We start from the raw sequence: 1,049,806 nt of genomic DNA on the forward strand, positions 1-1,049,806 counted from the left end.
ATTTTAAAAACATGAAATTAATCACATTTATGCATTATATTGAATAATTCAAAACAACAAATATGTATTTGTGTTCCTGAAATGGTTAACTCCTTAGTAATATCGGCTACAATTCTCCTGTTTAAAACATGACCTTTCAAAGATGCTCTATAAAATTAAATTTTAATGAGTGGTAATAAATGTTGATAATTCCATAGGAGGAAATGCAATACTAGCCTGAAGCTTTTGCCATATGCCATCAGCTTCAATACCCTGATGTGTATCCTCTTTCATTATTTTCGAGCATAGGAAGTATGATGATAATACAGTGCTTTAAAGAAATCAAAACACCTTTAATAGCATACTTAGCCCAAGTGATCTTGGCTGAGTAATGGTGTTCCTGTTGCTTCCATGCTGCTTTTTCTGAGAAGTACTTTTTTTTTTTAATAAGACAGTATGCCATTTTAACATTCTCACATGTTTCTTCTAGCTGATTGAATAAGAATTGGCTATTTGAAGAACTTTGGATGAGCAGTATCTAAGTATAGGTGTGTACTGCTGAGAAAGAACTGTGCTAGTGACCCTTCAAGGATTTGAAAATAAATAAATAAAAGAACATTCATTATGAGCATGAGGAGAGCAGAAGGCAAAGCAAGTGCCAACTTGCACTATTAAACTGGTAAACGGTACTAGAATACTAGAATCAGCAATGATTGGAATTAATCCAGGAATTCAGAATGGGTCTGTAAATGGTTCTTCAGTTGTAGCCATTGGCATAGATTTACATCCTCAGTCCCTTGGGCACTGAATTTCATTTCCCTATTTGCTAAGTGAGAACAATTTATCCGAAATCAACGATAATCGGAGTAAACACTATTACTAATTTATTGTTTCCAGGGTAGGACAAAACAGTAAATGAAGCTCTCTTCTTTTATCGGTGCTTTCCATACCCCTTTTGCCCTGAGGATCCTATTAGCAGAAATCTGAGCAACTCTGTTTCATCAGAAATAAATTATGCCTCACTTTTTTAATGTAAGTACTGAAGGGTTGTAAAGATTAGAAATACGTTTGAACCCGCTATCACTTGATGTTATTTTCCTTGATGTTCTGAGCTTCTTCAGGGGAATGAAGAAACACGTTCTTTTGAAAGCAAAGAGCAGAGTTGCTTTAAAAGAACACCAGCAAGGATTTTGGTTGATGTATAAAATAATTCAAAATCCGTACAGAAGTATTTAAAGTAATGTATAGGCAATCTGAAAGAGAGCTGTCAGAATTTCTGGCATGTGTAAGAGGCAGAGTGTTTGCAGGGCAAACAGGTGGCAGAACTAGTCACCCTCATATTTTAAATGGTTATAAAACTGTAATTCCCCAGAAACAGTAAGCTGATTCTCACTTTCTTCGCAAAGGAGCATGAAAAACCACCTTTAATTAATAAACACTGCTGGCGCTGCTTTGGTAACAAGCTGCTATAAATGCAACTCTGAATTGCCTCCAAATAGAGTACTGTATACATATTCATTTTCTCTTTAAGTGCTACTCTTGGTTGTTGTTGTTGTTTTACATTTCTTTAGGAAATAAAATTAGCTTTGCTGGCCTCATTGTCACTGTAAGAAATTCCTGTCAGATCTTAATTTCTTAGGGAGCACTGAGATAAAAACTCAACCCAAAACTTTCCCTTAAGCCCTCATGATAGCTTGAATGGATAGCTCTTAGTGCAATCAAAATCCATACTAAATTAACCTGTGTATAAAACTTCTCTTAATGAAATAATGTTTGAAATTCTGTAATAAAATTGTACGATGAAAGAAAATAGAAAATAAATACCGAGTTGTAAAAGAAATACATAAGGAGAGTGTATATTGTGTGTATATATTTGACTTTTTGGCACAAACTGTTAAAAAGTATTTTAGACTTTTCTATAAAGCTATGTAGTTTGTGGTTTGTTTGGGTTTTTTTCCTATGGGATCTGTTCTGAGCTGTTTTTATTTAATCTTCAAATGAACTTCTTTTGCTGTGACTCTGAGACTCTTTGAGTTAGGCAGGAGCTGCATCTTTTACATTTGTCAAGAAAGCACCAGAGAAACCTAACTGGCATAAGAGTATTTTGAATATGTGCGGTCATCATCCTTTTGTTTTTGAGTTCTCTGAGCTTTTATTTCCAATATTTGAATTTCTGGAAATGCAAAACTGTAGACAGTTGTAATTTGTGAGCCATAACTGCATTGAGAGCATAAGGAACAGATACGTAGATGAATTTCTACTTAAGCACTGGAGATATTAAAGAAGAGTGGATAAACATATGTTTTCTTACACAGACATATTCAAACCTATTGTGGTGATTCTGGTTAGGGTGAAACTTGTAGCAAGTTGTAGAACACTATTCGATATTTTTTTTACTATGTCATCTTTAAATGCGTGTGAAAAAAATGCTGAATTTAGGACATTTGTATCAACCTGAACTTGACTTTGATAACTGAAGTTAGCATTCCTGTTTTCTTCTTTTTTAGAAATACTGAATGAATAGTTGCCAGTCTTGTGGAGAGCAGAAGACTGGTAAGTAGTAAGACACATTTTTTTAATCCAGAGTGCAGAATATATCTTGTGAAGGAGGAAGTGTTTGGAATTGTTGTACTTGCTTTGATGCTCTAAATGGTTGAGAAAAAAATTTTCCTGTCTCGCATTGTGCCTTTGTGATGCATTCAGTGCATGTACAGGCATGAGGATTCTTGGTATGTTTTCTTGGGGGTTTCCTTTTTGTCTGGAGATTTGTTTTAGATGTAAAATTCATTATGAAGTTCAGTCTTTGCAGAAAAGGGGCACTTACACTTGGTAACAAGCCTTTTCTTCATTGGTTTGTAATGGGATCAAAAAATCCTATGAGCAGAGGCTGAGGCAATTGAGATTGTTTGTCTAGAGAAGAGGAGGCTGAGGGGAGACCTTATCACTCTCTACAGCTGCCTGAAAGGAGGCTGCAGTGAGGTGGATGTTGGCCTCTTCTCCTGAGTAATTAACGGCAGGACCAGAGGAAATGGCCTCAAGTTGTACCAAAGGAGGATCACATTGGATATTAGAAAGCATTTCTTTGCTGAAAGACTGGTCAGGCATTAGAACAGGCTGCCCAGGGAGTTGGTGGAGTCACCATTCCTGGAAGTGTTAGAAAAAATATGTGGGTATAACCCTTCAGAACATGGTTTAGTTGGCATGGTGCTGTTGGGTTGACCTTGGACTTGATAATCTTAGAGGTCTCTTCTGACCTTAGTGATTCTAATAAAATAAATGAATGTGGCACACCACATTCTTGTAATTAGAACAGAAGCTTCTGGAATATGAGAAAATAGATGATAAAACACTGAGGTCCAAGTATCATGATTCTTATTTCTCATGATTGCCTTTGAAACACTAAGAAAGTAGGAATGTTATTTCCTACATTTATTAATCCAAGCCTAAACTTTGAAGTTCTCACTTTTGTTCTTCTTGTTTTTTCTTGTTCTGATGATTCTAATGGTTCTAAAATGGTTGCTTAGCTTTTGAAAGCATGATCTATGATATCCAAAAACTAATTAAAAGGGAAAACAATACAAATGTTTTATGGAAATGAACCCATTAATATCTCAGCAGTGATATCTTAAGGTGCAATTTCAAGCTCATCACGGACCATTCTGAGCCTGTGTCACAGTCAGAATGGCAGCTCTAATTTCCTCCTTTCCAACCCTGTATTCCTTCTCCCTACTTGTATTTGACAATAGCAAGGGTGCTGTAACCCAGTTGGAGGAAAATATGTCCAAAAAAACCAAACCGCTGCCCCAAGACAGCTCTGGCATTCCAAAATGTAAGAAGAAATATTTTGTTTTAGGAATAGGTTTGAGTTTGATGTTACTGTTACTGGCAGTCAATAATGCCAGTTAAGGGGGAGTGAAAGAGGTACAGAGCAGCGGACAAACAGCAGCTTTGGGTAGTCCTGAATCAGATTCAGCATACTGTGGAGCTGCTTCTGAAAATGCTCTGCAGTCAACAAAATCCAGAGAACATCTCCATGAGTTAGAATAAACTTTGAATTATTATATCAGTGTTGATTCATAGCCTCTATGATTTGTCTTCCTACAGGATACAGTTTTAGCTTTATATTTAATCAGAGTCTAGCAGCAGAGGCAACTGGTATAAATGGTGATGTTTCTCTGAGTGGCACTGACGAGATACTGCAGCTATCATTAGGTGCAATTTCACCCAGTCAGTCACCTAATAGGGCAAGTTAGTGTCGTAAAGGTGGCTTGAGGTTTCTAGTAATCTTCATGCTTACTGTTTTGTAAGAAGAATATAAAAGATACAGTTCAGGGACTTTATTAACATTTTAACTTTGACTTGAGCTTTGGATGTGTGTTTGTCTGATGCTTACATTTAAATACATCTGTATATAAGGAAATTTAGTATTGTCAGTGTGATGTTAATATACATGCTTTTCCTGAAGAAGTCCAGGAGCAGCACAAAACTCCAGGAACTGCCAGTTGAAAAATAAATAAGCAAGGTGATGATTACAGACTACACAGTGTTTATATCTTGGTGCCTAGCAGGCAAAAGTTTGCAATCCAGAAAATGTTCATAACCTTTTATATTATTCAAGGTCATCACAGTAAAGGTAGCAAGTAAATTTCAGAGTTATCTTTAAGATTATTAGGCTGTTGCAAATTCAAGTCCTTACATTATCTCCAAGGATTAAAATAAGGTTAAATATGAGCCTAGACAGGTTTGTGATAGATATTCTTGTTTAAGATAGTTTTTCATTAAATAGCACTTCTTTAGATCCATGAATCAAAGATAAACTGAGAAATAAATATATACATATATACTATAGGGCATTTGCTATTACCTGATTTCACAAAACTTAGGAATCTTAAAAAGAAACATTCCGGGAATTATAAAAGAAACATTCTGGGAATATCCTGTCTTAAAAATTACTGTAGTCTAAAGGAGTAGTTAAAAACTTTATCCAAAAGTAAAGGAAGAAGAAAAAAATGCAATCATTTTAAAAGAAACAGTGGTCTTTTTTCCAGTGTAGTTGATGAAAAAAAAAAAAAATACTAATCTACAGTTTATACAACTTAATAATTAGTTGTTAGGATCCATCAAATTCATGAGGGGTTGTGTTATCGAGAATTTTTAAATACAAGATCTACGTTTTTTTACAGCTGAATCATTCACTGTGTATATCAATCAAGTTTCAATAAATACTGGTAATAAAATTTTGAAGTGAAAGAAAAGAAGAATGTTTCAACTTAAAGACTGTATTGGACTGATCTAAACAAAATGTAAAATTAAGTCTTCCCACAGCACAGGTAACACTTGTGGTTAATGTAGGTGGAACAGTTTAATTGTGTAATGTTATGCATGACAGTAACAAATGCATGGAAAATAGTCATTTTAAAGAGCTATGGCTTTGCTTATAACAGTGTAAATGAGAACTGATTAATAAAATAGCTTTCACTACATTTATAAATCATAATAAGAAATATGTTAGAAAGTTAACAGCACATGGTCTGGAAATCACATACTGTAAAGGAATGTCTTCCCCATTCAATTTCTGAGATGAGGATTTCCATTAGTTACAGCAGAGTTACAGAACATTAAATACCCAACAAAAATGTTTCACTGTCTGCCTGCTGAAGAAGTTTCCCTGAAGGGGAAACTGATTTACAGGTTTCCGGAGAAGGTAAGGTGAAGAGTTTATTTGCATGAGGTGCAGTAATTTAGGTCTCCATGAACTTCGTTTGGAGATGTCAGTCTTGTTTAGGCCAAGTTGGGCAGCAAGGCAAGTGGAAGTGCAGATGGAAGGGAAATCAGCATGTCCCAAGCAGAACAAATGAAATAATATACTGGTAAAGAGGGTGAAAGATGAGAATACTTCAAATTTGGTTTTCAGTCCTTGCTCTTAAAAATAATTTGGGGGAAATTCTAAGATAACTTTTAAAGAATTTTGACTGTTGTATTGGCACTATTTTCATGGCAGTGCAGGGACTGCTGCTTGCTTCCTGAAGTAATACAGCTGAATTTACATAATGATGCACCTGGTATTGGCTTTTTGAAAATGTTCTGAGACTTTCTTATATTGTGGTTCCTCCACACAAAGTGAAAAGACTCTTTGAATGCAGAGGTGTAACTGAGTGTCTATCAGAAGTCACAGTTCCGTGCATTATGTAGCTTATGCATTATATTTAGCACTATTGGAACCGTATAATAATTCAGAAGTGATAAGCAGCTGTAGTTTGGGCATGTTTTATAGTGCAAGTACTCCACTCTGATTTTGTAACTAGGAATGTTGGAAATAATATTTCAGGTGCTCTTGAATACAGGCAAATTTCAGTTGCAAAATCCCAACACTGAGTGCTGTGAATATACTGCTGGATGGAAGTCTTAATTTCCTGAATATCCCTAGATTTCTGTTCCATTTCTAAACATCAGTCTTCAAGCTGATAGCTACTTCTAAGTATTATGAACCTAGAATATTTTGTGTGTGTGTGAAATGTCCAGTGCTCAGTAAGAACTGAGAAACATAACCTAGCTTAATAGCTTGGTATGCTACTCCTTTTGTATTTCAGTATGGATAATATTTTTATTTCTGTAGCAGTAGAAATGACTGTTTGATATAAAAAAAAACTAATTGCAGTAGGTGCTGTATATATATACAGCATAAAAATATTTTATCCAGAAGAATTAATCTGTAGACAGACAAGATATTTTACTGTTACCAAGTGTAATACCATGGAAGTTTTTGGAGTTTCATGGTTTTTAAAGACATGTATTATGAGATGGCTTTACTCTTTTGGATTCCCAGTGTTTAAGTAATGAACAAGCTTACACACTTCAGATTCAGAGGCTTTAAATACATAGGACCATTTATATTGCTAACACAATTGAAACAACTTATTATTCTGTCTTGATTAAAAATAAAATAATGATTCTATGATATCAGAAATTGTTTTCCAGTAGCTACTTTCACAGAAATTGCTCATTGCTAGAAGCTGATTTTCTGTGTAAAAGCAGGAGTGCAGAATGGAGGATGGAAAGGAAAATTGGGTTTAAGGAAAAAAAGATGGTATCCTAGCTAACTGCATCATGCATGACAAGGGCAGGATAGCACATCATGACAAAGGGTTAGAGAAAAGTGGAGCAATTTTGCATAATCACACGTCTAGATAAACAATAATTAGAAGGACCAGTCGATTCAGGTAATACGGGTTTGTCTCCTGTGCTTGTCAGGGTCCTGTAACTGAGTGAGCATAATTTTACCATCTGATAATAATAATACATCTTCTCCTTTATGCTTTCTGTCTTAACTATTTTAAACTACACACTCATCAGGTCAAAAGCTAATGCACAGTGTGTGTGTGAACAGTAACCTATTACAATGAGTGTATTTATCTTAGTTGTTTAAATGGCTCTAGTGCCATATACTCCTAATCATTGCTGGTGACTTTTGGCATTTGTAGCATAACCACTACATAATAACAGCCATAAAATTTGGTGTATATATAACCTAAATACGTCTTCTCTGTGTCTGATCTCTGTCTGAGATGTGTAGTGTGGTTTCAGATGCTTTCTGAACTGTCATTCAATATATTATTCACAGAGGTTGTTGGCAGTACTAGGTGTTTGCTCTGAAAAGTTAAAACCAAATACTTAGTGGTTGGTGACTTAAAAGGTGTTTACGTGCAGTTGTGTACTGAAAGTTTGCAACAGAGAGAGAGCAGACTTCAAGCAAACACCTGCAAAGCAAATTTCAGACATCAGTTAGTCATTGCTGTTGGTGATTTCATAGTCTTTCTAGCAAGATTTACAGCAGACAGGACTAACGCACTGTGACGTTCTCTCAGTAACAAAGACAGCCATTCCTCTCCAATAGCACCTGATCCATCCATACCTGTGCCAGCATTGGAACCAAAGGGAGAAGACTTAAGTAATTTTAAATATACAAGGTGGCAGACTGGATCATGGGGTAACAGCAAGCCACCTTGCCTTGCCTCCTAAATATCTAATCACCTTTGGGTAGCCCTGTCTCTGTGGCCATTTCACAATCTCAGAAGTTCTATTTCATATTTATTTAATGCCAGCATATGACTATTTACATGTAGTCGTCCCCCCTCATTCACTCTCATCAGCTTGCTCCAATATATGCCTCGTGTATTATCTCCTTCAGGCTGTCTTACATTCTTTCTAATTGCGGTTCTTTCCATTTCGCACAGTATGTTTCTGTTCTGTACCATCTATAATACATTGTAACCATAGATACCACGCACAATTCAAACATGAATTTTCAAGGGTCCACATTTTCTCCTGTAAATATTTTGATGGAAAAAAAGTTATGTATTTCAGATCAAGGCTTCAACAAAATATTAGTTAAAAACGATTAAGAGCATTAAAACAACATGTTCAGTAGTTTGTAACCACAGTACAGGATGAAGTTCAATCTGAGACTCTCGACTGCTGCACGTCAGCATGAAGTGCTACTGAAAGTTTCTTTGTTTTTGTACTAGTGATCTCTCAAGGCCTGATACAAAGTCAATTGCAATGAAGGCAAGACTTTCCATTGATTTTAATTCACCCTAGAACACAGAACTACAGTTTTAATTAATAGCTTCAAAATTGTGGATTGTTTAATTTGTGAAGTATTCAGAATGAGTATAAATGTATTATTACTCTGCATTCCAGGCTTAGGCAGCATTACATCAACTTCTCTGAGGGTATTCAGCTGTGCAAGTAGTTGAACTGTGGGGTTTTTTTCTCTTTTTTTCTGTGAGGGGGAATTCCTGTGCTTCTTATGAGAATACTTTTGATTTAATATTGTCCTTAACCACATTAGGGAAATTTTAAGGATTCTTTCAAAGCAGAAGTTCTGGCTCTGTGTATGGCTATTAAAATCATTATACGTTTTTAGGAGTAAATAAATTTAGGAGAAAAGCAATGCATAATGCAGCACCCTTTTATCAAGGGCATATACCATGCACCAGATGGGAAGCAAACTGTGTTTACAGCATTACAACTATCGCCACTGACACTACTAGATCTACAATATGTTATAGCAGCAGCTCCATTAACCTTGCTAGTTCTGTTAGAGTTGCCTGGTAGGTTGCCCAATCTGTGTTTGTTGTCAGCAAATGGATCAAATTAGGAGATTTTCATTCTGTTCATTGACCTTTTCCTTCCTCCTCGATTAGGGCATAGTTCATCCAAAATTGTTCTGCTATTGGTCTGTAAAGTACTGCAAACAGATATCTCTGGATCTGTCTGCTACTACGTATGCAAATTGTACTGTCTTACCTCAGGGATGAAACTTCAGGAGAAGAGTTAATAGCAAATGTGCTGTAAAAGGCCTCTGGATGAGAAGAGCAGAATCACTCCTCTCCAAAGTGTTGCTTGCCAGACTAAGCTGATTGTGGACTAAGATGTAGTGTTAGCTAGAAAATGGGAATACCTTAGGAAGTATACCCACTGGAAGACACCTAAGCCATTTCCTGGCATTCTTTGTATCTTCTTTTTTTTTTTTTTTTTCCTTGGCAGTTCAGTTTATTAACATTCTAAGGGAAACAAACCAGTAGGGGTAAAAAAAAATATTTCAAAGACTGAGATAGAAGTAACTTGATACTGGCTTTGTGCAACCTCCCTTCCACTTCTCCTGTTGTGCGAGTAGCACTGATCTGGCAGTTGTGATTTATTTCAACGCTACTTGCCACAGCAAGCTGAATAACCTCCCGACCTTCAGTTCTGTTGTGATACACAGGTTTCATTTTCTCTGAGCTGAAAGCAACTTAGACTGAAGGGAAAATAAGGCCTGCTTCTCAGTTGAGGCAAGATTCAAAATGTTGCATCAGGAATAAGACAGACTGGAATGGTAGGGTTTTTTTCTACTGTATGAAATATTGCAGATGTAAAGGTTAGGTTTTTTGTTGGGACCCTTACATTCACCTACATCTTGCACAGAAAAAAAAAAAGTTTACATTTGAATATGTGAAATAATGAAAAAAAAAAAAATGTTCTGCATGCATAATTGCAGTATCCCCATGTTTCTTAAAACATATATCAATACACGGTCATCTATGTGAGGACAGTTAGAGGAACACCTATGGTTTTGAAAATTTACCCCCAATTTATTCTTTCCAATTTCAGTACCATAGAACAGTTTGAGAGTCCAACAGTGTAGTTTTCTCTTTCCATGAGTGCTATTTTTGCATCTTTTTACAAAGCTTCTCTTTCTTTGGGTCTGGAATTTTATTGCATAGGCTCATGCTGGTTGGTAGAATTCCTTTCAGCTTCAGACTAGTTTGTTCCTTTGAGTGTGCCTTGGAAGAGCAACTTGATGTTTTCAGCTGAGGTGTGATCTAATTACTCTAAAACAAAGTCCATAACAATTATCACTGCTAGTAGTAGGAGCAGGAAGGTAATAGACATAAATGAAGATGCATTGTAGACATAAATGAAGATACATTGATTTATTAAATCATCAGTTTATCATTGTAATTGCAGTTATTTAAGTTACCATGTTTGACACTACGGAAAGATAAGTTGTGACTATATGCTTCCCTGTGGATGTGACTATATGCTTTTTCACAAGGCATGACATTTGGGATATAGCTTGTTACAGTAGGAATTGATGCACAGCTTACAGGAATATATAAAGGTGATTTGAAAGCTCTCCTATGCCTCTTGTTTTGCAGATGGCACGATGTGGTACACAGACCACTAAGCTGAATCCTATGAATCTAAACTTTCCCTCTTAACTCCTGTAGGCTATTCATTCTTTCTGTCATGTCTCTGCATGCACAAGATCCCTTTAGACTTGGTGAGGTTTAGTCCATAATTGCCCTGCTAGCAGCATAATAGTGTACCAAGATAGAACAGCATATGCAGCTTGTATTTGAGGTAAAAATAATTCCTGTTTTGCTTTTCTGGCAGACTTCTAAAGAATGCACTATATGGAGAGAAGACCTGTCTCTCCATTGCTTTACTGTATTAATCCTTAAACTGTGTATTCCTAATGAAGGACAATGTATACTTTCCCAAAGAAAGGGGACTGCTTGAGTTTTATCTGCTTTAGAGAATTAGAGAATCTTGATTCCATTATTGAAACTCTGACTTTATAGACATGCCACTGAAATCTATTAACTTCTTAGTAGTCTTTGCACTAAAGAAAATTAAGACCCGTTCTTCAAAAGTTTCATTGCCTCCCAGAATGTTATGTATACACTATTGCTTTACAGTTCGATGTGGTTTGGGCCTCAAGGGGCACTAATTTCTGCCAGCTTTGTTACGACTTGTTATGGTTGTAACCAGATAACCTGTTATCTTTACCAATTATCTGAGTCCCTTAATTGCTAATCAAGGTTGCAGTTGGCAGGAGTAATGGCAAGAGGGGTGAATGAAGACATTGACACAAAACTGCAGTTAACCCAGCCAAATGTACAGTATTTCCTCCTAAGGAAAAGGAGTTGAGTTGGAATTACTGTATGTATCCTGGAACTGGTTGAGTGAAAATACATGGAGAGATCAGAAGATTTCAAAGAAAACAACATAATGTTGGACTAGAGTATGTATTGATGCTGTATGTGCATCTCTAGAATACAGATACACAAAAATAGGTATTTACTGAATGTCAACATATCATAGTAATGCATGTAGGAATGGGTCTGACCCATGGGTGAGGAGAGAACAAAAAATGTGCATAAGAATAGGTATGGAGAGGAGCAGGAGGAGGCATTTCATGTCCTTAAGATAGCGTTAAAACTGGACTTACTATGTATTATTTCCAACTCTTATGTTTTCGTCAACAAAAATTCTGACAATTTAAAAAAGTAAGAAAAGTGTTGAAAAATAACTTGATATCTGAATACATGCTTTTTGTGAGTAGAAAGTAAAGTGAAAATGCTGTGTTACAGTGAGGAAGTATGTGCTAATGTCTTGTGAAAAGCACAAAATCTTGAGGAAATGTAAATGAATTGATTTATCTTGTCATTCTATTGCTGCACAAAGGATGTTGAGAAAGGCTGTATTAGCAGCTTCTGTAGTTGATGGTGTTCAGGAACAGTGAGAGTTGAGTTTGAAGAGGGGGAAAAAACAATGTAAAACCCAAACACAGACAAGAATGAGAGAAGGAAAAGGGGACAACTCTCCAGTGGCTTAGCTGGAAAGAGAAATGGGAGCAACCCCAGACAGGGACCCTTGTCTGGGTCTTCCCTCCAATGGAGAAGGTGGCGATGATGTGTATGACAATGACTTTCACCATGCTTTATCCCTATTACTATGTACTTTTCATCAGGACCTGCTCAAACTCCATTTTTTGGTGCCTATTTGAGGTATCAGCATCCACTAGAGTTCACTTAATCAAATATGTTGTGTGCTGACTGGTTTTCAAGCTTCCAAGCATACATAGCATTGGATGCTACTTATCAGGTGGATTATAGTTAATAAAATGTTATCTACTTTGTCAGACACTTGAAGTTTCTTTAACATGAAGTAAAACCTACGAAGTTAGGGGTAAGGAAAGGAAAGAAGTGATTCACAAACCATGTTTGCTGCTTCCCACAAGAACAATAAACAAGCTAGAATAACATGCCCAACAATACTGGGATTTGCAAATGAAAGGGTATACAAATAGCAGCATGAAAGAAACCGCATGAGAACAAGAAGCATAAAACTGCCAGGCAGGCTTTGAGAAAACACAAGAATTCAGTGTACAAACCTTGAGTAGTAGTGGTGCATCAGAGAGATTTCAAATGTCTGACCTTTAGCATTACAAACTCTAAGCAACCTCAAGTACTCTGCAGTCATGACTGCTGTTCTTTAAGGACCGATGAGTTGTGATTAGCGTACAAAGGGAAGAATATTGCAGTCTGGTCTGCTTTCTAGGGCGGCCCTCCCATTCATCATTGTACCTCTGCCTAAAATAGGGGTGGGGGATCGGTTGAGTGTGGTAACAATTTTTTTCTCATTCCATGCTGATATTATGTGACAATGGAGCTACATGGGTATCAGGACTAAGACTACAGCAGATTTCAATCATACCACTGATGGGTGAAGAGGCTGATGATGACCATCCACTGAAAATGTCCTACCAATTGAAGGTTAAGGTTTCTTGTAGCTTTTTTTTTCTTTTTTTCCCCAAAGCGATATTCCTGTTACAGTTGATGTATGTCATCAGTTACAGATCTTGCAAATAAAGTGTTGTGCATTTAGGTCTTTCTCAACATCCTCTGTGCAACAAAATGTGTATTGTGATATAAAGAAAGGTGGTACAGCAGTACATGTTGAAGACTTTTTAATATATATACATCAGTGGAATTTTTCATGGGTCCCTTTCCTGGTTTAGCACTATGAGTTTGAAAGAGCAGCCTGATGGCTTTGCTTTTGATTAAGAAATGCTGCATGGGATAAATCCAAAGGTAATCCAAACCTTCAACTGAAACTATGGAATCAGCACATTTTCAGTGTGTCTTGGAGTAAGATTTCCTGTCTCAGATGAAGATTAAGGCAGGCAGGGGAAATCTGGACAGCTTGATATTAACACATTACAGGATGAAGGATTTTCCTTGCAAACTGGAAAATTGTTTTCTTAATAGGAAGCCATAACTAGATGTATGTGAGCTTTCCATGCAATTGAAAGCCAAACCTTAGATTTTATAGGCTATAATTCTTTGAAATTAGATTATTTTCACATTTGGAAAAATTAAAAGAAATTAGAAGAATCCATATCCTTTTATTTTCGGAAGTTCTCATCTGTCTCACTGAAGCCCCTAATAATATTGAATATGTCTCTAATAATGATGAATCTTCATAAACCATAGATCAGAGATATTCTAAAATATAAATTATATAGGGCTGTCTCATTTCTCTTGAATTGTGCAGTTTTGCAGCTGAAATACTACAGATTTTTCTTCAAGGCATTAACTAGTTGAAGTATAGAGCCTTGCACAGAGCAATCTAACTTGTCACTAGTGGCTTTAAGCACTTTCTTAAAATAAATAATATTAATTAAAATGGGTAAATCTGGGTTGTTTCTTCTGATTGCTTTGATTTTGAAAAGTTCAGTTTTACAATTTATATAGAAATAGGTGTTTAGTCTTACTAAAATATAACTAGAGGTACAGCTGTAACCGACATGGCTGATGATGGCCATGGCTTTTCACAACATCTCTTTGGTAGGCTTCAGAATGACCTTGTAGAAGTTAAAAGCTCATAACAGTCATATGGCATTATGATTCTGCATAACACTGCTAAAAACAAAACCACAGTATAATTATGCTGTCAATCAAGCTGGCAAAAAAGGCATTTTCCACCAGCTTTGCACCTACTAAACTGTAAATAATTTACAAAATTAGAAGTCATGACTAAGTGGAAGCATTTTGGGGCTAGTTAAGCACTTGTCATAGCTCTGTGATTAAAGTGACCCCACACACTGAGCTCTAGTTGCTTACTTCTGTCCTGTCAGTGTGAAAATAATAATTTGTTCTTGTATTGCTGTGCATGCACCTAATAAAAATATTAAGCTGTCAAGAACAGGTGTACAGTGTATGTTGTAAAGATGTTTTATTCATTTGAATTTCCAGCCCTTATAGTCTTATCCAGCAAACAACAAAAATATTTTCTTTGGTACCTCCAATTAATGTAAATGTCAGATATTTGAATATATTATCACACAGGTATTTAGTACATTGGTTGATTGGTGGGGTATTTGCATTAAAGTGAGAACTGAAACAACAAAAAATGTAATCCAGACCACATGTTCTTATCTGCTGTCATGCTGTTATAGAGATGTTGAACTTGTTTGTGTGCTTGACTCTGTCAAGTAAGTTGTTTAAAGCCTTTCAGTTTACAATAATTTATATCTACTCTTTTAAAGATTTTATCAGTTGTTTGGTATTTGTTTTTTAGACAAGGTTTATTAGCTGTCCATTGTCTGTAAAGCTTTAATGCTTTGTGATCACACAGAACATTTCATCCTATTCTGGTTAAAAAAAAACATACCATTTGTGAATTGGTAGAACTCCTTCCCCTTGCCTTCCCCCCCACCCCCCCTTTTTTTTTTTCTTTTTCCTAATTTAATAGACATTATAAATCCAGGACACTACATGACTAAATTTCAAGTTTCAGTAGTTTTTTTTTAATTTTTTTTTTTTCCCTCAAAACAAGTGAATTGACCTATCTTTAGTTGAAAGTTATTTTATTACCAAATTCTCTTTGGGTTCTAAATTTTCTCAGATTTCTTGCCAGTTAAGAATATATGTAAATAATTGGTAATAAAAGGAAAAGATTGCAGTGGGTAATGGGAATTACATATCTTCCCATTTCATTCACGGAGTATATAAAAAAATATATATTAAATTAGAGCTTTTAGGATACTATTATATGCACCAAACAAGTTTATCTAATTTCCCCACAGTCACTATAACAAACTTTTATCAATGGGTTCATTGAAAAGTCATTATTACATCATAGCTGACACATCTTTCTATGCAAAATAATGTAAATTTTGGGAATCATGGCTCAGAATTCACCCCGTATAAATAATTGTAGTTATGGACTCTTCAGTTATGTTTTTACATCTCATCAATGAGTAGGGTCAATTACTTCTGAACATTTAGGATGTAACTGAGAAATACAGATAAGGCAAAAATAAAGAACATTTGGAAACATCTAACAAATTGTTAGTATTTAGATCATACAGCTGAGCATCTGAAAAAACCCAAACACTGGAAAAGAATAGGAAAAAGCAAAGATAATTGAAAAATATCTTTCTTTCTGTAAAATCCCAAGAATAAATAGCAAGGAATTTCCAGCTCCAATATATTTGAAGTAATTGATGAAGAACATTTTTCTTGGTGGTGACTTTCAATGTCTATATGTCAGTGCATAATATTTGAGCCTTAGGCTAGATAATGCTTAGGTTAATGTGATTAATTCTGTAGTCCTTGGTCTCTTTCTGACGCTCTGTATCATGGCAAAAATATATATTGGAAGTGATTTATTTAGTATTTTTTCTGAAGTTATTTTAGAGTAGCTATACCCAAGTATATTTATGGAGATGAACTATGGTATCTATTGCTAAAGGGCAACAAAAGTGTCCACGAGTGGAGGCAGGTAAGTTTGTGCAGCTTTGAGAATTTTTAAAGCCATGTTTTGTGCTTTATTTTTTTTGTATATGCAAAGTTTATTCCTGGCTTGCCCCTGAAAATGCTGTGTTAATGAGATCACGTGCTGCAGGAAGCTCAAAACTAAATTGAAAATCATAATGAGATGGCATGATTTGCTCAAATTTGTTTTAATGTATTTTTTGTGCTAATGGTTGAATGACTTTTTAGAGAAAGGGACCTCCACAGCTCTTTTCTATAGCTCTGTACTCTGTAGCAAAGCCAGCTAGCTATCCATTCAGTAATCCATGCAAACTAGGTCTGTCTGAGGGATGTGACATTTCCCAGCAGCCACCCCAGCAGATGACAGAAGTCAGGAAGTAAGAAGCCTCCACCAATTACTTATGACCCTAGAAATAATATAAAGGAAAAGAGACATCTGCCTTTGTAGATATCATCATCAAATGGACACTTCTATTTGATGTCAGTAGGTGTGCTTCTGATGTCTGCAACACCTTCCAGGAGATGTAAGACTAGGTCTACTAGGTAGACTAGATGGACAATCATCAGCCTCTCAGGTTTTGAGTTAGTTTTTCTGAAGTGGAATTTCCTTTTTTGAATGTGTATAACTCAGCAGCATTCAGGCACACACAGTTATGCACATATATAATGTTGATAGGTGTGCATTACTTCTGTGCTTGTAAAAAATGTGTAACCAGTGTTCTGTTCATAAAGCTGCTAAAATATTGCAGAGTAAAAAGGTTTACGACATGTAAGAATGGTGATTTACAGGGGGTTCACCTATTGCACTCTGTGCGTACTTACATCTGAAATAAACTTCACAGGTTTGCAGAACCAGCAGTGTTTGGTTTGTCTGGGTTTTGGTGCTTTGGGAAGACTATAAATGAAGAGTTAATTGAACAACAACAAAATATTTATCAAGACAATCCCACAACCCATTTTTCAATAATTGTTTCTTCTCTTAAGAGAACATTACTTCTCTCACAGATGGTCAGAGTGGTTCATTTGGGGAAATCAGCCAAACTTGGCTTTCTTCCTGGTCTCTTTGCTTAGAAACTGCAGCACTTAACCCCAGAAGTATTATTTAACTTTACTCCAGATACCATTTTAATCAACAATACTAGTCATCACAGTTGGAAGACTCCTTTTAAGGTCTCTGAACATAGTTTTGTTGGGTTTTCTTTAGTGTTTTGGACTTAGAAAACTTTGCTGAAGTAACGTTTGCTAACTTTCAAATAACTTGAAAAGTGAATGAAATATGACTGATAGAAAGGTTTAATGAATCATGTAAATGTAGTACTACTAGGAAATTATATTCCAACAATGAAGTCAGTGGTGTGAGGGACCAAGGATTTGCTCCTACCTCATAAATAGGAAGGAAGATACGTTAAACAGTTGAAACACTCATGTAGAATCTGGCTGTTAGGTTGAGTTCCTTCTCGGAGGTTAAAATCCAGGACTCTTTCTCTTTGTTGTAGAACTTGTGCTCATTATTGATTTTCATGTTTGTGGCTCTGGTGTAAATTTGAACATCCAAAAATAGTGAGGTGCTCAAGCACTAACAGAGTGGGATTGTGTAAGAATAGCTTAATAGTTCACGTGGGTCTGTGTGGTTGCAGTACCTGCTGTAACTCATTGCAGGTACTTCCTCTCTGCTCGCAGGTCAAGGGAACCTCTGCAGTCAGAAGCAGCCCAGAGGCTGGGTGCAGACAGGCAGGTAGCGAGAAGGGAGACATCCCTCTTGTCCACACTGAGTCAGGCAGATTAAAGGAGCTTGAAATCTAACCTGTGCTTTTCACTTTCTCTTAACATTTGTCAACGCTCAGAGCTTCCACTCAAGTTGTACAGGTACCAATTTCAGAGTAGTATGAGACTGTAGCTAAATGAGAAAGTTTGGTGGAGTCTGCTTCTTCAGTAGAAGCTGAGCTTTTGCAGGATGCATGGAAAATCATCCTGTCTTTACTCTCGGGAAGGACTGCTGTGATATTTCATATCACCTGTAGTTTTGGGGTTTTTTACCCCAGTGCTGTTCTGTACCTTGAAGGCAGAGTTTCTTCAGAAAGATGCTTGCTCTTGTTCCACTCATTGCTTTTGTGGAGATTATTCTCTTTTTCACTGTTTCTACGTGACTTGGACTTCTGTGCTGCAAGATTCTTTGGTTTTGGCTCCAAGCCCAGCATCTCACCACATTTCTCTTAACGGAGTTGAGTTTTTCAGTCTCTGCCTATGTTTCTCTTTGCTATCTGTCTTTCAGTCCAAACAAAGTTTTGTTTGTATGGTAAGCATGAGCAGGCCAGTATTCCTCTTGCACAGCTAGAAATTTCATTTACTTCCAACTCTGCTTTGCTTCCCCTCTGTGGAGCTGAGATTAAGCTAGTTCAGACACTGTCACACTGCAGAATAGGCAGGGGCGGGGAGCCTAGAAAGACACATTTGGGCAATAATTGAGTCTGATTTTTAATTTTTTAAAAAAGAAATATTTTATTCAGATTAAACTGTATTTATGTATTGGAAAAGGCAAATATAGGTGATTTTTTAATCATTTTTTTTAGGTGCTAAAAAATCAGCTGTTTCAAAAGTCTCTTGCTGAAAGAACTATTTTTAAAAAACCCACAAAACACAACATATTAACTAGCTTCTAATAATCTGTCAAGTTCCAGGTGCAGTTAGGCCTACTTCTATTAACTCTTGAAGTGTTTTCTAATGCTCTCATCATTTTTGCATTAAATGAAAAATTCTCTTTCCTCCAGAACTGGGTTCCTTTCTGAACACTTCAAACTGTGGACAGGTCTTCCTTTACCAGAACAGAGGGAAGCAACCTTTCTCACATGCAACATGTTATCACTCTCTGACAGTTGACAGCAGAGCTGCTTATGTTTGTTCTCCTTCATCTGTTTGAGTACAAAGATCTGGTTTAGTGAAAGTGAGCTCTTTTTAAAAGTGCTGAAAATAACCTGTGTGTTACAGATTAAGAGGTTATGGAACACACAGACAAGCAGTTCTCTGGCAAATACAAGGGAGTGTTACTCTGATCTGGAGTGACAAGGCAAGTGTCTGTCCCACTGGAAGAGTTGCTTGCATGGCTGCTCATCTGTTAACACTTCTTCTGGCAATTATCCAATAGTTACTGGGGTACAGTTTATTTTGAAAGCAGAGTGTGTTATGAAAAAGGTTATTAGGTATCAGTGTTCAGCAGGTGAAGCAGTTAAATACAGTTAGATGTGCTATAAAGGAAGTTTGTGCAAATTGCAAATGTAAATATTGGTAAGACAACCAAATGTTAAAAAGAAAGAGCCTATTTTAATGGATTAAAAATAAATGTCTCACTATGGAGATAATCCTTAAATTGTACGTTTCATAGTTTAGTTTATTTCAGAATGCCTGTAATATATTAATGCAGTTAAGTGTATGATTGGATAATGATGAACAATTCTGTTTGTTTCTAATTTTCAGATCTCTTATTAAAAAAAAAAAAGAAAAAGAAAAAGGGAAAAAAAAATCTATCAAGTAATTACTTTTACTCATTTCTAATTATCGTAATAATAGTGTTTAATGCCAACTTCCTAAAAGCCATTATGGTTTTGTCATTACCTATCGAGAGGACTTGCTCAGTGGTCTGTTTAATGTTTTATGCTAAGCAAAAATGATGTGTGTTTGAACAGAAAAGTTTATTTCCAATCTTTTACATGTGGACATCGTTCCATACAGGGTTCTAAATCCCACTGAGATGTTAAAAGTTTACTCCAGAACAGTAACATGCTGGTTGGTTGTAACTGTTAGAAGTAAACAAATGAAGCCCTGGCTTCTTAAAATGAGAATGTTGTGTCCCTTGCCTTGCTGGGACTTACAGCCCCTCTAGCTGGGGAGAGCACTGTGATTGGTGGTGGGGAAGTTTTTTCTAAGCAAATTAGTGAGTTACTGGGAATTGGTCCTGTCAACTTCTTATGCCTCTACAGAAGAGGGGACTGTGGACGTGCTGACTAGAAGTTGGTAGTACCAAGAACATTCTTGAACTTGGAATCCAAACAGTGTGTCCAACTGGCATTGGTATCCCTCTGTGTTTTAGTGACAGTTTAGCAAATACTAGTTTCTTGGAGAGATGGCCAGGAAAGAGTAGAATTATTAGAGATCCAGCTCCATTCATCTGTGCATAGCAACATAGAGCTTCATTCTGTGGAGTTTCTTGTCTCACAGGAGTTTCTTGCATTGTCTGTATTACCTGTTCCCTAATTGGAGCTCTCTTATTTTGCCTTTGCATCACTCAGACACTTGGAGACCCTACCTCTACTGGGCCAAGGCAGCATTTTAGGCTCCTTCCATGAGCAATAGCTTTTTCTTGTTTCAGTCTCTAACACGTTTAAAAGACAAGTTATCACTCTCCTGTTTGTTTGTTTTGTTGTGTTTTTTTTTAATTGGTTGGTTTTTGTTGTTGTTTGTTGTGTTGTTTTGGGGTTTTTGTGTTAAACTAGGATAAGTTGAAAGAATTGGAAACAATGTTTGATGTTTGTTAAATGTTAAAAGTTTTAAAACAAAACATTATTTAGTTAAAGCTTTTCTTTGTTTGTTTTGTTTGGGGTTTTTTTGTGTTTTTTTTTCCTCTTAGTAAAATGACCGACTTAATCTGCTGTTTCACCACAGCAGATTGGCTTGTTACTTCAAGAAGATTTAAAAGTTCATTTGTGCTTTCTGATAGCTTTATTGTGGAAAGCACAGTTATGTTTACCAACGAAAAATAATTAATTAACCAGAATGTATATAGTTTCCTTTTAATTAGTTATCTTCTTAATTTTCAAAGTAGGGACAGTTGAACTGTCTTGTCTTACACTGAAACAATAATTTTTCGAAGAATAACTCCACAATAAGCAGGAGTTTACTATGACTGGATTTTTCTGATGCATACTCCAGATGCTGGAATTAGGGGCAGACTGCATATGGATGAACAGTTTCTGCAATACAGACACTCCCCATGTCTGGGGAACGAAAAGACCCTAGGGACAAAATGGACATAAGTTCACTGCATGGTGGTAGCAGACAGATCAGAGGCTGAAGTGCCATGTTCCTTATGTGACCTAGTTGTAAGAGGAAAAAACGTGTACAGAAGAAGCAAGGAACATAGCTGAGGACCTCTTTTAAACTGATTTTTTTCCAATGAACAGCAAAAAGTAATTTTAGGCTTAGTCTGAGTTGCTTCTGTGAGTCTTGAATCCTGCAGCGTATCTGTTCTTCTAGAAATTTGTCTACATCATCCAAGAAAGGGGCCAAAAGACAAGTTTCATAAAATAAGGAAGTTCCTGTGTTCTCACAGGGTTCAACATGGAGAGGAAAAAAAAAAAAAAAGTGAAACATGCAGTTCTTTTCCTTTTACTACAAAAATAACAGAAAATTTGTAAAGAAATTTAACTCCCTAGAAGCTGCATAGCAAAGCTATGGAAAATCCCTTTTCTTGTAAACACAGGTTTTAATTAGGAAGTAGTTCTTCTTCAGAGCCAGGCTATTATTTCCAGGTCTGCACCCAGACAAGAGTCTTATTTAATATAGAAAGAATAAAGAATTTTGGATAATTTATCAGAATTGAAGAAGAAAACAATAAAACAAAACAAAAGGCAGGAAATATAGATAAATAGAGAGCAGTTTGTTGTTTTTTTTTTTCTGCTAGGCAAATAAAATTAATCCATTTGACATCATACATGTGCTCCTCTTCTGGGAATTAAATAGTTGTTCCTATATTAAAAATATTTTCTCATACTAATTTTATATAAAAGGAACATTTTTTTTTCCCATTTGTTCTGATTTTAATTATTTTACTAACACAATGTATTCAGTTGTGTTTTTAGATGTGTGTTCTGGAGTGTGTTCACTTTTTAAATTTCTGCTCTGCATTCATTATTGTTTTCCACCCTATCATAGTTTTATATCTTTCTTTGTAGTCAATCTTTTTATGCTTGACCTCTTTTTACCTCTACATCTCTCCCCATTTGTCTTGCTCTGTTTTTCCTTTTCAATCATTTCACTTTTTTTTCATTTTGGTTGCTAGCATGTGTGTACAGATTGCTTTTGCCAATACAAATGCTTAGCCTTTTGTGTTGTTTTTTTTGGTTTTTTTTATCACCATCATGTTCACATCAATCTCATTGTACTCTTTTTATCTTTTAACTGTAATTGCAAGGCCTTGAATATTTTCCCAAAGTCATTGGACATTTCAAGAAGATTATTTGAGCAGTTTCTGAAGTTAGTATATTGAATAGACAATTAGAAAACTTATGTCACATCTTATTTAACAGCTACTTTGTGGGCTGTTTATGCCAGATTTTGGAAGATTTGCTGTTGCCACTACCATTAGTCTACTCTGTCGTCTGACATACTTTGTTTACTATTTTATATATTAGAAAATGTGCAGTACGTTTTTTTTCAGTAGCTGTCAGAAAATGGTAACTGAAATGAGTATGTAAGTAGTCCTTCATTGGGAGGGCTGTAACTTAATACTGGAGTGGTCAGTATGTCTTAGTGGTTTAAGATGCAGTTTTCTCAATTAATTGCTGTTAAGCTTTTAAAGCATAGCACAGTTATAAGACAGAAGAAGGATTTCTGTGCTATGAAGTGATTTTTACACTGTACTGCTTTATCTTCTGTTGGTTTTGTTTTAGGCTTTTATGAGTTTGTTTTTCAACGTTTTCATTTATTGTAGGCAGTTGATACCTTGCCACTGTAGTGTTTATTTAATTTGAAAAGTGAGAGTTGCATGCTTATTCTTTTAGAAAATAATAAAAACCTTTGTTTATAAACATAAGGCATGTTCTTCTGCATCTGTTAAATACTTCCCATCAGCCTAAGAAAATGTCCTGTGCAATCTGGCTAGGGTGATGGAGGTGTTTTCCAGACTTTTCCAGTGCAGTGTCAGTCAAGTTAGCTTAGGAAGTTGTCCCCATCGTTTGAAGATGAAGCCTGTTATTTGGCTGCTGAAGAAGGGATGCACTCGCATCTTCAGTTCTTGCTGCTAGATAGCAGCAGCACTGTTTGGCAGAAGTGAGGCAGAGAGCACAAGTCAGCTGCCAGAGGTGGTGGAAACTGTTGAGATGATTGATGGTGACTGCCTTCCTTACTGGTGGTGGACTTCAAATGTTCCTGATCCAGGTAGACTGAGGCTGTTGCAGACTTAAATCTATAGAGCTCTTCTTGATTTGTACAAATTTGGAAGGAGCAAGGTGTGCAAAGAGACAAGAAGTTCTGTCACGTAGCCTAAGCAAAATATGGACTACATATGTAGGGATTGACTGTAAATACAACTGTTACCAGGATTTTCAACCAAGCATGAGGTTTATTTGGGAGCTCACTGCTCTAGGGTTGTTCATTGTAAACATAAAATCCCAGCTACTTCAGCAGTAGCACAGCTCTGCATCACACTAGAGACAGAGTTTTATTTGAGAAATCTGTAATTTGAGACAACCTTTCATAAAGATGAAAACATCCTCTACTATGACTCTCATGTTATTTCCCAGTTATATTAAAAGCTTGTAAAAGTCTGCATTTCTACTTGGAAGTATCATAAGGTAAATAGTACTGTAGGTTATTTCATAACAAAAAATCTGTTCGCCAGGTCCTGCCACAGCTGATAACACTTTCACCTTTTTTTCTTTCTCCCTTCTCCCACTGGCCTTTAAGTGTTGTGCTTCCCTTTTGCACCATCAAAGGAAAGTCAGTAAGGTAAAGCACACTTAGAGTTTTAAGTGTTCTTCTGCTATGGTTGTCAGCTGGACCTGTTCTGATTAGAGAGCAAAAGCGATGATGCCAACTGTCTTGGCAGACTTTTCTCAGCCAGGTGTGATTACATGTGGATTTAGATTTTCGTTACTTTCTGGAAGAATGTATCTGGCCAATATTAAATTGAAGTAGAAGGTGCTAAATCATGTGGAAATTTTCAGCCACTTCTATTTTGATACATTTGTGTGCAAGAGGAAAATAGAATACCTTTTGAAAGAAAAAATGATTACTTGCTTTTAAGATTCAAAAGCTTTTCCAAATGTATGTGAAAGGGAATGGTAAACATTCCCTATGATAAACAAGTTTGAAGATGTTTTGCATTATTATGAGCCTTCCCCCCCCCCCTTTTTTTTTTATACCTGGCTCCCAAAGTGTAAAATTTTGATGTTTAAAGGAGCTTAGCAGATACATGCGCAAGACAGGCAATCTCTATGTGGATTCTCATACCAAATGAATACTTATCCCATCTGCTATCCATTTCCTTACAGCTGTCTTTTTGGCTTGCTATTCCTGTCAAGGAATCCTGGAACCCACCATTAAGCTACTCCTTACCCACCTGAGTAATCCACTTGGTGACATAAATATATATATATTTTTAGGGATTTAACTTTTAAATTTTGACTTCTTGAAAGAACAGCTTTTAGGGCTGGTTTGGTTTAGTTTAGCCTAATAAATACTCTTTTCCAAATATTAAAATATGTGCATAAACAGTTGCTGTGGTTAAGGCTTTTTTACTTCAGGCATGTTGCCTTTGTGGTGTCTCAGAAGTTACAGGGATTTCCTTCATCTCTGCTTTTTATAGGACTTAGTGTGATTAAGGACTCAGTACAAATGAAGAGGTTGTGGCATTACTTAGATTTTATTGCATTTATTAAAGTATTCCAAACTCAAACTTTTAAAACTTGTGATAAAAATTGCAGATATTTAAGGGGATAAGTGCCTAGTGAGGATTTAGGGTAAGGTTGATTCAGGAAGTGAATCTACTTTCTGAACGTCTACAAAGAAAAATCAAACGAGAAATTCTGTATCAAAAACATCAAAGACAATAATGCAGTTGCTTTCATCTCCAATGTGTGCTTGCACTTCAAAGAAAAGCAAAATGCTCACCCTTCCGCCAGTACCCCCGAAGGAAGATGAGCCTATACTTGAAGATAAGTCTCTATCACTTCTTTGAGAGAGAACAGGGAAAACATAAGTAAAATTTTGCACAGAAAAAAACAGTGCGGTTATATTGTAGGACATGTCCTGTGCTCAAAAATCCTACTGATTCAGTAAGATATGCAAGTAAGTATGAACCCTCAGACCCTTGTGTTCAGTCATAAAATGTATTTCCTTTGTTTATCTCTGAAATCTATGGATAAAGCAATATTCTCTGAGGGAAGGTGATACTCTTAATCCTAATTATCACCTTTGCAAAATATGCTGATTACACATATTTGAAGATTGCTCACTCATATTCTCCCATACTTTTTATCTTGGAATTGATAATGTTAGATTTCATTCAATAAATTAATTTTGTATTAACGATTGTCTGAGGGACATGTTCAGTTACTCTCTGAATGTGAGGAGACAGAGGGAGGTAAATCATCCTGTAACAGCTGTCTAAACAGTTTGCTGTGAAACCAGCAATTTTAGGGCTGACCATGCTATAGGAAAATCATGCATGTAATGATTTCCCAAACTTAGGTACCTGATTCAGCTCTCTTGATTGTCAGTGAAGATTTTGTCCAAAAACTATCCCCAGAAATTAACAAGGGAAAAAATCAGGATGTTTCCCTTCTGTACTTTCTCTGGGGAGTTTTATTTTTCAGGCAGAAGTTACTGGTAAAGATACGCAGTAAACTGAAGCCATGGAAATATCATAACTCTTATTTCTTTGAGTGAGAACAGGTTTAAAATGGTTGTTGAAATGATGCTAAATCCAGTTTTGGCTTTTTCTCCATGCTGCTTTAGCTCAGTTTCAAAGCTATCACTGATCAGGAAGTTTGACAGGCACAGTGTTTGCAAATCCTCAGTGATGCGCAGTAACAAGATTTAAAAGTGAAACCTCTGAACAGAGCCAGTTTGCTCAGTCAGCTTCATAGATTCACTTATTTAACCACCTGCAAGCTAGGCTTATTTCTGTCTCTCAGATCTAAATCCTACACAAATAGGAGGGTCAGAGCCTAGTAAATATCATCACATGAAATCACAGAATTGTCAGAGTTGGAAGGGACCTCTAGAGAGGTCATAATAAATAATGATAATAAACATGTTCAGGGTTTTTTGACAACATAGTAATCAGCTGAAAAGAGATTCAGAACAGAGTAAACTGAACAGGTTGCCTTTAGATCAAGGTCCATAGGAACAGAAATATTTGGGAGTCACTTTAATAGGAAAATGTGTCTTGTGGCCTTTCTCATCCTTATTGTGGCAATGAACAGAAAGGAAGTTTAATCATTAGGCATGAACATTCTCCTTGCAGAATGTGCATGGCCTGAAATTGTTGTCTGGTTGCCAGACCAGGGAGTCTAGCAGCAAATAAGGTGGCAATTTCAAGACTTGAGTTACAGTAAGGAACAGGCCTTTAAGCACAGTATGTCTTCTGTGTTATATGTAAGTCATTGGTAGAATTTAGTATTTTGGCAGTCAAGAATTATTTTTATTTTTATTTTTTTTTCCTCCCCCAGACATCATTCCTCAGTTAGGGATCCAGAAAACTTCTGACAGTTTCAAGTTTCAAATAATTTGCCTAGATGTAGTGACATTTCTGAAAAACAGTATTGATGCAAGCTCTTGTGCTGACTAGTTCTTTGTATGAATTATTTTGATAGGAACCTAGAATTTCTGGACTTTAAAAATGGCCTTTTAAATCAGGTCTTTGATCTCGTTATTATTCTGGTTATCAATAGGTGTATATGTGTGTCTGTGTATAAATGTGAATGCCTCTCATATATGTATATTAGCCATGCATATATCCAAGTATTTCATACACATGTAATGAATTATCCATATAGGTATATGCATATTTTGCATCATATAATAAGTGAGCCTGTGTTGATCAGATTTTAGGCTGCTGTGAGGGTAGGCAAAAGAGATTAATTTTTCCTTAGAGGTCTCTTCCTTCCTCTGCTTCACATACATACTTTTCTGGATAGGCTTTTGGAAGCATAACGGCATAGTTATGGCATGGTTCCTTCATGTCTGGAGCAAATTGATGACAGTCTGTCAAGTCTACCCTCAGTATTTTAAACTTTGCAAAATGAAAAACGTCTAATTTTTATCATAGAGGAATATAAATTCACTCATCCATCAGAGATATTTTTTTCAAGAACATTCAAAACCTGCTGATTTTCTCTTCAAAAGAAAGACGAGAAATTTTTATACTTGTAGTCACGGATGCTCAGTGAATACAAATGTGTATTGTATGTGTATTTGAAAAAAATGTTTGTGCCTTGCAAAACTCTGGTCTTTGCTAGAAAAATTAATGAGTTATGTATCTTATACAGAAACAAAGACTTGTCAAGAAGTCCACAATAGATCCTGAAGGCCTGGTAGGAAAAGGCACGAATGAATGGGTGGCTGGTCCCAGATTTTTCAGAGCTACCAGCTGTCCCTTGGCAGGCATGCTAATCCAAAGCTGTCTGGTTGTCTGCAAAGCAAAGGTCCAAGATGCTGTTCAGCTCTTTCAGCTAAGTCAAATATCTAGTTAGAGGAAGAAACAGGTAATCACACATCAGTCTTGGAACTCTTGCTTCCTTGGAGAAAGGGATGAAATGTAACTGCTCTTAATTCTCTTTTCTGAAAACTGAATTCCATTTAAAGTTTATATTTTTTAATGAAACTAAAGCTGTTTCTACTACCAGCCGTGAAGCATTGTTCTTTCCTTGGTATCTGAAGAGCTACATTTAGAAAATATGGTAGAAGAGGCAATATTAAAGGCAATAGATTTCCTATTTTTATTTTGTGTTAAAATACTTTAAAGAAATGGTACGTTTTGTTGCTTATCTGTATATCAGTGTGTGAAAAAAACTACTTTAAATACTATTTAAATTTATTGTTTTTCAATGACCAGTTTGTGCATGCAGTGAGTAGAAAACCACAAAAACCTAGCAGATATCTCCCCATAATGCACAAATCTTCATATTGTGGTTTGGAAAGTGAATGTAGAATTTCACTCATTTTCTCACTCAGTGTCACAACCATTATAGTGTTTAAACATTATATTTTCGTCTGTGAATATTGAGTTTCTCTGGTGATTTAGTAATGCAAAACAGATGAAAACCTTTAAGGATTTGCTAGCTGGCATAAAAGCTTTTATTGTTTAAAAAGAAAAAATTAATCTCTTGAAAATGTTATACTATTGACAAAGTTGCTTGCAATAATTAAGAAATTTAAATTAGTCACTCACAGAGCTATAACAATTGGGTATTATGGTTTCAGAGGAAATAAGAGTTTCAGATATTAAATGTTCATATTGTGGCATAAAAAAATGCTTTGCGTCTTAAGAGTAGCTTATTTTCTAGTTGAATTAGCTCAAGACAATGTGCATTGTATCTGATGTCTCGTTCCTTATTATTATTCAGAGATAGATGTCAGTGGGGCTTTCTCCCTGAGCTGAGAGACTCAACCTGTGCTAAATCTCGTAGACAATCAGGTCCCTTGGTCTTGAGGTTTTTCTTGTAGCTCTGTAGTGAATACAGTCTCCAAACTATATCAGAACCATTAGTGACTTTTATTTCAAATATTGTCTACTAAGGGCCGAGTCTTTGTCTAAAATAAAGATAGAAATTTCTGTTGATTACTTTTATGCTTGATAATTATGTTGATTCCATTTTAGGGATTTTTCCATTACTCCATTACCAATGCAAGTCCCTTAGCAATTTTCCTGTATGCTTAAGCAAAAAGGTTTAAACTATTATGACTTCATTATGTTCTTTTACATTGTGTTTCTGATTACTTGAAGTAGGAGGGTAAGATCAGAAAATAAGTATGATGGCTTACCTTCTTATTTTGTATTTTGTTTTTTTTCTGTAAAATCTCGTATTATTGATTAGTTGTTCTTTTTCCTCCTATATCCTACATTCAGAAATACCTGTAGCACCTGCAGTATGAAACATGTTGTCTGCTGTAACAAATGGCCCACCAGAGCATGGGAATAAATTAAATTATTCTTTTGAGTATGGTTTTCATGAGACTAATTACATAGGTCATGATCTTCCTTTGTCAGGGAACCCTAGTTAAGAATGTCTGTCTTCTGAGCCCTTTGAAATAAATGCCCCTTAGTCTTTATTAACATGACCATGAAGCAATGCATCTTCATACAGCAGGTGGTCAAACTTGGCCAAGCACTGAAAATAGCTTGTCATTTGGACAGAAAAGATTGTTTTAGTTACAAGGAATATTTGAGAGTGCTTTTCTTAATACTGGCTTAACAGGATCAGGGTTTAAGAAAATACATTGTCCCAACATAAGCAAGTGCAGCATTTTACCTTTAAGAATTTACCCACGTTTTATCTTGAAAGAGCAAGTATTTTCCAACACGTTCTACAAACGAAGAAGGCAAATTAAACAAATGTAATTCAGATTTAACTATATTAGGTCTTCCACAAAAGTGTGAAATGTGGCCTGCTGTGGGCAGATGAAATTTGTAAAATTAAAGTTGATGTTATTCACCTTTGCATATAAAAATTTGTATCTTTTCTATAGCTTTAAAGGCTGGCATGAGCATGTGTTAAATATGTAACCTTGACTAAGTCATATTGTTCTTTGCAGGGAAACAGTAAATGTTTTGATTGTCTCTAAAACTGCATTCCTTCCTGTTCAGATAATCCCCTGTCCCTGCATGAATGCCCGCACATCAGTGTTTAAATGTGTTTAAATGTCAGTTATCTGACATTAGAAAAAAACATCATTTATGCCAGATATTAAGCAATTATCATGGCAGGGGAATTAAGGTTTACAAACACGTTTCTGCATTCATTTATGATTTACTTGTGATCTAGATTTTGTGCATATTAAAGCATGAATTAAAGTAGTTGGCAAATACTCTGAGCATCAGTTTGTTAATGGACAGAGCAAATAGCCCCCATCACTACTATTTTTAAAATATTTAATAATAATTAATTACATTATGCTTATGAAGCTGAGAAATTAGTAGCTTGATTTTGATACAGAAGAAACTTATCCTCTAGGACCTGAATTTTCTTGACTGCAGTGCAGCTCTCCATTGGAAATTCTGTGTTCATCCTGCGATCAGCAAATGGAGCTAATAGGTAGGGCGTGTATAGGCTAAGAGGTATATATGCTGTGGCTAAGAGCACTGCTGCATGGATCTGTTCTCTGTGGGGCAGACAGATGTTGGGAATGATTTACCATGATGCCTTGAGAGTGCTTTTGTCCTCAGTGTCACTTTTGCTGCGTGTGTTAGCCTTTTGGAGGATACCAGCTTTAGGCACAGCAAAGTAAAGTGTGGTGTGATTAAATACAAGTTTAAGAAAATGTAAAGCTAATTTAAATTTTTGACACTAGCTAGAATTTGAAGCTGATTTGTTGTCGTATTGGAAAGCGGTAAAGCAAGAGTGAGATAAAAAGTAATGGTGCCGTATTTCCCTTTTGCTTTCAGTTACCCATGTGATGCAACAGTTTTTATCATGCTCGAGAATGATTTTCAGTTGATGAAAATCCAGCCCACGTGTGTGGCTGGATTTCCCACAGGAGTTCAGCTGCTGCTGAAGCCATTTGTTTTGGTGCATGAATGAGAACTCAGCACTTTTGGAAATTTGACCCTTAGCTGGTTTGTGTACATAGATAATTATATCCTGTGCTGCTTTTTATTACTTTTTTTAATTGCATTTGCACTGTGACTGAATCCTAATGCAGGGCTTAAACTGAAGCATAGCCATCAGTCACTGATTGCCATCTGAAGTCCTCAAAGATTTTAACAAAAGAGGTCAACGTCTTGATCCCAGGAGGCAAATGGAACCTGTTATTGTGCCAGGCAGCTGAGCCAGTCTAATTCATCCCTGCTGCCTAACATGGGAGCTCACGTTTCCACCCTTCTTCCAGCCCCTGCTCCCTTGTGCCAGGTCTAGCAGGAGGAATAGGATACTGCACTTTTGGTATCAGGTGAATTGACGTGTGGTAACAAGAAGGGACACACAGCTTTAGGGGCTGGCACAGGTGGGCAGGACATGCTGCAGTATGGGGCCCAGAGAGCTGAACTTAAGTAAAATGCCTAGAGCTCACTTAACATTCAATTATCTGAAATATCCAGTAACTATTTCAAGGTTAAAGTCTGCACACCCATACAATTGTGATATTTTGTAGCTATATCTTGTCTGGGATTGTTTTAATAAGAAATAACTTTATTTAGAAATAATGTATTTCTTTGTAATTTAAGGATGTCCTAGGATCTAAAATCATTGGTAATGTTTGATCATTCTTTATACAGAGACAGTAGAAAGAAGTAATACAAGAAAACTGCTACACACAAAAGGCCTCTATTTCTAGTATTCCTAGATACTTTTAGTAAGTTTGCCTTAGCTGAGGTTTTAATTTAGCATTAACAAAGGATTTTGTGATGTTTTATATGCTGTAATCTAATATTCTGCCTGTGATTAATTTCAGAACTACTATACATTTAAATCTCAGTTTGGAAGCTAGATACCACAGGAGAATAGTCCTGGAAAAATCTAAATTATCAGTTATGAGCTGATCTAAAACTTACAGTATTGAAACATCTTTTGAAATGTGCATTAGAGAATCTTTAAAGAGATCATACAAAATTCATCAAAACGCACTTTTCAGAAGCAGCTATTTTTTCATCAGGATTTTACATGTCACTGGTTTTAGTTCAGGCATTTACATACAAACAGTTCTGTACATGCACACAGAGGAAGAGGTGAGCGCTCATCTCTAACTAAGTTGTATGTTAGAGAAGACAAAGCAGCCTTAATACTCTTGAGTTATGGAGAACTTGATAACAAATGTAAGGGAGTAGTACCTGGAGTTTACGGATCGTGCAGGAAACAATTTCTTCAATACTTGTTCAGTGTTTCATTACAACAAGGAGCTTTACTTATGGTCACCCATACTCAAAAGGTACAAATATACTTTCCTACCTTGCATTCATTCATTCATTCATTTATGTATTTAAATGTTACCTTGTCTAGAAATCCTGTACAAGAGCAGGGTGCTCCTTCAGTCGAAAACCTTGAGTATGTAATAGCATCTGACCTTACCTATATTGATTATGATTTTTTAGTATTTGTGCAAGCATTTTGCTCTTTCTTGTGTTTACTTGTGTTATCTCTATACCTCTCTCACTAGTAATAGACATCGTGTAGAATTCCATATCCCAGCTGTTCCCCTGTCTTCAGTTTGCCTACCACAAAACTATAGATTTCCTTCTGTGTTTTCCATGCTGAGTGGTTGTTCCATCTGCTGTTAGTTTTGTAGACTGCATGGAACAGGCAAGTTATTAAGCACTTACCAGGGAGCTGTTAATCCTACAGGAAATATGCTAACCAGGAATAGAGGGAGAATCAAAAAGTAGTGAAATGTTGGTTTGCTGTCTCCATGTTTCCCTAGATTCCACCAGTCTCCACACTGCTTAGCAATTCTCATCTGGGACTCTACATCAGTTCTGTCCACTCCCAACCTGACTGTGGTCTTCCAGATGCACAGATGTAATAAATCCTACATCTGCTTTAAAAAGAAGGCCTGAGAGGGAAGTACGAATTCTCTTGTAAACCTCACTTTGCAAATCATGAGCTAGTTATACGTACTTAGCTTACATAAAATAACTTAGCTATTTTATAGCTTACATAAAATACTTAGCTTACATCAAAGTTCAGATGCATGAAACTTATCAGTTATGTACTTGTCCAAGAGCTAGAGTGACCAGATACATATTTAAATAAACATCTGTCAGAACATAAACATGCTTCACTACTTCATTGTCTCAAAACAACCTGTGCAGCAGCCACACCAAACAGGTCTTCCTTTCAGCATACCTTGAAGGTAAGCAGGTAAGGACAATTTTGAGCAGTTACTTTTTTCCAAATAATTGTAAAACTACCTTGACTCCTTTTCTTGCACCCTATAAGGCATTTAAATACCTATCCAGTTACTAATTACTCAATTTAATGTAATCAATTCCTTTCCGCATGCAACTTTGGCTTTCTTTGAACAGTATGAGATTTTTATGTATTTTAAGAGCACCGCATCTACCTTTGAATTAAAGGAAGAATTTTGTCTTGGGTCATTTCTGTACAACATCAAGCACAAACAACTGGCATTCATAACTAACAAACTAGGAAGATGCCAGAAGAGTCTTCAGTCTTGCTTTGATGAAATCTCTGTGGATTCGTTTGTATTGCCCTTTTTCCTGAGGCAATAGAGAGAGAGGGTGTTTTCAGAGTATTTTAGTTAACAGAAGCTTTCTGTGTGAGTGTGAATATGCTGGAGAGAGTTAATTGCCACCTTGCTGACTTTGCCTTAGGAATAGTGATTATTTTAGCATGGGCATCATTCTGAAAGATTGCAACATATTTTAATCTGTTAACCTTTCTTATTCCATTGGATTATTTGGTCGGAGTCAAGAGACTAAGCTGATGATTTTTGCTTCTGTGATTTGCCAGCCCTTATAACTGATGGAGTGCCAGGTTCTCTCTCAGCTGTCACTGGGTGAGTGTGTTCCAGCTACATCCACCTGTTTATGCCCTGGCTGCCAGGAGAGTGATTGGTTGTCAATTTGGCATCTTTGGCAGCACTAAATCCCCCCACCCCCCTTTGTGGGGGGAAAGTAATTGGTATTGGTAGCTTCACAATTGTGAATTACAGATTTTCACAGACATCAGGACAGGCACACTTAATACAATGGCTTGTTGAGTTATCATTTTTCACATGATTTAGTGAACACATGGATATTTTAGATGGTACTTTTAAGTGGAAAAGCAGCATATCATGGCTGAAAACAATTTGTTCTGTTACCCGGGTAAAACTGTCTATGGTAGTAAATTTCTGTCTTCATTTAACTTGCCACAAAAACCTTTGATCACATGCAGAAATTTTTTATTGTTTTGTTTTGCATAGACAGTAGAGTAGCAGAAAGAAATAAATCAGTAGCTGATCAAGACAAGTTTGTCTGTCACCCTTGTCATTAATGAATTGATATGAAGTGAGTGAAATGTTAGTTTGTTGTTGTTTTTTTTAACTTGATAGTGTAAACTCAAGAGAAACCCAGTGAAATAAAAAACCTCATTGAAGGCATATCAGCTTACTTTACCACTGTGTCTCCATTAGCATTGTGATTTGGTGTGAACTGTATTAGTTACCAGTATTGTTCAGATTTTCTACTTTAAAAGATTGATGTCCCTCTCAAGTTACCTTTCAGTTAGTTGTAGTTTATTTTTATGCCCCGTTCTTGAGAAATTCTGGTTGTCAAAAATATGCTTAGCACTAGAAAGGGAAAAAACTGCACTTTGTGCAAGCTGTAGGTCTTGGTAACAGTTAACACAATGAATTTCCTGGTACAGTACACTTGTATGCTCTTTCATCACAGGTGGAGTCAGGTAGCAGAGAGTACAGGGACCTTTTCTTCTGTCTTTATATTAGTGATGTGATAAGAAAAAAAAGAAGACACTGAACTGAGGGAATAATCTTGAAACAAAGTGAATTTTCAGTACATACAGATTCTTCAAATTGGCTGTAATTCTTTAACAGACAGTTCATTAGATGAGAGTTAAATGAACTAGACAGTTAATTTCTTCTTTTAATTAAAATTCTGGAGAGGTTTCCCTTCCTGCAGGCTGTCCCAAGCATCTTACTGTAATACCTTTTTAAAGAAGAAAGAGGGATCAGAAAAGAACACTGAGGCAAAAAAGTGTGTAACTCTTAATGTGTTCATGATCTCACTCTGCTGTCTTTATATAATCAATTTTACATTGTTCAGGTAACTGGCTGATCTATACCATTGGTATGCCCTACAGCCTTTTTTTAACCTTCTAAAGGTGGGATTTGACTGGAGCATATGACAACTCACTTCTAGCTCCACTACTCCAGTTTCAGTCCCATGGAAGCTAATGGACACACCAAATAGAAGCGCTCCTGCACACAAAATCACTAATGCATGTGCAGCCATTCAGACACTCTTATGTTAAACCTGCCCTCTATGTTGTCTCTATATGAATATGCAGAGGAAAATGTGTTACTGTGATGTGGTGCCAGAAGGATCAGCCAGCCTTCTAAGGCATGCTTGCTTGGTTTGTATTCTTTCAAGTGTAGGCAAGTATTAAATTTTCATTACAATGATACTGTTTTCAGCTAGACTGCTCTTCAAGCACATCAAGAAAAGGACAGGCTGCCATGATACAAGGCCAGAAGTGCTAGCTGAGAAAGAGAAGGGAGAGCTAACAATCTTGCATCTGCTCGGAGTGGCAGCATCCAACTTCTTATCTGAATAGAATAAGCATCATATTCCATTTGTACTATGTTATAGTTAATACTACCAATAAAATAACATATTGATCTAGGGGATATGTGCCAGAAAGAAGCAATGCTCAGCCAACATGACCTTAGAGCAGAAGCAGGGGATACCCAGCTAGCTGGTTCTAGAGTGATACAAAGCACTGTGAGATGACAGCTAGAGAACTGTAGTAAAGCAGTACATGTTACACACGTGCCAAAATGAATATTAAGATGCATTAACTTAGTGCACTATTAATTGACTATATTTTAAAATAATAGTATAAAAGAAATATTATTTCATTTGTGTATATGAACTATCAGTTGTGTAGGTTTTTCTAAGGGACCAGGACACTATCTTAGTCTAAAATACCACCAGTAAATATTGTAAATATTCCTAATGTCTGGTGTAGTTACTGCAGTACTGTTTCAGTTCTCTGCTGAAAGCAGATTTGTCCTTCAGGCTTAATAAAGTTACAGTGGAAAACTGCAAATAATTGTAGGAATCCAGGACAGTCCATATGGGGTCATTGTGTATATAGTAAACAATGCCGCATTGTCTTGCATCATAAGCACTATTGCAATTATTCTGCTTGTTCAAATATTTGGAATTCATGGTGACATCGCTTGATATTAGGAAGGTTAATGACTGATTAACAACATAGAAGGCATTTGCCAACAACTGAGCTATAGTCATTGTTACAGTAGAGCCTCTGAAAAACATTTCAGATATTCACAGACCTAGTTCCTGAAAAGGTGCCTTGACTGTATCTTGACAGGCAGCCCCGTCACAATGTTTCACCTTATGGAGCCTTTGAAAATTGATCCACGTGGATGGATGTGAAAGATGTTGAATTGGTCACAAGCTGTTATACAAGCATTTGAGCACCAATGATGTTGAGTGAACACTGCTAGTGTGATTCAGGTCATGTTTGGCTACTATCTGATAAAGCTGAATGACCTGCTTTATTTACTTACACTTGGACAGAAAATGTAGAGGCAAAGCTTGGGGCATTATCCTCATTCAAACTATGTCCTGAGAACTGCTGCTTACAAGCACGGCTTTTAAAATAGGGAAAAATGCTGGACTGAAAAGCTGGCATTTGCAAATGTGAAATACAGTCATGGAGTAAGTTTACCTCTGCCTGGAGGACACCTAAATCCTTGTTAGGGCTTGTAGCCTGTATTTATTGCTTTTTCAACTGGACACATTGACCTGCTACATTTTTACATTTATTCTCATGTACAAAGCCTTTGAATACCACCAACTGTAACTAATACCTGCAAAAGGATAAAAAAGAAGAATCTCCAGAATTGTCCGCCTTTCAGACTTAAAGGAGTGCAGTCTCATTCTTGCAATTAAATTTTCTAAATGCCTCTTGTGTGTATCCCTTCCTGAAGCAAGTTTTTGGTATCTTCTATGTTTAATGATAGTCCAAATTTATAGCAGGTTTTTTTTTCTTCAACTCCAGCATGTGAGCATTTGCTGTGAGTTTACTGTTTCTGTCAAGGAGATACTAGCTCCCTGTTCTGTGGTGTCACAACACTGCACCATGCTTTTCTGCAGGAAGCTAGACAGGGTAATGTCATGCACATGGAGGCATCCCACCTACAAGCTTTCATATTTGCATTGTTTCTCTTCACAACCGTCAATTTAGTTCTGATACTTCCTGTAAAATAATAACTAGTATCTTAAGTAGAAATTTTAGAGGATACTTCAAAGTCCACTTCTCTGCTTGCATACATGTCTTTATAATGCATGAAAATAGAGACAGAGGAGCACTGCTGTGCAGTCACATTTTATTATGGTGCCAGTTTGCAGAGTATCATGTCGATGAAGTTGGAATTGGCAGCTACTCTATCATGTTGTGGAGCAACTGCGGGAGGATTTGCTTTTGGAGGTTGCTTGATAAGAAATTAAATGTTTAGCTGGGCTAGTAGGTTTGTTATCTTGGTTGTGTTATATGGGATCACTGTTACAGGTCTTGAAACCTTTGTGTTGATTTATCACTAGACATACTAAGATTCCATTCATCCACATTATTTTGTTAGTTCAAAAAAAAAAAAAACAACCCAGTAAATTAAGACAGATTTGGCTGTAGATACAGGGTTAACATTTAAATAGGTTATAGACTATTAGAACTCAGTCCTTCATAATGGATGAAAAAAAGTATTAACTGAATTAGTGTTTGTTTTTCTAGTCCTCATCTTATAAGCATAAATACAAATACATGGAATTAGAGGCCACATTCTTTTTAAAGGATTTTAAGTAATTTTCATTGTGGGACTTCAACTTTAAATTTTAAAAAAAATCTTTGGAGCAACAGTGGTTTTGATTGATACTGCAGCAAATGTTTGTGGTGGTTTTGTTTGTTTGTTTTTCAAAATAACTATTTTACCTATTTAGAGAGAATTGATTGGAAACTTACTTTCAAAACATGTTTCCAAAATGTACTGGTAATTGTCTCTGTGTCTTCATTACTTTTAATTCAGAACACGAGCAGATTCTGGGTGCATGCCCTGATTGTGCTTGCTTGTGCCGTCATGTCCCCATTTACTGCTCTACATCCGTAAAGCGTTCAGAAGTATAAGGAAACACATTTTGAAACTTCCTTTTGAAATGCACAAGATGCATTTCAATCCTGAAAACAAATTTAAAAAAAAAAAAAAATTGGTGCCTTGCATAATTCTCACTAGTTTATTTTAGGGATGGTAACAGGGTACAAGGCTGAGTGTAATCCAGAGTACAACATGGAAGCACACACCGTGTGCTGCTTGCTGGTACAATACATTGATTGCAACAAGTTACTTGCTACTACAGATTAAAGCCTTGGTTCCTCACAACCATCAATATTTAAAAATCCATCATTCCAAATAATGTTGATTGCTGAGTACCATTTCCATTGCAGCTTGGGTTAAGGATGTGAGCTCTTAATTAAAGCAGTAGAGAAGGTAGAGCCTTACTGTTCTGTAATGGTTTTTCACTGTAATAGAATAAATCCTATCTTCTTTAGACGGAAGTTACTTTCTTCTGCTATTCTAGGTTAAATAATTACAGTAATTCTAAACTGGAGGCAGAAATGAAGAGATTATTTTTAATATTTATTTTATATTATAACTACTAATATGACTTTTCCTATCTTCAGTCAAAATCTGTTGCATATATATAAAATGACAGTTCTTCTCCCTCACAGATTAAAGACACTGTCCCCATTGTCTAATTCTCTAGTCCATCCTTGTATGCTTGTCACAACTGGACAGAGTAAGTGGTTTTGATTCTTCCTAGCATGAAGCTGGACAGCAATGAAGCTTTGACAGTGTCTACAGACAGCATTGATTCAAGAAAATAGTTCAGATCAAAGTATGAGAAATTTCATGTGCATGAATCCAAATACTATTTTCACAGAGAAATACAAAATCTGAATATGCATGAGAGAGAGGGAGAGAGAGAAAGACTGTACTCATTTCAGAAATCTGGCTAAAACATTATTCCCATCAGGACATATGATCATTGAAAGAAAATGGAGAAGCATGGAAGCACCAGCTGTTTGTGAATGAATCAGATTTGGCCTGGTTAACATCAGAGATGAATCAAATATGGTTTTGTTAGGATGATAAAGACTGATGAATTGAAGAAGGTTTAGAGGCCCTCTAAGGATTCCTCGGAAGACAGTGTCTGGCTAGTAAAAATACCGATGCTGTTAAATAAATGTGAAATCATTATTGGGTTATTTACTCACTCACCTTGAAGTTAAAGACTCTTTATCGGCCTCCTGCTGGCATCATCCTACAGTATCCTACCAAAATCAAATACCCTTAAGCTTCCCTATTTCAGAAAGGAAGGTTCAAGTTTGTGTGTGCACATGAGCCCATGTATAATGCCTATGTATAACATAGACTATGTTTACCTAAGTAACTTGTCTGCTGCTCTGTTCATCTTAGTTTTTATGAGAAATTTGTAAATATGAACTTTAAGATGTGTTACACAATCTCAAAAAATGTTTTTCATAGGAGAAGGATGCTTCACTGACATGAAGCATGTAGTCCTGTAATGAGTAGCTTCAAGTTTACAAACAGATGGGAGGAGGGGAAAAGGTGTTTTATAAAACTGAAACTTAGCAACTGTAAAATAAATGGTTTAAGGTATTCTTGGCCCAGATGCATTCTTAATTTACACTGTTGCATATTAGCAAATACAGATGTGTATATGCATATATTTAAGAAAATGGTGGGGATATTATATGCTTTGCAGTACCACTGAAACTTGGAATTTGTCATGGCTGCTGTTTTCAGCAAGAGTATTTCTCCTGTTCAAACATTTGGAAGAATTCTGGCAGTGGGCAAGTTCTGTTGCTCTCAGTTATTTTAATCAGTCATACGTTGAGAAGAGAATAACCCAAAACCTCAAAAGCAGAAACTTGCAGTTGACAATAAACAACCTAAGATGAAACTTTTAAAGAGGCTTTTTGAGGGCATCCACTCCATATTACATCTCTAGCTCAAAGTAAAATTGCACTTGGTTTGACTTTCTGCAAACCAAAGATACCTTCTATTTATTTTCATTCAGATGTTTAGCTATGCTTCATTTTTACCACATTAGATAGCAAACACAAATCCAATAAAATGTAAACCTTACTTTCATTTAGTTGAAAGCAACTAGCTTGTTCAAAGTCTATGAGATTGTCTCTTTTAGAAAATAGTTTATTCTCAAAGGTAAGCAACCTTGGTCAAATTGAAGCTCTACTTAATCCTGTGAGAGTGATTGATTTTTTTTTTTTTAATTATTTTTTTCTCAGTCCACTGTCATATAAATCATGAATGTACTTCATTCTGGGTTTATTTCTCTAGATAGAGTAAGAAGAAAAACAGGTTGCTACCAACAGTTCTCTGTTTTGAAGGGAAAAATACCCAAACAACTCTATAGCACCTGATATTGCAATGTTATTCTTCTCTAGGTTAATTGATGCTTTTAGATAACAGTGATTGATAGATGGTGTTCTTCCAAGTATATTCTCTGAAAACTGCCAATGTCATTTGAGTACTAAGAGTATAGATGATTTGGCTCACAATGTCCAACACTGGTATGTTTACGTAAATCTGGAGTAACAACTCTTTTAAAATATTAAGGTTGAGAGTGACTGTAACTCTAAGGCAGACCTGGAAGAGTTGATTGATTTTTATTATCAGAATTCTTTCAAGTCACAAAATACTGTTATTTTATTTAATGAGTCTGTTAGAATAATGCGGCTTTTGCAGGTGTCTTCAGTGATCTAAGTTGCAGTCCTCTAGTCCTAAGTTACTCTGCAAATCTCTTGGCTTTGATGCAAAAAAATAAAGAGCTACTTCTGATAATTGTGCAGGTCTGAAAATATTACTTCTACTATGTGGTAGTGGAAGGACTGGAGACCAAAGTTTGTCAGTTGTGTGTATGAATATGCTGAGAATAACCACTGTGGCTAAGTATTTCCAGGCCATCTTGGGTTTTGCCTGTAACCTGCTGCTTTTATCTTGTCATTTAGAGATTTGGGCTATCTAGAATTTTTAGGCTCTTCCTTTTTTAGTCTACAGAACTGTGCTTAGCATTTAGGTTTATTTTACCTTTGCATGGTCACAGTGTAGAGCATACAGTGAAGTCTCTCTTCAGTTCTGTGGAAACTCCATTTGAAGTGTGAGCAGAATGCTAGAGCAGATCATGTCATTACTTAGTGTGATGTATTTTGAAGTCTGTTTTACTGGTAACCACAATAGCAGTGTCCACAATCCTTCAAATATTTACATTGCAACTTCCTGTGTACAAAGAAACATCAATAGTTTTATTTGCATTTAATGGGAAAAATGAAGTAAGAACATAAAATGGCATGCTGTATTGGCCATGGGGAGCCTTGTGAATTACTCCTAAGGAACTGACAAAAGGTGATTGGAAAAGGCAAGCTATTTGCATCTGTAACCTCTCTTCCTGTGAGCCTGTACCTATGCTGGAAATTTCTAGTTTCCATGAAATAAAAGTATTGACTTATGCAAAAAATTGTATCTCTATTACAGATTGCACATGCATAAACCACACAGAATTAATCATGAGTAAAATCGTTGTGGAATTTCTAGTACATCTGTTTGGAGGAACAGGGAATGGGAAAAAGCTGAAGCCTGTGTGTGTGAATGTAGGAAAACAAAATGGGCAAAGTTTTAGTCAAGTGTGCTTTGTCTGATGTTTTTTGAAGGTGACCAAACTTTCTTTTGGACTCTGCAGAAGGAATGTTTTACCTTCAGCTTTTCAGCTTTTCCCACATAAGGGGCACTTCTGGCCTTCAGAAATAACCGAAAAATCAAGAACTAAAATCTTTATCAGGTTAAACATGCTTTATGTCTGTAGCATTAAGACCAAGCTTCCTTATCTACCAGTCATTTGTAATAAACTTTTATTAGATCCACTAGAATGGTTCTATAAATTTCTTCTGAAAAATGGGAATCTGCTCCAGTATAAGTAAAAATCTTTTTGGTTCTACTTTCCAAAGGCATTATTTCAAATGCTCTCTCATGATATAATCCAAAAGCATTTCAGAAAATATGAATCATGTTACTTAAAATGGTAAGCACAAGGAAATAAAAGGCTGATATCAACTGGTGGGACTTTTATTGCCAATTTTTGTTGTGGTTTTGAGTTATTAGTTGGAAGTATGGTTACTGATTAGTGATTTATAATAAATGCTTAATGGCTGATTAATTTTAATGAAAGAATGCATAGATCTGTGAAGCTATGGAACAGCAATATGGAAAATACACATAGTAATTTTTTATTTAAAACATTTTTTTTATTATTTTTTTGGGTGAAAGCCCTAGAGGGAGTACCATTTTTAGGTTGGCTGGAACGTTTTGTTAACTGGTATGAACTGGCCTGAGCCTTCGCAGAGTATAATAAGTGACATTGCTAGCAGGCAGCCATTGTAAATTGTTTGCTGCACTGCTGTGCTGGTTGCTGTTCTTTTTTTCCTCCTCATGATCTCAATACTAATGACAGTCAGGAAATAAATAAAACAATTTCTCCAGAGTATGTCTAATTATGTTGGATTTTGTGTCCAGGAAAATTAAGATATAGTAGTATGTCAGCAGAACTGAACTTGATACCACAAGGACAGTTTTGTTAGTATTGATCTTGGACTTGTTTGCAGTGGGTTGGGGTGATGGGAGAAATTGAAAAAGTCCAGATTAGCACTGCTTAGTACTTGTTATTTATTAGAGTGGTAAACCACTGGAGTTGTAATTACTGGCCTCTCTTACAAATTACATCATTTTTACTCCCTGGATCTTGCACATTTCAGTGAGAAGCCTGGGGATTTTTTTTTTTTTTTAATATGCCTTTTAGCATAGCTGTGTGGATCCTTAGTTCACAGTACCAGTGATACTAGTGAGCTCTACTGTTACACAGCAGTGGTATTTGGTGTTGTATTTACAAGAGGTAAACACCATTTTCTTGGTAACTCGATGCATTTATTCCTAACCAGCCTTGTACTTCCAGGTAACTAGAAGGCAGTGAGATTCAGTGTTTTTCATGCACTGATAACTTCTCTTTTAAAAGCATTTATGTAAGACTGATAGATTTGAGGATCCAGAGCCCAGGATACTGCATCAAAAACAAAGTGATCTCTGACAGCTTTAGAAATTGTCTAAATTTATACCTCTGAAAATTGTGACACAATATTTTTCCGCACATGGCAACCCAGTTTTAAAGTGCTTGAACTTGCCAGCCCCACCTACCAGTCAGTTCTTGCCTCCAGCAGGCTTCCTGCAAGCAGAGTCCTCTGGCATACATATTTTCAAATCACATTACTTTTCGTTTGTTTGTTTTGTTTTAAAGCAAATGAGTAATTGGCTCTTTTTAAAAGAAGCACTGGCTAGTTTCTTTGTGCATTTCTATATTTTCTTTTTCCTTATGCTACTGCTGTAGAATAAATTTTTCACACAGGATGTTTGTAGTAAAATACTACAATTGTTATAACACCATCATCTTTCAGTCTAGAAGTGAGATCATAAGTTTGTGTTTTCTGTCTCTGAAAAAAGAGAAGATGCTTTCTAAAAGAGCACTCTTGTGATGAAGTGGCAGCAACTGTGACTGCAGATATGCTCACTTCACCAGCATTCATGGTTTTGATTCCTTGCATTTAAGTTAGTGTGGGCTGGGATATCATAGGAGCCCTGCTCTCTTACCACTTTATAAAGTGGCATGCCTGTTAGTTCCTGCAGTCTAAGAGCAGTTGACTTCTTCCTTCTGTTTGGCTTGTAAGATCTTTGTGACCATATTTTATTATATGTGTGGGCATGACAATAAAGTGGCAAGTTTTTTTGTACAAATCAACTGAGTTCAAATAAGGAGAAAGAGGAATAGTGTGTTTCCATTTACTGTTCTCTTAATTGGGGCTTCAACCATAGGTTGAAGTCAACAGAGGTCATTCCATTAGTTTCACTTACCTAAGTTTTTTTCATACTATTAGGTGCAGAATTGCTTCTTAAGAAAAAAATAAATCTAAGATACTAAAAAACTAAGGGGGGTGGGTTCTGAAGACAGTCACGTGGAGCCTAGAGTCCAGTGTTTTGCTCAAAACAATGTCAGTGCTCCGTTCAGACCAGGTTGCTCTGGACTCTGTCACGTTTATAAAGCCTTCAGGGATGGTGATTCCACAGCCTTGCCATTAAACCTGTTCCAGTGCTTAATTGCCCTCACAGTGAACATTTTTATTATGTCCTGTTGGAACCTCTCCTGATTCAGGTTCTGGCTGTTGGTCCCTCATTCTCACACCATGCAGCTCAGTGAAGAACCTGGCCCAGTCTTCACTGTCACCTCCCCACAGGGGCTGGCAGATTGCTCTCTGGTCTTCCCAAAGCCTTCTTTTCCCCTGTTGAAACCTGCCTCCTTCCTTCAGCCTCTTCCTCTAGCTCATGTGGTCCCACTCTATCAAAAAAACTGAGATTTTTTATTTTTAATTCATGAAAGTTTCTACACTGAAAAAAATCAATCAGCTCTATTTTCAGAAGGCTTACAATCAGTCACTTCAGAAAGCAACTATACAAAATAAAGATAATCTTTTACTTGTAAGTCACTTTAAATCTCCCAGCTGGGTCACCCTGCTGGAGTGTGATGATAAGTTGTGGTATTAAAATAGCAGAAGTAGAGCAGAAAGCTTAGGCAGTTGTACATCTGGCTTCTCCCTGTCGTGCTCCTGTGGAAGTGCACTGCCAGCTATCTAGGGATGATTTTTAAAAAACGTTTTTCTTTTACCATTCAACAAAGGGAATTAAAAAAGAGAAACAGAGAGTTCTGGAAAAAGAGAAAACACATTTCCCATGTTAAAAAAAGAAAAGGGGGGGGGGGGGAAGTAAAATGCTCCAAGTAACAGTGACTTTGATTTTTTCAGTAGTCACTTAAGGAAGTAGAACCATGGTTGGAAAAGACATTAGAACTACTTAGAAATTTTTCTCAGGGGAAGATGGAAATTAATCAGAAAAGATGCTTTGCCGGAGCGTATTTTGCTTTTCATTTTATGCGTGAAATCTTTTCATAAATATGTCTGACTCAAAAAAGGAAAAAAAAAAGCTTTTTAACATAAGTTTCTGGGCAACAGGAGAAGTGTTTGCAGCAGCAGAGCCAGGTGGAAACTGCTCAGTCATTTACCTGGAAGATTTGGAAAAGGCCCTGGCTCTTGGACCCACCTCCCTACTCTGAGGCTCATGCTGCTGGTTCTGCTAGGTGTCTGTGTTTCTCATCCTTGCTGCATAGAAACCATGAATCAGGATTTCATTTTCGTTTAAATTTGAGCTAGGGAAGGGAGAAGCGTAGGTCAGGGAATGTGTTTCTTGTCTTGTGGAAGGTGTTGTACCCTGCTTCACAGCAACCATAGGCATCCTCTCAGAAGCACCAGCTGTGGCTCCCCTCTCTAGCTTCTCTTCATAACATGCCCTCTTTTAGCCCTTTTCATGGAGGCAAGTAAAATATACACAGCCTATAGCTCTAAATATTTATAATTAAAAAAATTATAGTTATTTCAGAAACAGTAATTGCGATAGTCATATCTAATAACAGTCTTGTGATTATACAGTCTTTTAATCTGTTTTTCCAAAAACTGTAGGTGCACCCTTCATTGGGGAATAGATACAGGAGCTGTACTGGGGTTAGAGAATGTTATGTTAGAAAAGTTTCTCTCTACTCAGTGCTGGTTGTGTGGAAAATTGTAAAATTAAGATCTTTACACAGGAAGACAACAAAATGTTCCAAGTATTCTGTATATATTGAGCATTCTTATAAAAAAAACCCTAAAATGTAGTATCAATAAAGAGTTAGACACATCTATTGCATGCAGTCATTTAGGTTTTGTGCTGAGGGAATCAATTATTCCTACAATTTGTTACAGGTCTAAAAATTTTCATCTGCTCTGGTTTTAATTCTCATAGAACAATTATAATGTTTATTAATTAACGATTGCTTACTCTAAAAAAATATATAAAAATAATAGGTAAACACAGGTGAAAATGTAAAATGGGACTGGGTAGCTGTAAAATGTGAGACTACAATCTTGTTGATAGATGGAAAATCTCCACATGAGACATCATAGCAGTAATATTGAAGTGAAGTGGATTCTGGATAGTATTTCCAAGTCTATTATGATTGAAATTATCTCACAACATGTCTTTTATTTTGATAGAATGACATTCTCCAGTTAAAATTTCTTGACTTTTTCTGCCAGGCTTTATTCAGAACAGTGTTATTCATGCAGAGTTTCTAATAGTTCAATAACACATTGCGAAATAATTCCTATGTAATCTCTGTAGGAATCCAGGAAGCAATATTCCTCCAGGTACAGCAGTTTATAGGCAGGTTGTCAACCACTGAAAAACAACAGGTTGACAGCAGTTTGAAAAAGGATACCAAGCTAATGGAGCAGTGGCAAAAAACTTGTGTTGTTAAAAGCATGATATATGAGAGAAGGAAAGAATGGGCAGAACAGTGTAACATGAAAAATGAATGGGCATTTCATTATAAAGGACTTCCCTCTTGTTTTCAAACACATTTCTTCTTGCAAAATCCTGGGTGAACTGAAAGTGGTTTGTTGGCAGCAGACAGCTATGTCAGATGCTTATACCTTTTCTTAGCAAAAAATTTGTATTGATGTGTCTTGTGTAAATTTTCGAATTGCAGAGCTACGATAAATTAAATGTCATTTTCTGAATAAATTAGGATTTTATCTAGTCATCTGGATTACTAATGTCATCCTGTGTAATACGATGTTTATGCTTCTCCCGAGGCAGCCTCTTCAATTTTGCTTACACCTGTGGCTTAATATAGAACAGAAGGTCTTCCAAAAACTGCTACTCCCGATGCAATGCTGCTGATTTTCAAGAAAGGGTTTGAAAATTATTTTCATGTTTTTAGGTAAACATAGAGGTCTTGTAGTTTTTAATTTGAACAGGCTTTTTGATGTGCATGTATCAGCTACCACTGGGAGCAGCTTTTCTTTTCTCTTCATATAAGATCATACTCTGCACCTTGTAACCTTTCACTAAATTAGTTTAATTTTGTTTAGTTTGTGTAACTGCTCCAGTTTTTGCAACTGTTTTGATCTTTTTTATATATATATATGTCTATTCCCTCTGATGCTAGAATGAGTTAAGTTCAATATCTCATATTGAACAACGGACTATAGAAACATTATAATGAATGATTTCGTAAAACAGTTCCAAGAGAGCTTTTTGAGTTCAAGACTTATTTTTCATCTGGTGTATTTTGTCTTCCCCAAGTGAATATGTTTATATGGAGCTTGTTCACCACTGTTCACAGCTGGTTTTTTTTAAATCATCTGTCACCACCTTTTCCCCCACATAATACTAAACAAACATATAACAAAAATATGATGTAATGTCATAGATTAATCAATAGTTGAAAAACAACTCAAGATACACAGATTCCAGCACTTTTGCCCTTCTTTCAGGGTAAACAGGAAGTGAGCAGTCCTTTTTCCATGGGGCTAATAACTGTAGGAAATGTACAAGGGACAGCAGATTCCTTCAGTGAGCATTTTCTAGCTTTCTGGCTGCATCTTGGTGGTGTACACGAGGTGCATGATACCTCATCAGCAAGAACTGTCAGCAGTCCACCCATCTTGAGGGCTATATAGTGTTTTCTGTTGACCACCGTTTCTTCAGTTTTCCCTATATATAACAAACATTTACCTTCAAATAGCAGCTGGCTATATTCTAATACTTTGGCTTCTAAAATAGATTCTTGCAGTGTTGAAAATAGCAGACTTATCTCTCACATGAACATCTTGAGTAAGGCTGACAGATAGAGCTTCTTCACAAGCATGTTGTGAGATGTGTGCGCGTTGCCTTAATGTTCATGCAGTTCATGAGCACAAATCTGAGCACGGATTTGAGAAGGCATCATCACACAAGACTCTCAAGTTAGAAATCTAGATGGAAACTTCATTACATCTTTAGTTCTGTATTTCAGATTAACATAATAATAATATAAAAGGATATTTTTTAAAATGGTTGCCCACCTGATATTAAGAATGGATATTCCCTGGGCTCCTAACTCTCTTGTTTATGCCTACAAACACGTAGAATACACCAGTCAACTGGTGTGCAAAACTATTAGTTTAAGCAAATGGCTGATAATTATTTGTTAGATTTCAAGGCTCAGAATTAAACTTCACTTAAACACTCTGGAGTTCTGTTTTAAACTGGAGAAAACTTGGGCAGGGACGTAGAAGGGAAAGCATTGACCTCACATTTCTTTTGAATGGGTGCTTAAAACCAGCAGCTTTTCACAGAGGCAAGATTTGTCTCTCTTATGAAATACACTAAATATTTACAAGAGTAGCTTAATCTGGAAGCCTACAGGAAAGTAGGGTGAGGGACTTTTTGCAAGGGTATGTAGTGACAGAACAAGGGGAATGGTTTCAAACTGAAAGAGGGTAGATTTAGATTAGATATTAGGAAAAAAATATTTCCTGTGAAAGTGATGAGACACTGGAACAGGTTGCCCATGGAAGCTGTGGATATCACCTCTCTTGAATTCTTCAAGGCCAGGTTGGATGGGGCTTGGAGCAACCTGGTCTAGTGCGGTTGAAACTCTTAAGATCTTTAAGGTCCCTTCCAACCCACACCATTCCATGATTCTGTCATCAAAGCTGCATGTTTCATGGAATTAATTTTAAACCAGGAATTTCTGAGAAAAATAGTGAAAATAACATGTTAAGTAATTATTTATTACAAAAAAAAATCCAATAAAACACAAAAAAACCCCACAAACCCAAGCTAAATTTTCCAAGGAGTTTGTTACTTATGCAAAAGGTGAAGTTATTTAAGTACCTGTGACTGTATAGCATAGCTTTTATGTACTTTATTGTATTGTTTTGTCTGTGGGAGAGCAAAATATTTCATTTGAACATTTTATAGGTTGAAACATTGATGTTTTCATTGTCGTCTTTTTGGGTTTTTTTGTGTTTTGTTTGGGTTTTTTGTGTGTTGGTTTTTTTTTTGTCTGAAGTTGTAATGTTTCCAACACAGGAAATCTTGGAAAGCATTTCATCTGAAATTGAACTAGTCACTTGTTTTCAAGGCAAAACACACTTCCATGTTAGTTTTGCTGAGCAGAAATGTGAGGAAAATAATTTCACTTTTATCATGGACTTGGTAAAAGATCAAAACCAACCCAAAAACCTTTTGCTTTTTATGGAACCCTGAAAAAAACCTGTTTGCACAGGTCTCAGGTCTTGGCATTTCAGAGGAACTTGGTGTAATACAGTGGAGCTGGGCAGGCAATCATTCTGAGAATAGGTTGGATTTTAAAGCTCACAGAGTTAATACTTACAGACCAGTGTAAATCCTGTTTATCCTCTCAGGTGACGAGCTAGATCAGGCAGATTGTATATAGAGATCTTTCCTGAGTCCTGAGTGTTTAACTGGTTGTCAAAAATTGCCTTCTTAGAAAGACTCATGGTATTTGTAGGAGTTAAAAAACAAAGCAAAATGAAGTGATTTAAAAAACACTTAAGAATCAGATGATGATTGAAATTCACTTTAGTCCCACAAATCTTTACCATAACCTAGTTCTTTTTTTTTCAATTGCTTTTTACTCAAATTTATTTAATATTTTATATTGCAGCTGACTTCTCTTGGTAAAGTTGTGTCAGTAGTTATCAACTGTTTTTCTGGTTTTTTTTGTAAAAATGGAAATACTGGCATGCCCACACACTGTTGTAGAAATGCTGCTGTTTGCAGTGGGCATGTAAAAGAACAAGCATTTACAAGCTCACTCAGTCCGAGAAAGCCACATATAGCTTTGAGTACATGGAGAACTCTGGTAGTTTAATTTGATGGGTCCACATTGCATGCAACATGAACTATACCATAATAGTCCGTGCATAGCACCCCTTTGCTGACAATGCTGTTGAGATAAATTAAATTGCAGTTCAAAGGTGTCTGTGGTTGGTATCATTAAGCAAGGGGGCTAAACTGAATAAAATTCCGTTCAGCATTTAGATTGGTTTGGTTCTTAGCTCTGTTATTTGGGCACTTCACCTGAGTTTCCATGTTCTAAGACAGGAATGTTGATGCTGGTACTGTTCAAAAATGGACAGATCTGATAAATATTTTTGGTCTCTACTGCATGGCTGGACACTGGTAGTGACATTGGAGAAATGAAGTCAGACCACAAATAACATTTGTACTGATATTCTGCTTAGTGTAGTGTTGCATTAACGTGTTCATCTGATTTCTAAATTTGCAGTTTATTTCTGAAAGATTTTGACAAGAAGAAATGTTTATTTACTTGCACCTTTTTTATCCATGTCTTGGGCCAACTCAATTATCAGACAAAGAAGGAGTTAAAATATTATATGCTGGAGTTTCTATTCACATAATTTTAAGATCTTAAAAAAAATAACTCCAATGATAAACTTAAATTAGAAAAGTGGCAACTGTGTGAGCAGTCCTTTCCCCACTTTTTTCAAAGTGAGCTCTGAAAATTTAGGTATGTGGATGAGTTAAGTCTTTTGAAAAAACAACTACTTTGAAGAAAGGATCACTGCTTATGGTTGTCATAAGTGACAGGGTGGCTATTTTGTCCATCAGAGTATAGATTGCATATGAAAGCAATAGAAAAATAGACCAACAGTTTCATCTTTTGGAGACTTTTCGATGAGCATCCTTCTCTAGACTTTTACTTCTCCAAATTAGACCTTGCAACTTGCTAGGGTTTTTGAGTCTTTTCATAGGATTGTTCCACTGGGCTGAAACTGTCACTGTTGTTGTCCAAACAAAGAACACTTTCTTGTGACCATCACAATGAATCCTTGTAAACTGCGCTTAGGAGGCAATAGCTTTGGTGCCTTTTTTGTTGTTTGCTTTTTACCAGAACTGGATTCTACTCGGACTGTTCCTGAATACTCTCTCAGAAGCAAATGTATTAAAAAATGGTATTCTCTTCAAAGCTATACAAGCTATTCACAATTGCAGTGTAATTTAAATCCGGTTTTTTCCTAAGAATTGCTAGAAGTCTTCATAAGGCTCTTAATTAGTCAATTAGGAATGTCCAATTCTGTACATTTTGTTTTCTTTCACAATTATTTTATTTCTAGCAGTATGACCCTGAGAACTTTTGATTATAAGATCTTCTGACTACAACTTATGGGCTTAAGAGCCATCATGCTGTATTTTATGATCCTATATCACACTTTAGGGAAAGCTGCTGTAGCTTGCTGGCTGCTTTGTTTGCCGTAGTCGAAGCCCTGGAGACCTCAGCATTTAACTGTGCTTTGAAATTGCTGAAGTGTGTTGTTCCACCAGATTGGGTGGCCTACTCAGCAACTCTAATAACAAATGACTATGGGTTTTTTTGTGGGGAAGTAAGCACACATTGTGTGTTGTGTTAAGGTTGCCTTCGGACTATCAGGCAGTAATTTCTGAAGAAAAGAGCCTGTTATTCTCTCACTTCTGAAATGAAACATGAGTATAACCTGGAATGAACCTGTGTCTTATGATTTTATTCATTGTTTGTTGACCCTGTGGTCAACCCTCTGTCACTGTGATTAATCATTCAGACTCCAGTTGTCCAAAAAGACAATTCAAGCCTTTTCTGCAAGAGAAAGTGGGGTTTGGGAGGACATAAAACAAAGTATTAATGGAACAAAATGGGTTAATCTTTGACATGATAATTTATACCTGGGCTAGCAAACCAACAAGAGTGCTCTTGTATGTGAATGATTAATAGCTGTTATGGTTGCATCTGTGACAAGTGGTTAATAAAGTTGGTGATTTAAAAAAAAAAAAATAAAAATACTTTCTTTTCCTTAAGTGTGTAAATATTGGAACTTGACTGCACAGTGGATCGATTACAGGACAGACTTATTTGTAATTCAGAAGTCACTCACCACTACTCACACATATGTCTTCAAAATGGAGTTCACTTGATTTGTTAAGACTGAAGAACTGGGAAATTTAGCATGTCCCCAAAAGACCTTCTGACCTATGGGGAAAAAATGTGTCTGAGATGCAGCCATTTCTTCAGAAGCATATAATATATCAAAGTGGAATTTGGTACATATAAAACCATTATTTTGTGACTGTATGAACTAGTTTCCAGGTGCACATTGAAGCTGTGAAATCCATTGGTGCTTCATAGTTAAAGCAATAGCTTGCACTGAATCTCAAACCTATCCAGATATAGCTGTGGTTTTATATATTATAGCAGAAGTTAGATCACACTGTGAAAAGGTACGTAATCTGAATGGAAATGATTCACAGAGCTGTAAAATGACAGCTTCAACTGAGTATTGCTTTTTAAATCCATACATTCCCTCTCCAGAGGTGTTAAAAGTATTTGATGAAAATTTGCAAAAATTTGTTCAAAACATCCTCTGCAAAATGAAGCCTTTCAGGGCTCAGTTGCAAATGCATCATATACCAATCCCTAGATTGTTCAAATTGTCACAGAATAATTAAATGGGTGGGTTGAGATACAATTATATAGTAAGGTAAAAATGGCAGCAGTGATTCAGACTAGAAGTTCAGTTAATTCTGTATCCACTCTCCCCATAGTGGGTGGATGGTAGCAGATGCCTAGGGAAACAAGTGAGATCGGAATGGTGCTTTCCTTGTTATACTGCACCAGTTGCTTGTCATCTGTAGCTTCCTGAACTGGAATTGGAATTCAGACCATCATGTTTAATAGCTATCAATGTATCTTGAATTCTGTAAGCACTTCTTAAAATCCATTTGTTTTTTGCCCCCCATGGCATTCTGTGGCAGTAACCCTCACATTTTCAGATATGAGTTGCATGTTTTACCTTTTTAAACTTGCTATGTGAGCATTTCTTTGCCTTTCCTTATAGTTCCTATTTCATAAGGAATAGTGAATAATATTTCTTTACTGTGTGTTATTCTGTAGACCTGTTTCATATTTCCTTTAGATCATCTCTTTCAAGATGAAAACTTCTATTCGCTTCATCTTTTCTCCCATACTATCTGTGGCATGCATTCTAATTCTCTTTTCTTTTTTAAGACAGAGGATCAGTATCTGAGATAGATCCATCATGGATTTATACAGCACTGTAATGATGGATTTAGGGTTTATTCTAAATGTGTTTTATTAATTCCAAACATTCATTTGGGCTGCCCCCAGCCCCAGAGTGGATATTTTTAAAGCAGTATCTATGACTACAAATCACTTTCTTTAGCAATAATGGATAGTATACATAACCTGGGAGGGTTGTTTTGTTTTGTATTTTATTTAATAATTATCAACATTAACTTTTATCTTCTGATATTTTAATCAGGATCAGTGAAATAGTGTTTAATAATTTTGTCTCCCCATTTATGGGTAGCATAGTTATTTTTATTTAGCATACTTGTTTTATCATGGTGCCCTTTGCCTTGAGTAATTTGCAATTTAGGGTGGTAGATTTACAGGCTTTACACTTTTCTAGAAGTCTGCTAGGGTTGGACTGATGGATTGGCACAGAAACCATATTAAATGGCCTTTTCTGGAAATACGACCTCGGCTGATCATAATTTGTTGCAATAGCATGAAGTGAGATTTGTCTTTCCTGCACTTAAAGTTTAAAATGTATAGAGAAAGCAACACTTACTCTAAAGTGACAAAGTAAGTGTCACTGAGGAATTTGTATGAAAGCTAACAAATTATTTCTTCCATTGTAGGCATTAATCTCTTGTAAGAAGAGAGCATTGTCTCCCTGATTTATGGTAATGTAGTTGCTACCTTCAGGTAGAGGTTTTTTGAACAATATTTGTTATATTTGTCTGTAAATGTGTTTGGTTGTCCTGAAACATTTTTTTCAAGTTGTTTTTGACAAACAAAAATTGCCTTTGGTAAGACAGGACCCTTCAGTTGACATGAAACTTAACATTTTGTTTTAATGTTGATGATTTCAGAAATAGGAGTTCAGAAATTATTACCTTGAGAAAGGGAAATCTAGGAAGAGAAAGTTAGCGTTGGTCTCAGTGTATCTGCTGGTCCGGTTCTGAAGGTACCAGTGTTGCCTTTGAGATCAGAGTTCTAATCCTCCTACTGAAACTATTACATTTACAAATAATGTTTTCATTATCTCTCTGGAGAAGTGACCAGCAGTCTGTAATTTGAAACACTAATCAGAAAAAAGGGAAGGACCCAAATTTGAGTAATTATTCCAATAGGTAGCTTTTTGACTAAATATAAGAGTTTCAGCTAAGGCATTTGAGTGAAGCACATGCTAAAACAGGTGACTAGTATGTGTTTATTTGGTATTTCATCAGTGAATTAACCTTCCATTGTTTGGCTGTTTTCCTTTTCTTCTCTAGACCAGTTTCTTTCCTAAAAAAATCATTATTTCCAAAGTGTAACAGCAATAGACATACATAAGCAGAAGTTATGTAACATGCATAGATGGAATTTACATAGCATTCCTAAGAAGAAGACAAAACATAGACCTTACATTTTTTATGCTTTGACCATTTAAATATTTTTAATCTTGTTTGTTCATAATCTTAATAAGCTGGGGGGAGCTGGGGGTCAGTGCTCAGCCAAGACAATGCAGACTCAAATGGGCCTTTTAGTTGAAAACTCCACAAAAAGAAAAGAAAAAAAAAATTAAAAAAAAAAATCTTACACCATCATGTGTCCTTCAGGCTTGACTTCTGCCAGAAGCAGCCTGCCTCATTATTTTTTCAGTAAGGTATCTTCAAACAAACTGTGAAGTAGTATTAAACCCGGTGTGGGTCTGTAAGCCTCTGGGCTCTTTAAGGTGTGTAACCAGTGGCAGTGATTATCGGTGAAACAGAGAAGGGTCCTCTCATTTCCCCCTGGCAGTAGCATTATTTGATTTACAGCATTTCTTTAAAGCAGAAAACTGCCAAGAGTATTTCTTTCTAAATAAACATGTGTCACTGTACTTGCAGAGACCATAGTATTTACATTTAGCTGTTGATATCTTAATTAACAATTTAAGCGCATTGTTTGCCCTGCGAGTTCAATGGGAAAAACTCCACAAATAAACAGCCGTTCCCTCGTGGACAATCTCTCTGTAAATTAGCTCACTTTGTCAATAAGGCGCATGCCTATCAGCCCCTTCAAGGCAGCAGGGGGCAAGTATGTTCATTTACTTAAGCAGTAGGTTATACTATTAGTGTGTGTGATTGCTGTTAATTAGGATATATGTAGATGTCTCTGCTGTGCTGTTTGTGATATAAAACCTTTAAGCATTTAGGCTATTAATGAAGTCAGTAAATGGTTCTATTAGGAGACTTTTTTGTTTGTTTTATTACTTCCTCTCTGTTTTGCTATTATTTAATATAATAATAGTACAGGAGTTAAAATATAACCAAGAGCTATACAGAAACATTAAAACAGAGAGTCTACAGGAGGAGGGGACTGTATGTACAAACATTAGTCCTGTAAGTCTGAAACAGGAATGCATGTGTAGTCCAGCTGTGAATTATAAGTGACTTCTATAATTTTCATCTGATATTCAGTATTTAAATATGCTTTTCATATCCCTGTGACTTGAAATAACACAAGCATTTGCCTAGTTTTCTAAATCCATCATAAATGTCTTACTTGCATTTTCTTGTAAACAAGTTTATGTGAGTGTGTATTTGAAATACCAGGCTGTATGAATATGCATTTCTAATTTAAATTTTAAAACCAGATGTCTGTAACAAAGCCTGAATTAATGAGGTGTGGGCTGGGCTGTGTCATTAGCTACATATAACCTCTGTCTAACATCAGTAGCAGGGTCAATTCAAACTCTTGTCACAGTAAGCGCGTCTTTCAAATGTATAGCCTGAAGGCACGTCTGTGTTTACGTGGAAAAGATCAGCTGAAGGGAAAGACTTTTCTACACAAATAAATGATAGAGTTTTGTATGAAAATTACTTAAAAACAAAGTCATTGCACTAGAAGTCTTGCATGCTAATGATGCATTTTGCCTGTCTGAGCATCAGGGAAGGGAAGCAGGACACTGCACTTAGTATTTGGACTAGCAGAAAGGGAGATGCTTCTCGGAGCTCGTAGGGGTCAGAATGTCTAAATGAGCTTGGAAATATATGCCCCCACACTCTGCCTTACTGCATCCCAAGTGAGATTCTGACATGCCTAGTTTAAACTGTATTAATGCCATCCTAGAAAAGAACATGGTTAAGTGTTTACTACTGTTACTGGTAAAATTCAGTTCTCCTCATTGGGGCTGAGATTAAAGCTTCAAGTTTTAATCCTGCTTTTACCAAATGTCCCCAGCAATGTCCTTGGAAATGGTGTGAAACACCAAAGGCCAGAGTGCATAGAAGTTAATAGAAGTGGATTTTCATCAGCTTTAGGTCATGTTTTTATAGGAATTTCGAGCTTGAACTTGAACTTTTATCAGGATCTCTTAACTGTCACGTATGCACTGTGAACAGTGAAACTCCAGTAAGGATGGAGACAATTTCTGAATGTAAGAAATAAGAAAATTCTGTCTTGTTCTGTGGAAAAATTATTTCTTTGATTAAGAAATCACATTTTCTTGTATTGCCAGTAGTAGAAACACAAGCAAAAAACCAAAATTTCTTGGAGAGATTTTGGATTTTAATTAGAATATTAGGAGAATCCAACACCCCTGGCAAACAAAGAACAAAAAAAAATCCCCCACAAATGCTATCTTTTGAGGTATAAATATAAATCAGGAAGTGCTGGGGTGACTCCATGTTTGAGACCTTGACTCAAAGCAATAATAAGGTTTCTGCATTTGCATGTGTAAGCTGGTGTATGGGAAAGGAAACAGTTGATATATTTTGATAATTGTAGTAATCATCTTCCAGTTGCAACATTGGGACACTGGTATCCTTTATAGCTCAGAGCATCCTCTGTCAGGATAGTTTTGAGATATGACAGTAGACCTGATTTCTCCTAGAAGTTGCTAGGCATCAGTCTTACCAGAGCTCTTTTGAAATTTTCAGCCAGTGCCAGGCATAGCAGCAGATGTGTTTGTAGAGGAAGTTTTCCAGCCATCAACAGCTTTACCGAGTTCCTCCTTCTGCTGAGCTGCTGAAAAAAATGCTGGGCAGAACTTCAAACCATATTGTGGAATTCAGGAGATAAACAGGGTCTTTTTGAGCTCAGGAAGGACAGCTGAATTTCAGAACAACCACATGTATTATAGCTTCCCAAAAATAGAGTTAAAACTCCTTCCCTCAGACCTTGTGTTGATACTCAGTGCTTAGAAATTGAGGAACATGACCAGCATGAGGCAAAGAAAATAGAAATACTCTAGGCCATCAGTACACTTGAAGGCCTTTGTGGTTTTTTTTTTTCCAACTATACTGATGGCCATTTCATTTCAATGAAAAGCAAGACAATGTTTTTGAGATCCATATTCTAAAACAATAGTCACCTTTTGATAGACACTTTTAAGTCGTAGAGAAAATTTACTTACAAACTTCTCACCAAATTGAACTCAACTGCTAGTGAAAGGCAGAGTGGCAAAATTTTGAGGTAGTTTCTGAAAGCACTTTTCTGTACACGTTTTCTTATACCTGATAATGTTGTCTTAGGTTACATAACCAAATGCAGTATTGAGTCAGAGTAATCTACAAAGAAGTCTTACATTGTGCATTGTAGGTAGTCCAGCTGTATATGTATGTTATAGCATTGCTTATCATCTCTCAAGAAGAGATGGGGTTTTACTTTCTAGGATCAGTGGAGAAATTATTTTTGCATCGATCAGTGAAAATCTCATTAACTGCTACAAAACTTTCTCTACTTTGTGCCCAAGATGCAGGAACTGTTCTGACAACATGGGAACTGATTGTTGGAAACTGTTGTAGCATACCTTCTAAGAACAAATTTCTTGGTACATTTTCTTTGTTAAGAATGCTGAACACATGAAGAATTACACAGGGACTATGGAAAATTTGCACAGAATCTATCATAGTCTTACCTGCTATAATAAATACAGATTGCTTGATTACAATAGTAAGCTAAATAGTATTTTGTGTTTTTCAGGATATTACTGACAGTTAAAATTAATAAACTACATATGAAATAGCAGCTTTATGCATTCACACAATAAAATAACTCTGCTTTAAATTTGAGATGAGAGTGATACTCTGCTTGAAAAGGAGTTTTTGTTGTGTGGTGTCTCAGTGAGCATCCATGCTCAACAAGTGTTCAGGCTATGAAATGTCATATCCAGCACTTGTACAGCCCTACTAAACAGTTGAGAAATTCTTTGTCTACCTACTACTTTCAGTACAGCAGTATAACTCCATTAGAAATGTTTGTAGTAAACATAAACTGTTTTAACTTTGACAGTGTATTAGCAGTGTATAATTTTATCTTTGAAAAACTGCCACCTCTATGCAAATAAAAGGAAAATGAGAACACTTGCTCCTATCCAGTATTGTAACTTAGTTCATGCATTTTCCATGCTATAGATGACACATCTTTCAAGACCAAATGCTGTGTAGCCAAGTTTTCAATCACTTCCCTGACAATATAGTTTCAGAACTAAAGAAGACACTTCATTTTTTTGATCCTGACCATGTAGGAATATTGAAGCAAATCCTCACAAAATGGATATGTGTATTCCTCAGCTGAAATGGTCATAATATATTTTCTTAATATAATAAGTGATCTTTTTGACAACTGCACTGTTGCATACTCAGTCTATTTTCACATTAAGCTTTTTCATTTTCCTCTTTATTTAGCCATTTCACCTGACTCTCCATCTTTTGAATAATGTGTACTGCTTTTGCTTCCTTTAAGTCAGAGGAAATGTAGAGAGAGATCTGACATAAAAAACTGGGAGAATAAGAGTGAACTGAAGTTTGTTGGAGTTGACTCAGCTGATATAGATGGGTAGGCAGATGAATATATAGGGAAATGGGTGCAGTTGAATATTCTTGTGGAATTTCAGGGCCAGAATTCCTCTTTCATGAAACACTGAGAAGTTGAGTAATGGGTAACTGTGGTGTAAAACTCAGGGTAAAAGGAATTTTTGAATAATGATGTAGATGAAAACCCAGAATGGCTCTGTTTTCTCAGGATTTAGAGACAGAAGCAACCTTAAAGTTTCCAGGAATCTGATTTATAAGTTTTGAGCTCCTGAAGGAGTCTAGTTTTTTATTTCATATCTGGTTTATTACAGGTACACCTGAGGTACAGAAGCAAACTGTGTTCTTGGAAACACCGATCAAACCCATACAAACTTCACTGACAAGAAAAACAGAAAAACTTAATCTAGAATTCTGCTGCATCGTTCATATCCTACTTCATATATAGACCCCCTTTGTGGTTCTTATTAACACTTGTAACATTTAAGTTCCTTCCAGATGCATCCATTACTTAATTTTTCATTCATTTTTCTTTTACTGTCCCTGGCTATCAAAGCAGAGGAAGTTAACATTACATTATCTGAAATGTTTTGCCAAGCCAGATCAAGCCATGAAGTCTCTTGTCATAGACTTCTTCTTTAAATGACTGGTCCCTGATGATTCAGAGGCATATGAAACATCTGTGACACTTGGTTAGTCCTTAGATCAGGAAGTTACCTGCAGTCAGCTTGGTACTTTATAAGTCTTTGAGAATTCTGGGCTTTATATGACCCTAGTAGCTGTTTATATTGATAATTACTTCTAAAACTGAGTCATGCTTTAGAGCAATTTTGATTTGCTGTTCCATAATTTGCACCAGATTGATGATTAATCAGAAAGCTAAGAAAAAGAAATGTAAAAGGTAGAGAAAGAAGTCAACTAATGCTCTGTTCATTGCTAAAAGTACTTTGCAGAACTGTTATTACTACACAGGGTTACCATTTACTAGCAGCAGTTGCTTGCAAATAGTAAGTGGGAATGCTTTGCAGTGAGCTTCTGCTAATTGTATATTACATCTTAAAAGGAAAGAATCACATTTTCCTTGTCTTCTCTAACATTTCTCGTATTGAATCAGTGACTTAATTTTCTGACCTTAAATGGGATGTCCTGACACATGGTCAGCTTGTAACAGTGATGAGTTGATATTAACGTACTTGTTCAGTGTTCTGTCGAGGATGAGTGGGTGTGGGCTGTTGAACTTGTGGTCTCCCACTTTTGCACAGACCAGCACTCAGAGGGCAAATAGGAGCACAGAGAGGAGGATTTGTAGGTTTGCTTTGCTGTATCTTAAATGAGTAACAGAGTACTGGGTGTCAGAAATTTTTTGTTCCATTGGAGTTTGGGGTCAGATCTTGTCAAGTTAAGACATCTGATTTCAGGGTTACTTTCTTCTTTTTGCAGGACTTTGCATCAATTATTTTAACTTACAGTAAAGAAATATTGATGGAAGAGGGCTTACAGTCCTAGATATTATTTACTTTTACATTACGTTTTGTCTAAATTAGTTTAGTAGCCTTATTCATGCTGTGAGTATGCTTTTCTGTCTGCAAGCACGAAATAGGTTGTTATCATCCTGAGGCATGTAAACATACAGTATGGATTTAGTTTCAGGATATTTTGTAAACAAATGTGCACAAAGTACCTCGAAGTCCTTGCAATATACTGTTGCACAAAACCAACAAAAGGGCATGTAATAGTTGTGATCAGTGTAGTACATGGCAATATTGATTTAACACAGTTTTGTATAGTATAAAAGCATGTTTATCTATTCCTTAACTTTGTCACCAAAAACCAGTTGTGATGGTTATCAGCTTTCTATATGTTTATTATTGTGCAATGTTAAGTGAACTGCAGATGGATAAAACTATTTTTGAAATACCAGTTTTCAGATTAAACCATTAAGTTATGCTCATGGTGCTAGCCACTCTTTTCTAATATAAAAGGTCTCTTTGGCCTTACAATGATAAAAGTGTTATCAATTCCCTTTTTCTTGTAAGAGGGCAGTGAGCAGGAGGGAGAACAAAGTCTTGCCATCATATTCTGTGATTCCCTGCATCAAAAGTATATTCAAACCTCTAGCACAGCTGAGTTGTAGACTGGGTAAATAAAGTGTATATCTCATGGACAAGAGAGTTAGAGACTTGGGGTTAGCAATTAAAATAATGCAATTAAGCCAATTTTCATAAAGTATATGAAAATCATGCTTGTTTGAGTTAGTTCAAGATTGGTACACAAGTCCTGAAATTTCTGTCCCCGACATATGAAAATAGCAGGGATATTGTTTAAACCCTTTTCAGAAGGACACAACCACCCTCAGGTAGGTTTGTAACTCTCACTGGTACTGAGTTCTAGTGAGTGGCTTGGTCACCAAATAAACTTGAATCTGTCTATGACCTCCAACTTTGAAGCTTAATGCTGATCATTTGTGATAGTCACAGGAAAATTCTAGATCAGATGTTCTTGTACCTTGTGAGTGACTGCCTTTGCAAAGAAGTGAGTTGTGATAATCATGACTGCTGCCATGTAATCCTGCTCTCTGCTCCTAATGCACCCAGCCAACCCAAACCCCTCTATTTCAGTTCTCTTAAAAGTACTCTTGGCATCGTCAAATCAGGAGAGGATTAAAACTTGTACAACCTATAATTCTTAGGGGTTTTTGATGGATTTTCATGTAGAAGAGGTAACAGATACTTCAGAATTGTCAGGACTGTCAGACTAGGAATTTATTTCCATTCTTAAAAGCATGGAGCAACTTATACATGGAGATTGTTTTGTAGAGCTTGCAGGCCTGGTTTACTTCAGCTCCATTGAACTATCTCCAGGTATGACATCTTACTGTTCTTGACAGAGAAATGAGTGCTGATGGAAATGTAAATACCTTGAAAAAAATAGAAGTTTCAACAGTTTGACAGAGTAGGCTTTAGTGGTGGGAGTGTGTTCTATGTTTAGACAGGAAGCCATGCTGCAGGGGGGAAGTGCACCAGAATTACTGTTTTCCTGGTGCCTTTCTCCTTTCACTAAAACATGTAAATGGAAACAAGTAGGTAAGACTTAAGTGTCAGCATCTTAAAGTTTCATCGTGAGCTACTACCTCATAATGAAATATGCCTCTTTGGATTTTAAAAATTGCCTTTATACTGGTTAACATCTTTTCACACTGCACTCTCTCTGTCATTCAGCTTTTTATTGTTCTTACTTCAGTCACGTGGAAGTGCTAAAGTTAAAAACAGAGTACCGCCACAAAGATTAGTTGCTTTGCTATCCCTTACTAAGAATTAGCATGTTGTCTTTCCAAATGTATGTGTACAAATAAATGCTGACATGTGTAACATTCTTAGGAGTAACTGGTTTATTCCTGTGGGCTGCTAATGAAAAATGATGTACAAATATGATTCATCATTGGAAAAGACAGTTGGAGAAACTGGGTCATTTGTTAAGCTAGATCTAGTAACCAGACCCAGACTTACTTTTCAGATGGTACACGGAAATTATTGTGTATCAAAATTAAAACCATGAAAAAGAGGCAGTGATGGCAGGGGTGACTGTTACAGAAGTTACCATCTTCTGACTTAAAAGATTGGTTTTATTTTTATCATATTGTGTAGTCTCCTCTATCTGGTCTATAATATCACTAGAGAAGTTTCTCTCTTCTTCATCATTGATCATCCCCTTACACATGGTTGAACACCTTATTCGTGTAAACCCTTCTGAGGTGTTCCACCTTGGCCATACCCCATTGTTAGAAAGCTGGTGCGGTGCCTTTGAGTTGGGATCTAAAACTTTCCAAGAATAAGCTCCCCTCAGATTCTTTAGTGTACGTAGTGAGGGGCCCTCTTTATAGTATCTAATGAGCTGTCCCACAAATGCACTGAATATTGTCATCAGTCAGTTCATGGTGCTCTGTCTTCACTTTTTCTTTTCCTCTAAGAAACAGTTAAGTGAGAATATTTGAGTTCAGAAAGAAAAGTGCTTCCTATATAAGCAGGCTTCTTGAAAGCTATGAGAAGGATGCATATAATTTTTCAAATATACCAGTTAGTAGGTCGTGCTTATACAGAGTGTAGTGCTTCATGGTCACTTTCCCCCTTATTGAGGAATTCCTATCTTTGAAATTTTCAGACTAGCACTCTAGCACCAAGAGCACAGAATTTCATTTCTTGTGTCCCCCTATGTTGTAACTATGCTATAACCAGTCAAGATGTTACAGGAGTTTCTTAGATGTCACAGGCTGTAGGAGTTGTGTAAAACATTTGACATGTGAAGTATTAGCTGCAAGTAAAACAAAAACTCAGATGTGGACTGCATCATTATTGGAACAACCCCATTTTCCTCCCAGAATTAAAGATAAAACAGCTGAGTATTTCCAGTTAGTGCACAGAGTTAAAAATATCACTCCTAGATCTGCCATCAAGATTTTGTTGTTTGGACCAAAGATGTAGTTAATCCAGTTTCAGTTTCTTTCTTTAGAAGGAAGATAATAATTGCCTTGCAGGGGATTAAAGGAATGTTTGCTTCTCTAAAAGTAGAAATTGTTGTAGCAAGAACAGGAAAGGGACTTACTGGCTTTGACTGCTCTTTGCATAGTTTTCTCTATGTCTTGATTAGGGCTATCCAAAAAATGATGTTTAATAGTCAGATTAGGGGAATGTTTCTAAATTTGTACATTTCTTTGTACAAATGAGACCTTAGTTTGCAGACTGAGTTGTGAATTACCATCTAACTATGAGGCACTGTTAGCTGACCTACAACTCCTTGGCAAGGTGTCTTGCAGGGTCAGTCACTGGCATTTTCCCCAGTTACTAGTGGGTTGTTGGTCAGTTGTCATATTGTATGAGCAGTTTCTATTTCACATATTTATCATACACTTTTGAAGTTGCTAATGGAAATTATTTGGATGGGTGATACTACATTCCCATTCCAGCGTGATTTAATGTTGTTATACTTAAATTGGTGAAAGTACCAAATTTCTTCTGATAGTAAAAATAATCTACAGATATTTCCCTGTTTCAAATTGCTGCAAAGGAGTATTTTATTTTGCCTTAAAAGTGGTAACAGCTGAATTGAAGGCAGTGAGATCAAATGTGAGAAGAATATACCAGCATTATAAATGCCATTTCTTTTTTCTTTTCAAATGTTAGATGCATTAATGGATTAGCCAACAAAGATGATTGAAGTGTGGTTTTGGATGCCAGCCTACATATTGTGATATGCAGCTTGGCCATCACAAAAAAAAAGCCCCTTAGGCAAAGCTAATGTTGATGCTAATTAATTCGGTGGACCTTGGATTAGGCCCACTTTCCTCAGGGAGGTATTTGTCCTCATTCTTCACTTCTGGAGTTTTATATTCAAACTAGTGTATCTTTCTCTCACTATGAACAAAGTTACCTTTAAGAAGTCATCTATGAATATAATCATGGAGACTGACTTTTATCTTAACCCTGTAGGTCAACAGTATAAAAAAATAAGAGCATTTGGATTGAGATCTCTTTGACCTTTTCAGACTACATGAATCTGCTTAATTTTTTTACAGCTGAAGATCCTTTTAGAGAAGGAAGAAATAATTACTGCAGAATAGATCTAAGTAATAGAATGTGATTATTGAAAATGGGAATATCACCCTTTAATTACCATTGTCAAAAGATTATTTAACATTGCTTTATCTACATGTGCTTTTTTCCCACACAATATTATTAACACTATTGTTATTTGTTAACAAAATGTTGCAGGGAAATCAACCTGCTAGGAGGTAGGTATTCTGGGGGTTTAGTGTGTTGCCTACTGCTCTTGGCTCTTATTGCCTAGACACTACTACGAGAAATGATCAGCTGTAACTACCTTTTTTCCTGCCTTCACTGTTGCACTTGGAATTGTGCTATAGCTTAAAGTCATTGCCTGTTCATTTCTGTTCCACCAGATTATACAATTAGCTGGTTGGTGCACCCTTGTTAGCCACATAATTATTGCCATTTGGATTCCATAGTTTTACTGAAAACTCGTGGAAGTGCAGATTGAGAAGTTTTGCAGGTAAAATATATAGAAGTAAGGATGTGTAGCTTATTCACCGTGCACCTCAGACTAGCCTTGCAGCTTCTTCAGAGAACACTGTCCTGGAATGAGGAAACTCTCCATCAGTTTTAGTTACGTCTTGTCACAGACACAATAATTCCTTGGGCAGTCTACTTCCACTTAGTGTTTCATAGGCAGGAAAAAAGCCTCAGTGTATGAAAGGGAACTTTGTGCATTGTTAGCAGTTGATATTGTGTCTCTCAGTGCTAAAGCATTTGCTGCACAACAATGTAATTACCTAGCCAGGTATATTTGACAGTATAATCAAACGCTTTCTTAAGGCTCTCGTGAAAGATTTTGTTCTGTTAGCTAATTTACTCTGCACACTCATACCCTGATTCTCACAGAGGTAGCTAATACACACCTCCCACATTGCCTTACCTTTCAATAAAGATTGTGGAAGGCTCATTTGCTTTCTTGAAAAGACCCCCAAAAAGATAAATGTCTCAGTTTTATTAAGTGACTTTGTATCTCTCAAGCACTGTGTCCATTCCCTGTGCTGTCTCTTGATTTCTCTGTAGCTCATTCAATGTAAAATACAGAGGATTAATGAAATAAAAAACTTAGAAGTAAGAAGCTATGAAAAATATTGTTTAGTAAATAGGAGTAAGGAAAACCTGCAGAATTCTGTTTGTTGTTTTCCCTAATTTCAGCATATGGAGGAAAGAGCAGAGTAGGGGATGTTGTACTAAAGCTTCTGTTTCTCACTGTAAATTTACTTGTACAGCTCTGGGTGATGCATGAGAGTGTCTCCACTGAAAGCTGCTTGGCTTGTCATCTTCACTAACTCTATTGGTGCATCCTCTAGTTCCAGACTCTTTGGTCTCTCCTGTGGGCAGTTAGCTCCTCACATGTACTGCTTACAAAGAGAAAGCAAAAGAAGAAAAGAGAAGTAACAGAACTGAGATTAAAAGTAGGCATTTCTAGGTTGTTATCTTATTTCTCTCTCAGTGTTTTCCAGGTTTGACTGCCCTGCAGCATGTATCTGCCCCACAGGCCATTGTGGCTCAGCAGTGACTGTGTTGCAGCACAGAGATGCCAACACTATCACAGTTGCTTCAGGAGCAAGGGGCCATGTAGATACACAAGCTATGAAAATCTGTATGCATGGGGATTTGCCTTGTGACTAATCTGGTTATTTATGATTGGTCTCTGGAGCTATTCTAGAAATTTAAACTTAAGTCATTAATGCATAGTGCTGAAAATATCATGACTACATTAATTTGTGAATTTATGTTCAGTAATTAAGTAAATAAATAAAATAACAGTCCTTGCCAAAGGAAGAAGACATAATAAAACCAGTGTCTACCGTTGTATGGGGACTCCTGGCTTAGCCACCCTTCTTAGTAATGTTTTTCTCAAGTGTAAAGGGGAGGATGTTTCAGCTGACTGCTTCCATAATAAATTTCCTTGGAAAAGAAGTGGGAGGTATATACTTTGAGCAGGCTGAGAAAAATGTTATACACTCGTTAATACCTCTAAGGAATAGTTCTAAGATGAGGTGCTAAATATTTGCTTTATACCTAAGAATATGATCACATTCATTTCTGTATTTCAGTAAAATTCTGAATACACGATAACATGTTTTCTTCGAACATACATTATTGATAATGGAGCAGGGAATGTCTTTGCATTATTTGAGTACATTGAGAAAGGCAAAGATTTTTATCTAAGGAAAGATGTTTATTTCATTCAAACACTTTTACCAGACTTGCAATAAAAATAGTATTACACTTGTAATCCTTGTAGGCATTATTTAACTTAAAAGAAAATAAAATTTAAAAATCTTTGGGGTCACTCACTTTCAGAGCCTTTTTACGTTTCAACAGCAGTCTTGTAGCCACATAATCTGACCTAATGGAACAGCAATAAAACCAGCAGTGTTTCATCTGCTGGCTGCTCATTCAAATTCAGTACAGCCTAGGACAGTCAAGGAGTGGTTACAAGGTGGCTCTGTGGCCCCATTGGCATCCATGGGTGCACTAACACCTTTGCAGAACCCCTGTTGCCATTGCCTCCTTTTCAGTCTTGCCTGTTTCAGACAGAATAGCCAAAAAGGATTTGATTCAGTGGCTTGAGTCATCATTGCAGTTTTAGAGAAGAGCTTGTCACAGAGAGGAATTGCAAATTGTGCACACATGTGCATGTGTGTGCACACACAGCTTTTTTTCTTTATTGAAGCTGTTTTCCACATGCTAAAAAGATGGTACAGCTGCTGCGTTGTCATTTTTTTATCACATCACTCTTTACTTTGATTGCATCTTTTTCAAGTGTCTCCTCCTAAGCACTGGAGAAAAGGCATTTTTAAATACATTCAGTTAAGGAATTATTTTTTAGTCAAATAGCTATTTATATCCATTCCCTAAAGATGCTGTTATATGTAAGCCAAAACATCAGAAGTGATGAAGGTAGACATTGGTTATCAGGATTATCATCCCCAAAACCAGCAGAAGCTTTCTGGCTGAAATTGTACCATATCAACTCCTGCGGGGTATTTTCCTTTTCACTACTGGTGCTCTTATTTCTTTTTTTTTTCTTCTTCTTTTTTTTTTATTTATTTTGATTTTTTTTTTTTTTAAATTTTGTGTCTTGCACAGGATAGAGTAATGATTTTTGTGAATTAATTTCTGATGTAATGAGCAAGCTGTTAACAGTAGCTTCTTCATAGTTGCGTCATAACTGTTGTCTCGAAATGGAGGTGGAGCTGGAAGAATGGGGTTTGAGATCTTAATCACTCTCATTTAGCTCTTGTATCGTAATGTTTAAAACCTTACTTTGTTTAATGTAGTCTGTTATACTGTCATAGCATTAAAAAAATAGGAGCAAGTTAACTTACTCATACTGAGGTGCAAGAAAAACACAGTAATGATGTTTGAATAGATAATTACTTTATGAGCCCCTTTTCATTGAAACTGTTCATTGGAACGAATACCTTACCTAGAATACTTGTTTTTTGTCCTTCCACACCCTCACTTTATCATGTTTAGAAAAAGCAGGGTGAATTGTCTCAATCCTAGCATTAGAAGAACCGCTGCCAAAAAGGCTGCAGGGGTTGCCACAGATTTCTTGCTGTGGTATGTACTGCAGTCCACTTCCTGTTGATTTTTGTCTTTTTCACACCCTTCTCTTGAGCAGACATACCCTCAGAGCCTGTGGAAGCTCAGTGTGGCCTTTTTAGTGAAATGTCCACACTTGTACAAGCAGTGCACAAGGATGGACAAACATAATATAAGTGGGTAAACCACTGTTAGTACATATGAAGATTGTTTTGATGTGAGGAGTAGTAAAAGGCATTAGGCAAATGTTTTCAGCTGCAGCAAAGGCAATGCAATGCTCTCCTGGAATGTGAATGCCAGGCATTTCCATGGGGTATTACACAGAATGTTTGTACGTGTTGATTAGTGGCTTGTAGCTGAAGTGGTAAAATGATAGATAAAGAAGGAAGCTGTAAGAGACTGAGCATCTCAGAGGAGCTCCTATGAGACCCAGAGCTATTGTTTTGTAGCTTTGTTTCTGCCAGTGTTCTCTTGCTAATGGGATTAGTCAAAAATCTGAGTTCTGTCTAGTTGCTACTCCTAACATGTAGCTGTAACATCGACACCAGCCGTTTCAGTTACAAAGTTTCCAATAGAAAGCCAGATAAAGCAACAGCAAGGGGAAAAGGGGCCGCCTGTACACTGTACTTCATCAGCTTTATAACCCTGTCTTATCATGAAACCTGGTCTTTTACACTGTTTGTCCCAATGAAGAGATGGGATCAGCAGCTGTTATCACCGAATTCCTAGGAAAGTCATTGCTTCTCATCTTTAGCATTGGTTTACAAATATCCAGTCCTGAGCAGCAGTGATGTGGAGCTCCAGGCAAGTTATATCCTCTCAGATATCAGCAGAGGATGCAGCTAAGCATGGCCACAGTTCTCCTAACAACACTTGCCTAAGTGCTCCCACTGCTATTGCCTCTTCAGATAAGTGGTTCAAGTAACCTGTTGTATTCCAGCAACTTGGACTGTGGAGTGGTAATTTAATTATGCTATGGTAGTTGTGGTTCCTTTTTTATTTCTTTGCTATAATTGTTATGATTTTGTATTATGTTATACCTGGCACAGTCTCTAAGAGCTGGTAATTCAACTTCCCTAGTTATAGCCCCATCAATTGAATGTGTTTAGATTGCTATCTTTGGAACAAAGGGATTAATTTCACAGTGCAATTGTTTCATTTCCACTTCATCTTGTTAGAGTTGCTGAACATAGAAGATGTAGAACAAATGAACAAACAAGAAAGGTTGAACTTGAACATTTACAGTTGTGTATTTAGAAAAAATTGAATACCAGGAAAAATTCTGGGGCCTGCTACAAGTGTAAACAGGCACTTGCCTCTTCACAGACAACCATGAAGTTACTGTCTGTTTACATTGTTGTAACAAAGATCCAAAACTGGCTGAGGCTCTTGGAGAAGCCTGGATTTCTCTTCCAGAGTCTGTTTCCTACTGTTTCCATTTGCAGGTGGTGCCAATAGCAAGACCGTGTATGTATTCTCCATTGATGCACTTGTGCACACACACACACCATTCACATACTTAGATGCTTAGATCAGCACACAGCATTGCCTGTATTGCCCCCCCAGCACTTACATGAACAACACAGCCTGCTCCTGCTCCTCCTCTCCAAATCATTAGGTAGAGTATTTAATGTGTGTCTGTGTGTACACACCTATACAAAAAAATACATATCTATAAACTCTCTCTCTCGATTCAGTGCCACTCATATTTGCAGAGCCCTCAAACCTTGACTATAAAACTCAGCAGAACCAAGGCCCTGATTCTTGGCCTCTCGTTTCCAGCCTTTTTTGGGTTTTTTTATATGTTGGGTTTCTTTTTCCTCGCAGTTTCTGTTCTCTTCATTCTTGTCATCTACTATAGCTTGATCAAAGTTTTCACTTTCTCAGGTGTCTTAAGCCCTTCACTGAATGTTAAATCCACACAATGAACCAAGCCAAGAACCTAAGCCCTGTTTATCCTCTCTCCAGCCCCACATCTTTCCAGGACTCACTGGTTTGTCAAGCCTGAAGTTTTCTGGCAGAGCCGACACACGAACACACTGGAGAATGAAGTTACACAGCAAATAGCTGGATGGAGTTTCGTAAGACTGCAGTTATCAAACACAAGACTTGGCCAAAGAAGTATACTGAAGAGCAGCTTGTTGGCATGCAACTAGCCATTTATTTTTTTGTCCTCTTTTATATTAACCTTCACCTACATCTTCTCATGTTTGTTTCTGCAGAATTTACCTTGATCTTAAGCATTCCTTTGCACGTTCCCATAAGCTGCTTAAAACATCCTGTACGTTTTGCACAGTTCCACAACCCCCCTGCAATAAAATAAGTGATTCCTGTAAGACTCAGCAGTCTTGTTTCCACCCTGTCTTGTCAGCCACCCCATCTTACTAGTTCAGGACTTGGAATTGTTCCTTCAATAGTCCATCATTCAGGGACCTTAAGAGTTCTCTCTTTGGTATTGTCTTCATTATCTTCTGTTTCTTAGGCTTTGTGTATGTAGATGTGATTTATTGCTTTTCTGTCTCTTGTCTTTGTTTTTATGCTGATTAGTCTTTAACTGGATACCCTATCAAGCCAGATGTCCTTACATGCCAGGTTTTTTGTTGTTGTAGCAGCAACTTAGTATCAATTCGGATTGCATTTTTTTCTTTCATAGCCAAAACAAAGCCAACAGGCAATCATACTATATTTATGGTGAATCCTGGCTATGTACTTCTGATCTAAGTTAGCCTTGCATAATGTTACAGACTCATTATCAATTTTATTATAGAACCATTTTTTCCCCATGTATGTCACTCTGAGCTGCATGTGTATATCTAGTAGAGAAAGAGTAGGGCAGGGCACAGAACATAAAATACTCAGATTTTGTGCTGGGTGTATACATATGATGGGACTAAGGTCAAGAGTAAAATCAGACGTGTGTAAGTGTGAGTCACTGTTCTATTAATTAATTACATGGTAAATTGACCCCTAGGCTGTGAATTGTCTGAGGAATTGGAGTACCCTTTTCTTTGGTTTCTACAGCAAAGAATATGATGTCAATAAAAACAGCTGACAGCAACTACAACAGTAGCCTTGTAATTTTTGCAGTCCTGGGGGCTTCCTTGTATTTGCAGGCAGCCACGAGGATCAAAATGTAATAGTACAGAGTGAACAAGAAGAGGAAAGGAAATGAGTTTGAATGTTTTGTGAGTGGTGAGACGGAAGGAACAGTGCAAGTGGCCAAAGTACAACAGGAAGCTTTTCAGTTCAAGGTCATAAATATGAATCTTTCCCAAGCTGGCAGTGACCAAAAGCCTTAACCATCTGAAAGCAACATCACCCAGTAATGACAGAGATTGGAAGTAGGACTGTAGAAAGACATGAAAAGCTTTTGAAAGTGCCCTTGCGGGCTAATACTCTTACTCCAGTGAATAAGTTTCTTGAAGGCTCTGAGTCTGTGTCCATTTATCTGGTAGGCTTGCTATTCATCTCCTTTGAGTGTAGTGTAAATGCACTGTATTAGGGTCATGATGAGAGCAAACCTAAAACGTTTAAATATTAGAAATGATTTAGCCAGCTATCCAGCGGGAAAGTACAGACTATTGCAAGTGCAAACACAAAGAAAGCAGGGAAACAAAAGATAACATTTGGAAAGAGGTGACTGCACTGAGACTTCTGATCTTGCAAACAAGTCAGTTAAGGAGGAAGGACTGTTTGATGGTATATGACAGCTTTTCCCTTGCAAAATAAGCAGAAAATGTTGAGTATTCTTTTGAAATAGACTTCTTCCTGCTTTCAAAATATTTTACAGACACAGAAAGCAAGAATGCACAGAAACAAAATCTTGTCTAGATTGTTTAAAAGTCTAAAATGTTGATAAATAGGAAATTGTGATGGAACAGACAGAGAAGTCATGCTGCTGCTCTTTCTGAGGCCTTAAGAAGGAAATACTGAGAAAATGGACAAAGGAGAAATTATTGCATTGTAACACATGGAGTATATTTTATTATTGAGACAGATAAAATTATCCAGATTATCTTGTCTTAAGAAGGAATGAGGTAAGGAGGAAGAGCATGCAAACAATACTGGTGAAAAACAGACATTTGTTTCTGTTTCACCATTGAAACACCACCTCTCATCTCTGCCTGAGATGAGGGTCTAAAACCTAAGTCCGAATCCAGATGTCAGTTTAACTGTGTCTTGTTTACAGAGGATGCGAGATACTCTTCTTTTGAAGCAGGAGTAAGAATGTTGCATATCATCTCTTAATGTGAGGGTTTGTGTTGCTGCAGCCACAGAGCATGTCTGGTTGTTACTTATCACTTACAAAGTTTTCTCCCAGAACATGAGCATTACTTGAAAGGAAAAATATTAGTTGTTTTTGTTGGGGTTTTTTTAGAAATAGTGAGACTTTTCTGATTTTTTTTTTCCCTTCACAAAGTATGTCAATACCCTTCATTAAAGTTTTTGCTGAAAAAAAATAAATAAAAATTCTTGTTCCAAGACTATTGCAATGTTTTACTTTTGACAAATAATCTGTAACTCCAGATTTTAGTAGCTTTTTTTCCTTCCTAATAATTTGAAGATGATTGTAAAGAACTTTTTATGCAAAATGAAAAGTTTACATATACTTATGGAGGAAGATTATTTCTTGAAATGTTTTATTTTCCCTCACATTCAACAAATCATATTAAAATGTTTTGGTGAGGTAATAGGACTTTTTTTTTTTTTTTAATAAAATGCTTATCTAGGTATCTTATGCCTTACTTTGTCAGTTATATACTGGAAGCAGATTTTTTACAACTTATTTTTTTCAGTGGTCCTTGTACCCATTTTTGGCAAAACAATAGGTGAAGCAGCACCCTCAGGTCCTAAGGTTGAAAGCCTCAAAATGAAAAATACTACTTGTCTGGGGTGTAGCCAAGCTAAAGATGTCCTGACATTCTCTGACACGTATAGTGATCACAAACATCTTGGCTCATCTGTGCTGGGCTTCTCATCACAGTGTCACTCCAATTTCTGTAACATTTTAAATGGTCATTGGGTCAGAAAGGGAACTCCTCCATAGCACAGTCTCAGCAGTTATGGATGCAAAGAATGGCAAGGAATGTTCTGGAAAGCTCATATCCCAACAGATGGTCCCATTCCTTCTTGTTTTCTTTCTGCTTCGGAGACAAAACCCACACTTAATAGAAAGTAAAAATCAAAAAAAGTCATTTATACCCAGTGTTGAACAGGAATATTCTTGAAAACTTGAGAAGGATGGGAGAATTTCTCACCTATAAATTTGTAATCATAAAGGACTGGTAAATCTTAGCTGCAATCTAACAGTATATAGCTTGGTTAAAACTTATTTAAATAAGCAGTGTATATCACCACTGACTGGAAAAAGTATGAGAGATTCTTCTCCCAGTTGTACATTTCAGTATCTTTCAAAAACTTCAAAGCAATCTTGAGATTTTTGGTATGTGGATTCCTTGCAGTATTCCTTAGGGTATATCTTTTGTGGAGATGTGCACAACCTGTATTTGCTATTCTATTTTCTGGACAGCAGCGTTGCTAAGCTTTGAAAAGAGGATGTTAGCATTTTTAAAGCATTTTTCCCCCTTTTTATTATATGAATCAGTGTTCTTGAAGGAGTCAAAGTTCAATTCTCCTGCTGCGTTACAATGCCTTTCAGTCTAAAATTGGAGAGCGAGTCCCATTTTACTTTGTAATACGAAGCTTCACTTCAGCATTAATTTCGTTGGGAAAGCAGCTGCACTTATAATAGGTTCCTTTTAAGCAAAATGAAAAATATACATTTATCAAATGACTTTCTTCCAGCAATGCTGCAGCCGTCTTTATTGCATCAAAGTTGTCAGCAATCAGCCCATCTTTCTGAATAAAGAGATACCAAAGCATAGAAGCAGCCTTTCTATCAAATAAGCAGTAAGTGAATTCTATGGCAGGTGGACAGATAGACACTATCTCAGCTTTTACAATATGATGTATTTATTTATGCCCACCTCACATAGCTTTACAAATGACTGTTGGGGACGACATAGCAAGTGACATTGTCAGCATTGCAGAGTGTTTTGCTGAGGAGACTAATAACACCTTATTACAAATGAAAGATTTTTAAAATCAGCCTTAACAGCTTTATCTTTCTCTGCCAAGACCTTCTCTCTTCTTTTTTCTTCAGTGTATTTATTTAATGACTTAGATTTTCAGCAGAGCACCAGAGTCAGAGTCTGGTTCAGCAGAGTTTTGTTGTGTTTGTAACTAAAGGAACATTTAGATTGTATTTTTATTTGGGGGTTTGCTTTTACTACTTCGGGAAATGCTAGGTCCAACAGAGTTTTTTATTAAATTATAATTTTTTTTAGTTAATTCTGAATATTCTGTGAATTAGAATATCCATTCTTATGAAGAAAAACTATTGATAATGCATTTCTTTTGTTTACGCAGAGAGACTGGCATTAGTCTCTTGATCCTCCTCTGCTGAGTCCAAATTTTGGCATGAAATAAACAATACTTCTGCATTTTTCATAGTTAGTTTTATGGATTTCAGAATTCTGGAGGTTATAATCTCTTCCATCCTGGTATTAAACATCTTCAGGGAAACCTACTCTTGCAGGACTTGTGATGCAAGATTAGGCAGTGGAGATGGAAAGAAAGGGAACATATTCTTACTTATTCCTGATGATCACATTTTAATGTTTTGAACCCTGCCTGTTCCACAAGCCCAGAAATCCCACTGATCAGACTTACACATTTATGACAAAGTCAATCAGAAAGTGAAAAAATCAATTTGAAAGTGATTAACTAGGACAGTGTATCGTATTTCTATTAGAATTTTTCCCAGATATTTAAAATGACAGTATCATTTTGCTTTCTAACATAAAATTATCTCAGGGAAACAGCACTTGATAAACAATAATGGATTTGAAAGGGAGTTAAAGGGGAGAAGTCTGCTCTTCCATTGTTTTCCTTCTTTCCTTGCCAACTAAGATCAAGCCTGGATTGTGAAATAATTCAAGCATATAAAAAAATCAGCAATAAAGGAATCAAAATAATCACAATTACATCATAATCCTCAGGTTGCAGATCCTGGTGGTCTGAATATTGTGTGAATGTGTTCACAGTAGGTATATAAGGTAGTGGGTAGAGATACCCCAGGAAGACAGCCACTAAAATCAATGGAATTAGACTGCTTAGAAATCTCTACAACTATATTGGCCTAGGTCTCTTTCATCTCTTTAGAGCTGAAAATCCTGCTATCTTTAATTTAATGTATGCTTGCTAAGCCTGGCAACAAAACACTCAGGAATTGCAGCAGCAATTGGATGTGGCCTGGGAAACCCCACAATTAGGGTAAAGCTCTAGTACCAGCTGTTTCCTAGGTTTTTGCATGCAACAAAACTCAGCAAATCTCATGCCCTGTTTTTTCAGGGTAGAAAATAAGGCAGGCCGGAATTCAGTGAAGTTGCAGTATTCTTCTGAAGATAGTCTAAGTTCCCAAGCTATATGCAAAACTTCAGCTATAGCTGAAGGAGCTCCAAGTCTTAGACATTAAACAGGGTGGCGGGGGTGGGAGGGGATCCCCCCACCAAAAAACCTCTGTCCCTTTTGGTTATACTTGTGTGAGACTGGCTTATCTACTTGGTCTTACCTCTTCAGGGAAGCTTCTCTTTACTTAAGAGCCCAGCCACAGTGCAATGTATTGCTGTCTGGTGATTCTCATGAGCAGTCCTGCAGGGCTGAAACACTGCTACTCTGAGGTGCTGAAGGTGATTTTTTTTTTCCAAAGCTGTGCTGCAGGTTGGACTGCAGCTGGCTGGGCTGCAGCTTCTGTAGTTGTGGTTGGCTTAGCAGCAAGTCTGACCCACGTGGCTTTGGCAGAATAAGACAAACTCCTTGGGAGACAGTATGGTTATATAATTAATAGAGCCTGGGATATTTGTTTGGTTACAGTTTTACAGCTGTGTAGGGTTTTTATTTGGTGTTTCCACACACAAAAGTATGGGTTTGAGACAATAAAATTTACTAACAGAATTTAAAATTGTCACTCTGCCAGTGATGAGTTTTGTAACCTTCAGCTAGTTCCCTAAGCCTTTCTTTTCAGTACAATTAGTTTGGAGGGAACTTTTGACCAGTTTATGACTCTCTGATATTTGTTTATTTTTTTACCATGCTGAGCTTCAACAGTTGCCATTGCTCCAACTTAGGTCTCTTAGCAGTCCTGAAATTTACCCCAAAAGAAACTAAAAATCTACTAGTCTCCAGATTTACTGTAAACACTTAAAATGTTTGTCATCTCTTTGCCTCAGTTTTTCCATTTTTGTAATAGGATGCATCTGTTTGGTAAAGAATGCTGAAGACAAAGGTGAACATGAAGAATGAATGATGGTTTTCTGTACAATGCAAGTATTTTTATAGTGTAAAGGATAAAAAATTAAGTTTTAAAAGTACTAAAAACATTGCTGTTTAATTGCTCTATAGTTAGAGATTTAACTGTTTTGCACAATAAGATTAAGTAATAGGAAATAAAATCTTTTTAAGAATTCTGTAATTGTGCATGGACAGGCAGATGAAAGTTACTTTTGTTACAGGTGTTTGAATTGCTGCTCTTCTTTCCTTAATTTGCTTGAGATGTATCCACTTAGATGGATTAATTTAGGTTTTCTTTTTATTGCAAAGAAACACAGAGGAATTAACAGATTGTGCATTTACTTGATGGGCCTGAACTCTTCATCCAGAATGTAATCTGCTTTTTAAAAACTGTTTCACTTTCTCCACAGTAGAATTACTTTGGCAAGGTTCCAAATTCTTAGAATCCAACTGTGAGGTGATTGTTTTCATTTTCTTAATTACTCAGTTCTGACAAGAAAGAAGGAGCTAGAAAACTTTCCTGGATTAATTTTGCCATGTGTCAGTTTTCAAGCAGAGGAATGCAACTGTATACAACTGCAGCTGAAGTTTCCAAGCAGACTGTTACAGCCTCTGGATCAAGTTACTGAGGTTAGGCTCCTTCCAGCAAATATTTGCATAAATTCTGTTGGAAATATTTGCATTCATGGAGTTGTGTGTGTGTCTGGCAGGGAGACCTAACTGAGCATTTGTTTTCCATATTGTTGAAGCTACTAGGTGTTTCATAAGACAAATGTGCTTCATTCTTACGTGATGTAGTTGTTACTGATTTTCATCTTCAGACTTCTAGAATTTATCTCTAAGGGAAAATGTGATCTGATTTTCCAGACTTGTTAAAAGACAAAGATCCTGCTGGGCACGCTGTATTTTTGTGCCCAAAACCTAACCTTTTCTGTAGATCCCTGTTAGCCTCAACTTGCACGTGTGTTTTCTTCCTTCCGCAGTGTGCTAAAGATTACATTGAGAGACTACAGAAGCATTTAATAATGGCTTCTGTGAGGTTACATAAGCACTTCTGTGAATCTTATTTCCAATCAAAGACTGAGTGTGAATTTCTCTGTTCAGCATTTTTAAGTACTCCTGGACATAGGTTACTCAAAGGTTTTTTTACAGTGTTTCTGAACAAGTAGCTCCATGAACTGATGATAGTCATCCTCCTGTTTTCAGCTTGGAAGTACTGATAAAAATTGGTTTACTACTACATGTTAGAAAACAAATTATTAAAAAATATTGTTTTATAGAATTATGTGCATGATTCTACTGTAAATTAGTAAAGAAAACCAGCTAGAAAAAATGAACTATAGAATACATTGTTGCAGAGACATAACATGTCTTTAAGGATGTTTGACATAATATATGTATTGACATTTTGTCTTTTTTTTTTAATGTTTCATGGCTTTTCAGGTTAATCTTATATATGTGTTGACACATATTGTAAACATCTTATTATGAAGACTATTTCCCTTTGCTATTTCCATGTTATCAATATTTGTTTACACAGATCTTTCAGAAGGTATGAATGGGACCTAGCAATAGTATTTACTATGAAGGGAGAGTTTCTAGACTACAGTATGTCTAGATGTGTGTGGAACCTGGGGCATTTGCTTTCGCTGTCAAATTAGTTGAAGGATTTTGTAGGGCTCAGGGATACAAGACTGCTCTCTCAGTTTATTTTATGAAGAATAACTGTATGGTATTGAAACCACTGGTGGTACACATAGCACAGTGGAGCAGGCTGCAGTCAGGTACAGTCAGACTGAAACACAAATTACCTTGGCATCAAAGAGTGTGTTTCCCATTGAGCCATGCTCTTGTTAAAGGAGTCAAATAATGTAGAAGTTGGCATCATGCTTCTCTGCATCATGCATGTAAATGAACAGGGAGATTCAGTCTCTGGGTGTTACCTAGAAGATTAGAGAGAATGAAAAGGAAATTAAATGCCTTCAAAATATAGGTGAATGAAGAACTAATTTGTATCCTGCTTGAAAAAATGTGGATCTTCCTTCCTTTAAGGCTCCCTAGGGCATGACTCTGTTAATGGCATCCCTAAAAAGAACTTCAAAGAACTTCTGTCAGTGATTGTGAGAACAGCTGAAACTTTCTTTATACAACCCCTGCTCCAACAATAAACCAATCCAAAAAAGTAGGATACTTCTAGCAAGGGAATAATGAGATTTAAGATCTCTTTCAGGCGTAGTCTGCCTGTCTTTTCTGTTTGCCCAGTCCTACTCTTGCTCACAGAGGTTTCACTTTGTGATGAAGATTGCAGTAGCACTTGGAGCTGGACCTCCCACCCTTTTGGATAGCATAGCTGGATTCTCTTCATCCTTTACTGGGGTAAAAACTCCACAGCAAAGTGTAACAGTTTCCTGAATTACATCTCTCCAGGGCATCACAGACTCCCTTGAATGCACACTGCCAGCGTCTTCCAGTACTTTGGGGAGAATAGGAATTAGCATTAGCCCAGGGAAAGGGATAATGTGACATTTTATTAGTCCTTCTGCATTTCTGGTGCTGTGATACTTTTGTTAACACTGAGAAGGTAGGGAGTGGAATCAATAGAGACAAAGAGTCTGATCTGAGGGTGGCTCTGGGCAGGGTCTAAGAAAAGTGGCTGAGCTTTTATGATAATATTGGCACTGCCCAGCACTGTATTAATTGAAAAATCCTTACTTTTTCCGCGTATAATAATACCTTTAGAATGTACCAACACTTTCTTCCCTACCATGGGGCTGAGGGAGCAGATGCCTATCAGTATTGAGCTGCTTGTTATGTTTTTGGGCCCTGTGTTTTGCTAGGGTCCAAGTTGACCTTCTGCTTTTTAGAGATTCAAAAAAATACCTACGTTTTCTCCTATTAGTATGTTCTGTGCCATTCTTTGCCATTTTGTGAAGGAACTTTGATAGCATGGGGGTTTTTTTATTCATTTCTTTCTTTACTGTAAGACTATGTGACAAACAAGCCATGTCACTATTCAGACATAAAAGAGTTGTACATCAGTAAAGAAACTTCACCTGTACAGTGTAAACTTAAAACACAAATGGTAAAGCCCAAGATCTGAGGGCCTCTATTCAAATCCAAATTACATTACTAGTTTTAAGTGATATGAACAGCTACTTCATGCTAACCCATTTTTCCCACATTGTTGAACCTCAGCAGCCACTGCTGTAATGGTGGCTTCATCAGAATGGCAGTACATATGTTAAAATGCTGTCTTTCCATCTGGCAGAGGGATAGAGCAGACCAGAGGTGAGCTGATCTAGCAGGCCTTTAGGAGAAGTTTTATAGCACCTCACTGAATTTCTGTGGATCATTAGTTCTGTAGTCTCCTTAATGCCTACAAACACTCTATGTTTTCATTGACTTAGTTTTGTAAATACCAACTCTGGCTTTGTACCTACCTCTAGATTACAGATGATTTAATAATGACTGTTTAACAACTGCACTGAGTAGTAGTACTGATGCTTTCTGTAGGATATACAACATGCTCACATGAAATGTGATATGATGGCATCCCAGTGACAGGCACTTTGCTTGCTTTTGTGGCATGTTGGCAGAGCTGCTGGTTGTAGTGTGGGAGACTCAGAGGCAGCTGTGTGCCTTTATACCCACAAAATCTTGTGATTAGCTTCATAGACTTAAAAGATTTTCATGGTATTTAGAGGGTTATGCTTAAACAGGTTGCTTAAATATGCTAAAGGTTAGGCTAGCTTAAAAACACCTACTTGCTTTGCCAGTGCTAATATGCCATATTTTCTGTTTGAAGGAAGAGGTCTGAGGCTTGTTTTATATTCCTGAGAAGTAAAAGTAGCTTTTATATGAAGAAATAAAAATAAGCAAATAAAGAAATTACATAAAGTTGAAATTCAGCCCTGCAGAGCCTGTATTCCTCTTAACTAATTTCAGGTGTATTTTTTTTTGCATGTCCCACTTGTCTTAGTGGGATAGTTTTATGTGGAATTGGTTGCACTTTTGCTGTCTTAAGTGCAGCTGAGAGCTATTAATTGTTCTAGAATTGGGCACAGCAAAATTGTGCTTACTAAGTTAGAATCGGACAGGAGAAAAATCAAGCATTGGTTGTGTGCTAGAAGAGCAATATATATTAAGTGATTCTTCCAAAACATTATGATAACTGGTAGAAAATATGGATAATCTTATTTATCTATTTAGTTTACTTTCTCTCTTTGAAGAAATTAAATTAATGTAGAGGTTGAAGATTCTGAACCAAATTTCTAATAGGCCATGACTGCTACTCACAGTGGCATTTTCCCCCCTACTCTCAATGATGCGTATGCATCTTTCCTTTTTTGAAAAAACAGTACCACTCCTTAAGAATTTCTGCAAGTTAATATTCAGTTATTATGATGGTGACATTGAAGTCCATACTCTTTTTTGACACAAGAAAGGAAAATGTAAAAAATGGAAATGAAAATGTTACTTTAAATAAAGTGTTAGAACCATAATTCTGACAGCATTGCAAGTTAGCTGTTACATTAAGCTTTTATGGTAGCTACAAATTCACAGTGTGGTTTTTGAGGCAGTAATAAAAGGGAGTGGGGGCGACTCCCAAACTAGAATGAGTCCAATTGACGTTTTCCAGTCAGAACAAAGGGCTATAGCTGTATGACTTGGATACAGATACTTTTAAGATTGCATAAACTAAAACTAAACTTAAACTAAAACTAAACTCAGTATCACCCCTTAAAGTAGCTTCATGCAGTTAATTATTACTAATTTTAGTTGAAGAACATAAAATTATATAGTGCTTACAAATGATGACTAAAATCTTACTTGATTTACACTCTGGAGTCAATGGTGATCCAGAGGTGGTGAATCAGGGCAGAGTGGCCCTCTTAATAGTTAAAGTAGAACAAAAATAAAGAGCACATTCAGCATGTCACTGTGAATCTGCACAGCCTTACGGTGTAGAACAGTGCACGTCCAGGAACACAGTGCTGTGTAGCAGTATGACAGAGAGGAGAACTCATTGCACTTCAGGGGCTTTCTTGAATAAAAATTATTTGTATGGATGTTCTGCAGTTTTGCTGTGAGCCTTGGGGAATGCCTTTGATGCACCTGATTAGGTAGGGAACAAGATCTCAACCTTGTAGACTCAGTAAGATCTTCACATGTTTAAATACAGATAATTAATCTCAGTTCTTTTTTTTTTTTTCTTTTTTTTTTTTAACTTACACTCTCACTTTTTTTTTTTTTTTTCCTTTCTCATTGATTATAAAAGTTTGTTTAATTGCTAGTGCAATACCCTGATCCTAATTTATGCAGTACAAATGACCATGTCTGCTTTTTATTTTGGAATATGCATTGATAAAAATTTTAAAACATATTTTAAAAGGGAGTAGGAAATTCTGTCACATCTATTTATGTAGGATAATGAAGTGAAGTGCAGCAGCTCCACGCATGCTGATATGTGTCACGATGACATACTGACTCAGGAGCAGCCTAGTTGGGAAGTAGGTGTGTCCTGTGTCTGTAAGCTGAATAAAGTATAAGGTGCTGCTGGGGTCCATGTTCACTGTATCTTCTCCAACATGAGATTTCAGTAGGACAATTCAGATGTGCAGAAACTGTTCTCAGGTTCAGTGGCATAGTTCGCAAATAGGTGCTCTATGCAGGGATGGGGAGAAGAGCAGTGAGAGTAGTTACCCTGGTAAAAGCCAACAACATAGTCGTCATTCTTCGGAATGTCTGAAAACTGCACGATGAGTCCTGACTGAGCACATGGTTATCCATCATGGGAGTGCTTTGGCCTACAGATTTATTTTGGTCCATGATTCTTTTATGTCCTAAAATATGGTGCTTTCTGCCAAATACTCACATGAATTTAGCTATGTAAGTGGGTAAATATGTGTGGCTGAGCCTTTTTTTTTTTTTTCCTATCATCATAGATGAAAGCTTGATTTTCAGCCTTGTTGAGCATAGTTTCACTCGGATAAGTCAACTCAAAAGAGGCATTGGTCCAAGGTAAATTTTGGGCAAAGCATATTCCACCATATCTGCAAAATGTTTTGATAGTTTTAATTCTCTCTCTTGAAAGACTTGTTACTGACTGGCTCAAATTGTTTAACTATGGAGCTACTCATTTGCCGTATCTGTAAATCAATTCCCTTTCTCAGAGAGGTGTTGAAAAGACAATTCACTTACTTGATTCGTGGGCTTCAGAACTAATGAGAAGTACACCAAGTATATCAGTCTCTGAATCCCCTTTTTCAGTATGTGCTCATCCTGCGTATGGAAGGATTAGAATCACAAAGGCACAGCAGTCTGGCATGCTGCTGTCTGAGGGACTTTTTTTATGGTGCTGCTTTAAAGTGGTTTTGTAGACAATGTACAATGTGTTAATTCTATGTCAGAGCATTATACAGGGAATGTAATGGGAGTTTACTGTGCATATTTGTTTATGTGCCAGGATGTATTCTAGTGTTGAGGTGTCAGATTCACAAATCAGTCTTACCTATAATCGCTCCACTCTGGCAGAGGTTAAAATAAGACAGCACACCCCTCCTACTAAAGAAACCCTACGAAAACTGCTGGTTGTGTTCCACTCTGGTGCGTCAGTTGAAAATGACTTTCTGTCTCACTCCACTGGTTTCTTGGAGGTGGGGATTGATTTGTGAATCTCTTGCATGATACGTTTGAAATATTTATCTGAGGTTGAACTGTCAGGTGGTGTCCAACTCACTCATTACTAGGCAGCTGAGGGAGGCCAGGCTGTCAGGAAGTTACCATTTTCATAAGATATGGCTCTGTGTTGATATTTATGGACAGCAAGTTCTATGGTTTGTTGAACTTTGCAACTGAAGAGCTAGTTGCAAGGCATTTGATTTAAATCTGAAAATGGTAAACTGAAGGTAACAGTAAATTACATCCAAACAAGCATTGTTGTTATTTGTAATAGTCATGGTCTTTTTTTCTTATTTCTTTTTGCACATTTATTCTTAGATCTTTCTTTTTTTTCATAAGCTTCTTTGGCCCTAAGTTTGTCTTTTCTAAATACATTCATGACTGACTTGCAACCCAGTGTAAGTGGTACCTGGTAAATGACCTGTGTTTTGTTTTTTGATCTGAATAACCCCTGATCTACCTGAGCTGAGTGAAACATGCCTTCAGGGTGCTAAGAAGTTTCCCATGATCAAAGAATCAAGGACTTTTTTATGGTGCAGCCAGGCACCAAACACTTGTCTTCCCTCCTACAAGTTATAAATTCAGTTTTGCTGCAGTTTATTGGTAAGAAATAAAGCATGGGATGCAGTCAAGCGTCATTTTTCCTGTTGTGTGCTCTCTCTTATGCCAACGTTACACCATAATACAAAACTTGTGTCTGTTCCCTGGGAACACCATGCTGCATACAGCCAAGACTGAAAGGTTTTGTTGTATTTTGGATTCCAGGAGCATGAGAGACATTTCTATATTATACAAACTACCTAAAATTGTAGTTCTTAAATGTTTTCATTTTCTGAATGGCACATCTTATAAACGTGGGATAGGATTGTTATCTTTAGGTCAAATTACTGTGTGCTGAAGCATGACCCAATTTTCAGTTTAATGTGAATCCTATTTTTGGTTGTGCAAAAAAATATAAGAAATACCCATTGACTTTGAGGTGCTTATTTCAGTTTTATTGAAAGCTGCTGATTGCAAGTTATGGAATGCTATAAAATTGAAACTACCTTCTTTAAAAGTATTGTCGATTATGTGATGGTATAAAGGTTGTATTTGTAGCTGCGTAGATATTGTGTGAGGTTATTTAGACAGTGGTTCTTCATCTGCAGGTATTTTCTGTTCCCTCTCTTAAAGAAAAAAAAAAAAGTCCTGATGCTTTTACATTTTGGCGCTTAGTCTTTAATTTTTCACCATACCAATTAACTGCGAACTGTTAGAGAAACAATAAGCCGTGAATCATCAGCTACAAGTAGGCAGAGAGTTTAATAGTAAAGAAAATGAGCATTTCTTAATCTTATATACACTCAACATCAAAGTGAATAAATCCAGGGTTAAAAAGAAAGGCTATCACATTCCCCACTGGTTTAGGAAACAACTTACTTCTTTGTCTCTTTGTTCATCTGCTAATACAACACAACAAAAGAAAGGACCTGATTCTGCAGTCCTTCATTCCTACTAGAAGCTCTTATTCCTGTTATCAGTCATACTAACAGAGCATATTATGAATTTCCATTATTCACAGTATACAAATAAAATTCATGAGAACAAACAGCCTACTTCTGTAAACTTTTAGTTCTGTGAAGAGTCCTCATGAAAAGAAATACTCTCATTTGAGGGATATTGTGTGTGGTAGTACAGCTATTCAATTAAGAGCCTTTGAAACCTGTAAAAGCTTGTACTCTGCCTAACTGTGAGCATATAAATAGTCTTTGGCTTTCGTAGAGTTACTTATCTATCAGAAATTAAGCTGGAGTCCATGTCCGTTTCTGGATCAGTGCCAGACAGTCCTGCATCTTGCAGAACAAAGTTACTAGATCAAAAGGCTGAAGACATTTCTGAGATCAGAACTGAACAAGAATTGTGCTGCTTCACCTTAAATTTTTTTAAAATGTTTGCTAAACAGAATTGGATGCTATGTGTTTATGGAAAGCTAATTGTCATTAGAGCAAGCAGCTACATTTCAGACAGGGCAAATGCAGCTGGAAGAGTTTCACAAATGCCGTGTCTGTAAGTCAGGATTTGATACAGAGATGTAGAGCATTTCGCTCTACTAGGTCTCCTGCAATGGAGCTGACTTTCAGATCACTGGTTGTGCTCTGCCTGGTTGGACATCTTAAAAAATTGTAAGTGAAGCAGGCTCTAATTTGGATTTCTGCAACTTCTCACAAGATCAGTAAGCAGAAGTAAGTGACAGTCTGAAGGAGAAAGAAGTAAATTAAAAGACTCTTTCAAACCTAAATTTGGAAATATTTTCAGTTACTAGAAGATATTGCACATATGGCTTGAAGAAACCTTGCATCTCTCAAAATGACCCATTTTGGTGGTCTTTGAACATTTGGTGGTAGGTGGCTTATTTCAGGGTAATTCCTTATTTTATAAACCATATTTATTTTACTAAATTGACATGTTTTACAGATCTCTGTGTAAACACTAACAAAATATTCAGTCCGACATTGAACTAGGAGGAAGAGTGAATTTAGGAGTTAGTATATCCAAGGAATATTATAAGCAGCATCCATCTAGATGCTTTACAAAGAAATTCTAGGACTTCTAATTGTATGGATTTTAGGCATTTTTAGTTTTGATAGCAAACATTTTAGACAACTCTAGGGCTAATGCACGGAAGGCCAGTGCTTCTTCCTTATCATTATCTTTCCTTTCTCAGCCATTTTTAGAATCATTATAGGAAATCCTAGTAGTGTTTCCTTGCTCATGTATTTCCAGGAGAAAAAATAAAAATCCAAAGCAGCACAGGAATCAATAACATTCTGCTTTCATTCTTTTTTCAAAGCAATCTGTTGCCAATAAAATTTACTCAATACCACAAGAGCCTCCAATGTGTTCAAATAAATTAAACAGGAGAATTAATCAAATTCTACTCTGTATCATTAGGAGTCATGAATAGCTAAAAGTCCTACTCTGTTGGAAATGTAGAATTGCTTAATTCAAATTTCAGTATCAACAATGCTGATATAGAGGAAACAAGTAAAAGGTGTTAAGAGGCCTGTTAAGAATAATTATGTGATCTAGTTCCACAAAGATAAAAGCAAATGTTGAAATAGAATTTTATCTGTGTTAAGTTCCTATTATACTATCACATTAGTTATGAACCAAGATGGAAATGTTTTCTTCTGATCAGTATGACAGTCATCAGAATGCAGACTTGGAGGACACCTGAGTAATTGTCCTGGAGCATGTAGAGTGGCAAGACAGAATGTTCTAGTCTGGTATTTCTTTGCAGTGAATCTTCCTTCCGATTGATGCATTTTTCAAGAAGTCAGTATGAAGACTGAAGACTTTTTTTTTTTCCTCAAAAATCCCTGGTGATCTATTTCTCCTGCAGTTTGTGTGAATTTTTGTAGTCACTCCTACTTAAACACTAACTGACTCTCCATCACTGTTAAATTTATACTAATCTTCCTTTAGCCTGCAGCCTATCAAGGTTTACTCTGAATTACCAATTTGCTGATAGTAATTGAGAAGGAGGTTCTGTGTATTTAAAGCAATGGTTGCTTTGGAAGGAGTTGAAGGAAGTGGTGTGAAGTGTTTGAAGTAAACAGTGAATTTACATTAATTCTTTTCTTAGGGATCCAAATCCAGTGGGGAGAAAGCAGGTGTTATTTTCATGGTTAGGGTGCACATGCATCCTAGTCAGTGGTTTACTGTAGTAAATTGGGATCTAATAAGCTTTTCTTGTTGCCCATCTCTACTACAACCTGTTTTGTTTTGGTTTTTTAGGCTCATTGTCCTGCAAACCTTCTCTGTGCATATTCTATGATTCTGTGACTGCTGTATTCAATGACAGAACAGAGTAGGGCACTATTTCTTTTCTTATCCTATCTAAATGGAAAATCATAGACTATGATTGCTATTAGGAGATCGTGAGGAAGAGCCAAGATAAAATCCTATAAAGAGATAGAGAAGTAGTCAGTGTGGCTATCAATGTCTTTTATATCCTAGAAGAATATTTGCTGACTATTCCTTCTTGTTTGCTATATATGAAGAAGTTTTTACAGTTGCATAGATTTTTTGGCTATTATTTTTTGCCTGGAAATTCCAGCAGTTTACAGCGAAAAATTAAGTTTATGTTCCATAGCTCCACTTGCAGTTTGGACCTTAAACTCCTCCCCTTTTTCTGTGGTGAGGACCTTTGTCTTAGTCTCCAGTTCATACCATAATTACATTCTTTTTTGAACTGCACTGTACTGGCAGAAAAAGTTTCTATGGTGTGACGTTAGTGGCTGTTTGAGGTGCTGCTTTAGTCACAGAAAGATTTTGTATTCTTTTATTGGGGGATTTACCATCTTGTAATGCTACAGTAAGAAACTGTATTTAAATAATCAGATACAATTACATTTTCCATCAACATTCATGTTACAGTTTTTAGTAGTTTCTGAAGAGTGCTGGTAGATAGTTGGCCTAAGGTATGAGCCCATTTATATCTGAAGTACAGTTTTCTATTTTAATAACAAGCTGATACATAATGATACCCTGTGAGTTCTAAAAAATCTGTCATCCTCTCTTCTCTTTTCTCCTGGGGTGGCGTTACACAAAGTATTTGAGTCGTTATATAATTTGTAATAGGATAGTGTGTGTCATTGTATAAGCATTGTACACTTTTCCTATCTTCCAGTCTACCAGAAGATTACAGTAATGTCACAGTAACTAGAGAAGGTTAATGCAAGAATTTTCAAGTAACTGAAAAGACCAGGAAATGGCCTCATGAGCTGTTACTCTGATGCAGTCTGACCAATCTAGACTTTCAACACCTGCAGTGTTACATGTGGATAAAACATCATGTTTAAAAAAGAAAACGCCACCAAAACCAGAAAAGCCTCAACAATCAAATGTAATGAACATGGTTCCTATAGTGATTGTTGCAGCTGCTACAGCCATGAGCTATTTAGTACAGCCTATAGAATTAGGATTTCACAGTCTGGTTTTGCAAAAACAATATAATGCTATTGAAAACTCTGCCGTGTCTCCACAGAATCATCATGTTACAAAGCAACACCACGTATGGCATTACCAGCACTTTCCATCATCAGCTCTCCAAGTCTGTATTACAGTATATTAAAACAGCAGAAAAGGAAAAATTGGTTGTCAAACTGTTTAAAAAAAGAAACAAACAGAACCAAAAACCAAACAGAAGAATCCATAAACATGCAGGCAGTAGGAATTCTGCTGTTGCTGTGGGTGGAACCAGCAGGCTTCCTCTGACTCCCAGCATATATAAAGCTCTCCTCTTGCTGCCTTTTAATTAAGTCAGATCCAGTACCTTTTTTATTTTCTTCTGTGTTTTATTTTTTGTTGTTGTTTGGTGGTTTTTTTGTGTTTACTACACTCTTTCCAGTGTTGCAGCTTCTAGAACAGCCCCTCAAATAGCTGAAGACCAGCACCTTGACCTAGTCTTGATAAAAAGTCACTGATAAGCAGGTCAGACTCTTTTCTTGTGGACTTTCGCAAAAGAAAACGTATCGTGTTACTACTCCCAGAGGGTATCATTGCACCTCTTCCTGTAAGTGGATAATTCACATCTCCAGACTTTTTCTGTGGGTTTTTTGCTACTACAAAGACCAGTTTGTAGACATCAGACATCAGTTACACAGGTAACTTTTGAGTATTTTATTTTCTGTGCAGCGATAATGTTTAGAAATTGCCTATGCATTTTTTAGAAGTAAAGTTGGAATTTAAAAGGAGTGCAATATACCAAACCCATCATTGCTCTTGCCATATTGAAAAAGGGAACTTTTCTTACTCTTTGGGAAATGCTGCTGAGAGATAAGAGACTAGCACCCATTCTAGTGAATGCTGTTAGTATTTCCTAATCATTCTTGCTGGCTAAACTTAGGATAGGAAAAGTAATAAGGAAAAAACTCACTTATTTGAATTTGTGTATCTACATAATTGTGACCTTGCAGGGGGGATTTAGACTTTAACCATATTCTTGAATATGAGGACTCAATGGCAAAGTCTACCCTTCAGCTTTTAGAGTTGCAAACTCCAAGATAATCAAACTGTGTTGTACTCCTTTGTCAAAACCTGAAAACACAATGAAGCACTTGAATTTTGGCCCTCAGATAGCACTGTCCTGTCATCTTGGGTTCTACAACACTTCCCAGTGATACCTTATTAACATGAAACTGTTTACAAGTACTGATTCACTGTGGAGAAGAGAGGGGAGCAGTGGGCTCTGAGCACCTGATATGAGAAGGTCTAAAATGCAGCAGCATAGGAGCCGACATACTGGCATTTTGTCCCATGGCTCAAGCTCAGTCCATCAGTGAACATGGCTGTGAAGACTTGACTTTTAGAGTTGCATTTAGTTTCCAGTTGCTGCTTCAGAGAAGGCTACTTTTAGAGCAAGAGAAGTACATTTGGAGGGTTCAAACTCAGGTGAAGATGTGACAAAGATCTTACCGTACCTTCTCCTTTTAAAGCAAATCTCCCCCAAAAAACATCTTGAATCTCAGAAGCAACATTCTACTAAAACATCTGCAAGAATCATAAAATTGCAATCAGCTTGGTAAGATAAAGAAGGATTGTACCTTGCAGGGGTGGTTATTTCCTCCATGCCTTCAGTTCAACAGGTTCATTACATCTGCTTATATTCTTTGGAAAAGTCCTTTTATCCTTACGACTTCTGAGACCTGTTCTTGTTCCTTGTTTTATTTAGTAATTTCCTCTTCTCTGCTTGAATTATAAATTTAACCAGTTTGATTATCTTATTTGCCCTTGTGCAAAAATGGTCCCGCATCCCCACCCCTGCAGGCAGAGGAAGAGCCATCCAACCTCCCACCTGTCCTGGCAGCAGCAGCCAGAAAAATGAAACATGGTGTTCCAAGCTACCACCCATTCATTCACACTTTAAGGGAGGATGATATATGATGCATGGCAGATTGTAAATAAGCAATAAACTCATGCCGTCTATCAAGGGGTGGGAACATTAAAAGTGGTGCTAATTGAGAATAAATCCTATCCTGTCCATCCAAGGGATTGAGCTACAAATAGGGTAATGGTGAATTTTTGTAACTGTTCACTTTTTTGATTGAAAATCAAAGCACACATTATGAATCTGAGCATTGATGGCCCTTTCTTTGGGACAAAAAATACAACCATATAAACTCAAGACTTTTTCACAGTTCTTGCAGGTAAAAACGGCTTCTTTTGAAAGTATATGCTCTTATCAGTAGGAAAACTAAGTAATTATTTCTAAAGCTGAAGCATACAGTCAAGCAGAAGTTAACTAGCCTCCACGTTACTTTGTTCACAACAAATAGCAGCTGTGAATCTCAGTCCAGACTGTGAGTGATGTAGATCAGTATAGATCTGTGAAGCTCAGCTGAGGGTCTAGATGCCCATCAGCTTAGTTGCATGTTGTAACTGGAGATGTTGTAGTAGTGGACTCTCAGACTTTTTGAGGCAATAGAGTTCGAAGTAGAAAAAGTGAACCAAAATATATGTTATATTAAGTTTTAATCCTGTGTTCTTTCTTCTTTTTAGAAGTGGTTCACTCAGTCTCCTAATCACAGTGTATTATGTTGCTGCTTCACAATCGCTCTCCAAATGCAAATCACTTCTTTGCTTTCTTAGTGACAGCAAGCATTTTCAGCAGTCGCTACTTTGAATATGCCAATAAGATTTAAACTGCTTTGTAACAGTTGCAAGAGACACTGTTTCAGAAGATTACAATCAGGGCATTCCTTCAGAGGGCTGCTAAAATAGCAGTGCTTTATTTCCACCAGCCCATACGCAATGAGCTAATAAGTGATTACTGTCTTTGTATCTTTATGTTTAAGAACTAGGTGGACAGTTTTGTTCAGTGAACAATGATTGTGTCTTCTCAAAGCATATGTGGCTTCATTAATATTAATGAAGCTTGCATGCATGCCTCAAAAAATGTCTTATACCCTATATAATCACTATTTATGTAGGCAAATTTAGCTTCATAATTGTCTGTTTCCTAAAAATAACCCTTGAGCAGCTGATTTATAACTTCTGCCTGGTTTATGTTGTGAACAGTTACCATTGTCTTGCTCTCTGAGACTGCAGCTTTCTTCTGCTCATTTCAGAGAAGGAAGGATGCCCATTTGGCAGTTGTCCATCTGTCATTTGGAGACTCTGTGGACAAATAAGGTGAAAGCTTAGAGATTAACACAAAGTTCAGGACATTTTATTATATTTTTCCTGTGATTCTAGTTTTGCATTTCAAGCTTAGTGTAAAATGCCACGCAGGAAGTCGTAGTGGAGATCAGAAGGGAGCACATGCTATTCAGAGCCCTGTACACACTGAAAGTGCTTCTGACAAGCCTGTTATTTTCATTCAGATTGAACTATTGGCTCAACAAGCAGAGTTTCTAATAATTTAGAAATTATATTCATGAAGAAGAGATAAGAAACTCCACATTTAAAGAACTAAAAAGTGTTCGCTGACATCACAAGATCTTAATATGTCTCCACATGTAATTCTGATGTGTATATTCACACACAAAATTTTTTTCTAAGTTAATTTCACCAGTTTAATTAAAAAACCCCACAAAACCAACAAACACTTAAAATATTATATTTTTTAAATGAAGTTGAATATCAGCCAGGGTTCAGAAATATCTGTGGTAGAAAATGAAATAACAGATATTTCTGAAGTTTGGTTAGATGGTCATATATGTAGCCCGTGGCCCATCTAGTGTAAGCTATCCCATCAAGGTAGATAATTACATTAGGTAGTAAACTGTGCAATATTTAGGAATGGCAGTGAATAATTATCTGAGTCTCAGCTGCCATTGCAATATGCTGGGAAAAGGGACCTATGTAGTTCTTGGATATGTAAACAGAGGAAGACTAAGTAGCACAGGGGTAATAAGTGGATTCTGTATCTTATTTTCTGACTGAATGAGTCTCTTCTTTATTCCATGCCTCAGCTGTCAATATTTAAAAGGGATATAATATATTGAAACTAATCTGTCCTGCTTCTTGACATTCTGAAGTTTCTGGGAGTATAGCTCAGGGAGATTCTACCCTTTCTTAATAAATCCTTTTTAAGCAGGTGGTAAAGCTAGTGTAGTCCCTAAGCATGAGAGACTGAAAACATAATTTATCCTTCAAATTTAAAGAAAGACCTCTGCTATTATTTTATTCTTCAAATAAACTTTCTTTATTCCTCACTTACATAATCCTTTGTTACACTGTGAACAGTCTGACAAAATTGTGTGGTCTTTTGGATGGGTTGCTTTGCCTCTGAGCCAGTCATAGAATCATAGAATGTTTTGGGTTGGAAGTGACCTCTAAAGGTGTTTTAGTCCAACCCCCCTACAATAAGCAGGGATATCTCACACTAGTCCAGATTGCTCAGAGCCCCATCAAGCCTGACTTTGAATGTCTCCAGGGAGGGGCCCCCACCACTCTCTAGGCAACCTGTTCCAGTGATCCAACACCCTCATATTAAATAACTTTTTTTCTGATGTCCAACCTCAATCTACCCTTCTCTATCTTGAAACCATCATCCCTTATCCTATCATTACACACCCAAGTGAACAGCTCTTCCCCAGCCTTCTTATAGGCCCCTTTCAGATATTGGAAGGTCACTATAAGGTCCCCCCAGAGTCTTCTCTTCTTCAGGCTGAACAACCCCAACTCCCTCAGCCTCTCCTCATAAGAGAGGTGCTCCAGCCCACAACACAAGAAGGATGTGCACCTGTTGGAGTGTATCCAGAGGAGGGCAATGACAATGATCAGAGGTTTGAACAATCTGTTCTAGTGTTAGATGTGCCTGCTTATTGTAGGGAGGCTTGGACTAGATGACCTTTTGAGGTCACTTCCAACCCAAGACATTCTATGATTTCTTCCTAGATTGTTCCCAGTGGTCACAGTCACTGTCTTAGCAATATGTTTATCCCATTATATTTATTGCAGTGGTGCAGACTAGATTGCTCAGCTCTTGGCTAAACCTTCCTGTAGGAATTTTTTTCTTGATTAAATGTTAAAAGAAATTGATCAAGGATGATTTTAAATTATAAAAGTGCTTTGAAAAGATTTTTATTCACCTCTGTAATTTGAAGACATTTTAAGAGAAAATTTTCCAGTCAATTAGTCCTTAATAGCACACAATTTGTTTTACAAATTAACCTTTTCTTAAAATAACAGGATGATTTAATGCAAGAGTTATTCTGCTTATTTTAGTCTGTACTACAAGTCCTCTCTTCCACAAATATACATCCCTTCTAAGTCAACGGGAGATAGGATTTAAGTTAATAGTTTTTTGTTCCCTAAAGCTTCAGTTTTTATGTTGATTGTGCAACACTGGAATACTAAGGCTGTTCCCAGAACTTCAGTTTGAGCTCTGGCTTCATTCTTGCTCCAAACTTGCTGGGATGTGTTTGACTCTCCATGAAATTAAGGGTTCTGTATGAAACATGGTTGCCAGTTTTTAAGGCTCTTCATGATTTTGCTCTCAGTTTGTTGGAGTCAGCCCTGCTGCCTTGCTTAGTTGTTGAGCCTACTCTCACCTGTGTTTACACAATTCTGCTTTTGACTGTGCCTGATTCTGTCCTTTCTCTGGTCTAAAAAAGCTAAAATTTCCTTGGATCTGGAAAAGTTTGCATTGTAGCAAGGTAGGACTGTACTGGGTTTTTGGTTATACAGATTTAAGTCCAGAGACCCAATAACCTTCTCTGTGTACACTGCAGTGTCAGCATGAGGCGTTCCGGAGGGGCTTGGGGTCTGTCCTGCCCATGTTTTCTGCCCCAGCTCAGATGCTTCTTTGTTCTTTGAGCTGACTTCTTAGTACAGTGGTCTCTTCTAATGAAGTGGGAAGGTGGAATGTTAATTGCTTTTGAGTGACATTTTTAATTGCATGGATTTTTTTTTTTTTTTTTGCAATAATCATAATTCACATTTTGGTGTACTACTTAAAAGTGTTTTGTTTATTATGACAGTATTTAGGCCACTGTATTAATCATTGAGTGAATAAAGCACTACCAGTAAAGTCTGCTGGTGTTTACAACTATACATTTTTACTGCATTTAGGTCAGTGTATATGACTTGTGACTAATAAGATAGAAAATCGTAAACAATAATAACAGCAATTGGAATTTTGCCCTTCTCAGCCAAGTTTAATTGCTGAGAAGGTGATTTTCAGAGGCAGTAAGGGCAGTTAAGCATCCAATTCCTGTTGAAGACACATAGAAGTTGAGTTCTTTACTTTCTCTTACTTGTGCCTAGGAGAAGATTCTGTTTAATGTTGTTGCTGACTACTGGTCATACATATTTGCAGCCATAACAGCTTTTGAGGCCAGATTGCTTTCTTGAAAGTGAAGGCCTGATTCTGTCTCCCACTGTGGTTGTGTGTTGACATGGGCTAAGGGTAGATGAGGAAGGACACTTGCTCCACCCCTTCTCTGCCAAGGTGACATTGGTGTTCACTTCAGTTGCTTTTAATGCTGGAATACTTCTGGGAACTGGAAGAAAATCCTGGGGAAAAAACTGATTTTGTTCTGTATTTGAAAAAAAATCTGCCATGCATAAAAAGGTCCTAGGACTCCAACTGGTTTCCACATCTGTCCTTAAGACAGTATTATTTGTCTGTAGTTGAACAAATAGGTCTTTTCTAAAGGGCTATTGCACTCTCTGCTATGAAGAGAGATGATAGTTGTAGTCAAGCTGAATTCCCATGGAGTTCAGCTACCTACAGGGAAAATGCTGACTGAGCTGCGTATTGAAGCACCTCAGGAAGCTCAGGTAAGAAAGCTGGTCTGTGTATTACTCCAAAGTATTTTGAAGAGAAAACCACAGCTGAAGTTTCTGCTTTAAATCATCTCTTTCTGCAGCCAATGATATTTTTTAAGTGGCTTAAACTAGGAGTTTTGTTCACTTACTTTTTTGATTGGTGAGACATTAGCACCATACCAAGTAAAAGATGGTAGCAACACATCGATGGAAATAGTTGCAAGTATGTGCAATACAGCTGTTCAATGATCTTATCTCTCTTATGGGATCTTTTCCAATATCTTTTAAAAAGCTAGATCATTCACACTCAAGGAGAAAAAGAGAGGAACAAATACCATGCATCTTCCTATTAGGGGCATAATCTTCTCCAGCTTCCAGTTTCTATTATAAACTCCAGGTCTTTCAGTACCATGTACCATTTATTTAGGAATAAGTGCACTTTTCAGATGTTCTGCTCAGGGCCAAATAAGCTCTTCTGTTAAAGCCCTGCAGTAAGAGTCGTACTCCCTTGTTTCCACCCTTTTGGACTGAAGTGACTTTATTTGCCGCATGCTGAGCTGTTACTGTTGGGTCAGAGCAAGGTTAGCTCACCATGATTGCCAGCAGTGATTTTTTAAAAACTGAATTTAGCATAGCAGTCAGAAATAAAACAGCATGAAATACTGTAACTTGTCTGACCAAAACATGCAGTTAAATGGAAGAGAATTATGTGTCATTCATTAATCATAGTTGATTTAGCTGACAGTGGTAGAAATTTGAGAATACTTTTATTATACTCTAATTCTTCTATGTTCATTCTTCAATGCAAGTACTGTATTTGGAACTAATTTTCGTCTATTACACATCTCATAATACTATTAGTCTGATTAATTAATGCATAATACATCCTGGAGACTAATTTGTTTACTCCTAATGGGCTCATTAGGACTTGCTATATGAATGTGAGATTAGATTTTAAAGTGAGCCACCTTCTGAAGATTGAATCATATGTCTGCTTTGCAGTAAAGTGGCAAATGAAAATGTGGTAATCTATATCCCTCATTGATATGCTGAAGCACTTTAAAAGTTTACTGAAGCTAGAAGCATAGCTAGACACTTCTTGCAACTAAAACATGTATTTCCTTGCTATAGGCATAGCTTTATATATTTCAAACCACTGATTTTTTAGGAGTTTGCCACTACTGTGAATCTGAATGGAGCAGCAGATGCATTTTTATTTTGCATTTGAATGCATTCTGTATTCTCATAGGGTTTCACCTTTGTAATTTTACTTTTTAATGATATTGTCAAAGCAGAATGAATGGATAACTATGGATAACTGCACCAAAGCTAAATATTCACCAAATGCAGTCAAATTTGGAAGAGAATGAGTTAACCATGTTTTTCTTTCAACCCCCTTCATAAAGAAATCAAGTTAAACCAGCAGTAACTTAGAGGGCTTTTAGTAGTGACTTAGCTCTCTTTATTCTTCTTTCAGGATGTTGTATCAATTGAACACGCTGTGTAAATATTTGTCACCAGTACTTTCTCATTCTACTTGAAATGGAGCAGGTATTGGGAAAAAATGAAGTGTTTCTTGAATTATGGAAGATTGAATTGTCCAATAATAGCTCTTAGTCTTACTAAGGTGGAGTCTTCTGTCTTTCAAGGATGATATCACAAATGCTTCTGCCCTTGCAGAATTTCTTTTTCTAAGTTTTGGAGTAGAGGAGGGTTGACTAACTGTCTCTCTACGTTGTCTCCAGCCTTTTAAATCACTTTGTGACCTAGATGTCCTTTTTGAGCTGATATTCTGAAATAGCCAATAAACAGGCAGTTCTGAATGAGATTGTCATGATTACATGCATAATCTGTAAATATATTCTTTCAACACTATTCTATTCCAGTCATTATATTTACAGTAAATTTTTAGATAATTTAACTACAATATTTGTGTCTTATATTTAAAAATATTTTTTTAAATGTGTTTTCAATATAGAAATAAATCACTGACAATCAGCAAGATAATAACTAATGTTTCTGGAATTTCACTGCACTCAAACTGATTGTCAGTTTAAAAAATATATATTTTTAAAACATTATTGCAGCTTGTCCTGTGTTTTTTTCTCTGAGATGTTCTCTGATCATTCTAGGGGCATTCCAAGAGCTACCTGCACTGGAAATAGTACTCTTGTGTCAAGGAAACATAAGAAATAAGCTGACTGCCTAATTACTCAATAGGGTTCAAAATCTTGTCTTCACAAAAATTCCCTTGTTTCTTACTGCTTCCAAACTCCAGCTTCACTGACAAAGAAATAAAAACCCACCTCTGCTCTGAAGTTTGAATTTCTACTTATAAGTGCTGCAGTGTACAAATGATCTCGTTTTCTGTTAAGAATGAAGTTTGGGACTAAGTTTATGGACCTCTGGTATGGACCCAGCAAATACATCAAGATGTATGTTGGCGCTTTTAGATGTCAGAATAGGCGTTGTGGAGTGAAACATATTTCTCAGATGCTTCTCTTTGACAACACTGTTGAAAATACTTAGAATTAAATCTTGATCCCTGGAATGCAATAGAGTTTTGGGTTTTATTTCAGTGGAAAGAGAATGTGCCCCTGAAAGCACTTAGTGGAGTGTCCAGGACAAGCTAATTTGATTTGCTAACACAGTTCAGCTATGTTAGAAAACACTTTTCAAAAACAATTAAACTTTTCTCTGGTATAGACAAGACTAATGAAACTTCCCTCAGAGCCTATCAGCACCATTCATTTATAATCAACCAGGGGACTGCTATCTAGTGACAGGAGTCACTGCCCAATCCTAATGGAAACCAGTACCATCTGCTCTGTGAGTGTGCAAGCAAAACCGGCAAGTTAAGATGTCTTGAGAACTGTTTTGCAGCAGCAGGTATTTAATGTGATCCAAAACAGGGTAGGCAAAGCTTCCCTTGATGAGTCTTCAGTGTCTGTCCTTACCTGTAACTCCATGGAGCTGCATAATGTCCTTGACCTCAGCAGTACTGCTGCCTGTAATTTCAGGTAATAAGACTCAGGGAATATCTCTTGCATGACAGTTTTAAAGAAATGAATTGTTTAATATTAAGCACTTGTTTCCAAACTGCCTGAAACTATGCAGAGGATAAGCAAAGCATATAACTGTCCTTCAGCACTGTTGATTAAAGCTTAGATTATTTCAGCTGGTTAAAACAATTTGTCTTGCCATTGATATGCCTGTGGCAGAGGACAGAGCTTGTGTGCAAAAGCAATTTTAGCATCATCCAGAACATTAAGTGTTCAGCACTTGCTGCTCTGTACTGGGCTCCATGCAAACATTCAGGAAAGAAAGGGAAATTCAGAACTCTTCCTTCTATGTTACCAGTTTTCAATCTTTTATTAAATTACACTGTATGTAATTAATGACATGTCACAGTGTGCTGGGGGTCTCCTCCCATCCAAGGGCAGGGCAGTGGCTTCCTCCCGAAGGCCGAGTGCCGCGGGTGCCCACAGGAGTGCTGCAGCACCTGGCCTGGAGCTTGGTCTGAGACCTCAGTATCTCCTGAGATTTTCTGTAAAATGAGTAACATAGAAGTCAGTTCTGTTCTCGCAACTGCCTTATAGTAATTTCACCCAGAAAACAAGGTAACATAATATGAATCCACTGCTGGGACAAGTTTGTAGTCAAAAGCAGTGATATAAAATGACTTATTCAGGCATCTTTTGTACAAACTTCCTGATAATGTCTTGCCTGGTATGGATCAGACCTGGTGCTGTTTGCTGCTCGCACTCTCCATTTGTGCAATCCTTTGAAAGCCACTGCATTTTTTTTTAAATTTTTTTTTTCTTGTAGAAAATAACGAGTGTCATGGTTCATCTAGTAAGTATTTCAGAAATGTTGAACACCATCACTGAGCTCTGGGGGAAGTAAGTGGACTTTTGAGTAGTTGCCTTCCCTGAAACTGCAGAACCTGTAACAGGTGAACTGCTGTGGCAATGAAGGAAACATTTTCAGTCTGATATTATGTAAATCACTGAAGTCAGATATAACCCTGATTAAAGCCACAGCAAACGTGGCCATTTACACCGATAAAGACAAGACATTTCCTCTAATCTTGCAGTCCATGTACTAAATTAAGGTGGACCCTAAATGATGTACCTAATAAGATACATGTCACGTGTTTCTTTTAATTTTAGAAGAACAGCCAGTTGATTCTGCTTTAGTGCTTTATTTCATCCTTTAATGTGTATTGTGATTTTATTTTATTTTATCTTTTGAAATCCTTTTTTACTTCTCATACTTAGTACTTTCACCTTCCTCTCAGGTTGCTTTCTCTTTGTCATTGTGTGTGATGCGCAAGGACAACTTCAGATGAGCAATATACCCAGCTTTAAACAAGAATCTGCTTAAAAATTCTCTTTGAGGAGACATCATACATAGAACATCATCCTTCATAATCACGTTAGTAAGAGACTAAACTAATTTCTTATTGCCTTTGCAAATTAGGATTTCCTTTGCATGCTTTTTATTTCTTCCAAAGCTTGTCTTAATGAATAGACCGATCTCCATTAGTAAGAGAAAATGGTAGAAACGCTGTCAGAAGATTTAATTACACTCAGCAGGAAGTGTGTAAGTTGACAATATTTTTTATTTTTATTTTCTTTAAGATAAACACTAGATGTTAAGGTCACAAGAAAAAAAAATTATTTAAATGTGATTCCGTTGAGAATTATGATGATAGGCTGTAATTTTACCTATCAACCTAATCAATAATCCATTCCTGAAATGATTTACAATTTCATTTACTGTGATTTTGGGAGGGGGGGAAGGTGGCAGGACTACAAGAAGGAGGGGACAGGGAAAAAAAATCATTTTTTCTGTCTGCTGATAGACTAGCAATCCCCGAATCTTCAATGAAACTGCAAAACTGGAAACATAACAGAGAATCTTCATGTTTAGGCATTTTTCTCGAGGATGTGATTTATATAAAATTGTATGGGGTTTTTTTTCATAGCAAAATACAAGACTTACTCTTGTTACACAAAAAAAAAGAAAAAAACAAAATCATTTCAGTGTGAGCACAAGTGAGTATATTTTTTAAAAAGAGATATGAATTTTAAAGAAAACTTCAACCCCTTAGGCTCTGCTTCCTCTGCGTGCCAGGGATGCCCTGGTGTAGGATATTTGAACTTAGCTAAGGTTTTCAGAAGCAACAAATAATTTTGTGTTCTTTGTTCTTTAGATGTTGAAAATTAGGTGAAAAAAAGTATCTTGATGCCCCCAATGTGTATTTTTAGGTATTTTAGCTCCAGTATGAAAGTTAGCTTGCAGAGCCAGATCTAGTTTCTTATACTTGATGAGAGGAGTTAGGAAGTGATAGATTTGCACATTGGTGTCATTCTCCAGAACAGTGTCTTTCTTGACATTTGTGTGGAGCACAGTTGGCACGATGAGACCATAACACAACGGAGCTGGTTTCAACTGCAATGCTTGCAGTGAGAGGAGTGGAAAGGGAATGTGTGCTGTGCTTCCCCGGGCTTCTCACAGACATGCTTTGGGTTAAGCACTTTTAGTCACTTCCTGGCTCTAGGGTACTTGCTGCTCTAATAGTGATTCTCAGAAAGTACTGCTTCCCAAATCCCCTGTTTTCTCACCAGCGTTGTAGCTTATGGAGCTCTACAGGGAGAGCATCCTTTTACTCTCTAATTCATTAATGCCAGGTTTCCCAAAATACTCTTCTGAAGCGTTGGGGTATCCAGTTCTTAAGGATTGCTGCTTATGTATGAATAGTATGTCTCATTTTCTGCTGTTTTTGTTTCTACTAATAAATAATTCTTATTAAAGACTGAGATAAATGTATTTCTGAATAAAATTTGAAACTCTAAATCTCTGAAAAAGATGCTGGCTAGGACTTGCAGGGCATGCAGTTAAATTATGTTTATCCAAAGTCTGAATGTAAGAGGTCTCTCCCTGTCTTTATTGAGTTTGGAATTTGCAGACAAGCACTTAACCCTGTGGTCAGACTCTGTCATGGTATATACATACCAAACATCCACTGCTTGTGTTCAGAGGAGATAATTACATGTTAGCCAAGCTATGCTAACCTTTACATCTTTTTCATTTCTGTGTGTTTTTGTTACGATTCTCTTTGCTGGTAAATCTTTTCTCCTTTCTCCCATTTTTTAATCCTTCAAAGATTTTCTGAATGTTTATCTCACTCAAAAGAATTAATTCCTTTTTCTTCTTTCTGCCCCGCCCCGGGAGTGCTAATTCCCTGTGAGCATGTCCAGTTGTAGTATTGCATATCTAGGCAGTTGTGAAACAGGATCAGTGATTAATTGCTGATGGGCTTTGCAGTGGCTTAGCCAGCTGTGCAGCAGGGTGCCCTCCACAAAGGGATGGGTAGTGCTGAGCTGAGTCAAGTCCTTTTGCATTTCATTCGTGCCAGTAATTTCTATAGCATATTTTATACATTAACATCTGGAATTAATAGTAAATTCAGGTCTGCTCATACACATGCCATGTAGATGTAGAGATACAGACATATAAACAGTGCAGTGCACCAAAAGGATTGCTGAGAGGAACATTAGTCTGCTAAGAACTTGTTTGGACACTACAGCTGGTAACAACATGCAGTGTTTTGCAAAGGGAAAATAAAAATCAGAAGTAAATGCTCTCTCACTATGAGTGTTTTATCTAGAGCTCACCTGAAAGAAATATGGGAAGTCAAAATACAGACATTGCAAAAATAATTTAAAAAAATATTATAGGTTAGGTACTACACTAGCATTCTGTTGAACAAAACCCTCCCTTTCCAAAATGGGAGCTTTGCTGAAAATCCCAAATAGAAGGTGAAGGACAGACTGAAGCATGCAGCCTGCTGATCCAATGCTTCAGTGAGAACAGATGGTATTCTGAAACAGTCCATTTGTGATCATTCCATAATAAAGATTAAAGTTGCATATTCCCCAACAGAGGTGCTTTCGGCAGCCTGCCAATTTATGAGCAAGTTCTTGGCCCTCCTCCTCCAGCATTTGACTCCTTTTTGTTTTTTTCAACTTTGCTGAATCATATCCATTTTCCAATGATAAATCTTTCTATAAAAAGTCAAGATGAAGAAAGCTTTTTATATTGTCACTGTTTTCCTGTTATAATAGTCTATTAACTACAGTAGGAAATTGTTTTTTTGTTCCAGACCATAGTCTTACAGTAATGTTGTTAGTCATACACATGTTGGAGCTCTACTCAGTTTCCAAGGTGTGTGATATTGCTAATTACACAATGAATGCAGGGCATTCTCTCATTGAATTTGTCCTTGTGAGCTAAGACGTGTGGGGCTGTTAAAACAAGGTAGCAGCTGTAACTGATGTTCAAATCACAGTGGAGAGTCTGATATAAATTAATGTTTGGTTTTATTTCCGTAAGTGGGCTGAAAACTTTTATTGTACTGGTTCTGGTGGAGCTCATACCCTGCCAGGTTGTACAGTAGCACGCAACCATCTGATGTCATGGATTAGCAACATTATAAAAAAATAATAAGCTCTTGATAAATGCTAGGTATACAAATATAACATCACACTTTTAAGCTTCATTTCATTTGAAATTTGATGCATTTCCTGTAAAATTTTCAGAGGTCTATTCTTTTATACTCTTTTTTTTTTTTTTTTAACATGGCATGTCAGTTTTAGAACATTGTCCATGTACCATTTATTGCTATTACATTTGAAAGATATGCATACAAAAAAACTCAGAAGTTTTTTTAGCAACTCTTGAATTATGAATGCACATACCAGTGTATTATAATAATGCATAAACAAATAAGTATTCAGGCATGATTCACTCAGGGTTGTTTGGAAGGCATTGAGTTCTTGCTGTGTTTTTATCAAATAGATGTTCATTAAAATTGAAACAAATGCTTGCTTTCACTCTTTCTCAATTACTTACTGTTCAGTAACCATTCAGATGAGGAAGCTTTGTTTGATTTCTGTAATTCTTATAGCACTTGCTGGAATTAGGCCCATTCGCTATCGATGAGACGGAGAACACTGATACATACATCAAGGATGAAGTTAAGATTACCCAGTGTCTGTATGGGATGTACATAATACTATGTGTTTCTTTCTCTCCATAAATACTGAGTTTCCTATTATGATAGATAATGAATGTAAATGCTTTCTTACTGTAAATAACCATATATTATCTCTGAAGAGGTCTTCTGCCTTCCACTGTTACTTTAGAAACCATTAGAGGAACCTTTTAAACATTTAATACTTAGTTGCATTGCTGTGTCAGTTACAGTGATTGCCTCATCCCAAGATGGTGGCTGTGATGCCACAAATAAGAAAAGTGAATGGTAGGAGTGTTGTAAATAATGCTAAATACTTTTTGAGAACGTTTGAAGCTCTGCAGCAATAAGTAATCAAGAATTCTGAGTACTGTCTTTACTGAAAGAGATAAAAGGAAAACATTCAAGTTCCTTCTAGTTATAACCCAGCAGAAGCTCTGAAAGTACTTGAGAGCTGTGTTGGGTTGTAATTCTGGAGCAGTTAGTGAAAGTGTCACATGAAGTGAGCACAAGAGCTGTAACAAAGAAGCAGTGTGTACAAACCTGTGTGCAATGTGTACCATGTGCACATACATTTTTATTGCTTGAGTTTTTCTATTCCAGTGGTAACTCTGGGCCTTTTCATGTTTCCTTTCTGCTTTTCTTTCTTGTATTTTTAAACCACTGTTAAATTATACAAGTACAGAACGCATTGCTGCAGGATCTTTAGTATTATGCTAGCAGATAGCAGCGTTCCCTGTTTCTGCATTTGGCACTCTCCTTTTTTTCCTCTATTTCTCTAGCAAAAACATTTGCTTTTGAAGACAAATGTAGTCACGTTGGTATCATATGAAATTTTAAGTATGGCAGTATTGTTAGTGTAATTCCCAGAGGTGTGTGCTATGTCTAAAGCCAGGAATGATCTAAATAATTGAAACCTGGCTAAGAATATATCATTGAAAAGTAATGTGTAAAGATAAATAGTTTGTCACAGGATCTTTGGTGAATGTAAAATCAGTTAAAGAGCAGCAGCAGATGTCTAGAAGAAACAGGTCTATTGAAATGGTTTATATAATCTGAGATTTTTAGTCCTGCATGTTTGGATTGGAGCAAGGGGGTGTGAGGGAGTCACTGAAGCAGCAAAATAAACTGACTCTCCCCATCTTTGCCTCCTGTTTCTCAGGAGGAATGTGATGCTGTGTGTGTCTTCCATACCTCTGTTTTGAAATTCATCTAAGGTCACTCAGAGGAGATGCTACTTGAGTATCTGCCTCTAAATCTGGAGAGTAATGATTGTCATGTTTTGAGGGTGAGGAAGTGTCACGAACCGACGAGGGGCCGTTCTCCACAGAAAGAAAAAGAGACTCACTGTTAGACATAATTTTTTCGTAGCCATGCAAAGTGATTACATCTGTTCTCACACTCAGGGAAAGTTATAGAAAGGATGTAAGACCATCAGAATAAACAAAGTGGCAAGATTAAGTGACAAAAAAAGCATTACATAAATACTTAACTGGAAGTTTGATTGATTTATTTCTTCCTCTCTTTAGTTCCTTATTTAGTACTTCAGTTCTCTTCTTTCTTGTTTGATTAATAATTGATGTAATTTATATCCCAGTTTACCTCACATTTTAAATTCTTCTTGATACATACCTTTCAGTCACTGAGTAGAAGTAGATGTAATACTGATACAAATAATGGAAGAGCCCCTTCTCACTGGATTTAGCAGTTAGGCACATGTTAACATAATGAGTACCTGCATTACTTCTGAGGTTTGGATATCTATGTAAAATCAAGACTCGAATTTCTCTGTAGTTGGAAGTAGACACTCTTTAGTTACATTAAAGTGTTTGCCAGGAACCTGATGTGAAGCTTTCCCCTGTGTGCTTCTGTTCTTCACACAACAAATACATAACTAACTTTAAAGCAAAGTGACCCCACTGGGAAAGGCAAACCCAAGCTGGCAGTGGGATACGTCCTTTGGGCAGTAGCTGAGAGCACTGAAGAGTAACTAAAAATCAATGGATTTTGTTGCCTTCATGTTTTACACTGTTTACGTGTTAGTTACTGCAAGATGAATGGCAGTAATGGCAAGACATTCCCCGTTGCCTCTTTCTTGTGAACGCTATTGAACAGCTTTTGAATGTGCCTGCATCATTCTTGGTTTGTTTTCTTTTAACTTGGGCTCGTTTCTCTGATCTCTGAGTTCATTGCTACTGTGAGATCACTCTGTGCAATGACTGATTTAGTACATGGAGGCAGATCTTCAGCTGTAAATCAGCCTTTAATGTTCATGAAGGTTGACTGATTTACATCATATTATGATTCAGTCTTTACCTCTAGGCTTGAAATTTACAAGCTGAACAATTTATTTTGTATACATTTCACACTGTTTCACAGAACAAATATTTTAAATCCACTCTCTCCTTGGATCCTAATTTTTGGGTAAATTTTTTAGTTACATCCAGGGAGATGTCCACAGTGTTATTGATCATATGCTTTTCCAGACAGATTTAATTCATAAAGTTCCTTTAAACTCTAGAAGCTTCATGTTTGCTGCCACATCCCTCGTCCACTACAACTAATTACCAAGATGTGTGCTTAAGAAGGAGCATTTCTGCTCTTATCATCCTTCCCTTGCTGTGATTTATTTCAGGTTGCCATAATGAAGTATTTGTAGCATCACAGTTCATTACTGCATAAGTGAGTTTGATGTCACAGAATCGTTGTTTTCTTCCCTGTGCCTCTAGTTGAGAAAAGGAACAGACTGTAATTTGGAGGGAAGCCACCTCCATGGTTTATGTGCACATGCATGGTCTTGGAAATCAGCAGTGAAAAGAAGACAATACACAAAACCAAATGATTTTAAATAGAACTATTAAAATATATGCTTTGAAGGTGATAACTGAAAAAACAATTTGAAGATGATGCTGCTATATGAAGGACAAAGGCAGTTCATGCATCTAAGGTTAATTTTGTACTGAAGAGATGAAGCAGGATTAAGAGTATTTATAGCCATCCTAAATTAGCTAACAGCTTCATTGAAGAATGTTTTGTTGACTGAGAGATAGACTGAAAGCGATGGAATTACAGTGGTGAGAAAAGGAACTCCGAAATCCAAGAATTAAAATGTAAGAAGTATTAGCATGAATATAAAAAATGTGGTATTTTCAGGTACAGTAATGTTTCAGGAGTCCCTGCTAATCCTTTCACCCTGGGTTGGTGCGGGTGTTTGTTGAGGTGCGTCATAACTAGAGTGAATGAAATTATTACAGTTGGAAGCAAAATAACTGTTTTTAATGGCAAATAAGGAACGTCTGGATACTTTAAATCCACGTTGTTTTCCAGTTGTTGCCTTATTATGACTGTGCTGGTACTGGGGAGCAGCCCTTCAACGAGCTGCTGCCTGCCCCTCACCTGACGGCTGTGACACCTCACACTGATTGCTGGGGAAAGGTGGTTGGGACTGGTTGGGTGTTGGGTTTATTTGCAGATTTTTCTTACCAGTCACACATGTGCAGAAGCATGGTCCTGTGATGGCAGCTGCCTAAAGAGGTTGATTGTGGCAGCCCTGCCTGGTACAGGGGGCTGGTGCCCAGCAGGCTACTTTCATCTTACCCCTCTTGACCTACCTTTCGCCCTAAGTTTTCAGGTTGTATTTAACAGTCATGCATACTCTGTGTTTTACTTGGACTACAATTTTCCTTATTAGACTCAGTAAAAGAACTAGAATCCTGAAAGCCAGTCAGCTTTTCCCAATGTCTAATCCAAGTATTAGATTACTAAAAAGACAGTATCAGCTTTTGAACATCTTTTGAACTCTTGTTTACTGCTGTTGTGATATGGTGGAGTTTCTAGTACTGGTAATGTAAGTAGATACTCTGTGAAATAGAGATATTTTAGATTTATTTTTTTAAAACACAAAATTAAGGAAATTAAAACGTAACATCTGCATTAGTGCAGCATTAAAACTATAATTTTAATAGCTCAAAGTCAGTGCAAAAAATGTTTCATAAACTAAGCATTTTCTTCATACTATTCCATGCTTAGTTACAACATGACTACTAATGCAAAGACTGTTTTTTCAAAACCCTGTAAGGATTACATTATTCTCATCAGTGTTAGATGTCAAAATACTGACTTTGAAAATGTCAGAAAATACACACAGTGAATATGATTTAATGATGCTGAGAAGCCTTAGCATATTTACTGCCTGATTTTGAAGGTTTAAATTTTGTCTTCATTAATGCCAGTTCTTATTTAATTGAAACTGGGTTTTTTAACAGCATTGCCAGCAATTTTGCCAGTCTTATTGGCAAATGACAGTGTCATTTAATTTTAGAATGTGTTTTGCATGCATTGTTTTACTTTTCTTTTCAAGAAAGTTTTTTCCTTGGGACAAAAAACATAAATTCCAAACAAAAAAATCTCAGAGAAATGACATAATGCTAGGCCTTTCTTGACAGCTTTTATGATAGCTGGTACCACTAATAAATGATATGAGGAAATTCTCCAATTATTTGCACACTAGCTGAAAGTTCATCAACCTGTTTTCTTTTGATACTACAACAGTAATGAAATATGTACTGATTTTTACAATGAGTTCATTGAGCTTGTGATACCACATTGAAGCCTTCCCAGCACATTGAGAACTGTCTCAGTGGAGTTTAGGCTAGATCCTAGACTTCGTAATTTTTGTTTGGGTAGTCAGACAATTTCCATAACGTGGACTGAGACTTACACATATGAACTAGAAAAGTTGTGGCTCAATTGGCCTTTCTGTACCTTGTGTTACTGCTGTGACTCTGCAAGTCTTCATTTCTTGTTTTGATTTAATGTGGCTCTTGTGGCAAAGGGATGATGAGCTCTACCATAGGTAGTTGTTTGCTCTGTTTAGGGTAACATCTGGTAGGGCTGAGGTTTTGTTGAAGCCCTACAAGCAAGAAAGGAGAAAAACTCAGAGTCCAGTTATGTGTCTGGTACTAATATATAATACAAAATAACCAAACCCTTCCCCCAAAATTATAATAATAATTAGTTTCTCCAGCTGTGCAGGAGAATTAGGCATTTGTTAAGGCATTAGAAAGCAGGAAGACATAGACTGGTCAGTCAAAATATGCTGTTGATCATTGTTGTTAGGATATGCATTTTTATTCCTGGATTCAGTCCCAGAATTATTTGGCTCTGTTTTGTATAACGTAGAGAATTTCTTCTCTCTTGTCCTTGATATAATAGAGCCTTACAGTGCCACAGTTTTAGCTGGTTAACCACTATAGAAAAGGACTGTGCACAGTTGTAGCAAATATGGTGCAAATCAGTAAAATACTGCCTGGAAATCAAGCCATCAGTACTTTTCCTTGTGTACTACTACTATTTTTTTTAAGGGTGCAGGAGGAGAATATGGAAATTAGTCCCATCTGTAGTTCCTAGCAGCTAAGTGGAATTTTTCCAGTAGGTTCTCAATTGTAGTGGGATGCAAGATGAGAGCCTGCAGAGGGGGGAGGTAGGAGAAAGGAGGGTGCAGCAGGTATTGAACAGCAGTACAGACTGATATGAATACAAATGAGCTCCAAGGTAGACCTTGGTAGGATCTTAAAAGTGATGTAGATGAACTCCATAAAAATTCACTATATGTTTCAGTGAGGTTCTTTGAAAATAATTCTGGCATAGAGTATATATTTTTAATGCTTCACAGGGAGATAAATAGCAGAAATATACAATACAGATGTTAAAATAATTATTTAAGGTCAGATTTTAAGATTTCTCAGGCTCCTTAACTAACACACTTACTTTAAAAAAGCTGTTTAAAGCATTCTGTTGTTCTCAATAAATATCCATGTTTATTTTAAGAAGTGCTTTACAGATTTGTTTTAATTCCACCTAAAGCCCTCCAGTGGCTGGAAAACTTCATATTCAAGTCCAGGTGTACAGGCAAATCTGGAATGTATTTCTAAGATGCTGTTGCATAGTTATTAGGAGTATTATTAATGACAGCTATTTTTGTTGTTGTTTTTGATTGCCACAAGAGAACACAGAAGCTTGCAGCTGGGATTCTTTGAAGCAACATTCTATTCTTTAGGGAGCTTTTATTTCAATAAAAACAATGAAATCAGTTAGCAGAGGTAATAAAATAATTATAGTAATTTGTTTTGGCTTGTAAGTGTTGAATCCCCTTAGCTAATCATCCACTTAAAGCTGTTACTCAGAGTGCCCTAGTTGCTTTTGCCTTAAACATCATGAGTTCCTATTAACTGATAAATCAATTTTTAATAAATTCCTGCTGTGCTTTTCTGTTAGTGTTAATCTGAACACTATCAATAATGTAATCTGTTGTTATCCAAAAGTAGTGAAGGGTATTTCCCATTGTCCAATCAATAAGAACAGTCACTCCTTGGCTTCTTTTTACCTGGTTACAACCATACTTGAAGCTCTCCTGTTTGCATTTAGGAAAAGCTCATGGTTCACCAACAGGAGAGTTTGTTCACAGGGTGTTCAGAAAACCCTCCATGTGAGCTGGCTGCACACCCTTCCAGCTCCTGCATTAACAGAAATGCCCATCTGCTGGTGCAGGGGAAGCACAGTAATGACTGCTCTGAAACCAATACACATTGTTCTCTGAGTAATTTAAACTTTGTTTCATTGTACTTCAATGTGGCTTCTAAAAAGCCCTTTAGATGATCAAACCCAGAACAGACAAAGGTTCATTTCTGTCTAAACTCAGAGAAAAAAGTGTTCATCTTGCTTAAGATAACCACGACAAAATCCAAGTATATGAGTGGTTCCAGTGAGTGTTGCCCTTGTGTAAAGCACTCCGGTTCCTTTTCTCTGAGCCAGAGCCTTACAAGCATATGACAAAAGGAAAAATCCTGCAGTGAAAAACTGAGTGTCACTAGCAGCAATCTATATTGAAGTTGGTACCACAATGGTAATTTTAGCTACTTTACTCTGTATTTTGTCTCTCAGGCCACAAAAAGAGAGAGATTCTAAAGTACTAAAACTACTTGAGGAAGAAAGTCGTATTTTTTAAGAAGTGGAAAAGAGACTTCAGGATTCAGACAGTCCAGAATGTGGTTTCTTAGATTTATGGGCTTCATGATGATCATAAGGGTGTGGAAGTGTTGGCAAATTGTAGAAGGGTGTTTGGGATGGTAGTGGTTGGGCTTTCCTGTTTGTACATATGTTTGCCTTTTGCCTCAGCATGCTAATAGTGGTGGCTATTTTCAGTCATTTTCCCTGTTCAGTGCTCGTGAGAAGTGCAGGGACAGACTTCACGAATCCCTGAAAAGTGATAAGAGAATGTTGGTTTACCCTGACTATTTTAGGAAAAAGAAAACAGTTCTCCTCTTGATAGGTCTGTTAACTTTTGCACCCCAATTAAATTTTCAATAATACTCAAAAGTTGAGCAAAACCTGTCTTAGGCTTTGATATGTCGTTGAAACCATTCTCTAGATCTCTGCTTTTAAATACTGACTTAAAACTAAGGATGCTTGGAAGTCTATTATTGAGAGATTTTGATATCCACATTTGTCTCTTTTTCTAAGGAGTGTTTTTTGTTTTCTTTTTGGAGGAATATAAATTAACATCTTTTGGGAGTTACAGTCAGGAAGTGAATAGGAGTGTAAACTCTGCATTGCATCATTTTATTCCTTTAGGAGTCACATTTTACTCACAGTGAAGGAACAAAAATTGCCATCTCTCCTGAAAAAGATTAAATTAAACTATGCTGCATAAGGTGTTTTGACAATTCTATAGAATATAATGATGAGAGTTTTGATAAAAGTTGCATTTTTAAGGAAATGCTTTAAAATATAATTGTTCTGTTTCTGTGAGGCTGTAATGGATGAAAAATACTTCTGGTTTTTTGTTTGTTTGTTTGCATATCTGACTGTTAATACCTAACATGGAGGTTTCTTTTTCTTTATTGTGCCTCTAAATCTATTATTCGCTTTCATGTCTTGGTAGAGGCAATGATGAGGTCTCCTTTAACATGAAACTGAGGGAGGGGTGTGATTGCACGTGTATTGCCCCTCATGAATGAGTTCTGCAATGCAGAGATTGAAATCACCTATAATATAAAGAACCAGGTCAATGCATTCCTCTGCTGAGCTTTGCTAACCCTTATAAAGAACCTTGGAATATGGTTCTTCCGGAAAAAGCTGCTGTAAACAGTCCATATAATTAATTTTTAGTTAACTACAGGAGAGTAAAGACTTCTTGGAAAAGTAAAAAACTATTCCAGTAATTAGTCTGCTTCAAAAATGGAAATGTAAAGTCTAATATGATAAATGCTGGTGTGATTAATTAATGTTAATAATTTACTTGACTTAATTGGGAATAATAAAAAGGTAAATACATATACAATTGTTCATGACTTAAAAATATAATCTGGTTATTTTAGTAGTTTACAGAATGCCTTTCATATTCTATTATTTAATTTGTAATTTTTTTGGTTTGACATCTGTGATTTTTGGTTTACTTTGTAGTAGCAATGCAACAAGTAAGAGAAAAGTTAATTATGTATCATGGCATGTTTTTCTTAAAGCCTCTGCTCCAGACATCATTTGATTACCAAACATCACAGCTTTCAAACGCATGAAGAAAAAAGCTTGAATTTATTTATTTCCCTTTCATAGAGGGAAAATAAATAAGATTACAAAAAGTGCAGTTTGAAAGGTTACACTTTGTAAAGACAGTATCATGTTGTCAAGCAGCTTGCTAATGGTTTTTGACTGCTTTTGTTCACCAATATTTAATTCAAGGTTTTCTTTACATCTTTGGCTTAATTTTTTTGCTTTGATAAATGCTGGAAATGGGAAAGGAGGTAGTACAATTCAATTTGCAGGCCAGAGAGTGTGTTACTGTGGTGGTCAATTTGTGTAAAATCTCAAATTTAAAAAAAATTAAATAATTAGAACAAAGGCACTCTAATCTCATGGCCAAACAGGACAGTACTCAAAAGACTTTTTCAGTCACCATGAAGCTTTTCCTCTCTTAAAATGCAGCAATATCTCCTCACTTAGAAGCAAAAAAAGATTTCTGTAAGTGATGGATTTAACACACTGGATAACCTTTTCATTAGACAATTATGTGTTGCAGTCCATGGGATATGAACTGTCTATTTTTTGTAGTACGTTTTCAGATGTCAATGACCCTATTTCATGGAATATAAGTCACACTGTGAATTTAAAGATCTGAAGAAAATCAATAGATGAGACATTGAAGCTTCTTTATATCAACTGAAAATAATGTTTTTAGGGGTTTTTTCTCTCTTTTTTAATCTTCTTTCTGAAAACTTAACCCAAACAACAAACCATCATTGAAAGACTTGGATAATAATTACTAGAGTCTTGGATTTTAGTGTAAAGAGCTTTTGTATCCTAGCAGTGTTTTAAGTCCTAATCCACTAGGTACAATACCTCTGGGTAAGACACCAGCAATGCAAGAGAGTTAATCCAGTGAGCAATAAAATGTATTGCTTTACATCAGTTTTTATAATCTTGTCTTAGCTTCACAATCAATAAAACCCAAATTGTACAGACACAATTCACATTAAACTAGTTTAAATAATACATATAATTACATTTTTAATTACATATGCATGCATTTGGTGTTAATAATAGGGGAGACATTTTCACAAATATACCTTTCACTAACACCTTAATCAAAGTTAAAGAAATGAGACTGTCCTTTAGTATGCTCCCTCCTAGAATTCCTATATATGTGTACAAAACCATCACTTTCTTCCTGTCTCTCACCTGTTACACAGATTTGAAAGTTCCATTTTGGACAGTTGAAAATTTTAGAGAAGCCCCATTCTCAGGAGTGTGTTTTAAACACAACGTTTCTCAGAAAAAAAGACTGGATCACCTTATGCACTGATTGTATGTAATCCAACAGGTTTAATCCTGAAAAAGATGCTGTAGTGATTGTAGATATTTTTTTTCTCTTATAAAAATTATTTAGGATTTGCAAACAGGCAGAACATTGGAGTTCATTGCTTTATTCTCTTGTATATATGGATATAAACTCTGAAAATCACTTCAATAGTGAAACATGAGAGGAAATGACTACAACAAAGTGGAACAACAGTCCCAGTTGTGACAAATTTCAAGGACACTTACCCTGCCACTTAGTCAGAGTTAATAATTTAACCTTTTTTAATGAGCAAAATACCAGCAAAACCATCAATTCTTAATGCAATACAAATCTAAACAAATTTTTTTTAAAAATAATTTAAAAAATCAGTGCAGGTATGCAGAGTAAATATCAAATATTATTCTTTCATCTGGTTTGTACTCAGGAAACAGGGATTATTGGAAGAACTCTGCAAGATAACAAAAATATGTCTCAGATAAAGAATCATATTTATGTATGATGAAGCAAAACCACAGGTGAGGTATTATTTTAAATAAATGGCATTTATTTAGTGGCAATGCTGAAGTTGTTGGTAATTTTCATCATTTTAATTTCTTAATTTATGTCTTTATATTCATTTCCAGTTAAAAGATAATAAATATAATAAACAGTTGAGGAGAACATTTTCAGTTTACAGAAAGTCTGTGTTTCTGGAGTTATGTTTGTGTTTCAGTTAGCATATTTTTATTTCAGTTGGTCGATACCATATTTCTCAAGTAGAATTGTAAACATAAATTGATAAGAGTTCATTTTAAGGATATGTTTAGCATTATGAAACATATGAGAATGATTATGCATCAGAAAAATTGGTGACAAGGTAATTTTAAAATTTAAAGCATTCTAAAAAATCATCCACAAGTCTCAGACTGAGTTGGCAGGCACTTTGGCTGAAGATATGGTCCATGCTTTACTTCTCATTATAGTTTTGAGGGACTACTCATGTATAACCTTCAGCTTTAATGCAGTATTGAAACATTTCATTCGTTTTATAATGTGTCCTCCTGCTTTTAGGTACTTCAGACAGTATCTTAGGGGCTGTGTTTTTCTAATGAAAGACCACTAGAGATACAGGCAAGTAACAGGCCATGGTGAGAATTATGTGGAGAACATGGATTGGTGTGAAACTGTTGCAAGATACAGATGGTTTAGGACTGCACATTCTTCCAGCTTAGAACTTCACTTGGAGAGACAAATTGTGTAACAACTAATGAAAAGTTGCTTTAGATTTGTGTCGTGAGGAGCAATGTGAGCATCAGAGAAAAGTTGGTGAAATGAAGGGAGAGCATCTCAAAGATCTACGTAGATGTGAAAACCGTCACCAAGGAAGGTGGAGTAACTTGCTTAAGGTCAGAGCAGGACTCAGATCTCTTTTGCATCATTTCACTATACTTCTTATGCATCAGTTCCTAAATCTCATACGCCCGATCTCATAAACCCACTTTTGCTAATTCGGTTGATCTAATAAGATCGGGATACTTTTCAGTATTGATTGGTGTAAGTGTGGCTTGACGGCAGAATCATTACATTTTTAATCCACCAGCCATTACTATTCTCAACTGAAATCCAGTTTATTCGATTAAGGACTGCCATTACTAATTGTTTTTAAGTGTTGCTTGGATGCTTCTAGTTCATTTTGGTTCTTCAGCAATATTTTACAGTTCTGCACTCAGTAATTCATTCAACTTTATGTTGTGCTGCCTGACCAAAGCCAGAAAAGGGAAGCTGCTAGAAAATCCTGGAACAAAAGCTAGGACTTAAATGATAACTTTCAGAAAACAGGGGCTTAATGGCTTTCTGCACTGCATATGAGCTGCATCTTTATGTCCATTCATTCTTTGCATTGAATTAAAGCATGCCTGGTGGCAACCATCACTGAGTTTGCCTGCTGATCTCACATCTATTCATGCAGTTCTGCGGGAAAGGTCAGATAAGGATAACATGTCAAAAGGGTATAATTAAGATTCAGAAAGATTAATACCTGTGGTATTTAGTGAAATTGCCTTCTAGTGGAATGCTCATCTATTACTGTGATATTTAACATTTCTGCTGTTAAAATGTTAGTGCTTGTAAAAATACAAAATTGGTGGCAGACATTTGGTTTATATACTCTTCTTATACCAAAAAAGAACCCCATAGGAAATCAAATCAGGTGTTGTCTTGGGGTTGTTTTTTTTTTTTTAATGTGGTTTTCTTATGTGTAAGTCTTTCAGTATTTCCACTATACATTTGTATTTGGTAAGGTTATTTAAGTGATGTCAATCAGTTTGACAAGTGGTGTCAATTTGAGAGGATGAGGGAGAACATACCAGTAACAATATCTGAGATGTGTGGAACGGTCTCTAGTGAAATGAAAATTATACATCTGTAGGATGAAGAGGAATAAATGTTATTTAATTCAACATCAAGAAAAAGATCTTTTTAACATGATTCAGCACATACTTAATACATAATCGAAAGCAGATGAGAAGCCTTACTGCAGTTTGTGGTACAAAGGAGCTGCAGTGCCTCCAACTATTCCAGCTACTATACAAATACATAAAAGATGGCACACTTCCCAAAAAGTTCAATTAAGATGAGAATACTAGAGCAAACTAACAACCCAAACTACGTAAAGTTAAAATAGTAACTAGACAGCTGTTAACATAATGAAGTAATAAGTTTTCTTTTGCTTACTCGTTATGAACATTGCAAGTAGTTTTTTATTTTGCACATTCACTTCAAATCTAAAAAAAAATAAATGTATGCACAGTACAATGCTGAAAATAATATAAAACCAAATTTGAATGAAAATCTGAAGTGTTTTCCTGAATTCCTGTTATTTTTTAATATTTTGTTTCTAAAGTAAATGGAAATTTTGCTTTAGTGATACATAGATCCTGCAAGACATTTACATGAATCATCCTTTTACAAATGGAGCTGATAATTGAGTCATAGGTAGGGGATGTCTAGATTTACACTGCAAAACTTCTATATAGCTTGGCTACAGGTATAACAAGTATCAAGATTTTGAGTAGTGGCTTAACTAAATATGCTATATTAAATGTTGTATGACACAACATGCACTGCCATTAAATTAGAAATTTTTGTTACTGTAACACTAGGCTCTGTAACTGAGTTCAAAGCAAGGAAGTTCAGAGCTATCACTGACATCACCACTAGAGTAGGTGATATGAGAGTTTACAAGATGACACCCAACATTTCTGTGGTTCTGAGAAAAGTATAATTACTGTGTGTGTCATATCACTACTCCATTGATTTAATTGTGGGTGCATTTTATTTACAAAATTACAAATCAATTTAGTTAATGTAATTAACAGTGTTTGTCTGTCCATCTTGGCCTGAGCCTGACTGTACTTCCAGCTGAGCACAGAAGGATATTTGGAAGGTTCAGGATGCTTCTGTTTTAAAACAGCTTTCACTAGATGTCTTCCAAAGCTTTGGGAATGTCTTTGTATCAATTATAATTTAGGAAAATAATTTCTTTATCTGTTGGTAGAGATTCAGTTCTTAGACTTCCCAGTCTAAGGAAAGACAAGACAAGGTTATCCCTTTGGCTGTTTCGGGAAGAATGTGCTGTTTGTTTGGGTTTGTGCTATAAATAATTATGGTGAAGTTTTTTTATGCATAGTCCTATTGAATCTATAAAAATTATTTGCGTAAGAGTTTGTGGGATCACACACAAATCTTTTTGTTGTTTTTTTCTAATTAGTATGTATGTTACATTCTAAATTCCTCTTCATTCTTCCATATCTTCAGATAGATCTTGCTGTAATCTTCAAGTCTCCTCTACATGCTAGGAATTGCAATTCAACCAAAAAACTGCACTCACTGTTACTGAGGATGTGACTGCACTTTAAAAAGTAGAATATACTTTGGGTTGCCTTCAGACCCACAGTTGCCACTTTTGCACAAGTCCACAATTTAATTGACATATCTCATGTAAAATTTTCCATTAGCAACAGCAAGTTGTTTTCTAACTACTGGACATTGTTTTGTATAGAATGCATGGTAATTACTTACTTCTCTTTTATGGCTTAGTGGAAGAAAGTAACAGGAAGGAAATGAGTAATAAGGACTAGAATAAGACTTAAAGGAAAGAGAGAAGGTAAGCTGAGATATGGGAGAGATGGAAATTTGTTTGGAATAAATGCAGGTGTGTTGTTCTGTGTTCTTTCAGCTGGATGGAATGGAGTGTTGTCACTGTAGAGGCTTACATGGAGATCAGAGCTGACGGGGAGAAAAAGTGGGAAAATACTGGGGGAGTGGGTTGGGTGAGGGATCAGGTGTAGCTGGAAAGGGCCAATGCAATCATGAGTGCTCAAAATACATTTTGTGTGATGGGTACTGAAGATAGAAGGATGGTTATAGAATGTTCAGCCCTTCTTGCTACCGTAGATCATACTGATCTAGGAACAGGAACGAGGTATGAGGATGGGGCTATAGCCTGGTAGCAGTTCTGGACTCTGTGTTACTCCCAAAGTACAAACAAGGCTAGGCATGGCTTTCCTGTCTGCTGCTGGCCAGAAAAAAAAAAATACTGGAGTTGAATGATTCTGTTTTAGACTTAGGTAACACCGTGCTCCTCTGAAACTGCCAAATTCATATAGTGAAGCAAGTGATTAAACACCTTATTGAATTTTACTTTATTTTGTCAGCTTCTAATAGGAAAACATAAATACTCAGTGTCATAAGTAGCTTGTTTTTAAACACAAAAATAGACTGCAAAAAACAATTGAAACAAAACAATTTTAAATGATTTTGTTCAGTCTTTACTCAGGCAGAATTTCCAATGAAAGGGATTGAAAGATAAGTAAAAATTAGCAAATTTTATCTACCTGAAAAGTAGCTAAAGTAAAAACATAAACTGAGTTTATAATTGCAGGTATTTGTAGAATGATAAGTTCTGTAAGCACACCTGCTCGGATAATGGATTTTTTTAAATCTTTTTTAAGCAGAAACAAGAAATAGAAATAGTCTCCCATGCATCTTACCTATTTAGAATCACACGTTTTACCTGCACATAGCAAGGTTTTCCAAGTATGCAGCAATTGCTCTTGAATTAATTGACTACTTGCTGGCTTCCTATTGCCTGTATTACTGACTTAATTAACTAGTTGTTTCTCTTAACTTGTTATAAATGTATTTGTGTATGTGTGTGGCAATAAAGGCAAAGGCATTGAAGACATAAGAAGCATGCAGAGGATTTTTGTCACTCATGAAGGCATGATTTGCCTTTGTAAACTGCAGGTATCAAAGCAGCTTTTCTATTCTGTTTGGACACACCATGTAGTAACAGGAGGATGAGAGGCAGCTGTGCTTCAGACCACATGAAGTAATTTGCAGACACATTTTAATTGCCTTTTAGAGAGTATGAAGGAGTTCCAAATAGTCTAATGAGTTCCAGCAAACACCTGTGAAATGCTTTTTAGACCCCCATGTAAAACTGAAATTAAGAAAGAAGGCAAGCACATATCTAGCATGTATATTCTAATAGAGGCCTGAGAAGAAAAATGTGTTTTCTAAAGGACTCACCACATTTTCTAAGACAAAAATCAGGAAAACCACAAACTGTTCTATATTTTCCTATCTGCAAAAAGAGATAGATTTCGGCAGAAAGTCTTTGTAGAACAGTTAGTATAAGAGCCTTAGGAGCAGAGGCTTGTTTGAGGTTGCATTGTTAATAGTTTCAATGTATAAATGTATTTTTAATCATTATGTTGTATCTCAGCAAATAATTACGGTCAATTGTAAAGCCAAGCATATGGGATTGTATGCACTTAATTTAGAGGTGTTCTTGAGTGCTTTTGCTTCCTTGGGGCTTAAAAATAACAGCACAATCTCACTGCAAAGGTTCTGCGAATCATAGAATTAATTATGTTTATACCTAGGTAGCACTCTCTATAAATGTATTTTTGCTGGAATTGTGGGTTGCAAACTTCTGATGGTAGCAAATTTTTTGTTTATATTTAATGTTCAACAGTTAATGGAAATAGATCTTTGAGGTGGAGCCTTGGGTAACACAAGTTATTTACCCCTATTATGCTTCAGTTCTGTAAATTACAACTCATCACCCCTGTGAAGAATGCAATTTGATTTTTAATGTGAAAGACGAGGTTTTTCAAAATAGATTGCTCAGAGGAAAAGTTTAGAAGGCCAGGTTGGATGAGGCTTTGTACAGTCTGGTCTAGTTGGAGATGTCCCTGCTCATAGCAGGGGGGCTGGAACCTCATCTTTAAAGTCCCTTCCAACCTTCTAGGATGCTATGATTCAATACCATTGTAAGCTCTGCAGAAGGTAGAGTTTGTGGAAATTGGTGTGTGGTGACTTGTTTTTCAAAATCTATACTATGAGGTTTTGTAGAAGGAAATATTTCTAAAATTTATTATTTTTTGGCCTTAAGTAATGCCTAACAGTAAGTGCTTTTTTGCCTTTATGAAATCCAGCAAGCTGGTGGAAGTTATATAAGTTGGCTATTAAATATACAGTAGAAGAATATCAATTTGACAAGAAAAAGTGTATGTTTGACATTTTGCATTTCATCATTTGAACTTGCAAGACTGATTTTTGGCCATAATGTTGCTTTGGGCCTCTTTGGAAACGTTGTAATTATCAAATGATGAGAACACTGCATGTTTAGCTTTATAGAGAAAGGAAGGAAAGTTTGCTTTTTGAATGACTTGAAAGAAACGACAGGTGGGCTCTAGAGTACGACGTTGTGCTGGGCGGCTTCTGTATCATTGCTTCCTTAGCAATTAAAAATTCCACTAAAAATAATCACACTCAATGTATATTATTACAATATACATTGTCATAATGTATATTATTCCTCACTGACAATGGCAGAACTTTTTAGGGTGTATGAGCTGAATGAAGGAAAGACTTTCCATGTAGGATGCATGCTGTTGCTTAGAAGAGAGACTAAACTGAGGGAGAAAATATAGATTATCCAGTCCTCTCTTCTGATTAGTCCTTCAGAATTAATATCCTTCTTCTTTTCGGATGAAGTTCAGACATGAGTAGGAGATAAATTAATCCATTTTTCATTTATGACACAATAGAGGCAGACATGAGGGGAAAAAAACATATTTCCTTATCATTTACGAATTATATAATGTCTTAGACCTGGAATTTTTTTTCTGGAACTATGTAAGTTTTCTCTTGTTGTGCAGGGATAAAGGGGTACAATTAGACCACATCAAGGAAGAGATGAGGTAGGATTTGAAGTGGCATGCTGACAGTCAGCAGGTCACAGAGCTGGCAGAACAGTGTAAATAGCTGCCAAATAAAGTGGTGGGGTAGTCCAAAAGTCTCAGGATGGTATTAAAGCTTGTGGTGACACAAGGGCTGAATTAAGGACATTGCATATTAACTTATGAGCAGTCACTGTTATTAAAATTACTCTTAAACAGCAAAAAACACTGCAATATAGGGAACAGTCCCTTAAGAAACCACAGAAACTGAAGGTGAGGCTCAGCTCATCAGGTATCAATACTTCCAATAAAACTCAGAAGAGCCTATCAAGAACATGTATTTCCTTCAGAAGTAAAATGCCACATCCCCTTTTGCTTATAAAAAGGGCTCTGAATTTAAGAATAAGCAATATTCTTTGTGGAAATAGAAGCTCTATATTGATAATTGGTGGTGATTAAAATTGTAGGAGCCCTGCATTCATACAAAGATATTAAAGAACACCAAGTTATTCAATTATAATCAGCTCAAAGAATCTTCATGGGAAAAAAATCTTTTAAAATGCTGTTTTATTGAAAACTCAGTGTTGTATATACTGAGTAATTGTTTGGTGAAATTTTGAAAGAGAAGAAAATCTGAATCATTTATATTCCATTTAATTCACTATGAAACCAACATTCTTTGCCTGTTTTAATATATTTTGTTTCATTTTTTGATGTATTTTTATGTACTATTATATATCCTACTTTATCTTTTAATACTTCAAAGTTATTTCTATGCAGCATTTGAAACCTGTGATAAAGTTGATTTAAACCTTTTTTTTTTATGTTTGCAAAAATACTGTCAATAAGTTAATCATTAAATCCACATGAGCAGTATGGAAGTTGCAAATAATATAGTAAAATAGCAATAAAGATCTGCCTGAGAACATTGTGAGTCCTTTACCTTGTGTCTTTGTAGGGTATGTTCCAGGTACTTTAAAAACAGTAAACATGGCTAGAAATAATAATAGCCAGGGTTAACATTTTTATACTCATTCTGTTCACATTCACCTCATTTTCATTTTCCTTTAATTTTTATCTACTTATTTTGTCCCTTTTTCCTCTCTTTCCTTCCCTCTCTGCACTTTGAAAAGATTATAGTGTATGATTCTAGTTCCTCTCTTCTTTAAGAACTGAGGAACTGTTATGAAAGATTTCTCTCTCTCATCCTTGCATTTCTTTTGTTTACCCCCTCCTTCTTCTCTGGCATGTCTGAATATCTTTTACTATCTTGCCTCTAGGTTTTGTAAAGCATCAGAGCACACTTTGCTCCAGCCATGTCTCTTTATATCCTCAAGAATTTTCACCCTCTTCTCTTTCATACTTAAAAAAAGGCTAAGCCCTGTGCAAACATTAAAGATCAACAGAACCTTTATTCAACATGTCATTATAACATTGTGGAACTTGTTGTCACAGACGCTGTAGGGAAGTTCCAGTGGATGCCAAAACCCAACTGAGACAGTGTCATTAACATGACTGGGAACCAGACAGGTGTATTCCCACATTGGAGAGTGCTTGGATTACACAGACCTCTGCTGAGTGCAGTACATGGAGCCAAGTGTCGGTCTTACACTAAAATGGAACCAGAGGGAGAGCTACAGTTTGGAGGGAAGCTGCTGTTACACAGTCAGTCTAAATTAGGAAAAGAAAGAAATATTAATTACCAGTTTTTCATCATCTTTAGTAAAGCATTTGATTATCTGGCTTTTAAAAAAAAGTAACACATTTTTCTATGAACAGCCACTTCTATCACAAACATACATAATGATTCTAACAATATTTTAGGATGTGAACCCTCTACATTTTTTTTTCTTTGAAAACATCCTGTCATTCAGAAGAACAAAGTGAATATTACTAAATGCTTTTAGTGAGAGCAGAGTAAATGTAGAGCAAATGCTTAGAGACATTTCCCATTTTTTATCACAAGGACTGTTTTTTACCTCTGCATGAAATATTAGAAGCTGTAGTACAAGTACAGCTGAACCACAAAGCAAGTTGAATTTTATTTTAATCAAGGTAGAAAAATTGAACTTTTCTAAATTACATGGGTAATTTTGTAAGAAGTTTGTGAAAATAGTTCACTGTTGAGTTTGAATTGGAGTCAGACCTCTGCTGCTGGCCTTTAACCCTCAGACTTTTGGAATGTATTTATCAAGAATTTACAAATAATTGAGCCAACCCAAAATATAGTCTTCTATTGTCCAGAACATGAGCCTTGAACTATTTTAGTCTTTATTTGTATGAAATAAGCTGTCCACATATAGTCCTCTACCCACCATTGATTACCTAATTACACAATCACTCCATCAGTAAATCAGCACAACATCTGTGACCCTACTTGTCACTGCAGTAGCCCCCTCTGATTCCCCAGGAGCTTTGCTGAGGCGGTTCTGCTGACATAATATATTCATTATCCATTAGATCTGGCACACGCTCTGCAGTGCTCAATTACAATACAATCGAGCGAGGGGCCCAGTGTCAGCCCATGTAATGACTTTCTGATTATCTGTCTTTAAATGATGAATGAAATGAAAATGTACTATTCAAACCAAGTGGAGGATTGCTAAAGATGCTAAATGAAAAAGTTACGTATATGCTTTAAAGAAAGAGGGATGAGGGCAAAGGGTGAGGGTTTACCTCACGTTCAAAACCAAAAAGGTAGAAATCTTTTCTTAAGCCACTGTAAAACCATCTGCTGGAACAATTCTGCCTTCAGAATTGTGGTCTTGTCCCCATGCATTTTCTGACCATATCTGATGCTTTCAGTCTCCAAATAAATAATTGAAAGAATTTAAATTTCAATGAGTTTTTTCATTTAATTTCATCTTAGTTACTTGTGTTAAATTTGGAATAACATTTCTTTAGACTTCAGTTGATTATAACAGAGAGCTCTAATAATTTATGTTATTATTTTTTTATTTATTTTATGAATTCTAGGGGGGAAAATACTTTGCATGGTTTCACTTTAAAAGACATTTCTACATGGAATTCTATTTCATAGCTTATTGTTAAGAGGTGCTTGGGAGCAACTGTCCTGGCCTCCATTTTATCTTCAGATAAGAAGATATAAGCTATTAATGTTGTGCAATACTAACCTGTAAAACCTTATATAATGATGCAGGTCACTGCCAGCTGAGGTTTTTTACATCTTTTTTTAAGTCACAACTTTAAAGAGCATGTAACCAAGTCTCAAAGTGTAGGCTATTTTTACATAGAGTAAACACAACGTATCAGTATGGGGAATAATACTTTAACTGAACCATGTCCTTTTAAGTAGACTAAAACAAAACGAGAGATGTCAGTATATGTGAGGATTATAAATAGGTGGGAGATTCATAAGCATTCTGCTGTTCAAATAATTATGAAGCAGATGTTTGATGGTACAGTCATTTCTGTCTCTGTTTACATCGTCAGTTATTTTAGTTATAATTGAAAATTCCAAAAAGCCACATGTTGGAGCACTCTTTGATTCTTACTTAAATTATAGCTTCCCATTTTACACCCTTAAGTTGAATATTTCAAGCTTTCAAGTGGTGTGCAGCTTTTCTGGGAAATGTAGCTCTGTCTTTTCAACCATACTGTGACCAGTTGCAGGGCTGGTTTTTTGCCAGAATACTGTAATGGTAGTCCTCCCAAGACTTCGACAGTGCATCCAAATATGTTTAATCAGCATCCTGATATCTACATTCTAGTACTATTATTTTATTTTATTTTATTTTTTTACCTGATACACACTGTGGACAAATTAGTTTGTTGCTTGTAAACCTTGTGTGCATATTCTGAGTATACATTCCATGAGTAATAAATGCAATTGCAATACAGAAGTCTATAATGAATAAAAATAAAGAAAGACAATGTCAACCCTCTGGAATTTATGAACTTGTCCAGTTCATTTATAAAACTTTATGCTGTACAGCAGATGAAATAAATTTGTTTTCATAAATATCCTCATATTTGGGAAGCTTGAGGGAAAGAGTAAAAAAAAATGTGGGTATGTCACTGATGCTTCATGCTTTAGGACAAATTTATGATTAAACTTTAAACAGAAATTAATCTGAGTTGCAAATGTCCTCTCTAAATGAAAAACTACCAAAAGAATTTTTTTGCACTCAGCCCTTTTTTAGAAGCAGGAGCATTTAAAATTTTGTAACCCCTTAAGAACTTTGGAAACTTCTATTTTCCCAGGCCCCCATATCTCATTTTTAGTTGATATTAAATAATAAATAATAAGCTTAAATATTAAATAATAAGCTTTCTGATCAAAACCGGAGAAATATGCCAACATAGCATGACACACAGAGAGATGTTGTCAACAGAAAGAGGGACATTCTGCCCTTAGAAATACATGAGTGTAATCTCAACTAAGGGGCAAATTTGATCTAGGCTGGTCTCAAGTGTCCATACAACCTCATGAAAGGAAATTTTGTAATTTATTGAATAAGAGAAGACCTGCTGGTGAAATAATTTTAACAAATACATTACTATTGTTCATACTGCTCATACTATTTTAATCATCATCATAGGACCTTTCTTTGCCTCTTTTAGCTTATAAAAAATCAAGGACTGATATTTTTTTTTTAACAAGTCAGTGAATTCTTTCAGTTTAATTATTCTTTCAGATGGCAAAAGAAGTGTCTGAATGCAAACATTTACTGGTTTTGAATGATAAAGATGTTCGCATCAAATTTAGTTTTAGTACAGCCCTATACCCAGCTGTAAAAAATAAAAAAGAAGAGTAATAATAATTTAAGAATTCCCATAATTTATTATTTTCACTTGGCTGTAGAGTCCTAAATATGTGAAAAGTTGAAACGGCTGAGAAGTAATTCTTGTTTTCTTTGTTTAATTTTCTCCACTCTTGGGCATAATCCTCAGCAGCTCTGAAGATTTGTAGTATCAGGTAACAAAGCTGGGATAATGCAGCAGAGCACAACCCCCAGGCTGTTGCTTAAATAAAGGAGAGAGATGACCTCTGGAACAGTAATGCAATTTAGTGCTGCTCCACTGGATTTACTCCAGTTTGTGCTTGTTAGCGTTAGCAAAAAGCCAGACATCAAGAAAAAAAAAAAGAAAAATGTGAGTAAAGTCAAAGAAAGGTAAATGATTGGAAAGATTGTAGTAATTTTATGACTTTCACATTAGATTAGAAAATTTGCAAATATACAAATTAATTTGCATAAATACACATGCGAAAATAATTATAAATTTACAGTGCAGGCTAAATATAGTAGCTTACTGCTTCTTTTGTAAAGCAGATGTTGATCTGTGAAATAACACTAGAGAATCTCATGAGCAACATGTAGTTAGCATTCTTTAGTATTTTTATTGTTAGCGAATTAAAGAGAACATATGAGAATCTTGTGATTCCAAGCAATTTCTTTCCTCTCTTCTTTCTTCATTTGCCTTTCACACTAGAGCTTTTTCACACTAGGACAAGGTGCTGGCTCTCCCAGGATGCCAGCCCCCTGATGCACAGCCTCTGTGCCAACATACAGCCAGGGACATGTTTGATGAATACATTTCATGGATTGATATTATGAAATTTAGTCTACATGCTAATTTCACTGTAAACACTGTGGGGTTTGGAAACTGGGGAACTAATGGAGTGCAGCCTGAAGCAGTACTTTCCTGCCCTCTGGGTGCTTACACTATCCCCACAAAAGAGTTCAAGATGCCACCTTTATTTTAAAGGAAGGTGTCTAATACCTGGATTTATCCTAGCCTGGGATACAACTTGCTTTGGGTGTTGAATTACCTCAAGTGATTTACAGCTCATGCTGAAAGGCTCCATTATATTCCCAGGCTTTGTTAGTGGCATAGGCTGACTGATTTAAGATGTTGGTTACCGGAGGTGATTGTGTTGTCTGGATAATATGAGGAGCTTCCTGCTTGTGCTTCCCACTCCTGTAGTTTTCTCAACCTTTTGCGTGCAGGGCATATACATGTAGCTTTCTGGGACGAAAACAAAAAAATAATCAAAACCAAACCCAAAGAACTAATTTAAGAAAACCATTGTGACAGCCAGGTAGAAATTAGACTAAACTTCAGAGGTCAGTTGTTATTTTCCTCCATTGTGTTAATCATACACATGTACAAATTTATTGAATGTGTATATTTTTTTATCCCCTCCTGACCACCTTCTAACATCTTCTGGTATGCAATGCTGTGCAGACAGGCTGAGAAGCACAGTTTTCTAGGATGGTCTGGAAAGCTTAAGATATCTGCTTTCCATGATACCAACTGCAGCTGCTCAAAGATGATGAGTTCTAAGAAGTGTTTTTAATCTCTTGCAAGTAGTTAGAATGCATACTTCCCATTTCAGTGATATTAGGCATTACCTGCTAGCCCTGTTACTGTGCTTGATAGTGATAAAAGTATATTTATGCAATTAAATGCTACAACTCTAAAGCCTTTCCCTGATCTTTGATATCATAGTGATGTTACTGATCCACCTGCATGAGCCTCTTTTAGATAGCCAGAAAAATGCATAGTTGCTTACCAAAGGAGTTGTAAGTTTCTACTAAAATATATACTAATAATGTTGGGGAACAAACAGATTTCTAATTAAAGAATGTATATTGCTACTAATTGGAAATACATTTTCAAGTCTTTTGATAAAAATAAGGTTTTAATCTCAAGCCTCTTATGATACTGATCAGTAATTTTAATACTCAACAACTAGAAGACCAATTTTTGCAAGCTCTGTGTGTTTGTTTGGGCTTTTTTTGTGCATGCTTTGTTAATGGCTGTTCTCAGCAATCAGCACATTTCAGACCCAGGTTTAAAACACTCTGCTAGTGAGTCTCACCTGTCTCTCATTGATCACCAGTTTGCCTGATAGAAATGAAAAAGACAAATGGGCCAAAATAAATCTTCTGGTTTCAGTTATAATCTTTTAATAACAATGACTTATAATTTGATAAACAGAGAAAGCACAACATGTCTCAGTAGCTTACAAAATAAAGTTGGCGCTCTGTTTTCAAAGTAGCAGATGCCAGCCTCTCTCGCTTGGCTGTCAGGTTTTGATTGACAGTGATTTTCCTACAGTTTTCCCCTGCTTCAAAATACCATGGGAAGGATATTATGCATTCCCAACCTGTCAGCTTTGGCTGCCTTACAGAGTGTTCAATTACGCTCTAATCGAATAGCTGCCCAGTGTAGGCCACATAATGACTTCCTGATTATCTGACTTTAAATGATAAATGAAATGAATATGTAACATTCTTTTCAGATACAGGATAGTCAGTGAGCCAAATGAAAACTGATTTTGTGCCCTTTTATCTGAACAAAAAGAAATAAAAATTCTATTCAACAGTTGTTCTGGTGCTAGTTTTGCCTCCATTATGATAAACACAATGAGTTATCTAGGACAACACTGGTCTTAATTTTTGTTTTCAAACAGATGCTGGAGGTGTTAAGGTGTTTAGATTGTTCTCCATCCTCTCTTTACATTGATTTTTTTAAAAAAACATGGTCAGATTTATATGATAATTTCCTATTGGGAATATTTCAATTTATGCTGGCATTGCAAAAAGTCTGTTTTGAGTAACGTATTACACAGTCAACACAAAGGTCTGAAAAAATTGTTCAGTGGTCATAGTGTTAGATGTTTTTAATTTGCCTTCTGTGGTGTTAGTACTAAGCAACCAATATGGCTTTTGAAATTAAAAACCCTCAACCATCTTATGGAGATAGCATACACTTGCTATGTCAAAGAGCAGTGTCTCATCACGATTTTTCAAAAGCTGGTTGAAGAATCTCCCAACCTCTTTACCCAATAGCCTGTGATGGGCATTTTTCTGAAGCACCTCTGCTTTGTTTTAGATGTGACTGTGCCAAGGAGATTTGAGAAAAGTTGTCTTGATATGAAGATTTTAAATAGGGCAGCTCCTGCAACAGAGCTGGCTTTCCAGTATGTTATTTTTTCCATTACTGTTCTTATTGGGCAGATCATGGCTGGGAGTAGGATCTCATGGCTGGGAGTAGGATCTCAAGGCCCACTTAATTCTTTCTTGAAAATGCTCTAGCAATTCAAATCTTTGAGAGAAATATCCACTCTTCATAGGGCAGCATTTTGGGAGTGACCCACTCCACTCAGATTGATAAGGAGCCAGTCATGAAGGTGTCTGGAGACACATCAAGTCCCTCTCTGTAAGATCAGGTGACAGAGGAATGCTGCACACACATGCCCACACATCCTGCCCCTGTTTTAATCTAGGTGCCCAGCATGAAAAATCTGATTGACCTGAGCAGCAGATCATTTTTGCTAACCAGCAGGTAAACTTTTGAAATCTCTCCTATATGTTTATCTTGTCACCCCAAGACTTATCCCCTGAAGTTTGTGTTTCAGCAGATAACAGATGTGTTTTGCCATACTTTCAAATATTACAATGCAATTTTTGCACTATTGCATCTTGATATCATGAAAGGAGTTCTGACTTGAGGAGGAATCCATTCTGGGAGGGAAGAGACTCGCACCCATTTCTGTAGTGGTTTTGATAGTAGGTAAGAGGAGAGTGAGTCAGAATAGTCCAGGTAGTAGACAAATCAGCACTAAGGAGACATCTCACAAAGCAGTCTATGGGTGTTGGCAACAAGTTCATCAAGTCAACAACCCCCCATTAAGAGATGATAGCCCAGCTCAGCTTAACTTGAAGTAGCTGAAGTGCCTTCCTGTGTTGTACAGTCCTGCCACAGTGTGATTAAAGTTAATGCAGCATTAGACTCAGCTGTAATTTTTACCCAGTTGTTCCACCTATTCCACTTCTAGTGGCTGGTAATATGTTTTACCAAATTGGAGAATTGCATTACCTAAAGAAAACTAAGGTTTGAAAACAAGGTCTTCTTGTGGTTTAGTAGACTGTGATTCAGGAGGTCGAAACTTGTTATTTTTTATCCTGTGTCACCCAGTGACTGGAAAGGAACTAAAGTGATTTTTTAGGTATTAAATAAAATCTATTTTTAAATTAAATAAAAAATTTCCAGAATCTGGAAAGACAGTGCCTTTCTTATTAACTTCTTGGGCCTACATTATAAGTCTTTCTAACTACTATCTCACAATTGGAACACAAAAGAAGTAAAACTAAGGGTACCTGAGCTTTTACACAGTTAAAGCACTTTTAGTTGCCTAAGTTCCCTTGATTTCATACTGCTGTGCTTGGGATTCTTTAAATTAGCTACAGCTGAGCTGGCTGCAGCTAATGGATAGCTGCTGTGAGTCTGGTTATTTCCTTAGTAGATCTGAAGCGAGATGGAGGATATTTCTGTGTTCTGATTAGGTAAGATAATATTTATACATAGCAAACTTAATTAATTAAAAGAGTGCCTTTTTTTTTTTTCTCTCCTTTCTATTTTTTCTGTATTCTGCACTAATTGTTATGCCAAACTGAGGTAATTATGGTGTGTATCTGTTCTGTTGCAATGACAGTTCTTAAAATTATTTTTCAGGCTTCCTTCTTCACTGTTCCTAACCCCCTGCACTTCAGTGTAATTGACTACCTTAGTGTATTTTTTCTGTTGTGTGTTTGGTTTTTGTGTGTATGTATTTTTGGTTTTGTTTATTTGGGGTTTTTTTAATAGATAAAGTGCATTTCTGTGTAGCTGCTGTGTTAATGTTATCAGTGCTTTAGCTGCCTAGTTAGATGTGATGTCTGTGTCACAGTAATGCAGACGCACTTTCTCTTACTCTCTGGAATTCAATAATGAAGAAGGATTTTTTTTCTCTGTGGTTTAAAAGGTATTTTGAAAAAACCAGATTTTGCAAAATAAGAAGAGAGAAAGCTAACTCAGGTGGTTCTTGGTTCATCTCATTTAAACTCTGAGAGCATTCTGAAAATGGGGAAGACTATGAATACAATAAAATAAATGCAATTCTGAGAAATATGTTTATTAAACAGATGAGGGAAAATAAATACAAAATGCATTCTGCTTTATTTCAGAGGTTGCTATGGGAATAATGTGCCAATATAATTTGCTGTGCTTTACTATGCATACCTTTCCTTCTCACTTTCTTTCCTCCCTGTTTCTCTTTGCTGTCTGTGAAGAGAGCACATGATCTTTGGTTTGAACTCTGAGGAGGGCTTCTTAGTGAAGACTGGTCACTGCATGTTGATGGTGAACTCTGCTAGAGAAGGAAACTAGACAAAAAGGCAGGAGTGAGAAAGGGTGTGGACTCTTCCTAGAGTTCAGAAAGAAAAACAGGTATTTTGCTTGCTTTTTCCTGGTAGCAGCTTTGCTAAGAGCAGCCAGGTAATCTAGTCATGGGACTTCACCATTCTCTAATCTAGATGACAAGGTAAATATCTGATTTAGGAAAACCGCTGTATTTTGCCAGGTAGCCATTTACACTGGTGTTGTTGGATGTATCTTAAAGAGGCAAATGCAGCTAAATTAAATATTCTGACCTGAACACAGGCAATATGGTATGAGTTGTGTTATAAAATCTCCAGTTTGGAAGCTAGAGGAGGCAAAGGAAAATAGTACTAAAACCTGATCTTTAAAGAAATATGGAAAAAAGGCAGCAGCAGAAACCTTTGTTAAGAAAAGTCTGTAGCAGTCTCTCTTCCTAGCCTTCTGTTACACTTCTGCAGTGTGAACAACATTAGATAGTCCAGGAGGGTATTTTTCTAGCATTTTATTGGGCCTTAAAAAGGCCAACTGACAATGCCATACAAACCATTCATCAAGTCAAGTATGAACACAAAAACACAGATAAATTTTTCTATACCCGTACTTACATTGTTATGTGCTGTAATGATGTTAATCAGCTAGGCAATTTGAAATACATTTTTCATTTTTGAAACTTGATTTTGTAAAAAGCCTCGTTGGTGTAAACAGAACAGGATGGAAACATCTGTGAAGGAAAAGACAACCTGTTGCTAATTTCCCAGAATGAGGGAGTATTTCTCCTTGATTATCAAGAGTGAGTGATCAAAGAGGATGATTATTTTAACAACATTTGCCCTCTGAATTTGGATGAGTTAGATAAAATTTGTACCTTACTCTTGACTCTATGTGTACGATTCATGAATGTTGCTAGAGGGTATGTAGCATAATGAGTGATAGGTCAATGTTGGCAAGTTGTGCGTTTCTAATTCTGTCAGGATTGTTTTCTCTCTGAGTCAATTACTCCATGGAAAATTCATGTATGAGCAGCAGTTCTGTGAGCTCACATCAGTGCTCCTGGAGGGCTAGGAACCGGTGTGCAGCAGTTTGTGATTGTTTAAATTTTCATATTTTTTCCAGCATTGGTTAACATGTCACTACATTAAATTAATATTTAGTGTTTGTGTGGTTGGTGCACCAAGTCCTGTGCATTTTGAGGGATGTAACTTGTCTTGGCAGGTTTCAGATACTCAGCAGGAATCATGCATTTGGAAGTAGGAGGCAGTGCAGCATGCAAAATAATGGTCTCAGATCCTCTTTGAGAAATTTTTGAGGAATTTACTCTTTAGAGATTAAAAAAAAAAAATCATGTGGGTCACTGAGTCAATGCGTGTGATAGTTCTAAGTTGTTCATTTGTGTTTTTTAAAACAAACATGAATAAAATAGAAAGAATAATAAAATTCTAACTTTGCAACTGAAGAGTTTATTGGGGCACAATACTGATTGTTTTGCTATCATTGTAAACAATACTGGTGTTAAGTAAAGTATTTATCATAGGAATAAACGTGAAATTGTGATGCTGAACTCGACTGAAAAGCTCTAGGCTTTTAAAGTACAGGAGGCCTCAAAATTTGCCTATATATTTATCAAGTTAGCAACAGCTACCAGAAAACAGGTGGTGTGGTATGAAAGACAAAAGGTGCAATCCACTGAGACAAGATCCAGCAATAACTGCCCCAGCCTGGGCCCTCCCAGGGGCTGCAGGGAAGCGTCCGCCCAGGGCATGGCGGGGGTCTCTGCTGCAGCTCCTCCTCTCTCTCCTCCCTCCTGCTGCTCTGGCCCTGCTATTCATGGGGCGGTTTCTCACACTTTTTTCCTCACTGTCAGGTAGCATTTTGTCCTTTCTTGAACGGGGTTTTTCAGAGGGTGCTCCAGCCTGGCTGCTGGAACCGGCTGGAACCGGCTTCTCCTCACAGAGGCGCCAGCAGGGCCTGGGTGCGGGCTCCCCCACCCCTGCCTCGTGTGAGGCTGCCGTGGGGTCTCCCTTGGGTGGTGCTGAAGAGGTAAAATATGGACATGAAAAGACGTATAAGCTGATACAGTAGTTGGGGTAGAGGACAGAAAATGGAAACTGTAGTAACAAGTTGTTTAAGAAAATGTTTTGCTCTGGCACTTTCGGAACTGGCGCAAAACAGGCCAGCGAAGGTCACGTTTGCTGGTTTAATAAATAAGAAGACTTTGTCATTCAGGAAAGATGGGTGACTTTGAAGGCAGCAGTAATAGACATAGTATTTAAATCAAGTTGTATGAAATATGGGGAAGTGTAATCAAGGAATTAGAAGATTTTTTGCTTTGAGTTAGGAGCTCATCAGCTGGACACATGACGTGAGCCTGGGAAGTACAGGCTGGTCTAAGGAAAACTGCTGGCCATCAGTGCCACTTGCCCATGGAGTGGTAACTGCTAAAATATTTACTGTAGAAACGTAAGTTTTAAAATGACCTTGTATTCAAGTACAGTGTTTAAAATATTTTTTTTTCATGTTCAGTAAATGGAGGGGAGAAAGGGGTGGGTCAGATACTGTTCAATGACAATTAGGGTAATGGGTAACCTGTCATGCAAATTAGTCTAAAAGGCCTTTAATCATTGGGCCTGCATGAGAAAGGGTCTGAATTTATAACTACCTCTTACAAATACATTAAGAATAAATATTGGGAAAGGGAAAAGAGCTATTTAACTTGAAGGAAAATGTCACTAAAAGAATGGAAAGGTGGTATCTGGTCACGATGAAACTGGGTTTTATCCTACCTACTGGAGGATCTAGGCCTGCCTCTATATATTATGGTTTATTTAGTTTGTAATAATGTTTGAATAGTTTAATGGGGTCAGCTGCCTTATTTTAAGACAGAGTGGTGTCACATTACAAAGTCTATAATAGTGGCAGTAACTGCAATTCCAAAGGATTGTCTCAGTTATCCCTAATTTCTTTTCCAGATGTGTAACTGTTTCTTCAAATCTTGAGGTGTCTTTTCCTCTATATATTCCACCTCGTTTTACAAAACAGAAGTATAGCCTTGCAGTATAAAAGGTGGCTGGAGACTGGTGGGGTCACATTTTTTGGAGCAGTGGCAGGCCATAAATAATCATTACTTCCACGTGAAACATGAAGAACTTAGAGTGAGCTGGAATATTTGCGCTTTTTTTCTTCAACCTTTCAATGTCAACATTTTACATAAGGTAGGAGTAGGTCTGTGACCAAAATGTAATGGTTGCAAGCAACAACAAAATGTATTTCATTGCAGAATAATGTTGAAGGTGGATTGTCTGATAATGTGTTAATGGCACTATGCCAAGAATCACTAAGGCTGCCTCTAGACAGCCTTATTTTTAAAGAGGAAAGTATGGCTTAATGAAGTTTTGAAGTTTGATTGTTGCAGACATTGTACATGGTGTTCTGTTCTGGCAATAGATAGTGCCTGTCTGTATTGCACTTTGCTTATAATAAAGCACTGGTATTCATCTTGCCTCCTTTGGGGTGTAATACATCAGTTACCTGGACTGAGGTCATGCTGTGCACTTTGTTGAGAGCCTCTTCCAGCATAAATCTTAGGGTTTTTTTCTTTTTCTGATGGTCATTTTAAAAATGTGTATCCAGGAATATGTTGTTCAGTAAAATGTTGTTCATAATCACAATGCTTGGAAGCAATTTGTCCAGAAAAACACACAAGCTATGAAGTAGTTGTATGTGTACAAGCTGACATTCCTTTAGTGTTCTATCTTTCCAATAGTTCATGAAAACTGTTCTTCTTAAAATAGAAAGACATGTTCTCTTGCTGTTCTTACATAGGATATGAAAATATCTGAGTAAGGTGGAGTTAGTATAGATATCTGTTTTCTGAAAATCCTTAAATTTTTCAGCCATTTATGCTTGTATATCCTGGCTGACTTTGCAAAGTATAAGAGGATTTTGACTGTTTATTTGAAAATTTCAATTCTTATTTTTGGGAATAAAAATCAATTAAAGGAGGAGATGCAGCTGGGATGTAAATATTGAAGACTTTCTGAGCAAACCAAAGTAAATCTGTCAAAGCTGAATAGCTCTATTCTTCCTTGAAGACATTTTTTCAGAGAATGGGATGTCATTTCCCAGTCCTTTTCTACTGTGTATACTGAGAAAAAGCCAGAGTATCCAGACATACAGAAAATAAAGAATTACAACAAAGCCATTTGGTGTTTGTTTCTGAAGACAGTGGTAGCAATGCACAGGTAGTTTGTACCAAGGAGGTTTGAGATCTGGGCCCTGGCTCTGCCCTGAGCTCTGCCTGAGCTCCATTCATTGCCTCACAGCGTCTGCCACTGAGTTTGGCCCTGGGTAAAGTCAGTGTTCAAAACAGCGTATCCTGTGTGGTTGTGGGGCTCAGAAATGGATTGTTAAAACATCTCTACAGATTTTAGAACAAGATACCTGATTTCACACTGAGACATTTGCATACCTGCTCCTTTTTTTTTTTCCCTCCTCCCCCATGCCCCCTGCCTTTCTTGGGTGTAGGTGATAAATGACAAATTATCTCAGATAATATTCGTGTGGTACTCTAAAATAATTCTGCAGACATGCTAAAAGCTTTTAGAGACTGTAAAACTGATTATCTCTTCTGTAGCTCTTTTCATCTTCAAAGCACTTAGCAACATTAACTAATTAATCCTCACAGCATCCCTCTGAGTTAGATATCATTGCCATTATAAAGATGAAGGAATTGAAGCAAACACTTTTTGACTAGCTCATGATCACCAAGGCAGTTGGTGACAGAGACAGAATTAGAATGCAGAGACCTGTACTGCCACGCCCATTCCTCTCTTGACAAATTTCCATTTAGGTATTAGAACCCTAACTGTGGCTGAGGGCTGAGTTTCTGTTAATGAAATCCTGTTAGGAATTGCTTTGATACAAAAATTCTAGTCAGACCATTATCTTTCTAAACCCCTCTTCTGCAACTTTTTCCTGAATGGTCCCGAGTGCAAGTATGAGTGGGTTGCCACAGAAACAATTTAATTTGGAGGCATCTATGCCTCATTTAAAATGCTTCAGATAGTTAATAAAAGTGGTAAACTCTCCAGAAAATGAAACTTGCATTTCTTGGTGGTGCACTGAGAAATTTAAGTCAGAAATAACACATGATCTGTACCCATTCCTCCCTCTGTGGGAGATATTCCTTAGTGAGCTTAACACGCTGGGTATCCTGTTCTTGCTCCTCACTGTCTTCAGGTGCATTATGTGAGCTCCTGGCTGCACAAGGTTACAAGGAAGCCTTTGAGGGCACAAGCAAAGACAAAAGTGGGGGCACCCAAAGAGGTAGCAAAATGCTATATAATTTTTTTTGCAGATTCTCACATGCGGAGGAGGTTTTTTTCATCAGTAAAATAGATACTTCCATTAAAACAAACAAAAAAAAAGGTAGTTTTGCTGAAAAATGTGTTCTCTAACCCCTGAATGTTCTATGAAAATTCTATTTTTGTGGAGTTTTGAGAAAAGGCCCACTAGATAAAACAGCTAGGCTGCACATCTAGGTAGCCGTATCTTTTATGACAAGTAGTACAGGCAGTAGCTGGCAGAAGGGGAGGTTTTAATCTGTGGATTTTCACAGGTTATAAGTGATGATATAAGTGAAACTTAAACTGAATGAAGATAACAACATGAACTTTAAGGCAGCTAGGGAGTGTGGTGCTGATCATCAGTCAGTTGACAATTAACACAAATATTATTCCTACAGAAAGCATCATTAAAGCATGCAGTAATCATGACTGCCCAGATCTGCCTGGAAAATTCACACAGAAAATCCTCCTGATTAGAAAAAAGAAGGCTTCCAATTTGCTCATTGTCAAACCCCTATAACTGGCTAATTCTGCTGCTGCCCAGAGTAAAAATACTTTGTCTTTTGCAGAAACCACCGTTTGATCTGAAACTTACTCTGTTGCTTAGAGGATGTACAAAGAGATTGGGAGCTTGTTTTCTTTGAAATATGAGTTTGCCTCTTGGCAAACCTTTACTCCAGTGTGAAAGAGCATTAAGGAGATTTGAACTAGTGCAACTGCAAAGGCTGTGTGGCCTACAGTATGTGGAAGGATTTAGAAAGCTATGTGACAGACTGTTAAGCGAGCCTTAGTATGACTGTTGTCTTTATTTTCCCCTGTAAATTATCAAATCAAAATACAAAATACCTTCAGATCTCCACATCTGTCTCTTAGAATATAAAATTATAAACTGGAATCCCTATATTTTGAGGTATATTAGGTGTCAGAAAGAGACTTGAAAATGTTTCTACTCCTTCCTTACATGTCTGTACATGGTTGGTTTCCTCTACTAAACTGATAGTCTCTTGTATATTGTGTAACAGTGGACAGAAGATAAAACACATAAATCTCACAGATTTTTAACTCTTATTAGAGCAGGAAAGCAATCAAGGCTAGAAAATATCTGTTTGTTTTTGATGAGTGGTATAAAGTAATTAAAGGCTATGATTTGGAAGTTAGGTTATAACTAAGTTTGTTGAAAGATAGATCTTTCTTGCAGGATGTCCTGGTTTCACTGGGGCAAAATTCTAAAATAATTTCTCTGATCAGGGAAAGTAGTCTTGAGAGTCCAATTCATTGAGCACAGACAAGAGAAGATGTGTTGTTTTCATTCACACCCAGCTCTGACATGCAAGTTTTCCAGGGTAGTTCTGAACCATGCAGGTGCCATGGGCTAGGAGGGGCAAAGCTGAGGGCAGCTGATCCAAGCTGTCCTGTCCAAGTGTCCCATACCATAAACATCACCCTCACTATATATTGGGGGTTTGCTGAGATGTTTTCTCCTTCTGCCATGGTTGCCTTCCCAAGAGGGTCCCATCTGTCTTGCCTGTTGTCCCATCCCTGAGGCCCACTCCTCAGTGGGCTGTGAACGCCGTGTCCTGGCTGGAGCTGCTGTGCTGGCATTCAGCATTCACTGCTGGAAGCACACAACTCACCCCTGCTGTCTGGAGCTGAGTGGAGCTTTGTATCTTACATTAGTATTTGGGTTAATATTAATTCATTATTATTATTCTATGAAATCGGTTTTCTTTTAAACCCACGGGTCTCTTCCTGGTTCCCCCTCTTGGGTGGGGTCAGATGATAGAACAACTGTCTAAAATGTGGCATGGGTCACCGTGCACTGTCTGCAGACCTCATAATTAAGGACCAAGCAATCATCAGGTTTAGCAAGAAGCAGAAATTGAAGAATAACCCTCATTGCTTTAGTCTAAGTGCAGTGGCCAGTTTAGCAAAATAATTAGTATCATACAATTGAACTTAAAAAAAACATTAATTTAACCTGTTGCTGTGATGAGACAATCTACACAGTAGAAGGCTTAAGTTTTAAAAGTCCAGAGGTGAGAATTTTCAGGTGTAGTTGCAGACTCTCATTCCTCCTTTTGGGATGTGTTCTTTTAACCGTCTCTTAGGCTAGTGATTGCTTGACTTGTATTTCTTTGATGTCCACTGGAGTATTTGGCAGTTCAGGAGCTGTTTGCTAGGAGAACAGCTATTTAGCTGTCTGTGAAGAGCAAGTACAAGGATTGGTGAGCAAATCCTGCAGTTGTTGGTGCTGTGACATCAGCTCTTTGTGGTCACTAGTTGTTAAGTGTGATGCCTGGGCACATAGGTGGTCCACACCATGGGAAGAGTGATCACTTTGCCCTTCTGTTTGTACAGAAAGCTGCTCTGAGAAGGAGGGCAGGGTGTTGGCTCTAGTGCTGTCAGTAAATGCTATGATCAAAGTTCAGCAGACATCCTCTTAAAAAAAATTAGGAAGTATAAAATTAATATTTAACCAGATTACTACATTTTGTCTGCTTCATTAATTTTTTACGAATTTACGAAAATGCCATTGATGGAAATAATATCGACAGGGTGTGTTCTTTTGTTTTAATATTTTCTGGTAAATGGAAACTTATCTTCCTTATGAACACAAACGATCTAATAAGCTATATTGGGCAAATGCACCAGTAAGACAATAATTATTAGGGCATGATGCATTAATCTTTAATGTAGTTCATAACTCGGCTTTAAGAGATAAATAATTGAGAGGTGAGGGTAATACTGTTTTAAGTGTTTATAATTATGTTAATATTAAGACATTGCTGTAGGAAAGAAAGGAAATGACTTACAGGTAGTCAGCCTTTTTGTTTGTAGAGGGAGAATACTGAAGAAATCACAGAATGTTAGGGATTGGAAGGGAACTCTGGAGATTATCTAGTACAACCCCCCTGCCAGAGAAGGATCCCCTAGTGTAGGTCACACAGGAACACATCCAAGTATGTTTTGAATGTCTCCAGAGAAGGAGACACTGCAGCCTTTCTGGGCAGCCTGTTTCAGTGCTCTGTCACCTCAAAGTAAACAAGTTTTTCCTCATGTTCAATTGGAACTTTTTTGTGTTCCTATTAGTGTCCATTGCCCCTTGCCCTGTTGTTGGGCACCACTGAAAAGAGTCTGGCCCTATCCCCTTGACTCCTGCCCTTTAGATATTTATAAGCATTGATAAGATCTCCTCTCAGGCTATGAGGTTGTTCAAGCATGATTTCCCCTTGGTAAATCCAAGCTGACTACTCCTGACAACCTTTTCCTCCACATGTTTAGACATGACATCCCAAATGAGCAGTTCCATCGCCTTTCCAGGGATGGAAGTGAGGCTGACTGTCTTGTAATTTCCTGCTTCCTTCTTGCCCCTTTTGAAGACTGGAGTGACATTAGCTTTTCCCCAGTCCTGAGGCATCTCTCCTGTTCTCCATGACTTATCAAGGAAATGTTTTTTCCATTTTTTTTCCAATGATTCTTAAGCAGTTCTCGTCAAGTGAAGTGATAGGAGCAACTTCCCATGATGACAAATCACAAGAACCTATTGTCAGTGTTCTTAAAAAAATATTACAATTCCAAAGTTGCAGCTGGAACTGCACCTCTTTGCCTCAAAATAGTTGGGGAGCAGAGATTCCAGAATTACAATTCATTTTCAAAATTCCAGTTGTTCCTTCTACATCTTAAATTAATCTTAATGCCCCAGAACTCTGATGTTATTTGACTTGTGAGTTTGGATTTGATCTGTACATTTAGATTGGCAGAGCTTCTTCTAAATCAGAAGCTGCACTTTCAAAAGACAGAGAAGAATGGTTGGAAAATTTGGAGGCAGTATTTAATCAGGACAGGCTGAATAAATGTTGTAAAGAGAAAGAAAAGCAGTAATGTGTTGTGGAAATGAGTAGAAGATACAGCATGGTGGAGTTTTGTAAACCTCTTTAGCTAGTTGCAGGCATAGCAATACCATTCTGATTGCAGATATTTTTTCCTGTCTCTTTTTTTTCAATCTTAAGCAATTGCTGAGTATCCTCCTCCCTTCAAGAAGACACTGATAAGAAAGTGCCTTTTGTAGGAGATGAGGATTCTTTGCTGTGTATTAGAAACCAAAACATCTCTTTAAAGCCATGTGTCATTCTGATGGTGCAGGAGGAATAAAAATGTGGCATTCCTATTTTTATGGAGTATTTCTCTCTTGCCCTCTTTTGTCACAGAGTATATCCATCTATGCTGTCTTCAATTGACTCCATTCTTCTGTGTTGAATTTTTGTTCCCTGTTCTTTCTCTCCATATGTTTATCATATTTCCTAATCAGAACCTGAACTGAGTAATAGTTTATGAGTAGAGCTTTTAAGATGATGAAGTGAGCTGGAAGTTAAGCAATACAAGGTGACCCATGCAGAATTGCTCTTATTTCCAGCATACCACAGGCTTGATCAAACTTAAAACTTATTTGCGTTTTCCTCCTGCTTTTGAGTGCCTGCACACATACTGTTAATACTCATACCTAATGTGTGAAACACACAAGTGTTTATCACAGCCCAGCAGACAGGATACAGATATTTTCCAACAGCACTACTGTATCCTTATCTCAATAGTGCTAATATTATCCCCTGCCAGAACAGACATGATGTATTGAAGTATCTGTAACCGTTTTAGGTTCTCTGCATATTCCTTGAATTTAGCCTGCAGCAAGCCTGTCATCCATGGTGATCTTGACGTTGCAGCTGATGTTGCACGAAGCAGCTTAAAAACATTGTCAAAGCGTTGGTGCTGACTTGAAGTGTAGCCTCTGCTGACTTGTGGATTGAGACATGTCCATTAAGCTAGGCCACCTGCTTTTCCATCTTTGCACTTCTTTACGTTCTGATAGTAGTTCCCTTTCATGTTTGTAACCTTCTGTCAGACAGAGATGGGGTTTGGGTCATAGCCACAAGCTAGCTGGAATCATAGGTAGGGGCACAACTTACCTACTTTTAAAGCTTAACGATAGCTAATAAAATAGGTTTTAATCCACCAAAGTCTGTTTGGGAAAACTTTATTGTCTTTATTTTTGCGGACTGAGTTAAGCCTGATGCTGTATCATAGGAAAAGGACAAGTTCGATACTGCAAATCATTGTCTGTTGTATTATCTACAATATTTGCATACTGCATTGCTCAATTACAGCACAATTTTGCGGAGATCCAATCTTTGCAATGTAATGACTTCCTGGTTATCTGTCTTTAAATGATGAATGAAAAGAATATGCCACCTTCCAGCTGCATATATTACAAAATCTAATGCCACCCAAACCTGCTTTTTTACTCCTTTGGTGGGTGGGGATGTGTAGAAAGAAGGTAAAAAACATCCATGTTACACACTTTTCTAACCTGTCCTCATACAGTTACATTATTTGGATATATTTCCAAAGTTGTTCACCCTCCCTGAAGTAAATCATCCTGAAATTCAAAGGGGAAAAGTGTCTGTATGGGGTTAATCTCAGGTTTTTATGATAGAGTATAGATCAAATCAAAACCCTTGGCTATTGGTGAACCACAGGTTCTTCTTGATCATGTAAGTCCCTCCATAACCCACTCCAGCATGGCACTTTTGAAATGCAGAAATCTGTCCCTTCTGAGATAAACCCACTAATCCACCTCTCTCTGGCACATTCTCTTTCAGTGGACAGATTTCTTATATGGATATTTTCTATCATTTTTGCCAGTGCTACCTCTGTGTCATAAGCTGATGGCTTTAACTAGTGATTTTCTGTTTTTCAGATTCCACAGAAAAATCCAAACACCTTTCTGTGAAGTGTTTTCAGAGTTTGTGCCCTGCTGAAAGTCTTCTCTAAGGTAATGGTTATGAATGACAGAAGGAGTATTGTAAACAAAATTTTTGAAATATGTTTCTTGCTCATCCGAACAGCTTGTGGATTGCATGGTCTCTGTTATTTCTCTCAGCACCAGCAGCAGTCCCTGTCAGTCTTGCTGGTTAAATATCCATACAGGTCTTTGTTCTGGTTATTTTTGGGTTTTATTTTAATCGTACTTCTGCTTTCCATGCTCTTGTCCAAATTTTACAGTTTCATATTTCTGATCGTGCTATATTTTCCTTTTTTGCAGTCATCTGTCCTCTCTGTCCTTCTTGAACTTCCCTGTCTTCTCTGAGAAGTCAACTTGATTAGTACCCTTAATTTGTCTTACTTTTTTTTTGCCACTTGTACTTACTCCTTACTCTACTATTTAGTTCACTTCTCTGTTAATATTTTTTGGTGTTCATTGTTTGTATGGTCATGCTAATGAGTTTGTGCATTATTTTTGTTTTCTGAAATAATTGAACATCTGTTTCTGGTGCTGTTTGTATATATGCTTATTGCCATGTGAGTTTCAAAAGGTTTTTGAGTGTAACGGTTAGTTTTGGGTTCTCTGGTGGAGTATTTGTCTGTTCTAATCTTCAGGATTGTGTCTGTGTATATACATATAAATGCATCTCAACACACATTTCTATATGTGTATATAAAAACATATGCATGTGGATGTGTATATACATTTGCAAATTTGTTGCTACACTTAAACTCTATATATTTGCCAAAATCACTGAGGAAGATTCTTTTTTGAGAGGATATTTTGGTGACTAGAAGGACCTTATAATCTATTGATCTGCTTGCTGAGCTGTGTTGATAGTTTTGTGCTTTGCAGAATGAACACCATAGCACAGGCTATAGTGATTGTTTTTTTAGATTCCCTCTGACACTCTTACAGCAATCACCTTCCCTCGTCTTGGGCTTCTTTTATGAGGAAGTCTAATTATTTGGGAAAATAAAAATGAGTATGTTATTCACAGTGCTTTGGGTCCTTGTTGAAAATTAAAGACATAGGACACGATCATGAGTCCTTTCAAGTACTTGTAGTGATTACTATTACTCTATTGATTAGATTAGGATGAAGTGAGATGGTAAATTGCTAACCGGGTTTCACTGTTCTGTAATTCACTGTTGTAAGGAATTATTGAGGGGCGTTTTTCTCTGTTTCTGTGTGCTACCCTAGCACTTTTTTTTCTTTTTCTTTTCTTCTCTAGGTGTTTAGTGATGTGTTTTTACAATGTGGTTCTTTTTTCACAGCAAAAAAAATCTTGTCAGCAGAAGGTTATGAAACATTTAAATCGGTGACGTGAAAGGTCATATCTATCTATAGCTTCACTTTCCACTTGCAAAACTACTAAAAGACCTATTTCTGAGTGTTGAGATTCAACATAGTTAACACCTAAGAATGCTACTTCTGTGATTTCACTGTTTGCATTTGGTGAGACAGGTTTGATAGTTACAGTTGATCACAGGGTTGCTCATACATGCAGGTTGTGTAGAACTGCCAGATGAAAAATCTGCAGCCTATATATGGTAGAGCCCGGCAAACTGGTGTGTTAGAGAGCTGAGGAGTTTAGAAAGTGGTTACTCTGGAAAATTTAGTAGTAGTAAACTTAGAGGAAATTAAAACACTTGTAAGAGGAAAGATATGGCCAGAAACCTGAAGAGTCATAGAGTTACGCTCACAGACAATGGAAAATCATAATCCTCCTCTGTCACCTGACTTTTAAAATTTTGTCATTGTATGTCCCCTTTTCGCCTTCCCCTCATGACTGTCAGCCTCTCTGGTCCCAAAGACTCTGGGATTTGTTATGCTAATACACCACGAGCAAGTTGTTGGATCTGATCTCTTGCTTTCTTACCAGGAACACCTGAAAGCTCAACAGTTTCTAAGAAAGTTTCAAATGTTTGAGTGCACTCTTCATCTATTAACTCAGGTTTTGTGCATGTGTTAATTTTTCAACACTGATAACCAGGAGAGAAAAACTGTTTCAACTAATTTTTTTTTTAATTACAAGTCATCCCTTAAATTATACTAATTATATTAATTTCTTCATAATCTTAGATTGGTTGGGCATATTGTTCAAAAAGAAAACAATTTGGAAGAAATAGTTCTATTATTAGTTTTTAAATAATAAATGTGTTAAAAGGAAGTTAATGTAATCCAGATTATGCCCCAAACAACTGCATTAGAATATGCAGTAGCAATCCACAGGGGATTTTTTTGCATACTGCATATTGACTAGGTGTGGCAATGTAGTTTCTCATGAGTTGGTCATTAGACTTATGGAAAATATAAATTTCAGCAGTTTGAAGCCACATTCTCTATGTTTCTTTCTTGAGATACAGGTAATTGAAGAGCTGATGATTTATGTAAAATGGTGACTTCATACCTTTCTTCTGCAAATAGTTTGTTTGAATCTTTAGTATGCCTAAATGTGATCTACTCAGTATGGAACAGATGCCTTAGTTACATAGGTTGCTAAGGTCCACAAGTGACCTTGAAGGGCAGTTAAGGAAGGGTTTGGGTAGACAGTTTATTCTGTCTCTAAAAGTTTCCATTACTTCAATTTTGCTTTGCTGCCTTTATTAATAAAAGAACACTTAATCAAGTCACATATTTATGGAACTTATTTAAAAATGTGAAAGTATGTTGTTTTGGAAACTGTTGTACAATATAAAAAAATAATTTAAATATGCATGGTAATATTGAAGTCAGTAAGTGGAGGATAAACCAGGATTTTGCCAGTAATGAACTAAAAGCAAAGCTGGTGTTCTCTGAATACACTGGATAGGAATAAAGAATTACTGGGAGTAATTCTGACTTTTCAATGACAATTGGTATTTACTCACTAGTGATATTTGGTTTCTTTTTTTTTTGGTGGGGTTTTTTTCTAGCTATGTGAAGTAGCCTGTTTTCATAGTCTTTAGCTAACAGCACTTAGAATCTGTGGTAAGCATTTGGTTGGGTTTTTTTCTCCTCAAAGCTTGTTGTTATTTGCGTTTTTTTCCTTCCATTTTTCACAATGTAAAAGTCTCTGAGAAAAGGCATTATTTCTGCTTGGCTCCCAGAAGAATACTAGCATTGAAGCAGGGCTCCACTTTGAAGAATTTCTGATGACAATATTTGACAGCCAGCTAGCAATATTTATAACCTTGAGGTTGTCTTTGATACTAAATCAGCTTTCAGTTATGGTTTTAGTTGCACGGGAAAAAGGTGTTTTTATCATTTCCAGAATATAGCAAACTCGGGAGAATGCAGCCATTTTAAGGCTTCTATTACTAATTATAGCTAAGTTATTACTATAAATTGTTGCTGGCCTTCCAAAATATTTGTTTATATAGAATTAATCATCTAATGGATTAATTTCATGAAGTTTTACATGGACCATTGCACAAATGTTGAGACAGTGTATTACTTGTGGGGAGACTTTAGATTACTTTGTAAATTCTTTGCTTATACAAGAGAGTGAGCAAAACACCATGAATCGTGAGCTATTTTTTTTTTATTATTATAATTAATATTAGATTTTTTTTTTTTGCTATTGGTCTTTCAGGACTGTGATATGACCTGATGAAATTCTCAAACATGCTGGATGTGATTTTTAGCAGGAATGTTTAGATTACGTAGAGACAGTGTCATATTTTATGATCTCTGTAACCTCATTTATACTGTCATATTAAATATATCAAACAACAATGGTTGAGTTAGAAAGTGAAATTATAAAAGGGTACTAGTGTGAAACTGTCATATAAAAGACCTCCATCCAACTCCCTTTCTAGACATACATTTTACTACTGTAATCTTCAAGGAAATGTTTGCATTAAAAATATTGTATATCTTTTACTTGACACAAATTTTTGTACATCAGTATGATTAAGTCTTCATAAAAATTTGTATATTTATTAAACACTTAAAAAAATAGAATTGAAATTGAGGAATCAAGTGATCAGTGCCATGTATTTATGTATTTGTTTTTTCTTTTCACCTAAGTGTCTTCTGTGCTCTATTGTTAACAATATGTCCAGATGAACATTTGAGATATGGAGAAATTCAAATGCAATTTATCCCCAGGATTTTCTTACTTACATTTCTGTTAAAAGCAAACAAACAAAAAAAACTCCAACAAAACAAAAAAAGAGAAAAGGGGTAAATCTCTCACCTGTATGTGAACAGTTTGCCTCATTCCTAGGACTGTGATGTGAAAAGTAGACAAGCTGTTGGTATTGTGCACATACTGGTAAAATAATAGCAGGTTTCTCACTGGGGATAGAAAGGCCTAGAAGAAAAGACCAATTCCTTGCGTAGCTGGCAAGACACTTGAAACGAGTATAAAACTCCACTGACTGTTGTTTACTTACTGCTCACTAGAAGGAAGCAAACTGTCTCTGCAGTAGTAACTTGCAGCCGGAATAGAATGTTCTCATTCTGGAGAACCTTATCAATCACTTTTTAATCTCTCTTTTTGGATTAGACAGCGTTTTACTTGTTTTGCAATGTAGTATGTTCTAGCATTGGTTCTGTCTTTAGTGATATATTACTTGATTATGTATTTGTGTCATGCTTTTTAATAATTCCTAAAGTTTGGCTATTGAATACTGACAGATTTTCCTTTTTGTTAATATTAATTGAAGGGGAGAGGAGGAGAAAGTTGTTTGGTTTGTTTTGTGTTTGGTTTTTTGTTTTTTTAATTTGTCTGCCTTATGTTCCTGTTGCTCTGTGAGTAAACAAAAAATCCAACTTGATATTTTAACTTACCCATATGATTAACCCTTTCACCAAATAAGTGTCCTGGTTTCAGCTGGAATAAAGTTAATTTTCTTTCTAGTGTTTGGTATAGTGCTTTGGACTAACCCCTAACATTCTGTGATATTCCATATCACAGGACATTGTGTATGTAAATAAACTGGGTTGAGTTGGCTGGAAGGCACCACGGCTTGGGAACTAGTTGGGCATTGCTCAGCAGGTGGTGGGCAGTTGTGCTATGCATCACTTGTTTTGTATATTCATTATTACTGTTAGTATTATCCTCTTCCTTTCTGGTACTGTTAAACTGTCTTCACCTCAACCCGTGAGTTTTACCTTTTTTTTTTCCGATTATTTTCCCCATCCCCACAGTGGGGGAAGCTGAGGGAATGGCATTGTGGTTGTTTTAGCTGTCTGCTGGGTTGAACTACAATATGTGCATTGAAAATCTAAATGAAATAGTGGTTCTTCTCTCCAGCATAATGTCTTGTATTTAATGCCAAATCCATCCTTGTGCCAACACCTTTATTGCAGTGGAAAGGGGAGCTGCCAGTGTAGCTGCACGTTGAGCACTGATAGTAGGGGGTTTTGCATTTTTGGCATTAATGTGGAGGCTCCAAACTGGTTACTTTTCTCCCTAGAATATTTTCTGGTGCAATGAGGTAACTTTTTGTGTCGGTAGTACAGAAAGTTTGCATTCACTTAATACCAGTCTCTGTTTTAAGGGTAAAAGAAGTGGCCTGAAGTAGAATATGAAAGTGCTGTGATGGTACTGTAATCTCTCAAGGTGTTAATCAGAAAATGCCGGCAGAAATCTTAGAAGAGCAAAAATGCAAATAAAGAAAATGGGGAGATAGAGGCTTGTGTGGAAGTGCCAGAGGGCTGTGGGATATTTTATTTTTATTTTCTAAGTCCAAGGTAAGTGCAGAGACTTATTTTGGAAGATAACCTACTAGTTTTTAATGAAATACCAAGTTAGGAGAACAGATGGACAGGGAAGATTTTGATGAGAGGTCTTGGAGCAACATTGTTTTACCTGTTACATTAGATTAGTAGCTGTGCAACATCTGCATCCTGACTGCAAATTACTGAAGATAATTCTTCGTTCTTCACCTACTGCTTGAGCAAATATCTGTGGTAGTGGGACAGTGCTAGGCAAAAACATGAACAAAAATGATGCTAAGTTGCACAGCAGCTTCAGTTGTGACTATCTGTGCATACAGTGTGCATGCTCACTCATGAAAATATATGTATATATGTACGGAAGGGCCTGGACATACACATTTCTGAATCCAGCCATCAGCTTTCAGGTACTAGGAAAGGACAAAGGACAAGTGTGTTAAAGAAGAAAAAAACTTTATATACTTAGGTAGTATTTAAGATTTCTCCAGTGACATTTAAGTATTTGGATATCATTCTCTTTATATGTAAAAATCTCCTAACTTGCTATGAAGTGAAGAATAAACTCTGTTGCAATTCCTTACTCCGGTGTCTCCTATGTATAGCTTAGCTGCAAGGTTGGTCGTACCTCTTGTTCTTTAGGGATTGTTTAGACAAATAGTTTACTCACCTATTTACAAATATGGTTTGTGCAATTGGTGAATTGTTTTTCCCATTATAGTACTATTATTCCGATTTGCATTAGTGAGATAATAATTAAATATTCACCAGATAATAGAGAATAAGCTTTATACCTGCAAATTTTGAGTTTCAACTTAATGCTCTACCGCCAGTACAGCGTGATGCTTACTTTAGTTGTCTAAAAGTATAGATTATTGCTGCTAGATAGTTATACCATAGCCAAAAATGAATGAAAATTGACATGACTGATGCTCCTTTGTGTAGATTATCTTATTGCCAGCAAAGGAAACTATTAGAAACAAGGAAATACACACCAGAGCTGTAGCAAAGTCATTTTATTGGCAAGAAACTTGTGATTTATCCAAGAGACACTGTGTTGCAGTGCACTGGGGCTTTGAGAGACAGCTCATCATAATCTCTGGGGCCATGACCCAAGAGATTAAATGGAACGATGAGTTTGTATTGTCAGAGCAATTCTGTTTAGAGGACAAAACATTTCATTTAGGGGGTAGATTGATAGGATTAAAGCTTTGAATTGATTTACTTTACAGAGACAAATTCACTGCAAGTTGTTTTTATATTAAACCAGCCACTGGATTGTTAAAGGAATTCTTTCAGGACACATGAGTTCATTAAATGAAGAGTGAGGGATCAAAAACTTCAGAATTTATTAGTAAACTCATTCCCTGCCATTCATTTGCTCAAAAGCAACATACTCCATTCTTATTTTATGTTTATTTTAACTTTCAGACTCTTTAGAGGAACTTCAAGTGTATGATGTCTCTTTATTCTTTTTTTGGCACTAAACTTGGAATACCATTAGGTGTCTAAACAATCAGAAATTCAAATAGTTCTTGAGGTGGAAAGAAATGCTGTCTGTTTTCTCTGAATGCTTTTGAAAAATGGCACAAATAATACTATCTATTACTTGTGGTCCCTTTATTTGTTGTAGCTACACAGCTCTTCGGAATAAACAGAGAAATATACTCTGAAAGCATACATGGTTTCCACAAATAAAGTTCTTCATTCTTAAGAATATTACCTTAATGTTTAAATAAACAGCTTACAGTCAGAACCTTTTCATTGTCTTTTCCTTTCCCTGTAATGCTCAGCAAATGTTTTATTTTTTTCCCTTTGAACTAGCAATGTGAAGGAACACCAACAAATTCATTAGTTTTAGATAATCCAAAATTCCCTTTGCTCAGTTTCTTGGTTTATCATTATCTCTGTGAGGTATAAATCTATTACCATGCGTTCATCTTCCACCTAAATCTATTCACAAGCATCAAAACTCATCAGTGAGATGGAATAATGCCATTTAATTAGTCTTTGATATACAGTTAAATTAGGTCTTAATAAGGGGTAGTGCATCCTAAAATCAATTATCTTGCTCTTCTTAATAAGAGCAACTAATTAGGAGGTAAATCGCCACAGTTCTCCTTTTATCCTACAGTTTTTGCAGTTTTGAGGAGGAGATTAGGCTGAGGAAATTACTTCCTAGTAGCTCAGAGGAATATTAGAGCATACCTCAGAAAAATGCTTTGCCAAGCAAACACTGGTGTGGAAGAGAAGCAAAAAAAGAAAGAAAGAAAAACCTCATGTCATGAAAAACACTTCATTTCTTGATAATTTTGCCCAAATTCCTCGTATCAGGTCACCTACCTGGTAAAAATAAACAGAAACTAGGTGTTTTCCTGCCTTCAGCAATCTGTCAGAATACAGTGAGTGTCTGTCCTGGGGTTCATTTTGATGCAATTATCAGACAAACAGAATACCTGGATTTTTTCATGGTACTTGGGCAGCTGCAAACAAAGGATACCATATGGAGTTAGGGATAGTCTTTACAAAACATGGCTTTATGTGGAGAACAGCTTTCTTTTAGAAGGAGACTCAGAAAGAGGAGCATAGTTGCCACGCCAGATAAAGAAGAAAACAGTGGTCATGGAAAAAGTCAGTATTTGTCCATAAACAAAATTATTACATACTTTAAGCAAACACGTGTTACATTTGAGATCTCAGTTTTTAGCAAAGACTTCCAGCTTCTTCAAAGTGCAGTTTCTTCAATTTTATTTAATCTATATTCCCAGTTACAACAAACTAACTGCTGGAAAATATCATGGGTACAAGGAGAGTACTGCAAAGAGTGTTCAGGATTTCTTCTCAAGTTCCATCTCTCTCAGAATGCTACTTTTCATCTACTGACTTTGACAGGCATTTCATCCAGTCGTGTAGGCTAGTGTATGGTATATTGCCTCTGATTAGTCTAATTTGATAGCACCTTGTTGAATTTTTGCTTTCAAAAAGTGTTGTCATTCTACTTCATTGGGTAATCAATTTTTTTTTTTTTTTTATCATGGTCAGACATTTGAAGGGAGCTCAAGGATATGGCTGTGATTAATCAACAAATGGAGAGGGTTTTTGTTATTCTTTTTCTGCTACTACTACATCCTGCATATACTAGTCCTTTCACACTAAACTTCTTTGCCAAGCATGTCAGAGAGATTTTATAACTGTGAAAGTGTGATGTTATTGCTTCAGTTTCCCTTATGCTTATTGTTGCAGTTTTTCTAGACACTTTCTGGTGTTAGTCATTAATGACAACACATTGCCCCCATTTAGTGAGTCTGAGGTTGCCGTCTGTTCTTTGTTTTTCCTCCCTGCTGTATTACTCATGCTTTTTGTGGAAGAAAATGTTCGGAAGGCAGCCATTCCTCCCTGTGAGACTTGATGAAATGATCTGTTCTTTGCTGTCTATTCCAGATTCAAATGCTTATCCTAGTAATTCAGTTCATGGTTGTAACAGTACCAGAAAGCTGTGAGAAACAGACCTTCTATTTGACTTTTAGCTGGTCTGGGGCAGGTGATTATAGCAGGGAATATCTGAATCCCCAGACAGTAACATCTACATTAGCCTCTCTGCTATTATGTCAGTGGTTGTCTTCTTGGTGGTCAGCTTAAGCATCAGAGAAGAAAACCAAATGTGTCATCCCTTACATGTGAAGACTGTATTTTTGGTTTGCCTTTGGTGCCTCAGATAATTCTCAGGCCTCTTTAGATTTAAACCATCTTCTCAACAGTGGCAAGTGAAGGTGGGTTGGAGATTTTAGTAGTCCACATTCAAATCTAGATGCAGTTTAAACATCTATGTTAAGCCTGATTCTGCTGATAGCCTCACATTTAACAGGAAATAAAATGAACTAAAGGTATGGCTTCGTGACTCTTTTCTTTAGGTGGAGGTATCAGGTTTCTGATTGGACCCTATTTGCAATTTGTAAGCTATTTTTAAAGCATATACTTCTTTGGTTTTTTTCCAAAGTTGGAATGGTGAATTAGACCAACTTTCAGTTTTAACTTTTAGTCATCAAACAGGCTGGGAGTTGGGAAAAAACCATTAAGTGTGTTCCTAGCCTTCTTGTTTGTATGTTCAATTTCACATGTAAGGAATTTCTTTTAAGAGGTTAGAAAAAGACAAACAGCTTTGGAACACAGCTGGAGAATGTAAAATGTCAGGAATCCTTCCATTGACTTCAGCAGATTTCAGATCTGGTTCATAATGGGGACTAAAAGGTCATCTTCTCCTCCTCGTCCTTTTCCCCAGCTGTACATATTTGTGTGAAGACCAAGTTGGAACCCACCGGGGTGACAACAGCTTCACTGGGTTTCAGAAACAGCTGTGCCCCCCTGTTCCCAAAGCCGCTTTTATTGTATTATTTTTTTACTTGTGACAATAGGTTTGGATCAAACTGTTGCCATGATAAGTACTAACAAGCTGTTTAAGGTGCAGCAGAAGGTCATTTTACTGTGTGAAAATGAATGTTTATTGTTATTTTTCTGATTTATTATGTACTCCTCACAAAATGGTCATGCCAGTTTTACATCCTTTTCTGCCTGTCCCTCTACTCTTCTCATTTTGCAGTGGACCTGGTCCAGGCAGGAGTCTTTATTCTTGCAAAATATTGAAGGGCTCATGGCATGTGAGTTTGAGAAGATGTCTAAGTTGATGTGTTTGCCATTAAATGAAATTAATTCTTCTTTCATGAAGAATAGCTGAAGAGAAATAAAAGACATCTTTGTCTTCTTGTCTAATTCCTATTACAGTAGTAATGCATCTTATCCCTGCCAAAGGGCATGGTGGATTCATATGTAATCACCAGGCAGGACAAAACTTCATCTCCAGATGTCCTCTTATTTTATCCCTCTTTTGACAACTTTTATTGGGTAACCCACAACTCTTCAAAGTGAGGTAGATTCTTCTCAGCAATATACATGTATAATTGATCCATAAATACTATCTACATTTTATTTAAAACTGAAAAAAAATATTGGCTAAAATTGGCAACCTATGTCTGGTGACAAGCATTTAACAACTGAGCAGGTCTGCTGCATTCCTTGTCACCTTGTCTCCTTGAAGGAGCTTGGATATTTTGTTGCTGTCACCTTGCTATGGTTATATCATAATATAGATGCACAGCTTGTAAACAGCAGTGCAAGCAGTTTGACAAGTGCCAGTTTTGCTAGGAAATAAATCAGTGAAGCATTTAGAGTGATTAGCAAGGATTGCAAGTGTTTGATGTGGTTTTGATGCCTGAAATGAAGTTCGTCCTAAGCAGATCTTCCTGTTAAGAATGTCCCTTAGGGGGAAAAGATTTATAAGATTACCTTCTGGCTTCAGGTGTAATACCTGTGTAAGATTCATGCTTTAATCAGTAGTCTGTATGAAACATTTGGTATTGCCTACGGGTATTATTCCGTAATAGATTCTGAAATCAAACATTGAGGATCTCTATCGAACAAGATCTCTCAGAGGCAGTTAGTTGTTCATGTGTGTAAGGCAGGGAAAGAAAATGTCAGCACAAGAATACAGCCTGGACTGCAGTTACAGCTATGACTTGGCGCAGAAGATGGAAAAACAGGCAACTTTCAAATTCTGTGACAGTCTCACCCAGATATGTCTATTTTTATTCTGTCCTTGATTATTTGTCAAATGGATGGTTTCATACATCCCAAAGGTAACACTTCAGGCTTCTGTATGTGTTGTCTGATGTTATCTTGTGGTAACCTTTCAGAGTCTCACCTCAGGTGTCAGAGGCATGTTTAATAGTGATGCTTTGACTTAAAGGAACATACAGATGCTAAAGCAAAATGAAATTGGAATCATTGAAACAAAATCTCCCTGACATTAAGTTCAGATTATCACAGCTGTAATGGTCTATGGAGTTGCTTATCATGAACTTTTCAGAATCCCTCTCTTAACCTAATTATGATTCAAATTAAAATGTTATTTAAAACCACCAGATCTCTTGGCAGGCGGAGACTGGTGACTTTCCTGTTCTTTTCACTATATCACTATTAAATCATGCGTCAGTGCAAAGTGAGTATAAAACACTACCGAAGAAGAAAGACTTTTCATGCATTTAAAATTAACTTTGTGTTGATACAGAGGACTACCCAGAGAAACTGGTGGAAGAAATCAACTCTAGGTTGACTACATCCCTGTTCTTTAACAAAGAGTTGTAGATCTAGAAATTATTTTGCTAGATTTGCTACATCTCCATACATATGTGTGTGATTTGTCTCCCCGTTCCAAATCTTCTCATTGTCAAAGTACTGTGCTGATTTCAAGACTATGATTGTGATCAGAGCCATGAGATACCACAGGTTTAATATTTTCTATGTATACACCTTTTCAGCAGGAATTTGATTCCTGTCTGCCCTCTCTTTCAGATAAAGCCTTTTAGCCTCTCCAGGTGCCTGGGGAAAAACAAAAATGTCAACAGCTGTACAGCAAATTATAAAATTCACCTGCGTTTAAAATCATCTAACCTTGTCTTCTTATAAATGACAGCAAGCTTGATATTTCTTTTTACATGAACTTGAATTTACTTCCTACAATGATAGATGGTTGTAAATATGCCTTATTCCATTGGTTGTTAATCATTTTATGTTTCATCTCTGTGGTTTAAGTAAACAGAATCCTATAAAACAGTAACTGAAGAGTAACTTTCTTATTCTGTTGCTTCCTTGCTACTGCAAGTATTTAATTTTCTGTTGTGTTTTTTTTTTTTTTCCTAATGCTTCACACTTATCTCTAATTTTTGTCTTTTTCTTTCCCCCTTTTCTTCATTTTCTGCTTTTACCTCTGTATTTCTCCTTCATTTTACAGCCCTCTCCTTAAAACACACACCAATAGTAGGGGGAAAATAAAGCAGCCTCCTCCCTTCTTCCCTTCCCCCTTTGCAGCCCCAAGCATGGGGGTTTGCCCCTCTGCAGAGGCAAAGCTCATTCCAACCCCAGCCAAGGGCAGCACCTAGCAGTTGCAATAAATTCAAAACTCTTGTCAGCCTTTGCGGCTCCAGCTCTGGGAAGGGTACACTCAGCAATACGTTGTTTTACTCAGTGCCACAATAACAGTCTGCCACCTTTGCTCAAACTCCTTTGAACTAGGGAAGAGGCTGGGGGACCAGGATGGGGAATGGTACAGAACAAAGCTAGGAATGGAGAGAACTGTGGTAAAATATTGGGTTAGATTTCCACTCTCAGCAGCCTTCTTCCCTTGTGTGTGCTTTACCTCTGACTGCAGCTGTCCTACAGCTGGATACATGCATAAATAGTAATTGACTTATCTTGACCCATTGTTCCATTTCAGAAACAGGTTATTTCACAAATGAATGTCAAATGCTTTCCCCTAATTTATGAATTGTACTGCTACTCCTTGGGAAGTGTAATGACTTTGAAGTTAGAGTTTAGTAACAAAGGCATTGTGTTTATGTTACCATCATTTATGGCCATGATTAATCCTGACTGAATGCTGTGCTGCCGCTCAGGAATCTTAGATTATGTGGCTGAATTTTTTTTCTTTTGGAAAGAATGTTAACAGTGTGTTGTTATATGCTGTGCAGTCCTGCTGGATGTCATAAGGATGGCAAGAATACTCCATACAATTGCTATTCCTGTTTGATTTTCAGTGGTTCCCCTAGTATAGTGGTGCCTTTAGATTTTCATTTGTGCAGACGCAGATCGGCAGAAGTGATTCATTCAGCATTTATCACTCCATGTTACAATTTCTATCTGAAGAGAGGATTACGTAGTGCACTGTTGGATATGAATATGGATTCTTTTGCTGCAAAGTGGTGGGTCGCATGTGTGTGAATGCTTTCTGCCATCAGATACAGGAAATGCAAAAACAATTGTAGAAGGGCAAAAGTATCAGATGGATAGCTTTTATCTTGCTAAGGAGTTCAGGAATTAAAAAAAAAATTACTGTGGTTAGTGTTCTTTGTTTGATATGTATCCATTTCAGTCAGTAGTAAATTTTATCATTCAAGTGCTGAGACCAGTATGTTTATATTTGTCTAAATAACCTATTTTTAAAACTTGGTGCTAATCTCTCCTTTCTTGAAGACCCCAACAGGGTTCCAAAAGGAACAAGGGGTACAGGTGTGTTTGCATAGGATGAAGTCTCACATCAAAAGGTGCTTCTTTCTTCTAGCTTGTGGTGTCCTCTTACTCATCTGGGCTTTTGCATCACTGGAAGCTCTAATAAATTTTCTGCTGCCATTGCTTTCACATTATCTGCATGACAGTACTGCTTTAGGCTCCCTAAGCTTCTAGTTTTTTAATCTTTTGAGCACAGACGCCAATGCACATTTCCCTTCTCTGTGAAAGCCACCACTGATGCTGGACAGCATGTCACAAAGAAGAGGAATACAAACCTCAACTAGTTGTGGACTGAAAGCTTCTGTCACAGCTTTTGTATATATCCAGTTTGCCTGTCTATATCCAAACTCAGAAAGTAATTCATTTAGTCTTCCAATTCTGATTATTTTCAATCCATTTTTACTGCAGCTCTTTCTGTCGGTTTTCCAGTGCCTAAGTTTTTCTGTGGGCATTGTGGTAATGAGGAATCTTTCCTAACTGTGAGTTGTCTGCAGTGCCACCTCTGTGTGACCAAGGGAAGCCATTCATTCCCGTTCCAGTAATCTCTAGGCTATCCTTGTTTTTAAAGGAGATTTTTATGCAAAAGGGAATTACAGTCTTGTAATATAACTCATTTGCTCCTGATCCAAGGGAAATTATTCAGAAGCTCTAAAGAAATTACAGATGTATCAGGATTGCCATCCTCACTCATTTTCATTTATTTGCCTCCTTGCCTTTGCCTTTACCATTGATTTTGGTTTTATCCTTGCCAGCTGCCCTGCCTCAAGTTCTGGGCTCTCTTTAAATTTTGCTAGACACTTAGTCCATTCCTTAACTGAGACTGAAAGGTCAGGGACTACTAACATGTTTAAGATTATATTCTCCCTGTATTATAGGTCAGAATCTTTCCTGCATATCAGACGTGGATAATCCTGTTTAGTCCAATAGGAAACAAACCTATGTAAACTGCAACACGCTGAAAATTAAGATTCAGATATTATGGGTTTATTTCCTTTTTGTTGTTTAAGACTTAGGTGTTTGCAAAAACTTCAAAATTTCAGTCTTGCATAGCTGATGGATAGAGATAAGTGTCTAAGAAATAAAAACATCTATTAGGTGAACTTGCAATATTGCTACAGAGTATAGGAAGCCAATTCTATCCTGCTCTTTGTGTTGTGTTTTGTTCTTTTGTTTTACAAAATTAGCAACAGTAATAGGCAGGTGTCTGTCTTCCTTGAGTAAATTTGTACATCCCTTCTGTACTTAACCTCTCCCTTAAGTTAACAGCTCATGATAGTTTTCCATTATTTTTTTTTACTCACAAATTAAGCAAAAAAATAATTATTTGGTTTTTTTACATTCAGTTTGGAAATACAAATATAATTGTGAATCAGAGTAAGAGAAATTGTTTGCAATTAAGTCTCAAAACAGCACCTTTCTTACAAGTTATTAAACACATTTATGCAAACCCTAAATATTTACAATAATTTGCCCATATTCCTCTATTTATTGAGCTAGAAAGATAAAATTCATAACTAAGTAGTGTACTTAAATATCTCACCTTTTAAAATAAGTTTAAAACCAGTTACTACTCCTTGGTTTTCTAGGTTTTGGGTTCTTTTTTAGTTGCTTTGTTGGGTTTTAGCACTCTTGATAACTATTCAGAATAACTACACAAGACATCTCCCAATTTTAAGCAGCTCAATTTTATCCATAGGATTACAAATAATACTAATTTCTCTGTATTTCTTTGTGGAATATAGCAACAAACCACTGAAAGAGGAGCTATTTTTGTCCAGTAATTTTAACTACATGGTAGGTTTCTTCCACTGTTATCCTGTGAACAGTCGTAATAAATAAGGTCTGCAAATGGTACTTCAGTAGATGGTGCCATCTTTGTAGAACTTTATTGCCATGAAATGGTCCCTTCATGTGCAAGTATTATAGTTTGAGATTATAGGTAATCAAATGGAGGATACAAGGGATTTAATATTCTCAGTGCTGTCATTGGCCATGGGGTGGGGAAAGATTTCTTCATTCATTACTCCGTACACAATTTGTAGGAAATAGGAATTACTGTTAATTAGCAAGTAACTTACTGTAAATAAATACAATATAAATATAATAATATAAATATGATACTTGCTGAAGTGATTGAGCATACATGTAGATGTGTCTCAAAAGCTTTTTGTGTGTTTATATACACATATGAAAGAATTAATTATGGTTGAAAACAAGATACTGTTTATCTGAACTCAGGAACCACATCCATAAGCATTGTCATTACCTGTATTTTCCAAAATAACTTTGAGTAACTTTGCTGTAGTGAGATGTCATTAACTTAATTTCTCTCGTGATTTTGCATCTTTAGTTATCCATGAGATATATCAAGCCTCTTCATTGGTGTTATAAAGAATCGGATACATGGTATCATACCCCGTGATTGACACACAGTGTTGTGTGTCAAGCCTAGTGTTGTGCTATTAATTATTTTAATTGTAATCCAGCAGTAGTAAACAGTATATTCACAGGGGATTCAGCTTCAGTTGGAGTACCATAAGCTGTTAAGTAAATGAAAACAACAGAAAAGTTCTGGAAACATTAAAAATGTAGCTGTCAGTTCAAGTTCCATTTGTTATGGGAAAATGCAGACTAATAAAACTAAGAGAAATTATGACAAATATGACCATATCCTTTTTACCAACTAAAAAAGCTCCTACTCAGAATTTCAGGACTGATTGAAAAAGTATGTATAGGTCAGCAGAAATAAAGGTAGTGTTAGCATTGTTTGGATAATTGGTTATGTCAGATATGAGGGAGCTACGTGTAAGGTATTGTAAACATGAATTAGACCTTAACATTTAAAAGAGCATTAAGATGAACAGTAGGTATTTCTTCCTTTGTGTTTGGCTCTGTCAAGAGAGAAAAAAAAGTTTATATAAACTTAAAAAATATCTACAGAAGCAAACAGACTTGCTGTGGTTTTCTGTTTGAAAATTGAAGATTGCAGCATTTTCTTAATTAGTGCTTCTGAAAAGTAAAAAGAAACAGAAGTCTGTATGAAGTCCCATTATACTATGTGAAAATATATTCTTGTATAAAAACTTGCCATTCAAGGAGCAAACAGGCACAGATTTCTTTCTCTGTATGCTAAAGTGATGTATAAAGCTGTTAGATTAACCAGTAAGCAGAACATTTTATAGAAAACTTTCCAGACATGTTAGTTACTTACTAAAACACTTTTTCAAAATAAGCTCATGTTATATAAAGCAGACCTGTAAAGAGCAGAGTCAGTGTTCCTCAGGCTTTATCACAAAGGGACCAGGATAGAAAATATGCTTTGGGTTCATACTGACCTTCCATGAACATGTGTTGTCTAGACTTTGAATTTACTTTTTTTTTAAAAACTGGGTTCTGACAATAGAGAAGGAAACCTGGTAATAAACAATGGAATTAAAAGTTCAAATAGTATCTTATAGTTTTATATCATATCTTTCAAATGTGTTGAATATGTTGCACAATTAGCAGTCTCATTCTGACCTTTCTTCTGTCACCTAGTGTTTTTCCATCTCTCTGGCATGTTACATTGACTGCTTTTGAACTATTAATCTTAGCCAAGATGAATGACACAGTCTCTCAGCAATCTTCTCCCTTCTTCTTCACCAGTTTCAAAGATGATAATTCTTCAGATCTGCACGCTAGCAGCTATTTTAGATTTTTCCTTTTTGCCAGTTATGTCAAAATCTCCCTCAACAAAAATGCCTGATGTCAGACTTAGTTGCTTTATCCTTATTGTCAACTTCTTTACTGATACAGCATTCTTTGCTTTGGCCTCTATTCATTCCCTAATAAATAGAAAAAATATTTGTCTGACCTGGCAATTTGTTAATATTGTCTCAGTTCTGCAGATTGTAAGCTGTATGATAGCAAACTTGGCCTTCTCAGCTTTATGTTGCTAATTTAATTGTCTTTGAACCTGCCCCATTTTCCCTTATGGCACTTCCTTCTTGTTCGACAAGTTTCAGAAATGTTTAAAAAATAAAATATATTATCCTTTCTTTTTGAGCCCTTCAGCATGAAGGACATTGTCTCCTTGAATATTAGGAAAATACTGGTCATACCACGCATTTACCATGTACAAACAGCCTAGTCTCAACATCTCTTACAGATGCATTTGCCTGTGTAAGATAGAAAAACAGAGAGATGTTGTCTGCTTATAGAAAGGTTCTATATTCTGTAACTGAAAGTGTTTTAGGATAGTGAATCATGTCCTGATTATGAACTTTCATATCTCATTTCTATGTCAATGCAGTTGTATTATATTTTTCTCAGTATATCCATTAATCCCATTTAAAAAAGAAAATGGACACAAATTGATTATTTGCACATTTATCAAAAGGAAAGACTTAAAATTGATGCAGATTGAAATTAGATAAATCAAATGGATGAGGAAAAGGCTGTGGATAAATAAATAAACAGTAATGATAAAAAAATATATATACAATTATATACAAACATGTTGAGATATGTGCAAGAGCCTCTCCCCTCACCTCCAGCAACTCCCACAGCAACTCCTGAGCTGGGAACAGCCCCAAAAAATCCCAGAGCTGCTGGAGAAAAGCGGAGAGTGATGAGGGTCAGGAGAGCTCCAGCCTGGGCATCAGTGGTAATGGATGGACAGAGTTCTCCTTGAACACCAGCCGTGGACGGAAGAGAAGGGAAGAAGCAGGAAGGAAGTTGTCTTCTGTGGTCTCTGACCTTCCTCTGAGCTTACGTAGATCTATGGAATGGAATATCTCTGGCCAATTTTGCTGTCTGTCTAGTTCAGCCTCCGGGGGGGGGGGGGGGTGTCATAGATCTCCCTGTATTGTCTGAGCCAGCAGAGTGAAGGTGTGACCTTGAAGACCCAGCAGTTAGAAAAACATTCCACCATTTGTTATCATTCCAAGCTGGAACACTTTGCTACTAGTTAAAAGAAAGCTTGCTGAAGGAAAAAACAATCAGTAAGAGGAAGAGTGGCTTCATTCTGGCTCAAACCAGGACAAATCTGTTTTGACTTCTTTTTGGGAGAGATAAATATAAGATGGGTTGAGCTGCAACAGGTAAGGTTTGGGTTATAAGTTGTGAAGCAAGCAAAGCCTGTGTGGTCAACAGTCCTAATTCTCTTTAGTTTGTGGATCACATACCTATTATACATAGTCACCTCCCTGTCATCTTCCACATCAAGCTCAAGGTGGCTTAAACAGTACTTGAGGTAACATAATAGGCATGTATTTTTCTTCTGAAGATCCCAGTTATGCTAGAAATTAATAATTGAAATTATAAATAGAATAAAGAAGAAAACATGAATATTATATCCTACGGCTACATTTTCCAGCATGGTGTGCAGGGAATTACGTGCAAAAAATTTCATTTATGTTAATGGATCTTGTGTGTCTAATTCCTCATGCACTACAGTGCAAATTTACCCCCTGGTGTCTTTGATGGTACAGAGGACCAGCACAGAGGGGGAGAAGAGTGAGTGATTTATTTGATGAGCTGTCAATCATAATGGCAACCAGAGAAAATTGCAAAACTGATTTTAACCCCTGTAGAAAGAGCTAGTTAGACCATATGCTTTTTTGTCTTGCCAGATGTCATCATTCATCAATTTCTCATTAAGAAAATGACACTCTAAAAAAAGAAAAAAGTGAAAAGTAAAGATTTGGGATGTTTTTTGTTTGTTTTTTTGTTGTTTTTTTTTTAAGAATCCATAAAATCAAACTGTAAAAAACAGGATGAGGTAGCCTTTTTCCTAGAGGCAAATAGTCTATACTGTTTAGATTTTGCAAGTACAGGTTCAGACTGGAGTACTTAAACCTTTCACTATTTGGTTTTTAAAGAATTTGACATATTTACAATATTTTTAAAATTGGAAACCATTAAAAAAAACCAAAAACATTTATTCTGGTCATCCTTGGTCCTGCAAGGTTCAGTGTATGTACCATCTGAAGCTTTTATTTTCTATTTGTCTTTCAGACCTGGAGGTCGCATAAATCTACTTAACCTTATTCAACCTGTATGGTTAATAGGGGTCTTCTGACTGATGTTGTGTGTTGGGTATTAAAAACAAACCAGCCAACACACAAAAATCACTGACAAGTAACAAAAACGTTAACATCAGAATAAGGCATTATTTATTCTTATTTTCTTGAAGGCTGTCAAGAGTCAGTGTACAAAGAAAGCTTTTTACCTACTAAGTTGTCATTTTTGTTACTACACTTGGTTAAATTCAACTATAGTTAAATAGCTCCTTTCCTCCCCTCCCCTGTTTTTTTGTTTTGTTTTCCTAGTATGTGCTTAAAGCATCCTGGAGAACCATAAGACATAATTTTCTAAATCTGACATAGTCTCTCTTCTGTATAAATAACATCAACATGTTGTAAGTGTTGGTAGGCTGCCGTTAAACAGCTGTTTTGTTATTAATATTTTATTGCCCTACGTTTTCCAAGATATTTTGACACTTGCTATAATTTCAAATGCAGCTTTTCTTGGAGTTTTTAATGGTTTGTGTATATCTCTAGACAGTTTCAAGATCTTGAAGCTGTCACAACATGTTAAGTAGGCAAATCAGCTAACTCAGTAGTTTCAAGAAAGATAATTTTCTTTGCACAACTTCAATCTGCATCATTTTGCATGACTTATTAACAGGAACTGACTCATTGACAAACAAGGCATATAGCTTATGGAACAGAGAATGTTTCAGAGTAAATGTCTTCAAAAAGCTAAGCACTGATCAAAATTCTGCATTTCCTCTTGCTGACGGACTGTTCCAAACTTGCAGAGGCTGCTTATGGTTAAGATTTCATTGGAAAGCTTTCCACATGTATATTACAGTTTTGATATGTATACAATATTTAACTTCACAGTTGTCAGACCTTTTATGCATTCAGCCTCACTCAGTTGTTCAGATCTGAATTTTTAGAGGTTGTATATGGGACTGTAATTGTTTTAACTTCTTAATTTCATTTTTTCATTTACTCCTTCCAGTCCTGGAGTGAATGGGACAGTTAAGGTCACAGTAATTGTGAAAATGGAGAGTTCTGACTTATTTATATAACCAGATAGTGTGCATCTGGTCCAAACTGTTTGCTGTCCTTACACTGCATTGCTCTTGACCTCTGCCCTTTCCTTTCCCTTACTGCCTTCCTAGGATAAGAGATGATTCACAGTGGGTGATAGTTTCACACTGAGTCTTCCTGCCAAAGACTGCTGATTGTTCTGAGTCATGTGTAGTGATCAGCTTTCTGATATGAACTGCTATCACAAAGCAGAATACCCAGTTCTGTTTGTTTAGGAACTTGTGTTAGACAAAACAGCTGTCCTAGAGGTGATAGGTTTAGTGTTTTATCTACAAAAGCCAGCCTCACTTCTACCTTTTTCTAAAATTCAGCTGGTAAAGATGGAATAAGGTTTTCACTTTTTGTGTTTTGTAAGAAACCCTAAGTTGGAAAGAGCTATTGCTGTTTTCTGTCAGGGTTGTTTCTCATGTGCTGTGATAGTTACTGCAGAAGAAGGCTCTTTTCACTACTTCTTAGCAGATGGTGACTGTTTTGAACACCCATTGAAAGCTTCAGTAGCAATTATCCTAAGTTGAGAGTTTTCATGAAAAGCAAAGAAAAAGCCTGCATGCTTTAAAAGCAATTAAGAAACCAAAGTCAGTGCTAAACCTTTGTCCTTTTTCAGGTAAAACTCCTTATTAACTTCAAAGACAGTGTGCTGGAGTAAAGTCTTTAGGATTGAACTTTTAGCAAATAAAGATTTTGATATTGAAATCTCTTCTGGTAACCATTATTTTGATTAGTAGGAATAAGGCAGATCTTCTCCCAAAATAAGATTTATCAGAAGGACTTCGAAGTTTAAGAAGTATGAATGAATACATTTTACTTTTTAAATATTTGAGCAGTTAACGTGACTTTATGTACGTGATGATACTTTGACTAAAGAGGGGCTATCTTTTTCATATGTATGCATTATAACAACCACATTGAGCCCACTTTTTCAGTGCTGTCTGAGTTTGCTGCCTTGCTGGCACAAAAAGAGTCCTTTGGATGTTGAGAAATTGAAGGTTCTTTTGCTTTATAAAACTTCTCTGCAAACCCCAAACCTGCAACGTTTAGTAATCCCTGATGCTTGAGTGGTCCCTTGAAGCTGTCAGTAGATGCATAGCACCTGTAGCTGGTGCACAGTGCACAGGACAGAGCTCCATCTGTCATCCCCGATTCCTGACCCAAAGCCCAGCAAAGCTTTGGACTCAGCTGTGTGCTCATGAAAGTGTGTGGAACAGAAGAGCACTAAGGGAGTTGTTTGGAAGTGACTTCTGGGTTACATCAGCTGAAAGCTGATCTTGTCGTTAGTGAAAATGGGAGTTACAAAGCTCAGAATTATTATGAAGAAGAGTAGCTCATGGAAGTTTGTGAGATGTTTCCTTCCATTAAGTACTTGCCTTGAGTACTTGCCTTGGGAAACAAAAAAAAAAAGTAACAGCACCAGTGTTCTCTTTTCCTGGAATTAGATTTATAGAGCAGATAAGCATCTCATAGATATATAGATACATATATAACAGTCTATGTAACAAAGAACAGTAGACTTTAAGTACTGTTATGTCATTTTGATGTCCTGTTCATTCCACTTACTTGCCATGTCCCACACCTAGAATTATCTAGTCTTTACACAGAGATTAAAGCAGAATCAATACAAAGCAAATAGAATAGCCATTTTAATCTTTTATCCTGACTCTTTTTTTATTCTCCACTATTTTCAGTGAATCACTTCTGAAATTATATTCTTGAAAGCAGGAGAGATTTTTCCTTTCATATTATTTTCTCAAGTTCATTGTTCTTGGAAAGTGGAACATTCAGAATGCTATAAAGGAAAATATCACACCACAAGTTGTAGATAGGGTAAACTTGCTTTATTATTTTTTTCTTTTAATGGTTTTTAGCTATAGATACTGGGACCTGGAGAATAAGGATTACTTGATTTTCTATCATCAGTGACTCTTGAGCAATTTCGAACAACTGTGTATGATTTTCTTATGTGTTAAGACTGTTTTGTGATATGAATTCTTTTTGACTAGTATTTTGAGTTTTAACAAGTCATTTGAGGTGAGAAACCCAAATGCCAAATATTCTATTCGAATAAATATTCCAATATTTTTGGTGGCTTTTTTACAGGGTAGTAGATGCTCATTCACTTTGGACGTTGTATCTCAAGCTGAGGGTCATGATCACCAGGAGTTCAAGGAGGTTATGAAGCGTTAGCTGCAGTCAAGAGCAATTTGCTTCTTCCTGTGTCAGCAGTTGTTTAATTTCTTTAAGGAGGAGATATAAAAGACATGGGAAATGTTTACTATTTTTAATTGCTCTCTGTAGTTGAGTTTCTTTTAGATGGAAAAGTAAGTATAAATAGTAGTTTACTGTCGTAGAGTTGTGTTGTTAGCTAGCTCTGGAGGAACTGGTTTCACATAAAGACAGATGAACCCAAATGGTAATGCTATGAAAAAGAAATGCTGGATACACAAGTTGTTTTTACCAGGATATATCACTATTGCATGATTTGGGACACTCTGAATACACGTCAGTATTATATGATTGTATTTTTAGAACCATTAGCAACTTCTCTTTTTCTGTGTTCAAGATAGATATACTATGACTTTGAATCTGTCGTTGGTGTTCTCTGCTAGTCCACTTCTGAATTGTCACATGCTGTGAGAGCCTTGAAGCATGGCTCCCTTAATGAGCAGGTGAAGACCATCTGGAATGTTGTCACAGCACACCAGTGCACACCAGCTTACATTAAGCTAAGTGACTGTTAGGGCGATCAGGCCTGCTAGGGGTCCCCCCTTACTTTTTTCTGCCTTACCTGTTTTTTTTACCTTTTCTGTACAGTGACAAACTAATGACTGACTGACTGACTGGATGTGGAGAGAATTTAGAGTATGGGTTTAACTAAAAAATTACTGGGGAGGGAGGCTGGGTGGTGGGGAGGATGAACTACATCATGTTTGTAAAAGCAAAGTACTAGCCCAAGGGAAGGACACACAAAGTCAGGGCAGGGTTGTCTGATGGAATCCTTGCTTAAATTGACCAAAACCGCTGTGCAATCTCATGCTCAGCATGTCAGACCTCATATGCATCAGCTGTTTTTCTCATGGAAACTCAAGGGTGATGCAAGGACAGAACTGAGGTTTGTCCCTCAAGGAGATGGATGTCGTTTCCCACTGTATGATGTTTAATTGCCACCTACAGAGTAACATTTTTCAATAAAGAACCCAGAAATGAGCTCCTGCAGTCCCAGTCTTGTACAGAGTCAGCGCATTGCTTAAAGAAACAAAGCTGTTACAGGCAGAGAACGTGAATCCCCTGAGAAAATGAATCTCAAGCTAAACTGCAAGCTACAAGAATAAACCAGCAAAGCTGATTTGGATGAATGTTATATATAAATAAGTAAATCTTCATTTCTAATTTGAATGAGGGATTAATAATAAAAAACAAACAAAAAAAACCAAACCCCACCAAACAACTTTACAATGATGAGGCATAGATGCAATGTTACATCTTGGAATTATAGAACAGAATACAGAATGGAAATTAATCTAAAAATTTGCTTACATAAAGTGATTCAGCACTGTGTCATCTTTTCCAACACATATTTTAATGTGGGAAATACAATACTCACAAGGCTGATATTCAAGTTAGTATTCAGATATCTATGTTCACTAATGTGTTTGACTGAGAATAGTTGAGCCCTCTATTTATTTATTTACTTATTTATTTATTTAAGCAAAGCAACCAGCCCTTGTAGGACTCCAGGGTTGTGTGATACAAATGAGAAGTTAAGATGTAAAAGGACCTACACTGGAACAGAGATCTTGTTCTTTTCAAGTCTGTGTTTGGATTGGTCTTTGAAGGACAGTATGAAAAAAAAATATTTAAAAATGCTTTATTTTCATCCTAAATTAACTTATTTTTCTATAACTCATCTTGACTATTGAACGAACCTAAGGGTGAAATACCCATTCTGGTTTAAAGTTATTTTGTATAATACATGTGCACATTGTGAGTAATGGTACCCAGAGAGAAAAAAGCAGTGCTTAATTATCTAATTCTACAAATCTTTGTTACCTTTCATATTTTGATTCTATTCATTTGTAACATCTTAACAACAAAGCCATGTTTTTAAATGTATTTCTCACATTCCTATCTTTCAAGAATACTATTGTGAAGTATTTGTAGTCTTTCAAGTGTGCTATGTATTTTTTTATTTTCATTGCAGTCAGACAATGTGAATTGCTACCAATCTATATATATATATATATGTATGTGTATCTTAAGTGTATGCAATGCATGCATATACATATTTGTTATGCATGAGATTTTTGTGGCTGGTAAGATTTCTTGATGCAGCTTGAGTAGGTAGATCTTGCCATTGCTTAACCAGATTTTGAACAAGCACAGGGAAGTGTGAAGCTATATAAATGCTTCTCCTTAAAGAATATCTTTCTGAATAGCCACTGCTGGCTGTGCATTTACGGGAATATTTGACTGCATGTTGTCTCAGACAGTGCTGGAAGATGAGGGTGTCTGGCACCTCATGTGCTGCTTCTTTGGTAGCGTAAATTCAAAGACTGATGTGACTGATGTGATGCTAGACTGTTGAGACTGAAGGGACCTTAGTACAATATGCACTGCATCTTAAAAAGCTGACTCACTAAAAAGGTAAGAATGTGCCTAGTGTGATTAGGGCTATTCATCCCATGTACGTGCCTGAATTTAAATGTGTTACTTAAAAGCAATGAGACCAAAAATACCTAAATTTTGTTCTGTTTCTGTGTGCCTTTGGTGAGTGCTCTATGTATGATTTAAGGTTACATTTAATTTTGAACAATTTTACCTAATGCAAGCTCTGAAACAGTTTGCTGAATGGAAGCCATTATGTCAAGGGTTCTCAGACACACATGTGTGCATATGAAATGAAAGTTTTTTAGCATAGTATGCTATATTTCACTTTAGAAAGGATCTGAAGAATTACTGTACCCTGACTTATTGTAGACATGGTGAAAAGCAAGGGTTTTTTATTGTCTTTTACTGTACCACTATCTCAGTGGTGTTGCTAGCAGGACTCTATAATCCAAAGGACTGTATATCAGTTCAGTAAAGCTAGGATGTACAGGAATGTAAACAAGCTTTAGAAACAATGTCAAACATTTTGTTAAATAGACCACAACAAAACAAGTCCCTTATAATTTCAAAAATAGCTCTGAACCTAGTATGTCTAATTATCTGAAAAGCTTGGAAAAACATAATCCATCAGCAATATTTGGTATTCTAATACTAACACTGAATGATGAGTTTTATGTTTATCCATATCTCTGTTAATATATTAGCATCTCCTAAAGATGAATAAACATAGGATTTTTATTTTTTTTTTTCTCCTTATATGAATCTTAGTCTGGCTGAGTTTGGAAACGTAGTCTAATTCCCAGTATCTTATTTAAAAACTATATATAAGAAAAAAATTATATATCTATATGTAATGTTCTTTTTATCTGATACTGAGGAAAGAGATTTTTGCATTAAGCTCTAATATTGCTACCCTTGCCAGGAGCCTCCTAAGCTAATGTTTTTCTTCCTCTCTAAACATGGTAACATACCATTGTATGTTGAATGTTTCCAAATAATATACTTATTCAATTTCAAACATGCTAATGTAATGTGAGCCCATAGATACTGAGTGACTGGTGCAGGGCTATGCAGTGCACTGTTGATTTCTGTGAAATCTGGGTAGCCTCATCAGGAGTTGACTCAGCAAGTGACCAAGATCAGGGCTTGCATAATCAGAGTGCTCCTTTTCCAAACCAGGTGTGAACATGAAATGGCATTGAAACTAATAAATCTGGATAGCCAGTTGTGTTCTCATCCAGAACACAGGACAGGATGAAGAAATGGGAAGGTATGGTATCTCTTCCAAGAATATATATAGTTTTCAGGAGCATAATTTTTTCACTAGCTTTATATATCCCTGTTGAGCCTCTTTGTAAGCCCTTTTAAATCTAGCCTGTATTCTAAGGGTTACATTTTTTACCATTTGCTCATTTTGTTTGTTCTCTTTTCATACCAATAATATTGAAATACACTGATCCCTTAAAGACAAAAAGTGTCTATGGAGTTTGCAGATCAAATAATATTTGGGAAGAAATCAATATTTACGTTTCTCCAAGATACAAAAAATGCCAGTCAAACCAATGCTCCTCAAACATACAGAAAAGTAGTTTGGGGTGCTTTCTTCTATTTTCATTTTATAATATGCCTCTTACTTTGCCTCTACCATACACGTTATTGAATGTCATTGTTATAATGACAGAAAAGAAGCACAAGTGAAAGTATTATGAAATAGAAGTTTATTCTGTAAATAGCTTATAATTAACTTTACATTTGATATTGATTACTGAAGTTTGGCTTACCATCTAGGGATACTTCCATCTTCACAGAATCACGGAATTTTTTTAGTTGGAAGGGACCTTCAAGATCATCCAGTTCCAACTCCCCTGCATGAACAGGGACACCTTCCACTAGAACAGGCTGCTCAGAGCCCAATCCAACCTGCCCTTGAACACCTCCAGGGATGGAGCCCCTACATCATCTCTGGGCAGCCTGTTCCAGTGTCTCTCCCTTACACTGAAGAATTTACACCTGATCTCTAACCTAAATCTCTCTTCTTTCAGCTTAAAACCATTACCCCTTGTCCTCTCACTGCAAGCCCCTGTAAAAAGACCCTCCCCATCTTTCCTGTAGGCCCCCTTCAGGTACTGGAAGGCCACTATGAGGTCCCCCAGGGCCTTCTCTTTTTCAGACTGAACAACCCCAACTCCCTCAGCCTGTCCTCATAAGAGAGGTGCTCCAGCCCTCAGATCATTTTCGTGGCCCTTCTTTGGACACGTTCCAACAGCTCCACATCTTTCTTGTGCTGGGGCACCAGAGCTGGAGTCAGTGCTGTAGGTGAGGTCTCACCAGGGCAGAGCAGAGGGGCAGAATTACCTCTCTCAGTCTGGTGGCCACACTTCTTTTGGTACAGCCCAGGATGGAGTTGGCCGTCTGGGCTGCAACTGCACCTTGGTGTCTCATGTCCAGCTTTTGATCCACTAGTATCCCCAGGTATATTATATCTTCTGTTATAATTGGCTCTGTTCTGTTTTCCCTGAGGTGTGCAGATTTCGTAGCCCTCAGCACTGAATGGTATATAATGGATAGACAGTTCAGAAGAGTAGCAGCTCAACAAGATTCAGCCTCTCCAAAATCAGCCAGCCATGGAGCTGTGTGTGGTGATGACACTTTATCCTAGCAAAGTGTTTTCCTGGTGGTTTACAGCTCTCATATCTGTAGGAGCCTGATCTAATTGCTGTGCACAGAGTATCTGTGTATCCTCCTTTTTTTTCACCCCAAAGATCATTGCTAATGGCTGGTCCCTCTGTTTCTCAGAAGTAGGGACAACTGCACGTTTTCACCCTTTGCTGCTGGAACAATGAGTTGTTTTCCTGTGAGCTTTCTGGCAGTTGCATGGATTATTTCTTTATAGGACAAATTTCTGAGAGAACAGTGAATTTGTTGAGGGCATCCAACATTAAAACTATCTTTTGTGATTTTATGATACCAGTCTCCTTTTCTCTTATTTTCATTTTTCTTTTTTTCCATTTCCCTTTTCTCTTTTTCTTTGTTTTGTGTTGTTGTTTAAAAATCTTTTTCTTTATGCTATTCTGTTGTTGCCATTCCAGAAACCTTATATTTCTTTGAATTTCTGTCACATCTGTCCTTTTTGGCATTATGCTAAGTGTGATCATAGAAGAGGAATCAATACTGTGAACTGATTGGAAAAAAATAAGCAACCTACTTTATAAAGAGAAGAACCTTGCTGTTTTTTAAACCTGCAGTTCTCTGTTAATAACTGATTTGAAGTTAGCCTTATTTTGGAGTAGAAGGCTATGAATGTCACTGAATTTATTCTTGAGGGGTTTGAGTCTGTTCACCCTTGTTAATGTTCTCAATGCATTATCTGACTTTTGTTTCAACCTGTGGGTGTAGTCCTGGCCCCAAAACAATTAAATCAGGCACACAGCATTTGGATTGTTGTGTTGTGAAGTACTTATTTTCTGTTCATAACCAGCTCTATAAATCTCCTTCCAAATGCTAAAAATCAGTATTTCATCCCGCATGGACATCTCAGTAACAGTTAAGATTTCTCTTGCAGCATTTCTAGTATTGGTTTCCTGTAAGCCTAAGGAACTTGTAAAGGCTTTTGATGTTTCTTTTTATGCTTTGGATTTGCCAGCTGTAGCTGCATAGATTTGAAAGTGCACACTGTAGGGTGTTTGTTTTTTCATTTCTTAGCTGTTGTTGAGACAGGGGCATCCCATCTGAAAAGTGGCATGAATACAACTACATGTACCAAATTGTTACAGTGTAACGACAAACAGGACATTTCTATGGCAAAAATCACATGGCTCCCTAACTTCTTTAATGGCAGAGTGGTTTTTGGCTCCTGCCTTAAATAAAAGCAACTTTAAGTCACTAGGTATGCTTGTAACTTTTTAGTTTGTTACATGTCAGCTCCCCTGGCTTTGCCAGCCCCTTAATTTACAGTCTGCCTCTTGTCCACAGAAGTAGTGTGTGTAGGATGAACCCACCCATTCATTCAGAGAAGGTCTACTCCTTTTGTAAGCTAAATCAGGCTCCCATTAACACTGAGTTTTGAAAAAAAAGTTGGGATATTATTAATAATTTAATTAAATTTCCACTACAACAATATTTTTAAGGTAACATGTACAGGAAAGGAGCTTTTTATTGACTTTAAATCTAAGATAACAATGAATAAGCAATATAATAATGGTTATTTGTAAATTTTAACAGAGGAATGAAACAATCTTTTATAGTGTATATGCCGATATGTGAATATTATTACAGATTCTGTTTTAATACTGTTTTATGTTGGCACTACATGCAAGGTAAAGCTATATTATCCTTGAGGATAATAATAGTTTCCTTCTATTTCAGTGTTTATGCAAGCTTCCAAGGGAGCAGTGTTTAGATATTTCTTTTGCTGATATCAAACAACATTAAACTCAAGCAATGGCATAGAAAAGAATAACACATCTGAAGTGAGGACTGTAGAGCTCACTGTTTTATGTACATTTGAAGCTAATTGTTCAAATCTTTTGTCTCCAGGACTGGAAAGGGATACTCACAAATAGGATTTATATCTCTGGAGAATATTGATAGGAGGACTTAAGTCCTTTTGTCTCAATTTAAATAAAACGTATTAAAAAAAAAAAAAGGCAAAACTAATTGTGGTGAAGGAAGAGAAATAGAATGGAAAGAGTTAACATGGAGTCCTTATACAATGAATGGTCTGGGGCATCTTTTCCAACTAACTGTGACTGCCTGTCAGTTTTAAACAGTAACAGAAGGAACCAGTTCTCTACATTCTTTTCCTAGGTTGTCTTATTAGGTGCTCATGTAAACAGTTGCACAGATGTACTCAAGGGTTGGAATTCTCTAAGTTCTTTTACTGCATAATAGAGCTTTACAGTACAACTATCAATAGGAGAGGGTAAATCACTTATTTCACATATCGTGTATTGTTTTTTGCTTATCTTCGAATACAAGCGTTTTAGAATGATACCCATTTAGTAAGAATGCAGTGATATCATTAGCAGTGTGATACTTGATTGTACATTTAATAGGGCGGCTCATAAGACACGTTGCTGTACTACTGTGCAAAGAGAAATGACATGAGAATGGTGTTGGGATCTTTTTTTCACAAAAGCATATTTTGCTACTCGGTATATTTGTTTATACCCAATAATTATTTACAAACCATTCAGTTCATTGTTATCCTGATTTTTGGAGCAACTGGACATATTCATTTTTCAGTGGAACCGTAGAGAATGTTATCTTCATTATCTTCAAAAGTATGGCTATGCATGCACAGTGGAATGATCTTCCTGCACTTTTTGCTCAGTTTTTGGCTTTGCCAGTTCACAAGTGGCTCTCGATGGCTTATGTCAGTTGTCCTGCAGTCATCATAATTTTCATTGTTTCCAAAAGTATTTGGATCTAGGATGAAGGAATCATCCTTTCTAAGTATTCTGCAGGACATGTGGTTTAAAATCAGATATTATCATGTTCAAGTGTGAATACTCACAAGGGAATAAGAGCATCAATTCTCCACTTTATGTTCAATCACATAGCCTTTAGTTATGGGGAAAGCAAAAGAAAACAAATTAAAAAATTTAGAAAAAAGATAAATTGTATCCACCAGAAACCAAGGGAGCTGTCCTAATTATATGCAAAAATGTAACACTATAATTATAAAGAAGGAAGTCCTCGTTATCTCTCTTATGGAATTAAAGAAATAGCAGTTTCCACAAAACTGTACAAATATAAGTAGAATTTTCAGCAGATCGAAAAGGGAAAAGCCAAAAAAATATTTTATACTGTGATATTAAGAAAATTAAGAAAATTGAAAAAAATACTTATTTTGTTTTGTAAACCTATGTTTGATTTTCAAAAGTTACTAGTATAAAAAGAAATTCATGGTGTGTAAAGGATTGGTTAGTGGGTTCTCAAAAGTGCTTATATGCTGACTTCTTTTGAAACAAATGTAGTCTGGAACTTCTGAATAGCAGTCTTTGCTTCCCCAGAACTATCCTTAAAAAGTTATTTTTTCATTCAAGTCAATGCTTTTGATTTTTTCCTCTATGTCAATAAATACGGTCCTCAGATGTTTGTCTGCTAATACAGTTTTCTTCTGTTTTGGTTTGGTTTGGGGGTTTTTTGTGGTTTGTTGTTGTTTGTTTGTTTGTTTTTCCCTTCTGTTTTTTTGAGACTTGCTCTTAAAAATTATCAGCCTGAAATCTGTTTGCCCTGAAACTGTGTTCAGGTGGCACAGCAAATTTCACAGTGTAAGCCTAGATGAGAGTTAGGGAAGTTTGATAGCTAAGTGTTGAGCTGCTAATTTTTATGTTCACAGTTATTAAAGAATTCATAGCCACCCGGTGTGCAAGTTCTCTAGTTGGAGCCTGGAGAGTCAGGCACCCTGGGAAGGAGGTTAGTGGGGATTTCAGGATTAGCCAGAAGATGAGGATGACAACAAGGTAGTATCTTGAACTTTTTTCCATGTGAAATTTTGTTAATCTTTTAGTTGAGAAATGTGTGTTGGCTTTGTCACATGAGAATGGACAAGGGCATGTGTCTGAGGATCATCTCTTGTGTCCTCTCAGAGGGGTGATGTGTAGCAAGTGCTGTAGCCACCTGGTCTGGTGTAGAGCCTGGGCTGATGAACCTGACTCTTTGGAGCAGCCCAAGTGTCTCCTTCCTCTTTTCCTGCTTCTGTTTTACACTTAGAGACTTGATGTTTGTCTGCTGTGGGACTCGCGTGTAGCCAGGAGAATTAATGAATAAAATACTAGAAAAAACTAAAAGACTGAAAAACTAATAATTTACATTATAATTAATGCTTGATTAGGAAATTTAATTTTATTATTATTTTTTTGAATTTGTCATTCTGATGCCTAAAGAGTACTTGAGAATAATCTCCATTTAATCAACAAATATCACAATGAAACTTTCCCCCATTACTGTTTCAAGTGTTTATTTTCTTTACCATGACCCAGTTCTCAAAAAAGGAATAGTTGTAAACTCTACTATATTTTTCTGCACACAAATTATGCTTGTGTTTGTTTGTTCAAAGATGTAGGTGCTGAATGTTGGCTCTTTATATTAAATGCCAAGAGGCACTGAATTTTTAAAATAAGACCAAAATTTGAGCAAATGCTTCTCCAGTGTAATAAAGGAAGTGCAAATAATGCAAGGGTAATTCAATATATGTTTGTCTGTGACAGTGATGCTGAGGATTTATGCAGTCAGCATGGCTTCCAGCATGTGCATCTGTGATTTTAAAGTTTTCATTTTACTTTTTCCTTTCAATTTTTATCTACTTCTTTCCTCCCTCTTCTTTCTTTACATTAACAAAAGAATAGAATAGAAAAGTCACCTTTCCTGTGGGTTGTCCAGCATTTTTTGGTTATAACAAATAAAATTGTAATATCTGTTGAGGCTTTTTAGAACTAATGAAAAATATCAACATGTCACACAGCTGCGTTTCAGTTTTGTTTGTCAGAGCCCAGAACAGAATTGATTTTATAAATAGATCCTAAATGTGAGCACATAATATGCATACTGATGAGTTCATGAGAAGACTTCGTTTAGAAATACTTTTACAATTTACCCATGAAAGGGAAAAATAATTAAATGTCAAACAGAACAATGTAAAGCAATTTTTTCCTGAAGTCATTTATGCAATTCCATATCCTTCACAAAATATCCTACATAAGTGATTTTTGCTTTATGCTCATTGATGAGATAGAAGAAGGTTATATGTGTATTAGAAAGAAACCACATGCTCTGGAAAATGGAATATCTTGTTTTACTGGAACACAGATTGAGTGAATCTGACAGGGGTTTTTAGATAAAGTTAATTAAAATCAACTTGATCTGGACTCCTTTTCCCTACATAAAGTTTTTTTACAATCATATTAGTGGTGGTGAAGGAGAAGTGATAGAAAGAGGAATAGCACTAGTGGAAGGTCAGAGGTTTCCTACGTCCATTCTAAGAACACCTCATTTTCTGCCAGTGTCTTTCCTCTGCAAGGAGCTGTTGTAGTGTCTAGTTTCCGTGTCGGAGGAGCAATTGCTTCTTGGTGAGTTGGGTGGCTGCTCAACTAGTCAGGTAGCTTATAAAAGTGTTACAGTCACACCCTTTTCTCCAGTTGTAAACTGGTTTAAGTGCTGAGTCTTTTTCCTGTTAAACTGAACTCTGCAGGTTCATAACTGACAAGTGCTTTATCTTGCCAACCACCAGCAGAGCTTGGGAATGCAATACACAGTTCTGTAGAGTACAAATATGGGGTGGCAATACAACTCTTAAGGTCATGCGAAGACCCTGCTCTTTGTATCAAGATATTCCTCTCTGGAAATCATCACTATAAGTGGGAGTTTAATGATTCTATGATTCCATGAGTTAATCTGCAACTGTAAGAAATGTTCTGTTTATGTAGCTAGCCTGAAGAGGAGACTAAGAAGAAACTAAGGGGGCTTCAGCAAACATTTTTTTTTCTTAGATGTGCATAGGAATTTAAAGAGGTTTGTGTCTTACTGTGCCTGATGCAACCCAAGCAGGGTCCCAAGTTTGTTCTGACATACCTCCTCAGAAAATGTGCCTTTCACTGCAGGTGGACCACAGCACTCCCAAGCATAGGACAGGCATCCTAGTTCACAAGGTTGTCCTAGTATTTAACTTAAATATACCTCATGGTTCCAGTCTTCACATACCCTCAATTTATTTATTTATTGACATTTGAGTCATTCTTCTCCTCTTAGGATGTTCATTGCTCGGATTTGCAGTCCACCTCTTTTTTTTTCTGGTGTTGTGGAGTCTGAAACAGGTTGCCTGTGGAGCCATGTTGTAGTCCACAGAGAAGTGTTCAGAACTTTCAGGTTAAGGGATTGTTTTGCTTTCAACAGCTGTGTGGATATTTGTAGACTAGTTTGTCAGCTGGAATTGCCCTTCCATTCTGAAGGAAATTTGCAAGACAAAACCCACATGCATCTGGGTTTTAACACAGACAAGACATTTGTTTGTAACATACACTGAAAAAATGTACTGCAACCATAGAAGCTGGTGTATACTTGATGTGTTTTGATTAAGTTGTTAGTAGACTTCAATATGATGGTTTTGCTGGTGCTGTATTATACTGATGGATGTGGCTGCAGTATTTGCATTCATTTCTGGCGTTATGTAGGTCTTTTTGTGACATCTATTAGGTGGAAGTGCTTCTAGGTTTTGTCACTTGGTTTCATAAAATCAATGCCCTCTGCAATATTTCATATTAGAGTTTGGCTGGTTGGTCCACCTCATTTAAGAAGCAGATTGATATAGCCAGCTCACCTTGGATTGAACTTCGTAAATGTTTGATTGGATGACCTTCTTTGGTCTGTTGCAACCTAAATTGTTCCATGACCAGAGAATTCCTACTGCTTGTAGAATAATTTAATTGCTACCAAGGAAAAGAGGAGGGTGAATACTGTTCTCCCAAATCCTGTATGATGCTAGTTTCCAGGACAGTCTTCACAGTTATCCAAGTGCCAGGATATGGTCTCACTGAATGCATGAAATCTATGACTTTAGGGAAACTGGTCATGATCAACCTCTGCAATGGCATGGTAGCACAGCTGAAATCATTGGTATCATTCTGAAGAGTGTGTACAATCCACCTAATGCTGAGTGGCCTTTAAAGCTTGGCTGACATCAGTATTATTTGTCAGTGATCAGAATAGGCTTTTTGGTTTGTGATGTCCAGAAAATAATATTTGTGTCATAGAACAGTTGAGGATATCTCTGAAAAATCAGCATCTAATCACTGATGGGCAAGTAAAATTACCTGTTTAGATTAGTAGGATTTTGATACTTGTATTGAAGATAACCTGTATGGCTGACATCAATACTGATAACATAAAGAGCAAAAAATTGAGATGCATAAAACATTGCATCAGAGCCAAAATAATATTTTTTAGTATGCATAAGTGTTGTAACAGGGCTAAAATACTTTTGTTTGGGTTTTTTGTTTTAAAAAAAATTCCTGCTCGTTCTGTTTTCCCATTATTTCCATATTATTCTAGCAAGAACAGTCACTCATTTTTCTTTGTTATAATTTGTCAACTGTAATTCTCTACCAGATTATTTTGTCACTGTGGTTCTACATACCTCTCTTAAAGTGATTTACCTATCTAGTAAGCACTCAAAAATAAAATGCATGGCAGAAAAATTCAGCCACTCTGCAGAAGTGAGCATTGTCTTGTGGCTTTGATTTTGACAGATTAATACTTCTGCCTTCATCTCTCTAAACAGTGTTGACAACATAGCTGATAGATTAGCCCTTTTCTTAATTCTGTTCCTAAAACCTTATTGCTAGCTATGAATTTCTGTTGTACAAAAGTACTATATAGAACAAAGGCTGTCAGAGCATGAGTATTGGTTAAAGACTTATGCAGATCCCTTTAATTTTTTGGGGGGAGATAAAATGCATCTTTTGTAGGAAAATTATTTGTAAGTGTTGGTCTGCATTCTCTTATTTTAAATATCTCATTCTCAATAGTTTAGGCCTGGGTGAGTAAGGGTAAATAGATGTACTGATGCAAACCCATGGTTTGATTTCAAGTTGGATTGGTCCTTGTAATTCTCTGCCACAAATTTAACAGAAGGTGTCTTATACAAATTACAGCTTGTTCAAAATGTAGCTGCCAGAATATTAATTTGAACAAAATATTCACAACCCATGTTTCTTGTGGTGTTTTTTTTTGTTGTTTTGTGTTTTTTGTTTTTTTTTTCCCCCAGCTTCTGGATCTTTCCCTGAGTTTTCCAATCTGTTGATTTTGTGCTTCTGTGTATTTCCTGATTAACTGGCAAGTTCTTGAAAAAAAGCCATCGTAGGGATTCCTTGTATTCCTCTGAACCCAGACTGATTTCTAGCCTTTTTGTCATGCTCTTTTGGTTGTCTGCTTGTTAGTCCAGCACGTACAAATGGGTGGCTGGTATGACTGTGTTTATTTGTGAGTTATTTCGATACAGACTGCATTTATTCATTCTGACTGATACAGAAGAGATCTTTCCAGTCTCACATAATAGACTTAATAGATATTCCATGGGATTGAAGGGCTTCTTTTAAGTGGCAGATCGTGGAAGCAGATGTGACTTTCATGTCTGAGCTGGACACGGGTCTCTCTTCCACATTCTCAGAAATATGTTCTGCTGCAGAATGGCTGTGAGTATGGAGCAGGAGCCTCATCCTGCTTTCATGTCTGTCCAGGCTTTCAGGTGAATCTCCTAACTTGTGGAGGGCTCACGCAAAGGCTGTTTGAGAGCAAACTGAAAGAATAAAGCTAAAAAAGAATGTCTAAAAATCTGTCATAGGCTGGCAGACAGATTTCTCTGCCTTCCATGACGAAGTTACACAAGGTTTTAGCAGAGCTGTCCTAGTGTCGCATGGGCTGTGCAACGAGATGTGATGTCTGGCTGCTGCCTCATGTCTGTGTCCAGTCTCTTACAGTCTCTCAGAAAATGGAGTTCTAAAATAGTTATGATGTTGAAGATTACCTTAACAGATATTAATATTCTGGTTTGATTGTATTTGGATTGCTTCCTAAGGAGAGAACGTTATTTGTATTATAACTGTCAGAGAATGGAAGAAGAATTGCATTAACAAATGCATTACATCCGTGTGTTTATAGATCCAGACTCCCTTAGGGGAATGCTGCCAAACATGATATTCCTCACATTTGCTTTGTAAGTTGCATCTTACAGTAGAAAAAGATATACTGTAAATGCATCATTATCCTTATAACTGAGGCCTTGATTAAATAGAAAGTTTAAACACACCCAAAAATTTCACCAAGGTCAGGGAGGCATAAAAATAAGGTGAACACTAAGTGTGTGTGCAACGTTTTTAATGACTTGGCTATATTCTGTTGCTAGGCCCAGAATTTTAGGAAATACTTTTTAAAATTTATTCCGATGTGGTGCAGTGTACTTATAAAGTGAACATCCTCTTTCTTGTTCTTTTTTTTTTTCTTTGTTTTCTATTTTCCTCAAATATACTTATATCTGAGGTTTTATTTATTCTTTCATACTGCCAAGTCTTTTGAGTGTGGTTTAATGGTGTCCTGCTTTTCGGTAAGATCAGGAAATACATGTATAGGAATGCTATCTTTAGTCATCTGACATCTTCACACATCAAAAGATGACCTACTCTTGATAGTACAATATTAAATTTATCTTATTCTCAGGACAAGATATTTCTCAGTGTGATCAAGGACAGCAAATATGGTGTTGGCACGTGGAAGATATGTGTTGGCACAGTTTCATTTATTGTACCTTAGAAACATTAGCTCATCCCAGTGGCCACCTCAAGACAGGGCTTGTAGCTCTCAGTGCTGTGGAGGCCAGTATCAAGGTTTTAGTTTTACTTCTCTTAGAGCTGCCCTTTTAAAATGGATTTCTTTAAAAAAATAAAAGACATTTAGGGAATGGCAGTGGTTACTAAAGTTAAAACTTCGTGTTAATTACATGAAACTTCGTCTCATGAAATGTTGGTGGAAAATTCCAGTACACTTTAAAATCCAATATACAACTGAAGTAATTTTCCACTGTGAGGTGAATACCAAGTTATGGAAATACACATTAAAAAGTCTTTTTATAACATATAATTCAGAAACCTTCCTTACATAATTGATCTTACCACATTGTTTAAATATTATTTCCATCTGTTTAATTAAAATAAGTCAAATTTTGGAAAAAGAAACATAATTCAACACTAGGTTGGATGAGAGAAAATCATATTTAAACTGAAAATATAAACCCCCTCTAATGTAAACTTATATTTTACCAGAAATAAAAATCCATGCTTTACTGGAACAGTGGAAGCCTCTCTGTGGATTTTGGGTCTGGATTTACCCCTGCAGTAATTTAAAATAATTGAGTGTTAATCTGTGTTCTGTGTATTTGTTATTTATGTAACTGTTTTAATCACTGTCAGGTGCTGCATCTCTGGAGGGTAAAATGTTTCTTAGAAGGAGTCCTGATCACTTGCAAATAGCTTATCCCCAGAGCAATGAACCAGTGAAACAGGATTTTTTCTGTTTCTGCTCTGGGTCCCTTCTCCCTCCATCATGAGCTCCTGTCACCTCATTTGTCCCAACGCGTGTCACACTGCTCCCCACTAGCCACATGGCATAGCCTTCTGATGGGTGTCCTGCTGGGCCACGGCTAGTGGCCGTGCCTACTGCAGTGCAAGTGTCTGCTCCCTCAGCCACTGATTGAAATTTTTCTCTGCTACTAGATGAAATTTTATTCAGGTTACAGAAACATCATTATATTTGAATCCTTGAGTCTAGAACTTCAGCCTAGAAACGTATTACAGATTTTTGAGGAGGAGCAAAGGTGGCTAGCAGCTTTCTGCTGCCCAGTGCCTGTGCATTATTGCTTCAGCAACTGGAACCAAAGAAACACTTTCCCGTCTGCTAATTATGAAGTTGTTAAAACTGCTTAAAAAGGAAGCAGGTCTAAAACTTGAAGGGCATCTTCTCCATCTTCCCAAGTGTTCTTTTTCTTATTTCATCAAAGGTATAATCATAAATGTCAATACAAGTTACTAGAAAATTCTTTTAGGTCAGGAGTGATGTATTAATGGAGTCAATTGGTGAATTTTAAATTTTTCTTGCAGCGCTAGTTTAAGGTGGAAGGAAACCTATCATAGAGCCCTGCAAGGAAAAAATGAAGACGCTTAAGGTAACTCTTCAGTTGAGGAGTGTAAGTGTTGTTGGGAGCTCTAGTCTTTAGCAATAAGGCAGATGTCTTTTTTTTGGTTTATGGTATGAAGTCTGTTTCAAATCATTTGGAAAGTGTTAACTGATGAATGAGCAGCTTTTACCAGAAGCTTTTAATGTGAATTTTTGAATTGTGTATTACAAGCAATGAAAATCTCCTAATACTGAAATGCAAAAAGCAATGTACGTTATCAGCTTTTGTGAAAAATAAACCATATTACATGTATTTACACTAATTGTATAATTAGACATTCAAATTACAGTATGTAAATACTTAGTAATCAGCTAAAATTTGCTTTGAAAAACAAAATAATTCCCTCAACACAGGCAACCTTAAAAGAATGTTAAGTTAGGAGAAACCCCACGGAAATACAACAAGAAAATTAGCCTGCGCCTGCAGTAGTGAAAATGTCAATAACTGGGGAGCAATGTGTGATTCCATAATTTCCTTTTGTGTGCAGCTACATTTAACAATTCAAAGACTAATCAGGTGATGTGCTGAGCACAGTGAAATAAATAGGAGTTCTCAAAAGTCTGTAATGCTAGAGCCTAGCTCACTTTAAAGATTTACTATATTCCCCTAGAAAAGGGAGAAGCTCTTTTTCTCTTCAGATCTGTTGGACAATACACAGAGTGAGGAGTTGGACGTGTCAATGAGCCACATAGCAACACTGCTCCCGAACATAAAGACAGTAAGCAGTAAGCTGGGGGAGTTTTGCTGAGTTAACAAAGCCCTTAATATTTGTTTTGGTTATTCTGTCTCAGTCTAAACCTGTTCTGGATACAAGGTGTAAATAAAAACATTTCTCCCAGTGGAACCTTACTCTTTTGCAGTTAAATAATCAAACATCATTTTTGTAAATTGCTGGTTGGTGTTCCTGACTGGCATGTTTACTCAGTTAATGTATCAGTTTTTCTCAAAGAAATCTACTGAGTGTCTAGATGACTTAAACATGTGGATTTTTTTTTTGTGAAAGAAATAATTTCCAAGTGTGCTTTACAGTTCTGCCTAAGTCTCTTTCTGGCTTACAGCCTCTTTTAATATTTCTCCTTCCTATGAGCTAGTTCACTTACAGTCTATATTTGCCTCTATCTGTAAGAAGTGCATTTGTGAGTCTAGGAATGGTGTCTGCTTGGGAAACACCTTCCTTCTGTGTAGACTGAACCTCATTAATCAATTATAGACTGTGCTGCTGGTTTTGCTGGCTGGCATGAGTGGATATTACAAGCCACACACTTTGCTTGACACTGATCTTCCCTAATGCTGACTCGCTTTGCTTTTGTAACTGTGGCTCTTGCGGTGGTGAAATGAGAAGGGAGGGACTGCAGTCCCGTGATACAAATCAGCAGGCCTGAGAAAGGGTTCCTTGGGGCTAGTGACTCAGAAAATGATGGTTGTGTCCTGGCCTAGGTGCTGATGCTTCCTCCCTTCTGTGGTATGATGGTAAATACAAGGAGTGAAGGGTTGGGAGTTAATTTATACTAGGAAAAAAAAAAAAAAAAAAAAAAAAAAAGAAGTAACTATTTAATTATAATTGTTAATACTTAAAACCTTTATCTTGTTGGACTCTGCGACCTAAGTGGGGAAGTTTTGCTTTTTGAGACAAAACCAGTTTATCTCAGACTGCTTAACAGACAGGGAACAACTATGTGTTCCTTTCTGGCTATCCAGGTAGGAGAGCCAGTAAATGGGGTCTTCAGGTGTATCATCTCATTGCCTGAATAGCTGAGGAATCCCTGGTTTTCAGCCACCGAAGGGCATTGTGCCAAATCATGGGTTTCTTTCCCAAACACAAAATGTGCTGGTAAAGATATTTAGCAGGAGACAGGAAATGGTGCTTTACACAGAATTAGAATGGTAAGTGCATCAGCATCATGATCCAGCTCGGCTGGCTCTGGACTGCAGAAGGAGCCAGGAGCTGAGAGCAGCTGCTCAACCCCAGCTCCAGCCCCACTACAAGCCTTGGCTGTGCCTTTGCCCCAGCACCTGCGTTTCAGGTTGCTGAGCATCTGGTTGTAATAGAGCATAAGATTATGTGAAGTAACTACTTGGAAATGCTGAATACTAGTCATCTTGACCAGCTAAAAGCAGCCTGCTTCTGCAGCTTGTGGTTGTCTACTTGCAGGTTTTATATTCAAAAGCTTGAATTAGGTAAATTCATTGGTAAGTTGAAGGAATCGAAGCATGGCAAGGATGCATCTTTTGTAATCCAAACACATGATCAGGATAACCATGAATATGCTTTGCATTGAATACATAATGCAGCAATTTAGAACGTAGAGTAGCTGTTAAAGGCAGCCATGATGAGCAAATTACTGATTTGCAAGGCTGACAAGACTTAAGTAATTCCACTTCAAAACAGTGGAGTCCCTACTACTGATAAAGATACTAATAAGATTCTTTTGAGATGTCCAGATTTTGAAATTTCCTATCTGTCAGCTCTTTAAAAGGTCTTTAACTTTATAAAACCAATAGGCTTTTGTATGCAATGGATTCACAGCAATTTATTTAAAGAGTTGGTCAGTTTCCCAGTTTGTCTAGGAAAAATCTCAATTGTTTCTTCCTAAAACAAACAAACGGACAAAAGAGATCTGCCGTAAAGAATTATAATACCCAAAGGAATACATAGGTATTTCCAGGAAATAAGAATTCAACCCAACAGTCAAGATGGCAGTAACTTAAAAAAAAAAACATCCTTCTTTCAAAGGTGGGAAACATTCTCAAGATGACAGTGACAGTAACTCATTTGAAGGCAATTTAGATCATTTGATCTGAGACAAAAGAGCATATTTGAACATGCCATAGTCACAGATACAGATACAAAGCAAAAGATGTGTCAGCTCTAAAATTCAGTGTAGTACTTCAAGGCTATGCTCTTAGAGGGTCTCTTTCACACAGTATTTTCCTTTCTATACCACCAGCCATTAAGCATCTAAACTGCAGGCTCCTTAGTTTGTCACATACTGGAAATACACACAGCAAATTCTCCGACAGTTTTTGAAGATTTGTTTTAAATTTATAGCAATTCAACACTACAACAGCCAAAACTTGCCCTAACATTTTCTTTCTGTGTATGAAACAGGACTTCCCAGAAGTGGTCATTTTTAACCAATACGTATTTTCTCATTCTTATGTTAACAACCTCTAAAGTAAAACTGATATATTAGTTTTCCATGACAGCTTTTAATAATCCAAATATATGGACATTTATTAATGGATTTCCCTTGAGCTTTGCTTATTTTTAACATCAAACAGTGCTTCACAACTATAGCAATTTGAAAAATCTGATTCTCCTTCCTGTAAATTAAGGTGTCATCTTGTCATACATACATTTTGACAAGTATTGTTCAGACTTTGGATTCAGATCAGTTCTATGAAAACAATGTCTTTAATACTTCTCCCAACACTGTTGCTGTTGCCTTTTGCTGTTTCTTTATGTACATAGCTGTCAATGTTGCTGCTGGCATGCTTCTTTAGGGAGACTTGATTGAAATCAATAAGTTACTGGGAAGCACTGAATTAGCAGCCTTTCACTTCTGGTGGTGATGCCTGCTAAGCCCCCTCTGCTTTAAGCACAATATTTCCATACAATTTTTCAGTCCAGATGTACACATTAATCAAATGAAGAGTAAAACAAGAAGCCCTGAGTATACTGCTGTGCCTTTGATTAGGACACCCAACTGGCAGACACAAGCATAGGTGTATGAAGCAGTGGCAAGCTGAATGTTATTAATATAAGATACCAGTCACTGCAGTGGAGCAGTGAGACGAAAACTAGATCCCCACAGTAAAATAAAAGAGAAAAAAAGGGAGTCAGGCACTTTATCCTTTTCTTTCAGTTCAGTCTTTTGGATCCCTCTGTCCCTTTTGTTTTCTGTGCTTGCCCTCATGATACCACAAAAGGTTTGGGTGTGGGTTTAAATCTTTTTCCACTAGGTTCAAGCCCACTGTGAATTCTAGGTTCTTTTTTTGTCAGATTACATTTTTGGTTTTCAATTTCACGGGCACAACTATAAGATGCTGCCACCAAAAATGCATGTCAGTTATTTGTACTAATCCCCTTCTGTGTCACTGTGCACTCGTGTACCAATGCAAACTATTTGTTCCCAATTTCTCTTTATTAACCACACCCTAAACCTCTTTCTAATGAAACAGGACAAAGTACTCAGAAATGCAGTCAAACTGTCAAGTGGCTACAGGAAGATAGCCATTAGGAAAAGGTAGAAGCAAATTGAAGGCAGAGTTTCAGATTGATAGGCAAAGGAGCAATCAGCTTTCACAGACCTTTGGCTGGCCATGAGACCTTAACAGTCTGTTAAAGGCAAGCACCTGCTTAATGTTTTTGAGCACGCACTTTCTTTCTGTGCTTCTTGGAGATGTTCATCACCTGGTATCATGTCCTCCATCTCATGAGTTGCTTGGTGGACACATTATTTTTTTTCAAAATTCTAGTTTATGTAGTACATGTGTACAGCTTGCCATACTTGGATGGGAAAACCAGAGTATTCAGAATGAGTTATTCACAGTTCCAGCTGTGTGTCACAGCACTGACTACATTTCTTTTGTGAGTATGTCTTATTATCCCAGACCTAGAGAGAGCCACTGACTGCTCATTTGTGGGTGTAGTGCAGACTCACGTTAGTAGAGTTTCTTATTAGAAAGTGCACGGAGCTTGAAGAAAGTAACTTTTTTGGGCACTATTAAAAATTCAATTAATAAAAATAAAGGTTTTCAAGCATCTACATGTACTGGTTTAGCTTGTCAAAATATTAGCATTGCCCTGGTTTTGGCAATTTCCAAATGCATGACTGTGAAATATGCACCATCTGCTTGCTGTTTTGTAAAGTACTGCAGTGAAAAGTTGAGATGGGTATGAAAGGTCTCAGCTTGGCTTCTTCATCAATGCCATTGCACCCTACCACAGCTGTCCTCTGAAGACTTCCTTAGGCCTCCTGCTTGCCTCAAGGCTTCTGAGTTCAACAGCCTACCTGCCCTTCTACTTCTTGAGTGCCCTCATGGAGCCTTATGACTACACTTGTAGGCTTGGCTGAATTGAGGAATGGGTGAAAGGAGAAGTCGTGATACCAAACTGAGGAAGAGCATGTGTCCATTTTACCTTCTCTGACCCAATATAGTTTATCCTGAAGGGCAGCAGAGAAAGGGACTTGTTTCTGCGATACCACCTCAAGGGTCTGAAAAGCAGCTCTTCCAGGAGTCATTGTTGACTCCACAGTCTTGACACAACCCAGCTCTCAAAGCCAAAGAACAGATCAGACATTTCAGAATTGTTGTTGCAGGATAACAATCATGTCGATTTGTCTTGAAAGCCTCAGGGATATCGCACAGTTTTTCTCATAGTTGGGCTGAAGCGAGGGAAAGTCATAGTGTTTTCTGTTATGCATTACATTTGCACTTGTCCCCTAATTGGAAAACGTGAGATGATTAATAGAAAGAAATCTTCTAAGAATTTATGCTCAGTGGAAATAAAAAAAGTGTTTTTAATTCAGATTAGGTGTCGCTGTCATTCCTCTTGGCCACGACGTACTATATTACACTCTGTCTCACTCATATGTTAAGCTTCCATGTTTCAAATTTTAGGATTCATTTTCTGTTCTACAATAACCTTTCCTCCATTAATATGTCATTTTCTGAACTGATTTTTCTTTTTTCTTCTTTCATTATAGTGTAAAACTTTTTTGTTGCTGACCTTATTTTTGATTTCTGACAATCGTTGTCTTTTACTTACCATGTCTAGGCCAAATGTTCTGTAACTTACTCATGCTCACAAACACACTTTCTCTCTCCCCTTGTTTAATTGCTATCCCTTCTGAACTCTTCCAATTCTCACCTCTCTATTCCGAGTCCCATATTTCATCTGTGCCATTTTTTATTACTGCCACTTTTATCTGTGTCTCCTTCAAGCTTCCATCACCCTTTGTGTTACTGCAAACTAATGATCAAGTGGGAAGTGAATCTGTTCTTTCATTCTTTCCTCTTTCAACACCAGTGTGATTAATCCTAGTCTTGCTGATTGGCCCATGGATTGGTGATTGAGCTGTCGTTCAGACTCTCACCCTTTCTTACTACTGCTATGAAACTGAACTTCAAGCCATGAGAGCATTCAGCACTGTCATAAAAATGGGAGTCAGTAATTTACAAAGTGGCTCTGCATTTCATACACTATCCCAACTTATGCAGAAAATACTCTGTAGGACTTATTAATGAATCAGGATACAGCGATGCCACTACATTACGTAATCTTGCATCCTTTGGCATGAATGAATTATAGATACACAGCCATTATCACTGCCTTGGCAGCATTTTCACTTTCTCTCATAGTGTATACCTGTGATTTGTTGGCAATGCTTTATTTTCTCCCTCCCTCAGTATACTGCAAAACTCCTGGAAGCTTTATATTTTTACCATTTTTGTAGAAGTGGTTTTATTGTTTTTAACACTGAATTCCCTTTCCATTTGCTATTATATCATTAACCTCTTAAAGCTTACGTTTATTGTCTTAGTCATTTTAATAATTTCAGTTTGGTGAATGAGGAATATCACATAATGCAAAGTGTTTTCAGAATCACTGGCAAATAAAATTGTTGACATTAAGGTTCTTCTGTATTTATATGAGAGTCTGTAATATGGACAATTCAGAGGTTAGAGACAGCACAAGGAAAACTGCCTTTGTGAAAAGTGTGAGTACCCAATCTGAGATATGAACATGTGGTCAAGGCTCCCTTTAAAATTCCGCTCATTGAAGGGAAGAAGAATCTTAGGAAAATGAAACTTCTCATATTGATAAGTGAACTATATTTTTTGACATCTTGAAGATTTGATAATCTTTTTTTATTTTAATGCAGATGTCCTCTTTTTCTGATCAACAGTCTATACACCCTCCCCATGCATGAAGTTCCTTTAATGGCATCTTTTCAAATGCATCATAGTGCCTATTCAGTGGAATCTATAAACTATGTGGTGTGTTAGGTCAAATCATCTTAGAATGTTACATCAAGAAATGGGGATGTGGGAACCTTCAAGGCAGAGCTCCTGGAGAGGCAAGGCACTGTGTTAATCTCATTTCCTTTTTGATTTCCACTCCTCCCACTCTGACTTTCTAATCCCCTTTCACAAGTGGAGTAACTAAAATGAGCAGAGAATGAGAATATACCTTTAAAAAATACAGTGAATCAGTTTCTATTAAACCTCACTGTGTAAGACTGGGCCGGTGAAACTGGCACAAAGTCGGATGAGAAAGAGAGATTAATTCATCTTCTGTCACTTCTGAGAGCAGAGTTCAAACCTATCCAAGGAGACAAAAAAGACTTTTTCCATGTGTGCTTACTGTGTATAGTTGTCAGCAGTGAAGTCCTTCAAACTGGTCTGCCCTAGTTTCCAGTTTATACAAGTATGGCAACCCCAACTACAAGGTCTGGGTTTTGGAAGTAGCCCAGGAGCTGAACTCAACCAGCTGGTACTTGGTTAACAGCACATAGGTGAGTCGAGGCATGGCTGGAAGGGCCTGATTAAGGAGTGCTACACCAGCAGCTGAGCTTATTCTTTCAAGGACTCTGAAATTAGGAGGTGGGCTTGGGTGCTATGTGTTGGGAGAATGTCTGTTTTAAAGAGAGAAAGCTCAGAATAATAAATAAAAATAGCATTAGACATGTAATAATTGTCTTCTTGTTGACCATCCTAATGCAACCAATACATGTAATTTATATTTGGCCATGGGCCATTTATAATTTTGGAACAATGTATTCTCAGTTGTAACTCTGACCTGTGGCCATGGGAGAGATGAAGCGGAGGGTTACTGAGCCCAAAGGAGTCTCCTGAGGCACAGGGTGCCTGATGCAGCTTCAGTGGCCCTCAAAATGGATCAGTAGGGAGCATGGCTCTTGGCCACACCTTTTATAAGTGTGCAGGTTATGTTTCTTCACAGGTGAGACCAGACTGGAGAGGCTGGTGGGAATGTTAGTGCTGGGCTAATGCACGTTTATGTGCATAGATTATTTCCAGTCTCTGAAAAAAGTACTTATATGTGGGTATATACCAAAAGAGTTACACGTCTTCCAGTTTAGATGCTGCCAGTACATGCAGGAAGTGCCTCAGCATTGCTGACATTCGGTTTATTGCAAATTTGTGATACGATCCTATCAAATTTAATACTTCTTAATCAAATAGCATTTTATAGGGTTGTCTAGAAATATTTCTAACACCTATAGATAGCAATAAGAAGATTATTTTTAGCTTTTTAAACCACAAGACACATTTATGTGATATTACTAAAGCAATTTATTAGTTTTAGAAATAATTTCTATAGGTTTAATATTTTACCTTTCTTTAGTGTCTTCCATTAAGTGTTTGAATAAAGGCAGAGGGCAAGTTGTCCACTATTTAACAGCAGTAATATGACAAGTTAGAAGGAAAAAGTGGAGGATATGTCAGTATGATTTAACTGAGTGCTATGACTAGCAGGCAGGCTTTTCAGCAGCAAAACAAAGGCTGATTTTTTTTAATTATGGCAATGTTAACATAGCCAGTTCTTACAAATCCTACAAAAGATGTAATCTCTAATGACAAGCATCTCTAACACTCTGTTAGGACATGAGTTCAATATTATTTCCAAGAGAAATATGCTATTGAGCGAATTTCTGTAGCAACTTCTGCTAGCAGTTATTTTGGTTTAAGGAAAAACCGAGGCAAAAAACCCCAGAATTTCTTAGCAATACCAGTAACACACTGTGTACAGCAAAGGAACTGGGTGACACACAGCACTGATAAAGCTGTCAGTAATGGCACGTGCGAAGATTGAATGATTGGTCTCCATATTTTAAGCCCAAAGATTCCAGTTAATTAACAGGTCTTTAAGCACATCCAGTATCTTTTATTCCTGTTTTACCTGTTGCAGACATGAAAATACAAAAAAGATAGATCCTGCATATTTATATGGTAAAACAATGTGCACTTTTCATTCTGATACCTGGTTTATGTTCAATGCATCTTGTATATCTAGTTGTACATTATTGAGGCTTGGCTAAGGAGGTTGTGACTAGGCTAAGGACCCAGCAAAGCTCCAAGAATAGGGAAAAAGCAGATGATTTAGTCATAAGGCATCTCTTGGACACATTGTCACTTTATTCTGAGAACATCTACTTTTTTTTTTTCCCCTCATCTTGTTACATTCTAGAATGATTACTTTGCCTGCATTCATAGAATTTGCCTCACCAGGTCTTTCTGGAATTACTCTTTTCTTTTACTAAGAAATGTTGGATTATGTCAAACAAGTTCAGCAGTGACTCTGCATATGTATTTCTGCTCAGTGTTTTGCCTGTAATTTTTCTTCTCTTCATCTGCTAATTATATGTAGTGGCTTATGAAGGATTACATTAGAACATTTTAAATAATTGGTATGATATAGGGGATACAATTAGTCACCATTAGCACCTATCTGTTTGGGGAGAAGGGAGGGCAAGTCTGCTAACGGGAAAAAATGCTGAGTAGATTAAAGAAATGTTGCACTCGATTAATTTCTTACATGTACTGTAACTCTACTGATGTAAAATAATTACTCCTGATTTATAACACTGTAATGTATAGGAAAATCAGTCTCTTAAACTATACTACTGTATGTGATTAATTTTGTGGTTTGTTACCATATTAACATAGATTTGGTATTCTTAATGTTAAGCTACACATCTTCACTATTGAGTTATGTGTAAGCTCCTAGCTACGTTATTCTCTATCATAACACAGTGATGTTTTAAACTTTTGTGATATATTTTAAGAATATGGTGGTCTTAATCTTTTCTGTTTTCTCTAAGACTTAATTTTTTTTTTAATATATATATATCATTTCTATTATTCCTTAAGCAAAGTATTAAATTCTCAGTAGGCATTGGGCATTCAGGCTGCCGACAGTAGAGTTTGGGACTTTAAAAGGTGTGGTCTGAAATACTTGCAAATATAGGTTGTAATATAAGTATTGGTAAGTAAAAGTAGAATTGCACTTTTCAGTAGCAAAGATACTGCTAAACAAAAGCAAATTATAAAGAGAGCTCTATGGAATTTTCTCAATATTCTGTAATTCTTGGAAAACGTAAAAATTGCATTTGTGGCAGAATAAGCGAACAGCTGTTGCACACTTTTCTTTAAAAAAACCCCAACAGATTCCCCCCGCCCCCCCCTTAGGTTTTGCTCTAAAAATGTTCATTGTCAGAGGCAGAAATGACAGAAAGCCTTAGAAACAGTAGGCACATGGCAATTGTGTTGGAAAGTTCTCCTTCTGAAGCCATAGTATATTGGTCTGGAAAGAAACCCAGTGTGCATTAATAGCTATACAACATATCAAAGAGCTTGAAGAGTGGGAATAGGTCATTGAAGTATTAGACATCACAAATGATGTCTTTATTCTGCTGGCATTTTTCAATAGCATAGCAGGGTTTGCATGGATGTTTCACTCACACACGACCTTGAAGTCCGGAAGGACCTGGTTACCTTACATTGAACTTGAATTTAACCTTGAGACTAGCCCTGCTTCCAGCGAGGGGCTGTCCCAGATGACTTGCAGAGGTTCTTTCAAGTCTGAATTATTCTATATGATAATATGATGCAGAGACTTGTTAATCAGCTTCTGTTGCCCGATTCTACAGGCAACATAATTATTAAGCTGCAGTGTCCCACTGAAAAGCTGAGTACATAATGAGAAACTAATGATTAATCCACAAATTCTGTCTGAAATACAAATTGTAAAGTATCAGTATGTGGATGTTAATGTACAGATGTTCCCAAACACTTTTCACACTTAATGCAAAAATTCTCCTGATTCTAAAAGGGTCTTAAATTTTAACATATTCACCAAACTGAGAGCTTACAGCAGTTTACCTTGATCTTAGATTATTTACTATTTGATGATGTGGTTTAAAATAATATAAACAATATAGCGGAAGTACTGGCTATTGAATCAGCAAGCATCCTGTAGTTTGGAAAAATCGTAAGCATTTTATGAGAGAGTGGCAAAAGAGGGATATATTTGTAATCACTGGTGTTCAGCACCAAGACCCTCGACAGCTCCAGTCAAAAAAAAAAAATAAATAAGCAGCTATATTTAGTATAAGGGTTACACAGTGCCACTCTACTGTGCTTAAGTACTCCTCATCTCCCTTCTCTGCTCTTCTCCCCACCAAAAACCAAACAAATCAGCAAACCGACAAAAATGACAAGTCCCAACAAAATTCTGCAGCATCTTTGGAAAAATAAAACAGTAACTTCATAGGAAGAGAGTAAAATTACAGGAGGGGAGATTGGGTGGAGAGGATGAATCTGAAGAAGAACCAGAAAAGTAAAGGCTCCAAATGAGGTACCATTAGCAAACTAGCAGAAAGGCAGAAAGAGCATGCTTTTAAAATGCATAAGAAGCCGTGGAATAACAAAAGGAATTGTCGGGTCCTCTGCTTAAGAGAATGGAAGAAAAAAAAAGGTATGTAGAAAGCTGAAAAGCTTAATAGGTACTTTGTGTTAGCCCTTCACTAAAAAGATAATAGCTGCAGGCTTAATGCACTAATAGTAGTAGTAAAAGTGAGATGGAATCAGGAAGGAACAGGTTAAAAAGTGCCTACCAATTTAAGATGGAACACATTACAATCATCTCTGGAGAGGGAGAGGCAAAATTCTCCCTGGAGTGAGGTAGCATCACTATCAAAGCCACTGGCAATTTAATTAGTGAATTCATAGAGGGGACGGAATTTCACTGGGGCTGGAAATGAATGCCATAGAATGAAATAAAGCAGTTGTAAGATCCTCATACTCAAATTCCACTTTTTCAGTTCAGATATTTAGGCCCAAGGGAATATTCTGCTGGTCTGAAAATCCATTGTTCGATATGATGTATGGTCCTGACTGAATAGCCAGTGAAACTGGCTTGCTAATTAATACTTATTTTGGCACTGGTCATTATGTGGCCAGCAGTCAGTGTTACAGGCTGCAGGGGCACATTCTGAAAATCCTTGAACTTGGAGTAGCAAATGTTACATGATACCACTGTGGTGTGATTGGTAATAACATGTACAAAATTATAGAATCTTTTATATTGGAAAATATGAAAAAAATCATGGCTGGGAATACATAATGCTTTTTTTGAAAAAAGAGGGCAGAGAAGACAAAGTTCAATGGATTCTTACAAACCCACATTCTTTTTTCTTTTTAATCTCTGCAAACAGGATATTTTTTGATCTAGACTGTTTCTACGTTTTGTTTGTTAAACAATCAACCTCAGTTCAGTTGTGGTTCCAGTTTTAGAATGGGAAAGTAAACTGCAGCTGAGTGCAGGTAGGATTTTGCTTGCAGAATATTACATGTGTCATTTGCTCTGTGAAGATTTCTCCAGATAGTTATACCTATTTGCACCTTTTTCAGTTTTCCTGATGTGGAGAAGCTATTACAGTCTGTCCCCACTTTGGGGGCAGCTTATGCAACCAAAACCATGATTCTTAAGACTCCTTAGGCTGTCTCTGTTAAAAATGGCCCACCAATGTCTAAAGCAGCTGTGTGTTAAGCAATGGTAGAAGCATAGCAGGAGCTCAGAAATGTTGCTGGCCCTTCTTAGAATCGGAGAGCACATTCAGTAACAGGAGAATGACTGATTTTTCCAGGCACTCCTCATCCCAGTGGGAAGTCTGCTGGGCGGGAGAGGCTCGTATTTTGTGGGCAAATCCCTGCATTGATCAGCAGAGCAAGAGAGGAATGAAGTGTAATTTGCTTCACCCTGGCCCTTGTTTGAGCCAGGTTAAACCTTGACGACCCTATTGTGAGCATCCTGACTTTACAGTCTTTTTACCATATATTATACCATATTACCATATATATATGATATATATGGGTATTTATTTACACATTTGTTTGTGCACTAACAATGACTGCAACCTATACTGTGCACATGACCTTTCCTCCTTTTTCCCATGCTCAAAATCTCTAAGGCTATCTGTCTTTCTCTGGTCCAACTGTAGAGGCCACATATTGTTGTGTTCCATAGTTGTGGTTCTATTTGCAGATGGGAGAGTTTATGCTCCCTGTCCAAATAAGAGGCAAAAAAACCCCCACAAAACAACAAAAAAATAACCTTCCAGGCTGCCTCTAGTAACATCTCAGTCTTGTGTGCCCTTCTCAGCAATCATTTCCATCTACTTTTCATTCTGTTTGTGAACCCATCTGGGATTATGTGTTATGTTAATGTAACACACAGTTCAATGTGTGCCAAATCCTTTCCAATATTTCTGTAAGTGATACAGTACATCTTCAGCTGTGCAGCAGCAGCTTGGGACTGGATGGGATGCAGCCAAAGGTGTAAGGGAGCTGGCCCATGTCCTTGTGAGCCTGCCATTTACTGTCCTTGAAAGGTTGTAGCAAATGGAGGAGGTCATTGCAGGAAAAAGCAAATGTGCACCCAGGTTGGTAAAATATAAGGAGGAGGGTCCTCCAACGAGAATCTGGAGGTCCCAGTGGAAAGGATATTGACTATGAGACAACTCTTATTTTAAAAGGAAATTTTAGTAGATAAAACGTCAAGGGGACTTAACCTTAATTTTTCAATTACTTTTTTGCCTTTCTGTGGCTTTGGTATGTATAGGATTCCCAGCTCTGGCTTTGTGTAACCTCGTAAATTCACCTGTCCTTAGGGCCGTATCCATTAGCACCCCCGTGGACCATTAGCAATCCCAAAGTGGTGTGTGCTCCACAGTGAGCACCAGGGAGCCCCATGGAGCATTGCTTATTTGTTTTTTCTTACTGCCTAGTGGGGCTGCAGGGTCTCTGGAGATTACCTCAGGAAGCTGCCTGTAGTTTTGCTTCTTTGTGTGGTTCTGCTAAAGGCGCTGCAGAAGTCTGTGGCATTTTTTCTGTAAGCTGTGCATGGAGAAGCTGTCTTCCCCTGCAAATGGTTTCTGAAATATGGGGGCAGGGGAATGTTCAGTTATTTGTTGCTCTGATTGCATTCATCTGTTATTCATGTTTGCTGATACCATAAATTGTAGCTGTAGACATTCAGCTCTTTTACTGCTGCTTGGATGGGCACTTGTGTCATGTAAGGGGAGCTGGATTGCAGAACAGGAAGTATTTGAATTTAGTCTGGAATGTTTGTCAATCTTTCTCCCAGCAGTATACTATTTTTTGACTCATGTTATTGAATATTTTGGGGAGTGACTGTAGCAATGCTTCTTGTTTTTCATAGAGGCAAAAGCAAGAGGTCTTGTAGTTGAAATACATATGTGATATTAGATATGTGAGTTTCATGTTGTGGTGTAGATAGCCATTTCCCCTGGAGAGAGCATGGATGACTGTGAGGGCAGGGTGGCCAGAAGATAAGGACTATCTGCTATCTTGGCATGAAATATTAGTAGCGAGCATTTAGTGTGTTTGCTTTCCCACTTGATTTCAAAAGCAGAAATAAAAGGCTGTTGTTGCATTAAAACAAAACCTTTTACAAATTAATATCCCTGGCCATGCTTGCACTTCATGTATCTTTTCCAGTCTGACAGTGAACAGCAACAGTGAGGGCAGATAATTTTTAGGGAGTTAGAAAAAGGCAGAAAAAGAAACCTTTGTAATTATAAACCCTGATTATGTAAAGTAGTCAGATATGGCCTTTTTTCTTGGATTGTGTGTTTCTCTTTTAAGATGTCTTGTTTAGAAGTCAAAGTGCTGAAATGGAGGATTTTCATTTAACATTTAAAATGAAATAAAATATCTGCTTCCTTATTGTGCAGCGCTCTGCTTATCTTTAGAATTAGTTTATTTAGCTTTATAGCAGCATTCCTGAATGCTGCTTGGGCCTTTGAACCTCATTGCTCCCCCTCCTCATTTTATTATCATAAAATACTTGACAAGGAGAAGAACTTCAGAGACTACAGCACAATCATACTTCCCTGACATCAAAGTGAGAAGAGACTGTGAGATGAGGCATCTTGACCAACATGAGACAGGACTTTGACATTGGAATGCATTGACATCACACACATTTAAGTTTTTTTTCTCTTTTTCCTCCCTTATTTTCTATTTAGGTCAGTAAAAAGAGGATATCCTAAGGACACTTACGACTTACAAAGTTAGCAGAGGTGTAAAAAGCATATGTAGCCCCACTTTACTTTGAAAAGAGAACAGATTATACCAAACAATATAGGGATTGCCTGGCTCAGTGTGACGTAGTGCTCTGATGTTTCCTTGCTGGCCACTAAAATACAAAATAAGAAATTGATTTATTATGCCAGTTTAGCAACCAATAAGTAGCACTTGATGCCTAAAACCACACAAGCTGTAAGATATGCCAAATAAATGTGGCTTGTAAAAAATATTTTTCATAATGACAAAAAATTATAATCCCATTCTTTGGTATCCTAAATTCAACTTCAGTAAGCTTATGCCATTATTACTTACAAATGGTTCCTTAAATAAAAATAGTTACTAGAATGATATTGGCATTGTAGGAAAATGTAGTTATTTAGAAGCTGGGAAATCAATGTTTGTGAAATACAGTTCGTGGAAGTCATGCATTTGCACACTCAGGAAAACTGCTTATTGAAGAGATTCAGTACATTGTATAATTTCTCACCTACTGGAAGATGATCACGAGTTTTGTGTTAGCCTGCCTGAGAGCAAGAGCTCTTTGATAAATTCTAAATTATTTGACTTAATGTTCTTAAATACATTTTGTTGTGATTATTCAGCAGACAAATATGCAAAATTGTTTTTTATCCTCAGTGTGACACCAATGAGCAAACAGTCTGTGTGCTATATTTTGAGACTGTGAAACTATTAAGAGTAAAATCTTGAAGACAAAAGAAAGAATAAACTTCTTAAAAAAAGAAAAACAAAAGCATGTTGGAGTGTTTTCCAGTACTGTCTGAAGCACTGCTTGATGTTGTGCTTTTACTCTAGGTAGGAAGAGCTGTAAGCAAAATTGAAGTAAGTGCATCTGAGGAAAAAAATAGAATTTTAGAATTACTATAATTTTAGTGTTATGACTTTTTTAACGTTTAAGAAATATGTTTAATGAAAATACATCCTGCTGACAGTATGTTTTTCAGCTAACATATGTATTTATGGTGTATTTACTAAACATTGGACAGAATGTGTTAATGGACATGGTCTGACTGATGTTATAATTAGATTATGTTTCATTTATATTAGGTTCCTGGTGTTCTTACTTGAATAAATATCTCATGATGAATTAAACAGAAGTATCTTTTAAACAGAATGTAGTTTCTTGTATATTGAATATGAAGTCACAAGATCCATGGTAAAATATGAAATCTTTAAATAAGAATGTCAATAGCCAGGATAAGTCAGCTTTGAATGTATAACCCTTATATCAACAACGGAGGTGTTTTTTTTCCTTGTCTGCTTTATTTCTGAATGCACGAGAACATTTTTCTAACAGTGTTATGATCATAAGTAATTATCTATTGCATCATTTAGAGCTAGTGCAGCGAAAGTGGCACATACTGTCCTTACCTGGCTAAACTGGTAAGGAATACTTTGGAAAAGCATTGCAGAAAAGAAATAATGTTTATGTTTGGTTTGTTGGGGTTTTTTTTGTGACAAGCAGCTGTCACAATCTCCTCATCACAATGTTTATTTTATATTACCCTATGCTGTAAATTAGACACAATGTTGTGCATTATGACAGCCGAAAAACAGATATTACAAGGCTATGAAATTAAGACAACAAAATATTTGAATTGTTAGTGATTCTGAAGAGGATGTTACACCTCCTGTTCTCCCTGATGTGTCAGGAATAAGCAAGCTCTGCTGTATTTCTGCAGTGGGCTGACAGTGTGCATAGAGAGAAGACAAGCACACTGATGTATAGACACATGGTCACCGATTTTGCTTTAAAAAAGACTTAGAGCAAGCAAAGAAGGAAAGTAATTTCCTGCAGTAATGGGGTGTTGTTGCTGTGGTCTCAATTGGGTGCCTGGAAGCACTGATGTATGTGTGAAGTGTTTTCATATCACAAACATATTAGCAACTTCTTGATACCAAGCACAGAAAGAGAGACCCATACTGTTCATGCATATCTTTGCTTTCCTCTTTCGTGTACTATAGTAAAGGGAGGATGTTGTTGGCAGCCAATTTGATGTCAGGCCTTTCTGTGATTCTTTCTTAGTGCTCATCAGGGTGCCAATAGACTAAAGCCATCCAGCATGAAGAGATTTCTCACATCACAGTTGCAGAAGCAAACTGCTTCTTGCCAAGCACTGAAAATACCAACAAACATTACATACTCACCTTTCCCTTTTGTTGTTTATTAAGGGAAAGGTGTCCTGGTGATTGCTCAGCTATCAAGCAGGAAAAATTACAACTTCTTTTCTTCTCTTTTTGCTCTTTTGTCAACAGAGAGTCTCCTTTCCTCAGCCTTCTGCTGTAAACTATAGAGAGCATGTAGAGAGTCTCAATAGGAAGCATAATGGGAAAAGATGAAATTGCACAGCTCGGTTGCCAGTTGCGAACGAGGGCCTCTCTCCTCTTGGCTGTGTGTGGGTTTCTTTGTTAGTCAGAATTATTTCCCTGACTTGAAGAGGCCTGTTTATTCTTTTGGGATATCTCTGCTTTCTCCAAACGTACTACTGTAGGGTTTATTAATAACAGCTGTATGTGTGCAACCTAGATTTCTCACTTTGCTTTTTTCTGTCAGGTGGGGTGCATCAGTGCTCCGCAGAGCACTCCCACAGCCAGAGTAGTCTTGAGGGGCTGCTCTGGAAATTAATGAACAGAATTAATGTTCATTAACAATATTCCAGTATTTTACTTAAAGTCTGCCTCTATGTCTCCTTAAACGTACAATTCATGAACCACCTCCACTGCTGGCAGATCCTTTAGAAAGTATTGTACCTTAGTGCTTATAAAAGTAGTGATGTACATCTGTAGCAAATGTGATGTATATAGTATATATAAATTTTAGCATTTTTATTGTAACACCTGTAACAAAAGTATCTTGGACCTACATAAGAAACATATAGATCAACTCTCAGGGAGTAATCTAGAGGGCTGTATTTTTCTCAAACTCCTAGTATTTCCAAATAAATTCTGATAGGAATTTTGATTTAGTGTGCTAATTTAGATATTAATCAAAGATAATATACACTAGTTTATATTTGGGATACTGGGAAGGATTATTACGCAGCTCCATATTAGACTACAGTGTGATTTCTCTTTTAAATCTGAGATACCAATTTATATGATTGGCTGCTCTGGAAAGTTCTGCTGAGAGTTTTCTAATATATTGCTTGGCAAAATAATAACACTATATTGAATGGATTGATATGTTAGGATTACTTAAATACAAGGTTGAGCACTTGCACAATTAAGCCCCAGCCACTTCCAGTAAACCAAATTTGAAATCTCGTGTTAATTTAAATTCTATTGACTGTTGCATATGCATTTTTTCATTTTTTTTCCAGTAAAAGATGATTGTTCCTTCCACCCCACTCTAACTAGCAGATAGGAGTGACATCTCAGATGGCTAAAAAAACCAAACCCTTTTACATGTAATATTTTTCTGAAACTGTGTATCTTTTAGAAAACAGGTCCTGTATGTAAATCAGTATGGAAAGACAGTGATGACAACCTGCCTGGTAGAACACAGTTAAAGCTCTTTGACCAGGAGATCTTGTAAAAATGCAATTGTTCTGTTATGAGTTTGTACATTAAAAAAATAAATACTTAAAAAGGTAACTTAAAAAAGGGAAAATATTGAGAGAGAAATTGAGCAAATAATATCAACACATTTAGGGCATCTGGAACTCTTTAGGAATGTCATTCTGGTTGAAATAATTGCTTTTCGCTTCACTGCGTACAAAGAGGATTTGAATTTCAGATACTGAATTTAAATCCAAATCTTTTACAATATACAGAGTTACACTGAATCTCTTCAAACTCATTTGTAGTATTTTAAAATTTCAGATTTAGAAAATTAATTTATAATTTGGCTTCAGCTTTTTACTTTGGATATTTATCTTTCCATTGAATCTGGCACAGAGGGTTCTCATCCCTCTTCAAATATCCAGGTTTTTTCAGTCCATTATCTTGTACAAGATGGGATATTTATCTTGTAATCTTTCACTCTTGCCATCTGCCCTGCTTGAAGGAGGGTTATGGGCTGGTATCTGGCAGCTCACCAAACACAGACTTGGCTTATACAGTCATATTCTGCATAGGTAAGTGTAGCTAATGTGAGGGTGAATTAGGGTGAGCTCTAAGTCACCAAACAAACAGCACAACAGGTTTACCTCTCTGGGTTTACAGCCGTGCAAATTGAGGTTTAGGTTTTTGTTTTCAATAGTTAAAGCAGAGAGCAGTGAGGAGGTGACTTTTTCCCTTCTGTGAAATCTTTCATTTTACTCTGGTGGGATTCCTGAATATTATTCTTGTAATGGGCTTCTGCTGTGCTGAAAAGCAAGCTTGTTAAATAAGATCATACAGAAATACAAGACAAGTGGAAATCATTCTGTAACTTTTTTTAATTGATGGGTAGGGAGAATCTTCCACTGCAATGCACTTTAGAATAACATTCTGGAGTTTATTACGCTATTCCTCACTGATGGGGAGGTACAAAATGGCACTGGAGTGGATGGAAATAGTTTGTTGGTAAAAGTGTATCATTGCTGGGAAGTAGAAATTTGCATTTTTGTCTCCAGTTGGAGCACTGTTTTCAGTTCAGCTACAGGTAAAGAAAATTTGGGACAATAAGTGCCATCAAAACCATGGATTTCTTAAACTTGCTTCTTGTTCACTTACCTTTTGCCATCCTATCTGGCATCTTGCAGGAGTTACTCAGATCACCTCTGTAGTGAAGTTACAGCCTGAACAACTAGTCCTGGATGACCTAAAAAGCCTGGGACAGAAAGGAAAACACATTATCTGGTTAAGAGTCAGAAACAAGCACCTTAACCAGTAAATTGGTGTGCTCCTTCATCGTACAAACTCTAATGGGGTTTTTTGGTGGGTTTTGGCTGTCTGACAATTTTCAAGGCTTCTCTTAGGAGCAACATTAGGAACAAATCAGCAGTCCCTAAAGGAATTTGTAATAAGATCTGATACCTGCTATTACCATTAGAACAATAGGGATAAGAGAAAGAAGAGTAACAAGTAGTCTGAGAACTGGGCAAACAAACTGTATACATGAGAAGTAGTTTCCATGCTTAATATGTTAAAAATGCTTAGAAGGTGCTTATACCTCATTTGTACAATTTATTTTTTTATCATCTGACTATTTTTTCATGCCAGAAACTCAAAATAGATGGGCTGTTTTCTTATAGCACCATGCACAGGTCCCAAAATTCACCCAAGGTGATTTATGAGCAGCCAGTTGATGCAAAACCTTCCTTGAGTGCATCGGGGCTGTGACACCGGTGCAGGGGATTATCTGCCCAGGTTGTTGTCCACACTTCACCTGTCAGTAGCCGATGCTTCTCTATTTCTCTTTCATTTTCAGACATGTTAAAAATTTATCACAAACATTTAAAGAAGAAAAATCAATGACTTTTCTGAAAGCAATTTGTTAATTAACATCAAAGGGATGAAATTTGCCTTGCATTGCCTGGTGAGTGGCATTCTTCCATCGTCCTGGTTTCCATGGCGATGAAGGAAACTCGTTTGTTCCGGGTCACTCCTAAATTTGCACATGAAAGCATTAGAGATTACTGCTGTCTAATCAAGTTATATGGAAAAATTTAAAGGGAGGTACAATGTTTTACAGCCAGTAACCCTCAACAGAATAAAACACAATAGCTGAGAAAAAGGATTATCTCAGGCTTTTAAAAACATACTAGGAAAGTTCAAAATGGTATTAAAGCTTTTTTAGCCAAACATCTTGATTTTTTTAATTCTGTTTTCTAAATGAGCAATGTAATCTCACATTTCTGGTAGAGAATTAGTGTATGCGTTTCCCAAGTCCAGGGCTGGATCCAGCATGGTGAATAAGGCATGTGCTATGTGTTCATTAAATGATGTTACTTTTGAGCTCCGGATTCTTCTGCGTCACAGTCTTTGGTATCATCACACAACTACTGAAGTGCAAAAAAATAAAAAGAACTGTTACTTTGAGTATTAATTAAATCCTCAGAAGCAAAGAAGTCAGGACTGCCACTGAACTTCCAATAGGAAGTCTCAGGAGAAGCCCACATCTCATTGCAGGTACTTGGTGCAGCTGAGTCTGCCTACAGCACAGGTGGGCTGGTTGTGTCTGCGTGTTTGAAGGAGTTCTGCAGGGCTTTAGGAAGTACCAGGTGCATACCTTGGCAGATCTGCTATTTCATGGATGGATTAGGGTTTCTCTTTTTTCCTTTTCTCTTTTTCTTTCTTTTTTTTTTTGCCATTATTTTATTTTTATTTGTTAGTTATTAGATATTCATTAAGTGCAGTCTCCAAATAGTGTGTTAGTTGGATTAAGTGCTGTTTAAATGGAAATGTCTAGACCTTTAACAGCAGTTACGGAAACAGGTTCATTACAGAACAGAATGTTCTTACCTTAATTCTTATTATTTATGATTTAACAGAACTGTTCAGAGACCAGAATTGAAGAAAAATAATGAATTCAAGTTATTTTTTATATTCAACATAAACAGGTGTATAGCATCCTGTATCTTAATTATATATGACGATATTCTTGCTATAATAGCATTGTTGTCATGGAAGCAATCAAGACCCAGCAACAATGAAACTGTTGGATTGACCAAGGCTGTTTTTAACAATACAAAGTAAAAAAATTCAATTTTAAAGTAACTGCTGAAGAAACTTATCTGCTTAATTATTTTTTTTTTTTTTCAGAACTAAACTAATACTTTTCACTAGTAAAACAAAGTGTAAGATACCACAGAATCATATGTTTGGTGATGGTTCAAATTAGTACCACAAAAATGTAGAAGGAGACTGTGTATACACATATGTCCTTGCTAAAAAGGGATTAGCTGTAGTAGCTGTACACTGAGGTATGCAACCATGTTTGCATTTATATGAGGAAGGATCAATTAAGAATGATGTATCAGTTGCATTTATTAGTCTGAATTTTTTTAATCATCTTCTAGGAGACTTTCACATCTATACCTCTTGGTTCTACTTTGGATATTTTGTTCTCAATTTGAGTTTTTCATGTGTGATTTTCCCCCAGGCATTTTTGCTATAGAGGAGAAATAGGCTTGTGCTTTACTTTAGTCCCTCTGATCTGTTTGTATGACAACCTAGGTCCAGATACAGGACAGTGTTTGAGAACCAAACTCTGTAAACGTGCTGGAAAGTGTTAGTGTGTGCTAGAGTCTGAGGTTGATGAGTTTTTTCATGTCTCAGGTGAAATACAAGATTACAAAGACTTAATCACATTCTTGGTGAGCATGTATGCTGTCTTATGCCTGAGGTATATAAGTTCACCTGTGGTTGCATGTGTCTTCAAGACTATTAGGTCCCAGTATATGGCAGAAAGAGCATTTTACTCATTTTACTGCAGTCAATAGTAATCTTTTCAGCAAAGTGACTAAGCGTGTGTTTAAGTGCCGTGCTGGATCAGTATCTTCAATATCACTGCTATCTCTAGCAGGGCCATGGTTAATCCTTATGTGCTAATATTTATGTGGAAGGGAACTTCTGGATCAAAATTCTCAAAAATCAAACAATAAAAAGGAACAAAATTAATGTAAAAAGAAATGTTAGCTATGCAAACTTTTCTCTCGAAGCTTGGAGACAAAAACCCCAAAATGACACACGTTACCCCTTTTTAGGACCCATTATTTGTAATTACATACAAAATCACAGACAAGGCTTGTCAAACAGTGGAAAAAAAAATAAATCACAAACATCATTTGAATTCAAGAAGGCTTTTCTTTTCTTCACCTTACTGGATATTTTTAAGCTGAGGTTGTTAGTGGAATGGCCATTCTGTGTATAAAAATGGCCTTAACCACTTGCATGCAGATATATTCACACATGAGTAGGCATATTTTCTATTCCTCTGTCTAAAAGTGTTTTGTCTACACCAGGAACAAAAGTGTTACCCTGATTTTAAGCTGACCAATTGCACATCATGAATAATGCAGAGTAAAATGAATAACTCAGCAGCAACTCTGATGCTGAGATATGTTCTCACCCAGGGTCCACTAATTGTGATCTGATCCATATAAAGTTAGTCTCCTTACAAATGTGTTTTGAACAGAAAAAGAAGTACATTCTCAACGAACAGTATTTTCAATAATTTTTCCAGCTTCGGTCTCAACTTTTCATTTCCATTCAAAATCCAGCTCCTTAGGCTGTGCCCTATTTTGATCTGAAATGATATAATTTATTAATTTATTTATTTAAAATTTTTGGAAGCATCAATTTCCTAATTCAGCATTACAGCAAATCTCTCTGTTGGTTACTTTTAAGCATACAAGGAAAACAGTATTTTATGAAACTGAATTAATTATCAGAAGGACTGGATATTGACAGCGATTGTGCTCCCTTTCTCTGGCTTACTGAAGAGAGGAAAAGAGAGAAATGTGCTGTGTTTGCTTTAGTCTTTTTCATACATACATACATATATATGTATATATATACAATTTTATATAATAAGCATTTGGCAATTTTAAGAAATTACTGTAGTTATGTATGATGAATAACCATTGCATTTTGGGTTTTTATTTTAATTGTGATTCTATACTCCAAACTGAGTATTGAATGGACATATTGCTAATTTAATAAGACATGAAAATAGTATTTTTTCTTCCAAATAATTGTAATTAAAAGTTGTTACTTAATGAATAACTTTCAGAAAATGCATTGTAAAGGACTGGAACCTGAGCAGCTTCCTAAAGAAATAAAGAGTAAAAGAGTTGAAAAAGTTATTGGAAGAGAGGTGGGGTTGGAAACATAAGGAACAGGAAGCTGACAGCTGAGAGCCTGGATTTTCCTTCAAGGGGCCTTCCACACATGGCTTTCTGAATGCGTATGGGAGAATGTGTGGCCTGAATGCTGCATCCTTTCTCTCTCCCTGTCCTTATTTTCCATAGTCGCAGGACGTGGGGAGATTTTTGAGAGGCAAGGGTGGTCTTTCAGTGGTCATTCCCAGCACCAAACTGTAAGAGACCACCTTAGCTGGTGAGTTTTCAGAGGCTGCTCATGAATCCATGGAATGAAGTAGATTACTCCAGAGGTCACCTGAAGTAGCAACACTTGGCTCCTCTTGGACTGAAATTTCAAATTACATCTCTTTCCACAGAAATTACTTAAAAACTTAAGCTCCTTTCATCCCCCCTTATCCATATTCAGAGCAGTTTTCACAACGTTACTCTGGACATACGATCAGAAAAAAGAATGAGAGAATGTGGAGAGCTGGTTTCTGTGCTGAACAACATCAGCCTCTGCTGTCCTGTATCCACACCTCCTGTTGGATACTTCCACTGGAGCAGCTTGGAGTGTTTCATTTTTCCCACAGAGATGTTAATGCTCCCCACACTATTCTGAAAATAAAATGAAGTAAGCCTGGTAATATTTAGAGACCTTGGTGACAAGTGACAGGTAGAAATGTAAAGCTTTCTACTTCTTCATTATTTTTGTAAAGCTGGTGCAGGTTTGCAGCAATGTGAAAGTTCATTCCTAATAGGCAAGTGCTCACATCAAAAGCCTCAGGCTACAGTCAGATATAATTAACACCCTTTGACAGACTCAGAAGGGAGTACAAAGACCATCTGAGCTGGGGAGGTTGAAAAACTCTTTCTGTTGTAGCTGAGATCTTCAAGTCTGATGCACTTTGCTGAGTGAAGTGTGGAGAAGTCAGCATTGTTTCTGTCTGAGCTTTAGCTGATAATCTGGATGTTGGGGACTGTGACTGTGGAAACTTTCAGTAGCCTCAAAAAACCGCTTTCCCTCATGTTAAGTGAAGTATTAGAAGAATTAAAATGTGGCATATAACTATCAAATGTGTGAGAACATTCACAGTTCTTATTTTAATTAGTTTTGATTCTCTTAAAAGAAAACAAAAGGCAGAAAAAAATAGAAATAACACTGTTTTACAGCATGAAATCTTTCTGGCATTGGTGGAGCAGACTGTTTTCCATGTCTCCCAGTACTCATTGTTAGTTCCAGATTCGTTACAGTAATATTGCTTTTTCTAGTGCTATAGTGTTGTGATAAATGCATGTGTATTTTCTTCAGCCCTAAATTTTGGCTTCAAGGAATCAATTTGGACTGGTATTTTTCACAAATAAGCTATTATAAGAACATCAGAGAAAGAAAATGATTTTAGCTTTCACAGTAAATTGGATGCTGAGATCAGGAGCTGGAAATACCAGGTATGGCACCTGTAGTTACCCTAGGCTTTCAGGGTCATGTGTAGGCATGAAAGCAAGAAGGGGCCTGACTTGCAAAGATACTGAAGTTCCTGAGAGTTGTTAGCATTTCTGATAATTACACCAGTTTTATTTCTGGTGATTATTCTAGGACTGAATTTTTAGCTCTTGAAAATATTTAATATTCAATTTAATTATTGAAAATAAATATAGCTTAGTTGTTTGATTTCCTCTAAATGTTAATGAATTTTGTGAGACGCATATTTCTGAAATGCTCAGAAGAATGAAATAGTCTATGGTAGCTGCTTACCTTCTGAAACAGTTATTTATGTGAAAAAAATCAGTTCACATATGCATACTGTCTGTGAATGTCCAGCTTTATGTTACATATTTGAGTTATTTTAGTTTCCTTAGTTCATTGGTCTGAAAAAGTAGAAGTAAAGTACCCAGTTTTACACAGTGGGAGCAAGAATAATAAATTGCAAAATACTGTACTAAGTTTTGAGTGACTTCTAACTATCACTTCAGCATCATTTTAGAGGCATCCTCCAGGTTTTTATCTCTGCACTCTTCTTAACTAATTCCTAATGAAAATTACTACAGGCATACTTGTGAATGTTACTAAAATACAATAGTGTTAAGAGCTAATCCAGTTAAATCCCCTTTAGACTCTGTTTGTCATTCATACCAAAGCAGATTTTACTGGTGTATATTTTTAAGTGCCTCAGGTTCCTTCTGCACTCTCCTTAGCTCATAGCCTCAGAATAAAGAACGAAAAGTGCTGCTAATGTAGACTGAAATGAAATGTGTTTGTTTCTCTCTGCTGCTTTTTTTTTTTTTTTCTATACTGCGTGGCTCATGAACTGCTGTGTACTTGGCACTAAATCCACATGAGAAAGTAGAGTTATATTGTGAAATGGCAGCAGTTACTGCAGCATGGTTTCAGGACAAACTCACAGCTGTCAGCTTTTGGATCAGTCAAGTGTGGAGTTTAGTGCAGGGAAAATGTTTAGCCTCAAGGGGGAGAAAGCCAGCTGCCATGTCCATTAGCACCCTTTGTTGACCATCCAAGAACACCGGCAGCATCCAAGGCAGCCTTGTCCCAGCTCTCTTTGCTGGAGGAAATTATTGGAAGATGCCCAGTGTGTGAGCAGAGCATGGCATGGGTAAAAAAAAGGCAGAGGTAGAAATGCATTTAGATTTTGAGTTACAGATTGTTTGGTTCTTTGGGCATCCTCGAGCAGAGACTTAATTTGTACTCATCCTTTCAAAAGGAAAGGGATTGATGAAACTTGACAAATAAAAGCCAGCTAGCCCTTTTGCTTTGCACGGTGGGTAAAGAAAACACAGGCCTCTCAAAAGCATAATCAATGGAACGTGCTAATATTTGAGCCAGCACTTTCAAAATCCTCAATTAATTTTAGGGCTGAGGATATTGGGTGCTTAATCTAAGCACTCCAGCTGCATTTGAGAGTGTAGATGCTTGGGATCTCCTAAAATGAGATCCCAGCTGTTTCTGGATGATAAGTCTAAGATTAGTAATAACATTTGACAATTGTATTTTAAATGAAAAATCAAGTGCTTTCATTCATTATTTGTATTACATCATGTGCTTGGGAGCCCAGTCACAAATCAAACAAAGAACAAAAGATTGTCCTTTTCCCAGGGGTCTTACACATTCAGTATAAAACCAAGTATATGGAAGTAAAGGGTACAAGAATACTATGAATTACCATCCATCAGAGTTGTCTCAACATTATCAGAAGCCTAAGTGGTGGCAACTTCTTAATTTGTTTGGTAGAAGAAAAAAACATAAAAAAGAAGAAGAAGAAAAAAAAAAAGGCAGAACAGAGGTTTAAGGGAAGAGTGAAAATAAAACAAAGGAGGAGCTCTTTTGGATCATCCATCAAGCTCTGTATTTCACATCCTCTGAGTTTATCGTGCTGAGATTGGTATGAAAAGTTATTCTTAAACCTGCAATGGATGGATGTTTCTGACTTAGTATTTCTTGTTCTAAAATTATTGTTTCTTATTTTTTGTTGCAATTCTTCCTGGGACTGTAATCAACAGATGAAGTATTATTTTCTGTGTAGATTATAGTTGTTGAATTGGATTATGGTAAAGGTATTTTCCAACCAAAACTTGGATGAGACTAAGAAACAGATGTCATGTTTAGGATTCAGATATATCCTAGCTATCTGACTGTCTGTCTGCTGGTTATTTTTTAGTTGTAATCACTTCCTCAAGTACATGACATATTCTTGATCTGGGCCACCAATGTTTTTCTTTCTTGGCATTAGGCAACAAGGAATTATTATTCTGTGTAGGTGAAGGTGCAATCAAGAATTAACCTGACTGCTTATGGCTTTCTAATTCAAATGAGGTAATAATAGAAGGCTGTATAAAGGTTGTATACAACCCCCCCAAAATAGCCATGTAAATATATGACAAGAACTGTTCTCATATGGACCCTGAAAGTTTTTTTGGTTTTTTTTTTTTTTTTAAATCTATAAGTTTCTTGTAAAAGTCCATTACATTTACTTCAGCCTGTCTTGTCTTCTGTGGGACCACCTAGCCCTGAAAACATTTCTTACCCTTTCGCACTCCATATTCACCTTGTTCATGATTACAGTTATTTTACCACTGTAAGAATTCTACTTCCAAAAATGCATATGAAAACTTTCATTTCTGGGCTATTCAGCAGAAAATAGCCACAGCATGGAGGCCACAGAGCACAGTCGATCTTGTTTCTAGCCTACTTGCACTACACAGTGAGGAACTGAGGCCACCAAACCATTTCCATCCACCCATGTGTGTATCTCCTTTGGGGACCTCATATTGAGCTTTCTGTCTCTAAAACGACCTTCCACCTTATTTACAAAGGCTTGTTATCTCCACACTCTGAAACAATGTTTTTTCTCATTACCCAGGAAAAGCAGGCTGAATGTATTTTCACAGTTGCTTCCAGGGAGGGGGCTTGTCCTGTTAGAAGAAAGGAAAAAAAAAAAAAAAAAAAAGAATAAAAAAGCAGTTCTGGCTTTGAAGTCCTTGATTTCACAGTATTGTTTAAATAATTCTTGTCTAGATTATCAAGGATTTACAAGCCATCTTGGATAGTGAACCTCAAGCCAGTCTTAAAACATATCTAGGAACATTCACCAGTACCATTTGATTTGGTCAGTTCCCAGGAATTTCCGGAGGAGATAATTAATCCTCATTGTTCTCCATTCATGGACAAGGGGACAATGATTAGATACAATATTAAAATGCCAAAAGGGCAGGTTTTATTGATTGGATATTTTCTTTCTTTTTCCTTCAGGAATTAATCTTTCTAGAATTATCTTTAGCGGGTGAATCAAGGGGTTTCTGTTACAGAGCCTCTCGGTAGGACTGAAAGGATATGTTCTGTCTCCTTGATTTCCAGGGAGTAGTCACTGCTAGCTCAAAAAAAAAAAAAAAAAAAAAAAAAAGTGATAACAGCATGACCATGTGTCAATAGGTTACATATAACTTTAGTGATTTTTTTCTTTTTTTTTTTTTTTTCATTTACATGATTGTACTGTTTAAATTTGGGTACACTTTAATGGAAGTAGGGTTAACTATTTACTGTGAAGGTGCTGTTAATATAAGAAATGCCAAGATAATAAAACTGAGGGAAATTGTTGCCATGCTTGCAATAATTAATGTTTTTATAAAGTAGAGATGTACTAAGTGAGGTTTTGGGGGTTTTTTTGGCCATTGCACCAGTCCTAACAACAAACATGTGTCTTTTTTAAAATACCAACATTTTGCAGCAGTAAAGTGAAAGTGGTATTTTTCTCTATGGAGTTCAATTTTCAGCAATTTCATAATAGTGGATGAAAGTTTTTTCCTCAGCATGGGTCTTAAGTACCCCTGAAGCCCCAGTTTTAAGAGTGCAAGCTTGATTTGTGAGATTTATGTCTCTTAATATATAAAGCCATTTTGTGAAAGATCATTTGTTTTTTCTGCTTTCATCATTTTGAAGTGTTCACTATTAGTCACCTTTGGAGCATCTTAAAGACTTCCCTTTGTTTCACAGCTGTTTACCAGCATTTCCAGGCAGTTCATTTACTCACCAGCCTTACTCTAGTTCAGCACCACTTCCCCAGCCATTGCAATCCTTTCACAACACGCTAACTGCTCTGTGTCTCACAAATTAATGTAGGTGGCACGACAGTGCAGAGGGTATGAAGAATGAGACTTTCTCTGGACTTCACTTTCCTGCATGCCTTGTTCATAATTTTCATGGAGTTAGAGATGTAAAATTTTGTCGAAAAGGTCATGAAGTCTAGTTTCTAGATTTGTGCACAGAGATAGGTCTTTATCTAAGTACTTCTGTATAAGAGGAATGACTTATTTAAATGAATAGTACATTTTGGAAATCCTTTCAGTCTGGGCTTAAAGATTTTAGGAAATGAGAATGTACAAATTCACTTGGTAGTTCTTTCCAGTGATTAATTGATGTTAATGTAACATGTCATTGGATTAGAAAAAGAAAACAATTTTCTGACCTGTCTATAATAGGAAAATTCTCAGCTTCAGAAATGACAGATATTTCATTGTATTTAATTTTCCTTTCATTTATGAGATGCTGGAAATTCTTTGATAAACTGAACTGGAATTGGTATAGGTTTTAGTAGCTCAAGTATTTAAATAATCATAAAATCCATTAATTCTTCTGTTTGCTATCAAAATGACATTAGAACAAGACGGCTGTGGATTTGTTTTTATTTTGGGGTTTAGGATTTGGGTTTTTTTTCATTTTTTCCTCTGTAATAGGAGTGATAGCACTAAGTGATATCTGTGGGATTTTTGCATGGGTTTTGCATGGGATCCTGTAGAAATTATTTCAACACAAGGATGCTCATTTGGCCAACATGATGTTTAGGAAACAGAGTCCTCTGAGGTTTTGAAATCTAAGTGGGGTGTTTCAAGTAGTACTTTGGTTTTGAACTAAGTCTTTGCATGGGATAAATTTAACTGCCAGAGATGTTTTCCAGGTGGACATCCAGCATACATCTAGGAGTGTTTAATAAATAAAATTTAAAAATGTATTGTGCCATTCATCATTAATTTGAAAAAAAAAAAAACAACCCACCACAATGTCAGAAGTATTGATTCCCTTAAATTTGAGGATGCCTTCCTTGCTGCCAATTAATTTTTCCATTTGAATGAAAAAATATCATGTATTCCCTGAATTCAAAACTTGTGAAACCAAGCAATTTTGTGGATTTTCTTCATCTTCTCATCTTTTAATAATTTTCCTGCTGCTGTACAGAAGATGGTAGTATAATGGGCAAAACATTATGGGGAAAGCATATAAAATTTCAAATGGTGGTAGAAAACCCCTGAGGAAAAATATTTCCATCACAAAGTGTTCTCTTTTCAAGGGGCCTTTGAAGTCTGTCATAGGATTCTACATTCAAACATCTTCCTGCTTTGTTTCTTTTTTTAAATTAATCATTTGAACATTTTTGGGGGCTTCAAATGTTTACTGAGTGATTATTAAGACACTGAAGTACTGAAGAAGACTCATGAGGCTACATATTCACCCTCGTAGCCTTTTTATATGTTATTTTGACAAACTATCAATTGGAATTTTTAATTCAAACTATTCTCAAATGTTACAGCATTTTTACACAGTATATTATCAAAGTATCAAGTCCTTTGATAAGGGTAATTAAACATGCCAAGTTTGTTTCCATAGCCCTAAGTCTGCCATTGCTTAGTCTTTCATTACGTGTTGCACGACTTACTTCAGTGTGCTTTATTTATTTACAGCAAAGCCAGTGGCAGTGCTCCATCCAGTTCTAAATGGTGGTGTATTTATCATCAGAGTTAAGGATGAAGAGTTATTTTGGAATAGATAATAGTGCAATCACAGAGAAATAAATATCAGGTTTATGTTGATTATTGATGAAAGTTGTCTGGGTAGAACAGGAGTTTTATATGTGCCCTTTATTTTGGAATTCAGAAGAAGAAATAGAAAGGGCATCTATTTCTCAAAAAAATTAATTAATGGGTTATATGAAAGGGTAATTAAAAAAAAAAAAAAGTTTTATGAACTTTGTGGATTTTAATGTAGTTTAAATGTAGGTTTTGTGAGGTTTTACAAAGCCATACCTGCTGCATAGTTAGTGTCATGACCTTCATCTCCTAACAGAACCTGAAAATGCCAACCTAAGGAAATACTTGCTCTTTAGCATGGTCTCCACTGTTGAAGCTGAAAACCTGCCGCAGGTTATGGCCATCCTCCAGACAGCTTCTGTACCTAGTAGAAACATTTGACTTTGGGAGAAAAATCACATTTCAAATATTCTTCACCACTGGTAATAAGAGTGTATCTCTGTTTTGATTAAAAAAAAAAACAAAAAAAAAAAACAAACCCAAAAACAACAACAAAAAACACACACACAAAAAAAACCCAAAAAAACAAACTACTTTACATTAGAACTCAAATGGGATTATTTTTCCTGTCCTCAAGTTGGCACTGAGTAAGGTGGTTTTTTATTGTTGTTGTTGTTGTTTTCCTTTCTAGCCAGGGAATTAAGAAGAAATCTCTAATATTTTATAACTGTCTTGGTTTCACAACATAATGTCTGCTTTGTGACACATATGCTGGCTGATCCTTTTTATTTTCTTTCCCTTCATCTGAGAGTGTGGAATTTCCCACTGTTGTGCCCTTGATTTTGTCATTGGAATACATCCTGGCAGAAATTTCAATTCAAAAGCAAGGACCTCTTTATTTTACATTTGTGTAAAAGTTAACGAATTGCAAGTATTTTAATAAAGGCAGTAGTGATAGCTCAGGAACAAGGTTTAGAGTTAACGTCTGTGCCAGGGAGTACATTAACTCTTCAAAAATAAAAGCATGTGAAGTACCATACTACTGACATAGCTGATTATGATAATACCTTAGTACAAATTTTTGAAAATCAGATACTATAAAAATATACCATTAACTTTATGTTAATAAAATATTTTGCTTGATGCCTTTTAAATTATTCATTTGAAGTAGTCTAAAAATATAAAAGAACTCTTATTATCATTCAATTTACATGATTACTTTAAGTTCACTTTTTTGGTTTAACATAAACAGAGTATAAAATTCCCATCAAGCTTTTTGGATATTTGAAATGTTTCTTTTTTATGCAAAAATTGGAGCCTGTTAGGATGTTAAGGTTGTCATTAGTATAAATATAACTTCAATTTCTGATTTGAAATTATTTTACACATAGAAATTACTGTGTTTGCTGATTTGACTCATTTCTGCTTTGATTATTCATGTGCTCTTTTGAAAAACACAGTTTAAAAAACAAAAGCCAAAAAGCTCTATAAGTTGACTTAAAATATTGTTGTATTTCTTGAAAGTAATGCAGAATCAAGGTAGCCATGGAAGGAGACATTTGGCTCATTGAATATGTGAGTTGCTATTTTTTAAGTAAGCTGAGCTTTGTATGAGCAGTGGCGTTAGTCCAACTATGAGTAAGGCACTTTAAGATTTCTCAAAGCAATTAAAGTGCAGCAGATTTCTTTTCTGAGATGGAAGCCTCCATCAGCCCCTGCAGGGATGCTGAGCAACTCTCTGTGTAATTTGCTGGTGGCTGAAATTCGGAGGAGGTGTTACCTGATCCTCCACTGTCTCTGGTTGTGCGAGATGACGGATTCATACCACTTTCTGACCTTTATGATCACTGCTGGTTCTCACAAGTAGTGGTCCCTTCAAGAGCCTCAGATTATTTTTTTTTCTTTGTTTTCCCTCCTCTATTTCTATTTGACTGTAAAGCCTCTTTCCTTTTATGATAAAGGTAACTTTAACAGTGCAGACTTGTCATCAGAATTTTGCATTTTGTTCAGCAGTCTTCATGAACGCTCGCTTTAATACCATGGTCTACCTGGAATCTCCACCTCAGTGACACATTTAATCATATGCCTGAAGCATGCCACCCTGACTCAGGAAGCTGCTGCCAAGTGACCCCAAAACTGGGTGATAAAGATGGCAGTTGCAAATGTCAGCTCTCAGCCCTCAGTTATATGGTTATGAAGGGAATTTTATTTGGGACTACCTGTGGATGACTGTGTGCTCAAAGGATTGCAAGACTGGGGAGATAAACCTTGGCAACTGGAATAAGGCCACAAGAGAAATAAGCCAGCTTTTCAGTCATTTGCAAGGGATACAGCCCGAAATCCAGTCAGCCCTGGGTTGCCATCAGCCAGCATACGCAGGGGATTCTCACAGCTGCTGCCTTCAAGCCTTTTTGGTTGTAGGAGGTCACAGAAAATAGATGGTTTCATCTCTTATTTCTAAGAGTCATCTCAGTTTTCTGTGCTATAAACTTAAAGCACAGCAAAGCCACTCTGGCTAAGAAACACTAGACAATGTTATTTCCCTCTGATTAGCACTTTTCCCCAAATGGTTGTTTAATCTGCATATCTAGGTTAATTTGAAATAGCAACTATGAACACAGACATGTCCTAGAAGGAAGGAAATATATTGTACTGCTTAGCTAAAAAATGAGCTTGACAAAGTAAAGGCATTTGGATGTGGTGTTTGCTATTAAAAGGCCCTTTCCATGGCTGATAATATTTGCAAGAATATCATGCTGTATTAAGCTCTCTTTCTAGATTTACTGTGAAAACAGAAAGGTTAGAATGAGGAGACTTTTGCAGATAGTCATAAAGTCTAATTTTAAGAATGTAACTGATGACTCTAAGATAGGCATCTTATGTCATTGGCTAGCTGTATACTTCGGGGCAGGAGAGGAAGATGATTTTTTAAGCAATTCAGGGAAATCTAAGTAAAGTAATCTCAAAGTTCATGCTCTTTCATCCTTTTATTGTTGTTCAGGGGACCCAATGGTTAATTTAGGTGTTTCTCTTGAATATAAGATTACATAGTGTAAATATTCCTTTCTCCCCTGGTGCAGTTTAGCCATGAAGCAGAATTAAACCAGCTGATTTTTTTGAGCATCGTTGACCGATGCCCTTAGAGGTTTATTAGTGAAAGATAAACTCCTTTGTTGGACAGAAATTCATTGCATGAACAGACTTAAACCTCTGAGATTTCATGAACATTTCATGACTGTGGGTGCTATATGGGTATAATAACCCATGTCTTTAAAGATTTTCTTGCTTCCAGGAGGTTGCAAGGTACAAAACAGAGCAATAGGCATTGAAGATTATCCTATATATTTTCTGTGTAATTATATTATGTTTTTCTGTTTTAAGTTGGTAGATGGCTGCTGGGTTTGATGGCAGCCCATACCTCAGAAGAGTCAGCTACTACAATACAACTTAATTTAGAACTACAAGGTTTAGAGAAAGTTTTTCTCCTTACTTGCAAATACCGAAACCTTAGTAAAGGTATTTTTTTTTTTCTAGGTACAGTTATGTAGACATCTAGGTAAGTAACTCTTGATAGAAGTAATTTTTTATTTCCTCAGATTATGTATCCCAAACTACAGCATATGAAGGCAATCTTCAGTGGCATCTTAACAAACAAATGTATTGTACAGAAGTATCACTAAAACTTGTTATTTGGTTGCATTTTTTAAGACTTAACCATTGGGAATTTGAAAAGATTTGGTAGAGGTATAACAGTTAATTTTTTGCTAGCTGGCACTTTGACAGGACTATGCTTTTGGCATTCTTGAGATCCATAGCTTCATACACAGTGTTGACATCAGTGTGTCACTGGAGTGAGAAGGCAAAATATGTTTGGTACCTGAAGCAGTCATTGCTCACAAGAAGTTAAAGACAGAAAAAATGTGGCCTAAAACTGCTTCCAAGTAGTAATTCCTAACAGAAGGGTTAGGAGCAAGTTTGTGTAATATATGAGGCTCTGAAACTGATGAAGCCTGTTGAGGATGTTTTCTTTCTTTAAACTGGGAAGTCATCTTGTGGTGCACAGTAGCAGGTCATGTTGAACAAACAGGTGATGTGACAAAATGACCATCAGTTCAGCAGTGTAAAACAAAGTGGTTTTCTTAAATCGCCTTTCGTTTAACCTTGTAAAAATTAGTGTTAAATAGAAAAAGAGTCTCCATTATTCAGTCTTTTACATAGATTTAGACTAATTTTTTGTGTAATGAAATTCAGGATGGAGCTATTAACTGCTTACATAATTGCAGTAATTGCTTGAAATGTGACTGTACTGCTTGCAACCATAAAAATCAACTTAGGGATGATTGATTAATGGTTGTGTAACAAATGTCTGTTGAATCAGCTGAAGAGAAGTGCAGTGACCTGCCAAGGATGCATGAATATAGCTCTTCTTTCTCACAAGATAGCACACCAACTTTCAAAATGTACACTTCAGGAAGAGATAAGGAGTACAACTTCTGGTCTCCTGAATACATCTATACACTTCATGTACAAATACCCAGTTTTTGGTCTCTCTGAGTACATCAGTGTCTGTTGAGCTGGTGTGTACCCCTGGGACCTCCTGAGTAGCTTGTGTTACTAAATTGACTGAGGTGAGAATTTGCCCAAATAACTTTTCTGAAGAACTAATTATGATGGATCTTCGGGGGTTTCTGAGCAGGTGTAGTCTTTGGAGTCAGAAATGTGATGTACAGGTAAATGGCAAACCCGTCCTCTCCAGCAGCTGGAGTGCAGCACTTTCTGGGCAGCAGTTACTCCCTCTTCACCAAAAAACAGGGAAACCTGGGTGTCTTTCACAGTTCGGACTCTTACACATTCATTAGTCCCTGAGATACCAGTTTGGACCCATCAGCAATTCTAAAAAAATTTTACAAAATAAATAAATAAAATCTTCAGCAAAAGAATTTTATACCTAATTCCAAATTCCATGTTCATTATGTACAAATGTCTTAGCTGGAAGTACAAAATGCACTTGAACACTGAGTGCGCTGTCACATGCAGTACGTAACCCTACTAGTCAGAGGCAAAGCAGGATGTTATGCAACAGAGTGTTTTTCCTTTGTGCACTACTTTCTAGCTTTAAGGGGTTTTTAAAGTATAGTTTAGTTTCCTTTTTAGCTCTAGTTTCTTTTTTACTTTATTCTCCTTTTCTTTTGGTCAGCTCTGACAATACTCCTACGCCAAGCTGTGAAATGTTTTGCATTGTTTTGCAGCAGCATTTGTCCCTCTGGGAGGAATCAGTTTGTTTCACTGGCAACTATGAAATCACCATTGGGTCTGTCATGTGGTTAAGCTGCAGATGGTTTGCATGAGTTGCTTGTTTCAACTGCATGAAATGTCCCCTCTGGACTCTGCTGTGATTCTGAGGAATATATGCACTATCAGTCACATGAAAACAAAATCATGTTTTACTTTTCTGTGACATTAATCCTCACTAGCCATAGGTTTAGTTGTACAGCTCAGCTCCTTCTTCAGGTGAGGGAAGGAAGACCAGTGGGATGCAACAGTAAGTGATAACGAACCTTTCACAGGCATTATACAGCCTGGTTTAACCTCAGGAGATACCATTGCTGAGAGTCAGGGATGGATGGGAAAGAAAATCCTCACATAGAAGTTTATGTCAAGTATCATATCAGAAAGGAAACTTTTTTCCCCTCAATGGGTTAACAATATAAAAAAGTTTCAAATAAATATAGTAAGCAGTTTTCTCCTTTACCATAATTTTTCTTTTTCAGAAGACTATATATAAAACCCAGGCTGTTAGGGTCAAGCTGCTTTTCCTGAACAATGTAATGTTTTTATATGCAGCCATCCTTGATGTGAAAGCCACAGGCAATGCTGCAGCATGTTGTTGATAGTTTGTCACTCATCTCATTTCTCTAGCACAATTTATGTATATGCAAATACAAATTCTTGTCATGCCACTATGTATTTTAAATGTCAAAATACTGGTTACTCTGAGCAAGACTAGAGGCTTACAATGTTTGCATGTGCATCATGGTTCAGGAGGAGATTACAGATCGGCTGAAATCACAGAATCTTGGGGGTTGGAAGGGACCTCAAAAGATCATCTAGTCCAACCCCCCTGCCAGAGCAGGATCACCCAAAGCACATCACACAGGAACATGTCCAGGCAGGTTTTGAATGTCTCCAGCCAAGGAGACTCCACAACCTCTCTGGGCAGCCTGTTCCAGGGCTCTGTCACTTTCACAGTAAAGTTTTTTCTGATGCTTACATGGAACATCTTATGTTCCAGTTTGCATCCATTGCCCCTTGTCCTATCACTAGACATCACTGAAAAAAGCCTGGCTCCATCCTCCTGACACTCACCCTTAACATATTTATAAACATTGATTAGGTCAGCCCTCAGTCTCCTCTTCTCCTTCTTATTTTGTTACTTGCGTTCATTATTTAGCTGGCTCATAGACTTTGAAACAAATATTTGATACTGTTTTTAAAATGCTGAATAATATTTTAGGTTTCAGAGATTGACACTCTAATTGAATATTGGAATGTCATTAAAATAGAAGGTTTAATTTGACATAACATATATGGATTATCTGAACAGTAGAACAGAAGGCCAGACTGATCACCCTCTAGGTAAATAAGACAAAAAAGAAACTACAAACGTATCTGAGGTGACTTTGATATGTCCATCTCAAGTTGTAGATGAGATGCAGAAGCCTCTTACTCAAGAGGAGTTGTCATGAAAAAAGCAGCAGCTTTGAGGTGAAAAACTGGAAGCCAGCATTGTTATAATATACCTAACCTTAAAAATAAGTTTACTTTCATCTTGTAGCACAGCACTCAAATTGTAAGACTGAGAGTCACATTTGCTCTTCAGATTGTCATGCAAGCATCAAGTATCACTTGTTTATATCAGAAGGCAACCCGTGGTCAGTTGTCTGACCTCCGTGTTGTTCTGGTGAGATGATACGAAACCTGAGGCTGTAGCAAATTTCAAGGTACGAATGTTCCATCTTCCCTATTTCCTCCTTCTCACCTTGAAAGATGAAGTTACAAACTAAATAGGAAACAAAGAGAAATCCAGCATTTTCTTGTTAAGTGAAAGTTCCTGGCTTGAACTCTTCCGTTTGTGAAGGGGTGTTAGGTTGTGGAAGTCACTTTGAAGTGTTAAGCTTTGTCTTCCTGGGGAGTAACTATATGTAAAGGCAGAGCTGTGATACTGGCTTGCCGAGTGTCGCGGCACCTGCTCTCCATCTCAGTGACCTTGGGATTGTAGCACAGTCACACAGCAGTAGTCTGATGCTTCAAGGCTGAAAGTGTTTTCCAATGCAGCTTTATTTGTGTGGAAATTGCTCAGCTCTGACATTTATAGTGTGATTGTTGGTCTGCTCAGATCCTGCTCTGATCTATTGATCTGTGCTTTCTTTTCTGCTGACGAATTATTCCGTACCTGTTTATAAATCCTTGAAATTAGCAAAAGTCATCATGATAGTACTTTAATATAAACTGCACATTCGCAAATTGCTGAAAGGTCATGATGCCAGTAGGAAAAAATGTGACCCAACACTCAGTCTTAGCAGCATTCGCATGAAAGCAGAAGTTTCTATTATGCAAGCTTCCAGTATGGGCTCATATTCTCAATTTTTGTTATTTCCTTTCATTAGTGGGATTGGAAAAGTAGCCAGATTTGAGAAGAGCTGTCTTGCACAGTGCTGCACAATTTGGCTTTTGGTTTCATCCCACACTCTTTTGGGCATGAAATATGAGAGGCTGAAGCTATCCCACGTTAGCTGTATTCAGCTGGCAAGAGTCTCCTGTGTTGTGCTACCGCTAAGCCCAGCATAGATAAGTCTGTCCTAAGGAAGAGTCCCTGTACTTCCCTCTGTTGTGCCAGACAGAAAAGTAGAAAAGCAGATCATGTAGAAATTAAACCAGCAGTTTGTAAATCTAAAATGCTTCTACTGTTAAATGTAACAGTAAATATTTTTAAAATTTATAAAAGAATTGGTAAATAATTGCTTGCGGAAGTTGTGTCAAATGTCGACCAAGTTGGCAGTGGCTACAATTTTCTCATGTGAGCACTTGAAACGTTTTGTGGCAACTTGAAATTGTCTGGGGAGCTGCAGTCTGTGTCTCAGTTGATACATGTCTACTGTACTAATCATCATGACGTGTATTTCTCATATTTGCTAAAAATAGAACCAGAAGAGCGCTCAACAGTAAGAGAATGATTTCCATGCTAACTCACATACATCATCCTTTCACTCCAGTTGGAGAAGTGAAATTTCTCACTCATAAGAAACGAGGCTGTTGGGACTTATAAAATCTGTGCAATCATGATGATAACATACTGTGCAATTTCCTTCATTTATAAAGTTTCAGACCTAAGACACTACTCATGTTCTCTTAAGAGAAGAGATCTCTTTTGAAATACAACATGGATTTCTTCAAACAACAGGAGAGTTAAGAGGGTAGAAGAAAAGATAAGTTTTACAGGAACTGTTTACTTATTAACCAAGGCACATAGCCTGAGTCCTGCACTCTGAAAATAGATCAGACACCCTGGCAAAAGAACAAGGATCATATAGAAGCTGAGTATGATTTGCCATTTTTAGATAAGATTCTGTCCCATAACTATAGAGAAGTAGTCAGTGATTGCTGCCTTAAAGGAAAAGAACAGCCACTCGCTAAAGTTCTAATTAACACTATGCAGAAAATACTGAAATTTGTGTTGGGTGGCAACAAGTAGGAATAACCAAAAAAAAGCATGAGTGCATTAATAAGAATTTTTATTCCTCTTTTAATAATAATTTTAGAGCAGTTTTGAACTAAAGTAATGTACTGATAAATGCTTACTGGAAATAGTAAAAACTGTAAGGGTTTTTGGGTTATTGTTTCAAAAGGTCTTAATTTTAAAAATAGAATGTATACTTAAAAATTCATGTACAGGAAAAAAATAGGAAACTAGTGCTAAAGAGAGAAAAACTCATGAGAATTAGATGGAAAATTATCTTTAGAATTTACCATTTCTTCTAGGATTTTACCACTTTTTCCTGCTTGTGTTTTTTTAAAAGCTTTGTGCAATGCAAAAAAAATGGGAAAACTATTTTTTCCTCCTAATTTAGTTGTTCGGTTATAAGCAGAAAAGGATGCTTATCATTTCCTCATACTTTAGATATACTAAAAAATTGGGTATTGGAATAATTCTTATAGAATTAACTGTCCTCCATCCTCATTTCCAGAGGATCAGTAGAACTAAGGGAACAAAAATAACACAGTAGCTACTATAATTGGTAATAAAAAGACTTTTGTGACTCTCAGAGACTTATTCATTGCATCAGTGACTGTCACATCTCAGACACATAACAACTTTTATCTTTCCTGGACTAATATATCTACAATCAACACTTGGTGCTTGTGGAAGAATTGTATAGTTTTCAGATCAGGCAAAAAATGAGCATACACATTCCTAACCTAGCTTGAGAAATGCCAGTAGACCCTAAAACATAATGATGAGCTTCAGTTGGTGCACCTTGGTCTGGGGCACACTCAGGGGCCCCAGGGTATCTGTGTTCACCAATATCACAAAGTTTTCCTTTGTCAGATTTTCATATCATGGTTTTGTCCATAACTTGTCATGAACGAGATGGATGGATTTCATGTGAGTGATGCATGTCATCCATCCCTTTGCATAATCCAAATTATTCTATGAACTTTGTTATCTTAGATCCTTGTGCAATAGTTGTAATACTGTTGTGCCTCCAGCCCATTCTGTTGTCATTGGAATAAATGTTTTGTTTGGATGTAAAATACTCTAAAAGGTATTTTCGTTACCTTGGAGTGAGTGTGGTGGGTCCATCCCATGTTGGAGAAGGAAGGCCTTTTTTAAATAACGCTAGAAGGCTTACCTGTTGCTTGAATAAATTCTGAAATAAAAACATTTGAAATTACACTTGGTGTTAGCTATGAATTACTTGTTCAGCTCTGGATGTTGAAGTTCAGCTGCACAGGGCATTGTCCTTTTTTTCAGAGAAGATTCTCATTCTTCCAGAAACAATATGCATTAATTTTTAAAGTCATATTTACAAGTAACCTACATAAGACCTGCTGATGTTTTGAATTTTCATAAGACATTCTTTTATCAATTAGAGATTCATAAAATGTCTCAGTAATGGTGGCTTGGGTATTTGAATGTATCATGGCTACTTCTGGTGCAATGCTTTTTCCATTATAAATAAGATTCTACTTATATGGCCTGTCCCCAGAAAACTGCAGTAAACAAGATATTGTCTTCATTTGGAAGACATTCAGCTCCAAAACAAAATGGATGATAGAGGCCTGGTTGCTTTTCCTTTTTTTTTTTTTCCCCCCTCTCTTTTTTTTTTCTTTTTTACCTGTGACAAAGTCTCATGGTTTATTCTTCATCCACTCCTATTGCACATTAATATTTTAACTTACTTAAAGCTCCTAAAAATACTGAATTGCAGAGTATTCAGAATGTTTAGCTCAATACATTGAGAAGTCCCTATTTTAATATGTAATTGAATATATACTACAGGTGAGTGTAATAGCCAAAAATTACTTGTGCTATTACAGTTCATAAAGTCTTGGTCATGTGATGAGGAAACCTTTCTCATGAACTTAATACATGTAGAATCTAAGCTATTTAACATTCCCAACCCCTTAAATGAACTTGAAAGAAGCATCTGCTTCTTTAACTGTCTTATAACCTGTATCAGAATTGAATAGCCACATGTATGTTCAGTATGTCTATTCAGTTTCTGCTTAGTATTTTCACTCAGTGCATTTGGTTGTATTTTATAAACATAATAAATAAACTGTTTAGAATGTAAGTTCCCTTTGAAGTTTTTGTTTTGTTTGGTGTTCTTTTTTACAATTTGGAACTTATGCTGAAGTGTGCTAAGGCAGAAAACTTACATAACATGAGCATGGTTGCTTCAATAGCATATGCTATTGTCATCTACTTGCATGCAAGTTAATTTCTGAGAGTAGTTTAACCGATAATTGGATTTTTTTAAACAGATGTACATATGCTGTCTGTATGTCATAAAAAAAAATGAAAGTCCTCATTCCAGTTCTTGGAGAACTGAATGTGTAAAATCTTCTGTCTGATTCAGATGGCCCAATTTTTCACACGCATCAGATCATCAGAAACCTCATGAAATGCTTAAGCTTCTCTTTAAAATGTCACAAATAAAATTTTCTTTTTTAAAACAATAATGATCCAAATAAGAATCTCAGGCTTTTAATAAAAAGAATGTGGAAAATTATTTCTTAGGGTGAAGAAAAATAAAGATAATTTCTCTAAAAAATGTAGGAAAGAAAGACAACAGACAAAACCCCCAGCTGTTATTATAAGGGTAGCTGGAGAGAAGTGATAAAATTCCTATGAGTTCTAGAATTTTTATTAGATCTGCTAATGTGTTCTTATTTAGATACATATAAAGTCAACAACACATCAAATTATATATATATGTCTATATATCTAATCAGTGATCTGATAAAACCTGCGGCCCTTTTGCCTAATTTATAGGCATTATTCCCCCTTTTTTAATCTGATATCCTCCATTGTGAGAGAAATACAATAGGAAGTTTCATATTATTAAAAAAAAAAAAACAACTATAAAATTTGCAGAACAATTATTCACTGTATTTGCCTGTAATCTTCCAGAATATTTTTTCTTTGTATGTATATACTTTCTTAGAAGTACATTAATAAGGAATAAATCTAAACAAGATAAAAGGAGAAAATTGGAAGCATTCTCAACGCATCTTCTTCCCCACAGCAGGAATTACAAAATAATTTTGTTTCTTTTTTTTTCCAGTTCTTTGCTGTTGCCCAGCCAACACCTGAGGGATCACGAACCAACCTGGGAGAAAGTAATTTAAATTCAAAGCTTCAACATTCAGATACTTTTTACACTTTATTTTGCTTCCAACTAGCAACACATTTTCCAGACAAGCTTTTAATTAACAGGTGAGTTAAATTTATATGTAAGTTTTCTGTAAATGGCACAGTTACCGGTCAGAATTATGGGAGGAGTCTTTCATACAATTTAAAACCTCCAAATGTTTTATTTGCGCATTGATGCTTTTGTTGGATCACATTTCATTAGTGCATAAAACAAGATATAAATATTGGAAAGCAGTGAGAAAGAGTTAACCAGAATGACGGCTAACTTTGGCAGCACCTGCTAACATGAAGCTCTACCTTAGCTGTACCTGACAGAGATCAGCGTGCTCTCTCTATTAAAGTATTGGAAATTCATAGGTACCCAAAGAAGTCTGTTGTGCTTAAATTAACTTAGGTGATTTCATCAAAATTTCCATCTAACTTTGCCATCTAAAATACAGGTGCATTCAGAATGTCTGATTTAGCCGACAGAAATTAATTCCCTAATGAATCTTCATCACTGCTAAAAGACAGCTGGGTTGAGTTTGTTCGTTTACCAAGTGTATGGAATTGCAAGGGTGGGTCCGGTACTTTTAGGGCTTTTTAAACAGTTGATTTCTGAGGGCAAGCCAACATATTGTGAGATCTGATAATGTACTTTTTGTTATGAAATCAGCTGTTTTAAGAGACTAAGCCAGGCTGTGCACTGGAGATATTCTATGAGTTCGAGAAGCAACCAGCCAAGGAGTTTCTTGTGATTAAGATAGTGGTAGGACAGCGCACACATTTGTTCATGGAAAGATTTCTTTCCTCCTCCACCATTACTGCTCTAGCTCCAGGTGAGTCTGGTGAGATAGCTGGGGAGGAAACAATAGTATAGTGTAGGTAACAAGCTCTTCACACCAAGTTCCATATTTTCATCTTATTGTCATTCTTTTTGAGTATTTCTTGCCCTATTTATTTGACTCAGTATACTTATGTGTGTAAGCAAGTGATTTCTACCTTGAGCAAGAGTGACCTACTTGGGCATTTAGTATAAAATGGATTGTGCAGGCTCCTACAGGAATGTTTATAAGTACTTGCATTCGTATGAAGACAGCCTACCTTTTGACTGAGACTATTTGATAAGTCTTTGTGAAATACAGTCTTTCACAACAGAAAAATATTAATGTTTTTTTAATAGTGTTTTTTAATGAGGTAAATTTTTCATAATAAACATTAAAATTACTCCAGATTTTCAAATAATTTTTTAGAATTTCCCACCTTATGAGCATTGTATAATTGCTTGCAGGCAGAACAAAGGATGGGGTTGTATATGACATTTATTGCATTTGTATGGAAAGACCAAGCAGTTTTCATTAGAGAAAATAGCAGCTATACATTTTAGGAAAATTCCAAACTGTCTTTCCAAACTTCCTCCCCGTTTCCACAGGGGTGCCTTTCCCGGGAATTTTCCAGTGTGATGGAAACAGGAGACAACTGTTCTCTGTGTGTGTAAATCAGTAGAGGGCAATGTCTCCTACAGCCCACTTAGGCTCTCCTCATACCATATTATTCTGGCTGCAGGGTAGACTTTGTGTTGGTTGCACTTAGCATACTGTAGCTTCACTGGTTATGCTTGGCAGTGAGGCAGAGGGTGTTAGTTCTTGTAGTTGGTGGGGGGTTGTTTTTTGTTTGTTTAGGGGTTTTTTTTTGGTGTGTGTATTGGGTTTTGGATTTGGGTTTTTTTTTTTGTTTGTTTGTTTTTTATTGTACTGTTATATCTATGGAATACTCAAAATAAGCAAAGGTGTGAATTATGCTAATTTCCATTTTAAACCTCTGAAACATAGGTTTAGGTCTTGATGGCTTTCATGGAATCACAGAATTGTCAGAGTTGGAAGGGACCTCTAGAGATCATCTAGTCCATCTTCCCTGCTAAAGCAGGATCCCCTAGAGCACATTACCCAGGACTGCATCCAGGAAGGTTTTCAGGATCTCCAGAGAAGGAGACTCCACACCCTCCCTGGGCAGCCTGTCCCAGTGCTCTGTCATGCCCATAGTAAAGAAGTTTTTTCTCATATTTAAATGGAACTTCCTGTGTTCCAGCTTGTGCCCATTGCCTCTCATCCTGTCACTGGGAACTCCTGAAAAGAGTCTGGTTCCATCCTCCTTGCACCTACCCTTTAGATACTTGTGGGCATTAATAAGGTCTCTCCTTAGCCTTCTCTTCTCCAGGCTGAACAGTCCCAGCTCTCTCAGCCTTTCTTCATAAGAGAGATGCTCCAATCCCACAGTCATCTTTGGCACCCTACGGTGGACTCTTTTCAGCAGTTCCCTGTCTCTCTTGAACTAGGGAGCCTAGAACTGGACACAATATTCCGGATGTGGCCTCACCAGGGCAGAGTAGAAGGGCAGAATGACCTCTCTCGACCTACCGGCCACGCTCTTTTTTATGCATCCCAGGATTCCATTTGCCTTCTTGGTGGCAAGGGCACATTGCTGGCTCATGGATAATTTACTGTCTACCAGGACTCCCACATTCTTCTCCTTAGAACCACTTTCCAGCAGGTCCACCTCTAACCTGTATTGGTGCATGGCGTTCTTCCTCCCCAGGTGCAGGACCCTACACTTTCTCATGTTGAACCTCATTAGGTTCCTCACTACCCAGCTCTCCAGCCTGCCCGGGTTATGCTGGATGGCAGCACAGAAATCCATTTCTCAAAGTATGAAAATCTGCCTGCTTGGTGAAAGAACCAACTAATGTAATTAGGCCTTCATTTCCAGGAACTGTGTAGTCCAAATGTGGACTCCTGCGGAATGGGCCTGCCTTTATGGCCTTGCAATCTACCATGGCCATGTTAGAGGAAGGGAAATTCTAGTTAGAGAAGCATTTTTTTCTCCAATTCCTGGTGCCTACTGAAGCGTCTTCCATTTTTTTCTTTTGCTACATGTATTTCTTTAGAATTAAACAGGAGCAATGATCCCTAGAACAAAGCTGTACATGTATAATTAGTGTTGTATTTGAGAACATAAACTTAAAAATTTGAAGTTCAGATAGGAGCTTGACAACTCAACTACCCAGCTAATTATCGAAATGCTTGTCTCCCTGCACTGACCAGCTAGGGAATGTGCCTTTTTTCTTCTAAAACAGATGGTGCTTTCAATGTACTGTAAGGTCACCAAATTCAAGCTGTTACAAACCAAAAACCAGTTCCAAAGTTTTGCAGCTCTCACAGAGACGACTTTGCCAAGCAACTCACTCTGTTATAATGTGGAGGAACTGGTGTGATAGGCACAGTAGTGGCAGAATGTCACCGAGCATCCGCGAGCCTGATCTGAGCCACTCTTTGGGATTGATCCAAGGATCAGAGAGTAAAGGCTTAAAGCCACCTCTAGCTTCCCAGGAGCTGAATTGGGCATCATAATATTAACCCAAAGAGTTGGCTCAAAGCGTTATGAAATTGTAGAGTATGTGAAAGCAAGCTGTGAAGACTTAATCCAGATAATATCACAGTGGTATAACGATGGGCTGGGGCAGCAACCGGGAGATTTGGCAGGGCTATGTTGCAAAATGGCAAGCATTTCCTTCTTCAGGGTTATTATTTCTTTGTTAAAGAAAAAAGATAGGTTGTTAAAACAAATATTTTCGAAGTATTTCACCGTATACTGAACAGTGAGCACTGCTGTACACTGAGAAACAAATTAATGAATCAAACATTGTAGCACTATCCACAGGGGCTCATTTAAAAGCAAATGCATGACAGAGCTGGAAACCAGCTTAAATGCAAATGAGCCAATGTGATGAAATCTGTAATGTTTGATTCATTAAATTGTCTCTCATTGTACAGCAGTGATCATTGTTTAGTGTGTGCTACTAATGGAAGACCTTTAAAGACAAGTATTTCCAGCTTTCTAGATGAGCTTTACTTCAGCATAGTTGTGTCATAAAATCTTTTATGACCATGTGAAATTCTTGCAGCATCTGTACTAATTAGTTTCATACAGAAGTAATATTTAATATATATTTTAGCTTTCTTATGATACAGGCTAGCAGATGGAAAGAAGTAGAGCCAGCATCATATGATCCGCTAGTTTTCCAAAGGCCACCAGCAGTGATATATTATAGTTAAGGGGAGAAAAATACTAGAAAAATAAAAATCTTGGCTATGCAATGAAATAGAAAACCTCACCTGCCCCCATCTTTAGATGCAGTTACTTTCCAGAAGATTTCAATCCACTGTAAAAATGTGATTGAATGCCCAAAAGAGATGGGGGGTGGTCAGTTTTCTTGTTTACCTTTTATAGAAGTTAAACTATTAAATGTCAGCTTTGATAGATAATCTGGTAATGTATATTCAACCTTGTATAGCAGTGACATCAGCCTCTTCACTCTCAGCCTGTAGCTGCCTTTCTGTTCTCAGTTGTTCACGTGACTATAAGATCAGGGAAGACAGGAGAGAAAAGGATTATCAAATTAAATGTCCACTGTAAAGCATATCATAAAATGGAGCAATCTGGTCTCCAATGATGAAGAAAATTCTGCCTGAGTCAGTCTCAGCATTTACAGCCACAAATAAAGAAATGTGTGTGGGTTTGGTGTTGGGATTCATCAATATGATGATGACTTTAATAAGTAAGGCTCTACCACATGTCATTTTTGAGATGGGTGCCACTGGCCTCCCAGCATACGGAGAAAAAAAGAAGTATTTTGTAGCTTTTCAGCAGCATTTAATAGCAAATTGGCTTTGTTAGGATTTGCAATTTTGAGATTCTTGTTCCAAATCCAAATAACATGCACTAGGCTCATCTGTTTATCAATTCTCTGTTTACAGTGGGGTGACATTTAGGCACGTACAGTGCTAATTGCCTTGCAGGTACCTCTAGGTATTGACAGCTACAGTTAATTACAAAGCAGGCAGAGTCTTGATTCAAACATAGCAATCTTTATCACATCACCATAGAAATGTGATTTATTTACCAGATTCTGAAAACATTTGTCTGATAGGACAGTTTTTGTTCTCTTGGCTTTTTATGAGGTTGCAAACTAAGATGTCAAATATAGTCTGCTACAAAACAGCTGGGTCTTGAGGGCAACTAGAGAAGGTTGTATTGTCATTAGTAGTGATATATAAAGGATCTTTTTTGTGTCACTGCCTGTCTAAAATCAAATCAAAGAAAATCTGACCCTGCTGTAAACAGAATTTGGTTTTCATGGCATACTGTATGTTGAACAACACATACTTTTTCAGTAAAAAGAAATAATTTGAAAAGGGGGATTGAAGTATTTGCTTAAAGGTAACATGATCAGTGTGTCCGATGTTGAGTAAACTGTTAAGATGAAATTTTGGGAAACCAACCCAAATTAAAAACCTACATGCAAAGACATAAGAAACTAAATTCCATGAAAATTTCATTTCTGTTTTCATCTAACATTTAACATGTGTTTGATTTTTTGCTCAAATCTCTTTCTGTGGGTGATTTTCTGCGTGATAGCCACTTAGTTTTCAGCTTCCTGAACACCATTAAAGCTCAATTTCTGCTTACCATCCTATTTTGCCGTATATTGATGGTGTTATACATCTTCTCTGGATTCAAAATTATTTTGTGAATTTCAAATTTCCTATGAAGAAAATAGATATTTAAATTTTTTAGTCCATTAAAAGCTAGTTCTGTTCGGCTAAAGCCAGTGACAAAAATCCTCCTGGTGTTGGTGATTCAGAACTAAGACCAAAGAATGTTACATTGTATTTTGCATAAAGCCATAGTTTTACCTGTCTCTCTTCCTGTAATCCAGGTAAAAATAATTTGTTGTGGGTGGTTTTTTGAGTTTAGCAAATGAGTATTTCTTGTAATCTTTTACCCTAGAAGAGATACGACATTTAATTACCTGTTCTACATCGCTCTTTTGAATGTTTTGTCTCTGTCCTGTTTGATTAGAAATACAATATGGAGTGAGCTTTCCACCCAGGGCACAATGATTTGTGTGGCTTCTTTCTGAAAAGGCAATTGTGCATTCTGTGGGTAGGCACGGGAGCCGTGTGAGAAAGAGCTGGGCAAGATGTAGCTGTTGTGCCTCCCAGCTGAGAAGTAAATTGCAGATGTGTTGCTAGAGAGAGATGCTGGGGTGCAACACAGGGTGGAGGGTTGAAAAGGCAGGCACAGGAGAGGAACTGTGGAGCTGGCTGAAGACAGCCAACTGTGGGGTTGAAATATTAATTCTCTTAGTCACTAAACTGGTTCCACAGTGTTGCCACCAAAGGTTTAACAGGGGACACAGAGCTACCAGGGACACAGAGCAAGGTGATTGTATGCTTAGTATGGTTTTTATTTTTTTGTTGTTCTCTCTTCTTTTGTATATTTATACTATTAATTTCTGTCCATTAGATCTTTTCTAGTCTTTGAAGTCCTACCTCGCATGCTTTTTTTTTCTTCAGAAACAATTTTTGCTTATCTCAAGTTTCACAGCTTTGTTGTGGCTCTTCTGTTGATGAAGCGTTTTCTCATGGTTATGTTTATTTGCATTCACAAACCATTGTGAGTCTGTTGCTGCACTTCTGAATGTTGTTCCATTTCTTAGCAGCCTCTTTTTCCCATCTCTTTTAGCATGTCCAATCCTTTACATCAGTCTTTTGGATGGTTTAATTCCTCAATTCTTCAACTGATGGTATCAGACCTGTTTATGTTTCTAGGCACAGCCAGAGAATTATAACTCGTATGCGCTGTTCCGCTTCATGCCCACGTTTATGAGGAAGCTAGGCATGGTGTAAGAAGGTGCACTAGCCATTGCCTTGTGGGGTACAAAAATTACAGTATAGTAATTCAAAATGTGTTATCTCAAAAGGAGGTTGTGCTCATGAACTTTTACTCTATTCAAGCTACAGCAGGTGGTTTTAGTTAGTTAAAACTTGAAAAATTTTCTTGTTTAGGTTATTTTAAGTTATCATAGAAGCTTCACAAAGAAAACAGTGCTGTTGGTAAACAACTGAACTAAATACTTCATAAGCCAGTAGAGATTTTATTTCAGATTTTTCCCGAGTGTTTTCATTGGACAAAATTTTATGCTTTTCTCTTTACTCACATTTTATTTTAATGTATGACAGTCACTGCTCCTAGTCCACAGCCTGTACCCAAGAACATTTTTAGCTTTTCCCATAATGTGTTTAGGAAATAACTTTGTAGCTTAAGTATAGGCATGAGAAAACAAAGAAACCTGATATAAAAGAAGATATTTAAAATTAATTAAAAAGTTGTAGTTGCTTAAAACTATTTCCAAGATCACTGAGCTGTATATTTAAGGTCTTGGAAGAGCTGATGTCATCAGCCTGGGGTATCATGGATCCTCTGCACCATGCTCAGTTGTACATCCTGGACTTGCCTGCTGCTTTTCCATGAGAGGGGCAATGCAGTTTTCTGTTCATATCATCTGCACAGAATTTTTTAAATTATATTTTACACAACATTTTCTGAGAAAACATGGAAAACTGGTCAGTACTAAAAAGGAAATCTTCTGTTTGTCAGAGAAAGGACAGGAGACAGCACTGGCTTCTGAACCAGGCAGCTGAGAAGCTTAAACTGCCTAGAGAACATGCAAAGTGAAGTTCTTCATGCAGTTGATAAAACTAGAGGAGCTGTAGCACTCTATGGTATTAGTCTTAGTGCCTTGTCAATAGTTCAGGAGTGCACAGGAGCTACCCTGTCACTGTTAGAAAACCAAGCAAGCGCTCACAGCATGCGAGGCTGATAGGATGAGTTACGTTGGGTGCCTGGTGCTTCTTAGAGACGGGTTCGACCCTTTGTGTAAGTTATGTGCATTATTAGCATCAGAAATTGATCCCATGCAAGTAGCATAACATAAATAGATGAGTTCCAAAGACTCATTACCAGGATAAGCAGATATCATGTGTCTAGGGTTGCAGTGTATTCTTTCTTTCTTCTTTTTTCATTTTTTAAGTATCACATAGCTGATTAATCAAAAAGCAGTAGTACTGTCCATTTTCCTCTTGTGTAAAATTTAATTTAATTCTTGTGAAGAATCTTTAAGAAATAACATCAGGAATTGCAGTAAATGTTAAAAGACATTGTACAGAAAAACCTCCCAGACTTCCCACTTATTTAGCTGGTCTTTCTTTAGATCTGAGTTTCCTCTCTTTGTGTTGTAAGACATATGACTAAACCAATTTGGTCTTTAATCCATAGAACATGCTGTCAACCTCGCCTGTCTGTTTTTGTGTCAGTGCTTACTTGGCTATGACTACAGATGTGAAAAATTGAATAGCAATAAGTCTCTTGCTTATTTGAGATGAGATTTTTAGATGTTTTATGCTATTTCCATATATACATTTGCTGAGAACTAGTCTTCAAAATTACTTTTTACTTATCTTCATGACTCTAGACTTTGAAGTAATACTTCAGTGACAGCTGAGCTGAGGCATTTTAAAGATTTCTGTACAGGGTTTGAACAGACCTCTCGGTATTCTGTGCCATGCTAAGAACTCCTTCCCTCTTGCAAGATTTATCATGTAGGAGGCGATTAAAGTTATGAGTTTAGGCTGAGGCATGAATAAATCCTGAGTCTTACTGATGATGCAATAATAGTGGTCAATAAAATACATAGAAGCAAATGTTTTCATGCTACTACAATCAGCTAGCCAAATCAGGATACACGAGCAATTAACTCTTTAATTAAGATGAATGGATGACATAAGCCCTTCTTAAACCCTGCTCATCAGCATTTAGAAATAGAAAAAGACCGATGTCTCCTTCCCAAGAAATCTAGCTTTTATTTTTCATTCTTTGACAGCATCTCATTCTTTCCACTTTGTAAACAAATTCACTGATGAACACTGCCAACTGCAGAGATTTAAACAGCCCTGTTCAATCAGTGCTATTTCTCATTGCTCAGAGGTAATGTATATGAATTTAATTTATTTTCTAGGCAAGTTGCATTGAATCTATGTTTCTAACTGAGAAAAAGAAAAGGCTTTTGATGGCCAAATATATAAGATCGTATGAATTCAATCAGCATAACATGTTAGAGGACACATAGTGAAGTATTATGAAACTTCCTGCCTCTGAACTGGGTTATTAATTCTGACAAAGGTGTGTATAAATTGAAAGAATAAAGTCTTTCAGTTCTCTGTCCTCGCAAATCAGAGTAATCTCTTCCTATATTTAATGAACATATTGCAGTATATTTTCAAAAACATTAAGATTTCCCAGTGATTGATCCGTTATTGTCCTTTTGTAATCCTACAAAATTGCAGGTTTCCCACTAATAAAGTCCATTTAATTCTGCTTTCTGTCTGTAATAATATATGGTGCATATACAAATTCAGGAAAGGAGCAGTCTTTTTTCCTGCTACATGTATTCAAATAGCATACCCAACATGTAGGACACACTGGAATCAACATAACTGTTGAAAACTGCAATTTAGTTTTGTTTTCACTAGTAGCTCTACATGTGTGTAATGTTTCAGGTATAGCTTTTATCTGTATTAATGTTACCGTTGACAATTGTAGTAAAGCAGAATTTTGCAAGGCAATATTAGGATATTGCTTTCTACTTCTGTAACGAGTCCTTTGTTTAGAGTCAGAAATGCTGAACATTTATATAAAAACAGCCTCTCTGAAGAATGGAGTCTGTATGATCTTTCCTCCTGTAGTTGCAACATTGACTGGAAGAGAAAAGTTCACTGCATCTAGTATGTTTCTGGCAGAGCAGTATAGGGTAACAGCAAAGAAACTGAGTTCATTGAACATAGATTTTAGCATAGACATTGGTTTAATGGTTTTGGAGATTAATGATGTTCTCAGCTTTCATGCACGCTTACCCACATAGTAAAAGTAGTAGTTCAAACATTTTCCTGAAATATGTTAGTTCTGTCCTGACCTAACACACCTCTATATTCTGCTGCTGGGGTCAGTTACATAAACTTACTCAGGTAATTTTTCATCCCTGTTGTGTCCTGTTGTGTAAGTTGCAAGCCCCACCCACAAGATGATTCTTATGAGATGCTTTGCAAGGATTGTTTTGATTTCTTTTTATTTAATAAAAAAACAAAACAAAACAAAACAGTTGGAGAAAGTGGAGATGTATATTGGAATGAAGTGGAAAGTTGAACAATAGAGACCATAGCTAAGATAAAATATATACTTATACATCATATGTCCATACCAGGATGTGGAGGAGTTTGCAGGAGTCAATGTCCTGGTGTCTTTATATCAGAGGTGTAACAGAGATTCTTTCTATTCAGGAAGCCTTTAAGGGTTCAGATGCTTTCATAGAACTGGCTTGAACTTTGCTTATCTAGGTCCTGTGAAGAAAAATTGAAATTTTGCCCCAATTTAAATAGCAGAAACAGAATGGCGTGGTAGCAGAAGAGTATTCTTGACTCCATTTTCTATGTTCAAAACCTATGGAGCCTTTTATCAAGTCATGTGGCATTTCCATCTCTCTGACATTGTTACTTGCAGTGAGGCTAGGTGGGACGTGGGGGGAGGAAAAGGCAAGGTGAGCAGTGGTGGCATATGCTGTGTGTAAACAGAAGTTCCTGCCTCTCTCAGGGTGGAGATTTCCACAGCCATCTCCCCTGCAGCACAGGCTCTATCCTGCAAGGGAGAGATCTGTCTTTTCCTGCATAGACAAGTTCTGGCACCAGTGTTTTTCCTGCTGTGTGGCTGCAGCCATGCAAGACTGGGACATGGGGACATAATCCCTACAAGCTATTTTTGTCACGCTGTACTCATGGCAGAAAGCCTGGTGGTTTGGTACCTGTGATGTATCCACATTGTTACTTGCTCTTCCTGAGGCCTGGAGCAGTCACCCAACATGTTATCCAGCAGTGTGGTCTTCAGTAAGACATTCTAATATGCCATTAAAACATCCTCACTTAGCAGTTAGTAGCTCTGTTCTCGTAAGGAAGAAGATGCAAAAGCTTCCTACTCAGGGAAGACTGGTACGGAGAATGAAGTTGAAATGGTAAGATCAACTGAGAGGCTAGATGATGACAGGGAACTAGCCATCTGTGCTTCAAGCAGATTTTTTGGCTTTCTGACAGAAAACTGAAAAACAGATATTTGAATGGCCCCACAATTCCCTTACCCACAAGTCCAGTCAAGTAAGATATTCTTTCTGAAGCTTCAGATGATACAAATCTGCATATACAGAGAAAGATGCAGGCATGTAATTATAAAGGGCACAAGCCCAACAACACAGATTTTGTAAGTGAACTCTTGCAGTTATTAAAATGTTTTGGCTTTTTAACAGAATACAAATCTGCAATTTTGCCAAAACCTAAATGCAAGACCTCTGTGGAGGTGACAGTGTCACTTGTTACAGCTTAGGGAGCAGTTTGACATATGGGGTGCTGTGCCTGCTGCCCAGCTGTCGTGGCCAGAGCCGCCCGTGTGCAGCCCGGTGTGCGGTGGCAATGGCAGGGTGTGGTGGGGAAGGGCACCTGGGGGCTCTGCTCACCCTACCTGCTGCTCTGTGTGTCCCTTCTTTGTGCCATTGCAATGCAGACTACTGAAATTTCTAGCAAACTTTTCAAAACAAAGAATGAAAACAATGTTTTATCAGTATTAGTCACACAGGTGTTGAAGAAATAACACAACAAAGGAGCCAGACAAGAGGGTGTGAAGGCATTGGGCTGTGCTACAATCAGCAAGGCTGCTGTGTGCAATAAATCAGCATGTGTTGCTTTTCATGTTGCTCTGGCCGGTGCTGCTGTCCATGACCAAGCAAGCTACTTTAAGGTTTTGCTTCACCTCTCAGTGTTATATTGCTGCCTGCTCCTTGCTGCATCCTGAGAGCTTGAGCCAAGGCCCACAGACTGCAGTGCAAGGTACATCTCTAGTGGAGAGGTGATGGACAAGGGCACAGGCCCCACCCAGGTCCTATCACCATGGGCTTACACGGGACCAGATGCCAGGTGGGCACCAGCCTGCACGACTGTGCTGCTGGCAGCTGAGCTGCGCCTCCTGCCATCCACGATGGGACCGGCCGGGAGCCTCACGCCTGCTCCTCAGCCCAGCCGTGCAAGGTGAATTCCTGCTCTCACCTCCGCTCACATGGAGAAGGGTCCTTTCCTTTTCCATGCTAATGGGCCTGTTGCTTGACCATTGACTCCCAGGAAAGCTTCTTGACTACTGCACAGGGTTGTTAATGGCAAGTCATCGTTTTTGGTGTAGATGAACTTTACAATGGCACTGCGGCAGCTTTTGATACTTCTAATGCTTATTTATAATTAAACTTTCCATCAAGTTCTCATCTTTTTATTAGAATTTTAGTCGCTTTGGGTTTAGAAGGCTTGAGAGGATTGCAGTGAGGTGAGAGGATGCTTTTAACCTCCAAGTCATCCTTTCAGGGTGTCTCTTACCATTCAAATTGCTTGTACGTTCACAGAGGTTATCCTTGTAGGTTTCAGCTCTACTGAAATGATAGGCTGACCACTTCCCATGGACCAGTGGTTGTCATTGGTAGATTATCTTTATTACTGATAGCTCAGATGTCCATAGCAGTAAAGACCCAGCATCAGAGGCTGGTGCAGAGCACAGACTGGCTCCCCAGCCTGCAGCAAGGAGCCCGGCTGTACTGGCACTGCCACCAGCCCTGGGGGCCCCTGGGTGCTCTGCTTGTGCCGCCCGCTTACAGCATGAACACAGACAAAGGACTGATTTGGTGAAATAACTCTCTGTATTTGCAACTTTGCTTTGCATATTAAGTGCAAGCCACTGCTCCGCATGACTATATCTTCAAGATTACTTTGAAACATGTTAGGCCTCTGTATCCATATGGGCGTGTACATAAAGTGATCAGATTGCTTTCTTCTAGGAGTCAGGCCTAGAATTAGGTTTGTAAATAAGAGTGTAATCCATTGCTATCTCAGTTTGAAGTAATTCTGTTCCTTAAAGTTTTAATAAGAAAACTGTTGCAAATTTTATACGTAAAACTTCTTTAACAGAATATAATTGTTGACAATTAAAGACAGAGATGGGACAGTAAAGCCCAAGAAACTTAGGTGGTAAAGCCTGTTCAGAAATGAATGTGGCTTATGCATCTGTACCTTAAGCAACTTTTGACAATTCCATTGCATTTTAAAGGAGGAAATTAAATTATTTTCATATATATCTTAGCATATGTTGATATAGAGAGATGTAGATACAAAATGATTTTCAAATATGTATATATCTGTAGTAATAGTGGAAAGAAACTGAACTCTTCAGATTTTGTGTCCAGCTGGTTGGGAAATCAGTATTTATGAAAAGACAGCACTTGCTGCTTATGTATTTGTAAAAAAGTAAAGTAGTGCTATTTAAAAGATAAGAGGATATTAAGATGGAAGACATGACATAAATAAAAAGTCCATAGTGGAAACAGAGGGTAATCAGAAAGAAAGTTGATTACTTCATTTTACAACTGACAGTTCAGTGAAGTTTCTGTTTTAATATTATGTGCAAGCCAAACTGCCAGGTTTTATTTATCATCTGATATAACTCTAGCTCTAGTCTAAGATACTGGAAAACCTCTCTTGTAAAGTTTTACCTCTTTAACCTCAAATGAAAACTGGCATTCCATCTGGATAGTGTCCAATATGTCACATTTTGGTAGTCATCAACCAACTCGCCTTATAAATCAAGAGCACTGATTAAATAATCAAGATTTTTGAAATGCCTTGAGGGAGCTGTACGTTTTTTGCATCAGTGATTAGTATTCAGCAGTAATACTGAAATCTATTTGAGCTGCAGATATAAAACTGCATTTTGCGTACTAGGCATAATTAGAGAGATTATATTCAGAAAGTGTGCTTCCCCTAAGACAGCAGAAGGTTATGACTTCTGCCATGGCTCTATTGTTAGTTTAAGTGAGCTTTGTCCTTGCTCTTGTACAGCCCTTCGTTCACCAGAATAAAATCTTTTCTGCAGCTGTGTACTGGGAAAATGAAAACTCTAGGTAATAACTTCCATAGGGCAGCTGGTTAAATAAAACACTAGCCCCTGAATGGAAAGCAGTTTTAATTAAAGATCTTTCCAGTTATTAAAGCTTAGCTTATATTGAATAATTTCTTTTGTTGTTACAAGTAAGCATTTTGTCATTTAAATCATTCCCCCAAAACATTTATTACTGGCAACAAGGGAGACTGCAGTTTACAAAAGTGGCAATAGTTACAGGTTGCAAGAGGGACTGGTTAAGAATTAAGTTATTCATAACAAAATATAGAACCTAAGCTGTAAATCCAGTAATGAACTTAAATGAAATATAGGAATATAAATTGAAGAATGCTTTCCTGAAAACCCATGCCCAGACTGTCCAAAGCTTTGCAGGTTGTGTCAGTTGTTTTTACCCTCCTCCTCCTTTCTGGTATCAGGTGTGTGTCTGGATACCCACACAGATCTGAGTGATGAGAGCAAACTGCACAAAAGGTAGCAGTGGCTGAGTGCTAAGCTGCTTGGAGTCTGGGAGTTCAGGTGTATTCCCTACAGTCCTGCTGCCAGCTACAGAGTTTTCCTGGGCAACCCTGAGCAGTGGGAGACACTCCCTCCTTGCAGTCTTCCCAGCTGCCAGACTAACCAGTTACAGCTAAATGCAAGTGTACCGTGTTACCTTTTACACAGGCTGAAGGGAATGTCTTAGAGAACAGTACAGTTCCCCAGGGCTGAGGCCACTGCTTCTGTTAGGTTAGCATGCCCTGATGTTAAGCAACTATATTTTAATTACCCTTACCTCAAAAATTTTAAAAGTAAAAAAAGTCCTTGCAACTGTCAAAATAATGTTTGAGCCTTGATGTGGAGCCTGCCATGCATCGATCCCTGTATTTCATATAACCTTGCAGTGTAACGTGTAATCATACTTAATACAGGCTGCATAAGTGGGCTTAATGCATGCTTATCACTGGCCTGGACGTGATTAGAGATGATGATGTATAATCACTTGGAAGAGGGAAAGGAATGATGATTTGGGGTTGGTTTGTCTGGCTTCCTAGCCCTGTCCTTGATGGATATTCTGACAGTTTTCCATATTCATTCATAGCCCACTGGAAGGCCACAGTGGTACCAATGCTCGTCCTGCCTAACAACAAATCCCCAGACCTGAAAAAAGCTGTTTTGTTGTTTTGTTTTGTCTCACTGAACCTGTTAGCCTTAGAAAGACAATACCTCTTCCTTCAAACTTTGCTTGTACCCTGAGATCGTCATGACTACAAGACCATTGCTTTATCTGCTGTAAAAGAGGGCTCTGTCCCAGGTAGTAGAGGGCCTGAGTTCACAGTCTTTTTGGATGCGGGATTTATCTCTCATGTTTTTCTCTTGCTGCAGTTGAAGTTCTGCTGTGGTGCAGAAAGGAATTTGAGCCTTACTAAGCTAGTGAGAAAGGGCACAAGAAGGAGCACAGATTCTAGTGCAGGTAGCCCTTCCTTTCAGTTTTCATATCTCTGCATTGTTTTTGTATTTTGTGTTCAAATACTGTATTTTATGTTATATGATAAAAGACATTTTGTGAGGATAAGGTTCGGTATAGTACAGAAGATGGGGCAGAATCTGGTTTGCCATCATTCTCATGGGTACAGCTATATATTCTTGTATCCAACACAGGCTGGGTGGGGGTGGTCATTGGCCACTGCTGTCACCTCAGCTGCATGCAGGAGTTGCCTGGAAGAGGGCTGGCTGATTTAGGCCAAAAGCACGTTGAGGGTCATTTAAACATGCTCACACCTGTGCCTGGCCCCATCATAACCTCTGCAGCCCTGCCTAGTGAGATCCTTACAAATTAGGCATGAAAATACTTCACTGAATCTGGCCATAAGGCAGAAAGCACTATTGCACACACTTCTGTAGATCTGAGGCTAAATTAAAGCATGCAAAAGATTTTCAGATTCCTGGGTGGAATAAGCTGCGTAACGGAGAGGTTTTGTTGTGGCATTGTTTTGATAAGTATAAACACGTAAAAACATTGATATAGACACACACAAAATACCGCCTAAAATCAGCAAAAGGCTTAAGAGCAAAGTGTAGCTCTTAATAGCCTTTCCTTCTCCTCGTCCCATGCTAGGGGTGGCATTGCCTGGTAATCCCAGTTATCCAGTACCTGCCCTACTTAAGCAGAACTTGACATTAGGCAGAAAAAAAAATAATAACAAAATTAGGATGCAAATGCCAATGTTTTGTAATTTTAAGCACTTACTGTTTTTTTCTAGGTCAGATTCATAGCTAATTCTGCTGACATTTAATGTGCTAGAGCATGTGGAATATGATCTCTGTGTGTTCCAACTGACTGCTTCTTCATTTCATACAGTAAATTTGAGATAGATGTTTGACCCTATCATAGAGTACTTGTTTTGGTGTTTGATGAATATACTGTCCTTTGATTGCTATGTTAGTCACTTATCTGTGATTGATGCAGGCTTTGCTTGTCTTACTTTTAAAGACAGCTACATTTTCAGCCCCCATTTCTGCGTGATTTTTAAGAATTAACCTTGTGAGAAGTTGAGCAGCTTACTTATTAAGTTCACTGTTATTCAGTTCTGGTAGCTGCTTAGCTACTGCAATTAACAATTTCCTGTTAATCAGTACAGTCTCTTCCAGTATGGCTAAATCCTCCTTATCTTTATTTTCATGAAAATAATTAGTCGTTGACCCTGGTTTTGTAGTATGACAGGTCCCTTTCCTTTGGTTGATTTCATCCTGATTCATACTGTTGGTGTCCAGCAAAAGATTGGAACCATTAACTTTCAAGGCAGGTAATTTTTTCAAATAGTTTTGAGGCAGACCTCTACAGACTTGTCACTTACAGTACATGGACAGAGAGGGTTCTTAACAGAAGAAGGAGAGAAAGACAATTTTGTGGTTTCATAGACCAAAAAAAAAAAAAACTTTAGAGATTTAAGGGCTCATTTACAGGATATAATACATTATTAGCTGATCTTCTGAGAAAAGTTCCCTGCTGAGGTTTGTGAATGTTTTGGTGGAAGTGAGTAGGGAATAATGAACAGAGCCCATTGATGTGGGTATTTTAATCCATGTGCCTCTTAGCTTAATACAGAACATTAAATTACTCTGCTGAATAATTAGACATTTGTCAAAGAAAATAGATACTTATTAATGGATGATTTGGCATGTTTCATCCTCTCCACAGCAGACATGCTTCCTTTTCTATCATTTAGAGAGTGCAAAAAGTTCTCTGTATTAATCTACTCAGTTATGAACCTGGAATCTTATTCCCTTAATTTAGTGATATTTGGATGTAGAAATTTCTGACTCTGCTTTTCTTAATTTTTTTAAGCTATCAGTTTTTATAATTTTTATTTTGTGCTTTAGTTTATGACTTATTATGAATAAATGTTTCTCAGGCTTGATTATTGCAATATCTGGAGCACTGTGTCCAGTTGTGGGCTCCCCAGTAGGAAAGAGATCTGGAGCTACTGGGGAAAGTCCAGCAAAGGGTGAACCACTTAGAGGTTGAAGGGACTGGAGCATCTCACATGTGAGGAAAGACTGAGACAGCTGGCACTGTTCAGCCTATTCAGCCTAGAAAAGAGAGTGCTCAGGGGGGAGGATCTCATCAGTGTGTTCAAAAATACCTGAAGGGAGGGTGTAAAGAACGTGGAGCTGGGATCCTTTCAGAGGTCCAGAGACAGGACCAGAGGCAATGGGCACAAAGTGAAATGTTTATTTACTATGAGGGTAACAGGGCACTGGAGTAGTTTGCCCATAGAGACTGTGGAGTCTCCATCCTTGGAGGTATTCAAAAGCCATCTGGAGACCATCCAGGCCAACCAGATCTATGTGGCCTTGCTTAAGCAGGGGGTTTGGACAAGATGAGCTCCAGAGGTCCCTGCCAGCCTCTACCATTCTGTGATTTATAGAATCATAGAATGATTTGGGTTGGAAGGGACATAAAAGGTCATCCAGTTGCAACACCCTTCAAGGGCAGGAACACTTCCCACTAGAACAGATTGCTCAAAACCCCATCCAGCCTGGCCTTGAATTCTGTGGCAATTTGTATGATGATGGTCAAATTCACCAAATGTGGACAAAATACTTCTTTAAAGTCTTGGAGATTTTCAAGACCTGTCTGGACACGTTCCAGAGTGATGTGCCCTAGGTGTTCCTGTTGCAGCAGGGGGGTTGGAACTCAATGATCTTCAGAGGTCCCTTCCGACCACTATGATTCTATGGTTCTATGAAAAGTAATGAAAAAAAAAACTGATGCCACCTTTAGGTGGACATGCATGACTATACTGAGTACCTGCAATTCACAGTAAAATAACACCACACCACAGCTGTTCATTAAATAAAATACCAGTTGCTAAAATATCGTTTTCTAAATTGAACATAAGAGGTCTGGTTTACTGTAACTAAAAGAACATGGAAGCCTTTCAAAACAGTATAGTAAATATTTCTTGTTATAGGAAAAATACTATTTTTTCTGATGCTAGTGATAGCAGAAGCAGGAGGCAGCAATTAATAGGATTTGAAAGAGCTGAAAAGAAGAAAAAAACAAAAACAAAACCAAAAGTGTCTGTTGTGGTTACCTGTAAAGAACTATCTCCAAAATAATATATTCAGCAAGTGACATAAGTAATTGAATTATACAAGGATAAAGTGCTCAGTTTAATCTAGGGTTGAACTTCATGCCTGCTGAATGCAATAGCCAGACTCTCATGGGCTTTAGATCAATCCTCAAATAAAACAGTTTGATTAGAGCAGTTGGACCAGTATAACAGCAATTCTGTGTGAACTTAGCTTCATGCTGTGTTTTTTAGCATATTCAAACTGATTATAACATAATGACCAACATGCTGTATGCCTTCAGTCTAACAAACTCAGTGTATGCCAGTTTTAATTAATGAAAAAGCCCTCTTGCACCTATTTTAAATATTAATGGATGTTTGGCTTTCCTTTTTTTAATTCATGCAACACAGATTTTTATCACCTTGCAAACTAATGTTCTCCATGCAAACCGAACAAGGTAAATTCTAAATGTGATGTAACAGGAAGTTTCTTGTTATAAATGGAGCAACTCTGGGCACGTGCAATTCCCAGCCACTCAATCTCCTGGCAGAACTAGGAGAAAATTCTGCAGGTTAGACACAGATAGCATCCTGACCACACATCTGTAACTGGCACTCATCACTGGGATAAAAACCCCAAGAACTGATAATGTTTATAGAAAGATTGAAGTGATAAAAGACTAAACTTTATCAGTGTGCTCCATGCTGGCATCACTGCCATAAAGTGGTCTAACATGTTTCTGTCTCTGAGAATCTTTTCAGTAGTAAAATACCATAGCATTTTGTGTGTTTATGCTCACTTAGCTGCATTGTTTCTTCACACAGAGAGGAGGAATATCTCACCTCCCTCTCAGAACAACTGCACTCCAGCTGGCAAACACTGCTCTAGCTGAACAATTCTGGTAAGTATTTATAATAAGCTGTTGCAGCTGCTCCAACTCATTATTTGCTTTTGTATATCACATTTTGCATTTAGTACTTTCTTTGATTCTTTCATCTGTTATACTAGCTAGATTCTTTACAGATTCACTCCAAATAGTAACAACAAATTATACTACCATTAACAAAATTGTATTATCTTTCTACTAATAATGGAATATTTCTCCACAATTTGGACTACATGAAGTGGAATAAACAGGTATTCTGTTATTCTTTGGTGGCCTTGTTTCTTCTCTATAGGAGGCAGCAAGTTTTTCATTTCAGCAGGCTGTCCTTAAAGCTCAGGCTCTTTGGAGGCTAAGCTGTGGATGACAAAGTGCAAAGCTGACAGGAAAACATGCAAGGTTCTATATAAACCAAGCTGCTCATGACTGTCATCACTGCTTTCAGGAAAACAAATAATACTACTTTGGTATGTGCAACACTTCTTAAGAGCTTCTTCATCCTACGTGGAGAATACTGCAAATTTCTTTTATATGAATTTGGAATCTAAGAACTGCAGTTTTCTAAAACAAATTTAGAAAAAGACAAACAAATTCATAAAAGAAAAAATGCTTGTATAAATTGTTCCCAGATTGAACAAAGCTAACAGAAAAGTGATGGTCCCTTTCATGAACTGTGAAAAAAGCTGTAGATATTTCTCTGGCTTAGCAACCAAATGAAAACATTCTCTATTCACAACTTGCTCTGCAGATTTTGCTGCAAGCAGTGACAGCTTTACACCAAGAAGACCCAGAGGAATTTTCCATGAAAGCAGAAGTGTGCACCACATGAGCAGGTGAAAATGTGATGGAGAAAGGTGTGATGTCTCCATGTTTGCTATAAGCTTAACCCATACCAGCCTTCATCTAATATACAATTTTTTTAATGTCCAAATTCTTGTGAATTTAGTAGTCGAACATTATTCTTGTGAAAAGTTTGTTTAGGCATCTATGTACATAATTATACACTAATATATCCTTTAAAAAAATCAAATTCATCCTGTCTCTTAACATGTTGCAAAACATACATGTAAGGGGATATTTAAAACATCTTTATTTCATCATCTCATTTGTTATGTTGTAAGTTGGCTACCAATTAATGTAGATGTTTGAAGTTACAAATTGAGATAAACTAAATTACTGCACTATAATATAATAAATCATAGAAAAGTTTTGTTCAGCAGCTAATCTTCTATTACCAACTACTTCGCTTCTTGTTGGTGCTCAAGTTTGACAAATATTTTTGGTGCTTTATTTAACATCATAGCTTATTAATATGAAATTCAGTGAAGTATCTGCAATGAAAATACTCCAGGCACTAGCCTTGAACAAGAAATAGCATATATAAACCACCAAGGGTCAGTGCATGCTAGCAGTCTATTGGAGAATGCCTCAGGGTATCAGACATTCTTTTCATATATGCCCTTCCCTCTAGTTATTCTGTGCTTTCAGATGTTCAAAGTACTAAATACACAGTCACAGCTAGAAGTGATGGAAGAAAGCAGTGGTCCAAACCAAGACCAAGATTCTATCTAGCCCCTTTAGAAATCTCTAGCAGAGATACTGCAAGGGCTGAACTCAGTGGCATTTTGTGAGTATCCTGGAACTGCTCACACGTGCAGGAGAGGGTCTGCATACTGTATCTGGTTCAACATGATTTAAATACTCTATTGTACTTTACTTCTAGCCTTGGTCTTCTGTTCAGCAATATTTCCAATCCTTTTTGTTTACCTAGACAGATTATCCCTGATTTCAGAAGTGAAAATAATTATCCCATAATAAAGTTAATGAGCATTGTCCTGTTATGATTTTCTTTTCAGGTGAAAAAGTGGCAGGATGTACAGGTCTGTGTTATTTCACAGACATAGCCTATCCTTGAATACAACATAAAGCCACTTTCGAGAAGCTCTTGTGCATACTTTAGTGCCTGTGTTCTGGCTCAGACAATGTCAGTAGCCTTGATAGCAGGAATGCAGGAAGCTCTAAGAAACTTTGGGCTGACAGTTCCTGCTTCCTGACTGAGCCCCTCAGCCCCAAAGGGATCAAGAAGGAGTTTCCTCTCATGACTGTTACAGGTTGGGTTGATCAGCCCACCCATGACTGCGGCTTTATCACACATCTGCACTCATGTCTATATTTTAAAAATGTTTTTTAAGGACAATTTGCTCATAAATTCCTTTGGAAATGTGTGGCAAGTATGCTTAAGTGAGCTATAGACTGTAGTGGTGTGAAAGAAGGGATAATATCTTTTGTTAGGCCAAGGAGCATTCTTAGCCTTTGCGTGGTTGGGGAGCTGACAAAAGACTTGTATGTCCACAAGCTTGTCAGCATTTTCAAATAATTGAAATCACTATTTCAGAAGCAGGCCTTATCTGGCCTGTTTTTATTGACAATATAATTATAAAGATTTATTAAATTATGAAACAACATAAATGCCTCATCTGTGCAGTTTTTAATCTTTCTAGTCAAATGGTTACCCTCAACATATGAAAAAAATACCCGAGCAATCCTTTAGAAATGCCAGGTAAACAGGATGACAAGCTATTGACCAGTCATTTGGGAAGCAGCTTAGTCCATTTACTAGAAGTTAGAATATTTTAATATTAATATTACTGTAACATGGCATCACTCGGTATACTCCAACAGAAAATAACTACTTTTAAAATAGCAACTTTTGTTGGGGTAACATACTGGTAAACATTTTAAAATTCCTAGGTTTTATTTCATTGTGTTTGTGAGTTTTTGGGTGTAATTTGACACAAATGTAACCTATATTCATACACTATGTAGTTATGTTAGTTATTTGCAGTTCATGCTTTAGTAGCCATTTATATAATATTACTTATCATGTCAGCCAGCTCTGACAGTATCATATGATTCCAATTTGTTATATGCTTTAAATAATGAATAGGAAGTAAGCAAGGACTAAGCAAAGCAAACACTGTTTTAAGAATAACAAGCCATAAAGTCAGACAGGAGTACTAACATATGTATAGAAAATATTTTCTTTTAATCAAAAATCCACTATGTTTGCAAATAGGATGAAAGAAAAGTTCTTGGATAGATTGTCTGCTAAAATAATATTTATGGCTAAAATAATTGCATTAATTCCATTGAACGTGGAAATTTATTATAGGAGATAAAAAAATTTAGAAAGTAAAAACAGTTTTCCTGATGTTATTTTATTAAGTGGATTATATGGTTTTTGGTATATACCTCAAGGGTTTGTTTTTTTTTTCCCCAAATATCCCAGGATTAATTGTAGTAAAAAGTAGTAAATGTCATATGAATAACAATTGTGTGCTGGAGAGCAGCTTCCGGTCTTTATGGGATTCTCTTTTGAAATTACAACTCAACACCCAAAATATTTGTAAGTGCAGGCTATAATACTTTATGGTTAGTGCTCTGCAGTATTTATATAGTCATTTACTACTTCTCTTATTTTTTTAATGTTGCTTGAAAACAAAAAGCCAGCTGCATCATTTTCTGAAGTACAAAATAAATGTCCGTTTTACAGATTCAGGCTTCAGAACCAGAAATGTGGGAGCTCTCTGCATTGTGGCACACTGTATTACACTGCTGGCTGTCTTTGTAAAAACTCATTTGATTTGCATGGAGATTATCTGTAAATCATGATGAGTCAACACATTAACAAACCTTTTCTTACCAAAATTCCCAAATATATCACCAGTGCCCCTCTGGTGAGAGATATGATGTGAGCATTAACACATAGAGAAGTGCCAGTATTTGGTGCAAGTCTCTGGAAAAAACATGTTTGGATGCTACAGTAACAGTACCTGGGACTTCTCTGTCCAAGCTTTCTGTTGCTACAGAGAAGCTGCACTGGTAATAGCAATGGTGGGAAATAGTGAACAAAAATTCCACTTTACACTTCAGCTTTAGAAAATTAATATGCTTGTTCTCCTTAGGCCTTGGTTTCACCATGAAATTAAAAACATCCAAGCTATAATTCTACTTAAATACATCTTTTCTGACATAATTCATGGACAAATACTGTGAAAAATCATGCACAGGTTTTATTACTTTGTATGGTCTCTTAGAAATAAATCAATAAATAGTACATGGATTACGGACTTGCAGCAAGAGTAGGGTTTCACAGAACCACAGGCTTTAAGGCCAAAGGGAATAATTTGATTGTGTAACCTGACCTTCTCTATAGCATATCATATAATTTCATCCATTTACTCTGTACTGAGTCCAATAACTTATGTTTGACTAACATATCTCTTCTATATTTGCCTTTATATTGAGTTTCTTGGCCAAAAATCCATTACCATTTTCGTCAAGTCTACCATCACCTGAAAGAACTTTTGAGGATTTCTTTTACTAATTTGAAACCTGTCATTGGGAAGGTGATGCTAAGTTGCTTTAAATGACAGTGATTATCCTAGAATCAACAGTTTTGCATGATCAGTAGTGTTTGTGTAGGACTTTGGGATTTTTTTCAGTGAAATACTTATCAAAAGCATACTACTGCCTGCTCCATTTTCTTCTTTATAGTTTTTTATTAGGAAGCTTTAAACATTTTTAAGAAACTGGTTACATTCATAGAAACTCAATGTTTCTGCCATTTTCAAAAGACAGACTCTATTCTCAGTCTTTTTTAATCCTGTATAAATCATAATGACTTATATGTTCCTGCTAGCATTGTAGCACAGATGATCAGAGAAGGTTTTTTAAACAGGAGAAGGACATTTGGGAAAAAAAACATCTGAACTCTTGTGGGTTTTGCTCCTAAGGTGGACATTGCCAGCATTTTTTAGCCTCCCAGATGTAAATTTGCATGCTGAAATAACATTTTTTGTATTTAAGTCATCCATATCTCCTCTAGGCTGTTAAGATTTGCATTCCCAGAATTTATTGTCTGTTTGTAGTAAACTGGTTTACTTAGTAGGTATTTAAAGATATGGGCTGTACTTTACATCACAGATTATTTTTTTATTTTTTTTTTCCTTGCAAGGGAATTTTTAGGCTAAAAGAAAAAATATTTTGCATCATGAATATATAAACCTACTTTATTATAGTCCTCTAATATGTTCTTTAAATTACTCCTTTTCCCTGTAAAAAACAAATAAACAACCACACCCCAAATAAACAAAAAACCTCCCTAAAACAAAAAGATAAAGGGAAGAGCAGATACTCCTCTGGTAGATCTTGTCACTAAACAGAGGAGGCTCTGATCTTGGTGGCTTTCTTAGAGCTCTGAGAGGACTCCCTGTAAAGGCGATGACGACTCAAAAATACAGTTTGATTTAAGTTAGGAGCCTTAAATCTGTTCCTCCCCGTGTGGCTTATGTTCCTAAGGCCCGTGGTGTGAACGCCCCAGTGCTGCTTGTGTCCACACACGCCCTGGGGGTGCCCAGCCCCAGTTCTCTGAACTACCCTGCCGGCACGACGCGAAGCCCATGAGCTGGCACTCTTGCTAAATGCTTTCTGCTGTGGTTCAACATCATAGGGTATTTTCAACAGCAATAAGTAAAACAACTGGAACTTCCTGTGCAGACTGTGGAAGTTTTTATCTTCATAGGTTAGCATGGAAAGTTTGAGCATTTTGTAAAATGGTTTGGGGGGAGCCGACGGGTCCTGAACACCGCTCTTGACTGCCATTCCTTCTAAGGTTTTCATTTCTTACTTTTTCAAAGGTGATAAAAACTTTTTGGGCAACTTAGTGCTTTCAGAGATTTTTAATAAATTCACATTACAAAGTATATGAAGTACAGATCTTTTATAATGAGCAGCAAAAATGAGAGCTACTTTATTAGGCTGTGTAATTACCACTTGTCGATTACTTTTAATTGGTGAAATAACAAATTGCTGGTTTATCTCTTTAAGCTTTTGACCTAATAACTGTGCTGTTTTTCATTAAACGTCTCTTTTGGATGTAGCTAGAGGCTTTCTTAGTGATTTTGTTCACAAACTTATAAATTATTCTCTGGTATTAGTTCAGAATCATTGCATAGTTTGGGTTGGAAGGGACTTTTAAAGGTCATCTTGTCCAGCCGCCCCTGCAGTGATCAGGGACATCTTCAACTACATCAGACTAGTTATTAGTTAGTACACTTTTCTAACAGTGTACTTATAATTCTCTAGTAACATGCTGCTGATTTTTTACAGCTTTTTGTGTGACTTTTCAAATTAAATAATCTTTTTCAACCAGCTCCTAAGACCTACTTCACACAGCAACATTTGGATTATTATGAATTGCAGAGCAGCACTGGTCCTGTCTGTCCCCTCTCCTTCCTTTCCCTCCCCTCCTTGGAACCCAGTCTTTGCCACATAACAACAAACAATTCAGTTAAGGAAAATAATAAAAAAATCTCTGGACCATATCTCAACATTTTACTACTGCTTATTAGGCTTTATCATCTTACCACACAGTGATGTCATTTGCATACAGATTTATTTCTTGATGTTATAAAACCATCCAGGAGGCAGGCTTAAACATTCATCCTCCTTTGCTCTATAATTGAAGAACCTAAACACATGTACCTCTTCAAATTATTTCCCCCTCCTCAGACTGTTCCTGTATTTTTTTAAAAATACACTTTTTTTTCTTGCTTTTAAATGAGACACTTGCTATTCATAAACTGTATAATATGCAAAACTGTCCTTTTAAAATGATTCTAATGCACAAAGGTATATATACGTAATTATATCTTTTCTTTGACCAAAACAAAACTTAACTTATGAATCATATTTAATTGTTATAGTTCTCCACTTTGAAAAAAGCCAGCCCATATAGAAAATGAGGCTTTCTAGAAGTGCCTTTATACACATTTTCCTAGCAGGGAAAATCCATAGCTGACACAGTCAGTAAAAAATTTTGTATACCCAAGAAGAGTGGATTTTTATCTGTAGGAAAGGACCAGAAAAATAATTTAAAAAATAAAATCTTAAAGACTTTCTTTTAATCAAGTAAAAGATTTTTCTGTCTTTATCCAGTCAATCTGTACAAGTGCTGTAGAAGTTCTGTGGACAGAGGGAGTATAAACAAAGTTCAGGTGTCTTATTGTTAAGCACTGACATCTGGTTTGTATTCAAATGTTGCAGAACAATTTTAAGCAAACTATTAATTAATTAATTTATTTGCCAGTCCTTTGAGAGTGTCCTAGGATTTCCTCATAGAAGTGCTCATTCTGAGGGAAGTGAGGCATTCATCTGTAATCCATGTAAATACCAGTCTACTGATACACTCTTGTTAGAAGAGAAATACTAGTACAAAACTAAAGAAATAGCCAAAAAAAAAGATGAAACCATGTAATTAACTCGTTCACTTGTAAAGAATAAAATGAAGAGAAAACAACAGATATGTAGATGTTTTGATGGTACTTGTTAAGGACTCAAACTGCTTTTCAAGCTTTTCCAGAAGTAATGACTGAGCACACATTTCTGATTTAATGAATGTAATAGTGATTTTCTTAAAATGTTTTTTGGCTATGCCTTTTTATGTGGATTTAAAAAAAAAAAAAAAAGGTTTGTTGTTTTGTCAGTGTTTGTCAGTTCTGCTTGGTTATCCCTTGTGTGCCCAAATTCAGCCCTTGGGTCAGCAATATGGATTTTTCCAAACGAGGTGGTTGCTCACTGATTTGTAGCTGCTGTGAGCTACACTGACCTGTTTCTCAGCTGCATGTGATCTTTACGCTGGAAACTTAAAACATCTTATTGGACAGTAATACAGACAGAAAGAATCATAACCAAAAAAATCTATTATCAGATAAATAGTTTTAGTAATGAGAGAGCAGGATTTAGTCATGCTAGATGCTTAATCTGAATGGCAACAACTATTCAGATCTCAATACGTTTGTAACACACTTCATTTCCAAACAATGAGCAATCAAACATTAGCTATTTCAAATGCCTTCAGTGGTGAAATAAAATATAAAAATACATGAAATTATCAAATTAAAAAACCAACTGACTAATTTGTCAGCTTCACCATCACTTTACAAGTAGCAGCAGCCAAGTTATCCCTACGCAGCTTATCAATCAATTTTGCTTTTTACAGCTGATAATATATTCTCTAATTCTGTTTTAATTGCCTTTGACTTTTAATGCAAGAGAAATGGCAATATGCTTTCCATTAAAATACTCCCTCCTCATGTCTGCATACTGTGATTGTCATTATGCAGTTAACAGTTGTTCTACAGTGTTATCAAAACTCCGTGTTTTCTCTTTAAACAAGGATCATGAAATATATGCAAGGTTATTTTCTCTGCCATAATATAATTATTAGTTGGCAGTATTGAGTAGTGTCCATTTGTACTCTGTTGTCCTTCTCAGAGTTACTCAAACAGCATCTTTAGAAACATTTGTTTCTGTGTGTGACTGGAAAACACCTATCTTCCAATTTTTCACACTGAGTTAGTTACTTACCTTTTAAAATTTATTTTATTTTTAAAGGCTATTGTGAAGCACATAGAAGTCATATTTCTGCTTTGCAATACAAGAATTAAAGTTAATTATAGTACCAAAATCTGTGTCAATAAGAATGTGCCAGCACTAGGACTGTAGATCCAGCTCAGACAGCACTGACATGGTTGTCCTGCATATGATAAATTGTCCTGTGCTGATAAATAGTCCAGATCCAAGAAGTCAAATTAGAAGGGGACTTTTCTCCAAGTATCTTTTTTGTACCTGCAAAGCAAAGGGTGAGAAAGAAGTAGGTGATTTGTTGACAGCTCCTATTCTTCAATTCAGAAGATCCAGGAATGTATGGTGGGCTAGTATTTTGGACAATTCAACCATACTTATCTTAATTCAGCTCAGAAGTAAAGAAAGGTAAGCAAGCTATAAACAGACACTGCTAGAAGACAGGAAAGCAAAACCACAAAAACAGCAAAAAAGACACTACTTCTTTCTCTGGGCTTTGAGATAACCAGACTGGAGGAAAAAACAAAGTGCATTTCGTTTTACTGTCTGACTCAAAAATTAATTTCTACACCAGCTGCAAGACAGCATCACCTCAAGATTGTACTTGGAAGCTTCTCTCATGCTGTAATGCAATTATTCAACATTCAAAATTCACTTTTAGCCATATGGACCTAATACTATGCCCCTTGCACCTGGTTTACAGATAAAGTCGGAAGTGCTGCAGCTGTATTTTCCAGCCATTCCTTCAATGAAGAAATAATGAAATAGCCAATGCTGAGATATTTGATGTGAGTAGTGGACATTTTAGTCCCTGCTTGAGTCCTTAATCTCCCTAGGATCCACAGGAAGAAAATTATTTGATATGAGAACCTTTGATATTTGATATTACAAGTTGTATTTAACATTTCAAGGCTCATTTGAATCAGCTCAGCTCACTGAACTGCTAAAGCATACAGGACAACACATCCTGTGGAGAGGAAAACCTATAGATGTGCTTTGTAGCCTAAAGGTGTATTACAAAAAATTAGTTTCTGGACATAAGGGCAAAAATTTTATTGGTGCCATTCATTTCAGAAGTCATCTGACAGCACAGACCTGGTGCATTACACAACAGAATAGAGTAGATGGATCAGGAGAAAAAATAGCACTGAGATTTCTGTCATGTACTGGGGAACTTCTTCAGACAGAAATTCTGTGATGACCCACAAATGCCTGTAGCACATGAGTCAACCAAATTTCATATTGATCCAAAACTACTATATCATCAAACTATATCATGATTCCTTTTCCCCTGTTAATCCATTAAGATGCTAGAAAAATTGAGTTTTGCAGTAGAGATGTGCAGGCAATAACATCTGCCTACTGTGGCTTGGCAATGTACTAATGGCTATTGCCAAACACTCACTGTAAGCATTCAGCCAGGTTTCTGCCCACAGCAGAAATAAATGAATAAATATCCTTTTACCCTGCTGTGCTGCCCATGTTAACATATTGTTTTGTGACCTCAGTATAAAATAGGAAAAAACAAATCATTTCATGGGCTATGTATTTTGTGGTACATTGAAGATGGAATCCTAAACAGAAGGTTTTATGCCTTTAGAAAAGTGTATCTTTGTGCTACTCAAAAGAGCTTGGCTTCTAAGTATAGCACTGTAAAAAGAGTTTTCTGCAGAACTGTCTTTTTAACAAAGTATATAACGATGAACCCATCCTGAGGCTTCACTTAGGTGACATTCTCAGTGACCTAGTGGGACAGATTTGGCTGGGGGGCATTTCTTTTAACAGGCCTGAAGGATTAAACTTGCATTTAATTTCTAAGACCAGCACAGTTTTTGACAAGACACTTTTATTTCTATTGGTGGCATGAAATTATTGCTAAGAAAAGACCTGATATAATGTGCACATTTTCTTCCTGCCATGTTTCTTGGAGAGACAACATGAGTCAGTGGTCAAAGAATCAAAAAGTCAGATAATTCAGTGAAAACAAAGATACATTTTTAGAGGAAATCAAACTGCCTGATATATAATCTTGTATTTGTAGAGAGAAGAATTGTATACAACTAGAGTGGTACCTCCTGCAAATCACAAAAGGAAAGAGTGAAAGTTGCCCGGTTACTGTAGGGGGAGGTCTGGTGAAGGCTCTCAAAAGTCAGTAAAATTCTGTGTTAATTCACATTGACTGTGGGTCATGTCCTAGTTTTCTAATAATTACATTGAAAGTATTGTGATTAAAAATAAACCCTGGCTTTTTCAATATATATAAATAAAGTGGGAATTAACACGTACCTTATGAGATCATTCACATATGCAGTCAATGTGCATCTTTTTAATTTGTTTTTCTTTTTTTTTTTTTTTTTTTTAGTACTAAGTAATACTCAAAATCCAGAGGAAGAGTTTGAAATCTACAGGAAGCTGGTAGGTCAAATTTTAAAATTATATAAACGAGTATAATTAGGCTGACAAAAAAGATACAAGCAGTAAGGTAATGAAACTTGCATTTACTGCGTATTCAGAGAATATGCAAAATTGTCTAAATTTACATACTGAGAGGGAGAAAATGTGGTTTAGCAGAGGCAATTAACATGAGAAAGTAAGACAGATGCTGTGCAAATAATTCATAATGAATAATTTCTTTGCTTCATTTTGTGTTTGCAAGTTTTCCAAACAAACTAGTTTTTCTGATGTATATGTTCAAGCTGTTTGCTGAATAACATCTATGCATAATTTTTGTCTGTAATTCATTCATAAGCAGAGCTTTTTGAATATTCAAGCTTTTTTTGAATGGGTACGTAGGTCGTACAAGACATTTCTCTTTTGCAACTGGAGAAACATAACTTATAGGTTCTGCTATGAATAATCATAATATTTAACAATATTTGCTTCATTATTTTACCAAACATTCCTGCTAGTAAACTCATTTGTTAAAATAATCATGGAAAGGGAGATGCAAACAAAAGCAAATAAATTAGTCTGGCATCCCCTGTTTTGTTTCTCATTTGAGAATTTGTACCATCCATAATTCTGTTTGTCTTTAATTACAATGTATGAGGAAGCTGAAAACCCAAACCCATAGTCTTCAAGATCTCCAGGTGTCACAGGGCTGTAGTGTAGAGTTATGCTTAAATAACACACAGCTCCTAATGGGTGTGCTCTGATTTGCTTCATTTCCTTCTCCCTGGCTGGTTTCCTGCCAGCCGTGCAGAGCAGGACGTGGCACAGGCTGTTCTGGGCTTGGCTCTGCCCCTGCAGCTCACCCTGGGTAACTGAGGGCAGGGGCAGCCTGAGCCCCCCCTTTGGTACAGCTGGATTTCCAGCCTTTCTGTAGCCAAACATGGTCCTGGCTTCTGCTGTCTAGCATAAAGGGAAGACTTCCCTGTAGGATGATAATGAAGATAAATACACTATTTGGTGGCAGTCAAGGTGATTAATTGCGAGAGGCAAGCTTAATTATGCCAGTAGCAATAATTGGTGTCATGGACAGACACCAACTTTTTATGCCCCATTGTTAGAGATTTGTTGAAGTTTGAATACAAACACAGTAAGGAATTAGTACAAATGGTGTCTTCTTACATAGCAGGCATATATTCTTAATTAGATTCATATTCATTTGGAATGGTGGAGAACTCAGTTGTTACTCTCTTGAAGTGAAGCAGGTCATCAGGCCTGAGAGGCTGAAGCATTCTTATGATAAATTGTGTATGAGGAAGTCAATGATGAGTGAATTCCATTTGCAGAATCTTATTAGCAATGTAAAAAAAAAAAAAAAAATCTTATTTTCTACATGTTTTTATATTTAATACATTTATATTCCAGAGTTTATTTTCCAGTTTGCTATCTCAACAGCAGTAATTAAAAAAACCCAAATAATCTTGGTATTAGTGGGTTAAGTTTCACATTCCTAGGGAAACAGTGGGAGAATTGTAAGTTCTCTCTTTGAGGTTCCTTCCTATCCCATTTATACACTGGCACTGAGGATGTGACAGTCTCAGCTTTCACCTTTTTTCCTGAGATCAGAAATTGGCCTGGGAATAGCTTATGACATGAGAACTAAAAAGGATTCCTCAAACCTTTCTCACACTAATAGGACAGGAGAATGCAGAGAACACATAAGTACAGTTTGACAAGTGTCAATTCTACAAACGTGTATCGGTGCGGAAGTCCTACCGTTCTTGTATTTTACACTGAATCACATGACAACATCAAGACAAATATTTTAAATAACTCAAGTATAGCTGTATGGCTTTGGAACAGAAGAACTTGCTTATCAAGTCCTGGCGTAGTAGCATGTTAACCAGCAATTATGAGTTTAGGTACAAAAAGATGAGAAATGGCAAACCAAACAATTGTTTGAAAATACAGAAACATAACAATGCAGTGACATTAAAACTAGAAGAAAACTGTACTTCATTAATTTGGCAGATTTTTTATTGCAAACATTACTTTGTTAATTAAAGAAAGAAAACATCCATTAAACTCATCTAGTTGAGTATCTCTTCTCTTTGTTCATTGGATTGCTTGCCTTCTTTTACCTTTTTCAGCACTTTAAATTTCAACTTCATAAAAGTCTAGACATAGTAAACCTTACAATTGCTGTGTTTTGTCATCTTCTTTCCTGTTTATCTTCAGTTTAAAATGACATGTTTTGGAATCTAGGTATTTCATTAGCGCTTGCTAAACATTATTTCTGTAATCTTAAAACAGACATTCTAAATCGTATATCCCTGCAAATAAAACTTTTGTTCTAGCTTCTCATTGTTCTATGGCTGCCTCCATTTATTTTTGCACGGCAGGAGTTCTTATTGGTAGGAGTGAGAAATTTACGTGTTTATTTGCATTATACATATTTACAGCAAATAAACTGTGTATACCATACAATTTTATAAATCTCTTGCCTGGTGCAGTTATAATCACTGCATTAAATATTGAGCTTCTCGTGAACTGCTCAGTGTGGTTTAACACAACAGATAACAAAAGGAGATTGGGCATGAAAACTTCCCTCTTTATCTTGCACCTTTCATCACGCAAAGGAACTGATCACAGCTAAGTTCATCATCCTTAAGTTCATAATATTCAGGAAATTGGGCATTTAACCCATGACCTTCACAGAGAAAAGACTGAGTCATCTTGTTTAGTCAGTAGTAAAAGTGGGGCCCTGACCCTGAATGGAGTTGTTGGGTTTTGTCAGAAGACAAATAAAACAAGCGAATACTTCTGTGCGCTTGTGTGGAACTTCTTTTCAAGGAAAATATTTTGCAATAAGAGAAAGTGGGTAGAAGAAGGCACAGAGCATAAAAATTATTCATGAAGGATGGGGCTGAATTAAGGTTAAGGAAATAAAAAATAAAATTGTTTAAGTAATAGCTTATTTAAACATCAGTTACATAGCCTCCATTACTTCATTATTTTATTAGAAATGCTGTGCAATAACACAGAATTTATGCTATCTGGTGGAAAAAAGTTATTCCAGTTCTGAGAATTTTACGTTGCTTTATCAGTATTCAGAATTTCTCATTGTCTTGGTAATTCTGGCATACGAAGAAGATGAAAACATATTATTTTATCATATTTTCTAGTGCCAAGTGTCAGAGTTTTTCTAGGTAGCAAATTCATCTTTTCCCCCCTCTATTCCTCCCCCACTCTCCAAAGTGGTCTTATTTGAAAGGAACAAATGCTGTTAGAGAAGTCTGTGTTGGCATTTTATGTGGGGATAGAAGTGTATGCTTAGGGGTAAACTGTCACAAATTGCATGCCCTATTTTTTATCATTCTTTGCATTTGTAAAGGCACCTTCCAGCAACTGACTTGTCGGCACCTTTTTACATGCTTACTGCTGAGGCAGAGTAACCTAATAGTGCTTTTGAGTCAGACTTCAGATCTTGTACTGACTGAATTAATTTCAATGTTATGCAAAATAGCTACTGTATCCTCTCTACCTTGCCATCTTCTTCTTCTATTGTCTTTTTTCAATGTATTGTTCTAGATATGTTATTCTACCCCTTCTCGTGGCTAAAGCAATTTAACTGACCTTTCACCCAGACTAGGTACTAGAACTATCTGTGTGTGTTGCCGTTTACTGAAACTTTCATTTACTCTTGTGCACGGTATGTATCTGTAATGTACCTCATCCACACCATTAGCACCCTATGCAGAGCTGAGAAAAAATACTTCTGGTGCCAGAAATGAGTGCTGATTTCGTCCTTAATTCACTTTGTCAGTGAACTCATTGCTAATAACCAGAATTCTCCCATGACCTCCCAGACCAAAGATGCAGAGGCATTTCTATATGCAGACAACTACATAAAACATATGTATTATTTAATGTAATAATTACAACCCCTCAGTAATTACTGCAGAAAGACAAGTGAAACTGTTCATCCTCTGTGGTGTCAATCATTAAAATGGCTGAGAGAATTAACGTTATTATAGCTTCCAGTTACACTCAATACCAGTTCAGTACCTCGCAAAACCTAACTAAGGACTAGTTAAGCCCTGTATCTTCTACTTCTTTTATAACAGTAATGAGAATACAGATTTCAGTATTCAGGAACTGGAATCTAAATTGTGCATTAGAAACCAGTATGAGTCCAGCAGCTGAACAGGTCAGAAGAAGGTAGGAGACCTGGGTTCTGATTCACACAAGTAAGAATTGCTCTGATATTTATGTACTTAGTTTAACATTTGTATTAGGAGTTTAGGATATTTACATAAGCCCTCCTAGGACACTGAGTGCAGTGGAAACGGTGCATCCCACCAGCTCTTCAACAGTGATACCTAATTTCAGTACCCACAAGGTGGTGTTTCCTCAGAGCTGGACAGTTTAAACACATTAATTCTTCTCAGAGCCCAGTGAATTATCCTCAACAGCTGCTAGATGTGTGAAGGCTCATCCTTTCCTTGGAGATGACACTTAGTCTACTTTAATACTAAGTTGGCAGGCATAGTGTTAAGAATTCTTTTGAAATATTTGTGTTAAGTGAAGAGTTACATGTATGTAGAACATATGCTGTTGAGATGCACCAGGACAAATGGTATTCTGCTGGATTTTCCATGGGAATGTTGCTTCATTAGGGATGGCTGTGCATACTGAATGTGACCATTTGCAGACAGCAATTTCTCTGAAGAAAAGTAATCCCATTTTCAGTACAACAGTGTTCTGTTCCTATATAAATCCACACATTTTCTTTACTTTCCATTGAGCAGGTATTACCTACACAGACTTTCCATCTTTTTTTTCTGTTCTTCTTCCAGAACTGCAAATTTGCTGATGGCTCTGAATTGTTTGGAGCCATTCAAGCACATAGCAGGTAGCTTTCTACCTGCTTGGTACTTCCATTGGAGCCATCTCACAGACACGCTATAAATTCTTACAAGGTAGATGGGCTGCCTGGAGAACAGGAAGGGGAAAAAAAAAAAAAAGCTGAAAGAACTTGAAACTACCTGAAAATACTAGTACAATTTCAACACCTTTCTCTCCTTTTTGTTTGACAAATTATGGACAGCTTCTGGCAATATTTAAGAGGTGACACAAATGCCCTTATTTTTATGTCAAACGTGCGCCACATTTACTGAATTACCAAACATGGTAATTTCAGTGTGTTAAAATTCTGTCTTTTGCCACTCCTCCTCTGTTGTTAACTTGCTGCATAATACTCAGATACTTCTCCCGTACCATTGCCTGTTTTTTTCCTTGGAACAGATATTCCCACATGTATTAATTTTTAATTATTTTTAATTTTTTTTATAATTCAGACTGCTGTTGAAAGGATTTATTTCTTAGTTTGCAACTGCATGCATATGAAAATAGGACATGTAAAGTCAAGTGCAACTAAGGATATTCCAGTATATATAATAAATGTGGGAAATTGTACCAATTAATTAAAATAATCCTCTTTACAATGTGTTAAAGCATTTCAGAGGCATTGTTCAGTAAGATAAGGTTTCTCTTTTTTACCTGAGGGGTTAAGGCCTTTATTGTTACGGTGGAACATTGGGTATCATAATTCATAGCTTACATGGTTGGAAAAAACCTATGCTTATGAGCTGGTGTGACCTCTTGTGTAATGCCAGCCAGTGAACTTCACCTGAATGTCACCGAAGTAACCACTCCATCAATCCCATAACTGACATTTGAGATGCAACATATCTTTCTGAAAGATTTTCACTTCTACTTAAAGACTCCAAGCATCACCAAATTCACATTCTGTAGGTAAAATGTTCCAGTCATTAATTAGCTGCAGTATTAAAATTTCACCTCCATTGTACAATGCATTTACATAGCATTAGCTTCCAGAAACTGTATTTAATTATGCCTGTTTTGAACAAGCTACAGCAATGTGTCTGGTGGAGCAGCTACATACTAATAGAGGAATAGTGATACATAGGGACACATTGAAAAATCAGCAGTTTCAGGTTAGAAAATCCAAACCCGGGCTTGAAAGGCAAGGGGACAGGAACCCAGCATTTATCTCCAGTAAACTGCTAATCTTTTTTGTTGTCTCCTTTCCTTTCAAATCACAACGAAGGTCAGTTTTTAAAAGAAAAACAGAACCATGGCCCTTCTGAAAGTGGGCAGGGTGTTCTGGTGTCAGCAGGTTCTGTAAGATGATAGCAAAGATATTAGGGACTGAAGCTCTTAAAGCAGGTCCTGGGCTTGGCACCACAGGCCTACCTTTTAAACTTCTCAGGCACAGAGCAGTGACTAATATAGCCCACAGCTGCATCTGCAGGCCCATTCCTCAACTCTTTATACTAAAGTCTGAAGAAATATGCTTATATTCACTTGGGGTTTACTGCTTGGAACTTGATCTTGAAGGCACATAGATTCTTTTCTCTAAAGAACTAAACAGCTAAAGGATTTAAAATGTGATAGAGGAGTAGTAGCCTGTGGTCACCATTTACTTACTAATACCCTAGAGTTCTAACCCAAGAAATGAGATATTTGGTTTATTCCCTGCAGCCTCATGCATATTCAGTCTCACATCTCCCATTCCCAGGAGAATACCCTTAACCACCGGATTAAAGGGATGGGAACAAACCTCTCATCCATTGAAGCTGTTCACCCCATTTGAAAGAATCCAAGACCAATTTAAATAGAGAACAGGAGGAAGTGAGAGCATGGCTCTGTCTTCTGCTTAGGACTTCAGGGAGAAGACATGGATATCCTTCTAAAGCATACAGTAACTGTCCCTCAGATATTCTGATTTGTATATAGTTATCATTAATCCTAAGTGTGGACACAAAGCCAGTATTCCCACATTGATCTTATTAATAATGCCTAGACATGTAACTGCTATTTATTTTTGGTTTGATACTCTCTCCACTGCCCATCCACTCGCAGTTGTCATCTTTACTAACCCACAACAGAAGGAGCAGATGTTTACTTATTCACCAGGACGAACTACTGCTGTTTCCTGTAAACTGCCCTCCAGAAAACAATCCCCCAACCTGAAATGTAACCTGTGTTCTTTCTCACTCGAGACCTGACCTTGAATTCAACAGTTCTGTTGAACAAATGAGGCCACCTCACCAAGGCGTCTGGATCGGTCTGTGCCATTAACCCGTGTCCATCATAATTGACCATCAACAAATCCTTGCTGCATGGCATTTAATCATCCACTTGGTCTCTCACAAATCACTGGTACATTCAGTAGCTTTGTAATATTCTGTGTATCATGACTAGAAATACTCCAATGAGATGACAATCCACAAATCTCTTCAGACTGTGTGGACCAAACATGTTTTGGCTTCTCCTAATTTCTGTTTAATCCTTGTAAGGATCAAGTCGTGTGCTTTATGGACTGCTATTGCAGACATCCCATTGCCTTTTTCACCAAAGCTTGTGTTGCATCAAAATGTAGTTTGTCAAGATTTGTTACCCATCTGGGTGCAATTCTCAGTCTTTCTCCCTGATAGGGACAAGTTATTACCTAACTGCAACAATCTTCGTAACACATCTCTGACATTCTGTTTTGGAATATAGTTTATTATCAAGCAGAGGTGATTTCCAGTAAAATTACTATCACAGTATCCCTGTACGGAAGTCTCTCTGTAGAATCAAGACATCACCATGTGGATTAGCTTAAAATGTAGACCACAGCATTTGAGACAAGGACACATCTTGAAATGTTTGAAATGCCATAGAAAAAGATGAGGTCAGGGAGAAGTTGTGGCTGCACGGATCTTCTTCACCCCTGTGAATAGATGCAAGTCCTCAAGCTACAGCAGTGCATGTAATTTACCAAGCTCTACTAGTACACTCAGCTCTCCCTTTTTCTCAATTAACCTTGAAAAGCTGAGAGATCCTTCCCTGCTGATTTCTGGATTGCCCCTTAAAACTCCTGCTCTTTGTTGACAGTTACAAAACTACAGTTGCAGTCAGAAAATTAACTCTGCTGTAGTTTCTCTCTAATCAGATATTTACAGTATTCTTTTCCTAGCTACACATAATCCAATGTGCTCTAGTTTACTTAATTTCTCCACCCAAGTTGCCTAGTTTATGGAGTACAGACAGGAAGCTTGTTATGTTTTAGCAGCACCTTTATCCATGCTGCTGCGGATTACCCATGTCTAGGGCTCCTTTTCACTGCTTTTTCTGTATATCTTGGTTAATTTCAGTTGCTGCTTTCCTTCTGGCCTTGCCAAACAATCTGTACAAAGTTTTGTAGGTTGACATCAGGCTTGTGTCTAGCAGTTCCCCACTCTCTCGTTTCCTGATCTACTTTGCCTTAATGCTCCCTTTTTTTTTTAATTTTTTTTTTTTTTTTTTAGTGCCATTGGTGCTTTCATAGATGTGTAGCAAAGGGGGAGGGGGAAAATTAAAGGTTGAATAATAGTCAAAATTTCACTGACAGATCAGTGTTGTGCGCAGTGTTCGGAAGTGCCAGCACACGGACACGCCGTGCGGTGCACGCCGATGCCCGCTGGCTGAGGGGGAAGATCACGGCTCTATCCCTTCCTTCCTGGGGAAGCGCACTTTGTTGAAAGGTTTCTAACTCGTGTCAGAAAGATGGAAGCAATCCTTTAACTGTTTTTGTTTGTTTGTTTGTTTTTCCCCCGCGACGAGGTGCTTGTCGTGCCCGCTGCCGGCTGCTCCCTCTCTCTCCCGGGCTGCCCGCAGCGGCCCCGCACGGCGCGGCTGGAGGGGCGGGTGGCGGCGGGAAAGGGGCGGCAGAGCCCGCGGCCCTTCCCATCCTCGCCCCATCGCCGGGGGTGTCCCCGCCGCTCCCGCAGCTCTGCGGCAGTGCGGGGCCGGGGCAGCCGGGGCGCCGCGCCGAGGGCCGCCCCGCGCAGGGGCGCTCGGGGCAGCAGGGGCGCTCGGGGCAGCAGGGGCACGCGCTGCCGCTGCCGGGCCCCCCCGCGCAGCCCCCGGGACGCTCCTCGCGCCGCCGCCCGCGCCCGGCAGCGCGCGGGGCCCCGGCGCGGGGCGGGGGGAGGCGCGCGCGCGGGCGGGTGCCGAGCGCGGGGATTGGCTGGCGGCGGCGGCGGCGCGTGCGGCCGGGGCCGGCGGGGCTGCAGCCGGAGCGCGGCGGGCGCGCGGGCGGCTCCGGGGCGCGCGCTCCCTCCCTCCCTCCCTCCCTCCCTCCGCCTCAGCCCGCCCTGCGCGGCGGCGGCTCCTCCGCGCCGCTCCGCGGGCTGTGCGAGGCTGCTGCTGCTGCTCCCGCTGCTCCGCTCCTCGGGGGAGGGACGGGACGGGAAGGGAGAGGAAAGGAGAGCAGAGCAGAGGGGAGGAAGGGGCAGGGGTGTCCCTCGCCAGTGAAGGAATCCGCACCGGCGCTAAGTTACCTCCCAGAGACGGTGTGAGGCTCTCGGGCTGCTCAACCTGCCGCTGCTGCTGCTGGTAAATGCTCTTCACTTCTTACTTGCCTACATGCCCAGGGCTCTCCGGGCGGCTTCTCCTTCGGCAGCAGCGCCCAAAGCTGCAGCGTTTCTGTCTCCGTCGCTTCGCTTTCCGCCTTCCCCCCATCCCCGCTTTTCTGTCATTGCATCACTAGAGTTGTCAACTTACGATACGTGTCTTCAAACCAGGCAGTAAGTGTTTTGTTTCCCGCAGCCGTTTAATTCAGCAGTTGGAGAGGTCATTAGTTGCGCGAGTTCCAGGGAAGGAGGAATCTCTGCGCCTCTGCAATAAGTGCTGCCGCCGCGGCTTTTCTGCCCCTTAATTCTCATCCTTGATCGCTGGTATTTCTTGTATTTTCACGGTGTTTTAATGTTGCCTTTGCTCTTTAAGGTGCGCTTTTCTTTGCCTTCCCCCCCCACCCCCCCCCTTCTCTTTTTGCTCTTTCCTTCGGGATTGAGGTCCCTTTTTTTTTCTTTTCTTTTTCCCGTTTTTGCCAAAAGTGTTGAAGGGTATCGCTGACTGAGAAACTGTTTTCCACAGTGCGTCTTGATGAGGAACCAGCAGAAATAAAAGAAGGGAGGCATTTGTATTCTGAAAGGGAATTAAATCAAAACAAAACAATAAAAATGCTGCTTTGCATCATTGCTGCAGATTTGCAGGAAGCAGCAAAGGACGATTATATTATGTTGTTTGCAAAGATGATAAATATAGAAGCACTTCAGTGTTTCACCTATAGCCCTGCGATTGAGCTGTTTCGAAATTGCACTTATTAATACATTCATAGCGGTGGAGGCAGAGGCTGCTGGCATGTATCGCATGTTACTGAGACAATGTACCTAGGGCTGCTAACACCAGACCAGGTCCCCGTTAGACCTTACTTGGAGTGGCAGTTTGACCAGATAGTATTTTGTTCCTTACATCCCCCCAAACTGAAATTTACATAAGATGGCTTAATGGATGCAAATTGGGCTCTTTACTCTTCATCTCTGACCCAGACTCCTATTTTAACACTTCTTGTTAGGATGCTTATAAATGCTAGTGTCAACATTTATCTGTAGCAATTTCAGATTATTCATACTACTGTTGACTTACTATGTGCTTTGTATGCTTTTTCTTTTTTTCTTACTTCCATACTTAAGTCTTCTGTCCTTTGTAAAGGCTCAAAATGTAATGGCATGTATTGTCTGTGTGTGTATGTGTGTACATAAATATTTATATATTTACATCTGTAATGTTTGTCATGTACTTGTTTAAATTTACCAAACCTTGTATTATCTGGTGAAAACATCTTTGAAATGCAGGAACACAGAATTAAAAGAGGACCTTGTTTGTAACATTTAGTTGTATTGCTGAAAGATTACATAAGATCCAAGGAATTAAAAATGCAGGCATCCTAAAGAAGTAGCCTAAGTAAAGTCTAGAAGTAGTAGTATTGTAGCAATGTACTAAGGCTTGACTGAGGCTGTACAGAATGCAAGCTGTCAGTAAGTGTGTCTAGTTTTCTCATATTCTCATGGAACACTTTATGGAATGCTATTTAAAATCTCGTGTTATGCAGAGTTAATGAAAAAGTAATGTCACCTGTTAATCCAGTTACCTTATGCAAGCTTAGTGTAGTTACCTGTGGTTGTACAGCCTCAAAGTTTTTCTTCAAACTTCAGTAGAATTCAGAGAGGTATGATTTTCTTTTCAAGACATTTGTATTATCATCCAAATTATACTGAATTGAGGAAGTGGTGAATCTCCACCATCTAGAACAATGACAGGTATTTTTCTAAGGGGCTTATGTAGGTGCTAGGTAAAGTGGATTTTTACAGGGGTCTGACAAAGACAGGTGGCATCTCTTCCATTGTCGAGATTTAAAATACATGCAATGTATTTGGGCATCTTTTTCCTATGTATTGGCAAGCCAGTAACCAGGTTGGCAATTAATTTAGCTTGGCCCATATGCTGAGGTTTTTAGTCACTGGGTAATAAATAAATAAATAAATATAAAATACACTGATATAGGTTGTGTGGCATTCAAAAAGCCAACTGTGAGGTCTGAGCTTTAATTCATTTCAAGAGGAGAACTTTAACTGTGGTTTCTTATTGTGCGTGCACAGTCTAAGAACTCACAGAAAGTATTTTTTTTTTCTCCAAGTGTTAACACACCCTCAGCATATTTTTTTTAAGGCTTTGACCCTGATAATGTGTTTGAATTTTTATTCTGCTCATTTTGAGACATTTCCTACTAAGATAGATAGTCCTTATAAAGAAAACAATAATCTTCAAAATCTGTATGTTCTTATTTTTTATGTGGATAATGAAAACAAAATGATTGTGTTTTTGTGCTGTTAGATTTCAACTGTTTATGTAGCTTGAGGAAAATTAACACATGGACATCACTAGTGATGTTTTTCTCTAGTTAAATGGAACTGGTTTAATTTTTAATATTTCATACTAAAAGTTGAAGAGCTGCATGAAGAAATAGAAGAGGCACTTTTTCTTGTTAGGTCACAGAGATTAACAGTGATAGGAGCTTTGATTTGAAGGGCTAGTAGTTGAATTTCTTTGCCTTCTTAAATAATACTTTTCTTTCTGGGAAAACCAACAATATGTATATAAATTTGTTATATGCTGTGTTCATGGCTTTGGCTTTTTCCTGTCAAGTACTGTCCTTTTTGTTTCTGCAGTCAAGAAAATTTCTTGTGAACAGTATGACTGTTACAGTAAGTAATGGTGTAGGCTGTATTAGTGATCTTGGGCTTAAAATTATTTAGAACAACACAGAAAAGGGAAAATATTTGTTCAGTTCAGTCAAGGTCAATGTCTAGACTTTCTTGTCTGAGAGGTCAAACTAAACTGAAGGTCATTTTAGATGGAGACAAAGCTCAAGCCACTCTTAGACCACTCAAGTAAATATATGATGTTTTAAAAGCTGTTCTGTGTTTGTTTGCAGTTTGTTGTGAATTTAACCCCTCATTTCTTAATGCTTTTGGCAAAAGATGCACATAGGGTCAGCATCATTGAAGTCCGTGCTTAAATACAAGACCAGAAAATTATTGGACTGATCCTTTAAATAATACTCCTTTGTTTAAACAGTTCTTAAAAGTTTGCCCTCCCCCACCCTGGATCTGTAACAGGAAATACAACTCTAGAATATAAATTAAATTAATTTCTACCAAACTGATTGATCGGAGATGTTTTAGTCCTGACTCGTTTTTTTTTTAGAAGGTTAATGTTTAGTGGAAATGGCAATTTTTTTCCAGTCTTTTTTATTCTTTGTGCTTTTCTTATAATTTCACAAGGTCTTTGTGAAGAAGAATAGTTTTATATAATGCTTACGGCACTACAATAGAAATTATAGTTTTGCTGATACTAAACATACGCAGAACTGGTCTGTACTTTCTGACCTGCAGTGTCACAATGTCTTCATGCCAACTGGTAGCCACTCATCTCTCTAATTTTTTGCTGCACAAAACAGCTCCTGTACAGTATACTTCTAGTTTATGTAGGAGCTAAAGTATGAAATGACTCTGGCTGCATCATACTGTTCCAACCACCAAATTTATGTAATGGTCATCTCTGTAGCCTCACAGAGTCCCTTGTTCTGATCTTTACTCAGAGTTGCTTAGTTGGGTGGCCACAGCAATGTGTAAAAAATTGTCTCACAATATTTGGTCTGTACTGGGATCTCATAATGCTGTTGAGATTCATATACACTGTTTTTAATCCACCTTGCTGACTAACTCATGATCAGATAGGCTTTTTGGGTAAGCAAGAAGCATGCTGAGCTTAGTTACTCTGCATTTCTTATTATATTTTTAAACAGTTTTTAATTATTTTTTTTTATTGATTAACATCCAGTGCCAAATAGTAATAAATTGTCTACTCTCATGTCTGTTGCTGAACATTAATAACCTAGTACTCATCCAAGTAGAGACACAAGATTTTTAGCAGCAAGCTGCATGACATTGAGTTATGAACTTCTGGTTAGCTGAGTAGATTGCAAGTGACTGTGTGTTGCATTCAACTGCTGTGCAGCAGTGTTAGGGTCCAGACACATTCCAGGGTAATAGCTAAGGAAATGAGTGAGCCTAAGTCACACTTCTTTCTTTATCTGAGGAGCAGGTTTTTTAGAATATGCATTTTATTGTCTGGTTAATGGAAAACAAAGTCCTCTGAGGTAGGGGGGTTTGGCTTGGCATTTTGTTATTTATTTTTTTGTTTTGTTTGTGTTTGCTTGGGTTTGTTGTTTTTTTTAAAGTATACTTCCAGCCAAGTAATAGGGGGGAAATTAAGGGCAGGATACCATCCTTTTCCACCCTTTTTGTTTTTGGATAGTTGAGTGTTCTTAAGGGACTTCTTTGGTATATAAATGCGTACATTTAGCCAAATCATTAACCGTAACCCTTCAGAAGTACAAATGTATCTTTAAAATTTTATAAAATATGAATAGCTGCTGTTGAAGAATTTTCATGCTAGTTTGGGTCGTGCCATAGCTACCTTTGTGTCTTTAGTAAAAGACTTCAGATGGTCTCAGTTCTTCAGCTGTACCTGTTGTTTCTCAGGCCAGGGGGACAAGGCGAGCAGGGTGTGCAGTATGTCCCCCAGGCTGTCCCTGTGCTGAAGCTGTGCTGCAGCCTAGGTGTGCAGGAACAGCAGGCACCTCTGTGCTGATGGGCTCTTTGGGGGAAGCAGTATAAGTGATGGGAACAAAACTGTCCTCTCTTGCTTTTCCTTGTTCATGCAAGGCTTTTTTGGGCATAGTGATATCGGGTAGTGTGAACTTTCTGAAGCACAGCCTGAGAGACCCAGAGAAGCTTCCAGTGCAGATATGAGTCTGCCTGATTTTAGCTTAGCAACTTAAGATAGAGAATAATCTTTTTTACATCAGTGTGCATGTGTACAAGAGCAAACAGAGCCTGTCTCCCTGTAATTCTGTGGTTAGCTATGTAAGAATCTAGATAGCTCTTGGCAAGTTTTATGTGTGCTCCCTTAACTCGGAACACAAAAATCTATTCTTTTGAATTATTCCTTTTTAGAGGAAAAAAATGAGAAAGTTCAGTCAAGTGACTTCTCTTAAACCAATGAAGTTAGGAATGTTGGTTCTGTTGTGCTTTTGAATGGCTCTGTACAGTGCCACATGTAAACTATATTGTGGAAAATTTAAGTTTAAAGAAGTGTGGATGAATGTATGTAAGTGGAAACTATACACATTCTGTTCAGAAGCTGATGTGTAAACACACTCAAAGCAGCAAAATATAAAAAGTCCTATTAAATGTAATCAATAGATTTTTCCAGAGCCCTTTGCAAGTATAGGTTGCCTAGTGGTTTTTCTAATCCCCCTTTAAAACACAGCTGTCTACAGGGAAATAAGTTGAGGGAAATAGTGAGCTCCAACATTATATCACATACTAGAAAACATGGTAAGCACCTTTTTCAACAGCATCATCTAGAGGTTGAGTATTTAGAAAGGCAGAATATTTAGTGTTGAAATGTAACAGTGACACTAGAGACAAGATTTTTTTTTTTTTTTTTTTTCCTTGAAAATAAAGTTTGGTTTGCTTGCTACACTTTGCCAATGCTACAGGAAATACTGTGTTGGAATCAGATACTGGGGGAAAAATGAGGCATTGGGTTTGCACCAATTGAAATAAAGTAGCAAAAGTGCATAGTCTAAAAGCCACATTCTCTAGGGAGCAATGTTACATATTTCCTACTTGCAGCATTAAATGAGATTTCCGAAACAAATTAAAATAAGTTATATGCAGTGTAATAGAGTTAATGAATATTTTAAAAATAAGATTTCATTAAATATGTCCATCAGTGCGTGCTGTTCGGCTAGTTCTGCTGCCATGGTGCAGATACCAACGTTCACCATTAAAGAAGAATTAGGCATTTAAAGAAAATAACTTGTCATCTTAGTTCATATTTACATAGATTACAGGTTTGGATGTGCATGCATGCAGGTTCTTGGTGCATTTGGTTTTGAGAAGTCATGGGCCTTCAGAGGTTGGCAGGAGTATATTCTGCAACACTGAACTTTCTCTTAAGGCATGTTTTTGTGTCGAGGCATTTCTTCTAAGTTTTTGCTACTTAGTTTTGACACAGAGAAAATGTTTATATCCTGGTCTGTGGTTTCGGAGAGAGTGAGGTGGTATAATAGTTTTGCATGGGAGCATACAAATGTGAACATCCAAAAAAAAAACCAACCTAATCCCAAAGAAGGGTAGGGAAGTAGTTTTCTCTTCCACTTCGACATAGCTTACTGGGTTGGAAAATCAAAAAGATTATTAATTAATCACACAGAAAAATAATTGTTTTGGCAGACTCCTTTCAATCATGGGGAAGTTTTAGACAAATCTTAGTTTACAGAAGAATATTTGAATTAATTGAAACTTGATAGTTGTAACTATAGCTGCTAGTAAACGCTGTACTGACAGTGGATTGTAATTTATTAATCTCATAACAGTTTGATGTACCAGAGTGTTAATATTTCATGTGTACAATTACCTAAAACACAACCGGGTTTATGTAAATATCGGTGTGACACACAAAGGTTTGGTAACAATGAAGACACAGAAAATTTCCGTGGTGAATAGCTCTGTCTCTGTTCTGGAGACATGTGGCCTAAATATCAGCTAAAGAACACTGGCAAACGGTGTTGAGGGAAACTGTAAATGTGCGGATCACTATTGGAAGTGAAGCAACAGGGAACAGATTTTTAAGGAAACTTGACTGTTTAGAGATGAGTGAGTGCCTATAGGATGATCAGAACTTCCCATAAGCTTTATTCACTTTAAGATCAAATCTTCATGTCCCTCTGGACTTTATCCTGCATCTCTAGCTGCATGAAACCCTTGAGAAGAAAATCTGCATCTAGATATTTCAGTTAAGGCACCTGAAATAAATGTGTGTGTTTGGGGGTTAAGTGTTTTCAGGAAAGATTTATGAGGAGTAGACTGTCAGGTAGATTATTAATAATGTAAAAAGCAAGATATAGTAATAAAGATTTGTATATAGCCTTCAAAAAAAAAAAAAACAAACAAAAAAACCAACCAAAACAACTAAGCAGTTTTTTGTTTTGTTTTCCTTGAGAAGTGAGCTAGCTTTAGTTGTCTCCCTGCAACTACCAAAATAATCTCCTTTTCCCTTTCTCTCCAGCTGCTTGCTCTAGGCACAGAGCAGTCTAAGTCTCTTAGTGCAGTGCTAAATTAGGAGGTCACAGCTTCATTAGCCAGTACTGAAGTACATGATACTCCAGTGCAAATCTTAGCTGACACCAATGGCCCTGGCTACAGAATAGAGAGCAAGTTGTGTGACTCTGATTTCCATCTTTCCTACCTGTTAAGGGATGCTGATGGAAATCTTGAACGTTGTCAACTTCTTTCTTCTTTGGAATCTACTTGAGGTTTAGAGATGACATGAGAGTGCAGCTGCAAAGAGCATATATCTGCAGAAAATCATGTCAGTGGTCAGAAGTGCCTAAGTGGCTCACTGTGCAGCAGAACTTGCTCTAGAATTTTTCTGGAGTCACAATTATCAGTACCAACCAAAGACACACCTATTTCAGTAAGCCTTCTAAAACAGGCATTCTGGAAGGTGGAAGTGTCTTCAAGGTACTTTGTGACTGTTTCATCATTGCAGAGCAATGGAGAGAAATAGCCTTTTTGATACCAGGACGTTGATAACCAAAATGCCTTCCAGTGGTAACTGAGTTTATTGTCACAGAAACAGTGGATCACTGTCATGTCTCTCTTCTTCCTGCTGCTTTAGCATCATTCCATAGCAATCTGTTTCCTCCTGCAGCAGGTACTTGGCTACAAACAGCAGTCTTTTTCCCTCCGGGGCATGAAGAGGGGGGAGAATAATGCAGAAAAAAAAAAACAAAACAACTTGAATTGACTTGAATATTGCTTCACCTGCCTTGAGGCATGTCTCTTCTCTTTCAAAAGTGTATTCATGGCCTTTGGCTCCCCGACTGCATCAGTGTTACTAGAGTGAGCACCTATGACACCTCAAGCCCTGTGTTCTGCCTCAGCAGTGGAGGGAAGGCCTGGCTGCTTCGCCTGGAATTGTGCTCCTTGTATTACCAGTGAGCATTACTAACTAATGAGTTGAATGAGAGACCTTTCCCTTTGCTTTCATAAGCAGCTGTCACTGCTGGAGAGAAGTGGCGAGAGGTGAGAAGAACCTGTGGTTTGTCTGAGAGGTATTTGTTCTTTTATTGAAGCTCTAATTACCTTACTGAAACTCTTCTTCTATCTCTGCAGCAATCCCAAGGGCCTGCAAAAGTTCCTCTAGTTCAGCTGGCATCCTGTACCAGCTCCCTCCAGGCTTAAACTGCCTTTCTATTTCTTCCTTTAAAGGAGCAGTAATGACTTCCTTGTGTTTCTCAAACAATCCAAAATATAAGGCTTTAATAGATTGCTCTTTTACAGAGCAGCTTACGCATTTCCTCAGTGCCTGTCCCTGTTTGCCTGTAATCTTCATTGACTGCAAGTACTGGAGTTTATACATCTTCTGTAGATCTTGAACTTGCATGTGTTGCAAGATTAAGATTTATAGTTGCACCCCGATTAGTTTCAGGTCAGCTGCTGGCTGTCCTTTCCTCTTTGCACAAGGGTACTGGGATAGGGAGGGCTGTGTCATCCTGTTTGCCTCAGCAGTCTTCTTGAGGAAAGTCAGCATTTGGACCCTGTTGGTGCTCCCAGTGGTCATTCCCTTCTTCCCTGGTGATTCCATGCAAAGGGGCAACCACAATACTTTTTTATTGCCTTGCTCTTATGGAAAACAAACAGTATGAGATGTGGGGTTTGGATCTTTTGAGAAGCTCCTATGGTTGCTGCTTTGTACTACCTTTGTTTGCCGAAGCTTTTCCATGCAGCCAGTATATCAAAGTGTCTCTGATAGTGAAAAATTCCTTGGCCCCTAGAACCAAGTGTTAGGAGTCAGATTGGGTTAGTCCTTGTAAGGCTGAAATGTGGCAGGTATTCCAAAGAAACTGTCCTTGTGAATTGTTGAGAGGGAGTATCTTTAAATTTGCAGCATAGCAAAAATTAGATACAGTGACAATTAAGCCTGATTTACCTATGTTTGAATACTAGGGTACTGTGAATAGTCATTATTGTCCTGCTGTTGTTCATCAGGCTGTGTGTGAGAAGGGATCACCTGCTTAAGGCAAGCTCTGCTGGAACACATTTTTCCCACTGTTGTCCATTTGCAGATTGATTTAATTGATGCATTTGAAAGGACACTGAAAAGAAGGTTAGATGTCACTTTGATTTTGCTAATTAAATGCTGTTTAGTACTTAGTAGGCCATAATATTTGTATAGCAGAACCTGTCATTTATGGCTAGCAAGTTTTATTTTCAAAATAAGCAGCAACAAGCATATATATGAGCTTGAATTTGTGGCAGTTGAAGTCAATGTACACTTCACAATGGTTACAGTGACTTTTGATCAAACCTTGGTTATACATGCAACTTTTTTAACTGAGTGGGAAGGCTAGCTTTCTTTTTTGTAAGTGTTCTTCTTTAAAGAAAAAAAAGATTGGTCCTTGAACCACACATCATACGAAAAATTGCCAACGTTAAAGAAAAAATATTCAATGCTTGGTTTAAGATTGCTCTCCATTCATGCAGTGCAAACAGAAGTAAAACAGGGATTCTCTTGATAGTTCAAGAGCAGCTGTGTGTTACTCTGTGTCTTACCTTGTTTGCAAAGAAAAATATTGGCAGGTATGGTGAGCTGGAAGGACTGTGGCTGGTGTACTCTTTCCTGGGTCCAGATGATGAGCTCGCAAAAATGTGGATTAAAATCTTCCTTGCTGTCTTCCTTCACACTTCACTTATCTACTCTAAACTTAACTCTGGCACAGCTGGATTTTAAGCTCCGTGACCAAAGGTTATTTGACTTGGTTCAGTCAGTTCATGAACATTTTGGGAGTATAATTCCCTAGATTTATTCCAAACAGGTTTGTCTGTGTCAGAAGTCATGGTAGTCATCACTGTATATTTAAAAATCTTTATGTGTCAGGTGGCTGGGGGGTGAATTTATCACATTGATGCCATGACCCTAAAATGAATCTCTCTGGTTAGATAGAGTTAATTTTTCTCCTTTTCACCTTCTTACCAACCTCTTCCCTTGCCTGCACCCCTCAGCCATGACATCGATGGGGAAGATGTTATAGGTGTATTTTAATGTTTGTGCTTGACTAATTATCTTATTGCCAGAAGTTGCATAAATAATTTGTGCCACTTTTCCTATTGTGTATGAAATCTTATTTGTGTCTATTACCAGTAGATTATATCTAAAAGCTGAGTGTTATAAATGAATGTTCATTTCCACTTTGATTACTTTGGACGTTCATAGAGCTGCTATTCATCTTCCCTACTTAGTTATTCAACCTATCTGTTTGTTCACATAGTAAATCTGTAACAGCTTTTTGTATTATGGAAAACAATATTTCCTTTAGTAGGGAAGCAATGGTGCAGGATAAACTAATGCACTGAAAAATAGGTTTATTCTCCACTTAGAAAAAGGGCTGTTGCAGTCCTGCAGATAAGGGTCTGGGTCTGCTGCTTCTGAACAGCAGACAAAAATCTGCCCATGCAGCTTACAAACTATTCTTTCCTTCCACACCTACCATAGTGGATTTATTTGGGAACTAGATTTACTGCCTGAAATATACCCTTTTTGTGGAAAGATCCATGTCTTTAGGCTTACTAATTGTGCACCTTTTGCTGTTGTGGTTTATTTCTTTATTTTTTAATTGCAAATTTTCCAATTAGGAAGTGCTTTGGAAGATGGTAACAGTTGGATGAGGTTCCAGTAGTGTGGGATGGAAAGAAAAATTAATCCAATTTTTAATTTCCAATAAACAACTTTGGTTTAGAGGCTGTCTTCTCCTGTTGTGATTCATCTGAACATGGACAAGAGCCTTTGAAATCACAAAAACAACTATATTATATCTGAAAAATAAGGTAGCTAGGTGGTCTGTTCACTGATTAATTTTAGTACATTGTGGAACAATTTCCTCTTTCAATTACTGAGGCTACAGCACAGTAATTGCCCAGTTTAGCGCTTCTCTTTAAAATTCTAAAAGATTGAAATCCTTTGGTGAGCAGGGCAGATGTACCTCACAGGTGGCCATGACTGTCAGTGTAGAAGCACGTGTGCTTCACCTAAATGAAAACTGGGTGGCAGCACTCAAATCCTCCTGTTAGCTTCTTTCTCATTTCCTTTCCATGTTTGAAAATTATAAAATAGTTTGTATCTGTGTTGACTAAAAGCCAGAATTCGGGAGTACTAGAGCTGAGCTCCCCTTACTCCTGGGATACACTTGGCAAAGACTATTTCAGTCTAGTCATATGACTTAATCCATTATTCCTGTGGATAGTGGAATACAGTGGCTTATAGTGGAATACAGTGTCTCAGTGGGAAACGTTTTTTTTGGGAAAGCTGAGTAAGTTAGTTATACTTTGAAGCTACCTGTTTTGTTTTTTAATTATTTAGATGTCTCTAAGTCTATTGTATATGAGTTACTCAAGATTTTGCAAGATGATTTTGCAGTTTCACTGTTAGACAGACTTCTTCCCCCCACCCCCATTTTGGTGTGTGTTGCAGTTCAAGCTCCCTTCCTCTTCTCTCTCGAGTGCTGTGACTTGTAACGGCAGAGACATTACATCTGCATACAAAACACAGCCACAAAGGAACTCTTAACCTGGCTCCACAATTCCTAACTACCAGATCAACAACCTCTGAGTTCTGCTTATCTTAGTTGTGATGTCCACGAGACTTCTCCTTCTCAGACCATCTATACTTTCTGCTTTCCCACCTGCTAGCAGGAATTCCAGCCCAGAAAGATTATTTGTTCTTCTCCACAGTTGCCACTGTGTGTCACTTTTTGTACCCTTTGCACAACCCTGCTTTCACTTATGACTTCCTTAAAGCTTGTATCATTTTCACCAAGAGAGACTGAGGTTAGAAATTAAAGAAAACAAATAAAACCGAAACCCCAAATCCCCCGCTAAGTGATAACATTAGTAAAGCAGTGGAAGGGTTTTATCTGCAGAGGCTGTGAAATCCTGACAGTTACTGATATTACAGTACAGACTGGACAAACATCCATTTAGGATGATAGCATTACCATTGATACTGTCTTGCAGTTAGGGATCAGATTAGGTGACTTTGCAGTGGGCATCCCTCCCAACTGTATTTTTCTACAATGTACTGAACTAGATTTTTTTAATAGAAATATGAACATATATCCACCAGTAACCCTCCAACTTGTCTTCCAAGTATGTTTCTTGGCAATTTAATGTATTTTTCAAGTTACTGAACTGGAATTCTGAATTTTGACAACTGAAAACTTGGATAATTAGAGAATAGTAAAAATGGAAGAAAATGTAAAGAAAGTGAAAGTGTACTTATTTGGTAAGCAGACTTGACATGAAAGAACTTAAAGCACAGGAAAGTAGATCATGCTTTAGATCATACAGAAATATTGTGAGGAGAAGACAATAGGAGCAAAGTATTCATGGTAGTCCCTGGAATGCAGATCAAATAGAGTAAGATGAAGGATTTAAGCTATAATAGCTTTGTGCAGGAATGCCTTGCCTTTCTCCTTGTTTCCCTGTATTTCATCAGTACAGATCTTTTTAAAAGTGGAAGTAGGTGCCTTCTGTGACTTCCACTGTATCATTACTACAGAATGGCTAATTGAACTCTGAATACCACAGACGTATCCCCAGATGCCCTAGATACTATTGAGGCTTTCCTAGAAAACAAGATGGTTCAGGAAAAAAGGTCCATTCATCCGATGTGGCATAACCTTCCTGCCTCCTTTTGTAATATAAATTACAGTGGAATTAGTGAGTAAAATATTGAATATTGTCTCTTTTAATGGTATTCTTTGAAATTAATGGTAATGATTCCCCAGTTTGGGGACCACAGTAGTGGCTTTCTAGTGACTAATAACTTCAGTCAGTAATGTAATAGATTTTTGCAACATGATAATGAAAAAAATTCTAATGAAGGTCAAATATCAAATGGCTACTGGATCGTTAGTTTTAAAAATCTGACAAACTTAGCAGTAATTTTTTCAGGTTTTGTTAAGTAGCCTCTTCCCCGCTAATGACAGAGCTGTGATCATAACAGATATTCCAGTGAAATTTCTGGTAGAACAGACCTAGTCTATTAGGCTGTCAAGGAAGAGAACTGATGCTGCTTAGCTTCATGCATGATGTCAAAGCCCAGCTTAGTTTTCAGACAATTTTAGGTGAGATGACATCGTTGAGCCTGACAGTTAAAGCATGACTGGGTGAAAGCTGGTTTTGCTGTTATTCTTTCCTGATTGAATAACCATCACAGATAGCCCAATGGTGAACATGTTGTTGTGGAGCTGCTGAAGGCTTTCCACTCTGTGCCTTTACTGTAGGTGACAAAATCAGTGCTGAGTGATGCAAGAATGACAAAAGTTTGGTTTTCTAAGTTTGTGGGGTTTGTTTGTAGTGATAGTTTTGTTGATTTGGGTTAGTTGAGGTTTTCTGTGTTAAGCAGGTAGAGGAATTTTTTTTTGCGCGGGCATTGGAAGGAATCTGTCTTGTCTTCGAGTATCTTGTAAACATGCTTCTAAATTGTGGCTAAAATCAAATGTGTTTGCTTCTTGTAGAATGTTTTCTTCTCATTTTCATTTGCAAATCATTCATTCATTTGTCATCAGCCAGTGATATTTCTATAGTAGCTGCCTACAAGGTAGGTTTTTTTGTACAGCATGCTGATTCGTATTATGACCTACTTATGTCATTCATCTGTGAAGCATTAGACAAATGTGATTATTGCGCTGAGTGATAGAAAGTAAACACAGAATAAAAGTTTAAAAAATGGTCTCAAATCTTTGAGTATTGAAAAAAAATTATGCAACTAGCTTTTCTGTGAATCCATAGTTTAACGTGAGGGTAATACTGCAAAAGTATATTTCAAGTTTAGACTTGGCAGACAATCTCACATAAAATCCTTGCTGATCAGAATCTATTTTGGAGAAAAAACAACACCATGTAGGCTTTTATTTTGTTCCTGTGTTGACATAAATTTGTTAAACTTTTGGAAGGATATGGATGTATTTATATGGTTTCCTTCAGAAAACTAAGTGTGAGCAGTTAAATTTCTGATTACTAGTGCCATGAAGACGGAAGAGAAAGTTTGAAACAAATTACTGTTTAGAGGGGGTATTTAATTACAGAATTATTATTAATTTAAATATTTCCTGTAATGTCTTTTGAGATTTTTCAAACCAAAATGTTGTTTCCCAGTTTAAAAACTGTATGTGAAAACTGGAAAGGAATCCAGATACCGATATTTTAAAAACCCCTTAATCTTCATCATATTCTAAAAGGCTTCTAATGGAAAATTCCTTTTCCATTCAGTATATTGGAGAAGGGGGGTTACATATTATTTCAAAATTTAAAAACAAAGCACATTGTAGCACACATTACAATATTTGATTGTACTACACATGCATAATATTGTTTTAATATTATTTTTTGGATTATAAATAAAGCAAATTGTATCTGTGGAAAAACACATATCTGTGTGTACCTCCTTAAGGTGCATTTAACTGTGGTAACAAAAATAGGCGAATAAATACATTCAGTATGCAAGTCTTAAATTTACTATGTCAGAGAATTTAAAAAATACTTGTAAAGTTTATGTATTTATTTTCTCATTTTCTAATATGTTTGTCTCTTGATTTGCTTCTCAGTTACTCTTTCACAATATGTATTTTTGGGGCAAAACCTACCCTAACAGGTTTCTTGTGTCTTCAGTGTAGTGATTATTTTTGTTCAATGACTGTTAAATCCTTGGTTATGTTGTGGGAAAAATGTAATGAAGTTACATAGCACCTAGTTTGAGAAGGAATAGCAGTTGTGTTAATATGTTCAATGTGGTGCCTATGGAGATCTCAGAGGTATGTTAAGAAAATGTGTATATTGTTCAGCTTCTGCACTGAAGGTTACAAATTCATAGCTGATGCTCAGTGCATTTGGTTCTTGTGGCCCTGCAGAGTGGCAGGAATGCAGGTCAGGGGGTAGAGTCAATGGTCTTGCTGGCTCTGAATTTGTTAAGGTCCTATTCTCTGTTATTCTACTTGTTTGTAATGCAGAAAACTAAAGAACTTGTTTTACCTGTTGACCAGCTCACACTGCTTCCTAATGATCCAGGCATGTCAAAACCAGTGGCATAGCGTAGTGTCAGCATCGAGTACTTCCCTTCTGGTGGAGCAGCCTGGGCCAGGCATGGGTGTTGGCAGAACTGGCCAGCTCTGTGCAAGTGTGGGGTTTGCTTTACTTTGGTATCTGCTGCCTTTGTAACACATGCCCATTGTAAGAGAAACAGCTGCTGTGCTGCAGTTGGGGCTCTAGCCCTCTAATGGATCTATGATATGAAGTACAAAGTGAATGAATTATGCTGGTTTAGAAGGGCAGGAATTCTTACATTTGTTACCAGGGGAGTTGTTTTCTCCTCTCACTTGATGCAGTACTGCTGCCCATCATCATTTCATTGGTATAGTACCCTATGTAAGAAATTAAAGAGTGCATGCCTAATACTTGAGAACAGATTTTTCATTTTGTAGTATGTGACAAGCTGACAGAGGATGAGAAAATATGATGGCCTTTCTGCTTCAGGCATATCTGTCTGTCTAGGTGTGAGTGCCTTCTCTATAGCAGTAGCCAGTGCAGAAAATGTACATGTGATATTTAGATACACATGGATCTGCCTGTGCATCTCCAAATTAGATGTATAAAGTTGCATGGACAAACTTCTTAAACCAAAGTGTGTTGTCACAGGTCTTTCCTGAACAGTTTATGAACTTTCATACTTGATCTCAGTCTGCTGGCACTTTGAATTCTCAGCTTTTTCAAGCTGTATGAACTGGCAATCAAGGTTTATTCCATTATTCTCAGTGCCATATTATTTGGGAGCGGGCTTTTCATTTATTGTGTGTTTTTAGAAGTGAAATATCAAAGCCCAAATAGTTGTACCCTGACACCCTTCCACAGTGAAAAATGCAAGTTTCCTCTTAGCCATGATTTCTCTCAAAAAGGATGTGGTAAGTGTAGCAAGTACCAGGAATGGACTTAAAATCTAGTATCACCTGCAGCCAACTCTTAGGGCAGATGTGAAGAAAATGAGTTATTTCTTTATCCTGGCTGCTTGCAAGTGTCGTCTAAAATTTGCATAGTAAGCACATCAGAGGAGCTAGGTCATAAAAGGTGGATGGTTTATCACCTTGGGTAAAGGTGAAGGAGCTCAGAAACAAGAAGTTACAAGAAATACGAATTCTGTGTGTGATTCAGCCTGCGAGTTCTAAGGATTTCTTACATTCTTTCACAGTTCACAGGAAATATATTCTCAGAGAGACTGCATTTCATAATACTAACAAAAAAACCCAAAACCAAACCAAACCAAAAGCTATGATAGCTATATTGGATTTTTAAGTCAGCTTTGATTCCTGACCTGCTGAATAGAAATGACCAGCTTAATTTGGAGTCTTCGTGATGCTTAGCAAGTGATACTCAAGCACCTCGTGTCTAAATACATGGAAAACAGCTCTGCCTCAAACTTAAGGAAAATTTATTAAATCCAGTATTAACTAAGCCACTGCAAGATGGAGCATCCCTGTTCTTTGTGTATGTGTAGTGAAGGCCAGGTCTGCGTCCTTTTTTTAAGTTTTCTGTTGCTTTCTTCTAAGTTATTACTCTTCCATTTTTCTTGCAGTGCTACCAGTTTAACAGTTTTAACCAGTCTATTGGTTAAAAAGAATCAAGGCTGCATCTGGACTAGTTCTTGTCACCGTGCATCACTTTGGTAGCTAGGAATTGGGAATATTGTGTTAGAGTGTTGTTGTTTTGTTGTTTTTTTTTTCTCTGTGGAGATCCGTTAGTAACCCTCCATTTGGGATGTGCTGCTTTGGACTTTATCCACCAAGTTCACCATTACTTGGAGAGTATCTTTGCTTATGTGACTGGAATTCATACAGTATGAATGTCTTAGTGCTTTTTAAGTCACTTTATTACATAAGATAACATTTTATTTCTCTCTTCAATGGAAACACTTCATTCTCTTCAGTTCCTTAATAGCACATAGACACAAAGCAGATGAAAGCAGCACTCGCAATTCTGTTCCAGGCTGCATAGTCTATGCTCACACCATATACAATAAACAATTTTAGTGAAGTAGATATTAAGTCACAAATATAAAAATTATTTTATTCACAAAATGGAAAACAAACAAGTACTCATTTTTTGACCAAAGAGGATACATTTTGGTGCAGTCTCATGCATATTTTTAGAGAAACATGAGGAAAAAAAAACCCTCTATTTTGGAGTTCCTTCCCACTATTTATGAGACAAATGATTGAGACGCTAACATTTCATGGTCTCACTACACTCATTGCTGCAGAAGATTTGAAGGATTGCATCCCCATCTGGTCATTTAATGGGATCTTTTTTATGCTTTAACGGTTGGTTTAGATTCTACAACACATCACATCTCTGAGAGATCTTACCCAGCATTTTTGTGCTGACTGAGTCTGCCTTTACTAGAGATTTACAGCTGTGATTATATAACCAAGAGATAAAGGCAGATAGATGGAGATGAAAATGCTTTGCATTCTTTGGCTTTGATTTTGTTTGGTTGTTGGTGTTTTGTTTTTTCCTCCCAGATTTGAGTTGAATATAGAAACAAGAGAAAGACGTAGAACACAGACTTGAGAGAATAAAACAGTAAATTGCAGTTAGGAGCCATATATTAATCAGGGCTCTTGATAAAATGTATCACCTTTACTATATATATTCTTGTATGTGTCTATACATGCCTATGTGGGTAAGGCTTTCAATGCAGATGCCTTTGCTACAAACTCAATAATGACAGCTAAGAGTATTTTTCCTATGAAATGTAGCTTCTTCTGGGTGAAGATGGTAATGGTAAGTAGTTGTTTTCAGTGTAATTCAAACTTCATTAGCAAAATGCAAAGCTATCTTTTTTTGCCATCTTACTGGTTATTAAAGTAGGCTTTTATATGCAGCAGCATTAATTACAATTAACTGTAGCATTCTAATTTAGTTATTTAGAACTCTATTAAACAATTAATGGTAAGTTGAACTTTCAAGTGGATAAGAATGTCAATCTAAGCTGTAAGAGCTTAGTGGATGAGCATATTGTCTTAAATTGGCTTAGCTACATTGTTAAACGGTTGCTGTATACAGAGCACATAATGCTGTGATGATTGGATGCTGTTAGATGTATCACTTTTTTAGGTACCTGTCACGATATTGTAGCAAAAGTTTCTGAAGGTTTCAGTTACAAAAATTGTTTCAAGCAATATCTTTAACTGTTCACTGGAAGAATTCTAGATCAATTTGCAAAAACACGTCAGAGGATTTTACTTGTTACTTAAACTAGTTTTGCAGCTATGTTCATTTTTTGGCAACATCACTTTTCATTTGTGCTGGAAGAAAAATTATTTTAGACTTTGCTCGATAGCCTGATTCTCTTTCCATACACTTCTACTTACAGAGGATTTGCATGCATAACACAGTTTTCCATTTAACGTGCTTCAGATTATAGTACAAAATGGAAAAAGAAATCAGCAGGGCTGTTTAGAAATTCAAGTAAATACTTGTTTGTCCTGTGAGTTACTTTGAATTAATTTATTTTTTTTCATGCTGCTAAGTGCAATAAGGACACAATCCAATGATGAAGCCATCCGTTTTCTAAAATAAGAATGTTAGTACACACACTTCAAAATAAATGTATGTAGGGAGGATATTTTCTCTTTACTTTTGCATTAATGTGTGTGGGAAGGATATTTTGTCCTTACTTTTACATTACAACCAGATACACACATGCACAGAGACACATCTATTTATCTCCCTATATTTATAAATATAGGCTATTCCTTTCAAGGCATAGAAAGGAAGTGTATGTAGTGGGAGCAGTGTCAGGCAGAAATAGCATGACTGAAAAACAGCTGTTGCATCCTGGTTCCCGCACTTGCACCATGGAGGAATAATATGTTGCTTATCTCCAGACAGTAGTTGATTATTTTCTCCTACGCATTCCTTGGCTGTTAGTGGGCTCTTGGGCAAGATGAGGCAGGATCACAGCACCACATCTCTACTTAGCTCCGAGAGATGAAATAGTGCCCTTTGTAGTCTGGTGCTTCCCTGTCAGAGAGTCAGCAGTGGCCTACACAAGAGAGTAACTAATTCATGCTCTCTGACCTTCTGCATGTAAAACAAGCAATATTATAATCCTCATTTGCACTTTATTATTTACTGTAGTGATAAAATCGGAGGTCCACAGACAGGTTTGAAGTGCTGTTGTCGTGAGTCTTGCATAGGCAGGAACTGGTAGCAGTTACCAGGAGGATGAGGTTTCAGTGCTGATCGGACACACTCCTGAGGGGCTCCAGGGCTCAGGTGTGCTCCCTGCTGCCTTGCTGGCTGCCCCAGTGCCCTGCTGCATCCCCGTCCTCTCCGGCTGCACGGATTACCCTCCTGTTCCCTCGGATGCCCACAGGGCTCCTGCACAGCCACCTTCAGCCTCACATTTCCTGGATTACCCTGTGGAATATCGTGTACTAAGAAGTTAAGAGGTGTCTTACCTCCTGCCTCATTTCACAGACTGCCAGAACCTTGAGAGGGGATTATTTTGTGTTTAACCTGCTATCTTGAAATCACCCTTAACTCAGGTCAGGCAGAGGACAAAATGCTGTCTGAAAGTAGTCACAGCATCCAAACAGAACAGCACAAATGTTACTGAAAAGGGTGTGAGGCAAAATATAAGATTCTTAATAATTTTTTAATGAAATACATACAGAAAGTTCTCCCTCACCTTCCTACTATTAGCTGGCTTGGAGGTTTTCCTGGCAGTCTCTTATTTTGCATCCAGTATGTCTTAAGATACCTGTTGCAGAGAACATCTTGGTGAAGCATAACACTTAACTGCCTAGCTTCTTGTAAAGGTCTTGGCCTTAACAGACAAAACCATTTTCTTTCTCTCCAAAACTAACATTTCTTATACCAGAAAACAGTGCAGCTGTTCGTATGAATTAGTGGGTTTTGTTCACTTTCCAGATGATCCCTGTCTGTTACTCCGTGTTTGTTCCCTTTACTTACCTGGCTGTTGGTGACTCCTCCCTTCCCCTTTGGATGATTTGGGGTTTGTTTCCCAGCATGAACTAGTTTGGTTTGTTTTGGTTTTTTTTGTTGTTGTTGTTGTTGTGTTTTTGTTTGTTTGTTTTTGTGTGTGTGGGTTTTTTGTTGTTTTTTGTTTGTTTGTTTTGGTTTTTTTGTTTGTTTTGTTTTGGTTTTTTTCCTGAACTTAATATTTCTGTGTCTGTTCATCCTTAAACAAGCATAGTTGATAGAAATGTCAAAAGTGGGTGAGCACAGGTGAGTCATTATTGGCTCCAGATTGAGATAGCACCATGGTAATCACCATTTTGAGGGCACCAGGGGCTTGGAGCTATTGACCTCCTTCATCTTTCTTTCAGCAGTACAGAAACAAAGGATTTCAGAGGGGAGTCAGAAGCCTGAACCAATGAGTCTGAGTTAATTGCCATTTTAAATTATATCTTTTCAAATTTTCTTTTGAATCTGACCCTCCCTGGACTTCTTAAGCCACTATCCAGTGTGATTAGTGATGTTGAAGATCATCTTTATCATTGTATTTGAATTAATATTAGAAGCCTGTTTGAACAGATCACCCTGAGTGCTATTAAACACTGTTTCCAGTGGTCTGTCAAGACCACCTTCCATAAGCAAATGTTTTTTGTCAGGATTTCAGCATGGTTTTTTGCTTGTCTCTTTACAAGTGGTATGACAGCTCTGCTTTTTGCTTTAGGCACATATAGCATATTTTATAAAAAGTTACCATTGAGGCTCAAGACTGAGCTGGTTTTGCCACATCACAAGTGTTTTATGGTCTCAGTCTGTGGGTCCTCTGTGTGGATTCAGTTTTGGAGGAAAAGGCAGGCTAGATGTGGCATCATGACCCTGCACTCCTTTATTGTATAACAGGGAGAACTAAGCATGTGCGCTCAGAGGGAACAGATGTGGACAGTTAATTCTGTTGCCCTGACCGAGTGATTAAGGGAATTAAACCTGGCCTATTCCATTATGCTGAGTGTCCTTACACCCACTCCTGTTTAGAAGCAAAATGCTGCTTAAAATGAAGAGTTATTGAAAAGCAGAGCACAAAACAAACATTATCAATCACAGATGTGACATCTAACCTCTGTGCCTAAACACATGCCTTCATGAATACGAGATTCCGTTGGTGTGAGCAATTGAATTAGACTATTCAAAAAGAGAATAGTGTGAGACACCCATTTGAGTTGTGTGTTCTGATTAGATTTCATGAAAATTGCATCAGTTGAAAAGGGCTAGGGTAGTAAATAAACACAGAAAAATTACAGTGTGTTTTCTCTATAGCGTTAGGATATATTTTGTTACTGCGTTTAAAGAATATTGCACTACACTTTTCTGTCAAGCTTTGACCCTGGGGTGACAGTTTAGAATTTTTAATTTTACTTCATCTGTCATGACAAATGTAGAGAACTAGATACATGGGAAAGTGTAGAAGTTGGTTTAAAAGAGAATTATCAAGTCCCTCCACTCCAGTGGATTTAGCAAACCAAATTTTAGAAGAATACGATAGATTATACTTGTAAGAGCAGAGTTCTTATTTGTAAAATATGGCCATGCTAATCATTACTAATTTTTCATAATTAAAGGACCATGATTTTCCATAAAAGCTCTCTTGTAATATTAATAGAAGGTTAAAGATGGGCTGCAACCCTGAACTTGAAGCTTCAGCTTCAATGTTTTGAACTTTGTATGATTTGGTAAATAACAAAGGTTACCAAGAGCTTGGTTAGGTTTTCAAGACCTGAAATTATATTAGTTAAACCTTGAATTCTAGTAACTCGGTAATGTGTGAAGTATTTATTGGGATAGAAAATTGACATACTCTGCCAAAGACAGATGAAAGGGAGGAAAAGGGTGAAAGTGAATAGCAGGTGTAAGTTCAGAAGCAGTACATTATGAATAATTTTACTTCTCCTATCAGAAGAGAGAGCTCTGTGGTGTTTCTGCTGTACCACATCCTGGACATAGCTTATGCTGTCTGTAAAGACGAGTTCAATTTCTGTAGCCATTTCAGGCAGGTAGGCCTCAGAGAAATGTGATGGTTCAAGAAAAGCACTATGGCCTCTCCTACTTCAGCTCAAAAATCTGTGAGGATGCAAAACTACTGTTATGTCTTTACCCTCTCCTTCAAAGCCTCCTGCCTATAGGTGAGGGCAAGACAAGATAGGTAGGCTATTCTCTCTGTTCTTCATACTCTTTGCTTCTCTCAAGGAAAACTTTGTGTCCAACCCTGTGACTTCCTGAAGCAGTAGCTGCAGCATAAAATGAAATTGCAAAACCTCCCACGTGTTTCTGAACAAGAACTATGAAACTAGTCTTTGCCAGTTGTTTCATTCTAATACTCACTGATATCCTGAGCTACAAGAAAAGTGCTGGATTGAGGAAAGCCATGCTGTGACTGTTAACTCCTTGAACTGTTAGCTAAGTGCTGTCACTGGAACTCTGTGGATAGAAATGCTGGTGTTTGAATTTTACAAGAGCTGATACCTTAGACCACTGCTCACTAGGGAAATATGTTCAAGTGTATTTTTCAAGTGTTGATACATTAGACTGCTTAATTTTATGGTCCTGTGACTGAATGTAATTAATATTTTAAATTAATGTCAGGCAACCTGCTTAGCATTCTGTATTAGTAGGAATTGATGCTAGTACCTATTTTGTTTTCTTATACAAAATTATTTTGCAAATATTTGCTCTTGTCACTACTGTTGGTAAACAAAATGAAATATTTTTATTTTAATTGAAAACAAAATATGTTTTAAAGCTAAAATAAGTCTTAGGACAATTTTTGAATAGGAACTGTATTTCATCATTAAGAAATTTAATAAAATAAAATTTAATTTATTTTACTTGCTTATGATATGCTACGTACCATTTAACATCAACTGTATTTTTTCAAGACCTCGAACCATTTTGGTTCTCTTACTATGGTAGTGTCTACATCCTCAGTCTTTTGAGTGTATCTTAGACCTCTTGTTATCATTGTGGTAGAGGTGGGGTTTTTGCCTTTGGAGCTCTTGAAGTTGCAATGTTTTTTGTGAATCATTGAGTCAGAACATTTCTAAGCAAAATTTTTAGATAGCAAGTGGAAATATACTCAAACATAGTCAGGTTTTTGCTATTGGGGCTCATCTGTTTTGATTCTGGCTATTCCTTATTTCTTCAAATTTAGCAGCAGTGAATATATTCCTACGTGACCTTTCAGACTACTGCTTGCAGAAAAACTGATAGAGGGAAGATTGAATTAAATAGTGATGAATGGAAATGCAATGAGCTGCTCCTCTCAGTTCTTAAATTGAGCATATGTGATACTGAGTCAGCTCCTTTATTCTCTTCCTTCTTCTTTCCTCCACTGTACCCATGGCTGGAGCAAACTAGAGAACCCCTCGACTTTGCTCCCCTAGACCATAAAATGCGGACCATGACTATCCCTGGTTTCTGACACTGAAGAGGTCTAAAAGGTCTCCCTGGCCTTGTATTTGTTACTCCTTCCAAGTCAGCAGAGTTTGCTTCAGGCAGTGCTGTGTGGCTGGGGTGTTAAGGAAGAGCTGGGGTGGCACACAAATGCTATTTGCTCTGCCATTTATGTGAGGACTGAAGAACAGCAGCAGAACTGAACAGATTGATTGATCAGATTGGGATTGATCAGAATAGGAACATTTTGAAGTGAGATTAAGAAGTATGATGTCTGTTTCTTTAACCTCTGAAACAGTATGGAGATAGACTTTTAGATAACTTCCCTGATTGTTGTTTTTTCTAACAGAGTCAAGTGACCCAGTAAGCCTGACAGTGCCACAACAGGCACGTGTCTTTCAGTTTCCCCATTCTCTTGCAAGGTAGGGATTTCAGGGAAGCTGTCTGTAATGGTTAGTGTAGAAAGATGGAAATAATTAGGAGGGAGCATTTGTGTGTGTGTGTGAATGTGTTTTTTTTTAATAACATGCATTCTCATGGAAAATGTCTGAATGATTTAGTATAAATTCTAGGGGGTTTTTGTTCAATTACTAGAATTTTTTTTCCTTGTAATTTAACTTCTAATTAAGTGTCCAAATGATTTTACACAAGGATGATCTTTCCTAACTCTAGTTGCTGTCTTTTGCCATACAATTGTTGGTGTGTTCTATTAATCTTGCAGTTGTTGCCCTCCTGGTGGTGTGCTGTTTGATTTGCATCCTGCAGTATGTTGGAAAGAATGATAGAAGGAAAAACAAAATGAAATGTTTTAAGAACAAGATCAAAGAAGATTTTTGGATCAGATGCTGCAATAGCAAGCAGCATTTTCTTTTAATGTCATCCTGAGTCAAACACAAGATAGAAATACCTGGGATACTTCTTGTCTAATAAACTAAACCATGAAACCAGTATGGATCTATTAATCTGCTGCAGAGAATCCTCTCTGCTGGTTATTGTTACTATACTGGGAAAAAGAAGGAAAAAGAAATAGAAAATGCTTCGGTTTTTTCACTCCTGTCATCACTCATCCTAATGAGGACAAAAAAGGTTACCTCTACTAGGAGCATGATGCTTTCATGTACTCTGAAACCCACCTGCTCACTTCTTAATGAGAATGTAAGTTTGCAGATACCACAATTGTGTTAGGTTATTTCTGAAGTACATTACACAAAAAATAACCGTCATCTGCCTATTGGGTAACCACGACTTTTTCAATTCAGACATCTTCTGAAATGCTCTTGAAATAAATGTTGGAATTCTTTATTCTGACTGGTTTAGACCTTGTCAAGTACCAGACATCAGCAGTGTATGTGTCTTGGGGGTTTATAAGTGGCGTTTTACACAAACATCTTTCAGCATCTGCACATATGCATACATATGTATTGCATATTATATGTACATGAATATCCAGATCAGTACTGTGGCTTGAATTTAGAAAAGATCTGATGGTGCCTATGAGCTTTCAGAGACTATTAGTGAGGATGTGAGAAATTATTTTTCGTAAGGTGTTTCTGAAATATCTGACCCATACATTTCACTTAGTGTTCTGTTTCATACACAGTTTGTGTATGTACTGTGGAGCTCACATGTCATCACTATCCTGTGCTTTAGAGCTGGAGTTGAAAGAACGGTCAAAAATAATTAAGATGAGAAGGAGATAATTTTATTTTGAGATCAAAAGCTGTGGGTGAATTTAAAAAGGCACTTTTTTCTTGTTTTTTTCCTTTGGAAGTTAGGACATCATCTATACCATATTTGATATATCACAAGACATACTGCTTGGTTTTCTTGCTGTACCTATTTGTTACTCCCTTTGTTTTTAAATATATAAAACATAAGAAATAGATGTGTAAATTTAAATGGTTAAAACATACTTGAAGCTTACAGAAACAAGGTGTTACCACTGCCTTTGTGGCCATCTGAACAAAATAACTGAGAGAAAACATCCACTTTGGAGCTTTCTCAGTGATCATAAAGTTAACCAGCTTTCTCAAGTTCTGAGTGCATACATTTCAGCAGAGCATGTTTGCTCCAGTCTCTCCCTTTTGTTCATGCGAGTATTGCTACTGCTAAAAGCTGCACACAGAGGGAGAAATAGATCCTCTACAACCAGCTGTCAAATCATCCCAGCATTTCTGGGGAAAAAGCAACACTTGGATGCCATATGCATTTTTGCTTACAGTACATTTGAATTGGGACCAGTTAGTATCTTTGTAGGTCATTTAGATTAGGTAGTTCAGGATTGCTTTTAGTATTTGTATTTTTGTGTAATTTAATCTCCTTTATAACCTACCCTTGTGACTGTCAGTGAAACACACTTCCTTCCCCCCCCCTCCCCACCCCCCCCCCCCCCGCATTCTTGATAACAGGTAGATCAGGCTATCCATAACCAGCATGTGGGATTTTTGTTTATTTGGGTTTTTGGTTACTTAAATGTTGCATGAGAAGAAATTAGCTTGTCTGGAAGGCACAGGCTTACAGTAGCAATCAGTTGTTTCCTCTAACATAATACATTTAAACTTGATGGAAGAATTGTTTGATTTGTGCTGAATAGCTGTGTGGTGTCAAAAATTCATTGGGGTCATTGGCCTGCTAATAAAAGTAGCTCATAGAGCAGAGTAATGTTGAGTTAGAGGAACAGATGTAGGCTCGTTAGTGTCAGGGAGGTCACAATCAGGAGTACAAGCTAAGTAATGCTTAGCCAATGGAAAGTAGGACTTTAAATTCTTTTAACCCTTTGCCAACAGATATCTTTTGATCACCAAATTGACTTGCTAATTTGCAGTGCAGTTGGGGCATATCAAACTAACAGTTTATACGAGAGGTGACAGGGGGTGACCTTGGGAGAAACCAGGTTCATGCTCGGTTAGGGGGAGAACAAGGGTGGCACATATTTTTCTCCCCTACCAACTACATTTTATCAAGAATTGGGAGGGGGATTCATACTTTTAATCCCCTTAATTCTCCGAAGGTCCTTAAGGAGCAGCCCACAGGCTTTACTCTAACTCTGGAAGTGGAGAACTCCGTCTTTGTGCTTTTGGATTATTTTTATGTTTCATTTGAAGGGAGTAGAAGAAAGAGAGCTTACATGGCAAGAATTGACTTTTACAGGGTTGAAAATCTGTCTGTGCTATTGTTGCTGTTATTTAACAGATTTTTAGCCTGATTCCAGACTCTTGACCTAATGTTTCTAGTACAAGAGCTCTTCTGTTGCCTCTTGAGTCTTCTACTAGCTGTCCAGCATTTAGAAAGAATCATGCCCTCAGTGCTGGGGCTCCCACTGACTCAGTGCTCTGTGATGCAACACCTGTGCTGTGACCTTAGGAAAACAGGTCAGTGATTACAACGCTGTAATAGTTTGTTTCAGAGGGTATTAGTTTCCTCCAATAAGTGAGTTATGCTTTTGGTCCATGTAGAAGGGAAGTTAAAAGGGCATGACATAATGCCTGTAAGTATAATTTATTTTTAGTCATTTAATTCTGTTTAAACCAGGACATCATCTTTGAATCACTGAACGAAGAAACAAATGAAGATTTCTAATATTATTACAGTATATTCCCTCAGGTCATAATAGAAAGATTAGTGTTATATAAAGACTTTCATCATAAAAATTCATATTCTGATGAAAAAGAGATTGTGTTAATGACATGAAACTACTGGAAGATAGTGCTACACAATCATATGTTACAGAAATATACCATCTTATCCTTCAAATTGTATGCCTTCCTGTTGCATATTGTTAGTTCACTTTCACATAAATATTGCCTCTATCTGATGGATAAACTCAATAAGATGTTTGATAGCTATTCATTGGACAAAAGTGCTAGCATTTCTGGAACACAAGCAGAACCGTATCTTCTCATCTGCCTTTTCAATGTGCTTTAGCTGAGAGCTGAGGCATAGTCAGTTCCATTAATCGATGTTGCATCAAGTCTGTAAGCTTTATACTAAGATTTAAGTATAAAAACCTTTATTCTAAAGCCTGCCAAACTCCACCCCTGAATTTTCTTTCTCTTGTAGCAGCTGATAACATCACTAACACCTAAGCAGAATTTGAACAGTTTCTTGTGGTGATCTAAGTGATAATTCCTTCTTGCTAGGGAGACTAAATGCTCTAAGCTGAGGTCTGCACATAAAAATTAAGAGACTGTTTCAAATAGATTGCTTGGAAACATATGGGTTTTGTTTTAAATTTTTCTTCTGTAAGTTTTTACTACAGTTTTTCTACAAATAAAAAACTATTTTGGGTAATATAGGCTATAAAGCTAAGATGGAGAGTGGCACAGCAATTGGTACTTGCTGAAAATTGAAATAGTTATAATTCTCATTATTAGAAAACTGCTAAATGAAACAATAACTACATAGCAAAATACAGGTGCTAAAGAATTGCTGTGGACTGCAAAGTAGATAAATATTCAGAATAGTTGTAGGTAGAGCTTAAGTTTTTTGAGAAAAATACTATCTTTTAGCCCAAAGATGTCACAAATGACATTATCTCCTCCTCTCCACTGGTAGTCAGTATTTCTCCAACATGCATGTGCTCAAATTTTGATTTCTCTGTTTTGATGTCTGAATTAGTTAAAAAAATACAAAGCAAAACAAAAAAGCCTCCGTATATTGATATTTTAAAGACATATTTATAAAATAAACTTTCACCCTGAAGTCACACTAAAATTCTGTGTTCACTCTTCCATTTTAATTAAAGCAGAGAGAAAGGTGTAAACACAGCTAGATGTGCAGTTTACCCCTCTAAGGTCCTGCTGCATCACACTGAAGTGCACCTGAAATCCATATGCTCTTTGCTTACCTGCTGACCTGTATCGCTCTTCGTGGTGTCTCTTGTGCCTGTGACATTTTATTTAGTTCTTATCTGTGCTATGCTCACCTTGGGGCTGTTGGGCAGGTGGAACAGATTCGGTTTGCAAAGGCACACAGATACAAGAGAGCAGTGCTCGCACTTGTGTTTCTGTGAGGTTGCCCATCTTTTAGGGATCCTGCACTTGGTAGAACAACCCAACTGCTTAGTGACTAAAAGGGCAGGCTGCAGGGTGGGTTAGCTTTGGAAAGTGGAAGCTTTGTTCTATGAAAAATGCTTTGTATTTGATGATTGATTGGCAGATCTGGTGTATAAGATGGTTATGCTTCTGGTCATCTAAAATCCGTCTCTGTTTGGTGGAGTATTAATAAGCATTTTTAAAAATTGTGCAGTGGAAGTACAGGCTTGGAATGTAAAATTGTCAAGTGACTTGAGAATCAATTCCACCTGACTTTCTTCATCTTGATGGGACTGTGTATGTGCCCCCTTCCTTGGTCTTGAGGTTATGGCTACTGTCTGAGGTAGCTGCTTCCAACTGCTCTAAGCTGGTACATCAGGGCTAAAATAGACTGACTTGTGCTACTCTAGAGGTCAGACTTACGTGGCTGCTTGCTGTGGTCGAGGAAGCAGTGGTCTGGCAGCACAAAGCTCCTTGAGGATTAATTTCCATTATTTCCTCAAGAATGCTGTGTTGCTGTGCTCCAAAGCAACAAGCAGTGGATTTGGATAATTTAAAGTTAGTACAAATGTCCATTACAAATATCTAGCCATCAACTATGGAAAAAGGACAGATTGTGAGATAAGTGGGGGCTGTAAGTAATTTACAGACTGTATCATACTACTTGGTGGACTTGTTTAGAACACATAAAGCTTTATTATTCTCTGTTTCTTCCATCTTTTCTCAGTCTCAGTACATTATTCGGCATAATTTTATGCTTGCCAATTGTACAGTGCTGCTGTTTCATTAATAAAGAAATGAAGATCATTCACGGTAGAAAGACAGCTGAAGTCTAATACAGGTCATAAATCGTGCTGCAGTTTCTAGAATTCACACCTCGTTGTCTGATGATAGTATTTAAATTCCACTAAGGTACTCCTCACCTCCTTAACTTTATGACTTCTTTGTTTTTGCAAAGGCTGCATATGTAGGGTATAGTATCATGCTAGCCAATTTTTTATATTATTTTACTAAATGTGGCAGTGATCCATGCTAGCTGATATTTACAGATTTGTAGTTAAACTTTGGTGATAATATATCTTATTATCTGTTAATATTTCTACTAATTAAACTGACAAGTCTGTATTTTAATATTACTTTATTTTACGCCTGATTCAGCATTTAATGTTTATTTTAAACAAATCCTTTCTTTGCTCAAGCAGCACTGTAACAGTGTATAAAACATTCTATAAATATAAAGCTAATTAGGGTAGCCCAGTGCAGTAAGCCATGAAAATAAAAATTCCCATTTTCTATTTCAGCACACTTCTTCAACCTGTTAATAAAGATAAATAGTATCATATTTACTAGTATCACAGATTCACTATTCAAGTTCCTTTGCGAGGCCAGTAGGGATAAACACACTAGAAATACAAACTACTGGAACTCAATTCAAGTCAGCTAGCAGGAAACATTTAATATAAGATTGTATGTGGACATTTGTGTAACCTTATTGATACCTATCGTATGAAAAAATATAGCTGTAATAGAAGCTTTTAGACAGTTTCTTAACTACTGTTTTTCTGAAACTTCGTTTTTGTTAACTTTAGGAGAAGAAGAGACCTTTACCATAGCAGCTTGATGCTGTTAAGTGCTGGTGTGTGCTTTTTAAAATGTTAGCTTAATGCTGTAAGTGGTGGCTTTCCCATCTGATGTGAGCTGCCAGGGCTGGTTCCTAGGATAGCTCATGATAGAAGGGTTTGGAATTGGTTTGTGGGTGGCTTTAAAGTTCAGTACTTCTGCTTTACTCCGTGCTCTGTGTATAACTGAAACTGTAATTTGACAGTCCAACAACATTAAAAAAAATCCTTACTAATTGATTATTGACATTAGATGTCAAAGACCCATGGAACTTAATTCTCTCTCTATTAAAACAAATGGTGCCTCTAGGACAGTTTTTAAGACAAAAATATATTTGCACTCTTTTATCTTGCATTCATATATCTTCCTGAATTAGTCTGGATCATGTTTTCTGATGAAAGAATGAGATTTTAAATATTATTTCTGTGGAAAATAATTGTTTCCAATTATTTTTTTACTACCCGATTTCATATGCCATTTTTTTCTGGTCATATTCAAAGGGATGAGGTGATCACCAAAGGAAGCAAAAAATGTAATTTGAAATTTGTATTTTATTCACTTCACACGATTATAAATTTTTATTTTTTTCTTTAGCACAAAACAATTAGCTTAGTTACAGTTAGAATCAATGTAAACCTCTCCACTCATGATTCAGACATTGAGCCTCATCATCCCTCCCTACCCCCCATAAAAGTGTTTTTCTTTCAGACATACCCCAGAGGCTTTAGCCCCTTTACGGTGCTCAGACAGCAGAGCAATGGTAGCAGTTTCTGAGCCCTTGCTGGATGTTTGGGGAGTTGTCAAGAATGCTACTTATTGTTTGCAGTTGCCAAGAAAGTTTTATTTGTATGTAAAAAAAAAATAAATTAAAAATAAATCAATTACTTGCTTGGTTATTCTTCACTTCCATTACAGGCAGCAACAAATGGAGGGTGTTTTTTTCCAAAACTTTACATTTTATTATGTATAGAAGAGTAAGGTGTTTGAATAGTTCTGGCTTTAATGTAAACAGTTAGGATCTCAGCTACCTCCTATCTTGATCTGGGTGTGTTTGTCCAGCTGTGGAGCTATTATTCTTAATAAAGCTGGTGGCAACTGAATGCCTGAGTCTCTCCTATTTTTCCTCTTGTTTTACTTATTTGAAAGTCCTTTAATCAAGAAAACATGAGGTTCAGAGTCCACTTGTCTTTCTTTCCCCTTACTGTGGGAGCTGGTGGTCGTTTGGGAGGCAGATGGAACTCCATCAAATTTTGGAGACCTGGTATAAAATGTTTTCTGGTTCTTAGCTGACTTTGAGGTACTTGCCTTTTATGCTCAATGTAACACTGTATTTGCACAAATATATTGAAATTAGCAAAAAAATAAGTATGTTTAAAAAGTAAATAGAGATTATTTTGTATTAGTAATTCTGCACTTTGTGTTCATAGTAGAATAATTTTAGCATCTATAACAAAGTAGCAAAGTGGGAAATTATATAAATTATAATATTTATTGCTATAGAAATTTATCTGAAAGCTGTGGTAACGTGTACTTTTTTTCAGTATTTTTAATTTTTTTTTTATTTTTTACTCTTAATTTCTTTTTTTCTTCACAGTGGGTTGAGATAAATGACCAGATTTCTTTGGGACTGTAAATTAAGTATATTACAATTTCTGTTAACACCATGTGCCAAATTCTGCTCTGGTAGTTTATGATACACTTCAGTGGTGCTTGGTATTTTTCACTGAGCTTCAGTAGAATTTTCATTACAAATTATTATGTAGAGATTTCAGGTATTCAGTAGTAAAAAAATCAAGTTCAATCTCCTCAAAAGTAGGTTTAAATCCCAGATGGTTTTCATATATTCCTGTTAAATAATTGCATATGCATTAATGTGCTCATTAATGAAAATAAGAAGAAATTATGTATTTGTGTATTTTATATAGAGTTTTACTTTTTATTGTTCTCTCCATTAGCCTTGCTAAAAGCCATGAAGTTTGCCTAACAGTTCTGTTACTGTAATGCATGATGTCAAGTAATATCTATCTGTGTTAGAGGAGTTGAACTATTAACTGTAGGTAGCTTCTCAGGCTGAAACTGCTTGAGTACCTCTCTATATTGCAGTGTACCACTGCACAGTCCTCAGCCCTGTGATTTTAGAATTTGGTATCCTAATAAGATCAAATGAGTAATTACATACAGCTCAGTTTACTGTCCTGTCCAGGCTGAGTTGCAGTCTGCCCTAAGGTTGATTATAGGAGAGGAAGGTGCAAGGCAGCATTAAAAGAGAGGGCATGCTTTGGGGTCTTTATTTAAAAATTCAACATCATTGCTTAATTAAAATTTGTTTCAAACTGTTAGAATTAACCAAATTAATCAAATATGCAGCTGCATGGTATTTTTTTTCTTTTTATACTTACAAATGTTTTCACAGAAAACTCTTTGTGCTGTTCTGTTATTAAGCTGGAGGTGTGTGTGGTTCTCTGAGAGGGGTAGAAAGACACCAGCCTTAGCTCTGTCACAAAGCAGTTAGATTTGTAGATTGAGGCATGGGTAGCCAAGTACTATAATCAGGGTCCACTAACCTTGGCTGTTACCTAGCATTAGAGGTAGGGAGCAGGGCTATATGGGCTGGTATGTCTGGGATTTTTTTTAGGAGGACTATTACTTGAGCCATGTTGCTGGAGTTGGGTGTATCCATGACCCTTTGGGTGGTCTGTACCCATTGGCAGTGTGTGTGATCTATGACCTTTCCCTGAACATCCTGTTCCTGTCTTATATCAGTTCTTGAGTTTAGCACAATTTAAGGTGTTTACCTTGTCTGTTCTCTTCACTGGGATTGTCACAACAGTATGGAACAAAATCCAGTGGCGAGAAATGAGTGAATGGAGAATGATACTGAAGGGCATTATTTGGATGTTATTTGACAGCTGAAGTTTAGAAAAGTGAGGAGCATTCAGGTTCTTACACAATTTATTGCTGAGTTACCACAGCCTCCTTTCTGAAGATGAACTAAAGATGCTAAAATTCTTTAGTTGCCTCTATATAGGGCTCAGAAAGTTTGGTCAGAAGAAGAACATCTTTTGTCTACAGTGGACATAAATTTGAAAGGCATTTTTCTATGTCCTAATATCCTAAGACATTACAAAAAATAATGTCATTATCTGTGTTAATGCATCAGCACCTGTGCTGTGAACTGTCCTTACCAGATCTGTTTCTGTTCGGGAGGTGACATGTAAGAGAAGAACATGGTAAAATCAGATATTCCGAGTCTCTCTAGGTCTTTTTCTCTGCAGAAATCTTCACTTCTGGAGACAGGCATGGAGAGATTTGTAATAACTACAGATTGAACATCCATATGTCAGTCCAGGGAATTGGGAATCTTTCAAAAGACTGATTTACAAAGAAATCGGCAATAGGAATGTAATTCTCAATATGCAAAGCTTTACAGGAAATAAATCTTGAGCAAGCTCTGTTTCAGTATTTAAAGAAGTTCAAAGGCATGGTTGATAAAGGTGAAGGTGTAGCTATAGCTGTAGCAGCCCTTTTAGACAGACAGTTCTTCACATTGCATGACGTTCCAGTTTGAAAAATAGCAGTGCCCTGTATCATTGAAGCACAAGTTAAAGGGATTAAGAACTGGCCAACTGACAAACCTAAAAAATTAGTCATAATAATAGAGTGCAGCTCCATAGGGATCAGCACTGTGCTTGACACCATTTAGCAGTCTCATCATTGATCTGAAGTGTGTGGAACTGTGATAAAATTTGCAAGTGACACAAAGATTACCAAAGCAGTAAATAATAAGGGCAGGGAGTAACATACAGTTATCTATAGTGATCCTGCTGTATTCAAACATAATGGCTTCTGATTTGGTCAGATGCTGAGCTTTAGAGCTAGGAAATAAAGACATACTAAGTGAGGTAAATAAAAAATGGAAGAACTGAGAAACTTCAGGATTTGGAGACTGTAAAATTAACACTACTTTTACAAATACAAGAAAGGATCCAAAGAATCCTTTCCTATATGGACAAAGAAATAGCGAGTAACGGACTGATCTGTAGGCATTAGGATCAAGTACCAAAGGAAATGGTGAATTATCCATCTCTGAATCTTCACATCAAGGTGACTTCTGCCGTGGTTTAACGTGGATTACTGGGCTTAAACCAGGAGTAATGAAATGAAATGTCAGAGCATTTTGTTGTAGAGGAGGTCAGGCATTATGAGCTAGAATGGCCCCTTGACCTTGAACTGCATCTGTAAAAAGTACTAAGCCAACTTGTGAAACTCTTCAAAAAATGTTTCCGTAGAAGCTGTTGTACTTCTTATGGGAAATTACTTGTCCCTTTAATGTTACTTTTAGGCTCCACTAAAACATGCTTTTCCCACATGTGGAATTCAGACAAATTAAGTTGTTGATTTTTCTGGCACAGTAGCATGCTAGTCTAGAATGTTGGGGGTTTTTTGTTTGTTTTTCCTTGTAAGTTTGAGGCAAAAATGTGTATGCAGACTAAAGGCTTCCCAGAATTAGACACACTTTTCCTGCTGCTTTTGTGATTTGTGATAAGAAGACATTCTAGCTTAAAAATGAAGTTTATTTTTTGCATAGGGAGGGAGCTTATTTCTAGACATGGAAAGTAGGAATATTTATTTTGAAATATTTTAAGAGCAGATTTAGAGTTGAAACCTGAACACCTGTTGTCAGGCTTATCCTAATCACCAGTGAACCTCTAAGTAAGGTGACACAGGGCTGTGTTGTGATGTTCATGTTTCTTAAAGATCTGGACTGAAGTTCTGATGTAGCAGCACTGGTAATGTGGAGGCTCTTTCCACTCTTTTCTGGCATTTTTTGCAGTGGCAGATGTGCTCCACAGTCCCTGCTTGTTTCAGTCTTTTATCTTTCCCTTGCACTTTCTGTGCATCAGTCCCTATGTGGAGCCTTGATAGTACCCAGGACTCAGTAGCATCACTGAAGGACTAAGAAGTTCCAGGCAAGCAAGTCTCAACCTCAGTAGCACTCACTATCTTTGCAGACATAGAATGCCTTCTGGAGAGCACAGAGAAAGGAGCTGTGTGCTTTTCCTTTTTTCCCAGTGGCCGTTAGGCTTATGATCCCTCATGTTGCTCAGTAATTCCTACTATTGACAGGTATTCATGTCCCCTAACAAGAAGCTGCCAACTTAAGTGCCCTTGCTAAGAAGTTAGGTTTTCTGCTGTAGTCAGTGAAATATTTTAAGAATTATGCACACTTGGCTGTAGCTGAAGGAAATATTATTTATAAATTTTAGAGTGAGTTTAAGTGCCTGTATCTTGTCTTTCTTTGAACTCCATGGGGTAATGGATTCAAATTCGAGCACAGGAAGTTTCACCTTAACATGACTAAGAACATCTTTACTGTGAGGGTTACAGAGCACTGGAACAGGCTGCCCAGAGAAGCTGTGGATTCTTTTTTTCTGGAGACTTTAAAGACTTGTCTGGATGCCTTTCTGAGTTATCTGCCCTAGTTTTGGTCCTGCACTGGCAGGGGGGTTGGACTTGATGATCTTCCGAGGTCCCTTCCAACCCCTAACATTCTGTGATTCTGCGATTCCTAACACTTGTGTTACCATTACATCCAGTATAAAAATTTTTCTATTAAAGTAGGGATTATGTTCTTAGATACAAACATAAAATTAATTCATCTTAGACTTGATTTTTTCTCAATCAATGAACAAAGCAAAAATAAATGCTGTTGCATTCATCTTTCTGTAGGTTTTGTTGTGGGTTTCTTGAGAAGTGGCCTGGATTTTTCTTTTCCAGGCCTGCCAAAATTTTAATTTCCTTTTAAATTTAAATTACAATGTTCTTTAAAATCACTAAAAAAAGGTTTACTTAGGTAGCAGTTCTTTGGAGAGTATCTGTGTGTGGCAGTAGTGCTTGTGGAAGGAGGGACTGGCGGGATGGGGAGAGATATGTTCTGTTTTTCTTGTGAGTTACTGTTACTTATGCCAAAGGCTAAATTTCCGTTAAATGTGATGAATTGAGCTGCCATACAAAACAAAATTGTGTCTGTGTATTGCAAGACTATTAGCAGAACAAGCATGTCCTGCAGCTGAAAACCACAGGTGGAATATTGTGAACATCTTTACCTTAGTGGTCTGTAAGTCAAGTGTACAGTAGTAAGATGTGCTTTGTTTTCTATAGAAAACAGAGATGCACAAAAGAGTGTTGGAAGCCTTAAGAGGGAGATGACCAATACATTATGAGATTAGTATTATGTTCAGAAGAACAGAAAGAAAATACATTCCCTCAGGAAAAATGGAGTTGCATAGTGTGATACTGAAATGCAGCCATAAAATAGCAGAGCCAAGCAGGAAATTTCTGCTGTCATTGGTAAGTCTGTACACATCTTTTATCTGAATTCAGGCTCAGGGATATGAAGATTATGCTGACTCACTTGGTAGTTATATGATTTGAGGCCTGTTAATATTGACCCAGATATGTAAAAACATCTGGGTTTTTCTTTAAGATAGGGGGAAGTGGAGACACAGAAGTTGGTTAAAGAAAGCACCAACTTTTGACATGAAGGTGTAAAATGGGGTGGGAGAGGCCAGATGACTGTGCTTGGTTCTTTTGTACAAATAAGGGGAAAAAGAGAGAAAATCTTGGAAACAGGACACTGGGAGTTTTGTCATTCAGAAGAGGTTCATGGTGGTCCAGTAAAGAGCATAAAGTAAATCCTGCTTGGAGTGCTTGTGTCTAACATAGCAGCTTGGAGGTGTTTGAGGTGAGAGTAGCATGAGGAATTTGTGAAATTCACATGAAAACTAGGTATTCAAAGGTCAAGTGCACCTGAACATTTGAAATAAAACAGTGTGTGTAGTAAAAAAGAGGAAGTTCTTTATATTCCATGTGGACACCTCAGGTGAAGAAAGCTAATGAGCTTGCACAGAAGACCTGCCGCATGTGTTTCAAGTTGCAGTCTGAACCAGTGAACTGTCTCTTATTTCAGAGTTTACATAATGCTTGAAAGGCTGAGCACAGTATTTTACTCATGGCTACTTGAAAATCAGAAATAAAGCAGAAGCAAACAAAACAGTCCTTCACACCCAGGGCTGTTGTATTCACTGTTGCAAAAATACAGTTGGATGTTGAAGAGACGATAGGTGTCTGCTGGCACACAGCTGCCTTCCTGGTCCTCATTTCCACATCAAAGATGTGGGGAAGTTAGCTCAAATCTTTGAATTACTTCCACTGGGTTAAAGTTATAATGGTTTTGAAAAGAATAAAAAATCATACTGTTTTTTTCCCCCACTGATTAAAGCTACATCATTGTCAGGGGGAAACTATATGTAGATTTTGTTGATACAGTAACTTCTTTTTAACCTAAGGACTTCTTAATAGAAGAATATTATTTCTTTGCAATACCAGACCTCACATGAAGTGATATAATGCTTTGGAGCAGACCAGGTGTGCTGAGAACTGCACCAGTTCAGTCGGAGATTATTCTTGTCAAAACCAAAAAAAACACCATTTCAACACAAATCACTGCAAGAAAGATTTTGAAATATTTTTATAATGCTAAGAAGTTTTAATTTCTGTGTGATGTTGAGAGAAGATGGTGATAAACCAAGTCCCTGTGACATGCACACCCATCCAACACTTTGAGATTGTATAAAATCCTCATTTGGCTATTCTGCTGATGAGGGCTGGTCAAAAAATGCACAATAGTGTATTTTACCAGTCAGCATCATTCTCTTTAAGTTTTGGGATGTAGTTTCAGTGGGTTTTACCTTGGACTTACTAACCTTTCTCTGCTTGAGGACTGCCACTGGTTTATTGGGGTTCAGGCATGCTTGAATGACATTGAAGACATGGAACCCTCTATTGGAAGTAAGGATTTTGAGGGCAGTGACTTGCAAGCAAAACCAAATCATGTTTGCATTTATGACAGTCATACAATGTTAGATAACATAGCAACCTCCAGCCAAGCAGAAATGATAGGATCATATAAAAATAGGACTTGAGATGCCTTTAAGAGGGACTCTGGTTTGTTTCTTGCCTGAGGACAGGATACAGTCTCTTTAATGTCATTCTTATCAGGTATTTGGCTAAGCCATTTTTAAAGGCCTCCAAGGATGGTAAATCTATGAAACCTCCAACCTACCTATCCAAGCAATTCTCTGTCTTTATCTTTAGAAAATAATTCATAATCTCAACCTTTACTTTGGGTTGTGCGGTTAGATTTGCTAACTTAATACTACATGAATATAAAGAAAACACTTTCTTTCTTTTTTACTTATACATTATATGCAGTTGAAAGTGTGTTACTTTGTCCCATCCCCTTCCTCTCCTGCGTCAACTCCTCTTGAGACTAAACAATCTAGTTTTTTTTCAGTCTCATTTTATGTAGGTCATGTTTTCTCTGATTATCCTTGTGGCACCCTTCTGGACCTTCTCTGGCTTTCCTCATTCATCAAGTGCAATGCCTCAAACTGCAGAACTGCGACTGAGCGGAGATGGAAGGATTATTTTAGAGTCTGTTTTCTTGTTTATACAGCCCTATATAAATATAAACATAATATATATTTAGACAGTGAGGAACAGCATGATATTGTTGATTCATGTGCAGTTTGTGATCTGCCACAGCCAACAGCTTTTTTTATTACAGAATTACATGTTTCTCATCTGTTTCTGAGCAGTTGAGTATTTTTGCATAAAGGAAAAATCTTGCCCTTTTTCTCACTGTCATGAATTCTTCTTTTCAGAAACATCTTGCCCATATGTCAAGCTGAATTTTAATTGGAAGCCTGTCCAGTAGCTTGTTGCTATGCCATCTTTGTTGTTTCTAGATTTAAATACTCCATATTTTAGTCTGTAAGATGACAGAACAGTTTAGTTTGGAAGGGACCTTGGGAGGTTCTTTAATCCAAGCCTTTGCTGTAGCTTCTCAATCCAGGTGTTCGGTTGCACTACAAAGAGCACACGTGCCGGCAGATCTCGACACAAAACACTTTTGTATTTTGACTGCGATCCCTTAGAGTAGTCTGAAAAGAGGTTTCTCCCTTTACCCCTTACTTGTCTCTCTGGATTGTCCTTTCTAATGTCCGAAGGTCAAAATGTGAGATTTTCAGAAGAAAACCCTCAATTTTCTCACTGCTACTTTATAGTTAAACTGAAGTTGTAGGTAGTCTATATAAGTGTTAATTGGTTTATGAATGGAAGCTTCTACTTTGGCTTTTCTATTTTCCTACCTGGGTGATAGTTGCATATTCTCACTGAATGTAGGTATTATTCTGGGATGTACAGCAATTTGAGCTGCATCCCTCACTAAGTTGAGAGAAGCCCGCTCCTTTCAGAATGCCAGGTTTCAACATTATAAGCCTGTTTGGAAAAAATGTATTATTGGTAGGGGGTTTTACTATAAATTCCAATCTGTGGTGAGCTAATTTTGGGAAAAGTGCAAATCCTTGTTTTGATCAAATGCCTGTTAGTTAGAAGTAAATCAAGAGCTGCCTGATGACTTCAGCTGAGTTTTAGGAGGGTGGTACCATGTTCTGCAGGAGATGTATCAAAGATGGTAGAAAGAAGCCGAGCTGTAATGAGGTGTGTTTTCAGTTGGGCTTACACGGCAACGAGAGGTTATGCAGCCTTACAGCTGCAGGAATAGTAATTAAGTAATTAAGACTTGAGAAAAGATTTGGCCATGTGCTGAAATGGACTGAGTCAGGACCTGTGTCAGAATTCGGTCCTGCAGTTGGTAGGAGACTGCGAGCCAGTTTTTGGTGGTCGTATTCAACTAGATAAGCAAACTCATTTAAAATCAGGGTTTCAGATTTCTTTAGTGTAGACCAAGAGCTCCTTAATGGATTAAACCAATGTCTACTGCTGTAGGGTTTGGGGTTTTTTTGTACAAAATGTTCTGTGTGCTAAACATGCCAAAGGAGCTTAATGGCAAGGTTCAATTTATTTTTTTTTTTATAAGGTGTAATTCATCTTTTCTATTCTCTGTTCTTACTACAGACTCAAAATGTGCTACAGTACCAAAAAACCAAACCAAAAAAACAACCAAACAAAAACAAAAAAACTACCACAAAACACCCCACATGGTTCTAAAATTGCATAATTTTGTAGTAGCTTAAAAAGCACTGTTACCAGTTCTTACCTTTTAAGTAAACGATTTGGAAGAGTGTGATTATGCTGTACTGCTCGATGGTATGCCCTGGAGTGCTCATGCTTTTCTCAGACCAAATTCCCTGGTATCTTTGCTGCCTTACTCCCATGTGTAAGTCCAGTGAACTTGTCAAAAAAGCTTTTAAATACCTTCACAAATTTTGGGTGAAGTCAGAAAACCCTTAATCTTATATGTTCCTGTGTGTTCAGAGCAAATAGATATTTTGCTTTTCTGGAAACCTGGTAAATTCTTGCCAATGCAGAGTGATGAATGCTGCCTCTGAAGAACTGTGACCTTAGCAGGTGATTTCACTGGGAGACACAGAGATGAGGTATCAAGGCCTTGGACAGGAACACCTGTGGGTTTGGCAAAGCTCACTACTGATGTGTTTGGGGTTGGGGAGAAATGCTGAGAAGAGAGGAGCGTTCCAGTGAAATCATTAGTCCTTTCAGCCTGTGTCTTTGTTTGAAACTTAGAAACTGAGAAGCTTAGTTTTGTTGTGTATGCAGTGCTCTGTTCTAGCATTGTCCTTTCTTGCTAATACTGAAATACTTAATTTTGCAGAGGAGGTCCTCAGTCCTTTTCAATGAAAAGGTTTTATTAAAGGCTGAGTGGTCAAAAGAGGGGCACTTTTTTTTTCTTTTTATTTTTTTTTTTTTAATGTTACGGATAGCAGTGTTTATCATTCAGCCAACCAGAGCGCCTTTCCACTGGCAGCATAACAAAAAGCCCTAATAATATTTTTAAAGCAGATTAGAAATAATCTTTGTGCATGACCTTGCCCAGGCGACCTCCTGGTTTGTTGCTTTTTAGTTGGGCACTGCATCATCAAGGCAACATTTTGCTGTTTAATATGGTGTACGTGAAGTGACATTGTATCTTTATCTGTACTTCATCACCAGAGAGAGAAGTAAGGCAGCAGAGTGAGTACCCTGCCTGCTTTGTGTGAAACACATTTGGAAACCAATGTCACTAGGATAATGATATGCTCAATGACACTGCAGCAGACAGGAGCAAAAGAGAAAAATACAGTGTGGAAGATTATAAAAACTTCTTTTTAGTTTAATTTAATATGAACCCAATGTATAATTATTTAGTATGATTCCCGTGTTTACCAAATAATTATAGCTTTAAAATCTGTTTAGGTTTGCATTTTGCTTCTCTCCATCCAAGGGGATCATAATATTGATGAAATATGTATTAGCTTGTTCTTGTGAGCAAAAGTAATTAAAAATATATCTTTATTATTCTTGGTGTGATAGTAACCTATAATAAATTCTGAAATGAGCTGTTCAAACAAAATATCCAAGTAATGTGCTTCTCTTCCTTTGCGTATAGAAAATTAAGTCAAACCTGCTTAGTTTTACAAGATTTTAATTAAATTAAGGGCTTCTAAAATGACATAAATTATGAAAGTGAAGCATGAGTGCTTTAGTAGTGGGAAAAAAGTATTGACACAAATTTACACAGTAAAACACAAACATTAAAGTAGCCTTCAACAATTACTTGAGGATTAGAACTGTGGATATCAAAAATTAAAGGATTTTAAAGGAATAATCTTTCTATTTTGATTATTACAAGCTAGTAGGATATATTTGACCTAAAGGAAAGGCTTTTCCCGTTAGCTGTGTACCATGTAATAGCTTATATTGTTGCTCTCAGTATAAAGAGCATGTCTGTTAATGAATCCTTGAATGTTTGCTTTATTTCTTATTTGGCTGTAGTAACATTGGGAGATAAATACAGAAAAGTAATTATTATTCCAACTTAATAGTACTAACTTGGTTTTAATGTAGATGCTTCCTGGATTTCAGTAGATGAAGAATTCTGAAATAATGATTGCTGTAGGTCATCTTTTGAAGCATCAAACACGATATGATACATAGATAAAACAGAAAACTACCTAGCTGTGTTCTAACTTACAGTGTATGTAGCTGAAGTGATAAAGTAGATTCATAGATATTCTTATCTTTCTAAACACCCATAGTATATGGAATCTTTAAGTTCTTAAACTGACAGTAGTTGTTTTACAATAACATTTATGTTGGGCTTTCTGAAGTGAAGGATTTTATTACCCCACATCTGCATATTCAGAAATATAGGCATGCTGTAAGAGAACATTTTAATTTATTTTTTAATAGACTGGAAAAATACATTAGGTCAGTGGAATATTGACAAGTTGTTTTAGTATCTCGTATTTATCCTGGTAAGTTAATTTGTAAAGTGCTCGAAAGAGGAAAAAAAAAAAAGGAAGTGGCATTGTACAAGGCTTTTTCTGTCTCTCTCTCTTCCTCTCCCTACCCCCAAGTTGCTTAAAATGTAATTGTTGATACCCCCTTTCTCTGCTTGGCCTGCCAAAAAACCACAAACTTGAATGTCAGGCATTTTCTGTGTTTTGCCCAATAGTCAGGAGGTGTGTGTGAAGTGAAAGGGTTTTTAGATGTAACCTAAGAGTAAGGACAGTTTTAGTATAAACCTGGCCCTGTGTCATCTTCATTAATTTATTTTAAGTATAGATCAAGGTAAAACCAGCTTGACCTTTCTTAAGGTTAGTTCTGACTGATCATTGCCAAAAATCAGTTCTTTTTTTTTGGCCATTCACCAGGTACTATGTTTCAAATTTCCTGTAGCTTTGTGTGTTGTCAAACTCATGCATTTAGAAACCTTTCAGCAGGTCCCAGCTGTGACCACAAGATATTTGGGTGAGGAAGTTTGCATTATAAATAGAAAGCTCGACGTTTTGGTTGAGCACACTACATCTTGCTCGAGGGATGACTGCAGCCTGATGCAAAAGCAGCTGTGGTGATGCCTGCAGACATGGGCACATAATACTGGCTGGGATGATCATGCAGTGGTTGGATCTCTGCTAGAGGATGCTGAGGGCTGCAGAGATGAGGCTCTCTGAAGGCACCATGAACTGATTAGGTTAGATGCAGCTAATGTCCACCATGGGAGCTGGATTGAGGAGATGATAGAAATTGTTCCTGTTGGTGAAGTACAGCCAGTATTGCACTTCTCTCTCTTAGTAGCCGCTTCACAGTCTTGCGGGCAGTGACTGAAGTGCTATAGACATGTTATTTTTGAGTGAATTAGTGTAATCAAGCCCTTGTGTTGCTTGCTTATTTTGGAAAGAGCTGTTTATGTTTGGTTTTGTTTCCCCCAAAAAGAACAAACTTCCACGTGAAAGTTACAACAAGTAATGAAGTTATCATTGTTTCCACTGAGGCAGCAGTTAAAAAGTATCCTTAGCTTCTTTTTTCTTTCTTTTTTTTTTTTCTTTTTCTTTTCTCCCTTTGGAGGAGATGGCAGAGACAGGGGCATTTAATTGTTATCTTTACTCATTATGCAGTTCCCGGAGAAGAGGAGTGCTTAGTAATGCTGTTTGGCTTATTTTGTGGCTTTCTTGCCCCCCTCCTCGCTCCACCCCTCATAATGATATTCAGGCTGTGAAGAGCTTGAAATATCAACCTCATATCTAGAGACAAATTTACATTTCACTCCAAACACCATAATTTAATGAAGGTTTTATGCTGTTGTGGGTACTTAATTATGCTAGAGGCAGAGCTAAAACTTAATATTGTTCTACCATGCAGGGAAGATTTACTGGTAGCTTATTTTCAAAAGCCCTCTAAAAGACCATTGCTTTTGCAGTCTACTCTTGTTGGTTTTTAAAGCAGATTGGAATAACACAAACTTTAATAAATAACATTTTATTTTAATTTCTCAATGAAGATAATGTATGTCTTTTTAATGTATGAGTTTTTGAGAAGGAGATCTATGGATTAACTGGCTTTGCAGCAATGATCAATGCAACATTTACTACCCTTAGCTGCTAAACCTTGATGATCTACATGTAAACAAATATAATCATTCAGGACATGTAATGTTGTACACAGTCATTTATAAATCAAGATGACAATTTGAAGATTGTCCTGGTGGTATCTCCTATCACAATTCTTCTCAGAAGAAACCCGCCTTTTTGATCTGTGTTCCTCATAATAAGTGGGATCACACTGCTTTGAGACATTGCTTTCGCAGTTTTGAGTCAGGGCCTCATCTACGTTTGTACGGCTAGGAGGTGTGGAAGCTGCTGTTAGAAGGGGACTGGGGGTCACTGTGCTGGGAGCTTTCAGAGACAGTGAGACACCAGGGAAATTTCCAGACTTGGAACAAGTGTGCATTTATGTACAACTGCTAGGCGATCTATCTGATAACAATTAAAAACAATTGGTAATTACAAATATTCATCAAGCAAGCCTGAACTATATTATACCATGTTGGCTGTGATGGTTGCTGAATTTGAAATGTCTAGGCTTAAGAGCTTTTGGAGGGAGCTGGAGCCAAAATGGATGTCCTTCCTCTACCGCAGGCTTCACTGGCTGGTGTACACATCTTCTGCAGATCAAGACCAGCCTTTCTCTTTTTGTGGGTGACAATGAGTTTGTGGTGGCATTGAGATGGCTGTTCCCTCCTGACAGTTGGTCAGTTCCACCTGCTGGGAGCAGACCTGACTGACTTGCAGGCTGTGCTGGTCATCTGAGCCCTTGTAAGTAGTTGCAGACTGGATACTGTTGTCATAGGTTTCCTGTGTTCATACACTGATGCCAAGGTTATTTTATTTCTGGCACTAAATGAAGCTGTCTAGAGGTATGTCTAGGGCCAGGACAACCAGAAGGTGTTAGAATAAGCTACAAAGACACAGATTAAACATGTACGAGACAGTAATGAGAAAATATAAAGTGAAACTGTAGTGGTAAATATATTTATTAGTAGGATTTATTGCTAACGTACGGGCAGGATCACTGAGAACTCAGTGAAACAAAAAATGTTGTGATTAATGTCAGAAGTTAGTAATTTTATCTTAATTAAAAATTACAATTTCTTCCCAGTGCATCAAAATACTACATGGGATTGTAGTATTTTTTTCTGAACACACTGGCTTCTGCTACTCTGTTTAGCCAGATAGTGAGATGTCTTGACTGTTTTCCTGTGTTCAACTGGAGTTGAAAGAACTGAGTATTTCTGCAGTTTAGACTTTTTCTAGTGAAGCCTTTAAAGCAATATCTGCTGCCCTTTTTTGGAAAGCATTTTTTATTCAGATCTGTCACCTCATTTAAATATGTGACAGCTTCATGCCTAATAACTTTTCTAGTATTAATTCCTTATCACTGAGAACCTAAATATGACAGTTCCTGAGTCTTAGATGTCCGGTGTCTTGTCACTGGGTAAGAGAATTAGACTGAGTGACTTCAGCTGGGGAAACATCTGCTGTAGTTATGAGTTGATTGCTGGCTTTTGGCTAAGCTCAGCTCTAAATCATTCTGTAGTTTAAAGAATCCATTCTGGTTATTTAGAATCAAATCATTACAGGGACACCAAGTCATAAAGAAGGGTTGCTTTTAAAGTTGAGAAAACTTTATAGAGATTTCATATGTTTCATGATTAGTGAAACTGTTTGTGGTTGGGGGATTTCTTGGCAGAAGGCATCTTTCAGCACAGCCGAATTTGAAGTCAGTGTTTCTTAGCTCACAATGAGAACCACAGGATTGGTACAGCAAGGGAGGCGCTGTTTTATTTGGGCTGCATACCCCCTGCTTAAAAACATATTTACTTCTTGCCTTTGCCAGTTGGGGAAGCAGTAAGTTCTCTACTAAATGTTTGGCTGTTGCTCCAAAACAGAAAGTATGTGCTATGTGTTTCAATTAAAAGAAGCCCTGTAGCAAAATGTGTTAGTCACAGTCAGAGGCCAAGTGTATCATTATCCTGTAGGAACAGCAGTCAAGATAATGAACAGCTAAGGACAGTGGACAATGGAAAGTGAAGCATGTCCTGTCAGCACACTGTCAATGGAGTCTGGGCATGCTTTGCATTATACAGCACTGTGAAATTGCAGAGATGTGGCTGATGTTTGGAAAAGAGTAGAAGGTTTTGTCTAATGGCATGTAGTAATTTTAAGACTGATTTAATGCTTTTGCCATAATAATCACAAGACTTAAGAAAAAAGCTTCAGTGTTGATTACTTTCTTTGCTTTGCCACAAACAGAGGATTTTTTTCTGGGCTTCCAGTGCAGTTTACTCTGAAACAAAACAAATCAAAATCCAGAAGCCCCTTAGTCTGGTACATTTTTAGTTCCTATGAAGTATATCCTTATGTGAAAAGCTTAGGTGAGAAGCATGTTATATTGGAGTAGGAAATTAAAAAATTACACTGGAAAAGTCACACATCTAAAAAATAAAAATAAAATAGGTATATGATCAGCCTCGCAAATACTGAGCCCAGGATTCTGATTATGTTCCAGCTGTTAAGCATCTTTCTGAAATCAGGACTGTAGAGCCAACACACCACTAGTGGCAGAGGAAAAGATAGCAGCGTAGAGAGTGAATGTTGCACAGAGGGTGAAAGTGGTGAGTTTGGAAGAAAGAAAGAAAAAATTGGCCAACAAGCTGAAGGGGAAGAGTTGCTAAGTGCTTATTTTGGAATTTAAGAGGATGTGTTATTTGCCAACCATGCATATTATCTACATATCCAGGAAAATATGGAAATTGAAGGAAAAATAGTAATATTATGTTTTTTAACAGGTCACAGAAAGGTAGTTTGAAGTGCTAAAAAAAACACCTATTTTTAAATGGTGATTTCTTTTTTTTTTTTTTTTGCATATTAATATTATCATACAGATTGCTGGAGCATGTATCATGTTTATTTACTTGCCACTTGTCTAAAGTAGCATACTCTTCAAAACAGTCACTACATATTTATCTTGAGTTTCTAACTGTCGTAAAAATGTGTTTGAACATTATTACAGTTTAAAAAAGAGAACAACTGCAAGATGTATTTTCTGTTCTGCTTAGGGGAAGCAGAAAGAGTAGTAACTTTAGCTGTGTTTCCCTGCAGATGTTCCACTTGAATATAGAATGATATGGTGCACAAGAGATGCTTATGAAAGTGGTATTTGATAGTGCCACCTATTGCTAGAAAAGCAGAAGTAGAAATAATATTCTTGCTATGTGCATGTTTAAATTGAGCAGAAAAGTGAAGGGTACTTATTAACCTTTTAATTATTTCAAGGTCGTTTGACCTATGTGGATGTAAGTTTGGCATTGTTTTTGTAGCTATGAAATGAACATTATATATATATATATTTATAGTACAGTATCATCAGAGATAGTTTGGTAAATTTGTATTCCAGAAAGCTTGCTGCTTTTTACATACGGTTGAATGCCAGTGGCTGTGTTTTGGCTGCACCTATTAAGCCTGATTATTTCCACCCCCAACATTGTTTAATTGACAACATTTAAATTTGTGTAATGCATGAGAACACTGATCCTAATAACCCTAAAACTGTTTTAGATTTAGCAAAACACTGAAAAAATATTTTTTTTTAGTGCCTGAATTTTACTTTTTTGTTATATGTGAAAAGAACAAAATGTTTTTTAACATGCATCCCAAATTATATTAAAAGTAACTGACTAATGATGAAAATTCTTTGAAGACAAAGACTTAATGATCTGGATACATCTTAATACTTAGTATCCTTTATCAGCTCTTTCTGCTAGCAAGCATGAAAGTTGATTCTCTACCTGCCCTTTGAAGGATATTTCTTTTATTTCAGAAGTGCTAATGGAAAGAGTAATGTAAGATTTATAGGGGCAGCCTGAGATAAATTTTAAGTTTTAATTGTGATTCTTAACATTATTGATCCTTCTTATTGCCTCAGTCTTGTTGTTCATCTCAACTAGAGAAACACCCTACCATAAAATATTGCACATTTTTGGCTTGTATCCTTTAAGGAAAAGAAAATGTCTTTTCTGTGTTGTTTTCCTCATGAAGGGTCTAGATGGCAAGGTAAGACCAGGAAAAGATTGTGCAGCTAGGGAGCAATTTGTCATTTCTCAGGTCCAGGCAGGTATGTCTCAGGGGTTTATTGCTGCTTCATATAACTAATATTCTTTGGCTGATGCTGTCCTCCTTCCTCAAAGATAGAAAAAATCTCCTGTTACCCTGGCTGAGCTTCTGAAGAGCTAGATTGCTGCAAAACTTAAGAGAATCCACAAAAGCAGCTGTTGACTATATAGGCATTTGTAGATTTAGAGGAGGTTCAGAAGGAGAAATAAAAGATGACCTACTGATCTCCTGACTAAAGGATGTGGAGAAATCTGACTTCATCATCCTAGTTAAGTCCAGGGCTGAAATCTAATTTAGCCAAATGGAAAGTCTTTCTTTATTGATTTTATAATTTTTTTTTCCACTTCAAATGATATCTGACTTCCTTTTCTCCTAGTTGCATCTTGGAGCTTAATTGGAGATCACTAGTATTCTTTGTCCCTTTCTACACTGATCCACGATATGCTTTCTCATCCAAAACCTATTTTGAAACCTTTTTGCCTGTATATTTGTGTTTAGCCCCTCTGTCTTTCTCATTCTGAATCCTGTGACAGCCAAAAACTGCATCAAGTCTTTAGCAACTACACTCTCTGCAGTATGAGAAGGATGTAGTTGCCTAATGGGTTACTTCACATAAGGATTTTGTATGCTCTCACTTCTTGAATCTCCATGCTGAATCTGGTCTGCAGACTCTGCTCCTGTACATTTAATCTTCTGTTTCATGTTTGTAGCTACCTGTTCCCTGGATGTTACTGAGCACTGGTCCACTTATTTTGTTGTGTTCTTGTTCATCCATCTGCCTGGCATCCATCTACAGAATTAGAGCATCTGAGCAAAGCAAACGAAGTTTCGGTAATTGATGCAAAGCTTAAACCCTGTTGTAATTTTCCCTAATGCAGATCCTGTTGATGTAAAAAGGAAAATAATTTAAACAGTTAAATAATAAGTCTTTGTATGAGTCTCTATATCCTCTTGTCGTGAAGTGCCATGTTTAAAAAAGGTTAGACCCAAGCTGCATGAGCAAAGGCATCTGGAATGGTGTCTGGCTGGGGAAGCAGCAGGGCCAGCAGAGGGCCACGGGAGCAGTGCTGAACATTGTGGCCTGAATCCCTTTAGATTGGCTATCTTTGTTTAAAACTGGAGTATGTTCAAAAAATATTAATGAGAATCAAGGGGTATTTTCATTTTTATTGGTGATTTGTTGTTGTTGCCTTCTACAAACTGTGTGTCTGCAGCAAAATACCACTGTACCATGGAAGGATTTGGGAACTGAACCATAAAAAATGCTCTCTGTGGAGTTTAAGTTGTGACTTTACTGAAAGAAGATATACCTTTGCTGTGACCTTGTATCATCTAAAATTGAACATAATAGCTTCTGTTAAAGCCATTCTTTAAAAAACTTTCCCCCAAAGTGAGTACTTCTGATTTATTTTGAATTGTGATTTGATTTATTCTTTTAATTAAAAAGCAACTGAAATTGGAGAACACTGCAACCTATTAATTGATTTTTGTGAATGATGATGTAAATGACTTAACACCCAATAGTAATCAGTTTCCCCTTTCAATCCAGTGCTGATATTGTTATCTTGTAAGACAGTACTACCATATGATGATATCTGCCATTAGTGCATTTAACAGTAGATGAGAAATTGTATTAAGATAGGAAGGGCCTCATGCTGTTCCACCAGCCCTGGTGTAAATCAGAAATTACTGCCTTGAATTGAAAAGATTTCTTCTTGTGTAAGAATTTACGGGTGTAGATTAGGAAAGTCAAGCCTGACATGTGGTGATGTACCAAATTATATTACAGGATATTTAAATTCCGTCTCCCACTGTGAACAGCAGGATACCGTTTTTATCCTTCCTGTTGAATGCAGAAACACTTTTCCATTTTTAAACAGAGCTCTCAGTATTGGCTGTTCCTCTGTTACTCCACATACAGAATATATTAAGACACCTGTTCATCCTTGTAAGGCAAACAACAAACAAACCAAAATACTTCCCTGTAAACAAATTGGTCTGTGATTAGTGGAACTAATGAAGCTTCCCTGCCTGCAGATTTCTTTCCTTCTTACTTGATCCCTCCAGCAACCCTCCCACCAGAAGGATTACCAGTTTCTCTCTGCTCATATTCCCTATGATCTTCCCCTGTTCTTCTCCCCCTGCATTTATGCCAGTTCCTGTATTCCTCCATCCTTTAAATCTTCCCACAATACCTTCCACAGGTTCCTCCTGCCCCCTGTGGCCCTCAGCAGCGCTCTGTCTGGCCCAGGGTGCTGGGCAGCAGCTTGTCAGCCAGCAAACAGTTATTAGCCTCAGAGTTCTCTTCTCGGAGGTGATGCTAATTTGAGTCTCATGTTTTACTATCTCACAGATTTTTCTTAGAGCTCAGGGGAATTTAATATCTTCAAGGTGACTGCCCTTTGTAAAATTTCATAGAAATGGATCAACAGATATTAAAAGTGGGTCTTTATTCCCTCCTAGTTCCAGTGATTGGTCTCTGTCAGACTAACTTCAATTTGTTTTTGCTAAGCTGCTGCTCTTCTTTTTCCTATCTTGCTCTCTTATTTCACAAATCAAGTGCAATGGTTACCACCTTTGTAATGGTATTATTGTCTGGACAGAAAGCGAGCACAGATCAGGAAAGGAGTGCTTAGCCCCTTATTTTTTTTAAGGCCATGTATGCAACTTGCATGGATAAAACTCTAGATCTTGCACTTGAGGACAGTGTGAAAAGATTGCCTTCAACATGCCAAAATAGAAAAGAGGAGTATGAATATTGGAAATGTTTAGTTTCAAAATATATATATAAAAAAAGCAGATCACACAATTACAGCATATAAGTTATACTGAAATATAAATAATAATGGAGTGTATGAGGCTTAAAGTGTCTTCTGGAGTCCTACCAGTTCTTCCTACTTCCAGAATCCCTCTGAAGTTCTAGTGCAGCTCCCTGCTCAACCAGGATCAACTACAGCAGGTTTCTCAGAACTACTGTGTCCAGTTGAGTTTGAAGATCTCCACAGATGGAGACAGCACAGCCTTTCTGAGCAACCTGTTCCAGTATTTGACCACCTTCTCTGGAACGCAGTGTTTAACCAGAATGTCCTTTGTCTCAGTTGGGATCCATTGTTACTAGTCCTGTCAGTGGGGTCTTTTCAGTCACGCCCTCCTTTAAGCTACATTTGCATATGGGTGAGGTCTTCCTGAGCCTTCTCCCATCCCAGCTCTCTCAGCCCCTACGTTGTCATACACAGAAGTGTATGTGTGATGCACAAATGTGTCCTGAATATAATTTGACCACAATAGTATTAAGGAGTAACTATCACAGAATAAAGTTTCTTGCTTGAGAAATAACAGTTCTGAATATTGGCCTACATGTGAACATTTGCTTTTCTGGTAAAAGCAGGAAAAGGTGTAAAAATCTGAGAGCTGAGCATCACTATGTGAGAATAAAAGTTGGATGACAGTCTGTACTCAAGCTGGTGTCTTGAGGATTCTTTGCAAGTAGCATTATAATGTAGAAAATATTTAAAAATCTCAAACACAGCAGACACCCAGACAGAATTTGTTACCCGTAGCTACATAAGGTACCATGTTGGTGGGCCTTTCTAGTCATGTTATGAATGGTTAGCGATTATGTTTATAAGGTCTTGTACTTTGTATATTGTATTTTTTTACATCAGCAATATTTGTGTTGGGTTACTGAATGCCTAGGTGCAACTTGTGCCAAGTATTTTTCAAATTCTGTACTCTGAAATTTAGATTCTAAGTACATTTGCCAGAGGTTTACTACCTAAAAGCTGACCTGCTGATGTAAGTACAGATATTTAGGGTTACCATTTTCATTGTAAAGGGGAAATTGTTCAAACTTCTTGCCTAATATTGTTTTAAGTTAGCAAAGCTAGAAGCAATCTGTGTCCTTTTAAGCTCTACTTTTATCAGTGGCTATGTATAGATCCACTGTCTTAGCTTTTAATACTTGAAAATCCCATCTAAGTGTATTTATGCTCACTTAGGTGCTACCCAGTATTTGGTATCCAAATGCCAATACTCTCAATTAAGTCCTTTAAGCTTGCTTGTTGCATTGAATCTTTTCTGTGTTTTGTAAAAATGAAAGCATGCATGGTATTTTTTTATCAATATGTATTTAATGAAAAACACCTGCAAGCTTTAAAATTGCCCTGTTTGCACTGGCAATAGAAATACCTGGGAGCAAAAGAACTAAAATGGGCTTGGCAAGCACAGTTTTTACTTAGCTGCACAACACCAAATCTTCTGATGAATATGAAATTGTTTGCTTGATGCATTGCTTTCCAAAAGGTGTTCTAAAAAAAAAAAGAAAAACAACAACCAAAAAAAACCACAGAAAAGTAATTTTTATCTCAGTAAATGCATTTTTTGGAAGAAAAAAAAAAATCTGAGATTTTTAGACTGTAGTGGATGCCATATTAATATACAGAGCAGAGATTTCTATGCAGGCAAACAATGTACACATGACTCTTTAGGGACTAATGAACAAATGAAATTATTTCCACTGATGAGTGACTACTGATAAGCCATAAGCATTCACAGATACGTGTGTTTTGTTGCTGTCTTATATTAAGGTTCTGGCTGAAGCCCTAAGCTAAGGCATTGTCAGGTATTGTAAGAGGAAAAGACTAGAAATAATAAACAGACAACAACAGACAACAGCAAACTTGTCTTTAAACTACAATTTGTAAAACACAGTTGGCTTCTGTCTTGTGATAAATATAACTTACCTAAAAAGCAAATGGCAACTCTTTAATTATCTGGGTATCTGATACTGCTTACTTTGAAATTGTTTTGGAAGCAACATCCAATACATATGCCAGAATTTTTGTAATTGTTTTGTTTTTTGGGGGGTTTTAAATGAACTGTGAAGGCTCTTGCCTTTTCCACTTTCATAGCTGAGAGATGATAGGGCTTGAGAAAAAAAAGTATTAAAATATATTATAATTTGGAGATACTGTGTTTTATTTATGTACATAATTCTCTAAAGGTAATTAGGTTAAAAAAAAAAGACCCAATAAAAAGATGTATGAATTTCTCTAAACTGCTTAATGAGGCCTAATATAAATCTGAATTTCAAATCACATTAGAGTTGTCGTATGCTCTAATTTGAAATGACAGTTCTGGCTTGCCACTCAGTTGGCCTTTTATTTTGTGTCACAAATTAACCAACCATGTGGGTTTATGTCACTGTTTTATTAGTGCAGTGTTATACTTAGAGATTGGGAAATTTCATTATGGTAGTTTTGTTAGAACACAACTTAAATTTTGGGGGGTTGTGAAATAAAGACAGTTTCAGGCCATATTTAGATATTTTAAATATGTATAAATATAGAGGAGTGAAAAATTCCTTCTCATTTTCCACACTTCCTAACAATACATTTGAGCGCAAAGTGCAGTTTATGCTCATATTAGCAGGGAGGTATCAGCATCAAGGTGCTACCTTGCTCTACAGCAGCTGTTGCTGTTAATGGATGACTAATACTGTGCACAGTAGAATATACAGGTGGAACAGTGCTTGAAAATGTGTGGTGTTTGTGACACTTAGTAAAATGGTGTCTGCTATCTGTAATTCAAGAGAGAGGGTCTACTAAAATTGTGACAGGACAAAAAGCAGCTGTAAACTATGCAGGTTTTTTAAAATTTTCTGAAGGGGGGATCAGCATCTCATAATGCCTGTATTTTAGTTCTGTGTCTTGATTCTGTGTCTCTAAGTTATACCATCTTGTGGGTCTAAATAAGTAAGGTAAAACATAGAATTTAATGCACTGACTTAATATTCTGGGATTTCATTAATTGTCTGATGAAAGGTGAAAATACAACTTTTTTGTCTTCATTTGCCAGTTCAAAAGGCATTATCAAGATGAGCTGGTAGGTATCAAGCCAAATACTTTGTTTCTGTCTCTGTCTACACGTAGATAAATGCTACAAGGAACAAGAAACAGAATAAAGGCCATACTGGTTCATATCGATGGCCCTAAGTGGATACCTGAGGACAGTAAAAAAGGCAGTCATCATTGAAATGCCACTTACTATTTCCCGACTTTCCAGTCCTTTTGGTCCTGGGACTTCCTGGATGTGGTCTCTGCTGCTTGGGAAAACCTCAGTGGAGTTCTCTGTGGATTTTTTTTAGCTTTGCTTAAATCCTTGTAAACCCGTGGCCTCCTCAGCATCCTCCAGCAAGTGTGCATTTGCTGTGTAATGAACCACCTGTTTTAAGGAGGGGGGAAGAAAGAAAGAAAAAAAGTTTTTAAAGAGACTACTGTTAGTTCTACTTGGTATCCCCTGGTTCTTGTATGGAAAGAGTCAGAAAGGTTGGGATAACATACCTTGCAGCATTCTCTGTGATGTCCCTTCCTTTGAGTGCTATGATTTTGTCAAAGGGAAATACATTAAGTGCATGACACTGTTACTGTATTGCTGTTTTCCAGCTGTTCCCTGGGAGGGACAAGGAGACTCTGCCCTGTGGTATTGGGGGAAGGTTTCTCCTAACTGCCTGGGTGGGGGAAGGAAAGGTGATTGCTGCTGTAGTGCTCATTCTCTTCAGATCTTATTAAAGCACACCAGGATTTTTACCATGTAATATGAAGAGCTGTGAATCATGGTAATCTTGTGGTTGTGATCTGGACAGTTCACAGGAATGCATACCTGTGCAAGATTAGGTGAGGACAGAGGTGTTCTTATTCAGACTTTCTGAAGTACATACCTTCAGCAACTCAGTTTAGTTGCTCTTCATATATGGGGGGGAGGGTGTGGGGTGGGGTGGGGTGTGTATTCCTCCAAAAGAAAATTCTAGATATATTTATACACTCACACACTTATGTTCCTGAATGAGAGAGAGACTCTCCTCCAGTTACTCTATTTATCCCTTTTAAAGAGACAATATACTGGTTATCTCCATATGCATGTAAATAACTCTTATCTAAAGACAGTGTTTGAAATTGCAATTAACATTGATTTTTTATAAAATACTGTTGGAACAGTTTCTCATCTATTGGAATGCTACATTTTGCTTATATCCAGACAATATCACACTTTTACTTCTAGTGGTGCCTGGTGATGGTGCCGTGAATGGTTGCAGAATTTCCTTTATTACACCAAAAGAATGTTTCTCAGGTGCCACTACAGTAGTGGCTGGTGCAATGTAGAGAAGGAATGACCAGGAATTTATTTGCAGGGTGTGTTACTGGTCAAGGCTGTAGATCCATTTCAGGTGTTGCCCAGCCATAAACATGTGCCAGCTGCTGCTCCTAGCAGGACTAAATCGCTGATAGAGACAGGTGTTCTTCTTTCCCTGCTGATGTTCCCTTCGCTTTCAGATAGCCCTAGCTCCATCCTTAGGTGAGCTGTGTATGACTTAGTAGGATTATTTACCTTTTTCTGTTCTCTATTCCCATTCCCTGATATTTGCAGCTTCACCTAAGGAATTGCCTATTGCTGGTGGAATCTGGTTGCCATGATGCCCATCTTTGAAGCTTTGCAGTAGTTCTGAAAGTTAATGATATTTGGGCATTTTCTCTCTAAGTTTTATTCTTTTCTCCATTTTTCTCCATTTTATTTTATTCTTTGTAGTTGGAAACTCTCAGTGTAAAGTTATGGTAAATACAGTCTTAGATTTATTTTCATGCATTCTCCTTGGCTGTTTGTTTATATCCTTTCAATGAATTCTTTGAACTTGGCTGAGTCAGACTGCTAGTTGTGGTGTTTGTAGATACACTAACACTTTGCAGCTATTAGTAATTGCTCAGGTTTATGCTGTGGTCTGTACTCTAAAGTGACACTGATTAATGTGTTGCTCAGTTGAGCTACTTAAAAAGAAAAAACAAAACTAATTATTGAGAGAGAGTGTTTTTTTCATTGGCCATAGAGGTGATGGGCATAGCCCAGAATGTGTTTCTTGCTGACCTCTTGCACACCACCAAAATGCCTTTCAGGAATCTTACTCATTTTGCTTTCCCCTTCCAACTCCTTTTTTTCTTGCTCTTGAGAAGCTAATCAACTCCTCTTAAGTGGTCTGTTCTTCACTCTCCAAATTATTCACACATGTTTTCTGTTTACCTGAGACTTTTTCAGCTCTTTGTTTTGTTTGGATACAAGAAGTATTGCGTGTAGGTGCTAAATGCACACGGTACTTGTTATTGAGAAATTTAGTAAAATTTTCTTTCAGATTTCTCATTTTAAATTCACAGGAAAGTATTTTGTTTAGTACTTTCTTCTCTAGAGTTTTTTGGGTCTTTTCCTTTCAAGTTCTTCCCCTTGCAGTTTTAGAAACAACAGATCTTTGAAGCTCATTATCCAGTGGTTTTCAATCTGTCTAAAGCACTGTTTTGTAACTAGAAATAGACCCTAGATAAACTACTCAGCAGTGCTGGTGAATTACTTGTGTTTTTTTTCCTCACCGAGCATAATATAGCTTTATGAGTGTCAGCTCTCCTGATTCGTATGCTAGAAGAGGCTTCTTCCTGCTGGGATAGCACTACAGCTGTTGCTTGTTAAGCACCAACTTCTAGTGTTACTCCATTGTAGCATTTGTAATTTACTGGTGGAATCATGGTCTCCTTCATGTTATAGATGACCACCATATTGCTTCAGCTTTTGCGTTCTGTGGCTCTGCTCTTCGGGATCCATCCTTCAGCAGATAAGGCTGGTATATTTTTTTATTTCTACTGCTTTTCTTTTTATTTGGGTTAAAGATGCTGTATCTCTGAAGGTGGGAGCAAAGATATTTCCCCAGTGTGTTGTGGTTTCTGTTCTGCTGTGATTCAGCTGCTCTTTTCATTCTCGGACTCTTGCAAGCAGTGCTGTTAGATTTTTGCCATGATCTTTTCTGTTCCTGTCAAGGGCTGCATTCCCATTCTTCTTGAATTTTGTCAATATTTCTCTTGAAAATTTAAACAGTTGTCTTTAACTGTTAATAATACTTATTAGAAAAAAAGCTAGAAGTTTGGAAATTGTCAATGATTAACTGGTACAGAATTTACATACTTGAGAAGTTAATATTTTTTTTTCTGTAATTTGTTGTGTGGTGTTTTTTTTTGTTCTGTAGCTGTAATATATTGAAAAACTTTTGTTTATGAATTAATGGCTTTTGAACATTTTATTATTATTATAAATTACTCAAAATTAAGTTAATTTCCATAGCTCCTACACTCATTCATATCTGTTGCTAGCTAATAGGAAGAAGGAATCATATTTTTTCCTTTCAGGTTTTGGTCTAAAGCTCATAAACCTGATTTCCATTATATGTATCAAAGCCAGGATGAGGAAAAGAATATCTTGAAAGTTTTCCTCTCATTTGTCAAGGGTGTTAGGTTTTGATCAACATCACTTTCTATAATTGTCATCTATGTTAAATATCAAATGTATACAAATTCTAGATAGTCCATGTTTTGTTGGAATGTTTGTTATTTTATCAAGCATTAGTTTATACAGTTTTCTTGAGGGGGATAATGCTATACATTGAATAAAAAGTTTGCATTCAAAGTGAGCTGACATCAAAGTACTAGGTTTCTTCGTTTTTTAAAATGTTGTTTACCAGTTTTACTTGAAAGTAGACTCTGCAAGCATCTGTCTGTCTTTATGGAAATATGGGCTAATTCTCATGTGAATGCAATTATTCAAGTTGCCAAAAAAAAAAAAAGGGAAGGATGTGGAGGAAAATTAATAAACTCAATAGCCAAAACTAAAATCTTTGACTTGAATTTCTCCTAGCATTTGGGTGAAGTTGCACAATAGTATCTTTTCCTCAGAACACTTGCTTCATGCAGTATTTTGATCAGCTGCTGTCTAAGAACAAACTACTCTTGGAAAGCCAATTATGATGTCATTTGAAAGATCATGGGTTTGGGTTTTGGTTTGTTTTTTTAGCTGCTGAGTCAAGGAAACAAAGAGTGCAGGAGGGAGAACATCCTGTAGTGTAAATGGTTGTGTGTTACTTTGCCTGCAGTTCTGGTATCAGTCCTCAGCACCTGATCAGGACATTCCTACCTGCTCAGTACTGCCCCGTGCACGCCCCCCTTACATACTTACATGGAAATACACAGAGCCAGGTTAAAGAATAGATGGAGACTAAAACTGTGGCAAGAGGAGACTAAAGAAACAAGAATATTTTGGTAAAGTGCCCAGTCAGGTTCTTGGCCCAGAGGAAGGAAGATTTTGCAAAACTAGGAAGCCAGCAGCTGAGCTCAAGGCAGACTTGCCTCTGGTGACCATCACAAAGATGGTGACTGCTACTGATGGATTCACATGACTGCAGGGTTGAGGAGAGAAGTGAACTGGAATCTCTGTCTTCCATCGCCTTCTGTGTAGTGAGAGACAACTGTATGACACAGACTGTGGCATAGACAGTAAATGCTGAAGTGTTCCTTGGTAACTGGATACCTTCATTTATAAAAATGTTTGTCATTCTCAGCTTACAGCTCACAGCACTCAGAGCTGTCCTGTAGCACACAAAGTGCTATATAATGCTAAGGCCTATGAAAATGGGGCACATGGTGTTAGAGGACATGTCTGCTTCATCTTCCTGTGCCAAGATCCCAGACACTTCAATGGGAATCTTGGGTAAGGTAAACATTAAGTGGTTAGTGCTGCACAGCACTGGGCACTGTGGCAAGGGCTCAGAGGAGGCTACCTGGCCTGGGACAGCAGTCATAGAAATGAGCAGGGAGACGTTTTACTGATGTTTTACTCCATGGGCAAGTACCTTGCATTAAGGGATCTAGTGACAAAACAAAACAAAACAAAACAAACAAACTAGACTACAACATAAAGAATGTGTTGACCAGGACCAAATACAAATTGTCTGTGTTACGTAGATTTTGCAGTTCCCTGGTTTTTGTATGCTTTCAGCTGTGATACTCCATTTTTGTCATTACTGTGTGTGTAATCTATAACTTTCATCCAAGAAACATGACTCATTAATTAATCATTAACAAGGGCAAGACATGCGACAGCATGAAGTGTGCCAAATCCTCTCTCAAAGTTTTTAAATGTCTGCCTGCTTATTGATACCTTCCCAATAGTACTGGCAGATTACTCTATAAGTATTAGATCTTACACCATATAGTGAATTTATGGATTTTTCTATCAGTTTACTCCAGTGGAACTCAAAGTAATTTACAGCCTTTCTTTACATTTAATTACCCCTCTTTGTACTCCAATGAGGTGCACTTGGCAACATAGACTGTGGCAGCAGTATAGGGAATGTACAGGTAGGCACCCGCTGGAATTTTTAAAACTTGGCATAGTTTTCACTGATGTTGATGTTACGGAAATGTGTGAGCTGCGCTGTAGCCGCGTCCTGTGGGGGCGGCGCTGGAACCGGCCAGAACCGGCTGGAACCAGCCCAGGGCAGCCCTGCCCTCTCCTCACAGAGCCCTGCAGCCTCACTGCCAGCGCCTCAGCGACCCCCCTGCAGCTGACAAGAATGTAACGGGCAAAATTACCCCTTTTTATTTATTTTCAGTACAATCTTAATTCTAATCTATCTTCTTGACTGTTTAATTGACCATTTGATGACAGTTTTGTCAGAAGCTTGCAAGCATGGCTGTGAAGCAAATAGATGCTTTTCCAGGCACTAGGAAGGTATTCCCCTGATCTTCCCGCTGCTTAAAAAATCATCATCTCTCATCATTACATGATGAAACATGAGAAGAGAGACAGTCTCTCAGACTCCAAAAATGTCAGTGGCAGGCTGGTACAAGGGACGCGCCTTCTCTTTTGAGAAGCAGTGTGCTCTATTTTTATACTGGTTATGTATTATCTGCTGAAATTATTGTTAAAGACTCTGGAATTATTGTAAGAGAAGTCTGAAAGGAACGACTAAATCCTGTCTATTTTTCCTTCTTTTTTTTCTCCTTGGTTTCACCTATTTGTAAATGCTGGTAGATGTATACAAATATTTTTCATCTGTCCTCTTACGGAAAGGCATCTTAAGATAAAAAAAAAAAATTGTTGGTACTTGGAGACACACTTTAACTTGTCGGATGGCATTTTAAGCCAGTCTTGGTAACAAGTAGCTTACAAAAAAACCCCACAACACAACAACTTACAATGAAATGTAAAACTTGTTTTTATTTTTGTTACTAAAATAATTTATTACATGGATTTAGGATTAATTTTGGGGTTTTTAAATTTAGTTATAGCTCAACTGTTTGATATTTCTTCAAATGTCTCACATGTAAAGCAGTAATTGTAGCACTATCTTGTTTTTTTTACTCTGTCAGAGGAGAAAGAAAATCAAAATTCCTTTAAATCTCTGAGTTTGAAAAACTCTGCACTTACTGTAGTCATCTTCTAAGGTCATTTTTGCATCGTCTTTTGTCTCTTCCCTACAAATTGCTAGATGAGAAGGCATGATCCCAGCAGCACGGTTGGGGCTCAAGCAGCTACTTGTTGTAGGGCTCAAGGGATGAGAGGACCAGGGAGCTGACAGGAGCCTCCCGGGGAAGGGCTGGGCTCGGCAGGACCCCTTCCCTCCGGGACAGCAGGGCAGGTAGCTGTCCCTCCCAGCACTCTGCACGCCGATTAGTTTGTCTTTCAAAGTCGGAATACTTCTCAGCTTCAGCTGGGAGTGGCCACGCGTATCTTTGTTAGTCAACAGCTCCCTGTAAGCAGTTTTTAAAGCCTATGTAAGACGGTCTTTCTTGAAGATTAAAAGATGATCATGCACATCTGTTTGCTGGTTTTTGCACTCGTCTGATTTCAGGCAGATTTTAGCTCTTGCAAATAGCTTTTTGTTTGGTTTTTTTTTCATGGTAAATTATCTGTGTTTGTATCTCTGTGTAACCTGATGCTGCTCTTCCGAATGTTTCTGTTCCAAATTTGGCAGTTCCTGAAACGCCGATACACAAAGAGGGAAGGTATAAAAGAATTAGCAATTATAAGCAAATACTGTAAATGGCACAGAAATTCCTAAGCGAGAGATATGTAATAGAAGTATAATTTGCATTGAGGCATAGGTTGATAGGATTGCACAAAAGAAAGTAAGCATGATAATGAAAATAAGGAGATTATGAAAGTGAAGACTGCATTCCAACCCCTAATTAGTCAGGTTATCTGTATTTCAGCTTTCACATTTGCAAATTAAAAGCACTGGGTTTTTTTCTCATTGATTCATATTCTTAGAATATCTTATGCCATGATTCCGACCTTAAAGATTTTACATGATACTAATGTACAATGTGTATTGAATTCTTTGTCTTATTTAAATAATTGATGCTTTATGGAAAGCTGTTGGCCTGAAATATAATTATGCCTATTCATTTCCAGGGAGATAGACCTCAGCAGTTAAGTAGTGCAAGTACATCAAGCTTCTTTCTTAACCAAAAATAAGTACCAGTAATTTAAATTCAGTGAAAGCAACAGATAAAGCTGGCAGTGTTAAATACTTCCAGTCTTGAAAGAAAATTGCTTAAAAGTTGCGTGTGGAAAAGGATTAGCTTGTCTTTGTAGGTTTTTCCATGTATTTATGAAATATTTCAGTCAAGTGTTGATGGTCTGCTTGTCTATTCCAACTTCCAGCCTGTGGTAATTTGGTATTTTTGGAATGGATGGATATCCAATTTCTTTGGCACCATGGCCATTTCTTCACCATTATTTGTTATTGCTTATAGTGCAAGGTGAAACCTATTTTTATTTTTTTTTTTTTCCAAGTCTTCTTACAAGTAGATGTGTTTCTATCTGGATCATTGCATTGGCCAGGTGAAAAATAAATCAATTGCTGAGGCTGTGGACAAGTGAGGTAATTTTTCTTTTCCAAAAATACCTTTGAGGAAAAGGAAAATTCTGAAGAAAATTAGGGGATCAGAGGGTAGTATAAAGTATCGCATACTGAGAAAGAAAACAATAATAACAAGCTAAGTACCAAAATACCTTTAAAGTATTTGCTTATTACTGGTCTTTTACTGTTCATTTTTTCTGAGAGTTACACTTTTTTTTTTTTTTTCTTCCTGGTAGATTCTCCTTGCTTTTCATTGCCCAGCATATTAAGGATTCCCTCTCAACTGGTGAACTCAAGACACCACCCATAGCAACTGCCAAATAGAACATTGCTGACCTCCCTTTCAGTGAGTACTCACAACTTCAGTTTTGTGTCTTGTTTGCTCTGTGATATGTTTATGTTGTCCTCCAAAGTACTTCCATCTGTCCTTGAAGAATGCCTAGGAATATCTCTGCAGGAAAGTGTTTTTTGTAGAGGAAAGCAATTTGTCTCAGCACTTTCCTTTACAGAATCTGCTTCCGTCTTTTCCAGCCCAACTGAATTGCTTCTGAATGCTTCACTAAGAGAAATAAGCCTTCTTCCTACCTACCTGGATATTTGTTTGCTAGAGTTGCCCATCCTGACAAATTCAGGATGAAATGAGAATGTTAGGAATTTATTATTCTTGGCTTCAGAACCATTCCTTCACTCAGGTGGGCCATTTGTTTAGATTCTTAACACAACAAAAGCTATTTAGTCTGTATCAGTGACTACATATCTGGAAGCTGTAAATCTGCATATGCTGTAGTATATACTGTGCAAAGAAGATAAACAAGAAGAACCTTTGAAATTATCTGTTCTTTTGTGGTGTCTCTAACTGCTGGACAGAATGCTCACAAGACACCCTATAATTTAATTAATGTTGTACATATGCTCTGGGAATTAATGTAATTACATACAGTAACACACTAATCCCAGTATGTCCAGCAGAGGAAGCAGGCTGTCTTCCTTAGGAGTAGCTCAAGAGTAAAGGAAATAGAACATTCAGTTGATCAATTCCCATACATTATAATTATTTATTGTTTTAAAAAATGTTTACCTTTTTATTCTCTGTGGATTTTAATTTTGCTGGATACAATCCTTACTCAAGCCATTTAATTCAGTGGCAATATTTTTAATAAGCTACTTCTAGATTGTGCCTCTTGTAAAATAAATTTTCTGATTAGGGTTGGTTCAATATAACATTTTAAATTTATCACATCTTTCAAAGCATGGCAAAAATTGTGGGGTTTAGATAATGCCAAGCACCTCATTCCAAGTGAATTCTTTCACTCACACTGAAAAAATCAACACATTGTTCTGTGTTGTTTGCAATGGGTCAGTTGTTTGTCATTATATATTTTCTACTGAAAGCTTATTTTCTGACTCCATGACTTTGTATGTCTGCAGTTTTTACAACTGTTAACATCTGTGCCTACTACTTATAAAGTAAATTATTCTAAGGGCCTGGATAATTGAATTTTAAAATTTTATGTATAGTATATTAGTATATAGTAACATAGTATATTAGTATAAGAAAATTAAAATGAGGAAACCAGAAATGATTCAGTGTAAGTAATTCTTTACATTGGAAGTCCTCCTGGACTTACCCTCAAGGGGGAATTCACTTTCTTAGGTTTACACATCTTGACTGTAAATTCTTTCTTTTGTGAGAGTGGGAAGAAAGCAGCCTCTCAGTCACTGCGTCTTCTGGGCTGCTCTTTGTCTTGGCTCTGGAGGATGCAAGACTTACTGCACTTTTAGGGCTGCCACTCTCTATAAAAGAACCTATTCTGTATGGTGTGAAAACCTTTTGTAAACTCACATAGGTATGAATAATCAAAACAACTTGAGAAAGTAGCCCTCTTTTAACTCTCAGGCTTACATGCCTCTTTACCCTGTTGGATTTGTTAGTTTTTGATGATTTTTAAAGGGAACAAAAGTATACAAAATAATGGGAAATATTCGTGGATCTTCTGGGTGACAGCATCCATCATCAACATTAATTCTCTTTGTGTTGGAGCCTATGGATCAAAGACTTTTTTGCATGGTTTCTGCCAAATTCCAGAGCTACTTCTGCCAGCAGCATATACCTGTCTTGTACTGTGTTCTGGCCAGCTCCTGAAAGGTATCTTCAGTGAGAGGCAGCAGTCATTTCTAGTGTGTTTGTGCTTATTGCTTTTCATAATAGTTTGATTTTCTGGCTCTTTTCCTTCTTCTAGTGTAGTTCTATCCTCACAGCCTCAGCTCCCCCACCCTATCCCCAGAAAAACCTACCAAATCAAAACATAACTGTCAAAAAACAGCTCTCCTGCAAAAGTCCAAGCTAGTTAGGTCTTTTGTTTCCTAAGCAGAAAACTCGCAGTCACAACCTGAGAAGTAAAATTTTTGCTTTTGAACTGTAGCTTCAAAAGCAGCATAACTTATGTTATTGATTTTTCTCCTACCTAATTATTTTGGCAGCAAAGGTAGGATACCATCCTGTGTGGGTATAAAACTTAGAGTAAATTACATTATATACTAACCAGTAAGTCAGTATTGCTACAGTGCTGTTCTCCTCACCCCTCACCTAAATCTGTATCCCAAGTACAAAAGAAGACATTGGAAAATTGTTTTGTTTTTTAAATCAGTTCAGCAAAATGGACTCTTCCTGGAATTATCAGCAATAGTTCAGTGTGACAAAACAGCAAGGATATATATAATCAGTTAAAATGGATCATTGTAAGATGAGCAGTGATTACAGAATTAACACGTTACCATGCTTTTGTAAACTATGCCATATCTCAAATTACTTGTTTAACTAAAACATATTTTAAGGAAGAAAACAGGCTATTTATTTACATTTCTGTGTTTCTTATAGAGGTTAGTAGAATATCAATGGGGTTTAACCTATTTAGTTTTAGGAGCAACTTTAAATCCATCAGGACATACGTCCATGCCATTGGTCTTAGTAGTGCAGAAATACTTGCTGGCAGAGAAATTCATTTAGCAGCTTTTCCTAAGACCCGATATTTTATTTGAAGAAATAACTGAAACACTGTCATTTTTCAAGTCCTGCATGAATAGATGAAGAATTGAATCTTGTTTTGGATACATTCAGGCCTCTGTCAGATGTATCAAAGATGGAAATAATTGAAGCAGAACAGTAACTCTAGGATGATTTATATTACCAAAAAAATATATATATATACTCTATCTTAAAATATTTTTAGTGGACTCTAGATTTGCGTACTCAGACTGAGAGACTGTAATGAGAAAATCTATATAAGAATAGAAAATTATAACTAGATGTTTGAAATCCTGTTTTTTTGACTGATTGTGATGTAGCATGCAAAGCTGTGTGTTGATAAATAGATGCTGATAGTATATGGCATTTTATAAGGTTTCTCTTGGAGTTAGGTACAGATTACGCTAACAATAATCTGCGTTCTGTGCCATGAAGTTGAACAATTGATATCGTTTTCATATACTTCAGTAACAAACGAACTTCTATATAAAAAAGGTTCTGTGGGGCGAAAAAACCCAAACAACCAACAAACAGCATTTGAGGTTTTTCCTTTGATTTTTCTAACTAAGGGCAGGTTTTAATATATGTTATAATTTATAAAGAAAACTAATATTTTTACTTCTTTGGCGTATATGGGATTGTTGGTGAAAGGGTGGGGGGAAAATGCTGTAGATATTCAGGCTGACTGAGAATGAAAGCTTGAGGGAAGTAGTAGGATAACTGTCTGAGTACCTCAAGTGAGGCTAAAATGGACAGATCTTGAGTAGAAACTCTGAACTGGCATTCTCTGGTGGTCCTTGGAGAGCCCAAAGAAAAAAGCAGCAGCTCATTGCAGATGATGCTCTAACAAATACTTGTGTGTAACCTGGTAGAAGCACTGAATAAGGGTATCTGTCTGACATGAAGGAAAATGTAAAATCCTAGCTGTGGCGCTCTTAGTAATCTGTCCTTTATTTATGGTTTTATCTGTTATTTCCTGTAGTAAAAACTCAGTACTGACAGTTCTAGATGTTTGTGGAACTGATACTGAAATCTTAAGGGTGTGATTTCAGAAGAAATCCTGTATGCTTGAGAATGATGTCACCCTTCATGTTTGATGAATCCTGAACTGAAGTATTTCAGAGCTACCTCATGAAAAAGAAAACAGAGTCAGCATCCTTCTTGGAAGGAACCCTCTGTTTGTAATTACTTTGTGACTGGAGTTTGAGGTAGTGTGACTGTGTAGGTGTCTGATAAATGTTTTTGGTGGAATAGAGCACACGTGAGGAATGAGTGCATAAAGCTGCATTTCAGTTCCATTCATTCTAGTCCAGGCAGGTGCCTTTGCCCTTCTGAACAGCTTATTTTTATATATTTAAAGAAAAGAAAAAAAAGATAATTTTCTGTAAATAGACTTCTTTTTTTTCCAGGTTTTTCCTTTATTTTTCATTGTGCTGTTTGTGTTGACAGAAGTAGCAGCTATAAACTGGTTCATTAGGCTTTGAATGCCTGTTACAAAATACACTCCAGTTCTGAATCTGTCTGAAATCAAGTAAGTTAACTTTTAGTCAGCAAGCTATATCTGCTTGGAAAGGATTTTCAAAAATCAGGCTTTCTAGAAAGAAAACAGAAGTAGTAGATAGAGCTAAACTGCCACCACAGTGAGAAATCTAAATGCTCAGTCCTTACAGACATTATGGGATCAGGAAGAGGTACCGCCATCAGCACTCCGTCTGACAGTTATATATTTGCCACTGAAGCTGGGACGTGAATCAGTTACAATAAGCCTGAAAACAGGCTCAGATGTCATCCTGGAGATGGCTGCTATTGACTGCAAGAAAGGAGATATTAGAGTGAGCAAGATACCTTGCAAGAATAAATCAGTTTTGAGTAATAGGGAGTCCTCCAAGGGTGCTAATAATGCAGTAGAAAAACATGTCAGTAGGGCACTGGAGAGTGACACGATTATGCTGCTCTGTAGCAGTGTTGCAATTCCAGTAGGTATATGAGGCAAGATGATTCATAGCACAAATAATTTTTGTTCTACACTTTTATTCTTTTTTTAAATTTGTAGTTGTATGCAGGAAAGGTTGTGATTTGCTAGTTGTCTTTGAGTTGTTATTTATTATCAGTTTCACTATGCCTTATACAAGTTTGTCATTTACATAAATGTTTCCTGTAATCTTAGTGCGGTTGCAGCCACCTGAAGTGGAAAAACAATGTGACTACCATTGTCTTGTGTGATCTGCTGTAGAAAATCAAAATACACCTAACTTTCCAAGTATGGCAGAATAATGTTTTGTTTTTGTTTTTAATTAATAATAAACTCAGTATAACTGGATTTTTATTTTTTTTAACTTAGCACCTGCTCACCTGTTTTACAGGCCGATGGGTATAATCTTGCCTTCTTGAGCAGGTACAGGAGAAGCAAATTTACTTCAAACAGGTCTTCACTGACCTAGCTTTTTATACCCCTGGCAATCTGGTCTGTACTTGTACACCATGAGGTTAATTACAGTAGTGTGAACATGTACATTAAAAAAATCAGCCTACTGTTAGGGAATTCTTCTGTTGTACTCGATTGCATCTTTTTTTTTTTTTTAATATTCACTTTGTCGTAATTATGTTGTGCATATCATGGACAGTTAAAGTTTCCTTCACTTAAGCAAAAATCTAGTTTCTTATGCAGATATCCACTTTTGACAATGAGCATCTGCAGCTACTCAAGACATAGAGATGCTGGTGCATGTGTCTGGGCATCTTCATTTGTCCCAGAATAAGTATACAGAATATATTATAGTAGAATAATCACAAAGTAAGAAAAAGAAACACACTTCTTTTGTTACATGATATCTGCATGTGCTGCTGGTTACAAAGCAAGTAGTTAAATCCAAGTGGATGGAATTTTCGTTTTTTAAAAAAACTAAATATTTGTTTTATCTCCTTTTTTTTTTTTTTAATTCGATCTCCTTAGCAACACAAACATCTGTTTCTTTTCTCTTAGTCATTATGTTCAAAGAAAGAAGCTGCTTCAAAAACAATGAAAGCAGTTTCTATGCATTGGGTAGCTATTAATTGTTGCCAAGATATTTTAGTATGATAATAAGACATGCAACAATTGGCTTTTTTCTTTAATTGAAATATAGCTATCTAGTTAACCTGTGCTGGTTAGCTGAGCTATATTCTGTCAGATTTTATAGTGCGGTTTTCTGTGTGACAGTGTCAAGAACGAGCTTGACTATTTCTGGTTTATATAGGAGATACTTAGTACCACTTTGTGGATTGTTGTTGCAGCCTATGTTTTATTAATTTGCAACTTCAAAGCAGGTCAATGAAGATTTGCCTTGAACACAGAGGACTGAGTATTTATGGCCTTACAGATATATATATATTTGTCTACAATATGAACTGTATAATTAAAAATACGAAATTTGTTTTATACTGATGCTCTTTCTCAAATTATTGAATACTTTTCTGTAGATTTTGATAATCCAATTTAAAACTTGTACTTGCTTTCAAAAGGGCTTACTGATCTGTAATCTTTGTATGGTCAAGAGTGCATTCCTAAATCAAGAGAAACTGGCACATGTAAGTGAGATTTAGGAAGCAGGGAGCTAGGACTGCAGGATCAGAATGTGAACTGGTGTCTCTAAACCAAGAGAAACAGACAGACCTTTGCGGTGTTGAGAGAGAAGGGAAGGACCTTTGCTGCTGCCATAGTCTTGAGTGACTGTTATTTAGAGCTAACTGCACCTGGATGGACCTGCATCTGTGCTTGAAAACTAGTGAAAACCATGAAACTGGTGTTGTGATAGTGTGAACCTAGTGAGCTCATCACAAGGAGATTAGTAACAGGGGTGTAGCATGTTCCAATGGGCAGTTAGGAAGGCTTAAGCTCAACAGCAATGTGGAAGAAGATTAAGTAGCTGATGCCAGTTTTGCTTTGATAAACCATGTCTAATTCCAGACTTGTGTGTGTACCGTTTTTGAGGAGAGGGTAGTACAGCCAGACTGATTAATTATATGCTTTTTTTACTAGATGGCCTTCCTAACCTCAGTCCCTGGGAAGATCATGGTTGTAGATTTGAAATCCACTCACAAACATGTCAAACGTGAGAAGGTAATTAGCCACAGTGTGGATTTACTAGAGGACTACTGGAGTTTTACCAGTTTTATTACCTACTATGATTAAATGAATAGCAATGTCAGTAATTGTACACATTTTAGTGACTAATCTGACCATAGCAGGTGTACAGCATGAAAAAGAAAATAAAGCCTTTGACTTGAATTTTATGCCAAAGACGAGCAAAACTTTGAATTAGTGAAGGAAAAAGTAAAAATTACTGTTTTGCTGCAACATGTAATCACGTTTGTACTTGCCCTGATGCTTTCTTTTTCTCTCCCCAACCCTAAAAATAATGCTTCATGAGAGTACTTCTGGCACATGTAGGTGGCAAAAATGGTTTTGAGAAGCTTTACCAAAGAACCATCTGGAGCCAGTATGACAGCCAAGAACACTGAGAACTTCCTTCATGGAAGAACTGATTAGCTGGGTGGAGCAGCGAGCAGTAAACTATGGCTGTAATCCTCTTAACTGGCCAGCACATCAGACAGATGGGCAGGTTGCCCAAATGCCATTTCACTGGGAGCTGTCAATAGCAGCCATGCTCCCCCCTAGGTTCTGCTAAAGCAATAGTGGAAGCCATCTGCATGCAAGTTGGATGTGCAGAGTAGTCACAAATACCAACATGAAACCATTTCTGATTCCTCAGTAAGTGTGTGTTCTTTATATCTATTGTATGCTGAAAGTAGAGCTGGTGATCAGAGCTCCTCAGGGATGAGGTTGCTGTAGGTGGGTAAAAAAAAGAGGATTTTGGGAAGGCTGGAAGGGGAGGCTGAGATTTAATGAAGATAGGCACAGTTGTTCATCTTACAGTAACTTTAGTGGATGGGGGATGAGGAAACTTTTCTGTGGGAGGACCTCAGAAAGGACGGCTTTCATCAGTCGTGGTCAGGGATCAGCATTACAAAGTGACAGGCAGGGAAGAGCATTACAGTGGTACTAATCCATGGTGTCCTGCTGTGTGAGTAGAGAGGCATTGGGGGCTGCCACAGTGGATGTCTCTTCTCTGTAGGCAGAATCTTCTTCCTGATGCTGGCTGCTGAAGTAAGTAGATGGTTATTCCTACTTGGTGTTGAGTTTACTCAGTTAATTCCAGGTGAAACAAATACTGAACCTATAAAATGAGAGTAGCTAAATACTTGAAATCTCATTGCCAGTGTCATCTTCTATATTTAGAACACTTGAAATTTATGGTTGTGCATTTCATGTCATCTTGCACATGCAGTTCCTTAGGTTTAGCTTCTGACTCTCTTCTAGTTGAATTGTTGGAATATGAGGCCTTTTCTTGGAAGCAGGAGATGGTGTAAATTCTGTCATGATAGCTACAAATTGGGCAGTATGGAAACACTTTGTCACTTGAAGAAATAAAACAGTCATCAGTATGGTTCTTTGCAAGTTGACCTAGTTCTGTAGGAATACCAGAAAGATTATGACTTCAAGGTGGGAAAAAAAGAAATTGATTTGAGATGAGAAGAGCAGGAACTTCAGTTACTTGCTGTGTCCTCTGCTGACCATCCAAACATTTCAAATATACAAGGGATTTTTTTATTATTATTATTATTTTAATTCCTACTTTACTCTTTATTGAAAGGTGAAATTTCCCCCAGCACCAGCTGTCTCAGTGTTTCCTGGATGTTGGAAGTTCATTGCTTACGTATTGGTGTTCTTTCTAAATATCTAAATAAATGTAGATGATTCCGATGGAGTATTTCCCAGTAAACTGCACATTTTGTTTCATGCTTTCTGTCTGTTTAGGTTTCATCTGCAAGCTGTCTGTTACTGTCCATGGGTTTGTTTACTTCCTTAGGGTGGAATTTATTTAGAAGAAAGATATTAATTCTTTCCATCATTAAAGTGGAGTGAAAAAGTGGCACTGGGTGAAAAAGAAATAGGAAATAGGGTGCTTGACGAAGACAGCACTCTCACTAGCAGTGTTTCCGTATATGTTTAATGGATCTAACTCTTCAAAACCCTCCCCTAGCAAATGGGTGCCTTTATAACCTCCTTGGTAAATTACTTCCAAAGACAACAGCTGGTAATTCTGCAGCTCATCATGGTGTCTGTCCACAAGTTAGTTCTGAAGAAAAACTTCTCATGAAGAATATTTCATTGATATTCAAAGAATGAATCCCAGTCAGTTTAGTGTTAATGTAAGTAAGACATTTTTCATGTTTCAAGTGTGATTCTGATTTAACTTGAAATTACTGCAGTTGGTAACAGAGAGGAGAAAAGAAACATGCAAAGTTAATATTTTTGAAGTAGGTTTTAGAATATAGGTATTAAAATGTGTACTTTAACTGACCTGAATATTCATAATCTCCCTGGTTGTTTTTGTTTTTTTTTTCTGTTGTCACAATTGCATGAAGAATATGTGAATATAATTAATTAATATTCTTGCAAGGATATTTTCTTTTGTGATTTGTGTGTGGTTTTTGAGGGGCAGGGAGTGTTTCTTTCTTTTTTTGTGGGATTTATTTGTTTAAACTAGCCTAAGAACAATCCAAAGTAATTTCCTTAAGTTGGATCTATGTTTTGTCACAGTGTTAGTACAGGTTTTTGGTTTGATAAAGTGATACTATAATAATAAAAAAAAAAATCAGAAAGTAGTGAAAAGTGATTGTCTTCAAAAAAAGTAGGGATGTCTGTGTTTGGCAGTTACTGCTCTGAGACCTCATACTTACTTGGGGTTGTGGTTAAATTTTCCTTAAAACCACTGCTTGAATTGGAATAACAGAACCCAAAATTGCTTAGATATTGAATTTTTTTGTTTTTTCTTTACTGTAATGATTTTTCATTACTGTGAAAGATCACAATCACACACACATCAGTGCTAAAATCCATTTTATATAATATATTCCAGGTATAAGCTTAAAAAAAATCAAACTATTTTAACAAATGTATAATACAAACACATTCTTTGTAGAACCTACTGTTGTGTGGAATCCATTGTGCTCTCCAGAGAAGCTGAGAATTTGTGGAAAAATACTTTTCAACCACTGAAGGAAGTAGGGCATTTGACAACATGCATTTGTCTACAAAATGCGAAGCAATATCTGATGAAATATGCTTTGTCAATAAAATAAATTGCCAAACAAAATATAATCCTTCCTCAAAATACGTTTAGCCTACACAGTGAAATAAGCTACTTCCACAAAGCGCATTTTGTTGCTTGTATTATTTTGATTTGCTGTCTATCAGAATCTATAGATAAAGTGTTTTTTTGTCAGATACTGTATATCAACCTTATTTTATTATATATAGATAAAATACATTTAATTTGAAGGTAGACATTTGATAGGGCACCTTGAGCTGGTATTGGTTTAGCTGAAATGATAAACTGCAGACTTGTGCTGTTTGTGGTGTGAGATGCTCACTTCTCTTCCTAACTCTGCATCTGAAATAATGTCTCTGCAGTTTGTAATTCAGCTACTGCTGCTGTGACTCAGGGGTAGTTAGTTTTCCTGTGGCAAATAGTTTCCATGAGTTACTCACTGTACTAAAACAAAGTATGTATCTGTTTGGCCCATGGTTGCAAAAGTCAGTCCTTGTTCAAATTGTCATGCTTTGCCTGTGTCCACATGTGAACCACAGGGTTTCAGCTAAGGCTTTCCCTGACTTCTGTGGGGCCATACCAGATTCTTATCCGAGTAAGAATTTGTAAGATGGGAAGGGGGATAAAGTAGATGTGGTTTTCAGTGACAATTTTTTACTCATCTCAAAAATCTAAACTTTTTTTTTTTTCTATGAGCAAGCCTATTTTAGCCCTTATGCAGCTGTTAAGAAAGGTGTAATTCTTCTTTGGAAGAAAAATTTCTCTGTGGAAAGTACAAGGCTCCTGTTGAGTTTTTTGAACATTGGTGTGTGTTTAAATTAGTACTGCAGGATCTAGAGTTCAGTTTTGTAACAGTCATGTTCAGAAAAAGGATTACAGTTACCTACTTCTTGCTTTTTGTTAAAGTTAAAATCACCTATGAGATTTTATTGTATTTATTTTCATGTAAAGCAGTAGAAGTTACTTTGAGACTATCTCTGTATCAATCTAAGAAGCACTAGTTGTGAGAATATGTAAATGTACAAATTGTTCAGTTGTAATTTGAAAGTACAGAACCAAAGGCAAAAGAAATCCAAAAGTCCCCAGCCCAGTTGAAATATCTCCTGAATTACAGTGATTGAAGATTTATTCAGAAGTTAACAAGATGATTCTTGTCATACCTTGCTTTCCTGATTGCAAGAGGATTAAAAGAGAAAGTCTGAAGAATGTAAAGGCTGTAGGTCAGCAAGAGAACTTGACTCATTCAAAACTTAAACATGTTTTGAATGAGAATGGAATTATATATTTGACAAAATGGAAATTAATGCTTAGCTTTTGCATCTCATGGAAACAAAAGCAGTGAGGAGCACTTGGTGGTGTTTAGTCCTGCCCTCCGGCATCACATCGTGTGCTCTCAAAGTCCATTGCCAGCCAGGCCAGACCTTTTTCTTGCTGCCTCCACCTAACAAGAGGATAAATTGCCAAGTGAACCAAGATCTTGCATTTGTTTATGAAGGATAGGGACCACTTTTGTTATTCATTTTCTGTTCAAATTCACTGTTGCCATTTGCTTTGCAATTCGGGTTTTTCATGTCCCTTTGCATTTGTTTTTGACTTCTCATCTTAAAAGGCTCTTTAGCATGCAGTAGGCCAGTAATGCAGCTGATCTGCAGATGAGCACTAGCCCAACAGAGTTTGACTTGCATTTCTCTTGTGCACAAACACTGGCTTAAATTTGCGCAAGTAAGTTTTACAGGTAATGATATTCCTGTGATTCCCTCACTCCACCTTTATATGTGGGAGTTGGTGGAATTAATATTATTCATATTCATAGATGTGTAATGTAAAATGTTTGCTGAAGTATCTGTCTCTTGCCATTTCTTCATTACATCGATTAAAGAACGCAATACGAACATTCCAGTTACTAGCAAAGAAAACATGTAACAGTGGTTTGTGGATAAAACATAACATAAATTTTTTTTCTTCCCTTTGACTGTGACACTTTGTCACAAAAGTTGTCAGGGACCAGTGGTCCTGGAAGTGTTGAGGCTTAGTGCTTTGGTTTGCTTCTCTGTCTGAACAGGCTTCCAGTATCCATTCTGGACAGGGGAATAATACGTCATCAAACTGTGACAGTGTGATAACATATGCCTTTTGAAAATATCTCTCTCTGTATTGTACATGTCATGCTGCAGGTGCTGCAGTTTAAAAGAAAAAAATACACTTATATGGCTGGTTCTTCACATGAATGCTTCTTTTATTTTTTTATTTTCTGTGTGTATATGTTGGAAGGAGGCCTGTTACGATCTGTGCCTCATAAAGTGTGTGAATTACCCTGACCTCCTTGATTGCTCAGTATTTATTGTCAGAGGTTATTTCAGAAAGAGCTACCAAAATGGGTATTAGAGACAACACAACTGAGTGAGTTTGAAAATGAAACTTTTTATGTCAGTCATGGGCCTCTGATTTTAGTGGAGAGTTTTCTCAAATCTTAGCATGTGTGCTGATAGACAGTTTGTAAGTGCTGAAATTCTCAGGCACAGGAGTTATTTCTTTTCTATAAATACTCTTAATGTGAAATGACTAAAAGTTGAGAAAATGTAAAATATTTGTGGAATTCAAATGATAGTTGATAGAATTGGGAGAATTCAGTTCTTGGGAAGGGTAACTGCAATCTTAACCTCAAACATAAGAAGGATTATTGGCAAACGACTGTCATAAGAAATGTTGATTTAATTGGTTTTGCAGAGGAAAAAAAATACAGGAAAAGCCACTGACATAAAAAAACCACAAGTATTATTTTAAATTAAGCTCTAAATGAGAATTTAAGTTTTGATAAATTGAACAAAGGCAACTATCTAAGGAGAATTCAAAAAGCAACATGTCCAATTTATCAGAGTAAAATTGCTTTATGAAAACGTGTTTTGACAATTATTTTGAAGCAAGCATTATGAATGCTTTTTTGAATTGAGTAGTATGCAAGCCTTCAGCCAGGAGTTAATATATCACCTGGAGAAAGGACCAAATAATCTCTATGCTATTTTCAACAGTATGAATGTAATTGCAGAAAGACTACATGACCTTAAAATTAAGTCAAGGAACTTACAAGAAAAGTTAAGCAACCAGAAAATAAATGGATTAGCAGAAGGGAATAACTTAAACATATAGGAAATGAAGTAATTAATTGGGCTAACATGAGGTTGCTCATTATATTAGTTGTATATTACTATGGTATTACTGATTATTAGTTATTTTTTTAAAGACATCTGATCTGAAGGAATTTTATTGACCTTATGTGCTGATTTATTGCCTGTTCTATTCCTTTAAATGTGAGAATGTACAAGCAGTATGATGCAAGCCTGCAGTTAACTATTGAGAAAATGATTCATTAAACTAAGCAAGACATTTTTGTGGTCCATTTGTAAATACAGGGACACGTTAGCACGTGCTACCAGCTTACTCTTAGCGCATTGAAACTTTGCCATCAGTTTCCTAGCCTGAATGTTTCAGTGCAGAATATACAGCAAAATTTTGTTATGTGTGCAAGTTATTAAAAGTATGCTCAGGATTTTACAATTCATATAGAGCAAAGTCATGCCTAAATCATACATGTCATCAAGGTAAGATGTTGTCCATCATATAAAAATCTAGATTCTTTTCACCATGAGAGAAAAGATTTCTTAATTTGTGTGATGGACTTCAAAGTTCTTAAGAGATTGTTTTGCTTCAGAAGAGGGAAGCAGGAATGTAAAAGCTATCAAGTGATGCAATAATTCAATGTGTTTATCCAGGAAGGAGTTTATTTTGTCAAGGGAGATGCATTTATTTATTTTTTTGTATGCTTTTCCACAGAATTCTATGGAAAACTGATACAGTTGGTATTTCCCAAATGTTATATTATAGTCAGCCTATGAAAACATAACAGAGAACTTAAATATGTACCTACTCTTGAAGTTCTGATCCTTGCAGTTTTGGTCCATTGCTTTGAGATATAAACCCTGTCAGTGTTTGTTATGAGTAGAAAGAGTCCACATGTGCCTTCTGCAAAGTCCAAGGGGTGACCTTTTTGCATCCCTAATTTTAAATGAAATTTTGCCAACTCAAAATTCATTATAATATGGGTTATTAAGTCCATGGCTGCAGGTAACAAATGCTCACCTAAAACAAGACACTTCTGAATGTAATGTTTTTGAAACACTGCTGTAGTAAAAGGAAGCAAGGAAATAGAAGCTGCCCTGTGTTTATAGAAAAAGAGGTAGCTTGAACTCTTGAAAGGAGGAGATATGTGAAACAGTTATTGATGTGAATGATTAATTGATTGATCAGGTAATAACTATCCTAATTTAAACCTGACAAGGAAATTGATAGTTGATACTGTTAAACATCCTTTAATGAGGCAGAAAGGGGACAAAAGAAATCCCAGAATTGTGAGAGTATGGTATGAGAGTTGCTTTGATAAAGAAATGCAATATGGAATGACTGGGAAACAATAAGAGATGATAAAAGGTACAATTTTCTAGTCATTTTTCACACTATAAGCATTATGTCTAGCATGCACAATGGAGGAAAATGAGGGAAATTATCGAAGCCAGGAAAACATGGCATTAGCCTTTGTTTGCAGTGGGTGTGGATTTTGCAGTGGGTGCCCTATGTTGTTGTTACATCCTAATTATTTTAAATGAGCTCTATGCAAGCATTATGTCATTCCTAAGTTCCTTGGGAATTTTAAGCATCTGGGTTCTGCAAATTTTCTGCTGTGCTTTTTGTTTGCTTTTCTCACATCAGGTATGTGGGATTTGCAAATAATTAATGGATTTAACCCATTTACTAATGTCAGGATGTAATTTCCACTTTCAGGTAATTTCTTGCATAGTTCCCTCTGTGCATCTGGAAGATGTAATAAAAAACCCAGGAAACTGAATTCACAGGTCATTTTATTTCATTTGTGTTGGTGGTGGTGTGCTTTTAAAATACCTAATTGAAGGCACAAAAAAAGAAGATGCACATTAATGCTTTTTGCGGTTGTCTAATATATGCTTGTAAATTGGTAATCTGCTCTCCTAGGCAATTAAAAATATACTTTATTCACAGAATTCTATGAGAAAACAAGAAAAATTTCAGTGAAGCAACAGACTATGTGGATTAGCCCCTAAGTACAGGGAAATAAATTTATGGCTTGTAATAATTGTATTGAAGTTACTAAGGAACCCTTTATTAATCATGTTAAGTATTAATAGCTATTGAAGGTTCAATCCAGAAATGTTGGCAAAATTAGTCTATCATAACAAGTTTCTGTTTTTTGGATTTTTTTATTAAAATCTTTATAAGGAATGGTCAAGTTAAAAGCAAATATAATTTGAATTACTATGGAAAAGTACTCTGCATAAGTTTAGAACTCAAGAGTCTTCCTGCATCAGAGTTGGTGCATAGATGGCAAAATTAATGAAGAACAGCGGTCCTAATTAAGATGATCCTTTCTCCCATATCATTAGATGTTTGTTGTTTTGGGTTTTTTTTCCCAAAGTGTAATTTCTACTTGCTTGAAATGGAAGTTTTAGGTGTTTTCAAAATGAACTAAAACTAAACTCTCTTTTTCTAAGATAGAATAGCTAGAATGTTATCACGCTATAATTTGTTGTAAATATTCTTTGGAAAAATGAGAATTTTGAGTGTTTTTTTTAGGGGTACTCCACCAAGACTAAACGTGCTGAAGAAACATCACTGTAATACAGATAATTCTCTGTTATAATAGTGACCATTATGGAAGTGGAGTATGCTAAAAATAAAGTAGTTAAGCTCCAAACTTATGTTCATAGTAGAAATACAAAATAGCCCAGAGGTAGCGTGTGTACCGAGTGGTTTTAAAAATTATTTTATAATATGCCCTGATGGCAAAGGTACTGAAGATTATTATTTTTTTTAATGTCACAGCTTTATAATTTGGGTTAATAAAGTCTTAATGTTTTTAGGGGTCTTGTATAGAAATTTGTTTGCAATGAGGGTTTACTGATACATTTAGGAGGACTCTTATTTCAGAGATTCTAACTCTGATCCACAAAGCAGCAAGTTTCTGCTGTACTGAGTTAGGTGTGTTCTGAGTATTCAGAAGTAAATGGGCAGTAATCACAGTGCATATGTACAAGTCTTTGTAGGACATGAATCTGGAGTATTTTCTTAGCTCAGTAAAAACACCTAGCACTAGAAGTACCACTAAAGTACTGATGAAGACTTACAGATTGGGCTCTTTATACTTCAGCTTAGCTTCTGAGGGTTTTAGTGCAGATAAAGTGATTCTGAGTACCTCTATGGGCTGTCAGTGCTGAGCATAAAGCCAGCTGATGCCTCTTCTGCCAACTGCCATTTTCAGAACTGTTGGAAAGATGAATATCCTGTGACTTTTTATCCCACTGCAGAATGTACATGGCTGAGTAAAAGCTTTAAGATGACTGCCAACTTGAAAACAAGAAAGTAATCCTCGTAAGTTCATGTATTACTGTGCAGAAGATCAGCATTGCTGTCACTATTATTTTCTCCTTTCCTCTTTCTGACTTTTAAAGGGGAATTAACAACAGGTGCCTGATTGGTGCAGGCTTTATTGCTGCACAGAGGCACTGCCCATGTTCTGGATGCAGGCAGCAGTGCTGTGCCATGTTGCTCAGTTGCTGTGAACCTCAGGCATAAAGGAAGTGCTGCCATGTCTATAGTCATCTTTTGGGCAGAACGGCAGAACAGCAAAGAGCCAGTGCCTTTTATTTAGTCCTACAGTTAGACCACTCTGCCTTGTGGGCAAAGGCTGTTATTGTAAAATGAGTTGTGTTTACTGGAGTAGTATACCATATATGTGAATGTTAATAGAAATATTCATGCAAGAGAAAAAGGCTTTTTTAGAAAAGTGAAGCAACTCAAGTGGTGAAACACATGCTTAAATGTGTGCATCATTGGGAATTACATGAATTAGAAAAATGTATGGTGATACATCAGTTACTTCTGTTAGCTCTTGGTCTGAAATGATTCTCTTACCAGTTCATTTATTCAGAGATAATGACATCTCTTGAACCAATCAGTTCTTATTGCCAGTAGCACTTAGCTCCTGTTAATACTCTGTGGAACAGTCAGATCAGATCAAGTGAATTAATCTGTGACATGCACAGCAGAGAACACCAGCATTTATCATCTCTAAGGTCATCCCTCACAGTAGCATTCTCAAAGCAGCAGTGGCTTCTCATAGCAGGGCTTCTTACTAAATAAGTGACCTTGATGGCCCATATGTTCCTCCTTTATTTGTTTCAGATGTATAGCTTTGAAGAGCACATAATAATGAGGATTGTATGGAAGTAGCATGGAAAAATATTACAGTAATGATAGCATGACAGAACAGACTGATTAGAATAGCTAGATTGTTTTTAGATTGTGAATGGAATGTTGTGTTGGAAGATGAAATTTTGTAACTGAAGGTCAGAAAATTCAGGCCATAGATAAAAGGACGTGTCTTCCAGAACTGCAATGGCAGGAAAGAAAACAAACAAATAAACCAACCACAAACATTTCTGCATATGGTAGAAAACACCATAGGTAGGTTAAGTGACTTTGGAGGAAGCTAATATACTAGGATTCCTGAAGTTATTAACTAGTTAAATATACAGAATTGCCTTGGACTTGAAAAGACAGTGATTTTACCATCTACTCACTAGCAAAATGTTTTATTCCATTTGCTAAACCTTGTGTCTGGGGAGCTTTTCACAGCAGAGGGTGAGTGATGTTTATTTAATTAAGCATATTTATCCTTGGATCTTAATGTGATAATGCTGTCAGTCTATCCATGTTTTCCCTGTGTCTGCCTCTCCCTTCCTGTCCTCACACACTTTTAATCTTCAGGCTGACTTCTTCCAAATTTGACAAGAGTGAATGTCCTAAAGGTAGATAAATTCTGCCTTTAGTACTATAGGACAGACAATCCTGTAGGCTTGAAGGAGAACTTGGCATTATCCTGCATGTTGCTGGAAAACTTAAAATTTCTCAGGATTTTCCTACACATTCTTTTTCTTCATGTGGTTCTGTTTGGGTTGATCTTTAAGGCATCATTTCTATGGCAGAGGTGTCAGACATGTGGCAGGACTGTCTATGAGGTCATTATCCTGTAGCTATGCACAGCCAGTTTGGAACCTGCACAAAGAAACTTGAAGACAAAGAGGACGTCTCAGGTGTTGGAAGTGTGCTACCAACAGTTATTCAAAAGAAGTAGGTGAGACCATGCTACATGCTACACCTGCAGTGTCTGTTTCTTTTAGATGATGCTGTGTTTTCTTCTTCCTTTTTCTTTTTTTCCTTGTGGTGGGAGCATTTATAGTTTCCCTCTCTAAGGAAATGCCTGACTTATCTTAACTAGAGAAGTAGTCTAGTGTGATTATCATCATGGGAAAATCTGTGATTATAAAAGTGGTCTGTACCATTTGTGCTTAATGATCTGCTTCTGTTAATGATTTCCTTTAAGAAAAAAAATATTAAAAGAACAAAACATGCACTTGCATGAGTGTGCAGAAGTTTCAAAGGCAGAAATCACACTACACTGTTTATATATCCTGTATTGCAGAAAATACTATCTCTTAAAGCTATCTCTTAAAACTATGCTTTTTTATAGAAATTTTAACATTTGAAATAAAATGTTGAAAGATAAAATATGAGAAAATCTGGAGGTAAAGTTATTGTTATTCTTGCCATTCTTCTTAAGTTTTTGCCTTGTTACAGCAGGGCTTTGGTACTGTGAGAGAGAAATTAACTTCAGCTTCATTTATGCCTGTGCTTTTTCTTTAACAGATCTCATGTACAGTGTCAGTATCTGTCTTTGATTGCATAGATTCCTTAACTCATATGCTTTATTTCAGTCTTGAGTCTAAAACAGGTGTTTAGTCTTTCTATTTATGTAGTCCTTCTTGCTTATGCAATGAAAGTTTCATTGTTTGTATAGTTGTTCTTTTGATATGAAAGGTAACAACCTGCAGCTGTTACAGAGCACTCTTCTATCTCATTGAATAACGCACATCTGTGAATACAGGTGAGACTCTCAGAGCTGATAGCTCTCTTGACTGGTAATGATATATTTTATGGATTGTTTTTATAGGTATACCTATCTATATAATTATTTAATTATATTTCTGGTCAAGGTCTGTCAGTCAAGTGATTTGCCATTCTAGTGTCAAACATTTGAATACTAGTTCAGTACCTTCTAAGTGGTTAATGTCAAAGTAGCAGGCTTGTGTAATTAAGCTGAATTGAACAAATTATAAAAATCAAAATGTCATTAAGTCACTCTGTCAAGGGATACTTAAAATTCACTTAAAAACCAACAAAATTTCACTGTGCCCATTTTTATGGTGTAGTCTTTAAAGAACACATTGCATTTGTATGTGCTTTGTTTGTTCCTGTGTTTGGGTGTGTTTTTTTCTTTTGAAAGTCTCTGTGACATTTATAAGCTTTTTAGCAGTGCTCATAGCAATTTGATCATTGTTTGACTGTTGCTTTTTGCAGGCAAGTGTTTTCACCCTCAGTTGCCAAGTGCACAGAGATGAGAAGTAATATAAAATAAATGGTTCTTTCATTTGTAATTGTATTTGGCTTTCATATTTCAATGACATATGAAAGACACTGTGGCCTTTGGAATAGCTGTAACCTGAACTTAAAAAAAAGTATTCAAATAGGTACTTTACATGTGGTGAAGGTGCCAGTGTGTGATTTGTATCAGTTGTGAAATTAAATATTTTAGATTATTTTTTCTTTTGAGTCAAGACATTTAGTACGTATTTTTTCCTAATCCTTCTTGCTGGGGCTAAGCAGGCAGAGACCAAAGTCAGTAAATATCAATTCTGTATTCAAAGCAGGATTTGCTTGGCCTGATGTAGGGTTCTAGGCCAAATGGCCAAATGGCCAACAGCAGCTTAAAGGTAGTTGTATACATCAAAGAATTTGCTTGTATAAAGGCAAGTCACTTTTTTTTTTTCTTAGGAAAAAAAAAAAAGGTATTTTGGGGTCTAAATTATGTTCCAGTCACGAGTTTGACATTTCAAACATATGATCCATGGCAATGCAAAAAAATCATTCAGTGCAAGTTGAATAGAAAGAAGGAAGGAGGAATTGTGCCTGAAGAAGTCTGTGCTCTTCTGTCCACCATGCCCTGTGTCAAGGGGCAGTTGCTCCCCTGAGTTGTTGTTTTTCCGTGTATCAAGCTTGCCCAGTCTGCTTAGCATGACTTCTCACTGGGCCCTGGACATAGATGTAATTGACTGTGCTCAGCCTTTTGCAATTAGATGTTAGATGTCACTAAGTATGACATGTCCAAGAGGCAGTATTCAGTCAGTACCCGCTGTTGGATCCAGCCACATAATTAATCTTTCACTTCATTAGTGCATACTCAAACAGCTGTGAATGAGGGTATTGTTCAGCTCTGTTGTTTAAAAACCGTATTGTTGGCATACAGAACAATTCATGTGACTTCATAATTGTGCTTGGGATGTTGCTTTGACATGACTGTGTTCTTTGTATACTGCCATTTCATCAAGCAAACAAGGCATGTGTTTGGCCACATGAATCAGTCTTTCACACGTAAGTTTCTAGCACTAGGTAAGAGTTCGCCTTTAAGTAATCCTTATGTTGTCTTCTCCCAGTTAACAAGTAACGATATCAAGTGATTCCTGGCTCCCTGTATCTTTATAGTGATAAAATCAGCAGTATGCAGTTCCCAAACATTTCCCAAACATGTCTGCCTTTCCCTGAACTGCTACACTATAGCTTAACGCTGTTGATAAACCTAGGTATAATTGACTTCTGTCTTCTTTCTGCTATTTTGTGAGTTTCCCGTATCCTCACTGTTGATTTCACATAGATGAAGTTCTGCGACAAGTAAGGCCCTAAATGTGCAGTCAAATGGAAAAACTGGTTAACTAAAGGAAAAAGCCTTCACACAGCAGCCTGAATCAAGTAGTAGCTGCTGATTTTTTTTAAAGGTCTGATCAACAGAATCTGATTTTTGACCCATCTCTGCTGAGGAATGCAAAGAGAAATCCTCATGATGCAAGAGTCAGGTTGTGATGCTATTGAAACAAAAATCTATCTGAAAAACCAATTCTCTAGTTACCAACTAGAAACTGGATAGTGAGTTAAGTGAGGAAAATCTGCATGATTTCTGTTAAGTTTTACAAACTGGCCAGCCTATGTATCTTGTTGGACATATTTATACACACTTGAATTTGAAAGGTTCAAGAAGAAAATCAAGAAGACTACATGGAATAAAATAGCTTCTGCTGGATCTGCACATAAAGGAATTCACCCTCACCCTTCCTATCAGGCGTTGCACCATTTACACATGAAAAATGAGTAAGTGAAATTACATTAAGTCCTCCATTTGGAGTAATGTTTCTTTTTTTGATGAAAGCATTCTTCTACCTTATAGAAAGACGTTTCCTAGTGCTGGACGTGCGTGCTTATGGACTCCCAGGAACCCACGAGTGCCAGATTTCTAACTTCACTCTCTGAAAGCAGAACAGATAATCTGCTCTGCTGTTTTTAGGAGAAGCATATGCACAGCATGAAAAACAGAATGTTATATCATAGCCAGGGAAGCATGAAGTCTTCACTGACCATATGGCCCTCTGGGGACTTGACTGTTTCCTTTTTGATTATGTATACTACTACACTTACTGTCACACCATAAATTAACCTACCTTTTCTGAAACTCTTCCAACTGTATTTGTTCCTAGATTGGAGAAGAATTCTGATAAGGGTATGTATTTTGTAATGCCTGCTTCCTTCCATGATTCTGAGCTTGTTGGCACTTCTTTAAAAGAAGGATCAAGTAGAAGCCCTCAGGCGCATCCTGCCAAGGCTTTAATGCTACTGTCTGACACAATCTGAAGAGCATACTGACATGCCTTTAAAGTGGGCCATGAAGAGGATCCTACACCTCCTCTCTCCTAGTGCTAGTTATTCTCATACAGTGACATGCTCCCTCTCTGGCAATAGTGGCTCCTGCGATCATTAAAAATTTACAGTTTCTTTGAATATTTGTAGTTGTTTGAACATAAGTTTTGTAGCTTCTTTAGCCTCATGACTCAAGAACCAAAGAGCATCTCTGTTATCCTGACAGAAAGCAAAAGGCTCTTAGTCTGGTGTTTAGCTCGAGTCCAAAGTCAGGCAGCACATACGTTTCTTCTGCTGGGTATTTTTATTAATGAAACTTTTGTTTCAACTCTTCCAATCTTGAAGACTGTTGAGACACCATCAGGTAGACAGTTTGCTTGCCTGCAAACAGAATATTGTTGGGTAATGAGCCAGATGCTGCAATCCTACTCTGTGAGTGCTTCAACTGTTCTTTCATGTAATAAAATACAGTGTAGGACTCTGAACCAAAGCTACAGCCTGGGAATGTCTGGGTGGCAAGAGGGGCCACAGTCATTGAAGTTTACTCGACTGTTTATTGGTGGCATCCTGTAGCCTGGGTCAAGTGTTACTCTGTCCCTCAGTTTCTATATCGAGCAGATCTCTCACTTAGGTGGAAAAATGTCTTTAGCATAGGACAGTAGACTTCAGAATGGCCTGAATCAATCTGTACTTTTAAAGTATGAAGCTCCGCCAAAAAATGAACATGTTATTGGAGATTTAGTCTATGGATTGGCAGTCTTTCTTTATGGCTCTTACTTGCTTTCCCCTGAGGCAATACCTGAAACCAACTTGCCATTTCCACTTGTCTCTGGGCTATTGGTGTCCCAAGCTCAGATGACATGAATGCTGCACCACTTCATCTGGTTCCTGAGGCGTGGTGACGCAGAATGAGACTTTTTTTGGCTCAGCCAACTGTTCCTGCTCTCACTATCATTCACCCACTTGCCAAACTTGCACTAGACAACTGTCTTTGGAAATCTACAGCCATGCACTGCAAAGGCTGCTTTGTTTATTGGAGCTTGTAGAGCAGTGCTGCACACCCAAGGAAAAATGGACATTAATTTTAAAGCACCAATAACTGGGAGATACCCATTCTCTGAAACACCACTCACTCAGGGGTATCCTTATCCCTTTTGTTGACTCCAGAAGTTTCTGTATTTAAGGTACATTTTCACTTTCCAACCTTCTATCCTTTCCTCTGTGAGTTCAGACTCTTGAATGCTCATGCTCTGGGAAAACATGTTATATTTTAAAACTGAGGATAGTATTCTTCCCTAAACTGTCATTTGGGTAGACCAACTTACTCTCCAACTACTTGAAGTACTTTAAGAAGATATGCATGGTTTGTTTGGGATTTTGGTTTGTATTTTTTAATGCAAGACACAGTAAAGGCATAAACTCTGTGGCATAATTAGAAATACAGCTACACTTGCTTTTGTGACATTGAAAGGTTGTGTCAGTGTTGCTTACCTAATAAAAATTGGCAGCCTTTCTGCTTCTGTATTTTCAGTCTGTTTTACTGTAAATCAAACTGAAATAAAAATCTGGGTATTTTCCAGCAAGTGTTCTTATTTCCTACAAATAGGAAATTTAAATTTCAGCTGAATTTCAATGCCCTCACTTTTGAGTGTATATTTTTGTCTTGGAAAGGGAGGGTTTGGTCCGTTTTTTCTAATTACTTAAGAAACAAAAAAAGTCAAAATAAAAAGTCTTTAAAGGATTAGGTTTCTGGAAAACACAGACTAACATCTTGAATTCAAATCTATTTTTGTAAGGGCTATGAGCTTTTATTTCATCAGTCACAACTGTGTTGTTTGTAAGATTCTCTAACTTTAATAAAGAATTATCTGTGTGTAGGTTTGCAGGCATAGCTACTTCGCTTCTCTAGTCACCTAATTCTGTTAGTAATAACTTTGCCTAGAAATGTTCAAGATCATTTTCTTTATTTTTTTTCCTGAAACGTTACAGTCAAATGCGATCAAGTTAATATTTGTGGATCGTGCATTTTCTCATACCTACAAAGATAGGTTTTTTGGGGGAAAAAATTATAAATTAATTTTTGGTAACTTGGGTTTTCTTGGAAGACAGACTGACCTTATTTTAGAGCCTTCAAAATTTATTTATTTATTTATGAAAAAGGAAACAGCAGGTATTATTGTAGACACAACAAACTAATTTTCAATTATAATAACTGTTTCTGGATATGCTCAATGAAGATTAATTAGCATGGTAGTTTCTCTTTAAGGTTATTGTTGAGAGTGAGAATGTATGAAAAAGATTCACCAGGGCTGCCGCTTGTCTCCAAGTTCCTATAACAGGGAGATGATCTCAATCTGCCTTCATGCTGTTAAAATGATGCATAAGCCTACCAGCATTCTCAAATGATGGAGTATTATTGCAGCCTCTTAGAAGTTGGGCACTGAGATAATTTGGCTGGTGTTGGAGAAAGAATGTACCATAACCCCTGTGGCTCAACTTTCATTGAATAAATATGGCATGCTGCTGCTTTTGTTCTCCTTGTATATGGAAGAACAATTAACGTGTCAAAAAAGAAGAATCACAGAATGTTCTGGCTCCTTCCTGTAAAAGTGCAATTCCACACTGAGCTGTGTTTTTGAAGTTACTGCACAGTGCCAGGTTCTATATCCAAAATATCAGAAGTAGTAGTCTTTATTTCTAGATGTAAACAGGATCTGCAATATGACTACAGCTTTAGAGTTGTAAAAAACGTGAATTTTGTGTAGAGGTAGAAGATGGCTATGATCATAGTTGCCCTTTGTTTTAATTAAAAGAGATAAAAATAAGCCTCATGAGTTGTTCACAATAACTTGTGGGGATTTGATGATGAGCTGATTTATTTCTGTTCTTTTTGACTGTAGGAAAGATACTATGAGATACCATAAAACCTTTTTAAGATGTGATTAAAGATGTACGTGTTTTTGAGGGTCTTGATAGTTAGGACCTTAATTATTTGTTTTTAAGTGAGAAATTATACTGCCTTGTTGTGTTTTTTTCTTTTTCATTTTCCTTTTTTGTTTGCTTTGGTAGCCCCTCACCCCTTATAGAGTGGACTTTACTTGTGTGTCCTGGAGGGAACTTTGCTTATGTGTCCAGCAGTATAAAAAAGTATAAAAAAAGCTTTGGTGAAATATAACTCTTTAGAATTTCTAGATAAATTTTATCTTTCTAGCTCATAATCTGAACACTGAAGGAGAGGTGCTGTGAAGAACAGAGTCATTAGGTGTCTATTGAAAAACTGTTGCCCGTTTCTGGGTAGATTTTTCTGACTGTGGAAAAGTTCTGCATTTCTGACAAAGATACAGAAATTTAAATTCAGTATAACACAGATCAACAGAAAGTCACTTCTGTAATTCTTAATTCTGTAAGTGAGAGGGAACAGTAATTAATTCTTCTTAGGGTTGTTTTGGTTTTATTCTGTCTAAATCAGATAAACTTCCTAAAATGAAAAGACTGTTTGAAAGCTAAGCGGTATCGGATGAGAAGCAATCATAGTTTCATGTTAGTGTGTTTTGCAGAAGTCAAGTGAATTAGCCTGGTTTTAATGATTACAGCTTCCTTCAAGTAATTTGCAAATAAAATGGTTCTATAATGTCCTTTTTTTCTAAAAAATAGGAAATTAATAATCTCAGAATTTGAAAAAAGACAATAGAAGCTCACAAGCTGCAGTTACTAAATATTTATTGCGTCTTTAAATAATCAGTGCAAAATGCTAACAGTGTTAAATTTAGCATAAGGGCAGCCTTGTCGGACAGCGTGACTTTGTAGCACACTCTTTTCTTTGATAACATCTTTCTGTCTTTGAATCATACTTTCTGAATCACACTTTCTAAATAATTTAAGAGTTCAAAGAGTTTTCTTCTGAAGGTTTATTATATTTTTATTATAAGTTTTTTATTATAAATATATTAATCATAAGCTGTTTTTTACATGTATTTCTACTTGTGTTTAACAAAAGAACACTGAGAATCATAAATTCAATAAATCAGAACCTAAAGTTTAATGATAGATTGCATCTATCTTCAGAAAGGTTTGTTACTTCTTAAGGCTTTTCTTAGTGCAAGTGTAGCATATTGGCAGCTGCAAATTGCCTTTGTTTGGAGGCTGTAGGTTGTATCTTGCTACTGGTGAAGCTCAAGTGCTTAGTGCCGTGAAGAGATAGGAATGCCCTTATTATATATTGTTCTGTCACCCCAAGATAAGTATATGTCTTTGTACTGATAAGAAAGTGTCCATAACATATAGTCAAGCTTGACTGCTATGAGATACCTTGCTTATTAGGTCTTACCCTTTCTCTGGCTTGAGTACAATTCTGAAGTCTGATAGTTTTGCCTAAGCTCAATTGGGTAATTCCCAGTTCCTGTGGCAATACCATAATTCCGTTCTGTGAGGAAATACTTCCTGTTGTACCATCTATCAGTGTGAGAAAGAACATGAGATGATGTAATCATGCTGGATAAAAAAGAATTACTTTATCTTTTAGTGATATCCCATTCAGCATCATGTGCGTGGTAAAACTTGGGTTCTGGAGTTTTCAAAACACAAGTGTTTGGGGATGCTGTGATCAAACACTACAGATGCACTTTTGCATCCTGATGGGCAGACTGTGACACAGGGCTCCAGAACAGCTTCATCTTTCCCTTCTGTCCTGCTGTACCAATTGTTTCTGCAGTTCATAGTGATCACATACTTTATCTGTTCAGCAATTTTGGACAGTCCTGGTAGATTCATGCCACTCATCCAAGCTGTTGTTCTGAAATTTGGCCTGAAAACTCCCAGCCTCAGAACTATGCTTCTAAGTGTTGTTTTGAAAGAATCAAGGTGTTGCCTCTGAGTTTCTAGATGTATAAAGATTCCTAAGAGCTTCCTCTAGTCTTATCACTAATTTTTGCCTCACTGGATTTCTTGTCTTAGGAGTTTGCCACCCTTGGTTGCCTGGAGGGCAAATCTTGCAGCTGCTGGCACACAGATTGCTTTCTAAGTATAGGGAAATCTTGCTGCAGGAACTTTTGAGACAGATCTGATAACGTAAAGGTGAGAAACTCCTCTCTGTTATCAGGAAGTGGTAGTTGAAGGTCAATTTTATGTGGACTTATGTAATTTATCTAGCTGCTACAACTTTGATGAAAGACTAAATTTACCCTTTTCTGCATAGATATCACGTAATCAGTCTGTGGATGAGGAATTAGAACAGATTTCTAGAGTTGGTATTTATCTTTTCACCTTTGATTAAGGTGGACTGCTAAGTAGCATTGTAATTCCTCTGCAATTCAAAGACTGAAAAGACTAGTGATGACACTTTTCCATTTTCCCTGTAAGGTCTTGTATGGTTGCATGTCACCTAGCACTTGCTTTTAGGACAGACCCCTGTGTCATCTGCTCTCATTCTACACAATGTTTTAACTCTGCTTCAGTCAGTAATTTACAACTTCTTCCTCAGTGTGCTTTTTTTCCCCTCAGTTGAAGTCCCTGCCCTTGCAGTAAATGTCTTTGGGGCTAACGTTACAGAGATGTTCAGTTAAGTGTGAAATCATTACCCCAGTGTGATAATTTGACAATCTGTTGTGGCAGGAGTAACTCTTCTGTGCTAGCCCCAGTGACTATTCTACGTTGTGTGAAAGATCCTTCCTACTGCAGCTGCTTCTTCATGTTTCGGAGGTCTTGTTTGCAAGAGAGAGACAAACCAATTATTCACAAAGAATAGATCAGAATTAAATTCAGATAGTTTATATATAGAAAACCACAACAATCAAGAGTTATTTTAGCCGTGTCACAGCTTGAAAGCTTGATTACAATTATTCTGTACTTAGCCATGAAACTTCATCCCATTATTTTTCTTGCATGATGGAAACATAAAAATACAATACATAAGTAAATAGATATATGAGGACAGACAAATATTAAAGGTAAGCCTATCACATGAGGACTAGAACCTTCTCATTCCTGGGCACAGGAACTGTGAAAGAAATACTGTCTTTTGTTCCCTACTTTAAGGGCTACTTGGAACAGTTCAAGTTCAGATTTTTAAAAAACAGAGACTTCTGAATTAGGAGCTTTGAAAGCAGCTCACTATAATGGATCAGTGCAAATTAACCACTTTATGGAAAATAAAACATTAACCCTTCTTGATGCGTTTACAATATAATGTAGTCAGAGCTGATGCTCAGGACAATTTCAGTATGTGTGACCTTATGAAAAGTAACCTTACTCAGAAAGAGGTGTCAACTCTCTGGAAGATGGCTAGGATGAGAACTAAGAGATGAGGGTTGTGGTAAGCACCAGGGAATTTGCTGCTATTATAAAAGCAGAAAACTCAGGCAAAGCATTAGGTTTTGGCTGGAATGTTAGAGCTTTAAATTGCTATCATTTGATTAGAAAAGAGCTTTAAAAACTCTGAGGTGAACATAACAGATACCTGAGATCTGTGTGTTGCTATGAGACTGTTGGAGAATATTTCAATATAGACCTTCACCAAATTGTTTGTTTCCTGTCTTTTTAATGGGAGTTTCTTTTTGACAGATAAAGCAGACTATTTCAAATAGTAGCCTTAATGTTAATTCTTGGGTTTAATTTTTGTTTTCCTTTATCGTTCAGTTACATGCCTTTTAAAAGTATATTATGCTTTCAGTCCCTAATGCAGTGCCATTTGTTGGAGAGTAACATACATTCTGTCTAAAAAGAAGAGCAGTACCTTCATAATTAAAATAATAGCACAGATTAGAGGAGCAAGACTCATGGAAATGGTGTTATCTAGGGTGCTTTCTGCCACAAATTTCTTTATTTGGCAATTTATATTTTCATTTAGAGAAGTAAAAGCCTTCTCATATTTGTGGGGAAAAGGATGAAAAACATGTCTATGTGTCTATATGAAAGACTCAGATAAACTAATGAAAAGCATTGTAAATAAACTTCTAAGTAAAGCTTAAAATAAGTCATGAGCGCTACTGTTGTTTCCTCCCTTTTTCCTTTTATCTTCCTTTTTTTGTCTTCTGCCAGAAATGTTTGGTACATAATACCAGCTCTTATTGATTTATTAGCTAAAACTCTTTAATGTCAATAATGTTTGACAGCTTGTCATGACTGCAGAAGGAATGCAACCATCTTGGATTTAGTCACAGTTTGGATCTGGTTCCATTTTTGTAAATTTTTCCTAAAATAACATGCAGTCCTTTCTGTGTATTTTCTTCACCCCCAGGAGCAAATGTTTCAGTGTTCCTTTTTCTGTTGGAAAGATCAGTGCCAGAAGCCTGTGCTGTTGTGCAATCCTATTATAGAAAACTAGTATTCACATAAACTGCAAGAAAGCAGTTTTGTAAAGAAACAGATTTAAATTTAAGGCTTGCAGAGGATTACTACGAACAGCACAGAGAAATCATTTTTTGGAGAATAATTACAAGTATCATAAAATTATCCCTTTAATGTGATTTAAACATGCCTTTGTGTCCGTAATAAGTATACATTTAATTTTTATGAGCTACTTGCAAATGAATTTACAAATGCTAGAAATGAGGATGCTTTTTTCAGTTACTTGTGTCAATTGCAGGGTAATTGGCTGGTTCTTCACAGGACTTGTGGGAAAAGCGTTGGAGTACTGTCAGCATTTTACTATACTTTATTTCCTTACTGTGAAGTACTCATAATTCAGCATAAGTTGCAGGCTCTAACCACAAAGATTATTTTATGCTAAAAAGCCTCTAAAAAAGCAAGGTCAAAAATGCTGCTGTCTGGGCAAGGTGCAAATGTCAGCTACAGACTGTGTAAAACCTGAAGAAGAGAATGAAATGAAATAGGTCCTCTTATTGCATGTAGTGTGTCCCTGTTGATAAAATGAATGCACTAATCAATGAGAATATATATATATAAAGAAAAATGTGTCTTAATTTTTATTAGCTGCTGTGCTGTTATGTGAAATTGATGATTAATACAGCTAAAAAAAAATTATAAAATTATGCATCTTATCTTTAAATTCAGATCTGCTCCTTGAAGACAGGCACTTACAGAAGAGATTAAGGTGTTAGGTGCTTGTGTGCATGCACTAGAGCAAGAGCATTCTCGGTAGATGTTACAAGCCTGGACAGATACTCATGTTTTAATCTAAGCTATTGTGTCTGGTGCAGGTGGGGTGCGTGTGTGTGTTGCACAGCAGTAGAAGACCATAATAAACTGTCAGCATGAATTTTTGTCTCTACTTTTATCAGTTTAAGAGTTTAAGACAGACCATTAATGTTATTTTAATATAATGTTCTGTGGTTGAATATTCTGTGGTTACAAATGGAAGTTGAAATATGCTATGATATAGTGTACTCAGGAAGAATTTGAAATGTCTGGATAAGCTTGGGTACTCAGAAAAAATCTTTCTTCCATTCTCACTTGCAGAAGAATACTGTGAAATAAGGTCTTCATTAGCTCTTAGTTAATTTAGGACAAAATACTGCACTTAATATTTAGTAAATGGAAATGAAGGTGTCTCATACTGATTGATTTTATTTCCCTCATACATTTTGCCCACTGCTCAAGCTGTGGCATTTTTGATACCAGCTAATTAGGTTCATTCTGTGTAGATGGACAGCCAAAGTCACTCAGCAGGGCAGAGGTAAATTACTTCCGTCCATCCTGCTATGCTTGTTAGCAAGTCATGAATATCCTGATATTGTTGGTTTTTCATTAGTTAGTACATTTCAGTATTTTCTTCAGAGAAATTATTAATCGTGGGCTAAGAATTTCTCTACAAGAAAGTGTTTTGAAGGTCATTATCTTTCCCTTGGGAATATCCTGCAATGTAGTGTTTTGCCTATAGTGTATTGCTGCTCTAATACCGATACTGATTCTTTGAAGTATGGCAGCTTTGTACGAAAACTCTTTGCAAATGTTTGCCATGTGAAGAGCAGTAATATAATTCATGTGCCTTAGAAACAATTCTGTATTTCCTAACTGTTTGAAAAGATGAACTGTTACAGAGATGTTAACACTGGAAAATCTTAGAGAACGAGGATCCTTTGGAAGGAGAAAAAGGTTCCAAGGCAGAGGATTATATGTGGTCCTCCTTGTTTGTGTTGGAGACTCCAGGAAAGGAGCAGGTTTTATTAGAAGTATAGCTGAATAGATGCATCTTGGGGACAAAATGGTACAATGTTGTAATAGTAAACATAAACACAGTTAACATAGACAAGCTGATCTTACAAACCAAGCGGAGGAGGCCATGCTGCTGATTTCTTTCTCATGAAAAGCTTATATAATTTTGCACTGTATTTGTCTTTAGCATTCATCTAAGATCCTTCCAGCATCTTGGATGCTCAGTGTTTAATAAGCAGCAGTTGTTCCAAATGAATACCTTTAAAAAAAATCTTAGATTTACCATTTCTTCCTGGATCTTTATAGTGAACTAGTTATGCTGTTTGCTAAGCAGTCATCTTGATTCTCCTGTGTATTCCCTCAAATATCGTTTGGAAAGGAAAGCTATAATGGTGCCTCAGATACTTTGCTGTAATGAGGTACGAGATTGTTTGTGAGCCCACGATAGCAATGGTAGACTTCTGTCTGACTCTGAATTCCTTGTTCACTTTAATTGGGCAGAGATACAGGGTTAGCTGGTGCTAAATGAGTAAGCACTGGTTCTCAGCATACAGTTGCCTGTGCAAAAATGGCATTCAGTTGGTGGGATCTTAGTATACCAGCGAATTTTTCTTTTGAGCAGGAGCTGTTCTGGGTTTTCAGTGTGATTCAGTACATTTCCAAAGCAGATGTGTGTTGTACTTGCCCTTATACACATACAGGCCTATCTGTTAACCAGCATTTTCATGTCTGGATGTTCAAGGCCTAAATGATGATCTTTTAAGATGATGAGGGGTTTTATTTTACACCAAATATCAAGCCACCTTAAACTATGAGCATAAAAACATTTAATCAAACTGAAATACCTGGTATGATTCCACAAGCATAAAATACATTTGTGTGGATGCTAGTTTATGTTCATGGGTACAAATTCCTTCTAACACTTAACAACATTTGCTTGAAAATGTGGTTGTTTTTTTTTCTGGTGAAGTGTTTTAAAGATGTAATTTTTGAGAATATCTTTCAGTGAAATGTTAACTATTTGCAGAGTCCTAACTTAAAATAAATGCTAGTTTAAATAATCCCCAGTGAAAGTTCTTTTTTAAACAGCTTTGGCACACTGGTGGGTGCTGTTGGTGCATATCTGCTTTGGAAACCTCTGGTTGCATGAAACAGACTTATTTCCTGCAAATTGCTCAACTGTTGGATCTTATTTAATCCTAGATGTTAAACAATTTGCTTACTCAGGGGTGGATCTTTCTCCTGTTTTTAAGAAGAGTGTGGGAAGAGCAAGAGATATGTGCACAGAGTTGCAATGTGTGTAAAGGTTTGGAAACAATTGACCTGCAGAGACAGGAATTGAAATAGCCACACTGCTATGTGTATTTCTGTGGTTTGAAAAGGTCTTTAGTATATACTGAACAGTGTATTTAGGAAATACTAACAGAAAGGTAACTGCAATAATTGCATATTTTTTTTTCAGTTTATCTTTGTTTATCTCAGCTCCATAACCAAGACAGTAATTTTTTTCCCTACAGTTTGCTTTCTTCCAGCAGGATTGTTGAAATCTGGTAAAATACCACTCAGCCCAATTTCATCAGTCAGCCTCTGATAATTGCTTTGGTGACTAAATACCTGAAATGAACTTTTAGTTTCCTAAATGGATTAGATTATCTAAGTATGGAGTTCCCTCTGGGCATTGAATTTTTCAGCTGATTTCCATCTTGATTTTAATACTTTTGTAACAAAGAATAAAGTTGGTTGAGCTGAAAATGATTGATATGACCAGAAGAATATTTGAACCTTGGAGGATTTTTTGTTTTGTTTTGTTTTTTTATTATTATTTTCTTTTTTATTATTTTCTTTAAACTTTTTTCATGGGTATATCAGAAATGTCTACTACAGTTAATGAAGGAAAAGTGAATCTCTACTGCTTATCATATTAATACAGTTTTGGGTTTCCCAAGAGAGAATTTCTCATTTGTCTCAAGGTGATTTTTTTTGTGTGGTACTTAAGTTGTCTGAATGATAAATACTGCCCTAGGTAAGTTGCAGACTGTCTATGTAACAAAAAGTAATATTGCATTTCAGTCAGTCTGGGCTTACTAGGAAATGAAAAATTATTCATTTAAATCTTCAGTGATTAAAGGCTAATGAGATTATTTTATTAGCATCACTTGTTCCACACAAAGGTAGAAATTATCCTAATTGATTTACCTTGTTTTATAACATCTATATGTATATAACTGTATGTAATCATCTATATTTTATGTAGATAAAATATATAGATAAGCGAATAGCAATAGATAAAGTTTTATATATCTTTTTGCATTGTTCAGCATAAGGAAAACTTCAGATTAATTCTCAAGTCTAATTCTCAAGTCAAGTAAGTGTAAATTCTGAGCATGTCTAGAGCTGCTAACGTATTCACAAAAAGCTTTGCTTATGGGATAACCAAGTGGTTGGCAGGAGCGCTGGTTACAGTGGGGAGAACTGAGGTTGGGGAAAGTCTTCAGTTCACTGAGAACCATTCAGTACTGTAGCCTGGCTGACTACCCCTGGGACTGGATTAATTTCTTCTCTTACACCTGGAGCCTGGGGGCTGATTCATAGCCCATAGTTGCCAACGGAAAGACTCCTGCAGGATTTTGGATCAGGTCTTGAGGTCCTGCAGGGTAGTCAGTCAATGGGACTGGGATTTTCTCTGACATCACCCGCTCTCAGGAGCCATGGGGGCCTCTTGGCCTCCTGAGTCTTTAAACATCTTGCCATTTGTCTCATTTTCTGCAGATAATAGTTTGTCTATTTAAGTTACTGCGGAGTGAGCAAGCTAGTTTTTGGTTCCATGTGGTACCTGCATGGAGCTGTGAAAAATGACAGTGCCCATCTCACTAACAGTGCAAACAATTGAAATGTTTAAAATATGTAAATCTTTAAATATTTTTAAATCATTAAGTCTTTAATATTTAAAGATTTAAATATTTAAAAATATTTTTAAATATTTGCACATATTTGAAATAGTAAAATAAAATCAAAACATACAAACAAGTATTTCAGAAAATTTCAGAAGTTGGATACATTATCTGCACCATAAACAAACAAATAGGACATGCTTACATCATATAGGGTTCTTTCAGAAGAGCTACTATCTGCTTAGTCTTTAACAAGGCTTTTCTCTGACAAGAAAGAACATGCTAATCTTGTCTTCCATGCTACTTGGACTCATTGCCATTTGGTGTTAAAAAGGAAAAACAAACAAAAAGCAAAACAAAAGTCTACTCCCAAATAAAATAAACAGCACACCAAAAGGTTACAATGCTGAAGGCCAGGCAGGCAATGTACTTACATCATGTGACTTTTCACAATCTCTAGTTTGATTTGAAGTTTTACCTATGAAATGATTAATGTCTACATAGCTTAAAAGTGTGAAGCTACGGAAACATTTTTCTAATACAATTAGTTGTTCTTGAAACTGTATTTGGAAAATATTTTTAATGCCTTTTCTGGATTTCATTGTAATTACCACTTAAACCCTTTTGGAGGTGTGAGGCAGTTTATATTCTTTAGGTTGTTCCTGTTGCCCCATTTGCACACTGTCAATTTCACATTTAATAACTTGTCGTTAGGAGGCAGACTATTGTCCTTCTGCTGTTAGAAACTTTTTATAGAAGGTATCATAACAGACCTCTGGAAAAAAAAAAAATCAGCATTGTGTAGTAATTCCGCACACATTTCCCTTTCTCTTGCTCATGACTCTAGCTGTCATAATTGTCCACAGATCACGACTTTGAGTTATATACTCATTGTATCCAGGCACAGCTTCAAGTCTAACTTCCTGGGATTTGGTTGGTTGCAGGTAAAGGTGGAATGGGGAAGGGTAGATACAGGTTTTTTGATTTGCCAGTGTAGGAGGAAAAAAGGGAAATGACAGCTGCTAGATTTGGTGAAAGCAGAGATGCATGCTTACATGATTGCTTGTCCACCAATTTCAGTAGGCTTAGGGCCTTAGAGCCCGAAGCTCATCAATGTTATTTCCATGCCTCCTTACACTCAAACACCTTTGGCGTTTGTCTCCAAATGGGTCTTTTACCTTTTCCACCTGCTGCTATCACCTATTTTTTTTAGCTCTTCTGCTTGCAATTTCATGTGTACCTCACTCTTCTATTTCATTCTATGTTATTTTGCACCATTTTAGAGAACCTCAAATGAATTTGCTTATCTCAAACTCCAAAATAGTCTGAGGAAGAATATAAGACGTGTTACTTTTCAAGGACACAATGTATGAGTGTCTCACTGTAATCTGTTCTAGAATGCTTAAATTTTGAAGGGCACAGAGATTTTGGTAGTTTATTTTGTTCCTACATGTGCATGTTTATATTCTAGCACATTTGATAAAGTGCCATTACACAACTGCCTCTTGGCTCTGATGTTGCTCTTTGTACCAATGTAGCAGTCTGTATGCGGATTAAAATAAGATTCTCTTTCTTCTGTATTAAATATGTCATCACCACCTTTGTATCCTCTACCTGTCAGACCCTTCATGTCTGACTCAAGTTTTAAACACTTGTCCTAGTTTCTGAAACTTTTCTTCTAAAGTGTGTATAAAACTTTATATGGTTTTAGCATCCTCCTCTGCTGACTTTGTTCCAGTCTTCATTTTATGTCTGACCCACTTAAGTGTCTGTGACTTTTTCTATGCTACTACTTATAATTGAAGTTGTTTGCTTTGCTTTGTGCCCAAAATACCCGTCTCATATATTGTTATATGCTTCACTAATAGCAACAAGAGTTGCCATTTGGTAAAATTCACAGTGATAATATATAGCTTTCTGGGACCATGCTCTTTCATTATTTTTTTTAATTATTATTTATTTATTTTTAATCATGCTGCTGAAACTAAAATCATAACCTATTGCATCTCCACTGTGATGAAGCTAGGACCAGTGTTCAGCAGGGCTCATGAGTATATTTTTATCTTAATAAAAAAACCCTGTAATTTAACAGAATAATTTTTATTTTATGGCTCTTACAGAGAGGTAACAACTTTAGGGCAGGAACAAGAAGAGAAATTTTGCACACCTCTTCTTGTTTTGTTAATCCATGACTATGTTTTAGACCATTCTCCCGGAGGGAAAGTGTGAAATGTAAGTGCAGGCAACAGAGTTAAGCTAGAATGTCCTGCAGAGATTCACTATCACAAAGGGTAATACTGCTTTATCGATCCTTTCCATACCGTCTCCCACAGCTGTGTTAAGCCTGTAGCAAGTGCAACCTTTACAAAACAAGATCAAGAGATATGCCTTACCATTTAAGTTGAATACTGGCTTTAAAATAGGATAAAAGGATATTTCTTAGGTATGACATATTGTTGGCATTTTAGTATATATGTGATAAAAAAAAATCCACAGAGTGGAAGTTTACATTTATGAGAATGACTGTTTATTTTTGAGCCCTACATCTGTGGGTGCAAGTGATGGGACCGACTTCACTTTATATGAAGTGTAACTTTAAAAAGAAAAGTATTTTCAACTTCGACCAGATGGCTTTCCTAGAGAATTCAAGTTCTCATTCCTCCCTATATTCTGTGATATATAACTTAGTCATTATTTTGTTATTTGAGCTATAGGGATGAACAAAGATTGTCTGAGATTGAACAAAAGACCGTCAGAAATCTTTTTGTAAATAGTTTTTGTGTTAATCCTTCTTCTCTGTTATGCACGATTCCATTACTGCAGTGTTTGCTAAAGATGCTTATAAAATGTTTCACTAATGCTTGCTTAGAGCATTGGTACCCCAGGCTTTCAAGAGAATGCTGAAGGGCTTTAGTTTTGCCATGTAGATTCCTGCTTCTAGTGTTGGCCTGTAGTTATGGAGAAATACATTAATATGAGAGGCCTTAATTTCTTTTTTGAACATCACCAGTAAATTGTGAAGTGCTGTAGATCTGATGGGATGCTAATACCTGTTATTCTGTGCCTTACTGAGCTGTGCATTATCTTTAGATGATTGAGGCAAAGCTGGGGTCAGAAAAAAACCCACTAATTAAATTAGAAAACTGTTGTGTTCAGGTGATAGTAGTGGTGTTCTGTTGTGTCCCCCACAGCCTGAGTGCTTTGTCGCTAGAACCAGAGGCATTTGTCCTTGAATGCAAAGCTTTGCTTTGCAGCTTTAGCTTGTATGCTGCTTTTCAGGCCTTTACACCTATGGAACAAGCTCTTCTGCAGCTTTGCCTTGACTGTGCAGCCAAGCTAAGCACCCTGTGCCAAACTTCAGTTTATCTTAAATGTAATTCAGCAAGTGACTTAAAAAAAACAACCAAGCAACAAAACCAACACGACCAACATAAAAAAGACCAAGAAACCCTGAAATGTCCGAACAAAAATCTCCTTCAAATTAACAAAAAAAGTCACCAACGTGCATATCCTAGATACTAATGTGTCTTTTTTTCTTCACTTTCTTTACTAGAATAATATTACCACTTGTACTCTCAAACAATGTGAAAAAAGTGTTATATGACTTGTATCTGGGCCCCTCAGCTCAAGAAAGACAGGGAGCTGCTTGAAAGAGTCCAGAGCAGAACCACAAAGATAATGAAGGGAGTGGAACATCTCCCTGATGAGGAAATGCTGAGGGAGCTGGGTCTCTTTAGCTTGGAGAAGAGGAGACTGAGGGCAACCTCATCCAACTTTATAAATATGTTAAGGGCAAGTGTCTGGAGGATGGAGCCAGGCCTTTTTCAGTTATGTCCAGTGATAGGACAAGGGGCACTGGATGCAAACTGGAACATAGGAGGTTCCACGTAAAAACCAGAAAAAATTTCTTTACTGTGGGAGTGGCAGAGCACTGGAACAGGCTGCCCAGAGAGGTTGTGGAGTCTCTTTCGCTGGGGACATTCAAAACCCACTTGGACATGTTCCTGTGTGACCTACTCTAGGGGTTCCTGCTCTGGCACAGGGGTTGGACTAGATAATCTTTGAAGATCTTTTCCAACCCTGATCATTTTGTGATTCTGTGAAAGTATGGATTTTCCATATTGATGATGTAGAAGCAAGAAAATAGACTGCCAGGAAATAGCAAAGTCGCAAATGAAGTTCTTACTCAGTCCTGTGTCTTGTGATTAAGGCTGCATGCCCTGTAGTTTATTTGTTCAGATGAGAAGTTCAGCAACTAATTGGGAAGAAACCAGTATTTACCTTTAGGCAGGACTGAAGGGAAATACCTCTCAGGAAATAGTATCTCAAATAACCCCCTTCTATTCTGCTTTTCAGAATGGTTCAGTCTTAGACTCTGTTGCCTGTATGCTGTTATAATTAATAACATGAATAAACTTCAGAATCCTTTGTACTCAATTTTACATATAATGAAAATAGTGAAATACATCAATTGTAGTGCAGTGAGCCACTGAATACATTGTTTACATAGATTACTATTCACTAGCAAAGCAATAGGACTGCAAATGGGTAATTGACTGTTACTGAAGTTGGATTTAACACCACATTCTCTTTTTTTTTTTCATATTGTATAGGTATATTTCTAGAAAAAAATATTCAAGGTGAAATGAGTTGCTATAAAAATGAATTTTGAGGGCAAAATCCAGGTAATCATAATTTTTTTCCAGTATTTTGGCAGTGATTAGGTTAAAAAAGATCTTTGCTATGCACACAACACATGAATGTAATTCACAGAGCTTAGAAAACACGTTGTATCCATGAAGTATCTGATAAATAAGGCAGAATTCTTTATTTCCTTAAGTAATTTTAACACAATCTTGAAGCAACCTGCTTTGTTGTTTTGAAGTTTGATTCTTCAGTGCTAATGACATAATATCAGTACTGAAGTATCTAGTTTATTATTATATTATGAAAACAATAACATTCAAAAGATTTTGTTTCTATGTTTCAGTAAAGAAAATATACAGCTTTATGAAGCTCTTCTTTTTTTATGAACTAGATTGCAGGTCTGATAAATTCTAGTCTAATTAATTAAAGCCTGAAGATGAAACCAGGCCTCGAAAGGTGAACTGGAAAGATATTAGCTTAAAGTGCAATATGTAGTTGGCAGATAAGTTCCTTGATAATTTAAATAGTAGAAACTTTTTAGAGTGTGGTTAGTAGCAAAACCTGTTTATCCACAGACTGTTAGCAAGTATGGGCACTTACATGAAAAATATTTCTGAGAACGTACTCCTTTTTACCAATGTTCATAAATTATGAATTTCTGTCTTCCTAAATTTATCTACCTGTTTTAATGTCATCAAGAATTTTTACAGAGGGAAAAAACAGTGATAGGATGTTTGGATTTGGATTGCAAGTTGCAACTGAAGTAGTTGTTACCTTTGCTACTGATATATCAAAAAATTATAGGTAAGCCAGTTAATGGGATTGTGCCTGAAAAGTAAAAAAGCTTTTCCAAATTACTAAACTATGAGACTGGATAAAAAACCATTATGTGGTAATTTTAATTATATAAATGAATGCCACTGCATTAAAAGCCTTTATACAATGCAGCATATGCCCAATACAACAGTGCAGTTACTCAAATACAGCAATTCATGTTTTTAGGAGAAAAAAAAAATACCGTGTTATGATGTGTGCATTGGTAATGCACATTAATGTGCAGTAGTTTCTCTCACACAGGCCTTGCACCAAGCCATTCATTTTTTTACAGTGCTAGAGCCACACGAGTCATTTTGCTAATCCATAACCTTAAAGTACATGTGTATGTAGAACATACTGCACATCCTGTGTCCTTCAGTCGCTTTGTGAAAGGCAGTAGCTGGGAGAAAGAAGTTGACACCAAAAATGTTATCCATCCTATTCTGAGGTATATTGTTTCCCAGAAGCTTATTGCCATCCCTTCTCACATTTACAAGGGAGGTGCCATGGTTGGGCAGAGACTGATGCCTGTCTTGCCTTCTCTGTCCTTAGAACAAGCTTTCCAAGTGAAGATCATGGAACAAGATGACTGAAGGTAGCTTGCGTAGTGCAAGTTAAGCACTTCTCCATGGCAATTGTCCTATAGCCCCCTGATGGTGCTTCAACTGTGTATTCAAGTGGTGTGGTGTATGTGGAGCTGTGTTTAGGATGCTCTTTTAAAATTAATACTCATAATACTAAAAAGTATTAACGAACTGATAAGCTGAGAGATGTTAATCGCTGGGTAAATGGTATACTTGTGTTTCAGTGAAGCATTCTGAATAATTACTCAGTTCTGATATCCAGTTAATTCTAGTGTTTTTTTTTTCCATCTGGATTATGTATATGTAGCATTCTTTTTTGAGTCATTCCAGTCTATTGTGTATTATGCTTAGATGTATGAAAGGTATACATATAGTAATAATCCTTTAAGTTTGTGTAAAGAATATTCTATAGTCGTGATATATTGAAAGAATATTTTGTGTTTTCTGATGTGGTGGCTTTCAAGGAGGAGTGTGTGTTTGTATGTCAAGGATTGCAAAATATACATTAGGTAAAAGAACAGATGCATGAATACACTTAAAATTCATCCTGGGCCTGACTTGAACTGCTTTTGAGATTTGGAGAGGAAAAAAAGTTCTGTATTATAATTTTTGCACAGCTTTGCTTTTTGGTTCCATTAGGGATTGGAAATGTGGAAATGTTACGGAATAGTGGCTGTCAATCTGAGCAAGACCTAGTAGTAGTGGAAATCTCATTAGCCTGTCTTTCAGGTGAGATCTGAAACAGAGGTCTTGACCACTTTTGGTCATTAAAGAATTTGCTCACTGTTCACAGGAGTAAAGGTGTCATATGCCGTGTCTTGGATAAATGCCAAGCATGGAATTAGATTTGGTCTAAATTCCCTGCTAGTTTAATTCTTTGCTTCTTGTTCTTAACTACAGTGTAATAATGCTTTGAGTTATTAAACAATTGCTCACTTGTATCCCAAGCATGTCTGCTTTCCATTGACAGGAAAAGTTTTGTAACAGTGTATGTTATGACTTCATGAAGTAGTATATTAAAAAGTTATAAGCAATCTTAACTGGAAACTACCGTGTTTAAGCTTTAACGCACAACAATTTGCTCTTATATTTGTAAAAATGTGTGTGCTGTGCTCATTACTGGCTCTTAATTTTGAAGCCAAACCCCACAGGTTAGTAGCAAGATATCTTAACTTTGTGGTAGGGTCGATGCAGAACGTGTCTGTGGCACATAATACAGTCTTACTCTAAAACACTCTTCCAGCTTATAGCATGGGAAAACATGTAACGGAAAGACCCATGTAACTCTAGAGTGCATCCATTTTCTGATCAAGTTCACTTCCATATCCTGCATTGCTCTCTGGGTCTGTCCACAGAGCTGAACTGTTGCCCACTGAACCATGTGGAGCTTACATCTGTAATCTCTGCTTAGGAGTGCCTGTATAAATTCTATATATAAAAGGATTAAATATGTATTTGTTAATATGCATATTTGTCCTTACATACTAACAGCAATTTGTTCTCTCTTCAGTTTTTCTTCTGTGTATTGGTTCTCATTTAGCATATCATGGGGCTCAGAGACCCAGCAATAGCTAACCAGGACATGGAGGGCATGTAGCCATTCTCCCTCTGAAGGAGAATGAGGACATGTCAGCACACCTTCATATCTTCCAGTAACCTCACAGGTTACAGAAGCACTGAAGAATCTTCCCAGTCCTCAGAATAAGGCAGTGATAAATTACCTAAGGACTTCACTGGCTTTCATTTTGTAAGTGTTCTCCGCACATATTGATAGCACTGTCTTTATTTACGACATGGAGACTTATCCTTTCATCTGCTAGGGACTAGGGGAATGAGAGTACCTTGATTTCAGCTTCTCCTTTGTTTCTGTAACTCAGATAAGTTAGATCTATAAGAAGTACCAGAAGAAACGTATAGTGAAATGATGGTTGACATGTGCAAGAGCTAGATTTATTGAGTTTAGGATAAAGGGAGTGGCATAACCATATCCCCTTCTGTATACAATCAAAAGACAGAGTTATTTCAATAATTTAGAAATGTACCAACCCATTTGTTTAAGCATCTCCTTGCTTTTCATGTCTACAGTTAGCATTTCAGACATGGTCACATTATCAGATTAGTACAGTCAGGCTGTTTTCACAAGTTGTGTTTTGTGAATAATCCTGTTCTTACACTACATCAAATGCTTTTGTCACTTTGGGGCAAACAACCTTCTATCTTTACGGAGTACAAGTAGACACACAGTTGTATCAGAAATGTGATACAGTGTGTTTGCACCAGGATTTCCTTGGTTTGAATGTCCCTTTCCATTAGTTATATGAGATGTTTATTTTGATTTTTTCCTTCTATCTTGTTAAAAAGAAAAAAAAAAAAAAGCTGTATCTTTATTTTTCCTATGCTGGCTATTTCCTGCACCCATCCAAATACTCTTTGGCTTAGAAGTAGTTCTAGCCTCTGAATTATGCATACTCAGCTTGTCATTCAGTGCAGCACTTACAACATTTCAGTAGAAATTACATTTCTAAGTCCTTTCCTCAAAGACATATTTCTGGAACATTATGGCATACTTTAAAATCCAGTGAGAATACACTATGGAACCAGGAAGGAAACACAGAGATAAGTAAAAAATTATGTATGAGTATTTGTTGTTAATAGTAACCATTTTGCAATACTCAGAGGAATCCAAACTGTTGTTTTTCACATGTTAGCAAAATTTCATGTGTTTCCTTATTCATCTTTCTTCTTTAGTCTTAAAAGGTGTGCTTACAAAAGTGTATTATATAGAATATCTAGTTTCTTCAATATGTTATTGTTCTATCTCTTTGTACTTTAATGACATAGTCAAGCATGTTAAAAATAAATCAGTATTATTAGGAGAGCTATAAAATATGGGTTTTTTTTCATTTTATGAAGTTTTTAAGTTTGTAATTGCTCAAACAGCACCATTATCAAATGGAACAAATCTTTACATTGTGATGTATACTTTATGACACTACACATTTTATGTCTTCCACTGGTTGTGGTAGTACAAGGGCTTTGTTTTGTGAATGATGAGGAGTGCCATTTATGGTGAGAAATATGAGTAGAGTTTTGGCTGTGTTGAAGTGTTTGCAGGATCAGCACTTAAATATGCTTCTGTCTTAGTCTCATTGGGGCAGATAACAGTATGAAAACAACTTATTCAACTTATACCAGATTTTTATGTCCTACAAGGGAATGCAAAAAAAAGACAATTTTATTTCTGTACTCTTTTCTTTGATAACTCAAATATTTGCTCAATTTGCATATGCATTTTGGCATGCAATTTATTTAATCAATACTTTGTCTCATTAATGCATTCTCCACTAACATCTGTATTGCATGTTGATTTATATCAGTAGAATTGAAAAGAAAGCTAAATGAGAGCCTTATTTCCTTTTTTTTTCTTTTATTTTTTTGAGTTTGTGCATGTCTAACCAGTTCAGTTCAAGTATTGTACAGGTGATGGGAATCCAACAGAAAGGAATCCAGCTTGTCTTTTTATTAATATTATTACAAATTGAATGAGTTTTATAAACAATTTGCATGCTGTCTTACGGATGTCAGCTTTCTTCCTTCTGCCAGCATTGCATTTTGAGTTATCTTTTATGTTACTCTTAATTTAATGTTTCAAGCAAATGAAGAATGAAGTGGTTGAGGGGTTTGGGAACAGGAGGAAAAAATTCAGTGGCTCTTTTTTTCCTTGGCATGGGTAGATATTGCATGTCATGACGGGTCCTGAGCTGGTTCACTCACAAAGTGAGAAGTTAATAATATACTTTTATTATACAGCCTCCTGGCTACTTGGTATGCATCTCAAAGATACAGAGGAAAACTAGGGAAACATCAGTCAGGTCTCCATAAATGCAGTGAGTTTTATTTTTCGGGGGGGTGAAAAATATGCCCCAGATCCTTGGCCCAGTGAGGGATTAATCATGATGGATCTCCCAAGGAGAGCTGCAGCCTCCCCTTGTAAGAACAACTCAGACATTATGCCCATATTTAGTCAGATTTAAAACTGGTCTGTTATTAGAAAAAATATTCTTAGCCATTCCCCTTCCTCTACAGTAAGCAAAACAGCAAGTATAGTGTAAGAGTTAGGAAGCTGTAAGATACTTAAATCTGTGAAAATTTGCCTTGCTCAGGCACCTGTTCATCCACATGACAGCTATGACTGTGGTGGTGCTGGGTGTCAGCCCACAACCTAAAATGCTTAAAATTAACCAAAGGCGATTCGGTTTTGCGCCTCCAGGAGCTGTTATGTTACTGCTGGTGAAGTAAATCATATAGTCTACAGCCAGGCAAATTAAAATGCTCTCATGTAATTTTTCAGGTACTTAGTTGGAAACTAGACTTTTTAAAATGTATTACTGATTGATGGACGTTTAATAACTGTCTCCTGGTATATTTTTGTCCAATTATCTGTTGCAAAATCTACCTAATCTATCAGCTGCAAGTTGAAATCATGTTGCTTTCCCTAAATTTATTAATAAAATACTGCTGTAAACAGATTTTCATGTATGAATTGCCAACACCTGTAAAAGCAGAGATTTCTCTTGAATGCTTAAGGTGAGCTGGGTTTAAAGTGAAAATACCCTCCTAAACATAAAGTCTTTACTATTTTTTCATCATGTAGATTTATGAAGATGATACATGGCAGTGTTGCAATGGAGGAAAAATATTCCCAGTATTTCCAATTGAAAATTATGGAAATACATTTTTTAAACTTAATAAATCTAATTCCATGTCCAGTTCAGGAAATAATTGACCTCGTGTTTATGAAGATGAACAGACCTGGTACCTTCCTTGGGACTATTAATTAATTTAAATTGCAAGAAATATGCAAATGTTTATGTGATAGTATCTATAGACAGAAGTAAAATAATCTGGCCATAAATTGTTAACTTTAAAATGATGCAGGTTTTGAATAGCTGAACAAATTTGTGAAAATCTAGGAAGCAACGCATTCACAGAAAAAAGTGAGACTAGAGGCAAGTTTTCCTAAGGTTATTTCCATGAGTGCATAGCTGGCAGAATTTGTGGGCTAGGAAACAAAATATAAAATACATTTTCTAGGCACCAGGAAAAGCAAGTCCTGTGAAACACAGCTGTGAAATTAAATTCTCCTGCTTTAATCCTGGTTTCAGTCACCAGATACCATGTGTTGGTGCTTCTGCATTTGTTCCTCATTTCAATTTAAAGCACAACTTTTGTGAGATGTTATGACACCTTCTATTTCAGTACATCAAATATTAGGATGTATTTTTTGAGACTTTGTTCTTTAATCTTCTTTTGAGTGAGGAATATATTGGTTAGAAAGAGCTTGGAAGAACTCTTACCTAAGTCTTCAAGGTGGGAATTGATTACTCAGTAAGGCTGAATCTCTGGGAAATTGACTTCTATTTTCTCTTCATCACACCTGTTCTCTTGTCTTAATGTGCGTGTTCCTGTTGCATGTGTCTAATGCAGTTGGGGTTCTGTGTTGTGTCCCTACTTGTCCTCTAAATCTGCTGATGTTTCTGCTGTATAACAAATTCAACATAATTGATATTTAGTGCTAAGTCAGACCTGTGCTTAAGTGTGTAAGAAAATGGAAGTGTCTGTTGTCTATAAACTGGTAATATCATTAGATTAATGATATTCTGCGTCTGTGATGTTGGTATAATTGCAGTGCCTGCCTCACTTTGAGCTGCATGCTTTGCTGTGAATGGGTATTCCATGCTAGCAATTTCTGTTCTTGATATTCCCTTTGGAAAAAGTACCAGGTAGTGCACAGAGAAAACTCTAAATTCAGACCTTTGTTTCTACTAGTAAATGAAGTTTGTTAAATCCCTAAATGCTTGGTCTTATTTGCCCTGTATAGCAAATCATACTGACTATTCTGTTAAAGGTTTTATTTGACTGTAGAGCTGTGCAGTTTCAAACCTACTGAAATGGAGGCATCTCCTGTTTTTTCTGTGCAGAGATCCCACAGTTCAAGTAACTAAAGTAAAGAGGTTTGGCTAGATCTCCTCCCCTCTCAGCCCCTCTCCCCCCCAAACAAATGCACACACAGAAACCCACCACCACAAACAAAAAGAAACAAGCAAACTTTTAACACATGCGTATAGTGACATAAAATGTTACTATATTTAACTTCCAGTGAAAATAGTGAGAACTGAAGGATCACGATTATATCTTGGTTTTTCTATGACATCTGCCTTTGTTTTCAAATTGTATCGACTGATAGCAAAAAGTAATTTGGCTGCTCTCCATAGCAAACTGACTACAACATTTTCCCCCAAGTCTGTTATGCTTTTTGACCATGTCCTAAAATGGTGGCATTGTTCCATTTGATGAGTAATTACTATAAGTTGTGTTGGATTAGAAAAGTGTATGTGGACAGCAGAAGGGATAGCTGTATCTTAACCTTTATTTGGGTGCTGGACACTGAGGAAGACAAGATTTGGCTCTGGATCACCCTCCAGAGGAGTAGGTACCTTTTTCCTTTAGTGAAACTGAGCGTGCTTGTGTAAGTGGAGCTTACAGATCAGGGAGTGCGGCTGGCGTGTATCTATTTTCTGTATTGAAAAAAAAACTTCCCCTCTTTTTTGTCATAATATGCAGGTTTTGTAGTGTGCTCACAGAAGCTGCACGAAGGTGTGTTTGGGAGTGCAAACCAACTTCTACTGTGATCGTGGGAAATAAGTCGAGGGTCTTCTACCTGAAAATAATCAGTCAGCAGATACACTTTCTGCTCATTTGTTTGCCTTAGAGAGGTCTGATTGGTTTTTTAATTTATTTTTTTCTTATTGCTTACCTGCTGAAAGGGTAGTTCATAAGCTCCTGGGCAAACTCAAGATACACACAAAATCCACCATGGTAAGATAGCTCTTGTGGTTGAGGTAAGTTGCAATTCCTGAAGGTCTCCATTGCACCCTACTGATCGGTTATGTTTTCATTCAAGGTTGATCCAGGGGCCCAATTTACCTTCAGTCTTACATAGTCACACTTGGAATTATTAAGACCTTAGACTTCATAATGACTGATATCCACCTAGAAAGGAGTGTCATTACTTACACAGTTGGCAAGGTGGTAGCTGAGCATTGCCTTTTTGCCAGGTTGGGTTGAATGTGTTGCTGTCAGGGGTCTTTCTCAAGTCACCTTTACATTTCTTTTCTGTCTATAAAATACTTAATACTCCACAAAGCTTGTGGAGACATGCAGACAGAAGGATTCACAGGGTTATTTTCTTGTTCACTACAGTTTCTTTGTACTGTTCTGTCTTGCTATGATTTGAATCAAACGGTGAGGTTTACACAGCCTTAGTCTATGTCAGATGATATTTTAGTGCCCTTCCAGAAAAATATACAGAATGATAAATGCTGATGGAGCATTTTCATCTTTTTTAAACAAACAAAAAATCTCTGAGATAAACAAGGTGGATATACGATATAATTTGTAAAGATAAGAAATTTGCTTTCCCTTCTTTTGTAGAGTGTGTGCTAGCAGATCCTGAATACTTGACATTTATTGTGATGTTGAATAAGGCCCCAGAACTTGTCAGAAAGTATTTAATAGATGATTGCTGATGAACAGCTGCCAGTCAAATGTACAAAAGCAAACCAAGCAAGCAGAAAAACAAGAGACTCCATAGTTGTATCTACGGCTTAGATTACATTAGGCCAAGTACTGAACAGAAGGAGAAAAAAAGATGGGGTGGAAGGGAACTTAGAAACTAACAGTTATTTGTTTGAGGGAGTTCCTATTGTTTCCTATGTGTGTCTGGATTGTGCAGCATATATGAAATCCTAGTTAAGAATGGGTAGTTACAATAGAAATTTGCTTTTATTTTAACTGGAGGTTTGAGACCTATGGAATGCAGATAGATCTGTAGGGTTTCTGTGATTTGGGGGCATGGGTAGGAGGGGGATTTTTCAGGGGGATTATTTCTCAATAATTATGTAAGGACTGCAATAAGTTATGGAAAAATAATTTTCTGATTTGAAAAATAATAGAATCTGCTGTTAAAATTGCTGGTTTACGATGGTTTACTTTTTAAAATAAGGCAGCTTACCACATTTAAAAACTGTAAGTGAACCATCTTGAAAGCAAATATGTAAGCTTTTAGTTAAATAGCTTTGGATTGTCCAAAAAGTAATTATTGTTTTGATTTATCCTTCCACTCTCCAAAAAGTAGCATCCTTTCTGGTGGATTTGTAGGGACTGTTTGTGTCTTGAGAAATGTAATCTTGTAAGATAAAAAACAGAGTCAATAAGCATAAATGGACAGTGGTCTGGGGATCACCTTGACCTAATAAGTTTCAGTAAGTCTTAGATGTTAAATAATTCTACTATTTACAACATGTGTGGCATCTCTTAAAAGGTTTCACAACAAATAACTTATTTTAACTACAGTGGCAGTTCAGAAGGAAATAGGATGATGATATGGCAGTCCTGAAAGGTTTGCAAGGGGTATTGTAGCTTTTCAGTTCGTATCAGATGCAGTATTATCTTCACCTTATTTTTATGAGACATTAGATTGGTTTATTCTGCTTGTGTGTCTTTTTTGGTGTGTCTATTTGTGTGCTTGTGGAAATACTGGCACATCATTTATATATGTCTGTAAAACCTGAGTAGTCCCTGTTTTATCCTCCTCCTAATTTCTACTGACCCCTATGTTTAAATATTGAGTAAATTTGAAGTATTGCCAGATCAGAGTTTTTGAGACACATTAATTATTTTGTGATTAGAAGGTCAGTTATAGCTTATGCTTTGCTGCCAGGCCTGTCAGGCATTGTGTCTTTTCATTGTTAACTTGCTTATGAAATTAAAGTAAATATTTGAAAACTTGTAATTAGACGTGGTCCTCTGTGTTAAGCAAGTTGCCTTTTAAGGGGTGGGTGGGGGGGTGGGGTGGCAGATTGCTCCCTTGGAGGTACAGTGGAACAATGGACGGAATCAGTTGTCAGAAAAAGGATGATTATCAATTCATATCAGATATCACTGAGAAGATACCTTTGAAAGATTGAGACTTTTGAACTACTGTATTAAGGCGTAAAAGTGGCAGGTACTGGACACTCTCTATATTCTTACAATGAAGTGCATAAAACATAAAGCAATATTACATTTATATGGTCATTGCTTTACAAAACTACTTTGTCATACCCATCCTGAAGCTCCAAGAGAAAGGTTGTGGTCCCAGCTGTCTCATTGATCATATGCCACTAGTCATTGCAGCACACACAATTGAATTGCTTTTCCCTCAGGGAAACAGTGTCTCCAGGTGTGCTAATAATAAAATTAATAGCTTAGAGAAACTGCTTGCCACAGCAGCTGTGGCTCTACAATGAGAGATCGATTCCAGTGTTTAACTGTCCTAATTCCATAGTGGGTACCCAACTCAGCCACCACTGAGATGCGTTCAGGCTCACAGTTAATCAATACATCCCTAATTTAAAACAAAGAACCAAGATTTGAGATTAGAAGTCTTTCTGAATAAATGGATGTAGGTTAAAACTGTCGACACCCTTCAACTATTATCTTAACAGAAAAGTTAGGAGTGCTTTAGCTAGTGCTTACACAGGAAGCAAACTACTGAATATATCCTACTTATTTTGTGAAGCATTCACTTGCAAATACTAGAACATAAAATGGCACTTGTATCATCTTGAGCTGGCATTTTACAGATCTTCATGAAATTTGATTGTAATCGAGAATATTACTTTAGTGTGAGTAATGTATGGAGTCATACACGGTAGTTATTACTCTGTCACATAGTGCTGCTGTCAGTAGCCAAGGACTGGACTGCCAGCAATGTGTCTTGAGGAGCACACATGCTTTTGGTGTCGAATTTTGAGGAGACCAAAACTTGAAATGCTTAGGAATGTCAAGGTTTGGACTGTGTATGAAGGAAAAAAAAAAAAGTGTTGCTAGTGGGAAGTGAAAGAGCATTACACATTTCTGTGAGGGACAGGGGACTGAAATTTCAGTGACAGCTGCTTAGTTGCAAGAGGAATAAGAAACTTGTACAAAATCACAGCTTGTTTGTCAAAGCTTTTTTTTAGCTTATAATTTGGCCTAACAACAGCCATTGTTGTTACTTTTCCTGCTTATATCCTGAGGTTATTACAACTCCACCACAGCTACCTACCAGAAATCAGTACAGTTAGTGAGAGCAGCAGCTGGAAGAGGTCTGAGACATTTCTCCCAGGCGTTAAGCATGGCAGTTCCCTGCAGAGGGAAAATAAATTCTCCTTATCTTTCCCTTAGATGAAAAGGAATCAAAATCGGTTTCCCCTATTGCATTCAATACCACCAGAGGAGTGTGGCTTCATTTGATTCTTCAGAGTTTTAGAAATGTAAGGCTAAGTAATAAAAGATGTCTGAGTGTGCTGCTCTAATCAGATGGAGGCTTTGTACATTATGGGCAATTGGGAATGATACCAGACCTGAAAAAAATAAAGGAGTTGATGAAGGGAAGGTTTCTAAACAGATGTAAGTATTAAAATGCTGTTCACAACCTAGAAGAGAATCATGTGATGTGAAATGTGTAGAGGTATTGTTGTTTCTTTGTATCACTTGGCAGAGAGGGCAGTGAAGAAACTCTTCTGTAACAGAAGGAAAGTGAGTCCTGAGTTCTCTCATGACATCATCTCCCACAAGATCTCCCCACCACTCTCATCCTTCAGCCACTGTATTTGGCAGTGATGTAGCTTGGCAGGGAAAGATGCAGAGAGTGAGAAAATCCCTTAGAAAAGCATGTTTAAAAGCAGACTTCAGCCATTCCTATTGAAACCAGTAGGTAAAAGATGACTTGTATGGATGGGAAGTGTCAGCAATGAACAAGTGCTGGCAGGATTTGCAGGCCTGTGAGGTACATGCTGCACTTTGTCTCAGACCTGTTGCTTTTTGTCTGAAAACTCTGGCCTTTTTTTGCATTAGTTATTATGACAGATGTAGGAGAGACCTGTTCTTCTATTTTTATCAAATGACTTTTGTTTTTTAGTCTCTTAATGAATGAAACAAAAACCTAGAGATAGAATGTCATGGGGTAAATAGTTTCAAGAGAGTATCTAGGGCCATGGCTGGGTCACTAATTAGTTGTTTCTTCTTTTCTCCTCTGTGTCCCAGTGTCACTCACTTAATACACCAAGGCTGAGGGTAAGAGATAAAGATAAATTTGTTAATCATCAAGAAACTTTCTCCAAAATGTGGGGCATGGCCTAGTTATGAGGGCAGGCAAAGTCTGCCTATATGGCAGGCAACATGGCATATTTCTGAGGCAGTTAACTTGAAGGATTACTAAGAGCTGTTAGTAGGAATGAAAGTAATCCTTTGTGGGTTTGATTGTTTGAATAAATAAAAATGTGCTTTGAGTTATTCAGATAGGTGCTGGACACAGGCTTCCAGTGGGGAACCTCTTATAGGTGCAAATTAGAGTTTGGTCTGTTGCTTCGATGCATTTGCAAGTAGTAGGGCTGAGAGTTTGGGTAACATTAGGAGATCTGTAGGATTTTGTTCTGGAAGAAGTCCAATAAATTGGTTTTTTCTGAAGAACAGAGTTCAGATGGGAGATTAAAGAAATCATTCTTTTACCATATGAGGGTGTTGTTCTGAATGAGAAGTCTGTATTAGGGCAGAAACTTAGAGATCCCACTCACAGACAAATTTTTTTTCAGTGTGTTTTATTGCAGGTAAAGCTTTTCATTGATCTGTGAAAAATCAGGGGTTTATTTTCAGTCTTTTCTTAGCAGCTGCAAGCATTCAGCTCTTTATTTAGAAAATACTGTCAGTTTTGAGAATTGAGTGTATGCTGCAGTTGCATGCCTAAATGGTCCGTTGTTTGTGTCCCAAACTTGGGAACTTGAGGCAGGAGATTGCATATTTAGAAGTGTAATGTAAGAAAAGAAATATTCCTCATGCAGTATCACAACAGCTATTTAGTTCTTGCTTATTTCCATTTTCATTAATTCTTTTCAACAAATACATATTAAATGAAATGTTCTCCAAATCTGTCACGTAAAATGTGTCCTTCTAGCATATGATGACTACAAGTTGCTTGCACACTCCCAAGATAAACTGACTTTTAGTAAACAACAAAATGCCAGTAAAGCATCCTAGTAGTGTGAGTGTAGTTTTTGTATCTGATTTTTTTACATAAGAAAGGTGATGTCTCAGAAGTGCTGTGCAAATCACATTGCAGAAGAGCCTATTGACGTTACTGGCTGAACCATTTTTTTGTTGCATTAGAAAATGGCACTAAGTTTTTTGATTGTGTTTTAAAGTACATTGATCTTTAAGAGAACTAGTTTCCATAAGCTGTAGAGAAGCATCAGTAACTGAAATATAGAGACACAATATTCAGTTTGCATGGATATTTCACTTATTAGAGTAAACCAATTATTTTTTATTAAATAGACTTGTATAAGAAGTAATTTCATTTAAGATGCTGTCTTTTAAGATAATAGATGTTGGTTCCATACAGGGTAACAGATGAAAATTTGCTTTAGAAAAAAAAAAAAAAAAAATGCATAAAGAGAGAGAGGGAAGCAAAGGCTTTTCTTCATGGCTTGCCAGTACTCTCAAACATGATCTGACAATTCTTTTGTCTGCTTTTAATTTTACAGGATTATTGGCTTAGGGTCATGAGGTGTGTATATATATATATATATTTAAGCACTTTAGATGTTCTGCTTTATACCTACTCATAATTCTTCTGTTTAAAAAAAAAATAAAAATCAACTAACTAAGGAGTTTTAATATTATGGTGTAATCTTGAAGTATGCTAACAATGTTTAACATCACAAAAAAAGAACTAAAGAGTTGCATTAGGATTGAGTGTCTACCTGTAAACAAGAATCAGTGTGCGGATGCACTTATAATTTGGTTTCAAATATTCCAAAAACATAGCACATTGTATCATGCACATCTGTAATAATCCCTATCAAGATTCTCACCGTCAATTGAAACCTAAAATTGCTTTGCAGTCGAGCTGTACTTTGGCTAGGTGGTGTGGAAGGAAGGTGGGTGAGCTGCACAGCAAGCAGAGAGCAGATGCCCAGGTCAGGGGATATCCAGAGGGGTCCCTCTAGGTCTCAGGTCCCTCCAGCAAGTGTGCTGCTTTGTGTGTTGGATGAAGTAGGAAGAAGAGCTGATGCAGCTTCTGGTGCAAAGCTGTGAGTTCAGTTCTTAGATTTTAAATTTGAAGAAGGTGGTAGCTCTGCGGGAAGCTTTCTCTGCTACTTGCATCTATCACTTTGTACCCCCTCTGCATTTACAGGTCCTCAGTTAGGGCAGCAGGGAGGGGACCCATCTCGAGGAAGTTCATCCTAAATTGTCATTATTCCTATTGTACTGATGACTTCTGTGTGCTGCTAAGAGAAAGAGGTGGAGAGGGGAAAGCAAAATTCTGTGCTAAAGCACTGCTGAAACTAATAAACTCTCATAAGGGGAAAAGGGATGTTTTCTTTAACCCTTAGGCTATCTCCTTGATAAATTTCAAAGGTTTGCTGTGAGCAACAGAGGTGTTAGTACTTCCTAAGTAGCTTGTAAAATGTGAAGCTAAGCCTTGAATTAAGATGTTAAGCTTTGTACAAATCTTCTTATCAATCCCTCATGTAACATCCTAGTAATACTTCCTAAAATGTAAAGTTTGATTTGTGGTGGCATTGAGAGGATAATGCTACACAAGTGCACATCTGTCTTTGACTTTTTTAAATAAATAATTTATTTCACAAAAATGGAAGCACCTTGTATGGAAGAACAGGCGTGTTGTATAAAAAAGAAAGAATGTTTCCTTTCATTTATAGGCTCAGGGTCTACCAAGAAGGTGTTGGCAGGGTTTACATATAACCATATTCATACTCTCATTACTTAAAAATTAGTTTGACAAATGAAACCAAGGCAGGTGGTATTTTCAGTCATTCCTATAAAATGTGGCTTTGTGTTACTATTCAAAGTATTAATATCTATAAGCTACAGTTCTAAAACACAGGCATGGAGAAGAAATATAAATGCATAATAATTAAAAGGCTGTGGTCTTTATTGTCCTTTTAATGAATAGCTGAATTACACTGCAATTTTATAAGCCTTCTGTGAATATTTCTCTTTTCCTGCACAATGACACTTTAGTCTCACTTGACCTCAGTGAAATTAGATGAGAGGTGAATGCTTATTAGTTACAAACTGAAACACTCTTTGATCAGTTTTGTCAGCTTTACTTTTTCCTGTGGGATAGATGTGTGTTCCTGATAATGGCTATAATACTTTTGTAGGTTTTTCCTTTCCTCCCCGCTCTCTTCCCCTTTTTTCTTTTTCTCTATATTTGCCAGTACTGGAGAGTCAGAACTTAGAAGGAGGATCTTCTCCATCTGTAATTTCTTTGCCAGTTATTTTACTTTTATTCTGGGGTATCCAAATGCTATTTCTTGATAGCACATCAGAGTGTTGGTCCATCCAATTAAAGGAAGTGTAGTACCTGCTGTGCCGGAATACTTACGTGAATAGGAGCATTACAAACATAGATATTCAAAAGGCAGAGATCCAAGCTGCTAAGTTACCGGAAGGTGTCTTTTTTAGACAGTTACAGAAAGAGAAAACTGCAAAATAAATTTTGAAATAATAGAAATACTTATTAGACGCTTCAAGTACAAAAGATAAGGCTGTCGTTTCAGTTCATAGATACATTCCTAGGATTGCAGAACATGAGCATCTTAAAAAGAGAAGATCATTTTTGTAAGAGCTTTTAGGTCTTAGATGTGAAATAAACCCTCTCTCTCTCATTAATTCCAGGTGATGTCAATCACTTCTCTCATGCAAATGATCACTATAAATAGAGTAATTACTGCATAAGCAGTCAATTATAAACTGTTGCATTGTGGAAAAAAACCCAAAACAGCACACCAGAGTGCAGTGGCTTGCTGTCATTTCCGGAAAGGGTTTAACCTTTTACAGAAAAATATATAAGTGATTATGATTCAGAACGGGAAAGATCTCGAAAAGCTGCTGAAAGGGAAGAAGGCGATTTGCTTTCACTTGTCTGGGAGCGGAAGGAAGTTCAGCATTCCTTAGCTGAGTTCAGTTTCTTACTAAGATTATTTAGATTGAGATGCTAGTTTGAAATGAAGATCCTTTGTCTTTGCAGGGCCTCAGGGGCCACAATTAGTATTTGACTAGTGAAAGGAAAAGAGTTTTTTGAGAAAAATATTCACAGCTGCAATTTAGCTCCTCACGCATTCGTTCAGCAGGGTGGCACAACATCAGGCATTACAGGACTGACTCAGCTCTTCAGCAGATGTGAATTGTTTACAAACCCCTTTTTCTTGTTCCTGAGTAACTTTCCTTGTGTGCCTTAAATAATTCAGGCAGACACTGAAGTTACTGAGCAATGAACCACAGCTGCAGATGATAGCGTTCTTATATGTAAATGTAAATATGATACACCAAAATAGAAACACCTTCTCTATTATTTAACATTTCTGCAGATTATTTGGTTGTTACAGATAGGTGGTGTCATGGTAAGTAATTCTTACTGTGTTCCAGTGACATAATTAGTTTCTTCACTCTGTGTTGTAGAATTAGAAACAACTGTGTATCTGAAACACTCAGACTCTGATTGTAGAGGATACGTTAGATATTTTTTGGACACCAGAGTGTCCACATTCTGCAGTAAAAATCTTGAAAATACACAGATTTTTCAAATAATAAAATGTCAACTGATGGTGCAAACTGGAAGCAAAGAGAAATGTGATATGAGTACTAGAACATTGTATTAACCTCCCAGAAATAAATTGTAAGGTCAGTTAGACAAGCAAACAGCTAATGTAGGCAGGCATGCATTGTGGCAGCAATGACATCAAATTTATTTGTAACTAGAGTCAAGAACTTTGGGACAAGTTTACTTCTGATAGTGAGGGAGCAGCCACGTGTCCTCTGCTTCCATCTATGTCTCAGTGCTGTGATTTTGAGGCCTGTTAATTGACTTCTTTGCTTTTTTATTGAGTTGGGACTCTGTACATCTTGGTTAATGCTCTATAATGAGTACAGTAAATGTACATGCATATTACTAAAATCTGGGAAGAGAAATTTGATGCCTATTAATACATAATCAGTGGCTCGTAAGTCCTTGACAGTCTGTTTCACAGTAAAAGCAAATACGTTGTTCTTGTTCTATATTAAGCTCTATATTAAGAGCTCCTTTGTATCCCCATTTGGATGTGTGTTTAAGTGAAGATGAAATCCTCACTGTATTATTTACATACACTGCATAATATTTAAGCAATACTCGCTGTTGAATAAACTGAATTTAACTGACATTGTGTGTTGTTGTAATTACTGTAGTCATAGCAATACTGAAGCTTTCTGTCATCGATGCTTTTTGAATAGGCTGACTTACCTTCCTTGGGAAAGCTTTTTCAAATTGTGATTGAAATGACTGGGTGAACTGAAAAAGTTTTTCTTCTGGAAATACACGTACAAAGAGAGACACGTTCCTGAAATTCTGTATAGCAAAAATGTATGTAACTCATGATAATTTGTGATAGCTTTAAGTGTTCATAATGACTCTGTGGTGACCATGTAACTTTCTAAAAGCAGTAGCATTTAAAGGGATCAAATGTTTAGAAGTGACCTCTTCAATCAAATACATAATTAGACTAAAGCAGACATTAATAGTATCTCAAACACTAGATATTTCTCTTTCTGAAATGCTGATAAAAGCAAGGCCAGAACCTACATAGAAGTTAGAAAATGTGTAATACAAAAGTCTAGAGGTGTAATACTGCAGGATGGAAACAGCCTGGCTTCTGATTTGTGAGCTGCTTCATATAATGCTGCTGTGCTAGAACTCAGGTGTATAGGCAATTTGAGACCTTTTATGTATAAGCTCTCTAGTTTTCAGAAGGTGAAACTAAAAGGGAAAGAAGAGATGTGTTTGTTGTTTAAATTATTATCCAGAATGTCTGGGGTTTTTTTTGTTTGGTTTGTTTTTTTATATGTGCCTGAGGTGAATTAGAGACAATGAAGAAATCTTTGGGGTTTAATTACACAGTACTGCCACCTAGCATCAACTCACAGATTTGTAAGTGTTTGGAGATTTACAACTATATCACTCTCAGGCTTTTACCTAAATATATTTTATCTGTTGGACATTGTTATGAGCTTTAAAAATATAAATGTTGAAAAATCTATGCTGAAAAAAAAGACATCTCTTACATGGTAAACCTCAAATGTTAGTCTTAAAAGCTTTATAATTCAGACAAATAGAAACAGGAATAGTCAAAAGCTTTTTCTGTTAAAAAGATATAATAATAATATAGCTAATATTAATCGTTTTCAAGTTTGCCTTGGTAGATGCCATATTAACGAATGTTACTATATTAGCAGCTCTCAAAATAAAGTGTTGCATTTTCCATTAGTGATGTCCCTCCAAAATCAAGCAGAAAATGGAAAATGCAGAAATCTCATCTTGGTTTTAGTGCCCCAGTTTTATATGTTCCTAAAAAGAAAAATGTCTGTGGGGTGGTAATAAACAGGGTCACAGTAATCAAGACTTGACTGATTGTGTATGTGGCAGCAACTAGAGGTTTTATATTTGGAAATACGTGAGATTTCTTGGCATATTTCATACTGACATGCAAGAGAAGTACCAGCTTTCTTAGTCATATATCCTATTAGTATAGCATACTGTGAAGTCCTTCTCCTGTTACTCTCAAGTGTAGTGTGAACCTAATACATCCAATCAAAAAGCTCCTTTACCTTACTGTGTTTTTTTAGCGTTTGTTTGGTTTTTTTCTGTTTTATTTTATAATAGATCAGGGAAGTATAATTGATGCTGTATTTAATGAGTCCTTTATAGGATGTAATACCAAGTGTTAATCGATAGGCATACCAGAATAATGTCCACTACAACCTTGTAGAGTTTTTAAAATTAATTCTTATTAAAATTATTGACTTGTTTTGACTTACTGGGGTTGCAACTGGAGCAGTTTTTCATCCTAATTAGGAGGTTAGGTTCCACTGCTCAGACTGCAGATAATGCTGTAATGATTGTCATCTTAAAACATAAAAATCAATGTGAGATTCTAGCAAAATCTACCAACTGTCACAAATTATGGAAATTATTCAGGATTTCAAAAACACTGCTAAATAGTGTTTGCTTTTATTGTTTAGAACATACTCAAGCACCGCTACTCAAGAGAATCTCTGCTAACAGAAAGCAAATATCAAGTGCTGCTCAGATAGTTAGGGCCACCTCTTAGTCTGTGATATAATTTACAAATATTTTAGGAAAAAGATGGGGTAATATTTTTTTATAGCATTAAAAATCTAATATCCTCTTACAAATTATGCAGCAGGATTATATTGTAGTTAACACTGTTCTCTGTTTTCCCAGTTTTATTTGAAAGAAACTGGAACATGAAGGTAATGACCACATACACACATGTACATTTCCTTTGCTGGCAACATTATGAAAATTTGGGACATTTTAGGTTATTCTGTAGATACATATTTCATCTTTGCGTTTACTATTGTCATGCTGCTAAGTCAAAGGGCAAAAATGAGAGAAAAAGAAAAAAATAGTTGTCACTGGGACTGTGCTTCAGTTAGAGGTTATTTATAGTGAGTTTGTTTTTAATATTTGATGTACACAGACCTTTCCACTGCAGTCCAGTGTAAATCTGAAAACCTCCTCTGCTGTAATTGCCTTTGGAGGTTTTTAAAGCCTCCCATAGATTCTGAAAATAATCTGAAGTATTTTCCATGATTAAAAATTTATCTAGTAATAACAAACTTGAAGGCTTTTTAATAAAACTACTGAAAATAATTGCTTGTAGAAATAAATATCCAAATACATAAAATGCAAGTTAAGAGAAGTGAGATGCATGTTGTTTGATTAGTACACGATCAGTTACTGTGTGGTTTTCCATTCCATCTCCCCTGTCCACAGATGTTATTCTCCCATCTTAAACTCCACAGTGAAAAAAATTGTGCTCTGCGTATGTAACTTCATGTGCATTGTAAGGGGAAAAGAGAAGCAAAAGCTTTGACTTTGAAAAAAACCACAAAACTAAGCTAAAGCTTTCACGTGAATATTTGCCGAGTGGCTTCATGTTAGTCCTTGTCTCCTTAGATGTACTGTATGAAGTACACTTCTGTGTGAAGTGGTTCTTCATACAGCAGGTAGCCTGGGCCCATGAGCCTCCATGCCAGCACACGCTGTGGCTGCAAACAATGGACATGGGCTCCAGAGGAGACTGAAAAGCACTTTCAGCTTGAGTTACCTCATGTGAGCTTGAGTAAATCCCGAGCTAAGAGTATTAACTGGGAACCAGTAAATGGGGGGGTGGAGAAAGGGAGGAGGCCCTGTGCACAAGAACTGTAGGTTTCAGATCTTGATAGAAAGATCTTTATTTTATATGTCAATTGTCTGTGCTCCATCAGTGTCCTTTAGAGAGAGAATTTGGCAAACTGTCTGTTGTGGATAGTAGGATATCAGCATTGTTTTTATGTTTTTAAATAGATTTTAATTTTAAGAAATGGAGGGGCCTTTTACAGAGTTGCAGACCTGGTTGTGATACAGATCTCTTTCCTGAGAACCATGTTTTCTTAGATTATTGTCTAAGGCAACACAGCAGTTCAAAACTCGTCACTTTTTGGATTTTAAAATGTGCATACACCTGAGTTTGCAGACAGTGTGAACACCATATACATCTCTTGTGACTTAGAGATTTTATGTTGCTCAGATATTTAGAGTCAGCTGATACATAACTGTGCTGTGCTGAGTTGACTGAAGTTCCAAATGTTGTATTTAAATTTTACTGCAAATGTATTTTTGAGAAAACCAAAACCTTTACTGGTATGCAACTTCATGTTTTCACTGGAAAAGAGCCTTCAAAATGATAATGCTAACCCTGCTTGGGGGTAGAAACTGGCAGAATTCTCATCTGATGCAAATCACCATATCTCCATCAACTCAGTGGAGGTGAAGTGATTTATAGGAGCTTCAGAGCTGATAATCATCATTATCTTTGTGTGAAGAAAATAAAACTGGCTCTGAACATCTACGCAGTAGATTATGACATTATTTGAAAAGTGTTTATTAAGCTTGCACTGTTAAACAGAAAGTAGCTTCTGGTATCTGTTATAAGAAAATGTAAGATTTAAAGCACTTGAAAAGGAAACAATAATTTTAGCTTTCTCATTAACATTTCTTAGAGCCTAAACCAGCTATGCCCATGGTTTTGTAAGCTTTTGAAAACATTCTCTTGTGCCCATAGTTGGATCGAAACCTGCACACTGCAAGTGTTAACTCACATGTCAGTAATTCTTTGAGTTGTTTGGATGCTGAAACAGGATTTGTTGGAATTAAGGCTCTTCTATCAGCATTAATGCCATATTCCAAAATTTATGTCTTATTAAATTCTTTCTAATACAAAAGAAGAAGAATTATGACTACAATAATTAAAATCACATTAAATAGTACAGACCGCTTTTCTCTGTTGTATTGTCAAATTCAATCCTCATTGTGAAAACAAAGCAAAACATAATTGTAGTTAAATGTTTGTTGAATAAGGAAAAAAAAAATATTTTCCTTTGTAGACTTTTTAGAAACAATTAAGCATTAGCTCTGTCAAATACTGAATTATAAGTGAATTCAGTTTAAACTATGTGAACCATGCATTCTTTGAAATTTTCCTGAAAAGACTCATTATAAAACTAATGCCTTGAAAAAGCACTCATTTTCAACCTGGGTAAAGCACCTGAATACTTTTTGTAAGTGGCTGCACATGTTTTGAAAGCATTTTACTAATGCTTAAAAACCTTCCAAAGTACCTTTCAACCAGTCAATTTCATATTCAGAACATCTGTGTTTCCTACAAGACTTACAGGAATATTCAGATTGGTTAACTATACATTTTTGTTAGTTTTATTTAAGATTTATTTTAATGCTTTTATCAATTTGAGGCAGATAAACTCAATTGAAATCTTATTTATTTGGGGACAAAAGGGAAATGAGTCTTGGCAGAAAAGACTTGCCTTCCAGAGAGGAAGCTTCTTTAGACTTAACTTTTTTATGGCATGTTCAATAGAGTTAAAATATCATAATTTTGGTCAGCATTACTTTTCAGATGTAAAGTTTGGTCTGTTAGTGCATTTTAGATTAAGGGCAAATCTTAAAAGCGTGATTGAATGGTGCTACAGATACAGGGATAGTGTATTAGCTGTTTTTGTTTTGTCAACTCATTTCTCCAAGTGACTTACTGACTGTTAACGATTACTTCAAAGGGTTGCATATAAATACACACATTAGAAACTCATTAATTTTCAGTAATTTTGTAAATGCACATGAGGAATTGCTATGTTTTGTGAATCTGTGGTGTTGCCCCATGCTGGATTAATTTATAAAGAGAATTGTAGATTGCTTCAAATGCTATTCTACGTATAATTTGTGAAACAGAGAGAAATAATGGAGTAGGATTTCCAGAAATGCAGATGGGTTTGCGGAGCATTCAAAATGAAGAAACTGGTAAATGCTGAGAGGCAAAAATAGGTCAAAATCAAGTAGCTGAAATCCAAGGATTGTTAATGAGGTTCTGGTTACAAACAGAGAAAAGAAAATCTTACAGTATTTTCAATAAGCTGTTGTGAGTCACACTCTGACATTTATTGGATTAATTTTATTTCTGTTTTTAAAATTATCTTAATTTTACCTACTGCACTAAAAATTCTGTACCTGGTCTTCCATTAAATTGGCTTTGGGCACTTTCAGTGTGACTTGTTTGGGTTTTTGTCACACATTGACATAGAGCAAAGATCTCTTCTGCCCCAAATACTTTCCTGTTGTTGTTACTCTGTGTTTTATTACTGTTCAGGGTGTAACATAAGGCAGAGAGGTTTGGTTTAACTGTGGAGCTTGAACACAGAATTGGTAAACTAATGTGTGTGTTTTAGTAGAAATTATGGGTAGTTTTAATACAATGACACCTTGCTTTTCCATAGTTAAGTTTTTACTGGGAATGATAAGGAAACATGTTTTTGGTCTTTCTGATAAATTACGTTACTTAGCAAAGTGAGGATTAGCCTGCTTCTACATAGGTATGTAGGCTTATCCTTACACTTAACAGATTTCTGCAATTCTGAGGAAATATATGTGAGTCTCTGTATAAAATAAATACATTTCTAAAGCATTTTCATTATTCATTTAAAAAATGTAATTGTGTGAATTCTCACAATTTCACATGGAATTACAATTTTTAAATCATACTTCTGTGAAACACTGCTCTGACCATCTGGTGATGCACTGTGTCAAAACTGATATTGGTGCAGTCTAGATGGAGTAATGGAACTATGGACCAATTTTTATCACATTCCTATTGCTCAGAACTCAATTTTTAAGTGGAAAATTTCCTAATTCTTTAGTCTTGATTATTGGAAAGTATTCCAGTAGCCTCATGTAAGTTTTTGGTACTGAATTAAAACATTTTAGATGGGTTGAGGTGTCTAGAGGCCTTTGATAATGTGTCTTGAGTGAAATCTTTGCAGTAGTGCTGTGAGAAATGTCACTTAAAGTGGTTTTGCTTTGCCATTTATGAAATAAACAAACCCGTCAGTTCTCTTTTTGGGGAGGAGTAGGAGAGGTCTGAGGTTTGTAAATGCCTTAAATTGGAGGTACCTGGAGTTCTCTTGTCAGCACCCGAAGTCCATCACCTTACCTGGCCATGGATTGAGCTTGCAAACTGGGCACCTTTGGGAGTCTCAACCAGTGTTTCTGCAGAATTTCCTTTTGGAGAGTGGCATATGCCTTACCACTGAAAATCGCATGAAGAAAGAGCTTTCTCCTTTACTTTGTTGCTTTTTTATTTTAATAATTTACCTAATTGACCTAAATTTGCAATCTGATGGATCTTAATGAGTATGAAAAGCTTTGTCAGATATCTTTTCAATTCTGCTTCCTAGTAAATTAGGTTAAAACTGTTCATAGGCTATTGATTTCATTTCAGGATAATGGAACATTTATAGTGTTTGCTTCCAGTTTCCTTCCTGCTCTGAGAGGTACACAGATAGAAGACTGTTTTTCCCATTGCCTGTATGGTGGAACAATCTACTGAAGCTAAGGGAGGCTTTAAATAGCAGGGTTGTTTCATGACTTCACTCTTGCCTTTGCCTCAGTAGCTTTATGCATTAAAACATGGGATTGCGTTGTTTTTCTTTGGGAAGAGGTGAAATGCTTTAAAGGGTGGACCTTTATTAAAATAATTGGTGAAAGATGTAGGCTGATAGTTACAGGAGGCTTTGTTCAGGGGATTGAGGTGCATGTGTGACTACCATGAAGCCAGAAGCATGGGTCTGGGTGATCAAGTGTCCTAAACATAGAAATATATAACTTGAAATCAGTGGCAACTCGTCTCAGACATAGCTGTCAAAAAGGCAAATTACAAAGGAGATTATTAATTTGGACTCTTTCCTGAGTCTGAACAGTTTTGATATTTTTTCTGTTTTATGATGATATATAAATTTTTCAGACAGAATAATGTACTGTTTATCTGAATATCATGCCCTCAAAACTAAGGTTGGTTATTGGCCACAAATCTATAGCATAGTTACAGATTAATGCCATGGTGGCTGGACTGCCAGACGGAAGAGACATCCTCAGTGGACAAAGAATATGTCTGCATTGATATACATGCATTGATACACAGGACATGGCAACGTGGCTGTGACTGGTGGAAAGGTGGACTTACCTGAGAATATGACCATGTGAGATCCCATGCTCTGTGCAGGTACAGCTGAAAACTTTGCTGTCTCCAAGTGCCTTCAGTTACCTCCTGCAAGGTATTGGATAAATATAGGCTGAGAACTGTGGCAGCTGGGGAGCCAGGATGGGCTTGTTTCTGACAACTCAGCTAAATGAGCAATGGCTGCTGACAAAGTGATGCAGGGAAACCTTTTATTCACCAGCAAATGCCAGGCATCCTTTGGAGGTACTCACAGATAGAGGATAGTAAGGAAGATGGTGGTCCTATTTAAGAAGTCTGCAGAAGGCAGTTGTGGTGTATGCGTTGGATTTACTTAAGAGTGTCCTAAATGACCAGGTAGCTGGCATGTGGCCTTTTCTGCATTTTCTCCTCCACAGTGATACAGCCTTTTTCTTTGTGATTTGGAGACGGAACAGAGGATGTAGTAATGTCTGCAGAGTAACTGTACAACTGTAACAGTTATTTGCTGCTTCTTGTGGTTTTGGACCATTTTTTTTTCTAGAAGTGTATTATTCTTGGCCTAAGTTATTAAAAATATTTCCCATTAATCTAGAAAACCCTTTCTGTCATCTTCTGCAATGATAATATGAAGCAAACCTTGCAGTGTAGGGTTAGGTAGAGCAGCTTTCAGAGTGACAGGATCTCAGTGTTGTCCTTACCAACCACTTGCTATGTGGACACTGGAAATTCATTTCAGAGATTTTGAATTACAGTTGGTCATTTTATATAATAGTTGATTTCATTTTATCTGTTGCTGCAAGGTTTAATTAATTTTTATAAAGTAATTAATTTTCCTGATGGAACAACACCTGAGGTGTAGTTGTTAGCTGAGGAACTTACAGTGCAGCCTTTTTACTTTGTTATGCAAAGTTTCATTGCTGTCTGAGGCAATCTGGAATTCAAAGTTTTTCAGAAAACACTTTTATGGAAGCTGTTGAGGTATAATGTCATCTATTCCTTGTGCCTTTACAGGAAATTTCATTGTCTTTCATTCCTATTTCTTTTTCCCTTTAACTCTTTCTTAGCTTACTCTGAACCTTTAAAACAAAGGATCACTTTAGGAAGTTACTTTTGATAAAATGTGTGTTTACACAGGCTGAGAACTCCCTAAGATTAAGACTCATAGTTTACAAAAATAAAAGGACTCTCGTTTTTCCATTTCCCTCCCTACCCTCCAATAGAGAGGAATATTGGAACTTAGCTGAGTGCATTATTTACTTTGGGAATAGCTGTCATTATTGAAATTCTACTAAATACTATTAGGCGTTTTAAAATATTGTTGGATTTTATTGTCATGAAAAGTTTATACAGCCTTAAAAATTATCTCTAATAAAGCATTCTTCCAAGAATGTCTTCATATGTTGACACTGTTAGCAGGGAGAAAGCACGCTAAAGTATCTTGTTAATGAGCATATAAAAATGGTTAGTATCAAAATGAGGTAGGAGAGGTTCTGTGGCAGCTTTAGAAAGAAGTGGCATTTTTCTTGGACAGATGAGAGAGAATTATGTAAATTTAGAATCAAAAGCAGGTGGTGTTCTCAACTGAAACGGTAAGTAAAGTACCTAAACTCATAAATGTGTGCATTTGATGAGTTCTGAGAGTTGTCTTGTAGAGGTTTGAAAATCGCTGAGAAATCTCTTCAGCAATATGATCTTACAGTAACATCCTCTGTTGAGATGCACACAGGAGCTTTGCTTGATCTCATACTCTGCGTAAGTCCCCCCTTAACAGTATATTCATCTCTTAAGATTAAACAAAAAATTGAAGGTGCATTCATAATGGTTTTATTTTGGCTGATCTTTTTACTCAGCGGTACAGCTTCTGCTGCTGCCAGGAGGAATGAAGGTCCCAACAGGTGTAGAATTATAAAATGTTTTACATAAGGAAATGGAGAGGAATTACAAAGGAGCTGTCTTAAAATTCCTGGCATAGGAACTGCTTGCATGCAAGAAAAGTACAAGTCCTTTCATGTCAGTTACATTTCTCAACCTGTATAGCACAGTTATATGGTTAAAATCAAAACCTTGACTCTGCTGTGGAAGCACAGTGCTCAGAAGTTCTCAGAGACTGCTGATGGATTAGCCCGGGTGTGAAGGAAAAGGCTTGTGGAAATGAACAGCATTCAAATTCTTAAGCAAAACTATATGGATAGATAAGATTTTTGAGAAAATTATAAGACAGAGGAGACTGACAAGAAAGATATTGGAAAATGCTGGTAAGAAATAAATTAACTAATGACTAAGTGTTGGTGAAAGCAAAAGAGAGGGGAAGTGGTTGGAGCACAACTTGTGCTCCATCTTGATGTCTTGGCTCCATTTCGTGTAAGGTTAAAAATCCCATTAGCTTAATTGAAGACATTGTTCTGCTCTAGGCTTAGAACAAAAAAAAAAAACATCACCAGTGGACAATTAAATAAAGCAAGTTGTCACTCATTGCATGGGCATTTAGATCTATCTTATTCTATAAATGTTGATCTTTTTGATCAAAGGCTTAATCACAAATTATTTGGACAGTTATTTCCTGGTTCAGAAGTATTCTCTAGTGATAGAAAACTATTATACAGAATCATTAAAACATGCTTAACTGCATTGTGTTAATTATGCAATGATAAATTATTCCACCTCTCTTCATTAACAGCATTTTAGGAATAGATAATGGTATTGTTAGTTCTTTCTAAGCAGTAGAAGAGTAAAAATGTTCTTTAGACAATTATTTTTAGCAAACCTAGTCTTTTAAAGTGGCCAATTCCTGTTTTAAGTCCATTTTGTGAACTTGTTCATCTAGATTTATTTTAAGTAGTTCCATTAATTGAAAAGTTGGTTTATATTTTTCTACAGTGACTTGATTCTTTTTTTTTTTTTTAATCTGACTGCATAGAATGTTTTAAGTACATAGATAACATCTTCAAGTGGGAAACCAAGAACTGGAACTCAGGGTTCCCAGTGTGCAGCAAACTCGTATGACCTTAACTGGGACTCCTAACCTTTTGGTATTTTACTTTTTCTATAACATTTGGGTAACACAGGTTTAGCTCTTATAGCTGTCCTAAAACCTAATTAATGTTTGCAAGTAACTTTGAATTAGGAGTGGAAATACTTTTTCACAAGGTAAAACCTCTACTTCATTTTTATTTTTGTTTTATTTGTGTGTTGTTTGGAATGGAGGGGATGTTAATGCCTCATTCAGAAAAGAAGGAAAAATGCTGTCTAAGAGGAAAAACTTGAAAATTTCACATGGCTGAGAGACTCCAGGCCACACACAAAAAAGTTATCCCGTCACTTCCTTTTCTTTACTTCTTCAGACTCTTTCTACTATTTTACCTCTGTGTATTTAGGAAGAAAAGCAGGTATCGTTTCCACCTCATTTATATAACTAGTAATCTTTTACTTGGTGATAATTTGATGGGTTTATCAGTGCTTCTGTCTGCCTGAGAAAACTGGCAGATGCTTAGCTAATAGTGAAATTTTACTGGTATGGTTTCCAAATCTATGCTGGTCTCCATCTCGCAAAGCTCAGAAACCAAAAGCCACATTTAATAACATGTAAGAATTTGTATCTGAGTTTATGTAACTGCTTTTTCAGCTGACATAAGGTACCTTTTAGAAAGAAGCTTCCCAATTTTCCTCAGCATGACCTGGTCAGCTGAGATTCTGAAGCCTCTCAGCACAGAGAAGAGGACCTGCTCACATATATCAGCCCTCACTGCCCAACACTCAGTGGAAAATGAGGGATTAATTCTTAGCAGTCAGGGAATGGTGCAAGATTCAGTTCTCTCCTAGCTCCTGGGCTTTTCATCAGTGCTTGATGGCATGCTATTTTCTTAATGGGATGTTATTTTTCATAATAGATTTAAACAGTTCTGGAATTTGTAAGAAGTTCCTGAGCTCAGACATCTCAGAAAATAGTCTGAAAATAAAAATACACATACTTAAGTAGAGAAGAATACATGTATCATATAAATATTTGCACAGTGTTTGATTCTGTTGTGTTTACAATTTTAACTGTCTAGTCTGAAAAGACTTCCTATAGCTTCTATTTACTAAAAGCAAAAAAGCAAGTTTTCTCTGCAGTAAAGCATAACACTGTACACCTATAAGCACAGTGTGTCTCTTTTGTGTTTTAGACAGTTGATCTGTCATCTGACTCCACCCGAGAGGGGGAATCAAGAAAAGGAAAAGGTCCGTGCGTGAAAATAGAAGAAAGACTTATCAGTTGAAAATGAGGTTACATTATTATACCAAGCAGTCTGTCTGAATATACATTGATTTTTGGCCCAAATCAAAATCAGGTTACTTGGAATCAGCATTATTTCATGAAACAAAATGCACACAGTATACTAGTATTTAAGGTGTTTGGTTTTTTTTTAATTGTATTATATTTGTTGCTTTTTTAAAAGGCAAAGGTGATCTAGAAGTAGTGATGTACTTTTTCTCTAATACTAGAGTAGGCAAAAAATGCAACAGTTAAATAACCCTTTTATTTATTCCCTGAAAACTTGTAATGTGCTAAAGCTGAATTACTGAATTTTCTCATTTCAAAAATAGTCTTTGCATGAAATAATGAACAGTATTTGAATCTAAATCACAAGCTTATTTCCAGTTGTTGATGATGAAAAGAAGTATAGGCTTTTAAGAGACCTGTTTTTAATGAACAGATTAGTACATAGTGTGCTACTTTTTTTGTTTTCCTTTTTTTAATAAAGGACTTTCTAATATCATATGCACTATTGTAATGTTTTGATCTAGTTGTGCTAGGTTATTTAGGGGCACGAAGTAAATGTGAAGTGCTTTGTTTTCTCTTGAACTTCCATGTGATTACTGCATTCTGTGTGTTGTGAGTGGTAGTTCTAATGGCCATGTGTGCTGTAATAGCATAAGGGATCATTAGAAACTGCAAGAAACAAGCACATAACTTAAGTAAGATCAGGGTACGAATCAACGTCAAATTTAAAAAGAGTTTTTGCAAAGGCTTTGCTAAGCCATTAAAATTCATTTTGAGTCCTCCCTCTGTGCCTCCTATTGATTTAACTTTGCTAACACAAAAAGAAGTGGTCAATTTTGAAAAGAAAAATAACAAATCTTGAATAAAGAATTGGCTTGCATTTTTCAGCTCTCCTTTTCCCTCCCCTCCCAACATAGTGTTTTAACGCTCTTGAACTACCCCTCCGCTGCCATTGACACTCTTGCTACCCTCTGCACCCTTGCTACACTCTGCAGTCATCTCCATGTAAGTAGCTCCTGCACGTGAACACAAAGTTTATTAGACATGTGTAACTTTGGACACTTGCAATGCATGTCTGTGAGTCAGCAGCAAATACAGGATGTCTCATTTATTGCTGTAGATTTACTGTCCATGGAAGGTCTAGATTGAGTGAGACTGTGTATCTTTGAAACTTGGCTAACCCTTTTGCAAGCTATAAATACCCTATTCAGAAAGTTAGATGGGGGTCCTATTAGTGCTTCATAGATATTTAAAAGAATGATAGGAACAACAGCTGAAGTCAGTTAGCAGTTGTTCTTCTCTGTAGTATAAGTGGGTCAACACGAGAAGTCTCAGTGAAATCCTCTGAAACAAAAGAAATTATTAAATCAGTTACTATTTAGGTCAGTTACTCAAAATAAGCCATTCATAGAGTGCCCTTGAGACAGGCAAGTCAAAGACTAACAGGAATTTTAAACTCTAATTGAATCTCACCAGCATTCCTGCTTAGCCAAAGCTATCATATTTTACCTTTCCAGGAATACGTTACATAAAGATTTGACTGTCTAGGAGGGAAGGTGTTTAACATTGAATTTAAACAGCATTTTGCCCATTTGAGATAAGAAAAATGCAAAAGAAGACACTAGGAGTGTGTTACAGCTTCATTTCTTTGTATTTTAAGCCATATATGGTGGTATTCTTGTATGAATTTGAAGAGTAGTTTGTTGACAATGCTATGGATCTGCTTTTTACCTGGCTAGTTTGTTCATAGAAACCCCTAACACAGAGATGAGGATGAGAGAAAGAAGAATCTATGCAAATATTTTGTTGCATTTAGGGAGATGCATTTAGTCTCAGATGCTTGGGATTTGTCCACAGGTAGTACAAGAATCAGAAAGAAAATTAGAAATACTGCATCAAAAACCCAATAACAATGTTTTTAAATTTTTAACCATTATTTTTAACCAATATTTTTAACTATTTCCTAAAATTTAGTACAGTTCAATATTGCAAAGATCAAGTTATTCGCCTAATTATGATGTTGTCTGATTCTTGTAACTAGACTTTCCTTAAGAAAGATCCAGGTAAAGCCTTTTGGGACATATTTATCATATATTTACATTTATTTTCCTGTCTTAATCTGTTAGACTTGAGATGGTAACAGCAGTATAGGTGTTGTTCTTTACATTCTGTATGTGAGGGTGACTGAGGAATATTTCTTGGTGTTATCAACAGTAGAGCATCATTTCACCACTTCCTTTCATTTTGGTATTTGTAGGGTAACTGCACAAAACTGCAAAAGAATGTTTATTCAGGGAACAATTTAAAAAGTCTCGTGTGTCTGAGAAGATGCTTTAATAAGCTAATATCATGGAAATACTCGCAAGTTCTATCTCAGTTGTAGTAAATCCTTCCTTTAACTATAGAAACAAGGAATTAAATGTTTTTTTTTAAAAAAAAAACAATAGCAATCAGGCCGTACAGCTTAAAGTTTAGCCATTGTAAAAAAAAAAGCTGTTTGTTTTTTTGAACTGATAGACAATACCTTCAAATGGAACCATAGGCTTTTGTACTGAACAGTAGCTTGAAGACATCCAGAGGGCAACTGGCATGTTTTGCTCAATACTGTACTGTGTATTCATCTGTTTCTGTGTTTTGTAATTGTGATACATTGATATCTGAATTTGATGAGATAATAGTGAACTGGGATCAAAGAGCTAGGTATTGTTCATCTAAATGATCACTTACCTTCTCAAACTTCAAGCAAATGTTTGTGCCACCAGTGTTACCATGCTCTGCAGATCCATAAATATTACCAAATTAAATAATTGAACTGAATAATTAAAATATAGAGAAGTCAGCTTAGCTATTAGATGTTGAGAGAGGCAAGAAATGGGAGTGTATTTTGAGTCTTCCTTTCTCTTTGATCTAAAATTCTAAAACTAACCCTCCTAGTTTTAAGTGCTGAAGGTTTAATTTTGTTTTGGATTTCCTGTGGGTATTGTTTTGTCATCATTTCCCTCTTGCTCCCCCTCTGAAATGTACCATCATAGTTAAAAATAAGAGAAAAAGAAGGAAAAAGTAAGCATGTTTACACTTTTTATCACTCACAGATTGCAGAGTACCTGTGGGTGGCCTAAAGCAGCTGTTTCTCCTAGTTACCTTTTGTCTTTACAATATAAAAAGAAAGGGAGGGGGGGAAAAACAATATAACAAGTCTAAATGTCAGAATCTAAATGAAGCCAAGAAACCTTTTCTGAAGTTCCCTAGCTCCTCTGGCCAAATACATTTATACTCTCTTAGGCACATAATCATTCCAGCCAAAACCCAATGGTTTGGCCAGTACTTATGCCAATGGTATGACCTCCTCTCCTACTGGTGCAAATAACTACACCAGTGAGAGATATGACTGCCTTCCAGGTGTTTCATCACCTTTGCTTGAGTTTCTTACCTTGGTGTCAGAGGTGGCAGAAGGAATTGTACTGTTGAATGCTTTGGTAGTTTAAGATTGTGGCCTGAGGCTGGGTGTAGCTGGCATGCAGCTGCTGCTCCCTTCTGCTGGGTAGGCTTTTGAGTAGGCATCTGAACTGAGAGGGGACAATGGGAAAGAAAATGTCCTCCACTATCCCAGCTAAATTTGCCTAAACCATTTCTTCACCTTCTTATCCATGTATAGAAAACCTGAGGTTTTGTTCACGTTTTTGCTTGTTAGCCAATCTGGGTATTTTTCATGTGGGAAGATTTCATTTCCAGCTACATCTTTTGTCATGAGGATTCCTCAGGACTAGTACAGACCTGGGCATAGGATGCCAGGAGAGAAAGACATACATACAAATACCAACTCAAAATAATTAGTACCCCAGTGGTTACGATGCTTATGCTTTTTACAGTATCTTTCATTTTGCAATTTATGCATGCTCACTGTGCATATATTAAATTTTATATACCACAGTAAGGCTGTCCTAATTAAGTACACTGTAAGAATCTATTTCTTTCTGCTCCAGTGATCAAGAAGATATTTACACGATTTTGAAGAACCCCAACTGCTGAGATGGATAAACCAGTCATCTTGAGGGATGGTGAAGAGTGTCTAGTAATGTGCTGTGGTGCGTAAGAGCACCCAGTTCCCAAAGCATGTTCAGAGAATCATAAAAATGCAGAAATGTCAAGTCTGTAAAGGACCTCTGGAGATACTTGTTCCAACCTTTTGTTGAGAATAGGACCTTGGATTATGCTGCCCAGGGGCAATAAAAGCAGTTGTTGCTGTGAATGTGCCATTAAAGGATCCTGTTCACCTTTGTAATGCATTCATGCTGAACAGGTATAATCTGTTCTATGCAACTCTCCTGCATACTTAATTCTTACTTGCAAGCTCTCCTGCAGGAGCAACAGAAATACTTGAAGCTGGTTTGACTCTGCTTTTCTTTGTACTCTTGCATAACAGGAAGAAATACTGTTCTCTCAGTTCTGTGGTGTTATCAGTGCTCATTTGAAAATCAAAAGATAAGTGTTTTTGGTTTATAATTCTTTTTTTAAACTCTTCAATGAGATGATAATTTAGATAGAATGCAATTCTCTTCCAGCATTTGGTTTTCTAGCCCCCACCCATTCAGGTCAAATATTTTAATTTCTAAGGATGCATCATGTGAGTCTTCTCCCCCATCTGCGACACATTGTTCTTCAAAGATAAGTCAGGGAAAGTAGAGTAAAACAAAATGTAGTAGCAACATGGCTCACTCTTTTGTTATCCTCTCCTTTTCCTTTTTCAGGTCACAGTGACTGACCCCAAGTGTGGCTTTCCTGGAAACAACTTACCTGACTCAGAATAATGGATATAAAAGATAGAAGGCACCGTTCTCTGACGAGGGGCCGGTGTGGAAAGGAATGTCGCTACACAAGTTCTTCACTGGACAGTGAAGACTGCAGAGTACCCACTCAGAAGTCTTACAGCTCAAGTGAGACACTGAAGGCATATGATCATGATACCAGGATGCACTATGGAAATCGAGTTTCTGACCTGGTTCACAGGGAGTCAGATGAGTTTCCAAGACAAGGTATGTTTTAAGTCAGAAGTGGCTTCTTTTACAGTAATTTTGTTAAACAATCTCTGTTGGTTGTTGAAGTGTGCCAGTGTTATGAGGATTGAAAATGAAATAACCGTAGGGAATGGATGCCTGAATTGTCACTCAGTCAACAACTAGTTACTTTATTAAAGAAATAACTTTGTTTAGTTTCAGTTGAATAATCTGGTATGCTTTCCATCAGTCAATTTTGAGGCATAAATATATAGCCATTTGTGCCCCTCTCAATGGAAGGCAAACTATCTTTACATCTTTAGTTGCTGGAACTCTACACTTTTAAAGATGTGCTTGTTAATGTCATATGATAACTCTCTACTATGCAGTTTAATATTGTGACTCAGAGTTGCCCCACTTCTCTTGGGAGCTCATTCAATGAAAGGTCATTTTTTATACTTGATACCATGTCATGCAACTTGTTGAAAGTGTTCTGCTAGCAGTCAGTGTCTGTTTTCCCCTTTAAATGATAATATCTAATACTAATCATCACTAATGAAACCCTTGTCTAATCCCTTGTTTCTCTTACATTTGTGTACAGACATTTGGAAGTGTTTGCATTTTGCCTGGTCTGTCAAACACCCGGTTCTAGTTTCTGGGGTAATCTCTGTTCTTGTAGGCTCTTTCTTTGCTTATAGGTATTTACCTAGAGATAACACACCAAAATGCAGCTAGATCATACGAGCTATTGGAGCCATTTTCACTGTGGTTTGTTCAGCCTTTGTGTACAGGAGTCATACAAATATTACTTTTCCCTATCTGGATGACTGATGCTTCAGCTGAAGTGCTTCATTTATTTTCCGGGTCGTTATTGGGCATTTCATGAGCATGTTCTTTTTCTCTTGATCACTGATTTGACAACTGTTCTTCCTCTCCTTACTCTTAACGTATTCTTATATGCCCTCTTTATGAAGGGGAGTTCCAATTATTGATAACTAAATTGAAATGCTCCACAGATTGCCTTAAGTATTTTTTTTCCCTCTGCTAGTTTGTTATGTCTAAGTAATAAGTGTTATTTTAGAGAGCCAAAGGAAGGTTTTTTTGTTATACAATATGAGCAGTACCTCTGTTTTCCTGCATGTGTTAAGTTTAGAGAGCAAATTTCTTCAGAAAATAAGTCTGTATGATGATTCTTCATATTTGAAAGCTTGATATATTTCTGATTGTAAAGTTCCTCTACTAACATGAAATTTGAGATAATATGGCAAGCAGATCTAGATTAAAATTTGGTACATGTTCTTACTTTCTCCATTAATACTATATGGATAAAAATGTGGTCCATATAGTTGGAAATACTGTTTATTATGTCTTATGCGTGCGATTTCCAGCTGCTGACATCTAGGAATTTACATTTGTTCTAAATTTGAGTGGTTGTTTTGATGGGATTAAATTCCTTAAGAAGTAAACATGCTTAAAATAAATACTCTATAGAGATTATTTATGTCTTTCATCATAAAATAGATTGACATCTGTTTCTAAGCAATTGCAGGTATTTCCTTCAATATTTTCTCTCTTCTGTTAGTAAAGATGAATGACATACTGAAAAGTATCTGGTGCATCTTTGGCCCTGAAACTGCTCAGAGCAGTTGTTTTAGCTGCTGCCTGATTGTACATTACTGGATTCTGAAAATCTGTGAAGTTTAAGACCCAGTTGTACTACTTCCATTTTTGTTTATGAGGGTTCGACAGTGAAATGCTAATAACAAAAACTATATTCAGAGCTCAGAAGTCTGAAACAGATCATCTTGGTTTGCTGAAGTCTCACTGTCCTTCTGTTCTGACTGGTTTCATTCTTCATGAGAAGTAGATCTCTGTAGTATAAATACCTCTCTAAGCTAGTGTGTATTAAGCATTTGATAGGAAAATTGCATGTTGCTGGAAATTTAGCTCTGAAAATACTACTTGAAAACCTTGTTAGCATTTGCAAGTTTTGTAATAAGCTTTTTGTGCTAGTTGTTAACAGATGCACCTACCAAACAAAGATCCTTTCTGCTGTAGGTGCTATTTTCTGGTGTGTTATTTGGAAGTTTTGGTATAAAGACATGAAGGATGACATGACTGCATTACTTGAAGCACCTTAGCATTACTTCTATTGTGCGTTTCTTAAGACGCTTACATGTAATCTTGCTAAGTAGCAAAATTTGCCTTTTAAAGTCCATATTTAACGTATCAGTAATAATATTTATACAAAGTAATTCAAAATAGGTTTTGTATTTTTGTGACAAGCTGATTCTCTGATCATCTTCAAAACGGGTTTTCAAATTCTTGGCTAAAATGGCAGGTTGAGTGCATGCCTGAGATATTAATTTGTCTTAGATTTTCCCTAGTATGGATAGACATATTTATAATTCAACATCTGAACTGAATATTGATCAACACACTGAAAAGTGTTGTCCTTCAGTGGCTCTGAGGGAGCATTCAAACATTACAAGTTTTATTTGAAGCTGAGGAATCCTTTTTGAATGCTGTATTTTAAGATTAATAGAATACTTTCTGCTAGGTAATGTCAAAAGCTTGACAATAGTTTTGACACCTCTGAATATTTGGAATATGTTACAGTAATATTGGTAATATGTGAATTTCTCTATATGCCACATTTTTTCATGAAAGAGAATCAATTATCAATCTTTAAAATGTTTCTTTTTTTTAAGAAAATACCTTATTTCTGACTTAATCTACTGACTTAGCATGGTGAAGGTAGATTTCCTTTAAGGCAAAAAAATTAGGATCGCTTTGAAAGGCAACTTTGGTTCAAGTATACTTGGTAACCAAATTGTGCTTATAAGAGCACTCTACTGAGTTGAAAAAGATTAAATGGGGTTTCAAAGGGGTGATTGCAGACCTTACTATTCTAGAGTTCCTTAGTTGGCATTCACAGCTCGTGGGTTTTGTATTTCTGTCTGAGCCAAACACCAGGCTTCAGTTGATGCAAAATTTATAGTAACACTGAATTGACTTCGTTCTCATTTTCATGTCAGATCTACTTTAGCAGTAAATCTCTGCTCTGAAATGTTAGAACAATTGGAGTTTAATGATTGAAGTTAATAAAAGTGACTCTAGACTCCCACAGTTTTACTAAACTGGACCAAACATTTTGATTTTTATTACTGCAATTAAATTGCTTTGTACATGTCACATCATCTCTTTTTGCATGGTGGGAGAATTTCAGTAAAGAACAACAGCCAATACCTTTCAGTACGTCAGCTCAAATTCAGGTTTTTTTCTTTTATGCTTAAAAAGTTGTGCTATGGTGTTTAACACCATAGGTATGTTTACAACATTAAGGAAAAAATAGTGACAGTTATTATAGTAAATCCCTTATAATGTCCCTTAAGATTGTCCAGTATTTTTATTAACATCACACAGAAAATTAACTTACCACAGTCAAATCCTCAGAGGGGGGCACTTGTTAAGTCTAATGCAGTCAGTTTTATTTCACATAAAGTTGTGTTACTATGCTACACTACTCATAATCTCTTGGGTGTTCCATACTGCATCTTTTCTCCATAGATATTGAACAGGTTTCTAGAAGGAAAGAATCAATTAAAAAGAACCCAAAACAACCTAAACCAGTTTGATGAATCTGCATTTTATTTTTTACAGCCTACTCTAAGGCAGCTCTGAGTGCTGAGAAGAATGAGTGTTGGTTTCTCTTCTTCTTCACATCATAAATTTGTCACCAAATAATTTACTGGGACACATTCTAAGAACCACACTGCAGTGGGAACATTCCATGAGAGTGATTAAACTTGTTCACATTTAAAGTTACTGTGGTCAGGTCTTCTGTGTTCAGCAGTGACTAATGTGCTGCTCTCTGAAAAGTGTATTTGCCGTTACAGGTTCTCAAGCTAAATAGGCTTTGTCTTGTTGCTTGTTTTCCTGGTATTGCCAAGATGAGATTATGGTCATCTTGTAATCAAACAGTACTTGTACTCCACTTTTAGGCTCAAATTAAGGTCTCTCTTCCAAATCCAATTGAGTTTTACTGATTTTAGTTTTCATATTTCTTTCCAGAATCTGTGACCTTTTGAAAATTAAATATTCTATATATAGTTTGGGATAAAAGACATTAAAGAAAACTTATTCTTGTATTCTGGCTAACGTGGGTGCTCTCTCTTTAACTTTGTCATGTTAGGTTTTTCCTTTGCCATGTTAGCTTTGAGTGGCATTCTGCAATGTGCTCCTCTTCTGTATATCCATACACTTCCATACTCAAACAAAATCCGAGGTAGTGGCAGGTGGTAGAAGCTTAAGGAGGAAATCCTTAACATGGAATCGGGTGTAGGGTAGTTTGTGTGGGGAAAAAGGCCTGAAGGCAAATTCCCTATTACAACTAGTAGACACGTGTAACTTGCACCAATGTTGAATCAAGATTTACTTTTATTTTAATGGCTACCTAAGAGATAGACCATCTCAAGTGAAACGTTTAGTAAGGTGAAACAACTGCATTTCTCTTCTGTAGAAAGCTCATCATTAGTGAGATATAAAGAAGTATATTTTAATATGTATACCTTATTTAATAAAGCAAAGATTTTGAATCAAACCTTGCCAAATCATAAAAGGTTCTATGGTTCTTATTGTTATGTGTTTTGAAAACATGAAAGCAGTTTTCATCTCTGTTTTCCTCTCTGTGGTTATTGTTAGTAATGGAGCTATGTAGCAACATTACTAGACAAGCAAATCAATAAAAGTACAAGATTTTATATCACCCCTCCCCAAATATGCCTTTAGGAAAGAAAAATCTGAGAAAGTCCAACCCAATATCTAACATGTCTCCTCTCATTTATACTCTACCTTCTGAGCTTTAATATTCAGATCTGATAAATAGGAATTAACTAAAACTTTTTGGATATTAGATCTGACTCACAGTAACATTAAATCTGAATGAAATCTCTTTAGTAGTGGCTTTTCAGGGAAACATCATGGAATAGACGCAGTCTTTCAAGTACATGTGGATAAATAGTTTTCCCTTGCTGTTTTGTGTTTTGGATATTTATTTATTTCCTTTTGAGCAGAAACCTCCCTGATTTGTAACTTGTAGTTTAAATCAGTTGTTCTGATAATCTCTTAATTTCCATCTCCCTTTCATTCCCCTTTCATCCTCCTTTCTTGGCATTTCATAGAATCATGAAATGATTTGGGTTGGAAGGGACCTTAAAGATTGTCTAGATCTGCCCCCTCTGCCATGGGCAGGGACATCTCCCAGTAGATCAAGTTGCTCAGTGCCCTATCCAACCTGGCCTTGAACACTCACAGGGATGGGGCTTCCAAAACTTCCCTGGGCAGCCTATTGCAGTGTCTCACCACCCTCATGATGAAGACTTTCCTCCTAATGTCTAATCTAAATCTCCTGTTTCACCGTTTTATATCTTCATACATTGTGCTTTAATTTACTGGGAGTGGTTTGTTGCTCAGACCTCCTGGAGCTAACCGTTGAGAAGTCAAGACTGTCTAACACGGCCTTGTTGAATGCAGGTGTAACTCCTGCTCTCTTACTCGCTTGAGTGGTCAAGCCAGCTTCTACATCAGCCTCTTGGCTGTTAGGAGCCCTCCTCTGAGAGGCAGGAGAGGGACTGCAGCCCTGCAGCTCAGAGGTGCCCATTGTAATACCACATCTTTTAGTACTTAAAATGTCATTGCTGTGGAAAGACTATAATCAACTAGCAAGCTAAATACATGATGGAATCAATTAAAATACTACCTGGAATTTTGTTCTAGGAGAACATCATAAAAATGAAATTGCAGTTTAATAAATACTGTCTTGTGAAACTTAATGTAGAGCAGCTATGATGTGCTAAGAGAGGACTCTAGGAATAATGAATATGACCAATGCTGGAAAACAGTACTATTCTAATATTAATATGTGTTTGTAGAATAAATAACAAACAACTAGACATAATACGTGAACTCTATGTACACACACACAGTTTCAGTGAGTAATATTTTTATTCTTGGCAGTTTCTCTCTGTTGGTCATTAATATAAATCAGCTTTTGTTTGCAGTTTAAATTGAAGAATCACAATGCAGGGGTTTCTGATGCCAGTGTATAGTTATTGTATAGATTTATGCTCCCTTTTTTCTGGAGTTATTTAGCTTTCAAAAAGGACTTCTTTTTTTTACTAATGCTGTACTGGACTCCTCATTAGTTGATGATTAAGTTGAACTAGGTTCTAATTTTTTTTTTAACCATTTACAAAGTTACATGTACATTAATGTAAATTAGATATAAAGGATAACATCAAAAATAGTAGATATTATCAACTCATGTAGTCAGAGCACACTGTGAATAAAAGGAATTTTAAAAAACCATGTGGGTCTAATCTAGAATAGACTTAGTAACCATTTTCATGCAAATAAGCAGTTAAGAATTAATAGGAATTATACCTCCTATACTTTAAAGTTAGAAATTTGTATTAAGTCAAAAGATTTTGTGCTTCAAAATAGAGGAGTAGCCTTTGTTTGCTTTATAAGTCTAGGGCCTAACAGAATGTTGAAGAACGCTTATTCCTTGTATACTTTTTCCTCCTCATCCCTTTGCTCAGCTGTGTAATAGAAGTGTAACACTTTGGATACTGAAAATAATAATTTTTGATCCTATAAATCCATTTTCATTTTCTCATACACACACTCTTCTAAGAAGTTTATAATATTTATGCACATCCACGTGGATGCTCTTTCTCATATTAAAATCCATCATAAAGGGAAAGTGCTTCAAGGACATGAAATAATACTCTTTAAAAATAAGCTTTGTCTAAATGAAAATACCTTTTTCTTGATTAATGCTACTAAAAAATGGAATGCAAATAATTGACCTTTTTGGGGTTCTCATGTTCAGAAGGATCTGCAGTTTAACCTAGATCTTTTTTTGGGTGTATTTTTCAGCAAGAAGAGTTGGCAAGGGAGGCAAATTACTTGTGAATGTTCTCAAACTGATCAAAATAATTGACTCAGATGCTTTTCTAATACACCTATTACCATGAATATTTCAGATTTTAAAAAGCTTTTGCACTTGATCTGGGTTTGAATTGGGCATCTTTGTCTCTGCATCCTAGCCATGTGCCAGAAAATTAGTCTTCAGGAGTCATGTAGTCCAGAATTTGCATTAATGTGTACTGTTCTCTTTCTGCTGTGAACTTGGGAACCCCTCTAAAGCTAGTTTTCTGCTGAAGAGAAGTTAGGCCATTTGCTTTTTCTTCTTTGTTGTACTATAGGAAGAAAGAAAATGGAAATTTTAAACTGACACAATAAATTTATTTTAGATTATACATTGTTGAACTCTCCAATATCATGTTTTTAAGGAAATAATTAGACATTTTAATGGTTTTGGAGTGTGTGGAAGATGAGTTAACCACCAGAGTGTATGTACTGCTGCAATGCCCAAGTCATTTTTTGGCTCAGATGTGTTTTAGGTGTGTATTACCTTTATTCTGTAATTGTCTTTTACACCTTTATTTCCCCCATGCGTGTTATTTTGAAATATCTTTACAATTGCTGAGGACTGAATCTCAGATTCAGTGAAAAATTTTTTGGTGTGATGATATTGACTGATTTTGTATTTGTTTTGTTGTCCCTATTTGTTCTAATACCTCAAAAGGATTATGTGATTTTTAGAAGCTTTTCAAATATTGTGACTGCACCCAAGTACACAGAGTTTACTTAGTCAGAAAAACAAGGAAACTTTCAACCAGACAAATGAACAAAAGAAAACCACTGCTCAAAAATAATTTTATTCATTAGAGAGCCATGGATGTTTCAGAGTTAGGTCAACATGCTCCTGACTTTAAGCCTATAAATGGCAATCAAAAGTTGTAGAAAAGAAAACAAGAAGCAAGTACAATTGGGTAAGAAGGGTGCAGAATTTATTTGTTCTTGTTGGCTTTTTTGTTTGTCTATCTGTTTTTAAATTATTTGTCTCAGGATTCAGAGTTTAAGGTCAGAAGGCCTGCCAGTTAATCTTCTTAGCCCTTCTATCCAGTTGCTCATTAACATTCATCAGATTATTTCTGTATTGATCCTAGTAATCTGTCCTTGAATGAAGCACATTCTAGAGTCTTGAAAACATCAATAGGCAGAAAATCTATTCTTTTCCACTGGTAGGCAGCACCTGTGGGATGTCAACCTCCATGTTAAAAGCAGATGCCAACTTCTCTTTGAGTTTTGGACTCTAACAACATTCAGTTGATGGCCACTAGGTCTGGTGATGCCCATTTCTGTTTCATTTGCACACCCATGCTACATGCTGTTTTTTCTTAACAGTTTAAATTGGATGCTACTGTTAAGCCAGTTGTCTTTTCTAAGAGTTCACTCTATCTAGGTAGAGCTCTTCAAGCATCTACTTGTATAGTCTTCTGTCATCAATTCAGATTTGTTGCCTGTTTCAAAGCCCTTTCCTGTCTTAGTTTTTCTCCAGAGGAAGCAAACTGTACCGTAGCAATGCCATCTATGCCTCAGTGACATGGATAAAAGCATGGTGAAGAGACAGTGACATGTATGAAGATAGATCTTTCATGCTACTTTTGTGTTTGTAAATCCAAACTTCAATTCAGCTTTTTCAGGTAGCAATCAGTTCCTGTTGAGCTGCTGGTCCTTCAGGGTTAGATAACTGACTAGACAAAACAGCATGCAGATATTTTTATATAGTGCTGGGTTTTTTTATGAGTGCTTAGCTGGAAGTGCCTTACAGTGAATGCAAAAGTATGTGTCTCTGAATGCAGACCATATTGGAAGCAGAGACTTACTGTCCCAAAGTGTAATGCTTACTCAGTCATCTGATGAGATTTGAGCACTAAACAGTTTGAGAGGGATGCATAAAGCTGTTTTATTGCAAGATGCTGTTATGAATTGTAGCAGCTTTCCTTATGGTATACTGCTGTTGCCAAACAAGTTGCATGAATGTAAGCAGTTTTATTTGTAATTGCTTGCTTACATTTCCTTAGAATATTTGGGTTATAGCTGTTTGTGATTCCTACTCCTTCGCTGGTGGCAATCCCTACACCCTGCTTAATTCAGAATCAAAAGATATCTTCTAAAACTGTCTGGAGAGAAGCCTCTCTGAGGAGTTCTGTTTCTTATCCATGATACAGAATGGGTCTCAAATGTTTGTGTGTATGCTAAGATGGATGCAGAAAGCTCATAGAGAAAAACTTGAAAAAACAGTTATCTGTTTCTTTTTATTGCAGTGAGAAGTAAAATAAGATATTTCATTTTAGCTGAATTTGAGCAAGTCCAGAAAATGGAGAGAAGAAAACACAGTAGTTAAGAACTAGGCTATTTTCTATACTCTGGTCAAAAACTGGATGTTAAAAACTGAATTGACACTTGAAATTGTTTTTGACATAACACTGAAAGCAGTGCTTGTTGTCTTGCTGTTCTGTTAGCTTTATGTAACTACCATCACATTTGATAATGCTAGTTAGCTCTTGTTTCCTTACAGCAATCAAATATTTTCACAGTCTTTTCTTTTACAAAGTAAGGTGCTTGCTTGAAGTAATTACAAGAGAAGAACAGTTTGGTCATCAGTACTGAAATGTCTCTTCATTGTAGTTTGTCTCGTATAATTTTGCAAGACAAACCTTGGTCTTCTGTATATCACCATGCAAGATGCTTTTTCAGCTTAATAAAAATTTTACGTAGGAGATTTTACCAATATCCATCTTGTTCTATTCCTTGGATCGCTTCGTTTAGCTAAGTTACCTGCCCGAGTATGCCTTGCCACTCCTGTTGTAAACATTTTCTAGCTGCATGCACATCACTGTCATATCCCTTCTTTCCTTATCAACTCATTTATCCACTCTTAAGTTCTGAATCTTGGTAGTTGCTGTCACTGTGTCTTCTCTTGGTGTATCTTTTCAGTGTATTCAGATGTGAGCTGACCTTCCTGGAAAGTTTTGTCTCTTGTCGGATCACACAGAGAACTATAGCTGAGGTTTTTTAGTTTAGCAGTTCCACCAGGTGTTGTAGAATGCAAAGAAATGTGTAATGTTAAGAAAATTTAAACAAATATCTAACATCAGTAGTAATTTTTTTTGCAGTATTTCATGTGAAAAAGGTAGAATAGTTTTTTGGTCAGTTTTTAACTAGATATTAGTAAGCTGTGTGCCCACTATTGACCAGAAACAAGTTTAAATTTTGATAATAGAAAGTACTAAGTTCTCCGTTGCAGGATGATTCAGTTCAGTTATAACTTTATCTTCTCAAATACCTTAATCAATTCAGTTTGCATAAGTATCCAAGTAAAAATTATCAGTATTTTAGGTTTTCTACTTAAGCCACAGGCAATAAGAAGTTTGATAATTTAGAAAAAGAAAAGAAACATTTTCTCTTGGGGTTTTTCTATCCCTAAGACATTTGAACAGTATTGAATAAAAGCCAAAGTGATTATTAACTTCTGTGGGAAATTTTCATTTTTATTTCATTTTCACTGAAAATTATTCACAATATGCTAGAAGTTTGCTGTACAAAAAGTGATAATTTGGTCATCATTCTTTCTTAAGTAGTCTTATCAAAGAGTTGGAGAGGTGGGAGGAGTAGATCTTTCCTTTTTGTGAGGGTTTGGGTTGTAGTTTCTTAACGAGTCTGCTAAATTTGGTCGAATTATATTTTGGCTCTAACTTTGAGATGATGATAGTGAATAAAGTTGCGTGTATGGACAGGCAAGTAAGGGTGTGTGCTGCTATTAAGTTGGGTTTTTTCTAAATCCTTGAAAACAGAAATAAAACTCCTCAGATATTACCAATATCCACTTCAAGCACTGAATTTATGAAATACATTGTTAATAATACAAGGAATGATATATCATAGCTGTAATGCTGTGTGTCTTCTAAAGGTAGTGGACGGTTATAAGTTTCATAATGAAAAATTAAAATAATGTTTAAATGGTTTATAAGACTGCCTACAGGTCTAGCAGCAGTCTGATTAGAAAAATGAATGTTAAATTCGCAAGATTTTGAAATATATATTTTCTAGTACTGATAGAGGACTAACAACCTGTACTTGTATGTAGGATTGTTCAAATGTGGATAACTCAGCCATAAGACAGCACAGGAAAATGAAATGTTATTTGCTCTCTGAAATCACTGTGTACACAACAGATTGCGGTTTTAGATGTCTTCAGTACTTCAGTCAAGTGATTCTCTCTTGTTGACTCAGTGCAACAATCTCTTATCAGTGTTTGCCCATTTCTCAAGTAAAAGGAACCTTTGTGCTTGTTTTTACTATTAACAAACTAATGAAGCTCTTGTTCCTTTGCATTGACTATTCTGGGGTCATTACAACAAAGCAACACAGATGAGCTGCTGGCTTAATATATTATGGTCTTTTCTGAAAATTTCACTTCTCCCACTGTTTGCCTTTGAGAGATGGTATTGCACAGGTAAGGCTTAGATAAATTTTTAAAACTGACCATTAAAGACAACATCTAACTTCCATGATAACATTCGGCTTCACACCACAAGAAGCTGCCATGACACGTTTTCCTGCCTCGCCCGAAGTATCAGTGCAGGGGTGGGGTGTATGTTGCATGGTTGGAAGCTGGGAAACTGCCTCCTTCTCTTTCCACAAGTGTCTGCCCAGGTGAGACTCTGGGGAGACTCCATTACATGTAGGGAAGCTTTAAGAAGTTAACAGCATAGAAACTTAGATGAGCATTGTGATACTGCACTTCCCTGAACTTGGTTTTCTTCATTTTATGTAGTCCAGAATGACTGTAATCGAGAGTATATTTGGAATAAGCACGCTTGGTGGTTATCAAACGTGTCAGCTTTGCTCTCTGTGTTTCAATGTCACCTTTGTAACTCTTCTTATATGCTGGTATTACCTGACAGATTCTTCCGTCTTAAATTCAGTCTCTTAAATTAATCTTCTTCCTTCATTTTTTTGACAGCATAAGTGTCATACCTTAATTCAAGTGTATCTCTTCCACACAAGGGGCTTTCCAGTGATGTTTGGTTTTTGTGGGCATTAATATGCTAGGCAGAACAGTTCTTGCTAATAAAATGCCCAAAGTACTGCTTTAGGGTGAATTTTCTGTTGATCTGTGTGTTTCTTCATAATTTTTCCAGCTTGCAAAAACATAATGGGATAGGGCTTATCCAGTTTTTCTTCAGTATCTCTTTTACTGCTGAGGATCTTAGTGTTCCATTTAAGAAAATATATAAATAAAAATATCTCAGATGTGTGGCAAGTTTACCTCTTACCACACAGGTGTGATATTTATAAACCAAAAAATTTGGCATTCCAAAATGCGGTGACAACATGTTGAACAAGATGGGGTGTTTGTGCATAGGAACAACTTAGAATCCATAGAATGACTTGGCAGATTAAAGAAACCCAAAATTAAGAGATGATTTTCACAGTCGTAATACTATGTTGTAAAATAGACAAATATCATTGAATAGTACTGATTTAGTCATTGAATATAAAGTATCAACTTGCTCAGCTGTTCAACTATGGACAAGTGGATTGGGGGAACAGGAATTTTATTTAGATGAAAATTTGTTTTATTGAAAAGTTAGATTTTCCTAAAATATAGTGGTTTTGAATGCTATTCGAGAATATTTTCATTATCTCAGCACCAGTATTTTCTGTTCTCACTGTTTAAGCTATAGCTGGTGAGTGTGAAGCTGACATTCTTTTTCTCCCACTTCAAATCCTCTAGATAACAGAGAAATTACAGGATTTAGTATATTTGTCAGTTATGGGACCGACTTCCATACTCGTGTTCACACCACGAGTGTGCAAACAAACCAAATGGCTCAAGTTGATATTTACCCTAGATCCTCTTCATATGTCTTAAATAATATTCTGCAAGGGAGAGGATATGGTAGGCAGAATTACTAAAAGAATGAAACCAAACCACAACAAAAAACAACAATTACAAAAATGCACAGTAAATTTCCACAAAACTGTGGAATAAATTAAGCCCCTGGGCATGTTTGTGGCATTGTTTTTTCAAAATAGGAATTAAAATCTGTATCTGAAGGTCATGTGACTATTTGGCAAGGAAACTGACTCTCAGTTATTGGTAACATCAGTAAATATCAAGTATGCTTTTTTAAAATAAGGAGTATTGTACCTAATGTTTAAACCTACATTAAGTCCAGTATTATCATTTACTTACAGCTGTTCTTATACAATATGCCTGTAAAAATGCCAAGTTGTTTGGTTTAAATTAATCTGTTCATATGTAATGAGATTTGTAATGTAAGTACTTCATTTATTGTTTGCTACTGTAAGTTCTTCCCTTCAGAGGTGACATATCTGAAAGGCCTTTATCACTTCAGATATCAAGACAGGATGAAGTTGAGCTGAGTCTGCACAAGCTATACCTTTCTACAGCCTTTTTATTAAGATATTTTTCTGTTGTCAGCACCTCTGAGAAGAGAGTATTATGGTTTAATTCTGCGTATGAGCCACAAAACTCCCCCCCAAACAAACAAACAAACAAAAACACCAACAACAAAAAAACCAAAGGAAATCTGTTGGCAGTTTGAGCAGCTAAAGTAATGAGGAGACACTTGCACAGGGGGGCAACGGTATATCCTTATCATTTAACTTCCTCCTGTTCCACTTTGTGCGGACTATCTTAAATTTCTGATGACTTGAGGTTGAAAATTAACATACAGCTTAATCTGAAATGCAGATGAGGGGAGAGAGGGCACTTGTGGAAAGTGGCCTCTTGTCTTACTGTCAAGGAGACTGTTATGCTTGAAGTTTTGTATTTCTGCTGGAATCTGTAGATATTTTTGGATATGCAGGTGGTAAAGTGTGTCTCAAATTTTCTAGTTCTTCTTTCAAGGAATTCTCTACAAGAATCTACAGATTCTTGGCAAAATATTTTGAATGCATTTATGGTTTTTATTTTTTTCATCTACATTCACCAAGCAATTACATGATTTTTCATGTTGGTTTTTCATTGTTAAGGACTCCTAACCTGTGCAGAATGACACTGGTAAATAAAGGCTTTCAAAATCACAAACTTTAGTGAAGCTAAATGAAGTGACAGTATCTTCAGTGTTGAAAAGGCAAGGTAAATTTTGAGATACGAGTTGATACAGAAGAGTTACCAAAATAAAGATTAATAAGGAGCAATGCTCCAAGAGGGATAAAGAAAGGAGGGTACCAGTGTGGGCTTTAGGGTGCTGACTCTGGACAGAAGCAGTAAGAAGAGAGAACATTAGCAGAATTTTTGGAAGTGGCTCTTATTTGGAAAGCCTTATCAGTAAAGTGGCTATCCCAACCATGGAGAGAACTGGAAATCTGGCTTTGCAAAATACCCTGGGAGGAGGTAAAAGGAAAAGCATGTGTGAGATGATATCAGTTGGCGCTACTCTATACAGCTTGGGAGCATCAGCGGGTAGTGATGACACAGGATTAGGTTTAGCTTCTTGCCTGCACAGTAGGATTGCTATGGACAACATGAAAACAGATGTATGGGCAGGCAGTGACATGGCTGTGGATGGAGATGGTACCCTGAAGCTCATCAGTGACAGATGTACTTTAAGCAAATAGGAGAATACTGCTGTAATCCTGCTTCCTGTCACACTCCTGTTCTATCCTCCTCTTCTGTTATTTGCAGTTTGTTGTCATATTGGAAATTGGAAGCCAGGAAAACAGATTATATATTTTACAACCTGGGAAGCATTATCAAGCAGTATCAGGAGGACAGAAGGGGGAGGATGTGTTCCCAGAGGTTTCCATGACCAAATCCAAAAAAGGTTATAAGTGATAGTGGCAGCAAATACAGTGGATGTTCATACTTCTAATTCTTTCTCTGCTCTTGTTGCTTGTGTATATGGCACAACTTAAGGATGGCTAACATGTATGTGATTGGCTTTATTTACCTGAAGGTGATTTGTCTGAACTGCATTTAAAATTATTCCTTTCTTCTTTCTAATTTAACAAGAGGTAATGAGCTTTTTCAAATAATCTTGCTGCTAGCTCTATTAAATTGTCATTTGGCTTTCTGTGTTAATTTGGAAAAAAAATAGTGCAAAATGCCTTTCCTAAGACCATAGAAAATTTTCCTCTGGTAAAGCCCTTTTAGTAAGTCCTGGCTTCACTGGTGTCCTTTAAGAAGTATTTAGGCTACAAATAAAAATACTATCTCAGCTCTTGAGGTAAAAAGCCTCTTAAATTAATTTTGCAGATAGTTATTGTTTCATGTTTCAAAGCCACAGATTGAAGAAAAAAACTCAATCATGTAACAGGGACTCACTTTGAAATGCAGCAGTAGCTGAGTCTGTATCTATATGGGACACCTAATGTGCAAGATTCCAAATAACCCTGAGTTAAACATACAGTTGTCTCAACAAAACAGTTTTTAAAGTAGCGGGCTTTGCCTAGGAGTGCACAAGTGCTCTAACAGATGGTAACTAGAGAAAGCATTCTCTGAGGGAGGAGGAGTTAAGGCACCAGCAAATGACTTGCCCAGGTTCTGCATCCTGGGCAGTGCCGTTCTGAGACCAGTTTGCAGGTGTGACTGGCAGGGAACCTTGGCGTGGGCAGGGGGGCAGCTGTGTGCTTGCTGGCATCTTGGAAAGCAGTTCTACCTCAGCAAGGAGAGTTCAGAAAAGCAGCTTTCCTTATTAGCTGTGAATGAAACAGATAATAAAATAAGAATTTACGAGGAATGCTTGACTGTTGAACAGAGTCAAATGTTTCACTACCAACTCTGTTTTTCCAGTTTTTTGCCAACCAGCAATACCTTAATATTACAGAAAATTGAGGAATTAAAATATCAAAATATTATGAAGTAGCTATGATGATTCCACCTTCCATTTCATTGTAAGTTTATTTTGTAGGATAGATGTAGCTAGGAGTGCTAGGCTAGTAAGTGGCATGCTAAAAAGCCAATACATTAAAATGTTCTGTGAAAAAACTGTGATGTTTAAATTATTTTGATATATATATATATATATATATATAATCTATTTTCCTGAACAAATCATAGTGAGACTTCCAAAAACAATTTGGATTAAAAAGTAAATTGGAGATCGGAAAGGAAAAATGGCATAAATAAAGCAAAAGATCACAAAAAATCAGAGTAATTGAAATCTGGTTTATAATTTTAAATCAATATTTTGCCAACATGTTTTATCAACCTCAAAGGTTCAGTCTCTTTCAAAAATACTATGATCTGGGAGTACATTGTTCATTCCTTTAGCAGGGTAAGGATTTCTGTGATCACCTGACTCACTTTGCAGAGTTTAGGGTTTTTTATTTGTTGTTGAAATTTCCAAGTGTGTTTAAAATACAGTAAGAATTCACATATAGTGATAAGCAACATAAAATTACTTTCATGAGCACACTGTTGGGAGTGGGAGATTGAGCTGGTTGGTGCACAATTTTTTTTTAATTTTTTTTTCCCCAGAAAAACCTAGTTTCTGAAGAATATGCTTAAAGATGTGGGGTTTTTTTCATAACTTTTCAGGAAGTCTAAATAAAGCACTGAGACAAAATACCAATACTGAGGTACCCGAATTTGAGGCAGTTACTGTGTGTGTTATTGGGTGCTCTTCTCAAGGCCAAGCAGTGCTGGACTCAACAGGCAGTGTTTGCATGGACTTCTGTGGATTTTTAAATTCTCTTGTTGTGTCATCTTTCCCCACAGAAGCTTTTTCTCCCCACAATCCGTATTTGTCATGTCTGTGAGACAACTTCAGAGCTTGAAGAACCTCACAGCTGCAGGACCTATGGATAGAATGATTACTTTCCCTCCCCCTTTTTTTTTTACCCTTGATAATTAATAGACATTGTTTGTCTTAGTTCACTGTAAATTGCAGCTATTTCAATGTTTGCAGTTTTCATTATAACATTTTTAAATGATTTTGTGACTCTTTTTGCCCCTACTATTTTTCATATATTTGAATGCTCTGTTCACTTTACAGTTTTGGTGCTGCATGTAAAGGAATTCTCACTTTGCTAATGTGAAGTGAAATTTTATGTCAGCAAGACAATCATATGCGAAGTTTGGTTTTATTTTTTCCATGAGGAACGTAATGTATTATTCTCCTAGGTAGTGTACAAACATTTGAAATGTTCCAGTAATGGAACTTTTATATAAATCTGTAAAATGCAGATGACGTTTTCCTCTGATTTATGATTGTTACACTCTAAGAGTAATTTTTCAACTACAATTCCCTAGAGTGCTGTATGTAGAAGCACTAAAATGCATTTATATCTTAGTTTTTATATAATTCTGTTCATTTTTTTATAGAGACGTAATTCTTACCTTCAGTAAACAAATATTATGGTGTTTTCTAACAATGAGCATTTATTTACTTAGAATGTAAATTTTAATTTCAGAGCTGGTGATTAGAAAGGAAGAAAAATAAACATTATTATGAACTATAAAATTATTCAGCACCGATTTTATTAACCCGTAGGTAATTCAGGGCACTTTAAGGTGCAATTCTTTTTTCATCTGTTTCACAGGCCTCTGAATGATAATGAACTTGTCTTCATGTGCATGTTAATTTGTGGTGAAGGCTGGTAAATTAGAAGAGTTACTCAAGACTGAAAGTCTAAGAAAAACAACTTGAAATGCATCTATTTAAATTTTGTGTAGCTGAAAATTATACAAAATGGAGAAAGACAAAGACTGAGTTGAATGCTTAAGAGTGAAAAATGTGGACATTTTAAGCAATTCATAGTTGTTTTTCCTGAAGAGAAAAAAACCTAAGATTATGTATGTCATACTGATGTACCAAATCCTATTTAAATAATTATGACACTTTTGAGTTTTGTTATTTTTTGTCTTACTCTACCTCATGTAATATACCATTGGGATAAATGACATTGGTTCATTCCCGTTTTACAAAGCGTGTGAGAAAAGAGATTGAGTTGCTTAAGGGCATGAATAACATTGTGAGGAGAAAAAGGGAAAAAAAATCTTTGCCCTTACATTAGTGAGCCATTTTTATTTATATTTGCTAAGATTTCCACTGGCTTTTTTCTTCTTTATCTATTGTTAATGTCGCATATATTGTTAATTAATAAAAAATGATTTTGATTCTAAGCAAACTTCTCTGATTAATGAAACTTCAAATCATCCATCACAAGGGAGAATTTCTCTTCAGTTAATTTCATGTGTCTCGCCTTCATCTAATTTTCTGGTGTTTCTGGCAAATACATATTGCATTTATCCGTCACAGAAATGTAAGAATAATTTAGAAAAATAAAGCTTAGAGGGCTTTATTTGTTGTTACCAAACAGAATTTAGAAATACGAAGGTGAAGTCAAAGACAGGCTTTTACTGTTAGTTTCTTTTTAGCATAGGAATTACTCATGTTCAATCAGTTTGACAGCTTTATTAATATAGCTTATTTAATAAAGAAGTCTGACACTGCTGGATTGGGAAGAAAAAAAGATAGTCAAAGAAGAGGGAAAGGTAGGATTCAAGAGACATAACAGTGGAGGCTGAGTGAGGAGTCTTGCACAGAGAGATGATCAGTAAAATTAAAGGAAAAGAAAATTAAAGGAAGATTCGGGAAAAAAAGAGCTGAATTTTCCAGAATTTTTAGGGGTTGTCTAGCTCTGACTTACTAATAGGGATAAGATCTCAGAAGTCAGCATATCCCCATCTTTTATTGTGAGTCAAAGTTCATTTTCTCGCTGCGAGGACTCCTCAGAGAATGTAAATACTAGTTAACTGAGCATGTTTTAAGATTACTTTCCCCTGGCTGGCTAAACCCAGTATGTACTATGCAGGATCCATTCCAGAGAGAGATTTATTAATTTTTTTAATGCTCTGAGTGGTACTCTAAATGAAAATTTACCACAGTCTCTATTACAGCAATAGTCACTTATTAGTGTCCTGTAGTGTCAGGAGATCTAATAATAAATCAGCTTTCCATTCGAAAAAGGTAGCAGGCAAAATGCAGCCCCTGAGCTGAGCGAGGATGTCCTTGCATCATTAGGGAAGCAAAAAAGACACTGTTTAATGTGGCATGGATATGGCCCCTGTCACATTTGGATGCCCTAGCACAAATATTTCAGCCACCCTCTTGGTCCAAATTGGAGGGATTTTTGGTTATTCTAGCAGATCAGTGCTCTTGTGGTTGAAGTGCAGAAGGAAAATTGTGTTTCAAGTATGTTGTTATGTTCACTTGATTCTTTGCAGTACTGGTGTTGATAACAACTTCTGTTTCTTGTGCCAGTGTAATTTGCAGTCCCATGTGCAATATTTACAGTGTTTAGTAAAAAATGAAGTAGCTAAGCCTTCCAGACTGGCTTATAAGCAATGGAAATTTTGCATTGCATTCATTAAAAACCTGAAACAAGATGGTTTTCTGGTTTTCTGAAATTCAGGGTACCTCTCACTGTCAAAAATAAATGCTCCTTTTAGAGAATTATCTAGCCAACTTTGATTTAAAACATGAAGTTAAATGCAGGATTTGAGTAGTTGTACTTTGGCCAATAATCCCTCTAAGACTTTAGGCAAGCACTCTTTTCCTGTCATGTGGAGGTTAATGATATGAGTGAGTCTCTTCTTTGTGACATATTTCAGTATATTTGCAAAGCATGAGTAGCTTGAGTATGGGCACTGCTAAATATACATGCATAAATCATGCATGTTGTGGCCAGCCCCATCTGTGCATGGAGAACAGGAGTTCCTTTATCCACCAATTTATATCGAGAAGGCAAGAAAATATTCATTACCCTCAGGTAACTGTAAAGTGCAGAATAAAGTCATTAGAATTCATGGAACTTGAAAAAGTGCATGCAAGAAGTATTTTAAATTCCATGTAATTTTAAATGTACATGGTTAAACAATCCCATCCATACATAATCTGAGTAATTTGAAACTCTGTTCATAAAAGTCAAAACATTTTCTATGGAGACAATACTTATAATTATCAATGCCTCCAAGAAAATTAAACTATAGGCGTATCTAAATGAAGACACTAAGTAGAAAATAATCATAGGAGTTTAAAATAGTAGTTTAACTCCATTAATTCACTTCCTAAGCACTCATTCAGAATTTCAGTGACCTTACTTGGATTTCATTAGTTGAGTTTTAGATGCCCTTACATCAAAGTTAACTTATTACATTTCTAAAAATTGGAGATTTTATAGTTTATTAGTTTAATCTTCACACTTTCATCCTAATATTTCTGGGGTTGTGCAGTTAAATACTTGCCCAGGCATATTTGCATAGATAATTTAGGTTGTTGGGGGGATTGTTTGTTTTGTTTTGTTTGTTTTTGTAAAAAGTTGGAAAATACCTTCAAGAGCATCTAGTCCAACCATCAGCCTTACAGCCCCGTGGCCTGAAGCACCATGTCCACCCATGTTTTGAACACCTCCAGGAACAGTGCCTCCACCACCTCCCTGGCAGCCTGTTCCAGTGCCTCACCACTCTTTCTGTGGAGAAATTTTTTCTTATATCCAATCTGAACCTCCCCTGGAGCAACTTGACCCCATTTCCTCTTGTGCTATCAATGATCACTAGGGAGAAGGTGTAGCAAAAACAAGAAACGTAAACCGGAGTCTTCCCTCATGCTCTTGTCCTTGCAGTTTACCATTAGTTTTTCTTTTAAAATAAAAAGCTTGTTACTGTTCCAGTTTGGATGTGTTAACAAATTTAGGTCCAAGGGTCACTGTGTTTTTTCCGTTCAGGTACATGAAGCAGAAGGAATCGAGGCACATCTGATACTGTCTATATCCAGTAGTTTTGACTTGGTATGAGACTTTCAATTCACAGCAGCCATTAGCCTGTTCCTTCCTGGCTGTGAAACTGTCACGATGCAGACCAGGCTGCAGTAGCTGGGTACAGAAGTTAGGTTTCTGCTTTAATCCTGAGATCCCTTCCTTTTCTCTCTTGAGCCATACCCTTAATGCTATATTTAAGTGCTGTGGATCATTATCATTATTATGGATCATTATTTGTATTTTCTGGTTAACTAGACCAATAGACTGCAATTATGCAGCTGCTTCTTCCAGGCTTTCTTATGCTGAAATTAAGTTTTCTTTGTGCTTACAGTTTTCCAAAGGACAGGATTAAGACTGTTTTAGTCCTAATGATCAATGTAACAGAGCTTGTAAAAAGACAAGTATTTCTACACCATGTTGTTTTTAAAACATATACATAACGTGTTGTCAGGAAATTAGCCAAAAATGTGGCCTTTGAGTAAATGGTTAATCTGAGTAAAAACTAATCTAATGTGGTCCTTATTTTTTTATCCTGGCATTTATTTTACTTCTGAAGCAGGAGTAGATATTTACACAGTGCTTGGAAATGTTTCTCCCCCACTTGAAAGGATCGCAGGTAAGTGGAAGGTGAGCCAGCTGCCAGCTCCACTTGCTTGCAGTTTCAGCTGGACTGCTCCTGTCAGGGTCTCTTACCATAGCAGATACTGTCATACACAAATGGGTTTCAAATCAAATAGAAATGGCCTTAGAATGTATGTATTTATTTATTTTTATATGAGTGTAATTCACACAGCTGAGTCCCTATAAACTCCAATTAAATTTTGAAATATTTCATACATACATACTGATCCATAGAGCATTGATTTTTTTGTGGTTTGTTGTTTGTTTTGTTGTTGTTGTTGTTTTTAATGGGAAAATGTTTAGGATGATAAAACTATAAGCTGTAACTGATCAAGCTATGGCAGACGAGGATTTTGTTTCCTAGTTGATTCACCTCCCTTTACCTCTTACACACTGAGAAATCAGTTACAGGTGGCTTCAGAGTACAATATGGCTCATTGATAGGGAGGATTTTGTGGAATTTGTGGAGGGAAATGGAAAATGTACTTCAACAAGTGAGGAAAAATAAGGGGGGTGAGGAGAGTGGACTGAGGTAGGAATAGAAGTTTCTTTACTTGGGTCTTTCCATCCATTCATAAGTGCAGATTTCAGTCCTACTGAATGGAATAAAAGTTACCATGCGCTTGAATTTCATAGTGTTACCAGGGCTTGCCTATAACTATATGAGAAAAGACAATTAGAATCCTTAATGATTTCATCTTGATCAAATCTCTGTCACTAAAGCTTGTCTAGTAAACACATAAAACTATTTTTTGTAACTGAAGATGAGATGAGAGAAATATACCCCCATATGCTTGTCCTGTTACAATGCCCTTAAAATTATTTTAAGAGGAATAAAGATTGAATTCATTCTATTAAGTAATTGCATGTTGTATTTTCTCTTTGTGCTTTCTTTCACAGAATATTTTCCCTGTGCTTTTTCATATTTAAAACATGGTTGAGTTTGAAATGGCAGCCTAAAGGTTTTTCTGATGAATTGCTGGGGTCTATTAATTTGTATGGTTCGTTTGTGCTCTCCATAGGAAAGCTGAATTTGCTGGTGCATATTTTGGTTTTGTTGGAAATGCAGTTATATTTTAAAGTGGTATCCAGTCCCTATAATATTTTTTCTATCAGTGTCAGTGTATTTGGAAGACTGAGTCTCTATAAGGTTGAAAAGAGTCACTTTAGGAAATAAAAATATATTGCATATGAGAAGTTTGCAGAGGGAAGCTTCAGTGGCTGGTGAAGGCTGCTACAGGAGTGCTGAGGGCATGAGAGGAGCTGTTTAATACTGACTCTTTCTGTAGCCCGTCAATTTATTCATGCAGTGGACCTTGCAAGCCCAATCCACAGATGCTATTTTCTTCTCCTTACCGAATAAAACTCAGCACTGAGTCCTGAGTGTAAAGATTAATTAGTCATTGAGTGTTAAAGGTCTGTTAAAGCCGTTATGGCATATGTCCACAGAGACAAATAGAGGCTATAAAACATTGTGTTCGAAACCTAATTTTACATGTGTATTTTTCATTAATAATAATGATGGTAATAGTAACTATAGCCTTTTCATCCTGAAAGCTCTCAAAGGACTAAATGCAAAGTGCAGTGCATCCTGTGGAGGAAGGATCATGCTTTCACCAACTGAACTGCCATCTTTCCCAAGGCATCCTTCAAGTTAAGTTGAGCTCAGGTTATTACTGGCCATTGCACAATCAACTGTGCAGTGCAGGTCATCTAAGTAAGCATTTTTTATTAAAAAATTACGGTTTCCTGAGCTGAGGGTACTAAAATGCATACATGTCACTTTGTTGAAAAGGGTAAATGAAGAAGTGCACATAATATATATTTTACTTCTTATAGCTTGGCTTCATAAACATATTCTTCCAAATGGTTGCCAGCTTTCAAATAAGCTCTGAGGTGCAACATTATTGAATGTTTGACTATTTATCAGAAATTTAAATCTAATTTAATGATTTTTAGCTACTGCTATAAATGGGAAGATTTGTTTGTAAATATAAACATATGCATGACTTGAAAATATTCTTGCTCATTTATCTGGACTAAATTCCAATTGTTCTGTGCATACTGGAAATGAATGCCTTCATTGCCAGAACTTTTTGAAGTGAAGTGCAGACTTCTGTGGGGTTTTGTGGCATTTTTGTGTGTGTTTTTTGTTTTGTTTTTTGAAAACTGGTGGCGTTTATGGTAGTTCAGATGAGTGACATAGCAGCTATCACTCTCTCGCAATGATAGCTGTTCCTATATATAAAAGTAGAATTTCCTATAAAACCCATGAAAACATTCCTTTTCTCAATAGGTGCTTCCAAACTATGTTGTGCATTTGTTTACCCTATTAAGTCCAGCTGTGTGGAACTTGTTTGATTAACATAAGCCTCATTTACAAAACTTAAGATGGACTCCAAACTGACGATATGTATTCTCTTATCTGGGTAAAAATGGGGGGTTGTGGGGGAATTGTCAACGTGATTGGAAAGGAATGTCCTTTTCAGTGTTCGACATTTCTATTGGTTAGTATTTTCATCACAGTGCCATGCTGTGATCAGAAGATGCCAAAATATGTTGTATTTTAAATATGGAAAAAAAAATAATTTTCATGTCAAAGCAAAGGACTGTTAGGTCAGATTCCCAGATTTTCCTGTCAGAGTTCTCTCCAGACTCCTTGATATACACTGGTATCTTAAATTTTAAATATTTGTTGGTTCTCTGCAGTAATGGAGGGAAAGGTTTGAATTCAACAGTACGTGCATAAGTGTTCTAGGGTTTCTTCCTCTCTCTCCAGTTGTTTAATTCCTGCAGTTTTTACTGGAAGTCTTGTTCCCTTCGGAGCAACAGTAAGCTATTTTTTTAAGCTGTTGTGTTGATGTCAAACCTGGAAAACATGGACAAGAAATGGAAAGCTGATGATCTGTTACACAGGCTTCCAGCACAAAGATAACAACATAAACATAGATAAAGATGATAGTTGTTTTAGTGTCTATGGTAAATGAAGCTATGGTGCAGTAAGGAAAGGATCTGCTGGAGGAAAGGTGAGAACAAAAAAATGTAGTGGCTCTCACCAGATTTTTAACTGCAATTCCATAAATAATAGCTAATTATGTGAATGTTTTGGAGCCTCCATGGATAGTCATACTAGAGGCTTCAAGAATTTAGCACTCTCTCTAGAGAAATGGAATTAATCACTCACTTTAGCAATGTATTCATATTAGCTAGTGAGTGAATGAAGTCACAGGGCTAATAGATCTAGTGAGCGAAGCACTTGCTTTTCAGCTGTAGGTCAAGCAGCAACTGCAGATCTCCAAGGAGCACTTATCCTGGAGACAGCTTGGTTTCAGTGTGCTGAAGTGACTGACAGAGCCAAGGGTATGACTGACAGCTGTGCTTTTTGGACCTCATCAGAATGCCTAATGCTGCTTGAAGCCCTATCAAAATATTTCACATCTTGTATAATGAAAGCTCAGTAACAGTGGTATAATCTTGTAAAATAATATTAGTTTATAGAAGCACACTTTATTTCTAACACAGTTATCATTAAAAAGGCCTTTTTTAGCTTCTAGTTCTTTTTTGAAGTATCTAATTTTACTTGTATGTCTAGTATTAATTAAATTCCATATGAATTGGGGTGCTGCAGAAGGTGTTGTAAAGACTTTCGGTGATGCAGAATATTTTGGATGCTTCAGTTGCATTCAGTGTGGGAATCTATCAACAGTACCCCAGAATAGTACGTGTCAAAATGAATACTTCTGCATGACAGTTTTTTCAGGTTTCTACCAAGATGCATGCTCATAATTCCTTAGTTGTATGTATAAGAATGATTCCTCACAAATATTCAAAACACGAACAGTTGCAATTTGAGCCAATGGTTTAATGTACGTAGAAAGGGCAGTCCATAATAAAAAAAATTGCAAAATTGGAGAATGGCTGGTCATAGTCATTTTCAGCACTTCCCCATTTTGCTCAGTATTTGTTGCAATCCATGTCTTGGTAGTTTGATATAAATATATTGCTTACTGGTGATTAGAAAAGCCAGTGCAGACTATTGACTTAAAGATGTGAATGTTCATATACAGCAGAGAAGGAAGAGTGCTCACAATATATAGGGCAGGGCCAAAATGTGGTTGCAGTTTGCAAGCAGTAAGTAACAGCAGTAGAAGTTTTCAACAACAAAGGTTTCAGAGGGAAAAGGAGTGTCTTAATCTCAATCACTGAGGACTGAGAAGTGGCAGAAACGTTCTTTATAGATGGATGGTGAAACCACGTGGTGGCCATTTCATCTTAAGGTTCCAAATCTCCCTTTCAGCCTTTTGCTGCAAAAATGGGCTTCAATGTTTCATTATTTACCTGTAAAATGAATTAAGTTCTTTTAATATTTTATCTTCTTGCCATTTTATTGTTTCTCTGTATGCTTTTATATAGATACCAGTCTTTTCATTTTTATTGGCAAAATAAAAATGTTTTTAGTGCATTTTGAACAGCTCAAATTAATTTTTACTGGTGCTTTAAAAAACTTAGTGGTGCATGCATTATTCTATAAATTATTTGAATGGCTCATGTCTAATGTTATAATAATAGCACAACCATTAACAAAGGAAAGCAAAATTGTGAGTGATGGATCTTGTTTACTTCAAGTATGGTTTTTTCATAGGGAGTAGCAACTAACAAAAAACAGTAACAATGTAGTATTTAATGCATACAGTGTGGCTAGCAAATAAAGTGCCAAAAGTTGCATCTCACTTTAGGCAGATATTTGCCAGTTGCATTCTAAAAACCTCCACAAATACCGCAAATGCAGGTTGTGAATATAACATTGTAGGACAGCAATTTATTGCACTGTAATTTTCTTTATGGTGCTACTGATTAGCAGTTTCACTGAGGTGGCTTAAAGCTTGACTTTTTGTGAAACAGTCGTTTTGTGGAATAGCAGTGGCCAGCAATTACACGTGCCATAGTTTTTGTTGTTTTCATACGGGTGTGTTTAACAGCATTGTCTAAATTAGCATTTCAGAGGTTTTTCAGGCTAGATGCTTTTAACTGCCCTTCTCACCTCAAAGTCTTAATCTCCTTCACAGCACAGACCTGTGAAGTATAGAAATGACTGTAGGGCTCCTGGACCTGATAAATATTCCTTCTAATGTGGGTCGTAATAATGGGGACTTTCTCAGGTGCCAGCATCCCCTGGCTACTCCATCTCTCCTCTCCCCCCAGAGTGAGCCATGTCTAGCAGGCAGAGCCAGGCACTAGAGGGGTCTGTGCCACAACTGTGTGATGCAGTTTTGTCGCCAGGAGCTGCTTATACAAACATCCAAGGGAATGTATGAGGCTCAGTATGGGACTAGCCCGAGCCAAAAGGGATCACCTGTTTCTTCATGAAGTTCTGTTAGCAAGAGCTGTTCCTGAATGGGTGGGAATGGAGCTGCTACTCCCCAAGCTCTTAGTACCCAGCTCAGCAAGAGCCTCTTCCAGGCTCTAAGAGTCTTCCTTTGTTTGCAGCACCAAGGCCTGTGTTGCTGTATCAGTGATAAAATATATATCATGGCTTTGGCCTCCTTTAAAAGGTTTTGATGCTGAGGCCTGTATGTGGCTTTGTAATCGATCTTTGCATGTGTCATAGTTATTAAAGTAGATGTTAATACAAAATAAGAAATTTGTGTAGTGTTCAACTTTTCTGTAGCTGTCTGCCAGAAAGTTCTGAAGTGGATTTCTTTAAAGACTCCCTGTCTCCCCGAGGAAAAGGGGATCAGGCACTCTGTCCCCGGACAGGATCTGTGACTCATTATGTCAATCAAACTCCACTTCAGAGGGGGAAAAAAGAGATTTGTATCTCAAAGCTGTGCATAACGACTTCTCAGCTTTTCATTTCATATTTATGAGCGGTTTACTTTGAAGTGTTTATCAGGCAATACACAGAAACATGAGAGAGCATTGCCTGAAACCATGTTCAAGTGTCTAATCTGTTAAATGCTTGCTGAGCAGGCTAGTTCATCAGTGCCTGCAATGCAAAAAAGAGAGAAAAAATAAACTTACTGGGTTTTTGAGGTTTTGAAGCAGAATCTTTATATTAACAATATTAAAAGGATTAATAATGCCAGGCATTTTGAAATAAATGTAATATATAAAACTCACAAATGTTGGCTATGTTCTGTGTTAAGAAGATAAATAGTTCTTTGCTTGAAAGGAATCTTGACAGTATCTAATACCAAAACTATACAGTGCCACATCTGCTCTTAAGACAGGGAGTATGCAGTGATCACAAGATTCTCACTGTTAATTTTGAAGGCTTGAGGCATTCATAAAAGCAGACTTCTTTAAGGTTCTTTCCCCCTCCCTCCAAAAAGGGCAATTTGCTGATGGCAGAAGTGTTAAAAGCTGATAAAAAAAAGTAGCAGTTGCATTAGTCTTAAACAGAAGCTAATTTTTGGCAGTCTTACCCATTTGCTGTGTGCTGTGCCTGCAGAGGAACTCTCAAGAGGCAAGTGTTGTTAAGTAGGTCAAAGATAAAAAACCAAAATTTTAGGTAAAGTGAAAACAAAATGACGGTTGGTTTTCTCACTTGAATGTAGCTCCAGTGGGTTAGCAAAGAGACAGTGTAAGCCTGATGAACATTGTTTCAGTTTCCTGTTCACAGATCTGCTACCAGTCCTCTAAAGTCAGGTTTTATTAATTCTGGCTAGATGTGACTGGTGAAGCCAGTCCTGTGAGATGGAAAACATATGGACTGCAGTGCTAACAAGGGTGCTCCAGCCCACAAAACCACATTGGGAGATTTTGCTGGGTATGGGGTGAGTAGTTCCTCAGGATGTGTGTGCATGATGCCCCTACATCCTGCATTTAATTCTAAAAGTGACTTCACTTTATGGCTCATTCTCAAACATAGTCTTAAATATTAGTAATTTTAAAAAGAATCAACAGGAGTATTATTAGTTCAGTGCTTGATTTTTAGCAGGCCATCTTTCGTACCATTTTATGATTTTGTGCAGATAATTTTTGCTTGGGGAAAAAAAACAAGTCAGCCTTAAAATATAGGGACTAGACTAAAATGCTTCTTTGCAAAAGGTTGGTAGGTTAAAAAGTGTGAACTAATGTGAGGACTAATGAATAATCCAATCTAATCCTGGTCTTTTTAAATTACACAGAATTCTGTAATTGGAGTCTGCAGAGTAAATAATAATAATAACAAAGTAGAAAAAAAAGTGTTATATGATACCTAGGTATACTTGACCTTTATCAGTGAGATGTGAATTTATCATTTCACCTGATCTGCGAGGCACTTATGAGGCAAGTAAAGGCACTTGCAAAGTGAGATGACGTGTGCGTTAAAAATAGGCAGATAAAACAGCCTGCACAGTAACTTTCAAATGAACCAAAGTTTGGTCTAGCTCTCTTTGTACTATTTACTGTGTTATCTCTTAATAATAATGCTTGACTAAGATTTTCATTTTGGACTGAAGGTTTTTAATGCCGAACTAAGCAATAAAGAAGGGCTAGGCAGTAAAATGTTTCTTATTACAACTGATTCATGTGTAGAATACTTCTGCTCATGGGGTAAATCAGCTTTTTTAAATAAATTTTAAAAATTGGGGTCTACATTTTCACACACATAAAAAAGATTTGACGAAATCGTAGTTTTAATTGAGGTATCTGATAATGCCTCTTCAGAGGATCAGTGCTCAAGAGGTAACTGGAGCTTAAGTTACTGCTGGACACATTTACATCTGTACTCTGTTATTAACCAAATTCAAGTCAGTGCCAGCAGTCCTTCGAATCTTAGACAAAAATGGAGGGGAAAGGACAACAGAAGGGCAACACTTGATGCATTGGTAAAATGGAGCTTTATAAAAACAAATACATAGTTTCAAATAGCAGACAGAGTAAACAACCTAAAAACTGTTTCTTGGCACTTACCACAAATCTTCAATTTTGTTCATTGGAGAAGAAGGAAAAAAGTTATCTAAATTAAAACTGGAACAGAAATTCTAAACAACTTGAACAGATGGAAACTTAGGTAATTTATAGAAAAAAGTCTTCAAGAACCAAGCAGAGCTTTTTTCCTGAGGTGGGAAGAGAGTGTCGGGAACAACATGCACCTGTGGCCCACGTACAACAGGCTAAAATGAAAGTGTTGAAGTTAACTATACAGTGACCAGCAACAAGGGAATTGGAATGGCAGCTTGTTTTATATGTGGAAAATGCCACTATAGGGAAGGAAGAGAGGTGCATGGAAGGAGCTCATATTTCTCTCTTCCATAATTCTGCAGGAGCACCTGGTAAGACCAGTCTGCTCCAGCAGTGGAGCTGATGGATCTGTTGTGCCATTGCCTATAGCACTGTAGCTATTGTACAGGCCAGAAAGGTCAGGATGCACTGTTGTCTGTGTTTGCCATTGTACACACAGTCTACAAATGATAGTCGCGGATAGATACAAGAAATCCTGTATTAAGGGTGTCTATTTCATTTGTAGCAAAGTTCAGGACCAATAGAAATCTGATTTGGTGCCAGCTCTTCCATTTATAATATCACAACTCACTGGCTGTGAAAATAACTGAATATTTTACTAGGATTAAAAATTAAAAGCTGAAAGCAGTTTATAACTCAATCAAATAAATAAAGATGTTTCCTGATCTCTTAGTAAAATGAACACAAATGATGAATCAAAGAAAATGTGGTTATCTGCTCCTTAGTATGTTTACTGTCTTAAGGAGTGGAATCTGTGTTCCATGATACTGGTTATAATGTATCTTAATGTATGTCTTTTTCTTCAAAATTATAGTGCCCAAATTACTTTCATTTCATTATTCTTCATTTGGCATAAAGTTTATAGGGATTTGTTCAATATGTATTTTTTATTCATATGGTGCTGCATTTATTTGAATTTTTTAGGAATTTCTGATTTCCATTTTAGGTAGATCCTTTTTCAGTCCTCAAAGTCATTAACATTGCTCTACTGATTGTCCTCCAAGCAGGATTAGAAATGCAGAATTAAAGACTGGCATCTCTGGCATTTCTAAAACCTATTATGAACAACAACATTCAGAATGTAAACACAGAAGTTCTGAGTCAAATAATAGTTTAAAATTCATTTATTCTACTATAAAGGATACAATTTAAATTACCAGTATTTCTAGGTGACGTGATATTTACAGTGAAGCAGCACCTTGTGACTAAACTGCTGACAGCTGCTAGAGATAAGAAATCTTTGTATGTGCATGGACACCTTAGCAAAATACAGAGTATCCAAGTTCCTACCTTGTGAAGCAGGGTATAAAAGAAAATAATTAAGGCTCTGCCCATGATGACAGCTGATTCAGGTTTTTTTTTAGAGTTCCCAATTAAACAGTTAAGAAAGGATGAAAGCTTCTTACCCATGACTTCTACTGTTTATTGAGAGCACAGTTTATTTATCAAATCATGAACAGTGGTTTATTTTTTACTGGTTTTTAAATCTTGATTTAACTGTGTGAAAAATAAGAAAAGACTTTTCATTAATTCAGTACATTATCATAAGCTGATTTATCCTCTGGAAGTTTCCATTAGATTCTCATATAAATCTTTCTTAATAAGTGAAATCAGATTAATGTATCAATGAAGATGAGTAGGTGTACAGCAATTTTATTCAGAAGTACTCATATCTGTATTTTTATGGTCAACTGAGAGGCTTTTTCCTGGACACCAAGCAGAACTCACTATTCTTTTCTGACATGACTAAAATGCTTTATTTCAGAAGACCAGCATCTTCATGAGCTAGACACACAAATGGGATTAGGATAGAGCTTCATTCTTATTCTATCTTTAAAACCTCTTTAAAGTTTGATTTTTTCGGTGGAGCAGTAGGTGTTATTCCTACAGAACACAATACTATTCCAGTGTTGACAGGAGATATTATCAGGCCTTAAGCAGGTTTTTAAACATGAACAATCAATTTGAAGATATTTTTTTCTGTGTTCTTTTATGGTAGCTATCACTTTATGTGCACAAATGCAGTATATTCTAATCTTTTTACTGCTACAGTGGTGATTTTTGTTTAGAAATTCACAATCTCTATAAAAGAAACAGCCACATAACATCATTTGATCGTTACAATAGTTTTGGCTTGGGAATAGGAAATATGCACTCTTAACTCCCTTTCATAAAATTCCATCCAAAAAAACCCTAACCCACCCTGCAAAAACCACTGTTACTTTGATGGTGTTTGGGCTGGAACTGGCAAGTTTACAGCAAGAACGTTATTATTTGCCATGAAGCTTCTTGTTCTGTTCTTGCTTGTAAAAGAAAAAGTAGTAAGAACTGAATTGGAGTCATAGATAGCCCCATTCTTGTTGAGATAGATCAAAATACGTAGCTATGAATTGGTACAGATTTTATCCCAAAAATGCACAATTTGTCACTGCAGAGGTACTTTAGATTGTGTGGACAGTTGTGTTAGAGCAATGCTGTTGTCTGCGCTTTAAAGAATAAAATAATAGAATTTTTGTTGTTTTTCCCCTAGTCATAGTTCTTGTGGGTTGCTTTCATTCTTTCTTTCTCATATGTAGAAGTTAGTTTCTGCTAGTCCCCAATACTGCACAACAGCCCAGTTGTTAACTTTGTACTGTAGTTAATGTGTTTTGGCAGGAGCAATGTGGCACAGCTCATTTCAGAATGCCAACATGTCTATCATGGCATCTGCAGAACCATTTCCAGTCTTCTTCACATAGGAAAAAAAGTGTATTGTTGTATTGATAAATATAAACCATTACTCATGTTTTCTTGTCACTTCAATAAAAAAGGGAGAAAATCAGGTGAGAGTTGGTTTAGATTACTGATCATACTCATGGTCTTCTGAGACACCAAGAAGCCCTAAAAAGAGCAGATTTTTTTCCCTTCTGCTGGAGGTTGCCCAGGAAGCCATCATTGGAACATACTTATCAAATATAGGTATGCATTGTGCATGTTTATCACACAGAATGCTGTGAGTTTTCTACTCTGTGTTTGTCTCAAAACAGTCATTGCCTTCTAGATGATAGATGATACCTTTCATTAGAGACAAGTAGATACATGGAGAGGCTGAAAGTTGCTTTGAGAAAGAAAGTTCTTATTTGCATGTTAATGTGTTGTGAGTCTACGTACATTTCTTATAATAACACCTCAAAATTTTGATAGGTCGAACTATTTAGGTTAAATTTGCCATGAATTCTCTCTGTTTCGGGTTGCTTTCCTTGGAGACGGACAGGGAGCATCTGACTGGTTCTGAGAATAACACTAGAGAAACGTGCCGTTTTGACTGCAGTGAAAATACCACCCAACCATTGTGTGATTGAACTGAAACGTTGCTGTCCTTTGAATCAGAGATTCCAAGTTTGGAAAAATCTTTTCCTGCTTTCTATCTATGTGTCTTAGCTGAAATGTGATGGAGTTACTGGAGTCTGACTGCAGAAGGGACGAAAGCTTGCACGTGTGCCCAGGAGCTGCTGCCAGCCTGCGGGGTCAGCTCTGAGCAGGACCTTCCCAAAGCTGTTCTTCCTGCACTGGCTCTGGCAATAATAGGGGAGGCTCAGCCCCGAATATGCCTTCTCCTGGCACTTAAGCAGCAAGGAGGAGGAGTGCCCCTAGGCAGAACACAGAAGGGCAAAGCAGCAGAGAAGAGCAGAGCAATTGCTTACAGAATCGCATACTTTTTTTTTCTGTTTCCTTCAGGTTTCAGAATATACTGATCTGTAGGAACAGCACATCCCTTGGTAATAAGTGAAGCTGTTCTTTTATCATTCCTCAGAGCTTGGAAAAGTTCAAAAGCTTACAATAAATGAAAGACTGCCTATGAAAGTAAAGTGTTAGAAGAATTGCATTTTAACCTGGGCTGTGGTGGACAGCTAAAAATTATACTCATGCTTGCCACCAGGCTCCATCCTCTTGTCCTCCCAAATCTGATATTGTCTTTAATCAACATTGGAATTTGAGGAATAAATGGATAAATGCACGTTGCCTTAAACCAGGGTATCATTGAAAGGAGTTCATCACCTTAAGATGATGTCAGAAATCCAAGTTTTAGATGGTGCTTTTTCTGTCCAAATTAGTACATGCTCTGGAAAAGGGCTGTTCTGTTCTCCATTTCCTTAGATTAAAAGCTATAAAATGGGGATAATAGCAGCTCACCTCACAAGGAGGTGAAGATAAATAGTGTTTGAGATGTTCTCAGAGACTACATTCAGAGCAGCTGTAGAAAATCTGTATGAAGTAATTAAAAATTGAAGGCCAGTTTGCATGGGGCTTTGAGGAAGCTGGTCTAGTGGGAGGTGTCCCTGCCCATGCAGGGAGTTGGAAGCAGATGATCTTTAAGGTCCCTTCCAACACAAACTGTTCTAGGATTCTATGAAAGGTACTGTATTCTGTATTTGCTGTATGAAGATTGGATGAGGAAGATGAAAAAACAAATGGGAGTGGCTCCACAGTCACTGAAGGAGGAAATTTTACTGAAAAAATAGAATGAGATCACATAACTGAAAATTATATAATATTGTGAGCAAGAGTGAAATCTCATTAAATGCCTGGGTTTGAACTTTTTATTTTTTAAAGTGGCTATGAACCTACTGTATTAACACTGTCAGCAGACTTATTGTCAAGAAAAGAAACATCTGTATTCCTGGTATTAGGCTTGGGGATCTCTGAGTCAGAAATAAGCAAGCACAAGGAGGATTTTAAAAAAAGACAAAGGATTTTGCTATCATTGATGAGAGAAGCTGGAAAGTGTATTTCAAATTAAAAACACGTGTATGATTGGATTGTGTGAATGGATTTTTGTGTGCTGCAGTAGGGACTGAGGCTGCCAGTTTCATTTTTCAGAAAAAACATTGAGTTTCTGTTGAATTGTAAGACTTGTCTGCATACTACTGTGTTAGTATTTGTAACAAAATTTCACAATGTACGTGTATTTCTAAATTGTAGTAAGTAGTACTGGAGTGTAGGTATGCTTGTGTGGGCTGGGTGACAGCACGTCAGAGATGGGCATCAGGACCTCTGTGATACTCTTACACTTCTCAGTAACATCTATAGAGCATTTCCTGATGCCTTTGTCACCAAAGTGCTTTATGAAAGTAAGGTTTATCATCATTAAATGGCTAAAGTTCACATTTGCTTAGCTGTAGAATGTTTAGCTTTCCTGACTAGCAGTACCTGGAATTTAATAATCATAAATGAAAATCTCATCTGTGAATCTTTTTAGTAGGCAGTAACAGAAATGTGTGGGAGGCCCTGCTGTTGTTAACCCCAAGCTATAGATTTTAAAACCTAAAACAACAAATAGCTTGTTCATTATTGATATTTTCTAATTTCTAAAGAATCCGTTCTCCTGTATTTCTAGTGATTGATAAGGGGAGGGTTGGTTCCACAGAGTTACACTGCCCCTTCCCCGTGCTACCAAAGGACAATTATTAGGGAAAAAATGGATGGAGTGTTAGGAGAGTTAAGGTAAAAAGTTCAGTTTAGGTAATAATGTTTGTGAATGTTACAAATGAGAGGAAAAGCTAACCCATAAACCTGTTGGGAGTTGATGAGTCCATGGCTGGTGTCCATGAGTGGCTAGTGTCTCCTTTCTTACCTGGCCTCCTGAACCCCATGGGATGCTTCCTCTACTTGAAGGAATTGCATTGAAAAAGAACATACATTTTCCTTATACTTGTTCTTTTTGAATTTGTGCTTTCTTCAGAAATGGAATATTTCAGTCATTGTAATATCAATGATGTTTAGAGACAATTTTCCAGGCATGTTTCATGCTAATATTCCACTTGCCACAGAGACGATTTGTTGTGATTACGTGGCTAAAATTCCTAAATGTTGCACAGAAAAAGATACTGCTGATTTAATTATATTTAAATCACCAGAAAGATACAGTATTTTTTATAATGATGTATCAAGGAGGAAAGGGGGACAAATATAAAAGAATGGGCTTACATTAATATAATTTGTATCAAAAAAAAGTATATTAAGTCATAGAAAAGCTTAAAAATCACAGGAAAATGGTACTGTATCCCTCAGCTTACGTTTGAAATTTCAGTTTGGGGTATCTGCTAGTGTAGAATTAGAAACAAAAGTAAGTAAAGCGTTTTGTAGAACAGGATCTTTAACAATGGGAAAAGAATAGTGTTAAAACAGGTGAAATACAAAGAAGGATTAAATAGATGGGAGTTGTTTATTGGATAAGGAAGATGATTAAAAAGGGTAAATTTTAAAAATGTGTATGATAAGTGGTTAAAAATGAGATCTCATCTCTGTCATTAGAATTAATGAATGCATTAAGAATTGAAAAAAAGTGAATTGTGCGTCAGAGTTTGTTAAAAGGAACAACCTCTTCATATACTAGAGATTGGAACGAAATTCTACTGTTTGTGGCAGCGAAAATCATTATACCTATGAATAGCAAGACTCTGAGAAAGGAGTGGAATGTGTTAAATGTATTCTTCTTATCCTTCTTGTGATTGGTTATAGTAGCTAAGAATGTAAGTGATATTTATCCTTTCGATTTTAGACTTAGCCCAGTTTTGAACTGCTGATCTAGTGTTGAAGGCAAATTTATCATATCTGTGCATTACTGGTTTCATATATCTTCCTCTGAGGCATCTTGTAGCGATCACAACTGGATTAGATTAATCTTCAGAAGGGCAATTCATGCAATTAGTAATTACCCAAATGAGACCTCTGCCTAGAGGTTAGGTAAAAATAACCTTTGCTTATATGGTAATGCTTTCTAGTCCTAGTAGAAATTTACACTGTTGAATTAAAAACACTTTTAGTGAGTATTAAATAAGTAGTAAATTTCTGTTAAAGGAAATGTGCTCAAAAGGTAATAGAAATAATGTACTAATTAAAAGCAAAACATCCTTTCTACTCTATTGAGAGACTATTCACAGCATGTAGATTATGGGCAAGGATAATCAAGTATATAACATTATAGTACAGTTCTGAACTAGTATCCTACTGATCTATTTTTTTGTATGAGAGGTTAGATACACCTTAAGGGAGCAGCTAATATTAACTGCTTATCTTTAATGAATATGGTCTAGTGGTTTCTGTAGAGGGGGTGAAGAGACAGGGATGGAGGCTAGTAAGCTCTTGCATATGAAAAAGCAAAAAAAAAATAGTGATTTGGTTGTGGTTTGAGGTTTTTTTGGGTTGGGGTTCTTTTGTGTGTGTATTCAAGAGAAAGAGTTTTCTTTGTTCTCTCTCAATAAGGATCTGATATTATTTATCTCTTTTCACTTAGTGTCACCAGCAACGTAGTAGATGCTACAAGAATCTGAAAGAAAACACCCTTAGGTTTTCAATGTGCACGAATGGATTCTGCCTGCCCATTCCAGTCCTACTTTGCAAGTGAAGTGTCAGTAAAATGCAGTTACTCTCCATTTCATTTAAGCCCTAGGGACAGAGTAAGCTGTGTAACACTGTCAGAAGCCATCCATCTGCCTTGACTGCTAGGGCTAGTTGTGCATTTTACCTCATGGGCCAAACACTCCCCATGAATACACAGCAGTACAATTTGAGTGGCTGGAGGAGGGCAAGCAGCAAGTACTATTGCTCTCCTTCCTTTGCTTTTCTACTAGGAGGTCTTGGTTTGCTTCATCTCCTAATCACTTTAAGAGCTGTAAGGAAGGTAATTCCTTAATTCTAAAAGTAGTTCCTAAATGTCAGGAAGTATAATCTATATAGATACATTTTTATATATTTAGATATAAAGTATATATCTGAAAAAAAGCTTTTTGTATGTATGTATATATAAAATCTATGTATGTATAAGGATGTGAAACATACCTCCAAAATCTGTTCTTATGCAATTATCCATGGGTATCTAAGGACAAGATAGCCTGCCAATGTATGCAATCTTAGAGAACTCTCTCAAGTACTATTTTGCAGAACCAAACTCCGAAAATTAATCAATAAAACTAATTTAGAGTCTACCAGAGAAGAGTATGGTTTTGTGGGAGAGGGAAATCTCTAGAATATTTCATGTCTATTATCAGGGTGCTTGAGATTTTCTGTTCTAAAACTCTAAGAAGATTTCAGTGAAGCAGCATAGAAAATCCTTTCCCAGGGGCTCAGAGGCCAATTATGTTTGTGTTCTTGACTTGGTCTGATGCACTCCTCAATTTTTTTTAATTTTGGTCAGTTTTCAAATCCTTTTTCCACATTTTTGGAAAATGTCAAGTTCCCACATAAAACTCAAATGGATTAATGATTCCTGTGAGCAATATTTGTTCTTGCATTTTTAGTGCCCTTACCATTTTCCTCAGACAAATAAAGTAAGAATTTCTCTGACGATTCCTCTTTGCATCAGATATTATAGCTAGATTTTGATGTCAGTATAGGATGTTAATTAGAGTGAAATCATCTGGGCTTGTAAAGGCTGATAGAATCCACAGAATATCATTAACATGTTTTACCATGTATGGAAAACAGCTTAATTAAGCTAATATATTCATAATTGGTGTGTATTTGTAGACATTTATGCCACCAGCAAACAAGAAAACTTGAAAAACTTCACTTTCATGAACATCACTTTCCTGACCTGTGCAGGTCAGAAAGTATGGGACTAGTAGGCTTCACTTCAATCCATTTTTAACATATATTTTGGGTTGATTTTTGTAATGAGTCTAAAATTAGCTTGCTAATATGGTTGGAACCAAAGTAATCAATTGAGCTTTTTTTGTTAAATGTCTTCTACTGAAATTGCACGATTAAAATTTAAATTTTCTTTAAAAGTAGCTGTTTCATTTAAAGGTCATGCTAGAGCTCTTATTTTTTAAAAGGCAAATAATCTCTAGACTGAAGTGAACTTGAGAAGCTCATTGATAGAACTGTGTAATTCTTTGCTTTTGACTAAATCACAGAATTTCTGATTACTAGAATGAATATTAGAAGACAGATGAAGATGCAGTCCTAACTAGGAGGGTTTGCATGAATTTGGTGTTAATGGAAGAGAGATGACCTTTTTAATGTCAGCCTTTTATATTCTTTTTAAACTTTGCCACTTTCATTTCTTTAGAAGTATCCAGTCAGTAGCACTTCTTGGTGGTGTTGGCCACTCGTGCTGCTGGCCTGTTTGCTGTGAACCCAGGGGTGAAAGAGAGCATGTGTCCTCCCTCTTGTCATGTTCAACATTGCTGTGTAGCCATTGCTGGGTAAAGTCATAGCTTCAAGAAGAAATCCATCACCTTCCTTTAACTGATGAGAAGTAAAAGTGAAGTAGGGCCCGGCTTTACTTCTTGTAGATGTGTGCGTACACCCGATATCCAAAAAATACTTTAAAAATAGCTGAATGTGAGACTGGAGAGGGCTGATACAGATAGATGAACCAGTAGATACAATGCTGTATATTCTTTCCTAGCTAATCTGTGGAAGAAGTTAAAAACCTCTTTTTTTTATTTTTTAAATCCCAGTTAACATCTTTATTAATAGAAGACACAAGTATGTTTTTTATTTATTTAGTGTATTAACTTCTACTGTGTATCTTCACTCTGATAAAAATACAGAGAAAGAGGAGAAAATATAAACAAAATAAAGCTGCCATCTGGAAAGACAGACCACAGATCTAGTTACCCTGTGAATTAAGAAAATAATTAAATAATTGGCAATTGTGCTGCCAGCAACTTCAGTCTGTCTTTGTTCTTCATTTTTAGCCCAATGTAATGAAGTTAAAATCACTTTGCTTTTCCAAATCTTTGAAAGCCTTAGACACCAGTGACTGTTACCCTATATATCATGTTTTGACATTGTTCCTGGAAGTTTTGCCTTTAAAACGAGTGATCTCCTAATTTTGATGTTGATGCACACTTGCTTCTTGCATATGGTGAGAAAGGTAAAGAAACAATTACAAAAACTGAGGTCTGCCTTAATTTCTGTGGCAGGTATTAAATTGTCATTCTTAGCAAATGTAACAGAGCAAAGGGTGACAAGTTTTCATGTTACCTTGCTGATAGGTTTGCATTCTTTCAAATGATCCTAATCTGTAAATTCTGTTTCCCAAAATAAGTGGGGTTTTTTCCTATGAAATAGGAAATTATCTTCATTAGATAAAAAGTCCTTTTCAAATAATCAAATGCTCAACCTTTCCTACCTTTGATTTGTCTATTTCGTCCATTTGAACTGTGCTCAGTGCGGTTTAGTTAAGTCTTGCTATATCTGTACACCAGAATTGTTAAGAGAAATTTAAAAAGTCTGTTATTTTCAAACTTAAAATAAAGCCACTCATTTTTTTGGTTTGTTTGTTTTCATTGCCCTTTTAGGGACAAACTTCACCCTTGCAGAACTAGGAATCTGTGAGCCCTCTCCCCATCGAAGTGGCTACTGCTCAGACATAGGAATACTCCATCAAGGCTATTCCTTGAGCACTGGCTCTGATGCTGACTCGGACACGGAGGCGGGGATGTCTCCAGAACGTGCCATCAGGCTGTGGGGCAGAGGGATCAAATCCAGGCGAAGTTCCGGCCTGTCCAGTCGAGAGAACTCGGCGCTCACACTCACCGACTCCGACAACGAGAATAAGTCTGACGAGGAGAACGGTAGGTCTTTTGCTTCAGTATATCCCTGATGCACGTGTATGAGAACATGAGCGTGCTTTAAAATGCATTCATGTCCTTCTGAAGGTGAATTTTGCGCTTCCTCACTTTGACTAAAGCGGCTTTTTGATGTTGGGGTGTTTTAGCATCAGGCTAAAGTATCAGGCAACTCTACTACACGTGTAGCATATAATATGATATATATTGTGTTTTATTTTATAATTTACTTTCCACACAATAATCTTTCGCAGAAGTTTGTGCTCAGAGTACATTAAATTAAACTTAATGATGACAAGCAGAAAAATTTCCTCAGTGAAATAGTTTATCATCTGTGATTTTTATACACAGCTTGAAGTAATATTGATAACCTACAATATAGTAGCAGCTGTAACAATGGTGCTAATTTCTAAAGGTCAGATTTAATTTTCTGGGGTTTTTTTCATATTTTTGACATTATTAAAAAAAATTAGTATGCTATTTGCTTATGAGTAAGTGTTGGAGGGCTTTTAGAAAGCAAACCTAGGGACCAGACTGAGGCAGAGCACTTCTGTAGGTATAGCTTGTTAAGCTCACAGGGAGGAGACTTCAGACAGTGCAACAATAATTTGGGACAAAATACCTAGGCATTGGTTGATTCTGAAGGGAAACCCCATTAAGCCAGCTGTCCTTTCAAATGCATATAAGCCAGATTCTTGTTCTTCATACATATTGGCTACATACCTGGGGAATTTTTTGTGCTCACCTATTTTTTTATTAAACTGAAGAGGAAAAATAATGGAAAATGGATTTGCAGGAATTTGTCCTCCATCCTATAGCGTGACAAAGGTGCAAACTCAGCTTAGTTAAAAGTCTGAACTAAGGGTTTTGATACTTGCCATTCAAAGAAGATAAAGAGGAATCTCCCTGAAGTTCTACCCTCAGAGCAGCTGATACCAGCAAATGAAATTCGCTCTCTGCTAAACATATTATTTGTGATAAAATTTGTTGTTACATCTTGGGTGCCTGTCAGAAGAGGATTTTTTGTTTTGTTTTCCACTCCTCCCCACACTTAACTGACTGAACAAAGTCAGTGTGCCTAGAAACACGAGCAACTGCTTGTCAAATCAAACAAGGCAAAACTGAATTAAATCTTATATTGATGTTTCAGAAAAGTGCAATTGATTTTGTTTGTATAAACAGTCTTTTTCTGTTGATTTAAATTGCACCTTCAAGTAAAATATCTCTTCTTCATAGACATAGCAGGATGCATCTTCATCAAGCCAGTATTTTGTAAAGAAAACAATCAGTAGCTGATACATTGATTTTTCCTTTCCTCCTCCCCAGCCCTTTATTTTTTTTGCATAATACCATTCGCAGAAAAGATGACAACTGCCATTGGCTTTATTATAGTTTTGATAAGGCTACTGTGTGTACTATGAAATAACAAACCTAACTAATGAAATTCTGGCTTTCTGAAATGACTGGGAATAATTTCTGTAGCATGAATTCACTTCCCTGAATGTCAGTCTCCATTTCAGCCCTGTGCCACACCTTTTGGCTGAGAAAATGTAATCTGAGGATACTTTCATACGTACTCTCTAAGGCAGTGAAAATAGAATGAGTGTGTTTGCCTGCATTTTGTTTTCCTCCTTCTTATAAGTGAACTATTACGTAATTGGAAATACAGTGCAGTGAGTCCTTTTTCAATAGGTAATTTTTTTAGCAATTATGTTAGTAAGAAGAATATGATCAAACAGCATACAAGGAACAAACCAGTATGGGGAATTAATTTTTACTTGGAAAGGTTTTTGTGATTAGAGTTTCTGTATGTTGGGTTGTTTGAAAAAACTCAGGCAAGTTTGAAGCAACTACTATATGCACAGAGGTGTTAACTTCAGTAAACTTTTTAGTCTTACTCTATCACAAATCCTGGCTAGCTCAAAAATCAATGCTTCTTCACATCACTGATTTTATGAAGTTTTGGGATGCATTATCATATAGATTGACAGTTGCCCCGGTGGTTCAGCACCACCACAGTGTGGACACTGTCAAAACCATCATTAATTTCTCACGCTTGTGTCCAGCAGTGGTTGCCTACATAATAAACACTATGTCCTTCAGATTCAGGTCGATAACCTGCTAGGTAATTGTCTTGAAGAGCAAGTAACAAGAATCTGTACTTCAAGAGAAATTCACTATCTGATACGGTTTGAGATTTGCAAAATGCTAGCATAAACCAAGGTATTTCTTGGGATGATTTTTTTACCTATTCATGCCTAGCAATATTAGAGGGAACTCATGAGGCCTAGACCACTGAATTAATTTATAGTACTGCTGAAGCTTTTTCACCTGATACGGTTCAACTGTTGTGTTACAAAACAGTAGTTAAACAAAACGTGGTGATTTATTTTAATATTGAGATGCTATCACAATTTATAGAATTATATGTTTAAAAACCCCACATCAACAAACTGTACCTTTCACTTTTCTTGTAATAGTAAATTTATTTTTTCAGTTTTGGTACAGCTCTAAGCACAGAGGAGGCTTATTTTTTTTTAATTCCTTTAATAATATGATTTGGTTTCCATTTAAATCAATTCACAAAGCTTATGATGATTTTCTGCACTTGTGGATTTAGTATAATTTAATTTTATCATAAGTTAGAACTCTGGAAACATTAAAATATTAGAAGGTTTGAAGTGCCTGTATATAAACTGAAATAATGGAAACTCATTTAACGTAAATATTTTAATTGGTGTACTAAAATTCCTCCTAATACAACACCTTATTGATACTCCAGTTTGAAAAGCAACACTTTAATTTTCACAAGTCTGATTAGGCTCAAAGTTCTTACCAAATCTCACTACTGTCTCGATCTGGCCATCTTTGCTTCAGACATGGCAACGCGAATATGTAACAGCACATCGCTCACCAGATTTTTATTCAACATGATATATTGATTTAAGTAAATTATTTTTTGGGATACATATACATGTAAAAAGTCAATTAGAAATATTCTCACCTCTGATGTCGTGTGCCAGTTTTGTAGAGAGAATTACTTGATTTATTTGCCCATAGGTACCAAGTATAGGGGATATACCAGAGGGTTCTTGAATGTTGTTTTTTTTTTCTATCCTTTTTTTTTATGTCCTGTAGTTGTTTATTCCAAAAAAAAGCATGAAAAACTTCTCAAAAGTAGCATTTGTCATCAGTTTTCATGGGTTCTTTCCTCAGCCTACAGTATTCCTATTTCCAGAATAAAGCTTAGGTGCTGATCAAGTTTAGGTACTGACATTAAGGCAAGTACTCTTCCAGGGGTGTCTTTCCCTTTCCCTTTCCCTTTCCCTTTCCCTTTCCCTTTCCCTTTCCCTTTCCCTTTCCCTTTCCCTTTCCCTTTCCCTTTCCCTTTCCCTTTCCCTACGTAGAGCAGGGATTTTATGTGTTTGTTTGTTTTAACTTGAGTTGAAAATTATGTTCTTAAAAATAACTTTCAATTTAAAACCCCATGAAAACATAATTGTCATAATTAAAGAGGACTGATGTACCAAATTCTTTTGCAATAGATCTGAAATCTCTTTTCCTGGCTTCAGTGTTACTGAATGACCAGTTACAGGCTGCTAGGGAGGTGATTAAACTCAACCAGCATTAGACAGATGAGAGTGAAACCAGTAATACAAAGGAGAAAACATAGTCCTAGGTAGAGAACAGAAGAGTGTAAATTCAGAGCAGATCTCAGAGCACTTCTCAGAGTGCTGAAATCAATTAATAGACCTGAAGAGAATCCGCAAGGAGAGCTTTCAGTTGGATATGAATTTAGATCATGATAATTCTCCTGTTGTAAAAGAGAAAACATCTGGGATGGTGGTAGTGACTTTTTTTTTTTTTTTGGTAGAAGGTTGTTACCTTGACATTTTTTGTATTAGTACATATTATTAAAATAATGTCAGACCAGAAAAGATGATCAAGGAATGCTTATATCTCAGCAGTAGTGATGCTGAATTGAGCACCAAGGGAAGAAATAAAGCAATTTCAAACTTTAGCAAATCAAGGGAAATAGTTTAAGGTTATACTGTGACAATCTGTTTGTACGTTTTAAATAAATCAGCAGTAAAACACAGTGATTTTGGTAGCTCTTTTAGATAATGCCTGTGAAAAGTGAGTAATTTTGAATGTATGGAACCATTCCTGTGTTGATAGCCCTGCTGTACTGGCTGAGATGTGGAAAAGTGGTTCATTATTGGAATGAACCTGGAGAGTCCTGATGTTCAGTCTGGTAGTGCCATGTACTTTCCCTTTCCTCACTTCATCTCATTTTGTCCCTGGAGAGGATCTTCCCTGCTTCACTCAGCCAGGCTGTCTCCAGCATCAGGTGTGAGGATTCAAGTCATTCTGGTGACAGAATTATGTTTAGGTTAAAAAGTAGGAGATTAAGTTTACTTCCTTTAAGGAATATTAATTTTTGCCTGTGGGAAATACTTTCCTTATCAAAATGCAGTGTTTGCACGGTAATGATACAATTGGAGCAGATCTGTGTGGTCTTTAATTGGTGGCAAAAAGGCTGTAGAATCATAGAGTGGCTTGGGTTGGAAGGGACCTTCAAGATCATCTAGTTTCACACCCCTGCCATGGGCAGGGACACCTCTCCCACTAGACCAGGTTGCTCCAAGCCCCATCCAACCTGCCCTTGAATACTTTCAGGGATGGAGCATCCACAGCTTCTCTGGACAACCTGGGCCAGGATCTCGCCACCCTCACAGGAAAGAATTTCTTTCTAATATCTAATCTAAATCCCTCCTCTTTCAGTTTGAAACCGTCTCCCCTTGTCCTATCACCCCATGCCCTTGTCAAAAGCCCTTCCCCAGATTTCCTGTAGCCCCTTCGGTACTGGAAGGTGCTCTAAGATCTCCCTGGAGCCTTCTCTTCTCCAGGCTGAACAGCCCCAACTCTAAACCTGTCTTCATAGGAGAGGTCCTCCAGCCCCCTGATCATCTTCATGGCCCTCCTCTGGGCTTGCTCCAAAAGCTCCATATCCTTCTTGTGTTGGGGGTTCCAGAACTGGACACAGTACTGCAGGTGGGGTCTCAAGACAGTATACCCTTATCATTTTTAGATAGTATCTATATTTTGTTTACAAGCAGCAGCAGGAAAACTGTAGAGTTACTGTAAATCACATAGCAGAGTGCTATTTTAATCTCTTAGTACTGTTTTGGAATGTTGTGCTCATTTCTCTCCCTGATTGACCCAGGTAGCTTGGAAACAGCAGGAGGGACAGATAGGAAAGAGAAGAGAGGAAATGCTACCACAGTTGTTTGATGTGTTCATAACTGAGGAAGTGTCCAGGTGGTTCTAAGGAAAGGATGAGATTGAAATGAAATGTCAGGTACTCATAAAATGGAACTGCATACGTCATACATCAGGTAGACTTGTTAAGCAGCAGTGCTAGGGAGTGCTGGCGCATGAGCTGGTGCATCTCTTCTTTAGGAAGGCTTATAAAGTGCTTTGTAAATGACAAATTTAGAAAGTCATTACGCACAGTATCAAAGCTTGGTTGCTTAAGTGGATCCAATTTTGATGTGCTCTCAAAACCTGAGGGCACTTCTGATAGGAAGTGGTTTCCTAATGAGGGTTGACTAGCAGGAATGACTTTTAAAGACTTAACTACACATCAACTACAATTTGGTCTATGTAAATGGCTTGTGCATTCAGTGCAGCATGAGGCTAGATGATGAGCTTAAGGACAAAAAATAGTAGTACTGGTAAACTTTAAAGCCTCTGAAATGACAGTATATAAAATCTTAAATGTTTGATACAATTTTAATATAATCCAATAAAACTGTACTGTAAATCAGCAGGAGGATGCAATGGGAGTAGTGCTAAACTTTACAGCTATACTGGAAGAGCTCGATAGATACTATCTAGAACACAGTATTTGATGATATTCTAGAGACTAAGGATGCACATGTGGCAATAGTGACAGCTGTGCTTAGGTGTCCTAAAAGGGTTTGACAAATGCCATTTTGGCATTCAGTTGCTTGCAGCTGGCATTCAGTAATTTGGCAGACGTTAGATTTTCTCTTCAGTTTAGTGTTGACCAGAAGGATGTACCCCAGCACCTCAGATTTTATTCTGTATATGTATTTCTAGTCCTGATTATAGCAGACTCTTGATGGTAGCAGAAGCTCAAGCTGTGTACTGTTTTGCAGTCTCTCTGTTCAAGGTAGCTTTTTTGGATTATGTCCATATCCCCTACATAATTGCATGAACCAAAGCAACCAGAAATTGAGACTTGGGAGATGAAAGCCAGTATTTAGCCAGGAAACTGAGGAAGAAAGAAATACAGGCTGTGTGGGCAATACTGTACCAGCTGGGTTCATAAAACTGCTGTGACTCTCTTCCTTTTTCTTGAATTTGTAAGGGAAGAGTTTTTGTGTGTGGCTGTATCTGCACCTTGCTGTGAAGGTCACGACATGTTGAGTTTTATTAAAAAAATTTCAAAATAAGCATGAGATTTTTCAATTAATATGTCCATTATGAGCCTTCCCATCTACTTGAGATAAATTATGAAACTGTATTTAACAAGAACTCTACTACAGCATGTCATTCACTTCGTCAATTATTAATTTTAATAAAGCAAACCTAGATGATATAGGTCATCTGGGTAAGCAAGCAGCAGCACCTTTGCTCAAAGTATAACTGAGTTAGAATAATGCCTGTTTATACTTTTCTATAACAGAGAAGTGTATTTGATAAAATTAATCCAACTTGGTAATAAATGCATTGTGAGTGGCTGATGAGTGATAAAACCTTTGCAGGAAGGTTTGCCTTTATGCGACGCTTAACAAAAATTTATTATGGTGAAGCAAAAAAATGTTTTTCACATTTCCCTTGTAAACTGAAGTACACATCACAGGAACTCATGCACTGAAGTTTTCTGCCTTCCCTTTCAAAAGACTGTGAAGTTTTACCAAAAGCCTCCTCTAAATCTGTCAAGCCAGACACTGGCACCTTTGCCCTGTAGCATATCCCACTATTAATAATCTTCGTCATTACAAAGACTTGCATATTTCACTGATTAGTGCATAATTAGGCCAAAGTACATACTGTTTTTTTCTGTTCAACCCTTTGCTTATGAAGGCCTGAGTCTGACCAATGAACTCTGACAGCAATGTGAATGCCTGTTTGCCATACAAGTCCAACTACACTGGGGTATGGCTGTTTAGGTATTATTACTGCCTCTAAATACTACTGCCTCTAAATACTTCCTTTCATATACTTTGTGTTTACACTCTGCACACTGTTCCTTTCAATTAATCTGGCATCTTTTTGAAGACAATGTATTTTAATTGATTTTTGATGTGGTGCGGAAATGTAACATCCTATTTGGGTAGAACAACATTCACCTTAACTTAGAAAATTGATAGGAAACTATTTTAGATCTTTTAGTGCCAAGGTTTATTATGTAAATACAAGAATGAACAGAATTTGTTGAAAACTAAAGGACCCCATAATCACTGACTTTCAAGAGGGATTATTATTATTACTTTCCTTTATTAAAAATAAAAAAAAAAAATAAATCCTTAAGTAGTAAATTATAAACATGTAACATAAGTTCCATTCTGTAGACCAGAAGAGCAGACATCTAATTCATGAACCCAAATTGTTTTTACCTATGAAGTTTTTTTGTGAGTCAAATTTTTGCAGAAGCTCTTGTCAGAACTGGAACTGTGACAAATGCTATAGCAGAAATCTGGAATTCAACTGTTTGGGGTTTTTTACTTTTAATTTCACTGTATGTCACATGGATTAAAGACAACTTCCTCCTTAATTTAAGCTTTTATGCATTCTATGGCAGTTTCCTTCCTTGACATTGGTATGGAGAACATTTTTATGTATTCATTCAGTCTTTTAGTAGCATTTGAAATTGCTGACTTTCTGCCATTGTTGCTGTAAGAAGCCATGGGGATGATTGGCAATGCTTCAGCAAGGCTGAAGTTCTGCCCCTCAAATCAAGTGAAAGATTTCTCATGTCCACTTCCAAAACACTCTCCTCTTGAGTCCTTGGTTCATGGACCTCTCATCAGGGTTCTTCAGCATCTCAAAAGCTGTTCGTAGCATGACAGAGACCATGCTGAAATGTTAACTGTATGTGAACATGAAATACTATCTATGATGACAATAGAGGATCATTTTTCCTATTTCAGCTTTGTCTGTCTGATGGTTAAAGAACATCAAATTGGATTAGAACCCATAAAAGGAAGGTACTGTGATGCCAGAGAGACAGAAGTATTTTGAAGAACTTGCCTTTTCAGTAAAGTTGCTAGCTATTCAAGGCAAGTTGTCAGTGTTCTTAAATCCCCTCCTGTATTTTGCAACTTACCCCTGGAATGATTTTCATGTAATAAGCTGTTTCTTGGCTGAATAATTTATCTCATTATAATGTGTTACTGTTTGACACCAGAGGGGGCCATTGCTGTGATCTTCCACATTCTTGTGCTAAAAACCGCTGAATTTTGGAAGAGGTCCTGCTTATAAATGGTTCCTCTTTCTTTGGTTGTGTAAAGCAATGGCAAGAAGAAGTGAGCTTATGGTGAGTAATTTGCACAACTGGTAGCAGAGCTGTGTGTGGGTTCAATTCTTCAGGTGATGTTGTTTTCAGGAAATTAAGCAGTAGTTGGAACAACGAGGCCCTAAGAAGGTACTGCTTACAGTGGAGTTGCCTGCAAACTCTACATCACTCATTTCTAAGAGAAGCCTCAAGTTTCTAGATACTTAGTACTGTGCAGCAAAACAACGCTGGTGTCAGAAGAAGAGGCAGTTTTAGACCTTTCATCCTTCATTATTTTTCTGTGCTCTCAAATACACAAAGCAGCTATCCAGGTAAATGAAATAAATATATGAACTTATCAAGCTTCTTTTCCTATAGGCTAAGATGGGAGAGGAAATTTTGGTAGGTTTTTTTACTTTTTAATTATTAAGAGCCATGCTGGTATTATTGAGGACCTTCCGATAATACCTCTGGGGCAGATTTTCCAGCTGAGCAACAGTTCAGTGGAAAGGATGGCTTTTGTGATTTCTGAAGTTGTTCTAAATATCTCTGAACTTGCCGAGTGTTCAAGTCGTTCTAAGGCTTTCCAGCAGCACGTTGCTGGTATGGAGAGTAAAACCATTCAGTTGATGAGATTGTATTTGCCAGAAAGCTCGAGACACCTGTGGAATCTGGTACTTCCCTGCCATGTTAGCCCTATTGAAACTGAGATACCATCTTGTAAGAAGAGAGAATATCATTCAATGATAACAACATGCCTGTAGGCAAGGCACAATATGTGAGCATCATTTGTTTGCTTAGAGCCGTGACTGGCACTATTCAGAAATAGTGAAAGGTAGCGGTTGGATTTTTTTCACAGAAATGGTTAAGGGACTTTTGTCAACATCAAATTAGTGTTCAAGAATAAAAATACAGCTTCTGGTTCCTCAGAAGCTGAGCTGTGAGAATGAGTAATCATGATTCCTGGGGGAAAAAAAGATTTTTTTAAAAAAAGAAACAACTTGAGTGGTACTAGGTAAGAAATGGGTTTATCCGTTTTCCATAAAACCCTTCTGTTTAGTAAACTTGAAATAAAATTAATTGCTGTGAAGTCACTCCTTTTTCCAGTTTTCTTTCAAAGGAGGGGAGTTATTTTTGAGGACTTGTATGCTATTTTTCTATCTCCCTCATATAGCTTTAAGCTATATTACGCAGTGTGAGTAAGGACGGAACAAGGGAACGGATATAACTGATCAACAGAGTGGAGTTTGTCTTTTGTAGGTCTTTTTTTTCTTTCTTTTTTTTCTTTCTCTCTTTTTATACTTCATTTTGCCATGTAAAGCATAATATCACTTTACTTTTGCTGTGAAGTTGTTTCTGAACATTTTTGTACAATGAATAGAGAAAACGTGTGGGGCAGAGCTGAGACTGCGACATCCTGCAGTGTGAAAGAGGAGAGGATAAGAACAAATAGTGGGATGTGAAGTGCAAAGGAAGGAGGAGTCCAGGGAGGCTGCAGAGAACTCATCAAACGCTTGGGTTTTGGACAGCCAGTGAAACGACACACTTGTGCAACCTGGAGCACTAATTTGCCATCAAAAATTATTTTCCTAACCCTATGTGTATGCTGTTTTTAAAAGCATGCAGTAGCAATACTGAGTTTTGGTGGTTTTCATCTGTATATAAATGCTGATGTTCATTTCAGGAACCTCTTTTACTATAGTAAACCTTCTAAGCTGTTGGTCTTGAAGGGTTTATGTGCCAGTGAATGCCCCAAGATTCGTAGGAACTGAATACTTGTGTTCGTGTTACATGTTTGTCAGTGAGATACAAATATTTGGATTTGCATTTTCTTTCTCCTTTTTATTTATACATTTTATAGTTATTTCTATGAAACAATGTATTTAACACTTAATATTAATTAATATAACTATTTAATATAGTTAAAACTATATTTAAATAATTAAGTTTGTTTTCAACTTTGTTTTCAGTTGTGGGGGGAGGATTTGCACAGGGAGCATCATTAAGAAAAATCATTGTAAATAGTGAAGTATAAGGGAAGTAGACCAGGTAGCTGTATGATTTCTATGGCTTTGGTTAATCCCCTGGTGATTTATATTAAATATTTAATTTTTTTTAGATATTTCATTTTTTTTATTGGTACTTTTCACAATGTTTTTCTCCCATCATTTCCAGTCTTGGTAAAAATATTAAGGCATTTGCTCCTCTTTACCTGAAACACCAATTATTCTCACTTTCTGTTTTTTTTTAAAAGTACAACACAGTGCCTTGAGCTTTAGACTTTATATGGTCCCAGATAATTTCCTCATTTTGCTTGACACGTGATGGCTTAAAAGCACTCCTTATGGAGCAGAGTATTAGAGCATGACTGCAAAGCAAGGGTTGTTCTTTTTTCCTCTGTACAATGAATTCATCGCATGGCTTAAAAAATGGAGGAATAGATCATCTTACAGAAATAATTATACTCTTAGAAAAATATTCTGAATAAATCAATATTTTACTTTACTTTTGTCCCTCCTTATTTGAGTCTGGTTGTTAGAAATGCTTCACATGACTTCTGTGGTGATAGATTTTGACACTCTTTCAAATACTGGTTTTATGTATTTCCTTTTTGTTAGTCTTCCTGTGCCATATGCACTGCAATCATACTCTGATTTTTCTTAGCATGAAAGAAATGTGGGGTTTGTTTTTTTTTTAACAAACAAAAACTTTTCAAACTATTTTGAATGTGATTTGAAGCTCCTCAAGTCTTACTTGAGCTCTGCTGTTATGTCTCAGAGGAGTAGAGCATACGTGGCAACTTCTCCAGAAAGATCCTCTCAAAAGAACATATTAAAGATGAAATATAAGGATTTTTAGATCAAAAGGATAATGATTTTTTAAGATCTTTACTATGTGATAAATTAATCAGAAGGTGTTATAAAGATGTACAAACTTGCACAAGGAGAGAGAAGAGAAAATAGACAGTGACTTTGAAATTAGTATAGACCCAAAGACACACTTTCAGAAGTTTTTTCTATAAACCAACAGACAAGCTCTGTAGCATATGTGCTTGTTAGAAACCCAAATTGTGTTTGATGAGAAAAAGTATCAATGTGATTGCAAATACTTTATTTTGTAATATTTATTTTATTTTGTATTTTCAGAGACATTAGAACGCTCTGACACGGAATAATCAGCAGTAATGCAGTGACTGTTCAGAAGCCCAGCCCCATATACTACTTATGTATTTAATATAGCAGTGCTACAGAAATGCTTCTGCACTGTTGCTTGTTGTGCAGGTTTTATCCAGAGCCCTTCTGTCTAGGTGGAAGGCAGGCAGGCTGCCTTAGGGTTGCAGTGACTCTGCTCTGGCTGAGTTGTCTCAGGACAGAAAAAAAAAAAAAAAAAAGAGCAAGCTTAAAATGCAACTTTTTCACCTTTTTATTTTTTATTCTAAGGTCATTACAACCTTCATATAACTCATTTCTGTCTGCAGTGTACAGAAAAGGGAGCTGTTAGAGCTGCCTGCGGCTGCCTTGTGCTGTCCTGCCAGGCAGCAGTGGCTGGGGGCACGGAGGGCAGTGCCACATGGACCTGTCACTGTTGGAGGGAGAGTGAGTTTGGAGTCAAGCTCTCATTCAAAAGCTGCTTTGATTTATACAGCTATTAAAACAGCAGAAAAATTTTGCAGCACTAAATCAGTTCCGTAGCATACATGGGGTTGCGGTGATTAAACTTGTTTTTAACTTATTTTTTATTTTTTTGCCACTTGTGGTTTTCCACCACGCCTTTGACTATATTTAGGGTTTATATTGGTTAGCTCTGTTGTAATGTGCTGTATGTAGTATGCCCCAAAGTCCCAAGTGAAGCTTCATGTGATTTAAATGAACAGTGATATTCACCTTCTGAGTCAGGACCAGACTGTACAGTGTTTCTGCTGTAGTGATTGCTGTGTTATCTTATCAGCCCCCATGACTGATGAGGAGCCAATAGCCCATCTATCACTGCTCCTGGGCTTCTCTCCCACTTTATGCTGGATTTAAAAGAGATACTTGATGACTTAAAAAGTAGATGCATAATCTATACCTTTATCAGTGGGAATGAAATAATCGTTTTGGTTCAGACACAGGTGAGTTACTGCTTGTGTTGGCTTAAAGGCTACTACTGAAAAAGATTTCCCTAGAAAATAACTAGACAGGAAAAAATGAGTTTGAAGTACAGAATATGTAAATTACAATAATTTGGCATATTGTCAGACTTGCATTTTTTCCCAGTCTGTACAGAATTCATGTGACCTGCTCAGTCCAGCATCTTATTTGTGATACTTACCTTTACAATGACGGTTGTGAGTGGCTTCCTTTTTTATTTTCTTTTTTTAATGTGAGCATTTTATGACAGAAATTCTAAGTCTGGTTTGGAGTGTTATACTTTAGACATCTGTCTCCTTAAAACTTCAGTGAAAATACAAGATGCCTATTTGAATAACACCGTGTCGCCAACAGTGCTTGAAAGGGATGCAAGAGGTCCTGGTGCTTCCTTATGGTTCTCTCCTCATATAGCATGTAGTACATTTGTGTGTGTGTGGGTTGTTCTTTGAAAAAGAGTAATAAACAGGTACGAGATGTGATGTCAGATCTAGTTAATCAGTGTACTAGAAATACACTACCCTAAATCTTGTTTAGGAAAATAGTAATCAAAGTCTTGAGTTTCTTTTCGTTTGGGGAGACAGATGGCATATCTGCTTAACGGCAAATATCCAAAAGATTTTTTTTTTTAATCCTGTCTTTCAAAACATGGCAATCAGAATCATCTTGGAAAGGAACTATTAAATTTAATAAGCCATATGTTCAGTGAATTTACTTATTTTGTTCTGAGATGTAGACGTAAAATTCACCTCTGCGTCCTTTTTTGTAAATTAACTACCATATTCTCTGCTACACAATTAAGCTATTTAACAAAGTTCCAAATGTGCAACTTACTATTAGTCAAATCCAGCAAATAGTTTTCATGTTACTAAAATAAATGCATTTAGGTGAACAGTCTGCAGTTTACGAGAGTTCCCTCGGTGGAGTTCAGCGTGTTTGAAGATCAGATTGACTGGCAGCTTCCTGGGTATACATAAAACAGATCTAAAATTATTTCAAATAGAAATTCTCTGCAGATTGTATCATCTTTGCCGTTCTGTTGTACTGAAGATGCAGATGTGCCAGACTGTTCTGCAGGTTTATAAATGCATTAGTGAAACCCTAATGTTCTCTCTAACAAGTATATGCAGTGCAAAAGGTTTCCTTAGCCATCTTGTACCCACACATTTTATTTATTTCATGTAATTGGCATGTTGTTCTGCTTTTATAGCTTGTTAAAATGAGATGTGAAAATGGCTGTAGCTAATGGCTGCTGGAAAATCTTTTCCCATGGTAGGCAGAAAAAAAAAATACACTGCAGATTTTAAAGCACAGTTCTCTCCCGATGAGAAGCAGAGATTCAAAAGATGGATGCAGTGTATTGGGATGTATAGCAGAAGCAAATCTTAATGACCTTGGATGTATAAATGAACATCATATACAAATGTCCAAGTGTTGGAAGGGAACATATTGTAGGGGCAAGGATACTGATGTAAGCCAGGGCTTCTTTGCTCTGTGGGGCTAGTGCAGAGGCACAGGTGTGGTGCGAAGAGTCTGATAGTAGCAGAGAGTAGTTGGCTTTCCTTCTTTAGAGAAAATCACACAAGAAAAACTGGAATTTGGTTTTCTGAGCATCTTCCTGTTCTCCCATTCTAGCAGAGTGCATTCCATAATTTTCTCCCCACCTCTCCTCGAGTGCAAAGTCTATGTCACCTGATGATTCCTTAAAAGCTGGTCTTTGCTGCCAGCTACTAGGCAGGTGTGATCCAGAGTGGGATTGTGGAGGAGTGATTTCCCTTAATTTGTCTATGTAATCTGACCTGTGTTTCCTATATTTTGTATGATGGACAGCATCCTAACATGTTCTAGCCATACCCTTTCCTAGAGAGTTGGGTTTCTTGGTTTGCCAAGAGCTAGGTCCTTCAGCAACTTGTGGGATTTGGAAAGGAGTTTTGTTTGTTGCTGCTGTTCATTTTGGTGGGGTTTTTGGGGATGTTGGTTGTTTAATTGGCAGTATAGCAAAATTAGAAACATGCCACATGCATCTTCCTTCCTTCCTTCCTTCCTTCCTTCCTTCCTTCCTTCCTTCCTTCCTTCCTTCCTTCCTTCCTTCCTTCCTTCCTTCCTTCCTTCCTTCCTTCCTTCCTTCCTTCCTTCCTTCCTTCCTTCCTTCCTTCCTTCCTTCCTTCCTTCCTTCCTTCCTTCCTTCCTTCCTTCCTTCCTTCCTCCCTTCCTTCCTCCCTTCCTCCCTTCCTCCCTTCCTCCCTTCCTCCCTTCCTCCCTTCCTCCCTTCCTCCCTTCCTCCCTTCCTCCCTTCCTCCCTTCCTTCCTCCCTTCCTTCCTTCCTCCCTCCCTCCCTCCCTCCCTCCCTCCCTCCCTTCTCTTCCTCCCTTCCTTCCTCTGCTGACTTTATAGCTCCCCTTGGTTCGTTAAATGTGGGGTGTCAGTGCACTGGTGAAACCTGCCTGGGAGCTTGTTTGCTGAAGGAATCCAGGAGAAAGGGACCTTGTAGGTTAATGTTTTTCAAAAAGTCATGTTTCTGTATTATGGTCTCTCTCTTCCCCCTCCTTGCCCTCTCTTATTTCTGTGTCTATATTAAGTGACTTTTAGCTGGACGTTGACCTTAGCTGTTGACATAAAATGAAGCTTTTATTCAAAGGAAAGTTGTCAGAGTCCTCATGATATTGTGTTGTGGGCTTTAGTGAACCGACAAGTTGTTTCAATTCTAGGGAATGTTTTCCATAAATTCCTGTGGCAGTGAACTCCTTCAATGTACCAGGTATGATGAATAAAAACATTATTCAGATAGAGAGAGATAATTATTATGTAACATATTTTGTAGTGCTCCCTCCTTTTTCATTCTCTTTAACTATAAATATTTCCCACTTCCCGCTGTCAAAATACAAATCTATATGTAGTTTGTACAGAGAAAATCGAGACTCACAATTATAGTAAAAATTGGAAGATAAGAGCATCTAATTTTGCTTGCCAGCATGTCATCATGTTTTAGAAAAAAATGCTGTAAAAGAATACAAGTACCACTGTATATATAGTAAACTCTACAACAGCTAATTTTAGTATGATTATATTTCTTATCAGACATTGGGAAATTCTTAACAATTGTTTCTCTGTGAGCATGGTGCACTTGATAGCCTTTGATGATTGCTCTGGAAGCAAAGAAGGACCTATGGACCTCCAGAACTACAGAGCTCTCTGCACTGATGTCTCTTCTAGAATACATAGATGCTACCTCCAGGAGAATTTGCTTTTCATTCCTACACCAGATGATGATAGTTCTCTAGCAGAAGCCTGAAAAATAAAATGCCATGACATATTTTAATAATGTATAACATAAACTGTATTTTAGCTTCACAATACATTCAGAATAGCCTTAAAAATAAATCTCATACCTTAGGTTATTTGCAGTTTGAGTTGATAGAAGTTGTTCTCAAAGAATTCATTGCATCAGGACTCAGATGGAGCACATATTCCAGTTCATAGTCAGAGGCTGCACAGACAGAAACAGAATCCGTTTTCATTGCCTCCCTCTAACAAGGCCGTGTTAAGAGTGGCCTTATTTGTGATTCTCAACTGACCCCCATTAGACCTGTACAGTCACTCTGTATTTATTAGCAAAAATAAGTAATCAAAATAAGCTCAGAAGTGAAACCAAGTCAATAAAAAGTGTGAGGCCAGTAAACTGAGCTCAGTTGCCTATTCTAAGTCATGCAAAACCACATGCAGTTGTTTGGCAGTGCCTCGTTTAATACATTTCATGGTTCATTTACGTTTTGGTTATATGACATAAAATGGCAGGGCTAATTCTGACTGGTGAAGCGCAGCACATACTGCAATATAGATCTTACATGTAATTAAGAAAATGCAGGCCTTAGCTCCAAGAAACCTTGGGTAAACTGTGAGCGGATGAGTACAGTGCCTCCTCCTCCAGAGTCAGGGCACTCTACCCCGTTACATGGCATAAATTAGCACCCTTTTATTCTTCTATAGCAATGAACTGTTGAGGTATGATTAGATAAGAATCCATGCAAATTACTAGTTGTAAAGGAAAGCTTTCTTGTTTTTATCATGGATAACACTGTAGATACTCTCAGATTATTTTCTGTGTTTTGAATTGCTGTCAGGAGAAACACACAGTCTTTCCTATGACTCTTACCCTAACTGGTCAGTTCAGTGGCATGTTCTTGATGTTCCCCAGGGCCCTCAGTATTTGGGCCAGTTCCTCTGGATATCTTTGTGAAAGATCTGGGCGAGGGTGTCAAGTGCTCCCTCTTTAAGAAATACTGAACTGGCTGAGGGTAGGAAGGCTCTGCAGAGTTATCTGGACAGGCTGACTGGCTGGGCAAAGGCCAGTTGTACGAGGTTCACCAAGGCCGTGTCCGGTCCTGCACTTGGACCACAACAACTTCACACAATGCTACAGGCTTGACCAGGTTTTTGGCTTCTTGTACAAGAGAAAGTTTATTTGGATAATTTAAAAAAATAACCAAGTAAGCAAAGTTTTTTTGTTGGTGGTTTGTTGTTTTTTTTTTTTTTCTGTTATTGTAACATCTAGAAGTTGCTGGGAAAAGGCTTGTTTTGTTTTTTTTTACCAATATAATTTATTGAGAAAAAATATTTATAGTGTAGCATTTGATTTCTAGACAATAGCATAGCACCTGCTAGATGTGTTACAGAGAATGATCAAGTGTTGTTTGCCTGTTCCAGTGTAAAATATTGGTAAAATGAAGTATATCAAACACATTTATCTGCTGCAAATCAGTTTGTCTCAGAAAAGACTCAGTTAAATTTTATGGAGCCTAATTTTGTTAGTGATACACCTTCTGAAATTTATCTGATATACTGTATTTTTCTTCCCCGCTAGGTCAAATGAATCATCCTTTTCTTTCTCTTCTAGAATGGACAGTAAAAATAAAGCCACTCTGCCATTTGTGCATAACTGCCATGATTTACTGCATGTCTGAATATAAAATCATAAAACTTACAGGACATGGTTAATACATAACCATCAAAATAACGGAGTGCAATTCTAAATTTATGAGGCTGAACTTAACACTGAATATCAAATAAGAACCACATTGATTTCTGTAGCGCATGGCTTAAAAACACATTAGGTGGCATAACTGCAAGACAGTACATTGATTTAAGCATAAAATGCATAGCACTCAATACATCACTACCTAACGTTTCCTAGTAATGAACAAAGCTGTTGTATATTGATGAAAGGAAAATTATTTGTTTTGTTAGATGATGGTGCTCAAGCAGATGCCTTCCTTGTAGACTAGGTAGGCATAATTTGAACCGTGCTTAGTAGCAAGTGACGTTGGACACCGTAAAGAGCACACAGTGGTCTCTGCATGGTGTCTGGTAAGAAATATGTATTTAGTCTGGCCTTAATGTAAGTCTGCATTCAGGCACCCTTGTTTCAGGGAGAGTGCTTTGGCAGGTACAGAAGATTCATTGCGTTTTGAAGGCCTCTAATCGCTTTTAAAATGTTAAACATTTGCCTTCCTGAATCCTGGCCAGAGAGTAAGTCTATAAATCTCTATCACCCTTGCTCACTGAGTTTTGCCAAAATTAGCTCTGTTTACATCAAGAAACACACTTTTGCCTTGTGTTAAGCCCCAAGGCACAAAATGTCTCAGCAAGTGAGGAGATTCATTGACTTCATTCTAAGATCCCAAAAAGATTAATTGGATTAACAGTGGCAATTCATCTAGATTTAATCTGAAGTAGAAAATTCTACATGGGGATTGAAATTGGGTGTGATGAACATGATTTCCTCATAGTGCACCATATCCAGAGCAGCATCCTGGCCCATTTTGAGGCTTTGGTAGTGCAAGCAGGACTTAAAGCAGCTCAGTAAGTGGCTTCAGGTGAGGAGGGGGCCCTTGGTTGCTGCTGGGATCATCGGTGTTTGAGAAGCAAAACTTGGATGCAGTCTGCATTTCAGTTTTGCCTACATTCGGAGCACTTTTTTTTTTTTTTTTAATCATACAAAGTTTAAGCATCAGTCTTCATGACATGCAAAATGGACCGAGATGTTAGAGAATAATGTTTTTAATCATCATTGACATTTTCAGAGAAGATTAAAATTTAATAAAATTAATTGTCCATGTTTGGATGGCTCACTTTGCAATTAATCATACACCTTTAGCTTCCACTGCAGATATATATTTCTTTCCTGCAATGTTGTTTTTACCTAGAAACTTACCTACGGTAATTACCATAATTGATTAAATAGTTGCTTGTAATTTTTTTCTTTAAATTGATACAATGTACTTCTAAGTTATGCTTAGCCTGAAATAAACTTCTTTTTTAATCTTGTTGAAAAAGACCTTTTCTGAACCTTCTACAAATATTTTTTTTCCTTTCCTTTTAAAGGAAAATCCCCAGCTTGCTAGAAGGATATAACTTACTGGGGTTATATTTAATGCCAAGTACAGAATGCATTGCTTTCACTGCTGTGCATCTCTAGTAATATAATTTGAAGTGCTAGGGCCCTTTGCATCCATTTCTGAATCTATTATTAGTTGATTAAATTAACTGGCTGGATCAGTACAGTGAGAAGAGACACAGTAATGATATTACAGAATTAGTATGCTATGATGAATTGTCAAGAAAAGTAACTGTGACAGCCCTGTGGCCATATGCACTTAGCCATGCAATTTATAGTCATTTGAAAAGCCAAGGACTTTTCAGTTTTGGTTAGGAAATTTGTTCTTGCTTTTGACAGAAGTTGAGGGATATGTGTGTATCGAACCAGAGGGGGTTTACGTGCCAACGTGAAAAGAAATCAAAGGCTCTCTTCAACTGTGAGCATTTGGGTGATTTGTAAAGAACAAGCTACAGCAAAGGATGACTTTTATTGTAGCTGTGCCAGTTCTTTTAAACAGATTATGATATGATAATGCCTAGTATATGGTAGTGCAGCTCCTTTAGAGTAAGAGAAAACAGTATTACTTAGGGCAAGAGAAAAGTGAATGCAATCTTGTATCACATTTTCAATAGTTACAGAGCTCCACAAATTCTGGTACAGCAGCAGGGCCTTTTTAGGAGGACAGTAAATACAGCTGGTTTATATTTTTACAGCTGATGTGAGGCTATTTGAAATGTCTTATTTTGTCTTTATGCAAATATTGGTAAGTAAAATAAAGACTGCCAAACACCATCAAAATTGCTGGTAGTTACAGTAGGTAATCAGCATGTAAAAATTGACTCAGGGCCAATGTTGTAGCAATTCCCAGTCTTTTCAGCTTGTCTTGCTTAGTTACTGGACACTTGGAATTTAAATTTAAAATCTTTCCACTTTGACATTTACCATATTGAGAGTTGGCTCTCTCTGTAATGTTCTTAAATCATTAAAGCCAATTCTACAAATAAATCTTCCAAGTAGTAACAAGCAGAGCCTGAATAAAAAAGCAAGTAGAATACACCAAAGGACAACAGACTGTGTAGTTAACTCATTCTTTTTGTGAGCCTAATAAATGGTGTATCAGTAGTACTATGGATATATAATCTTTGCTGAACATCAGATGAAAATTCTTGTTGAGCTTTATAAAGTGGAATGTTAAGTAATTTTTGTCAATATTGGTTATGTCAGTTAAAACCCTTGTGAAGAAAAGCAAAAGCATGAAATGCTCTATTTTTAGTTGTTATATGATGAGCTGTAAAAGGAATTCTTAATTTTATAGATAACCTACACATAATTTTTGATCCCTCCTGGAACTGCTTCCTGATACATTGGTGCTGGAGGTTATTCTTCAGACTTGTTTGCTGCCTAGCATCCACAGAGCAGAACTGCTTTTGTCTTTGTGTCACCTGCAGCAAGTTTTTCTTTATGCATGTTCTAAGACAGCTTTAAGAAAAAAATACAATTTTTCATTAAACAATTTAACATGCTAATTTAACATTACAGACACATTTTAATCTCTGAAGTCTGCAGTATACCTCTTAAGATTACTTAGTGCTAGGCAGGGCATATCATACTTTATGGTGAGGGCCTAACCACTTCTAGTCATCTTTTCCACTCTGGTTTGCTGTCTTTGCCATTAGAAAGTTTTTCTTAATGTTTAATTTGAGTCTTTTTTACCACTGTTGAAGCCCATTCTTGTTTGTTTATTTTTAATGAAGAATGGATTGTTCCTTCTACTGAAGATTTTCTGTCTTCATTTAATTATTAGGTTCATTTCAGATCTCATGTTTGAGTCCTATGGATTCATTTCTTCATGTTAAAACAATAAGCAAAACATTTAGTGCAGTTATAAAAAAATGTCCCCACCAAAGCTTTCAGTAAAATGAACTGGCAACAGTTTTGCTATTTTACTTGTCTTACCAGTAAGTGCAGTGCTAAATGCTACTGCTAATGCTGGTGTTAAATGAGAAAACTGTTCAGTTCTTGAGTTTAAGGAAATATTCCCTTGAGTTCAATGAAAAATAGCTCAAATACTCATGCATTTTAAAATTAGTAGCATATAGATGTATTTTTGTAGATAAAGGTATTGATCACCTAAAAAAAATATGTTGTTAGGGCTATTTATTTTTTTTACTGAACTGGGCAGAATCTTCCCTGAAGTTGTGACTTAAAAGTAATAATAATGGCGATTGCTGGTGTTGTGGTTTTGTTTTGTATTTTGCCTATACCTTTGTCATAGATTAATCAAAATATATAGTCTGGTAAGCTAGTGTTTCCATAAATATTGCATATTTTTAACTTTCCAGATATTAATTACTCCATGTTTTAGTCTCATACTTTATTCCTGCAGCACTGTGAACTCTATATTGTTGCCTGCATGCGGTCTAGGTAATGAACACTAAAGTCACCCAGGAATTTTCTCATCTTCCTGAGCAGTGTGCTGATAAAAAATAGTAGTAAGTTATTCTCATGCTAATTTGCAACAGTAAACTTTGAATACATTTTATAAAGACTAATCAAACAACAACAACAAAAAAAGCTGCACATAAATTATAGCAGGCAGCATAATGTTTAATTTTAGTTGGGTTGGTTTTTGTTTTCTTTTGGGCTTTTTTTGCAATATTTACAGCATCATTATTCAAAAGGACTTTATTGGTTTTATAATAAAAAAACTTATTCAGAGAATAGATGATCAAAAGCTGCCCTTGTGAATAAAGCAAAGCCGATTTTACTATCGGTGAATGTAGGACTAGGCGAAACATTTAATCTAAGTAAAATTGAAAAGATACATGAGATGAAAATAATTTTGTCTTTTATTTGCTTTGCTGTATGTGGCTGGGAGGTTTGGGTGTTTGATTTGGGGACGTTACACTTGGGTGACCTGCAGTGATTGAACTTAGACTCTGATCTCTGAGTTACCCAATATATAAGATACGCATTTAAGATCTTGCTTGTGTGTATGCACACTTGGTCCTTTCTGCAGTGTAGTCAGGCTTTTGAATACTGGTGTTGGACAGTAACTTTTCATGGAGAGAGATCACCAGCTTGAATAAGCAGAAGATTATTTTGTTAAAAAAGAAAACAAAAAAAGTGGCCTACAAGAAAGCTGGAGAGGGACTTATTACAAAGGCCATGTAGTGATAGAATGAGGGGTAAAAATTTTAAACTGGAAGGGGGTAGATTTAGATTAGATATTAGAAAGAAATTAGAAAGAAATTATTTCCTGTGAGGGTGGTGAGACACTGACTCAGGTGGTTTCCCAGAGAAGCTGTGCATGCCCCATCCCTGAAAGTGTTCAGGGTCAGCTTGCATGGGTCTTGGAGCAACCTGATCCCGTGAGAGGTGTCCCACTATTGGAATGAGATGATCCAACCCAAACCATTTTATGACTCTATGAAAAAAAGTTTTGTTAGTAGAAGCTGTTAGGAGCATGGACAGTGAAAAATAGGACACTATGGGTCTGTAACATGCATCTTTTCCATCTTGATGGGTATAGTGTGCCTTGACCCAGAGAACGGCCTCTCAAATCTCCAGTGCCTGGACCGCTATGGTAAATACTCCTCAGAAATAACAGTGAGTCAGAATGATCTGAACAATATTGCCCAGAATATTTTGTCACTCTATTCTGTATCTGGAATCTAAAGAGCACTTAAACCTGAGCAGGATAACGACAGTTGCACTGAAGAGTCCACTCTGCTGCCTGTGGAAATGAATGCCTTTGATGTCCGTTCACTGCAGAGAAACACAGTAAGCAGCTAAATGCCTTAATGCATTCTGCCACTGAGCCATCTAAAAGCTTCCATGTGCATCCTGGTGCTCGTGCAGTAAGGTTTTCACTGTCAGCAAAGGAAAATGAATGCCTTTAGCTTTAAAGTTTAAATGCCTTGCTCAGCAGGGAGCCCAGAGAGATTTGTTCAACTGAAATGAGCTTATAATAAGGCTTTCATCCTAAGATAAGTAAGGACAACATCCAGTAGCTCTGTACTCCCTCACCAGAAAATACAAATAGCTTTCTCTATGTGTTACAATTCTCTTATTGTCTTTCATGTGATGTGTTACAATTCATGCTAAAAGACACCTCCTGTCATAGGCTGTGGTAAGGCCATATTGTAAGTACATTTTATTTTAAAATGCAGAAAAAGAAAAGTTGCAGCATACATATTAATTTATTTTTTACCCCCAAAAAATAAGCATTAGTAGATTAGCAATAGCAAGATATCTTAAACTATTTAATTTTTCTCAAACTTTACAGAGGTTCAACATACATTTAGAGCGATTCGTAGCAGAATAAAATCCATCAGCGGCTATTATACATGAATTCTTGGCTTAGGCAGTCCCAGAGTTGCAGATTGCTTGAGGCTGAGAGTGTGCAGAAGCTATCACTGTGCTTCCTGCTTTTGGGGACAAGAAACTAGGCTGGTTGGACCATTTGTCTCACCTGGTGTGGCAGTTCTTATATTCTTGTATCTGCTGATTTTCTAGACCCATCCCAATAATAATTATTTCTTATGGAATCAAGATGCAGTTTTTGATCTGGGGGTTTCAGCTGGGACTTTCAAAATATAATTTTTTACTAGAGTCTCTGTCCACTCTGATGTTTTGTGTGTGGTGTTTGTTGCAGGGTTTCAGAGCCCCTCAAAAACTGTTAACAAGCTGTCAATTGTAGTGCTCATGCAAATTAGTGGAACAGACAGCGAGGGACTGATGTGTGCAGTATGTTATGTCAGAGGATATAAATGAAACCCTTCCAATTTCATCGCTGTCCTTGCCGATGCCATTGTCTTAATGTCTATAAAGCATTCAACTTGTCTTTTCCTTCGTACCATGTTTACAAATTGAATACAGTAGTTAAATATCAATTAGAACACATCATATTTTGTGTTAAATACCAGGCACCTAAAAATAGCGCAATGACATTTAGATACCAAGGACTTCAATGAATCTATCTTCATGATGGTTTAAATGTGTTATTTACAATTTACTGGTTTTCTGTAGTTCACTGGAATCATCTTGTTTTCAATTCCACCAACCTGCTTTGTATTTTCTATTCACTTGTGTTCAATATATCTTTTTTTTTTTTGCTTGGAAATCCATTATTTCTTGTACTCTCTTTTTAACTCTTCCCCAGGGGTTGCAAGCCAGGTATAAGTCTCCGTACATCAGTCATCAAAACTTCAGTGGCTGCTTATTTATTTATTTTCTAAGTAATTCTCAGAAATGAAGTCTCATAGCTCATATTTCTTATCTTGGTCATGGTTCCCTCAGGAGCATGCCACGAACCTAATCTCTTTCAAATTCTCCATCAAAATATCAACATAAGTTTGTGTCCCCCTTGGTATTCATTAACTCTTGGAATACTCACCCAATGTCATTTCATACCTCATGTTACTAGACTTGGCTGCATAAGCACAGATCATTTTGACCTTACTAGTTCCACTTAAAATACAAATGCTTCTCCTTTTTTTGTGTTTTCCAGTGCAATTTTTTTTTTCATCTATTTTGAGGAAATGGAACAAAGTAGCAACTGGTCGACTTTGCTGTTTGTCTGTTGAAAGTGAAACTACTGATGGAGTAAAAGTATCTAAGATCTGACTGAGATGTTGAGCAAGATTTCTATTTAGTGAAAATGACTGTAAGATTTTAAAGGGAGTCATATGGAATAAAAGCTACTTTCTTTGTGAATTTTAAAAGCTAAAACGATCATCAAAAGCCTCTTAACTTGTGAGTTTCTCTTAAATATGTATGCATGCACACAGTTTTAACTGAGGGAGGAAGAAGGTAGGCAACCTGTGATTCAGTTAGCATGTGGAGATTTTCTGCAGCTAAGACTTCACAGAAAATTATGGTTTTGGGGACTGCAGGAATAAATCATGTTTCAGAATGCATGGTTCTGTTCTAGCTTTGCAAAATTTTCTTGAATAACTAGTTCTCTTTTGTGGACTCACACTAGGAGCTAACTAGGTATTTTTGTTTATTTATATTTTTAAAAGGCAATTGATGTTCTGGTCTGAAGTCTGCCTTAGGGAACCATAGAACATTTTCAGTTGGAAGGAGTGGCTGCACATCATCTAGAGGTCACTACCTCTCTCACAAAGTGCTTTATTCATCTTGCCTTGTGTCCCGTAGCACAGTACAAACTGCCTACTGTCTTCAGCAGGGTTGTTGCACAGGAAGGTCCTAGGCAACTCAGTAAGTAGAATGATCTGATTTCTGGGCTCAAGGTTGTCAACAGTTGTTTGACAGCTGGATCAGAAGGAATTGATCTTTCACCATATTTAAACCAAATTTTTTGAGTGCATAGGCATCTATTTAACCAGAGTTAAACACTCTTAACTGAATATTCTGCAGAAACTCAGTGAGTTACTTATTTGCCTGCTGACTTGATTCTGCTGCATTAATATCAAGGACTGTTTTTCTTCTGTGAGCTGAATGGAATCAGGATCAAGTGCTAAGTGAAGTTAAACAGACATTGATATTCATTCAGGAGCAGTACAAAGTCTGTATTCAACTTGGTGCCATAATTTTTGTGTGGTATCTGGTAAGCTTATTACTTAGCAGGAGCTATTAGATGAAGTTATGCTCACAATTACAAGGAGACCAAACCATGCTTTTGCTTCTCAGAGCATGTATGACTCTAGGAAGCTGATTAGGATATTTGTAGGATATTAGTGGGATGCTGAGGGCCTGTCATTCCTTTTTCTGAGAAGATGGATTTATTTTAAAAGCTATCTAATTGGATAGATAATTGATAAATAATTTTTCAACCAAAAGTCCTCGCCAGTCTGATAAAAAGCTTGTCCTTTGTGGAGTTGTGGAATGCAAGGTCTAAGTACAGATGTCTTATAATTACCCAGCTGGAAGTCTGTAAGAAACTAAAGAGTTGTAAGAGAGCATCATACTGCCAGGATGTGTTCAAATTTACATTTTTTTAAAACAGTCAACAGCAACTGGCTGCAGCATCTGGCATTACTGTACATTTTCAGAATTGTTAATTCTACCAACTTTGGGAATGTTCAGTCACATCTATAGGCAAAGATTTAGAGGATTATGTTTTACTTAAAAAAAAAACAAACAAACAAAAAAAACCCCCTGTATTCCAAGCATTGCCATTAAGACAGTTCTTTTGGATTTCTTTTATTGTTAAAAAAGCCAAAAAGGTTATTTTATTACCATGTATGTTAACCAGGTAAAATTATAGGAATAGGATTACAGATAAAAAATGGCTTCTCATTGCTTTTGTTTTGTCTTGAAAACATTTTTTTTTTTTGTTAGTTCAAATGTGCATTTTGTAGTAAAAACAGGAACCTTAGAGTTACTGATCATATGTTTTAAGGCAACCAAAGAGAACCAGGCATGGAGATAGTACTGCTTATGTGTAGAAAAAAGCAGCAGGAATGATGTATCTCCTCTCATCCCTCATGGATGTAACCCACAGAGAACTGGTGCAGGAAATCCGTGGCAGCCCTCTACCTTAATCTTGTAGTACTGCAAAACTCTTGCTCACAATAGGAATGCCTTTAATTTTAACTGGTTTAGTGTTCACTCAGCATGTTGAAAGGCTTGCTTTAATTATTATTATCATGGGTAATAATGGTAATTGGGGGAAGGGGTGTTTGTTTTGTTTTTAGGGTGCTGATTGCAAAGATTTCTCACCCTGCTAATGATTTAGAATTATACTTAATACACAGCATACTGGAATTAAATCTGTGAATGCATAAGTCTTGTAGTTCTCTTTAAAGAAAAGATCGAATACTTTTTGGGACATTGCATTTCTTTTTGGAGTGACCAGTGTCCTAGTCCTGTTGATGATGAGTCTGTAGGGTGTAATGCTGCATATTCTTAGGCTCTATATTGTGTGGTACCTGGCTGCTTTTCATACATATGTTAATACCTGTTATCAGATCCAACCATCAAATATGTATATAGTTGAAGGCACAAAAATAAGAACTAGATTTGAAAGTTTGAGTTATTTATCTTTTTTTTTTTTTTTTTTTTTTCTCCTACTAAGCCAGAAGAGAAGATTTAAAATTTCACGTGTGGAGTCTGATTACCTTGCTGTGGATCAAAAGTAGCTGCATTCAAACTAATGAACTTGTGAATGAAGGTTAAAATAAGTAACAGCAAGCATTAAGAATGTTCTCAGAAAATGAATGTTATAATTTTGTGCAGAAGAGTACTTATTTCTTAACCCATTTACAAAAAAAATATGTAAAGTTAACTTGACTACATTGCCGTTTCTGTATGTTTTACACTTCATGGGCATGGACTAAATCAGCTGTGCTAAAACACACTTAGTATTCAATTTATTTCTCAGTCTCTTTGAAGAAACCATGCAAATGTTTGGGCTTCTTATTTTGTTTTGGTTCTTAGTGGAAAATTGTAACCACATCAGTAAGCATGCACTGAACAGCAATAAATCATTATTTCTCAGATGACCAATATCAGCAGGAATCTCATATACTTCACTGCTGGAGTTGATTTCTAAATTCATTGAATAATCATTGGTGCTGCTTTTCATATGTGACAAACATTCTTTCTCGGATTCTGTTTAAGCCTTTGAATGGTGGTCACACAGACACACACCCCGATACACAAGAGTTGTCATTTTTAGGACATGAGAAAAGGATAAGGAACCCATGTCCTTTAAGAAAAAACAACTTGTATTTGGAACGTCCTACTATGTAGGTAAAGCAAATAATATGATTCAGGTTATTTTAATAACTTTTAAAATGTTGTATTTTGTCAGAAGACAGATATTTTATTGCAGTGTTGAATAAAAGTGTTGGTAATTTTAAATTGTCATAACTAACACTCAGTGGGACAGAATGAAATGCCTCCACTGCATACGACACGGGCAGGCTCACAAGCTGTCGGTAGCAATGATGCAGATGGAACTATCAGTGGTTGCATGGAATGTTATCTTTTGCTGTAAGTCTAACACCAGTTGTATCAGTGTGTTTTGGAAAACAGCAATTGTTTTATGATTGTTTTGTGATCAGGAAAGCAATCTGAATTCCTGCAGATGTGCTCTGCCCACATGGTTGTGCTGTGTGTCCAAGGGATTATTTACATAGAGCACGCAGATCGAGAAGTCAGGGTCTCTGGAGCTGGTGCTGAAACGACTGATCTTACTAGTGTTGGGGATATTAATTCACTTTAGTTGAAGTTCATGTCACTTCATCAGCACCACTGATGTCATGTTGGACAAAATGGAGGGGAAAAGTGATTGATTCTCAAAATTAAATTAAAAAGCAAGTTCTTTTATAATTTTAAAATAGATCTATTCTATATGTTAGATAGGTCTATAAAACCTTTGTCTGTCTAAAGAGTGCAACAAATTACTGTTTCATTCATCAAAGGGTTAATTGATTTTTTAGATAAAACACTTCAGAAATTCTCTGCAGCAGTGAGACATCAATTTGTTAGAAGAGAAAAATCTTTTAATAGCCTGTAACTTAAATAGTTCGCCACCAAAATGAATTTATTGGGCATTGATTGGCTCCCAACTCAGTTTCAATGCTGATTAAATATTACAGCTTCACTTGGACTCCCTTGCTAGCTTTTTATTCTTTTTTTTTCTCCCCCTGGTATAGAAACATGGGTAATTGTGTTCAATTAATTTTAAAAATTAAGTTTAGGTTAAGACAGCAGTAAGAAAAACCAGTCTGTTTCAAATTACTTCCTTTCTTGCTTGTGAAATACTGTTTCCTCCTTTGCCTCTGGCTGATGCCTTCCAACCAGAGATAGCAATTCTGCTAACATTTCCCCTTTTAGAAGCTGCCATGCTTAAAATAGCTCGATAATTTTCCATTTATTTACCATATTACCTTTTGCTGGTATCAAAGCCCAATCTTCTGAAACCAAAGCAAAGTTTAATTCTTCTATTGGCTCAGAAATGTTGTACATTTCAGGAGTTTAAATGGACTTCCATAAGTTGAAGTGTTCTGGAGTTGGTTTATCATCACTTAACGTGTCATCCTCCTGAGTGAGGAGTATATACACAGACATGTGCAGTACATCCACACAAATGCATACCTGCCAACTGCAGGCAAGTTGTATCAATTAACAAAGCTGAAACTAAGTTTGCCACTGTACAACCTGAAGCAGCAAAGTCTCCAGTGCCTAAAAGGTGAATTAGTCTCCAAACTGTATAGCCAGACAACAAGCTAATCCAGAAGCTGTAGACTTCGTCTTGAGCTGTTAAGTAATGAAAGCATACTGCATCTCCTGACTGATGGGGATTGATCTTAAGTAGAAGTAGCTTATACCAAGTTGAGCTGCAACTCTGCCAGGTTTGGTAAGGCGGGTTAACCATCCTGGGTACACAGAGAATGTGTCCTTGCTTCTCCATGCTTTCTTTGTGTAAATGCATCTTCCTTTGAAACACTGTTTTGGATATATTACACTGCATTAAAAAACAGTTTGTTAAGATGGAACTGAGCTTCTTTTCATTCTTGCTTTTTGTTGTTGTTTTTATAATTTTTAGGTTTTTCCTTGGTTGTTTTTGGGTTTTTTGTTTCTGTGGGTTTTTTAATAATGTGTGGAAAGCATGGATGTGTCCATTAAGAAAATCTGTAATTGTTAAAACCTTAATTGAATCATACTTTTGAGTATTTGCATTTGATGGTCTGTTAGGTTAATAATTACTCAAAATGAATGTTGTTTGTCCCTTGAGAATTCAGGATAATGTGAATATATATATAATTTTTTTTAGCTGCTCAGACGCCAAGATGCTTTTTTAGTATTAAAGAATGGTTAATGCTTCTGGTACAGGTAAAATAACTGGTGATCTTCCTAACTGTTCTTTTTCAGTAGGGGGAAAGGACAGCAAGGTGACTTAAAATTTGTCCTTTTTGCCCACAACTGATTCAACCTTATACCCTGTCTCCATGCTGCAGTCCCCCAATAGCTGATGATGGATAGATAGATAGGTTAGTGCAGGGCGTTTTTAGAAGTCTTCAGATGCATCTTCTTCTGCGTGACCCCATGCTGTGAGAAACTTGTCTCTGTGTAATTTTTGTTAGATATAATTAAGATATCAAATAGCATTAGCTCACACAGTGTATGCATATGCAGGTTTTGTTGCTTATTGCCTGTGTTTATATGAATCTGCATTTCCATTCTACGTTTTAGTCCATTACACCTAAATAATGCATTGGAAAGAGCTCTGAAATAACAGGTTAGCACAACTTCCAGCATCCTAAAAGATTCCCTAAAGAGAGCCAGGCTTCCCAGGCAAGGTCTTTTTCTGCTTCTTCCTTTGGTGTCACAGTAGTTGCTAAAAAATTGTGGGGTTTTTGGTTGGTTGGTATTTAGGGAAGAGAGGAAGAATATTTACACTTCCCTTTATTTCATGCCGGCAGATAAACGTACGCAGCAGCGTTTCTTGTCTCCTTGACATGCAGACCTACTGCAAACACCCAGCCTTCCTGGGAGCTTCAGGTTTGTGATACTTTTGGAAATAAATTTGGCAATGTCTCTTTGTACATCTTTTCCAGTAACAGCTGCAGCTTCTTTGCCTGTTGGTTCTGGCTGCTGCTTCTTGGAAGTGTCTAAGCCAAGCAAGTTAGGCCAAGTTTTTGCTCTTCTTTCTCTTTCTTCTCATTCTCTCCTGCCTTGTCTTCTTGGCAGTTGGCTGTGGGAGCAGTAGCTGTAGCGAAGCTACAGTAGGGGAAGAGAGAGAAGCTGCCTTTACTGAGTAGTATATATTTAATACTGATTCTTTTTTTTCTGACAGCAAGTGAGCATTTCATGTTATTTCTAGAACTGCAGGACAGATCTATTTGTGGGTTTGAACAGATGCCCAAGTGTTTCTCATATTCTCGATTTTCTGTGGGTAGAACTAGATGCCCACAGTGAACACAAAACAACGGACCTCTCAGATTAGTGTTGTTTTGCAGACTCCTTTCTTCCCAGGGTTCCCCATTCTGAGGAAAGAGAGGAAATTGGGAGTGAGTGTGGCTGTGCTGAAGGGCTGCAGATGTAGCCCAGCTTACTGCAGGATGCTGGTGGGGACTGGGTTTGCTCACACCAGAAAGCTGTGCTGGGTAACTGAGCTTGGACTGGATGACGTAGAAGCAGTGGCCTTCAGAAGAGTGCACGACTTTGGTGGCTGGGCGGTGTGGTGTCTGGCATCTAGGGCAGTGTCAAGGCTGAAGGAAGGCATTGCTGCAGATGGTGATTTGCAAGGATACTTGACTCAGAATTTAATATCTGATGCTTTTAGCTCTGGAGATGTGCAATTCAACCATGTGCGTAAACCGAGACAGTGACCTTCACAAAACCCTAAACCATTAGTTAATTCAATCAAACATAAACGTTTGACCAGTCATAAATACCATGATGGTTGAATGATGAAAAGAAAGCACAGGAGATTAGAAGCCTTGTGTGTATATAGAAATCACCAAGTTTAGAATTCCAGTGGTGTTTGATTGATTCATTTACACAGAAATGGAAAGATTTATTTATTTATTTATTTTAATGCATTTTTATAAAGTTATTGCAACATACTAATTTATACTTGCAGGCACAGGTCTGAAGGGCAGCACCAGGTTCATGGTGGTTTTCATTGCTAGAGGTCTGTTTGTTTTGGTTTTGTCTTTATATTAAAATATAAATAATACCTGTAGAAGTCTGTATCAGTGACTAGGGTGTCTTAACAGTCCTACAGTTTTTAATCCAAGAATTAAGAAATCCATTTGTGTTTTTTTTTACTTGCATAGTAAGCTTTATATATACATACTTATTTTTTTAAATATACTGTACCAGAAGATAGGAAATCAAGCTCATGTTCTCAGATTTAAGGGTTTACATCAACGTAAAATGTTCACAGGACCTCAGGTTTTAACAGGAATTTCAGAATGGATTTCTAAAATGGATCTGTTTCCAAAATGAAGGTTGCCAAGCCATACAGGTGCTTCAGAGTAGTTTACCCCATTCCCTCCCACACTTTAGTTGTTTATACACAGTGAGTTTCCTGAATAAATGTATTTGTGTGAATTGTCCTTTTTTCCCAGAAAGATCTGTCACAGAGGTCTGTCTCTTGCAGAGTACAATTATTCCAGAGTAGCTTTTCTCTTCCCTGCATAGCATTAACAGGGAATACCTCCCCAATACCATGGCTGCTAAGCAGTTTGGATCTATACAAGCAGACCTTCTTCCCCATGTAAGCTCCTTTTTACCCAGCTTTCCAACAGGGCAAAGACAGTGGTCTCCCTTTTTTTTCTCCTCTACACATGCCCACTCAGCTCTCTCTTCCAACAGTGGAGCTGGAACTGGACTGGTGGTTCTGCAGCTGACCTGGTGGCTACATGAGTAGGTGATTGCTCGTAGACAATTTTTTTTTTTTCTAGTGTTCAGCTTAGTGTTAAAAATTTGTCCCATCTGTTTTTACTCTGGTAACCCAATTAAATAAATAAGTTGCACTTCTTAAAGTAAGATTTTACATATTAACATTTTTCTGCAACTAAGTCTCAGTAAATGTTAGATATTTTCTGACTTCATAAAACTAGCAGCCTAATGATAAAGAAATATCTTGAAAAGCCTCACAGTATTTTGGAGGCTGTTTTAGCAAGCTATTTTCACTGTAATTGGTAAGCTCCATTCTGCCTTTGATTTACTTTCTCTAACTACATTGATTTCTGTAGCCTAATATATATTTAATTAGTAGGGATGTGATTGCAACTAGTATTATAGAGCTTTTAAAGGACAATAAATTCCAGGGTGTATTTTATAGATTTTCATTATTTTTCCTGCTTCAAATATTTTAACCAGTGAGGAAGGTATAGTTTATCTTTTTGTTATACTTCTGTGCCTTTTGTTTTTTATTGTAACTGAGGTTGCATTGAGATTGTGTGGTGTGTTCACATCTTCCCGAATGCATCCAAACACAGTTCTCTATTTGTAAACTGTTCTCTAATTTATAAACTAATTTGTAAGGGAAATGTTGTCTTCCCATGAAATTCAAGCTGATACACAGTTGCTAAAGCTTCACATAGCTCAGTTGACTTTCGAAAGTTTGAGATGTACAGCTAGCATGACTTTTTCTTGTGGGGAATGAGAGGAAAATACAAAGATACTCAAAAAATGTGTTGTTTAGGTTGATGTTTGGGATGACACCTACAAGGAAGAATTTATTCCCAAATCTAAAGAATTGTCAGAAAAAAAGTGGAGGGAAGTGTTGGGAGCACACTATCCAGGACAACTGTAACCTGTCTGGATGTCCACTGTCATACCATAAGGGCAGTAGGGAAAGTTACTGCTTTATAACTGTAATGGAATAGTGAGACCATTTTAATGTAGACTGTATTATTTCCTCAGGGATGTTGGTGGATAAGTTCCTCACCTTTTTCTATCCACTCCTGCTCTCAGATGACAGAACTTCAGGCATGTACACACAGCACTGTCATGGACACCCTTCCAGTGCTCCTGTGACTTATGTTGCTGTCCACAGAGCTGTTAAGTGGAAAGGTGTAGAGAAGATGAGCTATGGGACAAGGTGTGACAGACACAGGTTGAAACACAAGACATTTCAATGGATCTAGGACAAATTTTGTTCAACATGGTCAGGCTCAGTCATAACGGCCCAGAAAGGATATGAAGTCTTCATCCTCGGAGATACTGAAGAACTTGCCTGGGCAGGGCCCTGAGCAGCCAGGTCACATTGGATCTGCTCTGAGTGGGGTTTTTGAACTGGATGACTTCCAGTCAGGAGGTCTCATCCAATAAACTATTCTATAAACCTAGGGTAGCTTTTGCACCAACCTACCTGTTTTGCTTAGTTTCAGTATGAGGTGTCTATTTTCTTAGTTTTGGCTTGTAATGCTAGTCTTTAGTTTTGACTGTTCATGCTGTGATGGATTTAAGAAATCCTGTGAGTAAGGCAGGGTATCATTACAATTTTATAGCATTGTACTGAAATTTGTGTTTGTAATTGAGGTGTTTTATGAATAAGCTAATGTATGCTTTATGTTGTAGATTCCTATTGTACTTGACTTTTTAAAGCTATATAGATGTGGTGCTTAGGAATGTGATTTAAGCACTGGACTTGGTAGAGTTAGGTTAGTGGTTGGTAAAGCTGGGCTCAATGACCTTGCAGGTCTTTTCCAACCAGAATGATTCTGTTTTGATAAATAGTGTTGACATAGGCTGAGTCTTTCCCTCTTCCCTCTTAAATCCCTAAGGAAGGAGAGCTGAAAGTTATCTGATAGCAAGAGAGAGCTCCTAACTGAAGGAGTGAGAAGCAGGAAGAGGTTTGTGATTTAGCATCACTAATGCTAATTTGGATTCATGGGAAGAGATGAGGAAGTGTACATGAAGGAGAGTGGCTGCAAATGTACTGCATCAGTTATTGTCAAGTACGGTACAGAAAATGAAGAAAAAAAATAAAAACAGCTTAGAAATTTCTTTTCCAGTCCTTGCTTATCAACATCAAACATCTGCTTCAGCTGCTGTGACTTCCCCCAACAGTCAACATTACGGGTATGGTGAAACTCCTACTTAAATGTAACACAACATCACACTTCCCTGAGCTGCACTGTAATAATTTATTATGGTATGCATGTGATGTAGGGTATGTTGCAGGGTTAAATGTAAATGGTTCCAGTGCACTTGGATGAGCATCACATACAGAAATTAGCATTGGCACAATTAATTTTTGTTTGTTATACTCTTAATGTTGCTAAGCTACAGAAGGAAATGGACTGCTCTGAGGAAATCTCCAAGTTGCTCACTGTTTGCACAGAATATTTTCAAATGTTACACCAATCATGTGGTATAGTTTAGCTTTTATTTAGTGTAAATAAAATGGGTACCTCTTTTCAAAGCCACCATCTTAGTTTTAAAGTATTCCTGTCTCTGCTTGTTTTGAGAGTACTTGTACCTATAAATAGCAAAACATCTATGCTTGGATCACCTTTTTCATCAAACAAGCTTCTTAGTCAGACATGTACAGACATGAATATGATCAACTCTTGTATAGTGAGAAAGAACAATACATTTTTTATTTAAGAATTGCAGTTACTTCCATTTATATCTAAATAAAGTAGTTTCACAGACAACACAGCTCAGGTTCATACCCATGAATAAATACAAGCTGAAATACCTCATGTTAATAATACTGCTTACTAAGTTTAAGTGCTTAACTTATTTCCCCCATAAATTCCCAGGGCAGCCATGGATTGTAAGAGCTTGGAATATAAAAGTGAAGTGCTTATGGTTTCATAGGCTGATGAACTGCCTAACACCATTCAAAAGAAGGTCAAATCTTGACCTCTGGATGGAATAGAAGCAATCTATGAATTCTTCTTTCCCTATAGATCTTCCCCTCTCCGAATATGTTGTGATACTTTTGCAAAACTTAATAGGGGAGATTGATTTTCTTTGCTTTTTTCTTCTTTCATTCATCATGGATTTAGTTCATTTGCATGATGGCACAAACCCCATTTGATGTTAAAAATTAAAAAGGTTTTAGGGAGGCAATAAGAAGACATTTGATATGTGTTTACTTAGCCCTCTTTAATAAGCAGTTTTTAACTGCTTATTAAAACATTGCAAAATCTTACTATAGGTAACAGAATTTGTAGTTTGATAGTAAAATAAGTTTAAATGTCTAATCTCTAAGAGTGAGTTGTAGTAATTATTTAATAAAAATATTTTTATTGTTTATACTTCTGAAAAAAAACAAGGTTTCAACCTGAAAGTATAGTACTTGTTCTGAAAGCTTTCCACTGTTCTCAGGTCAAAATTTACAGCTGTATTGCAGTGCAGAGCCCTGTATCTTTGTATTTTTCTCTTGCTTTTGCTTACTTGGCAGTGCCTTACTTTAGAGGAAAAGCTGTATTTTGAGTAGCAACAGACTTTTCACCTGTATTTCCCAAATGAAATTTTAATTCTATAACAGTTCTAAGCTAATAAGCAAAGTCTAATGAAATAGATACAATTGTGTTAAATTCTACAAGAGTATCATTATCAGACTCTGATTATATATGTTGTTTAAAATATATGGGTTTCATTGCAGTGCATATTAGAGGAGATATTTAGATCTCATCTCTTCCAGATGCAATTAAAATTATACTTACTATTAAAATCAGATCTTAATTATCTCTAGGTGAGGTACTTCAGTCTAAAATAGATGCATTCATTTTAGCAGTGGCAAGCTATTGCTCAGCAAATAAGGACTTGCAGTAAACTGAGTATTTATCATCTGAATCAATTATTTAAACCGTTGTTATATTTTAAGTCTATGAATATAAGATCTTCACAGATGATTTATTTTACCAATGCCTAGATATGCCATTCTGTGTCACATGGGAGCTGGACTCAGAAATCAATTTCTGTCTCTTAAATATTAGATAGTTTTAGTTTCCTTGAAGGAATAAAAACCCATATGTGCTAACAAATATGTAGGTGAAGAGTTCTTGACCCTAAGGATGCAAAAAATCAGTACATGGTTAGCACATGAGATGACTCAGTCAGAGGCAGTAATGAACCCACTACACACACCGCATGGTTTCAATTACAGCTTTATATGACTAGACGGCGTGGTGCCAGAAACAAAAGATTGAAACAATTTAAATTATTCTCTTCTTCATGGTTCAGATACTTGAGCCTCTGGTTTCTGTTCTCTTATTAATATTCACTTCTATCTGTGCAGAGCTCAGACTTGGAAAATAGGAATTCATTGCTTGAATATGTAGAATGTCATCTTGTTAAAGGACGCCGTAGTATGACGCTGGTAATATATCAGTTAATTATTTGCTGTGTGGTAGTTGCCTTCAAGGTTTATGTGCTCAAGGTCAAGGACTATTTCTGGTAGTTGTCTAATTTGTACCAGTCAAAAAAAGAGAAATACTTTTAATAGACAGTTAGCAAAATAAAGGTCGTGGTCCCCTCTCCATATAATTACTTAGCAGTTAAATCCTTTACACCTCCAGCAGTGACATCTCTTCACCACCTCCACAACTGCAGGGAGGTGAACACTTTTGTCACTTTGTAGTAGTCTTTCTTCCTGTAGGTGAAGATGTCTCACTGACCAGTGCCCCTCTGAGAAATGACAATAATAATTGTTTTAGCATGTGGAGATCCACTGACCAGGTGCTTGTGGCAGGATTCCTCGCTGCTGGCTTGTCACACTGCCAGCTGACACACTGGCTTCGTGTTTGCCTCAGCTCAGCAGGCAGTGGTGGCAAGTTGCTGTAGTGCTCCATTTCAGCTACTCCAGGTTATTTTGATGATGCCTTATGAGAAAGCCTGGAATTGTAACATCTTTGCAGGCTCTTTGCACTAAACGACTCCCTTTTTCAAGCTTGTACATCACCTACTTCTCTTGGTGTAAAGGGATACTGAGGTTGCATAGCAACTGATTTTTGGCATTGCCATACACTGTATGAAAGACACTGTGTGCACAGCCATCTGTCCCAGGATGCCCCACAAAGAGGGACATGGTGGCATTCAGGGGATGCAGACTCATCCTACGACCTTCTTCTGTTGGGATTCATCTCTATTACAGAGCCAAAGGCTGAGGAATAGAAAGAGAATGAATCACTTCATCAAGCACTATTAAATGTTTTCTAAAGCCTTTGAGTGCAATTTGAAGAAAGCAATGCTTTCTAATATCCTCAGGGTTTTTATTCTTTTTTTCATTATTTCTCCCACCCCCCCCCCCCCCCCCGTACAGGCTGTTTAGGCATAATAGATTTTCATTTGTAAAGCTTATTAAAATGGAAGAATAATACAGTCAGGTTTCCAATTGCAACTCAAGTAATTGTGGTTGTAATGATTAAGAAAAGTAGGAATTGTAGGGTATTTAGTACTTTTCTTAAAATGAGACAGTCTAATGTAATTGAAAGTATGTAGATGTGAGCCTTGATGTAGGTTGCTAGATCTGGCTTTAGATAAAGCTGCTTTATGCATCTGGAGCAAACAAATAAAAATATACTGAAAAGGTAAATCCTTACTTGTCTACCTGTATTAGCATTTTACAACATTTTCCTTTATAAAATAAGCTATGCTGATGCTTATTAAATCCAGTGATACATATTTGCTTTTAAGAAGTTAGATTGTATGTCATCAAACTAATTTTATCTTAATTTGATATTTTGTCAGTCACCTGGAGTTGTTCCTGTTTAATGGCCACCATTGTATAGGACTGCATCTTAAGGACCTCATAGGAATCAGTCATGGATTGGCAGTATTTCCCGATCCATTGTCAACATATATTCTGTTACCACTGTTGCACTTGTTTGTCTTCTCATTGTGGAAGCTTTGTCTGCCATAAATAACCTACCTAGCATAAGCATTTGCCATAGTTGAGCTAGCCTTTTTTGGCCAGTATGCATCATAACCTCATGTAAAATAGTTCTTCTCTTGCTCTTGTCTTTGTTCCGTAAAATACTTCTGCCTCGCCACTCAAAGGGGGGTGATACATCATAAATGCCTGGATAAATAGGGACTTGGGGATACAGTCTCTTTTACATGTTAATGCTGCCAAAAATAATATAATCTTTGAGATCTGATGTCCACATTTTTAACCTTGCAACACTATTGCATTCTCTTTAATATGGCTCTTCTTTTTCTTTTCTTTTCTTTTTTTTTTTGCAAGGTCAGACCATAACCTGACATCTACATTTTTTCAGTCTTAATTTTTCGTGTTCTTCAGTACTCACAATTGGTTTTTAGTTGCTTGAATTAAAATAATGACAATCAGTTCCTTGAGCTTATTCAGGCTGTTTTTCAAATTGACATCTATCATTTTTAAGTACTGTAACTTCAATTTTACATGAATTTTTCATATGTTGAAATGTGGGGTCAGGATGAGAACACTTTTGTGTGATGTTTCATCTTTGCTAATTTTAACTAGGTCCAGTTGATTTTTTTGTTGTTGTTGTTCTGCAATGTTAAACATAAAATAAGTCATTTTAACATGTGGTTCCTTCCCTTCTGTAAAATAGGTTTGACTTCTGGAAAAGGTCGAGAGTGAAAGTGTGTAAGGTGAACTGACTGGCAGGTCCTTGTAGAATCTGAAGTGCTTTTGGACTTAGGACTTTTTAACCTTCATATCAAACTTATGTCTATACTTTCTACAGGAACTTTTCTTTCACAGCATTTATCACAGGCAAAAAAGTTCTACATGAAATACATATTTTTCAGCTTATCTACAACTTTGGAAAAAAATGACACTTGAAGAAACTTTATAAAGTAAATAATCAGTTTAATTTTTATTAGAAATATCAAATGAAGATAAAATGTATTCATCTGTACTTTCTAAAACAAAAGAGAAGAAAATAACAGAAACAAGTCTCTTTGTTCTGTGTGAAAGAGAATACTTAATCACACATCAGCAGAGAATTAAAAAACTTAGCAATACATGAAAGTATTCTTTTTTTCTTCACTGAACAAATTAATTGCCAGCAATGGAAAAAACTACAAAGTGCTGCTTAGAAATAAAAAATACATATCTTAAATTTAATAAACAGGAGTTAACACAACTAAGATGAAGCTGCAAATATCAGCTAGCAACTGGCAATTGGTTGTGGCTCTAGTCAGTTTGAAATACAGATCAAACAACTTTCTTGCAAAAGCAAGTGTGTAAGGCTGATTCTGAGACTCATCACAAAAGCTTCTCTATGTCACTCTCTAGTTTATTTGATTTCATAGCTGAAATCTGGTCAGACATGGAGGTCTTAAACCACCTAATAATGTTCCTCATAATGTTGTTGTTATGCTTTTGCAAAACAGGTAGGAATAATATTCACTATTCACTAGGAAGCAGCATTTCTTTATCAGTAGATGTGCTGACAAGCATAGAAAGGGGATAAAAGGAAGAAATTGCCACCAAGTGGGTCCGAAGGATGCAGGGCAATGACCTCCTTATCCCCTTAAACTGACCCACAGGAGTGCAATATGTTACAGAAGTACAAGGGATACAAGCTTACCGTCCTACTGAAGGTCTCTGAAGAATTGCAACCTTTATTCTGTGGAGTCATACACTTCTCCCTTTTCAGGGTTTGGATGACCTTGAACATGATATTCAAGGAATAATTACTGACATTCATTCTATGCTACAGATCTGTTTATTCAAGTCCCCTTTGAAAAATACAGTGCTGGCTTGGTTGTCCAAGATTGTCAAAATAGCCAAGCCAAAATAAAACAAAAGGTGTTTGCAAAAAAATGCAACAGTGTCAACAGGGCTGAAATGTCCTCCAAGGAAAAAAGAAATTAAAACAATTGAAAATTTCTGATCAGCGTGTTGCTGATACCTACTGAGTACCTCCCACTTCCCAAATGGGGGCAGTAATGAGAGAGGAGGTATAGCTGGGGCATGTCTGGCCTCAGAAGCATTGGGTGAATAATAACCCGAAGGAGAACCATTTCCAGCCCACACAAGCAGGGAATTGGTCTGCAGTTTCTGAAGATGAAAATTAGAGTTGAATATTGAAAATTTCTGCTTTTTCTCCTCATTTCTTTATCTTACTGATTATATTGAGAGTCGGTTCTCAGTCTATTGGTTTTATTCAAATATATAGAGAACACCTTTCAATAGTGAGTTGCCCTGCAATGTCTGAGACATTCAGGCTGCTGGAAATTATACCCAAAACACAAGAAATAAAGAAGTGCACATTTTATTAACTTTCTTTTCTTTATTTACCTTCTTTTTGTGTGGCTTCAAGTCTTATCTCTAACATGGTACTGATATTTTTAGCAGCATAGGAAGGAGATTTTTTTTGTCACTGTCATACTACACAGTTCATAGGACTGTAAGAGAAGGGGATAGATCAGATCTAGCCTGAAATTCCGTGCCCAGTTAGTGTATCTGAGATGGCAGTTTAATTGACCTGAACCACCTTAATGCTTGAAGACAGTAGTTTATTAAAAGAAAAAAAAAATATATGGCAAAAGGGAGCTTTATGTGTTGTTCACAGGCTGGATGACTAATGGAGATTCACCTTTCTGACAATTTTAATCTGTTTCTCTTTGCTGAGCAACACCCATCAGCTTTACAGGGTGGGTTTTTGTGGTCTTCTGTCAATGCTGTTTATAGCAAAACAAAAATTTATTGTATGGTTTAGTTTCAAGTATTTATTTTAAGCCAGCAAGTGAGATGGTTTTGACTTCTACTAGTCAGGGCTGGTAGCAATTGATGAAAAAAAAGGATTAGATTACTGTTTAATGATGATGTCTTCAAAAGCCCTGGAGTGTCTGAGGAAGATAAGTCTCATGGCAAATCAATGGAACTTAGGCTCCAAAGACAGTTAGGTGAGTAGAAAATGTTGCTCTAATGACCTAAATGGTAGTTTTCTCTCATGCTCTCTCTATTGAAATGTGGAAGAGGGAACATGTCTGTGTAAAAATATCCGGCATCTCTGAACGTTTTTAAGCTGTTACAAATCTGAGTGCTTGGTCTTTATCTCTTGCTCTTGCCTTTAGTCCAGCAGTGGACTAAAGAGGCTTTGATGTAGGAATTGGGAGGAGGGGGCAGGCGGGAGTGTGGAAAACAAAACCAAAACAGAACAAAAAAATCACAGACCAAAAAACCGAAACCAAAAAATACTCCTTTAAAGGAACAAGTGACTATTCAGATAGAAAAAAAATAATAAATAAATAAATAGAAGTAAACCATACACATTATTAGCTAGCTGTGTTCTTTAGGTTCTTGGTTTTATTGTTGCTAAAAGGTTGCTCTTTAGTACTGAAGCTCATTTCATACTGGCTTTTCATGTTTGTTCACATCACTCAAAGAGGGAACAATTTCATCTTACAACTTGCCAGGCATCACAGAGTTCCAATTTCTAGGTGGCAGTTTTCACTTCAGTCCCCTTAATCATGTGTGGTTAGGTTGCTCTTCTGTGAGCCCCTTTGGGAATCTCTTGTTCTCCTTTCTGGACTCCTGTGCATCAAGAATAGGTGTTTGCTGACACTGTCTGATGGCATGGCTTTCAGATAATGAGGAGGAGGAAGAAGGGGAAGGAACTGTATTTCAGTCCTGGCAATGTTTTTCAAGAGAGGAATGATCAGTCATGCATACAGTGCTAGACAGCAGTGCAACACTTATGTTACCTTGATATTTATCTGTGTCTCATGAGGTGGTCCTTGAGCCATACTCCTGTGTTACAGGAGTTGAACAAATAATGACTTAAGAGTCTTTTTTTCTCCCCTGTTACTAGGTGGTATGGCACAGGTGGTATGTTCCTAGTCTTTCATGTTCTGCCAATTTCTGCCTTTTCTTGTTTTATAAAGATCATATATATTTGTACCATATGGAGGTCCTATCTTAGCTAGTGGATATTTGGGAGTACATCAGCCAATGACTTCGCTGACGAGTGGCTGTGACAAATCTGACACATGAAGGAGAAAATTAGTATCAGAGGTGTGGGAACAAGAGCCATCCCTTTTAAAGATGCGTAATCCTTTTTGTTAGCAGGGCTTGTAGCAATTAATGTGACTCAAGGATAGACTGACGTACCATTCAACTGAAACTCCAACTTCAGTCAGACCCTTTTTATGACAAAAGACAAAGGACAGATTGGAGAAGTTTCAGATCTGATCACTATTCATGTAACAGAGGTGCTGTCTATAACCAAGGCAGATGTGCCCACACTGGTTCCGTTTAGTGCAGGAGCACCTGACGTTAGAAGAGAAACCCTGAGAATGGATTTGTTCTCCCCTAATAGAAGACCTTATTGCTGTTCATAACTATGTAATGGAAAAGTAAGAAGGACAAGCCTCTTCACAGAGGTGTACAGCCATAGGACAAGAGAACAGACACAGACTGCAAGATGGGAAATTCCAGATCAATTGAAAGAAAAACATTTTACTCTTAGGGTGGTAAATTACTGAAACAGGTTGCCCAGAGACGTGCCTTAGTATCCATCCTTGAAGAAACTCAGGGCTTCACTGGATGGTGTTCTGAGCATCCTGCTGTATTTGGACCAGCTTTGAGCAGCAGATTGGACTAGACGACCTCTGTAGTTCTTTTTCAGTCTACAGGATTCTATGAATCTTTGGTGTCTCTGTGTATTTGAGGAAGGTTGAAGTCCAGCTTTACTTCCACTAGGCAGTGTGATGTTTTGGAGCTTTGGGTTAGGTTTTTAAGCCTCTATTTGAACTCATGCTGTATGATTTTAATCCATGACAATGACACAGGAAGCTCAGTGGGCAGATATAACACAAAGTAATTGGTTTCTCAGAGAGTTGGAGTCAAGGAGACACTTGCTGCGTAACTAGCCCTACTGGAATACCAGGCTCTGCATAAATAATAAATGCCTGTACATTGAGTGGCAGTAGTTCCCATTCTGAGGTAGTTAAATACCATCAAAATTAATTAATAGGTTTTCTTCCTTATATTATCACTTGGATGCTGTTAGGATGAACGCTTGTCTTGGAGACTGGAGAGGGCGACAGAGATGTGGGAAGAGATTTGTCCGAGGCTGTGTGAGGCTGTCACTGAGTTGGGAAAAAAGCTGGGAGTATTGAATTCTAGCTGAGCATACTGCTGCTCACACCATCCTCTCTGTGCTGGGTTCAGACATTCTGTGACAGAATGAAATAGCCGTATTTTTTGTTAGTGTTTTGTCTCTTTTTTGTGATGAACATTCTGAAATGCTGTTTCAAAGAATAAGGGAAAGTGTGTGCAGCAACACAGATCAAACTAAAGAACTTGATGCATAAAAGTAAATCTTACCATAATTGCTGCTTGCTTGTCAGGGCTGGATGCTTGAAATAGAATATCCAATGTCTGTTCAGGTTTCTTTTTTTTTTGTCTGTCTTGGTACATTGACCTTTTTATCCTTTTTTTTTTATTTTATTAATTCAAATTCAACTGTGATATGAATTGAACTGAAGATCACGATTGAATTACATGATCTTGACTGTAGAAATCATTCTGTCATTGCCAAGGGATGAAAGCATCATAATTTGTCATTTTAATCTATGTATTATCATCTTGCTGAATATTAGCTACAATAAACTTGCTGTTGTTGCATTGTTGCCCTTCTATAAAATTCTATATGTAGTTTTGATAAAGATATATGTGGTTTCAAAAATGGGAACAAAGTGGAAAATAATCTGAAGGGTATTTTTTTTTTTTTAGAAGAAATGCTTGAGACTTGTGGTTAACAATTAGCTTTGCTATGTAAGTTTGTGGGAACAAACTTGTTTAGGGGTAACTGCACTCTATTGATTTAGAAAAAGGTGTCTCTATACAAATAGTTCTGGTAAAAGTAGGGGTTCCTCTTAAGTGAAGAATACAAAAGCTAACATTTGTTGACATGTAATGATTCATTTGAAAGACCAATTTTCTTAATAGTTTGTGGGTTTTTTCACTAAATGATTAATAGGTTGATCCAGCCTGCATTTATATTACATTCTAATTCTGGATTATATATTCTCCAATGTCAAAGAGCTAAGAGTTCAAGTTAGACTAATTTTCATTATCAAGTTAGGGGTGGGGAACTGTAAATTACTCACCTCCACTGAGGAGACCAGATTTATAAATCTTTTCTAAGGAAAGGGAAGAAGGGTTTCTAATGTGTCTTGAAGTTACTAATTCTGATCATAATTTCAGTATGTGGAGTTTATGGCCAATAACAGTTTCCAGACTAAGGAAAGATAACTTTTCAGCATTCATACTGCTTTCATTGTGTTAGCAAGAGACTACTTTATTTCAGAGCAAATAAGCAAATTCTCCTAAAATGTCTATAATTGTACTTTTGCTGGAAATACAAGAAATAAGAACCAAACAAAAAGACCAACCACAGCCCACAACCCAGTTAAATTTAATAAGAAAATCAGTATGGATCCTCTGTGTGTGTGAGCAGCTCCTGTGATCCATAACATCCTCTTTAATGGCATTCCCTATGGTTCTCATATATACTGGTGATCATGCACATTCCTGGGGTTTTATTTAGATATAAAAATATGTGCTGTGGAAATTATAAGAGGATGAGCCTTATTTTGATAGTTCATAAGTCCTTCTAAGAATACCTGATATGTCTGTGGAAGAGGATAAATTAGTTAAAGCCGGAGTTTGTATGTGTTGCTCTTCATTTCCCTTTAAATCCTATCCTATTTTGTCATAATTAAAACATGAGTTAAATGCTCTGCATTCACGAAAATCAAGCAAGCAAAGCGTGCAGATGTTTTTTACCACGTACATTTGCTGACCAGCTGTCATCAACATGTTTAAACTGCACTTCATATTGGATTGAATTGGAGATTATATTCTTACATAACGGGGAGAGTGATTAGGCTGAATTCTGAGCTCAGATTTTCCAAAGACTTGGAATAACTCAGTTGATTTAATTCAGAAAATTCAGAGTAAAATTGGTCAGCTTATCTTAGAAGACATATGAATATTGTAGAATCATCCAAAGCCATACAGTGAAGATATCTAACAGAATGAAAGAAAAACAAAACAAATCTCATTTTTTCTAAGATAAGGTGAGCTATGACTTTATTCTTACAAGCATGATATTTTAAATACCTGCCTATTCAGCTGTATGTGACTCACTTAACTGTTCTGTTCCAGCTTTGAATAGCAATAATGACATTTTTCCTGACATCTGGGTTAAGGTGAAACAACCGTATCTGTCAGCTAACCTGTTTTTTGTCAGCCTACTGATAATTTTGTGTATATGGCAGAGTCATTAAGGGCTGCTCTGTCCTCTGGCAGGATGAAAATTTACGTTTCCCATTCAGTATGAAGACATTTTTTATTTTCTACACAAATATGTATGCTAGAATGCTCCTAATGTATAAACTATATACCAAGACATCTGATGCATGTATAAAAAGCACACACACTTTCTCACAAGTGATTTAATTTTTGTGATCTTTATTAGTAAATACAGCAATAACTACTTATTTAGCAGAATATTATCCCGCAAAATTAATTACAACAATATTAATGAGAAAAGAATGCAACAATTACATTGTGAGGTATTTCATAAATATATAAAATACTTGTCACTTTATCCTTGTTTTCAGCATAGTTCACTTCATCACAGATTTATGTTCCAGTCAGAGATCCAAACACTGTTGAGCTCTATGGTGTATGAACGATATTCAAAAGAAGAGAGTTTTTGAAGGTGTCTGTGTGTTAAGGTAAATTTTTGAATTAATAGGAATATCAAAGATACAGCATCTGGGTCAGAGAAGGGCCTCAGTAGAACTGCTGTTTGAAGCCTTTCATTCTTGACCTCCAGGACTGTAATAAACTTCTGAATAATTTTCAAGGGCACTTCAGTTACTCTGTCAAAGTGCCATGCAAGCCCTTTCCTGTTGGCCTGTAGCCATTATTTAATACAGTCATTAAATTTAGTTTTAGGAGATATTGCATGATACATGAAGGTTTTTCATAACACAGCTTTCCCTACAAAAAAAAAAAAAAAAAAAAAAAAAAAGACAACCTAGAATGAAGGGAGGTAGTGAAGGGAGGTAGAATATCTATTTATTTATTTATATGCTGTGTTCAGAGGACCATTTTTAGAGAATATGCTTCTCGGTTACACTGTGCTTTTGTATTCAGGTGCTTCATTAGCATAGGCCAGATGAAGGGAAAGCTTGCAGTGAGCTTAGGAGGAGATGTGACACTTAAAAAACCCCAAAATTAAAAAACTAATCGTGATTTTTTTTTTTTTTTCTGCCATTTTGGAAATCCTCATGCAGACCATGTAATTCTGTGGACACAGTCTAAGATAGGCCTGCTGGAGACTTAGTTGCTTTGAGATATATTTCCAATCTTAGAACACTGTGGTGAAACCAGAATTCTCTATTCTGAAAGTAAATATTTTGAAGTGATGTCTGCAGTAGCGAAGGGCAGAGGGAGGCATTGTCTCACGGGGTGCTGTTACAAGAGGAGGACTTAATGCTGTTCCTTGTTTTGTGACTGTTGTGACATTGGGGCATATTTTTTAGTCTCTTTATTTCTTTTTTTTCTCTTGTCTGGATTGTAGCATGGCAGTGATAGCAGTGATACCTGCTAACGGCAAGAATGCTTTGAGCTGTAAGCCTTTTGTGTGTACATTTGTTCAGTGGCCTTCAGTGTAGTGGGCTATGTACCTACACAGTATCATTGTTATTGGACATAGCTAAAAGGTTTCAAATGCCAGTTGCCAATGGGGGCTGATGTGCTTAAAAGCTTGTAGTAGTTCTCTATGATATTGTTAGTAAATCTTCAGTTCACCTCTGTCAGTAGTTAAGATTACTTCGTCTTTAGTTCAAACATTGATGACACTATCCAGATAAAGATGTGAGGACATTTGATAATGAACCAGTAGTGTTTCCTGTGCTCCACTTTCAGCAGAAATTGAGTTTTAATGAGGTTCCATGTGTCTTGGCCAGATAGCTCAATCTAAACTAAGACAGAGGTGATATGGTCATGAAAAGAGTGAGTAGTATCATGTGAAACATATTTCAACAACTGTTACTCTTTCTCTTTGTGGGGAAGAAATCCCCAGCCAGACAAAACCAAAAACCCAACATACAACCACCACAACACTGGCATTGTCTTGCTTTCAGAATTTAGCCTTAATTTCTGGCCACAAGTCACAGCATGTATGAGGGTGAATCTTATGAGCTTGTACTTTGCCTTTGGATCTTCATATAGTTCTTCACATTAACTTAATGCTTACATGTTTATGAAGGCCACAGTTTCTAACCTTTAAAATCAATAAGCCTTTTTCCGTGGTTCTGAAATAGCAACAGCAGATATCCTGTTCCTTTGAGACTAGGAATTTTACTTCTTTTCTGGTTTTAGGGCAGCTCTAGGGAATTCTCGAACCCTGAACCCCGCTGCACTGATCTCCTTGGTTAGGTTGCCAAATCTAGACCCCATGTTCTGTCCCCTGTTCCTCACACTTGAATTAGTTGTGCAGGATAGCAGAGAATATGCAGTCAGATTCCAAGATTTGTGTCCTATTGTTGTGCATTGCTTCCTTTACTCTCCTATACACAGAGACTCAGATACTTGGTTTCTACCTTCTGGAAGAAATTTAACCTTCCAACATCTGCTACACAGCAGAAAATCTGCTTAATGCTGGATACTCCAGAATGATTTTTTCTGTTGTTTGTTGCTCAGTCAGTCAATTGGTTGATATTCAAAGAAGTGAGAGTATGAAGAAGTGTCACTTTGCCCATATTTATGTATTTATTACTGCAGGCATTAATATATTGCTTTGTTTAGTATAGTTCTCAATAGCCTGTCTCTCCGTGAAGCAATCCTTCCTTAAGCAATTAGGTTCTGCAATCTGCTGCTTATTGCATCTTGAAAAGCGTGATATAAATTCAAGTCAGGGACGTTGTACTCTAGTCAAGGGACTGAGAGGATCGTAAAGAAGAATGAGAGGTATAGCAAATGTGTTTCCAATCTCTGTAGTACATATAATAGAAGGTTTTATTCTACAATTGTCAGAGAGGATCTCATTAGAGTTCATACTTTCCTGTTTCTGAAAAAGTTCTCATGTTGGGTACTTTAAAAGAAGGAGTTCACAGAGTTAAGATTTAAGGGCATAGTCTCCCTTCTAATACAGGGAACTGTGATCACAATGGACTGAAAAGTTCATAAGCTATTTTGAAGACAGTAGTAATATGTACAATTTGCTTTATTCAGAAGCTCCTTCATGATGCAAGTACACCTGCAGAGCTTCAGAAGGAAAGGAATTTTCCGTTCTGTTGTCATCTGCTGGCTTCCAAAGGTAGCTGCCTAAAAATAATGGACAGGATCAGCTTTTAACTGATTTCTTTTTTTTAATAAGAAACTTATCCAGGACAGGCTGAGCAACCTAGAAGCACAAAACTTCGAGTAACCCAGTTATGGGGAGTTTTAGCCACTGGTGAATGAGGTGCCCAGGGCCATCTGTTAACAGCTGCCAAAACTCACGTGCTCTGTGCTGGTGCCCATCTCCAGCTGCTGCTGGGAAACTACACTCGTCTCTGTACCTGGAGCCTTGGAGAAGGCTTCCACAGCCTTCCTGTGGTCTTGGTAACTTGCACCCATTGTATGTGCCAAAAGTATTAACGCAGACATTGCTACGTATTTGAGAAAATTGGGGATAACTAATAGAGAAATCTGAAAAATCTGTGATTGGAATAATAAATTAATTTTCCCTTAGAATCTGTCTCCCAACAGTCTTTCAAAGAGAAGCAGGTGTCCCCAAATAGTACAGATTTGAGTCCTTAAAATAACATCTTCAAATGAAAGTAAGTTAATAAATGATACATAAACTAAGAAAGGGAAATTATGGTGGGACTTTCTGGTTCAAGTCGGTTTCTAACTATGGAAATTGTGTTATTCCATTTTTGTTGTCATGGTCCACCATTTCTTTGCTTTACTTTTCTTTTCCCTGTATCTTCTATTGACCTTCTGAAATTGTTTATTCATACTATTCCTTTTTTTTTTTTTTAAAGCCCAACGTTTCATTTTTAAAAGCCTTATATTAATAATCAGAATTACTGAAGCTCTCTGTCCCAAAACAGACTCCTTTTCCAGGTGGGTGCATGTATGTTTCAGAGGGAAGATGCTTTTTGCTGCCCACACATTGCCCATCCCAAGGGCATTTTGTCAGGGCTTCTTGTCCTCCTGCTGCCCCCACTAGGGGTAGAAATGGGAAGGTGGAGCCTGCTTGCATTCCAGCAAAGGAAGTATGTGCTTAGTCTCTGTCTCTCTCCTCTAGATAGATTTGATTTATATATATATATATATTATTGTTGTTATTGTTATTATTGGATATTTTCCACTAGGTTTTTGGGTTTTTTTCTTTCCTCCACATGGAGAGCAGAGGTGCTGGGCTCAGGGTCTAGGAAGGATTTCTCAATCTCAAAAGGAGTGAGACCCCTCTTTTCTATTTCCTTCTAACTGTGTTCTAAATTTATCGTTTGGAATTGGTTCAGATCATAACATAGCAAAATATTACTGTGCAAGCTGACTAGCTGTGCCTTTTCCTGTAGTTTGGCTGTTCTTAAAAAAACCCTTAACATGTCCTCCTTTTTCTTCTAATCATAAGCAATCTTTTATCACTATGGTGTTTCTAAACTGAAAAGAAAACTAAAACCTGTTTCTGATCTGCATTAAAACCAAAATATTCTTAAATTTATTTTTCAGTTCTTACACACATTCCTATTGAAATCATTCAACCTTTTCAACAAAAAGTTTAAATTGATCAGATGTGGGGAGGCCCAGCTACTGGAGAAATTAGCTGAAGCCTGACATAGGGAACACTTACCATATGTTTGATCTTAAGGAACATTCTGATAGTTTCCTTTCTTTTAATTCACAGATGGGTATCATGTATAGCCAGTGTGAGCTGATTGAAAAATCAGTTGCTTTTTAAAATCAAATTTCTGAATTTGCAATATACTGACAACACATTCGACAGAATCCTGGAAGCTGTTCCTGGGAGATTAGGTCATCTTGTTTTAATATGAAGAATATCTTAAAGATTCCTAGTCCCGTGTAATTCAGTGTAATTATTAAATGCTTTTTAGTCTTACAGTGTTTTATCTAATGATTGACTTAGAGATCTTTTAAAGAGTCCTTCCAGCTGCAGAATGGTTATTTAGGAAGCAAATATTTCATTAATTTCTGAAATTCTAGGAGACAATCTTCACTCTTTTTTTGCCATTACAATTTCATGGCATGATACCTTTAAAACAATAATAAAATACTGCTTATTGGAGGAGTGAGCTCATCTTAGTTGTTTTATGGTCGTAGCTACTGGCATGTTTTTTTCATGAATATACAAAACAATATGAAATATGACAAGCTTAACTTGTGCTAGAAAGCAAATAATTGCTTCTGCCTTCTAGATGGCATGAAAGCTGGAGATGTGAGCTGGAGCAGATTTTGCTGTCCATTTCTAATAAACATGTGTCAGTCTACTAGGATATGTGCCTTGTTTTCATCCTGGGTGAGACAGATGGTTGTAGAAACTGGGTAGCTCTGCTGAGAGATCTCCACATGTAAAATATATGCATTTATATCATTTGCATATAAGGACAGATGATATAAAGATCTTCCTTGCTCCACATTTCTCAATACTGCAAATTAGTCTTGAGTTAATATGTCCTTTTAGCCAAATAAATGAAGTCTCAGAATGTTACTGCAAGCATCGCATTGGTCAGCAAGTGTCAAACTCATTGCTCTTGGAAATTACTTCTGTTGGTAGTTACTAAGGACAGAGAAAAGAGCCTGGACTGGAACCAAGATTGACGTTTGGATTAATAATACAATAAGGCTTTATTAAGCCAATAATAGGCAGCCTCACAAAATGAATTGAGCAGAGATTACCAACACATAGATCAGTTCCTTGGATCTTAAATACATAAATTGTATTAATCTGTATTGATAAAAATTAATTGCTTATTTTATATGGTCCAGATGTAATTATAGATCAAGATAACATTTCTTAGTAAGGCAACATAGCCTTTCGGATTTCAAACCTTATGAACTATGCAACCATGACTTCAGGAGACTAGGGCATGAGTTCTGTTTGTTTTTTTCTTAAGGTTTCTGTCCTGCCTCTCTCCCTGGTGTAGTTCCTCTGTCCTTTCTGCTTTGACTCCCATTTGTTCTGAACTCTTGTACTGTCTCTGGTGTCATTATATTTGGGCCCAAGTTCACTCCTGTGACCAGTGACAGGACTCTGGGGAAATGGCAGGAAGCTGATTCAGGGGAGGTTTAAGTTGGGTATCAGGAAAAGGTTTTTCACCCAGAGGGTGGTTGAGCACTGGAACAAGCTCTCCAGGGAAGTGGTCACAGCACCAAGCTAAGTTCAAAAAGTGTTTGGATGACTCTCTCAGCCACATGGTGTGATTCTTGGGGTGCCCTACACAGGGACAGGAGTTGGACTCAATGATCCTGATGGGTCCCTTCCAACTCAGCATATACCATGGTTCTGTGTGTATAAATATGTGCAGGTTTATGGTTGGAAATTTGTTCTGCAGACTCAGGGTTACTACAGTCCCATCAAAGACAGTGATATTGGAATCCTCCCACACAAGTCCATGTGATAGGGTCTTAAATAAGCAGAAATAAGGAAAATAAGAAAATAAGAGTCAAACTTCTGTTACAATATACTGATTCTTGTCTATTAATTTCTGAAGGTAACCTGCCAGGGTTTTTTACTCCTATGTTATCATACCTTTTTTAGTGTGAGATATATAGGAGAACTACTATCTGAGCTCTTAATTATTATTTTTTAATAATTTATTGTTGTTTTTCTGGCCAAAAATCAAGACTTCCAGCTCGTCTGCTCTGTAGATTTGGGTTTATCTGGATCACCACTGATGGCATTGCAGATGGGCTTATCAGTTAGGCCTAGCTCTTGAAAAACTGAAGAAGTCTTTTTTTTTAAAAAAAAAAAAAAAGTCCACATTTTAGTTAATAACTTATCTCAAACAGGTCTAAGGAAAACAACAAAGAGATGCCCTAAATGGATTACTGAAGATCCTTTTTCTTCTCTGCTGCTCAGCTTCAATTTTTGGTGATGTCACTGTTACACTTCTTTTCTGATTGCTATTATTATTTTAAGCTTTCTGCCAAAATAGGTGCCAAAGATCTTTTGTAGAACAGAATGTGAAAGGAAAACAACACTCAGACTTACACTAAAGAAGAAAAAAAGATCATAGCCAATACTTTTCCCTTCGTGCTATTGAAAAAAAACCCTTTTTGTGCACATTAACTTCAGTACACAAAGTGTGCCCAGTGTATGTGAGCTGTTATGGTGAGGTGGTATTTTTTCATAAGGCTCTGTCTGGGTTTCTTGGCAATAAGTTTTTTACATGTAACACTCTTGAGTTAGTTTGTTTTGAATGTGTATAAAAGCTATATCTGACAAACAGGAAGGATCTGTTCTGTTCTAAAAAAATAATAATAATAAAAAATTAAAAATCCCAGTTAATTTGGTTTGGATGACATGTTATTCTATAATTAATGTAAAATATACATCTTCATAGTCACATGTTTATTTGACAGGCCTATTAAGACGTCTTCACTCTGAGACAGTAAAGGTCTGTAAAGGGGGAAAAACAGGGATTTTGAGCATGACCATTTTTTTGGTAAATTTGTAGAATTGATGTGTTGTTGTTTTTTTTTTTCCTAAAATCTTGTCAGACCTCTCACTTCATCAAATAAATTGAGAGACATGTCCTGGGGGAAAGAAAAGCTTATGAAGAAAGAAGTGATGCGACACACGATTTCACTAGTGAGGGAAGAGCAATTATAAATTGTTTTCACAGAGGCTTTTTCCTGTTTTTTACTTCTCTATGTATATAGCTATTTTTTGTCAATGTAACTAGCAACATCTAGCATGCTAAAGCTGGATTGGTGGATTGGAGGTAAAAGCAATGATCAATTAATGCTAAGATGGACACAATTTAATGATGTTGGGAATATATAAAACTGGATATATTGTTGGCTCTGTTCACAAATGCAGCTCATGTCGCTGTTTCCCTTGCTTTTTGTTTTTCATGAAAACTGCTTTGTTTCTTCTCATTAACATAAGATAAACGGAGTAAGTTTCATATCACCATTCACCATTCCCACTTGACTTGACATTTTCGTAGTTCAGATGAGACTAATAACCTTTCTGAGCTCTGCTCTCTCTAATGATGTCCATTCAATAGATGGGATTTGAGCACTACTGCCATGGTAAATAGTATACTTGTACCCAATTACAAAAAAAAAAACACCACAAAAATACACACACAAAAAAAAAGCTGCCATGAGAATGAATATTTAACATTTTGATCAAAAAAGCAATGAAAAAAACCAACAAAAAATACAATTTATTTATTTTTTAGCAAATTTTTCTTTGGAACTTGATTGTTTTGCTATACATACTTATTTTCCCTTTATCTTAAAATGATCATGATCCAGAAAATATGCCAGTGTGGTAACTCAGTTTCCTGTTGAAATTCTTTTCCTCTTCCATAGCATAAGACAATGATGTCAGGAGTTCTTTTGAAGTTAACTTTGGTGTAGCATCTGAATATGACTGTAGAACATTGCAGAAAAGATGGTGAGACAGGCTTATGTGCTTCAAGATTTTTTGGTGTGGTCCTTAGCTATGGGCATGTGTCAGCTCTAAGGGCTTAAGTAGTAGAAAAGGGTAGAGACACAGAAAAAAAGGGAAACCTCCCAGTGGTCAGCTGGGCAGAGGGAAGGCAGGGTCCCCCAGATGAGAGTGGTCTCCAGTGCTGCAGGTGGTCCTCCTCCATGTGCCTGTCCCACAGGAACTGAATCATTCTTGTTCTGCTCAGGCTCCCTCTGCTCATTCCAGCTGAAGGTGCCCCTACTAGCTGCAGCTGCTGGTGTGCCCAGTGTCACACAGCCTCTGCCTCTTCAGCTTTCTGCAGATATATTCCTGGGTCATGCTTTGCACCTACTTAAATGACTCACTCCTTAGTCATGAAGTCTTGCTTTCCTCTAAAGAAGGGAGAAGCTATAAAACAGGGGACAGGGAAAGGGGAGGAAAAAAGTAGTGATTTTCATGCCATGAGGAACCCAACATAATAATATCAGGATTTGCAGCTGCAAAGCCCTGAGAAAACAGGACAGGAACATCAGCATGGGAGCAGGGGGAAACCTCTGGCCCCAGCTGAGTGGTGAGGTCACAGGCCAGCTGCAAAATTCCAGCTACATAAACTCCAGAAGGAAGGCTCTTAGCATCCCAAAGGATAAGGCCCATCAGGCTTTGTGGAAAAAGAGACTAAAAGTTACAACAGCCACAGCAAGCAAACTATTGTAAAGGAAAATATAGTAGTCCTGCACAATTATTATTTTTTTGTAAGTTTTATACTTCTGTTTCTATCCTTTTCCACCTTTTACTAAATGATGGCTTGAGGAAAGACAGCAAAAGATATTTTTACGGAACAGGTAAATGTAGGAAGAATCTAAATGGCAAACAATACTCCTGGAGAGAAAATGAGAGAGTAGGTGCTCCGTCTGTGAGGATTTTCTTGTTTGCCACAGCACTCCCTTGGGCCTTTTTATTTCTGATGTTCTGTCTCTGTAAGGTGGTAACTTTTTTTGCAAGCCGTTCAGTTGAAGCAAAGATCCCTTTAGCCAATTTTTGTTGCCAGACACTGAGAGCTGATGGTGAGCAGGCTGGTAACCTTTCTTGGATCCTGGAAAAGCTTAAGCTGAGTGTACATTGAATGGAAAAGACACTGTGTAATATATGTAGGGTGTGGAGTGACAGTGTGAAAGCATGTGCTCCTAGTGTCTGAGCTGCAGGACACCTGCAGTGATGGCATTTTCTAGTCCCTATGTGATTGTTGTAACAAGAGTTAAATGTTAATGAGAAAAACCTGTTTGTTGGAGTGAGCAGTGGAAACTCAGCTTTCATATAAGAAATGCCCTCTTACCCTCATTGCTCTCTTTGCCAGACTGAGGAAAGAGACTTCAAGGTTGCATGAGCATGGCAGTAGCATTCCCTGGACACATACTCAATCCAGCAGACTGTTCTCTTGCTTCAGTTTTTCTTTGGTGTAAGACAGTAAATATATTCTGGGAGCCACACCAGTCATGGGAAGATGTTCTTACTGTGCTCTCCAAACAAGCAATGTGTGCATCTACATGGCGATTATTATATAGCTCTGTTTTCATCCTCTGAGACCACTGAACTGATCACATGTTGAGGAGACGAAAGGCATCCTATCCCTGCAGTCATAGAAGGTTTCTGCAAACACTGATTTTCTTCAGATCACAAGAGAAAGCAGAGTTCTACTCAAAATTGGTTAAAAACCCAACCCCCTAAAGACCCCATTCCCCATCTGACATCTGGCCATATTAGTGACCAACAATTTGATAGTGAATCAACTCACTAGTTGGATGTAGGTCTTCTCCATCCATTTGGCTGCGTGTGAAGATTTTGCCTCACAATGACTCAGTTTACACCCTAGAGGAAGAGTTTGGTCATATGGATCGTGATATGAGTACACGAACTAGGGCTTATCAGAGGCAGAATCAATGCCAAAATACACCATTTTAAATGGGAACTCCCAACTGAGCAGGAGCACCAGCATGTGGAGAACCTGGCTTGGAAGCATGCTGGAAATTGTCTCTCCTGCTTGACATGGCAACTTTGTTAGTTCTGTGGGTTGAGGGGTGGGATTTTCAAATCACGAAGTGTGTCTGTGGAAGTAACCAGTGTAGGCATTATGTGGGGTGAGCCCGCGTGTTACCCTTTCTATCTGCAATAGCCTCTGTGAATTTTAGTGAAATTAATTAATCTTGAATGGCATCTAACTATTTGAATTTCTGTAAAGGTATAGCAATAGTAAGATAGACCTGGGCTTGAAATGGTAAGAAGTGTTTGTTTGCAAAGAGAAAGACAGAGGTAATCTATGTGTTTGTTTAATAGAAAGAACAAAGCATTTTTAACAGTCAGTGAATTAGTATCTTGTTTAGAACACAATTGTTTTTTACATCCTCTGGCTGGGCATGGCAGCAGCTTCTCCCACCAATATTTATATGCTAATAAAATAGTGAAATAATAAAACACAGCCAAGAGTGCATTTTTAACTTACATTGCTCATATTAGATCCTGCTTACAGACAGTTAATGGGTTTTTCCCTCTCCAGCTTTATACATTGAAAAATAGTTATAACAATAATAAGAAAGCTTCCTTAAATTTGTTTTCAGTAAGTTATAGTCACCTTTTAAAAATACTATATAATTTGTTAATCTATTTTCACTGCCAAACTGGTTGTCTTTTTCAATAATAAATGGAATACAAAGCTTCCCCCAGGCAGAGAGACAGAATACCAGCCCCTGAAAGTCTGGCAGCTTAATTGACATGTGGTGGTAGCCTTAGGCAGAAGTTAATTTCTACCCTGTTTGTATATATGCATATACTTTTCATAAAGCATGCAGGCAGTACTGCAGATAAATTAAGACTAATTCATATTGTAGTTCCCAGGTATACACTTGTTGAAATGACACAAAGCCATTTCGTTTTACGAGTGAAGGAGTTCCTCACAATTAACCAAATCTGTCAGCCTTGTAGGAGCAGTATGTTTCCAGGCAGTTGAAGGAGGTTTTCAGAACGATATTTTTATTCAATTGCTATCCAGTGAATACAGCAATCTCAACAAGTAAAACTAAGGGTTTCAGACCTTATTCCCAGAAGATGTCCCACCTGCCTGAATGCTGCTATTTGTGACTAATGGTTACCAGACAGGCTGTTAGGAAAATTGTAAACTTTATTCAGGAAAGCAGTGCCATGCATGCCTTGCTCTTGCCTTCAGAGAAGTGCCAGGCAGGCCTTCTTTAATAATATATAATCCACAATCAGGTAAGGATAGAAATATCAGGCCATTAAAAGGTAAACAGAAATTACTTGAATTATTTTAAATTACATTTTTAGGTGTTAGCTATTTCCTTTCTCCCTGAAATTTGAAATCAGTGAATGAAGTCAAAGCTCCAGTGATGAAACTTCTGACTTTGAGAAGGGATGGTTTAGCTCAGTGCCTGCTGTGCAGTGGGTCCATTTCCCTTTCTGTGCCAGTCCTTCATACGTATTGTGATGAAATTTTGGATTTGTAAGACTAATCCATTTGATTATACCTATCAGTGCTACAGGCAGAGAAAATATATATGCAGCTAATGATCTAAGGTGAAATATTTGGAGAAGACACATAGGATTATTAAAACCGTATGAATCACCCTGGTAGGGAGAAGTCTGTAAGTAAAAGCTTAGAGGTTTATTTCTGTAGCCAGTGAGACTCTGTGTGCTTCTGAATAAGGGAACAATGTCAGGGAAAAACCCCAAATATATTTTTTCCAAGTACTTTAATGTACATACCACTGAATGTTGCATTCCTAAGTGACAAGCAAGCAACTTCTTTGAATTGCCCTACTTCATAAACTGAACTTTGTTTTTCTTTGATTTCACAATACATATTGTCTTGTTTTGGAAATGTTCTATGTCAGAAAACTCTTTTGATGATACAAATCATCACCTACAATAAAAATCTTTAATATAGTCATCCTGGGGTTTCAGTTTTTGGAACGACTGAGGAATTGCAAAGGGTGGGTGTCATAGGAACTCAACAGAAGCATTACTTTCACCCAGATGCATCTGGTTGATGATCAGAGACTTAATAGTAGCAGCTAATTTCTAGCAACTTGCTCCTAGGTGGAGACACAGGAACTCAGGATGTGCTTAAAGCATGTTTAGCAAGAGCTGGGGTTTGAGACTCTCCCACTGAAGACTGTGACCAGGATCTCGGGTACAAAGTGTTAACTGCATCATTGCAATAAATGACTATACCTTCTTCTTTAGTACTTGCTTTATGTTACACACATACTCTGCTCATCACAGTATTTACCACCATACCTTTGACCAGTCTTGCTCAAAGACTCAAGAAAAAAACTGTTCTTTAATGGTGGGATATAATAAAAAGAGAAACTGGACAGCTACCTACTTAGTGATGAGGTGTTAGCTGTGTTACTATATTTAGTCCTTCTCTACATAGGAATACATAGAACAGGGTGGCACAAAGAGGTTACTCTTCTGAGTTCATGTTGTCCCTGGATCTTAGCTGCTTGTCAGTGATGCTGTTCATCAAGGAGAGGTGCCAGCAGTGTATGTGAGAACATGTTAGATACACGGAGAAATATCCATAGTGAATCACCTGCAGGTAATCTGCAAAACCCTGCTATGCTCATTTGCTAAAATTAAGTTTATGGATAATTTATCACCTACTTGTCTCTTGAATAAATTACACATGCATATGAAGACAGAAAACTGTAACAAGTGTTGCTTTTGGCTCTGGCAAGTAGGCATGTGAGACTCTCTTATCAAATATCTCACAGACTGTTCTGTTTAGCAGGTAATGATTGTGAACAAATGATTCATTCTTGTAGCTATTGTTTTTGCAGTACAAACATTAAATATTCTTTCACTTACATGACAACTTAGAAAACATCTATTACATTTGACATGTCAAAACAAACTCTGATTTATTAAAAGAAAAAATCAGAATTGAGTTTTAAAACTGACTGAGGTTAGAAGCTACAGTTAATTTCCTTTCATATACTGTCATTTCAACTTCCCAGTATATCTTTACTATGAAGATATTACATTGAGTTGTAAATATAATACTTGTTTCCTAAGGTGGTGTTTTCCAGTTTTACCAGTTTTTTTCTCAAAGAGGTATTTGCATGTTATTTCTGTGCATTTTTTTCTTGTTTACAATTACTGTTGTAGGTTTCTGAAACACAAATAATGGCAAAGGAGCCAAATAAAATGAACTTTGGAAATTGCCATGATAATAAATGCCCCATTGATTTTGTATTAAACTACATATGTACACTTTGTAGTACTCCATTAATCACAGGATTTCTTTTTTTTTTTTATTTCACTTCTGTCAAATCTTACGTCTCATAGATATTCCTGTACTTCTCATGAGAGTCTGCTTTAGCTTCTTGGTCCCACTTTAGGTCTGTCATTTCTTTTAAAAGGCTGTTCAGAGGCCCTGAGGCACGTTGAAATCTGCATGTATTTTATTCTTCTTCAGTGTAGGGGTGAGAGAGACAAAAGGAATGCCTGAGATTCTAGAGACAGATAAAAGACCGGATCCCTGTCTTTGCTGAAAATTGGAGAGGTTATCCTTAAATTTGAGGATTTGAAAAATTCTCTAAATATAAAGATGTATTTCTTTTTTCAATCTTGGTTGCCTCTGGGCAGTTCAGGTGCTGAAGCTCATTGTTCAAGTCTGCTTGACTGGTGCTGTTGCTCCCTGCAGTGCAGCTCCTCAGTCTTGCTCCTTGCAAGCACCTGTGCAGTGCTCGGGACTGTGGTTGTAAAGCTCTTGGCAAGGTTAGTACAGCTCTTCACCTGCACGTTACCCTCCCACTCATTCATTTAATTCCAAAATGTCAGAAATCATGGGGAGCTTTCAAAAAAACCTTAAAAATAATGGACTCAGATTCTTGCTGTGACAAATACACAAAGTTAATGATTAGTTTCCACAAATAATTGTACTGTTAATGGAGCAGAGGAAAAAAAACCCAACAAACAACAGCTTATACAACTGGAGCAAATTACCTTATTTTTGAGAATGTTGATGTTCTTCAAGTACCTAATGCTGTCATTTATTTTTTTTTTGGGGGGGAGGAAACACAACAGAAAAAAAACAGACCAGCTATTACACAAGTTCAGTTATTGGTGGTTAATACTTATATTTTTAGGTTATTTTATTTTTCCAGTACATGATTTTTACTTGCATTTTTCTTTTCACTCTTGTTGAGTTTTAAGAGAAAAGCAGTTTGTTTTTTATTTCTTATTTTTTATTTCCTTGAGCTACCAGAATGTTACTATGTTTAGGTTGGCAATATAGCAAAGGAATCTCACCTGAGATGATTCTGTGTATCAAGGCAAGTCAGTATCTTTTGGGAGCCCTGAAGTATTCAGAGATACTACCAATTCTCTTCATTTCATTAAAACAAGTTGCCTTAAAGACAGATTATGTCTTTCCTTTTCCAAAATATTTATTTTACACAAGTTTTCTGCTTGGATGATTCTGTCTATCTAATGCTACAATGTAAGAATGTTCTGCTGATGGTTGTGACCAGCCATAGGAGACAACTTCCCATGAGTGTATTTAGAAGATCATTCCTGCTTTTTACAACTAATCTTTTTATAGCCCTTTGAGTAGACTGTAAAGCTAGGTAAAATTAGAACTGTTTACATCAGGTTTGATGACTCAGTTTTCTGTTAAATAGACAGAAATGGAAATGTCAGGTTATGAATATTTTTGACAAGCTATTTCATGGATTTCATTCAAAACTAAGAAGTGCATTTTATTTTGAGATTCTCTTTTTGATATAGATTGTATAATCAGCTTAATTCACAAGTGGATGAATAGATTATTTAAAGTAAATGCTCTTACTAAAAGGCACTGTGGTATCTTTGAGGCAATATCTGTTATAATTTAATGTATGCAGAAAATCTGGAATTTAAACTTTTTATCGTAAATCATACTTAAAATGAATCTTCAGATTACGTTTTCCCATTACTTTATTTCTTGCATTGATTATCTATAGTAAAATACTTTTCTTAGTACCATCTCTGTGTTCAGAGTGAAAGAATGTAATTACATGTTCAGTGCATTGTTCTCTTATAACACGTTCTCAGTTATAGTCAATGTTGTAAGATGGGCTGAACCTAAGTGTATACTCTTTCTTTTCAGTACTACCAGAAGTTTTGTTAAGATTCACTAATTTGCCATATGGAGTATCCGGAGTCATTTGAAATCTGAGAAGAGGAATTAAAAAAAAATAATAATTAAAAAAAAAAATTGAAGTTTTTAATAATGGAGAGGTTTCTATGCACTCTGCTGGGGGGGATAGCAATTTAAAAAGAAATCCAATTATGTGTCATTTGTATTGCTGCCAATATAACTGTTACGTGTAGGATTTGAAGCTGAGCTCATGAAGTATGCTACAGTAAAATAGAGTTAATATATTTATGTGAGAAAAGTATTCAGACAGCTTAAACTGTGCTGAGGTTGGTTATAATAAAGTTTCTAATAAAAGAGGGTTCAGTGTGATAAGATTTCCTGAGCAGGAGTTAGTATATTTAGAAGTAGGGATTTGTCTGCTGAGGAGTTGGGGAAGCTGCTTCTACAACGTAGCTGTTCTTCTCTAAATCACAGTAATCCACAAGTGTAGAACCATCTTGGATTTTAATAACAAACATAATACCAGGATTAAATTTTGCTTGACTCCTCAAGCAGTGCATTTTCAAAACCAAATCAAAGGTAACTACCCAGTAAACATACTAGTCAACATAACAGACCATGTCTGTGATCTTTAAACTGAATCTTGATGTGTTGTTTCCTTTCTCTTTTTTTCATGGAGTTTTGAAGATTGTGTAAAGACTTGTGCAGCCATTGTTCTGTAATGACTGAGCTGGGGAATCTTATCACTAGAGATCTTGAAGTGTCTTCTGTCTCTTTATGCCCTACAAGTTTTCAGAGGCAAAGGAAATGGATGTGCATGGGACTTAGCCCTGGATGCTCTCTCCCCATTTTAAGAGACAGCGTAATTTATTTTACCAAGAGAAATTAAAGAAACAAATTTCAAAATGAAATTAATTAAGAAATACTTTTACAAACATCTGTTTTGGGTTGTTGGGCTGTTGTTTTTTGGTGTGATTTTATTTGTTTGTTTTTGTTGTTGGGTTTGGGTTTCTTTTGGGTTTTTTTTTTTGTTTGAGTACAGTGCAGCCACTGCAACCATGCCACAAGCTTTCCCTGTCCAAAGCCATACTCCTGAAGATAGATTCTTCCCAGGAGGAATCAGGATAATTTAACCATCTCCCAGCTATGCCTTTGTAACTGAATGTCCTTGCGTTTTTCCTGCTCTGGGCCCTTAGGAGCACTGGGAGTGCTCAGGCGGTTTTCCTGGATATGGTACCTGCATTTTGTACGGTTATTGTTCCCATTTAATCACAAGCTCTGTGATACTGACTTGGCATGCTGGCTGGTGTTACTTATCACATCTTGGTGTGAAATGAATCTATTACGAATCACTTAAGTGTATAGACCATATAATTTGTTTTCTATACTTATTATCAGTTCAGGGGAAAGGGACTCAGGCAAAAATGTCACAGAAAATGCTCTATTGTTAATGACATTGCTCTCAAGTTATGAGAAGTGTGGAACCTGGAAAATCACTGATGTTGGTGAATTCACTTTAATGTCTTGTGCCCAAGGTCTGAAGTGATGTGTGTGGGACAGGTGTGTTAGACTGGAGCATCAGGTTCAGAGTACTGATTTCCAGTATTCATAACAGAAACGCTTTTCTTATGTGTTGTAATACACTTGCCTATCTAAGAAATAAAGCTTAAATATGGACCAGAAAGAGTGGGAGTGAAGTGGAAGGGAAGAACAGGAGCTGAGAAAGGCAAAGGATTTACAAGACTGGCAGAGAAAATAGTGGTCTGCATTGGCACAGAATGGAGCTAGGAGATAAGGCAGAGAAGGAGTGTGGCTATAAGGCTGTTCAGAGAAGGATTTATCTCACCAAAAGCAATGCTGTTTGTCAGTCCCTGTATTTTCTAAAGCTCATTCAGTATTCATGGTGATACATGGAAATAATAGTAAAGGGAAGAGGAACGTTTAGAGTGATACTTTTACTTTCAGCTGTTTTTATTTAAATGAATGGAAAGCCCTGCCGTGTGGTAGACTTCTCAGCTGAGTTTCTCACAAATTACTTAGTACTCCTTAACTTAGTACTGCTGAAGTATGATTTTCTTTAAATGCAATTATTTGTATGTATGAACGTGTCAAGAGTTTGTGATGCACTGGAGGCAAAATTAGTGTACTGCTAATAGAAGTTAACAGACTCAATTAGGTTGGCAGAGTGGTGTGTGAGCTGGTGTGACCTATCTCTGCATTTCTTACGGGAATTAAAACAAAGGAATAGTTGTAAGAAAACTTTGACCCCAGCATTGCTTTCATAATCAACTCCCAAGTAGTAGGATATATAAAATACCAGCACACATGGAAAGAGAACAATAGCTAAGATTTGTATGTGTCACTTGTGACTATAGCTGTCAGGCACATTTTTTCTGATTTCATTTCTGCTTCTCATTTTCAAGAGATTGAGTTGTTGTTAATATGTTGACATCTACTGCTTTCTTTATTTTACTCCGGTACTTAAGCTACAAATTTCATCTCTCCTTCATTGTCTATTTTGTCTAGAGTAAATACACTATTTTGTAAGAGATTTTTTTGTTGTGTAATGCATTTCTGAATAGATTTTAGGACAGATGATTGAAAACAGATCAGCTTACCTACTGCAATATAATCTTCCATAGGTGAAAAGCAAGATAATAATGAGTTGCAAGTAAAACTAAAAATATTGGTGCTGGTTTAGCTTCTAGAAAGTGTTTATTTCAATTGCAAAATCCTAAAAAGTACACTGTTAGAGGTTTGCAAATTTCTGTAACAAAACCAAAAAACAAACAATAAGATGAAGTGGAATTTTGCAGCAGGATTGTAACTTGTTTGGGTTTTGGTGGGTTTTTTTCCTGTAGTTTATTAAGTACGTGTTTTTTGCCTTTTCCTGTTGCAGCCTTCAGAGTAGTGAACAGTAGAGGTGGAGGGGTGTTGGCACAACTCTCACAGTGTTGCATGTTTCCTGTGCTTGATGGTAGTAGAAAAATGGACTGGGATGAAGCAAATTCTTTGCGTTTATTACAGGGAGAAAACACATTTGAAAAATATTTTAAGCATCTCTTAAATTAATCAAGAACTCAAAAATAGCTAATGAAAATGCCTTCCAATCTCCACATGTGATTAAATAATCCTTAATGAGCAGTAGGTCCTTTGTTAGACACTATGCCTAGCTAATTGACAAAATCATTTTTTAATACACTCCAGAGCACATGAATGAGCGAGCATGGCCTATAGACAAAGATGCTTATTACTTATTGATATTTAAAAGTTGCTAAATTAATCGTATTTAAATGACTGTGCACAGCCAAAACAGTGTTAATGGTAATTGTACTTTAGGGGTTTATTTTGCTTCAGTGTCAAATTTGAAAGTTCAGTGTATTTCTTGATTATTTTTCCTTCAGTTCATTGTTGCTGTGATTAATTAATCACAGCTATTTAGATATGCAGAATGTAAATTCTACGCAACATTGATTTTTCTTATGTTTTTCTCATTCCTCAATATGAAGCTTGTCTTAAAACCATAGTATGAAGAACAATGTGCATCCTGCAGAAGAAAATATTTCTTTAACCTGCTAGTGAGAAGCTAGTGAGTAAGGGCTCCAAATGAACACAGGTTTGTAGAAGCAGTAAATTAGATAAGTATGGGATTTGTCTGACTTCAGTAACCCAATCTCTGGTTAAAATCAAGATTTTATTTTTCTTACATGCCCAAGCCTTTAATCAGAAAGAATTTTCTTTGGGTTTTCTTCCCCCCTTGGTTGTTTTATTTAAATGAATTCCACTTCCTGATTCCTTCCCACAACTGTGTAGTCTGGAAAACCCAGTATGTACTGAAGTATGGGCTTGGATGTGGTATGATCATTTCTGTTCACATGGGAGTGATCCCACCAGTAAACAAAACCCTATAGCTGTGAGGGAGGTGATGGCTGGGCCAGCAAATCCTAACCAAGTCACTACATAGGGAGGTTTCTCTCACAAGTGTGTGCTTTCTTTGCTGGTTGGTTTTACTTGTCGTTTGACCAGTAGTTTCTAAGAGCCCTTGAAGTCTGATATGAAAATGTCATGTTGAAGAGCCAAGAGTAAAAGCAGTTGTCGCAGGCTGGTATTGGGGGAGAGAAGATGGACTGTTCCCCACATCAGTCAAGTTTTTCTTATCTTCTGCTTACCCAGCAAATGGGGGAAAGGTGTATAGGTAGGCATAGGTTACTATCTACCTCTTAGTTTGGTGGCTGCCTTGATTACACCGCTGCACTGTCTGAGGAGGCATCAGCTATTCGTCAGAAAAAACTCTGCCTGGCCAGGTCTGCCAAGAGTAGCTAAAATTATGATTTAGATACATCTGTAAACTTCTCTACTTGCAATTGATTTATGTTTGCTTTTGCATTTATGTTGAGCATGATACTTTGTTTTTGCAAAGTCAAAGAGGGAAACTTGTGGACCAAGAAGCATATCTGATCTTCTGGGCTGAATGGTGCCGCCTCTATCTCCCTGACACTCTCATCCCCAAAGGGGAACCTCTCTGAGGTGGGTGAGGAGGGAGTTGCAGAGATTGTCACTGATGATTTGTGCAAAGATCCGCAATGTGGCAGAAGTGCATCAGTGCTGTAACCTCAGCTTGGGCACCTTTATCACACATATTCAGCAACATGAGGCAGGAGCAGAGCTCGTTGACTTGTCCACAGGCTCTTTCCTAAGAAATTATGGAATCAAACATACCTCACTCTTGTCTCCTGGTTCCTTCAGCGTGCTTTGTACAGAGCCAGTGGTTTCTGACCAGCAGTCTGTGCAAGGGAGATTCCTAACACCAACCTGTTGAGGGCTGGGATCATCACTTAAGACCATTGCAGATACTGCATGCAGAACACTTGCACTAATAGCTCATAATAAATTAAGATGTATTGGAAGAATTATCACAAAGATTAAGTAAAATCCATGACTACCACAGACAGTCTAGAATTTCCCTGATGAAAAAAAAAAATAAAAAAATGGAGGTGAGGTTGAGACTTTAATCTCATACAAGCAGAGGTTAAACCAAGATGCTTATTAAAATAGAATATAATTAACTTGCTGCAACAATGCTAGTATCTAGCCTGACTGAAAAGCAAAACACTGTAACACAGAATGCAAGAGTGAGAAAAACAGACCCTTGCTTGTCCAGAGAAATGCAGTGACCATATGCACTCACGTGGGAAAATTGGGCAGTGTAAGTATTTTACATCATGAGTGGTTGGTACCAGAGGTCATATTCAACAGATGTATCTGCATGGGAGAGAGAAGAGCAATGAGCAGTCTCATCAGCAAGGTGCTCCTTACCCATACCTGGAGGGGAAGAAGAAGATGGTGTTACCTATTCATATGCAAAGATTCTTCCTAGAAGGAAGAATTGCCAGGCCAATGTGACACCTTCTTGTTTCCATTTCTCATGAAGCATAAGGAAAACCTGTTGTTTGGAGCAGCTGAAAAGGGAGCCAAAACTGGGAGTTTTTGCCGCTGAAGGAGAATTTCTGATATTTTGATGGGGCTCTCTCTGCCCTGATGGACTTTCAGCTGGACTTGCAGCTGTCTCCTTTCCTGCCCTTATTACCTTGGCCTTGCCCTCTTAATGCTGCTGCTTTGCAGGGTTTCTGTCATTTGACTTTTCATGGGTAATTCCCTCTTACTTAAACCTCTGCCCTTTCTCAGAAAAGAGGGTCAGAAAGGAGCATGGAGACCAGCACTGTCTCCTCCTCTCATGCTGTGCCTTTTCCCCCAGTAGCAACATAACTCCAGAAGTGCTGTGATGGACATTTAGGTGTCCTGGTACAGGGAGGTACCAGTGGATGCTTGTTATGCTGCTTCTAAATGTCATTTTCTGTACATACAAACGTTGGGGGTTCTTTTGAAGTGAGTATCACTTAGTAAAGAGGATGCAACAGATGCTTTCTCTCAAAGACGTCTCTCTTTGTACAGTGAGCAGGTTCTAATGTTACTTGGAACTGAGAAAATACCCTGATCAACTTGAATAGTGATTGAAGCAACTGATAATGTACTGGATTATTTGTTGTTTTTATTGATATGTAAAGCAGAATAGTGCCTGTAACCCCTCTCATCCTCACACACTACCTACAGATTCGTTACCATTTTTCCAGCCCAGCTCTCATGATGATACGAAGAATATGCAGAGCTTTGGGAGAGTGTGGGAAATGCTTTCCCTTCCAGGACCCCAGAATAATGTAGGCAGTCAGTGATTCCTGGTCCTTATTTGAATGCAGTTTTTGCCAGTGTTTTATTTTGGAAAGTTCTTACTAATGCCATAGAAATAATCTGGTTGCTCAGCTTTCTTGTAACTCTGTAAAACTGACATTTTACACGAATGGGGACAGCAAGAAGTCTGAAAGAAGTAGCTCTAATTTCAGAACAAAGCTGTTTTCTAATCTGAAATGTTTTCGCAAATACTGTTTTAGTTTGAAAAATAAATAAATAAAAATAATCAAGCAACTTATTTCCTGATATCAAAATTGCTTTGTATAACAAGAGTCAAGTATTCTCTTGAATACAAGGGATTTTAACAGTGCCTAGCTTGGTATTAAGATAAGTGTTTGTATTCAAATGCAAAAAGAAGAGTTGCATTTAAAGCTGTCAGTTTAATGGTTTTGTCTAATTTAATTCTTGTTTAATTCTTAGGAGGAAGAAGTGATTTGCTTAGGTTAATTCAGAAATCATGCAAAATGTTACTCTTTGAAACCATTTTAAGGTTTTATTTTCACATTTCCAATTAGCATTTTGAAAGTTATACAAGCTCTTGATTCTAAATGAAGTAGAATAATGAGTGCCAAGCTAAATTTGTGTAAGTTTGGGCCTGCGCCTGTTTAATCATTCAGTCAGAAGATGTATATGTTTTTTGGTATCACCACTTAATTATTAATACTACTAAACCACTATTAAAACATGGGAAGTTGCTAGAAGCCCTTTCAAAAGGTATGATTGGATCGTTAAAAAATAGGATAAGTAAAAGAAGTTTGGATTGTGCTCTGCTCATTTCCTTGCAGTCTAGTGAAGCCTGATACTGCTTTCAAGTAGGAAAATTGCTGCTCATCTCTGAAGAAGTTTCTAACACTATGAGATCATCACCGATGGTAATGTTGCAAGATCTACTATTTCTAGTACAGTACCACGAAGAAGGAAAGGACAGTAAGATTGTGATTTGAATTTTCTATACAAGTTACACTCTTTGCTAGAGTCCTGTGATTGAAACTCTTTGATCTATCTTTATTGTTTGGTTATGAGTGTAAATTCCAACCCAATTAAATTAGAAACAGTGGCTTGATAGATGTTCACAGACTGAGGCTTTCAGAAGGGAAACATACCTTTTAAACAGTTCAAGATGATCTTGTTGACTGTGCTTTTTTGTCAATGCTATTGGATTGAATATTTGCAGCGGAAGGAAAAAGAATCCTGTGTTGCATAGGATGTGATGTACTGGAACCTTGCAGGAAGTAAACAGACTCATTTTATCTGTCTGCATGGAACTGTGCTTTGTGTTTTCTTAAGACTCTGGGTATGACCTTCTTGAATTGACAAGAAATAATGAGTCATTTGGGATGTCTCTGAACTTCACACTGGTCAGCATCACATCTTTCTGTAGCATAGGGACATGAAGCTCTGACACGTACCCTAGTATTTTATACCCACTAGGACTAGCCAGACCATTCTTAGATTTATTTTTTTTTCTTTTTTTTTTTCTTTTTTTTAAATGTAAGTGCTTCACTGGTGCTGGCTTTGCCATCAGTGTATTCCATAAACCACTGCTGAGCAGGTTCCCCTGGGTGGCTCCAGAGGCATAGTACGCATCCATAAAGATGTACAAGTTTTTAAGTACTCAGGGCACATGACTATTAGAAAACCTACAGAGCTCTTCCTGCAAAACAAAGCAATAAAATAGCCCATTAGCCCTAACAGTCAGTGGAAGTGTAGTCTCTTGTTCACTTGGAACGTCTTGCAGTAATTCCAGTTGACTAAGGAAATAATCCAGCTGTCCCTACTGCCCAGGCTCCTCAGTGGCAGGTTATTTTGACTATAAGGATGCTGAGGTCAGGTTCTGTGCAGTGCATAGTGTGAGAACTATTGTGAGGTCCTTGTTTGTGTGCCATTATACTGTGGGTAGGTGTTGCCCCCTGTGCATGGTCAGGATACTGGCTTTGCAGGTACAAGATGGGATTTCACACGTCAGTCATTTCTTTGAAAAGAAACGCAAGATGTTGGCTAAGCCTCGTCCCACTGCTGTCAAGGATGACTGGCACAGGCAGTGAGCTCCAAGCTCCTCCTCTCTCTCTTTCTCAGACTTAAGTCTTTACTGACACCAAACTTTCAACTTGTCAGCTCTCTACAACTACCTGAAAGGAGGTTGTAGCGAGGTGGGGGTTGGTCTCTTCTCCCACGTCGCAAGCTATAGAACAAAAGGGAATGGTTTAAAGTTGCACCAGGGGAGGTTTAAATTAGGTATTAGAAAATAAATTCTTCACTGAAAGGGTAATTACCACTGGAATAGTTTGCCCAGGGAGATGGCTGAGCTTCCATCCCTGGAGGTGTTTAAGAAACATAGGGATGTGGTGCTTAGGAAAACAGTTTAAGCAGTGGAGTTGGTAGAGTTAGGTTATGGTTGGACTCGATGATCTTAAAAGTCTTTTCCAACCAGAATGATTCTGTGATTCAGTGTTTGCCATTAAGACTGTTGGTGAATCACTTTAAAAAACCTGTGTGATCTCTGGGTTTATGAATATTTGAATATAGTGACCTTGGCTACCATTTCATCTCCTCTTTTACCCTGGCATAAAAGGTTGATTTTTATTTGAAAATGGCAACTTGTTTTTAAAGCCAGTATGTTTTTGTTTATTAACCATGCAGGATTATTTGAGCAGCAGGTTTAGTTTTGTCCTGCATATTTTGGTGAAAATAAGAAGTAGGAAACAGCTGACATTTAGGAGAAAAAAAAGACAATATGAACAACTTAAATACTAGCATCCCTTTAGAGAAGGCAGAGCTGATCTTCCTACAAATAATTTGAAAACATTTTAATATTTATTTAATATGTATCTCTCTGAGTTTTCTCTTGTGTGCTGCTTTTCTGAGTTTTATAGGGCTGAAAAATTTACATTCAATGGCAATAGATTAGAGCACATGTTAGTATATGCTTTACAGACCTTGTCGATTTTTTGTAACCCAAGTGAGATCTTGAAATTGTTGCTAAATACTCAACACGCACTAATTAATGTACTGTAAAGTCAGTTGCTTTCTCAATTGACAGTTTTCCAGGAGAGATGACAAAAGTTAGAGAGGCCTATTTGTACTAGATGTTAGTTGCACACCACAGTCTGTGCTACTGTACACCTGCATTCCCAGCCAAGTCCTGCCTTTACCTATTGCAGTCTCTTTCTTTTACATTCTTGCTGTGTAATTTTTATTAGTCTTTTGTGCATACTTCTTTATAGAGTGCTGGAAAATAATTAAGTTGTTCCTAATTTCATTGCTGTGTGAGTGCTCTGTCTAATCATGAAGCTGATCCATCTTAATCTCAATTCTAAAGGGGCTTTTCTTTTTAACAGTTATCCAAGGAAGACCTATATAGAATCTCTGTTGGAAGCTTTCACATCATTCCATTGCTTCATGAAGAATTTATTAATTTTATAAAGTATGTCTAAGCAATGCATCAGCAATTTATGAAGCTTCCATCATCGTTTTTGTAGACTGAGGGCATGTGGGAAATACAATTTGTGCTACTGCAATGATGTTCAGAAAACAAAAATGAATACATTTTTGCTTTTAAATAAAAACTCTGGAGGGGAAAAAAAAAAAAGGTTTTTTGTGTTTGTTGTTGTTTTCCATTTGTTTGTTTTGTTTTTTTGTTTCTTTGTTTTTTGGTGGGTTTTTTTTTTTACATTTTACTGTGTGTTTTCCTTCACTTAGGAGCAAAGGTTGTTGGCCCATTTGGTGCATTAGTGACTAGAATAGGGAACTTAGTAGGGTTGCTCGTGAGTAGTGATTATTGCAGCAATGTCAGTGACTGTTGCCTCTGCCTCTTCCTATGTCACTGGAATCCAGACAGAATGTCCTGCATTGCCTGGTGATGCTTTGCTGTGCTGCTCTGTGGTCCAAGGGGAGATTGGTGGTGTTCCCCTTTCCCAGCTGAGCTCCACAGCTCCCAGCTGGAGCAAGAATTGGTTTTATGTGGGTGAGGGAAAGACAATACCGTTCTGATGTCAACTGTGAATTGATCTCTCTGGCTTGGGTTTACTGTTTTTTACAAGACCAGCAACTGATAAATTTGATATGGAAAATTTGATGTGTATTTGTACAATTTTCAGTTGTGTCATAGTGAGGAAAGGAATAAAAGCTAAGGATTACTTTCTCTTCAGTTAGTTGCCTGGAATAAGTCTTTTGATTTCTCTGCAAACTCACGCACTGATTATTGCCAAGGAATCAACTTTAAAGAAAAAAAAAAAATCAAATTTATAATGTTCTTTTGCTTTGATTATTCTTTTACATGCTGTGGCAGACATTATGGAATCAAATAGAAATGCTGTAACGAGATTATTTCCTTGAAGATATGAGCATACTGAAGTGAATTAGAGAACTGGCAGAGAGTATAGTATTAAACCTCATGCATTCAGATTTTAAAGGGCATTGAGCTGTTGTCATTTGAATATTTTATATGTTGTGTTCTCAAACCTCAAGAGTTAACTTTCAGTTATTCACTGGTTATTGGGTGTTCATCACACAAAAGCTGTAACTTATGTGTAATAATTAGAAGGGTTATTGTTCTCACACCAAAAATTTAAGCATTTAGCTTTCATTTCCTGACATTTCTTTGGCAACACCGTCAAACTCCTACCCACTCTCTGTAGGCACGTGATTAATATGCAACGTTCACAATAGGTTATTTTTAAATGTAACTTCGCGCACTACAGCTAAAACTTTAGAACGTTTGCTTGCTCTGAGGCTGAGCTTTCCTACTGGTAACATTTGTTGCTAAAATTGGAAATAATGAAATCAAGTACAGATTTTCCCTGGAGCTGGTGTTAGGGCTGCGTTTTCTTTGAGTCACCCTGACTCTAAACAGCAGAAACAAGGAGTTGTTGTTAGAGCAGGCTTGCATTTGAATGTGAGCCTGAAGAAAAGTATGTATATAAGCCACCTGTGGAATTGAAACAATATCTGTTCTCAGTGGCAAAAGCCACACACTTTAGCTGGGTTATACAAAATAGAAATTTTGGAGAGAACAGGGATTTAGGTTATTTAGGTGAAACAGGTTTGGAAGCAGAGAGATTCTTCTAAAGAAAGCTTGTGAAATCTCAACTTGTATAATCCATTTAACAAATTGAAATAAAAAAAAAAAAATCATGGTGAAAATAAAGCCCATGATGCAAAAATATTTATGAAGCATTTTTTATTTTAATCAAAATAAGATGCAGTTCTAATGCTTATGTTTTCTGGCTGGGTGTATTTAAATAGATGCCTTGAAAATGTCCAGTATCCTCAGGAATATCTGGATAGGAACTGTTGAGGTGGCCAAAATACCCATTCAAGCTATTCTTTCATATCTTTTTAGAAGACATGTTTTGCACTAGCTTGTGAAGTGCTAACAAGTATCCACTTGGTGCAGAAATCCCTAACTATACATTAGAAAGCTTCTTAAGAGAAAAATTCTGTAAAGTGCTGAGAGATGATCTTGTGTTCAGAGCTGAATTAATATCCTTGGCACCACTGATCTTCAGATGAGTGAAGGGGAAATCAGGAGCGCTAAAGAATTAGCTAAAGGTGCTTGACAGTTTATGATTGAATACTTGTGATACAGATGTACCCACTGTATTGTTCATGAGCATTGCAAATAAGTCGTATAAATCGTATTTTTAGTGTAGAAAGTGTATTCAGGTCACAGGTTTTCTGCATCAGGAATTGTTTTGAATGTGATTGGCAGAGGTGGGTGTGCAGAATAATTCTGAGGTATTCATCTGATGTACTCTTGTTCTTTCCAGTTTCTTTTGTTTTGTTTTGGGCGGGGTTGTTTTTTTGTTTGTTGGTTTTTGGTGGTTTGGTTTTGGTTTGTTTTGTTTTTTCTCCTTTTAAAGAAAGACCAGAGTATACGGCCAAAGAGAATGACACTCTGGGTCACCTCTTTCGCCACCTACATGTATGCTTTAAGCTATAATAATAGGCATTTTATGTGTGAGCTGGCACTCCAGTATGATTCAGTGTGATTTCGTTATACGTGTACTTACTAAGGTGGTGGTGCAAACATTTTAGTTGAAGGACTTTCCTCCACTTCCTAGGATACAAATGGGAATTTCAACACACTTTCTCTTTCAATTTCTTGTTTTCCTTCTTTAATGCACTTTTTTTTTTTTTTTTTTTTTTTACTTCAGGATTTCCTTTATTAGGTTTTAGCAAGTTTCTTTTCAATTAGTATTTAAAAAAAACCCAACTATAATAGCAGGGAGAAGAATGAAAGTGAACAGGAAACGCCCTTAAAGTTTTTATAAGATTATCTAAATGTGGAGACATTTAATTTTACTTAGTTCTGAGAATATGTAAATCTTTCCAGAAAAACAGAACTAAAACAACTGACAGAAAATAACTCAGTCTACAATATGAAGGTTAAAGGCTTAATGAAAGGATTAAACCATTCCTAGGAGTAATCTGTATGCACCTGCCCTATGTTTTATGAGTTCTGCTGTTGAGAGATGCATTCCAGGTTTACATCTGCTAGAGGATATTTTGTGTGGAAGCTGAAGCAGTCATTTATAGGCCCTTAGGATACATATTCTCACATGCGTACAAATAGACATGCACACACTGTATTTTATACATCCATATGTCCACAAGGACACCTGAAGAGCACAGGCTTCCCTCTCAAATAACGTGTGCTCACATTTTCCAAGCAACTGTTGACATTTTGGGTTTCAAATTCTGGATTTTTGCACTTTTTCAGTTTCTTGGAGGTGACAGCCAGCCAAGCCAGTAAAGCTGGCAGCAGGCTGGCAGCCTGGTTTTCCCAAGGCAGCCTCTTATTCAGGCTTCCTGAAAAGTCTCACCTGGACTTTCCCTGCCTTTTCTGGAGTACTCCTATTGCTTGGCCATTTTACCTTCTCTGCTCCTGGAAAACAGTCAAAACCTTGCCCCTCTATTGAAAATTAGTATAGCCCTGTTGGTCTGACTGTTTTGTATTTGTATTCGAGACACTGGGTCCTCATTCTGTTGTACAAACCGTGTATCCAGTGTCATCAAAGGAGATTGTCCATTGGTGTTAAAATGAAGTTTATGAAGGGTGACTGCTGCTCTTTTTTGTGTTCTGACTCCTATATCTTGAGGCTTTATTAACATAGATCTTGCAGTAATTAATACCTCTCTCCCTTTATTGTTAGTGCTATGGCATTTCTCACGAGCTTTCAACATCAGAAACTCAAGTGGATGTTGCTTCTAAAGCTGAGCTAAAGAAATCCTCTCTGTGTAGAAGTAATTTTCTATGCTCACTTTTTGGAGTTTAAAAAGTAAACAACATATGTCCAAGAATGTGTGGGAGGCAAAAAATGCATACACTTAACAACTTGTGTGCTTTACAAAGCATGGACTAGATATCTGCAGAAACACAGTACTGATACTGTTAGTATGTGTGTGACAGAAATTTGTAGGAAGAGAATAACCTTAATAAAGTGTGTGGTTAATTAACAGTCTAATGAATTTATACTAAAATGGTTAATTCATATAAAGCAAATGTCATATATTTGCTCAAAGTATTTTTCTCTATATTTTCACATAGATTTCTGTTACTGAAAGGTCCACTTCTGTATTTAACTTCGTGCTTGATTTTGAGCTCCTACATATAGAAAACACACTTTCACAAAACGAAGTATATGTGCAAGTGCTTATCTAAACTGTGCACAGAGATGAAATATCTTTTTCCTTCCTTTCCTTTGGTTTAATCACCTGAGTAAAACTATCTAAAGAGCAATTGGTGTGGTGTCAGTTAGGAAGATCATTCTCTGTCCTTTCCATTCACACATGGCCAGATGTGCTTCTTTTAGTAATGCCTGTGTTTGATTTTCAGCCAGCAATTTTTTAAAAAGAAAAAACTGTCCTGAGATAGCAGGAATTATTTATTTTTTTCAAAATTAGTTTATACCAAATTGTCAACCAGAGAATATTTATAATATTTTAAGACTGTTGAGGAGGCTCTGTGATTATGTAATGGTAGGAGTGATTTAAATGGTTATCTGATGTGCTAAGGATGCCTTTAACTCCTGTTTTGGGAAGGTCTGGGAGCTGGTCTCAGCAAGGGCAGGCAGAGGCTCTGTGCCATCTGCTGCTAGTGCAGGAGAGAGCGGAGACTGGAGGTTGGATTAGGTGCTCAGGGAAGATTTTTCTCCAATTGTTACTATAACATTAGTAGAAATGTCAGACTGGACCTTCACATCGCTGAGGAAATAATTAACAAATGTGCATGTTTTAGCAGCAGGAGTCAGAGCAAAGGTGAAAATGATCAATCCCCCTTTGAACCAGCCATCCCCACCTCTGAGGGGCTTGTCCAGAGCATCTGCCTCCTCAGGCGCAGGGCTCGCGGTAATCAGCTCCACCGCCGCCTTGCCAAGCCTCACTTAATGACTTTCTATATCACATTCACTTGGTCTACATTAATGAGGATTTTTTTAGTTGTGTTCCTGCTATTTGTCTCTTTTAAGACTACTTTCAGTGTTTTAGCATCATGTTCAAAAGGCTAGTCAGACTTCTGTGCTCGCAGCCTCATTAAAATTCTGTTCTGCACATCCTCTGACTCACACTTTATAATCTATCAGAACACCTGTTTTCTTTACAATGGCCACAAGGCAGCTCAAAACACTGTGGTATTTAGCATTTAATAATGAGCACAAGATATGTATTTTTTGACACCTAAAATTTCCTTTAGAAAAGTGTATGGAAAAAAATACAGGTTTGAACAAATTATCTGAATTCTCTCTTCTTCCCTGCTGTCCTCCCTGTGTTTCATTATTTGAATTTTAACAAAATTCAGTAATTCTGTAGCAAATGGAGAATTCCTGCATGACATTAGGCAATTGTAATGACTTGAACTGTGGTGTTTACCAGTAGTATTAGCAATTTTTAAATTTGTTAGGGCAGGAAGTGATTTGGATTTGGATCTACATTTAAATAAGAGCCCTTCACAAGCAGTTCATTGTAACTCTATCCCTATAAGGATGCTTAGAAGCTCAAGTATATTGTTAACATCTGTCCCTTTATCATTCCATTACTTAAATCAATAGTGAGCATTGAAAACAAATTTTTTCTTTTAGTTGCAGGCTTTTAGAATTGCAGTATTTAGCTTAATATTAGCCATTCGATACAGAAGCAGTTTGAGGGCTCAGCATGGGGTGAAAAATGTGATCTCAAAGGGTGAAAGCCTGTCACTGTTATGTAAGGGAAGAGTCATTTCCCAGTGGATATGAAATGCTGTATCTTTCCTGCCCTAATAGAGGACATACTGCAAGTTGATTATTGTAATCCTACAGTGTTATCTCATCAGTGAGTGGATTAAGGGAGTTCTTTCTGCTTAGGGGTCAGAATAAACATCTTCATTTACTCCCTGCTGTGTCACAGACAAATAGAGGTGTTATCCAAGAAGTCTTACCGCACATGGTAAACAAAACTGTAGTAATGTACCAGTGATTCTTCTTCCAGCTTTCCACTGTCATACCAAATAGAACACATGCTGAGACTGAAGTCTAGAAATTGCCACTGAAAAAGAAAAAGGAATTCTTATACTTAATGAAGAAGCTTCCACTCCTCTCTAATTACATTAGCTGACCTTGTTTCACGTTGGTGAAGTTTCCAGTGTGGGATACTGCATGTCATTTTTAACAGGGAAATAAGTGCACCCTCTGAGTTGGTCCAATAGTCAGGGATGTTGCAAAGTATTTTAAAGGAGTAAGTAGACAAGGTGAGGTAAGGAAATAAACATGCAAGTGGAGGAGATATGTAATGTAGGCAGATTTAATATCCAGTTGGTTGCAGAACAAAATTTCCAGGGAATCCTGTGCTTAAAAAGGCCTTCTGCTTTAGTTGCTTACCACATTTATTTTTCAAGGGAATTTTAATAAAATAACATAAAGGGATAGTGATTTTTCTTTCCCTGCTAAGTGTTGTTCTTTTTGAAAACTGCTATTCCCAGGATGAAACCTCCTTCTCTGAATGAAATGATTGCAGGGCACATTTTATTACAAGAACTGCTCTTGATAAGCCAGCAGCCAAATTGTGTGTGGCATCAGAGCACTGGGAAGATCAAGGGTGGCAGCAAATGCGAAGGAAGAACCAGTATCACATTAAATAAAAGACCTGGAGGTGCCTAATGCAGAAGGTTTCCGAGTCTCGTAAAGCAGGTGTCAGCTTAGCTCTGTGGTCTGAATCACTCAGTACCTACTGCAGGGATTTTATGATTGAATGGCTGTGGAGTTGTTTGCTTCCAGTAGTTCTTAGAATTGATTTCTTCTGAATAATGCATATATTTTAAAAAATTCCTAAAAAAATAGATGAGTAATATTCATGGACAATACATGGTGGGGGGGGGGGAAGTGATAAAAATACAGAGTTGCCGTGGAATATTTAAAAGATTCTATAATCTGCAGTATGCTTGTATTTCTTCAAACACAATGTAAAAACAATGCATGGACACCATGTGAGACACTGAACAAAGTATACAAAGGAAACTGAGCTCCAAGTCAAAATTGCCTTTCTGTAGAGGAAAAAATCTTTAGCATAATTATTTCCTTTGGGGAATGTACAGGATCACAATTCTTCACTTCTAAGATGCATATTGTCCCCCATCACTGTCTTGCCCTCCAGGCAGAGATCTACACTACTGGTCTCTTCCAGCAAGGATGATTTAAGACCTCCCTGCCCAGTTTCCCCTCAGCTTCTCACTCCTGCCCCTGGTTACAGTTCCTGTAGGTTGTGCAGCTGAAATTGCACAGGTTAAATTTCCTAATCAGATAAGAATGACACTCATTTTGCGATTTTTTGTTGTGAGTTTTGTTTGTTTGAGTTTGTTTGAGGGTTGGGTTTTTTGAGGATAGAGCAGTTACTTTGTGTAAGTCAGATCCTCAGCTAAGGTGATGTCTGTTGTCTCCCCTTCTCCAACCACTTTGATCAACATAAATAGTTGAGTGTGCTGAGCAGGGAAGAGGTGACAGGATGGGCAGGGTGAGTGGGTGCAGAGGAGGAGGGCAGGATCTCTTTACACTGGGTTCCCCACCAGCACAAATTAGAGTGTGGAACTGCACTCTCAGCAAACGATTTGATGCTGAGGCAGTGCTCCAAGCACATGATTTACCCATGTAGCTCTAAACAGATACAAATTCAGCCAGTGTGCTAATGCAAAGTAAGAGTTTCAAATAGAGGGTAATCAAGTGTGACAAAATAGAATAAAATATAGACAGAATTAAAAGAAACATGAGTGTTGTATAAATGAGTGTGACCTTAAAACACTAAATGGAGTAAAACATAAAATGCTAGTTATATGACATACTAAAATCTGTTTGATCATGGTTTGCTACATGACAGGTTTCATTATATCATTCATTTGACAAAAACAAAGAAGTTTTCTCCAGAGCCTGAAAGCAGAAGAATTACCAAGGTCAACGTGTATTAGATTTGCTAGTGCAGCAGAGCGTGGCCGTGACCGCCGGGCTCGTGGAAGCTCTCAGGACACCACACACATCTTACTTGGTAGGTCCTGAGGCTCCAGCAACAACTGGCACAGTGGTTTGCTGGTAACTTCTTTATCTGATGTAGGAATCAACACTGCACCTAAGCTGATCTGGCTGCCAGCTCTTGGTCTTCCCAGTTAAGCAATGCTTATGAAGCACTTGTGTTGGCATAAAACAAACCTTGTCAAGATATGTCTGTGTGAGATTTATGCAGAGTGAAATACAAGTGTGACATGGACACCTGATGCGTGAGTCTGCTGTATGAAGCATGACACTTGGCAACAGAAAGAGTGCTGAGCTCTGCAGACCTGCCAAGTCTCACTCTCTTGGAGTGACTCAGTCATTTTTCCCTGTTGGTTGTGCACAAATATCTAGCTAAATAGCTCCTGAAGTTTGAAGGATTTTTTTATGCAATGAAACATTTTTCTGAAGTATTTTTTTGTCAGAGCCTCTTCAGACATATGTTTTCCTTCTGTTCCTTAATCACACTGTTAGCCTTTCAAAACAAAATCTATATGGATTTTGAACATGAATAATTAAAAGGATACATTCTGCTGTTGTCTCCCTCTCTTATAGAAGCATAAGATGATTTGAATCTTCCATTTTGTTAAAGCTCACAGTTCTACTGGGGAACCTAGCCTCATCTTCAGATTAGCTCCTTATTTCTATCACCCAAGTCTTTTTTATGGACAAAAAAACCAAACAACAGACCACAGTCATAAGTAAAGTCAAGAATGTACTGCAAAAGTAATTGAAATAACAGGCTAATAAAAAACAAAAAACCAACAAACTGTTAAGCCAGATGCAGTTATTACAGAAAAAGAAGGAAAGGTAGAGGGACGGAAGCTATTAAAGAAAAAAATCTCAGTAAAAAAGCATTAAATAATAGAAGTCTCAATAACAATGCAATTAAAATTGTTACACACCACCTCTATCGCTTCCTTTCCACATTATGCTGTAGTTCCACTGCCCCTGGGTCCCAAGGCAGTGGGCTCCAGTCTGGGAGGGAGGTTTCAGGGAATCATTTGTGTGGCAGGAGGGGTACAGCACTGCTGCTGAGGAAGGAGCTCATCTTCCTCTTTTCCTGGGAAGAGCACAATGTTGCTGTCAGTGTTTTTTCATCCTCTTCACTCCAGGGAAGGCTTCGGGGTCTTGTTCATTTTCTGACATTCTTTTGCACCTGGCTGCTTCTTCAGTGATCTGCAGCTCTGTGCAAGTTCAGGTTGTGCTGTGTGTGCAGTGTCTCAGATGTGGTGTGGATTGTTCATCATTTTCTTTTCAGCCTTTATAGTGCTGGGGTTTTCCATGTCACCCAGTGCCCCTCTCTTTGCAGTCATGCCTGCACTGCAGCGTGCTGTGTCACTACATTCAGAAGCACTGAACGCTGCCCAGAATAACCACTTGCCACTATCATTTCTTTAAAAATTAGTATTTCACACAAGTATACAAAGCTAAGGAAAAGTAAATCCAATTACGCAATAGCCACTTGGTTATTAAAAACATCATGGTTAGAGCTAAAAGCAAAGCTCCAGCAAAGCCAGGACAAAGGCTGGCACAGCCAGAGACCCTTGGGTAGCTTGAGGCCTGGTGCCTTCACAGGCACTGACAGCTCCTCTTTTACTGGTATCCACTGCTGCACTATTAAACAAGTCAGTGAGCGCCCTGCTGTCTGATTTTGATAGGATTGTCCATTGCTTCTGTCTTCCCTGCATGCATTTATTTATACTGATGATAGCACTGATGATAGTCAGAATAATAAAGAGTATGTTAAGTATATTTTTCACAGGTTTTTGCAGAGATGGAAAGTGAATGTATATGTTTTCTTAAATAATTTGTGAATGGAGGCTGAGGTTAATCCTCTGGGTGTAGTGAATGCAAAACCAGTAAAGGAAAAATAAGTTTGAAATAGCCAAAATGCCATGAAAAATTGCTATTGATCATCTGAGTGGCTCTTTCAAAATCTATCACATTGAAGTTACAAAAGGAGAATCAGTCATGTTACCAGAAACATTAGGTCAGTCTGGTTGTATTTTACAATCCTAGTCCTGCCGTAGCTCCTTTGTGCTCTTTGTTGCTCCTCTCTGGAGCCACGTGTACACAGGTGGCTTAGGGGCCAGTCTTTGTCTGGCAATTTATTACCAATTTACTACTGGGAGGTTTGGAGTTTGATGCAACCAGTCAAACTTACCTTTCTCCTAGATCTAACAGCAGTAATGTCGTATTTTTAACAAATTACAATAATATATATTAGAAAAAAACCTATGAATATGTAAATTATTAAGTAGAAAAAGCTAAGCCTTAAGAGTTATTGTGGTAGCATGAGCATTTACACAATTTACCATTTTTATTCTTTGCAGTATTAATGTGATTGTTTCTGTTCGGTGTTTCCAAGTGGATTTCAGGTGTTTTATCCCAGTAAGAGCATTACAACAAGTTCCACAAGGTAACAGTACACTAACATTAGTTGTTCAGCAGCTCCCTTGCAGTCAAGTGTCCCAGTTACTTGGGATGGCTAGATGTGTAAGCAGGAGCATGCAACTGAATTCCCATCTCCTTTATTGTCATATTCCCTGTAATTCACTAAGTGCTGAACTGTACTATTGCCTGGGTACTCTTGACAGCACATTTAGGCAATGGGCTATGTGGGACTTTTTCATACTTCTGCTCCCCTCCTCCTCCCCTGGGGTTCAGTCTCCCACAGTAGATAAGTATTATCAAGCAAATATTACTGTATATAAAAGGATAACTAAAGAGCAAAACTTTGAATATAAATATGAAAAGCAAGCATCTTACGGGTACTTAAAGAGTCTATTTAATCAAATTTCTGAACTCCTTACAGCAATGCCTGTTATCTGATGAATGACATTGAAAGATTTTCTTATTTTTATGCTCTATACACTCATTTATATAGATATGATCTGAATGTACTCCAGAACAGTTCCTACCATTGACCCTTCATTAAACATCCACATGAGTAGGACAGAACAGTATCACACATCCATGGAGTTGAAATTATGCGAGATCACTCCTAGAAACGGTTGTAGCCACAATGGGGACATAGAAATTTGTTTAGTTTCCTGAGCACAGAACCTTTTTGCAACAAAATTTCAGAGGACTGGTGGAGGAGATCATGTGGCTAACGGCTCTGGGAGCTTTGGTGATGATACTGCTGTTCAGCTTGGCACCCAGCTCTTACCTGCCATTTGCTGAGTATTTTGGGGTTTAGGTTTGGCTGGGTTTTGTTGGGGACTGGGGTTGGATTTTTGTGTGTGTTTTTTGTTTGTTTGTTTTTTACCACATGCTCCATTTGATCCATTAGGAAGAACATTAGAGCAGAATGTTCGGCTCATTAAGTTTCAGTCATGCAAGACTTTCTTTCTTGAAATAAAAGCTCATGCACTTAGAAATGTTTGAAAAAATGAGAATGTAGGCACTTGAATAGTTCCAAAGTACAGTGGACTTGTGTGAAATACCAAAATCCATTTGATAAAAAATAGCAGGTTCCTTGTGCCAGAAAACATTACGAGATCATGCAAATGCAAGTGGGTTTTCAGGTTTCCCACCAAGGTGTAGAAACATCTGCAGCTACAAGAATCCAGGGCTATAAAGTACCTTTGAAACCCACTAAGAATGTGTTACTGTTATTATTTGAGAGCTATATAAAATCAGTCTTCTGACAAATTCTTCTCCATTTTTTGTTTAGATAAAAAGTTCAGTAATTAAACTTTGTCAATGAAAGTCAAATTTCAGTTAGTGAGTGAAGATGCAGAAACAGTCACTTATGGCACAATATAATGCCATTTCATTTTCACAGAAAGTGAGTTTCATTATGTTAAAACTTAGGTTATTACTCTTTCTCCAGGCATTTAAATGAATAAATTTTTGGTCATAACAGGAACACTTTTTAAAAATTGCTTTTATTTTTAAGTAAAGGCTGCAATTTTTTTTCTGCTGCATTCTTCTCTGTGTTCTTCAGGAAAAACTTGCCTGCTGGATAAGTGAAACATAAGAAATTTCCTTTTTGAAGATGCAGTTCATTCAATATTTTGTAAGGAAATGGCAGAAATAGCACAGAGAGTGGTGAGCTGTTAGGAGTTACTAGGCAAACCTTTTCCTAATAATCTAGATAATGGTTTATTCAAGTCTTATCATTAGCTTATCAAAGATTAATTTTAATTAGTGGAATTTTTTAAAGCCATACAGTGAGGTTTATTAGCCCTACCTTCCATTCCCATACATTTGTGCTGTGTCAAGAAAGCAGTTGAAATGAAAAGAATTAGTTACTGAATATTAAATATTGTTTAAGATATAAGTGAAATATCTTTAAGAGATTGCATGGCTGATTAAAAATAAAATAAAACAGAAGTGCAGATTATTAGTATTCTACACATCAGTGATGTAGGTTTTCTTTGAAGATACCTATTAGAAAATAAAATTTTGCTGCTTGAACGACATGTTCTCTGAAAATAGATACATTCCTGCCCTTCCAAGGCTTCTCCTGTTTTTACCCAAGTAAAAGCTGCTTGAAGGAAAATCTGATTTGTCCTTGATCTTCCTGGGTAAAAAAGTTTCTTATGGGCTGCTTCAGGAGAGCAGTTGCTACTGCTCTGTTGATGACACAGTAGGTAAATTTTAGCCATGAGCACATGCTCAGTCTTCTTAGGACCATAATGTTTTCTACAGGGAATAGCAACTTGTCCTTCCCTGAGCTAGCACACTTCTTTGACTTCATTTCTCACTGAGGCACTTGCATAACCTAACCGAACTCTAAATGTATAGGCAAAACTTAAATCAAAGATAGGCTAGAACAAACTCTCTGTATTATTTAATAATGCTACAACATGCCCCGTAATTAGTTTCGGTTTTGCAAGTGGTGTGTTTGAACCAGAATCAGTTTCTGTATTTTGTTGGAAAGATACCCTCATTGTATCCAGAGCAGTGAAAAACTGGATTATAGGTGTGCTTGGTATCAGTTTGTGCTTCCCTGCGCACAGCAGTTTGAGGTGACTCTTACACTCTTCTTTTCCTAACAATTCAACTGTTTGTCTACCTACCTAAATTACCTTGCCTTTTTTATTCCTAAACAGATGCACTCTAAATACTCTATTTGTGAGATGTTTGACTCTAACCAGTCACTTGTTTCACAGATGAAAGACAAACAAGTCCTGGATTTTTCACTCCTTCAGAATATCGGGAGAGCACAACTAGATTAATGTGTTCTGAACTCACAAATTTGAAGTTTAATTTTTTGCAAGAATTTTAGGTCATGTTAACTGACAACTGCAAACCCTGTCTTCCCCAGCCAAACAAGTCTTGAATCTAGAAGCAAAGTAACTAATGTTCATTGCTTTTATCAGCAAAGGAGAGAACTTAATGCTTTTTACAGTGAAATTGCCTTTGGTGACTTCTGTCACTTCTGTGACAGGCTTGGAAGGAGAATGATTCCTAAGGCAAAGCAGAGGCAGGTTTGTCATGTGGATGGGAGCCTGAAACTCTGTAGGAAGCCTGAAACTCTGGACTTGGTTCTTGCTTATCTGTGTAATCACAGAGAAAATAGTCATCTTCAGTCTTGGGCTTCTGTCCACCTCAGCGGACCACTTGTATGTAGGTTTAATCAGAAAGGTGTTGATTTCCATTGTTTTCTCCATCACACTTTTACAGAAGTGATCTTCAGGGTTGTATATGGCAAAATATTTCAGTATGTTCTAGATGATAGCCCATAATGTTTGTTAAGGAAGGACCAGTAATTAAAGGTAGAGGGTGTAGCTATTGTAGCTGGCAATATGTTTACATCAGTAAGGAAACAAAGTTCAGTTTTTTCTGAGTTTGCCCCTGACTATCAGTTTGAGTGATATTGTGTTGTTTTAATTATGTTGCTTTAATTATTAGATAAAGGTATCAAGCTCATGTGAAGTATAAATTACTGTCTCAGGATAAATAGATGCTGAAGAAATTCTTCTGTTGGATCTGTGAAAAATTATAAACCTATTGCATTGGTAGAGAAGGTGGTGTCTACTTCAGAAACACCTTTGGGACTAATGAACTGCCTAACATCAAGCTGAAAAGTAGTAATTTCGTTGAAAACAAGTACTGCCAAATTGTAGCTTCATTTTCCTGTATCTGTTTTATTCTGGTTTTGAAAACTTGCCTTATAATATCGTTCTAATCATCTGGATTGGATATTATTATGTTCACAAAATGTCAGCCTAAGGAAAGTGATAATCTAGTCATTATTATGTTTCAGTGTCACCTTTCTCAGTTACTTAGCTACTATTTACCATTTCAGTATCAATCCTGTGGTTAGATACCATTTGTGCTACAGCCAGTGTTTACAGTTACACTAAACCAGCACTTGAGTAACCCTGTTAGGAATTAACTTCATCATCTGAAGTTATTCACCTGTGACACCTTAATGGATTTTTTTTTTTCCTTTGAAACTCCTTCTTGGATCAAAATATTAATATTCTGATAAATAGCTTATTAACATTGAATGACACTGGTAACTCTCCCTGGTAGTTTGGAACAATTTGCTATGCATGATCAAAGATAGATGTTGTTCCAACATATGTAGTATAAATATTTAAGTTACTGTTCAAGACGCTATTACATTTCAACTATTCTAACATTCCAAAATGTTTCCTGGAAATGACCATCAGAGACACTAACTTGATGTTCTCAGTGTCTGCTTAAGAGAAAAAACTATTCAATTGTTTATATTTTATTCCAGATACATTGAAATTAGATAAATTTAGCAAGATTATTCAGAGGTGTAAATGATTGTCTAGTACTGTTTGGCATTCTTCAGTTCAGTGCCATAAAGATGAACTATTAAAAAGAGGAACCAGCCCATTCAGCGTAAAAATGATGCATGAAATGGGACATCTCTAAGACTGAGAGAAACACTTCTCTCCATTGAGTGCTTTACACTAAATGCAAAATATTGACAGAGCCCTATTAAGCCAAACAATGGCCTTCTTTCAGAAAGATAATTTAATAGAAGGGGTAGTATCATGTGATTTTATTAATATTTATGAAATAGGATCACAGAAAAAAAAGGAATTGGGATAGTGCTATCTTTACAGACCCTATCCATTTCAGCTTCAAAATGTTTTTCATTTCACACATCACACACTAATTAGCAAATATCTAATTAGTGTTAGAAGAGTAATCGCTCATGGGAGTTGTTGAGGCTTTGAGCTTTCATGCATGCAAAAATAGTGCCACTTTAGGTATATTTGTTAAGGTACAGTAACTTTCTTTTTCCAGAACTATGTGAATTAAAATAAAAAGCAAAATTAAACTCCAATAATTGGGAAAAACTGAGCAGATGACTATGTTGATAAAGAATTAGGCAAGATCCAAAAAACACAGGTATTTTGAAACTTTTGCAAAAGCTGGTAAATTCACTAGACAGAACAGAATGTTATATTATTTTGATTTGGTTTTACTATCCAGGTGACAAACTATCTGTAATATTTCTGTTTACAAAAGAGATAACTAAATATACCCCAAATCAGTTGAACACAGTTCAGCTAAGGATGGAATAATCAAAATGTTATAGGAATTCAAGTATGTTGAAGTTTTATAGTTCAAGTATGCCATGCTGCTAAGTTTCTTGTTGTGATAGTTAATAATTATGTTATCTGGGGTTTATTTTGCATTTTTCTTTTATGAGAGACATGAATTTTCTGAACAAAATCTGCCTTACTAGTATTTTCATCTCAGAGCAGATAAATGCATTTTAGCTAGAAACATAGTGCTCATTATATAGCATTATGCTTCTGTTAGCATCAAAACTACAAATATGAAGGAGGAAATAAAACCAGCTCTTTTTCATTCCTGATTTTTATTCTTGGTTTTGGCAAACTTCAAATTCACTCTAAATAATATAAGCAGGAGCCAAATTTTAAAAGTAAGCATACTGTAGGAAATTTATGGAAATAATAATAAAATACTTGTATACTGCTTAAATATGAAATAACATATTAAAAAGTGCTGCAGGATTAAGGATGAAACTTTTTTGATTCTGTTGAATTAGATAATGCAGCCCTTTTTGCTCAAATTTCTGAAATATCTGTTGAATCTGGACACCTTCTACTTCAAGTGAATAAACATTTCTCTGTAACTTTACTATCACTGTAGTTTTAAAGTTAACGTGTGTTCAAAATGTAGCTTTTAGATGGATAAAGAAAAAGGCAATTCATCTGTGATCTCCACTAAATTAGTTTCAATTTCAGTGGAAGTGGCTTGTACTGAAGTTTCAAAGTGTCCTCAGCAGAATGTTTCCTCCAAATGGTGCAATATTTGCACTATACCAGCTTGGCACACTATCGAGTATCTGGTTCCTACATATTAGAGAAATTGAGTTACCTGTTTTGTTGAAGGAGCTGAATAAAAACAGAAATAAATAGCATAAAGGCTGGATGTCCTTAATTTTTGGGTTCTTTTTCTGTTCAGGCAGCCAGAATTGCCTGGGATTTACACCTATATCCCAAGCTTAATCATAAAGCCATCAATAGATCAACAACAGCTGCCATACAACAGTAGGAGTGACCATGAACTTTTAGATCAGGTGTCAGCTTTTAAAAAATCTTATCTAATATACTTCTGAGCCAAGTATTTATTCCTTGTATTCGATACAAGTGACCTCTCAATTTCAGGTTTTTTTACTGGTGCTTTCTGTCTTATGCTCTTTTTAAAAAACACGCTATATTCCTAATTTTACAGCTGAAATTTTGGAACATGTGAATGAATATGTAAGTGTGAAAAGCAGTGCTTAGATTCATAAAGACTGTGTGAGGACTTCATAAAAATGTTGGGAAAAAATCAGAAGTTTAGAAAAAGAACTCTGTAGAATGAGGGGTATTTAGGAGATAGTATTTCTCTACACTGAATCTGTGAAAATGGAAAAATGAGTGTGTTTTAGGGAGGGTTCCATGCATGGCATAACAGCATTATTGGAAATGGACTGGTATGGTCTCCTGTGTTCCTTAGAGGGAATATGAGCACATCTTTTTTATCATCAACATTCTGCACAAACAGTTGGCATAATGGCAGTTTTCCATACATTGTGGCTTTTCTAATTTCACCTCCTGTTTGCAATACCAATACTTAGCTACAGCTAGCTGGGATCAGTTGGTTGCACAGTGTTTCTGTAGAAAAGGTTAGTGCCATTATCTCCATTTACAGATGAGAACATTGAGGAAGAGGGAGGCAAATGACTTGAGGCAAATTTGAGAATACAACCTCATTTCCAGACTCCAGTTTGTTTCTTTAGTCACTTGTCCTCACTACCATATTGTCTGTTCTAGAAATAAGAGTTTCTGAATCTTACTGAAATATTAACACATATACTGCTGGGTTTAGGTAAACAATCTTGCTTTACAGGTTTCCCCTTGGTTTTAAGGCTGTAGTTGGTCAGTAATTGTTACAGAATAGAGAGAATACATAATACATTGTAGCATCTTGAACTTTTTAATGTGTGTTTGGTTTAAATTTAGTGGAGGGACGGAAATATTCAAACAAAAGGGTTTTCTTGTGTTGTGTCATTTATGCATTTATTTATTTTTGTTGTGGGTTGTATCTTTTGTTTGTTTAAACATGGGGGGAGTGTTTTATTTACCTTTCATTCCTCATATCTGTCAGAGCAGGGCACGTTTGTCAGGACAAGAATGTTGTTGTTCTTTTGGAGAATGTCTGCCTTAAAACACCACTCAGAGGTGAAAGAAGAGTCAGTTGATAGGGGGTATTCTGTAGCATCCTGTCTGCTTTCCTCAAAGACTGAGCTAATCTCTTTGTTAACTAGAGTGTCCTAATTTATAACTGAACATCCTTAGGCTTTATTCCTGCTCCCCTTCCAAGTAATTGACATGTCAATGAAAATGCAGGAGCAACCCCCCCACGGGCAACAGGGATACTGAACACTGCTGTTGTTTTCTTTTCAAAGGATCTCTAGAAATGCCTTCAATTGATCCCTTCCTGGATGTCCTCTTTTAGTTTGTGTCAATCCAGGAGCAACAGGGAGTTGTTTTAACTTAAGCCAAAATATTTATTTATTTTTGTGATCCACGTGAAATGTGCTACATATACAAAGATTCATTGCTCTGTATTGATATTTTGCAGCAAAATAAACAAAATGGAAGTAGTCAGTATTGTTCATCCATTATACTAGTCAAACCAATAATAATAATAAATGCCTTAATTATTAATATCTTTCAGTATTTGTAAGAAGATTTCTGTTAAATTAAGCAGATGGAATTGAGCTTGTGAACATCAGCTTACGTTAGGTTCTGCAGGTGTTTGACATCTGTCTCAAACATTTGATGCTATTTCCATGCAGCCTAATTAGCAAAGATGTGTACACAAAGCAACCATGACTAGATCGTAAGAACCGTAAGCAGATTCTTGGTATCTCATGATGATTTACTGCTTGCAAGAAAACTTCATCTCCACTTTTTATTTCATTTTTTTCCTTCCTGTTGTAAAGTTATAGTACAAAAAAATAAATTAAAAAAAGTTCACAATATAGTGACATAACCTATTTAAGACATGTAGGCAAAACCATTCTTTTCAGTTCTTTATTTACTCTATTTGCTACTTTTTAGCTTATAGTTTCCTTGTGTTTTAAACCTTTCTCTGTTGTCAAAACGCACTCTTTGGAAATTTGGAACACCTTTATAAAGAAGTCATGTCAAACCTTTTCAAAGTCACTTTGGGGTGGGGCTTCACCAGGGAAATTTCATTCCTTTAACTCAAGTTTTCAGTCTTGATTCTTGAGAAAGTTGGTTTTCAATAATCTGAATTTAGTTAGAATTTTTCTACTCTCTTTAAATTAAAAAAATAATCTTAGAAACAAACTGTTTAATTTTGTCTTCCAGAATTCTTTGAGTTATCATTATAACTTGTAGAAATTCTGTGTTGCCATATTACTTCTTAATTAAAAAATGGGATGTATTCCCAAATGACAGAAAACCGAAAAGATCCAACCCAAATGCTTCTTTAAGAAGAGAGTTAAAACTGAGGCCAGGTCATGAAAAAACAGGTGTTTACTTAGAAAAAGGTGACAAACACTCTAAAGAATCTGGAACAGCTGAGTGTTGTTCCTGGAGAATGAAGTTTTCCATTTTCAAAACTGTGGGGTTTAAGTCTGGCTTTAATTTCACAGATACATTGGCTTGCCACAATATGTAGATCATAACTTGAACAGGTAAATGCAATTTATATGAGCATATAAATCAGAGGGGGTAATTTTAAGTACCCTTTTATTAATTAGATTATTCCTATTAAGAAAGTAAATATTGTTGATCCTCATTATTTGGAGATCAGGTAGCATTAGCAAACACATTATATTTCAGCAACAGATTTTCAAGCTTGTCAGTTGAATGTTAGGATCTTCTCTAAATCAGTAGTAAGTAGTTACTGATCTCCCACATAATTTAATCTCTTTATTTTCTGTTTCCTCTTCTGTAAAATGGGAACAGTACTATATGCCAATCAGAGAATCACAGAAGGGACCTCGAAAGATCATCCAGTCCAGGCCCCCTGCCAGAGCAGGATCACCCAGAGCACATCACACAGGAACGTGTCCAGGCAGGTTTTGAATGTCTCCAGAGAAGGAGACTCCACAACCTCTGTGGCCAGAGGCTCCCCAGAAGCTCTCACTCCCCGCCCAGGGACAGGGGCTGGGACTGACTCCTTCCCACTCTCTCCGTTTCTCTCTCTCTGGCCTTCTCTTCCTCGGTTTGCCGAGGGTTTCCTTGCGGTGGAGCTGCTGCAGAAGGGCTTTGCCAGCACAATCCCTTGCTCTGGTGTCCCTCGCCTCAGCGGCTTCACCGAAATGGTGGTCTCCCAGGCTTCTAAGCTGCTTTTAAATCCAGTATAAAAATGTGCCAAACAGTATTTGCCACTTGTGGGATCCAAAATAGATATGGTCAACCGTGTTTTAGGCAAGTCTGTCACTGTGTTGAGCTAATTTTATGCTGTATAACCCACTGAAGTCATGAAACCATCAAAATGGTTTTGATGATGATTGAATCCCAAAGTTTCCTAAGATTGTAAATGAACCATCTTAGCAACAACAGCTTTACTTAAGCTATAGATATTTTATTTTCCTCTACATCCAATACATAACCAGAACTAAACACTTTTGCAAATCAACATATGGAGTATGACAATATACTCAACATACAAAAACTTGTGTCTATGATATGCAAAGTACAACTTAAAGAAAATCCTAGTTTTTTATTTAGTCATATGACACTTAGATTTGCAAAAATCTGTAGGGTGGTTAGAAGAACATCTTATTTATTTCTCTTATGTAAATTAATGCTTTTAACATAGTCTCAAATAATGTTCTTTTATTCCAGCCTGTAACATAAATGATAGTGTATGAGTTTTATTATCCCTAGATGTGTTTACTTGCTTGATCAGAATTACAACCAGGTGGTACCATCTTCTCACAACAATTTTTCTTCTCTTTGAATGAGAAAGGCTCATTTGAAGTTTGTGAAAGGCATATCTGTATGGAATTCATAGGATTCCATGTTGTGATACAGCAAGGAGACTTGCTAGAAATTGCCTGTTTCAGGCTCATGATGCAAAAGTAGACATCTGTTAAATTAACATCTATCCAACATTTTTGCCTTTCAGTCAAATGCATTCAACAAATTTAAATCTTTTTTAGCTGTCAAAACAATCTGTCACAGGATATTTATTTTTTTGTATAATGGATTACTTAAGGAAAGCAGCATATGGTTGAGTGAGCTGCACCTATGCTGCAGCTTTTCCAGATCTGTGCTACCTAAGAACTACTAGGAAACGTACATACTTAAATGGTTATTTGTGGAAATTGAAATAAATGAAGTAGAACTGTATACTTTCTAGCCTGTTGGGTCTCTTTCTAGTTTGTGTTGCAAACAAGTCCCAAAACTTCTAATGTTATTTTTGGTAAAAAACTTAGAAAATGTCGCCCTGCCTTTTTGTCTTAGAACAGGCCATAGGATGAGAAATACTTCCCTGCAATAGATCACAGTGTGAACAACCCTGCATTCACCTGCAAGCTTGTTTTTTCGCTTAATTTGGCACATTCATTGCTTCTCATATAGAGGAGGATGTAATAACACATTATCAATTGCAATTATGTATAAAAAAAACCCAGTAATAATAGATCCTAATAATGACCCAAGCAGAAAAGCCTTCAGTGCAAGTTATAGCACTGCGTTCTGCTAGATTCTAGGTCCATCAAAATATGGCTTGTGTATCTTGGTGACATACTTGGTATGCCTTTATGTACCCCTTGAAATCACAGACCAGTCAGCCCTGCTCTGTCCTGCAAGAATGCTACAGCCATTTTTCCTGATTAAATTCATAGTGAAATCCTGGCTGCCCTAAAGTCAGTGGGCCTGCTACCTCAAAGTCAGTGAAACCTGCTCTGTCTGCTTGCTTTACAGTATTTTCTAACAGACAGACACACTAGAAGTTCATCTGGCAGATGAAATTATTTGTATACATTCTTTCTACTTTTAGGTTTTGATTTATGTATGCTAGGAAAGCAGGGTTTTGCTTTGCTTTGCTTTGCTTTTGTTAGTCCCAGAGCACATAAAAAGCGTGTGACTGAGATATTTTTTCTTTGGGACTAGTCAATAGCTTTGTAGATGGGTGAGATTGGAAGTACTGAGGATGTGACATATTTCACCTCTGGGGAGACAAGAAATGTGTTTACCCACACCACTATAGCCCTTTGGGGAGCATCATTATGTTGCTCATTCATGGTGTAGTTTTGCATTTAATTTCAAAGCAGGAAGATCACTGCATAAAAACATTGCAATAAGTGACCATATTTCATTAGTTATTAACAGAAAACTTTTAAGTGCCCCAAAAGGAATCTCTGTGGGCCTACATGTCAGTATGATATTTTCAGAGAGACAGCATTTGAACATTGAGCACATATGGGGACATAGACTATGGAAATAATTATCTGAAATGTATGTTGCTTTTATCTTAGATTTGTCATCTAATTTTAATATGTGGAACGCTATGAATATATTTAATTGTAGTTTGCCTTACAGTAAGTTGTTTTTCTTACTACTGACTGCTGACAAAATACATAGATGTTAATTATAATTTTGGGCTTTTTTAAAGCTAGTTATTTTATTTTTGCTTTGAGAAATACGCCAAGTGTACAACAGGCTGCAGAAACTGTTTTAGGGTTTTGGGGAGAGTTTAGAAACAATTTTACTCTAGTAAAGCCTTAATTACAGTGATATAAATGGTACTAGTATCAAAGGAAGAAAAACGAGAACTTTTAAGATCACACTGCAAACTAGTGTACAGTGCTAGGGCCCTGCTGACTTCAGTGGAGAGAATAGCATTTAGGATTTGGACACGTAGGATTAAAAAACCCAAACAACTCACACCTGAGCATCATGGGCCAGCAGCATGCTCTGATGCCCCCTACCCATTCACAGGAGTCCTCTTGCCACCCCCCTCTTGTGACCCCAGGCTGCTGCAGGGCACAGCCTGTCGGGGATGGAGCAGCTCATACACGGTTGGGTACATGCACCAACAGGCCAGGTCTAACAGGACAGGCAGTCCTTGGATTGTGTCAAACCCTTCTGTCAGAAGGACAACAACTTTGGTACCTGTTCTGTGCACATCTCATGGGTTTCTGTGAAACCTTTAGGAATTTCAGACCTGTGAGATTCACACAAATTTGTGTGTGCTTAGCTGACTAAATATTTCAAGGAAGGTCTGACAGAGAAGCAGATTTTCTCAGAGAGACAGACTGAAAATGTACCAATGTTAACGTTTTGATTTCTAAAGCCATTGGTCTTTATTATAGAAAATAGAATTTCCTTTCTCATCTTTATTCTAGCTATTCTGTCTATTTTTTAAGAGTCATAAAGTATTTTGAATGTATGATTTTAGTGTTGATAGTTAGGTGCAACAGACACTGACAAGCTGAAGCATAAACCTGGCCTTTTCTGGGCAGAGGTAGATCAGCTATAATCCTTAGAAATGGTGATAATAATTGTTATAGCCTGGGGGCTATACTGGAAGTGTGTGTGTGTGTGTGAAACTTCATTCTGTTCTGATGTGGCTGTAAGCTAATCCATGGAAAGCTGACCTTAGTATCCCATGGTGCAAGCAGTGCCAGTGAGTCCCCATAAGAGCGAAGGGTCACTGAATGTCTCTGGCCAAGCCATACATGCTGTATCTTGGGTGGCTGCTGTTGCCCTGTCTTGTTTCTTAACCTAAGCCTGAAGCTCTGTAGCTTCCTCTTCACACTCCTCCCACCTCTGCAGAAGGTACTGCTGGCCCAAGGCAGAGAGCTGCTTTTCTGAAACCTCCTTTGAGGAATTAATGGTTGGGTTTTGCCCAACTTGAAACAGAATGTATCGTGTTACCTACAGCTGCAATTACATGTGTTCTGAGCAGTGAGCTGCACTTAAAAGGTACATATATTTTCACTGGTGGCTGCACTAGGACAGACCATGTAGGTTGTGTTGTCCTTTAGCCACTGACAGGCCAAACAATGTGGTGGGGTTGGTTTTTTTTGTTGTTTATTTTGGTGACTAGAGAATAGTGCTGGCCCTGTTGAAAATGCTGTTTCAGCGAGGGTAAAACCATGCAAACAGAGAAGCCCAAGAACCTCCTCCAGAATTTAGGAGTGTGGGCAATGTACCTCCAGGCATAGGTACAGAAAAGCTGAAGAGTAAGAAAAGTATTTTGAAGTGGTTTTTTTCCCTGAAATGGGTTCTTAGTTTTCACTTTCTCCTTCTATTTTTTCCTTAACTGAATACTGTTCTGAAGAAGCAGATTTTAGGAACATTGTACTGGGAACAAAAGGATTCTTTCACAGACCTGTTGCTCAGTCTTGTTTACACGTTTTTTTCTTTTCCCAGGGCCTTTTAAAGGCTTCTCCATTATTCGTTTCCCTAATGTATTCATATTTGCTTGAATAAAACCTTGCTCTTTTGAGGGGGTCTGTACCAAGTGTGGTGGTTCCCAGTCTTCTCTGGGTGAAACATTACCTGAGAAAACTGGCAATAACTTTTCTTTCCCCAGATCTCTTAGCATCCTCCCATTCTCAACAGGACTCCTGCTACTTCCTTGCTCCTCCCCCTGTCTCAGAATTGCTGCAGCTCCTTTCTTGGTTGTCTGTGCTGGGACTGCTGCTTTCTCCTTGACCTCACTGCTGCCTCACAGCAGAGCTAACAAGTCACAGAGCTGACTCCACATTATTCAGGGTGACTTCAAATGAGGTTTCTTAAGGCATTTCAGACCTGTTCTTGCTAGCGTAGTTTCCTTCCAGCATTTCCTTTCCTAGTATTGCTTCCATGCATTATGACTTTTAAGCTGGCCAAAGCAATGTGTGTCAGTGCCATGTCAGGTGCCCATCATGTCCTACCAGTGTCATGCCTTGGCAGGTGAGAAGTGATTGCACTTGTGCATGTCGCATTAATAATAATTATGCTCATAATCATCTTTGGGAATACATTAATATTGTTTTCTTACATATGTATTAGGTTAACACTTAGCTAAATAATCATAATTAGCAACTTGAAAAATCTGTGTAAACATTAGGTATTAAACCCTTTAATGGGTCCTATGAGGTATCATTACCATCATTATGTAAACTGAAAAAATTGACCACATCAAAGATAATTGTCTTTGCCAAGTTCCAGCACTAAATCACAAACTGAGATCCAATTTGATCTCCAAAGCTCTATTTCAGTCATGGGTTTTGCATATTTTTTTTTTAAAGCTCTCAGGAGTGCAATGTAACTTGTCAGAGCAATAAAAATATTATTGTTTACATTGTATTTTCTAGTCAACACATCAGAAATGAGTTGTCAAAACCTAGCCCTGTGGTTTTTGGTAGTACTTATTGCAATTTATTTTTTTTGATGGGGAATGACTTCTGTGACTGTAGTAGTAGTAATGACTTCACATGTTTTCTACTTTGTAAGAGAATTACTGAAGCAAGATACTACCTGAAAAATGAGAAGCTATGTTAGAATGCTGTTGAAAGTTAACCCACATGGCACAGAAATGTCATACATAGTTGATTATAATAATGCTTTTGTGTAGAATGTTATTTTTGTATGCTACTCTGGTGTGTTTATAACCATTAAGAAGGCAAATTTGCATAGCAATGTGTCTGGATACCAAAGAAGTTGTTTGGCCAGTGTATTGGAATTTTTCTTTGTTGTTTGGCTGCAGGACAGCATACAGAGTCATTATCCACTTAATAAATAAAATAGATGCAACCTCCCTTTCCACCCGGTGGCTGTTGGTGTAAGAGTAGGTAGCATCTGTCACCTGTGCAGACAGACTGAGAGGTGGCAGTTCAGTCGGAGCTCCCATGGCTGCCTTTTCCAAGCACAGTTGTTCTGGGCTTTTTGTATTACTACCCATAATAATGATCCTTCCCTAGGAACGTGTAGGTGATGCAATGGCAACATCCATTTGCTTTGGTGAAGAGGGCACACTCCTGTCCCTTATGGCCCAGGTACATAAGGCTCAGCAGTGTACATGTTTGGAATCTGGGATATGCATATGGCAAAGTATGGATTATATAACTGAGGAAATAACTCCAGTGTACTTTGAGGCCATAGGGAGACTGGCTGAGGTCAGATTCCAAGTGCTTTGCTTAAAGACTGAAACACTCAAATCTTGAGTGAGCTCTTGGTAGCCAGAGCAAGAACATTTTTCTTCAGAATAGGAACCGATTCTGCTGTCCCTGTCTCCCTCTGTTGTTCAATTTCCTACTCTTTTTTTTTGGTGCTTTTTAATATGTTTGGTTTTGATCTTACTGAATTGTAATCAAGTGGCTAAGAGAGCAACTACATTTAAATTAGGTTTTATTTGATTATAACTTAAAGCTTTCAGTTTTGATTGGGCTCATGTAAAAAGTCATATTTTTTTTTCGTTCAGCAGCAGTGTAGTTAAAAATTCACTGGAATCCTGCATTTACAATTGTTAATCTAAAGTGAAAACTATACACGTTAATTGTTCACATTACTAGCAGCTATCACCTGTGCTAATTTTGGTTTTTATGCATGAGCAAAGCCTACAGCCTATACCTGGCTCTCTGAGAAAATAAAAGATCTGTTTCTTCAGGCACCAGCAGCCTTGTCATGCTGATGACTGTGGCTAGACAGAGCTGCCATTAGCGTTAGCCTTTTGGCATCTCTTTTTGATCAGTGAGCCCAGCTGAGCTGTTCAGGTATTCCTCGCACATCACAGCCACAACTGGTATCCAAAGGATCTCTCTGCTCACTTCGTTCTGGAGCTTTCTCTGTCCAGACATTGTCAGTTCTGGTTAGCATCAAATCCTGCTCTTCCCTCTCCTAACCTTTCCTCAGAAGGTGCACACGGTTCCACTGCCTGTGTCATCAGTTTGCGGGTGCTCACAGGTTACTCGAGGACTGGTGTGCCAGGCGGTCGCTGGGGAAGCTCTTGGACTTCCTCGTGCCACCTTCCCGTGGCAGAGGACCTTCAGTTTTTAATTCTTGTTTTTCCAAAGAAAGCCTCGCTGCTGGAAGCTCCCTTCAGGCGGGGTTAAGCGCGGGTCAGTGCTTGGTGACACCTGGGCGCCATTAAGCGGCCCTTCCCTCAGCTGGGCCGCCCTCCCCTGATGGGGCACCTGGCCCGGGGGTCGCGGCCCCCGCCCCGCAGCTGCTGCTGATGATGAGGAGCAGCCCCCGCCCTCCTCCCCCCCCCTCCTCGTGCGGGGCTGCGCGCGGGCAGGACGCGGGGGAGCGGCGTTCCTGGCCCGGCGGAGGAGAAGGCAGCGCCCCGGGAGCTCCGCCCGCAGGTGGGTGCTGCGCTGGGCGGGCGGGTTCGGGAGGGAGAGCCGAGCTTCTCCTCGGTGCTCCAGGGGTAGGGCCTGCCCTGCGGGAGGAGGCTGCGGCGGGCAGGGCTCACCCCCCGGAGGGATGGGGGGGATTTTCGCAGGGGCGAGGCTGCTCCTGCAGCTTTTGTGTCCGAGTTCAAGAGCAAAGCGGCCGCAAGCCCTGCCCGCCCGAAAAAAAAACAACAACGCATCAAATCCCACCCACCCCCCCAAAAAAACCCAAACCAAACAAAAAAGCAAAACCAACCCAATAACAACAGCAACGACGAAATAACGAAAAAAAACCAACCCTATAAGCAAAGCAAAACTTCAGTTTTGTTTCTTTTTTCGTGTTTTTTTGTTTTTCTTTTGTTTTGTTTGTTTTTGTTTTGTTTTTTGTTTTTTTATCCTACGTTTTCTCCCTGAAATGCGCTCACGGGGCTGGGGGGAGAGGCTGCCGGGGGCTCCGCGGGTCGGGCCGAGGTGGGAGGTGGGCGAGTTCTGGTTTCCTTGGGCCTGAGCACCTTTTATGGGGAGAGGCTCCGTCTTAAAAGAGTTTCAGTGTTCCAGTGAGCGCTGCATTAAGAGCTTCAAGTATCTAGAGTGAACCTTCCAGCCTCTCAGTCCTCTGTGTGGATTTCACCTTTACAGCTGTGTTAAGTTCAGTTTTAATGGTTTGGGGAGCTGTGTTTGTAGTTTGAGCCCTAGCATCCTCCTTCTTTGCTGTTTTAGTAACTATCGGGTGTCATAACAAAACTTGTAAATGCAACATGGATTTAGTGATTCACCTCTAGTTGGGCAGGCTCAGTTGTTCTCTTGACCTTACATGCAGCGGCAGGTTATTCCTGCACATCTCTGTGAGAAGAGGTTGCTCAGAGCGTGCCACAGCCGAGTGCTTCAGTGCTCGCCCAGTTTCATGGGCTGCTTTGAGACCTGTGGGCAAGGCGTGCCGGGGGTGGGCAGGCGGTGCTTCCCTGCCCAGGTGTCTCATCAGTGCAGGGCGTGTTTCGTGTGGCTCGGGGCCATCCTGGCCCAGCTGGGAAGGGCGGCTCATGGAGGGCAGGTGTTGCCTGCTTGCTCCTGCATCCCAGACTTCACCTGAGGGGCTCTGTGCTGCCTGAACTTGGGTGAGTCCTTTCGTTGCATTTAGAACTACCCGAGGGTGACACTTGGCTCTGGAAAGGCAGGGCTGTGAGTTGATTTTGTGTGGATGTTTTCTCAATAGTGAGAGAAGTGTATGTGTCTTTAGTGCCAGGTGGCTTCTCCTGCACTAGCATTTTTCTTCCTGCTACCTTTATGCTAAATGTTTATTTTGTGAGCCTTAAACATCAGCAGATGTTGAAAGTATTTCAATGGTACCCTTTCCTTGCTGTGAAAGGACCTCTTGACAAGCATTAATAAATTTTTCAGTTTTGATGAATACCAAAAAATGCCTTCAAACTACGTAGGCCTTGAATCAGATGTTACCTCTGATGTAGAATGGGTTTGGCTAATTCTTATCCAACTGAGAAGCATTTTAAAAATGAAAATCCCAGTGCTATATGTTTCTTCACACTTCTTTTTTGTGAACATGTTTTGGTTGATGTCAATTAATGCTCTGTGAGTTTGGTTAACAGAAAATCTGTTAGAATTGAGACAAAAACTAGGTGATACGATAACGTTGCCTAGCAGGGCAACCCCATGTTTAAGACACCCCTTATGCATTGTATGGTTGTAGTCATATGCTTTATACTAAAAAAAACCAACTCAGCAGCACAGTATTGCTTTACGTTATTATAGTTTGAAACATTCATCAGCAGACTATGTATAATGGATAAGGAGTAAGCATATATAAAATTCCATCAGGGATTGAAATGTTTTCCTATTGAGGTCAATAAGCACAGTTTTAATGGAGAAAAAATGGGGTATTTGGGGTGGGGGGAGAAGCTTAAAAAGTTCTGGTTGTTTTGTGTGTTGGTTTTGTTTGTTTGTTTGTTTTGTGTTGATACCCCTCCCAGATCTTTTCAACAGTAGTTTTCCAAGTACACTTACAAACCAGCTGTTACTTCAGTGTTCTTTTCATAGACAGGGAGGTACTTCCCTATGTCTAGCTCTTCCACAGCTAAAGAGGCAGTGTATTTTTAAAAGCCCTTAAAAAAATATATTAAAAATTCAGGTTTGGGAAAAGAGGAAATGGAGTTTATTGAACAGTTTGAGCATTTATAAGGTAGATTCTCTAATTATTTTTTTCAGAGATTGGACACCTCAAGTGTAATGCTTTTGTTGTTTTTCATCATAATGAGCACTTTCCAGGTACTGTGTGTGGTGACTCTGTCATATTGAATAGCACAGTTCATACCTATTCCTGGTGGCTACCAGAGGTTTCCTGAGGTATTCAGCATCTGAAATTGTACCATTTTATTCCTGATGTCACAAGTAAGAAACAGGTTATTGTAAAAAAATAGCTGGCTGATAAGTAAAGTTTTGAATTGCTTCTGTGATTGTCACTGGAGAGAGAATGTCAAAAATTATAATGACTGTAATAAGCTGGTTGGGTGAAAAATATTAGAAGTAAAAATAGTTAGCACTTTATTTTGTTAACTACTTTTTTCTCTATGCCATCAAGTGATTACTGGAAAGCTTTTACTCTAATGTCGCAGTCTTCATAAATTTGAAGAACATTTCAGGTAACAGCCTGGTAGTTCCCTAGTGCTTTTGGGTCAGCTGAGTGGAAGAAATAAGAGAGTCTCAGTTGAGCTTCTGTGGAATCACAACCTGTATATTGTAAAGAAAAAGCATAGGGGAAAATATTAATCTTGTTAATAATTTTGTTTATTTTTCAACACAGCATTACTTATTAGGGATAGTTTAAAGAAAATTAACATACAAAAGAAGCTACATCTTGCTATTTATAATGTGATGTTGTTGTGTTTCAGAACTGTGAAACAAGTTATTTTAAAACCAAAATTAAGATGTGCATTGAAATATATACATTTTTTTGTTTTAGTCGTGCATAACATCATGTCATCTTTGCTTTTTTATAGAAGTTTTTATATACATATGTTTTTTTCAAATTTTTGTCACTTTTTTACAATTTACTAAAAATACTATGTCTTAAAGTTCTCAAGAGTCAATCATGTCAAGTTCTTGCTGTTCTCAACGTTCCAAGCAGTACTTTACATTTACCAATTTTTTTTTTTAGTCTTTTGCTTTGCTGTGCATTCTCTGTTAGTGGTGTGACAGGGATAAAGACAGGAACAGCTGTTCTGGTTCATACCAAAGGTTCGTCAAAACCAATATCCTACAGCTGATGAGAGCTGATGGCATGCCAAGAAAAATGTTTTAAGGGTGCTTTTATACGCCATGTCAAGCCTACTTGGTGGAATTTTACTCTGTATTCTGAACCACAACAGATGGATAGTAAACCAGGATTTCTTGAAACTACCCACCCTTTTCCTCATTTTACTCATTAGCTTGAGTCACTCTTTAGATACAGCATGAAGCTGTTTAATAAAAAAGACTCTTGACTCATGTTATAAGTCCACACGTAAGACTCCACACATATGCAAGCAGCAAGTAGGAATTGTGCAGTTGTTTTTATACACTGTAGTTATGGCAGTATATAACATATGGGTGTTTCTTAGATCATCACTACTGTGGTAACTGTTGGTGTGAAGTTAGCTGTTCATCACGGGTCTGTTATAAATATGCAGAAGTTAAGTCTTCAGAATTTTTTTTGAGTCTTTCAGCTAACCTAGTAGATTTAGAGGGCTTTAGAGTTTTGTTTCAAGAGCTAAGTGGAATTTTAGGTATCCTATTACAGTATATGACTATTCCACTCCATCATTACTTGAAACAGATTGAAGCATTTAATGAATTGTCAGGTGTTACTAGGAGGGTGAGAGCTAATCCTGTAAGACCTTTGCACTGTTAATGTGAAAACTGGAGTTTTGGTGCAAAAACTGTGGGTCAGCACGTGAGTAATCAGAAGCAAGTGTTTAAAAAGTAATATCCTTTGCCCTCCTCCTCCCTTCTCCCATAATCTGTTTCAGGTTTATTTTCCCTTCTTAGAGAAGCCTTCCCCATTTGAAAGGGTTGTAGGCCTCCTTGGCACGTGGCACGGATCAAGCTCAGCTCCAGGCAAGCAGGTCTTTGAACTCTGGTGTAACAACAAATAATATAAGTAAGTTTCTAGATTTGGTTCTGTGCTTCCATATTATCAAGGAGATATGCTTGTGCCAACAACAGCTCTCAAAACAGCATGTATTTTTACCAACACCAGTTAATAGGGAGCAACAGCAGGGGCCTTTTAATTTGGTGACATCCTTCTGCTTTGTGGCATCTGTGTCATAAGTGTAGCGAAACAAGGTATGTAGCATCTGGAATAGAATTCACAGCAGAAATAAACTCAGAATAGAAGTCAGCCTGAATATAGGTCAAGTTAGTGCATAGGAAACCAACACATCTTCAAAGCTGTGGCTCAGAAGTGCTGAAGGCTCAAGGGTGTACTTAAGACATAAATGTCGCATATTAATTCAGAGGACTGGGCAGTCAGACTACGCTTTGTTCCGTTTTTAAGTGTGTTGCCCAGTGCTCTAAAATAAATTGTACATTCTGTGGTTACATACTCTATTGACTCAGTGTAGATTTGTACTTCATGCAGAGAACTTAAATTATCTAGTAGTGAAGAAAATCCTTTACAACCACAGAGCTCCCTCCTGGAAGCTGGCCCTTGTCTTTGCAAGCAGAACGTATCTATACAGTGTGAAACAGCTCTCAGCCCTTTTTATAGGAAGAAATCATGGCAGGCAAATCTGTACCTTCTAGGTAAGTTATTCTTTCCATTCCTGATGTGAAATGAGGCACAGGTGGTTCATATGACCTAGCTGCCATTCACAGAATCACAGAATCTTAGGGGTTGGAAGGGACCTCGAAAGATCATCTAGTCCAGCCCCCCTGCCAGAGCAGGATCACCCAGAGCACATCACACAGTAACATGTCCAGGTGGGTTTTGAATGTCTCCAGCGATGGAGACTCCACAGCCTCTCTGGGCAGCCTGTTCTAGTACTCTCACTCTCACAGTAAAGAAGTTTTTTCTGATATTTACATGGAACCTCCTATGCTCCTGTTTGTACCCGTTGCCCCTTGTCCTATCACTGGACATCACTGAAGGTGGTGCATCTTCATTTAGGTGCAGGTGAAGGTAATTGGTTCACTGCTGGTTTAAAAAAACAATTCTGCTGTTTGAAGTATTTCAGGAATTGTTTGATATACTGACGGCAATTTGAAAAGGCCTTAGCTTGTGTGACTGTATTCACAGCTATAGTTGGAGCAAAATTCTGAACAGAAATGTACCAAGGAAACAGTAGGACAAGTTGGTGCCGCAGAAATCTGGATTTTGAAATGTCATTTTAATGCATATTTTTGTATGGTTTTACAAGTAAATACAATCAGGGAAGGAGGGGAATTACGTTTCCTTCGGAATTAGTGTTTCCAAATAACCAGAAATATATGATTATCACCTATTTTAGTTCTTCTGTCAAGCACAATTTACAAAAGTACTGTTTTCCATTCATTCATTAAATTACTGATTTCATAATATAGTAACACTAATTTCATGAAGTAGATAAAACTAAGCATTAACTATATAAACAAGTAACAACTTAGATATTGCTTATTATCACTTACTGAGTTGACAATGATAAGAATCAAAGATTGTTTTCAGTAACTGTTCAGGAAGGTGTATGACTCAGAGCCAAATTACTAGCTGCTTTTACTGAAGAAGTTTCTACTGGCATCTTCTTTGTTTCCTTTACATGACACTTGGCTATTTCTTGTTGTATAACACCAGGAGCCATAGATAAACTTGTTCATCCATGCACATAGTGAGTAGAGTTGTAGTGTTTGGGTCAAATGAAAGTCATAACCCATTTTAATTTGTAATGATGCTATCACATGTATTCAATTATGCTCGAAAAGCAGTATTTGGGTGGTTTTATAATTGATACCAGCAATAGCATCATGTTTTACTTCACTGTATCAGGATGTTAGAGGTCACTTATGCTTGTGCATGGTCTTTAACTTGTGCCTCTCACCAGTTAAATTATCTCTGATTGTGACACTTCTTGTACCAAAACAATTTTATTTTTGTAGTAAGTTTGGTGCTGAGAAGTTAAGCATAGACAGTATAAGGCACGAGATTTTCTTGTATGCTCTGCCTGTAGTCTAGCCCTTGTGCTACTCTATTGTGTTTTGTCTGAGCAGTGAACAGGTAGCAGTCTAGGGAATGGTGGCTGGGGAGGGATGAAGGGCCTCACAATGCTTTTCTAGTTTTATAGTGCTTGTGGAGTAAGAGCAAGATCCAAAGGTGTTATTGGAACAAGGTTTGTGGGTAAAAAAGGTGATACGTTTTATTAATCCAACTGATACTTTAGGACCAGTCTGTCTTTAGGTCTGAAACAGAAGAAACAAAACCAAAAGGTTTGAAAATTAGTTCTGTGTTCACACCATCCAACTACATAACTGGCAAAGAAAGTATCTTTGCTAAACATAAAATACAGACAATATTGGTATAAGAAAGTGGTCATTAACTCCTTTGCTTTCATTCAGCTCCAAAGGATATGTAGTCAATTACTGTCTCTGGCCAGTAGTCCCATTAATAGTACTTTTGTAGTATTTTGCCAATTTATTTCCGTATAATTGGTTGTTGTGATGCTTTGTGTTGCAGATAACACTTTCAATACATTTTTTCAGGTGGGGGATTATGGGGAGGGGGAATTCAGCTTCACTGGAACAGTCCAGTGTGTTTAATGTTCTTCGTTGGTCTATTACTAAGCAAGTTTTAAGTCACACATGTAGAGTTTGCACGCAGGCTAATGAAGTCCTAGACCTAAGACAGGGGAATGACCCAAGTTTCTAGCAGCGTAGAGAATTAAGAGATTAAGAGGTTTTCTGTCACTAAATTTGGCTTGGCTTCCTCAGGTAAGATTGAGGGAAAGCTCTAGGTACTTGTTTTCTCTGTAGTGGTGGAAGTATAAAAATGGCCTGGACATCAGTTCTTTATATCTCGGCACAAAATGGCCTTACTTGTACGTTTCATTGTGTAGTTACTTTGTAATGTTTGGTGGTGTGGTGCCTGTATGCTGCTGGAGTACTGCTTGAGGAAGCTTAGGTGGAAGCACATTTAACAGTAGTAAAATCCAGTTTTTGCATTCATGTTAGGCAAAGACCTAGCCTGTCATGGAACTGTGGCCAATTTATAGAATAACTTAACTTCCATAGGAGAGTAACTTGCTTTGTTCACTGGAGCTGTCAGGACTCAAGCCATTCAGTGTCCAAACACAAGGTCAGTTCTTGTAGAAAAGAATTTATTATAGCAGGTAAGCTTATTCTTAGTTTTAGCTATACAATCTTACATCTTTCATGAATACAAACAGCTTGCATGTTCTCAAGTGTTTTGTTGACCTTGGATGTAAATACAGGGTTTTGACCGCATTCTGCCCTCCTAGATAAGCCTGTGAGAATGAATCAGTGATTCTAGAAGTATGTATATGAGTTCACTTTTTATTAAAATTGTTGTCCTGAATATAATTTCATATTTTGTAAGATAGGTGGAAACTGCATATCAGGACTCCCATGAGAAAAGTAATTTACCAATAAGGGTGAGAAAATCAGATTCCTTAAACCAACAAGAAATACTTGGTGTAAACCATCACACAAAATACTCCTTTGCTAGTTCAGGCTCCTCTGTATTGGTACCTAGAGGGTTTAAAAGCCCAGTGTTCTTATGAATATTTTTCTCTTTATAGTATATGTTACTCTAAGCTCATGCGGTGAAGGTTGCTCAAGAAGATTAGTGAGAATCTGATTTTAATATATCTGTATTTATAGAAGTGCATTGCTAATCCCCAGGGCACAAAATATAAGAAGTAAAACACTGAAGCAATCATAAATTTAGCAATAAGTGTGGGGATTGGGACAGTTTGCAAGCTTACTTGTTCTTCAAGTTTTAATTTACAAATATGAAAACTGGATTCCACTCCTAACACTTAATAAGAAGGTTTGTGGTGTGATTTTGGAGCTTAGCATTAGTAGAAAAAAACATCAGTTCTTGTAAAATTTGTGGTACAGTAGTATTATATCAGTACTCTTTGTTGAACTTGACAATGGATTATTTCATAATAATTTGTAGACCCATCTTCATAACCTCCTCTCTGGAATGGGAAATCCTTACAAAAGTGGATACTAGGTTATGTAGAGCTGTTAAAACTCTTTTTTAGAAAAACAACAGCAACAACAACAAAAAAAAAGACAACAAACACAGAACAAAACAAAAATCAACAGCTGGCTAGGTACTTGAAGAAACAGTTGCCCAAATGTAGCTCTATGTGACTTGCATGAGCTAACACAGAAGTGTGCTATGCAGTTGAGATCTAGATCCAGATTTCCAGAACGTTTTGTCACTGCCATAGTCTGTCCTTTTCCTTAATGGAGTTCGGATGCCAGCATCCAGGGGGACACCCAAATAAGATACTGCAGCTAGGAGAAAATGTTGGTGCTATTTCAGGTTTGTTTATATTTCTGCTGCCCCCTTATCCTTACATCTCTGTGCAATGGCTGGGTCTGACTGTGGACTTGTGTTGGTTCTGCAGATCAGTACTAGGCCTTTTGGTCAGCTGACCAATTGCCAGTTGGCTAAAAACCAGTTTGTCTTTATGATGAAAAAATAAAAGGTATAAACAAAGTGAAGTATAGAGGCTGTGCAATGTTATACATACATATAGTTAAAACCAAAACAACCACAAAAAAAAACCCAAACACCACAACTCAAAAAAAAACCCCTCTCATCTGTCTTGCATGAAAATGAACTGTACATGTATGAGAACTTAGTCTGTGCATCTTTTTGAAATTAATAGGAATTAATAACTAAATTGCAAGCTTAGTTTTTAGCTTGTAATTGCTTTTTAAAAAAAATTGAAATCTAATCATATCTCATAGATTCCTTTAAAAATGTTAGTTCTGGGTCACATTTTTTCTTCTACTACTTAGTGCAACTTCATATAGAAATAACAAGATAAATAGATTAAAGTGTCTGTAATGCCCTTTAAAAAAAAAAACAAAAAAACCCCCACACATTTATCAATGCTATTGTATTTTGTTGCTGTGAAAACTCAGTTAACAACATTAAACATTTGTTCAGTCATTTGTTTATCAGTGGCAGTTTGTTAGTAGTTATAAGTAGAATTCCATCTGCTAGTTAAACTATGTTGTAAATTGATGTAGAAATTAGCAGCTCCTGGTTTTTGGGGGTGGGGGGTGGTGTCTTTCCTCATGAATATATGAACTTAATTGTACATAAATGCATCTCTAGAAGATGGTTGAGTGGAATCTCAGGTACACTGCACACAAGTATGCCAGTCGGGCGAAAACAGGCACACATTGTGATTATCTCAGTTTTCAAACCTGGAAGAGACAAGATTGTGTTGCTAAATGAGAGAGGCAGTATGTCATGCTCACTGAGATAAAAACAGAAGCTGCCAGACACTTTGGCTTTATTCTGCAAATTCTTCGCTTCAGAACTCTCCTATCTTTTCTTCCTGCTTATTCTCCCTCACATTCTCATTCTTTCTCTTTCTCTCGTTCCTGTCTCAGTCTCTCTCTTATTGTTCTCTCCCTCTTTTCCTGTCTTTGATGCACATACGTTGTCACATTTCATTGACTCTCCCCTCTTCTCTGTTCTTACACTTACGCCTAGTGGTGCTTTAGCCAGAGCTTGCAGCCTCTCAGGCGAGTTTTAGTCATGTGTGAAGCTCAGTTGGATCGAGCGCTCCTTTTCTGCCTTTTCACTCTTGCAAAAGATTAAAAGGTGGCGTCACATCGCTCCCCTGCTCTTTCCCGCAGGAGGGACTTAAAAGGGACAACAAAAACTAATCACTTTCAATAAGCGTTTTGTTACAAAAAAAAAAGGGACTTAGCCGTACAATTTGAGGCCGGTGGTGAGGATTGGGAAGGCTAGAGGATGCTTCATACTGCTAACAAGGGAAGGAAGCCTTCAACTGAGGCAGGTAAGAAGTGCCTGGATCCGAATGTTTTATGGAGTGGCTTGGTCAGAACGGTAGATTTTCAGCGTTCTGTAACTCAGGCAAGCAACTGCAGCAAGAGGCAGCATCGGTGTTGTATCAGATTCCTTTTGTTTAAGATGTAAAGTACGTGTTATAAATTGAATTAGAAATGGGTCGATGAAGATGCTGTATTCACACTGAATGATTGTTTCCCCCCCTTTTCTCTGTGTATCAACATAAATCAGAGAAGCAGCTTTTGAGAAAGCTGGACTTTGCCTCAGATTAAATTCAGTGCTTGAATCTCAATATAAGAAAAGCTTTTGAGTCTTAAAATCCTTGAAGCTTGGCATTCTGCAGTTTGGTTGCAAGATGAACAAAATAATTAAATGTACTTATTTACTATTTATTTAGTAAGGTGAAATCTAGCATTGAGTTTAGGTCTCGGGGAATATGGTTTGTTTGCCTGGCATTTCATCAGATGAATAGCTATACCTTTTTAGACATACTGTAAAACCTATTTTGTGTTTATGTTTTGTAAATTGAGATTAAGTAGCATCCTGAGTGAAATACGTGACTGAAACTCATAAAGTGCATCTGTGTTTAGTAAAGCAATCACCAAATTAGAATAATGGATTTATGTCAGTTGTCAAATGGAGTTAACTCTGAACGTGCTGTCCACAAGTGCACTTGGATTACAATAAAGGGCTTTCTCTTTAACAGTTATTGAGAGGAGCTAATTTATCAGGCAAAGCCTATGAACTTAAGTGTTGTGATAGTATAAAATTATACAGCTTGAAGTGTTTGTGGTTATGGGAAATATGCTCTTTTATTCTCTATAAAAATGCATTGAGGCTCTATAGGGATTCCAAAGGAAAAATAATATTAATTGTAAAATGTTACATGCCAATAAGTGCTTTTTATTCACAACTGCAATATTCAGCTGTTGGGACTTCTGTTGCTGGTCTGTGCTGGCTTTGGTGCCTTTTTTCCTCTCCCTACATTTCTGCACTTATATTTTATAGTTGCTCTTTGTATGAGCAAACAACTAAGACTGTAAATAGAAAGAAGGGATTCTGACCAGCAGTGATGTTATGAATTCCATTGTTGTACTGAAAGTGGACAAGCCATCAAGGATAGTTAGACCATTATTAGGGATTTTAAGGACAGCAAATGATGTAGTGATCAGTTATTTGTAAAAGTAGAGTACTAATTACCTGGCTCTGAAGGCACAGCTAGGAAAAGCCAACTTTGTAAGTTGCTATAGAGTAAGCATTGCTTGATAGGTAGATTTTAGTGCTGCAGACCTACAAATAAGCATACTGCAGATAGAAATTAATATGTTTACCTGAGAACTTTTGTCTTTATGCAGGTTTCCCCCGATGGCTTAATCCTGCATGCGCAGTGCTGTGCACCTTGCAACATCCAGTGGTAGTGCTTGCTGTGTACGGGTGCAGGAGCTGGTTTTATGAGAGAGGCAGTGACAAGCCACCCCAGAGCTGAATGGGATCAAGCCTCCAGGGAAGCTTAGTCTTCCCTCAGTCTAGAGGGTCTTTTCAAGCATTACTACTTTTACCCTTAGTGGCAGTTAATCGTACATATTCATTCTCATAGAAAGGGACAGTTGTTTTTTCTGAGGGCTTCAATAAAAGAACTTGTAAATGTTGACTTTTTAACTACGATTTTGCTGAACTTGTTTATTCTTTGTCACTAGAAATGCCACTACACCCCTGTTTAATCTTTCAAGATGTTTCTATACATTTTCCCAAGCTCTTTTTATGCTTCAGATCTGTATAAGGGCATGTTGGATCAAAAAGACATTAATAGTGACTTGTCTGACAGGAATGCAGGTCCTGGATGTAATGTGGTATTTAAAATGTTGTTTTGTGACTTAAGTACATCTAAGTGTAGATAACTTTCAGTGGATTATTCATCAAGAATTTGTTCCTCAGGAAATGGCAGAAAAATGGAAGGTTGAAGCTGAGCTAACTAGATCTGTTTGAGCCCAGGAGTGTAGGATCTAAACTGCAGATTGTTATCTCTCCTTTTGCCATTTGCTAACTCTGACCTACTAGATGTTAAATGGTGATTAATATAAATAGCAGCATTTTACTGATATTCCAGTAGATGTTGCTGGAGAGCAAAGCAAAGATTACTTCATAGAGGAAAAGAAATGCAGTGAAATTACAAAAGCCAAAGAAAAATCTCAAGGCAAATGGTCATGCAGACTGTTGATAGTTAAATAATATGAGATCAGTAATTTTTTGCGTCATCATCCTAGCTTGTTTTCAGCCTGAAAATGTGAGGAGGAACGTGGTGAAATGAGGCCTGTGTAGAGACAACTGCCTTTTGAAAAGGTTTTCAGTTTTTACTTGCCACTTGTAACATTTTATCACCATCATTAACGTTTTATCACTAGAATTAGCGTTGTTTGACATGTATGTTTTCTCAGAGAAAGGGCTGAAAAAGTATCCCTGAAAATCGGGGATTTTTTAATATATTCAAAAAATGCAAATGTTAAATTATAAATGAAGAAATTAAATGCATGTAACCTCAAAATTAGAATTCTAATGCAGTGAAGTTGCCCTCCTTTGAGAACGGTAAGAGCTTACAAGATCAACACATAATTAAAAGTGAAACCCCACACTCTTAACTTGTATGTTACTTTTTTATTTGGGCATTAATTTTTTTAGCGATTAACAATTCTGAGTTACCATCTTATGTGCTTAAATTCTGAGAGAAATCCTATGATGAGTCTCACATTAATAAATTGTAGAGTAACTGATGGCAAATGCATGGACAGAAAACTGATGTCCTGTGCTGAAACTCCTGTTTTATTAATTAATCTGATAAAATGATAAAACAGTCCCAAAGGAGTGGAGGATTGTAGTATACAGGCACTAACTGATGCAATTTCAGGCAACCACTGACCTCTATCTGTGGGAATATTTATTTTTAGACATGATCATCAACTGTAACTGATTTCAAATTCAAAGAGTAGTGTCTGTTGTGTTGCTTTTTTAATCCTAGCTTTTCACGTTAAGTAGGATAAACATGCGAAACTTAAACTAGTCAAAATAAAAATGTGATTTCTCTGCAGTCCATTTTGAGAGAAGATATTTCAGGTTTTAGAATTAAAAATACTGCTTCCTGTATTTTATAACGTATAGAAGCGTGGCTTTATGTAGTTTGCTACCTACTATGTAAGAGAACTTCAGCTTCTGCTCGTAATTGGAAAAAAATGCAGATAGGCAAAGGTGTGACAGATCTCTGCAGTCATGTCCCATGTAATTTTCAATGTAAGTTATTTATTGTAGTTTGGTTTCAGTATACTCATGGATTTTTGCAGTTGTGTGAGCCAAAATTTCTCTAATAAGCTTTAGGTTGCTGGGTTACCCCCTCTGCAGATTTGCTGTTGCCATAAAGGGTTTTCCTTAATATTCTGCTTCTTTAATCTAGTATTGAGTTTGTGTGTGCATACACCTTGTGTACAGACTGGGCAATTCCTTAAGCTTCAGAAAACCATTTCCATACATTGTGTGTGGAAGAAGTTAGATCTTCCTGTGTTTCATGAGTATGGTACAGTCAGTGTCAATGCTATATGTATTGAATAGTCATGTGGAGTTTTTTGTGGTTTGGGGTTGTTTTGTTGTGTTTTCCTGAAAACAAAACAAACCCCCAAGTTCCTAGCAGTTTAGAGAAAATTAGCAATTGATATTGAACACTGTGCATCTCACCAGAGCATGGCCAAAAGTTCATGAGCACTTTCACATTTTTAGAGCTCTGTGTCATTCAGAAAAGTAAGCCTGGTTGTTATTGGTGAGAGAATATTACCAGAATTATGGTCTTGAGCTTTCCTTACATTAGTTTACTCTCAGAGTTGTCAGTTCAATAGAATGGTGTGTAATTTAGTATAAAAGATCATAATATGTCATCAGTTTTTAAGGAGAATTCCCTGTTGAAAACATGGGCTGATTCTGTTTAAAGGCTTGTGACACTATGTAGCTCTAAGGAATAAACTTTTATCTTTGTATTTCTCAGTTCTCAAAGTCATGAAGATAAAAGCAAGCATACTTGGGTAGTGGAATTCTATTTATGAGAACACTATGAAAAGTTTAGAATAGCTGATTAGGGTTACTAATTCTGCCCACAACTGAGTCTACTGTCACATTTCTCAGCAGCAGTAATACTGCATTTATAGGTTTGTCTATGCATGCTTATGTATGTATAAACAAACACAAATCTGAATCTATGTATGTGTTTTAAGCCCATTTAAAGTTAAAAAATGCATACCCAGTCTCACAGTATTGGAACACAGGAGGAATGGATGTATAATAGTTTGGAGTAAGTTATTGAAATATAAAGCCATGATGTGTACATAGGAAAATGTACTGCAGATAATAGGAATTTAATTACTTATTTGGGAAGCTCATTTCAAATGTGTCTATATAATAGTTTAATTAAAATTTGATAAAAGCTGTATAAAAATAATTAAGAAAATAGAAATAGGATTTGGCAATGAAGTTAACTTAAGGATGTTACTTCTAAAGGAAACAACATGGATGTATGTGTTTCCTTATTAATGTTGAAGTAGCTCCTTGGTAACTTGAAGTAGTGGATGTAGGTTCACTTTATGCTGTGTTATGTAAAATATATTTAGCTAATGCAGTTTTTATTGAATGCATGTGATACAGAGTTCAGTTGCTATCTATAGCTTATAGTAATAAAATTCAATGTGTCACTCGGCTGATTTCAAATAAAATAAAATTTGTGTTCTGTTATTATGTGCAATGATTGTAAGTGAAAAATCTTGCATTTAAAACCTCTATCCACCCCAGAAAAAAAGAAAAGGGGGAAAAAAAAATAGCCGAAAAGCTTTTTAGCTAAAGCATTGTTTTCAGATCATTCTAAACTTACCTTTTTGAGTCCTGTGCTATTGTTTTGTGAATGGTCCTTTTCTGCAAAACATTAGCAGTATTAACCCCTTGCATATTATCTGGGCATTATCAAAACTTAATAGGAGGAATTTTCAGTTGGAAAATGTGCCTTTACACTTTCACATGTTAATTTTGTATGTATTTGTTTTAATATTTTTTTTTATATACCTGACCATGCAGTATTGCTGAGTTAGGCTAACATTGTTATGGAGGAACATAGCCTTTTCTGTTCCCCTTGTTTCTGTTTATTATTGGATTAATGTCTATTTTGAATCGGTTTTAGTTGACAAATGCAAGTCCTTAAGCCCTTTCTGTTTGGTCTAAATGTCAAACCCAACACAGTCTTTTGTACAGTTTTTACCCTGGCAACAAAATGGAAACAAGGAAGCTGCTGCAAGATGTTATCATTTGGTGGGGGAACAAGTGTGGGTACTGAGTTGTGAGAGTCTTTCTTCTCTCCCTTCATACAATAGTGACCATTTTCCACTAACGAGGACCTTTGGTTTTGTGGTGCTCCCTCCCCAGCAGGTGTTCGTGCTTAAATGAAACCTGATTTCTCTCAATATTTTTATTTATACTTGTAGTTAATTCTGTGCAGAACAGATAAAGAAGGCTATGGTGTGTTTGACTTGGAAGAGCACAGAGAGGAAAGGGAAAAAAAAATAGCTAGAGATTCTTCATGACTAGAAAACAAAAAAGAAAATGTTTCTACGAAGAGTTAGTGATTAGGGTATAACCATCAGATAGTGCACGCAGATCTCTCTCAAGTCAGTCCCTTGTGACATTGCTCTGGTATGTGTACATGCACATAAATGATGTATATATGCTATACATACATACATACAGTCTCTAGAGGTCAGTAGAATGTAAGGAATGGGCAGATGTTCAGTTTTCTAGTATGAGACTTAAAGATGAAGCATATTAGGTTTTGCTACCTAAAAAAGATGAATATATTTTTACTGAAATTTGGAAGTGAAGTAATTAGCACTGAATGACAGAGAATCATGTCTGTCTAGTTGCAGAAATGAGTGTCAATTATTTGTGTGGGGAAATTCTTGGTAAATGCACATTTAGGTTCAAAGAAACTTGACAGAAATCTGAACCGTGATTAGTGTGTTATAGTTCATTATATTGTGTCTCCTTCCTACTTTTTTTTGAGAGGATTTTTAGAATGACTGCGATAAAAATGAGTGGTCTTTGGAGATAGAAAATGTCAGATGCTAAGCCAGTCAGGACTAACAGTGCAGGCAGCACCTTTTTCATTTTTACCCAGTTACCCTTAGCCAGCCTTAATAAATCATTTTATCCTTGTTAACCATCTTCCAAAAGGAAATCTTCTGAATGAACCGATAATTTCTAGTTGGAGTTTCTGATTTGTTTTTTTTAAAAATGTTTTGATATTTTCTCATTACGATCTGCAAGTTTGAGGCTCTTTTGATATTCCATTATTTGATTTTGTTTTTTGTTTTCTGGGAAACTAAGCAGATGAAGAGCTTTTATCTCTGAAGGATTTGATTCAAATCCAAATTTATGCTGCAAGTGGGAAGGGGATTTGTGCTTCCAATGGCATTTTATAAATCTAATATCAGCTTTTAAAACTGCTATAATTCTTTTCTAAGTGATAGAAGAGAAAGCTAGAAAGGGGTATTATAGACGTGTGAGTTAACACGGTAGGGTTCTTTCAAGCAGATCTCCATTACAACTGGATGTGTGGGGATTTTAATTTGCTCTTTATTTGTTTTACATTTATTGTGGTTTGGGTGCAAGATTTTGAATTGAATTATACATTAAAAAACAATCTTAGACTGTTCTGAGCAATAAAGATTTGAGAGCTAGCTGCATGAAAAAGTAAATGTTATAATGTATTTACTGATTCTGGAGTAGAGTCCAGTGATTTATGTTTACATTCTTTCTGGAGGAGAAAGATAAACTGGTTCATTACATAGTGCAACTGATGGGGTTTGGTCAGTATGAGACCAAAAAGATACTAAAATCTAAGTCTACTGTAGTGAACACAGAAATAATAAGCTTTATTAGGCTGATGGCATTTTGCTTGCAACAAATGAGTTACATGTGAATTCAGAGAGGTGTTTTCATCACGGTACTTGCTGGGTATGTTTAGTTTCAGTACTGTCTAGATGATGTGTTACAGTGACACAAAGAAGCCATTTGTGTGGCATTTGATACCTTCTGTTCATGTTTTCTGTTCTTAAGTGTCGATAGAGACAATTTCTGTCCTAGAATTAGTTCATAAATTCCTTTTTAACTTGGCTTCTAGTTATTTCTGTTAGTTTGCCTGGAAGATGTGCTTTGAAAATCTTTATGATGTCCCTAGATGCCTCTTGGAGTTGTATTTCAAAATAGTGTATGGAACTTTTTTTAATAGTGAGCATAAATTGTTAATTGTTGCAGGAATCATTCTGATTTTCTTTCCTCAGTGTTATTTGAGTGTACTGAAAGCTGTCTTTCAGCATTAGACATGACAAAGCATGGAAAGTGTGGGAAAGGAGCTCAGAATTCAGTGTATCTACTTTTGGAGGGGCAGGAACACTTCTGAATGTGTGCTTTTTAACATCAACTGTGGAGGTAATGTAGGACATACTGCCATTCATTATTAATATGTTCTGATAAATAGTGAATATGTGTGATCTTTATTGGAGTCTGGTGACTCTCCACGTAAGCATTACAGAAGGATGTCAAGATCAGCCTGGTCCTGGTATGTGAAGTTGCAGTACCTGAACATATGAAAACAAAACAAGATTGGTTAACGTGTCTGCATGAAGAAGCTCAGGCTGCAATGTTTTGCACAGGTAAACACAAGTGTTCCTCATTCCCCGTGGATTTGGGTCCTTGTGACAGACATGCCAAGAGGGGATGTTGATGAGAAGGCAGAAGACCTGTGGAAAAGCCTGTTTTTTCAATCCGTTACAGAGAAATGTACAGTTAATTTGGTGTTAACCCCTGGCATTCCTGGTCATGCCTCATTATTATTTTTCAGGGAACTGGCAAGGTGGTTTTTTTTGTGGGGGTTTTGTTTTGTTTTAAATAAACTGGTGAGTTGTTCTTGAAAGAAAGAACCTCTCTGGGGTGTGGGACAAGGTGATGTTTTTGGAAAGCAAACTAGGCTGAACTCAGCTTCTCTGGGACAATCTGATGAATTCTGAGAAAGAGACTTAATAGGCAACTGGTATCTGGAGAGCTCCCATCTTGGGGAATACCTACTTGTGTTCCATTTTAAGCAGAAAGAAGCTACTATGGCCCCTCAGAATTTTATACTGTTGCCTTTAATACAGAGTTACTTCGTGTGTCTGATCTCAGAGTTTATGACACTGAAGACCAACTGAAGTTTATATAAGCAGAAGAGAAATATTACCTCTGTAAATGTGTATTTAATAAAGTAAAAAAAAATGTTAACTTTGTCAGAGCTATTGAAAACAAGTGGTGAAGAATCAGTTTCCTCATTTTCAGATGACTACAGGCTTCTGGTTTTAGTTGTTTTATGTCCAAATATTTTATTTTGCTTACCTGTTGTTGTGTTGATGTGATAATTACACTAAAAAAGCAGTGGTCCATATTTTTAGATTTTCTCATTTGCCTTACTGAGGATAGTGTAAATGTTTGTGGGAGGCAAAACTGAGTCTCAGAATTATCTCTTTGAAAAAGTACATCCATTTTTATTGAGATATTTTTTCCCAAGAGTAGTGGAAAAGGGGCTTTGAGATCCAGCAGTATGTATTGTGGGTATCTAAGTGAGACATATTTTTGGTTTCAGGAATGTAAGGATCTGGGTCTTCTGTGGTCTGTTCTTTTTGTCCCCGGTCAGTTAGAAGAGAGGATGGGGAATAACGACATAAGGTTTTATCTTTTAAAAAAAACTTAGAAAATATTGAGCACATTGACCTTTCAAAAATATATAAAGGGGTGTTTTTAAAGAATTGTTAAGGTAACAGTGGGCAGAGTGTAGTTTATGCCTTACACTTCAAGCCATGCTATTGGACACGGAAGTGTTCTTTTAAATCTACAGCCTAGTAGACAACTCCTTAATAGGTAGTCATAATATTAATAAATTGTTTGAATATCTGCGATTGTGGAGAATTTGATTTTATGACTCAGCTTCTAGTTTTATGTTCACTGTTTTATTTCGTTGTGACAAGAAGTATATGCTCAGAAAAACAGGAAACAAGGCCTTGCCTTCTAAAACACTGCAGAACTGTGAGAGAACTTGAGTAACCAAGACATATGGATATAAAGAAATCTAAAATGACAGTAATAACCTGTATCACTGTAAAATTACAAATTATTTCAATTTAAGTGGTTTCATTTTTCTACACACGTTTTCAAGTCGGTCACCAGAAGCTGCTGACTTCATCTCAAATGCATTCTGCGGTCTTGACAGTTGTTGTGGATTTGTTAATACTAAATCAGTAATTGTTGGCTTTGAAGAGGGGATTCAGCATCTTCAGCAAGAGCTTATTAAACTGTAAAATATGGATTGCCTTTACCCTAATGGCCTCTGAATCCTATTACCATCCCATTAGAGAGTGAGGGATTTTAGTAATTCTGTTGTTGTTTCCAGTGGGCGGCAAGTACAATGGGGAAGGGCAGGGGTTAATGCAATTCATCTCCTGCATTAGTGCAACAGTGAGTCCTTTATCATTCCATGGGGGTCTTTTCCTTAATGCAGGGAGAACATCTGCAATAACACCCACCCCCCAAAAAAAACCCCAACAAAACCCCCTTGAGATTTTCTTCATTACCTCCTCTTTGTAAACAAAATAGAAGTAAGTCGATAAACAAGCAAGTGGCAAAAGTAGGCTGCAGTCTAGAAGGGATTTCAATTGCTATCATTATGCCAAGAGGTGTATTGAAATACCTCTTCAGTCAAGATCATTGTATTTTTAATTGTTTAATTACATTGATACTGTAATATTCTGAATAGTTTCCAAAAACATTAAAGCACCTTGTTCTTTTCCTAATAAATGACAAGTGTGAACCAAAACGTAAAGAAAACAAGTGATGTAAGTGATAAAAGTTAAGCTTCTGTACATGGAAAAGTAGGTGTTTATTTTGATCTCTATAAACTAGCTACAGTGATAATGTCTTACTAGAGGAATAAATTCACAGTAGAAAGGAATGTGAAGCTCTAATATTTATTTGGGTGGACGTAGAAGAAGTCACGTATAGGAGTTCTGTTGGCCTTCAGTAGGGAATGAGGCCAGTATGTAACTTTTTCAGCACCTGCTATGATTTTTTTTTTAAGTGTTTCATGGAGATTTATTTGACAGCTACATTCAAAAAGCTAGAGTCAATAACTTGACTCTGGTATCAGAACAGGATCAAAAAGGGAAGTTTTCGAACAGATATTGCAAGATAAGTTGACAGGGACTTGTGAGATGAATTTTTCAGATAAACAGTATGTGATATACTGATGAGCATACCACATTGAGTACGGATTAGCTTGATGCATGAGAAGTTTCTAGCTACTACTTCTCAAACGAAGACTGAAGCAATTGTTATTCAAGGCAGTTCCTTTACCAATATATAGTTATTTACTTAGGAAATCAGAGGAGACTAACAATGATTGGAGTCTTAGTAAATGTGTTTTTTTTTTTCTTCATTGTGTTTGGTTCTATCATAGTGTTGCCTATAAACACAACAATTCGCTTTATTATGAATGTGAGTGATTAATAGGAAGAGCGAGATGCTGTGCAGTTAGCTATGTGAGTAGCTTTCTATGTCCTACCTGTATTTGTCTCCTGCCTGTCTGATAACCAAAGTCAAGAAAGCAGAAGGGAGAGATCTTTACAGAAAAACTCTTGAGATTGAGCACTCTATAAATATTGTCTTTGCAGTATTTCCTCAGTTAAGTTTGTGGGGCCTTCCAGTTGTTGCAGACACATGCTTGCTTACATGTGAACAGGCATTTAGACCTATTTTCTGTCACTGCTAAGCCTGGGTCTCAGAAAAAGTGACGGTGTAGCTCTTTGTCTTTCTGCATTCGTTCCTTCCCAGAATGGAGTATCCTAATTGCTCATCCTTCCTATGCATGTTGGAAAGAGAAAGCCTGAGTTCATATGCTGTAAGAATTGCACCTGGATAATCTGCTCCCTTCAAATCTAAAATCAGGAATCAGTAACCCAGTTTCTTTATTGACGAGTAGATAGGTTGTGTCATTTTTTTCAAGAGGTAGTGAAATGTAAATGCCTTACAGTATGTTATACAGGTAGTTCAGTGTTGTAGCTGGAACCAAATGAACTGATCTGTTGGCAAACTGTTTTCCATGCTCAAACCACCCTCTTCCTGAGTTGCATTGGGTCGGGTCCGTGTGTCTCAGTTGGTTAAAGTCTAGTTGATCAGGTCCACCCTGGACTGTTCCAGACAGATTTTCCCAAGTGTTTATTTGAAATGCATAAGTTTTGAGGGCAGAAAATCACCCACCCATCTCTATTTCTTAAATAAAAAGCAGTGATTAGTTTTTGAATGGTTTTTTTGTGTGTTTACGACCTGTTAAACATCCTTCCACAGGGATGTGCAAATCATAAGTCCTGCTGATCTCAGTTTAGTTAAACAGTGCAGTTGGACCCTTTAGATAGCTAAGGCTGGTGTGGCAAAGGACAACAGCCTCTGTTCATGTTTTTCTATGTCCAACTCCAATAGTTTTCAACATGATACCACGTTTTGTTAGGGGAACTTCAGGATTGTTGCCTTTGCCAACTGTGCTTACCCTGAGTGCAACTTGTTACGTTGCTTGCTGAAAGGGTCTCATGTACTTGCATAAGCACTAGTGGAACTGGTATTATTCATGACGATTGAAATTCATTTAATGTTGTGGAATGCAAAATCCTTTTTGCCAAGTAGGAATGCTTCCATGCAATCTTGGCATTCTATTTCAAACCCATAGTAAATTGCAGTTTTTGTTCAATGTGTTTGCATTACCTGGATATGAAACTAGAGCTGTCCAAGTGTAAATAAGTTTGTGTGGTGACACATGGAGAGTTTTCTTAATATTTATTCCTTCTCTGCCTTCTGCTATTAAAGAACCTTTCATCTATATGGACAAAAAGCCTATCTGCATCAGAATGTCTGCTTTTTGGATTATAACATTTAGTTTAATTTGTGAATGAATTTGTACCGTGGTAGCTCTGGCATTTGTGAGACACACAAATGAAACTGAAGCAAATATCTGATTCATATTTAAGATTTGAATATCCTAGACACTTCTGACTCTGTAAAAGCCAGACATTGCATGTGGCTTTTCTGCTGTTCAGGCCAGTGTTCTGTCCATCAGAATGCAGGAAGTGGAAGAGTCACTGTTGGTTCCTCTGCCCTCCTGCTATAGTATTTCTCCATGTTCCCCCAAAGTATATCTTAAGTTGAATGCTGTTGCACTGAATGCATTACTGTAAAACAATATTACAGTATGTTTTATTTACTTTTGAAACAAAAATGTCAGCACAAGTCTATATGAACCACTTATAAAATTATTCTGTGTGTATGTGAAGAGAGTGGTACATAGAAATTCAAAACCAGATTTATAAAATGATAGTTGAAGTAATGGACATTTTCACAGTAAAGTCTGCTAAGTCAGAGTCACTCAGCACTATATGGAGTTAAATCCCTCTTTTGGTATTTGCAGTATAGCATTTTATTTCTTCATTGAAATTTCGAATGCATCTTTCAGCTAGTACAGAACTAGCTTGTCTTTTTGTGTGCATAGGCATTGGGATGATAAATAGCCTATTTTCCCCTCTGTCCTGTTTGCTGACTACAAAAGAACATAATGTATCCGTGGCTGGTTTGATACCATAAAAAAAGAAATCTGCAGTTGTCCTGGCACTACAGTAAATTTGAAGGGAAGGTGCTCTTTGTTTGTATCTTGACCTGCATGGCTTAGTAGTTTCTTCTGGTATGTGCTGTCACTGTTGTACAGCACTTGGTCTTCAGGAGATACTCCTGTGCTGCATTGGCTTTTGATAGAGAGGCTGGTTTAAAAGTGCCGAGCAGCACTGCAGTACATTGCTTTTTCATTTGTATTGCTACCCATTTCTGTGTGATTGTGTTGCATGTTACTGATACAATCCTGGTAAAAGTTATCCCTCATCCCCCTATAATAGTTTGGAGAAGGGGGAGTCGGGGAAAGGAAAAAGCAAACAAACTGGAAACATAAGCATTGTTTTGCTGGCTGGAAGAACTACAGGCTTCCACATGTTGTGGCTGTAGAGAAAAGCTTCATCACATGCCTGAGTCTAAGTTCTAAAGGGACCTGAAGAACTGAAGATTGTTTGTTTTTTTTTTTCCTCAGACTTTGTTGTCATGTGGGTTTGTATTTCTTTTCTCCAATGCTTTGGCAACAGTTTCACACCTATCCAGCTACTAAATGTAGGACCTTGCTTTTTTAGTGCAAGTAAAGTGGATTTCACCTTGAAATAGTAAACGCATTAGCTGTTTTGTCTGTTGAGGAAACCCTGTGCTTCTAAGATTTTATTTTTTATAATTCAACCTCTTTAACATCAAATTAACAAAAATAAAAGGTATATTAAAAATCATTAGAGTGCCTGCTTTTACGTGAGCTTAGTTTTCTCCTGTGCTAAGTCTCCAGAGATCTGTAGACAGTGCCAGGATAACATTGGCACCATTTTCTTATTGCCATGGTGATCTTCAGCTCTGCTAAATACTCAAGGGAGACTATGGTATTTTAAAGCACGTAGAATTTTGGTAATTAAAAAGGCTGGAAGGAATCATCTTTCTAAATTTTGCCAGCTTGGGTAAATAAGGATAATGAATTATGTCTGAATAGGAAAGTTATTTGTCTGCTTTAGTTGATTAAGTACAGAATAATAGCTAAAAAGACACTGGAATTTGGAGGGGGAGGGGAGCAGGTAGTATCTCCAGTATACCACCAGTGCTCAGTCTCCCAACTGACATCTTCAGAAACGTTCCCCCAAGAGCCCCGGGAAGCAGCTGTGGCTGCCGGCACAGGAACAAGGCTCCTTTGTTGGAGGGTGACTGGCGAGTGCGCTGCTGCCCCCTCCTCTCTCTGTCCTCTGCATGAAGAATTAAGGGCAGGAGTACGTTATGGAAGGTTTTCCAATTCATACTGTTGCTTGGAAGTTGGGCTCCTCCTCTGTATGCTGTTTCATCCAATACAGATTTTGCACGTTCCTGAAGATAGTGAATTTTTCAGCCTTTCCATTGTTTTCTCTGCAGTGGCCTGGTTTTCAGCTTTGTGCGGTTACAGCGTGAGTCAGCACTTCAGGTTGTTTTATGATGTTCTTGGATATTCCTTCCACTTTTTTTCGTGTCCTTTCTCTTTTAGGACCTTTTCAAGCATACCAGTCACTACACGAAGGCAGTGTAAAGCAGGCTGAAAGGAAGGACAGTGAGACACCTGCTATGCTAATAGCAGAATTTGAGTTTTTAACCAAACAAACAGAAAAAACACCTTATGAAATCTTCCTACTCACATGATTTCAGCCTGTTATTTCAGGTCAAATTTAGCCCTTAAGCCATAATAGCTATTTTTGCAAAGCTGTGTATTCTCTTTAAAGTTTGTGTAAAATATGCTTTTGGCACGTAAATAAGTATGTAAAATTAACCTAAGCTGTTTTGTGTTAAACTTCTTGTATATTTTGCCAAAAAAATATAAGTAATCATGTCAGCTCTTTATAACTGCCTCTGTCAATATGGGTTTGCTCATTGTCATCTGTCTTAAGTTATCTGTCAACACTGCTTGTGAAATGGGGGCAGGGAGGCAGTTTTAAATACTTTGTTCTTAATATATGAAAATTAGATTTGTTAAGTTGCAAAATAGAAAAAGAAAGTGGGGTTCTTCTTCAGTGTACATTTCCATCATGTCACATATGAGACACCACCCTTGTGCTTATGAAGTGTTGTAAGATATTCAGTCTATTTTGTACATTAAAAACCGATTTCTATATCAGGCCAGATGTTAAGGCTTGCTGAAGCAGAACTTCCACTGCCCTGTTGACTTCAGAACATCTAAATGCAGTTATGTCAAAAATGGGACCTGTGTGCATACCACTTCTCATAGGAGTATAAAAACTGTAGGTGATCCTGACATGGGTGGTGCACACTGACTCTCCGGAAGGAAATTCCTTTTTGAGCGTGTGTCGCAGTGAATGTAGAGCCATGTTTGAGGAAGTCATTGCTGAGACCACTCTTCAGGATAACTCTTGTGTCTGTCCTCCCTGCAGTTTGTGTTGATACTGTGAGGTGAATTGTGAAGAAAACGTGAAAGTTTTGGGATTAAACAGGAAATTTGTGCTTCATGTCAAATGGGTACATGAACATTCACTGGTTTCCTTTTCTGTGTGTCAATAAAAATAGCTGTATTCAGGGGGTAGACTGTAGTTCCTTCAGTGATTTTACTATGGAATTATGGAACAGCATTGCTATTGTGGAAGCAAAGATCTGGCAGCTTTGCACGCTCTCCTGCACAGTCAGCTAATGAAGAAAAAGATGGCCTTTCTGGGGGGAATACAAAGCAGGTGTTGTGCATGTGTACATACACCCACCCTGTATCCCCCAGTTCATCTGAAATCCTCCTGATTCATATTGGACGCTGTTGCCTGATCCTATTCTGTGCCAATATGTGTAACAACATAATTTCACTTTTGGAGAGGTAGGTGGATTTGGACAGCTCTGTATGAATTCCTGAGGACACGCAGTAACTTTCCCCAAATGGTTCAGTCCCTAATTAGTGGGCACAGAGCCTTGCCAAGAAATGTTTTTCTGGCAGAGCTCCACTTTCACTGGGTGGGTCAGGATTTTCCTCATTATTATTACTGTACTTCATATGTGATTGATTTTGTTGAACTGGATGTAATCCTCTGGTTTGTTTTTAGTGTAAGTGAAATTAATCACTGGGTGGGATTGGGATAATGGTGGGATAATATTTTCAGATTTTTTGTTTATTTTGTGGGTTGGTTTTGTTGCTGTTGTTTTTTAAATGTATTTTAAAATGTTTTAAAGAAAGCAGCTGTTTAGGTAGATTAGAGGTGTGTTGGATTCTCTAGTTATTTACATTACCTTTTTTATTATTTGCAGACCACAGTCTAACTATAGTCTAAATTTACTTTCCTTTAAAAAAGGATAAAACTGTTACTTACCCAGCTGTGAGCAAGGATTGTGGTAAATAAATAAAGTCTCTGTCTAGTTATTTTTAGCTTAACTATACTTCTTAGTTCAAAATGAGATGAGAACTGCAAATAGCCTAAATTATTCTGTAGCGTTCATATCTTGTTAAGTTTCCTGCTTTGGAAAATATGCAGGAAAATGATTATACGTGGTATTCATCTAGAGGCTGATGAGTTTGTTATAATTATGAAGGTAGATGTAACGAGATGAAAACATCTCTTTATTCAGTTCTCTGAGGAATTCCTTCTCTCCATATTGCTGTTGGGTTAACTATTTTCTAACCAACGAGCTCTTCAGTATTCCTTTCTGAGATTTTGGGGCATTTCCTCAATTACTGTGTAGGAGATTGGCAGCTCTGGTATTAGCATTTATGAGTGATAATTAATTAAATTCTACCTGCACATGGGTGGATAGTAAAGACCCTTTCACATCTAATTTATTAAGACAAATCTCCAGTGTAATTATAATTTTGCTGTTATTTAGTGTGCTTAATAACTCTTATTTGTTGAGTAATATCCTAGTTCTTTCTAAAATGTAGACTGAAGTGAGATACAGGTTTATCTCAACTCTTCATCTGATGGACAGTTAAAATTTGATATTTTTAGTCTTGGTTTATGTTTTTATCTTTCCAAAGGTAATCTTTCTGCTTGAAGTTTTTCACATAGTTTAGTAATTTCTAGACTGTCTTCAAATATTTAGCATAAGAGACTGTATGAAGCATTTAGCTGAGGAAACTGGAAGACATACATGAGTTCAATTTATCACTTCCTTATAAAGGGAATAGTGTTAGGCAGATACCTGTGAGAATGAGACTATGAATATTTACTAATTTTTAAGGAATGCGAAGAGTTTCCTTGATATCATGGTAAAACCTGATTAGAAAATGCTCCTTTTTTGTTGGTTTTTTTTGATGATAATTTTTGACTGCGTGGTGACATTTTTTTAAAGCTTTCACATTCTTTATTATTTCTCAGTTTGATTATGTATCCATTTTATTGATTGTTATTGTATGAAATCACAAATATTAAATTCCTTCAGGATTGTTCTCAAGTACAATATCAAACAGTTTAAGTTGTAGACCTTGAATTACTTCTGTTCTGTCTCCAAATCAGTATGGTCTCAAAATAATTCCATTTGTATGTTTTCTACATGTGCATTTATTTGTGTTAGTCAAGTTTATCTGTAATTTGTTTTAAAATCTCCAGATGTAGTCTGTGCAAGTGCTTTTATTTGAGAACTGGTTATGATATCCTTTTATTTCTCATGTGAGGAGATACCTGGAGAGATGAAAGTGAGACTGGCAAAAGCTTTCCATCATTGTGGTTGATCAACTTGAAACTTTTTAATGATAGGTTTTGTGTATATATATTTCTATAAATTGAGGACATTGTGTATACGTAGTCACTACATCATCAATGCACACTTTTAGTAATCTTTTCTGCAGTTAGATTTTTGCAGTTTAGACCTCTCCATGTTTTTATTTCCCACTTCATTTTTTTTTCCCCCATGCTGCTTCTCAAGTATTTTCATTCAAGCTTAGCTGCTTTCTTTTTTTTTTTTTTTTTATGTTCTGGACATCCACAACTTACAGTACAGTACAGTAGAGCAAATATTCTTCTTTTCTGTTTCATGCCTGTTGTTACTGTGGTTTCACATAGATTTGGTTTACTTTTATGTGGTGATAGTGATTTCCAAACAACAGAGGTTTTGGGGAAAACTTTCTGTTACTCTTTTATACATCTGTACTGTGTCTGTAGAAGTCTCACACATTGACTATTTTGGTATAAGCTTTGATAACAGCAGAAATTTCACCCACAATTTCAGGGTGGCCTTCTCTTTGATGAAAAGGTATTCAAGATTTCAATGGAAGAAACAGCATGAGTTTCTTCTTTCACAAGACATTGTATTTTCTCTTACTGGTATATCTAAATGCTGCTGTTGCATTTTTCTGAAGCTTTCCAGAAATTTGGTCTAGACGTGAATGTTTTTGACAATGTTAACTATGTAGAGACTTAGTCATTATTTACCTTCTATGCTTAGAGCAATGCCAAGCCACAATTTGCAGCCAAACAAAGGCCTTCTGGCACAGAAGGCATGTTTACATTTTTCACAGCAAATTGAGATCACTACCTGATCCAACTTGTTATTAAAGAAAGGGTCGGAAGAAAAGGAGGAGACCTTTAGAGAGAGACTCGTTAAACATCCCGATAAGTTTTCAACACGCTTTCTATGAGACAGCCATTCTTGGGCAAGACCAATTTCTAAATAAAATAGAAACAATGTCTACCTTTTCTGGGTTCTTGTCTTTCCCACATCCCTTTTCTTTAATCTTAGAGTCTCTCTTGATGTCAAGTGATGATATGCCGTAGAGGAAGAGAGAGAATAGATTTCTGTGGTCACTAAAGCAGTAAATGTGTATTTACATTACAGACATAGAATGACTGTCTGCTCGAGTTAGAGATAATGCATTTACAGTATGTGAAGGTTTTATCAAACAGCTCTGTGGTGCTCATGGTTTAGGAAGTGAGCAGAAGCGTTGAGAGTGACATTGCAGTAGTAGAGGTTTTCTAAGCTATTGCCAGTCATCTGGGGGTCTGGAGGAATGCATAGCAAAAAAAGGATATAGCATCAGTGGTTTTGAACTAGATTCTTGATTTCATCTTTGAAAACAAAAATAATTGCCAGTTGGGTTGGGGTGGATGTAGCTGTGAGAGCATCTTTGTGCAGGGAGGTCCCCACCTTGTTTTCTGCTACTACAGCTACTTTCTATCTGTGTATCTTATGACTTCTTACCTTGAGTAATAATTTCTTACAGGCTTTGGATTTTGTCAGTAAATACTACAGACTTAGGATGGAGTTGTAGGCAAATGTATGTGTGTGCTGATTTATATTCTACCTCATGAACAAACTCTTATGTTTCTTAAGTGATAGGAATGACTTATCTGTTGCATTCTGGGTTGATCTGTAAAAGACTTTTTTTTCCCCAGTAAGCTGTTACTTCAAAAATGCCTTTGGTATAACTTTCTTCTCATGTTTTGCATTAAGGTCACCAACTAAGTTCTGTGAATTCCCTAGTTGCTTTAAGACCATGTTTTTATCCGTGTGGCTGAAGCTTTAGATAACTTGTCTTGTAAAATGCCTAAGCATCTATTTTCCGTTGGTTTTGAATGTTGGCACAAAAAAAGGACAAAATTATTAAAAAAATAAGACTTAAGAACTGGAGGATGTTACACAGAAAAGCTTGTAATATGTCCCTAGTTGATAACTAGTACAGATACAGTTACTCATTCTCTACATCTGTGTACTCCAGAAGAGTCTATTTTGGTTTTGGAGACTCCAGTTTAATTGAAATGTCGTGATGATACACACACATATTTGCCACTTTGATCTTTTCATTGTTGTTCCATATGTATTTTCTTTGTGTTTTAAGATATTCTGGTGGCAAAAGCCCTTGTATGATTAAGTAACTATTAAATTAAGTCTATCTTGTAAGAACCTGACAAGCAGGGGTTTACAATAAGTCTGCAATTCTGAACCTACAAAACTGTGTTTCTTGAAATGGAGAGGTGTGGAAATGGCCACTGCTTGGAACAGATTTATTTGTAAGTCATCATCTTTCATTAAGAGTATATCCTAAACATTTATAATGGCACTGTATTTTTTTTTTAAATCAGTTAAAACACACAGAGCAGCACAAAATAATAACAAGTACCATAGCTGAAGATCATTAGGAGTACTTTGTGTTGTTTTTTTCTGGGGGACAGTTGGTGGTGAGAATGTAGATGGTATGACTTCAATAGAAGTGTCTGAAATCTGGTACTTTAGAGCATGAAGCTTTTAGCTACTGCTTAGATGTATCAGCATTTTCTTTTTCTTTTGAGAGGAGTTAAAAATGGACGTTAGCTAGCTGTGCAACTTTTGCTTCAATGTGCTTTCATTTGTATATTTGAACGTGGCATTTGGTAACAAGGACATTTTGCAAAAACGTTTAATGACTGCTTAAAATAAACTCAATTCTGTGAAGACCAGGCCGTGCATATAGCCAATAAAGATGAAAATTTCATTGGAGAGTTCTCCTGTCCCTGCCAAAGTGACCTTGGTTGGTGGAGAGATGATAGAGTGCTTTCCTGGCCGTGCCTGACAGCAGTGTGATAGCAGCACATTTGACAAATCGCTCACATTAAAATGGGGGGCACTTTCGGCAGCACTGGCGTCCCTATCCATCAGTCCTGATTACTACACAAACGTCAGCCATGGCACAGAGCACATTTGTCAGAGGGAGTAAAAAGCAGTTGTTAGTAAGAGCACTACCTGTCATACTAATGGACTAAAGCTTGCTACGTTCTGACTTGCAGGAGCCAGCACATTTGCAAAATGGCTTGACCAGTGCTTGGAGAAAACACTTTTCTGTTTGTGGAGTGCAATGGGATAATTAAGCATTCAGAATTGCAAACTTTGCATATGGATGATTGAAATACCTGAAGCATATGGGGAGACTTTCGAATGCCTGATGCAGTATGAAATCAAAATGCATGCTGTAGGAATTTCTGTGGTTCTGTGAGTTCTGTGATATGATTCCATGAAACTTCTGTAACGTTTCTGTGCCCAAAACACACTAGTTTGGGTAAGAAATGAAATTCCAAAATAAGTTTCATGACTAGTCAGCATGAACCTTGAGCAGTCTGTCAGGGTCTCAAATCAGCTGGTGCCTTAGGAAGATAGGGTAGAGTTTGAAACCTGTAGACATTTTCTGGAGTATTTCTCTCCTAAGACAGCATGGAACAATCTATGAGGCAAACTCTGTCAGGCTGTCATGCAATTTGCTGAAAATAATGAATTCAGACAGCTGGGTTTTCCAGTAACTCTAATCTTCACCAATGAACTTATCTAGCAATATTTTTACAGCTTTCCACTACATGTTGGCATGCAATTACAGAGGTATATGAGGAACAGGTGACTTAATGATTGTTCTTGTGAACTGCTAAGAATCCCTGAGGTTTATAGATTATAGCTTCATTACCTCTCAGAAGTTAATGGAGGGGTGTGGTCAATAGACCATTTCAAAGGCTTTAGAAGTAAGTTCACCTGCGCAGCAAGGAAACACAATGCTAGACTGCACTTAAAGTTTTGTTGATGGCAGGTATTCATATGGCAGAATAGAAGCAGTTTGCATAAAGGGAAGATTCTTTTTTAGGAGGTCTCATTATGGCGTTTGGAAAATTCACTGGTTCTTTACCTTCCTAGTGTACTTCTCCACTTTTAGTAGGCTGCCTAAAAATAGTGAAACAATAGTCTGTGTAACTATGAGTTCAACTCCTCTTTGTCTTTTGATGCTTATGTACAGAAGTTCATGCTGTGTTCAAAATATTCTAAAGCTGATAGAGAAAGTTCAAGAGACATTCCAACCAACTAGTATGTTCTCTAAACTATTAATGGACTTGATTTTAAGCACACTATATTAGTGTGCTATTTCTTACAATGGTATAAGTTGATACTTCATGGTCAGTTAAGGAAGTTGAGAATGCTTTCTTATACAGGTTGATCTACCAAATTAGATAATAGTAGGATACTACTTCAGTGGGGTAAAAAATATAAATGCCTTATTTGTCTGTATTTTAAAGTGTATGTAGATGAAGGAATTTTGTCACTAAGTTTAAGATTCAGGGACAGTTTTGATCTGTTTTATACTATTGCAGTTCAAGCTTTATAGTGCACTTTGTTAAAAGCAGGGTAGGAGAGAGGCAAAGAGATCTTCAGATGTGACAATTGCTAAAAGTGGTGTTTGCAGTGATGGAAAAGGCAGCAGTTCCCCAAGGAAGGAAAAACAGCCTTACAGTTATTTTATTCTCTGTACATACACATCTGAACAGCTGGAGAGGAACTTGAGTTGGGAATCATCATTTTTGGTGGTGGTTTGTGTGTCTTTTATTTATGTATTTTGAAACTGCCATTAACTTGTCAGTATATTTGTTACATTTTCTCTAGTGAGATAGTGTGGATAATTTTTAATATTTTTTTCTTTTTACAGTGAAAGGGAATATTCTGGATAAAACAAAATTAAATTCATTTGAATACTGACTTCCTATGTATTCAGAATTATTATTTTATTTATTTTATGTAAATTTGATGGGCTTTTGGGAATTCAACAAGATGTACATTGCTGTCATGACATACTGCCAGCTATTGAATTCTTAATATTTGTCCTTACTAAATTTCTACTGAAAAAATCAGAAACTCTATGCAAAATATTCTGAAACAAGGTTCAAGTAATAGTTCCAAAAAAGAGACTTGTATTCTTGTGAGTTATATAGGAATATTCATTTCATGGACTGTTATTATGATTATCGAGAATTCTGGTGCAAAGAATATGTATCTGTAACGAAAAATAACAACTAATCCCCCTTTCTAGTAAGACAGGTTTTTTGCTGTTGTAGTGGAATTTTTTCTATACAATTAGTTCTGTTCTTGTGAAGTTACATGTGTTTGCCCGTCGCGTGTTTGGCTTTATTCTACCCAGGTTATACTTACACTGCAATAGGGTTTAAGATTGCTAAATTTCAATTTCTTTTTATGAAAACAATAAGGAAATAAAATGTCATTACTAGCTCAAAGGAGTAATATTCAGTTAAAGATGCAGAATAACCTGGATGCTGGTTTTCTTTTCCCATCTCCTCCTTACACTATTAGTGTTTTTCTTGTGGTGTTTTAAGTGTATGTGGAAGAAAAAGGACACCTATGTAACATTTCTCTGCTTCAGATAGGCAGCAGTACTAGACCTTAGTTACAGGGTTTCTGATGACAGCAGGAATTCAGTGGTGATGTCATTTTTCCACTGAATTAAATAACAAACTTTTAAAGCAGTAGATAAGGTTTTTGCATCCAGTAAATTTAGATATCATTGTGGAAGTGTATGCTCTTTGCTAGTGTTTTAAAACAACTCCTAGTGGGCTGTCTTAGCTCTTGGCTGTTGCTTGGGGTTGGCAGAGTGTGGTTGCAGTGGAAAGGTGCTGGTGTGCAATGGGGGGTAATGGAAGAGCCTGGAAATGTTGCATGCAGGTTGAGGTTCCTCTCCATGAGCAGTGCCAAACAGAAGCTGTTTGAGAAAGCTTTTCGGTAGAACCATAATGCAAATGTAAAGGGACAGGTACCATAAGAGTTACTTAATTTTTAAAAGCAGTTGATGCAACTACAAAGAGGCTTTGCTGTTAATGTCATGGTTGGGAGTTGTTCCACTCTCCATATGGTGTTGCCTTTGAAATCTCACTAAATGAAACATTTTCTTTACTAAAGGAAGATATTCTGGTTTTGCAAAGCTCGTTGTAGCCCCTTCTGCTGTATATGCTTCTCTGGAAATTCCTGTGTGGATGGAACTGACCAAAAAAAGATGTTGTTTCTTCTTTACCTGTAGTAGCAAATGTCTTTCTAACTGAGGTGTCCCAGTGGAGTTGAAGGAGTCATTTGTATCTGGATGAGCAGATTTTTATTATTTCACAAATTTGCATCTCAATAAATGAAAGATATTTCAAATGTGAAAGTGAGGGGATTTTTTGGGTTTGGTTATTTCAATGATTGATAATCTAATAAGGCATCATGAATTATATAGTTGGCACAAGTGTGTCTGTGAGTGTTAACAAAAAAGGGTGACAGTGTTTTCTACAGATGTAGATGTACCTTATTTCATTGGTTTAAAACCCCTGTGTCTGTAACCATATCACAAGTCAGTTTTTCTGAATTACCTATCATTGAAATATTAATGAGATAACACCTTGGTTATTAATGAAGAGATTTGGTACTAAAATACTTTAGTGCCCAATTCAAACACAAGCATTTGTTGTTTAACTTTGGCAACAGTGGAGTGTGAGTTATCTGCCAGCAGGGCTGACTTGACTGAGGTATCGGTGTGAGGCAAGAGGAATTCAGATTGATTCATCTGAGACTACAGATTCTGAAATGACACACTTAATCCCTGTGGAGAGGGTACTTGGCAGTGCAGTTTGCATATTCCTTTTAGTAATCTGAAAAGTAGCCATGACATTGGCTCTGGAGGGAGTTGCTTGGCAGCTTTCCCTCTGTGTGTGAGAGAGAATGTGCTGTAATTAGCAACAATAGAATGTGGAGAGGGAGTACAGAGGAAAAGGCTGAATTTTATTAAATTAAATGTTTTCATCAATAGCTAAGCAACAAACCACATGTAACACTGAATTAATTATGGAAAAATATTTGTTCTTCTGCAATACGCTTGCTGTGTAAATACTGCTAACAACCATTAAGACAGTTCTGTGTTATAGATAACATAGCTGTGGTATAAAGGTATATGAAAATTGGATAGTATATCTCCTGTTCATTTCCTTTCCTCTGTACTTTTTCAGTCTCTGAAAAAGAGAAAATAAGCTGGAGGCTATTTGCCTTTCAAAGATGTGCCCTACAGATAGTTGCTATATGTATTACATGTGTAAGAGTTAGAGGGATTTTTTTTTTTTTTTTTTTTTTTTTGAGGAGGGTTGTTTTGGATTTTGGGGTTTTTTTCTTGTTTTATTTGAGGCCTGCTGAAGAGTACTTAGGTGTTTGTAAATAACATTTCCCCTGAAAGAAGTCTAAAAATACCCAGTAGTTCATGGAAAAAACTGGCAATTATTTTCAGGGCTAGAAAATTGAAAAGGCTTAAGCTAATTTAGCTTTAAAATGTTTTAGATCTGAGGGCTGTTAAAGCTGTTGCATTGATGTCATTGCATGTATACTCAAATCTTGATAATAATTTTTTGCTGATTTTTAACTACACAGTTCACTTTGTTAAAGTAACATCTGCACGGCATGTGTTTTTATGATGGTTATTTCACTTCCCAGGCTAATGCTACCCAAAGGCATGCTGTGCTAACCTAGAAAATCACTTTTTATGCCTCGTTTCTGAATAACTGGATGAACTAATAATAGCTTGTCAGTATATCAAAAGGGTGCTTAGGTTGAGCAAAGTAATGTTGTCTTTATTTCACTTGAAAATTTTAATTTGTGAATTAAGCAAATCAATAGCAGCTGGGATGTTTTACAGCAGTTCTGTGAGCTTTGATGTGCAGACTGGGTGCACAGCACAGTAGGAGAAAGGTGGCTCACATCTGCAGTGGTCTTGCAGTAAAGAAATGGAGTTCTCAGCCTTCACAGAAACTGTCAAGTCTTCATCTTTGAAAATAGCTCTCCAAATCAGGCTTCTACGGGTGAAAAATAAGTGTAAACAAGTACCTGATTTTTGCAGTGTGTTCTGCAATCAGACAGCATTATTTGCACAGTCTTAAACTGTGAACTGAGACTGTCAGAATTTGGTATGTCCAGAGGTGTTAATAAGGAGCCAACTAAGTTACAATGTACGGTAGACACCACTGAGCGTTTAAAGCCTAGTCTAGGCTTTGGAATATTGTGACTTAGGATAAGTGGACAGTGCTGCTTTTTTGAGGGGACTTGCTTACCTTTCAGGCCATCCCTTCATCGCTTCCTGAGGAAGCAGAGAAGGTCATGCCAATGTCAGTGTCTCACTTCTCCCTGCACCTGACCAGTCAGTTTCTGGCATTTCCCATCCAGGCCAGAGTTGTTATTTTGCCATTGCAACAAGGACTTTGAGATTTGCGACAAATAGTATAATACAAAATAAAAAAATCCCTAATACTGTTCTCTGAGTGCACTTACAGATGGGGAAAGAAGCTTTTTTAGCATATTTATGAAATGGCTGCTGTCAGTGGCTTTGAGTGATGCATTCCTCTTCTCTTGGTCTGTTTGGTAACAATTTAAAAAATGTGGCACGTCATCTGTTTCTCTGTCACTTCAAAATAAGTTTGAGAGATGCAGGGGAGTGGGGATTGCTTTCCTTTCTCTAGCAAGTCTTATTTTTCTTCATGTTTTTCTGAAACACTTTTTTCATTTTTTCAATTGAAAATCTCTGCTATAGGAACTGTCATAAATAATTTTTATATCATAATATAATATTCAGAGAGTATTTTAAAATGTAGTATATGTTTGTGATATGCAGGATTGAAATGTACACCTGGATTTCCTTCCTTTTCTTTGACTTGGGTCAAATGTTTACTTTTTGATTTACTGGGTGATTTCTGAAAGACTTATTGTCAATTCAAATAAATAAAGACTCTACATACCACAGTCTGTTAGTATAAACTAGCTCTGAAGTTTCTAGTCCTTAAGGATAGAAACACTCTACAGTATCTTTCAGGAATTACTTGTTAGTCCTGCCTTGGGCCAGGCATCTTTTCGTTATTTTTTCATGATGATGATTTAAGTTGGTATAAAATAGATCCTCTGGTAAACTGTGCTGAAATGCTTTCCAAGAGTACCACATCCCTTTTGGCTAAAGAAACAGATTTGAATTAGTTCTTAATTCACTCGTAACAAATCTATTTTGACTGTTCCTTACCTTCATTTCTTATCTTCAGATAATTCATGTTTAGCTGTTGGTTCCATGTGTTTTGATATCAGTTAATCTGACAGGTCTATTAATGTACATTTCCTCCCCACTCCTCACTTTTTAAAAACAGATATTGCTTTCTGTTCCTCTGGGACACTTTATGTTCTCTGTGTGTTCTCGGTATATCACTAATTGGTTGGAGAGTTATTTTATTTTCTCGAGTATTTCGTTGACAGGTGTGGGCTCAGCTTCTGTTATTTTTGAGGTAAATGTTTGTGATACCAAAATATTCTTTAATTCATTGATAATAAATATTATTGTACTCAAATTTTATTTCACATGTTAATCCTTTTGTGAAAATAAAAGCAGAATAAGTGGTTAATAATTAATCCGATTTAAGCATAACTTTGCTCTTTCCCCCCTTCCTTCTCACCCCCTTATATTTCAAGAGCTTTTTCCTTCCTTTACAGTTTCTGGCTCATGTTGTGCTTTATGTTTCTAATGATCAGGAATAATAGTACAATCTATAACCTTACTCTCTTGTAACAGAAATAGTATTTGAAAAATCTCTGAAGAAATCCAGAACAAATGAATACATGAGTTGTCAAGATTGAAAGGGGGTTCAAATAATTAGCATTCATAACACACAGCATGAGTGTATCAATTATTGTGTTCTGGCAGCTGACTTGATTTGATACATATACAATCAAGACTGTGAAAATGTAATTTTTAAACGTTCTTTGCATACATGAAATACTGTGCTATCCATAGTGCTTTTGCTTGTGCTTGCTACATACTAGCATGTATGGTAAGAATTACTTTAATAGAAAGAAATAAAATCCAGGAAAATGTATTTGTAGTTTTTTTAGCCAAGTGCACAATATGAGCATTTAATCCTCCTGTGACTAAAACACTTAAGAGTGCAATTGTCTTCATGTGTAACAATTCTGTCACTGAAATGCAGCTTCATATGCTTAAAATCTTCAGTAAGGCTGTATGAAAGAAGAGGTTTTGTTCATTTGTAAATAAATTGTACTGATGGCTGTCAAAATGAGCATGGATACAGTATCCTTGAACTGATGTCCTCTTGCTCCCATTTTTCAAATTTAAAATACTAAACCAAAGGCAAAGATATCTGCAGCCTTTAGATTAAAGCAACAGAAAGAAGCCTCTCATCATAAATCTGATTACTTCAGTTGTCTTTCTGTCCAACCATGTCATTCTGAAGACACACAATATAAGTCATGCAAAGGAGCAGAAGTAGTAAAAAAAAGAAAAATTGTAAAAAAATCGTAGTTGGCTGGTTGCCATATGATAGCAGTTCTAAGGTAATTTTACAGATGTCTGTTTACTTTTTTTAAAAGCTTATATTTTTGTAGTAAGCTTTGCATGCAGCTTCAGTCAGGTGTTGCATGGCTCAGTTATCTGCCATACTATACCTACTACAAGTTGGAAGTTTTCATCTTTATAATTTTTTAAGGGTATTGGCACTGTAGTCTTTAAAAATACTCTCATCAGTGTTCAAGTGCTTGTTGAGTGCCAGCTAGACTTTGGGACAGTATGTTAAGTACTGAATAAATTGACCTCAGGTCTTATCAAAAGAATATGTAGTATTCACTCTGTAGATAATATTTCAGAATATTTACAAGGGATATGTAAATCACTTATACTTGTCTTTGACAACATTGTTAGGCTTTTCTTAAAAACCAGTTCACTGTTTTTTCATAGCAAAAGCTATGAAGGCTTTTGCATTAAGTGTTTAAAGCCTATCAATTGTTAGTAATTATGATGTAAGTATATTGATCTATGTGCAAGCTTATAAATCCTGTCCCTGCACTAGCACTCTTCTGCAGTGGCTTATTACTGGCTGAATATGTTAGTAATTTCCAGGTGATTTTGCTCTTAATTATTTTTTGGAGTTAGTCATATTCATAATAATGGGTAAGGAACTTTAAGTATTGGCGGCAAGAGCAGGCTCTGAGCAGGTTAAAACAATGTTTTGTCATATGCATTCATGCAGCTCCTTAAGCCATACTGTGGAACTTTCTGTTCTCAGCCTACTGTTCATTTCTACACACTTTGAAGTTTTGCCTCAGCTGTGCCAACAACACTGCTTGAGGCCACATGTTAAGCTGAAGGACTGAACTGTAGAGGTCTTTAGCCATTTACTAAAATTGGATCATGTTCTCTAGTGAATTATGGCTTCATGTTAACCATTTAATTATATAATGATAAGAATCCTTAACATGAGTTTGAGAAGGTTAATCTCATGTTGAAAAATTAAGTGTCGTGACTTGTCTTTTTAAGGAATTGTGTCATGTTTAAATATAAAACAAAGCTGCCTAGAGTAAGATTTTTGTTATAATGGTGATTACTTTCCTTGTGCTGCTGTGTGTGCCTGTAGGCACCAGCGACTCAGTATCATGATGAATTTTTTAGTGTAGTAAGAAGTGTAAGCAGCAGAAGAGGCAGTAGACTCCTTTTGTACCATCCCAGTTCCTATAAAATAGAATGGAATTCAGCCTGGAGAAGAGAAGGCTCAGGGGAGACCTCGTAGCAGCTTTCAAGTACCTGAAGGGGGCCTGCAGGAAAGCTGAGGAGGGGCTTTTCACCTGGGAGGGCCATGATAGGACAAGGGGTAATGTTTTTTAGCTGGAAGAGGGGAGATTTATGTTAGACATTAGGAAGAAATTCTATAGTGTGAGAGTGGTGAGATACTGGAATGGAGAGGCTGTGGTTGCCCTATCCCTGGAAGTGTTCAAGTGCAGGCTGGATGGGGCTTGGAGCAACCTGGTCTAGAGGACAGTGTTCCCGCCCATGGCAAGGAGATTGGAATGAAATGGTCTTTAAAGTTTCTTCTAACCCAAACTATTCTGTGATTCTCTGATTTCTGCATAATACTCAGGAACACTGCCAGTGCAGGCAGGAGATCACAACACAGTCTATATACCCCTAGTGCACCAGATTGCTCTTAGAAAAATGCTCCAAGAGATCACGACATATCAACAACAGTGTGACTGTAGAGGCCTTTTGGGTCATTGATGTTCCCCTGTTTAGCAGTCTGGATTGTAGAAGCATGGTCTTACTGCTTAGGCATTCTGATTTCCTGCAGCTCATGGTCAGTAGTTTTAACTCACTTTCCTATGCAAATTCTTAAATATTTTCCATAGTGGTTTTGATAAGGGATAGACAATCCTTAAAGGTCCCTTGCAACCCCAACCGTTCTATGGCTAATTGTCTGAAAAGAGATTTTTTTTTTATTTTTTGGCGGTCAATCCTCATCTCATGCTGTTTCTGTTAGCAAAACAGGAAGGATGTTGTCAGGAAACTGCAGGGCAGGGAAAAGGGCTTTGCTTTCTTAAGCCAGGCTTGCTCCTTTGTGTTTTGGTGTCAACAGTCAGAAATTCTAACACTCCTGGCAATCACCTGGGTGCAAGAAGAGCACCACTTTTGCCATAAGATTTTAATCCCAGGTGATAACACCCTAAATGGGACACAATTCACAGGGGAACAGAAATGACCACAACATTATATAGACTTCTGTAAATCTCTCTACTTTTTCACGACTACGATGTTCAGTGGGGAAGGGATTTGTGCCTACTGAATTCCAGAATCACGGTGCCATTTGGAAGAGCTCAAATGTCATTGTAAGGAAATAAGCAGGAAGATGTGCTGCAGAGAAGCAATATTGAATGAAAATTGGCAAAGAGGTTATAAATGCAATTAGTGAAACACATTTTCATGACTAGTAAAATTAGCACCCATTTATACATGTTATACACTTGAACCCTTGTTGACACCTGAGGCTGGGAAAATATATCTGCTAATCAAAACATGTAATTATATCCTATGAAGCTGAAGTAACACACTGAATCCTTGCTGTTCATAGTGTTAATGATTTGGGAAACTCATTTTCCCAATCATCTCGATTTGTCCTTTCTTGCTATATTTCTCTTGCCCAAAATAGTAAGGTCAGGAACATGCTGAAGTGATTAATCATTAGATCTGTGGAAGACTGAACATCACATAGATTGTTAGATAGTACTGATATCATTAAAAAAGAAAGTGTTCTCAACAGTGGAAAGTGTTCTCAACAGTGACAGTAAAGCTTTGGGTTGTAAAATAAACAAAGCAAGATAAATTAAGTATTAACTTGCTGGATAATTAAAATTCCTGTAGACCTTTACTATAGTTGAGAAGTTGGTAACTTGTAATTTCCCATTGGCAAGACTTTTAAGTAGATGTCTTCAGAGTCCATAGCTACATTTAATTGAAGAAAATGATGGCCTGACACAAATAGATGACAGGAAAAAAGTACTACTTTTTATGTAGGGGTTTGGGCCTATACAGGAGAAATATGGAAGGAAAATAGGGTATAAAGATGCTTACTAAATTTAATGATACAACGATGGATTAATTTATATTGCTTTACAGCCCAGTTCTAAAGTAGTATTGTGGAGATGTGAGAGACTAATAATCCCTGTGTAGGAAACCAATTACTCTGCAAATAGTAAAGTGTTTCACTGTCAGTGAGAGATATTCTGCCATAGCTACAGATGCGGTTTTCTCATCTGTTGTTTTGTGTATGCTGCTAGAACAAATTAGAATTTGGGGTGTAGTTGGAGCAAGGAGAGTTGTAAATATAATTGTTTGAGAAGTAGAACCAGAAATTAATGGACTCATGGTAACATTAAAATCGTGTTTATCTTTAGGTCTTGGAGTTCAACAGAATCTTCAGGCTAGCGAAATTAAAGTTGATTGTAAAAAAAGAGGAATGCTTTTGCTGTAGGACAGATGTTATCCATCTCAATTATGCAGCTCTGGCAAGTATATCTGAAACCAGTGCTAAATATTCTTTTGAATCACCCTGGTTTTTTATATATCTAGCTGTCTTAAATGAGCTGAACAAAAACAAGGAGAGTTTATAACAATGCTGCCTTACCATGCCTAACTTGTACCATTTTTAGACTAAGTGACATTCAATGGAAACTTTTTTTTCCCTGAAAGCCAATATAATTAAAATTTAAAACTGAATAAACATAGTATACATAATGTTTATTAACCACAGGGTCCTGTGAAGAACTTTGTATTATAAAATGCATTAATGAGTACAGCTGCATTTACATATTTAGTATTAAGATGATTCTTAGAAAGCTGGAAATGAGCAGAAAATTTACTACTTCTAATATTTAAAGGTAAATTAACTCAGTATCTTATAGCTCTGTTGATAGAATCTTCATTTGTACTCTGATTTCATGTAAGGGAGACTGCAACAGTATTTACATAAAGTATTTGCTATTTGCAATGCAGTTACTGTCCTGAATTTCCCAGTTAGATCCATTAATCTCATATTTTTACGTGAAGACTCCTGGAGTACCATAGATGTTCTGGGAAAATCCACAATGTAATAATAACTTTTGCAATGAAATAAACTTCTTTTGCGTACATTCAAGTAAAATTTGGCAGTCTAAATTGAGTAAAGAGAACTGATACGCTACTGTGTACTACTGCATTGGATCTGTATGGATACAAAAGTAGTCTAGCATGTGAATGTTCTGTTAGTTACTGCTATGAACTACTGCTGGAATTTTAGCAACTGTTCTCTCAGTATATTATCTCAGTGATGAGATATATGGCAAATGCCATGTATAAGTTGTCACAATTACTGAAGAAGTCAGTGTGTTACTTAGATGTCAAGGTTCCACTTCTCTGTTTAAAGAGTCATTAGGTATGCTTTCTTGGTGTGAATTAAAAATGTTGTGGCCTTGCTTGTGCTTCTTACCTCACACTGGTGCCATGTTGTGGAGTCTGAATACTCATGTGTTGAGTGGACTTCCTTGGACATTCAGAATCTAGAAAGAAAGCAACAGGAGTTTGGTGAAAAGAAGTGGAAGTGCACCTCCGTAGGATTTTCTGGCATAGTGGAGATGTAGAACTCAATCTCAGACCTTGAGTTCTCTTTGTAGTGTATCATTGCCTGGGCTGAACAACTCATACCTTGATGCAACTAAGGATTGTTCATGCTTAGTGACATTTAAATTTAACATTTTTTTTCCTTGGCTACTGTATCAATTTATATTACCCAGTCACGCGTGAAGATTTTTTTTAGCAAGGTTGTTTTATGCTCAGTTCTGAGGATTAAAAGAACAAAGTGTCCAAAGCACAAGTTTAGTCCACATAATTCTGTACTTAGCTTCTGTTTATTGAAGCAATTTTGTGACTAAAGCACCTGACTTTCTTATAGAGTCAGTAGAGAGTGGTAGGTGCTTTTGGATCCTTGCCAGAGGAAGATGATTCTGTCTTGAGTTCACTCATGTAAGTTGGGCAAACAAGGTCTCCCTTTGAACATGTCTCTGGAGTTTCTCTCCACTGACTGCAGAGATTATAAAAATTTGGCGTCACAAGGATTTGGGGATGGTCTAAATTAGGTAAACAAGATCCTACTAGATTTTTTTTAAATGCATGCTGGAGATGTTGACCAGTAAAAACTGGCTTAAAAGGATTTTGTCAGTGTAGAATTCTTATGTCCAGAGGTGAGTTAGTTCATTTGCAGCTTCCTCTATAAAGCAGAGGTTCAGCTTTTTCATAATCGGTGAGCTCTCTTCACTCTCTAGACAAGAAGATTGTTGAGAGGGGGAAGGGTGGGCTATAGCTAGAAGGAATCACAAAAGTTTCTGCAAAAACTAATGGTTGAGAACCATTTAGAGCAGACAGTACCACAGTGATAGAGGAAGAGATAGTTCTATGAAATAACTAGTGCATGAATGTATGTAATTCTGCCTTTAACAGACATTTGGCTGCTTATTCTAGTGGGAAAAGGCTGTTGTATACACACAGCTACACAAAGGAATGATGCTGCTAAGCTAATAAAAATAAATTTAAAAAAAGCCTCCGTAGAAACATCTGGTTCTTCTCTGTAAAGCTGAAAAACATAAACCTTGTTATTTACGTGTTCCTGATTTTTTTGTTGTTGTTGGTTGGTGATGGTGCTTTTATTTCAACATCTGTAATATTTTACACATCCTGCTAGTTGTGAAATATTAACAGTTTCTGTTGATCAGACATTCTTAAAAGTTTTGCTCCTGTTTGGCTGTACTGATAGTCTTTAAGTCTTGCAGTCAGGTCAGCCACCATCATTTTGCCCTCAGACTGCAATTCTGGGAATAACCTGTTATATTATGAACTCTGAGCATGGTCTGCATTAAGCTCACGGGCAAATTCTGAGAGCAGCTACGTGACACAATGTAGCACACCACTTCAGAAGCAGAAGAGATTGTTTTAAAATAGCAAAAACCCCTGCTCGCCTGTTCCAGTATTTTCACCCAAGCTAGTTGAGTATATAGGGTATAAATGAACTTAAAATCTCAAATTTATGTTATGTTTTCCTTATCTGAAACCTTAAAAATCTTAAGACAAAAATAGCTGCCCTAAGAGGGAGTTGAGGAGTGTTGCTAAGATGCAGCAATCCTTTGTGTACTTTTGATTTTGTTTTGGTCTGTCAAAAAAATGCTCTACAGTGCTGTAAAACAACATCAGGCCAGCTATTCCCAGGCTGCTTATTGATGTGTTTGCATGCCGTGATCCTCTCTGACTTCACCCTGCACCCCCACTCTTGCCTCTAGCTCTGTTTCTAACCTTCACTCATGCTTGAGTTGGCAATGAGATGTGGTTTTAAGGTGGTTTTGTGTTTCCTGTTCATATCCTAATGTGTTTTTTCTTACTTTTGAGACAACTATGGCCTGTTTATTGCTTTGTTCCATTGTGTATGGCATAAATGGACAACGAAGAACACTGAAACAATGGACAACAATCAAAAATGTTGTAGCTTCATATAAGGTCTGTTTTCAAATGCCAGCCTGTTGGCAATACTATTTCCTGTTCACAGATGCAGGCAATATTCAGCAGCTCTGAAATTCAAATAACTTTTGCTTTTTTCTTGCTTCCTCTTAAACGAAGAATAAAAGTCTTCATTCCCTTCCCTTTAAAGTAGATGGCCTTGATATTGATTCACACTGGATCTGCTTTTTGAGCTCCCTCCTTCATCCCACAACAGACCATGTATAGGATCAAATGGCACTCGTTTTGATCAGCTAAAATATTTAGACCTAACCTGTCTCTGTACTGTCTTAAGCTTGTGGCATTTCCATGGTAATAACTGCGGAGGAGGGGAGGAAATCAGATTTATACTTTTTCCCAGTCATGGTTTGTCATTATAAGTGAACATTCTTTTAGGTAATATAGTTGATAATTCAACTAATGCTAAAAGGCACATTTGGCATAATCCCAGTTTTAGCCTTTGTTAAGTATCATTTAGAACATTTATATGGAGTAAGCTGCCATGAAATTATTAATTGCCAGGATTTATATTAAAAAAAAAAAAAAAGCTTCAGTATGGACTGATCTTTCACTGTGTACCCAAGTAGTGATCTATGCTGTCATCATCTTGCATGTGTGTGTTACAGGCCAGAATTTCATCTGGAGTGTTTTGTGGGGAATTTGGTGATTCTGTGTAATAGCACTGTCTTCTGCTTCTGTTTGGATGACTTTTATCTATCCACTGTTTCAGGATAAACTGACAACCTGCACTGTGTCTTCTTACTCAATCGCTTCCATGTGCAGAGTGCCAATATATTTTAAGAACAGCACTTATGATAAGGAAAAAAGTAGGCATAAATGGGCTGCTGAAAATGGATTGGTGCTCCTAGTTCTGTTGATCAGGAGCCTTGCCAACACAGTGACTCAACTGCCTGTTTAGTGGACAGGTAGAGCCTTTTCTAGCCAGAGTATTTCTCCTTCTCAGAGATAAAAATAAGTTAGTGACTTAAGGATAGAATGAACAGGAGCTAAGACAGCTTGTCATTGCTGAATCTTGTCCTGACAGCTGCCTTAGCAGAATGCATTTCATAAACTGATTGACAAAATACTTGAGAACTACAGCTTAAAACTAATTTGTGAAGCATGCGAAAGTAGACAGGGTAAAGTAAGAATAGTATTATGAGCACACAGAGTTGTCATCATGCCCATAACTCTCTTCAAATAAATTTAAAAAGAGAGGTCACGATAGGGAAACCTAGACTGTCCTAATGGTCACGGCAGTCTGGTGAGGTTCCCACTGATTGGAAAAAAGGGAACATAGCCTCTGTTTTTAAAAAGGAGGAAAAGGAAGACCCAGGGAACTACAGGCTGGTCAGTCTCACCTCTGTGCCTGGCAAGGTTATGGAGCATATCCTCCTGGAAAGTCTGCTAAGGCATATGGAAATTAAAGCGGTGATTGGTGACAGCCAACATGGTTTCACTAAGGGCAAGTCATGCCTGACCAATTTGGTGGCCTTCTACAACAAGGCCATAGAGGTGGTTGATGGTGGCAGAGGAACTGATGTCATCTGCCTGGATTTGTGCAAGGCGTTTGACACTGTCCCACATGACATCCTGGTCTTCAAACTGACAAGGCATGGATTTGACAGATGGACCACTTGGTGGATAAGTAATTGGTTGGATGGCTGCACCCAGAGAGCTGTGGTCAATGGCTCCATGTCCAAGTGGATTCAGGTGACAAGTGGAGTTCCTCAGGGGTCAGTATTGGGACCAGTGCTGTCTAACATCTTTGTTGGAGACATGGACAGTGAGATTGAGTGTATCCTCAGCAGGTTTGCTGATGATACCAAGCTGTGTGGTGTGGTTGACACCCAAGAGGGAAGAGACACCATCCAGAGGGACCCTGACAGGCTGGAGAGAAGGGCCAGTGCCAACCTCATGAAGTTCAACAAGGCCAAGTGCAGGGTCCTGCACCTGAGTCAGCACAAATACAGGCTGGGGGAAGAATGGCTGGAGAGCAGCCCTGAGGAGAAGGACTTGGGGTGGTAGTTGATGAGAAGCTCAACATGAGCCACCAGTGAGTGCTGGAGCCCAGAGAGCAACTGCATCCTGGGCTGCATCAAAAGAAGTGTGGCCAGCAGGGCCAGGGAGGGGGTTCTGCCCCTCTGCTCTGCTCTGGTCAGACCCCACCTGGAGTGCTGTGTGCAGCTCTGGTGCCCTCAGCACAAGAAAGATACAGACCTGTTGGAGAGGGTCCAGAGAAGGGCCGTGAAGATGATCAAAGGCCTGGAGCAGCTCTGCTATGAAGACAGGCTGAGGGAGTTGGGGTGTTCAGCCTGGAGAAGACAAGGCTCCGGGGAGACCTTAGAGCACCTTCCAGTACCTGAAGGGCCTACAGGAAAGCTGGGGAGAGGCTTTTCATCAGACAAGATAGTGATGGGACAAGGGGTAATGGTTTTAAACTGAGAGAGGGGAGATTTAGGTTAGATATTAGGAATAAATTCTTCCCTATAAGGGTGGTGAGGAACTGGAATGGTTTGCCCAGGGAGGTTGTTGATGCCCCATCCCTGGAGGTTTTTAAGGCCAGATTGGATGAGGTTTTGTGCAACCTGGTCTAGTGGTAGGGTTCCCTGCTTATGGCAGGGGGGTTGGAACTTGATGATCTTTAAGGTCCCTTCCAACCTTCATGATCCTGTGATTCAAATTATCAAGATCATGATTGTAATTGAGCCTTCATTTGAAGCTAGGTTGTCATGCAATAATTTGTGGTTGTTTACAAAAATCTAACTGAATTCAGTGGTAGAGGAGAGACAAACAAAACTACTAATTGTTCTGAACTTTTGGAATCTCTACAGAAATTTTGACCTTTTGTTGTCCATTTTGATGTTAAAAAAACCAACTACAAGAGTGAACCTCACTTCATTAAATTTGCATTTTTGGTTTGAGAACAATGATAGCAAATTAAGCTCAGAATTCTGCAGAAAGGAAACCCTTTTAATGCATCTTCTGCCTGATAAGAGGCACTCAGAAGGGTTTTTGTTTTGTTGTTTTTTTCTTAAGTGGTTTGTCTTTCCTACTTAATATCTGCATTATCTCCTTAATTGTCTACATAAAATGTTATATGCCATTCTACAAAGTTATGGAAATGAGTTGCACCGTTTCTGTGTAAGTACTGGGATGATTTTCTAAGTACTTCCATATAAAATCAATGGCAAAAAATAAGATACACAGAACACTGCTAGTATTGCCAACTGCAGAATGCTTTGGCAATAAGCAGAGAGCACAGTAGTCTCCTTTCCTTTGTTGCTTGCAGTCATTAGACTGTACTACCAGTTGATGCATTTGTTGGTGCTCATTCTGTCTCACATTTGCATTTAAATTCCAGTGAAGGAAAGATAAGATAGAAGTAAACAAATGATGCTTATTTGCTCTTCAATTGAGCTCCTATTAGATATATGACTTTAAGAGAGATGGTTGAGGAAAAATGTCTGAGTATTCTTTACAAAATATTATTTGACCATTCAGTTCCCAGCAGACTTCAAAAGGACTTACCCCTGAGGTTTTAATGAAAACATAAATCAACAGGGAATAGCTAAAAATAGACTTAAAATGAAAAGGAAACTAGGTCATTCACTATGTGACTCAGTGTTAGTAGCTTAGAATGTATTGCAGTGTTTTTCACATCTTAAATATCCTTCTGGTACATGTAGAAACTATTGCCTGTGCTTATTTACTCTAAAATACAGAGGCTGTCTTGAGTTGTTGTGTCTAATGCTTTCTAAGGTGCACAAGATGAACTTATAGTAGGTTTATGTACATCTAGCTTGTCCAGTTAACTCTATCTGGCTCTAACATAAACTGCTATGGCTTGATCCTGTCTGTCAGGAAACAAATAGGTATGTTTATTGCTACTGTGTTGTATGCAGAGGGAAGCAGCTTCCATGACATGGAAGTTAAATGACATTCTTAGAAAAAAAGAGCTGAATTTGGTTTTCTGAGTGTGTCGCAGCCTGCTCCTGCACTTCATTGCTCCATTCGTTGGAAAAACTTAATTTTGAGGGTTTTTTAAAATGAGCTGGAAAAACAGATACATACTGAGACGTTCATTTGGTGTATATGCCAGGTGTTGCTCGAGTTAGAGAAGACAAAGACTGAAAAAATTGCTGAAGAATCTCATGATGCTTAATAGGTAGGAGAGAAAACAGCAGGTGAAATGGATAATTGAAGAGGAAATACAATGGGCTCTCAGTTGTCCATTATTATTCAGGGGATTTATGTTAGTGTGACAGTGGACGATCCTATGGAAGGATATCCGTACAGTGTTACAATAATGCAAACAACCCTCTTCTTACAACAAACAAGAGGAACCAGTGGAAGGTTTATATAAATAATAGAACAGAAAATAGCACTGCTGTTGTGTTAAGGTGTGGGGTGTCCATGTCTTGAACAACATGCAGAATTCTCATCCTTCTGTTCAAAGAATGATAGAACTGCAAAAGGTAAGAGCCAGTGAGATGGGTTACCCAAAGTATGGAATAGTTCCTTTTTGAAGAATGACTTAGTTTAATATTGCTTAGTGTGAAAACAATAAAAACACCCCACAAAACAAACCAGGGACCAGTGACATGATTGGAGTCTGCTCAGTGATGAGTGACACAGAGAATGTGAACGAGACTGTTCACTGCTTTCCCTGTGTGGAAACTCTACAACATCAAATGAACAAATGGCAGATGCAAAATGAACAGCCATCTTATTTCATATAACAATCAGGCAAGTTGTTGGACGACTTCTCCCTGGACTTTGTAAATAGTAACAATTTACACTGGTTCAAAGCCAGACTTGAGAAACTGTTGGAAGAAAAATCCAGCCAGAGCTGTAGAATAAAAATGTTCTGAAATCTGAGCTCCAAACTCCTGGTGTTTCAGAGGCTATTAGGAAGGATTAATTTCATATGTTTACTGTAGTTTTATACTTCTGTTTAGGCTAGAGGTGTGGTAGAAGATCTTTGACCTGACTGGATACATTTTGTACTTACATTCCATGTCAGAGAGTACTGAGACTCATTTTATTTCACAGCGCTAGGTGATCTCATTATAGAGGCTGAAGAGAGAGTTAGTGAAATTTGAGATTTAAGTCTTGGCCTTAGTGATAATATTCCCCAACAAATAACACAGCAAGACAGTAAGTTTGTCTAGTTGTCTTCTTGTGAATTTTGTGTCAGTTCTTAGTTCTTCAAAATAATTTACAGTCACAGGTGACAAATTAGATTTTACCAACTAAATTACTTTAAAACTCTAATTTGATTTTTTAAATTTTTTTCTTTTTTTAATAATAAGACTTGCTATAGAAGAAGAGAAATCGGTAAGTAAAAGTAGGGCTAAAGGTGGTTGAGACTCTTCAATTATTTAAGTTGCTGTACCAATGTAAAAACAAACCATAATTAACAGTAAAGAACGTAACTGTATGAGGAAGTCAAATGCTGAAGTTATTATTGTAAGGCTATATTGCTAGAACATTGATCTCTATCACCAGCTCCCCAGGAACACACCTGTATGTGTTTGTTTAGTGCTTCTCTGTTTTTAGGGGCTTCCTAGATTTTAGGTGAGTAATGAGCTACACTGTCAGAAGCATGCAGGGTGTTTTAGGGCCTATGGAATATTCAAGTGAGAGAGAGAAGAGATAGGAGTGATGTTTGTTCATGCACAGGTAACAGTTATGAGTCCTCATCAGGCCAGCTCAAAAGAGGAAGCTTAAATGAAAAACCACACCATGTTTGGTGATGAGCCTCTGCTGTGAGAAGGACATGTCCCAGGAGACCTTAGAGTGCTGTGAGTTGGGACCCTGCTGAGCAGGACCTCTGCCTGTCTGGTGGCACAGTCAGAGAGGGGAACCACACTGGGAGGGTAGTTCCAACCTGGCCTTGCCAGCCTTTCTGTTCAGCAGCAAGACCATGTGTGCACCTCATCGGTGCCAGGCCTTGTCTGTTGGGGTGTGAAGGGAAATAGATATTTTTTAAAGAGTAGCAAAATGGCAGAAGCAGAATATCTGTTTCTGAAAAGGCTGCTGTGGGGAAAGAAGGAAAAAAAGAGTTTTCTGCATACTGTGCAGAAGACAAGCAGCTACTCCTGAACATCATCTATCTCCCAGGAGATCAGCTTAGGAATTGTTCTTTCAGTTTTCAGAAAGTGCTACCAGTGTCTGTATTATTATTTCAAATCAGCTGCATCAGCACTGATTGCTAACTTAAGCTGGGACTGGAGACAGCAGGTTGAAAACTGCTATTCATTCATCTTTGAAAGTAACGTACAGAAAGCAGAGCTCTTTGTCGGGCTCTGTAGGAGCACACAGACCTCTGGGAACTAGGGCACTGTGTTTCAGAGGAATGTATAAGAGGAAAGCACAATAAATTTTCAGAGGTTTTACCTTTTCCAGATGTGAAGTTTGGTTTCTGATAAGGACTAAAATTAACGATCTAGAGATTAACTTACAGAAGATTTTTTTTTTTCCTAATTTTTGTCAAGGCCAAAGATTGTAGGTCATAGTCCTTTCTTTCCTGTGTGATAATTGCAAAATTCATTACTCTGAATAAACCTGAATATAAGCCTAATAAGTAGATTAGTTAGAACAATAATCCTCATGAGGTTATTGGATTCTGAGTCTAGCGGCTAGAGATAACCCTAAATGCAATTAGGTTTAACTCCCTATGAGTGTCAAAGGAAAGCAATACCCATGGAGACTTCCCTTCAGATGACAGTTTTTAAGTGTCTCAACATTTAAATTATTCATTCCTTTTTTTAATTGTTGGAGAAGCAGAGCTTGAAATTTGTTTTAGCCATTAGTTTTAGATGTTTCACATCAAAAAGAGGGACAGCTTAACTTCCTTGAGGGAGCAGTTAGTTGTCCTCATCTCTATCAATTGCAAGGACCAACCATCCCAAGGTGGCCACAGACAAGTAAAAAGAGTAAACAGCAGATTCAGTAACATGCACAAGCATAAAGGGTAATGTGATAAAACGTCAGCAGATAAACTGTTGATTGATTAATTTTGTTCTTTCCTCTTGAAAGAGAAATTAAACAAAACTTTTATTAAAAGTAGAGGCAGTAAGGATTTCAAAAATTAGGGTGTGATATAGCAGAAACTGTCAAATTGCAAACGAGTAAAATTGCTTAATTTAGTTGTTAGTACCACAGAAGACCTGCACCGTATTGAATAATTTGGTTACATTTTCACAAAACAAAGGAAAAGAAAGCCAAACAAAACTTGGTGAAACAATTTTATTACTTCGTTCTTAACATATTTCTGTGTATGCATATGATTACTTATATTTAATTTCTCCGAGTTTTAAAATACCAAAATAAGTAATCAACTTCTAGTATTATATTTTTGGGAAAGTTGTTGTTAATGCCAAAATGAAGACATTTGCAATGATTTTTTTAAAATTTAGTTTTATATTGATAGTCGTGCTTCACACTTCACGTGTCTTTGCTTCACTTGCATGTTGGTCTTAACATTAACTTTCCATTTAGCATTGCTGAAAATCTCTTGGTGTACTTCGTTACATTTAAATCAAAAGTCTGTATCATCAAAGTAAAATTGAACTAAGATGACGTGAGTCAAAATGCCTGAAAGTTACGTCTAGTCACTTGGCTTTCATGTGTGGCAAGGGAATGTTTAGCCACTCTAATACACTCTGTCTGGTTTGTGTTGTCCCTTAAAACTATTTTTTACCCCCAAAGCTAACAATGTAAAACTCAGAAGCTGTCACTATTTCTCATTATTTCTGTTGCAGGAATTCTAGTTCCAAAATATTTGGCATCTTAACAAATAGCTAATGTGTTGTCTTCCATCTTTAGAAAGCAAAGTGGTTTATTTTCTTTTGTTTTGGTCAGCTTATTGTTTTTGTGTCTTTAATTGTTAATGCGTTGCCTTTTTTTCTTTGCATGTAATGAATTACTGTGGCACACACACATTTTCTTTGTTGATTCTGGTGAGTCTTGAGTGCAGGACTAAAGTATTATCTTATTAAAAGTATTAAGGATATAAACCTGAGATGTACCAAGTACAATGATTTCCCAGTGAAGCCTTTAAAGGCCATGAAGAACAAGAATTGAAGTAACCATGCATTAAGTATTAGGCTTCTTGTCTTACTGGTTTGTGCTAGGAAATTATTTTAATTACATAAAAATAGTATTTAGGTTTCCTATTTACTACATCTGAAAATTGTGTTGTTACTGTGAAATTCAATAACAATTTTCAATTGATTGTGTTTTTCAAATGTAAGACTCTCTAATTACTTAATGTTTTCAAAATCCATGTATGTTTGAATTAGTTGTACAACTAAAAAACCCCACCTGTTTTCTGCTTAAGTCAAAGGACTTTTAAAGACAAAGAAATGTATAGGTGTATATTAAAATCTGTCTAAAGCTGGAATGTCTAAAACTGCAATGTTGCAGTTTTTCTTCTTCATGTCTGGTTCAGAAGCAGCAGAATCAGCCTGGTTATGTTGACAGTCCATGTGGAAGTTGTCATGCTGCTGCAATAACCATGTGCAAAATGATTTATTACAGCTGAAAGTGTCCATTTTCCACATGTATCTTAAGACTCTGGTTTTAGGTAATAAAAATTTTATTTTAGAAGGATGTAATGATAGTTGGCTATAGGAGTAACAGTCAATACACTGAAAATAAGGTAGTATGATCTTAAATACCTACTGTGCAGCCTGTATGGAAAGTCTCATGGACTGACACATGCCACATTTTCATGTACTCTGTCCTTTTTGTGGTTAATGATACTGATAATGGATATATGTACCTCCTGCAAAGCAAGATTTCACCATTATTACTGTTACTCAATATACCTTCTTTATATGCCTTTGATAACAAGATAAAATAATTCTTAATCTCTAGATAATAATGAGTAATGTTTTTTTTATTGTTATTCAGGAATGCTTTGGGTGGGAGGAGGTGAAACAGTCTATTGGCTGTATTACACCAAAGGTGAATGGAATGGAAGAAAAAGAGGAAAAGAGCCTTCTCTAAAATGTATTTGTTTTATTTCATTTAGATTTTCACACACACCTTTCTGAGAAATTGAAAGACAGACAGACAAGCTGGCAGCAGCTGGCTGAGACAAAGAACTCTCTAATACGTAAGGTTTTTATCTTGCTTAAACTGTATTCCTTGTGAATTTAGAACCTAGCTTAGAATTTGTGGGCTTAGCAATGATTAAACTAGTCCTGTTTCTGTTCTGCTTGTTATGTATTGTGGATTTGTGTGTGTATGTGTTTGTCTTTTTCTGCCTGGGTGTTTGTATTCTGTTGAATAAACCTGATCTCTTGTGACTACTTATTTCTATTTCACTGTTGAGTATTGCCTTGCTGATGTGATTGAACTGAGGGTGGGGTTTTATTCTAAGTCTTCACTGGGTGGTTTTCCCTGAGCTGATGTTACTTCACAGGACAGGGCTCATTGCATGGAGAGAAAGGCAGCTAAGACATGGAAGAGGTGTCGGATCTGGGTACACCTAGACACAGTTTAAAAACAATATGATACCTGTATCTAGCAGTATTTTCACAAAGGCAATTAGTTTACTTTATCCCGTGGGTTAAAGCTTGCATGTGAAACATGTTTCTGCAGTGATTCTTAGATCTGATGTTCCAATGAAAGATGTAGTAATAGCTTTGTAAGTCTTTAGTCTGGATTTCAGGTTTTTTATCTAAGAGTTTCAGATTCAGCCAGTCACACTTGGTATGACGCTGCAATTTTCTGTCTTGGGAGCTGTGCAAAGCAGTTGGGATTTTGTTGGGGTTTTTTGCTTTTGTGGGGAATCATCTCATTTGCTAGACAATTACCACTACTCCCCACGTACACACCAACCTTTTGTTTCCCTGAGAGCAAGACTCCTTTAGGAAGAAGATGTTTGGAAAAAAGATTGCAATGTACTTTTTAGCCAATGAAAAAATTTACAAGCTGTAGTAATATAAATCCAAAGACACCTTTGGGAATTTTAACACAGAGCTTATGATTCAGTGACATCTTCCTCTTGATGTTTCTTGAATTAAAAAAGTAGTTTTCATTCACTGGATATGTACATTTATACTAACTGTAGTATCAGTATGTGCCCTTGTTAATTTAGTGGGGATCTTTTTTGTAAGATCTTTTCTCCTCAGCACTGCAGTTTTTGCCTTGTATTTGGCAGCCTTATGAGATGAAAGACACATTTTGCTATTTCATTCTTTTCTTCCATTACAACCATGACCTAGTACATCCATGAAAGGTATTTTTCCATTTGGGCTTTTCATTTAAGCACTTCAGTAAATGCTTTGCTGCATTAGGGCCCTAATCAGTAATAGTACTCTGCTTGCTTAACAGAGAGCCATTGTCATAAAACAAGGTTTTCTCATCACCCCCTATTCGATTTTCAGGTATAATTCTTTCTGTAATTGCCTGATTGTTGGTAAAAACTGGTGAATGGCATTATTCTTTGGATTTCAGTGTTTGAGCATATACTGGGACTGTTTCTTACATCCAGTTCTGGAAAGTACTGAGCATCTGTGACCATGTTGTACTTAATGCAGCCCAAGAATGCTCAGTGTGTTTTCCAACTGGAGATAAGGAAGGACAATTTTATTTACATGGGTTTTAGAAGAGTGGGAACCAGAGCATTTGGTAGAGCAATTAAATTTCCGTAGTGCTGGAAGAAAATGAATTGGATTTTGTCCTGTGCTTTTGATGGTTATATACAAACTGTAACTAGTTGTGTGGGGATTTGATTTAAGAGGATGATTTCTCCAAGGCATGACATTTAAAATCAACAGTGACAATGGCAGACTAATTTCCAGTAGCCTTCAGGTAAAAGTAAGTTATTTTACTTTGTTGAAAACTGTATTAAACACTGTGTATGTATACTGTGGTCATTTTGTAAAAATTCAGTTTAAATTGTAGTAGTGAGGAATTTAGTTCATGTTGCTGCTTGCAGTGTTGGTTTGTCTTGCTGGGGATTATATGAGTTTGCATTTGTGGAAGGTTTTTTACATGGTTTGTGATGGGATTTTAGCAATCATTTCTTTAGGTAGCTAGGTCCAGGTCTTATAATTGTTCTTTATGCAACATACTTCTTTTATTTAGAAGCAATCAACCAGAGGATATAAACCGCATTGCCAAAAGTGTGTGATAAAAAAATAAGACTTTAGGAAATGCTGATGGGGGGAAATAAAGCTTTCTTGCATATTGGGTCCTAGAAGAAAACAATCTGACAGTTCTACCAGGTGTCTCTTTTGGGAGCAGACTTAACGCTTCTTACAGAATTTGTCTTGAACACACTGGTTTTTGAACCGAAGAATTTGCAAGTTTGTTTGAGAAACAAAACAGATTGTGTGTTGAAAGACTGAACTGCTAGCAAAATACTTGATCATGTTGGAGTTACACAAAGCAATCTCTTGTGTATTGCACGATGTCCTAGAAAACTGGAACCCATGAAAGCAAGAGCTTATCTTCTAGGGAGTTCTATGACAGCTTTTACAAAATAGCTTTTCCACTTTATACGTGGAGCTTCTGTCCGAAAGAAACTGACGAAATAAGTGGTAATTTTTAATACAAGCAGTGACAAAATAAAGGTCATCTGCGAGTGTTGACTTAATCCATAATATTCTCATGCTTGGTGATATGCTTTTCCATTTTTCAGAAATAGTTAATGTCACATCTGTGTGCTGGAGGTGCATTTTTTGGTAATTAAACGTGACCCTAAGTTTGGGGAAAAAAAACAATAAAATTGAAGGAAATATTAAACTACTAAAAGTAACTTAGAAAACATAGTTATGTTGATGCCATGGTTTTTTGGGTTTTTTATATTGAGCCAAATCATTATTACATCACAAATGTTAAATGGATATTTATTCTTTCAAAATACCTGGTTGTCATGGAAAACTTTTAATTTTGTCTTTCTTTTACCAAAGCAAAAATTTTTCCACGATGACATTCTTAGTTGTCTAAGCAAGCCTACTTTTCCATCATGTCCACGTCTTCCTGCCTGTGAACAGAGCAGGTTCAGGTGTCATGTGGCATTGGTTTCAGATTTGTTTACATAGGAGAAAGAATTTAAGGGAGCATAATGTGACGTGCCATCATTGCAACTGCAGAACAAAATAGTGAGGTTTATCTCAAGATCCAGTTGAATACTGTGCAATAAGAAGTTCTACATATATGCAGAGTTGTTTACTTTTCTAGAGTGTGTCTTTGAAGCTCTGTGAAGCTGTCTTTCCTTCCAGGCAGGGCTGTAAGAGAAGATGTAATTGCTCGGTGTCCCTGGTCACTCAAAGATGGTGTTTTGTGTTGAGGCATGTTTTCTTCCCTGTGCTAGAGCTTCCTCTCCTGTGTCCCTGAAGAGCAAGCTCTTCCCAAATTACCCCAGTGAGTCCTACACTTTCTCTTCTCAGTCAGCAATGAGAAGTCTTTGTTGTGGCAATTCCTATTTAGCATTTTGCTGCAGAGGCACTAACATAATGATTCACTCTGCACAACCCAGGCAATTAGGCTGTTAAATCTGTGTTTACCCTGCTAAATCCTATGTCTCTGTGCCGTTACCAGTATAAGTAGATTTTAATAAGTCAAAAAAAGCAAATGTCTGGATCTCCAGAGGAATGGATGGATATATAATCTTACAATTTTGAGGCTGAAATTAAGGCCATGGATTGGAAACTAGGAAAAACCTTTGGCTACTTCATTCTCCAGTAGGTGAAAAAACAAGGACTTCACAGTGACATGACTTCAGACTCTGTCCAGAACTTTAAAAATCTCCAGCAAAATCAAGTTCAATCCCTTCCTGTCACCAAGGCCTGTTTAATGGTAGGAAATCCTTATTCTCCTTTTATGGTTTCACAAAGAGTTTTGACAAGTTATGCAAGTAAAACGGCATACAGAATAAAACAGAAAATTATGTCTGGAAAAAAAATGTAGTACAAACAATTTAAAAAGGAATTGCTGTTTCTTTTTCCATTGAGAGTCCTGAAACATATAGTGAGTATAAATGAAGCGTTGTGCTACCTCCTCCTGAATGCTTGCTGAGGAAACATTGACAGAAAGATATTTAAGGGTGAATTCTGTACTTGTAGTTATTTTAATACTTAATTCCAACTGCATTCAATTTGTTATTTTAGTAATGAATGTGTAGAAAAGCAGTGCCTAAGAAATATGTGATTAATGTTAATTATTCTGATAAAAGAAAAAAAAAAGAGCAATCTGGTTTATTGCAGTTTTGTCTTTGCAGACTGTATAGGAATTAAAAATTGGATTGAGAATTGAAATGCGAGGTGCACTAAATGGGAACTATGTTAGATAGTGAGCATTGGAAGTCATCTTATGTTCCTTAGCAGTGAAAAACAGATTTGCATAAGTTACTTATACTACAGACCTTTTTACTTGACCTGATCTGTGTAGACATTGCATTTAGGAATTATGAAACTTCTCTGAAAGGCAGCCTTATGTATGGGAATTATCATTTATGTTAATCTGAAACATTTCTCAAGCTGCTGTGCATGAAGTTAGGGTGAAGGATCCCTTACTTATTCATACCCATATGTATACTGTGAAACTTGAGTAAGGAGGGAGACAAGAAAAACTGATTTGAAAATAATAAGTTTTATACATATTTTTTTATAGTAGTGCTGTAGTTCTTAAGTTACATTTTCAAATATCCACTGCTAGTGGAAAAGTGGAGGGAGCCTGACCAGTCTCCCAGTGAGGATTTCCATAGCTTGCTTTTATAAACACTTTGTTTGGCTTACGAGCTGGAAATGTAATGTGCTTTACTCCAAACTGGATCTGCATCTGGGGCAAAGTCTCTAATGCTGTAATAGTAAGTAAAACAAAATTGATTACTTAATGTTTTTAGAATTGAGAAGCAATGAGGAAATGATGACAGCTAATTATCTGAGCTATGTTACTTGCAAACTTTTCCCCATATTAAAGTTTTTTTACACAGATGATGCATAACCACGTTCAGAGGTTCTCAGTGGAAGGCACTTTTTTGGTAGAAATGTAGATAATAGGTGAGAATGAAATGGAGGATGAAATCTGCTGGGGATAATAAGCAGAGGTGAAAAGCTGAGACTTCGACAGCACACTTCTGGGTGCCCATTTACTTACTGGGAAAAGTGAATTCAGTATTTCCAACCCGCTCCACAGTATTTTTTCTGTCAGTAAGACTTACAGACAGGGTAAAAGGTTTTAATTCTTCTTCAAAACTTACTTCCTTAAACAGGATCGTTAGGAGTTAGTGTTTGATCCTGATACGGCTGTTTAGATTTTGAGTGACAGCTGAGTAGAGTGAACATGCTTCAGAGGCAGGTTTTGCTGTACTGTGTGTGCTCAGAACTTTGCCATATGTGATTGTGCTCATTTCATTTTTTTAATTTAGAATGAAAGGTTTGTTTCTTAAAGTCTGGGGTAGGAAAATGCTGTGCCTCAGATCCCACGTGGCTTGAACTACCTGGTCCTTATTAATGAAAATATTGAAGGTTATGTTAATGCCAGGAGACCCCACAAGGGCCTACTGAAACTTATTGACAAAATATTTTAAGTAAACCTTTTTTTATTTTATTAATTAGCATGTAAAAGTGGGAAACTGAATGTACTTTGGAAAACTTTAAATGATCTGCAACTAAGAGAAAAAGAAATGAGGTGGTCTCTTCAGATACTTGAAATCTTAATCTGTTACCTATCAAGCTTGCAAGATTGTCAGCCTTCTTTGAGCTCTGTAGATTATTCTTTGTTAGGGCAAAACCACACTGCTGCTCTCCCTCCTCTGTCCACTCAAAGGATACCTGGCAATGCTCACTGTTAGCTGTAGATGCTGCCCCTGAGTTTTGATTTTGAAAACTGAGTTCACAAGGTATCATCATTTCGGGAAGCGTCTGTTGGTGCTTCTTTTCAGGAGCAAAACCAGGTTGTGCCGCCTCCCTGACAGCTTATTACACAGTACAAACTGAACAGCCACATGTTCTGATGTACCAGGTGTCTGTTTCAGTCACTAGATTGACATATTCAGAGTAACAAAAGGCATCTCTTCTTTTAGCCACTGTCAGGCCTCATTCTCTTTATAGAAAACCTTGTCAAAAGCAACAGAACGGCACTTGCAGTCAAACTTATTGTTTCCTACTCTTGGCAGTGAGGTTTGGCTCCTTCATTTCATAGATCCAAGTCAGAACTAGCTTTGTTGTAGGTTGGCTTCTGAACACTGATTAAATGTTACTTTTGTCAAAAATACTGAAAAAAATTACTCTATATCTTTAAGGCAGTATTCAGTACCACCTGCATTTTTGTAGCTTAAATTGAGTGTTTGTATCAACAATGTTGAGTTCATGAATAAATTAAGACCAGAACTGCTGTGACCGTGTAGTGCTGCTACATGTAATAAAGGCTGAAGGATTCAGATGCTGCAAACAGAGGCAGAATTATAATAAGGGACAGACTTAGGTGACTCTCTAAGGAAGATAGATAAGATTGACATGTATTGATTTCTTCATTTTCTAAGTCACTTCTGTGGTATGTGTTACCAACATTCCTTTCAAATCACAGAATGGTTGGGGTTGGAAGGGACCTCAAAAGATCATCTAGTCCAGACCCCCTGCTGGAGCAGGATCCCCTAGTGTAGGTCACACAGGAACATGTTCAGGCAGGTTTTGAATGTGTCTGGAGAAGGAGACTCCACAGCCTCTCTGGGCAGCCTGTTCCAGTGCTCTGTCACCCTCACAGTGGAAAAGGTTCTCCTGACCTTTATGTAGGACCTCCTATGCTCCATCTTGCATTAAGGTGGCTCAGAGTCTGCTGTGTCAGGAAATAATGTCATTTCAGGCATGTATAGTAGTCAGAGTGCTAGTTAATACTGCTGGTTAAGTAATATAGTAGTAGTAATACGAAAAGTACTGTGAGTGTTAATTGTTAGGAAGAAAATGGTAATGGTATTTGCTTTCCTTTACTGTGCTTTTTCAGTTAAGTTCTTCTAAGTCTGTGGTGGCAGTAGGAATCGAATTGTTTCAAAGTTAAATGTGAACTAATGGGAAAGGACAGACATATCCCTTGTGTGTGTGTACATGGGGAAGCTAAATATATATAGAGATTCCTGCAGACAGAATTGGAAATCAATAAAAATAAATGTTATGTAAAAACAGCTGCTGCTGTTTGCTTTCAGGGATTTTTAGTGAAACCATTCATGAGCAGGAAGACTCAGCTTGTAGCTGGTTTGGTGGGGACTTAACTTTGCGTTTGAGTTATGAAGTTCAACAGTTGACTGGGACTTCAGAGTGGGTTAGCTCTTTAGAGTAAGAAGTGGAGGACGGAAGAAGTAAAACATGAAACAGTTCTGTGATCAGTTTGTTGGTACAGATTGTTGTGGTACAGATGTTCCTATAGCCTCAAATCTTCCTGATGTGATTGTGCCTTCATGATTTAGCTTTATTAAAACAATATGAAAGGACTGAATTTGAGGCTTTTAGCTTTCTAAGTAAATTTTAAACTGTTTTCTTAGAAAATGTAGATTTTAATAAGATAATAATCATAATCATTAAATTATAAAATCATAATTACAAAAGGCTTCTACCTCTCTTTTCCTTGTCAAATTAATATAGATTTTATTTTTTAAAATTTCAACATTAAATACGTGTACTTAGCTGAATTCCTTGGTCTGATTTTAATTAATATAAATGGAGTTCTAAGTTTGGCTCCTTGACCAGGTCATGCTTCTGACCATTATTTTACGTGACAATCAGATTAGCATTCAGAAATCCCCTCTTTTTGCCCTTCATTGTTCTCACTACAGAAATATATCTATCAGTAGTCATACTTTAAAAAAAAAAAAAATCTCAACCAGAGATGGGAATTCTAAGTGAGAGTTCCTGGAATTCATGTTAAATACAAGTTTTTCCAAAAGAATTGGATGGTTATTAGGTACTTGGACTTTTTCAACATCCCTAGAAAGTTTCATCTCTTAACATTCCTTTTCTGTTACATTGTTGACCTTGACAAATTGTAATTTCTGAAATGTGCCTTTTTGTCTTTCGCCCTAGAGTGTGTTGCAGAGACTTCTCATTTGCAATGAGTTAGCCAGCTAAGATTAGTTTTAGTCAGAATTTAGTGAAAACATTATTACCTAACTTTAGAATTATAAACTGGGTAGACAGACCACTGGAATGTAGAATGTGTTCAACCTCCGGGAAACTGTGCAGTGTTTTTAATAACATGTTTTTAATGTGTTTCCACAAACCTGTCAAAAATAAACTAAATAAGGATTGGGATTGTTTATTCCAAGCCCTGTTGACACAAGGAGTTATTAAAATTCCTTGCTGAGGAGGCATTAATCTCGTGTTGAGGAGGTATGTAAGCACAAGATTATATAGCAAGCTTTTATTTTTACATATTATATATGTTTAAAAGATACATGATGGGCTATTTTTCCCCCGACATACATGTCCTTTGCTGTTAGCTGTTTTCTGTGAGGACTGCTATGAAACTCATCATTAAGGTGCTGTTACTTTCAGAAGTACCCTGCTCAATGCACCAGGGATTCCCCAAGACAGTAGTAAAGGGCAGACCACTGCACTGCTTCTCTTGACATAGTGACCTACTCTCCTTTTATTTTTCCCATGTGTGCCATAAATTTATACTGCTCAAGTTTAAGTCTCTTGGTGTTAACATAAGCAGGCTAGAAATATGTTTAAACCTGATTCCCAAAGTGTGATGGATAGTGCAGCATGTGCCTGCATCAACAGGACTGTAGATGTGTGTTCAAAATCTGTTTGTTTCTACAAGCACCCTTTCTGCTCTTACTGGCAACTGGTAATTGCACTTTTATCAGTTGCAGATATTGGTTTATCTTTGGTTACATCAATACATTTTTTGAAAATGAAGGTAGAGAAGAACTGGTATTTTCATAAACTCTTACATTTCAGTTAGGGTTTTTTTGTTTGGGCCAAGCAGAGAGGCCTTTCATATCCAGAGAGGAAGAAGTCCTTTTAATTTTGCTCTTTTATCCCTTGGAGCTCAACAGATGCAAACGTAGAATATGATCCATTTCAGAAAATTGAAAAGATTTACCGTATCTTTTTAAAGGTATTTGTTTTCTAAATTTCATCTGGAAGATATAGTTTGCTTTCTTCAACCTTTTACTGGTGTTTCCTGAAATACTTTCATTAGCTGTGGAGGTTGTCTTGAAAAAAACAAACAAACAACGAACCACAAACCAAACAAAACCCAAAGAACAACAACAACAGGAAAAAAATAAAACCAAACAGAACCACTAAAAAAAACAAACCCAGAAGCAAACAAACGCAAAACCAAGTTTTCTACAAGATTCCTACTGCATAAAAATAGAAAAAGAACTCTTCAAGTAATAATGTTCTTCAAAAGAACACTTTGAGTAACCATATATGTGTCTCTTAAACTTTGAACAGCAAAATATGAGAGAAGTTGAGTCTGGATATCTTTTCCTAGCCATCTTTACATACTTCTTCTGTAGTTTCCCATTTCCACAGTTAGACCTCCTATTTAAATTTCCTTAATTTATAGATGAAAAAAATTCTGCATTACAGGAGTGTGTGTGTATTTATAGTGCATCAGGTCAGTGATGTGCAGAGCTGTGCACATCTCTGCTGGGATTACCAGTGTAGCACTGAGATATTCATAACTCAGTTATGTTGGTGAGTTTGTGTGCCATACTTGGAGCTTTCCTGAACCCTAGACAGTGTTTTGAATGCAACTTTAAGCATATTTCTTCTTAATGTGTCTATACTCAAACTTCTTCAACAGTGGAGTTCCATAGCTTGGTAAGGTTGTTCAATCCCACTTTTCATTTTCATCTTGATATATATTAAATTCTACCTGATGAGTAGTACAATAGCAGGAGGGAGTACTTAATGCAGCAGGTACCTGCTGATTCATGTTGCTGTAAGTGGCACATATTTCAGTCAGGTGATGTAGCAACTTACATCATTATTGTTTCATCATCTACTTCTAAAGAAAAAAACTTCTGACCTCAGGGTAGTCTTGGTGCTACTCTATTACTCTATTACATGAAAAAATGCAAGATTTGTTTTAGTTACCAAGGAAAAAATGAAGACAAAACATTATTTAACATAGAGTTGCTAAAAATGTAAGAAGAAAGGGAGAGGCAGGTCCTTATTTTTAAATGACAGGTTTTGAAATTATTTTCTTATAGGAAAGCAATAACTAATTCTTTAGTATGTGCTTGTGTTCATGTATGTTCACATTTATTTTCTTCAGTATTTCCCCCCCCCCAGCTATATCACACATAGATTGGGAGACTCAGGATTACTAGCAGATTTATTGTTAATGAAAAGTGGTGACACTTTGCTTTATTGTTTGTTGAAGGCTTTGTTCTGACAGGGATAAATGACATGCTTGGGGTTACCGGGAAAATATGATTTCATCATTGCATGGGGGAGCTTTGAAACAGTCTTCCAGATTTACAAATAAGTTATGAATGTGCCAGATCTGACAAAGAGAAACATTTATTCTAATGCGTGAAGCTCTGACACTGAAGTCACTTGAACATTGTGTCTTACTGTCATCTATTTCACATAGGTTTCAGTAAATAACAGTTTTTTAAGTTCTAGAAACAATCTCTGTCAAAGCACATTGCATAATTTGTCTAAACAAAGAAACATAGTATACACAAAAGGAGCAGAAGACTGCTTATTATTTACATCTGCCTGTATGGGAGGATCTGCTATGCTTGTGCTGACAGACTTTAGACCCCTCAGATATTCATAACAAAGGTAAGGGCTCCAAGCCCAGCTCTTCCTCTTTCGACTCCTATTTCAGGCACCAAAAACAGGGATCTGAAATTACAACATGTGGATATTCTTGCGAAGAATTAAAAGGAATGAGAAGTTAACCTTACTTAACTTTGAGACTGGCTTTTGAAGTTGGCCCATTGGACTGGATGGTCTCCTTTTAACCTTAACTGTTCTATGAGTCTATATTAATATCTCTATCTCTGTGGCATAGAAAGAAGATAATTAATTTGTGTGACCCCTGTAATCTTGTTTTTCTGAAATCATAATAGTCTTGACTGAAGTGTAGGCACTTATTTTGCTGGAACTTCTGATATCATTTTTTGAATACTCATCCGTTCAGAATCCAGGTAATTGCTTGGTCCGCTGTTTTGCTGTGGGTTATTCCAGCAGCATGAACAGCAAAGGGAAAAGAGACCCATCATTCTGGAATAAAGGACACTTGTATCCCAATTTCTTATATTTCCAGTAGATGATCTTAAAAAAATATCATCAAAAATCTGGTCTCAAAGTTCTCTCTTGCACCTGAGACACCAGTACTTCAACTTCTGCATTAATTAAATACTGCACTGTCTGAGGAGCCAAATGGTAAACAATTGCTTTTTCCTAGTCTCTCAGACTGTAAGGCAGGCCTGTTATAGAGCCCTGATGCTATTTGTACAAATGGCTCATTGCCTCATAACATGATGTCAGTTCCATACATAAATAAGAAGTAAAATGCTAGACTTTACCCTCTAAATCAGTAATTGTCAAGAATTCTAAACCCTCCTGTGCCTCCCAGGTTGTAGTAGTTGTAGTCGAGAGAACTGGTTGATCTTTTATCTGCGTGGCATGTATTTAGTAAATCTACAAGGTGGGAGGCAAGGTCAGCAGTAACAGTTGCTTTACAAGCCTGGCTGCCTGCCAGCTCAGCCACAAACTTTTAGCCTCAGAATGTTTTGTGTACATTTGCACTGGAGAGTCTGTGCTGGGTTTCACAAAACCATCATGAACGGTTTTGCTCCTTCTCTTTGCGTCAAGTTCTCTACTAGAGATGTTACTTTACAGACATGAATGTAACAGGGTTATGACAAAAGTTGCACATTTCTTGTTATGTATCAGACAACAATACACAGCTGGTGAATTCTCCTTTTTGCTTCCTGTCCAAAAGTATTGAGACGGGTGCCTGCGTATAGTTTTTGAAATATGTTACTGAAGAGCTAAATGTGTGCATGGGAAATGCAAACCAAAAAGCTGGCAGTTTAGCATGTTCACGTTAAGGTTTTCTTAGCTCTCAGGATTTGGTGTGGCTCTTCACAGTGTACTTTATGGTTTCATTGTTACTGCTTTTCCTTTTCATTTAAAGGAGTAACTGTGGTTACTGTATGGCTACTGCAGTTCCTTGTCTGTTCAGTACGTTCCTGTGCAGTCTGGTTGTGTTCTTTAAAATACATACAATAGTATAATGAGGAAGAAATTGAGGAGAGGAGATATACATATGCTAAATGTATATTTGTATTTATTCATACACTTATATACATATATAAATAAGCTTGAGTTAATGGGAGGGATGACTATTCACAAGTAGAACATGTTGGATTTGGGACATTTTATCAAAGGTAACGGTTATAACAGCTATTGAAAAGAATACCAAGCTGACTGGAACAAATAATAGAATGGTTTTTGTAATGTTAGAACATCTTCCCCTTAACTGAACACAATAAGCAGGAGCAAACATATGGATCAGTCTCATTAAGAACAAAGACAGTTGTTTGAGATGAACCTCAAAGGGAAGAACAGAAGTGGCTTTTCACTTTGGCAAAGACAAAAGAACAATGGGGTTAAATTAGAGTAACATCACATTATCACACTGGTAAAGTTTAAACAAAGACAGGAAGTACAACAGTCAGTCTTGCTTTTTGTGGAAAAACAGGGAAAAGGATCTAGTCTGTTAGAGGGATAATGAAGTTTTGCTCGTTTGTTTTTCAGTTTAAGAAAGCTCTGTCCAGTTTGTTTGCTGCTATGATTCTGTCAGTTCGGGCAGTGTTGGTCCCATAGGCACTGGCTGTCACACAGAATATCCAGAAGAATCCCTCAGCATTGAGTGTGAAGTTCCTTTTGCTCCTCTCATGAATTTGCTTTTCTTTTTCTTTTTTAAATACATTGGTTTCTAAAAGATTTATGTAATCTTTGGTCCTGATTCCTCCAGCTGAATACCTAGACTTGAATGGATGAACTGCAGGCATTCAGCTGTCTTACTGGCCCTGCTTTTTAGTTCCCATCGCTTGGAGATGTTGGTAACCTCAATGTCAAAATGGATCAGCTGTTCTTTTTGTTGAAATTCATTTTTCTGTGCCTGACTGGTGGCACTTCATTATACAGTGTATATATATATTTATACTGTGTAGGGAATATGAATGCCTAGAGCATTCTTTAAGTGGCACATACAACACCAAGTACAAGAAAGCTATTTTCAGGTTAGCATCTGAATTACTACTGTTGATAATTCTGCACTAATTGGTTATCTGGATGTTAGTAAATAAAATAGGGAAAAAAAGTGATAAAATGAAAGTATAGAAGTTTCTGTGTCTTTTGTCTCCTTTAACAGCTCTGTGAATGCTGTTAGATATTTGCAGGGGCACAGCAAGACAGGTTTGCTGTCGGATGTAAGATAGAATTTCTCACACAGGCTTGTGTTTTTCACATTGATCCCTAAATCAAGCAGACAGGTACTCTATATCATCCTCTGGTTCAAAGAAATAAATGAGTTACAGCTTTTTCTTCACTGTGCTTTTGAGCTCCCTTGTCAACGAGTCTGGTTATCTTATGCACTCTGTTCCTTGCCTTTGTTGAATCCACTGGTTCCTTTTCTTAGTTCTCTCCTGCTCCCCCACAATTGTATTCCCCTGTATCTTCAATACTTCATTTAAGAAGTAGCAGACTTATAGGGGAATTTTGATGTCATCTCCCATTATGGAGATTTCAATCTGTTACAAAATCACGACTCAATCTGTTAGCTAGATAAGAGTTTAAGAATTCTTTTAGTCTTTAAGAACTTTGTGACAAAGTGAAGCAATTTAATATGCACTTAACAATACAGTATAGTATTTACAGTCATGTTTTAATAAAACATGATTGTATGCCAAGGAAAGATGTTTCTAAAACAGAGGTGATAATTTAAAGGCTCCAAAAATAAAACTTAGAAATAGCAAACAAATCATATTTACATCTAAGTCTTATAAGAAATATGTGCCTTAGTATTAAAAAGAGGAGAATGGTGGATGACAAATCTGTTATTTCAGCTCCTAAGAATCTCGATGTGCAGAATCACTCTTCTGTAGCTGTGATTACCTGTTGTAACATGATACTACCAGATGTTGTGACATCATGCTGCATTCAGTAGAACTGGGCTGTGCCAAATAAGGGAAAAATGGCACATGTACACAAATATTTATAGGGCTGGCGCTGGATTTACTACCTGGCTGGAGATTACATTGTGACTGTGAGGAATTAAATTGGGGGTTCATTTATTTTGTATCATGCCTAAATATATATATATATATATATTTTTTTTTTTTTTTTTTTTTAATTAGAGTATTAAGGACAGTAGGAGATAGGAGATTAATGGTGTCAAACTGTATGAGAAAAAGTCTCTGAAATAACTGCACTTTTCATCTTCAGTGAGTATAGAATACAGAGCACATAATGATAGTATGTGAATGTCTTAGGTATGTGTTGAAATGTTAACATTTGATCATTTTGCTATCTTAAGAATTGCATTTTAGATGGTTACGTTGTCCCTAGCACAGAACATGAACTGATTTACAAGATAGGAATGAGTATTTATTTAGATAAGTAAACTTTATTAACCTTGTCAGGGGCATCAGAATTCCCTGTTATGCCTAGAATTAGCCAGTTATTGAAATTATGTTTAAAATCAAAACTTCCGAAATCTAAAACAAGTTAATTCAGAATTTCTTTCTGATAAAAGAAAGCAGAAAAAGAAAATATCCATGATGAAAACCAAGTCCTCCTATCTGTAACCAAGAGTAATTGATGAAGTTTAGCTTGAGCATAGGAGCAGTAGTCTGGAAGGTGTGCAGTCCTGAGCAGGCTACCAAATGTTTGAACATGATAGGGAAATAAAGGAGTTCAACTCTTGAAGCTCATGTCTTCAGTGTAATGCTATCTTTGCCACCACCATGAGGGCAGTTGCTCTGTCCTGTCTCATGTTGTTATCTCCCCATGCAACACCCAGTATAACTGGCATAATAAAATGAGCTGTTCTAGGATTCCTTTGCAGTGGATTGCTAGAGAATTTTGTCTTTCCAAAGAAGATACAGAGAACTGCAGGATGATGCAGGGAGGCACAGGATGACAGATTTAGGGAACAAATGCTCATACTTTTTGCCTGTTTGGTTGGAGTAGTAAGAAAGTATGACTTCAGTGACACCTCATCCCTTCTCAGGAGGCCACTGCCACGTCATGTGTGGGGCACCAAGAAGGTGTGTCAGTACTCCCGTTTTATTTCTATAAATATTTAATGAGGTTAACTCAGATGAAACCAGATTAAAAAAATATATATAATCTCTAGTGCATATGTTCTAATACTCTAGTGTTTACAATATATTTCAGCAAATGATGTGACATGGCAATTTCACATCTAAAAGTGTCACAGTTCTTGTTCTCAGGTTTGCTCTGCAGCTATTCACATGCGCCAGAGGTAGAGCTTTTCTGAATAAGGGCGTTGAGCTTGATTATCTTCTAAGAAATGGAATGATAAGCTTTGTCCCCTTTGTTGATACATGAAAAATATTTTTAAATACTATGATTTCAGCTCAAGTGAAAAATATTTTTATGATGTTGCTCTTCTCCTTACAACGCTGTCAGTAGATGTGGTGAGGTAGAAGAAAAAATGTGTAGCTGTGGTTGAGTCAGACAGCAGGAATTTGTGGAGAACTGTGTTCTGTGTCGCATCCAACAAGGTCTGTCTTCCTTTGAAGCAGAAATGACCTCTCTGACAAAATACCAAGGAAGTTAAAAAACCTTCTCATTTTCCTTGCAATCTATTTTTATTGGGGTGGGCAAAGTTAAAAGAGTACAAGACTGACAGCCCAGAAAGGAAAAAATGCTGTTACTGAATGGTGCAGATATTCTGGGGCAGAGCCTAAAATCCCTCTGGTTTTTTTGGCTTTTCATTTTTACGGTGTGCAGCATGTTACTGAGGAATGCTTAATTATTCAATTCAATTTCCAACAGAAATTACAGTAATTTATGAATCCCATTGCAAAATCATAAATTTTAATTAGCATCAGTGAATGCTACTGTCATTGGCAGTACCACTAGTATTGAGGAAAAAACTTAAACTTAATGAGGAGAAAACATTTCCAATATTAATTGGAAAGCATATATAAAATGTATATGTAAAGTATGTAGATATAAATATTTGTGTGTTCTAGAATTATTTTATGTTAAGCCAGATGTACAACAAAGGGTCTCTTTGGGTGAGTTAGATAAAATCACTTGCCAAGATTCACATTTTAAATTTGAGGACTGACCTACTATTCAGAAGCATTTTAGAAGTTCTGAGGGCGGGGGGGGGGGGGGGAAGTCCATTGTGTGTGTAATGTCATAACACTTTTTGGAAGGTTTGCACAAAACCTGTTAGGTACAGGTTTAGTAGTAGCACTTCTGTAAATACTGGCCTGTAAAAGGTCCCAGCTGAGGATTTGAATTTGCATGGCAGAAAGTAGAAGAAGGAAAGAAATGGCATTAACACTTGAAAGTTGTCCAAGTTTTCCCAAGGTCTCCTGTGTAGAAAAGCAGCACTGAAGAAGGTAGGGTGCTAAACATTTTCAGTGTGACCCTGTTAAATCTGCCAACCATGTTGATTCTTTTCAGTTTTCACCAGTTCTGTTGTATATAAAGAAGATAATATTTGCACATTTTCTAACATCCATCAACTGAAATGTACCCATTGATTCCAAAAAGGTGTCTGACCCTCAGCAAGCAATTACTTCTACTTAAATCAAAAGACAAATGTGGGGGTGGTTTCACGAGTAAAATCACATTTTGAAACATTGGAAAGTGGGGATAGGAAGGCAGCAATAAACACACATTTTAAAAGGTATATATTTTTAAGCACTTGTCAGAAACGTTAACCTGGTGAGATGTGGAAATGTCAGACACATTACATGTGCAGGACGTGCATTTGGCATTTTGCTGTCAGCAGGGAAGTTCTTCTACAACTAATTCCTCAGGAATCACATGCTGAGTCTGTCTGCAGGGAGGAGGAAGGGCTAGGAGTAGAAGCATACATTGTTTGTTTTCTGGAGGTGCATTACAGGTTTTTTTTTTTCCCACTTTAAGGGAAGTCCATGAGTTGTCAGTCATGCTGTATGATAATTTTCTGGAGTTGGAATAAAATCCATGTTTTATGCAAAACAAGAATCGAACTGTACAGCTCATTAGCCTTCCAGGTACAAATGGGCAAATACTAGTGTGCTATGTATAAAATTGGTTAAAAATCTCTTCTCTTGAAAATCAGATATGTTTAATAAATATTATATGCTGCTGAATTTTTACTGTTTACCTGTGTAGCATTGTTTTATTTGTGTCTCTTTTCAGATATAAGGGAGGGAGGGAATTGATTCCTGGTTTAGCCATTTTAGTTACTTTCTCTGCTTCCCTAAGTTCTGTCAGATAATAAAAAACCTGTTTGCTGTACTATAGAATTAAAGTGGAAATGTTGGCCCCCCTCACTCCTCTATCCCAGCAGTACTATTGATGATGCTACAGTTGTTTATTTCAGCTGTAGATGTTTAATTTGACACTGCTGGCGTGGGATGTAGGCTTAAGAGCATGGTAGGAATATTGAAATTAAGTACCATTGTAAACTCAAAACTAAATCTCCTGCAAGAAAGTGTTTACCATAAGCAGCTTTCTGGGTACACCATAATAGACTATAACCTCTAAACATGCAAATCAATATTAGCCTAATTTAACAGTAGTACAAAATAGAGGTGAATGGAAAGTCAGATTCTTAGCAAATAGTTTTGTCTCCGTATTGCATTTTACTCAAGTTTTGTATGGTTAGTTGATAGAGTCTTGGCAATCACTTCATTAATGTACTTTTTTGTTATATGGTTAGAATGCACTTAAGAAGTAAAACATTTTTTTTAGGTTAAAAAAAAATTATATTTTGGTTCAGGTAGATGTGGACCAAAGTTTTATAGACTTTAGTGTTGGGAAAAAAAAAAAAAGGAATTTTCAAGATACTGAGATGTGTTCTGTCAGTAATTTTGCAAGACATTGTGACAATGTTTTCTTACTTGAATATACTGCTGGAATTGCGTGCATCTTGTTATGAATCCAGAGAAAACAGAAACAGAGACTTTTTAGTTCCATCTACATTAAAGAATTCTGACTCATTCCTTCTGAGAAGTCACAACATTTCACAAACCTTTGTGGAATCATAGGGTTTTTCATAAATAGGAAAAATTATTTCTGGAACCTTCGTGGACAATTGTTTATTTTTATTCTTTTTTTAGCATTAGGCCGAAATTCTCATTACCATGCATTGCAGCTTCACTGACAGCAAATAGATGCAAATGCTGAACCACATTTGGCATTAATCATTATTTGACTTGAAATATTATGCAGCAGGACTATATTTCTTTTTCTGTTTCCTTAGCTGTAGTTCTCTACATAGGGAGAACAGAAGTAAGATAGTACAGCTCTTTTTTAATCTTGAGAAATACTTCATTAGTAGATGAAGGATAAAAGCCTTTTCTCTGAGTCTTTCAAAGCATCTGTTCAAAGATATTTCATGTAATGGGCTACCTCTTGTTTTAAAAAAGGATAGAAAATCTAAATTAGCTGTCTTTCAATTGGCACAGCACACTTGGTCCATAATAGTAAAGATGTTTATTGCTCTGTACGAAGTCACCAGTGTGCTGTCAAGCTCTGAAGCTTAATCTGTTTTGTTCAGCTCCAATCTCTTTCAAGCACTCCTGGTCCCCACCCACCCGTGCTCCTGATCCCATCTCTGCTGCACCAGCCTTTGTGCAAAACATCAGGGACTGTGATGCTTTGTTGAGCTGCTGTTATCAACCTCTCTCTGAAACCTACTCTGTCATTCCACTGTTTGTCTCTTAAGATTGGTGAATGTCTTTGTTCCCCCATCAAAATACCTCCTTCCTGGCATGTTCCTGTGTTTTGTACAGTCTGTGCTGCGCTTCCAGTTCTGTACCTCCAGCTTCTTGCTACGATCTTACGTACAAAAGCAGCTGCATGGTGAGAGTCCCTTCTTAGGCAAAGGTGACTTGACTGCCTTCTTACTGGAGAACAGAATTAAAGGAATTAGAAAAATGCTTTAAAAATATCACAAATATCCTTGGGCTTATTCTTAAGTAATCTTAAATGGAAAACAGTAATAATTATTAATACCTGTCATTTTGTCACATGAAGATGTTGCATGATTTAGGCTCAGTATTGTAAGCACTTGGTTAAACGTAAAGAAAAGCATTTAAACATGTAAAGATGTTCTGACCGAAGGTTTTCACTGCATCTGAGCAGAGAGGGTTGTATGGTGACATCTAAGATGTGGGGAAGAGATGTAGTAATTGCACTTTATGAAATTGGAGTTTCATGGAAACACATCTTTATTTAAAAAAAAAAGACTGCAACTGCACGATTTTACTTTGGTTTGTCAAATGAAATATAAGCACAACTGTAACTAGTGCACTTATCAAGGAAAAAAACTCAACATCTGTAGTTCCTCAATGTGCTTGGGGCTAGCCTGAGGACCTACCTGCTCTTCTGAAACGTACTTTGATTCCCACTTTGTGTGTGGGTTGGGAAATGAAAGTAATTTTGACCATGTAAACTTCTGGGTTGAGAGAAGTCATAAAAGAAAGAAGAGAATTTGATAACTTTGAGATGCTCACAGAGAATTACAGTGACAAATCTAAATCCTTTCAATTTTTTTTCCTTGGCATTAAAATCTCTCATTGGAATCGTAATATTTGTTACAATGTGTAAATATGCTTAGAGTTATATTAAGAAACAAGTGATAATGTACAGTATTAGGCTTTAGCTTTTCAGAAATAGGTTCTAGTTGGTATGGTTTCTGGCTTTTGAGAAAAATGGAGTTCCATTTGAAGGCAAAAGGCTGTACCAGCTTGTAGGCAGGGTGTTCTGGAGGTACATTTCACCTCTAGTATGTAGTAGTAGATTATTATCTTAATATTTTCTTCATTGGCAATATCTCAATATTCCTGATTAATCTTTGTGCCTCTGTGGCAGTACAGTAGTACAGTAATAATAGTTAATAAAGCATCAGAGATTCTACAGGGTTGTCCATGTTTTTCATGTTAATTACCAAGTGTTTTATTAAACCACTGTAAAACCTTAACATTCTCTTTAAAGAACTATTACTATACATTGGAAAAGTCACATAATGTCACAGCTTCTTATCAAAACTCAGTATGATAAAAATTCAAGTTGTTACGTGGTTCTATTTGTTTTCCTTATACTAGAAATTATTAAAATAACTTGACTTTAGAAGAAATCTATTTCATTTTTCCCCTCTTTTGTAGTTTGATAATAAGGTTGTAGTCTCAAAGCTGGGATACTTGAACATGGAACCCAGCACAGCCTACAAAGCTATGCAAGACTGCTCAAGTTCCACAATGACTCCCATACTGGTGGATCAGCACTGACATGCACCTGTGGCTACATGCTAGTAATAGAAACTGAGTTGCAAGGAAGTTAAGGAACAAATGGAAAAAGTATTTTGAATCTTCTAATGTGTTAAAATAGTGTCACTTTCACAAAGCTTTCTGTAACTGTTTCTGAATGATGGTCTAAGTTGGTGTTAATGGGATTTGAAGATGTGATTCCATGGTGCTCTCATTATTTTAATCCTGATTTTCAGATAATGTTTTATTAATGGTATTGAGCTAAAAGCCTGATAAGTTACTCCTAAGTGTCACAGGAAGGGGTGTCTAATTAAAAAAAGAGAGAGAAATTATTGTTTACACTGAAGACTTCAGGAAGGTTTTTTCAGTGGGAAACATTACTATTTAAGACATGCAGTGTTGGATTAAGCCTTTCAGTGCTTGATCCTTCACTTCCTCACGCTTATGTGTAGAGTTGTCTCAAGTTATTTAATAGAATTCCCACCCAGCTTCTCTGTTCCTCCAGCCTCATGGTGCTGGTATGTTTGTTCTTTCCTTAGCTTTGTCTTTCTGCGATTTAGAATTTGCAGTGTTCAGTTTACCAGATGATCAGTAAATGTCAAACAAATCAAAGTGTTGCTGCCAGCAGGGCTATTGAAGTTCTGCATTCTGAATTTGACTTTTTTTTAATTGATTCCTGAGAGGTTGAAATAGAAAGTACAAATGCATGAGCATCTGGGATTCATAGAAACAGGGCCTCAGCATTCCAGCTTCTGTTCTCCATGTACTTACCTGGGCCCTCCTGACCTTGGGCAGGTGTGAGCACCTGCTTGTTCTTATGTATATAATCACACTAGGACTTGGTGACACATAATACAATTTTAGTTTTGCTGGGAATTAGCTTATCTTATGCCTGGGAAGATGTTTTGGGAAAACGTATCCTGAAACTGAGAAGGGAAGACATGGAGCTGAGTAGTGTGCATGGTTCAGGAACAGCAGGGGCATGTTGCAGGCTTTGGGCTGCCAGCAGAGGTGCCACTTCGTGGTCCCCTGCTTTTCCCTCTTCTCTTGCATCTCTTTACCCCTTCATCTAGTGACGGCTGCTTCCTCTTCTTTTCTCAGTTGGGCTGAGAAGTATTGCATGTGCTACATTTTCTTCCTCTCGCCAATCTGTTTGTGGGTTTTTTGATAGGCCAACTGTCAGGCAGCACACTGTTGAGTGCTGTGATACTCGTGTTTTCCAGCGAGTAGATGGCAAGCACAGTTCCATCAGCGCTGAGATCAGCCAAGAGATGAGTCCTGTGGGTCAACTCACTTTCCAGTGCTGTGAAATGTGACATAATTATGAATCAGCAGAGAAATAGGGACGAGAAAAGGATGACATTTAGTGCTCTTTACATACAATGTCCTTTGAAATAATGGCAAATGGCTTCTGGGTTTTTTTCTAGACTCACTTCAAGATTTAACTCATTTGCTATTCCCCTGGTGCTTTTGATTCTGCTTTCTGTTTTAAATTGGGTATAGATAGAATTTTGCCTTTCCCCATGGTCACAAACACATTAGTCCTAGGAAGTTGTAGTATAAAGAGAAGGGATTTTGACCCACACTGTTAAACATGATTTGCATATTTTACATCCCCACTTCACATTCTGTCTGCAGAGCAACAGATAAACATAGTTAATCACAGATTCCTTACTCAAAAGTTGGTCAGATCAATTTAAGCTAAAATACAACTTTTTATATTTCTCTCTGCTACTTCCTACTCTGATTTATCAGAATAGTTACATTTACATGTCAGATGCAGAAAGAAGATGATCCCAAAAATCATGCTTGCTCATCTGTATAATCATTTTTGAGCATTTCTAATCAGAGATGCCTTCTGCATTAGCATTGATGATTTTCAGTTGCACTGATATGTTTGTTCTGTATTTGTGATTAACAAGCTGCTTGGAATATTTTTTTCCACTTGACTGTGTGAATATGTTTTTACCTGGGCAAAAAAAAGCATTGTTAGAGAGGTTCCAGAGAATGTCCTGCATTTGTCTGTTCTTAGTGATTTCATATTCCTGGAAAATACTTGGAAACTGGGTTTCTGAGGGTGTGTTTCACTGTTCTTTGCTACTCTGATCTCCACTTACATATTGGATTGGAAGAACATTGTCAGTGTTTGTGATTGCTGGATAAATATTTATGCTGATGTATCAATGGAGAGCTCTACCAATCCTATTCTCTTCTGGTTTTCACGCAACTGACCGATGCGCACATGCAAATAGATACGTAGGTGAACTTTCTGACTCACACACTAAACATCCACAATGAGGTTTATCTAGTACAGACAGAATAACAAAGCTTTGGGAGATAAATTTTACTGGCAGCCTGAGATTACCATCTTGGCATTTGTGCAGTGTCATCTTTACACCCAAACTCTAAAGGTGATGATGAAAGGAGACAGCTTTGTATTTGCTGTGTTAGCAGATCAGCCTTTACATACAACCAATATTCCTTCAGCACTGCAGGGAAGTTAGGCAAGTGGACTGAACTGTGCCTGTTAGGACCTTCCCTACTCAGAAAAGCAACTGAATGAAAAGCATGACCTAAAAATATACAGAGAAGTCACTGATATGATGTCATACTAGCAGGGAAGTTACTGGGGAAAAGAAGCCCTCATCTTCTGAAGTATATACTAACAAACGTGCAGATTAGATGTTGGTGTTTTGTCTGGATGATTCTGTTGGTGTCATCTTTCTTTCCATCAACAAGGTTAAAATATATGTATAATTAAATAACAGTCTAAAAATAAAGAGCATTTTGAAGAGCACGTTATGGGCTAAGTCTGAAAATATTATGATCTTATATTCTGTAAATGGATTATTTTTAGAGGCCTTTTATTTTAAATCCTTAGACTACACTCATATCTTGTTTTAGAAGTCTTTTTCTGAAGCTAGGAGGATTGTAGTGTTGAGGCTTTCAAATAATCAGCTCCTCACAGGAGTGGGAGCTTGAAACAAAATAACAAATAAGGAAGTTAGTCAGATTAACAGAATTTACATGACTCAGTGTTATAAATAGGGCCAAATCCAACAGGGTAATGAAGAGGAGCATATGCTAACATAGTAGACGTGAAATGGAGGTGGCACAGGTTTCATGCTAAGGCAAGTTACGTTGTTCTGCTATTCTGTAGGCTCCAAATAATCTCTGGCCTGAAGGCTTAAGATTCTTATTACTTGAAAAAAAGGAAATAAAGGTAGAATTAATCTTGTCTAATTTGGGCTAATATAAATGATATGCTGTTGATCAAAGTTGATCAGCAGTAAAATAAGACAGTCTCTTACAGAGTGATCCCTAATGCATGCTGTACCTTAGGGTGCCACACCTCCTGGGTATGTCCTGCATGGCTGTGCCCCAGCAGGTTCTGTCTAGTGATTTCTTGGCTGCACCAAAGCCCACCCTCTGAAAGTTCAGAGTCCATACTTTTGCTTGTTGCCTTCCCAGGGTTTCTCAGGATCCCAAACTCAGTAATTTCATCATCTCTTCAAATGGGTAGACTTTGCAGTCAACTGCTAATCCCCTTCTCATCCTTGCTTGTTCTCTGTAAAACAATGGTCTTTTTTCCAGTCATGTGTGCTCTTCTACTGTGTCTGCATCATCATGATCGTGTCACAGATTTCTGACTGATCATTAGTTTCTTTCTGATTGTTGCCCAAACGCTACCCAGCAGTGAACACACACCTGAAGAAAGTGTCTTAAGTGTCCTCAGTTCTGAGCAGGAATGTGGAATGTGTCTCCTGTGCTTTTCCCTCTTGCATCCCTCCTCCACTTACCGTTCCTCCTCCTTTACTTTGGAGTTTCACTCTGTTGTGTGCTTGTACTTCTACAGCTCTGGTCATGCAGTTACTGACAGCTTTGGTAGAAATGTCATTGTACAGATGTGCATGAGCATATATATATGTATACCATTGCACTTTATTTTCATGTTCTGGCTTGCTTGATCTATAAACAAACATTTAGCTCATACTTGGTTGTCTGACAAATTGTAGCTGAAATTAAAAAGCATAAATGTAATTGTTGTATAATCTTGGCTACGCATCTTTAAGGCAGGTGTCAACCCCTGCTAGTCAGTGTGCTTTCCTTCTGCCCCAACCAGCCAGAGCTCTGGGGTTTGAGATGAGTATCTGAGGCACAGCCTTTCCAACTGCTGCTCTGCAGCCTTTTAGAATTTACAGAAGTTATATCACTGGGATTTAAGCTTTGAAAGTCCAAAAGATAAATTGTATTTTACTTGAAAGTCGTTCAGTGCATTTAAGAGTCTAAAATAATTCTTTGCAGTTCAATAAAAAAGCAATATCCCTGCTTTATAAACCTACTTCAGGGGATTTTGTTTGGTTTTTTTCCCCCAACCGTTCCCTTTGAAACCTACCACTTGATAGATTAGCCCAGTGCCAAATGAAATGTCCTTTTTTATGTGGGGAAGCTTGGTAATTGCTGCAGAAAGATTCTTGGTGGCTCATAATATACATATAATCAGATTAGTTTTGAATTCTGTCTCAGTTGAGAATGTAGGAGTAATCCAATTCCTGGTTGTTTACCTCTCTGCTTTTCCTGATGCCTCAAAGGGTGCAAGCAAGCAAGGCCACATCAGCTTCTCAGTAAGGAGGGCAGCAAGTTCTGTGGTGCAGAGCAGCAGTAGATTTAAGCCTTTAAGGAACACATGTTTGAAACTATTTAGACTAATCACAGCAGTGTTGGTATATATTACTTAAAACTTGAAAACCTGGTTGTGCAGGTAAACTCTCAAGTCTAGTACAATTGCATAGTGAGAAATCTTTTCCAAGCTGTAGGTGTGTGGCTACCTCTCATACTTCATTCCATCATGTAGGACTTCTAAGTCCTGCTTTTAAGAGAACAAGTGTCCTGCAGCTGGAGAGCATGGATTTCAGACATGCTTACACAGACGTAAAGCCATAGGAGCTTCTGGACACTATAACATGGAAGCTTGAGTAAAGAACAACCCATGGGTTCTCTAGGTCTTTCAATGGCACTTTTTTCCTTACTATTTTAATCGTTCATGGGATTTATTCCTCTACGATAATAGCCAGTTGTGAGATTGGAGAAAACTCAAACATCAGTTACAACTTTAAAAGTATTCTCCAACTCTTTCAAATGAGTCCCAGACTTCATTGTAGTTGAAACAATTTAACAATCTTTCTTTAGTCATTCTCTGATGTCTTGCCCAAGCTGTCTTGAATTGTGTTTGTTATAGTCTCAGCTTCATCTCTTGTAGCAAAGGGGGAGAGCTAATTCATTCAGGTGCTGATCTTGTAATTAAATTATGTTAAGAGCAGGGGAGACAAAGACAGCAACTAGCCATTGTAATGTGATAGTGTGTATATGTAATTGATCTAAATAAATGTCAAATTCTAAGTATCTGGTAAGTATTAAAGATTCATTCTGCCTTCAGCAAGAATCAAATATACATATATTTATTAAATGTAGTATGTATGAATTAGTATGTGTCAGTACATGTGTGTAATGATGTTTAATGCCTTTTGAAACTTACATAATGAGAATCTCCTCCCCCTGTACCAGGGTTACCTGGCAAGGAATATTTTTATGTACTTGGTATATTTGTATAAACTTCAGTTCTTTGTAACTTTTTATAAAGCCTTTACTAAAAGAACAGCTTAATACAGGTTACACCTGTACTGGCTGCAGGGCCCATATAGGTGTACACAGTAACAGAGCTTGAGGTATGTGGTCTGTTAAGATTTTCGAAAAGCAAATGTTTTCATATTCATTGTATTATACCTATTTGCTAGAGTGGTAACAGGACTTTTATTCATAAGCTTTATTTAACTGTAAACTCTGAAGTTTTGGCAGTGTAGAAGCTAAAATCTCAAAATACAAAATTAAATTGTCGTAGTAAAGATCTGCTTCATTGTATTTATTGTTTATTAAGAGATAAGAGGTGTTATTCCTGAGGATAAAGAGATTAACTGTTTCAGTTTACTTGTCAACAGAAAGTCAGCTGATACGTTCTTTATAATGCCTTGTGGAAGGTGTGGGTTATCTGTAGCATAATTCTGGTTTTGGAACTTGGCTAGACTGCTTGGATAATTCAAAGTTATTTAATTGCATTTTTAAAAATACAGAAATTGGTATTCTGCCTTCTTGGACTACGTTTTCAAGACACCAGAACTTCAAAGGAAAGTACTGAAAGGAAATCAGATGCAACTGGTTTGGCATCCAGCCTGGCAAAATTACTTCAAGGTGTGCTGGGGTAATGCTAAATTAAAAATGGTGTTTGTGTTGTCAGAGCACACAAAAAAATTCTATTAATGTGTCTTTTTTTTGTCAGGATGGAAGGAAAGATGTAAAGCTGTTTTCTAATATGTAGGAAGATAACGTGTAAACAGTGTAACTTGACAGATACTTGGTTAGGATGCTTGATGTAAAATCCCTTCTCCTTATTGACTGAAGAGATGTGCTGATTTTCAGTCTGCTGGAATTGCCACATCTGACAGAGAGGGAGGGAGTCTTTTGATAGTCCAATATCTCTTACTGCAGGATAAATTAGGTCTTTGAACCAGTGAGGTGTGCATAAGTTCTAGATGTCGGAGGTGTTTTGGGGGTGGAGTGAGGAGTAAGCTTTTGTTGGGGTTTTTTAATGAAACCAGAGAGATGGAATAATCTGCTTGATAATAAAGCCTAATTTCAATGCCAACTCCATGCTGTTAGAGCATATTACTAAACAGCAAGAAATGTGGCACAGATGTTGTGGCAGCCATATTTTACACCCTCCAAAAGGTCATGTCGCTTGTTATTACATTCAGAATCAATATTAAGTGAGTGTTCCAAATTTCAGCTGTCAGCTGAATTTATTGCTGCAGACCAGGGCTGAAAGGTTTTCAACTGTGATTCGAGCAAGCTAACAAATTAATAATATAGAAGTATGCATGGTGGAGCAGGTGATCCTTGTTCCAATAGAAAAGAAAGTTTAATTGAAAATCGTAGAAATCAGAGCTGGGATGTTTAGTCCATTCTCTCTAGCATAGTGGACTCGTGGTGTCTGTGAGTGCCATGTAGTGGTTATTGCTAGGGGGATCTGCAGGCAGATGGAATCAATGAAGTACAGTGAGATATTGTGTGTGTGTGTGGTACCTTGCAGTGTTCCTCTTGTAGAATATTTGGATCTTGGACCTGCAAATTCTTATATTCTGTGCACGTGTGACAATTCTGCTGCTTTGTCATTGTCTCTGGTAACAACAAAACTGAGTAGATCTGAGTGGGAAAAGGGGCTGGCAGTGATCCAGATAGCTGCAGCAGAGGCTTTGAGTGCTGAGTTTGCACTGGTGTTTCCACTTTGCCAGGTAAAATAAATTCCAGTATCAAAAGAGTTTTGGAACAGAGAAGTTCATATTGTTCAATGGGGTTCATCTTGTTCAACGGGCATGATGCTGTGGGAAGGGGTCTTGTGCTTTTCAGTAGCCACAGTGCTCACAATTCAGATCTTTTTGGTTTTGGAAGATGTTGGAATTTCTTGAAGTTTCTAGACGTTTGGTGGTGTTGATGCTGCTTACAGATCTACTCAAAGAATGAAATGGAGCAAAAACTGCAGGGTAGAATTTCTCTTTTGTTTTTGGTAGGTATTAAAGTGCCTTTAGTTAGATGAAAAGCACAGTTTCAGATCTGATTTGTGTATCTCATGTTTTTTCTCTTTCTTCCATGTATTCCATTCTGCCAGATTTGTATTTCTTAAAGGCTTTTGCACAATTACTTCAGTATCTCTGAAGCTTTGTTGCTTTTCCTCCTGTTCCAGAAATCGTGGGTTTTGCTTCCGAGATCTCTGTGCAGCAATTTCCTCCATTTCAGGGTACAACTGATCAAAATTTCAGCTAATCTGTAGACTTTCTCTTTTTTGCTGAAATTTGAACCTTCGTCCTACTTAATGTAAATTCTTCAGATAGAAGCTTATGATTTTGGAGCTAAACAACAAAACAAGGAAGGGGTATGAAAGAGCAGTCAAAATGAGAGCAATAAGAAAAACAACATGCTTCCACATCTGCCCTTTGGGTACTTTTTCAAATTGTGGGGGATTTTTTTTAACTTTGAGTTTTAAAATACCTTCCTCTCATTTGTGCTGGAGCCAAGAGAAAAGCAACAATGCTGAATTTTAAATACTGTTGTACCCTTCTGGCCTCAGTAGATAGCTGGTTGACACACACAAAATGCAGTTTTCCATAAAAAACATTAACAGATATAGGAAAATATGTCTATTCGGTACAGATTTTGGAGAAATATGAGTGAGATTAAAGACTGAAGGAGAGAGCAGTGGGGCAAATGTATTTATATACCAAAGGTGTTTTGCTGCACCACTGTTTACTATTTTTAGGGAAAGCATAAATCATGGACATTTAAAATAGACTATGAGGTTGATGGAGCTGATTGAAGTTCTCCTCAGTCTGCCACATGACTTCTTATTGCAAAATAGAATCAGATTCCAGCTTTACTGCTGCAAGGAAGATGTTTTCTGTCCTGTGTCTTGCTTCTTGGCCTCACCACCACTGCTATTATTATTTTCATTGTCTGTTTCCTCAGTAACAGCTATAGCTATTTGCATTTGCAAATAGTCTTTAGAGACTACAAGCCCTGAAAGGATGAGACAGTTGTATGTAACTCAGTTTGTGAAATGGCATTTTCAAGGCCACTGTAAAAATCCACATGATTGTTTTCTTCTAAAATGCAGAAGGGAATCCGTAGAGACATCAAGAGACAATCCATGTTCTTTTTCATCAGAACATCTCTACATCTCTATCTGGGTGAGAAATTTACTTCAGTGCTTCAGTCTAAATGGTTAAACGATATCATAAACCAATTTTATGTAGTGCTGTCAGCTTAAATTTACATTGAATCTTCTTGTGTCCTTTCTTCTTTCTGTGTACCCCAGTGAAGTAAATACTCTAGGTTGCATGGCAGCCAAAATCTGGCACATTACAATTTACAGATGGTGAAAGGCGTGTCTTTTCATCTGCCAATGTGTGTTTCAGATAGCACAAGCAGACTTCAATCCACTTGACCTCAATAGAGCTGGCACAGCCTTCTTTCCCACTCTTTTCACAGGCTTGTTTGAGAAAGCAAAGTCAGTGATGTTTTTGTGTGAAGAACTGTAGCTTCTAGATCTAAGGTAACTAAAAAATACAGAAGTATTTCTAGGAAAGTTGAGTTTTTGTGTATATGCTGTTGGATTCTGTGGATGCCAGAGTGCATGTTGGCTAGTTTGAAGCACTGTCTTTCTTAGAAGATAATACTAACCTCCAAATAGTTTATATGTCAGAATCTGAGGGCAGGTACACTTTAAATGGACAGAACATATTAATTCCTCCAAATTAAGTCAAAATTGTAGAGATAAAACCATAACAAAATCAAATTATTTCATTTGTGCTGGCAGGTTATAGCATGTGTGTTTAACACACTTAAGAGTAAGGAGACTGATGCAATATCCTGTTGCAAAGACAGATTTGTGGTGATTCTTTTGTTTTAAGAAAATGTTTTGAAAGAAGCTTTGTGGGAACCCTTTGCTGGGTGTGGGGTTTTCTCGTTTGTGTGTTTAGAAAAAAAAAAAGTTGTTAAGCACTGAAGGGTAAGCACATAGAATATTGTACTTCCAAAGAACTCTGCATGCCATAACTGTTCTTAAAGCCCTTAAGTTCTTTTCCCAAAGGTAAAATATTTCATTCAGCAGTACACATCAGTTTCTATACTCTGACATGCAGATATGTGTTAAAGAATGGAGATTTCTAAGATGCTGACTTTTATTTGATGGAGCCCAGTAAGGTGCTTGTGTCAGGTAGAGTAGTAGTTCTGAAAATGTAGGAGTCAGTTTGCCACATCAAAAATTTAGAAGCACTTATTATACCACCTGTAAGATTTTAATTAGTTTAATTATCAGTCTTTCTTGTTCTGATTTTTACTAACTTGTACATAGCCTGATTTCAGCTCCCCAGTGTATGTAGTACACTAATAACATTGTACTCTTAATTTTGATAACCACTGCAAAAAAATCTGCCTGCCTGCTTTGGACAATTACATACGTTCTCCTCTTTCTGTTTTTCTTAGTTAAGTATCTCTAATAAAAATGCTATTTAATTAGACCAGAGGTTATACCTAAGTGGCAGTAGAGTCATGTGTTGGAAATCTTAAGAAAATGAGACAAAACTGAACTTTAAAAGACAAGAAGCAAGAGGGCTGTCATGTGTGCACTTCTGGTCACGTTGACTGTAGGAGCAGGACCCCGGTTTCAGACTCTGCTTCCTGCATTTGTAGGGTCTTTGGGGACTCAAGTTTTCTCCTTTCTCATGCCAACCAGCATCTGCCTTCCTTTATCTCCTCTTATGTTGATTAATCACTCCCTCCTACACTCTCCAAGCAAAGCACTTGTTTCCATCTGTTTTTACAGAGTCCTGTGGCTAGTAATTCCACTCTGTCATGACGGAGTTTGGTAGAGGTTAGTCTGTGCCTTTGGTCAAACTGTTTTTGGCACAAGGTGGAATCAACACTAAGACTGGAATTTTGTTATTCCAGTAATAGACTGGAACATACTGTGTTGGAGACTCGGACTCCAACATCCCAGAAGTCTGTTGTTCACAGTAGCACAAATTGTTTCATGGTAATTCTTCTTCCCTTCAAGAATTCTGTGACTAAAGGTAGTTCTTTAGGAAGACTTGCTAAGCATGGCACTTAATGTGCTCAGATGTGCACAGGGCTTTCAAAGAGGGGATTCTGGGATTCTACACTTGAATAAATGGAGAATACCCAGGTTTCAGAAAAATTGTGGAATTTACTGCATGCTTCCATGTAACATCCCCAAAAGTATAATAAAACCGGGGAAAAAAGCCCAACCCTTTTACAGCTAATGTCAGCTTGTAATTTCTTTATATTAATGACTATTTTTCTTCTGTCTTGTGCTGATCTGCTTTGAAGCTTCAGTCTCTTCTACTGCTCTCCTGCCCTTGAGTAGCATGATTATTACAGTAGGTGGTTAAAGGAGATAATAAATTTCTGGGAACTTCTGAAGTTTTTGGATTATCCTGTAGTTGATACATGTGCATGATTGAGTTGAAAAATTTGAACAGAATTTTTTTTTTCTGTTCATTTAGGGAGTCAGCATGCAGAGCATTGCAAAAAGGTGACATTCTTGTAGCAGCATGCATAGGAATTTCCATTATTTACTCTTCACTAAAGCATGTGATTTATTTCCTTGTTAAAATACTTTCTCTTGTGTTTTGCTTTTTTCCCCCTTCAGACTAAAAAATTCTGTCTTACTCCTTCAAGAGGCTTAATGTTGGTGGAGAAAGCCTGGTTATATACTTGTCCTGTTAGTTTCTAAGCATACTTTCTGCTGCTGGGGGCAAGATGCAGTGTTGTTAGAGTATTGTGGAAGTTCCTCTGTTTGTATATTCCCATACCAATTTTGAATATTCTATGTTCTTTTAATTATTTTTTTCTGTTGTCTCAAATTCACTGTTTTTTTCAACTAAATCACACAAATATTCTGCATTTGACAATCCACCATAAGACATTGACCTTATTTCTTGAGATGCTTACAGGCAACATGCTAAGCTCAAGCCTCTAGCAGTCTGTGGCAGTAGTAGCCTTGTTGCCAAAAGATTTCCCACTGCCAGCCTATCCAGACCAAGAGGAGGTTGCTCATGTTTCCCTGTTTATAGGAAAGTGAGAGATTAAAGGTCACTGGGAGGATTTGGAAGGAGAAGGAAAAGTAATTTCCCCTTTTTTATTATATCATTACCAAAAGAAAAGTATACTCAAGAAGAAAGAAGGGAGAAAGATTCTTACTAGAAGTGAATGGCTAATTGAAAATAGTTGGCCCTCCATGGGAGGCTGGAAATCCAGTGGTAGCCAGGACACTAGAGTCAAAAATTGTCAATGACCATTGGTTGCAATTAAATAGAAAATGGAACAGTGTGGTGGAAAAACCCCCACATATCTAATGTACAGGGAGCAAGGAAGGAAATGTGTCAAAACCTCTAAGAAATATCAGGGGGGAAATAAGGGAAAGAAATTAAGCTTGCTACCAGTAATGTTATTACTCAGAGACAGTCCAAAATCTTTCTGTCCCCAGATTACATTAAAGGACTCATAAAAGCAATTAACATGTAGACTATTTTTCTAGGTCTCTAGAAGATTCAGCATCTAATTACCCATTATGTAATAGCTGGAAGCCAGCAGATAAACTGCAAATTGTTGATGCCCTAGGATAATTTAAAATACTGCAGTAGTAGTTGTGTTTAAAAAAAAAAATAAAATTTAAATATATGGACAGCCCTTTAGCAGTGTGTTCATTTGAAATTATTCAGTCTCAGATTGAGCATCAAATGATACTGATTACCTTGGTGTTACTGGTTTTAGATTTTTATTGTGGTGAATTAGAACTGGTGCCATGTCAAAATGGACTTGCTCCTATTAATGAATAAGGGAAAAAAATAGTTTGATAAAATGATAGCAGAATTTGATAAAATGCAGTTATTGATCAGTTGGGCAAGAAATTATTCTGTCCAGTGCAATCCATTTATTACCTGAAACAAGGTAAGTGATTTTAGTGCTGGTATTCTTGCCTTAAGTCTTATATTAGTGTTGTCACCATTATATGTTAGACCTTTGCTCTCTACAGACTGAAATGAGAGACAAAGAAATGATCTAGTGGAAAACATTGTCATTCAGAAAGGTAACTGACATGATATAATGAATTTTGTGATTCTTTGCAATATTCATAGTCTGATTTTATAGCTTTCCTTAGCATATTTTTATCATGAAACTGCTGGTCTCCACAATAGGTGAAATACCATTTTGTTGGTGTAATTTTAAAGAACAATTTGTCATCTCAGTACTTGTAAACATTATTTTTGAAATTGCTTATAGTTTGTTATATTTTCATTAGTGTCACTGGTGCCCATGTTCACTGAAACATTTAAACATTATTTAAATATATTCCATACGTTTAAGAAATGCTTATGTGCTTGCTGAATATGACTGAAAGCTGCACTTCATGAATTTAATATTTAAAAAAGAAAAAGCTCATCCAGAACTCCCAAGAGTTGAACTGTGTCTTGTTGGGATGGGTTTTTACCTTTAACTTTTGTTGTGCTCTATCACCCTTTTTTTTTTTTTTTAGCTAGCTAAGATGTTAAACCTGACTAGGATGAGGGTTGACTGCTAAATGTCAAGGTAGATCAGAGATAACTTGCTTGCAACATGTTCTGTAGACTGTGTCAAATGATACAAAGGCTGCATTTTTAGAAGCTGCAGATGGCTGCTGCTTGGAATTCACTAAAGCTTTTGCTTTACCTTTGAGTTGGGTTAGAACATTCCTTCAAGATGTAGGTGTGTAGGTGTTCTGGTTTCCTGGGCCAGCAGTGCAGGCCCTTGGCAGCCTCAGTCAGGCGGGAGCTCCAGGCAGGGCAGCTGCCCCGGCTGCCCCCAGGGCTGTCCCACCCCTCACCTCAGGCTCAGGAGAAAGGGGAGCTGTGCTGAGGGGGCAGCTCCAGCTCCTGGGGCTCCTCCCTCTCGGCCTGCTGCTCCTCCTGCTACTTCCCACCACTAGGCTGAGGTACTTGATGTTGGTGTTTCTATTAGTTGTGCTGTTTCATTAAATCCATGTATATTTCAACCCACGGGGCTTCTCTCCACTTCCTGATTCCCCTTCTTGGCTGGGGAGGGGTCACCAGGTGAGAGAGCAGCTGCTTCAGTTGGGCCCTGGATGTGGGCTAAGCGAAGACAGGATTTCTGGCAGATATATGTACTGGTCTTGTGACATTTTGACCATAAAATCCAGATAATTGATAAATGATGAGGAAAGTGCAACCTATATGAAAAAAATACCAAAAAAGCAGCTACTGTAGTGTAGGTTTTTTTAGTGCTCTTGTATTGCTCTGTCCTTGAAACACAGGAAACAGATCTTCTGTATTTGACTTTGAATTGCCATCTAGCTTTCATTATCCATCAAATACTTGCCTTTCAAATATTCACGTTTTAGTTTTGCAGTTCTGTGTGCTTTCTAACTCATGGAAAAGAAGGTGGTATGTCTAGGTGTGATATGGAAATGTGGCTGCTCTTTCTTGACAGTTAAGGTTGGGGGTGGGTGGAAAAAAAAAGAAGAAATAAATCACTAGAGCTGTGTTATCCTGTTCCAGTCCCAGCGGAAGATCTACAAAACTAGCTCTGTTCTTCTTACAACTTCTTGTTTATAGGATGGTAGAACTACTCTGGGTTGTGCTTGTGGTGAGGAGGGAACCCCCAGTGCCCCATGTTGTGTAAGGAGCTCACTGCTGTTTTGAGTAGGAGCCATAATGAAGGCTGTGCCTTGTATGTATATACTTGTCACTGAAAGATACAATTTCATATACATATTTCATCAACGTGTATATCAAACTCTGCTGCTTTCAGGAAGAAAAAAACAGTTTTTGAATCTGGCATACCTTACTTTTTAAATCATGGCAATCTGTATACTGGTGAGAGACTTTTTTATGTTATAATTGTGGTTGGAAAAATGCCCCTGACATGCAGAATTCTGAAAATTGATATTGCCGATACTTGGAGCAGGTGGCTCCTGCATCTCCTGCTGAACCTAGAATGTGTAGACATTTGGGGTGTATTTTCTCTCTGATGTACTCCTTATCACATACCTCACTCTCCATAGTGGTCTGGCATTCTCTATATGTGAAATCAAATGGAGGTATTTTTGTCATAGATCATGAAGGCAGTGCCACCAAACTGAAGCTAGAATTTACGACATAAATGTATGGCTTATAGATGAGCAGTGCTTCATTGCAGTCCACCTTGGAAAAATCATGCTACATCTACACTTCTTAGAAGTTCCTGCCTATTGGTAGAGGCAAAATACGCTTTATTGTGCAGTCATGCTGCACATTATATCCTCTAAAGGAAGCTTATTGTGAAGAAAAATCATAAGTTATTGAGATGTGTGAAACAGGAGGCACCAAAGTAAGGTAGCAAGTGGATCCATTATAAACAGACTGTACTTCTCCCTCATGCCAGTGACTGGCATTAGCAAGGCTCTAGATTATGCAAACAGTGTAGCAATCAATTTAAAGAAATATTATTAACCTTCTTGAAAACCAGGCTTGATGCATTCTGTGTAAGACTAGTGGCTATGTTTAGTTGTGGTGGTTTGCAGAGGCATCTGGAGGAGCAATGTGTTCCTCTTCTCAGATTTCAGGAGGAATTTTACGTGGGCAAAATGTGATCATCGTGGTGTAACTTTAATTTACTTCAGTCAGTCTTACAGCTATATAATGTGATATCTAAATCTCAGGAGTTGTAAATAGCTGCACAAATGTTGCAAAGATAATTTATTGTTGTATCTTAATTAAAACTATAATTAAGAAATAAACATATCGCTGATAACATGCTAACAAATTTTCTGGAAGGTAATGTAATCAGAGGCTCGGTTATTATTTTTCATACCCTTTACAGTGGTGTGTTTCCATTGACGTACATAAAAAGACTTGTAGGTTTGGTGTTGTGGGTTGTTTGTTTTTTTTTAATATTATCATAGTTAGAATCAGGATCAAAATTTTGCATTAGATATTTGAAAGGTAGTTTCTTGGACCTGGAGCAACTATTGGCTTTTTTCTCTTAAGTGCATTTTTTCCATTAGTAGTAAAATTTCTGTCAGCAGTGGCTCTGCAGACTGAAGTTAGCGTACAGCCTGGCAATGTAACAGAAATAGAAAGACTGAGTATCTGTCCTGCACCACAAAAATAGTAAAGTATTTCCAGCTGGCTTAATCAGCTGACAGCTAGAAAATAGCAGGTTTTGTCAATCTAGAGATGTAGCTTTCCAAAATATTTTTTACGTTTATTATATTTTAAAACAGGATAGGACTCTGATAACATGCATTTGTACAGGTACTGCAAACACAAATTGGTGAAAAATATTTTTTCCATAATAACATATTATCTGATTTTCACAGATGATTTCGTTTTAAAATACGATTGTTCAGTGAAGCCACTTGTAACTGTTTAGTATTTACATCTTTCACATTACTAAATTGTTTTTTTATTCTAAATAAACTGGAGCTCTGGGGTAATATTTATTAAATTGTTTTGGCCTGTAGAAAATGTTTTTCAAAAGCTTTGCTGACCCTCAACGTTCTGAAAGTACACAGCAATAAAAGAGCATCATCCTCTGAATGCATGGAGCTAAGTTCTCTAACAAAAGGAATGACCTGGAGGAATCAGAAGAGGTGACAGGTGGACATATTTTGGCTGGCAACGTCAGGGTTTCATGTTTAATTAAAAAAACAAACAAACATAAAACTTTTCATGTTTAATGTAAGGAAACAGTAGAACGTTGGGATTTATGCTCCTGCTGCTGCTGTGTCAGTGCTGCATGGTGTTAGTGACATGCCTGCCCTACAGGCTGCTGAGCTATAGAAACATTTTACTAAAAATGCCTTTTTTACGGAGAAAAAAAAAAGAAAGAAAACAGCTAAGGCAGCAACAACAAAAACAACACATTATGCATGCACTACTAGTCTGGCTAATTCTAGAGGTGCTATTAGCAGGCATTTAGGCAAATCTATTAACATTTAGCATCAGCACAAATGCAATTGCTTCCTACTTCTCATGTTTCTGACAAAATATGCATAGCCGTTCAGGGCAGGGAAGGGACAGAGAAGCCATTTGTTGGGTAGTACAGCCTAAATGGGGAAAGAAGTTTTTCGGGAAACTTGTTAGATGGAAAAAGAAAGTTGAATCAAAAATGTTGCTTAAAAAGAGAGCCAGATATCTTGAAGAATAATGCTGATCAAGTGTTTGGGTGGCATTCCCTGTGCATCACCACTGATTTTAATTTTTAAACACATCTTAAGCTTTTAGCACACTTTCATGTTTAACTCTTCAATTTTTATTATTCTTGGAATCTGGGAAAACCTTTTGGAAAAGGTATACAAAGAAGTCTTTTTGAGGTGCATCCATTGTGCAGTTGGAATTAAAATATTTTAAAAATATTTTCCATCTTCTAAGATATACCAGACAACTCTACAACAGAACAGGCTGAAGGGTTAGCTCCAGTAATTGTCTTATTTCTGACAGTGACAAAGGGCAAATGCTTTATTCTAAGTCATAAAATATCAATAGTGTACACATAGCAACATGATGCTGTAAATGGGAAAATTCTTCCAGACCCTAGCTTGGTTTTTCTGTCAGGTGACTGACATCCTAAATTACATGGTAGAAAATTCCTCTTCGAATTTACAATTCAAGTAAAATATATTGAAAAAAAGCTGTCATGGATTCTAACTGTTATGGTTATTTTTTTAAGCTCTGAAGTCTAGTGTATACCTTTTACTCAAGGGCTCAATATTTTTAAAATGTCTGGCTGTATAGGCTTTATAAATGTACCACCACTGATATTACAGGCATTCCTTCTTTAAAAAAGAAAACCAATCATCTTTGTTCAACTGCTTCTCTTTTAAAAAATTTCTGTTTCTGTTTTATTGGTTGTCTTGTTCTTTGAACTACCCACTTTGCAACTTGGTATCAGGAAGGAGAATTTGTGAACAAAAATAGAAGAGTGCCTGTACATACTTATTATTGCAGGTACTTATGTTACCTGCTCTGCCTCATCCTCTCCTCAGTTTCTCTGTTAGTTTACTGTGGCCTCTTGCTCCTTTGGAGACAACAGGATTCCCAGAAGCTTCCATAACACATGAAGGAGGCCTACAAGAAAGCTGGGGAAGGCCTGTTTGCAAGGGCTCGTAGCCATAGAACAAGAGGTAATGGCTTTAAACTGGAAGAGGGGAGATTTAGTTTAGACATTAGGAATAAATTCTTTACTATGAGGGTGCTGAGACCCTGGCCCAGGTTGCCCGGGAAGTTGTGGCTGCCCCATCCCTGGAAGTGTTCAAGGGCAGGTTGAATAGGGCTTGGAGCAACCTGGTCTCGTCGGAGTTGTCCCTGCCCATGTGGGAGGTTGGAACTAGATGATCCTTAAGGTCCTTTCCAGCCCAAGCCAGTCTATGATATGATTCTGTGATAATGTTTGTTGCCTGTTCAGGCCCTTTTGTCTTTTCCCCACTAAGTAAGGCATTAATGTGTGGAGAAAAGTTTTCTGACAAAGTCAAGCATTAATCCCTTTTTGGTAATTAAAGTTGCCTAAAATAACTTCTAGTGTTTTTCTCTGTCTCCTGCTCCAGTACTTGGGTAGACCTGATTTTCATCTTCATTTCAGTACTGTATGTTGAGTTTAATCATATTGAATCAGTGGAGTTAGAGCAAAAAAATCTTGTCCAGAGACTATTTTGTTGGTTTAGAAACACTTTTTGTTTTAGGGTTGTGCTGTTAGAATGTCTAAGATTTATTTACAGCTCTGTGCTTTTGCTCTGTCCTTTTCAACTTTGCCATGGTGTTTTGCAAGTCTTTCCCCCATGCCCCAGCCAGTGCCCCTTGCATCCTTCTCTACCCAAGGACATTTTAATAATTCAGGATAAACCAGGTCTCAAGGGTTGAGACCTGGAATAGCTGGTTGCCAGGAAAGGTGAAATCTGGCTTTCTGCCACTTTCTCCACCCCAGCCTTGGTTGTTGGTCCTTTCTCTCAGCTCCAGGGTGTCTTCTTGGAGATGTGGCTGTGGGGAGGGGTTCCTAATGCAGGGGAAAGGCGACAGAAACTCAAAGGGGTGCTTGTGAGCCCTTGTTGGTCTCAGGTTTCGTGGAAGCTCTGAGGAGCACCATGCTGTTGACAGCTAGAGGAAGAGATGGGTAACTGGGGAATTTCTGAGCTGACAAGAAGGGCCATGCACACCCTTCATCTTCATTCATCTGAAGCTTCTCCAGATGAGCCCCTGGCTTAGGTGTTTATTCACAGTTTTTAAGCTTTCTTCTTTGTTACTAAAATTCTGTAAGGCTCTTCTATGTATAAAATTATTTTGCAGTAAATAAACTGCACTGGTCTGTTTAGTCATTTAGTTCCTCAAGCAGTTGCTTTGGTTTATACTACTACTTTTTCATGTTATTTTTTGTAATTTCTTCACTTTCCTTGAGGAAGGCAAGAATCACATTTGTGTGAACCAGTTATTTTGTTATACTAACACATATTTTGCACTTAACAGTACAGATTTAAGTGATTATATAAAATGTGTGAGAGTAAATTCTTCCTCTGCTTGTCTGTTGAGACTTAAAGTCGAATTCTGAATTTTTGTACATGCAGCAGCTAATGATTTAATTTGTATTGATGACAGCTTAAATCCTGTCACTGCTCAAATAGCATGGACTGCTGCTACAAAAATACACAACCATGAAATAAATCCTAGATTGTATTAAAAAAAAAAAAAAAACAAAAAACAAACAACAAAAACAGCTTTAAATACTGAAAGCTTTCCTCATGACAGCCGTGTCATGGGTCACTTAGCAACATCTCTGAAACGGAGGGACTGTTCCTTCTTTTTGAGTCACCTTTCCAATAGTGACAAAGCAATATACTACCTTTAGTACCTCCTGTTTTAAGTAACTGTCCAGAAGCAATAAGAATGAACAGGCTAATGCAGAAAAGGCATCCCCACTAGTTACTTCTAGTTTGCAGAAAAGCTGTAAATGGGCTACTTCCAGAGAAATGTTGCCAATTTTCACTTCTTTGTACAGCTATTTAAATTTGCATGTTGCTATTAGCGAGGTTGTTCAAGTTGATGAAGGAAACTGAGCTTTGACTTAAATTTTAGAGGTAAATTCTTGCCTTATTTTATCTACCTAAATATTCTAATATCAAAATAGTTATATAATCGCTGATGTCAGTGATGTGCCTGTGACAGTGAACATAGAACCATTTTAGTAATGAGGACCCTTTTCTGTGTGCTGCTTTGAGCCAGTTGCTCTACTGATAGTGGTAGTAGCTCTACTGCTACTGGTAGTAGCAGAAGAGAAATATGCAGGGATAACTTCTATTAATTCTGGGCAAAGAATGGCGTGGAAAAAATAAACATTTTGAGTCCTGGTGATCTCTATAGGAAGGACACAGCAAAACATGTAGTTATGGATTAGTTTGGGTTTTTTTAAAAACTGTTCTCAGGGGCATCGTTATTCTAACAAACTTTTAATCAAACTTGTCAGTGGCAATATTGAATTTTAAAAGTTAGTAGTTACTGGTTACAGCCTGACTTCCTTAGTATACAGGAAAATCATTCTGTGGTGATTAACATCTATTCGCATCTTGGAATGCATTATGGGCTCTAAATTATCATAGAAATTAATGCAATCTTCTTAAAAGGGCTTAAAATATGGTAATAGATACAGCATACTAGCACCTGCAGCTCAAGGTACCAGAGTTATTAAAGTTGGATATAATTATATTTATTTTGCAAGCATCTAAATGAGGGGGAGAATGAGAACCAAAAGTTTAATAAAAATTAAACAGGTCAGTTGAAGTAAATTTTGGTTTTCAACAATTTCTTTCATTTACATAGTACATTGCTGTTTCTGATCCACATAAAATACTTGGAAAGTCCATTTTACAGTTCAAAACCTGTGGCAGGATTATGACATTCCTTGTACTGACTTGATGAGTGAGTTCAGTCAGCTGGGTTGCTAGTGATTTACATCAGTAAATCAAGGAGAGAAATTCTGCACAAGTTGAACTTTTCAAGGCTGCTGGGCGACTTTAACCTCCGCTTTTCTTTTTTCTTTTTTTTTTATTATTATTATTATGACTGCTTCTCACAGTGCCAAACAGTATGAATTAACATAGGAATTGTAGCTATTTATATGAGGTTTTTAGTTTGGCTTTTGGTTGGGGGTGGTGTCAGGATATGTGTTTTGCTTGACATAATAGAGGCAAGCAAAACCTTTGCTACTGCATTAGATTATCATTCCTCAGTACTTTTGTTTAGATTTTCTCACCAGTTTATTCAGCATTAGATGCTTTTCAGAATCTGTCAGTTCTGTATGATGATCTTAATGAGATATAGAAAATCAAGTTTTTACTGCATAGGAGTGAATTCAGAATGTTTTTGTCCCTTTTGGAGTGAAGTTAGAATTACATTTTAGTCGTTATGTAGCTTTCATTTGAGACTTCAAGTTGTGAAAGAGAAAATGGAATAAAAATTAAGGGATTAAAAAAAATACCAACATGCCAAACCCACCAACAAAAAAAACCACAAAACACAAACCCAAGAAAAGTCAGTAAAGAGTGTAATTACAAATTCATTCCAAAATGGGAGTAATAGTTTTCTAAAGTGAAATTACTGAATCCAATAACTAACAGTTTGTCAGGGCAATAATAATGGTATTTGTATTTCTTTTAATTGGCTTTAACCTTTCTCTTTGTGTGTAACTGTTAAAAAACGAAAGGGGGAAGGAAGTATTTAAAAAGACAGATTTATGTTAGCTCATGGTTTGCTCCATTTTAATGAGGTCAAAGCAATAAAGACTCTCAGCAGATCCTGAGGTCTGGAAGACGAATGGCTGTCTCATACTGCTGATTCACAGTGTTGAGCTCCAGTCTTTTCAACACGAACATAGAAATTTCTACAGTTAGGAACTATTCTTGAATTATTTATTTTTTTTCTCAGGAATATGTATGCAAATGTATTTGTATAAAAATGAAAGAAGCTTTGCTTCTCGGCAGAAGGAATGTTGAAGTGGTTGGAGTAGATGAAAAGTTTTTAAGGTGTGGTTGATTTAAAAAAAAAAAAAACTATGTGCACACATTAATTTAGGGTATTTGTGCATGTCTCCAATAAACTGATCATAAATCATATGTAGTAATGTTATGGTGAGATTTCAGCAGTTGCTAAGTGTGTCATTTTCCTAATGCAAAGTGTTCACGTGCTGGATGAGTAAGTGGTAGTTCTAGGGGAAGTCTGGAAAAGTAATTGTTACCTTTTGATCTTTACTTAGTGGCTTCATTTATTAAAGGTGTTTGCATTATTTGCTTTGGTGGAAATCTATGCTGTAACAAGTTTATAACTGAAAGCTGATCCTTGGCATTTCTTGGGTTTATTTTAGTTCTTTTTCATTTTTTCCTTTGGCCTATTTTATTTCCTTCAAAGGTATCTTAAGTAAAAATCTGAAAGTGGACAAGCAGCGAGTCCCCTGGCTCACATCCACATGTGCATTCAGGTTTATACAGTGAGGTGTAGTATCTAAAAATAGAATTAGTGCAGACTTGCATGATGGCTGACTGGATTCGTAAGGGAAAATGAAGTTGCTTGGGAAAGGAATATAGGTCCTCTTGCACTTAGGAGCACTATGAGAGTAAATCCCATGTATTACCTTCCTTTCACTAACAATATCTTCACAGATCATTCACAAACTAAAAAACACTTAAAATAGGTATAACTTTCTGTGACAAACTGCACTGATGTTCTGAAAGTTTTATTAACAGCCCACATTTATATATTTTTATGGTACTTTTAAAACAGTGAATTATGAATGATTGAAAATACCCTCCAGCTTAACTGAAGACCATTATGTCTAGTAATTGCCAGTGATTTCTGCAAATAGCCGTTGTTCTCTGGCCTATTAACATAAATTAAATTTTTTATTGCATTTCATAATTATCTGTTGGAGTTAACAAACAGGCCCATTTACTGAAGTGTTTTAGAACAAAAGCCCTAAGTAGACTGGATTGTGATGTATTATTTCTATTAAGTGACCTTACTGGAACAGACTTGTAGATCAGTTTTTGATGAGGTCATGACTTCTGAAAGGAGTGTGGGTTTTCTAGTTTTCATTTCATTTACATATTGTAAAATTGTCTTTGACTCTTTCTTACATACCTGTTCCATTTAGTCTTTGGTAGCACTTTAAAATGTCTCCAAGATAGCTGGAGAGAAGCACTATTTCAGCCTTATATAATAAAATAAAATACATCTGTTCACAGAGAATCATTGATCATCTTGGTGGCCCTTCTCTGGACCCTCTCCAACAAGTCTATATCTTTCCTGTGCTGAGGGCCCCAGAGCTGCACACAGTATTCCAGGTGGGATCTGACCAGAGCAGAGGGGCAGAATCCCCTCCCTGGCCCTGCTGGCCACACTTCTTTTGATGCAGCCCAGGATGCAGTTGCTCTCTGGGCTCCAGTGCTCACTGGTGGCTCATATCCAGCTTCTCATCAACTACCACCCCCAAGTCCTTTTCCTCAGGACTGATGCAAAGAAGTCATTGAGAACCTCAGCCTTCTCCATATCCTTCATAGTTAGGTCTCCCATTTCCTTCAGGAGAGCACCTGCATTTTCTTTAGTTGTCTTTTTATCCCCAACATACCTATAGAAGCTTTTCTTATTGCTCTTTACATCCCTGGTGAGATGACCATGGCAAGTTAGCAAAGAGAGAAGAAACTTGACCCTTGCTTAGATTCTAATATTTTTAGACCAAGACTCATTTTTAGTTCTGTGATAGTGCAGTTGTCTTAGCAGCTAAAATTACAAGTTCAGGTACAAATTAAGGTACAGACTTTAAACAGCCTACTACTGGGGGCAAAGCAAGAGGGTAGGAAAAGACAGAAACCCTGGACTTAAGGACAGCAGGAGGGTTAGTGAAATGTGTGCTAGACTTTTCAGAGAGAACTGAGTCAGAGAGTTCCTTTGTAACCCTCTGACAGGTGATATGTCAGGCTGTACACTGCTTCTCGCTCTGCCTTCCCTGTCCTACAAACTTCAGCTACATTCCCTAAATCCATCAAATGTTGTGTTCACTCTTTGGGGGACACTAATTGAAAGTCTGAGATTTGTGGGATGTGCCAAAAAGGGAACAATCTTCTAACTCTTCTGACCTCAGCCAAATGCTTATTTAGGGCTCTCATCTATTTAATAGTATCACCCATCACGTGGTGCTTCTTGCTATGGCAGAAGCATTTTACACCCCCTTTTGCGTTCATAGTCCGAAGCGTATAACAAGAAATTGGTGTAACTATTAGGAAAAATGTGTTGATGATGAAAAGACAGTCTTTGGTATGTGCCAAGAGAAACAGTTTATAAGCAGGTGCAGGGTTTTTCATTTGCTGTGCTTGTTTTTATTTTGGAGGAAACGCAATTCCATAAATTGTCAGAGTCCAGTTGTAAATTTACATTCTAGAGACAAGTTTTCTATAAACTCAGTAACTTGCATAGAGCTGAGACACTAGAAGTACCTTGCTTGCCTTGGCCAGCAACGAAGTTTAGGTTTCAATAAATCTAGAGCTTTCTGAGGATTAAAATCACTTGGTTTTTTTCACTATTGTTTTAGATATGTGAGATGAAATTAATGCAGATTTTATTAATACGCAAGAGTTTTGTCCATGAAAATGACACAATAAATGTGTGATTCTTCCTGTGTTGGTGTGGGAGGCATCTTTTTGAACACTAGGCAAGCAAATCACCCATTATCTTTTGTGATTAGTTAAGCCAAAACTAGTAATCTGAAATAGTTTTGCCGTCTTTGTGATATATTTTTATTGTGGGCTACCAGCTACACTTAACTGAAGGGTATACTTCCATTCTGTTTGCACAAATCAGGCTAACTTATTTGCCCTGCAGGAAATCATTTTTCTTATCTCTAATTTGTTATGTTCTTTGTTGTTGTTTTTTTTTCTTAGTTACATCAATATAAAGTAAAACAAACATCTTCTGTCTCCTGAATAGTGAATTTTTTTTTTTCCTGAAAATAACTCCAAGATGAACTCTGGGTGGGGTCAAGACACCATGTATCCTGGTGTGCTGACACACGTACCTGTTTGTGCATGTATATTTGCATATATTTGCATGTGCTTGTGTAACACATCTCTGGTACAGACCTAATGCTCATATATTATGGGGGATTTTTTTTCCTATTACTTGAAGCAGCATAAGGCAAGACTTAAATTAAGGACTGCAGCCCAAGGTTTACCTGCAGTAGCCCTCCTAGTGAAGGCAAACAGCAAGAGGTATTTGCTTCTTATGAGACAAATGTTTGAAAACTTCTAACAAGCCTCTTATAATTAAGCCAGTATCTTTATCCAATGATAGTGAGTCATAATCCATTTGAGCTGTATCATATGTTATGTTGGCATAATAAAAGGTTTTTTAAATACTACACAGGGTAGGACTGGTGATAATTACACCTTATAACCTGCTTGCTTTATTTTTCAGTCAGTCTTTGAGGCCGTTATAGGTGGTTTATGGATTTTATCATATGTATTATGGATTGAGGTGGTTTTATATTTCATATTAAAATACTAGCAAATGAGATGATTACTTGCAGGATCTTAGGGGTTGACCTGACTTGCATTTTCTTTCATTGCTGTTGTATGTCACGCTTTAGCACATGTGCTTATCTAGTAAATAATGAGATGAAACTGAATAAATTGTTGTTGTCACTCTGTATAGTTCTAGTAGATAACTGTGTGCTTCAGGTACTTAATTGCCATTCTGACTGAGAAGATAGTAGTTTAATGCTCCACTGCTGTGAACGATCACATGGTTAATTTTGCAATCCATGTGAACCTGAGAACTGAAATAGCATTGTGCAAAGTAGGAAATTTACATAGGTATTGTTTGTAAACCCAAGTCTTACTGGGCAGAAAGAAGCCAAAGATTAAAAAACTTTTTTTAAGCGTCATGTACTATATGAGTATCTCGTTTCAATTGTAAAAAAGGTAATACTATGTATTGGTGTTGCCAAAGTTAGACACGATGTGATCTGGAGTTGCTGTGGGATTGTTTCTTCTGGTTGTGAGAGGGAAGCTCTTAGTGTATTCAAGATAATGATGTTTACACTGGATAATTTATTTTCTTCATACTTTTATTTGTGACATGCAGTTATAAATGTAGAAGCTAATCTCATTTTTGCCTTTAAATTGCAGTTTAAATGAATATTTCAAATAATAATCCTGAGTTAAGAAGTTCAGGCAAGTTAGGAGCTGTTTGTATGGTGTGGAGACCAGACTTCAAGCAAGGGTGAAAAAGACTTAATCCTAGATTGCTTAAGTACTTTTTAATGTTCTCTGTCTCCATCGATAGACTGAATTTTTCACAGTGAAAGCATATACAGTTATATCCAGCTCATCTTCCCTGACTGTTTTCTCCATAAGCCTTCATCTGAGTTTAGTTATGACTTATAGCTTGAGCATGGTATTTGGGAAAAACAGAAAAAGTAGTATAAATGTAAATGTGAAAAGCTACAGCTCATTCTGTTTTTGAAATTGTTGGTGTGAAAAGAACTCAACAGTGTTTTATTTAAACAAGGTCTGCTTCAACCTTGATTGACTTGCAGTAAATTGCCTGGTACGAGAGGCAAAAGGAAGTGGATAGAAAAATGGCAATCAGCACCAAATGTTTCACGTATTGATTGACAAGCACCAGAGATGTGCTAGAGTAAGATAAATTGGCTAACAGAGCCCATCTTGACAGCTCCTGAGATGGGAAAATTGTTCCTGTTAATTTGGTTCTGGGACCTTGTCATTTATGAGGATATATATTTGAGTGCCTTCTAATGGTGTAAACAAACTTTGGATTCCTAAGTAGCATATTTCAGCTTCAGTTGTTTTAATTCTGCTCTGTCCATGTGTTTCTGAGCTGTAGTTTATAAAGTGCTTTAAGATTGAAAAGATGAGGGAAACTGTCATTATGTTAAAGATCCAGTTCATGCTGAAATATAAAACAGCACTGTCAAACTATTCTGTATTGTGTTTGATTTTCTGTGGGACTTTTGCTTCACTAAAAGGCATGGATCAGAGCCTGTTTGTTTGTCAGGGAAGAATGTGTATCTTTAGGCCTTCTTTCTGGCAAATTTAACAGTAACTATAATTAAAAGATTTCTTACATTTTTACATATCTAATTTGGTGCTTGCAAATGCCTTTTAATCAGGTTACAGGTTTTCTTAGTACTGCAGAGAGAAGCTCCCTTTTCCATATAGTAGGATATCATATGTCTGCCATTTCATTTCATTACAAGGAAATGTTATCTTTTTAATTTCCTGTACTGTTCTCCCATAGTGTCGTTTAGCAATGCTAAAGCAGTTAATGGTGTGATAGCTGTTGTGTTGCAATCTGCCACCCAGAAAAGCCTTACTTTGGCTAAATCTTTGCACAGGAAGTGAAATTTGGCATAAACCTCCTTTAAGAAGTCAATATTTTTCAGCTGTCATGTAGGGAAAGTGAGCAGGATCCAGTGTTCATTTAAGGTGTTGCTCACAAACAGTAAATGATATTGTCCTTCCACAGTCGATGGTCTGTTTCTTCATTTGTGTCTACTTCCCAAACTCTGAATGGTAAATCAACTTTTAAAAGATAAATATTTCAAACCTTTTTCAGTACAGGGAGGGAACAAAGTTCTGCACTTAAGTTGCTTATTTGCCAGTGGTTTGGTAGTTTTGTCTGTAATCTTGTACTTCACTACTCTCGGTATTCCATGTCATCTACAGGGAATAGTCAGCTTTACCAGAAGACATACAGATTTTTTTTAAAGGGCTAAATAGGCCTGGCTCCATGTTAGTGATGGTATTTAATTTCCCTCTTTGATAACTGCAATTCAGCTCCAAGCTGTGTTTCTAGATCTGTGCTCAGGAGACCACCCTGAATTGAATGAACGCAGCAGCCTGGTATTCTAGTCAGGAAAAGACTGTGACTAGGGGAGCTTCTCTCTGTGCAAAAGCTTTTAGGGCTCTAGGGTGAAATCCTGGCTGTGCTGAAGACAAAGATAAAATCATAGAATCACACAATCTTATTGGTTGGAAGGGACCTGAAAAGATCATCCAGTCCAACTCCCCTGCCAGAGCAGGAACCCCTAGTGTAGGTCCCACAGGAATGTGTGCAGGCAGGTTTTGAATGTCTCCAGTGAAGGAGACTCCACAACCTCTCTGGGCAGCCTGTCCCAGTGCTCTGTCACTCTCACAGTAAGGAAGTTTTTTCTGATGTTTACGTGGAAACTTTGTATTGACTTTTAATGGAGCTGAGATTACACAGTGGTTTGCTGTTAAATGGTGTTACTGGACCCGAGAAATTGTCAGGGCACACAATTGTTGAGTGTAAAATATCACAACAGTCTTAAACATTCATAGCACCCAGTAAATGTTTAAGGAAGAATGATGTTTAGCTGCCTAAGGATGCAGTAAGACACAGAGAAGTTAAACAAAGTTTTTTGTCCTTTGGAAAACTCTGCCAGTGACACACATGACTGAAGAGTTAGCCCTTTATTTTCCTTGTACGTCCTAAACTTCTACTAACATGAGTATGAGTTGTGTAAGAAACACAAGGTTACATCTTGAGAGATGAAGAAAGAAAAATGGAAATAGCAAGATAATATGTAAACAGAAGTATCAGTATCAAGAGTAATGGAAGCTTAATTCCCTTCATACTTTTCATACTTTTCTTACTGCACCTTAGTATCTCCCAGCACTAAGATCCAATCATCTCCAGAGTGTATCACAGCAGTTGTTTCACACAAATCTGGATGTGCATTCCACACACATTTAGGAAGCAGAGGAGCACTGTATTCAAACTGTAGTTGTAACTCAGAGAAGTAGACTTTGATAACATGAAGAATTATCCAGAAGACGGCAGCGGCACTGCACTATGTGGTAGAGCAGATTTTAACCATACTATTTAAATTATTTAGCCATTTACATAATGCTGATCACGAGAAACCTTGTGTCATTTCATGTTTGTTGATCACAATTTAGAGCTATTTTTCAGGAGGTGTCAGAGGTAACACAGACTCCCTAATCATTATCCAACTCCCACTGTTTAGTACTATCCTTGTATGACTTTCATGGAGTTTGTTAAATAATTACAGGTTGGAGTTGTCTCATGTTAGTTCAAGATAGTGTTATTTTTACCACCTATTAGTGACTCCAAGCACCTGAATCACTGGTTGTTGCGACATTCCTGGAACTACATCTCTCTACTAGAAATAAAGCCAGCATCATTCAGTAGGATGTGTAGTAGAGATGGCACTAGTAGTTGTTTAACAGTATTTAGCATTTCAGTGAAAGAAGGTGAAGAGGAGGTGTTTGGATAGCAGGTACAGGTTCTTAGCACAGCATAGTCTGATTTCTCTGTGTCACTAGAATAAAGATCAAATCAAGCACTTGTAGATTTATGTTAGGAGGTAGACTTCATAGTGTGCCTGCTAGTTACCTACCTAGGCCTAATTACAACCCTTTCAGTAATGGAATTCCCTAACACAAATGCTTAGCTCTGTATAAGCTGGTACAATTGATAAATAGGAAATGTTCTTCCTTCTCAATTTTTAAAAGCTGCACATGTTATTAAGTTACTATAAAGGTGGAAATTCAAACACATATGGTGGATGTGAATCTTCAATATGTTTCTTCTAAATACATTTCTAATCTTAGAATGTTAGTTTTGTCCCACAAGGAACAGGCAGTTGAGTAGTTGTTAAAATTTAATGTTAGTTATGGTTAGTTCAGTAAAACCATTTTTAGGGAAGTTTAAATTAATGCAAGTTCATGTAAATTATGTTCACGTGGGTTTGTCTCCTTTGTCTTGGTCTGATTTTACTGGCGAAATCAGAGGTACCATAAGATTAGAGAAGACATTTTGACTTTATGAGTGATGGGAAAAAAATCACTGAAACAAATTACTGTTTTCCGGCACTGAAGGTATCAAATGTATGCCAAGTAATCAGCTTGCTAGTGTAATAGGTTCATGAAGGAAAAGAGTTTTCTAATCTTGTTCACTGATGTTTTTTTTCCCAAGACAGCAACAGCTTTTATAAAATGAAGTTTATAACTTCTCATTACAGAATCTAATCAGCCCAAAAGACATTGAACAGCTGCAAAACCCTAACATCTTCTAGTTTCAATGATTTTTATTATTTATCATTGTTTAACTAAAAAAGAAAGGGGCATCGAATGATTTAACAAGACAAGAATTAAGTGACATTAGCTTTTGACAGCAACAAATTATTCCTTTACATGCTGAATTGCTTTAGATAATTTTTAAGTCATGACTGTCTACTTATTTTTAATATCCAAATTCCATAAAACTGATATATTTTGTAGATGGATTGCTTAGGGAAATTAATTTAACTTGAACGCTGAAAGGAGAGAAGTGATTTATTTCCAAGTTAGTCTTACTCTTCTGCATATATTTTAGTAATGATAGTGTCTTGCAGTGTTACAGTGATTTCCATATTCAAGAATTATACATGCGCAGTACTTCAGGAAATATTAACCACACAGGGAGGTCAAATGGTTTAAGGAAGATAAAACAACTTGAACAAGCTTGTAGAATGTATCTGAAATCAAAAATAGAGGGTAGGACTTTCTGGTTATTCTTCACTCATCCCTTTTCTATTATCTGCAGTTCTCAAACTGTATTCCTGGATGTGCAATAAATGGTTCTACTTCAGAGGACAGGGGAGAGGAGTATTATTAAATATGAATACATTTTTACACTGGATAGATTTCTTGTTTGGTAACAGAAAGTGATTGCAATTTAAAGTTGTTTTTTCGCTTTTTCTGTCTATTATTATACCTTATAAACAATTTCTTGTTCAAAAACGTAGTTAGAACTACAACAATGCTAAACCAAGGAGACTATGCATTACTGTCACAAAGAATCTCAGTTTATTTTGTTTTGTTTGGGTTTTTCTTGGTTTATCCTTATCCCCATCCCATCCCCTTTAGGTTTGCTTGGAAATTTGAATATAAGTTATAATGTGTACCTAAGAAGAAATAGTCTTGAGTTTTAGGATAATTTTATTTAAACAACATTTTAATGTCTTGACAATTAAAATGCTTTACCTGCACCGGTAGGTTTAGGAGTTCTAGGATTATGCTTTCTAAAGAAATGCACTATTTTGCTTTACAATGTGAATTTAAGATCTTTCAAAGCTCTATTTTATGTTGCGTCAGATTAGCTTATGTTACTGTGTTTCATATTTTCATGAAGGAGGTAGAGATTTTGGCAGGTGTGTGTTAATTTCTTCAGTGTCCTTTTCCTGAGGGATTTGGTCCCCTTAGAGTTGTTTTTGCTTTTTGTTGTTTCACAGAAGGGCTCTAGGAAACTTGGCTGTGGTTGAGGAAAGAGTTGGTTTCATCACCTGCTTGAGAGAGGAGGGAATGGGTGTTGCTTGCTCTAACTTTGGCTTTAGAATTATCCTTGGAGGTCTTGCTCACATAAATGCTTTCACTCATCCTGAACACAAGAGGGTTTCATGTGGTGGAGCTCTGGTGGAGCTGTGCCACGGCAACACTGGCGCTCAGCTCCCACTGCTCTGGGCAGCTGCAATGGGAGCCTGCCAGTGTTGCAGCTGCCTTGAAATGAAAAACCCACCAAAAAAAAATAAAGGGGAAGGAGGGAGGTGAAGAAAGGTCTCAGGACTTCATGAGCCCAAGTGAAGCCCTCCTGAAGGAACAAAGCTCCAGGCAGCCCCAGGGAGAAGAGTGGCCAGTAACCAACCTGGAGCATGTGCAGGCTGCAAAGATGCAGCCGCAGGCAGGGCTGTCGTCCTCCAGAGGTGACTCTACTGGTTGGTACTTGGCACAGCAGAAGCTATAGCCTGTGGGTGAAAAGAGCATAACTGGGCTCTCTGTGTGCCCTGCAAGGCTCTGCAGCTCTGCTCTCTCAGGAGTTACTGACAAAAAAAAATATAAATCTCTCTTTATACGTTGTTAGAAATTGCCTTTGGGGCATATTCTTGCCTATACCGTAGTTGCTTAATTATTATTTTATTATTTTCTCTCTGTTCATTTTCTCTGGTATGATACAGTGGTAGCAATTATCCTTAGTTGTCCTGACTTTGTGTTTTGATGCTGAGAAATACCTAAAACCATCAGTAAACTGTTCTGTGCAGGATTATCAGCCCCATATTTTTAGGAAGACCTTGTTTCCTCCTTTGACTCTTGTGAAATAGACTCTGTGAAAACCTTTTTCTTACGTTGGCTGGTTTTGTTCATTTCTTGCTTTTGGAGAGATAGGAGCTTAGAAGCACTGAAAGTACCTTTCTTCAGTGATAACTGGCATCCAAATCCTGATTTATATCTTTCTTTTTTGCTATTTTTAAGCTTGTTTGCCTCAGAGAGAAAAATGCAACAGGAGCTTTGGTGACAAAAAGCAACTCAATACTGAAGAAAGTGATCACGATTTGTTAGATTTCTTTCCCTCTTTGTTTTTTGTTTTTTGTTGTGGGTTTTTTTTTTTGCGTACTGAAGTCTTGGCTTTTGTTCTGTCACCTTGAAATGCAGTCTAATGAATTAAGGGTTAACTGGGTCCTTTTACTGATAGATGAGCACTGCTACTTGCTGGATGAGGTAACAGTTAGGTGGTGTGTCTAATCTTTCTCCTGGGAGCTGGTAGTACAGGCAGCTTAGCTCTGGGGGAAAAGGACTTTCACCCCTGAGAAAAGCTTTGCCTGCTGGGGCTGCACAGTGACCTTTGCTGCTCTGAAATACAAATGCCATTTTAGCTACAAAAATCATAGATGCTGTTACTATATGGAAAATGGGTGATTTTTCCTCTTGTCAGTTAACTGTAGTAATTTAATCACATACAAAAATATTTGTATTCCTTATGCCAGTTATGACAATATGTATTTAATTTATTAAATATTACTCTACTTGAGGGTGGCCAGCCCATTGGCAAGATGTGCTTTGCACACATGAAGAACAGTTTTTTTTTTCTTGCAGAAAGCAATTATTCTGGGGAGGAATAGGAGAGTCTGCTGAATGTGCTGTACCTCAGGAAAGTTTCTCCTTCATCAGCTGCCTGCTTAATTTATAGTGCTTTGCACTGCAAAAACATGCATCTTATGTTATCAAGTTGTTTCCTGACATATTTAGCAGTGCTTCTCACTCTTTCAAGTGAACTTAACATTGCTGACAATGTAGGTGCTTCAGTTAGGCTGAGTTGGAAATGCAGTGAGAATGTTTTGTGTGCTGGAGGAGGAGGGTGGTGTGTGTTCCCCTGACAGCAGGGCCCTGGCTCTGTTCCTTGTAGTGATTCCGTTTGGCTTTCTAGCTGTTGGCTGAAAGGAGGGAGATCTGTTTTATCATGTCTAGTTCATGTCCAGCCACTGCTAGATACTAGATAGCCTTCCTACTGTCATTTTGGGAACTATGAGCAACACAGCAACTGCTCTTAATGATACTGGCCATCACTTAAGTCACTAATGTAATTTTATGGGATTATTTATATAGGGGATGATCCTTTGCATTAATGTAACATGAATATCTGCTTCAATGTTAATCTTAATTGCCAGTGAAGTGTTTCATAGGTTCTGTTCTGATGGCATCAGTTATGTAGAAGCAACTTGTCTCCTCTCACTTCCCCAGCTTCCTGCATTAATGCTGCAGGGCTACTACACCCTCCAAACATTTGTTTTAAAAAAAAAACAGTTTCACACTGGTAACCTCTGGCTGTGAGGCTGTTCTTAACAAGGAGAATAAAGGAATTCCTCACACCAGTGTCTGTCTGCATACTGAGCTTTGGTTGATGTCTTGAAATCGTGAGACTGTGGCATTGTTTTTGAATGTTGATTTTACTGCAGATTTTAAGCCTTAGAGACTTATAGGAGTAATTGAGGAATGGTTTCATAAAAGTTCCTGGGCTGATGAAGAAAGATGTGACTATGTTAAAAAGAAAAAATGGAAATAATAAGTCTTTTCTGTCTGCTATGTAATCCTGGAAAAAAATGTAAGTACGAGGAGGGTAAAGAAGACCCTTGCAGAATGAGGTGCTGTGTGGCATGGAAGACCAAAGCTGTTCCAAATCAGAATGAACTTCAGAAGGAGAGTTACCTCCCCCCCCGCCCCCCCCCCTCTAAGTAGTGAGGTAAGATAAATGACGGGAGAAAATAATGGGGAGAAGTGGAGAGTATGGAAGGAAAGATGTTTTCTTCTTGTCTGCTGGGTTTTTTTTGAAAAATGTCTTAGAAAAACCCTGTGTACGAGTCTTTGCCATGCACAAATATAGGCAGTCTGAATGTGCATATGAACAGATATTGGAAGAACTAATACTAATATTTACTATTGACATTTTAATGTATCAGCTTTTAGACTCTAGTTTCCCATTCTAGCATTTGTATCTGGTTTGTGTTTCTTTGGGTATTTTACACAATTCATTATTGCTGTCAGTAGATGTAAGTATCCATTACATAGGGTTTCTGTCAGTGCACAACTAGAGTAAAATCTTGTTCATGGAAGCTTTATCATATTAATATACGAAGAGTAGGCACAAATTGTACAAAATCCTATTTACATTATGGATTTAAGTTTTTAAAATAGCACTGTAATAGCATACTGATGTTACCATACATCACAGCATGTTTTATAATACTGTAGGGTATTGCAAGTCCCATTGTGAAGTGGCGGAAATTTGGAATAATGGCAAGAGATGAGGCATTTCAAAATATGACTACTAAGGTATCTGCAGACACACAAGTGGGTCTGGCAAGAGGGTCAGGTTTAGAAAAGCTATAAAGCTAAGTCTTTTATTTTAAATGGAACAACACATTGAACTTATTTGACCAAGATACTAATATTCAACAGTATGAATTGAACCCATTATTTCTAACTTGAATGTATAGTAACAAATAAATTGTATTTATCATGCTCTTTATAGCCTAACTACATACATTGAATTCTTTTCAGTAGTTTCACAACCATTCTCTCAACTGTTGTACAACAGATAGGTGCCCTTTAGCTGAGGCACTACTGTAGAGGGAAAGGCTCTAGTGGGAGTTGCATGTTTAGTAGATGCCAAAGGAATCAGCTTCACAGAAAGATGAAGAATGTCCCAACCACAAGAAAAGTTTTAATCAAATTTAGCAGCTTATTACAAAACGTAACCACAGGACAGATTGGCAATAGGTTCTGTGGCTCATAAACATCTATGTTTTTCAATTAACGTGCTTATGGATCAACCTTCTTCAGGAGCCAACTTCCCACCAAAATCATGAAACATTTTAACAACTTAATACCTTCTGTTTTCTCTAAGCGAGGAACAGAACTGTAGTAATTAGACATTTTACCTCGTCGTCAGGGATTTGGGCTATGTTATTTCATGAAAGTGACAATGTGATTAGCTTTTCTGGCAAAAGAGTACTTTTTATTTCTCTCAATGTATTCTGCAAAAATGTACCTACATTTCTCTGAAATAACGTACGTAGTTTACGCAGATGGAAAAATATTTTTCCCTTCATCTCATAACCTCACACATCCCATGTTTTCCTAATACAGTAATATACTTCCATATGATACAGTAAATGCAGTTTTTGATTTTATAAACCTTCATTTAACTTCACAATGTTGAAGCAGAGCCAGAGCATGTGAAACTAAAATGCACAGAGTGGGCACAGTGTCACATTCCTATCTGAGGTGTATCAAACCACAGCCTCTCTGCTTGTTTCCAACACATTGCAAAGAAATAATTAGAAACTGGTTTTATCAGTCACTTCTGTTGACTGTTTAGTATATTCTTTGTAGTATTTAGTAAGAATAGCATAATCATGAATAATAACTGTAATTATTCCTGTCATCAATATTAGAATTATTTCCTTGTGAAGACAAGTCCACAATGAAAGTATTCAGTGCATATTGAGTTTTCTCTAGCATGAGAGATGGCAGATGGGGCTTACTACGGAGTAGCTTAAACCCATTTCTGTCATATGATAACTTGGTCATTTAGTTTTATCATCCATTTATCCAGTGTTAAAATGTAATAAAATTAAGCATAAGAGTCACTTGCCTTATTTTCAGGTATTTATTTTATTTCAAAATTTTGAAGGTAAAAGAGTAGTTCATGCTATTTGCTGGTACTATGCAGTGGAAGTTTTTCTATGTGTACATTCAGTTGATTAAAACTCCCCAAATATAGTCTGTATATGATGGCTGGAATTTTATTTATTTATTTCCTTCTTTGGGAAGTTGATGTGTGACTCTGTAAGATTATCTTCTGGTCTAAACATTTGTGTAATTCATATAAAGCGAGTGGTCCTTGATTCCAAAAGTGAAGAGGTAGTTAAAGAGAAAGGCAGTACATGCTGCCTCGATGGATTGGTGTCAGTCATGAGAAGGAAGTTCATAAAAGCAAAAAAAAAAAGTATGAAGAATTTTTTTGTTGGCTTTATGCCAGTAGTTTATTTAGTTGGCCAAAAGATATGGTTTTGTAGTGGGCTGAGATATACGGTATCCATTAAGGCTTGGGTTTCAGTGTCAAAATTACTCTGTCTGGGGAGATAGGCAAGAGATTCTGCCCGAACAGAACCAATGCAAAAAGAAATGAGAGTGAAAAGACAGGAAAGGTTAGAATTTACAACCCATATTCCAGCTTAGCCCATCTCTATGAATGGTGTAATTCCCTTGCAGTCCTGCTGTCTCCTCTGCTTCCTGTCTCATCTATCCATGGGTTTTGGAAAGATGTTCAACAAAGCAGGAAGAACCTTAGCTTGGAGGTAGCCTTCATGTGGTTTCTGTTACATGCCTCAAATAGATTCCTGTTTTGGAGGAATTTCCCTGGTAAAAAAAGAAAAAATGTAACCAGACCACCACCGTTATTTGACAAGATGACTACTGACATGTTGTAATTCCAGAAATCAACTCATTGTAGTTGCCTTCCTCACTGGTCTTACTTAGCCAAAACAGACCTATTTCTGTGAAAATTTTTCTGGTCAAGTATGTAGCTGATGCAGCTGAGAGTGCAGACAAGGGCGCTGCTGCCTTGCTCTCCTTCACCCAGCTCTCCTGGCCAATTACAGGCTGGTGCTGTGGAGAGATTTCTGGAATAAGCTCACAACAAAGCTGTTCACAGTGCCTTAAGTATGACCCAAAGGGACAAGTTTGTACCCATGGAGAGGTTCTGTGGTTCTGCTAACTGTGTAACAGTGGACAGTCACAGTGTAATTACTTGGCTCTTTGGGGTTTTTTCGTTACAGTCGTTGCTGATCTCTGCTCCCTGTCTCCTCTTTCCCAGGTCGTCCCATTCCACCTACATCCTCGTCTAGCCTTCTCCCATCTGCTCAGCTGCCCAGTTCTCATAATCCTCCACCCGTTAGCTGCCAGATGCCATTGCTAGACAGCAACACGTCCCATCAAATCATGGACACCAACCCTGATGAGGAGTTCTCTCCTAATTCATATCTACTAAGAGCGTGTTCAGGGCCACAGCAGGCTTCCAGCAGTGGTAAGAAAATTGCAAACAAATGGAGTTGTTTGTGACATGTTTGTGCCAATTTTATGCCTATTTTTTTTGCAAGTTTGTTCTTACATCACCACAGTATTAGAGCGTATTTGGGAATGAGGCAAATAAAAATCTCATTGCTTCATTTCAAGGAAACATTTATGGAAATGCCATATATTTCATATGTTTCTTCTTTAATTATAGAGAGCTTTTTAGTTTTTGGAGTGTTATAAGTAGTTTAAAAATATTACTGAGTTCTTGTCATCAGAGGAATTTGCTTCTCAAAGTAGTTTTGCTGCTCCTTCATGCATCTTCTAAGTGTGGTGTGTGCAAAATGGTTCCATGCTCTGCATAGGCTTGTCTTGCAGCTCAAGTAGGTGCTGAGGTTCTGTATCTGAAAGTGTTTTGCTTCTGCCAGTCTGTGTCTGTTCTTGTTTCAGAATCTGTCTTATTCTACACTCCCAATGTCACATTTCACTAAGATACTGCTATTTTCCAGCAAATTAATTCTTGTCTTTCAGGCCACATTTTTAAGACATTTGCAGTTCTGCTATCAGTCATATCATCTGTAGTGCTTGGGGTTTTCTTTCTTTGCCTTTTTTTTGCCTTTTTTTTTTCTTTTTTATTAACAGCTTCTGATTTTTTTTGTTTTGACAGCCAAAGACTGAGTAATGAAGACACAATTTCTTTTTAGAAATACAGGCAAAACAAAAGAAGGCTGCCCTAGTCATTCTATGAGTCTTTGATGATAGTTCCTGACTTTTGCCTTTGTTTTCTTTTGGAAGCATATATATCTTTTATTGCAGTTTCTGTCTATTCAACTAAACATTACAAGTTTATATCTTATATGCAGTTTCTGATCTGCTCGAGGTCACTCTTTCCTGTCACAATACAGATCTGACCAGTTTGGGAGATTCAGTGTGGTGTGGAACTGCTGGCCTTTGTGGGTACATACAGTGCAGTGGAATGGTGCCCTCTGGGTGGTGGCTGGTGGTGCATGGTGGGAGGATGAGACAATGGGCAGAAGTTGAAATACAAGATTCAGATTCAGTATTGAGGTGAAACTTCCCTAAGCATTGGTTGGAACAAGTTGCTCGGAGAGCCTGTGCAGTCTCTGTCCTTCGAGGTTTTCAAGAAGAGCTTGGTTCAAATCTTTAGCTACTTGGTCTAACCTCAGTGCTGTCTTTGTGTGGCAGAGGCTGGGGTTCCTTACATCCTGAATTATCATAGAATCTTAGAATGTTTAAGGGTGGAAGAGACCTTAAAACTCACCAGGTTCCAACCTCCCTGCTCTGAGCAGGGACACTTCACACTAGACCAGGCTGCACAAAGCCTCATATACTTTAACCCTATGATCCAATTCCTATCTCAGATATGTTAATATGGAATTACAGAAAGAAATAATAATTCATTGATGGTGAATGGTCCCTTTGTACTTGAGGTTAGAAGGTGGAAAATACAATAGAAGTTTTGAGAGGTTTTTTAGGAGGTTCAGGAGGGTCCGGGTAGCTGGAGACCTCAAAATCTGTAATGGGCCGTTAAGTAGAAACTGGGGGTGAATAAATTGATCTGCTCTATCCCAGATGAGTCAGTATAACTTCTTTAAAGTTCTGCCTTAGAAACCTTTACGAGTTGTTTGTAGGAGTCAGCTATTTCCAAATAAGGGAGAACTAGTTGAGAGAGAGTCCTTGTATTTTCAAAAGGGTCTCAGCAAAATCTGTCACGAAGTGCTTTTAAGGAAATTAAACTAACATAAAGGGTAAGAGGGAAGGTCTCTGAATGCTGAGTAGGTATTTGGAAGATGGTAAGCACAACCTGGAGCTCCCCAACAAATTTTCATGACACATGAAGATCCCTGGAGAAGATGGTGAGCTGTGGGGTGAGACAGGCAGCTAATGGCAGCATGCTAAGGACGAGATCAGCCTGTGAAGGATCCCAAAAGGGCCTTGTGAGACCAAGTAACAGGGCAACAAAATGGCAGGGGAAATTGAAGGCAGGGCAATGTTAAGTGGTATTTATGGAAAAAGTAGCTTTGGCTCACTGATGGACCATGACCAATCAGGAGTGCATTGTTGAGCACATGCTTCATCTCTGAGCTCTGGAACAGGTGGACGGTGACAGCTGAAGAAAGCAATAAAGAACAAAAGAGACAACATTGTCTAAAGGATGTGCTGGATCCAACAGTTTCAGAGTTTAAAGGGGAATGGGAAAAATAAATGCAAGGGAGATGCAGTGAGGGTCGTTAAGTAGAAGAAAATCGAGGTCAGGGAATGTGACCCAATAAAAAGACACTTAGAAGTTACCTGAATACTTGGTATTCATGGCTGCTGTTGGAGACTGAGTGAACTTGCATGGCTTGTCTTATGCAGCCAAATGAAGGAAGCTGCAGTAAAACAACATAATAAAATTTGATGGAAGAGCTTTCTGTTTCATTTGAAATAATAATAATAGTAAAGTAATATTTTCTTTAGAACCTTAAAAGCTTTGTGTTGTCACACTTGTTACTGTGGACTGACCCAAGGAACCTTTTTGGCATGCTCGGATATGCTTTGATTTGTTTATTCAGCCAACAATGGCTCAATTGTTCTCTACATTCTAACATTTTTTATCCCAAAATATTCCATTTCTTTCTTTAATAAATAGTAATTTTCATTTTCAGAGCATAAGATTTTTTTTATTTTATTTTTTCTTTTTAACCATAGCCAGATGCATAATTATATGATCATCACCGAGTGTGTTGTATAGAATGAGCTCCCCTGGATTTTGTGCATTCTCTGGAAATTAATAAGCATTTTCTAGCAATCTCATTTATTTTTCTCTAGTTCTCACCATCTTTCCTTTAAAGAGTTTATAAGAAAATACCATAGATATTGATATACACCTGACATTGAAAAAAACCTTTTTTGTGGCTCATTCTTTTTCTTGAAGGATTTTCAGAGTACCTTCTACCATCTACATGATAAGGAAAGGTGTAGACCATGCTTTGATTATTTTATTTTTATTTTAAATATATATATTTTTTTAAATCTCTTTTAGTTCCTATGGCAACTAGCTAATCTAGATCCAGACATTTGGGAGAAAGTAAATAAATTTAAATATTTCGTTTAGATTTGGATTTGGGTGTAAAAGGAATCCTTGAAGATACTTAGATTTAAGGCTTAGACTCCTGATAATCTTTCATGATTCTTAAATATTTCCTGGCACTTTCTGAGTTCTTCTTTAAACATTTCTATCACAGTCTTCAAAGTACATGCTGAAGATGATGTATTTGCAGAAGTCTTGTAGTGATTACACCACCTAAGTGTCCTCTTGTTTGTCTGACTGTGCACTTATGCTCGCTTCAACCTCTACAATTTCAGGATAGCTCCTCCAGAAGTTTAAGATGAGTCTTCTTGGATATGAGGTGATAGTCATCCACATGTACTGCCCTGTGCCCTTCACAATAGCCATTCTTGATATAGCTGGAAAACTCATTTGCCTAAAAAAATTACCTAATCAAATCTTCCATCAAACGAGCAATCTATTGTTGATATTATGAAGGCCTTTAATCTACAATAAATCTTTGTTAGAACTCATCAGAGCTTCCAGTTTGAGAGAAATGTGATTATAGCACTCTTAAAATGACATTACATCATCGGGGTGATTGGTTTATCATTTGGAGAAGCTACATCAATCATAACTAGCATAACCACAGTAAATGAATTCAACCTTTCTGCTGCAGAACAATGACACAATAATTGCTCAAAATCAGACTTAAAATGAAATCAGAAAATGCACTTTCTTTAAATATGATGTTAACCTGATGGAATATATTATTAAAAATCATGTTTGAGGAAATTCTGTGTAATTAAAAATATGTGAAGATTTATTCCATTTTTCTCTCATTAGACCCTGATTTCAGTTACAGAATCATTTTCTATGCAACAGACATTATGCTGGTTTTTAATTGAACTATCATCACTTACATTCTTCTGCTTGTATTTCTTAATGTAATATGCAGTACAATTATATGTGATGAAGGACAAGAGGCTTTTGAAATCTGATGCACCTGCTGATAGTATTTTGAAAACCACAAATATTATAGAAGCAAATTAGACCTTTTATTCATGAAAAAATAATGGACTTTTTTTCTCCCTCTTAAAAGAGGGTCAGTTCTTGTCACACCATTTTCTAGGGTACTTTCTTACAGCTAACAGTAGCAATAGTTTAATTTCTTTTTCCTGTATGTATTGTATGTATTTTCTCTCTGCTAATGTAAGGTGACTCATCCTGTTGGAATGCATTTTAATGGCTTCAATCATAATACAATATAACAGGCTGTTTTTCAGTCTTACTTAAAAAAAAAGATAAGGGTTTTTGTTGCCAGCAACTTTGCCTTTTCTTTTTTATATAAGATTTATTCCTGTTAAACCAAATTTTGGAATCCCAAAAGAAAACCTGCTTTTCAACCTGAGTAAAACAACTAGCATCTACCTACTTGAACAATAGGTTTTGATATAATGGCCCATAATTGGGTGCAGTCATCATCTTCAACCATTCTAACAATGAGAAAGTAGATGCAGGATGATTTTCAGAGTATTTTGATTTGGGGACGATTCTAAACTGCACATTTTGTGTTGCCACGATTCCCAATAAGTTACTGATGTTTAACTGGAAGGGGGATCATTCCCAGCTTTTCAGTGTTAACATTTCTTTTAGACTCAGACACAATCATACAAAGCAGTTGGCTCAATGTGAGGGGATTTGCCCACAGAGCTGGAGTTGAAATAAATCAAACACTTTATGCTGTTTACCCTAGTTATGTAAAGGATCAATATTCATTATATGCAGTATAAATATCTAGAAGGATCTCTTGCATTCAACAGATATTACCTGTATGTAGGATTTAATAATTATTAATGCATAATTTCCACCACCTCTTTGCAGTCTAATCCAGTTTGTAGAAACTTTTTGTTTTCTCTCTGACGTCCAACTTCCATTAATGCAGCTGGAGATCTTATTTGAGATCCTCTGCTGGGAGAGCTTGGAAGGTTGTGCTTTATAATCCTCTACAATCTGGCATCAAATAAACAGGTATTTCCAGTTTCTGGTGTATAATGCAAACCCATACAGAAGACAGGAATCTTTAAGAAATAAATGAATCCTAAAGAAAAGCAATTACATCTCCTTCAGATGATTAAGTACCACCCCTTACTGAATGGAGAATGTAGTTTCTGTATCTGCCTACTAACATGATAGGATATAAAGTAGCAACAACACCAATCTGGAAGCTGTAGTTCATTGCTTTTTTGTTGGGTTTGTTTGTTTGTTTTTCCCCTTAAGGATTGGCTTTGGCTTACTTGAGAGGCTAAATAAGAGAGTTTGGCTCTCTCAGTAGGCAGCACATTCATCTTATTGCCAGAAAGACAAGGGTTTCAACTGTAGATAAGAAACCTAGGCATGCATAGTTGCTGGGTTCCTAGAGGAACTGTTCCACTACTAATGTGGCTCAATATGGAGCGTTAAACATTCTGACAGGAGCTTGTGGAGATCAACAAAGGAAATGCCAAGTCCTGCACTGTGACCCGATGCACCAGTATGTGCTGGGGCTGACCAGTTGGGAAGCAGCTCTGCAGAAATGCGCCTGGGGTCTCAGGGGACAGGAGATTGGCCAGGAGCTGGCCATGTACCCTGGGCTGCATTAGGCCAGCACTGCCGCCTGGGTCAAGCTGATGCTTCTCTTCTGCTTGATACTGGTGGGACAGTTTGGAATTCTGGGTCCAGTGCTGGGCTCCCCAGTACAAGAGAACCTGGACTTACTGGAGCATGTCCAGTGAAGGGCCTCTAAGGTAATCAAGGAACTGAAGCATCTAATACAGCAGGAGAGGCTGGGAAACTTGAGACTCTTCAGCTTGGAGAAGAAAAGATTCTTATCCCAAGTAACAACAAGGGAGACAGGGTTCTCTGTGGTGTCCACTGTCAGAACAAGAGGTGATTGGCTTAGATTGAAATGAAGAAATTCAGTTTAAACATAAGCAGAAACTTTTATTACTGTGAAGGAGATCAGACATTGGAATGGTTTGCCTAGAGAGGCTCTCATGTCCACATCCTTGGAATTACACAAAACCACCTCCTGCAACAACCTTGGCATGTAGTCCCTTTTAGCAGTGTGGAAGACCTGCAGGTTCTTGATATTGTACAAGGCTGGCCAGGACTTAGTGAGTAGGTTTATGGTAGCTCCTTGTGCAGCCCCAACAGAAGGTACAGATGACTCCATTTTGTACTCTACACTTTCACAGGTTTTATGGTTTCCCTGTGTTGACTATCAAAATGGTGAGATTTAATTCTGCTCAGATTCAAAGCAATTTTCTTGTGGTGACTTGGAAGTACATGATGATTCTTTCTCAACTCTCTCAGTATGGTGCCATCAAACTTGTATTGCTCAAACATTGTCATTGCAGGTAGCAGAGGTCTTGCTCACCCACTTGCACAGAAAAGAAGCATTTCATTTGGAAGTTCTCATTCTGAACCATTTCGTTACAATTGGAGTTGTCATCTCCTGATCAATCTTACACTTAGGGGTAGGAAAGACAGCTGTTTTACTTCAAGGTTTGTTGTTTGTTCTTCTGTTTCTTTTGGTTTTGTTTATTTTGGACTCTGTGCAGGACTTGTGAGATCAGGTATGGAGGAACAATAATCAGAAAAATGTTGGCCTCTCTGCTTTCACTTTTCTGTCCTAAGTGCTGTATGCATTTGTTAATATTTCAGCAGCATCTCTTTCTGAAAACTCCTTCAGAGTATTTCAGTTTAAACTTTGCTATTTTATGCTTAGATAAGCAACAGTTAAAATCAGTTAAGGTTCCGGGATTGTTGTGGGTTTTTTGTTTGTTTATTTGTTTAATTATTTTATATGCTTTCTAATACCTGCCTTCAAAAGGCAACCCTGTTTTACATCTGGTACACAATTATGTTGAGGAATGGTGCTTCGTATTTATTGTGTTCCCAGGGAAATACTAGAAGTGATTTTTTTCAGATGACATTTTGCAATAATGTACAAGAAGTATTGCAGATTGATAATTTTATTTTCTCTTTCCAAATTAAGAAATTATGTATGTTTCTGGGTCCACGGTTGTTACTCAGAATTTCTGTGCTATCGGCTGCTGTGCACTGCTGCAGAAGAAAGCAATGCTAATTTGAAGAATTCTTGCCTTAATGCTGCTGAAGAGCATAGAGACCCTTTGTTTCTCCAAGACTTCTCTTCAGCAGGTGACAGTGTGCAATAAAGATTCTGCTATTAAAGTAGATAAGATTGATTAGAAGCCACTTTCTGTTGGTTTCTAGTGTTTACGCTATGAAGACTGGCTCCTAGCTTGACGTTTTAAGCAATAGTCCTTTTCAGTGCATGTTGTTTTAAACAATGTATTTATTTTGTAACAAGAGCTTTGAAGAGATGCTCCCTCACTCACACACTCCCAAGCCCATCTTTGGTTTTAATATTTAAATTCTCTAAATCCTTAATGGTCAATCACATTCTAATTCTGTCGCTTTTCTGAACGCTAGGTCTGATTTTAGAGCTGTGACCTGGAATTAGAAATGGAGGGAACAGAATAAACTGTTTTCCCGTTTAAACTAAAGGCTGTACTTTTTGTGAAGTATTATCTCCATGGTGCTACAAGTATTGTTGATGAGAGTGCTGCTGCTAATGTCTAGCATATGTTGATGATGCCAGCAGATGTCTGAATTTCAGCAAGAAGATGCCATTCTAGATATTAAGATATTGCAGTAATGTTGTATTTCTTAATTTATGAATTCATAATCATAACAGACAAACAAATCTCAAACAGAAGGTCCTATGGTAATAAAAATGATAATGCTTTAGAACAAGCTATAGAATTGAGAACAGATTCTAATTCTGACATTTCTGTATTTTTTTTCTTAAGCTCACTGTGATTTTGAGAGCTGCAAAGATTTTTCTTAGCTGCAGTTACATCACTTTAGATTAAGGCTTGTAAATGTGTTTATCTGGCAGGCTCTGTAGCAGTAAAAGCAGCACAGCAAAGCAGCTGTGGGACCATTTCCCAAGGTTCAATTTCTTCAGCATGTTGCTCAGCTCTTTCCCACTCCCTGCCATGATGGCAGGGAAACTGCTCAGTTACTCTGGACTGTCAGGCCTTGTTTTTTCTCATTTTGGGTCCTTGTTTAGTCTCCTAGCAGCTGGTTTGAGATCACCTATAAATGTCATGCATTTGAGACGTAAAGACTAGCTCTCATTGCTCTGTGCCATTGTGCCAAGAAAATGGGTGCCTAGAATTGGTGGCTTGGGGGAAGGCTGAAAGGTATTATTACAGTTATAGGCAGAGTAACTCTTTTTCATTTTTTGGTTTTCTTTTATATGCTGAGTCCTGATGCTGTTTGTGCATTTTTCCTTTCTGTGTAGAAAAGCCTAAAACTGTTCTTGCTCTTTGCAGTAAGTTGTGCTGGATGGAAAGAATTCCTCAGGCTTTGTAATAATTTTGTCTTTCGATACAGAGTTTTGAATCTTCTGAACTGCAACTTGTCTTTCATTGGCAACGACTTAGTCCTAACAACTTCTGTAGTGGATTCTGCAGCTGCTTATATGGAAATGCAACATTTAGAAAACATTTCCTGTTTTAAACTGTCACCAACACAATTTGGTAGCTGATGCAAAGTGAAGAGTCAAGCACATGTAAGCCACATGCATTTCACAGTTTATAAAATCAAGAACCTAAAATTTGGGATTTTTTTTTTCATTTAAAAAAATTGTCATATTTGTATGAAAGCACATTTGTGGCTTGGTTTCTGCTTGGTTGGTTGGCTTTATAATAACAAGTTTTAAAACTTCTTTCTCCATATAAATCCAAAGGGCTGTTACAACTATTTGAGGGCAAGGAGACATTTTTCATCTGATTCATTATGGGTTTTTATGGATTTTGTGATTTTAATATGACTAAGCCACACACTTCTGCTTTATTTAAATGATACATTAGGAATTTATCTAATGCTTATTCATTATTCCTAGTTACAGAATTACTTCCCTAGATTTGCAGTTATACAGCACCTATTTCTAATATGCTTATAAATATTAGCATCTAACAGGCAAATCTGTAAATATGTCATCTATTGAGCACCTCAGCATCTCTAGAACCTTGTTTAACTTCATATAAAGCATTTTAATCAGTAGAAATTAGGACTTTTTCCTTTAGATGATGTTCATTCTTACGCTAAAAAGTACAGGAGATTAAAAACTCACCTCATCACTGGGAAAACTGCTCAGAGGTTATTAATTATTCTCACTGTTGTTTTTTGGGGTTTTTTTCCCCCATTCATACCTGGGTCTTTGCCTGACTCTTCTCTCGTGCATGTCTTTTATATCGCTCCAGCATGAACAGAGAGAAATCTGAACTCTGTCGTTTAACGCTGAATATTTTTCCCTCTAGTTGACCTGCAGCAGTCCTGCCTGCCCCCTGGGGGTCGTACACAGGCCAAAAGGTTTTGCACCTATAGCATTATTGACTAAACCCTCTGAAGATACAGCTCATCCACACAAAATACCTCCTCCTGTTCCTTCTTAATACAGTTCCTCAAATGGATTCAGCCATATTGTAGAGAGGACAGTGTTGCTTCTGTCATTCCTTTTTCTTCTGGGTTGCTGACACATACTTTTGTAGACCAGGATTTTGTCTTTCTTACAGTTTCAGCTTTAGCAGCAGCCTTGTGCAGCCACTGCTACAGTGGAAATGTGAGAAACAAATTGGTTCCTCCATTAACCAACTGCTTTATTTTGCTGCAGATCTACAAATGTTTCCTGTGGAGAGAGCAGGATGGAGTTGCACTCCATGGGGTTTGTGTTGGGAGGCCCAGTGAGTGTTCAGAGGCTTTGACATTGTGGGATGTGTTCAGAGCACAGCTCTCCAGCTTGGTTCTGGCTTTGGTGATGCTCTTCCCTTCCATCGTGTCTGTCCCAGCATTGTCTCTGGATAGCTGACTTACACCATTCTTAAGGCTCAGAAGCAGAAAGAGTTCAAGTGGAAGCCTTGAAATGATCAGTTTCTTTGTTGGTTTTAAGTCCTACGTTGTTTGTAATAATTATATGCTAAAACTGCAGATGGGGCATTATTTTTCTCACCTAAGCTAATCAAGCAAACATTATTGTCTTTGTTATTACATTACAAATATAGGTGATTTATTTTTCTGCCAGATTCTTGCACAGAAAAGCTGAGGAATTTGAATGTTTGTAAAAGTTAATTACTAGCCTGAGTAAATGCTTACTTTTTCAGATTTCTTGACATCAAAGCAAAGAGGGAATCCTGTTCCATTTTATCAGCTCCCCAAATGTTTCTACAGCTCAATCTGTGGCATTCACATGTGAATGAAATCACATCTCTTGCTCTCTTCTGTTTGTTTGGATTCTGTTTTTTCTTCCAGTTTGTGGCCATGCTGCACTTACTCCCAGTTTCCTAGGTTGGTTTTATTGCAGTGACCTTTTCCATCTACATAGGGTTCTATTTCTTATTCAGCTCTCCTTTGGTCCCTGTCTCACCCCACCAAGGTGTTGTTGCCTTACATACTGCTCCTTTACAATAGCTCCTTTCTATTTAATGCATTTGTGTTGGATATCATAGGGTGTAACAGTGTGATTTTCAGTAATTAAGCTTTTTCTCCTCTCCTTTATTCAGGTCAGGTCTAATGTGTTGGTTTCTTTAATAATTAGTTATATATATATATACACACACATACAAGCAGAAACATAATGGTTTCTTTATTATTGTAGTGATAGCTAGTATGTATCTTGTATATCTGAGATCTGAAGAAAACTAGTAAACCAAAAGGAAGAAGAATTGGCATCTTAGCACTGAAGGTCTGTTATTTTGAGAAGATTCTTTGTCCTTGATGCTCTCTTAATTTAGGAGCAATTACTGGAACACTGTAGAAAATGAGATAATTTATATGATAAAAAAGACGTGGGTATAGAAGCCTAAATATACTAAACCCCTAAAAGCATTCTCCAGAGTCTTACTCTGCTGCTAGATAAATCTGCCAAAGGGGGACTGGCTTACTGTGAACTGCCATGCCCCAAAACTTCCTAACAGCAACAGAAACATTCAGTGTTGTACCAGTACTCCCTGGGAAAAAGATCCCTGACCTTGAGGTTCTGAAAGATCCTTTCTTGCTCTTGAGTCGCCAAACGTGGGGGACCGTTGTTACTATATTATAAAATAGGAAGTCCCAACTGCTGATTCACATGTTTTGAGGAGAACTCAGAAATCTGGCTTCTAATACTGCACACTGGATTAACTAACTCTGTAATGTATAGGCCATGGTATTTACTTAGGGTTTTACAATTTTTTTTTTCTACTGGGATCGGTGGGAATTTTGGACACCAAAGACCAGGCTTACTCCTCAGTTAATATACAGTGTGATGAAGTGTGACATGTTCTGCCTAACCAAACGCAGTGTTTGAGTATGTTTGCTAATATTTGTTCCCACAAACAGGTGCAGAATTGTTTCACTGGACACAAATCTGTCAGTTATAAGGACTAGCATGAAAGGGTGTAACATCATTGCAAGTTTGTGAGCTCCAGGTTTCTGAAAACATAATTTATGAAGTCAGGAGAAGGGAGGTTTTTGAGTTAGAGCTCAAGTGGTAAATGATGGCTTTGAATTATTCTATCAAGTGGTGAGGATGAGGCTTGGGACTGGAATGGTTCAGGAGTGCATATGAATCCTTAGTGACCCTGTGATAAGAGGTTCATCAACTCCTGGCACCTTCATTTCCAATGTAGCTGAAAACTTGCTATAAAAAGCAATTGGTAAGGCTTCTGTGGCATGAAAGAAGACATTTGGACTTCTTCAATTTACGACTTTGGCTAGCAAGAGCATAATTAATTAATCCCATCTAAAGCAAAATGAGGGGTTTTAGTTTTGTTCCATTTTAAATATTAACTTTGTTGTTGACATTTCAGTTTGGGTAAAAAACAGAACAAAACAGGTGCACATTCTCAAAATGAAAGGTGAAAATATTTGATTCCAAATCTTCCAAACAAAATGGTTAAACATTTCAAAAATAAAATAATTATTGTCATAATTAGGCTTTTACACATTTTTCAAAGCTCTTGTCCCTTCCTCCTTTGTCTTTTCCAGCCAAAAATGTAGCTACAATTAATTAGATATTAATAAATAGGTAGTCTCCTTGTGCTCTGAAGCAGGCCCTAGGCAGAAGCGGTTAAAGAATAGCTATTTATTCTAAAATCCATTAACTTAGTAGACCAGTTAAGGTCAGTCAGTTATACTTGTGAGTGAGGGCTCTGCAGCTGGAGAATAAGGTGCAGAGGAAACCAGACTTCTTGAAGGACAGGAGCAGTTTCCAAGATGCTGAGTTTCTGGTTTGAGACTGACTTAGAGCAGTATATGTACTATTTAAATTTTTTGAGGTAATTAATACTGCTGGATCCTGCTGGTTCAGCAGCCTTTGTGTTCAGTGGCTTCTTCACAAGGTAGTACACTTTTGTTTATAGAGCAGTACTTCATAGGATAGGCAGATTCTATTCAAATTTCCTAATTCCTAAGTAGTCTTCAGGCCCAAGTTCAGTTTTTGGATAGCTCGTGTGAGGTTTGTTCTCTCTAGGTGGCTGAGTTTTCTTTGGTTGAGGGAGGAGGGTAGGATGCATGTGGGTTTGGTTTGTTTTTTGGTGATTTCTTTAGCTAGATGTTTAAATATCTACACTAAATACATAGTCATCTTTCTGGGAATCTTAATTTCGAACTATTTTTTAAAATAAAGAATATGTTGCATTCTTTTGATTAAAAAAAAAAAACCAACAAATATTGCAGTTGTTTTTTTTCAGGAGTTGATGCTATAGCATGCTGACTCATATTAAAAGGATCTGCAGAAATATCACCATTAGGTTTCAGTCCGTTCGACAGTTCTGCAGTTTAATTATTTCTACTTCCCAGAAAATCCTCTGTGGTCATTTTATGAGAAAGCATCTCAAAAGTTTTAGAAAACTATATGGGAATTATAGAATTTCAGATATTGGTTTAAGCACATGTTGTCAAAGAATATAAAAATAAAGTAAGTAAACAAATGAAAAAGTAAAGCTCTCCTCTCTTAGAGTTTTTCTAATCCTCCATGTGTTTCCCCACACTGAAACTCTCTCTCCCCCCATTAGACTGAGCAACATTTAGACTTCTGTTCCCTCACTGCCAAGCAAACCCAGACCAGATGTCCTAGATGGGAAACAGTCAGTACCTCCTCAGGACTTCCCCAAGCCACCCAAGCATGAGGGCAGGACTACCAGCTCGCTGAGCCACCATGCTCCTAGAGAAGCTGCCAAGTTCTGTGTGAAAGTACATACACATTTTCATCAGATTTGCTGCTTTCTCCACCTTCAGTTTGTGTTTTGAAGTCTGTTGAAGACAGGAGACAATAATGTAGCTGTGTAATAACAGTCTGTGAACATTGCTACATATTCCCATGATTGCAATTCACTGCATTGGAGAATGTTTGAAGCAATTGCTCCAGCACAGACCAACCTGTGGCACAAATCTTTTCTAATAGGCTTCATGAAATTAAAGATAACGCATTTCCTTAATGCTCTCCCAGCTGCTTTTTATTAATCGGTGATATTAGATGATGGTGAAAGACACTGTAATTACTTCTTATTTGTATCCTGTTAATCAAAATTTAGGTAATGAAACAGTTTTCCTGCTTTTATTTGGCCTTAAATCTTGGTTGAGCTACTATAACTCTTTCCCTTGATACTTTTAGCACTTTTTCATGTGACAATCTGTTTTACAATGTGATTTTTGCAGAAATTTTTATGCCACAGCTTCTTAGCTACAAATGATAAAAGCTTGCTTACAGAATTTAAAGAAGAATAGATCATCAAGCTTAAAATAGTAGTGATTTATTGGCTGGACCACTACAAACAATATATATGAGTCAAGACATAGAGGCTGTACGGTGAAGAGGTCTGTTAATTTAAATTCAAACAATAAGTTCCTGCACTTCCATTTATCTTAGTTGAATCCTTTTCATGAGACATTTGAGATTTGATATTGATAAAAATTAAGTAACCAGGCAAAAAAAAAAAAGTTGAATCTTCACAAATAGGAGGCAAGTAAAAGAAATACAGTGCTGTTGCTTTTAATGATATTAAACTTAGGTTGGTTTTTTGGGTGCTGGAGGAGCTCCAGAAAAGCCTTTGGTGCTCTCTTTGGGAGCACTTAAATATCAGTGGATCAAAATTATTGTTATGTCTCACATAGGCTTTTTTGGTCTAGTCAGTTCATCACGAATTTGCATATAATTAAAACTGCATGGTAAAGGTTTCAGGAAATAAAATTACATATCCACTTATAAACACATCTGATTTAAAAAAATAGTGTAATAAAGCACAAAAAAAAAATAGCAGTGGATCTCCTAATGAACTTAGTATATCCACGTTTCTTCTGCAAAAGTAATGGGATACACAAGACATTTTAGAGGGTCATCACTATGCTCAAATATTATATTACCCAGCTCATCCCATGATGAAGTGTTCATTTTGTAACCTCTGGAGGTCTTAATGGAATAAACTGACAGCTGTCAGCAAAGCTAATGCTATTATCCAATACAAAAAATGATTGTTATGAAGAACAGGGTAATTAACACCTATGCTTACATGCTTCAGTGCTCCACAAAATTGATCCAGTATGCATTATACACAGGCAGGGGATGAGCTAGCAATTAAATAGGTACACATAAGTATTGTCATTATTTCATAAAGCTTAAAAATCTTATAGCCCTTACTTGGTAAGGTGATAATTAACTTAAAATTTGTATGTGTAATGTAATAGAAAGGTTTGAAATAATTGGACAGAATTACTCCATAGACAACAAAACATTTTCAGAGTGTAGTCGTAGAATTATTATTGTGTTAAAATGTTCTCACTGTTGAATTTGCCAGTTGAGGGATGTTTGAAGATTAAGAATATGTTTGAGGAATCTTGGAAGATTAGATTATTCTCAAATATCTGCTTCATAGAACAGCTCTTGTATGTGGCCATTAGCTTAGAACAAAAAGCTACTCGTTTTGAATACTTTTTTTTTTTTGTGAGGGACATAATTAAATCTATGTTTTAAACACCTAACAGCTACTTATTCAATAGGTATTTATATTGCCAGATGTTTGTGGTTATTTTCCATATCCAACCTGGAGACCTGTGTAGCTTTGGGGTGATTTTCATACTGATACTGCATCTATCCAGGCAGTCACCCCTGTGAGACACACTCTCCTTCCCACGCGTCCATGCACTAAGTGGTGCTACCCCAGGTGGGTGTAACATACTCATTTTCCTTGTCCTGTATTTTTTCAGTGCTCAGCAGATGGTGGAGCCTGTATGTCTTAGTTAATGGAAACAAAAAGGTGAAAAATACCATGTTCAGAACAATAAAGTCACAAACTTTTTATAAAATCCATTAATACAAGCCAAGAAATGATAGAAAGGTGGGTGATGACTGAGACGTTAGCGATGGCAGGACTTGGAGGCATTCTTAAAAATTACATTCTGCCAGATTTCTCAGGACTTCTACCTGTCATTTAATCACTCAAATCAGCTTTTCAAGCTTCTGAAGGTCAGAAGAGGTAGAGTTATAGTTCATTTTGACAGTGTCCTCACCTGTTGCATCACCAAAAGAGGCTTTTCTCTTAAAAACATTACTTCACAATATTGAATAAGCTGAGATTCGCAAGTTTCAGATTTCTGCCTGAAATAATCTTTGAAGGAATTCTGCTTTAATCTTCGTGTGTTCTTTATTGAGGGGAATAAGGAGCCATGTAAGTTTGTTTCCAGACTTTTTTCGTGCCAGAAATGGTATGACAACTTAGACATGTTTTATTTCCATTTTCTGCTGTTGGCTAGAAATTCTGTCTTACACTTGGTAATATAACCTTGAAATTCATTAGGCTGGTAGCTGGGAAGTGTACAGATGGTGGGGTTTGGCAAGCCAGTGTTTTTGGTAAAGGTCTTCTCTGTTTGAAGTCAGTGATTTGATCGTTGATTTATTTATCAGTAGTTTATTGTAATTTAAATGAAAATTAAATTAAGCAAGCTTTGATTAACATTCCATATGAAGAGGATAAGTGTTGGTAAAGGGTAATTACTCTTGGAATTGCTAAGCATTGAAAATGCTTAAAATGTCTCTTATTACCTGCCTGCTTTGTTTTTGCTGTTCCCTTCTGACTCCTCCACTGTGTTCTTCAGAGTGTGCTTTTGTGTATTAGTGTTCTGTCTTACCTGATTATAGAATGGCTTAATTAAAAACATCCTCTTCAAAACCTGGGGATGAACACCAAATTTTAACAATGATATCTATATAGTCCCTAGAAATTTCTGCTGTTGTCATTTATCAAATGTTTGAGCTTATTCCGCATCAGCACACATAGAATCAGGGCTGTAAATGTGGGGGCTTTGCTGTTGAGGTTCGATGATGGAAAGGAAAGGCAGAGGCTTGAGGGAAGAGAGCCAAAGCCCTTGAGTCCAATAAATGGGAATGTTGAGCAGAAATAAGCATGTGGCTTGGGGCAACACGGGGCTGGGCTAGAAAAGCTGTAGCATGGTTTTGTGCCCCTGAGGTTCATTCAGGGAGTAAAGCCTTACACGGAGTGAGTCCTCCTTAGTGGTGTTTACATTTATAGTGAGCATTGACCAAAGCTGGATCAGCTCTGAATTAGCTCTGTAGATATTGCTGTACCCATACACATGTCCATGCTGACCTGTGTTATAAAGATATAATGCACAGCATACAGATACATACTATACATATACATTCATACGTCTATGAAAGAAATGGTGGAGAAATCAATTGCTTGGGTGTTGTTTTATTTTTAATTAGGAGGAATATGGGTATTTGAGAAATTCTTCTGGACAAAAACAAGGAAAAGGGCATTATCTGTAATTAGAAATAATAATGTATAATTGGTTCATTTGCCATATTTTTGCAGTTCTGATTTAGTTGAACAATGTGATCATTATGCCACCAGTTTTCAATAGAGGTGTCACAATGAAAAATAATTGCAATATTCCACAATATTAACTGTACCCTAATTGCAAAAGTTTTGAAATATAATTACCATGAAAGCTAATGCGACAGGGAACATTAAGCATAATTAGTGTATTTTTAAAAAGGGAAAAACTGTTAGAAGCTTGTTATTGTCTCGTAAGGTAGCTACAAATTAGCTGGATGCAGAACACTTTCATCTAGGTTTTCTATAATTTTCGTTATTAGCACAGACTGCAATAAATTTATTTGACATAGCCTGCACCTGCCAACCCTGCAGGAAAGAATTTCTAATGTGCACAGGTCCCAGGTTTCTTGCAGAAGCTGTCACAATTTCCTGGGAGACAGCAATGACAAAGATTTAGGGGTTTGGTTGCTTGGAGGGGGAGGGAGCTTGTTGGGGTTTTTGAGTTGATTCCAAATGGTCAGTCATGCTGCATGGCTCAAATTGCACTTTTAAGAAATTTTAAGAAAGTTCTTCAAAGTTATGCACAAAAATGCTATTATGCAACTCTTCAAACAAAGCTTTCATTGCACTTTAAAGCCATGTTCTGAAGGACTATAGTGTATTTATTATCTATTTTCTTTAAAGAACAACCACAGGCTTTCACATAAAGCGTGGAAGTTCAACCATATGATTAGAATTTATTTTTTGAAGTACAGAAAAACAATATATCACACCACTTACATAGTAGAGATGTTTCTGTGCCCATTCAGCATCAAAGCCATAAAAAGCAGTGCTGATTTTCTGTAAGCTCGAATTTTCAGTAAGAAACATCTGAAAGATTTTCCTCTTCTTTTGTGTTAAAATTTTGCGGGTACAAACTAGAGTTTTGCTGTGTTTCAAAATTATTGAAGCATGTTTTGAGTAAATTAGATAAAACCAGAAATCTCCAGAGGCACATCAGGAGTTGAAGTATCTCTGCTGCTGAGGTCAGAGGACACACTCACCTGTGTGCTTTGCATTCCTGTCACCATCACCAGTACTCCCAAGAACAGGCTGACCCATGGAGTTGGTACGAAAATTAATGTTTCCTCTAGGGAAAAAATTAGTGCTTAGTTCACGAGCCAATAGCTCCTGGCACCAGGTTTTCTCACAGTTACACAAGCAGTAGGCATGGTGCAGGAGAGGGTGGAGTTTGGTAGCAATCCAAAGTTCCTCAGCTGTTGGCCAGGGAATCCCCTTGCTGATCCACACCTTGGGGTATGTTTCATCGGTTGCCAGCAGCCACAGACTGTGCTGCTTGCAGAAGCCTCAGCCCTTTATTTCCCCTGCCTCTGGCTTCCTGCTGCTCTCCATTTCTTTGAGCCAGCTCTAGAAACTGTCTAGTTGGTTGGATCATCAAAGTGGTCTGACTGACAGGTGGGCCCGTCTGGACAGCAAGATCTGTTTGCAGTTGGATTATCAGGCTGGTAGACTCGCAGCACGCTGGTGCTATCACTGCCAACAGAAGGGAAGAGGCTGGAGTGGGAGGGCTGGGACTTAACTGCCTCTTTTGGCAGCAGTCTGGACCTTGTCAAAACCAGCTGGAATGTTGCACTCTTACAGATATTTGTCAAAGATGAGCTTGTAATTGCCTCTGCTTTGGGCACACTGTCAGTGTCGCCTTTGCAGTATGTCCTACCATGCTGAGAGGTGCTGCTCCTTATTCAACTTTTCCTGTGTTAAGTCTGATTCTTATTGCTGAGCTCTCTGGACCATGTGTTAGAAACATACCTTGCCTCTTGCTGGTCCTTTTGCTGATAAAAGACTTGGTAGTTTACTGCATCACTTCTGGTTTTGCCTTTCTGCACTGTTGTTGGTTTTTCTTTCTTCCTGCCTCCTCTTACTCTCCCTTCTTCTAATTATCAATTATCAGTGAACAGTTGATTTCTTATTGCAGCCATGGCAGCATCCCAGGGACTTTTGCCAACATGTGCAAAATAGAAGTGACCACCTTTCCCTAACAACTTAGGATTATGCTTCCTTTTAAAGATCCAATCTAATACATTTGGGTTTTTTGCAAGCAACTTTAAGTGATGGGTTTTGCAAGAATTGCATTGATTCATTATTTAATGCTTTTTGTTAACTCCTTGGCTTAATTCCCTTGTTATTTATTACATAAGACACTATTTTTTTAAACTAGACTGAAACAGTTTAAAGTGGAGCACACTCAAATGTGTACTCTCACACAAATTTGAGTATGTATTCAATGCCTAAGATCAAGCCTTAGATTTGCAGAAATTCATCTAAATTTAGGCTCCTATATGAAAAAAAAAAAAAAATTATTTTTTCTTTTTTCCTTCACTCTCAGATGTATATGCAACTATTCGGGCATACAGAGAAGTATGTAAATACTGGAAAAGTAGGTAATTTTTTTAAAAGAGACTATATATAAAAATTGGGCCTCTCATTAACACTATTGCCACCTTCTTGCGTTCTCTGTTAGTAGCGTTTTTGGAAAACAAAACAAAAGCTCAGATGTATAATTTTGTTCTTGATACTTTGCAAGCTGTGTGTGGAATTTTAACTCACACTATTTTGGCTTGCTTAATGGTTTGGAAAAAAAGAACAGGCTGAGGTGGGGAAAAAAAACCTTACTAGATTTGTGAGTCGGTCACCTACACCTGCTGTTCCCCACAAAGCTATTGCCAGGGCTTCACTTCTGTTATCAGTCCTTGGGAGCACGTACTGGGCTGTTCTTGGCTTCAGTTCCAGGATAAACTAATGGTGTGTTCCTACTACTTGCAGCAAACCAGGAATTAGACATCTCAATCTTCTTTCATCTCCCCTTCTTTTGTCCCTCTACTGCATAGTTTACAAGAAGAGGGTGTGATATGAAGATGCCAAGGCCAGGTTACTTTTCTCTCTGCTGATCAGGGAGGGCACCCTCCCTAACTAACATGAGCATTCGTTTAGCCATAGTAACATTTGTGGTTCTGAGGTGATTCTTAGCCCCTAAAACATACAGATACAAGGGAAATATCAGTAACAGCCTTGTGTTCTGTGTTTCACAACGTGTAGGAATGCGGTTCCTCTTCTCATCCAGACTTTCTCCTTATTTTTCATGTATGTTTAAAGTCAAGACTTTTCCTGTGGGGATTTAGTGCCATAAATAGCTGTGCATTTTTTATTCTCACCAGCTGTGCCTTAGAGTAGCACACAGCAAAGTTTATAAATCACTTCTCCTTGACAGATCGTAACAATCACAATACTCTGCCACATAGCCAACAGCAGCAAGTGAATGATATTAGCACTTAACTCTCCAGAAAACTCTGTTCAGTAATTAAACATTAAGCCTCTGATGCCTATCATCATTCAGTGCCAAAACCTTTTACAATACAGGTTTGCTATATTCAGGTAATGATATTAGAGGTGATAATTTATTCTGGAAATGTAGCTATCTGAGAAGAATGAATTTACTGAAATCAGAATTTCATTTATAAGCTGGCTTTTCAGGACTTTTTCTCCTAATTCTGACATTAACCGTGCAGGAGTATTTATTTAGTTTAAAAAATCCTCTGAATGTAGGATAATTGACAAAGAGTGATGAAAAGAACAGTATTTAAAACTGTGGCAGCAGTAGCGGTGTGTAGTGTAATGCAGAAATCTGCCTTCATTCAATAAGGAAAAATGATCCAGCAGCACTTCAAGCTTTGGGCATCGTTTCCAAGTTAATCTGCTCTGCTTTGGTGTCAATGAAGAATTGAGATTAACTAACTAGCTTGGGAAACTTCAAATAAAAATTCAAACTTATAACAAATACAGCACTACTGACAGAAACTGTGAAGTTCGTTTTCCATCAGTGTGTGTACATAGCTCTTTTAATATTATTGTGATGAAATAGTGAGGAATATTGTGAGAAATAGTGAGGATAGCCCTCAAATAAATCAATAGCTGTGTGTTGATTGGTAGTGGCCACAGCACCTCACCAGCTGAAGCTGTAGTTCTCTGTTCACTGTTAGGAATGTTGTGTATTACAAAAAAAACCAAACCAAAACAAACAGAAAAATAAAGGTAAAATACAGAACTTAAAAAGATCTTTAGCTTAAATTTGCAAAATCAAGCATGTAGAAGCTGAATCGTGATAAGAAATCAGGCTGTCTATGCAATCTGAATGTGCCCAGGTCATAGTGCAGTGTTCAGAAAGCTGGAGTGCTCAGCCCCAGCAGCTTGTGGCCAGCCCAGGAATGTGCCCCAGGCTAGCAGTGCTTTCTTCCCACCCTTTTCCAGCTTTCCTATTTATGCCGTACTCAGTCTGCTTGTCTATCTGGTCCTAATTCTCATTATCTTTGCTTACTTTCAAGTGTTTTTTATGAACTGACTTCTACTCTTTGCTTGGCATAATGATGAACAGACTTGGTACTTGAAGCAGCTTTATTGCATGGTGAGATTCCCTTTTAATTTCTCTCTAGGATACAAGCACAACTTAAAATACTGAAAATACAGTTAGTGCTGTTTGGTTGTAGACTTCATAATATGAGATTAACAGAGCTAATTCTTAATAAATAAAAATGAGTTTGAGTTGCAAGATGTTAGATATTAAGCAATATAATTCTCTTACCAGAGTTTTGAAACAGTAACTTCCTGTAGTTTTAGAGAGCTTTCTCAAGCACTCGGACGCAACAGCAGTAATGCCATCTTAAATTATGCTGACATTTTTCACCTGGTATTTAGAGACTATAAACAGGAGTTGCATTTCTGGGAGAACTAAAATGTCTGCTGTAGGTTTTCATTCTCTCCCATATCCTCTCATTTCCTGTGCTTGAAGGTAAGAATTTGAAATGTTAAACTAAGGAGAGAGTTGAGTCATCAGGGAACTGTAAAGATGACCGGTGTTACCTTTTGGTGTTGAGGTCTGTAGCACGGTGCTGCCTCCAGACACCTGCAATGCACAGTTATTTAAATGCACAACTCCATGTAACAGCAATTCTGTTCCAGCTATCATGTAATTACACCCCTGAACGTGGCTGTGTGTAGCTGCCTCTGTATATGTGCATTTTGAGGGGGGTAATTTGGTTTGGGGTTGATTCTAGTTTGCGTCAAGAAATTGATTTGACAGGCTGCCGTGTGTCTGCAGACAACCTCAAATATTGGTCAGAACTGCAAATGAGATACCTACCAGTTGGGTGGTTTTGCAGAAATTGTTGTTGCACTACTTTAGAAACTGATTACTGATGTGTGGCTTTTGATAATTTTATTGGTATTTGTGAACCTTTTTGTATTGAGTTAGATTTAACTCTCTTGGATGTCTTGTGTTCTACTAACAAAACAAAGTTTTGGATCATCCAATAGTATCAGGTAGAATGCAGCAATATTAGTACCAAGGAGGACTGTGATAAATGAATTTTAGGTCTTTTAACAGATCTCTTTGACTAGTTCCTAGGTTGTAGTTTGGATGAAATTATTCAATTTTTTCATCAAGGCTGGAATAGGCATTAGGTAATTTAAATAGAGCTTTGAAACCTTAATTCATCTGGCAAACTGCTGTAGGATACTGAAATATGTTGAGGGGAAAAGGAGCAGAAATTCTGAAAGCAATTAGAGAAACCTTTTGACAGCTCTTTTCAGCAGGTAAAAAGCCAGCTTCTTGCAAGAATGAATCTCCTGGCATTGGTTTCAGTGTCTTATGGACAGTCGTGCTATCAATATGCAAATGCAGGGTGTAGAGGAAGACACGTTGAGATACTTGGAGATTATTCAAAATTCTGAAGAGTATGCAACGGATATTTTTTATTTTTTTACTTCAAATCTAACACTCAAACTTTTTTTTAAACTGTTTGGTATTTTTTAATTTGAAATCTAGTTTCTAGAGCAACCAACCCTGTGATCTGAATTTTTCCATATGCATATTTGTGTGTGTTTACATATTTGTTTGTTTATTGCATCTGGTACTTCAGTAATGTGCAATTTCTATTTCTTCCTTTTGTCTGGAGGCCTCTCATATTACATTTAGATTGTATCCTTTATCATCCCAAATTGACATTTATGCTTTTACTGCTATTGTTTGCCTAGCTCCTCTCTGGTATGGACCAACAATTTGTTTTAATCTGTGTCACTTCTCTTATCTCCCTCTACACAGAGATGCAGTCATTTTGCACCAGCATACGCCTGCGGAGATTGTGTTAGCAACAGTGTGGTGCCTGTCCCCTCCCCTCTCTGAAATGCCAGGGAATCTTAATTGCTTTTCCAGTTCGTTTATAAGAACGCAGAGACAACAGTATGTGCGAGACCAGTTTTGACAAAAGGAATGGTGTGCCAGTGCCTGTGAATAAATAAATATGATTTACATAGAGGAATACTGTGGCAAGAGAAAGCAAGTCACAGAATGGAAGCAAATGATGGTTTAAAGATGTTATTCCTTGTTCTTAGCAGGGAGCTGAGTAAAGTCCGGATTGCTGTAAGGCTTTCTGTGGCACTGTGCTTTACAGGTAGGATTGTCTTTGTAAACAGTATGTTTTGTTTTGATTTTCTAAAGTTACTAGCTTAAAAACTTTGAGGTCTAAATGAGAATCAAACAAGAAATACTTGCATTTCCAGAGGCTTCAAGAAGCTGTTATGCGTCCTGTGGACTTCTTGCTTTCTAATAATCATTTAAACATTTTGTACTCAGTTTCTTCCCTAAATCTGTTCAGTTAGAAGCTGTGATGTGGAACAGTTTAGTAAGAAAGAAGCACTGGCATAATCTGAGGTTATGCCTCAGATCTGGAGCTCTAAGCAAAAGGTTCAAATAAGTCAGGTTTATGTATGGAGTCATGACTCTCTGTTGAAAAGAAGAAATAATTAGCACAATCAGAATCACCTACCAGAGAGCAGGTGTGGAAAAGGGGTTCTGCAGTATTTGATAGATCCATTTAGGCATGGGAGCCTAAAAAATAATCAGAGGTGAGCAGGGATATAGAAGGGAGGTAGCCAGAGCACCCGTCTGCTCCTTTTTTCCTGTCTGTAGACCAACGCCCATGACCCACTACACAGCTTCCAAGGGCCTTGGTGAGCCTTCTGTTTTGCTTGGGGTGAATTTCATGCACCATGAGCTCACCATTTGTTACAAACGATGGTGGCAGTGCCCAATGCCTGCTCAGGAGGAAAACGTGCAGCAGCTTATGGGAAGAACATTATGTGGAAGGAAAAGGTTGTTTGCATTCACGTACATCCCAGGATAAATACCAACTGATTTGTAGATGACAGTCACCGGTTTGGTAGGAAACAGTACTGATGGATATGTTCAGGAGAGAAAACCTCTGTGTCAGAATTTGATAGAGAAATAGGAGAAATGTCATAAGGAAGTGCAATGTGCATTTAAGCTGTTTATTGAGTTTCTTGGTAATAGCAGTAATATGGATGTATCTCTTGTATCTGAAGACAAAGATAATATTCACCTGCCTCCTTCAAATATGGAATCTCTAACTTTGTGGAATATCAAAGCAAGTGAATACATTTATGTTTCCTCCAGCAGTGTCCTTGTCAGTGACAACATTTCCCACTTATAATTCCCTTCTCTTTTTTTTTTTTCTTCTCTCACATAACAGTTATTGTTGTTTTTACTTCAGTAAAATAAATACAGTTTGGGGGAGTATGTCGTGTTTTGAAAAAGCATGAAAAGGAAATAGATATTCCTTTTTCAGAACTCTCCTGTTCTGCAGGATGGGAGTGAAAGCAGCCCAGCAGTGTGCCTGCGCAAGCCTGACAGATAGATAATTCAGATTCCACAAATAAGCATTGATTTTTTTTCTAGTTTTTATGAATAGTGAGTGTTTCTTGCCACATCCCCCTTAAAAGCTGAGGCAGACAGCATGCCCGTCTCTTACAGTCATATCCAATGTGAATAAACAATGCCCATAGCAGGGTAGCTCCTTAATTTATGATCTAGAGCAGCCTTATTCGGTTTTTAGACTGTAACATCTACTTGACCAGCAGCTTTGTTTGCAGTTGCACTGGGCTTCTAATTGCTTGGAGCTAGAAAATCAGATGTGTAAACTAATAATATCTGAAGAACCAATGTGTTATACTTGCATCTGGACTGGCTAATATGAATCTTGTGAATTACCAAAAATAAGTATTGCCTCTTTCACTGAGGAGTTATGAAGTGTTAGAATATTGAAGACAGCATATTATTGTGTATCATTTATAACAGTAATATCAGTACTTAGGCTATGCATAAGCAATGCTTTGGGTTTTATTTTGCTCCATTGAGGCTGCAGTTCATTTGAGCAACATATACCAATAACTGACTCGACTTACAAGTTGAAAGAATAATATCTTATGCAAACTAGCTGAATGGATCAGAAAGCTCTAACTCACTTGTAAGAGCAGCTTATTTCCAGCCAAAAACTATGCTTATAATATGGACACGGGACCCCTCCACTTTGGAGTTGGGGATACCTCAGTCCCTTTGACAAGTGAGAGGTCTTTTGAGGTGAACAAGAGGGAAAGTGGACTAGCATGTGGCTGGCACTCATAGAGCTCGGAGTGCCCCAGCCTGGCCTCACACCTCCCTGCTGAACACTTGTTGCCCCCACTGGAAGAGCTGCAGGAGAGAGAGAGGTGCTGCACAGCCCCAACCTCCCAAGAGACATTCCTGCTGAACTATCTGTGAAGACATTCCATTAGGTATCAACCAGCCAGAAGTCTGACCTCTGAGCAGTAGATGTGGATGCAACCTTTTTTAAATAGCTCTACATGCTTACAAAATATATTGGCCTTGATGAATAGGTCTGTTATTGTTACCTGGTGTTTGGGTTTCCTGGATAATCAGTTAATATATGCCACTAGAGAAATATGTTGCTGCATCTGTTTTGGCAGTGTTGGTGATCCTTAAAAAAGGGCTAAAAGAATGCCTGTCCTAAGCAGTAGCAGTGTACCTGATTGTCAGGTCTGACACCAAATGGTTGTATCCATGGTTTCCTGCTGTACCCAGGGAGTCAGTCACAAGCCACCTTTTGGCTACCCGAGCCTTTGGGTAAGTTTCTTCCTTGCTTTAGTCCAGGGCATAGTGCTTTATCAAGGTAAATCCTGTGCTTGTCACCTAATGGTGACATGCAGTAAGCACCTGTTCTCACTGCCATAGTCAGGCATGCAGACAGGTCTTGCTGAAACACTAGCTTCACGGTTCACTGGACGAGATTACTGACTGTCTTTTACATGTTCACTTTACTCAGCTCAGTGTGTATCTCCACACCTTGTAGTTTTTCCAGTTCTTAGTTCTCTAACAGAACAGGTAGGATTCCTTACCCAAGTCCACATAGGTAGGCGGACCAAACTCTGAGGGGCCACAGTCAATACAGAAGCTGTGGGGGTGTTCACTGTCAGACAGATGAAAATGCAGAGAGCTCTAGGACACGTTGGGAACACATTTGGCACCATGACCCTAGACACCAGCAGCATGGGGGCCCTGAGCAGTTCTGAGTTTACTCTGCTCCCAGTGAGTGTGGATCAGCGCGCTCTGCAGCGGAGAATCCTGGAAGGTTCCCATTCTGAACACTGATCTGAGTTTACAGAGAAGAGCTGGGTAAAACAGACATAAAATCTTTTTGCTTTTGCTCTTCCATTTCCTTTTGAAGGACCAAATAATGTGTTGTATTTTAATTATTTTCAACAAAATATGATAAGGAAGACTTGGTAGACTTTAGACTTGGTAAGATTCGCTCCCTATATATCTTCTCAATTTTCAAGACATTCTATGTTAAATACTCTAATTTTTTGCATGCCATAAACAAGTTCCAAGTAATGAAACTATTTAATTCACTGTCCAGTTATTACCTTTTTCTTAACCACCGTCTATTTAAATCATAAATTCTCAGCTTACACGTTTTAATCTAATTTTAGTTGGCATTACAACTTCTTTATTGATGCAGAAAGTTGCTCCAAAATTCCTTCTTCTCCATATTTAATATACTAGTGCATGTAATATGGCTCTGCCCTGTGATATTATAGCTGATTTTAAGTATGCAATCCTTAATTCTTATTCTTTGAGCAGCTTAGCCATCTTGTTTTCAAACTTGCTCAATATTCTCAGTTTTAAGAATGCATAGGTCCTTTGACATACGTCTCAGACTGTCAGTGGTTGCCAGCTCTGTGGTGTGCTCTAGCTTGGTCTGTAACGTATCTTGACTTTGTCTTACTTTGGCTATTTAAAAATAATAATTTAAAAAAAAAAGATTGCTGAATTCTGAATCTGAGTGTTTAGGAATTTAATTAATGTAAACCCTCATGCTTTTTTTTAAAGCATTAGCACTTATAGCGTAAATAACTGCATCTAGTGACTTTCCTGTTTCCTTATCTGTAATTTAAGGAAGAAGTAATATTTGAGTATGTCATTGAAGCTAGTGAACGCAGCTGTGGCATCACTTGATCACTTGATTCCTCATGATTATACTTATCAGCTTGCTCATGTCAGTCAAGTATATGAATTTGCAAACCCTGTATTTCTTGGACCTCTAATACAAAACCTGATTTGGAACCTGGAATTCCTGCTAAATGTATTTTTCATAATATTTAACCTGATTTATTTGTGATGTGGAACAATCTCATGGTGTTCCTTGTATGTTTGACCTGTTATTTAGAACTGCTGTATCACCCGCACAGACAAAATGTACTATTAACTCTTAGACCATGAAGTATTTTCGTTTTTCCAGTCTGCAATTCCTTCTCATAATGAAACAATGGCAGAGACAAATAAGAGAAAAGATTGCATTCTCAGTTTGACACCAGCAGTTGTGTTAGATACTTTCCTTAAGTTTGCATTTTGTTTAATGGAAGAAGCTGTACCTTGAAATGCAGTTTGGTAAACTTATTTATTTTTGCTTGCTTCCTGTAGTATTTCAAGATATGTGAAGATGAATCACAATTGGGGTTATCATATGCTTTCCTAAAACCTATAAAGTTTATAATGGGTAGATACTGCTTTGTTGTCTTACACCATTTATTATCCCCTGTTTGTGCGATAATAAAGTAATTTTATTTCTTTTGGTTTGAGTTTAGAAGCTCTGTTTAGCTTGAATTGTTTTGTTTAAACCTTACTACTTCCTTCATCAGAAATATAATTGATCTTCTTTCTGCTTGTTGAGAAGCTGGGATTGTAAGCAGCTCAATAGAACACATTTTGGGTGGCAGAGGAAGACAGGGCATGTAGGAATCGGGGTGCTGGTTGACAGACAGCTTAACATGAGCCAGCACTATGCCCAGGTGGCCAAGAAGACCAACAGCATCCTGGCTTGTGTCAGGAGTAGTGGGGCCAGCAGGAAAAGGAAGGTGATTGTCCCCCCTACTTAGCACTGGTGAGGCTGCACCTCGAGCACTGTGCTCAGTTCTGGGTCCCTCACTGTAAGGACATGAGTTGTTGGAGCATGTCCAGAGAAGAGCCACCAAGCTGGTGAACAAATCCTATGAGGAGAGGCTGAGAGAATTGGGATTGTTTGGAGGAGAGGAGGCTGAAGGGAAACCTCATTGACCTCAGCTACCTGAAAAGAGGTTGTAGGGAGGTGGATGTTGGCCTCTTCTCCCAGCTGGGTAATGATAGGACCAGAGGAAATGGCCTGAAGTTGTGGCAGAGGAGGTTTAGATTGGATATTAAGAAGAATTCCTTTACCGAAAGAGTGGTCAGGCACTGGAACAGCCTGCCCTGGGTGGTGGTGGAGTCACCATCCCTGGAAGTATTCAAGAAACATGTACATGTGGCACTTCAGGGCATGTTCTGGTGGGCATGGTGGTTTTTTTGTGGGTTGTCTGCTGGTGGTGTTTTTGTGGGGTGTGTGGTTGCGGGGCTTTTTTTGTTACTTTTGTTTGCTCAGGGGGGTTATGTTGTTCCCTTTGCCTGTCCTCCATCCCCGCCAGGTGGATGGTTGGACTAGGTGATTTTTTAGGTCTTTTCCAACCATGACAATTCTGTGATTTTGTGAAATTAATTCCCATTTAGGGGATCCCGTTTATGATTGAAACAGCTCAGAAAACTCTGATGGCAGTAGAGCTCTCTGCTAAAGGCCGTGCTTCCAACAATGCCAGATTTCCCAGTCAGTGTTTTTTCCAACCAGTGCTGCTTCTTCCCTGACCTGCCAGCCCCTCACCCCAGGCCCCCTTCCTGTAGTGGCTGCCTCAGATCCCCCAGCAAAGCCTGGGGGACTCCATTCTGCTGGGAGATGGGGCAGTTCCTGGTTGCTGCCCTGGTTTCCCTGCAGGAAAGCCTGACCTGGTCCCCACTCAGCAGTGATGAGGCCACAGAGGGGTTGAAGGCTCCAAGCAGAGGAGCAAACATAGGCCATGAAATGCTGGGTTTGCAGGATACAGTGGAGGGCAGTGAGGAGGGCAGAAATCCTAAACAGTCCTTCTAGCTACCATGAATGTTATGTGAAATGATGTTCAAATGTCTTTAAGGAAACATAGAAGAATCCTCTTTTCAATCTACGGAGGTATGTAATGTCTGGAGAGAAGGGGGAGAGGGAAGGAGAAATTCAGTTTGACGACAGGAAATGTTTTCTGTATAACGTCATATTAACAATAACCTGAAAGGAATCCTGCAGCCTACAGAGTGGTGTTCTCCCTGGTGGGAACCTATACCTGTGAATGAGAACACAGATTGTCCACCAGAAAAGGAGGAAACCAAGTACACGCTGTTAATCCTCATCAGAAACACAAGGCCGTGATGAAGTAAAATACTAAAGGCGTCTCTAGTATTCATAGTTTGCCTCATCGATGCACTTCTTGTGTTCAACCCTCAAGAAAATTTCTTATACTATCCAATTAGTTTTTATTTCTAGTGATTTGTAATATTAATTACCAACATAAACCCAAAGATGCAGTGCACTGAAACAAATGGATGCATTTTTATGCTTAGATTAAAACATTACTTGTAATTGTTTACAGTGAAATCTCCTTGCTGTCACAGTGGTGTTAACAGGGTTATAAACTTTTAAGTTCTTAAAAGGAAACAGCAAAGTACATTATATTCTAGCTGTGGTGTAATCTACCATTAGTTACCCAAATATTGCTACATTTATACTGTATCATGTACTTATCAAACATCTACATGACTCCTTAACTATTTCCAAAACAAAAGAGTCATTATTTACCCACTGTGAAAACAGCCTTGTGTTAGTGGTATTAGAAATCATTAGCTCTATTAAGTCCGTTATCAGCTATGCTAGCAGCTGGAAATATCCTGCAGCTCAGGAGGGCTCCAAAATATTCCCCCAGTCATTATATTGTAGATCACTTTGTTTTCTTGTACGGTGAAAACAGATTATAATCACATTCAGCCACAGGCACACATGGAAGCTGACAAGTGGTAGAACAAGATTTATGAAACTTTTCATTTCTTGGGGCAGTATTGTGTAACAAGATAACAGTGCTGTCCCTTAGAAAGGAGCATGAGTGAACAGTTCAGCTGTATCTTTCTGTCATCTTGGTGCACTGTGTCTCAAAATGACACAGTTATCACACCATAAATACAGCCCAAAACATGACAGATGTCTATAAGCAGGATACATATTAATTGTTAATGCATTAAGAAGAGACAGATCTGCTTATAGTAGCTTTAAAAGAAGCAGTCTACTTTTTTGAAGAGTTTAGAATGCATAGAAATATCTATTTTGTATTCACATTGCTTTCTTTGAATAGGATTGACTCTGAAGATGGTATCTTAACGTGCTGGGGTTAAAATAATTCCTTTATCAGTCTTTGCTCTGAGTGAGGTTAACATTTCAAACAGTATGTCTAAGTGGCAGGATTCAAATAATTTCTTTAGCATTGCTTGAGATCATGGTTTTGTTGTTTATTCTCAGCAGAAGCATTTTTTTGCAAAAACTGCTTCTTGAGAAAGAAAAAAATAATTGAGTTTTGCAAAGGGTGCAGTGTTGAAAGAGTAAGGATGTGTCCATGAAAAATTTCTTTTTAATTTACTGTTCTACAGGTGTGTAGCCATTGGCTTTTTATTTTTAAGACCCTCTAAGGTAATACTGAGGTTTAAGCAGTATGTGTCCTAGGGCTTCCCAGTGTTGTCTCTGAATTTGGAAAAGAGATAGTATTACTAGGACTAAGGGAAAAGGTGTATGTTACACAAACTGCTGCACGCTAGTAGCACTAACCAAAACCATGGGGAGTTGTATTTATTAGTAACTGAGTATAGCTTTGTCTGCAGTGTGGGATGCAGCTGCACAGATATGCCTGAAGGGTCTAGCAGTGTGTCCTGTTCAGTGCTGCCTTCCTCCTGTCTCTGCAGTTCCCTCGTGCTGTCCTTGAGTGCTCTCCTGCTCGTTTCCCTCTCTTTTAATTTACCCTACATCTTGCCTGAAGAGCAGTGCAAACTGTTTTGGAGGCACTCTGCACCTTTTTATATTCCTCCTTTTCACCTTGCCTGCCCAGCTCTTGCCGTTCCCCCTCATTGCTCCCTCCCACCTGAGGAGGGTGCAGCCATCCCACCTCCGGCAGGTGGCATCTCCACTGCCTTTGCCATCCCTCTCCTCTCCTTCTCCCAGCAGTGCTCCTCTTCCCTTGCTGTGGCTCCAGGCTCTGTCCCCTGCCCTGCAGCCCAGTTCCTGCAGCTGGGCACAGTGGTTCTGCTAGAAGCCAGCTCAGGGCCAGCAGGATTGATTTGCTTTACCTGCTCAGCATTTGTTTCTGAGCAGGTGGGGACCTTTGTTGTGTATCAGGGGCCGTTGTTGTCTCCTGTTAGCCACTGCTGTCTCACAGGGTGTTATTCCATGTGTTTCTGAGTGCCTGAGACCTGTGTATATCCAGATGACTCTGTGTATCTAGTAAATTTTTAACTTGATATGTATAAATTCCATAATTTTAGAAATTCTAGTTTGTCTGTGCTTCCTTTGATCATCCAGAGTAACTGAGGGTAGGACCAATTTGAACTGAATCTGTAACTTTCCCTGCTGTTCGTGTGAGGAGCTGAAATCTGCATCACTTGAATGATTTATAACTAAGGCCCTAAAGGTGTTAAAAATGCCATTTCTTTTTATGCAAAACACACTCTGGTATAACATATCTGGAGCAATAGGAAAGGCTAAAATGCTTTTTTTGCCAGCTGACCCAAGTGAACAAATAGGTGCAGAAAGATTGGAATGGAAATTGTTACATTTTATATGATGAATCAGATTTTGAAACAGGCCGAGACTAATTTGGTGCTGTGCAGGAATGTCAGAAGTCCTGCAAGTTATGCAAGATGTTTGAGTTTTATGCAAGAATTGGAATAACAATTTAAAAGAAAATGATTTTATTAGGAAAAAACTTGTCTCTTTCTGCTTTCAGCTCTAAAGATACTTCACAGACATGGGGAAACATGGGGAAGAAGAGAATGGAATTTAGGAAGGAAAAGTCTTAGGAGTGTGTTATCTAACTAGGAAGTAAGATTGTACAAGATTAAGATGAAGTATCTGATTTTGTGTTTCTATACACACAAAAAAATATGGACATTATTTTAAAAAGTTTCTCAAACATATAGCACAAGGGTGTGCCAATGGGTGGGAATTTCACGTTTCAGTGGATGCTACAGAAAGTGTTTTTTTGCTGTAGACATGTTCAAGGATATTGTCTTTAAAAATACAAACTGTACTTGTCACTAATTATATGTTTCAGCAGTGGAATTATACCAATGAATAAGTCCTTTGTGATGCTGTGAGTGAGAGATGGTTTATTGTTTGGGGTTTTTTTTGCTAGGTTAAGATGTTTGTCCTGGAGGATAGATTGTGAGAGATGATGAGCTAAGGGGTAGATTTCCTGAACTGCTGCAAAGTGGCAGGATAGGAAGAGAAAGAAAAATGACAAAAAGAAAGTATGGAAAAAAACCCACCATAATCTGAAGATAGTAGGTAGCAGAAAGAGAGGGATGAGCAGAAATGGATCAATAGTATTTAATGATGAGTTTTTCAGACAGCCTTAGGGCTCAGGCACTGTGAACCAGTTTGTTAGAGCAGGATGGTGCTTTATTTGGGTTTACTATTCCACTCCACAAAAGGCATTGCCACCAAAGTGCTATCTTTCTCTTCCTTTTCTTCTTTCTTTTTCTTTTCCACCTCTGAAAGACTCCCCACATCACTAATATTGTACAGTTCCTTTCCAATGTCACCTGCACCATCACAACCACAAAGGTGGAATATCCCTTCCTGACCAGGAGTGGTTGTCCTCTGTGCAGATGGACAGTGCAGGTGTTCAGCACACCCATGGGACTTGCTCTGAGGAGATCACAAGCTGCTCATCAAACTTTGCTGTGTGTACCAACTCAGTGCCCCTTTGGGGGTCTGCAATCTGCTTTTCCATGGATAAATGAGGAATCTGAAGTGGGGGCAAAGGGTGCCTCTGGGACTCATCCACCAACACCACTAGATTCTGTGCTCAGCTGAGGGTTTATTCAGTGCAAACAACACCTTACCTTGGGTTTTGAAGCTCACTTCAGTGTAGTTTGGCACAGCAGCACAAAGTTGCCCAGTAGCTGAGGAAGCAAGTCTGATGTTGTGGCTCCAAAGCACAATAAAGTCATGGCACCATTTTGCCATAAGCAGAGGGTTACAGAGTGCACCAACCACGTGGTGATACCCAGAGTTACCCACCTTACTCTTCACATGAGTCTGTCTTTGCCTGTATTTTACTATGTATTTGACTCTAAGGCTGCTTTAGCAGCAGGCTCCCTCTTTTCAGAGAGTGTTTTGCTGCCAAAACGCAGTCTTAATGAGAAGACCAGCTGTTCTCCCTCAGGACCGAGATTCCACTTGCTCCTTAGTTTGCTTTTTAATTGTCTTATCGTTGTTGAATAATTTAATATTTTTTTCTTGAGTATTTAATAAATTTACAGTTTTGTGGAGTCTCAGTTAATAAAAAGACAACATTACAGCGACAGAGTTCTCTTCCCCTCTGTTCATGGCACAGATTGTTGGATTTCCCTGAGTGTGTATCAATAAACAATAGGCAAGTAAATTGAAATAGTGAAACCATATCAAGATGTCTGTCAGCATTCTACACAGATGTGTAGTTTGAGTTTTATTCCAGGATACTTGTGTGTGATGAAAAAATACGCATGGAACAGTCTTCTTGCTTTAATGATATTGACTTGCATGCCCTGTAGAGGGTGGATTTTGCTCTTACATTTCTGTTTAAATGTACTAATTGGACATTAGCTTAAAAATGTAATCCTCTCCAATGGGTAGCAGGGCTTGCTGTGTTCTGTATCGTTTGGAAAATCTATGATCAGCTGTGGGATTTTTGTTTGGGATTTTTTTGTTGCTGTTTTCTAACAGCTGTCTAAAAGGTCAGGCAGAATTATTGTATTTCTAGATTTTTATCTAATGTTTCCACTTACTGAGATACTCTGCATGGAAAACAAAATAAAAAACAAACCCCAACAACAACAAACAAACCAAACCTGTTTGAAATAATAGTTGAAGGGGGTTTACTTTCTGTTAGCTCCCACAGGGCCTAGTTTTCATATGTTTTAATGTGCTATGGCAGAAGAAAAGTATATGCCAGATAAGGAAGGCCTGTTGTTAGAAGAAAAGGATCAGGATGAAACCAGGGGGCTGGGGCTCAGTCATACAGTCCAGTATTAATTCTTTGCTCTCTGTGTTTCAGTTTATGTGCCTGTAAAATTCTGATAACATCCTTACCTTACGAGGCTTCATTTATCAAGTACCTTAAAAAGAACACATGGCAGGTATTTTAGAGAACATTATCATTATTATTATTACTTTGTGGTTGTTGATATTGATCAGTGTCTGTAACATTGACCACAGATGGTTTTGACTTTTGACAGATAAAACAAGGTTTACTGGGTTTTATGATCCCTAGCTCGTTAACTATTCAGTTTAACATCCCTTCTGCCTTCCCATGTTTGCAAAATTTTTCTTTCAGAAACACTAATTTAAAATAAAATCTTTGCTATCTGGGCACCCATCTGCCTTTGTGATTACGTCAAAAATAACCATGATTTCTGATAGCTGTGGTGGATAAAAGGTCATACTTTTTCCTGATCCAGGTGCCATATGCATATACCTGCCTGTGATACCCTTCTCAAGGTGCAGTTTGATTCTTTGTTATCAAAATAAATTTCCCCATTAGTGAAGTTGTCTGAGCTGATAAATGAGTGTAAAAGAAAATCGTTCACACCTACCAAGAGCAAGAAAATGACTAAAAATGAACGGCTATCCCAATTTATTTAATTCTTTAGGTAACTGTTATTGACATGGAGAGTTACAGCTACCTAACAGCAACAATTTAGGTAGCTAATATTTATTTTTTAAAGTAATTTGATTTTGGTTTATTCCATGTTAAGTAGGGACACCTAGTAAGTATCCCACTACCTAAAACTTATAGGTAGCTGTAATTTCCTGGCAAGAACAAGAGGAAAAATAACATAAGAGTTCAAATAGAGATGTTTGGGGAAATTATTAAATTGACTTCTTTGTTTCTGAATGTTCCTTGGAAAGTATGATTGACAAAAGGTCTTTGCAGAAAAGCCTTGACATATTGAGCACATCTTTATGAATAGCTCTGAAGATATAGCACAATTTTTTCTTGCATGTTAATTTAGAAATAAGAAGATTTCACATGTGTCAAAAAGTTTTGCCTCTTGGTCTGTGGATTTTCTGAAATTCATCAATTGCATCATGGCTTTAACTGCCAGGAACCTTTTTTGTCCAAGGGATTTCAGCAATCCACGTGCATTTTAACAAAGAGATTTCAAACCTAGGTTTTCCTTACTTCTCATCATTAGAAGGAACTGTCAGTGATTTTTGTAAGGTGGCAGATATTTATTCAGAGGTTTTAGCCAAACTGCAATCTTGGTACTTATCTATTCTCTAGTCTCCTGTGACTATAGTTAGATTAAAATCTTGGCGTCATCCCCTTTTTGCAGTTGTAAATTCTTTAGTATTGCTACTATCATTAATGTGAATACAGAATTGCACCTGAGAGCTGTTTTCTCTTTCTTTTCACAGTATTAAGCTTCTTTTATGTCTCAGACATTATGAAAGAAGAAACACTATATAATTCAATTATCATAGCTGTTTCTGTACCTTAAATAGAAAATTCAGTTTGTTCCCTTATTGCTAAATTAATACCCTGTTTCTCTGGCTCTTTACCCGAGTCTCTTTGCGTTTCTGGTCTTCTCAGAAAAATGAAATCAGGACCTCAAGACAAAGAAAGACACGAAAAGATGATGTTGATGTGACTACCTGTGGTGCAGCTGTGTTTTCAAAAATGTGTGCCATGTAGATAACGGGCAGGACTCTGCTCTTGGCTCTCCCCTGGACAGTAGGAACAAGCAGCGTTGCTGAAAGGCATTACACTGTCCCCCACTTGGTTTGTGCTGGTAATGTGGGACCACTGCAGTGTTTGGTGTCTGCCAGTATGATAACACTGTCTCTTCGGGTTGCAAGTGCAATTGCCTTCTTCATGCTGGAGAAGAGGGACCAGTGTGTATTTAAAGAGGCAGCCCTGAGCCTGTAGTTGCACTGTAATGATGGTGTCGGAGACAGGCTGGGTAGATGGGGCAGAGGATGCTGGATAAGTAAGCAGCACACTTGTGAGTAGACAAGCATGTTTAAAAAAACAACAACAACAAACAACAAACAAACCCAAAAAAAACCAAGACCCAAGTGAAACAATCAAACCCAAAACCCAGCTTTATTCTGAGTGCATCTTCAGGCTCTCAGAGAGTTTCACTGAGGTTTAACATCTTGATGAGGATTAAGTTCCTGCAAGATGTTAGTAATTCTATTTAGATAAGACAACACTTGGTCATTTCCAGCTACCCAAAGTTTTCAGTGGGCTGCTTTATTTCTTCTTTGCTAGAGAGTGTTCTTCTAGCTTGCAGTACTTTCATCCGTGGTACATGCAGCCGTAGTGAAGTGCTTGGGGTGCTATTGAGAGGATTGCTGGCCAGTGTGAACTTAGTGGGTGCCTCATCACCTTGGTGTTAGGCACCTCCTGATTTCCAGCCTGACTGAAAGGCAACTGCAGCCTGAAAGCTGTTGAGGGCTGGCAAGGGAGCTGTGCCTGAGGCAGGAATGCAGCATGGGCTCAGTGCAAGGAGGGGGTTCCCAGACCCACACTGAGGGTCTCCCCACGCTGGCCTGGTTCTGCTCTGCTCCACAGTCAAGTCGTGTGAGCCCTGAGCAGTGCCTGTGGGAACCTGCAGGGCTGGCCTTTGTCCTTGCTCTGCCAGGCTGGGGAGCAAGACCCTGACAGCACCCAGGCTGTGGGGACAGGCCCTGGGACCAGCCACAGCAGACGTCCTGTGTGGAGAAGCTCTGACCCAGCTGCAGTGCCCGGTGACAATGGCCAATCATTGTCACAGCTGATATTCTCCTGCACTGATTCTCTGTTTATCCATGTGTGACTTGTCGGGCTTAGGTGGTTGTTTTTTTTTTCCTTCACACACTAAAAACTCTAATTAAAGGCTTTTATAAGAACTGCTGGCTTAATGTTGGCTCATTGCTGCTGAGAGATAAGCTGTGTGAGGGCTTTCATGTACCATCTTCTATACCCTGTATTTTTCCTTGGTAACCCATGGTTTTGTCTTCTGAGTAGAATCATAGAATCATAGAATCCTAGGGGTTGGAAGGGACCTCGAAAGATCATCCAGTCCAACCCCCCTGCCAGAGCAGGGTCACCTAGAGTACATCACACAGGAAGGCGTCCAGGCGGGTTTTGAATGTCTCCAGCGAAGGAGACTCCACAACCTCTCTGGGCAGCCCGTAACAGAACCTGTTTATGGTAGGTGAAGTTAATCTCTCTGGTAGCTCGAAAAGTCACACAATTTCTACAAGTCTTCTTACTTGAATGGCTTGTAACTTTCTTTTTCCTCCAATATCAGCCAATAAAGAATTCAAACCAGATTTCACTGTCTATGGAGGAAATGCCAGTCATGCAGTATTGCAGCTTGTGATACCCTGGAGGCAGACAAATGAAAACTCCACTTACCTTTTCAGTACAGTCTGCGGATTTATTTTTGTTTCTCCTGTTCTACGTGTTGGGAAGCAGATGGTCCAGGTAGTAAAATACTGGCTTCCCTGAAGCTGTGAAATTGAATTGTCCCAGGAAGATTCTCCAGGATCCTTATATTTACTGTTATATGTCAGCAAGTCTTCATGTTTAGTGTTCTTATGGATCAGTGTTTATTTCCAACATTGGATTATCAGGTGGTTCTCCTAAAGGAAAAACTGTATTTAATTATTATTTTCATGCTTTCTTTGGGCTAAAGGGGTGATATTGTAAATGTTTCTAACGAAAAAGAAATCTAACCCTGAAAACTCATTGAAGAGCACTGTAGTAAGATAGAACATTTTTTTTCCTTTTAAACAAGAAAACTAGTGTATTTTTTGTTGATGCTGCTGTTGAACTGGAAAAAAAATCTAGATTGGTGTGCAGTAGGCGTTACGTGGAAACATCCTAAGGCAGTAGTATAAGGTGGAATAAGAAAAAAATAAGCAGTTGACAGAAGTTAGTGATGGTGGGAAGTGATGATAATATTGCCTGAAAAACAGAGAAATTACTTGATGCTGAAAGTGTGTTCAATGTGTTTGGTTTCACTAATAGTTCAGCTGCCAAGCTTCTCAGTGGTAAGACTTAACATTAGAGATCATACAACAGCAGAAAAATTCAAAATTGTTACTTTGCTGATAGACATTTCCTTATTAAAGGATCTGTAGTACCTGGAAGGCTGATCTACTAACAAGCTCACCTAGGCCTTGCTAAGATCTCAGTTGTTTGTTAGATCAGTAATTTATTTGGAGAGACTCTTTAATGTATAATTTTTTTAGCAGGTTAGATTTAACAAGAAAAATAAATTATTTTTGACAATGCCTAATACATTCTGGGATATTTCTGAAATAAGACAATGTATAGCACTAAGCCACCTATGACTGGCATTTCTTTTGCCCCTTGGAAAACAGCTCTGCGTGCTAGCTGGCTGGGTTGTGTAAAATCCTAAGGAATGCTGTCATAGCTTCAGGGTGACTTTATTGCACCTGACTCCAGACTCTCAATGAATTGGAAATTACAGTACAATTATTCTTATGTCACTGAAAATTTTCAGGCTCCTTCAGGCTCACACTGCTGGCCTGCATGTTTCTGTTCAGAAGTTTCTGCATATTTTTCACATCCATCTTCTCTTTCTCTTTGGTGTGATTCTCAGTGGATCAAACTCTTAAGCTTTGGAGTGAGTTTGTTTAAGTCTCTAGAAAGGGCCCAGTTCTTACCCAGTCTGCAGAAACAGGTATGTAGAGCAACATTTAGCATTGCACACTGAAATATTCCATGGTAACTGTGACAGTAATTATGACCTTTATTGCTTAGAAATACTTATGTACACTTTTCCTTTTACATTTCCTTACATCAGTGGCTTCTTCAGGCAGAAGTTGTATATCTAAGCTAAAGAAGATAAATGCACCCTTACTTTCTCTGAAATGTTTTATAACTACATTGTTATTGGAAAACATGATGAGAAGGTTGATTGGGAAAGATGTGAAATGCTTGGATTGTTTTTTAGTTGGAAAGAAGACACTTTAACCTCTCTGTATCTCATTTTTATGATATGCGAAAATGGAAGTAGTATGCCTACCTTTATATATGTATCTGGGCACACATACATACATTTGGAAAAGTACCAGAGGACACTGAGTCCACATGAAGCATTGTTATGGCATCAATGTGTTTTGCTTTTGACTGGCCATTATTTTCTGCAGCTAGTGCACCTCATGTGGTGTGATAATGAATATTTAAGTGATGTATTTCAGCAAATGTAATTAGTACATGATATTTGTTGTAGGGCCATGGTTTCTAACCTTTTTGTTGGTGACTCTCACTTGAAAAATTGGTTCTCTGACTGTTAATTCCTCAGGTTAGACTCCTGGTGAATGATACTACTTTTCTGCTTTCCCTTGCCCAAGTATGCACACTAGTTTTTCACAACCAACCTACCCATCTGGTACAAACACCAAAACTGCCATTTCTTTGGCTCCAGCAATGGTGAGAACAAGCTAATATTCCTGCTGCAAGCAGGCTGATCCTGTCATGATGCACTTGGACGTCTGCACAGAGTATCCCAGCCCCTCTGGTTTCAGGAGCATGATGGAGTAGCAGTCGTGCTCTGTGTACACAGCAACAGCTCAGGTCTGGCAGAGTTAATTTGGTCCCTGCTGCTGCTGCCTCCTGAGTGCTGAACTTGTGCCCGCGGGCTGGGAGCTGCAGACACAGCCTTGGACCGGCTGGTACTGCAGCCAGATCTGATTGCCTTGGAAGTGGGAAGGGAATTTACTTTCAGCACTCCTGCGAAGGATATGGATGAAGGCGCTTCTAGATAACAAGCGATTCATCCATAATGGCTTGCCTCAGTCAGAGCAGGATATAGAAACTATGACAAACTCCTAGATTTTATCCATTAAACCACCTTTCCCCTTTTTAGTGGTTATCTGGATATTGTTGGTGAGCAACGGGGTATTTTTTGTTTGCTTTTTTTGTTGTTTCTTTTTTTTGCCACAGCAACATTTCATTTTTTATTGTAATACAGTGCAGAGGAGGTGGCTGCAGTGCACTGGCAGAGACTGATAAGTGGCTTACAATTTTATACCACACGTTTACTGAATTTTCAGTTTGAAATGTACAGTCTGGGATGACAGCCACTCGTTCAACCTATTCTTGCCTCAAACACTGTAAAAACATGCCGACAAAAGAAGCAACACCTGGCAAATGTTTTGGATTTACAACAACAGGAGAAAGTTATTGATATCTGTGGTTATGAGTGAGAGAACGTGTTTCTTTACAGCCTGTTTTGAAAACATTGTCAGAACACTTAGATTCCATTTAACTAGGGTCTTGCATAAAATAATTTAGAGAATTAAAGCAAATGAACAGAATATCTGAAGCAAGCATGATATAAAACAGTCTATATTGCTGGGAAGGAACCCTGGTCCCACTCCCCCTTCCTCCCCCCCAGACTCAATCTAAGGTTGAAATCCCAGGGTGAAAGCTGCTCACAGAGATGGCAGCTCCTCCTGGTACTGTTTTGTGTTCCTGGGTGTTCCAGTGCTTTCTTTTCTTCCTGACTCTGAGCCATGTGATCTGCCTTTGAAGATGCATCTAGCTTGGAAGGTAGCCCTGGGGTTCTGTGAAAAACCTGTTACTATTTGTGATAGCAGATGAGGTGGTTTCCTTGTAACTCCACCACACTGGTTTCTCTACAGTAAAGAACTAGAAGTACTGGTGGCTGGGTTTCTAATGCTGGCTAACAAGGATTTTATGTGGGTTTAGTTTATTAATGTTTTCTTTCAGTGCATCAGCTTCATTTTCTTTTTATGTTCAGTGTTGATACTGTTTAGATGTACAAGGAAATAGCTGCATTGTTCATTGCAGAAAAATATGTTTGGGTCTTTTCTTCTAGTTCTTTTGTGAAAAGGATTGATGAGATGTTTATTTGTCTCTAGCATTTCATCATGGCACAGAGGCTAATTCAGAACAAGTAGGATACACTCAATAGTACTACTTTGAGGCAGTATTGACAGAGGACTGGTATGCAGGGAGGTGATTGCTTGTTTTGTTTGTTTAGATTAGGGATGCTTCTGCTTTGAATTTAATCTCTGAGGTGGGAGATGAACTTGTTCTCAGATTGTTGTGCTGCATGCACTTAATGCATGTGTTAGGTGAGTGCTAAAACCTTGGAAGAACTTGAAAAATAATTTGAGCATGTTAAAGCAGTCCTCAAGTTTCAATTCATAGAGCAGGAAACATGAACTGCAAAAATAGCTGAGGAGTGGCCTTGGGAAGTGTGTGCTCAGGAGCACGAAGCCATTGCTGTCAGGCCTGTGACATCCATTGGCTTTCCCTGGTCTCCAAGGTTGCCAGGCTCCTGCCAGAAGATAACTGCTAGGATGCAGTGGCCCCAGCTCCTGAAGGTTCTGCAGCAGCTGCCCACCCCACAGTGCTTCCTGTGGCACCCCTGCTTCCACCCTGCTTCCTGGCCAGCCAGGCAAGAGCTCTGGGGAGCTCCTTTGGGCTGCAGATCCTTTTCTCTTTTTTGTGGATGCAAAAGGAGGGAAGATCATAGTGACAGAATTATGCTCAGGGTTGGTTTTTTTAGTGGGTTGTTGGTTGGGGTTTTGGTTGGTTGGTTGTTTTGTGGGTTTGTTTTGGGGTTTATTTAGGAGACAATTTTTTATGGTGGTGTCTTTTTTTTTAAGTAAACAAGTGCTATTTAGTATCTTTTTTGTATCTGAATTTTACCTCTGTGCTAGCATGATTCGTTTTCTTTGATAAAGGAATGGATGGAACAAAACATTTTAATTTTCTTTCTTTTTTAGCATTTGAGTTCTGATTAAACCCTAATAAGTCAATTAGATAGTGTATGATTACTTCAAAGATATGTAGATCAGACTGCGTATTCTCAGATTACTTAATTAGAGCACAGTTTATCCTCACTCAGCTTCTGATTTGCACATGTGAAATGAGCATTGCTGGTATTCTTGACCACATCAAGATCTCTTGAAGAATCACATGTTGATCTGGTCATCAGGTCCTGATTTGTCAGAAGCACTTAGCACAATCAATTGTACTAAAATTCATTAGAATGAGGTATGTTTGTCTGTTGTGAATTTAAATCAGAAATTAAGACAAAAAAACCCAACACATGGAGAGTACCAGTATTTCAGATTTTTATTTCCCTGGTTTTCGTTGCTGTTTGCAGAGACTTCTTACATCCTACGTGTTTGCGATTGTATAGTGTGTTCTGTTCAAAACCCTCATTCATGTGGTAGAGAAAAGGCACAATTTCCTCAGTATTTTTCTCCAAGTCAGTATTGGCAACTGCTATATAAAAAATCTCTTTCCTGATGTAAAATGCCAGATGTACACCATCAAGACTCGTACTGTGTTTAAGCTTCCAAGTACTAACACAATCGGCAAGAGGCTGCAGAGCGTTTCAAGTCATGAGGTGCACCGTGCCAGTCCCTGGGGCTGCTGATCTTTCATCACGGGACAAGGGATTTACTTCCCTGAACTTCTGAGCTCAGCAGATTTGCAGGTACTGCTGTGGAAGTTTTAATTTAAGCGAAGATGCTCAGATGTTCAGATATGAATCCAATTTTATATCCCTGGCAAGTTCAGTGGTGTTCGGTTTCTGCTTTTCATTAGTGTAAACAGATTTGTGAAGCAGCAGCATATTAAGCTTTTATCTCTCTCTTAGATACATATGAGTGTGTGTGCATGCTACCTAGTTAGTACTACTTATATATATGTGCTTTTATATGTTTTAATATAATGTATATAATCTCTACATAACATATCAGTATTTTTTTATTCTATATTAAATAAACATCTTACACCAGATTTCTGAGGTTTTGCAGCTGTAGTGTATGCTCAGTTACTTCTGCACAATTGATTCTGTGCAGTACATTTTATTTACTATGTGGGAACTGAGTTTTGAGGCAAATTAATTTAATTCATGGTAACTTGAATTCAGTTTTTGCTTCCTTAATCTTACAGTAACTCTGTTCATTCTTACTGATGCGCAGTTGGCTCACTTTTAAGAACAGCCTCTTTCATTTTGTGGTTGCAAGATTGAGAATCTTTACATAGCTGGCACTATTGTATCTCTTGGAGCAAAACTTTTTTGTTTATGTGGGTGTGACTTTTCCATATTTATCCTCCAGAAGGAAAAGCTGCATCCAAAGTAAGTTGAGAAAGTATGAGGCACATGAAACTTCTGAAGTAATTTTCAACACGGGGGCACACATTTGTGTTTTATCACTCATAAATATCCACTTATTGAAGTCCAAACATGCTTTGTTTAAAGCCAGCACACAGACTGGGAGAGTAATTCCATTTAAGCTTCTAAGCATGTGGATAGTGTCCAAACACATTTTATTCCTGCTGTGTCCTGCTCCACATGCTTCTGGGGAATGGCACAGAACCTAGTGTAGATTAGACAGTTGTGTTTTAAGAGGTCCAAATGGGAGTTTTAAACCCGAAGTTTGCTGGGATGAACAGTCTCTTTCAAGCATGTCAGACATACCTGAGGCAGGGCTGGTGAGGTGAGCAGCATGTGTGATGGCCCCCAAATTTAGGATCTCTTCATGAAGAGTCTAAAGCAGCTGACACAACCAGAGGGTAAGCATTCAGGCAACAGACAGTGAAGCAGCATGTGAAGGACTCAGAATTTATGATGATTCCCTACTTGAAGTTTCTTGTCACAGGAGGACTTCTGCTTGCCTTGTGCAAGTCCCAGTGAACCTGTTTGTCTCTTCATCAGCCTGTGCTGCCCAGGCCCACAGGAATGCTTCAGACAATGATCTCTCTCTGACAAACTCTGTTGTCCTTCTCTTCCCCAGCTGTTTTGCCGTGAGGAGCAGGTGTTTTCCCTGCTTTCCCTGGGGTGGGTGGCAGAGCAGTGCTGGGGAAGCAGTCCCAGGGCTCAGGGTTGTGGGTCGGGTGCCAGGTCAGCTTCACCCCTTGGATCCCCAGTCTCAGAGCTGCACTTTGTGTGGTTTTTCTGGTACAAAAGAGAAGAGAGATGGTTTCTTCTCCTCTCTTGGATGGCTGAAGTGTAAAATATCTCCCTGATTATGAAAGGTGTTCTGATAAGAACTTTAGGGTTCAGAAACCTGAAACACACCCATTTCAGTTCCTGGCTGTGTGGCCTGATGCTCGATTGGGATTTGCCCCACACTGAGCAGTTTTCTGGGGTTTTTGTGAGGCTTTGTTTAGAGGTGTTTTGTTTTATTTAATACTGGCCTTAATCAACTTACAATTCATTGATAGTTTCTGTTTTTCTATACTTCATTGTTTCATATAGTAGATCAGTCTAGCTGTAAACAGTCTTCCCTTGTGATATTTTCTTTTATTGTTTGATTCATTAAGTACAGAATGCGCTTCAGTTTCTCAAAACAAACATAAATCATTATTTCTAATTTTGCTAATATTATTTTTTCTGATTATTGTTCACTAGAAAACTACAGCTTGATATAATGGCTAAAGCATGTGGCTCATAACACAGTGTTTGTTTTCTTTAATCTCTTTATTTTTATTAGAAGTAAATTACTGCAGCATATGGAATTGCAGTTAAACTTATTTACCATTCTGCACTTAAGTGACTATGCTAGAATGACACCTGCTTTTTCTGTTTTCTTCTCATGTACTTTTTATTTTAATCTACTTACCTTATTGATTAGAGAAATTTATTTTCGTTATCAATGCAAACATGTCAGTACTCAAAGAATGAGAGAAGTGTATGTCTTTTATCTCTAAAAAACATCTGTTTATTTTCAGTGCAAGAGACTGAAAGAGTAGCATCATTTTCAGATCTTGGTGTGTGTTTGTGGCATTGTTAAAGAGAAAAATACAGGACAAATCCTGATCATGTGGAAGAACGTGAAACATATAATTATTTCATTGCTACTCTCGTTTCATATTTGAAGTTTAATCTTCTTTCACTGGCACAAACACTGCTCGTTTGACACTGATTGGTACCCTAACAGTGACTGAAAGCAGAGTGAGATCCCTGATTAGTTTTACAGCAGTCTAAAGACCACATTCTCAAAAGATGGCTTTAATGCATTAAGGTTCATCTCTTTGAAGTCCCTGATAGAAACAGGGAGAAAAAAAATCCTCTAAGTTGAAATATAGAATGGTCAAGCCAGGCTGCTGTCCTGGAAGGCATCTAGGGAGAGTCCATATTTATTTTTAAATCTAAATATAGTCTTAACATTCCAACTGTGCAACTTTGAAATACTGTTTTATATCTCTGATCTCTGATAATCACTGCTCTCATTTAGCCACGTCTGAATACCTCCAGGTGCAGAAGACCTGCAGGCTTAGTTTCCTCTTTGTGAGGTTTGGCTTTTTTTCCAGGCAGTGGTCCCTTGAAAATGCCAAGGAGAATAGTGTCATCAACATGCATTTGTGATTTATTTTTCTTCTCTATTTTAGGCCCTTCAAATCATCACAGCCAGTCAACGCTGAGGCCACCTCTCCCTCCTCCTCACAACCATTCTCTGTCCCATCACCATTCCTCTGCCAACTCCCTCAACAGGAACTCGCTCACAAATCGCCGGAACCAGATCCACGCGCCCGCTCCGGCACCCAACGACTTGGCCACCACCCCCGAGTCTGTGCAGCTCCAGGACAGCTGGGTGCTCAACAGCAACGTCCCACTGGAGACCAGGTGGGTGGTGTGGACAGACAGTGCTGGGGATGCACTGCATGACATTCTGAAGCACACAGATAAAAGCATTTGGCTCATTAGAAGATGGGGTTTAGGTCATTTTGTGTCAGTGAAGGTTTTGGCTGACCCAGCTCTGGGAGTTACTGGCAACAGAATAGCTCCAAGCCCCTGATGTGCCTTACATTGGAAGGTAAAACAGGTGCACATCTCTCTGTTCACATGTGCCATTTGAAAGGCTTTTATTCCTTTGGTCCATCCCTGCGTATGCAACTCGTGGTATTAGTACAGCATCTTTTACTCACAGGCTCAGAGACAACTTATAATTCATATTGACCGGGTTACTGAAAAATTATACAGCTTGCCTTTCCTGAAGTAACACACAGAGGCTCATCTGAAATCATGCATTTTGGGAGTCCTTGAGAAACAATCCCAGCTTCAAGACTGACAGTACTATAATTTTAATTTATATTTCATCCAGCATGCAGGCTCATTTTAATCTCTTCTGTACGTGTTAACAGCTTGATGCCTGTGGGGCAAACAATTGCATATAAATGAAAAAGTGCAGCACTTAAGCATGCCAGATAAATAAATAAATAAATGTCTGACATTCTGCAGTTCTATATATTCTGGTTTGTTGTCATTTGGAATATGGAATGTCAGACATATTTAACTGGCGCTTTTAAAGAGTGGAGCTGGCAGAGCTGTTCTTCCAGTATTCAACATTAGCCATTGTGGGGCTGAGAAAAGTGATTGGAGTTGTAGGACGTGCTTCCTTGCCAGCTTGCTGTAAACACAGAGGAGTTTATGTCCTCCAGTAGAGGAGCTGGACTGCTTGTACCACTGGCTCACACTGTGGTTTCAGCTGCATGGGTGCCACAGCTTTTGAGGTGTTTGAATTGCAGCCTTCTGGAAATTTAAAGCTGCACTGCTGGAGTCTACCCAGAGTTGCTAGTTACTCCACCATGCAGTCTCAGCCCAGTCCCTCCCAGAGTCTGATTAAAGCCTGCCTTCTGGTTTGGAGCTCTTGAGGGTGTTGGTATAGCTGGGTTGAAGCTTACAACACCCGGGCTGTTGTTACCCAGCAGTTAATCAGTGGTTGTAGCACCACAGGTAGCAAGTGAGAGTGAAAGGAGCAGCCAGTCTGTGCTCAGCTTGTGCTCCTGTGCCCAGCTGTGGAATGCTCACAGGGGGCTTCATTTACATTGCCCTACTTTGCTGCAGTGGCAACGTGGGTGCCATGAAGAAGTGAAGGTCTGAAAAGCAAAAGCAGGTTATTCAAAGCCTGAGATGTCCAAATAAAGAAGGGATTAACAGGTACTGAAGGTTTGGAGCAAACTTCAGCCCCCCCAAGAAAAAAGTGAAGGTCTGCTCTTATCTGCTGCTTCTGTGAGAGCATCTGCTAATATTTAAAACTTAATTTTGACATCCCAGATTTTGTACTTATTAGTAAGAGCTACGAGATAAAAATGTTGCTCCTATTCAGTCCAGGTCCGTTGTTGCTGTGTGGTTCATTGCCCACAGGATCACAACCTGCTTTTAATTCTAGTGTGGAGTAACCCACTACTGCTCTTCATCTATCTGTTTTCATATGAAGCTGTTCTTTGGTACAACAGCACCTGAAATATGTGATTTCTAGTGGGTTAAGATTGTCCCAGTTTACCAAACACAGAATTCCTTGGCATATTCACAAAATTATTCTTTGTCATAATACTGGCATCCCTGAGCAACAGGACATTTTCCTGGGTGTTTTTCTTTCACTCTCTGATTTTGTGCCTATTCCTTGTATGTGGAGACTAGAAATTCCATTACTGACTTTGGTTCTTCTCCTTTTCTATTTTTTATCATAAAGCCTCTGGGAATGTGTATGTGTTCATGCTGATGACAAAAGATTACCTTGTGAATACTGTTATTTTTTTGGAGGTTGCAAGATACCAGTAATTAATTGGAGCTTTTCCATTGATAGGTTTGTCCTGGGCAAACAAGAAGATAGTAGGAAACATACTGACAGGACTGTTGTGTTCTATGACTATTCTAGAGTTGCTTTGGGATCAATTTTTTTCTCCTTTTCTGAAATCACACACCTGACAGGACTTTATGACAATTTTAATCACAAGAATATTAACTCAAAATATGATTTACTTTTTTTCCTGGGTTAGGGCAGGTATTGCTAAAATTGATACCTGCAGAATCATGGCAAATTTTCAGAATTAGCCTGTAATTCTGTCACTTCAAAACTGGTATTTCATCTAAATTCACACCAGTAGCCACAAAAACAAATTACACCTTTTTGTGAACTTTTTAGTCCAGCTTTTACTTTGTAGCTGTAGCTTGTTGTGGAATACCGATCCCTCCTAGACTGCCTCTTCACAGTGCACTACACTTGAATTTTTTTTCTTGTTTTTTTCTTGTTACTTTAGTAATCTCAGTAGCTGAGCTCTCAGGAGGCACTGACAGCACCTGCTTTGTCAGGAAGGAGTTTCACAACTTGCAATTTTCACCTTTCAGTTACCTCCAGTAGATTCTGCTCTCATCTGGCGATGATATGCAAGTGGTCACGTTGCTGGTTATGAAACAAGAAGCAGCACTGGAGCTGTCTGGAGGGAATCCTGTATGTCAGCACTGCAAAACTCAGATCACAGTTTAGATTCCAGACCACTCTTTATCTAACAGTACCAATTGCTGAAAGAATTGAGTAGTATAACATGGGCCTGTCTGCATTTTGGTTTGGGTTTTTTCTTCTGGTAAGACTGTTTCTCGCTTCCTTTCTTTCCTTTGCTGTCCTAGGCAGTTTGGGCTAAATTCAGAGTGTGTGGAGACAGCAGATTTTCCACATATATTTGTTCTGCACGTCTTGTTTCAGTGTTGATCAGAGGGGTCAATCACATTTGTGTTTTTTCCTTTGTGATGTAAGATAAGCTTTTACTGCTTGCACGTTTTCTTGTGCCCTCCTCAGGCAACTGTACCCCAAATCTCTGTATCCCCTTTGTAGCTCTGTATTTTTTACATAATTGTTTAGCTGTATTGCAGTAGCTTGCTGCTTTTAGTGGAATTATACGATTGCAAAATGCTTACATGGAGTTTAGCATAGAATGGTTTGGGTTGGAAGGGACCTTTAAGGATACCTAGTCCAACCCCTTGCCACAGACAGGGAGCTCTTTCACTAGGTCATGTTTTTCACAGCCCCATCTGTCCTGGCCTTGAACACTCCAGTGATGCCTGCTCGATTTTAGTGTGTTTGTTTCTGGTTCAAGGCAGGCAAATGTGGACTTTTATTTCCCTATTCTGCTGCTTCTTTATGACTGCAACAGGCCCCCAGGTTGGCTACATAATTGTTCTGCTTTCTTTGAAATAAGAGTCCGTAACAGAAGGGTTGAAACACCTTTAACTAAGGACACAGTAATGGATGGCCGTAGTGGTTTTATGGTGCTGTTTTTATGGTTCATTTCTGCAGTACTTAGCTGCCTTACCTTTAGGCTCAGAGCTGCTGTTAATGCTCTTTAACTTTTATTGTCCTCTTGCAGTCTGTTTCAAACCATCTCCTCCTCCTCCTTTCCAAAGTGCTGGTTTCTATGTTTTCCAGTTAGGAGGTGTTCTTTTATTGCTTCTTTAATCATTGCTTTCGAAGAGGGTGAATGATGAAAGCGCTACCTTTGAACATGCTGGTGTGAGTCTCATTACTTCCAGACAGCTGGAGAGGCAGCACTCTGCTTCCAAACTTGAAATGTTCTGAGGGCATGGGAGAAAAGTATGGCTTTGTGAGGAAGGTTTGCATCCCTCTGCACTGCCAGAGTCCTCTCTGGGAGGGGAGCCTCCCACAGGGCCATCTGCAGGCAACAGTCAAAAACAAAATGACTCCTAAGTGAGGATGACAGGAGAGCTTTCATGGGTGTATGTTTGAGATTGCCTAATGCACTAATGCCTCTTCTGTACTTTTTATTGATATTAATTTAGGTTGGTACCATTATAATTAATAATACTTAACCCAAGAGAAAAAAAAAATACAAAATTAAGTAGAAATTAGGCTTAATCTTTAGTCTTCTACTCTGAAATTTTTTCAGTCCAAATCTTTTAGTTGTAAAGATATTTTTATGTGCATGTCTATAATTTCTTTGAGTTTGCTCAAAAGGATCTGCTGCTTGGCTTTCAGACTGACTGTTCCATACTAACGTTTCTCCTGTATTTCAGGAGAAAGGATGATGGTTGCTCTTCTGGTGATTACAAAATTGGCTTCTTTACATTTTGTGGGCTGCAGTATAAGAGCAGTGATCCAAATCTGGGGTCTGTTAAACAAAGTTAAGTTTAAAGATTGAGCAATCTGGAAATTAGCCCTAAAAAAACCCACCCATCTTGCACCTGCGGATCAAGTTATATTTCTTACATGGCCAGTCTGATTCCAACACAGACACGCTGGGTGAGCCTGAGGAGAAGAGCTTGGACAGAAATGGGAGACGAATGGCTGAAGTAGCAACGTGAGCTGTATCCCAGCCTGGACCAGTGTAGGGCATGAACCCCACGTGGGGCATCACAGCAGGGACATCTGTGCTACGGCTTTCCCAGCCGGGGAGCGGGCACTGCACCCCGGGTGTGCAGGGGCTGGAGGCCTGCTGGCAGAAAAGCTAAGTACAGGCTGCATAAAGAGCAGGATTTAGTGCTGAGGCTTTTTTTGTTTCTTTCCAAAGAGATAAATTGTCTGAAGTCTTGTTAATACTGAATTCAGATGCTGTACCGTGTTAAGGTGTCAAAATGAGCTGCAGAACTTCTGAACTGTAGATGTAAACTTGAAGTATCTGAATGTGTAGAAGTTCCAGGTTACAGCTGCTCTCCACAATTGTCTGCCTTTTTTGAATAATGTCTCAATATTTTGATATCTTTATACATGATGCAAAGTGTTCTGGAAAAGAATAGTGAAACAAAATTTCTTTTCCTTTTGTTGATGCAAATTTCGAGGATATATTCAGCGTAACAAACAAGTACTCGGAACAGTGAAATAACTCCTCACTCTAATTTTGCTTTGTCTTATGTGACGTTCTCTTACCGTTTACTTACCCTATACAGCTACAGGCACACGTGCTGCAGCAGTTTCATCCTCTGAATTGGGAGGCTGGGGCAAGAGCTGACTCCTTCAGTCTCTTGTTCCTGACTGTGCAGATTGCAGGAAGTTTGTGTGAACTTTCCAAATAAAAGGGATCTGCTTAGATAGATTCTGGACCTGTTTAAAAATCAAAAGCATTTTAAAGAGTTGAGTAAAGCACACTCAAAAGCATCCCCAGGGACTTCATAAGCATTTGAGAGGTGTACATGGAGGAATTCCAAGAACGTTGTAGAAAGGTTGTTCTTAGCAGGCTACTGTAGTGTTGTTTTCATAACAACAGGAGACTGTTAGAGATAAAAGGGTGAAGTAAAACACTACAAAAGCAGAATATGTAATGATGGTTCAGAAAATCAGTCTAGATGATCTCCTGCTTACATATGTGTAAGCTCAAAGGAGCTTTTACGTATTGCAGATAATTGCACGTTTTCATGATCTTGTTGGTTTGCCTTTTAAAGTTTTGGGTTGTGCAGACCAGGCAGTGTGAGAGAGGGTAGGAGAAGAGGCAGGTACATTTAGGGTGCTCCTTTTTATTAAAAAACAAAACAAAACAAAACAAAAAACCCCCACAAAAACAAAAACCCAACAAACTCTCAAGTGATGTGGTTTAGGTTTCTATTTTTTACATTTACATGCAGACTGATAAAAATTATTTTAGAGATATGAGTTTATTATTCTATTCTATTATTATTTATATTATTTTAGAGATGTGAAATAGGACTGTTGCTAGTGCTTTTTTCTTGTTAAGCAAGTGGTCAAATTAAGAGATAGTGAAGAGCTTACGTGTCTGTGTTTTAAAATAGAAGTGTTTTGAAATTATGTTCATTAAGTGATGCAGAAAGATAAAATGAATGGACCTATTGAAATGCAAAATGCTGTTGTCATTATCATCATTGCTGGAATAACAAATACAGACAGTCCTGGATTTCATCACTTTGCACTGTGCAACATACCACTCAGAACTTTACAGAAGAAAAGACAAGTTTTGTCATGTAGGAAAGGTCCTATGGTTTCAGCTGATTCAGAGCTACCTAAATCTTCCTATATCTCTCTTATTGTAAGTACATATGCAGAGTAACTGGGTTTTCTTTGTGTTTGTCTGTAGCTATTCTTGTTACTCTTTACTAGCTGCTAACTAGCAGCTTAGCTTCATTGCTACATTCCTGGAGAGTAAATGATTGTGAAAAAAGGGTATGCCAGAATTTAAAGAGTAAAGCCATTATTTACTGGCCAACTCACATAAAAGCTAACTAAGATTTAAGCTGACAGGCTGAGTGAGTGTGCTCGCCACCTTTTTATAGGGCATCCAGAGTCTTTTTTGGCCACAGAGGCAGCAGTCAGGAAGGTAAGGGGTGGCCCCTGTAGGTCCCTGGGGACACTGAGCTGCTGCATGCCACCAGCTCCGTTACCACCACCAGTCGACCCTATGCAGCCCTGTTAGCCTTCCTGGGATTTCCCATTTCAGGTTGTATGCCTTTCCATGTTGTTCTCCCTCTCAAATTCTGGAGCTACTAGGGATCCCCATCACAGCAATCCATATTCTCCATATTTTTCACCTTACCATTCCACAGTCTCTGGAAGCTCTTTGCCAGGGCTCTGGGGCTCTCTGAGCAGCCTGAGCCAGGGCTGTGCCATTGGGAGGCAGGCCTGGAGCACAGGCAGTGGGAGCCCCAGCATGGTGCTGGAGGGGGCAGCTTAGAGAGAGAGAGAGAAGGTTGGAAAACCTTATCTAACAATATCTCAATTAACATCTTCCAGATCAAATGCAGCTTGTCCTGTAAAAAGGCACCTGGTGCAGAGCTAATGCTGCAGCTGGAGTACAGTGCAGATGTTTTGCCTTTTTATACATACTCTGTTTTCAGTCACAGCTTTGTGAACTTTGCCTGTTGTTTAATAATATGAGAGATCAGGGTGCTCAAAGGCTGGCACCTGCCTTTTTGTACAACATCCTACCTTCCTGTCAGGCAGCTTTCAATTACTGTGCTTTCATGTGTCCAACTGTGTCTTTGTTAAGAGAGTGGAGATTGCAGTGACAAGCTAGTCTGGGACTTAAGGCAACATTGGTGACACTCTGCTTAACAATCTGCATTTTTTAGAAGACACTGCCTGGGGATGTGAAGAACCCAACCTTTAAGGAATTATGAACCTTTCAAGAGCTGGGAAGCTGGTATTAGAGCTGTGCTGGAGGCTGGGTGGCAGCTGCCAGAGTTATGTCTCCCTGGTATTGATGTGTTCATTCTGAATTACTGATTCTGTGCCCAATAGTGCCCTTAGTTCCTTCACACTGCACAGTAAGTTACAAATTTCTTACGTGCAGCAGGCTGAAGAACACTGAAGTAGTGTGTTCTTGCTTGCTACAGGCATTTAGGGTGAGGGTGCACGTAGGCACACTTGTGTAAAATTGCCAGTTCGTTTGTGTAGGTGTGTATTTTAAATAGGTCATCCTGGAAAAATGCATTTTGCTGAGTTTATTCTGATTGCAGCAGTTCCATGTAACGGTTCAATTTAAACATAGATAACATTTTAAACCCTTACTGCCAGCTTCAGTGCATGTCCTAGACACTAAAAAGGGCAGAGACTTCTCTGCAATGCTACCACATCAGAGAGCCCTCAGATGTGTACTGATAATACAGTGTTTCTCTACAAAAACCCGAGAGCAAGAACATGCAATTAAATCTCCTCTGGGGAAAGACTGAGGTACCGTGTCCTGGTTTCCTGGGCCAGCAGTGCAGGCCCTTGGCAGCCTCAGTCAGGCGGGAGCTCCAGGCAGGGCAGCTGCCCCGGCTGCCCCCCAGGGCTGTCCCACCTCTCACCTCAGGCTCAGGAGAAAGGGGAGCTGTGCTGAGGGGGCAGCTCCAGCTCCTGGGGCTCCTCCCTGTCAGCCTGCTGCTCCCTCCCTCACCACTAGGCTGAGGTACTTGATGTTGGTGTTTCTATTAGTTGTGCTGTTTCATTAAATCCATGTATATTTCAACCCACGGGGCTTCTCTCCACTTCCTGATTCCCCTTCTTGGCTGGGGAGGGGTCACCAGGTGAGAGAGCAGCTGCTTCAGTTTAGGCCTGGATGTGGGCTAAGCGAAGACAGACCCTTACACAGGTAACCAAAGTTTGCACCAGTCTGACACTCAGAGTTCATTCTGAGCTTAAAAAAGTGGTAGGAACAGCTTGTAGTGTTCTTCAATCTTGGTTTATTTTTGTATGGAAGATAGAAAACTGCCATAACACTTCACTGTGAATTTGGCAGCCACCTTGAGGCCTCCACTGACATAAAAGCACTCATGGCTACTTGTTTGGAGGACTTACAGAAGATAATTATTTTTTTTTCCCCAGTGAAAGCCAGTATGTTACATTCTATATTGCATTGTTTATTTCTGCTAAGTAATACACACTCAATAAAATTACAGACAAATGTGATTTTACCACAGCTTTAAGATATTTTTTATGTCATAAAACCACTAAACTGACCTGTTATTATTCTGTTCATATGTACCTTCTCTCTTAAAAACTTATAAAAAAAAAAAAACATAAAGAAAGGACAACTTAAGCATTACAGCTCTCTATTTCTTTTTTCATAAAGAGGAAGCTTAGGGTAATTAAGGAGAGAAAGAAGCAATTTATGTGAGAAAACATCTTTTTCTTCCTTTGTATTGCAGTTTTTCATCTCAAAAACAATCTATTTTTTTTTCTCAACTGCTTCTTGCAGTGTGCTGCCATGACAATCTGGCCTGAAAGCAGGAAGAAAATAAAAAGATTGCTCTTTCAAAGACTATGGAAGTTAATACAGTCTCTGTCATACCACTATTCCCAGAGCACCAAAGGTCCTTTTGACCTGTGGGAAAATAAATGCTGTAGAGAGCTCTGAATTAACGAAGAAAGCAAAAATATAGCTTTTTCCATTTACCATTAGTCCACAGGAGTGTGGAGAAATGTCCCCTTGTAAGCTCGACTTTCAGAGATGTCACCTTTCTCCTGGCAGTAGTGATGAGGTCCCGCTCTGAGCTCCAGCACATCAGCAGCAGGCGCTGCCTAAAACAAAGGGGGGTGACAGCCCAGAGCCCCCACGGGGGGAGAGCACTGGGTGGGTGGCAGGGGAACTGATTTTGTGTCAGCAGCATGCAGGCACCTGCCATCGCTCCCACAGATGCTTAGATTACTGAATCATTGTATAATGACAATCACATTGCATAGTGTTCCAGTATAGGAGTGTCTTCAAGACGTGCAGAAATTAGGGAAACTGGGCTAAGACTTGGCAAACTTAATCCAGTGTTTTCACCATAGAAGTCCCAATGTAAATCACTTTATCAATGCTAATTGTGAAATGTGCTTTTCATAAGTGTCTGATACATGAATAGGTAAGACAGAGCATATACAGCTGTTACAATTCTAATATAGAGTGTATTTGAAATTAAGTGAATGGGTACAAATAAGTTAATTTCTTTCCTTAAGCAGTCACTGTGCAATGACTCCCAGTCTTACTGACGCGAGACTGTAATTAATGTTGATAAATGCTCACGTTCTCTCTGTGCAGCTTGGGCCCACAGACAACTGGTTGTACCAGAGCATGTCAAATCCCACATAACAATATAGCTATAGATCATTTGGTTTAGAGATAGAGTTGAGACAAGTCAATTTATTTCCATTAGTAGCTGAATCTAGACATAAAACTCTGGGGGTCCAGCGGTTTTTACCCATCGTGTTCTCACTCTGGTGTGCTTTACTGTCACTAAAGGTATTTCTGCTCATCTGATCTCCAACTTACAAATGCAGTGCCAGTTTTCTAAAAGGGCTTGGTGGATATTAAACATCTTTAGTTAAATATATTTTTAAAAAATGTTAAGGCATAATTATTTTCCTTTAACTTCATGTGCTGTCTTCTAATGATTGCCACTTGGAGGTATGACAGAATTCCGAGTTTATCCAGTTATTGTTATTTTATTTTTTTTGCTTTGAGAATGACACTGCCATGTATCCATTGCAATCAGCCTCGTTTACATCTATCACGTTCTGATCTGTTTTAACAATATAATAGCAAGCATGTTTGCATGGATAAGTATTTTGATTTTCAGTATAATCTTTATGTATCTCAAAGGGGATCACAGTGGAACTATTTTTTATTCTTCTTTCTTCTCACATGAAGCAGTCTATGATTGGCATGTTCTATTAAAACTTATCTAGATATTCATTAATTCAATTTTAATGGAAGCTGAGTTTCATTATATACCTGAGTTTACTTTAACAATGCTTTATATTAAATTTTCTGTTGGTTCTGCAGCTGCCTTAGCTCAAGAGAACGTAAAATTCTTGTTTTTAAAAACCTTGACATTTCAGATAAAGACAGTGCTAGGAACTGCAATTTCCAGTTTGATTCTATGAGATCTGCTTTTGTGCAGGGGAAAAAAGAACAAACTGTAAGATTTGTTGTAGACCCTTAGGTCCAAACCTGAAAGCTCTGCTAATACCATGAAGATTTATGAGGAGAAGGAGGTCCTGAGCTGAGACAGATGCAGTTAGCCTGACTGAGAGAGATGAGCCTTCCTACCTGCCTTGGTCTCGCCAGGTCTCTCTGTCCCTCTCCTTCCTTCCTCATGCTCCATGTCCCTTCAATCCCCAGTTCCTATGATTGAAGTGGTATCTTGTTCCCAGCACTGGACAGCAAGCAGAAAGAGCTAAAACTGCCTTGCCTAACAAGTGTTAATCAGGTTTTAGCCAGACAAAAGGAATAGAAGTGTCAGTAGAGCTAGTGTAGCACAACCAGCTTGATAACATCATTTTCCCAACGGTTACTTTAATTGAACTGTTGCAAAGTAAAGAAACATTTAAAATGCAGTGTTCATTAAATCAGCCTCTCGTTATTTCTTGCTTTCTTGTAACTGGAAGGTGTGTTTATTAGCTCAAAAGTCTAGGTTATTTAGAGGGGGAAACCCTTTTAACAATTGCCTTTACTGTGTTTTCTCATAGATCATGAACAATATGCAGAAAATAAATTATTCTAATATCTAATGAGCCTCCTTGTTTAGGAAAGAAGAGTAGCAATGTTATTTGAAAAACTGACAGAAGGTTTTTGTTCAGTAACTGGTTAGAATATTCACGTTGTATTCTAATTCTTTCTTTGTTTTACAAATACTACATTTCAAAAACAAACCAAAACCAAAACAACACAGAAAAAAACCCTCCGAAACACAGAACTACTTGAGATAGTTAGGCTTTGAAAACCCGTTCCAATCCACTGTTCTTGGATGGCAGAAATATTTTCTGAAACAGGTTAAAGCTTAATCATTGTTGTAAAGGATGTACAAGGCTATTTGGGTTTTAGAAAAAAAACAACCAGATACCCAGAATACCAAAGGCAGTGTCAAATTAAGTCATCTTTGTCATGTTCACTAATAGATTTTATAAATTACTGCATTAAAAAAGAGCGTATTTTCAGAAGTTGTCTTCAAATGTGCATGTTTAATCACAGAACTGGGAAACCTAGCCAGCCTTCCTTTTATTTTCTGCTACCTGTATGCAAATGCTCTGCATTTTATTATGCTCTGGGTTTCATTTCAAAACAAACACTTCAATTCTCTTTAAAATCACTTTAGTTTGTATAATAAGTATACAGTAAATGCTGTGCTTGAAAGTATGTGCATGCATGAGGATGGGTTGGAAAATGTACTTGGAAACACATTTCAACTTCAGTCTTCCAAATCATTGTTGTAATAAACAGTGACTGAGATTGATTTTGAAGTTCTAACAGGTGGTTTGAGAGTGACATATTGGCTTCTGAGCTGAATAAAAATGCTAAATGTTTTTACATTACCAAAGTAAGACTTTGGTAATTTCAGGCTATGGTTTTGTTGATTTTTGAGATAACCAGGTATCTTCAGTCTCACTGATTCCAAGGAGCACTTGCTTTACAGGGCTGTGAAGGGACAGGACATGAAATGGATCTTCAGACTGTTTTGTCTCAAAACAAGTGGCCCTCTTGAAGACCACTGCCTTTATTCTGTGCTTCTCTTTTGATCATGTACTGGGAACATGCTTGCAGTCAGTTCTTCCTCACTGTGAGAAGTTAATCTGGAGTTGCCAGCCTTCTAGTTTGCTTTCTCCAGTGTTGGCAGCATTTTCTGAGAACTTGTTAGGTAGTTTGTGCTGTCCCATGTATTCTTCTTAATAAACTTATGGGGTGTTGAAGTCCTTTTTTCTTCTCCTGAGCCTTGTGCTTATGGTGATTGCTTTAGTTGTTTGAACTGAACATGTGCACCATTTAAAAAAAACAAACAAACAAAACAAAACAAAAAACCCCACCAAGGTTTATTCTAATTCTGGCAAGATTTTTTTCTTACAGTACTTAATGCATTCTTAATGGACCTTTTTCTGGCAGCTTTTGCCAAGAGTGTTAATGAGACTCATAATTTTTTTTTTGTCTTGGAATCCACTATCCAACAAATATTCTATGGGGGAATCATGTGAACCTGTGAACTCAGAAAGGATGTTTTTTGGTAAAGTGTTCTTTGGTACTAATAAATGTATTTTGTAGTGGAATTGGTTGCTTTGTCCTAATTAAACACAGGCAAAAAAAGGATTGATGGTGAGGTCATGTTTTGATACAAGCTTTGTTCCTAAACTGCTCACTTACAGGTGCAATCTCAGTTGGTACTCAAAGACACTTCATTGGTTATGCTGGTGTTTTAGCTAGAATCTGGTCAAGTTGCATCTAATTACAAGCAGGTATCCTCACAGAGGATATCCTGACACTGTTTGAGTGACAGTTGTTAAGGTGGCATTGAGGCTATAAGAATTTTCTTTTCCTTATTTCTTCATACAAAATTCTTTTTCTTTTTAGTTGAATTTAACACATGATGACAGCTGGAACGGAATAGAAATAGGAGATGTTCCTTCTTAACTACAGATCTTGCCATTTTCAGCTCTGTTCCCTTTTCTGTTTTTCAGGCATTTCTTGTTTAAGACCTCCTCTGGAACTACTCCGCTCTTCAGTAGTTCTTCCCCTGGTTACCCATTGACCTCAGGAACAGTTTATACTCCACCTCCCAGACTGTTACCTAGAAATACATTCTCCAGGAATGCATTCAAGCTGAAAAAACCCTCCAAATATTGTAGCTGGAAATGTGCTGCTTTATCTGCAATTGCTGCTGCAGTCCTGCTTGCCATCCTGCTAGCATATTTCATAGGTAAGGCTGTGCTTTCTCTGTCAAATCACATGGCTGTGTCAGCAAATGAAACTTTAGTAGATAAGGTGGTCCACCAGTTTCACAGATGTGTGTTCTTACTCAGCAAAGAGCATTGTGATTCCTTATATTTATTAATGAGGAAAAATAAAATGCTCAAATCAGCAGTGGAAGCAAGAAATCTATTCAGGATTCTCAATGTGCAGTTAATTTTATGTGTCCAAATAGAGGGTGGTATAATGATTTTTTAATGTACTACCATATGTTTAAAAACTATTTAGAAAAAAATGTGATAGATGGTGGATCCGTATAAATAATGGAAGCTACTGGTGTTTGAATTCAAATATTGCCATCACATACTGCCTTTAGACAAAATGCACACAATCATTTTGATTAGTAAGTCTCAGTCTATATCTTTCTATGGGCCTGAATTACTGGTGGTGTTGTAACTATCTAAATAGTTCCATTTTGTGTGCTATTATTTTCTGTCAGCAAAAATATAGGAAGGAAGCTCTAGATGTGGTGCTTATTTCCTATGATTAAAGTATTAATAATGACCACAACATGTTCTAATTCTGTCTATGGTCTTTCAGAGCTTTTTAAACATGCTCCTCTTATCTTCTCTTTCTGTAATTAATTTCTGGCTTCCTAACCCTCAGGTATCCCCGTTATTCTTGTTCTGGAGGTTTTTTCTGTCTACACAAACTAGCTGTGTATTTTTCTACTTTTTCCAGTGCAGCCAACAATACATTGATGACAATGACATGCTGCACAAACTCTCTAGCTTCTCTCAGTAAATGACAAAATTCATCTATGAAACTATTCCCATACATAGTGCAGAAGCCCTATAAAGATGTACTGAATTTTCTCCCTATTCTCTCCATTTGAAGAGAATTAATTATTCATTTGTTTATTTGTTTAGTCCTATATAATCTGACTCACCAGGATAGACACTGTTTTCTAAGGAAATCCTATTTTTGTACTAATGAGCCTCCATATGTGATTAATAGATACTGTAGTGAAAGAGAGCTGGCTGGCTACTCTGTTGCTACTGTCTCTTCAGGCCAGGCCTGCACCCCAGCACCCTCCATTCTACAGAGCTAACCATCTTTCTATATTTCTTCTGCAGAAAACCTCAGAAAAATAACAGTATAGTCTGTTATATAAATAAAAAGATTGGAAAGCACATGATTTATTGAACTTGACAGTTATCATACAACAGCTCCCTGTTTGAATGATTATGCACATGGGAAATATACTGCAAGCTGAATATTTTAATCATGTGCATAACTTTGAAGTGATAGATTATGAGATGTATTTTTCCTTGGTATTTAGGTTACTGTAATCTAAAGCAAAGCTTTGCAACACTGTTATTGCTTTATACACTTTCATATGCTATCTAAGATGAGAGAATGTAAAGCAATGCATTGGCTTTTAATAACTGATGAATGATCTATCATTTCAAATAATGACATAAATAATTCGTTTTGACAGTTCCTGAGGTCTCTTTTCCTGACTACAGAATGATGAGTGCAATAGAGGTGGGTAGTGAATGCAAGAAAGCAGGTTTTAGGAAGATAGCATTGGTTGAAGGATTAAATAGTAAGCTACCTGACTAGCATCTTGCCATACACAGTAAAGAATAAGTTCATTGGAGACTCACAGTCAAAACCAGTCAGTTCTGTGAATAAATTTTATGTATCTATTAGGTTTATAATTTAAAATGTTGGAAAAGAGAGAAAAGAAGACAAGAGAAGCTGCATTGCCTTAGGTGTATGAGAGCAACAGGAAGGTAAAAGGGGTGTGCTTTAATTAGTCATTTATTAATTGCCTCACTCTCAGCAAAAACTCATACAGTTCATTCCACATGACAAAGAACAGGCCTAAATCTGTGAGCTATAAACCAATCCACCCTTCAAATTGCTGGGACTTGCTGTCCTACAGTAGTATGACTTCAGGTGCTTAATCTCCTTATTCTAAAAAACAACCTTAAGAACCTTTCCTTCTGCAGCTTTCTGGAGGGTTACCTTCTCCTGGGTATGTGCAGAGCTTGCATACTGGGAAAAATAAATATTCTCTCTTCTGGGAAAAAGCAGTAGTGCTTCTGCAGCTCTTTTGGAGCTCCTGACCTTCTAATCCCTGAACTTCTGTCAAGACAAAATACTTCTGTTTTGCTCTGTCAGGAGGAAGAATGTTACCTGTTTTCAAAACAGTCGACCAGAATACTGTTCTGATCAGATAAAAATCCCAACTCCATCCTGATCATTGAGGCAGTGGGTGAGAGCTGTTGATCATGGGATGAAGAAAGATGTTAAGTTTCCCCAAGACATGCAGGAGGAAGGGCAATGCTCCATATTGCAGTAGCTCCTCCTGATGTATTTTTCTGTCAACACTTCAAGCCCAGGGGAAGCTTAAAAAAAGTGCTGATAATGTTTTTCTGCCATACACATCCACAAAGAAAATCTCTTGCTCTCCACTGTGGCAGAGGTTGTATCACTGGGGTTGCACTGTGGTCAGTGGGGCAGAGTCTAGTTGGAGACCTGTGCCTAGTGGGGTCCCCCAGAGGTCGGTACTGGGTCCAGCCTGTACAATATACTAATTTATGACCTGGACAAAAGGAACAGAGTGTACCCTAAGCAAGTTGACTGATGATACCAAACTGGGTGGGGTGGCTGACACACCGGAGGGCTGTGCTGCTGTTCAGTGGGACACGGACAGGCTGGAGAGTTGGGCAGGGAGAAACATTGAAATTGAACAGGGCAAGTGTAAGGTACTGCATCTGGGGAGGAACAGCCCCATTTATCAGTACAGGTAGGGGGCTGACCTTCTAGAAAGCAGCTCTGGGGAGGAGGACCTCAGGGTTCTGGTGGACAACAGGCTGACCATGAGCCAACAATGTGCCCTTGTGGCCAGGAAGGCCAATGGCATCCTGGGGTGCATTAAGAAGAGTGTAGCCAGTAGGTGAAAGGTTAATCCTCCCCCTCTGCCCTGCCCTGATGAAGTCACATCTGGAATACTGCATCCAGTTCTGGGCTTCCCAGTTCATTAAGGACTAGGAACTAATGGAAAGAGTCCAGTGCAGGGCCACAAAGATTATTAGAGGAATGGAGCATCTGCCCTACGAGGAAAGGCTGAGAGAGCTGGGTCTGTTCAGCCTGGAGAAGAGGAGGCTGAGGGGGGATCTCATAAACACAAATATCTCAAGGGAGGTGTCATGAGGATGAGTCCCATCTCTTTTCCATTGTGTTCAATGACAGGATAAAGGGCACTGGGCACAAGCTGGAGCATAGGAGATTCAGGTTGGGCTTGAGGAGGAGCAACTTTACTGTGAGAGTAACAGCTGCCCTGAGTGGTTGTGGAGTCTCCTCTGGAGACATTCAAAACCCATCTGGACATGTTCCTGTGTGATCAACTGTAGATGATGGTGCTCTAGCAGGGGGTTGGACTAGATGATCTTCAGAGGTCCCTTCCAGCCCTGACGACTCTGTGATTAGCTAAAAGTAATAGTTATGGAAAAAGTCATCAAAATTTGCAGGAAATTATTCTGTTGCTTAGGTTTGTCAATATATCTAGGCTGTGTGAAGATGATCATATCAATGCTAATCAAGACTATTGCAGGACTAAATGAAAAAGGCAATACTGGGAAATATGAGGTCAATTATATTGAAAGAAAACTTCGAAGTTCTCATAGTCCTTAGGATTTCTAATGAATTGTCCTATAATAAAAGAGATGGGAGAATTGATACAGAGAGATCTCTGAAGCCATGCTGTCTACACATTTTTAAACATGGGACTTTCAGAGGACTGCTGAAGTTTGAATAGTAAGAAAAAAATTCTAATGAGGATTGATTTAAGGACACAAGCAAAAAAAGTATCATAAGAGATAGGAAAAAATAAATATTTTAAAAATTATGTAGGCATTCCTATTGCCTATCCAATGTCACAAATAAAACTGCAATCAATGAAATGAAAAAGCAGTAAGTTTAAAGCTTTAAAAAAAATTCATAGTGCATAATAACCTTTGAAACTTTTTGACACACTACACAATTGATCTTAAATTAAGGTACTACTGAGATTTTAAGAACCTCAGCATTTTTTGAAATAATGACACTTTGTCTTGTTAGAAGGATATTTTTGTTTTAATTTTATTTTTGTTAATATACATGTAGATTGATGATTTAGATCACAAAATGCCATTTAAGTTTGCTTATTTAGATAGACTCTATAGGCCAGTCAGTACTATTGTAATCTGAGTTTTCCTAGATCTTTCTCTGAAACTTATCCTGACTGATATTTAGGAAAAATTCCTGCAGGTCTGAGTGGCACTGGACTAGTGTGATATGGCATGTGGATGTGCAAAATATGTTTGGTTTTGCATGTGTACAGTTTGCTATCTTAGACATTTCTCTCTGCTTCTTCAGTAGCCAGGTGTAAATGAAATGCAGAGTATAAACTGGTAGCATTGCACTAGGTTTTAGTAAATTCCAGCATGCAATATGTAAATAAAATTGTCTTCCAGTCCTGAGACATATGTCATTTCACAAAGCCCAGGAGTTATTCCTGGTATCCTGGGGGTGACACATGAAGACTGTAGAACCAGCCATTCAGATTAGGACATCCTGAAGATTTTGGACTGATGGTAAAACCCAGTTAAAAGCAAGTAATTTATAAAGTGTCAAAAGAAAAGCATATACCACACGTATTGTCTTTGTCATTGTTCACTTCAGAGGTTAAAGGAGTGATGAAAGCATTTGTCATGTTAAATTAGTTTTAGCTTTTTAGATTTGTGTCAGACTTGGAGGGGGAAAAAAATATAAAAAAGAAGAGAGAAGGAGAGGAAAAAATAGTCACATTGTGTTTTTCACCAAGTAATTGCTGCCAAACATAAATACCACATTTTTGTGAGCCCCTATCCTGCTCTGATTTCTGCCAGTCTAACTTTGAGCATCAAAGAACATCTGACCACAAACACATCAGTATGTTTAAAATGTGGTAATTTAAAGCCTTTAGACTTTACTTCAGAAAAAAAAATAATTAAAATGAACTTTTACTTCCTGTGGAAATTAAAAAGCTGCAATAAGTTTAAAGATACTACTTGCAAGTGTAGCATCTTGAGACTCATACTGATAACTTTTAGCGTATTGATGCTATTTTATCTACATCTATCATATTCAAGAAGATAAAGAAAAAAATGAGAGAAATTATGAGAATAGTATGCTTGCAGTACATCTGTAGTGGATACGTTGCACATGGAAATGTTATTATTCACTTATTCCTCAGTGTTATTTGGCCTTAAAGACACATGAGGTTTAAGATAAATTTCAGTTTTCTGCATAAACTTAAAATGCTAAATTCAATTCTGTGTTATAAAGAGGGCTGAATTGCTAAAGGGTCTGGCAGTTAACAATGCAAATGGACATGTCTATTTTTTATTATTTTATTCCCTATACAATTTAAAATTAGAGCCTGAAAAACAGCTGTGCACAGAGCAAATATTTTATTAAACTTCTTGCTTTTGGAAAGCGTCATAGGTGCTTTTAGGATAAAAGACAGATAGGCAAATAAATGGTTAATATTTTTTTGTTACCTGACTTTAATCCTCAAAAGTGTGCATTTGTTTTGGTGACAGACAAAGCTTTATGGGGTTTCTGAAAAAACTAGACTTGTACATCCCACTGTTGGCAAAAAATTGTATTCTGCAGGTGCTGATAGCAACTTGAATTATTTTCTCCCCACAAATGAGTCCAATATCTGCCAGTGTAAGTGCCTGTGTGAAGTTTTTTTTCATTCATACTTGTAATTTATTTTACCCTTAAGTCTGATTGTCTTTTTGACCCTGAATCCACAGATGAGGATTCATCAAACCAGATAGCTCAAGTGGCTGTCTTGGGTATCAGTTGCTTTGTTTCCTCTCGCTGAGTTGTTTTTGACAAATGGCAACCTAGGTTGCATTTGATTTCTTATGTTGCATTTGGGTTTTTTTGCTTGTAGAGTCAGAAAGCCACTGACTTTGTCTTGTCCAGACTTCACTGAAATGAAATGTGCTAGGCATTTTGGAAACCACGACTGAAAAAAACAGAAAATCATGCAAAGATGGCACCTCTGAGAGGCAGGGGTCATCTGGCTGCCAATCACTGCTATCAGATTCACTTGAAATCAATGTAAACCGAGGGAGCTGTGCATCGTGCAAGATTAGCTGATGACAGAAAGTTCTGTTCTTAAATTTGCATTGAAAATAGATGTCAGTTAAGGGGCAATAATTAAATTGTAGAATATGCCTGTCATCTTCTAAATGTCACATGTTCAGTGATTCTTACTGACTGATATCAGTCAATCTGAGAGGGAAAAGAGTAGTAGTAGCTTGGTAGGCTTGTCTGATGCTACCTCTGAGGAGAGAAGCTTTGAGCCTTTCAGCCTCAGTCCATAAAAAAATCTGTGCACTGGTCCTGGGAATCATGGAGCTTGGCTTCAGGAACTTTAGATGTAACTTTCTAGCCTAGCAAGTGTCCTATTTCACAGTCCAAAGGTGTAAGAGATTCGTTAGGTGAAGCAGATGGTTTTCCTAGAGACAAAATGCTCCAGCCTACTGTGTATGTGTAATGCCTCAAAGAACAGGGGGATTTTTAGGTGACCGTACTTGGGTGTAGTTTGGCTGTGCCTTTCCTGAGTCAGCAATGAAAGCTTGATTTACAGATTAGTTCCAAGAAAAGCCAGTGTACCTATTGTTTCAATTTGCAGAGATCTCAGAGATAATGGAATTAGCTGCCATTCAGTATGAAGGTTGTCTTGTCTTTGTTGGGCATTTTCATACAGTAAACTCAGCACTTGAAATCAGAGTGAGACTCATGTTTCTGTAATTCACAAAGTTCTGTCTCCTGATTAGCATTTGAAATTGAAGTCCCTTTCTGCTTACCTCCCAAGTCAAACCAACATACTCTGAAACCTTGGCAAAAAAAAACAGGAAACCAAGAAGGTGGGGTTTTTTTGTGTGTTATTTGGGTAGTGATGGGGGGAGCACAGTATTGTTTGTTTTTTAATGCATATTGCACAACACAAGCTAGGATGCCTCCCGGAATTTTTTTTCACAGATGCTGGTAGTGCTTCCCAGAAATATATTGCTATTGCTTGGGTAAAGTGATGTAACTGCCTAGCTGGTGTTAGCTGTACCAGCTGATGCTGCACTACTCCACATGTGGTGTGGTAGGGGTTGGTATCACGAAATGAGCGAAGTGATGTAATAGGATAGCAGTGGCTAACCTGGACATTTCAGAGAGATAGTGCTTAAACTTTGGTAGTGCAGTTTTCATTTGTACAGTGCAGGTTTTGGCTTTTTCTTCTCAAAGCTGCAAGAATTCCTTCCTCAGAGATGTTTTGTGTTTTGTTTTTTTTTTTACCTCAACTGTGCTTTACATGCACTGTCATTGTCTTAACATGCACAAACTAGGAAATATCTGGGGTTTCACAATGATTGTGCAACAGAGCCTATTCTCACTTTCATCAGTGCAAGTATTGATTATTATTATTTTTTTAAGTAGTCTAGGATTTAATCCCAGAATCACAGGTATGAAGTCTTGTCAGAGCAAAGAGATAGAAGAGATAAGTAGATGCAGAATGTCTTGCAGGAAGCCAGGGGTAAAGCAGGTGAAAAGGCTTTGAGATGCTTTAGTGAGACATGCTTTATAACTTAGCCCAACATACTGAGATGAGATCATTTTTCAGGTGAAGGGTGAGCATAAGGGATACTGAAGATCAAATTTTGCTAATATAATGCCAAGTCAGAAATGCCCATCAAATAAACCTGTGGTCACTCTCTCTGAGAAGTTATTGCTCAATATCAGTGTAAAGTGTTTCATCTCTCCCTAGGGAAACATTGCTCTGTTATCATCTATTTGTATTGAGATCACCAGTTGATCATTTCTGGATTCATATGCATTACTTGTTGCTATGCTGCTTTGCTAACTCATTGTGTTGCTTTGCACTTAGCACAGTCAAAGATTGTATTAATTTTAGTGTAGATGTACATGTTTTTGGTTAGGACTGTGACTATGGCTCAGTGGGGTAATAGATTCAAATATGTGACATGGATTTCCAAAGTGTGGAAAATGTAGTTTTTACAGCACTATTATGAAAGCCATGAAAAAAACCACCAAAAAAATGCTGGCAGGTACTCAAGAGACAGGAGAATATCCAAGGAACTTGCAGGAAAACAAGATATAAAAACAGGAATTACACTGAAGTTGTGAAAATAAGACAGGTTAAACTATGGAAACTATGGAGTAAAGGAAGTTGAACAGTGGAAAGAGAAATGAGAGAATGTCCGGTAATACAGTCACTGACTTGCCCAAGGTCAGTGGGTGTGAATACCAAGCACACCATAGTCATGTTGTTGCACCTTGCTATTGATTCTTTATATGATAGCCCTGTCTTTATAATCAGGAAAAACTGCATTTTCTGTGACAACCTATCTGATCCCCAGGACAAGTTTTACGCTCCAGATTTAGGTTTACAAGGTTACAGGATAATTCAGGTTGGAGAGGACCTCTGGAGGTCTCTAGTCCAATCTTCTGCTCAAGCCTGGGTTCTCTCTGAAATCTAGTCTGGTCTTGAAGATCTCTAAGGACAGAGATTTGGCAACATGTTCCACTGCTTGGCTGTCCTCGTGGGGAAATAGTATTTCCTTATACCCAGGTTGAGCCTGGTTTAAATGTATATAGCCTTTGTGTCTCATGCTTTTACCATGTACCAGTGTGAAGAACCTGGCTCAATCTTCTAGATGACCTGTAGGTATTGGCAGGTGACTTTTAAGCCCATCTCTTCCCTAAGGCAGACAAACACAGCCCCTTCAGTCCCTCCTCCCAGAGCAAGTGCTCCAGCTCCCAGCCATCCTGGGGGCCTCCCCTGGACTTGCTTTGGTTTATTGATGCCTTTGTTGTATTGGGAAGCCCAAAACTAGATGCAGTTATCCTAGAAGCAGATTAATGAATGTAGAGCAGCTGGGCATAATCATCTCCCCAGTCTCCTGGCTGTGCTTCTGTTCCTACAGCCCAGGACACTGCTGGCCTCCTTTGCTGCCAGGGCATGTTGCTGGATGTTTGGCTCTCCATCCACTGGGGCTCCAGGGTCTTTCCCACTGAGTTGCTCCCCACCCAGTCAGTTCCCAGATTGTACTACCATGAGGGGTTATTGCCTTTTCTAATAATTTTTGCCTGAATAGTGATGAGTGCTAAATTCTAAGACATGCAGGCCTTTCACTGAGTGTGAGTGGATGTTTGTTTCCCACAACAGGATTTGACCATGGCAGGTATTGGTGAGACAAAGGCTGTTTTATTTAATAGAGTAAGGGATGCAGGAAGGAGAGGTTCCTTTTTTGCCTGATGCATGTATACTTTCTTAGTATTCGAGGAATTGTGTCCTACTTAATTTCTCTTGTCTCTGACAGCAGAAGCTTGAATTACAATGCCAAAATGAAGAATGTGGTTGGTTAAAAAAATCATGTTTTGACTTGTATGTTGAGCAGATTTGATAATGAAAGAATCACTACTGAGCTCCACTGTGATTATTACACATTATTAATGTCTTTATCTTGGCTATTACTAAATAATTGCTGGCAAAGACAAGGATTTTTATTATTATAGTTCCTGAATGGAAAAGGAATTTCCTTCTCTTATGTTTATCTTACAAGACCTTACCTAAAACTTTAAATATTCTGTGGGTTTAGTTTGTTTTCTTCTCTGGCATGTCTAGATTTATGTCATGTTTAGTTTTTAAAAGGAAAATAATATGTAACAGTGCTGCAGTTAATTTTAAGCTTTTTTAAATTTGCTGGTTGGTTGATCAGCTGATTTCTTCCAACATTCTTCTTACTAAATGCTTTCTGAGGGAAGCCCCAGAACAGATGTTATCACACGCTAGTGCCAGCGTGGTGGAATAGGTGGATGAGAAGGGGAACCCTATTTGTGTAGCACTTTATTTGCCCTGCAGGAATTGACCTGGATTAGACAAGACTCCTTAAAAATTCAGTCTGTTGCGTATGTGCTTCCTGCACCTGTATGTTAACAATTGTTCATATCTCAATGTTTTGCAGTGTTTTTGCAGTTAAGTTGTTTTGTTTTTTTTTTTGTATTTGCATCTCCTGCTTTCAATTTATTCATTCATTCTGCAAGAGACTTCCCACTCTCTGTGAGGTGCAGATGACTGTATATAACTAATGTAGTAATCAGAGGCTGAGTGAGGAAGGGAGGAGATGATCAGAAGGCCCCATCCATGTCTACTTCAGCAGGAGCCGTGGCATGAACTGCTGGTCCTCAGTATCCCAGTTTGACCCCATAAACCAGCTTGAGCAGAGTTGTACCAACAGCAAGTGCAAAGCCAACCTGCTACTATCAAAAAGTTAGGCAGTGTAGCTGAAATAATTCTGTGTAGTCAGAAGAACATAATTACAAATTTTCAATTTTAAATCAGGACCTTTGTGCTTCAGTTAGGCCTCCTAAATATGGAAACCCCTAAACTCCTGTGTGATTCTAGGGAAGCTAGTTTGTTCCAAGGTGTGTGGCTTATCAGCAGACTCAGGTTTGCCCCTGGCAGCTGGATACGTGCTCAACTGAACTGGAGTTGTGAGGCTAATGTTTTCTTTTGCAGAAGGGAGATTCTTCTTCTGTAACAATTCACTATTGCTAGAGGATTTCTGTGTTCAGTTATTAAAAGTCTTTGAAAGAGAGGAACACAGCACTTGATATGCTGAGAAAATTAATAGATACTAGAAACATTGTCAGGAGCACAGAGCAAGTACTCCAAGGTACTGTAATTGCAGGTGTGAACTTGCAACATCTCTGCTGGTCTGTGGTAAATGTAAAATACTTTAGAGTGAAAGAGAAGTTAAACAATTTCACAGCAGGCATGCTAACAGTTGCCAGAGAAAGGCAGTGTCACATTTCTCTCACAGTAGTGGGTTATTATACCTATATCATATAAGGTCTTTTCTGAGGAGAGAACTGTGCATATGAGAAAGTGATGCAGAGCTGGGACCTAAAAATAGAGAATTGTGTAAAAATTGGCCACAAGACAGCAAAGAGCACAAAGAGAATAGAGATGCAATTTAGGCCTATAAGATTTATTGAGCCAAAGGTTTATTACATCTGTTGTTTCTTTTCATGTGTATTCCCCTCTTCATCTTGAGACTCCATTAATCATTGAAATGCAAAATCCCTACCACATGAGAGAAGAGAAGGGAAGAGTCCATAATGGAGCCTGGTCATTAAGAAAAAAGTTCAGGGCTCTGATTAGTCTTACTCTTGCATGGGGAGTTTTAATTTTATTTATTATTTTACAATTTACGTAATTTTAACTCTTGAAGTAATGTTACTGTCTTTATAACCAGAATTTATTTGGCACCTCAAAAACATCAAAGTGCTTTAACATGGGTCAGGGAATTGGGGCCTGGTTCATTAAGAGCATTAGGGTCTTTTTCACAAGAAGAATTTTTCTTCACCTCTGGAGGCTTCCTGAAAATCCTAAAATAAATAATAGAAAAATTGTGATTTAAAACCTAATTTCTAATACAAACCAGACCTGGCTGTCTGGATGAAGAATAAACTTCAATAAATGGAAGACAGACGCAGGCCTCTTCAGTATGAAGAGTAGCGAGGATGCAGAAATAAAAATAGGTTTTTCATTACATGAGGGATTATGCTTGGGCCAGAAATACCAAATATTCTGTGGACCGCAGCTGCACTTTCTGTCTGCTGTTGTATTAGCTGGTAATAGTAAAACTATGATGTGATGGTAGAGACAGCTATTTGTTCTCAGAAATACAGAAAAGTTATTTTCCTTTCCTTTGCTTGGATTGCCATATTGTACTCCATGGCATATCTTAAACTTCTCTCCTTTTGCAGCAAATGGGCTACAAATTAAAGTGTTCGTTCTTCTTGAGCACCACCTCCACCTGAGGATGCACCTAGAGCTGCTGATGTGCTCCCTTAGCCAATTTTTGCTTCCGTTGTTCTGACACTTCTTAGTCAATTCAGCGGCTCGTTACTTGCACAACCTGGGTCATTGCAATTGTCTAAGCAGCCATGGGCAAGTGCCACCAATTAGGCCTGTGGCTAAGGAAGTGTGTTACTGTTACTGAAAACAGTGAATTTATAGACATTAAACTGCAAGATGCATCTTGCTACTTGGTTGTTTTTTTTGTCATTTGATCACCACTACTTACTCTCATATTAACCCAGAGACTGGAAATAGTATTGGTTTTCAAGATGTAGTTGAGTGAAGGGTTTCACTCATCTTAGAATATTCGTAAATGGAAACTACTGAGGTTGAAAAGCTCTGATTTTAGTATCTTCTTTTAGATTGTATTTATATCTATGGCGGAATGACTGTTCTCTTTTGCTTTAGGAGATGTAAAGATTTAGCAGCATTTAATACACACAGTTCTCTTCATCTTTATTTTTTCCTGTCAGAAATCTCTGCATGTTCTTTCTATAAAAATCACTGTGAAAATGGCCTGCCTAACTCTATTTCACTGTGCTATGAAGTATTGTTTTAATATGTTGTTTGACTTTTTAAAGTGAGCATTCATAAGTCACTCATCTTTTCTGCCATATTTATGAGTAGAAAAGTGTAAACAGCTGGAACAGAAAAAGGCTTTTAGACACTGCACTTAGCTTAGCATTGATTTGGAACTCCTGGAATGCTGCATACATGACAGGTAAATTGAAAGAGTGGGAGTTTGCTTTGCTTTGACTGTGTGTGCATTTGAAAATGTGCAGTTTTGACTGTATTTGAGGGAACAAATATTTAACATGGGATTCACCACTTTGGGATTCCTGGATACCAGTCTAAATGCTGTCCACATCCCAGCCTACATTTTTGACCTGAGTCTGAAGTAGTAGCTACTTTCAGTAGAGGAGTGCTTTGCTGATGAGCACTCACTCCTCAGTGCAGCCCAGCTGAGTGAGCCCTGGGCAGGTGCATCCTGCTGGACCAGTCCCTCCAGCCCTTGGGCTCTTTTGGGAACTGTCTTTTCAAGACCCTCAGAGACACGGGAGAAGAGTGAACTGCAGGTTGTGGGTTGTGCTACCAGTCCTCCCCTGCCAGGCACTGGCAGCTCTCTGGCCTGCACCTTGGGCTGTCAGTTCACAGGGGGGTGGCTCTGCCCTGTACCTGTGACCAGGGTGCACTGAGTCACTTCCCAGGGAAGGGGCAGGACGTGGCCTTGGACTGACTTCATAAAATCCATCCTATTTACCTTCTGACTGTGGAGCATTATCCTGGACACAGGTCTTAGCTTTTCCTTCTAGAAGTGTCCCAACCACAGCTCAGGAGCCAAAACTTAGGAATTCTAGTTCTCTTAACAAGTAGGTGAATGTTTTTTCAGCTGTCAGCTATCTTTCACATGCTTTCAGCAGATTATGTTTTAAATGCTCTCCATTAACAGCTTCTGCTGCATGCTACCACTTGTGTACTCTGACAATCCCAGAGCATTTTTCCAAAGAGGTAACGGTGGCATATTTTGCATACCTTGGTTTGTTGGATTTTTTTAGTACAGTCATGATGCTGGAATCATGTTTGGTTTTTTTACAGTTGTACAAAGCAGGTTCCTAAGTTCAGTACTCAGGGATTTGACGTATGGGTAAATTACTGACCACAGCAGATCACCAGTATATTTCTTTGTGGATGCTTTTCTTACTCATTTTTACTGTGTAATCCTAAATCTTTATTTTTTCAGAGGAAAAAGTCTTGTATTTTTTGCAAGGCAAAACAGGCCTCAAATACCAAGGGTACAAGATGGGGTTTTGGAGGTGGCAGTAATTTGGGTTTTGCTCAGTAATGTTTCCCCTGAAAATCTTGAGATGAAAGCTTTGCTGATTCAGCCTGAGTGAAGGAGGCTCCCTTTGAAAGTGAGTATTTTAAGCAGCTGCTGTTCAGCTGGTCTCAATCATAATGGTTGGGCACATGGGTACTTGTAGATTAAGGTCAAGGCATACAATTGTATTAAGATAACACTGGATCTTTGTTTCCCTTGGCTGGAAATTTAAACACAATCATGTCCTTTCTTGGCAGAAAGAAAACAGAGAATCCTAGATGCTTTCTTCTCACCTGAAGTGTCTGTGGGGCTTCTTCCCACTCTCTTTTGATGGGCTGTCTTCTATTAGATATTATGTACATCAACATGCATGTGCACCATACAAGGTGTGTTCAGTCTTTAATAAGTCATGCTACTTGTGCCAGCTGTGGGCTGAGAGAGGCCTTTGAAACCCATGTGTGTGTTACCATCATGAAAATATTCCCTTTGTCAACTCAGGCACTGCAAATCCTGCAGTCATTATCCCTGCTAGTCAGTAAGATAGATGCCCTGCATGCCATTTACAAATAGAGACATTATTGCTTACTATAACATGCCATTTCAGTTTGAAGTCTCTGACTAGTCTGGTAAGACAAAGATAATATTATTCTATGATAGTTTTACCTTTTAAAGCTTTTTCCAAATAGAAACAGGTTTTCCCTAAAGCCTTTTCTTGGAAGCCCAAGCTCTGTATTGAAATGGCAAACTTATAATAGAGTTTGGGCTGTGGATTATGAAAAGGCCAAATTTGTGGCAGACAAAATTATATTATACGTGTCTCTAGTTTGCTTATTGTTTGTGTGTATAGATATCTACAAACTGAACTGATTTCTCTATATATATTTTGCTGATTTCTTTCACCTGCATTTTGTTGTGTTACTAGATGCAATTAAGTCTTACGTAGATAATATTTTGTGCAGTACTGAAAGTAATATTGCTATAAATTGTCAGAAATTATGAAAATGTTCCCCTTGTGTTTTAGCTTGCTTATTTTATGTTTTTGTCAGAATTTTACCCTAGACCCATTCCTGAAAATATTCCATGTGTGCCTTTCTGAAGTTTGCTGGAAATGCACATGTAAGCGAAGTCAAGAATGAGAAAATTAATCACTTTGTGTAGGCTCTTCTGCAGCAGGGGTGAAATTCATAGTATCTCAATGTGTGTAGTATTTTGGAATAATCTAGTATATACTGACCACCAGTACTTGTTGGTAATGAATACTGTTCTCTTTTATAATGAGAAATGTGACTCGTGCAATGTTTTACAGAAGCTTTAGGATACCATACGTGAGGTTCACTGAATGCTAAATCTAGACCATCCCACCAGATTTACAGGTCAGCTGGGTCTGCAGAAAACTGCTGTTCCCTCCATACAGTTTTGTGAAAGGCAGCACTAGTAAAGTCTTTAGGCAAAAGCCATTTAGGATAAAGAACTCTGTCCCAGTTATGAAGTTAAGGAAAATCCCTGTAACTCTCATCTTGACAGTGTGGATTTAAAACCAAGGTCATTGTCGGGCAGAACTCAGGCTGGAGGTATTCTTAGATCTAAAGCTTTACAACAGAGCTTTTTCTGTATTTCACTGGCTGAAGGTTAGATGCAATCCTCTGTGAGCATAAGGTGGGGGGGCAGTGCAGATTTTGCACTTCCTCCTGTCTTAATGTAAGATCATCCGAATATGACCATCCATTTCTTCCCTGCAGAAGAGGAAGCAGCAGGCAGAGGAGCAGCTGCCACTTCACAGCGTCTCTGGCACCATCGATCAGCTGTATGAGTTTGCAAGGCAGAAATAGGCTGGGATGCCATGCTAGGGAAACAAACAGCACTGCTGTCCTAGCAAGGACTAAAAGGTGGGGCTAAATTCTGCAATCCCTTTAGAGAATCTAGCTAGAATATTGATAACCAGCTTCTTCGACTTAAACTGAAATAGAAGTCCCAGGGCTACAAAAGGAATTCCAGGTACCACCTGCAAGGACTTGCCTCTGTGGGTGAAGTTAGGATTGATAGATTTATTTTAATCATAAGTTATTTTTTTCTTCCTCCTTACCCAAGTTGTATTTGCTTATGGATGTTTTAATTCTGGATGGTTTGGACATCATCTGCATGATCCAGATATTGCTAATGTCTTTCCAGAAAATGCAGTTTTAATTATGCACTTGGATTTTATTAAGGGAAAACACATGCTCTGTGGTACACTCATAATTAAGTGAAAGTTCACACAGAAGCCATTATTCTAAATTTTATTTTCCATAAGAAAAAGTGAGCATCTTATCTAGGAGCAATAAAAATTTTGTAAGTTTTATTTACTTGTAAAGCAGTAGCTGCTGTGATTGAAATTAAACACGGAATCATGCTGCTTCTGATTAATTCTAGCACACAAGAGCCAAAAAAAGGGTCTTGATTTTTGTGTAAATAGGCTAAATTAGCTTCTGGTAAATAATGATAGCTGGAGGAATTGAAAAGAAAGACCAAACTTCTGTTTCCTACTCAATGAAATTACTTACTCATTTTTTTTAAATAATGCTTGAAGTTAAGGCTAGGATTTACTGTTTCCTAGAATTGAGATGAAAAATAATTAATGCTAATTTAGCTTATAAGCACTTTACTTGGGGGAAAGTTAATGCTGTTATTCCTACATTCTAGATGACTAAATTGAGTTTCACTAATGTATATATTTTACATACTGTAAAAAATTGGTCTGGGCTCTGCTGGTTTTGAGTGGCTATTTTGAGAAGTGTCAGGCTCTATATTCTGGTATTTAAAAGTAATGTATTAACTAGAGCTAGTGAAGAGCACTGGATTTCAGAAAGAAATAGCACAAGGTGGTCACGTATGAGAGACAATGCCTATTTTCAGGTAGTTCAGGAGGAGAGATCTCTGTGTGCATGAGTGTTTGTGTCTGTCGATGATGAAGTGACTTCTGCACCAAGTGCTGGAATGGGTAACACAGGATTCACTACACTCTTTTTCCAAAGAATCCTGAATGTCCATATGACATATGAATTGAATTGAAACACAGTTGGGTACCTCTTATTGTACTGCTTTGAAGATTGGCTCTTTAAGTGCTTGTATTCTGGTGCAACAGCCATGTTGTGCAGTGCATCGTACTACTAAAAAATTCACTAGCTTCAATCTACAGCTTTTGCATGTGACTGAGCATTTCTGCCAATAGGTTGCATGTGTAAAGACAGTCAGAGTCCTCCTGTCTTTTCCTCATCCTCTCCCCAGGTTCCACACATTTTGTCAGTTGTCACCACAGCAGGTGCCTTCTGTCGGATGGAGGCCCAAACAAATGTGAATTAAGTAGTACATACTTTAGCGATTGATTTAAAAAGCAGACACTGTAGGGAAAAATGAATCTTTCTCTGGTATCAGCGGGCAACCCCTAAAAAATCATCAGTGTTAGACTTTATCTTCTAACTTTTTGCCAACTCAGTCTCCGTGACGCCAGAGCCTTAGGTACACCAGAGTTATGTTGCTGTAGCTGCTTGAGAGCTGCTTGGATTTTTAGATACAGTGTTTGCCAGTATTTCTGACAATCCCAGTGTGAGAATGTTTAGCAGGGGGATGTTGCTGAAGTATATTCTTACATGCCTACTGCCTCAATATTTACATGTACTGAATCACTTCCACTCCTTCCCACATTTATCGTGTGTGGGCTTGGTTACAGCGTTTCTGAAGTGGCAGGAGCCAGGTTTCTCTCGAGGAACATGGAGCCTTTGGCACTGCCAGATGATCACTACCACAGGCTGGGCCGAGCTGTGTTGGGCAGCAGCAGGACCCAGCAGGCCTCCAGCACCAGTGAGATGCCATGAGCTGGGTGAGGAACTAGGGGCAGACTGGGAACATCTGCGATGTCAACCTGATGATAATAAAGAAATTTGTTTCCCAGCTCACAAAACATTTATTTTGCTCACAACAGATAAGGCACCCCAGAGGCTCTAGCAGAGAGGATCTGGCCCTGCTTTGTAGCTAAGTGAAGATGCAGGCTTTCTTGAACCTTTTTTTTTGTTTTCACACTACTAAGCTCAGGGTAAGAAACTTAAATTTAAACTCTAAATCATGCAGAAGCTGATGAAAAGGTACTGAGGGAACAATTGTGAGTTAAGTCCTCAGGGCTTAACTGCAGATTCCCTTCTTTGGTCTAGTTATCAATTAGACATGGTCCTATAGACTCTGCAGTCTCCCTCATTTCACAGAGCTGAAGGTGGCTGTACCCTTCATGTGCAAAGCATAAAGTTGCTTCTTGAATCTTACAAGGGAAAACTGCAGGTTGCTTTAGAGTAAAGCAGTTTTCCTTGCAAATACCAAGGATTTATTGCCATCTGTCTAAAGACGTTATTAAAATTGGTGTGCACCAGCCCCTGCAGTTTTCATATAGTCCCCTTGCATTTCTCCATGAGGAATTAGGCTTCATTTCCCTGTTCTGCATGCAGCTGTTGAACCTCCATTGGTTGGCACTATTTTTGGCTTTCTAGCAATGAGATTATTTTAAGGTATAATGTATATGTAGTACTTTGTTGGCCATAGTTGGTTGCAGAGTATAAAACTGGTGCTGTGAAGGATGCCTGGGCCCAAGATGCAGTTCCGTAGGGCATGTTCTTTCCTCCAGCTCAGTTTGAGGACTGCAACTTGAAATCAATGGAAACAATAAATCATGAGACAAATGGCTGTGGAACACTTTAGTGATACTTTTATTTTGATATCTCCTATAATGAAACCTTAAAATCCTTACTGTTGAATTTACATGACAGATGTAGTGAATAGTCTAGAAAATTACACAACTAATTAAGAGATACCTTACAGACTGGGTGCAAATACAGGTAAAATGTATGCATTATGGCCCCATTCTGCAAAATTTATTCCTGCAATTATAGCCATTGGTGCTGGCACAGCTGTTATCAAAATTGGAGTCTGCATTTGTAGGTAAGCTTTTGTAGGTTTGTTCCCAATGTTCTGATATTTTAAGGGTTGCTAAGTTGCTAAGATACAGGCAAAAAGATAAGTTTGTTTAATACTTTTTGTTGAACAAATGTTATGAAATATTACTGTGATCTCTGGTTCACTAGGTTATATCTGAGGCTTTGCTGAAGTGGAATTGTCATGAAAAATAGTACGGACTTGATTCATGATCGCATTATGCCTTTTTCACACTGATATAGCTACATAGAAAAAAATTGGCTTACACCAATGGGGCATGAAAAAGATGCAGGGATGAATTTGGCTCTGTATCTTGAAATATGTGCCATTTTCTGTTCAAGATTTACTATACCTTAAGAAAAATCATAAGACAAATGACATCAAATAACACTACTGAAAGAAACATTTTCTTGTTCTCAACAGCAAATATTTTTTTGTTCTCTTTTTTCTTGTCCTGTATTTAAAAATTGATAACCAAGGGGAAAAGACTGCAGAGTTATAATAACAGGGGGTTTTTCTTATAATTGTGTCATGCACTGGTAAAACATTATTGAACTCAAGGTTTCTATTTGCAAATGACCTTGACTCAAGTTTTACAATTCAGTAATTCGTTTAATGACTTAGACTATCTAGAATGCCAGAATCACTTTATGGGGCAAAACCTGTGTTGCTCCTGCTGAGGACCCTGTACTTGGCAGAATCAGAAAGTGACTCTTTCTGCCTCTTCTGGGATGATTTCAGGCTCTGTTTACAAAGAAAATCAGTATGAGGCAGCAGTTCAGAGTGAGGCTGAATGATCTTGGGAGTCATCTTCTTGCCTATGGCTTGAAGAGCCAGTTGGTAAACTCTCTGGGCATGCCGGACTTGCCACTTTCCTGGAACTGTCGCCCTTTCTTTGCCCCAACTTTGGGAATACTCTTGGCTCCATTGCTTTCTGCATGTGGAGGATGGTTTACTTTACAAGGATGACATTGCTGTGTTGTGCATCCTGCATCCTTCTGAGCACTGGAACAGTTCCTAGAAGAGCAGAGATGGCTGTGCTTGTTGGGTGTAACTCCCTGGCTCACACCTCTATGCTTTGTTGGTAATGGAAATACTAAATAGTCTCTTTCTGTCTGTCAGCTCTCTTTGCTCCCTCTTCGCTTCTTCCTCCCCAAAGGGAGGCTGCAGGATTGGATTTTTCCTTGATTCAAGTTTTTAAACTTCATAGGATTTTTCTGAGTATAAGAGAAAGGAAAGGAACAAGAGAATTATTACATACCCTGAATTGCCTGCAGATGAAAATCCTATCCTAATTTTTCACCTTTAAGCCACTCTTCATTTCTTCTTGAGTAAATACTTTCCCAGAGACCTAGGTGACAAAAGAATTGTCTGCATGGATGTCCCCCTGGTAAGCATGCCTTAGGTTGTGCTGACCCAGATTTAAGTCATGCGGTGACTATAGCATGAAGCACCTTGGAGAGTGAATGTTCATTGCAAATTGGAAGTACAGTCACAAGTTGATTGGAATAGATGTTGTTCTTTCCAGCAAGTTCTTTATAGTTTATTCTTTAGGGATCTTTTAAAAGGCATGTCATTGGCTTACGATTGCTATTCAGAGTAAGCTGTCTGAGTGTATCTGACAGTACCCTTCCCCAGATTCCCCTTTTCTGCCTCTAGCTCTGTCACCAAGCTGAATCTTGCTGTGAGCATGCTCAGCTAGGATGACAGAAGGGGGAGAGGAAGAAGGTGAAAACAATTTCTCTCTTTAAGAATACTGATCCCAAAAAGGGTCGTTACTCCTACAACTCATATAGGTGCTACTACAATCTACTGAAAAGAGTAGATATAGATATCTTCTGTATCCTTACTGTGGACAGGGTTGTGTATACAGACACAGCCAGGGCAGTGAAACAACAGAAACTGATACACCAGGCTCCAGGTTGGGACCATAGCCACCTGGACACAGTTCTTGCAGAGGACTTGGGGCTGACATGCTCTGCTTCCTGTGGCTGAGGCTCTGGCTCCTCACTGTATTGCCAGCCAGGGGTAGATCCCAGGAGTTTTTAAATTCATACCTGTCATTCAGACGTGTTCTAAATGGGCCATGACTGTGGACAACTGCTAGACACAGAATTTAATATTTTGCCTCTGGTTACTGGAAGAAGAATTGGATGGCATTATGAGTGGGGAAACATTAGTGGTTTCCTAGCTGGCAGATCTGGGTTTTGTTGGCAGTGCAGACTCTGTAGGAGACTCAGCTCAGTGTTTTAACTACATACATCCCTGGGCAACAAAGTATCTTCCCTCCTGGTCATTATTATTGTTTTACCCTTTCTGGATATTTACAGTTCCCCTGTTTTGTTAAAGGAGAGTTCTAAATAAGGGACCTTGGTCAAAATGTAATACCTGCTTATTGTAGTCTTGCTGTTAGTCTTTGTGTCCCTTCAGGACTTAAATGACACCACATACACGTGTTTCAACATCATCTGGGATATTCAAAGGTATTGAATATGATTAAGCAGTGGGCATTATTAAAAATATTATTTGAAGGGAAGGGTGTTATAATCATGCCTTTGGATTTCCTCCTTTAGGGCAACCTGTGTTTTAATGACCTCAAAAGAGTCCTTGACCTGCTAGGTGTTGCTTTCTGGCTTTCTTTATACACCCTCTTGTTAAGAGCTCGTGTTCATCATAGTCTGCTCTTTATCTCCACTCATACAGACAGTCTAAAATAGATGAAACTCAGTGATCAAATAAACGCTTCCTTTTTAACTTGGAAAAATATACATGATTTAAAAAATAATGTCAAATGGAACTTCCCATTATTACCAGTGCTGTTGTGAGAATTGGGCTGACAGCCATACAGTTCCTTCCTTGCCAAACTGGGACATAACCAAGTTTGTTTAGCAGGTTTTTCATGAGTGTCAGTCCTTACATTGAAAGCTCCTATCCTGTCACCTGTTTCTAAATGCTTCAAATTTAGGAAGCCTGCTGCAGATGGTATCAGTAGTTTTACTGATCTGAGGCCTTGGGCAAATTCATTTGAATGTCTTTGAAACTGCACATTCAAAATTCAATAAAATAAGAGGGTCTGATGGTGCAGCTGCAGCATATCCCTTCCAGCTGGGTAAGCTGAGATGTTTCAGGGCCCTGGACTAGCAAAGCCTGAGTGTGATACACAGATTATACAGATAGCTGCCAGGGAAGAGGTTTTGGCAGGCTGGGTGCAGCAATACCCCCTGCCAGCAGACTTGGGAGTAACAGTGGCTTTCATGCTACGTGGCATCTTGTGCTAGCTTTCCTAGACAGAAATTTGTTGGCGCAATAATGGCAGCAGGCCAGGGGGAGGGGATTGCCTCAAGGGTAAAGGGATGGAATGTAGGAAAAACAATAAAATCAAAATGCTCCAGTTGTTTTGAAAGTGATTGGCTATCCTGAATGCCTTGGTATAGATCCAAAATGATCTGCTCTGTAGGCAGGTTTTGTTAAATTGCATTCAGAAATCATATTTGCCCTTGGGCAAATACCCTTGCTTTTGTGCCTGCTAGGAAAGTCATGTGCACCAAAATGGAATTCACATGGTGCTTTAGTCAAAAAGCTCATGTCAGTCATCATACCTTTTATGCATATCCAGTCTCTTGGTTCTTTGTGCCCATTTAAATATGCAGAAGTGCTTTTTATTATTACCTTGCCTGTAAAGCACTGATATATATATATATGTAGGCCATGTAATTTATTGCAGTGTAGACCCTTCTCTGCATATTTATTCAGCACTTACAAATTAAAATCACGAGGCATAAAATATTTTGGTTGTTGGGTTCTGATTTTCTTAGATTTCTGCTTCTGAACTGTGGAAGTAATTCCTATGTGTGCTGTGTGTCCATGCCTTCCAAATACCTACTTCTGTAGCAGTCCATGGCTTATCTTTCAGGCCTTGTCCTGCCTGTATCCTTGGGAGCTGCACAATTCTGGCACAACCAGCACAGTGCCTAAAGGTGGGATCATCAGGGAACACATGCAGGGAAGTTATTTGGGCACCATATCATTGGACTGCACAGTAGGTCCCTCGTTACTGAAAGGACTACCATGAAATTTAATTTAGAGTTTTACAGGCACATTTTGAATTGGAAATCTCTGTAATAACTTTCCCTTTGCTCAGCCTTTTAACTGTGAAATTCAGTTGGGGAGTTTTGAAGCAGCGGGTAGTGTCGCAGCACTCTAGAGGGATTTTGCCAGAATTCAGCTAAAGTGCTTGCAAGTGTCATTTCCATATTTAACTAATTTCAGTTTTTAATTAGCTCCGTGTGAAAAATGAGAGTTCATGCTGAGCTAAGCTGTCAGCACAGAGTCTTGTTTCCTTTCTAGCCTCTCAGGACAATTATGGCAGCATCCTCTGTTTTTTTCAATGACTGCTTAGTCACCACACGCTCAGTCCCTCCTATTGTTCCCTGACAGGAGTCAGAGAGTGTGTTGTGTCTAGCTTGCTAAAATGGAGAAGGTAAGGTCTGAAAATATTTCAAGTACAAAATTGGTTCAAAGAACTTCATAGCTCTGAGTCAGAAATATAAAGCAGATTATAATGCTTTCCTTCCTCAAACCTCACTGGTGGTTCTGTGCAGTCAGGTTGTTCGGAGCAGTATCTGATCGTTTCAGCTTCCTTCCCTGCTGCATTGGTTCTTATGATGTTTTAGAAAGCACAGTGTGAAAGCAGGTTTTTTCACAGTGCTTTCTGCAACCTGAGTGCTAACAATGCACTGCTCCGGATCCTGTTTTGTCCTAAAGGCCTGTGGTCCTCTAAAAAAAACCATGCTTTTACGTAAAATTCCACAATAGAGTGTAGGAATGGAAATTTGTTAATCCTGCCTCTGAACTGAAAATTTGCCTCTGAGGACTAGAATGCAAATGTTTAAAATACTTTTCAAGAATGAAGTGAGAGCTGCAGTTTCTGTAACCTCTGCGAAAACATGGGATGTGAACAGATTTCTGAAATAGTTTTATGAGCTGATAGCAATCCTGAGTTACATTTAGATGACAGTCATATAATACCATTGTTATTTTTGAAAGTATGCAGTCATTAAGTTGTCAAAATCACATTTAAATGGAAAAATGGGTGAAATAACTCTGGAGGTGTTATCATAGTTGTTGATTTGTTTTGTTGGGTTTTTTTTTAAAACCCTGTCCTAGTAGGAGGAATTTGTAAAGATTTATGAATAAGTGTTAGTATCTTCATTTTAATGTCTGTTCAAATCCTAGAAAAAGGAAGGTTGTGTGAATTTTATTTCTCACTATTAGTGTGGACAGCCACTTCAGAAGACAGAAGCAGATTTTCTCTATTAGACCATAAAATCAAATGTATCTTTTTCAAATTGAAATGGCTGGGGAAACAAATCTCAGCTGTAGCACTTTCTGGGTACTTAAATGTTAGTAATGTTGTGAAAATAGAAGGTAAATATGTTGCAGAAACTTGTCAGATACGATGACACTGAGGAGTTTCTAGTCATTTTTCTTCTAAGTTATCGAGGAGCAGCTTTGATACCTGCTTCCAAGATGAAGCAATTTCATGAAAGGAAAGAAAAAAAGACAAATAAATTCAGTAGTGAAGAGTGAAGATGAAATGCCAGATGGATTTTCAATACAGTTTAGGGTTTGGTTGTGGGGTTTTTTTAAGTACAGTATTTGCTGTTTTATCCATCAAAGAACAAAGATGGGTAATCCTGGTTTGGTTGCTGGCTGACTGGGTGTTAGAGACATGAAGTAGAACTTGAGCCTTACCTGTCAAGTACTAATGTGTAGTTCTAGCTACCATATATTTATTATATTAATCAGTTAACATAATTCAGTTGTGCTTTACAAAGTGTGTGTGAAGCCAGAGGATTTTGAGGGTTGTAAACTAGCTCATATTTGATTCTATGAGTCATTAATTGTATACAGTGATGCATGTGCTAAATCACGTCCATTTCACCCTTCAGTTCAAGCTGTTGACTTTGGAGGGTCAGGTTTTTTATGGGTTACATCGCTGTTGCCTGTAGAAAACACTTGTTCTGGGGGCACTGTTACAATATTCACAGTCTCAGATACTTCAAATAAACAGGCAAGTTCTGATGTGAAGCTCTCTCCACTGAAGTCACTGACAGTTTTGACTTTGATTACAATGGGCCTTGATTTTAAACAGCTCTAAGCTGACTAATGATGAGCATTTTGCATTCTGACCTCAGACAGTAGAATTGGCTTCTGCACCATTTTGTGTGCGAGACAGAAAGCTTCATTAAAATCACCAGGTATCAGATGCTCTGTGCAATAAGCTGGCTCCAGTTTCCTGTAGTGGACAGCAGCTCCATCTGTAACAGTGATTTCTGCTATCTGCTGTGAATTTTGTTATATCAGGATGATGATCAAATTGGTCTAGTCTTAAAAACCCATACTGTAAAAGACAATTTAGGATACAGTAAACAAAGAAAAGTAATACATATGTTAATAATTAAGTGTATATTATTATTTCCTTAGATGAATTGGGATGTAGGTATCAGAATAAAATACAATTTTCTTCCAGGATGCACAGTGCACAGTGCTTGAAAGGGCCTTATGCAGACTGGTGTGCTAACAGGAGGTTTCTTGGGGCTTAAATGCAAATGCAAGTTTTTCTTCATTCGTACATTGGCTGATGAAATTGTATTACAGGATGTTTTGCTGATGCAACTGGTAATCACATAAGGGGACACACAGAGAGAAATTCCTTGTAGAATGTATATTGCTGCAGTCTGTAAACTGGCAACTCTGCCACTTCAAAATAAAGCGGTGATCCAAAACTAAAATCCCAGCACCATATAAAGCCTTAATTGATTTCTCTGTTTTCTAGTGTACTTTCATATTGGTGTGATCACACTGAAATCATGTCCTCACTTGCAGCTTGCACTTCCTTACCTGCTCTAGAATTCTAGATGGGATGGTGAGAAGGAACAGATGCAGGAGAACAAACTTTCAGTCTCTGCTTTTTTAGAAAAATTACTCCTAGGAAGGCAAAAAAAGCAAACTACAGGCTTGGAAACCTGCCTAGAATAAGACAGGTATAAGATTAAAAATAGAATATAAACCCATTATGAGAAATGCTTAACAGAAATAATTTAAAGATAAAGGAAAAATACTTATTAAAAAATATAACTCAAGTCCAATTGGATAATTGTTTATTTTTTAAAAATTACCATTTAAACAAACAAAACAATCAAAACAAACAAACCCCACAAAGCAATATGAGTTACAAGGCTGTCACTGGTTGTAGAAGATATCTATCAATTAAAATCTGTATGTTTTGTTTTTATATGTTTTTATTCTGGATTAGTAGGACATATGATTCACAACACATTAATTGTGTCAGCTTTGCAAAGAATATAGAAGGTCTAAATCTGCCTAGACACTAAATATAATCTTTACCTTTATCACAATATCAAGATACAATTTTGACTATGTTTATGCATTCCTTTTGTAGTGTATCATGAAGTATGAATAGTTTATAGTGTTGAAAAGGAATAAGAAGCTTTGGGAGAATAAAACATTTACTTTTAATCTTTAGATTTGTTTCCTCTTTGTAATTAACTTTTAACTCCAGTAATTACTTTGTGTAGAGGGTAAAATCTTACATTTTATCACTCGTGTAAGGTTTTACAGTCAAGTGATTAAACTATTCTGTATGATTTCTATTAAGGGAAGAATATACTCTATGATTAGAAATTATACTTTTTTGCACTATGGACAGAAATGTGGTCATTCCTAATAATGTAGTTCCACTTCATTTAGTGTATGCAAAGGAGCAATAAAGGTAAAAATTAGTTTCTTATCAATATGCCTAACAGTCGAGAGGTTGAGTCAAGGTCTGAATGCTTTGAAACAGGTAGATTATGAAAATCTTGTTCAACATATTTGTAGAGATTAGGGCAGTTGCAGTTTTGGAAGATGAATGTAGTCAAGGAAATATTTGACTTGATATCCCTTAGGGTTGCAATCAGAATTAGAAGTAATTCTAGTTCTTGTAAGTTGAGGCATCAGTGATTTAAGAGACTATATTTGTGTCTGTGTTCCTTGAAATGCCAGTTTCAAGTCTCAGCTAGGTTCTTCCTCCTCTTGGAAACAGAATAAAGATGAGCTGTTCGTAATAATGGTGTCTTTTGGGTGTGAAATTTAAATTGGATTCAACTTGCTTTGTATTAACATTGAATGCTCACAATTGCTCCAAAAAAAAATGAGGTTTCCCATTGTGTTTTAGTTAAGAGCATCCTTTTCTGCTATTCTAAGCCTATTTCAAAAGTGGCAGTATTTTGGCTAGGCTGGTAAAGTGGTTATTGTGTACTGTGATTTGGGACCTTCCAGGCTGAAAGATGCTGTAGTAGGTAAATAAAAATATAAATAAGGACCTTTCTTATTAGCTCAGTAGCCATCTAGTTCAGATGCAAGACCAAAAAGATTGCAGCCTTGAATCTCAAAATTGCCGTAAGAAGCGAGTTCATTTTATACAGTCTCAGGAACTGATTAATCTTGTGCTGGTTTTCTATGCTCTGTACAATCTAAAGCCTGTCACAAGAATAAATGAACAGTGCACTGTAGTCTGCTTCTCTTTTAAGGTCTTTGTCACGAGATTCCAGATTCGGAATGTAGCATGCAGTGCAGTTACCCTTTTTGTGACAAAAAGATTGCTCAAAGTGGCACAAAACAAAAACATGCCAGTAAAGAGGCCTGAAATGAGAAAAGTCAGAAAGTCCCAGGCAGAAGGGTGACTGGGGAACTAACAACCACCCGAGGTACAGCTCTTCTTCCTGCAGGCTGAAGCTCTGCTTGCCTGTTGTTATCCTTGGAATTGGGAGCCAGGTCTTCACATTCTCATTTTCCCCACCCCCAAAGACACTGTGAATGTGTGTAAGCTTTTTAAGTATTTTTGGAAGTAAAAAACCTGAAGATGGACATAGAGGAATGAAGTTTCAAAGGCACTGCATGGCAGATAAGCACACAAATCACATTACTGCTAATGGGATTTGTGGGTATATCTTTCATGCTGTGCTTTCAAAATTCCTTCCATTCAGTTTACTGATGTGCACAGGGAAAGAAATCAGTCAGCTTGGAGGAGGGGGGTGACCATTTAAAAAAAGAAAAAAATTTGCTTTCTTTGGATCCCCCTATTTGTTTCATGTGAACACAGTGACAATGAGCCATCTTAGAGCCCTCCTTCCATCTCCTTTTTCATCTTAACAGCAGTTATTCAAAAGAAAGCAATTAATAATTCCTAGCAGAAGTTTTGCTGCTGACTATAACAATATGCTCGTTCATAGATCCTTCATGGTGTTTCTAGAAAATGCTTTTTGGGCTGCATGCTTCATAAAGCAAAAACCCTGATCTAAACAGTTTGTTGCCCAGAAGAGTTTACATGCTGAGGCTGAAACTATGCCTAAGGATTGCTTTCCTATGTTTAAGATTGTGTGAGGTCAACTTTCCGTTCTATTGAGGTTTCACAAAGGCACACACAGTGTCTGCTGGGTCTCCCTGGTGAGCAGCAGGAGCACGCCTGGCATTCCTGTCAGGGATCAGGCCCCGTGCTTTCCCCTCACACAGCCACCACTGTCCCCACAAAGCCTGCTGGAGCAAAGGCTCTGCCTCCCTTTCCTTCAGCCTATGTCCCAGCAACTGAGGGGCTGAAATTCAAGTTTTACTGTGTCTGTGTTTATAGGATCACTCTTGGATTTGAGAAGCACAGAGCTGTAGTCTCTCTGCAGTGGTGTGAAGTAGACCCCAGAGCCTGATATTTATTTATTATATTCATTCTTTATACACCTGCTAGGTAGTCAGTCTTCAGTACTTTCCTCGTGTTCTCATAAAATACTCTCTGTATTTCTCTTCGGAAAGTTACAAGAAGTTGTTGTTGCTAAGTAAATCTACTGAAGAGCTCAGGCACAATTAACAAGAGTAGACACTTGCAGATGGGTATCAAACAGAAGCTTTTATGTGGGTAACAATATCAGCTTAATTCAATTGATGGAGAAGTGGAAAAAAACATGTTACAAGGTACAACGATATGCAGCAGTGTCATTGTACTTAATGGAATTCTCCATTTTTAGCACTGTAAACTAAAAAAACGTGACTCAGAATTGAAAAGGCCTTGTTCAATGTTGTGTGTAGGATAAATAAGAAAAATAGTTCTTTATTGTGCTCTCTAGCCATTATACAGGCAAACGTAAAAACAGTGGGGCCTGTTAATTTTTAAAGTTGTGTGCTTTGTTAATGCTTTAAGTAGAGTTCCCAAATGAGCCTTTAATTTAAATTCAGTAAGAAAACATAGTGCATACCAGATAGTATACTGATGATTGAAGATCATGTACTGAGAACAAACGACCTGGAAAGTTAGCCATCTATTAGTTGTTGAGCTTCAGTGGCCATGGTCAATAAGCAGTACTTTTTGCATACATTCTACAATAGTAATATTAATTTTAGATCATGAGATCTGTTTTTTAAATACTACTTGAACCTTTCCTGCAAACAACTAAATGCTCACAAGAAGAGGAGAGATTACGATCAGGAATACATCCAGATGTTTTACATGAGGCCTGTAGGATTGTTTGTTATTAATATCACAACACAAGTACATAAACTTCCTAAGAACTGCTAGTCCTGATCTTTTATCTCTGGTATCAAATGCAAATCTTTAAACTCTTATTTCCTGTATCCCCAAGATCTCCAGCAAGATATTTTGAAAGTACATCTCTCATAACTGGCTCTGCTATTAATTAAATAGAGCATTTACTATTGTGCTGATGAAAAACTACCCTAGGTGGAGGCACAAACTCTGTGGCCTGTCAGCAACTGCCAATTCATATACTACATTCTCAGCCTATTTAGATGTACTGAAGTTTATGCCCTAGGGTGCCTGAGAATCATACTGCTTCTAGGAAATGTTTTGTGGCATGAAGATTCAAGGGTTTTCTGGTGATGTGTTGATCTAAACTGTCCTTAGATTGTCTGGGCTGGTGGTTAGGTGGGGACATGCTGTGGTAGAGTGTAGAGGATAAAATGTATCAAACACTTCAAGAAACATCGGGACTAGTGGATGCACCAAGAAGTGTTGTGGTTGTGTAGGAACAGCTGTGTTGAGTCATGTAGAAGTTGAATAATCCAATAATTTATCTCCAGCATCCAAACGTGGTTGTCTTGTAAGAAAGGCAAATCATATATGTACTTTTCCCTACTCGTCTTCCAACCTCTGGTTCTTCTAGGTCCTTTCTGAGATGAGAGGACGTGGCACAACAATATTCCTTGCTTTGTTCACTTTTCTCTTAAGAAACCAGTGTTTGACTTACTTGAAATTTTCAGGGAACTTTATCATCTAACCCCAAATGTCCCTTCAGTTTGATAATAGTCATCTCAGAGCTCATGCTGTTATATGTGGAGTTATGATGACTCCAGCATATGTTATTTTATCTTGTCCAGGTTTCAGTTTCATCTGGGCCCAGTTGTAGCATTGTGTCCTTACACAGTTCTCAGTCATCCCTCCTCTTGACTAATGCAGTATCAGCAGCAGACTGTGCCACCACCCTGCACGGCCTGCTTTCTGTTTGGAATTCTATCATATCATACATAGGCAAACCTGGTTTGCATTTTTTCAAATATTAGTTCAAACTTTCCTGTAGATAATATATCAAAATGGCACATACCCACCCAGCAAGCTGTATGGCTCTTGCTTTGCTTTTAGAAAATGACATGGGAATATGATGAATTTTCTGAGATCTCTTGGATGCCCTCAGGAGGACTCTTCCTTGTTGCAGTCACACTAGGTATTCAAGGAAGAACAGAAAGTTCTGATAGTTAGTCCTGAATTTTAGGAGAGACATCATTGTTTCTTTTGCAAGGAAAGCTGGTAATTGTTCACACTGTTTATTTTAATACTGCTTATTTTAAGTAACAAAGGCTCCTTTTCCGGTACATACGTATTTACAGATTAGAACTTCTTGGAGATGCTCTCCCCTTCTGCTGGTAACATAATACGAAAGGGCATTTTGTGAGTCCAGGGGCTTGGATTCAGCAGCTTTCTTTGAGCCAACTGCCTCAGCCATCGTTTAATGCAAGGAGTCGCATACTCCACTCTAGCTGCATACTGACAGTGCTTGTATTCCTCCTGCTGCAAAGGTGGCTGAAGGCTGGCCAACAAAATTACCCAACGAAGGATGGCATCAGCCTCTGTAAAAACATCTAAGACTTACTGAAATCTGACTTTGTCAGGCATATTTGTTGTCAAGTCCAAATTCTGTGGGATAGGACTTTTGCTGTCATCTACAATGTACATAAATAATGCTTGTGGAATTGCCCATCTGACAAAGCTTAGTTGTCCTCTGTGTTCAGTTTCCTTTAATCCTAAAACCTGTTAGCAAAATATGAAGCTCAGCTGAGGTTTAGTTCTGATTGTGTGTGTATATGTGAACTGTCTTGTAACCCTTCAGATGTGAGAGGATCTAGGGAAGGCTCCTTATGGTTCTTGTTATAGCTACTCTAATTTGTGCACTTCGGGTAGAGATCTGAAAGCACTAGTTACAATCCAGTGTAGTGTTTTCAGGCACCATGCAAGTTTTTTTCATGCAGCTCCTCCATTACTCTTTTCTGACCTTCAAACCCCTGCTCTTTCTGTCTTGGGCATCTCTTGAGGAGAGGTGGTCAGTTCTGATGAACTGTGCATTCATTTTGTAATGGGGGCAGGTAATCACTAGGGAATAGGCCTAACACACTCCTTTTACTTGTGGCTTGGGATGAACCTGAACCTATTTTTCCAGAGGAATAGTAGTAGAACATAAAACTACTATGTTTCTAGTCTTTTAAGTAACTGTTATTTTATGAATACTAATTGAGATCAGTAAGATGAGTTTCTGGCATTCCTGGAGTTTTGTTGCATGGTCAATAATTAGTAAGTAGTAAAGAATCATGAGTCTAAGCTGGATAACATTTAATACAAAGTAATAATGAAATAATGTTTACAATTTTTAAATTATTATTATTATTATTTAAAAAAAAAAAAAATTTGGGATACATTTATTCTTTTCAAGTTATCCAGGTACCTGTAAGTATATTGGAAAAATTTTTCATCTCGTAAGTGGATGGAAAGGAAACTTCTAGTGGTTCTACTCCCATGTATTTTTTTTTCACGTGAAAAGACATTGGCCTGCCACAGTTAAACAAAGTATTGCTAGGTATACCTCGACAAAGTGAGATTACAGTTTGATGGCTTCATTTTGGTTTACAATAATTTAGAGTTTAGTATGCATAACCTTGGAAAATTAATATATGGAAACCTGAATTCTGTTCACTTTTATAATCTTCCCATCTTTTTGACTTGTTTAGAGAATACTGAGTTTTCTAACAAGCCAGCACTCCTTATCTCCCAGACCTCAGCTGGGAAGATGCAGTGGGAATGGGGAAAATGGTAGGCTGTTAATCTGAGTTTCTTCCTTTCAGAAGGAATGCCACAGAGGAAAGGGTTAAGTGCAAAACCTGGTTCTGCTCTGCCTATGGGCAGACAAGAAGTTGTACTGTAGGGAGGTCTCTAGAAGACACCAAAGGTGTCTCATTTTAAAAATAGGTGATCGAGAGTGAGAGGCGAGCACAAACAGAAGACAGAAAGTTTCCTGAGCGTGGAAACTATTGTCCATTAGGCTAAGTCCTGAAGGGAGTGAGCATTGGGTTTATGGCCAGAACAAGAGAAGGCTGAATGTAGATGAATGTGGGGACAGTACTGAGTCTTAAAGAACAGCCAAGAAAGTTTTGCATGGAGTTTTTTTCATTTATCTGTGGATTTGGATACCTTTTGGGATTTCTTAAAATAATGTGTGATTCACTCTAGCAATCTCTATCTTATGTAAGTCTTAGATTGATCCATGACAGCTCTACCACCTGGAGTGATGAACTAGTTCTCTGCTTTTGTTCTTGATGGGCATGCAGGTTTAGCTTCCAGTTTGAGGAGCTTTTGCTTTGCCTGTATGTATGTGTCGCTGGGGCGGGAGTAAGAAGTTGATTATTACTTTTTACCTAAACCTCAAAGGTTTAACATGAGAGTTTATTTTGTTTATATTATTTTTTAGAGAGTATAAACACACGATTTACCATCTGGAGTTACTGGATGCTAGTGTTAAATGAACCAGATACATTCTGAAAAGCTCAGTGTCTAAATATCAGGTATTGGAGACAAGCTTAGACAATATGCTTAAATGTTTAGGAGAAAAAAGTAAACCAATGCAAGCAGTACTTACAAGACATACCTAAGTGCTCTGTAAAATATAGTTTATGAATATACCATGCACATAACAGATAAACTGGCAATTTCTCTGGTTTAAATCTTCAGGGATGTGTTTGTCCCTGACGGTTAGTCTATAAGCCCAGTGGAGAGCTCTGGAAATTTGTTCAAGTAAGTGGGCTGTTTTGGAAAATCAGCACTCATCTTGGTGATCAGCTTAGGATCAAGCTGAGTATCCTAACTCAGCTATGTGGTGAATATCCTTTGGAGAAAATGTGGCCAATATGGCAACATGTGATGAAGGTGTGTGATTGGGGAAGAAGGCAAAGCCAGAACATCATAGATTGTTTAGCTGTAATTTAAAACAAACAAACAGAAAACACCAAACAAACAAAAAAATAGGGCTAGGAAAAAGGCACAAATAATTCAGGTATCTTTTCTGACACACATGCACTCAACTTCTGAGTGAATCCTCATATTTCTAATTAAACGAGCTTCTACTTATGCCTTTGCTGGAGGCATTTTTGTTTGATTAACAGAACAAAAGGTTAATCATATAAATTTGCCATCTCCTAGTGTTCTGAGGCAGGAGAGAAAAGGTAGCTCCTTGTACTCTCTTGGGTGGCTGCCAGTCAGGTTTGCTCTGCAATGCAAACATGGAGCTTTCCCCTCAGGCCCCCGTGACATATTTTTCTCGAGGTATTCCTGGTGGAAGGTGAAGGCTCCTCATGTTTCAGTTGTCTTAGTGGAAGTTTGTAGATCACGTAAGGGGTACGTGAGCTGTGCAGGAGATTGTCATCTTTTCTCTGGCTCTGCTAGGGACTACAGCAGACATGCAAATCCCTGCCCCACTAGGAAGGAGCTGTAATTGCTCCCACCCAACGTGCATCTATGATTAAAACACAGAGCAATGCAGTTATTAATGAAATCATGGTGTTCTTGTAAGCAGATGGATCCAAGTTTTTCTTAATACCATGTAATAAGATCTTTTTAAATTCCGTGTCGGAATTTACCTGGTAATTATAAGTCAGCAACTATAATTCTCTTGGACAGGTTATGATTTCCTTATTTCTGTGTTGTGAGGAATGGTTCACACTTGAGGCAGCACTTTCATCTTTGCAGGTGACCTACATTTAGTTACGCTTGCGCTAAAACGAAAAATAGGCACCTTTGAATAGACACGCTGAGAGCGTAAAACAGAAAATCTCATTCTTTTCTAGGACTTGTTTTCATTGCGAGCCTCTGAAATTCCCCTAATCTTTCTGCACTCCCTGCTTACGGGGGCGGGCCAGCTTTGGAGCCCCGGTGTGTGTGTGGATGGTGTGGGAATTGCTGACAGCACAAACACCCGCAAGCTGCTTTGCTACCTGCTGTCCCCCGGCCCCTCATGTCTGCAGCACACACGGTGTTTCTCACTCAATGGGGACAGTTTGTACAAGCTAGTGACTTGTTTGTTGTTAGAGGTTTATGAAATTTTGCTGCTGTTTCGTTGGCGTACTGAAAAGGAAGCTAGTTGCTTGTGATTAAACTGAAAAGCCTTTCAAAATGTTCAGCTGTCACTCGCACAGTGAAGAAGTTTTTTCTCATTTAAATGGAACTTCCTGTGTTCCAGCTTGTACCTGTTGCCTCTCATCCTGTCACTGGGAACTACAGAGAAGAGTCTGGCTCCATCCTCCTTGCACCCACCCTTCAGATACTTACAGGCATTAGTAAGGTCTCCCCTCAGCCTTCTCTGCAGGCTAAAAAGTCCCAGCTCTCTCAGCCTTTCCTCATAAGGGAGATGCTCCAATCCCCCAGGCCTCTTTGTTGCCCTAGTTACTCAGATTTTTGCTTGGTCCGTAGGTATGTCTAGGGGAAGGTGATGTAATGGAAACTGTTTGCTTCAGACTGCTTTTGTCAAAAATATGGATGTCAAACTCTGCAACAATTGTGTGCCGAGAGATTTCCAGAAGCTGGGGTACAAGGATTTGAGGGAGGGGGGATGCTGGTCTTTGTTTTGATTTCTTGGGTTTTAGGAGTATATATGTAAATTGGCCACATCTAAATGGATTCCCTGTATTTAGAGATCATCTCCAGCACTGTCAGTTGCAGTTCCTCTGTTAAGTCTTTTGCCTTACCTGTTCTAATGTTTAACATCTGAACACTTCTCTCTCCGTGGCCACTGCTGGTCCATTTGTGAACACACCAGCTCTTCTACAATTGCTTGTAACTGGACAGAAAATATCTGCTAATCTTATGTGGATCTGGCACTGCAGAAGTGGGCAATTTTAAGGGTACCTATAACCATATTTATTTTCTGCCCCTAAACTGCCAGTGAATCCCCTCAAACACCATTTTAGAAAATGCTGTTCTCTGTGGCATGTAGGTTTACATACATCCTGTGTAAGCAGGCGTGCTGATGGTGGGCACAAAGGGAATAAAAACAGCTTTGTGGGCCTCTATCCCTCACCACTCCCATATTGGGAGGATGCCACAGGGACAATACGATGTAAGTGTGGAGATGTATTCAGGTACCTCCTGTTTAGACAAGGTGAAGATGCACATAAATCCACTAGCAGGATGGCTCAGACCTGTCAACTCTCATGCATTATGCGCAGGACTTGCTCAGTTAGCCCGCACCACAGCACCTGTAACTCATGCCCTGCTGAGGGTGATGCTGGGCAGGCCTTGCTCCCACCCCACATCCCTGGCGTTGGGATGGCCTGGGAGGCCCTGGTGCTGCCAGCCCTGCCTGCAGGCAGAGCTCCCCTGGCCGGTGGTGAGGTGAAAGGGTTGGCAGAGGTCTGTCAGGAGAGCTTCAGCTGTGAAATGAAGCCCTTAAATCTCGATAAATAATCTTGATAAATGTTGGCAAATACTTTGTAATACAAAATGATTGCGTTACAGTCTCATGTATACTGATACACAGGGGTTAAGGTTATTTTGTAATGTATAAATGAGCCGTGGAAACAGGGAGCTAGAATTCAGAGGAATACATCCCCTGTGTGACTCGGCAGGGCAGCCCTTGGTGCCAGTCCTGCCCGGGAGGCTCCCCTCCCTGCTCGCACCCCCCTGCAGCCTTCCCGCTGCGCCCCGCTCGTCCCAAAGACCTGATCACTGAACGCAACCAAAAAAAGCCGACCCCGACGATCTCCGAGTCCGCAGGCTGGCTGGCGGCGGGGTGCCCTCGGCAGGGGGGGTGTTGCCCGGCGGTGCAGCCCGCCCGTACTGACTGTCGGTCTGTCCCGCAGCGCTGCAGCTCCTGGGGCTGGACTGGCGGCTGCGCCCGGCGGACGGACGCGCCTTCCCCCACGCGCTGCGCCCGGGCGCGCAGGACGCGGCGGCGGCGCCACCTGGCGGCAGAGGTGAGGGGCTGCGGGGGCTGCGCGGGGTGCGGGGGTTTGCGCGGGGGGTGCGGGGGCTGCTCGGTGTGCCTGGCGTCCTGCCGCTCCTGGGACCTCCCCTGCTGCCTGGGGAGGTGCCGCCTCGGGCGCTGACGAGTCGAAACACAGACGTTCTGCTGGCTCCTGGTAGAGCTTAGAGATCTCCGAGGACGAGGACCAGCTGGGCTTGGCAGTGTGTTGCCCTGCTGGAGAGAAACCAAGAAGTTTGGCTCCCGGCCAGGACCAAATCCCTGTTTTTTTTTAATCTGTCTCGGAGAGATTCTAATAGAAAAGATCAAGGACAGCAGACTCTGACCCATGGTAAATAACGTGTCCTGTGATTAGCATGAGTGATACAGACAACAAATTACTTGCTTTTCTCCCTAGGAAAACCTGTATTCAGTGGAGGATGACACTGAGACAGGGAATAAGAAGAACAAGGGAAAACCTAGAAACAAAAATACTTTCTTAAACTGAGAAAGCATACATTAAAACCACGGAGAAATTACACATTGTGAGAACTATTTTAATCACTTAAATTGAACACTTTTTACTGGTGAGGTTCAGGTGCTTGCTACATCACAATAAGGCTTTCTCTATTATAAGACAGAACAGAATGTTTCATTTAGTCAAAGCACCTCACAAACCTTAGTGCACTGTGAAGGTGGTGGGATGGGCTGAGTGAAAACAGAAGGGAAGAGCACTTGTTATTGATAAAGAGAAGAATTTTGTTCAGAGCTGGGCATAGTCTTGCTCTCAGGACCTTTGGCTCATGTTAAATTTGTTGGTGGCCAAAACAAGTATTAGAAACAAATGCTAACCCAGGATACTTGCACTGGATATATTGGGGGAAAGTCAGTTAAAAAAATAGAGCTGGGGAAGGATACTGAGTTGTTCTTTGGTGTGCCTGATCATTTAATGGATTTATTTCTGTTTTCAATCAATGATGCTGCTGCACCTCAGCCTCTTCATGTTTTCTGTGGAGGGACTGATTTTGGTTTCCTCTTTTTCATTAATTCCCCTGTCGTAATGGTGGCAAAAAACCCAGTAGGTTTTCAGATGGCTGTTTGTTGTCTTGGCATTCATCCCTGACTGACTGTAGGTCAAGCTGGACAAACAGCACATCCCTAAGTGCAAGGCAGAATGTCTGTATTACTGCTGAACTTCTTCCAGATTGTGCACAGGTGAGAGACCCTATGGTTTAGGCAGGAACCTGAAGAGCTCAGGTCTGCAATTATGGCCACTTAGCAGACAACTGCAGTGTTTAGCATGTCTCCAAATTCCCTCCCCTGCAGCTTTTTGTTGCCATCTCTGTGCAAATATAGGGCAGCAGGATTGTTGGATTGGAATGTGCTCATCTGCCTGGGGCACTTCAGTGCAAATTCTGGCAGTTTATCCCAGCCCCACTCTAATTAGCTTTGCACATTTGAAGAGGCTGAGATGCCGGCTGTTTTGGGAGCGGTAGCCTCCTGTAGAGGAGACAAGGAGATAGGACTGCTAGTTATGTCTTAAATTGCTGCAGTTAGCTTTTCTCAGAGCACGCTGGAAGAGTTTTCTTGTTCTTCTGACATTTTGTAGAAGGTTGCAGAAATGTTGATCATCTGGGAGAAGCAGGGAGAACAATATTTAGGCAAGTAATCTTCCACAGTGGAATAATATGAATGACAGGTTTGGATGAACACAAGGGATCTCTAAAAGACTAATTCTTATAGCACGGAAGGGTGAAAAGTTTTTCTACCTCACCTTTCCTTTTATTATGTCCAAGTTAATATTGCTACCCCAGCAGTTTTTAGGAAAGCCTCTGGCAGCTTTTAACACAACAACCATTTCAGGGCTCAGGGCTCTGGCTGTGGAGAGTGACCTTTCAATAATTGACACAACTCAGGATGAAGCCATTCTTTTCAAAACATGGGTTTCCCAAAGAAACCTTTCACCCCTAGACTGAGAATGGCCACTTAAACACAAGCTGTGCCTACTCAGCAAGTAAGGCATTTTAAAGTAAAGCAATTTGAAAGGGAGGGGGTGAAGAAAGCAGCAGATATTTCAATTTGATCGTCTTGTTCCTTATTAAAAGACTAAATTCTGGTATGAAATAATAAGACTGCAATTTAAGAGGAATGTAAATTACTTTATTTCTTCATTTTCCTATCTGAATGGAAACAAAATTTACCATTAAGATAACACAATTGCAGGTTTTTTTGTAATTACACCCTACATCTCACTAATGCTGGGGATGTCTGAAAGGAGCAGGCAAGTGCAGTGGTAGAAAAATTCTCAGTGCTGCTGTAAAACTGCAAATGAACTCCAGCATGCTCTGACAGTAAACAAAGCTTTTTGGTTTTGCCTTTAGGCTCTGCAAGTTTTGGTGAACTAGGGATTTTAGATGAGTATGTGGCTGTCTATGTGCCTCTTCCTTTCTAATTGACAGAATGTACAACAAAAGTCGACTTTAATCATTTCAGAGGACACCTAAGATAAACTAATATTTATGAGGAAATAGGCAAACTAACTCCATCTGCAAATCCAAGCAAAGAAAGCTCGGTGTAGAGTTTTCTGTTTATGATATTATTGCCTTTGGTTTGCTCAGAAACGTAGCAAATTTTCTACTGATTCAAAATTGACTTGGTATTTTTTAATCTTGATTTTTTGCTATAGTTAGATTCTGTAAAGCTGAACAACACAATAAGAGCTTGTGGTCTCTGATCCTAGAAACTCACATTTTAAAAGACACCACAGATAATTATGGGCAAAGGCTGTGGACCTGAAAGATCACTTCAGTTACCATAAATATGCTGACTAGTTGGAACAGGTAGATTTGAATGTGTTCTGATATTCATGTAATTCAGGGCTTATGTCTCTTTGCACCAACCAGCTTGATCCACTCAGTTCAGGAGATGTTTCACTGAAGTCTACTACAGTGTGTGGATTTTGAAAAGACAATTACAGTTAATTAAATGGTAAAGTATTGAAGTGTCATGAAAAATACTTGTTCCCAGTTATCAAAAACAGCCTGTTTCCAGTTAGCAAATTCAGCATTGTAAATATAATGGCAATAATGAAGAAAGATAAACTTGATGTTAAATTTGACACCATTTTACTTGCTTGAGATGAAAGAAGGGAAAATCAGGTTTCCACTAATTAGCAGAAATTTGCCTGGCATGGAAAGGTAAACTGAGCAGTCACTGTGAAGCTGTTCAGGTTGTCTTCAGCTCTTTTCAGATGTTGAGACCTCTGCCAGATGCTGCAGCTCCAAGTATCTTTTTAGTTTGCACACAGAAATTATTGTTTTCTGGAAGATAAATTATATTCTTAGTAAGGAATAAGCATATTATTAAATGGGAAGATTACCACCCCTGCCTATTGATGAGTTGGGGCTCAGATGCAAATAGAGGAGGCCCTGACTTGACTTCCTGAGACTGGTGCTGCCCCCAGCAGTGTTCCTGCTGAGTCCTACTCATCAGGCAGAAGAACTGGGGAGCAACTGGAGGGAACTCTTTGTCATGTTGCAAAAGATCAAAAGATGAAGATCTCATACCTCATTAACAATGTAAACAACTTGAATCTTTTGGTGTCTACTATTTCCTTTCAGACATTTTTGAAACAGATGATCAAAATGTAATAACAATCAATGTCTTTTAAATGTCACTTCCGCTACCTTAATTCAATTTAATCAAGACATGCCATCATTTTCCAGGTGGATTAATCTTATTAAGTAGTTATGTGGCTAATGTAATGTAGATCTTAATTAACACATTAACAAGCAGAAGTATTAATATGGACGCTGTGGAGGCTTGCAGACGTGGTCTTCTGAAAGTACACCAGGCTCTAGGGCTGGCTTAGCAAAAAGAAAGTGTTTGACTAAGTTCAACAGAAGAGGAGTTTTATTTTTGTGATTGTGTTGATGGTGGTAGTGTGAGCTGCTGTGTTTAAAGGTAAGTGTATTATATACCACCAGACACCACTGTTATGTTGATGTAGAAATTCATGACAGTATGTCTTTGTTCTTTGTGAAATGCAGTGAACTAACAGATCTTAATTTTATTTCAGTTGTCATTTGCTTTGGATTCTGAAAAACAATCTTGTGTAGCCATGCCCACACGAGTGTGGAGATGTGCCTAAATTTTTTGGTGTATTAAGATATTCAGGCATTTTTCTGAAATCCACCTACAAAGCCAGATCGTTTAACTGCAGCTGGGCCAGTGCAGAGGTCTTAAGCAGATGCTCAGTGAAGAATAGATTGTCTTTTGCCACAATAGAAATATGGGATACTGACCAGAAAAGCTGAGATTTTGGGTTTGTTTCAGAAGCTGTTATACTGGACTCCTGAAAGCTCATACAAATTCAGAGCTCATTAGTATCTCAGCACCTTCAGCATAACTGAAGTTCAAGATGCCATAGCAGCTTCTCCAGACAAATTCCTGTTTCTTGGCTTTTTATTTCATTGCATCAGCAGTCAACCTATTGTACACACTGCAATAAGAATCAGTTTTCACATCCTTGGACACTTAGGTATTAGTAGTAGAGACTTTGATGCATAAGTTCGTATAGGAAGTGATCAGTGTGGTAATAATGCATAGCACTGATTTTTTTCCATTGAAGAAATTTGTATAGAAAAGAAATTTTCTGCTCTCTTGTTTGCCTTTCTGAAACCAAAATAAATACCTGGTAGCAAATTTACCTGAAGAAGAAAAATCAGACTATCATTAAAAACTATAGTAATTCCCACACATTCTTTTTTGGAAAAATGTCAGAGGACTGTATTTTTGTATTGCATGGTTTCCCTTACACAGCTGTACTGTAGATTTCTTTGAAATGACTTTGAAGTCATCTGTGACAATCCCTATTTACAACTGTATAACAAACAATAATAGAAAATTAGTTAGATAAAAAGATAAGGAAAGCTATGTCTGCAGCAGTGACTTGTAAGAAATGCAAAGGTACAGGAAGTGAAAGACAATTCTCATTAATCAGCATTGGTGATATTTATCCCTTGTATTTAATTTGAAATTCTGTAAATTACCTTGGTAGTTCCTTATGGATCCACGGGAATGGTTATCCTGCTAGACGTTTTTCAGGAGTGTTATCAAGATGCCATTTGCAGTCATCACAGCTGGAAAGGCAGATAGTCAAAACACTGGAGTTAATTGCTGCTTAAATGTGATTTCTGTAGCGTGACACTGCTGGTAGCCAGATACCATTTTTATTTTTGTATTTTAACTACAGTATGGGAGAGGACCCTATAATAAACACTCAGCTGTATCTGGTTGCAGTGTAGGTACAGCTCTGTCTCCAGAGCTGACACTGCTTGACATCAGTTAAATTAAAGGCTGACTGGGCATGTCCTATCAGCTGCCACCTTGAAGCTGACCTGCAGCTCCAAGATGAGGCCTGCTGACAAGTGAGCAGGGAGGTTTGCGTTACTCTTGTCATGTGTTGCCTGTTTGATAGCTTCAAAGGCAAAGATACTTGAGTGGTAAAACAGTCTTTTCAAGTGTATATGCCAAAATAGTAATTCAACTGGGTGAATAACAGCAGTTTAAATTAATAGGTGTTATTTAGTTGATAAATATATGTTAGAGCAATTGAAAAGGCTCCTCTGGGTAAGATGTAGAAGTATGCTTTTACAGCTCTCTTTTGTAGATGTTTACAGAGGAAATCACAGGGGAAAAATTGAGTATCCGTGGGGTTATGAGATAAACAGATGAAACTCTCAAACAGTCACCTGTTGCAGAGACAATGATGTTGGGGTTTCTTTGTTCACAATAGTACCAGTTGTTTGGGTTAATCCCTCTTTCGAGATTTGTCAGTTTGTCACACCTGTAACTTCATTTAAATGCAATTGATGGTCTTTGAGTGTGATCTGCAGTGGTCCATCAAAATGGAAAAGCTTCTAAAAATAGCTGGAGGGGAGTGAGTCAGGTGGCAAGACAGATTCTGTACATTAGGAGGTGAAGACTGAAGGGAGCTATAAAAAAGTTTGCTTTAAGAGTCTCTGGAGACGGAGTTGATAAGTGAAGCTGTTAGTGCAGAAAAAGGCATTGCAAATATGAAGCTAGGTTGGTGTTCTGCTTTTCAGGTTTAAAAAAATAAACTTAAGCCTATTAACTGAGAAAAGAGGTTCAGTGAGCATATCTACTTTGCATTTCATTTCTGTAGTTCTAACTCAGGGAGGAAGGAACATGAAAAGGCCAATGTTGAGACAGCTCCTGTAGTATTTTTTGTATGATTGTTCTGCATTACTCATCTTCAAGGTGAGAATTTGTAATAGGTCATTTTTAGTATTTCTGTTTTACAAGTAGTCATCTGAGAACATCACAATTGTGACCAACTCAGGTGCACTGACTGTGTCAAACCAAGGAGTAGAACCAAGATAGTTTCACTAGTTTTGTTTCTCTGCTAAGAAGAGCAACTCAGCAGGAATTTATGAGAGAATGATTCAATAATATAAAATCTTTAGAGCTCTTATAACTTGCTGGACTTAAAACTTTCTAAATTGTTAGTTAAACTTGCAAATGTAAAACTTATGTTTGATTACAACTTCAAACATTTTTAAATTGTGTTATTTCAGCATGGTAGTGTAGAGCCATAAGAACAGGATGTCATGTATTCCATTCTTAAAAGCAAGAACAAGGATCCCTTTCAGCCTGCTGGAGGTGAGGCAGCAGCTGTTTCTCACAGCCATGGCACAGGCTGGATAAAGAGCAGGGACATGCCGTCCTGCACAAATACACACTTGAAAATGAGGGGTCATCCATCTGCTCTGTCCTTTCTTGTAGGTTAAGTATACCTTCATCACTTGTGGTAGTTGCTCATCTAGCCTGCTCTTAAAATCCTGTCCTGTGTTGAACCCCTACAGCTGTCACAGCTCTCTTCCTATGTAGAATTTTCTGAGATACTGAAATACTCCAGAAGGAATAGCTTGGACAATTAGAAACCAGGTCATTTATGTTGTAGAGCAAAAAAAAGAGCATCAGTGGGGAAATGCCAAACTGAACGGAATTATTTCAGTATTAGCAACCTGAATCATGCCTTTAGGCTGATTGATAATTACAAATTCAATTGTCTTACCTGCAATGTTCACCAATTCTTAAGCTAAAAACTTCACAATTTTAATGAGAAATATAACAGTCTTTTTCTAATAATTTTTATGCTGGGCAAGCTTGACATCTAATATGTTAACAGGTTAGGTGCATGCTGAAGATGAATGTAACTCTGGTTCTCTTGTTGCCTGAAATATTCTCTTTTTGATGTATTTGGGGATTCTTGACTCCTGAAGAATGCCCTTTCCCAGATAGCAATAGAAAACAGAATTGTGGCAAACCAAAGGAAGCTAAAGCTAAAATTAAGCCAGAAATACTAAAACTCGAGCCTCCATAAAAACTAAATTTATTTGCAAAATTACAATTCTAGGAAATATATAGTTGGCAGTCTTGGAAGCAATGTAGTTAGTGAAAGTCATTTATGGTGGTCGTTTGGAGCTGCTAAAGTAAATGTCAAGAAGGTGCCAACATTGGGGGCAGGCTTCTGGTTTCAAACAGATCTAAGCTCCACATTCCCACCAATTTTACATGAGGATTTCAGAAAAAGAATGCACTCACTGACTTCAGTATTCCTTATGTCAGAGATTTCCACTAGTTTCCATGTAGTGGGACAGCTTTATTGTAGTCATGAAATTAACCACATTTAAAAATATATAATGCAGATAATTCATTGAGTATAAGGAGTCTTTGGACAGTCAGAATACTGGAAGAAGCACTGGTCTATTAATCTTCCCACCTTTATTACCTATATAGCTTTTAAAATAATAATGCTTACTGTAATACATCCTGGAAATAGCTTTCTCTTTGACTTTCACTCTGACTATGGATATGCTGATCCTGAGGAACCAGGTTCTTCAGTCTGTCAAGGTTCTCTGATTAGATATAGCTGATGGTCACTTAAGTATGCACAGTCTGCTTCCAAACCAATAATCTACAGGAGATTTCTTAAGAATGTTGAAAAAAATCGCTACTTATTGCCATAACTTGGAACTTTGAAGTGAAGTAAGTGTAACGATATACTCAAAGGAGACAAAGGAGCCCTCAGCCTCAAGCTGACTTCCCAGCTCTGCCAGTGTTCCCAGTATCACGTTGAACAGGTGATTTTGTGTGCTCTGTACCTGCTTTTCCTATCCCTGTGGGTAAGGACTAATTAAAATTCTAGTGAGGTGGTGCCTGACATCGAGTCATGAACTCAGAGATAACCTCTGTTGCAGTAATCCATTAGAAATGAAATAATGTAATTTTTATAACATGTTGGCATCTGGTTGAAATGTCTGTTCTTGAATGGCTCTAAAGGCATGTTGCTTGGAGTTCTCTGTCATTTTTCCTTTCTTTGCAGCTTCTTCTTTCTGCTTTTCTTACTGCTTTGATGTTATTGTAGACCCATTGACATAGACAATGAAAAAACAAGTTACCAAAAACTGTACAGCAGTTGGCAGTCAGAGCATTCTCTTACCATTTCAAAACAATGCTAATGTAATATGTTTCATTATGTACAAGTGTAAGTGCTGCTAAAATAGATTATTTTGAATCTAGAATTGAAACCCTGCTATTGCTGCTCTCTCAATTAAAGACCGTCAAGGCAGAAAAGCTGTTATGTAGTTACCTGCTGGAATTATGTGTCATTCTGTGCCATCCTGGTACATTCATACAGTGCTGGGATGTATTTCCAAAGTATTACATCATGAAAAAAAACCCACAAAGTAAACCTTAAGCTTTTAATAAATACTGTCAGCTTGTATTGAGGTACCACTACTATCCACTGTGGTTAATAGTTACTGTAATGATACCTTTTCATTTCTGTGATTGTGAACAGATATTTTCCCTGTTTTTTCTAGTCTTTATAGTGTCTGTTGTAATTGTTTTTAAATGGATTGATCACCATGTTGTTTGGGAATATGGAACAAAATCAAACATTGCTATAAACTGCAGCCTGAGAGCACTGCTAACTCTTCACATGTCACGCTCCATGTTTAAAATGCGTGGCCTCAAAACCATCCTGCTCAGCTGAGAGCAGAAGGGATTTGTACCGTGTTTTAAAGGTTGACTGTTTCATGGGCTGGAAGCCAGAGCACTCAACCAGAAAGGTCTTGTATCTTGTCTTCAATAATGCATGCTGAAGAGCCATCAAATAATGGATTTTAAGTAACCGCAGCACAAGGGAGAAAGCCTTGCAGATCGTCCCTGCTTCAGGCAGGCTGAGCTTCAAAGGCAGCACGTTGCTTGTACTGGCTTTCTTTCCAGGGGGAGAAGATGCATGTTAAGAGTACAGATGCTCTCCTCTAAAGCCTTTTCTGTGCCTTTCATTTGCTCTGTCAATTCTGTTGTCCATAACCTGAAGTTTATTGGACTACTTTACTATATAAAACACCAGTCATAAAAGCCTGCAATCAGTCCATTTAGGTTGAAGTTACCCCTTCAGTTCACCTTTCTGAGAATTTTTTCTTTATACCCTGGTTGCATACAAGATGCAGCTGAAAAGAGCACAGGGAGGTTTGTACGTGCTTAATTGACTCTCTACTGTTACTGTATCTGATCAGTAAAGAGCAATTGCAGAATTAAAGAGTTGGAGGCATTCGAAGATGGCAGATGCTCCACAGAAAAAGGTTCACAGTCTTCTTCAAATATATGAGACAAATTCTTACACACTGGTTGAAACAGCAGGAAGATTGCATCAGAATAAGGAAAGTTACAGTTTGATTTGAAAAGTGGCATTGCCCCAGAAGTTAATCTTGACTGAATAAAAATACCTGTATTAAAATCAGTTATCTCATTTGATTTACGTTTGCTTTTCTTTTATAGGACCGTGGGTCACCAGGAACAGCAGCATAGATAGTGGAGAAACAGAAGTTGGCCGCAGGGTCACCCAGGAAGTTCCCCCTGGAGTTTTTTGGCGGTCTCAGATCCATATCAGCCAACCACAGTTCCTCAAGTTCAACATATCCTTAGGGAAGGATGCTCTTTTTGGTGTTTATATAAGAAGAGGACTCCCACCATCACATGCCCAGGTACTTTATGAATGTATTTGTTGGCTTTAAATGTCAAAATGCAGAAGTTCAGAGCATCTGTCTTAGAGTTATGCTGGAGCTTATGGAGCTCAACTTAAGGGATTCCTGGGAATTATTAAGTGTGATATTTGACTGAACACCCTGATATTAAGATTTCTAGGTTATTACATTCCTCAACAGTACGTTGATGGAAGAGGTAATCAATTATATTTTTGCTGTTCAGGTTTTGAAGATAACTTGTGGTTTGGCACTCAAGGTTTTAAATCTCTGACAAAATGTTGGCACTGATTGGAAAAACCTATGCAGTTTTACATCAGTCAGAAATGATGAGTGACACTGGACAAACTCACAGTGTCAAAGCACTGTGTACTGCTGGAATGCATGCACAGCTGGGTGTGTTAACATACAATTTTCTGCCTTCCTAGAAGTGTCAGTCTCCACAGGCTGTTGGAATGGCATCACTGCCTCAGACTTGGGCACCACTGCTACCCAGCACATTAGAGAACGTACTGCAGTGGCCATGTGTTTGAGAGCTTTAATTTTACTACTTTTCTCTCAAGGACAGTATTTAGGTATAAATCTGACTCAGATACAGGGAAAATCTTGCAGTTGGGAAACCCAATTCTTCTTGATTCCTAACCAGACTCAAAGATGAGAAGTCATAAGCACCCGATTTTTACAGTGACCATGTAGTACAGAGCTAAGGGCTGTGGGGAAAGCTAGTTTTAAAGTTAGTGAGACCAACCTTAAGTATCTTTTTCTTCTAGGTTGTGCACTGAGTGTTTTAATTTCTTTGCTGTGAGAAGATATAGCTATATCTTCTCTTGCAGAGAGAATTTTTTGTATTATATCAAACTCATTAATGTGAATGGAAGGGTTCCCATTTACTTAGATTCAAATTGTAATGTCAAATAACGTACTTGCAGTTGCACATACTAAAAGGAAAGAGCCTCCATTCATCAGAGTGCAAGAGAAGCACAAATAGCAACCAGCTTTTGGAAAGGATCCCTTCCTTCATGCATATCCTTCCTGCTAAAAATCACTTCTTCATTCAGAAATTATCACCTAAACTTAAAATGCTTTACTTAGTGTATGATTTCCAAAAAGCAAATGTCAAACTCCATGATCCCTTTTGGGAAAGTCTCATTTAACATGACGCCTTGTCATGATTTACAAAGAACTGCTACTACTGGTTGTTTTTCATTTGGCAAAGCAAGCTGCAATTACCTAAATGGTTAAAATGCATGATCTAGGCTAAAAGCCCAGAGGCTTTAACATAATCACATTGCTACATATTGCCATATAGGGCAAGCATGTTCCTATTGACCACAAGGAGATACCAACCCTAAGTGAGCTGTGTCCATGTGCGTAGACAAACTTATGGTACAGTTAAACAGTTAATTTTCCTGGGAAAATTACACTTACATTACCTGCATTTTGGATCTACTTCCCAACATGAAGCGAGTTTATGGAACTATTCTGCATTGCCTCTTGATGGCTGGTGCTTATTCTTGCCTGTAGTGTGAACTGAGAACCCTAATCTTTAAACAGAGTTGGGAGGAAAGAGGACAAGAGTTTTCCATGGGTTTATAACCTCTGCTTCTAATAATTTGTGAGCAAGGAGCTTTGACTATCCATACTCCATCAACTTCCTCTAGTATGCTGTTTTAAAATGTTCTGACAGTTATTGAATGGATATATCCAACTGGTAAGAAATAAGGATTAGCAGTCCACAACCCAAGGAGGGGAGGGCAAGTGGCCAGTTTTCCATATAGCTAGAGTTTAGCATAAAGCATCCTGAAGTTGCATACAAAGAGTAAATAAATTGGGGAAATTATAGAGAGCTGTTGACTAATTTTCAGCTATTTCCAGAGATCCATTCATCACAGAAGATACGCTCAGAGAATATGTTCCAGGGTGGGAATCTTTCTTGAGAATGTTTTGATTTTGCATGTAATGCCAAAATATGTTGTCTTGAGGGTGAAATTATGTCTGTGGAACTTTAACTGTTGCAGTGAGCTGAGGGCATAATTGATGGAGCCTGTCTCATTGAATTATTAACTTTGATGCTCACTTACCCCTATCATTCCACCATGAAAAAAACAGCAATTCAGTCGAGGAATAACATACAAACATATAAATCATGAAGTGAAACTGGATTAGGGCAACCAAAGCACCTAAGCAGTCATCAAGGTTTGCTATAAATACAAGTTAATTATAATTGGCTGACTAAGACATGATGGAGTTATACCCATGTATTTTACAAGAAAACGAGTTGAATGTAACTGTTAGGACAAAATATTCCTTTAATTCAAGTTAAACTTGTAATTTCTGTTGCACTGTGATCAAATGTGTTTGTTCTAGGTTTCATTATAATGTTCTCATCTGAGAAGGCTATGGTCAGGCAAAGTTCCTCTTCTTTCTTTCCCTTCACCTTATATGGCTAGGAGGTAAATTTCTTGACCTTTGTTAAATTAAATAATGAGAAATGTCAACTGTGTTTCCCACTGAGGTGGATTCCTCCTCAGAGAACATGCTTTCCAGGCTTTAGAGGAAGCAACTCCAACTCTCTTCCATAACTGGGGTTAATGAAAATCACCAGTTTATTCAGCAGAATTGTTTTCCCATATTCATGCAGGATCTTTGTGCTTGTCAACAGGGTGGCACAGCAGCAGAATATTACTTGGCATTTTTGCCTGGCAGTCAAAATTCAGCCAGATACCAAGAGAAATAATTTTAGAAAAAGAAAGGCAAGCTGTTAGAGACCTGAGTTAGTGAAAAGAACTGTTGTTCTGACAGAAGGGAGCAGAATGGTTTTGTATTAATGAAAATAGTCTGAAGTTGACACTAGATGATATTTTGAAATTGAAATTTTAAATCCTTGTTTCTGCAGGTTAGGGACATGAGCTGTAAAGCAGTGAACAACTACACTTGACAGCTTATCACTGATCAGTGCTGATATGTCAAGCCAAGTAAAATCCTTTGTGGGAGCAAGTCAATAATCAGCAAATTAGGTACATGATTAACCTGAGACAACAAGATGCAGTTCCTGTCTGAGAGCCCTGCTGAGATTTAACCTTCTCAGTATTACTGTTTAGCAAATATTCCAAATGCCTGGTTTAGTCAGTCAAAGTGATGTAGCTGTAAACTTGTCTGGAAGCAGCCTTGTGTGGCATGTGCATAGGGAATGGAGCTCTGGAGAAGAGGTAAAAAGGCAGTTTTGAGTGGCAGGCAGGCCAGAAACAGAAAAGCATTGCTTTCAAGCAAAATTCTTCCAACCTGTGTAGTACTACACAGAAATAACAAAATACACATTGCAGGCTTGAATGATCAATAGGAAATTAGTAGAAGCTAGTAGTGTTAATAAATTGGATAATGTATAGAAAATGAACTGTGAATGTCAAATAATGCATGAAGTGACTCTACAGAGATTACAGCAATTATGACGTTACTACACATTGGTAGAACATTCCAAATGATGCATGAAATAAGGTTACCTTATAGAAACATCCCTGTAGTGTCTGGAGAAGGCAGTGCATGGGGTGGCATTGTTTTCATTTCCAGCAGTGTGTTCTATACTTAAAAATTTTTCATGTCAAAATGAAAACAGTTTAATTTAGAACAGAAAATGGCTTTATTTGAAACAACTTGAATAGCTGGAGAGCTTCAGTGTTACCTTGTTTTTTAGCCAGTGCTTGAAGGCATTTAGGTGCTCTGATCACCTCAAGTTACCTGATGACAACTGTGCTGTTCCAGCTGGAAGCTGGGCTGCACTGTACCCCTTGCAGTATGTCACAGTCAGATGCTGAAACAAATCAGCTGGCTGCCACCCTGGGTATCAGATGTTTCATGGGTGTATTTTAATGAATAATTACTAGCTGGATTTTGTGAAGAACTAGTTTTTAAGCACTTTGCAAACAAGTTTCCCTGACATATGTTTTCTCGGCTGCTTAGGTCTTACAGGGCATTGGCATAAAGACAAGGCCAAACATGTTTCTTCCTTCCCCACCTCTGTTTCCATATGCATCCATTATTAAGAAAACAGCTTAAAGAAATCTTTATTTTTGATTCCTAATTTCGAACACTCAGGGATTTTGTGGAGACATGTAGATAGTTTCAAATCTAAGAAAAACCTAAAGATTATGCAGGCTCTTTTTGTTTTCAGTCTTGCCTCCTGCAAAGCTCTCTTTGCTTTGCTGTGCTTTCACAACGATTTCACTGCCTGTGTGCACTTAGGCTCTGTGCATCTGGGCGATACGGGTGGACCCACTACTGTAAGGTTCCTGTAAAGTTCCTCTTCTGCTGACTCCTTGTGGTTAGTGGAAAAAGAGAGTCCTTGTTAGCCCAGGAATAAAGTGCATCAGAGGATAGAAAGCAAGGAATGGAGACATTGTAAAAACAAGCTGCCCAGAAAGAACTTTGTATGAGGTTTAGGTTTGCAACTAGAAATACACGGTAGGTTTTTGGTATGCTGTGTAGTAAAAATAAACTCATTGAAAAGGTGAATTTGGAATTTGTTAGGGGAAGTAGGCTGGCAAGCCACTCGCTCATGTGGAGCTTTAAGTATCATCAGTACTACCACCTGCAAAGCTCAACTCTGAAGATGCAGTAGTTTGGGATTTCTTGTGCATTTTATTTCTGAATACTTTCTGCCATTTTTGTATTGGTTTTTGGTATGAAGCCTTGAAATACAAAGGATCATTTAAAAAAGTCAGTGAAATTTCCAAATTGCTTCAGAGATTCATTTGGTCTGACAGATCTGTTCCCTAATTCAGGTGATGTAGTTGCTTCTTCCTTAGCAGTTGTATGTGTTAGATTAAAAATTTCATGGTTGCTTCTCAACGATCATGGAAGTGCTCCCATTCTTTTCTTAGGTGAGTGTTCTAACCTATGCACATTTGTCAATAAGTAGCTCTAAAGCAGAAGTGATACCTAATGTCTTGTAAGATAATGTGAAAGTAATGAATCATGCAAGTGTGGTAAATCAGAAAGTCAGCAGAGCCACAAGAAGGAAAAAAATGGCTCAGCCAATCCTGTGAAGAAATCATATCCGGTTAGGACTTCACAGTACCACCTTGGTGATACTTCAGTCAGGGATTTGAGATTTTGGGCTGCATGTACCTGGTATGTACTGGCACGTTAAGATTTGTACCCCCAGCAAATACATTATCTTCCTTCTTTTTTTCCTCAGTCCTGAGGAATCCACAGAGGAATAAAAACATATTTATTCTATATAAATTTGCACCAGTACTTTACCATCCATGTAGCTTTTTAGGTTTAGTAATTTTGCTTTTGCCTGAGCATGAAATAGTTCTTCATAGTTTGATTAAAGAGGGGCAATACCAGCCTTAACTTTACTAAAGTTAAAATTGTAGCCTCGTGGGGAGCCATGCCAAGGGACCACTCTCACTAGGTCACACCCCATCCTCGTGAAAGAGATTCTGCAGCTGAAACTACTTCACGCAGTTTCAGCCTGAATACTCTTCCCCTTCGATCTTGCCAACTGCTGAGCCCTCTCTACTAGATGAGGTAGAATCAGCATCAAACAGAGGGGAGGCAGAGGAACCTGCCAGCACAAGCAGAGATGAACAGCATGTTGCCAGTGAGAAATGTCAGCTTTTATTGCTACTTCCTTAGTTGACCCTTTGTGAACAATTGTTCAGAAGAGCAAGATTTCTTTTTCTCCAGATATTGCCCAAGTAATAACATTTCCCAAGGAGGTGATGCATCTGTCCTTAACCTCTGACTGTTAGACAAGAGGTTTTAGCAATATTTTCCAAATGTCATTGAAAGTTACTGACGTGCCAGAATTCTCTGTCTACTGTGCCTTGGCTTAAATGTACTAATTTACCTGATTTGCCTTCTGCAAAAATCCTGTGTGAGAAAGGGCTCCAGTGGCTGGCAATCTGATATTAACAGTTTGGTGAAACTTTTAAGTCCACTTCTCCTACCCTTCCACATGATTAGAGGATAGGAAAGAGTGGATAATGCACTTACTGTGACAGTAGCTTGCACCATTAGTAGTCCTGGGCTTCCTTTGTGGCTGCAGTGGTGTCAGTTCCACATGTTTAACAGGAAGCTCATAGCACTTCCATACTTTTCTTTGTTGTTAGGCTAAGTGTGTCAAGGGCTCTGTGTTGCTCAGACATAACATTTCAAATAGAAAGGTCAGCTTTTGTACCCCAGTTTTACAGAGAGGTGTACTAAAGATGAGCCCATCTGCATCTTCTACTAACAGGGACAATCTTCAGTATTTTCCCGCATATTGCGTATTATTTGCTAGAACTCACTGTTAATGAGTGGAGTGCAGTGTACAAGACAGCCCTTTGTGGATGTTCAGCCTGTTTAGGATGCAAGATTTCAGTTTTCTATTTAAAGTGAAGGCAGGTGAAGGTGGCTGCTTTCTCAGACTAACTGGATGTGCTCTAGATAATGGAGGGAAATGCAAGGAAACTTCTGGCAAGAAAACACATACTGTTCCTGTATTTTATTGAACACGTACATCTTTCTTTAGACATGTCTATCTCTATCTACTCCTACATAGATAAAAATGTCTAAAACAAGATGTGTTTTCATAGGGGACTTGTTATACCTGTCAAAATGTTAGATGTTTTGGTTTTGTTGTTTAAGGGCTTGCCTTAGACAGGGACTATGAGAGCTCCTAAGTTGAGCATAGCATCAGATTGAGAGTTCCAGAATCACAGATACTAGAAAGAAAAAAAAGCACAAACCTGATAGAACAGCTACTCCAGCTGCTTTGTTATGCAGAATTATTCCCTATTGTAGTTGAACCAATATTTCTTCCATTCCTCTTTAATTGTGTGATGCAGTGGCATCTCCACTGGGAGGCTATTACTGAGCTTAATAGATGAGAGGCTTATCTGACATTCATCTTAAATTTCTTTCTTTCTTTCTTTAGTTTCTTGCCATTAATAGTGCCATCCCTCTTACAGTCTAAATAATTACTTACTCTGTTTGATCCCTTTCCTAAAGATTAATGTAATGTTCTACCTTACTTGGCAACCGTCCAAACACAAGTTCTCTGTTTTCCTTAATATAAGTTCAATTCCTTCAGCCACTTGATTTGTGTTATTCCTTTCCATGCTCCCTCTGGTTTTTGTGTCCTACTTGCCCCTGATTGTTCCACACACAAACTCAGGTAAGCAACTCTTATTCTGCCATGTAAAACTTGCACAGTGTGTTTTTCTCGGGTGCTGAGTTACCTAACATTAGACAAACACATTCCCTGTTTGTGCTGTTCCTGCTTCTTTTCACCTTCTGGGAGCTTCCATTCAATTGTGTGTACTATAGAGGATTGTTGGAAAAGGATGGGTCTCCCATAGTTTGAAGGTTTCCAGCTTTGAAAGCTGTGTTGAAACCTAAAGTTTAATAATTGCTTTCAAATTCTTTCTCAAAACCCACCCTGTCAAGAAATACCATTTGTACATTTTTTTATCATCACTGCAGAGCAAAGATGCATAATTCTGTATCACTGTTTAAGAAAGGGTAAGAGTCACAGAATCTCTGTGTATTCCATGGTCGACTGGTAAATATTACTTTCAGATTGACATATCTTCTAGAAATACCATTTTATGATGAAGTAGAAGAGAAAATACAGTGTCAGATGTTGAGCTGAAACATAATTCTGTATTCAGGTCTGTTTGTTTGGGGTTTTGTTTGTGTTCTATTTTTTTTTTCCTTTTTTTTTTTTTTTTTTTTTCCTTTTTCCCCCTGTTTTTTTCCCCTCCAGTATGATTTCATGGAACGCTTGGATGGGAAAGAGAAATGGAGTGTGGTGGAATCCCCACGGGAACGTCGCAGCATCCAGACCCTTGTTCAGAATGAGGCTGTGTTTGTTCAGTACTTGGATGTGGGTTTGTGGCACCTGGCGTTTTACAATGATGGCAAGGACAAAGAAGTGGTCTCCTTCAGTACAGTTATTTTGGGTAGGTATCTCCACAAGCTCAGCATTTTTCTGTTTATACCTTAAAGTCATAATACTTCTTGCAGTCTTCAGAGTTCAGCCTGTCTGTCCCTATGTTATGATGTGCATTTTTTTTATCAACACCGTTCTTGTCTACATGTCTGTTGTGGGGTGCTGATTTTATTTGGCAGATTTCTCTTTTCGGATTTTAGCATTCCCATAGATCTTGAGTTTTGTTCTATAAAATGGGACTTGGATAAGTTCATTCTGGGTTAAAACATCCCCCAGTTAATATCCCTCTCCCTTACCTCTGTCATTTTTATACTACTTACTTGCTTCTCTGGAGAATCTTCTTTACACCTGGTGGAATCCAACAGGAGAGCTGTTTAATCTTAGTAGAAAGACAGCACAAGAACCTGACAGCTGCTAGTGAGGTTATTGTTTGGAGTCACCCCAGAGACTATTTGAGTCAGTTAATTAGCCATGTGCTGTTTTACAGCTTACTGCTCACCTCCTAGTGAGTCATCTCCTCAACATGGTGGAATCAAGAGCAGAACGTTCAGCTTGTGATCTGAGAAGCCTGCAGTCTTCCTAGACAAATAGGGTTGCATGTAGTTGAAAATCAAATTTTACTCTTAATTCTGTAAGCTTTATTAGAAGGCTTATTGAACTTTGATTCACTTAAGGAACTTTGAATATCTTGTCACAGTAGCATAAAAAATTCTGAAATAGTCTATGTGCTCTTCTGTCCTGCCTGGTGAAGTGTTAAATGGCACTATATTATAAAAACCTTTAATTCCTGTTTGTTTAGGGAAAGAGAAAACTGCAAAAAGTCCAAGTGAGTTTTTTGGCTTGGTGAAAAATAGTTGGAGGTCTTTTCCAGTCTTGCCTGATTAATGAGATGAAGCTTAATTTTTTCCTTTTACATTAGTATAAAATCTAGTTTGTGAAGTCCCAAAGTGTGTAGGTAGCCAGTACTGTGTCATTCAGTATGAATAGAATTGTTTCTGTTAACCTCAATTAGGAGGAAAAAGTGATATTTTTTCCATGGCTTATGTGTGATTTTGTAAGAGCTACTGGTGCTCTGCATGCTGATGCATGTATAGATTTGCATATTTGCCCATATAAGGCTTTTCCTGCTTCTCCAAAATCAAGAACATTTGTGCTTCTATCTTGTTATGCCTTCAGACATGATTAGTGGTCCTTAAAGAGTTGCCTGGTGTAGGCTACAGCTTTCAAGAGCATCAAAGGTCTAATTACCAGGTAGACTAGTTGATAGTGCAATAATAGTAATTGGACTGAAATGCAGAGAGAAGTGGAGTGTTTAATCCCAGTTCAGAGGTTCTGAAAGTTCTTCAAATGTGGAAGAGGGGAAAGAAAAAGAGAAGCAGTGTTAACTCCCAGACAATAGTAAATTTATTATGATTTTGAATACATAGAAAATGTTTTTGAAGCAAAATGCTGAATAAATCTATAGACAGGCTTCTTCATGAGAGAAACTGTTATCTTTGAGCATTACATTTTAATTTTTCCTTTCATTGTTTGTATGAATAATTTCAAGAGGCCAGGCTAATGATACCCTCTGAAAATTTGCCTTAGGGTTTTTAATGTCCTGCAACTGTGAAATTAGATTTAAAGTTGTGCTTCTTGTGAAGAATCTTTTTCTTCTTTTCAGGTTAATTTGACCAAAAAATACTCTGTATGGTTCTAGTAGTTCCAAATCCAAAATTAATTTGCAGTGTTGTACAGCTGCTGTTTGTTTGGTGTCTGGGACTGACAGAGCCATTTAGTCTGCGACCACAGATCCCACAACAGGAAGTAATACTGAAGAGTAACAACGTTCCAACTAGATTTTTGTTCCAGTAATTCGGTGTTGAAAATGTGTTCTATGGAAATCCAGCGCCTTCAAAGCAAAAGTGGTTTTAAGAACTAATTTCAAAATTGGAATTTTATTTCTGGGTTGTTAATATGCAAAGTGGTCCATATATTATCCGAATAACAACAGGCATTGTAGAAAATAAATACTTTTAGTACAGCTGAAATGTTATAATCAGACTGGTGTGCTTACTCAGGTTATTGAAGTAATTGAGATTTTGGTCAGTCACTTAACCTCTAGTGTTAAACTTTGTCCTCTGTTTTTACAGACCTCTTCTTCATCCTCTTGCATAACTACTTGCACCTTTTTTACTAATGTTTTTAGAATCAAGAGTATTTGCCGGAGCAAAACAGCTCATCTTTGTAACACTCGGCAGGTATTTATGTTGCCTTAAATAAATTGGCTTTAATTGTCTGTAGGAGGAGAAGAAGGCACCCTTCTTGGGATTATCCATTTCACATGGAAAAGTGGTTGTGCAAGATGAAAGTGACATTGCAAAAGAGAGAGTGTTTTCCTGATGGAGCATTATGTTTGCTCCATAATAATAACTCAAACATGGCTGTAGAGGTCTTAAGAGGCAGTCCTGTCTGCCTGTTGGAACAGAGGAATTGAGCACTGTCAGGAGACTTTGAGTTCTGATGGTGCTCAGAGACTTATTTTGTGACTTAAGTATATCACCAGATCTCTGCAGTTATACTGCCATAAAATTTGGTACCTTTCTGTTTCATCTGAACTTTGTGGTGCTGTTATTATAATTAGGGATTGTTGTTCTAAGTACTGAAGACAAAAAAACCCTCAAGAAAAATTAGGCAAATAATTTCTGGCCTCAAGATGAACCAACTAATGTGCCTGTGATGCTTGTATTTCAGATTCGGTGCAAGACTGCCCACGTAATTGTCATGGGAATGGCGAGTGTGTATCAGGTGTCTGCCACTGTTTTCCAGGATTTCATGGAGCAGATTGTGCTAAAGGTATCATTTTCCCTATGTTTACAAATAACCCCAGTACGTGTTTGTGATGTGTGGATCTACAGTGCCTGCAAGTTAGCATGGGTCCAAGCTAGATTCAAATAGATCAATATGCTATTTTTTTCCTTAGAACTCCTAGTTAAATATGATGAGGTGAAAGTATTGCTACCTTGCTGATGAGCTTGCATAACTACAACTTTCTTGTGTCAAAGGTGGCACACAAAAATGGCAGAAAATATGTATTTTCTGTGAAAGTGGATGAATTATCATCAGTGCTTTTTGATGATCATTAATTGGTCTGCAACAAAAGACTGATTATCGTCATCGATAGCATGTAAAGTGTATTCTGCCTTGGCTGAGCCTTACCTCTAGTTCATAGCATCTTTCTTGCTTATACTGTTACTCTTTGACCAAAGGAAGTTCAACTTTCTTAGGAAAATAAATAGGACTTGATAAAGCCTTGAAATAAACCTTTTCTTAAGTGTAGATCATAAATTTTAACAGCTCAAAGTGGAAGATGCATGATTATCAAGGACTAAACAGAAATTCAACAGAGAACTATGGACTGGCAGTGTGTGTTTACTAAGTTTCTCTGACAGTTTGAGATAGCTGTCGTAGGGGCAAGATTCAGAAAGGAGGGGCTCTTTATACAGCTAGTAGCACATATATTGTCTGAATCAATGACTTGGTTGAGGTGCCTGGTGTTCCTGAGCACAGTCAAAACATTTTACAGCTTGCTTCCTTCTTAGTTTGGGTGAGATTTAGGCACACTATCAGTGTCGTGTGCTTACAGTTGTTTTCCACGGGGATAGGGCTGTTAGTGTTCAAAGGGGAAAAGCTTGATGTTTGAAAGCTTTTTGAAATGCCTTGAAGTGCCCTAGAAATGTGCTCATTTCTTCTTAGACTCCTGATCCAGCCCTAAAGACAGTTTGCTGTTTTCACTGATGCAGCAGGGTGGCATCCAAGCATACCCCTGTGTGTCTATGAAATACTCCTTAACTAGCTGCTACAGTCATAGGGGAGGGAGGAATTTCCATTTTGTGTTTCTATATTTGGCTCTTAAAGGTGCCCTAGTACCTAAAAAAGAAAAACAATGAAATGACCCCAAGAACCTTGGAAAGCCAATTATATTACTTCAGTGCAAGCCTTACCTATATTAAAGAATGCTTCAAATTCTGCATGGGTGTTGTTTGATTACCTGAGAAATTAAGACACTTGGCTGACATGTAGAGGAGATATCTGTGTACTGCAAAGTAAATGGTGTGATGATCATAGAATCATAGAATCATAGGGGTTGGAAGGGACCTTGAAAGATCATCTAGTCCAACCCCCCTGCCAGAGCAGGGTCATGATGATGTGTGCTATAAATACACATGAAGACCTATATGTATTGCTGTGGTGTTACCCTGTGAAAATGTGCATGCAGTGACTGTGTGCTTCACTGCCACTCCTCTCATACACATGGCCATTGAACCAACTCATTTGCATTTTGACTTCTGGAGCAATCCTGCATTGTGTACTGAACCTCTGTATAACACTGTATTCTATGTTAATGCTGTCTCAGGTAAATAGCTTTTTTACAGGGTACTTGTCAAATGGTATCTGTCAGGCTTCTCCTACCTCTCATTACATTCCCTCTGCTTTCTGCTTTGTCCTTTCTCCATTGTCTCTTTCCTCTGAAAAGCAGAAATGGTTTCTTGAAAGCTTCTATCAACTCACTTAATGTTTTCTTGCCAGAGATCATGGTACTTCTAAAGAGCAAAGAAGCCTGGAAAACTGTATAAACTGACCAAATGGGTGCTTTGACAGAATTCTGGTGTTCCTGTGCAAGCACATGGCTGCTCATCTGGATACTGTGAGACATACCCAGAAGAGGGCAGCTAAGGCAGGGTGTAAGGCTGTGTGCCTCACCCTTTGCACAGGCACTGTCATACCTGCTCTCCTGATCACAGATTTTTCTTACTTTAATCTGATTATATGTAAGAGCAGTTTCAGAAGTCAGAACTCACATTTGGGATAATTGGGATTGTATGCACAGTGAAATGAGAGAGAGAGAATTAAATCTTTTCTTGCATACTGTATGTATGGATATACATTTAATATACAATTACCATAATGTTAAATTTATATTTAAGCTGCCACAAGTATGGAAGGATAAGGATTTTCTTTCCATCTGCTTTTTTTATTACTGTTTCCCTAGCAACACATCTTTCAATGTTTCAGTTCTCCACTATAAAATAATTTAAGGCAAGATTCAAATAGAGAAATGTGGAGAGAATGTGAACAAGCTCCTCAGATGGCTTTTAGTACTTGATTCATGCAATAATACAGCAGCCTAAGAGCTTCACCTTGGGTGAAACCCAAGTTTGATAGATATGAATCTCGATTCTTTATAGCAGTGAATCCTACAGGGCTGATCTTGAGGGCATCAGAGGCAATGAATCTTCAGGAGAGTCATTTGCAAACTATTTGCAGACAGTGCCAGTACTCTCTCTGTTACTTTACCCCATCCATGTAGTTCTGAAAGATAAAAACGAAGGAAATCTGAGACACACCAGAAATTTGACTTCAGATCCATTAGCTCCAGGAAAACACCATTAAAACTATTAGGAAGACATTAACTTTAGGCCCAACCCACAGGCTGAAATATACTTTCATACCTTGATTGAAATTGAGGAAATTTCACCCTCTGAAATAGTCTTGCCAAATTCTTGGGGGCATTGTTTCTCCTCCGTATCAGTGGAAATAGCTTATTCTGAGGTAGCCAGTATCAACAGATAAACTCCATCCTTGCTCAGGCAAGATTCCCTTTGAAATGATTTGAAGTTTAAAGTAATTAAGAATTCCATCTGACACACAAAAAAAGTAATGATACATTTTAATCTCACATGGATACAATACAGCATATAAAGAAAAGGAAAGATAATTAAAAAGTTAATTCAGTGTATGGAGATCTATCCTGATAAAGAAAATGTGGATAGCAAAAGCCAGTGGAAGATTTGCTGTAAATTGAACTGCACTGTAACCTCTTGTGCACAATTAGCTGTGGGAGTTATTGATAAGAAGAGATTCTTTGGCCAAGGATCAATCAAAGAATCAGGCATCCAACTAAGATAATATTATTTTGGTGTGTTGTCACTTTTTTTTTATATTTATCTCTATTTTTCTGTAACCTCTATGACATAACCACCCAAGTATATCAAGATGTCCTTCTTATCTAGTGTTCCCACACTTCATGTCTGATAATAGTTTGGTTTTTCAGCTGCCACGTTCTGTGGTAGGTCTGCAAGCAGGGCATCCTTTGCCATTGTCCTGCTTTTCACCATTTGTAGAGCTCAGTGTTACAATGGGTTGGCTTCCTGGAAGTGACTGGAGTTGCCTGTAATTTCATTTCATCTCATAATATTTTTGAAGGACGTGCAGCTCTTCCACTCCTTTAACAAAAATACTTCCAAAGACACTGCCATGGCCTGTTTTGCAGATGTGTTCAGAGCTCCCTTTGATTCTGCATTTCAAAATACTAAGCTTTGCATCGTAGGCATATGTAGCTCATCTGAAAAGGTGAAACAACGAGCCATCACATGGGATCTCTACACTGACATGGTGAGCAGAGCCTGTTAAGAGATGGTGTCTTACTTGTTAAAGAGGGAAAAAACCTGAGTCAAGTAGCTCGTGTTAGCTGCCATGAAGCTGCCATTTAGCAGATACTTTTAGTTGATTATGCAATGTAATAACAAACATGTTTAATAATTTAATCTAAATGGATTGTAGGCTTTTTGATTTTTTTTTAAACCAGAAATTTGTACCATGTTTGATCAGTTGATGTTTTAATCTGATTTTAAGAACTCTAATGATTCAGATTTATGTTATACGCAGTTTCTGTTCCTGTTCTCCTTGTGTGGGTTTTTCATTATTTTATTTTCATTCTGTTTGTTTTTGGCTTACTGGCAAAGGACGGCGCCACTTTAATAAGTATAAAAAGAAGGGTAGGTTTTTTTAAATTTCTTTTTATTTCTTTTGCAACATCTATTTAGTTTGAAATAGTTACTAAGCTGTAAAGTGTAGTCTATCTCTTTTAAAATTTATTCTAATGGATTTTCTGTTTCTGATGATTGCCCACACCACAATAACAGTTCCTACCACTGCCATTTCCTCTGTTATGCCTGTGCTGTTAATGTCTGTGTAAAAATGCACAAAGCTGCCCATTATTAGGTAAGTAAGGTGTAATTGCTAGAAGCAGCAACTCTTCCTTCTCAGTTGTCATTCAAATTTCAGTCTGGGACTCTTCTTGCTCTGTGGTTATTCCCTGTCTTACTGCTTGGGCAATAGTGCATAAACTCACAGGTTTTCCTCCACTGGATGCTCTACCTGAAACTGTCCTCTTAGTGCCATGTCCAGAATGCTCCCTGTGACATAAGAGGTTCTGGGAGTGATTTCAGGGGAAAACATTAATTTCAGGATGCATCTTGCTGAACTGAGTACTTGGTTCGTTGCTATAGGGCATGTTCCCCTCATGAAAGAATGCTGTCAGCATCTGCTGGTCATGCTAGGAGTTGGTATTTCCTCTCTGTTTGAGTAAGGAAAGCAATATTTGCCATCATAACTTGGCTAGAAATGTTAGGAACTGAGAATAGTGGAAAGAGACAGAAGCTCAGAGGGCTTTGAAGGGAAGGATGAGAGGTGACACTGAACAGCCTCTCTCCTCTGCCTGTGTTTGCAGCCTGACAGAAGGGATGGGGCCCATGGGGAGGCAGCACTGTGGGTCCAACTGGCCAGTGTGTGCCTTGCACATCTATGCAGTATCAGATTATAGATCAGACACCTGAAATAAAATGCATTAAACATGATGGTACCCAAAGCAGATTGGTTAGGTGGAGAAAAGAGTGGGAAAAACAGCAATAGCACAGGAAGAACACTGTTTTTGTGGCATTGTAAAGAGATTGCCATGAGCAATAGTACTTGTTGAAATTCATCTGTTGTGGTTAGTGCTTTACAAGCAAAACAAATAATACCAGCACCAACCTCCAGGAATTCATCATGTCAAGTTGAAAAGGAATAAACTGGAACCAACTGACAGATGTGGAGATACAAAAAACAATTTAATAGCTGGTGTGATGACTGATAACAGTCACACACTAGCAGTGTGACTGTCAGTTTTGGGGAACTCTGTAGTAAAAGGCAGTTTTAAGGAGGTATGATGGGGTGGATAGATAACATCATGTGGATAATGGAGGGCAAATGGGGTCTCCAAAGGAGACAGAGCATAGGAAAGAGTTCATAAAAAGCTCTTTGTAAATATAACTTTCAAAAGCATTTTAAGTCACAGAGACACTCAAGTCAGAATTCTGACAGTGAGCAGGTCTGAAATGGAACTGGAGCACGAAGCTCATGTTGTATGTGTTAAGAGGAAAGGACCTGAAAGAAAAGCCAGGCAGCTGAAGGTTAGATTAGTAGATTAACAACATGATTTTTGCAGCATTGTTGCACACAGGCATGACGAGAAGACTGAATGTATCAAGGCTGGAGAAAAGGGCGTTGATTTAATTGTAGATTTTGTTTGCTGAAAGCTAGAGTAAGAATTCTGACCAAGAGATGCAATGCAGATCAAATCTGTAAGACTTTGTCAAGCCTGAATGTGAGGTGAGGAAGCAGATGAGTAAAAAATAATATCCAGATTATGAACCTGAATGACAGGTAGAATGATGGTATTGTCCACTGTGATAGCTCAGGAATGCAGGGGAGGGCTGTGTAGTGGTGGGTTAGAGTGGAAAGAGAAAGAGAAAAAAGAACTTTCTTGAGAAACACTTCGTGTTCGTAATCATAGCCTGTCTCATCACTTACATCATACTCGTTTAGAAAGGAAACAAAGGTGTGTTTTTCTTTGGAAATACTGCACCCATGACTTAGAACCCACACATCTCACATCCTTTCTTGAACTAGGTGCAGCATGTTCAGCTTCTCTCTTAGTTTCTCCTTCTAGGTGGATTTAGTTTTGGGGTTTGTTTGCTGAAGTGTCTATTTGTGCCAACTTCTGTATGTGCTGCAGGAGCAGCACAGCCCTGACTTGTCACTCATACCTTCTCTCACAGTGGGTGGAAGCATCATTTTGATACTTGGAACAGAGAAGGCTCTCTTTGGCAATGTTCCTCTCCAGCAGTTCCCACCTCTCTGACTCAGTATCTTTGTAATAAATTTTCTTCTCATTTTCCCAGTTTTATGTTTTATTAGCAGATGTTTTTCATTTCTGGCAAACTGATCATGTCCTCACTTGTCTTTTAATGCACAGGGCAGTGCTTGCCTGTCTGCCCCTCATTTTTCTTAGTTTTTCAGAGCTGCATTACACCCTGAAAAGGTTTTGTGCCATCAACTGTGCCTAAAATAATAACAGAATAAGTAAATGGACAGGTAACCTATTTTGACAATGATTGACAGTCATTGCCATCTATCATGAAATGCAGTAGTAGCTTTGATCCAGCATCAGGCAGACAAGTAGAGCCAGCACAGAAACCACCACTCTAACTCTTCAGAATTGGCAATCCAAACAGGAGCCAAGAACAAGGGGTCACAGGCTTAATTGTTTTTTATTGTTTAATGGTCGTGGCTCTAAAAGTGGCTCAGGGCACACAGTCAATTGTGTGACAAGGAACACACTGCAGGAACCATCCTTTCCAGTCCTCATCAATCCTCATGAACTCTGTTGGAGATTAGGGAGAAAAACAGGAGACTGGAGTCTGGACTCCAGGATTCCACAACAAATACCATGTTAAATCTCTGTTGCAATATAAGTCATTTAGCATCCTAACATTTCATTACTCTTTGAAAATAAGTACCTGTCCCATTGTAGATAAAATGTGAGGATTAGCAGATGCTTGCAAGGCATGTGCTATTAGTAACAGAATGGTGAGATAAGAGTACTCAGATCACCCTCTAGCCTGTGCCAGGCTAGAATTGGTGCTTCGTATCCTTTGCATTCTTTGCAAGGGAATATTTATGAAGTTGAAAGAGGACCCAGGAGCTACTTTCAGCATTGTGAAGGCTGAGGCTCAGCAGGCTGAGGGAGTTGGGGCTGTTCAGCCTGGAGAAGAGAAGGCTCCAGGGAGACTTTATGGCACCTTCCAGTGCCTGAAGGGGCTACAGGAAATCTGGGGAAGGGCTTTTCACCAGAGAGCCATAGAGGGCAGTGATAGAACAAGGGGTAATGGTTTTAAACTGAAAGAGGGGAAATTTAGGTGAGACATCAGGAAAAAATTCATCATGAGGGCAGGAAGGTGCTGGAACAGGTTGCTCAGGGAGGTTGTGGCTGCCCCCTCCCTGGAGGTGTTCAAGGCCAGGTTGGATGAGGCTTGTGCAGCCTGGTCTGGTGGGAGGTCCCTGCTCATAGCAGGGAGGTTGGGACCTGATGATCGTTAAGGTCCCTTCCAACCTTAACCATTCTATGATTCTATGAATATTTGAGAAAACAGACATGAAAAATGGTGCAGCTAAGAAGGTAGAACTATTTCTGTAGGAGAAAATTTCTAAAACAAAGACAAAAGGATTAAGAAGGAAAAACGGGCAATGCTGAGGAATTCAGTAATGAAGGGGGAAGGAAGTGACTGAGAAAAGTTGCTAATCCACTGCTGGAAAAGACATGGTTGGTAAAAAGAAATGGGCATGTAAGTAATTAACAAGTCTCTGATTTCAGTGAACACAGTACATCTTTATCTGAACACTCATTACCCAACGTGTAGAAATCCAGAGACCAAAGCCAGAGCCACAGGCACTATTGGAGCTGAGGCCTGCAAACTGGAACCAAGTTTTTTGCTTTGTTATGACAAGGAAGTTTGCTTTGCTCGTGTCCAAGATGGAAAGCATATGAAAACACAGTCAAATCTTATTAATGGATTTTTCTTCAACAGCATTACAGTAATATTTTCATACTTATTAAAAGCTAAGCACATTCATTTGATCTCTCAAAGCTGCTTGCAAAGCCCACTCTATTATCAGTTACTTTATGTTTTGTCCCTTCTTGTACATATGCAGCAACAGCCCATCTGTTTACACAAATATTTCTGTTTCAATGGGATTCAAATAAATAGGATATTTCAAAAGGTCCCCAGTGCAGCAAGGAGGTGCACATGCATACAAATAATTGCACGACACAAACCATTGTGCAGCTTAAGTTTCTGGCAAGCCAAAAATCTTTCTTGCAATCATACCTGGATTGGTGGCTAAGAATCTCTCTGCTCTAACTATCTAATTGTGTTGCAATCTGCATTTTGTATTTAGATTGCATTGTCTCCGTGGACTTGTAGTTGTATCTGGTTTATTTCATTAAGTTCTAAGAGTTTGTCTTTGCAGTTGTGTTGAGATCATCTTGGAGTCCTTGCAGTGATGGTAAATGTCATTCAAGTAACTATGATTGAGTAGTATTGTAACTTACAGTATAGAACTGCAGCTGTTAAGAGATCCTTAGACATTTGCCATCTCTGAGTAACAGAAACAGCCCTGAATCACTGCTGCAAATTTCAGCATGGATGACTTTTTTCATGTCTACATTGTATCTATATTTGAACCTGTAATTCAGATCTTTTCCTATGTTTAGACCCTATTTGAGTGAGAATAAATTCTGTGAGGTGTCACCCCCTTTGCTTTCTCAAACAAACAAATTTCTAATTCAAATGTAGAAAAATATGTTAATACCTGCAGTGAGCATGGAGCCATGTCATTCATCTTATGATTTAAATCTTTTCTGCTAAATGCAACCACAGCAGTCTGGGTTTAAATTGCCCTCAATACTGCAGCCTATGAGTACAATCCTACTCCTAATGCTCTGCTGCTTATCATACAGTCATGGAATGGTTTGAGTTGGAAAGGACCTTAAAGATCATCTAGTGCCAAACCCCCTGCATGGGCAGGGACACCTCTCACCAGCCCAGGTTGCTCCAAGCCCCATCCAACCTGCCCTTGGACACTTCCAGGGATGGGGCAGCCACAGCTTCTCTGGGCAGCCTGGGCCAGGGTCTCGCCACCCTCACAGGGAAGAATTTATTCCTAATGTCTAACCTAAATCTCCCCTCTTCCAGTTTTGATCCATTACCCCATGTCCTTTCACTACAAGCACTTGTCAAAAGTCTCTCCCCAGCTTTCCTGGAGCCCCTTCAGTCACTGGAAGGCCACTAGGAGGTCCCCCCAGAGCCTTCTCTTCTCCAGGCTGAACAGCCCCAGCTCTCACAGCCAGGCTTAGCCAGAGCTAAACCATTACCAGAGAAGTGGTAGTTTTTACAAATAGTCTAAAGTCTGGGAACGGTGTAAAATCTTATAAAAAAATATTTGAAGAAATGTTTCACTTTTTCATTTCTTTTTCTACACACATAAATGACTTCATGCTCTTAGTGTTTCTCTGTTATAAATCACACCACACATTTAGAAGGATAATTCTGATGTTTGTCCTTATTTCTGCTTTTTGTGAGCTTAGAGCATCATCTCTTTCATTCCTCACTGGCTCTTTCCACTGAAATAGCTACTGAGACCTCTGAAATAGTTGAGTTTTCCCTTCCTCCTCAGTGTTTCTACTGATGAAGTTATCAAGACACACAAATGAAGATCTACATGCTTGTCTCTGACAGTAGTTGATTTCAACATCTGTGTATTTCCATCTGTTGGTATAAAGTGAAATTTATTTCTCTGCATGTCCTTGTAGTTGCATCAACTTCACTGCTTATGTCTAAAGCAGGAATTTCACAGCTCTGTGTTATTCATTCCCTCAGCCAAAAGGGTTTTAGACTGCAAGGTATGTTTTCAGGACATTTGTATCCACCATCTATATTTTCCTCCAATCCCATGTATTATGCAGAGAGTCGAAAATAATTCTTCTCCTCCCAGCCCCCCCTCCCCCTTGGTTTTTTGCCTTTATTGTCAAAGGCACAAAATATCTGGCAGACTGATCAGTCACATTCTCCTGTGGCAAACCAGAACCAGTGCAGGGTAACTTCCATTTCCTTGAATGCATTGATGCATATGACAAAGAAATTGAACTGTGCTCCTCTTTAACGATGTAGTAGACAGGGAGGGCCCAACTGGATTGGCTGCAAATCCCTCTCCTGTTTTGCAAATCATCTTAGTGTACTGCTTGGAGAACTACAGCCTTTCCTTTAATACAGGCAGTGATAGTTGCAGAGCTCCTGCAGTAGTGGAGGGGGAACAAACAGGCTGACCAGTGAATCCAGAATGTTCTGACAAGAAGGTCCTCAGGCATTTGAACCCTGGCACAGGTAGCTGATTTTTTGAGGGTCTAGCTGAACTCTTTTCTCTGTGTGTCCAGTTTTATACCATTTGCAAATCTTTTTTATGGTCACCTGTGGCTTTTCTAGTGCGACAGGACAGGGACGTTTTTCTCTCCCCCCTCAGGACTCCAGTATCTTTAGAGTACTAAAACTTAGGTCTTTGCTGATGGTTAGCTCAATTGTATGAACTTATCTTCACACTAGCAGTAATGGAGCTTCAGCTTTTTCAGCCCACCACGAAATTAGTTCCAGTGTATCTGATGTTCACTTAATTTTTATTTCCCCTGTTCTCACTGCATTGTTACTAGAAATATTATAAGGGTCTATTAATGAAGCAAAATTTTCTTGTACCGAGTGACCAACCCCGAAGAGATAATTTTTTAAATTTGCTGTTTTCTGGAAATTGCTGCTGGGTAGTGTGGAAAGAGATATTCATATTTCTTGCATAGATATATTTTTTAATACTTGTAAGCAAAGCAGTTACCTAATGGAAATAGATACTTTGTAAAATGGTAGAGGAGGGAACAGCAAGTGTTGTCTTTTTGACAGATAAGCTCATTCTGAATGCAGTGAGAAAATCTATGACCTTTTTGATAAATTTTGGCCAAAGCAAAGGTTTGCTGAGTGTTCAGAAGAATAGAAATATTCATTGTGCAATTAATGCTGTTCAGTCACTTCTATAAAAACCCTGCCATTTTTTTTGTAGAACAGCTTAAGTACTTATCGATTGAGAACTTCCCAACTCCCAAAATGGAGGCATCCCCATATCTCTACAGGTATTTTAAATGAATTGAATTAATCATAGGCTTAAAAGTCTCTAGTGATCTTCGTTAACTTTCCTGGGTTTAATTAAAACATCTGTGTGCTTTTAATTTATCGATTCATCCAACTCATATGTCATGTTTTTAACACACCCCAGCATGCTCTGCATCATTTTTAACCCGATTTCCACTTAACTAAAGCAATTAAATTCACCCCGGATTAATTAAAGCATCCATACTTTAGTGCTTAAGTCAGCGTGTGCTGTTTTCCCCAAATGGTTTCTGAATGTCAGAGATTTGACACACCTGATGGGTTTTTTGTCCTTCTGGAAATTCTTCTGTGACTCTCTTTCTTGCTTACTAATGTGCATTTTGACAGAGCTAGAGAAAGGAGCTTGGTGAGGCTCGAGTTTGGGCGACTGAGGTAAGGATTGCAGAGTGTGACTGCTATGAAGGGCTCTTCACACTGACCTGATGCCTGCAAGCACAGAGTGACGCTACTGTTAAATAAATTGTGGTTTTGCTTGGTCAAAGTACATAGGTTCATGAGGTAACTATAAAAGCATGTAATGTCAGCGACAGTTTTTCATAGTTGTTCATTCTTCTGCTTCTGGATGATTTTCTACAACAAGGGTTTGCTCAGAAGAGCACAAGGAAGCAACCTGAAAGATGTTCTAGATCTTCCCAATTGACACTGTACTTAAGAACATTTCAGCCTGATAGAAGTTAGTGCTCCCTGAAGAGCAGGTAGTCTAATCCAACACCCTTCTTCCTGACCGTGCAAATAGCATGTCTGAGAGAAATGGTCCTGGTTTCCCTCCCATTCCAGAACAATTTTCTTGGGGCTAAGTTTGCTAGGGGTGGGGCAGCTTCTTACCAGGAAAGTAGCATAAAAATACCATCAACTAGTACAAGTGAAATGGCACAAACCATGGAGTGGTCTTGAAAGTTATTTTGGATTTTCAGATCCATAAATGTACTCCAGTTAAAACGGACACACAGAAAAGTAGTGAAATGTGTATCCAACTGATTAAAATAGGTTTAGTAATAAAACTTATTATAAAACTGTAAATGAGAATATTCATAAATGTAATGTCTCCTAATGTTTAGAAATATAGGCAAAGACTTGGAGTAACAAGGGAGCAAGGGATATGGATAATTTGTTATGTTTTGGTACCATTTTGTTTGAAATAATAGTAATAATGTAAAGCCTAGAGCCAATATTTTGAATCAGCTTGTTAGAAATAAACTTCTTAAATAACTGGGCTGATTTTCTAATAAGCAAACATTTGACATTATTTTGGTTTTAGTGGTTTTTTATTTTAAGCCATTTAGAAATGACTTGGAAAAGATTGTTTACATAGATATGACTTCACTTGAGGAGTTTGACCGTAGACAAGAACTTAGTTGTAGATTTTGGAGTGAATCTAAAATTAGGTAGGACTTTGGTGTGCAACTGAAGTAGGATTCAGCTCTAGCATCTGTAAAATACATCTTCACCTGCTTACATCTTAATCTATTTTGTCCATTGAAGAGAAAAGAGCATTTGTAGAATAAATGCTACATATGTGTCACCAAGTTAAAGACCAAAAAGAGAAAAACATCAGTACAATGTGACCCTGTTTTTACGTGTCTGGAAGCAGGTGATCATAGATGGTGCTTGTTTTGGATCTTTCCTGTATTTCTGCTCCAGTTTGGACGAGACCTAAGATGCATTTCTTGGTTTCAGATTAGGCTGTCATAAACAGTAATTCATCTTTATAGACTGGTAGAATCATGCATAATCCCTCAGCAGCAGCAGCTTAATCTCTGCTAAAAGGAAGTCCAAGTGTGAGATATTATGGAGGCTGAATTAATTATTCCCTAGAGGAATTGCACCCAGCAGGTTCGCTGCTAAGGGTCATTGGTAAGCAGTTTGACCTACATCAGTACAATTCCCAGTGGTTAATGAAACAAAGAACACTTTGATTTCTATTGTGCTAGTGTGTATGTCAAGTTTTTATACAGGCAGGAATTTGTGCAGCTCTGTCCAGAGATTATATGGAAACAGCCCAGTCTGTAGGTCCAGACAATTTTTGAGAGAGAGCTATAGCATGTTCATATGGTTGTATTAAAGACCTGAAAAATATTTACTCTCTTTCATGATGCATAAGAACTTCTCCCCAAGCTTAGGGACACTGGGCTGGCTTGCACTACTAAGTATAAGGAAGAATTGTTGGGGAAAAAACAGGCTCAAAAAATTATTCTTGATGAGAAGAGTCAAGATGTGTCCATATGTTTGGAAGTAGAACCAGGTTTTTGTCTGTCCCCAAGCAAACTTTGTGAAAACCTCAGCAAGTGCAAGGCATGCTAATACCAGTGCATATCCTCCACTCATGGATCATGGTAGCTACAGTTCAGCAAGGGCTGAACGTATCTTACACAGCAATATAAATAGTTTCTTCATAATGTTTTTTTCTGGAGGTATTTGTATAGAAGGTGTTTTTTCTGAAGGTGTTTGTCATATTACAGAATCACAGAACAGTTGTGGTTGGAAAGGACCTCCACTGAGTCCCACCATAAGTAGGAGGGGGGGATAATAAAAAGAAAACAAGCAAACAAAAAAACACACGCACCCAAAAAAACCCACAAATGCACAATCTACAAGCTTGGCCACTAGAACATGCCCTGAAATTTTTCATCTGTGCTTTCTTGAACACATCCAAGGATGGTGACTCCACCACCTCCCAGGGCAGCTGTTCCAGTGCCTGGCCAGTCTTTCAGTATAGACTTTTTTTTCCTAATGTCCAATCTGAAGCTCCCTTGCCATTTCCTCTTGTCCTATCATTATTCACTTGGGGGAAGAGGCCAACACCCACCTCCTTACGACCTCCTTTCAGGTAGTTATAGAAAGCAATGAGGTCCCTCCCAGCCTTCCTTTTCTCCAAACTAAACATCTTTAATTCCCTCAGCCTTTTTTTCCCAGGATTTCAGCTCTGATCCTGACATACAGTTGAGGAAGAGTACATATTGTACCTGTCTTTGATACTTCTCCAGTGAATTCTTTTGGTTCTAGAGATAACTTGTGTTAAGACTTCCTACAGTAGATGATGTCTCTTTGTATATAGTAGCCTTGGTAGAGTTTCATTCCACTAATTTGTCTAATCATGTATTCAATCAAAGAATATTCTTCCATGTAGTAGGAGAAATCTGGTCTAATCTGCAAGAGTAGGGCTTGCAAGCATTGTGGATACAGCCCTGCTGGTCCTTACTCAAGCAGTGTCCCCCAACAGACTTGATGTAGTTTCGTCCATCCAGACCTCCCCTCACCAACCTGTCATGGGTATCTCATCACAAAACTCAGTGGTACCTATGTTGGAAAATTTTAGGTCAATATGCGGTGACTCCTGACAGCTTGTCTGGGCTCTGAATAAGCTTGTGGGTGGCACAAAGGAAGCTAAGCCCTCTTATGCCACATTTGAAAATTTACAATTGGGTGCAAAACTGAGGTGCTGCAAAACAGGAGCAATGTAAGGGCATTGCTTGTGACCTGGTCCAGGGAAGGATTGCAGATGCAAGTTCAAAAACCATTCAAGTCTGTGTATTTTTGTACCCACAAACTCAGCTTTCAAGAGAAGTATGTAAGTTTGTCTATTCTATGAGGAATTCTTCAGTAGAGACCTGACAGCCTAGATCTTAGTGGTACAGGACTCTCTGTGCACCAGGGTAATGTTTGCTCTACAGCAAGAGGAAACAAGCCAGAACTCTGCCTTCAAATCCTGTTTGGAACTGCAACTAGCAGGGGAAGGCCTCTCAACCAAGCAGCTGTGTAACTAAATCCAGTTCTGCAACAGCCTCCAAGAGTCTGACTCCTCAGATATCCTTTACTGGTGTCTTGCCATGCTCTAGAAGAACACCTCTGGTGAGTATCTACGTGTCACTACCATAAGGGTGGGTGAAAGGAGTGTGTACACAGACTGCAGCTGGGATACCTGTGTCTTGAGTGTCACTGCACAAAATGGTGACTTCTGACACAAACCCATTTGGGTTGTCCCTTACCATCTCCCCTCTTAGTCCGTGTGTAACAGGCTGCTATCAAATCACCTTTCCCCATGCATCAGGGAATATTAACATTAGTCCTAAATACCTATCCAGAGAGAACTTTTAGAGGGATGTTTGACAGGTCTTTCTTGATCAATTCACCTCTTAAATGTGTGCAGCATGCAGGACTCAAACGTCTCTAGTATCCATTGATCTGCTGAGCCCCATGTAAAGAACTAGTCTGGTTTTGTTCAAATACTGATAAAGGACTGAACCACATCACTAGAACCACATTCGGGGCTAATACTTGTTGTGTTTATTCAGACTTCACTCACAAGATATACCCTTGTGCTTAATTTACTTGACTGTTGCTGTAACTACTCCTGAAGACCTCTGTCCACTTTTTGACAGTGCTGGTGTGTGGTGGCAGTTGTCTTTGTGCAACTGATCAGTCCATCGAAATGAGATGGAACTGAATTGTTCCATTCATAAACCAACCTTCTTTCACACTCCTTCAACAGACTTGGAACAGTCAGTTCTGTTCTGGAACAGGGGCCACATAGGGGAAGTAAGCAGTCCTAGATAAGAACTCTAGATGCCTCTTGAGTTGTTTGTACATTAATTGACTCCACCTGCATGTAAAATTAGAGTGGACTATTTTGGGTTTCACCCTGCAGCAATGTGGTCTTAGGAAATAAGCATAGCAGACCTCCTTTTAGACTAACTGGAAAATGGAAAAGCAGCTTGATTCTCTCTCTGTTCCCCACTTAGGACAGCCTATAAAGCCACAGCAGAAATATTAATGAAGAGCTATTTATTACAACAGTGACAAACCAGCTTCTTATAACCTACCCTTGCTTGCATTCTGGCTTAAATGTTTCTCTTGCAATCTTAGTGGCATGGCAGTCTTGGAAATGCCAAAAATCTGACCAAGAACCTCTGTCATTTTCCTTACCCTCAAAATGATATTTCTGTTCTGTAGTTTGTAGAATAACCCCGGCAGAGGGTTGTAGATTAAACTTTATGGCTTTAGGTTGCAAGTGTCTTAATCTTAACTGTATTTATTTGATCCCTAAGGTTAAAAAACAGATTCTCTCATTTCTCCTAAGTCAGTTCTGGTGTCACTAATGTTTTGGCAACCCATCCTGCAGTGGCAGACCACTGAAGGCAGATTAGTGTTCAGCTTAGACACAAGCTTCACAAGGACTGAATAGATTTATGAACCATATCCAGACCTCTGACCTGGTAGAAGCATGAAGAGAGGAATGAAAAGCTGTGACATGGCTTTCAGCTTTACTTAAATTCCTGAAGCACCATAGCAGAGCAAGGGAGCACTAAAAAATAGCTGTGGGAGCTCTTTAGCCCAAGCTCCAGCACCTTCTAGTAACTGTTCTGCTGTGCCAGGCCTTGGTGTCCTAGAAGTTGAACCCTGCAAATTCAGATCAAAAGTGGAAGCCAAGAATGGCCAGGGAGGTGTTCCAAGTAGCTGGACCACAATTGCCCATTGCTTACTGAGCCCTGGGGGCAAGGCAAGGGGAGAAGCAATCTCACAGCAGGGGCTGGCACAGCTTATTGAGCCAGGTCAGAGTGGTCACATCTAAGTTGCTTATTGCTTTTTTTTCGGGGCAGGGGGGGTTATTTATTTCTGCTCAGTCCCTCTTGCAGGGGACTGCCCTGTTCAAATAGAATTATTGCCCTTATTTGAGTTTTGAGTCCAGAGCAGACAGAAATCCTTTCAGGTGTTGAGTGCCATGTTGACCTGTAAACTAACAAAACAGAAAAAGCTGTTCCTCACTTGTATCCAGCTTGTAAATCAAGTCTATCAAATGTGGTTTGTCTGAAGATACTGCCTACTGATTTGTTTAGCTTTCCTGGGACCTCTTCTCTCTGTGCAGATTTATCAGAGCATGGTGGGCAGGTTGATGGTTAAAAGGAAGCCATATTCTGTCTGTCCCAGTGCAGCTGGAGAATCCACATTGAAAAACCACTAATAATATTTGAGTCCCTGCAATGACTGAGAAGCATGGAGAAAATTTGCATCTAACAATATTACTTCCTTCCATGGTGGACTGGAAGAAAGGGACTGCAGGTTTACTCACCATAAACAGGAGCTGAGAAGTGCCTTGTTCTAGAGGGAGAGATTTTTGTGTTGAGCCCCAGGTGAAGGGACAGTGTCTCTGCAGTCTGTCAGGGTCTGGAAGGAGACACCAAGAAACTTGCCACTCATAATGACTCCAGGTCTTTTGAACAAGCTACCTTCTGATCACTCACCTCCAAGTCCTCTACATCATGGCAAACAGAGAGCAGGGCTGAAGTGATTACCTTCTTATAGTGACTTGGGGAAATGTATCAACATCAGCCCAAACAAGTCTTGTAATCACAGTAAAATGGAGAGTTTTGGGCAGAGAGAATTGTTTGTTTCCCCAGGTTTCATACCTGAAGAGTGGAAGTGGTCATGGCTGGACCCCTTGCATTCTAGCTGATCTGTGTGTCTTGCAGCAGGGACAGAGCAAAGTAGTGGGTGCTGAGAAGCTGAGGCAGGTGCCAGGCTGTGCTGCATGCAGACAGAGGGAATAACTAGTCATACAGCATTTCAGATGCTACTAGTTCAGCCTGTTGTGTATCGTGGAAGGGTGTTTGATGTTGTGCAAAAAGATGTATAGTAGCCTGTCCTAGATATGGACATAATGGAGCTTTGTCTGTACTGTAATTCAGTCCAGCTAGTTTAGCAAACTTCATTCTGAAACCAGCTGCAAAAGCTAAACTGGTAGAACTTCGGCATAGACTTTTTCGCTGAACTCAGTCAAGCACTTGTGAACATATGTCACATCTGAAATCAGAAAGTTGCTGCTGGAAATTGTATTTTATTCAGGTGTTGTTATTGTTCTACTGTGGAAAATACAGGCTCAAAAAGATTGTACATGTGGCCCATCAACCTGTAGTCTTAATTGAAATAATTCTCAGCACTCTTAAATTTTAGCTAATGGCTTAGGTTACAAATCTGAATATATATATATTTTTGTGATCATTTTTTCCTATTTCAAATAAGAAAATTCTTGAAAAAATCTGCCCTGAAATGTGTTTTTGCAGCAGATCAGTGGGACAGCTAAGATTAATAAGGGTTACAGGACTGAACAGTGAAGAAGTTGTATAACTGGACAATTTACACAATTCTTTGCAGGAAATCAATTACTTGGGTTCTTCTTGATCATTCAGGTTAAAGGGATAATAGAGGCAAGAGGACATTAGGACCTTTTAATGATTAATAGTAGCTTTTGATTATATTTTTGGCACTGAAAAACTAGCTGTTAGTTTCTAATTACTTTGAAGGGTGAAAAGACAGGGAAATACTTTTCTGTCTTTATCAGACTGCATCAGAGGGAGAAGCACAAAAGCATACCTCTTCTCAAAGATTCACTTCATTACTCCCATTTTCTGTTATTCCCTCGTTATCTTTTCCATTTCTCTGGCTGGTGAGCACACATTCAGTCAGTGGCAGGCATGTGAGTTCACAGATTGCTGTGTTAACCTGGAGACATGGGCACAGGGAATGTGAATAAGCCTTAGTGTAACACTGATGTGCCACTGGCTTTTAATAAACCACTTGTTTCTTTCCATTGCTTTGCACATGTACAACATCTGATTCCTGGCATCCAAGACCTGGTGGCTGCCTTTATTATTCATAAGCTTCACTTCATTTGCATAAAGTAATATTTGCTCAGAATGTGTCTTACCCCTTAATAATACAAGAGGGAGGGATAAGGGTTAATGGCTTGTTCTTGCCAGTCCACAAAGGGTATCAGCAGTCACTCTGGGATTTGGAAAAACAAGGTTCAGCAGGGATATTGGTGGCAAGGTACATTTGTTGTAGATGAAAGCTTGTGTTATTCCTGTAGCCAAGTTTCTTACACTGAAGATGAGTCAAAGGGTCTTAAAAAAATGTTGGGACATGACATTATAAAAGTGTTATGGAAGAAGAAAGATGCTATATAATACAATATTCTAGGGACTGAATGTTTTGTGTTCTGTCTGAAAATTGGATGTTGCCTGGTGGAACAAGGCAGAGTAATGTCAGACCTGAATCTCTGCATTACCTCATTAGTTATCCCAAACATCACCAAAAGTCTATACAGAGCAGCAGTTGTATTCTTCAATGCCCAACACATGCAGGCTTTATTACATTGTCATCAGTTTTTTTCTTTGGGAGATGAAAAACTGAACTACTACAAATCATCTTAGATCCCCCCCACCCCCAGTAAATGAACATATTTGAATATAAGTATTTGGTAGTGGGTTTTTTGGTGCACTTTCACCTGACTGCATGTATGACCCTGTCTGTTGGTTTTCTTTCATTCCATTTTCCAGCTGCCTGCCCAGTCCTGTGCAGTGGCAATGGTCAGTACTCCAAAGGCACCTGCTTGTGCTACAGTGGCTGGAAAGGTCCCGAGTGTGATGTTCCCATCAGCCAGTGCATCGATCCCTCGTGTGGAGGTCATGGTTCCTGCATCGAAGGGAACTGTGTCTGCACTGTTGGCTTTAAAGGAGAAAACTGTGAAGAAGGTAGGACATTTTCTTTCTGTGTTTTTGTTTTGTTTTGTTTTCAGGGTTTTGGTGCTATTTAATGGAGAGAAGAAAAGGAAAGACGAAGCAGATTATTGTAAAAGAGGGATAAAGATGAAGTCCCTCACAATTTTACTGATCTATCAAAGTTCTGACAAAACGTGTGGCCTTTTGAATACGTTGGTTTGTGGGGTTAAGAATGTCTGCCACAGGTAAACCTGAATAATTCCATTGCTGAAGAGTGAAGATAAAGCTTTTTTTATGGATTATATTTATTGAACAATTTAGGTGTGAAATGCAGACATAAAAGGAGCAGCAGCCAGTTTATAGCTGCAGGTCCAGACAGCAAACGTACCAGTCACTATTTGACAGAAGTTGCTGCAGCAAATTTGAAAGACTTGGGGATCCCTCTTACTTATGGACTTAATGTGGGGCAAATTACTCCTGTTGTCTGCAGTCATGTGGGCTTAAAGACAGGTAAATGGTGCACACAGACAGTAACTGCCCTTCAAATACAGAAAAGCTCTTTGTGTTCCAAGTGTCCAGTTCTAAAAGAACCCAAGCAAAATGTGGTCATAGATTAAGCTCAATAATGGTTACATTCACAGTGTTTTCTGTTGGAATGCACAACATAAATTGATTGCTTTTCTATTTAAAAGAAGTTAATATGGGTTTAAGAGGGAGTTTATCTCCCCAGGTGATGGCTAAATAGACAGTTCTGCATACTTTGGCACATCCTCAGAACAGTAATAGTTCAAGCTACTTTATGAGGATCTTCCAGAGTTTATTAATGCTTCAAAAAGGAGGAGCAGTTTCAGGATTGAAGTGCTAGGATTGGATCTGCAGGGTTTTAGGCCTAAAGAGTTGCTGTGGAGTATTCTGAGTGGGGTGCATAGCTGTCTCCACATGTATAGTTTTTTATTTTACCTTGTAGTAAACAGTCCCACCAGAAAACAAAGGGAAGAAAACTATGGGGACCTATACCACTAAGGGTTTTATGTTTTGGGTATGGACTGCAGTCATTACCTTTAGGACAAGATCTTGCATTAGTCTGAGTGAAATTCCTTTGCTAAGAGCCAAAAAAGAGAAAAAGGATTCTTATTAGGAGTGACTGTCAACACTGCTACTGTCATCTCCTTCCAGAAAAGCTTCACAGTAGTGGTTATTAAAGCTCTAATCCTGAACTAAATTGAAGAGAGTAGAGTTTTCCATTTTATTTTTTTTTTAAAATGGGTTTCATTTTAAACTATATCCAGAAAATTATTTAATATCCTTTTTGTCTGCTAGAATTGATAGCTCTCATTTCACCCTGAATGTTTGATTATAGGAAATATTCAAAAATGATCTGACATGCCTTGCTGTAGCTAGCATTCTCATCAAATCAAAGATGGAAAAAACTGTCTTGACTATGCTCTGAAACATGCAGTCTCTTCCCCAGGAATGTAGAAGCTTTCTTTCTGGTACAGAAAGAGGGATAAAAGATAAAATTATTTGCTTAGTCTAACTAAGTTATATAAATTTCATCATGTTTTGTGTTGTCCTATAAACGGCTGTATTATTAGAGAGACTGTGGTAGGTTGCCTCAAATGATCTTTCCTTCATTTGTTACTGTAAATTCTACCTTACTGTAAATTCTACCTTGTAAGTAGTTCCTCCCTCCTCTTGATTGTGATTTCTGGCTTCTTATCTTGAATCCCCAAGTACTCCTTATAGGAGAAATAGGCTCTTGTAGTGCTTAATTCAGCTTATCTTCAGGTGAATATTTAAAATAGGTGAAACAAACACGTCACCAGCTCCAGAGAATTTTACAGATGGTGGGAGTGTGTGTCTTTTTGCAGAGGTGTTGATGTTAACACCATTCAAAGTTGGAAATGCTACAAGACACTGTCAGTCAACAAAGTTTTTGGGGAGGCTAATTAGTATGTGAGGTGAAAGGATAGATACTATTTAATCAACACTATGCTTGAAAGGATGTTTTTTCTTAAAAAGATAGATTACTAAGGCAGGAGGTATTGACTGCAAACTTCAGTGAAGGAGCTGACAACATGACAAAAAAGGTTAAAATAACCTTTTGCATACATCATTGGGCAATAACTAAGTCAATAAATTAATTTACAAATCAATTAAAAATATTGTCATGTTTCTACTCTAAAATTCCATTTCTGCTGCACTGTATGTATTTCTCACATAATTCAAGAGCTGTGGGAAAAAGGGTAAAATATTAAGTGGAGTCTCTCCAGTTGTAGGTAATAATCTGATCTTGTTTGAAGTTTTTGCATGAGTTTAAATACTACCATTCTAATGGTATAATGATACAAATAAATAGTTCTGTGTTTATATGTAATATATGAAATCTCCTCTATTGATTTGAGCTTCCAAAAGGAATGGTGAAAGTTGATTCATTCACCATTTTCCAACTAGGGTATTGAATTAGAGCAAGTGGGTCAGCATTTTTTTTTTCCTTCCCGTTAGCTTTTTGTTTCTGATATTCATCATGGACATATTGTTCAAACAATTTACCTGAAGTGAAAGTGGCACCAAAATCAATATTTGTGATGCACAATTTTTGCAGCATAACCACTGTTGTTCTATTAACAAATTTGCACACAAGATGAAGTGGCATATTTGTCAGGCTTCGTTCAATCTGGATTGGGGGAAGACAAGTGAAATTGCCAAATTTGGTTCAGTTAAGGGAGGTTTTCTCGTCAGTGTCGCAGCCGAGTCATTTTTCAATGACGTGGAACTTTGGAAGTGTAATTCATGGCTCTTTGGGGACTTTATGGTACATATTATTCAGAAAACTCCTTGACCTCCTTTTTTGTCCTTAGGGATATAAATTGCTTTCAGTACCTTTTGTGTCAATTCTACAGAGGGCCCACTATTAAATGAGCTCTAATGATGTGAGCTGCCAGGGGGCTGCGAGTTCCAAGTCCAACGTACTTGCTGGCTCAGGCACGTTCTCCTTTGTTTAAACTCTTAAGAAGCTCCATTTATAAATCCTTATTAAATACCATTGTAAACCTTTCTAAAGACTCAAGGCAGAAGTCAGCAGAAGTCAGTGTGGTTCCATTGCAGGGAGTCATGTCATGCTAGTTTTAGCAGATGAGGATCTGGCCCAAGATGATAATTCGAAGAGCATCCATTAAAATAGAACAAGATTTGGGTTCAAAGTAAAAACTCCTTTTGTCAATTTAAATGTGACAGCTCTTATGTACCTGTATGGTAGAACAAAACAGGTATATAAAGGATATTTATCTAGAACAAAGGACGAAGGTGCTTAGTGTGTTATTCTATAAAATAGGGGAGATTAGAGGCTTAGGGATATGATAGGCTTGTTCTGTGGAAATTCACCTCAGCTGCATGAACACTGTAATTCAGGGTAGAGGAAAGACAGTGAATTTATGTAGCAGGAGGTGGTGTTTTTCATATGCTCCACATTGCTTTCATTAGTACTTTCATTTGCAGAAGGAAGTTGATGCATTTCTGACATGGAGAGTACATTAGGACTCATCAACATCTCCTAAAGGTAGCTGGCCTGCCACATGCAATGTTATACACATATTACCCTTTGACATTTTCCATTAAAATATCAACATCTAAAAAAAAGAAGAATAGCCTAAATTTAGGGGAAAACATAACCTTCATACTGAAAGTAAAATGACCTAAATCTTTGTGTTCCTTGTTTCTTTATTCAATCAGGTTGTTTTATCACACCTCTGTGTCTTCTGAGTTCACTAGAAATACTATGAAACATGTTTTCTAAACTTCAAACAGTGTCTAATATTGTTAAGCACCAAGAAGGGGTAACAGTACAGGACAAGCATTCTGGATAATTTTACAACAGTTTATGAATTTATCAACTCTTATCTGAACTGAGCCACAAAACAATCTTGGTTTAGCTATAAATATGAAATTGAATTATCATGTTTTCATGTCCAATTAATTAAGCATCAAATCTTAGAACAAGAAAATTAAAATGAACATCTTACAAGAAGTTTTATAGTAATTTATTCCTGTACGACTGTAATCCAAATTAAAACTGTTTTGATAACTCATGTAATTCCATCTCTAAATGTGCCTGCCTCAGTCCCCTGTGTTGTATCCAATCTATATACTTACTTTAAATGTTCTTCAGCTTCATGAAATACTTTGACAAGATTCTATGTTTATAAAGAAGGTGAGATTTGAAAGATCAAGTATTGTATACATAAGGTAGAGTGAAAATGTGTCTGCCTTAATTTAGAAGGATCAATTTGGAAAAGATGAGAGATAAATCACTTTCATTATAAACTCAGATCTTCCTAGAGCTGCAAGAGAGAATGCCAATCATTCTTGGTCCTTCTGTTGTGAGCTAATATATACCAGTCATGAGAGGAATTGGTTTTATTTAGGACATGACTTTGACCTTGGCCCTCGATTCCACAGCAAAAGGCAGCTGGAAAAGCCTCTATGTTGGTATTTGCAGTAGAGTATACTTATACAAATGAATGATATGAGATAAAAATTTTGAAAACCATAGTGGTACTGATAGAATTTATTTGAACGAGGGTTCATAACATTCCTTTATTTATCAGGATTGAAATGGCAACTGAAATTTCATTGGATGTTTTTCCATCGTAACTGTTTTCACTTTCTTATTCTGTTGGGTTTGGATTGAATAAAAAGGAAATCCATATCTATCTCTGTTTTTTTTATTCCTTTAAGAGGAGTTATCTGCTGGTTAGAATATGCGTTGAAGTAACTAGGACTGTGTTTCACAGCTCAGCTACTAATGGAGCACAAATCAAATGTTCAGTAGTGCCTTAATAATTTAGGCATCTAAATGAAGCTGAAAGCCACTGATACTTCCACTTCTAGGTACCTAAAGTGAATATCAGGATGTCATTCTCCCAGTGCTCCAGCATTGCAATATTAACAACAGCAGTATCGATGAGGATACTCCAAAGAACAGTAACCTTTAAAATGTACAATTTATTCCATTATTTTTTAATTATTATTTTGTTATTTAAATGCAGTACATGAGTCATTGGAACTGCAATGTACTTCAGAAGAAATGTCCCTAGATTAAGGCTTGTGTGTGGAACTCATATAGTTTTAAGTCCTTGTGCTTCTTCACTACAGCAATCCTGAAGCAAGCCTTTGTTGCTCAGTCACACCCTCTTTTATTTGGAGCTGATGTAAAGCACAAATTACTTCACACTTTCCCATTCTCAGACCAGGTGTTAATATGACTTGAAGAACTACATCAACTTACTTTATTTATCACAGGGATGCAAACTTTTCCCAGCACGCAGCTACATGTTTTCCAAACATCATACTGTGTGAACTGACCTTTCTCGACATTGTTTTGTTTTCTTCTTTAGTTGATTGCTTAGATCCAACATGCTCCAACCACGGAGTCTGTGTGAATGGAGAATGTCTCTGCAGCCCGGGTTGGGGTGGAATAAATTGTGAGCTTCCCAGAGCCCAGTGTCCAGACCAGTGTAGTGGGCATGGTACCTACCTGGCTGACACAGGTCTTTGTAGCTGTGATCCCAACTGGATGGGTCCCGACTGCTCCGTTGGTAAGAGAAACATTTCTTCCTGATTTTGCAATAATGCTCCTGTTTTGTTAAAATGTTAATACCTATGATAAGCTTTAAATGCAGATAATTTTGAAAATTGTCTTTTAGTCCTGTTTGTGATGTTGGGAAGAAGTGGGGATGTATCTTTGACACTACATTTTCTTACGTTCTAAATTTGGGACTGTCAGCTGTGGGGCAAGGAACGATGCAGGTTAGAAGCCTGTAATTCTGATACTGACCCTCATTTGGACTGAAAAAGTTACTCAAGTGGTTCACATCTGCTTTCCAACTGTAAATGAAAACTTGCCTAATTTATAAATATATTTGTAGCATTGGAGGAATGGAAAACACTACAGTTAAGTAAATTTTGGAGGTTTGCTCATGAGGTGACTCATTGATTAAAAACATCACAAAACAGAAGAATCTCTTTTCAACCAAAGGGTATTTTGCCTTTTTAATTGTTCATGGAATATTTTAAAAAATAGTTTTAAAGCAAAAGAGACTAAAAAGCAGTCACAAAAGTGTAGGCCAGAAAATTTCATCGTCTCCAAAGCTACAGTTGCCGAACTTGATTGTTCTAACAGAAGGAGCTAAAGAGAAAAAACCAGTTTTGACAAGGCAGCAAATGTTCTACTTGTGGGGAAAAAACACTGGGAATTTTGCAATTATATTATAAACTGAACCTTGAGATGGGGCTGTTGGCTATAAGCAAGTCGCTCAAAATAATAATTACAGTTTTCACACTTATTCAGCTATTTCTTATGATTAATTACTCAGAATACCCCAGCAGTGAAGTGACTATCAAGATGTGCTTTTTCTGCTTCAGAAGCCAGAAAAATTCATGAATGAGTGTTTCACTCTCAGTTTGTTTGATGATGCACAAGGCAAAAGACCCCTCTGCTTCTCTACAACTTCAGCTGGCAGAGAGCAGTTAGAAGAATTTTTGGAGTGAGATACTGGATAACTGACCATGTTAGAAATAGGATTCCAAAACCACTCCCTTTGAAAATGTGTCTTTTTCCTGTCACTCCTAAGAGGCTCTGAATTGTCACCAATTTGCTGCTGAATGAGTTTTATGTGAGATTCAGTCTCATTTGTAGCAAAACAATGTCTGTATCCAAATCACCAGAGGTGTGAGTGAAGCAGAGCTATCTGTGGTCTCCCCTTCTGCACTGCTGCCAGCTGTTGTGGAACCTGCCTCTGGAACTTGTTTGTACCTGAGCAGAGGACACGGCTCTACAGCAGTCTGCCCTCTCTAAACAATTTTTTCATACAATTTACTAGGTTTTAAGCAGAAGCTAAATGCTAGTTCTGGTCAGAGTATGAGCCAGCCAGCTTTTGACAGCACATAGTTTCAGCAGAAGCAGGCCTGTTGCGCTCACTTGTCCCTTCAGGACCAGGCTGCTGGCGTAAACAAGCCATCATCTTCTTCTCTCCTTCTCCTAGAAGTGTGCTCTGTGGACTGTGGCACCCACGGGGTGTGCATTGGCGGAGCCTGTCGCTGTGAGGAAGGGTGGACAGGAGTGGCCTGTGACCAGCGTGTGTGTCATCCCCGCTGCACGGAGCACGGAACTTGTAAAGATGGGAAATGTGAATGCAGAGAGGGCTGGAATGGGGAGCACTGCACCATTGGTAGGCAAACGACAGGCACCGAAACAGGCACATATTGCTTTCTTCTCATAAATCGTAGAAACATAGTTACTGTTGTGTATTGTAATGGGCTGTTCCCTTAAGGACCCTAGTGCTTTCCAATATTCTCTCTGACTCCAAATGTGTTGGGAGAAAGGCAGATGAGCTCTTAGAATCATTTAAAATCAGTAACGAACCGATTCGTAGAAAGAAAAAACAAACCCACACACCACAAATTCCACCACAAATGAACATTAGTGAGTAAAGATGTAACAAATGGTCCATCACACTATCATCTCAGCCAAGATTTTCAAACTTAACTAAACATTCCTTCGTGTGAGCAGCATCTTTTTTAATTTCCTGCTCTGCTGCATCATTGCTCTCCTGCTATTATACATCACATCTGAAACACATCAGCACCATCGCCACACAGAGCAGGGGTCAAGTTGTGGAGGAATAAGTGTTCCTGGTGCTACAGAAATAGCTCCCCAGCATTCTGCAGTGTTGTGCTGTGACAGTGGCACTGTGTTTGCACAGAGACAAACCCAGCAGGGGGACCTGCCGGGGCAGCTGTGCTGCTCTACCCTTGCCTAACAGCGCAGCGTGGGCACCAGGCGGAGCCACCGCTAAACCCACTGCAGCTCAGCCCTGATGTCTCAGCCTTGGAAGTTCCAGCAGTTTATAGTGACACAAAGCAAGGATTTCTATCCTCTCTACTACCAGGCTTGAATGTTTATTCTGAAGAGGAATTAATGGAATGAAGCTCTTTATTTTGTCTCTACAAGCAGTCAGGTAGTGTATTTGGATTATTTTGTGAAGTCGCTGAATACAAAGGGGGAAAGTGTTATTTTCCCCAAGGTGTAATCAAAAAAGGGAAATTGAGTGGTCACATCTCTTCTGAGAAGCCTGAGCAAAACTGTCTGGAAGAATATCCAACTGCTGAGACAATGTGAGATTCAGGGAAGAGTATTTATCTCCTATGAATTCTTGGAGGGGTGAGAGGTACACCTTAAAAAAAACCCTAGTGAGTCCAAATCCAAGGTCATACTGTTTTAATCATCTGTAAGTGGGAAATTTGACAAAAAAAAGGAATAGGTCAATTGAGATTTCCATGGCAATCAGGGACCCTAATGGGACAGTCCTATTACAAGTGAATTGTTATTTCTTTACTTGAAAGTATGGTGAGATTGTTGCATCCCTCAGGCTGTTTTTCATTCCCCTCTGATTTCTCCCTGGATGTAGAAACCATTTTTGATACACACAGGAGTTGGAAGCTAAAAGTATACTCTTATTGGAGAGAAGACAAAAAGAAAAATAGATACATGTTGTGGTGCTGCATGCTTCCACCACGCCATGCTAGGAGGATTTAAATCAAAGCTTTTATGACTGAACACTTTGTCACCAGCAAAGATGCAGAGTGTTTTCTCACAATTGCCTTCTGACTTCCATCATATCAACATAACTCAGCTAGATTAACCAGGCATTTTGTTTTCCTATCAAGTACTTCCCAGATCTTTCCAAAATGCCTGGTAGATAAATGTTGTTTTGCATTCAATTGTGTAATAATTGCTTATTTTAAAAGTTGCTGCTTTGCTCAAAAAATGTTTTGCTTTATAATCTTTTGGTAATATGCCTATGTTTAAAGGTAATTAGTGTATTTAAATTCTTCATTACTGTGCATACAAAAAGATGCCTTCTGCTGATATCTTAAAAGAATTATGAAAATTACAAGCTGAGCTAGAGAAGCCTGAAGTGAGATTTTTAGTCTAATTTTCAGAGCTGTGAAATAAATTCTTTCCCCATTACGGATGTATATCATCAATTCTTCTTTTCAGAGGAAAGGTGACACTGCTGAAGTGATGAAAATACACGTACGCTTTTTTTGTTTGGTGTGTATTAGAAAGAGTTCCTTGAAACTTAATGTGGGTCTGCCTGTGGGAGAGATGAGACTAGAGCAAGAAAAAAAAAGGTTTGCCCTTCTAGTTATTGTGTATTAATATTGTGCAGTCACAAGTTGCTTGTTGTATGAAGACAGAGATGTGTTCTCGTGATGGGCCTGTACTAATAATAATCTTCATATGGTCCTATCATCAGGCCTGACTGTGAGGACATTTACAGAAGCACAAAACATGATGAGAGAAATGGAACAGAGTTCAGAGGGACTGCTCAGCTGGACCCTCTGGTTTGTGCCATGTGGGGCTGGAACAGAGAAAGAGTTTGGGGGATAAGAGTAGTTTAAGTAAGTTTTGTCGGTATTTGTACAACAAATGCTAGAAGCTACCACTGGAAAATCAGTCCTCAGAGTGGATTGATACTTTGGAACAAGGATCAGTTCCTCAAGAAGTTTTAAACATTAGAGGGAAGAACGAAAGTGTGCTTAAGTTTTACAGAAACTCCGTGTAATTTAGAGAACTCCCTTTCTGGTTTTGCTGTCAATTGAATGGTTGACAGACCATTTAAAGTCAGAACTACTCACTGAAGAGTGTCCACCTAAAAGGATAATATTCAGGAATGAAAATCTGATGTATTCAAACCTTGATTTTTAATTTATTTTTTTTTTTAATGGTTTTTTTAAGTCCTGTTTGAAAGTACTTGGCAAAAAGTCTGTTTGTCCTAAAGCAGAGCCAGGCCAGGGCACACAGTAAAATAGCATATCAGCAGAATCTCTCTCTTCCCTGTAAATAGGTTGAACTTTTGAGTGCCCATCTTAGGTCTTCAGGGGCAATGAATGGCCTGGCTTATCCTCACAAGACAGCTGAGAATTTCCCTATATGGACTTCAAGCAGAAAAATGTGAACACCGTAGGAGAGTTTATTTCCTCTGAATTTCCATTTATTGCTGCTCATAGTCTGAAATCTCCTGAAGTCAGTAGGAAAACTGCCTTTGATTCCAGTAACTTTAGGCCAAGCCCACTTAGAACAAATTTGTAAGGGGAAAAAGAGAACACAGCAGATTTCTATATACAAACCAAATTACATTTTCCTTTTGTGTTTCTCTACCAGTTTCATGGGCTATATTTATGTGGCAGTGGAAAAGAAATCATTAGAGCAACCTGTAGGTATCCATGTTAATTCAGGATATTTTATTCTATTGAATATCAAATTAGGCCTTTATTGGATAGTTGGCAGAATGCATGCTCCTTGGCACTTTGGTGTTGAGTATCTAAGCTCAAAAAATGTAACCAAGAATGCAGTTTCTCTGTGCATTACCTGCAGTTTAAGAAAAACACTGAAAAGTCTCCCAGAAAGCCACTGTTAGCTCAGTGTCAACAAGCAGTTTCTGCAAAGTACTTTCTACCTTTGTGCAGCAACAGAATGATGTCTAAAAGTCAGTGAAATTCCAATAAATTTACAGATTTTTATAAACCTATAGACAAATAATTCAAAAATTAAAGGAGAGGTGGCTGGTCTTGCTCAAATGCTTTATGTAGTAAGCAGAACTCTCCACCAGGCACTACATTTCCCTTTGCTCCTCCAGGTAAGAAGAAAAATTGCTTCCAGAAGTGATGATAAAGAAAATTAATCTTTTTCCCCAGTGCAAAAATAGACCTGTCAGGATATGGTTATTACATGATTACTATTCATTGATTGCAATTATGGAGGAAGTTCTAGCTAAATAATAGAGGGTAATCTAGATGAGGGGGGAAATATTGGAAAACTAATAACAAAGCAGAAGACTAAGATACAGCAGTTGCTAAACCTTGAACCAGTTTCATGTGAGAATTTTAAGATGGAGGGTTTAGCTTTTCTTTGAATCATCTGAATGTATTTAAAGTGTGCTGTTATAAAATAGGGCTGTGACTTTCACTGAAAATAATATTCAGCTGTTTAAAACTTGGTTTTAAACAGTTGCAGACAGGGTTCTCATATACACTGTCAGGGTTGTATACGAAGGACAGTGTGATATATTTGGAGATCTTAAACAGTCAGAAATACCATTCTATAAGTGTAATTTTGCCTGTAATTCATATCCATGCAGCATGAAATACGACTGTTATTAAGTCATTGGTAAAAATCTCACTGACACTTGAGTGAAACCAGAATTCAATCTTAAATATTTATGAGTCAAATTTAAAAGTCTGCAAACACCGTGTATCTGGTGAGGTAAGCTCTCAGCAGTAGATGATGTGTGAGGTTTTGTTTGTGGCAGCCTGTTGTGTTCCCAAAGCCTGGCTCTTGTCTGCTCACACCCTACATTAGATGTAGGTTAAGCACTCCTGCCTTCAGACAAAGTGGGAAGAATGGTGGTAAAGGATGTGGGATAATACAGATACTCTGTTGCAGATGCTTTCAAGACAATTCCTATCTTCTCTCTTCCTCTGCTTTTTAATGCAAAGAAGCTGTACCCCCTTTGACAGCCACAGGAGCTGAACTCCAACTCCACCCACAAATTCAGGGGATGTGTGTGCATCTCTGCAGCCTCTCCTTCCTGGCTTCCGTGCTGCATCAAGCTCCAGAGGTGGACATTTGCCTCTGGACATGTCAAATGGTAGGACGTGTTCCTTAGTAAATAATAGGTTTGGAAATCTGTGTGAGCCCTATCCCTTATCCCCAGTATTTACAGGACCTTAAATAAAGAAGAAAGATTTGGAAGAACCATGATCCTGTCACTTACATAGTGGGAAATAACTTAAATTTTTCAAATACATAAAAATGTGCAGGAAAGAGAGAGGACTCTGTGTCTGGGGTGATTTAGATAAGAAGTTTAAGTACAGTACAGAAGATTTGGGCTAGGTGTTAGGAAAAACCTTGTAACAGCCACTGGAAAACTGGAGCAGATTGTCTAGGGAGGTTGTGGAACCCTCATCAATGAAGCTTTTAACAATGATTTAGTCACATGTTGGTCAGAAATAGCAGGGAGGTAATTCATCCTGCCATGGGGCAGAAAGCTGATCAGGAAATCATTGAACTATATGAGCGCTCTTCCAGTCTGATTTTAAATGAGCTTTAAAGGAAGAAGTCCCTTCTAAGTAGCTTATTTTATAATGGCCTATGTTAAGATTTGTACTGTCATCCCCTTTTAAGAATCTAACACTGCTTGTAGAAATAGAATTGATCATTTATCCAACCAAGAAGACTAATCAGTGTGTTTTGTATTTGCAGAACAATGAGTTGTCAATGTTCATAATGAGCCACTCTGATCCACCCAAACTAAGAGCAAATATTACACCCAGTAGGTAAATAATTCAGATCCTCTCCCTTTGAACTACCAAGATTTACCCATCTGAACACTAGATGGGTAATATTCCACCTGTGGTTTAACTAAAAAAATGTTTACAAAAGCTTCTTTTTTTCCCCTGAGTGCTTTGGGATGACTTTCCCATGTTTTGTAGGTTGGAAGATATACTACATATAAACTGTAAAGATTTAGATTTTTACCTTTTCACAAAGTCAATAATCAATAAAAACATTAATAATGCAGCATTGTGTCATCTTTGGATACAGCAGGATATTTTTGTCCCATGATAATGCTCTTTGTGTCAAAATTTTACTCTTCTACTACTGATTTTTCTTGTTGTAATTACAACGGTAATGATTCAAAGAGGAGGCAATTTTCAAAAGAGATGGAAAGTGTGTGGGAGAAGACAGTGGAAAACCATTGTATCTGACAAAGAGCAATTTAGAAGGAACTGGATATATTAGACTTCTCCAATGCACTTCGAACTTAAAATTCATCTGTAACAGTTTATAACCTATCAAGGCATAAAAAACCCCTCTGCTGCTGAGGATAGAAATTGAGATTGCCTGCTCTATAGAGGGAAGGACATATTTTTTCATTTTATTTGAAAAATGCATAGAATTTTTGGGTCATGACCACTTTTCATTACTGGAGATATAGAAATATGTTGGTAAGATATATCATGATGTGACCAAAAATGATAGAGACTTCGACTGTTTCCTTATCTGCAGATTCAGGTTCACCTGTAAAATTTCATCATCCTGTTGTCTTTACATCTGGTGGCAGGTTTTGGTAAGTATATCTGTGAGGCAGCCTTTTAGGTCCACGGTGTCAAGCTGTCATTTGGAGTGTGAGAGGGAGGGTTCCCCCATGTGTCTCTTCAGCAAAACAGAAGAGTAGCCAGTACCTCATTAATTAATCTGAGATATTCTCAGTTATTTCTGTGATTCTCTGCACATAATTTACATTTTCACTTCTGTTATGCAAGCATAGAGACACTCCTAAGATAGAAGGTTTTCTTATAAAGTGATATTTTTTGTCACATCATATTACACTTTATAACCAAGCAAATCTACTAGTTCATTAGACCAGTGGTCATCTAGTCCCACATTTCAGTAAAGATGCAAGTTCCCAGTAAATAAGTAATTAGAAATTTCTACCTGGAAAGAGAATGCTGTTGATCTATTCCAGCTACATGTGCTCTTGGGATGCTTTGTTGGCTTTGCAAATGTGTCATATTTTATTTCACCTCCAAAACTTCTGAGTCAAATCTCTTGGCTATGAAGTCCCCAGATTAAACACTGTCTAAATACCTCTTGTTTTGAATCTCATTCTAATTTCTGTTTCTGATTTGTAACTTAGTACATTCCTATCCCAGTAACTAAAATATACTTTGCTACTTTTCCATATCAGAATCCAGAACTACAATAGGCAGCCTTGCACTTTACCATAGCTGAGCAAGATAGTTGATGATACATATTTGAAAGGAAATATTCTATGTAGAGATTTGTATACAGTGAGAGTGTTTGACTTTCAGGGAATTTAGAAACAGAATTCCTTTTCATCTGCAGAATTTACTCGGGGCAGCTAGGGACCTTTCTTGGCTAAAAGGCAAGTTCATTCATGAGGAAGAACTTTCCTGTTTGCATTCTTTGCTGAGGGCTTCCTGTAAATGATTGAAATATGTCACAGTGCAGTGTCAGAACACTTCAGTGGCTTTTTCTTTTGCTGTGTATAGGATATTTGCAGAACATGACCTTACTTCTTCCCTTTCTAGCCCAAAAATTTAATGAGTGTATTTTCAGCGTGGCTTCCTGCATTTTGTGTGGTACTTCAAAGATGCACCCAGCAGATACTGGTGAATAGTTTCCCAAACTAAAATCACGTTTCTTTTCTCTCCTTTTGGAGGGGCTTCTGTGTGAGTTATATTGATTTTCTTTTTTTTTTTTTTGTCCAATTCTTGAACTCTTAAAAGACCACAAAAAGAGTGGGAGGGCAATCAATCAGGCAGCTGATCTAACTTTTGAAAGGGCAAAACTGATTTTGCTGTTCATAAAAGTATTCACAGCGTCAGGCAATCTTCTCTTCTTCCACAGATAATGTTTTCTGTGTTATTTTGTACCCTGTGGTGTCAAGCACAGCTTCAGCAAGTGAGTGAATTACATGGTGCTGCTGGATACCAAACAACAAAGACATGGGAATGCTTGTGAGAGGTCAGTGACATGGATTGTATAGACAGAAAGGTGCTACCAGATCTTGAGAAATACATGTGGATATACAAATATATAATATTTCTACCTATTAAGAAACAAATACCAAAGAGAACAATATCTGCCCATCCTTCTGAGGCCTGCTTGTTAAAAGATTTCTTTTCCTTAATCATTTGCATTCTTGCTTATACCTTTTCAAGGTGTAATTCTTGTATCTTCAATATCATTTTCATACAGTCTTTCATGCTTGAAGATGCAAATTAAGCTAAATGTGTTTTGCTCGATGGCTGCAAACTAAGGAATAGCAATTCAGACACAAGGCTGCACCTTTTCAGCTTCTTGTAAATTTGTCCCCAGTTCCTACATAGTGCCAAAGTAACAGCAGGATGAATTAGAAGTTAGAAGCTTTTCTTCCCAAGACATTTGATGCTTTTGAAATTCTCTACTTAATATTTTCTTAGTTTAAAGTTATATTTAAAATATTGGCGTCAAAAAGAAAAAGGAAAAAATGGTCTCTGTAGCATCTCTGAAGTGTCAGTTCAGGTTTTTGCTGTGTGATCTATTTAGGGCTTTGGGGGAAAAAAATGAAGCTATTGAAAGCTTTCTCTTTAAACTGCCAGTTCTCTCTTGTGCAGTAGCTACTCACTGAGGATGAAATACACACTGTTGAATATTGATGCATCCTTCTTTCACTAAAAGCTCTTACTAAGACAAATTTTAAAAGATCTTAAGGACTGAACATGAGGACTTGTTCATGGTCCCAGCTATGAGGTATCTTGAGCCATTCTTACTGAACAAGGTGTTTTACAAAATTATGTGACTTGGCTCTTTTGTTCTTTCTTTCTGTTCCTGTTCTGACCTGCTTATGAAATGCTTATTAGGATAACTTCGCTTCTGGAGATGATTCCTGTGGGTGGCCCCAGTCTGCTTCATTTTAGATACAGTTTTTCTATGCATGTAAAAAGAATCAAAGTTTTCTGTCCAACAGAAATTGTCATATAATGTATATCTCATTTGCCCAAAGAAATTACAAACATCATTTATGTAATTGAAGTATAGGAACTAAATACAAACGTGAGTATTCTTTAAGGTGTTGAGATCTGAAGTTATGGTCCCTGTGCATCTCTGTGTGTTGAAAGTGCAGATAGTTGGAATAATATTTGGGTCATTATTACCTCAGTTACAGCTGCCATGGAAGTTGTAACTAAGTGTTTAGATTTCTGCAATTTCCAGGACAACCCTCTGTAGTGTTTTCAGTGATACAGGATTGATTGATGTATAACTGCCCATCTCCTTCTGTCAGTTGTATTCAAAACACATCCATGCTGGGAAGGAACAAAGCAACACTGTGTCTCGTTAATCTTGCAGCAGTTCACAGTCACAGTCCTAACAGTCCAAGTAAAAGTGGGACATGAGAAATTAAGGTAACTATATTTACCCCTGTTCTCTTTTCATTCAGTAACAGGATTTGAGCAGTCCAGCTGTCTCCTTGAAGATTTTCCAATCTGAGAGCTGACCCATGTGACACCATGGTGCTACACACTTGACTTAAATATTTCACTGTAAATACCTGACTCTCTTAAACAGTTAAGCAGTTTTCATGCAAAAGCAGTAACTGTTGTTTTCACACGGACTTCAGTGTGACATGGATCATAACACTGCCCCTAATAAAAATGGAGGCAGAGGAAGACAAGTTTGTCTGCTTATCTCCACATTAAGCTTTTCTCCCTCTACAGAACTCGATGGCCCATGACCAGTGTCTGACATGTGGGGGTCGTTGCCTTGCCTTGTCCCATCTCATTGGTTACTGGGAGCCTTGCAGTGAGTCCCAGATGTTCAAGTGTAAAACCATTGCTGCATTCTCTCAAACACAGCTTACCTAATGGCACCTCAGTCCTGCCCAGCTCGTTTTCTCTGTTGTACAATCCCTTGTCAAAGCTGTGGCTTCCTCCATTCTGCAAACAGGGAGCCATGCTTGTGACAAACTGCCAGTCAGTGCCAGGGTTTGTTGCTGCCTCCTAATCCCGTGGCATTTTTAGTTTTTGTTCAATTTTTAACAGTCCAGCACGGAGCAGGTCGATCAGCTCAGCACCAACAGACCATGGCCTGCTTTTACAGTGCTGTAAAGAAGATATTATCCAAAATTGCTGCAAGGAAAGGTTTAAGTATTTTTTGTTCTGCAGTGATAAGGGTAGGTTGAACTACACGAGCTGATAGTTGATAGTTTCGTCTAATTAAAAGCATATACACTTTTAACAATTTAGTATCATTTTACAGAAACTCGTATAGAGTAAAGGTTAATCTCTTCTGTATTTGTTCAAGTTAATTATAAAATTGCAGATGAGATTTATTTTTTAGGTAGGTGTTGAAACAGTAAAGTTATTAATGAGTGTGACACATGAGTAAGATCCACAATGCACCTAAACCACATATGTTTTAATTTGCCTTCAAATAGTCACTTTTTCAGAGCATTCAGCGACTGAGCTGAAGAACCACAGTACATCAAGATGCAGTCCCTGTTCTGAAGAGAAGTAGTACTTGTAATGGCTTTGTTATCTAAGAAATAAATATAATTATGTAATCTTTATTAAAAGCCATTCTTTTAAATTAAAAACTAAATCAGTTTGTAGTGAAAAATATTGGGTTGTGATTTTGGGCTAGAAGCGATATTAAGAGGACAAGTATCCAAAAGAACAAATTAACAACAACATCAAGAAAAGAGTTTAGGAATAAAATGTTTACCTAGAACATGGTACTTGATTGATCTTAAAAGCAGTACTGCTTCAAATACTGCAATTTTTTCAAATTGTTAAGGATCCAAAGGGGTTGCTGAGCTTCTTGTGCAGTGAATTCCTCAAGAATAGCACTGGAGTTATTTTTATAAGTTGAGATGCACAAACACAAAACCCTGAATGTCCCAGAAGAGGCTGATTCTCCCAAAGCCAGAGACACATTAGTACAGATGAGAGAACTGACTTTTTGTTTGAACCACGGGGAATACCAGAGAGTAGAACTCAGTTCCTAATGTAGCATGGTGCCATCAACTTTTCAGCACATTTTAAATCTAAACGGATCTGACTTCTTTGCTTTCCATTTAATAAAGCACAGCAAAATGTGTAGATGCTGGTTCCAGATCACTTCTCTCTGAAATGAATAGAGGAATTAGCATTACAGTGTATGGTCTGACAGTGTGAGACAGTGTGCTCGGAATGAAGCAGCTACAGAAAAGGAAGCTGGGTTTGTTTCTCCCTCTTCCCTATTTTTTCTGTTTAAATTACAGTCACTTGCATTTGAACAAGAAAAACATTACTGAAAGCAGGAAGCCATGGATCATTATTTACTGCTGAAAAGTAAGAGCACAATATTAATTCCTTAGAATGTTCACAGATCCTGATTAATTCTAGTCCTTACCTCCTGGGGTTTTTTTAGAGTAATTTGATAACAGTAGGGGAAAAATAAAGGCACTATATTTTCTTGTTTAAAAAAAATAATAATGAAGAGATGTTTTCAACTCATGGCAGAAAAATCACTGCATAGCAGTTTGTTAGGAATATGCAACGAAGGTAGATGTTGCTCACCATGCAGCACTGTTAATAGATAGTTGAACTGGGGGCAGGGAGGAAGGGGTTATAGTGACATAGATTTTTGTATCCAATGCATCTTTTTGTTGGTATCTTTGGAAACTAGGCGTAAAATTGCTTTTTGTTACTGCCTTCCTTGGATCGTTATTAATTGATTCTTTATCATGAAGCTGATCCATATATATCTTCATTGTATCCTGTGAATGTTTGAAAATGTTGGTTTCCTCCAAAATAAGTCAGAAGTATTGATTGAGTATGGAGAAAGCCTTCCATATTTAGAGAAGGGGTTATTAGAGTCAAGGTCACTTGGTGAAAGCTGAGGGGGCAACAGTTGCTTGAAGGAAATATTGGGTGAGCGTTACACGAGAGAAAATGTTAAGCTTGAGCAAGCAGGGCTGGACTGGTGTTTCTGCAGTGTTCCTCTCCAGAGGTGGTGATGAACCAGACCCCTGAACAATGTCTGTACTGTCACTTTTGCATCTGTAGCTAGAAGGCTGGTGGGGAAAAGAAAAATCCCTCTTGCTACCCAAGCGTTGCAGTCCCAGCTTTCCTCAGTTCCAACCCCGAGGGGCCTGCAGAGCTTATCAGCTGTATGATTTTTCATTGCATCTTTTGTTATATATTCTATAACTATTTAAATTGCTAATATGCTGAAGAAAAAGGTGAATCAGAATTGGTCAGGCCCCCTCTTAATTTCCAACAGTGGCTGAGATCAAAAGACTTTATTACATCTGAGATGTCACTCAGACCCCAAGCTTTGTGGGCACACTGAAGTGTCTCCTGAAGTTGTGAATATTTTCATACCAGATGAAATTTTGTTAAATTAAAAATAAAGGCAGTTCTTACTAAAATCCAATGATTTCTCTATTCCTTGTAGTCTTTTGATCTTCCATACACAAAGAATTCAACAGACAAAGTCTGTCTTCTTCCACCGGTATTTGTATTTCTAGTTACCATGAAATTTCTGCAGTCTTTATTACCTAATTTAAAAGCATCACTGCATGGAAAGTTTTACATGTGAGATGCTTTGTAAAGGGAAATATTTATTCAGCAGAATTGAGGTAATTTAACATGTTTGCCTTCCAGTCAAAACTGCATCTGTTTACTCAGCCTTTATAGTTACAGTTTCCCCTCCTATACTAAGGATTTTTGTCAGTGTTTCTGAGATAAAATACTGTATTTTTAAAAATTTCCAGCAATTTTATATTATATATTTATTTATATATTCCAGCAAGATATCTTTTCTGCATAACGTACCTGATTTCTTAAGGTGAATGTTCTTGCTAATACTAAATGGGAGTTTTCTTAAAAGTTATTTCCAGAATATGCTCCTAGATGTTAATTATTATTTTCTGTATTTTAATAATTGAGGTAAGGACATTCTAAAATGGGAGATGTCATTCAAGCAGTTAAGTGAAAAAGAAGTCTGTTCTTTTCAGAGTTGCTTCTCATTTTTTTTGTCCCATGACTTAAAAATTACAAGTTTATTAAAGCTGATGTTTCACAGGGCTACTGCTCACTCACTGGAATTAGGTAACTTCATTCCAGCTTAGGAAATAATTAAAATTGGTAAGTGGTTTCATTCTGAATGAGAGGCAGGCAGGAGTGCTGGAAAATGCCCTTCAGTGCCTGCAGTTTATTGACTTGTACCTGGAGGAGGAGAGGGTGTTAACCTGCAGGAGAGTTTTCCCAGTGAGTGGTACCCAGTTCAGAAAGGTATTTTGCAAAAACTTCCTGAAGTTACTGCAGGAAATTGGGTCTGCACTGGCCTGATGAAACATATTCCCACATGGCTATTTACTCTGAAACCCAGTCACGGAGCAGGGAGTGGAGCAGGCTGGAAGTCCCCTGGGGGGTGAGCTGGGACACTACTGCTCACTTCTTGCTCTGAACTGAGGAGATCCCAGTGGGCAGTGGGAAAGGCTGAGAATGGTAATCCCAGTGATCATTTAATTTGAACGCTGAGGGTAAATAATGCTCATTAATAACCTGCATAGAAAACAGAGAAGTAAAATTTCCTTGACATCTATTTGATCTCTCATGCTGTATGTATCACGTGCTGCAAAGAAAAGTGCAAATTGCACACAACTGTAACAGATTGTCCTTTAGATGTCCCAAGCACAGATTTTGTTTTGATGTTTTGGGAATGTTTTTGTATATGGACATTCCTTTTGACTGGACTTTGTATGCAAGAATGTTAAGTTTACTTCTCCCCTTAGTTTTGGTTTGGTTTCTAGTTTAACTGAAGCAAATACCATGACAATACCTAGTTGTGCACCCTTTTACCTGACATGAATCAGTGACTAGAATGGGTTAACCCAATGTATTGATCATTCAATCCTATTGCAGCCGAGGTGGAGCAATCTCTAGATTTCCTGCCCACATCTTCTGCTCACTTAGATATTGTCTTTCTCCTCCTGAGAGAAGAGAGAAGAGGCCCAGTATAACTAATAATATCTTGCCTGTCCCAGCAGGGCTTCAAAACTCAGTCAAATAGACATGCCAGGCAAACAAGTTAAAAACCTGGTTGGTGTTTCTGATGGCTCCAGTGGAGAAATGGGAAGGAAACATTCTGTCTAGAAAAAAACTTAAGAATTTGTTCCAGAGAATTAAGGTCACTTCTGGTGAGGCTGGAGGAGGAGCAGAGCTATCACTTGCCAGATAGTAAATACTTTTAATATAGAGCAAGCAGAGCTTAGAGAGTCTTTTCTCTTTCAAATTTCTTCTGGGTGCAGATTAAATACCCTTGGCTTTCTTGGGAGTGAAATGATGAAGATGATCTCCCTAGTAAATCTAAATCAGGTTTTCAGATGTATTTAGTATTTAAATATCAAAGCAACTGGCTGGGTTTGAAGGATGATGAGGTTTTTTCCTTCCAGACTTTGGCAGATAAAGAAGGGACAAGAAGGGAGCTATCCTAAGCTTTCTGCTTGCAGGGGTAAAAACGGTGAAAACTCCATTTTTATTTCTGTAGCTGTTTTTAGTTATTTGTGCAATTTGTAGATACAAAAATTGGAAAATTACATTATATTCATGAGGCTTATGTATACTGAAAAGGGATGCAGAATGGATGCCTAGCACTTTTGAATTAAAGGCATATTTATAAAATATGTTTATGTAGTGAAATACTCATCTTCTATCCTATATCTGCCAACCAACACAGCATACACAAATGCATAACTCAGAATGCATTATTTATGTGTTTTAATGGGTTTTTTTACATGTGCTGCCTATGTAGCAGAATGCTGCTCCTGTCTTGTGGGCATTATTTCACCTTTAACACTTGTTTATATTTAAACTCCATAAATTTTAGCTCTAACAAATAAGTGAGATGTATTTCTTTTAATGTTCAAATATCCATTACTTTCTGACATTTTGTAATCATGTTTTACTGTGATGAAGGTTTAGGATTCCTGCAAGCTAGAAGACATATGGGAAGCATTTAGTGCATGTTATCAAGGCTTTTTTCATTCTTAAAAATATATTCTTTTTTTTTTTCTCCTTTTTTTTCCAGTGCTTTCTTTTGATTTTCCTTTGGGACAACTGAAGTGCTTGGAGTCCAAAAAAACATAGAGTGTGCAGCCATTTATTGGAATCCATGTAATTAATATTGAAGAAGATCAGCTGCAAAATATAACACATGTGTCTCTGTAGCCCTTTTCATCCTGAAGGGCTGCACACCTTCAGGGGAATTTGCTCATAGACCATACTACTCTGGTAGGCACTAATGGAGGAAAATGCATACTTATATCAAGGCTCCTGTTTATTTTTTCTCACCAAGATAACCTGCACACTTATGGAGGATCTGTATTTGCATACCTGGGAGTTAATTGCTAAATTGTAAATTCTATGCAGACATCAGTATCTGATTAATAGCAAGTAATTATTTTGCAATAACGGCTGAGAAAACTGGGATTCCCTGCCCTGAGAATTAGGAGTCACTAAACTTTAAACCTGAAGGGCCTGTAGCTAATTCAGATTGGAAGGGATGTTGGAAGGTCATCTAGTCCAACCTCTTCCTCCAAGCAGGATGAGTTCTCAACTCAGGCATTAGACTTGGGCCCAGAGTTTTTAAGGCACCTGACTTGTTACTTTCCTCCCATCAGAACAGAATGCTAGAGGTACTTCAGTAAGCTGGGTATGATTCTGAGTTCATGCATTATTTTAGCTGTTAGCAACTGCAAAATTAGGGCTTTGCATTGTTTTCTATCTGAAACAAGGAAAAATCAGGTCATTTTTGTTGAATTTTATAAATTTCAGTTAGCCAAATGAAACTGAGCTTTTGAAATCTAATGTCTGGGACTTGACAGCACAATAATCAAATATTCTTTTGCCAGATACAGATGCTGCTTACCATAAGCGTTACAGTTTATTTTTTCCTCTCTGTCTCTCCACATGGCATGAAGAGGATAAAATCACAGAATCATCCTGGTTGGAAAGGACCTTGAAGATCATCAAGTCCAACCATGACCTCAATCCACAACCATAACCTAATCTACCTGTTTAGTGCTAGGAGTATGGAAATGTTGACACAGCTTTGTGCATCAGTATATATGAGTCTGGAAGCTTTGTAGTTTATAATTACATCTACAAGTTTACCAACACTTCACCAAAGCATTTATTCAAAAAAATTAAAATGCATATTTTTGAAACGCTATGACTGCCATATATTTAAAATAATAAAAAAGCCAGATGCAAGGAGGTTGTGTAGCAATTACTGTGTGAATTCTAATTTTTATGAATGAATGACTGGAAACTCCCTGCAATAACACTGTGAGTAACGTAGAGATTTGATTTAGTTACTGCATTTTAATTAGGTTATATATTCTTTTAAATATGAGGTCAGTGTTTTGCTTGTTACTCTTCAGTTGACTGAATTTACATATCTTGCATGATAGGTCACTTTACCATTACACTGCCTCTGAACTATTTATATAGGTGTTATTTTAGAGATAAATCCAACTTGAGAAGGCTTCTTTGTCAGAAATGATATTGCATATTACAAAGGATTAGGCCAGCCCTTGTATTCCAAATCAGAAACATTAATACAATAAAAGATTAAGGTTGTGGTACCAGTTTTATGGAGGCAATTTCACCCAGAATTATATTCTAAATGGATTTTGTTACAGTGAGATTAATTTGAAAGAACCAGCTATCTTAAATACAAATTTTACTACATTTTTAATCTGTCTTTTTATTGGGTGTATGAATATCAGTTGAATGTGAGTCTTGTTTGAAAAGAATACACTGTGTAACTTGGATGGTCTGCTAGGGTAAAATTTTAGTTCTTGCTCAGAACCTCAGCAAATAATCTGCTTAGCCCATAGAGGAAACTGTGTAGCTATGCTGTAGGCTTTGGGCTGCAGCAAGGTCCAGATGTGTCATAAAAGCCCTTTGCTGGTGCAGCTCTGAGGGGCTGTGAAAGGCCAAAGGTAAAGGCAGCAGGCACAGGGCTGGGCTCTGTGTGAGGGTTGGCACTGAGGGGACTATCCCTTGCCCCTGCCTCAGGATGTCCTGGGGGCTGGGGGGGAGCAGGATCCCATGGACATCCCACACCTGCAGGACTGGCTGTGACCTCCTGGCTACAGCAGAGCACTTTTGGTCTGTTAGCATTGCAGAGGCTTCTCAGTCTTAGGACTAAACCTCCCATCAGTGCAGTTTGCCTTCCTCCTTGAAACTGTCCTTTATATCTATAAATACCCCAAATCCCTGGGCTCAGCTGAAGTTCTCTGTGTATGCCCAACCTTCTGAGCAGACATGGAGTTTTTTGATTATTGATGTGTTTGGTTTCCTCAAGTCTCAGGACAGCGTAGCACAAGCTGTCACCCTCTTTTTCCTGCCCAGCTGTTGGCAGCTTGAAGGGAGGTCACAGCAAAAGCTGCTGATAGTTAGAAGACTGTTGGTTGTGCACAAGAGATCTCGAAGGTGTCTCCTTCCAAGAAGGTAATGGGAGCCCATCTGCTTGAGTCACTCAGAGAGTGAAGTTGGTCAAAACAGAAAATACTGCTGGGAACGATCCCTTGTTAACAAGGTGTGATGCTCTGACAACCATGGGGGTTTTTTCTCAGTCCAAATTTGTGTGGCCTATATCCTAACGTGAGCTTTTTTCGGAGTTTTGGGTGTTGTGGTTTCTTTGAGGGAGGTTTCTGTATTTGTTTAGTTTTTTTCCTTCAGAAAGATGTGCCTTTTCTTGATACTTACTTTTTAATACCAGCAGTTTCCCTCTGTTTGAGGTTTACTTCTCTTCCTCTAAACAGTCTTACGTTGTTTCTCACATTTTTCTATTTTGTTTGGAAAGCTGGATGTTATCTGATTTCTTACCTCTACATGTTGATGACAGAAATTGCATATATGAATATACAGTACATAGAATTTAGAAAGAAATTTAGCTATGGCTTGCATATCCCAGGCAATTTAGGGAACCTTACTTAACATTCATGATTGTCTGCCTCAGCTCTCACTCAGCCACCAAGAATTGCATTGGCATATCTTTAGTTACATGGCTTGCATGTGAGTTTATTTTATTTGAAACACTACTTTGTAGATAATAACTCCTGTGAGCCTACCAGAATACTGTCTTTATTTGCAGGCCCCTTCTTTGGCTTTAACAAAGCCCTGTGGGCTTTGGAATTGAAGGATTAAAAAATAAAATAGCAATAAGCATAATTTTATTTTCATTGTTGCTAAGTTCCTCATTTATTACTTGTTAGGTAGCTGTGGGCATAGCAGCAACTCACTGAGGGGAGGAACAAAATATGAAAACGCTGATTATCCTCTAAACTCCAAATTAAACAGGCTCTTATCATTACTGCTTTAATGTCATTCCTCTGTATTCTGTAGGCCCCCTCATATCCACAGTTCTTTACTAGGTACAGTTCTGCAGTTAACAGCTGTGATGAGGATTTCCATGTACTTGTTCCCCTTGTAACTCCCATGTATCCTGCGAGTGAGACAGCCCTGTGCTGTACATGGGGCATGGTACATGTACTGCAGGGCATCTTCACCCCGGGGCCTCCACCACCTGGCCCAGGGTCAGCTCAAGTCAGGAAGGACTCCAGTCAGTGCCAGCAGGCTCTGGATTAGATGTCAGTGGGGATTAGGAGGCAGATCAATGAGAGACAACATGGCAGACTAGAGCTGCACTGCTTGGGCACCACATGGGGAGAGATGCTAGGAGCCCATCCTGTCTGCTTGAAGATAGTGTTTGGAGGAGCTGGGAGGCCAGATGGCTGATAGGCAGCTTTGGGTCAGAAGGACTCTGAAGATGTAACCTCGTGACCTACATCTAATTCTCCATGTACAAACTAAGTAGAGCCTAAAAACATTGTCCAGTTCTCAGAGTCATTACAAGATACTGCCCAGAGAGATTTTGCTTTTTATTCTCCATCTTTCCTGCTCTCCTTTTTCCTGCAGTTACACTAGGAGGCTGCATGTTCCTCCAAAGCTTGAAAACTTTAAAATGAACAAGATTTCTCTAACTTCTTTTTCACTGACTGCCCATTCCCTTCCTTCTTTTTCAGTGATTGGCCCCACCATACCCGGGAGCTCTATGATTATTAAGGTTTAGACTGAAACCACAAATTAATTTGGAAAGTGTCTCTTTATACTTCGATTTACTTAAAATGCTTAGAGTTTGAAAGTCATTTATGCAAAGGAAAGTCTTTATATGCCTGGGTAGCTGGGTACATGTGTATTGTATGCCTGGAGTTTGTATCAGTGGAATGAAAAGGAACTCTGCAGAACTTACCCAAAATTGGATTAGAATTTTTGATGTACTGCCTAGATACTGGAAATTAATTTGCTGGGTTAAAAAATGAATTAATCCCTTACAATTTAGACTCAAATAATTTCACCGTAGATAGAACCTGTGAGTGTTCTCCCATAAATATTCCCAGCACTATCACAAGCACTGTCCATATTGATTTTGTTTACTATTCATAATGATTCTGCAGACTTTCTTGTTAAATTTAGCTTCTCATAAATCTCTCAAGTTTTGGAAATAAAAAACTATCAAAATAGGTAAGGCTTACATAGGCCTGGAGGAAACAGTAGGCAATTTTGCTCACAATGACATCAATAACAGCAGTGTTTGTGGTGTTTTCTAGAGTATTTCTTTTTCTGTTGCTAGAATAAAAATATATGAATTTGTATTGTCATAGCATCTTCTAGGCCCCGTCATGGACTGTGGCAATGTGGAGCTCTACAAACTGAACAAAAAATCTAGTATTGGAAATTCATTTTGTCTTTTGGATTATATGGGCTTTCAGAGAGGAGCTTCCTTTTCCTTTTGTGTCTAACCAAAGATCTCAAACCTTTTTGATCCTTTTTTCTCCATGAATATTAGTAATCTACAAACCCCCAGTTTGCTTAATTCTCTGAGATTCAGAGGTACAATGCCTTTATTTTCTCCCTTTTCTTTGCTGCTGCTTTGCAGCATTTACTCTACATGAATTCTGGGCATTTTGTCTGTCTGTGGTATGGAGTGGAATTAGTCTTTGGATTTTGAAACCTTCCCTTACTCTGATGATCCCTCACAATGCTAGTCACAGATTCCTGACACTACATTGCAAAAAGCACTGAAATCTTGCTTGCTGTTTAACTGTAAATGCACATGGGGCTGTAGGAAAGCTCCCCCGTGCCAGCCCCCCAGGCAAGTTGGAGACTGCAGGAGAAGGGTGTCTGCAGTAGTGTCTCACCTTTAGCAGCAGGAGCTTGTGCAGGGACATGGCTAGAAAAGTGTGAGACACTTGAGCTGCTGTTTCCCGTACTCTGCGTGTTCTGGGAACAAACAGGTTGTCAGTCTAGCACTTTAGACAAGCACTTCCTTTCTAGCTAAGCTCTTTGACATTTGCCATTAAGCACACTGTAATAAAAAGGTGAGTTGAATTTCTCTACACACCAGGAATAGCATCAACCTGCCTGCTTAGCATGAAGGGCCCTTTTCTGTGCTGTGACTGAGAGCCTCATACCATGGCAGGTTGCTTCTTAAGGTTAGATGGAGGTGGCCCTTCCCTCAGTGACTGCTGATGCGCTGCTGGGCGTGAGCCAGGGCTGCAGAAGGAGAGCAAGATGTACCCAAGCACCTGGTGCAGGGGGTGCTCTGTTCAGTGGGCTTTTCCAGCAAAGACCCTCTGTCCAGCCGTGAGCCCCGAGCTCCTCAGGCAGGCACTGTGTGACCTTCTCCACTGACAGAACCTGCTGAAGCATAGGACATTTATCCATGCTAAGCACTGCATGTGTGTGCAGGCAGGAAGAGTTAAATGGAGATATTCAGGGCACTGCCTGCATGTTAGTTTCTTTAGAATAAAACTTGTTAATGATAGGTCATAATGGAGCTCTGTTGTTTAGTTGGTCAACAAGCTGTTAGAACAAATTTTGGTCTAAGAGACAATAATGCTATGTAAATATTTGCTTGAAGCAAGACAGCCATAAACAGAGGTGCAGATGTGCAGACACACACATGAAAACATAACCATGCAAAATGACTAACTAGTTGTCCATTATTTAAGACTGTTTTGAAAATCAATACATCATTAATTTAATAGATCTTTTCAGGAAGATATCATTGTCAAAGCACTTGGATCTTTTTGTGGTGTGCTACTGGGTCTTTTCCCTTCCCTCTGATATTTATGTTATTGAAACACAAAGTCTTTCTTTGGAAGGCCACAGTTAAATACACTCTATAGAGGTAACAGGGTGTTTCCTAGCAACATCATGTCTATAACAGTGATGCTTGATTCTCTCTTTAAGCTAAAAGCAAAGTCATGTCCATTAATCCCCAGCTGCACATAAAACTTTTCAGAGATTTTGCTAGCTCCCTACTGTTCATGTTTTCATCTTGCTCATGTGCTGCAAAGCAAGCTGTTTCAGTGATTTAATTCTCTTCAGGGCCTCAGTATAAAGCCAACCATGTGTGTATATTCACAATTACTATTTGTTTTTCATTCAAAATAAATAATTTGTCCTAGAGTACGATGCCTCCCTGCAAACATTATCATTTTGGTCATACAAGAAACCTGAGAAATGAAAGAGATAAGAAAAAATGCCTTGAAAATGTATTACCTGTGCTGTAATGCCAAATGTAATGCCAGAATAGCCTTCTCTTAACATGAAAGTGGCACTGTATTTTTAAAATATACAATAGCATTGAAGTAAAACTTCTAGGGCTTGTTTCTATCTGCTGGTAGCTTTCTGTGTAAAGTAACTGAATGGTCTTGGCTCTGTTCCCTAAGGTCTGGTGTCTTACTCCACAGGGCTTTGGTGGAGATCAAGCTGCTGTGCTAGTGCTAGAAAGAAAATATGCAGGTTCAGGCACCTTGGTAGGACAGGGCACAGAAAATTTGGTTGCTGTTACCTATAAAGAATCTTTCCTGTTATACAGCTGAGGTCTCTGAGGTCTCAGTGTAACACCTTCCACAGGCTCAGCATTCATTTAAAAATAAAAATAAAGGAAACTTTCAGGATTATATAAAAAAAAATAATGCATTTAGTCATATTACTGTTTAGTTAATCACTATGACTGTATCAGGTAACAACCCACTGAGTGAAAGTAAAAAGGAATGCCTGTGTATTGTGATACCAGTTGTGTGAGTGGGAGGGACACAAGGCAGCTGCTTTCCTGCAAGGGGAACTCCTGCAGCAGTGTGAGAACCAGTGTGGGGGCAGAGGAATGTCTCTGACACGGCCTGGCTAAAGCAGAGGAGCTGGGAGGAGTGGAGAGAGAGACAAATTCAGAGCTGTGGCTTTCTGAGGAGGTCTGTAGAAACAGGCAGGCAGTCTAGATGAGTGATTTCTGGGAGGCTGTTCAGCCTCTCCCCACTGCTCTGAAAGCTGGTCTAGCCTGACAGCCTCTTCCTGGGCACCTGCAGAAGCCAGGGGGCACAGGGGCAACATACTGTCATCTGAGACCTTCTGCAGTGCTGCACGTCTGAAGTGGTGCTGCTCAGACAAAGAAAATGTACTTATTTGCTTTCAGGATACTTTGCACTGCTGCCTTCCTCTCCCACAGCTGGTGAAAATAATATCCACACTCTGGTAAGGTGCCTATTAGTTCCTTGGGGCTCTTAAAGTGCCTGGGGAAGGGAGTGGAGTACTTAATTGACACAGCTTGGGGGTCATTGCAACAAATGCAAAGGACTAACCCAGCCAGTCGATGAGACCTGAGAGAGAGAGAGATGCCAAGAGTGACCTGTCACTGCTGGTAGAGTGGAAAATCAGAGACCATGAATCTTTGTGAGCTGGGATGAAATTTTCTGCTCAAGACTAAGACCATTGAGATTACTTATTCCATGTTCTCTGGTGGTTGTGGAGATGACAGGTTTAGACTGTATTTCCAACCCACATGAGAGAGCTTGTGTGTGTCTGAGATCCAACATCTACTGTGCCCATATGGCAACACAGCCTTCTCCTGCTCAGACTGATGAAAAGGTGCTATGAGAGGCCTGCTGCAGAACTGTCTTTCACCCCCACAAATATACACATTTGTGTGGATTGGATGCTGATGGACTGGCTTGTACATGCCAAAGGTTCAGCCACCTTACAGGATTGAATTTAGCTTTCTTACCCTTTTTCATAATAAATACTCAGTAAGATACAGTAATGCCTCCTGAGACTCATTTAGTTTCAGAAAAACAGTTGAATTATTCTATCACCTATGGGCAGAACACATAAGCACCTTAGGAAATTAACATTTTTGTTCCTAATTCAGCTCTTGCTTTATAGTAAGTCAGGTCATACTCTCTGTCAATTCAAAGCATACAACTTGTAGGATATCTCTTCTAATGTATCTTTCAGAAAGCATGAAATGTCCCATCATGATGTAGGTAGGCCTAGTCATTTCAAGTGACTGTTAAAGAAGGAAGCTATTTTCAAAACTATTTGTTTAGACTTTGTGCTTAGAGAAGCTCTGGAGGATTGTGAAAGGCACTCTGAACACTGACATGCTTGTTGCAGAAGATGTTCTCCTTCATCTAAGTGTATACACACATACAGTAGGGAAAAATGAGGCTGTGATCTTCTGCCAGCAGACTGTTACTTTTATCTACTGCCTTGAACTCAAGATCGGAACCTTTACAGGTTTCTTAAAACATATTATGACTGATGGTAGGACTCCTCCTCTTTTGGCTTGAGTTAAATCCCCATTTCTCTGAGGCATCCCCTTTCTTTACCTTCCTTCTCCACCCCAGGGTTATGGCTCTGGGCCAGGAGAGTGTTTGTCCCACCAGCAGGAATGAGCCTTTTTGTCTGCACAGTAATATTGTCAGGTGCCTGAATGGCAGCATGGATGAGTGTGTCCTCTACTTACCTTCTCCATTTCTTCAACCAGATGGCTGCCCTGATCTGTGCAGTGGCAACGGGAGGTGCACGCTGGGCCAGAACAGCTGGCAGTGCGTCTGCCAGAGCGGCTGGAGGGGGCCGGGATGCAACGTTGCCATGGAAACCGCCTGTGCTGATAACAAGGATAATGAGGGAGGTGAGCAAAAGTCTTTCCATTCCCTGTCCCTGTTGAACACAGGGTTATACACGCTTTCTTCATGAGTCTTTTTCCATCAGAAGGACTTTGGCTGTCCTTGTCAGGTGATGGTGTTAGGTTCCTTTTGAAGCAAGTGAGTCTGGGCAAGCTGTGTCCCTGTGCAGAGACTTGAGGACCCACCTTGCTGGCCTGGGGAGCACCAGGCAGCCTCAGGCCACCCCAGCCCATTGACACCATGGTGGGAGAGCCCAGCAGAGCAGCACTCTGTCCAGTGGGCTCTTGGCACATGTCAGTTGCAAAACATTTCACTGTGCCTGCCTGTACCAGCCTGGTGGCCTGTCGAGCAGGGTATTGGGCAGTGGGTTTTCTGCTCTGTGCTAGAGGCTGGGTCATGCTCTCCTGGAGGTGCTTGTAGCTTGCTGTCATATCCCCCAGTTTGTGTGTCAGGCTTTAAAGGGCTGAGTGGGGTCTGCTGAACAGTCAGATACGGTAAGGCTCTGAGATCCCAGTTCAATTTTCCTTCTTCTTTATCAGGTATATCCCTATTAAATACAGAATTGGTGTTCTGTGCTTCGAGCCTTCCATGGTGTATTGGGCTATGCTGGCCTGAAAGCAGTTCTGAGAAGCTGTGCCACCTAAGATTGCTTAATCCATCTTCTTTTTCATTTGAAGTAGCCTTCTTACACTTTTCATTACAACATCTTTAGTAAGTCACGTAGATTGTTTCTCATTTACTTCTGTTCTTCATTTAAAGTCAAATCTCAGACACAGCTTTTGATACTCCTTCACATTTCTTTGGCCAATAATTGATCTAAAGAGCACATCTGTTGTTTACTGATTAATGAATGTTTTTCTTCTTGTGTGTTTCCTAAAACTTCAAAGAAACATTTGGCTTCTTTGAATGGCTGCTTCTAGGGTAAAATTGTCATTGAGATGACTGCTTTGATTTTATATAAAATTTCAGGGTGTAGAAATCGTTCATAAATCCCAAACTGATGAACAGGTGTATTTGGTTTGGAATACATGATATTAAACACATCTGAATATCATCCAGTAGTTTTAATCTGTAAATCCTCTGTTAGTTCCCTGATTTCACATGTGATCAGTGCTTACAGAAATATTTTAGAAGAGCTGGAGCTGATTCAATTTTGGAAAACTGGAACTTGCTTCATAGCTGTCACTGAATTGTAAGGAACAGAATCTAACTGCCAAATGATCTTTGCTTGCGTTTAACTATACAACAAAGGCCACTAAGCTGGTGTTAAGGTGAAATGTAAGAAACCAAAAGGTGAACTGCTAAGGTTGCAGTTCTTACAGGCTTTGAGGGAGAATTTGAACAGGAATGTATGATCAGGTTTTCCTCAAAACTAGACATGAGTTTGGAAAGCATTGTTAGAAATACTAGAATAAGATGTTTACTTATCCAAGACAATATTCTGCACTTGTAAAACAGATTGACAAAGAGAAAAAAATGACCAGTGGGACTATTCAGCTGTTGATAGCAGGTGAAGACTGCTGAATTCTAAAAATTAGTTAATGGAAGGCAAATAGTAGTTCATCAGAGTCAAAGAATACCTAGAATAAATATGCCATACAACAAATATATAACACTAATCAGCATTACCATGCAGAGTTCCTGGTTCACCACAGTCACACTGGAAAGCAAACTGTTTGGTCTAGCTGAAAGACAGAAAGATTAAGGGAAGGGCTCTTTGGATGTTCTCAACACTTGCAGGTTGAAGTTGTTTTTTTTCTGGAGGCTACCAAGGAGGTTGCTCATTGCTTCTTGTGGGAGTGTAGATAGTTTGAAAATCTATGCCAGTTTCAAAGTCCAGACAACCTGAAAAGTCTACTTGACCCAAACACTTTTGCATGGGGATTTTATGATAAAGGCAGAAATACATCTCTTGTCTTCTGACCTTTACCTCAGTGCTTTAATCCAACAACAATTACTGCTCTATAACGGCATTGTCCTTATTACTCTACGGGGCAGCTTAGGTGATGTTCCACACAACTCACCTAGCTGTTTCTCCACATTTTTGCAAGGTCTACCTGAAAAACCAAACAGACAAGCCCTTGGATTCAGCCCCTTGGGCTGTGGGCCCTGCAGTGCTCTCTGTCTCCCACGCCTTTGGGATTTTGCCTGTCTCCATTTGCTTGATTGTATTTTGAGTTCCTGTGAGATGGCATGGGGTCCTTTCCAGTATGAGCTGTAAGGACAGAGGCATTGTCTTTCCTGTCAGTTTGTCAAACTGTCAGTCACAAGAAACCTCAAACCTGAGCATAATGTTAAATGGGAAATGCTTCTATTTTCCCAAACATGTTTGGATTACATAATTTACGTACTGTGGCCGCTTCTAAATCTAATCCCTTTCCTTAATCAGCCCCTCAGTAGTCTACTGGTTCTTAAGCATCTTTTGGAGGGATTAGAAATAGCTTTATTTTAAGACCTATACTTGTGATTACAATGTATAATCCCCCCAATTGACATGTCTAACCCATTTAATTTACTGGGGATTATTTTAAGAAATAACGGAATTAGAAATTATATTTTGAGGACTGGGAGAAGGTATATTACTTTTTAAGTTCCTATTTCTTTTGACATGCTGCTTAAGAAAAACACTACAGGGGCTTTTTATACCAATCTTTTTACAATAACTGTTTTATAATAGTTTAGTTGTTCTTAAATTGCAAAATGCTTTTACTATCTTGAAACCATCTTCATATAATTGTGTATATTTAACTAGATTTAACCTTAGACTTCATAGTGTCTCCAAGTAAAATGCTTCCAAGTTATGCACAGCAAACTTCATGTTCCTTTTCTAAAGAACAGTTTCACTAGGTGTCGGATGCAGTTGATACCAGGAGTTCATTTTTGAGGTCCTTTCTCCTGAATTCTGTAGCATTATTTGGGAGAGTTATTTAATAACTCTGGCCTCTGCAGAAGCAGCCTTGGCAGGAGTCCTGTATCACTCACTTGGGTTACTGTTTCTAGGCTTTTCTTTTCCTTCCTTCCCTCCTCTCCCACCTTTTGCATACTTTCAAGTTTACTCTATTCGTGTTTATAATTTTATTGACAAGACAGTGAAATGATGTTATCTCAGAGAAAGGAAAGTAGCCAAAATTTTGCTAAATTGGCTTGTTTCAGATTTGATCAGGGTGGCGAGGGCAGATGCAGATAGGTTAAAAAAATATTAGTTTACATCACTTCACAGGTTGCGTTTCTCCTCAAAGTGTAATTATCTGGACTGAAACTGGGGAAGGAAAGGAAGCAACCCACAGCAGTATAGAATGCTAAGCTAAATAGAACGAAGAATTCTTTGTCTGTTATGCAAAGTGGGATGTTCTTTTAAATGCATTTTAATTTTTTTCCACTTGGCTTTCCAAAGAGGCTTGTGCATATCTCAGAAGGCAAATTTTGCCCTTCAGTTCGTTACCACATAGCTGTAACCCCACCAAGAAGTACAGTTGCCAGTAATTCTGTTTGGCATATTGCATTAAAGATAATGAATGGGAGAAAGCCAGCTTTCTGCTCCAGTATGAATTCAATTCATGAGAAAAATACATTTCTTGAGAAGTTTACTGTCAGGAAAGTGCACTTGACTGACTGAAAGGCTGTTTATTTGAGTTGTCTTTGAAAACTCATCTCAGAAATTAGACAGAAAGAAAATAGAAAAGAGAAGTGTCTTCCTGCAATAAACATTTAGCAAAAACTCACTTTTAGAAAATTACAAATCCTGTGACTTGATACCACATCAGGCTCGTGACATTTAAGATAATACAAGTATTTCACAGCACAAAGGCAAATTATGTAATTTAGCTTGCCTCGACAAGCCTTGCCTCAGCAGGGGTCTCTAATTCAGCAGACAAAAGATTTTATGAAGTTCTCACTATAAATACCCAGAATACTCTTGGCGCAGAAAATACCTTCCCAGAGCCCGTACAATAGTCAGTTTTAGAGCATTAAATGTAATGAGTAGTTGAAATCTATTGTTGATAGGAGCCAGAGTGAGTCACGTAGGCTTGAGTATAAAATCTGTATCAAAACTAGACATTCTGTGAGTTTGACAAGAGCTAATGAGTGTGCTGGTGTGTGATTTTGTTAAAACTTCATGTCAGCCTCTAATCGCCTTTATGCACATTAGCCAGCTTATCCTTCCCCTGCTCCTCACAGGGGATGTTGCTACAATAACATGCTCTTAGAACCCATGGAGAAGCAAAAGCAAGGGATGCAGTGAGTACAGATGCTGTGGTTTCAAAGCTGTGCAGGTGTCTGTGTGCACTGGCATGGAACAAACAGGGTTTTCAAGCTCTTGTTCATCTTGGTACCCCCTAGCTCAGCTCTGTTCTAAGCAAGGTGTGGATTGAAGTTGGAGCATTGATAGTCCACCAGGATTCACAGGTTCTGAAGGACCTCCACATGCTCAGTGTCTGCACTGTAGCTGGAGCTGCACCTGTGGTAGTTTCTTCCAATTGGTGCTCCCAGGGATGAGGGTTTTCCCGACTGCCAGAGCTCTGGGCAGCACAGGCATCCTGAAAGGGCAAGGGACGTGGGGCTGTTGCTCTGCCAATGTTATATTCCATGGGAATGTAAACCTCATTAGGGAGCTTTTTTTGGACATACAGAGGCACACCCAGTTTACAGAGATGCCAGGTTATTTCTACGTTACCACAATTTGGGATTTAAAATCTAGCTTTTCCTCAGGAAAGGCAGCCAGGGTTTAAGTTTATGGTTCCAAAAAATACCCTGTTGATGCTCACAGTTTGTTGTAAAAGCTAGTGGTAGAACTGGATATTCTGACACCTTACAGAGAGGCTTTCCAATTTGGCTAATTGAGGAACAGGACTGGAATATCATTAGTATTTCCTTTCTTGTGAGCACCAGGAACTTCTGAGGACTCATTTTGAATTCTGTATGCCAATCTAGCTAACAGTAATTAGATCAAGCTACAGAAGTGAAAATTTGGGTTAAATACTAGATAAAACTTCCTGGCAATAAGATATACTGAGATGTGGAATAGCCTGCCTGCGGAAGCAGTTCTGCATGCAGTTTTAGAGCTCAATTAAAATATTTCCGTGTTGGCAGAGAGAAGGGCTACTCGTTTGATAATCTGATAGAGCATCTCTAATTCTTTCACCTTGGGTATATTAATACTACACATAATTAAAGTCGGATCATGATAAATTAACTAATTTGCCCTTAGAGTGATCAAAGGCCCTTTTGCCCTCAGGGTTCATAGTAGCTGCTGTTCCCCCCTTCCTCGCCTCCATTTTAATCATCAGTCTGAAATGTTTATTGGAAAAAAGAAGTATTTCCAGGAATTACCCTCTGAAAGTCACCAGCTCCTGCAGCTAGTGAAGTGTAAGGATGCCCTCTGCTGAGCATGTGCTCAGAAGTCTTGCTTTGGAAACATGATTGTCCCCTCCCTGCTGGGCACAGAAAGCAGTCTCTCCCGCAGCTGGATATCTGGGCAAAGCTGACTCATCCTAGTGCATCAGGAATTGAACCTGAAGCAACACCTGCAAGTGTTTGATGGAGAGTGGAAACTAAATATAATGTAAGCTTAGGAGTTAACACAAAAACCCAACCAATAGCTCAAGCGTACATTTCTCAAAGAAAGGTTGTAGCACAATTTTGGCATGCATCCACCAGGACGTGACGAGAAATACATTCAGAGGTGAAGAAAAACTGATGATGAGAGGTTCTATATACATCAGCAGTAAAATATATTACTATTTCTACCGAGAGCTTTTTGGGCCTTGTAATGATGCTCAAAAGGAACACAATAATAAGGCCACCTTAAAATCTGGCATGCACAAGTAGATTATTCTATACTTACATGCAATACTTTAAAATTTTCTTTTTGCCGTATAGTTCAGTCTGCTCAAAAGCCTATGGAACAGGTCAGAGAAAGTCAAGAAATGTGTGTATCCATTAGGAGAAGTGAAGTCTTCAAGAGGAACACTGTGTCACTTGATTTGTTTCTGAAAAGATTCGGGAATTCAGAAGAACCACAAGCAGCAATAGGGAGCTGCCAGTTTAAATCAGATACCAAATTTCCTATGTCTTTCTTCTTAATTAAGGCCAAGCCAGGACTCTTTTGGTCTCAAGTTGCTGGAGGATGTTCAGCACCATCTTAACTCCTTCAGCAGTCTCTTTGGCATACAGAGTTTTGGAGAGCTGCTAACAGGCCACTCAGAACTCCAACGTGTATGCTATGGAAAGCAGCAATATCTTGGTGAGGCTAATGGTGAGGATTTTGTCATTGAATTAACCATATAAATAATTCAGAGTGCCTGAGGAAGTCTGGAAGACGACAAGCTCTGAAATACATATTAAAAAACAAAGTACTGAGTTCTAATTAAAATTTGTGCTTATGGCAGAATTTTCTCTTACAGAAGGAACATTTTTTCTAGCCCTTCTTTTAATCAACTGAGTCTAATGCAACTAAAGGATTGTGTAACCCTTTACCTCACCTCATTGGTAATAATGCAGTGTGGCTGAAGAAATGGGCTGATAGGAACCACGTGAAGGGCAAGGTCCTGTGCCTGGGGAGGAACAACCCCAGGCACAAATGTATGCTGGGAGGATGACAGAGCACTGGAGCAGGTTGCCCAGAGAGGCTGTGGAGTCTCCATCCTTGGAGATATTCAAAAGCTGTCTGACATGGTCCTGGAAAATTAGCTTTTGGTAGCCTTGCTTGAGCAGGGGAGTTGGACTGGATGAGGTCCCTGCTAGCCTCAGCCCTTCTGGGATAATATATCTGGATAGCAAATTAGGCAAACACGAACTAAAAGTAAATCTATTCTGACAGTAATCAATACCCTTTCATACATAGTCAGAGATTTTAGAGCAGCAAAGTGGCAGCAGCAATGCCACTCTGAATGGAAACAGCACAGAGGTGCAGAAGCCTTTGGCACCACCCAGCAGTGCCCAGGTTCTGGCTGTGTATGCTGGGCAGACCCAGACCTCAGCTCTGCCATTGCAACAAGCTGGATCAACCAGTTGGCATAAGGTAAAAAATATCCTAACTCCCGAATCCTGCCATCTGGAAATAAATTAGTACAGGGGAATATAGCCAAATATTATGAGTAATAACCTTCCAAACAATTAAATTATGTGTATGCTTATGTTTACAATATATGCCTGTATTTTCTAAATATTCTTGTAAGCATCTGAATTCACGTAACTGCTTAAAAACCTTCCTACATGAAAAGAACCATACACAGGTTTCTCCCTGGCACTGAATGGAGACATTTCCAGCCTCCCAGGTCCTGAACTGGTAATTCAGAGCGGTTTGATTGCCTGCTTGATTGTTTGTGAGATAACGGTGAGATTGGCAGTGACAGGGTAATTTACTGAAGATTGCAATGTCAGACTATATCCAAGGGGGCTTGTGAGCATAAAGATGTGATTCGCATGACTGACAGGATGCTGAGAGATTGATATGCCAATGGAAAGTTCATGGTGTCATCAGAAGTGTTCCTTCACAGCAGCCCATCAGCTGCTGCACAATGAGGTCCTTACAGACATTACATACACTCACCTCTAACAACAGGTATAGCAAAAATATGATGCAGCTTGAACAGGTAAATGTAAATTTGTCAAAGGCACTAATTTATAGACTGTTTTGCTTCTGTTACTTCTAATGTGTTGATAGGATTCTCTCGACTGTGAATGAAAGAAGCGAGCAGACTAAACAGTGGGCAGTTGTTAGTTCATAGCTACAGAGGTGTCAGAAACTGAGAACGAGCCCAGGATGCTGACAAAACGTTCTCAGAGCTTAATAGGAAAACTGCCTTCACTTATAGTCTGCAGCTAATGGTGTCCTTACAGTGATTATATAAAGTGGGTGGAAAATGGACTGTAGCAAAAAAGAAGATTCCTACCGCCACATCGGAAAAGATTTCAAGATGAATGGAGTGCTGAATGTGAATAGGGGACTGACCTAAAGCAAGGTATAGCTGTGGCAACAGGGTGGTTTGTCTAAAATCTCCTCAGAGGGCTGAAGGAAACACTGTCAGCATACCCTGGCAATTTGGGTTTTAGATGAGAAACAGTCATTTCAGGCAGACACAATCCATTGGAAGTATAAGGCTAATTGTAAAATAAGAGAGCTTTTTATAGGTTTGGATTGGTTTTTCTTTTGTTGTTGTTTTTCCAATGACCACTTTGTAGGGTAATGCTGGTCCATTATGCATTTGAAAATCTTGAAAATACACAAGTCCTGATCTTACTCCAAAGTACTTTTGTCAACTAACCTACTCGATTGTTCTCTCTTGTGCATGATACCCAGTCTGTGCCCAGGCCACATGGTGTTCAAAGTCAGATTCATGTGCTCTGGGGAGTCTGAAAGTTTACAGATTGCAGATTGACTGGGTGATTCCTGCCAGAGTAGATGAATAAATGTTTCTCAGTTGTTAGAGACTATAATATTTTAAAGGAGATGGTTGTTAATTTCTGAATTACATTCAAACTCCATTGAAAGAACATATTTCAGTTACGTGATGATAGGAAAGGATGATACTAGAAGTTGTTACTCTCTGTGCTAAAAACAGTCAGTTGTGATTTATCTAAGTACACAGACCTGTCTTCCCATTGAGGATTCCATTTTCATTTCTGGTGTTCAAATTCTAATTTTTCTTCAACATTTTTCTTCAGAAACATTCTTGATGGACAACCCAACTGAACCCACCAGTCTTGAGACTGATCCTTCCTTATCCAAGCATGTGAACAAGTTCTAATTCAAGTATTTATGGGAGGTGGGGGCTACAGTAGCATTTCCCTATTAATTTGCAAAATGGGTGCAGTGTAATTTATGTTTGATTTAGGTAATGATAACTTACCTAATCTCCTTCCTTAATCTCTCCAAACGGAACAAATGAAATTAAACAGCCTAGTTCCCAAAACTTTTATAGTCCAGCAAGGAAAGGTAAGAACTTTGTAAAACAAACAGTTGGGGAGTTTTTTTAAAAAAAGAAAACACACAAAACTAACAAAAAATCCTGTACTCCTGCTATTCCTTCTTCCTAATTTTAACCCTTAATGGGTTTCTTCAGGATTGGTTCTCATCTATCACTGGTTTAAATTACTTGTAGCAGTAATGGCATTTAACCAGAGTACTTGAGGAAGGTCTCAGCCTTATTGCATCATTGGTTCAATTACCAGTTGTATGGCATAGAGATGTTATGAGGAGTAAGCATTAACATTTTTTCCCAGAGCATTAAGATGTCCATTAGATATTATTGCTTGATAGCCGTGTGCAGCCCACTGAATGTTGATGATTCTTGCCTTTCAGATGGCTTGGTTGACTGCCTAGACCCAGACTGCTGCCTCCAGACTACTTGTCAAAATAGCCTGCTGTGCCGGGGCTCACGAGATCCTCTGGACATCATACAGCAGAGCCATCCTGGTTCTCCAGCTGTGAAGTCATTCTATGATCGGATCAAACTCTTAGTGGGCAAGGACAGCACTCATATCATCCCAGGAGAAAATCCCTTCAACAGCAGGTAGCAGCCATAAATACAATGCTGTATCTGTGCAGTTGCATGGTAGGGGAAAATTTGTCCCAGAGATTTGATTAATTTTTTAACATGAGCTGCTGCTTCAGGTGCTTCATGTGTTTGCACCTCAGGCATCATTCCCACGGAGGGCACTCAGCTGCAATTTATACTGTGGCCTTTATTTGATAACATGGAGGCTTATTAGCATTTTAACACACTGGCAACACCTAGAAGGTTCCTTTTACTGAGTAGAAGCTTCTGAGACTGATATTTCATAAAGGCTGCAATGTAGAACCAGGGAAAATGCAAACTAGTTTCCAGGTAGGAGGAGATCGCTTTTTATTTAGTGCCATGAACACAAGTTTCAATAATGGAAAAGCATTTCAAGTTCTTTTTCAAGATATATGAAATTAGGGTTTTTTTATATTTATTTCTTATATAAAACTGTTTTACTTACTATTTTACTTGCATTATCAGTGCACCTGACTAGGTTTAATCTTCTTTTTGGTTGCCTTTTTTATGTCTTTTCTTCCTATGATTATTAATTATATATCTATAGTTAACCTAAAAGCCAGCACGTGATTAATTGACATTTAATGCCATTGTATGCTTACAAGAAGAGTGGTGTTACTATTTATCAGTATTATATAAACGTGTCTCCATGGAAAGATGCTAATAAATTGATGAATATGTTAATTACATTCATGTTGCCAACATTAAAACTGAAGAAAGAAATGCATTTGGGATAACACCAAAAGATTGGACTTTTGGATTGGATCAGGACAGAAAACTGGTTTTTGCAGTCAGAATTTTGTTACAGGCTTACCAGGTGGAGCAAGTCACTAAATATATGTGTGTAAAATGAGGATCAGAATGTTTCTGGACACACCAGGCAGGTTTCCATTGCATTCATTCCATATTCTATCAGAAAAGCCCCGTTGGATCCTACTCTATATAATACAGGCTTTATTCTATTCTAGAAAATACTCTATGGATACACACATAGAGTTGTTTAGAAAAATGGAAGAAAATGGTTCTGTTTTCATCTGAATTTGTTGTGATTTTTTTTTTTCAAAAGCTCTGTAAAAATAAAAGGAGGGAATTCTTGCCATTTTCTGCAATATTTCAGGAAAAGGAAAACAAGATGAGAGAAACTTACTGATTCATGAGGCTGAATAATTTGTCTAAAAAGAAATACAGGCTACAGTGTAAGAAAGCACATAGTCCATGGGCTGGTTGGTACATGCTGCTCTATATATATTACTAAATTTCCTTGTCAGCAAAATTTTCTCAAGTGAAGAGGAGCAGGCAGTTCCCTGACACATGTTTTATGCTACCCAGTGCTTAAGCTGTTGCCTCATTCAGCCACCCAGAATGAAAATGAGTGTAGTCCCTGAATATCTATTCCACTATCATCTGGTAGTGTTTAGTTGGGTTATTAATACGATCCAATGCTTTATTCCTAGATCTTTAAGAATTTCATAAAGGCAGGTGATTATCAGTCCAAATTTCTAGATGACTGTAGTGATATGCAGCTATTCATGTGCCATCCAAGAAATATTAGAATTTATATTAGAAACATTCAGGCTGTGTACGTATGGATATGGGTTGGACTCTTCAAAATGGTCTTAGCTGAGCACTTCAATTCTGAGGTTCCTTTAAAAAAATCCCATTTGAAATTTTAGATTTTTTAAACAATATGTTTTCTAGGGTTCCTGGTGGCAGGAGCCTCAGTTCTCTTTTATTCATCTCAAGTATGTCGCATATTTTAATGTCTTTGCAAATGGCATATTAATGACATTTTAAAATTGGCCTTAGTCTCTAAGTTGTGAAGGTATTTTTGAGAATTCTACAGCTAGGCTGTTATTTTTGGTACCAATTTTGTATGTGTCAAATGTATAGTGTCAAACTGAAAGTTTTAAAACTAAGGTTTTTGACTTCTTAAAAGTGCCACAGGGTTAGACTCCATTTCACATATACTTAAGCTGCCATAGCCTGAAGAAGTAGTTATCATGGAAGATAATGGCCTCTTTCTTTTCTTAGCTCAACCTCTCATTCCATTGGAAGAGAAGGAAAAGGGGACAAAACAGTGGTGATGATTTTTTCCAGTACTAGTGTAAGAAAAGGAAGTTATTTCTTGCCCTGCTGCAGAAAAAGTTTTGATTGCAAAATTATGTAGATCTCATAGTGATCATTTCTGTGCAGAAACAAGATGAAACAGTTTGCAGAAAAAAGGAAAAAAGCTGCTTTCCCATTAAATTCTATGTTAAAAAAGAAAAGAAGGACCTAATGCATCATTTCAGTTTCTCAGTTACACTTTTAAAAGATGGCCATAAAAAACATTGTCCTACATGTGTGATTAGTATTCAACATATTCTTATAAATCCAGAATTTGGCTACAAATATTAATATCCATTATGTTACATACATTGGCATTTTAGAATAAAAAGAAAAGTTATTGGCCAAAATGTTTTTATTCAGATTATTGCCTGAAATAATGAAATTGATGGTAGAAAAACTCAAATAATGAACACTATATGTTTTCTTCTAATTCTGCTTTAACACACTGTTCCCCCTACAACTGTTGCTGTGTGGTTTTGTAACATAATTCAAGCAAACTGAATAATGCCAAAACAATCCTCTTGGTCCAATGTATTCCCAAGTAGATATTTCTCAACAGGTATTGATTTCTATTAAATTCCATGTTCTGTTACAAAACGTTGATTTCAGAAATGAAAATTTGACCTGGAGGGTCAAGAAATACTTGACATTTCTAAAAGCACAGTAACAGGAATGGCTCATTTTCATGAATTATTTTCTTTTTATGTAATATTGAAAAGAATATTACACCTTGTTTGGAATAAAAAAGATGAGGAAGTAGTTATTAAATAGCCAGTATATTATACAGCTAGATATTTATGTCACAGCACTTTGAAGGTCTCAGAGTTAATAGAAAAGACCTGAAAACAATCCCTGATGTGTCTCATGAAAACGGATGTTCTCTGGTAGAGGGATGATGTGAGTGCCCAGCTGTCCCAGAATTCAACTGCATTTGTCAGTTTTCAGCAGCACAGGGTGCAGTTTAGTCCCCTGGTGCTACAGCTCAGAGCAGGTCCAGCACTGCCCAGTAGTGTGAGGGTGCTGAGCCCACCCAGGTCCTGAAGCCGGGGCAGCTCCCATCCTGCCTGCACCACTCGCATGGGAAACGGGGCTGTGCGTTTCCTGGCTCTTGCTATAGCTACAGATGAGAGGTGATGGCTCAAGTTGGAAGCACTTAGTGCTGAAATAGAAATCTCTTCACCTAGGACAACAGCAAAATGCAATTTTGCCATCCCTGAGAATTATGGACTGCAGCAGGATTTAACTCTCTCTCCCTGTTTCCCAGGATCACCTTCTTTTTTTAACATTTCCAAGGAAGAAATGGGAACCAGCTACAAGGAGCTTCTTTTCCAACTCCCTTTTAGCATGCAGCTTCCCTGACTTGCCAATCTGCTTCTCTCAGGGTTCAGGGAAGGTGGAAGGGAAAGGAGCCAGAGGATGGAGCCTCCTCTCCAGCTGGGAGAGGAAAGGGGGAGGACCAGACTGGCCATGCTGGGGAGCATCCAAGCAGGGAGAAGTGGGCCTTGCTGCTTCTGACACTCGGGAGGCTGAGAGCACAGCCAGGCAGGCAGCAGCAGCTTCTGCCCACTCTACATTTGGCAGCAGCAAAGCACTCTCCAAAGAAATAAAGACTGTGTCTCTTACAGGAATAACCAACCAGTCTTCATCTCCTTTAGGTTAAGCAACTTCGCTTAACCTGTCAGCTAAGAAAACTCTTTGTCTGTGTGTCAAGCTCGCCTTAAAACCAAATCCTTTCTCCTGCTGACAAAGAGAAAAGCATGGGGTCCAGATCAGGACCAAATGCAGTGTACAAACATCAGTCACTCAGTAAGAAGAAGCAACATGAGCCTTCATTTGGAAAATTGGTTATCTAAAAGAGAGAGATGGCATTACACCACATTTTAAAGTGTATTAAGCATCTACAGACATGCTATTGTAGCCAGGAGGTTTTTGAGAAGCACCCAGTCATTGTATCAGTGGGACCACAGGGTCACAGTCCTGGCTTGGCAGAATGTGAGGTCGCTTTCTACTCTGCAAAGCCTCGTTACACAATGAGACAAAGCCCCATTAGACAAGGAAGGAACCCACTCCTGTACACACAGATCTCGCTGCATAGATAAGCATATTCTTGATTTTGGCATCTAGAGAGAGCTGGGCAATATTGGGGTATCTTCAGGATTCCGAAAAGCTTTGGAGTAAAATAGATTTTGTGCAAATGAAGCACAAGTGTTCCACTACTCAGTTTATAAACAACGTAACTTTGCTTTTGTAACTAACTCTAATACCTTTAATTATCTTTCTTTTTCAGTCTCGTGTCTCTTATAAGAGGCCAAGTGGTGACTACAGATGGAACTCCTCTAGTTGGGGTCAATGTGTCATTTGTCAAGTATCCAAAGTATGGCTATACCATCACTCGTCAGGATGGCACGTGAGTTTGCTTGCTTCACTGAGCACCTATGTCCTACCATTCCTGATTAACAGATGGTGTGACCTCATGGAACCATGTGCTACCACGTGCTGCATTCCTCCCAGGCCAAAGAGCTAGTCAGTAAACACAAAAGTCATTTTTTCACGTGGCATTTTGAATACTAAATGCAAGTAGAAATTAAAAGGCTGAGTTCTGATAATAATAGCATATTATCAGAACTTTAAAATAAATTGCTCTGTATGTATGAAAACATTGGTGGATTACAGTAATATCCACCAGAGACCAGAAATATTTTATTTTAAAATGCAAGGCAGGGAAAAAAAAAAAAGTAGTCACTATAGAACAGTATATTTTGTTAAAAGTTCCATTCTGCCCCTACTTCCTTTTGAAGATCTATTATCTTGTGAGTTTCTTCAGGGTAGAATGTAATCAAAATATTCTAATTGAATATATTTAGACAATTTCCTGCTGTGCAAAAAAGTGCTTTTTTTCCCCCTTGTATCAACTGATTTGAAATGCACACAAATTCAGATAAACAAAAATCAATGTGTCATGGTTTATCTGGTTTACTGGCTGTGGCACCTAAAACAGTGTATCTGTGACACATGCCCTGCAAACATTTGACATTTTATCTTGATCTTGCGTGCAAACAATTGAATTGAAATAATTAATATGAACCAACAGAACTATAGGGAGTATTTAATTTCCTCATTCCCAGAATAATATTCTGTGATAATAGAAGTATAATGTTGTTGGTTTCAGTGGTGTAATACTATAAATGGTGAGCGGAACGATATTTAGATCTGAATAGATTATTGAGATTATTGTTTAATTTGTTACGTTGCAAGTGTTTACATGAAACTGATACCTGCTTGTGTTGTCAGAACAACCTAGGAGTATTTTACTCCTTCAGGCCAGATTTCAAAATGCCTGTGCAGCTCCACATTACTGCTCTGGTTATATAGGGAGTTGGGAGTAAATACCTAATGTCTGTGAAAAACAACAGCTCAGTTGTCCTGGGAACAGGAATTCTTCTTTTATGTGTGGAACACAAACAACAAAACTTTCCATTGCTGTTCTCTTACTGCCATGTGTCCCATTCTGTGCCTGATGGACAGCATCTTCTCAGAAAGGGATAATTCAGTGTCCAGCCCAGTATGAACTTGGCTTCTCTACTGATTCTATGTATAAAGGTGACTTGTAATAATAAATGCAGTGGTTGATTTGTTGGGTACTTCTTATTTATTTAATGTGAATGTTTTAATATACAGGAACAAGACTTGTCTGGGTGGATTTCAGTTGTTTAGTTGCCGAGGTTCACATCCCATTACTGATCATTAGAAGCATGACACTTAATATATACCTCTTGCTATAGTTATACCTCTACACCTGTTTCATTAGCCATTCATGTTATTGCTGGAATTATTCAGTCTTGTTGCTTCTAAAGTCCATGTTTTTCTAGGTTTGACTTGGTTGCAAACGGCGGAGCATCCCTAACCTTGCACTTTGAGCGGGCCCCATTTATGAGCCAAGAACGGACTGTATGGTTGCCATGGAATAGCTTCTATGCCATGGACACACTTGTGATGAAGACAGAGGAGAACTCCATCCCCAGCTGTGACCTAAGTGGCTTTGTCCGTCCTGATCCAGTCATTATTTCATCACCACTTTCAACTTTCTTCAGTGATGCTCCTGGCCGGAATCCCATTGTACCGGAAACCCAAGTAAGAACAGCAGGAGTGAAAAGGATATGGAAATCAGTGGTCAGGTGCTAGTGCAGACCTGAGCTCTTACACAGAGTCACCGTTTGTCCCCTGGGATTGCTCTAGCAAATGCCTCTGTAGAACTCCATTCATTCTGACAGATACCAGGTTTTCTAATGAGGTCTGCAGGAGATATCCTAGCTTTGTGTCACCCAGACACATTTATCTTTGACTCCCTTGCACCTTCTTATTATCATACAATACATCAAGTATATCTCTGTATTTCAGCTGACAGCTTAGGTGTTTCAAGAGAATTTAGCAAAGGCTTGGTGTGTGCTGCTAAATGCAAGCTGTTTTCTTCTGTCATTTAGAACAAAGGAAAACTCTACTGATACTGGTGTTTCACTACTTTATCCTCTTAGTCTTTATACTAACTGGTAGTGGAAGTTGCAGATTCCTTTGACTGTAGTTCTTATGTTCCACTTCCATAGAACTCGCAGTAAAACTACTTCTACCTATTTGTCCAGAAGCATCAGCTGAGCTACATCACTGCACTAATATGAGGATAACCATTCCCAGCAGTAGAAAGCCATAAGTTCATAAGAATATGTAAAGAGATAGTATTTAAAAAAAAAATAATAACAAAGCACTAATGTAAAATATTTTATCTTTTTTGTATTCAGGTTCTTCATGAAGAAATTGAGATTCCTGGCTCTAGTATAAAGCTTAGCTACCTGAGTTCCCGTACTGCTGGATACAAATCCTTACTGAAGATTGCCATGACTCAGTCACTTGTGCCACTGAATCTAATTAAAGTTCATTTGATGGTAGCAGTGGAAGGGCATCTGTTTCAAAAATCATTTCAGGCATCTCCCAACTTGGCATATACATTTATCTGGGACAAAACGGATGCATATGGTCAGAAGGTTTATGGGTTATCAGATGCTGTAGGTAAGTCCACTTGCCAAATCACACCTGTAAATCCTAGTAAGAAAACTACAAAGATGTCTTATGAAGCAGCAAATATAGACTAAACAGTTATTGTCTTCCTGAGACAATTTATCTTTTTATTATGTTTCTTTTATGCATTAAAGATCACATTCAGGGGGTCTAGACTCCAACAATATGCCTGAGATTCGTGACTGGTAGCTGACTTAGAAGGTTTAGACCAGGCAATGGGAAAAACTGGCCACATGAACTTAGTAACTATTTTGTACTTTTCTTTCAGTTAACAAATGAACCTCCTGCTGGATTGGCTGGCATTCCTCAGTGCATTTAGATTTCCATGCATGTCACTGTTATAGCCTCCTGTGGCATAATGCATTTGAAATTAAAATGGTGGTTTTCTAATGCTGTTCACTCTTGTAGTTCTATGGATAATTTTACTTCAGTTGGTTCTTGTGGGTGGGAAGAAGAGTGATCATTGCAATATTTTTAAGTTTTTGTTTGAGAATCGGAAAAATTTCGATACAGCAGTGCTAAAAATGGGCATCAGGGCTGTGCCAGTGTGGAAATGAAAACTTATTTTTTACATATTTCTATTCTATATTTTCTAAAATCATCTTTGCTATATAGCTTTTCTGTCTTACGTTATTGCATAGGATATTGCTTTCCTGAGTAATGCTTACACGTGTGCATAAAAGCACACACACTTTTCACTGCTTAGTATATGGTCTATAAAATGAACACACTAAATGAAGGCTGTGAACATCTAGCAAAGTAAGAGTTTTATCTTTTCCTGTTATCTGATAGAATAATTAGATTTTTAAAATTATATTTCTCCCTCCCCTCTCACCAAACCAGTCACTTGCTGATGCCAGCGAGTCAAAGAGAAGTGATCAGATCCCTGCAAACTACACGTGAATGAAGTTTGCAATTTGTGTCTAGTCAAAGATCTGAATTAAATTTTGTACAATAAAAGTGATTAATATGTTCACTTCATCTTCTTGAGGGTGCTGAGGACCTGGAATGCTGAATTATTTGAATGTGTTCTGGACAATTAATTCAGTGTTTGTTCAGCAAGTATATTCAATTGTATTTTATTTTATTTCAGTTTCTGTGGGTTTTGAATATGAGACTTGCCCCAGTCTCATTTTATGGGAGAAGAGGACGGCACTGCTGCAAGGATTTGAACTAGATCCTTCAAATTTAGGAGGATGGTCTTTGGATAAACATCATGTGCTTAATGTCAAGAGTGGTGAGTTAGTTAAGTCCATATGTTTTCTGTGCTATATGGAGTTTTATCTGTGAATATTTTTTATTTGCATTATATTCACACTTTTAAAAAATGCAGTTCCTTCACTACTTTTGTTTAATCTTTAGCTTAGTAAGACATGGGACATGTTCCAGTTGTCAGAAAATGTACAATTCTAACAATTTTTTAATTGTTCTACACAGCTTTTCTTTCTGCCATTCCAAATATTTATCCTCTATTCAGTTGTTCATTCATTCCCCCATAGAGTATTTCTGTCTTCCTTCCCTGTTTTTCTGGTACTAATCACACTCATCCTGGTTCCTTTTGTTCGACCTTTTTCCCTCTAATACGAGATAAAGCTTAAAAGGAGCATGAGTCTGTGACAAGATACTGAGTCTCATTTGTCTGTTTCTTGTATAATCTGTTTTTTCCTCACTTCTCTTTGTCTGTACATATCCTAAGATGAATGTTCCTGGTCTCCATATTTTACCAGAGACTCTTAGGGAGATGAATGCTAACATAACTTTGATTTGGTCCCTGTGAAGTGTTTTCTGCAGCCTCCCTGCTGATCCCCACATTAACAAATTGTAAACTGTAGCTCAGGAAAGCAAAAGGAGCGTTCACAACAGGCAAGACCAAGCTCTTTGCACACACCTTAAGTGCTGTGCAGTGGCTCAGGCTCTGTTGAGAGAGCCTTTGGGACAGTGCAGGGTACTCACTGCTGTCACCAGCAGGGAGCCACTTAGGTTAGAATCATAGGGCTGCATTTCCAAAAGAACATGAGGCTAAAAATTTTCCGGCCAGATTTCTACAGTCTTGGATACATTGAAAATAGTCACTCAGTTAGAGGATCCACTCCCTTCTTGGAGAAGCAGTCTGCTCTTTGAACAAATACTGTGAAAAGAAATCCTATCTCAAAGGCATTTTTTGAAGCCTAATGAAGATCCTTACCACTAGCTTCCCTCTTGCTTTTCATCACTGATCCTTGGCAGCCCTTCTAGGAGTTTAATCTTTCTCCAATCTTTTCAGTTTCTGTGCTATTGTCTGCTCTGGCATCTGCATTTTTCATTTTCCATGGAAAAAAAGTTGAAAAGACTGAGAGGCAGAGAGAGAACAGTAAGGTTGGCACAAAATTCCAAACCAGATGTAGCATAGGAAACTGGAGTGAGAGGATCCAGGGACACAAATAAGGAACATGTCTCCTCTGTTGTTTGCCTTCCCCACTTCCCAGTTATTAAGTCTAAACCATTGTGCCAGGCCAGAGAGTTGTATGGCAGCGGTTTCTTTCATAAGGAATGCCAAAGGACTCTGGGCTTGAGTTTGGGTTCGGGTCTGTGGTTGTGTGTATTTTGAACAGACAAACTCCATTAGACCTTTCTTTTTTAGTACTGCAGAGCCCTTCCACTCCTTTTGCACCATTGAAGAACCAAGTGCTGTAGTCATTTCAGTGTACAGTCCTTAATAGCAGCTGTTGAAAAGAGAACTACCTGGAGTCCTCTGCAATGAACAATGATAATAACCACTTCTCCTCTCTGTTACTAGGTATATTGCACAAAGGCAATGGAGAAAATCAGTTTCTAACTCAGCAGCCAGCTGTGATAACCAGCATTATGGGGAACGGGCGCCGCAGAAGCATATCCTGTCCTAGCTGCAACGGGCTGGCAGAAGGAAATAAACTTTTGGCCCCTGTAGCACTGGCAGTGGGTATTGATGGAAGTCTCTTTGTTGGAGATTTTAACTATATTCGGCGTATCTTCCCATCCAGGAATGTTACTAGTATATTGGAGCTGAGGTAAGGTGTTAATCTTAGCACTTCATTTCTGTAGCCTGAGCTCAAATCAGCCTTTACCATCACTTTTTATAATTTTGTGAAACATTGTCACTTTCAACCTATTTAAATTCCAGTGGAGAAATGGGGCACAGAAATGCACAGTTTGAAGTCCAGAGCTTATCAGAGCAATGACTGTAAAGATGGACTAAAGAGTACAAACCAACTTGTATAAAAACCACCTTCTTCTGTCCTGCTGGTGATTATTTGATACGATCTCCCCTCAGTACTATACATAATTCAGTTTTGTTTGAAAACTACACAGCTGACTGCCCTTAGGTACTGAGCCACAGTGACAAGCAAAGGTGTAACAGTCTTACAAGGTTAGAAGGAAGGTTTTCCTATCACTGATTTTGAGACCCACCATCCCCCACTTCTTTCCCTTGCTCGTAAGTCTCTTTCTGTAGGTTGGCAAGTGCAGTTCAGATTGGTATCAGAACTCTTTTTAAAGATTGTATCTCTGCTCCCTGTCCCACCCCCAGCATTAAGATTTGGTCACTCGACAGGGAAAGTGTGAGTGTAGAGTGTACCACTTCACCCATTTCTGTTCCATCTCTTTTTTTTCATTCTTCTAGGACAGACAAGAGCTATTGCTTCAAACTGTAACTGGACTGGATAGTTACAGTACTATGGAATATTTGCAGAAAAGTGAGGAAAACCAGCTTGCATTGGCTGGCTTCTGATACTTCTGCAGCCCACTCAGGCAACAGGATTAGTGCTCTTGTAAATTGGAAACAGCTGCAAAGTACATTGAGTGAATGTACATTAGCCTTTTTTAAATTATATGGCAAATAACCAATTCCTCTACTTCTACTGTATTTGTAGTTTTTAATTAGTGGGGAAAAGTGCAAAGTGATTGGACTGTTAGAGAATAGGAGGCCTAGCTCTATTTTACACCACTCTTCCATTCATGTCATTCTGTTGATGTCACTGTTGTGAATTCTGATATATATATAAGAGAAAAGAGATCTGATTAAGACCAGTTCTACTCTGAAATTGTTCTCTGACACCTACCTCATACACCGTCAGGCTGCCTCATTATCTTTAAAAGAAAAAATTCCTAGATTATCCAATGCTTTCTGTGAGCAGCTCAGTAAAAACCACAGAAGGTAGCTGGTGTGCATGTGTGACCGGCTATACTTATATCTATATATACACTATGACTCTGCATTATATAGAATATACTTTTTTTTTTTTTCTAATTTGTTCAGTTTTGACTAGCTTTCCAATATATAGGACTACAGCTTTATAGGTGAAGAGAAACATTTTCTAATTAGAATATTTAATAGAGGGTATCTATATGCTCTTCACTTCCTCACATCAACCCGTGACAAAGTTTCCTACCACACCTGATATTTAAAAATGTCTCCAGGTTTACAACTGCGTCAGTCAGAGTCCTTTACTTTCTCTCTGTGCAAGAGAAAATTTGGGCTTTTCAGTATATGTGGGGGAAAACAGGAAAGGACATCAGTAAGGAAACAGAAGATGGACTTCTTAATCTCCTTTTGTCCACTTTCTCTTTTCCATCATGAAATTCTGTTTTCCATAGTGTAGTTTCTTTAGTTTCTGCTAGAACTATTTTCAATGACCAATGAAGCTACTGTATTTTGAGTGCTGTAGCACAGCTGCAAATGTCTCGAAACACAGATGTTTAGGAGTTGCAGTGATGTCTTTTGCCCCCTGTTCCTCTAAAGGGAATTAAGGTTCCTTCCAGCAAACATCATCTATAGAATTAATGGTGATTCAGTGGTCTTCTTAAAATCTGTATGAGTTACATGCGTAAGAGTTTGAAGATTTGAGCCATTTAAGTATGAAGGAGAGCTGAGTCCAACTAGTATCAAGTAGCTTGAATAATGTTGCAAATAGTGTGTCCATAAGTATTATAAATATATAGATAAGTATCTAGATTTATCAGCTTTCACAATGGGTGTAATTTTGGTGTTACATAAGCCAACAGAAGTCTTGAGTAACTTTTTACGTCAGAATATCCCAGTGTGCATATTTGCTTTGCACTGTCCTTTATGAAGGTGCCTGATCTGAGTGGCTAATAGGAATTTTAACTCAAGAATGTTCACGTCCCACCAAACATTAGTATTGCAAGTTTGGGGCTGTGCATTAGTGCTGCAGCTCAGGAGTCATGCACCTCCTTGTTTCAATCAGTGAGTATTCCAAAATGGAAAAAGACACAACCACAGTGAAGCACTGTGGTGTGGAGAATGTATTAATTTACTCCTGGGGAAGTTGAGGACACGTTTTCTTTCACTTTGTGTCTAGATAGTAAACTAGGGATCAATTAATTCTATATATCACCCATTGTACAGTATCTTACTGCTCACTTAAAGGTGTTTTTTTTTTACCTTAAGGTTTGCTTTGATGGGCTTAAATAGATACCAAGTAGCACCAAACTTGCTTTAAGCAATTATTTTAAAGATTGAGAGGAGAGGAAAAATAAACTGTGTAGTAGAAATTTGTTTAGAAATAGCCTATTGGAAAACTATTTTGATTAAAGAGGCTGCATCCAACTGGCACAGAATATCCTAAGCCCAGTGCTTCCTCTTTCCCAGTTCTGTATGCAGAAATAGGTTTTTCTCTCTCCTAGCCCACAGCCACATATATTTCCATGTGAAGACTCTTTCAATGGTTCAGCAAGTTTCCTGTAAATTATATGGAGGTGGGGTGGTGGGGGGGCAAAGTTATCCTACCAGGTAACTAGCTTGCAACCCTGTCACTCCAGTTGCTCTTTGTCCATAAACCAAACTAAGGCTAGTGCTGAAAAGAGATATCTTCTCCTGTGTCCTTTTGTAAAATAAAACAAATACTATGTTTGCTTTACCATCTATTCTTCAGCTAACTGTTTGTTCTTTTTTTCCTCTGTTCCCTTTCTATAAAGAAATAAAGAGTTTAAACATAGGTAAGACACGAGCTCTTTCCCATATAATTTGATATGGTTTGTTTGCTTCATTGTGTTTGCTTTTTGTGTTGTGCTTCTTGTGTAATGTTATGTTATTCATGTACCATATATAGAAACACTTTTATGTGCTAATTGTGTGTTATGAATATGATAAGCTTTAGCAATTATGAAATGCAGTCAAAAAGCAACCAAATAAGTTCTGACAGTAATTAGAAATTTCTAGTAGAATGCAAGTATAATGAACCTCAAGCTAACTTCTAGATAAACACTTTTCCCTGCTGTCTATAATTGGTCTAAATGGTTCAGGTAAACTACAAGAGCAGTTTTATAAATGCCAGAAAGATTCACAAAAGCACTAATAATGCAAATAGGTCAAAACCTCATTTTCTGGTCATTAATGATTTCCTGAACTCTCTGTCCTTTTTCATAATTTAGTTTCTATTTTCTTTCATCAAATACATTTAACAGTCAGTCAACCTGTGTGGGTGGTTGTATCCAACCACTAGATTCAGTCACTGTAAGATTCATGAGGGAGGCGTAACTTTTCAAGATGTTAGGAGGAAAGATTTTTTTCTTTGTCTTACCTGAGCACGAGGCCTTTTGGATGGCAGCAATGTAGGAAATACTTGTACCTTCTTCCAAGCCACACCTGGAACAGGAAGGATGTTCACCCTGGAGAATATCAAGAGCAAGAACTACTGTAAACTACTTCATAGTGTCCTGTGCATCACTATTTTAAAACCATACTTTCCATTTCTGTAATACAAGTGAGATGCAAAAGATGTCTGAACTAAACAGTATAATTTCCCCTTTACAAGGTATTTTGGTATAGCAAGTATAACTCCACTAAATGTCCTTATCTGGATTAATACATTCACAATTTGCTAATGACTATTGGTGATGCCGGAGGCTCCTCATTTGCAAGTATAAGCTTAGTTAATATTTCAGGTGTTTAGAGATTTGCTCTGGGCAGCTCCTATTTTTTGTTAAATTTAATGAAGGCGATTGTTGCGCTCTTGTGAATTTGATGCACATATGAGAAGAATGGGGAGAACAAGCTGATCCTGCCTGCCCTTGCTGTCAGGCACCAGGTTCCCTCACACACCAGAGTCAGGCTGCCCGTGGTGGCAACTGCTGCATTCACAAGGGAGGACTAGAGGCAGAAACACTATTGGCTTCCCTGAGTTAGAATAAAAGATTACAGTGGCATGGAGAGAAGAGAGGCAGAGGTCCTTAATTGCTCTGATGCCAGATTGAGAAATACTTACTAATGTATAAAATGCATCCCTGTTTAATAATCTAGTAGTTTCTCTGGGGACAAGATGAGTGCACATGGCCTCTCACCAGTCCCTCACATATTTTATGCGGAGGGTCTTCCACTATCTGTGCCCTTCCCAAGGTCAGGAAAGAGCAAAGGGGTATTCAACAGGTCAGCAGCTCCAGTGGGTTGCTCCCTGATGTGGAACAAAAGTTCCTGAGTGACTTCCTGGCAAAACTGCCCTGAGGGAGAGTCCAGTGGAGAAAGGCTGCAGGTTGAGCTGCATGGACACACCAGTGACTGCAGACCAGGAGAGGGAAATAAGCCCATGTTCTGTCATTGCTCTTACCCTGACTCAGAGCTTACCCCATCCTGGTGACAGTGGGAGGCTAGCTGTGAGCAGAAGGGAAGCAGGGGAGTACTCACTCAGGAAGGTAGGCACAGACTGGCAAAATGGTGTCCTAAAAGCCAAGAGACGCTCCCAGTCTAGCTGAGCGGGCACTGTGCGGGGCAGGCAGGGGAGCAGCTCCTGCCACTGAGACCAAGGCAGGCTGTGCCTCAGCAGCAAGCAGCAATGCCAGCAACCAGCTCCAGTTCCTACCTGTCCCAGGTCTCCCAGGCAGGCCAAGGCATGGGTGCCTCACGTTTTGCAAGGACTGGGTGAGGGGCAGCTGCAGCACACGGCTGTTGGCTGCTCTGCTGCTGTTGCAAAGCCTGGAGCTGAGTCTGGGCGTACTTGTGAAGTATGGCACAGCACCAGTGCCACAGCAAAGGTTGCTCGTCAGGGTAAGGGGAAAGCATGTTGGAAGAAGACAGCAGAATTTCAGGACAATGACAAATGTGCTAGTGTTTGTGTGGCTCAGATACTGGAGAGATGGGAGAAATCTTGTAAGTGGAAAGAAATATTTTTCTATGCGGCAAGGAAGACTGAGCTTTGCTTTGCAGGGATGAGAAGGAATGTGATAAGGGTCTAGTGAAGAGATGCAGTCTGCTGCAGATAAGGAGAGGAGCTTGGGAAATAAAGAGATTGAGCTCTAATCTAAAGCATGTCACTAGTCTCCCTGCATAACTTTGTCAACACCACTTAACCTCTCTGTGCCTCAGTTTCCTCCTCTGTAAAATGGGTGTAATACCCATCTTTTTCAAGTACTTTGAGATCCATGCATGAAATAAACCTGCCAAGTATTTTTTGTTTATTGTATTTTTTCATCTCTAATTTCTACAGTCCTAGACTTCAGCAGATGGCATTACCTCTGCCTACAGAATTTTGATCAAACCAGTCTCCTTTCTGCTTTCTACTACTTTAGAACAAACTGGTATTGACCTAAATTCTTGGCATGTCAAAGACTGGCATATAGGAAGATAACTGTAGAAAGCAGTATTTTTAGGCCTCCTCATTCCTCCAAACCTGGTCCTGACCACATGAACACAGTGGTCTCTGTGGGGCTGATAATCCATCTGCTGAAAGTGGCCTTACAGTTTCAGCAAGTCTGATTGAGAAATGGCTTATGTCTATCATAACTTACCTCTGTGTATCCTCACTCTTGGATATGGGCACTTTTGCCACATGAAACTAGGAGTGTGGATATTTGGAGGCAACTTTCTCTGGTTACTGGTAAGAAACCTTCATTTTTTTTCTTTCTCTCTTCATTTGTCTGCTATGCTTTGAAACCACCATTGACCTTATTTATGCTCACCCACAGGCTCCAAAGGCTTGAAAATTCACGTCATGCTTAAAGTCCAACTAAAATGAGTTAAACTAGCCAGGCAAGATTTTGAAAATATTTCTGCACTGCAGTTCTGTGTGTGTCAATGTGTATATATATCGCAAAGATTGACATTTTTCAGTTTGCAGATGATTTGCTAAAGTAGTTTCAAAATGTGATGAGCTGTCAAAAAAAAAAAAAAAAAAGTATTTCAGAAGAGAAATAGCTTTCCATATGAGCACCCATTCTAATCACAAACTGAGGACCAGTTTTCCAATAACAGGAGGTTTGGAGTTAAAGTCAGACACTTGGGGTCCCTGGTTTTAATTATGTAACCAACTTCATCTGCCATAAATGAGATTCTTGATAAGAATGAATGAGAGCAAATGTGCTTTAGGAATAAATTTGTTATACCTCTGCCTCCCTTTTAGGCAAGACCTCACCAATCTTTTGGCGTGATACAAGTAACTCAGAAGCTGATTCTTTGATCTTGCTCCTATGAGTTCTGCTTTCAAGGGAAGTTTAAAAAGGTGGCAAGGAGGGGGAGCAACAGGCAGAAAGATAAACGAAAGAGAATTGACCTGGAGCAGATCTAGAGGGCTAAAGAGATCAAGAGGAAAGTCTGCTGCACAGCATCGGCTTATTGGGCTCTGCTGTGCTAGGTTTGGTGCAGCAGGATAAATGAAATTGAAAATGACAGTCCTTCTGAACCACTGACCAGGCTCTAATCAAGTTAGGTCCTCAGATGGAAGTCCTTCAGACCCCACCTCTCTATGAAGGTGTCAGACTTTCTTTCCATATCTCTCTGTGTCCGATGAGTATCTGAGCTCTGAAAGCCAGTGAAGTTTCTAGACTGCTCAGCTGTTTCTGTTCTATGCTTTCTTTTTCTCTAAAGCAACAATCCCGCTCATAAATACTATCTGGCCGTGGACCCTGTTTCAGGCTCACTGTACGTATCGGACACCAACAGCCGACGGATTTACAAAGTCAAGTCCCTCACTGGCACCAAAGACCTGGCTGGTAACTCGGAAGTGGTAGCAGGGACTGGAGAGCAATGCCTGCCCTTTGATGAAGCCAGATGTGGGGATGGAGGGAAGGCAGTGGACGCAACTCTGATGAGCCCTCGAGGTAAAGTAGGAAAAGAAGCTGGAGAAAGTGACTGTGTGAGGCTAGGCTGGATGTGGAAATAATTATCTGGCAATTAAATCACTCCTTGCTCGGTAATTTTTATTCTGGGCTTTAATTACTGTGGATTGGCAAGTGTTCGTGCTTTGTTTAGTTAAAGCAAACTTTATTACCCGAACACTGAATGCTGCAAAGGAGAACAGAACACAAATTAGCAGGGTACCACTCACTCCAAGGAGCAGGCATGTAAACTGGGAAACAAATTACACTTTGAGATAGTCTTTGGGGAGGAAAACTGCCTGCTGTGGCTTTGTTCTGAGTTTCTATTCTATGTATCCTCTTGTTCTTCAGAGATGGAGGAAAAATAAAAGGGTTTTTGCCATTTCCAGTTCCTTATTTTTAACAGAAATTTTTCAAGATTATGTAGAGATTTGGGGATGTTTCTTTTAAAGATTTCCCCCCCCCAATTGTTTCCACCTTAACTGTAAGGATTAATTAATTTGGTGTAGTGCCAGCTCGTTGAAACAACTTTGGGTTTTATTTCAATGATTGACAATGACTAGTTGATCATTAAAGTGAGTAAAAATGAAAGTTCCTGTTTCTTTGTGTAGGTAATAGTGTCAGTTAATACAGACAGTATATTAACAGGGCAAAGCTGCTTGCACATTTTAAGTTAAGCCTCTACATAGAAGTTAAGAAGATAAAGCTGTACCTTCTCTCAGCGCTCAATAGGATGAGCACTGCAACCATTTGAAGACAAAATTTTTAGATCAGTATTTTATTTTCAGCCCAAGAAACGGAGAAGGCAGCATGCCAAATCAAAGCAGGAAAGGCAAGTAAGAAAAAGCCTGCCCTCCTTCTCAACAGGCAGTGACATCCTTCTGTTCCACGAAGGCAGCACCCTTTCATTCTCTGCCTTTCCTCTCCAAGGACTCCCAGTGTGACAAGCAATGAACCTTTCCTTTTTTTTTTTCTAGGCTGGAAACCCCTGTGTCTTCATCTGGAAACACCAGATGTTCTTCTCAGGTCAAAGAGCTAAAAAATATAATTTCCTCCTAAATTTTTAAGCAATTTTTAAAGATTTACAAAAATTCCTCATCCTCATTAGATCCTTCAGATGAAGAAAGCACCACCTCAAATTTCTGAGATTAAAATTTAGGAGATTTTTTTTTTTAATTTAGTGTATGTAATATTTCATACAGAGTTTGAATTTTCAGCATGTTTTGGGGATTTCTGTGGTTTTCTTTTCTTTGAAGCCCCAAAGGTACACCTGATTGATGCCATTTATTCAGCAGAACTACAGGTACTTGGAGGGTTCAGGACCTGTGCTAAGGTTGGAAGGAAGGAAAGAACAGGGGAAGTGAACAAACATCACCATCTTGTAAGCTTGTTAATAAGTTGAAGCCTGCCTCGAAGCTAGGAGCATCACTGCTTCCCTGATGCCTGGTTTCTGTATTTGCAGGAATTGCAGTGGATAAGTATGGACTCATGTATTTTGTTGATGCCACTATGATTAGAAAAGTGGATCAGAACGGAATTATATCAACCCTGCTGGGCTCCAACGACCTAACTGCCGTCCGACCTCTCAGCTGTGATTCCAGCATGGATGTCACCCAGGTAGACTCTCACTGCATTTATTTTCTTCTCTGCCTTAGAAGAGATGGGCATCTATTTTGGATGACTGCCTGGCCACTTAAGAAATACATTATGCAGCACAAGATGATAGCATATTTGATTCATTGCTGAAATGAGTGAACCATCCTTTTACTGTGGCTAACAAAGGTTATTTATGCAACTATAGAGAAATAAGGTTGAGATAATGGGAGTTCTTGTCTTAATTGCCTGTTTTTCTGTAATTACTGTAGAGCTTCCACAATGTAGCATTCATTCTTTGCACAGAAACACAATTAGCCAAAGTTACCACTGCACGTAGCTTAAATATTTCTGAAAAACAAAATCATTGTTTGAAATAGTTGCGGTTCATGACTTGGTTTCATGATTTACGCTGATAAACCCCTCACTAATTTGCTGTTGTTACACGTGGAATTTTAAACACTAGAAGTGTACTTTTCAGTTATGAGTTTTACAGTAATAATTTGTGCAACTCATAGGTACGGCTGGAGTGGCCTACTGATCTCGCTGTCAATCCCATGGACAACTCACTTTATGTCCTAGAGAACAATGTTATTTTACGGATCACAGAAAACCATCAAGTTAGCATTATTGCTGGACGCCCCATGCACTGCCAGGTTCCTGGTATAGACTACTCTCTTAGCAAACTGGCTATTCATTCTGCACTTGAATCAGCCAGTGCCATTGCCATCTCACACACAGGAGTTCTTTACATCAGTGAGACAGATGAAAAAAAAATTAATCGGCTACGCCAGGTAACTACCAATGGAGAAATATGCCTTCTTGCAGGGGCAGCTTCAGACTGTGATTGCAAAAATGATGTCAACTGTAATTGCTATTCTGGGGATGATGGGTATGCCACTGATGCCATCTTAAATTCACCATCTTCCTTAGCTGTGGCCCCAGATGGTACCATCTACATAGCTGATCTCGGAAACATCCGCATTAGGGCTGTCAGTAAAAACAGGCCCATTCTTAATTCTTTTAACCAATATGAAGCTGCATCTCCAGGAGAACAGGAGCTGTATGTCTTCAATGCTGATGGGATTCACCAGTACACTCTCAGCCTCGTTACCGGGGAGTACTTGTACAATTTCACCTATAGCAGCGATAACGATGTCACGGAGGTGATGGACAACAGTGGCAACTCCTTGAAGGTCCGTCGGGATGCCAGTGGGATGCCCCGCCACTTACTGATGCCGGATAATCAGATTGTCACGCTGGCTGTTGGCACTAATGGTGGACTCAAGCTAGTCTCAACACAGACCCTGGAGCTCGGATTAATGACATATAACGGAAACAGTGGTCTCTTAGCAACGAAGAGTGATGAAACAGGATGGACAACATTTTATGAGTAAGAATGTTTTTGGATATATTAAGCGTACCTTTATTTTTCCGATGGTAGTGAGTAGGCCCTGAACTGATCCTACTGAAATTTATTCTAGGCTTTCCACTGATGCTGAATCAGGCCGTTATATCTCACTCTAGTGTGATACTGGAAATGATTAAGTGGCTTCTTGATATCATCCATTTTGGCGGGTCCTTTGGGTGGGTATCGAACCACCTGAATTCCTGCCTGCAGTGTGAGGCCAGTGGGGAAGCTCACCCCCCTCCAGCACCAAGGACTGTGTGCCACATTCAGAAACCCATGTTTGATTTCCTGCACTTGGGCCCTGGCTCTCAGTCATCAGCAAGGCAGCAGATAGCTCACATCCAGACCAGCCCCCCCATCTATGGCTCCTACTGAGCTCCCTCTCTCTAGGAACCCTAACGCTGCAGTTTCCTTTGGAACTCAAATTATGTATCTTTCTGTTCAGACTCATATATTACTCATGGTTGTTAAAATGTTGATTAACTTCACTGATTGTTCATTCTGGACACAAGTGAGGAAATTAGATCCCCAGCTATCTGTCAGACCCCTGGTGTAACTTCCATAATTTGTAGATAACCCAGAAGCACACCGGTGTTCATGCTCAAGCTTATACATTAAAAAGACAGAACTTCCTTTTTAAATTAAATTCATCAGAGATGGAGTTCAAAAGTATATTTAAAATCTAGAAAAGTAGTCAAATTTTTATTAATACTTCTCCTATTCTTCATAGTCTAATTACCATTTATTGATTAAAAAAAATTAAAAGTAGAAGCTAAATGACATATTGAAAATATATCTAACTTTTAAGTATGGCAAGTCTGATGCCATATATTTTGTTTGAAATAATTAATTAGTGATTACTGAATATCATTTCTCAAATTAGTGTGTAGAAAGTATGAATAGGGCTTTATATTTCATTTCCAATTTTAAGCTTACTTCTCAAGTTACAAGCTAGCAACGATACACACCTATTTTAGTTCTTTAATTCACCTTGGTCACAACTTTCTTTTTCAGAGAAAACATAAGTAATGCAGGAATAAAATTAAGGGTGTTCAATCTGCTCTAAGTCCATCTAAATCAGCATTGCACATCAGTATTATGTCCACCGTTTCGGTTTTTTCCGTAGAAAGGAAAGCAGTGCCCTCTGGTGGCCCTTTCTAATGTGGCCTTGGAACTTGAGCCACTGCGATTTTTTTATCCAGTGCATAGATGTAGAGGTTTTTTTCTCCTTAGTGTTTTGCAAAGAGTATTCCGTTTTCACACATTAGTTACAAAATTAATTCAGTTACGTGAACGCATGAAGGTATTACCTGCTGATTACAAGATGAAGTTAAAGCTCACTGTCGTAGCAGGTGGTAAAATCTCACATTATTGCTGAGATGTGGATGCCCTTCCTAGGTAGGCTTATTGTTGTTGGTGGTGTTTCCTCAATAGCTAGCTCAAATTTCAGATCAGAAGCCAAATAAACTATTTATTTCTCAAAATACCAGTATGCAAATTATTTTGGTAGCTATAAGTTAATATCAGTTGAGGATGAAATGAAACTTAGCCAAAGAGAATTTATAAGGACAGCAAAATAGTCTTCTGTGCCATCACACTCATACATTCCTACAGAGATCATAAATACCCAAAATTGTTACTATGGCAGCAGAACTGGAAAAGAACAAATGTCTTTTAAGTAGTTAAATACTACTTGAACTGAAGTTCTTATGAAATATTTATTTCAGTGCATTTACATCAAGCAGACACTGAAGTGCTGTGCTGTCTTATTGGGTATATTCCTTTATCTGAAACTGTACCCTGGAGGTGCTCACAGATTTAAAGTTGTGCAGTCTCTCTAGGTGTGATGTGTATATGCAGAGAAATGCACACAGAAACTATGTATGTACATTTTATATATATATATAGTGCATGCCTAGCTGGATGCAGTTCATTTGCAGTAGGAACAGGAAAGGCTCTTCAATAATACAACAGGTACCAGAAGGCTCAGGTGGGGTAATGTAAGCTCGATTTGGGCATGAAGCAGAGATCTTTGAAGTGGCCCTCAGTGGTGTCCCACTTGGTCTTGGGAGCATCCTAAGCTTCTGGAATGAACTTAGTTTTTATAAGGGAGAGAAAACAGGGATATATGTAAATGTACGTGGATCTGCAGCTTGTCCTGCTCTATGTCAAGCCAGAAGCTGCTGTTCCTCCTTTCTGCAGCAATGTGTAGGGCACTGTCCCACCTGCTTCCACCTGTTCCCACCTGCACGCTGCAGGCAGTGCACAGCTTAAGCCTCAAAGACCCAAATACCGGCAATAAAAATTGCACAAGATACCGAGGTGCCATAGTACTGGACATGGAAGAGCAGCCTTCAGTGCCTTGTCACAAGCCTGCTGAAGGGATGCACAGGTGGGGTGTTGGTAGCTGTGTCAGACAGTCAAGCTATGGGTGGGTTTGGTGGCAGTGCCAGCTGAGAGCCACGGGGGGTCAGGCCCCCATCTCTGGGCTGCAGGCAGAAGCAGCCCACAGCTTTCCTGTCTGCCTGGGGCACTGGTGGCAGGTGGTACCCAGAGCTGTCCTGGGAACCTGTGTCTGCTCGGGCAGACACAGTCACCATTAGCAATATCGTAGTGGGCTAGCAGCGGGCACACAGAGATGCTGGGGTTTTAAGATACTGGTGTTCAAAAAGGCTCTCTCCCCTTGTATTTTTATTAGTAGAAGAAACCTGGGATTAAGCCTTACTCTAAATGAAGTCAGTAACAAAAGCTCAGGAATTTTCCTGTATCCAGAACCCACCTCATTTGAAGATAAAAAGATTGCCTGATCAGATCTGATTCGTCTAGCCTAGTGCTGTGTCATGGACTGTGATATGTAGTGGCTGCTTCTGAAGAAGATACCAAGAAGTCCCAGGTCAATTAGTATATTTTCCATTTCAAAATTTTCTTTTTTAACCTAATTAGACCCAGGTTCATGTCACAAAAAAGAAAGGTTTATAGCAATTTAACTCCTATACATCCTTATTATTTATTCTTATTATTCAGATAAATATCTCAGTGTTGTATTGTACTAAGCACTTGCTCTCACATAATACAAATATTTTTTTAAAACCCCTCAGTAACTTCTAAATTTTGTAGTACCTAAGTTTCTGTTTTATTAATTTAAAATTATTTATCTTTAATGTATTTTTAATAGGATTTTATTGATGTAATGGGGAATGTAGAAATGCCTTCTTGATACATTGGTATTGCAATGTGTTTATATCATTTAAGTAGTGATTTTTTTAATTATATGTAGCTCATAAACTAAATTGTCTGCAGATATTCATAGAGAGTATTTTTGTATGAATCACTTTAAATGTGTCCATCACTTGCTTATAAACCCTTTTCATCTCTGCCATTGCTGACTTCAAATATTGTGACCAGCACTGGGAAATACACCCCATAGCATGGGGCAAAACACTGATTTCTAGAAATAGCAGTAGAATATTTTAATTTTCTATTTCAGTCTGTGAAGGTCCTCATCCATATTTACCTTTTAGACTATCCTTGTACTCTGAATAGAGCTTTTCAGGGAGTAGCCCACAGCAATCCCAGTAATTTTTCCCGGGTTAATTAAAGACCCAGCAACGTGAATGAAGAGTTTAAATTAATGTCTCATTTGCATTGCTTAAAATATACTTGCTGATGGGGAATTTCTCCAACCATTTCTCTGGCTGTTCACCAAGCTCTGCATAGTCACACTGAAGCCACTCATAGACTTTTCTTAGTTTGTCCTAAATAACATTGTCTCTTCTGTAATATCTGACACCTCAGTATTCTCTTCATCACTCCACTAATCACTGAACATACCAAAGTAGTCCACATATAGACTCTTAGGGTGTATCTCCTTATTATTAACCTTTGAGATTTTTGAAACTGCCCGTTTTTTGTACTTTTTGCTTTTCCTTGCTAGATGGATACTTGTTGGATCAAGCTCTTCCCTCATTTGTACCTTATGAGTACTTTTTAATATTCTTCTGTGAAACCTTTATATAGACTTAACCAAACCCCCTTTCACAGAGTATCTCAACATATTATCTTTTATCCAATACCTTGTGCATATGGTAAATATATATATAGGTAGAAATTTGTGACTTTTGTTAAGAAAAATCATGCTGCTTTATCTTTATTTGATCCTGAACTGCTTAAATGAACACAATGTATTATTGGTCCCTTTTAGGTCGCATGACGCTTTGTTTTATTGATTTACTTCTTTGCCTAATCCTTCCATTGGTTCTGGTAAGGCTTGTTGCTCCACAGGTCCTTTCTTTCCTTTCTCCCCAATATTCAGTTGAACGGGTGCCACCATTTGCAATGGATTGGAAAGGCATATTTTGTGTTTGTATTAACTGAGGAGCCAGTCTGTGTATTGATTTTGAGAATATGCTGTACAGTTCAGGTGGCCTACTTTGAGGTTTCTGAATGCTTTAATTGTAAAAAGTCATGTTGGAAGCACTGATTGTTTTTCATCATTGCAGCTAACCACGACGCCCAAAGAACTCTGCTAACTCCGAGATACTAAATGTGCTCCTCTTCTCTTCTGTTACTCTCAGGCAGTGCAATGGATTTACCAGTTCTCTTCCAGGCTTCCCGCTCCCTGGATTTCCGCGTTCGAAGGATGACCAGTTGGTTTCAATCTCTACCTAAACTTTTCCCTTTATCTACACAGGACATTTTTTCTTGCCTTTCTGCTGTTTAGAAGTATGTGTGCTTTGGTAGCGGCTGGGTGAGAGACTCTTGCACAAGTAGAGAACTGCAGCAAGCAGAGTGCCAGACCGGAATACTGATTTTGTTTCAGGTCCCCATTTCTTGCCCTTAAGATCCAAGGGATTGCTTCTTTAGCGTACATATGCACACAAATATAGCATACTAAAGGAAAGGGAGAAACAGGATGATGTCATTTCAGGCAGCATTCCTTCCCCCCCCTCCTCAGGCTTTATACCTCTAAATAAATTTAACTCAATAAACTCCTGGAGAGCTTTTTTTCTTTTTCCTTAAATCTTTATGCCTCTGGAGCATTTAATTCATCTTCAAAGGTATATTCTGAGTGCTGACTGCTGCCCTTTGTGCAACTCCAACCTATCCTGTGCTTTAACTTCTCATCATTCTTCTTAATGACCCGAAAGAATGACCCAAAAACGCAGTTCAGTACCACAGATAAGATGTAAATGAAGTTATGTTCTCAAGCTGATGTCTTTTTTTAATGTCTTATGGCAAGGTTATTCCTTGATATGTCACTTAAAACCATACTTAGTAGTTTCCACTAGGTATTCACTTGCAAATGTGCAGTGTATGTAATTGTATATTGTAGTAGCCATCTTAAGTCCACTTCCTTAGAGTAAAATGCAACTGTTATATATATTATATAAATTTATATATACATATAACTCTATATTATATATAAATTATAATTTACTAATTGTAGTTGTTTGAGCCAAATATCACTCTGTATATCTGTAATAATCTAAATAATTTAATAATTTAAAAGATGCTAGCCTGGATTTACACTCATGCAGCTGAGATCAGCATCACTAAAAATTATTTCATCATTATAGTCTCTTTCAAGAACAGAGAAGTAGCTATGGCCAGGATGTTCTTGAAAATCTGTTTCATTCTGGGTTTTTCGCACAGTTGTGGTGCATTATTAATACATCGGGTATTGAAATGAACATATATCCTCATGCTTTTTTGCTCTCACTAACTTTTCTATTAGCTATGATCATGAAGGGCGTCTGACCAATGTAACACGTCCCACTGGAGTGGTAACTAGTCTTCATCGAGAGATGGAAAAGTCCATTACCATCGACATTGAGAATTCTAATCGGGATGATGATGTCACGGTCATCACAAATCTCTCCTCTGTGGAGGCTTCCTATACAGTTGTTCAAGGTACCAAAGCACACTTCTCAGCACATCTCCTAACCACACACATGCCTTGAGAAAGCAATTCACAAAAGATTTGTGTCATTAGTACACTCGTGAGCAGGGGCAAAAAGCATCAGGTTTGCAAGAAAAATTCCCATAAGGCTCATTCCTAAAATGACAGGTCTTCAGGACAGGTAAGAGACATTTCACAATCATACTTTGTGACAAATATATATGGTCATTATCTGCTGGTGTGAGTCCTGCCGTTACCTCTTGGGTCAGGTTCACTTTACCCACTCGCATAATTTCTCTGTACTTCACTGCAAAATTTGTTCTGACTTCAGTGCCACAGAGATGCAGTTTGACTGCTGAATGTTGGAGAAATCCTTGTGGAGAGAGAGGCTCAGGTAGCCTTCTAATAATAGAAATGAAATCTTCCAAATTGACACAGCACCATTAAATAAAATGTAGAACAACCAAGGCAGAGGATGATCTTGTGCCACAGTTAGTGCTTCTGAGAAGTGCTACAGCCCAGGGATGGCAGGAGAGATCAGCAACAAAGGGGTTAAATGCTTGTGTAAATGTTTGTATTATCTGATGAAGCAAAAACAGTTATCAAAGATAGATTGAAAGGAATTTGTTGAGTAGCGGGGGGTTTTTAATTAAGATATGTCACTGGAATAAGAATGCCATCATCAAACAATAGTATTCTCCTGACATAAATGTCAGTTTATAGGCTATTGCACCATGACACGTCTGGTTACAAAGATTGTACTTCGCTTATACCAGATGATTAATTATGTAGCTGCTGTCCTTCAGTCAGACCAGTATTGATGCTTTGGTGACAGTTGCACTGTGATTCTCCATCCTGGCTGAGAATGGACTTTGCTGTGTCAAAGAGCTGGAAAACAGCTCAGCCATACAAGTGTGGGATTATTTTTATAACTCTTCTCCAACAGCCAAAAGGCCAGGTGTGTACATCAGGCTGGTGCTCTTCTGGTGGGGTGGCAGGAAGGCAGGGAAGTGAAGGACTGCAGCTGCCAGCTTGCATTGCTGGAGCGTCACACCTTGAGGATTTAGAGCCAAACTGGAATTCTGTACAAAGCCTCTGCTTGGAGATGGTTTTTAAACAGAGGGAAAGAGATGTATACTCCTTCCCACTCATGAGGAGTCCAGCAGTCTTTTTTTTCCCTTTTTTTTTTTTCGTCCTGGAGTTTAATTGTTTATTGTTTATCCAGCAGTTCAGTTTTCAGGAGTTTTTGTTCATATTAGAAATAAATTACGTGGTTGAACACATATCACTGTGCGTTTTGATTCACAATTGCAACCGAAGGGAAAACATAATGAAATAAACACAGTATTTCTCTGCAGGCTCACTGTTACACTACTGTTCTTTACATGAATCAGTAACATCTGTAATTTCCACCATAGTACCATGTAAATGGTAATTGCAGGCTGACTTCATTTAACATCAACAGGAGTGCAATAAAAAACCAATCAAATTAAGCTATATGTTTTCTTCATGACTGGAGTAGCTAAATTATTTTCTTTTTATCATTGCTGTAGATCAAGTGAGGAACAGCTACCAGCTCTGTAATAATGGTACTTTGAGAGTGATGTATGCCAATGGCATGAGCATTAGCTTTCACAGCGAGCCTCATGTCCTGGCTGGGACTGTGACTCCCACCATAGGACGATGTAATATTTCTCTACCAATGGAAAATGGTTTAAACTCAATTGAATGGCGTCTGAGGAAGGAACAGATTAAAGGCAAAGTGACTGTGTTTGGAAGAAAGCTCAGGGTAAGTAGATTGTCATTACAATAATGATCTTTTCTTCTGTGGGCAAAAAATTAATTTTCTGTTTTGGACGATATGTCTTTCCTATTTTTGCTTGTTAAAAATGTTTAACTCTGGGATTGTCTGTGGTATGACAGTCTGTATTTGAGAGGTCAGTTAACTGCATGAGATCATCTGCTGCAATCAGCTATAGAAGCTTCATTACAAAAAGTATTCCAGAAGAGGTTGGTAAAAATACCCAGAATATTGCTGCAGGTCACCCTGCTTCTGAAGCTGGGGGGGGAAATCTAACCACTCACCATTTGTAAAAATGCTATGGCACACTTACCCCAGTTAGTCCTGGGGAGCAAACACAATTACAGTTTGAGCAGTTAACATTCTGCTTCTGTAAAATCTCCCTACAGGTTCATTGAGACAGGCAGATTGTGTTTATTCCCTTTCCCAAATGGCACGATTGGAAAATAATTGCCATAATTATGAAGCCATAAACATAGGATAAGAAAGACACTCAGGTTGTGTAATCCATCCCCTGCCTAACTCAAGATCTGCTGCAGCTGGATTAATCCCATTCTGTGCTTAGTTGCCCTGTTTTTCACTCCTTAGCTATCTGAACTTTCACTGGATGCTTCTTTACAGTTTTGGAAAGGCTTTGACATCCAGGGCACAAAACAAATGTAGCACTGATCAAGTCCTGGTTCTTTCAATAATTCTTTCAACATCACTGGACATGACATACTACTATATATATATATGTGTTCATGATGATGCATTAAATGCCATATATGCAAACAATTATGTAGTAATTTACAAAAAATAGTAAGACTGGGATGTTAAACTTTGGTATTTTCCTGTTGCTTAACATCTAATTCACAGTGTTGAATTAACAAGTGGTTCCTTACTCTCACAAATCCTCCAAATGCACCTATTGGGCAGAGGGGTAAGGTTAGACAAAAAATAGAATGAGATTAGCAGCTAATTCTTAATGACTAAATTTCATGGCTGTGTAATTGATTTTTGATGTGTTGACCTGCAGAAGTTGATTTTTAGTAGAAAATAGATCAGCTCTGCATTTTGACTAGGTGTTCAAAATAAAAATAAATAGGACCCTGAAATGAAATTGCTGTAATGTTAACTCTCAATATTAAAAATTGAATAGAGGTACTCATGGTAATTAGCTGAAGTTAAACACATCTCAGAGCTGAAATCTTGCCTGATATGGCTTTTCTTGCATCGTGTTTCTGCAAATCAAAACACTGCTTTATCTAGCAACACCTCAACGTTTAATTGTCTAGTGTTAGTTCCTGTAACAATAATCACATATCCATTTAGCTCTTTTAAATGAAAATCACTATGAGATTATAGCAGGTTGAGTGGACTGAAAATGAAAATTGAAAATGAGGGAGAAAGCATAGAATTTATTTGCATCTCATTTATTCTAATTCATACTTATAAATTGTTTAGTGAACGAAATAGAGCAAGTGTGTTGGAACGCTGCAGGGAGCAGGTGGCAGGCAGGGGAGGCTGTGGCAGCTGGGACAGCTGTGGCACGTCCTGGCACAGAGCAGGGGGCACCGCTGTGGAACTGACACGACCAGTGACAGGGCGTGTGGAGCCAGCTCCTGAATCCCAATTCAGCATCAGGAATTACCAAAAGGGATTATTGTTATCTGTGATACACCTTTTCTTCAGGTAGTGCGGCTTACCTGTGCCCCCAGCTCTGCTCACCCATGCTGTAGGCACATAGCACCTGCACGCCTGGGCCCCTGCAAAAGCCTAGGCAGACTTCATTAAACCCAGGAAGACAGACCTGCACTTCACCTTGATTATTATCCCACTTACTGTCCACTACTATTTTATGCCCCACACGTTCAGTGTCTTGCAGTAGTTTCAGATAAAATGTTGATAAGATTCCCTCTGAAGAGTTTCTGTTATAGTGCAGCAACACGTAAGTGATTTTTTTGCTGCAAGACCTTTACCTAAGGCACAAAGTGCTTGTCCCTACAGCCACTTGGTCAGCAGCAGCCAAGTGAAAAACCCACTGTGCATGTAGGCAGTGGAACAAAAGAGAAAGCTTCAGGCATGATACTTGTAATAGTGTTATTAGCGTTACCAGGAAGAGTAGGAGTCAGTAATTTCATTTGGGTTTCTATATAATTAATATGACACTACAATTACACTCCCTGGTTTTGCTTACTTTACCAATCAAAGTGAAGTTCTTCAATTATCCAAGCAGAGGTGCTTCTTTATTCACCAAGTGTTGTTTTTGTGTGTGCATAGCTCTTCTGGGTAATCGTTTAAAAACCACTAATACTTTAGTTTTATATAGCAAAAAAACTAATAACCTTTATAATGGTTTTGAGAAAAGGGAGAATACCTGGAGTCAGACTTTCCTACATGCAGATTACAGTTGCATTTTCTGTAATGGAGGGAGGAAACCTCAGCAATCCCAACTGCTTTATGAACCTTCAAAATTTAAAAACAAAGCAAAACAAAAACATAAAAAGGCAAAAAAAACCCCTAAAATCTTTTTGAAAGACTTTCCTTTTGTTCTTCTTATTACAATATCTGCCTGTTCATAAGAACCCAGGTTCTTTCAGTCATAGACTAACCTTTTAATACCATAGCTACATGTTTTTGAAAAGTGAAAGCTTTCTTCTGCTTCCCCAAGAGCTCTGTGATGGAGTGTTCTATCCTGCCTCAGACCAGGACAAACTTTCATCCCACAAGGAGAAGGTTTTTTATGTCTCTATCACCAGGATTGATCCTACATTTACATAGTACAGTGAACAAGCTGAGAAAGTACTGAGGTTGAGTTTGGCTTTGTTTCCATTACAATAGGAGAGCAGGATATTATTTGTTTTGCCGAGGTGTTTTAAAAAAAGAATCCTATCTTTTGAGTTGCTGGAAAAGTTGTTGCTGGGATAACCTTCAGGAAACTTACAGAAAAGAGCTTTTTCTGATGATTGCCCACTGAGGAAATGCAAACTGTTAAAGAGCTAAATTTTATTAATGGAAAAAATTAAGATAATAAGCGATAATTTGAAACAATTACTTCTTTACAAACACAAAATCATATTCATTTTAAATTTGCTTTCTGTATAACTGAATTCCTACAGAGTTGGTTGGGTTGGGAATTGTGTTTACCCCTGCCAGTGGAAATATCTCAGAACAACTTTCATGTCCTCAAGAAAGGCTCCAGGTTAATTTACATATTGTTTGATGTGCAGTTCAATTTTGGATAAGAGAAAATGTTGCTTAATCAAAGCTACTGTAAAATATAAGCTGAAGAACAAATTCCCCAGAAACCGATGAGTATTTTTCCAGTAGTCATTGCTCTCAAATTATATCTAATTTAAAGACTTCTTCTTTATTAATGATGCATCTGCAGTTAAATTACTTAAGAGGCTTTATCAGATTAGAGGATTAGCCTGAAATCTGTGGCTTTGCCTCCAGTGAATATATTCCTGTATCTCTCACTATAGCACTAGAAGCCCATCCGTTTGGTATTCCCACACTCCTTTGTCTCTGTTTTGCTCTTTTATTAGAAAAGAAAAAAATATATCTGGGACTGAAACACTTTATACTGTACTTTGAAAATTGTAACTGGAAAAAAAAATATATTTAACCCAATTATATAGCACTTCTTTTTCACAAATCTACATGTCCATCTTTCCCAGCCTATAGGATCAGGATTTTTAATCAGAAGAAATGAAACCCATCCCAAGTGATCAGGTTGCTGGGGGACTACGGAATATTTGGAAAGTAACTGAAGAAAACTTTAAGTGAATGAGTTCATAAGCAGAGTGTTGCAGTTACAGAACCTGAGTCACTAAACCTCAATGAAGACATAAAATTATGATTTCTGCTGTTGTTCTTGGGAACAACAGAAGTTGTTGTAGGGAAAAAGGCTAAGAACTACTGATGGCAGAAGTAGAAAAACTGCTTCTATGCAAAATAATTTGTTTCTCTAAGTGCTAATACTCTGCACTTTAAGACCTGGGTGATCAGTATGTCTGTCTGTCCTGACAGATAAGGGAAGCATTTTTCTCCAAGATTACAGCTCCTGAGTTGCAGGGAGATGGGAGATGTCCCAAGAAAACACTCACAGTTACACATTTGAATATACTGAGAAGTAGAAAGCAAAAGCCAGTTAATAGGAAGACATCCTACACTTGTTCAAAATGTGGGGAAATTAAGTTCTGTGTTGTACATGTGATTTTCACATGGAAGATCCCTAGAGGCCTAGTGCCCACTGCTCACTGAGTGCAGCTTTTCTTCATTCCACAGGTGCACGGAAGGAATTTACTATCCATTGATTACGACCGGAACATACGCACAGAAAAAATCTATGATGATCACCGTAAATTCACACTGAGGATCATTTACGACCAGCTGGGACGGCCTTTCCTGTGGCTGCCCAGCAGTGGCCTGGCTGCTGTCAACGTGTCTTACTTCTTCAACGGGCGCCTGGCCGGGCTGCAGCGCGGGGCCATGAGTGAAAGGACAGATATTGATAAGCAAGGCAGGATCATATCCCGCATGTTTTCAGATGGGAAAGTTTGGAGCTACACCTACCTGGAAAAGGTAGGTGATGTTCTTTTACCTTTTGACCTTAGCTACAGAGAGACAAAGTGCTATTCAGCTTCATTTTAAGTTCTGTATGTAAGATGCACACAAAATTATCTACAATTTGACGTGTTCCAGCTGCTAAGAAACCTTTTGCACCTCATCTCAAAATTCCTTGTTTTTCCATGAGTAAACTGAATTTGACAGATTTTTAATAGGAAATACTTTGGTCATGGTTTGGCTTTTGATATTTTCCTAAAAGTAGTTAGGCTGCCTTATAATGACATAAACTAACACAATGAATTGTGCTTAATTAAGACCAAAAACGCATGGCTAAACCTGACAGAAGGTTCAAGTAGAAACAGGTAATAAATCTCTAATCATTATTTGTTAATTGAAAATATGGCAATGCATTTTTATATAGCCTAATTAAACCATTTAAGTCATAAAAGCATCTTAAATATTATTTCCCCCCTCTGTTCTTTGAGGCATCTGACAAGCTGACAATATTCCTGAGCAGCTTTGTACCCCTAACGAATAGACCTAATTTTATTTTTATTCATGTAATGTTATTGCTTCTTCAGTAAACTTTTCTTTAATGCCCTCTCAGAGGTCACATGCTGCTAGTAACTGTGTATTAATCATTGTCCCTGTAGTCGATGGTACTACTGCTTCAGAGCCAACGACAGTACATCTTTGAGTATGATCCTTCAGACCGACTTCACGCTGTCACCATGCCGAGCGTTGCCCGGCACAGCATGTCAACCCACACCTCTATTGGTTACATCAGAAATATCTATAACCCTCCCGAAAGCAACGCGTCCGTGATTTTTGATTACAGTGATGATGGCAGGATTTTGAAAACATCATTTTTAGGTACTGGACGACAAGTCTTCTACAAGTATGGAAAGCTATCCAAATTATCGGAAATAGTTTATGACAGCACTGCGGTTACTTTTGGATATGACGAAACTACAGGTGTCCTAAAGATGGTGAATTTGCAAAGTGGAGGATTTTCTTGTACAATCCGCTATCGTAAAATTGGTCCTCTGGTTGACAAACAAATCTACAGGTTCTCTGAAGAGGGCATGGTCAATGCAAGGTTTGATTATACATACCATGATAACAGCTTTCGAATTGCAAGCATCAAACCCATAATCAGTGAGACACCTCTTCCAGTTGATCTGTACCGTTACGATGAGATTTCTGGCAAAGTTGAGCATTTTGGCAAATTTGGAGTTATTTATTATGATATAAATCAAATTATTACTACAGCAGTTATGACACTGAGTAAGCACTTTGATACCCATGGGCGCATTAAAGAAGTTCAATATGAAATGTTCAGATCCCTGATGTACTGGATGACTGTGCAGTATGACAGCATGGGGAGGGTAACCAAGAGAGAGCTGAAGCTTGGTCCATATGCCAACACAACAAAGTACACCTATGATTACGACGGAGATGGGCAACTGCAAAGCGTGGCAGTAAACGACAGACCAACCTGGCGTTACAGTTACGATCTGAATGGAAACCTTCATCTCCTGAACCCTGGGAACAGCGTCCGATTGATGCCTCTGCGCTACGACCTCAGGGACAGGATTACACGTTTAGGTGACATACCATACAAAATTGATGATGATGGATTTCTGTGTCAGCGAGGCTCAGATGTATTTGACTACAACTCCAAAGGACTCTTAACAAGAGCTTACAACAAAGCAAATGGGTGGAGTGTTCAGTACCGTTATGATGGACTTGGCCGAAGGGCATCCTGTAAGACTAACCTGGGGCATCATCTACAGTACTTCTACGCTGATCTTCACAATCCAACCAGGGTGACTCACGTCTACAATCATTCCAATTCAGAAATCACCTCTCTGTACTATGACCTGCAAGGCCACCTCTTTGCAATGGAGAGTAGCAGCGGGGAAGAATATTACGTCGCCTCTGATAACACAGGCACTCCACTGGCTGTGTTCAGCATCAACGGCCTCATGATCAAACAGCTTCAGTACACAGCATATGGGGAGATTTATTATGACTCTAACCCTGATTTCCAGCTGGTTATTGGGTTCCATGGAGGGCTGTATGATCCTTTAACCAAACTTGTCCATTTTACCCAAAGGGACTACGATGTCCTGGCTGGACGCTGGACATCTCCTGATTACACCATGTGGAAAAACATTGGTAAAGAACCTGCTCCTTTCAATCTGTACATGTTCAAGAGTAACAACCCTCTCAGCAATGAACTGGATCTAAAGAATTATGTAACAGGTGAGACTTCACTACATTTCTTATAAATAACACTGCGGTTGGGAAGCTGATTTGGGAAAGGGAGTCAAGACTTCTCCTTACTTAGTCATCCCTGAATTCTCCCATCAAGGTTGAGCCATTTTCCATCTTGTGTTATGAAAAGGGCTGGCTAGTCCTGATTCTTTGATACTGCTGCTCCCCAAATGAAGAGTGCTAAATGAGAAGCCACGATGAATTATGGGGAGGAACCTCCCCCCGCAAAAAAAAATATACACAAAAAAAACAACCAAAAACCCATTTTGTGTAAATACTTCATTTCAGTACAGCCATAGTGCTCCTTCTATTGAACTAGTACTGTATGGAGATGTGTTCATTCTGATTTTATGTAAAGAAAGGTCACCTACAAGAATATTTAGCAGGTTAGTTGCAGAATCAGGAACTAGAACTGCTCAGCATCTCTTCCCTTCAGGGCTACTTTCAAAATTAACTGCTGACGGAGCCCATGGGCACATTATGAATTAACACCAAGAATGGATTTAATTAAACCTCATTTTTCCATTTCACTTTTAATATGCAGTCTGTAGTCTTTAAAAAAATAATCTAGATTTTTTTTTTAATTGTTTTCTCCTTAAAGATTTAAGAAATTGTATTGAATGAATAGAGCAGAGAAAAAGAAACAATAGTTTTGCTTGTGTATGTTAGATTTGTGTAAAACTTGTAACCTCTTTGTAATTAGTAATAATTTTTCACTTAGCAAGATCACACAGTATTTGAACTAGCTGCTGGCAATTTCTAAAAAGAAAGGTAATTAATATGTCTTCAGGAAAAGCTTTTTTTCAGAACTGAATATGCAGTATACAATAATTAGAATGGTGACACCAATTTTAAAAGGAGCTATCTTAATTTTAGCAGTAATTTTAATTTCAAGAAAAGTGTGCATTTCCTTCAAAGAAAATCCTTCCATATCCTTCCAATAAAATAGCAGGTTTCATTAGTACTTGGGGACATAATAATCTGTAACACACCATAGGTTCTACTCTAGCCACTTTGCAGTTTGAAGATAGAGTAAAAATACTGGTGACAGAAAGTACCTTGGGATCAAATTCTGTTGTCCTAATTTCAACAAAAGTCCCATTTTCATCCACCACTTTGATTTAGATTTTTGGTGTCAACTTATGATATTTTGCTAGGTTCTGCAATTGCATTAATACAATTTATCCATCCACTGGATGAAATGTAGGAAGATATATTGCAATTTGGTATAACATACAATCTGTAAAAATATATCATAGGTGATACTTTATGCACAAGAAGTGGCGATGGTGGCACCTTGCTTGTCATAGTTTAAAAAAACCAACCAACCAACACTTCCTTACAACCCCCCCCCCCAATCCACCCTTACTGTTAAACCCAGAAACTGCTTTAGTCACAGGTTTTGCTGAAAAGGAATTCCTGTAGCAAGTGCAGTGCTGCAAAGCACATTAGCTAAGCAAAATAGTAACTACTTTAGATATACATCCTCCTCTGTTTCTGTGGAATTAGGGCAGCTGAAGTGAATTATTCAGGAGATACAATTATACCATTAAAAAAAACCTGAAGCCTTAAAAAGGAGCAGTAACCCTGTGCTGTCCAAAGCTAGAGGAAGAATATGTTGGGCACTGTGTGATGGGAGATACATACAAATATCTTCATAGAAGCAGGGTATTTTATTACTTATTTTAGTGTAGAACGGCTAACAAAAGAAGACTTGTGCTGTCAAATGCCCACAACCAGGAAGCATTACACTTTTTATGCTGTACCTCTGCTGAAAATTTTGGGGAAACAGGCTTTTCAACATCAAGTGGGTGCCATGCTGTGGCTGAGCATGTCCCAGATCCCTAAGCACAGGCAGGAGCTTTGCCAGCACTGGGCATGTCTGGGGGCAGGAAGCAGAACCTGTTGCACACCTACCTGCTGCAGGCACCTGCCTGGAGTGCTTGGAATTCAGCCAGCGACCCTCGCATCCAGAGTTGCTGTGCCACAGTCTTGTCTCCTTTCAGACATGGAGTTTGGCTCATGGGAAGCAGTGGCAGTAGCAGCACCAGGAGCCATAGTAGGCCAGGAGGAGAGAAGGCAACTGGAAAAGACAGGAGAGATTTTTAAACAAAAATGGTCATTAACGTAAGTCCAAATCAAATTAGAAGTGGCCATACTCCCACACTGCTTCTGAGCTCCATGATAGCCAGAAAAGAGACACAGAAACAGAAATATAAAATGGAGTAATGGGTTTTTATTTTTTTTCTAAATCATTTTGATAACTAAAATACATCATTAGTTCTTAATACTTGCTGAGTGAGAATTACCATTATTAATTTAGCTACTTAGCATTTTTCAACTAGATATGAAGTCACAGTTTTACTGGTCAAACCCAGAGCTGGAACTTCCTGAGGCTGTTACCCTCCCATGCAACCCCTGCTGTTCCATAGTGGGCCTGGAGGGATGGGGAGGATATTCGTGGTACCTAAATTTAGACATCTGAATTACAAGTCTAGCTTCTCACTGCATTTAATGGAGCCTCCTGAGACCTGATGACAGCTACTAGAAGTAGGACATAAAGAAAAGATGTATATTTTTCACAAAGGACTTTGCAGGTGTTTTTAGGGGTACTAACCTAATAAAACATAATTTTACAGTACAGTTTATAGATTACATGAGAGACACCAGAAGGTGTCAGAGGCGGGACAAGTATTGCATACAGTAAAGTAATAATTCATGTGCTGTTAATGAAAGAAGAATGAAAGAGGTGGTATATGCCATGGTGTAAAATAGAGTTCTGCTGCTACCTGAAATTAAGAAGGTCAAGGATGGATTTCCTAAATGGTTTGATTTCTTGTATTTGTTACATACATTTATTTCTCACTTGCCTGCTTACTTTTGATTTTTAGATGTCAAAAGCTGGTTGGTGATGTTTGGATTTCAGCTTAGCAACATTATTCCTGGTTTTCCTAGAGCAAAAATGTACTTTGTGTCACCACCATACGAGTTATCTGAGAGTCAAGCATGTGAAAATGGACAGGTAGGCAGAAATAAGTTCTTTTTCTTGATAAATTTGCCCCACTCTATGAACAGAATGGCTGGCTCTTCTGTAGTTACAGCAGAAGGCCAAGTACTTATTTCAGTGTAAAATAAGAGTACAGCTAGATTTTATACTAATGAACATATGCCTTTCTTGCCAGCCTTTGTTATTATCATAATTACAGTGTCATTAGTTTGTCTTTTATTGAGTTGTTCCTTGATTAACAAGTTGTAACTCGATTAACTTGATTAGCTGTGACAAAGGGAGACTTTGTCAGGGTAATTTATCATCTGTTGTACCTTTGGTAAAACCATCCTAATAACATACGTATTGCAATAAACTTAGGTTGGTACTTGCTGCACTGCTAAGAAATGGTTCCACTTCTCACCCTGCAATAGGATTTCTCATCATTTTTTGTCTGACACTTATCAGAGAGGCTTTGATTTGCTACTCCAGTTAACTTCAGTTACAATGTTCTTCCTTATTTGTCATGGTAAGGTGGAAAACGGTATATGCTTTCCACCTTTATAATAAATTTCAGCCTATTTAGTTAACTTAAGAAGAGTACTAGGTCAATTCTGAACTAAGTCTATGCCAGGCTTACTTCGTATTTGTGGTAAGACAAGTGAAATGGTCATGTAAACCTAAATACTCTGCTTTCACAGGCTGTGAAGTAATCTAAGAATCTAAATCCTCTCTTCAGGAATTGCTTGGTATTTTGGAGCCCAAAGCATTTTAGTTGTATATACTGGTTGAAATCTCTGGGCAAAAGTGTCCAGAAGTGCGTGTTTGGTTTAGGCTCTAATTAAAATTGTGCTAGACTTGAGTCTTACTTATTCTTGTAACATCATGTAATTTGCCAAAATTGAGATTTGAGGAACATATATGCTACAAAGGATGATTAATGAGAAGTATTTTATTCGGTATTACTGATAGTAAAACAGTTAGGCAAATGAGTATTTACTTAATTCTGAATGGGAATTTAGGGGTGGATAATGGACGTTAGTATTCCCATAGCATAGAAGTTTTCACTGCATTACTTTCTGTTAAGAAAGCAAAGCAAAGATTCATATTGGTCTCTGAAATGAGTATTTTCAGATTTTTATCTTTGGTGTTTTGTTTTCCCCAGCTAATTACAGGAGTTCAGCAGGCGACAGAAAGACACAACCAAGCTTTCATGGCTCTTGAGGGACAGGTCATATCTAAAAGATTACATGCCCATATTAGAGAGAAAGCAGGTCACTGGTTCGCAACAACCACTCCAATCATTGGGAAAGGAATCATGTTTGCTGTGAAGGAAGGCCGTGTAACCACTGGCATTTCCAGCATAGCCACAGATGACAGCAGAAAGATTGCCTCTGTCCTGAACAGCGCTCACTACCTGGAAAAAATGCACTACAGCATCGAGGGGAAGGACACCCATTACTTTGTCAAGATAGGCTCAGCTGACGGCGACCTTGTCACCCTTGCAATGACCAGCGGGCGGAAGGTCCTAGAGAGTGGAGTCAACGTCACCGTCTCCCAGCCCACTCTCCTCATCAATGGGAGGACTCGAAGGTTTACAAATATTGAGTTTCAGTATTCCACCCTGCTGATCAACATCCGCTACGGACTGACCCCCGACACGCTGGACGAGGAGAAGGCAAGAGTGCTGGACCAGGCTCGGCAGCGAGCCCTGGCATCCGCCTGGGCCAAAGAGCAGCAGAAGGCACGGGATGGCCGAGAGGGCAGCCGCGTATGGACAGACGGAGAGAAGCAGCAGCTTCTGAACACAGGAAGGGTTCAAGGTTACGAGGGATATTATGTCCTGCCCGTGGAGCAGTACCCAGAGCTAGCAGACAGTAGCAGCAACATCCAGTTTTTAAGACAGAATGAAATGGGAAAGAGGTAACAAATTAACCTGCTGTCATCCTTTGCTGGATGAATCAGTAGTCATAACTGTTATCTCCTCTCCTAAGGAGATGAAGACCTAAATGGGGGCACTAGGCTGAGCTACTTTGGGATAGTAAGTGGCAAAAAAGCTCATATTTTTTGAGTTAAATGCTACTGTTCAAGTGATTAAAAACCACATCCTGAAGTGGACTAAAGCCAGACTGAAAACTCTAATCATACAAATTAAAAAGTACCCCTGAAATATTACCCACTTGTTCTGGGTCTAAAGAAAAACAAAAAGAAGGCCTCGTGTTGTATTACCTCACTCCATTCACACGTGAGCAAACTAAGAAATCCAAGTGGGCCACTTTCACTAACCAGCTGATGAAACACAGATGATTCAGACTGTTTGTTTGATAAATATCCAGGAGGTTTTCATTTAAAGCAAAATACAGGTGCATTTAAAACATGACTTTCGGGTGATTTGTGTGTAGCAACTGGAGGACAATGAGAATGCAAGTGAGAAAGCACTGGAAATAGTAAAGAAAAATATATTTAAAAGTAACAAAACCACACTTGCACTCTGACCCTCCACTTGTCTGGCCTAAAGCTTAACTTATTCAAAGAGGGCAGAGTGTAAAGTTACATTCAAAATGGTGGCTATAAATCACTACAAATAAATTTCATACTCTGTTTGTCTTTGAAGATTTCCATTGTGGACAGTATAACACAGTTACAGGGTGTAGTCTGTTTAGATTCAGTAGTTTGTTGGTATCAGTTCCAGTAGAGCTGTGGGCATTGTGTTACACTATTGCAAATGGGCACCACGTCAGATCACCCTGTACATACATCAGCCAGAAGGCACAATCACTGTTTCAGATTTAAAAATTATTAGTGTGTTTGTTTGGTCGAGAAACTGAGACAATCACATTACAGTCACCACAGGAAAAAAAAAAAAAAAAAGAAAAAAAAATCTAATAAGAACTTTGGTACAAGAACTTTTTTGTAATATACATGTATGACTTGTTCATTGAGTTTTTATATTAATTTTAATTTGCTGCTAAGCAAAGACTAGAGACAGGCAAAGATAATTTATGGCAAAGTGTTTAAATTGTTTATACATAAATAAAGTCTCTAAAACTCCTGTGAATTACTTGTCTTCCATTGTAAAATCATTTAAAAATGAAAAAACCTTAGTTTCTTGCTGTCACGTAATGCACACAGCATCTTTTAAGTCAACATGGGTTGCTGTTGTTAGACCACGGATTCTGCAGAGGGCTGGACCTTGATCTCTGGGTAAGACCTACATACACATCATGCAAAACTCTGCTTAGAACACAGCAGGAAACTGGTAAATGCTTTAGAAACTCCCTCTCTGCACCTCACCACCAGCAAGCATCAAACTGCCATTTCTCAGTCCTGGAATTAGTTTAATTGCACTAAAGTAACATCCAGGCAGTTTGAAAATGCAGTAATATAATAATAAATGGAACATGGAGGGCTGTGTTGTGAGCCAGGAAATCTCCCTGAAATTTGTCTTCTTTGGGAGATTGCTTATTTCTACCACATTTAAAAATTGGAGGTAAGATCAAAGACCCTCTCCTAAGCAGTCACTCCTGGTGATGTTAGAAGGGAACCATCCATCATCCAGAGCCCTGCTGCTTTTATCTCATTTAAGTATATGTCTAGGGAGCTCTACTTAATTTTGAGAACAGTTTTGCTTTTGGGGTTACAAATGAGTTTTTTAATGATTCATGATATTGACAGAGATGCTAGAGTTGATTAGGGGCATTAATTCACTCCAAGGTATTTTAAAGCATAGAAGTTCAGTGGCTGACTCAGAGCATCTCATTTTTGCTGTGCAACAGCAGCCCTTCCTTTCTGACCAGAGCCTCACACCTGTGTTGTCCTTTCAGCAAGTGAACTGTAGCATGTCCAGTTACTTAGAAAACCTTTGTGTGGCGAATCAAAGAGACTGGAAGAATTACTGTATTTTGTAATTATGACTAAAAACTAGATGCTCTCATGTCTGGAAAAAGAGCTGACTTTTAGGGGCTCTTCTTAAGAGCTTTTCACTTACCAAATGGGGGAGATAACTGGACTGTCGTGGCTATAGCCAAACACTGCCTCCTCTCCTGTGGTCCCACCTGAGTTTCCCCTGTTTACTGAGGTATCTTTTCCTTTCTATAACACTCCCTTTCCTCACTCCCCTCACACTGGTTTCTTCTGTTCCACTCTAAGTTCTTGCTTTTCCTCTCTCCTCCTTCCTATGCTTTTCTGTATGGAATAGGTGATTAACCTAAGCAACGCCAAGGAGACATGAACAGGGATCCTTCTTTCAGGAGAGTAGGTAAGTGGTGACTTTAACAGTGACATTGTGGCTGTGTCCCCAACGATGTTGTGACTAGGACAGGCCAAGGGCAGCCGTGTAAGGACCTGGCTTGAAAAGTGCTCCTTGCTGTGGGAAGGCACAGAGCCCATGGCCAGCCCAAGAGCTAGGAACATAGGTTTGCCCTTCTACCTCACTCAGCATAAGCTGAGGTGTCTGCAGAGTGAACACAAATCCAAGGACAGGCTTCTAAAGTTAAAATCAAATTGAGAATCGGCATTAGAGTGTGTTTCCTTTTTTCCTATTGGATTGTTCTGACTGAAGGAATTTGGTATTTATAACCTTGCATTTCAGCTTGAAAAAACTGTTTTGCTTCCTGACTTAAGCCAAAGCCTGGGACTTGGCTGGTGGCCTAGGCACACCCTGCTCTTCCCCACCACTGGTGTTTTGCCTCTTGAGTTTGCACTCCAGGGCATTTTGGCCACATGATGGCAGTTCTGCCCACGAGATGCTCAGAGGTACCAGCTTTGCCTCCTTGCACTTCCTTGCCCACATATGGACTCATAATGCTCCCATGGGAACAAATGTGGGGAAGGAAGCTTTTTCCCCCCCGCCCCCCCCCTCACTTTCTACCTGGAGTGCAAGGGCTGGCACAGAAGCACATGCTGGGCTCTGCAAACAGAGCCAGTCTGAAACCTGCATGGGGGCCCTGCTCTGGTGATGTTGGTTTTCACCTCCCATCCTTTGCATTATATAGCCTCTCAGGAGTTTCCTGCCAGAAATCAATGTGCCAACAGATTCAGCCTCTGTAGTATTAACCTGTAAGCCCATGACCATCACAGAATCACATAGCCTTAGGGGTTGGAAGAGACCTTGAAAGATCATCTAGTCCAACCTACCTGCCAGAGCAGGATCACCTAGAGCACATCACACAGGAACGCATCCAGGTGGGTTTTGAATGTCTCCAGCAAAGGAGACTCCACAACCTCTCTGGGCAGCCTGTTCCAGGGCTCTGTCACTCTCACAGTAAAGAAGCTCTTCCTGATACTTACATGGAACCTCCCTATGCTCCAGTTTGCATCCATTACCCCTTGTCCTATCACTGGTCATCACTGAAAAAAGCCTGGCTCCATCATCCTGACACTCACCCTTTACATATTTGTAAACATTGATGAGGTTGCCCCTCAGTCTCCTCTTCTCCAAGCTAAAGAGACCCAGCTCCCTCAGCCTTTCCTCATAAGGAAGATTATCCTTTGAGTAGCTCAGGCTCATCACTGCTGTAAGAACAAAAGAGCTATATACCCTCCTCTTACTCTTAAAGAAGTAGTCTTAATGTGTGAAGCTGACTGCTTTGGCAACTCCCTGAATGGGGCTTTATCAACATCCTCATGGGTAAAAAAGGCAAAAGCTTCTGTCACCCTATCATACTGTCCTGCGTTCACCTGGTGATCTTGCATGAGAACCACATGTTAAGGTCTGTTATATCCTCAGGTGGCCTTTATTTTAACTGTGTATCTGTTCAAAGGTGAGTGCTCACCTTACAAACTAAGGTAGGATGGCCTTTTAAGTCCTACAGCATCCAAATGTTAAACACAAGGCCCTTGATCTCAGAAAACAGATTTTTTTTTTTTTTTTTTTCCTGGAAAACAAGACCTTCTATAGCTATAGAAAACTTAAGAGTAGATGTCCCTGGGCAATTCTCAATGTGGAAATGGGGAAAAGGGCTTTCCTAGCTAGATGTAAAGTGTAAAATGGCTTTAGCTAAGTGGGGTAATGAAGAGGTACTAGGACCCATCTGCCTCTGAGATTTTCTGGCAAGGGCAGTTCCTTCCCTGCAGCACAGAAAGTTTCTTATTTACAAGGATTACTTAGTTGACACCTTATTAATTGCATTTAAAAGCTGCCACTCCTCTGGAATCAAACTCACTTCACCTCAGTGGCACCAAGTGCCAAGGGCAATGTGCTCACAGAAGAGTTTGAGAGGGTCATCATCTGCCACGGTACAGTTGCTGAGGCAGCTGCAAAAGACATTTGCTAGATCTCTGAATTAGCAGAGATAACTTACAGCCTTACAGTCACTTTTTACAGCCACGGTGCTGGTGCCATGGGCCAGAGGCTGGCACCAAAGGCTCCTGCTGTTGGTAGGTACCAGTATACATACATTATATGCTGTAACTGCTTGTTTAGGTCCATAATGTTGAAACACCTCTTTCTCCCTTGCCATGTATGTCTGGCATCTCCCTAGTTGAAAAGTGCAATGTTTGACCATGACCACGAGCTCTAGAAAGTCAAATATTACTGCTAGTGTCAAAGCCCAAACTCCCCTGTGCAGATAAAGCCTTTTCTGTCTCTGAATAACCCAAAGCAGCAGTGCTGGACAGATCTGGAGTCACAGTCATGAACTTTGAGTGTCCAGCAACACCTGACAGGTGAGCCATCCCCTGAGCTACTGAAAAGAGCAAGAGGTATTTAACAAGCAGCTGAGACTGGGTCACACAACGGTCACCACAGCCTGCTTTGCAGTGCTCTCCCAGCTGGATCCCTTGAGCTAATGGGCTAAATTGGTAGTTTTATTCTCAGCTGCCCAAGAGTTCACTATGCCAGCTCAGCCTCCCCACCACCACAGAATCACAGAAAAGATCTCCAAGATCACCGTGTCCAACTGCCAAAACCACCACCACAAATAAACAAAAACTGAGAGGGGGAAGCACTGAAGTGATGTGCTCAGGTACCTCAGAGAGGCCTTCAGCCACATGACCGAGGCAAGGCAGCAGCTTGGCAGAGAAGGCAGGGACTCGACCCTGCCGGCCTCCCCCACACCACGTCTGGATGGCTGCCTGCAAACACCCTGCATGCTGCAGGCTGGTCAGCCTCTGCAACCACTGGCCCCAAGAACCACCTCTTAACCTGGAAAGCATGGGGTTTGCATCAAGGCATCAGCACCCCAGCTGATGGGGCAGTTCACCTGCACCTCAGCAGGTGCCACCAGCCCTGCCTAGGGATCCCTGCACCTCACATGGCAGCAGCAGGCTGTTCCTCTTTCCAGGAGTTCTGCAGTAGCTCCTCAAAATACATATCTAATGTAACAGATTAGGCTTTCCCTTATTTCCTTGTTCATTAAAATATCTGTGCAGTGTCTTAGCCTCCACCATAGATAAAATGGTTCTGGGGTTAGAGTCCAGGCTACTTCTATGGTGCTTCTGAGCCAAGGAGAAAAATAAAAATACAAGTAATAAAGTAAAATGTAGTAAAAACACCACAGGAGAGAGCGTTGTGTGCCAGCTTTCAGAGAGAAGCCAGTGAATGCAGCCAATTTATAAATCCGTAACAAACAGGACTTACAATGGAAGTGGCAGTTAAACCATCATGAGTACAGAAGGTGGCAGGCAGTACACTGTAGTGTTGTCTGTGCTGTGTTAGAGCAGCTCAACAGCATTGCTATTGGAGAAATTATATTTCCAGAAGTTTTACATCTTTAGATGATAGCTTCTGGCAGGGTTTAGTCTAATTTTGTGGTTGCATATAAAATTAAAATCTGCCAGCAGAATTGTGTTGGCTGTGCTATTGCCTATTCTGCCAGGCCTTGGGATTGTTTAAAATACCTTCCCCTCCCCTAACTTCAGTAAGTGGAGCAATAATGTAAATGAAAGTAAAATATTAAGAAACATTACTCGGTACTACAGATCAGTAATCCAACTACCTTGTTTCTCGTGGTCAACAATAGTCAATGACTCAGTAGGCTCTTCTTGTTAAATCAGACTTTTTCATCTGTCGAAAGTTCTTCCTAGAGATAAAAACCAGATTCCTGTTTGCCTCTGTGGGCTCTAATGACATTTTTGAAGACATCCCCATCTTAAAGCCTTGATCTTTGCCCAGGTGGGGAAAGCAGGCCACTAAAAAGCCCATGACAAAACATCTGAGAGGAGAGTTTTCACACCTGACACAGCACAGGGCCTTTATTACAAAGGGGGTGGTGTGGGTAGAAGCTGATGGAGGGGTTGAAGTCCAGTTCCTTTATTTAGCTTTCACAGAGGGGTAATGCTAACCTGATGTTAAAAGCAAGGGCGCAGAACCATGTCCAGCTGGGTTTTACATAACTTTAAAGATGAAGACTGCAACCCCTCTGGGCAGCCTGTTCCAGTGCTCAATCCCCCTCATGGTAAAATCAGTATTTCTTATGTTTAACCAGATTTTTCTGTATTTCCACCTGTGTCTGTTGCCCCTTGTCCTGTCACTGGGCACTACTGAGATGACCCTGACTCTCACACCATTACTCCTCCCTGCCAATGTTCATACACACTGCTAAGATTCCCCCTGAGCCACCTCCAGACTGAACAGCCTCAGCTCCCTCAGCCTCTTCCCCCTATGTCACATGCTTCAGTCCCTTCATCATCTTCATGGCCCTTTGCTGGATTGTCTCCAGCATGTCCATGTCTGTCTTGTACAGGGTCACCCAAAACCAGATGCAGTAACTCCAGATGAGTCTCACTGGTGAGAGGAGAGGGGAAGGATTACCTCCACAACCTGCTAGGGATGCCCTGCCTAATGCAACACAACCTGCTGTTGGCCTGCTTTGCCACAAAGGCACGTTGCTGGCTCACAGTCAACTCGTGTCCTCCCAGGCCCTTTTCTAGCAAGCTGCTTTCCAGCTGGGTGACCCCCAGCTTCTGCTGCTGCTTGGGGTTGTCCCTCCTGAGGTGGAGGACTCAGCACAACCCTCTGGTGAACTTCATGAGGTTCCCACGAGCTCCTTTGTTCAGCCTGCCCCCTGGATGGCAGCAAGATCCTCTGAGTTATCAGCCACTCTGTCCAGAGCCTTCCCCAGTTGGCATGACCCTCAAAGACAGCAGGGAATAGCCTGATAGTGCCCTCAACCTGCCCCTTCGGGTCTCCTGGGTGCACCCAGCAAGTCCCAGGGACTTGTCCCTTTTGTTGCTCCCTTACCTGATCCTGCTCCACCGAGGGTAAATCCTCCTGGCTCCCGACTTTCTCCTTGGGTGAGCTGAAGGCAGACTATTCCAGGAACAAACAGAGGCCATGAAGGCATTGAGTATCCCAGCCTCTTCTGTATCACCAAGATCCCCACCACAGCCAGACCCAGAGCTTGTGCTGCCACGCTGATCTTCACAGAAACACAAAATGTCTCTCAGCAGTGCTGTCCCACTCCCGAGTCCTCACAGCAATCATGAGAAGCAGCCTCAGCTGTGAGGCTGGCCTGGAGCCCCAGCTGGCACTGACGAGCTCAGACCCACTGCAGCTGGGCCAGCCTGTGCTCCTCAGGTGGGGCAGGGCACAGGGCAGAGCCCCAGGCAGGGCAGCTGCTCTGCCCATCCTGTGTGGGGAGCAGGGCCTGGGCAGCAGGGCCTCCCACAGCCCTGTTACTCTCCCTGCCGTCATTCCTTCATGATGAACAACACGACAAAGGTAGCTTGTAAGTGTACATTAGAAATCCAGAATCTGCTGCCTGAGGCTTTGATAAAAGAAGGCTGGATTAAACTTTTGTCAGAATCCTGCCTTTAGTTTGATTGGCTTCTGATGTGCAGGTCTTAAACCTTCCCACACTGATTTTCCAGCTGCCTTTTAAATTTTATTCAGTTTTTTTTAAATTCCTTTATTCATTGCTCTTTCTCTTCCACTCTCTTCTGGCTTTGACATACATTGATGAAGCCTGTGTGGTTTAGGTCAGTCTTTGGCTGTCTCTCTGTGCAAGTGCAGGTGTCTGGTGGCTCATACTGCAACCTGTGATGATGGGATTTAAAAAAAATCTGCAATTCCAGAAGGAGAGCTCTGCTCCTCAGTGATGCAAGGTAGGAAACAGAAGAACAACAAAATAAAAAGTCAGAAAATAAGACCTTAACTATGGTCTAAAGGTACAAAATATCCCAGAGCTTTGTTTTCCATTCAAGAGTTAAGTAGCCTTGGATCACTAAGGATGTGCCCATGTAGCAGGCTTGTGCAGAGTAGCATCTCCCTGCATGGATCCACTTTTTAGGAAATTGATCAGAACATTTCCTAAAGAGCAAGTCCCAAGTGAAATTATTTGTCCCAGAAAGTGCCCACTTAGGGCACATTTAAATAGGGACACGGTGGTGGACTTGGCAGTGCTAGTTTAACAGTTGGACTTTACATTCTTAGAGGTCTTTTCCAACCTCAACGATTCTATGATTCTGTAGCATCTTGCTTCTCAAATGAACTATGCAGGAACCTTTTACAACCCTCTTGTGAGAGGCCAAAACAGAGCAGAAATCCAGCCAGCAGACTTCCTGGGGTCGTGGGAAACCCAGCCTGCTGCACGGGTCCCTATTGAACAGTCACCTTGCTAGAGGAACCTGAAACTCTCACATCTCACCTAGGCTACACGGCTCTGTGTGAAGGAGCTTTGTGCCAAACGCTGCGTACAGAACAAGACGACAGATGCTTTGTCTGGAACAAGGGGTGCAGGGACCGGCGGGACACTGGGCAAGGCAAACAACACCTGCCAGAGCAACCCCAGGGCTTTGCAGATGTCAGCTGCCTTTTTTTTTTTTTTTTTGAGGGCCTCCAGCAATGGGTCTTTTAAGGAGCAGTTTCAAAGGAAACAATGAGGCGGCTTTGCCACTGTTTACAGAAAGTTCCTTTCATGTCGAGACTGGAAAGTACAGCAGTTGTCTGCACTCTTCCCTGCCCCGTTGGCACCTCTGCTCTTCCCGCCAGACTGGAAACGGCTTCTGAAAGCAGGAAGGCTTTGGGGTACTTCCGAAATGAAATGCTCCATCTTCACAAACTTGGTTTTGACATTAAAAAAAAACCCAAAAAAACAACTAAAAAACTTTTGGAAACTGAAAAAAACCTGATACACAGTTTGGGAGTGAGCAGGGTGGGGACGAGGCTCTCTTAAAGGGTAAGGTAACCCTCCACAGAAATGGTATGATTGCTTCCAGCTGAACAATGCTAGAGGTTTTAACCAAACCGTGGTATTTCAGATAAATGTGATTGTTTCCCAGCGATTGAATTTAAACCCGTTTTTCCTTCTATTTCAGTTCAGACACCTGAAGATACTGGCTAAGAGACCAATATTGTGCTCTAGTAGCTTTTGACATTTGTGGTTTTGTTATTCACAGTCAATTAAGAACAGACCTTTAAGTGCTGTGTACAAAACTACAGACTTTTCAGTGCATTAGGAAAAAAAAAAAAATAATCCAAGCAGCAAGCAACCAGCTTCTTGGAAACAGAAATCACCAAGAGAAAATGGCTGCTCTTGTTACTGAATAATTTGTTAGCCAGCCTATTGTGAACTCTGCAGAGCTGGATGGGACGGGGCTGTGAAGCACATGAGGTCATGCTGGAGACATTGACCCCAGGGCAAAAAAAGCAAAAAAAAAAAAAAAAGCAAAAAAAAAAAGCAAAAAAAAAGCAAGCAGCTTTCTGCAGACTTTGCTCTCTGTTCTGTTCTTCCTTTTTCACATAGGTAAGAGCTTACCTACTAACCAAGCCTTCCCTTTCTTTGCTCATGAGAAAACAATCACCTGTTTGTTTATTGCTTTGCAGTTCAAACAGACTCTGATAACGCTGAATTCTTGTGTTGTGAGTGTAAGAGGTAAAAGGGAGTAAGTTGCCATACACACATTCCTGATTACGTTAATAAAGTCATATGGTTCAATGGGAGGTGTTTTTTTTTCTGAGTTAAGAAATAAAGAGGAGGGGAAGAATCAGATCTTTCGACTTGAGTCAGAACTACCTGCAAATATTTTCCTAGGTATTTATTTCAAAAGCAAGTACCTTTTAGAAAAACTACACAATTAACTCTCTTCATCAACACAGCTGATGATGTCTGGGAACGAAAAGGTATTTGGTCAGCTGTTTCACCTACAGCCTGCCTGATTTTGACCTACACACGTTCTGAAAATTTGAAATAAAACCACTTTAAAATGAAACATGCCTTTTGGAAGTAGCTCTGTGCTTGAACATAAGACCACAAGTACGGGAACTTGAAAATACACATTCATTTGTGATCACTTTGTTATTTGCTTCTTCTCTCCTAACATTTAAAACATTAGCGGTTGCTGATTTTTTTTTTTTCCTATTGTTACAGTTACCCCTTTTTAATTGTTTTAAGTACATTGCTGAGTGCTTTACAAAGAAAGAAAACGCTATTATGCCCAAGTTTAAAAGCAGTAAAGGGAAAATGACAGCCGGCTGCAGTGCCTAGCCCAGTGCCCTGCAGAAATCCATTGCACTCTGCTGGCACCAGCCCAGGACTCCCGGCGGTCCTGGTGGCTGCTCGCTGGAGCGGCACTGCTCCCAGTGCTCCAGGTCTTTGCTTCCAAAAGAAATCACCAGCTTCATTCAGAGTGGTGGACAGATACAGTGTTTATTCCCTTATCCTTCCTTCATTATTAATTTAAAAGCCTTGTATATGGTCCTGTTCATAAAAGCAACACACTTAGTGGCCTCCTCCGAGTTTGGCTTCAAATAAAACGGGGTTAAATCAGGCTATTTTCCAAATGCCTCACTTTCGGTTTTACTTGTCTTAATTTTCTTCCCTCCTCAACCACTTCATCAGCCAACTGTTTCTGCATTCTTCTTCGGCCTCTGGAGAATTAGAAGTTCTGACTCCCAGCAGGCTCTCAGAAAGCCTGAAAGAAGTTATCTTACCCTCACAATCTGGCACAGAAATGAGATGTTATTTCTAATTGTCTTTCTCGCTTTTACTTTTCCTCTCCAGCCCTTCAGGCCTCCCCTCTTCCCATCCTCCAGTTTCCTTTTCCACTCCTGTGCTTGGCAGTGGTCCCTGCTCCATTCTGCTGTTTCAATAGCTGGAGCTCTACAAAACCTCTTGCTTTTCCCGCACCCTTGACAGCAGGAAACCAGCATGGGCTGGTGCTCCCTGGGGAAAGCGCTACCTCATCCAAATCCCTCTCATCGCCACACGGCGCAGGTCACCTGCGTTAGCTGGCGGCCTGATCGCATGCCGTGGCGTGAGCTTTCATGGTGACATTTTATCACGGGCAGTCTGTTCAAGCCTCAGTTGCTGATATCTGGGGACAAAGGACTGAGGAGAGCACGTCCTCACGGCTCTTTCCACACTGCAGTGCAGCTATTCCAGAGCCACGTCCAGGTGCAGCAGCCTGCTCCGGAAAGGGCAACGTGCCACCAGGTACGGACACCATCACCTGCTGCCGGCTTATGGCTCACGCCTGGCACTTTCTGGTCCTACCCCAAGTTATTTTTATAACCCTGTCTTCTGGGGATGGGCTTCCTCTACCCCCACACCCAGCTGCCAAGACCCGTCACTCTTGAAAGCTGCATAAACGGAACAGTCGCCGATGTCGCCCCTGCGGAGACGGGCGCAGGCCGATCAGTGGCGGTTGTCGTAGGGCTAGCAAAGGTGGCCTGTCAGCGCCAGCACCTGTGGGGAGCCCGGCCGGGGGGCCCCGCACTGCAGGGGGCCCCCGCACTGCTGGGGGGCTGCGCTGGTGCGGGGGGCTGCGGCGCTGTGGGCCCGTGCAGTGCTGCGGGGCCCTCACAGCCTGAGGGACGCTGCCAGCGCCAGCACCCCCGCACACGACGGCCCCGCGTTCTCCTCGGGGGCCCCGAGCAGCCCCTGCTCTGTGTTTCCGGCCACCTCTTGGCACCGCAACCCCGCACCCCTGCGGTTCGGCCTCGCCCCCCCCAGCCCGCCTCCCAGCCCCCCTCCCTCCCCGCCCGCAGGGGGCGCTCTGGGGCGCGCGGCGGCGGTGCTGCCCGGGGGGCGGGGCCTTTCCCGCCCGGGGCCGCCCCGGGACCCGCCGGGGCAGCAGGAAATGGAGGCGTGAGGGGCCGGGCGGGCCGGGGCCTCCCGCGCCGCAGGGCTCACCCGCGGCTCTCCCGCCGCCCTCCCCCGGCACCGCCCCCCGCCGCGCTGCGGGGCCGGCCGCCGCCTCGGCCCGCCTCAGTCGGCTCCGCCCCCCGCCGCGGGACCGGCATGTGAGGCGAACCCGGCGGCTCCTGCGCGGCTGGGCCGGCGCGGCCCCCGCACAGCTCCTCGCTGCCCGCGGGAGGGGAGGCCCGGCCCGGCCCTGCCCCGGGGCCGGCCCCGGCGCGGAGCCGAGCGGTGGATGGGGCAGCGCGGCCGGCGGTGGGGACGATGCCGCGGAAAGAGCTGCCGCTGCCCGAGGGCTGGGAGGAGGCGCGGGACTACGACGGGAAGGTGTACTACATCGACCACGGCAGCCGCACCACCAGCTGGGTCGACCCCCGCGACAGGTGGGGCGGGGAGGCGGGGAACGGCGCTCCGGGACCCCCTGCTCCCCTCCCGCGGGCCCGTGACCCCGCGGGCAGCGCTGAGCCCGCCGCGCGGCTCCGCGGCCGGGCCCGGCCTCTTCCCCAAGTTGCCCGGTCGGGAGCTGCGGCCACCCCCGGGCTCCCGGCTCCTGGCTCCCAGCTCCCGGCTCCCGTGCGGCTCCGCGGAGGGCGGGGCAGGGCGGTCGCTTCGTTCCCCTTGGCCCTGGCTGGGAGTTGGGCACCTGCCTGCCGCTCGGGAGGTGCGGGATGGAGGGAGGTCAGCGAGCTTGGCTGTTGTGTTCTCCTGCTTTCGCATCATCCCACCCGCCTCCTCTCCCCTCCCCAGGCTCCGCGCTGCCCGGGCTGGCCTCGGCTCTCGTGGGGCCGGAGCCCGCCCGCCTCACCCGGGCGGGGGAGTCGGGGCTGTCGGGGCGTCCTGCCCCGCGCCGTGCCCACCGCAGCGGGCTGCTCTGTCACCCTGGTGAGCGTGGCCATGACTGAGGTCACAAGCTTCAAGGGTGCCTTTCTGATCGTCCCTCTCTGCCTTCTGCTGCCCAGCAATCTCCTTGTGCCTCCTCCTCCTTGTTCTCTTCCAGTATTCCTCGCTGTAAGTGTAAAAGAAACAGGGAACAGTCTCCTGTTCAAGAGTCGGGTCGTTTTCCAGGCAGCACTCTGCCCTAGCATGCTCTAGTTCCATGCTTGAGGCAGGAAGCCAGCACACAGTAGTTGAGCAGGCAGGAATGACTGGATTGCTGTTGAAATCAGAAGTTTCTAAATTTCACATGTAATGCTCTGCTAGTTGAAGTTCCTGGACACTGTACCCCAAAGATCCATCTCGATCAGCTGGAAATCCCAGCAATCTGAATATGCAGTTTGTTGTTGATAGATTTTAAGCGTTTTCACCATCTGACAGTGAGTGTTCTTGTAATGGGGCAGCTGGTGTGATTTCTGAAATAGTTTTCCTTGTCTCAGTGATGAATTCCTTGAAGGGGGCTTCCATTGGTGGTGGGATGTCAGTACTTCGACCTCTCTCCAGTGCTACTTAGATGCTTGTTTTTGTGAAGCATGGAAGTGAATAATTGTCCAGTTTTACAAAATTTCAAGGAGTGTTCTGCATTCCAGGAATAATCCTTGTGTATACTGTACACAAATGTAACCTGCTGTCAGCTGGGAGTTTGGAACTGGTTTCTGTTTCAGTAGTGTGGTTGTAACACAGGGCTAGTAATACAGTTGTTTCAAGGTGTGTTTTTAACCTTTGGAAAAGTTGCTACTACCTTAAATTAGGAATGCTTTCCTGGCATCTTTATTACAGAGAATGAAGACAAGTGCGAAATCTAATAAGTCTAATACTGACGTAAAAATTCCCTCAAGTCCTTGGTTAGTAATTAAATAATGTCAGAAATGGGTAAACAGGTGCCTTATTTATGCATGTGTACTGAGCTGTCACAGAACCATTGCCTGTTCCCTGCTGCTAAAGGAAAGTACTCAAACATGCACTGGTAGCTGGTATCACACGGCGTGTTTGTTGTGCACATAGAAGTACACCTGAATACACATGGCCCTGGTGAGCCTGGCATCTGAGTCATCTGCCAGTAGTGCTACCAAGGAAGCAGGCTATATTGGACACTCCCCCCGAAAACCCTCAAGGTTTTTGGGGAGTTTATTGGTCCAACACTAGAACAGCTATGTGACACAACATTTACCCATCACCTGGGGGACCATGTGCTTCAATGACTTGAAATCCTGCTATGACATACAGGAAATAAACTTCTCTTTCAGCTGATTACCACTGTCTGTGGAAAACCAGCTGGTGGGAAGTTTCTGATCATCTCAAGTCATGGTTTTATGCACTGATCATTGAACTTTATCAGTGTATGTTATGTTAAGTATTCGAAAGCCTAGCCTATTACAAGTCATCTTTAAAATTGCTGCAGCTAGGAGTCTGCTTTGTGCTCTCTTTGTGCTATGCTTGTACATGCTGTCTTTTATCCAGCAAAAAGCAATAGATAATAGGGAACATGGCTGTAAAACTGCAAGTTTGAGTGATGTGGAGGGACAGATATGTCTTAGTGCTCACTCTTAAATGCGGTTGCTTGTCAGTGAGACTCTGCTTTTGTAATACTCGATCAGTTTATTCAAGGAGCAGCAACTGGTAGCTAAAGATAGGGGGCACAAGTTTTTAAACCATCCCTAAATCTTTCATTCTAGCTTAATTTAGTGGAAATAAACATGAGCAGGGATATCATCTAGCTTCAGGGCATGGGCTTGCCCATTGTCTTTGTGGCAGCAGTTGGTGTCAGGTTTGTAGTCGATCTGAGGTGGGTTTAACTGCCTGCTAGGGAAGCAGGTCTGGTTGTGGGCATGCAGGGGGGTGTAGGCAGCAGGAAGGGGGCGATTAGGGGTGTAAGGTGGGACCTCAACCCAGCCTTGGACTATTTGAAATCAAAAGCTGGGCTGCTGAAGCTGGTAGGGCTGGTGGTTTTGCAGCTCTCCTGTAACATGATAGCAGTCCTGCAGATGGGCTGTTGAAGAGGGGGCCATTAGACTTTGTCAGCAGGAAGTCACTGGCACCTAGTGGCATCTCACTCTCCTGTAAAGCTGACTTGGTGGCGTTCAGATGCCTGCAATCTTAATTGAAGCAACTGCATGTCAAGGGCACTCTTAACCTCATGCCTTTTAAGGCTATACTAGACTTCAAGGCAGTCCTAGGAAGCCTGTGGACATTAAAGCATTTTGGGAAATCTAAGGCTAAATAATCTGAAAAATGTTGTGACTTAACTATTACTGTACTCGTGGTATGGTGTAGCAGAAAAGAATCAAGGTACCCTCTACTCAAGAATTTTGTGTTCAAAAACTGTAAGGCAGTTCTAGTGACGGGGGTTGGAAATCCTACTGTGCTTTTCCTTGTGTAGAAGGAAAGCTGCCTTTACTTTGTAAATTTGTTTGAAATTAGATAGTTCAGGATTTGCATACAGTGTAATGGGAGATCAGCCCTTCCTGAACTAGGGGAGGAAATTTGTCATTCCTAGTTTTAAAAGCAGTCATGATCTTTTAGGTATGCAGTGGTACATACTGTTTGATAAAACCCTGGAGACTTGTCCCAGCCGCTTTCTTAACACAGAGGGTGCATGTGCTGAAAATAAGAATGGTGCCTCAGGAACATTAGCAGCAGCTGCTGCATGTTCTTAAACATATTGCTGATCAGGAATTGCACCAACAGAGTGCTCCAAATGAGAGTTCTGCTTTTCTCAGACATGAGGGATATCTGGGTTCAGGTGGGTGTGTTGTCCTTGGGTTCTTTCTGCTGGTTTTAGGAGAACCTCTGCTTTCATTCTTAACTATCTTGGCAGAGGACAGGTTTTTTTCTCTCTTCTCCTTTCCTTTCAACCCAGCAGCTTCTCGATTGCTCTGAGGATTTGGAGATACCTGATAACCTGTCTCACTCTCCAATATTTTTGTTCACATACTTCTCCTGGCATGGTCATGTAAGCAGTTTTCTCCCCTGTTACTTTAGATGGAGCTGTCTGAGTTTCTTGTTTTACCCCAGTCCCTGGGCTCCTGGTGAGAATGAAAGCTAGTGAAATAGGAGCACTTCTAGCTTACGCTTGGTGAAGCTGCTAAAGAGCAGCAGATGTTTTCAGTTTTGGGAGACAGCAGCACCTCAGTTGGTGGCCCTTCATTTCTTCAAGCCTTAAGTGATGTAAAGGATTGGAGATGTTTATTAAATGAAAGCCTAGATTCTGCAGTTCCTCCCTGAAATCCCTTCCTATTCCATATGGAGACTTTTCCAGCCTCAACCTACAAAGCAGAGCTTTGGTAAGAAAATTAGGGAAGATATTTGCCAGGACTCATGGCCAATATGTGCCAATGTATGCTGTCACATGAAGAAAGCTTTGTGCTTTTGAAGTAGTTAGGGCAACTGATTTTCTAGGAAGATTCAGGTTTGCAGAGCTTGAGGATCTTAAGAAAAGCTAGGCATGTCATACAGAGAGCACAATCATATAGCCATGCTCTTCTAGGTCTGTCTTCTAGGCTTGATGTGAAATACTACAAAGTATTTTGTCTCCTCAGCATTATTCTGATCTTGAAGCTTTTCATCCCCAGTCTCCTCCGCACATGTGATCTCCAGACTTTCTGTATTAAAGATTAAGAAATGTGAGCATCATGCTGAAATTTCACATGTAACATCCACTACTTGGATTGTTTGCCTATAGCATAACTGTAATCACTGGAATAAAGATAAATATAGCTAACTTAAATGTGGGAGTTTTCTAAAATAAAAGAGCTGGAAGAAGGGAGAGCAATGAAAAGCAGCAAGAATAAAAGGAGCTGTGCTTTTCTGTAGGTGAAAATCAGTAAGTGTAAGAAGAGGGGAAAATTCTCAGAGAGGGAGCATTTATCTCCCGTAGGTTTTTTCTTTCATCACTGGCAGCAGCATAGGTCATGCAGCTGAAGGCTGCTAGTTTGATGCCTGCTGTTGCCTTTCTTTACTGCTAGCTAGCCAAACACCCTGTCATATGTATGTGAATCTGCTGCGCTCTCATGTTTACGTCCCTCAAAATAGCAGATTATTTTATAAAGAACAGGCAGTTCAGTGTGTGCCCACAGAAGCTGTTAATAACTGTTTTCCATGAGTACAGAAGTGAGTGACAGAAATGCAGTCTTTACAGTCATCTAAGCACCATCTCTGGGAACAGGTGTCTTAATGTGTAGGACTTGTGCTGTTTTTAAAATCTTTTCTCCCCACGGTAAATGAAAATTAATTTGTTTATGTAAGTGCTAATATATGGTACTTGATGGTTTTTTTAATTATTATTATTAACAGTCTTTCAAAATGAATTAGCATGGCTGCACCGGTATTTGAAAAAAAGTGTGTTGGAGCCAAAGTCAATCAGATCTCTTCAGTTATGAAAAATCAAACCGTTATTGTTTGCTTGTTTTTTTTTTTCCTGAGACTCAGACTAACCAGCAGTGGGATGTGTGGATGGCTTTCGAGACGGCAGGGGCTGCCGTCACAGCCAGTGTGCTTCCTCACTTGTGCAAATGCACTTCCCACTGAGGAGGGTGGCTGGAAGCAACAGGTATGATGCTTTTTAACAAGGGCATTGATGCTAGAGATGTGATGTGCACGTGTGTAGTGGCAGAGGATGTTGGCAGTGACTTTAGAACTACTAAAAACATCATTTTATCTTATTCCCTGTGGAACATGAAAAACAATGAAAAATGTAAATCTTTGTGTAGCTCAGCAGCTTTTTAATACATCTCGGGGAATTCTGAGTCTTAAAAGATCAGAATTGCTTTTGAAGAAATTTCTGTAAATCACATTGTTTAGAAATACGCAGGTTGAGCTTCGTCTTCTGCTCTGGCAAGGTCATCTTGCTCACAAGATCAGTCCTTTAATTTTTCCTCAGAGACTGATGGTTTGTGAAGTTAGTGACATTGGCATGGACTGGAAACTTAGTTGGAAAGGGAATCAACAGTTTCATTCCAATGTAGGTCATATATTTTCATATTGAAGTAGTTATCGTGTTCTCCATGCAGTGGAACGGCAGCAGATTGACTAGTAAATCCCAGAAGATGTGGGTATGGCAGATGAGAGGTGGCTGCTGTGTTGGGCACCTGGGGCCGGTGCTGGGTGGTGCTTGCTGTGGGGCACCTTAAACTTCTGCTGCTGCCAGAATGAAATTCCATGTTGGTGCAGGGAGTGATGTCCAGAAACTTGTCTGGCTAAAAAATGTTATTTTATTTTATTTATAGATCTGTCCTAGGGGGTTGTTTTTTTTTTTTGGTCCTACTCTGGCAGAGGGGTTGGACTCGATGATCTTCAGAGGTCCCTTCCAACCCCTAATGTACTGTGATTCTGTGATACAGAAACAGTTGATGCAGGTTGACTATTCTTGTGTGGAAAGTTGTGCTGGCACAGGTGGGGCTGAGCAGGAGGCCAGGAGGTGTGAAGTGGGGCTGGCTCTGGTGGCAGTCGGGGAGTGCTGCTGAGGGTGCACTTGTGAAACTGTCCCCAGGGACTTGACCTGGTCAGGCTCTTTGCCACACCAGCCAGGGAGGTGTTCCCAGAGCTGGAGGTCCTTAGTTTTGCCCCATGATTTCTGACTGAGTTTTACAGACAGGATTTTCACTTGCTGAAACTACTCTACCCTACCCCCAGTAGTGGTGTAGACTATCCTAAAGGTGTAAATTCACACTGGTGTCTTCATAGCTAGCACAGTTATGGGAAGATGAGTTTGCAGCAAACTTTTTCATGTCTGAATTGATTTAAATTACTGTAGCTTGTGCCAGACAATTTACTGGAAGATACGGGAAGAATTGTCAAAAAAAGCCTGATTAAATAACTTGTACGTAAAGAAGTGATGTGTGCTAGTTGAGGGTGGTTCTGTCACTGACCTGCCTTTTCAGACTGGTCTCTTATCTCAGTTACTGGAGGAATTTATCAGTAAATGATTGCTATTCTGTGCCCCTGAGGTGACTGCACACTGCCATGGCCAGCCTTGCACTCTGCTCTGCATGCTGAGGAGCACCACCGCCCCACACCTTCTGGAGACTCTGCTGAGCTCCTTGTCTGCCACGATTGAAATGTGCTGGGCCTGACTTAACACTCAGTTGTACGAAGTATGGGAGAGCTTCAAGTCTTTCTCAAAAAGGGGGAGAGATCATACAGCTGGCTTGGGAAAGCCTTGCTGGTGTTCTCCCTGCTGTCTGAAGTTGATTGCCTTGAGTGCCCCCCCAGCAGGGCAAGTGTTAGCTGAAAAAAACAACTGAATAAAGGAGGGTGACAGCAGCTAAGCCAAGTCAGGTGGGGTTACGTAGACTAGTGCTACTACATACATAGATATGAGCTATGTAGATTGACCACTTTGGAGAGAAATACTTTTTATGCTGGCTGGTTGCCATTCATGAGACCTGTTTAGTAAGGTTACATGCTTTGCTTGTGGTAATGAGGACTTAACTTTAACTGCTCAAATAAAACCCGGAGTTCTTGTTCACAGAGCCTGAGGTTACTGCTCCCCCCTTCCTTTTAAGCACATGCGTAGATAGTTAGCTGGACAAACAAAAGACAAAACTGCTCCCAGAAGAATAATAACCGCTTTTCACTGCCACTCATCCAGTCAGGTGGCATCTGGAAGACTCTCTGGATAGTCACAGGAGGCTTGGTGTGTAACAGGAAGATGCAAAGAAGCCAAATTCTACAGCTGTCAGTGTTCTCTGCTTTTTCATGCTTTTGGATGGATTCTTCTGGCTTGGTTTGTTCTCTGTTTATGCTGGTACTTACAGCTTCCTCCCCAGCCACAATGTTCTGCAACATAAGAACCCAACACGTTTAAAAAGCAGATGAATTGCTTTCTCAATCTTGAAGAGATGCTGTGGGGATTAATTAGTTCTGACAAAGTGCTTTCTGGCTGGGATGTCAAGCTGATGTTTCAGGACTAATGGTATTGTTCAGTGAAACTATTTAGTTCTACTCAGGTGCCTAATCACTGTTTTAGATGAGTTTACTCTGTGGAGGAAAGCTTTATTGATTTAAAGCATGCAATAAACAGTATTGATTTGCAGGAGGCAGTCATTCATATCTGCTCTATGCAGAGTTGAGATGTAAGGTGGTCACATAATGATTTTGAACTAAAATGTAAGTGAAACTACTGCTTAAATGACCCTGCACCAACTTGCAGATTTCTCATATGTGACTTATGCCTTAATAGTCTTGTACTGTGTATGAGGATATTCCTGTGCTAAGGAGAGAGCATTCTGCTATTTCATCCCTCACAACCCTACCACTAGGAGGATGGCCTGCAGAGGAACAGCAGTGGTCAACGTAATCTTCTGGACCCTCAGAGCACTGCAGGAAAACACAGGTAGCCCCAGAACTGCTCTGTGAAGCTGTGCTTCACAGTTTCAGATTCAGCACATCTGTGCTGTGGATAACACTGCATTTAGTTTTGCTTGTGCCTGGCACAACTTTGGATTTCATGTGGCAGCTGGACGTCTACAGCTGCAAGAAGACATGCTGTTGGCTCAGCTGTGCAGACTGTCCCCTTGCCTATTCAGCCTCCAGATTACCCAGTGCATGAATCCTGGGGGATGTTCTTTAAGGGGATCAGGCAGGTTGGCACACAGGCTGGCAGCAGCAGTCTTGTGGACCATGGCATCTAACCCCTGAGTGAACTGGAAGAGTATCTCACTGACAGCTTCATCCTGAACACTTGAAATTCTTGTAGTTGATTTGTTTGAAAGATGGAGTATGTTTTTGAGCAGCTAATCCAAATTATCTCAGAGAATTTGGGTGGGGATGATAATGGAAAGTATTTGGCTGTCACATGTGGTGCAGCTCCTCAAATTATCTAGTCTGTTTACTGTGAAGTACCTCAGGTTGGTGTCCTGTCTTGGTGACCCTAGGTTGTTCAGTCTGATTGAGGCTAGAGAGGAGCTCCCAGGAACGCTTTGGGGAGGTGGTTTCTCATACTCAGTTGGTAGAATTGTCTCGCTCTGAGCTGCTGAAAGGCAAGGAAAGACTTGGTCTGTGAGTGGGAGTGGGGAAGCAGGCAGCATCCTGGGAATGGGGCAGCTCTTGTCCTGGGCTGCTTGCAGGTGTGGGTAGGCTACTCCTTGCCTGCGTTGCAGTAGCGGACCATAGCAGTCTAAAGCTGCCCAGAGATGCTTTTCCTGAGGGGACATTTGCTGCCTGCTCCATAGGGCTCCTGGGGTTTGCTAGGATTGCTGCAGCAGCACATGTGTGCTCTGCTTTGCATCTTGTGTTGCTCACCTGGGATCTGCAAGTTCTACTGCAACAGTGTACTCAGAGTAAGGTCTGTGCTCAATTAGTGATGCTGCTCTAGTTTTTAACAGCTGATAAATTGTTGCAGTGCTCTTCATACAGGCTTTTGCTCTTCAGACCTAACCTTTGTTCTGAATGATGCCACTTCTGTTCCTCAGCATCTGATGTGACTTTGGTTCAGTCTTCTGGTTGCTGCTTTATGACACTTGATGTTTTGTTGAGAAGGGAGGGGCTCAGCTAGCGAGAGACCTTCTTCCTTTGGAAGGTCTCAGATGTTGCAGCAGCTTCTGTGTTGTTTTTTAGGATTTTTTCAGATGTTCCCTATAACTAGTGGAGTGATGCTAATGATGCAGCTTCATTGGTGCTGTTGCTCTGAATCAATTCCTGTGGAGCAGGGATGGAAACTTTTCTCAAGGGAGAGCCTGGTATTACAAGAAAGTATCTTAAAGATAGTATGTTAAGGCTTATCTAAATTAGGATGACCTGTACTGAATATAGTGTTCCAGATGAGCTTTTCATATTGAATTTGGTTTAAAAAAATCCTTAACATGAGTAACATCTTTCTATTGCAGAGTTATGGCATGGTCAGCACTTTGAACAGACTTCTTTGTTGGATCATGTCCATAGTGATGCTTCGGTGTATTTGATCAGTGATGTGTGTTAACCCTGCAGAGAATAAGGAGGTTAAACTCTTCTGTTCAGTGTATTATTCAAGATTTTCCAACATCTGATCTCTCTCCACCTCAGTTGTCAGTTCACCCACTTTTTTAGGTTTTTCTGAAATTCCTTTAAGTTATCTGTTCATCCAGCTAACCTAAATAGCTTGTTAGCCAGCAAGGCAATAAGCCAGACTTGCAGCTTGTCTTGTCTTATGTCACTAGCATGTGTCCACATAAGAATTAAATAGTCAGTGACCCATCAAGGCAACAGATTGTTTAACTGATGCACTAATCTTGCAGCGTAAGAAGTATTTCACTTTGTGAGAGGAGTGAAATTCTCTTGGGAGAGCAGCATCCAACAAATAAGAAAGTATTTCACACTGAAAGATCTGCTGCCTTGATGGGTCACTGACTCTTTAATTTTTACATGGACACATTTAGAAGACTTCAGGCTGTTCAACAGCTGCTTCTCAAAAAGTAAGTTTTCAGGTATTTTAGACATAGGCAAATTTGTCTGGTAAAGGGATTTCCTTAGAGTCCTGAGTGTTATTCTGTCTTACTGTAACCTATATACACAGGAGAGTGAAGTGTTGTGGCTGCAACCATGTCCCATGGCTTTCTGTGACACCAAGCTTTTGCAAGCTTTCTTAGACTTCCTAACTTTTCTATTCTTTGCTTTTTATATTCAAATGCAGAATCTTCCAGTTTTAACTTAAATCCACGCTATCAAATATCAATGTGCTATCTTATTAGTTGAAATGGTCTATAATTCTGAATAAAGGCAGAGATATTCTCATATGTCATGTGTTAATTATTCATAGACTGTGGCATTGCTAATTTCTCATGCAACTGGCTCATTGGTAATTTAGTATAGAATGTATCTGCCATCATGGTCTTTGACACTAAAGGAAGCATAACCTGCATGCAAATATTTTCTTAAAGCACATGTTGTTTGCTTGCCTGGCCTCTTCTGCTGCTTAGGCACTACTCACTTCCTTTTGAGATTTCCTTTTAGGAGAAGAATGTCTGGGTGGAAAGGCAGGGGGATGTGGCTAAGGAACCTGGCTTTGGTAAATGCCATGGATAAAAATATCAGTTTGCAAAGACAGAGTTTTCAGCTGAACTGGTCATACAGAGTCCTCCACTCAGGCTTGTTCTCACACCTCCTTTGTAAATGCCACTCTTAGCCCTAAAGCAAATGTTCTTCTGTGTTGAATTTTCTCATCTTTATTCTCTATTTGTCCATTAGTTTGTGGCTAATACCCCATAGTGCTTCCTGGTTTGTTTTCAGTCTGCCTCCCACACATGGGCTCCTTCAGTTTTGGATGGTAGCTCTGGTAAGTTGTGTTGTATCTTCAGTAGCTTAGATGGGCTGATGGTCCTTTCTAGTAGGGTCACCATGGATTTCGAGTCGGATGCTATTGTGGTTCTTCCCATTGGGAAAAGTTCCCTTTCTTATTGGGGGCAGACATGACTGCAGCTGAACATGCCACAGTTCACAGCCTGGTTTAGACATGTGAACAGGCAGTGACTATTTGGGGGTGGGAGGTCTTGGTCTTGTCAGGCTATGTCCCATCATGTCTCTGTGGCTGCTGCCAGAGCCCTTGTGCTCTCTACTGCAAGGCAGCAAGATGGTGGCTGGGACTCCACGGCTGCTCCCATTTTCTGAACAGAGCCAAGTGACACCAGGTCTTGGAAAGAGGAAGGCAGCTGGTGCAGTTAACTCCTCAGTGTTTAGAGTTTTGCTGTGCAGGAACAAAACTGAGAACAGTCCACGTGGTAATTCACAGCTGTAATTGGAAATCTACTTGTGACACTTGCTTCTGATGGAGTGCTGCATGCTGGAAAGTTTCTTGGCAATCAGATTTATTACGGTATGGATTTGCAGGGAAATAACCTAAGTTAAATAATTATAACAATGACTCTTAAAGGCATTATTGTGTGAATTTCCTCCCTGGCTGGAGGAGCTGGGCAAATGTGTGGCAACACCTCTCTGAATGACAGTGTAGTGCTTCTTACCAAATGTATTGTTGCGGTCAGGCTGAAATGCTGTTTTGTGACCAGCCTAGATACCTGATGAAAGGTGTAGGGAATAATGGAGCTAGGACAGTATGAATTAAGGATTTTACAATATGAGTTTTATTATTTATGTTGCTTCCTAGATGTTTATGGAGGGTTTACTTCCCCTTAGCTGGTGTCTTTGCAGTTGAGGGCAAGCCATTGACCTGTCATTTGATGCCTTTGTGTTCCCAGCTCTGATGCTCGCTCCTTTTTCCAGTGATGGTTGCATTTAGTTTCTCTCATGAGCTGTATAACACTGTTGCTTCATTCTCTTATGACTATGCTTACAGGGTCTGTAAGGCCTCTCCTAAAGTAAGCATTTTGCCTGATGGGAGAAGGAGGTTTACAGCGTTTAAAAAAAAAAAGGCAAGAAATACACTGTAGATAATAGATTCAAAATATGCAAATTTGTTTAAGCAACTCCTTAAAAAGAAGGGAGGGAGTGAGGAAGGAATTGAAGATTAAAACCTGTGTTTATATACATGTAGAAGCTGGAGGCAAAGCAATCCATTCATAAATATACAATAGGATTTATGTCATGGTGAGAAGTGCTGCATGCATATTCATGTGTAATTTGCAAATCCTTTAGTGATTAAATACTTTACTCTAGAGCTAAATAACCTCTTGCTGAAATGAGATGTCCAAAGGCTCTAATGCTTCTCCAGGCTGGGTAGTGTAACAGATCTGATACACTAATTTTTACTCTATTAAAAGATTTTTGGTGTGCTTTGGGCATTATACAATTAGGATAATTAGTGGATCTTGAATGCAACAGGTGAAGTGGAGACTTGCAAGAATATTGTAAAGCTTACCATGCTAAGAAAAGCCAGTAGACTTGGAAACTTGTTGGGATGTTTTTCTCAACTGATTTTAATGTCAAATACCTTCGTCTAAACTTTCATATCCTGTAGGTAAGAAAAGAGGCAGTAAGTAATAGGAGCCTGGAGTGCTGATGTGTGAAATAAGTAGCCTTTGTACAAGTGAGGTGAATCACCTTTGAAGGGCATAGCCTCAGTTCTTCATAGAACACTCAAAAAATTAAAATGAATGCACTGTTACTGATGCTTCTGGTCTTCAAAAGCTTTAATGTATTATAGACTAAATATACACCTTTCAGCATCACAAATGGGCAAAAATACTGCTGTAGAGTAACTGTTCCTGCAGCTCGGGTTGTTATGGTTGGTGAGTGCTCTGTGACCATGCAGAGTTTCTGGGCAGGGTGGGGTGATGCAACTGGTTTATCTTTCTCTTCAGTCATTGAACTAAGTGACACTCTGCAAATGGGACAGCAACTGACGAAAAACAGTTCAACATATGCCTCTAATACTGCTGTGATAAGGTAAGCTTGGGACTTGCCATGCCATTGTGTTACATGCTCTGTGCCTGCCCTGGTCAGTTATATCAACCTAGATTCTCTGTTTAGCCTTTGGGAAAGCTGTGGTTTATTTTTCTGTCTGGACCATTACAGTGTTGCTTACTCTTCTCTCCCCTGGTGCTCCTGACAACACATTTTGGAGTAGCTCCTTTTTGTAGCTTTGGGAGCTTTTTCTCCTTGGCACATCAGTTTTGCATTGGGAAGAATATAAAGTGGATCCTTGCTCGATGGGAAAAGCCAGAAAAGTTCTCATGTTCTTTTCTCCCCACTGAGGTTAGTCTCTCTTTGAAGGCTGTGTTGTCTGATTTAGCTTTCCTGCTCCTGTTTTGTCACAGCCCACTTCTGGGAGGCTTTGATTCAACTGAACAAGAAGACAGCAGTGCACTCGATTCACTAAGGACTATATATGCATTTCTCTGGCTGCACGGGTGTAACAAATTGCCCTTTTAGTCCTGTTTGCTTGTTTTTCTCACTTGATCACAGGTAGGTTCTTCTTGGTGATCTGGATTCCCTGTTACTGTCTTGTGTTGTGATCAGGGAGGCATTTAGCAGAGGTGATTTCCCTTTGGTGTTTGGGGGCTCTGCTGTGCAAAGCTGTACTTTGGTTGATTTGAAATAATGTTTCCAGGTAACTGAAAAGTTATTGTTCCTACAGCGAGCACTGAGAATTGGTTATTGTCTGCCCTGTCAGAGCATCAGCGTGTCTGAGCTGGTGGTGAGTCGCATAAGGGGGTGAAAACGCAGCACTGGGTACTTGAAGAATATGAATTGGTTTAATACCATAGAAAGGACAAAATTGGGGTAAACAATCCCAGACCTTAAACTGAACACCCAGTGGTGCATTCTTGGCTTTCTATGGTGGATGCTTTGCCCATCAAGCAGTTGGGGCGTGGACAGGGGAACAGCTGTGTGAGGTGTGGTGTGTCTGGTTACTGTGAGCAGGCTGAGGAGCAACTGAGCCTTTACCCTGTGGGAGGTGGCCATTCCTTCAGCCCTGGTGCCCATCTATATCCTCAATAAGCTAGTTGGCACACAGAAAACTGCTCCTTCTTTTTCAGCAGCACAGCTTCTGCTGCTGCAGCAAGTTGAAATGGCCAAGGGATACTTTTTGGGAGTGACCTTCCTGCAGAACATGGTTCCGCTAGAAGTCATGGCTTGCTCCCAAGCTGCAGTTGGTGTGGATAGTGCTGTGCTTACCTGGCACCGTGGGTGGGGAGCAGGGGTTCAGCAGGCAGCTGTGTCAGTTGTAGTTTGTCTTTCAGAGCAGACAGCTTAAATGTCAGATTGATGTTTTCTCAGTGCCGCACCGTGGGCTGTAATTCCATCTGCTGCGACACCGTGAAGGTGACACCTAAAAAGGTGTGTGCTGCTTTCTGGATGTCCTCCCAGTATCTTTTCTGTGCATAACTGAAGGCACCACTTTACCTGTGTGTTGGCCTTGCTCAGCATGTGGTTGCTCAGGAGCCTAGCAAAGCTTTCAAGGTTTTTCTCAGAAATGCTGCTAGAGAGAATTTCAATGTCATGTTTCATTCATCTCAAGCACTGCACTTTCTGCAATATCACTGTCCTTTGTCTTCTCTGGTCTGGAACAGTAGAAGCATCTGTTTATGTCATTGATTTGGCAATTATTCAAATTACATTGAATGAAGGACATAATGGAAAGGAGGAGTGTTTAAAGACTCCTGCCAGTAGGTCTGTGTTTTTAATAGTTCTGCAGCTTCATCACTGATTTTGGAACTTGATAACAAGTTGGTTCTCTGGATCAGTCTATGGGTTAGCTTAAAGACGAGCAACAGTACTATTTGCCAGAGGTTTTCAGCTTGGTCTTTGATAAGCTGAGCTATGGATAATAATTTATTTAGCTGAGCTGACAGGAGTAAGTTAATACACCCAGTGAGAATTCTACATTGATGGTGTAGATCACTTTTTGGATAGAAATGAATAAAATGGGAAATACAATGAAACTATTTCCTGAAAAAAAAATACCAGTGAGGAAGTTACATCTCATTCAGGTGCTGGTGGCAAAGTAGTGCTCAGGTAAGCAGCAAATTTCAAACCTGAGTTCTCGTGATGGCTTGCTTAAGACCAGATGTACGGTGCTATAAGGCATGTCAGATCCATTAAACATAACTTTGACTTAAAAAGACAGGATGAAATGGATAGCTGAGATATTTTAGGTAATTGCCTTGAGCAACAGTGGTGGTTGCATTATAACAGCTTCACTGAGTTATAAACAAGCTACAGCTGAGGCTAGATCAGGCAACTGATAATAAACAGTGCCTGGCATACTTTGGCTGGGGAGCAGCGTGCAGGGTGTGTGCAGGCTGCACTCCTCAGTGTCTGCCCTCAGCTTCCTTACAGGATTTGTGTGTACCCACAGAGGTCTGGCTCCATTAACACTTCCCACCACCCCAGCTGCTTTAGTTTTACCTCAAGTAACTTGCTGCACATACTGGTTTTCACTGAGTGAAACTTAAAATGGAGTTCTACTCATTTGGCTGCTTCTTATCCTTTGGCAGCTATAAAAGCTATGAAAATGGGTAGTTATGGGAAAAACATGTTGTTGAGGGATCTTGAATAAAATAGTATTTTACACTGCTTGAAAAACCCCTCTTTTTCTTTTGGATGGGTGGAAGAAGGGAAAATATGGCTGAGGTGGGCTGAAAAAGGATATCTTTCTAACAATGTCAGCCCTACAGTGTTTGGATTGTGCATAGAGAAGACTGATTCTGAATTATTTACTTTTCAGAACCTTGGTCTCTAAATTTCAGTGAAAGGTACTTTTAAGGGAACTGGAGATGAGAACAACCTAAATTTATAGATACATCCTGTTCTGGAATTTAACATTTCTTGACATGTGAGAATCTCCTTGTGGAGGTGCTAGCTTGAAAATCCAGTGGTGGTGATTTAAATAGTCAAATTTGGCAGTTCTTGTGTGAGCAAGGTGGATATATAAAGGACTTGAACACAGCAACTGAGTTGCTAATTAACTTGGCTCTTAAGCATGGCTTTTTGGAAAGCAGTGCTGCTTTTTGTCCTATTCCTCCCAGAAAGGCAGGCTGTGCCCTGGCTGATGTCCTTGGTGACCTGGGGCATTTCATGCCCCACAAGAAAATCTCGGTAGCAAAATGTCTTGTACCTTAAAGCGCCTGCAGACCTTGTGATTTGTTTGCTAGGTTGCTCTACTACAAGGAGGACTTATTTTGTGAGGAGAGCATAGGGGTATCTGCACCATCTTCTTTTTCTGGTTACATCCCTTATGTTAAAAATGGAGAGAAAATACCCTGTTATGGATGAGCAGGTACTGAGGCTTGATATGACAGAAAGAAAGATGTGATTTCCTACTGTACATTGCTAGGCTTTCTGCTAGGTTTTAAGAGCTTATTTTGACCAGCTCATCTTTTCCAAGACAAACCACCAACTCTTGCAGAGTTGGTGATCTATGCTGCTTCCCCTGACTTGCAGGAAGAGAAATGTAGGAGAACAGAGGTGGTTTGCATAGACTCCCTCAATAGTATTTTGTCTTATGCGCCAAATGTTTAAAATCCTTCTGTTTTGGAGTTCACATTAAATAATCCAGCTAAATAGCAACACATAGAAGTTAAAATGGAAAATCTGGTACCATGTACATACATTTGAATGCACAGCATAAGGTATAGGTAGATGATTCCTTAGGACTAGGTTTTTCCATAGGCTGGAGCCATGCTATGGGAATGAAAGTGTGGGCTAGATGAGTGGACAGTGAGGTGGACTGAGAGCTGGCTGTGTGACAGAACTTGGAGGGTTGTGATTAATGGAGCAGGGTTGAGTTTGAAACCTGTACCCAGCAGAGTCCCCCAGGGGTCAATACTCAGTCCAGTCTTGTTCAACATAATCATCAACAACCTGGATGAGGGGACAGAGTGTATCCTCAGCAAGTTTGCTGGTGATACCAAACCGGGAGGGGTGGGCTGTACTGCCATCCAGTGTGACCTGGACAGGCTGGAGAGTTAGGCAGAGGAACCTAACGAGGATTCAACGGGGAAATGTAGGGTCCTGCACCTGGGGAGGAAGAATGCCATGCACCAATATAGGTTATAGGTGGACCTGCTGGAAAGCAGTTCTGAGGAGAAGGATGTGGGAGGTCCTGGTAGACAGTAAGTTATCCATGATCCAGCAGTGTGCCCTTGCCAGCAAGAAGGCAAATGGAATCCTGGGGTGCATAAGGAAGCGTGTGACCAGTAGGTCAAGAGAGGTCATTCTGCCCTTCTACTCCGCCCTGGTGAGGACGCATCTGGAGAACTGCATCCAGTTCTGGGCTCCCCAGTTCAAGAGAGACAGGGAACTGCTGGAGAGAGTCCACCACAGGGTGACAAAGATGGGTGTGGAGCATCTCTCTTATGAGGAAAGTCTGAGAGAGCTGGGACTGTTCAGCCTGTAGAAGAGAAGGCTGAGGGGAGACCTTACTAGTGCCTCTAAGTATCTGAAGGGTGGGTGCAAGGAGGGTGGAGCCAGACTCTTCAGTAGTTTCTAGTGACAAGACAAGGGTCAGTGGGCACAAGCTGGAACAGAGGAAGTTCCATTCAAATGAGAAAAAAACTTCTTTACTATGAGGTTGACAGAGCACTGGGACAGGCTGCCCAGGGAGGGTGTGGAGTCTCCTTCTCTGGAGATATTCAGGACCCCCCTGGATGCAGTCCTGAGTAATGTGCTCTAGGGGATCCTGCTCTAGCAGGGGAGTTGGACTAGGTGATCTCTAGAGGTCCCTTCCAACTCTGACAATTTTATGATTCCATGAAACCACTTGAACTGGGGGAAGAGAGGGGGAGGGCAGGCAGTAGAGCTCACCCGTGGGTTACCTTGTATATTTGAACATCTGGGAAGCTGAAGTCAAATCCTCAGCAGAATAAAGTATTTTAGAAATAATAAATGCCAATACATAATGTAATATATGAAAAACATAGCGATTGCTCTCAATTTTTACACAAAAAGCACCTGAACATGTTATTAATGAGTACAAGAATGAAAGGAGAAGCCAGCTAGTGCTGAGCACTGGTAGGTCTGTGCAGCTCTGTGGCCCTGTGCTGTGTGTCACTTGTCACCAGCCTTGCCAGCTGCTGCTGTGCGAGGCCACGTGCAGCAGGGAAGGGAGCGCCGGGGAGAGGACAGTGCGGTGCACTCCATCTGCCCCAAAGCAGTGGGAGCAAACTCAGGCACTAGGAAATGAAGACAAAATGACTGAAGGGCAGAGACAGCAGCTCTCCTGTGCCGTGGTATTATCTGTCTGGCAAACACTTAGGATGGGGATCTCCATCTGGCATGGGCTCGACTGTCAAGGAGTGGCTGCTGCCATAGGAACCGAGATCCCTGCCTTCCTGAGTGCCAGGGCCCTTCTGCTGGGATTAAATCTGGGACAGCTGCACTATGGCAGGCAGAGCTGCTGCCTCCAAAATTGAGCTCTTTGTCTTCACAGCCCATCACCTGGGCTGCTGATTTTTTTCCTCAGTAACAGCACTTTTATACCTTCAGAATATGGCTTAAACATTATGCCATACTTTGCTAAGGGAATAGGGATTTTAAATGTTGGGGGAGCAATATTGCAGCTGGGGTCACACAGAGCCCGGCACTCTGGCAGGGCTCAGCTTTGTATTCAGATGCGCCGGCCGGGGAGCTGCAGACATTCCAGATACTTGAGTTGGTTTTGGCTGTATCCAGGCACGCACTCACAAAGGGTAAGATGCGTGCAGTGAAGTATAAATCCCATCCCCTAATGACTCAAAGCACCGTTGTGTGTGCATACATGCTTAACAGATTGTATAATTAGCTGGCTTTGTAAACGGGCAGCATGTATGATTCTTCAGTAGCCATCTAGAAATCTTATGTGGTGTGAGGAGTTTGTGTGTCCTTAAACTTGTTGTGTCCATGTCTTGGTCACTACTGGGTGGAGGAGAGAGGGTGCCAGGAGGAGAGGGGCTTCCCTGGCCTGGCACCATCACCTCTGCTTTTCCCCTGAGCCCCACGCTGGCCGGCAGTGTTTCCCCTTGGCTGCCAGTGCTGTGCTGGCTTGGCTGGCTGAACTGGGGCGTGTAGGGACAGGGACAGTCCCCAAAGGCAGCCTGGGCACAGCACCCTTGAAGACAGGCTCACCAGTCCGTGCAGCCATGTGCTTGAAGTGTGCACAGTGTGAGTTATGACCAGAGGCCTTCTCTTGGTCCATGAGTTTGGCCAGGCTTTGGCCCAGGCTGAAGCCTGGTTTTGTGTGAAGTATTTCCTTCAGAAGTGTTAATCCAGTGGAGGTCACCAGCCTCACTGCAGAGTCATCCTGACCATGCAGTGCAGAACTGCTGGGCCTGCTGGCGAAGCAGCCGGTGCCGCGGGCTGCGCCTGCTGCTCTGGATGAGGCGTTCCAAGGCATTCCAAGGCCGGGAGCTGGCTGCCAGGGAGCCAGGCTGGCTTTCCTGCTGTGGAGGAATGTGACAGGTTGTGCCGGAGTCCGGGAGACGTGGAGGGTGGGAACGCACACCAGGGCCCAGGGCTGCGTGCTTGGGATTTCACTGGAGCCAGGGAGGAGCCAACAGGGAAGCGAACATGACCTTGAAAATCCTTATCGAGATGAAAAGGTGCAGTCAGGGAGCACATTCCTCTGGCTGTGCTGGGCTGATAGCGAGTGCTGCGGCTGCACAGAGCTCCTGCAAGCAGCTCCGTGTCGTGGATTTTGGAGCTCCTTTCCCCTGGATGGCTGTGGGGCATGTCGGTGCCCTAGCAGGGCTGGCAGGAGCTGAGGGTGCCTGGAAATCTGAGGGGCCAGCTTCTGAAGTTGACCATTTCTATGCACTTCATTTATAATGAATACTGAGTCTGAAGGCAGTAGCAAGGCAAAGTCTGGCAGCTGGAGAAGATGGGCCACTTGAGAGGACCAGTTTTAATTATGATTCCATGGCAGATGAAGCTCATCTATGAGTTCAGTGCCCAGAAATTGGTTGAGCAGACAGGCAGTTCATCATCATCACAATGGAGTTGTGGTTTTTTTCCAGTGCTGCTTCTGCTCCTGACACACCTGTCCCTGACATGCTGTTGCCTGCTGGGTCCCACTAACCCAAGTGCAAATTCACCTTGCAGAAAAGTCTGGGTACTGCTGTTGTGTTATTGAGTGGAAGTGGTTTGTGGGAGGGCTTGGTGGGTGCAACAGGGGAGAACAGACCTGCTGGACTGGGAAGAGGAGCAAGGAAAGTGCCTACGGTGGAAAGTGGGAGGGATGCCTTTTATGAGAGTGACAAACCATTAGCCTGGCTCATCTGCTGCTATCTGTGTGCTGTGGAACTGACACAATTCTCCTTCCCTCCCCTATACTAGCACGTGTCCTTGTACAGTCACATGCTGAGCCAGGTTAAGGAACTGCATTGCTTAGGAATGGATCAATTTTTTTAATGATTTTGAGTGCATTTAATCCCAAAGCACGTCCCAAGAAAGTGTCACAGCACAGATAAAGCAACCCTTGTAGTGCAAAAAAAATGAATCGATGCTTAGTACTATGAATATGTGCTGCAAAATTATAAATGCTGCATTCCTGAAGAAATCCAAGTATGAATACAGATTAACTTACTGGGGCACTGTAGTTGCTGAGACTGGGTTGCAATTTTGGAAGCAGATACTTTTTTTTTTTCTTTTCCTCTTGGCAAGGATAGAATAAAAACCACTCTTTTTCTTTATGGCTGTATGAACTTACTCCTGTGTGCTGTGTTTTTTGTGAGAGGAATTCCAGTGTTTGCCAGTGTCTTTTAGAGTAGTCCTGCCATCACCTCTGATGCTCTTGTGGAAGCAGTATTTGGTGCTGTTGAGTGGCAGAGCTGTCAGGATGGGTAGGCTGGCATGTGAGTGGCTAGCTGAGTTCCAGAGAATATCTGCATGTCCACAGCCTGCTCCTGGGCAAAGTGTGGGATAGCATCAACACTATTTCTCTCAAAACTGGTGGACTTGATAGCCAGCTTCCTTGTTGGTGGAGCTTGATGCCATAACCCCAGCTTTTTACTGCTATGATACTTGATAAAAATGAATTAAGTACCTTTGTTTCCTTTAAAGTTTTTAAGCTTGTAAGGCCAGGATGAAATGTAGTCTGTTCTCCTGTGATTCACCTCCTTCCATTCTTAAATGTGGAGCAAATAGTATGGTGCTACTGAAGCTGGTGTGTCTGCTGTCATACCAACCAGGAGCTTGAATGAGGTGTTGAACCTTTGAAGACTTGAAGCTAAAGTTTTTGGCAGGCTATAATTATAAACCTTGAAACCACTAGTAATAGAACAGTAACCACCAGACATTCAGTGATGATGAAAACTGGGGAAAGAGGACTATTAAATGATAACCCACCTACATCTTTCCAGTGCAGAGTTTGAGACCTGGGTTTCTGAGGAGTTAATTTTCCACAGGACCCCTGACTTGCTTTCAGCTTGACTTAGCAGAATGCTAGTTGTCTTCCCATAAGGACCTGTATATCAGTTACCTAATGTGGGTGCAGGAGGCCTTGCCTGTTCTCATGAGATCTGTGACTTCCAGCAGTGAATAGCCAGTACTATAGGATATCATGTCATCACCAAAACCAGAATTTAGTCCTCAGGGGGCTACTCTGTTATTTTGTTTTATAAAAAGTTGCTTGTCCCTAAGAGAGAGTGCTGTAAATGTGGCCTTTGTAAAAAGTGGTATAACGTTGCTATTTTTTTCCCAAAGTTTGGAGGCATTGCTAGCAGAGTTGGCTCTCTGGAGGAGCAAGAGACTGACTATGGAGAAAGCTGAATTTGGTAACAGTGAGAAGCTTCATCACACCAAAGCAAAGATAGTATGCTAAGACCATTGACAGTCTATTTCTTTAAACTGTGCTTTATTGCTCCCTAAGAGATTTAGAATAGCTGAGTGGACTTTGCTGTGAGGAGTTGATGCTACCCTTTCCAGGTGCAAATGAGTTTTGCACATCTGTTGTACGAGGAAGACATAGTGATGGGAGAATTGCAGCAATGTCAAAAAGACAGTCTGAGGTGGTTTTACTCACCTTCACCAGACTAGATTGGAAAGAGGAAGATTGTTCCATTGCAAGGAGGTTCCTGTGTTGTTTCCTCATACACTGAAGTAAAATAGTAGTGAGGTATTAATGTAGGATTATGTAAGGGGTGGCTCTGACATACCTAGACCATAAAGTGTGAGCAGCAGTGATCAAGTGGAACCTTTCCTGAGTCTTTGCTTAGTGGGAATAAATGCTTTGTGTTTTGAACTGGGGAATAAAAAGCTTTTGATACCTGGTACCTCTGTAAAGGTCTATCAGACACCAAAAAAAAATGATGGTACAGTGCATTAGGTGTAGAAAGTTAACATCCTCAGGCCAAAACACAGTCTCTTTCCACAGGGACCTTACAGCAAAATAACTGTCAGTTACCCCAGAGTGAAAGATGACATTTTCACACATACACACACATCTTTGAAGATGCCACCTTGGTTTTTTTGGCAACCAGTTATAATTTGTGTTCAGGATATCCGTTATTGCCTGTAATTAACTGCTGAGCCATTCTACTTACATCCTCTTTGAACAATTGATACCATTTGCATTCATGAGCTTGTGTTCACAGAGATCCTCAGATAATACTCCCTGCAATAATATTTGAGTTGTAAACAGTCTTCGAAAATGAATTGTTCGTAAGGAGTTTTCCCTTGAATGCTGAAAAATGACATGTTGCTTCTGGGGTATGTCTCAAATTTTTTAAGTTTTGAATAAGACTAAAGTGCTTCTCCTGGTCAGGAGACAAGGCAACTCAGTATGACAAAACTTGTGCTGAATTCAAGAGTTGCTGTCCCCTTTCTCAGTTTCATGAACCAATCTGGAATACCAAGCTTTAGGAAAACTCATTTTTCCCTGTGGCTGTATAAATTCTGTGCAAAGAGGAGGGAAAGGGTTCCCTGTGAGCACAGTGGCCCTGGAGGAGACTGCTGGCTGTGGGCTGGTGTTTCAGGGGGAAGGGACAGATCTTAGGGTGTCACACACGTTGTAGCTGTGGAGTCTCCCTGTGTGCAGGGATGTCCCTCACCACATCCAGACCTGGCGGCTGGGAACGGCTACACAAGCAGTATCCCAGTTCCAGGATGCCATGGTGCTGATATGTTTGGCTTTGCCTGTGATGAAATGCACGTTTGTTCTGAACATGAAGAAGGGGTTCACCTTAGTGGCACACTTCCAGAGTCGTGAAAGTAGACAGTACCAAAACCATGGTCCTTCTCCTAGACTGAACGGAGCTGAAGGACCTGAGTCTCTAGCCTGTGCCTCTATGCAGAGGGTCTATTTTCTTTCTTCCCAGAGCTGAGTGCTGGGCCAGTAGGTGTTCAGCAGGTTCCTCATGCCACTTTGGAGCTGGCAGAACTGCCAGGGGACTTAAAACTGTGTAAGGTAGGTGGGGAAGGGGAATGCAAAGAGCAAGTGATGCTATAGCTTCTATATTAACACAAATTCATATTAGCAAAATATACTAGTGATAGATAATTCAAAATAAATGCTGTTTGTAAATCAGTTAATCTAGGAGATGCAAATCTCCTTTTTGCTGTCCTCAAGTGAGAGACCAGACTTCAATAGCTGTTGATTTGTATTGACTCCATTGCAGATGTGTGAAGTACTAAGCCATGTTTTGTGCTTTGTACAGTTCTCTCTATAAACACAGTTTGGAATAATTATTTTGTGACTTAACTACATAGCAAATCAAAGCTTTGTTACATCAGATGAAAAAGGTACTAAACCTAGTGGCTTTATGCTCTCAACTTACACTTCTAACTCTTTACATGTCCTAAATCTTTACTCTCCCTAGGTTGTTCTACATATCTGTTCTTGTGTTGTCTTTTCTGTTTTATTTTTATCCAGTGTGACTTTTCAGGAACTGAGGAGGCATTACGTCGATACTAACAGCAGCAGGAGTAGATAGTAAAGCTGATACTGTGAATTCCATCTGCTTATGTGCTTATGTGCTTCAGCAGTCACTGCATCCATGAGCTGAGTGTTGTGGAACCTGGTCTTTCTCTCTTTGGAGCAGAAATGATGTGCCATGCATTCATTTCCAAAGGCTGTCTCCTGTGCTAACCTGCAAGGCTGAGTCTGTTGAAATAGTTTTGGTTTGCCCCTCTCAAAGGATAAGCATGGATGACAGTTTTCAGGGCAATGCTTATGCGGAAGTGTGTGTTCTGTATCTTTTAACTAGAAGGTTTTTTGTTATTCTGTGTTCTCCACTGCTGCAGGATCATCTTGACCAAGCATCTCCTCTGATTCATACAGGCAGCCAGAAGTACTCCTGGTTGTACCTGATACTGCTGAGTTTGGATGGGGGTATGGGGGAGGACATGTCCTCCGATGACTGCACTTAGACCTCTCTGGAATTTGTTTGACTTGGTATCTTCCTATGTGTAGCTGGCTTCAGCTGTATCTGGACAAGATTTCTGAGCTGACAGGCTGCTGTCAGGTGAGAGCAGTGAAGTAAAGTTTCCAGAACTGGCCTAGGTATTGCATAAAAGCTAGGTGACTGCAGCTCATCTTTCTTAGGGCAAAGAGCAGGAAGAGGCTGTGGTGATGTCCTGCTGCTTGCTGAAACTATGTTCTGCAAGTGGTGCAGAACAAAGAGCCTGCTAATATTGCTGTTTCAGATTGGGAACACCAAATAGCTATATAAGTAAATATGAACATTTGTAATGCAGGAATAGCAAGCAGGCAGTCCTGCTAAAGCTGCTGTGTGGAGTTACCAGTTAGCCCAGTGCTAGTAGAAGGTGAACCAGGGAGCAGCATGCAAATTACATACATGTAAAACCAGCCTCCTGTGTTTCCCTTGCCCCTTTCTAAATAAGCTTCCATACTAGCAATGCTTGGTTTCTATATTGGGTAGACTAGGGACCACAGATGGTGCCATCCTAGAGTTGCCTATTTTTCCCACCACAAATGGTGTGTGAATAAAGGGCACAGGAGCTGTTAGTATTGTAGGAGGTATTTGCTGTCATACTGCTCTTTCACAATAGAACATGCTGGTGAGAAATATAGCAACATGTGTTGCTTCTCAAAGAACTGAGGTTTCTAACCACCATGCATGAAGTGAAGATATAGTCAGATTGTGGGGTGAACCATAAATCTCTTCTCCTTAAAGGCACTGAGTCAGCCAGTGCTCACTCTGCTGCCACTGCCTGTCTCTGCATGCTGCTGTCCATGAGATAGCATGTTCCTGAACGCTGAGGTACAGCAATTGTTCAATACTTACCTCATTGCCAAAATCTCAGACATATTTTTCTGACAGCTACTGGTCCCCTGCTATAGGAGCTGTATTGTGGTGAAGGATTCTGTGCTATACACCTCTTTATCTCAAGGCATCTTGCCAATGTAAACTGCTGCCACCCACACTATGGGCAGCCTTGCAGAGAAGTAGGAGTGCAGGTTGTAGGAAGAGAGACAAGCCTTCCAGTTTGTAATCTCCAAATATGCCAATAAACTAGTCTAACTGCCCTGTCTGGATGTTTGGTAGACACTTTACTCCTTGCTATGTAGTGGCCAGTCCCCTTCTTCGAGAACAGTCAAACCTCTAAGTGAAGAGAGAGCTGACTTGGTTTTACTTAATCTATTTAGGCTGTGGAGGTGCCAAGGCTGCTTCTCATCCTAGAACTGAAGGCAAACTTTAACAACAACCTCAACTATTTAAAACTAAAGACATTTGAATTACTTGCATGGTTAAATTCCAACTCATGCGTGCTTTTAGTTTGGTAGTGTTGCACTGTTCTCATCAAGTTGTACCTTACTCTTTTATATCTTTTCTGCTTAATCAGTTCAGGAAAGCATGCAGAGAATATACAGGCTGGCAGGCAAATTAATGTTGTGAGAAGCCTCAGCTCCTATTTCCTGACTTTTTAACCTTCAACTATCCCAGGAATTTTGCATTTGAGTGATTAAGAAGGTATGACTGACCTCCTGCCTCTCTCCTGCTAGCAGAACCAGTTTGTTAATCTCTGGGAATGATCTAAAATTTCTAAGTGGTTTTTGATAGTCTTCTCCTCACAAATAACTTAGTAGTTCTTTGCTTCCAGAGGTAAATGATCTGTACAGAAAAGAAATGTGTGGGCAAACAGACTGTCACTGTGCAAAGCTGAGCTTGTAAACAAGCAAGCCTTTTCAAAAGTGGACAGAGCAAGCAAGCAGCTGTTAGACTGACAGGTACTCGGCATGCTCCATGTGGCTGTGGGGTGCTAAATTGTGTGTTATAAATCTCAATCCTTCCATGAATTTGTTTGAGTAATGGAAATGTGTTAGTATGAAAAGTATAAATGTATTTGTTTGGAATGCTTGAGGTACGGGCTGTTGCATGACTTCAGGTGTCTTTGGTGTCTCCTTATTTGCTTTGTGTAGAATATACTTGGGCAGCATGTGACTGATTTCTGTAGAAAACAGAAGAATTTGGATGTTACCTACTCATGTGAAAGTAGAGGATCTAAACTGGCAAATTACAGATGCCTGAAGACCATCTTAATGAGGTGCAAGGGTTGTTATGTCACGGAGAAAGAGCAGTAGAGGTCATTGCTGAGTTCTTGATTGTCAATAAAGCAGTTTAAAATGAGAATAACCTGGAAAATAATTTCTGAGGATAGATGGTGGGGTTGCTTATTTGAGAGGTAGCCCAATGCATAGAGTGTTAGGAGCCAGGAGGAGATTCAAGTTGAAATAAATGTTTGGGAGGCTGAGGAGATGCTCAATAACCATAGCAACTAAGGAAACCTCTTCTGAAAAGAGTTCTGCAGTCTAAGTTGTTTGAGATATGTTATTTTTAGGGTGTTGCTATGGATGATGTTTAAGTTGTGGTTTAAGCAATTTTGATTTACAGCAGCAACTTCAAATAAGCTGTTTTTCTGAGACTTGACCCCATTTTTACTGTAAAGAGCATGATTCTGTTGCCAGTTACCCTCAATCACTGCAGGTCCAGGCAGCAGTGCTGTACACACTGACAGTCGCTGAAATGACGTGTGTTTGGAGTAACTAGAAGTTGAGGGTGACACTCCCTTTGTGTGGGTCTTGGACTAATGTCTGGCTTCCAAAACTTTGAATGTCGTATTTGATCTCTAATCAGACTCCTTGGATCATAGTTAAGATGCTTCTTAAATTTACAATCACTTCTTAAAAGGTTTTCCCTTTTACCTGGGAAGCACTTACCCATTGATAGTTCTTATCTCCTTATTGTGGTCCTGAATGACTCCTTCCTGCTTCCCTCTGTTTAGAGGTCTCTCCTAAACCCAGTGCAGTTGCTGAGGTTTTGGTGCAACTGAAGGTTCCATTGCACCCAGAGCTGCCTTTTATGTCACTACTGAGGATCCTGGCTGCTCGGAATGAACTGTTCTCATCACCTTTTCCCTAAATTACGGTTGGAGTGGGAATCCAAGAGAGTGTTGCGTCATGCCCAGGTGTGTGGTGGCAGGACAAGGAAAGCTTTGCCAGCATAAAAAACCTTCAGCCTCCAAAAGCAAGACTTGCTGCAGTGAGAGAAGATGCTCTCAGGGAAAATAGTTACTATAGTGATGAATAGCCCTGGTGTGTTTTCAGGCTGGATCACCAAGTTGAGTAATAAGTGTGTAGGAGTCTACTTTTGAAAGCTTTTGAGAGGAGGAGGTTGCTGTAGTCCCAGAAAATTTGTCTGTGAACTGATAGGTTTTTCTATGCTGAAGTTTAAAAATAATCATTGTCTATCTTGAGAATGGAATGACCTCATTAAAAACAAAGCAGCTTATGTCGTGGTGTGGAGTATCCTGGCAATGATCCTTGAAGCAGCCTTCTGAGTTACAGTTGGAGCTCTACCCATTAACAGGTTCCTCAAAACTTGGACCCATGGGGATCTTGCATATAGCTACTCCAGTGTTACAGCTGGGATCCAAGTGCTTTTAATCTGTTCTCTGTCTTGGCCTGTGTAGCACATCCTGGCACATAACGAGCAGTGATTCATTTTCGAATGAGAAATGAAGAAATGCTGTGTAAAAAAACCAAAAAAACAACAAAAGACTCCCACAAAAACAACAACTACAAAAAACCAAATACAAAGCCATTAAAGAATTTAAATGGAAGCCACTGAAAATAAATCTGACTCCAGGCTTTTCCCCCAAAATGCTGGTTGGTTTGCAGTGCTTAACACCTTGGTGACCCAAGTGCACTGCTTGCTGTCTGTACGTAGGTGCTCAGCCATGAGCTGAACAAAAAACTGTGTGTGGGTTTGCTAAATTGCTGTAGGCCACCACTTGGCACTGAAATCCAGTAATTGCAAAAATAACTTTTCCTGGTTTAAGTAGTTTAGAATTTATTGCTCTTACCTTTGTAGTATTAACTCCAGATTTGTATGTGGCACAGTTCACCCATTTCCTGCTCCTGTCAGGAACCTCTTGATCTTAGAGCTGTGTTTAACAAGTCTTCTGTCAATCAAAAACTTGTTATACAAAGATTATTTGCCTTTAGTTTCCTATGTAATGAGGTTTTTGAATGACAACAGTGGAGTTAAAGACTATAGAAAGGCTTTCTGAATCTGAGATGAGCTGGGTTTCCATTTAATAATGTTTGCACATGATAATATTGGTTTCCAGTTTCACCTGTGAAAAGCTGAAGGTGCTAGATCAAAAATCATAGTAAATATAGCAAACATTCTCATTTTAAAACGATGTGACTTATAAACTAGAGCTGGGAAGCCAACTTTCTGTTTCATACAGTGGGTGCAGGATTTGAACATCGTTAACCATACAAATACTCAAAACAATGGGGGACAAGTGTTTTTCAAAGATGGATGTGTCTTGGTGCAGGCACTGGCTGGTGGGTGGGCAGTGGCTACTCTAAGATATTCCTCAGGTTAGGAAGTTGGGTGATGCTGTTACATTTTACCTTACCAATATTAGTTTCTGAAACAGTGTTGTTGACTAGCTGTGTGTGGTGTTTGCTGAGGGCACCTGGTTTCCAAGTGTCCTACTGAGCTTGCTCAGGTAAATTTGAATTTCTTGAATGGAATAAAATGAAAAACTAGCATACTGAAAACTAAGAAGCTGTGACATGACAGTGAGAAATCTAGATTGTTGTGTCTTTACAAAACACTAAATGTTCCTTAAAATGACCCTGATTAAAACTTAGCTGATTGGGGGAAGGGTAGTAACAGGTAAGAGGGACATGAGATACAGGTGATCTGATATGAGATGAACATGTGGGTTAGTTTTTGATGAGCTAGAAGTCCAGAGTTAGACTATGATTTACAAATATCTTCTCTAGCTTAAGCTGCTTCTCTTGTAGGAACTCCAGCCCAAGTTCAGCCTCCAGTTTACCAGCAACTGAAGCTGTTCAGCGGTAGCTCAGGTCTAACTGATGCTCTAAAGATCATTAGAGCAAAACGAATGTGGCTGGAAGATGCAGACACACTCATGAGGCTCGAAGTGTTGTCTTTTTAAATTAGGTTAGTTTGAGTTTAATAAAAACTGCTATACCTACAGACTAAGTTTTCCACCTTGGTTCCCTCATTGTGACTAGCAATCAGAAGTCAAAGTCAGGATTTTCTTAGAGTTTGGGTGTCTTGATTTCTATTGAAAGCTGTATTGATGTATCTGGAGGTTTCCCTAGCAGAGGAGGTTAAGGAATGTATACGTCAGGTTGTAGGTTTCCTTCCTTAGTTTTAAGCTCAGGGGGTGGAGAGGATCCATTTTTTGAGATTCCTGCTAATGATTATATGAGAGCATGGTTTGAGGTGATGAGCTTTTTTCCAAGGCTGCTGGAAACTGAATTGCAAAGGAGATGTGTCAAAAGAGTTCTGTTGATGTGCCCTAACTTAAACTTGCCAAATGCAGCAGCAGTCCTGGTTAATGCAGAAATAATACACTAACTGAATCATGTCTTGCTGTGAGAAAGAAACTTTACCTTTTACTCGTTTATCTGTCATGCTACATTGTGAATATGATTAGGGAGGTGCTTGGTTTTGGGCCTGTCCTGGAAAATTGGTTTATTTCAGGCTTCCTAACAACCACTAGAGTCATATCTTAGAACAAAGAAATTAACCTCCTTATTCTTTTTATGCTTTATTCATAGTCTGGCTCCACAACGTGTTGCACATGATTCATCTGTAATTGTATCATTGCTTCTTTGATTTGTGCCATTTTTTTCCACAACAGCAAGGGAAAGGAGTTTAGAAGAGTAAGTAATTTGGTTATGAATCTACAGTTATTTGGGGAAATAGCTATATGACATATGTTGTGTGTAATAAATGGAATTACTCTCTTAATTGTAAAACTAATTACTCTTCTGTTTGCTAGTTGAATGACAGATTTCTCCTTTAATGAGTACTTATTCCTCTGTACAGATGGGATAGTTGCAAGCTTGCAGCCAGCCAGGGAGGACAGCATTAGTCTGTGTTTGATGGTGGGTGCTCCTGGTGAGATACGCTGAAAATTTGAATCTCAGAGGTGAAATTACTGCCTGTTTCTGAGCCCTGGTAGCTGGCAAGTCTCCATTTGGCTTAGTGTCATTGCTATAGCAGACTGATCCTGCCTTGCTTTTTCTGCCCTTTTTCCAAAACCCTGTCTGAAAGAACTGACTGGTTGTAGTTCATGCTTTACAGTTCATATGGAAAATAGAAATAAGCATCCTTCAGTTTCTTGGTCCTGGCTTCCTATTGAGTCTGACAGTTCCTGAGCACATCTAGAAGGAATTCAGCTGCTTCTAACAAAATAGGACTGGACAAAAGCTGTGCAGAATCTTTGAGTTTGCTATTGGAGCATCAGTATTGGCACTGCAGTGTCATTCCCTGATGAAAGGAGTCCCATGTCCTGGGGTTGACAGTGCAGGTCAACAATGTTTGGTTTTTTAAAAGTTTGATTTTCATCTTAAATGTGATTCTTGAGCAGAATTCTGCTATGGAAAACTCCACTCTGTGTGTAAGAGAAATAAGGCTACTGAGGTATGTTTTACACTTGCAGCACACCCTCACCTAATATTCTTTTAAGTATCGTTTTAATGACTGCCCCACGTTGAAGGATGTTTGCTTGGATCTCTTGCCAAAAATGTTGAACACTGTGGCTGGGACATGGGAAATGCATCATTTCTGGTTTAAACAATCCACAGCACTGAATGGAAGCTGGTATGCAAGGTTAGAGACTGTGCAAACCCAGGATGAAATGACACCTCTTCTGACAAAGCTCTCCATAGAAGTAGCAAAACAGCAATCAAAAAAACAATTTACAGCAATATTTTGTGTGTTACTAATCAAACAATGCACTGGAGAAGACCAGTTGGGCTTTGTGTGGCCTAGATGGCACACTCTGTCCCTGCTGACTTTAAATAACTTTACAAATAAATACTAACATGTCCTCCTTTCCCTTGTTCCAAATAACATCTAACAAGCATTAAATCTAGGCTTTATCATGGGCTGCAGGTGAAGATTTTTCACAGATTATTTTTTTTTTTAAGTAAAATATTTGACCATGGAAATAGGATACCATGCTTAGGGCAATCAAGTAGTTACTACAACACAAGTCCCCAGCAGTTACATTGAAGTGTCATCAAGCTGGTTTCCTGATGTGCGTGAAGTTGAGACCAGCCATTAAACAGCTTTTAAAAATCAGCTTGATATTCAAACTGCAAGAAAATGAGTGGAAGCTAATTCTCATGGTTGTCTTCTGTTTTTTGCAAATGCATCACCCTTCCACAGATGCAGGGGTTTTTCTGCATTTGTTTTGGTGAACTTGGAGAAGGCACCCTCTGGAGCAGCTGTGTCTGCAGGTAGCACCCTGCTTGGCCAGGGAGCTGTGCCTGTGCCAGGCCGTGTGGCACAGCTGAGGCAGGGAGAGCTGTGGTCCCTGTCACCTGCTGCGTTGTCCCAGCCAGGTCTGTGCCCCTCTAAGGGATGGGAGCGGGTCCTCTGGAGTTTAGACTTCAACACTGCTCCTTCCCTCATCTCTACCTGTCCTGCTTCCATTTGCTTTTCTGTAATGTTAGCAGTCCAGTTTCAGAGAGGTGGAAGTGCTAACCCTAGTGCTTAGGTTGCAATTGCCCATGCCTTGCAGCACCTTCCTCTGAGGTATCTCCTGAGAGTTGTTCATGTCTCACCTTGCTCTGCATTTTTGCCCTTGTCTGTCTTTGACTTGATCAGCTCAGAGGAGCACATACTGGGTACTGTTGGGCTGAGGAAACAGCTTGATCCACAGGGAGTAAGGGATAGCAATCAGAAGTACTGAGATTCTTTTACTTTCAGGTAATCTCTCTTTTTCTATACAAACCTACTTTTAGTTCATAGTCTAGATTAGCAGTAAAAATAAACCTTTTAGTAAAAAAATCCCAACCATGAGTCCCAGCACAAAGTCACAGCCCTCCTTCCAGACAGGCCAAGTGTGGTGTGTTGGGGTTGTGTGAGGGAGCTGTGCCACGTTATACTTTGGGCACTGAATACACGAGTGATCTGCAGGGTTCATTCTTCTGGCTTGTGCCTCACTGCAGTGATATACTTGGTTAGGAGTTTTGTTAGTGCAAGCTGATCCTCATTTGCTCAAAGGGAGGAAATATTTTGGTGACTATCATCTGTGGGGCCACTTGAGGTGTGGGTGCTCTAAGCTTTGTCTTTAGCCCTACAAGCCCCCTTGGATTGTTTGCTGCATGTGGTCTCTTAATAGAAGAACTCAGCAGAGCAGTGTTGTGGAAATACTTCCTCCTTTGGAGGGACTGGGTTATGCATTTTAGTGATACTGAGAAACTAATCTAGTTTGTCATTAATGAAACAGAACATATTGCAATGCAAATGAGTGGAGTTGCATGACAAGTGGTCCCACAGTCCTCAGCACTTGCTATTGATTGTGCATTCTTAATTATTCATGCTATGCAAATTGCATTTCTCATCTTGCTCTTTCTTGTCTACATATTTTTGATACAGACCTTGCTGGCAAACAATTTTTTTCTTTCAGTTGAGAGACAAGGATTGTTTCTGGCAAAGTTCTTAATGTTCCTTTGTCAAGCGAGCACTGACTGAGCTGGGTATGGCTCGGGAGCTCTGTCAGAATGAATTCATCTTGCTGTAACTTCAGATGAAGAAAGGGAGGAGATTGTGCAGTATTATTTGATAAGAACAAAAGCTTTTAAATAAGTTTTCAACTTCCTTTGTTTTCTATACTGAAGCCCTGGTGGTACTTGTTTTCTAGTCAGTTGTTTGGAATAGACATCTGAGAGTGTTCCTTTATTCATCATAAATATTATTTTGCATTTCAGGTACACTAAACCACTAACGTTTGCAGACTGCATTAGTGATGAATTGCCACTAGGATGGGAAGAAGCTTATGACCCTCAGGTTGGAGTTTATTACATAGACCACAACACCAGTAAGTGACACATTACTGTATTTTTACAAAGTGATTGTTCTGTGCCTGTGTTATAATACACTGAACGCAAAACCACAACATCACTAACAGCATGCTTTCAAGTCAGTGAGATCTGCAGCTCATGAAATCAAATCCTGTCCTCCATCCTGCAGGTTACTTGCCTCTCTAGAACAGCAATTTGAGCCCTTCTGTTCTTCTCGCTTCAAATCAGCAGTCACATTCAAGCTGATACTGGGACACACCTCTAAGATTTGGCTCTGCTGAGGAGTCCGAGTAGGTAGCAATGATCTGGAATTTGTTCTTAGCCTGGAATTTGTCCCTGTGGCAGGACCGCTGGGAACAGTGCAAAGGTCTAGTGTTTATGGCAGGGATAAACTGAAAGACTGCACAAGCTCCCTGAGCTCCAGCAGTCTCTTTACTGGAGAGGAAACTCTCAAGGAGGCTTGGGATATCCTCAGACGTGAGCAAATTGGAAAAGAGTTCAGTTCAGGCTTGTGGCATTTTTATTCTGTATCCTCAAACTAAGCCACTGCTTTTACTGGCTTTGTTAGATTTCTTGGTATGCCAGAAGTGTTAAGCTTTATAAGATTATTTGAATTCTATGAAAATACAGAACTTGATATATTATTACAGACATTGTCAGGAAATGTGTATTGGGTTGTTCTAGAACAAATCCCCTCAAAAAAGCAATAACCAATAAATCAGTAACTGTGTTACTCTACAGAATAGGTCCAATTGCAGCCCAGAAGTCCACAGCAGAACCATGCCCAGACAATTTTGATGGTGTTTGTAACTCATGCAGAGAGGAGTAACTTTGAAAAGACAGAGGGTCCTTGAAGTTTTTTTGGTCTTTTGCTTGCATTTGTTTGGTTGGTTTTTTTAATCTAAATCTAGGACTTCAACAGAACTTCAGCTTTTTTTTTTTTTGCCTTTTTTTTTTCTTCCAGCAAGTTACAAGATTTTTTAAATAAAAATACAGAATTCTGGTTGTTTTTTCTTGGCTGTCTTCACACCCTTCCCTTTTTCAGAAAACCCATATTTTAACCTGGCCTGCAACAGCACCTTCCAGGTTCTAGCAGCTTCTCTTCATTATTAAAATATTAAAAATGCAGAATGAGAAAAGCATATTCTCAAAAGGCACTAACTGCCCTATGCAAACACAGTTAAATATCTCTGGATGTGAAGGTGACACAAATATGTCATGCCAATGTCACAGTATTTACATATCTTTAAATGGCTTTATCCTAACTATTTTTCTGTGAAGCAGAGGATGTTGATTCTTCCTTTTACAGGAAAGGGTAGTGGGGAAGAAAGGGTAGACAAGTGTACAGGCTCACACGATGGAGATCTTGAGGGGAGAGGACTAGACAAGCTTTGCTTAAGAATGTGCTAGATTGCAATACACAAACTCGGGTCTCCTATGGGTCTGTAAGACCATGTCTTGTGTTCATCTCGTTTCCACAAGAAAGCACTCTGGAGACTCAACAATGAAGTTATTTTATAAAGGTAGTCCAAAAATGCTTTTTCACTCTCACTTGGGTCTAGGTTATTCCTGTGCTGACCACACAAAAGGACTAAGAGCTGAGTTTAGAAGTCTTTTTACCTCTTATTTATTGTTTTCATAAGTGCTAGTAGCCTGGAAGGCAGAAGAGCTGGAGCAAACTCTCTGGAAGAGTAAAAAATATGGTGTTGGACTTCTCTTCCCTTCTGTGGTGGTTGGGGACTTGCTGTGTCAGGTGCTGGGATGGGGGGGATGCCTACCAGGGTGCTCCAGGCCCAGAGACATGACACCTTCCAGTGACTCTGAAGGGCTTTGCTGTGTTAGGCAGCAGCATTGGATTAAGGGGTTCCTGCCAGTTCAAGTTTCACCTGCACAATGCTTTTGAGGAAGCTCTTTGTTCCCTGTCCCTTCCTAGTGAAACATCTGTGGGGCTTGGTGGTTTTCCCTTTGGATTGTTTTCAACCTCTGGCTTATCAGGCAGTGACATGGACTGTTGCAGGAGCTGTGAGTCTCTGTGGGAGGTGGTATTGTCCCCCAAAATAATCTTCAGCCCACATTCTTAACTGAACATCAGGGTCACCTCTGGCCACAGGAAAAACTTGCTCTAGTAAAATGAGAGAATGTTTCCAAGAGTCTTCTCTTTGTCCCTTCTGACCTTTCTCTTCAGTTTGAGATATTTTTTTGTCATTTATTTTCCTCTCCTGTCTACACTGGAGGAAGTGGAGTGCTTGTTGTCACTATGGCCCATCCTAGTCAAAACTGGGGCATTAACTTACCCCTCTGGCATTTGCTTAAGCGAGGATGGCTAGCTGTGGTCCCTGGGGACATGGTTCAGGTACTGGAAAAAACCCTTGATCCAAAGCCTTCTGGGAGACATGGAAGCTTGTTGGACCTCTTGGGTATTTCAGCTAGGAGAAACTGCAGCATGTAGGTGGGACAAACCAAACATGAAGCTAGTTGTGTGTTTTAGTTGGTCCCTGGGTGACTGTGCAGGTTGCAGGTCTGAGGCCTGTCTGACCCAGGGCTGTTATCCCTGGGGTGGGACACGCAAAAGCACCATAAGCTTCAAGAAGCTCCAGAGAAGGCTTCAAACCATCCTGACACCTGCTTAACAGCAGTTGCTTTAAAAAAGTTTCACTTTTATGGTATTCCAGAGGCTACAAGACTTAATCTAGGATTTCAATTAAAAGCTTAGAAAGAAGAGAGACAAAATCATGACCTTGTTTCTCATGCCAGCTTTAATGCAAATCATGATAAAGCAAACCATATCCACTTACCTTCAGCTAATCAAAAGGCTCATCTTTGTGGTTTATATTGAAGTATCCTCTGGAGAGTGTCCAAAACCTTCCTACTCCCCAAGGTCTTTTGCAGATTCCCTATGCAGGACGGAACTGTCATCAGAAGGGTGTGAAGGGGATGGAGGCATGTTGGTTCTTGCTGCGCACTTGACGTATTTGAGACTAATTATCAGAACCAAGCCCAAGGACAGACCTACATTAAATCTAAAGCCAGGAGCCATTAAAAAGAAGTGAGATGGAGAACACTTCTAACCTTCTCTCTGAGGCAAAATAAATACAATTAAATTGAATTGAGTACCCAGAATATTCCTAATACAGTATTAATGCATAGCCCTGAGTGTATCTCCCTGGTAGAGCTTCTTTGGAATTTGATTTGCACAAAGAAATGATGATGCAAGCATAGTAAGACTACATTCTTCAAGCATGAAGCACTCAGATTTATTTATGGCAAGCTTAACATTAAATTAAAAATCCACAGAACAACAAATGATGTAATACCCTGCATTTCTGTAGGCCTTTCATCTGACTTTTCAATGTATTTTGTATTGCTCAGTAGCTGGGACAAATCAAGAGCCCTTGGCCAGTGTTTTCATAGATTGTTATTACATGTTTGGAAATCAAAGCTCAAAGCTGCAATCAAGGGGGTACAGTTAGTGCTGTGATTACTGAAAAGGCTGAGGTGAATATTTAGGAAAATGGGAACAAAACAGCTTCAGCACATAAATACATTGTCCCTCCTCTCCATGAGCTGCTTGCCAAGTGTTCACTTTGTCAAGTGGTGGGTGTGTTTGGGGCAGTGTTGGTGTTTCACCACCTGACAGGTGTTCAGGATGATGTAGATTTTTATAGTCTTCCTCCTGGTTGCTTGTAACAGAGGGATTTCCCTTCAGCAGCTTCCACTGCTCATCTTGCCATGACAACAGGAATAGGCTGCAGGTTTAAGTCAGAACTGGAAATAACCTTGAAGCCTTAGATACAGGTAGACTTTTGACCCAGCGTCCTGAATTAGGCTTCAAGAGTTATGTGTACTTTGCCAGTGTACTTATGAAACTTGAAATTAAGAGTCCTGAGGGGTGGTTGCTGGTGCAGGTTCATGCTGCCTGGTCCAGGGAAGCGTATCTGGGAATGGGGGGAAGGCTCTCTGGGTAACTCACAGCAGACTGTCCCCTTCTGGATCAACTAGGGAGTTAAGAGATTTACTCCATCTGGGTGTGGGTAAGGGTTGGGCTTTGGGGGCAGGAATAGAGACAGGAGCCTGGCATTTTCAGACTCTCACAGCTGATACGCTGCTGTGTCCTCCTGACTTCTCTTTTGCTCCCCCTCATAGAGGTCACAGTGCTGCCCGGGAGGGCACCAGCACCTATGGCTGGCACCACTAGGTGCCTTCTGCTCAGGTTATTGTAAGGTGTTTTTTTCAAGTCCAGGCTTAGCTTTAGTATTACGTCAGCTGAAATGTTGCTTCTTTTTGTTGCCTCTACAAACTGTGCTGTTAATGTCTTTAAAGCATTTTTAATCATCTTTTGCAGCTTTTCTAAGTTCTGCTATGTAATTTGAAATGTCATGTGTTCTTTTGGGTCTTGAAATACTGTTAAAACAAGTTACTGCTGGAGTATCCTGTTAATTTTCTCCTCAGCATGATCATGAACAGCTTGTGAAAATGGTTTGAGTGTCCATCCCTTGGGTGAAATCCTTTATTTCTTGTTCTCCTACTACAAGGATTATTGTCAAACTGTTCTTTTCCCTATGTCCTGTGTATTGCTGTGTTGATCTCATGTCTGACTTGCTTAAGAACTGCTCATACCTTCCACCATGGCAGCTTTTACTAAATATTTAAAGAGGCTCTTAAGATATGCAGATTAGATTCCTACTGATAGTTTCAAGCAGCTCCTTTTTATTAATTATTCATTATGTGGTAACTAGGCATTCTTATTCAAGCATGGTAGTTCAGACACTTTAGAGTACTTAGTCAACTGGCTATTGGAACCTGTTCCAAGCAAGAACATGTAATAGCCTTGAAAGAGAAATGAAAAATATTTTGGACCCTTCTTCACAAAACCGAGACGAACACTGACAATAAATCTGTCTGGTTAGCATTAGGAGTAGCTGTGTGTCTGTGACCTTATGCCTTTTTTGTGATTGGAGACCTGAGAAGCAATGCATTGGTTGTGTTGGGGTAAGGGAGATGGTAGGGGTGTAGCTGTTGATGACTGTGTTGCCTATGTTACCAAAAAATATTTTTCTTTAACTCCACCTCCTGTGTTGTGCAGTGATTTACTGCTGTGCCTGCTTTCAGTGAAGGAAATGGTTACTCCCCTTCCGAGATGCTGTTTATAGAATGTCATTTGAGATGCTTTTGTTAATATGTTCTGTGCTTTTAATGAGTCTTTATTTTTACTTACCTGTGGAATCCGAGTTGGAAGGTTTTCTTTCCCCTCTTTAATAAAAGCCACTTGGCAGCTGCCAAGGACAGGCAGAGTTGTAATTGCTTTCATGTTGTTAGATGCAGTATAATGCAGTCATGTGGCACTGCTGTTTTCTGGAAGTTTTTTTATCAGTGAAATAGTAGAGATATTTTTTAGCGATGTTATGAAGCAGTTGCAATAAAGATAAGTCTAACAGCCCATGTCATTATTTTAGAGCTTGTGTGTGCATATGCTTGTGTGGATATTTTAGGAGGCCAAACCAGGATGGCTTCAGCGGCAGAGGAATTGGAGAGTTGTACAATGATTTGTCACAAGGTGTTCTATACAGTGATTCAGCATTATCAGCTCACTGGAGTTCATTGTGGATCAATTATCACCTCCTACGAAAAAAATAAAATGTCGTTATTCCACTTTTTGATGATGGGATGGGGCAAGAGGCGATTTTTAAAATATTGCCATAAATGGTGGAGCTTCTCCAGGCAGCAGTACAAACCTGCATTCCATTGATCTTGCTTCCCTCTGTTTTCCCTCTAAGAAACTACCCAGATAGAAGACCCTCGTGTGCAGTGGCGGCGGGAGCAGGAGCACATGCTGAAAGACTATCTGGTCCTGGCCCAGGAGGCGATTGCTGCACAGAAGGAAATCTATCAAGTGAAGCAGCAGAGGCTTGAATTGGCCCAGCAAGAGTATCGGCAACTGCATGATGTTTGGGAGCACAAACTGGGCTCTCAGACCAGCTGTGAGTAGTTAGTGAACTCTTAACCAGCAGCTTTCTCAGCCATGACCCCACTAGGACAGCACAATGCTTGAAGCTGCTCTGACAGAGCAGTGGGATGTGTCGCAGCCTGTCACTCTCCACGTTTGCACAGTTTGTCTCAAATTCAGTAGCTGTCTAGCACCTGCTTAGTAAAGGTAGTTGTTACGAAACATTGTTGTGGTTGGCTCAGCTGCTGGAGTCAGTGTGCAGATTTTCAGCATGGGCTTCAAACTGTGAAAAAATGTGGTGGTTGGCTTGATATGAAAAAAGCCAAGTTACTTGGGGTTTTCCTTGATTCCCCTCTCCAAATTACAGAAACAAGGCAAGAAGGCTCATCTCAGACAGCATCCCTAGGTTCTTTTGGAGTTAAGTTGCTGTCTTGGGGAGCTAAGGTTCTGTATTTTGTGCCATGTGAAAGCTAACATGGGTGGATTATCTTTCTGTATGTGAAAAACATTGTTTTGTGCTTCCTAATCTTTGCCACACAGGAAACACCAATGCTTGTTGCTTCAAGAATTGGTGCCGAAATGTTTATAGCAGGCCAGATGTCCTCCTTGCTGTTACTAGTTAGGAGCTGGAAAATGTCCACAGAAGGATTTGTTTCCTGCAAGTCTTCCAGAATTATTTTTTTTGTCATAATCTTTAGTATTTTTATGACTTTTTATGTTCTTGCTAGCCACATCAGTGGACTGACCTCCCCACCCTGCCTCACTCCTGTTGATTTCTGTCTTACAGTGGTGAATTCCACTGGCTAGTCCTGTGCCTGGTATTAAAAAGGATTTAAGAAGTTTCAACTGATGGATTCTTATTTGACTAGGGTCTGGTCCATCTTCTGAAGTACTGGTCTTTTGGTCTTTCCTTAAGAGCACTCTATCTAAGAACTGGTGTACCAGAGTAGTACATGAAAACTGTGAATGAGAATTGCATTGGTGTGATGCAATCTGTCTTTAAAAACACAACCAAACAGCAAGAACTAGAAATGCTTCCCATGTTTTATAGGGCATAAACTGATGACTGCAAGGATCAAAATATCTTCCTTGCCTAGAGCTACCTCTAGCAACATTGCACATTGGGGAGCCTCTGTATCTTCTGAAGCAGAAGGATTTTAACTGCTGCTGAGAAGAAAATTTTGCTCTTAATGGGACATTGATTTAATCTGGTGTGACACATTGTATTATTGGTCTTGTACTCAAGGCTGTGAGAAGGCTTTCATTGCATTTTTCAGTTTCTTCTCATTCTTTGCTTTTCTTTGTTTCTAAACATTCAGTGGATTGTTTACTCAATGAGAGTCTCAAAAACTATGAAGTAAACCTTTATGCAGTTCATGTCCCTTCAGTTGTGTCAAGTGCCTTTGGAAATTCAGGAAGCCACACTACTGAATGGAGTGAACACGTTTGGAAGTCTGAGATAACTATGTTAACTGAATTAACCGTGTTAACCATGAATAAACCAAGACTGATAAGATGCAGGACATGCTCTGGCCTCTTCAGTATACACCTTCTGTGGAGTACTTGACTACACTTTCCCTGTCTTTGAGGGGTGAGAAGAGGTCTGGAAAAATGGGTAAAAGGCTTACACTAGCAATGTGTGGAGATCTGGGTGTGCAGGAGCGATGGGAGGTGTTGACTTCTGGTGGGGCTGGTAGAAGAGTAGTGGGGAAGGCAGAGCTGGTAAACTGGGCGTTGTATTTGTTCTAGTGCTCTCTGGCTCATCATCAAGTTCCAAGTATGACCCGGAGATCCTCAAAGCAGAGATTGCTACTACAAAATCCAGGGTAAGTGCTACAGATGGACCTTTGCTTGCCATGAGTAATCTTCAGGTGTTTTCAAACCTCGTGGCAAATACTAAAAGGAGATGCCAAAGCAGTTGAAAGAGCTAATGTTGGCATTCTTAATCTAGGAGATAATTTATCAGACTTCTCAAATGTTGCCGTCTTAAGAGTTTAAAGCTCTTTTTTCCCCATAGACTTTAGACTTCCTTGGCAGTTGGCAGTACATACTGCTGTAGAGCTGCACAGTGGGGTGTTGAGCTGCCTGCTGGCTCCTTGGGGTGCCATGGTGCTGGCGAGCTGTGAGCTCTCCCCAGGGACTGGCAGCTCCTGGGCTTGGTGCGGGTTGTCAGCAGGGCAGTGTGCACTCTCGTGCAGAGCTCAGTTTGGGAAGAAGAAAGGACTCCAGTAAAGTAGGTCAGTGGCCTCTCTGGAAGAATATAAAACAGCAAGCTGTAGGGTCAGTGGATTTACAATATGTATTTTCATCCTGCTGTGTTACTCCTGCAGTGAGGCCTTCTAGTTTGGTATCTTGTAGGAAGGCTTCTGTCGCTGTAGCGTAACTCGTGTCCTGATGCTTAATGTTTTTTTTAATGACTGGGAAGGTTTTAAACCTTTCTGAGTAAAATGGACGTGTGTTTCATTCCTGTCCCTCCTGAATTTTTATCAGGTTTTCTGTTTATGAGGTTGCAGCTTCCCTTGAGCTCCTTATTAAGTGGTGTAAGAGCTCTGGGTACTGGGTAAAGCCCTAGCCAGTGATAATATCCTGATGAAGAGGCAGTCAGGGCTGTTAGCTGCTGTTGAGAAGAACTGATTGTCTGGAAACTTTGTTGAGAGTGCTATCTACACTGAATACATTTTGAATGGAATGGGTAGTGCTGTATGTAAATATCCATATAAAATATCATTCTAAAAATGTGACACCTTGCTGCAGGTTAATAAACTCAAGAGAGAAGTAGCTCACATGAAGCAAGAGCTCCAGTATAAAGAGCATGGATTTCAAACACTAAAGAAGTAAGTTTGTTCTCATGATCTTATTTTCAGTGTGGAACATATCTGGCTTGTAATGCATCCCCCTCTGTATTTATAAATAGCTGACTAAATAACATAAGCTGAAATATGCTGCTAATGTTATATTTAGTCATATGCAACTGAAAGCAGTAGCCAGCCATGGGGGTAGTTCTCTCAAATCAAAGCCTGTATGTGACTGACTGCAGCAGGACTGCCTTCATGGCAAAAAGATTTTGAACCAGGATCTCTTCAGTTAAGTGGTATTCTGTTTTACTCAGTACTGCTCGATACAGATGATACAGTACAGCCTATTGCCTTAGTTATAAGAGGCATTCCTTTAGGACACTGAGGAAAAATTTATGGTGGAGTGGAAGGGGAGGAAAAGTTTCAGGTACTTACCTTTGTGTGTCATGTTTTGAATGTCAGTGGTTAATACCTGATTTATTATAAACTTCACCTGCTGTTGAATTCCTTTGAGAAGAGGAAAGGATGAGGAGGCTTGTAATTAGGTTGTGCAAGCAAATAGGTCTGTGCATGTGAGCTCTGTGCCTGGTTTTCAAAATCATGACTAAAATAAGGTAATTCTTATACAAGTTGATCCTGTCTAGGTTAGGAACAAGGTAACTAGCAGCAGTCTGACTGAACATGCTGTTTTGGTGGGTTTATGTGCACCTTTCTCCTCTCTAAGTAATCAAAGAGATTATATGACTAAAACCAGAGTTCTGAAGCTTAATGTACTTATGAGTGAAGTAACTTAGAGGGTGATGAGTGGGGTTCTTTGTTCCTTCTGTTGCCTTTGTTATACTTCGGAGTGTATTTTTCTTAAAATATTATGCCAAGATTCATGGAGTGAGGGTGATTCTATTAACTGGACTTGATAAACTGTTAGCTTACTGCTTTTTTTTTTTTTTAATTTCCATGCAGAATTGACATGAAAATGGCTGATACTCAAGGTGGCTACAAACTTGATGAGGCACAAGCCATTTTGGCTGAAATGAAAGCTCTTAAGAAGGCCATTACATCAGGGGAGAAGGAAAAGCAAGACCTTATACAGGTATTGAAACAAGATGACTTTATAGTATTTTCTGTTGCCATTGTTATCAGTTGGAATTTCTGAGAAGTAATTTAAGTATTTTGTATTTCAAATATATAATTGAGATTTTTATTACCATAAATGAGTTTTGTATTGTGGTTGGACTGCAGCCTTTTGTTCTTCAGATCCTGGAGATAAGAAGTATGGATAAACATGGTCAGATCTTAATTGCGTAGTTTAGGCTAAAGATCTGTAACTGCTGAGGCACTTGGAGCAGAATTAAGCTCACCTCATCACTTCTTATGTTTTTAGAGCTTAGCCAGGTTAAAAGACAGCTTTGTGAATGACAGAGGATCCCAGTCAGACCTGTGGGCCAGCAGCATGTCCGTGGAAAGCTCCAGCCCTTTGTTGCCCCGGCAGTACCTGGATGTCAGCTCCCAGACTGATGTGTCAGGAAACGTGAGTAATGCTTGAGAAACCAAGTTCATGTGGAGACATCCTTCTGAACTACATCTGGTACTGCCTTAGTACACATGGGCAGGTATCTAGGAAATGAATCTTCTGGTTTAAACTTCAGTGTGACCTTCATTTTTGTACGCAATGTTAATGTGTCCCTAGAGGCAACCTGCTGTTTTCCCCCTCTGTGTTAGAAAAACCCAGGTGGGAATAAAAGGGAAGTAAGTTTTATTTTGCCTGTACATGTAGCTTCTTGTGATACAAACATTCCCTTAGCTCTTTATGGCAATTATGTGCCACTAGACAAGAAACATTCCATAGCTATGTATGGGCTAAGCTTTAATGAGGACTCCTCCCTTAAGAGTGCATTTGGCTTTTAGTGTTACAAGGGAGAATGATAAGAGTATATACAGATATTTTGATGCCATCAAGTGTGTAGTACTCATAAACCTTCAGTCCCTCTGGTGCAACAAGACCAGGACTGCCAGGTTGGTGTTAGTCTCAGCAAGGCTCACGTACGTGGAATGTCCACAGGACATCACAGGCCTCCTCTCTGAACCTTTACTTACATGTTTGCAGCCACTTTCAATCAGGGCCATGCATGTGACTGAAGATCCACAGATATGGATGTGCTGGGATGTCCCTTATCTTTAGGACTTCACAGCCAAAGCAAGATGTCATCCAAAACAAAACACAGTACAGCACTTAAAGAATGCAAACAGCATTTAAGAGGAAAGATTGCAAAGCTATTTGTGTGTTTGTGAAAATGGAAGCCCCAGATAGATGTGATAGATTTTCTGGTAAACTACACCAAAAAGAGCCTCTGAATCTTGTGGGTTTTTAAGTATTTGAAGAAATCATGACAAATTTAATCAAAGGCAATTATTTTCCTATTCTGTGCTTGATGTAACTAGTAAATGAGCTTGACAAGAGTCAGTGTAACTTGTAGCATCTTCAGTTTCAATAGGGAATATCCAAACTATGTTGCTGATTTAATATTTTGTCTCAGTTTGTTACCAGCAGCAATAACCAGTTGGCTGAGAAAGTGAGATTACGCCTTCAATATGAAGAAGCAAAGAGAAGGTAAATCTTTGGACTGTTGTACCTTTTGGCTGTCACACAGCATCCTCTGAAGATGTGTTTCACTAGAAAAGGTGCCAAGCATTGAAACCCAGCATTACTGCTAAATAAACGTGGTGATTTTTGAGGCAGTGAGGCAATAGGCTTTCTGGGCCAACATTGTCATTCAAGAAATAAATAACCATCCTAGAAATTACTAAGGAGTGACTAATATATGAAGAATTCAGTCTGGCCACACCTGTGGAGATATAAGTGGTTTTTCTACCTGTTGCCAATGCTTCCCCATTCCTAATAAGGAGACTATACTGCAGGGCATCTCCTTACCTTATTTAAAATGAAATGAATGTTTGCATGGTTTAAAGTCTGATAAGGAGAAATGTATATTGTGTTAACACCTTACATATCAAAATATGGTCAATGGCTACAATCCCAGGGCTTATCTCTAAGAACGTAAGTTTTCACCCTTGCCCTCTGATACGAGATGAATGAAAAACAGATTTTAAGAAGCCATATCTACTTAACAGGTCTATTTAATCCAAAGTTTTCTGGAATTTACTTTTTTAAATAGCTAATAGCTAACTCAACTGTTTAGTTAAATGAAAAACCACCAAGCATTGTTATTTAGTCTTTGGCTGGCCTAGTCCTTGTTCAGTGGTGTAACCATTGGTGGGAGTGACTTCAATTTTAACTGCTTTAAAGGGACTTTGCCACTCCAGAATAACAAACTTCACATGCATGGTACAGGCTGTACTTGGGATACATGCTATGAGAAAGATGCTTCTCTAGTCTGTGGTTAGAGATAAGAGCTTTAACACGGAGTTACTAATAATGTTCTTATTTTAGTATATTGGCATGTTACTCAATGTCATAAAACTTGATCTGTAGCAAAGGCTGTATGTGCCCAGCTGCTTTTGACAGGAACTTAGACTTTTCTTCCTACGTGGAGCAGTTTTATCAGAACTGTCTATTTTGCCAATCCAAGATTTGTCAAACTACCTTGACATTCAAATAATTCTGTGACTTTTGAAGACAACAGTGAAAAATAAGAATCCTGCAGATGCAGTGGTTAATTTTTCAGTGTTAAAATTGCTTTATACTTTTAAGCTTTGTGGAAAACTACAATTTAATTCATGCTGACTTTAATTCATGCTCACTTCAGATTGAAGTGGAGCACTCTTACTTTAGCCTATATCATTTCCAAGTAGGAGAGAGTGAGTAATGACAAGCCTGAGAAGAATTAATATTCTGTTAAACTTTAGAAAGAATTGTATAAAAGCAGCACAGTAGTTCCTTTGAAATAATGATGAAGGGCATGTAACACAATCCAGCAGTTACAGGAGGTTTGATACCTCCTGTCTGTCTTAGTTTATCTATGGATTTTCTCAGAGTTTAAAGAACATTATCATGAGGAACGATGGGTCTGAATGGATATGAATAATTGATGTTAAAATGATGAGATCTCCAGCTATCAGAGCACTGTGGTTTTGGCATGGTCTTTAGCAGGAGATGCAGAAACAAATAACTGGTTTTCAGCTGGAACAACACTATGGATATAGCGACTCACAAGGAACCTTCTGCTCCTATGAAAATTCCTCCCTGTGATGGTAGAAGTGTTTTCTGTCCCTACAGCAGTATATTAAAATGTTCCAAAAACACAGTAGAAGAGCAAGTACTTTGCCCGTGCAAGTATTACAAAGGGAGCCAAATGGTGGAAATGCATCTGGTTTATTACCTTTGTACTAGCTGGAAAGGTAAAACTGAAGGCCTGAAACCAACATGATCCCATAAGAATTAGGTTAGATTTACAGATTGGTAAGGGGCTGATGGAAAGTGGACTGTAGCAGACACTGTTTACACCATTGTTGTGGACCAGACCCATGGCACAGGTGTAGATATCTTGATGAACTTCACCACTCCAGAAATGTCAGGGCACAATTCTGCCTGTTCCTTTACCCACCACTAACTTTTCCTTTCATGGCTCAGTGAGACGAGAGCCCTAGAGCAGATAATGTTAACCCTGCAAAAAAAGAACAAAGGACAACTACAGTGACAAACCTTTAGCTTTATTGGATTGGAAACTGATAAAATGGGTAAAAGTCAGTGCTACATCTCAAGAAGGAGATAGCTACTGCAGCATAAATGTAATCAGAGATGCAACTAAACTGTGTTGTACAGTTTGAGCATGTAGCAGTTGCACTGCATTGTTTTAGCTCCTTAAACTTTCAGTTTGGGTTTTGTTTGACTGGTGGCAACTCTGGGATTTTAAAAGTATGTTTTATAATCCCCTAGAATTGAACATTTTCATGCCCCTTTTAGCAGCATTGCAGCAGTAGTGGGTATTAGACTGGCCAGTTTTAAGAGCACACTGCCAATTTTGATTTTTAATTTTTTTGTCTGAAGAACAGAGGCTGATACGGTATAGGGTTGCTAATTACTGGTGGTGGATGTACATCTTGATGTACACTTCTGTGGAGATGCATGCACTCTGAACAAACTCCAAAGAGATTAAAAATTGTGCATGTTCAACCTGGGTCACAGACAAGTACCAGCTTTCCCCAGTTAGCAAAATGCTTGATATGACAATGAATGAATCTAACTGCCTTTTCTAGGTAAAATTTACAGATTGGTAAGGGGCTGATGGAAAGTGGACTGTAGCAGACACTGTTTACACCATTGTTGTGGACCAGACCCATGGCACAGGTGTAGATATCTTGATGAACTTCACCACTCCAGAAATGTCAGGGCACAATTCTGCCTGTTCCTTTACCCACCACTAACTTTTCCTTTCATGGCTCAGTGAGACGAGAGCCCTAGAGCAGATAATGTTAACCCTGCAAAAAAAGAACAAAGGACAACTACAGTGACAAACCTTTAGCTTTATTGGATTGGAAACTGATAAAATGGGTAAAAGTCAGTGCTACATCTCAAGAAGGAGATAGCTACTGCAGCATAAATGTAATCAGAGATGCAACTAAACTGTGTTGTACAGTTTGAGCATGTAGCAGTTGCACTGCATTGTTTTAGCTCCTTAAACTTTCAGTTTGGGTTTTGTTTGACTGGTGGCAACTCTGGGATTTTAAAAGTATGTTTTATAATCCCCTAGAATTGAACATTTTCATGCCCCTTTTAGCAGCATTGCAGCAGTAGTGGGTATTAGACTGGCCAGTTTTAAGAGCACACTGCCAATTTTGATTTTTAATTTTTTTGTCTGAAGAACAGAGGCTGATACGGTATAGGGTTGCTAATTACTGGTGGTGGATGTACATCTTGATGTACACTTCTGTGGAGATGCATGCACTCTGAACAAACTCCAAAGAGATTAAAAATTGTGCATGTTCAACCTGGGTCACAGACAAGTACCAGCTTTCCCCAGTTAGCAAAATGCTTGATATGACAATGAATGAATCTAACTGCCTTTTCTAGGTAAAAAGGAAACAGTTAAATAAAACTTGAGCTTCCTGTTCTGTATTGAGTTCAGTCTTGCATGCTGGTGGCCATTCAGAAAGGTGATGTGACCTGAGCCCAGTATTGCTGGTTTCTTTGAAACACAAACCCAGCACAGCTCAGCAATGATGTAGTTCAGGCTCGGTCAGTGAATACTGAAGGGCTGGAGCTCTCAGCCAAATACCAGACAGTCTGCAAAGCATTTCTTTTATAATGATGCTGTTTTATTGGAAAAACAGAATACATAAACCTACTTTTAACTGAGAAGGGGGGAAAAGAATGATCATTTACAAAGGGTAAAACCTGAGGTTAGTTTGACAAAGCTGGTAGGCTCAGAAATGCATAGAGAACAAATTCCAGTGGAAAAGCCATATCCATGCAAATGTATGCCAAAAGTGATCAGATTAATGCCAACCAATCCTCTTAAACTCATATCCCTTCAAAATGCACAGAGGAATTCTTGGATTGTGAATTAATGCCACTGTTAATTCTTTGTTGGAGCACAGTATTGCACTTAATCAGGCACTCAAAACCAAAACAGCTCCTAAGGAGACCTAAAAATAGTTGAGCTGAATATCTATCAATTATGGACCTTTAATTAGAGTAAGCAACCTGCTGTGGGAAATGGGTTTGCAGAAAGTGAGGCATCTCTTCAGAAAGGTGATCTCTAGTCTGTCTCCTGTGATGGAGGAGGCAGGTCAGTCTGTGTGAGCTTAATCCTTCACAGGCTCTCTCAGGGCTCGAGTTCCTCTTGGCCTCTGGAGCTTGGAAGACAAAGCTTTATTCTTCAAGGCCATTCACAGCAGTGAATACTACACAGTTGTGTAGCTGCTGCTGCCCAGATCTGCATCTTATTACTTACTCCACACACTTTGATTTTGCTAGTTGCCTTGAATTTGCTCTGTGCTTGCATGTGTGCTGGTTTGCTGGAGGAAGTGTGCACCATCCTGTAGCATAAACCAAGTTCTAGAAAGAGATGAGTCCAGATGATCAACCATAGGGGTTTGTTGTGACTGATTTAAGCCCGATAATTCTCTCACCAGAGCACAAAGCCCTCTTCAAAGGGAGATGAATATAGGACTTTCATTTTACACATACAGCATTTCACTTCCATTTCTTATGTATTTAATAAACCTGAGCGAGAGGTTAACCTGAACTAATCCTTTAAGGGGTCATTTACGCCTCAACTCTCTGGTCTTCAGTCAGATGAATTATTTTTGCAAATATCTTGCCTTATGTTTCAAGATACTTGGCCTCCTTGTTTGCCTTTTAAGCTTTTGTAATTTCTCCACCCCAGACCATTCTGCCTTCCCCATTCCCTGCTCCCCCACTCGATCATTTTTTATTGTGCAAGTTCGAGAAATGCCAAGTATTTGCTAACTCTTATTCAACTTTATATTTACTATTGTTTCTCACCAAACGACCATCATAACTCTGTCAGGTCATGAAGAGTTGGAGGTCAGTGAGTCCAAAGGAGACAGTTACCTTTGAGAAGACTGACGTTACTGCCCTTGGTTCTGTTGCCTGGCCTGCTGCTAGTTTATTGTTTCCCTCTGCGTGTTGCCTTGCAAAGCTGACCATTTGTAGACCTAACTGAGCAGTTCACATACTTGGGAAACTGGGAGTGGGCAGATAGTTGGAGTGAGCAGGCTGCTTACCTGCCACGAGCTGTGCTTTCCTCTGCTGTCAGTCAATTGTAAATCTGTATTGCTGATGCCTTTAGTAATAATTTTCCTGCCTGAGATGATGTAGCATAGAGCTAAAGGATTACTGATACAGACTTTAAACAGAAATCTGGAATGATACTTCTAATTAAAATAGCCCTTAAATTTCATGCAAGTGGCTCTGGATTTAGGTGGGATCGTGGTTCCTCTTGGACTCTTCACATCCCTGGGTGCACCTTGTGCCAGGAGTAGCATAGCTCTTTCATGAGTCCAGAATGTTTAGTGTTGAATCAATAGTTGGAGTCTTCCAGTAGCAGCATGCCTGTGAGGAATTTCCTCATTATAAAGACAAAAAAAGTTTCTAAACTTTCAAGTAACCACTGATCATTATCAGCCTATCTGAATCGTGTATGGAGAATATACAGCTCTTTTCCATAAACCTGATTAAACATAGATATTTACACCACGATACTCTCCACACTAAGGCCTGTGAGGACATTAGCTGTAAGGCATGTGAAACACCCTACAGGATATCTGACAGCTTTTTCTGAGATCAGAGTTTCTGTTAAACTCTTCCATGACTGGTGGACACTGCAGACTGACCTTACTATTGGGAGCACCCCAAATTAAACTCCCATCCTGCACATCAGCTGCCTCCTGCCCACCACCTGGCAGCACCCTGGTAGGGAAGGCATGAGTAGTTGTGCCTGAGCTGAGAGCCTTCTTCAGGGCAATGGAAGATTTGGTTGGTCAAGGTGCACCTCTGGAGCAGGAGCTCAGACACTCCTGATGGAATAACTGCTTTTTTTGTTTCTTCCCTCCCCCCTGCAGAATAGCAAACCTGAAAATACAGCTGGCTAAGCTTGACAGTGAGGCCTGGCCTGGCGTGCTGGACTCTGAGCGAGATCGTCTGATACTAATTAATGAGAAGGAGGAGCTCTTAAAAGAAATGCGATTTATTAGCCCCCGAAAATGGACACGAGGAGATGTGGAGAGACTGGAGACAGAGAGAAGGCGCCTGGAGGAAGACCTTCAGGCTGCTAGAGACACTCAGAGCAAAGCTTTGACAGAGAGGTAGGTTACTGGGCATAGGATAGAGTTCACCTTGTTGGACAAAAGATAATCAGGAACAAGCAACAACATTCTGTGGCTGAATGCTGATAGCAGAGTGCCCTTAGCCTTGCAGGAGACTGTTTCTACTTAAAAGGTTTCTGAAATCATCTCCCAAGAGAAACCACCTGCAACTCTTTACTCCCCAAGTGGGGAAAGCTTGTTGTTAGGTGGGGAAAGCTTGTTGTTCCTGCAAATGGATCCTCTAGGAGAACGTAAGCAGTGCTCAAAATAGCCCAGTATGATGTTAGTGTACTATATAATGTTTCTGTATGCAGCCAGCACCTCACAGCAGCTTCTACAGTTGCAGTCTGGAGCTTGGTAAATGTCAACAGATGGAAATTTAAATTTTAAAAATTTGTTGTTTGTTCTGAGCATCCTTAAATATGATTCCTGCAGGAACTGGTATTTGACAGGGCTGTGTGAGCTGCATGGAATATCCTGTGAATCTAAACTATCTGGAAAAAATGCCAACTATTCTGCCTAATTTCACTTGTGTTGCAGGGGGAGGTCTCATGGGAATGTGCAGTGAGGATGAATTCTGCATTAGGCATTGCCTACAAGCACTTTACAATCTGGTTGTATTAGTGTGAGTGGCTGTGGCAATGTTACTTTTAGCTGCAGTCTTTTGAATACATATGGAATAGACGGGCCACGTTGGCTCTGGCTCTCTATATTCATTTCTTCTACATGATCAGTGTCCAGACTACACAGTTCTACAGTCTTTTAATGGTTTTATCATGCTGGAAAAAATGTAGGCATCTCACATATCTCAGCTACAGGACTTTTACCAGCCTGAAGTATCTGTCATTTGACAAATGTTCCTGTCTCGCTGTAAGAGGAACAATTTAGTTTGTGATTTTTAGGAACATGGTCCTGTTCTAGTGTGGCAAAGAAACAGCACGTTTATGGAGAAGGATTTCTTGTCCAGAGGCCTGTTAAGTTGGGGTGTGAACACCTGAGTGCCCAGGTGTGGAATAAAACTGAGATGTTGCTAAAGTCCATAATTCATGTAAATCTGTAATGAGATGATTAATTACTAAATCCTGTAAACTTTAGTCATGCCTAGGCCTTACTGAAAGCAAACAAAAGTGCTTGCACCTTTATCAGCACAGGAAGTATAAGAATGCAGTTGTGTACAGTGAGAAAAATCTGACAGACTTTTTTTGAGGCCTGATTCTAGGAGCATTATTTTTTCTAGTATTAGCTGTAATTATTTTCCCTGTTCTGAGTATCTGCGAGATTGAGTTCCACATTGTAAGAGTTCTGGAAGCTGATAAACACACATCGTGAGCAAATTCTGCTCCAGGTCATACTGTGTATTCTTACTAACTTTTATAGGATTTCACAGAAAAAATAGAATTCTCCTTTAGTCTTCATTTTAAATAGTAAAATCTGCTTTAGCTCGTCTTTTTCTTTTCGCTTCTCTTAGATTGAAGCTGAGTAGCAAAAGGAATCAGCTAGTCCGAGAACTGGAGGAAACCACACGATTGGTTGCAATGCTGCACACCCAGCTGAAAAGGTATGGCACACTTATAGAAGTTGTAGGTGCTTTAACTGCTCATGGAGTGGCTGCCTTTCCCTGCCAGCAATTTCAGCTCCCCACTGAGAGGTCTAAAAGGCCTTTCAGTTATCGTGGTGACTTAAGACCCCTGTGAAGTCAATGGAAAGAGAAGCCTCGAGGATTATACATCCCACTCAGTTTAGATGGATGCTTTAGAACAGAACAAATAACCTGGTGGTGGTGCCTGACAACAGAAGGAGATTGCACAGTCTCTTCTATTTTGGACATAACGCATTTAAGTGAAAAAGCATAGCTGAGATTTATGGGGTTTGAATTACTGAGGCACATTAAAGGCAGCTGAACACTCACAGCTAGTGAAGTGAACCTTGGAAATGCAACTACACGTTAATGTATGAATGTCACGATAATATTTCTCTAATTCCAAGTGTGCTGTTGCTTTGCCTTTCATATGTTATGTAGAAATGTTTCTGCATTTGTAATGTGGTGTGGTTGTTCAGGCTGTAGTTTTGGAAGAGCTTACGATGACAGTTTCCAGACAAACGTGTGACTGCAGGCAGTAAGGCCAAACAATCATTAGCTAAAACTGCATTTTTATCTTTTTTGTTTAGGAAGAGAGTTTGGTGGGATTTTTGTTTGTTGAGGTTTTTCCTGTCAGCGTGTACTGAATTTACTCTGTTTGTAGCTTCTGCTCCACTTGGATTCTGTTTCATTTTGTGAAGATGACACCGAAAAGACTGCAAAGAAATCATAGTGCAAGACTGACATGTAAATAAGCTACCATGGAGAAGAGCTGTCTGTAATGCTCTTATGCAGTGGAAATGCATCATATTTTCATTTCATCTAGCTGATTAGGGATCTTTTGAGGTGACCCAGAAGCATGTGAAACTAATTTCTTCCTAACTATGTGCCCAGTGTTCTTGGCATGCTCCTTCATAAGAATAAGCATTTGTTATTAACCCCATAATGCAAAATGTCTGGCATTCAAAGGTATGCACAAAGAAGCTGAGCTCAGTTTTTTGATAGGAAAAAGATTAATTAAAAAGCCCTCCCTTTCTAGAGTGAAATACTGAAAAGCTGTAAATTTATTAGTCCTCACCAGATCTATAGATATTGCCAAAATGCAAAAACATCTATCATTTTTCAGTTATGTTTCCCCCATAGCTTTTTTGAACAAAGGTGATGCAGTGCACATCTGCCATACAAATGCAGAAGACATTTTGGGCAAAAAAGAAGACAAAATTGTGCTAAATTCTCCATACTTGCCTTTTTCTCATAAAGTCATGGGCATAGTGATACAAATGCAGCTTCTAGCTTTTACTCCATAAATAATAAATAAGGGATTATTAGGCTAACTAACATGCTCCTTGTTTTTCAGTGGGGAAAGTTAAGCCCTATATACATATGCAGAAAGTTTCCAATAACTAATCTATATCTGAAGTGAAGGTAGAGGGTCTTTAAACAGTCAGTAACGAGCAAGGTATTTAATATTTGGAGCAGGAGTGTTGATTTAAATGGGATTTCTAGGGATAGTGTATGTTGTAGTTGGTACTGGAGAATTTCTTGGTCTTCTGTGCAGAGAAGTGTGTGCTGGGGTCTCTGAGCTTTCACATCTGAGCAGACTCCTATTCAGCACCTGCTTAAAATTAATGTTGCTGTCAGTTATGTTCTGAATCGAGATCTCCAGGGATAAATAATTTGTGGGAACTGATTTCACAGCCCAGCCCCAAGTCTTTCCCTTGCTCTCCTGGCCCTGCATTCTCTGTTGCAATTTTTCACGTAGGTGAATCCTGCCAGTTTTCTGGTAACTCCTGACTGTTGTCAGCTGTGAGGGCCAGTTCCAGGCAGCCCTGATGCTGCCTTTTGGCTGTCGTTCCAAGATTGAAGCAAATGGAAGATAATTTCCATATGGTCAGACAGTTTGTTACAATAACTTCAGCTTCTTGCATGGGCTTTGCTGGTTTTTGTGGTTTGCTTTGGAGATTAACAGGAACCATAGGTTTATATTTTTTTTACAGACAGATGTGGTAGGAGAATGTTGTCACTAATTTTAATTGATTTGAAAATACTCAGTAGAGTTGTTTTGGCTAAAGAAGCCCCTTAGGAAGTTGATATGGTGAGTAGAAAATGTGTACAAATGATACGAATTTTCCTGAAAAGTGACCCAGCTTTTCTGGTGGGTAAACTGTGGCTCTGGATTGTTGCGGGGACTAACGCGTCTGGCCTGAGCTAACACAGCAAAATGTACCAAATGTTGGCTTAGAGATTTGCTGGCATTGCAGTGTTTTCCTGAGAAAGCAGGGGATACAGTATAATGGTTTTCTGACTTGTTTCCTTCAGTCTCTCCACCAGCATGCTTTCCCTCTCCTCGAGCAGCAGCCCTGGTTCTCTTGCATCTAGCAGAGGATCTCTTGCCACCTCCAGCCAGGATTCATCCACCTCAGCCAGTTTCACTGATCTCTACTTTGAGCACCTGGAGCAGTTGGAGCAGTTGGACTCAGACTATCAAAGCAAGCTTGACTTGCTCTTAGAAGGAGCCACTGGATTTAGACCATCAGGCTGTATCACCACTATACATGAAAATGAAGTAGCGAAGACTCGCAAAGCAGACACCACCAGTCGCATACAGGCCCTGAGATCATTGTCTGGTACTCCAAAATCCATGACATCCCTATCTCCAAGGTCATCTCTCTCTTCTCCATCTCCACCTTGCTCTCCACTGGTGATAGACCCACTCCTAAGTGGTGATGCCTTTTCAAGCCATATGGATTTTGATGATGCAGAGATAAGTACAAATCTCTCGGAACTCACCTTGAACACTGGGAGTGGCAACTGTAGACTAGAAGAGCCTAGAGCAGGAGATAAACATCTAGGTCAAGGTATGGTAACAAACTATTTGTATGCACATGCATGCATTGATTTTTTGATGTAGTTTATAAAGCATTGAGAGGGAAGTATTTAAAAAGCTGTGAGTCACCTTGATATCTTTGTGTTGAAAAATGTATTCAGCTGCGTGTTCTGTCTGGGTTGGGAGAAAGGGTTGGTGTTTTAATTGGTACACAAAAAATGCTGCTGATCTGAAGGCTCTTGCAGAAGACAAATCTAGGTGCATTTCAGGTGTACTTATATGCACAAATTACAGGGATTTCCTGTGCAAATATAAATGATTGTGGTGGGATTCCTGGTTTATTTTGTCACTGAACTATTCAGAATGTCAGCTAGTGTTTCGGGTCTGGGAGGCACATAGTGCCTTAGTGACAAAAACTTTTTGGCTGAGCTTTTGTGAAAAGCTGGGAAAGCCATTTAGCTTAATTGTTAACAAATGATAATAAAAATCCTTCCCCACTACCTCAGAATGTATAAGATCTTGCTCTGGTTCCCAGTACATCAGTGGCAATGAATTTATTAACTTCAGCTGAGCAGACATGTTAAGGCTGTGCTGAACTTCTGCTGTTTTGAGGGGGATGGTCTCTTAGCAACAAAAACGTGTTTAGATTGTGAGCATGATAAAATAAGACATCTAGAGACAGTAGATGTTCTCATACATGCATATGGCTTATTGGTGGGTGGGAAGAGTTTGTCCTCTTAAAATGGTGGCTGTGCTGAAGTGGATGGAAAGCAGGCAGGGCACTCAGGCTAGGGCCTCTCTGAAGCCCTTGGGACTGTAGTTGGGGTAAGTCCAGTGGAGAGGAGTGAAACATCTGGATTTGTAACTGCAGGGAAGAAGAGTTTCAAAAGCAACATGAGCTTGCAAGCTGTAGTTGTATGAACCAGCAGTGCAATTTGTTTCTGTTTTTCATAGGATTATAAAAGAGCCTATGTGAACAGAGGGAACTAGCACCATGTTATCACTGCCTTCCACGTTGGGAAGGCTGACATTATTTAAAATACAATAAAAGACAGGAGTGCAGGTCTTCCCATTTGAGCTGCCATTTTCCTGCAAGCAAGAGGTATTATGCATTTCAGTAGGAAACACTAATTATTCTTATTAGAACTGGGCACTGATTAGTGTTAACCTTTTAGCTCTTCAAGATTTGTCAAGGTTGTTAAAGTGAAAGCTCAGGTGTTAAGCAGATTAAGTGATTATTGCTGTTAGCCAGTCAGCAGACAAAATAATCACCATAAGTAGTTTATTTCAGGGTAATAACGAGATGAGATTTTACTCCTCAGGCATTTTGGAGGGGGTTCAGTGTAACACTTGAAACACGGTGGCTGGATCTGGGGTGGTCAGTGCTTGGCCTCATGGGCAAAGCATGCTCACGTGTTCCTGTAAGTAGAGCAGTCTCATCTATGTATCTGAGGGATTTGCTTTTTTTTTTTCTGTTAGAACAGAACCTCTGCTGCCTTTGAGGCTGAAAAAAGGGTTCCTCTCTCACCTAAGGGCTACCTGAGCGATTTATATGAAACTAGTAGCAAAACCTGGAATCTGGAAGTCTGGCATTCTCTGAGGAGATGGTGTGGATGTGAGGACAGTGCTGGACATGGCCCTTCAAGGCCTGGTCATGGTGTGTCCAGGAGAGCCCATGGAAAGGAAAACAGCAGGAAGTGAACAGCAAACTTAAAATTCTTGATATGAGTAAAAAAAATGGTGCAAAAACATAGGAAGTGTGTTCTGCCTGTTTTGAAATATAGAAGAGAGCTGAGTCAGTTCTGAACTCTCCCATAAACTTTGATTTTAGTGGGATACCTCTTTCAAAACTTCTGGCTTAAAACCAGAAATCCAAATTTTGTGTTAATTTGCCACATGAAAGTTGCAAATTCTGTGTGTGTGTGTGTATGTGTGTAAGAGTTTCAGGGCTGAACTTCCAAGTCATTTGCAAGAAAAGTCAGGTACAGGTTGGCTGCATGATGAATCCTTTTCTGGGAACAGTTCATCTTTATTAGGTGTACACTATAGCATTCTGCTATACAAACAGATACCCACATCACTGCTGGGTTTTGTGCACCCTCTGCATCCATGCCCCTTCACCTCAGGGTGCTCTGATGGACTGGTCAAACATGAAGGCTTTCTGGGTTGAAATGACTAGATGGTATTGGTGATTGAAGGAGAAAGAGTTTAAGAGTGTGGAGACCAACCTGCCTTGTCCTTCCCTGTGAGCAAGCTTCATGCAAAGGGATTCCTGGAGTGGTGTGTAAAACTCAACCCACTTGATCTAGAAAGCCAGCCAGCGGGGAAGAAATTACTTTCATGTTAGAACCAGGAGTAGGTACAAAGCAGCACTGGGGAAAAAAAAAACATAGTTTTGACCCTGCCCACAAAGCTCCAGCATAGCCTGTGACCCAGAGTGCAGCTGGGGCCAGGTCCTCACACGTAGCAGAAGAGGAGGATGGATTAAACTGTGAATGCCAATATTAGGGGGATCCATTTGTTTCAGCTAATGGCTGGTCTGTTGTGTTACAGATGGTAACTTTTAGTCATCTGGTTTGGCCTATGGAGAAAAGGTCTGGACATTTATTTCTGTCCAGCAGTTCCATGGGAATACTAAGATGAAAAATACCATTTGGTGGTGGTGTCAAAAAATACATGGATAAATGGGTCCAAACTGCACATGTGCACTCAAAGTTTTGGTGTTACCTGTGGCACCCTCTACTGTTGATTGTAGAACAAGTCCTTATATTATTCCATAACCCTGTGCTGTGCTTGCACATTTTTGCACCAATGTTTTTTCAAAGCTGTTTTTAATTCTCTAAATGACTTTTTAAGACTGCAAAACAAACCAAACAAACAAAACCCAAGCAAACAAACAAAAACAAACCACAAAAACAAACAACAACAACAAAAAAACCCCAACAACCGAAAAACCCAAACAAAAAAACCGAACTCCTGGAGCAGGTCTTCCAAAGGCCTGACAGGGAGGGAGAGCTAAGAGCTAGCTATGTCCTTAGTCACCTTGGCAGGCAGTTCTCCAGACTCTCAGCTGAAGCATTTTTCTGCAGAAGTGTGATGGTTCAAGTGAAAAGGTGTGGAATTTGGAGGTTTCCAGGGTGTGTCTTTCTCTGTTTTGTAGCCCAAGAAATCTATGTAAGATAACACCTCTGTGCAAAACTTCTGGCTTCACCTTCCTCTGTTTCTCTTCCCTATATCCTTTTCCCTGCATTCCTGCATGTGGCTGCTATTTTAAATCCTATAATCTCTCTTTCTCTCCATATTTAACTAGTTAACCTCATCTCTCTGGACCTACCTTCTGTCCTGTGTACACTAACCTTTTGGGTTTAGGGGTAGGCAGGTGGTGATCTTTTGCTGTTCCCCATCCTTGAAGCTAAACTAGGTATAAGCTCTCCAGGCATTAGATACCCCTCCACATAACCCATACCTGGCCAGACCTTGGGCTGTAGTGTTTGCCCAGCCTGCTACTCACTGGGCAGCCAGGACCAGAAGGCATACTACTTGCTTAAGGGTGACTTGCAGTAGGAGCTGCTTCGTTGGCTCATATTTATAATTTCACTAGAATTTAGAAGTTGTTCTTCTGCACATCTTCTTGCCCATCTTGCCACAGGTACCTCCCTGCTGGGGCTGGCCTGTTGTAATAGACTGGGCACAATCAGGGTGTAGCCTCAGCCTGTGGTTACACTACTGCAGGACCCAAGTATTCAGTGGGCGTTGACTGTGCAGTGAAGCCCTGCTCTCACCTCCACCATGCAGGCTGTTCCTCTGGTTGCCCAGGAGCCTCTTGTTGCCCAGGGCAGTTGGGCACGTTCCTGAAGCACTAACTTGATGGTGGCTGTTGAGCACAGCCTGCCCTACCTGTGTCCTCTCCATCTCCAGAAACGTGCTGTTGCTTAACATTACTTTGGTGGGGGAAAAAAAGGCAATTCAAGGGGAGGATAAGAAAAAAAGCTGCTCCTAATCCAGACAGTTTGTTTTCATTAACACCTGTTTTTGCTTTTCCTCTGTGCTTTTCTGATAGGTATAAATACAGCTGGAGGGACGACACTGAAGGTGGCGTGTGTGTCCGCTGCAGTGTCTGATGAATCTGTTGCTGGAGATAGCGGGGTGTATGAGGCGACTGTTCAAAGGTAGACACCAGATCTCTCCCTAGGAAGAAGCCAATGACTCCACCTTGCACACAGGAGTCAGCTGGAATATCGCTGGCTAGGAACTATTTTGTAATTCAGTGGCTGACTTCTCAATCTTGGATTTCTTAATGTTTCTGAAAAAAACCTTATGAGCAGGTTGAATGTGATGATCAAAAGTGGCCCGTGCTTCCCATAGTAGAAGTAGCTGAAAGCAAGCTGACAGGAGTGCTTGAGCAGCTGGTCTGTTTGTGAAGGTGCTGGTAAGCTGTGATGGCTGCTGTGACAGGAATAGCAGAGCCATCTGGCAGGTGTGAAGTTCCCCTCCTGTCAGTAAGCCCTTCTGGTGTCAATGACAGCCCTCAGTCAGCCTGAGAGGACTTTGCGATGTTTAAGGAAGACAGCAGAAGCACGTTGAACTGCCTCATGGATGTGCACGTGCTGCAGAGCAGTTTCAGAGTGCTTGGGTCCAGGAGGTGATTCCTGCAGGACTTCTCCCCCTAAGTGCAGAGCTTATAGCCAGAGCTGGGCCTCACTGCTCTTGCTGGGTTTCTGGGCCTCCCTTGCTGCTTGCTAAAGTTATCTGAGGTAGTCTGACAAAAAGCTCACTGGAAAGTACTGATCTTATTGATGCCTGGCTTGGCTGCACCTAACATGGGGTTTTCTACTGGTTTTATTAGCATTGAGGTGAATTATGAGGTCATTTGTTGCAAGAAACAACTGTAAGGCTGAAAAATTGCTCATCTCATATTCTTCCCCTTTGTTCATTATCTTCATTAATTCTCTAGATAAATGAGTAATTTCTTATGTTTACAGCATTAATCACATTGACAAGAAACTGCAGTGCTCCTGTAACATAGGCCTGGGCTCAAGCCCAGATAGTTGGGTGTCTTAGGGCCCCTGTGTCCCCTCAGTGGGAGAGGGGAGGAGGGATAGTGTGTGACAGTTATAGAAGGTGTCCCATGCACACTTGCATGTTTGATTTTTGGGTAGTTGACTTACCAGCCTTTGCAATGCCTATAGTGTCACACTGATGCCTGTGATAAGTGGTGAGGTAGGATGAGAAATATGTTTGTCCTCTGTAGCTGAAATGTAATGAAGTGCAAGGGAGTGGTAAGTAATATGGAAAATACTTAGTAGAGAAAAATGTTAATCCTGTTTTCATGTGCTACAGGATAACCTCTGCTCTGAGTCAGCTAGACAATGAATGTAGTTTTGGGGACTTCCAGTGCATAAAGCTTTGGAGGAGGAGGAGTACATTGGGAGGGAAATGATGCAGGTAGCTGTTTCAAGGAAGACCAGTCAGTGTACTCTGTCACTTCTAATGTGCTTAGGGCAGTTTGATTGCTTGAAGAAACAAAGGAATGTCTTAAATCTAATAAAACTTGAGATTTTTTGCTGTCATGATGCAGGACAGGATTGCAGTTGTTAAGTCTTATTTCTGTTGCTGGGCAGTCAGCTGTATTTACTGAAATCCAGTCAAGGGAACCCTTTAAAAATCCCCCACTGCCTTATTTTTGCAGTCTTTTGTGTGGCTTTTTTTGGCAGTGAAGGGGGAAGGCAGATGACTTTCTGCTGATAAGCACTGTGATACATACCTCTAAGGTTGATTGCACTTCTTAAATGGGCTTCCTTTTAGCTGCTAATTTTACAAAGTCTATATACCCAACCCCTGAGTGGAAGGGAAAACTTCTTGTATCACCTAAATGCTAGCACTTCAGTAAGAGGGAAAGCAAGTCCTTAGTTGTCTTTGCTTTCTTTCAGACCATGTGTGTCAGAAGTGATGGTGTTTGACAGTGATGATACAGAAACAGTTGGGACAGCTAAAGTGCAAATTGCAATGAGGTAAGTGCTACACATTTTTACTGGATTTTCCTTCCAGGGAAAGAAAGAAATATGGAATTTAAAAGCTAGTGCTTTCTGTTCTATTTTTTATCCTGTTCATCCTGTGCTATTAGTATTAACTAATGCCCTCCTTGTAGCGTAACTGAGAATTACACTCAACCCCAGGAGGTTCTTGGCCCAGTTACCCTGTTTCATGTCAGTGGAAATCAGCTGATAATAGTGTGGTATGAGAGGGCAAACCAGCACAGACAGTGCTGGGCTGGAGAAAGCCTTTTGCTGGCTTGCAGCCTCCTTTAGTGTGCAGCTTGTGGGGGAAAAACTACTGAGAGTAAATGACAATCATAATCATTGACCACTCTGAATCCTACAAGCAGTGGGTAAGGTGTAAGAAGGTCACCACAGAGGCATCTTCCTTTAATGATTAGTGGAAGCTTATTTATGATTTGAGGAAAAAAGTGCAAAACTCTCCTGTCATGGCCATCAACAGAAAATTATGGTTACCCATAATACCTTCACTGTTGTATTTCAGGTATTTCTAATTGTAACTTTATTATAGTCATTACCTAAGGCCTTTCAAAAGGTTCTAGTTACAGTGCAGCAATTTAGCTAGACCCCTGGAGAAGCAATGTGTATTAGGTCAGATCTGTAGCTTATTGTGTCTGTATTCCTAAGTTCTGGATGTTCTGGACTGGTCTAAGTTCTGCTTGTTCTGGTAGCAAAACCTCATGTAATATGAAACTGCTTTTGTTTTAAACTGTAGGCAAGCCATGGTCCCCTTATAGTTTTGTCTTGTTTGTAAAGTATTAATGTTGATTGTTTGTGTTAATGAAATGTGGAATTCTCATTCATGGAGCCCAGGGCAGACTTCTCTAGTAATAATGGCTTTTTTGTGTCTTTCCAATTCAGATATGATGACAAAAATAAACAATTTGCCATCCTGGTCATCCAGCTGAGTAATGTTGCAGCACTGCTGTTACAACAAGATCAAAAAGTGTAAGTGAGTGAAATAAACACTTGAAGGAAGTACTTGTATTAGATTCCAGTGGGAATTAAATAGATGTTGGGTTTTCTTTTTTCATACTCTTAAAAATTTACCCTTTTTGAAATGCTTCTACACTTTATCTATGGCAAAATTTATGTGCTGTTAAACCCACAGGCTGCACCCACAGTGCAGTGTTTTCCTCAAAAGTCTGTATTTGCTGGGAAAAGACTTGCCTGGGGTTAGCTCTAGCTAGCAAGGTTCTTCACTGTAGCAGTGCCCAGAGCAACTGGATTGACCAGAGAGGGGACGTTTGTTCTGCTGCAGAGCTCACCCTTGGACACCTGCATGAAGGCAGGTGTGGGAAATGTACAACTTCTTCTAGACTTGTTTGAGGCACGAGCTTTTAAAATTCAGCTGAGTACTGAACAAAAACTTTGATTCATCTTTGTGTAGGTGTTTCTACCTCCTAGTGAGTACGTTAGCAGTGTGACAGGTTGCACAGACGTAAACCACCCTGTGAAACATAATCCCAGGATGTCTGATCTCAGGATTCAGAAGGGTGACTAACAGCAGCTCACACCATTTCATGTGTGATGTTGTGACGAGATGTTCCTTTTTCCTTAGCTGACTGATACTCCACAGAACAGAGTAGGGCAGTCATGTCCACAGTGCTCAGGACGAGTTTCGCTGGCAGATTTATGGAGCTGTGGCAGTGCAGGGAACTGCAGACTGGGAGGGTAGTGCTGATGGCAACACTTTTTTCACCAGGAGCATTCGTGTGGCTGTCCTGCCCTGCTCAGAGAGCACAAGCTGCTTGTTCCGCACGCGCCCGGCGGAAGCTGCCGACAGTCTTGTCTACAACGAGCTGTTCTGGGTGTCCATCTCTCACCCCGCCTTGCGCCACAAGACGTTAAGAGTCGACGTTTGCACTGTAGACAAGTCTCACCTCGAGGAATGTTTGGTTAGTATTAATCTTTGTTTTAATATCTTTTTGTTTGTTTCCTCTTTTTAATGACGCAAAATTTGAAACCCCAAAGGATGGTAATTTCTGTGGAAGTTTTCTTGGGAATTCTTAGCTTTATGATCTCTCCCAGATAGTGCTCTTGGCAATAACAGCTGTGATCAGGGAAATAATCTCTTTGATCAATATTTTGTTGCAGAGCTACTGGTGACTTTGTCAGCCTACTAGATTTCCCTGCTACCTGTTTCTCGTGAATCCCTACCTTTTTTGCTTCCTTTTGGAAACATAGGCTGTTCTGTAATTTAGAATGGGTTTGGAGGAATTTGGAAGCCACTGTAGAAGACTAATCATCTCTAAAGGACTTTTTTGAAACCCACTATTAATCTACACTATTGAAATCCACATGAATATGGGTTTTTGAGTGCTAGTAGTGCCATAGCCAGCTGCTCCCTATTGTTCGAAGAGCTTTTTTTGTTGCTCAGTGTTACCTGAGCAAGCTGATTTTAATAGAACTATTTCTGGAGTGTTGTACTCCAGAACATGAGTAGGTGTGTGGAGCTGGGACGTAAGCAGCCCTTAAGTTACAGAAACCTTGGAGGTGTGCTCAGCATGCAGTCTGCTGGACTGGGCTGGTGCAATGGAGTCCACTCAGATGTGGATTAAAGACATTGCTGATAAGTTTTACTTTGGTTTTGAATATATTAGGATGTGGACTAAATGTAACACAGTAAAAAATGTTAAGGCAGATGATGAGGAATGGAATATAAAAAGGAATATACAAACTGCCTTCGTCTCAGGCAGTGATTTTTCTCAGCCTTGCAAATATCTTGAAAGAGATTCTGCATCAACTGCTCCTTTCTCTTTTCCTTTGAAGCTCTGGCTGCAATTTCTCCTAGCTGTTCATACTTCTGGAGCTGCAGTGAAACACTTGCTACCTGGGTTGGAAGCTGTAGACAGTGTTAAAAATAATTAAACATAAAGGACTGGTAGTGCTGCTGAAATGGGGATAAAGAGGGTGATTTTTCTTTTTGTCAAACTTGCCAAAGTCAGGCAGCCCTGGATTTTCACTCTCATTTCTCCTTGGTAGTTCATTTTAGTATTACACTTAAACTGTGTTTTTCCTCTCAACAGGGTGGAGCACAAATTAGTCTTGCTGAAATATGTAGATCTGGAGAGAAGTCAACCCGTTGGTATAATCTCCTTAGTTATAAGTATCTGCAGAAGCAAAACAGGAAAAGTAAACAAGGAAACACTCACTCTGAAGTAGCCTGCACTGAGAAAACAGTAAGAACAACTGCTTACATCAAACAAATCTCTTCTAAACAGTACTAATGAGAGGGTTTATGTGGCTGAAGGGCTGTTACAGTAGATGCCATGTATAAGTGAAGGCTGGTGTGTTTATGTTTATAACTTGAAAATGCCATTAAGTGCAGCAAAATAATTAACATGTCGATTACAGATATGCCCTTATCCTGGGCTAAGTACTGAAATCTGCTCCTCATGAAGCTGAGGGATGTGGTATGTGGTCTAGTGAAAGTGATGTGTGAGCTCTTGCCTTTCTTCCCACTGCACAGTTCACCCTGCTGCACTGAACTTGCCAAGTGAGCCAAGAGGCAGCCTTACCTGTGCACCAGAGTGACACCCAGTGTGCTCAGCCTCAGCTGCACACCTGCAGAGGGTCACTGGGGTGGGGGGCTGGGCGGGCTCACACAGGCTTGAGCCAGCACTGTGTGTGCAGTGTGCTGCTTCAGTGCTGGGGCAGAGACTGCAACTCTCCTGCCTCTAGAGGAGAGCTGGCTGGAGGTGTTCTGACGCAAAGGGCTGGGTGCTTTGCAGTTTGTCAGAGTCTTATCTTCATGCGAAGTCTCTTGCTGTCCTCAGGACTCTGTCTCAGCACTCTTGGAGCAGACAGCTGTTGAACTGGAAGCTGTGGAGAAGAAACTGGAAGAAAGCAGAAGCACTTTAACTAGTGGAGAGAGCTGGTAGGTAGCATCCCACCATTGTGGGATGATCAGGGTGCTTGGGGATTCATGTGCAGATGAAAAAAAACAGATGATACAGAGCGGTGGGAAAATGCCTCTGTCTCTTTCTGGTTTTGTGAAAAATCCTGTTTCTTCAGTTCTGGAGATTATGCTTGGGACATGAGACCAAAGCTGATAAATAATAGCACTATACTAATCTTGTTACTTGTTCTGTGGATGTCCCTGAGAGCTCCAATGTATGGTGCAAGGCTGTGCTTGAGTAGTAATTTTGGCTGCTGTTTGCAGATTTTATTAATGAAGCTCAACATTTGAAATAAAAAGCAAGCCTGACCAGTGGGTTTGATGGAGAAGTTAGCTGTGAGTTCAAAGCAGCTGAAAAGGATCAATGCTTCAATATTGTTCAGCATCACTTTTAAAACTAAGATTAATGGCATCCTGAGAGCTCCCCTTAAGCTGTTCTCACCTTAAGCTCAGACCACATGGCTGAGCCCTCAGTTTGCTTCTTTTGAAGCAAGATCAGTGTGAAGTTCTGGCTGCAATGGTTGCCTTCTAGTGCAGCTTCACTCCAGTTTCAGTTATTCCCTTATAATCCTGTGGTTGTGTCATCTCAGTGGCTACAGGACCTGCCAGGTGCAACTGGCTGCCTTGGGGAGGTGTTTCTGCCCAGCAGCTTACAGGAGGAAACCAGAGTGTTGTCCACAATAGGCCAGTTCAATAACAAAGCTGTTCTTAACAGGCCAGATGAAGAGTCTGTTCCTGACCAGGAGGAACAGGATGAGATCAGTGAAAATGAAGCAGAGGAGGAGGAAGAATTCTGTGCTGGAAAATCGCTGTGGGAGACAGAAGAAAGTCTGAATTCCCAGCTGCACATGGAAATAGCAGTGAAGGTAAATTCAGGGGCCTTTGGAACAGAAAGATGAGTTAAACTTCCCATTGCTCAGCTGACTGGATTGCTGTTGAGCTGAGCAAAGCTACAGCTGTTACTTGGTTCAATATTATTTTAAATATTAAATATTTGATGTTTAAATGTTTATTAACCAGAAATCTTTTAAAATAACTCTACATGACCATTTAGTCACACAGGTAATACAGCATCATTTCATGCCTTCTTTTTTGCTGCTCATGAAAACAGTTTTCATTAATGTCCCCGTGGCTTTGGGGCTTGTTTGCTTCTGAGTGTGGTTGTGGTCTTAACAAACGTGTGCATGCACATCCAGTGACTGGGATCTTCACTGCAGGGCTCAGCAAGTAAGGGAATGGGCTTTAAAATCATCCCCTCTGTTCTGTGTGAGCAGAGTTGGCCAGGTCACACTGCAGCAGTGGATCAGCAGGCAGAGCTGGCTGGAGTCAGCCCTGTCCTGGTGTGACCAAGGGGTGCAGGGCCCTTCGGGAGGGACACAGTGTGGAAGCTACCGAGTTCAGGGTGAAGTGTTGGGACACCCTGCATGAAAAGGGCTGGGGAGTGTCTGGTTTTGAATGCAATGCCTCTGGGACTGAAAGCAGAGATGTGTCCCAGGGGGCTGTTAGCCTGGCTGTGTGCCACTGGTGAGGTGGCAGGGGCGTGTTTACACAGCAGGTCTGTCTTGCAGGTGGATAAAGAGACCAACACTGAGAGCCTCGCACAGTCTGCCACTGTGGTTCGTCCCAAGGACAAAAGAGCAGCAAATCCACCCCAAAGCCAGTTTGTCAGAGGTAGCACCATCATCCGCTCCAAAACGTTCTCACCGGGACCACAAAGTCAGTACGTGTGTCGGGTAAGGAGGATGCAACATGGGACTATAAATGCTGCTTTTCATTAGTGAATGCATGTTCACTTAGTCCGAATTTTTCACAGAGGCTTGATGTTGCTTTCTGCTCTCCCTTTTTGACTTCAGTTGTCTCACCTCCTAGGCAGTGTCCTTCCTTGGAACTAAGTATTAAGCATGAGTTTATGAAGTATGTATGTGCACAAATGTTTGGGGTACATGCAGCGTGCTGAGATGCCCACACTAACCTGGAAGGGCTACTGTGAGACAGTGATGAATCAGCTGCAGATCAAACCCTTTCCTGCTGCATTAAGACTGTTCTGTGCTAACTTGAACCGAGTTAGCTGTGTCCACCTGACATTATATGAGGTGAACATGGAAGCTTGATAGAAATGGGAAGTACCTGACGCTCATCAGAATAATGGTGGAAGCTTGAGTGTCTCCAGTGTACTTTGTCTGAAGGTTACTGGACAGGCCACATAAAGGCTCAGGATGTCACTTCCACTGCTTTGAAATGTTTGTCCACAATTATTTCCTGGATTGAGGGTCAGTCTAAACTATAAATAACTCATCTTTTAAATTGAATTGGCAAACAAGCAGGCACTGTGTTTAATCACGCATGACCTGTCCTCAGCGGGCAGGCGCTGGTGCCGGCGGGGCTGACGTGCATGTTTTCTGTGGTGCAGGGGCAGGTGCTGCCCTAGAATCAAACCTTATTTAATTGGCAGCAGTGGCCTGTGCCTGGGTGGCAGAGGTGCTGTGTCCCAGCACATGCAGGTCCCATACGCCTGTTCTCCCCCACCCCCAGCTTGGGAAGGATCTGAAAAGGGAATTAAACCCTACCTGAGGTGAGCTCTTTTTGGAGTCTAGAGACCATTACAAAAGAAGGCAGGCTGTGTATGTGTAACATGGCAGCTCTGAAGGTGAGAAACCCAGGGGGACAGCTTACAGCTAAACTTACCCCTTCCACCACTAGCTTAAAAAACAGGTGATTGAAGAAAAAGATCTAATAAAACAATCCCATGTTTTACAGATGTTAGGAAAGAGTGATTAATTTTTTTCTTTATTACTTAAAGCTTATTTTTCTAGACTATTTTGGCCCGCCTACTTACTTGCACAGGAGAAGGGTAGATTTTCATGTTATACCCTAACTTATTGTGTTTTTTTCCATGCAGTCTGTTCCCAAAAAGGGACATAGTTCAAGGCTTGTGGCAGGATCTGGCTGTGCCAAATGGATTGCATGTTGTGTACTTGGATGGGGGTGGCAGCTGACATAGCATCTCATAGTTCTCTTCCATCACTGCTTATAATCACTTACAGAGCCCCCTGCTCTGGCTAATAATGTGGTTATGCACTGCTTGTGTTTAATTTGTGAGAACTATGTGTTTTTTAACTTCTGTTTTCAGCTGAATCGCAGTGACAGTGACAGTTCAACCCTCTCCAAAAAGCCCCCCTTCATCCGCAACGCCATGGAGAGACGGAGCGTCCGAGTGAAACGGGTAAAAACAGCAACACTTCTGCTTTCCTCCAGCACAGACACTTTGTGAAAACCAGGACACTGTTTTAGAGGAAGAATTTGCAAACATAAATCAATTGCCACCGCTTTTCTTTGTGCGTGGGAAGTCCCTCAAGGCTGCTTCTCCTTGATACATCAGAATGTGACAGGAGCGTTTTAAGTTGGAGCTCGTTTAGAACAAGCCATTGAGGAGGGTGGTTCCTGGTGATTTCCATCCTGTCAGAGCAGAAGCAGCACAAACAGGTTTTCTGTGTTTATTGTTGTGGGATTCTTAAGTCCTTTTAATAAATGTGAGGAGCTGGGGAAGAGAATGATGTCTCAGATGCTCAGGTGACCCTGTTGGAGTGGCTCAAAATGGAACCCTGTGCCCACTGTGGTGGCACTCACTGAAATTCCTTCAGGATACCAATGCTGAGGTCTTAAGGAGATGGTTTTCTTGAGGCAGCTTGTGTTTGAAACTAGCAGAAGGTAACATTATATGTTACTGGGAAAAACAAACAAGTTTTTCTGCTGCATTTTGGATTCACCTGAGGATGAGGCATATTGAACTGAAGAGCAAGGTGTGCAAGCAGGACTTGTTTCATTTGGAAACACCAAAATCAAAAGCTTTCTCTTACAAGACTTGCTTCAGTTTGTCTTGAGATGAATTGGAAAGCAAGGCGAGTAGAGATGCTTTGTGCAAAGAGAAGTGTTGGAAAAACGGGTCTCGCGATGCAATTGTCCCTTTGTGGAGGAGTGGTTGGGACAGTTTCCATCCCTGTGTTCATGCACCCCTTCTTTTCTAGCCCTCGGTCAAGTCCTTGGGAACAGAGCGTCTCATCCGCACTTCACTAGACCTGGAGCTGGACCTGCAGGCCTCAAAAACCTGGCACGATCGGCTGGTTCAGGAGATCTCGGTGCTGAAGGAGCTGAAGGAGCAGTTGGAACAAGCTCAAAGTCAGGGTGAAAAGGAGCTGCCACAGTGGGTGAAGGATGACGAGAGGTTTCGCCTGCTGCTGAGGCTGGTGGAAAAACGAGTGAGTAACGCCTGCCTCTGCGCTTGGTTCTGGTGAGGTGAGAAGCTGTTGGGCAGCCAGGAGATGCACTTAGCACCGCAGTCACTCATGTCCTCTGCTTAGGACTCCATCAAGCACAGGATTGATGAAGGAAGCTGCAGTCCTTGGGTGTCTGTCCTGGCTGCCCTCAGGCGTGGCAAACTGCAGAGCCGCTGCCTGCCCTCCCACAGGGGTGAGGGCCAGTGGGGTGGCAGGCGTGGCACTTGCTGCTTCTAGGAGAAATAATGGCTGCATGAGACTTGTGCATGGGTGGTACTTGGCTTTGGAGTAGGACCTTATGCATGTGAAGTGGTAAGTCAGGTGATAGCAGACTTTCTGGCTTTAAGAGCTTGTGAGCTGCAGGGCAGGGATGCAGAGGAGACAGAACTCATCACCAGTAATTTCAACAAACCACTATTTTTAAAATTTGCTTTTATGGAAGTTGTCTTTCATAGCATTATCACTTTTTCTGGAGAGGATTTAAAAAAATCATGAGCTTTAAAAGGAATGTGTTTACAGATAGGGTAGGTAAAGCTTCAGGAATAAGCCTGGGTAGGTGGTAAGTGAGGTGATTTCCAGAGTCAGCAGCTTCCAAACCCCTTAGACCTGCAGCTGAAATATTGCTGTATTTGGAGATTAGTTGGGATAAAATGGTTCCTCCTGCAAACACAAAGACCTCTTCCATGATTTGTTTAGGTGGAAAAAACTGAACACAAGTGTGAGCTGAAGGCTGATAAAATGATGAGAGCTGCTGCCAAGGATGTCCACAGGCTGCGGGGACAGAGTCGGAAGGAGCCTCTGGAAGTGCAGTCATTCAGGTGATTACAGGGCACGGGTCAGGGGAGGGGAAATTCACTGCTACCTTGGTTTTTCTGTGGATGACTAAGATGCTGCTGAGGAAAGCTATTCTTCGTACTTAACTGTTCTGCTTAAACAAAACCTTCTGGATTTTATATCCATGTATATTGCCCTGAGAGTCAGGGAAACCAGCTGCAGCACTGCAGCCACAGTATTCCAAACCATTCCCTGCCTGGCAACAAATTCCCAGCTCCTTTGTTTAATACAGAAGCAGCCAATTGCTGCCCCAAGTAACATGCCTAGAAAGCCAAAAACCCAAGCCTTTCTGAAATGGCTTCTTGACAAGATCAGTTTTGTGAGTTGAGCTGTAAGGCTACCTCCTGTCTGATGTGTAAATAAGAGGTGAGAGGATGTGCTGCTGCTCTGTGTGGTGACAGCTGGTGGGATCAATTCTCGTGCAGATGATGGACATTTCTGGCAAGGCTTCTGTTGCATTAACCAACTGATCATCTATTTTTTTAGAGAGAAAATGGCATTTTTCACACGGCCCAGGATAAACATTCCAACCCTCTCTGCGGACGACGTGTGATCACCATAAAGTATTTACTTTCCAGACAGTTCTACAAATGCAGTTTGGGTTTTGAAGTTATTTATGTGGTATTATGAAGGTACCAAGAAATTTGTATATTAGAGCTTTTGTCAGTATGTGGATGTTTTGAAGATTTTTAGGTTAAAGTTCTATCATCACAGAAACCAGCATTAAAAGTGGCAAGATTGTATAGTTTGTATATTTAGGAATGTATTTTTTGGGAAATAGAATTTTAAATAAGAACAAACGCAGCGTAAGGTGCTGTTATTCTTAAAATAATGCTGTTTAGACTTTTTTTTTTTTTTGTACAGCTCGACCTTTTAGAGGTTTTACTGCAATAAAACAAATTTGAAGGAACCTCACCCTGCCCGCTCTGATGTTCTGCATCGGACTCTCCTCCCAGCGCTGTGTTTTGTGCCCTCTGGGGGAACGCAGGGAGCCAAGTTTTGCCTCCCGAGTGCCGTGAACGAGTTCTCCGTGAGCCGTGAAGCGTTTTTGTTGTTTTGTTTTGCGTGTGTTTCCTGCCGGGCGGTACGAGGCGGGTGCGAAGTTCCGGGATCCTTGCACTTTTTTTAACACTTGTAACAACCGCGGCTCCTTGTCTGTCGCGGGGTCTGTGGGGGGTGAACTGGGGAGCCCGTTGACACCACTGCTGCGTGGGGAGGGCTGCGTTCCGGGGCTGGGTCGGTTTATTTTCCAATAAAGTGACCTTTCTGGACAGACCTGCTGCGGATCCGCCTCAATCCGGGGGGGGTGGAGGGGGGGTCGGGTCCTCCCCGCCCGCCAGGGGGCGCTGCCGCGTTCATAGAGCACCTCCGCCCCAGAGCGGCGCTTTCCGCTTCCGCTCGCCTGGGCCGCCGCTTCCGGCCGGCGCAGGATGGAGGCGGGCGCGGCGCAGGCCTGGGCGCGGCTGGCGCGGCAGGTACCGGGGAGCGGGGCTGGGAGCCCGGGCTGGGGGCCCGGGATCGGCTCCGGGGCCCCCCAGCCGGCTGGGTGCAGGGTCTGGGGGCTTCCCGAGCCCGGCGGGAGGAGCGGTTCCGCGGTTGTGGCCGCGGGGGGCCCGGGCCGGGCCTGTGGCGCGGCGGGGCCCGGGCTGGGGCACCTGCCTCGGGCGGAGCTCGGGGCCGGTTCAGCTCCTGGCGCTCCTCGGCGGGGCGAGGGCTGAGGGTGAAGGGCTGGCGGGTTGAAGCGGCAGGAAGAGGCGCGAAGGAGGCTGTCGGACGCGGCTCTGTGTGGTGCCGCCCTCGTTCTCCGAGCTGCTGCGGTGCCCGGCTGCTCTGTGGGGGCAGGAGGGGGCCCGGAGCAGCAGGCGTGCTCAGAGCGGTGCCTGGCACAGGGTTATTGCAGCCACAACGTGCGTTGGGTGGGGAAAAAAGATCGAGACAGCCCTTTTCCTTGTCAGTGATAGTTGTCTGATCAGACTGCAAGGTCTCAGCCAAGGAGTGGCATTGACAACAGAATGCAGGCTTTGCAGACTTCTGCAGGTTAACTTATAAATTTCCCCAGGAGCATCAAACTGAGACATTTTGGACATTTCAGTTGTGCTTTTTTGCCTGCCACACAGGTGTGTTCCTCAGCAGCTTTTCAGTATGTTTTCTACTCACAGTTCAAACATACACTAAGCAGTGCCATAAAACACAGAGATAATAAATCTGGCTGTTGAATCTCTTCAGCTTCTTTTTGCCTCAGCTTGTGCATGTCTCCATGGCAGCTGCCAGGAGAGGAAGGGCATCTTGGGTGTTCTGGCAAGGTGGTTCTCCCCTCTCTGCTTCTTAGTCCATGAACAAAACCCAGGCACTCCAAACCAAAGGACAGTGTTTGGCTCTTTTAACTCCAGGAGGCTGAAGGAGACTATGTGGAATTACTGAGCCTGAATCTACCTGTCACCTGGCTCCCAGCTTCCCTGTGCCAGCTCCACCACACCCTGGAGCCCCCTGTGAGCTGGAAGGCAGGAGTCAGGAGCTTCTCAGGAAAGTAACCCAGCAAAGAGTGTGTGCTGAATTACTGTGCTGAGCCAGCTCAGCAAAGGCTTGTTGGAGGAGCAGCAGAGCTAAAACCATGCAGGAGGCAAGAAGAAGGGGAAGGAAGAGAAGTGCTGGGACCCTTTTGCCAGGCTTTCTCAGGACATTTTCTCTCTGTTTTTTTTATTACTATGATGGAGAAAACCTCTGTGACATTAAAGGCCAGAGAGAAGTTTTTAAGTTAATTCAGTAGGGGGGGGTTTGGAGAGCATTCTCATGTGCTAAAGGAAGATGTGAGGATGACTTTGGTCCTACTGGAAAAGCTCTAGCTTTTTTGTATTCACAGGTGAGGGGAAGATTTCTAGTACTCAGCTGACCAAAGAGCCCTTGGAGATGTCAGCCTGGCCTCATGTAGTTCCTGCAGCTTCTCATGAGGTGGTCATCAGGTATCACCCTTTACTGACAGGTTGTGATACATCCAGGGCTGTGCAGGTGGAGTAATCAGGGGGTGACACTGTGTCCTGAACAGCAGCTTTTCCCTTCTTTTCCTCAGTTCCACATTTGTAGAGCAGAGGTGCACTGGTGTGGGTTCCCTTCCTCACTGGGCTGGTGCTCTGAGAGAGGAGTTCCAAGGGGTAGCTGGAGTGCAGTAAAGTCATTTGTTTTTCAGAAAGGATGTAGAGTTTATAATAGCCCTCTAATAACATTTAGCATTCATAGGTGATTTGCTAGAGATTTGGGGTTGTCACAGGTTGCTGTGATACGGGGTGTTTTTAGCATGTGAAGATCTGCAGTCCTTTTTCCAGGCAGGCTTGGCAAACATGGTTATGGGTGTGAGGGTCATAGATTCATGGAATACCTGAAGTTGGAAGGATCATTGAGTCCAGCTCCCTGCTCCTTGCTTGACTACCTACAACTGAACCCTGTGACTAGGACTGTCATCCAGATGCTGCTTGAATTCTGACAGGTTTGGTTCTGCCCCATCAATTCTGGACCTTAGTGTGATCATGACTGAGTTCAGGCTTTTCTGCCTTTGGTTTGGGATGAAATGTTCATTTTACATCATCTGTAATAGCTGTTGGTGGGCACAAAAAGGGAGACCATGGTGAAACCTTGTGTTGTTAGTTCACACTCAAGTAACAAGGAGATTGGTGCTGAAACTTTGTGCAGAAGAGCACAGAATGTGATAGGGAAGTGTGCCCCACTGGTCACATCTGAAATGGGGCCAGCCTGAATGCCTCCTGTTACAGGGCTCTGCTGTCAACTTACTGTTTTGGTGCAGTCGTGGGAAAGAAGGACAGGAGACTTGCTGAACTGTGGCATGGTTTTAGAGGTTTTTATCTCTTGGCCAAATCCCAGCATGAGGATACTGGCTGTCTTCCTGTGCTTGTGTGGGAAAAGCTGTTTGGGCCAGGTATCTTCCCCAGGGGTCCGTGATTCCCGAGAACCCTTGCTCTGGGTTCTGTCTCTGCACATGGATCAACCTCTTTCCTCATCCTCTCTTGCAGTGTAGTGATACGGAAAGAAGCTCCAGTAAGACACTGGTCATCTCACCTCCTGGGAGTCTTCATTTGGGTAGCCAGAGGCTTCTGCTCTTACGAAGAAAAATGCAAATTGCTTTTCTGGTCTGAAAACTGGGCCCGTGGTGCTGAGATCTCTTAGTGGCTACAGCTTTGGAGCAGTTCTTTAGTGCAGGAGGAATGTGTGTGAGCTGCTCGTTGGCTTGGCTGTGTAGGGATTTTCACTTCAAAAGCAGAGTGCAGATTTCTGGATCTGGACAAGATCTGTCCTCCAGGCAAAACTCTCCCTCGGGAGATTTCCTGAAGCTCATGATTTTGCTAGAGGGCAGGTAATACTGGGTGGACACAGAATGTACAGCTGATGCAGTGTTCAGTGTAGGAGATACCTTTGTGCTTTTCTGACAGCACTTTCTAGGGGTGAGGGGGAATGAGGTACCTGTGTCACTGCTCCCATGTTCCTTGAAGTCACTTTGTAGCAGTAGTGGTTAGTTAAACTTAAAGACAAACAGCTGTAAAGCAATGGGATTAAATCTGTCTTGTGCTGTTCTAAACTTGAAGTTCTGTCTGAAAATATTTCAGGTGGATCTCTGAGTTAAATGAACTGCTGCCAGGTCAGGCCAGTAAGAAAAGTTTAAAATAAAAACATTGGTTTTTTCAGATGGTTGTGTGAGGGAAGGTATGTGAGAGGAAAACAGCCTGATTTTTTTATGGGTCTGCCTTGGGTTAAAAAAAGAAATAATATACAGGAAAAGGAACAGGTGTCATAGGCTATTGGAAGTGAGTTACTTTTGATTGACAGCTGTGAGAAAGGTGTTGGATTTTTTTTCCTCAAAGTCCTGTGTTCTAACATCTGAACCTGTAGGAAGCATCCTGCTCTGTAGCAGAGGAGGGCTTGAGGCTGGACAAGAAGTGTGCTGGAAGCTGAAGCCCAGACAAATGATCTCTAAAGTATTTGTTTTGAGCCTGCTCCACAAACAGGCCAAGCTGAAGAATGTGTGGCTCAGCTGAGGTTTTTTGAGCATCTGCATTTAGTGACAGTAGCATTTGTGGGAGCTGTTTTTCAGGGGGACATATAAGAGCAGAAGATTTGGTGGCCCATTTTTTTTCTGTAATTAAATATTCCAGTTGTTTCAAGAGCAATGAAGTAAATGAGCCCTTTTTGCTAAGGTTTGGTGGCCTGTTTGACTGCAGTAATAGCCTGAGCTGCCTCCTGCTTTGGGTGCTCTGGTAGAGGAGACCCTGCATGAGCCCACCAGGGGCTGGTCGGCACTCACTGCCTCTTCCAGCTGCCTTTCCCTCCATAGCAGCATCGAGTCACTTGCATTTTCAACAGCCTCCAGACTTGTATTTTTGGGCCAGGTTTGTGGCTGGTAGGCACAAAGCCTGTTATGAGGGACGACAAGAGATGGAGAACAGAGATGAAGTTTCAGATACTTGGTTTCTTTAGGGGATGGGGTGAGGAAAATTACTGCTCCTTGCAGCAGCTGCCAACAACTGGGTTAAGACTGTGTTGAAGCACTTGCTGGGTTCTGGGCTGTGAAGTCCAGAGGAGCACAGGGAGGTTTGTTTATTGGAGCATAGAGGTCCACCTGACATTCCTAATTCCTGTTTTAAGGAGAAGCCATGCTGGAGGTAGGGAAGGAAGGGTTGTGTGGTGAGGGGGGTGTGAGTGAAGGCTGCAGCAGTGGCCCTGTGCATCTTGTGTCGGGAAGGAAGGGCTGATCTTATGTCCTGTGATAGGATGTGGGACGATGGATGCAACTTAGAGCACAGGAAATTCCACCTCAACATGAGGAAGAACTTTTTTACTGTAAGGGTGACAGAGCACTGGAACAGGCTGCCCAGAGAGGTTGTGGAGCCTCCTTGTCTGGAGACTTTCAAAATCCGCCTGGATGCATTTCTCAGTGACCTGCCCTAGATTCTGTGGTGGTCCTGCTCTGGCATTGTCTGGAATTGTTCAACCTGCATGTCCTCGCTGTTGCCTTTACCAGGCAGAACTAGAACTGCAGCTGAGATCTTGCAGCTCCTCACCTTCTGGACCCCCACTCCAAGAATTACTGAGTGACAGTCTGATTTGCTTTTCAGGAAAACGAGATCAAGTTGTTAACTGCAGAAATCGAGCATCTGAAGAACTTTGGATGCTTGGGAGTCTCCCCGAGTTTGGAAGGATTGCGAGACGAAAACGCAAAACTCAAGTATCGGTTAAATTTCCTCCAGAAGGTAAGAATCATGCTGTGGCTTGTGGGTTTTTTTCTCCTTAAGATGAGCTAAATGAATGATGTCAGCTGGTTAGAGCTAGTGATGTGTGACAGCGTGGTCATGCTGCATTCTGACACCTTAATTGTTGGTGACACATAAGGTATTTCTTCTTAAACAGAATCCTAATTTATGAAAAATGTCCGTGAGTTCATAAGCCCAGACCATCAGGTCCTGGCAGCCCAGCTGGGAACTCTGCCAGGATCACTGGCAAGGTGTGAGGAGTGGCACAGCTCCACATCCAGGAGAAGTGTTGGTGCTGGGAGGCTCAAAGGGAGAAGCAGCTCTTGCCTCACATGATGTTTATGTGGTTTATGCTGCTCCCAGTGTCAGCCAGATCTCTCTGTCACTCTTTGCCAGGCAGCCAAGGGAAAAAGTGGGATTTAACTGCTCCTCAGATGTTGTGAATTTAACCTTCTGGATTTTCTTTTTTTCAGAGCCTTCAAGAGGAAAGAAGTAAAACAGCAAAAAGCATGATTAATATCAACAGCTGTCTTCAGGAAATCTTTGGAGCTGCTATTCATGCTGCCTACCCAGATTTAGAAAACCCTCCACTGGTGGTGACGCCGAGTCAGCAGCCCAAGTTTGGGGATTACCAGTGCAACAGCGCCATGGGCATAACACAGGTGAAGCTGAGAATGGCCTCACAAGGAGAAATAAAACCAGAGGAGTTGTCTGTTGGAAGCTGAGTAATAGACAGGACAGGGAAAGCTCCTCTGGGCTGAGAATCTAATGGCATTTTAGGGGAAGGATTGGCCTTCACAGAGTAGACCTTTAAGCTCTGTTTAGATGGCTGATACAAGAGAGTTACACAGAAAAACTGCTCATTTTGTGGGATCTAAATCAAATCAGACTTTTAAGTGCTGCATTGATTTATTAATGATATGTAATTAACTACCAATTAGTGAGCTACATGTTTGGAACTAATACCAGCAAAGCAATGAATCACCACTCTGGATGGTTACAAAACGTTGCTAAACACCTGCAAATCTCTAACTCCTCTCTAGTAATGCCAGGAAAGTATCATGTCCCCACTCACACTGGCACAGTGGTGTGCACACCCCCTTCAGGGGAGGTGGTTACAGACAGGGCCCCATCCCTGGCAGCCCGGGTGGCACACACGTGTGCTGGTGTGGGCAGTGAGCTCCTGCTGCCCATGGGTGCACATGGCAGCAAGAAGGGGTCCAGTGCTTCCTGTGTGCCTGGGTGGGGCAGGGGTCCCTTGGTGCTGTATCCTGAGCTGTCCTCTGTGAGCTCCAGCACAGGCTGCACACGGCAGCTGGTGGCACAGGTCGTTGTTGGGCCTGGGCAGGGGCTGTGGTGGGCATGAAGCACCTTCTTACAGTGTCCAGCCAGGTGGAGACTGCTGCTCAGGCACCCTCCTTCCTGCTCTAGCTGGCTCCTTGGTTTCTGAAGTCTCATGTTAACTCCCTGGTTACAGCTGAATTTGGCTGCCCCTTGCTGCATTCCTTTGAGCATTTTCAGTTTGGTGACAAATGCTCTTTCACGTGGCTTTGAGTGTGCTATTCCACACCCTTTTCCCGCTCATGTCCCTGGCTTACTGGCTGTTGTTATCCAAGCATTTGCTGAGAGGAGGCTGTGTGGGCATCCCCAAATCTATGGTTGGTGCCATCTACATTTTCTTTTAACTGAGCAAAATGCAGGAAATATGGTTTATTTTGTTAAGACGTGCAGATCTTGGAGGTTTTCAGGCAACTCTAAGAATGGTTCCACTTTACAGAACACCTGGTAAGTGTGTGCTAAGGAAGGAGTGAGGGGGTTTCTTAACCTGGCTGGTATTGACAGCTACTTTGAAAATGATGGCATTGCTGCTTTCTGGAAGCAATTTGGCCAAAGAGGACCCCAACAGAGTGGAGAGACTTCAGGAGCTGCTCAGTGGGCTGGGAGGAAGGAGATGGTGCACTCTAGCTGAGATGCTGAAGTGCCCAAACTTCCAGTGCGTTGATGCCTCTGAGTGAACAGATAAGACTTTGTAATCACAGATCCTTTATTTTGCAATCCCAACAGAAACAATATTATTTTTGTAAGTGTTCTGTTGTCAATTCACCTTTATTAATCTATTAGACTGGTCATCTTGACCCAGCGTGCACCAGCACCCAGGGAACTCTGCTCTCCCAGGCTGCCTGCAGCCGCTGTCCTGCCGCAGTGATCCTGACTCGGGCAGCATGGATACGTGCTGGCCAGCAGGCTTCTGGTTGGAGTGCCAGGGTGGAAGCAGCCCTCCCAAATCTGTGTCCTCTTCCCTTGGTCTCGTTAGCACGTTTGGCTGGGCCCCAGCCAGAGGAGCACCCAGGGTGACTGCGCTGACACGGGCCTGCAGGGCTCTGCCATTTTCCTGACCGCTGCTTTACCCCAATTAAGTCGCAGTTGGGATTCTCAAGCAGTCCTGGCTTCTCAGTGTCGACGTTGTTTGCATAACTCAGTGTCTGAACGGTCCCCTTCAAGCCAGGGTTTCAAGTTCCAGTTTGTCAGCTGTACTGGTGAATAGGGCTCCTGGTGCTGGGCTTGGCTGTGGAGTTTGTTCCCTGGAAAGGTGCACTGAACGAGCTGGGCCTCAGCTTGGGAAATCTCACGAAGGCAGCACAGCAGAGCCGGAGGATGCAGTGCAGACATTCCTCTCTGAGAGCAGCACTTTCTGTTGGCCTAAGTTTTAAGGACTTGGCTGTGGTGCACATCTCCCCATAGAGCCTTTCTGCCCCCAGGGTGTCCCTGTGCAGAGCTGGACACCAGCCAAGCAGGAAGTGCCCTGACCATGGGCAGCAGGGTACGTGCCAGGCAGCAATCGCTCCCTGCAATGCACCCATGTGGAAACAGCCCTCACAAATGCATATTGTTGTCCTGGGAGCTCGTTAGCATATTAATGCCTGGGGTTTGAGCCAGGAGGTCTGCTTGCTCTTTAGAGTAATAGTATGGTGACTGTTTCTGGAATGATTCAGATAACACACCTGTAATCTGGGTGCTTTTATTTTTCCAGTAGATTGCACTTTGAGTAGCATTGCCAATTCCATCTTGTAAGGATCCTGCTCTGAGCAACCGTGTGTGTGGCAGGTTAAACAGGAAGCTGAAACTTCAGCAGAAGTCCCATTTTGCAGCAGAGGGCAAGTTAACAAATAGCAGCAGTAGTGAGTGTGAATTCTGAATTCACAAAGGGGTATGTGCTTTTTGTGGCCTTGATGGGCAGTGATGGATTATTTTCAAATGCATCAGAGTAAGGACAGAAAATTATGTAATGAGAAGCAAAGAGTTGTGGTAATTTTGTACAGTGAGAATGTACTCTTGTGCAAGGGACAGGTTGGGGTAGTTCACACAATCCTCCTTTGTGCAAGGGATGAGTTGGGGTAGCTCACAGGATCCTCCTAAAGGGTGTTTTCCTAAGTTTTGCAGATAGCTATGTGAGAGAGACGGTGCTTTGGGAGTGGGCAGAGGAGTTGTGGAGTTGGTCTAGATGATCTCTGAAGGTCCCTTCAAACCCAAACCATTCTGATTCTTTTGTTGTATGTGAACTTGCATTGTGTTATTGGTGTTCCTCACAGTGGGCCATCTATGTCTGGAGAGTTAATTATCCAGCAGTTTTTTCTGATGCTCTTTTAAGAAAACTGGGCAGAGTCAGGATTCTCTTTGGTTGCTTGGGTTGTTGGATTTTATTTATTCAGTCATTTATTTATTTATTAAGTGTGAGTCTAAGGTAGAACTGAAGGCAGTTTGCTTTGGTTGCTTTTAAAGATAAATCAGCAGACTTGCTGTGAAACCACATTCAGCATCTACTCTAGGCACAGTTCAAAACTACCCGTGAGGCTGAGGAACAGGATTTTGAAGCAGTACGAAGGACTGGGCCAGTTATGTTGATTTACTTTTTCTAAGAGTTTGTCCTTTTTACTAGCTTAGAGACATAAGGATTTGCCAAACTATTTAACAGGTTTTGAAAAATAGCCTGGAAGATTTTTTTCTGACATTAATTGCCCTTAGCAGAAAGGTGTGAACGTGTTGGATCTGATTAGCTTTCTGCTCTGTAGAAAGATGTGATGTAATCTGTAAAATTTGCTAGAGATGTTTTTCTTTGTGTTTGTCTCTGCATTGTGAAGCTAAAGGATGATGAAGATCTCTTGAGTGCTGCAGTGTCTGTGCTTTCTGTCTCACTCTGTAGAATGTTTTGGATGATTGAATTTTACTTGATCTTCTTCTTGTGTTTCAGATACTGCTCAAAACCAAGGAACAGAAGGTTAGCCCAAGAGAAATCGCTGAGAAAATAGTAAAAAATATTCCTGCTAATGAATGCATTGAGAAGGTTGAAATTGCTGGTCCTGGTAAGAGAGTTTAATGTTACACACTTGGTAGATGTTAAAGCTGACAGGGCAGTTTTGTACTGGGTGGGAATCACGGAAGCTGAGTTGAGTTAAACTATTGTGTGATTTAAAACTGCGGTTATGGCTGAATTAGCTGCTTCTGTCTTGGTGAGCTTTGGAGCCTCAGACTTGTGCAGTAGCAGAAAATGTACCTCCCTGTTAGAACTGGCAAGTGCAATCCTGAGCCCTTCAATGAGTGACTTTTCCACTGTTCCTTAAGGGACTGGCTTTTCCCCTTCGACCATCGGTGATGGGGATCAGCCACAGGCATGAACTGACAGCAGATCGCAGTATGGCCGTTGTGCTGTTGCTTGCATGGTGAGGAGACCTTGCCCTCTCTGTGCTGAGATGCTGAAGGTTATTAATTGGTGCATCTGTTTTGTCCCTGTGACCCAGGAAGAAATACAAGGGCTCACATTCCTGAGGACACACAACCCTTGGAGTGCTTGGGCAGAAGCTTGTTCATTAGCTCTGTGAAGCAGAAGTAAAACTGTTTTTCCACAAGCATGGATTATCCTAGGTGGGACTATGTGTTAGGATATTAATTTTAGCAAACAAGACAAAGCAGGATTTGCTCTTTGCATTCTGCAAACCTGGCAAGATAATTTATTTTCTCATTTAAAATGTTTTTACAAATTCACCTTTGAGTGACAGTGCAGAAGGGAGCTGTGTCAGTGACTAGCTTGCAGCACCTGGCTCCTGCAGTGAAGGCTACAGAGGTGTGAAACAGTCTCTTGTCGTCTGGGAACAGAAATTGTCTTCTAGTGACAGCTTTCTTGTCCTGTTACTGGAGTTCTGTCAAGCTAACATCATGTGCTCTTGATGTGAGGAACCAGAAACCCAAAGGAGAAAGAAACAAGAAGTGGTTTAAGGTGTTTCTGCAGCCCCAGCACTCACTGCTGGTTTTCTCCTCTAAAGGTTTTATCAATGTCCACTTGAGAAAGGATTTTGTATCAAAGCAGCTGAGCAGTTTATTGATGAATGGAGTTCAACCACCAGCTGTTGGCAAAAGGAAAAAGGTACAGTAGGCCATGGGCACCCTGCTCCCATGCAGATGAAACGTGCTGGACTGCAGGCAGCCTTGAGATTCCCACCAAAGGGATTTCTTGAGCAGCTGATGCCTGTGTCAGCTGGTTGTTGCAGCGGGGCAAATGGGATGTCACTTGGGGGGCCATGGGGCAGGCTGTGTGTGCCTGGCATGGTCACTGGTGGGTGAGGGCCAGGCCTGCTGCTGCCTTTTATTAATTTTCACCTCTGGCACTGTGTCTAAGGTGGTGGTGGATTTTTCATCCCCCAACATTGCAAAGGAGATGCACGTTGGCCACCTGAGGTCTACCATCATCGGAGAGAGCATGTGCCGACTGTTCGAATTTGCAGGTTATGATGTTCTGAGGTGAGAACTGACTTCTGGGTGGGCTGGGCTTGTTTACCTAAGTTCAAGCAATATTTACCTCTGTGCTTTGGTCTGTATTGGTCTTTTTTTGTAAGCACACAACAAATAATCCTTTATGTGTAGCTGAGCCAGTGTAGCAGCGTTGGGAGTCAAGATAGGCAGCAGCTTCATGGCAGTGAAATTGGGGGCCTTGCCTGGTTGTGATTTCTGGTATTACGTGTGTTTCTTCTTTTAGAATATATGTATTTTAAATGTGTGTATTTTAAAGGATGTGTTTGAGAAATCATTGTTATTGTGCTCTCTGATTGCTTCAAGGTTAAACCATTTAGGAGACTGGGGCACCCAGTTTGGAATGCTCATTGCTCACCTCCAAGACAAATTTCCAGATTATTTAACTGTTTCTCCTCCCATTGGAGATCTTCAGGCTTTTTACAAGGTATTTGTAGCAAATAAGCATGATATTTATGTCAACATCTGAAAAGCAGATTGAGGAGCTTTACAAATTGCAGCATAGTTTTGGAGAAACAAAAGAATTTAATCACCGTTGATAGATGATTGCAAAACCTGGTGCTGGGTAATGCACTGCAGTACCAGCTCTGGAGTTGTCTGTCTGGGACATTCTTAAAGGCCTGTGTAAGCACTCTGCCTGTCTGGTGAGATGGTTGTGCCTGGGGAGCCTGGTAGGAATGCTGAGGGTTTGCAGAGTTAGCATATGGTTGGACTTGATGATCTTAAAGGTCTTTTCCAACCAGAACGACCACGTGTGTGTGACTCTGTGTTTCAGGGGAGGAAGAGGTGCTTTTTCATGCAGTGTGTTTTGCCATAGGAATCCAAGAGGAGGTTTGACACAGAGGAGGAGTTCAAGAAACGTGCCTATCAATGTGTGGTGCTGCTGCAGAGCAAAAACCCAGACTTCATTAAAGCCTGGGAGCTCATCTGTGACGTGTCGCGCAAAGGTGACTTGGCCACACTGGGGGACGTGTCTGAGCAGTAGAGCAGTGTAGTTTCCTCACCCCTATGCCTGAGCCCATCCTCTGCTTTTCTTTTGAAAATCCCTGCCACGCTGCCTTGAGAAGCTTAAGGCAAAAAGCTGATACAACCAAAGCCCAGGGCTGTCGGGGGAGGCTTAGTGAAGACTTTTGTCTCCCAAGTCCTAGTCAGATGGCTTCACCAAGAGATGGAAAATGCCTTTAGGGACTGGCTCTGCCCATGGGTAAATGTATGCCCCTAGTTCCCACTGTGTGCATTTCGTGGAAGTATTTTGTTCTGTTTCCCTTCTCAAGAGTTCCAGAAAATTTACAACTGCTTGGACATCACACTCATAGAGCGAGGGGAATCGTTCTACCATGAAATGATGAAAGACATCGTGAAAGAATTTGAAGATAAAGGTGAGACTTTTGGTCTGAAATTTTCTGCAGCTGTCAGGATGGGCGAGGTAACCCCCCTCCTCTTGGGTGAGGTGTTGGACTGATGTTTTTTAAGTTCCTTGTCCCACATCCCTCATCTTTTTCTCAGCCACAGTGGATTTTCTGTGGCGTTACATCCCAGAGGAGCATTGGTGGAATTGATTATTGTATGTTTCCTTCCAGGGAGCTTGAGTCTGTCTCACACCAAAAGCAGTTTGTCTGTGGTATTTGTAGGCAATACCATTGGAATTGTTTGTATCCTTAGTAAATAGTTAAGAGTGATACATGACAGACTTTCCAGTCTTAGCTTTGTGCCTGAATGGGAACTTTGTCTGAGAAGTCTCTGTGAAGACGGTGGCATTTTTTAATCAAGTTGACTTTGAGACTGGCAAGAAGCCAAATAAAGCACAAGTCTGTTTTTACCTGTTCTCTCTCTACATTTGGCAGTTGTTGAATCTCACCAGCTGAAGTGTTCTGAGTAACCTTACCTCTGAAAGACTTTGTGCTAAGTCCTCACTGCATCTCCACAGAGTTTCTGTTGCCTTTAATGCCATACTTTGTGGTGCAGGTTTTGTGGCTGTACAGGTGGATGCAGGTGCCAGTGACAGGAGTTCTTAAATGCAATTAAGGCTCTTCTGGTAAGGCCAGATCTGTACAGATCTGCTTCCTTGTGCACAGTGTGAGTTCTGGAAGTGCAGTGCAGAACGTGACTTGGTTGGTGAAGGGAGTTCTCGTTTAGGCATTTTTATATTTTGAGCCATTCATTATTTGAACACGTGAGTGCATGGCCTTTTCCTTCTGGTAGCCTCTGGGAAGGCAAGTGTGTCTGCCTGTGCTGGCCTACAAACCTACCCAGTCAATACAACATGGAATGTTTTCCATTGCTTTTCCAGGATTTGTGCAGGTGGATGATGGCCGAAAGATCGTGTTTGTCCCAGGTTTCCCTGTCCCATTGACAATCATGAAATCAGATGGAGGTTACACATATGACACATCTGACTTAGCTGCTCTTAAACACAGACTGTATGAGGAGAAGACTGACATCATTATTTACGTTGTTGACAGTGGCCAGGTGAGTGTGCCAACCTCTGCTGTCACTGCTGGTGCAGACCCTCAGAAGGTGTGTTCAGTGACAGATGCAACAGTAACTGGTGAAATGCTGTAGGGTTTTCAGGGAGGTGTATTTACTCGTGTCCTTGTCAGTGTAATGCTGACTCTAGTTTGGTGGCTGGGGACCTTCATGGAGAGCCCCTAGAACTGGTTGACTGGGGAGGGACCCAGTTACCACTGGAGGGAGGTGAAGCATAAATCTCAATAAATCTGGAATGAGATTTGTACTGCTTAGTCTTGGGTCTCTCCTTACCTGAGGGAATACAAGGTTGTCAGTTCTGTATCTGAGCAGTGATGGGAATTTGCTGATGCTGCTTCTGTGAACAAGAACTCTTTGAAAGGTGGAGTTTTTCTGTGGAGCTAGAGACATTTTAAGTCTGGTTGTGAAAGCAGCATTATGAAGGAGATGAAGCTGAGAAGAAAACTGTAGCTGGAGGAGTGGGTTGAGAACCAGTTGTTGCTGTTTGTTCCTTGCAGTCGGTGCATTTGCAAACAGTGTTTGCAGCTGGACAGATGATTGGCTGGTATGACCCCAAAGTAACCAGAGTGGCCCACGCTGCCTTCGGAGTGGTGCTGGGAGAGGACAAGTAAGTCTTTGGATGTAGATTTTCCTTTGTGCTCTGAAGAGGGTGTTTGAGTGACTGCAGAAGACTTGCTTTTGTTGCCAAATAGTATGTGGTGTGCCAAAAAACCCAAACACTGCCTCCGTGCTGTTGTTTGTAACTGTTGTTTCAGTGTGTCAGGGTCCTTGATCCACAACAGCTGCTGATACTGTGGTTGGGTTCCCTCTTGGGCCTGGCTTGTGCTGCCTGGCATCTGGGGAGGGGCACTGGGAATGGCTGGTGGCAGTGCAGTGGAAGCTGACAGGAGCACTGGGAGATGACAGTGATAAAGGTCATGATGTCCATTATTGTCCACCTGCCTCATGGTGGATGAAGGAAAAGAACTTCTGGCCCTGGTCTGGACGCCAGGCCCTCATGCTGCAGAGCTGTTTTTGTGCCTCTCTGAAGGTGTGACTGAACCATGGTCAGGTGCCAGTTCTGCTGTAGCTTTGTCATAAAGGGTGCCTTGCTGGGCTCTGGCACTGGTGTTGTGTCCTGCCTTATGTTTGAACTGGGACAGTTCTGACTGTTGGAGCCTTCCTGGTCACCCCTCTGAGCCACCCCACAGGTGTTCACAGATTCCCATGTTTTGGGGGGTGTTTTGCCTGGCTGCAGGTGCTCATTCTGGCTGTGTGTTTTCAGGAAGAAGTTCAAAACCCGTTCAGGGGACACAGTGCGTCTGATGGATCTGCTGGAAGAAGGGCTGAAACGAGCCATGGACAAGCTGAAAGACAAGGAACGGGACAAGGTAGGCATGACAAATTGCTTCTCTCTCCTGAGAACTTCCCAGATTTGTTAAGACTCGTGGCTTCTGCGTTCTGGATGTGAGCTGAGGATTTGGACAGTGCCATGGAGATGTCGTGGATTGAGTACCCAGTGTGATTAGTTAATGGCAGTTTGGGCAAGATGCTGTCATGGGGAAAGGAGCAGTGGGAAACAGAGAGCTGCAGGCAGCAGGCTGGCCTCTGGCTTGTGTGGGTGGAGAACTGGACCTGGCAGGGTAACTGGCCTTGCAGGTGCCATCAGGGTATTGCTGGTGTGATGGGAACAGCAGCAACTCCCCCAGGATGCAGGAGGTGGTGGCGGAATATAAAGTTGCAGCCTTGGCCTGCTGGGTTAGCAGTGTGTTCTGGGGATGGATGGTTGGGGATCTGCAGGGGCTTTGGCATCAGGCTTCACCCGTTCCCTTGGAGGCCGTGGCTGAGTTTGCTGAAAGCCCTTTGCTGTGCTGATGGGGCCCTGTTCCACCAGAGAGAGTTTTTTTGAGTGTGCAGACTGCCCAAAATTCTCTGTAAGGGGAGGAGGGCCAGGTGTCTGTTACATGTAGGCATCAGGCATGGTTTGTAGGAAGCAGGAGCACAGTGTGTCAAACCTGTGTGGCATCATGGGGCAGAGAAGTCCTGCAGGCCTTCAGCAGTAGAGACAGTCTAGCCTTAACCTGCCAGGACTGCAGTGGCATTTGATGCAGAAGAAGTGAGGGGTGGATATGGGGCTTATCTGGTGTTGCCAGGTGGAGAGGTGTGTGTGAGCCTTTCCCTGCAGACCCTGTGGGTAAAACCCAGTCAGCAGCCTGGGCCTTCCTCCCGAGCCCTGCCGGGTGGCCAAGGCTGCGTGTTGCGTTTGTGATGCCAACGTATCATCCTTCCTCATGGCTGCTTCTGTTTTGAAATCCCATCAGGTCCTCACGGCAGAAGAGCTGAAAGCTGCCCAGACAGCAGTGGCTTTTGGATGTATTAAATATGCAGATCTCTCCCACAACAGACTGAATGATTACGTGTTCTCCTTTGACAAGATGCTGGATGACCGTGGGAACACAGCTGCCTACTTGCTCTACGCCTTCACTCGCATCAGGTGAGGCTGTGGGGAGCCCGGGGGGCTGCTCTCTGCTCTCTCAGGTGTGGGGAGGGGGCTGACTGGGCTGCATCAGTGCTGGTAGGGGCAACTGGTAAGAGAATTCAGCTATACTGGTATGTGCCATAGGCACGATTTTATTTGTCACTGCAAATGGTGTTTTCTTCTATCTGAAAGCGGGCTCCTCTGTGTGACATGCATCCCAGGTTTTCAGCTAGCAGGGAGGGAACTGGCAGTTTCTGGTAAAATCCCATGAGATGCTTCAGGTGAGCCTGTGTGCCAGCAGCTGCTCACCTCAGGTGTTGCTGTACCCAGTCTTTCTGGCAGCCTGAGCATCAGCTGTTGTTGCCAAGACCTTTACCCAGACCAGATCCCTCCCTGTTCCTCTGCAGAGTGGGATGGCTCTGAGGGCAGTGTCTCCCTGGGCTGACTGCTCCCTTCTGGCCTGGGGAAGTGAGGGTATCAGTGGGTGGCCCATGCTAGCCCTGAGGCAGGCCAGAGGTGACCAGCTGCAGCTGGCCCTGAGCCCTCACAGACTGACTCTCTGGGTCATTGCAGGGCTATTGCCCGCCTGGCCAACATTGACGAGCAGATGCTGCAGAAGGCAGCCAGGGAGGAGGTGCTGATCCTTGACCACGAGAAGGAATGGAAGCTGGGCAAGTGCATCCTGCGGTTCCCTGAGATCTTGCAGAAGATTCTGGAGGACTTGTTTCTGCACACACTCTGTGACTACCTGTATGAGCTGGCCACCACCTTCACCGAGTTTTATGACAACTGCTACTGTGTTGAAAAGGACAGGCAGAGTGGTGAGTGTTGGCTTAGGGGTGCCTGTGTGACATGCCACAGTACAGGCGATCTGAGGGTGTTTCCCTCTGCTGGGAAGGCCATTGTCACACTACTTGCTGCTGCAGAACAAGTGTTGTCCATGTGGGAGGGCTGAAGGTGGCTGGCACAGCCTGTGTCATCTGCCTTATGAAGCAGGAGGGTTGAGTAGAGAGTTGTGAGCAACCAGGCACCCAGAAACACAAGGGCTGGTCAGTCTGCCTGGGAGGGAGCTCGGTGTGCCCCGCCCCAGGGCCAGGTTGTGGTTGGATGGTGTCCCCCCGGGGCAGGCAGCATGAGTGGTTCTGAGCAGCTGCTCCTCTGTTGCTGTTTTGCAGGCCAGATCATGAAGGTGAACATGTGGAGGCTACTGCTGTGCGAAGCCACGGCCACCGTCATGGCCAAAGGATTCGACATCCTGGGGATCAAGCCTGTGCAGAGGATGTAGCTGTTCCCTGTGGGATGACAATAAAGGGACTCAACAACTGGAGATGTCTGTGTCTGTTTGAGGTGTTGTGGTAAGGGAAGATGTTCTGGGGCAGCAGTACCCACTTGAAAGAGAAAGGAAGGAAGAAAGGAAAGGCAAGGAGGAAGTAAGTGAAGAAGGGAAGAAAGGAGAGGGGAGGAAGGGAAGAACAGGAACATGGTACAGAGACAGACAAGAGGGGCCATTGGGCACAGCTCAGAGCAGCTCTCATGTGCAGGAACCAAACCCCACAGGCCCACGCCCAGGGCTGCTCTGCTTCAGTCTGCAGAGTTTTAAGGACCAAGAACTCAGAACACACAGGAAAACCTCCAGGAAACCCTCCAACCACAGCACAACCACCCACACGCCCTGTGACAACCTTACTCTGGTGAGCCCCACCATCCTCTTTACCTTATTTGCCAGCTGTGAGCAGATCACCCAGCTTTTGATGTCATCTCTGGCATCCATCCCTCAGCAGAGCACAGAGCTCTCAGGGGAGCCAAGCAGTCTCATCCCAGCCCTGCAGCATAAGGCCCTGGTGCTCAGGATTCCTGTCTCATGGAAGATGTAAGTAAGCTGATGAAGGCAACAGTCAGGTACCTGCACAGGAAATGGACCATCACACTCAAGGACTGAACTTCAATGTAACACACCAGGGAGGGTGTGGAAGAGCACACTTACCAGGACAACATACAGGCTGTGGGGGGGCTACCACCTACAAGCAAACACACATCTCTGCCCTGTGGAGGTGTCCTGTACCAGCCCTCAAAAAGGGGTGTGTTTCCAAGTGCTGCCCAGAGGACAGCAGTGCGGGGTTACCTGCTGTGGGAGCAGCACCATCAGCTCCCAGCAGTGCTGGTGCAGGCAGCAGTTGTACCTGGAGGAGCATCAAGCCCAGGGGAGGAGCAGATCAATTAAACTACATTCCCTCAGAGGACACCACAAGGGAACTGCCTTTCCCTGCACCAGCAATGTTCTGAGTCCCTACAGAGTTGGCAGACCTCTTTGCTGGGTGCTTGTTGCTGGTGTGGAACTGCCAGGCCAGCTGTGGGACAGTGCTTAGGGAATCTGCTGGGTGCTCTGCTGAGGTAAAGCAGCACAGAAGTGAGGTAGTGCTGGACTTCCATAGAGTTGCTTGCTGGCGTAGGCATCTATGTACATAGACATATATAGATACCTACCTGCTGTCCCAGGTTCTTTCCCATACAGCCAGCTGAGGGCAGGGCTCAGCTATGACAGTGGCTAGCACCTCATGGGCCTGGTGCTTGAACAGCCCCCATGGGTGCCACCATCCACTCCTGATGGCTGTCAGAACAGTGCCTATGAACACAACTAGACCTAGCTCTGCTGCCACACTGTCCACAGCATGGCAGCCATATGTGCTGGGGTTTCACCAGCTGCCCAGGCCCTGTGCTGTGCTACCTGACCATGTCCTGTGCCATGGCTGTGTCCTCCCTCCTCCCAAGGTGGGGCCATGGGAGCAGCAGGGCTGGCTGCTCAGGATGCTGAGTGCAGAACCACGGGGTAGGGCTGGGCAGTGCCTCACAGAACCCCATCCCACCATACCTGAGAGGATGCAGAGCAGGCCCAGCAGGGGCAGTGGTGACCAGCAGAGTCCCAGTCACATCCATCGGGGAGGCCAGGCAGGCAGGGCCAGGGTCAGTGACATTAATGGCAGCAGCTGCAGTCCAGGGTGACCAGGCAGGACCAACCATCAGCTCCAGAGCAGCAGGGCTGTGTCCAGGCACAGTGTGGCAGAGGCTGCCCCACAGAGCTGCCTGCAGTCTCTCCTCCAGGTCACCAGCAGCAGGGGAACAGCCTCTCCAGGCATCTCTGGGTACCCCAGCAGATGCAGCTCCTCAGCTCCCAGGCAGCAGCAGCTCCAGGTGACCCATCCCAGTTGGAGCAGGAATGTGCAGGATGTCTGCAGGGCCAAGGGCAGCTCAGAGGCCCTTGGAGGCTATTTCGGGGGGGCCATGGAAGCCAATTCCTGTGTTGCCAGGGCTGACTGCAGGGTTTATGGCAGGCAGAGGGAGCCATGGCACCCCCAAGGGGCCCTGGGGCTTGGCAGAGGGGTTTGGGCCACCCCTGAGGAAAGAGGGATCCATGGTTGGGCTGAGGTGAAGGAGATCACTTAGGAACTGTGGCTAGGTTGGAGACTCATGCCATGGGGAGATCAGACCCCAGGCTGGGTGAGGGGGGTGGTTGTCACTCAGAAGGAAGGGGCTGGTTGGGCAGCATGAGTGCTGGGGGAGCCCTGGGGCAGAGCTATGTGTCAGTTCAGGGCAGCCATGGGGCATTGTTTCTTGCCCCGCTGTGGTGCTGGAGTGGGGCACAAGAAGGCCTGAGCTGACTGTCAGGGTGCAACAAGGGCTGCTGGGCTCCTGAGGGTAAGGAGCTGGGAGTTGAGCAGGATAACAGAGCTGGCCAGGAAGCCACCTGGTCCCACAGTACCTGAGCTGGGGCAGGGATGGCAGCCAGAGTCAGCCAAGAGTCCAAATCATCAGACACATCCATGGTGATGCAGTCCAAGGTTGAGCCAGGAAGGTGAGTCAGCAAGGGAGGTCAGGATCAGGTCCAGTGACAGCAACCAGGGTCAGCCACAATCTAGTGGTCGCCAGGCAAGTCCATAATGACGAAGAAAGGCCGAGGTCAAGCTGGGAAGTCATTCTGTGGGTCAAGGTCCAGATCCAGATTAGTGAGGTCCATGGCCAGGCACAGGTATGGCTGTTGCCCCAGCAGTGAAACCTGGCCAGGCCACCCTGCAAGAGCACTTGGCAGCCTCTGCCCCACAGGTGGTCTCCAAATTGGCCCCAAGCCCAGGGAGTCAAACCCTCCTAGCAGCTGGGGGTTGGAGGAATGAGTGGAGGAAGGCTCTACAGCCCTTACAAATAGTTACAGAAAAACCTGCAGTGAGAGGCATTTTCTCTGTACTGGAGTCTGTAGGACTCACAGCAATCCCAGGCTCAGGCAGCTGGGCCGGCAGGGACCTCTGCAGGGTTCTGACCCAAACTGCTGCTCAAGGCAGGCCACCTGCAGCAGCCTGCCCAGGGCTCCTGCTTTGCTGCAGCAAGCGACGTACCTGGAAGAGTCTGTTGCATTCCATGATCATGTGGGCCAGGCCCTGTGTTGCTGCCAGGTTCTCATTCAGCTCCCTCTGGTCTGGCTTCCCCAAGCTGCACTTCCTCTGACTGCATTAAGAGGGGAAGGTGAAGGGAAAGCTGGGTGAGCAAGATGCCATGAGCTACAAGTACAACCTGCCTGCTCACCTGACCTGCCCAGGGGCTGGGAACCAGCAGCTTCAGCAAACACCCTGATTGAAGGACCCACCTGTGCCATACAGGGGCTCTTGTCACATTACTGCAGCAAGGTCTACAGACAGCATTCCCTCCCAGCACACCCCAAACGTGCCCAGGGCACCAACCAGGAGTAATGTCTGCCCAAGAAAGGCAAGGCACAGCTTTGTATTCCCCAAACACATCTTCACACACTTGGCCCAAGGCAGTCGTGACTCCAAACTGCTTTGTGCACAGCCTCCAAATGCCAAGCTCCTTTGATACCCTGCAAAGCCTATGCAGAACCTTTTCAATCCTTTGGCCCAAACCACAGCAAACACATTTCAAAAGCATTCCCTGCTTTTAATTCATAATCATTATATGACATAATTAATCCTGGCTTCTGATACTTTTATCTATGCGCATTCCTGCCAAATGGCTTGAAAATTGGGTGGAAGATAAGAGTTCTCAGCTCAGCTCCTCAAAGTCAGACCTGTCAGCTTCTACCCTTTGAAGTCAGAACCCGGCACTACTGCATTAATGCCCAGCCACAGAAAAGCTAAAGCTTCAAAGCATCCTGGCTGCAAAACAGTGACAACAAAGAGAAAGGTCCATTTCTATTTTTGGTCTTAATATTTCAGCATAACTTTTATGTAAACCAAAGAGGTGATGACTCTCAAAGTATGATTCCCAGGTGCCCAAGCACAACCAGGACAGGCCTGCTGCCACTGCAGCACCATCACATCCCTAGCTGCCCTCACAATGACCACACTGTCCTCATCTTTAGATCCCCCTGTGAGGTGATGAACTTGGGGCTCTGATGGGTGCGGGGTGTTTCCATCAAAGGCAGCTGTCTTGTTCTGCTCTGATACGTGTGGGTCCATACACAGGAGCATGGAGCAAAGCAAACAGCCCTGCCTCAGGAGACCAGATAAGGCATGAACACTCAGATTGTCTGCTTTGGCCCAAGGGCACCTTCCTCCCTGCACGTACAACAGGGGATGTTACACAACCACCCAGCTACTTTTACTTATTGAGATAAATTTACAAAATCCCTCCCTTTGGCAAGAAGAATCCCCTTATTACCCAGCAGAACCAGTGCCAGCAACCACTACCTCCTCCCAGAGATCTGCAGGGCCTTAAAGCTGCACCTGGGCTTAGGCTGCCAGTACAGAAGCTACATTTCAATGGCCAGCACCACCTTCATGCTGGGGTCCTGGGCCTGTGGGCAACTGCCAAGAGGGTGTGAAGGAGGCAGGCTAGGTCACATGCAGACTAGTTGGGAGGGTGTCAAAGGGGCCTCACCATTGGCTATCTACACTGGACAGTGAGCTGCTGGATCACTGCAGGCACTGTGGTCAGCTCCTGCTGGACTGAACACCCCTCTCTGAGACGAACCCCAAACTATATACACTATTTTCCCCTGAAAAGCAGCCACTGCCCCCAGGCCAGCTTCATAAGGCAGTTTTCCAGCAAAGAACACTATGAACAGCAGCAATGCCAGCATTAAGATGCTAATACCTAGCAGAGGAGGAGGAGGAACTATCACGTCTTAGGGTGTTGAGGTGAAACAAAGAAGGTGCAAGACACACAGCAATGTTGGTTGGGGTCATCTGGTTTTCTTCAACAAAAGCAACCACGTCTCGTAGAAAGAAGAGCAGGATTTTCAAAGCTTCTCTGTTTTCCTTTGGGAGAAGGAGAATAGCAGCCTGGACAGCCTGAAACTGCTCATCTTTTGGCACATCTGAAAACAGAAAAAAGATTATGAACATCTTCCTTGAAGAGGAAGCATCCATCAACAGAGTCCCAAGCAGGGCATTGAAGCTGTAGGTTCATCCCTTTTCTTGTCACTCCAGCTCAGGACAGACACCACAAAGGCCATTACCACAGTCACACCCACAAGTGCAGTTTTCTCCTATTGCCTGTCAAGATGCACATTCACACCCAGTGATGCTGGTGCTGGACTTGTAATTTATCTTGAACACCGCACTCATTACAAGCCAAAGAAGAGCTTGTTTGCCCATAAAATATTGCTCTGGAATGCTACTTTGAAGCAGACAGCTACTCTGCTGTCTTTTCCTTTCAGCTTCAGGCACAGAGAACAGATGCCCTCAGGTAACTCAATTGAGAGAACAATGTTTTGCCAACAGATTTTAATTCATGTGGCAACCTGGTGAGACTGTGTGCCCAAACAGCTCCTGCAGGAGAACAGGTATGGTTCAACTTGCCGTGCATCCCCTCTCATGAGGATTTCTGCAATTTACACCACCACAAAGGGCAGAAGATCACTTTCCCTTCAAGTAGAAGCACATGTGCACAACATGCAACACTTGCTTCTTGGTGAAAGCAGCGTGTTTTTTATCTCCAAAACATAATAATTCAATCTGGGCACTTGCTCAAGTCACACGTGGTGCAAAACAGGTGAGTACAACTGCTGTTTCTATCCCAAAACAAGAGATGAGAGGTAGGCAGTAGCCAGGTTATAATAAATGGAAGGAAGAGTCCACATCTATGGAACACAGGAATTGTGGACCTCCTCACAAAAAGGATTTGTGGGTGCAAAAAGAAAATGTGTTTCAAACAAATAAACAAACTGTTCTCAGACCATCTATGAGCCTGCACCATAGATAGGACAGCAGCAGTTCATGTACTCATGTCAATTAAAGTAATGTAAAACAGGCTGAAAACCAGTCCATGCAGAAATCCCATACTTTGACTTTCAAAACCTTTTCCCAAAACAATAAACTGCCTGTAGTTTCTGCCATACAGAATTCCCTGCAGCAAATTCCTTCCTCAGACCAGCTGCTTTTTTAAAGTGCTTTCCTTAAGGGAAAAGTACTAGAGATGGAACCTGGTTAAAATCATATCCAATACTACATTTCAGTGTCACGTTTCCTTCTTTTCCCAGCTGAGTCTCAAGGACAGGAGCAGTGAAAGCACAGGCAGAAAGTTGCTGGTGTTTCCAGGCAAAGATGCTGTTTCACAGCAACTGTGCTCAAGTGCCTTAATGAAGAAATGTCATCAATACAAGATGACTCCTCACACAAGGAGCTACTTCATACCATGAAGCACAGGAGTGGATTCTTTCTTAATTTTGCATAAAGGGAATGACCATTTGAAAGCACAGCTTAGGGGGGGCTGCCACAACATATGTTATTAGACTCATCCTTCAAAGAGCAAAAACCCCACAAGGTTAGAAAATAGCTGGTCCACAGGATGCAGATGTGAAGCTCTGATGTCCAGAGCCACAACAAACTCACATGGCACTGGTCCTAGTCTGGCCACTGCCCTGCACAACTGAGTATTAAGACATCAGGAAACATAAAATAAAAAGCTACAGAAAAAACTATGGCTTTTGTGACCTACATTGGTAGATGTGGAGGAAAGATTCACAGAGCCTGCTAGTAAATATAGGCTCAGGAAGGTCTCGGAAATACTGCTTCACCATATCAGCCACATCAAACGCTGACTGCCCTTCGTAACAGACGTTGTTTGGGTTGGTCTCATTCATTTCCCTTAAGGACAGAATCCTGGATTTAACACCTGATTTTCGGAACAGGCCAACCTACAGGTAAAAGAAAACATGACAGACAAAGAGAGGACTCCTCAAGAATCAAGCTTCTGACAAATAATTGATCCTTTACTTCCCTTTTGATTGCTAAGATCCTGTGGTAGTGGGATCTAACACCAACATATTTTTGAATCATTAGAAGCAGCACAGATATTCCTCCCAGGCAAACTATGACTGACACACACAGAACCAGCTGTGAAAGACATACCAATCATCATGTTTGCTTATGTGCCTTTTATTTAAAGCAAAATTACTCTTTCTTTCCTTTTAAAATCATTACTATTGACAGCTGTCAGCTTGCTTGAGCAGGCTATGTTCACACATTAGAATGGCAAGTTTCTAGTGCACCAATATCTGTTCACCCAAAAGCAAATGTCCATTGATGCCCATGCTGGAGCAAGCAAACACAGACTGTAAGATCCACAAGGGTCAGGTTCAACATCTGGTATCTCTGATACATCTAAGACATCTACAGGTTGGCAAAGGGCAATTGCCATTCTGAGGGAAATTATGATTTTTATTTTAATATGCATGCCAATCCAGTTCCAGACAAAACCTAGATTTAGAAGTTTCCCATGAAGTTAACCTCAACAAAGCTTCTGCTGACAGCTCCCCTGTGTGCTGCTGAGACAGCATTTACACTGGTTGGTTTATTTATATTAATTGACTAGATAATCAATGACCTCAAAATAAAACACACTGCCTTTGTAAGAAACTGCTAACACTCCAGTGTGTGCCACCAAAGTGCACTGTAAGTTCACAGGATGCACACATTTTTGTACTTCGGTGTGGGATTACACTTAAGCACAGAAAAAAGAAAGCCCTTTCTTCAAGTAACATGTCTCATGTCACAGGGCCTCCCACTTCTGGAAAGAGCATACCCAACACACACTTACACTGCCATGCCCTTTAGTGGATAAACACAGATTTGAGAGCCAGAAAAAGATGTTACAGGCACTGCTCTAGTATGTGCTGTTTCTACTTAGTGGTACATTTCAGCTGAAACAAGATTAATTATCACATTAGATCTGGCACTACCAGCAACCACAGAACAGAGGGAATAATGACACTGTCTGGTAGATTTGCTTCCCAAGGGAGCAGAGACATGCTGCCTCACTGGGAGAAGACAGCTTGACTGCCTGCACCAAGAGAACGGACTGCAGATGATTTCAGTGAGGAAAGGCACCAAAATACAACCCAGGACTAAAGGCATTCCCAGAAGGAAACAGCTTTGGTATTTCCTCTTAGGTCACCTGTTCAGGCCTACACCTTTCTGCTTCTTCAGAGCCTTAGGGAGCAAGAAAGTCCCACACAGAAGCTGGAAGCAGACACTGGTTCCCTGGAGCAGACCCATTTATGGAACAGAGCTGCTCTGGGCTGCCTCAAGTTCATACCTGGTCAAGAAAGTGGCTCCTTAGATAGTCCAGGGCTTGCAGGATCCCGTTGGGCAGCGGGTGGCTCGTTCGCTGAACATTCAGAAGCAAAGGGACCCCAAACACATTTTTGTCCTTGTAGTCAGAGGCTTTTATTTTTTTCATGAGCTTTGGTATAGTCCTGGAAATGAAAAGCAGTGCACCCAACGTTAGCTCTCCAGCACAGTTCCACCTGCTCCCTTAGTTACCTGGATTGGAAAAGATTTAGTTACACTCACCACTTCCCCAAATTCTGCCCCATACCTGTACACACAGCATCCCAAGATGGAGAGACAATCAGCAGGGACAATTACAGGAATGGCTTCCTCATTTCAAAAGGGAAATTAGCTTTAAAACAGCATTCTCACATGAACCATGTTCCACCCCTTTAGGAGACTACAGGGTTTTTTCACTTCTTTCCACATTAAAGTACCAGGTCCCTATCACAGCATGCTGACATCTCTAAGTCCTTGGAGTGACTGGCTTTGTCATTGCTTTAGTTCAAAGTGGGACTGATGCTGAAGAGATGGAGCCTCAGCCGAGCCAGCTCTCACCTCAGGTCCTGCAGTCTCTGGCAAAGCTCTGCCCATGGGCAAATCTGAAGAGGAAACTACAACATCCTTTAAATCAGGAATGATAAGACCGTTTCCGAGGAGCTAAAGTCCACTCCACAGCAGAGAAATCCGGGAGCCATGGAAATAGCCACAAAACTGTCAGCGGATTAACAGGATGAAATTCTTCATGTTGAACATGTATCACCTAGGAAATTCACCTGCTAACATGAAATCCTCTTTTTCCAACACAGGTTGCTTTAGTATTAGACAACTTACCAGTTCCAGCCCTGCTTACTGGAAGGGGAGTATCTGTCCATCAAAGCAGTGAGTTTCAGCAAAGCCAGCTTTTGCGTCCGGGCTAGCTGGGCAGCTGACTGACTATCCTTCTGGCTAGGAAGGCTTTCCAGGTTCACCCTCTCTTCCACAGACCAGTGTTGCTTCCCATGCCTATGAGATAAATATTAAGTTTAGGACTATTTCCATTGTCCCCATTAGTTTTCTGCCTCTGTTTGTGAAGCACCTATGACCCTAAACGACCTGCAGTTCCCATTTGGGTAGTTGGGTTTAACCAAGGTACTCCTCCAGGAGGAGCTCTGGCAATACAACATGTGCCAGTAAGAAATGTAGCAAGATAGCCAGAAAGTCTGATTCCAAATGTCCAAGTGCTCATGCAGATTATGAGCACCCTACTTTCAAGAGAGGTCAGAGCAGACCCTGCTACCCGGAACAGACTTACCTAAGAGTACTTTGTTCTGCAATAGCAATTACATGTTGAGAGGAACAATCAATGGGAAGAGGCTTCTCAAGGGGCATTCTACTAGGGAAACCCAAGGATGGCTGACCTGTTGGTCGTCTTAGAGTCTGTCAGGTATGTCAGGTCTGCAGCCTTGCCCAGGTCACAGCTGGTCTCTCCCTCAGTGGTTGGGAGGTCTGCTGTCTTATCTTCTGAGCCCTCTGTTTCAAGACAGATTTCTTGAGGTGAGGATGGATATAAAAAAGGCAAGTCACTGGCTGAGTCTGAAACCCCATCATCTGAAAACTTCTCTGTCCACTGATCAACCAACTTTTTGAGACCATTGACATCTTCTATAACATTGTTCAGTTCTGAAAACACATCCTCATCACCAACTTGTGCTGCTTCCAAATCATCAAGTTCAATATTGGGCATGTTGTCATATACACTTAGTCTATTATTCGTGCATGACAGAGGACTCCTGGGGGCTTTGGAGTCCTTGGCAGTACTTCTGCTCTGGCTCCTCCTGTACCCATGAAAACTCCCAGTTCTCCAGTTGACGGAAGAGTTTTCTGCTGGAGACAGGGAGCTGTTTGTAAGTGCTTTGGGGAAAGTGCCAGGTTTATGGCCTTGTGGTATTTGAAACATCTGGTTCATTCGTACCTTTGGGTCTTTATTTTTTAGGTTTTGCTGAGACAGATCATTCCATGGCAGGAGCTGGCTAGAATCCAAGTCCTCTGCACACACCCCCATTCCTTCACAGTGGCTTCGTGGTTGTATAACAGGACTTGGAGTGCTCACTGTGCTGCTGTTGTCAGATCGACTGCAGCTACTGCAGCTCTGGGGAGAAAAAGAAGAATTGTTCTTCATTTGGATGACAGAGAGGTCAGAAATATTCACACAGTTCAGCATCTTCATCTTTTCTTCATTAAGTCCTTCCAGAAGAACAGGTTCACTTATTATGGGTTTAGCCTTTGACTGACCACTCCTTAAGTTGCAGCTCTTTAAGTGCAACTTCTCCATTTTCTTTAGGAGGCTCTTCCTCTTTTTATATGGTGACTTATCCAAAACCTTCTCTTCACTGGTTATATTTAAAAATTCACTGGGTGGAGAAGAACAACTAAAAGTGGAGTTCAGAGAAGCCACCTTAACTGAAGAACACCTTGAGGAACTTGTGCTGGTTTCCACATCTTCAAAAGGTTTTGGGAAGCTAGCAATGTCACTGTCACCACTGCTAGTACTGTGAAGTGATGACACATCATGTTTCTCGCCATGATCTGGAAAGTTAGTGTCCTCATTGCTGATGCTCTTCAGTACTGGACTGCCTGGGACTGATGCACTGGCACCCTCCTCTCCTGGGAAACCTTCTAGGCTCTCAATACGAGACCATCTCTGGCTGCATCGCTCATAAGCCCATTTGTTACTTATTGCACAAGGTTCATCATCTTCAGAGTCATCACTCTTAGAAGGGGGAAAAAAAAAAAGTATGTTTAAAGGGCAAAGTTTGGCAAACTTTAAATTATCAAAAAATGTAACAAAAAAGGAGACTGCCTACCTCTAAAACCCTCAAGACCAACATATGGGAATGTAACCATTTAGTTACTGTTGGTCTGCCCTCAGCTCTGTTCTGAGAGTTGAAAAACATGGTGACAAATTACTCCCAAGTATGCTGACAAATCTGGTAAATTTACCACAGGAAAAGATGACAGATTTGATCTGAGGCTGCAAAATTTCTTTTTTCAGAAAAACAAAAGGTTTTGGAAGACAATTGTATTGAGTTTATATGGCCTGTCCTAAAGCCAAACAAACCAACCGCTCCTTCACGCCTCTGTGACCAAAACTCATCCATTTTCAGGTAAAGAAGCATGTGGCTGTGGGGCTGTGGCAGCATCAATACCTGGTGCACCCTGCTGGAGACCTCAGCCTCACTTGCCATTTGCTCCAGGTGTCCCCAGGACCTCCTGGCCACCAAACTGTTAGAGAGAGGGAAATGACCCATCTCTTCTCTGCAGACCCTCTCTTGCCCCATTCTTCCCTGACAGCAGAGTGGAACTTCCCAAATGCCATTTCAAAGCCCACCCCTAACCTCCCATACAACGTTACTAAATGAACACTACACAATGTGTAGCTCCAGCAGTATGTTTTTCAGTGGAAAATGCAAATGGAGGAGCTTTACAGGATGGAAGGGAATAGAAAGAGAAGTTCACAAACTGCTAATCCTTCACAGACCTTTTAAAAACAGGTTTTTGATGTAATAGCTAAAGCACACTTTTAATTAACTAGAAATGAACTATATTTTACAAACATACCCGTCTCCTCCGAGGGCTTATTTCCACTTTCATAGAGGCACACTTGTTCAATGTGTTCAGACGTCTAGGGTAGAGGAAAAAAGACAGAAATTTTAAATTTAAACCACTTTATTGCTTGAAAACAAACTAATTGTGAACTTCTATCACGGAGTTTTGATTATTGGTGTCAAAGACTGACATTCGGTCAGAGGTTCTCCATACATTTTGCCCAAACCAGCACCAATTAACAACCCCATGATGTTCACAGCCCCAGTTCACCATCTCAAAATTAGAGGCTGATAATTAATCAGTTAATTAAAAATCTTATAATGAGCTTTAACATTCATGAAAAACTGTTTATCTATTTAACATTTTGAAAATGAAAGAAACTCTGAGTGGGCTTCTTTAAAACATGAAGACATTAACCTGTATCCTTGGAAGGACCTCATTATCTACCATTTTAATTAAAACTTGTGGAATCAATAAGGCCCCAAAGCAGTCAGTTACCTGTCAAACAAATAAGTGCCTCATCAGAGGCACACTGGAAGCCCTCATGGAACATTCTGCTCAGAAGCCACATCAAGAAACAAAATATACCCAAAGTTCTCTGATATGTGCTGTCCATCAGAGGTGTGTATGCAACCAGCTCCTGCTGGTGCTCCTGTTACAAGCAGAACTTTAATTCAGGTGACCTACAATACAGAAAAGGACCAAACCCCTTTCCCAGAAGAGTAACTTCCTGGTCCCTTAGGAGCCAGAAATTCTTATTGCATCCCTTGGGTTGGCCAAGTGCTGTGGATGGTGTAGAGTTCACTTCACCTGCTAAGCAATCTCATAACGAGAAAGCTTCAAAAACTGCAGTAAGTAAAAGAGAAGAATGCTTCTATCCTGGCACTCAAATACGGGCAAAGTCCAAAGAGCAACGACTTTGTCTTTGCCCTGACAGTGCAGTTTTGCTTCTGTGCTCTGAACAGCTGTGGCAAAACAGTAATTTTAAATCAATGCCTTTGCTTCTCAGAAAAACATTCAGGAAAAACAAAACAGAAAACGTCTCTCTTGTGCAGGTCATTTTTGCTATTTATCTGCTGGAACAGCTCTGGGGAAGCTCACTAGGCAGGGGAAGTCCCTGCACTCTGTAACAGGCAGTTCCAAAGAGCTTGTCATGCTCCCACATGCCTGCAGGGAACCGATTATTCTTTCTCAGCCCAGAGACAACTCACATTACAGAAAAGACAGATTTGATGCTTAATATAGTGTCACTGAGACCGTGGCAGAGGAAGAGAGGCCAAAACATGGTCACTTTGCCTTTCAATTCTTAAAAAAAACAACTTCAGTGGTATTAAAGTACGTGCTTAAGTGATTTCCTTCAGGCACAGGATTGGTGAGTCTCTGACAAGAACTAAGGCATGAGAAGATGAACGACAAATAACTATGGAGCCTGGAGGTATTAAAGATAATTCATAATCCATGTTTACCTGAATAGTGACTCAATCGCATCTCCATCTAAAAATTCATGATCTTTCCTCACAGTTTTTACATCAATAGGAAACTGCATATCTGTGAAGAAAGAAGTTGAATCTGAAATCTGAGTTACAACTGCAAAAACTTTGGACTTTGCAATATATTAGAAATAAATCTAAATCTATTTATATTTCTAGTCACACAAGAGGATTTGTTATCCAGAAGCAAGACAATGTACATTTCCAACAAACTCTAAGTTTGACAGCTTATATAATCAAATCTGCTGTAGCCAAACACGAAGCATTTCAATATGACATTATATTTTGCAGTATGCAGCTTTCAATTTTGGATCTATTGCTTGATTCCAATGTTTAATTTTGCAATGAACAGGGGAGATGGGAATGAGAGCAGGGAGAAGTTACTGTCCTTTCTTTTAACTGTTGCTCTTTGATAAAATCTCTCTTTAAATTAGATAAGCTTTTGTTACATTCAGTGTTTGTAACAACAAACAAAATTAAAGTAACGCTTTTAAGGTATAAGCACAGGTGTTTGAAAATTATACAAGTTCTCAACAAATCTGTATCTCCCCTGCTAGCAATAAGCACTTTTTGTAGCTTTAACAACATGAAAATATACTGGAATTGCATTGTTTGACTCTGGCTGGCTGCTTCTGAGTATTTGTTTTAAAACTTGTGATTGCAAGATCATTTTTCCAACATTCTTTTTCACTAGAAGGCAATCTTGCTCAAGATGACAGGCTGGAGAGCCTTAGATGAGTTTTGGTTGCAATCAGTGATTTGGAAAAAATACCCCAACACTCCAAGGAAAAGAGCCTGAGAAAATTATAAGCAACTAAAAATCACAAAAGCAGAAATTTGGCTGAGTTACAGTCTAACAATAAGCAGGAAAGATCTGGCCCTTTACAGAGTTCTACTGAGTCCATGCTCACCTACTTAAGATGTCACTTTTACAAGAACACACGGCAGGTTGCTATTTTTCTACAGGCTCGCATGAAGACATCACAGAATTTGGAAGTGCCTCCATAAAAAATGTCAGGTTCTGAAAGGTTATTTATGCAAACAATTCTACTTGAATTCAGTGTCAGCTGCTTGTCATGTCTTTGAGATCATACCTTCAAAGAGCTGAGCGTACTGGGGAAAGCCGGCAGCTCTCAGCCAGTTGCAGGCTTCTCTGGCTTCAATTTCTGCAAGGAGAGACATAAAATTGTTCACTCACCGTGCTCAAAAGGGTTAGTGCTTTCATAATATAAGCAGTTTTATCTGGTGGATTCTCAGAGGATTTTGTATATTACAACAGCCGCTTCCCTGCCCAGCTCTCAGGGGCAGCTGATGTGCCCCGATGTATGGCATGCCCAGGATCTGTTCATATCTAGACTCCTCTGCTGTCTGTCCCTTGTTGGAATGACTGCTCCAGAGCTTCTGTCTGTTGAACTGAGGCACCAGAGGAGGGTGTATGATACTCTTGTCTATGCCCTTGCCCAGCAAAGCCCATTCATGCGTTCCAGTTCTGAGATGGTGATAAGACACAAACAAATCCTATAAATAAACTTTGAATGCTATCACGACATTAATAACACGAGGCACAGCCTAAGCATTCCCAGAACAAGAGTTCTCAGGAGTACCTGTTGCTAGGGCCTATCAATATTTATTTCCTTGCCAACTACCAACACAACTTGGCAGTCACTTCAGCACAGCAGATGTCAAGAATTAACTGCTCATTTTCACAATTCATAAAGCCCTATGGCCAATACCGTAACGTTCCCACAGGAGCAGAATATAACCTCACAGAACCACAGAACACTCACCAGATGCCTCAAAAGCACAAACACGTTTAGCATGAGTACATGCCAGCAGGCTCTAGAGTCTGAAAACACTGGAAATTACTGGGCCCGTGGAAGAGGAGAGTATTCCCATGCTACGCTTCTTGCATGTCTGCAGCTCCAACACATGTTACAACAGACACCAACCAAAAGAGCAAAGACCACTTTGAAAGAAACATTTAAAAGTACCTTAAAATCAAGCAAGCTCAGCAGACAGAAGTATTTTTGAAGCACCTTAAAATGTAGTATGCTAGGCTAGAGGAACACACCTGTTTCTTTAAACTATTTTCTTTACACATACACTCAAAGGTTCAGATTCCATGGCACTTCACATGCATACCTACTTAAAGTCACTGCTGGCTTGGCTCCAGCTGCTCAGTTGCCATCAGTGCAACAGACTGAAGAAACTCGTCAAAATCGTACAGAACTTCCATGATTTTATTATTCTACTTCTGAACTTTAAATTATTTCCATTATCACTTGCTTCATTTGGACAATGCCATCTGTAACAAAGACTTCCCTGCACAAAACTCTATGGCTTTTTCATCTGAGGATAAAGTGATACCACAGCATGATAAGGGTGTTTCTACAGCAGACAGATGCATGACTCCTTTTTTTTCTTTCAAACTGCAGAACACAAACTAATTTCTTCAACAATAGCCTATCTACACTATGCCTACATTTATTGCTATACTCAGTGTCATAATTTATCATAAGCTTTATCATAACACAGCATTTACTGAGTGCCAAGACAGAGGACTGATAAAACACAATCATTGTACTCACAGAGCAAATCAGGGAAGAAAATTGGTAGAAAAGAGCCAGGAGGACGACCAGTCTAACACTAAAAGTCTTCACAAAGTGACTTTCACCTAGAAAAACTCAACCAGCTCAGCTGCCAACAGGCACACAGTTTGAGAGGTTTTCCTGCTTGTTTGCAGGAAACCTCTACATTAGTTAATCCAGGACCATATCTGTCCACTTTTCTGTAGTACAGAAGTGCAGTGCTTGAGAAGGGAACAGATTTTCTCCACATACCCAGCCAGGAGGCACTCCCACAGCCTCTGTCCCCCTGCCAGGTGAGTACAGACAGAACAGAAAATACGGCAGGACCGACTCTTGACTTTGCCTGTATGATGTATGAGGGTGGTGAGACACTGGAACAGGTTGCCCGGGAAAGCTGTGGCTGCCCCATCCCTGGAAGTGTTCAGGGGCAGGTTGGATGGGGCTTGGAGCAACCTGGTCTGGTGGGAGGTGTCCCTGCCTATGTAGGGGGTTGGAACTTTGATGATCTTTAAGGTCCCTTCCAACCCAAACCACTCTGATTCCATGATACGTTCCACCCATCTGGAACGAAACAGAAAAAAAATCCAAAGAATTTTGCTCTTTCCAAATCTCTGTCAATATATAGGAAAATTTTTTTTCCACATAGCACTGATACTCCTACAACAGCAACAGACAAGCAGTTGCCCAGAGCCCCCACTTCAAAACCTGCTTGATTTGGCACAGCACAGTGAGGTGCTGCTGCCTCCTCCCACTATCCACACCCTTCAACTACCATCCCCCTCAGCCTCCTCCAGAGCTGGAGTCCACCAGCACTGGGCACACTGGGCAGCCACACAGCAAACTCTGCAAAGCATTTTTCATGCAGCTCAGGAACCACTGGCTGGGAGCTGGCAGTCCTTTATGCAGGGACTTAGGGACTGTCTTTACAGGTTGTGCTGGCAGGGGTGGAAGCCACAAGGCTTTTTTAGGGTCCGTTTGAAGAAAAAATTACAAGTTTCCCAGAGCATCTTTCTGGACTGTGCATCATCCTGGGGCTATAAAGATTTGTATTACTTACCTATGACTTGCAGCTGCTACTAAGGTACTTAATTTTATACACAGTCTGTGAAAAATGCACTAAAACTGTGATTTCCTGAGGATCCTCAGAACTGCATTGTGCCTGCAACAGGATTTTCAAGAACTTTTTTTCCTAAAGTCCTCTTACTGAGGGCAAGAGTCTGAACGTGTTGTTTACTCAACTGTTATCTGCTCAATGTTGAAGGCACAAACATGCTGCTTTCAGAGCAGGGTGTTTGTGCTGACCAGGGTAAGCAGTCAGGGACTTGTAAAACTGTCAAAATCTCCAAGTACTGAGAAGGATCATAAATAAGTGGAAATGTGCATTCTGTTGTCCCTTGTGCAATGCAAAATAGCAAAGCCTAATTGTACTTTATTTACCCACTGGAGGAAGAGAATAAAAAAGCATTATTGTTTGGAATTCTGCCAGGATAATTTAGGCTTCATGCAGATAGTGAATATAAATGTCTGGAAAAATGAAAAGGCCAAGATATTTGTTCTTTAGTTCCTAGTTTACTATCATGCTGGTGTTTTGGAACCACAGCCAACTCTTCAGTTATCACAGCTGGGAATTGCAATGTAACCCAGTACTTGGGGGCAACCTTAATTGCATCTTTATCCAGCTCCTTGGCATTAGCTTCCCAAGCTGATTACTAGGGCTCCCAAGATGACATGAGGATCTTTACTCAGGTCCTTGTCATTAGCCTCCCATGTCAGTTACTGGGACCTGGGCAAGTTTAGAGGCATTTTCTTTGCAGACCACATTAGCTGGCTTGCCAGTGTTGGCTGATCTTTTAATTGCTTCTGAGCAAGCCAGAGGAGGAGTGTTTGCTTTACAACAATTTCAAAGAACTCAAAGGAATTAGGTACCTAACTCCCATTGACTTTAGGGAAAATGAGAGTGTGACTCTATAATTTCCAAATCCATACTTGAAAATTCTTATTCAGGTAAACAGGACAAGAGACAGGGGATTTAGCTCCCTGCTGTCTCACCCCAGATACATTGTTTTTCCCTGCTTTGGTTCTGCTGGCAGTAAAACAGGAACAGATACAACATTCCTCTGACGCAGAAGCTCCTTAGGTTATGTTTTTTTACAGGACCCTTGTACACGATTGAGAAATAACTTGATGTAAAATTCCTAAGAGGAACTGTAACAGTAACTCCTTGCTTCTAATAGAGCCAATATCAGTACACCTATAGCACAGAAGTGAGGAAAACCAAAACAAGCGTTTTTTCCTTGCTCTTCCATTGTGTGGCACTGAGTTTCCCTTCATTCTAGAAAATGCCAGTACTAGCACTGTTTGTGCCACTGGGGTGGCATCGCGCCGCACAGCACGCAGGATGGACACCATGGGGCAGCTGGCTATGCAGAGCCATTAGCCCCTTCCAGTTACCTCCATTCAGAGTGAAGGACTAACTGAGGGCAAGCAATATTCCCATCTGGAGTACTGTGTTTGATTCTGGAGCCTCCAACATAAAAAGGATAGGGAGCTCCTGGAGAGAATCCAGAGAAGGGCCATGAAAACGACCCAAAGGCTGGAGCAGCTCTGCTATAAGGACAGGCTGAGAGCTGGGGTTGTTCAGCCTGGAACAGAGAAGGTTCTGGGGAGACCTTAGAGCACCTTCCAGTGCCTGAAGGGGCTACAGGAAAGCTGGGGAGGGACTTTTTACTACGGCTTGTAGTGAGAAGACAAGGGGGAATGGATCAAAACTGGAAGAGGGGACATTTAGGTTAGACATAAGAAGGAAATTCTTTGCTGTGAAGGTGGTGAGACCCTGGCCCACGTTGCCCAGGGAAGCTGTGGCTGCCCCATCCCTGGCAGTGTTGAAGGGCAGGTTGGATGGGGCTTGGAGCAACACCTCTAATGGGAGGTGTTCCTGCCCACGCAGGGGGTTTGGAACTAGGTGATCTGTAAGGTCCCTTCCAACCTAAAACCATTCTATGATTCATGGCTAAGCTGCTGGCATACCTCACTGTTTTAACATTTTGCCCATGTCATTTTGATAGATTACTAAATGCGTACAAAATTAGATATCCATTTTTTCCTGCCTAGCAAATAACTACAAGGTTACCTCTACACTGCATACAAACATTCAGACTGACATTGCATCCTGCACAGGAGTCACTGTGCCTAGCAGCACTTTCTTTCTTTTTGATTTAAGATGGCACAGGAGCTGGGACCTGTGATTCAACCCAGTGTCTGATCCCAGCTCCTGAGTGTGACCCAGCCACACTACGTGGTTGTTGTGTTGCAATTAGGTCCCTTGCAACACCAGCTTTCATGGAACAGACAGAACCTTTATTTTTATTTTTCTTATATAGTCTTAGTCTAGACAAAAAGTAGTTTGTGGTCTGAAAAATTCATATGCAGTTGTGCAATGAACCTGTGTGCTAAAAACATTAGCCCACTTTGGGACCTTTGCAACTTAGGATCTCTCTGCATTTGTTGCAGTTCATTGCTGCTGATTTTCTGCTTTTAATGGTGCTGTTTTACTGACCTGACCTAATATAGCCCTTCCCTCCCCCAAAAAGCTGTAGATCATCTATTTTGTCACATTAAATTTAAAAAGAAGAAATAAAAAAGATTTGGTCCGATTCTTAAGCCAAGATGAGCAACACAGAACTGTAGGTTTCTAATAAAAATACACCATCAGCCTGTGCAAGCTGAGCACCTGTTGTGTGGGGATACTCAGCAAGGTTCAGAGTGTCATGGAGGCTGGTCTTTGAAAAACATACCCAAAGTGCTAATACACTTACAATTATTTCCCTGGAAGTTAATTTAAACCACTAGTAACTTTATAGCTGCTGGACTGTTAGGCACATAGAGCAGACATAAGGTGGGATGCTATGTTAATTTACAGAGGTCAAAAGAGAATTCAAACTCCATGAACCACTCCAGATAACCAAATGAGGCTCTCAATTCCTGTAAAACAACTTCTGGTAACATTCAGGCTCTTAGAGTTTGGAATTTAAAACATAGCAGAAAAAAAGGAGATTGAATGCAATGGATAAGCAAAAAATGTCTACTTAAAACAAGAATTCTTCTGGATTGTGTCCTCTTCTTTTTAAAATGAAAATTTAAGAAGTGAAGTCATGCATCGAAGTTCATTAAACCATAATGAAGCTGCAATTCACAGGCATGTTTCATTAGCATTAGATTTGCTTTCCATATAGCAATCAAACAAAACTTGCACAGACTTCTTCATTTTTCATGCACTTGATTCCTAAACTGGCAATTTGTATGGCACAATGAAAGAGATGCTTGATATTGGCACTGGGCTACAAACTACAAAAGATACTAAGGTAGTGTGACATACGGTGTTTAGCTGTGATTAACTAAGAAAATGCTTTTTGCTTGACCCACCCAAAGCCGTATAAAAAGTGCACTCCCTGCACTTGATTCACTTCTCAGCTATGTGCTTGTGTTAGGAAAACAGATTGTACAATCTAAATGTGGGGATAGCATCAGTAGACTACTTCCACATGACAGAAAGGCTCCAACAAGACAATGCAGTTTCTCTCCCTCACTTTTGTTTTCTTCTGGGCAGTTGCCATGAGATGACACTGCACAGCCCTAAAATGCTCATTTTCTCTCTTTTAGGTGGTTAAGTTACTTTAACAACAAACTTAAAGCCAGCTTCCTAGAAACAGCTTACAGAAAATATTATGTGGGGCTATTTCAGTATGATATAGCATTAAGTGAGGAGTTTCTCAAGGCTTTTGAGGAAGGAATTGCATTCCACTCTCTTGATCATTTTATCCACCCTGTAGCACAAGAAACCTGGTGGATCCTTGCACCAGCCTCTGACTAGAGGCAGCTCAGCCCACACACTGGAACCACCATTTTCACAGTGAAGCTTCACAGTGAAGCCTGGAAAATGGTATTTTTTTCCCCAAAGAGTCATTAGTACTTGATTCCCTCTTTTCTGAAACCACTTGCCCTTGCTTAGGACTCTCCAGAACTCTTCTAATGGGTGCATTTGCAGCTGACATAACTGACCAAGGAAGAGAGCCCTCAGCCTCCTGCAGGGCAGCACGTGTAGAGATCCTGCACACAGCACCTTCCACCTTGCTTAGACACTGACATTGCTCAAATGTGGTGAAAGACAAGCCCAGAGCTGGACATTTTAAACAACTTCAAAAAATACTGCATGAACAAAATGAATTGTTTTCAAAACCGAGCCTGCCACTCCTAAACCCCTCACTCATACTTAACCAAAACTGTACAAAACCCCCAAGTTTCTGGAGTTTTTTCAGACAGGCACTCTACCAAGAAATGGAGTCACAGCTCATTAAAGCCAAGCTTCTTACATATTTTAATTCTCATGTCACTGAAATATTTCCCATGCAGATACATTTACCAGAGATCACCTCACTCCTGTCTTCCCATCACTCCCTTTTACTTCCTCCCACAACAAACACTTTTTAGGAATCAACACTGAATGGAATTTCATTTCTGACATACTCCTAGTAAGATCCCAAACTAATTGTTTCCCATTTTCCTTGCTGATGATCTTAAACTTACACAGGAGGTCAAGAAATGTAACTTCAGCTGTGACTATACTGGTAGGCACCAAGAAAGATATTTCTATGGAAACAGGTTGTTCAGAGAAAAGCTGCATAATTCATTAAGGAGTTAGACCAGTTGGGAGGAAAAATGCAGAACAAAACACAGGCAATACATTAAGACAGAGTTAAAAGAGATTAATATTACAGGTAGCAGGGAAGAATTATCAGTTCCAGAGAAGAAAATCAATAAGCTCAATAGAAAAGGATTTAATACAGGCAATGATCAGATAAAATTAAGAAAAAAAGCCAAACAGGTTAATAAAACAAAAAACATCCTGACAAGAAAATCCATTGATTGAGAAGTATTTTCCCAAGGACAAAGACTGTAACTTTATCATCCATGACACAAGGCAGATCAGACAAACTGCTGGTGTGTCTACTTCAGGGAGCAAAGATCTATGAGCAAAATCTAGACTGCGTGACTATTTTTCTTCTCCTGTGACAAGTGTAAGCTGAGTAATGTCTTTAACCTTGTTTAAAAAGAGAAAAATAATAATGATAAAAATAGATTCTTGGATACAGTGCAGTGGTGTTGAGAGATGAAGACAAAACACTAACCCATCATATTATAAAAGTAGCATCCAGTGATCATTCTGGCCTTTCTGTCAGAAAGCATCTGTGTGACAGAATTATGAGAAAATTAGCACATTCAATGCCCCCCTGAAGTTAAGAGCAGATTTTTCCCCCTGAAAATCAAGGCTAAATGGTGTGGGTCCATAGCAGTCAAAAAGCTGTTGATTACAGCAAAGATAGCCTCATGGTTTGTCCTTTTAACACAGCTGTTTATCTGCTGCTACAATAATCCCAACTATGTTAGTTTGTTAAGAAAGGAAATGTGGAATTGCTGAACCTGGAAAACAGCATGGACTGTTCCCTTGTCCAGCAGGTTACAATGATTTGGTTTGATCTTCACTCTTTTAAACACCTGTGCCCCTATTTCCATTTAAATGTTTCAATCTTCCTCTCATTAGAGCAGGTCACATGTCAAGCTTTCACCTATAGGCAGCAGATCTGCTGTTTGGTACCAACAACTGACACCACAGCAACTTTGCTCACTTTGCATTCCTCCCATAGGCTGAGACTATTTTCAAATATATTTCCCAATCTATTTCCAGGAAAGTGGCAACAACAGAGAAGAAAAAAAAGTGTGGTAGCCGATTTGAGCCAAATCTGTTATTATATGGACAGATTTTATTATACAATTTGTATAATTTGCTATTTTCCTGGCTCAGGCTCATCATCAATATAGGATAATTCTTTGAAATCTTTGAGACCTTTCCAGAAACCTCCACAATGCTTTTTCTGTGTTGTTGTTGTTTTTCCTCAGCATTCTTTTCTATGACATATGTTTAAACTTTTCATTTGAATCACTAATATTAGGCCTATAGTAAACTTCTGAAAATGCAATTGCTGCTTGGAAGAAATAATAGCCAAAAGATTTCAATGACTAGCCACAACAAATTCCAGAAGTAGATGTAGCATGTTAATCTGAAAAGCTGAACAGCTTGTATCTGGACCTCAGAGAAGCTGAGAAACCTTTTCTTTGGCATTTTGGCACTTTACATGAGAAGATGTCAAGGAGAACAAGAAAAAAACAACCAATGGGGATAAAACAAATAGAGACTACAGATCAAAATCTGTAAGGCAAAGAGTAAAATTGCAGTAGTAACTTGTAAATCCATTTAAAAAATGTAAAAAATGTGCTGTCTAGACAGGTAACTACAGAGGATCTCCAGTTACAGCCATTATATAGATTGTAACAAGAGCCAAGAAACAGGTCAATATTCTGAATGCTTTAAAAATAATTTCCTTTGCAGTAATTCTAAAAAAGTGGAAAAAACTTGGAAAGATGACAGTGGTGCTCTAATCATGTATCTCATTTTTTACAGTAGGTCTGGAATTGGCGTCAAATCAATTTAAAGGCAACATGAAACTAGATTCAGATGTTATAGGAGGCTCAGCCTTTTCAACAGACTATTATGAATCTCAGCAATGCCTGGTACCTTATTTTAATCTCTACATGGCAATTGTTTATTGAAAGAAGAGAATGCACTTCACCTATGAAAGCAGGCTTTAAAGCATTGTATGAATATTTTAAAGCTCATAAAAAACATTTACTATAATTAATAGATAATGTCCAGTTCTCACATCTACCACAGGAATCCCATTTCCCCTCTGTCCCACAACCACCTGTCCCACCCTAAAACGCTCCATCTAATACTTTTGAGAAGAAACTGCCAAAAGACCTTCATCATGTTGGGTTGCAAATTCAGTCCCTTGAGCTTAACCAAAATTTAGTTTGCTAAAAATGCAGATGGGCACCAAACAAGTGAAATATTAAGAGAGCCTAAATATCTCAAAACTGGGGCAGCCCCAGCACAGTCTGCCTGTCCTCGAGGTCCCAGAGAACATTTCTGCTTGGTGGCTGAGCATCCCTGCAGCCAGGCTGGAGCCCAGCTACGGCTGCAGCTGCTCAGTGCCACCCAGCTCCCTCCCCACGAGCCCCACCTGCACTGGGGCCTTTCAACAGGGGCCAGGGCCCTCCTTTTGCCCTGTGTTTTATGGATCCAGCATGTCTCTCGTCAGAGTTTAAGTTGTGTACATAACTCGTGCTGACCTCTTCCTCCTTCACCAAAGCACTCCTCTGAGCCAGACCTGCCGGGCGTCACAAGACTGCTTATTTGACGCACTATATTTAAATAACTCACAAATATTTAAACAACATTTCTATCAGCATTACATGTTTCGAAGACAACCAGAAATGTCCAAAGTACCCAAGCTGGTCAACCCAAAGCGAGCACAGCACTGCAGCTGCTTATGGAGTGGCCTGTGCCTCACACCAGCTTATGCAAAGGCCCTGGCAAGTGTCTGAGAGGCTCTTGGCACCGAGGCAAAACAACCTGTGCGAGACAAGCTGGGTACTCACAATGCAACTGTCTGAGACACCAAGCTTTCATCATGGTGCAGTCATGATTTGAGTGTTAGGGGATAAAGAACAACCCAAAGTCACTACCACACACATCAACACCTGATTTGGGTTCTGTGATCTCTGCCAGGTCCTTGAGCCTCTCCCAGCTCCTCTCCTAGAAGAGCTGAAATCACCTGTTCTGGCTAACAAACCTTTGCCAGCCCTAAGAAAGGCCGTAAGCCAAAGCCTAAAGACTGAGTTCTTATCACACATCAGTTTGAAGACAAAAGAATGTTAATTCTCATTTAATATACATTTAAGATACATGGCTTCATCTTCTGTTAGATATCTAGTTAACAACAAGGTTTCCACTGGTGATGGGTGTAAAAGCCATCCACTATCCAAGCACTACTGTAAAGCAATTTTATAATCAGTTTCTCTTTTGGAAACACAGCAAGGCCCGTGAAGCTTCATTTTGAGACCTTAACACCTTTGGCTTGGTTCTTGAACTACTTTTCTATAACAGACTTCTGAAACTCAAAAGAAGAGTATTTCACACATTTTTTAATTTGAAGAAGAACGCTCTCAAGATGTTTAAAAAAGAAACACTGGCACTAAACCACCCAAGCCACTAAAACCCATTAATAAAAGCATTTCAGATCAAAAGACCCTGATTCACTTTAGCTCACTTCAGCTTTCAGCAGGACCCAACCCTTGCCTAAGACTGAAGCCAAGCCTGGTGCCAGCCTGCTTACGACGGGACACTGTGTACGTTCTTGTTTGTGTCCAGGCACAGCACAACTCCTGGCATATGGAGCCAAACCATTTTTCCTTAGATGGCTTGGCTGTGTAGGCTATAATAGGACATGGAGTTGACAGGTCACAACACTATGTGTTGTCCTGAGAGAAGGCTGGCAAGAAACATGAAGCAGGCTTCATTTCTTCACCTTGTTTTTTTTTAAGCAATGAGGCAGATAAAGGTGGCTAAGTCAGAATAGTAGAAAACACACATGCTATTTTCTCTGCTTGCCCAGTATCTACAAAATTACTTGAGCCAAATGTCATAGGCTGGTGCAGAGTCCCACTTGGAAGGTATGAGGTACACATTAGCCACCTAGGTGAGGTAACAAGTCAAGTATGCATTAAATACATAAAAGGCCCTGGAAGGAGCAAGAAAAAAGAACATTATCCTGCTGATATTAGGATGTCAGCACACAAAATCACCTTGTGCTCAGTTTCTCACTTTCTGCAAAACATCTTGACTTAATATTTGGGATAATACTAGCCTTTTACATACTTCTCAGTAAGATCTAAATCTGTTTTGCAGAGAAGATACCATCCCTGTGTCTACCACTGGCAGTGAAGTAAAAGGATTAAGGCTGCCCGATTCCAAACGCCCTTTCCAACACATTCTCCCGACATACAAAGTAAGAACTCAGATTTCAGCCAAGTCAGTTGTTAGATGTGCCATTTTATGTAGGGGTAAACCTGCCAAGAAAAAAATGGGTAGGCAAGTGTGTAATGCAGTTCATGTCTTGCTAAAGGTTTAGGGACATTTACGTTTGCCTAAAAAGTGCTGCCACATATTTCAGTGACAGGAGGATTTGTGTTGTCTTCCCACATTTAAGAATAACTATTGCTGTCAGGTTCCAGCTGGACCCAGGGAATGCTGAGCAGTTTCTAGCTGTGGCATTCAGACAGTCTTTGCCTTTGATAACACAGAGTGAGGGAGAGTCTGAGCTGATAGGACCTGATGGGTTGGTTTGCATCAATATCACTTACTCAACTTCACTATAACTTTTTGTAGTTCTTGTGTAGAAATACAACATATTCATACATCCCTCCCTGCTTCTCTCCAGAAATGCCCCACTTCAAGAAGTAAAAGAAGCAAAAGGAAAAAAAAAATGGGCACCATTCCCTTGCAACATGAAGCCAGCATAAGCAGTGACAGCACTCACATGAAATATCTTACCATTAATGGCTCCAATAGAAAGCTTTCTGGATGATCTATGGAAGCCCTGCAATCAGAAATATTCTAAGCTTTGCTCAGCCCCATTCCAAATTGATGGTTCTCTAATGAGAGGGGAGTTGCCCTCACCATCAAACTTAGAAATCCATTTAAGTCCCTTTGATGTTGCTTGATTGATCACTTCTGAAAGGTTATAAAAATGCAGCTAAGCCATATTTGTTTTTTCTGCAATGTTTGGAAAGTGTAAACACTTAAATCATCAACCAAGTGCATATCATTCATATTCACCATACCTTTTAAAAGCATACTTAGCATGCCACTGAGAAAGATTACTCTGCTGACAGAAATCCAGCGTCTGGATTAATTTAAAGGAGTTCATTTCACAATCCATCATTCCAGAATAGGAGAACAAGGAACTGCTCAGTTAAATTAAATGGTGAGTTACTCTGGAACAAATTAAAGGACATTCATCTCTGCACTGTGTCTAGTCCAGAAGTGTAATTCAGGGCTGATGCTATTAAAAGCCAAGTAGTCTAGCTAAATTTAATAAAGACTGAATCATTTTACAACCAATATTTATTTATTTGCACTCTTGAACACGGGAAGCAGCAGGATTTGTGGCTTGTGCCATAAGCTGGCAGCTTCACGCTAGAACTCTTCAGGGACTTTTGGAAGGAGAGCAGGTGTGGGAAACCAGCCTGGAAATGGTGGGCCAGAAGCAAAAGCCAAGAGGTGAGCAAATAAAGAGGCTACTTGCTGCTCCTGCTGCAGGCTGTTTGAAGTGGCAGCAGGGCCTGCTAACAACAGGCTCTTTATCTTGGACACGTTGGTGGCCATCACCAGTTGGATTTGGTACATGCTCAGCAGCTAATGGGCTCTCCGTTAGGTCCTTCTCAATCCACGTCCAATTGGTTCAATGGGGCACTCTGGATGGAAGGGTTTTTTTCTTCTGAAAAAAGTATTTAATTGATTTACCCAAGAGCCCATATGCAGAGGCAATGAGGCTCAGCAGAACACATGATCTACTGGGAAGACTTTACAACTAACAGCAGAGGCATAACAGCACAACTGATCATACAGGAAGGCAGACTGGGATCTCCATACTTGAAGACCTTGACAGCTGGTGAAAATAAATGCTTTGCAATAGAGAGAAGTGTAGCACCTTCCCAAAACCAGAGGCCCTGGGGCCGGGATGTATCTGGCATGTGGGGATGAGGGGTCTCTGTGGGGATGGGGATCTGCACCGGGCTCACTGGCCAGGCTGCATCTCTTGCCTGCTGGGTATGAGCTGTGAAGGAGCGGTGCCTCCCCAGGGCAGTGCCATAGTGCCCACCTCAGAACCAGCAACCCCCCTTGGTCCCATGTCCCTTCTGGGCTGCAGGCTCCCAACAGGGCCTGGGGATGTGTCCCTGTGGGAGGAGACCTCGGGTTTCCTCATCTGGCTTGCTCTCTTGCTTCCTCTGTCTCACCACGCAAGGCCAGGAAGCTGTAACAGGGAGAGTGTGCAAAAAAACAATCTCTCTCACACACATCCATCCTGGTGCAGGGGACATGTCTCACCCCCACACCTTCCCTGTCAGCCTGCACTGGCTGTGGCCAATGGAGGAGCCTGCAGGAGTGAGAACGTGCACGTCTACCCAGTAGTGACCTTAAAGGTCATTAGTGACCAGCCAGCTTGAAGCAGTAGAGAAACCATCAGAGAATAAAGCTTCCTTTTTGCAGGTGCTGCAGACACTGGCAGGACAGTGCAGCTGCCCTTCAGTCTGCCAAATGGACAAGACTGAGGAAACAGCCAGAGAGAGAGAACTGACTTGCTCAAAGGAAGCCTGCAACAGAATCAGCACCACAACTCTAGCTTCTTTTCTTGTCGACTGAGTTTCACAGCTTTTCTCCATAGAAATGTACACTTATGGGCTGGGGTGCTTCTCAGAGCCTGTGTCTCTAAGCTGAGAAGTCAGGCTGGGAGTCAGATCTCCTACAGCCTTCAGGCATGAGGTAACAGCCATAAGCAACTACCCGAAGCTTGTCCAGGTGCTGCAGTTAGCAACCATGGCAAGTGGATCTAATGTGGTAGCAATAGCTTATTCCTCTGTCTGCTTCCAACCATGCAGGCATATCTCATAAGTCTCATACACTAATCAGCTTGAGACATAATGTTTCTGTAAATTCAGATTTCCAAAGTGTTGTGCTTCACCAAAGAGGCATCTCAGTTCCCCAGGTCCTATCTGCATTTTGTAAAAAGGACCAAAATCCAGGGGGAGGGTTGTTGCTCTGAAGAGCTTTGCTGAATCAGAGAAGGCAGAGCAGGAAAGGAGATGTGCTGCCCTTGCAAAAATCACACAGCAGGTGCACAGACAATGCTGAACACAAAACCTCCTTACAAACCTCTAGCCTTTGGGACCAGCTTGCTGCCACACACTGTCTTTTCTGAAATCAGCACGGGATATCACTCCCATCATCTTAGTGGGATTAATCCTTCTCTGTTGTAAATAGGAGCTTCTGCTGAAATACCAACCATTTGTTTTTATACATTTGGCAAAACACCTTTTCCTTTTATTTACTTGGTCAATATCAGCCCAGTTTTTCAGTTTGATTGGGCATTTGGCAGTAACGCACTTAAATAGCTTTCTACTGCTGTATGGTAACTGAGCATTGGCACAAAAAGATTTACAGCAGTGAGCCCCAGGTAAGGATGCTCCATTTTCCTACAGACTGATTAGTACTGTCTATTCCAGTGATTCAAGTTTTTTTTCAAAGAAAGCACTGGAAGAGCTGAAATGGATACATATTGTCAGCTTCTGGCAGTTTAAGTGCAAACAGCTGCCCTGAAAGCTGTGTGCAGTACCACAAAGAGAAGAGCCTCTACGAAAGCTAGTCAATCAAAGAAGATAAATCCTTGTGTCAGTTCCAATTATCGAGATACTCCAGTTAACTCAGGGAATCACAGACATTAGACTGGCTTTAAATGCCCACGTGGTTGGGACTATACCATGGCTCCTGGGAGGCAATTTCACTGTCTGGCAGATCAAGAGGCTTTTCTCAGCTAGTTAATTCCAATTAAGTTTTTCCTCTCAATTTCATCCTACTCTCCATTATCCTCAGTCAGCTACCCTTAGCAATTCCTCTCCTGCCATGCTGCTCATGCTAAGAGTCCTGAAAATGGTGACATTCCTTACAAGTATCTGGTGATGGCACCCATGAGACCTCCTAGAGCTACAACCTCAGAGCAAAGATGGCTTCTGTCTTACAGAGCTTCTTGCAGCTGCTAAGGCCCTTAAATAAAGCTGTACACTTCAGGTACACCAGTAACCTCCATTCCTTGTGTTTTGCCTCTTTTGTCCTCTGATAAGCTTTGTTTCTTCTGGCTGCCCTGACTTCAGATACACCATCTAGAGTTTAGATGGTGTAACACTAGAGAAGAGCTGCTGCAGAATTATCTCCTGGTATTTGTCTGGAAGTCTACAAGCATTGGTGTCCTGGAAGATACTGCAAGTATAATACATAACACTGTACAAACAACAATACAAACAGGCGATTTTTTTTCTGGCATACTGCTGTGTTGTGAAGTTCATATAAAGGAAAAAACCACAGGGCATTCCATTAAATAATTCCCTTCCTCACCCCTCCAAAAATTAACAGGAATGGTTGAAAATTGCTAAGTGGATGGGACTGATTAGTTAGTCTTTTATCTATGATCTCAGCATGGGCTGGTCACACCACTGTGCCTGGCTCCCCATCCCTGAACCACTCTGCCAGCTCTCTCACACGCTCAGGAAGACAAATGGAATTAAACAATCTGTAAACATATCCCTCCAGCTCAGGAAGGTCAAGGGTTTTGGAAGTTTATTTCAAGAAACAAGAGGAATTCAGCCCTTTTGTCAACACAGTCGTGAGCATCAAAGGGCGGCACTCCCTTTCCAGAGGGTTGGTGGAGAAAGCCCAGGAAAACTGGGGGTATGGCCAGCCCTTTGGCCAGGGTGATGGCTAGTGGGGGACCCATGTGTCTTCACTCCCCAGCTGGAAGGTTGTGCTCCTTGTCTGCTCATGAGAACACAGGACTGGGTAAACCAGCCTGGCAAGTAGAAATAACTACTTTTCAACTGGCTCTCAGGTGTTGCGAGTAGGAGCCACTGCTGTCATGATAGTCTTCAAACTGGCAGATCCTGGGACATGCATTTGTGCTCCCTGAGGCCCCTGTTACTGCTCAAAGCTCAGCTAAGCAGCAGTAGAGTCTGAAAGGATCAATACAGTGAGCACCAACAGCAGGAAATATAAAGAAAGGTGTCTCCATGTGAGGAGCAGTGTCAGGGCATGCACAGCTCATGGAGGTGGCCAAATATTCATGCAAGTCCGGCCTCTCCCTGGTCAAAAGAGATGGTGTTGGATCAGAAAAATTTCTGCAAACTGATGTTTCCTCTGAGGGAAACTGCACCTTGGGGGACAGCTTGGTAGGCTGCCAGAACAGCAGCCCCCCAAAGCCAGCTTCAGATCATGGTTAGCACAGCACATCCTGGCCCTGTCATGCCCAGCAGCTTTCAGGGTGGCAGGCAGAAAGCAGCCTGGCCTCCTCAGCCTGGCCACACTTTGTCTCAGCACATGGACCTCAGAGCAGTCCCCAACTGCCCAGAAGCTCTTTCCTGCTACCAGTCTTTTAAACCAGCCAGTCCTCTTTCAAGTGCATTTTTAGCATCTACACTTAACCATCAGGAGAATTTGAAACTGGCCACTGTAAGATAATACCTCACCTCCAGAATGCTTCACATCTTAAATACGTGCTAGTCTTCCTTGAATCATGAGGACATGGGCTTGGAGAAAGGTATTAATACTCATCTGCAAAATTAACATCTACTTAACCATTCAAAACACATAATCAGCTCAGCAGCAGAGTAAGCTGATTATGAAAGCCGTAGGTGTTTTCTCTGGCAGGAGGAAGATACATATTACTAAGAAAAAGAGGACCAGAATAATTTCAAAATGATCAGTTTCTTATCAAATAGCTGCTCTTGGCTGGAACCTCCATGGTGGGTACAGCAGAATGCACTAAGCCAAATTTGGCCTGTGTTGCACCAGCTGAAGTCCAGAGGAACTGCTCTGAGGTCATCTGAAGTCAGACTCGCAGAACTGGGCAGAAGTCCTGCATAGATTTACATCCGTGATTAATTTTATACCACATGCTGTCCTGCTGAGATCCCAGGGATAAATGTGTGCCTGGTCAAGTCAAGGTTTAAGCTCCAACCGAGATTTACACCAGTGAAAGGAAAGCACTACCAGCCCAGTGCTTATGTGACTCAGGCCAACAAAAAAATGTAGTGGCAGCTGTGAACAGTCTGAAAATCAAAACCCTGATGGGAGGACCTTCACACAGAGGTTTGGGTTGTTGTTGCAGCTGACTCTCTGCATCCCCTTTATCTTTTTTTTTTTTTTTTTTCCATTCAGAGATGTTTGACCTTAAATGCAAAAGGATAACATGGGTCAGGAGGAGTATTTATTATGCGTGAGCTATTTTTCTTTCATGTTAGCAAAATCCTTTTATAAAAGTTGGCAGAAGTCCTTGTTACAGCTAAATTTCAGACCCATGGGTGATGTGGAATTTAACATTATTTATATCTCAGTATAAAAAAAGAAATGAAAAGGACGCAAATTCAAAGAAAATAATCAGAACACAGCTGAGGTCTGGTAGCTTTACTTTTTTTAACCACTGAAGTCTATCACTGCCCTTGTCTTCACTGGTGTTGTGTAACTAGTTCAGTGGTTTGAGGGCTTTCTATGTAGAAGCTGGGGAATTTGTAGGAATTACACATCACACTTATTTCTATGCTGCTTCACAGACAAGGAGCATGCAGCACTTTACAGATTCAAGAACTAACCTGCACAGCTGAGCTCCTATCTGCAGGTGTGCTGGCTGCTCACCACACGCATGCATTAACAGCAGTGCAGAGACTCTGCAGTTTAAACCCTTTGCAGTACAGGTACAGAGAGGAACACTGAGTGGGGATGAAATCCTGCTGTCACTGAGCTCCCTCTCCGACCTGTTGTCCCCCAGTCCATGGCTTTTCATGGGGCTGGGATGACAAGCAGCCTGACTCTGCAATCTCACTCACTCTACCTGGTACATGGCTTCCCAGCAATTCACCTCCTGGCTTTAGAGAGCTGTTTGTACCATAAGAGTAACTGCTGAGCATGAACAAGGGCTAAAGCTCAGCCTTTGGCTACCAGCGTTGTCCAGACTTGCATTGCTGCACAGAACATCACTCCTGAAGGGTGGGGTTGCAAAGAACATTTTTAGGAAAGGGTTATTTGTGTTTGCTTATTCCCAGAATGGTCCCAGGTCAAACCCACACTGGCTGCTTCTCCTAGCCTCATTTACTTTCAATTAACATATGCAAAAACCTAATGTACATTTCTTAAAATGTTCAGAAAACAGGTTTGCTTCTTGTCCATGTTATTTCACAGCGATCTTCCAACAAAGTTAAAGGCAACCACAGCTGCTCCTCATACAAACATGCACAAAACACTAAAAAACCTTGTATCATCACGGGCAGGGGCCAATCCTAATGACAGAACAAGCGGTATCCACACTTCTTCCTTGGCCACTCCTTCCAGAAGGCCTCTCTTCAGACACCACTCCCTTGATTCAACAGCTCATCTCTCCAATGCACACAACACACAGGTGACTAAAATAAGAAAGCAAAGAAGCACCAGACAGCCCCTGCAAAATGGCTCTCCGGGAGCTGTTATCACTCAGCTTTGAAGAAGAACACATTTAAATGCACAACAGTTTTCACTTTGAGGCATCCCCAACTCCAGCATTAGCAGACATTAAATATGTGCACACTTAATGCTTTGCAAGCTCTACAGCAATCAGATTGGATCAGCAAAGGGAACTTGCCTTAATAATTCAGGTGTCTGTGTAGTGTCAGACCCTGGAGATACAGGTAGGGTGACATTTTCAGAAGTATCTAAATTTCTTAGACTCTCCAAGCTCCATTGAAAGTTGCTTGAGGTGAATTTGAATGGAACTTAGGTTCCCAAATCTCTTTTGTATTTCAGAAGAGGTTAGTATCTGTCTTTAAACTTCACATTCAACAACAAGTAGACTGCTTGGAAAGTTAGGTGTAGAATAGGAGTTTGCATAGCCTGCTCATGAGCATAAATGAGCACCATTCCTTTGAATGTTAAAAGTGTATTTAATGTGGTGCTCAAGGTCACACAGCAAATCAATGGGCAAAACTGAATCATAGCCCTAAGGGATTACTTGCAATCAGATGCAGGAGTAATTGAGTAATTGCACAGACTAAAAAGCAGCATTACATCAACTTAACATATGGCTAGAAAGGGGCTTGGGGAGGTTCAGTGATTTGCTGAAGGGGAGAAAGAGTCAAGTAAGGGCTGACATTATGATATGAACAGCTAATTTCATTGCACAGGTAACCTGGCACTGGAAAGTCTGCTACTAATTTATACTCCATCAAACTTGGGATTTTAGTGTCATAGCTTTCAGTATGCACTGCTGGAAATACTGAGTTCCCCACTTCAAGGACACATCTCACTGACTATTGGCACTGCACTAGGAGAACCCAAGATGAAAGACATCCAGTGACTTGGCTCTGACATCCAAGCTGGCACAAGACAGTAACGACTTCCGAGTAGGTATGTCCTCGTGCCTGGCAGTGAGAACAAGTCCCTAGGCTGCTGAGCTTCAGCACAAGCTACTGGCCCAGCAACATGCTTACCAGTCATACCTGACAACCACTTGCCTCTCATTTCAGCTGTCAAAATTATATTTATGCTGGGGCAGTATTTCCTGATTCCCTATTTGGACGGTTCCCTCAGTAATTTTTCCACTAAAATGCTCAAACATTTTTTAAAAACATTTAAACAGGAAAAGACCTGACCTCTCCTCCCTGAACATCATGTGCTGTCTTCTCCTGGCAACGGAAGGTCACTGCTGTGCCAACTGCTGTGGCGACTCCAGGACAAACCGAGGGGTGGATCCCATATCTTGGGACAGCACATGGGCTCTGCTTGTGTGCACTATAGAGTGTGCAGAGCTTCTCTGGAAATGTTCAGCAGTCCTGAGATTTCAGTCCAAGCCCTTCCTATTCACGCCCAGTATATCCCCCTCATTCCAGCTCACTGCCATGCCTCACCCTACAGATGGATCCCAGGGTCTGGTTGGCAGGTTGTGGAGGCACTATCCCACAGCTCTGAAATTAAAGGAAAAATGCCCTTTGACTCAACTGGCCTGATGTTGATCCAGATACTTAATTCAGGTAGATGTTGGGCAGCTCCTCTCCTGTGCACTTTCACTGGGCACAGAATAGTTTTGGGGGTTGTTTCCACTCAGGAGGGCAGTGCTGTCCCTCAGCAGACACCACACACCAGGGGACTGATGAGATCAGCCAAACTCCCAGCACATTACATTAAAATGTTAACAAGTTGGACAGCTCTGAAGGTAGAGCCTATGAGCAAACTGAAGAGACAGCTTCCTTAAAACCTGTGAGTGTAGACTCTCCTGGCACCAATGGATCACAGCTCCAGGGGCACTGCGCTCAGCCACTGGGAAACCAGCATGAGCCTGGATGAACCTGGCTGACATGGGAGTGGGATAGATGGGAAAGAGTCAGGTTCTGACTGCAGGAGGAGGAGAAACGAATGCATTTGACTTCCAGGAGTATTCACATAGCCTTAGGAAAGGAGCAAAGCACTGCTAAAGCCTCTGTGAAACCATCTGGCTGTGTGGATGCCTGCTCAGGGCTTTGCAGGCCTCTGTGCCAGGTCTTCCTCTCACCATCCTTCCAGCAGCTGCTCTGGAGCCATGCTCACCATGCTGCTCTTCAACATACCCTAGGCTTTCCTTGGTGGGTTTTAATTGCCAGGCTTGGGATTCAGCTCTTTTACTGGTGCAAATCAAATGCTAACACATCTGAGGGTGACAGAACAGCACAGGAGCAAAAAAAAACACAAGTGAAAGGAAAATCAAGGCCCTGCAGATTTCTGTGCCCACACATTCCTCCTGCAGAATGCTTGGGCCAGCTGCCTCCCAGCTTGTGCCTTATCTGCACTCTCCTTGAGAAGCCCTAACGTGTCTGGAAATCACATTTAATATATACATTAATATATATTAAACATACCATTGTGAAGGCCTTGCAGCAGTTTGGTCATGCCGCACAATTACTGTCAGATTGGTGATCGCAGCAGAAAATTAGATTTATGTGAATTTCTTATGTGTTGATTTGTTGTTTTTTTTTTTACCCCAAATAATTACTGTTCTAAGTCCCAGCACCATTTTACAGCAGGAAACCTGTTAGACCCTCTCACACCACCTCGATGTCCATGCAGAAGGCTCCCTTCCTCACCTTCCTCACTCAGCCTTCAGACACTCAGGTGGGACAGCCTAGAGAAGCTTTTCCTGGGGTTTTTCTTGGTGTTTCGATGCATTTCACCTTTTCTCCTCCCTGCATGTGTTCTGAGCACCCACCCTCCAAATACCAGAGAAGTGATGCTTTTCTGACAGGCAGTGAGGCTATGCCAGTTCCCCAGAGCTGAGACTCTGACCTCCCAGCACTGATGGGTGGCCCTTAACCAACAAACCCTGATTCTTCTCCAGAGGAACAACCTGCTCTGCTCAGGCTGATGTGATTGATAGTTACTGCAGGTGGGAATGATAAAGACTGAATAAGATTTGTACGTATTCTGGACTGGTGCCATGGGAGCAGGGAAAAAAAAAAGGCAATCCCAGACAAAGCAAAATGATAATGTGTTACTGGTCAGAAAGATTCATGTGGTGAAAATTAATAGCAGCAAGCTATACCCCATCCATCTTGTCTGTTGCAGAGAAAACATGCTCCTTGGTGTATGTGCAGCACAATGTCTGACATTCAGGTCACAAGCTGTAATTTAAATTTCTCCCAGCTCTTCTTTGTTTAATGTCCTATCAATCTGGAAGCAGTTCAAGGAAAGCGTGTGAGCTGGGGTTGGTGTGCAGCTGCTGTTCAGAAATGTAAGGCTACTTCTCATGCACGTACCACCTCAGGGTGCTCCCCCCGCAGGCTCTGGGACACCTGGGCTAGCAAGTGCTCTGCTGTGTATGAAGGTCCCCAGATCTGTTCTGGTGGGAGGAGAAAGAGGGCACAGGCTGTTTGGGATCCAGGGGGTCCCTTCCTGCACTCACACTGCTCGAGCCCTGTCTCCCCTTCCAGCACACCTGCGGCTGCCTGACGTCCCTTACACAAGGACTTCTAGTCTTTTAACAAAAATATACCTTTTTATAAAACCGTAACAATTTTAGAAGATGACTTGCCTTTCTTGTCACCAGCCTGCCAAAGCCTGACCATGTACATCTTCTACTACTGCTCAGCACAACGTCCAATGAAAAAGCACACAAAATGAATGCTCCCTGCACTGCCAAGCTGGTGAGAGATTCAGATGGGAGAGGAAGTACAAGGTCCAGTGGGGTTTCCTGCATGCCTATAAATAGCTGTTTGACACGGTTTCGGCAGAGGTCAGCAGCAGACAGCTGCACAGACTCTGGCCTCCCATGGCCTCGTGCTGGTGTGAACGGGACAGATGGCAAAAGGTGTCCCTTAGAGCAACAGCTTTTGAAGCACAGCTGCTGTGCTCCTGCTAAATTAATGGAGCTAACGAGAGTTTGCCATTTGCTGTAGTGGGAGAAGGGCCACAGGATACCTGCTGGGGAGGGGTCTCACCAGAGTCAGCCCTGCAGGCTGGCAGCAGGTGAACCTCTTGCTTCACCTCTTGGTTTCTCTGACTTTGCTGAATGACATATGAAACCTAAAAATGTTTCTGAAATGCTCAAGAAGAAAATAATGGACATAAAGATCAACTTAGGTGCTTCAGTCCAACAGAGGGACTTTAGGGAACAGCTCTGCAGAGGCTCTGGGTGTGTTGGGTGGGAGTGCCCAGTGCCAGCAACACTTCTGGGTACTTCACCACAAACCCAAGGACACTGACATCTAGAGAGAGCTGTGTTTGACAGGTCTTTTGCACAGTCCCTTGTCAAACAGCCACAGATGTATCTGCTTTATTACACACTCTACAGATGCATCTTGATGCATAATTATGTATTTATGTGTAACGGCAAGTATGACAGAGCTGCTTCTGCTTAGGCCAAGATGCACTAGTGAAAGGACAGTATATCCACCTCAGCAGACAGCTCTCACCTTCCTTGCACTAGTTGGAAAAGGTCCTGCCCTCCTCCCATCCCAGGTAGCCATCAAGTGAACTGCTCTGCCTATGTCACCTCCAGAGCCACAGCTGCTGCTGCACAGTGGGACAGGAGCTAGATGGGGTTGGATACAAGTTTGGCCATTCACTATCTGACCTGGCCTCCAGTCCATGTCCCCCAGCATGTGCTGGTGTCTGACCAGCTTGGGTGGCCCTGCCAACACTTCCCAGAAGCTGAAGGCCTGCATGCAGCCAGAGAGGTGGAGCAGCAGCTATGGCACCATGTAACCTTATTGCACATTCACTTCTACCTCCTTCCGGTCCTTTGGCGAGGTTTATTTAACATACCACCCTTTTTTTCAGACTCTGTTCAATTTCATGCACCATCATCAGTGACACATATTACCTTGAATAATGATACAGAAATTAAATCAACAGGCTTTGTCTGACAAATAGAAAGGCCCCATCCTGCAAGGTTGTGTAGCATGAGTCAGGGACATCATCTGATTACTGTGCTGCTTTGTGAGAGAAGGGAGGAACAATTGCCAAATGCAAGGAATAAAACTGAGAAAAAAGATCAGATTTCAAGAGGATCTTCATTCCTGTGTGAGAGTTCAGAGCTGGGAAGGAAGTGGGAAGCTGCTGTCCAGCACATGAGCACTGGCCTCTTGGCATAACCACCCCCCGAGCACCCACCATAAACCTGTCCCCAGCAAACCACCCACTCCTGCCCCACTCCTGGAAGACGATGGAAGCAGCAGCAATGTCTGCAGTACCACACCCAGGAAAGCTGAAGCCAGGGTGGCCAGTACAATCCTGATTCAGATGATTAAGGTCACTGAACCAAACTGAGACCCACAAGTGGTGCCCAGGCTCCAGCAGCCATCAGGCACCACAGTAAAAACCTACCAAGCTGTCAGCAGGGCCTTTTGTTTATCTTTCGCCTTTCATAAGGCTTTGTTTTAATGCATAAACCAGCTACTTATTTGTTATTATTTATTCACCAGAGAAGCCAAGTTCCCTTCCCACACAAACATGCTCAAGGTCCTGCCTTTTCCCAGAAGCATCAAGGGAAATGCGAAGAGGCAGAGGAGGGCTGGGTGGAATTAGATGATCTTCAAGGTCCCTTCCAACCCAAACCATTCTGTGATCCTCATTTAAGACTTTTAGCTTATGTCAACAATTTCTTCATTTCCAAAACACAACTAATCTTCTACCTTAAAAAATATACTTTTTCCACTCCCTAGAAGACCTTTGTGTACTGATGGATAGATGCTCAGCCCTAGCCTCGAATGCAGCAAATTAATTGTGTTTCTTCTCAGCTCTTTTGCTCGGCACATCGCCAGGGTGACGCAAAGCAACGAGAAATAAATTGACTCAAAACTTGGCCAGACGGCATCTGCAAACAGAGGGTTGAAAACTCAGCTTGATTTATTTTATAGAGAGGCAAAGGACAAGAAATGGAGTGTTACTCCCAGCTGTGGTCCTGGCAAACTGTCCTCAAAGCCCACAGGAGAGCTGTGGTGAGGCTGGGCAGCCACGGCCCCTGCAGCTATCTGTCAGGGGAGCGTAGTTGGGAAGGGACAACATGACACTAATTCATTTTCTGTAAACATTCACTGCAACACTTCCACCTCCTGCCCAGAGAATACAAAATGTTTTACAAGGAGCAATAGAATAAAAGCCACCATCTGACATCTTGACACTTAATAACCTCCTACGGATCCATCAGAGTTACTGTAGGATTTTTTCAGCATTACAAAGCAAGCCTTTGGCAAAAGTGGGAGCATGATGCAGGGCTTCCAGGCTGCCCACCGCCCTGCTTCATTCCTGCCTACCCTCGCTGCACGCACATCGGCAGGGACCAGACTTCAGTGCTGGGCACTGAGGGTCCAGGTGATTCTCGTCAGGAGCCCGTGATGCCCTGCCCTGGGCTGACAGCCTCGGCGAGAGACAGACTTTATCTAACAAACGAAAACCTCCATTTGTTCTAGCACGTGGCATTTCATAACTAATGCCTCGTATACACCAAAACAAACCACACGCGTGGGCACACACTCATGTACCCCCCGCCAAAGCATGTCCCAGCCCTTTCGGGAGAGCCGCGGCCAAGCCCGCAGCCGCGGGGAGCTGCTACCCTCTAGAGGAGAAACCGCCGCCCAGCAGCAGTCCCCAAATGCCTTGTGTGAGATGTTCAGATGCTAAAGTATTACATTTCAAAGTTTCTTACTTTTTTTTTTCCTAAACAACAACAACAACAACAAAAATCTATCCCTGTAAAACTTTCTCGTTTGTGTCTGAACGAAGCCAAACAGAAGCAGCACATCCCACGAGAGAACAGCCAGACACTTTTGGTGTTCCATCCCCCCAAACAGTTCACACCCTGTTTTCTGGTACTAGCATTGAAGAAACAGAATTATCAAAGAAAGACAATAAAACTCCTCTCACCTTCCATGGGGAGACTGAACTGCAAGTGTCCCGTGCAGAAATTATTCCTGTGTCCCTGTAAGAAAGCAAGTCCTGCCCGGGGCAACTGAACTCCAACCCCGCCTGCTTGGCTTTTAGCAGGACGGCCGAGATCCCACCCAGGACGGGGTGGAGAATCCTCCCTGGGAAAGAGCAGCTCGGTCACAGCTCCCTCCAGCCGCAACTCGCATCCCGGCGGGGATCCGACAGCCGCTTCCTTTCTCCTTCCCCCTGCATTTGGCAGCAGCCCCTTGGGCTGCCGTCCCACAGCAGCATATGCGGCTGAGTCTGCAACGGGGATGGGGTCTGGCAGTGCCACAGGTGCGGGCAGGACGGGCCGCAGCAAGAAATTCCGCCAGGGGATCAATGCAGGATCCACATGGTTTAAATCAGCTGCAGGAGGTTAATGGAACAGGCAGAGGCACTCGAAGCACGGGAGTGACAAGTGAGAAATCCTCGATAAACTGGAGCTCGGCCCAGCTGAATGAGCTCAGTGCAGAGCACGCAGCTGAGGACTAAGGTGTGGACGCCACCCCTGACACTCTGCTTGGGTTTTGCCAGAGGCAAAAAACCATGCTAAATTACACTGAAACTCTTACACAGCAAAGTGTATTTTTGTTAAAACCATCCCTCTATCGAACTCATCTGGCTGGAGGAGCAGCAGCTGGTAAGAGCAGCCCAACCTGCATGGCCACTGTGGCAGGAGCTGCTGCTCGGGGGCAGTGCCCACAGCAGGATGGCTGCAGGGGGCAAACACCAGTGGGCAAGCGGCAGCACCCACCACCACACCAGCCCACCTGAGTGCTGGGTGATATGGGGTTCCCGTGGGTTTTCAGGCAGATGGAGAACAGAGGATGACAGCAGCATATTCGGGCTTTAGTGTGGTTATTGTCCACCATTCAATTTTGGACCTATTCCCTCTTCATTTAACTGTCCAGCACCCAGCAGTTCCCAGGGAGAGCAGCTGATTCCAGGCTCCCATCACCACAGCTCAAGTAGGGGAAGTTTAAGCTTACAAATACAGTTGAAATGGAGAAACCAGCTAGTGTATGACAGCAGAGACCATGGCTGTTATTGCTCAGAGACCAGATCTGATCCCTGGTCTCTGTTTTCAGCTGCTCACAGCACACAACAGATGCCTGATGGGGCACCAGCACTAATTACTGATTAACCCTGAGTTGCAGAGTCTCACACCAGATAATGAGGTTAAGCACTATCGAAGGAAAATCCAAAAATGTTCCAGGTCCCTGTGGCTGCCAGGCACATACAGCGAACTGAAAGAACTCCTGATGAGGTTTCTATTTGGCACATGTTGCTGCATCATTTGTGGAGGGAGACACCCAGACACAGGTCCTGCTTATCCTGACCAGAATGTGGTTAGGATACTAACAAGTTACACTGGTGTGATGGGAACAGAAATTAGCTTTTAATTGCTTCTGAGATAGGATGTCTGAAGGAACAGTCTTTTCTGACTCCGGGAATCAAGGGAAATGGAGACACAAGCATCACACAGGGCACCCTTCAGAAAAGGGGTCCAGAAGACAGTGTTACCCTGGTTGACTGGGGGTGGCAGCTACACCACCAAACCCAATACATGCAGTGATACAGAAAGAAGGTAATGACCCTGAAGAAGAGGAGCAGAACCAAAGCCAAGCTTTATGAGCAGTCCCACCAGCCCAGGCTGCTCCCCACTGCCACACTGGGCTTCTCACACAGCTCTGAGGCTTTCCAAGTCACATCTCTAGCACTCTTGCACAATTAACACTACCCCAAGGAGATCTGGCACCACAGAGTGGCCAGGGCAAGGGTGGCAGGACACCAGCACTGATTCTGACAATCAGGTCTCTTTTAGTCAGCCTCTGTTTCTGCAGAGCTGGAGGGGAAAGTCCCAGGGCTCTGCGCCTACATGTGACGCCTGCGCCTGGTCCCCAGAGGCAGCCTGACCCCAGCTTCCTTCCCAGCCTCTCTGAACTCCTGGCCCTTGGAGGAATAGCACCGTGGTATTTTTAGCCTGTTTACAAAGACAGAGCAGTACATTTCTGTGTGGCTTGCAGTGAGTTGTGCAGTTGGCAGGTCAAATGGCAGCCATTTGGGCAGCAGTGGTTTGCCTGGGTAGGTGCTAGTATCAGAGAAGGAAACAGAACAGAAAGAGCACCAGGGGAAAGTGACCATTTTGCCTTTCCTTTAATCAACTTTCTTCTTCTGATGCTCCTCTGAGTGCCAAGTTTCACCCTCCCCCCACTGGCAACCCAGCTCTACAGGAACAGCATTATGGGAGCACCACAGGCTCCTGCTTCTCCCCTCTGTCACTGCTGGAGACAAGGCCAGAAGGAACCACAGGAATTCAGGAGCTGGATCTCCTACGTGGTCTCCAGTGACAACAGGATCCACTTCACCAATTTCTTTTTTGAAATGATTTGGCTAAGCACAGCAGCCAGAGACTAATGGCAACAGTTGTCTGAAAAGTAACCAACCTTTTTCAGCTCCTCCATTAAGTCAACTGGAGTTTGTGCACACAAGTCAAGCTAGCATTTTGCCCACCCTGTCACATGCAGAGCAGGTACCATCTTTCCCTTTTCAGGGTCACTGATGCTCATATCCTCACATCTTAAACTGGAGCAGTATTGTCATGTATTTGTTTGCATACAGGTGTGCTCCTGTATGCTTAGAGCCACTCCATGCCTCTGTGTCTGGACAGTGTTAGGTAGAGGACACCAGGTAGGTGCCACCTAGTCTGGTTCAGTATGAACACTCTAAAGCTCATGCTGTAATACCAGTGAATGCCATTTGCCTCTCTCAACACTTACAGGTGGTGAGATGTTGTTCCAGTTAGCAAGTTTTGGTGAGGACAACATTATAGTTCCTTCACCAAATGCCACGTCAGCCCCATGATAGCTGCTCATGTTGCAAGGGATGGGAGCTGTGTGGGGCAGAACACTATCTGATATTCATCACACTTCCCTGCTGCTCCCGGCCTCAGATGCCGAAACTCCCCTCAAAGTGAATGGTGTCTCCTTCCCATCTCCTACTGGAAGGCTTCCAGGCAAGTACACACCAAAACCTGCTCTGCAGCCAGGAGGAGACTCAGCCCCAGTAGCCATCGTTTGCTCTTCTTCACAGAGCCTGGGACAAGCTGAGAAGCAGCCTTATTAGACCTCTTGCATCTGGTGCAGAGCAGTAAATACTGTGTCCCTTATATTTAGGAAAAACACGTTCATGCTGCTTTCTCAGAACCCAGCAGAACTGGTGTGCAACTGTCTGTGCTGGAAAGTTGCCCAGGTCAAAACAAGTCAACACAAGATGTTTCATCTCAAAGCAGGGCTCAGCAGAGCTGTGTGCTCAGACACAAGACCAGCAGAGGCCAGGCTATGGGTGGCCAATATGTACAGACAGAGAAGGAATGTCTTGGAAGGCGGCTTGCACCAACACAAGTCTCTGGTGGTGACTGCAAGACTAGACAGGTGGGGAAATCTCAACCCATAGGGAGCCAAGTCAGCCTACAGTGCCTAAAAAACAGGCTCAGAGGACATGGCCCTAATGCTCTTCAGGGAGAGCTGGGCAGGTCAGAAGTGCTTGGTGCTGAGCTGAGACAGGCAGGAGCAGCATGGGCTGTCCAGGGAGTGTCTTTCCACATGTGCTCAGCCAGTCATGGAGAGTCCTGCCCTGCCCAGCTAGGGCCCCAGGAGCCACTTCAGCAGGATGGTTACTGCTGGGAGAGAAGGCAGGGACCCATGTGAGTGGGGGACAGCCTTGTCCCACTCTTGGGTAGGGTTGCCTGCCTCCTGCAGCACCCTGAGCATCTCCAGCCCAGGTTTCACCTCTCTGCTGCTCCCACCAGGCACGTTCAGAGCTCTGAAACTTTCAGAGCTGCTGCCCCCACCAGGCATGTTCAGAGCTCTGCTACCTTCAGAGCTGCTGGCACAGCGAAAACTACCACCCTCTCTGTTTTGCACAGGCAAGGCAGAAGAGAGCACCAGGTCAATGAAAATATAAAGCCTGTGGTGCCCTCCCTTGAAGGCAAAGCAACATCTGATGATGCCTGTGGGAGAGCTGCCCCCACTCAGGGTCTGTCAAATTCTGGGCAGCGGATCCTGTGCATTCAGTGCTGCAGGCAAGCTGTGCAGAGGCAGCACAGCCAGGGGGATAAGGGTCTCCACCTGGCCCTGAGGGAGCTGCACTAGCCCAGGGATGGGGCTGGGACAGGTCCCACTGGGGCAAGGGGACACAGAACCCCACAAACTGGAGGGGTCCCTCCCCTCCAGCCAGTGCTGGCTCCCAGCCACTCCCCATGTCACAGCAGTGGGCAGGGATGCTGCTCAGGCTATGTCATGCTTCTTTTTTCTAGAATTACATACAGCTGCATTGGGCAGGAGAGAGACTGCTGTCTCCCAGGACGCTTGTGACAATACTGCAAAATATTTGTCAAAGCAACCAGTGTTCTGGAAGGAGCCCTCAAAAGACAAGGAGAGAACAGCCAAGGGGTGCACCTGGCCCCCCAACCCTTCCCAGCACGGCAGATGGGCATCTCAGTCCCTCTGATCCTGTGAGCCCAGGGCAGCCACCTGGGAAACCTCCAGCACAGAGCACAACCTTCCATCCAGGGTACAAGGAGAGGTACCAGCCCCAAACACACTACTTAAACCTTTACTTCCCACCCTTTGTACCACATAGCGGTTGGACTAGCACAAAGTTATTTGTTTCAAAAAGCTCTGGCTTGTCACCCCTTCAGAAGCTCTTGGTGTGGTTTATATTATGTTCCAAAATAGAAACAAGTGGTTGTAAGTGCGGCTCGCTGCAGGAATTCCTTTCCCTTCCCACATGCAGCCCAGACCTCAGGGTGCAATGGAGGGACACAATGAAGGGACACCATGGAGGTAACGCCATGGAAGGAACCCCATGGAGAAGCAAACCTGGCTCTAAATGAGGTGTCCCTCAGTGCATGCAGTGACTGCAGCACCAGGCACCCTGCTGGGCTCTCCCCTTGCTGGAGCAGCCCCAGGGCTGTGCTTGCTGTCACGTCCTGCACCCCTCAAGCCTGTCCAGGGAGCCAGCTATGAGCAGGTCTGATTCTGTTCCTGGGGATTTATTTTCTTCTCCTCTGCTTTGTCTCAGAAACACAAGCGCACTGAAGAGTTCCCTAATTCCTTTGTTGGAAAGCCCAATCACAACATTGTTCTTAGAAGAGAACAGACACAATCCTATTAGGCAGAAGAAAATGTATCTTTTGCTCTACTGAATGCAGTTGCTTTATTGGTGTTAGCTTTGCTTTTAACAGCATTAAGTAGAAGAACTAATAATATCTCAGGCATGATTGAACTCAGTCACAATAACCTATAATGCCTCTGTTGTAGTGCAGAAAACAATACAATTAGAGTATGAAGAACTACTTTGACAAAGCAAGGAGCCTGTCATGCTTAATTTTCCCCATCTTTCCCTAATGTAAGTCTATCAAGCACACTATATTAAAAATAATTTTTCTCCTCTGACAAATAAAAAGTCACGTTTGATATCTACAGAAACTTGAAAAAATGAAGCTCTAACCTGTACCACCAGCAGCAGCAGCACACGTGCCAGCCCAGGACAAAGTGCTTCTGGGGTACTTGCTACTGCCCAGGGAGCAGCTTTGGCCAGGTGAGTGCCCAGAACAGCTGTCATGAAAGGCTCAGCAGAATTAAAATACCTTAAAGAGCAGAGATCCAGGTTGCCAAAAGCCCATTCGTATTTAGAATAAGAGACAATCTCTATGGATTTTTAAGATAGCTACAGCTTGGCTTTTTCAGAATCACATAAATTGTGTCACTCCAGCAGAGACAGGCAGTTCAGTCAGAGGAATGCACTTTTTCATAGGAAACTGTTCAAAGAGTTTCTAATTTTTCAATGGTTATTTTCTACAGCAAAACACCTTTTGATACACTATTTCTCTCAATGTATGTGTGTATATTTTCCAACTAAGAACAGCATTACTATTTTACAACTTCTTTCTGAGAAACCCTGAATTTCAATGAACTGTGATCCTGAAGGCTGATTATGTATCCAGGGAAATAAACTATTTCTAAGGATTTCTGCCATGCATTTGTATCTGTCAAGGTCAAGAAGATCTCGGTTCCAGACAAATAAACAATACACACATATATATAATGTTCTACAGTTGCAATGTTTCCATGCGATTTCACTATGCAATATACCACAAACCTCCAAAAAATGGCAGCAGAAAGAAAACAGGACCTGGTATATGAGTTCCCTGTTTGGTCTTACTTCAAACTGGCTCCTACTGCAGTCAGTGCAGGCAAAAGCTCAGTAACGGAATATTCTTTCTCTCCCCCATCGCCCCCCCACCCGTGGGTACTAAAAACTTCAGAGCTCGACTTAAAAATAACCTCAGCACTGCCTTCTAGTGCTGGTTGTCTGCAATAGCCGTTAACAGGACACTACTTGGTGCACTCAGAGATGATCTGGAAAGGTTTAGCTCCATCACACTTGGGTTTATCCAGAATTTCTGATCAGCTTCACTCTGAAAATCTGCCAGAACTGAAATCAGAGCTCTGAAAGAAACCCCGTATATTCACCTACCTAGTATTCCTCACTGCTCCTGAGAACACATGTATTTTTACCACAGTACACCAGGACTGAAGTCCCCCAATGTCCTTCCAGCAGCTCTGGATGTTTTGTTTACCGTGTGCTCCAGAACTGCTGATTTCATCCTGCCACGCAACGCTCTCACTTCCCTCCCCAAGCAGCACGTTTGCCTGTCTGAAACAACGAGTTTCTCAGAAGTTATTTTTTGCTGTATTGTACTGAGGTGTTTTTTTTACGCGTTGCTACCCAAAAGCTGGCATCTAGGGGGATATCCCTTCGTTTTACTCCCTCAAGCTTATTTCTGGGCCTGTCCGTACAGCGCGCCGTGAGGAGAGCCCGCTGGGCCCTGCGCGGCTGAAGGACTCCTCCATGCCGCCAAACCTCTACAAAAACCCAGTCAAGACAACGAGCAGAAATCCTGAAAGCTAGAAATAAAAGCAGAGATGAATCTGAAAGCCCTCAGCTCTGTACCCGCTTAGCCCCACCCAGGGGCAAAGCCAGGGAGGCAAAGGCCGGGCCCTGGGCCGACACCCCGGCACCGCGCCAGGCAGCGGCGTGAAAAGCATTTAAAAACGGGGAAAAAAAAAAAAAAGCGGACAGGTTTTCATTCCCTGATCAAGGCCACGGCCCCGGGGCTCAGTTCACACAGCACACGGGACCACAGATGCCTTGGGACTGACCTGCGAGGCGTTTTTCCCTGGCGTTCTTCCAGAAGCCGGCCCAGGCCCGGCCCGAGGAGCCCGCCGGCTGGTGGCTGCGGCAGCGCCTCAGGCGGGGCTGCCCCGGCGCCAACATCCCTTCTCGGGGATCCCCGCTCCGGGATGAGCCGCTGCAGCACCTCAGGGCCGAGGCAAGCCCATTTTCCGCAGCGTTTGGCTCCCGCAGCGGGGCTGGAACGGGGCCAGCCCAAGCAGGTAGCACCGCTGCCCGGCGGGCCCGGCCCCGCGTCCCGGCTGTGGAGCCGCGCTGAGGCTCGCCCCGCATATAAACACAGCCCTTCCCTGCCGCCCGGGGCGGTAAACAAAGAGCTACTCCTGTTTTGGGAGCACTGCACCTTGGCGTTAACCATCTGTGTGACAGCTCAGTGTCCGTCTGGCAGGCTGTGCCTGCCGCCTCGTCCCGGTGGGTTGCTGGTTGTTTGGGACCGGCTGTGTTGTGGTGGGGTTTTTTGGTTGGGTTTAGGGGGGGTTGGGTTGGTTTTAGGGGGGTTTGGGCTGGGTTTAGGGGGGTTTTGGTTGGGTTTAGGGGGGTTTTGGTTGGTTTTAGGGGGGTTTGGGCTGGGTTTAGGGGGGTTTTGGTTGGGTTTAGGGGGGTTTGGGTTGGTTTTAGGGGGGTTTTCGTTGGGTTTAGGGGGGTTTTGGTTGGCTTTAAGGGGGTTTGGGTTGGTTTTAGGGGGGGTTTGGTTGGTTTTAGGGGGGTTTGGGTTGGTTTTAGGGGGGTTTTGGTTGGGTTTAGGGGGGTTTTGGTTGGGTTTAGGGGGGTTTGGGTTGGTTTTAGGGGGGGTTTGGTTGGGTTTAGGGGGGTTTTGGTTGGGTTTAGGGTGTTTTGTTTTTTTTTTCAGTGCTTTTTTTTTTTTGAACAGAGAAGCCTGGTCTTAGGAGTGGAGTGGGATGTTGCTCCCGTGTTATGGGATTAACCTGACTGCAGGTTTTGTGCAGGGGCCAAGCAGAAGAGATCTGCAGAACTCAGGCTGATCAGTTACCTGAGGACCATCCTCAGAGCCACTGCTCCCACGGCACCTCTGCCCTGCCCTCTCTGCCCTCTCGTGCTGCCCTGGGGTGAGTAACACTCAGGCCCTGCAGCCTTATTTTACCTACACAGACACAGGCTGGCACAGACATAATAAGACACAGGGAAACCATCTTCCCAGGCACCACAGCTCTCTCCAAACACCTCTTCACAACGCTCCCTGGGCTCTCTCTTTGTGGTAAGAGCAAACTCCAAAATCTGACTGACACTGCCTGGGCAGAGCTTTCAAGACAGGAGGATGTGATGGAGGTGAACAGGAGTTCTCTGCCACACAACCCATTCAATGACATGCTTTTAACATGGTGCCTGCATAAATATATTCATATAGAAGTGTGGTGGAAGAAGTAGAGGCACATCCAATAATTAAATTTAGGTTCTCTCCCCATTTCAGACATGAGAATGAAACAGTTTTATAATAGAAGCCTCTGTGCATGGACAAAAAGCAAATACTCACTGTGTAGCTCCACATTGGTGAAGCTCCTTGGCAAAATCTGTCAGGAAAAAGAAAATAAATTGATGGAGAAATAAACTGAATGACTGCTAGATTTACATATGGGCTTTACACATCCACCATACCTATTTCTGGCAGCAGGTTTGGGTCTGATAACTCACAGGACTAAGTTTTGTTGGCATTGGTTGAAGCAAGCTCAGTGCACAGCAGTACTCACTGGGCTGCTCCAGCACTCACATCACTGACACACACGCTTGTCTGTACCTCAGCTGATAAATCACCAAACCCCCACAGCTGGATGCTCCACAACGAGCACACAGATGCATCCAGTGGAGGTCTGAGAGCACCATGGGAGTCTTTTAGAGTTAAGTCCTTATGTTGTGGACTGATGCTGCAAGCCTGCATTCTGATTTAGACTTCATTATTGTCCCCAGCAGAAGGAAATCTGAGGTCTGGAGGTGCAGCTGATGACAGGCAGAGGGACTGCACTGGGCCATCCCCTCCTCAGAGCTGCTGCACGCTTCAAACTGGGTAGTTCTCAGCCACATGTAATGAATGCATTTGACACAACAAACTTACATGCATAGCTGATTTTTTTGGCATTTGTAAGACACTTGGAGTTAGTATAATGATAAAGCACTGAGTATATGCTTCCATTTTTAAAAAGTCACTAGGGGCTTTGGACAAATGCAATCCTTGGCTATAACTGTGGGGGTGTCTGGGCTGTGCAAGCAGCCATTCCCCATTCCTTCCTGCCAAGGAAAGGCTGGAAGCAGCAAGCTCATCCTGCACAGGATGGTTTGCAGACACCTCCCTGGTCATGCTCAGGATGCATTACAGGGAATAACCCTTCCACAAAGATGAGACTTAATGGGATGAAGGCATTTAGGTTTAACACCAATATAAGCAGCCATCTGAAGAGTGCTGGCAGAGATACCTACCACAGTTTGTGCAAGAGGCTGGTTTCTGTCCCAGTGCCTGGAGAGCTGTTGGGGGGGGGACAGGAGATATCCTGAGCCCACCAAGGGCAAAGCCGAGCTCCTTGCCACTGGGCCCACAGCAGCTGGGGGCAACCCACAGCCCTGAGACTTGGCTGCTGCTTGGAAACAACATTATGTTCATTTTGGTTTGCTTGACACATTTAATGTCACCTCCCACTGTAGTTATGCTGGCCATGCTTCTAACCAAACCCAGAGCTTTTCCATATTAAAAAGCTGTTAAATGCATTTGTTGCCACCTGCAGAGCTCTGCTTCAAGCCTGACCCTGGGGAAGTGTAGTTTTTCTTCTGCTGACGAGAAAAAGTCCTGAGAGTTTTACCGGGGCAGAACGAAGCAATGCTGGTCAGCACGGACACACCTCCTCCCCGAGGCAGCTTTTCTCCCAGAGGCGTAAGGCGCCCTGAGCCGCTGGCAGCAGCGCGGTGCAGCCCTGGTGCTGCCGGCGTGAGGGCAGGGGCTGCTCAGCCATCTCCCCAGGCAGCCCCCCTGCATGGGGACAGCAAGCACAGCATGACCTTGGGGCCTGGTGGCTCTGAGCAGTCCGGGCACAGCCATGCTGGCAGGCTCCTGCAGCACTGCACTAAACTCCCTTTACTTCCTTTCATTTTTTTCCTTGATGCTTAATGAGTCTGTGAGAGTCATCTGCAATTTCATGGAGGTAGCACAGCTGTAAAAAAGAAAATCTGCTTCATAAAGCCAAAATAATCAAGAATGAACAGTCAGACTATGCATATAAAGGATCTAAAGTACCTCCTGTTTTTTTTCCCTGGGCTTAAACATCAGTTGTGCTAAAAATAAATCTGTGGGAAGGAAAAAGCAGCAAAGTTGCTCCACATTCCTAGAAGCTTCTCACATTCACATCTCCACCTTGGGACTCCTACAAGGGCCAAAACATTTCCTGAAACATCAAGCCATTTTGAGATGAAGCAAACATCCTTACTCAGCAGGTGTGTTTAGGAAACTTAGGCAGTTTTAAATTATCCAGAATGGTAAAACAACAGATTTGAGCAAAAAAATCCCCAACAACTAGTTGTAAGAGTCACTGCAAAAATAATCTGGACCTGTCCACAGCACTAAAGGCCAAGAAACAGTTGTTTTTATGTACCATTTACCATATCCCTTGTGGAGAACTCGAGCATTTGTGCATCTGGATTTCATCTGCGCCTGAAAGAGACTGTATATGTGATGTTTTAGCTTGAGCTGGCTGTAGCTGCTAACCATGTGTTTGGATACTGCAGCTTTCTCTCAGAAATATTTAAAGAGGTGTGCAAGCATGTGCATACTATAAGGGAAAAAAAAAAAAAAAAAAAAAGACCTAACAGCTAAGGTTGTCTGGTTTTTATTTACGTACAAAATTTGCCCATCTCAACTGCTGGATACCAACCTAAGAGAATTCCTTCCCATCTCTAGTCTAACAGCTAAAGCTGTCATTTCCCAAACAGACCATGCCAAGGGAGAGGTTTCACTAGCAGAGGGAAGTTACAACTAGGCCAGATATCTCTAGTTAATGTTCACACCCAGACCAAATCTGCTGTCTATCATCCATAGTGTTCTTCACAAAAAGCATGATGCTAAAAGCAGCCTGTACATCTCTTACCCCCAGTAGTGTTCCTCCATTACAAATATCAACAACAACATCCCTTCTTTCCCCCTCAAGAAGAGGTGTGTTCATCCAAAAGGTTAGGATTGGCTATATAAGGCACCAGGATGAGCTGTTGATCCCACAGCTGAGCTGAGCTCAGCAGCAGATGCTCTCCTGCTTCCCATAACCCTTCTCCTTGCTTTCTTCTTCTTTCACTCAGAAAAGTCTTCCAGTTTGTTACACATTACATTCCTAATGTACAGAACCTAGCAATAATGTAATTATTTGTAGTTTATATAGACAAAGATTCATTTAGTACCTCTGTAGAATAATTGTGGACATCAGTGGCATCACAGGAGCTCACTGAAGCCAAGGTATTCACTTGATGGAGAGTTGGTTGCTCCTCAATTCTTACATTTCTGAAGTTATGGATTTCCTTTTATGTGATAACTGTCAGGTTATCAGGATAGGTTTGGTTATTTACAGTTTGGCTTTACCATATTTGTTCAGTGGAACACAGGAAGCTTTTACAGCAGGAGAACAGCTTGCACTAAGTCTGGGAGCCTCTGCCAGCAGAGGGATTTTCATGCTATTTTAAGTATTTACAAGTTGTCTCAAGCCTCAAATGATAAAAACATCAAGCAGTGAGAGTGCACTGAACTCAATGTTTTGCTGTTCAGCTGGCCTAGTGCAAACATCGCAATGCAGGCACCAGCTGGAGGCACTCCCCCAGCTCCCGCACCCAGCGGGAAGCAGCCCCGCGGGATGTGCCCGAGGGCCGGAGCTGCTGCCCTAGAAGGAAAGGTATTAGCTAGGGCTGGGGTTGCTGCTGGGCTGAAGGAACACAGACCTGCTGTAATAATAGCACCAGGGCTGAAGGTGACCACAGATGAGTTAGAAGAACCAACAGCAGGTTTTGTGGAAGCAATCGAGAGGCTCAAGGGAGGTTTTGTTAAGCCTAAATCATTAAAAAAGAATCTTGTTTGAGCTGTTTCACTTGAAACTTTCACTTCATCAGCCTGCCAAGGACAGGGTTTGTGGGGAGGAGAGATGCACATGGCCCAGGGTTACAGAAGAGCCCATAGATACCTGTGGCACCTCCCTCAGCTTTTTCAGCCTGTTTATGCACATCAGAGAAGCCTTGCAAGTGCTGGACAAATAATGCGTTCAAGTTGAAGGATTTGCATTCTTCTTTGAGAAGTGCCAAGCTCCAGCTGGGCCAGGCCCACATTCAAGGAAGCACTTCAGTGTTTAAAAAATGAAGGTATGCTTTCCAGCAGTTTACCTAAAGACTATCCAGAGCCAAGTAGCAGGGAAGGGTGAGTCCTGCTGCTGAACAAATTATTTCTTTAATTTATTTTTAAGATAAGGTGCTCTCAGATTCCCAGGAAATGCTCTAAAAGGATAATATTGTGCCCCAAAAAAACCCAACTTTAATTTTCATAGTCTCAGAATGATACATCTGTAAGCCTATGCCAGGCTGAAAATGGACAGCTCAGGAGGGTCACTGTGTCTCTAAAGACAGAGAATGAAGAGCTGAGAAGCAGGTTACTAGAGCCTGAAAGAGATAATTCACTTGGAGTAAAATACTGTTGTGCTGTGTGTGAAAGTAGGACAGCAGTCTCATATTTCTTCAGAGAACATAGGCATTTAAATGAAATAATGAATGATACTATAAACTAGATTTGTATTTCAAGTAAACATGTAAGTGAGAAGTGTTATTTCAACATGTTTAGTTTCATATCTGTTCAAAGGGCTGTTAAGTCTCTCTAAAAGCACTGTAGGTTTTTTTTTCCTCCAGCAACACTTCCCATCAGCATGAGCTGGAGAGACTGGGCAGGAGGCTTGTAGGTGGGACATTTATTTTAGTATTTTCCTTACACCCTCATTTGGAAAAATCTGTTCCAAATCCTACAGTCCAGTAACTAAAGTGACTAGAGACCAGAGATTTGTTAATCAGATATTGCCAGGAGTGACCAAAAGCCTTATTGTGCCATTAGGAGTCATTCTGACACAAGTTGTTGATTTTTTTGTATTAAACTGTGTGTTCTAAACATGAGAGCCAGTGAAGTGTAACCCCAACTTTATGTCTATTCATGGAAGGTATTGTCTGCTGCAGTCTTTCACCTTTCAGGTAGCAGATTTAACGTACTTAAATGAAACTCAGCTGAAATAGATTGACTTCTTCAGTGGTTTCAACTTCACAGAGAAGCCCACCTGGAACCAGCCACCACTTGTAGGAGAAAGAGTTGCAGAAGCTGGCACAAGCTGACAGGTGATCTCTAAGTGGTGATTGAAGCAGGTTTGGATTTCCTTGCTCTGGAAGAGCTAGATGAACCTCTGCAAGTGTAGATGAAGGCCATGCAGATGGTCGGGAAGAAGCTGCAGTTTGAGCTGTAACTCCTATTGCAAACAGGTTGCTTGGAGCAAAACAACCAATCAGACAAACTCTTGCTTATCCAGAAACTTATTTTTTTCTGCACCAGTTGTCAGATAACTCTCCCTGAAAGTTACCAGAGGCATTTCCCAAGAGGCCTGTGCCTGGGAGGGTGTCTGCTGCCCAGCCCCTCCCCACGAGCAGGCCCTGCAGCTGCCCCAGCCTGGGTGTGCAGCTCCAGCACCTTTAAAAGTGCTGCTGCTGCGGGGGGGACATGCTCAGCATCGGGTACCAACCTGCGGCAACAGGGTGTCTTACAGGTTATCCAGGGTTGTCATAACGTAATGATTTCTTAAAATTAAGGTTAAATTCCTTCTAGAATAGGCACCTGAGGCAGCCAAATCAGAAATTCACTGAGAGGAAAACTCTGTTCCGCAGTATTCATAGCACAGCACCCCGAGGGCTTCTGTTCTGATCTGCTCCCTGAGCATCCTGCCAAGGGCCGGGGCGGCGGATCCAGCCCCCGCTCCCGCAGCTGCCCCGGCTCCGTCCCCGCACGGGCTGCGGGATAAATACCGACCGCCCCCAGGCGGAGAAAAAAAAGCGGAACGCTCTCCCCGTCGGGGAATCGAACCCCGGTCTCCCGCGTGACAGGCGGGGATACTCACCACTATACTAACGAGGAGCGATGGTGGTGCCCGCACAGCCGCCTTACGAGGCTCCCGCTCCGCCCCGTCCCTGTGCCGCGCCCGCCGGCAGCTCCGGGGAGGCTGCTCAGCAATGCCGGGGTGGCCACTGCTCGCCCGGGCTGCTCCAGCTGCCCCAGGAGGCGACGCCGACAGCGCTATTCCCATGGAACAGTGCTCACCACAAAGCTCCCGGTGGAAGGGCCAAGCTCGGGATGCAGTATTTACCTTTCACACGCGGCTGTAGGATGTACTTTCAAGAACACATAAGCTCAGCTGCGACGCTTGCTGCAGCAGCCCAAGTCCAACCACTGAAGGTCTGAAGGTACCCAAGCATTCCAGGAGGTGGCACTTCTGTACTCAAGAGCGCAATGCTGCATCACTTCATCATCCACAGACATGGTCTGTCAGAGTCAAGGCCTCTCACTGACAGCAAGAACTTTAAAAGAAGAGAAATAATTGGTGGAGATTCATAAATATTTCTCTCCCCATCCAAACTACTGCAATTTTTGGAAAACTAGGAAAAACATACAGAGAATACAAGGAAGGCTCAAGAGAAGAGACTCCACTTCCAGATTTGTTAAGAGCTGAAGGAGTTAAAGGAAAACATGATACAAAAGCACATGGGGTGAGCACCTAGTGTCACTGTCACGGACTACAGGCAAGCTACACCCATCCTGGTCAGCCACATCCAGCTGCAGGCAGGGATAAACATCACACAGAGGCAGTGCCCATAGGGGCCATGGGTGGGAAACGTTTGGGTTGTGACTTCCCTCCCTCTCTTATCCTTTACAGTAAGAACAGGTGTGCTCTACTCTTGGGATATCTGAGCCCACCATTAGCTCAGCAATGTGCCTTTCATGTCACTTTGCCTTAATATTACACAGGCTCAGGCCATTTACCTTTCAGGACTTGAAGAGTCTGGAGCTTGGCTAGCAATCTTCACTCTTTGTATTTCTTCCCCCTCAGTTGATGGAATGTATTTCACCACCTGCTTGAAACACACTGTCATTTTGGATCTCTCTTCCATTCAGGTTTTGTCATGCAAAAATCTGTTAGAACACTTCCCCTGCTTGTTGCTCAATGCGAGAGCTGCTTTAGGGGAGAAAAAAAAATAATTTAAAAAAAATATTGAAATCTCCCTTATAATTATGTAAAGAAAAACAGTGCAGAACGCTGCAATAAAGCATGGCCAAATCCTTCTCTCAATCAACATTGCTCAGCCAGAATCTAAAGGGTTGAGAAGCTAAAAGTGTTTGTACCTCTGGAGGTATCTGTCCCCACATGTTAAAATTTGGCCAAGTTGTTTATCAACTCAAGCATATTTCTGAGACCTTAAGTACCCTCAATGCACACATTCCCTTTCTACGTGGCTTAGCTTGGTCCTCCCAAGAAAGGCACCTTCAGGAACTGAAGAGCTTTGCTGTGTCCTTGGAAGAGAAATTTTTACCTAGAGAAACTTGGTGTTGCTTCTGTAGCTGCTTATGACCTTGCCTTAACAGAGCTGCTCTCGCCACTTCCCTTCCTGCACCCAGCTGCCAGAGCCCACACTGGGAGTCTGGGTCAGCCCCAGCTACTGCAGCCTCCTGGAGGCCATTGTCCCCGTGACCCTGTACAGGTACAAAGGAGCCACTGTAGCCAAATCAACCCTCTCAACTAAATACTCTCAGGTCACATAGTTCTCTCCCCATCCTGCTTGTGGCCACAGTGCAACACAGGTTGCTCTGTAGCCCTGATGAGGCACCTCTCTGAGGCAGAGGTGCTGGTGGTGCAGCAGACACTGTGCCCAGCACCTCCGGACTGGAAGCAGTAGAACGTGGTCAACCACCTTGGTACCTCCCACACGGTGCACAAAGTGACTGGTACTACTGTTTGTGCTGTACCCTGAAGTGGCAGAAAGTGGATATACTTATTGAACACCTGCTGATGGACAGAAATGCCTTTAGAGCAGGGGGTTTCACTCTGGGACCAAAGACAAACTTCATTTTTAACCTACGGGTCTCAAATAGCAACATTACGAGGATTATTAGGTTTGTGTTTCTGAATCTCAATAAAAAAATTAAATACAGCTGGCTGAACAGTCTTACAGTAAGAGGAAGTAACTTGTTTCAAACTATTATTTTTAAGTCAGATCCACAGATAAGACAGAAGTAAACAAAGCTCACAAAGCTTACCCCATTCCCTGAGATTGCTGAGAAGCTGTGCCAGGAAGCAGTTAAGGATCCCAGCTGAAATGCAAGCCAGCTCCCACAAAAGGCTACTACAATTCACTCAAAGAAAGAAGAGACATTTCTGCATTAAAAAAATGGCAAACAAACCAACAATCCATAAAGTTGGAAAGGAACTTGCATTTCTTACAAGCTCCTTTCCCTTAGGTAAAAAGAACCACTGTGGTGCAGAGCTCCTCTTTGCCAGACTCCATGGAGATACAACACAGAATGGAATTTTCAGGGTTTAATTTTTGGCAGTTTAAAGATTTGTAGTTTGGGTGGCTAAAATATTTGTACAGTGAACCCTGAAGAACAGTCTCTGACACAGCAAGCCTGTTACACAATGCACAGCCAGAACGCTGCTGGGGCACAGGCTTCATTCCTGACAACTTCTTGGCCGGAAGGCATCCAGTCAGAACAACTTCAGGGCAACACAATGACTTCTCCAAAACATAAGCAAAGAAAAATTTCAACAGAGGAGTACCTGCAGTTTATATATAATGTGCAGCTTATACATAAAGTATCTTTTTCAACAGGAAAATACCACTCTGAGTCACCTTTGTGCATCAATCAGCATGTGATCTCAGGTTCACAAGGAAGGCAAAAGCTCATGGCAGTTTCAGGGCATACTTTTCTACTTCAGGACTGCAAAACTGATGTTCTTTAGGACATCAAATGTTTTTAAAAACAGGACCTGAATCTAAGTACTATGAAGCATAGGTTTTTATTAAAGAAGAGGAAAAAAAAACATGAAAAGCACACCAGCCACGTTTCCTCTGTATAAACATTACACAACAACCCCCAGCATCAAGTATCAGCAACTTAACATGCTAAAGGAAAAACACACCCAGAAATCCCTCCCCCAAGCCCCACAAACACAGGCAAACAATGAACAATCTCAAATTATTTATTAGGAAAGACAAAGTACTGTTTCAACATTCATACAGAACAAAGGGTAATAAAACCAGGAAAATAAACTGTAAAAAGTAGGCCCATCACAGAGGAGCTGGGTTATGACAAAGTAAATGAAACCCAAAACTTCATTCATGCAAACAAGCAGTAAAGAATAATTTACAGTTTTGATGGGAGTTACAGCATTGGCCATATTTGGGTCCCAATCAAATTATTCAGTGACATATTAAAGGGATCTAATCTGTACATTTAGTAATGAGAATCTATAAAAAGAAAAATAATTTAAACCATTTACAAGAGCTGTATTACAGATGGCATCAAGGTATAATTTACAAGAGCTGTATTAACAGGTGACACAAAGGTATTAACCAGTAATTTATGAATTATAATTTGTAGCACATATTTTTACATCACATCTTCAGTGTCTGAACAGTAAACAAGGAAGTGGAGACATAACATGAGTGCAATGTAATAGAATAAGGCAACTTAACCAAATGGCTCTTTGGAGAACTTGCATCCTACAAGGGTTTCCAATTTTATAAATTGGCTTGTCCATTTTCCTAACTAACTAAAATATTTGAAGACAGCAATTGGTGATTAGAAGGCCTGCATATAACAAGACAGTAGATGGAAAATTAAATACTCATTTGTTAAAATGCCAAAACTCAGAAACATAAAAAAGTGCAATTATCAGAAGCCCTCTATATCCTATCTCTATACCATCAAGACACTAGATCGTATGTTCTAAATGTAATGTCTCAAAATACTAATTCACTAGTTTTATAACTCAATTCTTTTGCAATGCAGAATCTGAAACTAGTACACCTCCTCCCAAAGCCTGTATTTACAATGTTCTTAAATTGACGCTACAACAATTGTGAAATGCTAGCAATTTATAGTAAAGATTAGCAACTGGCACACCATATCCCTGCTTATTTTATAGGTGAGATGAACACATTTAGCTTTTAAAATTATTTAAATGGGTATTTTTGCATTGTCAACAACTTCCCCAAATGCTTACAGTAATGGCTGATTTACTAGATGTTTTAACAGAGAACAAATGCCAATCGTGTTCTACTTGGTACTGTTTGTTCCAACAGCTACCATGACAAAACAAGATGAAGGATAACACTGCAATCCAGCAATGGAAATCATCCGTACCATAATGCACACCAGGAATGTCATGGGCCTTACAGAAAGCAGCACAGGAAGCCAAAACTGCCAGTGACTTGGCCACATTAACAAATGCAGTCCATACTCTCTTAAGAAAAACAAAAGGGCAACTTGAAATAAGGCCAAAAAATTGCAAATCATACATTTAAAGTCTGTCAAAAAGGACCAGGCCATAAATATTTTATTTACAATTTCTATTTAGAATCTGTATTTTCAACAAATGATTTAGCACCAGCAGGAATATGCAAAGTAGCATTATTGTGTTCCCCAGGCAGAAGACCTTGAGGCCTAATCTTGCTCATTAGTTTAGAACAGTCCCCATTTAAGAGAACCATCTACTCCAGTAACTCCAGTGAGCAGGATTTGACACTCAGTTATGCAAACCCAGATCGCTCAAACAGATCCCATTAGCACATTAATAATTACACATATATTACAGCATCTTTTGAGATGTTTTCAGAAAGTGTGTTTTTATGAATACTTAATATGCTTTACACATGTGAAGTAAACAAAACTAGTAAAATGTTCTAATATGAGTTCTTTGCAGACTTTAAGCTTAAGGAATGAGTAGTTTTATCACAGGTGATGTACTTTGGAATATACCAGGAAAACTTATAGAATGTAAGCAGGGAATTATGCCTCTATACTGTGATCAAACATTTTTTTTAATCTTGCATGGTCATGTCTGAGGAGTTAATTCATGCATTTTATTCATGATTATTAACGATGATTAAGCTGCTCCCCCTCCGTGCATTAATGGGAAACTGAAAAATTAATACAACCAAACCAGTAACTGCCAAGTCTGTTCCCAGCTCTGCATTGTGACCTACAGGTCTTGGTCAAATGTTTCTATTCTGACCCATAGACTTTTGTTCACTTTTAAACCTAAGCAAAGCTCTACTACATATTAAATGTCTTTTTTTAAGCCTACATAACCCCCCAAAGAGAGACTGCAGAAAGCCCTGTTGCTCAGCTAACACCAGTCTGGTCAGGTGTGCAAATGGAGAGAAGATAATAGGCTGAGCTTCATCTCTGATGTCAGGTACATTGTTTCCTCAGGATTGTATCCTCTAGTATCCAGAATGCGAGTAGTGAAAACAATATTTAAAAACAGACTGAATGTAAATTTAGGCATTAATGTAAATTAATGACTCAATGCATACAACACCATCTAGTCTTTAAGAAGCATGGATTTGCTCTAGGTAAAAGACACTTCAATCAGTTCCAAAAGTTAAAATCCCACTGTTATTCTGAAACATTTAGAAATGAGAAGTTACTGCAGCTTATCTGGAAGCAGGTATTTCCTGAAGACCTGTACTGGATAGAGACAGAGTTAGTATTACAACCCTTAAGGGCAACACAATCACCTTGCATGTGTACTGCCAACAACTTAAATCCACATAGGAATCTGACAGTATTACTGAAGTAATATTTAATCCATTATGAGATGCCAGAACCGAACTTTTATACTTAATATACAGGCTGAGAGGAAGTGGGACGGTGTGGTCTCAATATTCTTTCCATGTCATAACTCTCAAATTATGACTGGAGGTGTTGGCAGAACCACACAGGTGCTTGCCTGCAGAACACTACAGAAAGATCTTCAAAAGGCAGGCCAGGCATTTGACCATCCTTTGAAAATCCAGACCAAACTATAAGACAAAGTAAGTGTATCAGTGCTGCTTCTCTCCAAAGTGGTAAATTTATTGAGGCTTTACTAAAACAATGAAAAAGTGTTTATACTTAAACCTCTGCTAGTGAAGTGTGCTGAGGGTGTGTTCATTCCAGCTTGCTAAATACTCCACATGTAGTTTTTCCCTCTCCTTCCAATTGCAGTTCCCCTAGTAGAACTAGAAAGGTGAGAGTGATGAAACTTAATAGCCATACCAACTTGGAACAGCTTCATCTAAAAAGGAACTTCTTTGGCCAGAAATAATCTGTACTCAGGCAACTACAACTTGCATGGCTTTTAGGGAGATACAAATACAATAAAACTGTGCGTAATATTTAAAGACCAAGCTGAAGAAATGAGACCAAGAAACACAAAAGCATTAACCCAAGGAGAGGGCTACAGGGATCAGAAGCCAGAAACCTGATGCTGTTTTCCTGGCAGCTCTAGCTACATTTGATAGAAGGGATCATCTTCATGGCCAACTAAATTATCTGCCATTTCTCTGGTAAGCAACTCCTGTTAGGAAACCTCCTGGATAAAGTCTCTATACCAGCAGAGTTGGCATGATATGAAAAAATTAAAAGGCACTCACATGGCTGATTGAGCTGAAAACGATTACACATTCAAAATGAGCTTTACATTTTACTTTAGTAGAAGAAATACCATGCAACTCTCCTCTAGAGAAGTAGTTCCACATGAGAAGACAACAGTAACCCTGAGAAGAACCCGAATTTTTCCTACTGTAGCACATCACACTAAATCACTCTAATGCTGCTTCAACCAATTTGCTTTGAGGAAAAGAAATAGCCAGGGTTAAAGTAAAAACAGAGATGAGGAAAAAGCAGCTTACTTCAGTTTGTGTAAAAGAAACAAGCCTTTTCAACCTGTTTAGGAGAGAATTTAGATGAAAAGACTTTAAGGCTTGTCTTGCACATATTTGTGATGCCTAACATTTCTACTGGTGTCAATCTTTGGAGACTCTAATAACAAGTTCTAAATTAAGAGAAATTGAGATAAAACCCAAAGATGTAGCTCCAATACAGGACCCCTGGGCTTTACAATAGGGCTTGCAAACTCTGCTTGCTTTTGCAATGAAATAACAGTTGTGCTGCTAAAACTAGCAAAAGGAAGCAGACTTTTTTTAGAAGCACAAGGGAAGTACAACAGAGGTAGGGCATACTTTTTGATTCTCACAGTAGTTTCTATACAGCACACCTATTCAAGAACTACTCCATTAATTTATTCTCCATACAATTTCCTTTAAAAATCCATTTTAGGTCATATCAACTTCAAAGGGTTTAAATTAACCATGGTCATTAGGTAATAATCTTCTACACGTGCTTCTGGTAAATTTTATACAAGTAACTTCCAACTACTGCTTCAAGAGGTCTCTTTTAGCATTACAAAATGAGAAGTGAAGTAGCAATAAACATGGCCTAAAGGAACCATCTCTAATTGAGCTGTAGTACATGTCAAAGTACTTCACTTGGCAATAAAAATAGTGGTTGGTTTGCAAAATTTTCAGAAGGTTGTCAAAATATTCAGAAAATTAAAGTTTTACAACCAAAAGTTACTTTCTATAATCAATTGGAACTCCAAAGAAACAGAATAGAGCGTCTATAAAGACATTCTATGAAAACCGTATTGACTTGTTCTCTGAAGCACTCTCATTTAGCATCAGATCAGTTGAACTGAGTGTAGCTTTTGTTTGCTTTTTTGTCTAAAATGAAACAACAAAGCAAGCACAGTGGAAATGTAGTATGAGTACCAGGAAAAGCAACAATACAAGGAAATGCATTTGCCACTGGCATTGGGCTTAATGAATTGGCTACTCTAAGTCACTGTATTCTTAAAGGACAACACTTCTTTATTTTTTGAACATGCGAGTATTGGGCTTGGAATTATAGGAAAAGAAAAAGAAGACTGAAAATAGCACAGAGAGGTTTGTTGCACACGAGGTGGATGTGTTTGTGAATATAACACAGGCTTTAAAAACACCTTAAAACCCAACATCTGAATAGGGTTTAGTATGATTGCTCCTCATGCACTTATAGAAAATATTTAACATTAAAATGATAGCATAAAATTGGGTGGTTCTTTAGTCCAGAAAGAGTCATATAGCTAATGATTGTTTAATATTCTTACAAGTTTAAGATCTCATTTCCTGGCTTCAGGACTAAACCTGTAACAATAATCACAACTGTAAATTTTAAAAGTATACAGAAAAACCCAAAGAACAGTTCCAGAGCATGGATTTTATCCCAAGGCCACAATTTGATGAACAGTTCTATACTGCAAGTGCACTAAATGTTGGTCCTGCAACACAAACTGATGCTGTCCTCAACTTTCAAAAATCAAACTCCCAAATCCTAAAGTATGCTAACAACCTTTCATTTTCAACATCTGATTAGATTCTGATTAAATCTTATAAAATTAAGGTGAAATCAGTTTCAGATTAGTAGGATGGGGCAGAAATTTTCCAAACTTCCACAGAAATGAGCCAAAGCATCAGAATTACAAGGTCCCATATTTAGTCTCTTTTATAAAGATTTCTTCAATTCTCTCAGGCTTTGTGGTACCTTTGCAAATAATGATGCATGATGTCAGAATTTAGAAGAGAGACCAAAAAAAAACCAAACCAGAATGCATTTTGGAAGTCATGTCCTCAACAAACAACCAACCCCCACAACTTGCTTTCATTAATCATCACATTCTTTTTCCAAAGCCAATCAAAGACAGAGGATCTTCCCAAAATACCAGCTGCATCTTCAAGTAAGTGCAGTGGGTGAGTGAATATCTTGACAAAACCTTCAAAACATTAACTGTTTATTCTGCCGCTTTGGCCCATTTTTTTTGTGTTTCTACTCTTCCCACTGAGAATTAAACCATTAATATTAATTCCATTACACATAAAAATAAAATAATTACTATTCTTCCTGTGGGAAGCAATTGTCTACAGTTTCCTCACCTTGTAGATAGTACCTTACTGATTTTAAAGATGTTTTCTATACGTACAGAGGGGAAACTGTGCTCATAATATAGTACAACTAATGACATTAATTTTTCATTCATCAGTTACAGAAAAAAACTGATGGGCCTAAAGCCTCAGGAGTAAATTTGCAAAATTTTCACACTGAGCACTTAGGGGATTGGCATTCCTTCTTCTGGCAGCTTGTTTTCAGAAGATGTATTGCATGTGTAATACTGGCTGTACGTACCAAAGAACATGAACGAAATCCCCAAACATTTCACTTTTCAATGCCCAACAGTGTGCAAACCCCTTCCCTACAATGATAATATTCAGTAGCACATCACTTCTTAAAAACAGGGATGGAAAACCGGCTATTTTCTTCTCCCCTCCCCAGATTTAGTTTCCATTGCCATAAACAAGTGTCATTCAGGTGGAAAACAGTTCAGTGTAGTGACATCCGGTCTCTCAACTGAAATTTGGCAGCCCGAGAAGAGCACCAACAGCTCCAAAGTAACCCTGTTCAAAACAAAAAAACAAGTATTTCAGGTTCAAGTAGGGTACTGAATACTGTGCTCATCACATGTCAATGACAACAAAACACCTGGTGGAACAATGGTACAGAGAGAACACCATACTCTTTTCATATGTAATCTTAGCATTTTTTAAAGCCTGCAAAACAAACATTTTATCCTTCTCTGGCTTTTAGATTTCACCCCAAGCCTCCCCACACACTGCAAGACTCCTAAGACATGTATCAATACTCCTGAAGCATGGAAATCAGGTTTGGTTTGCTTTTCCTTATAGGAGCTTCATATTTTCATTGCCAGAGGATCTTCATCCACAACAACACTATTCCTAAGGTTCAAGTAAAAAATTCCTTAAATTAACTTAATATCACATTTTTTTAAGAATTATGACAGAGCTTCAACACCATTTGTTGTTCTGTATACTTGCCTGCATAAAAAACTCCACATTCTCCTGCTGGATTACTTTTCCCCTTTGGGCAAATAATATGTTCCCCTCCCTATAACTACGAAATATAGAAGTGTTTAGAGTCTACACTTGACCAAGTGAAAGAATTTAAAATTTATTCAAGAAAAATCTGATTGGGGGTAGAGTTAACAAGGAACCATTCTGCTGTTACTGCAGACACTAGCACCAAGACAGACTACTGTCAATCTCAGGCTGAGCAAGAAAGGAAAAAAGTTGTAAGAATCTACTGAAGGGGAATAGATGTAAAGCTGTAATATTTGCAGACCAATGAATGGAGGCCAAAAGCTGTCAGCCAACTGCCAAGACAGCTATGAGTCCCCCAGCTACTGCACCTGTAATTAATACCAGTTGCCTACACTTCAACGAAAACAGGTGAACTCTCTCAGCATTACATACTGATCTAGATTGCAGAAACTGCTCAAAAGCAAGTTAGTCTCAGAGCATAAAATCACTACAGCAACTTTTAGGTTGATCTGTGGTACCAGGAAAGCTGTCCTTGTTGAAAGCAGTCTTGTCTTTCAGGATGTTGCTCAAGCTCACTTGAGAACAATTAAGTGTTTCAAAGGCCCATGCTTTAGATCTCTCTAATCTCTGAAATGCAATTGCTATTGTTGCCACCCAAAACCAAGCAAAGACTGATGAAACTTAGCACAGATCTTAACATGTCTTGGCCCTCTTCAAAAATCGATGGTGTGAACTGAGATAAACCCAAGTGACTGAAGCACTTCAGTGGCAGAGTGACCCTGGAGAACCAACACAGCCAGAGCAACCTCCTCCTCTTTGCAGTGTCTGTGAGTACTTGGTGTCTCAGGTTACCACGTGTCTGAGAGCTAGTCAAGGCATGCATTTTTGGTTTATGTTAAAACCCTACATGCAGATAAGGAACCACAGCATACCTCATGTTCTAGGAACAAGGCCTTCAGCTGGCCTTTTGACCAGTAATCCAGTGCATATGCAAGAAGCTTCATTGACAAAGTATTCACACGTAAAAAATTGCCAACAAACACAACTCTGTTTATTTTCTAAAAAGAAGAGAAAAGCAAAGGATTAAGTCTTTTCACTGTGCAACACAGCTTTGAAAAATTAAGCTATGAAAGAACAGACTGTTTGGAGCAAGAAAAAAAATAACCAAACAATTAAAACCACAATTAAAACATGGTTCCAAAATTTAAAACAGCATACTTGGGGAAAAGGAAAAGCCGTGCAACCCTCAGGAATTAAAGACCTTAATTTACAGAAAAGTAGCACTTGTGTTTCAAATTAAGTGAACATTTCCAGTAACTAAGCCAAAGAAACAGCCCAGCTAAAAGTGAAATTAAAGGAAAATACTTGTACTTGGAAGAGAAGACTCAATGCCTTCATAGCCCTGTACAATGCTGCTTGATCCATATGCAACAAGGCAGCACTGTAAAGAAGCCGAAGACAGTAAGACATAGCAGATGTTCCTTTCATCTTCAGACCTCAATATACCTCAGTTTAAAATTAGACTAAGACTTAAATATCAGAAGTGAGCTGTGAATTTTAATCAAGTAAAATGTAAAAAAGTGAAAACTGTTCAATCTTCTCCATTCACTGAAATACATTCAACGTTAAGTGGAAGCAACATGAAACACTAGCTTAATGGTATGAGAGCAAGAACTAAAGAAAATTTAATTGTGTCAGTGCTTAACTTAGTGCTTAAATAAGCACTTAGTTACGTTAGATTAATACTTGTAGGCAAGTTGCTACAAAAACAAGTATGACAGTTCAAATTACTAACATGCAACCATTTTTCACCATCTTGATTATTTCACAGTGAAGATAAAATAAACACACTGTTAAAACACTTAAACATAATTCTGTTCTACAGCAGGATGTTGAAAGAATTAAATCAATTTTATATGTATCAGAGATATTAGTTTGCAGATCACTATCAGCCATTTCTTAAGATTTGTAGTTCTGTAACAGGGTTGAAATTAGACAAAAAAACCCCAAGAACCTTAGGAAAAAAACCTCATTTGTGCTCTTTGAGTTCTGATTTGTACTCCTTTACCCCACTCATAAATATAAATAGCATACATTTGTCTTAGACTCAGACTATTAGTATGTACTTTTAACTTCACCTTGATCTTAACCTTTTTATTCCTGAGCTTTGCCCAAAAGCATAAAAGCTAAAGGTAACTCAATGTCCACAAAACTGACTTTCTTCTCCAAGATACACATGAGAGAAAGAAGAAAATGGAGGTAGAACCTGCAATATTCAAAGCAGAAAAACATCTTAGTCTGGCTCCTAAGCAAAAGAAGGGTTACCTTTGGTCTTCTCAGGAAAGCTGCTAGTTACTAATCCTCACTTTGTCCAATGTGTGTTGATAACAACTGAAAAAAACCCTGGTGCACAGACACCCACGTCTTCTATGCCTGTATTCAGTATTCTTCCCTAGGTTCTTGCCTAATCTAAGTCTATGCTAATCACATTGTAACTGAATGCATACTGGTTCTGCTTAGCAGAGCTTGGAGAAACTGAAGAGGGTAGGAAACTGTCTGTACCAACCAGTAAGAAGACAGATGTCAAAACAATTTGAAGTCCGAGAGTTAGTAAGAATTAAAAATAACACTTAACTAGAAGCAAGGCTTTCTATAAGCTTTAATCACAAAAGAATTTCAGCTTGAAGAAACTGCTGGAGGCCACCAGGTCCTACTCACTACTCAAAAGTGTCTTTCAGCAACTTCAACATTCAGGTTGCTCAAGTCACATGTTTTGAAACTCTCCAAGGATACAGTCCACAGTATCTCTCCAAGTCCATGTTTCAGGGCTCAACCACTCTCACTGTGAGCATTTTTTCCCCTTATACCAATCAGAATTCCCTTTGCTTGTGCCCATTCCTTCCCATCCTTCTGCTGTGCATGGCTGTACCTGGCTGCCAGTTCTTCACTCATGAATAGCACCCTGCTTGCCTAGGCAGCCTGCCTAGCACTTGTGCCAGAAAATTGTCCCCAACAGACTGACATGGACTGCTTGTGATCTGCCATGTCACCCTTCCAATAGGGGCTTGGATAGTCCCTCATGAGAACTAGGACTTACAGGTGCTCTAATATCCCATGCTGTATGTGTTTCTGTACAGAAACTTAAAGTTGGACCCACAAACATGCCAGTTTCACAAGGGGACTACAAGTCCTTTCATCACAACATCCCTGCTCCCCTGGTCCCTCACATATCTGCAGCCTTTGGGCTCCATTCTCTAACAAGGCTACTTTGAAACCTTCCTCATTAGGTTTCCCTCCCCACTGGCAAAGACATCCTGTTCCACTTCTCCAAAAGGCAATAAAAATATTCGACACCAATTCCTAGTTCTTTAATACTAGATGAATGATGATCTTCATTTAATTTGAGAACATACTAAAAGGTTTAAAATGATACATCATTATAGTAGGAATTTAATCTGAAACAAAAGACTAGACCTATAGACAGATCACTCCCTTGTCAGAAGTTTTTACCTCATTTACTGCACACATCCGGGCAATAGACCCGATGTTGTTGGTGATGGTGACCAATATGGCTCTTGCAAGATCTTCTTTACTAACAGACTCTCGCTTCTCTTTGTAGATCATATTCCCAAAACTGTAACAGGAAAAAAAATATCCATTTGGTACAAAGTGATTCACATGCATTTGAAGTAATTTCATGATGTAATTGTGACAAGAATGTTTCCAGTGAAGGAATAAAATACATGTAATTTTAATGCTGTAACAGAACTTAAGCCTCATGCTTGTTCTTATTAAATCTGTATTAAGTACAGCCATTTGACAACTGACATACTCTTGTCACAATCACGATTTCAAAGTATTTTTGCTTAGATTGTGGACTTCTATAAAGAAGCACCTACAGCAAAAAGTAGTTTTATTCTTAGGCAAGACTACTCTGCAAACCTAGTCACTGTAAATTAAGTCAATGTCTAAGTCAGACTGGTGAATCCTTCAACTCCTCCTGCTTGCTTCCTCACTCACAATCTCCATCTGATCCTCTGTTCTCAGAGAAGGCATCCAGATCAGCTGGATGGTTTTATGAAGGAACACAATCTTCTGCAACAGCCAATAAATGACTAACAGACATAATTTATATAAATGAAGAGTTCTAGATTAGAAGGACATTTCTGTTAATTTCTTACGAATGATAGAAAAGAAAAAACAAGACAAGAATCCATAGCTATGCATGATATTTTACTATTAAGAACTCTGTGTCATATCTAAGGTTTCTTCAATACCTAGCTAGCAGGCACCTGCAGGTTCACATGGTCTAAAGCTTTCAGAAAAAGGGAGTTTTCAGAAAAATACTTCAGGATGAAAACATAACTTGACTACAACAGAAGTCTGCAAAAAGCACTTTTCTCTGTATTAGTTTAAATCTTGCTTTTGAAGCTCCTCAAACCATCAGAAAAATCAATTAAAAAATGTCTTGCTTACCTGGATGCTACAGCCCATCCCGGCAAGCCAAATCTTTCATAGTCTCCTCCATAAATATCACGAACCAACTTGTCAGCATGTGTGCTGTCTCCTTTGGATGCCATCTCCAGAGCTTCTTCAAAACTTTCACAGCCCGTCAACAAACTGCATAAACCAAGAAAGGTCCCTCCACCTAGACTAATAAAGAAAACTAGTTGCTTTTAAATAGTATTTTCTCACATCAAAGACTCTTATGTCTGACAAACAAAATTAACAAAGCCCTGTATCTTAAACATCACACTGTGCTTTCTTGCTCAAGGTTCACTACACAAAGAGCTGTCAATCATGCTAACATTTATGTAAGTCACTTAGAAGAAGCTAACCATACAGGAAGAGCTAACAAATAGTTATCAGCTCTCAAAATGTAAGCTGGAAGACTTCATTAGAGACTAAAACTCCCTAAATACCCATACCATACTACTGATTCTAATCCTCAATCATCTTCTGTAAAACATGTGGATGTATTTATTTTTATGAAGGAAGAAAGACACGGGTTCACTGGACACCAAAACTTATGACAAGAGCTATAGAACTCTCACTATGGAGCACTCCTAGCTCTCATGGATTGATAAAGATGATACTGGCTAAATCTCCTTCCTAACACCACTATGAGGGTGTGCTTCAATGAATACAGCAGTAAATGAGAGATAAAATACTTTTCCCTACTACAGGGTGAGGGAAGAGATAAGGGGGAGGAGTCAGGGAGAGGAAGCACTTTGAAAACAGGGGGCTCATTGTTCCATAAAATAGCAGCTTCAACTTAGGTTTTTAAATTACCTTGTTCCAGTTACTCTTTTATAGTTATCTTTGGAATGGACTGATAAAATACTGACTCCTGAACCAATGTTAACAACCAGCAGTGGGTATGGATCATCCAGGTTAAAAGGCATCTTTTGGCATCTCTCAGGATCTGAGGCATTTTCAAAATAATAGCACTCTGCCTGGCCATTGAAGCTGACAGAGTCTATATACAATAAGCCTTTGACAAGGCAGTCAAGCTCATCCAGTTTGTGCAGCTGGAGGTTTCCAATCTGTGTTAAAAAAGCAAAAAAGACACTGTCAACATGTTCTAACATAGCTTAAACATGCTACAAATTTACAAATGTATTTGTGTTGCCTAACCCTAAGAAGCCATCTCAGGCAGCTAATTCAGGAACTTCAATTCCTCTATAACACCAACAAAGAATTCAGAGGTAAATTCTGAATGTATCAATTAGCAAATTACTCTGACTATAAAGCTAGATTATCAGGCTTGAATCAAGAGCAAACAGTATAAATATCTGCTTTGGCAAGCCCAAAGATAACTTTTGAGATACTCGGACATTAATCACTGAAAACTGAGCAACATTTTTCATCAACCTAAATTAAAAAAAAACAAAAAGGGTGGCCAAATACCCTAGAGGCCCCATCAAGTTTGTCTCAGTGAAGCTCACATATCTGCACGTCTTTTCAAGGTTTGTGGTTTCTTCCCCCACCTTAGAAGTCAGTAATTTCTAAGATGTCAGGAGATACAAACCTAAGATAAAAACCTCAATGAAATCATACTAACTACCCTTGCAAATTCATTAATACTCCAATACTAAGAAAACCCCAGGTCAGAAATTCTATGGGACTTCAGGTTTGTCACAGTTCTTCCTCAGTTTTGCACATCACATTTGAGCTGCTGTTCTTTCATAAAGCAGAAAGACAGTTTAAGAGGTGCTGTGGATTCCAGGAAGCCTGTAATTTCACACCATGATTAATCCAATTTAACTCTGGGCTTTCATGCTGTCTCTGTTACCACAGCAGGGAGTTCCAACAATTACAGAGTCCAATTAGGATCTAATCCAAGAGAAAATACGCATAAAGTCTATTTGTGAACCAGGTGAGCTCACATGCAGAAAGCAGCCTACAGATGGGTTACAAAGTTACAAACAATCACATGGGACTGCACCCTGCCGATTGACATCAGAACCAGATCACAGCACTGCCAGTCCTCTCCTCTGTCCCCTTGGTGCCTTCAGCTTTTCTTGCCATAGCACAGCTGTGAAGCTTTAGGGAACTACTCCAACATAACATTTTGTGGTGGGGTTTTAGATAATGAACTAGTTCTGCTGCACAAACTGTGACCCCACAAACAGTTGTACCAGCTCTATGCAAGACTTGTATTGCTATATGATTATTTCCACAAGAATGGAAATACAAAGAGATTTTGGAAATCAAACATCTTGTGTTATTGAAAGTTTTCTTGTCTCTAGAAGCACAAAAGGTCTGCAGCCACTTTAAATCTAGGACATGTGCACACTGGATACTGTGATAAGATTCTCAGTTACAAGCAACTATCTTTGGAAAGGAACTGCACCTAAACAAGTGATCAATTTTGATTGTCAAGGGAAGAATCAAAACACCTCAAGAAAATCCTGAACCACACTGCAGTTGATAAAACCAATGAAAAGCTGGTGTGTGAACTATTACAGGAGCTTGACCTGTACAAATCGATGGACTCAGATGCCATCCACTCAAGGGTCTTGAGAGAGCTGCTGATGTCAGTGTGAAGCTGCTCTCCATGATCTTTGAGAAGTCGTGGAGATCAGGAGATGTCCCTGAAGACTGGAGGAGGCTAATGTCACCCTCATCTGAGAAGGGTTCAATGGTGGACCCAGTTAATTACAGACCCATTAGGCTCACTTCAGTCCCTGGAAAAGTCATGGAGCAAATCCTCCTGGGTACTGTCACATGTCAATTGAAGCAGGTGGATTTAAGCCCATGTGGATTTACCAGGGAACAGTCTCCCAAGGGAAGTGGTAGATTCCCCCACATAGGACAGTTTTAAGTCTCAGCTTGACAGAGTGCTGAGCCATCTCATATGAACTATAATAGTACCTAGAAAGGTTGGACCAGATGATCCTTGAGGTTCCTTCCAACCTGGCATTCTATGACTTAAGACATAAGCATTGTCACGGATCTCTAAACAATGCACTAGACTAAATTAATTAAGATGAGTTAAGATTAAGACCCACAAACACTGAAAGCCTATCATCAAAGGCTGCTTAGGAAAGAAAATTCAAAGTGACTCAAGCTCCTCAACAGTTTAACTACATTTCCCATTAGAAAAAACAGGTAAGAAAATGGTTAACTTCTCAAGGATGTCCCGCATTTCACTGCATTAATGGAAGTTGCTAATGAGCTGCGACCATTAGGTCTTCATATTTATTATGATGTCAAAAAGCATTTTTCTAGATTATCATACTTAAGAGTGAAAAACAAAGGAATAGTTCATAATCTTTGAGCATTCCAGTTTTTCAAAGTACTGCTAACTTTAACCCATCATCAGCAAGGCTTCTGCCAGCAGGTTCAGTATGAGGAAAGACAGGCTACCTACTGTGCGAAAGTCTTCTTCAAACTTGTAAGCGCCACCACCAGTGGCACAGAGCACCGTGTGTAGTGTTGAGAAGTTCTTATTTCTTCCCATTTGGATAAAAGTAGGCAAATCATGAGTTGGGAATCGAATAAAGTGCAAGTTTCCTCTTCGAGCAAAAAGTGTTAAGTCTTTCAGCTCAAGGTGGACATCTCGAATGCCAGTGGATCCATAGGCTACATTAGAAGTCAGGTATTTGCGGATGCTCTTCAAGCTTTCAACTTCCTCCTGCTCCTCCTCTGCAGTGATATCAATAGGTTCAAAATATGCAAGTTTCACCAAAGTTCCCCCAATGTCCATGCCAAACCATGGAAAAGCTGTGAAGATAAAATAATTCATTGATTAGTTTTGTTACAGAGCAAAAGCAATACATGTAATTTAAGCCAATGCTAGAATTTTTAACAAGAGAGACACTAACAAAAAACCTCACAGGAACAAAGATTTAAAACTAATTTCCATTATGTGACCTTCAATATCCCTCTGGCTGCAGGTAAAAATGGAATAATGAGCAACTCTATTTACACATTTAAATGCTGTCACATGCGCTCACCGCGCCTGAAAACTCCCCAAACCACACCACACCTTTCGTACTAACTCAAACAGAATTCAACCACTTTTTTTTTGAAAACACAGGATTTAAATAACCTTCACTCTTAAAATACTAGTTTTGCCATAGCTTAGCACAAAAACTGCAATGCACATTTGTGAGAAAGCAGATTACACTCCAGAGCTGATGACAGCAGCAGGATAGGTGTTCCTCCTCCAAGTTATCTGTTGCTCACTTAACAGGCTTTGTTTGCCAGGGAAGCATTAATTTATGTATATTAAAAACTGACACAGTTACAATGCCCAATTTATGGAGCTGAAGAGAGGTATTCCTTGAGGAGGGGAGCCCCTTGAGGTTACAAAGTTAGCCAAAAAGCACTATTAAGAAGTACATGTAAGACAGAAAATTAATATTACTGAATCTAGGTTCCATTTTTCTTTCTTTTTATCGTGGATAGTAAGAGGAACTTCTGTACTACAAAAATCCAATTCTAAACCACGAATATTTTGGCTTTGTAACTGCTGTGGGATGACTGCAATTCCTAACAGGAATTCTATGGTTTATGTCATGTATCATCATTTGAATAGGCCTGTATCAATATATATTCCTAACCACAATGAAAGAGACACTCAGCAACCCTACAACAAAGACATCTTCATCTGGGAGTTTCCCCAATATCATCCCCAAGAAACAGTGTTTAAAATTTAATTTGTAAGTTTGAAAAAGATCCTGAACATCTAGCTGGAAAGCTTGTACTTTTACCTCCTAATTGACACTGTAACTTGCTGGGTTGTTTGCTTTTGGTTTGCAGGGATTTTTTTTCTTTCCTAAACATTCTGTAGAGTTCCAGTTTATTTCTTCAAATGCAATTAATATATTATAGAAGCATGAAACTCAGAAATTAAAACCAGAAGATGTTAACATGTTCATCATGATTAAGATGTAATTAGGTTGATTTACATTACCAGTGGGATCTACCCTTGAGAAGAATGGCCAACCAAAATATTTTCATGTATTTAGTCAAGGCTGGCTGTGTGCCAGTTCATTTGTAACAGGAGTGAAAATAAAAACAAACAAAAAAAAAAACCCCAAAAAACTAAACAACTTGAAAGTTGCCTGAATGTTCACAAATGGGTATCCAGGGAGTATAGCCAGATATTAACAAAAGTGATTGAGTCAGTAACCCTACTCATCTTGAAAAACAACATTTAAATGTAAGGATAAATTGTCTGATAAAATCTAGCTCCAAGAGGGAAAAAAAAGCCCTATAAACCTGGTTGTATAAAGCACTTGTGACTGTTCCTGCTCAGTAGGCCTACTGAATAACCAGCATTTAGGATTCCACAATAAGAGGGAGAAACTTTACCTTTTAAACCAAAAAGGAAAGTTGAACTCTAAGGAAGTTTATTCTGTAGTTAAAATGAGAACATATATTATGCTGAAAAACAGGATCATGCTGTACAATAGCAAATTTCTGGGTTAACTGAGTGATCTTAACAGCAATTTAAGGAGTCTGAGACTTAAGAAATAGGTCACTTTTCACCTCTGCAACAAACCCCAAACGTTTCACATTTTTCCACTCAAAATTTGTCAAGATCTGGTTGGTAAGTAGATTGCTCAAGTTTCATTTGCAAGGTGGAGGAGTTTCAACAAGCAACTGGCCCACATACTGTTAACTTACTCCTTGTATCAGCAACCCAGAAGAAGACATTACACAAGGATTCTTGGGTATGTAAGCCACTCTTGATTCATTTATTCACAGATCTAGCCATGAAAATTAAAGCCATTTTGTTTTCCAAACCTAGAAAGGTACACACATACATATATATGGCAATTGCACTATCTGTTGAACTGCAGCTGCCATTTTGGGACTGCAAGGATACAACATTTATCCATGCTCGAGATACCTTTAAGTATTACGAAATACACTGATTCTACAGAGCTAGAATGTAATTGCATGTGGACACAACATGGAAACCTAGTAAACTCTCTTCCTTTCCCTTGATCCTTAGGGTAGTCACAGTTACAGAAATGTTTCCAGAAGAGGCCAAAACCAATTGCTCCACCTTCACTTCAAGCTTGTATCTCTGCAGGCAGCAGGTTTCAGGACTTGCACAGCTGTAGCCATGGTTCTACAGCTTCAATTCATAAGGAGAGTCAATGCACCTGCAGGAAAACACTTTTTTTCCCTGCAGCTCTGTGGGGGTTTGATTAATAATAAAAAAAAAACTTTTCTCAGCCTTCCTCTTTGTATCTATTCCTATTCCTATGAAGACTCTACAAAAACTTGATGCAGACCTCAGAAGTATTCCTTGGTAAGAATTTAACTGCTGTCCACAGAACAAATCCAGTGCCCTGCCTTTTCAAAGTTCAGCTCCTCTCTGCAGAGCTCAGCAGCCATTTGACAAGGGAAAGGTGAGAATTGAGCTTTTTACTCAACACACCAAATTGCCTTGGACAGACTACATAAAACTGCTTCAAAAACATGCATTCTGCTTCTGGGAAGTCAAACCTGTCTCTGTTTAAGAATACATAAAGTATGTATTGTTACTATCTGAGAAGAGACAAATATGCAAAGTAGAACACAAAGTGGTTAGTCAAAACCCATACGGTTTAATGTGATGGTTTAACTTCACACCAAACTGAACTGTCTCCAACAGGCAAGTAGACTATCACAATATTCAACCTCATTAATTCCCAATCTCTTTTACTCCCCTTCTCTGCCAGGAGCCCCTGTGGTCCCTAGTCCCTACACAACAACTCGGAACCTTTGCTATAAAGCAACAGATTGTTCTGTACATGCTGTGAATAGAGGTCTGAGAGGCAGCCTGCACAGAATTAAAACACTAAAGATGTTCTAGATAATTGCCTACAACTGCTCCCTGCAATGCAGAAAAGCCCTTCCTACATGGAAGAGTGCTGTCACAAGGTGCTCTGCTCAAGTGGTGATCTAGCAGTTCTGCCTAGTAAGAAAACCCATGCTAATGGCTGTTGGTTGTCTTTTAAATTATTCTTTAGAGCTACATAGGGAGGCCTCATTCTCCTGTTTGCAATTCCCAAGTTCTTGGTGTGCCTAGTTTCTAGCAGCAATCTTAAGGTTGTTATATCTTATCATATAAGGTCTTTACATGCCAAAAGGAAATAATTACAGTTAAAAGTCTCTCATGCCAATACAAGCACAAAGGTTGAAGTATTTTCTTCTATGGGTTCTGCTTGAGCAGAGCAGAGGACCTTGGAAGTTCTCCACCCAGACCACATACTAGTATTTTGATTTTGCACACCCGTTTTGGATCCAAAGCCACAGGAAGTACACACTCAGAAACTTAATTATCCCCCTCTTTTTCAGCCAAGACTCTTCAGTTTAATGCTCTATTTGTACTCAGCTTTCAAAGACTGCAAAACACGTTGCTGGTAAACTCCTTCCTGAGAATGTAACGACACATTTGAAACACAAACACCTTTAAAATACTTCCTTCTCATTGTAAGATACAATAACAGTCTGGATCAAGCCTGCACTAAAGTAAGGTGAACTAACCTTCAAAGAGCAGCTGCCTCCTCATTCAAGCAGGGAGCTCTGCATCGTTTAAAAGAAAAAAGCCACAGCTATCAGTGACAGCAGAGACCAGGGCACCGGATTTTGTGTCCTCTTTCTAAGAAAGCTTATGTAAGACTTGCACTTCAAGTGCAAATGCAGCTTCGGGAACAACTGCCAAACCCTGCTGCAGTTTGTGATTCTATACTGGCTTAAAATACAAGAAAGGAAAATGATCATGAAATCACATGAAAAGTTTACTTCTGCCAGCACTGCAACAGTTCTTTATGAAAGTATTATCAGTTCTGATGCACAAAACTTATCTTCTAGTTCAGCCCAGCACATTGCCTTTCAGAACAAAACTAACCTTGAGCCCATTCTTATCTGATCACTGACAAGTTAACTATATAAAAGTTATACTGAACTGTTACACAGTTCGTGCTTATAAACACAGCAACTGAAACCAAATGCATCTTGCAGTTTCTCTAAACGTATCTTCCTCTATGTACATGCATACATTCTTGTGTTTCCAGTATTTCCCCAAAACATCTGCACACAGCGGAGTGAGAATGGTAAACTCTTAACTGCTCCATCAGTTAGAAGTCTAAGGTAGGTAACATCCAATAGGACAACTCTATAGATAAAGCACATCAAAGGCTGTTGAACTGCTGAATCAGGTGGGAGTATCCTGATGGCTGGGCAGCAAAGTGCCCTTGCAGTACCCATGTCACATGGATGTGTGTCTTTGAGCCTCTATAGAGCAAAACATTGAGTCCTTGAAGCACTGGAGACTTTCTCCACTTTACTAGTTTTTTAACAGGTTTTTTGTTCACATATCCCAAGTCTGGCTCAAAATAGATTTGGTCTGGACAGAACTAACACCCCAACTAAACATACGTGACATGCGGTGTCACATCCTCCCATTTCCCTCATGGGAAAACTCCACCAAACTCAAAGCTCTCTGCACGCGTTCCCACTCACCACCTCTGATCACGCTACAGAAAGGCCACGTTGAGCAGTGGGAGGACAGGTGGTAATTGGCAGTTACTGAAACTGCTCTTCATTAGGTTTCTGACATACAACTGCACACTGTGTAAAGCTAATAAAAGACAAAAATACTGCTGCTTTCATCTTCTCCCTCCTTGCTCATTCTGTTAATTTGGCTGACATCTCAGCAGCAATCTCTTTGAGGACAGGTGTTTTTATTCCAGTAAGATACAGCACGCAGAGGCATAACCTAACACTTTACAGATGCAAACACAGGATAAACTGTGCCTGACAGCATTAATTATTAGAAATGCAGTGGTTCTGTAAGACTCTGCTCTCACATTTATCATCTCCTCCCCCAAACCACCTCTGGAAGTTTCTCTTACAATTGCCAGCCATTCTTTCCCATCGGTGTTTCCTCAGAAGAGCTATCATGCAACTTCTGGTTGGAAGGGTCCTCGGGAGGTCATCCAGCCCAACCTCTCAATCACCCTAGCAGGAAAGTTGCCAACACTAGATGAGGTCAACTACAGCTTTGTCCAGCCAAGACTTGAAGACCTCTGAAGTTTTTCAAAGAATCCTCCAAGGATGGAGACTCCACAACCTCCCCCCAGCTTCCACTGCTACACTAACCACTTAAGTACAAGGTTTTCCTAACTTGAATTTCTGTTACCCCCCTTTAAAATGCCTAGACATTTAAAGGGCCCTTTACTAGCCTATTTCAAGAAAATTTCAGAAGCCATACTCCATAAATTCAGCTGCATTTCTCACAGTTTTTACAACAACAAAGTAGCAATAGCACTAGTGAGAAGACTTGATTCGGAGGGCTGCACAAGCACAACTAGGCAGTGTGTATCCACATCACAAATTCTGAACTCACCACGTCTCCATTTTACCCTCACCTTTCACCTGACATGGCACTCTGTGCAATCATGCTTTCTTCCATGATGCTAAACATACATAACAGATAAAAGTACAGGTAGGCTAAAGCAACCTCAATTCCACTTTGCAGGCTTTTACAACAGATCAATGACCTCTTGTTAAATAATGATTAACCGTTTTTCCTCTGCATCAAATTTGGCTCCAACATAGACTGTTTGTGTTTCTTTGCCTAAAGAAATGTATACCCACTCAGCAATTGTATTGACATGAACTGACCACTGTCTGAGCCAAACAATTTGGACCTAGACAGTCTAAAAGTGGTATTGTGAGCCCAACTCAGGTTTCAGGTCAATCTGAGCATGTAAGACAAATCGACAGCAGTATTTGAGAATCAAAGTCCCTGAGCATCAATGGACTTTTCCATCCTCAGTGCTTTTGTGGATCTGCTCCTCAAACATTCAGCTGCTCTCCTACTTCAGCCAGTGTGGGTAACTAGGAGTCAAGACCTGTAGAAGGAACCTAAAGTTCGTTGCCTAAGAAACTAAGTGCTACTATCTTAAAAAAGGCCACGGGCTTGCAGATATGTAAAAGAGTCAAGATGAAATAAACAACTTAGTTTGACACTGTATTCTTCCCCTCCACTGCTTAATACAGTTCCAATTCTGATTCCCATCATAAAAACAACATCAAAGTTCAGGTTCAAGAACTGGAAGACTGCAACTACAAGTTCAGCTAATTTAAGCAGTTAAAAATTCTTGATAACATTTGGCACCAATACCTAAGCATTAGGTTTAAATCCATCATTACAGAAAATGAATCTTTTGAGGCCCAGCAGAGGCACTGCTGAAACAAGCAGGTTTCTACACTAGAAGCAGCCCATACTCTCACCACTTTAAATCACCAAACTACTAAAACATCTTAGAGCCAACTAATGCTACAGAATCTTGCTATCATTCCTTAAGTATTATACCAGATAAAAAACATGCTGTCTGAACTGTACTCTTCATAAACATGATTACAGTCGGTTCAGCAATTTCCACACACTGGCACTAATAAGAGGTGATGGCTAATTGTGTGTTACAAGATGCTTATTTAGGCTTTCCTTAACACACCACAAAGTATTTTCACAGCCAAAGTCAACTGCATGTTTATAGCTATTTCTAGAAATACACTAATACTTCCTCTGTAAAGATATGTTTCATGATTTGCTTCTTGTTGGGCTGCTCAAACAATATATTTAAAATACAGACTTTCAACAGACTCTTAATTGTATGCTCTTCATCAGACAGGCATGTCATATGACTAAGAACAACAAGCCTAGTTCTTTAGGACGAGCCACCATTTCCATACAGTTAATCACCCTGAAAATAAGTCTTTAAGTATAATGACAAAGAAAAATAGCCTGACTCAGTGGAGTAATATCTGCATCCCTTTCAGCTAAGGTCTATCTGTGTAGGTCTGACAGGTGTGCTGACTTGCACAGCTGTGTATCTGTCACACTGTGAAAACTCTGCTGGTACGAAGACTAACTTTACTCAATCCAATTCCCTGTTCTCACAAAAAAAGTACCAATGGCCCTAGGCATTTTGTCTGTATTCATCTGAGTCTAAACCATGCCTGTGCCCTCCAAAATAAATATGATACTCCAAAATAACAAACAGCATCATCATGGCTGTGCTTATTACAGGGGAGCATTCATCTCGTTTTAAGAAAAGACTCGTCCCCAAATATCAATCAATATTCTCTCTAAAAAAACCAGAAGTTGATTAGCCCTTACAAAATAAAATGGTACCAGCTGCAGCCGCCCACGCAGGCGTTCAGCGCAGGAACGAAGTGGCATCTTCACTAAACCCGTCACCCATCCCCAAAAACACGACTGTCTCGCCTCCTGCGCCAAGAGAACCCTCCCAGCGCAGCCCCAGGCCCGCACCCGACCCCTCACGGGAGTGCGCCGAGGCCGGCCGGCACCTTCCCAAGGCACGGATCAGCAGCCCCGCCGTGCCCGGGCCCCGCCGCGGCGGTGACGGCCGCCGCCTCCCCCCGGCCTTACACGGCTTCTTGGCATCCTTGATCTTCATGGTGCAGCGGCGGCCCGGCTCTGCTGCGGCGGCGGGGGCGGGCGGGGCGCGGCGCCGCGCCCGCGGTGGGCCTCCTGCCCCTCGCCTGATGGGGCGGGCAGCGGCGGCGGCTCCGCGGGGCCGGGCCTGGCTCTCCTGATCCGCGGCCGACGGGCGCCCGCCTCCTCGGCAGAGCCCGCCGCTACGCCCGCGGCCCGGCCGGCGACGGCATCGGCTGTGGGGCTGACGAGACGAGACGGGGCGGGAAGCGGCGGCCTCACGCCCGGCCCGGCCCGGCGGCGGGGTCCCGCTGCGGGGCGCCGAGCATCAGCCCCGGGGCCGCCGCGCCCAAGGGCAGCTCTCCCCGCCGCCTCGGGGCACGGCAGCGGCCGGGGCGGAGGAGCGGGAAAGGCGCTGCCCGCCGCCGCGGTCCCTCTGGGCAGGAGCGCGGCCCCGGCCGGGACGGGCGCGGCGGCTCAGGCAGGAGCCCCCTCCGGCACAAGATGGCGGCGGCCCCGGCAGCGGCGGCCGCGCCACACAATGGGAACGAGGCAGCGCCTCGCGCCCGCCGCTGCCGCAGCGCTGCCCCCCCGCCCCCGGCACGGCGCGGGGCACGCCGGGAGTTGTAGTCCGGCCCTGCCCGCTCCGCCGCGCTCTGCCTACAACTCCCGGCGTGCACCGCGGCGCTTCCCGCCCGCCGCTCACCCCACGGGCTCTCCGCCAATCAGGAGGCGCCTCCGCCGCGCGCGGGGCTCTGTCAGTGCTGGGGCGGCCCCTGGGGAGCCGGGGTCGGACCGGCCGGGGCTGCCCCTTGTCCCCCCCCCGCGTGGTTCCTGAGGGAAAAGTGTCACATTGAAGGCTTTTCAGTACGTAAAGAAGGAAGCTCAAGTTTGTTTTTCGTTTTCCCTCCGCCTGTGTGGCTGGAAGCGCTCACAGAGTTACCAGAAAGAGCTGAGGAAATGGCTCAATCTGCTGGTGCCCGGGCAGTGACAACTACGCAAATAACTGCAGCCATCGGGAAGCTTTTTCCTCACGCAATGCAAGGGTAGGCTGGCATTCGATGCCCCGTCAGGAGGGCTGTGGAGAGTCTCCTTGCTGCCAGCAGCTGAGTAAGGGCAGGGCAGGGATGGACCTGGCGAGATCTCCTCACAGCTCTCCGGGTTTGTGGCGGGAACCAGGAGCAGACAGCCCTTATCCCCCGCTTCCTTTGAGACCAAGTAATTCCAGATCAATTCCTGTGAGACAGGGTGGATCTAAAAGCTATGGATCAGGAGACGGGTTTAGGCATCAGCTTTGTCCTGGAAGCTGAAGTTTCCTGACGTGCCTGGAGTTTTGCTCTGGCAAAAGTCTCTGTTGAAGCCACCTTTCACAAACAGAGGAAAGGCTAAATCCTCACCTGCTTGATGAGGTTTATTCATGAACCTGCTGTGTAGAACCAGGAATCACCCTCTCTTCATCCTTCATCCCCCCCGCTTGCCCTAAACACACGTGCCAAAACACCTTTTACCCCAGGCCGAGCGACCTTTGCTTAGTCCCGATCACTCCCTCCCTTCAGGAAAGAATTTTGGATGTCAAATTCCACAAGGGGACGGTGTTCACTTACGGCCCTACTACAGGGACAGATTTCAGACCTAGACCTGCCCTCAGGTCATGCTGAGTAGGCCTGGCTGAGCTTTGCACGACCAGAGGGCCCGGGTGTCTCATTCTGGGGCTCTGCGTCTCCTTCGAGCACTGCTATTTTGTCGGGTCTCGCTCTAAAAACTGCCATAAAAGGATTTCGTCTTCATTTTCACCCGGAATCCTACATTTTAAAAAGCCAAAAGTCTCACGTGGATGCCATCTCCCATTTATCACGTTTGCTTTCTGAAACACCTGTGTTTGGAAAACCTACTCTGAAGTCCTCTTAGAGTTTACTTCTTGCCCGTTAAAGGAAGTTAAGAGTCTATTAACAAGGCCACAGAACTTCTCTCTTCCTGTAAGCTGCATTTCATTGTGGAAATTCCCTTGTGTTATTCTTAAAGGGAGGAAATTTTCTGGTGTAGTTTTGCGGTTTTTCACTGCAGTGTAGTTTGCCTTTGACATTTTAAACACAAGCATTTACATACATACTAGGGAAAACAAGAATTTAGCTGCTACCTGGAAAGTAACTTGTGCCTGTTCATATAAATACACTCTGTGGTCATGAGATAGTGTCTTTAATTTCCTGCCTGTCACCAGACTATGCAGGGTGGGATGTTTTGTGTAAAACGAGCTATCTGCTGTTGGGGAGGCATCTCTGCTGGGGTAAAGAGAAACAGATCTGCAGTGAGGTTCTTCACTACCTTAGTCCTGAGACATTTTTTTCCAATGCCTACACTCTATGTTTCCAACACAAGTCTAACTCTGAAGGAAAGTAAATAAAAGTTCCAGTAATAAACACACACATACAACCCAGAAAAATAGGGAAAACCTACTCTACAGCCTGACAGCTGTCCAATTCCTGCTCTCTTGAAACAGGCAGAACACTTCCTGACCCAGCCTTTCCCTGAGGAAATTATAATTCTCCCTTTCCAGCAATGCAGATCTGGTGATTGGTTTCCTAGCCCCTGACTTCAGTCAGGAGCAAAAATCACTATCTTGTGCGTGGGTTTCTTAGGACCAAGTTCTGAACTTGAATGCACTGGTTGCCCACTTTAAGCTATTTACCTGGGAAATCTTAATTCATCTTCTGATGAAAAAAATGGAAATAAAGAGCTGTGTGTTACTTAATGAACCAAGGGCTATCCAATTTAAAACAAAATCAGCAAATCTGAAATTCCAGTTTAAGCCCTGCTTCACATGCAAGTGAATTGCTTTAGCTGAACACCATCAGCTAAGACAGAATGCATGAAGAGACAAGCCAAGCTCAACTCCTGGCTGTCTTCAGTCTGTCTCAGAGTAGAGGTTTAGCTCAAATGCTGGCTCAGAATGTTCCTTAATTTGTGGATCAAGTTGATTTACAGGCTACAAGCAATATTAGGTTGCAGTTATTTGTATGTCAGCCACCATGCTGCTTTGAATAGCTCATAAGTAAGAATAAATATATCTGAAGGTGAATGTATGATTTGCTATGTAAATATAAATGTGTATATATATATATTTATATAACCAACTTCAGGTGATAGTTGTTAACAACTATTCTAAAGTACTATGCAGTGTCCATGTGGAACAAACCTAGATGAGAGTATTCTCTAGGAATGGTACACAGGAAGGACTTTTTTTAACATGAGTATCACTTATGAAGATGTTCTGGGGTGAGACAAGTTTTTTTCTTGTTATATTAACATTTCATTCATTTATCGGTATGACCAGCTTGATCTGTCTGGATCTCAGTGCCTTAAACCATATCACTACATAGTTTAAAAAATAAATAAATTAATATTTTTTAAAAAAACCAACCAGCACCTCAACAATTCAATGACATTTACCCAGAAGAAAACAGGGCAGTTTAAGAGATGCAAAATATGCTGGTGTATAATTAAGGGAGTTTCTGGTTTATAATTAAGGAGGCTGAGGCTCCTCTATAGTGACTGCCTGTTGTGCATGCTCTGAGCACATGCTAGGTGAAAGCACAAGAGTATCTCATGTGCCCCAAAGTCCCCACGTAAGTCACCTGTCGGGGTTTGATTCCTGTGTCTGTGCTCCAGGTGCCAAGTGTTGAAGGCAGGGCTGAGGGGTTTGTCTGGCATGAACAGCCCTTCTCCAGGGAAGGCCGTGGCTTCAGTTGCTTCTCACATCACACAACTTCCGTTTCCTCGAGTGAAAATTTCCTGTTTGTTGTCTGCCTCGTGATATTTTTTCTGCCATATTTTTGTGTGTTGGATGAAATGATTTCCAAGGATGAGGCTGGGGAATAGCCCTGCACCAGGCCAAAGCCTATTGCCCCTTTGCCAGGCTGGGGACATCTCTGCCTAATTTCTGACTTTTTCCTGTCTCTGCAGAAGTTCATCTGCTGAGCTAGTGCAGGATCTGGGTCTCAGCACCGGAGACAAGGTGGTGGGACAGCAGAAAGGTGCCAAGGCAGGGAAAGCAGCACGTGGCCATCAGCCCGGAGTGGCACCGGCTCCAGATTCACCTGTCCTGTGCAGAGGAGCTGCCTGGTGAAGTGCTGCTGGTGGAAGATTAGCTGGGCGATCAGACCACCAAAAATGCGACGGGACTGATTTCCCATGAGTTTCAAGCCACCCGAGGGGGTGGCCAAGCCCTGACCAGGCTTCCTGGAGAGACGGTCAATACCCCAAGCCCCTCAGTGTGCGAGAAGCGTTTGGAAAACGCCCGGAATAGCACGCTTTAACTTTTGGTCAGCCCCGAATTGCTCAGGCAGTTGGAATAGGTGATCACTGTAGGCCCTTCCAGCTGAGAGGGTCTAGTCTGCCTGTTAAGCCCAGTCTCTCCCAGCCCCCGCGGGCCGGGCCGCGCTCTGCGGCGCCACCTGCTGGCGGCTCCCGCGCAGCGCCGGGCGGGCTGGGAGCGTCCCGGCTCGGCTCCCACGGAACAGCACCGGGCTTGTCCGACCCAGCCCAGCATCTCAGCGGGCCTTGAGCTGAAGGGACTGATTACTCGAGAGCACCTTGGTCTTGGCAAAATGAAGCCAACCCTGCCTGCCCACCCACTGAGCCGACAGGCTGTTCTGTGTAAGCTGAAGTAGCAACTGGGAGGTAACTCGTACAAGAGGTTGCAGGGAACAGCAGTGACAGGACCCGCAGAGAACAACGCAAAGCCTGCAGCCAAACACCCTGAAAAGCAGCAACACCATCTAACTAGTCCCTGCTGACCAAAAAAAAAAACCAAAACCAACGCTAAAGGAACACCTTAGAGTTTCTCAGCATGTTTTGCCTCAGACCAATGGCTAAAAAGCAGTACCTAGAGCATCACCAGCAGGTGCACAAAGAGCATTTTGTCCTTGGGCTGCAGTTGCTGAAATGCTCGCTGAGGGAACCACCTGCTGCAAAGCCACAAGCAACTTGTGCAAACTAGCCACTTCAGCCAGTGCCTAGAAATTTATGAACAGTTCCCGCTAGCTTTTTTAGTGGGATCAGCTGGGTTTGCTTTAGGTGAAAATGCTACCATCTGCTACAATTATATAATTAACCTTCATAGTTCAGGCTTAATGATGCTCATTAAGGTTGAGTGTTTTTATTGGCTGAGTGCTGTCACCAGTTTTTCACGGAATGGCAAAGGCAACTCTAAAGGCAATAGTTTGAAGCGTAATTAGCAATATGCGAGCATTACAGAGGAGCAGGGGTGAGGGGAGGGTGAGGACTAGGTGTGAGCTTTGTTTTCTTCTGTGCTGAGACTGGAAAGCAAGGGCTGGAGGAGGTTTTTTACATCTGGGTCACTAATCGAATCTGATACAGAGGTGAGGCAGCAAATCTGGAATATACGTGTGTCAAGACATCACAAGATTCCTGTCATCCACTCTTGGCTGTGTGACATCCAGACCTCTGACCCCAGTTCCCAATATTTCTTCACTTATTCTACCATTAGCTCATGAGTGTAGTTTTGGTGCAGACCTTTCTCTAACAGTTAAAAACAAAAACAAAACCCAAAAAAGCAGCAGCAAATGAAGTGTTTCACTGAAGAAAATGCCCAGGCTCAAAAACT

At 38.9% G+C, this 1,049,806-nt stretch overlaps 5 protein-coding genes and 1 non-coding gene across 9 annotated transcripts; 3 read left to right on the plus strand and 3 right to left on the minus strand.

Annotated features, from left to right (window-relative positions):
- The first annotated feature begins 262,988 nt into the window (after window positions 1-262,988).
- Window positions 262,989-863,950, plus strand: TENM2 (teneurin transmembrane protein 2). Of its 2 annotated transcripts, XM_051631239.1 has the most exons (32): window positions 262,989-263,046; window positions 325,321-325,430; window positions 397,928-398,212; window positions 437,749-438,024; window positions 589,253-589,336; window positions 646,570-646,779; window positions 692,706-692,940; window positions 705,965-706,203; window positions 742,424-742,537; window positions 752,398-752,603; window positions 760,354-760,549; window positions 763,273-763,374; window positions 782,783-782,977; window positions 788,341-788,541; window positions 789,988-790,173; window positions 813,465-813,611; window positions 822,911-823,121; window positions 827,524-827,643; window positions 829,106-829,367; window positions 830,030-830,297; window positions 831,400-831,543; window positions 833,083-833,332; window positions 836,259-836,279; window positions 840,139-840,371; window positions 841,831-841,985; window positions 842,480-843,354; window positions 849,107-849,282; window positions 850,825-851,060; window positions 855,345-855,641; window positions 856,280-857,894; window positions 860,798-860,928; window positions 862,058-863,950. In XM_051631239.1, the coding sequence occupies exons 3-32, from the start codon at window positions 397,987-397,989 to the stop codon at window positions 862,817-862,819; spliced, it is 8,373 nt and encodes a 2,790-aa protein (XP_051487199.1). In that variant the 5' UTR covers window positions 262,989-263,046; window positions 325,321-325,430; window positions 397,928-397,986; the 3' UTR covers window positions 862,820-863,950. The 2 variants fall into 2 exon arrangements, with proteins under 2 accessions (XP_051487199.1, XP_051487198.1); XM_051631238.1 differs by lacking the exons at window positions 262,989-263,046; window positions 325,321-325,430; window positions 397,928-398,212; ... (5 more) ...; window positions 742,424-742,537; window positions 836,259-836,279 and having other exon boundaries at window positions 752,582-752,603.
- Window positions 863,951-874,946: 10,996 nt separating this feature from the next.
- WWC1 (WW and C2 domain containing 1) lies at window positions 874,947-946,481 on the plus strand. Its single transcript, XM_051631306.1, has 23 exons — window positions 874,947-875,353; window positions 908,482-908,591; window positions 914,349-914,552; window positions 916,268-916,344; window positions 917,273-917,352; window positions 918,274-918,403; window positions 918,695-918,841; window positions 919,848-919,921; window positions 925,858-926,100; window positions 927,569-927,658; window positions 929,999-930,537; window positions 934,567-934,675; window positions 936,437-936,517; window positions 937,424-937,510; window positions 938,268-938,460; window positions 939,592-939,744; window positions 940,342-940,442; window positions 941,179-941,329; window positions 942,032-942,196; window positions 943,594-943,686; window positions 944,489-944,719; window positions 945,434-945,555; window positions 946,058-946,481. Exons 1-23 carry the CDS (start codon window positions 875,235-875,237, stop codon window positions 946,122-946,124), a joined length of 3,366 nt encoding a protein of 1,121 aa, XP_051487266.1. The 5' UTR covers window positions 874,947-875,234; the 3' UTR covers window positions 946,125-946,481.
- A 491-nt stretch (window positions 946,482-946,972) lies between these two features.
- Window positions 946,973-963,899, plus strand: RARS1 (arginyl-tRNA synthetase 1). Its single transcript, XM_051631311.1, has 15 exons — window positions 946,973-947,046; window positions 951,691-951,825; window positions 952,299-952,487; window positions 956,075-956,186; window positions 957,144-957,244; window positions 957,497-957,618; window positions 957,934-958,054; window positions 958,445-958,574; window positions 958,902-959,006; window positions 959,918-960,096; window positions 960,612-960,721; window positions 961,379-961,484; window positions 962,415-962,587; window positions 963,146-963,393; window positions 963,748-963,899. Exons 1-15 carry the CDS (start codon window positions 947,002-947,004, stop codon window positions 963,855-963,857), a joined length of 1,986 nt encoding a protein of 661 aa, XP_051487271.1. The 5' UTR covers window positions 946,973-947,001; the 3' UTR covers window positions 963,858-963,899.
- Window positions 963,900-964,191: 292 nt separating this feature from the next.
- On the minus strand, window positions 964,192-1,003,995 carry LOC127390112 (rho GTPase-activating protein 7-like). Of its 3 annotated transcripts, XM_051631309.1 has the most exons (12): window positions 1,003,935-1,003,995; window positions 978,302-978,373; window positions 977,184-977,265; window positions 975,730-975,793; window positions 973,530-974,881; window positions 972,964-973,134; window positions 972,116-972,275; window positions 970,517-970,715; window positions 968,672-968,894; window positions 966,958-967,066; window positions 965,442-966,545; window positions 964,192-964,475 (listed from the first exon to the last, which is right to left on the minus strand). In XM_051631309.1, the coding sequence occupies exons 1-11, from the start codon at window positions 1,003,939-1,003,941 to the stop codon at window positions 966,528-966,530; spliced, it is 2,457 nt and encodes an 818-aa protein (XP_051487269.1). In that variant the 5' UTR covers window positions 1,003,942-1,003,995; the 3' UTR covers window positions 964,192-964,475; window positions 965,442-966,527. The 3 variants fall into 3 exon arrangements, with proteins under 3 accessions (XP_051487269.1, XP_051487270.1, XP_051487267.1); XM_051631310.1 differs by lacking the exons at window positions 978,302-978,373; window positions 1,003,935-1,003,995 and adding an exon at window positions 978,406-978,605; XM_051631307.1 differs by lacking the exon at window positions 1,003,935-1,003,995 and having other exon boundaries at window positions 978,302-978,605.
- A 14,304-nt stretch (window positions 1,003,996-1,018,299) lies between these two features.
- Window positions 1,018,300-1,018,371, minus strand: TRNAD-GUC (transfer RNA aspartic acid (anticodon GUC)). Its single transcript has one exon. It is a non-coding gene; the product is annotated as a tRNA-Asp (tRNA).
- Window positions 1,018,372-1,021,473: 3,102 nt separating this feature from the next.
- PANK3 (pantothenate kinase 3) lies at window positions 1,021,474-1,044,723 on the minus strand. The gene is made up of 7 exons (XM_051631312.1): window positions 1,044,178-1,044,723; window positions 1,036,144-1,036,496; window positions 1,033,560-1,033,813; window positions 1,032,744-1,032,920; window positions 1,031,778-1,031,901; window positions 1,029,200-1,029,325; window positions 1,021,474-1,027,826 (listed from the first exon to the last, which is right to left on the minus strand). Exons 1-7 carry the CDS (start codon window positions 1,044,203-1,044,205, stop codon window positions 1,027,776-1,027,778), a joined length of 1,113 nt encoding a protein of 370 aa, XP_051487272.1. The 5' UTR covers window positions 1,044,206-1,044,723; the 3' UTR covers window positions 1,021,474-1,027,775.
- Between the last annotated feature and the right edge of the window lie 5,083 nt (window positions 1,044,724-1,049,806).

The sequence above is a fragment of the Apus apus genome, chromosome 13 (genome assembly GCF_020740795.1).
Source record: "Apus apus isolate bApuApu2 chromosome 13, bApuApu2.pri.cur, whole genome shotgun sequence".
In the NCBI taxonomy this organism is placed as follows: domain Eukaryota; kingdom Metazoa; phylum Chordata; class Aves; order Apodiformes; family Apodidae; genus Apus; species Apus apus.

Excerpts from the sequence above, each read along its gene's own strand:
- LOC127390112 (XM_051631307.1), bottom strand. The coding sequence starts at position 978,389 with ATGTCTCTCCTTGCAGAAATTGAAGCCAGAGAAGCCTGCAACTGGCTG. Across the intron at positions 968,895-970,516 it reads TTTCCTCCACATCTACCAAT|ATGTGCCAAAAGATGAGCAG; the intron begins GTAGGTCACAAA and ends TTCTGTTTTCAG. Across the intron at positions 967,067-968,671 it reads TCCTCCTCCTCCTCTGCTAG|TCAGAGGAAGTGCAGCTTGG; the intron begins GTATTAGCATCT and ends CTCTTAATGCAG.
- WWC1 (XM_051631306.1), top strand. The coding sequence starts at position 875,235 with ATGCCGCGGAAAGAGCTGCCGCTGCCCGAGGGCTGGGAGGAGGCGCGG. Across the intron at positions 916,345-917,272 it reads TTGCTACTACAAAATCCAGG|GTTAATAAACTCAAGAGAGA; the intron begins GTAAGTGCTACA and ends ACCTTGCTGCAG. Across the intron at positions 918,842-919,847 it reads AGACTGATGTGTCAGGAAAC|TTTGTTACCAGCAGCAATAA; the intron begins GTGAGTAATGCT and ends ATTTTGTCTCAG.
- TENM2 (XM_051631239.1), top strand. The coding sequence starts at position 397,987 with ATGGATATAAAAGATAGAAGGCACCGTTCTCTGACGAGGGGCCGGTGT. Across the intron at positions 752,604-760,353 it reads TCCCACCATCACATGCCCAG|TATGATTTCATGGAACGCTT; the intron begins GTACTTTATGAA and ends TTTCCCCTCCAG. Across the intron at positions 813,612-822,910 it reads TAACAAGGATAATGAGGGAG|ATGGCTTGGTTGACTGCCTA; the intron begins GTGAGCAAAAGT and ends CTTGCCTTTCAG.
- PANK3 (XM_051631312.1), bottom strand. The coding sequence starts at position 1,044,205 with ATGAAGATCAAGGATGCCAAGAAGCCGT. Across the intron at positions 1,036,497-1,044,177 it reads CAAGGATGCCAAGAAGCCGT|CTTTTCCATGGTTTGGCATG; the intron begins GTAAGGCCGGGG and ends TTATCTTCACAG. Across the intron at positions 1,031,902-1,032,743 it reads GGATGGGCTGTAGCATCCAG|TTTTGGGAATATGATCTACA; the intron begins GTAAGCAAGACA and ends TTCCTGTTACAG.
- RARS1 (XM_051631311.1), top strand. The coding sequence starts at position 947,002 with ATGGAGGCGGGCGCGGCGCAGGCCTGGGCGCGGCTGGCGCGGCAG. Across the intron at positions 957,245-957,496 it reads CTGTTGGCAAAAGGAAAAAG|GTGGTGGTGGATTTTTCATC; the intron begins GTACAGTAGGCC and ends ACTGTGTCTAAG. Across the intron at positions 961,485-962,414 it reads AAGACAAGGAACGGGACAAG|GTCCTCACGGCAGAAGAGCT; the intron begins GTAGGCATGACA and ends AAATCCCATCAG.